The sequence below is a fragment of the Ambystoma mexicanum genome, chromosome 12, assembly GCF_040938575.1.
Source record: "Ambystoma mexicanum isolate Mex_15411 chromosome 12, UKY_AmexF1_1, whole genome shotgun sequence".
NCBI classification, from domain to species: domain Eukaryota; kingdom Metazoa; phylum Chordata; class Amphibia; order Caudata; family Ambystomatidae; genus Ambystoma; species Ambystoma mexicanum.
This window is the reverse complement of record NC_090936.1, coordinates 177,451,080-178,604,512: the sequence shown is the minus strand read 5'-3', so window position 1 is coordinate 178,604,512 and position 1,153,433 is coordinate 177,451,080. Positions and strand designations below refer to the sequence as shown.

Genomic DNA, 1,153,433 nt, shown 5'->3' with positions numbered 1-1,153,433 from the left:
TGTATTGTCCCAACGAGATCCTCAGACGGGCCTATTGCATCCTGTGGCCTATTACTCGAGGAAACTGCTCCCTGCTGAGGTTAACTACATCATAGCAGATAGGGAGCTGTTGGCCATAAAGGCAGCGTTTAGCGAGTGGCGACATTATTTAATGGGGGCACGTCACACTGTGACGGTTATTACCGACCACCGCAATCTTCAATTCATTAGAACGGCCAAGACCTTGAGTCCACGTCAGCTACGCTGGGCCCAATATTTTGCTGAGTTTGATTTTATCATCACTTACAGACCCGGAACTAACAATCGGAAAGCTGACATCCTGTCTCGCTATCCAGAAAAAGTCCTTAAGGAAACAGAAACAGTGTCCCGGCCAATAGTTTCTCTGGAGCGAATAGTGGGCTTAACCACTAATCTTTTCGAGAGTATCCAACAAGGACTCTCCATACACGATCTGCATCAATGGTGCAAACAAGACTCCCAAAATACCATTAAAGATGGACTTCCGTATCATGGACAAGCCTTGTACTTGCCCACAACCCATTTACAAGGAAAGGCCATGTCCTGGTGCCATGATTCATCGCTAGCAGGTCACCCTGGTAAGGCAAAAACATTAGAATTAGTAGCAAGACATTTCTGGTGGCCAAAGTGGCGACTTGATGTTCAACAATACGTGCGACAATGTGCGGTTTGCGCTCAAAACAAGGCTGATCACCAGAAACCCGCAGGTCTTCTTCGTCCTTTGCCGACTCCTACTATACCATGGCACACAGTCACCATGGACCTCATAGTTGAGTTCCCACAAGTGCAGGGCTATACCTCAATACTGGTGGTGGTGGATGCCTTTTCAAAAATGGCTCACTTCATCCCTTGTAAAGGGGTCCCGACAGCCAAGGAAATTGCCGAATTATTCCTTCAGAATGTGGTTCGCCTTCATGGCCTCCCGTGCCGTGTGATAACAGATAGGGGTCCGCAGTTTACTTCTAGGTTCTGGCGTGAGTTTTGTAACATCATCGGTATGGAAATCCGACTGTCCTCGGGTTATCATCCTGAGACAGATGGCCAAACCGAACGCGTGAACCAGGGGCTGGAACAGTTTCTACGCTGCTTGGCCGCAGGACGAGAGACAACCTGGGTTCAACACACTTGGCTAGCGGAATTGGCATATAACAATGCTGTTCACTCCTCCACAAAACGGTCCCCGTTCTTCTGCTTGTATGGAAGACATCCACGGATCTTACCCTTATCCGTACCAACAGCAGAAGCTGTGCTGCCTACACTGGCAGGACAACGGATCGGAATAGAGCAGGTTTGGAAGGAGGTGCAGGATAATCTCATAAGAGCCAAAAAGACTTATAAAATCTATGCAGATAAACATCGACGTGCCAGCCCAGTGTATCACAAGAATGATTTAGTTTGGTTGTCCACCCGCAATTTGCGGCTAGAGGGGCCCAAAAAATTACAACCCCGCTATTTGGGCCCGTTTAGCGTACAAAAGGTAATTAACCCAGTAGCGGTTCGATTGACTCTACCATCCCAGATGAAGATCCATCCTACTTTCCATACATCGCTGTTAAAACCAGCACCCCATGGCACACGTACCCAAAAAACACCCCCCGTACTCGTACAAGGGGAACCTGAATACGAAGTACGAGCCATTTTGAACTCCAAGAAATTAAAGAACGGACAACTTTATTATTTGATTGATTGGGTGGGGTACGGGCCCGAAGACCGCTCCTGGGAACCCTCACATCATGTGCATGCACCACGATTACTGCGCACTTTTCATAGAAACTACCCTGATAAACCCGGGGGCTCTGCCTTCCGTGGGGGGGGGAGTGCTGTCAGGGGCAGGTCTGGCCAAAGACCATATTCCGTTGGAACTGTAGGGCCTGGGATCATGAAGACATCTAGACCCAGAAGGCTGTTGTACTTAAAAAGGCTGTTATGCCCTTTCTGTAGACATATTGCAGCCCAAGACTACAAATCCCAGCATTTGACACACCAGGACTACATTTCCCAGCATGCTCGGCGGACTCGCGAGCCAATGGGAAGCCGCGCTGGGTGTGGCGCGCGAATGCGCATGCGCGAGCCCCAAGGCACGGGGCTTGTGCTCGAGACATCGAGGAGAGCGGACGTGTGCCCAGCAGCTCCTCGGAATTCACACGCGAGGGGCCCAGAGCCTCCGGAGGAACCATCCGGCCCCTCGCTTCACAAAGATAAGTGCCGCTCAGCTCACGGAAAGTCTGGGTTATACGGGGGAAGCGCAGGGGGCATTTCCCAATCCCTCCAGAGCCCCTGCGCCGCCACATAGAAGCTAAGTGGGCGGGCTTCGGGGAGAGAGTTCTGATCAGTGATTGTGTGCAGACGACTTTATATGTGGATGTTTTCACCTGTTTTCGTCTCGTGAAACATACGCCGGAACGGCGTACGAGGCGGGAGCGCATTACTGTGCAAAAGGCACTCGGTCTGAAGGAAGATCGAATATTGGCAAAATATAGATCCTGGGGATTTAAGGCCACGTGCGGCAACGCACCCCAAGGGAACCTGAATCCTTGAATGCACGGAATGCGGAATGCTGAATGCGTGTAGAGTGTGTTTGGGAAAGTGAGAGTGAGAGACTAACACAACCAGAAGGCACACGCTAATGCTTGTCCTTGTTTTTCCTTTCAGTGAGCATCAGATCACCTGACCGCAAGGACGTGGCACAGGACTCGACAGCCTTTGCAGGACAGGACTTAAAGACAGAAGTTTAAGCTAAGTGTGCTTGTGCAAAGACGTTTGTTTATGAAAATTGTAACTGGACTCATATCATGTTTGCCAATTCAAGTTTGTTTAAACTTCATGTTCAGGGGAGAATGTACATGATATGTTGAAAGGGCAATCTAGTGTGAAGGGAAAACATCTTTACATGTAAAGGTGTTACAAACACTGGCAGCAACCAGTTCAGGAAAAGTGTGCAGTCATCGTTTATCCTAAAAGTCCCCAGTCCCATCCATAACCTCTTCCTATCCCTCAATCCGGTTACCCTAAAATCCCTCTACCTATCCACTCATCGAGTCCCTAACCCTCCTTCCCCGCTCTGGTTACGGAGGTCTGTGTAAGCCTTGACTTGCAGACACTGAGACCATTGAGGGGGTGGTTGGTACTGCTTCGCTCCTGCGCCTTGGACCTGGGTACCACGACAGAGGCATTGTGTCCACCAAAAGGATGCTGAGGCAGAAGCTATGGTTCCCACAGCTAGATACCGCAGTAGAAGAACTACTACAAGACTGTCCCACCTGTGCTCTTGTGAAGCCACACACCTCCCCAGAACCTCTAAGCATGACCGCACTACCTGAAGGGGCATGGGAAGAGATAGCCATTGACCATTTTGGGCCCATGGAAGGAGGAGAATACATTCTGGTGGCCGTAGATGAGTACTCGAGATACCCCGATCTACAGATAGTCCCATCAACATCTGCACACCACACCATACCAGTCCTAGATCGGATGTTCGCAACATACGGAGTACCCAAGGTAGTTAAATCTGACAATGGACCTCCATTCACAGGACAGGACTTCCAAAGATTTGCCGAATACATGGGTTTCAAACACAGAAAAGTAACACCTCTATGGCCTCAAGCCAATGGGACCGTTGAGCGGTTCATGAGCAACATCAAACGCACCACGCAAATTGCTCGCATCACGGGAGAGCCTGTCGAGAAACTCTTATACCAACTCATGCGAGACTACAGGAATACGCCACACAGCACCACGGGAAAAACACCTTCAGAAGTGATGTTCGGGAGAACAATAAGAACACGAATACCACATGCGGCCAGTGAGAAAGATCACTATGCAAGGGACGCAGAAATGAGGGAGAAGATGCACACATGAAGGAAACCATGAAAAGGGCCGCGGATACAAAACGGCAAGCCAAGACAAATGACTTGGTGCCAGGAGACATGGTGATAGTCCGCCAACCCCAGCCTCGAAAAAACGTAGCCCCATTCAGCGAGGAACCTCTCATCATCATCCGCAAGAAAGGATCACTCATTACCGCGGAAGGAGACCGCAAGACCATAACAAGGAACTCATCCCACTTCAGAAAGGTGTCGAGAACCCCAGCCTTAGGTGACACAAACCTGAGTGACGAGCCCACTATATGTGATGCTCCATATGAAGGAGATAGAGAAGACTCCGACGGAGAAGTGAATGCTGAGACATGGACAGACTCCTCGACAAAAATAGAAGGTCGACCAACAAGGACGAAGAAAAAGCCTCACCGCCTCATCGAGGAAATGAACTAAGTCTGGACTTAAGGTTTAGTGACGGGAGGATGTGATGTCCTCACTTCCGCATCCAAGGACGACAGTCCTCTATTTATGTTTGGTCTGCGGGCTGAGACCCGCGTATGTTGAGGGGCGGAGTTACCGCCCAAGAGTTAGTTAGAATTAGGGATCGAATGAATAAAGACGTGTTTGTACCCCAGCTCCGTGCTCCGACTCTCAGTCAGTGATATGCATGCGTGAGAGGGCGGCGTATGCGCAAGAGCGAGAGGAGGTCCACGATCGACCTTATTCACACATACATATTTGGATGATGCTTGCCGAGTCGCTTATCGTCGTGTTTGTATTATTTTTGTCGTGGCGCTTTTGCATGATGCAAGTGTGGGGGGGGGGAGGGCGCTGCCTGTCACAGAGCGTCACGTTAATGAAGATGCCAGGCGAGATGCTTCCCTGAACTTTGCCTCTCGGTTCTCTTTCTAAATCCAAGTCGTGTCTCGGGTTACCCGGAGCACGGATATAATGGGGGTCGGGTCAGAAAGCCACATAAAGGGGTCACAGTTATTCGGTCCTAATTTAACAGCAAGGATTACCACATTTTAGCAGCTGGGTTTTGTTGCCGAGACACACGCGCCACCTGCTGGACATAATTGGGAATAGATTACAGTTGAATGATATATATGTTAAAACACACAGGAATATAAAAAGCACACAGATAAATACTGGCGCAGGCCTGGTACAAGCAAAGCACCAATTCTCATGCGAAGCTGCATAGACACGGTATCTCAATTAGAATTGTCAAATGCGATCTTTGTAATGAGTTCTCACGGCTGTGGAAAAAGTCCCCTTCAAGACGTCTTAACTGTCTGTGTATGTAGGGGAACGCTGCGTGAGTTGAATTGTTCACATTGCCGGGGCACGTTGAAACAAGTACTTCTCGGTTGTATGTTTCCGCAAGCTGATGTTCAGGACACATCTAGAAACAATCTTGTCAACATCGGCACGAATGTTACTCGGTTTGGTTAGGGGGATAGGGTCGGCCTATTGCAGTTTGTAGCAGTGTGGAATCTTTGCAAAATGGCGCAGATTCGTTGCAAAGACTGATGCGCCTTCCACCGTGCACTGTGTTGGGCACAGTCCACTGCCGGGGACATTTCAGGGCGGCATGCCCGGGCGGCATGGAGATCGTAGAGCCACTGGTGGTGACGTCATAGCCTTAATTGTGTTCTTTGGGTGCTGCAAGCGGGCCCATAGCACGCAATGAATGCCTCAGCATCCTTTACCCTCTATGCTGCCAACCCAGGGTTCGGTTCGGAATGCTGGCCACATCCTCAGTCCGATTTGAAATCAGGGGGGAGAAAAAAAAGAAAGAAAAAAAAGGTGAAGGGAGCCATCTGCCCCTCACTCATGCTGCCTGTCTTTCTGCGTCAAGAACAGCCGTGCACCCGTTGGAGAGAGGACAACACAACAGTGAGAAAAATAAAGACGTCTAATAAACTAAAAAACATGTGCTCGAGTGTGCGTGTGTGTTGTTAATGCAATGTATGTGTGTAAGTGGCTGAGCGCGTTTGGCGCATGGGGGTCAGCTGCCCAGATGGGCTCCTCCACTGTGCACTGACGCCCCGACCCCCCCCCCCTTAGACTGGTCGCTGTTTAATTTCATTAAAAATTGGGTATTTTTTTTTAAAATGCGAGCGCCTCATATGGGTGCCACTCAATAGACATAGAACTGGTCCCACCCCTGTCCGCCATACCTTGGAAAGTAGAGAAGACTCGTGCAGCACGTCTTAGTAAAGTGTTTGTGTGCATGCGTTTGTGTTTCGTGTGGTTGTGTTTTATTACAGTGGGAATGTTTCCATATACTGCCAGCAGATTAATGTGATTTACATTCAAACATATATCATGAAAGTTGTATATAGTTTCACTGATGGCTTACATTGTGGCTTTATTAAAGTGATGGAACCAATTTCAATGTTGACCTATTTTGTGGGTACAGCTTCATGAAAGTGATTTACAGTGGCAATGCTAACATCAATTGTGGGCACATTGTCATGTAAGTGTTCTACAGTGGGAATGCTGGCATATATATTGTGGGTGCAAGGTCATGAAAGTGGTGCTTAGTTTATGAGATGGCATTTGTTGTCGATGCAGTTTCATTAACACGATTTAGGGAGGCTATGCTGGCATTTATTGTGGGGGAAGCAATATTTTAAGTGAGCATGCAGGCATATATTAGTACTGTAGGATCATGCAAGTGATATATAGCAGTGCTATCATATAACTTGGGTACAGTTTCATTAAAGTGATTTACAGTAGCAGTCCCTGCATTTATTTGTGGGCATAGCATCATACAATTTCTCAACCCTGGGATTGTGGCATATATATTTTATTTTGGATTTTGATGGACATCAAGATGCCTTGGGAATTTTTAGTTCGGGCTAATAGGTGGAACTTGCACCACCTATAAGCAGACACTATTGCATTAGAGTACAGATGGTGAAACATGGCGTAGCAGGGGAACTCAAAGCTTGTAGGTGTTGCTTGGGCATTTGCCTACCCACTGACTACCCATGGCCATGCTAATCCCAATGGCCATTCCCACCAAGTCCCTCCGCTCCCTGCCCAAAACACTGCCTTGTGGGAACTCTGAGTTTGCTTTATTCAAGCCTTACAATCAAACTTTGCACTGGAAGTGCCTGCCAGTGTTTTTTTTCGAAGCAGTCTGAGAGTTATGTAATGTTAAAGGTATTTGTACCACGCATCGTCACCACCAAAGTGGTCCCCAGGTGCTCTTGGACTTAATTGGAGTTGTAAATGCTCTACTGTTACTGTAATAAAAATGTCTTAATCAGATCTGCCTTCAGGCACTCAGTTTCGAAGTACTATGCATATCCTTCACTAAGTCCTGCTAAAAACAAAAATTGGCAAAGCCAACAGTTTTGGCTTGTGTATAATTACTAGGCGTTTTCCAGGCACTGCTATTAGATGCCCAGGTACTTGCACCATTTTCTCACCTGCTACCATCAATGGCCAATTAATACCACTACAGCGGTGCCTGGCAAAGGCCTTTCCCATGCTTACACAAAAGCACAAACTGTTGGCATTGCCAGTGCTGGTTCGTAATAGTATGAAAAGACACAGCCAAGTCCCTCCTATAAAGTAATTAAAGGAAATAATGGAGAAATTCCTTAGATCTGATGAAAGTGACCATCCATGGTTCATTATAGTGGTGAATTCAATGCCACACTATGTAACGGACTGGCGCCAGATTGATCAGACGATCTGATTCTGGATATCGTCGCACCAAATATGCTTGACCCCAGAACGTGCTTTTGGTCTCAAACTATATTTTTGTATAATTGAGTGGGGCCTCCGATCTGTTAACAGCGGGCATCCCAATGATATCCCAAGAAAGCACACCTTCATTAGTCATCAGGTCAAATGAACAATTCACTATTTTTGTATCTTGTTTAGAAAATTGAGTCTTGTATATGATTTAGAGTGATGTTGGATCAGTTTCATGATCATCATGCTAAAAGTAAGTAGGTCTCACATAGGCGAAATAAGCGAGAACCTTCAGCATATCCAAAACATCTTGCTAACGCCACCCAAAAGAAGACAGAGATTGGACTCAACGCTTAAAAAGGCTATAATAGAATGCTAATTAGCACAGTTGCACATTTGATTGACATAATGCTTGGCATTACAGCAAGCCTTGAAGCAATATCAGAAGCATAACATGCCCTTATGCCGGCTATCTCAAGCCTTTAAAAATTCATAAACCTATCCAAAGGAGCGGGTGGTTCAATGATAGGTGCAGATTGGCTGAGGTGGTTTAACTATCTGCTTTAAAATCTACAGTTAGTAAGAGTTGAAGTAGTGACAGCTCGGCAGACTATAAAAAGTTACTTTCCGAACGTATAATCGTATTAGAAGAAGAAGCATGGTAGGAGTTAATCTAGGCTGCGGGCAAACCCAATCCGAGGCATTTTGGGGAATTAGTAAATGGGGTTCTTGAATTCAAATCAGATTCTAATTCACTGACTGGATTGAAAATGTTTCAGCCTTGTACGGTTGCCAGGATGAGAATAATGTTTTAGCTCATCTGCTACATCTCTAATGTATAAATTGGAAACAAGGTTTACTTAAACTAAGATTCAGAAGGCCTTGTGCAAACAGGCCTTAGGGAAGAGTCCTGGTATTTATGCCATTACCATTGATCTTTAAAGATATAGGAGCTCACTTTTAATAGGGGGTAAAGTTAATGGAAGGCGTACAAGTCTTGCATAAGGCTTTTATGCCTTCCATTAAGGTTACCCCTATTTTCATTCATTTGGATTTGCAGAGAGGAGGGACGGAACACAACTTGAGTTTCTGCTGCCTTTCTTCCTCTCAATCATACAAATGCTGGCGATCCCTATGGGTCCGCCTGCACTAGCATAAATCAAGCTGGTCCTAATAGGGATCCATTGTACATGCCGCCTGCCATGCTCGCATGGCAGGCAGCGTGTATAATTACAATTAAACGCTGCCCGACATGCTTGCATGTTGGTAAGTGTTTAATGGACATTGTGAACACTGCTTAGCATGCGAGTATGGCAAATGGTGCTCACAATTAAAAGTAAACTCTGCCTGGCTTGCCAGAATGCCAGGCAGAGTTCAAAAGTGCAGGGCAAAAGGCAGCATAAACGTTTTGTCCTGCACTTTTTGTTTTTATTACTTGAGTTTTAATCAAAAAGATTTTTTTGATTTTTACAAGGGTCTTTTTCTCAGGTCAAAACCATGCGTTTTTTTAAGACGTTCCATTGTCTAGTCCTTTTGGCCCCTGGTTAACTCTTCCGCTGACATGTTGATGTCGTTGTTTGGTCTGATCTAAGATCCATCTTTAAGTGTTTCAATGTCCCCCCTCTAGGGTTTTTGTTGGATCTTCTCCCTCTGTCGGTAAGTGGGTGATCATTTTGAAGGCTAATTCTAATAATTTCACCATTGTTAATGTCCATCTTGTTGTCTCTCCTGAGATTAACCTGTTCCACACTGTCTCTTCATCTAGCGTAACTGCCCCTTGTAAACAGGAATGAAGATCTATATCTCTGTGTTGGTGTGTCTTAGGACATCTTAACACTAGATGTTTCAGTGTTTCCACTTGCTCTTTGTCTTTACATAGGCAACAGCTGTTGTCTGTCGTAGGGGCCCGAATTGCCAGGATTTCGTGCGTCGTCAGCAAGTTTAGTCTGGCTTTCAAGAATGTTCCTCGCATGTTTTTGTTTGAGAATTTCATGCAGTAGTTCAAGGATTTTTTGACTTTATTGAAAGTCGATGGGAGATGAAGCAGTAGTTTATTTGCGCTGGCTGTGTCTATCATCGTGATCCAGTCCATAAGTTCAATTTTTCTTTTTACTCTGTCTGGGTTGGTTTTCAGATCTTCTTCCGAGCACGATATTTCTCTCAGGGTTTCTTGGAGGGTTGACGCCCACTTATTGATTGCCTTACACATGCCGCTCTTGAGCTCCTCCACAATGATGGAATAAATTGGCAGGGTGTCCACCATCATAATTTTCCTGTATAGTCTCATCTTACTCTGCTCTATTAGAGATGACAGAGACACTAGGCCCAGTTCTCGTCTAATCGCTGGCATGGATGTCGACTTGGGTAGGCCTAGAATGATGTCCAAACATGTCCTTGCAGCTTCTGCCATATAGCGCTCAGTATATTAAGTGATGTTTCCATGCCATAGATGATAGACGGTACGACTTTAGGTTTATAGAAATTAATCGCCGGAAGGAGGGAGAATTTCCCGAATTTTCTGTCTACTAGTGTAATAACTTTGTTAAAATAATGCTTCTAAAAAGCAGATAAACCTTTGGCAAATGTGAATGACACCTACCTTCTCTTCAGTCAGCCTTCTCGGGATAGAAGGTAGAGGGAATCACCTGGAAACTCCTCTCAACCCCGGCCAAGAGGGTAGGGTGAAGTGGAGCCCCCAGGGGAAACCCCGAAGGGAAAAAACCCCGCGATGAGCTGCTGGAGAGCGTGGATTCCTGCAACGGCTGTTGAAGGTTCACGCCTGTAGAAAGGTATTCTTTTAAGTCTTGTCTGGTAGAATTCTGGATGAAAAGAATAGAGATAGATAAGTATGGTTCCTGAGCTCCAATATCGAAAGAGAAAAGTAAGAGAAAGGCTTACCCTAACAGACCTGATCTTAATTAGATTTCGGTATTAAACTCCGAAGGAAAATGCAGACCTGGAGCCTATAGTCAAGCACGACAGTTAGACAAAGTTTCAAATTCAGCTCGGAAATGAACTCGTAAGAAAGGGAAAGAATCTTACCCACAGATACAAGCCCCAAGGTGATATGGGTGAAAACTGAATAATGAGGCTATGACAAGCAGATACTGGAAGCAAAATGTAAGGTCTGAGGTCGCGTCCTGTGGGACGTAAATACAAAGAAACAGATTAAAAGAGAGAAATCTCTGCGGGAAAATCGGGCCAAAGGAAATGGCGAATAACTACCGGTGGACGTGGCTGTGACAACAGGAAGGTATCGTCTACCGGATGAGAATAGCAACGGAGATTTCTGGAGCCAGAACAAGAAAAGGTAAGTGAAAATAAGACTAATATTCAGGCTAACATGATAGCTGATTCTAGAAGGTGGAAAAAAGACGAACTCACGATGCGCAGCGCGACTCTAAGGAGAGAAGCAACGCGTAGGACTGAAGCTCCAGCTGCCGGATATCCCATCCCGGAAGTCGGGGGCGGGGCTACCCGTAAAGTCCGGTGAACGCAAACAACTGGTGCGTTGCTCGCAGTCTCGGGTACCTCCATGTTGGGAGTTCCGATCCTGAGCCGGAAATCGGGAAATGCAACCCGGCGAAGAAAGGTAGCAGAGTTCAAGTGGACAGTTGTAACAATATGCCCCCTCTTAAAGTTACTACCCCCCGGTTTGTCCGGATGCTTCTTGTGAAATGCTCTGATTAATCGTGGAGCATGAATGCAGGATTCAATTTCCCAAGTACGATCAGCAGGGGTGTAGCCCTTCCAATCCACTAGGTACTGTAATTTCCCTCGGTGAATACGTGAATCACACAACTCTAAGACTTCGTACTCTGCATTAGTATCAAGCATAACTGGAGGGGGACGAGAAGAAACCACCGGATGGAAAGTGCTTCTAATGTCAGGTTTTAGCTGAGAGACATGGAAGACTGGGTGTATCCGTGACCAAGTCTTGGGTAGTTTCAGTTTAAAGGCTGCAGCTCCTATTGCCGAAATTACCCGAAAAGGGCCCATAAATTTCGGTGAAAATTTTGAAGGTCTAAGATGTCTAGGCAAAAATCGGGAAGATAACCACACCAGGTCCCCAGGTTGTATTACCGGAGCTTTAGATCGAAGACGATCCGCCATCGTTTTTGTTCTTTCTTGAGCAGTCCTGAGTGCCTGAGAGGCTGCGTGTTGACCCTGGTGTATCTTTTCCAGAAGAACCTTCACATCCGGGCATTTGTCATCCGAAAACCTTTTATCAGGAAATGAGGCAGGGTGAAATCCATAGGAACAAAAAAAAGGAGAGGTCTTAATCGCTGAATGATGAGCATTATTATAAGCATATTCAGCCATTGGTAACAAACCCAACCAGTTGTCTTGTGCTGCTGAAATATAGCTCCGCAGGTATCCTTCTAATGTCTGATTCAGTCTCTCGGTCTGGCCGTTGGTTTGAGGATGAAAACCGGAACTCAACGCCCGAGTGATACCCAAAATTTGGCAGACCTTCTTCCAGTATCTGGACGTGTATTGAGAACCTCTATCCGAAATTATAGTCTCTGGAAGACCATGGAGGCAAAAGATACGGGAAATGAAGGTTCGAGCCATTTGAGCTGCTGAGGGAAGACCGGTGAAAGGGAGAAAATGAGCCATTTTTGTGAATGAATCGACAACCACCATAATGGTTGAACATCCTTCGGAGATAGGTAATTCCACAATGAAATCTGTTGAAATGATTTGCCAAGGCCGTGTAGGTAGGGGCATCTTTACCAGAGTTCCAAAAGGTGAATGCCTAGGGCTCTTATTCTGCAAACAAACCGGACAGGACCTGATGTATGTAAAAATGTCCTTACGCATTAATGGCCACCAAAAATATCGGGAGATTAATTCGCGGGTATTCATATTACCTCTATGTCCTGCGGATTTTGAGTCGTGGCACATATTTAGAACCTCCTTTTGTAAGGTTTTAGTGGGTACATAAACCTGTTTCCCATGAAAATAGCAACCGTCCTTTTTTGACAGGAGCTCCAAGTCCTTCTTGGTCAGCCTTCTTAGGACAGATGGTACAGAACTTAATTCCAAGCGTTTGAGAAAATCTGTAGATTTATATTTCTTTTCAACGCTAAGAATACCCCTGGGAAAAATGGGTTCTGGTTTGACTGGACATTGAAAAGAGGTCTCCTTTCGTGACAAGGCATCTGCTTGCAAATTGTTTCTTCCGGGAATGAAAGAGAATAATATCCTGAAAGGAGAGAAGAAATGAGCCCATCTAGCCTGACGACTGTTGCAGGTTTGGGCGTATTGAAGAATCCTTAAATTTTGATGGTCGGTACGAACCTCTACAGGAAACTGAGCTCCTAGCAACAAGTGTCTCCACTCCTCGAAAGCTTTCTTGATTGCCAATAACTCCTTCTCCAGAACGGTATAATTCAATTCTGCTGGAGCGAGGGTTTTGGACAAATACGCAATAGGCCGTTCTACCCCTTGATCATCCTTTTGAAGAAGAACAGCCCCTAAGGCAAACTGAGAAGCATCTGTTTCAAGAATAAAACAACGTGTTTGATCAGGCGTCATCAGTATGGGTGCAGATGTAAACCTCTTCTTTAAGGTATCGAAGGCCTTTTGAGTTGCCTCATTCCAGACATATGGAACTCCTTTCTTCAAAAGATTGGTTAAAGGCTGAGTAAGGGCCGAGAAATTTGGGATAAACCGACGATAAAAATTTGAAAATCCCACAAAACGTTGAATCTCCTTAATTGATCGAGGATTAGCCCAATTCTGGACTGCCTTTACTTTGTCTGGATCCATTGCAATGCCTTGTGCTGAAAGGATATAACCCAGATAGGTCACCTGGGGCTGGTGGAAAAAACATTTCTCCAAATTGCAAAACAAATGATTATTCTGGAGTCTGTATAGCACTTCTCGGACATGAGTTTGATGTTCAGAGGCTTCCTTAGAGAAGATCAGAATATCATCTAGATAGACGATGACCGTGTGTAATAATAGATCCGAAAATAGATGATCCATAAATCTCTGGAATACTGCCGGAGCGTTGGACAATCCAAAGGGCATAACCTGGTATTGAAAATGGCCAAAAGGTGTCCGGAAAGCCGTTTTCCATTCGTCTCCCTTTCTAATCCGGATCAGATGATAAGCGCCCTTTAAATCTAACTTGGTATAAATGCGGGATCCTTTTACAGCCTCTAAGATATCAGGAATTAAGGGCATCGGATATCTGTCTGGAATAGTGATTTTGTTCAATCCCCTGAAATCTATACAGGGTCTGAGTTCTGAAGTGTTCTTCTTGGGCACAAAGAAAAGCGATGCGGCCGCTGGAGATGTAGATTCGGTAATAAGTCCGTTCCGTAAATTCAGGTCAAGGTACTCCCTAAGAGCAAGCTTCTCTGAAGAGGAAAGTATGTACATCCTTCCGAAGGGTAAAGGCTGGTCTGGGATAAGATCAATCACACAATCGTCTCTGCGATGAGGAGGAAGTAGGGAGAAATCGGAGGAGGAAAAGACCTCAGAAAACTCTTGATACTCGATGGGAAGACCGATTACAGACCCGATAATAGTAACCTGTCTGTTCTCCTGTGATTGAGGATGACACATCGTGCTAGTTCTTCCCAAACAGTTAAGGAGACAAAACTCAGAACCCAAAAAGAGTGAACCTGCTGCCCAATTAATATAGGGATTGTGTCTTCGCAACCAAGGCAGTCCTAAGATAACAGGGTAATGGGCAGTTCGTATCACATCCATGGTAATGACTTCCTTGTGTGTAGCGGTATGTTTAAAGAGGAACCTAAATATACATTAGAATCCCGGATCGTGGTTCCTCCTACGACCGGGAGTTGGCGTTTCCCGACCGCCTCGGTGGAGTGATAGGACACTCCTGGACCGTGTGGGTATTTGAGCCACAATACATACATAATCCCTGAGTTCTTCTACGGGATCTCTCTTCAGGAGATAAAGGCCCTCGGGTAGCTGATCCCAACTGCATTGGTTCTTCATTAGAGCTTCCTCTTGATGTAAGAGGAGCAGAGGAAAATGGACGAGTTGCGGGCTTTCCTTTGCGCCGTTCACTGTTCCGTTCCTTTATCCTATAGTCAATCTGCATGACTAAGGCGATAAATTCAGTCAATGACGTGGGGCGAGCCACCCTAGACACTTCATCCTTTAGATCTTCCGATAAACCTCTCCTAAAAAGAGTAACCTGGGCATCATCTGACCACGTAGATTCACTGGCAATCTGTTTGAATCTAGTAATGTAGGTCAAGATGTCCTGATTCCCTTGTCTGAGATCAAGTAGTTGTTCTTGAGCTGCTATTCGAATCTCCTGTCTACCAAACATAGATCTGATGCTGTTACAGAAAGCAGTATATGAGTCTAATATGACGTTATTAGTAGTGACCAAAGGCGTGGCCCAGGCTAAAGCAGGTCCTGTCATCTGCGAAATCATATACCCTACTCTATCCCGATCAGTATGAAAGAAAGCTGCTTTAAAAACGAATTGAACTGCGCTGGCATCAAGAAATTCTTTTATTTTATGGGGATTGCCATCAAATTGACCCCCTGGAAGGGGACCCGGGGGAACTTCAGAGCAATGAGGAACCCTGCAGGCTGTTGCCTGTTGGGAAGCCAATTGCGCAGTCTGTTGCTGAGATTGCTGTTGAGCCTGCCGAAGGTTAGCATTCTCTTGTTTCAGATTTTGTACCTCTGAGGTCAGAGATTGCACAGCCGCTATAAGTTGCTGGATCTGTTGATCCATAACGGAGGTAGTCTTTCACAAATGCCAGGAATAAGGATAATTATCAAGGTCAGCGTGGCGTTGCTTACTGTAATAACTTTGTTAAAATAATGCTTCTAAAAAGCAGATAAACCTTTGGCAAATGTGAATGACACCTACCTTCTCTTCAGTCAGCCTTCTCGGGATAGAAGGTAGAGGGAATCACCTGGAAACTCCTCTCAACCCCGGCCAAGAGGGTAGGGTGAAGTGGAGCCCCCAGGGGAAACCCCGAAGGGAAAAAACCCCGCGATGAGCTGCTGGAGAGCGTGGATTCCTGCAACGGCTGTTGAAGGTTCACGCCTGTAGAAAGGTATTCTTTTAAGTCTTGTCTGGTAGAATTCTGGATGAAAAGAATAGAGATAGATAAGTATGGTTCCTGAGCTCCAATATCGAAAGAGAAAAGTAAGAGAAAGGCTTACCCTAACAGACCTGATCTTAATTAGATTTCGGTATTAAACTCCGAAGGAAAATGCAGACCTGGAGCCTATAGTCAAGCACGACAGTTAGACAAAGTTTCAAATTCAGCTCGGAAATGAACTCGTAAGAAAGGGAAAGAATCTTACCCACAGATACAAGCCCCAAGGTGATATGGGTGAAAACTGAATAATGAGGCTATGACAAGCAGATACTGGAAGCAAAATGTAAGGTCTGAGGTCGCGTCCTGTGGGACGTAAATACAAAGAAACAGATTAAAAGAGAGAAATCTCTGCGGGAAAATCGGGCCAAAGGAAATGGCGAATAACTACCGGTGGACGTGGCTGTGACAACAGGAAGGTATCGTCTACCGGATGAGAATAGCAACGGAGATTTCTGGAGCCAGAACAAGAAAAGGTAAGTGAAAATAAGACTAATATTCAGGCTAACATGATAGCTGATTCTAGAAGGTGGAAAAAAGACGAACTCACGATGCGCAGCGCGACTCTAAGGAGAGAAGCAACGCGTAGGACTGAAGCTCCAGCTGCCGGATATCCCATCCCGGAAGTCGGGGGCGGGGCTACCCGTAAAGTCCGGTGAACGCAAACAACTGGTGCGTTGCTCGCAGTCTCGGGTACCTCCATGTTGGGAGTTCCGATCCTGAGCCGGAAATCGGGAAATGCAACCCGGCGAAGAAAGGTAGCAGAGTTCAAGTGGACAGTTGTAACAACTAGTCTGGTTTGTGCTGTCAGTCTTTTCACCTTATCCCATAGCTGATCTTGCATCGCCTTGTCTATGGACGAGCCATCAATGCACACCCCTAGGTATTTAAACTGGTCGATGACTTCAAGTTTGGTTCCCTCAAGGAACCATTTGGGATGCCTTAATGTCTTCTTCGTTGTTTTGTCCAGGACCAATATTTTCGTTTTCGCTATGTTTATTTCCAAATTATTTTCTTTCGTATATCTTGCCAGATTTGCTAATTTCCTTTGTAGACCAATTTGGGTTTGGTCAATGATAATTGCGTCGTCTGCATAAAGAAGTCGCGGAATGGGCACCTTCCAGATTTTTGATGGAAATGCTCTTATTTTTTCCTCGTCATTTTGATAGTCCCAGAGGAAAGCGATGAAGAGAGCTGGAGCTAAGGAAGAACCTTGTTTGACTCCTCGCTTGACTGCAATCTCCTCGGACAGGACTCCCTGTTTGCTCAGTGTTAAGACGGATTTCTGAACTCTGTCCTGGTGGCGCAGAAGTTCAGAAGGCCAACCTAATTACTTGGAACAGGGTAACCTCTGGACGAGCCAGACCAATCAAGGTAGCGATCGCGGCGGTCAAGACTAGGTCTCAAGAGGGGTGAGGGTGACTGAAAGCCCGCAATGAGCACACAAAGCAAGAGCACTTACAAACTACTCCAAACAGTTGTTATATCAAAAATAGATACACATTTATTTTAAGGCCTTTAAAAAAATGACCGTAGCGAGAAAATCACAATATCACAATATTAAACCAACACATACCATATCAACACAATATATATACAAATACAACAGTCGCTAGCGTTATAAGCACGAAATGTGTAGTCCACCTGCAAGGGAAGGAAAACAGGCAGTGCGATAACGCTTTAGACTCAGTTCGCCTTCAGAGGCACCTAACTAGATGGAAGTCCGAGCCCTGCGAAGAGTGGAGCCTTGTGCTCAAAGTACCTGCCACGCCGGTGCCAACGGGCAAAAGGGGAAGCTCTTCGGAGGAAGTCAGGCAGTTCGGGTTAGTGCACAGCAGAAGGAGAACAGGTTCCGCAACTCAAGCGCAGCCTCCACAGCGAGCAGAAGCAGAGCGCGAGTACGGACAAAAGGGTGCTGTTTTTACACAGCGGGGAAAAGCAATGGGCTACTGCAGGAGGGCGACCAGATCCTAGCTAAACTACTCACCGGTCCCCGAAGCAAGCAGACCCAGGCTTCTCCACGTTAGTTTCAGCAGCTGGCAGGTTCAGAAGAGCAGGGAACGCCTCGTAGTCGTGTAGAGCAAAAAGACGTCCCAATCGACGAAACCAGCGCAGTTTGTTGCCGCAGCAGGACAACGGAGCGGCCGTGTATATTCAAGCCAAATGTACACTCCTCCCTTCAGAGACACTAGGCCCAGTTCTCGTCTAATCGCTGGCATGGATGTCGACTTGGGTAGGCCTAGAATGATTTCCAAACATGTCCTTGCAGCTTCTGCCATATAGCGCTCAGTATATTAAGTGATGTTTCCATGCCATAGATGATAGACGGTACGACTTTAGGTTTATAGAAATTAATCGCCGGAAGGAGGGAGAATTTCCCGAATTTTCTGTCTACTAGTCTGGTTTGTGCTGTCAGTCTTTTCACCTTATCCCATAGCTGATCTTGCATCGCCTTGTCTATGGACGAGCCATCAATGCACACCCCTAGGTATTTCGCCAAGTGTACGAAGCGTGGGAGAGTGACAAGGACTCGAAATACAACACAACCTGGCGGCGGTTACAGAGCAGGACTCCCTTGTAAGCTGGTCAGTCAACTGGATGGCCCAGAGACACTTCCGAAGGCTTACTTGGCAGGAGATGATGAAGTCGCCGGGAATAGCTGTTCCTGCTATTCCAAAGGTCGAAGCACCAGTACAGGCCTTCTGGTTCGATCAAAGGAGGAAAGGGTTTCACAGGACGACAGCAGTGCAAAGGAGGATTCCTTCAGCGGGTCACCAGCGATTCCTCGGTCCAGCCTCTTGGTTGCAGGATACTTGGCTCCTGTATTCCTTCGTTCGTGAGAACTCAGGAGATCGACATGGTAGTGGTGTTTCCAGCCCCCTCTTATCCACGGTTCCCTTCGCGCCAAAACGGAGGGGAGCCAATGGGAGATCCGCTCATCAACACACACACCATACGTGGACCAATCACGGACCACGGTGGTCCCAGGCATTCACACCACCCTAGACTCTCTGGCACCCAGGATGTGTATTGGGACCAGACATCCCAGCCCACACCCTGGAGGCACACAAACGACATGTAGAAGCCCGCGAAAGCAACCACGTTTCGCGGGAAAGTACATGCCCAAATAAGGAAGGCCCCGGGTCGCTCGACCTGGGGAAGGTGAAGGGAGCAAGACGGTCAGTGGACAAGACAAAGGAGCCTCGTGGTCTGGCCATTTTGGGAGCCAGGCCACCATTTTGGGTTCAGTGCGAAAAATGCGCTCAGAACGCCAAAAGGAGCTCAAAATACACAAAACGATCGCTGCCACCAATCGAGTCCCTGAATGACTTGCACCAATCAAATACCATCCTAAAAGAGTATCTAGGGCCTGTAGAAGGCTAGAGACCCAAGAGAGCTGTAACTTAGCTTACAGTGCCCTCTTGTGTCATGTTGCACTAAAGCCGCAACACGATAAAAGAAACTACGGGAAACAGCGTTCCCCGGTACTGACTGTCTTAAGGGCATGTCAGTTTCCCCGTAAGAAAGGAGTGAAAGCCCAGAGGAGTGCGGCAGAAGGCTGCACTTCTCTGGCAAAGTCAAGAACAAGGTGAAAAACAACAGCAAAAAGTTTAGGGGTTGCCACATGGAAGGAAAATTACCTACAATTATGAAATCTTTCCTAACACTCAGTTTCACCCTGATCTTGGTGTCGGCATGGAGGGCTTTTATGGGGCCCAAAATTGACGCAGGACATTTCCAGGTGTGTAGTTTAGACCACAGTTTCATTCGGTCTATTTTATCGAAGGCTTTCGATAAGTCTACAAATGCGAGATACACTCTAGGTGCACCTTCTCTAACTTTGGCCTTTAAGATGTTTATCATAAAGATGTTTATTGCTGTGCCTCCGTTATTTTTGGAAACCTGTTTGGAAGATGTCTGTGCAGGGTGCATTTTTTGCCCAGGTTCTGAAGTGGTCCAACAGCTGCGTAGCGAAGATGTTTCCCACAGTGTCCAAAAGCGCTATGGGCCTGTAGCTTTCTGGATCTTCTCTTCCACCTTTTTTGTAAAGTGGAACAATTATGGCCTTTAGCCACGTTTCAGGAAGCATTTTTGGTTGACTGCAGTGGGTGAAGATTTTACTGATGACCCCTGCCCATGCTTTCGGCGACTGTTTCAAATCCAGGTTGGCTAGGCCATCGGGTCAGGGGCTCTCGATGTTTTCATTTTGTTGATAGCGGTTTCGATGTCAACTGCATTTGATACATCAACCCATGTTGTCATAGTATCTACTTCTTCTTCCGACGGTTTGGATTTAGGAAGATCAAATTGGGCCGCTAAGTATGTTTCCCATTTTTCCTCTGAGACTGCATTCATGATTTCTGTAGCTCTTGTCGAATTTCTTGATTTAATTAATGCCCAGAAGTCAGATGATTTGTTCGTGCTTAGACTTCTCAACATTTTTTCAGCGTCTTGTTGGTACAAGAGTAGTCTATGATGTTTTAACCACCGGTTGTAGGCCTTTGTTTCAGATCGCCATTTGTCCCAGGCTTCATGTGCGTTAGTTTTTTTTGCCGTTCTCTTCCATTTCCGGACTACTTTCCTTTTTTCAACCACCAATTTGTCATAGACATGTTTTGTGCTCTCCTTATTTGAATGGCCTACAGCTGGTCTTCTGTATGGGATTAATAACGGTAAATAGTTTGGTCGCACTGGGAGACCTTGTGTGTCAATAGGGTCAGGAAGGTCATATTTCACCGTTAACATTAGAACATCGTCTTCCGAAAAGCGCACCCTTGATTGCTGGTTTTTTAGCTCGACGTTGAACTTGTATAACTATTTATGTGGATGTTTGCTTTGCCATGTGCAGATCAGGAGGTTGTGGTCACTATGGATTGTTCTTTGGACTTTGTACTCTAGGATCTTGGCAAGTAGGCTACGAGTCACGTAAATATAATCCAAGGTGGCTTTAGAATTCAGATTTTCACATGTCGGAATATTCGTTTGTTTCGGGAACAATGTTGCGATGTTGTGCAGGTTCCTTTGTTTGGCAACCGCCCACCAGGCCTTTCCTCGTTTGGCTGTCGGTCCTTGTGACACACAATCCTTTTTGTTCTCATTTGGTTCGATGCAGTTTGCATTCATGTCTCCGCACACAATGAGGTCAATATTATTGTACTCTGCGTAGATCCAGTCTATTGTTTCCCCCTTTTTAGTACAATAGGCTTTAGTTGTCATGCGTTAGAAGTTCCAATATGTATTTATTATGACCAGTTGGTTAGTATGCTCCCTCTCCGGCGCGGCAGTTTGATGGCTCCATGATGTTAAAATGACCAGCATCTCGTACGTTTCCTTTAACTTCGTGGGTTCTGTTATGCCTGAGCCCATTTTTATTGCTGTCAAGAGACCCGACGATAGGCGCCCCAAGAGGCCCTTACATGCTGGAGATATTTCAACTACAAACCCGTCTAGAGTTGGTTTGTCTTGCAGCCATGTCTCTTGGAGACATATGATGTCCAATTGGCCTAGATCAACGTCTCCCAATGTGGTCAGATGGCCGTGACCCCTTGTGTTCCACGATCCCAAGGTGTGTCTTTTTAGTAGTTCCTTCATCCAGAACGTTGGTAAGTCCTTTGCTTGTGGATTTCGAGGTTGATTTTAGTTGCTATTTCTCTGTTTTTGAGTTTAAAGTTGCTTTCAGCCATGCCCATGGGCCTTGCACTGGTGTCGTGCCTTTTGTTTTCACTGGGTTTGCGTTACTGCTCCTCTCAGTTGGCTGCTTGTGTGGAGTTAGCTTGGGACTGTGTCCGCACTTCCTGTGAAGGTCTTCTGGTCTTGACCGTGAAATATATTTGCGTGGTGATATCTCCTGACCTTCGCCCCATGAATGAGGGTTGTTCCTTTTGTTCTCGTAGCTTGACCGTCGATACCGAAGGTTTAAATAGTCTCGGTGGGCATGCCCACTCTCTGGGTCATATGTCTTTTCACCCTGCCATTTACCAATCCGGTTTGCTCGATAGGACTCTTCCGTTCTAGATATGAATCGATAATTCCGATCTTCCATGCCTTTTGGATAGGGTGTTTGTTCTCCTTTGGAGTTTCAAGTTTTATTTCCATCAGCAAGAAACCAAATTGTTCCAATTCTCTTGCTGCATTTACGTCTATTTGCTGGATACCCCCGCCTCGACATGTATGTATGCTTTTGCGTCATTCCTCTGTGGTACAGTTCAACTAGCTTCATGTCTCCTGTTTTGATACTTTTCAATGAGTTCGTCTTACTCGTTATTTTTAAAATTGTTTTCCTGTTCAGAATCATATAGCCTGGTATTTTTTTCATCTCTTCCACTTTGAATATGTGCTCCTCATCTTCTGATTTTGTATTTTTGCTTTGGTGGCCGTGAGCTCTTTTTAGGTCGCTTTTCTGCTGTGCTGTTACGTGCGGCCTTGAGCGTTGCTCATCTTCTTTGCTATCTATGTCAATCCTGAGTCTCATCTTTTTTTTTTGTTCAGTGGGCTCGGTTATCTCTTGAAAATCCAATACTGCCTGTTGTTCTGTTACTTTTTGGGTTCTTACAGTTTCTTTAGTACTTGTTCCCGCCTCGTGAGGTGTACTTAGCTTTTTTTTTGAGGATCAGTGATAAACACCTGTTGCTCTAAATTAATGGTGGTGGTTTCCCAATGTTGAGAGAGGTTCATCAAGTTCGTGTCTTTCATAAAATCCTCTACGGATCTTGGAGAATTCCTCATCTCCTCTGCTTTTTTTGTTTGTATCGTGGTTTCTTGTGTTTCTTTGTCTTTGTGTGATTTGTTTTCATTTATCTTGTTTGAATCGTGGTGACGTCCCTTCTCCTCTCGCGTCGGCGTAGATGTCTGATCTCTGTTTGTTAGTTTTAGTACCACTGGGGTTCTTATTGTTGGTTGCTTTGACAGTCCCGATTTAATTGGGTATAGATGATTCTGTCTGGATGGATCACCAATCTTTTCTTTTGTCTCTAGCTGTGCCTCTGGTTCTTCCACAATTTAATTATTCTGGCTCCGGACCCAGTTAGGTTTAGCTGTTATTTGTTTTTCCTTTGCTGCTTGTAGACACTCTACCTACTTTTTCAGGTCTTCTACTTCTTTTTCCCAGCCTTTAAGCTGGAAGCTATTTCTTTCTTCTAGTGTTGTGATATAGCCTTCTATATGGGACATTTTTGTGGTCAGAGTTGCCAAGATTGAAGTGTTATCGTGCATTCCATCTTTTATTGCCTCGTACAGTTTGCAGAAAGGGGCTAAAGCAATCGTAATAGCTGACATGATGGTTAACATATCAGATTTTTTACTTGGTGAATCTTTTTGGGTTGTGTTGATATTTCACTTAACCATGTGTTTTTGGGTGATTGGGTCGTACTCCCTGACTTTCCCGGCGTACCGGTTGCTTCGATGAGTGAGATTTCACTGGACCAGGTTCCCTGTTGATCCCCCTCCATCGTGATCTGTGTAGGTTGACCTTTGAAACCTTCTGTGAGATGCTTCATAAAGTGGTGATCTCTTATTTTAGCTGGGGTGCTTGGTTTAAGGCCCGAGCTAAGGTGAATTTTTGTACAGTCGAGACGTGAATCGCTTGGTCGTGAGTCGTTTGCTCGAACCGGCTGCTTGAGTTGAGGCATTCCCACTTTTGGTGTTTGCTCTTGAGGGTTTAGTGCCTCGTCTTGCATCTTTGGAGGTCCCTCTTCATGGTCCTGCCCTTGTATTTGTTGAGCCTCTTCATTCATCGGTGAATTCCCTTGTCCTTGTTTGGCCAAGTCTTGTTGGTCCTCCATAGACGTGCTCGTCCGATTTTTCTCTCTTTGCACTCGGATAGCTTTGGCTGCATTTCTTTTTGCCAATAGAATCTGTGGCAGACTAGTTTCCACGGGGCGTTCGTTACTGTCTTGTTCCCGTTCTATTTCAGTTTTTCGATGTTTGCTGACTGGGATGCTTTCCTGGACTGCTTCTAAGATTTCTGCGTCAGAAAGTTCATTATCTGAATCTGATTTTCGTTTCTGGTGATTAATGAAAAATGCTTTTAGAGTACCCGACATCAGGGGGGTCGGCAGTCCTTTTGGCTGTGTCGCACTTCTTTTCTGTAATTTCTGATGTCGATTTGCTGCTGCAGTTTTTCCTTTTGCCAGTTTTGAATCACTGTGTTCTTGTTTGTTTTCGCATTATTGATGTTTTGTTGATTTTTCCTTTGCGACTTTGGTTTTATGGAATTTTTTCTTTTTTTCATTTTTGCTGGGGACTCCCTTATTTCGGGGCTGAATGTGAACCTGCATTTACATTTTCTCTCTCCTTCATCCCATCCTTCATCCCATCTTCTTTCTCACTCTCATCACTCTCGTCACTGTCTTTTTGTACAGTCGAGACATGAATCGCTTGGTCATGAGTTGTTTGCTCGAACCGGCTGCTTGGGTTGAGGCATTCCCTCTTTTGGTGTTTGCTCTTGAGGGTTTAGTGCCTCATCTTGCATCTTTGGAGGTCCCTCTTCATGGTCCTGCCCTTGTATTTGTTGAGCCTCTTCATTCATCAGTGAATTCCCTTGTCCTTGTTTGGCCAAGTCTTGATGGTCCTCCATAGACCTGCTTGTCCGATTTTTCTCTCTTTGCACTCGGATAGCTTTGGCCGCATTTCTTTTTGCCAATAGAATATGTGGCAGACTAGTTTCCACGGGGCGTTGGTTACTGTCTTGTTCCCGTTCTATTTCAGTTTTTCGATGTTTGATGACTGGGATGCTTTCCTGGCCCGCTTCTAAGATTTCTGCGTCAGAAAGTTCATTATCTGAATCTGATTTTTGTTTCTGGTGATTAATGAAAAATGCTTTTAGAGTACCCGACATCAGGGGGGTCGGCAGTCCTTTTGGCTATGTCGCACTTCTTTTCTGTAATTTCTGATGTCGATTTGCTGCTGCAGTTTTTCCTTTTGCCAGTTGTGAATCACCGTGTTCTTGTTTGTTCTTGTTTGTTTTCGCATTATTGATGTTTTGTTGATTTTTCCTTTGCGACTTCGGTTTTATGGAATTTTTTCTTTTTTTCATTTTTGCTGGGGACTCCCTTATTTCGGGGTCTGAATGTGAACCTGCGTTTACATTTTCTCTCTCCTTCATCCCATCCTTCATCCCATCTTCTTTCTCACTCTCATCACTCTCGTCACTGTCTTGGATAGTGACAGTGCCGTCTATGGTGTGATTTTGATTATTGCTTGTAGCGTTTTGTGCCTCCTGTGTGGTACTTTCTTTTATACCGGACACTGGCTTCACTGCAGGTCTGGGCACCTTATGTACTAGTGCCGTAGTGCACATTAGCTTATTATTCGTTTGATCCTCTGCGTTTTGGTTACAGCATTCTATTTCTTGGGCTGCTTTACCCCTGTCCACTAGTTCACTTTGTGAATCAAGTCTAACTGGCTTGGTAGCTTTTGCAGCATTGGCTACCTTGTATCGTGATTCAGGACTCCTCGGCCTGCTCCGGCTGACATCAAGGGCAGGCCCTTCCCCTCTCCGTAGCGTGCTAGTCCGCTCCCGCACGAGTGGAGGGAGACCGGTGAAAGGATCGTTTGCTGGTGCCATGGCTCCCCCGCTTCCGGTTTCAGGTGCCTCTTCACTGTGGCGCGTCCGCTCAGGGTCCGTCAGAGGCCGCCCTTCGGCCCGCCCTGGCCGGGGACCCGCTCGCCATGACGAGGGTTAGCGAGGCGCTGCCTGCCTCGCCGTAGGGTGAGTGACACTTTTCCCCACTGAATTACAATTGTACTTTTGTGATTGTGCTCCATGCAGATGGGATGGTGATTCGTGTACTTCGCGCACTTCGTCCATATTCTTCCTATTATTTGTGTCATCCGTGTCGTCTGGGCTGTGTGATCTGACCCCTTGTGTCTCTGCACGTGTTACATGGACTATGTTGTCACTGTTGATGTCCTTTACAGCAGACTTATTATCACTCCTCAGGCGGCGGCGGCTCTGCTCCACGTCTGTTTCAGCCATTGCCTCTTCTGAACGCTCTTTTCTGGCGCCTTTCCGCTCTGGATGAGGAGGGAGCCGTGCAGGTTTCCCGCTGGAGTCCATTTCTCCCTCGGCTCCCGCGTTTATGAGTCCTCCCACACTCTAGCTCTCGTAGTAGAAAGGGGAGAGAGACTCCTGCAGACTCAACTCTCCTCACCAACTCCGCCATGCACATGATGAAAATTTGGTGGCAGGGAGCCACCTACGTGTATGCCAACACAACATCTCCATACTTGCCAACATGACCCACTCCAATCTGTAGGTGCTTATCCAGTTCAGATTTTTTGTTTGCATGGTGGGATTTGTAATTCCACTTTTCCCATTGTAAAACTCGAACTACAAGTCTACAAGTCTGAGAATGCAAAGAAAAATACAGGACTGGATAAGCACCTACATATTGGAATGGGTCATGTTGGCAACTATGCATCTCCCCACCGCCAAATAACGCTGTTAATGAACATGAGTTCCATAGATTTCTGGGTCCCAAAATTAGCTCTTGAGTTTAATATGCAAACTTGATGTCGTTTTCCCAGATCCTGGCAACGAGTGATCCTAGCACCGACCTTTAAGGAAGGGAGAAGAGTTTCACCAGCTGCCTACATGACGATATCTCTACTTGATGCACAATTGAGGATTTTCGGGAGAGCAGTGTTTTCAGGACTACAAGATAGGACTGATAACGGGAGCATCCTTTCCGATAATCACCTATGATTCAGGGAAGGTTAAGGTACAAATGAACAATCCCTAAACCTATAGCCAATAATTGCAAATTCGATTTATCAGAAAAAATAAAAACAAGAAAATTCACCTTGCGTTTATTAAGCAATAGGACCCGAGCGGGGGGGTTGGGGTATTACCGACTCATCTTAATTTCTTCTCTCACCTACTTAATCTCTTCTAAATTGCCATCTTCTTCCGATCTTCTATAGTCTCGCTAATTAAGATGTTTTCAAGACCATACCAATCCAAGAGTTGCATCCTTATATTATTAATCAATATTTTCAGTAGCATAGGCATCATATCCAGTTTTGCTGTAGTTCACTCTTTAGATAGCATGATCCCCAGCCTAAAGTCTCCTCCCATTTGGCCAGGGGAAAGCAGCTGCCAAAGTATCCCGACCATGGGGGTGATATTCTGAGAGTGGATCACATGGCAGGAAATGGCTGTCAGGGAAGAGTGGTGACTCCAGCAGTAGAAAAGCAGTATTCTCTCTTGCGAGGAAGATCTCTTAATTCCATACTGTTTTATGGCATGTCATTATTCAAAACCATTTAATTCAAACAAAACCCTATTCAGTCTTCATGTATACATGACATGCCTAGAACATATCCAACATCTGATGTTTATGGTGATTGTTACTTAAACAAAACTGTACAACCATGTAACTTAAAATTAGTGGCATGTTCCCTGGACTCTATGTCCCAGAAAGCCTTAAGTATTGACATGAGGAAGAGGAGACAGGAGTCAATGTGAAGGGAATGTGACACCAAGTGTAACGGTGCAGTCTAGTTGTCAAGGTCCAAGTCAGCTGCGGGGGACATTTAAACCTGGGAATCACCTGCAGCTGACAGACCAGAGAAGGCGAGAAGAGAAAGGCTGCAGAGTGCACGGAGCAGCAAACCAGTTCAGAAGCAGGGGCAACCTCACAGAGAAGAGCGGGAAGCTTCTTCCGGTAATGAACTGGAGGCATTCAGGACCCAACAGGAGGAACTCCTGAGAAGTTATGGTAAACTGTGCATAGCCGGACTAGGGCAGACACGGTCCAGCAGAGAAGCAGTGGTTTCATCAGTGAAGGGTTGACACCCCGACGCGGGAGCCAAAAGAGACTCTGCACAGAAGGAGAAGCTTGCCCAATGGAACCTCCTAGCAGCAGCCACAGAGTGAACCGATGCGTCACCCTAAATGGGTAAGGAGACCCAGGACATACAAACACGTTAATTAACATTGGGAAGCATATTTGAATACCAACCAAATAGAATTGAAAATCAAATATGAAAGGCAAATATGACAGTTGTCCTGGTATGGTATGATAATGTTTATATCAAGTGTTTCAAAGCGCTCAAGGAGGGTGGGACCACGGGGAAAAACAACAGTCGCTCAGAGCCCTTGAATTTCTGAAGCGATAACAGTCTGCACAGGCAGATTAAGTGTATATGGTACATTTAACAGTTTAGATACAGCAAATAGGCCTCACAGAGATTCTTCGTTTTTTTAAAGTGCATATTAATGGGTGAGACAAGGAAGAACAGACAGAACGATCTTCAAGCAGAGCTGTATACAGATCGTGGCGTGCAGGCAGGACAAGGGAGGGGCAGGGAACCAAGTGCACCAGTCGGTAGCGACTGGGGCCACGCAGAGAGAGTTGGTCAAGGATTTGTTGCAAGTGCAGCGAGTGGGTGGGGTGCAGGGCCCTGGGGCAAGCGCAGGAGGACTGGCAGTGGTGACTGGGACCTGTGAGACTCTGAGGTACACCAGGCGGCCAGTCAGTAAGATGTATGGAAAGGACCAAGAGAAGGGAGCGCATAGAGCTAGGTTAGTAGGGTAGGGTGAGAGAAGGAAGAGGAAGGTCTTGAGGAGTTTCCGGAAATTAAGAATATCAGGCACAAGACGGAGAGTGGCAGGGATGCTGTTCCAGAGGGAGGCGCCTGCTGAGGAAAGATCTCCCTCCAAATCTGTGCTTGGAGAACCTGCTCACTCGCAGGAGGTTGGAAGAAGATGAGTGGAGGGCTCGGGAGGGACAGTATTTAGGAAGGCAATGTTGAAGGTAAGTAGGCCCTAGGCCCCAGAAAGCCTTGTAGACAATGCAGAAGGTCTTGAATGTAATCCTTGCAGCCACGGGGACCCAGTGGAGAGATTTCAGTGCCGGAGAGATGCAGTCCCTGGGCTTCAGGCCAAGGATAAGTCTTGCGGTTCTGTTCTGGATGAGTTGCAGAGGGCACAGGGCAGAAGCAGGTAGGTTGAGTAAGAGGCTGTTGCAGTAGTACAGCCTACAGAGAACCAGGGCTGTGGAGACAGTGAACCGCTGGGGGAATGTGAGAAAAAGTAGTGTGCCTCTGAGGAGGTGTAGTGGATAGTTAGACTATATTGAGATGTCTGAGATGTCACAGGTGGGGGTGGGTGCAGGGCCAAGGAAGTAAGGCCAGAGTGAGAGGGGGAAAGTGGGAGCAAGGGTCATGATATGAGATGTCAGTTGGAGGAAACCGGGAATCAGCATTGCCGTAAGCCAAACGACATTATAAAAGAAACAAAATAGCAAAAGATGTACAATTCTCCTGATGAGATGTCAGTTGGGAAAAACCTGGAAGAAGCATTTCCAATAGCCAAGAGAGATTGAAGGAAAGGTTGACAGACAGAGCTTGAACAAACCCTCATATATGGGATGTCTGTATATGGGAAATTGCTAGTCAACAAAGGTGCACTATTGAAGAAGTGCATTTGTGTAAAACATAAGTTATGTGAATGTTTCAGAGAGACCTGATAAGAGCATCAGGCAGTGAACCTTTTTAGAAAGATACCAGGCAAAAGAGTACACCAGGGGATCAGCATGAGCCAAAAGGGAGATATTCCTGGAGAGTAAACCAGGATATCAGGAGTTTCAATGAGAAGTTTCCTAGCAGGGGAGTATGCAAGGAAACCCATTTTGAATGGGTATATTGAAGAGAAACTTTGTCATATCAAGTTGTTGTTTAAGTTGAACATTTTGTCAGCCAGAGAATTGGAAAAGGCCTGCCTCTTGCCATACTTTAACCAATATTGGAGAAATGACATTTGTTTAACCATCCTGACAATCAGGAAAGACTTTCCTTTGCTATATTCCAACCAGTGTTGTGGAAAAGGCATTCTGTGTTGCCATCCTGAAAGACTGGGAGACACTCTCTTTGTTCTATTCTAACCAGGGTTGTGGATGACTTGCTTGTTTTGCTATCCTGAGGAAAGTATTAGGTGAAAGATATTTTGCTTGCCTGTATGAGACTATTGCTAAAACAGAACCTTTTGAACAATTTACATTAAATAATACAGGGGAAGGGAACCACCCCATTGGACTCGAGCATTGTTTTTGTTGAAGTCATTATGTTTAAGTTTTTGCACATTTTTGGTGACTTGAAGTTCAAACGATTTATTAGTATGAGGGTCAGATCTGGTTAGGACACAAGGTCAGCCCACTTTAATTTTAGCTTCATAGGACGGGACATTTGCTTAGGATAGGGAAGATAGGCCTTTATACAAACCCCTTTCTGTTAATAAAACGGCTGATGTTGATAATATTACCACTTTGTTTCCGCTCTCATTTCAGACCCTTCACAATAGGTTCGCTATGGTTAGCACAAAATACACACAAGCCCCGACAGTCAAACATCCAAAGTGGGAAACCAGAGTATTCGACTCCCTGCTTTATCCTAACATTTTTTATGTGATAAAAAGTAATGGGCAATTGGGGAGAAGGAGGAGAGCCAATGGAGCAGGGTAAACATGTTGGTTATTTCAACATAGGACTCTCTGGCCAGCACATATAACCATGGATATGCTCTTTATATGAAATTAAGGTATGCCGATATATATCAGAAGGCTGCAAAGTCTGATAACTATGTTTTCCTCTTTTGCCTCCCCCCCAATAACACAGCCATGACTTCTTGTAAAAACCCAAAGTCCATGAGCAGCTGTGCCTGCCCCTCTGGCACGTGGCGGGAAGAACCCATGGCCCAAAAGGGCTTACATGTTTTTGATCTAGTATCAGCACCAGTCATGTCTTCTGCGCACACCGCTTCAAGAGCAGGCAGCATGGGTTTGTTTTGGCATCCTGATGTTCAGAAATGCAAATGCTCTAATTTACTGTCAACTACTTGCAAAATATCGTGGTGCAAGTTTCCCCTACATTATCCTTGACCCACCACTTGTCTAAAATAAAATGGGTAGCGCAACATGAATGAGTATTTGACCCATGAGATTTAAAATATTACAGGTGGGCCTAATGGGTGCCCTGATGTTAGAAACCAATCACAAAAAATGTTATCCCGATTGTTGTTAATGGTTGCAGTAGTTGGCAAATCAGCAGTACCCAAAAAGATGTTGAATCTTTTGAAAAAAGATTTTCCCCAAAATATTTTAGGGTTCGGTTACAAGACTTAAGGGTTGTGCGCTTAAAACTAATGTGAAAAGGATGTGGTTAATGACAACACTGCATGCCCTTATCAGAATTTGCTAGCAAAAACCTGTTTTAGCAAGACTGGGTAAACCCTTAGCGAGTCTGAATAAAGGTCTCTTGGGAACTAATCTTAATGACTTGTTTTGACAAGCTAAATTAGAATGAAATAAGTGGTTGGTCGAAAAACAGCTGAGGTGGAAACTGTTGCCAAAGACAAAATAAAAGAATCATCCTTCACACCCGGGGGAGGGCGGTGAGGCAATCAGGTGGCAAGAATACACATTCTTAGCCGTCTGTTTCTAGCCACCCGAAACCGTTTGTCGGGTGGTGCCATTTTCTTTTTTTATGTGGGGTGACAACATGAAGCCTCTCCTCATGCTGCAAATTATCCTGTAGACCACGAAAAATCCCTACATGATAGAATATTGAGACTGCAGAACACATTGAGAGCACAAAAGAAAGGACATAAGGCGGTGCAGGGGAGTTCAGAAGATCCCGAACAACTGTGAGCCTAGCCGGGTGGTGTCCAAGATGGTGGCAGACAGGCACTTTGGCACTGAATCATGCTGCACAGTAAGTGTGTACTCCTGGAGTCATGTACATCCCCCATGGCACCCGTTTTTACAAGGGTCAAGGACAGTGAAATAGGAGGAGCAGCGACAGTGCAGATAGCAAAAGGAGGGACCCACTTGGGGTGCCCAGTAACAGACAGGCTTAGGGGACTCCCAGAAAGGGGAACAGGCAAGGCGCTAAACAGTACAAGTGATAATACAGGCCTGCCTATCCACGGTTGGTAGGGAGATAAACCAGTGCCAGTGCTTCCAGACCACGCACCCGCAAAAGAACAGTATAGCCTCACAAATCACAGCATAAGTAAGACTATTCAAGAGCAGAAATGGTTGAACACTGCTGCAGTTTAGGGGATAGCTAAGGAAAAAAACTAAAATGCGAGCCTGCAATCCAAAATGGACTCCTACACTATGTCCTGTGAGAAAACCGAGGGTGTTCTCACTCCTATTCCCCATGTATCCTCTGCACAAGTAGCCCAGGAAAGGCCATTGCTGTTCCCGATCCTGGGGGTGAACAAACGATGGAGAATCACCTGGGTAGAGGGTCTCCGGGAACTGGATGCCCTTTGGAGAGACATGGTACTCCCCTTTTCCTAATAATGACCAAAGCATCAGTTCACCTGTCTTCATGGGGTATTACAAACCAACTCCCCTGAATGCTTTATACCAGACTACAAAACGTACTGAGACAAGGAAGAGACAACCAGGAGCAGTGAAGACTAGTTACTTTCACCACTTAGGTACTGGGACGAAGAAGAGGCCTGCTGAGAGCAGTAGAGGCCAGGCATGTCCTCTTAATGAAGGTAAGGCAGAGCTAACTGTGAACTTACACCTGCAGCCCCACCAAATGAGAATGAGTAAGGAAGTGGTGACAGGCACTGTGACAGTGAAATTTCAGCAGCAGAGAGGCCAAGAGGAACAACAGGGAGCTGTCTGTGTGTAACCCGCTTTTGGTTCAGAGAAGAGCAGTCTGGGAGCCGGGGATCTGTGGAATCAAAGGAAGCGTGAAAGAGGAGCCATGCAGGAAGGCTGCCCTTTTTTTATATTGCTTACGATGCTCATTCTTCTGGGGCCAGAAGCCGACCCAGGAGTGCCTGAGGGTCAGGAGATGGAGCCCTGAAGCAAAGGGAAGAAGGCTGGAAGATCTGCTCTGCAGATACTCGCATCAAAGCAACCAGTGAGTTTCTAGGCAAATAGAAACCCGGTTTGCAAGTGTTTGATCATACGCGCAAGGATATTTTGTATCAGAGTGGTCGCGTGAAAGGTAAGGCACATTTTCAAAGGTCTCTGATTGGAATCCTTGCAAACCAGCAAACAATAAGACTTTAAGACTTGTTAACTTGTGAGTGGATATTTTGTTACGGAGTGGTTGCGTGCAGATGAAAGCATGTTTTCAATTCATTACAGAGACAGCTTACAACGCATAACAAAATGAAAGTGACAGAGTTACTTATCTTGAAGCCTTTACAGATTATTAATACTGAATGGAAAACAATACTTTAATAATTCTGCACAGTTTTGAATACTGCACTAAACTAAAACCATTACTAATGAAGATAAAAGAAATGAAGCTTTTTCTACATAACTATACACTGAGTGACAATTTCTAAGGTGAATGAAACTTACATGGTAAGCAACTTTCATATACATTAATTCTACAGCACAATGAAGTGTTAATGCAAAGAAACCAATGAATAATGAACCATAAAATGAATGCAACCTTTTACAATACAATGCCAATGTGCTTTACTACCCAAGGCGAATGGAACTTTGGGAAGTGAACGTTAAAAGGTGAATTTAACTGAACCACCATTTTCAACCAAAACAACATGCTTTGCAAAGACCAGCTATTTGCAGAGGGTGCAAGTGTGGCACAGAACATTACAACATTTGGGAAACACCATCATATGAATTAACACTTAAATAGTGTCTTGGGGAAGGGATCCCTGAGGTTGGAACTGTTTATTGTCTTGAGGACAGTGCCTCAGGATATTTTGTGTTTTGAAACTTGGGGAAGGAAACCCTCAGTTTTGGTCAATCCAATATTACTTTCGAACTCAAGACAATCCAAAGACTTTTCTATGAACTGCTTTATACTAGGGGAATGGAGCTGAAAGAAAACTGAACCAAGCTCAGAACGTTATGCTGAACACTATTTTGTTGGTTGCCAACATCTTTACACGTTGTATAAGATTAGTTATGAGGATAAGTATAGGTTTTGGACACAAGCAGATTCATAAGTTGAACTTGTGGACTTTGACTTTCCTTAGTTTTGGTTTGGTTTGGAAATCCTACCGTAGTACAGGGCAAGATAGGTGTTTTTCCATCCTGGCATTTAAGTTAATAAAAGGGCTTACTTTGAACATTGAATCTATTGTCGGTGGCTTACACCAAGATGTCCCCACAAGGAGCAAGGGACATGACGGAGAAGAGAGGATATATGAATCAGGAGGAATGGTTGACTACCCAGTCCATACAAAAGATATTGAAAGCAATTCAAGAAGCTAAAACGTCTTTTAGAGTGGAGAATAGATCTGATTGGCATGGACGTAGGGCTTTTGAGGCAAGATCTTCATAAAGTCTCGGCAAGAGTAGGGTTAACAGAGATGTGCCTCTCAAATGTGAAAGGCACACTAAGCCCAATGAAGAAAGATATATCGGATCTACTGAATAGGATGAGGGCCCTGGAAGAGAGAGTGGTGGATGCGGTAGACCCGGCCAGATACAGCAACATTATCTGGCCTCCCTGAAAAAAGGTGGAAGGACCATCAATGGAGCTGTAACATGAAGGATCGTTGAAAGGCTGGATGGGTCCCAAGGGACTGTCTAATTTGTTTCGCAGAAGATAGGACTTATATGGTCCCGCACCGGGGGCTGCCAATTGGGAGCCCAACGAGGCTGGGTATTGCCAAACTGTCGAACTATATGGGCCGTGATGTGGCCCTGCATACAGCATGGAAAAAAGGTACGCTGCAATTGAACGGAGCAAAACTGGCGATTAACCCTGACTTTCCCAGAACAGTGAAAAAAGTATGGCAATCAGTCAAGGTGGTTAAACGATGGTTGAGCTAAAAGGAGTACAAGTATGCCACGTTATTTCGAGCCACCCGCTTGGTGTTTGGCCCCCAACGAGTGACATTTATTACTGATCCTGCAGAAGCATGCAACTGAATTGATGAGAGGACACCAGGTCGAGGGATAACTCCCAGGAAGCGGTAGAAAGTCAGAAAATGAAGGACAGAGTGATCAAGTGACAGAATGAAAGCAGAAGTGAACACACTTGAGAAGCGAAACTGTGGTGACATCAACAAATAAGGTACTCCAAGGTGAACTAAGTCGGAGAAGAGGGAGCAATTACAAGAGAACACACCCCCAGAATGTTCGCACAGGTGATATATAACATTTTTCTTTTTGAATTTAAGGGCAACAGATACTTCAAATTGGGTGGCAGTATGGGGTTGGAGGAATTGTTGGTTGGAGTTTAATGTTGCAAGTGACCCAGATAGAAGATCTGCATGGTTGTCTAGGCACTGCCTGAAGTGCCTGACGTGGAATGTCAGTGGACTCCATAATAAAATTGAAAGGGGCCCGATATCGAACTTTCTCAACAAACAAAAAGCAGACATAGTACTGCTGCAAGAGACGCAAATGATAGGAACGGCGTGTGCCTTACTGGGAAAAGCGAAATACAATGTGGTTCTACACACAGGATATTTCATGGGATCAAGAGGGGTAGCTGGCCTGATATGAAGGTACCTTCCCCTATTTGTTACAATGGTGCAGAGGGACAAGGAGGGGAGACATGTTTTGATCAAAGGGAACATGTGGGGGGGCCATAACTATAATTAGTGTATACGCCTCACGGACCCTCCAAACTTATATGCTCCACACTGTAAAAGCACTGACAAAACATGGGGTGGACATAACAGTAGTGGGAGGGGATTTAATGAAACAGCTAAAAACAAGTGGCACCCTTTAGACACCTAGCAAACAACTATAAACTGACTGACAGGGACCAATACACATACTTAAGCTTGACTCATGCACTAGTCTCCAAAGGGAGAGAAGACCGATATCCTGGAGCACATCCCATTGGAGATTAATCTACTGGAGGGGGAGCTTAAAGGAAAAGCTATAAGGGTACTGTATCAAATAATATTCCATTCCACTTCACCATCACTGGATAAACTGAAAGACAACTGAGGTAGGGACCAGTGAATGCTGGAGGAGGAATGGCTAGAGGCCCAGTGGAAGCTAACATCTCTAGCAGACTGTGCCTCGTCCAATACAAAATCCTACATGGGGTCTACTACACCAGGGAGCGCCTACACCGCATGGGGAAAGCAACAGACCCCTACCGTCTGAAAAGTAGGACGGCAGTGGATACCTTGCTGCATACGATTTGGGAATGCCCGATGATACAATCTTACTGGTGGACAATAACACCATTATATATCCAGGGCACAAGGACCTCAAATACAGAAATGCCTGAAATTGTGGCTGCTACACATTTGGGATACCACTGAGATCATGTCAAGAGAAAAGAAACTACCCGCGATGGCAACGATGGTGGGGAATGGAGATTTAGTAGAGAAATGGGGCAGGCTGGAGCCACCAAGCATAGCTTTATGGATGGAAGGAATGGAACATTGCTGTGAACTAGAATAAAGGGTGTATTGGTAGATTGATTTATTGGTTATTTATTATGCGCCTATACACAAGTGTTTCAAGGTGCAACCAGGCAAGGGAGGGAGGAACAAAGGGAAGACAAGACAAACAATCTTACTAGGCCTATTATCATTTAAATCGTGCAAGTGCGCAAAAAGAAGTGCAGGCTAGAAGGTACAGGGAGAAGTGCAACCAGAACAGCAGGGCTCTGAAGTGCAAGAAAGGCTGGGACTACATTTAGCAACCCAGCGGGTAGTGCAAAGTAAGCCAGGCTGCAGTTCAAGGTGCAAGTGCAGGGGGGCTGTTCAGGCGGGTCTGGTGCCCTGTAAGACTCAGGACACCAAGCAGCCAGTCAGCAGAAAGGTGAAGGTGAAGGAGCAAGGGTAGGTTTGCAGGGGAGAGGAAGCGAGAAAGAAGAGGAGAAAGGAAGGTCTTGAGGATCTTAATGAGATCCAGCTCAAGACAGAGGGGGGGCACCTACAGAGGAAAGAGATCTACCCCCCCCCCCCATTCTCGGCTTGCAGAAGCGACTGACACACAGAGAATTCGAGGTAGACAATCAGATGGCTCTAGAAGGAAACTATTTAGGAAGAGATAGTTGATGATAGTAAGGGCCATGGCCCCAGAAAGCCTTGTGGGCAATGCAGCAGGTCTTGAACTTGATCCTTGCAGCCATAGGGAGCCAGTGGAGAGATTGCAGGGCCAGAGGGATTCAGTCCCTGGGCTTCAGGCCAAGAATAAGTCATGTGGTCCTTTTCTGGATGAGTTGTAGAGGGCGAAGAGTACAGCTAGGCAGATTGAGAAAGAGGCGTTTGCACTAGTCCAGCCTAGAAAGAACCAGAGCTCTGGAGACAGTGAGTTTTCTGGGGTAAACCGGGAAATGGGAGAATGTCTCTGAGGAGGTGCAGCTGGCAATGGGCCTTCTTGGCAGGGTCTGTAATGTGGGGAGAGAAGGCAAGAGTGGAGTCGAAAAATGACCCTAAATTTTTTTTGCCTTACAAGAGGGTGACGGGAGAGGGCCCAAGGAGGGTGGCCAGAGTGAGAGGAAAAGCGGGAGCAGAGGCCCCAATGAGAAGGATCTCAGTCTGGCATTAAAGCAAAGATTGTTAGAGGTGCACCATGCCTGAATAGTGCATAGACAGTGAGGGGTGAGCGAGGAGGAGGAGGCAGACGGTTGCCTGAAAGAGAGCTGCGTGTCATCCACATAACATTGAAAGTTAGAGGAAAAGCTAGCGATCGGGAGGGCCAAAGGGACCAGATAGACATTGAAGAGCCAGGGTGAAAGGGTAGAGCCATGGGGAACACTGCATGTGGAGAGAGGTGGTGGGGAGAAAGGACACAAGCTGAACCTGCGCAGGTTGCTCCAAGAGGAAGGAGGTACGCCACGCCAGGGCCTGATCTGTGATGCCCTGGGTCTGCCGAGACAATTAATCAGGATGACATGGTTGACCATGTCAAATGCAGATTAAAGGTCAAAGAGAATGAGGACAGAGGGACAGGTGGAGTCAAGGTTTGAGAGCAGATCTTCACAGGTGTTCAGGAGAACAGTTTCCATGCCTCTGACTGCTCTGAAGCCAGACTGATGGTCATGGAGACAACTCGGAGATATCCAACTTTGCCAGTAGTTTGCCCAGGAAAGGTGTGATAGAGATCAGGCGATAGTTTGCTGGACTGGAGCGGTCAGCAGAAGGCTTTTTTAGTAGAGGCTGGACAAGGAAGTGCTTAAAAAGAGAAGGGAAAGAACCAGTGGCGAAGGAGTGATTACAGAAATCGGACAAGGCTGTAGCAAAAGAAACAAAGTTGTCCTTAATGATTCAGGAGGAGCAGGGGGTCACCGGTTTGGATGAGATTTTCATAGACCGGACTTGTCTAGAAACATCATCAGGTGTTACAGGCTGCCCTATGAAACATCACAAAATATAAGGGAAGTGTCTAGATATGGACTGGAAAATCTAACAGGATCAATTGCACTAAAAGATGACGCTAGGAGACTGGGGTTTCAAGGGAAGGGATACATGGGAGGCTTAAGAAGGGAAAATGGTGTGGAAACAAGAAAAGACCCACTAAAACTTAGTATGAAGCCCAGAAGCACTCTTTGATAACTGCTGTATAAATCAAAGAAAATTATAACTAGCATTTGTGCCTACAGTTCAATTTAAATTCAAAAATGTAGTTTTTACTAACATAACAAGGTTTGTCAAAACATGGAAATTAATATTCTTAACATAGTAACATGTTTTCACAAGCAGTCATTGTAGGCTGTAATGTAAATTGTACCCAAAATTACAAAGTTACAATTGCAAAATTACGTACATCAAAATATGTTCTTCACAAAAACGTTTTTCTAACAAATACATCCATACAAATACATACATTCCTTCTTAAAGTGTCTTCATAATTTGAAATGTGAAGAAGGTTCTTTGTGTATGGACAAATAGCTCTCAATAAGCGTTATTTTTAAAAATGTTATTGTGTTGCACTTTTTTACACACCTAAAATGAAGAAAGGAAGACAAATGCATCATCTAAACGTTCCTTGTTTTTCCCCCCACTTTTCAATCCTTCACACTTTGTTGTGTTTCATAGACTCTAATTCCATAGTTTGTTTGCCTCGTCAACCAGATTGTTTCGCATTTCTCACTTTAATTCAGCTCACAGTACATCTGGCGCCTCAGAGGTTACTAATATTTTATCAAGAAAGTTTATGCCAGTGCAGACATGGGATGATTTTTCACAAGCACAAATAGACACCACCATTAATCTGCAGATAGTGAACTTGCGTTACTCATGTACTTTACTAGGTATCTTGTTCTCTGCGATTTTACTCCCAGGCACACAAGTGTTATTCACGTCCAAACCTTCTGCCCGAAGCCTTTGGGATCTCACCATCCTTCTACAATGGTTCAAAAACCTTCTCTCCTTTGAATCAAACAAAAAACTTAATGAGCATTAAGGCCAAACTACCTACAGCTTGTCAATAAGTAAGTTAAGCAGTACTGAACGTATGTATGCTGTGCTCACAAGGAGTGCCAAAAGTGTCCAACCTCTGTAATCAAACAAACAGTACCAGAGAGCTAATAACCCTAAAAGATTTTCTCCCTTAACATATGGTGCATCAAAAGTAATAAAGCTTACCAGGATTCAAAATAGCCAATGCTCCTCAAAGGCCGGTGAAGCATGATAGTCTAATTTACCAGTCACACTCCAAATCTCTGAAATATATTATACAAACTCAGCCAGTAAAAATCCAAAAATGTTCTCATACTCCCCTCATCCGGTGCATCAATTTGTAGAGTCTTACCAGAATTCAAAGTAGCCAACACTCACCAAGCATCAATGAAGCGTGACAGTCACATTTACCACAGCCACACTCCAAATCTCTGAAATACATTACACCAACTCACAGTAAAACATTCTGTTTTACACAGAATGCTTAAAGTCAAATTTCGCCACTAGGTCACCAACCAGTTCAAAGTTCTTACCTCTGTCATGCACTTGGAACGAGCAGTGAAGCAGAAGAAGCAGCAATCTCCCCCTCTGCTCCTTGCTCCTATATTAAGGGCTTAGACGCATCATGTGACCCATACCCGACAGTCCATGTACTGATGCCTGCATGAATCCGGCAGCGGCCATTTTTGTACAGTACCTTTCTATAGTGTCTCTAATGTAATGTATATAAATCAAGAATAAATATTTGTAACCAGCTGGTAAATTATTCATCTATGAAGTCAATTTGTGTCATGCCTAACTCAATTTTTATCTAATAAGGCAATCTGGATAAAAAAACATATCTTCCCTGTATTGTATAACGGACTCATACGTTCTGTTTTTTTTTAACCAATGTACCTCATATGTTGATTTTGTTCAAAGACAAAGCTCTTATCCTAATAGAACATCGTATCTAGCACTCTCAACTTGCAGTGAAATAAATAATGTCATCAATGGCCACTATCGCCTAGCTGGCAGTCATCTTACAGTGGCTAGCCAACTGTTTAAGCCAATGATACAAATGGTAATCTTAAGCAACCTAATACAGTAAGAACATCCTTCTCTGCCGAATACTAAACATTTTCTACCTGTAATCATGTTATTAGTACATAATCTAAATAAATATAGTTAAAGAAATTCCAATCTACGGTAACAAGTACCATGTTCATATCGTTAAAAACATGTTTACCAAACAGTGAGTACCCTACTAATGCGGAGCATTTTCAGAATTGAACCTTAGATACATGGTCGTTTTAAAATAGTCATAATTTTAAATGTTAATGCTTCCAGGGTCAATTACAGCACATTATAAAGTTAATCATTCAGGAACATCATCATTTAGACTCAATACATAAAAAGCCGCTTGTTCTATACCTCACTGGCGTCTAAGCTAAATGACTAATCATAACCTTATGAGTAGCCCATGAGTGTACAGTAAACAATGTAGGCGATTGCCTCCTCTTAAGGAGGGATTTATCTCTCACAAGTCATTTTCCATGCAAGTGGTAACTTATAACTGTGTTCAGTCAATGGGCCTCATTCCGAGTACGGCGCTAACCAATGGCGCTATTAACGCCTTGGTTGACGCCGTACCCGGACCGGCAGCGCCTTGGTGGATGGCGGAATCACCGCCCCATTCCAAGGTTGGCGGGGCGGTGATTCCCCATTCACCAAGGCTCTTCCCCATTCCCAAATGAGCCCCCATAGGGCTCAATGGGAATGGGGAAGATGCAAATAACGGTGACCATTCATTACGGTCACCGTTATTGGCTTGCAGCCCCCTTTGCGCCCTCGACTTTAACACCTGCTCAAAGCAGGCGTTAAGGGCGAGGGCGCAGAGGGAACTCGGAGTATGGCGGTAAGGGAATACCGCCACCGGTCTCGTTACCGGTGGCCGCTATCCCTTACCGCCATACTCGGAATGAGGCCCAATGACTTATTCTGCACATCTCCTGTGTCTAGGCGGATCTAAATGACTAATTGTGACTAAACAAATATCCGAAGTGTGTACAGAGAAACACCTTATTCTAAGATAGCTATGTAGTCATATAGTGAGATAGGGTCCATATTTACATTTACCGTTTTCCACTTGAATGGTAACTTGTATGTATGGACATTAGTGTGCACAAGTAAGATGCGTAATTATAATGTCCATAGCAGTTCAGGTGCAAACATATACTTAACATATGGACACGTCATGATCTATGAGAGGTTCAAGACTGCCTATCTGTGCATCAATTGCAATCTCGATGCCTCTCAAGTGTATATTACAGCAAATTTGAAGACCCCAACTCATAAAAAACATGTGCGGTCCCAATCTAAATTCATCCCCTTTGCCCCTTTGGGGACATAGCATGCAATTTCTCAATCCCATAAATGTCCTTCTGACGGAGCAGGATGTTAATGTCACCGCCTCTCCTAGGTGTGTTCACTACCTCCAGAATGACAACTTGCATGTAGTCAATCATATGTCTATGCTTGACAAGATGGACTGTCGCCAGAGATTTCTCATTTTTGACTTATGTTCTGTCCACCTTGTTTTGACTTTTCTCATTGTCAATCCGACATAGTAGATGCCACAATTTGGTCCTCTTGGCCGGGGACGGGCCCTTAGCACCTAAAGTATGGGAAACATTTCAAATGATAAAATACATGAACACATTTAGAATTTAGCTGTGGATCCCATATAAACACGTCTTTTAAGGAAGGAAAAAAGGACTTTTGAGTGACAATGAGGGTGAAGGGCCATGGGGTGGCTGGGTCACAATGCGGGTTGCACTGTGTTTGGGTTTGTGTATCAATTTATAAAACAACAAATACAATTTATTATTAAAAATAGAGTTGGGATGGGTGCAGTGGAGAGAGTATACTGCTCCAACACAGTTGTTGATTGCACAGATTGAGAGCAACTTTTTATCAGTGGATGTTATGCCAGAATCTTTCCTTTGCCGAGGACCAAAACGAAAGGCCATCATGGAATGCGAAGAAAGCATCCGCCGTCTCACTCGTAGTGCCCTGCAACACGGCACACACAGTCAATGTCTGCCTCATGGCGTACACCGGTATTTCAGTGACAGTGTTTTCCATTTTAGGGAAATCAATGCCTGCGATTATTCCTGTGGAATGTGAGAATCTCTAATTCAGGGGCAGAATGGCATGGTGGTCTTCGTAGAAAAATAAATTATGTTCAATCTTGAATCTGCCCACAATTATTTGGGATATTGTAATATACCGTTTACTACCAGGATTGTATCACCCGGATATTTCATTGACTAATGGTGCTGAGGCTCTGAGGATATGTACCCACTAAGAAAATAGGGGTTTAAGGGGAAATGTGAATAGAGAAAACTTGTGAACGAGCTGCTCCGCTCCTTCCTTTACTGGACCCCGTTTGTGAAGCAATTTTGGTCAAAGTTTTTGGAGGTGGGGTTTTGTTGTAGCTACAACATAGTGTTAGTCTCTTAGAATATGGGCTAAGCGGGCATGGGAGGCTGTGTGAATGTAGCTTCCCTATGGACTGGTGATGTGGCCTCGTCTGTATTTACTAGCCATTATTAGAGGTCTAGGATACTTTAGAATAGAGGGTTAAGGGCCATTGTAGCATTTGTATGCCTGCACGCATTACGGTCCATCAAATAGTGAAAGAAGAAAGGAGAACTGCATCCAGTGTTAAACGTGCATGTAGACAGTGTGTTATTACATAGCTTAGAGGGAGTTTAGACCTCACGATTATGAGGCAACAGTAGTTGAGATGTTCTATTATTATTAGGGTATGAAGCGCGGACCTAGCCTCAGGAAGCAACGGAGCACTTCACAACCATAGGTGAAAGAATAACGATAGGAAGCAGAGAAACAAAGGCGTGGGGATGTAACAGGGGAGGGAGGGCAATAGCCAGCAATGGATCTCCAAGTAACCAGGGGAGGAAACAGTGGAGATCAGATCCCCCAGTTTTAGGTGAGGTTGGGAGTGGATGGTGTATGGACCTAGGGGTTAGGAAGGAGCCACTCCTTACAAAATCAATCCTAATTAATTCTAAAATGAGTTGATGTTACTCCATGGGGCAGGATGCTGTGATTGCATTGGGCCTCATTCCGAGTACGGCGCTAACCAATGGCGCTATTAACGCCTTGGTTGACGCCGTACCCGGACCGGCAGCGCCTTGGTGGATGGCGGAATTACCGCCCCATTCCAAGGTTGGCGGGGCGGTGATTCCCCATTCACCAAGGCTCTTCCCCATTCCCAAATGAGCCCCCATAGGGCTCAATGGGAATGGGGAAGATGCAAATAACGGTGACCGTTCATTACGGTCACCGTTATTGGCTTGGAGGCCCCTTGCGCCCTCGACTTTAACACCTGCTCAAAGCAGGCGTTAAGGGCGAGGGCGCAAAGGGAACTCGGAGTATGGCGGTAAGGGATTACCGCCACCGGTCTCGTTACCGGTGGCCGCTATCCCTTACCGCCATACTCGGAATGAGGCCCATTGTCATGTATAGCCTGCATGCATTGTAATTGTGTGCATGCATTTAAAGGGACGGTGCACTTTACTGTTCTTGGTGGGCGTCTAGTGCGCATGTATTTGAAAGCACTGTCCTTGGTAGGTGCACACGGACTTGCATCCTGCGTTCACCGTTGTATATGAGTGCAGGTGAAGTATTAGTGTGTATTTGGAGGACTAGTTTTAAAGTTGTGTGTCTAAAATGTTGACTCTACCACCATGGTGTTAGCACAGCAGGTCACTGGCATGTTGTTTGGGTTCAATTGGTCTTGTAGAGATGTGTTCATGCTCGGGTGTGGCAGGCCTGAGGTCTGGGTGTGGCAGGCCTAGACAAATGAAGTCTTGTGCATGATGTAGTGGGTATGCTTCTACGCTTGCTCCGTCTCTCCGTCTTGCAGAGCAGTGTTTTGTCCTTGGTATGGCAGGTCAAATGTCTGGGGGACTAGCAGTGTGTTGGTTGGGCCAACTTTGGTTCGGGTACATTTGCGACCCGAACTGTGTGAGTTATCTTGAAATGTAATAGTCGCTTTTTTCACCTCATGTGTAGTAGGTTTGTGAGTTTGACAAGAGTCCTTGCCTGGTTAAGGAGTAAATTAATGAGGAGGCTGTTCTCCTGTGTAACAAAGTCTAGTCCCTGAACTTGTCAGAAAGGGGTGGATGCCCCTTTCTGCAGCTGGTGGGAGATGTAGGAAGAAAAGCAAAATTAGCATCTCCCCTTCGTAAAATACCAGATGGGAGAGCCCCAATCCCGGATCACCCCCATTGTGTCAACATACTTGTATGCAGACCCTTATCTCGAGCCTTGCTTCGTGGAATAGGTACTTGCCAGTGTCTTTCTATTTCTAGAAAACCCTACATTTGAACTCAGACAACCCCAACCGAAGAGAACTCTGTGCTGTCAATTGGACAACATCGATCCAGGAGTGAGAGAACCACGTCCAGAAGTGACGCGCAAGTCCCAAACACCAGAAGCACCAGTACTGCACAACGGAGAATGCGACCACAGATCTGCACGGCCACATGGGAGTGCTCACAAAGCTGCGGAAGTGAGCCGGTGAGCCTGCATGAGAATACAAAAGCTCCCTGAACTACCAGGGAATGGAAAGGGAGCCCAACCACTCTCCACAGAAAGTCTCAACGGTGAGCCACACCGCACAGGGAGACGGAGAACAAACTGGAACCCTGGACTGCTTATGCCACCTTTGTTGCTGCGTGGCAGACCCCCATGGAGAAGGTGGGCGGAGCTTAACCCTTTAAGACTTTTCCTTGCACACAAAAACCCCAGGTGGACCGGGCCATACCGGCTAGGGAAAGCTGCCCAATACTCACAGGGTGATAGAGATGTAAGCAGGGGACAGGAAACAGATAGTGTGTTTTTTTCTTTCCCCAGGTGAGGTCAGAGGTGGAGGAGGAGACAAACTAGAAGAAGAAGGGAGCATCGGTTTATGGAGGAGAGTCATGGAGCAGGTGAGGTATTGGCTCAGGAGCTAAAGTGGTTCCGCAGAGTGAGTGTGTGGTGATTCGTTAGTGACACTACAATAACGAGTGGTTGTGAAGTGACTCATACAGGGTGAAAGGAGGGTGTCTGAGTAGTGGTGTGGGAGATGAGTAGCGGCAGGAAGAGAAGAGTAGTCAGAGCAGAGGAGTAGTAGTGGGAAGAGGAGAGTAGTAGTGGAAGAAGGCAAGTAGTATCAGAGAGGAGGAGGAGGAGGAGTAAAAGAGTGGAAGGAGAGATAGCCTCAAAGGATGGAGGTGAGGAGTAAGAAGAGTGAAACATCAGAGGGACTGAAGTTTGGTGGGAGGGTGGTAGGAAGAGTAGATGAGTGGGCCTGATTAAACTAGCCTGAATCCCACAGCATAAGAGCAAGGCACTATCCTATTCCCATTAGGGCGCTGATCTTTGGTTAGGGTTGGGAGAGTTAGGAAATCCCTGAATGTAGGGAATATGGAACCATCATTAGAAGACAAGGTTTAGACTGTAGGAGACAGGATTCGGTAGCACTAACAGAGGTAGCGATGCCTGGGTTAGGGAGGAGGGTCATTGCAAGTGGAGATGGAGTGGGACAGCCATAGGCCCACAAAGAAAAAGAAAAACCCTTGCACCTTCTTAAAGATTTGGCGAGAATTCTGTGGCATCTGTGACAACTAGATGGTGCCCCCAATCTCCCAACACCCAATGTCAGTGCAGTGTGGGTATTATGTATTGTCCTGTGTATGAATGTTGTTTGTCACATACATGGAGGATATCTGTTCATGATGCATGAACCCACGGCTTCTGTACCCCAGTCCTCCTCTTTTGTGGGATGTTTTAACATAATTCTACCTCTTGCGAAGTGAGGTGGTTCAAGTGATTTTGGCATGTGTTGTGGGTGAGGATAGAGGAGTGTGGAGGTGGGCCAAGTGAGTGACTCGTGGCATATGTGCTGTGTAAGAGAGGAAGATATGGTGTATCCTTCACGCAAGTCCCGCTATCCATGCTGATTGAAGGTGAAATGTTTGGTGAATGTTGTGTGCATGTGAAGTTTATGGTGTGTGAGTACTCTGAATGAATGTTCTCGTTGAATGACTGTTGGGGCTGCATTGTGTAGGTATGTGGAAGCCTGTGAGACTTTCCTGTTTATATGTTACCTAAAGGCTAATTGATGAACTGAGACTTTTCTTGGAGAATAAAGCCTTTTAAACAAATATAATCTGAACCGCCGGCATCATTACTGGAGACTGCCTGTGTGGAATATAACACAAGTCAATAAACTATAGAAGGGGAATCCCAATTGTTACTACAGAAGTAGTTACTCTACCTTTTATCGGTTTATCGGGGGGGGGGGGCGATAGTATTAGACATGAGAGGTAGTTAGTTTTTATCAACAGCTTACAGCCATATTTCATTAAATGGCTCTGTAAAACAAATAATTCATTCAATTTTTAATATACATTTCTGTTAGAAAAACACATAATAGCTTAAAAAAGCGGTAGGTCAGTCCCATTCACTTGACATAAAACAATTGTACGTTGTTTAAAAATACAAACAGTTATGTTGTGACACTTGAACTAGGCCGTAGAGAAGTAGTGACTTCCGTCTATATGGCAAGACTTTGGTTCAGTGATCAGTCTGGGGAGCAGTAGCTATCTCAAACTGTTCACGAGACCTCGGTTCAGGTTGTTAGGTCATCATTCTAGTCTAAGTTCTAGATGGTAACACTCGACATGTTTCAGTTCTTAACACAATTTATAGAACTTTCTTCAGGAATAGTGTCATATTCTAACAAAACAACAACTTTAACAACAAACTTAGAGCGTGCTATGATTGCGCATCTCTTGGGTGATGGAATTCTGTTGCTAGTGTTTAGTATTGAACATGATTGTTCTTGCTGTCGCTGTTGATAACAAAAAAGAATAAAAAGATGTAAGCTTTTACTGCTATTACTTCTTTTATGATAAAATAAATGTATCTAACATGACTAGGTTAAATGATTACCTAGTCTCGTTGGAGGTGAGTGGTTTTGAATAAGAGGTATTCATGTTGTATGCAGGCATTAGCCCTCTAGGTCCGTAGTAAATGCTTCAAAAGGTCTAGTTGGACCTGCAAGTTAAATTTGCATAGATAGAAGCTGCTGTTAGCCTGGCCTAGCTTATTCTCCCACAGTAAGTAGAGTGCAAATTCTAGTTGCTTACCTTCCGTGAAGGGGCAGTACTTCACGGTGTTAGTGATATGTAGACCCAGGGTCTAGGGTATTAAGTTCTTAGACGTGGCTTGGGTCATTTAGTGAAGACCGAGTGGTCCATCAATCTGAAAAAGTTAGATATTAACTATTGTGACCCCTAGTTGGAATTAAAAAAGGGGATAATTGAGAAAGAACCGCGTGTACATGTGCTCAACTAGATGATATTTAATTAGCAGCTCATGCAGCTGCAAACTGTTAGTTGCTTTCCACGATAGAGTAATCTTCAATCTTCAGTCCAGCTGTGCCGCTGTATATAGGTTTCTAAAGTGAGAGAAACATATATAATGACTGTTAGTCATTATATGTGGCGTATTAAAGAAAGCCTATGTCTTTGGTTCAGCAACGCACCAGGAGTTCCTAGTTTAACATCTATATCTGTAAAGAGATGTAGAATTACCTTCATTAGTTATAATCCATATATGAGACCCGACGCAATCAATCCCACACGCTATGCGATGCTGTTTGGATATAACTGGCGGTCGCCATCTTGGTTGTGTGGATTTAAATAGGTTCTGTAGTCCTTTTTTTGTTTTTTATAAAAGTCGCAGTTGTTACAATGCTAATCGCTAGGTCCCGTTGATATATAGGGATAGTAAAAAGGCCAGTTTATTACTATTATAGGATGTCAGTGGTTTCTAAGAATGCGGTTAATGTAAAAAGTGGAACAGGAGCATACTGGCTTCTCTGATGAAAAACTACATACGCGAAATTCACGAGGAAGGAAACACTGGATATTAGGGCGTATCTTGTGAACAATTAGGCATCAAACCTTATGGGCTGATCCCCGTTTACTTTTTGCTTGATTTTAGTGATGTCCTATTTGATTCATAGAGGACCATCAAAATCACACGGAGAACGCAAATCTTCAATGTGTGTGGACTAAGGGCCACCCTTCTGGCTGCCAAGGGTGGGGGCTCCCACAAAGCTACCCTCTAGTCTATCTTGGCAGGTAACCTTGCCCAGAAAGATGTTCTTCTTCGGGTTGGTATATAATGGTTCAACAAATGGACTTTACTGTAGCCACTTACCCTTTGGCCGTGGGGTAAGAAAAATAGTGTACACACTATAGTGACGTTTCGGTGTTGAGCTGACTCGTACAGCTAAAAGTGCTCACCAGCACGATTTGCGTCCTTTGCAAATAATGCATGTTTTGCACAACAGGCTGCGTTTTTTGCACTCCTTTTTTGCACTAGGTCTGTGTATGGATCCGTTGGATGTTTGTCTGTGGCTGTGTTGAAAGAAAGGTACGATACGTACATTTGTATAATTTGTTAAAATGTACTTGACATTAGTATCAGTTTGTCGTTGCCTTCTTTGCGCGTTTTTTTTACAATTTTCAATCTAACCTTGCGATACATTTCACTTGAACATGGCTTCAGAAACGTGTCTTTACATTAGCTCACAGATAATGTTTTCTTAAGTGGCATTTAAGTTTCTGATTAGGTGGTCGGTTTTGTCTGTGGATCTCCGCGTTTGCATACATCAGTTTATTGAGAAGGGTGAGGACGTGGTGTTTTTGTGAAGAGTTGTTCTGGTTGGTGGCAGTGTACCTTAAAAAGGTGGCTGTACAAGTTAGACCAGGGTTGTCCAACTCCAGGTCCCGAGGGCCAGATCCATGTCAGGTTTTCAGGATACCTCATTAATATTCATGAGACACATTTGGATACAATGATTTTAAATGTATGCACATTTGTCATCATGAATAATGAGGGATATCCTGAAAACCCGTCTGGATCACAGCCCTTGAGGCCTGTAGTTGGATGACCTTGAGTTAGACCATTGGGTAAAACCTTCCTGGAGTCCCCGTATTTGGGTCTCTAGCTGTTTAGAAACCAATCATAAGGTAACTGTATATTTTTCCACTTTAGTGATTGGGTGTAGATTGGGAATGTCCGGGTAAGGGCCTTTCTGGCGTGAGCTCCAGCTAGGAGCTCATAAAGCGGCTATTGTGTGTGTGCCTTGGGTGTGAAAGTCTGGTATCCTCTTTGAATCCACACCCACTCCGTTTGCCTGGTAAGATTCCCATGAAAGTATATGGCTTGCTACTAGCACTCATTAGCTTGATGTCAAAACTTTGAAAGCTGCATGAGTGTATGATTGCAGGTTTGGGGTCTAACTTTATCCCCGGTTTATGGATAAAATCTGATTGGGTGTAACAGGATTTTTTCTACTACTGGGATTTGTTGTCAAAGTGCATGGAAGAAGAACTTGCCCAAAGACAGTGACAGAAGCTCTACGCCAGCATCACTTGGACTGTGAAAACTGAGAGCTGAAGCTCTTGCTCTCCTGTGGTCAGAAGTACCCTGTGGGGTATACGCCTTTCCTTTGATCCAGTGGGACCAGCTGGGCCAGTTCCTCTGAAGGTGTTTTCATGTTCATCTGACCTCTAGTACTCGCCAGTGCTGCTTGACCAGTCATCACGAGCACAGGATCCTTCTAAAGGTTCCGCACGGCTATCACTACTCCAGAATGCTTTACTCAATGCTTTCACATCATTGGCTTTTTCCTGTAGCTATTTGCCCAAACCATGACCTGGGACCCATGATAGGATGACTATTGTGCATGTTTCACCTTTAACTTGCTGCAACACCCATTCTCCATCTTGTCAGCCTGTTTGGATTTCATCAGAAATCTTTGCCTGGTTCATTGGAGGCTGGGGTCTTCTCCTGCTGACCTCACCATCTAGTATTCAAGCACAAAACTCCCCTGCTGCAGCGTTGGGAAGCAATCTAAAGGCTATTCCACGGCGAGACAATGGTGCACTTTTCACAGCTTCTCCGCTTCACTGGGGTTTCTAGCCACTGCCTGAAATCTTTAAGACTCATCAGCCTCCAGGGTACATCATTGCTGACCTTGCCCATCCAGAAAAGAACCATATTCTCTCAGGCTTCTGACAGAGCTCCTCTCTGTAGACCAGAATGGTTGGGAGTCACCTTCAGGGTCAAGATCTCTTTAAAAACTTTGGTCATACTTCAGAGGAACTTCATTGGGCTCCTCCGTTTCTTTGAAGGCATCTTCATTGAATTGATTCGGGCCATTGACTTCTATTATAGCATCTAATCTAACAATATAATAAAAGGCCAGATGTATGTTTGTCCGATGCAGTAGCTTTGCCTGCTGTCACTGCTAGAGGGAGCTGTTGCCTTAGAATATGACAATGCCAATTATAATTGTTCTTTTATAAACACGCTTAATACCAGTGACCGGTTTCTAAGCGCAAGCCCGGGATTCGAACCTGTGTTGCTAGGCGTTGTCTTGCTTCCAAGACAAACGCGTTGCCCCCGAGATAGCTTTGCCTTTTGTCACTGCTAGAGGGAGGTGTTGCCTTAGGTTATATAGTGCTCCTACTGTGTTAATGTAAACCTGCACTTTGGCCTGTGTGCACAGGCTTCTACGCTTGTAGACTAATATTACTGTTAGGGGTTATTGAGATAAATGGCCTCGTGAGCCTCACTAGAGTTTCAGTTGGTGTTTGTGGACTTCTCAAAATGTCTAGAATCCTGCATGATCACATTTTTCTTTGTACATATCCTAAAAAAATATTTCACTTACATGGAATCTTTGCAGCTATTACTTTCCACAACTTTGTTTAAAAATATACCTTTACAGCTATATTGTGTGGACCTTCCCTTATTGTATATTTAGCAAAATAAGTCCAAAGAAAAATCATCTCCCTTACTAGCTCCATGTGATATGGTAATATGCTGGAATTAAATAATAGAACAGCATTACACGCCAAGCCGTTGAGCATTACACACAGCCAGAATGGCACCCAGCTGAGCGGCTGGGCCACAGAGCGTGTTTCTCTAGGGGTGCACCTTCACCAGAGGAGCGGCAGCGTGGGGAATTGTGAGATCCACAAAAGGCACGCTCTCCCGACTTCTGACAGTGTGAATATGGATGGGACAGATATCTCTATTTTTGTGATTGAGCCTATCTACCAGAAGGCCCATGGGAACACAGAAGCTGTGATCAACGACACAGACTTCTGATGCAACATACTCCCACAAGATGAATCAAACTGGACAGAATGGGTCGAATGTCCTGACGAAACTACGGGACTCACAGCCTGAATGTTGAAACTAGAGGGGAGGTTATTACATTGACGCCTCCTCAACTAGCTCTAACCTGAAGACAACTATTTTATAGTCGTTGTATGATCTATTAGTACACAGCAAGAGTCAACCAGAATGAAACAAACATTCTGATTGGCCATCGCCTGGTCCAAACCTCGCCAGGAATCCCTCCTACAGGATACCATTCCTTTTCCCCGGCTGGGGGAAGTGGCAGCCCCTCAGCCAATGAGGCGGTTCGGAGCGGGGCCATCCCTGCTCCGAGCCTCCACACAGCTGGAGGCTGCCATCGTCCCGCGCCCGGGATTAAAGTAAGGATTTATTTTTTTATTTTATTTCCCCCCCCCTCCCTTCCCCTGCACACAATCCCCTCTCTGCCCTCCCAACCCCACTTACCTTTGCATTTCTCCTTTTCGGGAGCAGACACGCTGGGAACCCTTCTGTTCCCAGCACGTCCACTCCCGATGGCCGCGATGTAAAGTGAAAACGGACTCTGTTTTCCCTTTTCCCGGCGGCCATTTACTTTCACATTTTTTTTTCTTTTCTGTTTCGAAATGCAGCAACGTTTTGGAACAGAAAAGAATGCTATTAGTACCCTGGTCTCGCTCGCCGCGGGTACATTACCTGACTCGGTAATGCCCCTGCAGCTCGGGGCATATTGCTTAATTAGAGATTTTTGATACCACCGACTTGATCTGTGAGAGTTGCAGATGGGTTGTTTTCCTACTAGTTATTTACCAGAGTATTCACTAGTGGTGATTTACTTGAATGTGACTCGTTAGCGCATTATGAATTGTATTGTAACCACTCTACAATACTGTATATATGTATGTTTAATAAAATCCTATTTTTGTTTATTATGTATCGGGACTTCACTGGTGGTATTCAGAGCGAGAACCAGGACTTATTATAGTCTTTATATTGAAGTTTGATATACGCTGACTTCATTAATTAATTTGTTCATCTTTACACCCACCTTCTTCCGTAATTCAATAATAAAACATTACATTTCATAAATATAGCATTTCATCTTAAAATGGGACTCTTTTCCAAAGAGTGTCTTTATTGTGGCGGATCACAGGCTTTGTTTACCACATTTGCTGTCATGGTGTCTAAATGCAGGCTGGGGCATTTCCTAACCTAGCCTCTCCTTGTGATCTGCTGAGTCAACAGAGAGAACAGAGTAATGTCGCCTTAGGCGCCAACAGCACACCTGATCCCGGATCTCGTGCCACATCAAAGTTTCATGTTTGTTGTTCCTTTTTAACCTTTGTTCAGCTCAGCATGTAGAAATGTGATTTATTTTTAAGTGTATGTTTTCCTCACTAACAGAGGCACAGTAGGTAAAGTGGAGCTGCAGAGGCTGGTATGAAATCTGGCGGGACCACATCAACCATGCTTTTCCAGAAACGTGATTGTGGACAAAATGTAAATCAGTTTGGACGACCTCACTAGACCATCAATGGTGTGCCAATCATTACGGTATTCTTAAGGATTACATGTGACACTGAGCTCATGAAGATGGGTTATAGTCGATATGTCCACAAAGTAGATAACTCACGGGTTAAGTGCTCACTTCTTACATGGGGCAAGCCTGCACTTTGTAAGTTACAATCCCCAGCATATTCCACTCACCGGCCCTCATTACAACCTTGGCGGAGGACCATGGTGCTACTAGCACCATGGTCCATGCCGCTAAGGTTACGATTCCGCCATGGTGGATGGCGGAATTACCGCCCCATTACAAGGTGAGTGGGGCAGTAATTCCCCATTCACCAATGGCCCCTTCCCCATTCCCATTTTTGCCCCATAGGGCATAATGTAAATTACGGTTGCCGTAATTATCGCCAAGGTCCCTTAGCGGTTTGGTTTTTAACGCCTGCAAAAAGCAGGCGTTAAAGTCACCATCCCGCTAAGGGACCTTGTAATCAGGCGGTAAGTGTTTAACGGCGCCGACCCTCTTTACGGCGCCGGTAAACACTTACCGCCTGGGTTGTAATGAGGGCCACCGTCTCACCTTACGAGGCCAATACATTGTGTGTCATTAAATGGTCCAATAATAACAGCTATTATAATAGCTTTATGGCGCAGGAGAAATCCACCATGAAGCGCTACATTAAAGCTTATTATCTTGAATGAGATCAGCTCTCATCTCACCTACTCAGTAAAATCCCTAGCCTTCATTGTGGGTAGAAATCTTTTCTCCCAACAATTCATCGCAATAAGGTCTCAAATGGCTTGGTAATCGATCTCTCTAATTCGCAAGATTAGGCCCTTCTTCCCACCCAGGACTTGCAAATGGTGCTGCATGCCCTAGTGAGCATCCATATCGATGGGGTAACACCCTCGTTTAAAGGCTCACTGCTGCTCAACCGGCCCCCTTCAAGGCACCACATCACATTGCGCTTCCAGGAAATTTGACCATGTCACCCCCACATTGTGCAAATTAAATTGGCTCAACCGCCTCCGTGACAACCTGGGTATCACTAATCAGGCCCTGGCCTGGCTGACCTCTTTCCTCTCCAACTGATCCTCCCAGATTCGACTTGGGTCCTTGCTTTCCTCCATCTCACACTCTACATGTGGTGTTCCCCATGAGTCTAACCTCTCCCTGGCTTTTCAACCAATACCTGTCACCCATCTCCCACTGCACTGCTGCTCTCTGTTCCAACTTTCAGTGCTATGCAGATGACGGTTCGTTTTCAGGCTCCCCACTGCCACCTCTACTCCCCCTCTCATTTCTGACTGTGTGCAATCCAGGAGTGGTGTGCCGCCAATTACCTCTGCCTTAACGCTAGCAAGACAGAGATCCTCCTCATCAGCACACATGCATCTTCCTTCCTGTCACTCTCTGGCCAGCCTCCCTGGGCCGCCCTCCTACTCCCACCTGTGAGACTAAGAACCTCTGGGTCATCTTCGACACCACACTTTCCTTTTCTCCTCACATTTCTGACGTCTCCAAGAAGTCAAACTACCAACTTCACCTCCTCAGAGGTATACTTCCTTTCCTCTCCTTCCCCCAGAAGCTCACCGTCTCTAGAGCTCTGATTCTCTCTAGGCTGGACTACTGCCACTGCTCTTTCTAAATCTGCCTGCTTTTACTCTCCGCCCTCTGCAACTCATCCAGAACTGGACTGCGAGACTTGTCCTTTGTCTGAAGCCCAGGGATCGTATCCCTCCAGCCCTGAAATCTCTTCATTGGCTCCCAGTGGCTGCAAGAATAAAGTTCAAGACCCTCTGCATTGTCCACAAGGCCTTCTGGGGCCTGGGCCCACAATACTTTCAACTCTCCCTTTGGAAATACCTTCCTACTCAAGCTCTTCACTCCTCCACCGCCAACTCTAACTACCTCAGGGTCAGTTGCTTCTCCAAGCAACAAGTTGGTGGTAGATCTCTTTCTTAGACTGGGACAGCCTCTCTGCCGCTCTGAAACTTGAGGAGAAACATCTTCGGTTCCGGAAGCACCTCAAGACCTTCCTCTTCGCTTCCGCCTTCGCTCTTCCTCTACCCTGCTGATCTGTCTGCTGTTGCAACTGGGCACCTGGTTACCCTCTGAAATCGGACCCAGGTCCCTGCCCATCCAGCTGCATACTACCCACACTGCCTCCTGGCAACCCTTTCACTTGGGTCTGTATCTGCAACCCAACAGTCCCCTACCTGCACTTATTAGACACCCGTTTTCTGCGCTTAACCCCTGGACTTGCCACCTGCTGGCCGCACTACTTGTTATCTTGATCCCTTGTTCAGCACTTTCCACTCCTCCCCTTCACCCTCCCCTGCACTTGTGCAATCTTAATGTCACTGGGCCTAGTAAGCTTGTAGGCTTGCCCTCTCTTGTACCCCTCCCTTGCCTCGTCACGCCTTGAAACACTTGTGTATAGGTGCCCTATGAATAAAATATATCTCATGATCATGGCTAGGACCTGGTTCAAAACCCTGTGCCTCACTTACGGGAAGCCAGCCAGCCCAATGGTCAAACTAAAAACATGGGACGGAGCACAGTCAACTTGCAGACCATCCCTAGACTACATTGGCTCGCAAGGAGAAAACTAGGAAATAATCCTTCTCGTATCCAGTGATATGGTCACTGTGAAAAATCCTGCGTCAAAAAAGACTGAATTGGTTTAATTTTTATTTGCGCTTTTCACGCATATATGTGGGGGGGGGTGGGTTAGGGTAGTTATTGTATGGGGAGTATGGAAGGGAACTGGGGGATCTCCCCCTGCATATAAAGTGCTGAACAAGGGATCAGAGCCGGTCCCAGAGCACAGGCTTTAACATCTGTGCAGAGCCTACTGACACAGGTTAGAATCCCGGTAGCGCCAAACTCTCTCATCCTTCCGAGGTCGATAAATGAGCACCACACACCGTGGGTAATAATAAGCAGCGCTCAGATGCCTGAGTGTTCATAGCGCTATATAAATGCTAAATTATTATAATAAAGTGCAAAATACATTTTAAATAATCGGTCTTTTTTGCTGCAGGATTTTTGGGCCACCATATCACATAGAGCCCCACTTTCGGCTATGCTCCAGTCCTCTAGAACTCAATCCTGGTGGCATACCAGACTGCTGCAAGACTCCTTCAGTTTAGGAAAGAACTAGAGACACCTGGCTCCTTCAACCACACTTGGGGCGACCTTGACTCCGGGTATCTGGTGAACATCCCCATTTGTATATTGTACTGTGGCCTTTGACTACGAATGACCGATGCAAGCCCTGCAAAGCCCGAGGAATCTAAACAAGGCCCAGAAACTGACCAGGTGAAGCCTTCATCTGTAGACTCCAGTAGGGATGGAGGTTGGTAGAGGTGTACAGAAGCAGCACGGGCAATCCGGATGTGGGGGGGGGGGGTGAAGAGGATTCCACACTCTGCCCCACAGATGTGGTCGCAGATGTCTCACATGAGGTACGCCTGGGCACGAGGCACCTCTCTGCCTATGCCACCCATTCAGAGAAAGGCACTGCTTCAACACAACGGCGACGAGAGCACAACAGCTTTCCGTACGCCCTAGGCAGGGGAGCATGAAATGGCGTATCCTCCCCATAGCAAAGGCAGCTACTCATTTATGGCGGAGATTCTCCAGTGTATAGTGATTATTCACATGTGTTACACTTCCTGAAAACAAGTATCTTCTACAGTCGCATCAGCCTTTCATATCCACTGCAGTGGCTAGCTCCTGCACAGTTCTGCTCCTTTTTAGTTTGAGCTATTAGGTGTCGCTTGCACCTGTAGGCCGAAATAATTGCATTAGAGTACACATAGGGAGGAAAGGCACAGCCTTTAGGTGTTATTTGCCCAATGGCCATGCTAATCCCTACGGCCATTCCCAACCAGTTCCTGCCCTTCCTTTCCCAAAACACCTCCTCAATGGAACTCTTTGATCTCGCTTTATTCAAGCATTACCATCAAACTTTGCATTCAAAGTGCCTGCCAGTTTTCTTTTTTAAAGCAGTTTGAGAGTTAATGATTTAACTGGAGTTTTAAACCCGCTACTGGTGCAATAAAAATGTCGTAACCATGTCTCCTTCAGCCACTCGATTTATAAGCACTCAGCGTGCCTACACTGAAGTCCTGCTAAAAACAAGCATTGGCAAAGCCAACCGCTTTTGGCTTGTGTATTAGTATTAGAAATGTGCCAAGCACTGCTATTAGATGCCAAGGTACTTGCACCATTTTGCACCTGCTTCCATCAACGGCCAGTTAATATCACTATGGCTGTGCATGCCAAGTGCCTTTCCCATGCCATACACAAGCCAATGCTTCTTTTCTTTTGCATCACCAATGGCTTCTTGGTATGAAGGTCAGATTGGCCATTGCAATGAGCGGGCTAACTCTCAGCTGGCCTGCAGCACAAAAGGTGACAGGTGATGCCTATCCCCATCTAGGCGAGGGCTGACTCACTGAGAAAAGCAGTACAACCATGTGGACCTGTGATACTTTATGCAGCACCTTCCCTCACAGATCGTTACTGTTCATCCACGCCTGCGCAGTTCAGTTTCACTTGCAGAACAGACAACTCATTAGGTTTGGTGCATGCTGCGGAAATCTTCAGACTACAAGTAACATGTTCAAGGGCCAAGTCAGTTTTTGATCCTTTTGGGGTTGATGCATTGTTGGCCATTAAAATTGCAAATATTAAACCTTTGTCGGTGACCCCTCCGGTGTTGGTTCCGCAGACTTTAGCGGCCCAAAAACGTAGGCCCGTCTAACTTGAGGAGCACAAAGACCCCTTTCCTAATTTAAGACAAATATGTCCAAAAGACAAAAGAGGACACATTTATATGTCGCAAGGCCAGTTGGCACTGGTGTGGGAAGCAGAGTAGGGAGCACTATATAAAAGCATAAACTATTAACAGTTATGCTTATTTTTACCTGCTATGAGCACAATGTGTTTGCAGATGGTCTTATTCAGAGCAAAATATTTAAGAGAAGAGCATTGATGATCCATTACCTTTTGACCGAGCTATTTTAGCTATGGATGCAGAGTGTGTCTTTCTGTGTTGATGCTTCTGAATGTACAGACCTTCACAGTGGGCCTCATAAGTTTGCCGGTCTGGCAACTAGGGTGTCGATAAGCTCACCGAAGTTTGCCGGTCTGGAAACTAGGGTGCCGATAAGCTCACCGGCAGCCTTGTTTCCGGACTGGCAAACTACAAGTCTGCCTGCCAGGACAGCTGTGCCCGACAGGTCCTACCCTGCCCGGCGCAGCAGTCACGGTAGGCAGACTTTTCACGGGAGCACCTGCACCGTAGCAACGGGGCTGGTGCTCCCGTGTCCCCACTCCCATAGAGTCCAATCAGACTATGAGGATGGGGATTTACAAACATACCGGCACCTGAGTTCCCGGCCGCCGGACTCAGAATGAGCCGGTGGCACAGGGAGGTCAGGTGCCGGTGAATTATTCTGAGTCCGGCGGCAACCCACCGGTAGAAACGGCAGGGTTACCGCCGGACTCAAAATGAGGCCCAGTGTTATGTTATGTGGATTTATACCGCACACCACTGTCATTTCCATGATCTCCAGGCACTCATGGCTCGGTGGGGTGGGTTAGAGAGGAAGAGAGGGACACAACAGGTGTTGTGCTCAGCTGTTGAAGCGTGTAGAACCAGGAGTAACTGGCGTCTGTGCCTCCTAGGTGTGTTTCGTATGAATAATGCTTCCGGCTGAGCGGCATCCAGTGTTTGTGTTGTTGGGTGTTGGAGCCTATTCGGGTTTGTGAGTTGGTTTGAGAGGGATGTGAGGTTTGGGTCTTTAGCAGTGTGGTTCGCTAGCCATCTGCACATGTGTGGTAACTGTGTGGTGAGGGAGGGTGGTAGAGAAAAGGAAATAGGTTTTTGGGTGGTCTCTGGACATTGTGCAGCTATGGTATTGTTTTCTTTTTTGTAGGGCATTCACCTTTGCAGTGGCGTGCGGTGGAAGTGTGTGGGGGGTGTGGAGTGTACCATTTTAACTGTGTTGAAATCGGGCTGCTGATGGCATCTCAATCTGCCCCTGTGTGGTGACCAGACAGCAACATGCGCTCCCCGAGGTAAGCTATGCCCTGTCTGACCAATCAATAGAGGAAGCTTTATTCCCTATCCCTTGTTGGAAAATTATGCAGAATCCCTGTGGCTAAAATATGTCGATAGGGAGATCACTGAATTGAGATGTTTCTACCGTGTTTACTGGTGTTGCACATTTGTCAGCTTTCTAAAATAAATTAGTATCTCAGGCTTTTTTACTAATGGCAAGAGAAATGAAAGATGGCAGAATTTTTGAAGAAATCTGTGATAGCTCGCCTACCCTTTTTGCATTTAAATGTTTGTGAGGAATATTGTTTACTCTGTTTCTTGAATTGTAAGCATTTTAGACTTTAAGTGCCTCTGATCTTGTTTGCTGTGATTCTATAATGTCTTGGCATAAATGTAATGTTGGATTTTACTTTATGAATCGCTAAAGATACCTTTTTCTAAATGCTTTTTGTATATGTGTTTTATACATTTGGATTCAAAATAAATACTATTACTTAAGCAATAAACCTCTCAATGGGTGGGCATTAACAGTCGGGTAATGGCCCTGGGTATGAGTTACAGGCCCCAGTAAAGCAAGACCCTTAACCTGGGCCCTGGCGCCATTGGCTGACTACCAATGCCCACCAATAAGCGTTTTACAGCTGTTAGCACCCCAGCATGCTTTTCGGGATGCTATTTTTTTTTAAAGTTGAGAATCGCTGCAGTTCCGTTTCCCAACAAAAGAAAGCTACAAAATAAAATGGCCGCCCTGGATGTAGGGAGAAGGGAACTACATCTTGCCTCTTCTGCCTTTTTAGGGTGGCCATTGCCACAGAAGGTAAGGGGGTGGACACAGTTTTAGAAGCTGTTGAGGGATGAGGTGTCCGCAGGCAAGTGGGCCAGGTTTTGGATGGTGTGGGGAGAGGGCGGGGGAGGTGGAAGTGGTAAGGGGGCTGGGAAAGAGGCTCAGGGTGAGCAAAGGCCTATGCCCCAGGAGGGAAAATGCCAGCCTCCCACGAGGCTTCGAATGTGGGCAATACCATGAGGTCAAGCCCGCCTTCCGAGATTCCTGACTGGCTAGGAGGCCTCATGACTTGACCTCCTAGGTACTAATACTACGGATTCCTGATCCTAAATTCTCAGAGGGCCATCAAAGAGTCCGTAAGAGCAAGGAGACACATCAAAGCTAATTAGGGCATGGGCACAGCCATCCAACCACTTATGTCAACATTCAAACTTAATTTGAAGGGAGAAATGTGTAAAGCCCTCTCTAACAAAGTTCCCGGGGTTAGGCAGGTTGGCTCCATAGAAACTATTTTTGAATGGTTAAATAAAATGGTGAATGTTATGAATTTTAAAATAAAGGAATGCCATCGACCTATTTGCTTGTCGCTCCACTGCTCTCGCTATCATTACTATGCCTCTGATCTTTGCATATATGATGTATGCTGTAAGGTAAGGCTAGTGAGATGCTAGGTACTGAGCCAGAGTTCAGTCAGCTAATGGGGCAAAAGGTACCATTTAAAAGGTCTTCATTTGGGAAGTGGGGGGCAACATCTGTTGAGGGCCTCTAAACAGCAGGGAGTAGGTCTGTATTTGCAGGTGGCACTGAAGAAGTGTAAGGTATTGTGTTTGTCTTGGCATTGGGGGCCAGAGATACCAGGTATTAGGTTTGTTCTGGCTACAGAAGAATAAACATTAAGTATTAGCCACAGAAGACTCCATACTAGGTCTATGCTGGGGGGGACGTGGGGGAGCAAGAACAGATAGAGTTCTTGCTATGGTGAGACATCCGGCATAAGTTATGTACTCTGGGACAGAGATGACTGGTATTAGGGACAAGTTGCAGATTGGGGCAGGAGATGCCTCTAGTTGGGGGCAGTAGAAGTCATCAGTATTTTGAGCTGTATTGGGGATAGCAGATCGTAGGTATTGCGTCTTTGTTGAGTGGCGCAGTGTGTTTGTGGGTAGGGTGCGTGTATGGATGGGGGTGGTGGGTCAGGAAATCGGGGGTTGACCCCTCCCCGATTAACAAGTTAATGAGTGGGTGGGGAAGGAGGGGGGCAGTATGTGATATTTCCACATTTTAAAGCCAATACAAAAACGGCAGAAAATAATTGGTCTGTGTTCGGGCTTTAAAATGCAGAAAGATCACAGAACTGGCTCGTTTCCAAGCACCCAAAGATGGTAGGAATCTCAAACGAAAAGCAGGAGAGGTGAAAACAGACAAAAGAAATGCAAAAACACAGAAATATGTCTCTTATTTGGACTTTGGGTTCACATGGATCCCAGTTGCTGGACAAGTTAAGCTGCAGTGTGTGGTTTGTGGCACTACATTAGCAAGCCTGAAGCCAACACAATTAAGGCAGCATTTTGAAACAAAACATGCCGATTTAGCAACAAAGACCCAGGATTTGTTTGTACAGCAGTTGCAAGGCATACAAAAGCAAAATGACACTGTTAGAAATGTGGCCTCAGTACCTGCAAATGCTTTGGAAGCTTCTTAGCACATTATCTGGGCAAAAACAAAAAGCCCTTTACAGCTGCTGAGAAAGTAATTCTGCCAACAATTCTTGCTGTCAACCAGGTAATGCTTAGTGACCGTGTAGCAGAGAAATGCAAAAGTACCCCTATGCCTGACACCACAATTTTCCGCTGCGTCACTGACCTGTCCTGTACTCTAATATCAGTACAGAATTGATATCGCGCTTGAAACAGTCAGTTTGCCCGACAGTTGGATGAGGCCACTAACATTTCAAAAGAAGCACATTTGATTGCTTTTGTGAGGTACTGCCTTGGGAAAAGAAAACTGGAGAAATATTTAGTAAACCAATTCAGGGCAGAGCAACTGCAGTGTGTTGGTATTTGCATGGATGGTGCTCCTTCAATGTGTGGTGCTAGAGCTGGGTAAAAAGCAAAAGTGTTGGCAGTAGCTCCACATATTGTGGACACGCTGTGATCCCCCGGGAAGCTTTGCCTGTGCGCAATATGGCGAATGGACTCTAAGGAGTGCTGACTTCTGTTGTAAAATTGTACATTTTATTAAGATGCACCACACAAGAGCCTGTCTTTGCCATATTATGTGTAGAAATTTGAGCATGACAGTTTTTTCACACGGAGGTCCGGTGGCTCTCCATGGGGAAAGGTTTTAAATCACATTTTGGAACTCGGCAACAAAGTGAGAACTTTCTCCTGGATTTAGACCAGACAAAAGAGCCTCTGATTCACACTGGCTTGTACTGTTCGCTTACTATGGCGACTTTGTTGAAAAGCTACATTTTCTAAACCTCTCTGAAAGGCACAGAAAAGAAACATCATTGGCTATGAACGCAAAAATATATCAACATTCAAGAAGAAGCTGGAGCTTTGGAGGAGGAGGTTTGATGTCTGCATTCCGCTGTGTTTCCATTAGTAGCAGATGCTCTTGAGGAGACGGAGTATGATCTTTCATGTGTTGCTGAACTAATAGGAAACCATCTCAGAACCAGTCTCAAAGTACTTTCCAGAGGACAATTGTAGCATCAATGAGTGGTTCAGCCTTTCCTAGCAGACGTAGGGCCGTGCCCACCTCCCAATACACCTCCAGGAGGAACTGATGGAACTTCAAAGTGACCGCCTACTGGAGAGCCAATTCAAAAAATTGTCTTGGGTGGATTTTGGCAAAATGCAGAGTTTCAACTCTATCCGAATGTACGGTTACCTTTCAGCACCTCGTACCTTTTGCGAGATTGAATTCTCAGCACTAAAGACTAAATATCGGTCAAAGATGGAAGAAAACCTGTGGTTGGCTATTGCAAAAATTGAACCCAATAGTGATGGCTGGCTGCTGAAAGACAGGCCCACCCTTCACACTAGTGCTCCAGTATGCCACTGTCCAACTTGCGAGTCACTGCATTAATAGTAATCAAGTTGTTGTACGGAACAAATGGTTATATGTCAAACGTTACTGTAGGAAATAAATATCCAACAGTGCTTTTAGTCAAGTCCTCTGTAGCAAAAAAATCTGAATGCTGTGTTCAGAAATATTTTCCCTGTAATCTAATTTGAGTTATTGCAAGCAATGATTTTGAAAGAATTTGGTTTTTGGCACCCACACCTCCATTTGGGACACCAATCTACACCGGCGGGTGATAACCACTCGCAACCGATTAACATTTTGGAGTCCATGTGTATAGGGGGGCTCAAGCCAGGAACCTTTTTTCCTAGGGGGTTCGTGGGTCAAAAAAAGTTTGAAGACCAACACTGTAGAGTGACATCTTATCAAGAAATTGTGTTAAAAGGCAAAAAACATAATTGCTATCTTGCTGGCAGCGCTATGTGTTAACTGTTAGGAAAGATTTCATATTGTAGGTAATTTCCCTTCCATGTGGCACCCCCCAAAGTTTTTGCTGTTGTTTTACACCCTGATCTAGACTTTGCCAGGGAAGCGCAGCCTTCTGCCGCACTCCTCTGGGCTTTCGCTCCATTCTTACGGGGAAACTAACATGCCCTTAAAACAGTCAATACCGGGAAACGTTGTTTTCCGTAGTTCTTTTCTCATGTTGCAGCTTTCGCGCAACATGGCACAAGAGTGCACCGTAACTTACATTACCGCGCTCTTGGGTCTCTAGTCATTCTACAGGCCTTAGTAACTCTCAATGGATTTATAACAAATTGTGCAAGTATGTCACTGACGGGACTGGTGGCAGCGATCGTTTCTTTGTGTTTTGAACTCCCTTTTGCCCTGTTAACCGCGCTTCTCGCGTTTGACCAAAATGGGTGGCCTAGCTTCAAAAATGGCCATGCCACGAAGTTCTTTGTCCTGTCCGTTGACCGTCTTGCCCCTTCACCTTCCCCAGGTCGAGCCGACCCGGGGCCATCCTTATTTGGGCATGTACTTTCCCACAAAACACAGATGCTTTTGCTGGCTTCTACAGGCCTTGTGTGTGCCTCCAGAATGTGGACTGGGATGTCTGGTCCCAATGCACATCCTGGGTGTCAGAGAGTCTAGTGTGTCTTGAATGCCTGGGACCACCGTGGTCCGTGATAGGTCCACGTATGGTGTGAGAGTTTTGTGAGCAGATCTCCCATTGGGTCCTCTCTGTTTTGGCGCGAAGGGCACTCTGGATAAGAGGAGGCTGGAAACACCACTACCATGTCGATCTCCTGAGTTCTCATGAACGACGGATACAGGAGCCAAGCATCCTGCAACTAAGAGGCTGAACCGAGGAATCGCTGATGACCCGCTGAAGGACTGCTCCTCTGCACTGCTGTCGCCCTGTGAAACCATTCTGTTTCTGATCGAACGAGAAAGCCTGTACTGGTACTTCGACCCTTTGGAATAGTGGGAACAACTATTCTTGGCATCTTCATCATCTCCTGCATGTAAGCCTTTGGAAGCGTCTCTGGGCCATCCAGTGGACTGACAAGCCTACCCCGGAGTCTTGCTCTGTCACCGCCGTCAGGTTGCTGCTGTATTCCTAGTCCTTGGCACGCTCACACGATTCGTACACTTGGCATTCCCAGGTCTGAAGTTTGAAGTGTACATTGGGCTGAAATACACACAGCCGCTTCGTTGTCCTGCTGTGGTAACAATCTGTGCGGGATCCCTGCGTTTGGGACATCCTCAACTCTAACTTCTGCTGCCGCGTAATCTACACGACGCCGAGACGTCCCCTGCTCGTATCTGAACCTGCCAGTCCTGAAACTGACATGGAGAAACCTGGGTCTGCCGGCATCGGGGACCGGTGAGTAGCAAAGCTAGGAACCGGTCGCCCTCCTGCAGTATCCTGTAGCTTTTCCTCACTGTGTTAAACAGCACGCCTTTTTCGCACTCGCGCTCTGCTTCTGCCCGCAAGTGGAGGCCGCGCGTGAGTAGCGGAGATCTGTTCATCCTCATTTGTTCACCGTTCTGAACTGCCTGATTTCCTTGAAGAGACTCCCCTGGGCCCGTTGGCACCAGCGTTTGCAGGTACTTTTGAGCACAAGGCTCCACTCTTCATAGGGCTCAGACTTCCTTCTAGTTAGGTGGCCTCTGAAGGCGAACTGGGTCTAACGATTACTTGCACTGCCTGTTTTCCTCCCCATCTAGGTGGTCTGCATATTTTGTGCTTCTAACTCTTTAGACCCTTCGGTGATTGTATATATATATTGTATCTGATTGTGATGTGTTGGTTTACTTGAGTTTTACCGTGATTCTTTACTATGGTTAATGTTACAAAGGCCTTGTAATAAATGTGTCTATATTTTTAATATAACACCTGCTTGGAGTCATTTGTAAGTGTCCTTGCTTTGTGTGCTCATTGCGGGCTTTCAGTCTCCCTCACCCCTCTTGAGACCTAGTCTTGACCGCCGCCATCGCTACCCTGATTGGTCTGGCTTGTCCAGAGGTTACCCTGTTCCAAGAAACTAGGCTGAAACCTCTGCCTCTCCAGGACAGAGTTCAGAAATCCATCTTAACATTAACATATATTTTGATTGCTAGTTTCGAAGAGCATTTATAACCTCCCTAGTCCCTAGGGGACAGTACACGTGTGGGCTTAAACGGCAGAAGCTTAATGTACTAAACAAACCTTTGCAAAATCCCTGGTTGCTTTGTAAAGTGGTCCATTTATCCACGTGCTTGCTGTGCCCTTGTGTGCAACATTGCTATGGGTACGTTACGGTGCATATGCAACTCATACACATGACCACACCCTCAATGGGTACGAGCGACATCATTCCAGTGCTTTCCTGTGAAAGAAAGAGTTGCATGGGCCCAGCGATGCTCAATATTTGACTCGGCCGTCTTGTTGCATAGCCCCTATGAAAATGTCTATTGTATACAAAGGGCACAGCGCTTCCAATTTTCAATAAGTTGCCAAGACAGCTGCATGCCGCTGCACAGACGCCCGCTGGCATAGATTTCCCTTGTGTGGGGATTGTTGATGTGTAGCTCGTGGGAAGCGTGTGTTACTTTCACAGCATCTTTAATATTGCTTAATTCTGAAACAGGGTGCCAAGTGGCAAAGTTTTGTTTGGCTGGCATGTAGTCTGGCTAAATTAGTGTGTGGCAGACTGTTTGAGCCGCTGTGTGGTACAGGGTATGCTGATAAAACGCCACAAGGTGTAGTCTCAGGCTGGGGATGGTTGAAATGCCCTGATGAATGCGGTCTTTGATTCCTGCATTCCTGCTTCTGGGCACAGGGCTCTTTGGAGCTTTTGTAAAGTAAAGCCCAATTAGATTTGCTGTTGTGATTCTGCGCACAGAGAATGGTTGCAGATATGGGTCATCCAAGCTCTCATTAAGAAGGGAGAGAAAAGGGCTCCTCCAACCAAAAGTGGACAGAAGCCCCCCCATCTATTTATTTCTCTTAACAATGCTTGCAATCTAATCATTGCTTTCACTTAAGCCATTAAACACCAGCCCACAAAAAAAGTGGTATCCATTAATTGTCCAGCAACTGAATTTGCATTCAAGGAGAGTCTCAACCCCCCTGGGTGCGCCCGCCCTGTTCAAGCGGGGGAAGATTGTTTACAGTATGTGCATCAGTTTGAGATTTGTGTAATGTGAAAAGTGTACAGGACAGGTACTCTGTTAAGTTCAAGCTCCATGCACTCCCAATGAGGTTGTGTAAAGCTGCCCCCCATAAAAGCAAACTGTCTGGCATTCAAAGACTGTCATTTTGTATTGCAATCCTTTTGAATATTATTTTTTCACTGCTGAAAGGTATGGACGCTATACCCGTGAGGCAGAGCTTTCTACGCCATTTATTTTAAGGGCTTGTTTACCCCTGTTTTCCCTTGCCTTTTCAGGTCACAGTAGGGCTAGTTGTGCCAGCCTTTATGTGCGGGGGCAGTGTTCTAATTCCCCCATGACTCATGCTCTACTCCATGTATATTTAATTTGTTCAACACTTTGGGGAAATTGCTACATGATTTAATATATACCAATGTAAACTTCAGGGACTCAGGATTACTGCATGTTCTAGTTATACTTAGCACATTCTCTATATAGGTGAGGTTCCCAGAGGGATTTTTTATTACCCCTTCAATGCAGTTTTTTTTATTTACAACCTCTTGACATCAGCAGTTAATTGAAACTAGTTCCCTGCAAACGTATTGAATTATTGCTAGGGATAGTGACCCCCAATCATTAATTTTGAAAATATCTTTGATCTGGGGTGAATGCTTTTCATGGTGATGGTTGTTTTCTTTTTCCCTCTAATGATGAGACCAGTTCATTCTCGTTATATGTTCTGGAGCTTGGAGCTATGTGCTTGCTTTTCCGGATTTTTCAGCAGCCTTGTGTATCAGAGGACTGGCGCGGTAGCAGGAGTTTTCTGACCTAGGCGTGAAAGGAGTGCTGTTAATTGCTTTGCTATTTGAAAGTGGTCACTTTATTCCCTTAAGGCAGTGGTCCTCAAGCCTTTTTATGCTGAGCACTCCCCTGGAGTAAAATATAGTTTCTGGCCTCGCCACCACAAATGCTTATATTTTCTATTCAAAACAGTCACCGTAATCCTCGAAATAATATGTTATCTACATGTATCAGGCCGTGGTGCATGTGTGAGAAACCATGCCTCTGCAAAATTTACCCATGTCTTGGTTTAGTTTTTTGCAGGATTTTATCACTGCTAGGAGCGCTGCACTAGTTCAGCTGTAATGCATAATTCATGGCACAGTAGCAGTTCTTATGGGGGCGGGAAGCGGCTGCTGACCCTTCTGGAGGTTAGTGCCTGGCACATATTAGCAAAGTCCTTCCTGCTAAGGTATAACATTTACTTTTTGTTCCCACCACCCCCAGTAGAGATCGCTTTTGCCATGGTTTCTGTCCCTGCAGACCCACCTATTTCTGGTCCCCATCATTTCCTGTACATGTTGCTGTCTCCAAGCTGGGACTCTCTATGATTGATAGTTACATTTAATAAAATGAAACAGTTGCTTGTCTTTTAGAGGACACACACAAAATGACTGCAGCATTTTAGGTACAAGAGCTCTGCAGTTAAGAGCATATTGCCTCCCCAGAACACCCACCTCTAATTTTATTAGCGAGCAGATGCAACTAGTTAAAGCCACAATGGGTGAAGTCTTGGAAGTTACCAAGCACCAAGAGACGCTTCACTCACAAATAAGGACACATCAGGCAGAACATTTTAGCAAGCCCACTATAAATTGATGGTTTTGTGTACAGACCTGGTTCACAAATACTTGGAGCATACTACATGTACTTTTAATTTTTTTTTTAGGCCATAACTCAAACCATGGCACTCTTTAATGTGCTTTTCTTTGATTCCGACAATTCTATGTGTATTTGAAAGGATGGGGAATTTGAGCCTATGGCAATTTCTGGTGAAGTTAATTGTAAATGGCTGATAGAGGGTCTTGTTGAAAGTAGAAGAGAAATGCATGAAGAAAAGTATTTAAAGGCAGTCGTGCTTTTCTAGTCAGGTAAGCAATGTATATTTTTTATGTTCATCTATTTGATGTTGGGTGAGGCGGGAGGAAGGTACATCTCATGTCCCTATGCGGAGGCATTCCCTTTTTTCACACATACAGATGAATGCTGCACAAGGCCCACCACTCTTTTAAAGCATCTTTCCTCTAGAGTAACTCTCTAAAATATGGATGGTCTACTGATTTCTCTTATGTTATTGGCAAAGTGCTATGGGTTGAACGCCGACAGGGACCGTAGCCCAGGTCAGAGTATGTGTGCAGCTAGACTGAGTTGTGGGCAGCTGAGTGGGGAGGGAGGATATCGCCAAAGAGAGCAAGAATAAGCACAAATCCAATCGTGCTTAAGGGGGAGTCACTTACCCCAGTGTATAGCTCAAGCAAAATGTTTGTTGTATTGGCAGTCACATTATGAAGTTTCAACTTGCCTTTCACACCCGCAGCAAGAAACCATATTAAGAGACAGAAAACATTTGACAAAATATTGAAACCTATTGTCATACAGGGGGAGCAATTGAGGCTTTAAAAAGAAAGGTAAAGTGGTAAAAGCAGCCAATGGTGGAATCTGGAGTGAACTACAAGAAGATGCAGTAAAAAAAACAAGAGAATTATATTGTAAAAGCTGATGGGTGGAAACTGACTTTTCCAAAACGTATTAATGACTGTTCACAAAAAAGCTGGAAAACCTAAGTCTTTTGGCAGGGATGGCTAGTGTTTTTCATTCCTTCCTCAGAACCTGACTCTTACTACACCTGGACAATTGAAAGACTAAATCGGCAGATGTCTCGGTGTAATGTTGCAATTCCCAAAAGATGTTGCTGCGCAACAACTACAAAATATTGGTGTATAAAGTAAGTCAATCGTCTGATACAAATGTTCTGTCACAGATATAATTTGACAAGCTCAACTCTATCACCATTTCTTCTCAACAGTGTGTCCTTGTTACAGTATGACAGCCATGCAGGTTTGGACAGTGAAGTGACACCTGTTCCTACACACCTGCACAATCATTCAGATTACGGTCTTAAAAAAAAATATGTAATTGGAACATTCCCACAACAGAGTTTGGTTGCTATGTCAGCCCCTGCTACTAATCGACAACGTAAGTGTAGCTCACACGCTCTGTGAAACTGAAGATGCAAGTGCTCTTGTGAATAGAACTATATAGTTGATCTGGTGAATTTGTAGGTTGGTGCCAAACTTGTAAATGGTACATGTTTTCGAGATATTGATTTCTGTTTGAGGGTGTAGGAGGGGGGGCTCAGCTAGTGTTTTCTTGGGTGTTGTGAATGATTGAACTAATTGCTAGCTGCTCATGGTGATATTGGGTGAAGTTATCGGCAGTCTGTCATGCAGGTAGTCCTTTAAGGGATTCAGTTTAGGTCACTGAAAGTGTGTATTTTAGTGCAGTGATTTGTAATTGTGGGAGTTTTTGGGTGTGATGCCATGTTAGCTAGAGGTGAGAACTGAAATGAGGGAGGTTACAGGTTGATTTGTGACATTGTGGGCTGGATTTGTAGTTTTGTCTACTAAATCAGCAAACATTAGTTAATGACATTTGAGTGCTCTAGCAAAGATGGAAAGTAACGGCTGCACATTTCCTTGAGGTTTTCCAGTACACTATCCATAAGTCTAACTAGACTCACCCTATAGTAATACCACCTATCTTACACACAAGGAATCAAAACACTTTTCCTAAATCGTTTGGAAGCAACATGAAATAACTCCTCCTGAAGTTTGTCTGCAATAATGGTTCACAATTTCAAATCCATCCTAAAGTTGTCATGGTGTCATCCTGGAGTAATTCCCCCCACCACCACCCACACCCACCCTGAAGTTGACATGAAGGCATCCTGAACTAATACACAATCACTGGAAGTAATCAGAACTCATCCTGGAGTAGTTTGTGATGACTCTAGAGTAATCTCATGTAAATATTTCAGCCTATACACATACTTCGGGATGGTTTTGGATGATCTCCCTAAACTAGCCATGGATGACTCTAGGATGGAGTCACCAGATGTCTCCAGAATGATTCCAGGAAGATCTTCCTTTTTGACTTGGGGAGTACCAGAAGAAAATGTCAGAGCTTCCCAAGAGCACAAGGAGAGTTTGTTTTCAGTTGTCCGATATGATCTGACAATGAAATTCTGAATTCCCAAGCCTCGTTCCACCAATATCGCTGAATGGAGTCGCAGTTTTGTTTATGCCTCAGTCTGTATTAAATTATCAGAGTGGATTGAGATATTGTGAACAGCAGAGCAGCTGTATTTCAAACGTACTCCCTCCAGCTCCGTTAACATCACATATTGACACCCTTTGCTGCTGACAAGAAAACCTGCCCTCCAGTGGCTCTTTTCCAGATATGGGGCATGTAAACGGGGGCTACGTGCAAAGGCTTGCTTTCTGAAACACAGCCCGAAATGGCAAAAGAGCCCCATAGCGCCATCTTTAAGTGGAACAAGACAATTTCCGGTATGTTGGATTTTAGTTTTGGTGCAGGATTTGCAGTGAACATTGTAACAATGTAATTAACTTATACATTTTGTACAGAGATAGCACAATACAACAAAACATTCTGCCAAGCGTATTTATTGTACACACATTTACAATGTACTAATACCTACTACCTTGTAAAAGTGTTCATTCACCTTGATATGCTAATTTATGGCAACGTCACATCTCATTGCATAATAAATCCCCCTTCTTTCTTTTAGGACTTTGATTGTCACTGTGTAGGTCTTACATTTTTAACTTCCCGTAGTTTTTTTGCAAAAAATATAATACAAACCGCAAAAATAGCTACTGGCTGCAGTAGTTTAGAGACTAGTCTAGAGCAATGTACCTGTCAATGTATCTTCATCACGTGCTTTGTAGCGTACATTTCATTCAATGTTTGTTCTACATGTAATACAGACTAGCCTGTTGTGATTACCCAACAGTCAGCGCGCCATGGCATTTTTCTGTGAGCGTGAGAGACATGGCCTGTTCAATGTGAAAATAACAGGTGGTTAGTGGTCTTTCTCAGGACCTGGCCCTGGGGCAGTAGGGGGATTAATTTTTAAAAGGCGAGCGCTGGCGCAGCGCACTAATGCGCGTCAGCGCTCACCCTCCGGGTATTCAGAAAACCAAATGAAACAAGCACTGCTGAAGCCAGTATTTTGGGTGTTTTCTGTTCTTTGCATTCATGGGAACCAGTGTGCGAGGAGAAGAGTGCAAAGTTTAAAGGGACAATGCAGGTATGCAAGAGATTGAGAGAGGGTGACATCAATGGTGAGCAAGAGGAGATATGAGCAAGAAAGGGACATTGGTTAAGAGACTATAAATCTGATGGTCACATAGCCTCTAAAGTGTACAAACAACTAGAACAATAGAAAGTACCTAATAAAGAGCTTCTGGACAAATGTTCGGAGATAATAGGATCAGAGATGGGTGCAAGCAGATGGAATTTATGTAAGAATGTGGCGTTCACCTCCTTGAATCTAGGTGGCTGAAGTAGGCAAATCAAAATCTTAAACAGAGTATTTTGGGCTCCACAAAAATTATTTACTAGATGATTGTCAGATTCGGATGCTTGTTGGGAGGTGTAAGCACAGTGAGGGCACCTTTGTGCACATGATCTGGGAATGCAACAGCTTGAGGACTTTTTGGAGTGAAGTAACATCTAGAATAAATAAGGTCCTGATGATAAACAAAGACTTTGATTACTTGAGCATTATTCTTGGTGAAGACGATTCGGTAGAAGATGTCTCATTCCCACAATGGTGTTGATTTTTTAGGGCTACGAATTCTGCAGAAAAAAATATTCGGAGGAAATGGATAAGTGAGGAAACACCAGATGTGTCAGAATGGCTGGTGGACTTTCAACAAGTATCGAGACTAGAGAGAATTATTCTCTACAGACAAGAAAAGGAATCCATATGAACAAATATGGGGAAACCTTAGAACTGAAATTTTTCTTGAAGAATATGTCATTGTATGAACGTTTTATACGATTTGCCATGGTTATTTAACCGAACTGTGAAGAATTGAATGTTAACCTTGTATATATGTGTATGTATTTATGTTATTAGAGGTGTGTCATAATGCCTGTTAAGTTTAAAATCAATAAATATGTAAATGTTAAGGATTCAAATCGGGCGTCACACACCAAACCAGGACTCTTGCCCTTAGCCTAGGATGTAGCGCACAATTAAAATATTTTCTTTTTTTCTTAGAATTTGGATTAAGCTGGCACCCAACCCATCTCACACCACCTTTTACAAATACCCCGCGTCACAATGGACCATGAAGCAGGCTGGTGGGTGGAAATACAATATTTATTTTAAATTCAAAGAAAATCACACAATTTTACAATTTTAATATCGGGCAGCAATCACCAATGAGGTGATAATTACAATGTAAAATTATGAAATATACTTGATTGACCTTCTACTATAACATATCCAAAGCACAGATGAATGGGAGCAATTTTACTGTTCGGAATAGTACCAAGTTAAGATTTTCCCCTGCTATGCTCCCTCAAACCCCTATTAATCGAATTGGATAGAAAGGAGCAGCTAGGAGTCAGGGATGCTAGGCATCAAACAAAATTCAAATCCGACCTTCCCCCATGAAATGAGGCTTTCGAAACCTTTGCAATTGCAGAAATGGCACTCGGAATTACTAAATATGTACTTTAATGTGTGGTTGAATAAATGAGGTAAATATGCATTCAACAGTATCCTGGATGTAAGAACACTAGCAACTACAAGGCATCAACAGAGGGCATACAGTTGAAGTAAGAACACAGTGCAGCCAAAAATCACACGCATAGAAATTTCCATTTCTTACTTTCACAGGTTTAAATGTCAAAACGGTTTGAAAAACTGGTGAAAGACAATCGGAATGCGGTTTGTAGGCTCAGCGATAGGTGCACATCACAGGGATAATATGAAAGTGAAAGAGTGACTCTAGCTGAATAACTGGATGGGATTTTCAATGTGAAAGGAAATTCAGTTTTAAAAATAGAAGCAGTTGACAGAGAAAAATCGGTTTAAAAAGGAAAGAACAATTCTGACAAACTATATTTTAATGGCTAGAAAAGAGAAACACCACCCGTGAATAGAAAAGTTACGCTGCAGTTGTAACCCTTCACGTAGTGTGCCTCTTTCAAGGGAAAATAAATGTATTTAATCAAAATAGGACTAGGGCCTTACAAATGACAGAAATGAGTGGATGAATAGCACTAACATCTGGAAATCAAGAACCGGATGCACAGAGAATTCTGACAGTTTTAAACAAGTTATCATGGTATTGATGGGATTACTTAGAGAGTGGAACAAAGACACGGTATCAAGATGGGGCATACTATGTGTTGCTATGGGATGGGGAGATGATCACAATTGGCGCTGGAGTTTGGGATTTCAGACAGCCAACCGGGTTCCTGGACTCAAAGTATCTGGTCACAGTACCATGGCGGGGTTCTCCTAGCAGAAAATGGCCGAGCCTGTCTGGTCACGGCACAGCAGCATGCAGGTAGTAGGGCAAAAAGCAAGTCTGGTCACAAGATAATCTCAAAAAGGGTACCACACCTTTACCCCCTTTCTCCCTGAGTTAGTGGAATTTTGTTATGGCATTTAGTTCTGAAGGGTGGTTCTGCCTGGATAGGAACAGCTATGCTTTGGCATAGCAGGATAATCTGTAATCTTGTAGGATGGGGATGAAATGTCCTGATACGCAAGAGCTGGAAAATTCAGAAGAGTCTGTCTCTGTAAGCTTCCCCCTTTTATAAGGCGGGTGACATAACAGGATTGTACAATGGGGGCAGGTTTTGGCTAGATCTACCCCCAAGAATCGGATATGTCCACCAATATGTGTCACCTCCTCCCTGGAAGCATATTGGGCTTGAAGGAGTTGACTCAGTTTTGTGGGGTGTTTTTACAATGTGATTTGTTCTATCAAAGTTAACTTTTTGCCACAATTGGTTATGGAGCAAAACACTCATTCACACATGTCATCAGGATACTTATACGGGCAGATTACATATCTTATAATACACATGCTGATCCAAATCCCAAAACGGTGCGATGCTATTTAGTCATTCTAGGAATCTTTTGCCATTTCCATGGAAAATAGTTCACCTACAATACTACAATTCGGTACACTGAAGCATTAATGTGGGTCATATTTTCATCCAACTTTCATAACCTTTTCCCAGAAATGTCATTTGTCCACCATTGAGTCCACAACCTGTCAGAAAGGTTTACATCATCTTATTTTAAAAGCATAAAATTGACATTCCTACTTTCAAAATTTCACATTCCTATGTTCTCAGGTTACAAAAATACAAGTTTTAAAAAGAAATGTCTTTAAACCCAAGTGGGCCGGCCCTACCCCCAAAGAGGGGCAGTCTTCCAATCTTCTAAGCCAAATGTCTTCCTCTGGCCCACTGGCACAGGGGTTGTCATGACAATTTCTTTGATCCTGGTAGTTGCAGCAGAGGAGAGGTGTTACCCGGACTTCACACCTAAGTGTCCCAGAAATATTTTGTACCAGACTAAAGCCCAGTCACAAAGTCTGACGAGTGTGTAAAAAACATCCTCTTGGTCCATTCATAGTTTCCAAGGGGCTGGCTCTTTGGGGAAAAGCAAATCCTGTTCCCAGAAATCAAATGTCCTTTGAAGCCAGGCCAGGAAAACCTGTCTTGCTGGTTCCACTGTAAATGCACTTATTTACTTATTTATTTTTTCTGAACCAGAAGCAAGTCTGTTGAAATAAAACATCCTATAGGTTTTCAAACAACCACCCCCCCCCCGTCATATTTCTATACACAGACAGGGCCTTAACTCCACATTTCACTTTTAAGCAGATATTTTTCTTGTTGGTAAAAGCACCATTTTACATGTGGGTTAATTCAGCGGGATGTCACTTTCAAATGTGGTTTTCACTTACATCTAGATTCTAACATTATTTGCAGCCTTAGGAAATTTCTCATACAGAGAAAACTGTTCAAGGCAAAAGTCCACTGACACCAACATAAGAACAGAAAACTAGGGCTTCTTGTGAAGAGTTCAGCTGTGATATTTTGTTGCAAAGTAAAAAGAGTTTCCGTACCGCTGTTTAAGTTCTTTGTGATTTCACAGATCTTGCCTGACACAGGCTACCATTCAGTGAGAAATGCTTTCTTTTGCTGGAGCACAACCTGAATATGGCTTGGCATAGCTGAGTCTCACTGTAATCAACTGTGTACTGGGGGAAAAAGGCATCAAGGCGCCATCATTTTAAATGCAAAATATTTCCTTTTTCAATGGGAAATTCTGAGCTAGTAGCAGAGCAGTGCTGCTTTTCAATTCTTTTCTTTGGTGCACATAAGGAACACATTATCGCACTCTGAAACACTTGTATAATGGCGCGATATAAATAAAAATATATCACTGGCAGCCTTTCTCAGTATGTTCCATCTTGCCCCATATGTGCTTAGCAAAGACAGCGCAGCCATTATTTTGGTGACTGCAAAACGCCATTTTTAAGGCACAGCGATAGTGTTCAACAGCACCAGCGCAGCCATTCTGCCGGTGACTGCTGAGATGTGGTTTGGTGAAGTAGGGGAGTTCTGCTGGGTGGTAGATGTATCCCACATAAATATAAAAAAAAAGAAAGGGCGAGTGGGAGGGTAATAAAAAGCAGGCTGAGAGGAAGGATGAGAGAAAAAGTTAAGTCCAGTGAACAAAGGTGAGAGTTGAAGAAGATGGGATGGGTGTGCGAGAGGATATGGTCAAGGATGTCAGGGTGAGAAGAATGGGGCAAAGCGAGTCTCAGCAAAAGGTGAGAGAACGAGACATGCAGAGAGAGTGAATTTCTAGTAGATCCCTATTAAGGTACAGCTTACGAATATGGGATGCTATTCCGTCAGTGGGGCGTTTAGAGAGCAACATGCAGCTAAGTGGTTGTGCATTTACAGAAGAGCACAATTCCCATAATGCACTGCATTTTGCACTTTGTAGACAAGCAAAGGATAACCTGCTATTAACGTGCATAAAACGTGTACAGTAATACCGATCATTTTACTCAGCTAAGCCTCTTCATAGTTATGATCACGATGTACACACAAAACACAATGTAATAGACGGATGTACACACAAAACACAATGTAATCATAGACGGACGCGGACTGTGCTGCTGCAACCTTCTTTAATCATATCTTAACCCGAGCTAACTCTGCGGTAGCCCCGCTTCTTCACATGACCAAACATGGAAATGGGACAAGACGATGCCTTGTCCATTATGAACACAAACATAGGACATTACAATAGAAAGGAACCTTTTCAGAGTCCATTTCAGCAAAAAAGATTGTTGGGATTTCTCTGCATCCTGTGAATAACTATTTTTAAATTATCCCAGTGAGTTGATCCAAACGTACAAGAGTTGGTTATCATTATGTGGATGGTTGTGTGGAGGAGGATGTGGCCATAGACAGTCTGTGGAATTGGGGTTCCACTTTAATTCCCCAGAGAATTAGGAGCAACAACGCTTCTGTGGGATGCTTAAAAGCATTAGAGGCGTCCATCAGGATGGAAAAGATGGTACGAAATATATGGCACTTCGGGACACACTTGGATAGGGGGGGTTCTTATGTTTATTTTATTTATTTGTTTACATAGTGCTAGCAGCTCGCAAGCATCAGGGCACTGACATGAAGACGTAGGAACAAAAACAGAATCACAGGAAAAGGCGTTCAGTAAGTCATTAGGGGTATCAGTTTCCCTGGACCGGTTTGTCATTTGAACAAATGTGTCTTATGATATGATATGATATGATATGATATGGCATTTGTAATGCGCCTATACACAAGTGTTTCAAGGCGCGACGAGGAAGGGAGGGGGGAACAAGGGGAAGACAGACAACGATCCTACTAGGCCAGGTGTCATTCAGATTGCGCAAGTGCAGGGGTAGGGGGAAGGGAGAAAGTGCATGGGGAAGGGGAGGGGGGAAGTGCAGTACAAGGTAAGTAGAATAAAATAAATAAAGGGCCAGCTGGTGGCAAGTGCAAGGTAAGTGCAGAAAAGTGCTAGGAACGGGGGCTGTAGGGATACAGAGACAGTCCCGCAGTGCAGGGGTTGCCAGGGAGGCAGTGCAAGTGGAGAGTGGCTGGGCCCAGGACTCAGGTTGACGAGAGTGGCCCAGTTGCAGATTTGGTGCAGATTCAGCGAAGAATTAGCAGGGGAGAGGGAGAGAGAAAGCAGAAGCAAAGAGGAAGGTTTTGAGGTGCTTCCGGAACCGGAGATGGTTCTCCTCAAGTTTCAGGGAGGCAGGAGGGCTGTTCCAGAGGGAGGCCCCTGCCGCGGAGAGAGATCCACCCCCAGCTCGTTGCTTCGAGAAGCGGCTGACCCTGAGGGAGTTGGAGACAGATGAGCGAAGGGCTCGGGAAGGAAGATATTTAGGAAGAGAGAGTTGAAGGTATTTAGGCCCAAGGCCCCAGAAGGCCTTGTGGACAATGCAGAGGGTTTTGAACTTTAGCCTCGCAGCAACTGGGAGCCAGTGTAGAGACTTCAGTCCTGGAGAGATACGGTCCCTGGGCTTGAGGCCAAGGACAAGTCTCGCAGTTCTGTTCTGGATGAGTTGCAGAGGGCGGAGAGTGGAGGCAGGCAGATTAAGATAGAGGCTGTTACAGCAGTCCAGCTTTGAGAGAACCAGGGCTCGTGAGACAGTGAGCTTCTGGGGGAAGGAGAGGAAGGGAAGAATACCTCTGAGGAGGTGCAGCTGGTAGTGTGACTTCTTAGAGACGTCAGATATATGAGGAGAGAAGGAGAGTGTGGAGTCGAAGATAACCCTGAGGTTTTTTGCCTTGCAGGTAGGAGCAGGAAGAGGGCCAAGAGAGGCCAGCCAGACAGCTGCAGGGAAGGAGGGAGTGGGTGTGCAGATGAGTAGAATCTCAGTCTTACTGGCATTAAGGCAGAGGTCATTGGCGGCACACCATTCCTGGATAGCAGACAGACAGTCTTGAGTTTTCCCAGGAAACTTGTGTATTTCTGTTCATCTTAAAGAGATGGGAAGGTTGTTCCATATCGTGGCTGCATTAATATGGAAGGCTTACCCAAATCTGTTAGCCTTTTTAAATCTGGAAATTTCGATTTGGCCTTTTAAGTCCGATCTGAGTGCTCATTTTGGAACGTTTGTGACCACTTTGCTTTTCAGGTAGGATGGGGCAGTCCCGTGGATGCATCTGTGCGTCAGTGTCATAGCCTTAAAAGCAATTCTTTCCTCAACTGCTAACCAGTGTAGATTCCTTCTATCCTCACTTATGTGTTCCTTTTTGGACTATTAAAAAACATTTTTACATGTTTACATTTATGGATAAAAGACCACAATTCAGGAATTAAGCGTGGGTATGTGATATTGCAGAGTTGAAAGCATCCAACGCCTAATGAAGGCACGTGTTTAACTGTAGTCTTGAGGATGGTGGTTTGAGCAGTAGAGTTGGTCACCCTAGCTCCTTTTCGGTGGGTAGATCAGCATGTAGAGTGCAGTGCTCCAAATAAGATTTTGAGGTGGACGTATTTTACTCCCTATTTTTAAACGGTGAGTAAATGTGACTTCAAGAGAGTAAAAATTACTTTCCTCCTTTGCAAGAGTAAAATGTAGGTCAGTGACATCCAGCCAACATGTGCAAACACTGTATGGAAATCATTCCCATGCAGCAGCTTTCTGCATTGTTACTGAATACACCTTTCATTATTTCTCTAAGGTCTGCTCATTTAATCTCTCATGTATTTATTTAAATGTTGAAAGGTTTAATTGTTCGCAATGAACCCTGCCTCTTATTTGACAAACAGTACACAACTACTTTCAGCCAAATAGCAATCAAGTGTATTCAAGACCTCATTGTCCTAACTATCACCACGGCCCAAAGAATCAGCCTGGATATCCAAAAGACATTAGATCTGGAGGAGGCTAAGTTTTTATGCAATACCCTTATTTCCGATGCCAAAGATCAATTGGAATCTACTAAAACTTTGAGGAATTTAAAGCAACTACTGTTGCTAAAAAAAATAAGAAGCTTGCCAAGGACATTCGCAACTTTAAACTTGACAAAGTCTTTCCGTATACTACTGAAGAATATGTGGAAGGAATTAATAAACAATCTGCATCCAAACATGGACAGGGCAACAAGAAAAGAGGTGTTTCATGCTCTAGCACAAGCAGTAGTGGATCAGATAATCAGGCCACACAAAATCAGTAACAACAGTTTGGCAATTTCCAACAAATTGCCCCTTTGTTAGGTAGAGCAGGGGTAGGAATCCCACAATGGGGCCTCTGTGGTTCCAACCATACTTTCCAATGAGGAGACCGTGGGGCAGGTGACGCCGGACTCGTTAAATCAAGACCACAACTTCCTATTTTTAACTTGGCCAAATTGGACATGAATCAATCCCAAATGTCTTTTCTATCAAAGGGTCTTTCATTTGTCCCAGCGACATGGACTAATTAGTACACCTCAGAAATGGAAGTTCTTAGATGTTTATGGACCATACTACTCAAAGCATTCTTTCAGGATTTTCCTGACAGAATACTGGAACAAGACTCTGGACTTCATTGTCCATCAACGTTTACACCATAGGACAACCAGGTTCCAAAGGAAATTCTGACTTTTGAGAAATGTGTACACAGAGATTTGGATAGTTTAAAAACTAAAAGTACCAGAAACCCCATTAAACACAACTTGTCTACTGAGGAAAACAGATCTCTTAAAGAACTGGCACTTAACACAGCCATAGTTATTAAACCAGCAGACAAGGGGGGAAGGTATAGTCGTGATGACCAACACCCAATATCTCGAGATCGTGAATAGTCTACTAGACGATACTGCCAGCTATAAAAAACAGAAGGGATCCTACTAAAGAAATCAAATCAGAAATTGAACAAGTAGTGAAATATGCCTTCCATCGGAATTGTGTTACCGATAGAGTGAATTCTTGACTACCAGTCAAGGGTGCATACCCACTTTATACGTGCTACCCAAGATTCATAGAAATTCACTAAACCCACCCGGTAGACCTATCGTATCGGGCTGTGGTTCGATATTAGAACCGCTCTGTAAATTCATTGACAGCTTTCTCAAGCCAATGAGTATTCAAACCAGTACCTACTTGAGGGACACCATAACACAATCCAATTCTTTGAGAACTTAAGTTTTGACCCTAACAAATACTAGTCACCATGGACATATCTCTATACACGAGTACCCCCCAGGAACAAGCCCTTGAATGTAGGCAGGAATATGACAGAATTTTACTCTCAAACGCGGGTCCCAATTAACTTTATCATTGAGTTGAAGGAACTTGCGCTTTGTAAGAACTATTTGGAATTCAATGGGGCTTTCTTCCTCCAAATCGAGGGGACTGCAATGGGGGCAGCCTTTGCCCCTAGTTTAGCGATTTTATTCATGTTCAAATTTGAGGTTAACCACATCCTCTGTGAGACCAATCCCTTTTTCAAATCCATTACGCTGGATGCGTTATATTGTAAACATTATTTTCAAGTGCTAGAAACACACTACACTAGCGACCACCCGCGCCATCTCCGTGACAACCTTCCCTATGGGTAATATTTGCGCATTAGGAGGAATTGCACTGACATTCTGGACTTACAAAGCAAAGCCGATGAGTTGGATATAAGGCTCAAGGAAAGAGGATACCCCAAAAACCGAATTAGCCGGTCACGTAAACGAGCTCACTTTACAGACCGGGAATCATTAAAAAGAACCCAGAGAACTGATAACAGCAAAATGACTGTGTCCTAACTCACCGATCCAAGACCTTTCAGATTAAGAAAATCATTCTTAAACATTGGGGAATTGTCAAATTAAATCTACTGGATGATTCTCCACCTCGTTTTGCTCTGAAAAGAGCATCAAACATTTGAGATAAATTGGTACAATCAAGCTTCTAAAAACAATCGCCCAGAACTGGACTTTGGGACCTGAAATCTGCAAAAGGACACTATCTGTGTGGAATGTGCACAGCATGCACCTTTACCAAGAAAAAAAGAATTTCGAATTGGCGACCGCATATGGGTCTTACCAACCCTCACAAATTGTAAAACGAGACAAGTCATTTATTGCATTGAATGCCCCTGCTGTCTGAGATATGTCGGACAAACAAGTAGAGCTGTACATATTGGAATATGTAAACAATAATCTGGAATCAGATGCGAAATAATAACGGCACTGTGATGCTGGAAATGCATCGGAGGGACAGGGCCTACGTATCCTTGTCCTTTACTTTTTTTTATAGTGTGTTCTGTCGTGTTTTCCGCGCAGGAGTTTATGTGGGACTCCTAGTGGTGCAGCTCTCTTTCCTTTGGTTTGGTGAACGGACCCGTGGGATACCCTTATGGCACCCATGGGTGGGGGTACAGCCCTGTGCCCCTAGTGTATGTTTTTAGGCACCTGTGTGTGACCCACAGAGCAGGGTACAGGCTGGTGGCAGCTCCGTGCTGAAATGACTTGTGCCCTGAGTGTCCTCCATTTTGGGATGCCCAGGCCCTGTTATTGGAATCGGTAGATTCCTGATGGAGACAAAATGGCCCCCATGGCCTCTTACCTTACATCACCTGTTACCCTGATCTTCCCGAAGTCCCGGGAAGCCCTGCCTCTGTCCCTTCCCCCTGACTGGCTGTTGGGTGGAAGTTCCGTATATGGTAGTGTGGGGAAGTGCCGACCAGACTGGCTGGAGCCTTCTCAGCGACCGTATGTTGTGGGTACGCCTGTGGGTGGGACCTGGGTGAATGGAGTGTGTGACGAATATACATTCTATGTTGTGGCTGTCTAGTATCTGCTGGTTGACACAATGGTTGAGACAGCCCTGCCCAAAACCGGTATGAATGCAGCTTGGAGTGTTGAATGGCTCGGTACTTGTCCCAATACACATAACTTGTTGTGAGTGTCTGGAGAGAAGTGAATGGCCTGAATACCTTGTGTGTCTGATTGGCTGCCTGCCTGCATGAATGCCTGTAGTCGTGATTGGATGCTGAAGTCCACTACGACAAGTAACTGGAGTGAAGCTTGATCCTGAAGCCCTGCTGGACGAGAAGAATTGCTGTTGCTCTCCTTCACAATCGGAAAGCTGCTGTGCTTCAAGAACTGACCCATAGAGGACCTGGTAAGGCGCCCTCTTCCCGAGCTACTAGGGACCATCGTGCACAGCTGATCTTTGCCTAAGCTCCCTGGTAGACAGACCTTCGACAGGCTGCCGACCCGATACGGGGACTGTTGCGGAACTCCAAGGAGAAGCGCCCGGACTGTTGTCCGCCACTATCGCCGATCGCCGTCGCCGACTGGAGCCGCCGTGCTGCCGTTGCCTAAAAACTTAATTGATCCAAGGACGCTCTCGTCCGCATCGTCGCCACTGTATCCTGCTGGAGAAGGCCTGACCGTCGACGTGCCGAGGAGCATCCACTGGTGGGTTTTCCTGCCACCCAAAGACCACAGAGACGCTGAAGACTCGATGCCCTTGCTGGGCCACAGTTCTTCAACTCTTTGCGGTCCAGAACTCCGGTCTTTACAGGCACCACTTGTGAATCACTACATGGCATTCAAACACTCACCTAATGAAATATTTTGGAGGGTACTGGATGTAGTAAAGAACTCCACTAATATATCCAGATGTCTACTTGAGAAAGAAGCGCGTTGGAATTACCGGATGGAAACACACACCAAAGGGCTTAATGAAGAATTGACTCCGCCAATCTAGGAATCAACATTTATGTCCATCCTCCTTTGAACATACACGTTGTTATGTCCTCGACTGATGTGCACATGCGCAAGCCTCGTTCTGGCTACGCATGCACGTTGATAATAAAGACGGTCCGTGTGGCAGATGCCGCCGGGACCCTGGAACGTACAGACATGTGTGTATGAGTCTCATTGCATGCATGCGCACAAACGCTAGTACAGGGCGGCCCGAGGCACGGGAAGCCCCCATCACATTGGCGACGGGGCGGGACACGGGAAGAGAAACGCTCGGCACGTATAAACGTGTCGTTATGGGTATTTTTCTTCACGTGCATTACGAATCTCACACGAGTGATGGCGGCCATTTTTATTTGGATGTTGAAGGCGGTTGCGGCCCGCGAGGGTGTTCGTGCGCTGCCTAGACACTGAGGTAAACAACCCCTCAATTTTTGGACACCCTGCAATTTTCCTCAAGAGGGAGGATTGCACTTTCACCTGAGCTAACAGGTTGTGGGAGAGGAGCAAACCTCTCACATCGTCACAGCAACTTTGCCCAAGAGGTCAGGTGCATCAAATCTGAGTGCAGCCAGGTTTGCGGCCTCTAACACAGACCGAGGTGCCTGTGTGACCTGTGAACATGACAGACAGCGATGGAGAAGCTCTGGCGGCAGCGAGAGTGCTGAGAAGGCAGCATGGATCCCTACAACCAATGCAAGAATTTGACACCTCGGGCCCACCGTCAAAACTGGGTCCGAGATGGCTTCTATGGATCAAGAAACTTGACATGTTTTTCGCTGCCACTGGGGAGACAGACGATGATGCCAAAGTGGCCACGCTGCTATACTCGGCGGGCACAGAGGTACTGCGCATTTACGAATCTCTTCCCTTACCCGTAGGTAACTATGATGCTGTCAAAACCGCGCTGAAGGATCATTTCATCCCCCTATCCAACGTTGACTTTGACAGGTTTGTCATGTGCGGGGAGAAGCAGCACGAAGAGGAGTCGTTATGTGGAATCAGAAAAAAATACAATATTAAGGCTGTTACACCAAGCAAAGGAAAATACACCGACACAGGCTTGTAAAGATTCCCAGAATCTTTATTACAAAACTGAACAGTATTCAACAAAGTACACAAATAGCTATTTGGCCGTCAATACATCACAGAGACCACCAGCAGGGTTCAATGTGAGCAGTGAGCAGAATGTCCTAGCTGGACATCGGCGTATTTATACAGTTTGTTATAATGATGTCCAGCCTCTTACAAGTTAATTATACACTGGGCTATGGTCGCGCCAGGTTCATTTCCTAATTTACATATCTCGTGAATGCGGTTTACTTTTAAACACATTTACTAACAGACATTATTATTCTCTAATTTAACGTTACACTCTTTACATATTGCTTTAATACAAATCAAACAAATGTTTCACATGTCGTATTTGGATTGCATTATTGTTCTTGTATACTTGTAGGTTAACATTGCTAATTCAAGCAATCCCCTGATCCCGAGGTCAACAAAGGACAAGGTCTACATGACCCTAACATGTAGCCTGAAGGCAGGTTGGACATTAACCCTTCTACAGAGGTTGAAGAGGTTAAAGCAAGAACAAGAGCACACGAGGCGGCCATTTTAGACTACAGGGTGACTTTGTATAATAAGCTAAAATGGCGATTCTAACCTAAAATGGAGGCTCAATTCACTTGAGGTCACGACCTTGTAATACGTATTTCCTCGCAAAGCGACTGGGCATAGGCCAACATATACAATGAGGACGAAACAATATTATATCAGTTCTAACAAACCCTCCTTTTGGCCTATGCCAAGTGCTAAACTACCTTCAATCACTTTGCGACTAACTCCACACTTCAACATCTATACATCCTGAATCATTGTCTGACATATCTATTGCCATTAGATCTGACACCAGAGTTTCTTTTAACACATACTCTTTGGAAACCTTCTCTGGGGTGTATATTTTATGCCCTAATACACTTGTTGCTTGCGCGCAACATCCCCCTAATACTGAGCATATACCAGGGAGACACTGTATACAACAGCAAAGAAATAGAAAACTTCCCAAGATAATCAGCAGGGCCGAAAACAACTTCCATCCCCATGACCGTAGGAGGTCCCAAAACCATGCACTAAGTTCCCAGTTTCCCTCAGGAACATGTACCTCCGAACTAAGAACATGTAGATTTTGGATAGCCCTCAAGATCGTCGGAGAGGAGTCTGGTACGTAAACGCAGCAAGCGGACCCCACTAATTTACATACTCCTCCACGCTCGGCCAGAATGACATCTAAAGCCATCCGATTCTGAAGAGCCACTAATCTTGTCGCTTTCTGTTCTAAGGCCATATTATAGAGTATGTCAGTGGTCCGATTGATGGTTTTCTCCAATACTCTCGCTAGTCCCCTGATATCTTCTGAATTCGTAATTTGCCCAAAAAATGGCACAAAGGATTTCATGATATCTCCTAGAGTTTGCGCTGGAGTATCCCCTTTCACACCTCGTCGTAGACGAGTTTTCGAAACATCTGCAGTACTAGCAATAAATACCCCAGGTAGTAGAATCCCTAAATAGCAGGTTCCTTGCCAATCCCTGGGCAACCATGGAAATTCCACATTACCGCAAACAAAATAGACAGGTTCACCTATGTACAGACGTCTGTTCTCACTAATCAAATTTGCAAAGTTGGCGCACTTTCTAAAATTACCCATTGACCGTGTTCCATTCCTCTGTATGCAGAAGGATACTGAATCAGGGCTATGGTTAACAGAATAAGATGGAGGCGTGGCATCCTTATTACCTATAGGAGCCATTTTGAAAGAGATTAAAGACTGAAAAGGACGAGACAATCTATCAGAGGGCCTAACAGAAGCAACGTTTGGCTTACTTCTATTTGCAAAAAGCGAGCAACCCAGGGGCATCAAAACCTGCTTTTCAAAGTTATTTAAATTTGTAGCATCAAAGTTCCCTGAGATGCTGTCATTCCATCGACCAAAAAATAGTGCTCTGAGAGAAGCGTAACAGGCAGTTGTCAAGGGTAAAGGATGAATATACCAACCTAGCCCCTTAACCCCATGTTGCGGTAGATGTGAACAGATCCAACAATTGATTTTATTAAAAATTGCATGAGTGGCATTCATAATTAACAAAAGGGTATTATTCTGATAGTTCTGTCTATGCAAAGAATCTCTAAGCGATACAGTATGCAATTGCACGGAAGGAGTGGGGATAACAGATACATTTTCAATAGGTAAAAAGTCCTCTACCGGATATGCTTCCTCCAGATACCGTAACCCAAACCCAACAGTTACTAAAAATCCAGTAATCATCACAAAAAGGCAACAATATACTTTGCGGGTCCCCTTACCTGCTTGATCATTGTCTCTGCTAGTCACATATTTATCTAAAAGTTTGGTACGAGCGGTAGCGGGTGCAGGCATTGTAGTCTTCAACCGAAAAAACACCAATTGTTTGTTTGCTGGCGACTCCAGTCGCGCGTCTTCTTAATGTCTTTCCCTCAACCCTTAGCCAACAGAATCCTTCCGTACAGTCGGGCCAAAGGCAAGCCCTCAAATGATTTCCGCAATCGCACAGTTAAACAGTGCTGTAGGATCAGAAAACAAAGTGTCGTCACTTCCTGCTGGAGGTGGCGAGTAAACAGAAATGGGATCAGAAAAGGATCGATCCGGAAGTTCCACTGTTGGAGAGTGCGGAGACAGGATGGCCGTTTTGTCTGGCCTTGCGAATTCTGGAACGGTCTCCAATACTCTCTTGTCGGTTGTTGCTGTTTCAGGCACATTGGTTACAGCAGTGAGAAGGGATTCTGTATCTTCTGTATCGTATGGCACGGGCTATGGGATCCGTTTGGTGTGCGTCGCATGAATCCAGTTCTTACCACCCGCTACCCGCACAGCAGTCTGAGTGACTAGCAGGACTTGGTAGAGACCCCTCCACCGAGGTGCAAGGCAAGACAACCTCTCAAAAACCTTCGTGAGGATCCAGTCCCCCGGTCGTAGACTGTGGCCGGGACCCTCGTAGCGTACAGGTAATGCCTCTCGCACCTGGTGATAAATTGAAAACAGATTTTTAGTCAATTGGTTACAGTAATCTGAAAAAAGCACATTTTCTATGTCCCGCAACGAGCGACTTTTTGGCAAACCCCAAATATTAGCAGGTCTCCCCATTACCACCTCAAAGGGAGAGAGCCCAGTCTTAGTTTGAGGGGTTGTTCTCATCGACAGCAACACGATCGGAAAGGCGTCCGGCCATTTTAGCTTGGTGCCAGCACACGCCTTAGCAAGCTTGTTCTTTATAATGCCGTTATGCCTTTCCACTAATCCAGCACTTTGGGCATGTCTGGCCGAATGGAACCTTTTGTCAATCTGTAATCCTTTGCAAATTTGTAGGATTACAGTAGCGATAAAGTGTGGCCCATTATCCGACCAGATGACTCTCGGCAGCCCGAACCTAGGAAAAAACTCTTTCAACAGAGTTTTTGCCGTGGTTATGGCTGTTGCATCTCTAACCGGGAAGGCCTCAACCCACTTACTAAAGGCACAAATGACATCCAACACATATTTAAGATTGTTACAACGTTCCATTTCAATAAAATCAAAGTGAATAACCTCAAACGGAACAGAAGGTGGAGCGAAACTTCCTCTAGGAGTCGAGGTACCTTTTCCTACATTGTGCTGCAAGCAGACCATGCAGCTTTGGACAAAACGCTCCACAGTTTTGAAAATCTTATCATTGGCCCATACACTGTGTAGCATTTTAGTCAATTTACGCGCACAAGCATGTGTCGGACCATGAGCCATAATAACCATCATTGTAATGTAGGCGTCAGGGAGTAACCATTTTCCTTCAATATTGTCTACCCAACACCCATCGTCATCCAATCTCCCTGCACCCTCGATCCATTTCTTAGTTTCCTCTATGGTAGCATCTGCTTGAATGTCTTTTACAGCATCGATACTTTCACCCAAAGTGCAAGCGTTTACAATTTCTTTTACAGCATACATTTCTGAACTGAAATCAGTGGCAGTTTGTTTAGCTATCTGATCGGCGAAAGCATTCCCTTTTCCTACATCATCTGTAACCTTTTGATGTGCTGAACATTTTATGATAGCTAACTGAACAGGGAGTGCGAGTACTGAAAGTAATCGCACTATTAAAGTGCTGTGCTGAATTTTCGTTCCTCGTTCTTTCCAGAGTCTACCGAAATTGTGGACCACCCCAAAGGCATACTGACTATCGGTATATATATTTACTGTAAGCCCTTCAGAAACTTGACAAGCTCGAGTTAACGCTATAATTTCTGCGACCTGCGCGGAATTATGCATAATTCTTTTGGTTTCCACAATCGTGTTCAAAGTAGTGACGGCATAAGCAGCCGTGGATGTACCGTCTGGAAGTTTAAAACCAGAGCCATCACAAAATAGCTCTCCTTGTGGGCTATTCAATGGTGTGTCTTTCAGATCGATTCTGCCTTTAGTCTCCTGTTCTGTCATGTAAAGGCAATCGTATGACGTATCATCACCATCAACAGTATCTTGCGAGACAGGTAAAAGTTCAGCCAGATTTAATACACAACACCTCTGAATTTGAATGTGGGGGGCAAACAGGATCCGTTCATATCTTGTCAATCGTGCAGAAGTGAGGTGTTGTGTTTGAGTTCTATTCAATAAAATATCTACAGAGTGAGTTACCATTAGGGTTAACGCATGACCCAGGACCATTCCCTCACTCTGTTTTACAGACGCAGCAGCAGCAGCAACAGCGCGCAAACATCTTGGCAAAGCGCATGCTACAGGATCAAGGGCGGAGGAATAGTAACCACACGGCCTATTCTTTCCTCCATGCTCCTGCGTTAATACAGCCAAAGCACATCCATCACGTTCATGCACAAACAATACAAAGGCCTTGTCATAATTCGGAGTTCCTAAAACCGGCGCTGAACACAGCGCGGATTTGAGCAAATCAAATGCTGTCTGGTGTTCCAAAGTCCATGGTAATGGCAATGAAATGCCCTTCTTTGTCAAAGCCAGCATTGGTTTAATTGTTAACGAAAAGTTAGGGATCCACAATCTACAATAAGAAGCCAGACCTATCAGGGCTCTAACTTCCTTCTGCGTATTTGGGACAGACATGCCAGAAATAGTCTTTATTCATTCAGGTGTCAGCCGTCTTCCCTCCTTTGACAGGATGTAGCCTAAATAGGTGACCTCCTGACAACAATATTGGAATTTTTTAAGTGAAGCTTTGTGACCATGTTTCGCTAGATGACAAAGCAACAACACGGTGCCTTCTTTACAGGCGCTTTCAGAATCAGCAGCCAAGAGGAGGTCATCTACATACTGTAGTAATGTGCAAGTAGTAGGCAACTCGAGAGTATCGAGCTGCTCTTTCAATGCTCTACTATAAATACTTGGACTCTCAGTGTACCCTTGTGGTGCACGAGTGAATGTAAACGAGCGTCCACCTAGGGTAAACGCGAACAAATACCTGCTATCCTTGTGTATGGGAATACTAAAAAACACGTTTTTAAGATCAACAACGCTAAAATGAGTGGCAGAAGCTGGAATCATGGTTAGTATCGTTGTAACATCAGGCACAATAGGAAATTGAGGAGCCACAATTTTGTTAATAGCACGTAAATCAATTATAAAACGAAAGGGAATCGCATTATCACGTTTTTTGTATACTGGCAAAATGGGGCTGTTACATAGGCTAACCATAATCTCCTCAATCACTCCACGATGTACAAAATCAGAAACTATACATTTCAAAGCCTGTTCGCGTTCAACTGAGATCTTATATTGCGGGATGCGAGGCAATTTTACTCCATATTTCAAAATAATTTTAACAGGTTCAATTTGAAGAATGCCCACATCATTATCATCAATTGCCCATAAGCATTCTGGTACATTACTGAATTCTGGCGGTAGAGGTCGGGTCAAAAACTTAGAGGCGAGTGATTGCTGAGGTGAAATTGTTAACCGAACTACGTCCGGAGAACAATGTGTTACTGCATGCAATGCCTTCAACAAATTTAGCCCCAGCAAGTTCTCCCCACAGTTTGTGGTAAGTAGAAATGGACACTGTTCCGTGAAGGGACCAAGTGTTATCGGTACCGGCAAAGTGACCGGACAAACTACAGGTGTGCCTGAAAACCCTACGGAAACATTGGACTGCCCTGACAGGGGAATATTTGGAACCCGTGAATGGTCAATGGAACATTTCTGTGCTCCCATATCTACTAAGAATAGATGCTTCCTATTTCCCACTGCCATCTCAACGTAGGGGCCTTTCTGATGAACGGGAATAGGCGTAGGTTCCAAATCCTGCTTCGGGCAATCCTAGCGAAACAGAATATTATCAAAAGGAAGCTCTGCAGAGAGGTACGCGGCAGAAGGGTGATCAAAAATGTTTCTATTATCCACATTCGAAACTTGCTTATCTTGTGAAGGAGGTTGCTGTGATTCTGGTGCAAACTGACCTCTGCCAGGGCCCCCAGCACCTGGGCGACCTCTGGATCATCTACTCATTTTTCCAAATGACCTTTGCCGCAAGGTCAGACATTGTGCGCGCCAGTGGCCTTCCTGCCGGCAATAGGCACACTGGTTAATGGTTACCGGAGCCAAGGGCGCACTTCCCTGTGGAATGTACTGACCTCTAAATTGATTGCCCTCTCTAGGGCTTCTAACAATCTGTTGAAATAAAACTTTTGTTTTCAGGTCACCCTTTTTTTCTCAAGTTTTTCCTTTTCAGTATTTACACGATTTTCATAATACTGAGCCATATGCAGTACTTCTGATTGAGACTTCGTCTGCTAAGCGCTTTCGGAAGACATAATCTGTAACTGGATGTCAGGCAGCAATCCACGTACAAATTTGTCGACAAACAGCCTTTTCCCTGACTCTGTGCCTAAGTCTTGTCCACTGAAATCTGAGAATACCTGCTCGAACCGATTGAAGAAATCGGTAGCACCCTCAGACTTTCCTTGGACACAGGCCATAAGTTTGTCCCAAATGATTCTTTTTTCAGGAACTATAGTTTTCAATTTTACAATATTTCTATCAGGCAAGGTTAATATCACTTGAGGCGGTCGTTCGCCAGCTGGTCTTTCTCTATCTAGCCTAACCATGTTATCCCATGTATCTCCCAACCCAGGTATGTCATCTATAGTTAATCTGTTTCCACAAATCGACTGGTAGGAGTACGGGAAATAATAGGTCAATATCACTTAAGGTGAATACCGACGACTGTAAGACCGACTCTATTTCTTTATAGAACCCGGTCAGATTTTTTCTTATATCGGGAATAGATTGCTTTATGGTGTTCACTTCCTGTCTTGAAAACGGGACGTGAACAAACTGTGATACGTAATGTACAGGAATTTCTCCGGCGACTATTCCTCGTCCAGCATCGGCCGCAATCTCAACTTTCGGGACAAATGTCGGACGGACCTCTCTCATAGGCAACTGAGAAGTAGGCAGCTCCGCACGCTTACTGAGCAACAGAGACAAATCAAGCGCTAGGGCAGTCGAAGAAGTATCAATCGAAAAAGCTCTCTTATCAACACTCAACAATTCTGCGGGACAACAAATCTTTCTTTCTACACACTCATTCTGCAGGTATTCTACCATAACCTGTATCACTTTCTTTTGCATTTCTAACGTATACTGACTATATGTGTCATATACTTCATCTGGAGTTATCGACATATCCGAAATCCATCTTATTGCATCCTTTATACAAATTTGCGCTTCCTCACCTTTTAATTCACGGCGAGGAGAAAACCGTTTCTGTAAGTACATAATACCTAAACTACCACCATCTGCTTCCTCATTCTGTAACCCTTCCAACTCCTTCCTATACTCAAAAATCCTCTCAACATGCTCATATACCTTCTCTGCAGTATCTCTGGACAACGCTAAGGCGTTCAAATCCCGTAACCCCTGTGGGAAATCTTCATCGTTCAATCTATTCCACATTATACTCAAATGAGTCCCTAATGCTTCAATAAAAACATTTTTCTCAGGAATACTTTTTAAATTTTCGAGTGTGGAAAAAACATCGGCTTGTTCACCCTTCTCCATACAACGTTTAGCCCAAGCAATCAATTCACTCTTTTTGTCTGGGGACACAGTATTACGAGTCACAACCCTTGGTCTCGCTCCCTGGTCTACTACAAGCGGTGCAGAATCACTTGGAAGAGGAAGAGTAGGCACATTTTGAATATCAACAGGTGGAGGCAAGGGGGCAGGCAAAGGAGCGACAGCTGGAAGAACAACAGGAAGAACAGCAGGGAGGACCAGAGGAACTATAGGAGGGGGAACAACAACGGGAAGGGGCAAAGCGCCAGGAGGAGGGACGTACTGAGGTGGCGCGGAGGCATCGGGCCTTCGTTCATGCAAAAGTTTAGTAATCAATTCATCTGACGTATGAAAATCTTTCGAAAGGTAGATTTTCTGAATGCCTAATTGAAACGCCCTGTCCGTGTTCCTAACTGACTCCAATTGTTTATTTTGGTCATATAACCGTGCTTTTTCGACACTTGTCATATGTCTATGCATATGTTTCTCTCTACTCTTCTGTTGCTGCAAAGCTTCTGTTTTCCAACTATGTAATGCGTCGAATGCTGCAGGTCTAGCCTTTTTCTTTACTAATACAGACTCTAAATATTCTATACGAGGGATTTCAAAACTACCATTGGTTGGCCACCGAAGATTAGAATTATGCAGAATAATGCCCTAAAGCAGGCAGACAATTTCCCAGGCATATCAAAGTTCTGGTGTTCCGAAGTGGAAGGGCGTGAGCCGGGTGTTATAGACAATGACAGAGTGAGGTAAGATCGAGAAGTGCTCAACGCTAAGGAGACCGAAAGGAGAAGAATGCAAGATAAGGAGATAGTGGTAGGAGACTCGGTGCTGGTACGAACCCGCAGGCCAGAAGGAAAGTTGTCATTGCCCTACGAACCACAACCGTGGGCCGTCACCCATGTTAAGGGATCCATGGTTACCACGGCAAATGCAAGAGGAACTATCACCCGCAACCAATCCTTTTTCAAAAAAATTGACAATCGGCCCCGTAATGTCGACCCTGCAGTGCCCGCACGACCAGATGAGGAGGATGGAGTCCCTGAAGATGACCCACCTATGGATCAGACGCCAGCAGTCGGGACCCCACCACCTATCCCGCATGGGGAACAGAGTTACCCTGCGCGACAAGGCCGTGCTATACCGGTTCGACTCAAGGACTACGTCCTAGACTCTGGAGACTGAACGGGTGACTGTTCCAGGCTAATGATCCACAGTTGCAAGTGTTAATACTGTTTACTGAGTATGGTTTAGTTGTAAGTTATTGCACTATTTTGTTTAAAGAAAAAAAGGATGTTACTATTTCGACTGATGTGCGCCTGCGCGAGCCTCGTTCTGGCTACGCATGCGTGTTGGTAATAAAGACGGTCCATGTGGCAGATGCCGCCGGGACCCTGGAACGTACAGACGTGTGTGTATGAGTCTCATTGCATGCATGCGCGCGAACGCTAGTACAGGGTGGCGGAGACACGGGAAGCCCCCATCACACACGTACCAATGAATAAATGAATCAATCAACAACAATGCTTCTTTGACTTTTCAGCACAATTGATCTGTTTATTTAACCACCGAATTTAGGGAGATTTCCAACTTTTAGGCATTCAATCCATATGCCATACCAATACTACCCACGGGCTCACCCAACCCTGCCACTCGTTCGCCAATCTTAAAATAACAAATGAATCCAGTTTGTGCTTGGCAATGCACACGAAGGGGCCGTTTTCTTCTTTTGCAATTGGCTTTAGTAAACAAGCATTCCGCCTTGTAGGCTTTTGCATGCTGCCTTTACACCCAAAAATTCTTTTCACTCCTTACCATTTATTGCCATGCATGTTTTTAGATTTTCCACACTTATAATGGACTTTGCTTTCAAACATTTTTTAGTCCACGACTCCACCTGGCTGCCTTCAAACAAACTCATTTTTTCGTCTTCAATATTCATAATGGACTTGGCTGCTCATCAGCTCTATGTTATAATGTGTAATGGCTCTTGAGTGGAATTCTACCTCGTAGAATTCCACTCTTGCTCTGATGTCATGCTTGCATTTGTTTAATGTTCTACATTCCAAGAACAATGGTTAAGAGTTTAAGTGGAGAGCTGTAATGTAGGCTGAGCACTGCTGGGCTCAGGCTGGTTGCTATTAAAGGATCTTCACTTACCTACAGTGTACGCTTACTTATTACACTGGCGACGAGAGCAACCAGCCTTCAACCCACGTAGCCACTCGCTGCCCAGCAGTTGCCTACATTCCCTTCGCTGAGGCCGGTCCGTTTCCCAAGTGCTGCCCAGGTCCGTTAAGGGAAGAGTTCTCCGGCCGACGCTGCCTGCGTCGAGCGAGCTCCTCCGACTGATGAAGAGTATTTCCCCGCACGTCCACATCTATCTGGCCTGCGCTCCCCAGCCGGGGTCGGGCGCGGTGTCTCCGCCGCATCAGGAGTCCAAGAGAAGGAAGGCGTGAGAAGGCCTTCCCACGCACGCAGACAACCGTAACAAGTGTGCCTGGCCTGCGCTCCCCAGCCGGGGTCGAGCGCGATGCCCCCGCAGCAGGTGCAGGAGTGCAGGTGAGGAGGAGGAGGGCAGCCCCCACGCGCCTGGCCTGCGTTCCCCAGCTGGGGTCGAGCGCGGCCCAGCTGCAGTAATTGGAGTGCAGGTGAGGAGGAGGAGGGCTTCCCCCACTGAGCTCCCCAGCTGGGGTCGAGCGCGGCCCCTCTGCAGTAACTGGAGTGTAGGTGAGGAGGAGGAGGGCTGCCCCCACGTATGTCTGTGGCCGATGTCACACGTGGGCCTCCCGTTGTGAACGGGGGTCCTGGATAGGAGGCAAAGACCCAGGAGGGAGCAGAGGGGGCAAGGAGCTGTAAGCTCACACGCGTAGGCATCTGCAGCCGGCGTATTGAGAGAGAAACGTGCGACGTATCAGCACGCATCAAGGGGCGTTTCCGCTGTATTCGGTTGGAAAGTTAACCCCGTGTGAACACTTCAAAAGTTTTGTGACTGTGTTAACCTCCAGTATGCCTAAGATCTGCAGTATACTGTGGTTAATGACAATATAAGCTGCTTGCTTCTTGCCTAGTACTGACGTGAAGTTATAGACCGACATTGCCAATACCCAAACTTTGTTCAACATGCAGCACAACAGTGCACGTCCACCTCCTGCATTTCTGGCCAGTCCGGGTGAACCAGCAATTGTGTGGGACTTATGGGTTGACACCTTCAAAGTATATCTTAGGGCAGCAGGTGGTGCCAAATTCACGGACGACGAAAAGGAAGCAGCTTTGCTCAAATGTTTGGGAACTGAAGGTTTTAGGCTGTTCAGACATCTCCCCGGTCCCAATGTGCACGCTGCTCCTACTGCCCCCACAGAAGGGAACGATGGAGGTGATGCCTTGCCAGGAGTGGTGTTAGCTTACGAAACAGCTTTGGGCAAGTTGGAGGCACGATTCGGCAAGAGGGCCAATGTGGTGCTTGAGAGGTACCATTTCTTCTCGAGGGCTCAAGGCTCTAATGAGGGCATAGATGCTTATGGGACTGCCCTGCATACTCTGATAGCGACGTGCAAGTTTACTGGTACCATTGATGAGTACATCCGTGATCAGGTGATGATGCGGACATGTGATGTGCGCGTTAGAGAAAGGCTATGGATAGAAAAAAATCCACCCCTGGAAAAGGTAATTGAGATAGCGCGTGCTATTGAGGAATCCAGGAAGAGTGTCAGAGAGATGTTCGATAAGGGAGAAGCGGTACATGCTGTGATTCCCCGCAAATCAGTTGATGCCAGAGCAAAGAACAAGGACAGTAAGCTGATACCCTCGTCAAGGGAACTGTGCAGGAGATGCGGTTGGTGGGGACATGCGGCAGGCGCAAAAGAATGTCCAGCTGCCAATGTGGAATGTAGGAGCTGCAAAACCAAGGGTCATTATGCCCGCATGTGCAGAGGTGTTGTGTCTGTTAAGGAGTCAGTGAAGTTGGTGGACACCAATGATGATGAGGAAGGGGTGACAATTGTGGGGTACATGGGATGTTCCGACAAAGACAATGGTAGCACACCAGAAGGATCATTGTTGAGTGTGGGCAATTGCAAGAAGAGAGCGTGGGCAACGCTCATGGTCAACGGAGTCCCAATGGAAATGATGGTGGACACGGGGTCACCATACACGATGATATCCCCTGAACTGTATGTGTCTAAATTTCACAAGAGGGTGTCTGATTTGTTGTGTTCGGACATAAACCCGTGTGCTTATGGGCAAGTACCCATCAAGGTTCTTGGGTACGAGTGGGCTGATGTAGAGTTTGAAGGACGAGCCGCGAAAGGAAAATTATATGTGGCTCACAAAGGTGACCCTGTTATAGGGTGGGATGAGCAAGCTGCTCTAGAACTAGAAATAAGACCAGGGAAAGCAGTCCCGGTGATGTGTGTGAGGGGAGAGAGTGATGGAGCTGAGTTGCATGAGAGACTCACGGCAGAAGTGCTGGAAAACAGATTTCCTTCTGTTTTTACTCAAACGTTGGGCAAATTGAAGGGTTTTGAGCACAAGATAATTCTCAAGAGGGGTTCTGTGCCGGTTGTCCATAAAGTCAGGAGGGTTCCAATCATGGCTCGTGATGCCTTAAGGGAAGAGCTTAATAAACTCAAAGAGTCGGGAGTCATAGAGGAAGTAGAGAGTTCGGAATGGTTGGCCCCTGTAGTCCTGGCACGTAAGAGTGATGGAGGCATGAGAATGTGCGTAGACCTTAGGGATCTTAATTCATGCATATGGGTTGACAGACACCCTCTGCCCAATATTAATGAAATGCTTTCCTTGGTGTGTGGTGCATCCTGCTTTTCGACGTTTGACCTGTCATCCGCATATCATCAAATAGATCTGCATTTTGACTCCCGCCCCCTTACATCCTTCGTCACTCCTTTTGGCGCATTCCATTTTTGTAGGATGCCCTTTGGTTTGGCATCTGCTGCTGCTGTTTTTCAGATGATATTCTGGTGTGGGGTGAGTCTCCGGTTGAGCATGATCGTAGAGTTCTAGAGGTGATGAATGTCTTGAAGAATTGTGGTCTCACGGTCAAGCTTAGCAAATGCAAAGTGGGTGTCCCCAGCGTGACTTATTTGGGACACTCTCTGGATGCCAAGGGTATTCATCCTAAGATTGAGTTGGTGAGGGCATTGAGCGATGCTTCATCCCCGGCTAATAAAGAGCATTTGAGATTGTTCATGGGACTTGCCGAATATTACAGCAGGTTTGTACCTTCTTATGCCGACAAGACAGTAGGTATGAGGTCGTTATTGAAGAAGGGCGTGCATTTTGTGTGGTCTGATCAGTGTCAAGCGGAATTCCTCAAGTTGAAAGAAGAAATTGAGCAGGCTCCATCCTTGAGTTCATTTTCCCCTGTCAGGAAAATGTTTCTAACTGTGGATGCGAGTGAATATGGCATAGGTGCTGTACTGCAACAAAAGGTTGAGGGAGAACTTCGTCCCATAGCCTTTGCGTCAAGAGTGCTCAGAGAAGCTGAGGGCAGGTACGCTGTCATAGAAAGAGAAGCTCTTGCAGCTGTGTGGGCTTCTAAATATTTTTGAACCTTTCTGTGGGGGAATTGAGTACACCCTTCACACTGACCACAAGCCGTTGGTTCATGTATTGACAATGAAGGTGTTGTCTCATGCGTCTACCAGGATCATGAGATGGATGGCCGATATGACAGAATTTAATTTCAAGGTGGAGGATGTCCCTGGTGTGAGAAATGCGGTAGCTGATTGCCTGTCGCGTTTTCCGAATTCTAGTAGTGCTGAAGAGTCTCCAGGTGTGGTGGGGGACGAATGTTCCTTGGTGGCTAGTGTAGTGCCCGCTTTATCGGAAACAGAATGGAGTGCTGAGTGTACAGATGATCCCGAATTGGTCGAATTAAGAGCAACACTTAGATGTGGTCTTGTTAGTACTAGGTTGTCCAAGCTTTATGGGCATGTGTGGCAGGAATTGTCCGAAGGTCCATGGGGTGTGGCCAGAGGTCTGAGGTTAGTTCCCCTTGTTCCCTTAGAGGATCTTCACTTACCTACAGTGTACGCTTCCTTATTACACTCTTCAACTCATTGAGCTAGATCCCCTTTGGGGGCTTGTTTCCTGTGTCCAATTGGATTCCCTAACAAGAAGCAGCCCTGCCCCACAGACAGCCAACCAATCAAGGTACTGGCTTCCCCCGGGCATCAGAAAGGGTGTGTCCATTTGATATGAGAAGCAAGCATTTGTTCCGCTTCTATTAGCAGGAGCACCCTTCATTGCATTAAACATTTTTTCAACATATGTTTTAGCAATTTTTAGCAGGAGTTCTAAACCATATATCGATGACAGTTCTAGCACTAGTAATTGATTTCTGTAACAAACAACATCACGTGTTAGCCGGCTGTTTGTTGCTAGGACAGCCTGCCCACATGGTTACATGGCTTCTCTCCCTTGTCCAATCAGACAACCCTGCACGTCTTCAACAGGAAGTATGTTAGCCTGCAATTCAATTTCAGCTTGCCTTTTCTAGAATAAGCTTTCTTGGAATCGCAGCTCCATTTCGACTTTCCCTTTGTAATGTGGACGACAGCCACTGGTAAGGATGCGTGTATTGCGTGTATGTGCATTTCGTCACTTCAATTTTTATCTCTCACTGTAACTCCGGCGGAATACCTCACACAATAAATACACTTTTAAATACTGCATAGTTACCCAATCATGCCCTTTAGGCAGAATCCAGTGCAGTTCCATTAGGGAGCACTACACCAGATTAGGACTACAGGTGAGAGCAATAAATCCCCTTTGGTATCAGTCTGTACCACAAAGATTTAGTTGGTAGCTGTGGCTGAGCAGTCAGACTTATCTCAAGAGGGAGATGAGCAGTATTCAGGGTTTACACAATAGGCCTACTGTACTATGGCACAAGGAAACACTGACCAAAGCTTTGTATTAAAAAGTATATATATATTTATTTTACACACTTCTAGTAAAACACATTAATCACAAGTATCAAGCAAATTAAATTAAGTCAAAGGGAAAATATACACACTCCCTATATAAATTGTAGACCAAGTGAACCAGAGTGAAAACTGAGCAAAACGGCACAGTGACAACTACACACAAGGGATCCTCTAACAATTTCTCACAAGGGAGGGAAAACACAAGTTATCTAGAAATAGGTTTGTATACACCCTAACAACACTTCCCTTCAGTTGTGAACCAGTTCAGCAAGACAGTGCATCAGTATAAGCAATACTTTAAATGAAAACTGAGCAAAATGGCATTTCACAATGATTATGCAGTGGGAAGGAAAGGGTAGTTATAAGAAAGGGTTGCACCACACAGTTCGAATGGAGAATCAACCGCGAGAAGGCAGGTCTAACAAATGTGACCAGAGTCAGTAGGCCTGTGAGAGAGTTAGTGGTACAGGGCCAGGGCCCAGGAGCAAAAATGTTCTGTAGCTGCAGTCAAGTCTTTGGTTAAAGATGTTGAAAAGGTGCATGCAGAAAGCGAAAGACAATGTTAAGAGAGAGGGGCGGCCAACCCAACAGGTAGGTAAAGGATTTAAAACACCTTTAGCACTACCGCGAGGAAAGGGCGGCCTGGCGGAACAATGTACCTTAAATGTGAAGAAGTGGCTCCTGCGGTGGCGGTTGTTCCTGGTAGTTCCTGCAGTTCGGGTGATCCAGCAGAGGAAGAGAGGCTCTCGTTGTGGAGGAAGGTTCGAGGTACTGCACTACCCAGGGAAGAAACCAGCAGCGGTGCTGCCAAATGAAGTTTAAAAGGTACGCTCCTTTTAATCACGGCCCGGGTCGATAGCTGTTTGGCTATCCGATCTCCAAGTGTGGGGCACTGGCGATGTGCAAGCTCAAGGGAAGAAGGCTCTTACAGATGAAGATCTCCTCTCGTCGTGTGGGGAGACGTGGTGAGATGCTGCAGCAGGACTTCACCGGTGGTGGTAGTCGTTGCAGATGTCTTTGGCTTCTCTCCTCTTTGGTTCCGTAGTTCCAGTGGGGACGTCTTGCTTTTCCAGTCCTCAGGACCCTGCTTTTATGCAGAAAGAGACCCATTCATACAGCCTAGATGTGACTCACACAGTGGAGTTGTCATCTTGGCGGGAGACCCTCCAGCCTATCAGGATAGAGTGCGACATGAGTTGCTGAGGCAACCCTGTCCAGGGGTCCTACTCCCCCTCCCACACAATGGACCCACCCCAGACTCTGTGGCGCCGGAAGGAGGGCTTCTGGGCAGAAGCTCGCCAAACGGACGAACAAAGGATCCCCGACCTGGGTTAGGACCGTAGAGAAAGACACGAGAAAGAAGTTATATTAAAGTTCTGGCAAATAAAACCTACCGGAGCAAAGTTAATATTAAAATGCACCGGCGGTATGTTAGAGGCTGTCAGAAAAAGTGGTAGCCTCGAACAATGGGAAAATCCCATAGGGAAATATTTGCGGTCGAATTTTTATGGTAGTAACCACTGCCACCAGCCAGAAACTTTTGTGAGAGGTACTGTAGGGTACACTCTCGAAAATTAACATGGGGGAAAAACTATTAACCCCTTCCAGTACCTCCATAGTAAGATGGGTTGTACTGGTTAAGTTCATAGAAATTGACTAGTAAAGTCAATGGGGACTTTACATGCCCTGGGAGACAGTAGTCAGTCCCAGGGCATGGAGTCTATGTTTGGGGGTCGCTACGACACCCCTGTGTTACTGCACTGAGGGTGCTGTGTAACACATGTGCATAAAGATGGTTCCTATGGGGGAGAGAAAGTCCCATAGGCATTAAACACAAAAATAGCCTAAGAGTGGGAAAAAGAGTCTCACTCTTAGCAGGTAAAAAAAAAACCCTTCAAATCCAGCAAAGCTGCTGGGGGACTCTCTAGGTAAGGTAAATTAGCCATAGAATGAGAATTCTCCCTAACAATGCCTGCATTCGGAGAAGGGGTAGGAGCCGAATGGGACATGTGGCACATGCCACAACGTGCAACAGCATGCCACCAATCTCTGGACTGGCTGATGTAAAATGTACAGTTTAAGGGATTTCAACCACATTCAACAAGTGAAAAGTACCCTCTCAATCATTGTGGGATTGTTTTATATTAAAACACTTTCAGCAAATGCATAGTTTGAAGCACTTATTATGCCACAGCATGTCACCACTCTCAAGACTAGCTGATGTCAAATTTGGTGTTTAAATGACTTCAAACACATTAAACAAGTGAATAAAAAGTCTCACAACCATTGTTGGATGTTATAAACCAAATAATAAAAAAAAAGAAATTAAAAACAGACAGCTCCCCAGAACTCACAATCTTTTGTCCTGTAGTCAGGGGTTCTACCATGGCACCAATGTTCTAAACGGAGAATATCTGGTGCTAGCTGTTATGACCTATTCAAACAGCAGGGCCTGAAAGTCCCTTTTCAGTGTCAATTCTAACGTGGCATGCCACCTAGTTATTTCTTTATATCTGCTTCAAATCACTTTGTTCATTGCTTCAAAATTACTTCAGGCATCTCACCTCTTAGTCTCTTGTCTTATATTTCATACCTTTCAGCAAATTAATGGTTGTAAGCACTTGGAACTCCAGCATGCCACAGCTTGTCACCACTCTCAGGACTAGCTGATGTCAAATTTACTGTTTAAATGCCTTCAAAGACATTAAGCAAGTGAATAAAAAGCCTCACAACCATTGTTGGATGTTATAAACCAAATAAAAAAATAAATAAATAAAAGTAGACAGCTCCCTAGAACTCACAATTATGAGATGTAGTCAGAGATTCTACCATTGCACCAATGCTTCACTTGGGAAATCTTGGCTGCTAATTCATATGACCTATTCAAAGAGCAGGGCTTGAAAGTCCCTTTTCAGTGTCAATTCTAACGTGGCATGCCACCTAGATATTTTGTTACATCTGCTTCAAATCAGTTTTTTCATTGCCTCAAAATTACTTCAGGCATTTCACCTCTAAGTCTCTTGTCTTATATTTCATACCTTTCAGCAATTGAACAGTTGAAAGCACTTGGAACTCCAGCATGCCACAGCATATCACCAGTGGCATAACACAAAATGTGGGGGCCCCCTGCGAGCCATGCTGAGGGCCCCCCTCCAACTTGGCAACAAATCACGGGTCGCGCCACACTCTGAGCAGGCCTAGATTGTCACGCTTGCTCAATATACACGAACATGCTGCTGAAGGGGTATGCTGCACACTGTACTAGGAGAAAGATATAAATATGTATTTGAATGCAATATATAGCACAATTTCTGAGAAAAATTGGCTATAATGCCATAGTGTTTGCAATTGTTTTGTAGGGTAACAGCAATCCAATACATGTTAGTCACCAAGAGTGCACAGGAACATTAATGCTTTGCTATAAAAAAAAGCCATGCCACAATGAAAACATGTCCAACTGGCTGCACAATGTAGACCAGGGTAGACACGTAATAACATTACAGTAAAGCATGCCAGGCCACTTTTAGACATACACAGACTTGTTGCACCAAGTCTCCAGTCAAAGCAGTAACCCTCATCAAGAAGAGCGCACACATTAAAGCCTGCGTCTCCGGGGCCTCTACCAACACGGCCTAACTCTTTAAAATCGGCAAGGAACTTGTCAATCCTGTTGCGGTCTCTACCTCTCCTGCTCCCTCCAAGGCCCTCTGTACGGCTCTGGCCTCTCACTTCTCTGCTAAATCTCAGGACATCCTGTCCTCCATCTTCTCTTCCTCTCCCTCTTCCTCTCTCGGCCCCCTTTGGCCATCTCTACCTCTCCCCCTCCTTTTTCCTCCTTCTCTCTGACAACACCTGATGAGGTTTCTTGACAAGTCCGATCTATGAAAGTGTCGTCCAAACAGGTGCTCCCCTGCTCCTCCAGAACCATCAAGGACCATATTGACACCCTCGCTCCATGCTTGGATGATTTCTGTAATCACTCTTTAGCTACAGGAACGTTCTCCCTTCCCCTTAAACACTCCCTTGTACACCCACTCTTCAAGACGCAGTCTGCTGATCCTACCTGCCCGGCAAACTATTGCCCAATCTCCATCACCCCTTTCTTGGGCAAATTTGGAAAAGCTTGCCATCTCCCAGCTTACTCTCCACACTCAATATGTTGGTTATCTCCATGACCATCAGTCTGGCTCCAGAGCTGCCAGAGGCATTGAAACTGCTCTCCTGAACAACCGTGAAGATCTGCTCTCTAAGCTTGATTCCAGCATTCCTTCTGTCCTCACCCTCCTTCTTTCCTCTGCTTTCGACATGGTCAACAATGCCATCCTGATCAATCGACTCTGTGAGAACCTGGGCATCACGGATCAGGCCCTGGAGTGACTGACCTCCTTCCTCTTGGACCACCCCCCTCCTCCTAGGTCAAACCTGGTCCCAATCTCTCTGCCAACTCTCTCTACCTATGGCGATCCCCAGGGCTCTATACTCTCACCCTGGTTTTTCAACCTCTACTTGGCCCCTTTGGCCCACCTGATCTCTACCGTCTCCTCTAACTTTCAGTGTTATGCAGATGACTCAGCTTTCCGTCAGGCTCCCCTCAGCCTCCTCTCCTCTCTCGCTCATTCCTGACTGTCTATCCGTGATTCAGGATTGGTGCGCCTCCAACGATCTCTGCCTTAATGCCAGTAAAATGAAGACCCTTCTCATTGGGACCCTGGCACCAGCTTTCCCTCTCTCACTCTGCCCGTCCGCCTTGGGCCCTCTTCCTTCACCTTCCTGCGAGGTAAAACACCTTGGTGTCATCTTCTATGCCACTCTCTTTCTCTCCTCACATCTCGGATGTCACCAAGAAGTTCCACTACCAGCTGCTTCCTCCTCAAAGGGACTCTTTCCTTTCTCACTTTCCACTGGAAGCTCAGTCTCCAGAGGCCTGGTTCTCTCGGCTGGACTACTGCAATAGCCTCTTTCTCATTCTGCCTTCCTCTACTCTCGGTCATCTGCAACTAATCCAAAACAGGACTGCAAGACGTATCCTTGGCCTCAAGCCCAGGGATCATATCTCTCCACCCTGAAATCTCTCCACTGGCTGCCAGTGGCTGCAAGGATCAAGTTCAAGACCCTTTGCATTGTCCACAAGGCTTTCTGGAGCCGGGGCCCACACTGCATCCAACGCTCTCTTCCAAAATACCTTCCTTCTCAAGCCCTTCGCTTAGCTACCTCCAACTCTCGAAGGGTTAGACGCTTCTCCAGGAAGAGATTGGGGGGTAGATCTCTTTCCTCTGCTGGTGCCTCGCTCTGGAATGGCCTCCCTGCCCCTTCAAACTTGTGCTGGACCATCTGAAGTTTCGGAAGCAGCTCAAAACGTTCCTTTTCTCCTCTGCTTTCTCTCTCTCACCCTCCCCTGCTGACCTACCTGTCTGCTGTACCGACCGGTTGCTTGGCGACCCTCAGAGTCTCTCTGAGTCCAGGCTCTTTCTTGATCGGTCCCCCTTGCAGTGTCTCAGTGCCTACCATGCACTTAAGGGCTGTAACTGTAACCCTGCAGCCCCTTGTTCTCCTTGCACTACCCATAGCTGCGCTGCCCTGGCTGCACTTAGAGCATTGCAGCCCTGTTTTCCCCTCCCGTCTCCCTTGTACTTCCCCCCTCCCTTTCCTCTTGCACCTCTCATTCTCACAATGATACAAGGCCTAGTGAGATCTTTTGTCTTGTCCTCCCTATATCTTCCCTCAATTATCGTGTTGCACATAGAAACACTTGTGTACAGGCGCGTTATAAATGACTTTTATCATATCATTTCATCACAGATGCCCAGAAAAATATACAATCCTGCAGTAAGAAATGGCTAGACTGGCAGCATCCAAATGCCAATCTAGCCAGGCAATTACACTTAGCAGGACTGCTTTATCAGAAATTCCCAGTTAAAGGAAAGTCATACCAAACAAAGGAATGACTAGACTGGCTACACCGAAATGCCTCTCTAGCCACTAATACCACATATCATGCCTGCCTAGCCTGGACATGGACAACCATATGATTTATCACACAATCCGGCCCCCCCACACATCTCCTCTCCCTCCCACCCCGTACCCAAACCTCCAAAATCAGCTCCTTGGCCAAGAATTACCTTCATGTCCCTCTTCCTTGTCCCAGAGCTTCCGTATAAGGCTCCTTGCCTCATAAGTAAGTACTGGGATGAGGAAGAGTGGGGCTAGGAGTTATGAAGCTTAAAGGTAGCTAAGACAGTCATTACCTCCATGTACCTCTACCTCATCCCAGTACTTGTGTATGAGGCAGAGTACACAAGTACTGCCTCATACATAAGTAGGGGGACGTGGAAGAATAGGGCTAAGAGTAATCAAGGCATTAAACACAAGTAGTGGCGCAACACCATTGAGTTGACTGGGCTTCAGCACTCCCCCCCTGACATTTTGGGCTATGTTGACTCGACCTGGCTGACCTTTAGAGCAGTTGCAGGACAGAACAGGACACAGATATTAAACGGCACCTGGGTTTTGTTGTTAATAAAGGCCCAGCAGTTACCAACGTAAAGCATTTCACTGTTAGTACCTGCATTCAAATTGCACATTTTTTAGGCAATTGAAATCGCGATGTGGGTCTAGTACTTGCATGCCAGGGGAGGGATTGGAAGGGTAGAGAGGGAATAGGAGACTTAAAGGAGAGGGTTAACTGCTTGTAACATTGAAGCTGCACTAGAATAGTCTCATTAAAACGCAGAAAGAAGTTAGATGCCCCCACACAAATAAGTTTGCCCCTCCCCACCACCCGTGAAGTTAGCACCTCTCGCAACATTTGAAGGGTTAGCCGGCCGGAATGTAGGTTTTGTTGTGCCCCTGTACACAAGCACACACCATATACACACCCAGCCATGTACACATTTAAGTGTGCACTCTTTCACCATGCAGGCACACGCTGGCAGCCATCCATATTTAAGTGTGCACCCTTTCACCGTACAGGTACACTCAGGCAGCCATCCATATTTAAGTGTGCACCCTTTCACCGTACATGCACACACACACACACAGCGACCCATACATTTGTGTGCACCCTTTCACCATACACTCAAACAGGCAGCCACCTATACATTTACCATACACTCACAAACACACATGTGATATGGGGTTGAGGGGAGCCCTATTACTTCAATAACAAATTGGGGCTCATTACGGGTCCGGCGGTAACCGTGCTGGCGCTGCGGCGGGTTTCTGCCAGACCCATACAAAATTACCAGTGCCTGACTTCCCGGCGCCACTGGGCTCTTCCAAGTCCGGCGGACGGGAAGCCAGGTGCCGGTAATTTCGGTAATCCCCATTCCTGTGGAGTCCCATAGGACTCCATGGGATTGGGGACACAGAAGCACCGGCACCTTTGCTAACAGTGCCGGTGCTTCGTGACGGGTCTGCCTACCGTGGCCGCTGTGCCCGGCAGGGTCAGACCTTGCCGGACCTTGCCGGACCTTGCCGGACCTTGCCGGACAGCCAGCCAATCACGCCAGAGTGCATTCAGGTCTCCTAGGAGACAAAGCCCAGGGAGATTCGGTAAAATCATGGTAGTTTGATCTAAACCACTGCCACCAGCCATTTAAAGTAGGAAAGGGTAACATTTGACTGTTACATGAGAGTTTTGACTCAGGGGATGCTAGGCAACCCCTCCAGCATCTATAGGAAGATCGTGTGTGCTGGGTCAGTAAATATAAAGAGACTAGTAAAGTCAATTTAACTTTACATGCTCTGGGAGACAGTGTCAGTCCCAGAGAAAGTGTTTATACCTTAGGGAGTCTGAAAGACACCCCTGTGCCACTGCAGTGAAGGTTTGTGACACAAAGAAAAAGATGATGCCTATGGAGTTGTTTTAAAACACCATAACCAAAGAACACAAAAGTAAAACACACATCAAAATACATGGAAGAGTGGGGAAAAAAGGCTCACACTCTTCCCAGGTAGAAAAATAAAATCCTAGAAATCCAGCAAAGTTGCTGGGGGTCTCAAAAGGTAAGGGAAATGAGCACATTTTGAGAATTCTCCCTAACACAGAGGAGGAACAAAGCCTCCTGGACAAAGAAGTAGGAGAGTTTCTAAAGAAAATGGCTATAAGGCCAGCGCAGCAGCTGGCGCAACGCTTCCTAAGCAATGTCTTACTGGTGAAACAGAAGCAAAAGGTCAGGCCAGTGATAATCTCAGACAATTTAACGCCTTTCTGGTGTACCGACACTGGAAGATGGAGGAAATCCATGTCTTCAGGGACATTTTACAGACAGGGCACTGGCTAACCTGCATAGATTTGAGGGATGCCTATCTAGCAGTACCCATTACTGAGATGCACCAGCAATTTTTAGAATTCCTCTGGTGATGGCAAAGGTGGGAGTTTATGTGTCTCCCTTTTCGGACTAACTTCAGCACTGTGGTGCTTCACAAAGCTTCTCAGTAGCGAGACTGATTTTATACATCGAGCATATTTGTATCATGACGCAGGATCCAATGCGGCGGCCTGAGAAAATGGTCCCAATGACGGGTCCCCTAGAGAAACTGGGTTTTCTCATCAATTGGGAGAAATCCGAGACCAGGCCACAGCAGAGAATGGAGTTCCTGCGGTTTATCACAGACTCAAAGCTGGGGCACTGTATCTGCCCCTGTAGAAAATGAAGAACCCTTTGAAACATCACAGTATTGACTTTCCATTAAAGACTAAACTTTACTTTACAGTCTTATGTTTGCTCAATCACCTCTTCTGTTTAAAAGTTCTTTTAACTTACTGATCAATTTTCCATCAATCATATGTCACAACAAGTTGCATTTGTCAGTAATTTTACAGTCACTTATCTAAGAAGGAATCTGCTGAACCTCCAATGGAACCTGACAGCAGGTGCGGACACTTAACATGCAGACAACACACGGCGGATCCCTGCAGGATTTGGAGGCGGTTCTTTACAGGTTTTGTTCTTCGCTATACCCTGTTCGAGATGGAGTCATTCATTAGGAAGCTACAGCGAGACAGTGAAAGAAAGAGGAATTGGGGATGAGGAATTGTGAGGTGATAGGACCATAACGTCGTGATTCATGGACTAGGACACATGTCATGCCTGAGGGCAATAGAGTTTTAAACTGCAAAGACTACATTGACACAGAAAATGCTTTTTTTCTTTGATTTTTGTGTAATGTTTTTTTCTTTTTTAAGATTGCTGCTTGAATTTTAATAAAGAAAAGTATGCATAGTACGAGCTTCTGTGTCTTTAATAGAATCATGACTTTCCTGAAAGTAAGTATGGAAAATCTGGACTCTACCACAGTACTAACTGCCTGGGAGTTTACCATCAGACAGCATTTCTGGCTAGTCCCTTTTTTCTGGCAATGTATTCCATATCGTTTCATGGAGTGCCCCCTATATTTCTCTGTCAATAGAGCTGCCAAGTCTCCCTAAAATCGTGGGAGTCTCTAGCAAAAGGAGACAGACACCTGCACTCTCGTATTTGAGCAGGATTTTCTTTCTACAGCTGCAAAGATCTTCGGCTGTGCCTCAGACAGTCCCTTTTGTTTGTGGCAACACTGGGTTGAAGTAAGTAACACACTGATGAAAGTAGCACTCAACAGCACATGCTGGTCTGACTGGGGCTAAGCTGTGTCCTGTACTCCTCGACTGCTGAATTTCCAGCTCATCTCAGTGGCAACTTTGGATAAAGAGGGATACATGGGATATATAAGATAATCATGTGTGTAATTTCAGCACAGGTGGTGTGCGAGAGGCTACACAGCCCATGTGATGGTCTGACATGCATATTCTGGCACACAAACATGACTGTAGTGTCTGACAGGACATATTCTTGCTTTGCTTCTAAATTTGATTAGAAACCACATCCTGCAGTCTCATATGAAGCACAGTTTAGGGTTTCTAAGACAGACCTTTCGTTTTTTTAATTTTACATCAGGAAAGGAGAGGACTTTGCAATTCTCTTATTGGTTTAATGTGCAAGTTCATCACTACCAGGTCAGTGCTGCGGACCCCGGTCAACGTCAAGGGATAGGCTTTGATGGATGGACTACTTCACCTTAATGTCTACTTTCCTTAAGCCTCAGCCCGAGGAAAATCCAGACACTTCCCAACAGACTGGTCCCTCTAAATGTCGCTGTGGCTCATATGTCTCACACTCTGCCCGACCTCTATTGTCCTTCAAAGGCATGCATGAAATGGACAACTGCCCTCAGGGCCACAGCTTTATGGAAGAAATGGCAGCAATTATATGGCTTTTCCCCTAGTCCATGTTGGCAAGAGAGTAACAATATTCTTATACTGCAGGCCCATGTGAAATATAGCTTTGTCTCAAAATCTATGTATCATATGTTTGTTCTTCTGTAGGCTGTTGATTTCTTGGAGTCATAGATGTGTGGGATGTGTTGCATTTTGATAAGTCGTTCATTTTGTGAGGCCCATTGCTTCCGAGTCACATTTTACATGTTACTGTGTGGGATCTCAGCAGTGGGTCAAAGAATAGAAGAACAGCATGACAGGGTTTAGTTAAAAACAATATTTCCAGAGACACATGGGCTAGATGGAGCCTGGGGTCCCCTTGTATATTAAACAGGCCAGACATTTCAGGAGCTACATAAGGAAAGAAGGAAGGCACTTTACCCTGGAATAGGGGGTGCAGAGAGTCTGGGCTCCCAAAGCATTGATACGAACAGAAATGCGACATTCACAAATAGAGTGTGAGGTGTTCCTTGGTCTGTTGTGGTGTGGCCATGTCCACCTTTACATTTTTCATCATCCTATCATGATCATGATGGACCTAAAACCCCTACTGCCAATTTTCCAAGGGTCATTTCTTCGCATACCACTCCCATTAGAGCTCTTAATTGCAACTGCCAGATTACATGGTGACTGTCCATTTCAATGCAGTGTCTGGCAACCCCATGGACTACCTGCTGGGTTATCCAGGTCTTCGGGAGTCGACATCGAAGGCAGTGGAAGTTGAGGCAAAAGCTCTAGTTAGCATGGTCAGATCGATGACTCCTCTAAAATATATGTCACTTTGATTGTCCTGCTGCTATTTAAATTTGTTTTCAGCTGTGTGCCCATCTTGATTGTCCTGCTCCTGTTTACATTTGTTTTTAGCTTTGTGCATAACCTGCTTTTCATGAGAATGTGTTAACAAGTCCACCCCTCTGTACTCTGTCTAGTCTGCTAACGGTTCCCTCACCCTTCCTTAGTCCCATTGTCCCTCTGTGCTGTTATTCCCCTCAGCCGTACACCCGCTACCTCCCCTTCCTCTGCATGTTCACTGTTTTTCTGTGCATATTACCTCCCTCAGCTCCCATTGTTTTTCTCCCATTCTTGTTCCTTGTCTCCCCCCCCTACCTACTGCTCTCGCTGCGCCTCTGTGGCTTCAGCCTGGTTAAGTGTACCTCGCTCTCTGCAGTTTGCTATGGCGCTATCTATCTCTCCTATCTTCTCAAACTGCTTCTCTATCTCTTATCCTTCACCCCTTACTAAGTCTGTCAGGAAGAACCTCAGGAAGGACATACTGAGCTCTAACCCAGGTCTTCCAATCACAGGCACCTACGTCATTGGCTCTGCCAGAAAGACTTTCACAGACATACTCTGTTGTTCTCTCACCGGTTCTATAGACTCTCCATATGATTGCTCTTCTCTCTCCTTTCTCTTCTTTGCCCATCAATGGTGGCACCCACTGGGAGGTCTTTCTTGCCCTCTCCACCTCCAGGGTCATCATCAATGTCTACTGCAATGGTACCATCATGGTCCAAGGTCCTCAACCCAACCTTCTACTCTTTGATAGGTTCCTCCCCCGCTTTATCAACCGCCCTCCGCCTTCTGCACCAGCTCCTTCAGCTGCCCTGGCTCCCATGCCAGCTGTGCCCACCTTGGCTCCCTTGTCACCTCCTAACCACCCTTCTACCCTCGCCCTGGCTTTCTTGCCACCACCCCACACATTGACAAGCCCGTCTGCCTTCTCCTCTTGGATGAACCAGTCACACACTAACACTGTATCTGGGGCTCCCTTGTCCCCTGTGGTGCCTCCCACACTTGCTCCCTCCTCACTGATTATGGTCCCGGCTCCCTTATCGGTCTTGGCTCCTCTGCCCCCTTCTACTTCTGTCCCTCAGGCACTATTGTCACTTAGGGGGGCCCACTGCCCCCCTAATTCCCCCCGTAAGTCTTTCACTGATTGCAATCTGCTCCACATTGCCATGGTAACCATTCGCTCAGCTGTCAAACACTCCTCTGGCATCTGCAACCTCCTTGAACTCCTGGATTGTGATGTTCTTGCCATCACTGAAACCTGGTTCAAGGATTGCTCTGTCACAAGTTTTGACACAGAAGGCTACACAATACTCTCTCTTCCTAGACCAAACAGACCAGGTGGGGGAGTAGCATTGATCTTCCCAGAGTGTATCCCTGTGTCTGTCATTCCTACTCAGGCCTACTCATCCTTTGAGTGACTGGTATGCAGGCTCTGCCTCTCTCCTGGCTCTTCACTCCTGCTGGCCACCTATCAGCCACCTGGTCAGCCCTCCCTCTTCCTTTCGTAATGGGCTGACCTAGCCTCCTCTCTCCTTTCCTCCTCTTCTCATCTCCTCCTACTGGGTGATCCCAACATCCATCTCGACTCACCTGATTCCTTAAGACCTTTGTGCAACCTTTGCGACTCTCCCTTTCTTTCCATCTTACCGTCTGGCCCAACGCACAACGCTGGTCACACCTTGGATGCTCTCTTCTCAACTGACATTCCGCTATCTATCCCTCTCACTACTTCTCTCTCCTGGACTGATCATTTTCTCCTCTCTTCTCACTTGACGCTTTCTTCTCCCCTTGCATAGGTAAGCCCGGCACTGCCTCCCGTCTACAAGGTCATCCGACCCATGAAAAGAGTCTCAGTAGATGCCTTTGCCTCCACCTATTATGCTCCTTCCACTCCTGCGACTGACTCCCACCCTGCCACAGCCCTCTCAAACTTTAACCTCTCTGTTTCCAATACTCTTTATATTCTTGCCTCTGTCATGAGGGGACGACTGAAGCCTACCAAAAAGTGCAACTCTTGGTATGACTCCAAATCAGCTTCTGTTAAACACAAGTGCAGGGCAGCCAAATGTAAATGGGATTCCTCTGGCGCACCCACTGACAAACTGGCCTGCCACCTCCTCCAAACGCAGTATAGACTCTGCATCTGCTCCCAGAACATTCTTTATACAAGCCCGCATCTCTGTGGTATCCAATAACACAGACACACTTTTCAAAGTCTGCAAGGAATTAGCCAATCTTACCACAGCATCCTCCACCATTGCACCCACCCAGGCAATTTGCTCGGCCCTGGCTGCACACTCACCTCAAAAACAGTGGAAATCCTATCCTCCCGCTCTTCCTCACCACCTCATGTAGCAAAATCTCTTGTACCAACCTTGGCCACCTCCCCTTCTTTTCCCTTCTGTCTCCCCTGTCACACCTGAGGAGGTTACTAGACAAGTCTGGTCTGTGAAAGCCTCCTCCAAACAGGTGGACCCCTGTCCCTCCAAAATCATCAAGGACAACATTGACTCTCTCGCTCCAGCCTTGGCTGACCTCTGCAACTTCTCCTTTGCCAATGGAGTTTTCCCCACCACTGCTCTTAAGCACTCCCTTGTGCACCCTCTCCTGGAAAACTATCGCCTGATCTCTATCACTCCTTTCCTGGGTAAACTCCTGGGTAAGTTTGCTATTTCCCAGCTTACCCTCCGCACTGAATCTGTTGGCTCCTTCCACAACCACCAGTCTGGTTTTAAACCATCCAGAGACATGGAAACTGCTCTTCTGAACACCTGTGAATATATGCTCTCAAATCTTGGTTCTAATTCTCCCTCTGTCCTCATTCTACTTGACCTCTCCTCTGCCTTCGATACGGTGAACCACAACACACTCATCGCACGTCTCTGTGATACCCTGGGCATCACTGATCAGGCCCTGGCATGGCTAACCTCCTTTCACTCCGACAGCCCATCCCAGGCGGAACTGGGGTCTTTCCTCTCCCCTATCACTCCCTCTACTTGCGTTTTCCCCCAGGGATCTGACCTACCCCCCTGAATTTTCAATGGCTACATGGCCCTACTGCCCCGTATGATAGCCACCTTCATCTCCAACATTCAGTGTTACACGGATGACACACAGCTCTCCTTAAGGCTACCCTCCACCTCTTCCTCACAATACCTGACTGGCTGCAATTCAGTTGTGGTGTGCTCCAAACGACCTCTGAACAGCATCCACAGTAGAATCACTCACCTGCAACAGCAATGAGGGTTTCATGTCCTTTTCCGCACCAGAGGTTTAGGCTTCCTCAGAGGTGTACTCAGAGACACCCCTGGCCAGGATGGTCTGTAGCACCAATGGATTCTCATGAGCTACCACACCACGTCCTCCTCCAATGCATCCAGTGCCTCATCACCTGCACAAATAAAAAAAACATGAATACAAATGTTAATAGCATAGGCCACACACATAGGTATTACAATGTTGTCAGCCAACACATGAACCTGCCATGTCACACATGACACAAAGTCAGTCACGCACGCAGTGTCAATGAAAGGGAAGGGGAGCTTGAAAGCAGACATGGATGTGTGTCAAAGGGCAAAATAACACATATGCTGCATAGCACCTGCATCACACACAAGCATGTTACTGGCATAGTCCTTCCACAAACATGACTGATGCCAATACACAGATGGCACATAGCATAGCCATGCCAGAATTGTCAACCAGCATCAGATGGAAGTTGAATAGTACTGACCATGAGCCATGTACAATGCATGTCAGATGACATTTTATGGAATTCACTATTAGAAAACACACATGTCACAGGATGCAACAACGCTAGGGTGTTGTAATACAGTGAGGGCAGGAATACAGATTCAATAATGCTGGGTCACATTGACATCACGCAAGTGAATAGGCATATTAAAGGGGATAAGAGGGTTTAGAAGTGTGTGGATGCAGTGCAGTACATGGGTACGGTATCCAGCCAAAGCATCTAAAACAAAAGGATTGAATGCCTTTTGTACGAGACCAAAAGGACTGAAAAAAAAGGGTTGAATGCTTTTTTATTTATTTATATATTGTTTTTTGTTTGGTATGCATAAAAAAATGTTCAAAGGAAAACGGGGGGTTTGGGCCCCCCCCCCAAATCCCCCTAATTTAAAACAAAATAAATTTGACCCTTTTTTTCAGTCATCTTTTGGTTTTGAAAAAAAGGGCATTTGATCCTTTTTTTTCGATCCTTTCACCTATAACCCATGGGTACGGCCTCAACTATGAATAAAAACACAGATCCAGTAATGTCACTGTCGTGGCCTGATGGCACTGTAAGGGTAAGTGTCATCATCACGTGTAAAGTGTTGGTAGTGGGTTGTAGGGATACAGTAAACCCCACCCCCAAGGGCGGGGGGTGGCTGGGAGGCAGTGCATGGGTTAAAATGGTGGCTCAGAGGACCGTGTCGTAGCAGACAGTGTGGGCAGGTGGCAAGTGCATTCTCTCATTCATCTGGGACTACAGCAGGGGAGAGGAGGACAGAAAGCACAACACATGAGGACGCATCAGAAGTGCCTGCAGACCTGGAAAAGCTACACCTCCAGTTACAAAAAGGCAGGGAGGCAGTACCAGAGGGAGGCCCCAGCTCAACACAGATGTGAACCACAAACTAATTTCCATGAGGTCCAACTGACCCTGAGTGAGTAAGAAAGGGATGATCAAAGACCATGAGAATGAAGTAAATGCTGGAGGTGGAGTTGAAGGACTTTCTGGCCCAGGACCCATAGGGACTTGCTAAGAACGCACAGGGTTCAGGAATAAACACTCATAGCCACTGTGAGCCTGTCCCATCATCACAGTCCTAGGGAGATACATTGCACCAAGCCTAAAGGACTTTTCACATAGTCCAGGACTGGCAGAGTTGCAGAGGGAAGAGTGTAGAATCACAGAAATCATGGGAAAGCCTGTTGCAGTAGTCCACCATAGGAATTACCAGTCCTCTGGAGACCGTGAGCTGCTGGGGGATGCAGAGGAAAGGAAGGATTCCTCTGAGGAGGAGACGTCAGTCACGTGACGATAGAAGGCGACTGTTGAGTGGAAGATCATCACAGGCTATGTGCGACCACAGGTTGGAGCAAGAATAGGGCCAAGAGAGGCTGGACAGAGAGTGTCATGGAAGGAGGGAGCAGGTGTGGTGATGAGGATTGCCTCTGTGTGCAGCACATGGTTTGCATGCAGTCTGCATGACAACAAGCGGGTATCAGTCCAATATCACATGGGTCACACATGGCAGTCATGACAATGTAGCCTGAACTGGCAGACAATCATAACACATCACCCAAGCAACATACACATGGCCTGTACACACACACATCACCACTCACCCGACATTCCCTCATACATTGACAGATCTCCCACGCCTTGGATCTGCTCCACTGCAATAAAATCACTAGCAATCTCCTCATGTCCAGTGAGTTCATCGTCCTCTGGTGGTGACCCACTGCCAGTCACCAGAGTAGAGGTGAACTTTGCAGCCAGCGTGTCTTTTGCTCGGTGTCGGAGGTCTTTCCAACGCTTCACAACATCACCAGCTGTGCGCCTCTCATAGCCCAAGTCGCAAATGGGGTCAGCGAGACACTGCCAGTGGATCATACGCTGAGCAGGTGTATGTGTGCTCCCTGCCTGCACCAGCATGTCACGGCCGTGTTCCAACACATAGTCCATGAGCATGTCCAGTTCCTCATCACAGAAACTCCTCTTTCTCGACGTGTGGGACTCCTGTGCCCTGTCTGGGGTCTTAGCCTGTACCGCTGGAGCATGCTTCTGCTTCTTGTGAGGTGGTGCAGACTCTGAGTGGCTTGTACCGCTCTGGTCAGTAGGGGCTGGAGTACAGGTGGACTGGCCTATGGAATCAGCCACCAATGTAACTACACAAGGTCAGCTTGCAGGTATCAGTAGCTGGGTGCTTTTGCCAGGACTATGCGCCACACGTGTCTTGGCCTTAGTGACAAGGGACTTGGCCCCTGAGTCACACTGGGCCGGGACCAATCCAGTCCTGGCTGAGAGACCCTGAGCCAGGGTGCCGGTTGCTACAGCTGCCCCTGCAGCTTCCAGACCCTGGCCGGTGTGAACAGCAGATGACACTCCTGCTCCAGATGCCCGGGTGCCGGTGCCAGGAACTTGCACTGCACGTGTCTTGGCCTTCGGGACATGGAAATTGACCATTGAGTCACCCTGTCCCTGTCCGGGATGGCTGACCCTGAGCCTGGGTAGTGGTAGCCACAGCTGCCCCTGTAGCTTGCACACACCTGGCTGCTCTGGACAGCAGATGGCACTGCTTGTCCGGGACCACAGGTGCTGGATATGTCAGCAGCTGCTGCATCTCCCTGCCCCGGGTGGGTGTGGGGCATAGTTCTCCCTGCATGGGCCTGGACACCTGGCCCACGTGGACCACCTTGGCCACCCTGGCCACGTCGCCCACCTTGGCCTCCCTTCCGACTTGTTGCCCTCCCAGTCATGGCAGTGGTGGACTAGCGCAATGGGAGGTGCAGCCAACAATTATCTTGGGCAATTGTGAGTGAGGGGGCAGGGTACGTGATGGAAAACGTACCACTGTGCTCCAGAAAGGCTCTATGTGACCCCTGGTGAAAAAATAACGGGTCGCGCAACGCTCAGGCACCCCTAAAACAAAAATCAATGGGTACGCGACCCCTCGGTAGCCCACGTGTGAGTAAAAAACGTCCTACATACGATGTGTCACCCAGCAACACAAATGCAAGGAACACGTAGGCTACTTTGACCTCAAAAATGGGGTACGCGACACAAAGGGGCAACCACAGTGGGAAAAATGCACCGTCTGTCTCGTAGAATGAAAAAAATCACACACGCATGTGCGCGTAGGCAACTCCCCTCCCAAAACAAGAAGTACGCACTGCCACAGTAGTGAACTATTCGCGTGTGAACCCACATATATATGAAGTTCACGCGTCCGTCCCCACGAAAAGCACATACAGTGCATTGTTTTCCTATGCAGACCTTTAACCCGATACTGAACAGCAACGCCCAACGTCCAGCGAGTGTCACTTAACTTACGTTCTTAGGGCCTTTCCTCTGATTACACGCTAATGCGCTGTTTCCGCACATGCAGAGTCACTTTGTTTCCAGCCGGCCACGCAAAAGAACACGGAAAACCCACGCTTCTGCCTACAAGTCCATTTACCTGCCTCCAACTGCCCAAGCTGCCTCAGACGAGCCATCTGCTGCTGCCAGCCCACTCTGTGTGCCTGCTGCCCACATGCCCACATGCCCTGCATTTTGGTGCCTGCTCATCAGCCATTGCCAGTGATCCTGTTGTTGTGACCACCTCTGCTGATCCTGAAGACTACCGACTGCCATACCAGCGCTCCACAGCCCAGCCCCACAACCACCTTGCCCACCCACACCTGCCTCAGGTGTTGCCATGTCTGACACCACACCATCTGAGGCAAGTGGCAACCCACCGGCAGAGAGGCAGAGGGCTGTCAGCTTCTCACCCAGGGAAGTTGGCATCCTGGTGGAGCAAGTCCTGGGGTATCATGATGCCCTCTTCCACGGCCCATCGCAAGTTGGCAGTGAAGGACGGAAGAAGATCTGGGGGGACATTGTGAGTGCCATCAACGCGGAGGGGGTGGCACCCTGCGACTACCATCATGTCCACAAGCTCTGGGAAGACTTCAAGTCCAGGACCCACAACAAGGCCCGGTTCCTCATTAAGGCTGGTGATGATCGAGCGAGGTGCCGGGACCGGTTGACCACCATCAAGATGAGGGTCCTGGAGCGCTTCTACCCAGTGCTGTACCCCCAGGTCTTGGAGTTGGTGCTCCGTCTGGAGTCGACTGGTAAGTGTTCATTTGTTCTTGCCCACCATAGTGCATGTGAATGTTCACGTGTGGCTGGAGTCTGCACCTTGGCCTTATGTCTGGCATGCCTCCTGTACAGATGTCTGTGTGCATGTCCCTGACAGTGCTGCATGTGAGTCCATTCAAGCCTGTCCCACATCGATGGTGTCTGTGTTGCAATGCGTGAAGCTCACCGGCATGTAACGACGCGCACATGTTTGCATACCTGTGTCGGTCTGGGGCATGCGAGAGGTGTGACACATGGGTGCTTATGTCACCATCATGGACATGCATGGTTTACATGTGCGTGTGTCTGAGTATTGAGTGTGTGACTGTCCAACACTTCACATGTATGTTACTTGAGTTCTTGATTTGTGATTGCCTCCCGCTGCCAATTTGCCCTCGAGTGCACTGTGACGTGATAGCTCCATGGCCTGCCTCATGACTGTCAGGTGATGTGTGTGAATGAGATGTGTATGTCCCATGATGTGTGTAATCTGAATACACAATTATGATCTTGTGTCAGTGCCTTGTCCATTGATGTGAATGTCTGTTGTGAATGACAGACATGTTTATGAATGTGTGTGAATGGCACTTCCCTGTGTGTATTGGAGGGTGATGATGGTTGTGACCTTTGAAAGTGCCACTGATGTACATTTGCATTGTGACAAACAAACATACCCACATATTTTCAGTAGCCTAATGTTTGTGTTCTATGTTTCCCTATCCACAGCGACGATGGAAGAAGAAGGCAGAGAAGGCGCTGTGGAGCACTGCAGCAGGGATGCCTCAACCAGGCACAGATGCAGGGCCCAGTCCTCCTCCCAGGAGGACCGTTATCTTCTGGGAGCGAGGAGACTGGTGCCGCGTCCACGACAATGGCTGCAGCTGCTGAGGGGAGGCCCAAGAGGGTTAAGTTGGTTGTGGGCACCTCGGCAGTGGGAGGGACAGGTGAGCCCACACAGGGGCAATCCGATGCGGAAGACAGTGGGGGGTCATCCAGGTTGGTGGTGGTGGTGGTGGAGGAGGAGGAAGCCACATCAGCCCAGCACATGGGGCCAAGCAGGGGTGACGAGGTAGGTGTGACTGGTGCAGTCCAGGATCAGGGGCTGGAGGCAGTGCAGGCCACTGTGGAGGGGCCTGTGACTGATCTTGTCCCTGGAACTGCGACTGAAACAGTATGCACCTGCGGGCATACCTCTGGCCGGACCCATCCGCATGTGGCGTATGTATCCACGCAAATGGATCTTCCACTACCTATGGGTGAATTTGTGACACGGTGGAACCATTGCTAGCCGGTATTGCGAGACGTACAGCCAGCATTCGTGATGATGTGCAGACTTCCAATCGGGGGCTTGCACATCATCAAGATGAGGTCTGTCGGCTCATTAACTGGCTAGCTCAGTTCCTGTTAACAAATCTGGTATGTGTGCTGGCCACTGCTGCAACCCCCTCCTCCTTTTCCTCCTCTGTGCGTCAGTCGTCCTCCCTGCCATCTTTCGCCCCAGATACCATCAGGGCCCCCTGTGTTCCTGTCCCAACCCCGGCAGCCCGTCTGGTGGAGATCACATCCCTGCGGGAGTCAAAGGAGGATCAGCAGAGGTTCTCACTGCAGCGACAGGAGCTATGGCAATGGAGGAAGTGCATGCCCCAAGCAGCAGGGCACGTGCACGCCAGCCCCGGGTGGTGTCATCATGGCACCAGGCATTTTGGCAGCAGCAGGCTCAGGGTAGGATGCAACAGGACTCGGGGCGTTCATCATCAGAGGGGCAGGTATGGGCCATCGGGCAGGAGGCAAATGTGGACCTTACGACAAGGATGTCTTCCGTGTTGGAGCGGTTGGACCAGCAAATCGGGGCAGAGCGGCAGCGGGCACAAGAGGCGCACCTCACCATGGCCAGGGCGGAGAATTCACTGCGTCGGGCAGAGAGGCGGGCGGAGGTCCTCAAGGAGACTAGCAGGGAGTTCGAGAGGAGCATGGAGGAGTCCCTGCAAGCCCTCGAGGGGGATGCCGAGGCACGCCTACTGGAAGTGGACGCAGTGTTCGATGATGCCCTGGCGGAGACTATGAGAGAGCATGGTGAGGAGATGGACTAGCCCGCTGCCTTTGTATACAGTTCTTTAGGAGTAGGTTTCATTTGTTTAGTCTTTTTATTTGGAGTTCCTGGACTTTACTCCGCATCTTGTATGTAGTTAGTTTTGTATTGTAATTTTAGGATTTTTCTGCATGTTTTGGGACCATGGACCCTGGATCTTTGTAAATATTTGGATTTTAATTTGAACAGTATTTTTAACCATGAAGGTATGGTTTTCACATGATATGTGATTTCATTTGCACATATGTTAATGGACAAGGACCACATTTTTGACTCTTTCATTTTTTACATCACGTTAATTTTGGTTTTCACTTTCTTTTGGTTTTTGATTTGGTTCATGCATGTTTAATGTGTTGACTTTTCTGTGTGTGACTTAGATACATGTTTTTTAATATAAATTTTTGACATTGAAATCGAAGTGGTATCTGGTCTCAACGGTTTAGTGCATGTTTCACTCCTCCATGACTCATTTGTGTGTCTCTGCTGTTCACCAATGTTGTTTATGTGTGTGCACATGCATGCATGTGTGATGTTAGGATTCACATGACATAGGGAGCATGATCAGTGGATGGGTGTTGAGGTGCACCAGGGGGATGCAGCGTGTGGTGGCATTTTAGTTGGCATGTGCTGCGTGATTGTATGTTGCTCCAATGTGTTCTGGTGTGGGGGCCGGGGACATGTGGCAGGGCCTGCCTGCAGGTTGCCGTCACTGGCAGGGGACGGGGACATGAGGCTAGGCCTGCCTGCAGGTTGCCGTTACAGGTGGCGACATGTGGCGGGGCCTGCCTGCAGGACGCTGTCTCTGGTGGGGGGTGGGGACATGAGGTGGGGCCTGCCTGCAGGTTGCCGTCACTGGTGGGGGTTGGGGACATGAGCCGGGGCCTGCCTGCAGGTTGCCATCACAGGTGGGGACATGTGGCGGGGCCTGCCTGCAGGTTGCCGTCACTGGTGGGGGGTGGGGACATGAGGTGGTGCCTGCCTGCGCGGTATGGTCACGGTTGATGGGGTGGTCATGTGGTGTGGGCTGCCTGCGGGGTATGTTCACAGGTGATCGTGGGGGCCCCATGTGGTGTGGGCTGCCTGTGGTGTATGTTCACAGGTGATGGTGGGGGCCCCATGTGATGTGGGCTGCCTGCGGGGTATGGTCACGGGTGATGGGGGACCATGTGGTGTGGCCTGCCTGTGGGGTATGATCAAGGGTGATGGTGTGTTAGGGAGAATTCTCATTTATGGCTAATTTCCCTCACCTAGTGAGTCCCCCAGCAGCTTTGCTGGACTTCTGGAGTTTATTTTTTTCCACCTGGTAAGAGTGAGAGCTTTTCCCTCACTCTTACCTGTATTTTGCTATGTGTTGCCATTTGTTTTTGTGATTGTGGACTCTGAAGTACACCACTTCAGTAGCCCCCTTCTTTGTGTGTGTCACACAGCACCTTCAGTGCCGTGGCACAGTGTTGTCTTTGAGACTTCCCTCGACTCCATTTCTGAGGCGACTACTGTCCCCAAGAAAAGGGTAAAGTTACCATTAACATTACTTAGTCAATCTACCACAGATCCAGTACACCCCATCTTCCATGGAGTACTGGAAATGGTTAACTTGTATCCCTTTTTATCTGTACCTCCTAGAGCATTGTTTCGCTCTTTTAACATTTAGACTTGGCTGGTGGCAGTGGTATATGCCCTAACCTTTCTACCGCGATTATATTAGATAAACGTGGTACTGTTCTTGGCTATTATATTATCCTCGAACATAAACCCGCTTGACCAAATCGTCTTTCTTTTGGCTCCGGTTGGGTTTATTCACCATTTCTTTTTGTTAAAGTCCTTCTTGTGTTTTACTTTGCGCTGCAAACTAGGTTCTCCTTCTTTGTTCACTGTCTTTTGGCGGGCTTCTGCCCAGAAGCCCTCCTCAAGGCGCCAGGGTGTCTAGGTGGGCTGAATGTGAGGGAGGGGTGTAGTCACCCCCTGCACAGGGTATCCTAGGAAACCCAAGTCGCACTTTGTCATGATTGGCCAGGGTAGTTGTCCGGGCTGGACAACCCCCCCTGCTGGGAGATTGACAGCCAGGCTGCATGAATGGGGGTTTTTCGCATAAAAGGCAGATCTCTTGGGCTAGAAGTCAGAGAGTCGCCACTGGAACTACAAGGAACCGAAGAGAAGTGGAGAGTACGACGGCTGCTGCAACTACCCCATCCCGGTGAAGCCCTGCTGCAGTCCTGAGCTATCTGCCCTTCAACGACTCAGAGAAGATCCAGTCCGGAGTCTTCTTCCCTTCAGCTTGGTGGGGATAACCAGCTCCTCTTCTACAGCCAGAGGATCCTCTTCCATGATAGAAATCGCTGCACACTGCTGTAGTGGTCCGGATAGCCACCTGAAGAGCCTCTCCTGTTTTTAAGGAGCGCACCTTTTATTCCGTGTCGCTGCTGCCGGCCTCGTCCCTGTGTGGTGCAGACCCCCTTCAGACGTCCTCCTTCTCGACGAAGCTCCAGGAGTCGTGGGTCTGCGGGAAACCAACAGGAACAACTGCCAGGGCACCAGCTGCAACATTGGAACAAGGTACTGTGTTCTGTTGAGGAAACTAGGTGAATCCCTTTTTCTTCATTTCCAAGGCTTGACCTTGTCTTCCCTCCTTCTTATAACTTTTGCTTCTGAACATTGACAATATCGAAGTACTTTTGGCTCAGTTGAATCGTGAACTGTTAGACCGTGTGATCTTCGGCAACTGGCCCCGGTGTCTTTCAACCCTGGCCCCGGCCCTTTGACTTTTGAACTCCTGTCTGACTGTTTCTTGATTCTGCCTGCCTAACCAAAATATTGCCTGTGATTTTTGCCTCCAACTCCCTCTGGGTATCTCAGGTGCTAATTGTGTTTTTGCCCCGGTAGCATTTCATGTCACGGATACGCATTTGTTTAGTAGACCGAACTGTCAAAAAGTAATCTCAATCGTATCCGCGGTAACGTGTTTTTTGTACCTAACACCGGTTCATTCCAACACAGGGTACTTACCTTGAGACTTACGGTACAAAGTGAATTGGTTAGTTGTAGTATATTTAACGTGTGCTTTTTATTGACGTTTAATAGAAGTGTTGAGTTTATAACGAATGGTTTAAAAATAAAGGTACTTATATTTTTCTACCTGAAACCTTGAGTCAGTGTTTTCTTGAGTCACAGTAATTGTGGTCCCTTTGTGTAATCTCTGCTAGTGATCATATACTCTTGAGATAAGCCTGGCTGCTCCGCCACTGCTACCACTATGACATAGTAGTACAGGCTTGTACCAAAGATAAAACTTGTATCACCACCTGCAGTCTTAATTGTGTGTAGTGGTCCCTAAGGGCACTGCACAGGATTCGGCCTAACATGGTGGGGGTCCCATGTGGTGTGGGCTGCCTGTAGGGTATGTACACAGGTGATGGTGGAGATCCCATGTGGTGTAGGCTGCCTACGGGTGTGGTCATGGGTGATGGGGGGGCCATGTGGTGTGGGCTGCCTGCGGCGTATGGTCCACTGTTGGGGTCTGGCTGTCCCGTGAGGAGGCGTCTGCTTCCAGGGGAGTTGTGCGTGTATCACGGGGTACGCGCAGGCCTTCCCACGTGATTTGGCTGGTGCGAGCAGGGTACGCGATTTGGCTGGGCACGGACGGGTTACGCACAGGCCTTTTCACGCGATTTGGCTGGTGCGAGCGGGTTACGCTCTGATTTTTCACACAATCACGATGGGGGGGCTGTGTGCTGGGTCACGGATGGCGCGGGCCTTGTGCCGTATTGAGCATTTCACTGGCTTTTGCCTGCGCAAGGGGGTGTGTTGGGGGCATTACTGGTGCTGCTTGGTGTTCATTGCGCCACGGCTACTGATGCCTCGGAAAATCCATGCAAAGGCATGCCGCGCAATTGCTGGTTTGCGCCACAGCTGGTGCACGCGTGGCACACGCCCCGTCTCGGCGCGCGGCACTTGCTCTGCTTCTGCTCTGGATTCTATGAATTGGGCCCTAAATCGGAAGATTTACCAACATTTGTAAATGATGTTTTCATGATCGTGCATATACTCTGATATATAAGTTATAAATATTATCAGTAGGATATGGTTGTACTGTATTTATCACAGTTCGTACAGTCCAGTGTGAAACACATGAATTAATGTTCAAACACACACACTTTAATATTGTGTCCATACTGTTTTGGAAAACATGTACACAATAAATGTTTGACATTTAAAGCATTACACAGTAATAGGTTTTGGATTTAACTGTTTTTTAAATTTAGTATTATGCAAGAAAAGCACAAGATGCAAATACTTTCAGTAAATTGTTTCTATCCACGATCATGAAAACATAATTTACAAATGTTACAAATGACTTTTGACCTCCTGTCTCTGAGTGTTTCTTGATTCTGTCTGCCTAACCAAAATATTGCCTGTGAATTTTGCCTCCAACTCCCTCTGGGTATCTCAGGTGCTAACTGTGTTTTTGCCCCGGTAGCATTTCATGTCACGGATACGCATTTGTTAGTAGACCGAACTGTCAAAAAGTGATCACAATCGTATTTGCAGTAACGTGTTTTGTTCATAACACCGGTTCATTTTAACACAGGGTACTTACCTTGAGACTTACTGTACAAAGTGAATTGGTTAGTTGTAATATATTTAACGTGTGTTTTTTATTGAAGTTTAATAGAAGTGTTGTGTTTATAACGAATGGTTTAAAAATAAATGTACTTATATTTTTCTACCTGAAACCTTGAGTCAGTGTTTGCTTGAGTCACAATAATTGTGGTCCCTTTGTGTAATCTCTGCTACTGCTCATATACTCTTGAGATAAGCCTGGCTGCTCCGCCACTGCTACCACTCTGACATAGTAGTACAGGCTTGTACCAAAGGTAAAACTTGCATTGCCACCTGTAGTCTTAATTGTGTGTAATGGTCCCTAAGGACACTGCACAGGATTCTGCCTAACACCGGTGTCACTTGACCCTGGCTCCGACCCTTTGACTTTTGTACTCTTGTCTCTGAGTGTGTCTCGATTCTGTCTGCTTAACCAAAATATTGCCTGTGATTTTTGCCTCCAACTCCCTCTGGGTATCTCAAGTGCTAAGTGTGTTTTTGCCCCGTAGCATTTCATGTCACAAATACGCGTTTATTTAGTAGACCGAACTGTCAAAAAGTGATTGTAATCGTATTCACGGTAACGTGTGTTGTTCATAACACGGGTTCATTCAAACACAGGGTACTTACCTTGAGACATACTGTACAAAGTGAATTGGTTAGTTGTAGTATATTAAACATGTGGTTTGTGTTAAAGTTTAATAGAAGTGTTGTGTTTATAACGAATGGTTTAAAAATAAATGTACTGATATTTTTCTACCTGAAACCTTGAGTGAGTGTTTGCTTGAGTCACAGTAATTGTGGTCCCTTTGTGTAATCCCTGCTACTGCTCATATACTCTTGAGATAAGCCTGGCTGCTCCGCCACTGCTACCACTCTGACATAGTAATACAGGCTTGTACCAGAGGTAAAACTTGTATTGCCACCTGTAGTCTTAATTGTGTGTAGTGGTCCCTAAGGGCACTGCAGAGGATTCTGCCTAACAGTGCCTCACTCACCCCAGGCCTCTGGCCACTGTGCCTCACTCACCCCAGGCCTCTGGCCACTGTGCCTCTCCCCCCTCTGGCCACTGTGCCTCTCCACCCTCTGGCCACTGTGCCTCTCCCCCCTATGGCCACTGTGCCTCTCCCTTGAGGCCTCTGGCCACTGTGCCTCCCCCCCAGGCCTCTGGCCACTGTGTCTCTCCCCTCCAGGCCTCTGGCCAGTGTGGCTCTCCCCCCAGGCCTCTGGCCACTGTGCCCCTCCCCCCCAGGCCTCTGGCCACTGTGCCTCTCCCCCCAGGGCCTCTGGCCACTGTGCCTCTGGCCACTGTGCATCCCCCCAAAGGACTCTGGCCACTGTGCCTCTATTCACCCCAGGCCTCTGACCACTGTGCCTCTACTCACCCCAGCACTCTGGCCACTGTGCCTCTACTCACCCCAGGCCTCTGGCCATTGTGCCTCTCCCCCGCCCCAGGCCTCTGGCCGCTGTGCCTCTGGCCACTGTGCCTCTCCTCCCCAGGCTCTGGTCACTGTGATTTCCCCCCTGACCACTCTGCCCCCTGGGCCTCTGGTCACTGTGCCTCCCCCCTAGGCATCTGGTCACTGTGCCTCCCCCCTAGGCCTCTGGTCACTGTGCCTTCTCCCCCAGGCCTCTGGTCACTGTGCATCCCCCCAGACCTCTGGTCACTGTGCCTCCCCCCAGGCCTCTGGTCACTGTGCCTCCCCCCCAGGCAGCTGGCCACTGTGCCTCTACTCACCCCAGCACTCTGGCCACTGTGCCTCTACTCACCCCAGGCCTCTGGCCATTGTGCCTCTCCCCCGCCCCAGGCCTCTGGCCACTGTGCCTCTCCCCCCCAGGCTCTGGTCACTGTGATTTCCCCCCCTGACCACTCTGCCCCCTGGGCCTCTGGTCACTGTGCCTCCCCCCTAGGCATCTGGTCACTGTGCCTCCCCCCTAGGCCTCTGGTCACTGTGCCTTCTACCCCAGGCCTCTGGTCACTGTGCATCCCCCCAGACCTCTGGTCACTGTGCCTCCCCCCAGGCCTCTGGTCACTGTGCCTCCCCCCCAGGCCTCTGGTCACTGTGCCCCCCCTCAGGCCTCTGGTCACTGTGCCTCCTCCCCAGGCCTCTGATCACTGTGCCTCCCCCCGAGGCCTCTGGTCGCTGTGCCTCCCCCCAGGCCTCTGGTTGCTGTGCCTTCCCCCAGGCCTCTGGCCGCTGTGCCTCTACTCACCCAAGGTCTCTGGTCACTGTGCCTCTATTCACCCCAGGCCTCTGGCCACTGTGCCTCTACTCACCCCAGGCCCCGTGGCCACTGTGCCTCTACTCACCCCAGATCTCTGGATACTGTGCCTCTACTCACCCCAGGCCTCTGGCCACTGTGCCTCTCCCCCGCCCCAGGCCTCTGGCAACTGTGCCTCTCCCCCGCCCCCAGCCCAGGTCTCTGGCCACTGTGTCCCCCACCCCAGGCCTCTGGCCACTGTGCCTCTGGCCATTCTTCCTCTCCCCCTAGGCCGCTGTGCCTCTGGCCACTGTGATTTCCCCCCAAGGCTCTGGCCACTGTGATTTCCCCACTGACCACTCTGCCCCCCGGGCCTCTGGTCACTGTGCCTCCCCCCCTAGGCCTCTGGTCACTGTGCCCCCCCCTTAGGCCTCTGGTCACTGTGCCTCCCACCCAGACCTCTGGTCACTGTGACTCCCCCCAGACCTCTGGTCACTGTGCCTCCCCCCCAACCTCTGGTCACTGTACCCCCCAGTCCTCTGGTCACTGTGCTTCCCCCCCCAGGCCTCAGGTCACTGTGCTTCCCCCCAGGCCTCTGGTCACTGTGCCACCCCCCAGGCCTCTGGTCACTGTGTTGTGCCTCCCCACAGGCCTCTGGTTGTTGTGCCTCCCCCCCCCAGGCCTCTGGTTGTTGTGCCTCCCCACCAGGCCTATGGTTGTTGTGCCTCACCCCCCAGGCCTCTGGTTGCTGTGCCTCACCCCCCAGGCCTCTGGTCGCTGTGCCTCCCCCCCAGGTCTCTGGTCACTATGCCTCTCCCCCCCAGGCCTCTGGTCACTATGCCTCTCCCCCGGGGCCTCTGGGCACTGTTCCTATCCCCCAGGGGCCTCTTGTCACTATGCCTCTACCCCCCAGGCCTCTGGTCACTGTGCCTCCCCCCCAGGCCTCTGGTCACTGTGCCTCCCCCCCATGCCTCTGGTCACTGTGCAACCCCCCCAGGCCTTTGGTCGCTGTGCCTCCACCCAGGCCTCTGGTCGCTGTGCCTCCCCCCCCCCAGGCCTCTGGCCGCTGTGCCTCTACTCACCCCAGCCCTCTGGCAGCTGTGCCTCTACTCATCCCAGGTCTCTGGCCACTGTGCCTCTACTCACCCCAGGCCTCATGGCCACTGTGCCTCTACTCACCCCAGCTCTCTGGCCACTGTGCCTCTACTCACCCCAGGCCTCTGGCCACTGTGCCTCTCCCCCACCCCAGGCCTCTGGCCACTGTGCCTCTCTCCCGCCCCAGGTCTTTGGCCACTGTGTCTCTCCCCCACCCCAGGGCTCTGGCCACTGTGCCTCTGGCCACTCTGCCTCTCCCCCCAGGCCTCTGTGCCTCTGGCCACTGTGATTTCCCCCCAGGCTCTGGCCACTGTGATTTCCCCACTGACCACTCTGCCCCCCAGGCCTCTGGTCACTGTGCCTCCCCCCAGACCTCTGGTCACTGTGCCTCCCCCCAAGGTCTCTGTCACTGTTCTTCCCCCCCAGGCCGCTGGTCACTGTGCTTCCCCCCCCAGGCCTCTGGTCACTGTGCCACCCCCCAGGCCTCTGGTCACTGTGCCGCCCCCCAGGCCTCTGGTTGCTGTGCCTCCCCCCCAGGCCTCTGGTTGTTGTGCCACCCCGCCAGGCCTCTGTTTGCTGTGCTTCCCCCCCAGGCCTCTGGTTGCTGTGCCTCACCCCCCAGTCCTCTGGTTGCTGTGCCTCACCCCCCAGGCCTCTGGTTGCTGTGCCTCCCCACCAGGCCTATGGTTGCTGTGCCTCCCCCCCAGGCATAGCTCTCAACCATTTGTGTCACAAAGGCGGGTGAAAACACCTGATTTTATTTTTGGCGGGTGAGAGGCCCATTGAAATGAATGGGCATGCAGGAGGCTTGGCGGGTGAGTCAGCTGTTTAAAAGGCAGGTGACACCCGCCAAAAGCGTGTGAGTTGAGAGCTATGCCCCCAGGCCTCTGGTCACTCTGCCTCCCCCGCAGCCCCTGGTCGCTCTGCCTTTCCCCTGGGACCTCTGGTCACTGTACCTCTCCCCCCGAGGCCTCTGGACACTGTACCTCTCCCCCGAGGGCCTCTGGACACTGTAAGTCTTCCCCCGGGGCCTCTGGACACTGTACCTCTCTCCCCAGGGCCTCTGGTCGCTGTGCCTCTCCCCCAGGCCTCTGGTCGCTGTGCCTCCCCCCCAGGCCTCTGGCCACTGTGCCTCTCCCCCCCAGACCTCTGGCTACTGTGCCTCTCCCGCCCAACCTCTGGCCACTGTGCCTCCCCCCTGGCCTCTGGCCACTGTGCCTCTCCCCCCAGGTCTATGGCCACTGTGCCTCCCCAGGCCTCTGGCCACTGTGCTTCTGGCCACTGTGCCTCTCCCACCAGGCCTCTGGCCACTGTGCCTCTCCCCCAGACCTCTGGCCACTGTGCCCCCCAGGCCTCTGGCCACTATACCTCTGGCCACTGTGCCTCTCCCCCCAGGACTCTGGCCACTGTGCCTCTGGCCACTGTACCTCTCCCCACTCTGACCACTGTGTCTCTGGCCTCTGTGCCCCCAGGCCGCTGGCCACTGTGCCTATGTGCCCCCAGGCCTCTGGCCACTCTGCCTCTCCACCCAGGCCTCTGGCCACTATGCCTCACTCACCCCCCCAAGGCCTCTGGCCACTGTGCCTCTGGCCACTGTGCCTCTCCCCCCAGGCCTCTGGCTACTGTGCCTCTCCCCACAAGGCCTCTGGCCACTGTGCCTCTCCCCCCAAACCCATGGCCACTGTGCCTCCCCCCCAGGCCTCTGGCCACTGTTCCTCCCCCCTCAGGCCTCTGGCCACTGTGCCTCCCCCCTCAGGCCTCTGGCCACTGTGCCTCCCCCATCAGGCCTCGGGCCACTGTGCCTCCCCCCATCAGGCCTCCGGCCACTGTGCCTCTCCTCACTGTGCCTCTCCCCCGTTCCAGGCCTCTGGCCTCTGTGCTTCTGACCACTGTGCCTCTCCTCCCCCCAGTCCTCTGACCACTGTGCCGCTGGCCACTGTGCCTCTCCCAGGCCTCTGGCCTCTGTGCCTCTGGCCACTGTGCCTCCCCCCAGGCCTCTGGCCACTGTGCCTCCCCCGGGGCTTCTGGCCACTGTGCCTCTCCCCCCCATCAGGCCTCTAACCACTGTGCCTCTGGCAACTGTGCCTCTTCCCCCAAGGCCTCTGGCCACTGTGCCTCTGGCCACTGTGCCTCTCCCCCCTAGGCCTCTGGCCACTGTGCCTCCCCACCAGGGCCTCTGGCCACTGTGCCTTCCCCCGCAGGCCTCTGGCCACTGTGCCTCCCCCGGGCCTCTGGCTACTGTGCCGTCCCTGGGCCTCTGGTGCAATATGCCTCCCCCGGGGCCTCTGGCCACTGTGCCTCCCACCTGGGGCCTCTGGCCATTGTGCCTCCCCCCATGGCCTCTGGCCACTGTGTCTCCCTGCCGGGGCCTCTGGCCACTGTGTCTCCCCCCGGGGCCTCTGGCCACTGTGCCTCTCCCCCAGGGCCTCTGGCAACTGTGCCTCCCCCATCAGGCCTCCGGCCACTGTGCCTCTCCTCACTGTGCCTCTCCCCCGCACCAGGCCTCTGGCCTCTGTGCTTCTGGCCACTGTGCCTCTGGCCACTGTGCCTCTCCCCGCCCCAGACCTCTGGCCTCTGTGCCTCTGGTAACTGTGCTTCTGCCACCCCAGGCCTCTGGCCACAGTGCCTCTGGCCACTATGCCTCTCCCCCAGGCCTCTGGCCACTGTGCCTCTCCCTGCCAGGCCTCTGCCCACTGATGATTTCCCCCCCCAGGCCTCTGGCCACTGTGCCTCTGGTAACTGTGATCCCCCCCGGGCCTTTGGTAACTGTGACCCCCCCGGCCTCTGGCCACTGTGATTTCCCCCAAGCCTCTGGCCACTGTAATTTCCCCCAGCCACCCTGCCCCACCTGGGCCTCTGGTCACTATGCCCCCCCGGGCCTCTGGCCACAGTTCCCCCCTCTGGGCACTGTGCCTCTCCCCCAGGCATCTGGTCACTGTGCCTCCCGCCCAGGCATCTGGTCACTGTGCCTCCCCCCAGGCCTCTGGTCACTGTGCCTCCCCCCAGGTCTCTGGTCACTGTGCCTCCCCCCAGGCCTCTGGTCACTGTGCCTCCCCCCCAGGCCTCTGGTCACTCTGCCTCCCTGCCAGGCCTCTGATCACTGTGCCTCCCCCCAGGCCTCTGGTCACTGTGCCTCCCCCCGTGGCCTCTGGCCACTGTGTCTCCCCACTGGGGACTTTGGCCACTGTGCCTCCCCCCCAGGCCTCTGGCCACTGTTCCTCCCCCCTCAGGCCTCTGGCCACTGTGCCTCCCCCCTCAGGCCTCTGGCCACTGTGCCTCCCCCATCAGGCCTCTGGCCACTGTGCCTCCCCCATCAGGCCTCCGGCCACTGTGCCTCTCCTCACTGTGCCTCTCCCCAGATCCAGGCCTCTCGCCTCTTTGCTTCTGGCCACTGTGCCTCTCCTCCCCCCAGGCCTCTGGCCACTGTGCCGCTGACCACTGTGCCTCTCCCCTCCCCCAGGCCTCTGGCCACTGTGCCTCTCCCTGCCAGGCCTCTGCCCACTGATGATTTCCCCCCCCAGGCCTCTGGCCACTGTGCCTCTGGTAACTGTGATCCCCCCCGGGCCTTTGGTAACTGTGACCCCCCCCCGGCCTCTGGCCACTGTGATTTCCCCCAAGCCTCTGGCAACTGTAATTTCCCCCAGCCACCCTGCCCCACCTGGGCCTCTGGTCACTATGCCCCCCCGGGCCTCTGGCCACAGTTCCCCCCTCTGGGCACTGTGCCTCTCCCCCAGGCATCTGGTCACTGTGCCTCCCGCCCAGGCATCTGGTCACTGTGCCTCCCCCCAGGCCTCTGGTCACTGTGCCTCCCCCCAGGTCTCTGGTCACTGTGCCTCCCCCCAGGCCTCTGGTCACTGTGCCTCCCCACCAGGCCTCTGGTCACTCTGCCTCCCTGCCAGGCCTCTGATCACTGCGCCTCCCCCCAGGCCTCTGGTCACTGTGCCTCCCCCCGTGGCCTCCGGCCACTGTGTCTCCCCACTGGGGACTTTGGCCACTGTGCCTCCCCCCCAGGCCTCTGGCCACTGTTCCTCCCCCCTCAGGCCTCTGGCCACTGTGCCTCCCCCCTCAGGCCTCTGGCCACTGTGCCTCCCCCATCAGGCCTCTGGCCACTGTGCCTCCCCCCATCAGGCCTCCGGCCACTGTGCCTCTCCTCACTGTGCCTCTCCCCCGATCCAGGCCTCTGGCCACTGTACCTCCTCCCATCAGGCCTCTGGCCACTGTGCCTCCCCCATCAGGCCTCTGGCCACTGTGCCTCTCCTCACTGTGCCTCTCCCCCGATCCAGGCCTCTGGCCTCTGTGCTTCTGGCCACTGTGCCTCTCCTCCCCCCAGGCCTCTGGCCACTGTGCTGCTGGCCACTGTGCCTCTTCCCTGCCCCAGGCCTCTGGCCTCTGTGCCTCTGGCCACTGTGCCTCCCCCAGGCCTCTGGCCACTGTGCCTCCCCCTGGGGCTTCTGGCCACTGTGCCTCTCCCCCACATCAGGCTTCTGGCCACTGTGCCTCTGGCAACTGTGCCTTTTCCCCCGAGGCCTCTGGCCACTGTGCCTGTGGCCACTGTGCCTCTCCCCCCCAGGCCTCTGGCCACTGTGCCTCCCCACCGGGGCCACTGGCCACTGTGCCTCCCCCCAGGTCTCTGGCGACTGTGCCTCCCCCCTCATGCCTCTGGCCACTGTGCTCCCCCCTCAGGCCTCTGGCCACTGTGCCTCTCCCCATCAGGCCTCTGTGCCTCCCCCCATCAGGCCTCTGGCCACTGTTCCTCCCCCATCAGGCCTCTGGCCACTCTGCCTGTCCCCATCAGGCCTCCGGCCACTGTGCCTCTCCTCACTGTGCCTCTCCCCTGCCCCAGGCCTCTGGCCACTGTGCCCCTCCTCCCCCCAGGCCTCTGGCCACTGTGCCGCTGGCCACTGTGCCTCTCCCCCGCCCCAGGCCTCTGGTCTCTGTGTGTCTGGCCACTGTGCCTCTCCCCTACCCCAGTCCTCTGGAATCTGTGCCTCTGGCCACTGTGCCTCTCCCCCACCAGGCCTCTGGCCACTGTGCATCTGGCCACTGTGCCTCTGGACACTGTGCCTCTCCCCGCCCCAGGCCTCTGGACTCTGTGCCTCTGGCCACTGTGCTTCTGCCACCCCAGGCCTCTGGCCACTGTGCCTCCCCCCCATGCCTCTTGTCACTGTGCCTTCCCCCCAGGCCTTTGGTTGCTGTGCCTCCCCCCAGGCCTTTGGTCGCTGTGCCTTCGCCCCGCAGGCCTCTGGTCACTGTGCCTTCCCCCCCCCAGGCCTCTGGTCACTGTGCCTCTCCCCCCAGGTCTCTGGCCACTGTGCCTCTCCCACCCAGGAATATGGCCACTGTGACTCCCTGCATCAGGCCTCCGGCCACTGTGCCTCTCCTCACTGTGCCTCTCCCCCGATCCAGGCCTCTGTCCTCTGTGCTTCTGGCCACTGTGCCTCTCCTCCCCCCAGGCCTCTGGCCACTGTGCCGCTGGCCACTGTGCCTCTCCCCCACCCCAGGCCTCTGGCCTCTGTGCCTCTGGCCACTGTGCCTCCCCCCAGGCCTCTGGCCACTGTGCCTCCCCCGGGGATTCTGGCCACTGTGCCTCTCCCCCCCATCAGGCCTCTGGCCACTGTGCCTCTGGCAACTGTGCCTCTTCCCCCAAGGCCTCTGGCCACTGTGCCTCTGGCCACTGTGCCTCTCCCTCCAGGCCTCTGGCCACTGTGCCTCCCCACCGGGGCCTCTGGCCACTGTGCCTCCCCCCAGGCCTCTGGCCACTGTGCCTCCCCCGGGTCTCTGGCTACTGTGCCGTCCCTGGGCCTCTGGTGCAATATGCCTCCCCCCAGGTCCTCTGGCCACTGTGCCTCCCACCTGGGACCTCTGGCCACTGTGCCTCCCCCCAGGGCCTCTGGCCACTGTGTCTCCCCCCGGGGCCTCTGGCCACTGTTTCTCCCCCCCGGGGCCTCTGGCCACTGTGCCTCTTCCCCAGGGCCTCTGGCCACTGTGCCTCCCCCATCAGGCATCCGGCCACTGTGCCTCTCCTCACTGTGCCTCTCCCTGCCAGGCCTCTGGCCACTGATGATTCCCCTCCAGGCCTCTGGCCACTGTGCCTCTGGTAACTGTGATCCCCCCCGGGCCTTTGGTAACTGTGACCACCCCAAGCCTCTGGCCACTGTAATTTCCCCCAGCCACCCTGCCCCACCTGGGCCTCTGGTCACTGTGCCCCCCCGGGCCTCTGGCCACAGTTCCCCCCTCTGGTCACTGTGCCTCCCCCCAGGCATCTGGTCACTGTGCCTCCCCCCAGGCATCTGGTCACTGTGCCTCCCCCCAGGCCTCTGGTCACTGTGCCTCCCCCCAGGCCTCTGGCCACTGTGCCTCTCCCCCCAAGGCCTCTGGCCACTGTGCCTATCCCCAGGCCTCTGGCCACTGTGCCTCCCCCGGGGCTTCTGGCCACTGTGCCTCTCCCCCCCAGGTCTCTGGCCACTGTGCCTCCCCAGGCCTCTGGCCACTGTGCCTCTGGCCACTGTGCCTCTCCCACCAGGCCTCTGGCCACTGTGCCCCTCCCCCAGACCTCTGGCCACTATACCTCTGGCCACTGTGCCTCTCCTCCCAGGCCTTTGGCCACTGTGCCTCTGGCCACTGTGCCTCTCCCTCAGACATCTGGCCACTTTACCTCTGGCCACTGTGCCTCTCCCCCCAGGCCTCTGGCCACTGTGTCTCCGGCCACTGTGCCTCTCCCCCCAGGCCTCTGGCCACTATGCCTCACTCACCCCCCCAGGCCTCTGGCCACTGTGCCTCTGGCCACTGTGCCTCTCCCCCCAAGGCCTCTGGCCACTGTGCCTCTTCCCCCAGACCCCTGGCCACTGTGCCTCTGCCCCCCAGGTCTCTGGCCACCGTGCATCTGGCAACTGTGCCTCTTCCCCCAGGCCTCTGGCCACTGTGCCTCTCCCCCCAGGCCTCTGTGCCTCTCCCCCCCAGGCCTCTGGCCACTGTGCCTCTCCCCCAGGCCTCTAGCCACTGTGCCTCTCCCCCCCAGGCCTTTGGCCACTGTGCCTCTCCCCCCAGGTATCTGGCCACTGTGCCTCTCCCCCCCAGGACTATGGCCACTGTGCCTCCCCCCATCAGGCCTCCGGCCACTGTGCCTCTCCTCACTGTGCCTCTCCCCCGATCCAGGCCTCTGGCCTCTGTGCTTCTGGCCACTGTGCCTCTCCTCCCCCCAGGCCTCTGGCCACTGTGCCGCTGGCCACTGTGCCTCTCCCCCACCCCAGGCCTCTGGTCTCTGTGCCTCTGGCCACTGTGCCTCCCCCCAGGCCTCTGGCCACTGTACCTCCCCCGGGGTTTCTGGCCACTGTGCCTCTCCCCCCCATCAGGCCTCTGGCCACTGTGCCTCTGGCAACTATGCCTCTTCCCCCGAGGCCTCTGGCCACTGTGCCTCTGGCCACTGTGCCTCTCCCCCCCAGGCCTCTGGCCACTGTGCCTCCCCACCGGGACCTCTGGCCACTGTGCCTCCCCCGGGCCTCTGACTACTGTGCCGTCCCTGGGCCTCTGGTGCAATATGCCTCCCCCCCGGGCCTCTGGTGCAATATGCCTCCCACCTGGGGCCTCTGGCCACTGTGCCTCCCCCCAGGGCCTCTAGCCACTGTGTCTCCCCCCCGGGGCCTCTGGCCACTGTGTCTCCCCCCCGGGGCCTCTGGCTACTGTGCCTCTCCCCCAGGGCCTCTGGCCACTGTGCCTCCCCCATCAGGCCTCCGGCCACTGTGCCTCTCCTCACTGTGCCTCTCCCCTGCACCAGGCCTCTGGCCTCTGTGCTTCTGGCCACTGTGCCTCTGGGCACTGTGCCTCTCCCGGCCCCAGACCTCTGGCCTCTGTGCCCCTGGCCACTGTGCTCCTGCCACCCCAGGCCACTGGCCACTGTTCCTCTGGCCACTGTGCCTCCCGCCCAGGCATCTGGTCAATGTGCCTCCCCCCCAGGCATCTGTTCACTGTGCCTCCCCCCAGGCCTCTGGTCACTGTGCCTCCCCCCAGGCCTCTGGTCACTGTGCCTCCCCCCCAGGCCTCTGGTCACTGTGCCTCCCCCCCAGACCTCTGGTCACTCTGCCTCCCTGCCAGGCCTCTGATCACTGTGCCTCCCCCAAGGCCTCTGGTCACTGTGCCTCCCCCCGTGGCCTCTGGCCACTGTGTCTCCCCACCGGGGACTCTGGCCACTGTGCCTCCCCCCCAGGCCTCTCGCCACTGTGCCTCCCTCTCAGGCCTCTGGCCACTGTGCCTCCCCCCTCAGGCCTCTGGCCACTGTGCCTCCCCCCCAGGCCTCTGGCCACTGTGCCTCCCCCATCAGGCCTCTGGCCACTGTGCCTCCCCCCATCAGGCCTCCGGCTACTGTGCCTCTCCTCACTGTGCCTCTCCCCCGATCCAGGCCTCTGGCCACTGTGCCTCCCCCCATCAGGCCTCTGGCCACTGTGCCTCCCCCCATCAGGCCTCTGGCCACTGTGCCTCTCCTCACTGTGCCTCTCCCCCGATCCAGGCCTCTGGCCTCTGTGCTTCTGGCCACTGTGCCTCTCCTCCCCCCAGGCCTCTGGCCACTGTGCTGCTGGCCACTGTGCCTCTTCCCTGCCCCAGGCCTCTGGCCTCTGTGCCTCTGGCCACTGTGCCTCCCCCCAGGCCTCTGGCCACTGTGCCTCCCCCCGGGGCTTCTGGCCACTGTGCCTCTCCCCCACATCAGGCTTCTGGCCACTGTGCCTCTGGCAACTGTGCCTCTTCCCCGAGGCCTCTGGCCACTGTGCCTGTGGCCACTGTGCCTCTCCCCCCCAGGCCTCTGGCCACTGTGCCTCCCCACCGGGGCCACTGGCCACTGTGCCTCCCCCCAGGTCTCTGGCGACTGTGCCTCCCCCTCATGCCTCTGGCCACTGTGCTCCCCCCCTCAGGCCTCTGGCCACTGTGCCTCTCCCCATCAGGCCTCTGGCCACTGTGCCTCCACCCATCAGGCCTCTGGCCACTGTGCCTCCCCCATCAGGCCACTGGCCACTCTGCCTGTCCCCATCAGGCCTCCGGCCACTGTGCCTCTCCTCACTGTGCCTCTCCCCTGCCCCAGGCATCTGGCCACTGTGCCGCTGGCCACTGTGCCTCTCCCGGCCCCAGACCTCTGGCCTCTGTGCCCCTGGCCACTGTGCTCCTGCCACCCCAGGCCACTGGCCACTGTTCCTCTGGCCACTGTGCCTCCCGCCCAGGCATCTGGTCAATGTGCCTCCCCCCCAGGCATCTGTTCACTGTGCCTCCCCCCAGGCCTCTGGTCACTGTGCCTCCCCCCAGGCCTCTGGTCACTGTGCCTCCCCCCCAGGCCTCTGGTCACTGTGCCTCCCCCCCAGGCCTCTGGTCACTCTGCCTCCCTGCCAGGCCTCTGATCACTGTGCCTCCCCCCAGGCCTCTGGTCACTGTGCCTCCCCCCGTGGCCTCTGGCCACTGTGTCTCCCCACCGGGGACTCTGGCCACTGTGCCTCCCCCCCAGGCCTCTCGCCACTGTGCCTCCCTCTCAGGCCTCTGGCCACTGTGCCTCCCCCCTCAGGCCTCTGGCCACTGTGCCTCCCCCCCAGGCCTCTGGCCACTGTGCCTCCCCCTCAGGTCTCTGGCCACTGTGCCTCCCCCCTCAGGCCTCTGGCCACTATGCCTCCCCCATCAGGCCTCTGGCCACTGTGCCTCCCCCCATCAGGCCTCCGGCTACTGTGCCTCTCCTCACTGTGCCTCTCCCCCGATCCAGGCCTCTGGCCACTGTGCCTCCCCCCATCAGGCCTCTGGCCACTGTGCCTCCCCCCATCAGGCCTCTGGCCACTGTGCCTCTCCTCACTGTGCCTCTCCCCCGATCCAGGCCTCTGGCCTCTGTGCTTCTGGCCACTGTGCCTCTCCTCCCCCCAGGCCTCTGGCCACTGTGCTGCTGGCCACTGTGCCTCTTCCCTGCCCCAGGCCTCTGGCCTCTGTGCCTCTGGCCACTGTGCCTCCCCCCAGGCCTCTGGCCACTGTGCCTCCCCCCGGGGCTTCTGGCCACTGTGCCTCTCCCCCACATCAGGCTTCTGGCCACTGTGCCTCTGGCAACTGTGCCTCTTCCCCCGAGGCCTCTGGCCACTGTGCCTGTGGCCACTGTGCCTCTCCCCCCCAGGCCTCTGGCCACTGTGCCTCCCCACCGGGGCCACTGGCCACTGTGCCTCCCCCCAGGTCTCTGGCGACTGTGCCTCCCCCTCATGCCTCTGGCCACTGTGCTCCCCCCCTCAGGCCTCTGGCCACTGTGCCTCTCCCCATCAGGCCTCTGGCCACTGTGCCTCCACCCATCAGGCCTCCGGCCACTGTGCCTCTCCTCACTGTGCCTCTCCCCTGCCCCAGGCATCTGGCCACTGTGCCGCTGGCCACTGTGCCTCTCCCCCGCCCCAGGCCTCTGGTCTCTGTGTGTCTGGCCACTGTGCCTCTCCCCTACCCCAGTCCTCTGGAATTTGTGCCTCTGGCCACTGTGCCTCTCCCCCACCAGGCCTCTGGCCACTGTGCATCTGGCCACTGTGCCTCTGGCCACTGTGCCTCTCCCCGCCCCAGGCCTCTGGACTCTGTGCCTCTGGCCACTGTGCTTCTGCCACCCCAGGCCTCTGGCCACTGTGCCTCCCCCCCATGCCTCTTGTCAATGTGCCTTCCCCCCAGGCCTTTGGTCGCTGTGCCTCCCCCCAGGCCTTTGGTCGCTGTGCCTTCCCCCCCCAGGCCTCTGGTCACTGTGCCTTCCCCCCCCCAGGCCTCTGGTCACTGTGCCTTCCCCCCAGGCCTCTGGTCGCTGTGCCTTCCTCCCACCCAGGCCTCTGGTTGCTGTGCCTTCCTCCCCCCCAGGCCTCTGGCCACTGTGCCTCTCCCCTGCCAGGCCTCTGGTCGCTGATTTCCCCCCAGGCCTCTGGCCACTGTGCCTCTGGTAACTGTGATCCCTGTGGGCCTCTGGTAACTGTGACCCCCCCGGCCTCTGGCCACTGTGATTTCCCCCAAGCCTCTGGCCACTGTTATTTCCCCCGGCCACCCTGCCCCACCTGAGCCTCTGGTTGCTGTGCCCCCCCCTGAGCCTCTGGCCACAGTTCCCCCCTCTGGTCACTGTTCCTCCCCCAGGCCTCTGGTCACTGTGCCTCCCCCCCAGGCCTCTGGTCACAGTGCCTCCCCCCCAGGCCTCTGGTCACTGTGCCTCCACCCAGGCCTCTGGTCACTGTGCCTCCCTCCATGACTCTGGTCACTGTGCCTTCCACCCCAGGCCTCTGGTCGCTGTGCCTTCCCCCCGAGGCCTCTGGTGGCTGTGCCTTCCCCCCCCAGGCCTCCGGTTGCTGTGCCTTACTCCCCCCCAGGCGTCTGGTCACTGTGCCTTCCCCCCCCCCAGGCGTTTAGTCGCTGTGCCTTCCCCCCCAGGCCTCTGGTTGCTGTGCCTTCCTCCCCCCCAGGCCTCTGGTCGCTGTGACTTCCTCCCCCCCAGGCCTCTGGTCGCTGTAACTTCCTCCCCCCCAGACCTCTGGTCGCTGTGACTTCCTCCCCCCTGGCCTCTAGTCGCTGTGCCTTCCTCCCCCCACAGGCCTCTGGTTGCTGTGCCTTCCTCCCCCCCCAGGCCTCTGGTCGCTGTGCCTTCCTCCCCCCAGGCCTCTGGTCGCTGTGCCTTCCACTCCCCAGGCCTCTAGTCGCTGTGCCTTCCTCCCCCCAAGGCCTCTGGTCACTGTGCCTTCCTCCCCCCAGGCCTCTGGTCACTGTGCCTTCCTCCCCCACTGTGCCTTCCCCGCACAGGCCTCTGGTCACTGTGCCTTCCCCCCCCCAGGCCTCTGGTCACAGTGCCTTCCCCCACCAGGCCTCTGGTCACAGTGCCTTCCCCCCCAGGCCGGTGGTCACAGTGCCTACCCCCCAGGCCTCTGGTCACTGTGCCTTCCCCCCACAGACCCTGGTCACTGTGCCTTCCCCCCAGGCCTCTGGTCACTGTGCCTTTACCCCCCAGGCCTCTGGCCACTGTGCCTCTGGCCGCTGTACCTCTCCCCCCTCTGGCCACTGTGCCTCTGGCCATTGTGCCTCTCTGCCCCCAGGCCTCTGGCCACTGTGCCTTCCTCCCCCGCAGGCCTCTGGCCACTGTGCCTTCCTCCCCCCCAGGCCTGTGGTCACTGTGCCTTCCTCCCCCCAGGCCTCTGGTCACTGTTCCATCCTCACCCCCAGGTCTCTGGTCACTGTGCCTCCCCCTCCAGGCCTCTGGTCACAGTGCCTCCCCCCAGGCCTCTCGTCACAGTGCCTCCCCCAGGCCTCTCATCACTGTGCCTTCCCCCCCAAGCCTCTGGTCACTGTGCCTTCCCCCCCAGGCTTCTGGTCACTGTGCCTTCCCCCCAAGGCCTCTGTTCACTGTGCCTCCCCCCGGGCCTCTGTTCACTGTACCTCCCCCCCAGGCCTGTGGTCACTGTGCCTCCCCCCCGGGCCTCTGGTCACTATGCCTTCCCCCCCCGGGCCTCTGGTCACTCTGCCTTCCCCCCAAGCCTCTGGTCACTGTGCCTTCCTCCCCAGGCGCCTGGTCACTGTGCCTTCCCCCCCAGGCCACTAGTCACTGTGCCTCCCCCCAGGCCTCTGGTCTCTGTGCCCCCCCTAGGCCTCTGGTCACTATGCCTCCCCCCCTTGGCCTCTGGTCACTGTCCTCCCCCCTTGGCCTCTGGCAATTGTGCGTCCTCCACCTTGGCTTCTGGCCACTGTGCCTCCCCCCCTGGGCCTCTGGCACACTATGCTTCTGGCGCACTGTGCCTCCCCCAGGCTTCTGGTGCACTGTACCTCCCCCACCCCGGCCTCTGGCTACTGTGCCTCCCCCACCCCCCGGCCTCTGGCTACTGTGCCTCCCCCATCCCCCGGCCTCTGGCTACTGTGCATCCCCCACCCCCGGCCTCTGGCTACTGTGCCTCCCCCCCCGGCCTCTGGCTACTGTGCCTCCCCCATCCCCCGGCCTCTGGCTACTGTGCATCCTCCACCCCCCGGCATCTGGCTACTGTGCCTCCCCCACCCCCCTGGCCTCTACTACTGTGCCTCCTCCACCCCCCGGCCTCTGGCTACTGTGCATCCTCCACCCCCAAGCCTCTGGTCGCTGTGCCTTCCTCCCACCCAGGCCTCTGGTTGCTGTGCCTTCCTCCCCCCCAGGCCTCTGCCCACTGTGCCTCTGGTAACTGTGATCCCTGTGGGCCTCTGGTAACTGTGACCCCCCCGGCCTCTGGCCACTGTGATTTCCCCAAAGCCTCTGGCCACTGTAATTTCCCCCGGCCACCCTGCCCCACCTGGGCCTCTGGTCGCTGTGCCCCCCCCGAGCCTCTGGCCACAGTTCCCCCCTCTGGTCACTGTGCCTCCCCCCCAGGCCTCTGGTCACTGTGCCTCCCCCCAGGCCTCTGGTCACAGTGCCTCCACCCCAGGCCTCTGGTCACTATGCCTCCCCCCCAGGCCTCTGGTCACTGTGCCTCCCCCCATGCCTCTGGTCACTGTGCCTCCGCCCCATGCCTCTGGTCACTGTGCCTTCCCCCCCAGGCCTCTGGTCGCTGTGCCTTCCCCCCCGAGGCCTCTGGTGGCTGTGCCTTCCCCCCCCAGGCCTCCGGTTGCTGTGCCTTCCTCCCCCCCAGGCGTCTGGTCACTGTGCCTCCCCCCTCAGGCCTCTGGCCACTGTGCCTCCCCCCATCAGGCCCCTGGCCACTGTGCCTCCCCACATCAGGCCTCCGGCTACTGTGCCTCTCCTCACTGTGCCTCTCCCCCGATCCAGGCCTCTGGCCACTGTGCCTCCCCCCCCCCAGGCCTCTGGCCACTGTGCCTCTGGTAACTGTGATCCCTGTGGGCCTCTGGTAACTGTGACCCCCCGGCCTCTGGCCACTGTAATTTCCCCCAAGCCTCTGGCCACTGTAATTTCCCCCGGCCACCCTGCCCCACCTGGGCCTCTGGTCGCTGTGCCCCCCCCGAGCCTCTGGCCACAGTTCCCCCCTCTGGTCACTGTGCCTCCCCCCAGGCCTCTGGTCACTGTGCCTCCCCCCCAGGCCTCTGGTCACAGTGCCTCCCCCCAGGCCTCTGGTCACTGTGCCTCCCCCCAGGCCTCTGGTCACTGTGCCTCCCTCCATGCCTCTGGTCACTGTGCCTCCCCCCCAGGCCTCTGGTCGCTGTGCCTTCCCCCCCAGGCCTCTGGTCGCTGTGCCTCCCCCCCCGAGGCCTCTGGTGGCTGTGCCTTCCCCCCCCAGGCCTCCGGTTGCTGTGCCTTCCTCCCCCCCAGGCGTCTGGTCACTGTGCCCCCCCCCCAGGCGTTTGATCGCTGTGCCTTCCCCCCCAGGCCTCTGGTTGCTGTGCCTTCCTCCCCCCTAGGCCTCTGGTCGCTGTGACTTCCTCCCCCCAGGCCTCTGGTCGCTGTAACTTCCTCCCCCCCAGACCTCTGGTTGCTGTGACTTCCTCCCCCCTGGCCTCTGGTCGCTGTGCCTTCCTCCCCCCACAGGCCTCTGGTTGCTGTGCCTTCCTCCCCCCCCAGGCCTCTGGTCGCTGTGCCTTCCTCCCCCCAGGCCTCTGGTCGCTGTGCCTTCCTCTCCCCAGGCCTCTAGTCGCTGTGCCTTCCTCCCCCCAAGGCCTCTGGTCACTGTGCCTTCTTCCCCCCAGGCCTCTGGTCACTGTGCCTTCCTCCCCCACTGTGCCTTCCCCGCACAGGCCTCTGGTCACTGTGCCTTTCCCCCCCCAGGCCTCTGGTCACAGTGCCTTCCCCCACCAGGCCTCTGGTCACAGTGCCTTCCCCCCCAGGCCTCTGGTCACAGTGCCTACCCCCCCAGGCCTCTGGTCACTGTGCTTTCCCCCCACAGGCCCCTGGTCACTGTGCCTTCCCCCCAGGCCTCTGGTCACTGTGCCTTTACCCCCCAGGCTTCTGGCCACTGTGCCTCTGGCTGCTGTACCTCTCCCCCCTCTGGCCACTGTGCCTCTGGCCACTGTGCCTCTCTGCCCCCAGGCCTCTGGCCACTGTGCCTTCCTCCCCCCCAGGCCTGTGGTCACTGTGCCTTCCTCCCCCCAGGCCTCTGGTCACTGTTCCATCCTCACCCCCAGGCCTCTGGACACTGTGCCTCCCCCTCCAGGCCTCTGGTCACAGTGCCTCCCCCCAGGCCTCTCGTCACAGTGCCTCCCCCAGGCCTCTCATCACTGTGCCTTCCCCCCAAGCCTCTGGTCACTGTGCCTTCCCCCCAGGCTTCTGGTCACTGTGCCTTCCCCCCAAGGCCTCTGTTCACTGTGCCTCCCCCCGGGCCTCAGTTCACTGTACCTCCCCCCCAGGCCTCTAGTCACTGTGCCTCCCCCCGGGCCTCTGGTCACTATGCCTTCCCCCCCGGGCCTCTGGTCACTGTGCCTTCCCCCCAAGCCTCTGGTCACTGTGCCTTCCCCCCCAGGCCCCTGGTCACTGTGCCTTCCCCCCAGGCCTCTAGTCACTGTGCCTCCCCCCCAGGCCTCTGGTCTCTGTGCCCCCCTAGGCCTCTGGTCACTGTGCCTCCCCCCCTTGGCCTCTGGTCACTGTTCTCCCCCCTTGGCCTCTGGCAACTGTGCGTCCTCCACCTTGGCTTCTGGCCACTGTGCCTCCCCCCCTGGGCCTCTGGCACACGATGCTTCTGGCGCACTGTGCCTCCCCCCAGGCTTCTGGTGCACTGTACCTCCCCCACCCCGGCCTCTGGCTACTGTGCCTCCCCCACTCCCCGGCCTCTGGCTACTGTGCCTCCCCCACCCCCCGGCCTCTGGCTACTGTGCCTCCCCCATCCCCCGGCCTCTGGCTACTGTGCATCCTCCACCCCCCGGCCTCTGGCTACTGTGCCTCCCCCACGCCCCTGGCCTCTACTACTGTGCCTCCTCCACCCCCCGGCCTCTGGCTACTGTGCATCCTCCACCCCCAAGCCTCTGGTCGCTGTGCCTTCCTCCCACCCAGGCCTCTGGTTGCTGTGCCTTCCTCCCCCCCCAGGCCTCTGGCCACTGTGCCTCTCCCCCGCCAGGCCTCTGGTCGCTGATTTCCCCCCAGGCCTCTGCCCACTGTGCCTCTGGTAACTGTGATCCCCGTGGGCCTCTGGTAACTGTGACCCCCCCGGCCTCTGGCCACTGTGATTTCCCCCAAGCCTCTGGCCACTGTAATTTCCCCCGGCCACCCTGCCCCACCTGGGCCTCTGGTCGCTGTGCCCCCCCCCAGCCTCTGGCCACAGTTCCCCCCTCTGGTCACTGTGCCTCCCCCCCAGGCCTCTGGTCACTGTGCCTCCCCCCCAGGCCTCTGGTCACAGTGCCTCCCCCCCAGGCCTCTGGTCACTGTGCCTCCCCCCCAGGCCTCTGGTCACTGTGCCTCCCCCCATGCCTCTGGTCACTGTGCCTCCCCCCAGGCCTCTGGTCGCTGTGCCTTCCCCCCAGGCCTCTGGTCGCTGTGCCTTCCCCCCCGAGGCCTCTGGTGGCTGTGCCTTCCCCCCCCCAGGCCTGCGGTTGCTGTGCCTTCCCCCCCCAGGCGTCTGGTCACTGTGCCTTCCCCCCCCAGGCGTTTGGTCGCTGTGCCTTCCCCCACAGGCCTCCGGTTGCTGTGCCTTCCTCCCCCCAGGCCTCTGGTCGCTGTGACTTCCTCCGCCCCAGGCCTCTGGTCGCTGTAACTTCCTCCCCCCCAGACCTCTGGTCGCTGTGACTTCCTCCCCCCTGGCCTCTGGTCGCTGTGCCTTCCTCCCCCCACAGACCTCTGGTTGCTCTGCCTTCCTCCCCCCCTAGGCCTCTGGTCGCTGTGCCTTCCTCCCTCCAGGCCTCTGGTCGCTTTGCCTTCCTCTCCCCAGGCCTCTAGTCGCTGTGCCTTCCTCCCCCCCAGGCCTCTGGTCACTGTGCCTTCCTCCCCCCAGGCCTCTGGTCACTGTGCCTTCCTCCCCCACTGTGCCTTCCCCGCACAGGCCTCTGGTCACTGTGCCTTTCCCCCCCCCCAGGCCTCTGGTCACAGTGTCTTCCCCCACCAGGCCTCTGGTCACAGTGCCTCCCCCCCAGGCCTCTGGTCACAGTGCCTACCCCCCCCCCAGGCCTCTGCTCACTGTGCCTTCCCCCCACAGGCCCCTGGTCACTGTGCCTTCCCCCCAGGCCTCTGGTCACTGTACCTTTACCCCCCAGGCCTCTGGCCACTGTGCCTCTGGCCGCTGTACCTCTCCCCTCTCTGGCCACTGTGCCTCTGGCCACTGTGCCTCTCTGCCCCCAGGCCTCTGGCCACTGTGCCTTCCTCCCCCGCAGGCCTCTGGCCACTGTGCCTTCCTCCCCCCCAGGCCTGTGGTCACTGTGCCTTCCTCCCCCCAGGCCTCTGGTCACTGTTCCATCCTCCCCCCCAGGCCTCTGGTCACTGTGCCTCCCCCTCCAGGCCTCTGGTCACAGTGCCTCCCCCCCAGGCCTCTCGTCACAGTGCCTCCCCCAGGCCTCTCATCACTGTGCCTTCCCCCCCCAAGCCTCTGGTCACTGTGCCTTCCCCCCAGGCTTCTGGTCACTGTGCCTTCCCCCCAAGGCCTCTTTTCACTGTGCCTCCCCCCGGGCCTCTGTTCACTATACCTCCCCCCCCAGGCCTCTGGTCACTGTGCCTCCCCCCCCGGGCCTCTGGTCACTATGCCTTCCCCCCCGGGCCTCTGGTCACTGTGCCTTCCCCCCAAGCCTCTGGTCACTGTGCCTTCCCCCCCAGGCCCCTGGTCACTGTGCCTCCCCCCCAGGCCTCTAGTCACTGTGCCTCCCCCCCAGGCCTCTGGTCTCTGTGCCCCCCCTAGGCCTCTGGCCACTGTGCCTCCCCCCTTGGCCTCTGGTCACTGTCCTTCCCCCTTGGCCTCTGGCAACTGTGCATCCTCCACCTTGGCTTCTGGCCACTGTGCCTCCCCCCCCTGGGCCTCTGGCACACTATGCTTCTGGCGCACTGTGCCTCCCCCCAGGCTTCTGGTGCACTGTACCTCCCCCACCCCGGCCTCTGGCTACTGTGCCTCCCCCACCCCCCGGCCTCTGGCTACTGTGCCTCCCCCATCCCCCGGCCTCTGGCTACTGTGCATTCCCCACCCCCCGGCCTCTGGCTACTGTTCCTCCCCTACCCCCCGGCCACTGGCTACTGTGCCTCCTCCATCCCCCGGCCTCTGGCTACTGTGCATCCCCCACCCCTGGCCTCTGGCTACTGTGCATCCCCCACCCCCAGCCTCTGGTTACTGTGCTCCCCCACCCCCCGGCTTCTGGCTACTGTGCCTCCCTCAACCTCTGGCTACTGTGTCTCCCCCACCCCCGGCGTCTGGCTACTGTGCCTCCCCCACTCCCCGAGCCTCTGGCTACTGTGCCTCCCCCACCCCCTGGCCCTCTGACTACTGTGCCTCCAACTGGCCCTCTGGCTATTGTGCCTCCCCAAACCCCAGCCCTCTGGCTACTGTGCCTCCCCCACCCACCGGCCCTCTGGCTACTGTGCCTCCCCCACCCACCGGCCCTCTAGCTACTGTGCCTCCCCCACCCCTGGCCCTCTAGCTACTGTGCCTCCCCACCCCCTGGCCCTCTGGCTACTGTGCCTCCCCCACCTTCCGGCCCTCTGGCTACTGTGCTTTCCCCACCCTCCGGCCTCTGGCTACTGTGCCTCCCCCACCCCCCGGCATCTGGCTACTGTGCATCCTCCACCCCCCGGCCTGTGGCTACTGTGTCTCTGGTGCACTGTGCCTGTCTCTGGGCCTCTGGCTACTGTGCCTCCCCCTGGGACTCTGGGGCACTAGGTCTCTGAGGCACTTTGCCTCCCCCACCCCAGGCCCCTGGCTACTGTGCTTCCCCCAACCCCCAGCCTCTGGCTACTGTGCATCCCCCACCCCCGGCCTCTGGCTATTGTGCATCCCCCACCCCCCATCCTCTGGCTACTGTGCCTCCCCCAACCCCCAGCCTCTGGCTATTGTGCCTCCCACACCCCCCGGCATCTAGCTACTGTGCATCCTCCACCCCCCGGCCTCTGGCTACTGTGCCTCCCCCACCCCCTGGCCTCTGGCTACTGTGCATCCTCCACCCCCCCAGCCTCTGGCTACTGTGCCTCCACCAACCCCTGGCCTCTGGCTACTGTGCATCTCCCACCCCCGGCCTCTGGCTATTGTGCATCCCCCACCCCCCAGCCTCTGGCTACTGTGCCTCCCCCACCCCCTGGCCTCTGGCTACTGTGCCTCCACCAACCTCTGGCTACTGTGTCTCCCCCACCCCCCGGTGTCTGGCTACTGTGCCTCCCCCACCCCCTCAGCCTCTGGCTACTATGCCTCCCCCCTGGGCCTCAGGTACTGCGCCTCCCTCCCACTGGGCCTCAAGCCACTGTGCCTACCCCCCGGGCCTCTGGCTACTGTGCCTCCCCCACCCCCTGCCCCGCCTCTGGCTACTCTGCCCACATAGCTGGCCTCTGGCTACTGTGCCTCCCCCCTGGGCCTCAAGCCGCTGTGCCTCCATCCCCCCAGGCCTCAAGCCACTGTGCCTCCCCCCCGGGCCTCTGGCCATTGTGCCCCCCCTTCCTCTCCCCCCTTGGCCTCTGGCCACTGTGCCTCTCCCACCCAGGCCTCTGGCCACTGTTCTTGCCCCCCCTGGGCCTCTGGCTACTGTGCCTCTGGTGCACTGTGCCTGTCTCTGGGCCTCTGGCTACTGTGCCTCCTGCTGGGACTCTGGGGCACTAGGTCTCTGGGGCACTGTGCCTCCCCCACCCCCGCCCTCTGGCTACTGTGCCTCCCCACCCCCCAGCCTTTGGCTACTGTGCCTCCCCCACCTCCTGGCCTCTGGCTACTGTGCATTCTCCACCCCCCGGCCTCTGGCTACTGTGCATCCCCCACCCCCCAGCCTCTGGCTACTGGGCCTCCCCCACCCCCCGGCCTCTGGCTACTGTGCCTCCCCCACCCCCGGCGTCTGGCTACTGTGCCTCCCCCACTCCCCCAGCCTCTGGCTACTGTGGTTCCCCCACCCCCTGGCCCTCTGACTACTGTGGTTCCCCCTCCCGGGGGCCCTCTGGCTACTGTGTCTCCCCCCCCAGGTTGGCCTCTGGCTACTATGCCTCCCCCCTGGGCCTCAAGTACTGCGCCTCCCTCCCACTGGGCCTCAAGCCACTGTGCCTACCCCCCGGGCCTCTGGCTACTGTGCCTCCCCCACCCCCTGCCTGGCCTCTGGCTACTCTGCCCACATAGCTGGCCTCTGGCTACTGTGCCTCCCCCCTGGGCCTCAAGCCACTGTGTCTCCATCCCCCCGGGCCTCAAGCCACTGTGCCTCCCCCCCGGGCCTCTGGCCATTGTGCCCCCCCTTCCTCTCCCCCCTTGGCCTCTGGCCACTGTGCCTCTCCCACCCAGGCCTCTGGCCACTGTTCTTGCCCCCCCTGGGCCTCTGGCTACTGTGCCTCTGGTGCACTGTGCCTGTCTCTGGGCCTCTGGCTACTGTGCCTCCCGCTGGGACTCTGGGGCACTAGGTCTCTGAGGCACTTTGCCTCCCCCACCCCAGGCCCCTGGCTACTGTGCCTCCCCCAACCCCCAGCCTCTGGCTACTGTGCATCCCCCACCCCCAGCCTCTGGCTATTGTGCATCCCCCACCCCCCATCCTCTGGCTACTGTGCCTCCCCCAACCCCCAGCCTCTGGCTATTGTGCCTTCCACACCCCCCGGCATCTAGCTACTGTGCATCCTCCACCCCCGGCCTCTGGCTACTGTGCCTCCCCCACCCCCTGGCCTCTGGCTACTGTGCATCCTCCACCCCCCCGGCCTCTGGCTACTGTGCCTCCCCCAACCCCTGGCCTCTGGCTACTGTGCATCTCCCACCCCCGGCCTCTGGCTATTGTGCATCCCCCACCCCCCAGCCTCTGGCTACTGTGCCTCCCCCACCCCCTGGCCTCTGGCTACTGTGCCTCCACCAACCTCTGGCTACTGTGTCTCCCCCACCCCCCGGTGTCTGGCTACTGTGCCTCCCCCACCCCCTCAGCCTCTGGCTACTATGCCTCCCCCCTGGGCCTCAGGTACTGCGCCTCCCTCCCACTGGGCCTCAAGCCACTGTGCCTACCCCCCGGGCCTCTGGCTACTGTGCCTCCCCCACCCCCTGCCCCTCCTCTGGCTAGTCTGCCCACATAGCTGGCCTCTGGCTACTGTGCCTCCCCCCTGGGCCTCAAGCCGCTGTGCCTCCATCCCCCCGGGCCTCAAGCCACTGTGCCTACCCCCCGGGCCTCTGGCCATTGTGCCCCCCCTTTCTCTCCCCCCTTGGCCTCTGGCCACTGTGCCTCTCCCACCCAGGCCTCTGGCCACTGTTCTTGCCCCCCCTGGGCCTCTGGCTACTGTGCCTCTGGTGCACTGTGCCTGTCTCTGGGCCTCTGGCTACTGTGCCTCCCGCTGGGACTCTGGGGCACTAGGTCTCTGGGGCACTGTGCCTCCCCCACCCCCGGCCTCTGGCTACTCTGCCTCCCCACCCCCCGGCCTTTGGCTACTGTGCCTCCCCCACCTCCTGGCCTCTGGCTACTGTGCATTCTCCACCCCCCGGCCTCTGGCTACTGTGCATCCCCCACCCCCCAGCCTCTGGCTACTGGGCCTCCCCCACCCCCCGGCCTCTGGCTACTGTGCCTCCCCCACCTCCTGGCCTCTGGCTACTGTGCATTCTCCACCCCCCGGCCTCTGGCTACTGTGCATCCCCCACCCCCCAGCCTCTGGCTACTGGGCCTCCCCCACCCCCCGGCCTCTGGCTACTGTGCCTCCCCCACCCCCGGCGTCTGGCTACTGTGCCTCCCCCACTCCCCCAGCCTCTGGCTACTGTGCTTCCCCCACCCCCTGGCCCTCTGACTACTGTGCCTCCCCCTCCCGGGGGCCCTCTGGCTACTGTGTCTCCCCCCCCAGGCTGGCCTCTGGCTACTATGCCTCCCCCCTGGGCCTCAAGTACTGCGCCTCCCTCCCACTGGGCCTCAAGCCACTGTGCCTACCCCCCGGGCCTCTGGCTACTGTGCCTCCCCCACCCCCTGCCTGGCCTCTGGCTACTCTGCCCACATAGCTGGCCTCTGGCTACTGTGCCTCCCCCCTGGGCCTCAAGCCACTGTGCCTCCATCCCCCCGGGCCTCAAGCCACTGTGCCTCCCCCCCGGGCCTCTGGCCATTGTGCCCCCCCTTCCTCTCCCCCCTTGGCCTCTGGCCACTGTGCCTCTCCCACCCAGGCCTCTGGCCACTGTTCCTCTGGTGCACTGTGCCTGTCTCTGGGCCTCTGGCTACTGTGCCTCCCGCTGGGACTCTGGGGCACTAGGTCTCTGAGGCACTTTGCCTCCCCCACCCCAGGCCCCTGGCTACTGTGCCTCCCCCAACCCCCAGCCTCTGGCTACTGTGCATCCCCCTCCCCCAGCCTCTGGCTATTGTGCATCCCCCACCCCCCATCCTCTGGCTACTGTGCCTCCCCCAACCCCCAGCCTCTGGCTATTGTGCCTCCCACACCCCCCGGCATCTAGCTACTGTGCATCCTCCACCCCCGGCCTCTGGCTACTGTGCCTCCCCCACCCCCTGGCCTCTGGCTACTGTGCATCCTCCACCCCCCCGGCCTCTGGCTACTGTGCCTCCCCCAACCCCTTGCCTCTGGCTACTGTGCATCTCCCACCCCGGCCTCTGGCTATTGTGCATCCCCCACCCCCCAGCCTCTGGCTACTGTGCCTCCCCCACCCCCTGGCCTCTGGCTACTGTGCCTCCACCAACCTCTGGCTACTGTGTCTCCCCCACCCCCCGGTGTCTGGCTACTGTGCCTCCCCCACCCCTCAGCCTCTGGCTACTATGCCTCCCCCCTGGGCCTCAGGTACTGTGCCTCCCTCCCACTGGGCCTCAAGCCACTGTGCCTACCCCCCGGGCCTCTGGCTACTGTGCCTCCCCCACCCCCTGCCCCTCCTCTGGCTACTCTGCCCACATAGCTGGCCTCTGGCTACTGTGCCTCCCCCCTGGGCCTCAAGCCGCTGTGCCTCCATCCCCCCGGGCCTCAAGCCACTGTGCCTCCCCCCCGGGCCTCTGGCCATTGTGCCCCCCCTTCCTCTCCCCCCTTGGCCTCTGGCCACTGTGCCTCTCCCACCCAGGCCTCTGGCCACTGTTCTTGCCCCCCCTGGGCCTCTGGCTACTGTGCCTCTGGTGCACTGTGCCTGTCTCTGGGCCTCTGGCTACTGTGCCTCCCGCTGGGACTCTGGGGCACTAGGTCTCTGGGGCACTGTGCCTCCCCCACCCCCGGCCTCTGGCTACTGTGCCTCCCCACCCCCCGGCCTTTGGCTACTGTGCCTCCCCCACCTCCTGGCCTCTGGCTACTGTGCATTCTCCACCCCCCGGCCTTTGGCTACTGTGCATCCCCCACCCCCCAGCCTCTGGCTACTGGGCCTCCCCCACCCCCCGGCCTCTGGCTACTGTGCCTCCCCCACCCCCGGCGTCTGGCTACTGTGCCTCCCCCACTCCCCCAGCCTCTGGCTACTGTGCTTCCCCCACCCCCTGGCCCTCTGACTACTGTGCCTCCCCCTCCCGGGGCCCTCTGGCTACTGTGTCTCCCCCCTCAGGCTGGCCTCTGGCTACTATGCCTCCCCCCTGGGCCTCAAGTACTGCGCCTCCCTCCCACTGGGCCTCAAGCCACTGTGCCTACCCCCCGGGCCTCTGGCTACTGTGCCTCCCCCACCCCCTGCCTGGCCTCTGGCTACTCTGCCCACATAGCTGGCCTCTGGCTACTGTGCCTCCCCCCTGGGCCTCAAGCCACTGTGCCTCCATCCCCCCGGGCCTCAAGCCACTGTGCCTCCCCTCCGGGCCTCTGGCCATTGTGCCCCCTCTTCCTCTCCCCCCTTGGCCTCTGGCCACTGTGCCTCTCCCACCTAGGCCTCTGGCCACTGTTCTTGCCCCCCCTGGGCCTCTGGCTACTGTGCCTCTGGTGCACTGTGCCTGTCTATGGGCCTCTGGCTACTGTGCCTCCCGCTGGGACTCTGGGGCACCAGGTCTCTGGGGCACTGTGCCTCCCCCACCCCTGGCCTCTGGCTACTGTGCCTCCCCACCCCCTGGCCTTTGGCTACTGTGCCTCCCCCACCTCCTGGCCTCTGGCTACTGTGCATTCTCCACCCCCCCGGCCTCTGGCTACTGTGCATCCCCCACCCCCCAGCCTCTGGCTACTGGGCCTCCCCCACCCCCCCGGCCTCTGGCTACTGTGCCTCCCCCACCCCCGGCGTCTGGCTACTGTGCCTCCCCCACTCCCCCAGCCTCTGGCTACTGTGCTTCCCACACCCCCTGGCCCTCTGACTACTGTGCCTCCCCCTCCTGGGGGCCCTCTGGCTACTGTGCCTCCCCCACCCCCGGCCCTCTGGCTACTGTGCCTCCCCCACCCACCGGCCCTCTGGCTACTGTGCCTCCCCCACCTCCTGGCCCTCTAGCTACTGTGCCTCCCCCACCCCCTGGCCCTCTGGCTACTGTGCCTATCCCACCCCGGCCCCTGGCTACTGTGCTCCCCCAACCCCCGGCCTCTGGCTACTGTGCCTCCCACACCCCCGGCATCTGGCTACTGTGCATCCTCCACCCCCGGCCTCTGGCTACTGTGCCTCCCCCACCCTCCGGCCCTCTGGCTACTGTGCTTCCCCCACCCTCCGGCCCTCTGGCTACTGTGCCTCCCCCACCCCGGGTACTCTGGCTACTGGGCCTCCCCCACCCCCTGGCTCTCTGGCTACTGTACCTCCCCCACCCCCTGGCTCTCTGGCTACTGTACCTCCCGCACCCCCTGGCTCTCTGGCTACTGTGTCTCCCCCCCCAGGCTGGCCTCTGGCTACTATGCCTCCCCCCTGGGCCTCAAGTACTGTGCCTCCCTCCCACTGGGCCTCAAGCCACTGTGCCTACCCCCCGGGCCTCTGGCTACTGTGCCTCCCCCACCCCCTGCCTGGCCTCTGGCTACTCTGCCCACATAGCTGGCCTCTGGCTACTGTGCCTCCCCCCTGGGCCTCAAGCCACTGTGCCTCCATCCCCCCGGGCCTCAAGCCACTGTGCCTCCCCCCTGGGCCTCTGGCCATTGTGCCCCCCTTCCCCTCCCCCCTTGGCCTCTGGCCACTGTGCCTCTCCCACCCAGGCCTCTGGCCACTGTTCTTGCCCCCCCCGGGCCTCTGGCTACTGTGCCTCTGGTGCCCTGTGCCTGTCTCTGGGCCTCTGGCTACTGTGCCTCCCGCTGGGACTCTGGGGCACTAGGTCTCTGGGGCACTGTGCTTCCCCCACCCCCGGCCTCTGGCTACTGTGTCTCCCCACCCCCCGGCCTTTGGCTACTGTGCCTCCCCCACCTCCTGGCCTCTGGCTACTGTGCATTTCTCCACCCCCCCGGCCTCTGGCTACTGTGCATCCCCCACCCCCCAGCCTCTGGCTACTGGGCCTCCCCCACCCCCCGGCCTCTGGCTACTGTGCCTCCCCCAACCTCTGGCTACTGTGTCTCCCCCACCCCCCGGCGTCTGGCTACTGTGCCTCCCCCACTGCCCCAGCCTCTGGCTACTGTGCTTCCCCCACCCCCTGGCCCTCTGACTACTGCGCCTCCCCCTCCCCCGGGCCCTCTGGCTACTGTGCCTCCCCCACCCCCGGCCCTCTGGCTACTGTGCCTCCCCCACCCACCAGCCCTCTGGCTACTGTGCCTCCCCCACCCACGGGCCTCTGGCTACTGTGCCTCCCCCACCCCCCGGCATCTGGCTACTGTGCATCCTCCACCCCCGGCCTCTGGCTACTGTGCCTCCCCCACCCCCTGGCCTCTGGCTACTGTGCCTCCCCCTGGCCTCTGACTACTGTGCATCCCCCACCCCCGGGCTCTGGCTACTGTTCATCCCCCACCCCCCATCCTCTGGCTACTGTGCCTCCCCCAACCTCTGGCTACTGTGCATCCTCCACCCCCGGCCTCTGGCTACTGTGCCTCCCCCACCCCTGGCCTCTGGCTACTGTGCCTCACCCACCCCCCCGGCCTCTGGCTACTGTGTCTCCCCTACCCCCCAGCGTCTGGCTACTGTGCCTCCCCCACCCCCAAAACCTCTGGCTACTGTGCCTCCCCCACCTCCTGGCCCTCTGACTCCTGTGCCTCCCCCTCCCCCTGGCCCTCTGGCTACTGTGCCTCCCCCACCCCCAGCCCTCTGTCTACTGTGCCTCCCCCACCCACCGGCCCTCTGGCTACTGTGCCTCCCCCACCCACCGGCCTTCTAGCTACTGTGCCTCCCCACCCCCTGGCCCTCTGACTACTGTGCCTCCCCCACCCTCCGGCCCTCTGGCTACTGTGCTTCCCCCACCCTCCGGCCCTCTGGCTACTGTGCCTTCCCCACCCCCCAGCCTCTGGCCACTGTGCCTCTCCCACCTAGGCCTCTGGCCACTGTTCTTGCCCCCCCTGGGCCTCTGGCTACTGTGCCTCTGGTGCACTGTGCCTGTCTATGGGCCTCTGGCTACTGTGCCTCCCGCTGGGACTCTGGGGCACTAGGTCTCTGGGGCACTGTGCCTCCCCCACCCCTGGCCTCTGGCTACTGTGCCTCCCCACCCCCTGGCCTTTGGCTACTGTGCCTCCCCCACCTCCTGGCCTCTGGCTACTGTGCATTCTCCACCCCCCCGGCCTCTGGCTACTGTGCATCCCCCACCCCCCAGCCTCTGGCTACTGGGTCTCCCCCACCCCCCGGCCTCTGGCTACTGTGCCTCCCCCACCCCCGGCGTCTGGCTACTGTGCCTCCCCCACTCCCCCAGCCTCTGGCTACTGTGCTTCCCCCACCCCCTGGCCCTCTGACTACTGTGCCTCCCCCTCCTGGGGGCCCTCTGGCTACTGTGCCTCCCCCACCCCCGGCCCTCTGGCTACTGTGCCTCCCCCACCCACCGGCCCTCTGGCTACTGTGCCTCCCCCACCTCCTGGCCCTCTAGCTACTGTGCCTCCCCCACCCCCTGGCCCTCTGGCTACTGTGCCTATCCCACCCCGGCCCCTGGCTACTGTGCTCCCCCAACCCCCAGCCTCTGGCTACTGTGCCTCCCACACCCCCGGCATCTGGCTACTGTGCATCCTCCACCCCCGGCCTCTGGCTACTGTGCCTCCCCCACCCTCCGGCCCTCTGGTTACTGTGCTTCCCCCACCCTCCGGCCCTCTGGCTACTGTGCCTCCCCCACCCCGGGTACTCTGGCTACTGGGCCTCCCCCACCCCCTGGCTCTCTGGCTACTGTACCTCCTCCACCCCCTGGCTCTCTGGCTACTGTACCTCCCGCACCCCCTGGCTCTCTGGCTACTGTGTCTCCCCCCCCAGGCTGGCCTCTGGCTACTATGCCTCCCCCCTGGGCCTCAAGTACTGTGCCTCCCTCCCACTGGGCCTCAAGCCACTGTGCCTACCCCCCGGGCCTCTGGCTACTGTGCCTCCCCCACCCCCTGCCTGGCCTCTGGCTACTCTGCCCACATAGCTGGCCTCTGGCTACTGTGCCTCCCCCCTGGGCCTCAAGCCACTGTGCCTCCATCCCCCCGGGCCTCAAGCCACTGTGCCTCCCCCTGGGCCTCTGGCCATTGTGCCCCCCTTCCCCTCCCCCCTTGGCCTCTGGCCACTGTGCCTCTCCCACCCAGGCCTCTGGCCACTGTTCTTGCCCCCCCCCGGGCCTCTGGCTACTGTGCCTCTGGTGCCCTGTGCCTGTCTCTGGGCCTCTGGCTACTGTGCCTCCCGCTGGGACTCTGGGGCACTAGGTCTCTGGGGCACTGTGCTTCCCCCACCCCCGGCCTCTGGCTACTGTGTCTCCCCACCCCCCGGCCTTTGGCTACTGTGCCTCCCCCACCTCCTGGCCTCTGGCTACTGTGCATTTCTCCACCCCCCCCGGCCTCTGGCTACTGTGCATCCCCCACCCCCCAGCCTCTGGCTACTGGGCCTCCCCCACCCCCCGGCCTCTGGCTACTGTGCCTCCCCCAACCTCTGGCTACTGTGTCTCCCCCACCCCCCGGCGTCTGGCTACTGTGCCTCCCCCACTGCCCCAGCCTCTGGCTACTGTGCTTCCCCCACCCCCTGGCCCTCTGACTACTGCGCCTCCCCCTCCCCCGGGCCCTCTGGCTACTGTGCCTCCCCCACCCCCGGCCCTCTGGCTACTGTGCCTCCCCCACCCACCAGCCCTCTGGCTACTGTGCCTCCCCCACCCACTGGCCTCTGGCTACTGTGCCTCCCCCACCCCCCGGCATCTGGCTACTGTGCATCCTCCACCCCCGGCCTCTGGCTACTGTGCCTCCCCCACCCCCTGGCCTCTGGCTACTGTGCCTCCCCCACCCCCTGGCCTCTGACTACTGTGCATCCCCCACCCCCGGGCTCTGGCTACTGTTCATCCCCCACCCCCCATCCTCTGGCTACTGTGCCTCCCCCAACCTCTGGCTACTGTGCATCCTCCACCCCCGGCCTCTGGCTACTGTGCCTCCCCCACCCCTGGCCTCTGGCTACTGTGCCTCACCCACCCCCCCGGCCTCTGGCTACTGTGTCTCCCCTACCCCCCAGCGTCTGGCTACTGTGCCTCCCCCACCCCCAAAACCTCTGGCTACTGTGCCTCCCCCACCTCCTGGCCCTCTGACTCCTGTGCCTCCCCCTCCCCCTGGCCCTCTGGCTACTGTGCCTCCCCCACCCCCAGCCCTCTGTCTACTGTGCCTCCCCCACCCACCGGCCCTCTGGCTACTGTGCCTCCCCCACCCACCGGCCTTCTAGCTACTGTGCCTCCCCACCCCCTGGCCCTCTGACTACTGTGCCTCCCCCACCCTCCGGCCCTCTGGCTACTGTGCTTCCCCCACCCTCCGGCCCTCTGGCTACTGTGCCTTCCCCACCCCCGGTACTCTGGCTACTGTGCCTCCCCCACCCCCTGGCTCTCTGGCTACTGTACCTCCCCCACCCCCTGGCCCTCTGACTACTGTGCCTCCCCCTCCCCCAGGCCCTCTGGCTACTGTGCCTCCCCCACCCCGGCCCTCTGGCTACTGTGCCTCCCCCACCCACCGGCCCTCTGGCTACTGTGCCTTCCCCACCCACCGGCCCTCTAGCTACTGTGCCTCCCCCACCCCCTGGCCCTCTGGCTACTGTGCCTATCCCACCCCGGCCCCTGGCTACTGTGCCTCCCCCAACCCCCGGCCTCTGGCTACTGTGCCTCCCACACCCCCCGGCATCTGGCTACTGTGCATCCTCCACCCCGGCCTCTGGCTACTGTGCCTCCCCCACCCCCTGGCCTCTGGCTACTGTGCCTCCCCCACCCCCTGGCCTCTGACTACTGTGCATCCCCCACCCCCGGGCTCTGGCTACTGTGCATCCCCCAACCCCCATCCTCTGGCTACTGTGCCTCCCCAACCCCGGCCTCTGGCTACTGTGCCTCCCCCAACCTCTGCTACTGTGTCTCCCCTACCCCCCAGCGTCTGGCTACTGTGCCTCCCCCACCCCCAAAACCTCTGGCTACTGTGCCTCCCCCACCTCCTGGCCCTCTGACTACTGTGCCTCCCCCTCCCCCTGGCCCTCTGGCTACTGTGCCTCCCCCACCCCCAGCCCTCTGTCTACTGTGCCTCCCCCATCCACCGGCCCTCTGGCTACTGTGCCTCCCCCACCCACCGGCCCTCTAGCTACTGTGCCTCCCCCACCCCCTGGCCCTCTGGCTACTGTGCCTCCCCCACCCTCCAGCCCTCTGGCTACTGTGCCTCCCCCACCCCGGGTACTCTGGATACTGTGCCTCCTCCACCCCCCGGCCTCTGGCTACTGTGCCTCCCCCACCCCCTGGCCTCTGGCTACTGTGCCTCCCCCACCCCCTGGCCTCTGACTACTCCTGCATCCCCCACCCCCGGGCTCTGGCTACTGTGCATCCCCCACCCCCCATCCTCTGGCTACTGTGCCTCCCCCACCCCGGCCTCTGGCTACTGTGCCTCCCCCAACCTCTGGCTACTGTGTCTCCCCTACCCCCCCGCGTCTGGCTACTGTGCCTCCCCCCCCCCAAAACCTCTGGCTACTGTGCCTCCCCCACTCCTGGCCCTCTGACTACTGTGCCCCCCTCCCCCTGGCCCTCTGGCTACTGTGCCTCCCCCACCCCCAGGCCTCTGTCTACTGTGCCTCCCCCACCCACCGGCCCTCTGGCTACTGTGCCTCCCCCACCCACCGGCCCTCTAGCTACTGTGCCTCCCCCACCCGCTGGCCCTCTGACTACTGTGCCTCCCCCACCCCTGGCCCTCTGGCTACTGTGCTTCCCCCACCCTCCAGCCCTCTGGCTACTGTGCCTCCCCCACCCCGGGTACTCTGGCTACTGTGCCTCCCCCACCCCCTGGCTCTCTTGCTACTGTACCTCCCCCACCCCCTGGCTCTATGGCTACTGTACCTCCCCCACCTCCTGGCTCTCTGGCTACTGTGTCTCCCCCCCAGGCTGGCCTCTGGCTACTATGCCTCCCCCCTGGGCCTCAAGTACTGTGCCTCCCTCCCCCTGGGCCTCAAGCCACTGTGCCTACCCCCGGGCCTCTGGCTACTGTGCCTCCCCCACCCCCTGCCTGGCCTCTGGCTACTCTGCCCACATAGCTGGCCTCTGGCTACTGTGCCTCCCCCAGGGTGGCCTCTGGCTACTGTGCCCCCCCGTGGGCCTCAAGCCACTGTGCCTCCCTCCCCCCGGGCCTCAGGCCACTGTGCCTCCCCCCCGGGCCTCTGGCCACTGTGCCCACCTTCTTATCCCCCCCTTGGCCTCTGCCCACTGTGCCTCTCCCACCCAGGCCTCTGGCCACTGTTCTTGCCCCCCCTGGGCCTCTGGCTACTGTGCCTCTGGTGCACTGTGCCTGTCTTTGGGCCTCTGGCTACTGTGCCTCCTGCTGGGACTCTGGGGCACTAGGTCTCTGGGGCACTGTGCTTCCCCCACCCCCGGCCTCTGGCTACTGTGCCTCCCCCACCCCCTGGCCTCTGGCTACTGTGCATTCTCCACCCCCCCGGCCTCTGACTACTGTGCCTCCCCCATCCCCCGGCCTCTGGCTACTGTGCCTCCCCCACCCCCCTAGCCTCTAGCTACTGTGCCTCCCCCACTCCTCCAGCCTCTGGCTACTGTGCCTCCCCCACCCCCTGGCCTCTGGCTACTGTGCCTCCCCCACCCCCTGGCCTCTGGCTACTGTGCCTTCTCTGGCCACTATGCCTCTGGCCACTGTGCCTCTCCCCCCAGGCCTCTGGCCACTGTGCCTCTGGCCACTGTGCCTCTCCCCCCTCTGGCCACTGTGCCTCTGGCCACTGTGCCTCTCTGCCCCCAGGCCTCTGGCCACTGTGCCTCTCCCCCCAGGCCTCTGGCCACTGTGTCTCTCCCCCAGGCCTCTGGCCACTGTGCCTCATTCACCCCCCCAGGCCTCTGGCCACTGTGCCTCACTCACACCTCCCAGACTTCTGGGCACTGTGCCTCTGGCCAGTGTGATCACTCACCATCCCAGGCCTCTGTCCACTGTGCCTCACTCACCCCCCCACGCCTCTGGCCACTGAGCCTCACTCACCCCCCCAGGCCTCTGGCCACTGTGTCTCTCCCCCCAGGCCTCTGGCCAGTGTGCCTCTGCCCCCAGACCCTGGCCACTGTGCCTCTGCTCCCCAAACCGCTGGCCACTGTGCCTCTCCCCCCATCAGGCCTCTGGCCACTGTGCCTCTGGCAACTGTGCCTCTTCCCCCCAGGCCTCTGGCCACTGTGCCTCTGGCCACTGTGCCTCTCCCCCCAGGCCTCTGGCCACTGTGCCTCTCCCCCCCAGGTCTCTGGCCACAGTGCCTCTCCCCACCAGGCCTCTGGCCACTGTGCCTCTGGCCACTGTGCTTCTCCCCCCCAGGCCTTTGGCCACTGTGCCTCTGCCCACTGTGCTTCTCCCCCCCAGGCCTCTGTGCCTCTCCCCCCCAGGCCTCTGGCAAATGTGCCTCTTGCCACTGTGCCTCTCCCCCCCTGCCCCCTGGCCACTGTGATTTCCCCCCAAGCCTATGGCCATTGTGATTTCCCCCTGACCACTCTGCCCCTGACGGGCCTCTCCACATGGGCCTCTGGTCACTGTGCCTCCCCGGCCCCTGGCTACTGTGCCTCCCCCAACCCCCGGCCTCTGGCTACTGTGCCTCCCACACCCCTGGCATCTGGCTACTGTGCATCCTCCAACCCCGGCCTCTGGCTACTGTGCCTCCCCCACCCCCTGGCCTCTGGCTACTGTGCATCCTCCACCCCCCGGCCTCTGGCTACTATGCCTCCCCCACCCCCTGGCCTCTGGCTACTGTGCATCCCCCACCCCCAGCCTCTGGCTACTGTGCATCCCCCACCCCCCAGCCTCTGGCTACTGTGCCTCCCCCACCCCCCGGCCTCTGGCTACTGTGCCTCCCCCAACCTCTGGCTACTGTGTCTCCCCCACCCCCCGGCATCTGGCTACTGTGCCTCCCCCACCCCCCCAGCCTCTGGCTACTGTGCCTCCCCCACCTCCTGGCTCTCTGACTACTGTGCATCCCCCACCCCCAGCCTCTGGCTACTGTGCATCCCCCACCCCCCAGCCTCTGGCTACTGTGCCTCCCCCACCCCCGGCCTCTGGCTACTGTGCCTCCCCCAACCTCTGGCTACTGTGTCTCCCCCACCCCCCGGCGTCTGGCTACTGTGCCTCCCCCACCCACCCAGCCTCTGGCTACTGTGCCTCCCCCACCTCCTGGCCCTCTGACTACTGTGCCTCCCCCTGGCCCTCTGGCTACTGTGCCTCCCACACTCCCAGCCCTCTGTCTACTGTGCCTCTCCCACCCACCTACCCTCTGGCTACTGTGCCTCCCCCACCCACCGGCCCTCTAGCTACTGTGCCTCCCCCACCCCCTGGCCCTCTGGCTACTGTGCCTCCCCCACCCTCTGGCCCTCTGGCTACTGTGCTTCCCCCACCCTCCGGCCCTCTGGCTACTGTGCCTCCCCCACCCCGGGTACTCTGGCTACTGTGCCTCCCCCACCCCCTGGCTCTCTGGCTACTGTACCTCCCCCACCCCCTGGCTCTCTGGCTACTGTGTCTCCCCCCCCCAGGCTGGCCTCTGGCTACTATGCCTCCCCCCTGGGCCTCAAGTACTGTGCCTCCCTCCCACTGGGCCTCAAGCCACTGTGCCTACCCCCCGGCCTCTGGCTACTGTGCCTCCCCCACCCCCTGCCTGGCCTCTGGCTACTCTGCCCACATAGCTGGCCTCTGGCTACTGTGCCTCCCCCAGGCTGGCCTCTGGCTACTGTGCCTCCCCCCTGGGCCTCAAGCCACTGTGCCTCTATCCCCCCAGGCCTCAAGCCACTGTGCCTCCCCCAAGGCCTCTGGCCATTGTGCGCCCCCTTCCCCTCCCCCCTTGGCCTCTGGCCACTGTGCCTCTCCCACCCAGGCCTCTGGCCACTGTTCTTGCCCCCCCTGGGCCTCTGGCTACTGTGCCTCTGGTGCACTGTGCCTGTCTCTGGGCCTCTGGCTACTGTGCCTCCCGCTGGGACTCTGGGGCACTAGGTCTCTGAGGCACTGTGCCTCCCCCAACCCGGCCTCTGGCTACTGTGCCTCCCCACCCCCCGGCCTCTGGCTACTGTGCCTCCGCCACCCCCTGACCTCTGGCTACTGTGCATTCTCCACCCCCCCGGCCTCTGGCTACTGTGCATCCCCCACCCCCAAGCCTCTGTCTACTGTGCCTCCCCCACCCCCGGCCTCTGGCTACTGTGCCTCTCCCAACCTCTGGCTACTGTGTCTCCCCTACCCCCTGGCGTCTGGCTACTGTGCCTCCCCCACTCCCCCAGCCTCTGGCTACTGTGCCTCCCCCACCCCCTGGCCCTCTGACTACTGTGCCTCCCCCTCCCCCTGGCCCTCTGGCTACTGTGCCTCCCCCACCCCCGGCCCTCTGGCTACTGTGCCTCCCCCACCCCCGGCCTCTGGCTACTGTGCCTCTCCCAACCTCTGGCTACTGTGTCTCCCCCACCCCCTGGCGTCTGGCTACTGTGCCTCCCCCACTCCCCCAGCCTCTGGCTACTGTGCCTCCCCCACCCCCCGGCTCTCTGGCTACTGTACCTCCCCCACCCCCTGGCTCTCTGGCTACTGTACCTCCCGCACCCCCTGGCTCTCTGGCTACTGTGTCTCCCCCCCAGGCTGGCCTCTGGCTACTATGCCTCCCCCCTGGGCCTCAAGTACTGCGCCTCCCTCCCACTGGGCCTCAAGCCACTGTGCCTACCCCCCGGGCCTCTGGCTACTGTGCCTCCCCCACCCCCTGCCTGGCCTCTGGCTACTCTGCCCACATAGCTGGCCTCTGGCTACTGTGCCTCCCCCCTGGGCCTCAAGCCACTGTGCCTCCATCCCCCCGGGCCTCAAGCCACTGTGCCTCCCCCCCGGGCCTCTGGCCATTGTGCCCCCCCTTCCTCTCCCCCCTTGGCCTCTGGCCACTGTGCCTCTCCCACCCAGGCCTCTGGCCACTGTTCTTGCCCCCCCTGGGCCTCTGGCTACTGTGCCTCTGGTGCACTGTGCCTGTCTCTGGGCCTGTGGCTACTGTGCCTCCCGCTGGGACTCTGGGGCACTAGGTCTCTGGGGCACTGTGCCTCCCCAACCCCCGGCCTCTGGCTACTGTGCCTCCCCACCCCCCGGCCTTTGGCTACTGTGCCTCCCCCACCCCCTGGCCTCTGGCTACTGTGCATTCTCCACCCCCCGGCCTCTGGCTACTGTGCATCCCCCACCCCCCAGCCTCTGGCTACTGGGCCTCCCCCACCCCCGGCCTCTGGCTACTGTGCCTCCCCCAACCTCTGGCTACTGTGTCTCCCCCACCCCCCAGCGTCTGGCTACTGTGCCTCCCCCACTACCCCAGCCTCTGGCTACTGTGCTTCCCCCACCCCCTGGCCCTCTGACTACTGTGCCTCCCCCTCCCCTGGGCCCTCTGGCTACTGTGCCTCCCCCACCCCCGGCTCTCTGGCTACTGTGCCTCCCCCACCCACCGGCCCTCTGGCTACTCTGCCTCCACCACCCACCGGCCCTCTAGCTACTGTGCCTCCCCCACCCCCTGGCCCTCTGGCTACTGTGCCTATCCCACCCCGGCCCCTGGCTACTGTGCCTCCCCCAACCCCCGTCCTCTGGCTACTGTGCCTCCCACAACCCCGGCATCTGGCTACTGTGCATCCTCCACCCCCCGGCCTCTGGCTACTGTGCCTCCCCCACCCCCTGGCCTCTGGCTACTGTGCCTCCCCCACCCCCTGGCCTCTGTCTACTGTGCATCCCCCACCCCCGGGCTCTGGCTACTGTGCATCCCCCACCCCCCATCCTCTGGCTACTGTGCCTCCCCCACCCCGGCCTCTGGCTACTGTGCCTCCCCCAACCTCTGGCTACTGTGTCTCCCCTACCCCCCAGCGTCTGGCTACTCTGCCTCCCCCACCCCCAAAACCTCTGGCTACTGTGCCTCCCCCACCTCCCGGCCCTCTGACTACTGTGCCTCCCCCTCCCCCTGGCCCTCTGGCTACTGTGCCTCCCCCAACCCCAGCCCTCTGTCTACTGTGCCTCCCCCACCCACCGGCCCTCTGGCTACTGTGCCTCGCCCACACACCGGCCCTCTAGCTACTATGCCTCCCCCACCCCCTGGCCCTCTGACTACTGTGCCTCCCCCACCCTCCGGCCCTCTGGCTACTGTGCTTCCCCCACCCTCCGGCCCTCTGGCTACTGTGCCTCCCCCACCCCGGGTACTCTGGCTACTGTGCCTCCTCCACCCCCCGGCCTCTGGCTGCTCTGCCTCCCCCACCCCCTGGCCTCTGGCTACTGTGCCTCCCCCACCCCCTGGCCTCTGACTACTGTGCATCCCCCACCCCCGGGCTCTGGCTACTGTGCATCCCCCACCCCCCATCCTCTGGCTACTGTGCCTCCCCCACCCCGGCCTCTGGCTACTGTGCCTCCCCCAACCTCTGGCTACTGTGTCTCCCCTACCCCCCAGCATCTGGCTACTGTGCCTCCCCCACCCCCAAAACCTCTGGCTACTGTGCCTCCCCCACCTCCTGGCCCTCTGACTACTGTGCCTCCCCTTCCCCCTGGCCCTCTGGCTACTGTGCCTCCCCCACCCCCAGCCCTCTGTCTACTGTGCCTCCCCCACCCACCGGCCCTCTGGCTACTGTACCTCCCCCACCCACCGGCCCTCTAGCTACTGTGCCTCCCCCACCCCCTGGCCCTCTGACTACTGTGCCTCCCCCACCCTCCGGCCCTCTGGCTACTGTGCTTCCCCCACCCTCCGGCCCTCTGGCTACTGTGCCTCCCCCACCCCGGGTACTCTGACTACTGTGCCTCCCCCACCCCCTGGTTCTCTGGCTACTGTACCTCCCCCACCCCCTGGCTCTCTGGCTACTGTGTCTCCGCCCCAGGCTGGCCTCTCGCTACTATGCCTCCCCCCTGGGCCTCAAGTACTGTGCCTCCCTCCCCCTGGGCCTCAAGCCACTGTGCCTACCCCCCGGGCCTCTGGCTACTGTGCCCCCCCCACCCCCTGCCTGGCCTCTGGCTACTCTGCCCACATAGCTGGCCTCTGTTTACTGTGCCTACCCCAGGCCAGCCTCTGGCTACTGTGCCTCCCCCGTGGGCCTCAAGCCACTGTGCCTCCCTCCCCCCGGGCCTCAAGCCACTGTGCCTCCCCCCCAGGCCTCTGGCCACTGTGCCCCCCTTCCTCTCCCCCCCTTGGCCTCTGCCCACTGTGCCTCTCCCACCCAGGCCTCTGGCCACTGTTCTTGCCCCCCCTGGGCCTCTGGCTACTGTGCCTCTGGTGCACTGTGCCTGTCTCTGGGCCTCTGGCTACTGTGCCTCCTGCTGGGACTCTGGGGCACTAGGTCTCTGGGGTACTGTGCTTCCCCCACCCCCGGCCTCTGGCTACTGTGCCTCCCCCACCCCCGGCCTCTGGCTACTGTGCATTCTCCACCCCCCCGGCCTCTGACTACTGTGCCTCCCCCACCCACCGGCCTCTGGCTACTGTGCCTCCCATACCCCCCCAGCCTCTGGCTACTGTGCCTCCCCCACTCCTCCAGCCTCTGGCTACTGTGCCTCCCCCACCCCCTGGCCTCTGGCCACTGTGCCTCTGGCAACTGTGCCTCTTCCCCCCAGGCCTCTGGCCACTGTGCCTCTGGCCACTGTGCCTCTCCCCCCAGGCCTCTGGCCACTGTGCCTCTCCCCCCCAGGTCTCTGGCCACAGTGCCTCTCCCCACCAGGCCTCTGGCCACCGTGCCTCTGGCCACTGTGCTTCTCCCCCCCAGGCCTTTGGCCACTGTGCCTCTGCCCACTGTGCTTCTCCCCCCCCAGGCCTCTGTGCCTCTCCCCCCCAGGCCTCTGGCAAATGTGCCTCTTGCCACTGTGCCTCTCCCCCCTGCCCCCTGGCCACTGTGATTTCCCCCCAAGCCTATGGCCATTGTGATTTCCCCCTGACCACTCTGCCCCTGACGGGCCTCTCCACATGGGCCTCTGGTCACTGTGCCTCCCCGGCCCCTGGCTACTGTGCCTCCCCCAACCCCGGCCTCTGGCTACTGTGCCTCCCACACCCCTGGCATCTGGCTACTGTGCATCCTCCAACCCCGGCCTCTGGCTACTGTGCCTCCCCCACCCCCTGGCCTCTGGCTACTGTGCATCCTCCACCCCCCGGCCTCTGGCTACTATGCCTCCCCCACCCCCTGGCCTCTGGCTACTGTGCATCCCCCACCCCCAGCCTCTGGCTACTGTGCATCCCCCACCCCCCAGCCTCTGGCTACTGTGCCTCCCCCACCCCCGGCCTCTGGCTACTGTGCCTCCCCAACCTCTGGCTACTGTGTCTCCCCCACCCCCCGGCATCTGGCTACTGTGCCTCCCCCACCCCCCCCCCAGCCTCTGGCTACTGTGCCTCCCCCACCTCCTGGCTCTCTGACTACTGTGCATCCCCCACCCCCAGCCTCTGGCTACTGTGCATCCCCCACCCCCCAGCCTCTGGCTACTGTGCCTCCCCCACCCCCGGCCTCTGGCTACTGTGCCTCCCCCAACCTCTGGCTACTGTGTCTCCCCCACCCCCCGGCGTCTGGCTACTGTGCCTCCCCCACCCACCCAGCCTCTGGCTACTGTGCCTCCCCCACCTCCTGGCCCTCTGACTACTGTGCCTCCCCCTGGCCCTCTGGCTACTGTGCCTCCCACACTCCCAGCCCTCTGTCTACTGTGCCTCTCCCACCCACCTACCCTCTGGCTACTGTGCCTCCCCCACCCACCGGCCCTCTAGCTACTGTGCCTGCCCCACCCCCTGGCCCTCTGGCTACTGTGCCTCCCCCACCCTCTGGCCCTGGCTACTGTGCTTCCCCCACCCTCCGGCCCTCTGGCTACTGTGCCTCCCCCACCCCGGGTACACTGGCTACTGTGCCTCCCCCACCCCCTGGCTCTCTGGCTACTGTACCTCCCCCACCCCCTGGCTCTCTGGCTACTGTGTCTCCCCCCCCCCAGGCTGGCCTCTGGCTACTATGCCTCCCCCCTGGGCCTCAAGTACTGTGCCTCCCTCCCACTGGGCCTCAAGCCACTGTGCCTACCCCCCGGCCTCTGGCTACTGTGCCTCCCCCACCCCCTGCCTGGCCTCTGGCTACTCTGCCCACATAGCTGGCCTCTGGCTACTGTGCCTCCCCCAGGCTGGCCTCTGGCTACTGTGCCTCCCCCCTGGGCCTCAAGCCACTGTGCCTCTATCCCCCCAGGCCTCAAGCCACTGTGCCTCCCCCAAGGCCTCTGGCCATTGTGCGCCCCCTTCCCCTCCCCCTTTGGCCTCTGGCCACTGTGCCTCTCCCACCCAGGCCTCTGGCCACTGTTCTTGCCCCCCCTGGGCCTCTGGCTACTGTGCCTCTGGTGGACTGTGCCTGTCTCTGGGCTTCTGGCTACTGTGCCTCCCGCTGGGACTCTGGGGCACTAGGTCTCTGAGGCACTGTGCCTCCCCCAACCCGGCCTCTGGCTACTGTGCCTCCCCCACCCCCCGGCCTCTGGCTACTGTGCCTCCGCCACCCCCTGACCTCTGGCTACTGTGCATTCTCCACCCCCCCGGCCTCTGGCTACTGTGCATCCCCCACCCCCAAGCCTCTGTCTACTGTGCCTCCCCCACCCCCCGGCCTCTGGCTACTGTGCCTCTCCCAACCTCTGGCTACTGTGTCTCCCCTACCCCCTGGCGTCTGGCTACTGTGCCTCCCCCACTCCCCCAGCCTCTGGCTACTGTGCCTCCCCCACCCCCTGGCCCTCTGACTACTGTGCCTCCCCCTCCCCCTGGCCCTCTGGCTACTGTGCCTCCCCCACCCCCGGCCCTCTGGCTACTGTGCCTCCCCCACCCCCGGCCTCTGGCTACTGTGCCTCTCCCAACCTCTGGCTACTGTGTCTCCCCCACCCCCTGGCGTCTGGCTACTGTGCCTCCCCCACTCCCCCAGCCTCTGGCTACTGTGCCTCCCCCACTACCCGGCTCTCTGGCTACTGTACCTCCCCCACCCCCTGGCTCTCTGGCTACTGTACCTCCCGCACCCCCTGGCTCTCTGGCTACTGTGTCTCCCCCCCAGGCTGGCCTCTGGCTACTATGCCTCCCCCCTGGGCCTCAAGTACTGCGCCTCCCTCCCACTGGGCCTCAAGCCACTGTGCCTACCCCCCGGGCCTCTGGCTACTGTGCCTCCCCCACCCCCTGCCTGGCCTCTGGCTACTCTGCCCACATAGCTGGCCTCTGGCTACTGTGCCTCCCCCCTGGGCCTCAAGCCACTGTGCCTCCATCCCCCCGGGCCTCAAGCCACTGTGCCTCCCCCCCGGGCCTCTGGCCATTGTGCCCCCCCTTCCTCTCCCCCCTTGGCCTCTGGCCACTGTGCCTCTCCCACCCAGGCCTCTGGCCACTGTTCTTGCCCCCCCTGGGCCTCTGGCTACTGTGCCTCTGGTGCACTGTGCCTGTCTCTGGGCCTGTGGCTACTGTGCCTCCCGCTGGGACTCTGGGGCACTAGGTCTCTGGGGCACTGTGCCTCCCCAACCCCCGGCCTCTGGCTACTGTGCCTCCCCACCCCCCGGCCTTTGGCTACTGTGCCTCCCCCACCCCCTGGCCTCTGGCTACTGTGCATTCTCCACCCCCCGGCCTCTGGCTACTGTGCATCCCCCACCCCCCAGCCTCTGGCTACTGGGCCTCCCCCACCCCCGGCCTCTGGCTACTGTGCCTCCCCCAACCTCTGGCTACTGTGTCTCCCCCACCCCCCAGCGTCTGGCTACTGTGCCTCCCCCACTACCCCAGCCTCTGGCTACTGTGCTTCCCCCACCCCCTGGCCCTCTGACTACTGTGCCTCCCCCTCCCCCGGGCCCTCTGGCTACTGTGCCTCCCCCACCCCCGGCTCTCTGGCTACTGTGCCTCCCCCACCCACCGGCCCTCTGGCTACTCTGCCTCCACCACCCACCGGCCCTCTAGCTACTGTGCCTCCCCCACCCCCTGGCCCTCTGGCTACTGTGCCTATCCCACCCCGGCCCCTGGCTACTGTGCCTCCCCCAACCCCCGTCCTCTGGCTACTGTGCCTCCCACAACCCCGGCATCTGGCTACTGTGCATCCTCCACCCCCCGGCCTCTGGCTACTGTGCCTCCCCCACCCCCTGGCCTCTGGCTACTGTGCCTCCCCCACCCCCTGGCCTCTGTCTACTGTGCATCCCCCACCCCCGGGCTCTGGCTACTGTGCATCCCCCACCCCCCATCCTCTGGCTACTGTGCCTCCCCCACCCCGGCCTCTGGCTACTGTGCCTCCCCCAACCTCTGGCTACTGTGTCTCCCCTACCCCCCAGCGTCTGGCTACTCTGCCTCCCCCACCCCCAAAACCTCTGGCTACTGTGCCTCCCCCACCCCCTGGCCTCTGGCTACTGTGCCTCCCCCACCCCCAGCCCTCTGTCTACTGTGCCTCCCCCATCCACCGGCCCTCTGGCTACTGTGCCTCCCCCACCCCCTGGCCTCTGGCTACTGTGCATTCTCCACCCCCCGGCCTCTGGCTACTGTGCATCCCCCACCCCCCAGCCTCTGGCTACTGGGCCTCCCCCACCCCCGGCCTCTGGCTACTGTGCCTCCCCCAACCTCTGGCTACTGTGTCTCCCCCACCCCCCAGCGTCTGGCTACTGTGCCTCCCCCACTACCCCAGCCTCTGGCTACTGTGCTTCCCCCACCCCCTGGCCCTCTGACTACTGTGCCTCCCCCTCCCCCGGGCCCTCTGGCTACTGTGCCTCCCCCACCCCCGGCTCTCTGGCTACTGTGCCTCCCCCACCCACCGGCCCTCTGGCTACTCTGCCTCCACCACCCACCGGCCCTCTAGCTACTGTGCCTCCCCCACCCCCTGGCCCTCTGGCTACTGTGCCTATCCCACCCCGGCCCCTGGCTACTGTGCCTCCCCCAACCCCCGTCCTCTGGCTACTGTGCCTCCCACAACCCCGGCATCTGGCTACTGTGCATCCTCCACCCCCCGGCCTCTGGCTACTGTGCCTCCCCCACCCCCTGGCCTCTGGCTACTGTGCCTCCCCCACCCCCTGGCCTCTGTCTACTGTGCATCCCCCACCCCCGGGCTCTGGCTACTGTGCATCCCCCACCCCCCATCCTCTGGCTACTGTGCCTCCCCCACCCCGGCCTCTGGCTACTGTGCCTCCCCCAACCTCTGGCTACTGTGTCTCCCCTACCCCCCAGCGTCTGGCTACTCTGCCTCCCCCACCCCCAAAACCTCTGGCTACTGTGCCTCCCCCACCTCCCGGCCCTCTGACTACTGTGCCTCCCCCTCCCCCTGGCCCTCTGGCTACTGTGCCTCCCCCAACCCCAGCCCTCTGTCTACTGTGCCTCCCCCACCCACCGGCCCTCTGGCTACTGTGCCTCGCCCACACACCGGCCCTCTAGCTACTATGCCTCCCCCACCCCCTGGCCCTCTGACTACTGTGCCTCCCCCACCCCGGGTACTCTGGCTACTGTGTCTCCCCTACCCCCCAGCGTCTGGCTACTCTGCCTCCCCCACCCCCAAAACCTCTGGCTACTGTGCCTCCCCCACCTCCCGGCCCTCTGACTACTGTGCCTCCCCCTCCCCCTGGCCCTCTGGCTACTGTGCCTCCCCCAACCCCAGCCCTCTGTCTACTGTGCCTCCCCCACCCACCGGCCCTCTGGCTACTGTGCCTCGCCCACACACCGGCCCTCTAGCTACTATGCCTCCCCCACCCCCTGGCCCTCTGACTACTGTGCCTCCCCCACCCCGGGTACTCTGGCTACTGTGCCTCCTCCACCCCCCGGCCTCTGGCTGCTCTGCCTCCCCCACCCCCTGGCCTCTGGCTACTGTGCCTCCCCCACCCCCTGGCCTCTGACTACTGTGCATCCCCCACCCCCGGGATCTGGCTACTGTGCATCCCCCACCCCCCATCCTCTGGCTACTGTGCCTCCCCCACCCCGGCCTCTGGCTACTGTGCCTCCCCCAACCTCTGGCTACTGTGTCTCCCCTACCCCCCAGCATCTGGCTACTGTGCCTCCCCCACCCCCAAAACCTCTGGCTACTGTGCCTCCCCCACCTCCTGGCCCTCTGACTACTGTGCCTCCCCCTCCCCCTGGCCCTCTGGCTACTGTGCCTCCCCCACCCCCAGCCCTCTGTCTACTGTGCCTCCCCCACCCACCGGCCCTCTGGCTACTGTACCTCCCCCACCCACCGGCCCTCTAGCTACTGTGCCTCCCCCACCCCCTGGCCCTCTGACTACTGTGCCTCCCCCACCCTCCGGCCCTCTGGCTACTGTGCTTCCCCCACCCTCCGGCCCTCTGGCTACTGTGCCTCCCCCACCCCGGGTACTCTGACTACTGTGCCTCCCCCACCCCCTGGTTCTCTGGCTACTGTACCTCCCCCAACCCCTGGCTCTCTGGCTACTGTGTCTCCGCCCCAGGCTGGCCTCTCGCTACTATGCCTCCCCCCTGGGCCTCAAGTACTGTGCCTCCCTCCCCCTGGGCCTCAAGCCACTGTGCCTACCCCCCGGGCCTCTGGCTACTGTGCCTCCCCCACCCCCTGCCTGGCCTCTGGCTACTCTGCCCACATAGCTGGCCTCTGGCTACTGTGCCTACCCCAGGCCGGCCTCTGGCTACTGTGCCTCCCCCGTGGGCCTGAAGCCACTGTGCCTCCCTCCCCCCGGGCCTCAAGCCACTGTGCCTCCCCCCCAGGCCTCTGGCCACTGTGCCCCCCCTTCCTCTCCCCCCCTTGGCCTCTGCCCACTATGCCTCTCCCACCCAGGCCTCTGGCCACTGTTCTTGCCCCCCCTGGGCCTCTGGCTACTGTGCCTCTGGTGCACTGTGCCTGTCTCTGGGCCTCTGGCTACTGTGCCTCCTGCTGGGACTCTGGGGCACTAGGTCTCTGGGGTACTGTGCTTCCCCCACCCCCGGCCTCTGGCTACTGTGCCTCCCCCACCCCCGGCCTCTGGCTACTGTGCATTCTCCACCCCCCCGGCCTCTGACTACTGTGCCTCCCCCACCCACCGGCCTCTGGCTACTGTGCCTCCCATACCCCCCCAGCCTCTGGCTACTGTGCCTCCCCCACTCCTCCAGCCTCTGGCTACTGTGCCTCCCCCACCCCCTGGCCTCTGGCTACTGTGCCTCGCCCACCCCCTGGCCTCTGGCTACTGTGCCTTCTCTGGCCACTATGCCTCTGGCCACTGTGCCTCTCCCCCCAGGCCTCTGGCCACTGTGCCTCTGGCCACTGTGCCTCTCCCCCCTCTGGCCACTGTGCCTCTGGCCACTGTGCCTCTCTGCCCCCAGGCCTCTGGCCACTGTGCCTCTCCCCCCAGGCCTCTGGCCACTGTGGCTCTCCCCCAGGCCTCTGGCCACTGTGCCTCATTCACCCTCCCAGGCCTCTGGCCACTGTGCCTCACTCACACCTCCTAGACTTCTGGGCACTGTGCCTCTGGCCAGTGTGATCACTCACCATCCCAGGCCTCTGTCCACTGTGCCTCACTCACCCCCCCACGCCTCTGGCCACTGTGCCTCACTCACCCCCCCAGGCCTCTGGCCACTGTGTCTCTCCCCCCAGGCCTCTGGCCTGTGTGCCTCTGCCCCCAGACCCTGGCCACTGTGCCTCTGCCCCCCAAACCTCTGGCCACTGTGCCTCTCCCCCATCAGGCTTCTGGCCACTGTGCCTCTGGCAACTGTGCCTCTTCCCCCCAGGCCTCTGGCCACTGTGCCTCTGGCCACTGTGCCTCTCCCCCCAGGCCTCTGGCCACTGTACCTCTCCCCCCCAGGTCTCTGGCCACTGTGCCTCTCCCCACCAGGCCTCTGGCCACTGTGCCTCTGGCCACTGTGCTTCTCCCCCCCAGGCCTCTGTGCCTCTCCCCCCCAGGCCTCTGGCAAATGTGCCTCTTGCCACTGTGCCTCTCCCCCCCTGCCCCCTGGCCACTGTGATTTCCCCCCAAGCCTGTGGCCATTGTGATTTCCCCCCTGACCACTCTGCCCCTGACGGGCCTCTCCACATGGGCCTCTGGTCACTGTGCCTCCTTGGACCCTGGCTACTGTGCCTCCCCCAACCCCCGGCCTCTGACTACTGTGCCTCCCACACCCCCGGCATCTGGCTACTGTGCATCCTCCAACCCCGGCCTCTGGCTACTGTGCCTCCCCCACCCCCTGGCCTCTGGCTACTGTGCATCCTCCACCCCCCGGCCTCTGGCTACTGTGCCTCCCCCACCCCCTGGCCTCTGGCTACTGTGCATCCGCCACCCCCAGCCTCTGGCTACTGTGCATCCCCCACCCCCCAGCCTCTGGCTACTGTGCCTCCCCCACCCCCCGGCCTCTGGCTACTGTGCCTCTCCCAACCTCTGGCTACTGTGTCTCCCCCACCCCCCGGCGTCTGGCTACTGTGCCTCTCCCACCCCCCCAGCCTCTGGCTACTGTGCCTCCCCCACCTCCTGGCCCTCTGACTACTGTGCATCCCCCACCCCCAGCCTCTGGCTTCTGTGCCTCCCCCACCCCCCGGCCTCTGGCTACTGTGCCTCCCCCAACCTCTGGCTACTGTGTCTCCCCCACCCCCTGGCATCTGGCTACTGTGCCTCCCCCACCCCCCAGCCTCTGGCTACTGTGCCTCCCCCACCTCCTGGCCCTCTGACTACTGTGTCTCCCCCTGGCCCTCTGGCTACTGTGCCTCCCCCACCCCCAGCCCTCTGTCTACTGTGCCTCTCCCACCCACCTACCCTCTGGCTACTCTGCCTCCCCCACCCACCGGCCCTCTAGCTACTGTGCCTCCCCCCCCTGGCCCTCTGGCTACTGTGCCTCCCCCACCCTCTGGCCCTCTGGCTACTGTGCTTCCCCCACCCTCCGGCCCTCTGGCTACTGTGCCTCCCCCACCCCGGGTACTCTGGCTACTGTGCCTCCCCCACCCCCTGGCTCTCTGGCTACTGTACCTCCCCCACCCCCTGGCTCTCTGGCTACTGTGTCTCCCCCCCCAGGCTGGCCTCTGGCTACTATGCCTCCCCCTGGGCCTCAAGTACTGTGCCTCCCTCCCACTGGGAATCAAGCCACTGTGCCTACCCCCCGGCCTCTGGCTACTGTGCCTCTCCCACCACCTGCCTGGCCTCTGGCTACTCTGCCCACATAGCTGGCCTCTGGCTACTGTGTCTCCCCCAGGCTGGCCTCTGGCTACTGTGCCTCCCCCCTGGGCCTCAAGCCACTGTGCCTCCATCCCCCCAGGCCACAAGCCACTGTGCCTCCCCCAAGGCCTCTGGCCATTGTGCCCCCCCTTCCCCTCCCCCCTTGGCCTCTGGCCACTGTGCCTCTCCCACCCAGGCCTCTGGCCACTGTTCTTGCCCCCCCTGGGCCTCTTGCTACTGTGCCTCTGGTGCACTGTGCCTGTCTCTGGGCCTCTGGCTACTGTGCCTCCCGCTGGGACTCTGGGGCACTAGGTCTCTGAGGCACTGTGCCTCCCCCACCCCCGGCCTCTGGCTACTGTGCCTCCCCCACCCCCTGGCCTCTGGCTACTGTGCCTCCCCCACCCCCTCGCCCTCTGACTACTGTGCCTCCCCCTTCCCCTGGCCCTCTGGCTACTGTGCCTCCCCCACCCCCGGACTCTGGCTACTGTGCCTCCCACACCCCCGGCATCTGGCTACTGTGCATCCTCCAACCCCGGCCTCTGGCTACTGTGCCTCCCCCACCCCCTGGCCTCTGGCTACTGTGCATCCTCCACCCCCGGCCTCTGGCTACTGTGCCTCCCCCACCCCCTGGCCTCTGGCTACTGTGCATCCCCTACCCCCAGCCTCTGGCTACTGTGCATCCCCCACCTCCCAGCCTCTGGCTACTGTGCCTCCCCCACCCCCCGGCCTCTGGCTACTGTGCCTCCCCCAACCTCTGGCTACTGTGTCTCCCCCACCCCCCGGCGTCTGGCTACTGTGCCTCTCCCACCCCCCCAGCCTCTGGCTACTGTGCCTCCCCCACCTCCTGGCCCTCTGACTACTGTGCATCCCCCACCCCCAGCCTCTGGCTACTGTGCATCCCCCACCCCCAGCCTCTGGCTACTGTGCCTCCCCCACCCCCCGGCCTCTGGCTACTGTGCCTCCCCCAACCTCTGGCTACTGTGTCTCCCCCACCCCCTGGCGTCTGGCTACTGTGCCTCCCCCACCCCCCAGCCTCTGGCTACTGTGCCTCCCCCACCTCCTGGCCCTCTGACTACTGTGCCTCCCCCTGGCACTCTGGCTACTGTGCCTCCCCCACCCCCAGCCCTCTGTCTACTGTGCAGCTCCCACCCACCTACCCTCTGGCTACTGTGCCTCCCACACCCACCGGCCCTCTAGCTACTGTGCCTCCCCCACCCCCTGGCCCTCTGGCTACTGTGCCTCCCCCACCCCCGGCCTCTGGCTACTGTGCCTCCCACACCCCCGGCATCAGGCTACTGTGCATCCTCCAACCCCGGCCTCTGGCTACTGTGCCTCCCCCACCCCATGGCCTCTGGCTACTGTGCATCCTCCACCCCCCAGCCTCTGGCTACTGTGCCTCCCCCACCCCCTGGCCTCTGGCTACTGTGCATCCCCCACCCCCAGCCTCTGGCTACTGTGCATCCCCCACCTCCCAGCCTCTGGCTACTGTGCCTCCCCCACCCCCCGGCCTCTGGCTACTGTGCCTCCCCCAACCTCTGGCTACTGTGTCTCCCCCACCCCCCGGCGTCTGGCTACTGTGCCTCTCCCACCCCCCCAGCCTCTGGCTACTGTGCCTCCCCCACCTCCTGGCCCTCTGACTACTGTGCATCCCCCACCCCCAGCCTCTGGCTACTGTGCATCCCCCACCCCCCAGCCTCTGGCTACTGTGCTTCCCCCACCCCCCGGCCTCTGGCTACTGTGCCTCCCCCAACCTCTGGCTACTGTGTCTCCCCCACCCCCTGGCGTCTGGCTACTGTGCCTCCCCCACCCCCCAGCCTCTGGCTACTGTGCCTCCCCACCTCCTGGCCCTCTGACTACTGTGCCTCCCCCTGGCACTCTGGCTACTGTGCCTCCCCCACCCCCAGCCCTCTGTCTACTGTGCATCTCCCACCCACCTACCCTCTGGCTACTGTGCCTCCCCCACCCACCGGCCCTCTAGCTACTGTGCCTCCCCCACCCCTGGCCCTCTGGCTACTGTGCCTCCCCCACCCTCTGGCCCTCTGGCTACTGTGCTTCCCCCACCCTCCGTCCCTCTGGCTACTGTGCCTCCCCCACCCCGGGTACTCTGGCTACTGTGCCTCCCCCACCCCCTGGCTCTCTGGCTACTGTACCTCCCCCACCCCCTGGCTCTCTGGCTACTGTTTCTCCCCCCCAGGCTGGCCTCTGGCTACTATGCCTCCCCCCTGGGCCTCAAGTACTGTGCCTCCCTCCCACTGGGAATCAAGCCACTGTGCCTACCCCCGGCCTCTGGCTACTGTGCCTCTCCCACCACCTGCCTGGCCTCTGGCTACTCTGCCCACATAGCTGGCCTCTGGCTACTGTGCCTCCCCCAGGCTGGCCTCTGGCTACTGTGCCTCCCCCCTGGGCCTCAAGCCACTGTGCCTCCATCCCCCCAGGCCTCAAGCCACTGTGCCTCCCCCAAGGCCTCTGGCCATTGTGCCCCCCTTCCCCTCCCCCCTTGGCCTCTGGCCACTGTGCCTCTCCCACCCAGGCCTCTGGCCACTGTTCTTGCCCCCCCTGGGCCTATGGCTACTGTGCCTCTGGTGCACTGTGCCTGTCTCTGGGCCTCTGGCTACTGTGCCTCCCGCTGGGACTCTGGGGCACTAGGTCTCTGAGGCACTGTGCCTCCCCCACCCCCGGCCTCTGGCTACTGTGCCTCCCCCACGCCCTGACCTCTGGCTACTGTGCATTCTCCACACCCCCGGCCTCTGGCTACTGTGCATCCCCCACCCCCAAGCCTCTGGCTACTGTGCCTCCCCCACCCCCCGGCCTCTGGCTACTGTGCCTCTCCCAACCTCTGGCTACTGTGTCTCCCCTACCCCCCGGCGTCTGGCTACTGTGCCTCCCCCACTCCCCCAGCCTCTGGCTACTGTGCCTCCCCCACCCCCTGGCCCTCTGACTACTGTGCATCACCCTCCCCCTGGCCCTCTGGCTACTGTGCCTCCCCCACCCCCGGCCCTCTGGCTACTGTGCCTCCCCCACCCACCGGCCCTCTGGCTACTGTGCCTCCCCCACCCACCGGCCCTCTAGCTACTATGCCTCCCCGACCCCCTGGCCCTCTGGCTACTGTGCCTCCCCCACCCCCGGGCCCTGGCTACTGTGCCTCCCCCAACCCCCGGCCTCTGGCTACAGTGCCTCCCACACCCCCCAGCATCTGGCTACTGTGCATCCTCCACCCCCGGCCCTCTGGCTACTGTGCCTCCCCCACCCCCTGGCCTCTGGCTACTGTGCATCCTCCACCCCCACAGCCTCTGGCTACTGTGCCTCCCCCACCCCCTGGCCTCTGACTACTGTGCATCCCCCACCCCTAGGCTCTGGCTACTGTGCATGCCCCAGCCCCCAGCCTCTGGCTACTGTGCCTCCCCCACCCCCGGCCCCCGGCTACTGTGCCTCCCCCACCCTCCGGCCCTCTGGCTACTGTGCTTCCCCCACCCTCCAGCCCTCTGGCTACTGTGCCTCCCCCACCCCGGGTACTCTGGCTACTGTGCCTCCCCCACCCCCTGGCTCTCTGGCTACTGTACCTCCCCCACCCCCTGGCTCTCTGGCTACTGTACCTACCCCACCCCCTGGCTCTCTGGCTACTGTGTCTCCCCCCCAGGCTGGCCTCTGGCTACTATGCCTCCCCCTGGGCCTCAAGTACTGTGCCTCCCTCCCCCTGGGCCTCAAGCCACTGTGCCTCTCTGCCCCCAGGCCTCTGGCCACTGTGCCTTTCCCCCCAGGCCTCTGGCCACTGTGGCTCTCCCCCAGGCCTCTGGCCACTGTGCCTCATTCACCCCCCCAGGCCTCTGGCCACTGTGCTTCACTCACCGCCCCACGCCTCTGGCCACTGTGCCTCACTCACCCCCCCCCAGGCCTCTGGCCACTGTGTCTCTCCCCCCAGGCCTCTGGCCAGTGTGCCTCTGCCCCCAGACCCCAGCCACTGTGCCTCTGCCCCCCAGACCTCTGGCCACTGTGCCTCTCCCCCCCATCAGGCCTCTGGCCACTGTGCCTCTGGCAACTGCGCCTCTTCCCCCCAGGCCTCTGGCCACTGTGTGTAACGCTCACCTGATTCTCGCAGAGGCGCCGGTCTTGACTGCGCGACTACCGTATCTTCAAAAGTGATGTGTAGCACTCGGTTGGCTCTTTGGGCTGGACCTCTGTGCACTGTATGCCTGACTCGAAGAGTAAGATGTCTGCAGATAGAAAATATGGGATTAATGAACTGGGGTTATTTGGGTGTCCCTATCTCTTTCCTTTTCTCCTCTCCTGTAGAACCCCAAAGGTTAACGCTCTCACCTTAGGTAAGTGAACGCCGAGCTCTCCATCTGCCTCGGGGCAGGGTGCTGTAACCAGTTTCTTCACTGGATAGGTAGCGCAGGCCTCTTGACTTCAGAGGACTGCTGTCCGTCGTTTACTTCACGAACGGTGAGTTCCGAGTATTTCAAATGTCTTTAAAAGTCTTTTGTAATGCTGTCTCTTATTTTGCAGGGTTCCGGCGATGGCGGTTGACTGGCTGAAGTGAGTTGAGGATGGACCCGTATGCGGAATAGAAGCGCCTGGAAGCGCGTAAGTAAGCGCTTGTTGCTTGCTTCACGATGCGCACTAACTGTCCTTTTATTTTGCAGGTACCAGTTCGGAGCTGCTGAAGGATGCCGGAATGCCCACTGAGTTCGGCGTGGATGGAGTAATGGCACGTGAGTATTTAACGTTACCGAATGTCTTTAAACGCACCTTCTTTTGTCTTACAGATGCGGGATGCAGCGCCGAAGGCCTCCGGAGCGTGCGAAGAGTTGGTAAGCTTTTGACTTTCTGATGCAGGAATGATGTGCGATGACCTCCGGAGCGCGTGAAGAGTAGGTAAGCCTTTGTCTTTCAGATGCAGGAATGCTGCGCGAGGCGTTGATGACAGCCGATGGACCAGGTAAGAGCTGCACTGTCACTGAAGACCGTAGTGCTAACCTGTTCTTTCTTGTCTTTATAGATGTTGCTGAAGACTGGATTCAGGATGGTAAGCCTTTTTCCTTTAGGCCCAGGATCAGATGCAGAAGACACGATGAGCGTTCTGCTGCAGAGGATGCAGAATAACGCAAAGCAAGATTCATCCATCAGGTGTGGTTTAAATAGCCTCCTGTAGTGCTTAGGTGTCTCCTTCCACAGCCACGCCTAGGTAAGAAAAGAGTTCCTGCTTTCCAGAAGAGTTCCAGTGTTCTGAACCTAGGGAGTGGCTCCTGCCCCACCCAACAGGAAAAGTAGTCCCAAACAGAAGAGGATCAGGGGTTCAACTGGCAGGTAAGTAAGCAGCATGGTCTGCTGCAGGTAAGTCCACCCAAGCATTATGAGCCCGGCGCTTGCAGCGCTGGGACTGGGCATATTTATGAGCCTGGCGCCACTGGCGCCAGGACAGGGTCCAAAAGGTCCCAATTGGGACTGGCTGGCACTCGGAACCTGGGTTATGGGTCTGCTTCCAAGGGAGTTGGGTAAGTCCTGGCCTTTTGGAAGCAGAGATCATGACAGTACCCCCCCTCAAGGCCCCTCCCAAACCAGGCTTCCCCGGGGGTTTTGGCTTGTCAGGAAATGTTTGATGAAATCTTTTAATTAGACGAGGAGCGTGGACATATTCTGCAGGTTCCCAGGATCTTTCTTGAGGGCCGTAGCCTTTCCAGTCAATTAGGTAAAATAGCTTAGATTTGGAGATCTTGGAGTCCAGGATGCTTTTGACTTCAAACTCGAGTTCTCCATCAACTAGGATAGGTTTTGGGGATTTAGTTAGTCGGGTTTGAGGTTGCACGGGTTTTAAAAGAGAGACGTGGAAGACCGGATGTATCTTCATGTGAGGGGGCAAGTCCAACTTGACCGCTACTGGGTTTACTATGGTAGTGATGGAATAGGGACCAAGGTATCTTGGGTTGAATGTGCGTGGTCCTTTTAGAGGTAGATATTTGGTGGATAACCAGACTTGATCTCCTACTTGATATTGGGGGGCTTCCTTCCGATGTTGATCTGCTCCTTTCTTGTATTGTTCCTTAGCCCTTTGAAGGTGAGAAACGACTTCCTTAAAAGCTTGGGTGATTGTAGAGTGCAGGTAGTCTACTGCTGGTGTTCCAAGATCTTGGGGTGGATCCAACTCTGAGGTTCGAGGGTGACAGCCGTATAAAAGAAAAAACAGGGTTTTCCCAGTTCCTGAGTGGACAGAGTTGTTGTAGGCATATTCGGCTATCCAAAGGATATCTTTCCAAGTTTTTTCAGTTTGTTGCAGCATACAGCGTAAATACTGTTCCAGAGTTTGATTGGTCCTCTCGGTTTGTCCGTCGGTTTGAGGGTGGTGACTGGTCGATAATCTCACATCAATTTGAGCCGACCGACAACAACTTCGCCAAAAATGAGAAATAAATTGACTACCTCGATCCGAAATTAGCACTGAAGGAAAACCGTGCAGTCGGACGATGTTTTCGAGAAATTCTCGGGCCAGAGTTGTTGCTGTTGGCAAGCCTTTGAGTGGAATGAAATGCGCCATCTTGGAGAATAAGTCCACGATTACCAGGATCGTATTGTATCCGGAGCATGGAGGTAGGTCGGTGATGAAGTCCATAGAAAGCGTATGCCAAGGGCGAGGTGGGATGTCAATAGGGCGTAAGAGGCCGGCTGGTCTTTCCTTTTGTCTCTTGTTTTGGGCGCATACTCCACAGGACATTATAAAGTCTCTGATATCTTTTTTCCAAGACGGCCACCAGAAGTAGCGCTTGATCTTTTCTGAGGTTTTGGCCATACCGGGATGTCCTTCCATTAGAGACTCGTGATAACAAGAGATCACCTTTTTCTGTAAATCTGTGCTGGGCAGGTATAATCGTTCTTGGAAATACAATAAGTTGTCCTTTACTGCAAAGTCCTTTCCCTGCAGATGCCAATTCTGTATTTCTGCTGGAGTTATAAGTTGCCTGGTTTTATCCTTAATTTCCTCTATGGATTGTGTGGTTATTACACCCAGAATTCTTTGTTCGGGAATGATAGGTACAGGTTTAGGGTTGGTCAAGTGTTCCTCCACTCCCATCCGAGAAAAGACATCAGCTTTACCGTTTTTTGTACCAGGTCGATAGGTAATTATGAAGTCAAACTCGGCAAAGAATAGTGCCCAACGGAGTTGTCTAGAGGATTGGGCTTTTGCGGTTTTCAAATATTGCAGGTTTCGGTGATCCGTAATCACAGTAACGGTGTGTCGGGCCCCCAGAAGATAATGCCACCAAGCCTTAAAGGCAGACTTGATAGCCAGAAGTTCCTTAACAGTAATAGTGTAATTGATCTCAGGAGGCGAGAATTTGCGAGACCAGAATGCCACGGGATGTAACTAATTGGTTACTGGGTCCTTCTGTGATAGAACTGCCCCCATGGCAAGGCTCGAAGCATCAGTTTCAACGATGTAGGGGAGTTCGGGGCGAGGATGTTTTAGAATTGGTGCAGAGATAAATTTTGTCTTCAAATTCTGGAAAGCTTGTTCCGCCTCGGTAGGCCATTCAAAACGTTTGTTTTTCTTTAACAAGGCGGTGATGGGCTGGACTATTCGAGAGAATTCGGGGATAAACCTGCGGTAAAAGTTGGCGAAGCCTAACATGCTTTGAACCCCTTTTACGGAGGATGGTGATGGCCATTTGAGAATTGCATCGACCTTTCTTGAATCCATACGCACTCCGCTAGGTGATAATATGAATCCCAAGAATTCAACTTCAGTCACGTTGAAAACACATTTTTCCAACTTAGCGAAAAGTCTGTGTTGACGCAACCTCTCGAGGACCATTTTCACGTGTTTCCGATGTTCAGATTACGATGAAGAATAAACGAGGATGTCGTAAATGTAAACGACAACACATACATCTATGAGTTCTCTGAGGACATCGTTCATAAAATATTGAAAGGCGGCCGGGGCATTGCAAAGTCCGAAGGGCATGACCTGATATTCAAATAGCCCATACTTGGTGCGGAAGGCCGTCTTCCATTCATCGCCCTCCTTTACTCGTACCAAGTGGTAGGCTCCTCTAAGATCCAGCTTTGTATATATGCATGCTCTTCTGACTTGGTCCAGGAGTTCAGGGATTAAAGGTAACGGATATCTATTCTTAACGGTGATCTGGTTCAGGGCGCGGTAATCTATACAAGTTCTAAGGTCCCCTTCTTTTTTTGGAACGAAGAACAAAGCTGAAGAAGCAGGGGACTTAGAAGGACGAATAAACCCATTCGCTAGGTATTGATCCAGGTATTGTCGGAGGTGAAGGTTCTCAGGCTCGGTGAGGGCATAAATTCTGCTACACGGAGGAGTAGATCCAGGTATCAGGTCTATCTGGCAGTCATAGGACTTATGAGGAGGTAGAGAGTTAGCCTGATCCTTCCGGAAAACATCTTGGAATTCTAGGTATTCGGGAGGTAACTGGGGAGTCTCAGAAGAAATTGCTGCTAGAGCAACACCAGGTGGAGGGTGACAAGTAGAGACACATTCTGGGAACTGAACCGTTCTTGCTCGCCAATCGATCCGAGGATTGTGTTTCTCTAACCAAGGTATCCCTAGAATAATCTGGAACTGAGGGGCCTTAATCACATCGAACACGATCTTCTCATGGTGTCCACATTGACTTACTAACGTCACTTCTTGAGTGGTATGCGTTACTGGTCCGGAGGCTATCTCCGTACCATCCACCGTAGTAATGACGTCCTTTACAGCCTTGGGACAAAGAGTTAGATTCATCCTCAAAACCATTTCATGATCCATATAATTGCTGATGGCACCGCTGTCGACGTGAGCTTCAATCGCATGTAATCGATCCGGGTGATCAGGGCTAATGAGGACCATAGGTATCACGAAATGCGAGGTCACGGAACTGGTTTTAACGCTCGGCAAGAGGACCTCTATTCTTGTCGGGCGAGGTCGTTTCCCTGCTCAGAGTTTGTGACCTTGGTAACTGCAGCTCCTACCGCCTTCTTGGCTGGTTTCACCGGACAGTCTCGAAGAAAGTGCCCTGAGTTTCCGCAATAGAGGCATAATTGCAACTGTTTTCTCCTTTCCCGCTCCTTTTGTGTTAGTGGTCCTTTCAGGCCCCCTATTTGCATGGGTTCCCCGGAGTCTAATCCTTTGGAAGGAGTTGGTGGTTTGGAAAATACTCGAGCATCAAACTTGGAACGATCGGCCTTCCTGTTCTGCAGTCTGTGATCTATTTGAACGACTAAGTCTATATAGTCCGAACAGTCTTGTGGGGGATTCACTACTTGGGCTAAAACGTCCTTGAGCTCTCCACGTAGACCTCTATAAAACAGCGTAATCCTTTTGTCCTCAGGCCATTGAGTTTCCACTATTAGTCTGTTGAAAGATGCAATATAAGCCAAAAGGTCTTGATTACCCTGTCGCAAAGAAAGAAGCTCATTGTCCAAGGCCTGCCCCTGATAATGTCTTGCGAACAGTTTTTCCATACTAAGCTGAAAGGCTTGAAAATCATGGAGAACCGGATCATCTTGATTAACTAGAGGGATCGACCAGTCTGCCGCATTGCCACTAAGGTACGATAGCACAAAAGATACTTTAGCTTGATCAGTTGGAAAGGCTGCTGGCCGGCATAAAAAATGCAACCGGCACTGATTGATAAATACTGCAAACCTCTTTGGGTCACCAGAAAATCGTTCGGGCGGAGCCAGAGGTACATTGCCAGGTAGGTTGATCTGCACTGGATTCATAGGGGATGTTGAAGGAAGATTTGCCCCTGATGGTAAGCTTTTGTCTTTCAGATGCCGGAATGCAGTGCGATGACCTCCGGAGCGCGTGAAGAGTAGGTAAGCCTTTGTCTTTCAGATGCAGGAATGCTGCGCGAGGCGTTGATGACAGCCGATGGACCAGGTAAGAGCTGCGCTGTCACTGAAGACCGTAGTGCTAACCTGTTCTTTCTTGTCTTTATAGATGTTGCTGAAGACTGGATTCAGGATGGTAAGCCTTTTTCCTTTAGGCCCAGGATCAGATGCAGAAGACACGATGAGCGTTCTGCTGCAGAGGATGCAGAATAACGCAAAGCAAGATTCATCCATCGGGTGTGGTTTAAATAGCCTCCTGTAGTGCTTAGGTGTCTCCTTCCACAGCCACGCCTAGGTAAGAAAAGAGTTCCTGCTTTCCAGAAGAGTTCCAGTGTTCTGAACCTAGGGAGTGGCTCCTGCCCCACCCAACAGGAAAAGTAGTCCCAAACAGAAGAGGATCAGGGGTTCAACTGGCAGGTAAGTAAGCAGCATGGTCTGCTGCAGGTAAGTCCACCCAAGCATTATGAGCCCGGCGCTTGCAGCGCTGGGACTGGGCATATTTATGAGCCTGGCGCCACTGGCGCCAGGACAGGGTCCAAAAGGTCCCAATTGGGACTGGCTGGCACTCGGAACCTGGGTTATGGGTCTGCTTCCAAGGGAGTTGGGTAAGTCCTGGCCTTTTGGAAGCAGAGATCATGACAGTACCCCCCCTCAAGGCCCCTCCCAAACCGGGCTTCCCCGGGGGTTTTGGCTTGTCAGGAAATGTTTGATGAAATCTTTTGATTAGATGAGGAGCGTGGACATATTCTGCAGGTTCCCAGGATCTTTCTTGAGGGCCGTAGCCTTTCCAGTCAATTAGGTAAAATAGCTTAGATTTGGAGATCTTGGAGTCCAGGATGCTTTTGACTTCAAACTCGAGTTCTCCATCAACTAGGATAGGTTTTGGGGATTTAGTTAGTCGGGTTTGAGGTTGCACGGGTTTTAAAAGAGAGACGTGGAAGACCGGATGTATCTTCATGTGAGGGGGCAAGTCCAACTTGACCGCTACTGGGTTTACTATGGTAGTGATGGAATAGGGACCAAGGTATCTTGGGTTGAATGTGCGTGGTCCTTTTAGAGGTAGATATTTGGTGGATAACCAGACTTGATCTCCTACTTGATATTGGGGGGCTTCCTTCCGATGTTGATCTGCTCCTTTCTTGTATTGTTCCTTAGCCCTTTGAAGGTGAGAAACGGCTTCCTTAAAAGCTTGGGTGATTGTAGAGTGCAGGTAGTCTACTGCTGGTGTTCTAAGATCTTGGGGTGGATCCAACTCTGAGGTTTGAGGGTGACAGCCATATAAAAGAAAAAACAGGGTTTTCCCAGTTCCTGAGTGGACAGAGTTGTTGTAGGCATATTCGGCTATCCAAAGGATATCTTTCCAAGTTTTTTCAGTTTGTTGCAGCATACAGCGTAAATACTGTTCCAGAGTTTGATTGGTCCTCTCGGTTTGTCCGTCGGTTTGATGGTGGTGACTGGTCGATAATCTCACATAAATTTGAGCCGACCGACAACAACTTCGCCAAAAATGAGAAATAAATTGACTACCTCGATCCGAAATTAGCACTGAAGGAAAACCGTGCAGTCGGACGATGTTTTCGAGAAATTCTCCGGCCAGAGTTGTTGCTGTTGGCAAGCCTTTGAGTGGAATGAAATGCGCCATCTTGGAGAATAAGTCCACGATTACCAGGATCGTATTGTATCCGGAGCATGGAGGTAGGTCGGTGATGAAGTCCATAGAAAGCGTATGCCAAGGGCGAGGTGGGATGTCAATAGGGCCTAAGAGGCCGGCTGGTCTTTTCTTTTGACTCTTGTTTTGGGCGCATACTCCACAGGACATTATAAAGTCTCTGATATCTTTTTTCCAAGACGGCCACCAGAAGTAGCGCTTGATCTTTTCTGAGGTTTTGGCCATACCGGGATGTCCTTCCATTAGAGACTCGTGATAACAAGAGATCACCTTTTTCTGTAAATCTGTGCTGGGCAGGTATAATCGTTCTTGGAAATACAATAAGTTGTCCTTTACTGCAAAGTCCTTTCCCTGCAGATGCCAATTCTGTATTTCTGCTGGAGTTATAAGTTGCCTGGTTTTATCCTTAATTTCCTCTATGGATTGTGTGGTTATTACACCCAGAATTCTTTGTTCGGGAATGATAGGTACAGGTTTAGGGTTGGTCAAGTGTTCCTCCACTCCCATCCGAGAAAGGGCATCAGCTTTACCGTTTTTTGTACCAGGTCGATAGGTAATTATGAAGTCAAACTCGGCAAAGAATAGTGCCCAACGGAGTTGTCTAGAGGATTGGGCTTTTGCGGTTTTCAAATATTGCAGGTTTCGGTGATCCGTAATCACAGTAATGGTGTGTCGGCCCCCAAAAGATAATGCCACCAAGCCTTAAAGGCAGACTTGATAGCCAGAAGTTCCTTATCAATAATAGTGTAATTGATCTCAGGAGGCGAGAATTTGCGAGACCAGAATGCCACGGGATGTAACTGATTGGTTACTGGGTCCTTCTGTGATAGAACTGCCCCCATGGCAAGGCTCGAAGCATCAGTTTCAACGATGTAGGGGAGTTCGGGGCGAGGATGTTTTAGAATTGGTGCAGAGATAAATTTTGTCTTCAAATTCTGGAAAGCTTGTTCCGCCTCGGTAGGCCATTCAAAACGTTTGTTTTTCTTTAACAAGGCGGTGATGGGCTGGACTATTCGAGAGAATTCGGGGATAAACCTGCGGTAAAAGTTGGCGAAGCCTAACATGCTTTGAACCCCTTTTACGGAGGATGGTGATGGCCATTTGAGAATTGCATCGACCTTTCTTGAATCCATACGCAATCCGCTAGGTGATAATATGAATCCCAAGAATTCAACTTCAGTCACGTTGAAAACACATTTTTCCAACTTAGCGAAAAGTCTGTGTTGACGCAACCTCTCGAGGACCATTTTCACGTGTTTCCGATGTTCAGATTCCGATGAAGAATAAACGAGGATGTCGTCAATGTAAACGACAACACATACATCTATGAGTTCTCTGAGGACATCGTTCATAAAATATTGAAAGGCGGCCGGGGCATTGCAAAGTCCGAAGGGCATGACCTGATATTCAAATAGCCCATACTTGGTGCGGAAGGCCGTCTTCCATTCATCGCCCTCCTTTACTCGTACCAAGTGGTAGGCTCCTCTAAGATCCAGCTTTGTATATATGCATGCTCTTCTGACTTGGTCCAGGAGTTCAGGGATTAAAGGTAACGGATATCTATTCTTAACGGTGATCTGGTTCAGGGCGCGGTAATCTATACAAGTTCTAAGGTCCCCTTCTTTTTTTGGAACGAAGAACAAAGCTGAAGAAGCAGGGGACTTAGAAGGACGAATAAACCCATTCGCTAGGTATTGATCCAGGTATTGTCGGAGGTGAAGGTTCTCAGGCTCGGTGAGGGCATAAATTCTGCTACACGGAGGAGTAGATCCAGGTATCAGGTCTATCTGGCAGTCATAGGACCTATGAGGAGGTAGAGAGTTAGCCTGATCCTTCCGGAAAACATCTTGGAATTCTAGGTATTCGGGAGGTAACTGGGGAGTCTCCGAAGAAATTGCTGCTAGAGCAACACCAGGTGGAGGGTGACAAGTAGAGACACATTCTGGGAACTGAACCGTTCTTGCTCGCCAATCGATCCGAGGATTGTGTTTCTCTAACCAAGGTATCCCTAGAATAATCTGGAACTGAGGGGCCTTGATCACATCGAACACGATCTTCTCATGGTGTCCACATTGACTTACTAACGTCACTTCTTGAGTGGTATGCGTTACTGGTCCGGAGGCTATCTCCGTACCATCCACCGTAGTAATGACGTCCTTTACAGCCTTGGGACAAAGAGTTAGATTCATCCTCAAAACCATTTCATGATCCACATAATTGCCGATGGCACCGCTGTCGACGTGAGCTTCAATCGCATGTAATCGATCCGGGTGATCAGGGCTAATGAGGACCATAGGTAACACGAAATGCGAGGTCACGGAACTGGTTTTAACGCTCGGCAAGAGGACCTCTATTCTTGTCGGGCGAGGTTGTTTCCCTGCTCAGAGTTTGTGACCTTGGTAACTGCAGCTCCTACCGCCTTCTTGGCTGGTTTCACCGGACAGTCTCGAAGAAAGTGCCCTGAGTTTCCGCAATAGAGGCTTAATTGCAACTGTTTTCTCCTTTCCCGCTCCTTTTGTGTTAGTGGTCCTTTCAGGCCCCCTATTTGCATGGGTTCCCCGGAGTCTAATCCTTTGGAAGGAGTTGGTGGTTTGGAAAATACTCGAGCATCAAACTTGGAACGATCGGCCTTCCTGTTCTGCAGTCTGTGATCTATTTGAACGACTAAGTCTATATAGTCCGAACAGTCTTGTGGGGGATTCACTACTTGGGCTAAAACGTCCTTGAGCTCTCCACGTAGACTTCTATAAAACAGCGTAATCCTTTTGTCCTCAGGCCATTGAGTTTCCACTATTAGTCTGTTGAAAGATGCAATATAAGCCAAAAGGTCTTGATTACCCTGTCGCAACGAAAGAAGCTCATTGTCCAAGGCCTGCCCCTGATAATGTCTTGCGAACAGTTTTTCCATACTAAGCTGAAAGGCTTGAAAATCATGGAGAACCGGATCATCTTGATTAACTAGAGGGATCGACCAGTCTGCCGCATTGCCACTAAGGTACGATAGCACAAAAGCTACTTTAGCTTGATCAGTTGGAAAGGCTGCTGGCCGGCATAAAAAATGCAACCGGCACTGATTGATAAATACTGCAAACCTCTTTGGGTCACCAGAAAATCGTTCGGGCGGAGCCAGAGGTACATTCCCAGGTAGGTTAATCTGCACTGGATTCATAGGGGATGTTGAAGGAAGATTTTCCCCTGATGCGGGTAACGGGGTCTGTCCGGCTTGTGACTGTAGCAATTGTCTAGCAAGATCGTCTGTTCACTCCTTGGAAATAATTAGTTCCCTTCTTAGAGCATTCGTTTCCTGACGAGCTGCATGCACTTCTGCCCTTAGTTCCCCAAGTAACCGGGCTAGGTGGTCGGTATCCGAGGTTTCCATAGCGCCTGGGCGAGCGTTTTGCGGTAGGCTTTGCGTTCTGTAACGCTCACCTGATTCTCGCAGAGGCGCCGGTCTTGACTGGGCGACTACCGTATCTTCAAAAGTGATGTGTAGCACCCGGTTGGCTCTTTGGGCTGGACCTCTGTGCACTGTATGCCTGACTCGAAGAGTAAGATGTCTGCAGATAGAAAATATGGGATTAATGAACGGGGGTTATTTGGGTGTCCCTATCTCTTTCCTTTTCTCCTCTCCTGTAGAACCCCAAAGGTTAACGCTCTCACCTTAGGTAAGTGAACGCCGAGCTCTCCATCTGCCTCGGGGCAGGGTGCTGTAACCAGTTTCTTCACTGGATAGGTAGCGCAGGCCTCTTGACTTCAGAGGACTGCTGTCCGTCGTTTACTTCACGAACGGTGAGTTCCGAGTATTTCAAATGTCTTTAAAAGTCTTTTGTAATGCTGTCTCTTATTTTGCAGGGTTCCGGCGATGGCAGTTGACTGGCTGAAGTGAGTTGAGGATGGACCCGTATGCGGAATAGAAGCGCCTGGAAGCGCGTAAGTAAGCGCTTGTTGCTTGCTTCACGATGCGCACTAACTGTCCTTTTATTTTGCAGGTACCAGTTCGGAGCTGCTGAAGGATGCCGGAATGCCCACTGAGTTCGGCGTGGATGGAGTAATGGCACGTGAGTATTTAACGTTACCCAATGTCTTTAAACGCACCTTCTTTTGTCTTACAGATGCGGGATGCAGCGCCGAAGGCCTCCGGAGCGTGCGAAGAGTTGGTAAGCTTTTGTCTTTCAGATGCCGGAATGTAGTGCGATGACCTCCGGAGCGCGTGAAGAGTAGGTAAGCCTTTGTCTTTCAGATGCAGGAATGCTGCGCGAGGCGTTGATGACAGCCGATGGACCAGGTAAGAGCTGCGCTGTCACTGAAGACCGTAGTGCTAACCTGTTCTTTCTTGTCTTTATAGATGTTGCTGAAGACTGGATTCAGGATGGTAAGCCTTTTTCCTTTAGGCCCAGGATCAGATGCAGAAGACACGATGAGCGTTCTGCTGCAGAGGATGCAGAATAACGCAAAGCAAGATTCATCCATCGGGTGTGGTTTAAATAGCCTCCTGTAGTGCTTAGGTGTCTCCTTCCACAGCCACGCCTAGGTAAGAAAAGAGTTCCTGCTTTCCAGAAGAGTTCCAGTGTTCTGAACCTAGGGAGTGGCTCCTGCCCCACCCAACAGGAAAAGTAGTCCCAAACAGAAGAGGATCAGGGGTTCAACTGGCAGGTAAGTAAGCAGCATGGTCTGCTGCAGGTAAGTCCACCCAAGCATTATGAGCCCGGCGCTTGCAGCGCTGGGACTGGGCATATTTATGAGCCTGGCGCCACTGGCGCCAGGACAGGGTCCAAAAGGTCCCAATTGGGACTGGCTGGCACTCGGAACCTGGGTTATGGGTCTGCTTCCAAGGGAGTTGGGTAAGTCCTGGCCTTTTGGAAGCAGAGATCATGACAGTACCCCCCCTCAAGGCCCCTCCCAAACCGGGCTTCCCCGGGGGTTTTGGCTTGTCAGGAAATGTTTGATGAAATCTTTTGATTAGACGAGGAGCGTGGACATATTCTGCAGGTTCCCAGGATCTTTCTTGAGGGCCGTAGCCTTTCCAGTCAATTAGGTAAAATAGCTTAGATTTGGAGATCTTGGAGTCCAGGATGCTTTTGACTTCAAACTCGAGTTCTCCATCAACTAGGATAGGTTTTGGGGATTTAGTTAGTCGGGTTTGAGGTTGCACGGGTTTTAAAAGAGAGACGTGGAAGACCGGATGTATCTTCATGTGAGAGGGCAAGTCCAACTTGACCGCTACTGGGTTTACTATGGTAGTGATGGAATAGGGACCAAGGTATCTTGGGTTGAATGTGCGTGGTCCTTTTAGAGGTAGATATTTGGTGGATAACCAGACTTGATCTCCTACTTGATATTGGGGGGCTTCCTTCCGATGTTGATCTGCTCCTTTCTTGTATTGTTCCTTAGCCCTTTGAAGGTGAGAAACGGCTTCCTTAAAAGCTTGGGTGATTGTAGAGTGCAGGTAGTCTACTGCTGGTGTTCCAAGATCTTGGGGTGGATCCAACTCTGAGGTTCGAGGGTGACAGCCGTATAAAAGAAAAAACAGGGTTTTCCCAGTTCCTGAGTGGACAGAGTTGTTGTAGGCATATTCGGCTATCCAAAGGATATCTTTCCAAGTTTTTTCAGTTTGTTGCAGCATACAGCGTAAATACTGTTCCAGAGTTTGATTGGTCCTCTCGGTTTGTCCGTCGGTTTGAGGGTGGTGACTGGTCGATAATCTCACATAAATTTGAGCCGACCGACAACAACTTCGCCAAAAATGAGAAATAAATTGACTACCTCGATCCGAAATTAGCACTGAAGGAAAACCGTGCAGTCGGACGATGTTTTCGAGAAATTCTCGGGCCAGAGTTGTTGCTGTTGGCAAGCCTTTGAGTGGAATGAAATGCGCCATCTTGGAGAATAAGTCCACGATTACCAGGATCGTATTGTATCCGGAGCATGGAGGTAGGTCGGTGATGAAGTCCATAGAAAGCGTATGCCAAGGGCGAGGTGGGATGTCAATAGGGCCTAAGAGGCCGGCTGGTCTTTTCTTTTGACTCTTGTTTTGGGCGCATACTCCACAGGACATTATAAAGTCTCTGATATCTTTTTTCCAAGACGGCCACCAGAAGTAGCGCTTGATCTTTTCTGAGGTTTTGGCCATACCGGGATGTCCTTCCATTAGAGACTCGTGATAACAAGAGATCACCTTTTTCTGTAAATCTGTGCTGGGCAGGTATAATCGTTCTTGGAAATACAATAAGTTGTCCTTTACTGCAAAGTCCTTTCCCTGCAGATGCCAATTCTGTATTTCTGCTGGAGTTATAAGTTGCCTGGTTTTATCCTTAATTTCCTCTATGGATTGTGTGGTTATTACACCCAGAATTCTTTGTTCGGGAATGATAGGTACAGGTTTAGGGTTGGTCAAGTGTTCCTCCACTCCCATCCGAGAAAGGGCATCAGCTTTACCGTTTTTTGTACCAGGTCGATAGGTAATTATGAAGTCAAACTCGGCAAAGAATAGTGCCCAACGGAGTTGTCTAGAGGATTGGGCTTTTGCGGTTTTCAAATATTGCAGGTTTCGGTGATCCGTAATCACAGTAACGGTGTGTCGGGCCCCCAAAAGATAATGCCACCAAGCCTTAAAGGCAGACTTGATAGCCAGAAGTTCCTTATCAATAATAGTGTAATTGATCTCAGGAGGCGAGAATTTGCGAGACCAGAATGCCACGGGATGTAACTGATTGGTTACTGGGTCCTTCTGTGATAGAACTGCCCCCATGGCAAGGCTCGAAGCATCAGTTTCAACGATGTAGGGGAGTTCGGGGCGAGGATGTTTTAGAATTGGTGCAGAGATAAATTTTGTCTTCAAATTCTGGAAAGCTTGTTCCGCCTCGGTAGGCCATTCAAAACGTTTGTTTTTCTTTAACAAGGCGGTGATGGGCTGGACTATTCGAGAGAATTCGGGGATAAACCTGCGGTAAAAGTTGGCGAAGCCTAACATGCTTTGAACCCCTTTTACGGAGGATGGTGATGGCCATTTGAGAATTGCATCGACCTTTCTTGAATCCATACGCACTCCGCTAGGTGATAATATGAATCCCAAGAATTCAACTTCAGTCACGTTGAAAACACATTTTTCCAACTTAGCGAAAAGTCTGTGTTGACGCAACCTCTCGAGGACCATTTTCACGTGTTTCCGATGTTCAGATTCCGATGAAGAATAAACGAGGATGTCGTCAATGTAAACGACAACACATACATCTATGAGTTCTCTGAGGACATCGTTCATAAAATATTGAAAGGCGGCCGGGGCATTGCAAAGTCCGAAGGGCATGACCTGATATTCAAATAGCCCATACTTGGTGCGGAAGGCCGTCTTCCATTCATCGCCCTCCTTTACTCGTACCAAGTGGTAGGCTCCTCTAAGATCCAGCTTTGTATATATGCATGCTCTTCTGACTTGGTCCAGGAGTTCAGGGATTAAAGTTAACGGATATCTATTCTTAACGGTGATCTGGTTCAGGGAGCGGTAATCTATACAAGTTCTAAGGTCCCCTTCTTTTTTTGGAACGAAGAACAAAGCTGAAGAAGCAGGGGACTTAGAAGGACGAATAAACCCATTCGCTAGGTATTGATCCAGGTATTGTCGGAGGTGAAGGTTCTCAGGCTCGGTGAGGGCATAAATTCTGCTACACGGAGGAGTAGATCCAGGTATCAGGTCTATCTGGCAGTCATAGGACCTATGAGGAGGTAGAGAGTTAGCCTGATCCTTCCGGAAAACATCTTGGAATTCTAGGTATTCGGGAGGTAACTGGGGAGTCTCCGAAGAAATTGCTGCTAGAGCAACACCAGGTGGAGGGTGACAAGTAGAGACACATTCTGGGAACTGAACCGTTCTTGCTCGCCAATCGATCCGAGGATTGTGTTTCTCTAACCAAGGTATCCCTAGAATAATCTGGAACTGAGGGGCCTTGATCACATCGAACACGATCTTCTCATGGTGTCCACATTGACTTACTAACGTCACTTCTTGAGTGGTATGCGTTACTGGTCCGGAGGCTATCTCCGTACCATCTACCGTAGTAATGACGTCCTTTACAGCCTTGGGACAAAGAGTTAGATTCATCCTCAAAACCATTTCATGATCCACATAATTGCCGATGGCACCGCTGTCGACGTGAGCTTCAATCGCATGTAATCGATCCGGGTGATCAGGGCTAATGAGGACCATAGGTATCACGAAATGCGAGGTCACGGAACTGGTTTTAACGCTCGGCAAGAGGACCTCTATTCTTGTCGGGCGAGGTCGTTTCCCTGCTCAGAGTTTGTGACCTTGGTAACTGCAGCTCCTACCGCCTTCTTGGCTGGTTTCACCGCACAGTCTCGAAGAAAGTGCCCTGAGTTTCCGCAATAGAGGCTTAATTGCAACTGTTTTCTCCTTTCCCGCTCCTTTTGTGTTAGTGGTCCTTTCAGGCCCCCTATTTGCATGGGTTCCCCGGAGTCTAATCCTTTGGAAGGAGTTGGTGGTTTGGAAAATACTCGAGCATCAAACTTGGAACGATCGGCCTTCCTGTTCTGCAGTCTGTGATCTATTTGAACGACTAAGTCTATATAGTCCGAACAGTCTTGTGGGGGATTCACTACTTGGGCTAAAATGTCCTTGAGCTCTCCACGTAGACCTCTATAAAACAGCGTAATCCTTTTGTCCTCAGGCCATTGAGTTTCCACTATTAGTCTGTTGAAAGATGCAATATAAGCCAAAAGGTCTTGATTACCCTGTCGCAACGAAAGAAGCTCATTGTCCAAGGCCTGCCCCTGATAATGTCTTGCGAACAGTTTTTCCATACTAAGCTGAAAGGCTTGAAAATCATGGAGAACCGGATCATCTTGATTAACTAGAGGGATCGACCAGTCTGCCGCATTGCCACTAAGGTACGATAGCACAAAAGCTACTTTAGCTTGATCAGTTGGAAAGGCTGCTGGCCGGCATAAAAAATGCAACCGGCACTGATTGATAAATACTGCAAACCTCTTTGGGTCACCAGAAAATCGTTCGGGCGGAGCCAGAGGTACATTCCCAGGTAGGTTAATCTGCACTGGATTCATAGGGGATGTTGAAGGAAGATTTTCCCCTGATGCGGGTAACGGGGTCTGTCCGGCTTGTGACTGTAGCAATTGTCTAGCAAGATCGTCTGTTCACTCCTTGGAAATAATTAGTTCCCTTCTTAGAGCATTCGTTTCCTGACGAGCTGCATGCACTTCTGCCCTTAGTTCCCCAAGTAACCGGGCTAGGTGGTCGGTATCCGAGGTTTCCATAGCGCCTGGGTGAGCTTTTTGCGGTAGGCTTTGCGTTCTGTAACGCTCACCTGATTCTCGCAGAGGCGCCGGTCTTGACTGGGCGACTACCGTATCTTCAAAAGTGATGTGTAGCACCCGGTTGGCTCTTTGGGCTGGACCTCTGTGCACTGTATGCCTGACTCGAAGAGTAAGATGTCTGCAGATAGAAAATATGGGATTAATGAACTGGGGTTATTTGGGTGTCCCTATCTCTTTCCTTTTCTCCTCTCCTGTAGAACCCCAAAGGTTAACGCTCTCACCTTAGGTAAGTGAACGCCGAGCTCTCCATCTGCCTCGGGGCAGGGTGCTGTAACCAGTTTCTTCACTGGATAGGTAGCGCAGGCCTCTTGACTTCAGAGGACTGCTGTCCGTCGTTTACTTCACGAACGGTGAGTTCCGAGTATTTCAAATGTCTTTAAAAGTCTTTTGTAATGCTGTCTCTTATTTTGCAGGGTTCCGGCGATGGCGGTTGACTGGCTGAAGTGAGTTGAGGATGGACCCGTATGCGGAATAGAAGCGCCTGGAAGCGCGTAAGTAAGCGCTTGTTGCTTGCTTCACGATGCGCACTAACTGTCCTTTTATTTTGCAGGTACCAGTTCGGAGCTGCTGAAGGATGCCGGAATGCCCACTGAGTTCGGCGTGGATGGAGTAATGGCACGTGAGTATTTAACGTTACCCAATGTCTTTAAACGCACCTTCTTTTGTCTTACAGATGCGGGATGCAGCGCCGAAGGCCTCCGGAGCGTGCGAAGAGTTGGTAAGCTTTTGTCTTTCAGATGCCGGAATGCAGTGCGATGACCTCCGGAGCGCGTGAAGAGTAGGTAAGCCTTTGTCTTTCAGATGCAGGAATGCTGCGCGAGGCGTTGATGACAGCCGATGGACCAGGTAAGAGCTGCGCTGTCACTGAAGACCGTAGTGCTAACCTGTTCTTTCTTGTCTTTATAGATGTTGCTGAAGACTGGATTCAGGATGGTAAGCCTTTTTCCTTTAGGCCCAGGATCAGATGCAGAAGACACGATGAGCGTTCTGCTGCAGAGGATGCAGAATAACGCAAAGCAAGATTCATCCATCGGGTGTGGTTTAAATAGCCTCCTGTAGTGCTTAGGTGTCTCCTTCCACAGCCACGCCTAGGTAAGAAAAGAGTTCCTGCTTTCCAGAAGAGTTCCAGTGTTCTGAACCTAGGGAGTGGCTCCTGCCCCACCCAACAGGAAAAGTAGTCCCAAACAGAAGAGGATCAGGGGTTCAACTGGCAGGTAAGTAAGCAGCATGGTCTGCTGCAGGTAAGTCCACCCAAGCATTATGAGCCCGGCGCTTGCAGCGCTGGGACTGGGCATATTTATGAGCCTGCCAGGACAGGTTCCAAAAGGTCCCAATTGGGACTGGCTGGCACTCGGAACCTGGGTTATGGGTCTGCTTCCAAGGGAGTTGGGTAAGTCCTGGCCTTTTGGAAGCAGAGATCATGACACTGTGCCTCTGGCCACTGTGACTCTCCCCCCAGGCCTCTGGCCACTGTGCCTCTCCCCCCAGGTCTCTGGCCACTGTGCCTCTCCCCACCAGGCCTCTGGCCACTGTGCTTCTCCCCCCCAGGCCTTTGGCCACTGTACCTCTGGCCACTGTGCTTCTCCCCCCCAGGCCCTCTGTGCCTCTCCCCCCCAGGCCTCTGGCAAATGTGCCTCTGGCCACTGTGCCTCTCCCCCCCTGCCCCCTGGCCACTGTGATTTCCCCCCAAGCCTATGGCCATTGTGATTTCCCGCCTGACCCCTCTGCCCCCGACGGGCCTCTCCACATGGGCCTCTGGTCACTGTGCCTCCCCGGGCTTCTGGCTACTGTGCCTCCCCATGGGCCTCTGGCACACTATGCTTCTGGCACACTGTGCCTCCCCCACCCCTTAGGCCTCTTGCTACTGTGCCTCTGGCAGGCTCTGCTTGCCCCATGGGCCTCTGGCCACTATGCCTCACCCCCGGGCCTCTGGCCACTGTGCCTTACCCCCTGGGCCTCTGGCCACTGTGCCTCACCCCCCAGGCCTCTGGCCACTGTGCCTCACCCCTGGGCCTCGGGCCACTGTGCCTCACCCCCTGGGGCCTCTGGCCACTGTGCCTCTCCCCCCCTGGCCACTGTGATTTCCCCCCAAGCCTATGGCCATTGTGATTTCCCCCCTGACCACTCTGCCCCTGACGGGCCTCTCCACATGGGCCTCTGGTCACTGTGCCTCCCCGGGCCTCTGGCTACTGTGCCTCCCCGGGCCTCTGGCAACTGTGCCTCCCCCTTAGGCCTCTTGCTACTGTGCCTCTGGCAGGCTCTGCTTGCCCCATGGGCCTCTGGCCACTGTGCCTCACCCCCGGGCCTCTGGCCACTGTGCCTTAGCCCCTGGGCCTCTGGCCACCGTGCCTCACCCCCCGGGCCTCTGGCCACTGTGCCTCACCCCTGGGCCTCGGACCACTGTGCCTCACTCCCTGGGACTCTGGCCTCTGTGCCTCCTCCCTGGGGCCTCTGGCCACTGTACCTCCCCCTGGGGCCTCTGGCCACTGTGCCTCCCCCTGGGGTCTCTAGCCACTGTGCCTCCCCTGGGGCCTCTGGCCACTGTGCCTCCCCTGGGGCCTCTGGCCACGGTACCTCCCCATGGGGCCTCTGGCCACTGTTCCTCCCCCTCGGGCCTCTGGCCACTGTTCTTCCCCCCGGGGCCTCTGGCCACAGTTCCTCCCCCCGGGGCCTCGGGCCTCTGTTCCTCCCCCCCGGGGCCTCTGGCCACTGTGCCTCTGCCCCAGGCCTCCGGCCATTGTGCCTCCCCCATCAGGCCTCTGGCCACTGTGCCTCTCCTCACTTTGCCTCTCCCCCGCTCCAGGCCTCTGGCCTCTGTGCTTCTGGCCACTATGTCTCTCTTCCCCCCAGGCCTCTGGCCACTCTGCCTCTGGCCACTGTGCCTCTGGCCACTGTGCCTCTCCCCCGCCCCAGGCCTATGGCCTCTGTGAATCTGGCCACTGTGCATCTCCCCCACCCCTGGCCACTGGCTACTGTGCATCCTCTACCCCCCCCGGCCTCTGACTACTGTGCATCCTCTACCCCCCTGTCCTCTGGCTACTGTGCCTCCCCCACCCCCGGCCTCTGGCTACTGTGCCTCCCCCAATCCCCAGCCTCTGGCTACTGTGCATCCCCCATCCCTGGCCTATGGCTACTGTGCATCTCCCATCCCCCAGCCTCTGGCTACTGTGCCTCCCCCACCCCGCGGCCTCTGGCTACTGTGCCTCTCCCAACCTCTGGCTACTGTACCTCCCCCACCCCCTGGCTCTCTGGCTACTGTACCTCCCACACCCCCTGGCTCTCTGGCTACTGTGTCTCCGCCCACAGGCTGGCCTCTGGCTACTATGCCTCCCCCCTGGGCCTCAAGTACTGTGCCTCCCTCCCCCTGGGCCTCAAGCCACTGTGCCTACCCCCAGGCCTCTGGCTACTGTGCCTCCCCCACCCCCTGCCTGGCCTCTGGCTACTCTGCCCACATAGCTGGCCTCTGGCTACTGTGCCTCCCCCAGGCTGGCCTCTGGCTACTGTGCCTCCCCACTGGGCCTCAAGCCACTGTGCCTCCATCCACCCGGGCCTCAAGCCACTGTGCCTCCCCCCCGGGCCTCTGGCCACTGTGCCCCCCCTTCCTCTCCCCCCCTTGACCTCTGGCCACTGTGCCTCTCCCACCCAGGCCTCTGGCCACTGTTCTTGCCCCCCTGGGCCTCTGGCTACTGTGCCTCTGGTGCACTGTGCCTGTCTCTGGGCCTCTGGCTACTGTGCCTCCCGCTGGGACTCTGGGGCACTAGGTCTCTGGGGCACTGTGCCTCCCCCACCCCTGGCCTCTGGCTACTGTGCCTCCCCCACCACCCGGCCTCTGGCTACTGTGCCTCCCCCACCCCCTGGCCTCTGGCTACTGTGCATTCTCCACCCCCCCCCGGCCTCTGGCTACTGTGCATCCCCCACCCCCCAGCCTCTGGCTACTGTGCCTCCCCCACCCCCCCGGCCTCTGGCTACTGTGCCTCCCCCAACCTCTGGCTACTGTGTCTCCCCCACCCCCGGCCTCTGGCTACTGTGCCTCCCCCACTCCCCCAGCCTCTGGCTACTGTGCCTCCCCCACCCCCTGGCCCTCTGACTACTGTGCCTCCCCCTCCCCCTGGCCCTCTGGCTACTGTGCCTCCCCCACTCCCGGCCCTCTGGCTACTGTGCCTCCCCCAACCACCGGCCCTCGGGCTACTGTGTCTCCCCCACCCACCAGCCCTCTAGCTACTGTGCCTCCCCCACCCCCTGGCCCTCTGGCTACTGTGCCTCCCCCACCCTCCGGCCCTCTGGCTACTGTGCTTCCCCCACCCTCGGGCTCTGGCTACTGTGCCTCCCCCACCCGCCAGCATCTGGCTACTGTGCATCCTCCACCCCCCGGCCTCTGGCTACTGTGCCTCTGGTGCACTGTGCCTGTCTCTGGGCCTCTGGCTACTGTGCCTCCCCCTGGGACTCTGGGGCACTAGGTCTCTGGGGCACTGTGCCTCCCCCACCCCCGGCCCCTGGTTACTGTGCCTCCCCCAACCCCCGGCCTCTGGCTACTGTGCCTCCCACACCCCCCGGCATCTGGCTACTGTGCATCCTCCACCCCCCGGCCTCTGGCTACTGTGCCTCCCCCACCCCCTGGCCTCTGGCTACTGTGCATCCTCCACCCCCCCGACCTCTGGCTACTGTGCCTCCCCCACCCCCTGGCCTCTGGCTACTGTGCATCCCCCACCCCCGGCCTTTGGCTACTGTGCATCCCCCACCCCCCAGCCTCTGGCTACTGTGCCTCCCCACCCGCGGCCTCTGGCTACTGTGCCTCCCCCAACCTCTGGCTACTGTGTCTCCCCTACCCCCCAGCGTCTGGCTACTGTGCCTCCCCCAACCCCCCAGCCTCTGGCTACTGTGCCTCCCCCACCTCCTGGCCCTCTGACTACTGTGCCTCCCCCTCCCCCCGGCCCTATGACTACTGTGCCTCCCCCACCCCCAGCCCTCTGTCTACTGTGCCTCCCCCACCCACCGGCCCTCTGGCTACTGTGCCTCCCCCACCCACCGGCCCTCTAGCTACTGTGCCTCCCCCATCCCCTAGCCCTCTGGCAACTGTGCCTCCCCCACCCTCCAGCCCTCTGGCTACTGTGCTTCCCCCACCCTCCGGCCCTCTGGCTACTGTGCCTCCCCCACCCCGGGTACTCTGGCTACTGTGCCTCCCCCACCCTCGGCCCTCTGGCTACTGTGCTTCCCCCACCCTCTGGCCCTCTGGCTACTGTGCCTCCCCCACCCGGGGCACTCTGGCTACTGTGCCTCCCCCACCCCTGGCTCTCTGGCTACTGTGTCTCCCCCGCAGGCTGGCCTCTGGCTACTATGTCTACCCCCTGGGCCTCAAGCCACTGTGCCTCCCTCCCCCCGGGCCTCAAGCCACTTTGCCTACCCCCGGGCCTCTGGCTACTGTGCCTCCCCCACCCCCTGCCTGGCCTCTGCCTACTCTGCCCACCTAGCTGGCCTCTGGCTACTGTGCCTCCCCCCAGGCAGGCCTCTGGCTACTATGTCTACCCCCTGGGCCTCAAGCCACTGTGCCTCCCTCCCCCGGGCCTCAAGCCACTGTGCCTCCCCCCGGACATCTGGCCACTGTGCCCCCCCTTCCTCTCCCCCCTTGGCCCCTGGCCACTGTGCCTCCCCCACCCAGGCCTCTGGCCACTGTTCTTGCCCCCCATGGGCCTCTGGCTACTGTGCCTCTGGTGCACTGTGCCTGTCTCTGGGCCTCTGGCTACTGTGCCTCCCCCTGGACTCTGGGGCACTAGTTCTCTGGGGCACTGTGCATCCCCCACCCCCGGTCCCTGGCTACTGTGCCTCCCCCAGCCCCTGGACTCTGGCTACTGTGCCTCCTCCACCCCCGGCCTCTGGCTACTGTGCATCCTCCACGCCCCCCGGCCTCTGGCTACTGTGCCTCCCCCACCCCCCGGCCTCTGGCTACTCTGCATCCCCCACCCCCGGCCTCTGGCTACTGTGCATCCCCCACCCCCCAGCCTCTGGCTACTGTGCCTCTCCCACCCCCTGGCCTCTGGCTACTGTGCCTCCCCCAACCCCCTGCCTCTGGCTACTGTGCCTCTCCCACCCCCCCCCCCAGCCTCTGGCTACTGTGCCTCCCACACCCCCTCGCCCTCTGACTACTGTGCCTCCCCCTTCCCCTGGCCCTCTGGCTACTGTGCCTCCCCCACCCCCGGCCCTCTGGCTACTTTGCCTCCCCCACCCACCGGCCCTCTGGCTACTGTGCCTCCCCCACCCACTGGCCATCTAGCTACTGTGCCTCCCCGACCTCCTGGCCCTCTGTCTACTGTGCCTCCCCCACCCTCCGGCCCTCTGGCTACTGTGCTTCCCCCACCCTCTGGCCCTCTGGCCACTGTGCCTCCCCCACCCGGGGCACTCTGGCTACTGTGCCTCCCCCACCCCTGGCTCTCTGGCTACTGTGTCTCCCCCCCCCCAGGCTGGCCTCTGGCTACTATGTCTCCCCCCTGGGCCTCAAGCCACTGTGCCTCCCTCCCCCCGGGCCTCAAGCCACTTTGCCTACCCTCGGGCCTCTGGCTACTGTGCCTCCCACATCCCCTGCCTGGCCTCTGCCTACTCTGCCCACCTAGCTGGCCTCTGGCTACTGTGCCTCCCCCCAGGCAGGCCTCTGGCTACTGTGCCTCCTCCACCCCCCGGCCTCTGGCTACTGTGCATCCTCCAACCCCCCGGCCTCTGGCTACTGTGCCTCCCCCACCCCCTGGCCTCTGGCTACTGTGCATCCCCCACCCCCGGCCTCTGGCTACTGTGCATCCCCCACCCCCCAGCCTCTGGCTACTGTGCCTCCCCCACCCCCCGGCCTCTGGCTACTGGCCTCCCCCAACCTCTGGCTACTGTGCCTCCCCCACCCCCGGCATCTGGCTACTGTGCCTCCCCCACCCCCCCAGCCTCTGGCTACTGTGCCTCCCCCTCCCCCGAGCCCTCTGACTACTGTGCCTCCCCCAACCCCTGGCCCTCTGGCTACTGTGCATCCCCCACCCCGGGCCCTCTGGCTACTGTGCCTCCCCCACCCGCCAGCCCTCTGGCTACTGTGCCTCCCCCCCAGGCCTCTTGTCACTGTGCCTTCCCCCCCCCCGGGCTTCTGGTCACTGTGCTTTCCCCCCCGGGCCTCCGGTCACTGTGCCTCCCCCCCAGGCCTCTGGTCACTGTGCCTTCCCCCCCCAGGCCTCTGGTCACTGTGCCTCCCCCCCAGGCCTCTGGTCACTGTGCCTCCCCCCTAGGCCTCTGGTCACTGTGCCTCCCCCCATGGCGTCTGGTCACTGTGCCTCCCCACCCTTGGGCTCTGGTCACTGTCCTCCCCCCCCTTGGCCTCTGGCCACTGTCCGCCCTCCACCTTGGCCTCTGGCCACTGTGCCTCCCCCACCCTCTGTGCCTCTGGTAGGCTCTGCTTGCTCCCCGGGCCTCTGGCAGGCTGTGCCTCTCCCCCCAGGCCTCTCCTCCCAGGCCTCTGGCCACTGTGCCTCCCCCTTGGCCTCTGGGCCCCCCCCCCTTGGCCTCTGGCCACTGTGCCTACCCCACCTGGGCCTCTGGCCACTGTGCCTACCTCCGGGCCTCTGGCCACTGTGCTTGCACCCCATGGGCCTCTTGCTACTGTGCCTCTGGTGCACTGTGCCTGCCCCTGGGCCTCTGGCTACTGTGCCTCCCCCTGGGCCTCTGGAGCACTATGTCTCTGGGGTACTGTGCCTCCCCCACACCCTGGACTCTGGCTACTGTGCCTCCCCCACCCCAGGCCTCTGGCTACTGTGCATCCCCCACCCCCAGCCTCTGGCTACTGTGCCTCCCCCACCCCCGGCCTCTGGCTACTGTGCCTCCCCAAACCTCTGGCTACTGTGCCTCCCCAACCCCCGGCCTCTGGCTACTGTGCCTCCCCCACCCCCCCAGCCTCTGGCTACTGTGCCTCCCCCACCCCCTGGCCCTCTGACTACTGTGCCTCCCCCTCCCCCTGGCCCTCTGGCTACTGTGCCACCCCACCCCCAGCCCTCTGGCTACTGTGCCTCCCCCACCCCGTGGCCCTCTGGCTACTGTGCCTCCCCCACCCCGGGCACTCTGGCTACTGTGCCTCCCCCACCCCTGGCTCTCTGGCTACTGTGTCTCCCCCGCAGGCTGACCTCTGGCTAATATGTCTCTCCCCAGGGCCAAAAGCCACTGTGCCTCCCTCCCCCCGGGCCTCAAGCCACTGTGCCTACCCCCCAGGCCTCTGGCTACTGTGCCTCCCCCACCCCCTGCCTGGCCTCTGGCTACTCTGCCCACCTAGCTGGCCTCTGGCTACTCTGTCACCCCCTGGGCCTCAAGCCACTGTGCCTCCCTCCCCCCGGGCCTCAAGCCACTGTGCCTCCATCCGGGCCTCTGGCCAGTGTGCCCCCCCATCCTCTCCCCCCTTGGCCTCTGGCCACTGTGCCTCCCCCACCCAGGCCTCTGGCCACTGTTCTTGCCCCCCCTGGGCCTCTGGCTACTGTGCCTCCCCCACCCCCTGGCCTCTAGCTAATGTGCCTCCCCCAACCCTGGCCCTCTGGCTACTGTGCCTCTCCCACCCTCCGGCCCTCTGGCTACTGTGCCTCCCCCACCCCCCGGCATCTGGCTACTGTGCATCCTCCACCCCCCCGGCCTCTGGCTACTGTGCCTCTGGTGCACTGTGCCTGTCTCTGGGCCTCTGGCTACTGTGCCTCCCCCTGGGTCTCTGGGGCACTAGGTCTCTGGGGCACTGTGCCTCCCCCACCCTCGGCCCCTGGCTACTGTGCCTCCCCCAACCCCCGGCCTCTGGCTACTGTGCCTCCCACACACTCCGGCATCTGGCTACTGTGCATCCTCCACCCCCCGGCCTCTAGCTACTGTGCCTCCCCCAACCCCTGGCCTCTGGCTACTATGCATCCTCCACCCCCCTGGCCTCTGGCTACTGTGCCTCCCCCACCCCCTGGCCTCTGGCTACTGTGCATCCCCCACCCCCCGGCCTCTGGCTACTGTGCCTCCCCCAACCTCTGGCCCTCTGGCTACTGTGCTTCCCCCACCCTCCGGCCCTCTGGCTACTGTGCCTCCCCCACCCCGGGTACTCTGGCTACTGTGCCTCCCCCACCCCCTGGCTCTCTGGCTACTGTACCTCCCCCACCCCCTGGCTCTCTGGCTACTGTACCTCCCCCACCCCCCGGCGTCTGGCTACTGTGCCTCCCCCACCCCCCCAGCCTCTGGCTACTGTGCCTCCCCCACCCCCTGGCCCTCTGACTACTGTGCCTCCCCCTCCCCCTGGCCCTCTGGCTACTGTGCCTCCCCCACCCCCGGCCCTCTGTCTACTGTACCTCCCCCACCCCCCGGCGTCTGCCTACTGTGCCTCCCCGACCCCCCCAGCCTCTGGCTACTGTGCCTCCCCCACCCCCTGGCCCTCTGACTACTGTGCCTCCACCTCCCCCTGGCCCTTTGGCTACTGTGCCTCCCCCACCCCCGGCCCTCTGTCTACTGTGCCTCCCCCACCCACCGGCCCTCTGGCTACTGTGCCTCCCCCACCCACCGGCCCTCTAGCTACTGTGCCTCCCCCACCCCCTGGTCCTCTGGCTACTGTGCCTTCCCCACCCTCCGGCCCTCTGGCTACTGTGCTTCCCCCACCCTCCGGCCCTCTGGCTACTGTGCCTCCCCCACCCCGGGTACTCTGGCTACTGTGCCTCCCCCACCCCCTGGTTCTCTGGCTACTGTACCTCCCCCACCCCCTGGCTCTCTGGCTACTGTACCTCCCCCACCCCCTGGCTCTCTGGCTACTGTGTCTCCCCCCCCAGGCTGGCCTCTGGCTACTATGCCCCCCTGGGCCTCAAGTACTGTGCCTCCCTCCCCCTGGGCCTCAAGCCACTGTGCCTACCCCCGGGCCTCTGGCTACTGTGCCTCCCCCAGGCTGGCCTCTGGCTACTGTGCCTCCCCCCTGGGCCTCAAGCCACTGTGCCTCCCTCCCCCAGGCCTCAAGCCACTGTGCCTCCCCCCTGGGCCTCTGGCCACTGTGCCCCCCCTTCCTCTCCCCCCCTTGGCCTCTGGCCACTGTGCCTCTCCCACCCAGGCCTCTGGCCACTGTTCTTGCCCCCCCTGGGCCTCTGGCTACTGTGCCTCTGGTGCACTGTGCCTGTCTCTGGGCCTCTGGCTACTGTGCCTCCCGCTGGGACTCTGGGGCACTAGGTCTCTGGGGCACTGTGCCTCCCCCACCCCCGGCCTCTGGCTACTGTGTCTCCCCCACCCCCCGGCCTCTGGCTACTTTGCCTCCCCACCCCCGGCCCTCTGTCTACTGTGCCTCCCCCACCCAACGGCCCTCTGGCTACTGTGCCTCCCCCACCCACCGGCCCTCTAGCTACTGTGCCTCCCCCACCCCCTGGCCCTCTGGCTACTGTGCCTCCCCCACCCTCCGGCCCTCTGGCTACTGTGCTTCCCCCACCCTCCGGCCCTCTGGCTACTGTGCCTCCCCCACCCGGGTACTCTGGCTACTGTGCCTCCCCCACCCCCTGGCTCTCTGGCTACTGTACCTCCCCCACCCCCTGGCTCTCTGGCTACTGTACCTCCCCCACCCCCTGGCTACTGTGTCTCCCCCCCAGGCTGGCCTCTGGCTACTATGCCACCCCCTGGGCCTCAAGTACTGTGCCTCCCTCCCCCTGGGCCTCAAGCCACTGTGCCTACCCCCCGGGCCTCTGGCTACTGTGCCCACATAGCTGGCCTCTGGCTACTGTGCCTACCCCAGGCTGGCCTCTGGCTACTGTGCCTCCGCCCTGGGCCTCAAGCCACTGTGCCTCCCTCCCCCGGGCCTCAAGCCACTGTGCCTCCCCCCGGGCCTCTGGCCACTGTGCCCCCCCCCTTCCTCTCCCCCCCTTGGCCTCTGGCCACTGTGCCTCTCCCACCCAGGCCTCTGGCCACTGTTCTTGCCCCCCCTGGGCCTCTGGCTACTATGCCTCTGGTGCTCTGTGCCTGTCTCTGGGCCTCTGGCTACTGTGCCTCCCGCTGGGACTCTGGGGCACTAGGTCTCTGGGGCACTGTGCCTCCCCCACCCCCGGCCTCTGGCTACTGTGCCTCCCCCACCCCCCGGCCTCTGGCTACTTTGCCTCCCCCACCCCCCGGCCTCTGGCTACTGTGCATTCTCCACCCCCCGGCCTCTGACTACTGTGCCTCCCCCACCCCCCGGCCTCTGGCTACTGTGCCTCCCCCACCCCCCCCAGCCTCTGGCTACTGTGCCTCCCCCACCCCCTGGCCTCTGGCTAATGTGCCTTCTCTGGCCACTATGCCTCTGGCCACAGTGCCTCTCCCCCCAGGCCTCTGGCCACTGTGCCTCTCCCCCCTCTGGCCACTGTGCCTCTGGCCACTGTGCCTCTCTGCCCCCAGGCCTCTGGCCACTGTGCCTCTCCCCCAGGCCCCTGGCCACTGTGGCTCTCCCCCAGGCCTCTGGCCACTGTGCCTCATTCACCCCCCCAGGCCTCTGGCCACTGTGCCTCACTCACACCTCCCAGACTTCTGGGCACTGTGCCTCTGGCCAGTGTGATCACTCACCACCCCAGGCCTCTGTCCACTGTGCCTCACTCACCCCCCCACGCCTCTGGCCACTGCGTCTCACTCACCCTCCCCAGGCCTCTGGCCACTGTGTCTCTCCCCCAGGCCTCTGGCCAGTGTGCCTCTGCCCCCAGACCCCGGCCACTGTGCCTCTGCCCCCCAGGCCTCTGGCCACTGTGCCTCTCCCCCCATCAGGCCTCTGGCCACTGTGCCTCTGGCAACTGTGCCTCTTCCCCCCAGGCCTCTGGCCACTGTGCCTCTGGCCACTGTGCCTCTCCCCCCAGGCCTCTGGCCACTGTGCCTCTCCCCCCAGGTCTCTGGCCACTGTGCCTCTGGCCACTGTGCTTCTCCCCCCCCAGGCCTTTGGCCACTGTGCCTCTGACCACTGTTCTTCTCCCCCCCAGGCCTCTGTGCCTCTCCCCCCCAGGCCTCTGGCAAATGTGCCTCTGGCCACTGTGCCTCTCCCCCCCTGCCCCCTGGCCACTGTGATTTCCCCCCAAGCCTATGGCCATTGTGATTTCCCCCCTGACCACTCTGCCCCTGACGGGCCTCTCCACATGGGCCTCTGGTCACTGTGCCTCCCCGGGCCTCTGGCTACTGTGCCTCCCCCTGGGCCTCTGGTGCACTATGCTTCTGGCACACTGTGCCTCCCCCACCCCTTAGGCCTCTTGCTACTGTGCCTCTGGCAAGCTCTGCTTGCCCCATGGGACTCTGGCCACTGTGCCTCACCCCCGGGCCCCTGGCCACTGTGCCTTACCCCCCAGGCCTCTGGCCACCGTGCCTCACCCCCCAGGCCTCTGGCCACTGTGCCTCACCCCTGGGCCTCGGGCCACTGTGCCTCACCCCCTGGGGTCTCTAGCCACTGGGCCTCCCCTGGGGCCTCTGGCCACTGTGCCTCCCCTAGGGCCTCTGGCCACTGTACCTCCCCATGCGGCCTCTGGCCACTGTTCCTCCCCCTCAGGCCTCTGGCCACTGTTCTTCCCCCGGGGCCTCTGGCCACTGTTCCTCCCCCCAGGGCCTCAGGCCTCTGTTCCTCCCCCCCGGGGCCTCTGGCCACTGTGCCTCCGCCCCAGGCCTCCGGCCATTGTGCCTCCCCCATCAGGCCTCTGGCCACTGTGCCTCTCCTCACTGTGCCTCTCCCCCACCCCAGGCCTCTGGCCTCTGTGCTTCTGGCCACTGTGTCTCTCTTCCCCCCAGGCCCCTGGCTCTCTGGCTACTGTGTCTCCCCCCCCCCCAGGCTGGCCTCTGGCTACTATGCCTTCTCCCTGGGCCTCAAGTACTGTGCCTCCCTCCCCCTGGGCCTCAAGCCACTGTGCCTACCCCCGGGCCTCTGGCTACTGTGCCTCCCCCACCTCCTGCCTGGCCTCTGGCTACTCTGCCCACATAGCTGGCCTCTGGCTACTGTGCCTCCCCCAGGCTGGCCTCTGGCTACTGTGCCTCCCCCCTGGGCCTCAAGCCACTGTGCCTCCCTCCCCCGGGCCTCAAGCCATTGTGCCTCCCCCTGGGCCTCTGGCCACTGTGCCCCCCCTTCCTCTCCCCCCCTTGGCCTCTGGCCACTGTGCCTCTCCCACCCAGGCCTCTGGCCACTGTTCTTGCCCCCCCTGGGCCTCTGGCTACTGTGCCTCTGGTGCACTGTGCCTGCCTCTGGGCCTCTGGCTACTGTGCCTCCCGCTGGGACTCTGGGGCACTAGGTCTCTGGGGCACTGTGCCTCCCCCACCCCCGGCCTCTGGCTACTGTGTCTCCCCCACCCCCCGGCCTCTGGCTACTTTGCCTCCCCACCCCCGGCCCTCTGTCTACTGTGCCTCCCCCACCCACCGGCCCTCTGGCTACTGTGCCTCCCCCACCCACCGGCCCTCTAGCTACTGTGCCTCCCCCACCCCCTGGCCCTCTGGCTACTGTGCCTCCCCCACCCTCCGGCCCTCTGGCTACTGTGCTTCCCCCACCCTCCGGCCCTCTGGCTACTGTGCCTCCCCCACCCCGGGTACTCTGGATACTGTGCCTCCCCCACCCCCTGGCTCTCTGGCTACTGTACCTCCCCCACCCCCTGGCTCTCTGGCTACTGTACCTCCCCCACCCCCTGGCTCTCTGGCTTCTGTGTCTCCCCCCCAGGCTGGCCTCTGGCTACTATGCCACCCCCTGGGCCTCAAGTACTGTGCCTCCCTCCCCCTGGGCATCAAGCCACTGTGCCTACCCCCCGGGCCTCTGGCTACTGTGCCCACATAGCTGGCCTCTGGCTACTGTGCCTACCCCAGGCTGCCCTCTGGCTACTGTGCCTCCGCCCTGGGCCTCAAGCCACTGTGCCTCCCTCCCCCGGGCCTCAAGCCACTGTGCCTCCCCCCGGGCCTCTGGCCACTGTGCTCCCCCCTTCCTCTCCCCCCCTTGGCCTCTGGCCACTGTGCCTCTCCCACCCAGGCCTCTGGCCACTGTTCTTGCCCCCCCTGGGCCTCTGGCTACTATGCCTCTGGTGCTCTGTGCCTGTCTCTGGGCCTCTGGCTACTGTGCCTCCCGCTGGGACTCTGGGGCACTAGGTCTCTGGGGCACTGTGCCTCCCCCACCCCCGGCCTCTGGCTACTGTGCCTCCCCCAACCCCCGGCCTCTGGCTACTTTGCCTCCCCCACCCCCGGCCTCTGGCTACTGTGCATTCTCCACCCCCCGGCCTCTGACTACTGTGCCTCCCCCACCCCCCGGCCTCTGGCTACTGTGCCTCCCCACCCCCCCCAGCCTCTGGCTACTGTGCCTCCCCCACCCCCTGGCCTCTGGCTAATGTGCCTTCTCTGGCCACTATGCCTCTGGCCACTGTGCCTCTCCCCCCAGGCCTCTGGCCACTGTGCCTCTCCCCCCTCTGGCCACTGTGCCTCTGGCCACTGTGCCTCTCTGCCCCCAGGCCTCTGGCCACTGTGCCTCTCCCCCAGGCCCCTGGCCACTGTGGCTCTCCCCCAGGCCTCTGGCCACTGTGCCTCATTCACCCCCCCAGGCCTCTGGCCACTGTGCCTCACTCACACCTCCCAGACTTCTGGGCACTGTGCCTCTGGCCAGTGTGATCACTCACCACCCCAGGCCTCTGTCCACTGTGCCTCACTCACCCCCCCACGCCTCTGGCCACTGCGTCTCACTCACCCTCCCCAGGCCTCTGGCCACTGTGTCTCTCCCCCAGGCCTCTGGCCAGTGTGCCTCTGCCCCCAGACCCCAGCCACTGTGCCTCTGCCCCCCAGGCCTCTGGCCACTGTGCCTCTCCCCCCATCAGGCCTCTGGCCACTGTGCCTCTGGCAACTGTGCCTCTTCCCCCCAGGCCTCTGGCCACTGTGCCTCTGGCCACTGTGCCTCTCCCCCCAGGCCTCTGGCCACTGTGCCTCTCCCCCCAGGTCTCTGGCCACTGTGCCTCTGGCCACTGTGCTTCTCCCCCCCCAGGCCTTTGGCCACTGTGCCTCTGACCACTGTGCTTCTCCCCCCCCAGGCCTCTGTGCCTCTCCCCCCCAGGCCTCTGGCAAATGTGCCTCTGGCCACTGTGCCTCTCCCCCACCTGCCCCCTGGCCACTGTGATTTCCCCCCAAGCCTATGGCCATTGTGATTTCCCCCCTGACCACTCTGCCCCTGACGGGCCTCTCCACATGGGCCTCTGGTCACTGTGCCTCCCCGGGCCTCTGGCTACTGTGCCTCCCCCTGGGCTTCTGGTGCACTATGCTTCTGGCACACTGTGCCTCCCCCACCCCTTAGGCCTCTTGCTACTGTGCCTCTGGCAAGCTCTGCTTGCCCCATGGGACTCTGGCCACTGTGCCTCACCCCCGGGCCCCTGGCCACTGTGCCTTACCCCCCGGGCCTCTGGCCACTGTGCCTCACCCCCCAGGCCTCTGGCCACTGTGCCTCACCCCTGGGCCTCGGGCCACTGTGCCTCACCCCCTGGGACTCTGGCCACTGTGCCTCCTCCCCGGGGCCTCTGGCCACTGTGCCTCCCCCTGGGGCCTCTGGCTACTGTGCCTCCCCCTGGGGTCTCTAGCCACTGGGCCTCCCCTGGGGCCTCTGGCCACTGTGCCTCTGGCCACTGTGCCTCTCCCCCGCCCAAGGCCTCTGGCTACTGTGCATCCTCTACCCCCTGGCCTCCGGCTACTATGCATCCTCTACCCCCCGGCCTCTGGCTACTGTGCCTCCCCCACCCCTTGGGCCTCTGGCCACTGTGCCTCACCCCCTGGGACTCTGGCCACTGTGCCTCCTCCCCATGGCCTCTGGCCACTGTGCCTCCTCCCCAGGGCCTCTGGCCACTGTGCCTCCCCCTGGGGCCTCTGGCCACTGTGCCTCCGCCTGGGGCCTCTCGCCACTGTGCCTCCCCTGTGGCCTCTTGCCACTGTACCTCCCCTCTGGGGCCTCTGACCACTGTGCCTCCCCCCAAGGCCTCTGGCCACTGCCCCCCCCGGGACCTCTGGCCACTGTGCCTCCATCCCAGGCCTCCAGCCACTGTGCCTCCCCCATCAGGCCTCTGGCCACTGTGCCTCTCCTCACTGTACCGCTCCCCCGCCCCAGGCCTCTGGCCTCTGTGCTTCTGTCCACTGTGTCTCTCTTCCCCCCAGGCCTCTAGCCACTGTGCCTCTAGCCACTGTACCTCTAGCCACTGTGCCTCTCCCCCTCCCCAGGCCTCTGGCCTCTGTGCCTCTGGCCACTGTGCCTCTGCCCCGCCCCAGGCCTCTGGCTACTGTGCATCCTCTACCCCCCCGGCCTCTGGCTACTGTGCATCCTCTACCCCCCTAGCCTCTGGCTACTGTGCCTCCCCAGCCCCCTGGCCTCTGGCAACTGTGCCTTCTCTGACCACTATGCCTCTGGCCACTGTGCCTCTCCCCCCAAGCCTCTGGCCACTGTGCCTCTGGTAACTGTGCCTTTGGCCACTGTGCCTCTCCCCCCTCTGACCACTGTGCCTCTGGCCACTGTGCCTCTCTGCCCCCAGGCCTCTGGCCACTGTCCCTCTCTGCCCCCAGGCCTCTGGCCACTGTGCCTCTCCCCACAGGCCTCTGGCCAATGTGGCTCTCCCCAAGGCCTCTGGCCACTGTGCCTCACTCACCCCCCCAGGCCTCTGGCCACTGTGCCTCACTCACCCCCCAGACCTCTGGGCACTGTGCCTCTGGCCACTGTGCTCACTCACCACCCTAGCCCTCTGGCCACTGTGCCTCAATCACCACCCAGGCCTCTGGCCACTGTGCCTCACTCAACCCCTCAGGTCTCTGGCCACTGTGCCTCTGGCCACCGTGCCTCTCCCCACAGGCCTCTGGCCACTGTGTCTCTCCCCCAGGCCTCTGGCCACTGTGCCTCTCCCCCAGACCCCAGCTACTGTGCCTCTGCCCCCAGGCCTCTGGCCACTGTGCCTCTCCCCCATCAGGCCTCTGGCCACTGTGCCTCTGGCAACTGTGCCTCTTCCCCCCAGGCCTCTGGCCACTGTGCCTCTGGCCACTGTGCCTCTCCCCCGCAGGCCTCTGGCCACTTCTCCCCCCCAGGCCTCTGGCCACTGTGCCTCTCCCCCCCAGGCCTCTGACCAATGTGCCTCTCCCCCATACCTCTGGCCACTGTGCCTCTGGCCACTGTGCTTCTCCCCCCCAGGCCTTTGCCCACTGTGCCTCTGGCCACTTTGCCCCCCCCCAGGCCTCAATGCCTCTCCCCCCCAGGCCTCTGGCAACTGTGCCTCTGGACACTGTGCCTCTCCCCCCTGGGACCCTGCCCACTGTGATTTCCCCCCAAGCCTATGGCCACTGTGATTTCTCCCTCCCCAGGCCTCTGGCCTCTGGCCTCTGTGCCTCTGGCTACTGTGCCTCTCCCCCGCCCCATGCCTCTGGCTACTGTGCATCCTCTACCCCCCGGCCTCTGGCTACTGTGCATCCTCTACCCCCCAGCCTCTGGCTACTGTGCATCCCCAGCCCCCTGGCCTCTGGCAACTCTGCCTTCTCTGACCACTATGCCTCTGGCCACTGTGCCTCTCCCCCCAAGCCTCTGGCCACTGTGCCTCTGGTAACTGTGCCTCTGGCCACTGTGCCTCTGGCCACTGTGCCTCTCCCCCCTCTGGCCACTGTGCCTCTGGCCACTGTACCTCTCTGACCCCAGGCCTCTGGCCACTGTCCCTCTCTGCCCCCAGGCCTCTGGCCACTGTGCCTCTCCCCCCAGGCCTCTGGCCACTGATGCTCTCCCCCAGGCCTCTGGCCACTGTGCCTCACTCACCCCCCCAGGCCTCTGGCCACTGTGCCTCACTCACCCCCCCAGACCTCTGGGCACTGTGCCTCTGGCCACTGTGCTCACTCACCATCCCAGCCCTCTGGCCACTGTGCCTCACTCACCCCCCCAGGCCTCTGGCCACTGTGCCTCACTCACCACCCCAGCCCTCTGGCCACTGTGCCTCACTCACCCCCCCAGACCTCTGGGCACTGTGCCTCTGGCCACTGTGCTCACTCACCACCCCAGCCCTCTGGCCACTGTGCCTCACCCACCCCCCCAGGCCTCTGGCCACCGTGCCTCTCCCCACAGGCCTCTGGCCACTGTGTCTCTCCCCCAGGCCTCTGGCCACTGTGCCTCTCCCCCCAGACCCCAGCTACTGTGCCTCTGCCCCCAGGCCTCTGGCCACTGTGCCTCGCCCCCCATCAGGCCTCTGGCCACTGTGCCTCTGGCAACTGTGCCTCTTCCCCCCAGGCCTCTGGCCATTGTACCTCGGGCCACTGTGCCTCTCCCCCACAGGCCTCTGGCCACTGTGCCTCTCCCCCCCAGGCCTCTCGCCACTGTGCCTCTCCCCCCAGGCCTCTGACCAATGTGCCTCTCCCCCAGACCTCTGGCCACTGTGCCTCTGGCCACTGTGCTTCTCCCCCCAGGCCTTTGGCCACTGTGCCTCTGGCCACTTTGCCTCCCCCACCCCAGGCCTCAATGCCTCTCCCCCCAGGGCTCTGGCAACTGTGCCTCTGGACACTGTGCCTCTCCCCCCTGGGACCCTGCCCACTGTGATTTCCCCCCAAGCCTCTGGCCACTGTGATTTCCCCCCCTGACCACTCTGCCCCCCATGTGCCTTTGGTCACTGTGCCTCCCCCATGGGCCTCTGGTCACTGTGCCTCCCCGGGCCTCTGGCTACTGTGCCTTCCCTGGGCCTCTGGCGTACTTTGCTTCTGGCACACTGTGGCTCCCCCACCCCGTAGGCCTCTTGCCACTGTGCCTCTGGCAGGCTCTCCTTGCCCCATGGGCCTCTGCCCACTGTGCCTCACCCCCGGGCCTCTGGCCACTATGCCTCACACCTGGGCCTCTGGCCACTGTGCCTCACCCCCTGGGCCTCTGGCCACTGTGCCTCCCCCTGCGGCCTCTGGCCACTGTGCCTCCCCCTGGGGCCTCTGGCCACTGTACCTCCCCTCTGGGGCCTCTGGCCACTGTGTTTCCCCCCGGGGCCTCTGGCCACTGTGCCTCCCCCCAGGCCTCTGCCCACTGTACCTCCCCCCAGGGCCTCTGGCCACTGTTCCTCCCTCCCGGGGCCTCTGGCCACTGTGCCTCCGCCCCAGGCCTCTGGCCACTGTGCCTCCCCATCAGGTCTCTGGCCACTGTGCCTCTCCTCACTGTGCCTCTCCCCCGCCCCAGGCCTCTTTTTTTTTATTTTTTATTTGTTTTTGGTTAAAAAAACCTTTACAAAATTGCATCGTATTTATCACATATTAAACACATATTAAACACATCTTCCATACAAAATCGTAAAACACATTTAAAACAAATATAAAATGTACAGTTTTTGTCATTTCATATTATTGTCCATTTGCAAGACATATATTCTTACAATAAATTTGAAACACATTCTAATTAGTATATACTTTACTAAAGTTTTGAAAGTTAAAATCGTACATCTTTGTTAATTGATTTTTTCTTGGGTTTCAAATCTTGTGAGTTCCGTTTCTATGATTTTTTAAAAATTACCCAGGGCTAAAATTAATGGGTAGTGTGCGCCGTTCATGAGTCTTTCCCATAGAAATGCGGTACAGTCAGTAAACTCGATATGTACAAATTTAGCCAGATAAAACGTGCATAGACCTTTAAAGTAACCACACTCCAATACTAAGTGTTTTAAACTTTCATAGGGTTCTTTACATACCGGAAATCTACATTGCGTTGTTTGCATATACATTGCTTTTCCTGCCCAATGCTGACACCGTTCTTTTGTATGGAATTGATTTCATTTAAAACGTATGTACAATCTCCTAATAATCGGACAAGGAAATAGATTAACATAAGATTGCATGGAATTCGTTTCCTCACAAACTTAGCACATTCAGAGTATGTAGAATAACACTTCATTTGGTCAATTGTTCGAATCCAATCCTCCTCAAATATTTTTTTCTTAACAAAGGCAGGACGTAAGTACAAATCCTCTGAAGTTACTTTAAGTTGATCTAGTATCACATTCATTTGCATTTCAAAGCTCTTAATCGTGGCTACCGAGTTAGTTTCCATTGCGTGTTGTAAGTCTTGGTATAGACAATTTCTAGGCGGATTTAATATCTTCGCATAATTTGATAATAGACGCCACACCACTCTGCATGATAGAGAAATCAAGCTTAGCTCGTGCCTAATCATGCAATTTGGGATAGGCATTGCAATATTTAAAACATCTTTAAGTATACGTCCTTGCATAATATCTAAGTACTCACATAAGTCAAAAGGACACACATCAAGAATATAAATCAAAACTGCTTGAACCTTCATGGTTAAAAAGTCACGCATAGGACTTGAGGAAAATTGGCAGTATCTTGTAAAGATGATCTTCATTTGGCTCTTTAATGGGCGTACTTTATTGTTCAATCTTTCCTTCCAAATGTTAATTGAAGAGTTACTGCTTAGTTGATAGCCAAGATAACAAATTTCAGACTGTACTTGTATTGCAACATTGCCCATTTTCCACCTAAATGATTTTAATTTCCTGCCAGCATGTAGTATAAGGATGTTTGTTTTGTTGACATTTGGTACAAGATTTAAATCCAAGGCATATTACTCAAAAGCAAATAATTTCGCTTGAAGGCCAGATGGAGTAGTGTCCATTATAAGCAGGTCATCGGCAAATGCCAACCAATGTAATCTTATTGCGCCTAGCCTAACGGGATACATCCCCAGGTCCTTCCAAATCCGATCTAGATCACAGATGTAAAGATTAAAAAGCATAGCTGCAAGATTACAGCCTTGTTTTAAACCGATCTGAGTTCTAATGGCCTCTGTGATTGCACCATCACTGGATAATTTTACTTTATATGCAGTGTTGGAATGCAGCATTATTAACCAGTATATTATTTCTGATGGAATTCGTAGTTGTATTAGTTTAGTCCATAGTATGTTCCTTATAACACAATCAAAGGCACCAGATAGATCAATGCTTGCTATGTAGATCGGATATGCTCCTTTCTTTTTTGTACTAGAAATGATATGGGACATCAATGTAGCGTTCAGCGTAGTGCCCATTGACTTCCTAAAGCCTATCTGAGATTTTGCCAAAATATCATTAGTGGCGATACACTTTTCCAAGTCGTACAGAAGAAGGCTTGCAAAAATCTTCGCACATGTATTAATAAGCGATATAGGTCTATAATTTTGTGGATCAAGAGCATTGCCTCTCTTATATATTGGTACAATTATAGACGTACCCCATTGCTCTGGTATGTTACCGATTTTAAAAATCACATCGAATTTAATTTTCAATATCGCTGCCCATAAAATTGGGTCGGCTTTATACATGCACGAAGGTATGCCATCATGGCCGGGGGCATCTGATTGAGATAGTTTATTAATTGCCCATATAATGTCTGTTTCGGACCATTTCAAAGTATCCCATTTCGTAAGGGAATTTAGTACAGGGGCATCAAATTTAAATCGCGTTGGCATAGCAAATTTCTCTGTTATGTATGCGGCCCATATATTAGCCGGGATAATATTCACATTAGTAGCAACCTTAGAGCAAGTGGGGTTACGCACAATCGCCCAAATATACCTGGAGTCATGCCTACATAATTTGCGCACAATTTCACAATTAACATTATTCGATTTAATTTTTTTCAGAATTCTTGTTTCATTTTTAAAATTCAGTAGAATGCGATTTTTTTCATATTTGATCTGAGCAAAGTTATACACAAGTTTCTTAACAGTGCGCAACTCTTTGTTTTTTTCCGTTTTAGGAGCTGTATAGCATGGTCAAACTTATTAATATGAAGTAAATCCTTCAAAGTTGATTTACCTTCAACAGTTTGTATAGCATTGCTAATTATTCCGACTGTTTCATCCTCTTTGTCAAACAAAGAGACACCGAGATCCCAACATAGTGATATTCTACTGAACTCAGTACTGACTTTCTTTGCTATTCGATTACATAATGCCAAGTTCCATCTCACAGAAAGTTTAGGTCGATTAATTTCATATAATGGCAACAAATGATTTATTCTATAGCAAGCATGTGTATACATTAGATTTAGTTGAATGGGAGCATGATTACTTAGGTTATTTGGATGGATCAGCACCGATGAAACTAAGTGTATCAGCTCATTCGAAATTGCAAAATAATCTATCTTGGAAGTGTGAATGCCACGACTCCATGTGTGGTTGGGACCGTCTATCTGATAGTTCACAAACAATATCTCCCATGTATCAAAGTAGGCAATCCATTTCGTACCCCTGTTCCTAGCTTCCAACTTCCCCAAGTTAACATTGCAGTTCATCACCATATTATTCAAACAACATAAGGAGTTAAAATCACCAGCTATAATAATCTTGGGTGAAGCTACGAGATCATGAATATGTTCCAAACAAAGATCTAAGTCGTCAAACATAACGTCTAAGGATACTTTCAAAGTATTCCAGTAGAGTGATAACAAGTATAGGCAATCCTGGGGATCGTTGCCCAGATCTATTTCTATTGCCACCACCTGGGATGAAAGATGAATCTCAGATAATTTGCATTTAAACCTATTGTTTATAGCAATAGCAATTCCTCCCATTGGGCACCCCAGAGTACCCCTATTTGCACGGCTACAAATCGTACAATATTCATCTAGAATCAAATCAAAGGTACACATTGTCTCCTGTAAGAAGATGATATCTGGTTTATCATCATTGGAGAAGGAAGAAAGCCAACTTTGAAGAGCATGGTAGCCACACGAGTTCCATGATATAAGGTTTAAACTTGATTGCTTTTTTTGCTAGGCTGAGGACGAAAGATTTTTAAAAGAAGAGCTAGAACGCATTAACGGTTCAATCCATGCTAAATTTTGATTGCCGGCAGTCATGGCAATGATCTGAGATATGCATGTTTGTTCTATGGCCGTTCCAGATTGGTCAGAAGGGATCACTGTTGGTATTGGAATAGGCTTGTGAAGAAACTCTTGAGCATCAGATTCACAATTGAAAGTGTGCAGGCTGTAACCCATGTTCTTCAATTCAGTTCTATAACTCTAAATCAATTTCAACACCATAGAATTGCCTACATACCCAGCATTCTATAGTTATTCTCTAGTGGCAAAGCAATTTGTTCGAATTCCGTGGTAGTTAACATACGCAATGGTGGTATCTTCGCTAATATCTCTAAAAGGTGAGTTCTATTGATACATTTACCCCTCAAGACTTCGAACTCACCTTCCAGTCCTATGATATTAATCTCTTCTCTAGGTGGTGTATCCTGTTTAAACCTTTGTTCGCCAGAAGATAAGTTACCAGCTGCCAAACTTAAGTTAGGGATTGCTACTTCCGATGAGGCTAAAGGTACTGGGGCAAGATTCTGATTGTTATAAACGGTGATCTGGTTGGAGATGTGATCGCCAGCACTTGTCCCTCGTTGGCATTCATTCATTACGCTTGGCTCTGGATATTTCAATTCTGATGAATTAAATTCTCTTGCTAGTGCTTTTGAAGACGGAATTTAAGATTTGGATCATACCAGTAAGTGATAATGTATCCGATGGCTTCACTTGGGTTTGCTCATTACTCCCAAGGCCAGATAGTTTAGGTGCTGGCAATGTAGATCCTAACTTCTGGTTTAAATCAGCAGCATTGCTTCGCTCATCACTCCTCAGTTGATTTTGTGCATTGCTCCACGGGCAAAATGATTTTGATAATGGCATTATTGGTCCTAAGTCCTGACTTAGCTTAGTAGCAATAGTTCGCTCATCACTCCTCGACTCCTGATCCATCCTATGTACTGGGGTAGTAGGTGCTATATCTAATTTTGTGGCCAGACTAAGGTCTGTATGCTTTCCTGGACCACAAATAATCACGTAATTGTTCCCAGTAAAAAGATGGATTGGTTTTATAGTGACTAAGTCAGCACAGCATACATCCGCGTATGATGGAGCAGTTATAAGTCCCGAAGGTTTAGGTATCGAGGAAGCATTATGGTGCTTTTCTCTTCTTCAATTTCTTGCCTAGTAGTTATAATCCCTGCCTTAGTAGTAGATTTTAGGCCCCAAGTCATTTTGAGTTTTTATAGATTCATCATTAGATGTCATGGAATCCCCATCCCTAATCCCAAATCCGGGTAACATTTTCTTAGATTTATTTTTGATAGCCGTTTCAGATAGTCCCAGATTGGTCAATTTGGTGACCCCATCTGTCTTTTTTGTTAAATCTTTGGCATTATTTTTATTTATTTTTTTTGTGATAGTTTTTGGGGATAATGGATGTACTAGTAGTGCACGACTTTCTTCCGAAAGCTGATCTACATCTATAATGTCATCTTCTTGGTGGGGAGCAGGGGCGTTGCTAGGGGGGGGCTAAGGGGGCTATAGCCCCTGATCTTTTGGTTGTAGACCTGGATAGAATCTCAGGAGCTACAGCCAAAAGACTAGCTAGCCCCCAGTCCCAACAGTTCCGACATCAGCTTAGCCCCGGGTATTTTCCAGACCTAGCAACTCCCCTGGTGGGGAGGTATTTCATGCTTAATTCCTGAATCGATCTTTTCACCTTCAGTACTTAACTGATCTTGGGATTTTAACATTTGTTTCTCTTTTCTTCGTTTCTCAGCTCGTTTTTTAGTTTTCAAAGGCATTTTTTTAATACGTCTTGAGATAAACTAAGATTTATCACTTTTAGCCTTATTCTCCTCATCTGCCGTCTGCTCTTCGATAATTTTTAAGAGTTCAGACGGACTATCAGGAGATACAGACAAGATTTTAGGCTGAGGGGAAGAAGGCTTTGTGTCAAATGTAGATTTTATCATTCTGATATCCTGCTTCATGGATACGATATCAGTACCTAAGGTTCCCAAGATATTAGTCAAATCTATAGGTATTAGTCGTGGTTGGTCCTCCTTAATTCCACAAGGTACCAAGTCCTCATTTGAAAAGTGGCACTGAGTTTGTTTATGTTCTAATGTCAGTGTTTCTGAAATACCAGGAGGTTTGTGGGAACTAGCGGCACAGGGGCAGAACAATGGGACAAATGCCTCTTTGGCTAACATAAAGCCTTCGAGACGATTGAGTTTCACAAGTATCTCATTAGATGTGGATGCTCTGCTCTTGATGGTTGTGCCGATTATTGAATACCTCCGCCCCCAAGTACCACACAGACAGAATGACCAAATACTGTCTGTGCAATCTTTGAGGCCACAGATGTGGTGAGCCGTCAACTGGAACCAGGAAACGCCGGAAGAACCCCTTTGACCGCTGTAAGGCAATAGACGGTTATCAACTAATGCAATATGGACACAGCAATAAGGAACTGATTGTAGCAAGGCTTACCTAGATGAGCTGTGGGTCAGGTCGTAATGCACTAGGGGAAACCAGCAGGGACAGTGAGCCAGGTTTTCAGAGAGGCTAGGGTAGTAGTTCCACACCTGGGCAAGTTGGCACAAGAGGAGTCCAAAAAACACGTAATGGGGTCAAAACCAGTTCAAAACACAACGTCCAAGCAAAGGGATAATCCGTTTAAGCAATCCGTTGAGGAGGTGCAGGGTCGAATATCTTTAGAAGCAAGCAAGGTAACAGATGAAGCCAAGAAGAAATAGAGTATCCAAAAAACAGTCCGTGGTCGTAGAGCCAATGAATCCTTGATGAAAAACAATAACGCCAAACAGTCCTTCCGAGAAGCAGCTGACAAGCGCTGCCACCGTGGTTTCCGGCGCTTTTAACTGTTAGTTGTAGTCACATGATGCAAAAACGCGGCAGCGTGGGAAAATCACGTGATGGCAGAGGATGAACGTGATTGGCAGCCGTTCACCTCACGTGACGCGTGCATCGCCGTGTTCCTCGGCGGTGCTGCAAGGCATACGAGAGTTTCCACGGGAGTTACCAGGACAATGAAGGTCGGAAAACACCTGGAAAACCAGTCATCTTTCTCCAGTGTCGAGCAGAAGGTCGTGTTCTTGTGCCCCGATGTGATGTGCCAGGTAAATGCAGGCTGATCGTGGGTTGCCTAGTGGACTTCATTTCACGCAGTTCTAGGTCTGTGAGATCATGGCCTTTGTCTAAGAGGTCAAGAATTCTTATAATCACCGGAAAAGAGTAAGGGCTGGGTGGTGAAGAGATATGCAGCAAATCATTACCCTCCTTTGCATTTTTGCCATGTCCAGAAAAAGGTTGCTGGCTAGAATCTATCAAAAGGTTTTCAAATTGCTTAGCAGATATTTGTGGTTGAGTTGGAAGGGTAGGACTAATGATATGGTCGTACAGTAGTTTTTTGTCTATTAATGGGGTTAATGCTCCTATAGATGCCTTAATACGTTTGTTCAATTAAAAAAATGGAGCTAGATCATTGCCAAAGGTACCAATGGGACGATTATCTTCCACATAAGAGCTCTCCATAGCCTCATTTATACTACTTGAAGCTAGAGTCCTGTCATTCAAAACATTTTCTCCTTCTGCTAAGTTATATACACAATTTTGCTTTGAGGGAGTATTGCTAATACCAGCCATTTTACAAGAGACCTTAGTTCCCGCCAGTTTTGCTTCCGTGGGTAGATCAGCATAACTCTGATTGTCATGATTATAAGATGTTAGTGGCCCATTAGATATTATATCTTCATCGCTCGGATGGCAAAGGTCACCAATTGATGCTGCTAATGGGTATGCAGTGTTGCCACTGCATACCAAAGAATCAACATTGAGAATTTGAGCTTCAGTCAAGTCCGTTAAGCGGCCACTACGAAGACCTGCTGCCATTACTCAGTCCTATTTTATTAGCAGTACCTTTGAAACAATATGTTTTAGTAAAAAATAGGATCTAGGGCCCACTTACCCACCACCCTAACAGCCAAACAGCCAGTCCACTTGTAATGCCACTTGCGATGCGCGCGCGATGCGCGGTCGCAGTGTATTTCAGTTCTTTTCCTCTTCCTGTTGGGGCGTGGCTACAGGCAAGGTCAGGCTGCTGGGATGGTGGGAGGAGCACAGCGGTGGGAGTGGGCACTAAAACAGACAGAGAAAGTTCAAGCATGAGTGCCTCGAGTGAGTAGGTAAGTAAGTAAGGTAAATCCTTACATGCAGTTGCTAGAATAACATGTTTAGACCATTTAAAGAAAAATAATTACTTTAGTCCCAAGGCACGGCAAGTCCGCGTTGCGAATGCGGATGCTTCCTCTTGCCGACTAGTGGCTTTCCACAAGATGAAAGAACGTGATCGTAAACACAATGCAGAAGCACTCCAGCCAAACAGCCAGTCCACTTGTAATGCCACTTGCGATGCGTGCGCGATGCGCGGTCGCAGTTTATTTCAGTTCTTTTCCTCTTCCTGTTGGAGCGTGGCTACAGGCAAGGTCAGGCTGCTAGGAGTGGTGGGAGGAGCACAGCGGTGGGAGTGGACATTCAGTCCCAAGGCACGGCAAGTCCGCGTTGCGAATGCGGATGCTTCCTCTTGCCGACTAGTGGCTTTCCACAAGATGAAAGAACATGATCGTAAACACAACGCAGAACCACTCCAGCCAAACTGCCAGTCCACTTGTAATGCCACTTGCGAGGCCTCTGTGCTTCTGGCCACTGTGCCTCTCCTCCCCCAGGCCTCTGGCCACTCTGCCTCTCCACCGCCCCAGGCCTCTGGCCTCTGTGCCTCTGGCCACTGTGCCTCTCCCCCGCCCCAGGCCTCTGGCAACTGTGCCTCTGGCCACTGTGCCTCTCCCCCCCGGGCCCCTGGCCACTGTGATTTCCCCCCAAGCCTCTGGCCACTGTGATTCCTCCCACAGGCCTCTGGCCACTGTTCCTCCCCCTCCCGAGCCTCTGGCCACTGTGCCTCCCCGGGCCTCTGGCTACTATGCCTGCCCCTGAGCCTCTGGCACACTATGCTTCTGGCACACTGTGCCTCCCCTACCCCGTGGGCCTCTTGCCACTGTGCCTCCCCCCTCAGCCTCTGGCAGGCTCTGCTTGGCCCACAGGCTTCTGGCCACTGTTCCTCACCCCCAGGCCTCTGGCCCCTGTGCCTCACCCCCAGGCCTTTGGCCCCTGTGCCTCACCCCCCAGGCCTCTTGCCCCTGTGCCTCACCCCCTGGGCCTCTGGCCACTGTGCCTCACCCCCTGAGCCTCTGGCCACTGTGGCTCCTCCCCAGGGCCTCTGGCCACTGTGCCTGGCCCGGGGCCTCTGGCCACTGTGCCTCCCCCGGGGCCTCTGGCCACTGTGACCCCCCGGGGCCTCTGGCCACTGTGCCTCCCCCCTGGGGCCTCTGGCCACTGTGCCTCCCCCCCAGGGTCTCTGGCCACTGTGCCTCCCCCGGGGCCTCTGGCCACTGTGCCTCACCCCCGGGGCCTCTGGCCACTGTGCCTCCCCCCAGGCCTCCGGCCACTGTGCCCCCCATCATGCCTCTGGCCACTGTGCCTCTCTCACTGTGCCTCTCCCCCACCCCAGGCCTCTGGCCTCTGTGCTTCTGGCCACTGTGCCTCTCCTCCCCCCAGGCCTCTGGCCACTGTGCCTCTGGCCACTGTGCCTCTTCCCGCCACAGGTCTCTGGCCTCTGTGCCTCTCCCCCACCCCAGGCCTCTGTGCCACTGGCCACTGTGCCTCTCCCCCACAGGCCTCTGGCAACTGTGCCTCTGGCCACTGTGCCTCTCCCCCCGGGCACCTGACCACTGTGATTTCCCCCCAAGCCTCTGGCCACTTTGATTCCCCCCTCACCACTCTGCCCCCCATGGGCCTCTGGTCACTGTGGCCTCCCCCCACAGGCCTCTGGTCACTGTGCCTCCCCCCGAGCCTCTGGCCACTGTGCCTCCCCCGGGCCTCTGGCTACTGTGCCTCCCCCTGGGCCTCTGGCGCACTATGCTTCTGGTACACTGTGCCTCCCCCACCCCCTGGGCCTCTTGCCACTGTGCCGCCCCCCCTCGGCCTCTGGCAGGCTCTGCTTGGCCCACGGGCCTCTGGCCACTGTGCCTTACCCCCGGGCCTTTGGCCCCTGTGCCTCACCCCCTGGGCCTCTGGTCACTGTGCCTCACCCCTGGGCTTCTGGCCACTGTGCCTCCCTCCAGGGCCTCTGGCCACTGTGCCTCCCCCCTGGGGCCTCTGGCCACTGTGCCTCCCCCCTGGGGCCTCTGGCCACTGTACCTCCCCTCCTGGGGTCTCTGGCCACTGTGCCTCTCCCCTGGGTCCCTCTGGCCACTGTGCCTCCCCCCAGGCCTCTGGCCACTGTGCCTCTCCCCCCCAGGCCTCTGGCCACTGTGCCTCTCCCCCACCAGGCCTCTGGCCACTGATTATCCCCCACAGGCCTTTGGCCACTGTGCCTCTGGTAACTGTGATCCCCCCGGGCCTCTGGTAACTGTGATCTCCCCGGCCTCTGGCCACTGTGATTTTCCCCAAGCCTCTGGCCACTGTAATTTCCCCCCAGCCACCCTGCCCCACCAAACAGAGGTTTTTGTGAAGGTAGATTTTTCAGAAACAGAGTCAAGATTAAAAATGAAAGATGCGCTTTAAAGATTAGGAACCAAGATGGACTTATACTAAAGGGCTATGAAAGTACAAGATACCCAACGGGACAACCACCAGAACAGGGCGCCTTCCGCTCTGATTGCTGTGCGCCAGGACACTTGACTTTCTTTAGAAACTATCAGCGCACAGATGATTATCGCTACAATTATCACAGACTATATAATGGGAAGAATTCAGGATGGACACAAGATTCTATAATGGATTCCGGATAGGTAGAAATGGATTGAATAGGATTACTTTAAACTAAGAGATGACTATGGACAGTTCTAGACTAAATACTCACTCCTATGGTTTGGAATGGAATGGGCCTGTCAAAGATCTGGTCAAGGGTTTGGACTTCACTCGTCACCGGACAGGTCTCAGGCACTGGGTTCTGCTCTCAGCAAGGCCCTCTGGTCTGCACGGCCTCTTGGACTGGATCTGACGGGTTGGTTCTGGGTAAAGCTCTGCTCTATGGGTCTGGATCTTGGTTCTAGCACAAGGTTCTTAGCTAGAACAGAAAAACAGCTCTGCCCGGCTGTTGGATTTTGTGGTGCCCCTTGGAAGTTTAGGGGTTAAATCAGGTTTGCAAGATTTTTAAAGGCCTGCTGAAAAGGGTTCAGCTTTTTGGATTAGGCCTCTGCTTCAGAGTTCTACAGTCTGGTTCTAGAGTCTGGATCTGGTGTCTGGATCCTCCTACAGGGCACTTCGCCAGGGGATCAGTTGATGAGTGAGAAAGTGTGTGTCTGTGGGTCCTTAGCAGTCCCTATTTATCCATTTTACAAAGTGGGTGGGGAGGTTGATTGTCTATGCCCAACCCTCTAAGGATCTGATAGGTCAGAGAATTCACTTTCCCCTGATTTGAGAAGGGAACAGTGTGTCATCATGTGTCAGAGTGGTGCTGCCATTTACAACCTAGAGAAGAACCTCCCCTTTGCTTTTACTTAGAAAATCTATTTTTCCCCAAAAACATATTTCCAATATGAACAACTTGTTAATATTACATATACACATCACAAATTAATTAAGGCACGTCTTTGTTCAAGTCCCATATTCCTACGAGTTTCGGTTCATAAATGACAGTTTTTTCGTGCTTTTTGGTTGGTTCCACATTTTCGGATCTGTACAATTTTTTACATATACATGCACATACCATCTGGTCATACTTCTGTAATGTTTCATGTTCCTAGCACAACCACAATAGCTGCAATATTAAAAACATTAGTTGTTCAGTCTCAGAACATCACACAGATTCCAGATTAGTTTTAAACTGTGAGCGAATTTGTCATTTTAATAATCTCTAAATTTCATATTTTTGTCAGTTCGGTACAATTTTTTAGAAGTATTTTCCTTAAACATATATTTAATCCAATGTCAAATCCACATTTTCAGTCTGGCCCGCCTCCAAATCTTGGCTGAGTCAGAGAGTCACATGGCTTGTCTTCCTGCCAGGGCAGTGTCTATTGATGCCCCAAATTAGCATTTCCATTCAGCTCAAGGGAGCCCTTTGTCTCCACTCAGAGCAACAGGCCAGGGTGCCCCTCCCAGTTCCTTTTCACACCACCCTGCCAGTTTCTTAGCAGAGCACAGGAGAACAAGTTCCTTTGTTTGCGGAGGAGGTGTGGAATGAAGCCCAGTGTGGAAAACTTTAACTTTTAAACACAGTGGGCCTCATTACAACCTGCCAGTCCGTGACCGTGCAAAATCCGTGACGGCGGTAAAAACGTTTCCGTGTCCGCAAGGTTGCGGAAAAACCGTCCGATTACACGCTGTCGGTCGCGCGCACCACACGGACTCGGAAACGTTGTTACCGCCGTCACGGAAAACCCCACGGAAATGGAAATAACGAAGCCACAAGTGGCGCAAAACCCGTTTCCGCCTCCACCACCACGGACACAGAACCGGAAATACCATGATCGCCAAAACAGGAAACATAGAGGCGGCCATCATATAAAAGCACAATCCATTGCCATCCAGAGCCAGCACAAGCACAATCCTAACTCTGAGAAGCCAAAAGGGACCACCAGCATGTCTGCCAGGATTCCTGCTCAGAGGCAGCGCAAACAGCGCTTCAGCAAGGCGGAGCTAACCGTCTTGGTGGAGCACATTGTGGACAATGCTGAGATGCTGTTCAGCGCCGACCAACGGCATGCCACACAGCAGCGGAGGAAGGAGGTGTGGGCCGAAGCTGCACGCAAGTGCACCGCCGTGGGCGTGGCAGTGAGGAGCGTGAAGGACTGCCACAAGCGTTGGGACGACCTGAGGCTGAGGGTACGCAACCTCATTTCCATGCACCGGCAAAGCAGCAGTGGGACAGGCGGAGGACCCCCTTCCCCACTGAGGCTGCAAGCATGGGAGGAGCGTTGCAGCAGCGTCCTCCACCTAGAGGGAATCCATGGGATCGGGCAGGCTGAGGCAGGAGTGAGCCCACCTGCAGATGCCGGTAAGTGCCCAAACATGAATGCCACATGTAAATATGCAGTTGTGAGTACTGGGCCAAAGGACCCATTAACAACCCCCCCCCCAGGCAGTGCATGTGTGGGCCAAAGGACCCATTAACAACCCCCCCCAGGCAGTGCATGTGTGGGCCAAAGGACCCATTAACAACCCCCCCCGGCAGTGCATGTGTGGGCCAAAGGACCCATTAACAACCCCCCCCCAGGCAGTGCATGTGTGGGCCAAAGGACCCATTAACAACCCCCCCCCCAGGCAGTGCGTGTGTGGGCCAAAGGACCCATTAACAACCCCCCCCCAGGCAGTGCATGTGGGGGCCAAAGGACCCATTAACAACCCCCCCCCAGGCAGTGCATGTGTGGGCCAAAGGACCCATCATGATCCGTATGGCAACCAATATCACTGAATGCAGACACCAGCAATCAGATGCATGTGACAAACACTATTCAATGTACAATCTTAATGACGCATGTGATGCACCCATCTGCCACCACAACAACACTAATTGCATGCCCTTTGTGTCCCCACAGCCGTTTCAAGTGACAGTGATACTGCACAACAGGCCAGCCAATCTGCATCGGCAAGTACACTAGCCACCGCCACCACACAGGAGGATGCTGCCGGCAGTTCTGCACCTCTGGCCACATTACCAGCCACTACAGATGTGCAGCACACCACCACCACCGACATCCCCACCGTCTCCACACTGGCGGAGTCTAGACAGGTGCCACGGGAACCTATCATGGACACCCAACAGAACACCGAAGGCAGCAGCACTGCAGAGGGGGCGGCCTGCAGTGATAACAGTGCCCCGCAAGAGCACTCGGAAACGGGGCCACAGGGGGAGATGCCCACATTGGAAGACCTGGGCTCCTTCCATGAGCTGGGGTTCAGCCCCACTTCACTGGGGAGTCCCATGAGGTCGCCCACCCCATCCATGGCCGAACTGAATGCCCGCATGCAGCGGATGGAGGACCAGCAGGCTACCCTCACCCAGCTGGTGGAGAGGCAGCTAGAGGAATCCAGGCTGCAGAGGGAGAGCTACAGCGCCTCAGTGCGTCGCCTGTCGAGGTCCATTGGACGCTTTGCGAGCACCATAGTGACCCTTGCACGCCATGTGCGGGGGGGCAACGACCACACCTCCAGGCTTGTAGAGGCCATGTTGGTTGGCCAACAGGCAAATCTGGCACGGATGCCCTCAATCCCAGATTCTGGCCCATCAAACACTATCACCCCATCCAGCTCCACTACTGCCAGTCCAAGGAGGCGCTCGAGTAGGCTAACAGGTCCTTCGGGCAAGGTTGCACAGGCATAGAAGCGCACACGGAAGTGATGGCATCTGTGTGGGGCAGTGCAGGACACATGTGGACTACAAGGGTGTGAGAGGGGTGGGCACGTTTGGGTGGTGGGGTAGGTAGTTTTGGGGGTTTGGACAATGGGCTCTGGGTGGGGGTGGGCACGTTTGGGTGGTGGGGTAGGTAGTTTTGGGGGTTTGGACAATGGGCTCTGGGTGGGGGTGGGCACGTTTGGGTGGTGGGGTAGGTAGTTTTGGGGGTTTGGACAATGGGCTCTGGGTGGGGGTGGGCATGTTTGGGTGGTGGGTGGCCCCGGGTGTACAGCTTCCCTAACCAATGCACCTTCTTCCCTGTTGTTATCACATCAATACATCACCATTTCAAATCAAGACATACATGTGTGGACATTGATCATTCATTTTGCAGTGCAACTATTAATTCATTGTCGTCACCATGTTTGTGCATTTCTGTGAATGTGCTTGACTCAAAAGTAAATGCGAATCAGGGCATCCCGTGCTCTCTGGCCATCATGTGGACCCCCAGGGGGAGGCGGTGCCATCCCATCCCCATCTCCATCCCCATCCCCATCCCCATCCCCATCTCCATCCCCATCCCCATCTTCCTCATCTGCGTCTGGTGGCATTGGGATGTTCCTGCACAGGCATATATTGTGCAGCATGGCACATACGAGCGTGATTTTGCCCGTCTTCACTGGGCTGTACAGCAGTGATCCGCCAGATCTGCTCAGACAGCGGAAACGGGCCTTCAGCAGTCCAAATGTCCTCTCAATCATTCCACGTGTGCGGATATGTGCCCTATTGTATGCCTCTTCATGCCTGTTCCTTGGTCTCCGTACAGGAGTCATCATCCATGGCGTGAGTGCATATCCCGCATCACCTACATGGGATGTAGATGGGGGAACATGTCAGTGTTTGTGGCATCATGTCCTCATCTGCTGCTGTGCATTCGTGTATCATTATTCATTCATGCATATGTACCATGCAGTGTATGGAGGTATGTCTTGGGCATCACGAGGTATGTCGCTGACTGCATATGGGCCTACACATTAACTTGCATGTTTACTGTGCCCTGCGGGTGACATTTGATTGTGTGCATGTCATGGTGCAGTGCTGTCCACACATGGCAGAGTGACTCCACTGTACGGAAGTAGTAAATACACGTCGTCTCATTTACACGCCTCTCATGCTTTTTGGGGCAGTGTTTCAATTGAGGGTGGGTGTCTGCAGTGGCACAGGGTTCATGGGACAGTGACGGGATTGGCTGTGGCAGCGTGTGCACGGGCACATTGTGGTGCCCTGTCATGTCTTCCTTCATGATGTTTGGCATCCACTGTGTATTTGGTAGATGGAAGGGGGGTGATGCATGTGCGGTCACAGCGGCACACTCACAATGCTCATTGGCCTGGACACACACACACCACTCCAACAGGGTTGTAGCATCGTCAGCTGTACTCACCCAATAGCCATGTGCTTTGTCCGGCATAGCGTTCCATGTACCGTGGCAACGTGGAATTCCGCAGTACCATTGAGTCATGTGATGAGCCTGGGAAACGTGCGCAGCAGTGTGTAATCAGTTGCATGGCATCACAAACCATCTGGACATTCAAAGAGTGATACTGTTTCCTATTGCGGAACACCGCCTCAATTGCATGTGGTACTGTCAGCTCGACGTGGGTGCAATCAACTGCGCCTATGCAATTTGGCATGCCTGCTATGGCATGGAAGGCCAACTTGGTGGCAATGACCTCGGGGAGGGTGCGGGGTAGGGCTATGTGTTCCGACACATGGCGCAGCAGGGCATCCAGTACCTGTACCAGGATTTTTGAGAAACACGGTTGTGATATGCCGTGCAGCTCACCAACCGTGTGTTGATAGGTGCCAGTGCCAAGGAAATGCAGAACTGAGACAACCTTCAAGAGGGGGGGGATGGCGGTGGGGGTGTCAATTAGGCTGCTGATGTTGTCCACAATCATGGCGGTGATGTCCAGGATTGTTGCGCGGTCCAGCCGGTATAGGGTGTGGATCTGTCCTGGGGTGAGGTTCCAGGGTGAGGCCCTGATGCGTGGTATTGTTGGCTGGCGGCGGGGTCGGGCTGGCTGGGCAATGGGGTTTGCCATAGCTGCAGGGTTGGCTGGTTGCCGCCTGTGCCTCCTCCGCCTACGCCTCCTCCTCTGCGCCATTACTGCCACCATGTGCAGTGCTGCCTGTTGGTTGAGTAGGCCCAGTCCCAGTGCTACTAGACCTGCTGCCTGCATGGTTCTGTGTTGTGTTGGGCTGGGTGTGGCCCTTTTGTAGGCTCCCAGTGGCCTGCTAGGTCCAGCTGGGCTGATTTGGTGCACCTGTGCCCTGATTCAGTTCAGCAGGCAGTGTATAACGCCATGTTCGCGATGGCGGCGGTTCCGCCACCGTGATCACGGTATTTACGCCATTTTTTTGCCGGTATTTCCGTGTCCGCGCTAGTTGTGATGCTCACGGTGTTTCGTGTTGACGGTAACGGAGGGGTTTCCGTGCAGACGGACTTAACGGGAACCCTATTTCCGCGGTGGCGGTTTAGGGTGGTGCTATTACCGGGGCCGCGGGTCATGATTGCGCGGACATGGAAACGGTGCCGGTATGGTTTTACCGGCAGTGTTAATTCCGGACCGGAGTACTTGTAATGAGGCCCAATGTCTGAAAGTGTCATGTCTTTAAATAAAACTTACATTTTTAACAAATACATCAACCAATTTCTTACTTCAAGCCTTTTTAGAATATAGTTTTGAATAGTATCCACATCTTAGGCTTCTGATAGCAAGTCTTTCTTTGGCATAGTTTGAGTTCCATGTACAACTTTACACCTGGCAGGTTTTAAATCGCCGGCTTCTGACAGAGGTGAGTAACGGTACTGCACCCATTTTTGACAGATTTCTTCCAGCTCAACCATCCTCAAAAGTGGACTTTGTTCAGATAATATATACTTCTGTGGACATTGTATTTATGCGGATTCTCGAAGTAGAATGATGTTCACCAACCAACAAAGAGGTTGGATCTTTTTGTGTGGTTTGTGAGCCATGATTTTTGCAATTTTGACAGCCAGGGAAAAAACGGATTTTTAAAACAGCGCTGTGTTTCATTTGCAATGATTTTGCTCTGTGGGCAGCCAAATGATGGGTTTTGGCAGTGGTCTCCGGTGTTACCACTGACATAGGCAAAAGTGGATGGCAGCCTATTTTGCAGATTTTTACTGCGCACTTTCTGGTGATTTTTAGCAAGCAGCATGCTTTCCGGCGGCCATTCTGATGTTTCTGCAGCAAGCAATGCACAGTAATGTTGCAGGGCCTAGACTAGTGGGTTGAAACATCCCACACTCCCCCCCGGCCTCTGGCCCCTGTGCCTCCCCCCTGACCTCTGGCCACTGTACCTACCCCGGCCTCTGGCCACTGTGCCTCCCCCCAGGCCTCTAACCACTGTGCCTCCCACCCAGGCCTCTAACCACTGTGCCTCCCGCCCAGGCCTACCCAAGCCTCTGGCCACTGTGCCTCCCCCCCAGGCCTCTAACCACTTTGCCTCCCCCCAGGCCTACCCAGGCCTCTGGCCACTGTGCCTCCTGCCCAGGCCTCTGGCCACTGTGCCTCCCCCCAGGCCTCTGGCCACTGTGCCTCCCCCAGGCCTCTAACCACTGTGCCTCCCCCCAGGCCTCTAGCCACTGTGCCCCCCCAGGCCTACCAAGGCCTCTGGCCACTGTGCCTCCTGCCCACACCTATCCAAGCCTCTGGCTACTGTGATCCCACCCAGGCCTCTGGCATCTGGCCACTGTGCCTGTGTTAGGGAGAATTCTCATTCTATGGCTAATTCCCCTTACCTAGAGTCCTCCAGCAGATTTGCTGGATTTGAAGGGTTTGTTTTTTTCTCCTGCTAAGAGTGAGACTCTTTTTCCCACTCTTGGGCATGTTTGCTATGTGTGTTGTAGGCTATTTTTTTGTGTGTAATGTCTATAGGATTTATCAAACCCTCATAGGAACCATCTTTTTACACATGTGTTACACAGCACCCTACGTGCAGTAACACAGGGGTGTCATAGCGACCCCCAAACATAGACTCCATACCCTGGGACTGACTACTGTCTCCCAGGGCATGTAAAGTCCCCATTGACTTTACTAGCCATTCTTTATGAACAAAACCAGTACAACCCATCTTACTATGGAGGTACTGCAAAGGGTTAATAGTTTTTCCCTTATGTTCATTTTCGAGAGGGTACCGTACAGTCTCTCTCTCAAAAGTTTCTGGCTGGTGGCAGTGGTTACTACCAAAAATATTCGACCGTGAATATTTTCCTATGGGATTTTCCCATTGTTCGAGGCTACCACATTTACTGACAGCCTCTAACATACCGCCGGTTTATTTTTATATTAACCTTATTCTGGTAGGTTTTAATTGCCAGAACTTTTATATACATTCTTTCTCGTGTCTTTCTCTAAAATCCTAACCCAGGTCGGGGATCCTTTGTTTGTCCTTTCGGCAGGCTTCTGCCAAGAAGCCCTCCTTTCAGCGCCACTGAGTCTGGGGTGGATCCATTGTGTGGGAGGGGGAGTAGGACCTCTGGACAGGGTTGCCTCAGCAACCCATGTCGCACTCTACCCTGATAGGCTGGAGGGTCTCCCGCCAGGATGACCACTCCACTGTGCGAGTGACAGCTAGGCTGTATGAATGTGGATCTTTTTGCATAAAAGCAGTGTCCTGAGGACTGGAAGAGCAAGACGTCGCCACTGGAACTAAGAAGCCGAAGAGGATAGAAGCCAAAGACATCTGCACCAACTGAACCACCGGTAAAGCCCTGCTGCATCGTCTCGCCACTTTTCTCCACACGAAGAGAGAAGATCTTCATCTGCAAGAGCCTTCTCCCCTTGAGCTGGTAGGGCCAACCAGTTTGTCAATCGCCTTCCAGGACCTGCCTTGGTTGAATCGCCAGTGCCCTGCACTCGGAGACCGGATAGCCAGGCACCCGTCCACCCGGACCGCGATTTAAAGGAGCATACCTTTTATTTCGTTTGGCAGCACTGCGGCTGGTTTCATCCCTGGGCAGTGCAGTAACTCGAACCTTCCTCCACGACGAGAGTCCCTCTTCCTCTGCTGGATCCCCCGAACTGCAGGAACTGCCAGGAACAACCGCCACCGCAGGAGCCTCCTCATATTAAGGTATTTTGTACCGCCAGGCCTCCCTTTTCATTTGGTAGCGCTAAAGGTGTTTTAAATCCTTTACCTACCTGTTGGGTTGGCCGCCCCTATCTTCTAACATTGTCTTTCACCTTCTGCAACCACCTTTTCGAATTGTTTAACAAAGACTTGACTGCAGCTACAAGAACATTTTGCTCCAGGGCTCTTTGCCCTGTACCACTGACTCTGGCACAGGCCCATTGACTCTAGCTGAATGTGTTACAACTGCCTTCTCTAGATTGCTTCTCTCCTAGAAATGTGTTGGTGCACTTAACTCTTATAACCACCTTTTCCTTCCCACTTTTGAAATTTGTGAAGTGCCATTTTGGTCGGGTTTCACCTAAGTATTATAAATGCTAAAGTACTGCCTTGTCTAAACTTGTTCACAAACTTATTGGGAAGTGTTGCTAGGGTGCCTAAGAGTATATTCCTGTATAACATTTTCTTTCCCTCCTTGTGAGAAATTGCTAGAGTGCCATTTGTGTTTGGTTTTCACTGTGCCGTTTTGTTCAGTTTTCACTCTTGCTCAAACTTGTCTACAATTTAACTAGGGAGTTGTGTATACTTTTCTTGACTGATTTTAACTTGCTTTAATAACTGTGATGTATGTGTTGAACTAGAAGTGTGTAAAATAAATATATATATTATTTTTAATACAAAGCTTTGGTCAGTGTTTCCTACCACTGTATTGTAGTCCTATGGTGTAAACCCTGAATACTGCTCATCACCCTCTTGAGATAAGTCTGACTGCTTAGCCACAGCTACCAACTAAATCTTTGTGGTACAGACTGATACCAAAGGGGATTTATTGCTCATACTTGTAGTATTAATCTTCTGTAGTGCTCCCTAAGGGAACTGCCCAGGATTCTGCCTAACAGCCTCCCCCCAGGCCTCTAACCACTCTGCCTCCCCCCAGGCCTGCCCAAGCCTCTGTCCACTGTGCCTCCTGCCCATGCCTACCCAAGCCTCTGGCCACTTGATTCCCTCTCCCTGGCCTTTGGCCACCGTGATTCCCCCCTCAGCCTTTGGCCACTGTGATTCCCTCCTCCTGGCCTCTGGCCACCGTGATTCCCCCCCAGCCTCTGGCCACTGTGATTCACCCCCAGGCCTACCCAGGCCTCTGGCCACTGTGCCTCCCCCCAGGCCTCTGGCCACTGTGCCTTCTGCCCACACCTACCCAAGCCTCTGGTCACTGGTATTCCCCTCCCCAAGCCTCTGTGATTCCCCCCTAGCCTCTGTGAATCCCCCCCAGCCTCTGACCACTGTGATTCCCTCCTAGCCTCTGATTCCCCCTGCCTTCTGGCCAGTGTGATTCCCACAGACCTCTGTCCACTGTGGCTCTCCCCAGGCATCTGGCCACTGCCTCCCCCCTGGCCTACCCAGGCCTCTGACGACTGTGGTTTCCCCCACCCCAGCCTACCCAGGCCTCTGGCCACTGTGATTCCCCCTCCGGCCTCTGTGATCCCCCCCGGGCCTCTGGCCACTGTGATTCCTCTGTGCCTCCTGCCCTGGGCCTCTGGTGCACTGTGCCTCTCCCCTGGTTTCTGGCACACAGTGCCTTCCCCCACCACCTGGCCACTGGGCTCCCTCTTGCCTCGGCCATTGCTCCCCCAGCAACAACCTCTGGCCACTGTGCCTCACCCCAGGCCTCTGTCCACTGTGCATCACCCCCTGGCTTCTGGCCACTGTGCCTCACCCCCTGGCTTCTGGCCACTGTGCCTCATCCCCTGGCTTCTGGCCGCTGTGCCTCACCCCCTGGCTTCTGGACAATGTGCCTCACCCCCTGGCTTCTGGCCACTGTGCCTCACCCCCTGGCTTCTGGATGCTGTGCCTCACCCCCTGGCTTCTGGCACACTGTGCCTCAACCCCCTGGCTTCTGGCGCACTGTGCCTCACCCCTGCCAGCATCTGGCGCACTGTGCCTCAACCCTGCCGGCCTCTGGCGCACTGTGCCTCAACCCTGCCAGCCTCTGGCGCACTGTGCCTCAACCCTGCCAGCCTCTGGCGCACTGTGCCTCCCCATGCCGGCCTCTGGCCACTGTGCCTCCCCCTCCTGGCCACTGTGCTTCTCCCCCCCAGACCTCTGGCGCAAAATGCCTCCTGCCCTCGGGCCTCTGGTGCACTGTGCTTCCCCCTGTGCCTCTGGCCACTATGCCTTTGGTGCACAGTGCTTCCCCCCCACCACCTGGCCACTGGGCTCCCTCATTGCTCTCCCAGCAACACCCTCTGGCCATTGTGCCTCACCCCAGTCATCTGCCCATTGTGCCTCACCCCAGTCCTCTGGTGCTCTGTGCCTCTCTCTCGGGCCTCTGGTGCGCTGTGTTAGGCAGAATCATATGCAGTACCCTTAGGGACCACTGCACACAATTGAGACTACAAGTGGTAATATAATTTCATCTTTGGTACAAGCCTGTACTACACAGAAAGAGTCGTAGCAATGGATCACACGGTTAGAACAGTTCACGATTCGAGATTGCCAGGAGTACTTAGATATTGTCACAAAGGGAAGCAAAAGTTATAAGAGGGAAGGAAGCCTTTGGTGAGGAAGAAGGGTTCACCCCAATTCCTCGAATTCGGACACAGTACCTTATTAGTTGAAGAAAGCTGGTGCCACGGCAGTTGTTCCTGGTAGGTCTTGCAGACTCACGGTTCCTGGAGCTTCAGTCTTGGGGACAAGAAGGGCGACGTCTGGAGCGATCTGCACTACCCAGGGATGAGGCCAGCAGCAGCGAAGCAACGGTGAATAAAAGGTGCGCTCTTTTAAAACAGGAGAGGCTCTTCAGATGGCTATCCTGACCACTACAGCTGTGTGCAGCGATTTCGACCAAGAAGCGGATGCTCTGGCTGTGGAAGATGAGCTGGTTGATGCCACCAGGCTCAAAGGAAGAAGACTCCGGACTGGATCTTCTGTCGTTAAAGGGCAGATAGATCAGGACTGCAGCAGGGCTTCACCGGGACTCGGGAGTTGCAGCAGGCGTCTTCTTCTCTGCATCTCTCCGATTCTTGCAGTTCCAGTGGTGACTCTGACTTCCAGCCCAAGAGTCCTGCCTTTTATGCCAAAATCCCCCATTCACAAAGCCTGGCTGTCAATCACTCAGCAGGGGTGTTGTCCGGCCCAGACAACCACCTCAGCCAATCGACACAAAGTGTGACTTGGGTCTCCAAGGAGACCCTGTGCAGGGGGTGACTAAACCCCTCCCTCACATTCAGCCCACCTAGACACCCAGGCGCCAAAGGAGGGCGTCTGGACAGAAGCCCGCCAAAGGTCGGCGAACAAAAAAGGCAAACCTGGTTTGGCGCGAAAAGTAAAACACCGAAGGATTTTAACAAAAAGAAATGGTGACTAAACCCGACCGGAGCCAAAATAAAAAGTATTTGGTCAAGCGGGTTTATGTTTGAGGCTAATACAATAGCCTAAAACAGTAACACGTTTATATAGTGTAATCGCGGTAGAAAAGTTAGGGTAGATACCACTGCCACCAGCCACGTCTAAATGTTAAGAGGCCAAAACACAGCTCCAAGAGGCACAGACAAAAAGGGGTAGGAATTAACCCTTTCCAATACTCCATGTAAGATGGGGTGTACTGGGTCTGTAGTTTAAAGTGACTATATAAAGTTAATGGCAACTTTACATGTTTCTGGGGGACAGTAGTCGGCTCCAGAGAAATGGAGTCTGTGGGAAGGCTCAGACAACCCTGTGTCACTGCACTGAAGGTGCTGTTACACACACAAAAAGTGGGGCTCATGGAGTGGTGTGGCTCCAGAGCCCTAGATCACACAAAAAGTAGAAAGACACATGGCAAAACACATGTAAGAGTGGAAAAAGGCTCACACTCTTACCAGGTGGAAAAAATAAACTCCAGAAATCCAGCAAAGCTGCTGAGGGACTCACTAGGTGAGGGAAATTAGCCATAAATGAGAATTCTCCCCAACATTGTCATTCAAAGGAAACCTCCCCTTGACAAACCAGCCCATTAAATAGCATGTGATTTCCTTTGATTGACTTTCAAGCTGCAGCATTGAATAAAAATGTTACATTAATCCAGTACTGTTTCCTGCTCTGCTCTGAAATTGCTTTAAACAAAGCAATGTCGTTGTTAGGCAGAATCCTATACAGTTCCCTTAGGACTTCAGGTATATGCAATAAATCCCCTTTGGTATCGGTCTGCACCACACAGATTATCAGGGTAATTCATGGAATAAATGTGCGCCAAAAAGGGGAGCGCAAGTGTGAAAATCGCAGCGCACGTGTGCTAAATCGGCGCACGCAGACGTTCATCGATTCATGGAATGCGCTGCGCATGTAAAACCTGGGATGTGCGCCAAATCCGTGGGTGGCGCATGCGGGCGCACACGTCACTAAACGGCGTGCGTGACGCGCACAGGGAAAGCGCACATCGTGTAGCGCACACAAGAAAAGGGGGCGTAACACGGGGCGTAACACGCGGAATGGGGTACAATGCATGAAAATGTGGGCTCACAACGCCCACACGTGCGCTAACACGTATTCATGGAATCGAACAGGGGAAACCCGTGTGCCAAAAAAGACACGCTAATCTGGAAACACATATGCCAGCAGGAAGCAGGCATAAGCGGCCCCGCGCAGCATAAAAGTGCGCGCAAACATCAAACAAGCTCATACGCTACGATGAATATACCGTTCCTCGCCGCAGTGGTCGTGGGACACCGCAGGAGCAGGAGGATAGCCAGGCCCCGCATTTTTTTACCCAGGCCCAGCCTTTTTGGGATGCCTGATGACCAGGTGCATGGGAGGTACAGGTTTCCACCACAAATAATCCTAGAACTGGTCAGGGAGTGGGAGGATGACCTCACATCACCCACCCTGTGCTTCCAAGCACTGAGCCACTTGGAAAAGGTGCTCAATGTACTGCACTTCTTGGCTACTGGGTCATTTCAGCAGACAAGTGCCATAGTCGGGGGTATCTCACAGGCCACCCAGTCACGCTGCCTACACCAGGTGTTGGCCATCATGACTGCACGCCCCTCAGTCCGCTGGCACATATACATGCCCAGAACACCTGCAGAAAGGCCGGCTGTCGTCCAGGACTTTTACGGGTGGCACACTTCCCCAAAATGCTCGTGCCATTGATTGCACCCATGTGGCTCTACATCCTCCCAGGGCCACTGAGCACATCTATCGAAACCGCAAGCACTGGCATTCCATCAACATTCAGGTTGTATGTGATGCCAAGGGAATCATCACCTCATTATATGCCAACTATCTGGGGTCCAGCCATGATAGTATCATATTCCGAATGTCAAACCTAAACCAGGACCTGGAAGCTGGGCGGCATGGCGACACATGGCTAATTGGTGAGTATAAATGCCTCTGTACATGCATGCATGTCAGACACTGAGAAATGGGAAAACCCCACTAATGACAACAATTATCACCTCCCCAGGGGACAGTGCCTATCCTCTGAGCACCTACATGATGACGCCAATACGGAACCCCACTACACCACCCGAGGTAAGATGCAACACAACCCATATTGCAACCCGGGGCATAGTGGAGCGCACATTCGGAGGGCTCAAGTCACGCTTTCGCTCCCTTGACCACTCTGGTGGGCAGCTGCTATATGCGCCCCCAGTAGTGTGCAGGATCATAGTGGCAGCATGTGCCCTGCACAACGTTGCAACCCGGCGGGGCGTGTCGGTGGACATGGTGGTGCACCCACATCCCCAACCACATGCACGGCCGCTGCCCAGCTTGTGGCAAATTTCTTCACCTAAAATCCCACCCCTGGGGAGCGCACACAGGCCTGGCACATACCAGCTGACAATTTATGATGATGACAAAAGGGACAGTCAACTGTCACAACCATACCACCCTGAGATTGTTCACCTGGAAGTGGTAAATTGTGTGCATCCCTAGCTACTTAAACACACCCAATGCTGTGTCAGTAAAAGGCACACATTCATACAGCATGAAGGACTACCCCCTTGCAAAACACTACAAAAAAAGTGACATGTCACCCAACCCCTCCCTAACCCCATCTCAGCTACCCAACACACCATGGCATGGCATGTGATGTGAAAGCAACCAAATTAATGCACATCACATGACACAAGTGTCACAAAGTGCACCCTCCCAAATGGAAACAGCCCACAGACAATTGCCTCTCACCAATGAAAAAAAACAGTACACATTAACAAATACTCACCAGGAAGATAAAACATCAGTACATGATCCAAGAGTGGCAACATATGACAGTAAAAAGTAGTGCAAGTGTCACAACCTGACTAAGGCAACACATCCACCCCTTCCAACTTCAGAATGTTGCTGGTAGGCAAATGTGGCAGTGTACAGCATACAACATGAACTGCATCTGCAAAGGAGACGGGCTGGTTAAGACATGAAGGAGCTACATGTATACATGCAAAAAGTCCTGTATGTAAAACCATACAGAAATCCACCCTGCAGTGGAGAAATGAACAACAATTCCCACTAGGGATGTATACGCAGTTTGGACTACAGACTGCCCACACAACTTATGGGAGCCCAATGCCTCTGTGTAAGTTACTGTCACTTGGTCACACCCTTTGCGAGCCCATGGAAAGGGGAAGCAGGAGGGGTGTGTGTGTCAGGAACCCACGTTTCTAACCCAAAGATAGGACAAGCCTGCATGTGCCCAGCTGGAATACACAGTGGATGACTATAGGAGCCACACAAAGTAACACACTGTAACATTATTTCACAATCTGAAAGAAAATGGTTTTGAACAAAAATGTAAATGCAAATCAAATATAGAAAAAGCTAAAGTAAATGTAAAGTAAAAGAACCAAATAAAATAATAAAGTAAAAATCAGAAGCATAACCAAATAAAAATAAATGTATGAAAATCAAAATAACAAATCAAGAATCAAAATAAAATGAAAATAAAAAATATAGAAAAGGAGAAGAAATAAAGATAACAAATGAATTAAATAGTAATTTCATTTAGGAAATCGGAATGAAATGTGAAAAGACCAACAAAAAAAATAAAAAATCAAAAATGGCCATGTGTGGACCAGGGCGGGGGGGGCACACAGAAGGGACGAGGTACAGAGTGCACCCCAACACCCACATGCATGGATGTTGAGAAAAAACTGCTGTGGCTGTCATCACCCTCTGGTGGTACATCAGAAGGTGGGCGTGATATGGGAGGCAGACCACGCAAATCCCTGGCATGCTCCTCCATGGCAGCATGCATGCGGGTCTGAAAGGTTTGGTTCTGCAGGATGATGGCAAGGAGATCCCCATGCAGCACCTCACGGGTAGCACGCATTTCTGCCTGCAAGGCCTCGTGTGATGCCCGGATCTCCTCACGGGTTGCCTGGAGCTCAGCCGAGAATGTGCATGTCAGCTGCTCCAGCTGCTGTTCTGACCTTGTACTACGGGACACCTCAAGTTCACCTGGAGTATCTCTGAGGGACCAGTGTTCTAACCTCAGGGCATCCCTGTAGGCCTGTGACTCTGCAGATATGGCTGTGCGCAGAGTCTCCAGTCCAGCCCGTCGGTCCCTGTTGGACGCCAACATATCCTCCCTGTGTGAGTGGCAAATGGACTCTGTTGCCTGCTGCTGCTGGAGACCCACCTGCCTTTCAGGGGGGAGAATGGAAGTAGCCACCCTATCCATGGCCTGAGCCATCATCTCACACAATGCCCCCTATTGTGCTGCTATAGTGTACATGGAGTTCTCCCACACAGTATTGCCTGGTGGTGCATGGCCACCGTGTTGGCGGGCACCACACCTGTTTGGGGCAAGGTGATGTGCACCTTGCTGTGCTGGCACTCCCTAAGGCTGCAGGACTGCATTCCTCCTTTGATCTGCTGGCCCAGAGACAGGAGCAAATATTGTGGAGTGTGGCCCTGCATCCGTAACCGCCACAGGCGGACTTTGCAACACTGAATGCCCCATAGAGGGGTCTACCTCCAGTGCAGGTGGGTTGGACAGAACAGCATCCCTGCTAGAAACACTCACCTGCGACGGGACATATGTCTCAATGTCAGATTCAGCACCTCATTCATGGCGGTCTCCGGAGGTGTACCCAGAGACACCCGTGAACCGTATGGTCTGTAGGAGTAATGGGTATTCACCCACCACCACCCCACGTCCTCCACTGGTGCCTGGTTGTGGCTGTGAGTACTCCTGCCTCTGCGCCATCTCCTCCTCCTCAACAGCATCTAGGGCCTCATCACCTGCAAAAACATAAAAGAAAAGTAATGAAAACAGGCATGAGCACAATAGCCCACACACATAGGCATGACGAGGCACACGTCCAGTACATAAATGACACATGTCACACATGACAATAACTCTGGATGCATGCACCGGCAATGATTTGGAAGGGGTTGCAAAAAGCAGAAACTGAGGACTCCAAGATGGAAAAGCAACACATGTGCTGCATGCTGGATAGCACTGGCATCACACATTAGCCTGTGAGTGGCATGGACAATCCACATACATGACACATTCCAGCACACAGATGGCACGTAGCATAGCCATGGCAGATTTGACAAGGACACCCAGATGGTAGCAAATCATTACTGTCACCCATCCATGTGAGATGGACATCATGAAATCGAACATGCAAAATAGTGTGACAAAACATACATGTGCCACACGCTGCAACAAAGCCAGTGTTCACTAATGCAGTGATGGCAGGCACATGGATACATCAATGGTTGGTCACTTCGACATGACAGAAGACAATTGTCATGTTGAACATTCAAACAGGGCCCCAAAGTGATTGTGTGCAGGCCATGTGTAGGTGCACATTACTCAATCAGCCTGATTGATGAAATCATTCCCATAATAAGGAAACATATGTGGGCCATTGTGGGGTGTAATCTATGTCTGAAGTATGTTACATTTGGGGCTGAAGGGCACAAAAATGTGTGGTAAACATGCATAGGATTTCATCAATCAGGCAGAATGAACAGGGAAACAGTATGAACAATGTTGTGGCAAGATGGCAGTTGAAGGGCAAGTGCAGTGATCAGGTGCAAATTGTCAACTGCGGTCAGAAGGGATACTTGAAAACCGAAACCCAAGGCCAGGCTATGGTTTGGATCTACCACATGGGTGACCCATATCAGTCATAACTGCACAGCCTCACCTGGCACTCAATCAGAACACATCACCCAAGCAACATACACATGGTTTGCACACACATGCATGGCCACTCACCGGACATTGCCTCAAGATCTGGTAGGTCTCCTACGCCTTGGATCTGATCCTCTGTGATGAATCCTCCAGCAATAGACTCATGTTCTGTGAGTACTCCCTCCTCTGGTGGAGACCCACTGTCAGTCACCAGAGTAGAGGCATGATTGGAAGCCAGCTTGTTCTTTGCTCTGCGTTTGAGGTCATTCCACCGTTTAGAGCAATCATCAGCTGTGCGCCTGACAAATCCAAGGGCACTGATCTGGTCCGCGATGCACTGTCAGTGGGCCCTACGTTGAGCAGTCATAGTTTTGCACCCTGCAGTCACCAGCATTTAGTGGCCATGGCCCAACACGTAGCCCACAAGTGTGTCTAGTTCCACATCATTGAAACTACGCTTCCTTGACGTACCGCAGGGGGGAGCCGTGTCTGGGGTCCCAGCCTGTACCGCAAGAGCACCCTTCTTCCTCTTGGGAGGTGGTGCGGACCCTGAGTGACTTACGCCACGCTGGTTGGCAGGGGCTGAAGCGCAGGTGGACTGGGCACTGGAAGTAGCCAATGGCACGATGACCAAAGGTCTCACTGCAGGCATTGGCTGCTGGGTGATGTTGGCAGGACCAACCTCGGTGTGATGGACTTGGACCAACACTGTCCCGGCTGGGAGACTCGGAGCTGGGGTGGATTGAGCTGCAGCTGCCCCTGCAGCCTCCTCACCCAGGCTACTTGGGGAAGCAGATGACATTGCTGCCCCAGATCCACGGGGCCTGGTGACAGCAACTTTCACCGCCACACATGGCTTTGACTTGGTGACACGGAAGCCAGCCTGGGAGTCATCCTGTGCCGGTTCGGTTGACAATATGGGGCGGGTTAACAAGGCCTGAGCTGGGATGGTGTCAGCTGCATCTCCCTGACCCATTGGGTTGGGGGCATAGGTGTCCCTGATTGGTCCTCCACACATTGGCCTCTTGGGCCACCCTGCACATCCTGGCCACGTCCCCTACCGCGCCCACCTCTTGGAGGTCAGCCACCTTTGCCTCCCTTACCGCTTGGTCGCCTCCCAACCATGGCACTGATGTTCTTGTGCGAATGGGAGGTGCAGTAAACAATTGTCCTGGGCAATTGGGGTGAAAGGGCGGGGTACTAGATGGAATACATACCCTAGTGCTCTAGCAAGGCTGTCTGTGACCCCTGGGGGAAGATGAGGGGTCACGCAATGCTCAGGCACCCCGAAAACAAAATTTAACATGCACGCAACTCCTGGTAGCCCACGTGCATGGAATAAAGAACCCGCACTACGCTGTGGCACCCAGAAACACAAAAAGAAGCATACGCGTGGTACACGCAGGCTACAATGACCTCTGAACGGGTACGCGACACACGGGGGCAACCATAGTTCACCGTCAGCCTGGAAAAAGAATGTGAAAAAGACGCACGTGTGCGTGTTGGCAACACCCCCGCCAAAAGAAGAATTGAACGCTGTCTGAGTATACAAGGAGTATGAATTGGAACCGTTATGAAGTAATCACGTGTGAACCGACAAGAAGTACAAGAATCACCCATTCGCTCTCCACAAAAAGCACGTACAAGAAAATGACATCCTACGTGTACCTTTTAACCCAGCCCACACGTGCGACGTTACGCGTTAAGGGCCTTTCCTCCAATTACACGCAGTGACACCCGAACACGCAGTTTTTGCACGTGTACAATCAACATGCACCCATGTGGAGGGAAATGCCCGCACGTATTATGTCACAGACACGCTTACGCGCTTAGGGCCTTTCCTCGAATTACACGCTGACGTGCACTTTTTTCACATGCCAAATCACTCTGTATCAAGCTGGCCACGCAACAACACACGGAAGACCACGCTCCTGCCCAGTAGGCCATTTTCCTGCCCCCCAGAGCTCCGAGCATGCTCCCACCTGCCATCTGCTGCTGTCTGCCTGCCTGCTGGCCACGTGCCCTGCTGTATGGTGCCTGCACGTCAGCCATCTGCAGGGGTCCAAATGCTGTGACCACCCCTGCTGGAACAGTAGACACCCGGCTGGTGTACCATCTTGCTCCACAGCCCAGCCCCTGGACACAGTTGCCCACCCACACCTGCCTCGGGGGTTGCCATGTCCGACACAACACCATCTGGCACCAGTCGCAACCTCCAGCAGAGAGGCAGAGGGCTGCCAGCTTCAGTGCCAAGGAAGTTGGCATCCTTGTGGAGCAAGTCCTGTGGCAGTATGATGCCCTCTTTGGAAGTTCACGCACCGACAATGAAGAACGGAAGAGGATCTGCAAGGACATTGTGGCTGCCATCAACATGGAGGGGGTGGAAGCCCATGAGATGCAACACATCCGGAAGCGCTGGGAGGACTTCAGGTCCAGGACCCTCAGCAAGGCCTGGCGCCTCTTGAAGGCAGCGGATGCTGAGGGGTGCTGGGTCTGCCTTACCAACAACCAGATGAGGGTCCTGGAATGTATACGCCCAGTGCTCCACCTCCAGCTCCTTGAGATGCAGACCCGTCCGGAGTCGAGCGGTAAGTGTACATGCGTACTGATTGGATGGACACTGTGCATGTTGAGGTGTGCCAGGAGTGTGCAGGTTGGACATATGTCTTCGTAGGCCCATGTATGGATGTGTATATACAGGGACATGAGCCTGCCGGATGTGAGTCCTGTCATGTGTGAGGCACATCAATGGTGTATGTGTTCAAATGCATGGTGGCCAAATGCAAGTGTGGGTGCACACATGTTTAAATTTCTGTGTATGTACTGTGGCATGGTTGTGGTGTGACACATGGATGCTGGTTCCACCTTCATGTATCTGCACAATGTACATGTGCATGTGTGTGTATTTGACAAGTGTGCCACTGTGATACACCACGGATGCATGTGACACTGACATGTAGAAGGCTGATTGGAAGATGTGACATGGATGGCGATGATATCACTGCGACAGGTGGTGGAGATCTACAGATGCATGTATGTCTGGTGGCGTGTGTGCATGTGTCCTGCACTCCACGCGTTGCATGTGACGTCAGGCTAACCTTCGGATGCTCATGCTGTTGTATGTGTATGGATGGTGCTGCCTGCTGCAACATTCCTGTTGATTTGTGCACGTGTGTGAGTTCAAATGATATGTGTGTTGGGGAGTGTGATGCCATGTGTGAGTTTTACACTGCCACTCATGTGCAACTGTCTTGTGTGTATCAGACCATTGTACAGTGCCCTGATGCCTGTGTTCTGTCTCTCCATGTCTGCAGCGTCAACTGATGAAGAGGGTGGAGACGGTGCTGTGGAGCACAGCGGCAGGGATCGTACCACCAGCTGGAGACGCAAGGCCCAGCTCCCCTCCCGGGTTGTCATCTCGTCAAGGAGTGAGGAGTCTGGTGCCGCGTCCTTGGCCGCAGCTGCCGAGGTAGGTCCAAGAGGCGGAGGTCGGAGGTGGACTCCTTGGCAGCAGAAGGGGCAGCTGAGACCCCACAGGGACCTATGGAGGAAGATGGCACGGAGTCATCCAGGTTGGTGGGGGGTTTGGTTGAGGAGGAGGCCGTGGAAGGGCCACACACAGGATCTGGAGGGGGGATTCCACTGGTGTAGTGGTGCAGTCCTGGGGCAGGGACAGGAGGCAGCACAGGCCACCGCGGAGGTGCCTGTGTGTAATCCTGTCCCAGATCCTGTGACTGCATCATCCCGCACCAGCAGGGATGCCTTCGTCCAGAGCCGTTCTCAGGGAGGGGATGCACGAACAACAACTGGCCTTCCTCTCCCTGCAGGCATGGCAATCCGGGACTGTGTTGAGCCGGTCCTGGCTGGGGTGGCGTTGCGTCAACGGGGCATCCGGGATGCTGTGGACTATGCCCCACCTTTTTGTATATAGTTATTAGTTAGGTAGGGTATTTTTGTAGGTTTCCTTTGGGTTGTTGGGCTCATGGACCCTGGATTTTTACATTGTACATAGTTCTGGACTGGATTTGACTTTATTGATTTTTTTTTACCCATGGAGCAATGGCTTTCTTTTTTGTTTACCTTTGAATTTGTTTTGATGGACGAACGCTTTGGAGCCTTTTTCTTTTGGATTTATTTGGATTCTGCATTCATATATTTTTCATTCATTTTGGACATGCAGCCTTTTGTTTATTATTTCTATTATTGTGTGATATTCTTTCATTCCCTTGCTTTTGTATTTAATACATTTTGGTTTCATACTTCATTTGTATGGTATTCTCTCATTGGTTTCATGCATGTCACAATGTGGGTTTTCTCATTCACTTGCACCCATTGTGTGTGTGTGACGGACATGTATTCATGTGCATACTTGCCATTTGGGATCTATCATGACATGGAAATTTCAATGTGGGGTGGGTGGAATACTTGGTTGGGTGTTTGGACTGGGGTGGCGTGGGGTGGGATTTGGGTGGCCATAAGGGCCATGAGTGTGGATTGTGATGACGTGTTGGGGAGGGACATGAGTGGGGGCCTGCTGGCAGGTGCCCGTCACTGGGGGTGGGTGGATGGGTGAGGAACATGAGTCGGGGTTCACAAGTGTGCTCCCAAGTGCATGGTGCCATGTGGGCTGCCTGCAGGGCATGGGGAGGGGGGAAACCGCACACCCTGGAGGGCTCACGATGCCAAATTGCGTGTGAAACTCCCTGCGCACCCCCGAAATACATATACCCCGCTCGCACAGGGCCTACTGTGTGTGAAACTCCCTGGGTACCCCGCAAATACACATACCCCGCTTGCACAGGGCCTATCGCGTGTGAAACTCTCTGCGTACCCCACAAATACATATACCCCGCTCGCACAGGGCCTGTCGCGTGTGAAACTCACCGCGTACCCCACAAATATACGTACCCCGCTCGCACAGGGCCTATCGCGCATGAAACTCCCCGCGCACCCCACAAAATACACGCAGGCACCCCATCCACCCTGGCCAGGCCCCACAGGCAGCCCACTCACCCTCTCCATGCCCCGCAGGCAGCCCATCCACCCTGGGCATGCCCCGCAAGCAGCCCACACCACAGGAGGGTGATTTTTCTACGCAATTTACCTGGCGCGAGCGGGGTACACGTATTCTGAGTGGTGCGCCAGTACATTTTCACGCTTTTGGGTGCCGTGAGCGGGGTGCTTGTTGTATTTTCATACGATTACAGTGTACAGGCCCTGTAAACTGGTGCAGGGTTAGCGCAGCCCTTTGCGCTGCATTGGGGATTTCAATGCCTTTTCCTTGTGCAATGGGGGTTCTTGGGGGCGTAACTGGCGCTGCAGGATGTTCTCTGCGCCAGCGCTGAAAATGGCTTGGGAATTCCATGAATGCGCCAGAATGCTGTTTAGCACACACGCCTGGCGCACGCTGGCGCACGCTCCCTCTCTGCGCTGCTCGCCTGCGCTGCCTCTGCGCTGAAAACTATGAATTACCCCCTTAGTTGGTAGCTGTGGCTGAGCAGTCAGACTTCTCTCAATAGGGAGATGAGCAGTATTCAGGGTTTACACAATAGGACTACAATACTATGGGACAAGGAAACACTGACCAAAGCTTTATATCAAAAAGAATATATATTTATTTTACACACTCTTAGTTCTACACACAACACTATTATTAAAGCAAGTTAAAACAGTCAAGAAAAGCATACACAAATCCCTAATTAAATTGTAGACAAGTTTGAGCAAGAGTGAAAACTGAGCAAAATGACACAGTGTAAACCAAGCAGAAATGGCACTCTAACAACTTCTTCAGAGGGAGAGAAAGGACAAGTTATACAGTGGTAGACTCCTAAACACACCAGCTACACGTCCCAATAAGATTGTGAACAAGTTAGGCAAGGTAGTACTTTAGCATAAGCAATACTTAGGTGAAAACCGAGCAAAACGGCCCTTCAACAATATATAAAGGGGAAGGGAAGGTGGTTATAAGAGTTTAGGTGCACCAACACATTTCTCAGTGAAAAGCAATCTAGAGAAGGCAGTTGTAACTGAAATAGCTGGAGTCAATAGGCCTGTGCCAGAGTCAATGGTACAAGGCAAAGTGCCCAGGATCAAACGGCTCTAGTAGCAGCAGTCAAGTCTTTGTTTAACGGTTTAAAAAGGAGGGTTCAGAAAGTCAAAAGACAATGGGCCTCATTACAGGTTGGGCAGTCCGGAATTAACAGTGGCGGTAAACCCGCTGCCACTGTTAATTCCGGACCGCCCGATCCCGAGTCCTGCATGCGGGAGGTGATCTTCCCGCCAGGTCTGACCTGGCGGGTTGAACACCACCCGCCTGCAGGCGGACGTGGAAACACCAGCACCATCACGAGATGGTGCCGGTGTTTCCACTTCCCCATTCCCATTGAGTCCTATGGGACTCAATGGGAATGGGGATTTACACCATTCCGCCTCCGGGATTCCCAGGACACCAGGGTCGTAAAGCCCTGGTATTTCCGGGAGTCGCCATCTCGTGATGGTGCTGGTATTCCAAGTCCGCCTGCAGGCGGGAGGTGATCTTCCCGCCAGGTCTGACCTGGCGGGTTGAACACCACCTGCCTGCAGGCGGACGTGGAAACACCAGCACCATCACGAGATGGTGCCGGTGTTTCCACTTCCCCATTCCCATTGAGTCCTATGGGACTCAAAGGGAATGGGGATTTACACCATTCCGCCTCCGGGATTCCCAGGACACCAGGGTCGTAATGCCCTGTTATTTCCGGCAGTCACGGAGGCGGAATGGTAATACGAGACCGGCGGTAACCAGGCGGTGTTACCACCGCGGTTACTGCTGGACTCGTAATGAGGCCCAATGTTAGACAAAAGGGGCGGCCAGCCCAGAAGGGAAGTAAAGGATTTAAAACACCTTTTAGCAGTACCCAATGAAACGGGAAGCCTGGAGGAACAATGTACCTTAAAAGTGGATGAGGCTCCTGCAGTGGCGGTAGTTCCTGGCAGTTCCTGCAGTTCGGGAGATCCAGCAGAGGAAGAGAGGCTCTCGTCATGGAGGAAGGTTCGAGTTACTGCACTGCCCAGGGAGGAAGCCAGCCGCGGTGATGCCAAAATGGAATAAAAGGCACGCTCCTTTAAATCGCGGTCATGGTGGACGGGTACCTGGCTATCCGGTCTCCTAGTGCTTGGCACTGGCGATTCGACCAAGGCAGGTCCTGGAAGGCGATTGGCGAAATGGTTGGCCCCACCAGCTCAAGGGAAGAAGGCTCTTGCAGGTGAAGATCTTCTCTTGTCGTTGGAGAAAATTGGTGAGGATCTGCAGAAGGGCTTCACTGGTGGTTCAGTCGTTGCAGAGGTTTTCGGCTTCTCTCCTCTTCGGATTTTTTAGGTCCAGTGGCGACGTCTTGGCCTCCAGTCCTCGGATCCCTGCTTTTTTTTTTTTTTTTTTTTTTTATTGTTGTTGCATGAATAGTTTACATAAAACCTTATACAACATAAAGTACATTCCAAACAAATAGCAAAATATATTTCATTTTACGAAGAAAAGAACATTTTTAACACATTTATCAGCTTTAAAATCATTCCCAGCCGTAAAATCAATATTCCATATGTTTATATACAAATTACATTTCATATATCATTTCATGTACCATTGGATCTATCTAGTCTCTACTCGTTGAATTCATTATTTTTAACTTCCAGTTCCTCCTGAATATTAAGAAGGAGTGAATTTAATGCGAGGATTAGGGAGATATTTGCACCCCACATGCAGCGACTCCAGAACAGATTCTTCGACATTTCCCAGTCCCCCTCAAATCTATCTGCCAGGTAGAGAGATCTTTTATTCCCAAAATGGGTGCATGTCAGAAGAAGGTGCCTGAGAGTTTCTATCATGTCGGTCGCTCCACAAAATCGACATGCGAGATTTTTAAAATTATCCTTCGATCCTTTTTCTCTATGGTTCCAATGGTAGATTCTTTCTAGAGTGGGCATCTGATTTAGTCTGAAACGCATAAATGTATTTCTCGCCTTCTGGCAAGGAAATCTTTGAATATATAGAGGAATTGATTCCCTTGCATGAAAAAATTTAGCGTACTCTTTGTAGGTAACATGGGATTCAATATCATTTACTGTGTCTACCCAGTCTGACCTAAATAAAGATTTTTTGACTAGTCCCGGTCGTTGAATCAGATCGTCCAAGCAGAGTCCCAGCGATTCCAACAACAAGAGCATTCTATCGCTAAAACTCTTAATGGATGGTACCGTCCCTGTTTTGACAACCCTATTCAACAACTCATATAAAGTATTTATCGGAGGATCATATATTTTTCTAAAAGAGGAGAGTTGCCTCCACAAGTATCTGGCTTTAAGAGATGAGACATAACTCGTGCCGAATAATGGAATTGGGGATAGCCCTAGAAAGGCCCATAACTTCCTTCCACAATTTCCCCTGGATCACATTAAGATGAGAGCTCAAGTCTTTTGTACAAATATCCAAACCGTATAAAAGAACCGGTTCACATTTCGCAAGGTAGAATCGTCTAATAGGCAGAAGCGAAAATTTACAAACCTTTCCCCTCAGAAACTTCATCTGATTCTTTAGTTTAGCTGTTTTATTCCCAAGATTCAGTTTCCACATCTTTTAGCTAGATTGGTTGGAAAAATTATAACCTAGATAGGTTATGGCCTGAACCTGATCCACCGAGTTATCTCCCATCTTCCAGATACAAGGTTTGGCAACTCTTTTCCTAGAAATTACAATCGTTTGGGATTTCGAAGCGTTGGGGGAGAGATTATTCGCCAGAGCATATTGATAAAAAATATCCATCTTTCTGCGAAGGCCCCTCGGGGTACGATCAAAGAGGATAAAGTCATCTGCGAAGGCCATCCACTCGATAGCCAAGCTACCCAACCTGACTGGAGTAATAGAAGGGCCCTGCCACAGGTCCTCCACATCGCTGACGTACAGGTTAAAGAGCGTGGGTGCAAGGGAGCAGCCCTGTTTGACCCCAACCTCAGTAGCAACTGCCTCAGAAAGGGAGCCTTCTTGAGATAAGCGTACCCTAACGGTGGTATTCCTGTGTAAGAGGGCCAAGATTTGGACAATCTTGCGTGGGACGTTCATAGCTAACATTTTTGTCCACAATCTAGCTCTAATGACCCCATCAAAGGCATTGGAGAGGTCCAGGGAAGCCATGTATACATCTCCCATTTTAGTTTGGTGGACTGTATCCCTTAAATGAGCCAAAATCATCCCATTTAGGTCGGTTCCCAAGCCCTCTCTGAAGCCCACCTGGAATTTACTATAGCAGGCCTTCCCTCTAATAACCTTATTAAGGTCCCTCAAGAGCAAAATGCCAAAGACTTTGCTCGCTGCATCTAACAGTGCAATAGGCCTGTAGTTCTGTGGATTTAGGACATCCCCTTTTTTGTAGATTGGAATTATAATGCTCTGCGACCAGGTTTTAGGGATAGTGTGATATGTAAATACATCATCAAATATGGGTTTGAGTAACTTAGCCCACATTTCTGGGGCCGCCTTTATAACAAAGGGGGGAATACCATCGGGGCCCGGTGCTCTAGAAGGTTTGAGCTTGTTAATGGCCCATTTGATATCTTCTATATCCCACCAACACTCACTTACAACCGGAGGGCCCAAGTTCACATCCTGTTCCCTAGCGAGATTAGCGGGTAGAGCGAACTTTGCTTTATAAAAGAGAGTCCACACATCCGCTTGAATGGGGCAATCTAATTTGTCTTTAGAGGGCGTTAGTATGGAGTTGATGGTAGACCAAAATTTAACCTCTCTGCCCTTACATAGATTATACATCATCAGTTGATGTGTTTCTTGATAGTGATCCATTCTAAGAGACTTGATAAAGTTTTTATAGTTCTGAATTATTTTTTTCTTTTTCAGCCTAAATTCCTCAAGAGGAATAGATCCTTTTTTCAAGGCTTTAATTTCCCTATATTTAGTATGCTTGGCTGTTTGAATTCTGGGATCAGCCACCCGCACCCTCAGTGTCGGCACCTCCAGATCTCTGGCCCTACTAATTTTATAAACACATGACAAAATAATGTTATAGTAGGAACCTCCCAACTCAATGTCCTCCTCCCTGATACTTTGAAGCTGCACCTGTGACAAATTTTCCAACACCATGGTATTAAATTTCTTAATTATTTTCTTATTCCAAATAACTCTTCTCCCGTTGTTTCCCACCTCTAAACCTTGCAACATGGGATTGACAGAAATACTCCTGACGGGGATCAAGAGAGAAAAACATAAGGGAACGTGGTCGCTTAATTCGACCTCCATATATGATAGTTTTCCACAGGCTTGCTTCCAGCCATTAGATACATAGAAGAAATCAATTCTAGAGCTCTTACTTCCTCTTTTCCAAGTATGTTTAGGAAGATTCCAATCTAAGGCGTAGTCTAAAAGACCCAAATCCCAGTTATCTAAGTAGTTGTCCCACCTTATACCTCTTTTTGTCGTCGTACTAAGAAGTCTAGGTAAAACCCCTCTTTCATTAAGCACCGAACCATCGGCACAGGCTGAGTTGAAATCTCCTCCCAAAATAATGCGATTTCCTAACCCTTTCTCAAACCAATTTCCCAAGATTATATCTAGAGAGTCCTCCACTTCCTCAATGTCTACTTTAAGCGGATTCCAGTAGAGGTTCAAAAGGAGAATCGGCTCTAGATTATTCTCCCTAGATAGCATAAGCGCCAGGAGCCAGTTACTCCTAAATATCACCTCACCTACTAACCCCAAATTGCGATCGATTGCAATAACCAGGCCTCCGCTGGGTCTGCCCAGCTGACCCCTGGTAGCTACTGAAGAAAAAGTGTAGAAACCTTCTATGTGCATGTCTGAAAGCATCATAGTTTCCTGTAAGAAATAGATACGGGGGCGTACATAATTTTCCCTTTTATTCAAAAACGTGTTGAGATTGATTCCCCCACAAGAGTTCCAAGAGATCACCTCAATCTCTATATGGTTAGGAACACATCTTGTCTTGTCTAAATGTTTCCAGGGTTTTGAGTGCCGGTTGTAACCATGACCAATGCTGATTATTATTCAGGAGGCTTGAAATCAATGCCAACCCTGGGCCCAAGTTTTCAAATTTATTATTATCAAGTTGAATAATTTGTTTGGTTTGACTGTTATTCGGTTCCTGATATTCAAGAAAATTATTGGCCTCTTTCTTATCTGCTAATGAGAGTAGATCATAGCCCAAAGAATTAAGATTTTTTTCTTGGGCACGCACCATATCTGCCACCATTTCTGAATGAAAGCAACTTACCATTCTGTGGTTGTTGCAGTTGGGAAGAGATATGGCATCTATATCATCTGTAGTTATAGCTCGTAACACAGGGATCTTTTTAAACAGATTTAAAAGATGAGTTCTGTTCAAGTTAACATGTGAGTCTGTTATATTATTGTTAATCCAACCCACTATTTTCCCTGTACAGAGCTTAGTAGGGGCCTGAATCACAGTGGATTGTTTCTTTGTATGATCTACTCTAAAAGGGCTCATAGCTTCATCTTCCGGATCTTGTGTTTTAGGGGGTTGTATATTTTGAGGATTTCTTTCCATAATATTAGCGGTAGAACTACTAGCTCCCCCACACGATTCGGTCAACCCCTCAACGGAATTGGCATTAATATTTACAGCCAGCTGAGTTTCTTGGGAGACCGTGGGGAGTTTGACCTGTTGTGTGCCTAAAGATGTTCTGGCGTGTTTAGTGCTAATTATTGTGCCAAAAGCTGTCATCTTTGTTTGTTTGGTTTGAATAAGTTCCAATCCGCTTTTCGGCAAGTTATTCTTTTCCTTATTAACATCTATAGTAGTTTCCCCACAAGCCACCGGGCCTTTATTTTTCTTGCCCTGGACTGAATTATCTTCCTTATGGGCATTCTTGGGACCCCCCCTCGCGTCCGTCTCTTCCGGACACACGATGTTTCTAATTCCTTTAAGGTTGGCATTTCTACCTTTAATTTTTGTATTGGGCATGTTTTTACTTTTTTTAAGTGTCCTCCCTTGCTTTTTAGATTTATTACGCTTACCCACTGGGGATTGGGGCACCTCATTTATATTGTAGTCAGAAATATTCACAGGCACTTTTCCGTCCTTATTACTCTTTGCCTCCAATTCCATCTCTTGAGTTGGTGATTTATTATCTCTATATTTGGTCTTGTGTTTGCTTTTTAGCCCTTTAATTGGTGTAGTGTATTGAGGGGATCTTGTATCTTCACTGCTGATGTTCAATAGTTCTATGTCATTGAGGGATACTCTCGTATGCATCTGTGTACTATGCTTATCCAACTCCTGATCTTCGGAGCCTCCTTCAGTTGCCATCATTATGACATCTATGAGTGTAGAAGGACTATCGGGAGAGACCATTTTCTTTCCGTAATTATTATTATTGTCCTCGTTATCTTTTTGGCCCTGGGAATCGCGTTCCCCTAGCTCTCTCTTAGACGAAGTGGGGCGGTCTCCTGAAAGCATAACTTCCAACAGAGTGGTAATTTTTGCATCCATGGTAGTTAATCTTATGTCCTGTTCCTTTCTAAATTTGTCACATCGACTCTGTTCTTTAATGATGTGCTCCTTCATGGTCTTGCCCTCTACTATTCCCTCCAAAAATGCCAGACGAGACACCAGCTGATTGAAAGCCGCCTGTTGCCCTATCATAGAGCCCGCCATGGTCTCTTGAGACTCCCCCAGTGTTTTCAAGGCCAGATTGAGACTAATGTGTAGGTTCGATAGGAGTGGTAACAAATAATCTCCATTCTCCTTCCTACTTAAACCAGGTGTTTCTTGTTTGTTTTCCTCTACTACCTGGATTTCTCGTAGAAATTGCTGGGAATCCGTAGCTTTGTCTTCCATTTGCACTATAGGTTCCTCCCCTTTATCTGTTTGAGTAGAGGCTGTTTTGTTGTGTATAGACAAATTGACCATTTCTAGGGGCAATTTAACCAAAGATTGTTGCGTACCCACTAGTTGATTCCCAGTTATGTAGTTGTTTTCATCACCTGGATTAGAATAAGAAGGTGCTCCCTCCGATAGGCTCCTTGTCCCCTTTCCATTATGCACAGATCTACCTGCTGGAATCTCTAAATCCACAATTTCTTTAAGCAAAACACCCGTAGCATCTGCCATAGTAAAGAAAGAGTCATCTAAGTCGCTTTCCCCAATAGGTTGATTCGGATTATACTTAGGCCGACTAGAGGTCCCTTTAGGATGGCCCCCCCCCCCATTTAGTTTAAGGGTTTCTATCCTTGGAGAATTTATGGGAGACTGCACATTATCGTTATTCTCCTTTCCGAAAATGAATGTAGCTGGCGAAATATGTGAAAATTGCATGAATCCGGATGGGTTTATACCCTTCCAGGGTAGCGATTCTGAACTTTGTCCAGCTTGTGATTTAGTATTCAGAATCTTCCTCTGAAGGGGGGTAGAAGCGTGATAGCGGACTACCTTTTTAATACCAATAAAACTTTGTTGGAGGCATTCTTCATCTGTAAGTTCCTGTCTGAATTCTGGTTTGTCCCTATGGACCCCATTAAATTCAGAATCTACTGATTCCATAACCCCATTACCAGGGGCTACGTTATCGGACACTACGAGGTCGGTAGTAGAGGAGCTCCTTTGACCCCCTTCAATACTTAAAATAGACTTTTCTTTAGTCTTATCCACAATTAAAATAGGATTAGGCATATTTCCAGTGAGATTTGTGTGCACAGATGTGTCGCTAAGCCTCCCTAAGCCGGGTTGAACCTCCATTGTAGGTGCTTGGTTCTCAACAGTTTCAAACCCACTTCTAAGTGCGGGCATGTTGAAAGTAGATACACAGGTATTAAGTTACTTACAGAGGGGAGCACAGCTCGCAGCCTCTAGGTATAAAAAATTATCCCTCCGAAAAGGCTCTGAGTAAAAGCAATAAAAACAGTAGCTGGGAACGAAAGATATGCGATTAAAAAAGCATATAATGTTTATCAAGTACTTTTAAAATCAATATCACAATCATATGAAAGCATCACCTTGGGAACGCCCGATGGCTTGAGGAGCAGCCAGAGACCGTCTCTCCTCCCCAGTGTCCAGCTAAGAGCAACAGTTGACCCCTGTAGATAATACTTTATGAATGAGACCCAGCCGGGCTTCCTGCGCCACCCAGAGCCAAACAGCAGCAAAACAGTACAGCTAAAGACAGACTGCAACGCCCTTTACTCCGCGGACGGGCTTAACGCCGCAAGGGTGGTTTGGGCTGGTCTATCAGGCTGCACAAAGTCACGTGATTGCCCACGTGATCGCCGGTTGGCTCCGCCTCCTCCAGGAAGGGAGCGTGCCTCAGCAAGAGCCCTCCGTGGCTTGCAGTGCCAAGGATACAGTTTCCCAGAGAACGTTCGTGCAGGTGTAGTAGCTCTCTCCTCTCACAGCAAAATGCACCACAAGGGCGGTTTGGGCTGGTCTATCAGGCTGCACAAAGTCACGTGATTGCCCACGTGATCGCCGGTTGGCTCCGCCTCCTCCAGGAAGCGAGCGTGCCTCAGCAAGAGCCCTCCGTGGCTCGCAGTGCCAAGGATACAGTTTCCCAGAGAACGTTCGTGCAGGTGTAGTAGCTCTCTCCTCTCACAGCAAAATGCACCACAAGGGCGGTTTGGGCTGGTCTATCAGGCTGCACAAAGTCACGTGATTGCCCACGTGATCGCCGGTTGGCTCCGCCTCCTCCAGGAAGCGAGCGTGCCTCAGCAAGAGCCCTCCGTGGCTCGCAGTGCCAAGGATACAGTTTCCCAGAGAACGTTCGTGCAGGTGTAGTAGCTCTCTCCTCTCACAGCAAAATGCTTTTATGCAGAAAAACCCCCATTCATACAGCCTAGCTGTCACTCACACAGCGGGGTGGCTATCCTGGCGGGATAACCCCCCAGTCTATCAGGGCAGAGTGCAACTTGGGTTGCCTAGGTAACCCTGTCCAGGGTGCCTACTCCCCCTCCCACACATCCTGTCTACCCCAGACTCAGTGGCGCCGAAAGGAGGGCTTCTCTGCAGAAGCCCGCCAAAAGGACGAACCAAGGATCCCCGACCTGGGCTTGGATTACAGAGCGAGACACGAGAAAGAAATATTATTAAATATCTGGCAAAAAAAAACACCAGAGTAAAGTTAATATTAAAATAACCCGGTGGTATGGTAGAGGCTGTCAGTAAAAGTGGTAGCCTTGAACAATGGGAAAATCCCATAGGAAAATATTTGCGGTCGAATATTTATGGTAGTAACCACTGCCACCAGCCAGAATCTTTGGAGAGAGGGACTGGACAGTACCCTCTCGAAAATGAACACCAGGGAAAAACTATTAACCCTTCCCAGTACCTCCATAGTAAGATGGGTTGTACTGGTTTTGTTCATAACTATTGCCTAGCAAAGTCACTGGTAACTTTGCATGCCCTGGGAGACAGTAGTCAGTCCCAGGGAATGGAGTCAATGTTTGGGGGTCACTAGGACACCCCTGTGTTACTGCACTGAGGGTGCTGTGTAACACACATGTAAAAAGATGATACCTATGAGGGTGAGAAAAACCCCATAGACCATAAGCACAAAAATAGCCTAAAACACACATTAGCAATATGTCTAAGAGGGGGAAAAAGAGTCTCACTCTTAGCAGGAGAAAAAAATAAACCCCTCAAATCCAGTAAAGCTGCTGGGGGACTCTATAGGTGAGGGAAATTAGCCTTTTAAGAGAACTCTCCCTAACAGTCGTTAGCAAAACGGATCTCACATTCCACACTTTGACACAGCGGAGCTTTAAGCTTGCACTGTTAGTTTTTCATTTCCAGACCATCATGCATTGCCATAAATCTGCACCAAGTTTATATCATGGACTGGTTTACACTAAATGTTAGTATGGGAATCTGTTATATGTTAAATGGGTAAGGTAAAATAGTATGTTAGTTTCATGTTATTTTTGTTTAGTGCAACTCAGCCCACAACTGTGGTATCGTGGAGACAAAGTGATTATTTTCTACCATGTGTTCTGTGCATTCCAAACATTGGCATCTATTTAGATTTAGCCTGAGTCTCGCACCCTTGACACTAGTTAAAATTCAGACCAATAAAAGACCAGACGAACAGCTGGATGGATTTTCACCAAATTTGCAGCAGGAGCGGGGGCTTGGGTTAGAAAGCGTGCTTTCGTGTGTTTGGTGGAAATCCGACCAGTACTTTTGTTGCAAAGAACTAAAATTTAAATCTAAAAAAAAATAGTGATATCTGGGTCTGCTGCGCAGACCATTTCCCTGTTCATTCCGTGGACTGACGTCTCATTGGCTAGCAGTACGTCGTGATGTCGGCGAACATTGGACATGGCCGGTGGATGGCTGGAGGGAAGCATGCTGTGATCAACGTTTTTTGGAAACGCTGCCATGGTGTATCAGAGGATAGTGTTCTGGTGTGTTTGCCAAGCCCCTAAGCCATTGTGTGCATTGCTGGGACTCTTGTACGTAATAGTGTGCCCACTAAAATTAGTCATATCTGGCTCCGCTCCAGCGTCCTATTTCCCTGTTCGCTGCACGGTCAAAAATTTGATTGCACTGCAGTGTGCAGTGACGTGATGTCTAACGTTTTCCATAATGGCGGCATGTTGTATCTGAGGACCATGCGGCAGCAAAAGGGCCTGAAAAACATAGTTTACAGCATCTGGTGATGTGAAGAAGGGATGAAAAGGGTGGAGGAGTGAAGTGATTCATGTGATATATCTCATTCGAAGAAGACTGTGGTGTGCCAGCGATATCTGTGCATACTAGGCCAATTTGCGGGTACCTCAACCGGCAACAATCTTGTGTGGTCATTGCAGGCAGCCTTTGTTATGGCATGCCAGCTGCAGCAGTGATGTCTTTCTGCGATGAGTGGTGCAGGCAGAATTGCAGAAGAACAGTGCGTTCCACATGACATGAACATTTAAACATAGCACGTACTATGGTGTGCTGTGTGTGGTAAGTCCGTAGCCCCTTTGATGCATGGCTGCAGCCCTTGCACAGAAAAGTATGTCCACTGGTTGGAAATAGGTGCCACATTGTTGCTTTGTGTGTGTGGGTTGGCTGTATTGCACACATTGTAGGTTTCATGGGTGTGGTGATTGGTAGAACATCCTACAGTTGTCAGTGAATGGGTGGAGATATGATCTGATGGGTTATTTATAACATGCTTAATAACCAGAGGTTTCTGTTAGGGAGAATTCTCATTTATGGCTAATTTCCCTTACCTAGTGAGACCCTCAGCAGCTTTGCTGGATTTCTGGGGTTTATTTTTTTCCACCTTGTAAGAGTGGAAACCTTTTTCCCACCCTTACAGTGTATTTTATGTGTTGTACTTTCTGTGCTCATGGTCTATGGAGTGTCACCAACTCCCTAGGCATCATCTTTTTACTTGTGTGTCACACAGCACCTTTATTGCAGTGACACAGGGATGTCTTTTAGACTTCCTTTGGGAACTTCATTTCTGGGGATGACTACTGTCCCCCAGAAACATTTAAAGTCACCATTGGCTTTACTAGTCCTTTTAAAATACAGATCCAGTACAAACCATCTTACAATGGAGTACTGGAGGGGAATATCTTTCCCTTGTCGTTCTGTAACCTTAAGGGGCACTTTGTGTCCCCCTTCCTGACTTGACATGGCTGGTAGCAGTGGTAACTATCATTTTTACACGGACTCCCGTGTTAATGTTTTGGCTGTGGTGACAGACTCGAACATAAAACCCGCTACCCCATATCATTTTTATCTTGGGTTCTATGTGGTTTTTTCACTATTTCGTGTTGTAAAGGTCTTTCTTTGCTTTTCGTGCCAATCCAGGTTTGGTTTCTTTGTTCGCCGTCCTTTGGCGGGCTTCTGCAAAGAAGCCCTCCTTTGGCGTCTTGGTGTCTAGGTGGGCTGAATGTGAGGGAGGGGTTTAGTAACCCCCTGCACAGGGTCTTCTTGGAGATTGTGTCGATAGGCTGAGGTGGTTGTCCGGGCCGGACAACCGCCCTGCTGAGTGATTGACAGCCAGGCTGTGTGAATGGGGGATTTTGGCGTAAAAGGCAGGACTCTTGGGTTGGAAGTCAGAGTCGCCACTGGAACTACAAGAACCGAAGAGAAGCAGAGAAGAAGACAGCTGCTGCAACTCTGGATCCCGGTGAAGCCCTGCTGCAGTCCTGAGCTATCTACCCTTCAACGACAGAGAAGATCCAGTCTGGAGTCTTCTTCCCTTGAGCCTGGTGGGATCACCAGCTCACCTTGAAGAGCCAGAGAATCCTCTCCTGGGTCAAAATTGCTGCACACAGCTGTAGTGGTCTGGATAGCCATCAGAAGAGCCCTCCTCTTTTTAAGGAGCGCACCTTTTATTCATCGTTGCTTTGCTGCTGCTGGCCTCATCCCTGGGTAGTGCATATCGCTCCAGACGTCGTCGTCCTTGTCCCCACGACTGAAGCTCCAGGAACCATGAGTCTGCAGGAACTACCAGGAACAACTGCCGTGGCACCAGCTTTCTTCAACAAATAAGGTACTGTGTCCATTTGGTCGTGCTCTCCGTCTGACCTTGAGGAATTGGGGTGAACCCTTTTCCTTTACGAAGGCTTGTCCTTTCTTCCTTCTTATAACTTTTGCTTTCCTTTTGACAATACCTAGTACTCCTGGCAAACTTTAATCGTGAACTGTTCTAACTGTGTGATCCTCGACAAGAGCACCTGCTCCATTTGATACTGGCACAGACCTATTGACTTTTATCTGCCTCTTAGAAAACGTCCTCTGATTCTATTGCCTTGACAAAAATATTGCCTATGATTTTTACCTACTATTCCCTTGTTTTAATTCTATGTGCTAAGTGTGTTTGACTTCGGGTGTATTTCTTCTCGCGGGTACGCGTTATTTTTGTAAGACCAAACTGTCCTTACTTTCAAAAAGTGATTGCGTATTAACCCATGGTAGCATCTTTGTTTCGAAACACTGGTCTGTTAAATTCTAATGTACTTACCTTGAATTGACCTGAACAAGAGGAATTGATTGTGTGTAGTATATTTAGAGTGTGGTTTTATTTTATAGAGGTGAAGTGTTTTGTGAACATATGGTTTAAAAATAAACGCACTTCTATTTTTAACCAGAAACCTTGAGTCAGTGTTTTAGTCACAGTAATTGTCCTTTGTGTAATCCCTACTACTGCTCATTTGCTCTTGAGTTAAGTCTGGCTGCTCAGCCATCGCTACCACTTTACTGTGTAGTACAGGCTTGTACCAAAGGTGAAATTGTACTACCACTTGTAGTCTTAATTATATGTAGTGTTCCCTAAGGGTACTGCATATGATTCTGCCTAACAGTTTCTAAGCGTGGACCCGGGATCGAACCTGTGTTGCGCCGTGTCGTTTTGCTTCCAAAGAGAGATTTGGCTCTGAGCTATCCTCCCGAGATGCTGCAGTGACCAGTCGTGCAGTGTGTCCATTGGGTGCACTATTGGAATAGTGAACATATGGAAGAGGTCATGGTGCAACTACTTATGTGCTTGAGTAGTGTGCATTGCGCCGATTAGTAAGTGTTGCAGTGCACTATGCGGCATTGCATCTATGCACGTACAAGAGTGTTGGGAGCAGGACCAATGTTGTGAAGATTGTTTGGTTGGCATGATTACAATGCTTTGTGATTGGAAGTGGGCAGCAGTGGCAAACACTGCGATATGTTTCTGCATTACGGTAAGTGGAACATGTGTGGTTGCATTCCTGCTCTATGGTGCGGCGGTTGGGTGGAAGTGCTGGTGCCTATGTTAACTTTGTGATTTCTGGCACATGCCTACATGTTCGCCTGCGTGGCTGTTAAGTTGTGGTGGGTGCGGGCAAGGCCTAGACTGTTGGTTGCATGGCTGTAGGCCATAGGCCATGCACCCAACAGCCTAGGCCTTCATCACAGCCACCACAACATAATGCAGCCATGCAGTTGTGAGACTGCATGCATTTGAAGTGGGTGAGTTTCACGCAATGGTTGTGGAGAATATTGTACACTTGGTAGAACAGCAGAAATGAACTGCATGCGAACATTAGCATATGTTGTACATCATTGCCCCTGTTGCACAATAGGGAGCCACATGTCGCCATTTGCTTTTGCTATGGTTAGTCCCTTATAAGACCCTTGTTTGAGGAAGTGTTTTAACACATTGTGCCATGAAAGGAAGTCATCAGCATCAGAGTTGCAATATGGACAATGTACACAGCCCCTCACTTACCGTTCAGCACAGGCAACACAACGTCATGGAGCCATGCATGTAAAGATGTGGCCAAGGTGAAAGTTGGCTGGCACAATTGCAAATGGGGAGTGCATTACACATGACATGAGTGAAACATGGGGTGCACTAGGGTGTGCTGTGTGGTGTGGCTCTAACGTCTTGGATGCATGGCTGGAGGCCTTACACAAACAGCTATGTGGGTTGCTTGCAACTATTCTTCAGATTGGTGCATTTCGTGTGTGGTTTGTGAGTTGTGCATGCATTGTTGATTCCATGGGTGTGCTCATTGTTAGCACATGGTACATTCTCTAGTGCATGGCAGGAGCTTATGGAGTGAACAGTTCTGCATTGTGTCTGAGTGCTGTGGTGAGAAACTGTGTACCAGTGCATAGGGTTCAACTGCATAGTGTATGTGCTTGGGTAGTGTGCATTGTGCAGATTACTAACTACTGTACTGCACTTTGAAGTATTGTATCTTTGCAGTTGGTGGAGTGTTGGGATGAAATAAAACATTGCTACCTGCAGTTCGTGGTGCCGGGTGCCGCTCTTGGTGAATGTGGCTGCTGGAAGCTTGGATAGGTTTGGAGAACTGTTAACTGGGGGTGCTTTCACATGACACAAGACCTGTACTGTGAGTGTAACGGTACGTCTGCAGTGCTGTACACAAATGATAGTGTTCGATGCGGAGGTCTTGGATGTGAATGCTACATGCATGTGACTATTTAATACTACCTAATGCGGGAGTGTTGCAAATACAATAGTGGAAATGGAAGGAGGAGTGCCTCTGCTTTACTGGGTTGTGGCCCTCGCTGTAGCTGGGAAGGTGCACGTCATAAATTCTGCCCTTCTGAGCATGGTGCCTTTGCAAATGGAACTTTGGGGATTATCCAAGCAGGTGTCTAGGGTGTGGTTCACAGGAAGGGGCGGTGATATATTTCCCAAACTTCGAGGCAGTGAGGTTGGCAGAGATGGACAGACGCAGAGTGCTGATCGTGGGTGATACCTTTGTGCAAGATCTGCACAGGTATGCCGTGGAGGCTTTGATACGAACTTTCAGTTCGAAGGAGTGGAGGCTTTTGGGGCACAGTCTTGAGTGGGGTTTCGGTGCCATGGTTCTCCTTTGTACATGTGTGGCCTCTGTCGGTACTATAGATGTTGTGGTTGTGCATTATGGAACACATTAGGGCTACATGTCATGCTCACATTTGCTCTGTCACCTCAAGAAGTTGATGGCAGCAGTGATGCAGATTTTTCCGACTGCCAAGCTGATTTTCTCATCCATATCACCAAGAGGTGCATGGGACCATACCGGTGTAATTTGTCTACAGCCAGAGGTCGGGAGGTGTTTCATAAATGGAAGCATGTGTGACTTTATGTGCAGTGTTGGGATGTTCTGCACCGACTATGACAGCATTAACTAGCAAGATTTGCAGTGGTTCCAAGGAAATGTCATTGTTTTACCTCCATTTGCAATGCTATTTTGTTTGCCACTCTGCACGAAGCGTTGCAGACAATCCTGGAGAAATGTAAGAGAAGCGTTGGCGTTCAGTCTGTAGAAATGTCAGGAGGAGAAGCAAACCAACTCATTGAAAGAGATAAAAAAAATTGTAAGCAAGCAAGTACATAACAAAAGAAGGGTAAAAAATAAAACAAGTTTTGAGACAGTACTAAAGACCCAAACTCCTACTGTTTTACACTCTTCCCCCCACCCCCCTCCCTAGCACGAAAACTCAGCGGATTACGCTGTACTTTAACGATTACACGTGCCACATCCAGCCATTGGGCCTCATTCCGAGTCTGGCGCTAACCAATGGCGCTATTAGCGCCTTGGTCGGCGCCGGACCCGTACCGGCACCGCCCTGGTGGAATGGGAAATTACCGCCCTATTCCCAGTTGACCAGGGCGGTAATTTCCCATTCCCCGAGGCTCTTCCCCATTCCCAAATGAACCCTCATAGGACTCAATGGGAATGGGGAAATTGCAAATAACGGTGACCATACTTTATGGTCACAGTTATTGGCTTAAAAGCCCCTTTGCGCCCTCGTTGCTAACGCCTGCTAAAAGCAGGCATTAAGGACGAGGGCGCAAAGGGAACTCAGAATGTGGCGGTAAGGGATTACCGGCACCGGTCTCGTTAACGGTGACCGGTATCCCTTACCGCCATACTCGGAATGAGGCCCATTGTCAGGATGGGAGCCATGGAAATGAAACTGTGGAGCGAAAGACACTGCTGTATAAGGTTTGTGGTTCTGGTGAGTACGCAAACACTATGGCAGAAGGTCTTTGTGCAAAGAAGTGCAGAAGGATATGGTGGAAGTGTGCAAGGTAAGGGCTCAGCATACTGAGTGTATGCATGAACTGTATGTACTTGTTTGAAGTTTGTAACATGCATGCAGTGCTGCTTTTGCGTGATATTTTTGGAAAAGTGTTAAGTAAGTAGGGTACTGCAGAAAACAAAAAAAAACATTGCAGTGTACACAGTAAGTGGCAGGCACCCTACTGTCATGAATGCATTGTGTATGATATCATATGATGTGCAATTGTATGCTATGACATTCATAATGCACCTATACACATGTTTAGCAAAGCGCAACGAGGCAAGGGAGGGGGAACAGAGAGGAGACGGACAACGAACCCTAGTAGGCCAGGTGTGACTTAGATCGCCCAAGTGCATGGGTGGAGGGAGGGGAAGGTACAGTACATGGGAAGAACAAATGACAATAAGTAAAAATACGGGCCGATTGTGCCAAGTGCACACATTAGGTGGTGGAGGAACTGTTGGGGATACAGAAAACAGTCCCCAAGTGCGGCATTTGCTAGAAAGGCAGTGGAGGGGTCCGCCTGGCGGGGGGGTGACATGGCCCGACATCAGTCGCCAGGTTACCAGTGCAGATTCAGTTTACACCAGGCAGTCAGCCAGGGAGAGGAGCAGAAACAGCAGATGCTAAGAGAAAGGCTTTGAGGTGCTTCCGGAACCTGCAATGGTTCTCTTCAAGTTTCAGGGAGGAAGGGAGGCTGTTGCAGGTGGAGGCCCTAGGTGAAAAAAAACATCTACCACCAACTGGTTTCTTGCAGAAGCGACTGATCCTGAGGAAGTTGGAGGCGGATGAGGGAAGATCTTGCGCACAGAGATATATAGGAAGTCAGAGTTGAAGGTATTGAGGTCCCAGAGCCCAGAAGGCCTTCTGCATAATGCAGAGTCTTTTCATTTTATTCCTCAAAGCCACTGGGAGCAATTGGAGACATTTCAGTGCAGGAGAGATACCACCCAAAGTCGCGTACTCCTCTTCTGGATGCATTAGAGTAGAAGCAGGCAGATTTAAAAAGAGCCTGTTGCAATAGTGCAGCCTAGACAGAAGCACAGCTGTGCAGACAGTGATCTTTTGGAAAGTTGCTTTTGATTGGTACGATGCATGCAATGCTTCTTTTGGTGGCATATTTGTAAGATTTATGTAGGAAGTGGGTTAGTGGGGGAAACAATTTGTAGCATTGTCGGAAGATAAGCCGAGAATTCCTGTTTCGATATTACAATGTATGATATGTGTAAATGAAAACATTACAAGCACATAACACTGAAGTGCTACTTGATGGTAGGGGATGGGGAAAAAACAGTGCTTATGTGATGGCTGCTCAGTGGCAGATACAGTGCGCTGAGGCACTTATAACACAGTAGTAAACATACTGCAGAAAGTTTTCATACCTCCATTTTGTAGTGATTGGTGCTCATGCGGATGCACAAATCTTGCATTCTTTTACTTAACTTTCTACTGGACGTGCTGCCCAGTGACAGGACACTAGCAGGCTGAATTTGTAACGATACCTACGAAGTGTTGTGCAGAACTGACAGTGTTAAATGCTAACGTCTTGGATGGCATTGGTGGAATCGTGTATGCCTATTTACCCGTGCCCAATGGGGTAGTGGTGGTCAAAAGGCAGTGGAAAGGGAAGGACTGCCGCTACTTTACTGGGGTGCGGCCCTCGCAATACTTTGGGAAACTCACGTGCCACAATCTGCGCTTCTCACCATGCTGGCCACTGGACATGGGATTTTGGGGATTATCCAATCAGGTACTGTGGATGAGGTTCACAGGAAGGGACGGTCATACTCTTGTACATTACTCTGCATAGTGAGGCTAGCTGACATGACAAAAAGCATTGTGTTGACTTTGGGTGATGCTTTGTGATAGAGCTGCACAAGACACTTTGAAGGCAATTTCGGTTTGGAAGGAGTGGACGCATGATGTTATCATCATCCACTACGGAGGGATGCATATGGGTTACGTGTCTTGTTTAGGTTTGTTCCGTCGACTGAAGAGGTTGCTAAATGTAGTGAAGAGGCTTTTTCCCACTGCAAAGGTGCTTTTCTCATCCATAACACCACGAAGAGTGTGGGAGAATGCTCCTGGATGTTGCGAGCCAGATGCAGGAAAGTGTCTCATCAACAGAAGAATGTATACTTTTTTGTCTGATGGTGGGATGTTCTTCTGCAACAATTACCTCATTAGTTGTGGAAATGCAGAACTTGGGAAAATGGACGTGCCACAATCTGCGCTTCTCACCATGCCGGCCAATAGAAATGGGACTGTGGGGGGATCAGGTGCTCAGGGTGTGCGTCACAGGAAAGGGCGGCAATATATTTTTTCATTACTCTGTGTACTGAGCGTAGCAGGCAGAGATGGAGAGATGCACTGTCTTGATAGTCAGTGATGCCTTTGTGGAAGATCTCTTCCAGTATGCTGTTGGGAAAGGCTATTATGGCAATTTTGATTTGGAGGGAGTGGAGGCCTTGTGGTGCTGTGGCGATGTGTGAAGTTTTGGCGCTGTGCTAGCAGTATGTCGATGAGTGGCCACTTTAGCTAATGTAAATAGTGTGGTCATGCACTATGGAGCGTTGCATTTGGGGTTCCATGCCTTGTTCCTGTGTGTACCATCAACTGAAGGTGATGATGAAAGTAGTGCAGCGCATTTTTCCCACTGGCAAGGTGCTTTTCTCAAGTATACAACCATAAATAGTATGGAACTATTCCAATGATGGCTGTCACCAGCCAGAGGTCAGAAGGGGTCTCATCAATAGACGCATGTATACTTTTTATGTCCGCTCGTGGGATGTTTTTCGACAACAGTGACCTCATTAGTTGTGGAAATGCAGAGTTTTTCCAAGCAAATGGCATTTTGTGGTCACCCATTTGTAATGCAGTTTAGTTTGCCCGTCTACAGGATGCGGTGAAGAGTTTACTGTAATAATGTGAGCACAAGAAAACACAAAATCATATAAAAACAGAAAAAAAGTGTTTCTCTGGAAGCATCTAAAAATAAAACTTTTTCAGAGCCGTCCCTTACAATTTCCCCCTACCCTGGTTGTAATTTATTCCCACACGAAACCCACATCCTGGGATTTTCAGGATGGTGACCATGGAAATGGGACTGAGGCGGTAGAGGGGATTGCGCAACGTTTCTGGGCGTGGTGTGTAGAGGACTGTTGTACAGAACTGATATTGTTACATGGAGAGCTCTTCAGTGTCATTGGTGGAAACGTGTGCAACTTTTTAACAGTACGCTAGGACGGCGTGCTGCAAACAAGAAACTGGAAAGGGAAGAAGGAATGTTTCTACTTCATTGGGACACAGCCCTCGCCGTCCTTAGGGAAAGGCAGGTGCGCATACACTCGTTTCCAGCATGCTACCCATGAGATTGGAACAATGGGGACTATCGCTCCTGCAGGTGTGGGTCACAGCAAGGGACATTCATAATTTTCTCCATTACTGTGCGTACTCAGCCATACTGACATTGTTGCTATTAGTTGCAAACGCACTGTAGCACAGCAGATTTGGTGCACCATCACTTACAGGGAAAACCTATGTGGCCTGATTCTCCGTTCTGAAAAGCTGCAAACAGATTGCGGAGCAGTTCTGGGGTGTGTGCCCTTTTGTAGGGTATCTGTGGAGAACTTTCACCCGGAAAACAGGCCTACATTGTTCAAAGACATACATACATGTGCAATGGCACATTGTGGTGTGTTTATAAACATGTACTTTCAGAAAAAACACTCCGTACATTGCTCAACCCTGTACTTTACCGCTGTTCGAGGGTCCGACTCGTGTCCCCGCAAAGGGCCCACGTGCAGCGTGGGTGCGGTCGCAAGGTGACGTCGCCACTGTTCTCCTTTGGGACGGCTCTGAGCTGGACGCATTTTGGGCAGAATGCGTTGTGTGCATGGGTGTCCTATGCACACCATTGCCACTTCTCTACTGACTAATAGGGCGCCACACGTGCACCAACTATTTTGGGAGATGCTGGCTATTTATAGGGTTTTGGGAAATGCTGGCTATTTATGGGGTTCAGCAGGTGGGATGTTTATCTGTATAGCCATCTGTAGGGCGTGGGTGGCTGCCTCGACCAAATTAACGTTCCTTCGCATATGCTGCACAGGAACAGATACACATGCATGTACTTGCACAACAAACAAACGTCCGCTCCCACATGGATTGATAGGTGGTGGACAACATACGGACATGCAGAGTCTGCTGGCGTCATACGGATGCATCCATTATCATTGTGGATAGGCCGGGCAGCTGCGGTGTCTGTAGGACACCTACCTTTTTCTTAATTGCGGTCATTGTAACAAGGTCTGTGTGCCGATGAGTCAGAATGGCATTTCAGGAAAAAACAATACCACACATACTCAGCAACATTTTCATTATTAACGTGTACTTGTACACATTCATACACACACCATAAGGGAAGGGGTAGCAGAAGTGGGTACCTATTGTGGGGGAATGGGGATTTGCACAACTTGGTTGTGGGGGGAAGAAGAGATTGATGTATCACCAGAACGTCTCCCATCACACAGATTTTGAGGGGATGGTGGGCTCTGACATGGGGAAGGAGTACACATGCAGGTGTGCCAGTGCTGTTTCATTTTGTCCAAAATATATCCTTGTACGGAACCTTTAAGGCAGTATAATTGTTCACCAATTATTCCACTTTGGCTTCTGTTCGGGAGAATTCTCAACATGTGCTAATTTTCCTTCCTTTTTGAGACCCCCATCAACTTTGCTGGGTTTCTAGGACTTGATTTTTTTTTACCTGGAAAGAGTATGAGCCTTTTTTTCCCCACTCTTTCATGTATTTTGATGTGTTTTTTACTTTTGTGTTCTTTGGTTATGGAGTTTTAACACAACTCCATAGGCATCACCTTTTTCTGTTTCACACAGCACCTTCAGTGCAGTGGCACAGGGTTGTCTTTCAGAATTCCCAAGGTTTAAATACCTTCTCTGGGACTGACTACAGTCTCCCAGAGCCTGTAAAGTTAAATTGACTTTACTAGTCTCTTTAAATTTACTGACCCAGCACACACTAGCTTCCTATAGAGTGCTGGAGGGGGTTGCCTAGCTTCCCCTGAGTCAAAACACTCATGTAACAGTAAAATGTTACCCTTTCCTATTTTAAATGGCTGGTGGCAGTGGTTTAGATCAAACTACCATGATTTTTCCCAACCGCTAACAACGGTAGCTAAAAATCGGGTCAGCCATGTTTTTCAATATGGCACTGTAGGGTATTTTGTGTACATTTGGGGACTGGTGCTATTTTCTTACCGCCAAAAGAAGAGTGGTAATTTGGTGATAACTTATCCTTGCATTTAGATTGGGTTTGGCCTTACCTCATTCTAGTGACCATATTTTGTTACACTATATTGGAGAATTTAGTAATATACACTATTGGTGATATTTTCTGGTGGTAAATTACTTAGTAGTGAGCATAATTTTCCTTCCTTGCATTATAGCCCCATCATACACAATATATCACTGGTTTATTTACACCAGTGAACTATGTGTCCATAGGCCTCCTTACTGGTTCATAGACCCCCCAGTAATATATATATTGTATTAGATTGCCCCAGACACCATGCACTGGGGGAACACACGCATACATCTATTTATCACCAATAATTCTATCTATTATTACATCGGCATGAACAAATGGGTGGCTATATTACCAAAGAACATGAATCTTCCCCACATCTGCATAGGCAAACCCAAAACAATGAAAACTCAGAGGCATGTACATATATCTTATATTGCAAACAATTACAATGTCATAATACAGTTCTTACCATTTGTATTTTGCATTTCATCTCTACCTGTAACAAAATGAGAAGGGAAATCAAAACCACAGATACAGTGCAAATAAATAATTTTCAAACTAGGATTCAACACATGACAAATAAAAATGCAAGGGATTTTCTTTTGCTTTGCTACCCTAACTGCCTGGTATTTTTAGAACACATTCGCCAAACAGTCGCATAAGAATAACCTCACTTCGACCTTGGATGCTCACCAAATATTTGCAGTTCCCTCACCCACACAATCTCCTTTTAACTCGAACAGGCCCAGTCAGCAGGGGTTTTCACTGTTATCCCGAATGTTTGGAGTGTGTGGCGAAAACATAGAGTTCTCAAGCCAGCGCTAAGTGAAACCAGGCACGTCCGTCTGGAAGCCCAGTCATTCTCCAACTCCCTCTGCCTCTGTCAGTCTTTCCCCAGCAAACCTCTGCATCTTCCCCTTCTCCTACGTAATACAACTGCCGATCATTTGCACCAATCAAGTTGAAAAGCCACATCACCCTTCCTTCAATACAATAAACCAGTTATACAGTGCAACTCTAACTAATATAATTTTCTGGTATGCAGGCTCTCTGCTTACTGCGAACACAGAACAATAATGGTAAAAATTCAGTGCACATTTGAAAAACGAATTTCAGAATATGTATTTTTACCCCATTTGCACATAGAGATTACATTATAATGTTAATAAGTTAGCTCTAGTAATTAGTAATTGTTAATTAAGTCAGTTAGTTAGATGAATAATGTAGTCTCCAATGTAGGAGGTATTTCAAAGAAGAGAGAAATAAAAATCTGGTGCACTTTTAAACCTGCAGCCTGTCTCCAGCCACATACTCACATGTTATGCTGGCAACATAGACTGGCTATATGTGTATGCCACATTATTGCTGGCAACAAAATGCTATCACATTCAGTGAGGCGCCATAAACTTTAAGACACTTTAAAGCACTATATACTACTACATTATCCCTCCTTTTCTGACAATTTGGCAGTGTTCCAAGCCACAATTGGAGGAAACCCAACTTACGTTCCTTTTTTAAAAAATGTATGTGTATTGGGATATCTTTCATTCCCTGTTGTTGCTAATATCATGAGCAACATCTTCACCTTTATGGATAAAATGATTAACCATCCCCCATCACTAGTATCACAATAGCTAAACCCACCATAGTGCGTTCCACTCAGGTTCCCCAATTAAATATTTCCACTTTCATTATTCCCAGGCTACTAACTGTAATATTGTTCTTTCTCAGATTCATTTTAATAGTATATTTTTCTTTATGATTCAACAAGAACTCCACATCCGGGTCTATTGGGAATGCATCCCTTTGAAAAAACTCAATATTTTCTACTTGGCTTTACCAAAATATCATTTGTAACATGGTACAACGTTAAACCCCCAATCGAAACAACTGTATCCTTTGGAACCTGTAAGTAAAACACATTATATTTCAACTGTTTAACAACAAATGTTCCATGATATTAATGTACGATTGTCAAATTCCTCACACGGGTGCTGACCAACCATTTATCTGTAACCATTTTAGCTTGTGCCAATTCCTCACCCCCCATATTGCTGATGACTACTTCACATCCCCCTAATGTACCCGGATCAGATTTCAAACCACAAATAGCATCTGTAGCATCAGGAATAAATGGTTTACCTGTACACATGTAATTTTGTTCTTTAAATTATATACAGGTTTCTAAGTTTGGGATCCAGTAAACCTCAGGCTCCCACTTCTGGAGTCTTAATTTTTATAAATTTACTTTCTTGCCAAAATCCCACATTATGTACCCACTTAGTTTGGTAAATAAGTTCAGGAGCTATATATAAGGGATGCATAATAAAATCCAAATTTCTATCCTTTCCAAATTCACATATAAGGGCATTGCATTGCCCATTTCAAATGCAATTTTAAATTGTACCACATCAATCTCCCTCATGGCCAACCTTTTTATCATTTGATGAATAATACAATGGTATATGTCCTCGAATTAATTTTGAAATTGCAGTTTGAACTTCCCTCATGTAATTCGTCAACAATCTATCAACAGGGTTTATTACATTCAGGATCTCATTCAATATCCGGTCATGCTTAATTAACTACTTCTGCTTGCTCATTCAAAATGATCACAGTTTCATTGATAAACCTCACTTGTTCATCCAATCCACCTCTAATTCCATCTAAAGTCTTTTGTATCATTTCCAAATCAAAACTCAGCTGTTGTGCTTTAGCACTCAGTGTCCCTACTGAAATGGCATTGGCTGTTCACATTGTAGTACCTATTATAGCTCCAATAATGGCCATCACCAATGGTACCGCAAGCATTACTGCTCCTCTTTTTCCTCTCCTTTTCTTTATGTCCGCTGAATTCACAAATGTTTTTTATAATTGCATCAACATATCTCTTATCGACTGCTTGGCGTTCTCTTTTCTTAGTTCTAGCCACTCTTTAGTCTGCTCAGCTCTAATTCCAGTATTATTAAAATGTTTTTCCATCAAAGTATCAGGCATCAAGGGTATATGAATATTTTGGAAGATCATCCTTCTATCGCTCATGATCAATCCTGGTGCTTCTTCTACCGCAATGCCAGATGCTGGTCCGGGCTCAATGACAACTTGTGCTGCCAAAGTTTTGAAATTCCCTCCAATCATCACAATTACTAACCACGTCGCTGGCGTCATCATCAATGCTACTTGTTTTATAGATCTTGGCTTCACCCCCGCCTGGGGCTTTTCCGGAATCCGTCCTCGTGGATTCCAGGACTCCATCGCCTCCCGTGTCCTCCGGTCCTGTGATCTCCGACCTCAAAATACAGGTTAATGGTCTAAATCAAATAGAAAAGAGACAGATTAAGTACATAGCACAATATTAATTTCACCCTTTTACCAAAAATAAAATATACATATATTCCAAAACATTTCGCCCTTTTTCTTTCACTTTCTGAAATTAAGCACACGTTGGAGAGAAAACAAACATACACAAATCATCATTCATCATTTCACATATTTCAACTTTGTAAAAATAATTTCATTAGCTTCAGCCCCCTTTTAAAGATCATCACATATAGTATTTTTATTTACATCTATTCCATTACAACAATCACCTTTGTTTTTATTTCTCTGATAATGGGCCCTATAAATAGACCCATGTGTTTTCTTTCATGTATTTAGTGCACTTGATCTGTTTCTACTGGCTCAAGCCTGCTTACTTCATGTTTGGGATGCCAGGGCTTAATTTGGTTAACATGAACACATTTCTCTGTTACTGTTTCACCCTCTGTTTTTAATATTTTATAAACCACTGGAGACACCTTATCTATGATTTGAAATGGCCCCTGCCGGGCAGCCAGAAATTTAGAATTTTTCTGTTTACCTTTTCCAAAATGAATTTATACACCTGATCCCCCACACTATACTCTTTCACAGATGTCTTTTTATCATAAAATGATTTTGCACTGTCAGCGGCTCTTTCCAAATTCCTCTGCATAAAACAAATGCATGTTGTAAATGCTTCCTCAGTTCTTCCATATATTCATGAACTGTAGATGTGCTTACAAGTGTCTGTTCATGTGTTCTGTATAGCAGGTTTTGTGGCAACACCTTCTTCCTACCTGTCAATACTTCATGAGCGCTGATACCTGTTGCTTTGGCAGGAGTTGATCTGATTGCCATCGAAACCAGAGATAAACGTAAATCCCAGCTGGAACCTGCTTCTGCTACAAACTTCTTTAATATATCCACAACAGACCCATTATAGCGTTCAATACCACCAGAAGATGCGGGTCTGTATGCAATATGCAGCTTTCTTTTCACTCCCAGTATTTGCCACACCTTACTCATTAAAGCGCTTGTGAAATGACTTCCTCTGTCTGATTCTATTCTTTGTGGTAACCCAAATCTTGAAAATATATGATTTACCAGTAATGTAGCTGCTATTTGCGCACTACAATCTGGTGCAGGAATACACTCTATCCATTTTGACATTAAACAAACCACACTCAAAATATACCGGTTCCCCCTGCTCGACCTTTTTACAGGCCCTACATAGTGTATTTGCAAATCTGAGCATGGAGGAGTTAAACCTCTTTTCATTAATGGGGCTCTATGCATTGGTGAAGCAGGTTTAAATTGGGCACATACTATACATCCCCTAGTATATAACTCCACATCTTGGGACATATGTGGCCAGTAAGCATAATCTTTCAGTATCTCTAATGTCTTCTGTGAACCTCTGTGTCCTGCAGTTATTGCATCATGTGCATGGTGTAGCATTAACCCTCTGAATGAAAGGGTACTACCGACTGTATGTGTCCTGTTATGGACTCCCTAATCGTAAGTCCATCCTGTAGTCTGATTCGTTTTTTATTCTTTAATAGCACCCTCAACTCTTCGTTTCCCACACAATCATTTTCTGTTAAAGGGTTTGTTCAGGGTCTATCAAATGATTATATAGATTCCCAAAATTGGGTCATCTTTTTGTGCCTTAATCAGATCTTGATCTGGTGTATCATAACTCCATTGCACTACTGGTTGTTCTACCTCTTTTGGAGCTTTCGAGCGTGTAACTGCATCAATTTGTATTTCACCAAGTAAATGTTCAATAGGTAGCAACTCTCCCATCACAGCCCAAATTTTAGCTAAAGGATCTGCCTTATCATTTCCCTCCTTATCCTCTCCTGGAGTTTTTAAATGCCCACGGATTTTCCTCCAGTATATTGTCAAATCATTCTCTGACACCAATTTGTCTATGGCTTGTATCATTTTTACATGTTTAAGGGGCTTTTTATTGCATGTAATCATGCCTCTTGCTTTCCAGCAGGGCAAATATTCCACAAAGCTATTTCGTGCATAATCAGAATCAGTCACCAGAACAATTTCACTAAATTTATTATCAAGTGCAGTAGTAATTGCTTTATAAATGGCTGCTAATTCCGCTACTTGACTGCTCCTAGCCCCAATTCTCATCCCTTTCCTTGGAATGCCTTCACATTTCAACCAGATATTTCCTATTCCTGACACCGATTGTTTTTTACTGTCATTTTCAATGTGAAAAGCACAACCGTCAACATATACAGTTGGCAAATCCTTGCATGTCTTTTCATCGAAAGCTTTGTGTGGGATTGTCCAAATTCCTGTAAACTAGATTCCACTTCTACTTCATTTGATACATGTTCAGCTGCACAATCATGTAAATCTGTAAACCCTTGGGCAACTGGGCTCTTTTTATTTTGGCCATATCTCACTTCTACAGGAAAGCCTTGCAATGCCAGTGTCCATGAAGTAATTCTGGACTGTGCTAGGTTGCCTGACCCAATTCTTTTACTCTCTAAAAACTGAAAAGGTTAATGATTTGTCTCAATAATTACCTTTCTCCCTGAACACTGGGGCGGAAATGCTGTAGCGCCCACACAGTAGTATACAGGGCCTTTTCACATTCACTGAATTTAATTTCAACTTGGGAAAATGCCTTACTTGCATAAGCAATTGTTTTGTGATTCAAATCATGTTTTGTTATAAAACTGCTTACATACAGGGGGTAATTCATAGAATTCAGCGCACAAGTGGTGCACGCGGCTGGCGCACACTGTGAGCGTGCGGCAGTCTGCACCAGCCGCGTGCACCAAAATCCATTTCTGCGCACAGCGTATTCATGGATTTCAACATCCGTCACCAGCCGTGGCACAGAGTAGCTCCGCGACCCTGCAGCAGCACCAGTTACGCCCCCAACTCCTCCCCGTGCACCATGAACAGCGCACAAATCCCGTACATGGCGCACAGGAAGGTGGAGCAGCATACAGCCCTTCAACCACGAAAACATCTGTAAAAATCCCGCGCACCCCTCCGAATACATGTTCCCCGCTGCGTGGGAACTTATACACGCGATTGGCCTTGTGCGAGCGGGGTACGTGTATTTCGGGGGTGTGCGGGAACTTTCACACATGATTGTCCCTGTGCGAGCCGGTACGTGTATTTCGGGGGTGCGCGGGAATTTTCACACGCGATTGGCCCTGTGCGAGAGGGGTATGTGTATTTCGGGGGTGCGCGGGAACTCTCACACGCGTTTGGCCCTGTGCGAGCGAGGTACGTGTATTTCGGGGGAGCGCGGGAACTTTCACATGCGATTGGCCTTGTGCGAGCGGGGTACGTGTATTTCGGGGGTGCGCGGGAACTTTCACATGCGATTGGCCCTGTGCAAGCGGGGGTACGTGTATTTCTGGGCTGCACGGGAATTTTCACACGCGATTGGCCCTGTGCGAGTGGGGTACATGTATTTCGGGGGTGCATGGAAACTCTCACACGCGATTGGCCCTGTGCGAGCGGGGTACGTGTATTTTGGGGGTGTGCTGGAATTTTCACACGCGATTGGCCCTGTGCGAGCAGGGTACGTGTATTTCAGGGGTGCGCGGGAACTCTCACACGCGATTGGCCCTGTACGAGCGGGGTACGTGTATTTCGTGGGTGCGCGGGAACTTTCACACGCGATTGTCCCTGTGCGAGCGGGGTACGTGTATTTTGGGGGTTTGCAGGAAATTTAACACGTGATTGGTCCTGTGCGAGCGGGTAGTATGTGTAGGTAGTATGTGTATTACGGGTGTGCCCCAACGAATTTACAGTGTGTGTCCTCCCAGGTGTGCCCTCTCCCCCCTCCCCAGGGCCTGCAGGCAGACCCCAACAAAGGGGTATGCACTGCACCCCGGGCCATGCCCCACAGGCAGCCCATCCACCCTGGTGAAGCCCCCCAGCCAGCCCACATGTCACCACGCACAAGTGAGCACTGACACATGTCCCCCAGCACCCCCATCCACCCCGCAGTGAGGGGCACCTGCCAGCAGGCCCTGACTCATGTCCCCCAGCACCCCCATCCACCCAGCAGTGAGGGTCAGGCCCTGACTCATGTCCCCCAGCACCCCCACCCACCCAGAATTGAGGGTCAGGCCCTGACTCATGTCCCGCAGCACCCCCACCCCCCAGCATTGAGGGTCAGGCCCCGACTCATGTACCCCAGCACCCCCATCCACCCAGCAGTGATGGGCACCTGCCAGCAGGCCCCGACTCATGTCCCCTTGCAACACGACAGGAAGCTGCACAATCATGACCCTCATGTGCACCAAAATACCACAGCACGCCCCCCCAGTCTTGACATGCAATGATTTCACCAATCCACCCCACACCGGCATGCCTATGTCAGGAGACAAATCAAAAGTCAACCATGTACATCAACACGTGTCCATCACACACACACACTGTTTGCCATAGATTGTGTAAACCCACATTTTGACATGCATGAACCCAATGAGCGAATCCCACACATGGAATTAAAATACAAAAATGTATTATGAACAAAAACATTGTAATGAAATGAAAGCCAAAAAAATAATACAAACATGAAATGCATGTCCAAAAAAATCAAAAAGGAAATGTAGATCCAATCCAAAGAATTCCTGAAGAAAAATGGTCCAAACGCACTGTCCACCAAAACAAATCCAAAGGAAACGTAACAATCAAATTCCATTGCTCCATGGTGAAATCCAAAGAAAATGTACACAGGAATCCAATGTCCAACTATGTAGAAGCAATTTTGAAAGGGTCCATGAGCCCAACAAAAGAACTGAAACCTATCAAAGAAACTTCCTAAGAAATAACTATATACAAAAGTGTGGGGCATAGTCCTATCACCCCAAAATAAATTAAAATGAAACCTAACGCTACAAACTATACAATGGGGGCAGGCTAGTCCGAGGGCTCACTTCCCGATTTCCCGGGCCAGGGCATCATCGAACTCCTGGTATATGTCCTGGAGGCAGGCCTCTTCCATGGCCCTGAGTTTTCGCAGGGACGATGCCATGTTGAACTCCAACTCCGAGCGAATTGCCTCGAGGCACTCGGCCCGCGTCAGTGCCCTCTGCATGGAGTTCTCCGCCCTGACCATTGTGAGCCGTGCCTCTTCTGCCCGCCCCCGCTCCGCATCTATGGCCTGGCCCAACCGCTGCCACATGGAAGACACTTGCAATCCAGGGTCCTCCTGCCCTCTGGCCAATGCCTGCCCCTCTGATGTTGTTGGCCCCGAGACATCATCGCTCCCACCTTGAGCCTGCTGCTGCTGTCCATGTGCCCTACCCGTTGTTGCCTGCATGTCAGCCACCTGCTGGGGTCCAGTTGTTGGGGTGGCCACGCCTGCTGGACCTCCGACTCCCTACTGTGGCAGGGATGTGTCTTCCACCAGCCTGGCCGCTGGGTCAGGGACAGCTCCACAGGGTGCCCGGGTGACACTTGGGCAGGAAGATGGCATGGAGGATGACTGGCGCATAGGGAGTTCAGTTGAAGAGGGGGTCAGCAGAACCTCCAGCACATGGAGGAACCCAGCATTGTTGACTCCGCCCAGTAGGTTGACGCATTCTTCGAGACATTCGAAATGACGTGCGCTGTCCTCGCGAGAACACCGCACGTCATCCCGAATGTCACGAACACGCAACACCACCCCACCCAGGACAGACTCAATCCGGTCCCGGATTGCCACGTCCGCAGGGAGAGCAAGGCCAGTTGTTGTGTGGCTATCCCCTCCCTGAAAACGGGTCTGGACGAAGGCATCCCTACTGGTGCCGGATGATGCAGTCACAGGATCAGGAACAGGATTACACACAGGCACCTCCGCAGCAGCCTGTGCTGCCTCCTGTCCCTGCCCCTGGACTGCACCACTGGCACCAGTAGAATCCCCCCCTCCAGGCCCCGTGTGTGTGACTTCCACGGCCTCCCCCTCAACCAAACCCCCACCAACCTGGATGACTCCGTGCCATCTTCCTCAGTAGGGCCCTGTGGGGTCTCAGCTGCCCCTTCTGCTGCCGAGGAGTCCACCTCCGACCTCCGCCTCTTGGACCTACCCCCGGCACCAGACTCCTCACTCCCCGACGAGATGGAAACCTGGGAGGGGAGCTGGGCCTTGCCTCTCCGGCTGGCGGTGGGATCCCTGCCTGTGTGCTCCACAGCACCGTCTCCGCCCTCTTCATCAGTTGACGCTGCAGACAGGGAGAGACAGAACACAGGCATCAGGGCAGTGTACAATGGTCTGATACACACATGACAGTTGCAGATGAGTGGCAGTCTCAACCTTCACACATGGCCTCACACTTCCCAACACACATATAATCTCTATCGACACTCACGTGCAAGTGAACTGGAATGTTGCAGCAGCCAGCACCATCCATACACATACAACACCATGACCATCCGAAGGTTAGCCTGACATCACATGAAACACGGGGATGGGCAAACACATGCACACACGCCACCAGACGTACCTGCATCTGTACATCTACACCACCTGTTGCAGTGTAATCCCGGCATCCATTTCACATCTGCCAATCAGCCTCCTACATGTCAGTGTCACATGCATCCATGATGTATCACAGTGGCACACATGTCAAATACCCTCACACACACATGTACACCATGCACATACATGAAGGTGGAACCTGCATCCATGTGTCACAACGCAACCATGCCATGGTACATACACAGATATGCAAACATGTGTGCACCCCAACATGCATTGGCCCTAATGCTTTCGTACACATACACCGTTGATGTGCCTCACACATGACTGGAGTCTCATGCGGCAGGCTCATGTCCCTGTACATGCACATACATACATGGTCCTTCAAAGACATATGTGCAAACTGCACACACCTGCCACACCTCAACATGCACAGCATCCAATCAGTACACATGCACACTTACTGCTCGACTCCGGACGGGTCTGCCTCCCAAGGACCTGGAGGTGGAGTGCTGGGCCTATACGTTCCAGGACCCTCATCTGCATGTTGGTAAGGCGGACCCGGCGCTCCTTCCCATGCTTTGCCTTCAGGAGACGCCAGGCCTTGCTGAGGGTCCTGGACCTGAAGTCCTCCCAGCGCTTCCAGACGTGTTGCAAGTCGCGGGCTGCCACCTCCTCCACGTTGATGGCAGCCACGATGTCCGTCCAGATCCTCTTCCATCCTTCATTGTCGGCGTGTGAACTTCCAAAGAGGGCATCATAATGCCCCATGACTTGCTCCACCAGGATACCAACTTCTGCAGCAGTGAAGCTGGTAGCCCTCTGCCTCTCTGACTGGGGGTTGCCAGTGGTGCCAGATGGTGTTGTGTTCGACATGGCAACCCCCGAGGCAGGTGTGGGTGGGCAACTGGGTCCTGGGGCTGGGCTGTGGAGCAAGATGGTACACCAGTCGGGAGTCTACTGTTCCAGCAGGGGTGGTCACAGTAACTGGACCCCTGCAGATGGCTGACGTGCAGGCACCAAATAGCAGGGCATGTGGCCAACAGGCAGGCAGGCAGCAGCAGATGGCAGGTAGGAGAGTGCTCGATGCTTTGGGGGGCAGTAATTCAGCCTTCTGGGCAGGAGAGTGGTCTTCCGTGTGTTTTTGCGTGGCCAGCTTGATACGGAGTGATTTGGCACGTGAAAAAATTGCACGTCAGCGTGAAATCCGAGGAAAGGCCCTTAGTGTGTAAGCGCATCTGTGACGTTACGTGCGCTGGCGTTTCCCACAACACAGGTACACTGTGAATAAGCACGTGAGAATAATGCACGTCAGCGTGCTATTGGAGGAAAGGGTCTTAGCGCGTACGCATTTCTGTGACGTTGCATGTGTGGACAGGCTTAAAAGATACGTGTAGGATGCAATTTCCTTGTACGTGCTTTTTGTGGAGAGCGGGTGATCGTGTACTTCTTGTCGGCTCACACGCGATTACTTCACAAAGTTTCCAGTTTATACTCCCTGTTTCCTCAGACTGCGTTCTTTTCTTCTTTTGGCAGCGGTGTTGCCAACGCGCACACGCACATCTTTTTCACGTTCTTTTTCAAGGCAGACGGTGAGTCGCGCACGTATTTTCCAATTCTGGTTGCCCCGTGTGTCGCGTACCCCTTCAGCGGTCATTGTAGGCTGTGTGTAACATCCATATGCTTATTTTTGTGTTTCTGGGTGCCACGGCGTAGTGCGGGTTCTTTTTTCCATGCACGTGGTCTACCAGGGGTTGCGTGCACGTGCAATTTTGTTTTTGGGGTGCCTGTGCGTTGCCTGACCAGTCATCTTCCCCCAGGGGTCACAGACAGCCTTGCTAGAGCACTAGGCTACGAATTCCATCTAGTACCCTACCCCTTTGACCCCAATTGCCCAGGACAATTGTTTACTGCAACTCCCATACGAACAACAACATCAGTGCCATGGTTGGAAGGCGACCAAGCTGTAAGGGAGGCAAAGGTGGCCGACCTCAAAGAGGTGGGCGTGGTGGGCGCAGTAGGGGACGTGGCCTGGATTTGCAGGGTGCCCCTAGAGCCCAGTGTGTGGAGGACCAATCGGGGCCACCTATACCCCCCTATGGTTGTGGGGAATGTAGCTGACACCATCCCAGCTCAGCCCTTGTTGGACCAGCCCATTTTGTCAACTGAACCGGCACAGGATGACTCCCAGGCTGACTTCCAGGTCACCAAGTCTAAGCCACGTGTGGCGGTGAAAGTTGCTGTCACCAGGCCACATGGATCTGGGGCAGCAATGTCATCTGCTGCCCCAAGTAGCCAGGGTGAGGAGGCTGCAGGGGCAGCTGCAGCTCAATCCACCCCAGCTCCGAGTCTCCAAGCCAGGACAGTGTCGGTCCAGGTCCATCACACCGACATCGGCCCTGCCAGCATCACCCTGCCGCCAATGCCTGCACCAAGACCTTTGGTGATTGTGCATTCGCAAACTTCAAGTACCCAGTCCACCTGCACTTCTGCCCCTACTAACCAGAGCGGCGTAAGCCACTCAGGATCCGCACCACCTTCCAAGAAGAAGAAGAAGGGTGCTCTTGCACTACAGCCTGAGACCCCAGACACGGCTACACACTCCGGCATATCAAGGAAGCCTAGCTTCAATGACGCCAAACTTGATGTTCTTGTGGCCTATGTGTTGGCACATAGCCGCAAAATGGTTGTGACTGCAGGATGCAAGACTACACCTGCTCAACGTAGGGCCCACTGGCAGACCATCGCGGACCACATTAGTGCCCTTGGATTTGTGAGGCACACAGCTGATGATTGCTGCAAGCGGTGGAATGACCTGAAACGCAGAGCAAAGAACAAGCTGGCTTCCAATCATGCCTCTACTCTGGTGACTGGCGGTGGGTCTCCACCAGAGGACGACCAACTCACTGAACATGAGTCTGTTGCTGGAACCTTTGTCACAAAGGAACAGATCCAAGGCATGGGAGACCTACCAGATTATGAAGTATTGTCCGTTGAGTGCCCATGCATGTGTGTGTTATCCATGTATATGTTGCTTGGGTGATGTGTTCTGATTGAGTGCCAGGTGAGGGTGTGTACTCCTGAGTGGCATGGTTCACCCATGTGCTTCCTCCAAACTATTCATCGGCCTTGGATTTGGGTATGACCGTATCCCCTCTGACCACATTAGCCAATTAGCACCACATTACTGCAGTTGCCCTTGAACTGTCATCTTGCAACAACATTGTTCAAAGTTTTCAGTGTTTGTTCTGCCTGATTGTTTCAATCCTCCCATTTTTGCAACACATGTTTCTGCCCTAATGCCACATATGTGACATGCTTCTGTCATAGATTACACCCCACAATGGCCCACATTTATTACTTTGTTATGGGAATGATTTGACCATTCAGGCTGATTGAGTAAGGGCCTGCTCACATTAATTTTTGGGGCCTGTTTGAATGTGGAACATGACTGTTGTTTCCTGTCATGTTGAAGTGACCAACCATTGATGTATCAATCTGCCTGCCATCACTGTATAATTGTTAACTGGATGTGTTGCAGTATGTGGCACATGCATATTTTGTCACACTATTTAGAATTTTTCATCTCATCATGTCCATCTCACATGGATGGGTGACAGAACTCATTCACTAACATATGGTTGTACTTGTCAAAAGTACCATGGCTATGTTACATGCCATCTGTGTGCTGGCATGTGTCATGTATGTGCATTGGACATGGCACTCACAGGCTAATGTGTGATGCCAGTGCTATCCAGCATGCAGCAAATGGGTTGCTTTTCCATCTTGGACTCCTCAGTGTCTGCTTTTTGCCTCCCCTTCCAACTCATTGACAGTGCATGCATGGCAGGGTTATAGTCATGTGGGACATGTGTTATTCATGTACTGGATCTCTAGCTTGTCAGGCCTATGTGTGCGCTATGGTGCTCATGCCTGTTTCCATTTGTTGTCTTTCATGTTTATGCAGGTGATGACGCACTTGATGCTGTTGAGGTAGAGGAGATGGTGCAGACCCAGGAGGAATCTCAGCCACAACCGGGCACCAGTGGAGGACGTGGTGGGTGTAAACCAAATCCTCCTGAAGACCATACTGTCCATGGGTGTCTCTGGGTACACCTCCGCAGACCTCTATGATTCAGGAGCTGAATCGGACAGTGAGACATATGTGCCGTCGCAGGTGAGTGTTTCTGGGAGGGATACTGTTCTGTCCAACCCACCTGCACCGGGGGTAGGCCCCTCTATGGGGATGTCAGTGTTGGTAACTCCGCCTTTTGCGGTTACGGATGCAGGGTCACACTCCACAACATCTGATCCTGTTCCTGGGCCAGCAGATCAGAGGGGGAATGCAGTACTGCAGCCTCAGGCAGTGCCAGCACAGCAAGGTGCAGATCACCTTCCCCCAAACAGGTGTGGTGCCTGCCGACGCAGTGGCCGTGCGTCACCAGGCAATACTGTATGGGAAAACTCCATGTACGGTATAGCAGCACAACAGGAAGCATTGTGTGAGATGATGGCTCAGGCAGTGGATAGGGAGGCCACTTCCATTCTCCCCCCTGAAAGGCAGATGGAGCTCCAACAGCAGGCAACAGAGTCCATTTGCCAATCACACAGGGAGGACATGTTGGTGTCCAACAGGGACCGACGGGCGGCACTGGAGACTCTGCGCGAAGCCATATCTGTAGAATCACAGGGCCACAGGGAAGCCCTGCAGTTAGAACACCATTTCTTCAAGGGAGACTCTGGGTGAACTTGAGGCTTCCCGAAATTTTAGGTCAGAACAGCAGCTGGAGCAGCTCACACGTTCACTCTCATCAGAGCTCCAGGCAACCCGTGCGGAGATCCGGGATGGGGATCTCCGCACCATCATCCTCCAGAACGAAACCTTCCACGCCTGCATGCTTGCTGCCATGGAGAACCATACCAGGGCTTTGCGCGGGCTGCCTCCCATAGCACGGCCACCTCCTGATGTAGCAGCAGAGAGTGAAGAGAGCGACAGCAGTTCTCCCACATTAGCGTAGCCGTGCAGGCCATGAGCCCATGGAGGTATTTTCTTTTCTCAACATCCACGCTGGTGGGTGTTGGGGTGCACCCTGTCCTCGAACCTCCTGGGTGGCCTCCCTCCCCCCAGTCCACTCATGGCCATTTCTTTTATTTTTTTATAGTGTGTTGCCTTGTGTGGCCCCCGTGGGCATCCACTGTGTATTCCAATGGGGCACATGCAGGCTTGTCCTGTCTTTGGGTTAGATGCTTGGGTTCCTGACACACACACCCCTCCTGCTCCCCCTTTCCAGGGGCTTGCAAAGGGTGTGACAAAGTGACAGTAACTTACACAGTGACATTGGGCTCCCATGAGCTGTGTGGGCAGTCTGTAGTCAAAACTGTGTGTACATCCCTAGTGGGGATTGTTGTTGGATTGAACACTGCATGGTGTATTGATATGTGCTTGTGCATCCATGTCTTTCTCCTTATTCACATGTACCTTCTTCATATCTTCACAAGGCCGTCTCCTTTGCAGATGCAGTTCATGTTGTATGCAGTACACTGACACATTTGCCTGACAGCAACACTCTGCAGTTGGAAGGGGTCGATGTGCTGGCTTAGTCAGGTTGTGAGACTTGCACTACTTTGATTTTGTACTGTCGTATTTTGACACTGTTTCATCCTGTGTTGCTGTTCTGTGTTGCTGGTAAGTATTTGGTCATGTGTGCTGTTTCTTATTGATTACTGGGAGCATATTGTCTGTGGCCTGTTTACATTTGGGACAGTGCACTTTGTGGCACTTGTGTCATGTGTTGTGCATTCATTTTGTTGCTTTCACATTGCATGACATGCCATGACATGCCATGGTGTGTTGGGTAGCTGAGATGGGGAGGGGTTCGGTGACATGGCACTATTTTCATGTTGTATTTTTCAAGGGGGTAATCATTCATGCAGCATGAATGTGTGTCTTTTTGTCACACAGCATTGGTTGTCTTTAAGTAGGTAGGGATGCACAAAATGTAACACTTCCAGGTGACCAATCTCAGGCTAGTATGGTTGTGACAGTCCCTTATGTCATAATCATTGATTGTCAGCTGGTATGTGCCAGGGCTGTGTGCACTCCGCAGGGGTAGGATTTTAGGTGAAGTGATTAGCCACCAGCTGTGTACAGGCTGCCTCACCACATGCCCTTTCACTTCCCATGCGCAGCGGCTGTGCATGTGGTTTGGGATGTGGGGGCACCACCATGTCCACCCGCAGGCCCTGGCGGGTTGCAACGTTGTGCAGGACACATGCTGCCACTATGATACTGCACACTACTGGGGGCGCGTAAAGCAGCTGCCCACCAGAGCAGTCAAGAGAGCAAAAGCGTGACTTGAGCACTCCGAATGTGCGCTCCACTATGCACCGGGTTGCAATATGGGCTGTGTTGTATATTACCTCAGGTGGTGTGGTAGGGTTCCGAATTGGCATCATCATGTGGGTTCTCAGAGGGTAGGCACTGTCCCCTGGGTAGGTGATGATGGGTATCATTAGTGGGGTTGTGACATTACTCAGTATCTGACATGCATGCATGTGCAGAGGCATTTATACTCACCAAGCAGCCATGTATCACCATGCCGCCTAGCTTCTAGGTCCCGGTTTAGGGGTGACATTCTGAAAATTAAACTATCATGGGTGGACAGTGGATAGTTGGCATATACTGAGGTGATGATTCCCTTGGCATCACATACTACCTGCACGTTGATGGAATGCCAGTGCTTGCGGTTTCTATAGATGTGCTCAGTTGCCCTGGGTGGACGTAGAGCCACATGAGTGCAATCAATGGCCCCTAGCACTTTGGGGAAGTGTTCCACCCCGTAAAAGTCCTGGACGGCACCCTGCCTTTCTGCAGGTGTTCTGGGCATGTACATGTGCCTGCGGACTGAGGAGCGTGCAGTCATGATGGCCAACACCTGGTGTAGGCAGCGTGACTGCGTGGCCTGTGACACCCCCCCACTATGGCACTTGTCCGCTGAAATGAACCAGTGGCCAAGAAGTGCAGTACATTGAGCACCTTTTCCAAGCCGCTCAGTGCTTGGGAGCACAGGGTGGGTGATGTGAGGTCATCCTCCCACTCACTCACCAGGTTGAGTATTATGTGTGGTGGAAACCTGTACCTCCCATACACCTGGTCATCAGGCATCCCAAAAAGGCTGGTCCTGGGTGTAAAAATTCGGGGCCTGGCTATCCTCCTCCTCCTGCGGTGTGCCATGACCATTGCTGCGAGGAACTGTATATTCATCGTAGTGTTGAGCTTGTTTGTTGTTTGCGCGCACTTTTATGCTGTGTGGGGCCGCATACGCCGGCTTCCTGCTGGCATACGTGTTTCCGGATTAGCGCGTCTTTTTTGGCGCACGCGTTTCCCCTGTTCGATTCCATGAATACGTGTTGTAGGTGCGCGTGTGGGCGTTGCGAGCATTTACCTCCTGTTCTTCCCCGTAACGCCCACATTTTCACGCGTCATTCCCCATTCCGCGTGTTACGCCCCGTGTTCCACTCACTTTTGTTGTGTGCGCTGCGCTATGTGCGCTTTCGCTGTGCGCGTAGCGCATGCCGTTTGATAATGTGTGCGCCCGCGTGCGCCACCCACGATTTTAGCGCACATCCCAGGATTTACACGCGCACTGACTTCCATGAATCGATGTGCATGGCTTTGGCACGCTTGCGCTGCGATTTTCACACTTGCGCTGTGTGCCATTTTCCACGCACATTAATTCCATGAATCGGCCTGACAATGTAAAGAGAAACCTATTTCTATAAAGAAATCCCTATTGTCACGACTCGCTCCCTTCGCTCCCGTTCCCGCCACTTGGGGGCATGTTTTGGGGTTTCTTCCCTACTGGACATTTCCTCCGAACCTTATGCTACAGTGTCCTGATGAATTGGGAGCGCTAAAACCTTATTTCCCAAATTACTTCCCTTCCGGATCCATTCCAGGTTTTTGGCAGCCAGCATGCTACTGCTGCTTTAATCAAATGACTATGCTTCCCAGAATGCCTGGCTCACTGCCTCACCTCCTCCCTTGCAGGACAAGGCTGGGTGGAGGATAGGCAACACCTGTGGCTGCAGGTGCAGCAGGCGACACGCCTGAGGGGTGTGCTCGTTAAGCAGCTTTAAAAGCCTCAGTCTGCTTCAGTCCAGCGCTGGTCATTGTTGCAGCGTCGCTGTCTTGACTGGTCCCTTGTTCCTGGTTCCTAGTTTTTGTGCCCAGTTTCTAGTTAGTGTTTCTTGTTCCTTGTCCTGGAATTCGTATTTGTATGCCTAATTGATTTCTGCCTTTTGGAAATCCCTTTCTCCCTTTCTCTGTCTGCAGGCAGCCTTTCTCTGAGCTTTCCTTTTGCTGTAGCCCAATTGCCTGTGTTCACTGTTTCCTAGAAATTGTCCTTTGCTACTGAAAGACTTGTTGCATTAATCTTTCCTTTACAGGTTTAGTTTCCTGCCTTTTCACCTTGGATGGGTGGGACAGTTTCCCTTTTGATATCGTTTTCACTGCTCCTGATCCTTGCCTTCAATTGGGATCCATGCCATGTTTTCCTTTACACTTTTACATGTATTTCCTATTTTATTATTAGGTGTGGAAAGCTGTTGTAACTAGCTCCTGTGTGATTATCTTTTGTTTTCCACACTGTATTATTCCTTCTTGCCTCTTGACTTGGGCTTAGGTATTTAGTCATCCTCACTCTTTGCCTTTACTGCCTTCTGGGTTCTTGTTTGATTTACAGGGTTGTGGGTTAGTACTGACTTTTGAGTGGTCTTTCCGGTCCTCGTGAATACGGACATCCAAGTGGTCTTTCCGGTCTTCGTGAGTACTGGCATTCATGTGGTCATTCCGGTCCTTGTGAGTACTGTTTCCAAATTCCTTATCCAGTACCGTCTAGAGTGTCAGCTTACAGATTCTGTCCCTGCTTGCCCTCTACGTGGACTTAGCGCTGTCAGTATCTGTAATAGCATAGTGGGTAAGGAGTTTGCCGACTTTCCTTTCAGTCATAAGGAGGTTCTAAGTGCTTACCCTACATTCCTTTTCTTATAGTGGTATACACGAGTCTTGGGTATTGAATGCACGTTGTTATATTCAAGGTTGTTTACTGTGTATTTTGTGCACATTTCCCCTGCCATATCCATCGCCTTCTTCCTTTCCTGACAGAATGACCAGCCGTTGTTCCCGTTTGAACATGGCCAGATTACGAAGGAAAGGCAGCAAGGCCTCTAACAAGTCTATACAGAAAGCTTCCCTTACAATTACCCGTGAAAATCGAATCTCTGCTCCTGACTTAAATGAACTCCTTGACACGAATGGGTATTTACGTGCAAAGTATTTTTCCCATTGGGTGGCCCATCGTACATTGCCTGATCCTAGCTCTGTCTTTAATTCTGATCCGGAGTCTATGTCCGCACAAGCCTTAGCAGTGGAAAACAACACACTGCAAGAATTTATACACACAAGTACCTCTGTTATTGAACCCCATGACTCCGGTTGTGCTTTACCTCAAATTGAACAGTTTCATGATTCAAGCATGAAGAATGGAGGGGTTCCTTGCATATCTTCTGTTTTCTGCCCTCAGTCTACAGCTTACTCCTCTGCACAGATTCTTACTGTGGTCACTAATGCCAAGGGGTCTGATGCCAATAGTCTGCTTAAAAGAAACACAGACCACGTCGGTAAGAGAGAGTATAGATCACAAGACCTGCAAGCAGTAGATGACAATATACAATCAATGCACTTCCAGATGGCTAGGGCTGGATCCAGCCCTGATGCCACCATGCCTTCCCCTGTGCCTACTGATAGGGATGTACAGTTAATGCGGGACATGCTAAAAGCAGAATTTGAGGAGTTAAAACAAGAATACATTTCCTTAAAAGAGGAGAATAAGATGTTACAGTCTTTTCTGAATACACCTCCAACTTTATCCGTTGATGAAGTGAATACTGTTCAGTCCATGAGTGCGGAGACTTTTGTAAATCATGATACTTGTCAATATGTAAGATCTATTGGGAGTGAAAGTCTTTTTTCAAGCAGAGCGCTTATTCAGGGCACAGGTTCTGACAACTGTCCTACCGTTTGTCAGGAATTGCTGTTAGTTGAAGATTCACAAGCCACTCCTTTACCTGAAGCTTCCTGTGTAGCAGTTTGTCATAACTCTGAGCTTGAACACATACATGCTTCTGATTTCCAAACACAATCCACAATGGTGGCATACACAGAATCAGTCACAACTGTAGGCTTAGGTTCTGCCCTTGATCTAGCTGCTGAGACTGAAGTAGACATTCAAGCTGATGTGGAAAATGATGCTGCCTCTGTGTTCGCTCTTCCTTCTGCCAATTTCGGTCACTACGAGCAGTCAAAGACAGTGCAGAATTCATGTTTTGATGGACTCATTCCACAGATTACTGAACCAGAAACCCGGCAGGCGATCCCTGAACTGTTGATTGTTAATCAGCCACTTTCAGAAGCTAAGACAGAGGAATGGTCAATTGACGAAATCCTGATTAACAGAGACTTTACTATGGTGATTCCTCTGGTTGATTTTGACTTCTACAAAGGAAGAGACTCTGTGTCATCCACTAAGGAGAGGGACGGCAGGGGTACAGCTCAGACTTTGGTTACTGGTGCCAAGGGGTCAACTGCCTTAAAGGGGCTTTCCATTCCTGAACCACAAGTGTGTCTGTCGACTTCTGGGACTTCAGACTGTCATCCTACTACCATTGACTCTTCAATAATCCTGTCCACAGCTCTGCAGTCATCGTTGGCACACGTATCTTCGATCAATAAAAGAGTGCTATGTCTGCCAGTCACCCAAGAGCCTTCACCATGTACGCAGTCAGAGCCAAAGACCTTGACAAGTTTGTCTTCAGCTAACAAGACGGCTCCAGCTTGCATGCCCTCAGCCTCAGAATTTCCTCTGGCATGTTTGTCTTCGGCTACAGTGACTCATCCAACAGATTATCCTTCAGCCATGGAGCCTCCGGTAGTACATTCTAAGTGCATGTCTTCGGTCCCAGAGCCTACTGCTAGTTTGGCTTCAGTTCATGAGAGACCTGTATCCTGCTCAGCCTCGCTGCCAATATCGGAGGTGTACCTGTCTACACTGTCAGATCCTGCTGCATATTCCTCTGCTCCAGAGATTCCTCCTGAATCCCAACCATTTACTGATGAACGTCCATCTTGCCCTTCTTATGCTTCAGGGGGATCACCAGAATGTCTGCCTTGTACACAAAACAATTCTCCTAACTACTTGACTGTAGCATCAGCGCCTCCCGAATATGCAACATCTGAGCCTGAGACTTCTGCCAGCTCTCTCTTCAGAAACATCAAGCCGGCTCACGACTCGGGAGGGCCTTACATGCGAGGCCGCTGGACTTGCCTGGAGTATTACGAGAGAGAAACGGATGCCATCCACCACGGCCCAGTCACCGAACGAGTAGCCGACCAGGATAGCGGGCTGGACGGTCCGCGTTTGGAGTCCGGTTTGCATCAACCGCTTGACAACCCTTTTGTTGCCGGATCCCACATGAGCCTGAGGAAAGGGACGGGCACGGCCCTCCAGCTGCAGCGCCAGTTGGGTGATAGTAGCCAAAGGAGGGGAATGTCTGCTGCAGTTCAAGATGTGCCTGTTTTTGCTCCCGCTGCTAGTATGCCTGATGTTCCGAGTACTGTGTCTAACACTCCTATCAGTATGCCAAACGTTCCTGCGGTTGTATCCCACGTGCAACAAGGTGGCTACTTGACTGGCTACATGACTGTCAATGGGAGTGCCAGCCTCGTACAACCCATTGGATCTCCACACCTCCAAGGCAAGGAACTTATGCAGGCAAATCTTTGTCACTTTCAACCACAAACCTTTACCCAGATGGATGACAGAGTATCCGAACCTCTACCTCAGCCGCCACCTTCCTCTTCCGAACATAAACATTTCCTGAAACCTGCTGTTTCCTCACCTCCTGTGTGTCCACTCTCGGCAGTGAGGCGAACAGAACTTCTACCGTTGTCTAAGGCATGTAGCACCAGCCTGCCTCTCTCCTCAAGGATGTATGCATATCCTCTTCCAGTGACTAAGCTTCCTGGACCTTCCAACTCTGCTTCGGGTCCTGCAAGTCCTTCATGCCTTTCTTCGACCCATGAGTCTCTTCCTCACCGAAAACCCACCTATGGCTCTTATAGACTGCGGCCTGATTCTATTCATTCCAGTCCTTCTGCTTCTGCCCGTGGGTCATCGTTTCCGTCAGTGCCACTTCTGAAGACAAAGCGCTCCTGTCATGGAAAGAAGATGTTTTGTGCAAGTAACGGCCGCCTGGAGTCGGCCGTGGAAGGGGGTATACTGTCACGACTCGCTCCCTTCGCTCCCGTTCCCGCCACTTGGGGGCATGTTTTGGGGTTTCTTCCCTACTGGACATTTCCTCCGAACCTTATGCTACAGTGTCCTGATGAATTGGGAGCGCTAAAACCTTATTTCCCAAATTACTTCCCTTCCGGATCCATTCCAGGTTTTTGGCAGCCAGCATGCTACTGCTGCTTTAATCAAATGACTATGCTTCCCAGAATGCCTGGCTCACTGCCTCACCTCCTCCCTTGCAGGACAAGGCTGGGTGGAGGATAGGCAACACCTGTGGCTGCAGGTACAGCAGGCGACACGCCTGAGGGGTGTGCTCGTTAAGCAGCTTTAAAAGCCTCAGTCTGCTTCAGTCCAGCGCTGGTCATTGTTGCAGCGTCCCTGTCTTGACTGGTCCCTTGTTCCTGGTTCCTAGTTTTTGTGCCCAGTTTCTAGTTAGTGTTTCTTGTTCCTTGTCCTGGAATTCGTATTTGTATGCCTAATTGATTTCTGCCTTTTGGAAATCCCTTTCTCCCTTTCTCTGTCTGCAGGCAGCCTTTCTCTGAGCTTTCCTTTTGCTGTAGCCCAATTGCCTGTGTACACTGTTTCCTAGAAATTGTCCTTTGCTACTGAAAGACTTTTTGCATTAATCTTTCCTTTACAGGTTTAGTTTCCTGCCTTTTCACCTTGGATGGGTGGGACAGTTTCCCTTTTGATATCGTTTTCACTGCTCCTGATCCTTGCCTTCAATTGGGATCCATGCCATGTTTTCCTTTACACTTTTACATTTATTTCCTATTTTATTATTAGGTGTGGGAAGCTGTTGTAACTAGCTCCTGTGTGATTATCTTTTGTTTTCCACACTGTATTATTCCTTCTTGCCTCTTGACTTGGGCTTAGGTATTTAGTCATCCTCACTCTTTGCCTTTACTGCCTTCTGGGTTCTTGTTTGATTTACAGGGTTGTGGGTTTGTACTGACTTTTGAGTGGTCTTTTTCGGTCCTCGTGAATACGGACATCCAAGTGGTCTTTCCGGTCTTCGTGAGTACTGGCATTCATGTGGTCATTCCGGTCCTTGTGAGTACTGTTTCCAAATTCCTTATCCAGTACCGTCTAGAGTGTCAGCTTACAGATTCTGTCCCTGCTTGCCCTCTACGTGGGCTTAGCGCTGTCAGTATCTGTAATAGCATAGTGGGTAAGGAGTTTGCCGACTTTCCTTTCAGTTATAAGGAGGTTCTAAGTGCTTACCCTACATTCCTTTTCTTATAGTGGTATACACGAGTCTTGGGTATTGAATGCACGTTGTTATATTCAAGGTTGTTTACTGTGTATTTTGTGCACATTTCCCCTGCCATATCCATCGCCTTCTTCCTTTCCTGACACCTATTCTTTATGGGGTATGCTAAACATGGTGCCTTTATAAGACATTCCTTTAATCAAGCCACTGCCTCAGATTGCTCTTTTTCCCATCTCCAGGGTGTATTCAGCTTCAGTAGTTTATTCAATGGCTGAGTAATTTCAGCGTAATTTTCAATAAACTTTCTGTTCTAACCCATCATTCCTAATAAACTTTTTAATCCTTTCACACTTTTAGGATCTTTTAGTTTTTGTATGGCCTCTACCTTCTTCTTTTGTGGGTTTAGTCCATGTTCAGTCACTTCATGGCCTAGAAAAGTCACTTTTTTCTTGCACTATTGTGCTTTTTGTAAAGATACTTTGGCATCTGCCTTTTGCAATTGGCCAAGAACATGTCTAATTTCATCAAAATGGCTTTTTAAGCTTTCATTATTTATCAGGACATCATCCACGTAAACTATGGTTCCTCTCTCCGCTGCATCAGGCATAGCCTTTCTCAAAAATATTCCAAATTCACTCTCACTATTGACGTACCCGAATAGAACTCTAACCCATGTGTATTGGGTCTTATCAAATTAAAATGAAAATATATTCTGAATCTCCTCTGCCAATGGCATGCACCAATATCCAGATGTGAGATATAATTTTTTTATTTGTTTTTTTTGTTTATTTGTATTGCGCCGAACTGCTCGCAAGCATCGCGGCACATACGTGGAGACACGGACAGACAGTGATGGACAGAACAATGACGGGACACTTCATTACACATCAGGATTAGGCCATCAGAGGACGTAGGGTCTTAACTAGGATTACTCAAAAAGCATGGTTTTGAGTTTTTTACGGAAAGAATATAGGTTAGATTCTAGTCTGAGGCTTGTCGGTAGTTTGTTCCAGAAAGCTGCCGCACGTGTGTGGCATGCTCTTCCTAGACCTAGTTCTTTTTTGAATTTAGGAGTTATCAGTCCCTTGGCTTCAGATCTTAATGTTCTGGTAGGGTTGTAGGGTGTTAGTTTGGTCTTGAGGTAGGCATGGGCTTTTCCATAAAGGCATTTATGGGTTAGACACAAGGACTTGAATTGTACGCGGTCTTCCATTTTCAACCAATGTAGGTCTCGTCTGGCTTCGCTGATATGATCTCTCCTTGGTTTTTGTTTGATAACTCTTATCGCCTGATTTTGAATCAGTTGGTACTTGTGTAAGCTTTGTTTGCTGGCACCAGCTAGTAGTGTGTTACCATAGTCCAAGCGCGATTAAAATGGTGGCTCTGGCAATAGTGGCGCAGTTTTTTTCATTGAGAAGGGGCCTAATTGCTTTGAGGAGTCTAATATAGTAGTTGCTGACATACATGGCTTGAGCATCTGCGTTGAGTGTGGCTTCCAGGGTCATGCCAAGTGTTTTGACTTTACCAACTACATCAATGCAGGATTCCTTGATTTGGAATGCCTTGTAGTCAGATGTCAGTTTAGCGTGAGCCTGGGTGGATCCAAATACCATTAACTCGGTCTTGTTGCTGTTAAGGCACATCCAATTATTGTTCATCCACTCTTCTATATTCTTATAGATGGTATTCAATGTAATACTGTCTTTAACGTAATCACCGCTCAATTCCATAACTAGATGGGTGTCGTCAGCATAGTTAGTGAAAAATACTTGAAGTTGTTCCAGTAATTCACACAGGAGGCATATGTAGATATTAAAGAGCAGCGGTGATAAGCTGGCTCCCTGAGGAACTCCGCACGAGATGTTATGTTCAGTTGAAAATTTGTCTCCCCAGTGGACACGTGAAATTCTGTTCTCTAGAAAGGAGGTGAGCCCGATTATTGCTTCATTGGAGCAGTTTGCCGTTTTCGCTAATGTAGTTAACACTTTTGAGCCATGCACCTGAGCCAGGCCTTCATCAATGAATGGCAGTGGCCATCTGGACACTGGCACTCTTATTTAATTCTCTCAAATCTGCACATAGACGCCATTGACCATTTGGCTTTAACACACCCAAAATAGGTGTGTTGATGTGCTATGAATAGGCCTGATAATTCCCTGAGACTCCACATGTTTTATTATCTCTGCCAATGACTCTAAACATGCCAGTGGTAATCTATACTGGTGCACAAATACTGGGCTTCTACTACACCCTTCCGGTAATGTGGCAACATATATGTTAATTAGTCCACAATCGTATGCATCTTTAGCAAAGACATCTTTAAACTCCATAAATATTTTTCTCAATTCATTTTTATCTTCATCGCTAATGCATGCATCTGCTGATAAAATCTGTTCCTCTACCATTTTTGAAAATTCTGGGAAATCTTCCAGTGGAGGAATCTCTGTGCTTTCTTCTGTGTGGCTGTGTCTCTCTGTAAAGCTGCCACTTTTAAATATTTTGGCATATCAGCTTCCACTTCAATGGGCTGATTTTCTGTTTCATTTTCATTTAAGCCTAATACTATATAATCCTTATAATAACAGCACACTGTCTCATTTGAATAATAAGGGTACACAGAATGGATTGTAAATATTATGGCAATACACCCCTGGCATCTACATACCTTTCAGGGATATTTCCAATCGCCATGTTATTTAGATCTGCAGTATAATGTGATTTTTGTATGGCCATTCCTAATGAAGAATTTTCCTCTAAATGAATATCTTGACACCCTTTATTATTCACCATAATTTTTAGAGACCCTTCACCAACATCTATCAATGGAATGTATTCATAATCTAGGCCTTGCTGTTTTATGGATTAATTCAAACACATAAATGCATCAGAATTTTTAATCTGTTGTCCATTTTTGCACTTTTGCGTTATGGCAACCTGCTTGGTGAATGCAGGGATAATAGTATCCTTCCTCGGCTGTAATTCAATTGCATATGGGACCAGTTGTGCGCAATGATAAGCCCTTCTTTTGTCTTCAAATTCAGGTGCAGGCCCACCTGTCCGTGATCATATGTTTGATTAAGGAAATCTAACACCATACACATTCTGTGCATGATATCATTGCCCATATTAAAGTCATTTTGTGTCCCACTCACTATCGACACATTATGGTAAATTGTTTTCTCTCCAATACTAATCTTCAGCACGCATCTGCCTGTAATTCGGTTTTCAAAATCTGGACTGTCGAAACCAGAGACATATTGGTTTTTAATTCTAAATGTTGGGATCTCCTCCCTCTCCATTATTTTTTCCAGTAATTTCTCATTAATAAAACTTCTTTCCTGTTCAAGCGCTAAGGTGGCTTTTATTACTTTAGAATAGTCATTTATACCAATGTGAACCCATGGTTGCTCATCTTCCATGTGTATTTCAGTAAGAGTACGAATGTGTTTTTCTGTGTCTGTTTTAGGAGTAGTATTCTGTTTGCATGTCTTCTCTTTTAAATTAAAACGTAATGTGTGCTCATCTATTTCAGTTTGCCATTTTTTCCTAGGGTCTAAATAAATTTGTACAGATTGTTTCTCATTTTCACTTTGCATTTTATCTTGACACATCAAGATAACAGTGACGCTAGGTATACAGCTATTCTGGAGGTATACCTCCACTGCATCATTCGTTTTGGCAACGGTGTGGCATTCATTTATATTGCTGGTTTGGGATTTTATTTTCTTAGGTCTCAATGGTTTTTTTGTTAAGGACCACAGTACTCATTCACCCCATCTATAAGAGGAGATAATCTTTTCAGGCAATCTGTCCCCATCAGAAATGGAATTTCACAAATAGATGTGATCAATACCTCCTGTTTCATTCTGTGTTTTCCTATCTTTATGTCAACCTCGGTAACACCTATAATAGGCACCTCCTCCCCGTTAAAATTATGCACGGGACCTTCATTTTGCCTCACTGTGATCTGATTCTGTGGAGATCTCCCCTCATTCATACTTTTTACCAATTCTTTGGACATAATTGTGGCCTGTGCGACAGTATCAATCATTGCAAATGCACTGCATTTCTCTTCCACAGTGATGGGAGCATAATGCCTGTCTTCAACTTCCTCTATCACACATAAGAAGTGCAAATTCTTACTGATTTCAGGACTCGCCTTTCTCAGGCCTTTTTCACTTTTGGCTAAGCACATTGGTAAATGGAAAGACATTTTTCCTTCCTCTCTGTCCATTTCTGTGTGTGAAACTTTATTCATTTCACAAGTTCAGAGGTTATTTGGAGTGTGGCCACTGTTCGCCCATCCATCCAGGGATCATCAGAGATCACAACACAATCCTCCAACTGAACATGTGTAACAGCATCACTTGGCAATTTGTCATCATCTAACTCTGTGCATTTGTATTTATTTAGTATGGTACAGGTCCTTTTAACTTCTTCAAAAATGTGGTTCAAAGAATTCTTCGGGTGATTGACCTGTACCCTCCTTTTGAGTATTTATTTTTCCTGCCTGTGTTTGGTTATAATTTTGATTGCCCAGAGAAGGAGTTATAGCATCCCCACTTACTGCCTGTTCACTGGTATTCCCCATGCATGAGTCATTTTTCTCAAATCTGTCTCTTTGTTCTTTTGGAATTTCAGGTTTTCCTTTTTCATTTGTACAAATCTCCACTGTTTGATTTAGCTCTAGGTTAAACCAAACTTCTTTTTTAGATGTATTTGCACTTTCTGTCACATGTTCATTTGCTGGTACTTTCATCATTAGGTATCTCGGAGTCATTATGTAAAATCATGTCAACCATCTGTTTTCTTAGCAATGCAGGTATCATAAATACTTAGTCCCTTATCAAAAACTGCCCGGTTAGTGCTGTGACCTTCTGCCCCCTCCTTTGATGACATTTTTTTGTGCTGTACAAAGCTTTCCTATTTGCTCAGCCAACATTTTCACTTGGGCCTCGAGACACTGGAATCTTTCCATTTCTCTAGAATCCTCTCTCGGTGGCCTAGATCGATATTGGTTGTTTTCCCCCTGATTTAATCTATTTTGATACCTCTCAGGAGAATGATTTCTATTGGGATTGCTTCTGAACTCTTGATTCACATGTGGAGGGGAGCAGTGCACCCATCCTTTGGTTGTAGTCCCCTGGTGGTGGTGAATCATTGTATTGACGTGGAACGTAATTCATATTCTGTCTCATGCCGCTCTCTCATGTTGTGGGTACTGACCCCTTTGTTGATTCCCATTATTAGTAAATCGATCCACATATCGGGGTCCATCCTGATTACATATATCATGGTGTTGGGATCAAATCTACTCTGTGTCCCCAATGTCTGGTAGGGACCACTATTTCTTTGATCCTGACTTTGTCTCTAATTATTATTTATACCTGCCGCATGAGGCCAATATCCTGCCCGGGGCTTATCTCCTAAGTACCTAGGGCTAATGTAATTCTCTCTATTACTAGGGTCATGTGATTGAAACATTGGTGCAGGGAGTGATGACCTCTGTTGATTACCCCTTTTTTCAGGTGTCAAATTATTTTTACCTGGACTTTGAGCAGACTCGAGAGACATTTTGGCTTACCTGATTTCCATCACTGTTGCTGAGGGTTCTTTAGATTTTGGTCTACTGTCTTTCATTTTATCATTTTCTCTACCCTGACAATAGAGTACCTCATATAGTGTTGTGCTTTGGTGTACAATCCACTCAAGTGATTTGTCAGGGTCAAATTCACGGACCATCTGTGATATGATGTCTTTCTGTAGCCCACAGAAGAAGGCAGTTTTAAACTCATTGGAATTGGGGTCAAAAGATACATCAAAATCAGAAAAAGCTCTTTTTAAGTCTTGCAAAAACTGGCGAGGGGATGTATTAGGCCCAGCCGTAATCGTGTAAGCAACCTTTTTTGCCTTTTGCAATGACTGGAAAGGAGAAAAATGACATCTAATCCCTTTTTCAAACTCCGCCCATGTCATGTTCTGCTGTTCATTCAACCACCTAATGATACTGGCTGTGGGAGCATCTAGAGTTAAATGAAAATATTGCCTGTATCGCTCCTTAGGTATCTGAAGAGCTTTAACTATATCATGCACCGCTTCTAAGTGGTCCTCTATGCAGCACTCCCCTCCCTTTTTAAATGGTTTGATCAGAGCTTTGATGGATTTCATTATCGTTATGGGGCTACTCGTTGCTATGCATGGAATTGCAATATTTTGTGATTCAATCCTGGTTTCAGGTGTATGAGATTGGTGGCGGCCCCCATTGGGTGTATCAAATCCCCCAAGGGGGCTGCAAGCAAATTCAGTCACCGGCCCAATCACTGGGGCATTAGCTCTTTGGGTAGAAATAGGATTCACCTCAACTCCATTGAATGTGGTGCCCTGCCATCTATCCTGGGACCTGGAAATGCACATTTGCTGTTCCAAATCCTTACACTTCTTAAGGAGCCTACCTGCCTCTTTTTGCAAATAGTTGTTTTCATCACTCATTTTATTAATTACCTCCTGCATATCACACATTTGCATTTGGCATTCATTGAATTCTTTGTTTCTCTTGTCTCTTTCTTGAAACATTTTAAGCATTTCCTGTTCAGCATTTTGGAGATCACTTTCATTTTCACAATGTTCTTTTTGCAAAATCTAGATTTCCAAAACAACTTCATCTTTGTCTTGTCTAATATGGTCTATCAACACTTTAAAATGTACCAATTCTTGTTCACTATCCTCAAACTGTTTCTTGCTTTTAGACAATTGAGTATCAAGATCCCTACATTTTGACTGCATGGCTTTTGATATACCTCCAATTCTGCTCTTAACATTTCCTCTTTTTTACTTGCCCCATCCAGATCAGCTTTTAACCTGTTAATCAGCTTAGTATCATTTTCTTGCATTCGCAGGGATCTATTCAGGATAAACCATGTCTTGGCACATAGCCGTATTAAACAATCTTTCTCTGCATGTTTATCAGCTGCATTTAATAGTTTCAAATGGCAGACCTGAATCATGCTGCTTCCTGCAAAAATGCTGTCTAGTGGTTCTTTCTGTACTTCACCATAAATGTGGTCATGCCATTCTGTGGCATTATTTGATGACCATGTCCCATGTGCATATAACTTTGCCTCCAGATATTGCACTAGCTCTGAGAATGTGGCTTCCATTTGAGACATTCTGAAATTCACTTTTAGTGTCACACTGCTATTATGAAATGGGTTCCCTCTAATGCACGGATGGTAGTGTGAGACACACTTGCCACGCCCAGTAGGTGCTCTATAATCACATTCCCGGCCTGTAACGCACCATACATGTAGGGTATTTTGTGTAAATTTGGGGTCTGGCAGTATTTTCTTACTGCCAAAAGAAGAGCGGTAATTTAGTGATAACTTATACTTGCATTTAGATTGGCTTTGGCCTTACCTCAGTCTAGTGACCATATTTTATTACACTATATTGGAGAATTTAGTAATATACACTATTGGTTGTATTTTCTGGTGGTAAATTACTTAGTAGTGAGCATAATTTTCCTTCCCTGCATTATTGCCCCATCGTACACAAAACTTTCCTTATTATTATAATACTCTTAGTGATCTATAGAGGGCCTTGGACTTATATACAAAGACACCACACTTTCACATTGAGTGCCACCTACAACCTGTGGCTGATATCACTGATTTATTTACACCAGTGAACTATGTGTCCATAGGCCTCCTTACTGGGTTATAGATCCCCAGAAATCTATATATTGTATTAGATTCCCCCAGACACCATGCACCGGGGGAACACACGCATACATCTATTTATCACCGCTAATTCTATCTATTAATCCATCGGCATGAACAAATGGGCGGCTATATTACCAAAGAACATGAATCTTCCCTACATCCGCATAGGCAAACCCAAAACAATGAAAACTCAGAGGCATGTATATATATCTTATATTGCAAACAATTACAAAGTCATGATACAATTCTTACCATTTGCATTTCATCTCTACCCGTAACAAAATGAGAAGAGAACAACAAAACCACAGATACAGTGCAAATAAATCTTTTTCAATCTAAGATTCAACACATGACAAATAAAAATGCAAGGGATTTTCTTTTGCTTTGCTACCCTAACTGCCTGGTATTTTTAGAACACATTTGCCAAACAGTCGCATAAGAATAACCTCACTTCGACCTTGGATGATCACCAAATATTTGCAGTTCCCTCTCCCACACGATCTCCTTTTCACTCGAACAGGCCCAGTCAGCAGGGGTTTCCTCTGTTATCTCAAATGTTTGGAGTGTGTGGCGAAAATACAGAGTTCTCAAGCCAGAGCTAAGTGAAACCAGGCACGTCCGTCTGGAAGCCCAGTCATTCTCCAACTACCTCTGCCTCTGTCAGTCTTCCCCAGCAAACCTCTGCACCTTCCCCTTCTCCTACGTAATACAACTGCTGATACTTTGCACCAATCAAGTTGAAAGGCCACATCACCCTTCCTTCAATACAATAGACCAGTTATAAAGTGCAGGCTTTCTGCTTTCTGCTTACTGCGAACACAGAACAATAATGTTAAAAATTCAGTGCACATTTGAAAAAATAATTTCAGAATATGTATTTTAGCTCTAGTAATTGTTAATTAAGTCAGTTAGTTAGATGAATAATGTAGTTTCCTATGTATGAGGTATTTCAAAGAAGAGAAAAAAAAATTCTGGTGCACTTTTAAACCTGCAGCCTGTCTCCAGCCACATACTCGCATATTATGCTGGCAACATAGACTGGCTATATGTGTATGCCACATTATTGCTGGCAACAAAATGCTATCACATTCAGTGAGGCGCTATAAACTTCAAGACACTATAAAGCGCTATATACTACTACAGCACCCAAGACCCATCTGTAAAAACAGACTCCAGCCATCTTTTTTCACCATTTCTTTTAGGAAAGGTCCTTCTTGTGTTTGTCTCTGCACGCCAAACCAGGTTTGGTCCCTTTGTTTGTTAGCCTTTGGCGGGCTTCAATGCTGAAGCCCTCCTCTGGCGGCAGGGTGTCTGGAGTGGACAGGATGTGACAGAGGTGCCCAAAACTCCCTGTGCTTAGTCTCATAGGAGACCTGAATGCACTATGGCGTGGTTGGCCGGCTGGCTGTCCAGCAAGGACAGCCACCCTGCTATGTGAGTGACAGCCAGGCTGGAATTAATGGGGAAAACTGTTTAAAAGCAGGGTCGACGACTGGAACGAAAGAACTTGAGAGGAAGGAAGAGGACTGCTGCAACTCCTGGTCGACCGGTGAAGCCCTACTGCAGGTCCGAATTGCCTAAAACTCTGACGACAGAGAAGCCCTTCAAGGTTAATTTCTTCCCTTGAGTTTGGTGGGAACAACCAACTCGCAAGCCACCTGGAAACCGTCCCCAACTGGTCGAATTTTCATCAGAGTGCTGTTGAAAAACTGATAGCCAGAGGGAAGGAAACCAGCTCGTGGACTTTACGGCACTCACACCTTAAACTGCCGTCTTGCTACAGCTTTTGGCCTCTTCCCTGGGCAGTGCAGGAACCTCCCGACGTCCTCCTCCTTGTGCCCACGACTGAAGCTCGAGAACAGCAAGATCTGCTTGAACTGCCAGGAACTGCCTCAGCTACAGCTTTCTTCATTGACAAGGTACTGTGAAAACGCGGTCCGGAAATCTTTTTAGCCATCGAGAAAGTGTGTGAAACTTTCAACTACGAAGGCTTGTCCTTCTCTTAACATTCGTCAAACTTTTGCCTCGCCAAAAAATCTGTGGCAAAGACTTAACCGTTATATACCAGAACTGTGCTATCCTATACAAAAGACTCTGAACCTTTGACTTTGGCCCAGGCCTATTGAGAAGAATTGCTGGTTGTATTTAACTGAAACCCTTTGCCCTGCCTATGAATTTATTTGGGCTGTCTATTCTTATAACCTTGTCTTTTCCCTCCTTTATTAAGTATCTGAAGTGCCATTTTGCTCCCACTTCATTTTGGAACTAAACTTGTTCATTTACTTACCGGTTGGATTTTTGTGGTGTATTGTGTGATATTGAGCTGCTTATGCTAGAGTAATGTTTTCTAACTGACTGAGTAAATAAAGGTTTATTCTTTTACCAAGAAACCTCGAGTAAGTGTATATTTGAATCACTGTATTTGTTGGTCCTTTGTGTAACTTGTTCTACTGATCACTTAAAACTCTTGAGATAAGTCTGGCTACCACTTTACTGTGTAGAACAGGCTTGTACCAAAGGCAAAATTGTGTTTACACTTGTAGTTCTAATTGCCTGTAGTGGTTGCCAAGGGTACTGCAGGTTATTCTGCCTTACAGCTTCCAGGCTGTCCATTTCCCTATGCACAGAGTTCCTTTCCTATGCCCGTATGCTGTTGTGGAAGGGTTGCCGCTTGTGCTGCTTTGCTTTCCTTTCCAATATGTTCTCTTACCGAAAAGAAAATGTTTGGTGTACATGCAGCAATATATATTACATAATTTACGGTTCACACTACTGTGAGTACCAATGGGGTTACTATAGTAAATCATTGTGTCATGAGGGAAATGTTCTTCTTGCCACTCAAAGGTGCTTGCCACTGCTGTGTTATAAAAAGACATGTTATGCTTCTATACTATTGTATACTGCAGCACCTGTGCAATTATTGGACCAGGTTTAGTGTCCTTACTACATCGTAGTGACATTCTGGTCTTAGTACTTTCCAGTCCTTACTCTGGTCATTAGTTCTTTGTTCCCATTTACAGTAGCAGTGCGGTAAGATTGTTGAACGCAGATGTCACGTCTGCTGTTGATGCATTCCGTTATGGTGTACTCCTAATGCCTTTGAACAACCTCATCCGTAGAAGGCCGGTAAGACTTTTGCCCAAATCGCTGCCTTTAATGAAGTTGATACGTGTCTTTGCTCACTGCAATGCACGCATACTGCCTGATTACTCTGCTATGTACACCAAGCATGTGTAGAGCACTCACCACCGTCTTCACCAGTAATCTACGATCTGTAACACTGATACCTATTGCTGGCACTCATGTCCTGTGATAGCAGTGCGCCTTATGGTCTCTAAACAGACTACACACGATTATTCCCTATTAAGTCATTATTTTGTGCCTTTATGGTTAGTAATAGACCACACCTGGTAATGTCAAGTCCTATGGCCAACCATAGACTTCACGTGTTTGATATGTGCTGTGCCTTATGGTCGCCTATAAACCACATTTGATTGATCTGTGTTGTGCCTTATGGTTGCCTACAGACCACACTCGATTGTATTATGCCATATGGCCCACAGACCCCACTTGACTGATTTGTGCTGTGCCTTATGGTCGCCTATAGACCACTTTTGGTCTACAGACCACATTTGACTGACTTGTGTTGTGCCTTATGGTCGACTACTGGCCACACTTGATTGTATTACGCCATTTGGTCACCTACAGACCACATTTGATTGATTTGTATTGCGCCTTATGGTCTCCAGACCACATTTGATTGACTTGTGTTGTGCCTTTTGGTCGCTAATAGACCACACCTGCAACCCCTGCTTACTAGCAACACTACCCACATCATGTATTGGTGCCCATCTACTCTCATCCCCCTACTGCATATCTACACTAGACGTTGGACTAGTCAACCTATTCCATATCCTAATCAAGACACTTACATCTGCACACGTATGATAACCACTACCCTCACTTCGTGGCCTAGCACCATAACACCTGCTAACCTGTATTTGGATGATCCAGCACTCCGGATACGCCACTTTGCTACTAGACCAACACCTAACCAACCTTGTACTACTGCTACTAGAAACACTAGATTGAATTCTAAAACTAGCCTACCTATCCTTCCATGCTCCCACCACCCTAGCATTTATAATAGAAACTCTAGATTGAATTCTAGAACCAGCCTACCTACCTTTCCATGCTCTTTCCACCCTAGCATCTTAACCAGAAACTTTAGATTAAGAGCCCACAGCATTAAACACTCGCATATTGACCACAACCTCGCCAATACGACCACTGACTCAGACAAGTTAGCCCAGACCCATTTGCATGACTTACCCATACCACCTGAAAAATCTACCCAAAAAGACAAACTCATTAAAGCAGCCTTGGTGAATGCTAGGTCGCTTCCTGCCCATGATCTCGACATCGCTGACTTTATATTTCACGAAAAGCTAGATCTCCTTGCAGTCACGGAAACCTGGCTTAATGCTGCCTCCAGACCATCTCTGGCTGTTGCTATACCTAATGATTATGCTATTATTAGATGCGACAGAAACACCACTCAAACGAAGGGAGGTGGACTCGCCCTCATATTCAGAAATACATTCGACATTAAAGTCATCCAGGACGCACAAATCCCCTCTGCTGAATCTGTGTCTATCAAGATACCTCTATCACCCAACCACACGGCAACTATGCACCTTATTTACCGACCAGCAGGTCCTATCTCCTCATTTATAGAGGACATTACATCACTCATAACCACAGATACCAAACCCAACCCACAAACCATCTGACTTGGGGACTTTAACCTTGGTTTTAACGACCCTAAGAACACTAACGCCCATGACCTAGCCAACACCTTATCTGACTTGGGTCAGACGCACATTATTCACCTGTAAGCTGATCACTGCATGTAGGCCGTTCATCTCCTCACCCAACTGCATTACTCTTGCTAGAGCATTAGTCCTATCTAAGATAGACTATTGTAATGCCCTTTACTTAGGTACTAGCCACAAAAATTGTTAGGTGGAAACCTGTGCAGTTCCCTCTGGGACCACTGCAAAAGATTTAGGGCAGACAGAGGTGAATGCTTTAACCTAGATGGCACTCTAATATTCGTTAGGACGGGAGAGAAAAGGCAGGGTATGAAATCAACTCAGTACCATCACTTTTTCGAACAAATGCAAGGCAAGTAAGGCAGGGTCTACTGTAGATCGCAAAGTTCAGAGGCCAGGCCCACTCGGAGAGGGGCAAGGCGATATGTCCCAAAAAGTATCACAGTGGAAATGCACTTCGAGTGTTTGTCGCAAATTGTTATAGAAAGATTGGACCAGTTCAGAACAGAAAGTTGAGAAGGCTTGGAGGCGACCCAATGGAGAGGCGAGGATTAAGACACCTCACGCTAACCGTCAAAAAGGGAAGCCAGGCGGACACGATACCTTGTATGTGGAGAGACAGCTCCGGCGGGTGCAGTTGTTCCTGGTGGTGGATGCAAGTCGGGGCTTTGCCAAGAGAAGAGATGCTCTTGTCGTCGAAGGAAAGTTGAAGACCGTTGCACCACCAGGGAAGAGACCAGCCGCGGAGTGCTCCGTCACAAGGCACCACCTTTTGGTCGTGGTACGGGTTAGTGGCTATCCGGTTGCCGGGGTGCTCAGCACGGGCAATTCGACCACTACGCCCTGGAAGCGAAGAAAAAGCAAAGGGGACTGGTTGTTCCCATCAGTCAGGGGAAGAAGACTCTCCAGCCGGGAGATCTCCTCTGTCGTTGGGAAGTGGTGAGTCGGTTCAGCAGGGCTCCACCGGAGGAGTCGTCGTTGCAGGTCGGCTCAGCTTTACCCTCGTTGGATTCTTAGGTCCTGTGGCGACTTCTGAAGATCCAGTCCCAAAAGCCCTGCTTTTATGCAGAAAACCCCCATTCATTCAGCCTAGCTGTCAATCAAAACTCGCTAAGTGGTGAGCGGGGTGGCTCACCACTTGGGCCAATCACACCAGAGTGCGACTTGAGTTGGCAAGGCAACTCAGTCCAGGGTGCCTAAACCCCCTCCCACACCCCCTGTGGTACCCAGACAGAATGGCACCACTTTGGAGGGCCTCTGTGCAGAAGCCCGCCAAAAGTGGAACAAAGGGCTCAACCTTTGGTTTAGGAGTCACAGAGACGAACACAGACGCCATTTTAAAAACCGAGTTCTGGCAGAAAATACCAACCGATAGATTTATTTAAGATAAATAAACCGGTGGTATGTTAGAGATTAACGAGAAAGAGTATTAACCTCCAACAATGGGAAGAATCCCATAGAGTTATTTGGGGTCGAATATAACGAGTAGTTTCCACTGCCACCAGCCAAAACTCGACGAGGGGGGACGGGACAGTGCCCCCTCGAATAACAGACCCAGGAGTAATCGAATTACCCCTACTAGTACGTCCACAATAGGATGGTTTGTACTAGTTCTGTTAGTAAATTTAGGTCTAGTAAAGCCAATGGTGACTTTACATGCCCTGGGAGACAGTAGTCAGTCCCAGGGTATGGAGTCTATGGTGGGGATCCTCTAGGACGCCCCGGTGTTACGGCACGGAGGGTGCGGTGTAACACACATAGTAAAACATATGAGACCCTATGGAGTAAAAGACCCCTTAGCCCATAGAACACATTGACATTCAAAGGAATTACCCACATTCATGTCCAAGAGTGGGAGAAAAAGAGTCTCACTCTTGGCAGGATGCTGGGGGACTCACTAGGTTAGGAAATTCAGCCTAAACAGAGAATTCTCCCTAACAAAAATATCAACAAACTGCAAGTAATTCCAAACAATGCCATTAGGGCCGCCCTCAACATCCCCAAAAAGATGCACATCTCCGAGACCAGACGCAAAACACGCTGGCTCCCAGTCAAGCACAGAATTTCCCTTAAAACGTAAAACCAGCCGTTAAGGTCGGGTCTTGCAAAGGGACCTCGTAATTATGCGCTAAGTGTTTAACGGCGCCGCAGCCTTTTACGGCGCCGTTAAACACTTAGCGCCTGGGTCATAATGAGGCCCAATATGTCTGCTCTTGTGTTTCTTCATCCACAGAATTACTGTTAGGAACAAAGACAAGAGTTGTGTCTCTTGTGTAGGCATTAGGAAGGCAGTTGACAGCCTCTGGCACAATATGCCCATGTTCATCCAATATTGGCTAGCTGTTGCCCTCTTATGGCCAGGTAGAACCATAATGGCAGTGACTGGCAAATGCCTTTCCCCTGCAGACAGAAAAGTGGAAATAAGAGGCCAATTCAAGACACGGGACAAATAGAAGTTAAGACAGACTGCAGCTGCCTTTGCTGTGTTAGGGAGAATATGTTGAGTGTTCAAGCAAGGAGGTATGTATTAAGCAAGCAAGCAGTGTGTCAAGGGAGAGGCAAAGAAAGGCCAGAGGGGCTCTTTGAATAATGTAACAGGGCAGAGGACCCATGTTCTGCCATCCTAGTAACATATGAGAGAAACAAATAGATCAAGCTTTGCAGCAAATGTTAAACGAGAAAGGAACAGAGTCCAGCTCTGCATTTAGAATAACAAAGGCAAAGAAAGGCTAGGCTCTTAAGCCAGCATCAGATGGAATAAGAGGGATCAGACTCATTGTGAAAGGCTGGTCCGGCCCTCGCAGGGGTGTTAGAGGGGCAGCCCACACAGCGGGCTGCCCCTCTGGCCACCCCCCTGGGTCCTCATACACCCCACCTACTAGGCATCCCCCGGGTCCGACACATCCGGCCGCAGATCTGGGGAGTGCTTATAAGGGGGTCGGCTTATGATTGCTCATCCTCCTTGTTTGCTGAACACCCCTCTAGGACAGTCAAAGCAACAACATCACAGACCTGGTCCCTAAACTCCCATAAAAGGGCTTACTCAGAGGTACAAACAAGATTTCCTCTTTCTTTGAAACCCCCATCTTATCATTCCAAGAGCCCCACACAAAAAAGTAGTAACTTGCAGTTGGTAGAAAAGGCTTCAACTCCTTTATTTGGCAGGAGTCCACTTACAGGTGATCTGCCTCTTAATGAGCTGGCGTCCTAGCTGTGGCCCTCTGGAAGTAATTGTTATTTCCTCTCTCATACCATGAGCTCATAGTCAGAAGAAAAATCCAGAAATGCAGCATACAAAGACATGTTCTTTGCTGCTGCATCCTTTAATTTTCTTCTGTTTTCTTTTCTTCTGTTCTCTTGTTTAATACAGTGATATTTGTAATTTAATACGTACTGCTATTTGAATTCTAATTTTGTGAAAAGTCGAGTTCTTTGACTAAAACACAATAAATAAATAAAGAGAAGTCCCCAAGATGTCCCTTGTCCCCCCCAGATTTTATGTGTCTCCTACGCCCATGTTAAAAGCGAGGACAGCAGGTCGACATGGCAAGAGTGCCACCATATTGGGTTTCAAGTCTTATCACACGATGAACAGAAGGAAGGCCCTGATGTGGAGCTCAAGCTCTGTTTAGCTCAGTCCCAAGACAAAGCCCTTTTCTATCCTGCAAGAGAGAAGCTGAGGTCAGAGGCGCCCGCGAGGTGTAGATAAACGATAATTCTATACAGATGCAGAGCTGGAAGTTGCTGGCAATGGAATGTTATATGTGGGGACGGTAGGCAGGGATGCACCCTCATAAGTACAAATTCATGAGAACAGGGCATGGGGGCTTCAGATACCATGAGGCCAGGCAAAGATTTAGAACACTACTGCCCTCGCCCAAGGAGCGGTCACCCCAATTGAATTACAAGTTCACGCATTACCAAAGCAAATAAATCCCTGAAATTCAGACTCAAGAGTGGTGGCCTGCTCACGTCATTACTAGGTAGCTGGGGTCTAATGGAGATAAGGGGGTAGCCGTGTCTGGAATGTACCATGATTTGGGATGGAAGAGCAGAGGTGATGGCAGTAAATTTAGCACACGGACACAGGTGCTGCTTGTCTGACACGTCGTCTGACATAATGAGAAGGCCCATTGTTTTATCAAAGCAGAGCTGACCTTGCCAGTCTTACTTTGAACGGGCCTGGGTCGGAGGAGTGCATATCACGTGACAGTCAAGATTTGTTAGTGTATCGATATACCTATTAGGCCATCATGTACTGGGATTCAATAATGACGGTGTAGTGGACCATGTGCATTGGGCAAAGGGCTTAGATAATGTGGCCAAATTGTCCAGGGACTATAGGGGGGGACTAGCATGTCAAATAGGTGGTTGCCAATGAGGGTGGTGGGATGGCTTTGTAACCTATGTATGGTAATGTGCTGTTTTCTCCTATATATCCTGTAATTTCTATGATGTTGCGAGCTCCATGTCAGTTCACTTCTATGGGACTGTCTGAGACCTTTGCATATAATCTTGTTTTCCCTAGCAAAGCGGTGCAGTGGTTATTTGGTCTTTTTGGATTATTTTGATCATACTTTGTTTGGGTCACATCTTATTAAAAACCTGGTGACCCAACGTGATCCCAGACTCTCCTTGAGGTCTGGGGTGTCCCAACCATGCATCCTGGGTTGCGGCGCCCATCTGCAGTTGCCAGTTCCCGGTGCACAACTTGAAGAGGTTTGCAGGTGCTGTTGCCAGAAGGCCTGCCTGTTCCTTGGAGCGGGGCGCTGCGCCCAGTTGTGCAGGCAATTGACGGGAACCCCGCTTCTGTGGCGCTTGGCAGAACACATAGATCTAAGTACATTTTTGTGGGAGAAAACAAAGGCAGTGTGCATGTGGAGTGAGCTAATTGTGAGTGTGTAGATTGTAAAAGATCATGTGGCAATATATATTTGGTTTTTGTCTGCATAGAGGTAGCCAGAAGGATCTCCTCTGTTGAGGTGAAAGGCAGCACTGCAGGTAGAGATCCGGTATATGAAGTACCTGGTGTGAAGTGTGAAGCAATGTGTTTAGGAAGGAGCTGACATATTAACTGGCTGTGTGCAACCTTGCACAGCTGTTTGCTACACTTTGATCTTTTAACTGCGTTTCCTGCTGCTGGGATGGTGTTGCGCGAAATGGGGAGCCAAGTGTCTGCTGCGCGGAAGTGGACGCAGCACCTCTACACCCTATGCAGAGTATATTTTAAAACTTTGCTGAAGTAGTTCTATTCCACTAACTGCAGAACAAGTACTTTATTTATCTGTGGCAGTGACTGCGGGCTCACGCCTTTGAGCCACCTGTTTTATTTAGTCTAACTATTATCTTACAGGTCAACTACTGTGCTATAATCCGTGTCAGCAACCTTTTGGCACTAACTAGCTGTGAATGATTGCGGTCTGCTCGTCATTCATGACTGTCATTCTACCTTGTACAACCATCTGTGTTGGTGTACTCTAACGAGCCTTATTTCTATGATCAATCACCACGTCTGCATTTGCTCGTGGTAGTTTTCACTTCAACCGGCTGCTTTAATTATCAATTAAACTGCCTTTAGTAATTGGTTTGTTGCTGTCCGCAGGCTAAGTCCTTTGAACCGACTATTTTTGTGCTTACTGTAAATCCTCCTCCTCAGACAGATGGCTGGTGCCTGCAGGTCTGACCTTTGAGCCAACCGTTTGCAGAATGGAGATCATCTTACTCTAATTGACCTCTTCTTGTGGATTGGAATTTGATGTGAAACGATGCTTTAAGTTTAGCACTTTAAACAAATGACCACCTTTAATTAACTGAGCATTTGTACAACACTATCTGAATTAGAAATTAAATGACCTTGTTTATATTGCTCAGTTTTTAACCTGGTTTGTATAACACCTAGTTGGGCTCTCTTCACCAAACAGACATACAGTGACTGTGGGGAAATACCTTTGAACAGTCCTTCTGCTGGTTCAGATCCCAATTGCTTTAATTTTATACATTCTACACGATGCTAAGCCTCGCTGATAAATATACGGCTGGTGACTGAGTTTGGGCCCTTGAGCCAGACATTTACCAGAAGTTCTAATTTCGTTGTACTTCCTTGCTGTTTGAAGTGTGCAGAGCTTGGTGCCTAGTAAACTGTGTTAACAAACTCACGGCTGGTGACTGTTGGGTTTGGCCTTTGAGCCAGCCGTTTACTTAAGGTTTGAACTTATTTGTATTACTGCACTGTTTGGAGTGTGTTGAGCCTGGTGCTCAGTAAATTAAAATCAGCAATGCCGACAAAGGGATCCATAATTAACAATGCCCTATGTTCTAACATGGAAAAACATAGAAGAGCAAAGTCATTAACAGATATAGGAACTTTTGTAGTTTTAAGAGTTCTGAAAAGAGAACGGTGCCTGTGGATGTAATTCAGGTGAATTCACTACTGCCGAGAGATTCAGAAGGTAAGACACTACTGATAGATGTCACTGAGATATCTGATACCCTCTTGACGGATGCCCTGTCATCTGTGGAACAACACCCTATTACTTAACAGGGTGGAATTACTGGTTGCTCCACAGCTGACACATGTGCCTCTGGTAAACAATCTAAAATCACTGTACATACACCTGGCAATCCTACAACAAGCTACTTTAATTCAAACTCTGTCATAGCCCATGTTCATGCATTAGAACATCCTATTATTAATTATAAATATAAAAAGGACTTAGACAAGGGACACGCCACTAATAGATACCTATATCCATTGCATGTCTGCAGCATATCGACATAGTTTATATGTAGATGCTGAAATTGACCATTCGGTCGAGTTATTACTCCTCTAATTGTTCTCAGTGTATGCCCAGCAGTAAAGTTTTGACACATGATGCAGTTCACCATAAATAGTGCAACGTGTTCCAACAAATTAGGAATGAACCAGTCTTCTGCAAGACTTTCTTTAGTTACATGCACAGGGTAATGTAGCTGTTCAAGCACAATTTTTAATAGTTACTTGCATCACTGGTATTCCAATGCTGTCCTGTTGCCATATTCCTTCTGTGGGGGGATAAAAAACACCCCTTCGTTTCCATAATCCTTGCTCTTCTTGTGGCACACTTTCTTGAATCTCTATTAATTGGTTTATCAACAACTTATTAAACCCCTCTTGCACTAGCATTGTTTTAACTAAACTTTCTTTAATATTCTCAGTGTCAAAACTTGAAATTTCTAGGGAATATGCACCCCTTTTGGCTTCTGCGGCTTGGTCCCCACAAGAAATAGAATCTGTTTGCTTAGCATGTCCTGCGCATTTAACAAATGCTATGGCCACTGGGAGTTGTAGTGCCTTAATGAGAATATGCAATAAGGATGCATGCTGCACTGGAGAGCCACATGCACAGAGGTAGCCCCTCCTTTTCCAAGGTAACAATCCTGCATGTACTGTTGACATCACGTAGGCAGAGTCAATGTACACTGTCACTTCCTGCCCTTCATGTTTCTCAAGTGCGATAATAAGTGCTACTAATTCTGCTGCTTGCGCTGAAAAATGAAACGGTAGCCTTGCAATCGCCACTACTTCAAATTCTCCATTTAACCCGTGGTTTATCACTGCAGCGCCTGAATGCCTTTCCCCACTAGTCTGATCAATTTTCAAAGAATCTCCTGTCCCGCTAAAGCATTCTCTTTCACATGGGGTATATCATCCTAAAATTCAACATAATTAGCACAGTCATGCATATGATCGCCTTCTTCTACTGGCTCAGCTATAAATGTGGCAGGTTTCACTATTTTCCATCTTGCGATTTTTATCGCTGGGTAAGAAATAATTACTTCAATTACTTCATAAGCTGAAGCTCTTTGGGATGTCAATGTGCCCATTCGGTTTCTGTAAAACAGCAAATAGAACATGCTCCATGAAGAGGGTCATAGAGCAGCCCATGACAATACTTGTAGACTTATCGATTGCGAACGTGGCAGCTGCCAAAGATTGTTCACAAGAGAAGTGTCCTCTCATAGCTGGATCTAAATTTCCATTGTAATATGCCAAAAGTTTGTACCACAATGTCGTTCTGTGTAAGCACTGCTGTCATGACTGTCCCATTTGTGTGTGAAAACAAATACAATTCCTCAGCATAATTGGGAATTCCTAAAACGGGGGCTGTACAAATTGCTTTTTTCAACTCTTCAAATCCTACCTTCCATTTCTTTTAAAAAAAAATAAACTTTATTTATTTGAAGAGTCAATACAAATGCACATTATACAGTATACATTCTAGCTTCTGTGATTCTTCATTTCGACTCCTGTCTCAGTTGTCAGTAGGCTCTTGATTTGAACTTTTAAAACTCCCTCCCCCTTTCTCATATAACTTATCAATATTAGATTGAGTTAGTACACCTTCTCTTGGTACATTCCATTACACTTACAGGCTGAATCTGCAGCCCCAGGTTTAAATTAGTCAAAGAATCGGGACTTTGCTGGGTATTAGGCTTGAAATACATTTGCTCCCTATCCACCATAAACGCATGAAAGGGCATCCAGCTAGCCAAATACTTTTGGTATGTTCCATATGCCAGCACCGTCACCTTTTTCCATGGCCATCACTCCCCAGAGTCTCACCCACCACACGGCAACCACTGGCCCTTGCTTGTTTTAACATGCCTGAGCTAGGTTGATTCTGGCCCCACTCAGCATTTGAGTAATGAGGGTGGCATTGCATCCTGTGACAGTATAAATTCCCTTCACTTCTTCTCCCAAGAGAACCACCACTGGATCGAGAGGTAGTCGCGCCCCAGTCATTTCCTAAATGACTCAGAATTTCTTTCAAATATGTCTCTGCTACAGGCATGGCCACCACATGTGAATCAGATCCCCGTCTGGCCAGAGCCCCACCAACATGTCGAAGGGTAGCTTGCGTTAATGGAATGCAAACGTTGTGGCATCATGTACCATCTCAGACATCATTTATATGCGGCTTCCTTAATGGGAGCACACTTCGAGCTTTTCGTAGCCCGCCGCCATGCTTGACTCCATGTCTCCCCAGTAATGGGTTTCCCCATGTCTTGTTTCCAGTTTGACATGTATAGTAAGGTTTCTTCCGGGTCCGACCCATCTACCAATTGGTAAAGCCTCGACACCCCCTTCTCCGGTACCCCCTCCTTTACTGTAAGTTCCAGCCCTATTGGGCTCTGGTTAGTCCCCATCCTTTACTTTAGTGATCCAGTGGCTAATTCGGGTATATTGGAAGCGCTCGCTCACAGGTATCTGAAACTTGTGTTTGCAACCTTCAAATGTCAAGGGAGTCACTTCTGTATAGGAATCCCCCAGTACCAGGGGCCGCCCCTCTCCCCAGTGTAGCGAGAAGTTAGATTGGATTCCCGGTGTGAAATCTGTATTGTGGGCCATTGGTGTAAGTGGGCCTCCTCCTACTTTTATCATCTTTCCCTGTAACGCTTTTTCCCAATACCATAGGGTGGACTTTGTTGTTTCCAGAAGCGTACCCCCCCCTTTGTTTTAGGGGTAGGAAGCCAAAGCTCTCCATGGGTATGTTTGTCACCTCCCTTTCCACAGTCGCCATCAGTTCTGGTTCTCTCAGGGAGCCCATTGAAGCATTGGCACCAGCAGTGCTGCCAATAAGTATCTATGAAAGTCAGGTAACCCCGGGCCCCCTGAGTGCTTGCGGTCGGAATAGGACCTTTCTAGGGACCCTGTGCCTCTTCCCTTTCCAAATAGTGGTCATGACTACCCTCTGCAGGTTTTTAATCGCTTAGCCCGGCATCTGTATTGGGACGGTTCCCACCACATACAAGAACCTGGAAAGAAGGGACATCTTTACAGCTGCAATGATATGATGTGATATTATATGGCATTTATAACACGCCTATACACAAGTGTTTCAAGGTGCGACGAGGCAGGGGGGGGACAAGGGGAGACAGACACGATCCTACTGGGCCAGGTGTCATTCGGATTGCGCAAGTGCAGGGAGGGGGGGAAGGGAAAAGTGCAAGGGGGAAAGGGAGAGGAGAAGTGCAGTACAGGGTTAGTAGAAAAAATAAATAATAAGGGCCAGCTGGTGGCAAGTGCAAGATAAGTGCAGACAAGTGCTGGGAGGAGGGGCTATAGGGATACACAGACAGTCCCACAGTGCAGGGGTTGCCAGGTAGGCAGTGCAGGGGAGAGTGGCAGGGCCACAGACCGGGGTAGATGAGTGGCCCTGATGCAGATTCAGTGCAGTTTCAGTAATATTAACAGGGGAGAGGGGGAGAGAAAGCGGAGGCAAAGAGGAAGGTTTTGAGGTGCTTCCGGAACCGGAGATGGTTCTCTTCAAGTTTCAGGGAGGCAGGAAGGCTGTTCCAGAGGGAGGCCCCTGCAGCAGAGAGAGATCTACCCCCAACTCGTTGCTTGGAGAAGCGGCTGACCCTGAGGGAGTTGGAGGTGGATGAGCGAAGAGCTCGAGAAGGAAGATATTTAGGAAGAGAGAGTTGAAGGTATTTCGGCCCGAGGCCCCAGAAGGCCTTGTGGACAATGCAGAGGGTTTTGAACTTAATCCTCGCAGCCACTGGGAGCCAGTGTAGCGATTTTAGTCCTGGAGAGATACGGTCCCTGGGCTTGAGGCCAAGGAGAAGTCTCGCAATCCTGTTCTGGATGAGTTGCAAAGGGCGGAGAGTAGAGGCAGGCAGATTCAGATAGAGGCTGTTACAGTAGTCCAGCTTTGAGAGAACCAGGGCTCTAAAGACAGTGAGCTTCTGGGGGAAGGAGAGGAAAGGAAGGATACCTCTGAGGTATCCTTTGGTATGCACGCAAACTAAGACAACTCCTGCATGGCCCATCGTTTGAGATCATCTATCAGTTTTCAGTAGCCTCAGGATATTGGCCCCATAAAGTCTCCAATATGTGGGTGCCAGAATTACCCCCAGATATGCCATGGACCTCTGTCCCCATTTTAATGGGAAGCTCCTCCCCCACTCCAGTACCCACTCTGGGTCTTCGGTGACATTGAGTGCCTTGGACTTAGTTTAGTTGACATGAAACCCTGAGACTTTTAGCAAATCTGCCCAGTAGCATAATAGCCCTGTGGAGAGACTGTGCTGTGCCTTTTAGAAATAATAAAACATCATGATCTGATTGGTTATTTACAAACATGCTTAATACCCAGCGGTTTCTAAGCGCAGACCTGGGGATCGAACCTGTGGTGTTCTGTGGTCTTGCTTCCAAGGCGAGCATGCTCCCCCTGAGCTATCCACCCAAGACTGTATAGGGGGCTATTTTCTGAATGCCAATGGCCCCTGCAGCTACCCCTTGAATCCCCTGTTCTGCCCAGACCACCTGTGCCAATGACGCCATGGCAAATATTTATGGGCACAATGGGCACCCCTACCTTATCCCTTTGTGTATCGAAATGGTGTCTGTGAGCTACCCATTAACATCCATCCGGTGGTCGGGTTCCCATAGTTAGCTAGGACCATGCGAGTGAAAATCGTCCCACACCCAAACTTCCCCAGGATCAATTGCAAAAAGTTCCAGACCAGGCTATCGAAGGCCCTGGTAGCGTCCAGAGCCAGCACCGACATGCGCTGTCCTGACCTCCGCCCCCATCCAATGGTGTTTATGGCTCTACGGATGTTGTAATGTGTCCTTTTATGAAACCGGCTTTGTCCGGATGAACTATCGATGGGAGGGCCCTAGGTAAACTCTGTGCCAAAATCGTTGAATAGAGTTTTGCGTCCCCATTCAGCAGTGAAATGGGGCGATAACTCACACAGTTTGACAGGTCCCTACCTGGTTTTAGCAGGAGCACTGTAGTAGCTGGGTCCATATGCCCAGAGATCCGCCCCAAATCCCTTATGTGATTAAAAAGTTACATCAGGGGGCCCACCAGTATGGTCTTGTAATCTGCATTTCTGAACCCATCAGGGCCCGGGGACTTGTTCCCCTTCAGAGCGTTTATGGTGCATCCCACCTCTTCCTCTGAAATCGGAGCCTCAAGCACCTGCCTGTCCACCCCTGGAATATGTAATCCAAATTCCCAAAAAAGCCCACCTGTGCACCCCCTCTCTAGATTGTCCCCCACCAGGTTATGCATATAATATGAGTGCATGATTTTGGTTATTTCCCCTTCCCCCGCCACCACCCCCAGGATGCTTAAGTTGACTAATGTGGTTTCAGGATTTTTGCTTCCTTAGTTACTGATTAGCTTAATCCCCTTTTATGTAATCTGTCTGTTTAGTCTGGAGAAGGAGCTGCGCCGATTTATCCAAGAGGTGTGCCTGGAGAGTAGCTCTAGCCCCCTTAAGGTCCCGCTAGGCCTTCTGTGACCCTTTATGTTGTGCTTCCACGACCCCCACCTCTGCCTCCAACCTCTGCCTCACTCTTTCTTTCCCTTTAAAAAAATGTGCAGTCTGTGTTATAAACACGCCCCGTATCACTGCCTTACTGGCATCCCAAATTGGTCCCCAGTCTAAACCTGGTGTCATGTTTTCTTTAAAGGGGTCCACCTTGAGGGAGATGGGTGCATGATCCGACAGCTATCCCACCCCTATTTCCAGCCCTGTAACATGTGAAACCAAGGCCTCCGTAATCAGAATCATATCGATCCGCGAGAAGCCCTTATGTGCTGCCGAGTAATGGGTGTAAGATTTATCCTGCGGTTGAAAAAACTGCCAGGTCTCTACGTGCAATTCCCTGAGAAAGCGGACCAGAGCTTAACTACATATGTTATCATTAGGGGTAGCTCGGAGAGTCTTATCCGTTGGAGCGTCCATTACGCAATTAAAGAACCCACCCCCATTAGCCTGACCCACACACCATTCTGCAATTTTGGCTTATAACACCAACAAGAACTGATCCTGCTTTTCATTAGGGTTATAGACCACCAGTAGAGTGACCTGCTGGCCCATTAGCTCCCCCAGCATCAGCATCAGGTATCGGCCCTCCGGATCCCTCCTTATAAATTGCTTCTCAAATTGTACCCCTCTAGCCAACCGTATGCCCACTCCCCTTTTCTATGTCCCACTTGAGGCCAGGTATTGTGTGGGGAAGGCCCTATGTTTTAACCTGTGCTGATCAGCCCTCAGCAGGAAGTGCGTCTCCTGCACCCACACCACTGAGGCTTGTAGCTCTGACAGTCTTCTCATGATTGACTTCCTCTTGACTGGGGAATTTAGCCCTTGTACATTCAATGTCACAAATGTCAAATCAACCATGTTCAAAATCCTGAAACATGCCCTCCGACCATCCACTAAACTCAACCCATCCTCTGTCTGTAACGCCTGCCTTGTGCACTTCCTCAATCATACTGTGGCTTATCCCCAACTTTCAACTTCCCCAAAAATAACTTTCACCATAGCTATACCACAGTGAATCACTGGGTCTTGTATCACACCTGAGAAATAAAGGGCCAAATCCCCCCACCCCCCAAACCTCCTGCCCCCTCCTTTTCTCCCGTGGCTTGCTTCACTCTCACACCCTGTATTAGCAACATTCTCCTTATTAGGGGCTAGCTCACCTCACAGCAACCACCCCCACTCCAGCAATTCTCTATCTTACTTTCAGGTCAAAACATTCTCAGCAGTTGGAATACAGTCACCGATTCTCTCCCCACTTCTGGTCCACTCATGTGGGATCTGCAGTCTGTCTCTTTGCTGTGTCCTTTCGGGCAAAGCGCCCCTGCCTCCATATCTCCTTCTCCAGCCTTGCCTCCTCCACCAAGCTTCTTTACAAAGTTCTTTCTCGGTCACCGCTCCCATCGTCCTCTTCCTCTCCCATAAGATTCTCCATTTCCTCTTCCTTTCGAGATTGTGTATTGCTGACCCTTCGACTCGAATTGAAGCCCATGCGTGTACATCCACCGATACGGCACCTCTTTGGATCTCAGCCGGTCTGTAGCGACCCTCAGGCGCTTCCTCTTCAGTAGAGTAGCTTGGGCTAGGTCCTGGTAAAGCTGGATGGATGCCGCCTGAAAGCGTATTGGTTCCATTTTACGGGCTGCCCGCATGATGTCTTCCTTCAATTGAAATAGGTGAACCCTAGTCACCACGTCTGGGATCAGGATTTAGTTGAGCTGGTATGAGGAATATACCCCGAGAGTCAGATCTAATATGATTTCTCTCATCTGCTGGGCTCAAGATGTGTTGGAATAAGCCCACCACATACTGCTGCAGGTCGTTGTCTGCTATAGATTTTGGGATCCCCGGATATGCATATTGTTACACCTTGACCTGTTTTTGGCATCCTCTTGCTTAGTTTGAACTCGGTCCATCTACTGTTCCAGCGCCTGTACCTTCCTAGCCAGCTCATCATGTTCAGCCCTTGTTATGCCACTGTGGTCTTCACTTCCTCTACCCTTTTTTCGATAGCCAGGACATTTCTGTTAAGGTCTGTAATTGATTTGGCCAGATTAGAGGCGCTTTCTTTGATTTCCTTTTTTTAGTTCCAGCAGCATTGCAATCAGGTCTGATTTCCGTATGGATAGATCCTCTGTCTTGGGGGCATTCGTGAGGGGGTGAATGTATTTGGGCGGCTGTTTGCTGCTGCTTGCATTTGTGTACTTCTGCAACTTGCATTAGGGCTTTTATGTCCCCTGACGCCGGCTCTTTCTGTTTTGCCGCTTGCTTAGCCATTCTATCTTCTTCCGGGGGGTTTGGGGAATCCCCCAGTCCTAGATTCATCAATAGGCAATGGGCCTCATTACGACCCTGGCGCTAAGAGAAAAACGATGGCGGTAAATGATTACCGCCATCGTTTTCTGCTAGGTCCGATTATGACCCTTGACCGTTAACTACGATGCCATTAGCGGCATCGTAGTCAACACTGCCGCTATCTGCGCCAAGGACGCGCGCACGCAACCTCCCACACCGTACTTAGCGCCATGGCGGAAAGGTACGCGAATGCCGACCCAAGCGGACATGCACCTAACGCCATCACCCAGCCTGTTAAGTACCTTACCGCCATGGCGCTAAGTACGCCATCGCAAACCAACCGTAAATGGCCATGTAAAGTGAATCCAGCTGCCACAGGTGCACAGAAACAGCACAGGTGGAGGCAATACAGACTCAGGAAGTACAAAAAGAGCACACCCCACCCCTTCCCACACCCAGTCACACTCCACAATGATGCCAATACGACTTGCAGTGTTGGGGCTGGAGGACCTGATAGCAATGCAAGTGCTACTACAACAACAACAACAACAACAACAACAACAACAACAGGCAGCACAGAGGAGACGCACAAGGCGAAGGAGGGCAAGGCAGGGCCAGCAAGCCCCACCAGCACAGCCAGTGCCACCACGCAGGCAGCCCCCAATCCCACGAATCAGAGCCAGTCCATTCAACCTCACTGCTGAGCAGATCCACACCCTCTACCGTTTGGACGGGGACACCATCAACGCCATCGTAGACATGACACACAACAACATCGTCAGCATGATAGAAAGTCCAACCGCCATCCCACCCCTACTGAAGGTAGTGACTGTACTCCACTTCCTGGCCACAGGCAGCTACCAGCACACAGTGGGGCACTTGCATGGCATTTCACAACCATTATTCTCACGTACACTTATCCAAGTGCTCGATGCCCTCCTCAAGCACACAGACGACCACATCTCATTACCACGGACTGGCCAGGAGATTGCAAACACCAAAGTGGGTTTCCAGGCACTAGCCGGTATACTTGGTTGCACTGGTGCCATCGACTGCACCCATGTGGAATTGGTGGTTCCACGTGCCATGGAGGGGCCGTACCGCAACCGGAAACAATTCCACTCAATCAACGTGCAAATGGTCTGTGACTCCAACAAGATCATCACACATTGTTGTGCCCGATTCCCCGGATCAACCCATGATTCAATGGTCCTGAGGAACTCCACAATACCACGCTACATGGAGCGACATGCAGGCCCAAGATCCTGGCTACTCGGTGAGTCTAATGTCATGACCATGGAAATGTGAAGTGGGTAGGTGAACGACGTACCAATGCATACTCCACCTGGCTGAAAGGGGGGGGGAATCATGCATACTCCACCTGGCTGAAAGGGGGGGGGAATGATGCAAACTCCACCTGGCTGAAAGGGGGGGGGAATGATGCATATTCGACCTGGCTGAAGGGGGGGGGAATGATGCATACTCCACCTGGCTGTGAGTAGCAGAGAGAACGGAGACAGATGATACCCTACAGCAACCCAAACTCCACCCAACACCAGTAAAGCCAATACCCAATGTATGCAGCCCTACCATGTGAATGAGGTTGTGTCCCAACCATGACACAACCATCTGCAAGTGCATTCTACCAATTCAGACCACATTGTCAACAATGAAATGCACCTACATGCACGTCACCAAACACCATCAACCGAAAGGCCTGTCCCCCATAACTGCCCACGAAGGAGGCACATGACGGACAGAAACATCAACACACCATTACACAGACAGCAGGGCCCCCAAAATGTCCCTATCAACATCAGCATTGCTCACTGGGGTCATGATGAGGCCCACAGCAATGTTGCAATGATGTGCGCATTGACATCACAGGACACGTGCCAGGCCAACAAAACAAACGGCATGAACGGACACAGTGGATGGGCACTCACAATGCACTCCACCCCTCTGCATACATTGGGTGATGGCATGCAAAACAGGCCATGAGAGACATGAGCATATACTGGTTGCATTGTGTGAATCAATTAGTGCATTTAGAAGTGGTCCAAAGTAACAGTTGGATGCAAGCCATGGTGGCACATCATGTTCTTGATCAGACGTCATGACTGACACATACATTCTCGCCTACATGCAGGTGATGCAGGCTATCCCCTGAAGAGGTGGCCCCTCATACCAGTCCGGAACCCGCAGAACCAGCACGAGGAGGACTTCAACCGTGCACATACACGTACCCGTGTGGTCATTGAGCAGACATTCGGCCTATTGAAGGCACGGTTCCGATGCCTCAGCAGGTCTGGTGGGGCACTCCTGTACCGCCATGAGAAGGTGGCAAAGATCGTCATGGCATGTGTCATGCTACACAATATGTGCGTCAGACGAAATGTGCCCCTGCCCCCTGACGCAGAACTGCAACCATCTGACGATGAGGATGAGGAGGGTGCAGATGGGGGCGCACCTCATGGAGGAGGCGATGCACAGGAGGGGCGTGTAATGCGTCAAAATATCAGCGACCAATGCTTCTAGCACACACGGCTGGTGTGTATCACATGGAGACGGCACTTGGGGCACTGTGTGTCTCTGGGACATGCAAACTGTGGAGTGTACACCAATAAAGCACACATATGTAATGAAAATGTCCACACATTTCAATTTCGGAAAAAGGAAAAAGTGTATTTTAATCATAAATTGTTGTGACACACTCCCTCCCCCTTCCCCTCTCCCCCTTGCACACCCCAACACACCCCCTCCCCCCTGCACACCCCAACACACACCCTCCCCCTTCCCCCCTGCACACCCCAACACACACCCTCCCCCCTGCACACCCCAACACACCCCCTGTGAGTGTCTACAGATGCCTGTAACAGTGGGCACAGGCTATTACAAGCCCCCTCCCCTGGCCCCCGGGGCACCCCTGTCTGTGGAGCGCAGGTTCCGTCCTGAACATCGGACGGGGCTGCTCTGGACGGAACTGGCAGCGGAGGTTGTCCCTGCCTGCTCCCGTGCATGCATGTCCTGTAGGGTGTGGGAGAGCTCTGTGAGCACACGGCGCACCCCGGCAAATTCGCCACAAATGTCCCTTGACGTGGACAGCATTGCATCCCTCAGGGTGTCAGTGCTGCGCGCAATTTCGGCCCTTAGGGTCTCCGTAGCCTGTTCGATGGCTGCCCTGGCCCCCACACATTCCGCAGCATGCTCGGTGAGTAGCGTGGACAGCTGTTGCTGCTGTTGAATGATGTCCTCAAGGGACTGTTGCCCCTGCTGGGCCATGCCCATTGCCGGTGGTGTGATGGAGGGGCTGCTCCCCTCCTGTGGACTTAGAGCTGGGCATGGGGTAGATGGCCACTCCTCTTCCTCTGTGTGCCCCTGTGTGGGATCCTCATGGGGGCTGGCATGGGACAAACAGGGGGAATGTGGAAGGTCAGTGGGGCGTCTGACGTCGTGCTCCTCAATGTCGGAGTCTGAGCATGCTGCAATGGCAGCTGATTCTCCAATGGTGCTGCTGGCCGCAGAACCGGTGCCTTCTGTGGCAGGCAATGTTGGAATAGGTGGTGCTGCTGCTGCTGGCCTGCTGCCTACTGGGGTGCTTGCCGTTGGGCCGTCCTGTTTGCTGGCAGTGGATTGTGCTTGCTGTGGGGTCTGGCTCACTGCAGCTGAGGTTCAGGGTGCGTGAATGGTTGTCTTGGCCTTCTTGGCTCTTTTTGTCGCAGGGGTGTCCTCGTCCTCGGGGTTTGATCCTGAGCCTGTGTTGGAGCAAAGGAGGGAGAGCGTTATTGATAGGTCTGCGGACATTGGAATGACAATGATTGACATGATTTTGGTCAGTAGATGAGGCACATTTGAGGCAGGGGCATGCAGGTTGTCTCCTTTTTGTGTGGAATGAGGATGGAGGTATGTGGGTGCCGGCAGACAGGGTGTGCATGCTACATGTATACAGGGTGGAGCTCGCATGTGGCTGTGGGCAGTGTCCAGCTAATGTCTTGCATTTACACTCTAGGGCAACATTGTGCTACACATGAATGGACTTCAGTGCCTATGGCATGTCTTGATTTGAGGCACCTACCTTCATCGCCTGATGTCCGTACTCCTCTTTCCATCCCTCCGACGCCTTCAATGCCTTCCATGCCAATCGTGCTGGCACATATTTCCTCCCACGGTTGGAGTTTCAGTGGGGATTCAGAACCTCCACCGGTAGCCAGGGCAAGGTTGCGGTTGGCAGAGATGATGCTTCTTACACGTAGCCTAAGGTCATCCCACCGCTTCCTGCACTGCTGTGGGGTACGGGGTACGGTCCCCACCACGCTGACGCGCTCTGCCACCAGGGCCCATATGGCCTTCTTTTTGGCTATCGGCGGCCTGGTCATTTGCGGCGAAAAAAACAATGGCTGCATTGTCTTGTAGGGTCTCCGCGACCATGCTGAGTTCCTCCCAGGAGAATCTGTCCTGGCGCTGGCGGTCGCATGCCTTCTTGACAACTTTTGGCATTTTTGGGTGGTTAAGTGGGTGGGTGATGGGTTGGGACAGGTGTCAGGGTTGGATCTGGTGTTGTTGGGAAGATGGCCGCCGTGCTGTTTCCCGTTCCGCCGCGATGACGCTATTTCTGGTTCCGCTTTTTACGGTGACCGCTAATTGCGGCCACCGCTGATTACGGTGGCCGCTAATTACGGTGGCTGCTGAGATGGGTGGCGGTAATGCACCTTGCGCGGCCTACGATGCGGTAGGGGCCCTTTTCCGCCATGGCGTTATTTACATTACCGCCATGGCGTAATGCTCGTGCGCGATGGGTTGGAATGTGGCGCTCTTTCCGCCATCGGTCCACGGCATAAACGTTCATTACGCCATGACGGTAATGTCGGCTACTTACCGCCAGGGTCGTAATGAGGCCCAATGTGTTGCTTGCCGTGCTGTTAATCTCGACCCCCTTGCAGCTTTTAACTTTCAACGCCCAGGGTTCTGTGCAGTTCTCTGTGGTCTCAAGCACCAAGGGTGATCATAATTCAGCCTGGCTTCCCAGACTCTACGACGCCCGCCTTGCCCCCTCCGACCGGGAAGGGGGAAGGTCCGAGCCTCCATTGTCACTTATTTGGAATCCGCCCGGGCTGCTGGCGGCCTTAAACAGCAAGATTGTGCCTATTCTACCAGCTTTAGGCTCAAGTCCTCCTCCAGGATAGCGTGTGGTGCTGAGCAGGCAGGTACCCCCTCTGCTTCAGTGTTTCGGTGATCAGCCTGCAGGGCCTTCCTTTTGGGCCTTCTACCTTGGGGGTGGTGTACCTTGTGGAGCGGCCTTTTGAGGTTTACTGGGGCGAGTTCTGTGTAAGTGCGCCACATGACTGCTGTTTTCATCTTCCCATGCGCTTTCCACCTTCAGCGGGCACCCGTGAGTGTAAGCGACCAATGGTTACTGCCTCCTTTCATTTTCTACCTGCTTTCCATGCATTAGGTGTCCATCTCGTATTGTAACTTGCCTCCTCTCTCAGGCCGGCAATCAGGTGTTTGTCCTTCTGCTTTAACCCACCCCTGTGGCTGTCACTGGCAGACAGACAACGCTTGCCACTTGATCTTTGCCTCCCCTGTGTTGCCGTGTGTTTCATCTGTGTGATTAGCCCGTTGATGCTTTCCCCACTTGGTTCCCGCATCCGTGTTTCGTTTTGTATTATTCGCTCGTTGATGTATGAGCCGCAGTGTGCACCGTCCTCTTCCCTTCCCTATTCCAGTCACTTCATGTCTCTCTGACCGGGAGCATGTAAATGTTCCCTGCGGCCTGCCCACCGATGACCCTCCGTCTCCCAGCACCTCCCTCCAGACTGTCTCTCTCATAGACAGCCTCCAGTGACTCCCTGCTTCCAGCTTTATGCTGCTGTGCATACCATCCGCTTCTCTCCAGGCCTACGACAACCAGCAATCAGGCTCCTCTCTCCTGCCATCAGTCTTCCTACCTGGGGGGGGGGGACGTCACGCAGGACGGCTTTCACCTTTCTTTGCTGCACCACTGGCTCTCGTCAAGGGTTCCCTCTTCACTGCGGGTCCCGACCAGCCTGCAGACCTCTATTCTCCGGCAGCAGCGTGCAGCTCCATTGCAGGCTCGCTCCATCTCACTTCCCGACTGCCATCTTGCCACAGCACTGCATAGATCTCCTTCGCCTCTAACTTTGCCAATAGTTCACTCCTCTACTGCTTCTTCACCCAGCAGGTGCTCTGGGCATTCCCACACCTGTGCAACTTCCCTTAGACCGCGGGTTTCACTTTTGAGGGGGATCTGGGCATCAGGGCAGGGATGGGAATAGCAGCTCACAGAAAATGCATCTGTCGGCTTCCTCAGCTGGCCACGCCCCCTTCCTACATTTCTTTAGTCCATTCTAGTTTTGTTTTACCTGGTTGCCTTTAGTGCTTGCAGAAGTGGCCGTGTATATGTGCTATAATTAAACACCCAGGCTCTAACATAGTTGCATAAACCTAAAAACTGTTACCTCTGTTTCACTGTTTGGTTTTGAGGTTTTCATAATTGCCTCAGCTCTCTAAGGTGTCATTTTCTTTTCTTCATGCGAAATCAACGGACCTATATAACAGCTCTTCTTGGCAATATTGTAGCTTCTCCTTGTCTACTATATCCTTTGTCTGCTAAAACAGTCATTAACTGAACACAATCCTGTCTGCACTCATCTTCTGTGGTGCTGCAAATCAAGATGCCATCTAAGTATTGTATCCGTGCACTTTTGAGATCAATATTACCTAGATTAAAGATAGATGCGGACTCACAGTACCCTTGAGGCAACCTAGTATGTTTGTCTTTTTTTAGCAAAACGTAAATGAAGTCAAGTCTTGAGTCATTGTACATAGGATTGAGAAAAACAAATTTTTCAAATCGATCATCATAAAATATCAGGCTTCCACTCGGATACTGCAGAATATTGTATCTGGATTAGGAACTAAAGGAAACTCTGCATATAAAATCTGGTTAAGTGGTCTCATCGTGGATAAATTTCCACGACCCCCCCCCTTTAGATTTCTTAATCAGATACACCACAGTATTACACAATGATTCTGATGGCACCAGAATCCCCTCATTCATCAGCGCTGAAATATTCTGAAATATACCCTCATCAGCTTCTCGAGACATGGGGTACTGTTTTGCTTGAGGTAAAATCGCTTGTGGCTTAAGCTTTATTTTAACCTCTCCTATCCCCTTCAATAAAGCTACGTCATAATGGCCTGTGGTCCATAAGGCACTTGGCACCTTTTCAAGATCCTCCAGAAAAAATCCTGGCCTTTGCCTCATTACTGCCATTCGCTGCAGGACATCCCTTTTCTCTATCCTTATCCAGTATGTAATGTGCAAGAAGAACACCATCACTTCAATCTTCCCCGAACAAGTTATGTCAGTCAATCGATACCCTTCCTCAAGAGCTATCACTGTTCTTCATGTTCTCCCCTCATCTATTCCTTTGCCATTTCCCTTCATAATAAGCCTGCTTCCAACTCTATAGGAGTAGTCTGCCCACCTTCTTTATCCATAGGTATTTGTGGTCTAAACAGAAACTCATCAGATATTCTCACAATCTTTCCCACCAGGCCAGGTAGCCATGTCAGTAAAATGCTCATCCATACAGAAAAATCTCTGGATCTACCAGAATGCCTCGCAGAGCCACTTGTCCTGTAAACACCAGTATGAACTCTCCCATGTTTAAATAGTGTATTCCTGGAGTGGAGCACACAATTCTTTGATCATTAAATGAAATTGTCATGTTAAGTTTTGTCATTAAATCTCTTCCCAAAATATTAACCGGTGTCTGTTGTGAATATAACAAGGGAACTGCCATGTCACATTCTCCTATAGAGACAGGCAATTTATCAGTAAAAGGAACTCGACTTGTAGTTCCAGAGAACCTTTTAGCAATCATGGCAATACCGGACATTGGATATTTTCCCGCTCATATACACGAACAAGTTGCTCCAGTGCCTACAAGAAAAGGATTTGCCTCCTATCGTCACATCGACCCTTGGTTCCTCTTGGGGGGATGAGGTGGTCTGGTGTCAGACAGTACTGAACACATCAAGTCACCCTGTGAGCTGTCCTATTGTGGATAAAGGATTATCCCTGTCCCTGTGAAAGGATTTTGTCCTACCACAGTAACAACTATTCTGGATGTCAATACATGTCCTGTGTTTGTATATTGCTGTTTGCATAGGGGCTTGTTGCAACTGCCCTTGTGGTGGATTAATTTGTAATTGTCCCTACTGTGGTACCTGTTGTAGTCATGGTGCTTGTGTCTGATAAGATATGTGATGCTGGGCAAAGCCTTCTCTGGTCTGCGTGCTGTTCCCCTCTAGAGAACAGTCCATTCCCTTGGCTCCCACATATGCCCGCAATATGTCCTGTCATTCCACAATTTCAACATACTGGAGGAACTCTCCTATTAGTCTCTCCTTTGTTTATATCCTCCCTGAGCATTCTGGTTCTCATTCTGTGCACCTTGAAACCCACCTTGATTATTTTGAAATTCGCCTCCTCTTCCTCTATAACCCATACTTCTGCCTTGTGGTGTAAACCCATATCCACCTTGGCCCATTGGGCGCAGATTATTCACCTGTGATGCACCCATTGCTTCCTGCATTGCTAATCGTTCTGCACTTGTCCATAGCAGCCCTTCCATGGCAAATTTTGAAAACATTTTCTGAACTAATTTGGCTTCCTCTATTTTTCAAATATCATCTTTTTTTTTTCCTTTTGTAATAACCTATAGTCGTGCATATCGTCAGCAGTATCTCAGCCAATGGCTTTGCTTCCATCCATACTTGTTTTTTCATCAGCCTCTGTAGTGGCTCAGGCAACCCCTGAAATAAAATGTGGTAAAATAAAGCCACTGTTTTTTCCCATGGCTCGCGAGTTCCAAATGACCATTTCTCCTTAATCTAAGCAATAGGGTCTTCATCTTACGTATCATAATTGCACCCATATCTGATGTGTCGGGATACTTTACCCTGAGTGCCCTCCAAACATCTGCTCTGCAATTATTAAACGGTGCACCATCAAAGGCTGTGTTGTGTGGTCACAATTGAATATCCCGCTCTTCTCCAAATGTCGTAAGCTCTCTCCCCAAGAATGGCTGCCAGTATGTCCCCTATGGCCTACGTATTTCCTCCTGTCGTTTTCTGTAATTCATATGTACATTTCCCAGCAACCCAAAGTCAAACTAGGGAGCTTGCATTTTAAGTAACCCTTGTCCATCTGTAGCATGGAATTCTACTGTGGTCTTGCTCCCGCTTTTTCTAACAAGAGAAACTGCGTAAACCCCATCCCATGGTCAGATCCCACTATTAGTCTATCCATGGCAGGGATAATAGTCCCTTTCTGTCTCCTTGTGTGTAATGACCTTAACCTGCTTAAATATTGTGGCGACTCTCCATTCTCACTTTGTGGTCATCCTTGGGGACGCTCAGGATATGCTATCGGATCTAGTGTTCTATCTTTAGGTTGTTACAAATCTGACCATCTCACTTCCTTATCCATCTGCAGACTTCCTTCAGGGGCGCACATGCTCTCTCCTTCTGCCCAAGACTGGACCCTTTCCTTGTCTGACATATCTAGTCCCCAACTAGTGTGACTATCATCTCCTTCACCCTAATCCAAGTCCAGTCTGTTCAAAGACAATTCTCGGCGTTCATCACTGAACAGATTTCCCTCCTTACTTCATGATTGAGGTACTGGGGATCGATCACTGTTCCCTCGAGTTCCATACTCGCTACTTCATCTTAACTGTTAATTGACCTTATTGATCCTTTCTCCAATGCTTTCTACATCAAATCTTTCTTCTAATGCTACTCTAGATACTGCTGGCATTTCCTCCTTTATTGGAGGAATCTCTTCCACTCAGCCCCATCGTATTTCTGGGCTCGGCCTCATTTGTTCTTTATGAATGAGACTGGCGTTGAGACCTTGCTGTCTCCTTTTCTGTTCTATTTCTTCATCGATTTCTCTTCACTTTCTCGCATCCCTTCTAATCCTTTTTTCATCTAGTCTTTGTTCCTCTCCTTACTCCTTCCCTTCTTTCCTCCCCTTCCATTTGTCTCTGTAATTTTTGTCCCTTAATCTTTGTGCTTCTTCCTCCTTTCTTTCCTATCCCCTTCTATTCTGTCTATTGGTGTACTTTCTTTGTTCTTCTGCCGTTCTTTTATTTTTTCTTGCTCCTCCTGATATATCTGCTCTCGTTGCTCCCTGCCTTTCCTTTTCTGCTCATCTTCTTTCAATCTCTTCTCTCTTTCTTTATCTTTTCTTTCTTGTTTGTTCTCATCTTATTTTTGCTTAACTTCCTCGATACTTCTCCCAACTATCTTAAAGTAATCTGTCCTCCCATCCATCCGTTCTGTACAAGTGCTATCTCGTCAGCCTTATCCTTCTTTCCTTTCCATCTCTTAATCTATTTCTGTTGACAAATTTGACCGCTCACTCTTTTCTTCCTTGTCTTGTCTGATTTTAGAAATCTCTTCCTTTCCTATTCTCTGGACTATCGTCAATACTATAAGTGGGGGGGGTTCATAAATCAGATTACAAAACCCTGTTGCTGCTCTAAATTCCTTTAAAGGATACACCTCTATTTCTTCTGCAGCAACACTCTTTGCTTCAGGTGAGGTAAGAGGAGTGGCGGGCTTGACGCCTTCCTCTTTATGCTGATTAAGCATCCACCCGTCATACATCTTCCACAGCTCTCTTTCTCTTTCCTCCTCATACATCTTCCACAGCTCTAAAATGCCTGATCTTTTCTCCAATTTCTTCCCTCTGTATGCAGAGTGCAAGTATGCAGTCATTCGTTAATTAACTTGAGGCCTTTGGTATTGACTCCTCCTCCAATCCGACCACTTCGCCTTCCGTTGGCAGAGCACCTGTGGAAACTGGGCAGGGATTTTGTCAAAGGGGGACCTGCCCACCATCTCGGTTCTTCTTGCAAGTTTATTTTTATCAACCGCTATCCACAGGAAACTCTGCCATCTTCCAGCTAATGGCAGAGGATGTCCGATCGTCTGAAAATATGGAGACAAACTAGTTTGCATCTTGAACCATTTGCACCGCTACCACCTTAGGGCGACCTTAGGGCCCTTCAGGAACGTGCATGCAATGGATGGGTTCACATAATAACTCTGAGCTCAAATAACCAAACCAACTCAGGAAGATTGTAACACGCGTTTTGGATCGCGTTATTCATCCATCCATAGAAATTACATTTAATTGGCAAAAAACAACAATGATCATAACGCACCACATTCAAACAAGAACCATGCTCTAATTATTCTAGAACCAGACCAAGTATAGTGTTTGTGATGTTAGAAAAGGTGCCATTCCGCCAACGTAATGTGGCATATGGGAAATCGAAAAATAATTTTTCATTGTTGTGGCATTGAACCTTTTCTAGTATAATGGCATTGACAACTACAAACTAGATTGATCCACAACTTGAAACACCAGATGGATAACTACTACTATGAGAAATTGGAGTATTGTGTAAATTGGAGGTCAAATACCTAAACGATGAACCCGAAGACAATCACATGTCCAAGCATAATGCAGGAATGTAAATTATGTGGACATAAAAATAATGAAATGAAACTAAAAATAAAATTGTATTGATGCTGATGTATTTGGCCCATGGATACTGCGAAGGCGCCTTGCCGGTCCCCTCGACTCCCGCAGTGGCACACATGAAGAAATGCATCCGATAATTGCCACATCTTACCTGACCATCTACAAGAAAACATGTATTAGAAGCAATGGGTAATCCTACAGCAGTTAAAGAAAAGAATTACAACACTATGCACAATATACTGAAAGACTACCAGGACAAGATTAAAATTCACAAATTTCTCCGGGACGAGAGAGATTATAATAATGATCGGGTATACACATTTCAGGCCAAGTATGATAAAGATAATATAGGTTCATTGGTCAAAACACCTACTGGAAGTCCAGCTTCCTCAGAGGTTGATTCGGAGGAAGAACCCATGAACAGAAAAGCGGGTACAGTGGGAGAGAATCCGACTACTTCTTCAACTCATCGCAAAAGGGGCTTTATGGCGGAAATTAATAGGTATAAGAAAGGAAATTTTTCCGAACTATAATGCTCCAACTAATAAACACGTTAGATTCACTGTCCCTTTAGGGCAAGCTACTGCAACACCCAACACATCATCAGAGGAAGAAGAGGAAGAGGATCCAGGGCTAGATACAGGGTACAACTCAAACAGACATCACACAAGGGCCAGTCTCAGGAATCTCCAAGCCAAATCGATTCTGAAAACTTAGTGTATAATCTTTCTTCTAGAGTTCTTACCCCGGCAGAGTTGTCACTTTTGAATAAAGGTTTGTCATTTGCACCAAGTCGTCAACCTGTTACGCTCACCTGGTTCCCACGGGGGCGTCGACCGGAACTGGGCCGCTGTTACTTCCACCAGCGTGACTTGTAGCGCCGAGATGACTGACTGGACTGGCCCGCTCAGCCTAGTTTGTCTGGCTCGCAAGAATATTCTTCTGCAAAGGAGAAGAGGAATTAACCACCCGTGGAATTGAGTGTCAACCCACCTTCCCCACTCCCGTTGTCTTCTCACTGACCACTCTTGATGTGCCCTCCTTAGTCTCACCTGATGGTTTGGAAGGATGAGCTCTCCATCCTGCGTCGACCGCAGGGGCGCGTTGATGACCAGTTACTTCACTGGCGTAGAGGAATTGGTGAGTTCCAGTATTGACTCTAAAGTCCAATTATTCATAAGAGTTCAAATGTCTGCTCTTCACTCTGTCCGATTCCTTGCAAGTTGCCGATTAATCCACTCGAAGATTTCCAAATGGCACTCGGTAAGATTCAGGTAAGTCTATTGTGTTTTTCCCCTTAGGGGCCGGGGTACGGCGATGAAGCAGAGTTGACTGTGCCGACCCGAGATGAGGTGAGACCCCCGTGGTAAATCAGGTAAGTATTGTGGGGGGTAACTCGTATTGTCCTTGCTTTCTCCCCTTAGGGTCCGGGGTACGGCGATGAAGCAGAGTTGACTGCGCCGACCCGAAATGAGGTGAGTACCTTCCGTGGTAAATCAGGTAAGTCCTTGGGGGTAGCTTGTATGGCCTTAGAGAGTCCCCTTGCTCACCTTGCTGTCTTTGTCTCCTTAGGTGTCGGAGGGCGGCCGCGAGATGGAGAGAGCGTGATGGAATGCTGAAGTACCGCCAAGCAGGTGAGTTCAGCACGGCGCCGTAGGAATGCGAAGCGATGCTTCAAAGACTTCTGTCTTTCAGTTCCGTGGCGAAATGGATCAGGATCCAGGTAAGGATTAAAGTTAAAAATCCTGTTCTAACCTTTATCCTTTTTGTCTTCTTGTTTCAGGAGTCCCATGACTGAAGCGGGCGTGGCTGAAGACTGGAGCTGCTGAAAACACGGTGAGCGTTACGCTGCAGCAAGCAGAATAACGCGAAGCACGTGTGGCTGTCCGGGTGTGGTTTAAATAGCCTTGGAAGAAGATCCAGGTAAGTATTCTACCACAGCCCCACCCAAGTAACAAAATAGTCCCTTCAGTAAAATAGTCCCTCCTAAGCCTCATTTGGCTTGAGTCTTTAAGCAGCATGGTCTGCCTCAAGTGAGTATGCAGCATGGTCTGCTTCAGGTAAGTTATCAATAATGAGCCTGGCGCCCATGGCGCCAGGAGTGACTTTATCTTTGAGCCTGGCGCCATAGGCGCCAGGACTGTACCCAAACAGCCCCTAACTGGGGCTTTTGGGCATGCTCCAAGTGGCATGATGCCTGCTTCCGGGGCTGCTGGGCCTGGTCTGGTCTTCCGGGGGCAGGCATCATGACACAACCTGACCTTATGGATTTCCAAATAGATCTGTTCAAGTTCATACGTAAGCTGAAGCTTAAAACATTCTTCCATACACAGGTAAAGCAATATACACCCAGGAGTATCCTCAGTTCTCCTAGTCATCTCACACTATCGGACATAGAAGATACAGCATTATTGTTGTCCCTGTCAGAGGCACCAGGCTATCAGGAAGGTCAATTACAACAGGAACTGGGCATACAACAATTAAATCTCAAACTCATAAAACACAAGAAGGCATCCAAATTTGTACCGCCATCTCACAATGAAAGTGTAATAGACACGTTTCATCAGGCAGTTATACAACATCTACATCATCTCATTGATCACCCCAAGAGTAGACTGCGACATTATAATAATCTTTCTCACGCAGAACAACAAGCTTTAAACACCTTGATGCTAGATTCGAGTATAGGTATCAAGGAAGCCGATAAAGGCGGTAATATAGTTCTACTTAACAGAGATGATTATATTCAGATGGCAAATGATCATCTTGCTACTCCAGGCTGTTATCAATTACTGCCAGGGAATCCAACTCTTCAAACGGTTTCCAATCTATCAAACCTTATTCAAAACTGGCACTCACATGGACTTATCACTAATGATGAAAAACATTATTTGTATCGGACGGCTCCAGTTATGCCAACTATGTATTTTTTACCCAAAATTCATAAAGAATATGCTCAGCTACCACAAGTTAGACCGATTCTAAGTGGTTTAGGATGGGCCACAGAAGGGCTTTCACAGTATATAGACACTGCCATTAAAAGTTTGGTCACCACACTGCCTGCCTATCTACGAGACACTACGCATACTCTACAGACGCTAAATGTAAAATAAATAAAAAACCTCCATAAAGTGGTCAGAACACTTTTTGTTAGCCACTTATGATGTCTAATCACTATACACTGCTATTCAGCACAACCTAGCGCTTGATACCATTGATTTTTCCTTCAGAAATCATTCTGCCTCTTATGCAGATCACATATCCATGATTAAGGATTTTTTGGCTTTCACACTACAACACAATCAGTTTTTATTCAATGGTCAGTATTATGTACAAACAAGAGGAGTGGCTATGGGGGCTAAGTATGCCCCCTCATTAGCTAATCTCTTCATGGGATATTTTGAACATCATTACATGTACAGTACACATAAATTTCAAGATCATATTGTAGTATGGAAGAGGTATATTGACAATGTTTTGTTGGTTTGGAATGGGTCTTCAGAAACTTTTCAAGAATTTACGGAATATTTGAACAATAGCACATTTGGTATTGAATTTGTGGGACAAATGAGCCCAACAGAATCGAATTTTTGGATGTTGTCATTAGCATCGCTAATTGTCAAATACATACTCAAACATTCAGAAAACCAACTGCTGTGAACTCCATTTTACAAGCCACTAGTTGCCACAAACGTTCAGTGATAGAGAACATACCGTTCGGGGAATTTTACCATGCCCGACGCAATTGCAGCAATTTGGTGGACTTTACTAATGAAGTTGGACAGATTCGAGCAAGGTTCAAACGAAGAGGTTACTCTAACCGCAGCATTCAAAATGGTATACAATGTGCGAGTACCATATCACGAGAGGATATGTTGACTGATCATGAGAGGCAAAGGCCTACTGGTTTCTCTGATGTACGTATTATCACCAAGTATGTTCATAATTCGGAGATGTTATATAAATTACTGAATAAGCATTGGCATTTACTCCAACTTGATTCAGACTTTACGCCCTACATAGCGGATAAACCCAGGTTCATTTTTTTGCGGAATCGCACACTCAAGCGGCATCTGTGCCCTTCTTTTCTAGCTCCACCAATCAATCCTGCCAACTCCATATCGTGGTTACCTCTTAAGCCAAAGGGCTTCTTTAAATGTGGGACGTGTAATTTCTGTCAATTTGCTATTCAGTCTGACATCTTTTCATGTCATAATGGTTTATCAATCCAAATACGGGATTTTTTGAACTGCAAGACAAAATTTGTGCTATACGCAATTCGCTGCATTTGTGGTAAAGTGTAGGTGGGATAGACCATCAAGGAATTGCGAATTCGAATCGGGGAACATCTTGCTAGTCTTTGAAAATTTGACTCTAAATTACCTTTGGCAATCCATTGGCAGAAACATCACCAAATGGAAGATGTGAGTGACATCAGGTTTATAGGTTTAATGCAAGCGAGACCTCACCCTAGAGGGGGGGACCGTTCTGCATTATTGCGACAATTAGAAGCATGAACCATTTGCAGGTTACGTTGCACCACTCTGGGACTCAATAGTGACACGGAATTACATGTTTTCTTGTAGATGGTCAGGTAAGATGTGGCAATTATCGGATGCATTTCTTCATGTGTGCCACTGCGGGAGTCGAGGGGACCGGCGAGGCGCCGTCGCAGTATCCATGGGCCAAATACATCAGCATCAATACAATTTTATTTTTAGTTTCATTTCATTTTTATTATCCTTATTTCCACATAATTTACATTCCTGCATTATGCTTGGACATGTGATTGTCTTCGGGTTCACCGTTTAGGTATTTGACCTCCAATTTACACAATACTCCAATTTCTCATAGTAGTAGTTACCCATCTGGTGTTTCAAGTTGTGGATCAATCTAGTTTGTAGTTGTCAGTGCCATTATACTAGAAAAGGTTCAATGCCACAACAATGAAAAATTATTTTTCGATTTCCCGTATGCCACATTATGTTGGCAGAATGGCACCTTTTCTAACATCACAAACACTATAATTGGTCTGGTTCTAGAATAATTAGAGCATGGTTCTTGTTCGAATGTGGTGCGTTATGTTCATTGTTGTTTTTTGCCAATTAAATGTCATTTCTGTGGATGGATGAATAACGCGATCCAAAACGCGTGTTACAGTACTCCATCAGTTCACATTTGTATGTGCCCAGTTAGTCGTATTCCAGACTGGCATGGTTCGTTGTTAGAAAGTACATCTCTGTTTACTTTTCCGTTTCTCACGTGATCAGCGTGGAACATGTGATTAATTATCACGTGACCGCTAGGTGCTTTTCTTTTCCTCTTAAATGGATCGCGGGCTGGACCGCGTTTGGACATGTTCCGGTTATAATGGGCGGGTGCAGACGGTACAACATTGCTGTAAGTGATTTTTCCATTGTGTATGGGACATTTTATACTACATGTGGACTCTTGTCCCAAACACTTTGTTTATACTTTAAACATATATGGGTTTGCCAATTAAGGCGGGCTGTAAAACAGAACCAGAAAGTCTCATCAGACTAATTTCATTATTTCGAATGGGCAGGTAACGTCAAATGTCTTGCACCTGGGATCTCACTTTCTGCATATGCTTTAGAGACACCTCATAACTGGGATCAATTTACCACATGTTTCACCAGATTCTCAAAGTTGGAAAATAGAACGGCAGTGTCAAGAGAATCGCCAAATTGTTGTTTATTACCATCAGATACTCAATCAGTGGGACTCTAAAAACGGTAATTCGCTAAATTGAAATTTGGCGACTTTGCATGATATTTATGTGGTGTTGGAATCATATTGCGCTCAATAGTTTGAATTGGTTACATATTGATTTACCAAACGTTGTTTTGACTTATTGATAAGTTTTGACCCATTGGGTTCGGTGAGAGGTGCCGAACTAGTGACTCTTGGCTCCTGGCAGTGGCACGTATGAATCCAATACACAATTGGCAGCAATTGCTAATATTTCACGGAGATCACTGTGTACACTATATTTACTCTATGTGGGACAAGTGCTGTAGCTGGTGACACAGGGTTTCGGGCGGTAGCACGTGTGAATCCACTGAATGAGCATTAGCACACCAATCGACTAATTTGTGTACATTTGAGTCTAAAGTTTACTGCTCTTATATATTTTTTATTTCTTTTCATGTGCTGCTGATGACATGTTGATGTTTTAATTGATCTGGTAATATATACCTTATAATTTTTGTTCAATGTTTTTTCCTTTATTTTCTGACCCTGGTTTGTACATGGGGATACTAACATGCATTGAAACATTGTACATAGCATTTGTTGAACAGAGTTTTGCCTTGAAAAAGACCGAGAGAGGTCGAAACACGTGTTTGCACATCACTCTGTTATTTGCATCTTCTTATTGGATATGAAGATCATTAAATAACGCAATAATCCACTTACGTGTTATTTGCAATATATATTGCACATGGACTGTGTATGAGCACTTTGTTATAATAGTTGTCCTACCTTTGTGAGACGGCAGCGCATCCAAATGGTGGAATACCCATTGTTCTGTTTGCTTTGTTAAGTGGGTGTGAGGTGCCCACCTGTTACTCCTGGGTGCAGCAGCCTGTCCTGTGTGTTTAAGAAAGGATATTGTTTAAACATAAATAGCTCAAGCGCTTCTATTTACCTGGTATACCTCAGCTTTACTGTTTTTGTCAACTCAGGAAGATGACAAAGTACTGTTTTATTTATCTAAAACAGGGAGTTACAACAGACGTACGCTGGATTTCTCTCAGCAATCTTTAACACATCATAGACTTTATACTAAAAATACGTCAGCAGTGACATCATTCTACATGGTAAATAAAAATCTGACTAGAGATTGGGATAGGCTTAAGGGGACCATCTAAGTACACATTATGTAGGAGCTGGGATTTTAATTGGCTGCCCACTGTCAGGTGGACAATATATACCTACCTCTAAAATGTCATCTTCAAAAACATTACAGAATTTCTAATTGATCTTCAAACTATAAGGTCCTTTGTTATACGGACCTTTACAATTGGTTGGCACACTAGTGCCATGTCTGGAACATTTGGGGCATATAGCAGTATGTAAGCCCAGATCCAGGTGCAAGGAGGTGCGTCTGACTATACCTCCCCACCCAATTAGCCCAACATCTCTCATTGCCCATGCCTTCTGCCATGAATATTGTCTTTGAACTTTGCCTTGCAAAGTATCCTTTTCTCTGGGAATACATGGGAGTATGGGCATTCACTATTGTATTTTGGGACTCCAAGTTGGACTCTAGTTTCATCCTTGGCTCACGTGACAGGAGACCATGATTTGGTCCATTCTGCAGGTCTTAAATGCTCTAAATGAATAAAACTCAGCACTCTTGGTGTTCTTTCTCTGCAGCTTAACAAGGGATGATTCATCCTTTGCACGTTCATTCCTTTCCTGAATAGATAGCTGACCTTGGCTGCTTCAGTCTTGACTCCAGGACAGACAACCTCGCCATGCAGCTCCACCATTTCAGCGTATTCTTGCTGCAACACAATTCTCACTTTATTCTTCATGGGTCTTGGCTTACTAAAGTTCATGTTAACTATGTCCAGCTCCTGTACAATGGCGGCTCTGCCTGCATTCTATTCACTACATATAGCGAGCTTCTATGATGACGTAGTCTACCTTGCGTTTCAGCATCTTTACATGTCATGGTGCGTGCTCCAAAACCCTTGGAACTGATGGGCCCACCCGATTCATTGACACCCAATAGGGCTTATCAAGCCCCAGAGGAGCATGCCAGAACCTCCGGGACTCAGTCATGGCGCCCTTGGCGCCAGGCTCATAAGATGGCTTGAACCATATGGACTGCTTACTCAGCCTAATGAGGCTGAGCCTTTCTGCATATCCAGGGTGTGACTTCGCGTTATTCTGCACTCCTGTAGCGTAACGCTCACTGCGTCTGCTCTGTCCTCTAGCTTCTACAGCCACGCCCGTTCTGAGATTTCCATCCATAGGTGCCTGAAAGAAGAAAGAGAGAAGAACAGGTGTTATTACAGTGACAAAGACCTTACCTGCAATTCTCATCCACCGGTCTCACCTTCAGCTGATCTTCGCATCGCCGTCCTTGTTGGGAAGAGGGCATCCGCACAGGCCCCCAACACTCACCCGCGCATCTGCATTCCTCCGGAATACGTCAGAGCGGTTCTTCCATCCCTCACCCTTGATCCACGCCGCGCCTGCATAGAAAGAACAGAAAACAGCAGGTTAGTCGCACACAAAAAAAAACTGAACAATTATTCAGCCATCCAGTGCCACTCACCCGCGCTAATACTCACCTGGAGATAATCTGCCCAGCATCCTAGGAGAGTCAAATCTTCATCCAAACCTCTGTACGAATCCGCACCTGCAAGAAAGACAAAACACATTTAACCTTGCAAAATAAAGACACTGAACACCTATACCAAGCATCCACTGCCATAGAGACTTACCTGCTTAATCCAGATATTCCAGACACAGCGACAGCCACTCTGGACCTGTGAAGTAACTGTGTCCGGGGAAAGACTGAGCTTACTGCGCCCCTGCTGAAAGTCAAGCAGGATGGAGAGCCAACCTCACAAAACTCAAAGGTGAGCCAGAGGAGGAGTTGGACATCAGGGGGTTGAAGGAGGTGGGACCAATCCAGCCCCCACTCAAAAGCTAATATCTTGTTTCAACATTGCAGACAAACACTTCCTGGGGTGATAACATGGGAGGGGACATCAAAACTGGGGATACATTCGATAGGGTTGTTTCAATGAGTACCTTCTTTTGAATATATGCTGCGGTATTGGCACAACTGCTTGTGTCAAACACGGCACAGTCTCAAGCTTCCAACATATAGGGGGCAGGATTTCCTGCAGAGGCATACAGCTGCTCCTCCACAACTGTATGGTACATCTAGTAATAACTGTTACCCAAACTAGTGTCTGGGAGACAGAGGATACGCTTGAGCTTAGGGCCCTTAGTGGGTAGCGTGTCATGCAGTAGATGGGATGCAGAGTAACCCTTTACACAAAATCAAATCAACTCATGAAGATGGTAGTTTGTTTACTGTTTTAATATCAATTGTCTCAAACAGGGAGTTACAGCGGACATTGCACAGCATTTTCTCTCGAAGCAATTCATAAAAAACTATTATTTTATAGTAAATAGTCATCATATGTGGCAAATACCTACAGGGGGTTGTGTTTGGCTCAAGTTGAACATCTAAGTATACTTTCTATAAGGGGTCGGGTTGTAATTGGGTCTCTACAGTCAGATGGACAACTCATGCCCACCCCTATTGCAAGTCATCTTCATCGGTTATTAGAAATACAGTACACCATTGGCTCTCACACTATAAGGCTCTTCATTATATGGCCCTCTACAATTGGTTGACACGCTTGCGCCTTTCTGGAACATTTATCTTACTAGCAGCATGTAAGCTCCTACTCCAGGTGACGTGAGGTTGACTGTACCTCCCCACCCAATTAGCCCAACATCTCATCACCCATGCCTTCTGCCATGAAGATTGTCTTTGAACTTGGTCTTGCAATGTATTCTAGTCTCTGAGAATATAGTACTGGACTGCATGCCCAACTTCTATTTCTATCCTTGGCTCACGTGATGGAAGACCGCAATTCGGCCCGTTTTGCAGCATGTAATTGTATTAAATTAATAAACTTGGCACTCATGGTGTTCTTTCTTTGCACCTTAACAAGGGATGATTGAGCTTCTCATGTTCACTGTTCTTCAAGGATAGATAACCAGCCTTCGGCAGCTTCCAGTCTTGACATCAGGCCAGACAGCCCTTCTAGATCCATCTCGCTGTTAATATGGAAAAAACTAAAATTCTAATCTGTGCAGGTACCAAGTCCAAAAAAAACATAGTTTTAAATGGATGATCTACCACACTGCTATCGAAGTACTTAATGAGTATCATTGCCTGGGGATGAATACAAATAACCTAGCAGATATCCCATATCACCTTGAATTAAGAACAAAGTTATGAACTGTAGTATCACAAGTGAGATTAATACACAAAAAATATGGAAAACTTCCCTATAATCCTGTATTAACCTACTATAAACAAAAAGTGATGCCAACTATTACGTATGGAGCAGAATCTATAATGTACAAACGGACAAAATACTGGACCAGGCTTGAAGGCTATTCTGGAAAAAAAGTGCTGGTGTTACCATCTAGCCAACTGATGGAAATCATAAGGTATGAAATGGGTCGGACCTCACCTTAATACCATATAGGAAATGCGTGCTAGCTCCGACTTCAGACTCCCTATTATCAATTATAGCAAAACTAGCTAGCCCTAATGCTGATAACTTTCTCGTCTTGGTCACGCTTAGCCAATAACTACATGAAAGTTGCAGACATTTCACTAGACCTACTGATTAACAATCTGACTAAAGCCAAAATAAACTGGAGTGGTATGATTGGCAAATATCATGGCAACTGTCTCAAAAATATCAAGTTTTAAGAACAGTCACTTCATTTTAAAACCCTTGAATAAACCAGAATTATATCTTTTACAATTCCTGACCCCTAATTACAGAATGAATTGACTTTGATTCAGGTTTGACCTATGGCCTACGAGAAACCATATAGGCGCCAGGACAAAGGCGGCCCGGTGATGGAGCTTGCTGACACTGTTTGAACATTTCTGAACCGGAAACACTAAAGCATATTTTAACCACTTGCCCAGCCCTTTTACTATTGCGAAAACAGCATTTTCAGCATTTGTTTAATGATGTGAACATTTTAACACCTGAAATATTATGGGTCTCCTTTTTTAGTGGAAGTCATATTATGGTCACATTAGCAATGTTGACATTTTTGGAACTACCAGTTTTAAGTCTATCATGAATTTGATCTAGCTGTGAAGGGAGAACTAAGTTTAAACGTAGGTTACCTGATCTTTTAAACCTTTAGTACAAGTGTGCTGTGTTCTCTGTATTTTTACTATTTCTATTTAGTAGATGCTAAGATCTCTGTTTTGTTTATTTCTTTTATGAGCCGTAGATTATGTACAAAATATAACCTTGCATTGTATTTAATTACTTGCCTTTACTAGTAAATTACACAATTGTAATTTTGTTATATGTAAATTATTTATATTGAAAGGTTAAAAATTGTCATTTAACCAAATCAATAAAAAAAGTAACCACTTGGAAAAAGGGAGTGTGAGGAGTGGAAATGCCCTCACCCCGAGGCAAGGGGACAGAGGAATGGTCTAAACCACTGTGTTAATAAGTGTGGTTTTGTAGTCTAGGTCCAATGTGGGGGGCGAGGGGGTGGCTGGGATCCGTCACCCAGCATAAGGAGGTAAATTCCCGTGCCTCAGAGAGGAGGCTGCGGAGGGGTCTAAACCATTGTGTACATAACTGTGTTTTATTGAATTGTGGTTTAAGGTGTTTATGGAATTGATGTAGTGTGGGGTGGTGGTTGTTGAGTTGTAGGAAGAGAGGTATGGTGTAATAAGTGTGTGGTGAGAAGAGAGGGAACAGCGAGTGTACACAGCATTGCAATGGTGGAATAGAATGCCGTACCTGGACCAGTGTTTAGTGGAATGGAACATTGTAACAAGTCGATAACCAGAGAGAACTATGAGAATATGTGCTCTGGGAAAAGATAGTTAAGTATCATAAGTGGGTCACTGATATGAGAGGAGGGATGTATAAACCTTGGTGCAAAGAAGGATCAAATAATAAGGATCTGTTGGGCCGTATGTACACATGTTTAGCTTCAAAGTATAAGGTGGGGGGGAGTTAAAGAGCAGGCAGAGCATTCTGGAGCTTTGGAGGATGGTTGAGGATTTATTTCGAAGATGTCACAGATGAGTTTAAGGGATGAGAAACTGTAACCCAGCACCCTGTGATACCCTACAGACCCCACAGCCATGTTGCCCTCATTTAAACAGCCGCAGGTTATACTAATCCCAAAAATATGCCCACTTCAGCCCCATGAAAATGTCCCACAATCCCCAGCAACAATAGAGAAGCGTGGCCCATTCGTTATGGAGACCGAGAATGGGGCACAGAGAGAGTTAGATACAGCATTTCGAAGGATAGAGGCAGAGCTTGCGACGGTAACGCTGGAACAGGGAGAAGGGCAAAGACTGCCAATAGGTACAGATGAATGGTGATCAGGTGATATTTTATTTCAAATTGACGAAAGCGATTAGGGGCATACACGCCAAAATGAAGGATGATAGCCGAAATGATGAGAGGCATCTGACAGTATAGACTATGATTTGACTAGAATGGATACAGATGGAGGAGGAATGGGCAACTGATGAGGAGCAGGGGGAACAGATGCCACTGAGGATGACACCAACAATAGAGAGTTTATGGGGTCCAAGACTCAGAGCGCGACCAGGCTGCATGGCAGTGGCAAAATGGAAGCGAGGGGGGGGAGAAAGTTATTGGTCAAGCCAATGGGAACACAGCTTCCATTGTGACATGAGGGCCACAGAAGAGCACAATGCGTGCCCTGGACACACATGGATAGAAACAATTATATGAAGGCACTGCCATCGCCCACAGCAGGACTAGGCAAGTGGATATATGCACTTGAAAAGCAAACAGCAGGCATTACACTAGCGTTAGGAGATATGAACAGTTTGTTTGCTGCATTGTTAGACCAAGCAGATATTTGGAGGAAAGCAGAATACCAAGGTGTACATATGAGCAATGATAACCATGAAAGAGAACACTTTAATGATTGTCGGCTGAAAGCATGGACTGCATTAAGGACAGTGTATCCAGACACACTGGATATAAATGAGATTATGGTGCACACTATGAAACCAGACACAGATCCTGCACAATATATTAACCAAATTCAGGCGTTTTGGAGGGCTGAGACTGAGGAACCATGGGACAAAAACACAGCAATAATTTACCATATGCTAAAGAATGGACTCCCAAAGGATGTACAGAATGATTTGGATAAAGTCATGGGGAATGAGGCTAAGGGGCAGAGATTCAGGCAATCATAGTACAGCATTTTAGGCTAAGGTAAGAGAAGGGGAAGGAAGTGGTGGATAACACACAGAAGGCTGAAGCTATGTTGGTGCAGAAGAAATGAGCAAAGGTGAGTAAAGAAGGAACAGTGATTACAAGTCCGCCTGTAGGGCAGTTGGACATGAGGATGGCACTAGAATGGGCGGAACAGTACCAAGGTTATCCAGGTAACAGAGGTAATCAGGGAGGTTATCAACGAGGAAGAGTTTTTTGGTGGATGATGAGGAGTCAGATTTGGATGGATGGGGGGTGAGATTTGGAGGACTGGCCGCGTTGGTCCTGTGGGAGAATAGGGCATCTTGCACAAGAATGTAGAAGTAGACAAGTGTTTTCTTATGATCCCCATGCTTACCCCACCAGACCAGTGGTTCTGCTTACATATCACCTGCCGTCAGGAATGGTTCCTCTGAGCGCCCAGTATGGCCCAGGTCCCATGCAAGCGTACCAGCAGGGGCAAGAGCCACAGTAGCAGGTGACATCACCACAACAAATGCAACCCCCAGCCCCAAATGCTCTACCAGGGTACATACAGCAGCAAGCAGTCATTACCCCAACCATAGGATAAAAACCAGCTGCCGCACAGCAGAGTGACACACTATACAGGGGTGAGTGAGATGGGCGGTAATCCCTTCCTATTTCCAGGGTCAAATACCCCATCAGATTAGGACAGCCCACAGAGAGCCCTGGCATGCCCAGTCCTGTCAATCACTGCCAACCCAGAAGAACCACCCCTGGTAGGTAACAAATCATTATTTTTTATAGTTGATACAAGTGTAATAAAATCATGCATAAATGAAGGGCACTTCCCCTTATCAGGAAAGGTAATGAACACACAGGGGTTCTGTGGGGCAATAAAAATCAGTTCCCTTTACGGAACATTTACCCATCAAGCAAAGTACTCAAAAAGTATCAGCCATACTATTATTTTCAGCAGAAACACCAGTGAACTTGTTAAATAGGGACCTGATAAGCAAGATACATATGACTATTTTAATCACAGAAGAAGGGGGGAGTGTGTTCCATGCCAGGAATTTGTTATGCTAGGGTTGTGGCAGTAACCCAAGCATTGTATAATGACAGAGCTACTAGCGGAATACCCTTGCACCTGTATTTGCTCGTGTATGGGGTAAAAGTGTTTAGTTGGGTGCCTGACATCAAGAACAAACCATGGAGAGTACCATAAGAATTTTTGTTCAGGCCAGCAGTTTCCTGAGACCATGCTCCGGGTACCATTATCACTCTAGACGTGGAAGCGGTGATGATTGCGACCGACGAGGAGGGAAATGAGTGGTATACAATTTGGTGTATTGGCCCAGCCACTAAAGGGGGTGTCAGATGGATAGTTGTTTGAAGATGTTAACAATGATGGAGAGATTATCTTTGAGATATGCATTCTGTGTCAAATAATGGTTCAGCATAGACAGATACCCTATTCTATGCTTATTGCCAAATATATGCACGCATAGCTACAGGAAGATGTGGCATAGGTACCCAGCACTTTATGGACTGACAATCCCCATGATGTAGGGCTCTTGAAGAGCATAGGCAGAGTCTGTATCAGGTTTAAGCAGGGCACAGTGTTACCCAGAGTACAACAGTATCCATTATCATTATCTATAGAAGCAGATGGGGGAAAAGATGATGCAAGTGTGGCATTATAGAAGCAGGGCATCATAGTAACTTCAGAGTCCCCATGTAACACAGCAATATATCCTGTCAAAAAAGCAAAGGGTCGAGTTGGAGGATGATACAAGATCTCCACCCATTGAATAATATTGTAGAAGCTGAATTTCCAGTAATACCAAATCCCGCCACAATCCTTTGGAACATACCCACTGCGGCTACATATTTCACTGTGATTGACTTGATAAATACGTTCTTCTTCATTCCATTGCACCCCGATTCTCAATTACTCACTGCATTTGTGTATCACAGGCAAAGATTACAACACACGCAACTTCCTCAGGCCTACTGTGAGTCCTCCCCCCAGCATTCTAAACAGAGTACTCTATACGGACCTAGGTAACATACATGTAGAGAGCAATATTATTCTAGTGTGCAGCACGACAGAAGATCAGTGTCGAGAAGATCAATTGACACTGCTTATGGTGATAGGATACAAAGTAGGCAAGGATAAAATGCAATACTGTCAGAAGGAAGTGGTGTATTTGGGATAGATTATAACATCTGCAGGATAACGAGTTACCCGAGAAAGAGCAGCTGCAGTACAAAACACACCACAGCTAATGACAGTGAAATAAATGCAACAGTTTCTAGGGTTGTGTAGCTATTGAAGAGAATGGATTTTCGACTATTCTAGTTACACAAAGCCTCTGCTGCAGGGACTCAAGGAAGCACATAGAAGCAAAGGAACAGTTACATAGACAGGAACTCAAGAATACCATAAGCAATGCACCTGTGTTGGCATCGCCCGAATATAAGAAAGAATTTTATTTGTTTTCACATTCCAATGGACAGGTCATGACAGCAGTGTTAACCCAGATAACATCCATGGGACACAACCCATGGCATATTACAGGAATATTAGATTCAATGATATAGGGTCAATTTCCTTGTGAAAAGGCACTTGCTGCTGTGGCCTTTGCAATTGAAATGTTTTCCACAATCACCATGGGCTGCTGCGTGATGTTATAAGTAGAGCATGCAGTGTTTGCAATCCTTGAGCGATCTAAATCCACTCAAACTACGCACAGTTATCTTGTCAAACCCCTCCATTCCCATTGTAAGGTGTCGTACAGTAAACCCTGCCACATTTATTTCAATACCTGTTCAGCCAGGAGCCAGCGCATAGTTGTGTTACATATGACAGTCCTGAGCAAGGTTTAATACAGGTAAGGGATGATGCATTTGGAGAAGGGGAGGTCATTTTTGTCTGATTCATCGAGAATCGATCAGGAGACAGGACAGACACACACAGGTGTAGCAGTGGTGCGCCTTTGTAGGGGGGGGGGGAGTATGAGGTTCTAGTTAAAGAGGGTTACCAACACATTATTCGGCGCAGGCAGCAGAATTGATTGCATTAATTGAAGAATTGGAAGCATCACAAGGGCGTGTAGTAACCATATGTTCTGACACTGTGTACGTTACTGCCACCATACATTCAGGATTGTCCAGATGGAAAAGGAGAGAATTCAGGCGGCCAGATGGCATGCCTGTGCAACATGCAGCCTTGTTGGAAAGATTAATGTATGCCTTGTCCCGCCCACCATTAGTGGCAGTGATTAAATGTGCTGCCCACGCCCAAAATGCAGACCCTGTTTCACTCCGCAATGATGCTGCAGACAAGGCCGCCAAAGAAGCAGTGTATTTAAAAGAACCGGATGTCATTGCATATCCTGAGGGGACCATACAGTTAGCAATATCTTAAACAGCAGTACCGCACACACAAATAATTGCAGTACAAGGTCAGGCACCCCAGGATGAGAACAACCTGTGGATTAAAATGGGGGGTACTCATTTTCACCAACTGACTTAGTATGGAGACAAAACATTACAGGTAAAGTAGTAATGCCAAGGGAATTGCTCATGGTTGCATAACCCAGAGCATACGTCAAAGCAGCATATTACAGCCAATGCTCAGGAGGACTAGTTTGGTCCCAACTTGCAGGAAGGTTAATGAATTTGTGGCAAATTGTACTACTCACCACCTTTACATGACAGGACACACCCTCAAGATGTTGCACTTACATTGCCTTGGCCAACGGACCCTTCCAGGAACTCCATATTTACAACGTAGACATGTTAAACAGGTGCAGCAACTTCTGTTATCTTATTGTCATTGTTTGCCCATTTTCCCGATGGATTGAGGCTGGCCCTTGCACACAACCAGATGCTTAATCAGCAGCTAAATTTCTAGTGTGCAAGGACTTTCTTCGCTGGGGTATTGAATTGATATTTTATTTCTATCGCGCTTGTACACAAGTGTTTCAGAGCGCGAGTGTGTGCATGTATGTATATATATATATGAAGCTCAGACAATGGGACTCACTTCTTTAATGATTTGTTTAAGGAAATTGCATTCCTACTGGGGATACAACACAAGTCGTGCTCGATATACCAACCCAAACCAACAAGATTCTGGAAAGACTGAATCGACTGTTGAAAACAAGGTTATCTAAACTTGTACTATGTTAGGGAGGGGTTGATTGCATTGTCTCCCTCTGTTCAGCCTGCTGATGCAACCAAGTAAGGACCACCACTTGTCCCCGAGCAAGATCATGATGTGGAGAAGAATACACACACCATTAGCCCCTGCACACACAGCATCAGATGCTCACAGGGCAGCAGAAGTATTGGGGGAGGAGTTTCAGTGTTATTTGATGGAACTAACCAAAAGGTATTAAGCTCTTATTGCAACAGATTGCTCCTGGAAGAGAAGATATGGCTGCAATATCAACAGATCCACGGAGCTTACCAGCCCCACAGCCGTTTCTGGGGGACCAGGTGTACATTAGGAACTTTGTGAGGTTTAGGTGGTTGCACGAAAATCGGTTCCAGGGCCTGTATGCAGTTGTGTTTGCAATGTGGTTTGTGTGAAGGCATTGCGGTATTGCAGTCACTTGTCTGATGTTAGGCAAGTACACGGTATCTTACCACCTTCTAGGCGAAAATGAAGATCCAAATGAATAAAGTAACAGTACACTTAGCATCCTGTTTGATTACAATGCTGCAAGTGATCAATCCCTGTAACTTGATGAAATGTGCTGATTTTTCTACATACTTTTCCGTTTTTTCTACCCCTCTGCAGGTTCAGGACTTCAAGTGCGGTGTAATATATATGATATGATGCATGTGTTATCTTACTTTTTTCTTTCTATACAGTCTCTCTTTGGTTATTTTATATGGTTGGGGCATATAAAACGGGGATATGGGCATGGCACAGATGTACAAAATTTGGGGATGACACGGACCAGGAAAGAAACCGAGATAGAGTACAATCAGTATAAAGGCTTACAGCCCAATGTTTAGTACACCTGGCCCTGTGCAAAGAGTGAAGTCTTTTCCATGGGCACACGGTCCAAGCGGTCATAATGGACAAAGATGATGAAGAGTATGCCAAGGACAAAGAACAAGCTCGTTGCAAAATAAGACCATGGTTAAAAATGGAAGGTGCGCTGTTTTTCAACAAAAGATGGGTGACAGTAGTGAGCTGTGCTTCGGGGGGTTCAGAGGGCTTACTGGGGTCCCTGGAAGATGTAGTGGGATGCGTCAAACAGAACTATGGCAAAATATGGGGAGATTATTTATTTGCATTTATAGAGTGCGCAGGCAGCCCTCAGGCATTGAATGGATTGAGTTAAGCAAGAAGCCATCAAAAGTGCAGATAATGGTGGATTATTCCTTTTGCTTCCAAGGAAATGGCACTATACCTGAAGGGACGAACATTAATTGCAACAAAACCATATTTATTCCTGATCTGACTGAAGGCACAACTGAGTTGATGGATGTGTATCGGGTGTGTGGACAGTACACGTACCTCCACCGCCTGCTATCTTTGAGGGGCGTATGTTCACTTACCTCTTTGCATTCAGCGGTTATGGTAGTTCCTGTCTTCCAAATGACAGTTATAAATGTGCTCCCTAGGAACAACTAAGACCCCATTCCACAAGTGTGCCCGCCGCTCGCCAAGGCCTTGTCGCCAGAAAAGATCTAATTACTAGTTGCAAGACTCATCTGACAAAGTGAAGGTGATCCCAGACCAGTTTTCGTCCATTCACTAGGACAGAGACAATTTTTACCTCGCTCCTGGCGCCAGGTATCCAGAATGCAGCAAATGCCAAGTGGCTGCAGATCACCAGGTGGGAGATGCTTCAGTAAGCAAATCAGACAAAAGCAAGGTTTCAAATCGAACAAGAATGAATTACAGGCTATAAGACTCATGACCTTCCATAACCGATTTGTTCTGGATTTGCTCAAAGCTATAGAGGGGACGTGTGCAAGAAACTTAGCCTGTCTTTTTTCATGCACATCCCGCAAATGATGCAGATAATGGTTCCCTGACCCATGCAATAGGGGCCCTTCAAAACATGAGTATTGCCATAGAGAAGGAAGTAGGAGTAAATGCTGATGACTGGTTCGATTCAATATTCTCATGGGCCCTGCCATGGTTAAAAATATCAGTAAAGTTACTGATTCCTATCGTGGCTTTTTTGCTCATGTTTTCTTGCTTGTGCCAGATGATTTTGAGATGCTGTTTGAAGACCTTGCTGAGGAGTAAGACCATGACGGTGTCTATCCTAATGGTTAAAGCTCCTCCCCTCACAAGACACTTGTATATCCAGACTGCAGGCTTTGGGACCCCCGGTACATCGACCTCCCCTCCAGACCCTGAGAATTATGCAGAGCATTGTCGACTCAACAGGAGAGGAGGATTGTTGTTTCATGACATGCACTCTGGAAAACTATGTCCAAAGAGGGTTTGGGGGGCGGTTGGGGGTTCTACCTTCTGTTACTTTGCCCAGGATATAGTAAGATCAGAAGGAGATGTCTGGTACTACTTTACATTAACCGCTTGAGTGCCAAGGACGAGCTATCTCATACTTTTTGCCACTCCACTTTGTGCGATTGCTGCAAAGCAACAATCTCACAAAACTAAAATCCAACCCCCGGGCTATGTGAGGAGGAGGGTTGGATTTCCTTCAGTTTCGCGTTAGCGTGCGTAATGCACGCTGATATGAAACTGAAAGTAAGTTTCACTGCTGCAGCCATGTACGGTGAAAGAAGGTAGGTTTTCACCTTCCTCTCTGTCAATCTCTGGCATTATTGTGCCGTTGAGAATGAGGGAGATGTTGTTGGAAAGGGGAGATTCTCCCCTTATCAACAAGACCTTCCTTTAAGCATTGCTGGGCACAGATCGCTCAATCCACACCCAGCAATGCCACTAGACGAACAGTGATCTGTTTTTGAAGTGAGGGGGATGAGGGGCTGCTTACATAGCAAGCGCCCCCCTCCCCAAGTCCCCAAAGCATAGGGCAGTATGTTTTGCACACCTTGGGGGCAGATGGGCACATTAGTGTGCCCACCTGCCCCTAGGGAATGGGCAACATTTTTTTTATCAGGTTTTTGGTGGGGGGCACCCTAAACCACCAGTGATGTTTGTAATGGAAAGGGGGGTGGCCCTCTCCACTCTACCCCAAATGGACAGGAGGCTTCTCATGTAGCCCTCCCTGGTGGCAAATGTATTTTTACTGGGGGGGGGGGGTTCTACCTTCTGTTACTTTGCCCACGATATAGTAAGATCAGAAGGAGATGCCTGGTACTGCTTTACATTAACCCCTTGAGTGCCAAGGACGAGCTATGCGTCCTTTTTGCCACTCCACTTTGTGTGATCGCTGCAAAGCAACAATCGCACAAAACTAAAATCCAACCCCCGGGCTATGTGAGGAGGAGGTTTCTCCTCACAGCCCGGGGGTTGGATTTCCTTCAGTTTCGCATTAGCGTGCAAATGTGTTTCTACTGGGGGGTGAGGATCACTAGACCACCAGGGATGGCTTGAAAGGGTGTTCGGAGCATGATAGTTTGTTTTTGCTGGGCTGACCATAGGTAATAAATGTTTTGAGGAGCTGGAATGCTATGCAAGTAGTCTTATTTATTATTCTGTGGTTAGGGCCCATTGTCAGTGGGGTGGGGGGATTGGCGCTGGATTGTTGGTGCTGTGGGCAGGAGCTGGCCATCTGGGGAAGGATTTTGGTAGGCTGGGACACAATTGCAGGGGCAGGCCACAAATTGCCCCCCATGCCAGCAAAACATTGGTGCTTCCCTGGGAGCAGCCGTCTCCTATGTGGGTTGACCGTCTGCAAGGCCAGGCTGCACCTCTGGCTGTGCTGACTTACAGATTTCACCTCTGGGGAGGAATGGGGACACTGCCAGGGGTTCCCGGAACCACCGCTGGACTTTAGGACGGGTAACCCACATGGGAGACAGGCGCCCAAGGCACGCAACATCACCCCCCACCACCCTGTACCTCTGGCTGGCCTCTGTTATAGCTTCTCCCTACGGGAATGGACGGCGACCCTGTCCAGGCTCCCTGGCACTGCTGCTGTGCTTTTGGGACGGTAGACCAACATGGGAAATGAATGCCCAAGGCTGGGGACATCACCCCTAATCGCCCTGGGGTTCTGGCTGGGCTGGGTTAGTTTTTCCCCACCAGATAGACCAAGCAGTGTGCCAATCCCTTCCCATAGGGAAAATCTGTAATGCAGCCCAGCCTTGGGCACCTGTCTCCCATGTGGGTTGACCATCCCCAAGCCTAGGGGCAGTCCCAGAGTGCCTGGGTGGGGTCCACATCCATTCCTGCAGGGCAATTCAGCAGCCCAGCCAGAGCAACTCCTCCCTCTTTCTCTTCCTTTCCTCTGTTCGCCCCTGACGAGATTGCCAGACAAGTCTGATCTATGAAAGTCTCGTCAAAACAGGTTCTTCGCTGTTCGTCCAAAACCATCAATGACCACATTGACACCCTTGCTCCTGCTCTGGCCAACTTCTGCAACCTCTCTTTCGCCTCTGGAGCCTTCCCCTCTCCTCTGAGGCACTCTCTTGTGTACCCTCTTCTCAAGAAACCCACAGCCGACCCCTCATGCCCAGCTAACTATCACCCAATCTCCATCACTCCTTTCCTGGGCAAACTCCTGGAAAAGCTGGCCATCTCCCAGCTTAATTGTCACACCGACTCTGTTGGCTGCCTCCATGACCATCAGTCTGGTTTTAGAGTGGCCAGAAGCACAGAAACTTCCCTCCTGGACATCTGTGAAGACCTGATCTCCAACCTTGACTCCAACATCACATCTGTCCTCACCCTACTCTCTCTCTTCTGCCTTTGACATGGTCAATCATGCCATCCTGCTCAACCGCCTCTGTGACAACCTGAGTATCAACGATCAGGCCCTGGCCTGGCTGACCTTTTTCCTCTCTGATTGACCATCCCAGGTCCAACTTGGGTCCTTCCTTTCCTGTATCTCACTCTCTACCTCTAGTGTTCCCCAGGGGTCTAACCTCTATCCCTGACTTTTCAACCATACCTGGCACCTCTAGCCTACCGCATTGCTACTCTCTGCTCCAAGTTTCAGTGCTATGCGGATGACACTCGGCTTGTTTTCAGGCTTCCCTCTGCCACCTCTTCCCCTTCTCTCATGTCTGTCTGCCATCCAAGAGTGGTGTGCCGCCAATGATCTGTGCCTTAATGTCAGTAAGATGGAGATTCTCTTCATCAGCACACCCGCACCCTCCTTTCTTGTCACCCTCTGAGGGCCTCCCTTGGCCCTCTTCCTGCTCCCACCTGTGCGGGTAAGAACCTCTGGGTCATCTTAGACTCCACATCCTCCTTTTCTCTTCACATCCGACATCTCTAACAAGTTAAACTACCAACTACACCTCCTCAGAGGTATTCTGCCTTCTCCTTCCCCCAGAAGCTCACTGTCTCTAGAGCTCTGGTTCTCTCTAGGTTGGACTGCTGCATCAGCTGCTTTCTCAATCTGCCTTCTTCTACTCTCCATCCTCTGCAACTCATCCAGAACAGGGCTGTAAGACTTGTCCTTGGCCTTAAGCCCTGGGATCGTATCTCTCCAGCCCTGAAATCTCTTCATTGGCTCACAGTGGCTGCTAGGATTAAATTCATGACCCTTTGCATTGTCCACAAGGCGTTCTGGGGCCTGGGTCCACAATACCGCCAACTCTCTCTCCTCAAATACCTTCCACCTTGAGGTCTTCACTCCTCCACCACCAACTCCCTCAGGGTCAGTCGCTTCTCCAAGCAATGAGTTCGGGGTATATCTCTTCCCTCGGCTGAGGCCTACCTCTGGTACAGCCTCCCTGAAACTTGAGGAGAACCATCTTTGGATGCACCTCAAGATCTTCCTCTTTGCTTCTGCCTTTGCTCTTCCTCTCCCCTGCTGATCCGTCTGTTTCAGCACCGGGCACCAGGTTACCCTCTGATTTTTGGACCCAGATTCCTGCCCTCCCACCCGCACTGCCTCCGGGCAACCTTTGCACTTGGGTCTGTATATGCAACCCTACAGTCCCTTTACCTGCACTTATTAGACACCCCGTGTCTACGCTTTATCCTTGCACTAGCCACCTGCTGGCTGCACTACCAGTGTTGTTTAATCCCTGGTTCAACACTTTCCACTCCTTCCCTCTCCCCTGCACTTGCGCGTTCTCAATGTCACTGGGCCCAGTAAGATCGTTGTTTTTGTACTCCCTTGTTCCCCTCCCATGCCTCATCATGCTCTAAAACCCTTGGGCACCCGTCTCCCATGTGGGTCGACCATCCCCAAGCCCAGCCTGGAGCTCTGGCTCACCCCCATACAGCAAACTAGGATTCCCTGGTGGTGTTATGACCGCCTACATGTAGGAAGAAAAGGGGCCACATTTGGCCGAGATATCACATGTAACAAATAAGTTACAAGGGATTGAATGGTGACATACGGAAATCACCAAAAAGGGGCTTGGCACTGAGGGCGGGCGATCCATTAGCAGTTAAGGAGTTAAGGATCCATTTCTGTGAAAAATAAGATCATGCCCTGATGACGGCCTGGTAGCACTATAGAGAACAAGAGGGGATGGCCGTATCTCTTTAGATCGACTGAAAACAGTGTGTTGACAAAGTTGAAGAAAAAAATCCTTGAAAAAGCAGGATTGAATTTTAGACACTACACCCGCAAGGAGAAGCAATATAAAATATTGTAATTTTGACTGTTCAAAAGGGATAGAGGAAGGTTTCTTTTTTGCAGTATGAACCTTTTTAAATTAAGAGTATACAATGTCTAGAATGTCTCCTTAACATTAAGTTATAAATAGAGAACAGTATGTCCTATATGAACAGTTCTTGCACATTGGCACTTTAGATACTAGCCCCAATCACATGTACTGCATTGTGTTGCACATTTTAGCTAGTGTTGCACATGGTCTTGCTCTGTACATGTATAAGTTTTGGGTACTGTTGATTTGTCTTTGATTACATTTCTGATCAATATAATTTTGTAAGAATATAAAGTGTTTTTTAATGATCTACAAATGGTAGATTGTGTGGTCCAGTGTTCACACCTCAGACCTGTTACATGTGATTTAAGAGGGAGGGGTAGCCTGTGGTATATCAGGGCATCTAGAGGAACATATATTGGGCACAGAGAGGGCTATTGAGGTAGCTTCACAGTGTAAGCTAAAGGTGGTGTATCCTGCCCTCAGTGTAGTGGATGCCTCTTTGCCATCTAATTATACTAATCCCAGTCAGTTACTAAAAAAAGGAATGATATAGCCATAGACACAGCTCCTCCCTTAATGTTTGCACAGGTGCTGCCAGAGAAGGATATAATGTACAGGGAGGACGACATTCCTGTACCCACGAGCATTAGGTCACACAAAAATTCTTCCATGAGTAGTGATGTGAAGCTTCTTGAGGATGTGTTGGATAGAAAGCTGTGCCCCTTGTGGATAGTTTATTTTCACTCAGTCTCTCATGACCTCATTTTATAATTGTGGATATTATCAGGGAGACAGAAAAAAGGACTTAATAGAGTTACAATTTGCAAAACTGGGGTCTGTTAGCACCCTTGAAACCCATGTTATGATCCCCGAAAACCTCAAGGAGGGGAATAATAAGGGTCCTATTATACCTTACAAGAATTCCTTTGGTGTTAAGGTTGAAGTCTGCCCTCGTTATACAGTGCCATCGTCGGGAGGCTAAAGCCAAGTTCTGACAGGACAAATCTAGGGACGATGGGAGCACAAGCAGCCATTGACCTTCCACCTGTCGCAGCACCCATTAGTTAGGGCTATAATTGATATACCAGTATTGTCAGTCGTGCAAAAAGGCAATCGGTCTCCCTGATTAATAAAGCAAGACATTGGATTAATACTCATTTGGCTGGCCCCAAGACTATACCTTGATCTATTTTAATGGTCAGCACAGTCATGGGTTGGTCGGATGGAAAAGACTAAAGGGGGGATTTTGTGGTGATTATGTTTGCGCCTTCAACCTTATCAAGTCCTCTCACTTATTCTATCACTTTTACAGGTACTTTGCATAATGGGCAACTTTATAGTAGTTGTTCCTGTGGCTTTCTTTTATCTACTGCAATACTTTGTGGCTAATGATAGATTTGACCGTAGCAGGAATACAGTGGATAATTGTAATGAGCTACCATTGTTAAATGTAAGAACACAGAGGGTGGTACTGGGGGGGAGGGGGGAGAGGTGCGGGGTCACTCACTGCTTTCTAAGCATGTGGACCAAGAGGAGGAGGCGGCCCAGGTCCGCTTTGGCTCAGAAGTGTTTATCCTGGACGGCAGGGTATGAGGCTGGCTGCAGTGTGGCGCCTGTGGTCCAAGCTGGTGACCGGTGCACCCTCGCAGAGTTATCGCCTGTCGAGTGAGGAGTTCAGTGGTGCTGCGAGGAGGGGCATCCTTGGGCCAACAGCACCGAGAGTGGAGTGACAACTGAAGCCGGACCATGGAGGCGGACCCAGACTGTAGGCAGTTGTGCAGCAGGCAAATAGGTGTGGGCCTGTGGGTCTAGAGACCGGCCCCAGAGGCGATTGGTGCCGGCAACCCTATGTGGCGATCACGGAGTGTAAGGCAGTCAACTTGGAGTTGGTGGAGTCAGAGGGGACACTGGCGCATTGCACTTCCAGTGAGCGCACCATTACAGCACTGCAGGAGCTTAGAGCGCCACCAGTGCTTGGAGCATGATTTTGCTTTGCTGGTGTGAGGGCCCCCCGGTGGGATCTGCATTGACGGGAGCGAGGCATGCGATAACGCAAGCAGCAGGGGGAAGCACTGCTACAATAGCCTGTGGTGAGGTGGCCGAAGATTCTGGTGGATCGTTGCCATTACACAGATGGTGGGAAGATTTGACTTAGTGGGACATCTACTGCTGAGCTGGAGGGGTGGCAGCCCACACCCAGAGTACATCATTGCAGGGCTGGATGGACTGGGGCTGCCTTGTCTTGGACTGGCGGAACAGTCCTATTGGCCAGCTGGGGGTGACCTCTGCAAGTTCTTGAGGGGATGCTGATGTGCTATAACTTTTGAGTCATGCTGCAGCTGGTGGCGCTCTGGTCTGGGCTCTTTTCTGAGGGAGATCGGCTTCTAGAGGCACAGACTAGGATACATTTGGGTGGCCGCAGATGCAGTCATTGGAGGGACCCATCGAGGTGACATTGGTGTGCCTAACCCCCCTCCCCACACATGTTGGAGGGAGGGGGGTTAGGCTGCATTGGTCAACAGGTCTGCCTGTACGGTATGGTGGCCGTCGAGTAGGGGTGCTGATTGTTAGTGTTTGGGGGCCTTGGAGCCCTCCCACTCCTCCCCAGCAGTGGGGCCTTCTGGTTGGGCACAGCAGTGGAGGCAAGCATCACCAGAGTGGGTAAGCGAGCAGCTAGTGGATGGCCAAGGGGAACAAGAAGCAGGGTTGCCTGCAGTTTACGCAGAAGGAAGGATTAGCTCTGTGTAGAGGCAGTATGGCATCATCCCGATCAGCAGCGTCGACTGGCTCAGCACCGACTACACCTGGAGGGTCCCCGAGTCAGCCCTTAGAACTGAGCTGAATACTGACAGAAATGAAAAGCGGCTTTGCATCAGTGAATACTAAGTTGGATAGTACGAAGTACAAGATGGACCACATGCAGATGATTATTGCTGCAGTGATTCCAGGAGCAGGATCTCCTCTGTCCTGTGAGCTGCTGGTGCAGCTTACCAACCATTGCTAACACTTTATCTGCACACAGGTAAGCCCATGGGCTTTTACTGATACATGCTGCAGAAATTCCTTGTGCTACATTTGACTGTCCGCGCATCAACAGCCGAGCCCCACAAATCCATATTGTCCCACTGCTTTCCTTCTAAATGCGCCAGCAGCAAAATAGCCTATTTTAGCGATTCCCGCCATGCTACGAACCACAAGGTATTACTATTCTAAAATGGCCGCCTGAGTGAAAATAGCACCTTCAGCCCAGAAATCGCTGCAGATCTCCATTGGTCCTCCCTGCCTACATAACTTATCCTGGGGCACCGGCAGGCGTAAGCCGGCCCCCAACAAAGGCACACTATTAAGGCACCTGTCCAGTGACGACCAGATGCCGTTACTGTGAACCTCTGTCCATCTTTCCTGCCATACCCACCTCTCACTTACAATACCATCCCTGCCGCTTGCTGTACCACTCACCACCTGATATGCCAGCACGTGATGCTGCATCGGGATGCAATGCGGTAAGCCTCGATAATAAATGACTCCCACTTCTTAATGCTCAGCTCTACCTATTTGTGAATTGCCCGTGGTGAGCATTATATTCTTCAAGGTCCGCCTAGAGCAGGTGCCAACCTACCATTTATAAGCGCCTTTACCCTCCAGTAATGACTGCAAGCCACCTGCCCGTATGACCACTCATCTGGCAACCACTCCACAACGCAAATACTGCTAGATTGCCTTTTACTCTCTTGCCGTGCCTCGCACAATGAAAAACTATGCGAGCCAGAATCTGTACCTTTCACTATCACTGCTGTTGCTGAATTGATAATTTGACTTGCCTTGCTTAGTGAAATTCTAAAAACCAATTATCGCATCTATCACCACTACCAGCCGGTGCTGGATTGCTCATTTGCTGATTTGTTTGATTCTGCTTACCGTAATCGTCGGATGCTAGCCACTGTACCATCACCTTTGCATGGATATTATTAGATTGAGCCATTGTTAACCTGTATTACCTTGCCTAGGGTAAATGCCTAATGCATGCTATTGCTTTCTCACCATTGCCTGACTGTTGCTTTTCACCGATCCACTTATCTGCCCTGCTCTAATTAACGTAAACCCTTAAGGCAGGGTACTCCAGAACTACTGATTTGCTGTCTGGATGAACCAAGTGCTATAACCACCTGTATCGTACAGACAATATACCTAGAGTTTCAACTACAATCCATGCGGTAACCGGAGTAAACATAGTGTTAATGCCAGTCACTCTACGCTGCCATCACTACACCCATTCCAGTGATGAACGTCACCGAAAGTCGCAGCCCACAGCAAAGGTACACAAGTTATACCATAGCTACTTCACCCATCACCCTCCACTATGCGAGCCATACTCCTCCTAACGTACTTTTTCTATTACATAGCCTTGCTCTCTATTACTATTACTAAAACCAACCTCCCATACCATTTGTAATGATGGCCACCCAACAGGACACCAATCCCACAGACACCAACATATTTCAAAAATGCTTTCACATCTAGGACTAGGCCATGCCCGCATCATTGCCCTAGACAACACCCAATACCATGCCCCACACCATTTCTGCCAAATATTCCAGCTTTCCCACCCATACAGCAGAACAACACCTACAAATCCAAACTTACTTCATCACCATCAGGCGGCACACACCTCTTTTGCCTCTCCACAAGAACACAAAACACGTTAAAGGTGCCCACTAGACCCATACGAGGCCCTGCAAGAAGAGTTAGGCTCCCCTCAGGCACCGTCAAACAATCTACAAAGACCACCTTCACCAGCTACCCCCCAGCTAACAATAACATCCACTAGCGTCAAACACCAGGCTCTGGTAACCCCCCCCCCAATCTACTACCCCTGCAGAGCCTAAATCCTGGAAATCACACTAAGAGTCACAGAATGACACCACCACCCTAATAAACGTAAGGTCTCTAGGTGCACATGCCATAGAGGAACACAACCTCCTCTCAGAATACCAATTAGATTTCCTAGCAGTGACCGAAACATCGCTCCACCCAGCTTCCGGTCCTCTACTCTCAATAGCTATCCCACCTGACTATACTATCCTCAGAGCAGACAGACACGAGACCTACGGAGGAGGCGTAGCCATCATTGCCAAAACCGCCCTACAATTTAGAGAATGCAATATGGAGAAATTAACAGTTTACAAACTCCTCTCTTTCAAACTAGCCACTGACCCCAAAACCACGATCAATTTCCTAGTAATCTACAAAACACCCTGCTCGACAAATCGCCCTGACATCGACCTACCTTTACTCATCACCCCACTCCTCAAACCTAAAACAAAATATATTATATTAGGAGATATTAATCTAGGCTTCAATGATGCATGAGATCACAAAGCCACTGCACTTCACAATACCTTCCTAGAAATGCACCGGGACAAGAAGGTTAACTCCCCAACCCACTCTAATGTTAGGACCCAGTCTAAGATTCTACCTTTAAACACCACAACCGAATTGTTACATTCTAGAACAATCATGGACTGACAACTTCTTAATTTAATTTGATATAATCATGACCAATGATCTATCCCTGCCACACTCCCCTCCCATCCCTATCATGGTAAGAAACTCACATAAACTTACTCCAGAAACATCTCACCAGAAAAAAAACCCTCCAGTGAAAACCAAAAAGAGCTACAGTCATTGGCCAAATCCTACAAACTTGCAGTGATTGCCCATAAAGCTAGCTCACTTAACCTCTGCATCACCAATGCTGCCTCGAATAGCAAAGAACTGTTCTTGATCATTAGAGAACTAGAAATGCCCATCCTACCTCCCAACCCAGTATAGCAAGCAAAGCCTGGTGAACCACCATCCAAGATGCTCCAGCACCAAATTAATCACCCTCCAAAACAAAATTATGCTGCAAAGAAAGTCTCTAGCATATACTGCTGATCTCTCCTCAGACAGAGTCCCAAAAAACGATATCGCAATTTCGATTCAATGCAGTAACCCCTACCCAGGTACTAAACACCATAGCCTCCCTTAAGACATCTAATTGTAAAGGCAATAGCTTCCCTGCCAAATTAGTCAAAGCCTGTGCTTCCCTACTTACTCCCACCATCACCAACCGCTTCGTTCACCACTAATTCCATCCCAGCCAACATCAAAGAAGCATAGGTTACACCCCTCCTAAAAAAAAAGTCCCTTGACCCCACCATTCACACAAATTAAATCCCCATCACGACAGTCCCCTTCTTGCTTAAAATAATTGATAAAATTGCATACACACAAGTTCAATCCCATCTAGAAAATAATCACTTACTAGGTGACATGCAATCTGGCTTCCGTACCAGACATAGCACTGAGACAGCAATATTGGATCTAAAAAAAAGGTGGATATCATCAGAGAATCAGGAAACCTATGTATCTTGCTACTGCTCGACCTTACGGCAGCATTTCATTTGGTGGACCACAACAAACTCTGCCAAACACTAGCAAATAACTTCCACTTCTCAAAGGATGCCACGTCCTGGATTAAATAATTTCTCAGATCGAACTTCGAGATTAGCGATTGGTGATGAAGCAGTCCCTCATGGTTCCTGCCTCTCCCCGACCCTGTACAATGCCTACACTAAACTCTTTTTTTCAGCCCTAGATGCGATAGGAGTTACATACACCAACTTTGCTGATGACTCACAAATATTCATACCCATCACAGGTAATCTTGAACAGGATACTATACGTGTCAACAAAATCTACTTCATCATCAAGAACTGGATGGCAGCCAATAGCCTCTGCCTCAATGGAGAAAAAATGGAGATTCTCATAGTAGGAGCCCCTGCCCGCCTCAATAAATTACATCCAGAGTATACATCCATAGTCATAGACGGTACACCCATCAACATATTGAACCAAGTCAAAACTCTAGGTGTACACCTCGACTCCAGCCTCACTATGTGCAAACACACACACACACTTGCCTCATCCACATCCTGCACGGCCAAACTTATCACACTAAGTCGACCCTCCCTCACACTCCAAAATTGCATTACTCAAGCTAGAGCCCTCATTCTTGCCAAGATAGACTACTGCAATATACTACTTCTAGGAAATTCTAAAAACCATAAATAAATTGCAGCTCCTACAGAACAAGGCCGTAGGAGCAGCACTAGGCATAAGCAAAAGAGACCATATCACCCATCACAGGAGAGAAGCACACTGGCTGCCTATACGAGCAAGAATACTACGCTTTACCATTACTCACAAATGTGTCACCGCCAATGCCCCGAGCTACCTTAATGCCTCACATTTAAAACAGTAGCAAGAACCCTCAGATCCAACTCCAACATCCTTTTGTGTTCCCCGATTCAAGAACACCAGAACAGGTAAGTCCAGTTTTACCGTAGCAGCCCCTAGGATCTGGAACTCACTCCCCTCCAATATATGCAACGAGCCCTCCCTCCCACAATTTAAAAACCATTCAAAACCTGTCTCTTTAGCCAATACTAATCCCACTGCTCTAATGTTGTACAATTTGTAACCTTGCCTGAGACTAAGCAATTACACATGCAATATAATGTCTGTATTCACTGCCAAGCACTCCTATATTGTAACCAAGAAGTTTTCTAAGTACTATTGTAACTAAGATGATTGTAAGTATTCTTGTAACCGTAACCTCTGAAAGTATCCTTGTAAAACTACGTCGTGATACCCCTGGGTTTGGGCGTATAATCAAATGCTATAAATAAATAAATGAGAGCAGTCGCATCCGCGAGGCTGAGCTCAGAGTGGGCGTGCATGAAGATACAAGCAGTGTGGTGACCTAGGCTAACCGAGGGCTGCAATGGGAGGTGAAAGACATCCGGGACAAGAATGAAGGCCAGAAAGCAAAATCTCGACGTAATGACAGCAAAGTGGTTGGGATCCCGGTGGCAGTGCACTCGCAAAATATGGAACAGTTTATGGAATTCTTTAATAAAGGAGGACATGGGCGATACCCAACTTCCCCCCCGCATTCTTTTTAAAAAAATGTTAATAACACATTTTTATTATTTTGTCATTTAAAAATGAACATTACATCAAATTCAGTAACATTTGGCCTGGAGGCCCATTCAAATAACATTTACTCATTCAGAACAAATTTGGGATTAAAATAGTCCAATATATCTCCCAGAACAGGTTTGTCTCATATTCATTTGTGCACCACATATTCTCTCAGTTCGCATAAATTGAGCTAGTGACTGCACTTCTTCCAATCTAGTCCAGATCTTATCCGCTTTTTTTGGGCATCCTCTAGCTGTGTACACTCTTCGTTCCATTGCAATTCAGATGTTCACGTCAGTGATCCACTGTCCATATTGTGGCGTCGTTTCGGCACCCCACAGTTTCGCAATGTTCCTCTTAATTAGTGCTGTAGTTGTTGATAAGAACAGTTTCTCATATCTGGACAGTTCACCCTCCTCCTCCACCCCGAGTAGCATCAGCTTTGGGTCCCTATGTATCTCCTTCCCTAACACTCTTGAGAGTTCGTCACAACACTGCTGCCAATATTGTTGAATGCAATCACACTCCCACAGTATATGAAATAAGGTGCCCTCTTCCCTCTTGCAAAGTAGACAGTGTGGGTCGGGAGTTTTCCCCCATCGATAGAGCGCCACTCTTGGGTAGTATACCCTATGCAGGATTTTAAACTGTATGAGCCCGAGCCTGGCTGAGATGGTCACCTCCCCCGGGTACATAAGGACCGTCACCCAAACCTCTGATTGTATGAACCCCAACATCTCTCTCCCACTTGGCTTTTAGACTGGTTAATTCAGCAATAGCAAAGGAGGTTATTACATTGTCCATAGTGGATGTGATTTTAGTTTCAATTTTTGTCTCAACTATGTTCTGTACCAGAGGGGTAGAGTAGCCTCAGCCATGTTCTCCAGTTCTGTAGAGTGGGCCCGTATTGTGTGTTGCATATGTGAATAGTGGTAGCGTTCGGTGGGTGGGAGGTGGAAGCGGGATTCTAGAGATTCGAAGGGTATTAGTTTGCCGTCTGCAATGACATCACCAACTGTCTGTATCTCGAGCTGTCGCCAGCTTCGCCATCTTGGAAGTTTGTTTACCTCCGGCAGGTTTCCCTTGTCCCATAGTGGTTGTATTGGGGTCATTCTTTTGTCCCAGCCTATGGATTTGTGTGTTTCTTTCCAGATTAGGGAAATGTGTGATAGCATGGTCTGGGGTTTGAATGGTGCGTGGTCCTGTAGGTGTTTCCAATCTGGGGTCTGTCCTGTCTCCCGATGCTTCCTATTCAAATGTGTGGCAGCGGTCTATCACCGTGTAGTATGTCATTAACCACGGCCATTTGGCTAGCCCAGTAGTAGGACTGTAGGTGTGGCAGTCTGTTACCCCCTTCCCATATGGAGCGCTGGAGGGTACTTAATGCAATGCGTGAGCGTCCCCCACACCACAGCAGCTTTCTGAGTGTGCTATCCATTTTTTAGAATTCTTTCGATGGAATGTGCAGCAGGGTGTTTTGTAATATATATAGGGAGTGTGGGAGAGTCATCATGTTGACTAATGCTGCCCTCCCTAGCAAGGTCAGTGGGAGAGAGGCCCAATGCGGACGTCCTCCATGAATCTATTTGTGATCGGGTGGAGGTTGTTAACCACGTAGTCTTTCAGATTGTTGGTAATTTGTATGCCCAGGTACCTGAACTGGCCTGTTACGACTTGAAATGGACAGTTATTCGGTATCACAAGTTCAATATTGCCTAATGGAAACAGTATTGATTTAGACCAGTTCACCAGTAGCCCGCTAAAGGCTCTGTATCTGTCCAGCAGGTCTGTTACCGTGGGGCAGGAGGCACACAGATCCTTTAGGTAGAGTAATAGGTCATCCGCATATAGGGAGACCCTATCCTCCCGTCATCTGCTCAGTAAAAGCCATTCCAAGCTGGTGATGTTCTCAGCAATACAGCCAATGGTTCTATGGCTAGCGCAAATATCATGGCAGATAGGGGGCATACCTGTCTGGTTCCCTTCCCCAACATGAAGGGTCTTGAGGGCCACCCTTTCACTCTCATTTGCACCTCGGAGGATTTGTATAGGCGTTGTACCCAGCCTATGTATTGTGGACCGAACCCCATGCGATTCATTATTTCCCAGATTGTCTCCCAGTACACTGAATCAAAAGCCTTTTCAAAGTCTATTGCTAATAGGGCTAAGGGACCCTGTATGTTGTGTGCGTTTTCTATCACTGCATGCAGTCTATGTATATTCATACCGGTGGATAGTTGCGCATGAATCCGCACTGATCAGGATGGATTAGTGTTGTTATAACTTGTTGTAATCCGGAGGCAAGCACCTTCGCCAATATTTTTGTTTCACTATTGATGAGGGAGATCAGTCTATACGAACTGCAGTGGTCTGGGGGAATGTCCGCTTTCGGAATTACTATTATCGTGGCTTTCCGCAGGTCTGCGGGTAGGCATCCCTGTCTCTTAGACTGTAAAAACATTCCAGTGAGGGGCAATCTCATTCATCCCTAGTTTCTGCCACAGCTCAATCGGGAAGACGTTCGGCCCCAGTGTCTTCCCTGTCTGCAGTTCTGACATGGCTGCTATTAGCTCCTCCTCCGTAATATCACTCTAGCAGGGCCTTTTGGTTCTCACTTAGGGCAGGGAGGGTAATCTCATCCAGAATGGAGACATCAATGGGCATCGCGGGGGGTTTATATAGTTCTGCATAGTAGGATGTAAAGCCTTCAGCTATGTCCTGGTCGGTCAGTAGAGGGTCAGTTCCCTCCGAGTTTATCGCCCTGTCATGGTTACTTCCCTCCTCTTGTTTTTCTAACCATGCCAGCATTTTGCCCGCTTTGTCTCCCGTCTCATATATTCTGGCCCTCATCGTTCTGTGGGCCTGTTTAGCACAATCTAGTACCACGTTTTGTAGGCGTTGTTGGGCTAACATTAACAGCCTATGTGTTTCAGGCTGGTCTAGGGTTAGATGATTTGTTTCGGGCTGGGTAACTTGTTGTTTGGCCTCAACTAATTTTTGCTGGTCTTTTTTTACGCCGGCAGACCATGAGATGATTTCGCCCCGTAGTACCGGTTTGTATGCTTCCCATAGCACTCCTGGGTCATCTACTGATCCCGTGTCGAGTTCGAAATATGTCTTTGTCGCTAACTGTATCTGGTCCTCGAGTTCTGGGAAGCCCAGGTAGTAATTGTTTAGGCGCCATGTAGGCAGAGGACGCGGTCTAGTTGCGTTGAGCTCGATCAGCAGGGGGGAGTGGTCTGATATGCCTCGGGGCAGCAGGGTTGCCGTGGAAGCCTTGTGGACATCTAATGTCGGGAGAAAAAAGTAATCTAAGCGTGATAATGAGGCGTGCATTCCAGAGTGGTACAAGTATTCTCTCGCATCAGGGTGCAAGTCACACCACACATCCCGCAGACCCAATGTGGCAGTGAACACAGCAAGTTTAGTATGAGTGGATAGGTTTCTCCCTCGTAAGTGTGAGCGGTCCTTTTCCACTTCCATAACTTCATTGAAGTCTCCACCAATTACCATGAGGTCTGAGTTATCCTCGGAGATTATGGGCGCGATATCCTCTATTAGTGGCATTAGCAATGTCGGGGCGAGTACACCACCACCATTGCAACGGTCTAGTTCCAGAGTGTCCCTGTAATGTATGCAAATCTCCCACTTGTGTATTGTAGCACACTGACCAGGGTTAGAGGTGTTTTTTTGTGTATTAGTAGGGAGTACTCTTCTGAAACCAGCATGTATTGCCAGCCTGTAATTGGTGCGTTTGAACAAGTTGCATGTGGTGCCTGCCATGTGCGTTTCTGTTAGAAAAGCCACATCTAGTGCGTGCCTGTTCAGGAGCTGTGTGATGAGTCGTCTTTTGATACCTCCCCCCATCCCATTGACATTCCAGGTCAGGAGACACAGGGTTCTAATCTCGGTGTTAGCGGTAGCCATTCAGTAAGGAGCGCGGGACTGTTAGCATTGTTGTACACATTGCATTTGGATACAGCACGGATTGCGGTAGAGTACGTGGCGCTCTCACAGAGCATGTATGAGTTGACTCTTGGACCCATTTCCCAATAAAAACATATACATACAAACTTCCCTTCCCCCACCCTATACTCCACCCAACTTGAAGCATCTGTCGCCCAAACAGTTAACAACAAATACTGGCAAAAGGTAGCTGAAAAATGATCACCTACTAACCAAACAAACTAGATTAAATTTGTCGTGTTCGAATCCCTGACACATGCCCGGTACCATAACTCAGGGGTGTCTTCCAGTGGGAGTGGGGGGGCCTTCCAACTGGGTTGGCCACTTAAGTTTTTGTCTTGCCGTGATTAATGTTTCCTATCGTTGTGCACCACGTCAACCTATTTACCCCACCTCCTCCACCATAGTGGTAACAAAACGTACCATTCGCCCCAGTCTTGTTCCGGTACTGGTGGTTGCTGGATTGGTGGCCCGCCTTAGGTTCGGGCTCAGGGGTTTCTGTTGCTTCGTACCAACCTCCAATCCCCCTCAATGTGTTGTTCTGCCCATTTCCATGCATCCTTGGGATCAGTTAAATGGACCGTTGTGCCCCTATGAAAGATTTTTAGTTGGGCTGGGAACATGAGGCTATACTTCACATTAAGGGATTGCAGCTGTTTTTTGAGATGGTCAAATGACTGCCTAGCTTTCTGCACCTCTCTCGTGTAGTCAGGGAAAAATGCGACTTTCGATCCGTTGAAAGTGAGTGTGCCCTTTGCGCGTGCCGTCTGGAGCAGGGCATCATGGTCCCTATGGTTCAATAGTTTTGCTATAACTTTGCGTGGCGGGGCACCCGGCACTGGTCGCCCAGTCGGCACACGGTGGGCGTGTTCAATTGAGAAGATTTTGGAAAATGTCTTTGTTTCGAACATGTGTGTAAGCCATTGTTCCAGAAATAGTTCCATGTTTGGTCCTTCTGCTTTCTCTGTCAGGCCCAGGATCCTGACATTGTTGCGTCTGGATCTTCTCTCACTTTCGTCCACTCTTTCCTCCATAGTTTTTAGATGTGTTGAAACTCTGGCTAGTTGTTGTTCTATGTTTCGTAGTCCGTCTTCCGCTCTGGAAATTCGTTCCTCTGCTTCCCCAGTACGGGACGTTAGCTTTTGTAAATCATGTCTGAGGAGGGAGATGTCCATGGTGTTACCGTCCATTTTTTGCTCCATGGAGGAGCGCAAGTCCGCAATTACGGTCATGACATGTCTCAGTGATATTGTGCTTTCCCCTTCAGTCATGGTATGCAGTTGCCCCTACTCCGGCTGGCTACCTGTTGGAAGTGTAGTGAAATGGTCGATTCTACACTGGGTGGTCAGTCTTTTGGATTTATAATTGCCCATGTTGGGCGCACGTGGTTGCAGGCCAAGGTATTGGGTTCCGCCGTGCGAGGCGATCTGGGGAATCATTGCTATAGTGCTGTGGCTAGCTCTATGTTGCCTTTTTTGCTCCCCTTTGGTCCAGTGGCATCTGCGCACCAAAAGCATTGCGAATAATGGGCTATTTTCGTATCTGTCAGTTCTGGTCAGTCGGTGCAGGGTTCACCCAGGGGGTCGTTTTCCCTCGGCCGATGTATTCCTCTCTGTGACCAGATGCAACCAGGTTGTCCTCTCTGGTCTGAGTCTCTAGTCTGCCTCAGTGGTTAAAGTGGGCACACAGCCTCCTCACAGCCATCGTGCTCCGACATTCCCCTCACGCATATTCGCTGGTACGAGGCACTCTCTGTCCCAGGATGTTATTTTTCACCAGTCCGTGCCAGAAGGCGGTGCAGGGCGAGATCCCAGCCCTCTCGCGGTCCCCGGCCCTTCGGAGGTCTACCGCCGCTCCTGGGCTCTGTCACAGTGGGAATCGCCCGGGCACAATACAGCCACCTAATGTATCCACTCCTCTTCACGCCTGGCCAGTTGTCTCGCCTCTCCGGCGTTCTTTTATGCAATAGCGCTGCGGATGTGTAAGGAGTCAGAGGGCCCAGGGCGCCGCCGCAGGATCGTGTGTACTTTTTGCCCTCCTGCGGTGGGGAGCACGGAGCAAGCCTCCATGCCAAGGCCAAAATGTGTGTTGTGCCGTTCCTTGATGTAGAGGCGTCCACTCCTTGAGGCAGTACCGCCGTCGTGTGCACAAGCGGCCGGGTTTCAGGTTGGTCCATGGGGCCTTCTATGGAGTGATCTTCCACCTCCTCGCGGCGATTCTGGAACCAAGGTCCCGCCAGGATTCTCAGTTTGCCTCTCCGTGGGGCACGGAGCGCGTTCAGCTCTCACCCAGTCAAATACACCCCAGCTGGAGGGCACTGGACACGAGTACAGGCGAACTAGAGCTGTTCTCCCCACCCTCTGCACAGCAAGTCGGGCCGGCTGTCTCCTCCCACAGGCCGCAGCGCAGGGCAGCGCCCCTCACATTTCCCACATTTGAGTCGGGGGGCACCCAGACCACAAGGGTATCGGCGCCTCTCTGGGTCTATCTCCTCGCAGCAACCATCAGGTATTTCATCCGCTGCGCAGATTGGTGAGTTGCTTTCCAGCCGCTGGCTCTTTGCAAACGCTTTGTGTCGTGCCTCGCTCCCTTTTCCGGTGCGGCTACTCTGCGCTCGGCTTCCTCATGTCGGCCGCAGCCATTTTGTTCATGCTTCGCCGTGTTCATGCGGATTACCTTCCGCAGCTCCGAACTCGCTCAGGATGTCACGTTCTTGGCTGATTTTCTTCCTGTTTATGCTCCATGCGTTTGTCTATCAGGGTATAGTCTTTTTGTTCGGGTTTATCACCGGTAGCCGGCTATTTTGCAGGATGTTTCGCAGCGACCGTAAGAGCTACAGGGACTCATGTCCTCATTGGTCCGCTGCAGGTCACGCCCCCAACTTTACCCCCATTCTTGATTGAAAGAGCTCACCAAGTGTCAGTGTAAAAGCCTAGCCCAGGGCAAAATCCAGAGGAGGGGTTTTTATTTTTATACACTGCCGGTTGGGCAGGAGGGTCTGGGCCGTGTTGGATTGGTTGAGGCTGAGTGGGTGGGGACAGATTGTGGGATGTTATATTTTAAGGGGTTTATAAAAAAGTGGGTCACAGTGCTTTGAAAAGTGTTGAGTAGACAAATTATTGTAGGGATGTGTTTGTTTGGGGAGGTGGGAATGCGTAAGCTACACAATGACCGATGATCACTAAGGTATCACCATGTGAACGCTGCATCCTTCTCAGCTGGATTGTAAAAGAGCTGAACAACCATGCTAAAACATGAAAGATCGTGGCTGATGGGGAGCGTCATGGCGCCAAGATCTTGTTTCTTCAGGAAACACATTTGATGGGAAAGTTGAATGAGGGGCTAGCAAAGTCCTGGGGAGGGACACGGTTGTATGCCTCGTATTCCTCATACGCATTTCACGTTTTGATTATTGTTAAAAAATCATTGGGGTTTAAGCCCTTGCATCAAGAAAGCAATCCTGATGTGAAGTTTGTTATAGTGTCGGGGACACTAGCTCGGAACCTGGTTGCCTTGGTCAAGGAATATGTCCCGAATGTAGATGACTCTGGTTTTTATTACTCCCTCTGGGTGAAGTACTTAGCATACTCACACTCAACTAATTAGCTGGGGATTTTCATACGATTCTACATGCTGAGCGGGATAGATCTACGGTTGGCACAATGTCACTATCCTCGAATGCTAGAGCACTACGGTGGGCTGGGGGTGTTAGTGGATCTTGGGCTGGTGGGTCTGTGGAGAACACTGCACCTGAATGAGAGGGATTATTCTTTTTATTCCTCTGCACGCAACATGCGGTCCCGCATTGTCTATATAATGGTGCAGCCGAGCCTGGTTGGTAGCACCGTTAGCTGCATTATGCTTCCAAGAACATTGTCCAATCCCTCCCAGATTGTGGCAGTTTCAGGTTGAGAACCTATTGGTTGTTAGGCCCCATTGGCATTTCAAAAGTCAAGCATGGCCCGATGTGGAGTATCAGGAGTGAAATCCAGCAGATTATAACATCCTTTGTTTTTAATGAGGGATAGTTGGCCTCGCCTCAGGCGTTCAAAGTGTACCTGAGAGGATGCTGCATCTCAATTGTGCTGCATCTCAATTGAAAGTGGGGTGCTCAAATTAGGAGCCATAGAATATAAAGTGGCTTTGTATGCAGACGACCTACTCTTGCACATTTCAAATCCCTCGTCCTCCATCCCCAGAGCAATCCAGCTTATTAAAGAGTATGGGACCCTTTCGGGCTTCAAAATCAATGAAGCCAAATCAATTTTTTTTCTCTTATATGAGCCCACGCAGGTAGAGGTAAATAGACTCTCGCCTCTATGCCTTATCCTGGAAAGGGACACGTTTAAATATCTAGCTATACAGGTCACAAGAGACATCACCAAACTCAATGAAGCAAATTACCCACCCCTTCTTCAAAAGTTTTATGTGGACCTAGTCAAATGAAAAAGGCTTACGATATCATGGATGGGTAGACTTAACGCGATCAAAACGGTATTCTTTCTCCATCCCTTCCAGATGCTCCCCATATGAATGCCGAATACCTTCTTTGACGAGACCAAAAGGGCCATCGCGAAGTTCCTCTGGGAGGGTAAAAGAGCGAGAGTAGCCTATGACACTTTAACATTACCTAACGATAGGGGAGGGATGGGCTACCAGACCTGAAGAAATATTATGAAGCAACTCAGCTTTGAATTTTGATTCCCCACTTACGGAACTGCAAGGACCCTCAATGGGTCGCGATGGACAATCATTACCTATCCCCGGCAACGGTCTCAGAGTGGTTATGGGTCCCAAGACACAAACTAGTACGGAGGCTAAGAGATCACCCGATAATGGGTACTATCTGGGAAATATGGAGGAAGAGACAGGATATGCAGGGAATAACCTCATTGTCCTCCCCCTTGAGTCATCTATGGGCCCCAGGCATTCGAGAGAATATTCCCAGCTTAGACAGATTTCAATCCTGGTTCGAAGCGGGGCTGGAGAGGGCGGGCCAGCTTTGGAACTATGGGGCCTTTATCACAATTGTGGAACTGGGAGAGAACCTGAGGCCCCCTCCCTGTCTTCCACTTCCTGCAGGTCAAGGGTCGAATGGAAAGATAAGTTTGATCGAGAACTCACTCCCTTTGAGAAACTGCTGAACTCCAGAACAGAAATGAAAGGCCCGATATCCACCATGTATAGAGAATTGATTGAAGCAGGGAGGGGTTCCACGTTGCACTTGAAGAACAGGTGGGAGAGGGATCTTGGGGAAGAGATTGACTCGAACATGTGGGTAAGGATGTGTAGAGCTGCACCTCAAGTCTCTATAGCAAGCCAATATAAACTGCAGGGGATCAAATTACTAAACAGGTGGCAATACGACCCCCTTAAACTCTCTAGAATGTTCCAGTCACAAAGCCCACTATGTTGGTGCAAGTGTGGAGAAATAGCTGACTACTGGCACATGTGGTGGGCCTGTCCCAGAACCAGGATCTACTGGAACGAAGTTGTGGGGTGGATTAAAGACCTTGATGGAATCCCGAGAACTCCAGAACCCTTATTGGTTCTCTTTGGATTTCAACAAGGCGAGGACGAAAGGGAGAAAATTAAGGGACTAGCAGCCCACCTTTTGTTAGCGGCCCGTGCAATTTTAGTCATTAAATGGAAGTCCGAACTACCTCCAGGTAGGCCCGATTGGATAAATGTAGCATCTAACATATGTGTCATGGAAAAAAATCACTGCATCCTTGCATAGAAAATCAACCCAATGTGACATGTTGTGGGAAGACTGCCGAAATATATGCCGGGAACTAATCAGTAAACTGAAACGAAATTGAAAAGTTGTACCCGCCCCTGAGGAAAATACTCCAAATTGCTTTGCGTGAAAAAAGACATACATATTGACCCAGAAGACTGTGTCTGAACAACCCGTTTAAGTGTATTTATTGGATATGTTATTTTGTGCTCCAAAGAAGTCTATTTCTACAGTTTGATTATATACGTTAAAATATTAAGAATGAGGGGGGGGAACATGTTCCGGGGAGGATGGGGGTGGGAGAAAAAGTTACTTTGAATAAAATGTGTTTATTTACTTGGGGGTGGGGTGGAATGTTTTATAAGTACACAAGACACTAGATCGGTTTTTCGATTACTGTTTTGTAATGCCCCTTTTTAGGTCTTTAAAAATGTCAATAAAATGAAATTAAAAAAATGGGGTGCTTAAGGATATACGGAGGAGGCTGGGTAGGCTAGAAGAGGAGCTAAAACAAATGCAGTCAGGGGTGGGGCACAGCCTCCTGTTGAGTCCCTGGCAGAGGCTTGAACTGCTTTTGACCACTTTAGAGAAGAGGCAGACAGAGAAGTGCGCTTTCCTGTGTCCCTCTGCTTGTGCGTAGGTATGGGGAAGAAGAGATACCGGTAGATCTTAAGCTGAGCAGGTGAGGGGCACTTGGTGTCAAACAGACATCGCAGCAATTAGGCGTGCAGATGGCACAGATTTCGGAACCAGATTTCATACTTGTAGAATTCCAGGATTTCTATGGGAATATGTACGCTGCTAAGGGGAAGCTACGCTGGAAGAGTTGAAGGAGCAGGCCAAAGCAGTGTTGGGCGCTCCCATCACTCGAGTACATTTTGACAACAATTAAAGATCTCCCGACTATTAAGGCCCCGGGTTCGGATGGGATTACCTCGGAATCCTTTAAGGAATGCAACCCCAATGTTGCTGGGTATTTGTTTCAGGTGTGGCAAGAAGTCCTACAAACGGGTCTCTTGCATCCTACGATGCGAGAGGGAAATCTCTCTCAATACCAATGCCTGATACATACCCATTGGATTGTGCCACTTAAAGGCAGATATCCCTCAATATGGATACAAAAATGTTCTCCAAAATATTGGCTGATCGACTGCTTCCCTTCTTCCCCACTACTGGGGGCGCTTTATCCCAGGCCGATCCACAGTTCTTTATTTGCAGAGACTGTTCAGTGTTAGCCCAGATTGATCCTTCGGTGCAGGCGATTGGAGCGCTATCAAACATGGAGAAGGTGTTGGATTCTGTTACTTAGGATTATTTGTTTGGGGTTCTGGTGATGGTTGGAATAGCAGAGTACTACCTGCAATGGGTTAATTCTGGAGTGACCACAAGGATTGGTCTCTTTGGCAGCTTTTGACCTGGGGCGGGGACACGACTGGGGTGCCCACTGTCCCCGCTTCAGTTTGCAATCGCTATGGAGCCGCTAGCTGTGCGCTTGCGGGCCGCTCACAGACTTGGGGAGCTTGCCCTGGAAGGGACTCGGGAGCTGATCTCACTTTATGCGGATGACATCCTTTATGTCAAGGACCTGGGTAGTAATTTGCAGCCACTTTCACAAGAAATTGAGGCATTCAGTAAAGTATCAGGACTGCAGGTAAATTGGTCCAAGTCCATCCTGTTTCCACTGAATAAGGGCACTCTGCGGCCCCCAGGATTTTAAAGGTTTTGTTGGGAACAAGCTTCGACAACATATTTGGGTATACTAGTGAGCAGAAATCGCTCCCAATTACATAAGGATAATCATGAGGCTTATCTAGAGACACTTCGGAGCAAAGTTGACCGGTGGGTGTCACTCCCTATTTCCGTTCTGGAAAAATTGCAATAATAAACATGGCTATCCTACCTACATTAATGTCCCGGTGTGGCCCGCACTCTTGCAGAATGGAGGTCGTTAATGATCAAATTGGTGCGGAGTGGGAAAATACCTAGAATTAAGTGGGAAGCACTTACTGGGTCAATGTAACGAGGGGCGTAAATGTACCAGATCTGGAGTTGTATTACCTGTGGTGCAGGTGTCGTTCGCATCAGACTGGATGCCGGAATCCCAGCCCTTCCTGCATGTCAGGATCGAAAGGAGGCCATTTCATCTATTTTCATTCCAGAGCATCCTAATCTCTGGGCAGATAAATAATTGCCACTTTGACCCTGTGACGTGCACAGTCCACGCTTTGGCAGAGGCTGTGCCAGAGAATACAAATGTCACTTCTGTACACGCCTGAAGTTTTGGTCTGGGATAGTCGATGCTTGTCCGCGACCTGTGATGGTGGCATTAAGAGGGGAATGGTGTTGTTTTGGGGTTAATAGGTTTGATTTCTACGCTAACCGACAGTTTGTTTCCTAAAAGCAAGTTAGCACTAAACTGGGAGGTGCATTTGGATTGGCGTTTGTTTCATTCAGGTTATGCCAGGCGTTTCGGGCTTTGTTGCCAACCTTTCCCACCGAGCCACAGGTATTCCCACCTGTTGAAGTATTTTATTTGGTAAATGCGGCAAATGCAAGGAGGGTAGTTCCAACAATCTACCACATGGCACTAAACTATGCTCCAAAGGCAGTACCAGCATGCAGGTTGCAGTGGACATTAGCTCAGACGTTGGGGAAAAGGAGGTGGAAATATGTTTTCATATACTAGGAAAGTGGCAATTAATTCCCGGTTTAAGCTCATTCAATTTAAAATTCTTTATTATGCATATGTCACCCGCAGTCCAGAAGAAATGTGATTGCTCCAGTCACGGTCGGTGCCCCAGACGTAATGCTGGATTCATTCATGTCAGGTGGAACTATCCTCCTTTGATGACTTTCTTGCAGCGGGTGTCAGAAATGAAAGGGCATATGGCTATCCTTTGTTGTATGTTAGGATGGCATCCGGGTGCGTCTAAGGGGGGAGGGGGAAATTATTGTCTATATGTATGCTTTTGGCGAAGCTCTGCCTTTAAATGCTTTGGTCAAGCCCGTAACTCCAACGGCAGTAAAGTGGTAAAAAGACCTGGTGTGGTGTAGCGATATTGAGCAGGAGTGCAGTTTAATGCAGTCTGCCAAATCTAGGCCTGGTGATATATGGGACACAGTGTGCTTTTTTGCATTCTAGGGAAGCTGTGAGCACTGCTGCGGTGGGTGGAGAGGGGGCGTACGTGGGCTGAGGAATGTTACCTTAGTGTATGCATGCAATCTTTGCCGGAGCGAGGGTGCAGGGTAAAGTGGTTGGAGTGTTCAAGTATGTGTGTCTTGCTTTATTCAGGAGGTGGGAGTGACTGACAATGTATTCCTTGCAAGCTAGGGGCACATTTAGTGATTTCCCTTTGCAGGATTTAGGACTAGGGATTTACCAATTTGTGCCATCTGTATTCATCTAGTGCAAGGCCAGGCAACCTGCCATCTAGATCTGTTTTTGTATACCCTTTTGCAAGGCACTACTTATGCATGTTACTGTGTACTCTAAACATTACTGTGCGTATTGTGGGCCTGTTTATAAATAGTGTTAAAAAAAGTAAGCCCAATCAGATTTCTAAGGGTCTAGAATGTTAACTAGACAAGGGGGTGCAGTTACCGTTTCTAAACAGTTTGAGGTTCTCTCCAACAGTGAAGAAATAGATTGACTGGAGCCCTCTTTATCCTCCAACAGTTCAGGGGCGGTTCAATCAGAGCTGCATATGGATATACCTAGCATAGCACACAGTATGTCCCTTAGTTGGACCATTGCAAGAGCCAATTCTAAATTAGAGGATCATGATATAGTGAATTTCTTGAAGCAATTTAATGTTATCCTACTACAGGAAACCTGGGCTGTAGAGTATTTATTTTTAGACGGGTTTGGGTCTTACTCTATTCCTGCTCGTAAAAATTAGAGGGCATTGTTTTGGGGGTTTGACCATGCTGGTAAAGGTATTCTTCTTAAACTAATATCCACGAATTTGAACTATCTTCAACTTCTTAGAATATCTTCTACTCAAGGTGACAATTTGATAACAGCCCTCATAATTCTGAATCAAAATAGACTTTTGGTCTTTAAAGATCTGGTAGAGGGGATGGTAGGGTAGTCCGGCAGTTGGATAAAAACACAGTTATGCTAGAGGGTGTGGGGGGTGGGGGGATATTTCAATGACAAGCTGGGTAATGGGGCACCTGAGGGGCTGTATGACAAATCTGAGGAAGCATCCTGTGGAGTTCCACATCCACAGATGTTGGACGAATGGGTCTGTGCCAAGGGGCGGCAAGTCGGTTTGTTTTTTTGGGATGGGGTTTGTGCTCTGGATGAGTTACTCCTGACATCCAGGAGGGCCAACATTCAGAAACCATCAGGGCTCATCAACTATTGATTACTTCTACATGCTCATGCAGCATTGCTATTTGATTAAAGAATTTAAGGTGGTAGCATAATACAATAATAGTAGCAGGGCCATGTAGTGATCACTTTCCAATTAGCCTTAGCCTCAAATGGCAGTGTAATCAGCAGTCCCGTTAGCCCCATCTCATTTGGATCATGGTGAAGTAAACCCACACTGTAGGAGAATCAAATACGACACACTTCCCTCAACTCCATCAGCAACTGGTCTCAATTAACTTGTCTCAGATCCTGTTACTGCTGGAGGAATCATTGCCCCCAGCTTTGTTGGTTAAATGGTTTATTGAATTAACAGGGTCTATTGATTAGTTTGCAGCAGGATTTTGTTCCAAATAAAACATACAGAAAAAAGCTAGTTCAATGAGGAGTGTAAAATGTTCAAAAAGATTGGAGGTGTTGAGGGCACCTATTTCTGCTAGAGCTGCATATAAAGGTGGTAGTAACAAATGAGAAAGAGGTGCTAGATGTTGAGGTCTGGGAGAACTGCTTGCTGCAGCCTCTTCGAAAGATTCAGATTTGGGGAATGTGTGGCTTCTGGTGCTCCATGTAAAAGAGTGCACATATGTGCAGAGACGCATGTGGAAGCAAAGCGATGGGTGGATCATTTTGCCGCCTTATATTTGGGCCCCACTGAGCAGCTTTACCTATGAACCTAGGCGTTCCTTTTAATGTCAGTTTGAAGGAGGTGGATGATATTATTCAGCAAGCATGTAATCGGGCTCCAGACACAGTACATGCAAACTTCTAAGAATCGGTGGCTATATGGGCCCTGTTGCGAACAGGGAGTTTTAATGCATTTTTGGAACCTGAGGAATTTCCACCTTCATGGAAAAAGGCTAGTCACACAATTTTCTAAAAAAAAAAAATCACAAAAGCCCTCTTGCAAACAGACCAATATCTTGGTTAGACACGTGATTTTTGGGCGTGTAATACTGTGGTGTCTGGAGGAATGCATTTCCACCAACTCTGTACTCACTGACATACAATATGATTTTAGAGTGGTGCAGACACATGTGACCAATCCCTGAATCTTTATTTGTTGGTGGCGCACTCAATGTTTGGTAAGGGTGAACCAATTAATTTGGCGTTCATGGATCCGAGCACAGTCTTTGACATGGTTAATAAAACCAAGTTTTGGACGGTGCTCAGGTCTGTGAATTGTCCAATGTGGATTGTGAGGGCATCATAAGGCAAGACAGATGGATTCAAAGTTCAACTAAAAATAGTTTTATTAACTTAAATGTTTGGATGGTTGAGGGCATAACTTGCCAAGGTGGGTTTTCCCTACCTAAAGAAACTAAGGATAGTTTGAGTCAGCAAGTTCAACTCAAGTCTATGTCCAAAACCTACACTTGTCCTTAAAAAGGACATCAACAACAAATCAAGTAGTGTTTCAAAATAAAGTTCTGTGCTTCTTCTAGCACTTGGATTGCTTTCCAGCTGCCCTTCCCCAAGTTCAAGACAGTTCCAACAGGGCCTGAGGGTTCCCTTCCCCAAGGCAACAACAAAGTTAACAAGGTCTTGGGGCTCCCTTTCCCAAGATTTCAGCATGTCCAGCTTGCCAACTTACACTTAGTTTCAGTCTCTTAATATTCTAAGTCAGTTCCAGGTCAAATTTACACTCCTTCAGATTCATGGACTGTTTACATAGATCGCTTTCTTCCGCTTCACCTCAGCAACCTCCTTCATACATGCAGATGTATTATCTGTACGTTTCCTGGTCTTTCACAGATAGGGTACACTTGGTCTAGGCACAGTTGTCAGACCACACAGTCCACCCATTACAAGTCACGCAACTGATAGCCCTAGGCGTTCTTGCCCACACAGGTTCTTCTGCAACTGCACCTGTGTTCTGGTTCACTTTGCTTTCTCCTCAACAGTCTCTTGGCTTTGCCGCAATGGGTTTTTCTCCTTGCCAGTCTTTTGTCTTTGCCACATATTTTCTGCCATTCTCTTGGTGTTGCCACAATGTGTTTTTTCATACAACTTTCTCTGTGGTGCTCCCTTTCCTTTGCCACATTACTTTCTCACTCTTCAGGAATGTTCATTACTTGCTTCACCTTGCATTTCGTAAGATTCTTTCTTTGCCTTTCGTTGTATTCAATGTGTGTTTCACACAAGCTTGCCTTCTATTCTTGCGCTCATCAAAACTTTCCTTCACTGCTGTATTCAATAGTTCTTAATTCACACACTTTCATTTACAGTTCAACCTGTTCGTATTGTTCACTTCAACCCCTCACTTTGGGTTCACTTTAGCTTGCATATCGAATTCCATTCACTCAAATTAATATTTGCACTGTAGTTGGCCCCGGGAGCGCCCCGGTACGAAGTGTTCCCTTTGTTCAATCACCGGTCCCTGGCGGCTCTGAGAGGCGTTTCTTATTCTGCTCCGCATACACATCTCCATAGTATTGCGAGCCGCACTGGCCCCTTAGAATTCTCTCTGTGGATTGCTGCCGGCTCTGCTCGTCTCTCCCGGTAGCTTACAGCAATAGGGTCTCTTCTGTGCCCCCACAGCTTCTGCTGTAGGAACCCGACCAGGGAGGCTCCAACCGCTGTGAACCTCTAGCAGCCCGCTAGGGCCTCAGCATTGCAGTCTCTCCTGGTCTTCGCCAGTATCCTGGTCTCCTGGCAGGACCCTCCTCAGCAAGATTTCTCTCCCCCCACAGGCCCTACTCATCCCCTGCTGGTCTCTGCCTCCAGATTGTCAGCTGTACCTTTTATGCACCTCCATGCAACCATTTAATAGGTTGCAGGTCTGAGTCAAGTCCAGTTGTCCGACCATAGTTGTTGGTGTTCTCTGGCTATGCCTCACCCTCACAACAGTCTTCAGGCCTCTTCCTTGTCTCAGTACCAGAGTGGTGAAATCATATGTTCGTGTGTACCACTCCTAGTCGCCTCTTCCTCGTCCCAGTACTATAAATGGTATGAATTAGGTGAAATTAAGGTAAGTGATTGGCAATAGCCTAAGGCAGGGGGAGGGGTAAGGTTGGTTATCACAAAGAAAAGGGGGATGCCATGTCTCACCTGTGGACATACGCTCCCCAATCCCCAAGGACCCACCACACACTTGATCCTCCCTTGCATCTTCTGCCCCATGGTCAGGATCCGAAAGCGATGGCCTTTCCCTGCCACCTGAGAAGAGGATCCAAGGGGAGTAGGTGTGACTATACCATCAAGTTTCTCACAGGTGTTACAGCTAATTCTCTGGGTCACTCAGGCATGTGTACGCTTTGGAGACCAGGGGCAATGCACCACTGTTTTAGGTTAATTTATGAGTTAGACAAGGCAGTCTACTGGCCCCGGTCCTTTTAAGTCTTTACATTGATGGCTTCTACAGGGATTTGGTGGATCAAATGTGCATTATACGTGTGTGGCCAATAAGGCTTTTCCTTTATTGGCATATGCCGAGGATACAGTGCTTGTTACCCACACTCCAAATGCCTTGCACAGTGCTCAATGTGCATTCAAAATGTATGAATAACCTAGATCTCAAAATGAACACGCTGGTGGATCCACCACGAGGCGCCGAGATGTGCTAAAGCACCTCCATCTGTCCCCTCTTACTGGCCAGCAAAAAGGGATTTGAGCCTTCCCTAGCACCCCAAGAGCGACGGGCCGACCCCACTGGAGGCTGGGGGGACCCCCAGGTGCACCAGCTGGCTGAAACCCAGACCTTCCAGAGTGTGGCATAGCCGGAGAACGAGCTGCGTTCTTTACTGCAGAGCTCTGTGCGCTTCTGTGCCCGCCTGCAGCTCCACCTCTCCTCTGTTTCTGTCGAGGTGCGGGAGGGGATTTGGGCCTGTGCTGCCAGAACGGAGGCTCGTACCTGTGTCACCCTTCCCCCCCCACCTCACTGGTGCTGCCGGGGCCATTGCTTTTGCCTCCCCTCGCCCGCCCACTGGAGTGGAACGGTGAGTCGGGGAGGCACTGCAGGTGCAGGGTCTGGGGCCGTGCCGCTCCGCCCTTCCTTTTGAACTGTGGGGTCCCACTCCCATCTTGCCTTTGGAGTCATCGCAGTAGAGGGGGCGCAGAGAGGGGCTTACCTTGCTCCGCACCTTGTGAGGCTGGTAGCTGAGGGTGCCTGTGGCTGAGCCTGCCCCCCCTCCTCTGCTGTGGCGTTTGATGAGGTTTGCTGCTGTATGGTAAGGGGATCCAGCGGCTGGTCCCTGTGTGTCTTCTTTGGCCTTATCGGGGTTCTACTGGAGATGGTGTTAGGCCCCTTCTTTGGATGCAGGCCTGAGGTCCCTCAGCCTCGTGAGAGAACCTGCAACCGGATTCAGAACGGATGATCCAGGCCCGTGGGGAGTAAGTGGTCCTGCCCCCGCTCCAGGGGCTTGCAACAGGGAAACCCCCCCTCGCTTCGCCAGCCGTGGTGACATCCGTGGAAGGAAGGGGTCCGGGACTTCAAGCTACGGCCCACGCTATTGAGTCAGGGGCAGAAGGAAGAGTTGTGGAACTGTGTCCTGTGGAACCACCCTGCCTGCCATGCTGGTCGCACTGCGCAGCCTGCCTCTTAGCCTCTTCCTGTGACACACGTGAGGCTGAGGTGTCCCTTGGGCTCGCCAGGTGCCCCCCCCCCCCCATTGCATTTAGTCTGTTGGCACAGTGTTGCCCCCCCTCCACGCAGCTGCCTTTTGATCCGGTCTGCCGGGCATTCTATCACCTGTTCGAGCCCTCACTCTGCCTGGTTGGTCTTCGCTGACCAATTTCCTCTGCCGAGTGGGACCCCTTGGAGTGGAGAGGGGCGTCTCCTAGTCTACAGTCACTCCTCGCCTCCTTGCTGCCTTGCCCCGGGTTTCCACATTGTCCACTCTTGACTAAGTTGGGCGGATACCCCGACCTATGCCCTTGATAGGCCGTGGCCCTTATGAGCTGGTCGGAATCCCTTCAGAAGTTCCGCCTTACACCCTCCGACTCGCCTCTCTCTCCTGACATGGCAGCTTCTGCGCAAGCAGAGACAGTGGATGCCAACTCTGAAACCAAGGGCATTACCGCCCTTCTGGAGGAAATATGTGGCTTTAGAGCGAACATTGCCGTGGGACTGGACACGCTTGATAGAAAAAGTTGACACCATCGACGACAGAGTCCAAGGCCTGGAAGCAAGTGCTGCATCAATTGACGTCCTCAAAACCCAGCTAGATATGCGTCTGGCAGAATTGGAGAGAAGGAAGGAGCAATGCGTATTGAAGCTGGATGACTTGGAAAACAGGGAGCACTGCTGCAATCTACGATTCTTGGGCTTTCCAGAGCATGAGGATGAGACGTAGGTGGATATCCTCAGAACAGTTGGTGCAGTGGTTAGTCTATTATTTCAGGGGGCCAACACCAATGAGCCAACGATTGACAGAGCGCACAGGACGGGTGCTTCCAATAGAGGCCCCAGATCAGTCCTTGTGAAATTTCATTATTTCTCTGAGAAGTGCAAGATCCTGGAACTGGCACGGAAGAAGGGTCCGATTGCATGGGAAAACTGTAAAATTTCGATTTTTCAAGACTTGTCGGTCTTCACTTTAGCTAGGCACCGGCTTTGCGCCCCTCGGACGAAAATGCTGCAAGCGAAGGGAGTGCGTTACAGCTGGGGGTATCACTTTCGCTGGGTTTTGAATTGGAGGGTTACAAGTACGCCTTGGTCACCGAGGATGATATTCGTAGAGTATCTCAAGAACTTCTGGGAGCTCTGGACACCACATCCTCAGGTTGCGAACCCGGAGAGAGGTCCGTCGGGGCCAATCGGAACCAAACCATCAGAGGAGAGACGTAAAGTTCGAGGTCACAGAAAATTCAGAAGGGTTGCTCCGGCCTCACGGGTTCATCTAGTGTGTGATGGTCTCTGGTTTCAAATGCACTGATCTTGTGAGGGGGATGATCTGACTCTTTGTAACCTGGTTTGTTTCTGTTAAGGGGGGCGGGCTCTACTGTTCTTGAGTCTATAAACTACCAGCTTACGGTGTGTGGTTTTTTTTTGTTTTTTTTTGCCCTTGGCAAAGCCTGGACAGGGGGTTTTAGATTGCCTGTGGCTGGATTCATTAAGGAAGGTTCTTGCTTTGTCTTCAGTGTGTTTATTGGGGGTGGGGAGCAGCTTTTGTTGTAGATGATGAGCTCATTTGCCCAGAGGGGAGAGTCATTGGTGGCCTGGTCTAGCCTAAATCGGTTGACGCTCTGGGTTCAGGGGTTTGGTGGGTGGAGGGGGGGGGGGGGGTGTTCAATCAATTGTTGGGAGTGGTCTTTTTAGGCTGTCAGGGCTTCTGGAGGTAGGGGTTCTATAAGGTTCTACATGGATAACTATTGTGCACAGAGGCAGGGGGTTGGGACAGATAAAAAAAGGCTCCCTATTCGGGGCGGAGAAATATTTCCATCTTTTCAATGGGTGACTCTTCAGTTTTGACTGTGGGGTCTCTGAATGTGCAGGGATTAGACTCTCCTACTAAGAGATTGCTGGTGATGAGGGAGTTCACTAGGCTCAAACTTCACTTTCTCTTTTTGCAGGAGACCCATTGGGTTAAGGGGAAGGAACTGAACTTCAGGTCTAGGCCCATACAGCACTTGTTTAAGTCCCCCCTATTCCGCAAAGAAGTGTGGAGTTGCACTCTTAATCTCCCCCCAAAGCCCACCTCAACCCCAAGGCACATAGATCTGACCTGGAAGGATGCTTTATTATGGTCAAGGGAGTAGCGAGAGATAAGTTGTTTACTCTGGTGTGAGTATACGCCCCAAACGAGGCACAAGACATTTTTTGGGAGGGGATGGGGGAGACAATCAGGGGATTCGCTGAGGGCCCTCTATTGGTGGGCAGGGACTTAAATGTGCTTCTCTGTCCAGATAAATATAGGAAATCCCCTAACCCTTGCCCCGTTCTGCAGCTCCAGGCAAAGTTGGCGGATTCTTTCCATCGGATTAATGGGGAATTGGGCTTAGTGGACTTACACCCCCTTGCTCAGGACCACGAACCATGCTTCACTTTTTTCTCTAAAGCTCATTTGGCGTTCTCGAGGATCGATTATATCCTGATAGATTCCTCAGTCCGGGACTAGTTTTCAGAATTTGGGGTAGAAGTTATCCCGTGGTCGGACCATGACTTGGTTAAGGTCAGTTTGGGTGTCCCCTCTCCTTCCCCTCCCAGGTCTCGGTGGATGTGTAACGACACTTTGCTGCAGGATAAGGAGTTGAGACAGTCCCTTATAGTTGTTATCAAGGAATACTTTGTCCTCAATGATACTGGGGAATTGGATGTTATGGGAGTTTGGGATGCCTTCAAAGCCATGATCAGAGGCTAATTTATGGAGATGGGTTCGAGGAAGAAAAGGGATAGGGACCGAGAGGAGGTAAAGTTAAGAGAGTAAATTGCCACCATTCAGACAGGGGGGAAACTAAAGTCCCAGATGCTGCCGGGCCAGTGGGCGGAACTCCGAAAACTCAGGGCGAAATTGTCTGTCCTCCTGGTAGGCCAGACGGAAAGAAAACTAGCCTTTTTAAAACAGAGGTACATGGAGAAGGGGGAAAAGGCGGATCGGATTCTAGCTTGGAGGCTTAGGGAGTTTAGAAACAGTAGAAGAGTGAATTCCATCTGCTCTCCGGTGGGGGAGAAAATCCTGCAGGATGGCCTGATAGCTGATGCATACAGGCGCTCATAGTACTGCCTAAATTGTTCAGAGTACACAGGGGATAGTACTGATGTGGACAGTTTCCTAGAATCCCTACCGATTCCTCATCTCTCGCTCAAGAATGCGGACTCCTTGGAGCTCCCCATAACGCCCCAGGAAATAATTGATACCATCTCCTCTCTAAAAAAGCGGGACCGCTGCAGGGGACGACGGTTTCACAGTCCGCTTCTATAAGACGTACCGCTCCACACTGGCCCCATTCCTGGCTAAAATGTTTAATTCTGTCCTTGACACAGGTTCCCTTCCACACTCCATGAGGTTTGCTCTTATTGTGGTTCTCCCCAAAGAGGGGAAAGACGGTTCCCTGTCAGTCCTACCAGCCCATCTCCCTTCTCAATACAGATGTTAAAATTTTGGCTGAACTACAAAATAGATTGGCGAAACTCCTCCCTTCCCTGGTACACGGAGACCAGGTTGGTTTTATTCCTGGTCGCCAGGGGTCGGACAACCTGAGGAAAACTCCAGATCTCATGCACAAGGTTTCGGACCGGATTTAGAAGCATACTTTCTCTCTTTGGACTCAGAAAGGCCTTCGGACTGGGTCGAATGGCCTTATATGGGTGAGGTGCTCCGGAAAATGGGCCTGGGAGACAAATTTAGTGGGTGGGTTTTAGCCCTATACAATGGCCCTTTGGCAAGGGTTCTGGTTAATAACTGTACCTCAGCCCTTTTGCAGCTTGCCAGAGGTACCCGCCAGGGGTGTCCCTTGTCCCTCATCTTATATGCTTTGGTGATGGAACCCTTCGCCATTGCGATCAGGGCCGAAAGCGGGATCTCGGGGTGCAGTGTGGGAACTGTGAATTTAAACTGTTTGCGGACAACATTTTGGCTTACTTGACTAACCTCCAGGACTCCCTTCCCCAACTGCTTGGCCTCATCGGCCACTTTGGTTCCTTCTCGAGGCTTAAGGTCAACGTGACCGAATCCTGCATAATGCAGATGGGTGCGATAGACCACAAAATTAATGGCAGAGCTGAGGTGCTGGGAATGAGAGTAGAACGGGAAGCCACCAGATATTTAGGCACCACCATACCCAGAGACCTAGGTAAAATGTTTGAATCCAACTTCCCCCCACTTATGGCAAAGATTCGCAGTGACCTGGTACTTTGGGCTCCCCCTACTCTTTCATGGTTTGGGCGCATGGCCACGGTTAAAATGAACATACTGCCCTGACTTCTCTCGCTCTCCTCGGCCCTCCCCTGCATTGTCCCAGAATCCTTTATTGAACTATTACAGTCCCGTGTTCTTCATTTCATTTGGAATGGCAAGAGGGCTAGAGTGAAATTTTCAACTCCAACTCTTCCAAAAACTTTCGGAGGCTTCAGCCTCCAATTTTAGATTGTACTATAAGGCATCCCAGTTGCATGTGATGCTAGAACACTTGAGAGATGCCGTAGGTACTTATTGGACTTATGTAGAGGGTGCTCAGTCCCACCCCAAAAAAGTCCGGGATCTCCTATGGGTCCCCGCCGAGATCCCTTCCATCACATACCAGATCACACCCAACGTTGCCTGCTCTGTGGGCATCATGGAAGCCAAACAAAGATAAACCACTCTCTTCTTGGCCTTCCCCCTTATCTTCTCTCTGGGGCCCCCAATCTTGGTTCTAGGGGTTTCCACGAAACACAATCATGGTCTGATCAGGGGTTGCCAGGGTGTCTTCATTGAATATGACCAGCTGTCGGAGGCGTTGGGGGACATCCCGCCCCCATCTTTGAACATTTGCATCTCAAGCGGATCCTTACTCGGGCTGGTTGGCTGGCCGCTATGACCCACCCCTTGACTCCCTTTGAAAATATTTTTGTGGAATCCAAGACCAGAAAGGGCTCTCTTTCTAAGATTTATAAGGTACTGGTCACCTCTAATTTAGAGGGCAGACAGCCGTTTAAACAAATATGGGAATAAAGGATGGGCCTAACCCTAGATGAGTCTACATAGAAGGCAATCTTTAAGTCAATCTTCTCAGGGACATTATACACTTTAGCCATGGAGCATAGTTTCAAGATTCTCCATTATTGGCATCAGCCCCCGGTCATCCTATCTAGAATGTTTGCGAAAGTGTCTCCGATGTGCCCTAGCATGTGCTCAAAGCGTGGAACCTGGTACCATATGTGGTGGGAGTGCCTGGTTATCCAAGTCTATTGGGCCGAACTGCTCAGCTGGATCAAAGAGAGTGGGAACGAGCCCATCCCCTGTCCCCTTGGGCACGCCCAGACCGAAGATTAACTTTTTACCTTCCCAAAGGTGATAGGGGCTATGTTGAGAGCGGTGAGACTAGCCCTAGCCCAAAAATGGAAGAGTTCCAGCTCACTCGAAGGTGGAATGGTTTAACAAGTTATTCGCTATTTTCACCTACGACAAACTGTCAGCCATCACTAATGATACAATGTCTTCTTTCTTACAGGATTGGACTGTTCTTTTGAACGACGACTGTGATGCTATTAGATTGTAAATTGGCTGTGCTTCTGTAGTCACTACATTATTTGTTACCCACTTTCTTGCCGCATCTCATCGTTGTGTGAGGCCTCACTGTCGTTGCCACCCTGAAAAGTTTTAATCGGAGTCTAGGTCTATCCCTATTGCCTAGCGAAGCCTAGTATGCCTTTGTGTTGGGGGGCCGGGGAGGGAAGGTAGAGGGCAGGAGTGGGAGGGAAAACTGATCTGCATAGTTTCTTCAATTGTTGTAGTTTATGTTCTTCGCCGGCGGTTCCTTTGTATGTTGAAATGCTTAATAAAAACAAAGTAAAAAATGTATACGCTAAATCTGTGGTTATGCTATGTGTTGAGGGACGCAAGAAAATCTAAATGTGCGCGATGCTTTTGGCTTCCATCCGAAAGGGTCTAGGAGTTTTATTTGGGCATCTGCTTTTCACGCATATGTTTCCGGGGAAACCACTCCCATTAATTATGAAAGTGTGCAACACCCAGACAAGGGCTATGACTAATTATGGGGGCGCTTGCTCTGGGGTTCAGGAGAATGTCTGCTCTCCGGATGCTATAAAATACATTCCTCAAACGTTTTTCGTTTGCCAAATTCGACGCCATCATTTGCAGTGCGTGTTGAGTTTGGTGCAAAGTATCTGGCAGTTGATGGTACCAGGCTCCATTATTAACTATCTACGTATATGGTCTAACCCTAGTTAGCTGCGACTCAAAGTATCATCCAGTCTCTTGTACGGAGAAAGGATTGGTATAACATTCCTTGGTTAGGTTTCAATAATGACTAGTTGATTCAGTTGAATGCCCCAGCTCTCCTTATACCAGATGGCCTGCTGAGCCAGACAGAAGAATTATAAGAAAATCTTTATTGTCCTAGTAAGGGAGGGACGTGAATCCAATGAACGTTTATTGGACTCAAATCGGAAGCATGCCATTGTGAGCGCAATGTGAATTCCCTACAATCTTATTTAACATTCAGCAATAGGAATTCAGATTGTAGGTTCTGAACTAGAGCCAGTTTTAATCTTTTACAGCTGAGAGCCAATACAGTTACTTGGCAAGGCTACCAGGAGGATTCCAATTGCCTTTGCTAAAGATCTTGTTCACTTTGTACTTAATATATAAGAAAGCAAACTGTTCTCCCCACTCTTAGGCACAAGCGCTTTTTACAATGTCGTCCAGCTCTAGCTTACCTTCTTCAAGCAGACTCACCATGTGTTGCCATGGCGGTAGTCTAATTTGAAAATGGCTTGAGTGCAAGGAAACGGTTTGGATACTCCATGAATATGCCAGAACGATTGTTAAGCTGGAACTTTGGCAAGTAATTTGGTCTTTTATTTAATTGTAAATGTATTTTAACTTGATGAAATGTTTGAAGAATTTTCCATACACTTTAACCATATTTGTTATTTATTCTATGGCAGACATCCTCCAAGATTATCTCACAAGGAGTCAGAAGGTCAATGATATAAGTTTGGCACGTTTTAACGGTTTACCATTAAATACGAGTGCAAAATTGCAAGGTTAATCTGGAGATACTAGTTGTCACTTATGAAATTAACCTTTAGATGATATGTTGCATGTTGTGATGTTTAGTCCTGCTTCTTGCATGCAAGGAGAACCATTTTTTGATTTTAAGACAGATTCATTTTTTGCAATGCATCCCAGCTTTGTTTTCTTCTTACAGCCAAATCGCCTTGTATTGCGTGGGCATTTTGCAATAGCTTTAACAGGAAACCACAATCAAAGAATAAGGTTTTATAATTGCACTGTAAATAACCAATCTTTTACGTGTCTAATAAAATGTATTAAGTGTCCATGTTTTATGGAAGATTTTATTCCATAATAAACAAAATGTAGGATAGTTTCCTACTATTGGATACAATACAAGCCGCCATGTTTTGAAGCATCTATATGCGCTGGATAACAGAGTGTTGTTGAACCTGGATATAAACTATTGCAGTAGTCCAATTTGGCACCAAAGATTGCCCTTGCTAAAGTGGCGCTATCTTGTAAAGATCCAAGTTGTTTCAAGACCCTGAGCTGGAAATGCGTGGAGCTGACCAAGCTACTAGCCTGCAATTCTATTGACCAGGATGAATCAAAAATCCATGTCCAGTACTTGAATAGAACGTGTTGCCAAGGAGAGGTCCACAAAACTGGGAAGCTCTTTCCAGCACGCTCAGGAAGAGGGCACACATACCATTTCCATGTTGACCTGGTTTAGGTCAAGCAAATTGAGAAGACATCCAATTTGAAATCTCCCAAAAAGTGGATTGTACGAAAGATTGATTATCTTCATAATTGCCCTTCAAATTAAAACACTGGATCATCATCTGTGTAATTTTGGACTGCAACTTCAAGATTGACCAGACCATGTAGAGGTTTCACATAAGTATTAAAGATCAGGGGAGATGTGCAGGATCCCTATGGTACTCTACCTGACAGAAATTCAGTTATCAACATGAAATCCTTACGCTGGAGACTCTGCTGCTAAGAAAGTATTGGAACCAGACCACTGCACCATCAGATACTACAGCAGCATTTCTAAGGCGCTTCCGAAGAATATTATGACCAAAAAGGTATCAAATGCTGCGAATAGGTCCAGCAGCATCAACATGCCAATGTTGCCCTCATTCAAAATCTTCAGGAGTGTCCTTTACAAACCGTGCCATTTCCAAACTCCGTCGATACTGAAACACAGATGTGTGTCCACCAAAAGCAGACTGGTTTTCAGGTGTTTTTGAACAGGAGTTTGGTGGCTTTGTCTAATATTTTCAAAAGGAATGGAAAATTACATTTGAGTCTATAGTTAGATGGATTACCATGATCTAGTGAGGACTTCTGGGAATGGGTGTTCTGAAAGAAGTGTTGAGGATGCCTGGATCTATAGGGGATAGCTTAGCAGCACATGTTTTGTTGGACGACTTGGAAATTACATGGCTCACCTAGACTGTTGGTCAGGTTTAGACTTGGTTCGATTTCTTTTTCATGTCAGCTACTGGGGTCTCTGAAGACTAATGGAATTGGGTTGCTAGTCCCATCTAAGGGTGACTATGTTAAAGCACTATGAGCTCTATTGGGGGTACAACAGGGAGTGGCCTTTTGACTTCTGCTCAGAATTTGCAATATTCCAAATCTCAAAAATAAAATGTGGTGCTAAACATTTGCATTTTGTTGTACCATTCCTTCGAGATTGGGGTAGATTTAGTTTTATAGGTGGTGCTTCTTTGTTCATGTAAAAACTTGAATAGCCTTAGAAGAATTCACCAATTTCTTTTTGAAGAATTTGCCTGTTCAGCCTTAATTTATATTCTGCCCGTAGGCCCTTTTTTTTTTAAACATATTTTATTAATTTCACACCTGGAGCAGTAACATTACATTTCAATACTTGGCAACCCCTAAAAAGTATGCATCATATGCAATCCGTGGCAAGTCCCTTTACCTCCTCCCACCTTCCAACACCTTGTCCCTCAGTCTTCAGTGCCTCTCTTCTACTCCCCTCCGTCCGGGTCCAAGTATAACCTTATCAGCTGAGGATTAAAGGTCAGGGCTGGGAAGTTGAGGTCATAATCCAGTAGGGCAACCCAGACTGCTTGGAATTGGTGGAGCTTTCTTTCCTTTGTGGGTGCAACCCTCTCGGAAACCAAAATGTCCCAAACATTGATACACCATCGCCCCAGATCCGGGCAGCAGTGATACGAGCCGCTGACAACTGGGTCATTAACTTCGCCCGCTTCTCCGATTTTGGATAAATCCCTTCACAGGGCATCCCTAGCAAAAGGGTCTTTGGGCATAGCGGGAGGCGGCTGCCAGTGATCTTGTAAATTACCTGTATAATGTTCCCCCAGAAGGTCTATATTAGAGGGCAATCCCACCACATGTGGAAATACGAGTCCTGCGCCCCACAATTCACAAACAGGTGTGAGGGGTGGGGGGGAATTGTGGCCTGAAAGTGATGAATCTGCACTGGCAAATAATACTATCGGAATAACAATTTCAATGTGCATGCTTTGTTCGTTACACATTTGGATGAGGCTCGGCTTCTAGCCCAGATCTCTCCCTCCCCCCCCATGCCCCACCATCTAGCTGGAGGCCTAGGTCCGTTTCCCATTGGGTGATGTCTTCCTGCAACAGTCCATACAATTTTGAAATCTCCCACCCCCTTTATACACCGGCTCCCTAATGCTAAGCGCTAATGGGCTTAGGGGTCATGTGGCTTTCCCACTTAGGTCTGGGTGAGTAATCTTGTGGCGTAGCTTGGAGTATGTGAACCTATCCTCAGAGTTTAAATTCCTTTTTACAGTCCTCGAAAGTACACGGTTGGCTCTCTATATATAGTAGCCCCAAGGTGCTTAAGCCTCCCTCTTTCCATCGTTTGAACACTCAGTTCAGGATGCCAGGCATGAAGGCCGGATTGCCAAAGACTGGGGTTAGGGGCCCTACCCCCAAGGCAATCTTTTTCCAACTGGAGAACTCCGTCCCATACCCGCAAGGTAACTGTAGTAGACTACAACAGGTGGGGCCATTGTTTGTGCCATGCATGAGGAATGAAGGGCAAAGAGCGGAGGGGCAGGACACATTGTGGCTGTTCTATTGCCAACCACCTCGGCCCGGTGTATCCACTGATCACGTGGGCAGTTGGGTGGCTTCTGCATATTTCAATAGATTTGGGACCCCTCCCCCCCTCCGCCCACCCCCCCAACCTAGATCCTCCCATCATCACCCTCTTGAGGATCCTAGATTTCTTCCCCCACCAGATGATCCCCCAGTAGTCTGCGTTGGAGTCTATTACAGGTTTGGGTACCTCTGTAGGGAGGGATGAGCAGTAATATAGCCACCGGAGGAGGAGGTTCCAGGTCCTGTTCTAATGCCTTAATCAGGGGAAGGGAAATTAGCCACGTAGAGGTCTCTCGTAGCTGTCAAGTGGACACCTAGATACGCTATGGCCGTCGTATTCCAGCAGATTGGGCAGACAGACTTGGCAGCCCGTAACTCTTGTGCAGATACACCCACCCCAAGCACCACAGATTTCCCAAAATTAATGTCAAACCCAGCAACATGCCCAAAGGAGTGGAGTTCCTGTAGGGCAGCCTGAAGGGAGGAGATAACGTTGGTAGATATCAGCACATCGTCAGCATACATCGAGACCTTATGGGGGGGGAGTTTCAGATTACCGGGGCGTGAATTGAGTCATTCCCACAAAGGTTTTGGGCCAACATCCCCATTATAAGTGCAAAGAGGAAGGGTTACAGCAGGTGAGAGGGTTTGGGGAGAGCGTACCCGCTTGACTGAGCAAGGCCTTTGGGGCACAGTAATTGCCCACTGTCACTTTCCTAAACTGGACCAAAGGCAAACACCTCCAGGGTCAGATGCAAAAAGGACCGTCCACCCTGTCAAATGCTTTTGTAGCATCCAAAGCCAGGAGGGCCAGTGTCTTATGCGCAGCCAGTTCAATCAAGTTGAGTGTCCATCTGATGTTGTCCCCCATTTTCCGGCCCAGGATGGATGACGTCTGGTCTGAGTAAATCAGTTGTGGTAGAAGTGGAGCTAAGCAGTTCGCCATCACTTTTAAAGTAGATGTTAGCATCAATGTTCATAAGTGCGATTGGCCTGTATGAGGAACAATCTTTAGGGCCCTTCCCTGGTTTCAAAACCAGAATTGTGTAGAAGTTCTCATCAAGGGCGTTACATTGCCCACGTCCCGTAATGAGTTAAAGAGGGATGTTAGGGGAGCCAGCAGTTCAGCACTAAAAAATATGTACAATCTAGGGGTGAAGCCATCTGGGCCTGGGGTGCGAGACTTCAGGGCTTTAATTACTGCCCCTACTTCCTCCTGTTGGATTGGGGCTTCCAGCGTCTCCTTATCTTCCCGCGTCAGCTAGGGAAGGGAGGCCTCCACAATCTATTGCTTTTGAGCTTCCCTAGATCTGTCCGGTTTGTTAATGTTCTCTAGCAGATGCTCTTGTGCAAGCCGTATTTTCTCCTGTTCGCCATACTTGGTTACCCCTGCCTGGTTCCGGAGGCCAGCGATAAAGTTTTGCCTTCTAGTTTGCTAGTTTCCTCGTCAGAAGGTGATCGGCTTTATTACCTTTAGCATAATAGGACTGTTTCACTGATAATGGGGTCCGTGCTGTCTGTTCTGCATATAGGGCCTCCAGTTTATTACATGCCTCACGTAGGGCCACATGCACCGTTGATGACCATTCCTTCTTGCATCTCTCTTCAATGACTTATCTCTTGCTCTAGGCGGAGTTTCATGTGTTTCTTCCGTGTGTGCTATTAGATAGCCTCTAACAACCGCATTCATCTCGTCCCATGTTGTGGGTGGGGAAGGTCAATTCTACAGGGTTTTCCCAGAAGTCGTTTTGAATTGTATTTGCCACCTCATCCCTTAAGGCCAGGTCGTTTAATGTCAGGTCATACAGACGCCATTATGGTCTGGCTGCGGGGGTCGGATTCCAGGATACGATCTGTAGAGACACCGGGCGTGATCTGTAATGACCTTTGGAGCGATGACCACCTTATTCGTGAAGGATAAGAGCTGGTGAGAGACTACGAACAAGTCAATGCATGAAGAGAAGAGGTGTGGTGGACCTGTGAAAAGAAAGTGTAGTCTCTTTCCTCCGAGTGTAGCACTCCCCATGTGTCTACCACACCAAGGATCTAAACTGATGGAGAATCCAGAGTGCAATTTTGAAGTCTCTGGTGGTGGGTGGATGTGATCTGTCTTTATCCAGATCGGGCACGCCATTAAAGTCTCCCCGATGATGACCTGGCCTTCCAGAAATGCGAGGACTCCCTCCAAGTCTGTCAGGCAGCGTTCCTGGCCCTCATTCGGGGTGTAGATTGAAATGAGTGAGTGCAGCTGGCCTAGGAGCATCCCCTTTCACACTAATAAAAAACAGGCCCCAGGGTCCAAGGTAGTGTTTAATATCTGGAATGGGACGTCTCTAGCCACCAGGATAGCTGTGCCCCCCTTCTTGGGCCCCAGGAACTGCTTAGGAAAGTCTCTGCGCTTGGGCCGGCTGTAGTCCTCCGGCAGTAGGTGAGTTTCCTGGAGGAATAGCATGGCTCCCTCTAGGTCTTTCAGCTGTTTTAGTATGGATTTTAGTTTCGCCTGCGAGTTGAGGCCTTTGACATTCAGAGTGACGAAGTTCACCTCCTGGATTGGGGTTTCCACACTCTTCTGTGTGCCTTCCCGTGGAGGGTTGGGGGGGGGGGGGCTAGCAGCTTTCTGATGACATCTACCTTGGAGTCTGGCTTAGACCATGTGAAGCCCGTCAGCAGGGACATCAAGTAGCCTGCTTCCTATTAGCTCTGTCAGATCGGCCGTCCGGGCCTTCCAAGAAAGGCAGCACAGATTATGGCTCTGCCACTGACACCCCGGGAACAAGGAAGCACGCTGCAGGGGGGGCAGTTATCTTCTATTTCTACCCTTCTGCACCTTTGACCAGGTTTTGGGGCGAGGTTGTCTGTATTCCCAGAGAAAGCGAGCGTGGTGCCTTTGTCCCTGTCTGGTGAGGCGGAATTCAGAATCCCCTCGGCATCCTCCAAGTGTGCAATCGTATGGGGGGTTGGGGGGGGTTCCCTTGTAGGAAACCTGGACTGCAGTGGTAAATAGCCAGCGATATTACATTTTTGGTTTTCTGAGGACGAGGTCCCTCCGCTTGTGTAGTGTCGCTGCTGCTAGGATGTGGAAAATGTGCAGGTCGGGGGTCCCCTGGAACACGAGTTCATCACGGGAGAGGCCAATTGCCATTATGGCCACCTTGGTCATGTAGCAGTGAACTCTTGTGATCACGTATGGGGGGCAGGGGTCTGGCTTCTGCATCCAAACCTCTGCATTGGGGCAATCTGTGGGTATTGTCCAACGGGAGCAGGGGCGTCTCAAGGTGAGACAGGAATTGAAATAGGTCGCCCACGTACTCCGCTAAATTCTGATCAGGAACTGACATGAGCACACTACACCTCTGATTTGTAGGTTATTTCGACGGGCCCCGTTTTCCAAGTCCTCTTGCTTATATTCCAAGATCTTGTTCCTATCCGACATGGCCCAGATTTTTTGTTGTATTTGAAGCAGAGACATAGCATGCTCCTGGGCCAGGTCTTCAACTTCTCCCAGTCTTTGTTCTGCCTCCGTCACTCTCTGGTCCGTATGTTTGAGTTTGCTGGTAAGTTCCGTCATACAAGAGCCAATTTTGTTTTGATGTCCCTCAAAGGCCCGACTATCGTCTTTGGTTGCAAGCTTCACCAGGAGGGAGCGGACTACTAGCAGAGTGGCTTTGGTAGATTACAGCTTTTTCCCTTTGTCCCCCGGGAGCAGCATGGTGGAGATATCACCGCTCTTCAGAGCTTTCTGCTGTTTGGCCATAACGAGGATATCACTTTAGCACTTCGGGGGGAGAGGGGGGGGGGGCATGTCTGTTTCAGAGGCAGTTGGAGTACCATTTCAAGCTAGGACTAGTTGCAGTGCTTGCTGCTATATTGTGGAGCACTCCGCTCCAGGATCCAGGGCTGCGTCGCAGATTTTGGTGAGCTTCTGTGGCTTTGTGGATGAGGGTTCCCCCTATTCTACGATGAGGGGCTGGGGACAACAGGACGGATGCTGGTGGCTCCTCTAGTATGTCCAATCCACTGGCCTCCTATGGGGCCATCATTGAGGCCCAGTGATCGTGTGTGGTGGCCTCTTCCTCATGGGGCCCACCTTCGTAGCACCTGTGGGGCCGGGGTGGGGGCAGCCCTCCTGTCTTCGCCTTTGATGTCCTTTGCCAGGTCTGGCCGCTTTAAGATGCCAGGCAGGGATTCTCCTTAAGCTCCTGGGCTTCCGCAGCACTGCGGTGGGGGCAGGCAGCTCCCCTCCCCCAATGCTGGTACTGCAGCGCCTTATCCTCACAAGGGGAGCACCTCTATCCTACAGTAGCAACTCCCGCCACCCCCCACCACACTCTTACCAGCTGCAGAGCCGAGATCTGTTGTTCTCAGCAGGAAGGGCCCACTGTGAAGCTTGTGAGGCCGCAGCGGGCTGCTGCGCATTCTCCCACGGTTCAGCAGCCCTCTGCCCGGTCCGACAGGCTAGGTATGTGGCGGCTTGCACGGGAGCACACCCTGCCTGGGGTTCGCAACTTCTCTGCTTCACCCGTGCCATCGTCATTGGGGGTGGAATATGAGGTTCCTGCCCACTCCAGGTCAGAGTCACAGGCCCCTGCTGGAGCCACAGGAACCTGGCTGCTTCAGTATGCACCTCGGGTCAGCCCCTCACAGCGAGGCAGACAGTCCGTCTCCCCCTCACTCGCAATACTGGACCGCCGCAGGGGATCGGGCATCCTCTTTGCCGTTGCCCAGCTCAGCCATTTGTCAGGCGCTGGCGTGTGTCTGCGATTTTGGAACGCTGGGGCTGCGCTCACCAGTCTAACAGCGGGTTTCACTTTTTTGCCGAAATTGTCCCATCTCTGGACAGCTGGTGGACGTCTGTTCCAGGAGTTTGCTTTATCACTGTGCTGGAGACATAAAAGCAGGCTATTATTAAGGAAATGCAGGCTTCAGTCAGAGGCCATCAGCAGAGCTGCCACATCAGTGGCACTGCTGGCCACACCCCACCCTAATACAGTTTGCTGGCAGAGATTTCTCCTCCATTTCTGTTAGTCTACTTAGATTACTCTTGATGGGTGGCAATGCATCATTAAACCACAGGGTTTGAAATTGAGGGGAACAGGGAGCCATTTAGCTCACTTCTAGCATAGTACAGCCTAGTTATCTTGAAACCAACAGCTACCAGGAGCTACTTTTGGCTCCTAGTGCCAACTGGTGCCTTTCAAACATGTAAATGTGACATTAACTTTCAGTATTTGAGAATGTTCATAAAGAAGAATTAGAACACATCTAATACATTTAAACACAATGGTTCATATAAAAAGGGACAAAAAGTTGAAGCATCTCTGGTAGCTCCTGCCTACAGGGTGATGCCCGACCCCCAAGATCTGCTTTAGATTCCTGCACATTGAATCTCAATTTCGAATCTTGAACCATACTTTTGCCATGTGATTAATTTGGTTTACTTTGTTTTTGGTGCTACCTGGTCAACAGGGTTGCATGATGGTGGATATATAAAGATCCACAAGAGTCGCTACTTTCATACGTCCCTGCTGCATTGCATGTCTCAATTGATCAAAATGGTGTTTAGTACATTAGCTGTTAATTTGCTCGTCTCCAAAAGAGATATATGGATGAGGAACAGACTGAGGCTTAACAGACCAAGGTGTCATACTAATAAAACAGAATATTGTGCTCCGTCCAAGTCACAATCCCTTCCTTTATACTTGCATTATATGTAAATACCCTGTCTAGAGAACAGCCTTTAGTTGTGATGTAAAGTTGTTCCTCATATTATGGCAGTCTAAATTAAAATCTCCCAATAAAGATCTTAGTAGATGAGGCCACAGTCAATAAGGACATGGCAGAACATGTAATCATATTTGGGAGGATACAAGATGCGCAGTTCTAAGACATATGGTAGGCTAAACCTATATTAGGTTTTAGTATTTCAGTTCCAAATCTTGGAAGAGGAAGCGACTTTCACGGTGTTTCTGAAAATGACAGCAAATCCGCACTGCCTTCACCTCTGTTAGAACTAATTACAGAATGTCCATTTTGTAAGGTGGCAGTAATGGCTGGTCCAGAATAGTCACAGCCACATTTCAGCAATGGCCAATAAGTCAAGCCCCGACTCAAGAATGGGAGAAAAAGAAAATGCATATAATGTAACTATGTATGGTATTAATGGAGTTTTGACCACTAAATTGCTTATAGAACTATCGGTTTGCAGATTTTAACAGGGCACGGTTTTGCATCTTTTAGATACTTTATGATCTAGAAATAGTTTCCTGTAAAGTGTTCTGTTGATTCCAACAGTAGTAGCATCATCACTGCTAAGAAGGAACAAGTTACTTACCTGTAACTGTTGTTCTCCAGCATGGGTCTGGCATGGATTCACATGCTCATGAATACTCCCCGTCGTCAGGCTGGGAATCCTCGGTAAAGAAAAAACCAGTATCAGTTTCGTTTCTGATCGGTCTTTCGTAGTAGTAACCAATCACTGGTCTCTGCGTCATACTGACCACAGCCAATGACTGCCCTCTACCTAAGCACCGCCTCTGGCAGCCATCTTCAGATTTGGAAGCACGTGAAGTGGCAGTATGACCAAATGAAGAGCCGCAGAGGGGTAGGCGGGAGGGTTCGCATGTGAATCCATGCCAGACCCATGCTGGAGAACAAGTTACAGGTAAGTAACTTGTTCCTTCTCCAGCATGGGGTCTGGCATGGATTCACATGCTCATGAATAAAGAATACATAGCAGTACACATGCACAACCACGGGAGGTGGCAAAGGCTCAACATTAAGCATTACATCAAACTCAACATTAAGCATCTTACCTCCTCACCAGGCTCACCTCAGGCGAACAGGTTGCGCAGCACTGCTTGGCCGACCTTGGACTCCTCCCTAGAATCCCGATCGACGCAGTAGAATTTCGTGAAGGTGTGCGTCGACCTCCACGTAGCAGCCCTGCATATGTCCAGCAGTGGCACACCAGAAAGGAACGCCGTGGTAGCTGCGATCGCTCTGGTGGAATGGGCTCTCGGACGGCCAGGCAGCGGTCGGTTTGCCAACCGATGACAGTACATGATACAGCCGGAGAGCCATCTGGAAATGGAAGCCTTCGAGAGAGCCTTCCCCTGATTGACAGGTCCAAAGTTCACAAAGAGTTGTGACGTCTTCCGAAAACACTTCGTGCGGTCCACATAGAACTTCAGCGCACTAGCCACATCCAGCGAGTGCAAAGTCCTCTCAGCCGGCGACGAAGGCGACGGGAAGAACACAGGCAACACCAAGGGTTCGTTGAGATGGAAGTCCGACGGTACCTTGGGCATGAAGGAGGGGTGCGTCCTGAGCACTACCTTCGTGTCATGAAAAGTCAAGTACGGGGCCTTGCAGGAAAGGGCCTGGATCTCTCCCACCCGTCGTGCGGAGGTGATGGCCACAAGAAACGCTGTTTTCCACGACAAACTTCAACGGGGCCGAGTGCAGAGGCTCGAACGGAGGTCCCATGAGCTTGGTCAGCACCACGTTGAGCTCCCACGCCGGGGCCGGCGCCTTCACCGGCGGGAACGATCTGAACAGTCCCTTCATGAACTCTTTCACCAGACGATGAGACCACAGGGACGTCCGGCCCGTGGTTCTGGTGTATCGGGAGATCGCAGCAAGATGAATCTTGATGGACGCGTGTGCCAGTCCAGCTTTGGCCAGCGTCAGCAGGTACGGCAGCACCTGGGGAGCCGTAATCCGTAGAGGGGTAATCTTCTGTGCGTGGCACCAGACAGAGAACCTCTTCCATTTGTGTTCGTAGCATTTAAGAGTCGAGGACGCCCTGGCCTTTGCAAGAACCTCTCTGCAGTCGGCCGGTAAGTCGTATCCTCCAAACTCTAGCGCTGCAGGAGCCAGGCCTGCAAGTTCAGCGATTTCGGGTCGTGGTGGAGGATGGCGCCTCCTTCCCTGGAGAGTAGATCCGCGTCCACCGGCAGCTTGATTGGCGGGGACGCTGACAAGTCCAGAAGGTCCGGGAACCATAACTGCCTCGGCCACGCAGGTGCGACGAGGATCATCCTGCACCGTGACCTCTTGAGCCGGTTGACGAGCCGGATTAGCAGTGGCAAAGGAGGGAACGCGTAGAGGAACAGGCCCTCCCAAGGGAACGAGAAAGCATCGCCCATGCTCCTCGCCTGGGGAAACCTGCTGGCGAACCTCCGGCACTTGGAGTTCGTCGCCGTCGCGAACAAGTCGAACTGGGGTGAGCCCCACCGTCGGAAGAGGCGATCCACTAGATCCTGCCGTAGTTCCCACTCGTGGCACGAGCGCAGCTCCCTGCTGAGTGAGTCGGCGATGGTGTTTTTTATCCCTGCCAGATGAAACGGCACCAGAAACATCCTTTGGGCGATTGCCCAATGCCACAGGTCCTGCGCCTCCTTGGACAGTGCTGGGGACCTGGTTCCACCCTATTTCCTGATGTAAAACATGGTGGTGGTGTTGTCGGTGAAGATCCTCACCACCTTGCCCTTGAGGGACGGAAGGAAGGACCTGAGGGCCCAGAACACTGCACGGAGCTCCAGGACGTTGATATGGAGGGACTTCTCCGTCGGGAGCCATAGGCCTCTTGCGTGCAGATTTGCGGTGTGCGCTCCCCACCCTTCCAGGGAGGCATCCGCGGTCACTGTCTCCTGGTGGTCTGGAAGTCCATGCCCGCCGTCAAATGCGCGCGGGTGCCCCACCACCGGACCGCTCGGCGGAAACTCTCGTCGAGTGTGATCCTCTCCTCGAAGCCGCCCGTCGTTTGGATCCAGCGCGCGTCCAGGAACTCCTGCAACGGGCGCATCCGGAGCCTGCACATGGGAATGAGGTAGATGCAAGAAGACATCATTCCGAGGAGGGACTTGATGGACCTCACCTTGGCCGCGTCGGAAACCAACATCCGCTGTACCTTGCCCAGGATGGACCTGGTCCTTTCCTCCGACGGGGAGGCCAGAAGGGACACTGTGTCGAGCTTCGCTCCCAGAAACAGTGCGTTTTGTGCGGGTACCAGGTGGGACTTGGCGTAGTTCACGGAGAATCCCAGGTCCGTGAGAAGTTGGACGGTCCTTGCCGTGTGCTCCACGGCGAGCTCCCTCGTCTTGGCTCGGATGAGCCAGTCGTCCAGGTAGGGGTAGACGTGGATCCCCTCGCGGCGCAGCTGCGCCGCCACCGGTGCAAGGCACTTGGTGAATACCCTGGGTGCCGACCGTAGTCCGAAGGGGAGGGCTTTGAACTGGTAGTGACGCCCTTGGACCACAAACCTGAGGAATTTTCGGTGCCCCATTAGGATGGGAATGTGGAAGTAGGCATCCTCCAAATCCAACGACGACAGGAAGTCTCCTTCCTCCAGCTGCCCCAGGACGTGCTGGAGGGTGACCATCCGAAACTTCTGCGCCTTGATGAACTTGTTCAGACGTCGCAGGTCTAGGATGGGGCGCCATCCTCCCGTCTTCTTCTTCACGAGGAAGTATCTTGAGTAAACTCCGGAGCCCCAAAGCCTCTTTGGGACGAGTTCGATGACGCCCTTCCTGAGCATCGCCTTTACCTCCAGGAGAAGCCGAGGGACGTGAAGCTCTTTCCTGGCCACAGGGGGGACGCGCGGGCACCTTCTTTGAAACTCGAGCGCGTGGCCCCGGGCTAAGGCGTCCAGCACCCAACGGTTGGTGGAGATGGACTCCCACACGCTGACGAAGCTCGCCAGCCGGCCTCCCACCGGGGTGCTTCGGTGGGGGCCCGACCCCACGGTCGGTTCAATCCTGTTTTGACGAGGCTTTGCCGCCTTGACCTCCTTGGCGACGACGGCGGGGTCCGCCAGACTTGCCTCGTCCTCTGTAGGCCTCCTGAGATGACGAGCGGGCCGCTTGACGGTAGGTGGAGAAACCGCCGCCGGAACCTTTGGAGGCGCCCTTGCCTCCGCTGCTCCGAAAGGGCGTCCGTCGTTGCTGCAGAACCCCAAGGGCCCGGGCCGTCTCAGTGTCCGTTTTAATGGCCTGAAGGGAATCGTCCACTGTTTTCCCAAACAGGTTGTTCCCATCGAACGGCATGTCCAGGACTGTGGTCTGTACGTCTTGACGGAAGTCCGTAGCCTTGAGCCATCCACGCCGCCTAAGGCACACGCCGTTGCCCAACTGGCGAAACCCAGTGTCGGCGATGTCCGTCGCAATAGTGATGGCGTGGTCCGACGCCACCTCGCCTTCCTGGAGGATCTCCAGGGCATCCGCCCTCTTGTCGTCCGGTAGGAAGTCCAGCAGGGGGGCCAGTTTGTACCAAAGCTCCCTGTCGTAGCGGGCCACGATAGCCAAGGCGTTGGCCGCTTTAATCGTCGTCGCTGCAGACGAGATGACCCTGCGTCCCATAGCGTCCAATTTCTTTCCCTCGCCGTCCGGTGGGGAAGTCGATGTGGAGGCCGCACCCCCCCCCCGCTTTCTTCCTGGCCGCCGCGGAGACGACGGAGTCCGGGGTAGGCTGCGCCCGGAGGCACAGAGGGGCCGCGTCTGGGACCCGGTACTTCTTATCGAACCGGTCTCTTCTAGCCGGCGTCGTGGAAGGGTTCTTGAGGAGGGCTAGGCCATCATCCCAAATGTCGTCCAGTAGAGGCACCGCGAGGACCGTCTTCCTCTTGGCCTCGCGGCGTTGATAAAGGAATCCTTCCTTTTTCTTCTCCTCAGGGCAGAGTTGGAAAAGCTCGGATGCCCTGGCGATCATGGAGTGGAACGATCCAATCTCGTCGGGAGGAGAAACCCTGGTGGGAGGCGACGACGGTAGATCCTCGTCGTATACCTCGTCGTCCGTACCCGTCGCTGCCGTGTCAGTCCCCGTATCATCCCCTCGGGAGGACGGGGAGGAGGGCTGGACGGGGCGCGACGGCTGAAAAGGAGGTGGAGGGTGAATCCTTCTTTTCTTGGGCGGGGGAGCGCCAGAAGGTCCCGGTTCCGGATCCCCCGACGGGAGAGGTTCCTCCGTCGGCAACGGTAGTCTCGTCCTTATCTCTGAACATAAGGACTGTATAGCCAACAAAATGGCCGCCGAGTTGTCTTGCGGCACTGGCAGAGGGGAATCCGACGGGCGATCAGGAGCCCCGTCGGCACCCTCGACGATGTCGTCGTCACCTGCGTCGGGATCCATCCCGACGGGCCGGTCTTCCTCCACGCCAAGGCCGTGGCTTAAGACCTCAATCAGCTCTTCCTCTGAAGCGGAGGCCGAGTCTACGACGACGCCCTGCCCCCCCTTTGTCTTCCCCGCCGGGGGTTTCACGGGGGTCCTATCGATGGGCACAAAAGAGGACTCCCTCCGAGGTGGCAGGGAGACTCTGAGCCCCGAGGTCGCCACCACTGGTGTAGCCTCCACAGGCTGAGCCAGGGCCGCCGCAACAGTATCGATAGAGGGCTTGGCCGGATGGATTAAGGCCTTCACCACCTTAGGTGCGCTCACCGCCTTATCCTTGAGGGGGGGGGGGAACATTGCCTCGCTCCCCCTCCGATGGGGCCTTTGAGCTCGACCGGGGCCTCTCCAGGAGCTTCGCCGGGTGCTCGCCCTTCCTCTTACCCGACCCAGAGCGTTGGCTCATGGCTGAAGGTGCCGGGGAGGGTGCGCCCTGCCTAGCGCCCGTAGAGCCCGACCGTTCGGCGCTCCCGGTGCCAGCGGACTCGCGGTGCTTGGCCTTGTGTTGGACCCCCGTCGCCGGGGCGTCCTCAAAGGTCTTAGAAGACCGCTCGGATTTCTTCCTCTTCTTCTCGCCTGACGGGCTCTTCCCTTCCAGCCAGTTGGCGAGACGTTGATGGCGGTCCTTCATGGTCCGCTCCGACATATTGCTGCAAAACGCACAATCCTTCTCCACGTGCGTTCTGTCCTCATGTAGGCAGTAGAGACAAAAGGAGTGGTCGTCCTCCTTAAAGACGTTCTGAAGCTGGCATCCAGGGCAGATCCTGAACAGCTTTCCGGGCGTCGAGCTTCCCTTCTCCTGGGCCATGTCCGGGCCTGAGAAACTTCTGGAATCCTCCAAAAGCGTAGCACGACGAGATCTTCACCCTTGAGGGGCACAGACGAATCCGACACGGGTCCCCGTTGATCGGATGGAAAGTCGGTGGAGCTTGAGGCTCTTTTTGACCGAAAAAACTAAGTTTTTTAGAGAAAATGTGAAAAAAATAGCACTAACGCTCGAGAGCAATAGCACGAGGATCCCAGCACATGAACGTGCGGTAAAAATCTGAAGATGGCTGCCAGAGGCGGTGCTTAGGTAGAGGGCAGTCATTGGCTGTGGTCAGTATGACGCAGAGACCAGTGATTGGTTACTACTACGAAAGACAGATCAGAAACGAAACTGATACTGGTTTTTTCTTTACCGAGGATTCCCAGCCTGACGACGGGGAATATTCATGAGCATGTGAATCCATGCCAGACCCCATGCTGGAGAATGAATGTTACTTTCTTTACGTTGTAAACTGCATCCACCTATGTGCTTATGGAAATGTGTGTATGTTAAAAGGTCAATGTAAAAGACTAATCCAGTTATAAACGTGGATAAAACAGTATACATTATGTTAATGCAAAACTTAAACGAACTACGTTCAATATTCGTATAGCTTGCACCTAGCATGGACGTGCTGTACAAAAGGCATACTTAAGGCTTACAACAGCCAAGTACCAGCAATCTCTTGGAACGATCCACACGTTTCAGCGCTTTAATGCGAGTCAATGACCAAGAGGAACACCAAACAGTGGAGTTATTTCCTGAAATTTAATGGAGTTGTGGAATTGTACTCCGCAGTATTTGTATGCAACAGGAAGCAACAAGTTTATTGATCACTTTCTGGCAAGTTATTTTCCAAATTTACCACGTTTCAGCTTCTGGAAATGTGCAATCCACCAGAAATTGATTGCTTTCCAGCTACATAAATGTGGCACTTGATTTCATCTATCCTTGGATATAATACAGGCTATTTTACAAATGATCTCGTCTAATCAACTACTCATTAAACTCATGGGGTCAACTTGATTTTAGTTGCGACTGAACTTAATCATTTATATACATGTTTTGCTTTTACACGTACATAAGCGCCACTGGCACTTGATTGGCAGCCAACTGGATTAAACTGAACTATTAAATGTAAAACGTGGTGAATCCAAAAAACAAAAACTAATCTTCCTTTAAAAGACTAACATCTTTGCCCTGTGGAGCTGTGCCTCCTTCCCCTGCTGTTACATATAGCCTGAAATCTGGTATTACTATTTGATGCAAGAGCCTGCCCAATGCCAACCTGTGTCAATGCCTGCTCTGCACAAAAATCTTAGTCCACGAGGTCCATGAATAAACTGTACTTCACCACCATAGGAGACCTAGTTCTCAGAGACAAACATTGAATAGCTGCTCAACATCACGCCAAACTACTGTAACATCCAACAGGGAGCAGGTAGGATATTAACCAAACAATCCTTTCAGCAATGCAACATCTTCGGACTGCCATAACATTTACTTAATTTGAACACTTGCTACCAAAACTATCCTCAATCACAATACCTGCCTAATTTAGGTAATCGAGAAGCCACAAATATAGAACAGAAACCTTCTCCTTGATCTACCTACCCATCAAACATTCCACATTTGGCACATCAGTTTTGGGTAAAGTACATGGCAACTGCATTGCAGTCGAAGTTTACACCTATTCAACAAACTCCTTGAATGTGACCCCTTTGCCCCAAATCACAGTAAATAAAAAATAAATAAGTCAATCTTACAACAACTCACACCTCAGACCACTTCCCAATTACCTTCTCTATTCACCCAAACTCCTTAGCAAGTCTTCTCCTCCCTCATCATCCATCTATGAGCCTTGGAATAAGATGGCTCTCCTGAAACTCTCGCAAACCCTCTGACCCCCCCAAAGAAAATGAGATGCTAACCAAAGCTCTGACCAACAATTACAGCACATGACCTCAGTCCCAATGGTCCTTGCAAAATACAAAGATTCTAGCTCCTCATCTCAAGTAAACAAATTGTTCACCAAAAACAATGCTTCCATCAGAACACAATGTGGCCAAATTAAACACTGAGAAATAGAAGGCTTGCAGGATTCACCAAATATGCCTACATAAAAAGGTTTCTTTTTTTAAAAAGAACAGCGCAAACTTCATTGCCAGATGAAAGTACTTCTAAAACAGAACTAAACTCCCAAAATCTACAACTTCATGCATCTCCTCCGACACCACACACACACACACACACGAGACCTGCGCAACCTAATGCAGAGCAACAAATATTTGAGACGGAATCGCCGATATCGCACAAAGCCTGGTTCCAGCCCTTACTCACTACCATTAATTCCCCTCAGTTTGAACCAATTCATACCATCCTCAGATGCAGACATTCTTAAAGCCATTAAAGAGGCTGGCCCTGCTCGATCCCCAAATAATACCAGTTTTCCTATGGCACAAATCATGTTGGCTGAACAGAGCCTCCTGGATGGCCACAATAACGAATTCCAGGTCCTTGTTACTAAAGCATCCAGTGACCACACCACCGCTAAAGAAACCTTCCCTTTAAGAGGAGCCCCAGGAGAATTATCAGCCCCATTTCCAATTTACCCCACCTGGGCAAGAAAATGGAAAAACTAGTCAGTTACAAACTCCACTCCCACTTGAAAATAAAAAACAACTCTCCCACACATCAGTTTGTATTCAGAACAGCCACCGACCTTGAATCACCATGGCTTAACATCTGGGAGCAAATTCTGATCAACTATACTCTTACCACTTCGTATAATAATTCTCTGAGACAGTCACCTACAGTAAACTACTCATTCACTTGGAAGCAATTTTAAACACTATTATAACAGAGGTACTCTATCGAGTTTTTAGCTTTGAAATGTGGGTTAAATCAGCAGGACCATTGTGAATAACTTAACCCATCCTACCAATGCATTTATAAATAACGAATTTAAACCAATCTCCACCAATTATGCGAAGCACAAAGGACAGGTTATCATAGGCAAATGAGCACCAGGTTTTTATATCACCAAAATGATTTGCTCATCCATACATGCAGTGTAAGAATTACCATGTTGTAGGATCAGTTAGAAGAGCACAAGCAGGGCAATTATGTAGAACCAAAACCTGCTTCGGTCATCATTATGAAAACATACAAAGATTTTAATTAGAAGGTCTCTACATATTCTGAACTAGGATTTAGTGTTCGGAACCAGACATAGGAGGGCCTGTCCTGCAGACTTTGCTTCTGGTCAAGCTTTATCTTCCCATCATTGGGAGTACATTGTGACTAATGAAGGACCCAACCCCGGTAAAGGGAATAATAAACAATACACACAAATAAAGCAACTAATTTGGTGGTCAAATGCACCAAGAATATAAATAATTGCAATATACATCAACAGTCTAATATGCAAACTTGAAAGGACAACAATATCGGCATAAGAGGGGAGGCAGGATCGACAATTTATTAAAAATTACATACTGCTGTATGGATGCTTTGGTAAGTCTTTCAAATGTCACAAGACTGAACATATAAATTCATGTTTTAAGCCAATATGACAATATCACATGTAATGCAAAACATTTTCTGTAGAGAAACTTTATTTGCAATAGACAAAATATTGGAAAAACGTGTACACCTATCAAAAAGTAAAAAAAATAAAATTGATCCTTTTAGGGAAAATGATGCTAAAAAACAAATTCACGCTCAAATGTGCACTAAATACATGTGACAAGATGTTCAACTGCCATACACAGCACACTGGCAGTCTTCAGGATATTAATTTGTAGGTGTGCAGAAACTAAAAGTAGTATTACTGTACATGCATCTGCCCCAGTGTGCATATTTTAAATTCAACGTGAACAGTACAACATATGCACATACTTAAGCAACATCAGCCTAAAGAAACCGGGGCTTTAACACCAGAGAAACTAATTTAAGAGTAAACCGCCATTGGCCAATTGTAGTGTTAACCAACTCAAAGGCGTTAACCGCTACAAAATACCCTCCTCCTATTCACACTTGCTATGCACACCCTTGCAGTCAGCAAATGGCTGAGCAGTTCTTCAGACTTTCAAAGTCCGACTAGAGACACAGTGCCAGATTACAAAAATCTCTATCGGACACTACACACCTTTCATGGTAAGGTCACTAAGAAAAATCTGTTCTCAATTCAAAACAAAAGTCTTACTTGAATATAAATCGTGTTTCTTGAATGCACAATACAACATTCAACCAAGAATTTAAATAAGATTATGTGATGCGCTGCTGGTTATAAAGGAAGGACATGGTTGAAATTTGTGGTGGCAAAGACAATATTTGAGCCTTCCTCCATGAGAAGCAAACATTTACTTCGGAAACCCATTTAAGAAGTTACTGAAAAGAAAAAAAGACTGGGGATAATGCCCTAGTGAAATATTTCTATAAATACAGATCTTAATTCGGTTTCACATTTGCAGGGCAAAGCGTTCTTGCATGTAGATTGTAATTAGTATCGGCTCTTGGAAAAAAGAAGAAGGAAAAAAGTAATACCGTATTTCACAATATAGCAAAAATAAGTCATGTTTATTTTAAAGGACTACATTGAAATTGCGGACTTTCGTAAAGCAATTCTCACCACCACTCAAACACATTTAAGGCATCCATGATTAAAAAGGTATTCTACAATTATAACTTGGATGTGCTCAATAACATGAAGAATGTAGTGACACCGAGCACAATTATAATTTTTCAGAAACAGTATTTGTGCAGCCTTTTTTAGTCTGAAGACTAAATAAAATCTAATAGCTAGGGACATACTTTTAAAGACGACAGACATGATACAGTTGCATAGATATTCCCTTAGCAAGTGTTTACAGGATCCTTGGAGAATTGTAGCTTGGACATCATATACACATTACTGCAAAGAAACAACGGTACAGATTCAGAATGTCAATGTAAAAACTTGATGGACTGCAAATGAAAATGTAATGCGCATGGTACCTCAGCGCCTGATTCTTGAGAAAATGGGTTTAAATAAAAATATATATTCACTTGCATTTCAAGTCTGGACTTACATTAACTGAACCTTCATACAATACACTCATTAGCCTGTCATGTGCTCGTTGGATGAAAGCAAGTTACTCAGCTTGAAAAAGGCTTGCGAGTTACAGGTCTTACAACGTGTGGCTTTGCTCTAGTCCAAATCTTTACAGATTCTTGCCACAAGTATGATTCAGAACAGGTCAAAATATGCTGACATTCTTTCAGTCAGACTTGTCCTTCTTTTTGCCTGTTAAAGGAACTTTACTTGACACAGCAGACCCAACAGCGGACACACCACCAGCAACTGCGGAAACACTTCCTCGAACAAGGCTCACTCCCATTGAAGGCACTGCTGTGACAGCAGACTTGGTCACCTCGTAGCTCTTGCCTCCAATCCAAGCTACACCGCCGATGGTAGCACCCACAGCACCTTTGGTAACACTGAAGATCCCACCGGTGACCCGCGAAAACATTCCAGGCTGTGGTTGAGGATGATCTTTCATGGTACCTGCCAAGAAAATAGTTGATGTAAGTTTAACCAGTCGATGAGGACTATTTCGTTCCAACATTTCAGATTAGATGTCAAAATGCAATGTGTCCACAAACACAAAAAATGAAGTTTAGCATCTTCAAAGATAAACAAGCCAAACGTGTGTTTTTTCGTCTGCAGATTCATAGGTTCTTTCATAATTTGCATTATTGTGTGATGCACAGAATAATGTATTTCTAGGTATTGTTTCCATATCAATTACATTTTTAAGTAGTTGGGGAGAGTGGTTAGCATTACGTTCTTGGATAGTTCTTAAGAATGGCTGAAGCAAATAAACATAATTGGCATACAGCTGGACTGCTCCATTTTCAGTAACCGGTTGAGCAATTACTCTATGTATTCAACCATTTCAGAAAACGAGAAGCACACTGGGCAAGTACTTGCACTATGCACACAGCAAACAAGCTTATCACTAGACGGGAGTCCGAGATAAGATTAGAAAAATGGTCTGAAAAAAAAATCTATCTTCAATGTCCCATTGGCAAACTCCCTCCGAGTTTAAGGTATGTAAAAACGCACCACGCCTGGACATATGCCACAGGCACGGCTCCGCATACACGCACTCTAAAATGCAGCTATGGCAATTTCAAATTCAGTCTAGCTTCTCAAATAGCCCATTGCACTGAAACCCCTGATGTGCCTCAACACCTATGCCATTAGTATAGGGCGACAACCTATGGCAAATTCGGCCTATCTGGGCACAAATGTAGTCTCCTGCACTAGCGCCATCTTCACCACCAACAGTACCCGCCCATGTTCCTGACCTGTTGGGTTGTTTACAGGAGCCCAGCCAGCCCTCCTAAGTACTAATCGCGGCAGAATGCAAACGCATCTTAAAATTTACATTTTCCCATACCTGGATTTCGGTCCCCAAGGGTGTTCCAACCACAAAGAGCATTGAGGCCAGACACATGGGAAAATCGCGCTATATAAAATTACTGCAAAGCATCGTTTATCTTAAGGAAAACATGCGTTTGGGTGCTGTGGCTACATGTGAATGATCAGTGTACGCATACATGTTTCTTGTAGCGTGTACCATTTTAGCAACTTCAGGAAGCAGTGTGTAGACTCAAACATACAGCGGTGCATAGTAGGGCTAGGTTAACCTATACCAGCTTTGCTTCTCGTTTCAACCCAAACTAGCAGGTGGTATTAGTCTGCAACCTAAAACAGCACTCAAGCACTCCCACAAGCAGGGTCCTGTGCAGAATGCCAAATCAAAAGGCACGGCAGAGATGGAACCAGCTCACTTTGTTCATGGGTTTTGGTAGGCTGTAAAAGCAGAAGCAAACGGGGCACGACCACAATTTGTGGTTTGGAAAGGTTTTGGCAGACTATTTATCTCTGTGCCACATTAAGATTTGTGTGCATTTTGTTCCACATTTACTCCTATTGTGTGCTTTTATTTAGGCCCCCTTCATTTACTTTATTACCCTTATTCCACCCGTTAAATGTTCAACCCCAGAAAATAATTCCACCCCCAAGCCCCCATCCTTTTTCCTTGCCTTTGAAGAGTCACTACAGGTGTGTGGCTCCATGAAGCAAACCTTAGACCTGCTAAAGTTTCACACAAAACTAACCAAACTCACTTAGTAAAGTAGCTGAGAGCGGCTAAGGAGAACCCAACCTGCCTATCAAGAAGGCTACTGCATTCATTTAAGTTTAAGCGACTATCCAACCTTGGGCAGCCAGTTCAGATACTCCCATGACCTCACATAGGGTCCAGAATGTGTATTGGTGCTCTCTGCAGCCCCATGCCCAGCCTGAACCATTTCCAAACAAACGAAAGGCTACTTCCCAGGCTTTGCTCAGAATCTGAAAAGAGGATGTTGCGCCATAGGCATACCCTACCTATGCTTACCACAGGCAGAAGTCAGATAAAAAGGACAGATGCACAAAAATGCTACAATGCAGTACAAGCAACAGTGCATCCAAATGGTACCACTGCCACTAGCCTGCCTGGGCTTCCCTTACTATTGGGGAAAATATCGTTTGAAAAAAAGGTTTTGCTTCACTACTCTCCTTAAGGGTTGTGTGGCAGGTAAGAAGAAGTCAGACGCAATGGACATTTTAGTGGTTTTTAATGCAAGTAGATCATGCCTAACTTTCCCTATCGCTTAAGCGTTCACCCTACCTATCAAATAGAAGGCAATATACCATACTAGTACCCGGCTTGGGCGCAATCAGAATGAAAGAACCATTCTGATTGGCCCTCGCCGAGTCATTAACCAGTTGGGATTCCACTGCCATTGTCCACGGTGGGGGTTGTAGCAGCCCCTCAGCCAATGAGGCTCGAAGCAGGGCCATTCCTGCTCCGAGCCTCCCCTGGGCTGAGAGGCAGCCTTCACCCCCCGCCAGGGACTCGGGTAAGGCTTTTTTTCCCCTTCCTTCCCTCTTCCCTGCCTTCCCCACCCCACCCCACTTACCTTCTTCTCCATCTTCTTTCGGGAAGAGACGCGCTGGGAACATATCTGTTCCCAGAGCATCTGCTCCCGATGGCCGCCATGTAAAGGGAAACTGACTCAGTTTTCCCTTTCCCGGCAGCCATTTTCTTGGTCTTTGTGTTAAGGCCCGTGCTTCGCTCGGGCTTAGAACTATGGGCCCCCGGCATTACCAGAGTCGGAAATGCCCCCGCAGCTCGGGACATAAATGTCACCCTCATTTGTGTTGCCCCACAGTCATTGCGAGTTTGGGGGCACACAAAATACTGACTCCCAATACTGCCCCCAATCAGTAAGCAGGGGGGACAAGAAAGTACAAAACAAAAAAAAAAATGAAGAAGGCACTTGCAGCTTCAGCTCTGAACCGATGCCGCACGTATAGTGGGGAGTCGTCGGCACACACAGAATTGTGCCGCTTTGAAGGTAAGTGGGTTGGGGGCAGTGATCTATTTGGTCACTGTGCCGTGCCATAATTTGCATTGACATTTTCATAGGCAGTTACGGGCGGCGCAGTTATCCCAGATTCTAAGAGAACTAAGGTTGAGCGTCAGTCATCAGAAATTCCTAAAAATAAAATTCTGTCCAAACTCAACTCTACCTGACCCCACCACTAAGATAATCAACAGACTCACCCAAGAGAAGATCCTTATTCTCTTTGTTTGGCGATTTCTTCAATAGCCTCTGAATGAAATGTCTCGGTTTCACCAGTTTCCCCTTTTATAATCTTCAATGAAGCCTGGATATCTCCATGAACTCGTTTGATTCTTGGGCAACACTCCAGTTTTCAAATATGGATTAGCAGGGTTTGCCAATTAAAATATTCTTGATTAGCAATTGTGTACCAATATTTTAAATGTCACCAGCAGTTGTGTACACAAGACATAAAATGAGCAACAACACTACTTTTTGTGTACCACTGAAGACATTAGTGAGGGGAGTGGCTGTAAAGGTTAGCTGAATTAATGGACAAATAATTATGATGAAGACTCTGAAAACAGTTTTCAGTGCAAAGCTCTGTGCAGCTAGGTGCAGTCAGTGTTGCACAGGGCAGTGTACTGTATTTTGTACGCTGGACCCATCATTTGGTGTGTAAGGAGAAGTTCAGAAGTTTCATAAACAAAAAAGTTCAATTTTTAAGTCATAGCTGGAGACTGTTAAGTAGATTTTTCTAAAGTCCAATTGGTGTGGGAATTCATAAAACATCTCTTGGTATTAGGGACCCACTATTAATATAGGCCTGTACTACACGTCGGTAGAGTGGCTGAGAAGCCAGGCTCATTTTAGGAGGGAGTTACGTGAGCTGTAGATCAGTACAATGAAATCGGCTCACAAAAAGGTATCCAAGTAAACACTTTCTCACTTAAAAGTTATATAAATACATTTTAATATATTAACAAGGTATACAGGCAAATCTAAAATGCAGCAACTACTAATAACTTTCAATGTGAAATGGAATCAATTAATATAAGAAAAAATAATACAGGTGAGTAACTTTTTATAAGCTTTGCATATCTAGCACACAAGGACGTCAAGAGATATATATATATATATACACACATGATACATTACTCAACGTAATCCTATTTCTGATGCTTGTATCTGCTTAGATTCACATGCTGTGCATATGCCGACATCTAGTGGAAGCTGCAGAGTATTAGATCATTTTTTCGAAACTCGAAAAGGGATGTCGAACAGGGCGTGCCAGTAATACGTCCCCTGTACCCATGATCACTCACGCGTGTAGGACCCTCCAATTGTATTTTGCTGACATGAGGTAGCATGAGGAGTAGCGCGAGTACAGAGTATCCACAAGCAGATAGATAAGACTAAAAGCATCCATGCGCCTTCTCTCAGAGGGGAGGAAGGGCAGGCGCATGTGAATCTAAGCAGATACAACCATCAGAAGAACAAGTTACTTCTTACCTTGTAACGTTCTTTCGACGGGATGTTCCTCCGACGTATTCCTCATCTTAGATATATCCTTCCAGCTCTGCTGGCCTCGGAAAATTTTTTCTCCAGAGGGCGCTGCGCGTCGACGTCCCTCGAGTCGATGTCCTTCGACAGCCGCCGTATCGACGCTCGACGTCATCCTGCCTATAAAGGCCGTGGGCAGCGTCCGTTGCTCAGTTCCGTTTTGTAGCCCACAGTATTACTGTCTGGACTAGACTAATAACCCTGAAGGAGCGTAAGCTGCAACAACAAGGGAAGTAGAACTGCGGGGATGGATGGGAGGGTCGATGAGGAATACGTCGGAGGAACATCCCGTCGAAAGAACGTTACAAGGTAAGAAGTAACTTGTTCTTCGAAGGGATTGTGTCCTCCGACGTATTCCTCATCTTAGATAGGCTCCCATAGCAGTATTCTATATTCGGAGGAGGGAGTACTGACTTCACGCTGTCTTCTATTGATGAATAGAATGCAGTACAGCCCTTCCAAACCTAGTCTCTTGACTAGAGGAGGAATCCAGATTGTAAAAACGTGTAAAGGTATGGACAGACGACCATGTAGCGGCCGCACATATGTCTTTAATCGGCACGCCTCTTTTGAGGGCCGATGAAGCTGCAATACCTCTGGTCGAATGAGCCCTAAGGTTTTGAGGGGGCTCTTTCCCTGCCAGTTTATAACATTCCAGAATGGCTAGAATGATCCATCTGGAAATGGTCTGCTTAGTTATTGGTAACCCCAGCTTGTGACCTGCGTAACCTACAAACAGCTGGAGGGATTCGCACATAGCGTCTTTACCGTCCTGTATAATATTCAGGAACGCATCCCTTTCTTCTCCCTCCGGGATGCAGTCAGCCGCTGTAGAAGCACACTCCCAAAGTGTATGGCTGAACCTAGCAAGGGTGCAAGTAGCATTAACAGACTTTAACGCCATGCTACATACTGAAAAGACTTTCTTTGCCATAGCATCATATTTATCGTCCCTGTCCTGTGGGACTGTAGGATAAGCCGTCTTGACATCGGTAGAGGATGCTGCTTGTACCACCAGACTTTCTGGGGATGGATGTTTAGACAAGAACTCTGGGTCTGTGGAAGATACCCTGTACTTTGCAGACAGTTTTTTATTTACTGCTGGTATTACATCTGGGGTCTCCCAGTTTGTCATGATCTTTCTCTGAAGAGCTTTATGAAAGGGCACCACTGGATCCTCTTGTGGGCCTTTGTCAAGAATATCCGTGAGGTCATCTTGCTGGAAAGATTGTGAAGGTGTAGACCACCCCATGAACTCTGTAATCCTGGCCATTAAGGCTCTGTAGGGGGTTTCAGCATGCTCCCCCGGGTCTGGCTTAGCAAAATCCACCTCAGGGGAAGTGTCTAACCCACTTGCCTCATGTAAAGAATCATGAAGATCCTTTAATCTGCGCTCTTCAGAGGAAAATTCCTCTCTAACTGGGGTTACAGGTCCCTGTAACTCAAATGTGTCTTGTTCAGACAAATCACCCTCTTCTAAAATTGAGGATATAGTTCTCAATTGTTCTGAACTCATAAAGGGAGTAAATCCCATTTCCAAGGCAGAGGGTGCCGAACTTGTCATTATTGGCCTCGAAAACGTCGATGTCGTCGACGCCGAAGGCTTCGAGCGTGGCGTCGAAAACAGAGGTGGAGGCCTCGAGGACCTCGACAGAATTGGAATTCTACTCGACAATATCGACGTCGAGGGCCTGGGGATCGTCACTGGATGTGTGGTCACCGTGACTTTTCTCGGCGTCAACGTCGGTGTCGAGGCCGGCGTCGAGTCGACAGACCCGTGTGTCGAAGGTCCCTTCGACAACGGCGTCGAAGACATCGACCTCGACGGAACCTTAGACGACGGAACCTTCGAGGAAGGTTTGGAGGTCATAGTCCTACTCGAGGGTTCGAGACGCGCTCGAGAGGTTTCTTTCGCCGGGTACTGCGACTCGCGGCGTTTTTGACCTTCGGGTCTTTCGACCAGAGCATCGCTCTCGGCAGTCTTCGAGGGGGTCGAGGCCGCTTTCTCGAAGACGCTCATCATATTTTTTCTGAATTCCTCCCATTCAGCCCGGGAACTATGTTTCGTGGGGCAAGGGATTCTTTTTGGCGAAACAGAGGAAGAGGAAGACGGAGAAGGGGATCTTCGACGTCTCCTCTTCGAGTGCTTCGATCTCGAGGAGTGATGAGACCCACTCCGAGACCTGGAGCGCGAATGGTGACGAGGAGACGAATGTCTCGACGTCGACGAAGAAGAAGCTTTAAAAGTCTTACCTTTCTCCAGCTTCCCCCTACGCTACTTCAGGGCCTTAGCTGTCATGGACATACAGTCCTCGCACTCCGAACAATGGTGTTCGGCTCCCAAGCACCACAGACAATTTCTGTGAGGATCGGTCAACGACATCTTTTTCCCACAATCTCTACATTTTTTGAAGCCGGATCGAGGAGTTGTCGGTTCCGACGAGGAAGCCATCGAGTACGGATCTAATAACTCGAGGTAAATAGGATTATCTGACTAAGAACTGAGCAACGGTATTCCGAGGCACCGAGTAGCGCGGAAAAACGGAACTGACCAACGGACACTGCGCGCGGCCTTTATAGGCAGGATGATGACGAGCGTCGATACGGCAGCTGTCGAAGGACATCGACTCGAGGGACGTCGACGCGCAGCGCCCTCTGGAGAAAACATTTTCCGAGGCCAGCAGAGCTGGAAGGATATATCTAAGATGAGGAATACGTCGGAGGACACAATCCCTTCGAAATAAGATTACGGTGAGTAATATATGCCTTCTGAGGCGTGTGGAATCTGCTTAGATCACATGCTGTGCATAGATTAGTGAGCAGTATTAGAAGGAGGAGGTGGGATGTGAGAAGGGTCAGGTGTGAACAAATGTTTCAGAACCGCTTGGCCCACTTGTGCATCTGTCTTGGAAGGAGTGTCAATGCAGTAGTGCTGAGTAAAGGTGTAAATAGAGAACCATGTAGCTGCTTTGCAAATACTGTCCAGGGGTACATTTGCAATGAATGCCAGAGTGGCTCCAGTCCCTCTTGTAGAGTGGGCGCTCAGCGTAAAAGGCAGCGTTTTATCTGAAAGGGAATAGCACAGTTTGATACATCCGACCATCCACCTAGAGATGGCATTTTTTAGAGATGCGATCTCCTTCTCTGCCTGGCGCTATGGAGAGGAACAGCTGATCTGTCTTTCTTAGCGGTCTTTTCTACGTTGTAGAGGACCGCCCTCCTCATATCTAGTGTGTGGAGTTTCACCTCAGCTGAGCTGTTGGGCTCCTGGAAGAAAGCTGGTAGCTCAATTGACTGGTTTACATGACATTTGGAAATGAATTTAGGGGAGAACTTGGGGCGAGTACGTAAAACCAACTTGTCTTTGTGTACAACAAAGAAAGGATCCTGCACTGACAATGCTTGAATTTCACTAACCCTTCTTATGGAAGTGATAGCCACTAAGAAGGCAGTTTTAGAAGTCAGGTGTTTGAGCATAGACTTGTGCATAGGCTCAAAAGGGGGTCCCATGAGTTTAGCGAGTACCAGATTGAAATCCCAACCTGGCGGCGGTTTAACGCTCACCTGGTATCCACGGGGACGTCACTCAGCCTGTTCTGACCTCTTACGACCTCAAACCATTCCCTGGAGTCTACTCGACTGGAGACTGGGCCTGAAACACAGGATTGGTAGAGTTTAACCCGCTATTGTCTGTGTGCTTAAACCCCTTCTTCCCCGGGGTCCAACCCTTCCCTTTGATCCACAGCGCACCTTGTTTTCTTGGAAAGTGTGCTCTCCGTCCTGCTTTCAGTGCAGGGGTGCGTTGATTGATGTGGGCTCGTTGCTGCCTAGTTACTTCACTGGCAAGAGTCTGACAGGTAAGCATAATAAGTCCTTTGAACAGTTCTCTAACTTCGTTCCTTTCCTTCCTTCCTTCCTTCCTTCGATGATGGCCGGCGGCCGGGGATGGCGACGTGCTGCTGAGGCGAGTAGCGCTGAAGGTGAGAGAGCGCAATGCGCAATGCAACCCTTTCGTATTTGTATTGAACAGAGTTCTTTTTCTGTGTCTTTTAGGTGCCACGACGTTTTCAGCGTGGATGCCGCTTATGAAGAAGTAATGCGGTGAGTAAGCGCGGTATGCTGCGCCTCTAGATATTTCCACGCTAACCTGGAGTGTCTTTTCTCTCTTGCAGATGGAGAAGTTCCGGAGACAGAGTTTCCCCAGAGCGGCTGGGATTCAGGTAAGCGTTTGAAGCTCGTACAGTCTTTAAAAATAAGTGAAGATTTGCTGAATGCTTACTAATGCCTTTTTTCTGTTCTTTTCCCTTAGGAAGCGGCGTGCCGTGATGGGAATGACACCGCCGAAGATGCCCGCTGAACAGAAGGAGCGATGAGCTATGGGCAGAAGCGCCGCAAGGTAAGGCTGTTCCTAACAGTGTTCTTGCAGGAGCTGAGCGCAGAAGAAAGATGCAGGCCTACTGGAGACCGATCCGAACACGGTGAGTGTCACGCTGCAGGTGCAGAAAACGCAAAGCATGCTTCGCAGCCTGGGCGTGGCTTAAATAGTCTCTGGGTATCCCAGGTGGCGCTGGGCTGAACCAAACCCAAAAGACTACACTGCACATGCAGTTCTGGGAACCGAAATATGTGGGGGCATCCATCTTGTCCCCATCAATGCACTACAAGTCCAATCCCCAATGTTATCCTATGGGAGTGAGTCTGGTGCCACAAGCGCCAAGTCTGACTCCAAGTGGGTCTTTGGAGGGATGGAGAGGCCCTTGAGGGCCATGTAGGTGATCGTGGCCTGGCTCCAGCCTGACATCTTGGAGGGCTGGGGAATTGAGGGGCAGGAATCATGACAGGTGGGTTAGAAATGCAGGGTGGAGTCTCTTTACTCGTTCCATGAATGCTTTGATGACCGGTACTTTCCAACACAAGACCTTATTACGAGAGGTCGTGTAGGCGGACAAAGCCGCCAGGTGGACCTTCAAGGAGTTGAATACTAACCCCACACCTTTAGACTGGCACCAAATTACGAATCTTCTCCATTTGTCAAAGTAACAATGCCTAGTGTTTGGTTTTATTGATTCAAGTCACAGCAAGTCAGGGATGGCCCAAAATTATGGTCTTGAGGCTAGTTGGTCCCACCAGCCTTTTGGGGGGGGGGGGGGGGGAGCCTTGATGTGTCTTTAATGTCGATGTGAGAATGCGGTCAGCACAGCTGCAGCACTTCACTGGTGCTTTTGCGGTCCTGGAAGGTGGTGCTGCTGATGTCTGTGCTAGTCTTCTGCTTCAGTGTCCTTGTTACAGTGGTCGACTGTCAGTAGTCCAAAAATCCTCCCCTTTTATGCTGTTTCCCAGCCCTGGAGAAGAGAATAGGGGCTGCCCCGCGAAATGGGAGAACATTTGGGGAAAGTGGGTTGGGTGCAGGGGAGGATCATGTCCGCACAGATTAGATGGAGCTTTATTTGGTCTGGTAAGTTTTTCTTTTGACAATTCCCTTGGTATGATTTCTTTGAACTTAGCAGTGTCATCCAACCGTGCTTCAGTGTTTATTTTTATGTTGTGCTGTTTTTTACATTTTGGTTATATGCAAAACAATTTTAAAAAAGTGTTTTAAAGAAGAAAAACATACTAGTCTTCGCCAGACAGGATGTAGTTTGCTTAATAAAAGTGCCATCCAGATTACTTCTTGTTTGCAATTATTTGAAAAATAACTTTTCTTGCCTAGCACTCCCACACAGCCCTTTGCCACTTCTAGATTAGAGGAGACTATTACTGCTGCACGCTCTCTCTCCATTAGCCCCTTTGAACTTGCAGAGAACAGATAAAAGGCGGTGTGAGCCCTGAGGGCAAGAGCAATACTGGGTGAGCTGTGCATTCATTGAAAAATGTAATTTAAATAGCTAGTTGTGCTACACAACTGTCAATTTAATTAGCAAAACTACAGAATTGCATAGCAATTTGCTATGCAACACTGCTTATTTCATGCCTTGCTTTAGTGCCTTCTCTTCTATTCTCCAAACTCGCTCGAATTGTACTTTTGGGTTCATTTGGTATTCGCTCTACAAGCTCTCCACATTGCCAGTTAAATATAGTCCTTGTGCATCTTCTTTGGGACCAGGACGAGTTACTCTTCTCATGCACGTCACTCTCTTAACATGGTTGCTGGTTTATTGGCTCTTGACACCCTTCACATTGGTAATTCAATAAATACGCTCCTTTTGACATGTCTTGATGACTGGGACGACTGTCCTGTGTTCCTTCCCTGGCTGTTTCCTACTCTTCCCCCCCCCCCCCCACCCCGCTCCCTGGTACCTTCAGTAGAGTATGGAGACCTTGCAGGGCTCGGCACTCGCTCGGGTCTTCTGTGTATTCAGTTTCTTTCTGCTCAGCTTTTGTCGGCGTCCCGATCTCAGCTTCGCCACATGCTGCCGCCTTCTTTGGACGACAGCGAGCTCAGTACCAGCATTGATTGTCGGCATAGTTGTGCAGGTGCTTAGCCCACCATGCTTCACTCATTGTCACACCACCATCAGGCCCTGGATAGGTCTCTCGTGCAGTGGTTTCTCCAGTGCCTTGCTCGCTGGTCTCCCAGCATCTCCCTTTGGTAATCCTCACTGGTTCGAAAGTTGCGCACTCCATGGCTAGTCTCCACTCTGCGCCTTCTAGGTAGATCGCGTCCGGGGTGCTTCCCCTGCATCCAATACACACTCTCCTACTCGACTAGTCTGAAGTGCAAGACTGAGGGTGCAGAAGTAATACTCGGACAACGTTTTTGGGCAGAAACTCTCAATGGGTTGAAAACATTCCTTTCTATCCCTAAAACTAGGAGGTGCTGCCCCGCTTCAAAGAAAGCTAAGGAAATTGTCAGAATGTCCAAAACAAATCAAGTCTGTCACTGTCGGGTCTCAAAACTCCTACCTCTGGTCCCAACACTAATAACTTAAACCAACTGTGCAAGGATGATCACTTCCCAAAGTAAAGTGTTCTTTGTAGATCCAACCAACAGAAAAGTTCAGTCTCTCGGGTAATCAAAACTGGTGAAAATATAGAAATGTTGACAAATTTAGGACACCAAGCATCTGAATCCTTTCCCCTAGATTCCTCCTTATACGACTTGCTCTCCTTCTGGGCCTCTCGGGCATGTATTTTCTTTAGTAAATGTGAAAAGGCAGTTCGCAAGAATATGCCGATTACATTTCTACTGTTTTATCCCAACAAATTGGCACACTCCTAGCAAGCCTAGTATTCCTTTTCACTTATTCTTCTCTCATTATGGTCGCGAGTCCCTGACTCACAATATTCAGAACTGCTGGGTTTACTCCTGCTAAGCAATTGTCGCTCCATTAACTTCTCATTTGGGTGCGGGTCCCAGACTCTCAATACTCTGAATGTCTTTGTTTCGGCTTCTCATATGCTTGAATCTAAACATGCATTCAACTTATTCCGTGTTTAATCCAAGCACATACATTTTTAGGAATGTTTTTGCTTTTCAGCTGGAAGTACATTTCATTTTTTAATTAATCCAAGGCTTCACGTATTTCAGAATTGTATTTAACTATTGCTTTTATGAACCACATACTGTTCTTCAAGGTAAGTAGCGAGCTTAATCACTTGCCACAAGCCACTCCACTTGATATTTTAAAGTGACCAAGTGAACCATGTCGATCTATTTTCATGTTACTGGGATTTTTACTGTGCACTACCGACATTTTCAAGTTCTCCAGGTGCTCTGGCGGATATGAAGGGGGTGGGTTGGGCAGAAGGAGTTGGTTAGTGGGGAGAGAGCAAGAATGTAAGATAGTTTTACTGTTGCGTTTATGCATGCAGTCGGGAAGCACCCTGGTACCGTTTGCAGGTCTGCTTCAAGGCAGTCTGTGCCAAGGGAATGGAGGCGTGTATGCCCAGATGGGACTCTTGTGCACGTGGTGCATTGGGTGCAGACGTGGTATGCAAGTTGGTTGCAGAGGTGTGCAGGGAAGGATTTTTAATTGCTGTTTGCACATGGTATAATGCGTCTGGCATGGTTGGGAGGGCTGTCCAAATCTGCATGGACTGCTGCTCTGAAAAAGCTTTCAATGCTTATCAGTTCTATATAACTTGGTGGGGGAAATGGAGCTGGGGGTGGGGGCTATTTTGCATCAGTTGCTTGATGCCATAGAGAACTATGAATCTTGGGGGTCGTACTTTACCAGCAAGTCGTCTTGTGGTAAGATTACACTGAAAACGAACTTGGATACATAAAAAAAAAAATAAAAAAAAATAAAAAAAGTACACTGTTCTGCAATGCAGAGAATTCGCAGCAGCGCCACCAGAAGGAATTTCTTTTTATAGAATGCATTAGTTATGTACCACGATTCTTCTTTAAATTAAATATTTAGAAGCGTTACCTTCTGGTGGCTCATCACGCAGGTAGGAGGGCACCTCCTCTTCGCCGCTTTCTGTTTGACTCATTTTTCCTATGAACAAAAATGAAAGCATGCAGTTTATATTTACATAAAACTAATAACCTGGAAATCACAAGCAGGAAGCGAAAATTCACTTTATAGGTTACAGAATGCACTGTACTAGGTCAGAACGCTACATAAATGACACGTCTGTATACATCAAACCGGTTCCAAGTGAAAATGTCCCCTGGGAAAAAGTCGACAGGTGGGAACAATTTTTCCCTGCACCCCTGGACGCCTCCACCCCCACATAGTCATTACTATTTTGATTCCAGTCCTAGAATATTTGGAGGGTGCTTTATTTTTGTGGGAGTGCACATTTGGGGAAATGGCGCCCCCTGACCACCTTTTCACAGGCGACTATCACTGAATACGAAGGGGTAAATACATACCCGTCTAGATTAAAGATAGTAGTTTAAACTTAGTATTGAATCACAAATGGTTGTATCCCCTTTACAGCCTTAGTCTCCCTAACAATTATTTTAAATGCTTCTATACTCGCCCACCATCAGTATGGTCTCCAGGAGGTAATCAATGATCAAGCAACATACAACAATATTTTATGTTAGAAGATGGCGATTCCTATTGACCTCCTCTCTGCCAATCAGAATGTTTAGAGTGCAGTCAATAACTACTAGTATTGACTGCACTCTTCTTCAAAAGCAGACAGGGAAAGACAATGCAACTTCAAGGCAGGATTTCCTTCAACAAGACACTCCTTCTGTAAGAGGACTTTTCTGCTGCAATATCCTATTTCACATATGAAAGAGAAAGATGAAACATGGGAAATGCTCTCTTATAAAGTTTACTTCGACATGACACCAAACGCATGCTCGTTTAGTGCAGGCAAGTTTACAATTAAATGCTTAATTTGAGAACGACGGCATTTCAAAATTACAAAATAACTACATTTAATGTATTAACTCATTTTGCCCATTTACTTTACCCAAGTAACATTTATTTACTTCACCTGCAAAACTTCAAAAATATGCATTACTACCACCATGTGTGCTATAGACTTCGGGAGGGGCCATTATCGCTTGGCAATAACTTGGTGGTGGCCCATTATTCCATGATAATGACCCCTTCCTCAGTCTATAAGGCTTTATCATCAATTTAGTAATTTAAACACTTCCTTCAGGTGTGTACCACTTAAGTGCTATAATAATTCGGTGCATTACCCACTCACAGTACTCTTTCGACCTCAGAAAGATGAAGGGCTGAATCAGCACGACTGTGGATTTGAACACGTGTCAAAGGACATGGTTGCCTCCGAGGCTGGCATGTTGCGATTTAGCTATCCACCCGGCCATGTGATATTTTTATTGCAATCTTTGCCTTGGCAAGCTATCAGAACAGAATCGTTATTTGAGGTTATAAACACCTGCACATCAAGGCTGCTTAAGGAGCGGTTTGGCCTGTCCATTTCTACATTTCCAAATAATTGCCCCGCCTGGAAGCAGGGGAGAGGAGCGGGGGTTGTCTTGGAAAGATGGCTGTACACAATCCCTTCTAAAGAAGCTGGCCATGGATTGCCAGCTACCGACAACTAAGTCGTCAATTGAGAGGTGTGTTGAGAATCCATCTAGGGTTGCCCTTGCAGCATTTAGGTCTTTTTATACAACCAGATCTGCCGATACATTTCATTATTTTGTGCAAGACATGGGTGGGGAGATATGTCGTAGTCTCAAACATGGACTCCTTAGCCTTCAAAAGATATGAATAGAGTACTTAAGCAGTGGATCGTAGCACTGCATATAGAATTACAGTTCTAGATAGTCTTTGGTATGGGGACGCCTTACTAATCAGTGCCTTTGAACCAGTCATTCCGGTCTGCAAGTATGTGGGCATGGCTAAAGAACTGAATCAAACTAATTAAGGAGAACTGCCAATTAACGTGGCATATCCTCATCTGACTAACCAAACATTCCACTAAAGTTGCTGTAACGACCAAGTTGAGGTTTAATTACCACAGTAATTAAACTGTTTTGTCCCCGTGTAAACTGCCAGTTTGTTCTGACTTGTTTATATAGCAGGAATATCTGTTCATATGACCTACTCCGGAGGCTTAAAATAACTCGAATGCTTTTGCAGGTTATTCACTTCAAGAATGCACAACTCATATCCTCAGCAATCCGTACCTAATACCAGCGTGAAACACACCTGGCTCAATCTGCTCAAATAGCATTTACAGATATGCACAGTTCAGACACGAGATGACGGATAAGCACCGGCGCTCAGTCAAATATAAATCGCCATACCTAAAGTGACTGGTTCATAAGAGTCGCGTCCCATCATTTGAAATGCTACAAGTGGCCCTCTAGATACAGGTGGCAGTGCTTAGCCTTACTCTTCAGGTAGGACTACTAATACATTTACTTTTGGCTGCAACGAGTACATTATTGCTGTCAATTAATCAAATTAGTGTTGGTTCTTTAATTGCTAACCACACAAACATCCCCCCCACATATCCCCTATAGGCCACACACACACACACACACACACACACACACACACACACACACACACACACACACACACACACACACACACACACACACACACACACACACACACACACACACACACACCGCTCCGCTCCGCTCCGCTCCGCCCTCCCCCGCCCCCCAGTGAGAAACCAGAGGGTATCTCACCTGTTAGTCCCCAGGGATCCCCCGCTGGTTGCTAGGGCACGGCCATCGCCTTCAGATCCAGACCCTGGGGGTGGACCAGTGCAGGAGGATCACTTGGGTGAGGGGTCTTTAGCGAGTGAGGTGGAGGCAGCAGATTGTGAGCAGCGGTATTCCCTGCCATTTTGTTTCTGCCCCATCCTATTTTGTTTTAGGATTGAGGTCCTACATTCCGCCCATCCCCTTTTTCCCAAACACTGGGCCGAAGAGGGCAACAGTAACACTAACTTTTACAAATCATACTAGACATGTCCCGCTAATCGAATCAGGCAAAGTCAGGCACTTGACTTGAAGTGCATACACCCGATACCAATTAGCTCTCCTCACACGAATAAAAAGGCAGAACCTAGAGACACACTGAACAAGGTGGGACACGAGTGCGAACAGGGCTTCCAGGACGAAGGCAAACCTACCGGAGCGGAGCGACGGACTAAGGGACGAGAGCAGCGAGTGGAAAACCCCCAACAGTTCCTTACTGGAGATAGTTACCTCAGACAGGCTGTGGAAGACACGTGGAGAGAGCCATAACCCAAAAGTGAAGACTGTATTTCAGTTCAAGGACGCCAGCAATCCGCCTGGGTGAACGGCAGAGTCGGGGAAGCGTGGTCAAGCCTGTGGTACCTAATCTTGACATGTGAATTGGAAATAAAGAAAAAAATAAATAAACGCACACAGTCGGCGAGTTGGCAAGCGACCTGAGAGACTGGTGTGTTAAAAGTTTGAAGTAGCGACATTCTATCGCAAGTGAAGGCTAAACGTGTGTAGGTGAGATGTGAGGAAAGGCAAACTTATGAATGAACTTTGAAATAAAGATGGCTGCAAAATCAGCAATACTAAGTAACGGAGTGATTCGGCAAAAGGAAGTAACCAACTCGATAGTCTCAGCAATGGGTATATTATTTGAAGCAAAAAAGCGAATGAACAGCAAGAGTGAAGTAAGCAAGATTACCTCCTAGAAAAGGGGGGGGCAGGGTGAAAGTTAAACAGTGAACTTTGAGTCAAAGTGGTCTTGCGGTGGTCTGTAAATAAGACCATGCTCATTCGAAAGTCTGACATCCGAAAGTGGTCGGAGCCCGACAGAGGGAGACCAAGTCTAATAAGATTGGGGAAGGGAGCCCCCTTGCAAGTTTGTGTTGAACTGTGTGATAAGAAGTCAGAGCCTGACAGAGGGACCTACGTGAATTTTGTTTAAATGTTATTTGGAAGTCAGGCAAAGAGACTTTTACGTGGAAGGCCAGGCAGGTCTCGACCCACGTTGTGGAACTGTTTATTGTGTTGAAATCCAAACCAGTGTGTGTCATCCTGCCTACAGGGACATACATTTCTTCTTTATACACTTTTTGTACAAGAGAAGGGCAGGCATTAGGTTTTGTTAGCATAGGCCATTTTGATTTTGACGGACTCCACTAGGACTGTTTTGTTTATCATTTGATGGTCGAGACTACTTGCACCTTATTTTTAGGGCAAAGTAGGAGTTTTTCCAGCCCCAACAACTTCAATAAAGGTTTTACAAATTGTACCCATTGTGTCAGTGTCAAACTTGTAATACCATGCCTCCCCGAGACCCCATATACATATACATATATATCCACCCCTCTCCACATGTACAAACATGTCTACACACAATTTGGTGTAAGGAAAAAGGGCCATACACAAGTAGGAGGTTAAATCTAAAACAATTACGGGAACAAAGACAAGGTGGAGGGAGAAGGCCCTCGCCCAGGGGAGGGTGGAGGTTTTGGCAGCATAGCCAGTGATAGTTAGCCAATGCATATGGGATAGGGCAACAGGGTGAAAGGTGAAAGGACTTGCATCCATGTAGGAGGGGGAAATGTGCACACGTAAAGCAGACCGGCAGTCAAGCAGTTGTTCAAGATCCTTCTCAAATGGCAACTATTTAAATCTGTTGTACTATAAAACCTACAAACCAAAAAGCATGCCATTCCGTAGCAAGAACCTACACCTTCGGAAACAAAATATAACTAGAGATTAGAGGGGAGGGACGTGCTGTGTTGCTCAGGAAGACTATTTCAGCCTGAACTCTCAATTTCTACTCTGACTGTTAAATAACTTCCCTGGATTTGTGTCAGGTTTGTGCTTAGAAATAGTATAACTGTGCACAGAGTGGGAAGCATGAGGATGAGAAATGGACAACAGTGTGTTGAGTCAGATTATAGTTCTGAATGTTTGGCAGTTTAAATGGCCTTGTCATATTCCTTAACTAAAGGAGTAATGGTCAGTCCCATTCCAAAATGCAGAACGGCGAACCGGGTGGTGGAAAAGGCACCGTGAGCACTTGGAACCTTCAGCAGTGTTCTAAACTGCCTTTTACCGTGAATGAGACCAAGGAAGGTAGCAGCTATTAAGCTTTAAAAAGAAGAGAATAAAACATAATAAAACAAAAAGGATGAAAAGGAGAAGCAGTGACAATGTGAAAGAAATTTACAAAAGCAAAAAGTAGGAAACTGTACATTCGTTTTCAATTCTGAAAAGAACTGCAGTCAGTGCACCAATATATAGTTTGTTATTTTTTAACCGATGTAAGCAACACAAGGCTATATAAGGCCGTGGACAGAACCGAGGCTTTTGCATGGTTTGCTTTTTAAAAAAAATACAAAGTTATTTCAGCATGACCATATGTTTGTCTGTGCGATCCCATAGACTTGAGTTTGGAAGAGCGCCCAAGCAAGTTTATCAAAAAGAACCTAGCGTGGAGAGTGCATGAACTGGAACCATGGAAGCAATTTGTTAGAGTGAGCGTCCGTTGTGACGAAGCGGCACAGTTAAACTTAAGAGTAAACGAGCGCAGTGAAGTTTTCAGAGAGCCAGTTAGCATGGAAGGCACGGTGAGTGAAACTAGCGGTGAGTGAAACTAGAGAGCCAAGTGAGCGCAGTGACTAAATTAAAGTGTACAATTTGCCTGGAATGTAAACTGGTTTAAGGTTACAGCAGGATTGTATGCTGTACCAGCCTTCCAGCTCTAGGAGGAGGCAACCCAAGACTTTTTGGATGCAAGGAGAGTTACATTTCCTTTCCTTTGTAGCCCGAAGCATTTCCTACTGAGACATCGAAGGTGGCATTTATATTGTTGTATAGGTCGAAAGATGCAGCTGCATGGTCTGCTCCTTTGGTTGCTCTGGGTGGTCCAGAGTTACAGAATTTGCTGGTGTTCAAAACCGAGCTGGGTATTATGTGGTCACAAAGTCTAGAGGGAGAGTTTCTAGAATTAAAATCAAGGGAGTAAGGAATTGACTACATGATTTATGCAATGTCAAGCTCTTGTCTTGGAGTGGCTGGCCGAAGAAAAGCGAGCCACTCTCTTATAGGGGATTAAAAGAAAAGCTCAAGGACGCTTTGGCAGTGGTCACGAACAGACCTACAATTTGTGAGGATCTTCTTTTGTTAGTAATGCAGGAAGAGTTGAGATTAAGTGAAAGGAGGACAGAGCGTACATTTTCCAAAAGGTAGAACTTGGATAAGGAGCCAAGTGGTTCAAGGTGGAGGAAGTAGGGCGAGGGCGGTGAGAACTCCTGAAAGAGTGAGTCAATTGAGAGAAACTAACTAAGGCACAGAAGGAAAAAAAGGAGAGGCAAACTTGCGCTTGTATTGTGGGGACAGCAATCACCATGTAGGAAGGTGCCCATGGAGACACCTCAAAGATTTCCCATTTTGCTGCCACAGGTCAAAAGGTCATCAACACTTTGCAGGCTGCAATATCTCACATTAATTTGAATGCATCTTTATTCCGGGAAAGCAAGTTGAGTTGTGGTGCACCTTGGGTGCTTGATTCTGGGGCAACAGGTAACTTTATGGATAGAAAACTGCCCGCTTCGTAAGAGGTTCCAATTATCACAAAGAGGATGCCAGAACAGGTGAGGGGTGTGGATGGTACTCAGTTGTCATCAAGTCCAATTACTCATGAAACTAAACTGATTGGCGATAGCAGGTAAACACCGGGAGGAGATGGCGTTTGAATTCATTGATGCTCCCCAGTTACAATTCATTGTGGGAAGTCCTTGGCTAAAGTTACATAATCCTCAGATTGATTGGGGGCAGAGACTTGTGGAATTTCATTCTGAGTTTTGTAAAGCAGAATGTCAAAGAAAGAACTATGTCCTTCAGTGGTATGAGAGAACGCAGTGGGCGTAGTTTTGCGGGAGGAGTGCCGGATACGCATTCTGTAGGTGCAGTGATGGGAGTTTCACCTGACATATCTAGAATTCAAGGAGGTGTTCGATGAGCAGGAGGCCTGTGAACTTACCACATCGCCTTTTGGACTGTACAATTGAAGAACCGGAGACAGGGGCAACAAATTAATGTAGTAGGATTTATGCGTTGACCTAGATAATTAGCACCTCAAAGAATCCTTAAATGAGAATCTGGCCAAAGTTCATCAGACAGTCACCAGCAGCATCGTCTTTATTTTTTTGTCCCTAAAAAAAAGACAAACCATTGTGCAGGTATATAGATTACAGAGCATTTAAAAAAAAAAAGGATCAGGAATTGAATCCTCTACAGGACTGGATTCAGGGAGCAAATATCTTCATTAAGTTTCACACCACTCGAGTGGAATGTAGGCAATCTTAATTTCCCCAGAAGGTCCCGAAATTGATATTGGTAAGCTTGACCAGTCAAGGAATGCCCACCTACCAACGTTTTTTAGGATTCGCAAATTTGTATCATCGTTTCATACACGGTTAAGGTTCAGTTGGTCCACAGAGGCAGAAGAGGCCTTTCAGTTTCTGAACAGGTTCAAAGGACCAGTGTTTTCCAGATGTTGAGCAGCCTCTTTGTGGAGGCAGATGCCTTGGATGTTATATTATGTCGATTTATAATGTGCTACCACCCAAGGGCAGTCTCCAGGTGCTCAGGTGGCTTTGCAAGAGAGGACAAGGTTAGTTACTGAGGAAAGCATGACAGGTCCAGAACAGGAGAAACTGGCGTCTGTGTATTGGCTTGCAGGTGGTAGGTTGCGTACACCGTCTTGTTGTATCCATACGGGTAAGGTCCAATGCCTGGGATGTTTCTATGTGACTTATGTTGGGGTGTGTATGTGTGTTGTATGTATAGATTGGCAGGTGTTTAAGGTTGTGCACAACGGCTTGTGTCCGTACGGGTAAGGTCCAGTGTCCGGGTTTGTTTGTTCCAAGTGTGTGTTGCTTGGGTTGGGGTATAGATTGGCTAGCAAGGTAGAAGCAGGTGGTTGGTGCTTTGGCTACTCGCCAAATTCTTCCATGTTGCTAATCTACACAATCCTATCTGTTGCGTCCAATGGCTAATCTCCATAATTCTATCCAAGTCGGACGCCTGACTAAACTTCATAATTCAAGGCGTAATGCATGCATAATATTCACAATTCTAGCTAAGTGCAAAGCCTGGCTAAACCTCAGAAATCTATCCAAGTGTGACGCGCGAGCCAATCTCATAATTCTATCCGAGTTTGACGCATGGCTAAGCTCCACCTTAACAGAGGGCAGACTCCTAAATTGGAGGTACAACAGTAAATGCAAACCACCTATATTTGAGGTATCCCGGATACAGGGAGAGTGTCCAAGTGTATGGCACACAATAGTAATTAAAACCACTGAACAGTTGGTACACAGCAATGATCAGGATACGCTTTACTAGCAGGCTAATTTTGGTGTGCTATGCTATGTAGGCAAGAAGAGCGGAAGGGATTTTCGGAATAGTGATTGCTGTACTCCCCCCCCCCCCCCCACCCAGACCCCCAATTACCTTGTCAGTCACTGCTGGTGGCAGCGGCTGGCTTCTCGGGCACACACGGTCTGGAGCTGCTTCGATCCAGCAACACTTACCCTGGTGCAGGGAGGGGCTACAATGTGGCAATGGGACTGATACTATCGCAACAACATCGATCTATTGGCTTATTGCATTCTGTGGTGTTCTTTTCTAAGAAATTCAACACAGCTGAAAGAAACTATTTCCGATCGCGAGCCGTTTGTGATCAAGGCAGCATTTGTGGAATGGAGACATTACTTACTTGAAACAAGACATAAGGTTACGGTGTTGACAGATATCAGAAAAGCAACCTTTTGGCCCTCTGCTAAAACCTTAAAAAGGCAGCGTTGGTGGTCTGCTCTTTGCGCAATATGATTTCGTAATTACCTTTAAGCCAGAATGGCTAAATGGTAAGGGAGATGCTTAATCCAGGTCCCTACCAGGTAGTGAAAAGGCATGTCTGATCGCTCGGGTTCCTCTTCTTGAGGATATCAACTTATTGGTGGGAGATGTGGAGAAAATTAAGGCAAAGACGATACATTTTTGGTGATGAAGTTCACCATCTGATGGCTAGGGAACAACTGCATGAGTGGATGAGAAAGGCTCCTTCTAGGGAGATCAGAGGTGGGTCGACCATATTTTTGATGTGAGATTATTTTTACCCCTCAAAGATCTGATCGAATAGGTGTTGAAACAATGTCATGAATTCCCCTTCGCAGGACATCCTCGGTACAACAAGACTTTGGCATTCTTACGGCTTCGCTTCAGTTTTGGTGGGAAGGAATGAGAATGGATTTGTTGAATTTTTCACTTAAGTGAAGTTGAGAATAAACCAGCTAGTGTTCTAGTACAATTACCTATTCCACCTCGACTCAGGCACACAGGGTCCGCAGATCCGATTGTGGATGTACTGCTGGATCAAGGACGTAATACTATCCTGGAGATTGTGGATGTTCTGACTAAGGCTGGGCAATGTATTCCCCACCCCCCACCCCCCCCCCCCATTCACCCCTCCCTCATCAACGGTTGGCAACAGCAATAACTAGCACAGGCTTTCCTTCACAATGTTGTTTGGTGGTTACCTGGTCAGGTGATTTCGGACACAGGAACTCAATTGCTCTCCAAAATTTCAAAAGAATTTTGTAAGGTACTTTGATGTACATTTGACCACTAGTTCTCACACTGAAGCTAACAGGCAAACAAAGGATTAATCAGGAATTGGAAAAATACTTAAGGGGTTATCTGAAGTCAGGGAAAGGTTGGGTGGATCTGGTGTGGTTGGCAGAGTTCTGTTATGATAATTAATCAAAAGACTGACCATTTCCCCTTTCTTTATTAACCAGGGATTTCACTCTAGGATTTTATGGAAGAACATGCCAGCGGTGGGTCTGGTTCCTAAGGTGGAGGGTAGAATAACTCATGGGGAGAATTTGCACAACGCTAGAAGGGCACTGCAATGAAGTAAAACAGGATATAAGAGGCATGCAGATTTACATTGCTGGGGCAGTTCCAAGATATGTAGAAGGGGAATCAATCCGTTTGTCAAAGAATATCACCTTAAAGGGAAATGTAGTCCCCGGTTTATAGGCCCTTTTGAAATTGAAACAGTGATCACTCCAGTAACAAGGTTACCGTTCAATTTGAAGATGCATTCGAACTTCCATTTAAATTTGTTAAAACCCTGTTCAAGAAACAATGGAGTTCTGGGTCTGGGTAGACATAGGAGCCAGGGTTGAATACGAAGTACAAACTATTAATGAATTAATGAGGTTACAATATCTAGTGGATTGGATAAGGTATGGACCAGGGAAAAGATCTTGGGAATGGACAGAGGATGTGCATGCCTGCCCCCCCCCATCCCCAATTGGTTGCTCAATTCCATCATGAGTCCCATGAAAAGAAAGGCAATCTGAATAAAAACTTAAAGTTACAGCGGGATTCTATGCTTTAACAGCCTTCCTGCTCCAACAGGAAACCACTGGGTAAAGGGTGGAGTAGAACCTGCAGAATACATTAAGTTGCTTAGCGGCATTTAGGCATGCCTGTTACTAAGGTTTTTTTCTTAGTATTGTAGATCCAGCTGAAAACCTCTCACATAGCCAGGGAACAGTGTACAAGGACCGGAGGGCCGGTATCCAAGTTGGTTTTGTTGTCCCCGTCCCCTCCCACCCAGTCCCCCCACAGAGGTGTTAAATCGGCATTTGATGTTGTTCAAATCCTCTGGCTTGACAGTTAAGAAGGGGTGTGTAGGTACATTACCAATCTCTGCAGGACAGATAAGCTGTCTCTTTACAATTTAGCACACAGCTACCCAAAGGGAAGAAGGAATTGCGTACCGAGAGACGAGCTGGAGGACTGTTAAAGAAGGTAAAAATAGGCTTCCATCCTGAATTTCAACCAGCCATTCAATAGGTCACCCACATTTCTACACTGCTGCATAAATCATGGTGCTGCATACAGTGCTCGATGTGGGTCATGCAGGCAAGGTGAATCGGAGGAGACAGGAGCACTGTGTGGGTCCGGGGGGTGGCAGGGGCTGGAATTCCAGGGCAGAACTGGAAGCCTGTGTAGATACCTCAACTGAGACTGGCTGCATAAGTAGAGGACCAAAGAAGACTGAAGGGCAGCAATGCACACCGGCCAGCAGACACTGGTCGCCCTCCAACACGTACCCCCCCTCCCACCCAAGATCACTACTCAAAAGAAGTTGAAGATATAAGGATAGGGCTCCATGAAACTACAGCATGTCTCCCCTCAAGCAAGCAAAAAGAACAGGCGACATGGGGATGGTGCAGGCTGAACAGGCTTTAGAAGAGAAACCACAGGGCCGTCCAGAAGATAGGATTATTATAGTAAAAGAACAAGTAGGACATTGGCAAAAAAAAAAATAAGTCCAAAGTCTCTTGAGGGTCTCAGCATGTCCACATCTCCCAAAGGTGCTCCCTACTAAGGAGGCTAGCTCCAAGATAATCTATCTTGAGTTGACAGTAGGAGAGAAAACATTACAGAGTCTGTCGGCCCTACATAAATCACAGAAGGACAATCAAAGAAAACAAGAGACCATGTCCCTGTCTACTATAGTGATGGGAATAAAGAAGTGATACATTCAGCTCACAAGAGAAGGGCAACTGGAGCCCCTTCAGAAGACAGATACACATGAGGTATTAGGCTTTCTTTCAATATCATGCAGGGTCTCAGATATACAGGATGGTGTTCAATAGGAAAATGCTAAAAGATAGCACTTGCACATCCCATCTGAGGATCTTGGGTAGTTGTGGGGTTAGATTGGAGGGACGGGAGGGGGAATTGGTAAGGGTGGTGGGTGACATTTAAGGTTTTCGCCTACCCCTACCCCTTAAATGTTCCCCAAACAAAAACACAAGAGTAACAGATAAGCAGGCGTCTGCCTATTGTTGTGGCATACACTATGTTAATCTTTTCAAACCAGATGCATCAGCAGCGCACAGGAGGTCCAATAAAATGTTAAAAACCTGTTTATTAATGTCATACTGGGTCTAGAGAAAGTATCTATTACAACAAAAGGATCTGGGTTGTTAAAATTTAAATTTACAGTTGCCTAAAAATACCTAAAATCGACAATGAGAACTACCTTTATTTTTAGGTTTTTTTTTTTAGTTTTTTTTTTTTTAGTTTTTTTTTTTTAACACACCCACTCAGGAAGTAAAAGTACCCCACCTCCAGCTGTCCCTCAACGTACACCCAAATCATTTCGCCCCAGAATAGCTGTATGAGATACGGAACTGTCTTTAGGTCATTAGGAGGCCTAGCTAGAAGAGAAGCTACCCTGAAAAGGAAAACGAAAAGAAAATATTTGGGGAAATGTATACATTTGGTTTACTCTAATAAGCTTCCAGATGGGAATAAAAAAATATTTTTTAAAAGGGAAGCATGTGAACTTCTGTAAGGAGCTTCTGGACATAAATATGCAGGCAGTCTAATTTCTTGGCAAACCAACATTTATACTTCAATAAAAGCTCAGTTTTCACACGGAGGGTGTAGAAAAACCAGAACGCACGGCATGAGTTATTAAAAGTGTTCTGTGGCGTTGATAGAATTGTGTGCTGAATATTTTTATTTGAGTGTTCATGACTTTCAGTAGACTTAGTGCCTATGTCTCTCTATGAACCACAATGTTTCCCTTCGAACTCCTTTTCTTGATGGACTACTCCAACGACAGATGGGATTAATGTAGTTTGAAGATTCTAGTATAGTGGGGCAGGTAGCAAAACAATCAATTTTTTTTTTATTAGAACTGATGCTGTGAAGCAGGGGGATCCAATTGCCTGCCTACAATTTAACAAATCTAAATAGCTCGAAGACAACGAACTCAGAATGCATGTAAAAATCGTACAAGAAGTCAACCTTCATGCTTAGTCTGCAGATTTGCAAATGCTTCCCCCTCCACATGAGATTTATCCACGCCAACATGATCCGTTGAAACCATTGACATGTGGGTATCGAAACTCTCTGCCCTCACTCGCCAAGATGGATAGAAACTGGCTTTTCAGAAATCTGCCAGGACCCTAGATGCAGGATCAGCTGGCGAGCATTCCTCCTACAATTGTGGGGTACAATGATTCCAATCTGCGCAAAGTGCCAGCAGTTCCATCGTCCAAAACAGGGCAATCAAGCCAATACTTGCCTTTTGCCTCACTAAATGCATTACTGGTCTGGGAATAATGAAAAGAGAAAGGCATACTCTGTCCCCAAAGTTGGAGAAATAAATCTGGAGCTGCTTCCTTCAACATCGGTCCTCCAGATAAAGAAACATTTCAACTGATACATTATGGACAGATAATTCGTAAGACTGCCTTCAGTGACCTCTGCAACCAGGTTCAATATCTGCAAACATGCTACAAATCCTTTGCTATCTCTATCAACAGTCTGGCCATCCACCACCTCCCCACCCAGCTGGAGGATGCATCTCATATTAGAGGCATTTGTTGGACAAGTGCAAGTTGATGTAAAACGGCACCATGTCCACTGCTTAGCATTTGACTGCAAAGAGGCCAGCAACTCCTGCCAGTGCAATTTACTGCATGTAGCAAGCATCACAAAAACCCTCCATTCAGGTGGGCTTGCATCAGATTTTATCCTAGGAGCGGCAGGCAGCAGATTACCCATTTCAGGCGTTTATGCGATCAAGCCAAAATAGCATCTTTTTCCTTGAATTCTCAGAGAAGTAGAGGACATGACGGGCCTCTCCCGAAGCGAGAACCTTTGATTCTTTGCAAGGCAATGTAGTGTAGATGCCTTGGAAATATAGCCTGGCAAGAGGGCTACAGAAACCTGACCAGAAAAGGAAGTGTCCCGTATTCTCAATAGGGATTGTAATGCCTTAAGACATACTTAATCCTGGGTCGATTAGAACAGAGTGGGTATCCACCACGAAACCTAGAGAGTCCAGAAAGCTTTAGCTTCAACTTTGATTAGCAAGTCCAAGCTCGAGAGAAAGCTCACCATTGTGGGAAGCCGACTGACCACAGTGTCTCAGACTCGAGACATCAGACTAATCATCCAGTTATATCATCCAATAAATGCCTTCAGCATTCGGGGCTCAACTTCATGATCTTTATGAACCACCAGGGAGAGGATGAACGGCCAGAGAGAAGGTAGGAGCATTTCCATAGCTAATCATTCCAGCTGAATTAAAAGGAATTTTGTGTGGGAGGATAGCCATGATGGTGAAATGTGCTACCATCAAGACCCAATCTTGAAATATCTTTAGAGAACCCAGCTGTTATAGGTTTATCACTGGGCATACATGGTTTTCTTTTCACCAGGAAACAGTTGCTGATGAATCAGTCTTTGCAGAATAGAAGGTGAGATTACATTTATCACAAGCTGTGTTAACAAGGAATCATCAAATGCTCTTTGCCAGAAAAACAAAAGCTCCTGGGAAGGAGGCGCTTTACATGGCTTTTTGAAAAACGATATTAAACCAACAGTAAGGCACTTTTATATTCTGAGCATCAAATAAAAAGGACTACTCAAACAGGATATGAGCTAGTAATGGAGCGAGATTACAGATCGTGGTTTGGAAACAGATAGATTGTTTTTTGTGAACTGCACATCTCCCCCACCAAGGTTTAGGGAGAGGGAGTTTGGTCCATTCTTTCTGCTGATCAAAGTTTAAATAAAGGAGAAGTATATCAGGGGGTCCAATCTAGCCAGAGAATCTCACAAAATGCATTTTGTCCCATCAGTTTCAAGATGCCTTTACACATGAGAACATTGTACTCCTAGAAAAAGTTAAACATATGCCAAAAAAGTTAATTCATTCTTCTTATGGACCAGATTATCAAAGTCGTGTTAACCCTTTAAGTGCCATGGGTATTTCCCCCCAGTGCCAGGGCCTTTTTTGGCGATTCCAGTATGTGGCCATTCAAAGCCTTGTAACTTTTTTGTTACATGAGATATCTCGGCCAAATTTGGCTCCTTTTTTTCCTCCACATGTAGTCGGTCGTAAGGCCACCCGGAATCCTAGGTTGCTGTAGGGGGTGAGAGAAAATATGCAAAAAGGGCAAACATTTTGGTTTTTTCAAAAAATGGCAATAAAATGTACAAAGAAGCCTGTGTTTTTTTTCCTTGTAAGAGCTAGGAACAAATGGTTTGCTGTGCTGAATTCCCCAATTTCCTGGCTTTCAAGAACAGGTTGAGTGGAAACGGAAAAAATATTTTGATGTGGTTATCAACTGTTTTGTGAGAGGTAGGCGATTTTGGCAATTTTTGCAAATTGGACATGCTTGAACGGAATGGGAGAAAAGGGTAGGAAAGCCGAATTGGAGCACAGAAAGGAATACATTTCTGAAAAGTAGACAAAATTCCAAGTTTAGGAAGGGGTGATTTGCATAGGTCAGGCAAACACTAGGTAGGGCAAACTGCCATAGATTGGGGGAAAAGCGGGAAAATGACCGAAAACAAAAAAGGTGTGTTGGACATGGTTGGCCTGGTACGGCAATGGCTTCTATGAATTATGAGAAAAGCAATGCTCCGCTACATTCCCCTGACTCTTGCAGTTAGGAAAGCACACATTTTTTGTAGTGTTTTACAAAACGTGCAATACCACAAGCCAAACACTGAGCCATGGTACACCGGAGTTTTACGCTCATGGCCTGAACAGATGCACTTTGCATGTGTAAATCGGGAAAACCAATGTGGTGAGGATCGGCAAACACATTTTTTTTGACAGAGCACAGGCAGACCTTTTCAAGGGTAGGTGGCTTGTGCAGGTTACAGAAGTGTATGCTGCCTAAAGCAGCGACTAGATTTAGGTCACATTTGGGAAATGAAAGAGTTGTGTGACAAAGGGCACCAGCAAATGGGTCAAAATGTTATGAAAACCACACAAAAACAAAAAATGTTCTACCTTCCCACAGGTGTGCCGATGAAAACGGTACCTCATGTGTGGGTGCACCTACCTGGGCGCCAAGGGGAAAGCCTAAAAAACAGATAACCCCAAGTCTGTTTTCACACTTGAATTTGACAATTTCTCCAGACAAGCGCAACATACAGATATGAGCCTCGGGTGTCCAAGCCACCAAGGAAAACAGTGAATCCCATGCATTTCCGAAAAGAGGACATCCCTGGGAATCCACAGAGGTACGATTTGTGCAAATCGGCCCAGAATGTATTACCCAGACACCACTGTAAAGTCCAAAATGTGAAAAAAAAAAGACAATACAACACACTTTTCGCACATTTCACTCGGCTCACCCATTGATGAAAACGGTACCTCACAAGTGTGGGTGCACCTACAGTGGGTGCAAAAGGAAAAGGGTAACCTACTGGTAAAACCCAAGCCTTTCGCCACTGCCCATTTTATTTATGTGGGGAAACCAGCAGATTTGGGCCAAGGGTGTCGAAGCCAGCAAGGAAAACAGGGAACCCCATGCATTTCCCAAAAGAGGACACCCGTGGGAATCCACACATGGCCAAATTGGAGGGGCGGCCCATCTCATGTAGCCCTCCCCAGGGGCAGATAATGGGGTGTGGGGTGGGGCTGTCCTGCACTCCTCCCTGGGCTCAGGCGTCCGTTCCTAGGAGCAGATATCTGGTCCGAGGGAGGGCTGCATGACATGGCACCCACTACATTGCAGCTGGGAAGGGTCAACGCCCTATCCCATTAGAAAATTCCCAGACCCTTTGGGGTGCCCCGCAGACCCCCTAAAAAGCGTTCCACCATTTTCCATTTTTTTCTTTGTTTACGAAACTTGCCTTGGCGCAGAGGGGCACATTTGTGTAGCAATCTGGCCCCGGGGTGCCCAACCCTTACTGCCCCACCCACTGGGGGGCCAGTCACAATTTTTGGGGGCCCTCTCCCCCCTCACCCCAAATGGTTGGCGGGGCACCTCATGCAGGTCTCCCTGGGCCTCCTACAAACGGCTGCGTGAGGTACACCCCCGCTCCATTTTGGGTGGGGGGAGATGGGCTCCCAAAAATTGTGGGACAGGTCCCCCAGTGGGTGGAGCAGTAAGGTTTGGGCACCCCGTGGTCAGATTGGCACACCAATGTGCCCCTCTGCGCCAAGGCAAGTTTCGTAAACAAAGAAAATAATTCCAAATGGCAGGCGCCCTTTAGCAGGGGGCAGAGGGACCCCATACACCACCAGGTAATTTTCTATTGTGAAGGGGTGCACCACTCCACCCCCACCCCAATTGGAGGGGTGGCGCATCTCATGTAGCCCTCCCCGGGGGCAGATAAGTGGGGGGGCTGTCCTGCACTCCTCCCTGGGCTCAGGCGTCCCTTCCTAGGAGCAGATATCTGGTCCCAGGGAGGGCTGCATGACATGACAACTCCATTGCGGGTGGGAGAGACGGGGTCACTACCCCGTCCCATTAGAAAATTCCTCGTCCCTTTGGGGTGCCCCACAGCCCCCCCCCCTAAAATGCGTTCCAACATTTTCCATTTATTTCTTTGTTTACAAAATTTGCCTTGGCGCAGAGGGGCACATTGGTGTGCCAATCTGGCTCTGTGGTGCCCAAACCTTATAGCCCCACCCACTGGGGGGCCTGTCCCGCCATTTTTGGGGGCCCTCTCCCCAAATGGTGGCGGGGCACCTCATGCAGGCCACCATGGGCCTCCTACAAACGGCTGCGTGAGGTATACCCCCCTCCATTTGGGGTGGGGGGGCAACCAAAAATGGTGGGACAGGCCCCCCAGTGGGAGGGGCAGTAAGGTTTGGGCACCCCGGCACCAGATTGGCACACCAATGTGCCCCTCTGCGCCAAGGCAAGTTTCGTAAACGAAGAAAAAAAATGAAAAATGGTACACTACACTTTAGGAGGGGGGGCTGAGGGGCACCCTAAGCAACCAGGTAATTTTCTAATGTAATGGGGGTGACCCCCTACCCCCCGCCCCCGACACCAAATGCAGGGGGGCATCTCATTCAGCCCACCCTGGGGGTAGATGCCCCTTCATAGGAGAAGATATCTGCCCCCAGGGAGGGCTACAAGGGGTGCCCCCATTTCCCCTTGGGGTGAGGGGGAGAGGGCCACCCCCCTTTTCTGTAAAATATATCCCTGGTGGCTAGTGGCCCCCCACTCCCACACAAAATTCCCTTTTTGTGCTTTTCGTTTTTTATTTTGCCCCTTCCCTGAGGGCAGATGATCACCCATCTGCCCCCAGGGTTGTACACATGTGCCCCCATGCTTTGGGGGCCGGGGGGCAAGGGTACGGGGTGAGGGCTGCTTACTGTAAGCAGCCCCCACCCCCCCCTGCATTCAAAGACATCCCTGGTGTCTAGTGTGCATTGCTGCCCGCGCATCGAGCACCATGCGCCCGATCCGCAGGCAGCAATGCGGTCACACAGGGTGTCCTTGGAAAGGGGAGAATCTCCCGTTTCCAAGGATACCAGTTCCGAAAAAATCCCTGGTGGCTAGTGTAAAGACCGGAGGGGGGTGGAGGGGTCTGCACTTCCGCTCTCTTTATGGTAGAGGCACAGAGACCCCTGCCAAGATTCTCTATTGTTGCTATTGTGGTCGAGCAATCAAGGCCTAGCTTCTCGGGAGGTGATGCGAGCTGGTTCTTAAGTACAGTGTAGTCCCAGAGCACACACGATGGAATGTCCAAACACTATCGGTTAAAACAGTCTGTATATATAATTAATATTCATGGTTATATACACAATCACGATAACTCACTTTGTGCCCCGAAAATCAACAATGGTAAATATGTACAATTCTAAAGTGGTACTACTAACGTTATTCGATCTTATTCAAGTGCATACGGTCAGAATGACACACAGATCAAAATAAAGAGGAAACCAGCAGTAGAGGGGCAGGAAAGAAAGATGGTTGAGCAATAGGCAGAATTCTGTTAACTACCATTAAACACAGCGCTGGGTGGAGATTCCCCCCCCCCCCAACCTGGGCAACCTGTAGAAGAAAGATACAAGCCCAGTCCATATAATGTTCACCCTCTGACTTCCCAATAGTTCTGCAACCCCAAAGTACCTTGGTGTTGTAGTGTTCCACATCGGGGAAATCGACAACCCTTCTTGAGTGTCCTCCCTTTCAGGCAGGAGTCACGGGTAGCATGTCCGACAGAGAACAGGTCGAGCTACGACGGTGAAGTGGCTGCGTCGTTCCTAGCGGTGCTCGTTGACGGGGAAGCGTAAACGTCCTGCAAGGAAGAGGCATGCGGGGCACCTCGGTGTCGATAGTTCTGGACCGCAAAGTGTTGAAGAACAGTGGCCCAGCAAGGGCATCGAGTCGTCGGCGCCTGTGGTCTTTGGGTGGCAGGAAACCCACCGGTGGATGGTCCTCAGCGCGTCGACGGTCAGGCCTTCTCCAGCAAGATACAGCAGCGACGATGCGGACAAGAGCGTCCTTGGATCAATGAAGTGTCTTAGGCAACGGGACCACGGCGATGGCTGTCGGCGACAGTGGCTGACAGTCCGGGCACTTCTCCTTGGAGTTCCACAGCAGTCCCCGTAAAGGGTCTACCAGGGAGCTTACGCAAAGATCAGCTGTGCACGATGGTCACTCGTGGCTCGGGAAGGGGGCGCCTTACCAGGTCCTCTCTGGATCAGTTCTTGAAGCACAGCAGCTTTCAGATTGCGAAGGAGAGCAACAGCAATTCTTCTCGTCCAGCAGGGCTCAAGGTTAAGCTTCACTCCAGTTACTCGTCGTAGTGGACTTCAGCTTCTGAACACGATTCCTAGCAGTGAGAGGTCCCCAGATATACTGTTGATCTCCCATTCATTCCGCTGGGTCACACTCCAGCAATCAATCACGACTATGGGCATTCATGCAGGCAGGCAGCCAATCAGGCACACAAGGTATTCAGGCCATTCCCTTCTCTCCAGACACTCGCAACAAGTTGTGTATTGGGACAAGTACCGAGCCATTCAACACTCCAAGCTGCATTCATACTGGTTTCGGGCAGGGCCGTCTCAACCATTGTGTCAAACACCAGATACTGGACAGTCACAGCATGGAATGTATATTCGTCACACACTCAGTTCACCCAGGTCCCACCCACAACATACGGTTGTTGAGAAGGCTCCAGCCAGTCTGGTCGGCACTTCCCCCACACTACCATATACGGAACTTCCACCCAACAGCCAGTCAGGGGGAAAGGACAGAGGCAGGGCTTCCCGGGACTTCGGGAAGATCAGGTTAACAGGTGATGGAAGGCAAGAGGCCATGGGGGCAATTTTGTCTCCATCAGGAATCTACCGATTCCAATGACAGGGCCTGGGCATCCCAAAATGGAGGATGCTCAGGGCACCAGTCATTTCAGCACAGAGCTGCCACTAGCCCGTTCCATGTTCTGTGGGTCACACACAGGTGCCCAAAAACATACACTAGGGGCACAGGGTGGTACACCTACCCATGGGTGCCTTAAGGGTATCCCACAGATCTGTTCACCAAACCAAAAGGAGAGAGTCCCACATGAACTCCTGCGTGGAAAACACGACAGAACACACGCTAAAAAGCAGTAAAGGACAAGGATACGGAGGCCCTGTCCCTCCGATGCATTTCCAGCATCACAGCTAGGGCCCCCTAACACCCTCCCCTCTTCCCATCACGTTTTTTGTTGCCCCCTTCCCTGAGGGCAGATCAGCCATCTGCCCCCATGCTTTGGTGGCCCGGGGTGTGTGGGGGGGGGGGGGGGGGGGGGTTAGAGGGCTGCTTACCCCCTCAGTCACAAATGGATCCATGGTGGTCCAGTGGGTTGCTGGTCACGGATCGAGCGCTCTGCGCTGATCCATGACCAGCAAGGTCTCATATGTGGTGTCCTTGGAAAGGGGAGAACCTCCCCTTTCCAAGGACACCGCTTTTTCCTCTATCCCTGGTGGCCTAGTGGGCCGCAGGGCCCCAAACCCCTGCCCACCCCACCCCTCCACTCGAATTATTTTTGTTTTCATTTTCACCCCTGGGGCAGCGATCATCTGACCCCAGGGGTCTCTGGCGCTGTGGCCCCCATGCTTTGGGGCCACGGGGGAAGGGGGGCCGCTTACCTAGTAAGCAGCCCCTCCTCCCCCAACATCACAAACGGATCTGTATTGATCCGGTGACATTGCTGCCCACGGATCACGCGCCCGATTCGCGGGCAGCAATGCCACACAATGGGTATCATTGGAAAAGGAGGATCTCCCATTTCCAACGATACCCGCCTCGATCTCCGGCTTGAAATACAGCCGGAGAAAGGTGAACACTCACCTTCTGTTTTCACCGCAGCAGCCCGAAATGGCTGCTACGGTGAAAATTACTTTCACGCCGACGTGAAACTGAAGGCAATCCAGCCCCCTGGCAGTGAGGGGGGACCTCCCCCTCACATAGTCCGGGGGTTGGATTACTGCTGTGTGACAAAACAAGTTGCCTAAAAGGACGAGCCATCTCATCCTTGGCACTGTGCATGCACTGTGCATGCACTTCGAAGGACGAGATACCTCGTCCTTGGCACTTAAAGGGGGTTAAAGTATATACAGTCAGTTATAGGAGCGCCACAATGTTCAGTGACGACATTCGCAAGGAATCAAGTGTTAATCTATGTCTGAAACGTTTCACTAATAATTTGCTATCCTTCAACATGCAAGCAGTGCTTTAGCAGACTTGAACAAAAGCTTAGAATGGACCAAGATGCCAGAACATCTTGAACAAGGAGGAAAACAATACTCCCACGAGCATCATTGTAGGAACTTCTACCATTAAATATCCTGCTGCTTATGCAATTGTTTGATGTGCAAGAAGACCACATCAAGAAGACCAAGACCGTGCCATTCCCAAATCTCTGCTATAATACACATTACCAACGGTGCTTACCCTCCCAGTCTAGCATGCAATAGCAATATGGGGTGCACACCACTGAGTTGCATCAAGACTACTCTGGAGTGATGAACCGATAGGCTCCCTTGGAAGCCCCAAGACCAAGGTTCCTGAAACAAAATGTGTTATTTGCGTTTTGGTTTTCAAGTAAGCCTTTCACAATTCTTTATCTGGGGTGTTCTAGAAATGAGAGATTTGTAAATGGAGGAATTTTACATTGCGAGATTAGGCTTGTTTTCGGATTTAGAACTTTGTTTAAAATCGTTCTATGTAAAATTCCTCCATTTACAAATCTTTCATTTCTAGAACACCCTGTAAAAAATTCAGCGTGACTCAACACAAAGAAAACAGATTCCCACTCATGACATTTCCAAAACTCTCTAGGATCCTCGGTTTTAAATATAGCAACAAACATAGAAAGGTGCATAGTGCGTTTTTGTTGTAAAAAGTGAAAAGATGTTCCACGCGGTCTCCTCTTTAAAATACCTACAGAAACATGCTGCACAAGTTGATTTAAGGCAGATACTGCTTAGGTAGGGAATAGGTTGTGTCAACCTCAGAAAATCTGATCTCCATTGTCCATTAGGTGACTTCTTAAGGTATGTCAGCACAAAACCTAGACCTTTTTCGAATTATGTGCAAAAATCTAAACTATTTGCAGTTCACAATAGCAGCTCTGCTTTTAATACAATCCATCTGTTTGAGCTTCTGTTTAACTCCAATTTCCTCCATACATTGTTACCACCATCTATATTCTCCAATATGTTCTGCATCTCTTCCACCCAGTCTTTTAAACTGGTCATATCTGATTAAACATCTCATGTCGGTTGTAAGCTAATTGTCCACAGGGGGCACAAGTGCCTTATTGAATAGAAGGCATGATTTCCGCAGTTTATGGGCTTCCAATGATTTAAGCCCGAGTTCATATCATATATGGACGAAATAGGTACCCTTTTTTGCAGGTTTAGAACAGATCGCCACATCAGACCTTCCAGTTTATCCCACTGCACCCTTGCCGGTATAGATTATGCGCCATAAGTCTGAGAAGGAATTATTTTACCTTTATAGTACTTGATATGAGGCAGAATTGACAAAGTATCATATTTGGCATCTATTCCGTTTCTTCTGCGATGTATACGGCAAGCTTTTCAACTGTTGCTCTTTAGATATTCCCGCATATATTTCCAGGCTCATCTTAACCTGCTCCAATTGTGCATTAAGTACCAGTCACATATACACCCCTCTCCCTCCCCCCCCACTGCTGATGGTAGAGACTCTGGCTCACATAGACAGCAGCATCTGCACACCGCTGTGTGGCTATCAGGCACAGGACTCTGAACGTATCAATGTCCCACATAGTGCTGTCCTGCAGAGATTGGGGGGCAAGCATAAACTGGACCCTGGTGCTTCAACCGGACTACGCCCATCATCAGTGATCTCCGACATGCGGATTCCCATGCCCGTTGCTAAAGAGTATTTACTTGGGTAATAGCAGCCAGAGTTGGGCATTCAAGTAAAGGGTGAGGACCTATGATCTGTCTGGGTGGCTGACATCGCTGGTGATTAATCGCCAACGTGATGGGCTGGCTTGAGGTATTCAAGGTGGCATCCAGCAATACCTAGACACTGCAAATAGCTGTTATTGAGCTTCTTCAGAGCGGCATGGCTGAGGGGAAACCCTGTACAAGCTTAGTGCTGGTGGAAGCCTATAATTGTTTTGAGCGCACGTGTGCTAGAGCACAATAGTTCTTCTGTTACATCATAGAGCAAATTAGGGAAGGCAGAACTCAGGAAGCCTTAGTAGCATCCATCGGGAATGGGTAGCAGGCGACTGGTTATCTCCCAATTTGGATATTCAGAGCATCAGTATGCACACATACCATATATTCCCAACAGAGGTACTGTACTTTTCACTGTTGGAAATATATGCAAGTGGTAATACAGTCCTCGCGCTACACGCACAACTCCTGGTGGGGTGCCCCTACTGGTGGCACCCTAATCTCCAGCTGCTCCTTTGTTGTGCAGCAGGCATGGTATCCATTGGGCTGGATTCAATGCCATAGCAAGAGGAGGTTTAAAAAAAAAAAAAAAAAAAAAAAAAAAAAAAAAAAAAAAAGGCAGCATGGGCTAAATTGCCAAAAATAACTAAACTGTCAGTAGGGCACAGGTTAGCACAATCCTGTCCCACCCAACACAGCAACGAAATGCAGCTTGTCTAAGGAATATTGGAGAGCTGTGCCCCGGAGACTGTTATAGTGGATGACCCTTCAGCCAGCGTGGGCTCATTCAGAACCAAACTTGAGAAATAAAGTGGTAGGACCCTCCCCCCCCCCAACGCTGAAAACCAGAATAAATATAAGGCGGGGGGAGAAATAGCCTCTCTTCAAAAGCTCTATTGCTGGTTTGGCCAAAGACTTGGAACTCAAAAGACCAGAGAGAAAATCTAATCCAGATCCTAGTATAAGATTAGCCCTCAAAAGTTGCATTAGCCACCAACGATTGATGTGTAACAGACTCTTGGCAAATAAACGCTGTGATTTATGTACGAAATAATCTGTAGGGTGACCCTTTATGCCTAGCTAGTAACTTAATTTAAGATGTGTTCCCAAGGTGAGGATATTTTTTGTTCCTGAAAAGGGGGCACAAGGAAACGTGAAACGTTTTGTGGAGTGTGCTTTAAAAATACTTGATAATGCTAAATTTTCTCGGATTACGGAGTCCATTGCACCCCAATGGTCAGGCCACAGCCTGGTGAAGCTAGCTGCCCATTAAACATAGTCTCAACTCAATTATATAACATGGGATCTGATACTCAAGTGTATGCAAGATACTAAGTGTGCCTCCAATATAGACCCACTTAAGTCTTCACACATCCCATCTTTTCTGATGCAGTTCAGATGCCAAGCAAGACCTTCATTGTTGCCACGGCTGCATAGTATCCACCCGCTCAATGCCCCACCACATGAATCCATAACCACTTGGGGACTATGCAGTTGCACCTTTTAGGGGCCAACATTAGTTGGTATGGAGCTGTGATGGCATCAGAAGATAGAACTACATGCAACTTCCACATTGTGCACCTTTGGTTGTGTTGAAGGGACGGCCCAGCCATCGGGTGCCCAACAGGCAAGACAGGGTTATTCAACTAAACTATGGGGTTTACCCTGGAGAGGACAATTGGAACTGCTGATTTTGTGAAGTGGTAGGACTTGCGGCTTACAATAATCGGTTCCTGCAGCACTTCGCTTTAATTCACAATTGCTGGTGCTGCGAATTGTTGACTAGCGTTTAATGTTAAGTGTGCATCTAACACCAGGATTTAATCGTCACTTGTCACAACATTTAGCAATCAGTGTCAGGCAGTGAACACAGACTAAATTATCTCCAATCCACAATTGAGATCAGAACCAAAACACTGCAACATAAACAACCGATTTTATAGTTTATGAGCACCACCCAATTCACCAAACAACGTATATTGCTCCCTTTTATTCAGGGACAACAAAATCTTTAAAAAAAATGTATATACAACCTCGAATCCAATCTTGAACTTTACTTTTTAAACCATTCATTTATCAATATCAGGGAACGACATTCAAACTTGCCACTACCGATTCCAAGACGGCGACCGCGGGAAGCAGACACTGTGCGAGTGGCTCTCCCGCCGGGCCGCGACATTATAACCCGGAACCATCAGCACATCGTGAGACTGTCGGGAAGAGCCTGAGAAGCACGGAGCAGCGTGGGCATTCAAACCGCCATCCGATACCGGCCTGAAAATGGCGTGGTAGAACTCAACAGTGAGGTGGCCCGCTACCCACATCCACACCCTTGCGGAGCGGACACACACTGGAGCCAGGGGTGAGGAAAAATCAAAGAGCACTGCAGAGTAGCAGTGATAACAGACGGAAGGCAGGCACGGGCTACGAGGGCCCACAACACGTCCCAACCCCCATGGGACAGGTAGAAGGTATAAGAAGGCAGTTCGCCAAGTGCAGCAAAAAGGAGGCAACCGACATAGCCCACTCCACGGTTCAAAGAGGGGCATAGACATCGGCCACACAAGGTCCCCAGAGGACCGCCCCCCTCCACCCTCTATCAATTGGGATCTCCAGAAGACACAGCGTCCCACGTCAAGGAAGAGGGGCTGGGCAAGAAGTGGGCTCCTTTCTGCCCATCGGATAACAGGGAGTAGTTACAAGGCGCCACAGGACACCAAGGCCGGGGAGGGGGGCAGTGAGGATCACCTGGACACCGGACAGGGGACAAAGGCACCCGGCACACTTCCCCCCCCCCCTCCCTGCTTTGGGCAAAGAGCAGGAGCGGACACGGCACGGAAGCAAAACGTGCCCGAGGCCTGGGAAAGTACCCAGAGGTCGGCGAAGAAGGAAGCTGTAACATCACGGTAAGAGTTGGGCTGGGAGAGAAGGTAAGGGGACAGAAAACTCATAGAAACTAAGTTGGCACTCGAGTGATGCCGACTAGAACTTGCCTGGGAACCCATTAAAAAAAAAAATTATATTTTAAAAAAGGAACTACAAAGGATAATCTGCGCGATTCCCCTCACAAGGCGCCTGTGCACCAAACTCCTCACTCCGGAATGAAATCCCCACAGGAAAAGCCCCAGGGGAATGTGCCGGGGGGGGGGGGTGTTTCGGGCATCAGCGTACCAGGGAGAGCTACGATGCGGACAGGGCTTCTACAGGGTAGCTCCAAAATTGCCATAGGCCTGGAAGTCTGCAGAGGCTCTTCACACCAGAAACAGGGAAGAGGGAGGACTGCAGCCAAAAGGCGGCGAGAAGGCACACTCACCCCACCCCATCACTCTCAAGTGCCGATACAGGGTCACAGGAAGGAACAAACGCCCCCCCTAACAAGGAAACGCAAGGGAGAGAGCAATAGGATCCATCAAGCCACATACTGGACTCGTTATTTACCAACAGACAACTCAACACGTACCTAACCAGTATCATTTTGGTCACGCTTCAGTCAAGGGGCTGACGGCCGCATAAGGGTAAGACCTGAACCCCCCCACCCCCGTCATTCAAGAACAAGGCAGCGACAAAGAGGGGAAATCGCCCAGAGGACACGAGAAAGCAACGACCAGGCTTCTCGAACCCACCGTAGGCAATAAAATGGTGAGAACGGAGAACAGGACATAGTTCCCAGCAGGAGGAGGGATAAGAACAGAATGGGGCAAGTGACATTACTAAATAGTAAATAGTGTAGATGTCCAAATCAAGAGGAAAAGTGGTCGCCCTACCCTCAGAAGGAACAAATACTATGGAAAGCATGAGTAATGGCCCACATCAGAATGAATGGGGTAGAAATTCAGTTCCAGGACCTTGCCTAAATAAAGCTCCAAAAAAGAAGGGAGATGGCTCCGGTGGTGAAAGAATTGGTTCGCGAAACAGATAAGATACAAGCACCTTCCCTTTTGGACTCCTTTTCGAATGGGAGGGCAAACAGCACAGTGTGACCACCTGCGAGGAAGGGATTCATATTGGCGGAGAAACACACAAGTGAAGGACCGCGAAGACGACCTTGGGAATGGAAGACTATATACCCAAAAAAGAAACCTAATGGACATAAGCGGCCATGGGTACAGGATTCCCTATGGGGGATAAGAAGCAGTTAACTGAAGGGGGCAGAAGAGACAACCGATCCAATGACCAGTTAGCACCCGTGGCCTGGCTGGGGTTCACCATCGGAATAAAGTTGAGAACACAGGGGTGAATGTGGGGTTTAGGATTCCCAGCGCAGTCATCCCGAGTACGCAGAGAGCTAGGAGCGTCTGGAACCTTGCCCAAGCTACAAAACCATTATATTAAAAAAAGACAGTCACAAGGGGCCCTCCTCGGGACAGTTCAGGGAATTTGAAAGGTTTACAAGTTGCGGGGGGCGGGGGGGTTAAGAGACAGTACAACAGTAACAGGAAGGAACGCCAGTAAGGAAAAACAGATGGAGGGCTGAACATTCTAACATTTAATGTGAGGGGCCTAAACACGCTGGTTAAAAAAAAACATTCCACCGTAGGCATAGGTACAATATTCTAATGCTACAAGAAACACATGTCCGGTCAAAAGATAACGAGAAACTTCACTTCAGGGGATATAGGCACATTATACAATCCAACGCAGCAGAAAATAAAAAGCACAAGTCCTCATGGCATTTCCAAATAACTTGAAGATACAGGTACTTGACACAATAAACAAAACGGGGAGATATCTCTTTGCAAACATGACACTTGAAGAATACCCACGAACGCTAGCCTCTTTGCAAACATGACACTTGAATACCCATGAACGATAGCCTCTACATATGCAGCACACCTGGGACAGGATGGTTTCATGAGGGAGACACTGGGAATACTCAGAGTTCGCAAAAGGAGAGATAGTTCTGGGAGGGGATCTAAATCTAGCCTGGCAACCCAACATTGACAGGCGTGGCAAGGGACACCCGGGTCAGGGGGCGCCCACAAACAATCTCCTCCAAAAGGTGGGAAACCCGGCACTCTGATGAAGAAGGGAGCGGAGAGGCCAACAAAAAGGGTTCACACACTTCTCCCAGGTCTACAATACAATTCGCAGGATAAGTTACTTTTGGGTGTCTGTGGGCTATTGGGGAAGGTTCAAGAAATAGACCTAGAACCCATCTCGATATATGATCACGCCCCCTTGTGGGTGGAGATCTCATTACCAGGCAGAAACCAGGGACTTGAGGTGGAGGCTTCCGCAGAAACTACTCCAAGATCCCATGGTGGAGAACAATATACAAGAAAAGATCACGAAGTACTTCACACACAATGACACAAAAGAAGTCTCGCTTGAAACTGTGTGGGAAGCCTTCAAGTCCGTGATGAGGGGCCAGCAGAGGCTTCAATGGGAAAGAGTATTGGAGGGGAATCTGAACAACATCCAAAGGGAAATAATTTGAAACGCCAGTAATAAGTTGAATGCCCTGAGACACATGCAGGGCCAATTAGAAACGATATGTACGAAACCAGCAGAGAAGAGTCTACTTTACCTTAAGCACTGATACTATACGAAGGCCAATAAGGCTGACAAATTCCTAGTCAGACAATTGATAGCCAAACAAAACAATCTAACAATCAAAAACATCCAAAATAAATTGGGGGAGATGCAGACAGGGACAGAAGATATGGGAGAGGTCTTCAAAGATTTCCATCAATCCCTATACAAGTCGGACAATCCGGTTAGCGAAGAACAAGATATATTTAAACACAATGACCATATTGCATATAGCGGATATGGATAAACAATCCATAGACAGGGAAATCAGCGAAGAGCTAAAGAAGGCCATAGTAGGACACCATTTAAATAAAGCTGCGGGGTACGACGGTCCCCTCCACCTTCGATAGGAAATATGCAGATATTCTGACTACATTCTTGACAAGGATATTCAACTTGTTCAAAGAGGTGGGGAGCATCCATGAATGAAGCAAAGGTACTGGTATTCCACAAACCGGGGAAGGATCCAACCCAACCGGGATCCTACAGGCCGATTGCCCTAATCAACCTCGACTCAAAACTACACGAAAATCCTGGCAGGTAGATCACCCATCCTACCAGACTTGATCGGCTAAGATCAAATCAAGCTTTATTCCTGGAAGGCAAACCCATGACAAGAACAGACTAATCATTCATCTGGTGGAGAAGAAGGCATAACCAAGACCCCCGCATTGCTTTCAGTAGACGCTGAAAAGGCATTCGATAGAGTAGAATGGTCGCTCCTCTTCCGTATACTAAGACATATGGGGATGGGGGAAACGGTTTATAAAAATGGTCCAAGCAAACTATAAATCTCCCTCCATCAGAATAGCTATAAACAGAGATGTCACAGGGAAAGTTAAGATTTCCAGGGGAACAAAACAGGGATGCCCGCTATCCCCGCTCCTGTATGTCATCTACTTGGAGCCCCTTCTAATCAGACGCCAAAAATCAACCATAGTGAAAAGGGATAGAAATGGTAGGGAGGTCCCATATAGTAGTGGCGTACACAGACAATATGGTATTAGCCCTTACGGATCCAATACGATCACTAGTGGTGGCGATTCAGCAACTAGAAGGCTTCGGAGCAATATCGGGGCTTAAAGTAAAGACAAAAATCAGAGCTTTTATTTTTAGCTGGGGATCAAAACGAGATCAGGAGACTGGCGCCATCCCTACAACTACGAATAGCAGACAAGGGATCACATACTTGGGCATACCCCTAACAGATTGGGTGGGGCACCTTTATGGGGAAACTACCCTCAGCTTCTGGAGAGAATCAAACAAGACTTGGAAAGGGGGAACCCCTCAATGATATTGTGGTGGGGCAAAATGATATTAAAAATGAATACCTTACCTAAACTACTTTACTATTTCCAGGCCATCCCCATTAAGATCCCCAAATCCTTTTTCAAGGCACTGACTAAAGCAATCAAGTCATCATATTTGGAGAAAAATGAAACAAAGTAGCAAGAACGGTACTGACAGCTCCACCACATGAGGGAGGGCTTGCCCCCCCGCACTACCATAAATACTACCAAGCAGTGCAACTTTGGGTACTAAAGGAATGGACCTAGAGAGACTAACAAAAAATATAGGCCATACAGGATAGGGCAGTGGCGGATGCCCCATTGGCAGAGACCCCAGGGAAAGGGAAACAATACAGACACCTTAACGTACACATCAGCGCAGTGATGAAAACAACATTAGACACTTTGGAAGCGTTATCCAGTAGGGGCATCCGAACAGATGACCAAGCCCAGTTTAAACCCATGTTCGGAAAACCAGTTTCCTGCGGCAATGGAGAAGGGGGGCCCTTCAGGAAGTGGGAAACAGGGTTGCACTAAAATCAGGGATATGTTCCACAAACAGAACATCAGATCATTTGAGGAATGTAAATCACTTCTAGGCCTGGGAGATAGACTGATTTAAATATGAGCAGCTCAGGCACTGGCTAGCGTCACCAGCCATTGCGCATGCCGCAACGAGACCCCCCCCACCCCACCCCGGAAACATATACACTGGCCAACACAGGCGCAGAGAAACTGATCTCAACTCTTTAACAATTTATTAACATACAAAAAGAAGAGATCCAGTGGAGTTACATGAAAAAAGTGGGAAATAACACTAAGGGGGGGGGGGGTGTTGGTGGGGGGGGGGGGGTGTGCACTATCCCCAGGGCTCTGTGGGAAGGTCTTTGGAAGAACATACCTAGGTTGACATGGGCTATCCAGATGAGAGAAAGTGGGTAAAAATGATTCAATGGCACTATACACCGGAGAGACTGAAAACAATGTACCCCCAGGTGTCAAATCTGTGCTGGAGAGGCTGTAAAGGGGTAGGAAGCTGGAGGCATATCTGGTGCGACTGTCCGGGAATACAGGGCTTCTGGGATAGGGTAAAAAAAACAGATACAACCTATGTTATGGAAGACGGTCCAAATAGAAAAAAATATTAATAAAAAGTCTGGCTATGCCAGGTGTGGGACCCACAGTCAAAGACACTTACTCTTTCATGGGCCTACTGATAGCTGCATAGCTTTTGCTGCATGGCTTGTGATAGCCCAGAATTGGAACCAACGGGCCGTGCCAACGATGCATGACTGGCTGCAGATGGTGTGGGCACTGGTAACAATGGAATGGATAACACAAGCTCCAGAAGGAATGGTAGTCAGTGCTGGCATATTTACAATCAGGCTATATGGCCCAATGGTGCCCACACAAAATAAGAATTTTTGACTTATTTCTCAGAATGAAATGTTATCCTGGAATGAAAAGGAGAACGAGGCTCAAGGAGAGGGGGATGGGGGGGGTAAGTGGGGGCGGAGGGGGGTTGAGGGGTGAGTGTTGGGGAAAGATGTTGATGACAGGTCTCATAGGAAATCCAATAAAAATAGGTTTTAAGTTTTAAAAATAAAACTTGCCACTACCCATTGGCTAGTGATATTCGACTCTTGGCCAATAAAAAATGATGTGCTCCATGCATGTATAGAATTGAGACAAGTGGCTTTTTATGGCTGGCAAGTAGCTTGCTATTTGTATAGTTGCCTCAGCCAACACATTTGAACCACAAATCATTAAAGAGCCCGTTTTAATAAGTGGGGATTGGACAATTTAAAACCCATTTCCAAACATTATCTTTCCATAAAAACGCAACAAAAAAAAAGTTACTGACCAAGTCACAAATCATAAACAGATAAACGCCATCCGTTGCCTTTTCCAATTTGGCTATGGGCCTAGAAAGCACGCTTAAATGCATCTTAAATCCATTTAATTACCTTGTTTTAAACAGATACAGACCATGTCCAACTAACTGGAGAACTATCTTACATTTCGCACAATTATCCAGGCTGGATTGTGCTTGGTATGCACTGGGCCTGAAGTCACAGCTCTAAACTAACCCACCCTTCCAAACCGAGGTTACGACGGCTTGCGCTCGCCATCTTCTGAACGTACTCTTCAAACCCGGTTAAATTTTGCCCTCTCTTTTCCAAATCCAGGGATGCCACCAATCCTTCATTAGATATGAAGGACATCAAAAGCAGCTTTTATTTGTGCAAGAGCTTTATCCAAGTGGATACTACTAGCCTTCTAGAACATTAAGTATGTCAAATAGCCAAAAAAACACCCAAGGATGAAGTTCTCGTGAGTGGAATGCGGCCGCCTCTGGAGTCAAAGCTTCTGGACATCTTCCGTGACTCTTTCAACCACATTTAAACCTGAAAGGAATACGGGCTTAACCTTTAATAACCAACTCACATCTCTCCCTAGCAAGTGCTGGCATAAGCAGATGCATCTTCCATCTCTCAGTGTATCAACAGTATATGCATTTCACTCCACCCTTGACAAAAGCAACATCCTCTTTCACGGCAATGCACACATGTCAATCTCCCAACATGGTCCTTCAAGGCAGCCAACTCAACTCCAAAACTCAACGGCGCCTCTCTACATCGCCTGCTTTTTCCATTCAATTCATAGCTGCCTGTCTTAGTACTGACAATCAGCCTGGGAAATTAAATTAGCAAATATAATTTAAAAAAAGATACTAGCCAAACAGAAGTCACTCGCCACCTCAATTCTATACATAGCACACCCTTTCTTATGCGTCAAGAGTTAAATATTAGTAGTAAATGGCTAGTGGGGAGTGCAAATTTGGCACCCTGTGCAAAAGCATCCGTTACCCTCAATCCCAAAACAGAGGAAAGTAGCAGAAGACGGTAGCTCTTTTCGTGCAGCAGAAAAGTGGTATTTCAAGGTTCTGTTGTGGTAATCATGCAGGGAGAAAACAGGAGCCAGTTTATATGTATTTGTTATTTAAGTTAGAGGAACAGAAGTGGTTGGGGACACAGATGAAGGCCACAACTATGGTCTTTACCAGCCAGGTAAGCTTGGAATGACTGCCACTCAAGGTACTTCAGACATACAAGCATTGCACATTCCATTCCACACTAATCCAAATAGCAGACAAAAGTAGAACTCTTACTCATGAATCCACCCAACCTCACGTTCAGGAAAGTATTACGGATCCCGAATCAAATCTACTGCCTGCGGTAATCGTCACATGGCCACATGGGTTCCACATTCTGGTCAAGCAGTTTCCAATCACTACATGATGCTTTCATATAAAATAAAATTCCTGGGTGCTTTGGATGCATGTATTAGACCTTGATGTGACATCAATCGTATGACAATGTGGGTAACGTTGCCTCCAGTTTTGCCTAGCTCCCTTAAAGGATGATGCTCCTACCCAGTCTTCTTAATTGTAAACAAACTAATGCCTAGAATGAGGCGTGTGTTCAAAGCCATCTAACACGGCCATGAATCACAAAAGATCCCGATATAGAGCAAAGAAATGCTTGGGTACTGCCTTTAAAAAACCTGCTATACTGGATTTAAGGATGACAGGCCATGGGTATTAATAGGTGTGATTTAATCAACGTCTGCTTGTATTCTAGCCTGCTCAGTCCAACGCCAACAGCTACTTGAACTCTCCAAGACAGCTGTTAACATGCAAACCTATTTCTGCGACACTGTGCAAGATTGTGAATTTGTTTAACATGAGCATTGGAACACCTAAAAAATGCAAAAGCATAAAGAATCCTATACCAAACATTACAGCATTAGCATACGCCATTTACTCGCTTCTCATACCAGATTTGGCTAATGCTTACTGGGCTATGTTAGAAACCCCGAGCTGCATTTCTTCAGTGTAAACCTTGCCATAGGTATGCAAGGAGCCAAAAAGCAGTGTTCACATAACTCGAGCCTAGCGCCAAGTGGAGTGTTTATTAGACCTCTTTGGACAGATAGTTCACCGATTTAGATCAATGGTCAAACTGCAACATAACTATACGAGTTCTCCAACAAGGGACCTGAAGCGTGATGAACAAGATACAATTGTGTGATTATGTAAGCAAAGGTCCTTAGGAACCACCAGAATTTGCCAAAACTGCCCCATAAAATAATCACACAGAACACCATCAAAATTTCTAAATTTAGGTGGTTTTCCTTTCCATGGTTTTTTGTATAGTGCTTCATCCACATGCAATTCAAAGGCTATGACAGTAGGCAAAGTTTGCACTCTGCACTAGCCATTGGCTGGTTGTATTTGACAAGGCAAGTAAAAAATTGCACACATGTATAGAATAAAGGTGGCGACTGGTTTATGGTTGGCTAGTCTTCACCCTTGGTTCGAGCAATGGCCGTCGCGACTATTCATCCTAACTTTATTTTGGCATAAGCCATAAAAGTTCAAAAAAAAAAAACAGTACAATGTATATATCATACAACCATTCCCACTTCAGTCAGAGCCTGGGATATATAAATACCAATCAGCAAAGGGCCAGGGCCAAACATGTACCAAGACTTGCACTTTTGATCCAAGGCAGCAGCTGGGTGCAAGTACCTGTGTATGTTATTTTCCTGTTTGGTTAGGTTAATGTTTGTTCAGTTTGGTGAGATGTCTCCAGGTGCACTCAGATGGAGGGTGGGGGGATGCGGGCGGGGGAGGAGGGTCGAACAAGTCAAGATACCCAAAGAGCAGGTGGCCGGAAGTGCACGGCTACTAAAATGGAGCACAGAGGTCTAGCAGAGACCGCCAGGAGGCTCACCTTCAAACACACATCAAGGTGTTAACGTGGAATTTGAGGGGACTGGGCACATATCTTCGCAGGAATCAAATCAAATTCTTTTTAAACAGAAAGAAGGTGGGGATAGCCCTATTGCAGGAAACCCACCTGACAAATGTTTCCATGGCCAAGTTACAAGAATGCTGGGTGGGTGGGGGAGTAGGGGGGGGATGGGGGCAGGGATTTGTCGCAACCTACTCTAAATGCGCGCAGGGTATGTTCACGTGGGTTAGGGACCAGATTCCCTTTAGACTTGCAAAAGTGGAGACTGATCTGGAGGGCAGATATATAATACTATAGGGTCACATTGACCAGATCGAAACATGTATTGTGAACTCATACATCCCCCAATTTCAATATCCCAGCCCATCTGGACCCAATATGCACGGAAATAGCCCAATAGAGAGATTGCTTTTTTATGTGGGGCGGGGACTTTAAGTGTGTAAGGGATCAACTCTTGGGCAGATCGGCCCCTCCACCAAACCAAATAACGACGGCCCCCACTGCACTAAACACTGCGATAGAGTGGTTGGATCTGATAGAAGTCTGGCGGGAACTACACCCAGACGAGAGGAGCTACTCTTACTTCTCATCCCCCCACAACCTATACACCAGGATAGATCACATCTTCATTGGGAGGGAACATCTCCCCCAGATAGAAGTGGCACAATATCTAGGTCAATCTATTTCCGATCACTCACCCCTGATGGTGGAATGGAAGCTGTCCGGTCCCAGACCCCCCCCCCAATCCCATTATGGAGATTGCCCACTGAAGCACTGAAAGACCCGGCCTTTAAAGAGGATCTCAGATTCCCTCGAGAACTATATAGAAGTAAATGAGGGCATTGTTACTAGGGTCGGTACGGTATGAGAGGCCCTGAAGGTGGTGGTACAAGGAGAGGTAATAGCGAAAACGGGTGGTATCAGGAAATTACTGCAGAAAGAACTAGAACACTGAGAGGGAGAAATCAAAAAGGATAGAATCCATGGCCCTAGGGACACAAGAAGAGGAAAAAAAGCTGAGCCAGATGAGGGGTGAATGTAAGGAAGCCTGGGGCAGACAAGCCAAATTTGACTACACCACCAGAACAATCAGAGCACACAAAGAGGCAGACAAACCAGGCTGCTTACTTGCTTGGCTCTGTAAGAGGGAACATCCCAAGCACCTAACGGCCGCATTGAAGGATGAAAGAGGCACACTTCAACAGGCACAGCAGGCTATAAATGACACATTCTAGTCATTCTATGCCCAGCTATATTCACACGACAATCCAGTCCCTCATAGCGATATCCAAAACACACTTGAGGAGATCGGACTCCCAAAGTTGACACCCACACAAAGAGTCCCTAGACACGTCCATCACCACAGAAGACATGCCGGAAGCGATATAGTCTCTGGCCTCTAGTAAAACCCCAGGTAGTGACAGACTCCCACCAGAGTTTTACGAAACATACGAGGCAACTCTCACGCCAATGCTACACCAGGTGTACCAAGAAGCGCACGATCTTGGGATACTACCGGAGACCATGAGGGGGACACTAGTGATCCCAATGCTCAAACCCAGGAAACCAGTGGACGAATGCGACTCCCATCGCCCACTGGCAATGCTCAAATATGACATTAAAATACTGACCACAATACTAGCCAAAATGCTCTCCAGACAAATAGGTGGAGTGGTACATGCGGGTCAAAATGGCTTTCTGCCTGGCCGTAACACAACAGCGAATCTCTGCAGGCTCCAACACATAATGGCCCAACTAGATCCAGAAGGCAGTCCCTATACCTCATCACTGGACGCAATTAAAGCATTTGATTCCATTTATGGAATGGCTGCTGGCAACCCTGAGGGAATTTGGATTTGGGGAGATATTAATCAGATGGGTGACAATACTTTACACCAGACCTAGGGCAAGAGTGAAGTCTGGGAAGCTTGTATCCGCAGCTTGGGATATATGCAGAGGTAACAAGCAGAGCTGCCCACTATCGCCCATGCTCTACATCCTGGGCCTTGAACCAATCGCTATTTATTTTAGGAAGCAGTTCTTTGATGCTGGAATACGGGTGGGTGCAGTGAACCACATAATTTCATTATACGCAGACTATGTACTCCTATACATAAGAGACCCACATTTAAATGTGCCAACCATACTGGAAGTCCTGGACAATTACTCCAAGGTCTCCGGCATACAGTTCAGCAGACAAAAGTCCTGCCTGTTCCCATTAGCAGGTTTGAGAGGTAAAAACACAGAAAACTTACCTGAGGTGGGGATCCAATGGCAGACGGTTTCTTTCAGATACCCGGGAGTTAATATTATGCACACACCTGAATCGATGCACAAGACCACCACAGGAGCTACACTCCAAGCACTACGCAAATCCACCAGATTTTGGTCCAAACTCCCTCTGTCCATGATAGGCAGGGAATCAATAGTAAAAATGATTGTACTACCAAGATTTCTCTATCATTTCCAGAACGTGTTAGTACATCAAAGCCCCATTTTTCCGTCTGACCGAGACACTGCTTCGAGGATTTCTATGGGGAACTGGCAGACAAACTAGCTCTGAACACGCTGACCCTACCCTACAGAGAAGGGGGGAATACAACCCCCGGACCTAGAAAAGTATTATCTCGCAGCGCAACTTAGCTTTGTAGCGCGCTGGCTGTCAGATGATACCACCACTGAAACTGGACTGCTACAACACCTAGTGGCCCCATTACGTTTGAAAGAACTCACCCCCCCCCAAACCCCCTAAGACAGCCCAGGCAATACACCCAGGATAGTGGCTCTGGGGAAAAGAGCTTGGATTAGAACCAGAACACTCGTACATCTAGCACACCTGTACTCATCTGAGATCCCGATGCTTTCAGACCTATACAGAACCAGAGCAGATCTACCAACCATGAGACTGGCAAAGGCAAGGGGTGTACACATGGGGGGACCTATATGAGGACAGCACCTTCAGAGAGTTTCTCACTCCAATCCACAGAGGGCTTATCCGGGGACAATTCCTATGGTACCAGAGAGCCAAAATGGTAACCAGAACTAAATGGGAGGGATGGCTCAAAGAACCAACGGAGACACTATTATACAATCTGGACAACAACTGAAACTGGTCTCTAGGCTATAATAGCCAGTTGACTGACAGACTCAATCCAGGGGTAATGTGCTCAAATCAAGGTGGGAGACCGATCCGGGGATAGATGTCACAGACAAGGAATGGGAGAGGGCCTTGGCATTCCCACAAAGAGGTGTCAAGGAATGCCAGATTCAGTTTGGGAATGTCCTAAAGTGCAAAGCCTATGGTCTAGAGTGGAACAGACTAGAACGCTGGGACACTTGGATATGGCTGGACTCTCAAAGAATGCGTACTAGGAACTTTTCCCAGAATAGCGAAGGTAAAGTATGTCGTGAAATTTATGGACTTGGCATGCATACTAACCAAAAGAACCATTGCAATGGCGTGGAAGCAGACAAGAGGCCCAAAATACACAACATTGCACAAGGAGCTGGAGCACTGGGCAGAAGCGGAGACCAGGGCTTGGAGGGAGGGTGTCTCTAGATCCACAGATGAGGCCAGTGTGTCGTTCGATGCGTGGAAAGCCCCGACATGGAGTGCGTTCCATTCCTCAGATGATAAACCCCCCTTGAACGGACAACTCACACTGGCAACCGAGAGCTTCACACTATAAGATCGACCTGTAACACAACAGATATCCATCCCTCCTTGAGCCTATGTTTCCCCTCTCTCCCTCCCCCGCTCCTACCCCATTTTCTCACAAAACAGGAACCGGAACTGCACACAGGGAATGGAGACAGTTACTGTTTGTTGGTTAAGTTATTGGTAAATGTTGTTAACGCTACACAAATTATATGCTTGAAATGTGATTAGACATGCCAATGAAAACACGTTTAAAATAAAAATCAATGTGACTTGTTAAAATACTGAATTGTCATCTTTTGAGACTTTTACCTTAATTGCATATCAACACAATGAAGATGGTTTATAGTGATAATTTCGAATGACATGTCAATGTCGAGATAAAAAAGTCAACAAAAAAATTTGAATGTCTATTTTAGTTTGTTTTTTGTCCAAAATGGGGTTAAGGCCTCTTTTTTGTAATTTTTTTATGTTTTACTCCTTTTTTTTAACTTGCGGGACCCAAAAAAAACGTAAATAAAAAAATAAAACATTCAAAATTTATTTTTGACATATTTTTCCTGACATTTTTGGCATTCGACCTAATGTTTTCGACTTTTTCACTGCACACCAATGAAGACCTTACAAAGCAGAATAGCAGTCTCCACACATGGTAACCTCTTTCATTGAGGATGCAAAAAGTGTTAGGGTACGGTTTTGACCCGCCACATGCACTCAGGAAGTAGCTGTCTCATGTTCAGTGTTTCATTCCTTATGTTAATTCCAATTGTCTTCACAAATCATTCAGTTAATACATCTCAATAAATCAATCCACAACATGCTGGAATGGAACAAGTTAGTCTATCAAGTGGTCTGCAACACGATATTAAATTTGCCAATTCTTACTGCAGGTCGAAAGCAAAAACTTTCATTTTAAAAATCACGTTAAATTAATGTTGTGTTTCGACTTAAATGCCAAGAAAGACGAGTCACTCTGTCGATCCCTTTGAACAAAACAACTGTCGCATGGTTAAGAGAAAAGGAATTGAGAGGATGAAACCTATTAAAACAGGCAAACGAGAGGGGACATACAAGCAAGGCCTACCTGGTCTAAGGGTTTGCACCTTGGGGTTATGGATTATAGGTTTGTATCCTGGAATATGGTGCCCGTTTAGAATTTTGAGGTTGATCCCGAGTTTAGTGATCATGCAATCTTGAAAATAATCTGTGGTGATTTCAAAAGAGAACGTTGGGGGTACGATCTGGAACTAACTCAGGGAAGGAACCAACTACGCTTGAAAATCACAGGAAGTTTGGGTACTCATTGGAAAATTTAAGAGATGTCTGGCCAGAGGAAATGGGGGAGGTGAAAAGGCAAAAAAAAAGTGGAAAAAAAAGGAGGCAAAAGTCTGAAGCAGACACTGGTATGTACAGTAAAAGAAAGATTAAGAGCGGCCATTAGACAAAATAAATATCGAACGAAGGAAGAAACAAACTGTTAAGGAAGCGCAAACAATCCAGGAATTGGTTAATTTTGCATAAAGCACGTATGCTGCAGAGTGGTGCAGAAAAAATGCTAACGCTTTTAGGCATCGATAGACCAGTGGGCTGGCTTAATGATGCTCCTTTTAAAAAAGGTGATGAAAGCGAGAATATTAACCATATCATGAAATTGGCAGTTGTAGTTCCCATATTCAAGAAGGACAGTAGGTCGGACTGCACTGCCCTCCTGGATGTTTTGGGTAAACTGTTTGCTTGTTTTTAAGTGTCTGGTAAAATGGGTGGAGAATGCAAAGCTTTATGATATCCGCCAAACAGTTTTTGTAAAGGGGGTGGGAACCGGTTTAAATGTATTCTTGCTGAACATTCTGAAAATAAAGAGGCATTTGATCTCAAAGGTTTCTGGCGTTCCATCGATTTAGCTTGGGCTTTCGATAGTGTCGATAGAGACCTATTATGGAAGAAAATGTCCGCCTGGGGTTGCCCTTTGGACTTGTCCAGGCCATAAAGGCCCCATGTGAACTAGTCTGCGAGTTCGATTAAACCGTTCAGGTAACCTATCAAAAGAGATAGGGACATATAGGGGCTTGAAACAGTTGCCTGGCCCCAGCTGTATTTGGTCTGATTTGGGTGCCACCTTGGGGCCAGAGTGAGCCGTTGCTTTTCGGCCTAAAATCAACTGGGAGCCAATAGGGTGGCTGCTGTACACAGACGATCTGGTCTTGATTGACCAGACTCCGATCGGTATACAGCCCCAGCTTAATTTATTGCAGGACTATAATATAAAAAAGGATTAGCAATAAACATGTGAAAAGGAATTAAAAGCAAAGGCTACAAATATTTCACCTTCCACGTCCAAAGAGCGGTATTGAATAGGAAATATGAGAAATTCACGATTCTTCCAGTCCTGGCCTACTACAAAAAAAAGAAGCTTCTGATTCTTAACTACGAAGCAGGAGCATCACGTAGCTTATCATGGGGAATTTGATCAGTCCTAGAAGCTCTATTTTGGAAGAAATCTTTACCTAAGTGAGTATCAATACAAGTATATCAGGTACGAATTGGGGTTATTATACTCATATGCCATAGTAGTTTGGAAGACTAAGTCAATTTTGCAAATGCGTAATCAAAGACGGGCCTATCCAGTTTGAGCTTTTCAAGAAGGAATCAGGGGATCGGTGTGGGTAGGTAATTGAGCAATTGGCCACTAATTTATCCTGAATACACTGGAAATCTAGGAGGGTGCAGTTTAAATTAAGCTATGGCGCCTAGATTGGATTAAGACACAGGCTGAAAGGAAAAATAAGTAAAGTTATTCAGTCTAACAAATCACGAAACAGAGGCCTTCAATATGCTACCTAAGAAAATTGCCTAGTACTTATTACCAAACTCAATTGTTGCACTGCCGCATGAATTTATACCCAACCAACAAAGTATTAAGGGCTCTTGAGATGAAGGGAAGATTAAATAACGTTTGCGGGTACCGTCTCGATAGCAAGTAAATAGAAACAGTAAAACATGCTGTTATTTTGACCCCAGCTCACGAGCTTGAGAACACAATATTTGTGGAAAGTGGATCATTGACTATGATAGAGTGGCGGTTTACATTGCTGTACAGGCAAACCCTCAGGTTTTGGCTCAAATGTTTTTAGATGAATCTTTCAAATCATTAAAAAAAAAATATTGGCAGCTAAGCCGTTAGTAGGTGGCATACACTCAACTGCAAGGTGAATGAATGTGGAAGCAATTGAGTCTTGTTAGCATGCGGACAACATTATACAAGTTAATGGCCACCAGATTAGTGAATGGAAGATATTAATTTAATTGAGTTAAATGAATTGTAATGTCTGTTACCGAATTATTGCATTATGAATTGTACACTTTAAAAATAAAAAGTTAGTATTATGCTTTAGGTGAAGGGTGTGTAATAAACCAGACACCTGTTATTACATTTAAAAAAAATAAAAATAAAATACATATGCCCCACTTTCAACCAATATGAATTTTTCCATCCCATCTAATGGGAGAAAATATATTTGATCACATCTGCACAATGCAAATTTCTTTTTATCTTTGAACAAAACAATCATTAATGGAATCAAGGGATTTGCCATTTTGAAGGTACTTCGTTAGTTGTGGGCAGTGCATCTAGTCTTGAAGGTACCAGTATTTAAAGCGGAGCAGAGTCCGACCCCTTCTGTACTATTAAAAGAAAAAAAAAAAGACACTTGTGCGTCGAAACTGCATTACCCCGGGGCGCTGTTGAGTAGCCAAACAAGATGGCTGCCTGATAGGGGAGCTCCGGTCCCACGTTATTCAACTACTAATTACTCCTGCTATGCCCAACCATTGCGCAAACTGATTGCAGCTATAGAAGAACAAAGCACCTTCAGGCAAAGTTTAGCATTGATCCTATGTATACCTGCTGAGAAAAGGGCAGATAAGCCTGTGTGGCATGTGAAGAGCTGCGTGGCACAGGAGGCCTTTTGGATTCCATAAAAACCTGCGTTGATGCGATCTGCTGGACTACACTGGAAGCGGTGCCTGGATCCTATCTTCACGCAGGGGGCCCCGGAGCGCACGGCCGGAGGCTGCCATTGAGCTGGCCTGCGGGTGCCGTGGCATTGAGCGAACATCCTCAGGAGGTGACTAAGTGCTCCCCAGCTCGGGGGGAGGAGCGCGGAGCCCGAAACCTCTGGCTTAAATGTTGCCTTTGGAGGTGTGACCAAGGAGCTGAATGCAGGAGGAGGCTTGGCTGGTGCTACGCGCCCAAGACGAGGATCCCAACAACCTACAAGCAGCTTTTGAATTGATGGCCTGCCTGGAATCCCGGCTGCACCCAGGAGCTACGAAGAGGAACCAGTGGGTGACACATAAGGGTACCATGGATCCATTTGGAAGCATACATGCTGGTCGGCTGGGAGCGCCGGAGGTGCAGTTTGTGGCTCGATCCAGCCCACAATAGCATTCGAACACCTGCTGCAAACTGCATTGAGACTTTGTGATCCAATACACGGGGTGCCCGAGTGTTGGACCCTGGAGACCGGCCTGCGTTGTGCGGCGGAGCCTCCAGAACCGGTGACGAGATTGCTCTTCCATCCTGCAGTGAACTCCACAAATCAAGACGAGACTTCTTGGTTGGTACCGCTGACGCCCCACAACTGAACTCTCATGCTGCCCCCCTCATACAAATGAATAACGTGAGGACATGTCTGAGTCTGCCCGAGACAGCCGCTGACCCGCATCTTCCACTGCATTCTCAGCAAAATTTCGGGGGTGCATGCCTGCTGTCCCGTGGACGGGGCCAGCGGTGCGGCAGTGTACTGCCTCCCCTCTCAGTGGCGGGGGCCTGCTGTCTTGTTGCAATGTGCAGCAGGGGACATGATATAAAGGTGAGTGGGGCCTTGGAGTTGTGTCTGCATGGTCGGTCACTTGAATATACAGCGCACAGAACACAAAGTGACGCTGGTAAATCTCCTTGGCAGTGGCTGCTGGTGCAGACATTGGAAAGCCGTGAGGGCCTTGCATAAATCAGGCACCCCTAAAAATTTGAACTACAACACGATACCCCTGGAGTGGACCTCTGGTGCTGTCATTGACCAGCAATGCTAACATTTTTTACGGGATTGCAGGGGCGGACTCAGTGCCATTTGTATATAATAAGAGGTGCGGAGTAGGGGCACTCGCGCTGCCACCAATGGTGGCAAACCTCAGCGATGCAGAATGGTTACATGGCAGTAAACATGAAACTAGAGGACATTGTTTCAACCATAGGATCCCTGAAGTCCAAACTGGAAAAGGAGGGCGCAGGTAGAGAAAAGGATTGCATAAGGATGCCGAAATTCACCATCCTTATGCAATATGCAGTGATCTATGAGCTAACTATATAGCCTGGATTTGAAAAAGGCAGCTCTGCCGAAACACGTGTAATCCATAAAGGCTCTAATATCAAAAAAATAAAAGGAATTTATAACTCTGATCATAACTGCTCGCCTATTCCATTATTTTTCGGCGCACTATCAAGGTATAGCTCAACACAACCAATACATATTGTCACAAATGGAGTGGAGGGGCTCCAAGTCTCCGTAGTAGCTAAACCTTGTGCGACGCAAGATCTTTTACATCACCTCAACTCGCAAGGACAAATCCTTCGAATCCAACGGGGCGCGTAGGTACCAACAGCAGGTGTCATCACAAACAGTCCCTCACTAGCAATGCAATTTACTGATCTAGGTTTCACCCAAATAGTGCAGGTCCCTACCCACAAACTAGGCCATACCCTTGATTGGGTAGCAGTTATTAAAAGTCCTTATGATGTCTCATTATCACCCTGCCCATGGTCAGACCATGATGCAGTTTACGTTTCGATTACGGTACCTTTCATCACGAAAGTCCAAGCAGCTCGTTCGGTATTTTTTCTCATACTGTAACGCCAAGCCCTTAACCCTGGACAAAATTGAAGCCCTCACCTCTCAGACCCTACATATTCTAGAGACAAACAACACCGCAACTGAAAATTAGTTCCAATCTTAAACTAGTGGCGGACTCTCTTGCCCCCATGAAAGCCAAAAAGAAACCATCAGAGAGGAAACCAACTAATCCTTGGTTTTCACCTGAACTCCAATCCCTTAAAGCAGGCTTGTCCAACCTTTTTGAATGTGGGGCCGAAGCATTAACTTTTTGTCACCCTGCGGGCCGGCGAGCCAAAAGTCAACCTCACCCAAAGCAGTATATTAAAAAGCGATATGTGTGACCTTTCACACAATAGCATCACAGGCAGTGATGCGCCATGCAGTCCCAAAGATAGCTTTTGGTGTCAGGGGCAGTGAGTATCTAAGGGGGGCCCTCCACCAAATGATCCAAGGTCAGTTGCATGTGATTTCTTTCAGTGTGTATGTGTTAATATTTTCCTGAAATAGTGGGGGCGACCGAGCATAGCGTAGGGAGCTATAAGGATCTAGGGAGGGTTTGGGGGGGGTTCCCCCTCCAATAATTATTTTTCCAATATGGGGTTGAAATGGTGCATTTTACAGCAGAAAAACTGACAAAAAAGCCATAAGTTTATAATCGGTTCTAAAGGGGGAACATGAAAATTCCATGTCACCAACAGCAGACTAGACCATTTTGCAACACAACACATTTTAATTATCTATGTGTCCACAGTGTAACACAGCACTGTCACGGATGTAACACATTGTCATGCTGGTTGTGCAAAAAGTGATGCAATTTTTACCCTCCCTCCCAAGGCGGAATGTTCAAACATTAAGGCAGCCCACGCTGCTTTTGAGCCTCCGAGATACTGCTGGCCAGATACTTGTGTTTCGGTGTATCTGGCCAGCAGTATATCGGAGGCTCAAAAGCAGTGCATGCCGCAAACATCCGTCGGAAAATATGGCAGACAGAACTTCCCACTGCTGGAGGCAAGGAGAACTAGGCATCGGTGTGCACCGCACGTAGCACTGTGAACCTGGTCTGGGCTGAGCTGCTGGCTCGCGCAGGCACTGCCCTGGGGTTCAGCAAAGCAGATGTGTGAAGGTGGCGCTGTGTGCCTGTCACTCCACCCACACACATTACGTGATTATGATTTCCATTGGCTGAAAAACAGCCAATGGAAATAGTGTTACCATGCGAGGCAGTTATTTTATTTATTTCCACTACTACAACGTGCCTTGCATGGTAACAGTATTTTCATTGGCCGTTTCTCAGCCAATGGAAATTGTAATGTGTGTGGGCTACAATTCCTATCCTAAAACTGGAGGCACAACGCTTGCTGCATATAAAATAAATACAAAATGTACAACAGTAACCCTAATGCTTTGTCTGTGCTCTTGGGCTCAGAGGGCCACATAAAATAGCTTGGAGGGTCGCATTGTGGCCCTCGGGCCGCATGTTTGACAACCCTGCCTTAAAGCCTCTGCCCTTAAACTATTCTACATCTGGAAAACCAATCAATCACCTATAGCACTGTCAAACTATAAGGAAGCTGCCAATAACTACAAAAGAGCCATCACGGAAGCCAAGAAATCTTATTTGGACTCCAGAATTCTTCAGGCAACCTCGAACTCCAAGGAATTCTGAAAGAACAAGAGGTTGTCCCAGAACCAGCATTATCCGTGATTACCAAAAATGACGATTGGTGTCTGGACATCCAGAATGCCATGGCAAATAAACTGGACGGTATCCGGGAATGTATAGCCACAAAAAAAAAGTGTTTGACACACAGGGCACCCATCTAGTCAGTAACACCTTTACTAGGGATCCCAATATCAATTTTTTGATTTCACACCCATATCAGAGGAGTTAGCATCCATTATTAACAAACTTAAGGCTACTGGATGCACAGGGGATCCATGTGCTTCCACAATCATCAAAACATGTCCCCCAACTCTTGTACAGGCCATATGTAAATTTGTAAATGCTTCTTTGCAGAAATGTACGGTCCCAGACGATATGAAGCAAGCTTGGGTTACCCCTTTATTGAAAAAACCCAACCTGGACCAAAACGTTCCCACTAACTACAGGCCAATAACTAATACCCCGTTCCTACTAAAGATATTGGACCGGGTAGCCTATATCCAAATAGTGCAACATCTTAACTCCCACCATATTCTCAATCCCTTCCAGTCGGGGTTCAGACAAGGCTTTCGTACCGAGACCTCGCTTTTGGACCTCAAGTCACAACTGCTCCAAAGAATGGACACCCAAAAGGTTTCCCTTCTTATTTCTTTGGACCAATCGGCAGCGTTCGACCTAGTCGACCATGCCATACTAGCAGATAGGCTCATGTCTGTAGCCAACTGCTCGCAGGCCGCTACCAACTGGCTGCTATCCTTTCTATCCAATAGATCTAGTAGAGTATGTGCCAACAATGCCAAAGCAGTAGCAATCCAGATATTGTTTGGAGTGCCACAGGGCGCCAGTCTGTCGCCGTGCATTTATAACATCTTCATGACCCCCTTTTTTGGCCATCTTGCCCAGGAGGGCATACTCTTTTCCAGCTATGCTGATGACATAGCAATGTGTCATCCCTCTTACGGGCCAGCATGACGAGGACGAAAGAGAACTTAACCGCATCTTTGCCATTATTGAACAATGGATGATGCTGAATAATCTTGCACTTAATTGCGGCAAGACGTAACTCATGGTTGTGGGATCTGATGGCATTATAGCCAAAGTAGACCAACCTATAAACAATTCCAGCTGGGAGACGCCTTAATCTCTACTCTTCCCACGGTAAAGATCCTAGGTGTGGTTTTGGATCAATCACTCAACATGAAATCCTATGTGGCCAGTACCGTATCCTCTGCCACCTACTATATTAAACTGTTGTCCCATCTGCAACCTTTTATTTCTCAATCCAATGCAGAGACCATCGTTCGTGCCATTATAGGCTCAAAACTGGATTATTGTTGCAGTTTATTAGCAGGCGCCAGTAAAAAAAAAAAAAACATCAAACGTCTCCAGGTGGTTCAAAATGGAGCAGTTAGAGTGATATCTGGTCTCGCTTACAGGGCACATGTATCTGAGGCACGGCGAGCATTGCACTGTCTGCCTGTGGACTCAAGAATCTCCTTCAGACTTATGGTTATTACATTTAAATGCCTCAAGGGCAAGATGCCCTCCTATCTTCAAAGGTATATAGGAAAAAAATCTGTTAGAAATCTCCGATCCAACAATCAGAATCTGCTCCACCAGCCTAAAGTGAAAAGCAAGAAAGCACAATGTGGCGCCTTGGCGTTCGTGGCGCCGGCTCTCTGGAACACCCCACCCCGCCAGATAAATTGAGAAACTCAGCAGCCCTGAGTATCTTCAAGAAGAGCCTTAAAACCTTCCTCTTCAAATAGTATCCCCTTAGTCTACGGCTCCCATCCTACGGATTCTCTGGCTCTCGTTAATCCTTCTGTGTCTTGCCTGCGCCCTCACACCTATGGTTTTATGGTTGCGCTATACAAATGTAATAAAGTAAAGTTCAGCAAGATCCGCAATAAAAGCGACTATCTGGAATCATGATCTCGACGAAATAACACCTCATTTATCATCAGGATTCCAGAGGGGGCCTAGAAAGGGCCGATAAACAAAACCATGTTTGATTATTCTAAATTCTCACAACAATTCTTGTGGAAAGGGCGCACTGACTTCTGGCTCCTGTCCCCAAGCCGGGGGCTCCACCCTGCACCACGCGGACCAGGCTCCAAAATTACTGCTACTTGGCCCTAATCCTACGCATGGCCAGAGAAAAAAGGGCCCTGCGGTATGAATCCTCAGATATTCACATATATCCATACTTCTCCACAAATGTACAACTTAGGTTTTAACGACCAAATGGACAAAAATGCCACAGATATGGTCAATATAATAAATGCACTAGGTCCATGCCAAAAAGTCAACAAACCTACCCACATAAAAGGGAGAATATTGGATAGTGGATTATAACTGTTCAGCCACTATCTCATCCATCCTGCCGTTATCGTGGACAGACCATTCTCTGGTGTCATTCCATCCATCTACTATAAGACACACTCCAGTGGCCCAGTCATTAGCGCCACCACGCTCAACTAGAAGTAAAAAAAGTATCACAGCAGAGAAAGTCATCCCTGCTATCCTGCCCACCCTTAATGCACTGCCAGAAAATCTTGACCCGAGCATCTTAGTTCAGGAATTCAACAATATTATGCTCACCACTCTAGACAAAATTAAATTGCCCCTGTGAAACTCAGACCGAGCAAACCAACAGCCCATTTAAACAAAAGGGCCTTCGCAGATTAAAAAGTTTAAAAAAAAGTGAAACTGGAGACTTTGCCCCTCTAGCGAGAACAAAGCTAAATTAACTGCACTTTCCTCACATTACAAGAAGGAAATCTGCCGGGCAAAACGTAACTCCTACGATGAGCATATTGCTAAATCCATCTATAGTATGAAAGAACTCTTCTTAACACTAATCGAACTAGAGTCCCCAATAGCCATACCCAAAGACAAATCTTAGTGCACAGACATCCAACATGCTCACAAAATCAACACGCTCCAAAACAAAATTCAGCAAAAAAAAAAAAAAAAAATAAAAAAAAAGAAGTACTGAACCTACAGCACCTGCCCAATAACCGTTCGACTATTGTTTCGCCACCGGCACACAATACCACTTTCCATTTTTCCAAAAAGTCTACCTTGGAAGTAGAAAAAAATATCTTGTCACTGAAGCCTTCGAACTGCAAAGGTGATATCTGCCCAGCACAACTAACAAAAGATGCTGCCAGAGAACTATTCCCATTCATCACCAAATTAATAAATGCCTCCTTTGCCACAGGCACCATCCCGGCTAACCTCAAACTATCATGGGTGATCCCTCTCCTCAAGGAACAGACTTTAGATCCTCTTATCCCTACTAATTACCGGCCTATTACCACAGTCACATTTCTATTAAAAATACTGGACAAAGCTGCCTATATTTAAATTCAAAACACCTTGAACTGCACAAACTCCTAGGTAATAGACAATCTGGTTTCCGTCCACTACATGGAACAGAGACAGCCTTAATCAACTTAAAGTCCCAAATAGACAAGCTGAGAGACAAAGGTAAAACAGAGCTCCTGCTCCTACTCAATCTCTCTGCCGCATTTGATTTGGTCAATCACAAGGTCCTTTGCAGACACCATGACTCTGCGGCCCACTTCTCCCCAGAAGCTATCAAATGGATTGAGTCTTTCCTGAGCGAGAGAACTAGGAGTCTTCTCTCCCTCAGCAGCTGCAGACCCGACACCCATCTTGTGCGGTGTTCCTCAAGGCTCCTGCGTCTCACCAACCCTATACAATATCTTCACCAAACCTCTGTTCGATGATCTGGACCATCTGGGTGTCATCTATACCAATTACGCAGGTGACACGCAGATTCTCCTCCTGCTTTCTGGGGACCACAGCAAGGACACGGGACTGGTGAACAAAGTATATCTTATCATCCAAGCTTGGATGGCTACTCATGGCCTATGCTTGAGCAATAAGACCAAGCTGATAATCTTGGGTTCACAGGCCAACATTAAAAAATTAGGCCATACATTTTCCTCATTATTGACGGGAACCCCATCAAAGTCTCCAAGAAGGTGAAAACCCTTGGATTCTATTTGGACTCCACATTGTCTTTTGATAAAACAGGTAACATCCCTTACCTCCTCCACAACTTACACCTGCAAGCTACTCAGAGCTGTTAAGCCATTCCTCTCTGATGACAGCTGCCTGATCCTGGCCAGAGCCCTAATACTTTCTAGAATCGACTATTGTAATGCCCTATACAGTGGTGCGAATAAATCTACTATCCAAAAGTTCCAAACACTACAGAATAAAAGCCCTAAGAGCAGACTTGGGCATAAATAAATAAATAAATAAATTTAAAAAAACACACATCTCCGCCCTTAGGCGCCATCATAAATGGTTATCCACGCCCAATAAAATACAATTAAAAATGCTCTTTGACTCATAAAGCCCTTAACAATGCAGCCCCAGCTAACTTACAGATAAAACCCAGAAAAGAATTTCCCACAGACCTACCAGAATTGGGAATGTTAACTGTCTGACCATACCCAAATGCAAGCTCACCACTATTGGTGGTAATAGCTTCCCTGTAAAGGCAGCTACATTTTGGAACTCACTGCCACAAGATCGGAGAGCCCATCAACACTATGTACACTTCAGGAAAAATATAATAAAACTATCATTACAACTGACCCCTAGTCTCCCAGTATCAGTCCGCTACTGAAGAGACCCACTCACACTGCACCAATATTGTAATATTGTGTTAATACCCGAAGACCACGTGTAATCTAGTCTTCCTATCGTGATACACAGAGGGTATCACTCTCGTAACCTGTATTTTTATACATAGTTTACTATTTTACTTACGAGTCTGGTGCGCAAAACAAATAAAACAAACAAGCTAATCGCAAATCATACGAGTTAAAAAGCTACTGCGCATTAGGCAGGTCCCGTACGCACTGCTATACCTGGCAAAACTATGCATACAACATGATGGAAGGGTGCATTATTTTGAGAATCTGACGGATGCAACAGCCTACATCGAATCCACTATTCTAATCCTGCTCCCAAGGAGACACAGGCAGCGAGGGTACCCCCCCCAGAATGCAATAATGAGCCAGACAACATGGAAAATTACTGATTTCTAAATTAAGTGCTATACCGTTCCCACTCATTAATCATGGGCAAACAAATTTGTGACCTGGGGTGGGCTGCTGCAGGGCAGCCATTTGAAAAGCATTGGGTACTGCTCACGGTGCTTCCCAGGAGATATCCAATTGTGTTGCATTATGTTATGGTTTCATTGTCAAGTTGGGGGTGATGTGGGAGGGGCAGGGAATGTCAATGTGAGCCGCAGTTGTTCCGAGTTTCACAAGCCTTGGTTTAAATGTTACATTTTGAAAAACAGTGCAGACTTCTCTTGACAATACACTACAAACATATCCTAGGTTTTGCCCTGCAGTGTCTGGAATACAATCGAGTCAAAACAGCGAATAGTATCACATTCATGTCATAGAATATCCAAGGTCTCAACCACCCTATTAAGTCAAGGATGGTTGTGGCGGACATAAACCGCCATGCCCCCGAGGATGGTGATGCTGCAGGAGAAGCAAGCCATGGGGGTCCTTTAGGAAGGATTTGCTGCAGCGTGGGTTCCTCAGCGAGGCTATACTAATTATTCATCGCAATCCCATGGGGATAACGACGTTGACACATCGCACTATCCCTTTCCAAGAAACTAAACGCAGCATAGACCGGCAAGGCAGGTATGTTATTCTATGGGGCGAACTGGCGGGCACTGCCACAACCTTAAACACAAATGGGCCTACTACCACCAACCAACTTTGGGGTTCAGGATGCTTGATTTAAGGTGAAGGTTTGATGGGGCTACAGTAAGGCCCACAAAGACATCAATAAAAAGCCTTGAACCACCTTCGAGGCAGCGTGATTCTTGTGCCATCTGTGACAATCAAGTAGGGAACATACTCATCAAGCCAGGGTCAGGATACAATGCATTCATCACTAATCGATAAAGTGTGGATATGAGAACTATTTGATAGGATCTTATTGTGATCCTACCAATATCTAAATGCTAAGTCACAAGTTTCATATGTAATATATAATTTTTACCGAGTACTGGTTTGTCGTTCCCTTCTCCCTCGACCATGGCGGGCATCTTGGTTTGTAATTTCTTTTTTTTAAGAAAAGAAACAGCAACCTTGACATTTCTCAATGTACTATTAGCATCCCAGTAAGCATGCCAGGATGCTAATAGCAAGAACCCTGCGGGCAAGGGGAGCTTTACCGGGTCTGGTAATGACCGGGCTCCCATTAATGCCCTCACTTTGCTGGTGTCTGTAACAAGCCCAGGCTTGACCTGACCCGGTAAAGCTCCTGCCCTTCTGGGTTTATTGCTTAAGTAGTTATGTACAGACCAAACACGAAAACCTTGATCAAGGCATTCCGACAGACTACTCCCAGCTACAGTGACGTATGGCAGTCAGATCTGACAAATGTGCAAATTCAGATAAGATCAGGTCTTGCTCGAGGCACTCTAGGCTTTAAAAAAAAACAAAAAAAAAGTCAAGTCACATGATATTTTATTGCTAGAACGGAGCCAAGTTCACTTGATCAAGATGTGCAACAAGAACCAGTATTTATTATTAAAAATTCCATGGATACCACCGCCACAAGGCTCGCAGAATCCAAAAAGACTGTCAGTCCACTAACAGTAATCAACTCACTCTGGCTTTGCCCCCACTGCCAGACTATTTTCAGTCCAGGCAACTGTTGCATGAATTTGCAACTGTTGCATGAATTTGCATCTGCAGCATGACCAGGAGACATGCCTTAAATAACAGTTTACTGAAAGAATAAATGATACAACGGTGGTTCAAATGAATGTAGTAGCTGTACCCCAACTTCTCCGCCCATAGCAGCTGCTAATTGGGAATTTATAATCAACATGCAACTCACGCAGAAGGATCATTCAAAGATCCGACTCAAACAATATATACGCTCACCTCCATTGAACACATTAGTTCCCCATGTACATGTTTTGTACAATGCCACAGAAACCAATTACGCGGGAAACAGTGGCGTGGGCATCACCAGCAGTAGTGCTTAGACTGCCAATGCGCATTAATTAAGGAGCAGTGGGTAAGTGGGAGCTCAGTCGGGGAAACTCCAGTAGCGCCGACTCTACATGCATTATTAGTCTTCATAAGTGGGACAACCATTCATATTGGCGAAGCCGCCATTAAAAAAATAAAAAAACACAAAAAAAAATAAACCTATTTGGTCATGGCTGCCAAAAGCCCCAAAGAAATCAACTAAAATAGCCACTCAAGAACAAGATCTACAGCAACACAAGTGATATTCAGAAATCCAACGACCAAGTTCAAATAAAAATGTGTTCATGGAACACACGAGGATTTCTCCACCTGACTGCGCCTGGTTCCATAAACCTGAACGACTGATATTATCTGCTTACAAGAGACATGGCTTCTCCTACCGCCAATTCTCGACCGCTATGAGACCAATATAGTGTTGGCCAAGAAAGGCCCTTCAGGTCGTCCAACAGCGGGTCTTCTCATTGCAATCCGCAGCGGACGTGGCTTAACCGAAATACAAAAGCTGAAGAAAAATCACTTCATGCTGATGGTGAAATTAAATTGGCTAACAAGGGATGAAAAAACGAACAAAACATCGAAGATAATAATAGTCGTCACAATCTATTGGAACCCAGCTACCATAGACTGCTCAAAATTCATCAATACGATCGAACAAGAACTCGACCAAGCCCAAGTCATCTACCAGCCGGACCACGTAGTGGTATGTGGAGACCTTAACATTAACTGCCAACCTACTGGCAAAGCAACGGCGACTAAACAAAAAAACTACCAACAGATCAGAGGTCAACTAAATGGCAAATCCTGATGAAATCTAGATCATTTGACAACCTTGATTAAGTCTTTCGACCCAAACAGATTACCAACTTGGGAAAGAGGGAACTCAAACTCAACAATCAACCACATTTTTGCGTCAAGCTCCCTACTACCGCTCATCACCTCATATAAGGTGGTCAAAACATTGGAAAGCGACCACAACCTCCTAGAAACAACCTGGACTTCGAGCCCACCGATAAATCAAACAATGAGTGCAAATATTGAAGTAACTTCGCAGGGAACAAGACTCAGGATGACAGAAAAGGCCATAACCTTTATAACAGCTCTATACAAAGACTGTAGTAACCAACTACCCAGGACGGATGGGGACTATACCCCACTATTGACCACCTTTAGAATCACAGAGGGAAAAAAAAAGTCAATAGCAGACCAAAAACATATTTACGACAAATTGATCGCTGAAAAAAAAGAGACCTGAGAAAAACAAAAAGGCAGGCACGGAAACTAGACTTTCAGCAGTCTTCTGTCATCATCAAAATAGCCAAAAAAAAACGTACAAATCATGGCTGAGGGGCCATCGACATAAGCTTTACCAACAAGAGGCTGAAGACATCCTCAAGGCTATTTCTGGCAACCATGCCAGAGATTTTTGGTGCCTGCTCCATTCGACAACACCAGGTGCTCATCCGTGCCAAATAAACGGGATTGGTCAATCGGCTTGGGAAGTTACTCTCTTCCAGAGCCCCACAACCATCGAACCAATGACGGGTAACAGCGAAATTCCTTGGATCCGTTTGGACAACACTGAAGATATTCAAGACTTGATTAAAAAATTGAAACCATCACGTGCCCCAGGCCCTGATGGAATCACCATCTTCGACCTGAAATCACACTCTGAAGCCTGGTCATCTCTCCTGAGCCAAATCTTTAGACGCTTTTCCTCCACCAAGTCCATCCCTCCATCGTGGACATGTGCAAATGTAGTGCCCATCTATAAAAAAGGAAACAGGTCAGATCCAGCCAGCTACCGCCCCATTGTCCTTCTTGACCCCATAGGCAAACTGTTTGGGTCTCTTCTCCTAAAACACTTTACCTCTTGGGCCAACAAAGCCCCTTGCCATGACAAACTGCAAACTGGCTTCAAAAAGAACTTGGGCACAAACGCTAACATCTTAATACTGAGCTCGCTCAAAAGTAAAATTTTGGAAGGCCGACCCCGCCTATTCATCACTTTTGTCGACCTCACCCAGGCGTTTGATAAAGTCGATCGCGCAAGATTGTGGCAGAAACCTATCCAATGGAAATGTCCACCTGACATACTTCATCCAATCAAAGCTCTGTACTCTAATACGTCCATGCGGGTCCGCCTCAATCAACAAGGGGCCTTATCGGAGGAAATAACCACGGCCAGAGGTGTCAAACAGGGTTGTTCCTTGGCTCCGGCCTTGTTTTGGTCCTACTTAGAAGACTTCCAGGAATCCGAAAAATCAGTACGAACTTTCCCTCCAAAACTTGGAGGTGATCCGATTAGTTGCCTTCTCTACGCAGACGACCTAATACTATTGGACAACACCCCTATAGGCCTACAACACCAACTCACTAACCTGCAACAATATATGATGGTAAACTTCGAAATCAACTAATCGAAAAACAAAAATGATGGACATTGAAAAGTCTGTGAAAAAGATAAAAACTCTCCTTAAATTGGGAACGACCACAATCGAGAGAGTTACTAACTTTAAGTACCTTGGCGTTATATTAGACAGCAGGCCCAAAGAAAAAGCGATGCAATTGGCCCTGTATGCAACAACTACTAAATTGGCAACCCAAGGAAAAGCAATTGACCCCAAATTCGGCAGATTCTCAATCATTCCTGTGCGAGACTTGTACAAAAAGAAGGTCATACCATCCTTGACCTATGGTGCGGACGCAATGCCGAAACTTGAAGTTATTTTTTGGAGATTAATCTTTGGCCTCCCAAAATCAACCCCGATAACATTAATCAAACGTGAACTCACCCTCTCATCTTTAGACTAACAGCGTTTTGCTATACCGAAAATGTATACAGAAAGACTCCCCTTCTGCTTACCACCTGATAAGTGAGGAAATTCGGCTTGGAAGCTGCCAAATGCTGTCAAGATGGGAAACTAAGAATCTGACCATCTTAAACTCAGTAGCATGCGACACAGAAGAGCTTATAACTAACCCAGTTAGAGTCACCAAAAAGATCAGAGAGCTGGATTGGATCAACACCAATGAGACCGCAGCCAAAGATAAACTCACCAGCCACCTCCCTCCCTTCTTTAAGAAACTGGATTCAGTTTAACCTTACTTAAAACTTTTTCCGAATAGGTTGGCGCGCAATTACTTTTTAAAAACCCGTCTGAACCTTCTAGAAACCAACAAAGTTTTAGCTATCAGACAACTATCTTCATCCAACTGCTGCCAAATCTGTAAATCTCCCACTGTAAAGGAAACCATTCGCCAGCTCCTACTGAACTGTCCTGCGACACAAAACATTCGTCTTATTTACCTGAAAGACATTTTCTCAAATTTTATTCTTCAAGACGAGGAAATTCGCTGGAACAAACTGCTAGGTGGTGATCAACAGACATGGCTTTTATCCACAATAAACATCATGCAACACATCTTCAACATGATCCTCCCTTTGCAGACCCAAACTATTGTTCCACTTGCATCTTCGAACTAAGCTGCGCTACCTTTCGACTTCCAAGCATGCCGGAATGTTGGACTGTCGTCGTGCTTCCGTTACTTCAGTGTTTTGTTAAAAAAATCTGTAGAGATTATAAACAAATACATTTCTTTTAAAAAAAGTCACAAAAACAAAGTTGATCTCCATTACCTAGTTGAACTAGCAAGGACCAGTACACAGTGTTATAACGAAATTAGTGACAACTTTTTCAGTGAAAACAGTCAAAAATGTCACTTTTTTTTTATAAATGTATGTGTGGGGTAAGGGATTAAAAAGGGTGGGGGGGGGCCTCTCCAAAAAAGAAACCTTTTTTGTTATTTCAGAGTCACTGAAAAAGGTTATTTTCTTGTCGTATAAAGACGTGTATCCGCAAGAACCATTTTTGATAGCACTTTTTTGGATTAGCACATGCCACCGGCAACTGGTGGCAGGATTAGTGCTGTAGCTCCCCTCCGACTAGGGGCTGTCGTCAGCACATCCCTCTCCAGCCTGGCAGCAGAAAGAAATCCCATGTAAGAAAGTTAATTACATTACATGGTCCTCCAAAGGCTTAACCCATGAAATAATTTGAAATAAAAATCAATTCAGATATGGTCTAGACTTCTCTGGCTGTAACAAAGTAGCACACAAAAATTGTATACTGGACATGTTAAAATGAGAACACAACTTAAAGTGGTGTGGGAAACACAGGACTCCAACTCTACAAGTGGGAAGAGGATTGATGAACTGTGAGGGCAGCCGGTCAACGCCTGAATAGTAAATCTCATCGACCACCACCTAAATCAAGCGTGTGGTTAGTTGTGGAGCATCGACAAAGCTAGGCGGGTCTGCAAGATGCCAAAGTGAAAAGAAATACTAGGCCACTAGCCGTCCATGAGATTTGGTCCTTTTGGGAGCACCAATACACTGTCATCCAAATATGACCACTATTTTACCTAGATTTCTATTTCAATCTGTAACAATATCACAACCCAATACCATCATTAAGTATTGGGAAACCATGCTATAACATATTTGGGCATTAGGAGCTCAGGGATTAATAAGAATTCTCTGTACGCTTCCAGATCTAAGGGTGGGTTTGACTTTCCACAAAACTATATTTATATGTTAAAGTAAATGCTTAGATTGAGCTTAATGGGCTCAGGCACATTCAGAGAAGAAAAAAAACTTTATATTTAACAACTCATTGTATTTATTTTAGTTTATATGGCGCTTTACACCAAAGTGCTGCACATTACAACAGGATACATATGATGATAACATTATAACAGTAGAAGTCATTAACCATTGAGAATCAGGCCAACAAAACATTAAGTAGAGCAATTAACTGGAGGAGAGGAGAGTAGTGCAGTAGAACAGAGGGAGGGGGGGGGAAGGTGAAGGAAGAGAAGGGGGGAGAAGATCATGGAATTAAGGCAAGGAGGGAGGGGAGCAGGAAGGGGGAGGGGTTTCAAGGCAGAGAATGGAGAAGGAGAAATTTGAGGGAAGTTCGGAATGAGTAAAAGGTGGAAATAGAGTGGAATGGGAGAGGTAAGGAGTTCCAGTGTAGGGGGGCTAGGAGATGGAAGGAGCGGAAACGGGATGAGGCACAAGGGGAGAGAGGAACAGTGAGAAGGAAGTGATCGGCAGAGCGGAGGGAGTGTAGAACGACAGGAGGGAGAAGAGATAAGGGGGAGCAAGACCGTGGAGAGATTTAAAGACTAGGTAGAGAAATTGAAATTTGAGATGGGAGTGAAAGGGAAGCCAGCCAAGGGAGGAAAGGGGTGCAGAGATGGAGTCACGAGGGGAGAGGAGACAGACGGTGCAGACGGCAGAGTGGTAATTAGATTTAAGGGGGGGTCGAGATGAGAAGTAGGAAGACCAAGAGTAAGGAGGACAGTTGAAGAGGCGAGAATTGGTTGTGAATAGATTTGGAAGGGGCCATGGTTGGCAAGGAAGCAGATAACTAAACTGTAATGCAATTTTGTTACTTGTGCTACATCAGAAGCTGTCTACACAACTATTTAAGGGTTTACCATCATACCCATCACACACCCCCAACAGCCAATGGAGATTTCACCCCAGGTCTTTGAGGCCAAGGTTTTTGCAAGTGAATTGAGAAAGGATGCTTTAAATGTAGGTGCTTGATATTGCAGAGGATTAATAAAATTCTTTCAACGATATAAGATTGATTTGGATGATATGGGAGAAGTCTAGGAACAGTATTGTATACCTTCAGTGTTACAATTATGTAAGCGTACGAGAGTTTGTTATTTTTTATAAACAAACATTGGATAGGATTAACCCACACTATTAGCTGTTGGTAATGCTTGCACCAAGCACTTCTACTAAAAACTGATGGATGCGCTAAAAGACAGCCGAGGCAGCACTTTTGCGAGCTATTGGGTGCACGTTATCTGTACCTCCCTCTGCGATTGTACTAGCCTAAACCCATTTTGACAATGGACCATTCTCGGCCGGATGTGCGGCAATGGGCGCCAGCCCCACACCCCAGGAACAGAACACCCGATATCGACTGGGCTGGTCGCCGAGAAGCATGCAGTAACGGGAGAAGGAACTGGAACTGAAGGACTACAACGGTACACAATGTTGTGTCCCACTGTCTTACCTAGTGTGAGAAGGGTTTAGGGAGGGTGATCCAAATGGAAGCAATATTTATTGTAAGGTGTAAGGGGCCAAAACCAGGTAGGGATATAAAGGGATGGCGAAATGGAGCCTGGAGTTATTTGTTTCGGCAGTGGGTTGATGGGATGTTATCTGTTTATGATGGTTGCAACTAGGCAAATGTAGTCTTGCTTTGTCCATTTCCAATACGACTCCTAAGTCCTTGTTGTCTGAAATTTTGTTCATATCACCTTCCTTATCACATACTGTCATAATGCTGGTAATCCTCGGCAAACATCCAATGAGATGAATCCTTATTCAGCATTACCAATTTGCTGTTTCTGCAACCAGCATATTTTACTCCAGTCTTTACCGATTAACCACTGAAACTGCTGACGTAGATTTGGGGGAATAGACCCCACCCCACCCCAATAACAGGGCTATGGGGGACAAAGGAATATCCCATGATAAATGTTTTGAATGGCGGTTACATAATTAAGCATCCTGCATCCAAAGGAAAGCTTTGGTTTCAATATATTTCTGCAGGTGCAAACTGTGCATTCGTTACCTACTGATGCATTTGTTAGGCCAACGAATCCCGGGGAAAGGAATTTGTGTTGCTAGAAACGTTCAGCCATCCTTGAAGCGAGACTGTAAAGCACTGCTTGCCAACCCTGAACAATGGTTGTGTTCCGTAAGTAATTGCATAATTATTTCAGAGCAAATGCCAGCCTGAGAAACAAAGCTACCAATCCAGAAGCGCAACTCCTCAGGAACAGCCCATCTTAATCACTGAAAATAGTTCTGCACTGCCCCAGTACTGTACTGCGTAGCAGCTGTGGCACTGGAGTATCCAGAGTCACAATATATGCAATTTTCAAAGTTTGTGCTGCATTGCTGCACTGCAACACCCCTGTTACTACTGTCCAGATTAACATCATTCTCCCTCCGTCAAACTGTTTGAGGTCAAAGCATTGCAGCGCACGGAGGAACCTTGAACACAAAATCAAGCAGAGGGCTCCAACAAACTCACCTTTGGGGCAAGTTCATTGAATAAATACCCTTGTTAACCTTATGAATAGGGGGGTGGGGGACTTCTATGGCACCCTTTTTTTTTTGAAGGATCTGCACCTCTTCCAGCAGAATCTGCAAGTGTGCTGGCGATAGGCGTCTGGATGTTGTTGGACGGAATAGAGGTGGCCGGTGGAACTGAATACAGTAACTGTGGGCTATGGTCCTGAGCACCCACTGGTCTTAAGTGACCCTCCCCAGAAAAAATGTTAAACGTCTCCAGACCGGCATGGGAGGGGACCCGGACTGGCGAGTCATTTTTTTAGCAGAGGCCGGGGAGCCTCTGGGGGTGGAGTACCTACCCCTGCCTTTTCGCTGACCCCTCTGCTGTTATTGACTGATGCCAGCTGCGCCCTGTTGGAGGACCATGGTGTACCCCCTGTTCCATACTGGTTATGTGGGGAACGGGAAAAAGATTGCCCCTGAAATGAGCAGCGCAAGTTACCTCCCAGCTGTTAATAAGGGAGAATAGTGATTTGATTAAGAGACAGAGTCTTGTGTTCTTTGTTTACGGTCTCTAAGGCATCATCCACAGCTTTCCCAAACAAATGTGTCTTCCACCGTTTTTTTTTTATATAAGGGAGGCCTGGGTTTCCAGCTTCAACCCAGAGCTCTTGAGCTAGGCATGCCTTTTAAGAAGAGTACCCTGAGCCAGGGTCCACCCCTCCGTCTCAGTTGCATCCAATGTGTTTTTTAGGATGTTATGTGTCATCCGTTTCCCTTCAGAGACAACCGTCAGTGGGTGCGATCGTACCTGTTCTGAGACTTCCTGGAGACCCTCCTGAAGTAAATTCCACTGTACATCACTATACCTTGCGAGAAGTGTAGTGTTATTAGCCATTATTGTGGAATATGCCGCTGAGGTGGTGATGCGTTTGCAGAGTCTTTACAATTTCTTTACAATCGGGGGCTGTTCTGAAGTAGATAATGGCACCCTGGCCCACTTCCTGGTAGTATTAACTACCTGGGAGTCTGAAGTGGCGTGCCCCCGGTTGTGCAACGGGTCAGAAGGGGAGTGGTGGAACAGTTTCTTCGACCAGAGGATTGACAGCCCTTGTAAGTTATGGGGACTGCAAAAAAGGTGCAATGCGCTTCTTGATGGAATTTAGCAGTGGGATTGCTTGAGTTGTGGGTGTTTTTTCCTTCAGGCGGTCCTCTACTAAATCAGTATCTTGTACAGCTTCCTGCTGGGCAATCTTGAAGTGTTCTAAAGCCCTCTTCAGGATTGCAGGAAAGGCAATCTGATCCTCAACAGGTGAAAAGGAGAGGCCTTGTCAGCCAAAGTCTTAAACGAGGGACTGGGACCCTTCTGAATACTCCGCTTGACGAGAGGAAGTGGTTTTCGGCTTGCGTAGCTCCAGCAGATTAGGGAGAGATTTTGAGGCGCCTTTGGAGCCGACGCCCTCTTAGGCGGCGTGTTGACGCTCGTGTTTTTTAACCAAGCCGCCCTTATGGGTGGAATGCCCAAACGCATGCAGAGACGGTGGGGAGGGCAACCGATCATAAGGATAGGAAGGCGCCATTGAAACTTCAGCAGCCCCGTTGGCATCTTTTGCTTCCTCTATGTATACGTTGAGGAGGCTCGTGGGGTTGTGCGTTTATCCTCTTGTGGTGCGGTTGTGCCCCTGTTGCCGGGATGTAGTCTCCCCATAGCAGTACCAGAGGCCTGCCTGTCGGGCCAGGGACGGGCAACTGGGAACCGGACAGTTCCGAAGAAAGGTCTATGGCCTCCAAATCGGAACCATGGCTGCCGCTTGAATCCTCGTCATTCGAGGCTCCTGCGCGGATGGGGGAACCACAATTTGGCTGCATGGCGTAGGCCACCCACTGTTTCATCTGCCGATCCTTTGGCGTCTTTGGACAGAAATGTTGGCAAGATTTGCAGGATCGCTCGTCGTGATCACGAGGCAGACGGTTACCACAGCTCTGGTGCTAAGAGTGAATGCCACGCTTTCGACTTCCTCCGACATAATAGAGCACCCTCGAACACCCCCACCCAAGGAAGACGGGCTGAGCTAAGCAGGTGTAGAGGCCCAAGCGGCTTACGGGAAGAACTCAGGTGAGGTGACCAGTACCCCTCACCCCCGTAGGTGCGGCCCCCTGGGTGGTCCTGCCTGTATTCTGGCACGATCCTACGTGAGTTCCGTCTCCGAAAGACTGTCCTGGGAGTTGGGCAGTAGAGCCCCCACAGCCCCAGGGAAGGTGGGAATGAACCGGTAGTTCCCAGGAAGGGGTGGGGCACCATACGGAGAGGTCTGCATAGAGTGCATTCAACAGACAGTGGCCCACAGGAAGGTAACACTCCCGGCGTCGAGCTCTCCCAAACACAGAACTGGTCAAATTCAACCAGGACCCAACCGCAAATGGGTGTGGCTCGGGGACAAAGGTAAGCCAGCCCGTTAAGGCAGAAGGAGAGCGCATAAAGAGGTGAGCCGGCCCCCATACCCGGAGGGTCCCGTCCCGGTGGAGATGGAATAGGCACCAGCAGAAGCACAGAAGGCCCCAACGAAGAAGAGGAGGAGGCACCTCCTACCCCCAAACACGCTAGGTCCACCAGAGGAACAGAGGCCCAGGGGGCAAACAGTCCAGGGGGGAGGAGGCTTAAAAAGGGAGAACCTCAATACTGGTCCACAGTCATTTACGTTGGGGTAGAAACTGCCTCCACGCGGATGAGCTGAGCGGACTCCAGAAATTCCAGTATAACACAGCACCCAGTCTTACTATAGAGCAGCCGCCACGGATCGTTCGGTCATGGCAGACGACGTGATGACATGACAGCAATACCGAAGTCCCAAAGTCTGGATAAAATAATTGGTGCACCTGGATGACCGGATCCAAGGTCTGGAGGCCAACCAGTCCTCAGTTGACATTCTGGAAACTCAGTTTGACACGAGGATCTTGGAGTTGGAAAGAAGGAGGAAAGTGTGCTAAAAACTGATGCTTTCGAACAGGGAACAACGCAACAACCTCTTTTTTCGTGTTTCCGGAAAAAGACGAAACACTAAGACATCATCCAAGGAATCACGTTGTCAAAAAGCTGTTCAACGAGGAGAACGCCACAGAAGCCACCATAGATGTAGCTCACAGAGCTGGAGGAGGAACGAGGCCCCCGCTCAATACTGACAAGATTCCAATATTATCAGGAGAAGACAAAGATTCTAGAGAAGGCCAGAGCGGCAGGCCCAATACAATGGGGGGACCCTGGATGATCATAGATCAGGACCTGTCCTCCTTCACCCTGTCCAGACGCCGCGTCTGTGGTCCTCTGACAAAATGGCTTCACACAAAAGGAACGCGATACAGATTGGGATTTCCCCTTCTCCCTTAATTTTGAACTCGAGCGGTACAAACAAAATCTGATCACCGTAGATGACATTGGTAGTGTCTCAGGAGTTATTGGGAGAGCCCTCACAGAGCGGGAACGCCTTGGAAACAGGGGAGGCACAATGGAAGCCCTTTAGAGCAGAAAAATTCAAGAAGCTGAACCCACCGTCCCCAACGCAGTTGTGAGAAGGGATTAGTCAAAGCAGGAAGAAGCTATCTGGTGGGGCCCCTGCCTTACACCCACTTAAACAGGGAGCAGGCAAAGCATGGCGGCATGGGTCACCACCACCCCCCCCCCCCCCCCGAGCCCTTCTCTCCTCGGGAGGGAGAGGTCAGACTAATGGGGAAGTCGGAATGACGGTGAGATGGGTGTCGACATGTTGCCCCCAGTGGTGGGGGTCAAGGGGAGGAGGGACTGTCTCGAGTGGTACACAAAAGGATTGAGACTTATGAGCTATTTTGGAGAGTTGGGCTCAAAGGAACAATACTGAGGGACAAAGAAAGCCTGAAGAAGAGGGGCCGGGTGGTCTGGTCCAGGGATGGCGATCTCATTCAAGGCACATACGACCAAAAAGGGGAGGGCTGAAGATGTTCCTTGAAGGGGGCTGGGGGGAATGTTGTTTACAACTGAAGATAAACACAACACATGGTGCCTACCAGAGGCTGGTAAAGACACGGGAAAGCACTAGGCAGCTCGGCAACCAAGGATTGTCAATTTTAGGAACAAATAGGGAAGACCAATAGAAACCCCAGTTGCATGACGTGATCTCAGGGCCGTCTCTAGGCTCACTGAACGTTAAGCGGACTAACTCTTGAACGAAGAGATCCCCAACGATTCAGGAATTCACTCGCCTGAAGCTGGACGTTATGTTCCTACAGGAGAACCACTGGCGAAGGGGAGGCGAACCAAATATGAAAGCTAGGTCCGTCGAAAAGATACACCATGCCTCATGCGACTATAAAAAGAGAGGAGTAGCGGTGGTACTAGTCAAGGGGCTGATACAAAAAAAATACAAAACAAAAAACGGTCTCCCTGATCTCAATCTACGGCCCAAATGAAGACCAAGAAAAACTACTGGGAAAAGGTGAAAGGGGAAATCCTAAATTTGTAGAGGGGCACATGCTTATTGGAGATTTCTTGAACCGGAAGTAGACAGGCAGGGGGCAACCCCATCCAGAGGATCTTACACTCAGAGAAAGAAGGCCCGACATTTCGCCCACAGTACATATTCTAGGATAGATTCTCCTAGACTCGGCCATACTACACAAGGTCACAGGAGCTGCTACTGAAATCAGTCCCATGGTCCGACCACAACCAGTCAGTGTTAAATTGGGAGATTGGGACTAGAAACAAAGAAAGGGTAGGTGGATGTGCAACAGCCTAGTGCTGGAAGACACGGTGGCGGCCCAGGGCTTGCTGGAGTCGATTAAGGAATTCTTCCGTTTCAATGAACGGGAGGTTAAGTTGACGTCAGTTTGGGATGCATTCATGGTCACATTACGGAGTGTGGGTCACATCAGGTTGGGAGCGACAAAGAAAAGGGAGAGAAAGAGAAAGGCCTGAGAAGTGAAATAGGAGGCACTCCAACCCAAGGGGAACCTAAATTCAGTGTCCCCCGAGAACCTGGCCAAGGTGCAAGCATAGAACGCGGTTGCAGGACCGCCTCCTGTACCAAACTGAGGAAACTAGCGTTCCTCAAACAAAAATATATGGAGAAAGGGGACCGCACAGACAAATTACTTGCCTGGAAGCTGTGGGCACAAAGAGATTCCAAGAGAAGACGGTAAGGTATACATAGATCAGCAAATAGCAGAGGAATTCCATAAATACTATGCTAATCTGTATGCAGCGGAATATAAGGGGGAGGGGGCAAAGATAGACTAGTTTCTCAACTCCATCCTCAACTCCATCCCGATACCGGGCATCTCCCCAGAACAGGCAGGTATACTTGAGGCCCCATTCACAGTAGAGGAAGTTAACGCTACCATAGGGAAGATTAAGTCTGGAACATCTCCATAGAAGGACAGCTTCTTGGTCCAGTTCTTCAAAATGCTCCGTTTGACCCTAGCACCCTTCCTGGAGAGATTATTTAATCAGGTGCAGGAATCCAGGGTCCTCACGGACTCATTACTGAGGGCCCCGACAGTCGTGCTCCCGAAAGAAGGTAGGGAACCAACTCAGTGCAAATCATACACTATTACACAGATGTAAAAATCTTTGCAAAATTACTGAGCATCAGGTTGGAAGCGCTTATGCCCTATCTCGTACACGGAGACCAGGTCTGCTTTATCATGGGTCGCAAGGGCGCAGATAATATAAGTAAAACTACACATATAATACACCTGGCGCAAGAACAGAATCGAGAGAGCTTTGTGGTCTCAATCAATTCGGAAAAAGCCTTTGATAGAGTGGAGTGGAGATCTATGGTGAAGGTGCTTGAGAAAATGGGCATGGGTGCCAATTTCCGCAAATGGATCTCTGCACTTATACAGAGCCAACAGCAAAGGTGCTAGTAGGTGGTGCAATATCTCATCCTCTTCGTCTGACCAGGGGGACTAGACAGGGCTGACCCTTCTCCCCGCTCCTTTATGACCCCCTCCATGGAACCCCTGGCAATAGCGGTCAGGAACAAGCCAGAGATTAAGGGAATCGGGTGTGGGGGGACCGAGTTCACACTGCCACTGTTCGCAGATGACATCCTATGCTATTTGACAGATGTATGTCAATCCCTCCCCAAACTACTGGACCCGATTAACACCTTTGGGGAATTCTCCGGCTAAAAACGAAGAACACACAGTCTAGTCTCCTGTTGCTTCAGCCAACTGGTACCCCAGGGATAGCACAAGACATTTTGCGGGTAATGCCGCTGGAAGACCAGGAAATAACATACCTGGGGATATGTATCCCTAATTTGACTGGTGGAAGCCAACTTCAACCCTGCCCTGGCCAACCTGCGAGCGCACCTCTCCTGCTGGGCACCCCTGACCCTTTCCTGGTACAGCAGGATGACCGCTATTAAAATGACAGTCCTCCGGCGATTATTGTATCTCTTCATGGCCCTTCCCACTCACCTTCTTCAAGAGACTCAACTCCATGATCGTTTCATTTGCCAGGGAAAGGGGCCCAGAATCAAAAGAACCACACTAACCTTTCCCAGAGACTTCAGAGGCTTTGCTCTGCCAGGCTTCTATCTATATTACAAGGTTGTCCAACTCTGCATTCTACTAGAGCACACAAGGGACGAGATGGGCACATTCTGGACTTACCTGAGGACATGTGTGCTTCCCAAGGCAAAGTTAGGGATCTGTTGTTGGCTCCGACTCTGTTCCAGCGAGACTCAAGGGACACCTGGTGCTAGGAGTTATACGGACACTAAGAATAACGGGAAAAATGCAAATCTATCTCCTGGCCATCCCCCTGAGTTCACTATGGGGTCCCTCAATTGAGCTGGGTTAAAGAGGTTTTAAGAATGCACCAAGGTAGTCGACAGTGGCCTGGAGAGGGTGGGTCAACTTTTTAAAGAGGGGCGGTTAAAAAAAATATTGAAATGTTGGAGGTGGCAGTGTTTTGAATACCCAACGCTGAAGGGCATATGTACAGATCCAAAACTCCTCCCTAAACTATCTCGCCCACTAACGCCCTTTGAACGAGTTCTCAGTGAGTCAACTACCAGGAGGTGGATTATTTCCAAAATGTATAGAGTTCTGATCACGGCAAGCCTGGAGGTAAAACAACATTTCAAGGAAGTGTGGGATGCAGAGACCGGGAGGGAACTGGAAAATGAGACCAGGTCTACTGCATTATGTTCCATGGGAAGCTGTTTGCGGCAACAATTGAGCATAACTGCAAAATGTTGGACGGCTCGTCCTAGCCCTCAGAACTTGTCCAAAATGTATGCCTTGGTCTCCCCCCTCTGCCCCATGGAGTGTGGAAAGCAAGGCACATATCACATGTGGAGGTCATGCCCCAGGATCCAGGAGTACTGTTCGGAAAGTCCTTAGTTGGATGAAAGAGGTAACGGGCATAGGGTTTACCCTCGACCCTCTCAAATGTTACTGGGAGTACCGGAGGTCCCCAGAGATGAAAGTAGGCTCCCACAAATTTGTGAGGCGATGCTGAGAGCAGCCAGGGTGGACATAGCATAAAGGTGAAGCGCTCAGTGTGCCCCACTAAGGCGGAATGGTCCTTCAAACTCCAGGACATCTTTGTATTGGAAAAATTGACTGCAACAGTAAATAGGCTAGCCTCCTTCCATACGAATTGGGGAAAGTTTCCTTCCTCCCTCACACTCAGGGCATTGAGCCCCACCTTCGGCTCTTCATTCTCAATTTTCTCACCCCTCCCCCCCAGAGGCTCAATGATACCCGAGCCCTGGTTCCCTCTAGGCTCGACTATTGCAATAGCCTCCTCCTGAATCTACCTTCTTCCACTCTGCGACCCCTGCAGCTAATGCAGAATAGGGCAGTGAGATGATCCTTGGCCTTAAGCCCAGGGACTGCATCTCTCCTGCCCTAAAGAGTCTTCACTGGCTCCCGGTTCCTGCACGGATTAAATCCAGATCCCTCTGTCATCCACAAGGCTGTCTGGGCCCGGGGACCACACTATCTTCAACTTTGGCTTACTAAATACTCTCCCTCTAGACCATTAAGTTCCTCTGGCACCAACTCTGTGTGTGTAAAGCGTTTGGCTAAACAGAGGGTAGGTGGTCGATCACTTTCTTCAGATGGCTGCCTCCTATGGAAAAGCTTCCCTGTGCCTCTTCGCCTTGAGCAGGACCTTAATGTATTCACTCGCTTGTTCCCTGTGGGCGCTTTGAAACTGTATTTTACTTGCTGTATAAGTGCCTAACAAACAAACAATAAATACCTGACACCAACTGGCTCCAGACACTGTGTCCGCTCAACGACTTTCAAATTGGACTACTGTCTTTGATGCCTTAAACCAGTCAATCACAACAGATGCACCCAGTTACATAATTCCATTGTCACCATACTATTCATTTATTGTTTGTTTTTTAGGCGCTTATACAGGAAGCAAATACTGTTTCAAGGTATCCACAAGGCAAAAAGGGAGGGGAGATGGGGATGTGAAACAATTAAAATACATTACAAAATAAAAATTGTGAAATACAGTGTGGCGGGAGGAGCGAACCTACTATACCTTGGAAGTGTTCAGAGTGTGCAAGTGCAGAAGGGAGGGGGAATTGGGATAGGTGTTCATGGGTCAGCAACAGGTGAAGTGCAATGAAAGTTAAGTGGAAGCCCTCCATGGTGGAGGGTGAGCTGAGGACAGACAGAAGTTGGGGGTGATTCCGTGTGGGAGGTCAGGGTATGCATGAGGGTCCTGAACACCAAACAAAAAAAAAAAAAAAGAGTAGCAGAGGAAGGGGGGTGGGGGGGGAAGGAGGTGGTGGTAAAGAGGAAAGTATTGAGGAGCTTCCGGAACTTAAAAGTCCTTCTCAAGACAAAGAGGGAGGTTGTTCCAAAGAAGGGAGACAGCTGAGGAAAGCAATCAACCTCCTGCCCTCGGTTTAGCGAAACGCTTTACACACAAAGATTTGGTGCACAGAGGTCTAGAGGGGTGCACAGCCTTGTGGATGATACAGAGGGATTTGGATTTAATCTGTGAAGCAACCAGGAGCCAGTGAAGACTTTTTAGGGCAGGAGAGATGCAGTCCCGGGACTTGAGGCCAAGTGTTGCTGCCCTATTCTGGATTACCTGGAGGGGGTCGCAGATTGGAAGAAGGTAGATTCAGGAGGAGGCTATTGCAATAGTCAAGCCTAGAGAGAACCGGGGCTGGGTAACATTGAGCTGTGGGAAGGTGAGAAAAGGTAGAATTCCTTTGAGAAGGAAGAGCTGAAAGTGGGACATCTTGGCAATGCCCCGAGTGTGAGGGAGGAAGGAGAGAGATGAGTCAAAGATGACTTCAAAGGTTTCTGGTGGGAGCGAGCCCGTGGAGGAAGGCCAGAGTGAAGGGAAGAAGTCGGGAGCAGGGGACTCAATGGGGAGGAGGTCTGTTTTGCTGGCATGGAGGCAGATATCATTGGAAGTGCACCAGGTCTGGATGGCAGAAAGGCAGTCCAGGATGAGGGAAGGTGCAAGAGGGTCCGCAGGAAGTTTGAAGACGAGTTTTGGGTCATCAGCAAAAAAACAAGAAATGGAGAAGAAGAAGTAGGAGATGTGGAGTGCCAGCTGAGTAAGGTAAATGTTAAAGAGACAAGGCGAGAGGATAGAGCCCTGGGGGACAACACAGGTGGAGAAGGAAGGAGGAGAGGAGAAGGGGCACACAATGACTTGGGAGGAGCGGTCAGTTAGGAAGGAGGACACCCAGTCCTGTGCCCGTTCTGACATACCAAGGGTGTTGTGGATCCTTTGTACGAGGATGAAGTGGTTGGCTGCTTCGAATGCAGAGGAGGCCATAAAGGATGATGACAGCTGGGGAGTTACAATCCAGGGATGCGAGAAATTCTTCCCGGGTGTTCAGAAGAGCAGTTTCTGTGACTCTCGATGCTCTGATTTCAGATTGATGGTTGTGGAGCCCACCAGCAAGTTCAGCGTGAGAGTTGAGTTGGGACAGGGCCAACTTCTCCAGCAGTTTCCCCAGGAATGGGGTGATGGAGATAGGGCGGTAGTTGGCTGGACAAGTAGGGTCTGCTGAGGTTTTCTTAAGGAGGGGGCGCACAAGGGAGCAGAGGAAAGAACCAGTAGCAAGGAGTGGTTACAGAGATCAGCGAGTGCAGGGGCAAGAGAGCCAATGTTATTCTGGATGAACAAGGGGAAGCCCGTTTGGAAGAGACCTTCATGGGGCAAACAACTCTGGTGACTTCTTCAGGTTAGACAAGGGCGAAGGAGAAGAGGCCAAGGGTGTGAGGGATGGGCTCGGAGAGTAACAAGACTGTTCAGGATGTCCTGCGTTTTGGAGGTGAAGTGAGTGGCGAGTGTGTTGCAGAGGGCCTGAGAAGGAATAGGGGAGGAGGATACTGAGGAAGGGTTGGCCATAAATTGATGGCCACTTGTCACAGTCCAGGTAGGCGAATGTCATCTCAGTGTTGTCATATACTGGTACCGAAATGAGGAAAACTTGACCTAACCTAAAGCTTCCCTTCACCCGCCCCCATGGGAAAAAATATTAATCACATGCAAGCAGTATGCGACTAGCCCCATTCTAACCAGGGCATAACACCATAGATTGTATCTCCAGTTAAGAGCCCATACTTGCACAACGATAAAAGGTCCGAGACAAGTCCAGGCATGAGTTAACGACGAGGAAAGCGGCATTGATTAAATCACACATACACATGAAAAAGGGGAGATGCATTAAGAGTTTAAATTACTGAACAGGAACATGCATGGCACAAGTTAACTAACAGAATGCTAGAAAAAAGAAGCTCCCAAAAGATGTGGAAGAGACCAAAGTACATACATTGTTTAAGAAAATTTCTGCGATGGGCAAACGGGAAGGGTAGCAAGCAGCGCAAACACTGGCCCGAGTGGTCAAGTGACAACGGTCACTCATCTATCCGGGATTGCTCATATTTATTATAACATTCAACTTCTCGCTTCCAAAATAGTCACCCGCTCACAGATATCGCCCGTGTGCGCCTTAGAAATGGATGGAAAGAGCAGCAGCAATGCTGGCAGCTGTGTCGAAGGCGGTGTTGTTTACGAAGCACCTTCGCTTGCATGTGCATGCTACAGGCGCCTTGTGTCGATGTGACGTGGCAGGGCAGGACCAAAAAAACAAAGATTAAACCCTCGCAGCTGCTGATGACTGGGCTTACCCTGGCTCTACAAGAGCGCCGTCATCCACATCAAGGTGTAATTTCAATAAAGTACATGGTCTAGTTGGAGAAAAAAAACGGGGGGGGGTGCATATAACCCCTCAGCAAGCCCTGACAAACATCACGGCTAACTGGGCTATTCCAACAGCAGGGCTTTCACAGAGCGGCCTTGCAAGCCCCCATCTCAGCTCGCACAGTGTACTGCGGTTATGAACACAATTGAGTGTTGGGGGCGAGCAGAAACAGCGTCAAGCTCTGCACTGAATGAACCCCAGGCTACACCTTTGTCAGCAGTGCAGGAATTGATAAACACGGCGGCCAGTACACCGGTAGCGCATGCAGTTCAGAGATCCTCACGAATAGGAGGCGACAACCACGACAAACAGTTGTGCGAGTAAAGTAGTGCGCACTGTGGGTATCTGTCCCGCAGATAGTGTGCACAGCAGGCAGGGCAGCAAGTGTGCACCTTAAAATAGTACAGTGCAACTTAAAGAGAAACAACCCTAAACCCGATGCAATTTGGTGACACTAAGACCCCCCCCCCCCCCCCCCCGCAACTTCTTCGCCAAGCCACGACCCCCTTGTGCAGGCAAGCGTGATGATGCGGGTACCCACCTGCGTGAAGACGCGGCGGCGGCGGCTGCAGGGTGCTACTTGCACAAGAACGGAGCGAGGATCACCGGGCAACGTCACGCTGGCGTCTGCTAGCGATGCTCAGTCGCAGCTGCGGTGCCTCTGGCCCCTCGTATACGCGCTCTGCACAGACTTTACTCGGATGCTGTCTGCTGCCGACGTGGCGTCCGACGCATCATCACAGGGTTCTGGTAGCGGGTTCTCAACCAATGGGGGCAGATGTGGAGGAAGTGACGTCTACAACTCAGTGAGCTGCGCGAGCCTGTGAGTGCGCGCGCCAAACAGAGAAGAAGCACGAACTGAAGGGAGGCTTTACCGTTAATTCCTTTGGGGGAGACGTGGAGGAGGTTGTTGTTTTTCAAGGTGCACCTGGCGCTCTTTGTGCACAACAGCTATTGCCTGGTACTGAGCAATTACATGACAATTGGGTTATCACTGTCGATACCGAGCTTAAAAGCGACACAGGATTAATTACAATTGACATTTTACATTCCACACGTCAGGAACTTTTAAGGAAACCAACTTCAAAATCGTTTTAAAGGTGAAGATGCAGAACACGAGTGGAGTGTGTCACGTTCGTCACTGCCCAACGCAGGCTCGCCATTTTGAAGTGTTGTGCGAATAAAAACTCCTTGGTACTGGCATGTCCTATTTTATACACACGTTTATTAACTTAACTAAACCACAACATTCCCCAATCTGAAACATGGCCCACTCAAGCAATCTAAATGCAGATGTCCATCTTTCCACAACAAAATATTCGATTTTTTAGGTAGATCTTAGAAAGACGACACCATCAGGTAAACTCTGTTTAGACAAACGGCTCTTTGGAAAGCAAAATAGGAACAAAAAATTAGCACATGTATGCTATATATACCTTTATGACTTCTTGTTCTAAAAAAGGTATACCGTGTTTGGTCCCAAGGTGGTGTATCTCCAGAGAGGGAGGTAATTGTTCTCTGTTTTCGCTCCCAGTAATAGAATACGCCTGCACAGATTATAGCCTCATTGAATTCGCTACTGAAGTTTAATGATGCCTAGGTAAATTAACAAGGGGGGTCCTGGGAGTCCCTCTGCCGGGCATTAGTCCTGGTTACGAGAGACTTACCCAGAGTCTTTAGCTCACTATCTTTCACAGAGAAGAAATATCCGAAAAATATCAGTCTTTGTCCTGCCCTGGCCAGTCCAGCACCGAAATGCTAGGCAATTCTCCTCTGAACAAGAGTACCAACAGAAACCCCAGACACATGTTTCGGTCTGGTTGGACCTCATCAGTAGGGTGGATCTGTGCCTCTCTAAGAGTAGTGAGCAAGGGGTCCACGTCTGGATTCCCCTAGTAACTTAGGGTGAGACCCAAAGTTACTTAAAAATACAAATTAACAAGGGGGGGTCCTGGGAGGTTACTTATGGGTCTCCTATTTATTTCCCCTGCCAGAAAAACGGTTCCTGCCTTTTTTTCCATGTTCTCCTCTTCCTGTGTCTTTTCCTCTTCCTTCCTTCCTGCCTTGCTGTTGTGCTCCAGACTTAACTCTGTTGATCCAGCTAGCGCCTACTTTTCATATTTCACCTTCTATCTTGCCCCCAGACTTTCTTTCGGATTTATGACATTAACCTGCATCAGCCTCTACCTCATCGTTTGTCTTCCTCTTCATAGTTCTAATCAAATGGGGATTTGTCTTGCTGAGATAGACCTTCCATAATACCCATCCCAATTAAACATGGCGAGCCAACCACTGTAGGCCTTCCTCTGTTAGATAATATATCCTTTAAAAGGCACCACCACCCTCACAACTCGGTCTGTTATTTCTGTCTCTGCAACACAGATCATGAATGCCCTTCTCAGAGATCAGATATCATTTTTCTTGAATTAGTTATGGAAGCGTGGGCACCTCACATTTGTTTCTTAGGTTAATTTGTTATTCCTCCTGCAACATCGTTGCGTTGTAGGATGTACCGGAACCTATTGGGTATCAGAAGTGTAAGCTGTGTTGTTGCAGGACAGTGCTCACTAGTCTACACCCACGCGGCAGCCCGGGCGGGCCTCTTGTTGAGAGTATCGCCAGGCTCTGCAGGGAAAGCATGGGGTTGCAGGGTGCAAAAATGGCACTGGCAGGCTTCTGCCTCCAATTCAATCGGCTGGGGCGTCTTTCGGCAGAGGCAATACCTCAGTGGTCAGAGTTTAGGATTTTCCATTAGCAAGGCCATGGGTCCAATCCCCCAATCAGGTGCACACATGCTCAGAAAATGAAGTGGAGTTGGTCATGGGGTGGAAAAGGATGATTTCTTCAAAGCTTTCAAGTATTGCAGATTTATTTAATTTGACTAAATGTGGAAAAATACCTGTTGCAACTTGTTTTTGAAAAAAATAAACATTACACGTGGATAAATACAGAACAAGTAAAAATGGTTACATTTAAATACAGAAGTAAACCGTGCAAAAATAAATACTATAAAACCGTGCGCCTTAGATATAGCTACCCCGGTTTGCTGTGCGGTAGATTAAGGGAATTGCTTGGCAAACTTTACATTCTCCTGCTCCTTCCCCCTCGCCAACCGTTACATTTCAATGTCTAAATGCCTTCTAGGTGAAATAAACCTACTCAGAGGCAAGCGCTGCTGGGCACACGTATTCCCTTATACTTCATATCATTCTTGTGGTTCCTTTTCCTACTCAGAAACAGGCGTGGCTGAACACACTTTTTCTCTTAAGCCACAGTGGAATCATGCTTTGCATAGAAGCAGGTACTGCTGAGCAAAAATGTTTGCACAAATTATGCTGCTCTCAGATCATAGAGGGTCTGTCCAGTTTTCTGCAGGTACACCTATAACTGGCAATACTCAGAGAAATATTTAAAATATATATATATATATATATATATATATATATATATATATATAAAAAATACAAAAGGGATCAGGTTTAATCTACGAAAAATTAAAGTCTACAAACAGAAATAACGTTAAGGTAACATAATTTAAATATTATCAATACATTTATACAAATAATTATATTAAATAAGTAACCCGACGAGAGACAATCTGAATGCAACAAGCATTCTGATTGGCTCTCGCCAGGTCCCTACCCGGCCGGGAATCCCTCTGTTGGGATTCCACAGCCTTTGTCCCCGGCGGGGGGCATGGCAACCCTTCAGCCAATGAGGAGGCTCGAAGCAGGGCCATCCCCGCTCCGAGCCTCCCCGCGGCTGAGAGGCTGCCTTCGCCCCCCGCCGGGGACTCGGGTAAGTCTTTTTTTTTTTTTATTCACCTCCCGCCCGCCTGCCCCCCCAACTTACCTTCTTGGTCCTGCATCCCCGGCGGGGCACAAGGGAAGCCTCCAGCCGTGTGGAGACTCGGAGCGGGGCCATCCCCGCTCTGCGCCTCCACACGGCTGGGGGCTTCCCTCGTCCCCTGCCGGGGACGCAGGTATGTTTTTTTTTCTTCTTTTTTTTCTTTTTTTCCCTCTTCCCCCTGTCCCTCTCCCGCCCTCCCAACCCCACTTACCTCCTTTTTGATCCTTTTTCGGGAGCGAATGCGCTGGGAACACTTGTGTTCCCAGCGCGTCCGCTCCCGATGGCCTCCATGGAAAGGGAAAACGGACTCCGTTTTCCCTTTCCATGGCGGCGGCCATTTTCTTTTTTTTTCTCCCGAAACGCTGTAGCGTTTTGGGACAAAAAAAAAGCTTTTAGTGCCCCAGTCACGCAATTTTTGCGGGCCGGGGTACTAATACCAAAAGAACCCTCGCGTCCTGGGGGCATTACCGAGTCTGGTAATGCCCCGGGGCCCATAGGTAGGGACCCGAGCGAACTCTCTAAATGGAGAAATAACAAGAAAAGAGATATATCCCTCTTTGCCCTCAATGCGATGCCAACAGATGCTGAGAGGCCACTCACCAACATTTCTGTGCCCCAAAGACACACAGTCACCATTATTTAACCCACATTACCCAGGTAGCAATGTACCGCATATACTGACTCCCATTTAGTGCACACTATAAGGGGACAGTAACGATGTGACTGGACTAGATCTACATCCCACGTGAGTCTGGTGTCCAAAAAAAACATGTCCGCTAAAGCATCATTCACTAAAACATGTTTGAGTGCCCAAAGTGAAATATTATCACATCCCGAGGCAATTATTAACTTCGATGGCACAGCAAATCTTCAACCACACACCATTCGCGATTAACACGTCCTGAAAATGCAAGCCCAATGCGGGGAAAGAGGCTCCTACATAGACCATCGGACCCTTGTGTAGAAAGAGAAACAGGACTACATATCCCCCTATCAAACCCTTACGTGTATGTAACAATTCATGTGGCAGATATCTTACAACAATGTGGTTGCTGGGATTTACATTAAATAAAATCCCTGAAGCTCAAAGCCATTGCGGGTTGCAAACCATATCCCAAGTAAATGCTTTTCTTCAGACTAAAATTATGTCCACAACATAGGAGTTCCCTTTTCTCTTTTTTATCATGAAGAATTAGGACCAAAAAAAAAACACACTGTAGGTCAGGATCAACCCAGACAAACATTATTTCAATGGGTCATTAAAGGGCATCCCCTCCTTAGAAAATCACAGAGCCTTCCGTCAACTGACTCAACATTACATATTGCATTGTAATTAGCAGGCACTTGCTGCCCCAACACAGAAAATCCTGCTGCATGCTAATTTTTACTGTATAGAATATTAACATGATATGCATGCATGAACATATTCGGTACAGGGTAGTGCTCAATAATAATTGAAAGCTTAACAAGCACATATGTAAATCCAGCATCTGGTCGAGACACATGGTTGACCTATCCTGACCAAGCCCATCGAACACCCCTGCTGCACAAAGCAAATCTCGGTTGAATTAACCAAGTAAATCTAGATAGAATTGACATTATGCCACTCAACCACTTCATTCAACCCGATCATGTGACTTTGAGTTCTAAAAATCATTTTTGGTTCTAAGGACAAAAGTCTCTGACTGATTTCCTCCCTACATGACCCATGGATTTTCTTAAGTATGACCCATTTAAAGTCTTCGTGGCTGTGACCCTTTTCAATAAAAAGTCTCACCATCGGGGCCTGAAACCTTTTACTTGTGATACAGCTATGGTGCTCAATGAGTCTGGTCTTACACTTTCAATTGGTCTTTCCCATGTAGTGTAGCCCACACGGGCAAGTGATCATGTAAACCACATTTTCGCTACTACAGTTGGTAAGTTCTTTTAGATACCATTTCACCTGCAGCCCAATTTCAACTTTGCTAGTTTTCGTGGTGAATTTACACATCACATATTGTCCACAAGCAAAATGACCAATCACAGGAGTCAAACCCCATAAGGGTGTCTGTTTTGCCAAACCCTGATGTTTTTTCTGTTATGTCATTCCTAACCAAGATGTTATTCATATTTTGACTCCTCCTATGAGCTACCAAGGGAGCAGCCTTCAGATTGGTATAGACTGTTCTCCAGTTCTTAGCAATTACTGTTTTGATTTTATAGGACAGATTGCAGAAGGTGTTCACAAACACAGGCCCTGTCTTCTTCCTGATTCTTTGACATGCTTTTTCCAAAAGCGCTTCCTGATTGTTGTTGTAAGCACTTTTGGCTAAATCTTTCACCAACTTCTTGGGATAGCCTCTCGCAAGTAGCTTATTGTTCAATGCATTAGCACTGCTCTCATAATTTTCATTCATACTGCTATTGCGTTTCAATCTAAGAAATTGCCCGAATGGCAAGTTTGATTTGATGTGTTTAACATGGTGCCTGGAGAAATGCAGCAACACATTTCTATCAGTCGCCTTGCAATAGGGTTTAATCCAAAGACTCCCTTCCTGATGAAAGATGGTGATGTCTAAGAAGTTTATCTCAAAATCACTTATTTCCTTGGTAAATTTCAGAAAACTATTTTGCATGTTGAGCCAAATGATAAAACCCATACATCTACAAAAACAATTTCATATTTTTAAGTATTATAAAAAAATTCATAAAACAAATTGCATCACTGTAGAAATCAGGACAGTAGGCGAAGTGGAGTTTTGTAGACCTTTCTTACACAATGTCTTAACCAAGGTAGTTGGACTCCAGGTTGACCCCACAGTTACTTCACTGTGAGTAAAAGGCACCAGGAGTTCCTCTTCTCTTTGAGTGTCTCCTACTCTCACGGACCCGGATAGGCCCACCAGTTGCTCTCACTCTCCTCTCCTTCTCCCTGCAAAAAGCAACAAAAACGCCATTAGGCCATTCCCTTTTATACCTGGGGTTTGGAGGGAAAAAGGGCAAATCGGGGACAACTTCCCTCCCCCCCTGTCTGATTGGTGGGGACCCTAGGCACCCACCCTCTATGAACAGTGCTGCCTCCTCCCCACCTCCTCCTTTATTCTGGCTGCCTGGCTCTAGCTTCCCCTCCCTGCTGTCAGCCACACCCTCTCCATTGGCCCCGCCCCCCAACATTGTGTCTCCCTCGAGGCATGTCTCCCGGAGGCCCGTCCTGCTTGAGGCCCCATGCTACCGTTCTGGGTCTGCCCTGCATGAGGTAAGGAGGGGGTTCTGGTTGGCTGCCCCCGATGGGTCCTTGCCCAGCTGTCTGGCGCACCTCCGACACCGAGCGGTCGGCACGAGTCGGGCTCTCTAGTTCCCGAGCCTCGCCGCCGGAGGCCGCCGAGGTACGTTGTGCTCGCGGGTCTCCCAGCCGCAGCGCCAGTGAACCCGGTCCTCGTGGGCACACGCAGCGCTGCGGCTGTGAGCACCCACGGCGCCGCGGCTGCAACGTCGGCACCGTTGTGGGACGCCGACAAGGCTCTCCCTTTAACAGGGACGCCTTCCCGGCGCCCGCGTTCGGCGCCGCACACGCCCGCGGCACAGCGGGCTCCTCTGGCCGTGCGTCCCGCTCTCCCTCTCCGTCCACCCTCACATCCCCACATACCCCCACCACAGAGCCAGGCCGGTCGGGCCGGATCGAACTCCTGGACAAGTAATCCGCCACCAGCTGAAAGCTGGCAGGTCTATGCAAGGTAACGAAGTCGAAGGGCTGGAGGGACAGGAACCACCGTAGAACACGTTGGTTGGTGTCCTTGTGTCTCGCCAACCACTGCAGGGGTGCATGGTCAGTATATAACGTAAACTTCCTCCCCAGTAGGTAGTATCGCAATGAATCCACCGCCCATTTAATGGCGAGACATTCCTTTTCGATAGTGGAATACGCTAACTCATGCGGAAGGAGCTTCCGACTGACAAAACAGATCGGTCGCAGGAACCCGTCTACCTCTTGCGTCAGGACCGCCCCCAACCCCATGCCAGAGGCATCCGTCTGCAGAAAAAAATGCTTCCGGAAGTCCGGGCATACCAACACCGGGTGGGATGATATACTGTGCTTCAGTCCCTCAACGGCCAGTATGGCGGCGTGATTGGTTGACAGGTCTGGGGAACCCTCGATTTTCAACGCCTCGGTCAGTGGCGCAGCCAGGGAAGAAAAACAGGGAATAAAGCGCCTACAGTACCCTATAAACCCCAAGAAGGCCCTAATTTGTTTTCTGTTAGTTGGTACTGGGATCCCCTGAATAGCCCCGATTTTGGACACCTGTGGCCGAATCACGCCGCCACCGACTATCAGGCCGATTCATGGAATAAATGTGCGCCGAAAATCCCGGCGCAGAGGGGCCAATACGTGCGCTGCGCCGAAAATCAGCGCAAAGCGCAGGGAAACCAGCGCACGTCGATTCATGGAAGTCCCTGCGCAAGAAAAGCAGAGGACGTGCGCGGAAAAAACGCGCGGCGCAGGCCGGCGCACAGGTCAACCAACGTCGTGCGCCACGGCCACTGCGCCATCACTCCGAGCGCAGCGCACAGCTCTAAAGTAGGCGGGACACAGGGCGGGACACTCGGAATGGGGAATAAAATGGGGCACAACACTCGGAATGGGGAAGAATGTGGGCGGCACGGGGAAAGTTTAGGAGGCAAGTGCGCGGAACGCCCACACGCTCGCATACAACACGTATTCATGGAATAGAATAGGGCAAAAAAGCGCACGCTCAAAGCAGCGCACAGGCACAAACAGGCACAAACACGACCGCCACAAGAAAGCAGGCGGTAGCGTCTCTGCGCCTGCAAGAAATGTGCGCTAAAAGGTGCGCCAACAAATAGCACCTATATACAGACATGATCAATGTCCAATACTGTGGCCCTCCAGGACAAAAGACGTACAAAGGGGTACCCACAAACACACACACGCGCAGAGAGAAAAAATAAACGTGTGCGTGCATACCGGGGTGCGCGGTAAGTTGCACACGCGATATGGCCGGGTACGTGGATTTCAGGGGTGCGCGGGAAGTTCCACACGCGATATGGCAGGGTACGTGGATTACAGGGGTGCGCGGGAAGTTCCACACGCGATATGGCAGGGTACGTGGATTACAGGGGTGCGCGGGAAGTAGCACACGCGAAAAGGCCGGCTACGTGGATTTCAGGGGCGCGCGGGAAGTTGCACACGCGATATGGCCGGCTACGTGGATTCCAGGGGTGCGCGGGAAGTTCCACACGCGATATGGCAGGGTACGTGGATTGCAGGGGTGCGCGGGAAGTTGCACACGCGATATGGCAGGGTACGTGGATTACAGGGGTGCGCGGGAAGTAGCACACGCGAAAAGGCCGGCTACGTGGACTCCAGGGGTGCGCGGGAAGTTCCACACGCGATATGGCCGGGTACGTGGATTGCAGGGGTGCGCGTGAAGTTGCACACGCGAAATGGCCGGGTACGTGGATTCCAGGGCTGCGCGGGAAGTTCCACACGCGATATGGCCGGCTACGTGGATTCCAGGGTTGCGCGTGAAGTTCCACACGCGATATGGCCGGCTACGTGGATTCCAGGGGTGCGCGGGAAGTTCCAGACGCGATATGGCCGGCTACGTGGATTCCAGGGTTGCGCGTGAAGTTCCACACGCGATATGGCCGGCTACGTGGATTCCAGGGGTGCGCGGGAAGTTCCACACGCGATATGGCCGGCTACGTGGATTCCAGGGTTGCGCGTGAAGTTCCACACGCGATATGGCCGGGTACGTGGATTGCAGGGGTGCGCGGGAAGTTCCACACGCGATATGGCCGGGTACGTGGATTGCAGGGTTGCGCGTGAAGTTGCACACGCGAAATGGCCGGGTACGTGGATTCCAGGGGTGCGCGGGAAGTTCCACACGCGATATGGCCGGCTACGTGGATTCCAGGGTTGCGCGTGAAGTTCCACACGCGATATGGCCGGCTACGTGGATTCCAGGGGTGCGCGGGAAGTTCCACACGCGATATGGCCGGCTACGTGGATTCCAGGGTTGCGCGTGAAGTTCCACACGCGATATGGCCGGGTACGTGGATTGCAGGGGTGCGCGGGAAGTTCCACACGCGATATGGCCGGGTACGTGGATTGCAGGGTTGCGCGGGAAGTTGCACACGCGATATGGCCGGCTACGTGGATTCCAGGGGTGCGCGGGAAGTTCCACACGCGATATGGCCGGCTACGTGGATTCCAGGGGTGCGCGGGAAGTTCCACACGCGAAATGGCCGGGTACGTGGATTCCAGGGGTGCGCGGGAAGTTCCACACGCGAATTGGCTGTGTGCTCCCAGGCATTACCTGTACACCCTCCACGGCCCCTGCAGGCAGCACACACCACAGGGAACTACCCTGCACACCTGCTCATGTCTCCCACCACCCCCACCCCCCATCCACCAGGGACACCCTCCACCAGGCCCCCACCCATGTCTCCCACCACCCCCACCCCCAGCACTGTGGGGAACCTGCCAGCAGGCCCCCACCCATGTCTCCCACCACCCCCAACCCCCCATCCACCAGGGACACCCTCCACCAGGCCCCCACCCATGTCTCCCACCACCCCCAACCCCAGCACTGTGGGGAACCTGCCAGCAGGCCCCCACCCATGTCTCCCACCACCCCCAACCCCCCATCCACCAGGGACACCCTCCACCAGGCCCCCACCCATGTCTCCCACCACCCCCACCCCCAGCACTGTGGGGAACCTGCCAGCAGGCCCCCACCCATGTCCAACCCATGTCTCCCACCACCCCCAACCCCCCATCCACCAGGGGCACCCTCCACCAGGCCCCCACCCATGTCTCCCACCACCCCCACCCCCAGCACTGTGGTGAACCTGCCAGCAGGCCCCCACCCATGTCCAACCCATGTCTCCCACCACCCCCAACCCCCCATCCACCAGGGGCACCCTCCACCAGGCCCCCACCCATGTCTCCCACCACCCCCACCCCCAGCACTGTGGGGAACCTGCCAGCAGGCCCCCACCCATGTCCAACCCATGTCTCCCACCACCCCCAACCCCCCATCCACCAGGGGCACCCTCCACCAGGCCCCCACCCATGTCTCCCACCACCCCCACCCCCAGCACTGTGGGGAACCTGCCAGCAGGCCCCCACCCATGTCTCCCACCACCCCCAACCCCAGCACTGTGGGGAACCTGCCAGCAGGCCCCCACCCATGTCTCCCACCACCCCCAACCCCCCATCCACCAGGGACACCCTCCACCAGGCCCCCACCCATGTCTCCCACCACCCCCACCCCCAGCACTGTGGGGAACCTGCCAGCAGGCCCCCACCCATGTCCAACCCATGTCTCCCACCACCCCCAACCCCCCATCCACCAGGGGCACCCTCCACCAGGCCCCCACCCATGTCTCCCACCACCCCCACCCCCAGCACTGTGGTGAACCTGCCAGCAGGCCCCCACCCATGTCTCCCCCCACCCCCCACCCCCCATCCACCAGGGACACCCTCCACCAGGCCCCCACCCATGTCTCCCACCACCCCCACCCCCAGCACTGTGGGGAACCTGCCAGCAGGCCCCCACCCATGTCCAACCCATGTCTCCCACCACCCCCAACCCCCATCCACCAGGGACACCCTCCACCAGGCCCCCACCCATGTCTCCCACCACCCCCCACCCCCCATCCACCAGGGACACCCTCCACCAGGCCCCCACCCATGTCTCCCACCACCCCCACCCCCAGCACTGTGGGGAACCTGCCAGCAGGCCCCCACCCATGTCTCCCACCACCCCCAACCCCCCATCCACCAGGGACACCCTCCACCAGGCCCCCACCCATGTCTCCCACCACCCCCACCCCCAGCACTGTGGGGAACCTGCCAGCAGGCCCCCACCCATGTCCAACCCATGTCTCCCACCACCCCCAACCCCCCATCCACCAGGGGCACCCTCCACCAGGCCCCCACCCATGTCTCCCACCACCCCCACCCCCAGCACTGTGGTGAACCTGCCAGCAGGCCCCCACCCATGTCCAACCCATGTCTCCCACCACCCCCAACCCCCCATCCACCAGGGGCACCCTCCACCAGGCCCCCACCCATGTCTCCCACCACCCCCACCCCCAGCACTGTGGGGAACCTGCCAGCAGGCCCCCACCCATGTCCAACCCATGTCTCCCACCACCCCCAACCCCCCATCCACCAGGGGCACCCTCCACCAGGCCCCCACCCATGTCTCCCACCACCCCCACCCCCAGCACTGTGGGGAACCTGCCAGCAGGCCCCCACCCATGTCTCCCACCACCCCCAACCCCAGCACTGTGGGGAACCTGCCAGCAGGCCCCCACCCATGTCTCCCACCACCCCCAACCCCCCATCCACCAGGGACACCCTCCACCAGGCCCCCACCCATGTCTCCCACCACCCCCACCCCCAGCACTGTGGGGAACCTGCCAGCAGGCCCCCACCCATGTCCAACCCATGTCTCCCACCACCCCCAACCCCCCATCCACCAGGGGCACCCTCCACCAGGCCCCCACCCATGTCTCCCACCACCCCCACCCCCAGCACTGTGGTGAACCTGCCAGCAGGCCCCCACCCATGTCTCCCACCACCCCCCACCCCCCATCCACCAGGGACACCCTCCACCAGGCCCCCACCCATGTCTCCCACCACCCCCACCCCCAGCACTGTGGGGAACCTGCCAGCAGGCCCCCACCCATGTCCAACCCATGTCTCCCACCACCCCCAACCCCCATCCACCAGGGACACCCTCCACCAGGCCCCCACCCATGTCTCCCACCACCCCCCACCCCCCATCCACCAGGGACACCCTCCACCAGGCCCCCACCCATGTCTCCCACCACCCCCACCCCCAGCACTGTGGGGAACCTGCCAGCAGGCCCCCACCCATGTCTCCCACCACCCCCAACCCCCCATCCACCAGGGACACCCTCCACCAGGCCCCCACCCATGTCTCCCACCACCCCCAACCCCAGCACTGTGGGGAACCTGCCAGCAGGCCCCCACCCATGTCTCCCACCACCCCCAACCCCCCATCCACCAGGGACACCCTCCACCAGGCCCCCACCCATGTCTCCCACCACCCCCACCCCCAGCACTGTGGTGAACCTGCCAGCAGGCCCCCACCCATGTCTCCCACCACCCCCACCCCCAGCACTGTGGTGAACCTGCCAGCAGGCCCCCACCCATGTCTCCCACCACCCCCAACCCCAGCACTGTGGGGAACCTGCCAGCAGGCCCCCACCCATGTCTCCCACCACCCCCAACCCCCCATCCACCAGGGGCACCCTCCACCAGGCCCCCACCCATGTCTCCCACCACCCCCACCCCCAGCACTGTGGGGAACCTGCCAGCAGGCCCCCACCCATGTCTCCCACCACCCCCACCCCCAGCACTGTGGGGAACCTGCCAGCAGGCCCCCACCCATGTCTCCCACCACCCCCAACCCCCCATCCACCAGGGACACCCTCCACCAGGCCCCCACCCATGTCTCCCACCACCCCCACCCCCAGCACTGTGGGGAACCTGCCAGCAGGCCCCCACCCATGTCCAACCCATGTCTCCCACCACCCCCAACCCCCCATCCACCAGGGGCACCCTCCACCAGGCCCCCACCCATGTCTCCCACCACCCCCACCCCCAGCACTGTGGTGAACCTGCCAGCAGGCCCCCACCCATGTCTCCCACCACCCCCCACCCCCCATCCACCAGGGACACCCTCCACCAGGCCCCCACCCATGTCTCCCACCACCCCCACCCCCAGCACTGTGGGGAACCTGCCAGCAGGCCCCCACCCATGTCCAACCCATGTCTCCCACCACCCCCAACCCCCATCCACCAGGGACACCCTCCACCAGGCCCCCACCCATGTCTCCCACCACCCCCCACCCCCCATCCACCAGGGACACCCTCCACCAGGCCCCCACCCATGTCTCCCACCACCCCCACCCCCAGCACTGTGGGGAACCTGCCAGCAGGCCCCCACCCATGTCTCCCACCACCCCCAACCCCCCCACCACCAGGGACACCCTCCACCAGGCCCCCACCCATGTCTCCCACCACCCCCAACCCCAGCACTGTGGGGAACCTGCCAGCAGGCCCCCACCCATGTCTCCCACCACCCCCAACCCCCCATCCACCAGGGACACCCTCCACCAAGCCCCCACCCATGTCTCCCACCACCCCCACCCCCAGCACTGTGGTGAACCTGCCAGCAGGCCCCCACCCATGTCTCCCACCACCCCCACCCCCAGCACTGTGGTGAACCTGCCAGCAGGCCCCCACCCATGTCTCCCACCACCCCCAACCCCAGCACTGTGGGGAACCTGCCAGCAGGCCCCCACCCATGTCTCCCACCACCCCCAACCCCCCATCCACCAGGGACACCCTCCACCAGGCCCCCACCCATGTCTCCCACCACCCCCCACCCCCCATCCACCAGGGACACCCTCCACCAGGCCCCCACCCATGTCTCCCACCACCCCCACCCCCAGCACTGTGGGGAACCTGCCAGCAGGCCCCCACCCATGTCCAACCCATGTCTCCCACCACCCCCAACCCCCATCCACCAGGGACACCCTCCACCAGGCCCCCACCCATGTCTCCCACCACCCCCCACCCCCCATCCACCAGGGACACCCTCCACCAGGCCCCCACCCATGTCTCCCACCACCCCCACCCCCAGCACTGTGGGGAACCTGCCAGCAGGCCCCCACCCATGTCCAACCCATGTCTCCCACCACCCCCAACCCCCATCCACCAGGGACACCCTCCACCAGGCCCCCACCCATGTCTCCCACCACCCCCCACCCCCCATCCACCAGGGACACCCTCCACCAGGCCCCCACCCATGTCTCCCACCACCCCCACCCCCAGCACTGTGGGGAACCTGCCAGCAGGCCCCCACCCATGTCTCCCACCACCCCCAACCCCCCATCCACCAGGGACACCCTCCACCAGGCCCCCACCCATGTCTCCCACCACCCCCAACCCCAGCACTGTGGGGAACCTGCCAGCAGGCCCCCACCCATGTCTCCCACCACCCCCAACCCCCCATCCACCAGGGACACCCTCCACCAGGCCCCCACCCATGTCTCCCACCACCCCCACCCCCAGCACTGTGGTGAACCTGCCAGCAGGCCCCCACCCATGTCTCCCACCACCCCCACCCCCAGCACTGTGGTGAACCTGCCAGCAGGCCCCCACCCATGTCTCCCACCACCCCCAACCCCAGCACTGTGGGGAACCTGCCAGCAGGCCCCCACCCATGTCTCCCACCACCCCCAACCCCCCATCCACCAGGGACACCCTCCACCAGGCCCCCACCCATGTCTCCCACCACCCCCCACCCCCCATCCACCAGGGACACCCTCCACCAGGCCCCCACCCATGTCTCCCACCACCCCCACCCCCAGCACTGTGGGGAACCTGCCAGCAGGCCCCCACCCATGTCCAACCCATGTCTCCCACCACCCCCAACCCCCATCCACCAGGGACACCCTCCACCAAGCCCCCACCCATGTCTCCCACCACCCCCCACCCCCCATCCACCAGGGACACCCTCCACCAGGCCCCCACCCATGTCTCCCACCACCCCCACCCCCAGCACTGTGGGGAACCTGCCAGCAGGCCCCCACCCATGTCCAACCCATGTCTCCCACCACCCCCAACCCCCATCCACCAGGGACACCCTCCACCAGGCCCCCACCCATGTCTCCCACCACCCCCAACACCCCATCCACCAGGGACACCCTCCACCAGGCCCCCACCCATGTCTCCCACCACCCCCACCCCCAGCACTGTGGGGAACCTGCCAGCAGGCCCCCACCCATGTCCCCCTGGCCCCTGGTCCTGACGATACACAATAATGGCAGTAATGGCCAGCATACCCAGAACAAACACCCAGGCAAGGATTGCATGCACCCACATAGTGAATGCAATCACATGACACAACCCCAAAGGCAAGTATGCAAAAGAACACATGTCCGCCACACACACATACACAATGGGTGCAAGTGAATGTCAAAACCCATATCATGACATGTAAGAAACCAAAGAAAAAATGACACAAGTGTAAGATAATATAAAAATGTATTAAAAAAAATATCAAGTAAACTAATACAACTATCTGGCAAAGCAAATAAAAGGTCCATGTCCGGGAACAAAAATGAGAAACCAAAAAACAAAGGATAGAAAAATCAATAGATATTGTCCAAAGTAAACACATGTAGTATGAAATGAAAGAAAAACCATTACGACATGGTGTAAACAATATGAAAGTAAAAAAATGTACCTCCCAAAAAATAACAATATATACAGGATTGTTCAAGGGTCCATGAGCCCAACACCACTAATGAAACCTAATACTAACTAATTAAAAAAATATGTACAAAGAAGTGGCCATTGTCCAAGCGGTCCAAAATAATAAAAAGAAATAAAGGAAACCTAGCACTAACTAACTAAAAAACTATATACAAAGGCAGCGGGCTAGTCCTGCGGCTCACTTGGTGATGCTGGCCAGGGCATCCTCGAACTCCATGTCAATGTCCTGGAGGCGGGACTCAGTCCTGGCCCCGAGGTCTCGCAGGGACAACCCCATGTGCTCACCAAATTCCCTGCGAGCCTCCTCGAGGCACTCAGCCCGCCTCAATGCCTGATGCATGGAGATCTCCGCCCTGGCCATGGCGAGCCGCTCCTCTTCCGCCCGCTGCCGCTCCGCACCTATCCGCTGGCCAAACTCCTCCCACACGGAACACACCGCCATGCCAGGGTTGCCCTGCCCTCCGGCCGATGCCTGCCCCTCCGATCTTGATGGCCCTGAGCCATGATGCCTCCCACGTCGAGCCCGCTGCTGCCTCCGACGCCACTGCCTCTGCCAGCACGACGGCATCCAGGCTGATGGTAACCACCGACGCCGTCGTGCACGTGCCCTGCCCGATGATGCCGGCACATCTTCCATCTGCTGGGGTCCACTTGCTGTGTCGTCAACCCCTGCTGGACCTCCGACTCCCAACTGCGGCAGGGATGGGATCCCCACCGAGCTCGCTGCATTGGTCGGGGCAGGTCCACAGGGGGCCATGGTGGCATCTGGGCCGGAAGTCGGCAAGGAGAACGACCGGTGGATAGCCTGCACAGAGGAGGAGAGGGCCGTCAGATTGGCCAACACATGCAGGAACCCCCCGAACATGGCCGATCCCAATTGGGCCACGTCGGCACGGTGCACTTCGTGATGACGTGCGTGCTCCTCCCGGGAAGCACGCACGGCATCACGAATCACAGCCGTGCGCATCGCGACCCCAATCAGGACCTGCTCCACGCGGCCAGGGGTTCCCACGGCCGCAGGTGGAGGGGAGTCAGTTGACATGGACATCCCCTCTACCTGCGGACGGGCCTGGGACGGGGCATCCCTGCTGGTGCATGGTGGTGCACTCACAGGGTCAGGGACAGCGACATGCACAGGCACCTCCACGGTGACCTGTGCTGCCTCCTGCCCCTGGCCCTGGACTGCACCACTTGCACCAGCAGGGATGCTCCCACCAGGCCCCATGTGTGCACCAGTGTCGGCCTCCTCCTCCTCTGTGCAAACCACCAACCTGGATGGCTCCTCACCGTCTCCCGCCGTAGCAGGCCCCTGTGGGGGCTCACCCACCCCTTCCGCTGAAGCCGTGGGGGCATCCCCGCCGCCTTGCTCCACAGCGCCGTCTCCGCCCTCTTCTTCACTAGCCGCTGCGTAGAGGGAGACAAAGGACACAAGCATCAGGCTACTGTACAATGGTCCCCTAGACAGGAAGCAATAGCAGATGAGCACCCCTGTCAAAGTACACTTCCATCATGTCCCTCCACAACACATGGGTCAGTCCAGGCAAAACACACACAGTAACAGGCATGGTGCATGCCATGCACATTTCCATGCATGTCCAATTGACTCTTGAAACATTCAATGATATGTAACTCACATGCATCATGGCTCATGCATATCACATGCACACACTTCACCTCAGTCACATCCATCTGGCCCCAATCACACCGAACACAGGCAAAACAAGGGTAAGTTGGGTGCGTCACTGAATCTGTGCATTGTCACACACATGAGTCATGCATCCATGGCATGCACAAGTCACAGACATGCAGGTCAGGCACACAGACATGGCTACCATATATGTACCTGGCATCAGCACCCATCCTTCACCCCCATCCATGTCCAGGTACAGAGACTGGCATGCTCTCATGTCCCAAATCTGCATAGTGCTCCCCATGCCGCATTTCAACACATGCAACAACCATGTGGGTCACACATCACTGGTCGCACATGCATTACCATGATGTCCCAGCACACATACATGCATACATGGCCCATGGCACACATACAGGCAAGTATCATAGAACCAGCACACCGCAACATGCCCTGTCTCACACAGTGATGCTTGGACACTTACCGCTCAACTCCAGACGGGTCTCCCTCTCAAGGATCTGGGCGTGGAGCGCTGGGCGTACGCGTTCCAGGACCCTCTTCTGGATGGAACTCATGTGGCCCCGGCCCCCCTCCACGAGGCGCCGGGCCTTCACAAGGGTCCTGGACCTCAAGTCCTCCCAGCGCTTCTTGATCTTCAAGACGTTGCGGGTTGCCACCCCCTCCGCGTTGATGGCAACCACACAGTCGGCCCAGATCCTCTCCCGTCCTTCCTTGCTGGCGCGGGACGATCCAAAGAGGGCATCATACTGCCCCAGGACATGCTCCACCAGGACACCAACTTCGGTGGCAGTGAAGCTGGTGCCCCTCTGCCCCTCTGGCCTGGGGTTGCCACTGGTGCCAGATGTAGAAGTGCCCGACATGGCAACCCCAGAGGCAGGTGTGGGTGGGCAACTGGGTCCTGGGGCTGGGCTGTGGAGCGATGTAATCCGAGTTGGGAGTCTTCAGTTCCAGCAGGGGTGGACACAGCTAGTGGACCCCTGCAGATGGCTGATGTGCAGGCACCAAATGGCAGGGCACGGTGGCAGCAGGCAGGCAGGCAGGCAGGCAGCAGCAGATAGCACGTGGGAGGCTGCTCAGGGCACTGGGGGGGCAGTAACTCGGCCTTCGGGGCAGGAGCGTGGTGTTCCGTGTGTTTTCGGGTGGCCAGCTTGATACGGAGTGATTTGGCACGTGAAATTCCTGCACGTCAGCGTGAAATCCGAGGAAAGGCCCTTAGCGCGTAAGTGCGTCAGCACGCATACGCGATTCTATTGGACCAGAGTCCCTCATCGCGTAAGCGCGTCTGACGTGATCCGCACGGGCGTTCCCCACTCAGCACGTGAAGACGGAGCACACGTGGAAATACTGCACGTCAGAGTGTCATCGCGTGTAATTGGCCAAAAGTGCGCGTACACGCCATTGGCCTATGTACGTGTATTTCATCGCGTGTAATTGGCCAAAAGTGCGCGTACACGCCATTGGCCTATGTACGTGTATTTCATCGCGTGTAATTGGCCAAAAGTGCGCGTACGCGCCATTGGCCTAAGTACGTGTATTTCAGGAGCGCGCGGCCACTTACACAAGCAAGTACGTCAGCGCACCTGTATGCCTGCTGCGTGGGAATTTCCACACGCGATTGGAGTGGGAACTCGATTCCAGGGGTGCGAGGCTCACACGCTCGCCTGCAACACGCGCAAGGCATTAATTTGCGCACTTTTCAATAAACAAGCCAGATGCCAGGATGAACATACCGTTCCTAGCAGCAGTGGCAGTGGGCTACCAAAGGAGGAGGAGGAGGAGAGTCAGGGCCAGAATATTCACACCCAGAACCAGCCTATTCGGGATGCCTGATGACCAGGTGTATGGGAGGTACAGGTTTCCAGCACACATCATACTGGACCTGGTCAGTGAGTGGGAGGATGACCTCACATCACCCACCCTGTGCTCCCAAGCACTCAGCCCCCTGCAGAAGGTCCTGAATGTACTGCACTTCTTGGCCACTGGATCCTTTCAGCGGACAAGTGCCATAGTGGGTGGTGTGTCACAGGCCACGCAGTCACGCTGCCTACACCAGGTCTTGAACATCATCACTGCACGGCCATCAGTCCGCAGGCACATATATCTCCCCAGGACTCATGCAGAAAGGCGGACGTGCATCCAGGAATTCTATGGTGTGGCTCAATTCCCCAAAGTGCTTGGTGCAATTGACTGCACACATGTGGCTCTACGTCCACCCAGGGCAACAGAGCACATCTATAGAAACCGCAAGCACTGGCATTCCATCAACGTGCAAGTTGTATGCAATGCCAAGGGAATAATCACATCAGTATATGCCAACTATCCAGGGTGCACCCACGACAGCTTCATCTACAGAATGTCTACCCTATGCCGGGACCTAGAGGCTGGCCAGCATGGAGATACATGGCTGCTTGGTGAGCATGAATGCCACTGCACATGCATGCATGTCAGATACTGGGTCATGACACAACACCACTAATGATACCCATCACCACCTCCGCAGGGGACAGTGCCTACCCTATCAGCCCCCACATGATGACCCCAATCCGGAACCCCACCACGCCACCCCAGGTAAGGTACAACACTGCCCACATTGCAACACGGGGCATAGTGGAGCGCACATTCGGAGTGCTGAAGTCACGCTTTCGCTCCTTTGACCGTTCTGGCGGGCAGCTGTTATATGCTCCCCGAATAGTGTGCAGGATCATAGTGGCAGCATGTGTCCTGCACAACGTTGCAACACGCCGGGGCCTGCCCGTGGACATGGTGGTGCCCCCACATCCACAACCACATGCACGCCCGCTGCGCATGGGAGGGGAAAGGGCACGGGGGGAGGCAGCCCGTACGCAACTGGTGGCCAACTTCTTCACCTAGGAATCACAGTGCTGGCTAGTGCACACTGCTCTGGCACATACCATCTGACAATCAATGATGACACTACCTGACAATGTCTGAAAATTACTTGACAATAAACAGTCAGATACACATCAGCCTGAGATTGTTAACATGGAAGTGTCAATATGTGTGCACCCCTAGCTACACATACACCAGCAATGCATCACAACGCAAAGACACAACTCCATCAATCTAATATGCATTGCCACAGGCGATTCACTACATGACAACATTGCCATGTCACCCATTCCCTTCACAGTCCCGCCACTGAGGACACCATGTCATGGTATGTGACAGCAAACAAACTGGCCATCACAACATGACACCAGTGTCACAAATAGCAGTGCCCCAAATGGAACATAGCCGCACTTGAGCAGCTAACCGCCCTGGAGCCACTACTACACACCTGTGTAAGAGTATTTTCAATCAAATTACACACCAACCCACCCTGAAGCCCACCCAAACAAGACACATTGCATGTAATCAATGGTAGTCTCATTACCTGATTCTGCTGGTATGTCCTCACCGTCCAGATGTACAGTGATGGCGCCATGCAAAAGTGTCAGTGCACATCTACCGACATGTAGTCTGACTCCAGAGAGTATGCCCTTGTGAAGATCTGTGTGAAATACCTGCAAAACATGAGCAACATATGTAAGTAGAGGCACATATCAAACCATCATGCATAGTTAGGTGCAACAACAATGAACACTATGAATGTCTACACAGTATTGACTATGGACTGGCCAACAGCTCATGGGAGTCCAATGTCACCGTGTAATTTGCTGTCACTTGGGCACACCCTTTGCAAGCCCATGGAAACGGAAGCAGGAGGGGTGTGGATGTCTGCTACCCAAGCATCGAAACCAAACTCAGGACAAGCCTGCATGTGCCCAGCCACAATACAGTGTATGCCCAGGTACCCACACAAGGCAACACTCTTGCAAAATAAAAATGAAAATGAGAAAAAATGGCCATGAAAGGGCCGGCGGGGGGGGGGGCCACCTATGAGGTCCGAGGACAGGATGCACGCCACAATCCACCTGTGTGGATCATGGGAAAGGAAAACACCCCATAGGCTCGTGGCCCACACGGCTACTCTGTTGTGGGAGATGAGTCGCTATGGCTCTGGCCAGACCCTGCAGCTGACTCTGGAGGTGGGGGAGCTGCCTCAGAAGATGGTGTGACAATGGGAGGCAGCCCACGCAAAGCACGAGTTTGCTCCTCCATGGCTGCAAGCAGGCGGGTCTGGTAGTTCTGGTTCTGGGTTATAATCATGCGGAGGTCCCCATGCAGTAACTCCCGGGATGACCTGACCTCCGCACGAGTTGCCTGCATCTCGGCCGAGAGCGTCCGTGTCAGACGCTCCAGCTGCTCCTCTGTCCTTCTATGGGATGAAGCCTCAAGCTCTAACAGGGTCGACCTGAGGTGACGGAGTTCTTCCCTCAGGCCTTCCCTGTGGCGCTGGGACTCCATGGAAAGTGATTCCCGCAGAGTCGCCAGTGCCGCCCGCCTGTCCATGTTGGACGCCAACATATCCTCCCTGTGTGCCTGGCAGATGGACTCTGTAGCCTGCTCCAGTCGCTCCATCAGCCTTTCTGGGGGGACAATGGAAGTGGCCACCCTATCCATGGCCTGTGCAATCATCTCGGATGATGCTGCCTGTTGGGTGGCCATACCGTAGATGGATTGCTCCCAAACGGTATTGCCAGGTGGCATACGGCCACCACGTTGACGGGCACCACACCTGCCTGGGGCAAGGCGGACTGCGCCTTGCTGTGCCGGCAAGGCCTCAGGCTGCAGGACTGCATTCCCTCTCTGATCTGCAGCCCCAGGAACAGGATCAGAGATTGGGTGGTGTGGGCCTGCATCCGTAACCACCGGAGGCTGATCTGCCGACACTGACATCCCCATTGAGGGCAATGGCCCGGCTGCAGGTGGGTCGGACAGAGGAGATTCTCTCCCAAGAACACTCACCTGCGACTGCACATAGGTGTCATCCTCCGAGTCTACACCTGAATACTGCTCGGGGGAGGAACCCCCAGAGACACCCCTCGACAGCACGGCCTGCAGCACTTGTGGGTTTTCACCCACAAACACACCACGTCCCTCACTTGTGGTAGGTCGGCCCGGGTTGCCCTCCTGGGACGGCTCCACCACCACATCCCCAGCATCAACAAGTGCTTCGTCCCCTGCAAAGACATGAAAGAGAAAAATGGAAACAGACATTAGCACCATGGCATGCAACAAGGGCTGATGAACAACAGAGGCAGTAGTTCTACGACACATGTCCAACATGACTGGGAGACCTCCTATGCATTCACCATCACTGGGTCTGTAGGGGAGGCTCAGGGCATACAATGTACAGATTGGAGAGCAACGCCTGCTCACCTTGCTGCCTAGCACTGCCATCACACATTGGCCGGTGATTGCCATGTCAAAGGCACATGCCATCACACACATGGCATGTGACATAGCCACCAAGTGAAGAGGGAGAGGAGGGCTACTTTTTTGGATTTCAACCACTCTGGTCCTGACATTGCATCGTCACATCCATTAGTATACATGTTGTACATGGATCTGCTAGTCCAAATTGGCAACGATGCACAGTGCCTTGTCTACATCAACAAAATGCAGTAAACAATGTGATTCCACCTCCCCATCACCTGTAAAGGATTCATATTGCATTCGTGAAGCACCGGTCAAGTAATGTATGAAGGTACAGCGGAGCACTGAGGGGTGGTGGGGCAGAAGGGGATGCCAGTCAACAATCCTACTGGTGCTGGTGTCATTCATGTCACGCAAGTGCAGGGGTGGGTGGCACAATGAGGTGCAAGGGGAAGTGGCGGCTGGAAGTGCTGTACAAGGTAAGTAGGACTTGACGTCAAGGGCAGATGGTGTTAGGCGCAGACAAGTGCTGGGGGGGTGGCCTATAGGGGTACAGAGACAATCATGCAGTGCTGTGGGCTCGGAGGGGAGAGGGGAGGTACACACTGCTTCTGGCTCGGCAAGGTCCTTTCAGATTTCTATGTGTCCTGCAGAGTTGTCACATGCCGCAGATATGTGCCCTTGGATTGGGGATCTCATCTTGGTGAAAAGGGTGAGGCGCTATTGCCTTTGGAGCATGTGGCAGGCCAGTTTGCCAGAGGATGGCCATGATGCAGGACATTCCCTCTCTGCCACCCGGCACCTGTGGTTTGGGTTCACAAGATCCGAGTCATGCCAGGACTCTGCATTGGCATGGGGCTTCAGACAGGTGGTCATGACCGTGGCAAAGACATCCAGTGTACCTGACATGGAGTGGAGCATGGAGTGGGCCCTGTCAGGATGGGAGTGAGCCTAAGGGGGAGCTGGATGGGGGGGAGATTTTGGCTGCATGAGCCTCGACTGACACACACTTCATGGGTCGGAATACCAAGAAGGTGTGTGACAGTGGTGAGGGTGGCTTTGCCTGTGGGGTGGTGAGGGTGAGCTGGGAGGAGAGGAGAATGTGATCACTCCAGGAGAGAGGAGTGCAGAGATGGACGGAGAGGGGAAAGTCAGATGAGATCAGAGCATCAAGAGTGTGCCCTGCAGAATGAGTAGGGACAGACGGGAGTCTAGAGGGTGAGAGGGAGTTGCTGAGGTCACAGAAAGGTCACGTGGGGGCGTCAACAAGCATGCAGGTGGATGCGTACAGCACCAAGGATGAGGATTTCTGTGTCTGGGGACATGAGTGAGGAGGAGAGGTGAGGACACTCAGAAAGGAAGTAGTACATTTGACCAGTTTTCCCAGACACAGTACGCACTGTTTGAGAATGTCAAGGTGTGGTGGAGAGAGACCTCACACAAGCCATTCCAGAGTGGAGTAGGTCTAAGTAGGAGTGACAGTGGCAGGAATACCCTCAGGGAAGCCAAGGGCACACCCCCCCTGCACAGTAGTGGCGGGCCAAGGAGAGGGTCAAGGATGCAGACAGAGCTGGCCGTCAGACATGTTTCCATGAGACCAAGGATGTCAAGGTGCATAACCTCATGTAAGTGACAGATATCGGAGGAATGCCTGATGCAGCCGCAGTGAAAGGAGTGTAATTGTGGAGGAGGTTGACAGCCTTGTAGGACTTACGGGGAGTGCTAGAGATCAGAGGTGCAGCATGTGTAGGAGTTGGAGTGGGAGGCGGAGAAGGTTCATGGGAGGGTGCAGGGAGGCAGTGCAGGATTGATGAGGAGAGAGGAGGGGGGACAGCAGGAGAGGTAAGGAAGTTGATGAGATGTGGGTAGCATTTCTCAAGGAGATTGAGGTTGGCCTAAGGGCCTTGGACTGAGACGCTCCCATTACCATGCACATCAATAGTGGCCTCTGAGGATTGGAAGGAGGCCAGGAGTACACCCCGACGGGTCCCACCAATGATGGTGGAAGAGGAGCAAGGAGAGAGGACAGGGACCATGTGAAGGGTCTATGGGACAGGCAAAGGCATGTATGAGCAGATGTCAGTGAGAGTTAGCTTAGAGTAGGCTCAGATGCACTGGTCAGCAATAGGGTGGGTCGCATTGGAGGGCAGGGTGCCCTCATTTGACTTTTGGCAAGCAGGTGTCGTGAGTAGGGCACGATGGTCTGAACTGTAGGAGTCATGGAAGATAGACCATGAAGAGCAGCATGGAGTGTGAGGGAATGGGGCTCGAAACCAGACGGTACCAAAGCCCACAGGTAGGAGGTGGATGTCAAGGCAACATCCACAGTATGACAGCATGTTGGTTGGCATTTATATACAGAGGACGCATTAGCATGTGGTATCATTGCATGTCAGGCATGTGAAGATGAAACTTGAATGGCTGGGGGAAAGGATAGGAATGGTATGTAAGACATCAGATGAATAGACAGGGGAGTATGAGCAACAATGTAGTGACAAAATGACAAATCAAGGGCAACTTCCATGGTGTCGGCCCATATGTGCACTGTTGCCAGTAGGGATAGTGCTGTGGCCAGATGGTGTTGCACTGAACATACTGGATGAGGCACATGGGTGCCACTATCAACTCTGCCACACACCCCCTTGACAGGCACCCAACATGAATGCTTCACACACACACCATGCACATGGATAATACACACATGCATGTGCACTCACCGGATGATGCCTCGTAATCAGGGAGGTCTCCCACACCTTGGAGTTGTCCCTCGGTGACGTAGGATCCAGCTACAGACTCGTGTGGTGTGAGTTCTATATCCTGTGCTGGGGACCCACCTCCAGTCACCAAGGTTGCGGCATGACTTGAGGCCAGCTTATCCTTTGCCCTGCGCTTAAGGTCATTCCAGCGCTTCTGGCAATCACTAGCTGTGCGCCTCACTACTCCAAGGGCACTTATTCTGTCAGCAATGGTCTGCCAGTGTGCCTGGCGTCTGGCATGTGTGGTCTTGGACCCTGCAACGATGACCATTTCCCTATCATGATCTGACACATACTGAACAAGTGCATTCAGTTCGGCGTCTGTGAAGCTTGGCTTCCTTGATGGGCCGGACTGTGCAGCCGTGCCTGGGGCATCAGCCTGTGCCGGACGTGCACTCTTCCTCTTGCGCTTGGAAGGGGGTGGGGATCCAGAGTGTCCTACGCCGCTGTGGACACTAGGGGCAGGAGTCGTGGTGGACTCAGTACTGGGTGTGTGGGATTGCCCACTCAGCATGGGAGTAGGTGCAGGCATTGGGGGTAGTGGGATGGGGTCAGGCCTGATCTGAGGTGCATGAACTAGGACCGACACAGTCTTGGCAGGGTGTATGAGAGGTGGGGTGGATGGAGCCACACCCTGGCTACGGGGGCCAGCAGATGACCTATCTGGCATAGATGCGCGTGCCCTGATGACACCAATGTGCACCGGTGCACGTGCAGTGGACCTGCTGACCTGGATGTCAGCGATGGGATCACCCTCGGACAGGTCTGGTGCCACAATGGCCTGGTCCGACAAGGGCTGATCAGGGTTGGTATCAGCCACATGACTCTCAACTGGGGGGGGGGGGGCATGGGTGTCCCTGACTGGTCCTCCAGACTGGGGGGGACAGGGGCACCCTGCAAGTCACAACCACGTCCCCTAGTGGATCCTCCACGGCCACCACGTGTGGCTCGGCCACCTTTGCCACCCTTACGGCTTGCACGCCTCCCAACCATGGCACTGATGGTATTGTGCGTATGGGAGTCGGTGTGCACAATTGTCCTGGGCAATTGGGTGTCAAAGGGGTTGGGTACCAGATGGTATTCGTACCCTAGTGCAGTGGCAAGGCTATATGACACCCCTGGGGAAAGATGACGGGTCACGCAACGCACAGGCACCCCAAAAAAGTTAAGGAACGTGCACAATACCCCTCCTAGACCACGTGTGCTGATGGAAAACCCTGCACTACGCTGTGGCATCCAGTAACACAATGAACGTATGCGTGTCACACGCAGCCTAGATTGACCTCTGAAGGGGTAGGCTACACACGGGGCAAGCACAGATGTTAGATACGTGCGTGACTCACCGTCTGCCAGGTAAAAGAGCGTGAAAAATGAGCGCTTTTGGTTGGCAACACCCCCGCCAAAAGAAGATGTGTACGCTGTCTGAGGAGACAGGACAACAGTAGAAGGGGACACTGTTTGAGGGAACAGGCCCAGGTAAACCAGTACAAGAGGAATAAGAGAAAAAGCTGTCAGAGGTAACAGGGAGTACGAACTGGAAACGCCGTGAAGTAAATCGCGTGTGAAACGACAAGAAGTACAGAATTCACCCACTCGCTCTCCACGAAAAGCACGTACAAGGAAATGGTGTTCAACACTACCTTTTATACAGGCCCACACGTACAGCGTCACTTACGGCGTGTACGTGCTTGGCCCATGTTCACCAATCACACGCTTTGTCACTCCTGCCTGTGGATCCTTTTTCACCAATCACACGCTTTGACACTCCTGCGTGTAGCTCACTTTTCACCAATCACACGCTTTGTCACTCCTGCGTGTAGATCCATTTTCACCAATCACACGCTTTGACACTGCACGTGCAGGTAACTATTGACGCACATATGCTGGTGACGGGTTTTCGCGCGATTCGCTGAGTGTGGGGTTTTCACGTGCAAAATCACTCCCTATCAGGCTGTCCACGCGTTCAAACACGAAAGACCAGGCTCCTGGCCAGGAGGCCAAATTTAAGTCCCCCAGAGCCCTGAGCACGCTCCCACCTGCCATCGGCTGCTGCCTGACTGCCTGCTGGCCACGTGCCCCACAGTGCTGGTGGGTGGGGGTGGTGGGAGACATGGGTGGGGGCCTGGTGGAGGGTGCCCCTGGTGGATGGGGGGTGGGGGTGGTGGGAGACATGGATGGGGGCCTGATGGCAGGTGCCCCTGCACTGCTGGGGGGTGGGGGTGGTGGGAGACATGGGTGGGGGCCTGGTGGAGGGTGCCCCTGGTGGATGGGGGTGCAGGGGGACATGATCAGGTGTGCAGGGTAGTCCACTGTTTTGTGGGCTGCCTGCAGGGGCCGTGGAGGGTGTACAGGGTACACCTGTGACGGCCCACCCAGCCTATTCGCATGTGATAATTCCCACGCACCCCTGTGATACACGTTCCCTGGCCAATCGCGTGTTGAACTTCCCGCTACCCCTGTGATACACGCACCCTGGCTGTTCGCGTGTGATTATTCCCGCGTACCCCTGTAATACACGTTCCCTGGCCTATCGCGTGTTCTACTTCACGCGTCCCCCTGTAATACTCGTTCCCTGGCCAATCGCGTGTTGAACTTCCCGCTACCCCTGTGATACACGCACCCTGGCTGTTCGCGTGTGATAATTCCCGCGTACCCCTGTAATACACGTTCCCTGGCCTATCGCGTGTTCTACTTCACGCGTACCTCTGTAATACACGTACCCTGGCCAATCGCGTGTTGAACTTCCCGCTACCCCTGTAATACACGCACCCTGGCTGTTCGCGTGTGATGATTCCCGCGTACCCCTGTAATTCACGTTCCCTGCCTAGTCGCGTGTAGTACTTCCCGCGTACTCCTGATTTGAAGATTGCCCGCTTTTCTTTCCTTGTTTGCCTGCCCTGTGAAGTGGTCCAGGGTTAGCGCAGCCCTTAGCGATGATTTAGCGATTTTGATGGCTTTTCCTTGCGCGAGGGCGTTCTTGGGGGCGTTACTGGCGCTGCTGCAGGCTCGCTGCGATTCTCTGCGCCACGGCTGGTTTGGGAGCTTGAAATCCATGAATACGCTGTGCGCGGAAGTCTGTTTTAGCGCACGTGCCTGGCGCAGACTATCGCAGGCGCACGCTGTGCGCCAGCCGCGTGCGCTACTTGTGCGCTGGATTCTATGAATTAGCCTCTATATGTCCGAGGTACTTGGTTTCCTGGGTCCCTAGTACTGATTTCACTGGGTTGATGTGGAGTCCGGCCTGGGTCAGGGTGCCGACCACCTTGCTTAGATGGGTTAGATGGTCATTCCATGATGCGCTGTATATCACAATGTCGTCCAGGTAGGCTGCAGCGTATTGGTCGTGGGGCTGTAGGAGGACGTCCATCAGCCTCTGAAAGGTGGCCGGAGCCCCATGCAACCCGAATGGTAGCACTTTATATTGAAAGAGCCCCTGTGGTGTAGCAAATGCGGTTTTTTCTTTGTCAGATTCCCGTAGTGGGATCTGCCAGTATCCCTTGGTGAGGTCCAGGGTACTGAGGTAACGGGCAGCACCCAACCTTTCCAGCAGTTCATCCATCCTGGCCATGGGATAGGCTTCGTATTGGGATATCAGGTTGAGTTGCCTAAAGTCCATACAAAATCGTACAGCCCCGTCTGGCTTGGGTACGAGCACGATTGGAGAACACCATGCAGTGGTTGAGGGTTCAATGATATCCAACCTAATCATTTCTTCGATCTCTTTCTTAATGATCAACCTTCGGGCCTCTGGGATCCTGTAGGGTCTCAGCCGGACTATCTGTCCGTTTAGGGTTTCGATACGATGCTCCATTAGGTCGGTCCTTCCAGGTAAATGGGAGAAGGTGTTGCGGTGTGGTTTGAGCGTCTCCAGGATCTCGTTCTTCATGTGTTCAGTGAGTGTTTCACCCCACTGCACCGCATCCAATTGGCCGGTTGCGTGTAACAACCCTGTATCCTGGGTGGTCAGAATATCGACCGGTGCAGTCTCGTTCCATTTCTTTAGTAGGTTTATATGGTAAACCTTATATGATGGGCTTCGGTCAGGTTGGTATATCCGGTAATTCACTGGTCCCACCACGTCCTTCACCACATAAGGACCTCTCCACCGAGCCAACATTTTGTTCGTACTGGTGGATAGTAACACCAGTACCTTATCCCCTGGTTCTAGCTTTCTTAGGCGACAGCCCTTGTTGTATGTCTTCTCCTGTCGGTCTTGGGCTATACTTAGATGGGATTCTGCTAGTCCCCTTAAAGTAGATAGATGGTTCTTAAGGTCCTCAGCGTACTCGGTGAGGGATGTTTCCTTAATGTTTTCCCAATCCTCTTTAACCAGGTCTAGGATTGTTCTGGGCTGTCTTCCAAACAGTAGCTCGAATGGGGAGAATCCTGTCGAGGACTGGGGGGTGTCCCTTAATACCATAAGGATCAGGGGTATGACTCTATCCCAGTCCTTCCCCTCTGGGCCTGTTACCCTCCTCATCATTTTCTTTATTGTTTGGTTGTACCTTTCCACCAACCCATCCGTTTGGGGGTGGTAGACTGAGGTACGTAGACGTCTGATCTGTAGTCTTTCACAGACTTGTCGCATGACAGCTGACATGAAGTTGGTACCCTGATCGGTGAGGATTTCGGTGGGTAGGCCTACCCGTGCGAAGTAGGGGATGAGCTGGTCACATATTTGGTTAGCCGACGTCCCCTTTAGGGGGAAGGCCTCGGGGTACCGGGTGGCATAATCCACAACGACCAGCAGGTATCGATATCCACGACTGACTGGCTCGAGCGGGCCTACCAGATCTATACCTATCCTTTGAAAGGGTATGGTGATCAATGGCATCCGCTGCAGAGGCGCTTTGGCTGGCTTTTCCCCACTCGTCAACTGGCAGACTTTGCATTCCTTACAGAATTTCGCCACCTCCCCATAGACCCCCGGCCAATAGAAGCGTTTTAGAATGTTTTGCTGTGTCTTTAGGGAGGCCATGTGGCCGCCACAAGGGTGATTATGTGCCAACTGGAGGACAATGCCCCTGTGAGTTTTGGGTAGGAGTAGTTGTTCCCTCCGTGTACCTCCCTCTTCTTGGTAAACCCGATAGAGTAGGCCCTGTCTAGATATAAAACCGGCTCCCTTGGTCAGGTCTGGGTCCCCATTAGTGATGGCCCTTTCGCGGGCCAATGTTAAGGTAGGGTCCGTCAGGGTTTCTCCCCGGATGGAATCCTCATGGTCCTCCGAGTTCCAGGCTATCCGTTGGGTGGCATACATGGATGCGCACTGAGCAAGGCGAGCTTCCCTTCTTTTCCTGGTGGGTCTCTCTCGTCCCTGGATGTTCGGGGGGATGGGCTCCCTGGCAAAGGGTGCTTCTTCCTACCATCCCTGGTCTAGGGCCTTGATAGTCTGGTGGAAGTGGGGTAGATCGGTCCCAATCACCACTGGGGCGGGTAAGGAGGGTAGGACGGCAGCTCTCATCTCTGCAATGTTAGGGCCCACCTCTACTGTTATGGATTTCATGGGGTAGGTCCTTACATCCCCATGTATACACCGAATCGGGATACTAACATTGGCGAGGTAAGGAGAATCACTTACGGTTGGTAGTACCACCGTCTGTCGACTTCCACTGTCGAGTAGGGCCCTGGCTTGGTTCCCGTCTACCCGGACGTCCATCTCGTAGAGACCTTGGCATCTTGGTCCTTGCTCGGTCCTCATGAATCCGATCTCCATCGGCTCGGTGCCTCTCTTCCGGGGACAAAACCGGGCGATATGGCCCCACTCGCCACAGTCATAACATTGCGGGTGTCGGTATCCCGTGGACAACTGGGTGGATCGCGGGTCGGGACCGCTCCTCTTCTCCTCGGATCCAGAAGGGCGTCCTTCCGTTGCTCTCCATTTGGGAAGCCCTCCTCGCAGGCTCTTGGTTGGGAGGAGTTCCAATGGTGGCATTGGATTGCGAATGGGAGATCCGACTCCGAACGGTTTACCTGCTCCCCGTGCCTTTTGGTAGGCCGACGCTATGTCCACCGCCTCAGATAAGGTGGGCCTGTGATGTTGTCGGACCCATCTTTGCATCGGAGGGGGTAGGGCCTCAATGAACTGCTCGAGGGTGACTTTATCTAAGACATCTTGGAGACCTGTTCCCGGTACTTGTAACCATTTCTCGGTGAGGTCCTTAACTCGGTAGAAGAGTTGTCGGGGGTTCTCACCCGGTTTGAGTTTAGTGTCGCGCAGCCTCATTCTGTAGGCCTCTTCGTCAAGTCCCAACCGGTCCAATACTGCTTTTTTGATTTCAGCGTAAGGCGTGGTTCCGTTTGGGTTAACGGCCTGGTAGGCACCTTGCATGATGCCAGACAAAAAAGGAGCAACATACTGGCCCCAGCGGTCCACCGGCCACTGAGCGTTTCGGGCGATTCTCTCGAATGTGGTGAAAAAGAAAGCCGGGTCTTCACCTTCCTTGAATTTCTGCAACACTGCGGAAGGGACCATGGGCTGGTTTCGGGTGCCGGTGACAGCATCCGTCAGGTGTTTTATCGTCTCTTGGTGTTTGTCTTGAGAAGTGGACTGCAGGGTACCTTGCAATTGTATGGCCTGCTGAAAGGCTTGGCGATCAGCGGCCGCCTGCTGGGCCTGAAGTTGGAAGAGCTGTTGTAACTGTTGTTGCCCTTCTGACAGTGTCTGTATTATTTTCTCCATCGCGTTCTCCTTAATCCTGCCGACTACGCCACTTGTAGAAATCAGGACAGTAGGCGAAGTGGAGTTTTGTAGACCTTTATTACACAATGTCTTAACCAAGGTAGTTGGACTCCAGGTTGACCCCACAGTTACTTCACTGTGAGTAAAAGGCACCAGGAGTTCCTCTTCTCTTTGAGTGTCTCCTACTCTCTCGGACCCGGATAGGCCCACCAGTTGCTCTCACTCTCCTCTCCTTCTCCCTGCAAAAAGCAACAAAAACGCCATTAGGCCAGTCCCTTTTATACCTGGGGTTTGGAGGGAAAAAGGGCCAATCGGGGACAACTTCCCTCCCCCCTGTCTGATTGGTGGGGACCCTAGGCACCCACCCTCTATGAATAGTGCTGCCTCCTCCCCACCTCCTCCTTTATTCTGGCTGCCTGGCTCTAGCTTCCCCTCCCTGCTGTCAGCCACACCCTCTCCATTGGCCCCGCCCCCCCAACATTGTGTCTCCCTCGAGGCATGTCTCCCGGAGGCCCGTCCTGCTTGAGGCCCCATGCTACCGTTCTGGGTCTGCCCTGCATGAGGTAAGGAGGGGGTTCTGGTTGGCTGCCCCCGATGGGTCCTTGCCCAGCTGTCTGGCGCACCTCCGACGCTGAGCGGTCGGCACGAGTCGGGCTCTCTAGTTCCCGAGCCTCGTCGCCGCTCGCCGACGGAGGCCGCCGAGGTACGTTGTGCTCGCGGGTCTCCCAGCCGCAGCGCCAGTGAACCCGGTCCTCGTGGGCACACGCAGCGGCACAGCTGTTCGGCGCCGCACACGCCCGCGGCACAGCGGGCTCCTCTGGCCGTGCGTCCCGCTCTCCCTCTCCGTCCCCCCTCACATCCCCACAATCACCATGACTGTAAAACATTGTAAAACCCAACCTAAATATTATTAAAGAAAAACAGGGTTACCTAGCGTTACCACCTTCACTAAAAAATGTTTTACAACCCAACCTAAATATTACAAAACATAAAACGGGGTAAGTTAAGGTTACCATGATGTTTTATTTAAGCAATAGAACCCTCGCGTTGGGGGCATTACCTATGGGCCCCGGGCATTACCAGAGTCGGTAATGATCCCGACGCGAGGGTTTTATTGGTATTAGTACCCCGGCCTGCAAAAATTGCGTGACCGGGGCACTAAAAGCTTTTTTTTTGTCCCGAAACGCTGCAGCATTTCAGGAGAAAAAAAAAAAAGAAAATGGCCGCCGCCATGGAAAGGGAAAACGGAGTCCTGATGAAAAGCATTCCCATGTGGCAAAATGTACTCATCTCCATGAACGCTAAAGATACGCCCAATGTCGTGCCATCAAGTGACAGTACTTTCGCTTCGATGCACAGATTGCTATATTTGAAGATGTACAAATAGCAGTTTTGTGGCTTGACACATGTCATGCAATATGCTGCAGATCAATATCTGCGAGAACACATTACTCGTGGTGAGACATTTAGACATATGGCAGGGCCACTGCACAAGCTGTTTAGGACTAGTGCATCAGACGTTGGATATATACATTCGCTGTAGTATTATACTGTTTATAGCAACCTGTAAAGTGGCCCTTTGTTCACAGGCAAGAAGAAAGGAACACAGTGGGTATTGGGAGTGAGTTGCAGTCGACGGCCTTCATTCGCAATGCGTGTCCAAATCCCTGTCCACCCTTTGAAGTAGCTATTGCAAATACCTGCTAGCAAGATTATACACAGTGCTATAATATTTAATTGTGACTATTTTGCAAACGTAACGCTTCCAACACATTCTTGCTCACACCACACCCAGAAGCCTTATTGCACAATCTCTTAGCTTCAACAGACCCATTTCCATGCGCACCATTCTGCAAATGGGCCGGATGAGGCACGTGAAATACCAGAAGTAATGCAGTGTCCGCATACTTTTCGTGCTGTGTGCAGGCGTGGCGGAATACATTTCATATCAGGGCTTGTGAGCTATTTACTTAACTACAGCTCATTATACAACACCACAACATCTTGATGCTTTTGGCACTGTAAAAACATATGTAAACATGCAATTTAATGTTATGTCTCCAACTTACAGTGTCTTCTCAGACCTTTGTTAATTAGTCAGTGTGGTTGATTTTTTTATACACAACTATAACTGTTTCTAATGTTTGTCTTTGTATATATTTGTATGAATCAACGTTTGTATGTGTGCACTACTGGTGTAATCTAATAATGCTACACTAGACCTTTAATTTCTTGTCTTCAACCGTTGCATACGCTCCCAGTGAGAGGTAGCATTGACTCTTTCTTTTCTTTGATACTGTTATAACCCTCATGAGTCAGGCCCCCGTTACCAAAAAAGAGGGTACCATAGCCTGTGTTTTTTGGGAATACATTTCAACCAGACAGCGGATTTGATATGTAGTGGTGGATCTGAAAAGAGCCTTTTGTGGTTTTGTTTTTTTAGATGCTTTTAAGGAAACACACTTTTTGTGGTTTTTATAGAGATTTTTATTTTTCTGCACTCTGCCCATTCTTACAGTAAGCTCTTCACCGCATCCTGTAGATGAAACAACAAAATACCATTGCCAATATTGGACAAAGAAATGCCATTGTCATGGAATAAGTCTGCATTTTTAGAATCAATGATGTCATTGTTGCAGAAGAATATTGCAGCATTGTACAAAAAAGTAGACATGCTTCCATTGATGATACACCTTCCGCCCTCTCGCTTTGAACAAACTGCATTAGAACAGTCGCATACTCTTCTTAGTGGTGTGGATAAGAAAGGAATTTTCGTTTTTATAGAGATTTTTCTTTTCCTGTACTCTGCGCATTCTTACAGTAAGCTCTTCAACGCATCTTTTAGATGGAACAACAAAATATCATTGCCAATGTTGGACAAAGAAATACCACTGTCATGGTATAGGTCAGCATTTTGAGAATCAATGATGTAATTGTTGCAGAAGAACATTGCAGCATTGTACAAAAAAGTAGCCATGCTTCCATTGATGATACACCTTCCACCCTCTGGCTGTGAACAAACTGAATTAGAACAGTCCCACCCTCTTCTTGGCGGTATAGATGAGAATAGAATTTTCGCAGTGGGAAAACGCTTCACTGCTTTCATCAATCTCTTAAGTCGATGCAACACGTATGAACAAGGTGCGTAACCCAAATGCTGAGCTCTGTACTGTACCATGGCAACATGAAAAGGTGCGAAAGTGACCACTTCTTTTCTAAGGTCAAGGACAATGCCGAAATTGCAGACATCGGCAGCGCACCACAATGCCTCCATTCCTTCCAACCCAAAATTGCCATGCAAGTCTCTGTCCTGGGCATAACTGCAAATCTACCACAAAGGCATCACCCAGTAACAGCGCTCTGCATCTCTTCATTTCTGCCAGTCTGAGTGCACGAAGTAATGTAAGAAAATGTTACTACCCCTTCCTGTGAAGCAGAACCTAAGCAGCTAATTGGATAATCCCCGCAGTCACATTCCCATTGGCCAGCATACTTAGAAGGGCAGAATGTGGCACGTGCGGTTTCCGAATTAGCGCAAGGTCCGCGCCCCAGTGAAGCAGGAGGAATCCTTCTTCCTATTGGTGCGCTTTCCTGTGACGCAAACCCTGAGCACCTGATAAGACAATCCCTACAGTCCCATTTCCATAGGCCAGCATGGTGAGAAGCGCAGAATGTGGCACGTGTGCTTCCTCAAGTACGGCGAGGGCCGGGCTTGTGTGAAGCAGGAGTCCTTCTTCCTATTGCCGCACACCCTAATCACCTGATTGGACAATCCCCACAGTCCCATGTCAATTGGGAAATATGGTGGGAAGGGCAGATTGTGGCACGTGCGCCTCTCAAAGTACTGCGAAGGCCGCACCCCTGTAAAACTGGAGCAGTCCTTCTTCCCTTTCCATTATCTTCTCTGCTGCACTACCTCATTGGGTTACGCGTAAATAGGCACACATGTATCCACCAATCGCATCAAAGCCGCCATCATCCAACACTGTCACTCTTGTACAACACTTCAAATGTACCGTTACACATTTACTGTACAAGTGTCATGCCTGTCCACTGCAAACTTCAGTAAAAGTATGCACGATTTCTCCATCCGCACACATCCACATAGCCACCCAGGATGTGGCACGTGTAATCCTGAACGTACCGCGGAATCCGCTACCTTTTTGTGATAGTGAAGGGGGACTCTGGGGGGTGGCAGGGAAGCAATATCAAGCTGGGTAGGGGATTGAGTCTTCCATCGTAGATGTATAAAGGTTTATTTTTTTTATTTTTTACGTGCGTGCAAGCAACTTTTTTTGTTTTTTCTCTTTATATGCGTTTCTGTTTGCCTCTCCCCACATTTTTACCACATTCTGGTCAATGCTTCTTGCACAGTGTAAAAGAAAACAGCATTACCAATGGCGCTCAAATGAATAACCACTGCATATTTTGCCACCTCATGATCTCATAGTGGGTGGAGAACATGCCAGCAGTCTGTATAAACTAACACATGCTTCTGTTTATAACACACCTTCCGACCTCTGGCTGGGGACAAATTGTCCCGCATGGGTCCATACTCCTCTTGGTGATATACATGAGAAAACGTCCTTGGCAGTAGGAAAAATCTGCATTACTGCGTTCAGCAACCTCTTCAGGTGACGGATTAAATGTCCACACGGCATGTAACCCAATTGTAGTCTTCCATAGTGCACCACAACAAAGTCAACATTCGTGATGGAGGCCACATATCTGCAAAGGCGAACCATCCCACCGAAACTGCAGTCACCCTGACAGCCCCAAAAAGCGTCCACTCCTTCCAACCCAAAATTACCAACGACGCCGCTTTGCAGACAATACCTGTGCAGATGGCGCACAAAGGTATCTCTGACGATAAGCACTGTGCGTCTCTCCATCTCGACCAACCTCACGACACAGTATTGGGAGGATAGGGTACCGCCCCTTCCTGTCAACCACACCCTAAACACCTAATTGCCTGTTTCCCACAATTCCATTTCCATGGCGAGCATGCTCATAATGGCAGGATGTGCCACGTGCGCTTTCCCATCTACAGTGAGGGCCACAGCCCAGTAAAGCAGACACAATGCTTCTTCCCTTTGCAGTGGCATTTTTGCAGCGTTCCCTCATTGGGTGCTGTCAAATTATCAAACATGCATGCAGCAATCACATACAAAACCTCTGCATTGCACACTATAATTTCTGTACACCACTCCATATTTCCAGTTAAACACTGTCAGTGCACGTTCCGTTTGATTCCAAAACCCCTCCACCAGAAACATCTGCTAACGAATGCACGATTGCAGCATCACTAAAGATCCTGCGGCGCACCCAGCACACCTTTAGCCATGCGCACAACAGTACAGTCCTTACCAACACCCACCACAACACTATGGATACATGCATGCGACCATGTGGGCAGCTAACATTATGCACAAGCGTAACATACGTACTGGCACTTCTACCCAACTCCCCCACACCATTGAACATCCATTCACGAAAACGTGTCACAATTAGCAGAATCCACAAACATACCACAGCCTGCACCACCACTACCCACTGCCATTCACAAACTCTTGTATCACTGGCAACCTAAGCACAACAGCTTCAAAACGTTGGGCCTACTTCAATAAGTCTGCACACATCACACTAACCAAGCACATATAAGCTGCACTTCAACCATACTCTCTTCCATACTCACATTATATAAACACTGTACCCTGTGGCCACACTGCACACGTTCTCACTGCACCATCTCCTGCCGCACACCAAATACTGTAGCATGTTGCAAATATCACCACAACCATGGAACGCACAATAAATGCTTTTGAACGGTCTTGTGCTGCTGTAGCACATCTACAATGTGCTCCACACCCATTCTACACAGATCACCACCCTGTGCCTCATGCACTGTCAAACCTGCATTGCTGCAGTGGGTGTGCTCCTTGCAAACATTCCCTGAACCGTAATGCATCCATGCATGTCAGCATGTCACCAACTACCACTGTGCACATATGCACCACTGGCACCAGCACTCCTACCAACCTCTGCACTGCAATGGAGCTATACAGTGTTAAATGCATCAGTTACCATATTCTACAAACATTACACTGTCTCCGGCACCCGTACACCCTTTCATTCACATACTATGGTCTTAACTACTTCCACTCAGAAAGTATTGTGTCACTGCCAACCTAACCACAAACTGTTCACAACATTGCCCCTACTCCAAGCAATCTGCACACAGCGCACTATCCAAGCACATATAAGCTACACTGCAACCATAGCCTCTTCCATACTGACAGTATGCAAACACTGCACCCAGTGCCCACACTGTGTGACTTTTCACAGCACCATCTCCAACCACACATGAAAAACTTTACCATGTTCTAACAGTGACCTCACCTGCAAAACCAAACGTACACGCACGACAGCTCACTTCTGCTGCTCTATTGCATCTGAAATGTGCTCCACAACCATTCTGTACAAGTCACCACCCTCTAACTGATGCAGAGTCACAAATGCATTAGTGCTGTGGGTGTGCTTAAGCCCTAGGCTCTTGAGTGCATGGCCTACGGCCTTCTACTGCAGAGTCACAAATTCATTACTGCGTGAGTGTGCTCAATGCACCCAATCTTCTAGGCCTTGAACAAACCACTGCAGTGTAATGCCACCATGCATGTCACCAAGTACAACAATCCACATACACACCACTACCACCAGCACTCCTACCCAACCTGTGCACCGCCATGGAGCTATGCAGCAAACAAGTGGAACCGTTACCATAATGTAGAAAAAAAACACTGTCTCCTGCACCCCTGTGCACTTTCATTCACATTCTACGGCCGTACCCACTTCCATTCACAAAGTATTCTGTCACTGCCAACCTACCCACATACTGTTTGCAACATTAGCCCTACTCCAATCAATCTGCACACACCACACTATGGAAGCACCACCCTCTACTAAATGCAGAGTCAGACATGCATTGCTGCGGTGGGTGTGCTGAAGGCCTAGGCTCTTGACTACATGCCCTACGGCCTTGGGTCATGCACCCAATAGTCTAACCCTTCAATAGACTCACTGCCACTTTATGCACCCATGCATGCCACCATGTGCCCAACTGCCGCAATCCATCCTCACAGCGCAGCCACCAACGCTCCCACCCAACCTATGTCATCTGCAAATCACTCCCCTTGTGAAAATCACCTGCCACCACTCACCATGGAAAGAGGTTGGCGCAAACAGGTCGGAGCACAAGCTATCTGGCCGTTACGACAGCTGCCTCCAATCACCACACAAAGTAGTCGCCTGTCTAGGTACCCGCGATTTGGCGCAATACGCACAAATACTGCAGCCACTCCTCCGTCTTCTTCTACCTATTCACATATCGCACATGAACCACTTCTCACTCCCCCACCCTTTCCCTCCCTGCTTGCCGCCAACACATGGCGTACGGTATATTTTCCAGACCCTTCCGCCAGCGCACTCTCCTCTGATGCACCATGGCAGCATTTCCCAAAAATGTTGACGCAGAGCATGGTACCCTCCAGCCAACCACCGGCCGTGTCCAAAGTTCTCCGACAGCACGCAGTACCACAAGCCAATGACACTTCTGTCTGCGGAGCGAACAGGGAAATGGGTCCGTGGAGCGGACCCAGATATCACTAATTTTTAGAGACGTACATTTCAGTTGTTTGCAACAAAAGTACTGATCGGATTCCCACCAAACAGACAAAAGCATGCTTTCTGACCCAAGCCCCCGCTCCTGCCGCAAATTTGGTGCAAATTCGTCCAGCTGTTCGGGCTGTAGCAGTGCACAAAGGTTTTACCCATTCAGTCTATGGAAAAAAAACATTTTGGGACCCCCTGCAAAACTCCCCCCCCCCCCTGCATGAAACCTCACCCAACTTCCCGAAAAAAATTAAATGTGGCGAGGATTCCTCCAGGGGGAGCGAAGTTATAAGCCACCGACGAAGTGCTCTATCTATGAGTTTAGCAAGGCGGGCCGTGTTTTTTTATATATATATATATATATATATATATATATATATATATATATATATATATATGCAGAAGAATGTCAGCAAAAAGATACAGGTAGGCAGATAAACAACACCTCCAACTTAATACCAAACTTGCCCAAGCACTCACAACCATTTACTAAGTTTAAAAATGTTTTCTTTAATTAATCAAAAGTTGTGCAAAATGTTATAAAAAGCATACATGGCAATACCTGGTCAGACCAGGCTCAAGGCACCACTCACCCCAACGGGTGGAAAGACACCACGCGTTCCGCTCGACTCGCGAGCTTCCTCAGGCTTGTAGTTGTTCCCAAAATGTGTATTCTCGTTTTTATAATGGCTCATGAGCTATGTCATGTGCTTCCCCCACCTGCTGCTTCACGCGTCACGTGATGCACTACTACAATCTGGCTAAAAAAGAACTCTATGGTTCTACATGACGGAGAATCCGCCATCTTGGAATGGCTCAGGTCTAATGGACCTTGAGTGTAAATGTAGGGAGGTAAAATACTCGGGAATCCTTTATAAATTTAAATTCAGACTAGCGCGCGTGAATGACAAAGGCAGGGGGAGTCAGACATGTCCCATTGAGAGAACAGTATATATAAAAACTTTGTAACGAGATTTCGCGCCAGTGCGCAATATCAATATTTGTTGCCTCCCCGTGCGAGAAACATTCTCCACGGTGTGGCAAACTATCCGCATGAAGGGGTGAGTGCAAAAAAACGAATGTCGCTGCTATGGCCCAATGTTGGTAATGACCACCCGCACAATACATGAGAAGGAGATAGCCTTAGTTTATACAGCAGGTGTGCTCAATCAATGACTGGTTTTGGCGCAATGCATGTTGGACCGGCTAGTCCCTAATTCGCCAAAATCACAAATGTTAGTGCATATTTTTAGAAATGAAGGCGAATTTAAACAAATATGCAAGCACCTATCATCCCATACCTCAATGCATTGATAAAGTGCTAGTGCATGATAGGAGCAGCATTAGGTTAGGGATTAAGGTGAATTCAGACAAAAATGAAAACGCCTGTCGTCCCATATAGAGTAATAAAAGGCTATCCGTGGATAATACCTCAATGCATTGGATGGATGCTCGTGCAAGTTAAAACAGCATGATTTAAAGTATCCGGACAAATCTCCATCTCTTTCTATCTCCCTACATTGTGCATATGGCATACCAAAACTCGGCCATATATAAAGAGATATGGTTTAATCAACAAAAAATTAAAGTCTACAAACATCAGAAATAATAATGTTAAGGGAATAACATTATTTAAATTTCAATACATGTATACAAATTATTATACTAAATTAAACATCTAGGTAACCTTAACTTACCCCATTTTATGTTTGTGATATTTAGGTGCTAACGCTAGATAACCCTGTTTTTTGGTGCTGAGGTGGTGCAGTCTCAGCAGTCTCCAGCGTGATCCAGCTCTTGGCGCTGTGGGAATGCCTCTGACGGCCCTAACACTAGACAGAAGCTGGGACAGCTAAGTGTGGATACTTGGTTAGCTGGACCCGACCTCCCCTCCCCACTTCTATTTTAAAAAACCCTACACGTTCTTTACAGGATTCATCTTATCCCCTATTTGCAAACCCTCTAACACCGACATTTCCATATTGCCTGAGGCATGCACCGTTCACACTGCCCTTGAACATACTATCCCAAGTGAAAAGCCTTGTCCATGCACCACATTGAAAGCGGCTCATGTGAGTCATGCAAGCCATGTAATGTAAGACACGCAATATACAGAAACGCAGTCGTTTCATTTGCACAAAAAAAAAAATTCAATGTGAGGGCCCCATCCAAATAGCAAACCTCACATCCAGCCTCATGGCATTGAATGCAGCTTTGACTCAACCCTTCGCTGAAAAATTGCTTTTCTTAACATCTGACGTGTGCACAACGGACCAAATTACAAGTGCACTGGGGAACATACCTTGAGCGACGGAGGGCCTGACTTGGACGGTGTCAGCGCTTAGAGCGTGAACCATCTAGTCAATGGTTCGGGGTGCGCATCTGGAGGGGGTGGGATGGTCAAGCGGGCTCACGTCCCGGGCTGTGTCCCGGGCTGCATGGACCGAGCGTTGCAGGTTGAACCTCAGGAACTCAAAGAAAATGAAAGGGAAAGTGAGGATACAAACCCCAAGCACTTTTTCTCTGCCCATGTTTGTGTTACGTGGCAGGGACAAAGAAATGTACATTCTACATAAAACATGGATTTTGCGGTGGAATCGAACTTGCTGGAGCGAGTATTTGCTAATCCAACTTCACCAATTAATGAGGACATGTCAAAGGATCAAAAAGATCACTCCCATCATTTGCACATTCCTGAAACATACGACCTACAAAATGGCTCAATGCCATGATCTGCCCTTGCAGTAAGACTGTCTCACAACATAGCCGAAATTAAAACAAGTCTGGCTTCCTACTCTATGATAACTGACGCTGCTAGGAATGATAATAATACCTCATTAATGGACATTGCGGTGCTATAAAAAATGAAAGAGGAAAGGAAAGGCATAACAAATGCTTAGACAGTCATTGAGGATTACCAAAATAAAGATGGACGTCAAGAGTCCAATGGATCACAAATGAATGAAGAATCCTTTGAGTCACATATAACGATGGAGTCCGAGATGACGGCAGAGCAACGCGGTTGGATTTCTCACCACATTCTTGTGGGCAAATGTCAAGAAATAACTCTGTTACTCAACACGGCGGCTGTCATGTGAATATAACTGCAGAAACAATAACTCAACTGCAAAACAGTATTTTGCCCATCTTATGCAATCCCATGACCACATTTATTAAACCTTATGAGTCAATTCATGACACGCTTAAAGACCAAGCGACATTGATAGCCATGTCGCATACTAAATTGATATGCTTGGAAGGTATAGTGAACAAGGTTGATGTGAGGCTAAATCAAGAAGCCGAGAAGTCCTTAATGTGGCAAAATAGGCTTTGCGATCTTGCAAGAAGAGAGGAATCGGACAAAGTCGCTCTCGTGACAGCAGACTTGGAAAACTGTAAATGGATGCGCCAACTAACAAAATCTCAACATTGTCCTTTTGTTCAATTGTCAGCGCCTTTATGCCTTAGGGTCCAAAGTGCGCATTACAAATAAAAATAAATATATATATATATATATATATATATATATATATATATTCAATGTACAACCAAATTCCTCGGCTCAAGACTCATTAAATCTGCCAAATCAACACAGGGAGCCCAGGAGACTCAAAGCTGAAGCCACTGCAATCATAAATACAACATTGTTGTATTTATGATTTCTGTGGTTTTCTAACCACAGCAATCATAAATACAACAACGTTGTATTCATAATTGCTTCGGCTTTGCTTGTAGGCAAGTCCAGGCACTTATGAATACTTCATCTGGAAGAGTTTTCATAATTGTTGCCACTTTCTTTTCTAGTTTCTAGTTTCCTGGATGGGAAACTAGAAAAGAAAGTGGCAGCAATTATGAAAACTTTGCCGGCTGCTGGCAGAGTATTTATAATTGCTCTGCCTTTCCTTTTACATTTTCTGTGCTTCCCTGGGCTTGGGGAGCACCGAAAACGTAAAATGAAAGTGAAGGCAGCTTCCTCCATCTTCATTTCTGCTATGGCTGCAGTAAGCAAAAGCTCCCAGTAGGGGGCTTTTGCTGCTTGATTAGTGCCGCCAGGGCAGAGCTTAACATGAACAGAGGAGGCTGCTTGAAATTATAAAATGGATGCTCCCATGTAAACACTTTGAGCCTTGTTTCCTCAAAAGTGTATATAGGAACTTTCTTTAAAAAGATGTTTAATATATGTTTTTGATTATTGGCCATCTTTTGGGACAATAACATTTTAGAGTGAACTATTCCTTTAACCTTGGAGCAGAAACAGTTCATATGAAAGAAAAAAAGGCAACATACAATCATCTCGGGTTAGCCAAAAGATCAACAACGCACGGAGAGGTAAGAATAAATCCTAAAACAGACAGGACTGACACACTTAATCTGATTTCAATTGAAAGGATTCTTCACTCACGCGACGACTTGATATTAAATCGTAAAAATGTGGTGAAACTATTACATCACAGTCCCAAACTTAGATACATCACATCTGAAGACATTAGGATCGTTCAGTTTATGAACAAAAGGCGCACTGATTGGGTGATATTGCATTTGACATCCACTCTTATCATGCAAAGCCTATTGGATTTATTTGCAAAGATATCGGCAAATGACTTTCTACCTTTAGGTTTTGAATTAAGAAACTATGTGAAACCTCAAGACGAGAATTACAACTCAAAAAGAATGAATGAGCCAACACTTTTGAAATCAAATAAACAAGCTACACATGACATAAAATCGTTCCCATTAGCATCTGAAATCGATTGGAATCGGAAAATGATAGAACAGCCTTCCAGAGAGATCCAAGTACAATTTGCAACTGAAACAACATCATAAGTGCAACCCAATCGAGATAAGAGATTCTGAAACAACGAAGAGGAGCGTGAATGCGGCTGGATTGCCTCGGTTTTAGCTAACCCGATAGAGGATTAGAGTCTGGAGAAAACTGGGAAGATAGGCCTGAATATTGGGTCATGGAACTCTCCTGGATTCTATCACCTTTTTAATAATCAAACTTTAGGCCTTGAGAAGTATGATATCAGCTGCATCAAGGAATCTTGTCTCAGACAAACCCCTATCTCTGATGGGTATTCCTGTTATTTAAATCCTGCAAAAAAAGGACTGACCGGCCGTCCCTTTTCTGGTCTTCACACACTCATCAAAATTGGATCTGGCCTTGTTATACAAGAGACTAGGAACTCAAATCTTTTTTTGGCAAATCCTTATAATTAACAACTCAAAGGAGACATGTCAAGAGCTGCAAACAGTAATCATCTTTTATGTTTATCGTAGCCCGAAATGAGCATCTTTAAAACATTTCTCTCCATGGTCATGAAAGAACTTGACGATACAGCTACTCAAAACCAGAAATTCTCAGTAATTATATGTGGGGACTTGTATATGAAGTTGCTTGGCTCAGAAGGAGAAGTCTTAGATAAACACTGTCTGGATAGAAATGCATATGAATGGATTGAAAACATCCGAGACAGAAACTTACATATGCTTAGTGGGCAGACTAAAGGTGATATACCAGCGCAATTCACATTGTCAAATTCCCAAACCAAAGGTCATCTGGACTACTTGTTTGTTTCTAGAAATCTTCTAGAAACTGTATTGCAATTCTCTATAAAAAAGATGACAACCAGTGATCATAATCTTCTGGAGCTAATATGCACAGGTCCTAATAAAAAAGAACTGCAAAAAATAAACAAATCCATTGAAGTCAGGCAAGGGCGTAACAGGCTTAGAATTAAAGCTGGAGACATTAAATACATCACAAATTTACTGAGTAAAACCCAAGGGAATTCGGCCAATACCATAGAATATGCAGGACTGCTATCGAGCTTTAAAGAAACAGCAAAAAGGTGTGAAAAACCCTCATTTGAGCCCGTCCACCTGTACAATACCTTGGTTGCGGAAGCCAAGAAGAACTTAAGGTCGGACATAAGGACCATTAGGAGAAGACAGGAATCAAATATGTCAGCTACCTTAAAAGCAAGAAGGTAACAATATAAAATCTGGCTAATAGAGAATAAATCACTCAGAGCACATCAAGATGGTGAAATTATAATGAGGACAATCACGAGGCAAAATACAAGATACCTGTGGGAATTGTTAAACAACAATGGAAGATTCCAAGAAAGCCTATTCACCTCAAATGTGTTAGATGAAGGCTGGATAGCTCATTATAGAAAGCTTTATGCTAATATAACACAAGAAATTGAATGTGACGCTAAACGAACATCGAAGCAATGGCACTTTGTTTGGGATACTGAGGGCAACATTGTAATGATTGTAAATGTGTCACAAGCAGCAGGCCCGGATGGTCTAACCAATTGTGCACTGAAAAAAAATCCAGGCCTCTGGGCTAACTTCATAATGATATTATTCGAAAACAGTGTGCAAAAGAAAGAAATCCCGTCCTCATGGACCAATGCAATTATAGTGCCAATATTCAAGAAAGGGGAATGAGAAAATCCCCAGAATTACCAGTCAATAGTGCTGTCTGATGTTCTGAGCAAACTATTTAGCTCAATCCTTCTACGGGAACTGACCACATGGGCAAAGGAAAGTGGACGTTTAGATCCTCGTCAAATAGGTTTTATTAAGGGTAATGTTACAACCTTAAACCTTTTCATCCTTAACATTCTTAAACCGAGATCCTTGCAAAAAAGAACAAAATACTTCCTTGCATTCATCGACTTCAAACAGGCATTCGATAGCGTGGATAGAAGTAATTTTTGGTGCAAATTAAAAGCCTAGCAGTGTTCACCTGACTGGAGGACACCATGACGTTATATTCTGATACAATTATTCAAGCCAGGTTGAATAACCAGGGTCATGTTACACCCAAAATACCAACATATAGAGACTTAAAGCAAGTTTGCCCACTTGCGTCTTTATTGTTCAACCTGTATTTATCAGATCTTCCTGAATCGCAAAAATCATTTGTTGGCTTGCCTCCTAAAATAGCCAATCAGCACATAGCGTGGATCCTCTATGCAGACGATGCGGTCATTATTGACCAGACCAGGATTGGACTGCAACGAAGGCTGAATGCATTTGTAGGATACACCATAGCTAACAACTTAAGGATAAATATTTAAAAAACCTGTGTCCTGGAATTAGAATCAAAGCAAGGAAAATGCACAATAGCCAAAGGAACCTTCAACTGGCAAATTGGAGGACAACAACTAAGTCAAGTGTGCTCTATTGTCTATCTAGGCGTTCTATTTAACTGTGGCATAAATGAAACAGAATGGATGGATGGATGGATGCTTGATCGCACAAGCTAAAGCTATTGTCATTAAATTTGGGAAATACACACTAATACCAGCAATTACATTCTACAAACAGAAGGTAGTGCCAGTGCCTAATTAATGGAGCTGAAACTTTACTAAACTTATCCTGGAAGACATGCCAGTGCTAAAAGGTTTCTTTTGGAGCAAAGAGTTGTGCTTACCTAGAGGGCTATCGATCAACATAATTAGATATGAATTGGGACTTCGGTCATTAGAATCACAGGTGTTATGGAAATCTTTCTCTCTCTCCTAAGCAAGGGCATAATAGAAGATCACTCCCCACCGTTTGAAATCCTAACAATGGATGTGAATGGAAGAAAAGAAGTGCTACTAGATCAATGGAAGGCTATGTGCCTAACACGGCTCCATGAAATTGCGGCAACAAAGGATATGCTGAAAAATAATCCAGACATGGTCAAAAGAAATTTAAAAGGTGACGACTGGATCCAAACGTAAGCCATGAAGTCTGCTAACTGAATGTGCATTTCGAGTAGCTCTGAAAGACCAACCCTAAATGATGTGCCGGGCTACTTAAAACAGTTTCCATCAAGACACTATCGGGAATTATTCATGAAATTTCTAACATGAGAAAATGTATTCCTATTGCAAAAGCATCCACGAAGCACCTTGCAGTGCAGATATTGTAAGAGACTTGAAGTGTACGAAAGCTCAAAGCATCTATTGATAAGTTGTCCTGCATTAAGAACTTTGAGAACTTTATAGATATATATATTGTAATTTTTATTAATTTTATTCAAACCAAACAACAATACAAACAAACCCAACACGCAGTGCAGTTTACAACAATTCCATTAAACACCATTTGTATTTCCATTTTTGCCACTGCTCTCATAGTCCCACCCTCCATTATGAGCCTATTTGTACTTCGCTGAGAACTTTATATTTCGGAAATGTTGTTGACAAAATTACCTTGCTATTTACGGATGAATGGTGGAATAGGATTGTGGGTGGATTAGATGTGAGCTTAACCCTGGCAGCAATGAGATTTTTGAAGAGAGCATTGGAGAGTAGTCCGCTTAAATAATCCTGCAGGTCATGGACACCAAACCAATTGAAAAGGTGCACATATTTCCATGATATCTACCAAGAGAAATGAGTTACATTTCTTTTTTACACACATTTTAAAATGGCAATCGTCAGGGGTATCTTATTCCCACTTGAAAGGTGGGACCAAAACTCTGGCATCAGCAGCCATTCTTCCTTTTCAACAAAAGGCCTCAGCAAAAGCAATCATGAGTTATGGGAGTGATGATTTTAGTGAGACTGGGTGTCAGGGATGGCACTCTATTAAGAGTGGCACAGGACACCCAGAAAGGGTTTGGGTGGTTGTGCCAAATAAGTGGACAGATAAGAACACACACAGCGGAAAGGAAAGAGAACGCAGAGTAGGCAAGAGTAGCAAGGGAAAAGATACAGAATGAATACCCTCTTGGGGTGTATGCAGATATAGGAAAAGAGTATTCCACGAACCTTGGAAATACTCTAGCCTTCTGCACAGTTTGCTATAACAGAGGCCCACGCTGTTTGCTCATGACTTGGAACAGCAGCTATGGGTGTCTGTAATGTAGAAACGAGACAAGGGAAGGGGCAGAGGTTGACTGATGGGAACCAACAGACAAGCTCTGTACAAAAGGGTCTACAAACAGTACAAGAGAAGATACTACAGACAAATCCAGGAAAGGAGGTGATAGCAAACTAGCAGAAGGAAATGAAGGGAAAGTCGTGTAACAGGATAGGATAGCAGAGGACAGTAAGGAACAAGGTTGAGAGCTCAGAGGAGCAGGAAAGCAATGAGTAAGCCCACAGGAGTAGGACTGTAAGGTAGAAAGCCCAGAGGAAAAGGGCTTAGGGCAGCAGAGTAAAGCAGACTGCACGGCAAGGATCCCATAAGGGCCGGGCAGTAAGGAGTGAACCCTGAGGGACAGGGCCGCTGAACGTAGAAGGTAGCAGAGGACTGTAGAGGGCTGCTAGGCCGAGAACCCAGCGGAAAAGGTAGGTAGTAGGCAGCGGAGCGTGATAAGCTGAAAAGTAGGAAGGCCCAGAGGACAAGGGCTGTAGGTAGCCAGAGTGAGGTAGGCTGCAGAGCAGGGAGCCCAGAGGACAAGGGCTAAGGCAGCCGGAGTGAGGCAGGCTGCAGAGCAGGGAGCCCAGAAGGCAAGGGCTGAAGGCAGCCGGAGTGAGGCAGGCTGCAGAGCAGGGAGCCCAGAGGACAAGGGCTGAGGCTGGAAAGCAGCAGAGCGTGATCAGCTGCAATGTAGAGAGCCCGCAGGGCAAGGGCGGAGGCTTGAAGGCAGCAGAGCGTGATCGGCTGCAATGTGGAGAGCCCAGCAGGGCAAGGGCGGAGACTGGAAGACAGCAGAGCGTGATCAGCTGCAATGTGGAGAGCCCGGCAGGGCAAGGGCGGAGGCTGGAAGGCAGCAGAGCGTGATCGGCTGCAATGTGGAGAGCCCGGCAGGGCAAGGGCGGAGGCTGGAAGGCAGCAGAGCGTGATGGGCTGCAATGTGGAGAGCCCGGCAGGGCAAGGGCGGAGGCTGGAAGGCAGCAGAGCGTGATCGGCTGCAGTGTGGAGAGCCCAGAGGAGCAGGGCTGTGAGGCAGGGAGCCTGGAAGGCTATGGCTGGAGGCAGCAGGGTGGAGCAAGCAACAAGGCAGGGTCCAAGCAGGAGTGAAGGTAAACAGCATACAAGATCCGTAGGAAGACGCGAAAGGTGGAGGAAAGACTCTCAGATGCAAGAGGCTGAGCCACTGCAGGCAGCAGCCTTTATACTGCCTAGCCCAGCACAGAGGCAGGCTAATTGGTTGCACCTGGCTAAGCACACCTGCAGGCAATCGGACACCTCCCTTTCTGTTCCTGGGCTGGTGGAAGCAGGGCAAGTCCCTAGGACTTCTGGGGGGTGTAGTTCCTTTGACAACCAATAGGAACAGCCAGGAATCGATGCTTGTAGCCAGGTGCATTGTGGTATACGTAGTTTGTTGGAAAAAATAATAAAGCACCAAAGTCTCGCAAATGGGAAATAAAGTTCCCAAAGTAAATATAGATGGATCCAAGAGTCTGTTGTAAATAAATGATAAACAAATAGTCCATATTGAGCGTAAATGGATGCGCCCGTGGTGCAGGCATGACACTGGGTTTTATATCTGAAAGGGGAAAACAAAAACATGTTCTGGTCGTGAGTATTACAGTAATTTTACTATATTGTTTTAAATTATAATATGCTAATTTTTTTTAACGGGATAAAGGTTCTTGGTGAAAAAAAGGCTTTGGCTTAGTCACAATTCGTTGTTTGATTCTAAAAATGGTGTGGGGTTTAACCGCAAAAATAAACTCATCTGCTTCTTATGGTTGAATTATTAATTTCATGAAAGAAGATTAAAGGGGATTTAGTGGGTTCCTCAATTTGTTTCAATTGATTCCAATACCACTACTGACACTAGATGTGATGGGTGAGAAATGTGAAGCAGACAAGTAGATGGGGTTTTTACACAAGTATCCATTTTATTAAATAATATGGGTGCAATAAACACCTTGCTTTCCCTAACCGAACAAGGATTTCCCTGCCTGTTAAACTAAGACTAAAGGAAAAAACTGTAAGATCAAAAGGTATCTATCCCTCACACTTAAACATACAACACAATCATACAGGTTTCATAGGGTTGTTGAAACTCATCAAAATAACAATTATATACTTTATAACCATGTATCTTTGTAATCAGGGTTGGATTCCCTTCCCCAGGATTAATGCATGATTTTCCAAATTATAGTTCCAAACAAGAAAGTTTCTTTCAATAGCCAAGTTCGGCTTTACATGCCACATGAAGTTTCTTTCATTCCATAAGTCTTTCTCTTGGCACTTGGATTGCCTTGTTAGTAAACAAGATTTCTCCCTCTTGAAAAATCATTGTCAAAAGTTTCCACACAATCTTGCTTGATAAAACAAAAGGTCTTACAAACTTCCAGTTAATATTTCAATATAACTTCTCCTCTTTAAAGAACAATTACTTTCACTTTTCATCTTCATAAACAACAATGTTTTGTCAAGATGTTTGTACCACAGTTCATCATAAACACATTAGTGGACTTGCCACTTTCTTTCCACCACAATGCTGTACTTCACTTTCTTCTTCCTGGTCCACTAAGCTGCCAGGACTGCCACTAATAATCCCTTTCCTGGCATACGTGCCTGCCAGGATAAAAACACCTACAACTACTACAAGCACTTTGTGGTGAGGTTTGCTTCCAATTTTTTTATTTATTTATTAATGCTTGGTTTACAAAACCTTTCACTTTCCAAAACAAATAAAAATCCACAAACGCAATTCATCATTTGTTTTTCAACAATTCTTGGAGATGAATTATTAAAGTATTGTCCAAAAACCTTAATAATGCTATAGTTTGATTCAGGTTCTCACCCTTTATGAGCTTAAACCACTAATCATCCACAGAGATTGAACTAAAGCTGTTGGTTATTTTGCCTAGATATAGGGTTCTTTTCTCCATTAGCCCTTCACATAACTGGGTCAAGTGGTACAGTGTTTCTTTGGTATCAAGCTTATTACAGAATATGCAGTTTGTTTCCAACTCTTGCCACTGATTCCTGTTTCTCAGGACCTCTTTTGTAGGGAGAAGATTTAATCTAAGTCTAAGTAGCTTTGCTCGCATAATTGGACATTGGAACTTTATAAGATAGAGCGGGACAGAGTTCCTCTGCCTACATTTGAGCTTGAAATCAGTAAAAGATTTATACTGATCTCTTGCTGTGAGTGTGTCTATCGAGTCTTGCCTCCATAACTTAAATTTGATGGCTTCAGGCTTGTGCAGTAGGTCCATTTCAGAATAACCTAGCATTGTCAACAACCTAGTACATGCTAATGACCATGTATTTAAGATAGGTTCAGCTGAACTATTCAAGGCGTCTTGCAGGATCTTAAATCGTTGAACTGGTGGGTCGGTGAAACACTTCCTGTACAATGACAGAGTTTTCCATTCCATCATTGTACGAAGGGACGTCAGGCCTAATTCATACCTGATTGCAGGCATTGGTGTGCTCATTGGTAGATTTAGCACTCTCTTCCAAAACCACCCCTCCAAAATGACCCACCAGGCAGAGTCTGTAGCTAAGAAAACTTCGGCTCTATAGGTCACTATAGCCATTACTTTAGCCTTATTTCATTGAATGGCTGGTAACAGTGAGAATTTGCCAAACCTCCTAATTAAAATTTGGGCTTGTGAAGCCAAATTACTAATTCTCATTTTCAGTTGTAGGATTGCATCATTGAAGCTGGTGTTTATCAACATCCCTAAATACACAAAGGTGGTAACTACTGCGATGCGTTCTTTGTTTAGGCACCAAACTGATCTAGCTTTTTTCCTCCCTTGCAGCGATTGTAAAATGTTTGTTTTTGGGACGTTAACTCTAAGTTTGTTTAATTTAACATATTCCTGAAGTTTGTTTAATTGGTGTTGGAGTCCCATAGGGGTTAGGTCAACTAGGACCAAGTCATCTGCATAAAGCCGTTGACCTAAACGCCTTTCGCCGATTTTCGGTGGAAATGATCTGACCTCGGATAATGAAGTTCCCAAATCTGAGATGTAAACATTTTACAACTCTGTCTTGTTTGAGGCCAAGTCTTGTCTCAAAACCTTCTGAGAGGAGGCCTCTGTTGTCAAGTCTGACCCTTAAACCGGTGCCAGAGTCGAATGATTTTATGGTTGGGATTAAACCCCCTGGACAACCACAGGCTTGTAGTTCATTCCATAGCAATTGCTGATTAACCAAGTCGAACGCCTGTTCGAGGTCGACAAATGCCAAGTAGATGTGTTTTTTACTCTCAAGTGCCCTATATTTCAAGATGTTTAGCAGGAAAAATTTCAGAGGAGTCCCAACTTGCTTTAGAAAACCGGCTTGGTGGAAGTCGAAGCTATCCAAGTCTAAAATTCACTGCTTCAAGGTCTTCAAAACTTCAATAACGTCAAGCAAAGCGATGCGCCTGTAATTTGAGAGGTTATCCCGAGAACCTCTTAAAAATTGGAACCATTATAGATGTTTTCCCGGAATCTGGGACCCCTCCTTGTTTCTGGATATTATTAAACAGAACCCAGCTAAAGTCTGCCCACACCCGCGGATTTGCTTTCATCATTATGTTGGTAATTCCATCGGGTCCGGGGGCTCTAGAGTTACTCGCTTTGCTCATGAGCTGAAGGATGACATCTATGTCAAACTCAAGCAACCATGGCTCTAACATTAGGGATTTCAGCTAAATCTCCATCTTTCTTTCTGTTTCCCAAACAGAGCGGTACCTGCGAGCACAGCATGTCGGATGCACCAGCACCGTTTATAATGGTGCCGGTGCATCCAACCTCCCCATTCCCATTTGAGCCCTATGGAGCTCAAATGGGAATGGGGAGCATTCCGTTCTGGCGCCCATGGATGGTCAATTACTGGGTCCGGCAGGGCCGTAATGACCTGGTAATTGCCCATTCGAAGGTGTCGCAAAATTTCAGAAGTTTGGCGTAAACCTGCCGGTTTTAACGGCAAGGCTCCCGCCAAACTTCTAATGAGGCCCAATGTCTCTTATTCCAGTTTCTCTCTTTTAGGAACACTGTTTCCCCTTTTATTTGGAATTGCCCTTCTTTGGCTTAGGCAATGCTGGTTTTTGTCTTGCTCAAATATTGCCTCCTCTTTACTTTGGCAATGATAGTTGCAAACTTTCCCTTCTCGCTTTCAAAGGAACAAAGAATCACGCCAACATTGCTTTCTTTCATTAGTTAAGTATTCCAAATACTTGCAAACAGCCATCAGTCTACTGCAGAGTGCCCGGGGGTAAACAAAGGCCAACTCACTGGTCTCTCCATGTGCGTCCACTCGACCCACTGCTGCTGCCACTTCTGCTTCTTTAGTCGGGTCCTGGGCTTCTGGCAGCTACGCTCGCACTCCTGTGGCCTGCTTCTTTCAGAATGGGAGCCTGTCTTGCTCCTCACACACCGGAGTAGGGCACAGGATAAGGAGAGCCTCTCTCTCCCACAGCACAGCCTGTCACCGCACTGCTTCCCAATGTGCAACCTCTGCACTTCAGGTCTCTGACTCCTATGACTCTCTCAGCAGCGTAATCCGCAGCAAACATAGCAGCGGTTCCGGCGTCTTTGTTTCTCTGCCTCTGCTGGTGGCTTCTCCTTCTACTTATTCTAATGGCCTACACCTGAAGGGGTTTTAATATTTAAAAGTCCTGCTCAGGTGTGGATCATTAGAACTGCTAGACGGCACACTGCAGTTCTCTGCCTCTGAGCCCCTCTTCCTCTTCCCAGTATCAAGAGCATTATGGGACTTGAAGTCCCTAATGTTCTGATTCCTTTTTGTATCAAAGGCTTCAATTCTAACCTTATTTATTTCACTCTGTTTATAGATTACAGCTTTAGTGGAGGGAGTTACAGGAATTAATGGTTGGTTCTTGATTTCACAGCTTAAACCTTTGGGGGAAGCATACCTATCAGAAGCAATGGTATTGATGCTCTGATCCTTAAATCTATCCTATGTTGACCATATGGGTTTTCATTACAAACAATTTGGGTAATTTTTGGAGGGGAAGCCTTACTGCTCCCTTACTGACACCAAGCCATTAGGTATTCCGGTATTATAGAAATCTCACCCTCTGAAGAAGATGTATACAGTGTCTCTCCTCATCCTATACTCTTGGTGGCATTCCCCTTCCAGGTGATCAACCTGGCTCATACCACCCCCAGGGTTAGGATCAGGTAGCGACTGCCTTCCCCTGTCCACCTGGGAGGAGACTTAAGGCTGGGATTCTGTCAGGACTCTGCAGGATTCATCACACAACCCACCTGCCTTTCGATTGTGTTTACCTTCCTCCTGGAATCGCATTCATCTTGTTTTTCACAGTTCCTTCTAAAACCATGTGTACCTACTTCCTCCTTTCATCCGGCTTAAAGAATACCCCCACCGGTGATACACAATCAACAGCTAAAATATGAAGCACAGCAACTCTGTGACTCTGTAAGGAGAGACCTAGCAGCAAGGATGATTGAACACAAATACCTTTATTCAGGATCCAAAAAAGGTTTCTGCTTCATCAAATAAAAAGTTCAAACAAGGATTCTTTCTTTCTTCTGTAGTAAGGGTGAGGCTTTCTGTAAGAATAGCTAGTCCTCGTAAGCCCACAGCGCCTCTGTTGCTTCTTCTCTCTCGGATACCTGCAAGGGAATGAAGAAGACACCCCCAGTCCGTTATTTGTGTCCACCTTATATAGGGGCTGGAAAGTTGTGAACCAATCAGGGATGTTTTCTTTAGATTGTCTATAAAGGTTCCCATAAGCCCCGCCCCCTTCCTTTCGTAACGAAGGTTGCCTCTGTGCCTCGCTTGCCAAGCCCGGATGGTGGAGAGGAACGCCGGTCTCCACGTGGGTCGGCATTGCCGCAGCTGTAGGGCCGCTGAAACGAGCTATGGAAGGTGAGTGTTGACGGGTAGCTCCGAACCCCGATATCGCCACACTTGTACCTGTTGTCTCTTTCCCCTGTCCTGGGAACGGAACTGCTCTAAGGTATTCTAGCGGCTGCTGGGAAATATTAACGGCCTGATTGGAGTCACCTCGCTTCCATGCCATTATATTCCTTGGGTAGAGGGGAGCGGGTATGGCCGGGATGCTTCCATTCAGGTCTTCTAACTCGCGGCCCTCGGTCGCCTGTGATCATGTTAGCGCCTGCCCGTTTCGTTCAACCTTCTTCTCTGGGCTTTGCTTTGTTCCTCCCCTTTGGCTTGCTACTGCTGGTATTCCTATGTTCTGTTCACAACCCCCCCCCCCCCGAGGTCTCGGGCCGTTCGGGTCGATCTAGACTCCCGGAGAGGTAGTCCGGAACCACCTGGAAAGCCGCCGGCTTATGTACCGTTCTGAAGTGATATTCTTGTAGGGTGAGGAACCACCTTAACACTCGCTGATTGGAGTCCTTTTGTACGGCCAACCACTCTAGTGGCGCATGGTCGGTAAACACAGTGAATGATCGGCCTAAGAGATAATATCTTAAAGCCTCAATAGCCCATTTTATAGCCAAACATTCCTTTTCTACAGTTGAATATGATTCCTTGTGTGGTAGGAGTTTTCGGCTGATGAAGGCTATGGGGTATAGATCCTCTTCAGCGCCTTGGGAAAGCACTGCTCCCAAACCGGAACCAGACGCGTCGGTTTGTAGATAGAACTCTTTTTTGAAGTCTGGACAAGACAGGACTGGTAGGGCTGAGATGGAATTTTTTAAGTGGTTGAATGCCCCTATGGCTTCTTGGTCTAAGTGTATGTCCTTCTTATATGTGTTCTTTAGTGCTTCTGTCAACGGGGCTGCTATTGAGGAAAACAGAGGTATAAACCTCCTATAATACCCTACAAAGCCCAAAAAAGCACGGATTTGTTTACGGTTGCAGGGCATGGGAAGCTTCCTAATGGCTTCGACTTTGTCCAGCTGTAGTCGAATTTTTCCTCCGCCTACTAGATACCCCAGATACTTTGTCTGTAAGGCCCCAATGGTCGTCTCCTTTGGGTTTTTCCTTAAACCGACTTCTCCCAGCTCCTTCACGACCTTCTTTAGATGTTCCAGATGTTTTTCTCAGCTCCTGCTGAACACTATGATGTCATCCAAGTACGCCGAAGCGTATTCCCTATGCGGTGTCAGGACTTCGTTCATCAGTGCCTGAAACGTGGCAGGAGCCCCGTGAAGTCCGAAAGGTAGGACCGTAAACTGATACAACCCGGATGGAGTAGAGAAGGCTGTTTTAATCTTGTCCTCTTTCCTTAAGGGGATCTGCCAATAACCCTTAGTGAGGTCTATCGTGGTCAGATATCTGGCGGCGCCGAGCCGTTCCAATAACTCGTCTATACGAGGCATGGGGTAAGCCTGGTAAGTGGAAATCTCATTAAGTTTTCGATAGTCCATACAAAACCTGGTGGTTCCGTCAGGTTTGGGTGTCATGATCTCTGCTTCCAAAAGGTCAGGGTTTTCCCAACTCCCTTGGAAGCAGATCCATAACCCAGGTTCCAAGTGCCAACCAGTCCCAATTGGGACCTTTTGGACCCAGTCCTGGCGCCAGTGGCACCACTCATAAATATGCCCAGTCCCAGCGCTGGAAGCGCCGGGCTCATAATGCTTGGGTGGACTTACCTTCAGCAGACCATGCTGCTTACTTGCCTGCCAGTTGAGCCTCTGATCCTCTTCTGTTTGGAACTACTTTTCCTGTTGGGTGGGGCTGGAGCCACTCCCTAGATTCAGAACACTGGAACTCTTCTGGAAGGCAGGAACTCTTTTCTTACCAGGAACTCTTTTCTTACTTAGGCGTGGCTGTGGAAGGAGACACCTAAGCACTACAGGAGGCTATTTAAACCACACCCGGTGGATGAATCTTGCTTTGCGTTATTCTGCAACCTCTGCAGCAGAACGCTCATCGTGTCTTCTGCATCCGGTCCTGGGCCTAAGGAAAAAGGCTTACCATCCTGAATCCAGTCTTCAGCAACACCTATAAAGATAAGAAAGAACAGGTTAGCATTCCGGCATCTGAAAGGCAAAGGCTTACCATCCTGAATCCAGTCTTCAGCAACACCTATAAAGACAAGAAAGAACAGGTTAGCATTCCGGCATCTGAAAGGCAAAATCTTACCTACTCTTCGTGCGCTCCGGAGGTCTTCACACTGCATTCCGGCATCTGAAAGACAAAAGCTTACCAACTCTTTGCACGCTCCGGAGGCCTTCGGCGCTGCATCCCGCATCTGAAAGACAAAACAAGGTGCGTTTAAAGACATTGGGGAACTTTAATACTCACGTGCCATTACTCCTTTCCACATCTAATCCAGTGGGTATTCCGGCACCCTGCAGCCGCTCCGAACTCGTACCTGCAAAATAAAAAGACAGTTAGAGTGCATCGTGAAGCAGGCAACAAGCGCTTACTTACGTGCTTCCAGGCGCTTCTATTCATCACACGGGCTCCATCTTCGACTCACTTCAGCCTGTCATCCGCCATCGCCGGAACCCTGCAAAACAAGAGACATCATTACTAAAGACTTTAAAGACATTTGAATGACTCGAAACTTACCGTTCGTGCAGTAAACGACGGACAGCAGTCCTCTGAAGTCAAGAGGCCTGCGCTACCTATCCAGTGAAGAAACTGGTTACAGCACCCTGCCCCGAGGCAGATGGAGAGCTCGGCATTCACTTACCTAAGGTGAGAGCGTTAACCTTTGGGGGTCTACAGGAGAGGAGAAGAGGAAAGAGATAGGGACACCCCAATAACCCCAGTTCATTAACCCCATATTTTCTATCTGCAGACATCTTACTCTACACGTCAGGCATACAGTGCACAGAGGTCCAGCCCAAAGAGCCAACCGGGTGCTACACATCACCTTTGAAGATACGGTAGTCGCCCAGTCAAGACCGGCGCCTCTGCGAGAATCAGGTGAGCGTTACAGAACGCAAAGCCTACCGCAAAACTCTCGCCCAGGCGCTATGGAAACCTCGGATACTGACCCCCTAGCCCGGTTACTTGGGGAATTAAGGGCAGAAGTGCATGCAGCTCGTCAGGAAACGAATGCTCTAAGAAGGGAACTAATTATTTCCAAGGAGAGAACAGACAATCTTGCTAGACAAGTGCTACAGTCACAGCCGGACAGACCCCGTTACCCGCATCAGGGGCAAATCTTCCTTCAACATCCTCTATGAATCCAGTGCAGATCAACCTACCTGGGAATGTACCTCTGGCTCCGCCCGAACGATTTTCTGGTGACCCAAAGAGGTTTGCAGTATTTATCAATCAGTGCCGGTTGCACTTCTTATGCCGGCCAGCAGCCTTTCCAACTGATCAAGCAAAAGTAGCTTTTGTACTTTCGTACCTTAGTGGCAATGCGGCAGACTGGTCGATCCCTCTAGTTAATCAAGATGATCCGGTTCTCCATGATTTTCAAGCCTTTCAGCTTAGTATGGAAAAACTGTTCGCAAGACATTCACAGGGGCAGGCCTTGGACAATGAGCTTCTTTCGTTGCGACAGGGTAATCAAGACCTTTTGGCTTATATTGCATCTTTCAATAGACTAATAGTGGAAACTCAATGGCCTGAGGACAAAAGGATTACGCTGTTTTATAGAGGTCTACGTGGAGAGCTCAAAGACGTTTTAGCCCAAGTAGTGAATCCCCCACAAGACTGTTCGGATTATATAGACTTGGTCGTTCAAATAGATCACAGGCTGCAGAACAGGAAGGCCGATCGTTCCAAGTTTGATGCTCGAGTATTTTCCAAACCGCCAACTCCTTCCAAAGGAGTAGACTCCGGGGAACCCATGCAAATAGGGGGTCTGAAAGGTCCTCTAACACAAAGGGAGCGGGAAAGGAGGAAACAGTTGCAATTATGCCTATATTGCGGAAACTCAGGGCACTTTCTTCGAGACTGTCCGGTGAAACCTGCCAAGAAGGCAGTAGGAGCTGCAGTTACCAAAGTTACAAACTCTGAGCAGGGAAACGACCTCGCCCGACAAGAATAGAGGTCCTCTTGCCGAGCGTGAAAACCAGTTCCGTGACCTCGCATTTCGTGATACCTATGGTCCTCATTAGCCCTGATAATCCGGATCTATTACATGCAATTGAAGCTTACGTCGACAGCGGTGCCATCGGCAATTATGTGGATCATGAAATGGTTTTGAGGATGAATCTAACTCTTTGTCCCAAGGCTGTAAAGGACGTCATTACTACGGTGGATGGTACGGAGATAGCCTCCGGGCCAGTAACGCATACCACTCAAGAGGTGACGCTAGTAAGTCAAGATGGACACCATGAGAAGATCGTGTTCGATGTGATCAAGGCCCCTCAGTTTCAGATTATTCTAGGAATACCTTGGTTAGAGAAACACAATCCTCTGATCGATTGGCGAGCAAGAACGGTCCAGTTTCCAGAATGTGTCTCTACTTGTCACCCTCCACCTGGTGTTGCACTGGCCGCAATTTCTTCAGAGACTCCCCAGTTACCTCCCGAATACCTAGGATACCAAGATGTTTTCCGGAAGGATCAGGCTAACTCTCTACCTCCTCATAGGTCTTATGACTGCCAGATAGACCTGCTACCTGGATCTACTCCTCCTTGTAGTAGAATTTATGCCCTCACCGAGCCTGAGAACCTTCACCTTCGACAATACCTGGATCAATACCTGGCAAATGGGTTTATTCGTCCTTCCAAGTCCCCTGCTTCTTCAGCTTTGTTCTTCGTTCCAAAAAAGGAAGGAGACCTTAGAACTTGTATCGATTATCGCTCCCTGAACCAGATCACCGTTAAGAATAGATATCCGTTACCTTTGATCCCTGAACTCCTGGACCAAGTCAGAAAAGCATGCATATATACAAAGCTGGATCTTAGAGGAGCTTACCACTTGGTACGAGTAAAAGAGGGTGATGAATGGAAGACGGCCTTCCGCACCAAGTATGGGCTATTTGAATATCAGGTCATGCCCTTCGGACTTTGCAATGCCCCGGCCGCCTTTCAATATTTTATGAACGATGTCCTCATAGAGCTCATAGATGTATGTGTTGTTGTTTACATCGACGACATCCTCGTTTATTCTTCATCGGAATCTGAACATCGGAAACACGTGAAAATGGTCCTCGAAAGATTGCGTCAACACAAACTTTTCGCTAAGTTGGAAAAATGTGTTTTCAACGTGACTGAAGTTGAATTCTTGGGATTCATATTATCACCTGGCGGAGTGCGTATGGATTCAAAGAAGGTCGATGCAGTTCTCAAATGGCCATCACCATCCTCCGTAAAAGGTGTGCAAAGCATGTTAGGCTTCGCTAACTTTTACCGCAGGTTTATCCCCGAATTCTCTCGAATAGTCCAGCCCATCACTGCCTTGTTAAAGAAAAACAAACGTTTTGAATGGTCTAACGAGGCGGAACAAGCTTTCCAGGATTTGAAGACTAAATTTATCTCTGCACCAATCTTAAAACACCCTCGCCCCGAACTCCCCTACATCGTGGAAACTGATGCTTCAAGCCTTGCCATGGGGGCAGTTCTATCACAAAAGGACCCGGTAACCAATCAGTTGCATCCCGTGGCATTTTGGTCCCGCAAATTCTCGCCTCCTGAAATCAATTACACGATTACTGACAAGGAACTTCTGGGTATCAAGTCTGCCTTTAAGGCTTGGCGGCATTATCTGCTGGGGGCCCGACACACCGTTACTGTGATTACGGATCACCGAAACCTGCAATATTTGAAGACCGCAAAAGCCCAATCCTCTAGACAACTCCGTTGGGCATTATTCTTTGCCGAGTTTGACTTCATAATTACCTATCGACCTGGTACAAAGAACGGTAAAGCCGATGCCCTTTCTCGGATGGGAGTGGAAGAACACTTGGTCAACCCTAAACCTGTACCAATCATTCCCGAACAAAGAATTCTGGGTGTAATCGCCACAGAATCCATAGAGGAAGTTAAGGATAAAGCCAGGCAACTTGTAACTCCAGCAGACATACAGAATTGGCATCTGCAGGGAAAGGACTTTGCAGTAAAGGACAACTTATTGTATTTCCAAGAACGATTATACCTACCCAGCACAGATTTACAGAAAAAAGTAATCTCTTGTTATCACGACTCTTTAATGGAAGGTCATCCCGGTATAGCCAAGACCTCAGAAAAGATCAAGCGCTACTTCTGGTGGCCGTCTTGGAAAAAAGATATCAGAGACTTTATAATGTCCTGTGGAGTATGCGCCCAAAACAAGAGTCAAAAGGAAAGACCAGCAGGCCTCTTACGCCCTATTGACATCCCACCTCGCCCTTGGCATACGCTTTCTATGGACTTCATCACCGATCTACCTCCATGCTCCGGATACAATACGATTCTAGTAATCGTGGACTTATTCTCCAAGATGGCGCATTTCATTCCGCTCAAAGGCTTGCCAACAGCAGCAACTCTGGCCCGAGAATTTCTCGAAAACATCGTCCGACTGCACGGTTTTCCTTCGGTTCTAATTTCGGATCGAGGTAGTCAATTTATTTCTCATTTTTGGCGAAGTTGCTGTCGGTCGGCTCAAATTGATGTGAGACTATCGACCAGTCACCACCCTCAGACCGACGGACAAACCGAGAGGACCAATCAAACTCTGGAACAGTATTTACGCTGCATGCTGCAACAAACTGAAAAAACTTGGAAAGATATCCTTTGGATAGCCGAGTATGCCTACAATAACTCTGTCCATTCGGGAACTGGGAAAACCCCGTTTTTTCTTTTGTACGGCAGTCACCCTCGAACCTCGGAGTTGGATCCCCTCCAAGATCTTGAAACACCAGCAGTAGACTACCTGCATTCTACAATCACCCAAGCCTTTAAGGAAGCTGTTTTTCACCTTCAAAGGGCTAAAGAACAATACAAGAAAGGAGCAGATCAACATCGGAAGGAAGCCCCTCACTATCAAGTAGGGGATCAAGTCTGGTTATCCACCAAATATCTATCTCTAAAAGGGCCACGCACATTCAACCCAAGATACCTTGGTCCCTATTCCATCACTACCATAGTAAACCCAGTAGCGGTCAAGTTGGACTTGCCCCCGCACATGAAGATACATCCGGTCTTCCACGTCTCTCTATTAAAACCCGTGCAACCTCAAACCCGACTAACCAAATCTCCAAAACCTATCCTAGTGGATGGAGAACTCGAGTTTGAAGTCAAAAGCATTCTGGACTCCAAGATCTCCAAATCTAAACTATTCTACCTAATTGACTGGAAAGGCTACGGCCCCCAAGAGAGATCCTGGGAACCTGCTGAATATGTCCACGCTCCTCGCCTAATCAAAAGATTTCACCGAACATTTCCTGACAAGCCAAAACCCCCGGAGAAGCCCGGTTTGGGAGGGGCCTTGAGGGGGGGTACTGTCATGATCTCTGCTTCCAAAAGGTCAGGGTTTTCCCAACTCCCTTGGAAGCAGATCCATAACCCAGGTTCCAAGTGCCAACCAGTCCCAATTGGGACCTTTTGGACCCAGTCCTGGCGCCAGTGGCATCAGGCTCATAAATATGCCCAGTCCCAGCGCTGGAAGCGCCGGGCTCATAATGCTTGGGTGGACTTACCTTCAGCAGACCATGCTGCTTACTTGCCTACCAGTTGAGCCTCTGATCCTCTTCTGTTTGGAACTACTTTTCCTGTTGGGTGGGGCTGGAGCCACTCCCTAGATTCAGAACACTGGAACTCTTCTGGAAGGCAGGAACTCTTTTCTTACCAGGAACTCTTTTCTTACTTAGGCGTGGCTGTGGAAGGAGACACCTAAGCACTACAGGAGGCTATTTAAACCACACCCGGTGGATGAATCTTGCTTTGCGTTATTCTGCAACCTCTGCAGCAGAACGCTCATCGTGTCTTCTGCATCCGGTCCTGGGCCTAAGGAAAAAGGCTTACCATCCTGAATCCAGTCTTCAGCAACACCTATAAAGATAAGAAAGAACAGGTTAGCATTCCGGCATCTGAAAGGCAAAGGCTTACCATCCTGAATCCAGTCTTCAGCAACACCTATAAAGACAAGAAAGAACAGGTTAGCATTCCGGCATCTGAAAGGCAAAATCTTACCTACTCTTCGTGCGCTCCGGAGGTCTTCACACTGCATTCCGGCATCTGAAAGACAAAAGCTTACCAACTCTTTGCACGCTCCGGAGGCCTTCGGCGCTGCATCCCGCATCTGAAAGACAAAACAAGGTGCGTTTAAAGACATTGGGGAACTTTAATACTCACGTGCCATTACTCCTTTCCACATCTAATCCAGTGGGTATTCCGGCACCCTGCAGCCGCTCCGAACTCGTACCTGCAAAATAAAAAGACAGTTAGAGCGCATCGTGAAGCAGGCAACAAGCGCTTACTTACGTGCTTCCAGGCGCTTCTATTCATCACACGGGCTCCATCTTCGACTCACTTCAGCCTGTCATCCGCCATCGCCGGAACCCTGCAAAACAAGAGACATCATTACTAAAGACTTTAAAGACATTTGAATGACTCGAAACTTACCGTTCGTGCAGTAAACGACGGACAGCAGTCCTCTGAAGTCAAGAGGCCTGCGCTACCTATCCAGTGAAGAAACTGGTTACAGCACCCTGCCCCGAGGCAGATGGAGAGCTCGGCATTCACTTACCTAAGGTGAGAGCGTTAACCTTTGGGGGTCTACAGGAGAGGAGAAGAGGAAAGAGATAGGGACACCCCAATAACCCCAGTTCATTAACCCCATATTTTCTATCTGCAGACATCTTACTCTACACGTCAGGCATACAGTGCACAGAGGTCCAGCCCAAAGAGCCAACCGGGTGCTACACATCACCTTTGAAGATACGGTAGTCGCCCAGTCAAGACCGGCGCCTCTGCGAGAATCAGGTGAGCGTTACATTGGGCACCAGGACTATCGGGGAAGACCAGTGACTTGTTGATTTTTCAATAACCCCCAGTTTTAGCATGTCTTCTATTTCCGCCTGTACCACCGCCCTTTTGGTTTCAGGAAGTCGATAGGGTCTTATCCTGACGAACCGGTTTGGTATGGTCTTGATCTGATGTTCTACCAATGTTGTTCTGCCCGGGAAGAAGGAGAAAACTTCTCTGACAGGGTTAAGGATTTCCATGAGTTTGTTTTTTTCTTCTTCTGTTAGGCTGTGACCCCAACGAACAGTCTGAAGTGCGGAGAGTTCCGTTTCATTTTTCTGTAGCTCGTGATTTACCAGATGCACCGTTTTTGGATCTGTTTTTGACTCCTTCCAGGCTTTCAGGAGGTTAACGTGATAATTCTTGGTTGGTTCTTTTCTGTCTAGATGCTCGATCAGGTAATTCACATGTCCAAGTACTTTTAGTACGGTATAAGGACCCCTCCACTGAGCCAACATTTTATTGTATGACGTGGGTAACAGCACCAACACCTTGTCTCCTTTTTGGAACGTTCTTACTCTGGTATTATGGTTATAATATTTCTCTTGAGTTAACCGAGCCCGGTTCAGATTCTCCCTGGCCAGTTCCCTTATTTTGGTTAGGTTATCCCGTAGATTGATAACCTAGTCGGTGAGTTGGGTTTCTTCCTCTTGATCTTCCCACTCACTGCGAACCACGTCCAGCACGATTTGAGGTTTGTGGCCAAACAACAGTTCAAAAGGGGAGAATCCTGTGGAAGACTGCGGGGTATCTCTTAACACCATCAGTACCCATGGCAGCGCTCTGTCCCAATTAGTGCCCATCGGTTTGGTTACTTTATTTAACAGTTGTTTGATAGTCTTATTATATCGTTCTACCAGACCATCTGTCTGTGGGTGGTATGTAGTGGTGCGTATATGTCTGATGTTCAGCTGTTGACACACTCACCGCATCACCCCTGACATGAAGTTTCTTCCTTGGTCTGTAAGTATCTCGGCTGGTAATCCCACTCTACAAAAAAAAGGAACCAGCAGGTTACACACCTGCGTCGCACTAATGCCCTTCATTGGGAAGGCCTCTGGGTAACGTGTAGCGTAGTCTACAATCACCAGTAGGTATTGGTAGCCCTGGCTGTTAGGTTCTAAGGGTCCCACAATGTCCATCCCTATTCGGGAAAAGGGTTCCTTTATCAGGGGTAAGGGGCATAAAGGGGCTTTGGGAGGTAGTCTTGGTTGGTTTTCTGGCAAACAACACATTCGTCACAGTACTTGGTCACATCCCTGAATACCCCTGGCCAATAGAACCTTTTTAACAGCGTCTCCTGTGTTTTTTCCCTTGCCAAATGTCCACCTGTTGTTGTATCGTGGGCGAGCTTCAAGACAGTGGTCCTGAACCCCAGGGGTACCAGTAATTGTTCTACCTCTGTGTTGCTATTATCCTTGGTTACCCGATATAACAGGCCTTTTGAGGACTTAAACCATGGGTAGCTTGTACCCTTCTCTGGATGACTAATGGCTTGGCTCCAGGCAGTTTTCAGCGTAGGATCAGTGATCAGCTCCCCTCGGAAAGTAGGATGTCTGTCATCTGGTATCCAGTCTATGACCCCCATGTTTCTCTGTCCTTCGGCCCACTTTACCTTCTCCCTTCTTACTTCACTTCTGCTTTTCTTGGGAGACCTTGGGATGGGTGGTCTTAGTTCCATACGAGAAAAAGGGGCTGTCTGTAACCATTCAATTTCGTTTACACACTCCCGGAAGGATGGGAGATCGGTCCCCAGAAGAACCGGGGCTGGCAAACTAGGCATAACGGCAACCTTCATTTTGGACTCTACTCCTTTTACCTCTATGGTGACTTCTTTAGAGGGATATGCCTTAATGTCTCCATGCACACATTTTATTGGGATTGGGACCTCCCACCCGATCTTCTCCCCACTTACTTCCGGTCTGATTGCAGTTTGTTCGCTTCCGCTGTCGAGAAGAGCTTGGCGAGTTGTTCCATCCACACGCACATCCAGGAAGTATGGCTCAAGGCTCCTCCGATACTCTCTTCCTTGAACAAACCCTATTTCCTTTGGTTCAGCAGGCCTGAGCTTTTTTGGACAGAACCTTGCTATATGGCCTCACTCGCCACAGTCAAAACATTGAGGATGTCTGCTTACTGTAGGCCATGGCGGCAGGGGCTTGGAATCTCCTTGTATCGGTCTTGGTTATGCTGATCCCGGTGTCTTCAAGGTGGTGTTTCGGGAAAAGGCATCAGTCGGGGTTATTCGGACTGAACCCGCTTTTTGAAAGGCTGAGGCAATGTCGATGGCTTCTGCCAGGGTCGGTCTGTAATGTTGCCTCACCCATCTTTACATCGTCGGTGGTAGAGCTTCTGTAAATTGCTCCAGTTTTATTTTATCCACCATGTCCTGATTACTGCTGCTGGAAGGTTCTAGCCATTTTTCAGTCAAATCTTGAATCCGATAATACAACTGGCGGGGCGTTTCCCCAGATTTTAATTTTGTCTCCCTGTGCCTGATCCGGTAGGCCTCATCATCCATGCCCATGCGCTCAGGGATGGACCTCTTGATTTCTGCATATGCAGTGTCCCCTGCTGGATTAGCCGCTCGATAAGCACCTTGCATACTGCCGGTGAGCAAGGGGGCTATGAAGTGGCCCCACTTCTCAATGGGCCATTGGGCGTTGCAAGCGACCCTCTCGAAATTGGTGAAAAATTGCACGGATCCTCACCCGTCTGGAACTTTTGCAAGACAGCTGTAGGAGCCATTGGATTACCTCTGCTGGTGACCACCGCCTCTGTTACCGTTTTCAGCGCATCCTGATTGGCTGCTTGCAACTGGAGAGCTTGTTGGATGGTTTGGCGGTCCGTCTGTGCATGATGGGACTGTACTTGGATAATTTGTTGAAGCTGCTGTTGTCCTTCAGCCAGGGTTTTCATTAAGTTCTCTGTGGCGTGCTCCTTAATCCCACCGCTGCCACCAAATTTGTAAGGAGAGACCTGGCAGCAAGGATGATTGAACACAAATACCTTTATTCAGGATACAAAAAAGGTTTCTGCTTCATCAAATAAAAAGTTCAAACAAGGATTGTATCTTTCTTCGGTAGTAAGGGTGAGGCTTTTTGTACGAATAGCTAGTCCTCGTAAACCCACAGCGCCTCTGTTGCTTCTTCTCTCTCAGATACCTGCAAGGGAATGAAGAAGACACCCCCAGTCCGTTATTTGTGTCCACCTTATATAGGGGCTGGAAAGTTGTGAACCAATCAGGGATGTTTTCTTTAGATTGTCTATAAAGGTTCCCATAAGCCCCGCCCCTTCCTTTCGTAACGAAGGTTGCCTCCGTGCCTCGCTTGCCAAGCCTGGATGGCGGAGAGGAACGCCGGTCTCCACGTGGGTCGGCATTGCCGCAGCTGTGGGGCCGCTGAAACGAGCTATGGAAGGTGAGTGTTGACGGGTAGCTCCGTACCCCGATATCGCCACACTTGTACCTGTTGTCTCTTTCCCCTGTCCTGGGAACGGAACTGCTCGAAGGTATTCTAGCGGCTGCTGGGAAATATTAACGGCCTGATTGGAGTCACCTCGCTTACATGCCATTATATTCCTTGGGTAGAGGGGAGCGGGTATGGCCGGGATGCTTCCATTCAGGTCTTCTGACTCGCGGCCCCCGGTCGCCTGTGACCATGTTAGCGCCTGCCCGTTTCGTTCAACCTTCTTCTCTGGGCTTTGCTTGGTTCCTCCCCTTTGGCTTGCTACTGCTGGTATTCCTATGTTCCGTTCACAGACTCTATATACTATATAGGTTGACTGCACGTCTTGTGGACTCGAGATACAGGAGGGGCATCTTGCAGTACTTGGTCCATTGGAAGGGATACACTGTGCAGCTGAATGAACATGGGAACCTAGGTCTCATGTACACGCTCCCAGACTGGTCCAGCGATTTCAAAGGTTGTATCCTGTAAAACCGGGGGGAGTTCAGTATGGGAAGGGGCATACTGTCATGCGCCGGCCCTGGAAGTGCTGGCAATGCTGGAGACTGTCGTAGGCTGTAGCATCTCACGGTGCAGTCTAGTCTTCCCCCAAGATGGCTGGTGCCTCTGTAAGGGTGGGCGGAGCCAACCACTCCTTGCGTTTTATCGGTTTACTCTCGGGAAGACGCTTGCAGGTTCTTTCGTGTTTACAGAGTTCCAGCCATCTACTGCTGTTTTTTGTTTACTTCTGCCCGGGTCTTCGGACCCTCCTTCTTTCTGCCTTTGCGTTCCGTCCCCTGTGTAGTTCTTGGCCTTCGCCTCTTGGTTTTTCCCCCTCTCTTAGCCTTTCGTCTTTCGTTCCTTACATCATCTGTTTTTCAACCTACCTTTCCTCCTTTACCATCTGAGCCCACTTTGGGTCATTTATCTTCGTATCACTCTGCAGACAGTCTCAGAGTATTCTTATCTGTCTTCTGTCTCACTGCCCCTCGCTGTAACATGTTTCCTTTACTTCCTGCCTTACTCTACATCTTGTTCACCGCTACTCTCTGTTGGATTTGTCTACATGGCGAAGCTCCGGTATTGTACCATCTGACTTCCGATAGCACAGACCTCACTGAGAATCCATTCTAAGATTCCTTTGATCGTCATGCTTTTGTCGGGTGGTTCTTACTTGTTCTGCACATTCTATCCGCTCTTTAGTACTTTGTCTTGTCTTCACCATATACTTATCCAATCTTACAGGGCCATTCCAGATAACATCCTTGAACTGGCCTCCCTAATCCTTAAGGAGGCAATTCATTTCCAGGAGCCCTTACCTGCACCTTTCATTGGAGACTTGGTGAATCTGAACGGAGGTCATCCGTTCCGGTCTGGGATTCGAATTACATCTCATCTCAGAGTACCAAGGACTATATTCAACAACAGCTGCTTATACCTTCAATCGGGGTTTTTTACACCTAGGAGGTTTTTTCCCTGTTTTTTCGGGCTTGCTCCTTGGGGTCCCAATGGGCCTGGATACCTTTCAGGCCAAGGTGGATTCCGAGGGGGCGAGTCCTTACTTGCATCAGAAGAAAGAAAAGAAGGTCAAAGAACCCCAGAAGCCTCACAGAAAGAAGGACTCTGAAGCCCAAGACAGAGCACTTCAAGAAACAGGTGAGGAGGAAGTACGGGAGGGATCCACTAAGCGTGACACATAAATGAAACAGAATGGATGGATATACGGCGTGTAAAAACCAAAGGCCTGATCGCACAGGCTAAAGTTATTGTCAATAAATATGGGAAATGCACACTAATCCCAGCACATTCTACAAACAGAAGGTAGTGCCCGTGCTAACTTATGGAGCGGAAACTTTGCTAAACTTATCCTCGAAGACATGGCCAGTAGTAAAAGGTCTCTTTTGGAGACAATTTTGTGCCTCCCTAGAGGGCTATCGATCAGCATAATTAGATATGTATTGGGACTTCAGTCATTAGAATCACAGGTGTTATGGAAATCTTTCTAAAAAATCCTAAGAACGGATGTGAATGGGAAAAAAAGAAGTGCTACTAGATAAATGGAAGGCCATTTCCCTAACACAGCTCCATGAAATTGGGGCAACAAAGGATATGCTGAAAAATAATCCAGACATGGTCAAAAGAAATTTAAAAGATGACGACTGGATACAAACGCAAGCCATGAAGTCTGCTAACCGAATGTATATTTCGAGTAGCTCTGAAAGACGAACCCCAAATGATGTGCCGGGCTACTTAAAACAGTTTCCATCAAGACACTACCGGAAATTATTCATGAAATTTCGACTAAATACATTACCAACAGGAGACATTTTATTCCTATGGAAAAAGCATCCACGAAGCACCTCACGGTGCAGATATTGTAAGAGACTTGAAGTGTATGAAAGTTCAAAGCATCTATTGATAAATTGTCCTGCTTTAGGAACTTTGAGAACTCTTTATTTGGGAATTGTGTTGATAAAATAACCTCGCTATCTGCGGATGAATGGTGGAATAGGATTGAGGGTGGATTAGATGTGAGTTTTTAACCCTGGCAGCAATGAGATTTTTGGAGAGAGCATTGGACAGTACTCCACTGGAATAATGCTGTCAGGTCATGGACACCAAGCCAATTGAAAAGGTGCACATATTTCCATGATATCTACCAAGAGAAAATAGTTAAATTCATTTTTTACACACATTCTAAAACTGCAATCGTCAGGGGTATCTAATTCCCACTTGAAAGGTGAGACCAAAACGCTGGCACCAGCAGCCATTCTTCCTTTTAAACAAAAGGCCTCAGCAAAAGCAATCGTGTGTTATGGGAGTGATGATTTTAGTAAGACCGGGTTTTATATCTGAAAGGGGAAAACAAAAACATGTTCTGGTCGTGAGTATTACAGTAATTTTACTATGTTGTTTTAAATTATAATATGCTAATTTCTAAAATTGGATAAAGGCTCTTGGTGAAAAAAAGGTTTTGGCTGCTCTAGGGGAAACGCGGTTTTAGTCACAATTCGTTGTTTGATTCTAAAAATGGTGTTGTGGGGATTAACCGCAAAAATAAACACATCTGCTTCTTATGGTTGATTTATTAATTTCATGAGGGAAGATTAAAGGGGATTTAATGGGATCCTCAATGTGTTTCAATTGATTCCAATACCACTACTGACATCAGATGTGATGGGTGAGAAATGTGAGGCGGATAAGTAGATAGAGTTTTTACTAAAAAAACACTATGAAGTGAACTATATGTATGGATACAAGGTGGCAAGGCCAAAGATTGGCATAAGACATGTAACACATTACGGCAAAGACTCAAGGCTGATCAGGACAAGCCAGGAGAGTGTGAGGCTACACACAAAGCCAGCAGGCCGACAAAGAGAAGAGTGTCTGTGAAACGCGACACCCGACAAATGCAGAAGAACCTGTGTGGGCTGAAGACCATAGGGTTCCTGGTTGCACCACCTGTGATGGGTGGACCGTCTGGTCTGGCAACTGCACCTAGACCATGGAGCCCTAAATTGTGAAAACCAGAGACAATGGGCCTCATTACGACTCAGGCGGTAAGGGTTTTACGGCGGTGTAAACAGCGCCGACCCTTACCGCCTGAGTACGAGGTCCCTTAGCGCTAAGGGACCATGGAGTCAATTACGCCACCGTAATTTACGGTGGCGTAATTAACGCCTTCCCCACTCCCATTATGCCCTATGGGGCAAAATGGGAATGGGGAAGGGAAAATGGGAAAATGGGGATTTACCGCCCCGCCAAGGTTGGAATGGGGCGGTAAATCCTCCAACCACCATGGCGTAAACGTAGTTTACGCCATGGTGGTAAAGTCACGGCCCAGGCGGTAACTTACCGCCTGGGTCGTAATGAGGCCCATTGGCCCTCATTACAACACTGGCGCTAAACCATGGCGCTATTAGCACCATGGTTGGTGCCGGTGTTGTAACGGGCCTGCCATAGTTTAATGGGGAATTACCACCCCATTCCAAGGTTGGCTGGGCGGTAATTCCCCATTGAACCATGGCCCTTCCCCATTCCCATTTTCGCCCCATAGGGCTCTATGGGAATGGGGAAGGCGCTAAGTACGGTACCGCAAATTGCGGTACCGTTCTTAGCACCAAGGTCCCTTTGCGGGTCCCTACTTTAACGGCTGGTGTAGACCAGCCGTTAAGGTCGGGTCCCGCAAAGGGACCTCGTAGTAAGGCGCTAAGCGTTTAACGGCGCCGCAGCCTTTTACGGCGCCGTTAAACTTTTAGCGCCAGGGTCCTAATGAGGCCCATTGTGAAACACACCAGGAAGGAGACTGTAAGTAAACTGTTGATGAATGCCAGAAGGAGGGACAAGTTGACCTGGAGTTGTGTTGAACTTTGAAAACCGGAGACAAGTGCAAGTTGCTATTTTGAAGTCTTGGGGAAGGGAAACCTGACACTTGATGAGTTACAGATGCTGTCTTGAGGACGGAGCCTCAAGACCCTTTTCTTTTGAACTGTCTTGCCTCAAACTTAGGGAAGGGAACCCCGAGGATTCTGTGGAACTGTATCACTGGAAACTTCAGAAAGTTAATCTTGAGACTTGTGTGGAACTTTCTTGAACTTCAGGAAGGGCAGCAGAAGAGGAAGCGAGGAGTTGGAAGAAGCTCAGAACATTGTGTCAATCACAATTACTTTTATTATTGACATCCCTATACATTATTTAGCTTTAGTTGTGAGGGCAAGCATAGAATTTGGACAGACACAGACTTTTAAGTTGAACTCTTTGACTCAGACTTTCCTTAGTTTTGTTCAGGTAGGGAAATCCCACCTTAGCATAGGGCAAGTTAAGCCTGTACCATTCTAACATTTGAGTTAACAAATTATTTCTGTTTGAACTTTGAATCGGTTGTCTGTGTCTTGCTTCATGATGCCTTCACAAATGGTGTTGTCATGAGTGGGATGCGGCCCAACTGATACAAGTTGGGGGACCCTAAGATTTGAAAAGCTAAGGGCCAGATCATCAGACCCTTCAGTAGCTACTAAGGGGTCCATTGTGTTTGATGTCTGTAGTAGATGGGATGAAACAATTCCTCCATGTGAAATAAGACTGATACCCACTGATTTGATACTAATTCTACACACTGATACATACATTAGACTAGCACCCAAATCAGGGCTGGCATGTAGACTTGGAATTGATGCATTAGCAGAAGTGACAGACCCAGACTTTAGAGTTGATATTAAGGTATTGTTACAAAATCATGGGAAGGACCCATTCCAAATCCATCAAGAGGATAACATTGCTCAAGGAGTGTTTGAGAAAGCAGTGTTCCTGTAACTCACCGATAGCTGAACTGGCCGGGGTGTTGCTCGACCTCGAATCGCAGATAAGAGGGAAGCTGCTCCGGACAATAGTTCAGCCCAAGATGTGGTGTTTTCCCGAAAGGGATACACCCAGAACCAGGCCTCCTCAACTTGAGGAACTCTTTTATGCAATATACCCCTCTGCTGTGTAGTGTGACAGACAGAGAGATCGATTACTCAAAAGAGCGGGGATACCCACACCGCTATGCCAAGGCTGTAAGGAAAACAATACACAGGTTAGTCAAATGAAAGAGCTAGATTAAGTATAATTCTTTCCTTGGTATTTTCTACCTGTATAACCCTGGGCAGGAGAAGGATTGTAAGGAATGGATCTCATCAATTTAGCCAACAGCTAGGAGAAAACAGGGAAGAAAGGAAAGAACCAGTTATCCCCTAAGTGGTAAGATGGTGCAGGAATGTAACACACTAGTGAACTCTTACCCTATGTGGAAGCAGGAAGGGAGCAAGGTCATTGAGAACACAACGACAGGAAAAAATAACAAAGAGGGGAGGTTAGTACAGGGAAGTACCCCGGGCGGCAAGCGGAACGCAACTAGAGCCGGGATGGTGCACTAAACAGCATAGCTTCCAAAGTGCACAACGGTTCCAAAGAATACAGTTCCAGGCAGGAGGAGTCTCTATTTAGAAAGGGAAGAGCAATGGGTACACTAGGTTTGCAAAGTAGAAGGAAGTTCCAAAATGGATTGTAGAAACAAGGTAAATGTCCCTCAAGCCCCAAATCCACTTTCCCAAAATGCAAATGTGAAAGAGCACATGATGGCTGTTAGATATTTAGTCCAGACTCACATGGTTAAAGCCCAGGAACAACAAAAGACCTACTATGATAAAAAGGTTTTGCTGAGGTCCATTTTCATTTTCATAGACCAGAAGGTGCTGGTACACTGCCTACTTGTGAAAATAAGTTGATATTCAGATAGCATGGACCATACAAGGTAATGGAACAAATGGTTCCCTGTAATTATAGGATCTCACAACACGACCTCCGTCTTAAAACCCAAGTCTAGAACGTAAACTTATTGATGGAATGGAAGGAACATCCTTCAGAGTCCAAGGCTATAATATTATCCTCTTTTTTTACCAGATGACACAGAAAACAAAGCCTTAATTTCCCCTGACCTCATTAACAATCAAAAGCAAGATCTGCATGACCTTATCCGATAATTTTCTGATGTGTTTCATGAGTAGTCTGTGTGAGAAACCAAAGGGTGTCTCACCTACTAGTCCCCTGGGGGTGAACCAGTGTGGGAGGATCACCTGGGTGAGGGGTCTCGGGGTGTGGGGGTGAGGCAGCCTATGGTGAGACGCGGTTTTCCCCCTATCCCGTACACCTAACCCATCTGATTTTTTTTAGGATTCTCTGCCTTCCCAACCCCCCCTTCTACACAAACACTGGGCCGAGGAAGAGGGTGACTGAGAGTAACAAGACTAACTCTTACACATCTCATTGGACATGTCCTAATCTGGTCAGACAAAGTCAGACACTTGATTTAAGTACATACATCTAATAACAATTAGCTCACCTCACATGGATAAAAGGCGGATCATAGAGACACACGCGGAGCAAGGTGGAACACGCGTAAGAGCAGAAGCTTCGGGGCAAAGGTGAACCTACTGGAGCAGAGCGATGGACCAAGGGACGAGAGCAGTGGGTCGAGGGCCCCAGGAGTTCCCTGCAGGAGGTTGTTGCCTCCAAAAGGCTGCCAAAGACACGTGGAGAAGGCCAAATCCCAATTGAGAAGGCTGCATGGGTGAACGGCAGAGTTGGGGAGGTGAGGCCAACCCTGTGGTACTAACCTTGACTTGTATATTAAAATATCGTAAATACAAGAAAGAAACGCACACAGCCGGTGAGTTGGCAAGCAATATGAAAGAACGCTGTGTGTTAAGGAAAGATTGAAGTTGCAACATTATATCGCACAAGTGAAAGCTGCACACGTGTGGATGAGACGCGAAGAAAGGCAGACCTGTGAATGAACTTTGAAGTAAGTGTAGCTGTGGAAAGTCTCTGTGAAAGATGAAATGTTTGTAGCGATAAAGTGAATGAACTGTAAAAGCGAAGCGTGCAAAATTAACCCAGAGAGAAGGGAAGAGTAAAAAGGTGAACGTTGAACTTTGAGTCGACCTGGTCCTGCAGAGGTCTGTAGAGAAAGCCACGCACATTTGAAAGTCTTCGACATCAGGAAACGGTCTGAGCCCAGCTGAGGAGACCGGAAGTGTAATAAGTTAGGGGAAGGGAAACCCTAAATGATGTGAATTAAGCTTGGGGAAGGGAGCCCCTGCAGGTTTTGTTTACTGAAGGACAGGAGTTAAAATAAAATTCATGAATACGACATGGTTCTGTGCTAGAAACATATTGCATAATGTACCCTGCTGTGAATGAACATTGTGGAGTTCTGCGGGCACATCCTGCCCCCCACCCTGTGCCCAAGCCATAGCGAAAAGGGGAAACGGGACCATGCCACCACAGGAACATCTGCAAATTGTGTTAACAGGGGAGAGCTGTGTCTCTTTATACCTCACAATAAAATAGATCACTGGGAAGCGTGGGATGACTAAGTGTAGACTTTAATAGCAGGAAATGTTAGTCTGAATCCCAGCTTCGCAACTTGACCTAATTGTGTTTTATGATATGGTATTTGTAACGCGCCTATACACAAGTGTTTCAAGGCGCGACGAGGCAGGGAGGGAGGGAAACAAGGGGAAGACAGACAAACGATCCTACTAGGCCAGGTGTCATTCAGATCGCGCAAGTGCAGAGGTAAGGGGAAAAGGAGAAAGTGCTGGGGGGAGGGAGGTGGGGGGGGGAAAGTGCAGTACAAGGTAAGTAGCGTAAAAAAAATAATAAATAATAAATAATAAATAAAAGGGCCAGCTGGTGGCAAGTGCGAGGTAAGTGCAGAGCAAGTGCTGGGAGGGGGGCTGTAGGGATACAGTGACAGTCCCACAGTGCAGGGGGAGCCAGGGAGGCAGTGCAAGTGGAGAGTGGCTGGGCCCTGACCGAGGTCGCTGAGAGTGGCCCAGATGCAGGTTTAGTGCAGAAATTCAGTGGGGAGTTAAGCAGGTTTAGCAGGGGAGAGGGAGAGAGAAGGCAGAAGCGAAGAGGAAGGTTTTGAGGTGCTTCCGGAACCGGAGATGGTTCTCCTTAAGTTTCAGGGAGGCAGGAAGGCTGTTCCAGAGGGAGGCCCCTGCTGCGGAGAGAGATCTACCCCCAGCTCGTTGCTTCAAGAAGCGGCTGACCATGAGGGAGTTGGAGACGGATGAGCGAAGGGCTCGTGAAGGAAGATATTTAGGAAGAGAGAGTTGAAGGTATTTAGGCCCCAGGCCCCAGAAGGCCTTGTGGACAATGCAGAGGCAACTAGAATTCACGTTTTAACGTGATCTGTCACACAGTGTCACAGGGAATTGATTCATTTCGGTGTGCGCAGTGTCAACAAACTCACTCATACTACCTCCCAGAATCAGAAATAGTGGGCGTGATAAACAACCTTTTTTGAAAAGCAGCAGGCACAATTTTCTTAAATAGACAGGCAGAGGAAAATGGCTCAAACTAGGCCATTTATTGTGCTCAGCTCAATTAAGTGTCCCTGATGAAGACGGACACATGGATTTCCCACTTGCCCACATTGTGTGATCGAGCCACATTTTCATATATTGCTGTGGGGGAAAAAACGTTCCATCATTTTGCAAATTTTTAGCAGTGTGAGGATGGCGCTGGACGAACTGCATGGATACGAGAACACGCAGACTCTTACAAACACATACAACTATCCTCTTCAAATGGGACAAACCCTGCTCTGTCCCAAATAACGATTCCTCCTTCTGTAGCATTCCCAATTAACAATTCCTCTTTCTGCGAGTATGCTCCTGCGGCCACTAGCCCAACAACTAGCTGGTGATATTATGCCCTGCTTGTGACTGGGACCATCAACACACGGGAAATGGCATCATTAAGATCCTTGGGCCTGGCAGCAGATGAATAAACGGTAACGTTTAAGGAAAATGGGAGGAAATAGCTGCATTGCCCCAGCAATTCAGTAGGGTTGTCAGTATGGCGCATTGGTAGCTGCGCCTACATCTACAATCTGACTGAATATTAGAAACTTTGTAATATCTTTAAGTCATCCCTTAATCAAACCAGGTGTAATGATAATGACAGTAAAGAGCTGTGGACAAAAAAGGAAGACAAAGAGACAGACTGTGGCATGCTGGAGCAGCCCTTCACCTCGAGAAACCCTTCATCAGATGTCCCCAGACATAACAGCCCATAAAATGGACACTTGGACAATACATGAAACTGCACCATGCTGTATGAACATTTGGAAAAACCCACCTTTGAGGGAAAATATGCAATTTTACGTTATTTATGATTGATTATCCAAATGTTTTATACAAAGGCAAAACAGTTTTTACATGAATAAATATTCATCATGTTGAATATTGAGTTTTTGAGTGTGAATACGTGTGGGTGGACAGGCTTTCTCTGCTTTAGCTCCAGCTTTCTGGAAGTTGTTGATCCTAGAAATCAGAGTGAATTGTAATCATTTCGCATTCAGGAAGGGTAGGAACTCAATGGGCCTCATTACAAGGTTGCCGGTCCGGTAATAATGATGCTGGTAAGGGAATACCAGCATTGTTTATTGGACCGTAGCATTACGACCCATGAAGGTGGTGCCACCGGCACTGGCATGGACCCTCAGTGACTGGCTTCCCCCTTGCCGGTATCGGGCCTGACACACGCCAGCCGTGCCAGTAACACCGGCATGCTGCAGACAAGTGCACATTCAGAGGTGCACGGACATGTAAATACTGGCATGCACATGCCGGTAAAAATGCCCAAAAGGATGCCGTTAACACAGGCATCGCGGGACTGGCGTTAATAGGAACCTGGTGTGCAGAAACCTGCCACAGGTGGCCACAATCAACACAGGTGGAGACCATACCAATCCAGGCACATCATAAAGGCAGCACACACCACACCCCTCCCAAAGCAAAAATGCTACCACTAGCCACGCTGGAGCAGGACTACATGCATGAGCAGCTACTTTATGAGGAGGCAGAGAGCCAGACCATGCAGCGAATGCACAGCAGGAGAAGGAGGGTGAGAAGGGGACAACACATACCCAATGTGCAGGCCATTGTGCCCCACAGGCTGCCACCAATTCCCCGGCAACGGGCCAGCCCATTCAACCTAACCACTGCACAGACCCACACCCTGTACCGCCTGGAGAGGGACAGCATCACCACACTAGTGGACCTCATACACGATGACCTTGTGAGCGTCATCAACATCCGGACAGCCACCTCCCCCACCCCTGCTGAAGGTAGTGTGTGTGCTCCACTTCTTGGCAACAGGAACCCATCAGCACACAACGGGCCAACTGCATGGGATATCACAACCCTGCTTCTCCCATGTGCTCACCCAGGTACTCGAAGCACTCCTCAGACATGTATGTGACCACATAAGCATGCCATGGACTGCAGCGGAGGTCAATGTGACCAAAGTTGCATTCAATGCAATAGCAGGCATGCCCAACGTCATTGGTGCGATAGACTGCACACATATTGAGCTGGTGGTGCGACATGCCGTGGAGGTGGTGTACCGCAACAGAAAACAGTACCATTCGCTGAATGTACAGATGGTGTGTGATGCCAGGCAAATAATAACACACTGCTGTGCAAGATACCCAGGCTCCACATACAACGCAATGGTCTTTCGGAACTCCACGCTGCCCCACTACATGGATCGACATGCCGGACCTCATACATGGCTGTTGGGTGATTTTGACCACAGGGGCATTCACGTTGATGATTGTAGGGGGTTGGGGGGCTATGTTGCCAGCACTGGGAATCTGCCTGCTGGTTGGGCCATGTGGGGTAATGATTGGGGGGGGCTTTGTTGCCAGCACTGGGAACCTGCCTGCTGGATGGGCCATGTGCGGTAATGATGGGGGGGCTTTGTTGCCAGCACTGGGAACCTACCTGCTGGGTGGGCCATGTGGGGTGTTTGCACATAGCACATCATTGCTTCATCTTGGATCACAAGTGCACACTGCATGAATGAATGCACCGTGAACCCTGCCGAAACATATAGACACAAAGAGGAAGGGAAAGAATTGCAGAGGGTGTGGGTAGACCAAAGGAACCCACAGTCCAAAGTGGAAGTGGACCTACCTACCGCAGCCTTCCCAACATACACACCATGAACACACACATGAGGTTACAAGTCCTGTATCCCTACATTGAGACACTGCATATGTGTGATTCCACCTTGAGAATGCACACTCCTCTCACATTGTCAACTGATACCTCGAAGGTGAGGCCACAGTGTCAGTCTGACATTAATTGTGCGTGTGCAGGTGCCCATTACATGTGCCATGTGTCAGCGACTGCAGCAACCAACCCAACGAAATAGCAGGCCTGTGTGCATCTTGTGGGCAACAGATGATGAGAATCAGCATGCATTGTGTTATGAAGTGCTTGTATGTGTGTGTCAGAGCCTGTGATGTCATGTGGAATGTTTGGTGATGAATGCTGGATGAAGGTTCTAATCTGGGTCAGTTGAGCCTGGGTGATGGGACCCAGTGGTTGTTCTTATATGTAGCTTAATGTGACTAAGTAATAAAGTATATGTAAGAAGCTCAAGAAAACCCCTGAAGTCACATTATTACACTGGCGACGAGGATTTCAGAAACATAGAACCTGCGCAAACAAGGAGAAGAAGAGACTGCTGAGGGGGAGCAGCAGATGAGGAAAAGGATTCACTGCCCCCCAAAGACTAAAAGTAAGTCCCATCACCCAGGGGTGTACAGCGCTGGGCAGGGGATTGAAAGCAGAGAAAATCCCATCGCAGGCCCAGGGCGCTAGCAAAGAAGGAGTGGCAGCCCAGCGCAATAGCAGAGGGGTTGATATGCAGAAGTGACACCCCTGGTCATTGAAGAAGCCCCATGTTATTAAAGTCCCAACTGAGATTAAAGGAGCAAGGTGCTGGGAGAAGCCCTTAATGTGAAGAAATCCCCATAAAGCAGAAGTGTAAAAATGGGCAAGCAGTGCGGAGATAAGGGCTATAAAGACGGATTAAAGGCACAACAGTCAATGGGGAAATAAAAGTATGAAGACGCCCAGCACAGCGCATGGAGAAGGGGGAAGGTGAAGTTAAGCCCCAACAGCCCCAACAGCGAAGCAGGTCCCCTTTTCTGTGAATTGAGAAGGACTTGCAGTGAAAAGGGGTATTCCTGAGGTGAAGGAAGCCCCAGCGTGCTCTGGTGTTATAAACAGAGAGAGAAATGACAATATGCAAGAGTGAAGGAGTTCGGTCATTTCTGGAGATTCTGTATGTTAATTTCCCACTTGAAGGATGGTGAGGAGATTTGCCACATTACAGTTAAAGAACATTATAGGCAAAGCAACTGACCAGCTCATCAGGATGTAATCGTGTCCTGCAAGGAAAATGAAGCAAAGTATTGGCTATGTGATGGTTGGAGTGGAGAGATGTTTTGCACTCCGATCCAGGTCGGAGAGTGGTGACGTCACAGGGAGATGCGGGGTACTGGCTATTGGTTGGAATGCTGTATAGTGAGACGCGTCCTTGTGACCGTTGCCATAATGAAAGAGTGGACGAACGTGGAGTGCTCGAGAGAGAGCAATTCGTCGCACTGATCTGAGGAAAGGACCCCTTTCGGTGTCACGCAACGTGAAACGTTATGCAGAAGTAAAAGAACACTTCATTGTCGTGGGAGGTGATGGGGTGAGAGGCAGGAGGAGGAGCAGTGTGATGTTGGATTTTGTGAGGCAGACGGGGTGGTGGGAGGAGTTGTGAGTTTATGTAAGCTAAGTATTGATTGGTGGGTCTGGTGCACATCATCCTTTAGGATGGGGAAGCGCTTGCGTGGGTCTGCCCACGCCTCCGATAATTGAAAGAAAGAAAAGACTTAATTGTCGTGCAACGTCCGTTGTGAGGAAGTGAAAGGAGCAAAGTAGTGCATCGGACTAGGCTAGATAGTGCGTCGGACCTAATGATGTTCCGGTATAATGGGAGGAGCCTTGCCCATGTGGACAGATCGTATCGGTTTAAAAAGCAAAAGCGTGCCGCCTTACAGGAAGCAGGCATGATGAGGAGAATCCTGATAAGAAGTTATGGGAGGTCAGCAAAGCGGATGTCCGACTTTCCATTTGTATGTTGTTGCAAGTGAACCAAAGGTGTGCCTTAAAGCGAAGTGAAGCGAAATGAAACCACATGAGGCAGAAGAAGTGATGGGCATGAAGAATAAACGCCATCACATGCTTGTATCGTTTAAATATATGAAATATGCAGATGCTGTAATGCAACGTTAGTGCAATGGAATATGGGATGTTAAGAGGATGCATATGCTTGTGTGTTTCAGGTATGGAAGTGTAAACTGTTACGGATTTAAGTCTAACATTTTAAGGATTTGCAGCTATAAAGGACTCTTATGGACTTTAAGAAATTCTCTTTAGTGCCTTAAGCGAGAAATTAGGAAGTGCTTGGTGCATGTCTGGTGAAGTAAGAATGAGTGCATGAATAGGCTAGATGTAACTTCTTGAGGATTTCTAGGGTTACGTTGCCCAGAGCAACAAGGACTTTTAGGCATCTCTAAGGCTTGTGCAAAGAGTAAGGTAGGCTGCAGTGAAAGCAGCATGGACTTTTAGGGCTGCACATTTTGACTAAGTATAGTTACACGGGTATTGTAATGCAAATGTTATTTTCTTGAGTTGTGTTGCCAATGTTGTAAAGAGAGGGATAACGCCCCATTAATGTTCATGGATAGCGTCCTAGTCAGTATGTGTGTGGAAGGATAGCATCCTGTTTAAGTTTAGGGATAGCGTCCCGAGTTTAAGTGTAGGGATAGCGTCCCAGAAACAGGAAGAGGGATAGCGTCCCATAGAAGTGATAGTGTCCCATAGAAGAGTAGGAATAGCGTCCCAGAAACAGGAAGAGGGATAGCGTCCCATAGAAGTACAGGGATAGTGTCCCATAGAAGGGTAGGGATAACGTCTCGTTTAAGTTTAGGGATAGCATCCCGAGCGTGAAGAGGGATAGTGTCCCATTTGAAGAGTAGGGATAGCATCCCAGAGTAGGGATAGCATCCCGGAGTAGGGGTAGCGTCCCAGAGTAGTGATAGCATCCCAGTGCAAGAAGTTAGAAGTTTGTATAGGGATTCCATCCCATAGCAGGGATAGCGTCCCGGTGTAGGGCTAGCATCCCAGTGCAGCAAGCATGAAGTTGGTGTAGGGACCCGGTCCTAGAGTAGGGATGGTGCCCCATTGTAATGGAAGTGGATAGGGCTAGTGTCTCTAGGGACAGCATCCTGATGAGGTTAAGTGTTGGGATAGCGTCCCAGAAATATCTTTTTGCGTTGCATCTCTCAATAAAAAGATGCATGGTGTGGATGTCCCGTGTGAGTGCCCCGTGTTTGTGTTCCCTGTGCTAGTGATGGATGTGGAAAGGAGGGGGATCTGTTGTGATGTGCTTGTTTGTGCATTTTGGGAAAGGAAGGAGATGTGGTGTGAAATGCTTTTTGGCGTGTGTCAGGTGTCTGTGTATGTCAGAGCCTGTGATGTCATGTGGAAAGTTTGGTGATGAATGCTGGATAAGGGTTCTAATCTGGGTCAGTTGAATCTGGGTGCTGGGACCCCGTGGTTGTCCTTATATGTAGCTTAATGTGACTAAGTAATAAAGTATATGTAAGAAGCTCACGAAGACCCCTGAAGTCACATTATTACATACTGTCGTGTCATCAATTGTCTCTGTCCATCATTGTGGTCAACATCGTACAGCCTGTGACAACATTAAATGAACCAATTCATCACAGGTACCCTTTCTCTTGCTCACATGCAGGTGATGCCAGCTATCCCCTGATGGGCTGGTTGCTGACCCCAATCTGGCGTCCACGCAACAGACATGAAGAGGCCTACAATCGCTCTCATGCACAGACTCGCGTGACTATCGAACAGACATTTGGACTGCTGAAGAGCCCGTTCTGCTCCCTTAGCAGGTCTGGGGGTGCCCTTATCTATGGTCCCAAGAGGGTGGGGCGAATGGTGATGGTTTGTGCAATGTTGCACAACATGTGCATCAGTCGTAATGTACCCCTGACCCCGGACATGGACATGATGCCACCGGAGGATAATGATGATAGAATCCCTCAGCAACACCATGGCCATGATGGACAGGCCACACGACAAGCATTGGTTGCAAATTATTTTTGATGTAATCATGAAGACATGGGAATGGGTGTGGGTCACACTGGATGACGGGCACTGTGCATCATAAAATAACCTACACAAGCAAGCAAGAAAGAATGTCCAGGCAAATGTTTCTTTGCAACACCAGTGTATTGATGTCTGCTGAACTATGTACACCATAACATTGTTTCAACATACACATCTATCCCCTTGTGAATGTACACACTCCCAAAACCCCAACATCCCAACAACCAATGCAACACACCCACCCCCAGTAACCCAGATCCAATCCTACCCACCCCACAAACCCCACCCCCAAGTCCACTGTCACCTCCACCATTAACCCAACATCCCTTCCCCAACAACTACTTTCAGCCACGCACTGGTGTCCAAGGCCTACTAGCGGCCCCTCTTAGGTGTATGTGGTTCAGGCCCCTGCAAATGTTTAAGAGTCTGTGAGTGCTGCACGGGGCTCCCCTGGGTTGATGTGCTTGGCGTAGCACTAGCAGAATCCACCGGTGGCGTGATGATATGCCGTTGTTCAGCAATAGCAGTGAGCAGCAAATTGATGGATTCAGCCATCGAGGACATGACCTCATTGCCCTCCTGCACTCTTCAGGCCAGTTGGTAAAGAGCCTCAGTCGCCCGGCCTAGCATGTGTGAAGTATTGTGTGTGTGGTCCTGCATTGTCTGCCTGGTGAGCTCCGCTTCAGTAAGGTAATGGCTTACAAGGGCATGCAAGCCTTCCTGCCGCTCCTCCATCCGGGTGAGGCAGCCCTCAATATCACGGATGTGGCAGAGTCCTGGCAGTGGCATGGGTGGTGGGCTGCATGGGCCTGATGGACTAAATACAGGCTCCTCATCCTGGGGGACATTGCCATTGGTTCTGGGCCCAGTGGCCTCTACGGTGCTGCATGCCCTTGCATCAGGCATTGGATTTCCCACGTTTGGCAGATGGGAGGGTGTTGATGAGTCCTGAAGGTCAGGCATGGCTGGGAAAGGGGATAGTGGCTCTGCAAGCATGCTCAGGGATGGGGAATGCAGGTCTTCAGGCATGTTCAAGTCTGGTGACGCTGTCTCAACGACTCGAAGGTGCTGGCTTCATGACAGGTGTTATTGGATGACATGCCGGGTCGGCCACTGCTGCTGTTGTTAGCTGGGGATGACTGACAGAAGGTATTTTGGACTTCCTCTTCTGGCTGGCAAGTGTCTGGTGGTGGCGGGGGGATGGAAGGTTGAGGCTGTATGCTCCGGTCTGTTGCCGCTGGTTCCGGGGTCCTGGCTGATGGGGGTGGATTTCTTCCTCCGTTCACGTGCGGTGGTGGTTGTTGGTGTTGGGGCAAGCTCACCCTCGCTTTCTGATGAGGTGCCTGTGGGGGACAGTGCAGCAGCCCATTACTTTTGTGTGGCAATCCATATGACATGCATCATACTTGGTACATTCATAGTCATGTGCATCATCATGCTCACAGTGTAGGCCGTGGCATGATGCACACATGAGTGGGGGTGGAGCTGTGCTGGGACATTATGCTGTGTGGCCATGGATTGAGCTATGCATGTTGGGTGTGGTACTGGTGTGTACTGGCATGGGTGGCGTGTCCATGCGCCCATGGCTCATGGACATGTGTAGTCTGCCTGTGATGGGGATGTGGTATGCTAGTGTACGTAGAGGCAATGATGTTGTGACTGCGGGAAGGGGAAAGGGGGGGTGGCATGTTGGTGACGGGTGGCAATGATGCATGCGTCTTGGACTGAGGTCAATTGGACCATGTGTTGGTATGGTGCAGGGGGCATGTTGTGGTCAGTGATGTATGTCTGCGCATGCTGATGGTGGTTCTGTGTGCATTGCAGGGGACATGTGGAGTGTGTCTGTAGGGTTTGTTGCCAGTCTTCCTGGTAGGGGCATGTTTACGTGCAATGGTGTAGTTGGTGTGTGGCAGGGCGCAGATATCTGGTGGCACTGACTTGTCACACGGAAAGCACAATTGACATTGGGGTCACATATCTGGGTTTTGGGATGTTGGTCATGGTCACTCACCGGCATCTCCAGATGTTGATGGTCCATGCTCCGCATCTCCGACCCCCTCAATGCTGTCCATGTTGATTATTGACACACATCTTACCTCCCATGGCTGCATTTTCAAGGGTGAATGTGGGCTGCCTCCTGTGGCCTGCCCCTGGCTGCGCTCTGCTGCAAGGATGTTCCTTACGCGGAGCCGCAAATCATCCCACCTTTTTCTGCAGTCTTTAACTTTGAGGGCCACTTTGGTCCATATGGCCTTTTTCCTGATCTGGGCTGGCTTGCGCAAGTCTCCTCCAAACACTTCATCAGCATTCTCGACAAGAGTGTCCGCAAGCATATTTCGTTCGGGTTCGCTGAACCGTGGTTTTCTGCGATGAATGGTCCCTCGTGTGCCTGACATGGTCTTCTATGGGCGTTTGGTACTCTGCAGCTCTGTTCCACTCCTGTCGGATTGTGTTTTTAAAGATGGCCGCCAGAGCATTTCCCGTTCCGGCGCGATGACGTTGCTTCCGGTGCTGGTATTACCGGTACCGGCTGTTCCGGGTTCATCAATGGCGAAGTCGGTGTCTGCGGCGTCAGGGGTGCCGCTATGTGGGGTTTGGAGGGCGTTCACGGTATGCCGGTGCTACCGTTACCGGCATGCCGTTTTCTCTGGGCACACTGACTCGGAAAACAAATGTTGATTCCGGCAGCAGTGTTTAACGGACTTGGTAGCAGAGGCATGCAGGTAATTTTGGTATTTTGCCATGAAACTCGTAATGAAGGCCAATGGCTCTTCCCAAAATAGTTAAAACATTCCCAGGCCTTGATGTCTCCTGGCATTAAGGAAGTCAGGGAGCAGTTGTTGTTTGAAACTGGAGGTTCCTAGCCACTAATGGGATGTGTAAGTTTGCAATCTATGAAACAGAACCTGAATATTGGTTACTAAGGGGCATATGACTCGACTAATTATTTAGGTGCAGCAAGACTTGGTAAACTGGGCTTGGCACATCGATCTGAAACGCAGTCTCTCAAAATCTAAGTCCGATCAATTGTAAAGCTATTTCTTTATAATCGATCACGGAGAGTATAGCTCAGCAGCAACGTGGAGGCAAAACAACACGGAGTAACATAGGTTCGATCCCCGGGTCTGCGCTTATAAACCTCTGGGTATTATAAATAACCTGTAACCTATCATATCAGTAACAGGAATTGTTTTTACAGTTAAAACCTAATACATTTTAAAAACAAAAATGGTACCTTTATATAATATGTACCAAGAGCAGAAACAAATCAGCCCTTTAAAGGCCCAGGTGTCGTCTGCTGCAGGGGTGATTTCGAGCTGAGGATGGCAGCTCACACTTCTTATTCTGTACCAGTCTCCCAAAAGAGGTCGGTCTTCCATCGGGGAAGCCCTTGACAGGTAATGCCCCAGCTGGATTGGCACAGCCGTCCGGGAAGGACAACTACAGCTTACAGCCATGTGCACTATAACAGCTGACATATGTCCCCACTTCTCCAGCTAGACCCTGCCCGTGGACCCGGGGCACAGGTTCCAGTGTGGAGGGTGTCGATCTCACCAGCATGAGCTGCCCCTCACCTTCCCCATGTAGGCAGCACGCCTGCAAGGCGCTGTGTCCTGAAACCCTACTCTATGCTCATATAGGGGCTTGCCAAGCCCGTAGCTGGGGTGGTTCATGCACCCGTTTCTCTCTTCCTATCCAGCACGTCCTCTTATTGTTTCATCTTTGGGAGGTAAATGCTAATTGGGCATAGAATTGGGCCATGTGGGATTCTAGACGTGAAAGGGGAGTATGAGATGGGTGCTTCCCCTGCAGGCACCATCTGCAAGTGCTGAGGCCACAAACACAACAAAAAAGTTTGCCAGCTTTTATTGCTGCAAATAAATTGCGCTGATTGGCGAAATACCTAGGTTCAACAAAAAAAAAATCAAACTAATTTTTTAGTCCATACAGTCAAATAAGATTTGTGGGCTCTGTCGAGTTTCACATGTTTTCATAAGTAACCAAAACAAGGATGCCATGTTAACATGGACTCTGAGGTCATGTGTACAGCTGCTCTGATGCCATGTGCAACTGTGGCTAGAATGCCATGTGTAACATGGGCTCTGATGCCATGCGCAGCCGTGGCTGGGATGCCATGTGTAACACATGCTCTGATTTCATGTGTAACAGAAGCTAGGATGCCATGTGCATCAAAGGCTCTGATGCCATGAGAAACAGGAGTTCTGGTACCATGTGTAACATAGGGTAGGATGACTATGATGGCATGTGTAACAGGGGTTTTGATGTGATGTGTACAAAGAGCTATGATGGCACATGTAACAGAAGCTAGAATGCTCTGCATAACAGTGACTCTGATGTCCTGTGTAGTAGTGACTCTGATGTCCTGTGTAACCATGTGTAGAATGCCACGTGTACCAGGGGCTCTGAAGCCATGAGCAACAGTTCTGGTACCATGTGTACCGGAGGCTAGGATACAAATAATGGCCTGTGTAACTGGGGTTCTGATACGATATGTAAATGGAGCTATGATGGCATATGTATGGCACAGAATGGCATGTGAAACAGGAGCTCTGATGCCTTTTGTAGTAGGTACTCTGATGTCCTGTATTCCAAGGGTAGAATGCTATGTTTAGCAAGGGATCTGATGCCATATGGAAATAATATCTGATGTTATATGCACAGGGGGCCCGATGGCATATGTAACCGAGGCTACGGTGGCATGTCTAACAGGGGATCTGATGTCATAAGAGACAGTGGTTCTGATATCACTTGGAACAAAGGTTAGATTCACTATGATGGCATGTGTAACGGGGTTCTGATGCCATGCGCATCAGGGGCTATGAAGGCACGTGTTACTAGGGATCTGATGACTTGGGTAACTACTGAGGGTATGGTGCCATGTGTAACAGCTGCACTGTTTTTTTTATGTAACGGGGGTACCATGATACCATGTTATGGTGCATTACTGGGAGTTATAACACACTTCTGTGGCACCCTCTTGCCTATCACTCCAATGAAACCTTGTCCTCTACCCCTGTCATCTGTCACCTGAACTAGTCCTCTAGCTGCCCTGTCCAGATAATACAGTGAGGTGGCAGGGGGCAAAGCTTGGTTTTAGGAATTTGGCCAGCAGGACATACAAATACAGATGGATTAGCCAAAGTCGTTGGGGGAAATAAGAGGACGCCTAAGGTGCTTGTCTGCATGCAATTTGAAACATGTGTATTGTCCGAGTATTCTAGAGCCGTAGGAAATTGGCTTTGCGTCCTAGCTTAAAAGGGGCTGGGGGGCGTTCCATGGGGGAAAGCCTTGCACAGAGAAGTTAGGGGAACTATTAACGACCACTGGTTGGTGAGAATTTGGCAATAGTATTGTGATGCCCACAGAGATGCTCAAATGCCTACTTCAGAGAACAGTGAATGGCATTTACATTTGGATTTTATGTATTTATTTGTTTTGCGTTCATTTGAACATTTCACAAAATTACTAAACACCATTGCATAATAAAATTAAGAAAACGAATTATCAAACAATCAGAATGAAAGAATTAACATATTACAATAAAAGAATTAGCAAATGCATCTGCCTAAAACTGAAATGAAAAAATACAAGGGAACCACATAAAGCACATCAAATGTCAAATGTGCGAGCACTTGCTTTTCCAACGGCTTACTAATATGCAACCAGAATCGATACAATGCTACTTGAGAGGATACACTATTAGAGCTAGTCTTTATGTTGTTATAATCATTTACAAAACTTTCAAAATTGCACATGTAGAGAGATCCCAGTTTAACACAGTCTGTGGGTACATGCTTTGCAATTGCAGCCTCCTTCTTGTGTAGGATGGCTGTGCAAGCAGCTGGTTTTACTGCTTACATGTGGTTGTGCTCGCACTAATGCACTGAGAAGGGCAGGCAGTGTGAGTGGTGGTGGGTGTGTTGACCAGAGCTGGCAGTGGTTGAAGATTGGGGTTGGGGATGTAGGATCACAAACTTTGGCTCAATCCTTTGCTATTCCAAGTCTACACAGTAACAATGGGCCTCATTACGACCCTGGCGGTAAGGGGTTTACGCCAGCGTTAGCTGCGCCGACCCCTTACCGCCAATTACGAGGTCCCTTAGCGCCATGGAGGTTTTAACACCCGCTTTTAGCGGGTGTTAAAATCCATGGCGCTAAGGGACCATGGAGTTAATTACGCCACCGTAATTTACGGTGGCGTAATTAACGCCTTCCCCACTCCCATTATGCCCTATGGGGCAAAAATGGGAATGGGGAAGGGTAAATGGGGATTGGGGACTTACCGCCCCGCCAAGGTCGGAATGGGGCGGTAAGTCCGCCAACCACCATGGCGTAAACGTAGTTTACGCCATGGTGGTAAAGTGACGGCCCAGGCGGTAACTTACCGCCTGGGTCGTAATGAGGCCCAATGTCTTATAGAGTTAACTTACAAAAAACACAAATTTAAAAATGGCAACTGCATCATTCAGCGAGATAATACGAGAGAGAACCGCAGAGAAGACGGGCACTTGCATACAGGGGCTGGCAAACACGAGTTACATACACCAGCATGGCAGCAGAGAAAGAGAAGTACAGCAAGCATACCCGAAGGACTGTGGGAGCACCGAGAAGCACAGCAGAGCTCCTGGTGGTACGGTTGAGCCAGTTAGTGGCGTTCTAAAGCCCTGGCCACAGACGGAAGCCAGCGAGTAAACGCTGTGAGAAACCTGAGGGCATCTTCACTTCTTCTCCCCCAGGATCCTCTTGTCTGGTGGCCAGGGAAAGGCCATCGCTTTTGGATACTGATCCTGGGGGTGGAGAAGCGAGGGAGGATCACCTGGGTAGAGGGTCCTTGGGGATTGGGAGTGGGGTGCTTGCAGGCGAGACATGGTATCCTCCTTTCCCTATTGAAGACCAACCTAACCCTCCACCTGTCCTTTATGGGCTACTGTAAAACCTCTCCCCTCATTTCCTTACATTTGACCTCTGACAGTTCTGGGACGAAGAAGATGCCTGCAGAGTACTTTGAAGGTCAGTCATGACCCTTTAACTATAGTCAGGCAAGCCCAATTGAGAGCCCACACCTGCAACCTGTCAAGTGGTTGCAGGTTTATAAAGGGAGACCAAAGGAGCAGCAGAACGAGCAACAGGGAGGCCTGTGTACCAGGGACCAGCAGGGGACCTTTCCATGAGGAGGCAGCCGTGGTGGGACTTGAGAGGAAGCCAGGACGCCGGCAGAAGTCCCAGCAGACCTGTGGAGCCCAGAGCAAGGTGAGTGTTAGACTTCCACGGGTGTGGGAGCCTCATGATCAGGAGAAAACAGCCAGAGATGCGGGTAAAGGAAGAAAGACGAAAGGATGCCGTCTGCATCCGTGGCAGAGGGGCAGAGCTACTGGCGTGTGCTGGAAGGCAACCGGAGTGTGAGCCGGGCTTGCAGAGGCCAGCCCACCAGCCTGCAAAGCAGAGAAGAAGCAGTGGAGCTGGCGGAGAGGAACGCAGAGGACGGGTGAGTGTAAGGGAATGGCACCCGAAGCCAGGGCTCTCCTATGGGCTATGCGTGAGTAACACAGTGCCATATGAAGCAAAATTGATTACCGAACTGAATGAAACTTGAAGCAAAGTTAAATTAAGCATATTGAATCCCAAACTGAATGAAAACTTGTAGCAATGCTAAATCACGTACATTGAATACCGAGTTGAGTGAAACATTTGTGGACAAAGCTGTGAGCTGATGAAAGTCAAAAGGGAAATTGCTGATCTGAAAATAATTTACAGAAAAGACCGCAAGTGTGAAAGAGTGTGACAGAAAGGTGGGACACTAATAAGACCACTACAAAGTGAACTATATGAATGGATGCAATGTGGCAAGGCCAATGATTGGCATAAGACATGCAATACATTATGGCAAAGCCACGAAGATCAGGAAAAGACAGGGGAGTGTGAAGCTGCACGTAAAGCCAGCACGCTGACAAAGAGAAGCTAAGTGAATGTGAATTGGCACACCGGACAAATGCAGAAGAACCTGTGTGATAGTGATATTGAAATTTTATTTCTATCGCACTCATACAAAGGTGTTTCAGAGCGCTACAAGGGAAGGGGAACAGGGGAGAACAAAACAATGATCTTACTAGGCCCAGTGACATTGAGAAAGTGCAAGTGCGTGGGAGTTGGGGAGGGGAAAAGTGCATGGAAGGGGGGAGAAATGGAGAGGGCGGAGCAAGGAGAAACAGATAAATAATAATAGTACATTTATAAATAATAAAGGTAACAAACAGTGGTAGTGCAGCCAGCAAGTGGCAAGTGCTGGGTTTAAGACAGCAGACAGAGTAGGTCTGATAAGTGCAGGAAGAAAATAGGGGGGGACTGTATGGGTACAGATACAGACCCCAGTGCAAGGGGTGGCCCGGAGGTAGTGTCGGGGGGTGGCAGGTTGAGCAGGTACCTGGGCCCGGAGGACAGGGGATGGCCAGGTGCACAGTGCAGAGAGAGAACAGATCAGCAGGGGAGATGGGGGGGCAAAGGCAGAAGCAAATACGAAGGTCTTGAGGTGCTTCCGGAACCGTAGCTGGTTCTCCTCAAGTTTTAGAATGGCAGGGAGGCCGTTCCAGAGGGAGGCCCGAGCCGAAGACAGAGATCTACCCCAGTTTGTTTCTTTGAAAAACGACTGACCCTGAGGGAGTTAGAGGTAGAGGAGCGAAGAGCTCGAGAGGGGAGGTATTTGCAGAGGGATAGCTGAAGTTATTTTGGACTCAGGCCCCAAAAAGCCTTGTGGACAATGCAGAGGGTTTTGAATTTAATCCTTGCATCCACTGGGAGCCAATGGAGAGATTTCAGAGCTGGAGAGATACCATCCCAGGGCTTGAGGCCAAGAACAAGTCTTGCAGTCCTGTTCTAGATTATTTGCAGAGGGCAGAGAGTAGAGGCAGGTAGATTTAGAAAGAGGCTGTTACAATAGTCCAACCTAGAGAGAACCAGAGCTTGGAAGACAGTGAGCTTCTGGGGGAAGGGGAGTAAAGGCAGAGTACCTCTGAGGAGGTGCAATACGAAGTTTGACTTATTAGAGACATCAGAGATGTGGGCGGAGAAGGAAAGTGTGGAATCAAAGATGACCCTGAGATAGGAGGGTGACCAAAGGAGGTCTGCCAGAGAGTGAAGGGAAAGGATGGTGATGGTGTGCTGATGAGGAGGATCTCTGTCTTGCTGGCATTCAGACAAAGATCGTTGGCGGCACACCAATCTTGAATGGCAATTAGGCAATCAGAGATGAGAGAGAGAGAGGATTATCCGAGGGCAGCCTGAAAATGAGTTGAGTGTCGTCGTGTAGCACTGGAAATTTGAGCAGAAAATGGCAATGCTGTGGGCGAGAGTTGCCAGGTATTGGTTGAAAAGCCAGGGCGATCGGTTAGACCCCTGGGGAACGCCACAGGTAGAGAGGAAGATCGATGATAGGAAGGATCCAAGTTGGACCTGGGAGGGTCGATCAGAGAGGAAAGAGGTCAGCCAGGCCAGAGCCTGATCAGTGATACCCAGGTTATCACAGAGACGGTTGAGCAGGTTGGTATGGTTGACTTTGTCAAAGGCAAAAGAGAGATTGAGTAGGATGAGGACAGAGGGAATGTTAAGAGTCCAGGTTGGAGAGCAGATCCTCACAGATGTTCAGGAGAGCAGTTTCCGTGCTTCTGCCAGCTCTGAAGCCAGACTGGTGGTCATGGAAACAGCCAATAGAATCGGAATGAAGGTTAAGCTGAGAGATGGCCAGCTTCTCAAGGAGTTTGCCCAGAAAGGGAGTAATGGCAATTGGGCGATAGTTGGCCAGACAGGAAGGAACAGCTGTGGGTTTCTTGAGAAGAGGATGCACAAGGGAGTGCTTCAGAGGGGAGGGGAAGGATCCTGAGGCAAAGGAGTGGTTGCACAAATCGGCAAGGGCTGTGGGGAGGGTATCAATGTGGTCCTTGATGGTTTTAGAGGAACAGGGATGAGCCTGTATTGATGAGGCTTTCATAGATCGAACTTGTATAGCAACCTCATCAGGGGAGAAAAGAGGAAAGGACAAGAAGGAGGGTTGGGGAGTGGCTGAACGAGGGTCAGCAAGCACAGACAGAGAGGGGAGACGAGAGGGAATGGAGGAGGGGTTGGACAGGATGACCTGGGTTTTTGAGATAAAGTGAGAGGCAAGGGCAATGCAGAGAGCCTGGGAGGCAAGAGGAGGGGTAGAGACTGCAGCAGGTTTGGCCAGCTATTTGGAGATTTTAAAGAGTTCGGCCAAGTTGTTAGATGCCGCAGAGACACAGGCTTGAATGTGGACTCTCTTCTTGGTGCGGTCTGAGAGTCGGTATTGCCTTTGGAGTGCACGATAGGCTAGTTTTTAAGAGGATAAACATGAAGCCCTCCATTTCATCTCAGCTGCCCTACACTTGCGTTAAGTGTAGCTAGGTCGGAGTCATACCAGGAAGTGCACTTGGCTTTGGGCTTCAAGCGGATCCTCATGACAGGGGCAAGGACATCAAGAGTATCAGAAATAGAAGAGTAGAGAAGGGACAGCGCTGTGTTAGGGTGTGAGTCAGTCAGAGGGAGAAGGGGGTAGAGAAGGTGGCAGCGAAAGCCTCAAATCACACACGCTTCATGGGCCGGGTGTCCGAGAAGGTAGGTTGCAATGTTGGGGTAGGCTTGGCTTGGGGGGAAGAAAGGGAGAGATGAGAGGAGAGGAGGCAGTGGTCACTACAGGAGAGAGGAGTGGTCAGAGGGATAGAGAGGGGGAGGCCAGAGGAGATCAAGACATCAAGTGTGTGTCCTGCAGAGTGAGTCAGGCCAGAGGGGAGGATAGAGAGGGAGAGGGAATCGCAGAGGTCACGAAAGAGCGCAGAGGAGGAACAGGGAGAGTCGAGGTGGATGTTGAGGTCACCTAGGAGTAGGAGTTGAGTGGTAGAGGAAAGGAGGGAGGAGGAGAGATCCGCCGGCTCTGAGAGAAAAGAGGTGATTTGACCAGGGGGTTGGTAGAGAGTAGCAACAGTAAGCAGTGGTCGAAGTGTACGAAAAGAAGTAGTGGAACTATGTTCCCTGATGGCCTGCACCCACTCCCCACAAACCCCATCACCACGTCCCCTCCAACACACAATACACACACCCAAACACTTGCACCTGCTGTTTAAGGGAACGTTCAGTGCGCTGCACTGAAAGTGCAAGTTTCAACTTCTTCCTACACTTTTATTTTAAAACGAAACCATTCCTGAACGGTTCCTTTTTAAAATAAAAGTATAGGAGCTGTAAAAGGTAAATTTAAAAAAGTATAGGAGCACCGCTCCAGACTGCTCCCGCTCACTTTGACCACTGACAGTAAGATAGTGGCTAGGAGAGGGAGAGAGCCTGCAGACAAGGCATTCAAAAGAGGAGTAAATCTGAGTGGGAATTATAGTGGCAGACATCCACTCAGGAAAGATCAAGGCTACACCCCCTCCAGGACGGCTGCCGTTCAATTGTTCACAACAACTTCTAGTAACATTGGATATCAAGGCATTATATACCTCTATACCACAGGATGCAGCGATAGACTGTATATATGAGCACTTGACTCGAGAATATGCCCAACGAGGATCATACCGCGTACCGCCAGAATTCATTATCGAATTGGTGACCTTTGCCCTAAGCAAGAATTTCTTCACCTTTGACAACCAATTTTATTTACAAGTCAAAGGCACGGCAATGGGTGCAATGTTTGCACCCAGTTTAGCAATTCTATTTATGGCCTCATTTGAGGAACAGTATGTTTACAGTCAAATTAAACAGTGGAACGCTAATATTTCCCACTGGCATCGTTATATTGACGATATTATTTTCATCTGGACAGGGGATGATACATCCCTTCAACAGTTTCTGGAATGGCTGAATGCGTGCAATAACAATATTCAATTTACAATGGAATATAGCACTGCACAGATACATTTCTTGGACCTAGAGATCTCATGTCTTGACAACAAACTCGCCTGCAACCTTTTCAGGAAAACCACAGATCGCAACACACTCCTACATTATCAAAGTGACCATCCACAACATATTAAACAAAACCTTCCATATGGCCAACTTTTGAGGATTAGAAGGAACTGCACCTCTCTGAATGATTTCTATGAGAACGCCAAAGCACTTGGTACACGACTGCACATACGCGGATATCCCAAAAGACTGGTCAACACCGCAACCAAGAGGGCCAGATTTCCCAACAGGGACTCACTTTTAACACCTAGGTCAGAATCAGACATACACAAAGAAGAAAGACTAACGTGTGTGATTACACATGGTCCAAATACTTTTGATTTTAAAAAAGTGATCGGAAAATACTGGCCCATAGTCAGACTACAATTTATTGATGAACCTATACCCAGATTCGCCTTCAAAAGAGTGAAGAACATTAGGAAATATCTGGTTCACTCCTCATTTACCCGAGTTCCACCACGCACAGGTCTTTGGAAAATACAAACGTTTAACATTGGCGACAGACAATGGGTCTTAAACAACCAATCCAATTGCAAGAGTAGCCAAGTTATATACTGCATTGAATGCCCATGCGGCCTTCGATATAGGGGACAAACCATGCTCAGTGTAGGTACCCGGATCTCAGAGCATCGCTCCAGGATCCGGTGTAAGAACATTACCTCTCCGTTGGTCTCACATTTTTTGGCTAATCATCACACCCCGGATGACATTCTTTGGTGGGTCCTTGACAGGATCCAAACAGGCCAGAATATACAAAATAGACTCCTTGAGCTGGAAAAGAGATGGGTCTACAGACTTGACTCCTTGGAAAACGGACTCAACAAACAGTCCCCCTCTTAAAACTGATTTCACATGTGTGGCATAAGGCCTGCACATCTTGAGCCCCCTGATCCACGCACCTCATTGCACCCTTTTACACTAGGGACCCCTATCATTCACAGATTAGGGTCCTTGCAATCCCCTGCCCGAACATATTCCCTACCTATCTCACCTCTCTTTGCGGGTGTTCGCATCACAAACCACTCTGGGGACCCAGTCGGGACACAATAGAGCCTTACTTATTTTGGTTTTTCTAGGCCTGCACATCAATTTATATTTGTAGCTATTCCAGGGCTTATCCAGGCTATCCTCATTTTTCCAGGCTTGCACAGCAATTTACATTTGCAGCTTATGATGCCACCATAGAGCCTTTCAACACTTACCACTTCAGTCACCCACCGGGCGATACATACTTCCCAGACGACAGCCTACCAGGCACAACTACTGACAGGGCGCTGTGTTCCTTACCTTCCTTTCCTACTTCCCCAGCCATTTCCTGGTCTCATGTGAACCGCTGGATTTTCTCACGGGGCTCGGGTATCCCCTCGCATTAGAGCCTTACTCATTGTGGTCTGTCCAGGTTTGCACAACAATTTACATTTACAGCTTTTGATGCAATCACAGAGCACTTCAATACTTACTACTTCAGTTACCCACCTGGCGATGTATACTTCCCAGAGGACAGCCTAAGGCACACCCACTGACGCTGTGGGCTTTACCTTCTTTTTCCTAATTTTCCAGCCTATTCCCGGTCTCATGTGAACTGCTGGATTTTCTTACGGGACTCAGTTATCCCATGGCATTCCGAGCCCCTCTTCTTTGGGCCAGGGCCTCTCTTTTCCGTTAGATTTCTCTGGCCGCGCCTCAAGCAGCCGGTGGCTCTGCCAGGCGTTCTATCACCCGTTTCATGGGTTTGCTAACATTTATCTAGGACCGGCACTGCTACGTGCCTTTCGACTCCTATTCCACCTTGCCACCATTTGCCAGTTGGAACACACAACAACCTGTCATTGCTGACTTGGACGCACTTTATTGGTTGCCTCGTATGCAACGGGCACCATTCTACGCGCCCAACCCCTACGCGTCACGTTGTTGCCTCAGCAACCAACCCTTTTTCTTCTGCATTCTCGCCTTCACTTACAGCGGAGGTCTCAGCGCGGTACAATTACAGCTGACAAGCTGACTCCTCTCTCTCTCCCTTGGTTCACAGGCTACGGAGCTTCATTCTCATAACCCTCAGGTACCAATTTATAGATCCCCTTACCTCCGTGGCTGATTTTTTCCTAACGGCCGACCATATATAATGTCAGACCTTCACACGGGTACATCTACGTCCGTAACTCATTTCTTTTTCGGGTTACTGTCTGCTTTTCTGCAGAGTCACCATTTGGAACACCACAGTGGGGACGGTCAGTTTGATGATTTCACAACCTACAGCTGATACCGTACAGGATACAGACTTCCCACCACTTGCCTAGGCAGCTTCTTTTCCTATTGACTCAGAGAGGACTTATTGCAGGTAACCTTTTTGTTATCCTGCTCCCTCGCTCACGTTACTGTGCCGCACATGGCCACATTACATGGTTTTATACAACCCATTACACTTCCTTGACATTCAAATGATCATATATTTCTCCTAGGTTCCAGGCATCCTTTATTTTGTCTGGTGATGACGATATCTGTGATACACGAGCATTTCAGCTCCCTCTGGTCTCACCACATGTGAACAAGCACATTTCTCACATGCACCCGTAACTGCCCAACCGCTAGAGGTTCCATTCTCCATTACTTTTAGAGGTAAGAGGTTTACAGCTCATCACGCTCTCTCTGCCTCCCTCACCTCGCTTGTGGTTTTTGGACCCGTGGGGGGTGGACTGGGACCCATGCGTTATACTTTCTAAGGGGACCCCATGCCATTATCCTTTATTCCCAGGGGGGGGACCCACCGGTATTGCATCAGAGGATCCCCTACCCCTATGGATATTTAGACGTGGCTTTGAGACAGTCCGTAGACATGACCATGTTCCTTGATCTGCACCTAGACGATTGCACCTTGTCTACATGAAAATGTCTTTGTAAAGACCATTCCTTATTCCTTGTTAACTCCATATTTTTACCCCTTTTATCATTTATCTTCTTTTCTTTGATCCGTTCTTCCTCCTCTTCCATAACACAGGGTCCTGCTATCTACTGCCCTGATGAAGGCGGAGTACTTTCCTCAGTTGTGAAGAGTATTTCTCCACTTGTCTCTTTCCGCCGAAACGCATTGCTGCTCAGAGGGGATTGGAGCTCCTCTACAGAATATTTCATCCAGTTTGGACCTCACATTCTTTGTGTCATCGCCCACCAAGTGGCAAGGATACTTCTTTCTGAAGCTCCTTTCACTTTTTGTTCCCCCTCATGCGTTGGCAGACCCAATCCCAATGCACAATAATCTCTACTTTGGGATTTTACTTTAATTGAATATGACTATACATTTAAAATAGTATTTGTCATTCTCTCAACCTTTCAATTTACAGCAACAACACAGTCAGAAACATCGTAATTGATTTTCAGAGCAACTTTATTCTTTGTTGTGGTTTAAATAGGACAAACTGAGTACTAAAGTGATAAACTATTTTTAGTTGATGTTTAGATTTGCTTTGTTTTCTTTATGCTTTTTCATGTTATTTTCATGCATTGTTTTCTATACATGTTTTGAAGGATTTCATATTACATTTTTTGAATGTGTTAATTGTGTTTCAGCATGAGATGTGATATCTGGTTTCACCATATGCACAATCTTTTGATATAAAGTTTCGTTTCAATTTTAACAATCTCTAATGTTTTCTTTGGAGTAGTGTTTGGATATATACAATTACATGTAGCACTTATAACCCATGTGGTTACATAGGTTTGGACCGGGTGAATGGTTCTAATTTATTTACACCTCACATGGGCCAATCCTTGACGTACCAGTACTCTTTCTCGTTGTGAATATTAGTTTCTCTGGCCCCCTACTGGTATTTCACCCCAGGGGCAGACCACTGCCGCGATATAGTGGCACTCTTTTCTGTAACGGCTGGATCTGGGTGCAGAGAAGATCTTGTAGCCATCAGGGAGGAGAGTTTCAAAGCTTGTGACAGAGCTGGCCGTGAACCATGTCTCTGTAAGACAGAGGACATCAAGGTCCAGTTCTTCAAGGAGGTGGCAGATGTCAGACGAGTGTTTGACCGCAGAGCGGGAGTTGAGAGTGGCAAGATGAAGAAGGTTGCCAGCCTTAAAGACCTTCCGCGAGGGGTACAAATCAGAGGAACGCCATGCGGAGGTGTGGAGGTAGCCTGAGGTGTGGTAGAGAAGGAGGAAAGAGTGGGCAAGGTAAGGGATGAGAGGAGGGGACAGCTGGGGATGAAAGGAAGTTGATGAGGCGGGGCCACCACCTACCGAAGAGGAGGAGATTGGCCTGAGGACCTTGGACCATGACAGTGCCATTTAGGTAGACATTTAGGATAACTTTGGAGGAGTCGAAGGAATCCATGAGGACTTCCCAGTGAGTGCCACCATTAATAGGGGAGGAGGAGACAGGGCAGAGATCATATACAGGGTCCATAGGGTTTATAGTGATAGCATCGGATGCAAAAGCATTGAATGCAAAAGCCACAAAGGAAATGCATCAAACAATGTATTTATTTGATGGGGGGATCCCCCAACCCCTGTTTTTTGTACCCCTTAAACCCCATTTTAATAAAAAAAACCTTTACCCACAAAAAAAATGCTTTTTTTGAGGCTTTTGCATTCGATGCATTGTATTCGATGGAATCACCGGATACCGGTCGATAGATCTGACGAAGGAACAACAAAGAGGATGTCAGTGAGGGTCTGCCTGGAAGAGGCGCTAAAATAGATATCAGCGATAAGCAGACCTGGGTTGGAGGCCAGGATGTCCTTTTTAAACTTCTTCTTTCCAGACCTAGTGAGAAGGGAAGGATAGTTAATAGAGAAGCAGTTGGAATAGATGGGAGAAACAGAAAGAGCCATGGAAGAGAGAGGGAGGGGGCAGAGGGAGGAGAAAGCAAGTACAGCGGTATGGAACAGTCACTGGGCTAGCAGTTTACACTCTAGCCAAAATAAAATGCAGAACACACCCAAGTTTGACTTTCAAGTTAAATGCAGAATACACCCAGGTTTGACTTTCAAGTTAAATGCAGAATACACCCAGGTTTGACTTTCAAGTTAAATGCAGAATACACCCAAGTTTGACTTTCAAGTTAAATGTATGGTGCTGTAGTTATGGTGAAGAAGTGGGAGACAGATGTTAAAGGTGAGTACAGAAATGACTTCATTTGAGTGAACAACAGGGAGAGCTGAGAGTACAAGCAGAGAAGTGGATAAGGGAGCCAGGAAGGTAGAAAAGGGCAATCATGAGGTTGGGAGCTAACCCAAGGAGAATGAGGTAAGAGAGTCACGGTAGTCCAGTAGTCCAGTTCAGAAGTCCCATGTAGCGGCCTGCCAGCAGACAGGAAAGCAGACAGGGCCTTAGAAGTGGGCCTTTGAGCAGGGGGTGCCGGCTGAAGACTGCCGGTCCCGGGTCGGTGGCTTCCAGATCCCAGCTGGCCAATAGGGAATGTAAGAGGTACACTGAAGTCACTGAGACGTGGCCTCAATGCTCACACGAAACTGGTGGTCTGAAGAGCCTAGGGTTCCTGGTTGCGCAACCTGTGATGGGTGGACCGTGTGGTCTGACAACTGCACCTAGACCATGGAGCCCTAAATTGTGAAAACCAAAGACATGGTGAAACACACCAACCAGGAGAACTGTAAGTAAACTGTTGATGAAAGCCAGAAGGAGGGTCAAGTTGACCTGGAGTTGTGTTGAACTTTGAAAACTGGAGACAAGTGCAAGTTGCTATGTTGAAGTCTTGGGGAAGGGAACCCTGACACTTGATGAGTTGCTGTCTTGAGGAACGTAGCCTGAAGACCCTTTTTCTTTTGAACTGTGTTGCCTTGAACTTGGGGAAGGGAACCCCCAAGGATTCTGTGGAACTGTATTACTGGAAACCTGAGAAAGGTAATCTTGAGACGTTTGGGGAACTTTCTTGAACTTGGGGAAGGGGAGCAGAAGAGGAAACGAAGAGCTGGAAGAAGCTCAGAACATTGTGTTAATCACAATTTCTTGTATTATTGATATCCCTAACACATTGTTTAGCTTTAGTTGTGGGGGCAAGGATAGGCTTTGGACAGACACAGACTTTTAAATTGAACTCTTTGACTCAGACTTTCCTTAGTTTTGTTCAGGTAGGGAAATTACACCTTAGCATAGAGTTAAGTTAAGCCTTTACCATCCTGACATTTCAGTTAATAAATGATTTCTGTTTGAACTTTGAATCTGTTCACGGAGTCTTGCTTCATGATGCCTTCACAAATGGTGTCCTGCGTGAGATGTTGCTCAACCGATACAATTTGGGGCACCCTAAGATTTGAAAAGCTAAGTGCCTAATCATCAGACACTTCAGTAGCTACTAATGGCTCCATTCTGTTTGATGTCTGTAGCAGTAGGGATGAAACAATTCCTCCAGGTGAAAGAAGACTGATACCAACTGATTTGATACTAATTCCATCCCCCGATACAAACATTAGACTAGCACTCAAATCAGGGCTGGCATGGAGATTTGGTATTGATGTATTAGCAAAAGTAATAGACCCAGACTTTAGAGGTGATGTTAAGGTATTGTTACAAAATCATGGAAGGACCCATTCCAACAAGGGGATAATATTGCTCAAGGAGTGTTTGAGAAAGCAGTGTTACCTAGGCTTAAGGAAGAATCTGGAAAGGAAAGTACAGATAGAGGAATCTCCCAACCCTAAACCTAGAAAAACTAAAGAGGAAGAGCCTGAGACATTTCCAGACTTAGCCTTTGCCCAAAGAAATTACCCCTTATTAGCTGAAGCATTTCTGCAAGTAATATCAGAGCCACAGGGTCGTTAGAAAGGAGGATCCTTTTTCTTTTTGAAACATGTACCTCTTTGTAGAGGAGCCACCACTTCAGAGGGTCTGGTAAAAACACAGTTGGTGGTCCCTAAAAGTCAGAAGCAGGTGGTCCTAAAGATAGCCCATTCACATCTGAGGAGGTGCCGTCTGGGACAGTCCAGAAATCAGACAAATACAACGAACAAGTTTTACTGGCCCAGAATCCACGCTGATATAAAAAATGTAATTAAAGCATTTGTAATCTCACAGAAAACTAGAACCCACATACCACCACCAGTTCCTTTAAATCTGTTACCCATAATTGAGGTTCCATTTCCCCAGATTGGTATGGACATTGTAGGGCCCCTGCAAACTTCCAAATTGGAGAATTATTACATTCAGTTCATTGTAGATTATGCTACACGATATCCAGAGGCTCTCCTTCTGAGGGCCAACGAAACACAACAAATCCTGAAACACCTGCTCACTTTCTTCCCTCTAGTAGGGTTTCCAAAAATGATATTGACTGACCAGGGCTCTACTTTCATGAGCAAGCTTATGGGTGAAGTTAAAGAAATGTTGCACATCACGATCTTCAGAACATCTGTGTATCATCCCCAGACAGATGGCCTGGTGGAAAGATTTAATAAGACCCTTCAAACCATTCTCCGAAAGTTAGGTGAGCAGGATGGTAAGAACTGGGATCAAATAATAACCTGGACCTTGTTTGCGGTCAGAAAAACCCTCAGGCCTCAACAGGATATTCCCAGTTTGAACACCTTTATGGATGAGAACCGTGGGATGTCCTGGATATGTTGAAAGAAACATGGCAAGAGAGAGTGAAGGCCCCTATTCCACTTCCCCAAACTGCAAATAGATTGACAGAGCACATGACGGCTGTTAGATCTTTATTCCAGATCTTTAGTCCAGACTCACATGGTTAAAGCCCAGGAACAACAAAAGACCTTCTATGATAAAAAAAAGGTTTTGCTGAGGTCCATTTTCACAGGCCTGAAGGTGCTGGTACTATTGCCTACTTCTGAAAATAAGTTAATATCCAGATTGCATGGCCCATACAAAGTACTGGAACAAATGGGTCCCTGTAATTATTAGATCTCACAACACGACCACTGTCTTAAAGCCCAAGTCTACCGTGTAAACTTATTGACGGAATGGAAGGAAAATCCTTCAGAGTCCAATGCTATAATATTATCCTGTCTTTTACCAGAAGAGACAAAAAACAAAGCCTTAATTTCCCCTGACCTCGTTAACAATTAACTGCTCTGCCCAGAAAATACAGTGAGGTGGCAGGGGGCAATGCTTAGTTTTAGGCATTTGGCCAGCAGGAGATAGAAATACAGCTGGATTATCCAAAGTTGTTGGGGGTAAAGATGAGGATGCCTAAGGTGCTGGCTGCATGCAATTTGAAACAGGTGTGTTGTCAGAGCATTCTGGAGCCATTGGAAATTGGCTTTGCGTCCTAGGCTAAAAGGGAGGGTGTTCCATGGGGGAAAGCCTTAGACAGAGAAGTTATGGGAACTACTAATGACCACAGGTTGGTGAGAAGTTGGCAATAGTATTTTGATGCCCACAGAGATGCTGAAATGCCTACTTCAGAGAACTGTGAATGGCATTTACATTTGAATTTATGTATTTATTTGTACTGAGTCCATTTGAACTTTTCACAAAATTACTAAACACAATTGCATAATAAAATTAAGAAAGTGCATTATCAGGCAATCAGAATGAAAGAATTTTACATATTACAATAAAAGAATTAGCAAATTCATCTGCTTAAAACTGAAACGAAAAAATACAAGGAACCACATAAAGCACATCAAATGTCAAATGTGCGAGCACTTGCTTTTCCAACGGCTTACTAATATGCAACCAGAATCGAGATAATGCTACTTGTAGGGAAGAGGATACACTTTTAGGGCAATATGTCCAGAAAGGTTTAGTCTTTATGTTGTTATAATCATTTACAAAACGTTCAAAATTGCACATGTTGAGAGATCCCAGTTTAACACAGTCTGTTAATACATGCTTTGCAATTGCAGTCTCCTTCTTGTGTTGGATGGCTGTGCAAGCAGCTGGTTTTACTGCTTACATGTGGTTGTGCTCGCACTAGTGCACTGAGAAGGGCAGGCGTGTGGGTGGTGGTGGGTGTGCTGACCAGAGCTGGCAGTGGTTAAGGTTGGGGCGGGGTGGTAGGATCACAAACTTTGGCTCAAATTGTTGCTACTCCAAGTCTACACAGTAATAATGTGTTATAGATTTAACTTACAAAAACACAAATTGCATACTAAAGCCACCAGACAACATGTAAATCCTTATAGCAATATGTTAAACCAAAAGAATATACTATCATTGTGGCTTTAATTTTAACACCCTGAGTAGTAAACTATAAGTCCCATAATGCAAGATAATGCCAACCTGAAAAATCTAGCTAACCCCACTGTACTTTAAGTGATTAAAGACATGTAATACAAGAAGTTGTGTGTGTAATAAACGAAGATAGATATGCAGATTCCTTGTCGCAAACTTCCAACTCGTTGTTATGCATGATGTTCAAAACATTTGATTAGTGAGTTTAACGATCACAGATTTGCGGTGCTTTGCAAGCTCGTTGAGTTGGAAAGGAATGTTTCCATCATGAATATGAAAGGTTCTGCCACTGTTAAAAGTTTGCAACCTGGGCACCTTAACCACCTGCAGAGCCACAAACGCTATGTGTGTGTCTGCCTAGCTGTGACTTGGGAAACTGGCAGTGCTTGAATGTCCAGCCTGAGCCGATTCTATAACTTGCTCAGGAAAAAGAGAAAGCACCTAGGACGCGTTTCTTCTTCAGCCTTTGAAGTAAAGGTACACTGTAAAAATTAAAAGGACTAGTGGTACAGCATACCAATGATTTATATTACACTTCCATCTCTGGTTGCGTTTTTTCAGCACAGCATACTGATTGCTGTTCCTCTGGTAGATTTCAGACCATTTGCTAGTTACCAGTTACCACCGGGGAAGATATCATTTATTTGCCCGGCTACTAGTGCTGCTTGTGCACAGCCTTTATGGTCCTGGATGCTGTACTTCCTTTGTGACAGGCTAACTATGGTTTATCCCCTAGCTATTGGGTGATGCTTCAGTGCTCATCCTATCTTTTTTACAAGTCCTGCACTGTATTTATATGATATATACTGTGTTTATTGGGTTTTCGCCATCTTTACTTTGTTTTTGCAGGTAGGTCACTATTCAAGTATCTACTCCATCCAGGCTTTAGCAGAGCTACCAACAGCCAGCCAGGCAAGCCCATCACTGTGGGTATGAAACCACTAGTAATTGAATATCTTCAATGCAGTGTAGTGTAAGGTGGTCCTGCATAGCACACTTCTGCCACTTTGGCAGCCTTTATTATGCACAGCTTTTGTCACCCCCAGGGGACACCCTTGGCTCCAGTCCAGTCTATAAGTAGCAGTAACCAGGCATAACTCATATCCTATTCCTCCACACCCAAATTAGAGTTAGAGAACCAGTTACGCTCCTCTTTCAATCTGGCCAAGTTTGATTATTGTGAATTTGCATTCAGGCTTAATGGGTGCAAGGGCAAAAGAAAAACCTGGATTACACCACTTTCAAAGGCCCTGTTGTAAGGCACAAACTGGGGTGGAGGGTAGAATAATTACACAAATGTCTCATGTGTGTGCATGCAGTAGGAATTCCTTTGCTATATATGTATCCATTGCTTCATGCCCCTTTGTGTTTTTCATAATTTAATAAAAATGCAGCTTTCCTTTTTGGCTTCCATTTTTTCTGAGACATTCAATGTCCAGGCCACTGGCCAGGAGAAATAAAATGCATGCATCCAGTTCATTTACCATGCCATCGGGCTGCGTTACTGTAAGACTCACTCAGCATTTTATAGACGCTGCTGGATATTGTTCTCTTTTTTGTTGGGAGGGAGGTTATGGTGAGGGGGGAACAGTCAAATCTGAAAATGCTGACATTGCCTTAAGGTAATTTTATCTTTTAGAAGAGAAATGGGTTAAAAAAAAAGAAAAGGAGGAGCAGAAAAACTACAAGAAAAGAAGAAAAAGCAGATTGAAGAGGAAGACCGGCAAAAACAAAAAATTGAAGATCTGTTTACAGTTCAGACCATCAAAATGTGGCATTGCTGGGAGAACAGTGGAGTAGGGTGACCAGGCCTCTTCTTCAGGTACAAGTGTTAAACCCGGTTCATCACTGGAGCCATCCACAAGAAATCATTGAAGCTACCCCCATAGAGGGAGTGGTAAAAACCAGTCAGTTCAAAAGAACCAAGAACTTTCCACCACAGGAAGTAGCATGTAGTGGTACTAGTCTGTCAGAAATATTGGAAGATGCCCCCACCACAGTGGAAGTGTCAGAAACAAGTCCCTCAGAACAAATTTAGGATATCCCTTTCGAGGAAGTGGCAGCCAGCGGTGCCTTTCCCTTACAAACCGAAACCGCTGAAGATGCACCCACAGAGGAAGTGTCAGAAACAAGTCTGTCAGAACAAATTGAGGATACCCCTTTCGAGGAAGTGGCAGCCAGTGGTGTCTTTCTCTTACAAAATGAAACCACTGAAGATGCACCCACAGAGGAAGTATCAAAAACAAGTCTGTCAGAACGGATTGAGGACGAAGGGTGAAAAATGAAAGAAGGTAAGATCATAATATATTGAGGAAATGGTTAACGCATGATCTTTAAACTCATAGAGAACCAACATCCCCATTGGACAGTAGATTAAATCAGCGTACAGGTTGTGCAACTACAATGAAAAAAGTCAGAAACAGACACGGGCACAACACGTCCCCCTGCACTGATTAGTTAACAACAGAGGCACAAAATTAACGCTCATGTAAAGTTTGAGCGCATACAAGAACTCCAGCTTTATATAAACCGCGGAAAAACATGTGGAATGCAAAGTCTGTGTGGAGAGATACATTTGAATAACAATAGTTGGATAAAAGGACAAATAGATCCCACGTACTATGGGATATGCTTGATGAAACATCACAGAAAGAAAAAAAGCGGGACCAGCGATACTAGATTAATAGTGATTTGTATTTTTCACAGCAACCAGTCATATGGGTTACACAGTTTTGAAGCACACATGGAAGTTGCATCGGTAATGTTCTTAATACAAGGCGAATTCGATCAAAGGATTTGACCAGCCCAACAAAGAAGTGCATCACTGATGCTAGGTGAGCTCAAATTTAAACAAAAATGCAAGTGTTAATGTACTACTGAAAATGCGGGCTTGGAATTGGGACACAGCACTTTCACAGAGCCTCCCATCCACCACCATACTTATGGCAAATAAACTATGATTGATTTACAGATCGGTTTTGAGTATATGAGAACATCAATTGTACTAGGAAACTGGTATTAACTATCACTATCAAGCAAGAACACTTGATCCTCTGGGTCTACAGGTTAGAGCTCTTACTTACATGATGATGGAATCAACAGTAAAATTAACAAATATATATTCAGGTAAAACCATTAGTAAAACGCAAATTTCTTTACTCTTTAATTTTCAGAAACTTTAAGAACTTGTCTATACCTGATGAAGGGCAAGAGGCCTGAAACGCGTCGTAGCACAAGAGACAAATGAATCCACTAGGATATAACACCTTTAGATACATCAGAATTTATCACAGATATGCAAACAGACTGACTTTAAGAACCATGTCAAAATGATGTGAATTTTGAAAAATATTTTTCATGTTCAACAATCACGAAATTGTGAAAGCATTGTACTATAATTATTGTGTTAGAATCACTATGAAGTTTAATTTAACTTTACTGAAGACAGGATATTAGCTCTGAGACTGTTATGTTAAATTTGTTGAAAAGTGATTTTGTGTATATAATTTCAATATTGTTTTATTAAATGTGATAAACACTAAAAAACATGTTTTGCATTATCTAAATGCACAAAAGTGTGCAGAGAACGCGAGTTATAGCGGTTGGTGTGACTCATCCCATTGTTTGCTGTATATATTGATCCAGTAGTCCAGGACCAGGTTCTGTAGCACCTAAATAACCATAATAGAAAAACCATAAGAGACGCCATTAGAGTCAAGAAGAAAAAAATAAAATCCCAGAATTTAGAGTGCCCCTCTACATCACATTTTTTCAAAGACACCAATCTTGACATGAGCTCGACTGATAAACCAGAATAAGTGATAAACCAATTAGAAATAACAATACGCCATGAAATCAATCAAAAGTTACACACCACCACACTCGCACAGTATCATAAGGCCCAACAAATCTCTCGAAGTCTAAGAATTGAACTGGAACCTACTTTATGTAAAGAGAATCCAGATTTTGTAAAGAAATGGAGATACATCTTGAATAAGTTCTCATTGGACTTAATACTTCTCACTATTGAAGAGCTTTCAAAATCATTAACGAACCTTGATACAGAGATTGAAACTTTGAAAACAACATTACTCAAAAACAATCACTCAGGAAGAATTAACATTGTTATTAGAAGATACAAACAACAAACTTGATAACTACAAAAAGGAAACTGAAGATAAGAAAATAAGAAAGTTCAGACGAAACACCCTAGACTACAAACTAGATATAGTTTATTCCTGGAAAGAATATTATCATAAAAAAGATGCGTCAAAAAGTGGCAAAACCCTATATAACAAGAAGACACCTATGACAGGAAGTGCATCATCAGAGGCATCAAGTGCTGAATCAGAAGCACCTGAAACAGAACAAGAATCAACCATTGAAGCAGATGATCAAATAGCAACGTCATCAGGACTTACTAAAAGACCATCGGAGAACATCTCTTCTTTTTTAGACCCCGTAAAACGCAAAGAAGCAAGAAGAAAAAATCAGTCAAGGAAGTTGAACTTCACCCAGAAGAAAAATTTGTCGTAAATATCTCAAACTACAAACTAACTAAATTTGAGGAAAAGACCTTACAAAAGGGGATTTCATTTATACCACATCATAGCAGCACACTTTTGAAAGAAAATATTGATTTTTTTCAAGTTAACCCGCAAGATGAGGTTGAAAGTATTCTTCAACACATGCGAATGGGGAAATCCAAAAGAAGAAAAAGAGTTCTGTGACAAAGAGGCAGGCAGGTTGGATTTTTGAATAAAGAAAAGTTGTCTTTATTGGACTTAATTATATCAGGAAAAACTTGTCCCAATGAAGTACAGTTCTTGCCAAACAAAAATGGATTCTTTTCAATTTGTCTTCTGATTTCTTAGTGTTCTTCTCCTGTTTCTGTGCAGGGACACAATAAGGACCTCTGGATCTTCTTCTACTCTTAATCCTCGTAAGCCTACAGGCTTCCCGCAGCTCCCGTCTCCACGTCCAGCTGGTTCTGTAATGAGAACAAGAATGAACACTACAGCCTTTCCTTTCAGGTGCTTTATATACATTCTGCTTGATGAGCCAATTAGAGCCTGGTTTACTCGCCAGGTGATAAAAACCCTTGCAAGCCCTGCCACCTTTCTCTGAAGGCAACAAGGAGAATGGCATCCTGCTTTCTGTAAAACCCAACTCCCTGGCTGGGACCGAGGAACGCAGACGAGCAAGTTTGTTTATTTGTGTCTGTGACTCGTTCTGCTCGATTTCAATGTGTGTGGCTGAGTGTGTTTTATCTGCGGTACTCCCTTTACTAGGGATGGAAAAGTTTATATGGAACGGCTTGGCACATTGCCGCGACTCAGTGTTTTTGTCTCCACGCGGCATTCCATGAGGGGAGAGAATGCTAACATGCAGCGGCTTGGCACATTGCCGCAGCTCGGTGCTTCTGTCCCCTCACGGCGTTCCATGAAGGGAGAGAACGCTAACATGCAGCGGCTTGGCACTGTGCACCAGCTCCATGGTTCTGTCTCCTTGCGGCGTTCCGTTCCTGTCCTTCCCACTAATGTCAGCAGCCGTATTATACAGCTTGGCACTGGCACTGTTAGACACAAGGTTCATCCTTGAAATTCCGGACAGTCCCCTGTTGCGGCCCTAGCACGCCCCAAGGTTGGATTCTGCTTGTTGTGGGGTATTCTCCTCTGATTTCTCCCTTGGTACGCCGGCTAGGTTCCCAGTGTTTTCTTCTTGACTGTTACACATTCCCTCCCCAAGCATCGAGCCGCCGGTCTGTGTATGGTTTGAAAGCGGAACTCCTGTAAGGAGAGGAACCACCTCAAAACTCTTGGATTAGAATCTTTATGCGTGTCCAGCCATTGCAGGGGTGCGTGATCTGTGAATACCGTGAACTGACGTCCTTCCAAGTAGTACCGCAATGTCTCAATGGCCCATTTTATTGACAAACATTATTTTTCGATGGTGGAATACCCTAATTCATGTGGCAACAATTTGCGGCTGATAAGGGCCACTGGTTGTAGATTTGTCTAACTACCTTGTGAGAGTATGGCTCCCAGACCTACCCCGGAAGCGTCTGTTTGTAAAAAAAACGGTTCTTTAAAGTCTGGGCATTTTAGAACAGGATGGGCTGATATTGTTTTTTTAAGTGCAACAAAAGCCTTCAATGCTTCCTCATGTTTTAGAATATCGGCCGTATAGGATGATTTCAGGGCATCTGTTAACAGACTGGCAATTGTTGAAAAGAGAGGAATGAATTTCCTGTAATAGCCGATGAATCCCAGGAAAGCTCTTACTTGTTTCTTGTTGCTGGGCGAAGGCAGTTTTATGATAGCCTCAATTTTGTCCAGTTGAGGCCTTATCACCCCTACCCCAACCACATGGCCTAGGTATTTTGCTTGGTTCGCTGCTAGTGTGGTTTTCTTGGGGTTTATCTTGAGGCCGGCTGTTTGTAGCGATGTTATAACTGCCTTGAGATGTTCTAGGTATTGGTTCCAGGTGTTACTAAACACAATTATGTCATTGAGGTATGCTGAGCTATACCGACCGTGGGGTGCTAGTATTTGATTCATCAGCGTCTGAAACGTAGCCGGAGCCCCATGTAAACCAAATTGCAGTACCATAAACTGATATAGACTGGAAGGGGTTGCAAATGCTGTTTTTATTTTGTCCTCTTGTCTCAGGGGAATCTGCCAATAACCTTTTGTCAAGTCAATGGTGCTTATGAATCGTGCTGAACCCAACTGTTCTATTAGTTCGTCGATGCGCGGCATAGGGTATGCTTGGTACGTGGAGATGGAATTCAATTTCCTGTAGTCCGTGCAAAACCTGGTACTACCATCAGGTTTTCGGACAAGAACAATAGGAGAGGACCAGTGGCTGCAGGAGGGTTCTATTACCCCTAGATTCAGCATTTCCTCTACTTCTGCCTGTACTGCTTTTCTTTTAGATTCAGGAAGGCGGTAGGGACGTATTCGTAATGTTTGTCCTGGTTCCGTCTCTATTTTGTGTTCTATCAACGCTGTCTTTCTTGGAGAAAAAGAGAACACATCTCACAGGTGAATGATATATTTTTCCAGCTCCTTTTTCTCTACAGGGGTGAGTTGTGTACCCCGTTGGACCGTACCGAAAGCTGTTTCTTCACTTTTGATTGTAGCCACACTGACTGTCACAGCACCACCTTCGGGTTCCTTCCAATCCTTCAGTAGGTTTATGTGGTAATTTTGTCTCTTTTCTCTTCGATCCGGCTGCTCCACTAAGTAATTCACCGGCCCTAATACTGCAGCTATTTTTTAGGGGCCTCTCCACTGAGCCAACATCTTGTTTTGACTAGTAGGCAGCAATACCAACACTTTATCGCCGACTTTGGAGTTGCAAACTCTGGACTTCTTGTTATAGTATTTTTCCTGTGCCAACTGTGATCTTCCCAGATTCGCTCTGGCTAGTTCCCTTAATTTGGACAGGCTGTCCCTTAGCTCTATCACGTAGTCAGTGAGGGTTGTGGTTTCTTATTACTCTTCCCATTCATCCTTGGCATTGTCCAGGACTGTACGGGGTCAGTGTCCAAACAATAACTCGAAAGGTGAAAACCCTGTTGAGGATTGTGGGGTGTCCCTTAGGACCATGAGTACCCATGGTATGGCCCTGTCCCAGTCTTTTCCTGTAGGAGCTGTTACCTTTTTGAGCATTAGTTTGATTGTCTTGTTGTACCGTACTACCAACCCATCAGTTTGTGGATGGTAGATGGAAGTGTGTATCTGTTTGATCTGTAACTGCTGACAGACTTTGCGCATTACCCCCGACACAAAGTTCCGGCCTCGATCCGTCACTATTTCTGATGGAATTCCTACTCTTGCAAATAAAGGTACTAGCTGGTTGCATACCTGTACTGCACTGATACCTCTCATGGGAAAACCCTCTGGATACCTCGTAGCATAATCAACCACCACTAACAGATATTGGAATCCGTGACTACTGGGCTCCAGTGGTCCCACTAAGTCCATTCCAATCTGGAAAAACGGCTCCTTTATTAATGGCATGGGTCGTAAGGGTGCGTGAAGGGGCTTTATTGGGGTTGTCCTCTGGCAGGTTTGGCACTCTTCGCAGTACTTAGCCACTTCCCGATACACCCCTGGCCGATAAAACCTCTTTAGGATTTTCTCTAAGGTTTTCTCCTGGGCCATATGTTCTCCGGTTCAGTTATCGTGGGCCAATTCAATTATGGATGGTCTGAAACTGGTAGGAACCAGTAATTGTTCCACTGGCTGTCCGTTCTGATCATTCGTAACCCCATACAGAAGTCCTCTTAGTAACTTGAACCAGGGAAGGGTTGTTTGGGGTGTGGACTCATCTACTGCTTGTTCACGTACATTCCTTAAAGTCGGCTCTGTTTGTGTTTCACTTCTGAAGGATATTCTTTTATGTTCGGAAATCCAATCCACAAGGCCACTAAATGTTTCCACCCATTATTTTTTTCTCGTCTCGTACTTCTCTCCTAGTTTTCCTTGGCCTGGACTTATACTCTTTTTTACATTTTTTAATTGTGTTTGATTCATCATTGAAACTTTACAATTTACAAAAACATAAAAAGAATTCATTTTCTTTTTTTTTTAAAAACATACAAATTCATACACAATTCAGCAGACGAAACCAATATAAAACATGTTTACAACATCATATTAAAATCTTACATCTAAATCATTGCATCTTACATCTAAATCATTTAGAGCAGTGGTGCGTTGCATTAATACTTCAAGGAAATTCATTAACCTAATAAGTAAATTCATGCTATTCCCCCACATACACCTATTCCATAGTGCGAGCCTCGAAAGCTCCATACCAGAATGCCAATGACTCCCAAAATGGATAATTCTAATTTCCTCGAAGGGCACACAATACATCACCAAATGCCTAAGTGATTCTACAGTTCCAGCAATGTGGCAGAATCGACATTCCATACCAAGATTCCCAGTCTTTTCCTTGTTCCCAATCCATCTACCAATTCGATCATATGTTGGAAACTGATTTAAGCGAAAGCGCATATATAGATTTCTTGCAACCGGACATGGACATTGTAATAGGTATCTGGGCAAATCCCCCATTCTTCTTCTAAATACAGCATATTCCTTATAAGCTATGTATTTACCTATGCGATCGGGTTGCAAGCACCATGTCAACAGTTGGAATTTGCGCTTATTAGAGGGCAAACATAAAATCAAATCCTCCTTAGATATATTAGTCGCTTCCAAAATCGAATCCATTTTCTTTACATATCTGGATATATCAGCTAAAGCTCCAAGCTTAATCATTGCGTTTAGGTCTACATATAGTGAGTTCCTAATAGGACTCAACATTTTCCGATAATTATTCAGTTGCCTCCAATTCCATTTGGTGGAAAGGGGTAGAAGACCAAGCTCATGTCTGATTATGTCATTAGGAATAGATTTTGCTAAACACAGTACCCTTATCCACAGAATACCTTCAAGCATAACCAGAATTTCATCGATCTCAACAATGCATAGATCAAGAATATATAAAAGGCATGGCTCAATTTTTAGCAGATAAAATTGTACAATGGGAATTAAAGAAAAGGTACAGTATTTCCTGTATAATATGCACATCTCTGCAGTTAAGGGTTTCATTTTTTCCCTGAGCAGCTTCTCCACCATATTTTAGAATTCTGATCGATAAGTTTATATCCCAGGTAACGCATCTCATTTACCACCTCAAGCTCTACCGACCCAATTGACCAATTGAATTTGCTAATTCTTTTTCTTCCATCGGCAAATATTAAAATTTTCGATTTCGCCTGATTTATCTTTAAATTGTGATCTTCTGCAAAAAGATAAAGGGCATCCAACTTATTCTGCAGCCCAAATGGTGTTCTGTCGAATATCAACAAATCATCCGCAAAGGAAATACAGTTCGATTTGAGCTGACCTAACCTAACCGGATAATTCATTACATCATTCCAGATAATATCAATGGAAGAAAGGTATAAATTAAACAATACCACTGCCAATGAACAACCCTGTTTCAACCCTATTTCTGTAGTAATCGCCTGCGTCAGGGCTCCAGTGCTATTGACACGCACCCTATAGTTCGTCCTAGAGTGCAACATTGCTATCAAACCCACTAAGTGTACTGGAATCCCTAGGTGTATCATTATCTTCCATAGCTTAGATCTTATTACTGTATCGAAAGCTGAGTTTAAGTCAAGTGCAGCCATATAGACTGCACCTATTCTCCCATTTTTGGTTTGACACTGCAAGAACGCAAGAATAGTGGCATTGAGAGTGCACCCCATAGCTTTTCCGAATCCAATTTGAAATTTTGACAACGTATCATTAGAAGAGAGGAAATCCTGCAATTCCTTTAAAATCAGCTGCAAGAAAATCTTAGAAGAGGCATTCGTCAGTGCAATCGGTCTAAAATTTTGGGGATTATTGATGGGGCCTTTCTTATATATAGGCACTATTATGGCCGAACACCATGAGTTAGGAATTTGTTTTGTGACAAATATCGTATCAAACTTTAATTTAAGAATTCCAGCCCAAAATTGCGGATCAAGTTTTACCACACACAAAGGGATCCCATCCGGGCCACATACTTTAGAGTCCTTCAATTTCGCTATGGCATCAATAATATCTTCAACAGACCATGGACAGAACTCTAGAATATACTCTGAATAATCCACAGTACGTTCACCAGAAAATACACTTGGTAATTCAAATTTCTTGGTGAGATATTGTACCCAAGTGGTAGACAGAATGGATGGCTCAATAGAGCTTGCAGGGGCATTTATAGTTCTAATTAGAGTCCATGTATTCCTAGTGTCCCTGGACAAGATGTCATGCATCATACGTTGATTATCCCTGATGGCAAATTCCTGCCTAAATTCCTTAATCCGATTTTTATGTGATAGAGTAATACGCTTCTTTTCAGCATAGTATGCATCATGACCAAGATTCAATCTAATTAATGTCCTCATTTTTAGTTTTTTTACGATTTTAAGATTATACATTTTGAGGTCAAATGCATGTTTATGCACCTTTGAAGTTGGATATATCTTATTGTCCTGTGCAATCCCCAGCAGATGCACCTGAATACAGCTACTCAACTCCTCTTCTATGCATGCATTAATACACCTAGGATTCCAACTGATGTATTTGAAGAGCACATCCTCCTTAATCTTATTAATCAGCCGCATACAAATATGCCTATTCCATTTTATTGACAGGCCGGGCCTATCGATCCCTATCAATCTCAGCACGGGTTCCATATACAGACTCCAGTTACTGATATTGATATTAATACAAATGACTATGAAAGAGCAGCGATCACCTCGCTTCCAAGTAATCGGGTGAGAGCTTTGTGCGGGCTCCGTCAGTTGCATGTCCCACCCCAATAGATATTTTACCCACTTTTGACCATTCCTTGACGACAGAGATAACCTTTTTTTCCCTTTGCTCACTCCAAGGCACTTACTCTTATTGCAAGAGGAATTGAAATCCCCACCTAATATAATCCCCACAGATCCCATATGTACAAACAGTTCTTTCAATATTCCATCTAGTATATTAACAATCTGATCCCAAGTGATTCGGGCCTTATTCCAATATATGCATATGAAAATCAATACTAGATCTTGTGTTTTACATGAATTCATTTGTAATACCAGTAGACTTTCATCTTCATACAATAGCAGAATATTTACATCTATAGCTCACAAGTATCGCTAATCCGCCAGATGGTCTACCCTTTAGACCTCTAGAAGCGTCCATAGCGTAGCAACTATATCCCTCAATGCTAAAGGTAGACATATGCATCGTCTCTTGGATCATAATGATTTCGGGACAATTCCCTAAATCCACCTTGCCAATCCATCGATGAAAGTTTGCCAGGCCACAATAATTCCAAGATGTGACCCTGAGAGGACCCACGCTACACTAATGCATCCTCTTTTGCTTTCACAGGTGGACATATAATTCCACTAGGCCCTGGTGTGATCCCATTCAATGCTACCACTAGTGCAAGCAATTGCTTCAAAGTGTCCGCACTAATGTTCAACTGCGGAATAGTTTGTAGGGGTACCTCTTTTGTGGTTTCAATTTCCGAGGGAGATTCCAAGAATTCCTCAGCATCTTTTACATTCCTGAAAACAAAAGGGACAAGACCAAGAGCAATACAGTTCTCCATCTGTTCCCAAACCATCTTCATGATAATCATAGACTGGAACCCACATAACATACGGTGATTAAAGTTGGTAGCAAGCCTTATCCAGTCAAGATCATCTGAGCGCAGGGTTCTTAGAGGGGGAATCGCTTGAAACGTTTTCAACATAAATGTTCTATTCAAGCTAGATCTACCATTCATTTGCACATCACTCTCCCATCCCATAATAACCGGCATTCCTGAGACCAGTTTACCCTTGTGAATCCCTTTCTTTATACCAGACCCTAGTAGATTTTCTTCATTATACACCTCTTGATCAACATCCTCCTTATTGTCATCCACTTTGGTGCTAGGATTTATCGTATCACCTAAGGATTGCTTCTTGGACTTGCTCCTTGGTCCACTTTTCACTTCAGGGGCTACCACCACCTCTTCATCCACAGCATCACACTTCACAACTTCACCTACATTAATACTACCCACCATTCCTTTTGTCACATCTTCCTCTGTCTGCTCACTCAATCCAACTTCGTTACTGCAATGATTGATATCCTTAGGTGGTTTAATGTTTTTTTTCTCTGTTTTTTTGTTATTTACTGGGTAAAATTGCGATAACTCAGTTTGCACACCCGAGGTACCAATACCAATGGGTGCAAGCTGCCCTTTTTTCTGAGGATGGGGATTGCATTCATTTCTAACCCTCTCCCCATCGTGACAAATTGCTGCATTCATATGTTTAGTTTTTTGTGTACATTTCTTAGGATGCAAGGGAACTTTTTCTCGATCTTCTGAGAGAAGGTCTAGGTGCGCCTTAGACTCTTCGTCCAGTTGGTGGAGATCAATACCATTCTCCTCCTCCTGTTTCTGCGCTACTGTTTTCCTTGAATCTGCTCTTGCGAATTCACAGATATCCCCTGTTTGCACATTAGCTGATTTTTTTCTTCTTCGCATTTCTAGACTTATTACTCTTCTCCTCCCTTTTCTGAGCGTGGGCTATGGTTCTTCTCTCCCTCCTTGTCAGCACCACAGCCCACTTATCGCACTCACTTTCAAGATCAGAGTTCATCATACCCCCATCCATTCCTTCCTTTTTATTATCAGACAGATCAATTAAGTACAAAAGCACTGATGGACTATCAGGTACTTCCCTCTTGGGCATCAAATCCTGTTCCGGTGAAAGCGGATACTCAATCCCGTTTTTACCACCGTCCAGAATAGCTTCCTTAGCCACTTCAATGTCACATTGCATCCGTTGTATAGCACTAGCCAAGGCTCCTATTGAATCCATGACTGAAGTGTTAACTTTCACCTCCGGGTTCTGATAAATACCTATAGGTGTTGCCGCCATTTCAGCAAAGGTTCTGCTTACTGCATTTACCATTCTTTCATCACCAGGAGTTTGTGTAGAGCAATCCTTAAGAGATACTTCCTTTCCATTGCCCGCTATCAGTGAGGATACTACATCACAAGTAAATAGAAGCCCCTCTACTTTGTTTATCTTGCATAACAATTCTGTCAAAGTTGTTCTTAGATCTGTCAGTTCACAATGGGTTCTTTCGTGACCCTTATCTAGCAGATCAAAATTCTAGTTGTGACCGGAACATCTTCACCAAACCCTGGGACTTCACGGACACGTAAATCCAACACTTCATCCTGTTCAACATCTACTCGTATGCCCACTTTGGGGCGAGTACCTGTATTTGCTGCAAATAGGTCAATCTGTTCAATTGGATTTGTGAAAGGATTGTTGGTGAGCCAGGGATGGACAGGATCAACCAACAATATTGTTTAATCTTTGAGCCCTTCATCTTTTTTCTCATTCCCTACCATGCCTTCAATCGCACCCCCTAAAGAGTAGTGATAACTGCGGTTGCATTGCACAGGTAAACTATGCATGTGTACATCCTCTCTTCCAACTGCTCTTTTTGACACAGGTGTCGAGGGCCCCAAGGAAAATCTCATTCTTCTGCCCATTTCTGCCTCTATTGTTGGACCAAGGATAGAGCAATCATTCAGACCTCCCATAACACTTTTAGATAGTTTACCAGTGTCCAACTTTTTCCTCATCCACTCATAAAGCTCTGACCCTGTGCGACCCAGGCTATTAGGCATACAGTAATCATTAACCTCTTTCACATTGAATTTGATCGGTGAGGATGCAAGGGCAATGGACGCCCTTTCATTTTGCTGTTCAAGCTTAAGTGCATCCAATACCACCTCACCTCCTTCATTTATATTCTGTAACATCGGTATATTGACTATGCTATGTTCGCTGCATTCAAAATTAGCCACCTCATCCTGCGCGGCACTTTGCTCCAAAGGATCCTCATAAAGGGATCCCTCGGTTGGCAGTTCCATGGTTACTGCGTTCGAAACACCCACCCCTGCAAGCTTCCTACCACTTCTCAGTCCATTAACCATACTAGCACGATTCAGAAATACACCCCTTAGTGCCTAGAGTCGCAAGATAACAACTATACCTACTTTGGTGTACAATTGCAGTAAGAATTCTACTAAATATCAAGTCCGGAACTTACAAACAACAAGCAGGGCAGAACTTGAGTGAAATCAAGCGAAAGATATTCCACTAAGTAGCAACTCACAAAACCGCACCACACCAAGCAACGCGATAGCCACTTACAGAGGCACTTCTAATGCCCCAGGTTTGTTAGAAATCACAAAACCATAAGAGCTGCCTCCAAACAGTTGTTTTACTGCTATAGCATAGAATACCACATTGCCGAGGCACAATCCCCAGTATAAAACATCAGGTCAATATAGTGCCTCAGATTTTCCCCCTCACTCCCCCACTTACTTGCCAAGATACAATATTGATCATGCGCAGCATTCCCAAAATCACCCCTCAGTTCGGTGGCCCCTAAATGTGGCCTACCCGGGTACCCCACATACGTAAACAAGAAACCTCCCTCACCCCACACCCTCCCAGCCTAACAGCACAACAGTACTTCCTAGTACTTCCGAGGTGCGCGCGCGGGTGCGCACGCACAAGTTGTTATATTAGCTGGCAGAGAGGGCCGGCAGGCGGGGGCGGGTCCCAAAGGTCACGCAACAAAGAATCTAGGGAGAAGAGAGCAGACTAACACTTTAGTAACTCACGTTAACGTGGTGAGCACACCCCCTGCCCCTAGCACCAAGCACCAGTCCCAGTCCCAAAACGTGGCCACAATCCACAACAAGCAAATAATATGTTTCCGAACATTTACTCTGGTAGTGGCAGACCAGTGACCAGCGTTTCGCTTCCCAGCTCCTTCCTCTTGCGCATACAGCGCCTTTTCCAAATAAAAAATCCTCAAACGTCCTCAGCAAAGTCCTCGCTCATAGAATGTCCTCGGCACACTGGCACAGCACAACAGTACTTCCTAGTACTTCCGAGGTGGCGCAGACCTATACTCTACGATCTCAGTGTGTGAAAAAGGTGCACCTTTTAACCACTCCGGGTCTACCACACAGGCTTTAAAGGTGGGTAAATCCTTTCCTATTAACACAGGGGCGGGTAAGTGTGGCATGATGGCTACCTCTGTGGGTGTATTTACTCCATTAAGTTCAATGTTAACTTGTTTGGAAGGGTATGATTTGGTATCCTCATGCACAACCTTGCCTTGGAACCCTGTCGACTTTGACCTCCACCAGATATGGTTCCCGTCTTCTTCTGAATTCACGATTTTTGGATACATCTGATTTCCATTGGCTCTGTCTTGGGTTTTCTAGGGCAAAATCGGGCAATGTGGCCCCACTCCCCACAATCGAAGCATTGTGGCTGTCAGTTGGTGTTGGGCCATGCCATGCTTTTAGGTTCCAGCCAAATCCTTGATTATTGCTTCAATGGCATGTTTAAATCCCACCGCTGCCACCAAACTTCTGTGACAAAGAGGCAGGCAGGCTGGATTTTTGAATAAAGAAAAGTTGTCTTTATTTGACTTAATTATATCAGGAAAAACCTGTCCCAATGTAGTACAGTTCTTGCCAAACAAAAATGGATTCTTTTCAATTTGTCTTCTGATTTCTTAGTGTTCTTCTCCTGTTTCTGTGCAGGGACACAATAAGGACCTCTGGATCTTCTTCTACTCTTAATCCTCGTAAGCCCACAGGCTTTCCGCAGCTCCCGTCTCCACGTCCAGCTGGTTCTGTAATGAGAACAAGAATTAACACTCCAACCTTTCCTTTCCGGTGCTTTATATACATTCTGTTTAACGAGCCAATTAGAGCCTGGTTTACTCGCCCATAGTGTCTTCTGTGAGAAATACAAAGGTGTCTCACCCACTGGTCGCCGGAGATCTGTCATCCAGGTGGCCAGGACACGGCCATCGCTATTGGATCCAGTTCCTGGGGGTGGACCAGTAGGGGAGGATCCCCTGCACAAGGGGTCTTTAGGGCGTGGAAGTGGGACACTGAGGTTTGAGACACGGTATCCCCTTCCTGTAACACCTTTTCCCCATCCTACCATGTAGGATATTTAGAAGCCCCCTACCTATTCGCACACAAACCCTTTCTTACATGGTAACAGACAACGGACTGACACCAGAGCCATTTACCTGACATGTCCCAACACTCGGGACAGGCAGAGTCAGGCAATTAACAATAACCACGCACGCCTGACGGCCCTTTACCTTCCTCACAGGGATAAAAGACGGAGCAGGAAAGCACACTTCGAACAAGGCAGAACGCACAAGGAGACAGATACACCAAACCAGCAATGCAAAGGGAGAAGAAAAGTGGTGGGACCTGGAAGGACGACGAAGGGGGAATTTCCCTTGCCCTTTTCAACTCAGACCTGCGAAGCCTCCGAAAGGGAAATCATGAAACCGGGAGTTACAGCTGGCATGCGGAGCAGCAGATGTCAATGGTACATGGGGGCCTTGCGCATTGATAACGTAGGCAGAGAGGCAAGCTGGCTACCGTGGTACTTTCCTTGACTCCAGAGAACAAAGAAGCTAACGGGTTCAGCACAGCCGGGTGAGTCGGAGGAAGCTGATAGCAAACCTAACTTTGTTGAGACAAGGTTTGAACGCAAGAAGAAAGTTGATGTTTGAACTTTAAATAAAGCCCAGTTGAGGTCCAGGCGCAAAGGGGTCTGGCGCCACGTGGGCGCTCATTCGAAAGGCTCTGACCGGGACCTGTTTTTGAAACTACAAGAACCAGAAGGCCCTACAAAGGGGTGGCGTGAGAGCAGATCTACAAGCGTCACGTCGAAACCTGTGTACAATCGAAAGTCTCTGAACCATTGCGAGAGGAAAGCTAGGGGAAGGGAACCCCACTTTCCATGACGATTGTGAACTATGATAACTGGCAAATGTGAACCCGACAGAGGAATGCCGAAAGAAAGCTAGGAGAGAGAAACCCTGTGTTCTGATGAAACTGAGCAATACATGAACTGTATTAGGAATACATGAACTGTGTTGAAGAAAGGTTGTAGTAAACCCGACGGAGGGAGGCCCAATTTTGCAAGGAGGATCTGAGCCCAGCAGTGGAAGGAGATCCGAGGGGTGAAGAGCAATCGCCCAAAGAACTTTTGTTTATTTGTTTGCTGTTTTACGGAAAAGGGGTGAAGAATTATACACCCTAGAACAGTGTGTTAATGCGAGTGAACCCGGTAGACGGTTGTCCACCTTGTAGTTTGTCTAAACTGATATTAAAGCTCCTAAAGATTACAAGCAATATCTGAAAGGCTGTAGTGAACCCAACAGAGGGAGGCCCAGTTGCCAACGAGGATCCGAGCATGGCGGATGGAGGTCCTAGAGGCGAAGAGCAATAACCCAAGGTACAAGATCACTGAGAGAACTTTTCTTTGTTTGTTACTTTGAATCAGCAAACCTTCTAAGGCAAGAGACTTTTGCAGGAAAGAAACTTAGCCTCTGAAGGGGTTTTGATATCTTTGAACTGAACTGTGAACCTCTTGCTGTCGAGGCACAGGAGTGTGCTGTGCTCAAGAGTCCCACCTTGTCCCGTGCTTCAAATGTGGGGAAGGGAGACCCAGCCATACCATCATGACTTATTATTTTGTGAACACTTCTTTCTTTTCTGGTAAACATTATCCCACACTCTTTTTGCAATTTAGTAGTAAGGATTTGCAATAGTTTTTTAGTATCGCCCCTTTTTATATGACAAGACGCCACTAGGACTGCCTTATTATTATTTAATGGTCGTAGCTTGCTCCCATCTTATATTTAGATTAGGCATTTATGGCATCCATTATAAAGTTTAATAAACACCCTGTGATCCCTTTACTGTTGCCACCATGAGTTCCTTATATATGGTGTCAAAAGTGGGATGTGATGGAACTGATAAAAATTGTTAATAATTGTGGTACCAACAAAAGGGGAAAATAAAATAGTGGACCTTCTTGATTCTGACCGCGTATCCACATTAAAAGAGATAGTCTTTCAATTGCATGTTCCACCTGGTCAACAGGATCTGTTCTTTAAAGCTCAAGTACTGCTAGATGCCCTTCCTCTCTCTCATTACCACATACAATCTTGGGATCGGATAGTCTTAAAAGTTTGACCTGTCTTTTCCTTGATCAGACCCAATGACCTGAATGCCCTCCCCGCCCAACCCGTTTTTTGGTACTCAGTCATTAGCGGTTGCAGGACCATCAGGCTTGGGAATTAATTTACTGCAGCCCATTACTTCAACCAACTCAGAGTCAGAAGGGTCGGACGATTTCGAGTCATTGCAAGACGTAGCCGAAAGTTGCTTCCTTTCTGATTCAGAACCATCTACAGAAGGGACCCTTACACCCTCGGAAGAAATGGCCGACCTAACCAATGTCATCGCCCAATTAGTGGCCCATCAAATGCCGGCCGAGATCAGACTCCAAGAAAACTTAACCAAACTGGTTGAACTTCAAGCAAGACCCTTACTACCACAGGGGGTGCTTCAACCATATCTTGAAGGTGAAGATTTGGGAAACTTTTTCTTAAACTTCAAATGATGAGCTGACCAAATAGGGTGGGAAGAGAACCTTAAAAGATGTTATTTAGCCCGTCCACTGAAAGGTGAGTTACAAACCTTGAATCAGCTACTTAATCTTGCACAGGGAGCCACCTTTCTATCCATCAAAGAAGGGCTATTAAAAAGAATGGGGCAAAACTGCCATTTTTACCATCAGAAACTAAGGGCCATCAGACTAATCTGGGAGAAACCCCCTCAGAAATGGGTGAACAAGTCAAAAACACTGTGGCCCTGTGGATTAGTGACAAATCCTTAGAAAAACTGATAGAGAAAATCACCCTGGTACAATTCACTAATTCCTTTCCCCTTTTTTTGCAGAAGGCTGTTTTGCATTTGAATCGACCTAGCCTAACCATAGCTATTGAAACTGCACAGAACCATTCAAATGCAGCTAAATACTGTTACTCACCGAACAGTGAACACCCGAGACCGAAGACCACAACAGTGTTGTTTGGGAGTTTGATTGTAGAGCTTGGGTTGGAGCCTCCTACCCAAGCCTCCTCTCTACAAGGAAAACAAGGATCTTTTCAATGATATGACCCTCCACTGATTGAACAGTAAAAGAGGACCCGATCATTTAAGAGCGGGGAGAACACACCGCCACGGAACCAGCTGCAAAGAAAGAAAAGATCATAAGCAACAAGTGGCAGGTAAGTGTATATTATCCAATGACTCTCCGAGATATACCTGATATGTCCTCCCCATAACTGGCTACAGGGAACCCAGGTTGGCCTTCCTACCTATAATACAAAGCAGTGCTGTAAAACTCAATCGGGAAACCAGGGTGTATTATAGAGAAAGAGGTTGTGTCTTACCACTGGAGGTACTGGATTCTCTTCAAGGGAGTCAACGGCAGGTGTAAAATAATAAAAGGGGAAGATTAGTAGGGGTACTACTCCCGGGCTGCACGAGGAGCGCTCTAGTTACGGGTTGGTGCAACACTCAGTTTAGCGTCCTTTATGCACAGCAGAAAATGGAATGAGTTCCAGTGCAAGTTGGTAAAGTATTATATGAGGCAGTAATGATAGTTCCTAGTAGCAGGTTGGTGTAGTATCATATGAGTAAGTTATGATGGTTCCCCATTGCAGTCAGGGTGGAGTGATTAAATAGATCACATTCAGAAATAGGCTGTAGACACCCCAAGTGGGAGGAAAGGAAGTAACTCACCGTCCACGCAGCTTGCACAGACAACTTGCAGTTGAAGAGAATGGCTCTACAGGCGTTGTCGAGCAGGTGGAAATACAATTGTCCAGACAGTGGATACGTGCGAGACTGGCACAGGACAGGGGCATCAGCAGCCAAAGCGATTTGCAGTCTTTCTGGAATACGGGCAGGCGGTGTCAGGATCAAAGACAGAGAAGCAACGCAGTTCTATTAGAGTCGCAAGATTGCTGGTACACGGGGGGTCGGCATCGGAAGCAAAGACAAAAGGCAGCGCAGTCCAAATTAGATAAACAAGGTTCCTGGTACACAGGCAGGCGCAGTTTAGCACAGCCAGAAGAATGTTTTAAACTCTGTGTGGAGACGGAATCCGAACAAACAAGAGGACAGTGAAGACGGAACTTCAGACAGTCAGCAACTTCAAACAGAAGCAGCGAGGCACGAATCACAGCTGCTTATGAAGGCGGAAGCAACCAAGAGGGACGCCCAGTTAGGGCGTAATACAATCACCTGATAGGCACACAAGCAGCATGGGAGTTGTAGTCCCTTCATGACACATGCTGCTGCTTTGATGATTTCCCTTGTAGTTTCCATTGGGCGAAAAATGGCACAACGAAATGCCAGACTCCCACAATGAAGGATGACTCTGCGCCTTGCTCCAGGGTTTTCCTGGGTCCGCACGTTGCGAGGCATGGTGGAGCCCTGCAAGCGCTTGCGCGCACTATAAAGTGTGACAGCATCCACCCCCAAAGGCGGCGCCAACCCCGTGCAGACTTGGAACCGACGCAAAAGGGCAAGAAAATGTATATTACCAAGCGGTTCCCAAGACAGGTCCTCAGGACTGTAGCCTGTCCAGTCAACCAGATAGAAGGGACGACCTCTGCACAGCCGAAAGTCCAGAATATTGGCCACCTCAAACTCCAAGTCCTTGTCCACGCGAATGAGCGAGAAGGCAGTCTAGCAGAGATTGGACACGGTTTCAAAAGGATGATGTGAAAAACAGGGTGCAATCTTCAGGAGGAAGGCAAAGAAAGGCGCACTGCCACAGGGTTGATCACAGCCGCAACCAGAAATGAGCCTACAAACTGCGGGAGAAGCATACCCTTGCCGGGGATCTTCAGGATACGTGTGGAAAGCCAGGCTTTCATGCCAACCTGGTACACCGGAGCGGGGAGTCTCCGCTGGTCGGCTTAACGCTTTGCTCTCTCATGGGCCTGAATCAGATGCGAAGGGACCGTACCGTGCACCTCCCTGATGTTCCGGACACAAGCCCAAGCCGCCGGATTGTCCAAGGGAAGGGTAGGATCTAGAGGCAAGGACCGAGGATGTTGCCCATATAGAGCAAAGAAAGGAGACACACCTGAGGCCGAGTGTACGGAATTGTTGTAGGAGTATTCCGCAGGAGGAAGCATCGCCAACCAGGTGGACTGGTACTGAAGGCAAAGACAATGAAGACACTACTCAAGATTGGCGGAGCTAAAGCGATCATCAATGCGAAGAGACAGCGTAAGAGCCCTCCAGAAACGTGACATAAATTGTGTACACTGGTCTGAGATGATCACTGAGGGAAGATCAAAGAACCTAAAGACGTTTTTAGGAACAAGGCCACTAGCACAGGCGCCGAAGGGCGACAGATACAGGAAACAAAGATTGCCATCTTCATGAAGTAGTCCACAACAACCCAGATGGTGTCAAAACCATCAACGGGAGGCAGGTCCACTATAAAATCCATAGAGACCATGTACCAAGGTTTATGCGGCACTGGAAGAGGCTGAAAAAGGCCCATGGGTATAGAGCGTGATGACTTGCATTGGGAGCAAATTGAACAAGAAGCAAGGTAGTCACTAACATCTCTGGACATTGAGGGCCACCAAGCCCAGCGACGGATGGACTCCAAGGTCTTCTGCTGACCTGGGTGAGCCGCCATTAAAGAATCATGGGACCAGTCAACAGCACATAAACGTGCCTCCCCCGGAGGTAAGTGCAACTGACCTTGTATGTACGACAGGCCTTATACGATGTCAAGATTGAGATCGGTGCACTCCGCTGTGTGAGAGGAAACCCAATCCGCAACCAAGGAGCGCAGAGATGGTTGCAGAGTACACCCACAAACTACCCCACAGGGCAATACCAAGGGACGATGTTCCGTGGCGATCCGCGGTCCGGGAGCCAGATGAGACAGGGCATCAGCACAAGTGTTGAAACAGCCAGGACGGTAAGTGATGGTGAAGTTAAATTCAGAAAAAAAGAGGTACCATTGAGCCTGACGGGCAGTAAGGCACTTCATGGACTTGAATGCCAACAAGCTATGATGGTCCAAGATGATGGTAACAGGCTGTTGGGCACCCAACAGGTGGTGCCTCCACTCTGAAAAAGCGTCCTTAATGGCCAGCAGTTCACTCTCAGTGATGGGATAGTTCCGTTCATACTGGGTCCGTTTCCTTGAAAAGTAGGCAATAGGAAGGACCTCTCCAGAAACAGGACAACGTTAAGACAACACCGTACCAACGACAGAACTCGAGGCATCAGCCTCAACCAGATAGGGCAATAAAGGATTTGGATGCTGCAAAACTGGAGCGGAGGAAAATGCGGCCTTCAAGGCCTCAAAGGCCTGTTGGGCTCCCGGGTTCCAAAGATAGGGATGCTTAGAGGTGGTTAAAGCTGTCAAAGGGGCTGAGATGGCTGAAAAGGAGTGTATAAATCATTGGTAAAGGTTCGAGAATCCCAGGAACTACTGGAGTGCTTTGACTGTGGTTGATACAGGCCATTCCAGAACAGCTTTGACCTTGGCACGGCTGATACGGATGCCATGGTTGGTGAGATCATAGCCAAGGAATTCCACCTCAGTGGTATTAAACACGCACTTCTCAGCCTTAACAAATAGGTGGTTTTCCCATAGCCTTTTTAGAACAGAATGCACATGTTCAATAGGTGTTTGTGGAGATGGTGAGTAGATCAGGATATCATTCAAGTAAACCACCACAAACTGATCTAGGCAATCATGGAAGATGTTGTTCATAAAGGCTTGGAATGTGGCCGGGGCGTTGCATAATCCGAATGGCATCACCAGATATTCGTACAAACCATATCGTGTTTTGAACACGGTTTTCCATTCGTCCCCTTTGTGAATTTGTACAAGGTTGCACACTCCTCGGAGCTCCAGCTTGGTGAAGATGGCAGAAGCCCCAAGCTGGTCCAAGAGGATAGAGATCAGCAGGAGGGGGTATTGTTTTTTACCGTAATGGCATTTAAAGCCCTGTAGTTGATGCAAGGACGGAGGTCACCCCCCTTCTTTGGGACAAAGAAATTGGGAGAAGCCGCCGGTGACCTGGAGGGTCTTATGAACCCTGTGGCCAAAGCCTTATCGATGTACTCCTTGAGTACTTTGTCTTCTGGAATCGTAAGAGAGTAAACCCTGCCCGATGGGATTTTAGCTCCGGGTATCAGGTCGATGGGGCAGTCGTAAGGACGGTGTGGAGGTAAGTGTACAGCCTTCCCTTTGTCAAATACATCAAGATAGGACAAGTACTCTGTGGGTATGCTTTCTTTGACTGTTGTTATAGCCCCGACAAAAGCTGAGGACGCTACCAAAGCCTGACAAGAAGAATCGGGCAAGACACTGGTGTTCTAAAAACACTGTTCATTGCAGAGGGCAGACGGGAACTGGACTACCCTCTTGGCCCAATCAATGGCGGGATTGTGCTGCTGCAACCAGGGTACCCCTAAAATGACCCGGAACTGAGGGGCCTTAATAAGATCAAAAGAAATGGTTTCCACGTGTCCTTCCTCTGTTTGCATCTGCACCTTAGAGGTGTTTTGGGTCACTAGACCCGAAACCAAGGAAGTCCCGTCCACGGCATGGACGGTTTCTGGTTGTGCCTTGGATAACAGCGGGACGTTGTGGGAAATGGCATAGTCGTAGTCCATGTAGTTTCCCGTGGATACAGAATCTATGATGGCCAATAAGGGAAATTATGTGTCGGGTGCAGTGGTAAAAACCACAGGTAGAATGACAGGAGCAGCAGTCTTTTCTTGTGAGTCCACTGTCATGATCTCTGCTTCCAAAAGATCAGGACTTGCCCGACTCCCTTGGAAGCAGACCCATAACCCCGGTTCCGAGTGCCAGCCAGTCCCAATTGGGACCTTTTGGACCCTGTCCTGGCGCCAGTGGCACCAGGCTCATAAAGATGCCCAGTCCCAGCGCTGGAAGCGCCGGGCTCATAATGCTTGGGTGGACTTACCTGCAGCAGACCATGCTGCTTACTTACCTGCCAGTTGAACCCCTGATCCTCTTCTGTTTGGGACTACTTTTCCTGTTGGGTGGGGCAGGAGCCACTCCCTAGGTTCAGAATACTGGAACTCTTCTGGAAAGCAGGAACTCTTTTCTTACCTAGGCGTGGCTGTGGAAGGAGACACCTAAGCACTACAGGAGGCTATTTAAACCACACCCGATGGATGAATCTTGCTTTGTGTTATTCTGCATTCTCTGCAGCAGAACGCTCATCGTGTCTTCTGCTTCTGATCCTGGGCCTAAGGGAACAAAGTCTTACCATCCTGGAATCCAGTCTTCAGCAGCACCTGTAAAGACAACGAAAGAACAGGTTAGCACTACGGTCTTCAGTGGCAGCGCATCTCTTACCTGGTCCATCGGCTGTCACCAACGCCTCGCGCTGCATTCCGGCATCTGAAAGACAAAGGCTTACCAGCTCTTCGCACGCTCCGGAGGCCTTCGGCGCTGCATCCCGCATCTGAAAGACAAAAGAAGGTGCGTTTAAAGACATTGGGCAACTTTATTACTCACGTGCCGTTACTCCTTCCCACGCCGAATCCAGTGGGTATTCCAGCACCCTTCAGCTTCTATAAAGCTCCGAACTTGTACCTGCAAGATAAAAGGGACAGTTAGTGCGCATCGTGAAGCAGGCTACAAGCGCTTACTCAGGCGCTTCTATTCCTCACGCGGGTTCGATCCTCAACTCTCATCAGCCCGCCATCCGCCATCGCCGGAACCCTGCAAAACAAGAGATATCATTACAAAAGACTTTTAAGACATTTGAAGTGCCCAGAACTTACCGTTCGTGCAGTTAACAACGGACAGCAGTCCTCTGAGGTCAAGAGGCCTGCACCCTTATCCAGTGAAGAAACTTGTTACGGCACCCTGCCCCGAGGCAGATGGAGAGCTTGGCGTTCACTTACCTAAGGTGAGGGCGTTAACCTTTGGGGTTCTACAGGAGAAGAGAAAGGGAAGAGGAGAGAGGCACCCAATAACCCCAGTTCATTAATCCCATATTTTCTATCTGCAGACATCTTACTCTTCGAGTCAGACATACAGTGCACAGAGGTCCAGCCCAAAGAGCCAACCGTGTGTTACATTGAAGATACGGCATTCACCCAGTCAAGACCGGCGCCTCTGCGGGAATCAGGTGAGCGTTACAGAACACAAAGCCTACCGCAAAACTCCCACCAAGGCGCTATGGAAACCTCAGATACCGACCAGCTAGCCAAGTTGCTTGGGGAACTAAGAGCAGAAGTGCATGCAGCCTGTCAGGAGACAAATGCTCTAAGAAGGGAACTGATTATTTCCAAGGAGCGAACAGACAATCTCGCTAGACAATTGCTATAGTCACAAGCCGGACAAACTCCATTACCCGCATCAGGGGCAAATCTTCCTTCGACATCCTCGTTTATTCTTCATCGGAAACTGAACATCGGAAACACGTGAAAATGGTCCTCGAGAGATTGCGTCAACACAAACTTTTCGCTAAGTTGGAAAAATGTGTTTTCAACGTGACTGAAGTTGAATTCTTGGGATTCATATTATCACCTAGCGGAGTGCGTATGGATTCAAAGAAGGTCGATGCAATTCTCGAATGGCCATCGCCATCCTCCGTAAAAGGTGTTCAAAGCATGTTAGGCTTCGCTAACTTTTACCGCAGGTTTATCCCCGAATTCTCTCGCATAGTCCAGCCCATCACCGCCTTGTTAAAGAAAAACAAACGTTTTGAATGGTGGAACAAGCTTTCCAGAATTTGAAGACTAGATTTATCTCTGCACCGATCTTAAAACATCCTCGCCCAGAACTCCCCTACATTGTTGAAACTGATGCTTCGAGCCTTGCCATGGGGGCAGTTCTATCACAAAAGGACCCAGTAACCAATCAGTTGCAACCCGTGGCATTTTGGTCCCGCAAATTCTCGCCTCCTGAAATCAATTACACTATTACTGATAAGGAACTTCTAGCTATCAAGTCCGCCTTTAAGGCTTGGCGGCATTATCTTCTGGGGGCCCGACACACCGTTACTGTGATTACAGATCACCGAAACCTGCAATATTTGAAAACCGCAAAAGCACAATCCTCTAAGCAACTCCGTTGGGCACTATTCTTTGCCGAGTTTGACTTCATAATTACCTATCGACCTGGTACAAAAAACGGTAAAGCTGATGCCCTTTCTCGGATGGGAGTGGAAGAACATTTGATCAATCCTAAACCTGTACCTATCATTCCCGAACAAAGAATTCTAGGTGTAATCGCCACACAATCCATAGAGGAAGTTAAGGATAAAGCCAGGCTACTGGTAACTCCAGCAGACATAAAGAATTGGCATCTGCAGGGAAAGGACTTTACGGTGAAGGACAACCTATTATATTTCCAAGAACGGTTATACCTGCCCAGCACAGATTTACAGAAAAAGGTAATCTCTTGTTATCACGATTCTTTAATGGAAGGACATCCCGGTATGACCAAGACCTCGGAAAAGATCAAGCGCTACTTCTGGTGGCCGTCTTGGAAAAAAGATATCAGAGACTTTATAATGTCCTGTGGAGTAAGCGCCCAAAACAAGAGTCAAAAGGAAAAACCAGCCGGCCTCTTACGCCATATTGACATCCCGCCTCGCCCTTGGCATACGCTTTTTATGGACTTCATCACCGATCTACCTCCATGCTCCGGATACAATACGATCCTAGTAATAGTGGACTTATTCTCCAAGATGGCGCATTTCATTCCACTCAAAGGCTTACCAACAGCAGCAACTCTGGCCCGAGAATTTCTCGAAAACATCGTCTGACTGCACGGTTTTCCTTCAGTTCTAATTTCGGATCGAGGTAGTCAATTTATTTCTCATTTTTGGCGAAGTTGCTGTCGGTCAGCTCAAATTGATGTGAGACTTTCGACCAGCCACCACCCTCAAACCGACGGACAAACCGAGAGGACCAATCAAACTCTGGAACAGTATTTGCGCTGCATGCTACAACAAACTGAAAAAACTTGGAAAGATATCCTTTGGATAGCCGAATATGCCTACAATAACTCTGTCCACTCGGGAACTGGGAAGACCCCGTTTTTTCTTTTATACGGTAGTCACCCTCGAACCTCGGAGTTGGATCCACTCCAAGATCTTGGAACACCAGCAGTAGACCACCTGCATTCTACAATCACCCAAGCCTTTAAGGAAGCCGTTTCTCACCTTCAAAGGGCTAAAGAACAATATAAGAAAGGAGCAGACCAACATCGGAAGGAAGCCCCCCAATATCAAGTAGGAGATCAAGTCTGGTTATCCACCAAATATCTACCTCTAAAAGGACCACGCACATTCAACCCAAGATACCTTGGTCCCTATTCCATCACTACCATAGTAAATCCAGTAGCGGTCAAGTTGGACTTGCCCCCTCACATGAAGATACATCCGGTCTTCCACGTCTCTCTATTAAAACCCGTGCAACCTCAAACCCGACTAACTACATCTCCAAAACCTATTCTAGTTGATGGAGAACTCGAGTTTGAAGTCAAAAGCATCCTGGATTCCAAGATCTCCAAATCTAATCTATTTTACCTGATTGACTGGAAAGGCTGCGGTCCCCAAGAAAGATCCTGGGAACCTGCAGAATATGTCCACGCACCTCGTCTAATCAAAAGATTTCATCGAACATTTCCTAACAAGCCCAAACCCCCGGAGAAGCCCGGTTTGGGAGGTGCCTTGAGGGGTCGGTGCTGTCATGATCTCTGCTTCCAAAAGATCAGGACTTGCCTGACTCCCTTGGAAGCAGACCCATAACCCCGGTTCCGAGTGCCAGCCAGTCCCAATTGGGGCCTTTTGGACCCTGTCCTGGTGTCAGTGGCACCAGGCTCATAAAGATGCCCAGTCCCAGCGCTGGAAGCGCCGGGCTCATAATGCTTGGGTGGACTTACCTGCAGCAGACCATGCTGCTTACTTACCTGCCAGTTGAACCCCTGATCCTCTTCTGTTTGGGACTACTTTTCCTGTTGGGTGGGGCAGGAGCCACTCCCTAGGTTCAGAATACTGGAACTCTTCTGGAAAGCAGGAACTCTTTTCTTACCTAGGCGTGGCTGTGGAAGGAGACACCTAAGCACTACAGGAGGCTATTTAAACCACACCCGATGGATGAATCTTGCTTTGTGTTATTCTGCATTCTCTGCAGCGGGAACGCTCATCGTGTCTTCTGCTTCTGATCCTGGGCCTAAGGGAACAAAGGCTTACCATCCTGGAATCCAGTCTTCAGCAGCACCTGTAAAGACAAAGAAAGAACAGGTTAGCACTACGGTCTTCAGTGGCAGCGCATCTCTTACCTGGTCCATCGGCTGTCACCAACGCCTCGCGCTGCATTCCGGCATCTGAAAGACAAAGGCTTACCTACTCTTCGCATGCTCCGGAGGTCTTCGCACTGCATTCCGGCATCTGAAAGACAAAAGCTTACCAGCTCTTCGAACGCTCCGGAGGCCTTCGGCGCTGCATCCCGCATCTGAAAGACAAAAGAAGGTGCGTTTAAAGACATTGGGCAACTTTATTACTCACGTGCCATTACTCCTTCCCACGCCGAATCCAGTGGGTATTCCAGCACCCTTCAGCTTCTCTAAAGCTCCGAACTTGCACCTGCAAGATAAAAGGGACAGTTAGTGCGCATCGTGAAGCAGGCTACAAGCACTTACTTACGTGCTTCCAGGCGCTTCTATTCCTCACGCGGGTTCGATCCTCAACTCTCATCAGCCCGCCATCCGCCATCGCCGGAACCCTGCAAAACAAGAGATATCATTACAAAAGACTTTTAAGACATTTGAAGTGCCCAGAACTTACCGTTCGTGCAGTTAACAACGGACAGCAGTCCTCTGAGGTCAAGAGGCCTGCACCCTTATCCAGTGAAGAAACTGGTTACGGCACCCTGCCCCGAGGCAGATGGAGAGCTCGGCGTTCACTTACCTAAGGTGAGGGCGTTAACCTTTGGGGTTCTACAGGAGAAGAGAAAGGGAAGAGGAGAGAGGCACCCAATAACCCCAGTTCATTATTCCCATATTTTCTATCTGCAGACATCTTACTCTTCGAGTCAGACATACAGTGCACAGAGGTCCAGCCCAAAGAGCCAACCGTGTGTTACATTGAAGATACGGCATTCACCCAGTCAAGACCGGCGCCTCTGCGGGAATCAGGTGAGCGTTACATCCAATGAATGTATCCCCGGCGTAGGGCCTCTAGCTACTGCCAGGTTCTGGCGTTTCCCACCTTCTTCACAGGTTTGTTTGGACAGTCTTTCAACTGATGATCAGCTGGCCCGAAGTACAAGCAAAAGTTGTTTGTCCTGCGGTACTCCCGTTGAGCAGAGGTCAAAGGTCCCCATACTGCCCCTATTTGCATGGGCTCCAGGGCAGAAGATAGCGGACCAGCAGTGTCTGGAAGGGGAGACACTGGGGCAGCCGGTTTGCGTTCCCCTTTCCTTTTGGCTCTTCTGGCGTCTATCTGCAACACCAGATCGAGCAAGTCCCCGAATGTGGATGGAACCACGGGTACGGTGGCTAGTATATCTTTCAGTTCCTCAGGTAGGCCCTTATAAAAGACTATTGATTTCTTTTCTTCAGGCCAGTTGGTTTCGGCTGGCAGCTGGTTGAACCGAGTGAGGTACATGAATAGGGAGGAGGTCCCTTGGCGCAAATTCAGGAACTCAAGATCAATAGCCTGGGACTTGTAATGTATGTCAAAGACCCGGTGCATAGCTGTTATAAGGGCGTTGCAATCATATAGTAAATAACTATTCGATTCGAGCAATGGATTTGCCCAGGCCGCTGCAGTTCCACCAAGGCGGCTTTGGTCGTGGAATTAGGAAAGGCCTTTGACGGCAGAGGAAATGCAGCTTGCATTGATTTATGAATGTCCTGTAGTTTTTTGGGTCATCAAGGAACCTCTCCGGTGGGGCCAATGGGAACTGGGAGGCCATCAGAACCGTAGCTGCAGTAAACCCTGAACCAGAGGCGGATGAAACCCCTGAGGCAATAGAGCAGCATTAGAAGCATCGATCCCCAAAGATTGAGGAGCTGGAAAACTGTAGGCTATCAATCCGGTGATTTATGGCATCATGGGCAACCGCCATGTCTGTCCTTAGCTCGGCTACCAGACGAACCATGGTGGCCAGGGGATCTTCTCCTTCCATGGCTTCTGTACCTGTTACTCACCGAACGGTGAACACCCGAGACCGAAGGCCACACCAGTGTTGTTTGAGAGTTTGATTGTAGAGCTGGGTTGAAACCTCCTCTCTACGAGGAAAAAAAGGATCTTTTCAATGATATGGTCCTACACTGATTGAACAGTAAAAAAGGACCCAATCACTTAAAATAGCAGGGAGAACACACTGCCACGGAACCAGCTGCAAAGAAAAAAAGATCATAAGCAACAAGTGGCAGATAAGTGCATATTATCCAATGACTCTCCGAGATATACTTGATATGTCCTCCCCAAGATTGGCTACAGGGAACCCAGGGATGGCCTTCCTACCTATAATACAAAGCAGTGCTGTAAAACTCAATCGGGAATCCAGGGTGTATTATAGAGAAAGATGTTGTGTCTTAACACTGGAGGTACTGGATTCTCTTCAAGGGAGACAACAGCAGGTGTAAAATAATAAAAGGGGAAGATTAGTAGAGGTACTAATCCCGGCCGGCACGAGGAGCTCTCTAGTTAGGGGTTGGTGCAACACTCAGCGTAGCGTTCTTTATGCACAGCAGAAAATGGAATGAGTTCCAGTGCAAGTTGGTAAAGTATTATATGAGGTAGTAATGATAGTTCCCAGTAGTAGGTTGGTGTCGTATCATATGAGGAAGTTATGATGGTTGCCCATTGCAGGAGTCAGGGTGGAGTGCATTAGATAGATCACATTCAGAAATAGGCTGTAGACACCCCAAGTGGGAGGAAAGGAAGTAACTCACCGTTCACGCAGCTTGCACAGACAACGTGCAGTTGAAGAGAATGGCTCTTGCAGGCGTTGTCGAGCAGGTGGAAATACAATTGTTCAGACAGTGGATAAGTACGAGACTGGCACAGGTCAGGGGCATCAGCAGCCAAAGCGATCAGCAGTCTTCCTGGAATACGGGCGGGCAGTGTCAGGATCAAAGACATAGGAGCAACGCAGTCCAAATGGAGTAGCAAGATTCCTGGTACACTGGCGGGTGGCGTCGTAAGCAGAGACAAAAGGCAGCGCAGTCCAAATTAGATAAACAAGGTTGCTGGTACACGGGCAGGCAGAGTTTAGCACAGCCAGAGAAGGGTTTAAATTCTGTGTGGAGATGGAATCCGAACAAACAAGAGGACACTGAAGACAGAACTTCAGACAGTCAGCAACTTCGAACAAAAGCAGCGAGGCACGAATAACAGCTGCTTATGAAGGCAGAAGCAACCAAGAGGAACGTCCAGTAAGGACGTAATACAATCACCTGATAAACACACAAGCAGCATGGGAGTTGTAGTCCCTTTATGACCCATGCTGCTGCTTTGATGATTTCCTCTGCAGTTTCCATCGTGCGAAAAATGGCGCAACGAAATGCCTGACACCACAATGAAGGGTGATGACCCTGCGCCTTGCTCCAGGGTTTTCCTGGGTCCGCACGTTGCGATGCATAGCGGAGCCCTGCAAGCGCTTGCGCGCACTACGAAGTGTGACAAACATTTTTACTTGACCCATCGTTGAGAGGAACGGAAGGATCATAAACCCATCCACCAACCCCAACCTCAGGGAGAAGATAAACCAGGGGATCATACCGAAACAAAGAAGGCTTGACACGAGAGAGAGTGGAAATCAGGAAGACTGCCCCAAAGGCCAAAGAGGAAAGTCAAAGGGAGGACAAAAAAGGAAGCAAACCATCTTCTGCAATCTGTTTCTCATTCAAAGAAACAGGACACTTAGCAAGATACTTTCCAAAGACATAAGAGAAGAAACTATGGAAATAGGTTGTTTAAAGGGCAAAGAGTGGGAAGAACCCAAAGAAGAGCTAGAGACATTTAGCATCTGTTTATGTCAGACTGCTACCGAATTTACCTACAAAAAAGCCTGGGTAAACGGGAGTCAAGTACGGACCTTGATTGACTCGGGTATCAAGCAAACTGCTATACAGGCTGATTCGATTTAATTTCCGCAAAAGATGTAACCAATGCAGCCCTAGTCAGAGTTACATGTGTACATAGAGACAGTGAAGTGTATCCTAAAATACCTGTACACATTGAAATCTGGGAAAAATCCTGTGAGGTGCCATCAGCCATAATTCTGGGACTCCCCGAGGAAGTTATCCTGGGGGGGATATCACACATTCCCTACTCTTTTACAAGAGACTCCACTTCCATATGGAGATTTTCTACCTCAGAGTTCTTGGCAGGCAAACTACTACTCTCAAAACTCTCCAATATGGGACTGAGAAATGTCTGAACCTGTGAAACCTAAAATAGAGCTTAAACCCAAATTCATAGGGTATTTTAGAGAGATTAATAACACCACTCCACCTCTACCTACACCGGCGAAAACCAATCAGTGGAATATGTGAGAGTTTCTGGACATCTCTCGTCCCTGTTCTCTTCCCGGTCTTGACAAAGGGAGGCCCGGTCAAAGAACATGCATATCCACCTTGCATAGGGGAAAGGTATGTGAGAAACCCGAAGGTGTCTCACCCGCTGGTCCCCGCAGACCTGTTGTCCAGGTGGCCAGGACATGGTCATCGCTATTGGATTCAGTTCCTTGGGGTGGACCAGTAGGGGAGGATCACTTGGACGATGAGTGTTCGGGGGGTGGAAGTGGGACACCGAGTGTTGACCCTTCCCTGTACAAATTCCCATTGTTGCCAACAGGGAAACCTTCTTGCACTCCCAACTGGCATAAGCCCTGTCAAAGAGTTTTATATAAGGTGTGTAGATTTAGAGCAATACTTTCAATGCAATCCAAGCTTATGCAACCCAAAAGGCTGTAAAATAATTAGTCAACATTTCACATTTTTTCAAATTTTAACTGAAGACTTCAAAAATGAAGATAAAGAAATAAACATGCTACCTAGAGGCATCCCTGAACACTCTCTACTGTAAATGCTACTTATCACGTCCCGGAGGATCCCACCGCCATGTTGGCGCCTGAACAGTTACTATCTGGGAGACCCGGAGCTGGTAGACAAACTACAGGAGACCACTAACTCATATATTGAGTTAAACACACAGGGCCTCATTACGACCCTTACCGCCTGATTCCGAGGTCCCTTAGCGCCATGTAGGTTTTAACACCTGCTTTTAGCAGGTGTTAAAATCCATGGCGCTAAGGGACCTTGATGTTAATTACGCCACCGTAATTTACGGTGGCGTAATTAACGCCTTCCCCGCTCCCATTATGCCCTATGGGGCAAAATGGGAATGGGGAAGGGAAAATGGGAAAATGGGGATTTACCGCCCCGCCAAGGTTGGAATGGGGCGGTAAATCCGTCAACCACCATGGCGTAAACATAGTTTACGCCATGGTGGTAAAGTCACGGCCCAGGCGGTAACTTACCGCCTGGGTCGTAATGAGGCCCACAGTCTGCAGCGAACCCTGAAATGCTATGGGAAGCCTACAAAACGGTGCAAAGGGGCGAACTAATATCATGGACGGCGGCCAAAAGGAGGCTGCACATGAGTAAGATTCTTGAAGCGGAGCTCCAGGTCAAACAGGCAGAGGAGAGGCTTGTAGACAAAAATACGCCCGCGTCTAACGTTGCTACTTGCACAAAAAAGATTGCAAAGCATAGCGATGGACAATGCGCGCCAAGCGCACACTGCAATGAGAGCAACGATCTATGAAACCGGTGACAAGGCAGGCAAGAATCTGGCATGGCTGGAAAGGAAGGAGCAGGGATGTAGCCATGTCCGGAGAATCGAAGTGGACGGATCGAACACAAGGGTGACGGACCAGGAAATAACCCAGGGCTTCGCGGAATACTACGCAGAGCTATACAGTGAATCCACAACCCCGATGGACGCTACGATTATGGACCGAATTGAAACCCCTACCCTGAATGAGGCAAAGAGGCAACAACTGGAGCGGGAGATCACGGAGGATGAGATTCTAGCCGCCATTTCTGTGCTCCAGACCGGTAAGACCCCTGGTCCAACTGGCTTCCCGGTAGAGCTATGGCGAAGGGTGGGTACTAACGTGATAGCGCCCCAGCTCCTGCAAATGTACCTCCATGCACGTGAAAAGGGAATTCTCCCTCCAGATCTCCGAGAAGCAACAATTGTAGTGATCCCTAAGCCGGACAAGCCCCCAGACAGATGTAGCTCGTACAGGCCCATCTCGCTCATCAACTCTGAAACTAAAATACTGGCGAAGCTGCTAGCTGACCGTCTACAAGAGGTAATTCCCTCCTTGATCCACCCGGACCAGTGCAGTTTCATGCCACAAAGATCAACTCGCATGAATCTCCGCAGACTATTCGCGGCTTTGGAAAGAGCCGACAGCATACAGGGACCTCTGGCCCTGTTAGCAATTGACTTTGAAAAAGCCTTCGATTCGGTGCGATGGGAGGCTGTCTGGACCATTATGCACCGCATGGGCTTTGGGGAGAACTTCATGAGTTGGGTGAGGCTGCTATATGAATCCCCGGTTGCTAGGACCAGGGTCAACGGTTGGCGATCAGAACTGTTTGGTCTGGGAAGGGGTACAAGGCAGGGCTGCCCACTCTCGGCCATGAGTTTTGCTATTGCGATCAAACCCCTGGCGATCCTGTTGCGAAACGACTTAACATGGGAGGGTTTCCGGTGGTCCGATATCTGGGAAGACAGAATTTCCCTTTACACGGATGACCTACTCATCTACCTGAAGTACCCAAATACATCCTGCCCCAGAGTCGTGCAGCTGCTGGGCCAATATGAGGCATTCTGTGGACTACGCGTGAACTGGTCCAAGTCCATCCTTTTCCCTATAGGGAACACTCCATCTTTGAGTCTGACGACCGGCCCCTACCAAATCGAGAAGGAGCAATTCAAATACCTGGGGATACACATTACAATGCACCTTACTGAATATACTGCCCTGAACCTTTCCCCCTTGGTGCCAAAATTTGCGGACGACACTCGCCACTGGATCTCCTTACCTCTGACACTGATGGGTAGGGCAGCATTGTTTAAAATGATCACCCTCCCGAAATTTCTATACATCCTGCAAAATGCGCCATTGTATATAGACCAATGGGACTTCCACAAAATCGAATGCACCCTCCGGAAACTTCTCTGGAAAGGAGACCATCCGAGAATTGCTCTTGCAACCCAATAGAGGTCCGTCTGGGAGGGGGGGGATCCGGCTGCCCAGGATGCAATCATACTACTGGGCCAGTCAGATGGATGTAGTAAACGACATGCTTCACAGTGACGGGAGTCTTCCGCACATCAAGGGCTTCCACTGCAAAACTACAAACAAGCCAATAGAGCACCTCTACAGAGACTTGGACCACCCTCCGAAATCTGACATGGCATCCCACATAACAAGAATCTGGAAAGAAGCGCTTCGATTCTTGGGGTGGGGTGGGAAAACAACACTGGCCCAGCCGTTATGGAACAATTGCAACCTTCCCGAAGTACTGAAACTGCCGAAATAGCCCGAATGGACCCAGCGTGGAATCTCCACCGTTGGAGATGTGGTACAGGAAGACAATCTGGCAACGTTCGAGACAATGCAAGAAAGGTTCTCCCTGCCGGACACAGAAAGGTTCCACCACATGCAGCTACATCATGCCTGGACGGCCCACTGACAGACCACACAAGATCTGCCCGAAAGCTGCCCGCTTGAACGAAACATAGTCCTTGATCGAGTAGAGCGAAAGGTCACCTCCACCATGTACACTGTAATAACCTCCTTCGCAACATTAGAACTATCCAGCCTGAAAACAAAATGGGAACGAGATGGGGGCCCCCTCCTTCCGGAATACTGGACGGAGGCCCTGATGTACCCACGTGAAACCACCATCTCTTCGAGACTCCGACTCGTCCAGCTGAAGATCCTGCATCGGACTTACTACCCGAGAGTGGCACTCTTCCGATGGGGCAGGGCCGCGGACACAAAGTGCCTACGCTGCAGGCGAGAGGAAGGTACCTTTTTTCATATCCTATGGGAGTGTAGTAGTATTCAGTTGCTCTGGCAGAAATGCTGCGAGAAACTGTGTAACGTTCTGGGAAAGACGATACAGAGGTGCCCGAAACAACTGCTTCTGGGGGTCTCTGGGGAACTGACTTATCTCGCTATGAGAAACTGCTGTGGTCAACCGCGTTCGCAGTCCTTAGGTGGAACATCGCACAACTATGGGGTTCGGAGCGCACACCCAGCTATGACCAGTGGGTCACGGACATAGACATATGTGCGGTAATGGAGCACAGGGTGTACAAAGCAAGAGGGTGCCCCCAAAAGGCAGGGAAAATATGGAGAAGATGGGAAGAGGACGGCTGAAGGCCAAGGCTGACCCTGTATCTGCTGTGACTGTGTGAAACCCATTGAAAGGGTAATACTAACTCTGTTAAGAGCGCCCTGTGCCATGAAATCATCCTATGTGATATTCGACGGTCTGTTGGAGCAAGGTCCCTGAAGCTGAGTTCGTAATGGTTATTGTTGTTTCTTTTGATTACTCTGCTCTCTTCCCACCACACTCTTCCTTGGCACCTCCCCCCCTTCCTTCTCTCCCTCTTCCACCTTTCCTCCCCTCCCCCCTCCTCCCCCGCCCTCTCTTTCCCCCTCCGTGGATTGTTGAGAGATGTTTGTAATGATGTTTTAACTTTGAAAACCAATAAAATCTTTGATCAAAAAAAAAAAATGAAGATAAACATTTAATTTAGCAAGGGTGTATGGTGCACCCCACAAAGTTTCAACAAGGTAATACATAAATCTGTTAATGAACAAAAAGTAATGACTTAGTCATTCAGACACATAATGTTAAATATCAGCAAATTTTACAAAAAACCAACGGTGATGTCTTAACATTCAACACAAAAGCAACTACACATCACAATAATAAGTATTTCCATTGTTAAAACATGTTGCTGTGACATACATTCTAAATGTTGTCATAACCAATATCCATTGAAACAGAAGGCACAATATCCAAATAAACTCAAATTGTTCATACAAAGCAACTATAGCCAACGCGTTTCGAACTGTATGTCCATCCTCAGGGCATTTGACAATAAATGTTCCCAATATGTTCAATGTGTATCCGACCTATGAATACAACAGGTATATGTGCTTGTTAGTATTATATATCTTAATCCTATGTCCTTAAGGAAACTTCATATAAATGATCACCAGGTACTAACCTGTATTGATGTGTGTCAGTGTATCATTCTGTCTTGTACGCAACCTATAAGAAAAAAACACAACATCCCATTGTTAGTTCCTAGGTGGTCCATCAGTGGACAAACTTGTCTACATATCAAATAGTCAAGTGTTCCCCATTTTCTATAAAATTGTCAAGCTAATATACACAAGTGGCAGTTTGTACTCACCCGCCTTGTGGACCCAGCCATCTGTGCGGGAATGTATACCAAGTTGTAAAGCCTTCGTGCACTTGCAGAACACTGTAAATCAAGGGCGGTTGTATAGTGGTTTTTAAAATATAACATTTTCAACCAATGAGTCTCAAAGGATGTCATGCATCGTTCGTGTCACCTTCCCTCTTCCCTTGACTCAATGATTTACTACAAGTAAGAAAAAGCGACTGAGCCGTATGAGACATCCGCGTCTCACCGAGCCCATGGTGTCAAAAGCGTATGAAGCTACTGTTGAATATAATGCACGTCGTCGACATATGCTAAGGGCATATTTTAAGCGCTTTGGTGTAAAGCGCTATATAAACACAATAAACATAAATATAAACATATTTCCTACTATGTGAATCACGAGTGCCACCATTAGCCGTGTCTAAACATAACAGAATCAACCGGCGTGCTCTTGTGTCCGCATGTTTTTTCAAAAAAGGTAGCAGGTCCCCCCTCTCCAGAAAGAACATGGCATGATAACATGTTCTGTGGTTTTTTTTCCCACTTTGAGAGTTCGCATCCATCGCTTTTTGCTCACTGTTCCTTTCACAGATGTGAAATATCCATTTGCAGATCAGTCTTTGTCCCACTCACGTGGGCAGTCCAGCACCGAAATGCTATGGCAAATCCCTTATGAACAAGAGTACCAACAGCAACCCCATACACGTGTTTCACGCTTGTTAGGCCTCATCAGTGAGGTGGAGCTATGCCTCTCTGAGTACACTGAGCAGGGAGTCCATGTCTGGGTTCCCCCAGGTAACTCAGGGTGACCAACCGTAAGTTCCTTGCACATTTCTTCAAAAAAGGTAGCAAGTTCCCCTCTCCAGAAAGGACATGGCATGATAACCTGTTCTGTGTTTTTTTCCCACATAGAGAGTTCGCAGCCATCGCTTTTTGCTCACTGTACCTTTCGCAGATGGGAAATAGCCATTTGCATATCAGTCTTTGTCCCGCCCACATAGGCAGTCCAGCACCGAAATGCTATGGCAATTCCCTTCTGAACAAGACTGCCAACAGCAATCCCATACACGTGTTTCAGCCTTGTTGGGCCTCATCAGTGAGGTGGAGCTGTGCCTCTCTGAGCACAGTGAGCAGGGAGTCCATGTCTGGGTTCCCCCAGGTAACTCAGGGTGACCAACCCCAAGTTCCTTGCAAATTTTTTCGAAAAGGTAGCAGGCACCCCTCTCCGCGTGTGTTCCAAAATTACTAACTAAGGATCGGATCGCTTACCTGAGCGGTGTGCGTTTGTCCCGAGAAGTTGTCGCCCAAATGCGATACCATTCGAACACAGCCTGTTTATTCATCGTCATGGCAACCTAGCGCATGCATATTAACGCAAAGGACCGGCGCCCACCATCTTGCCATGGGAATAATACTGTATACTAACGACCTGTTGTCATAACAACCATGGCGTTTCCCTGTATATGTCTGTGTACCCCAAGGCATCTCTAACAATTATATATCAAAGGGGTGTTGTCCCAATCCTCATTGTCATGATTCTCATAACGTTGAGGGTTGATGTTAATGATAGAAACTAACAAAGAGTATACCCGTCGGTTCTGTGTGTATCTCCACCCAATCCCAATCTTGGGCCGTGGCGTGTACTACAGAAAAGGATGGGTGGATGCTTAAGCACGGCTGGGTGTGCAGTGTGGGGGGGCAACTGGCCACTGGTCATGACACCCCACGTCCGCCCACCAGCCGTGCAAAGTTTTCCATGTGGTGTTGCTGGATCTGAAAGCTAACATATCAACCATGTATAACTCTCATAATAAGTGAGTCAAAAGTATCACTCATATACAACAAGCTGCGCATCAATATTCCAAAGCCTATTCTCTGATGTGGTGTAACAATACAGATAGGTGAATCCTTATGTGTTCTCCCACTGGAGTAAAAAAGGAAATTAAAAGCAAAAATTAGCTGTACCTAAAGTACAATAATGAAAGGTACAGTGAAATACAATGAATTACAGATCCTTATTAATCCACTTCTCCAACATATATCACAGGTTCATTTGTGCAACCCGCTCACAATCTTGTAAAAGGCAGATGTTGAAGATATATAAGGTCAAATTCAAAATTCATTCCTCTTGGGCTTATTGTATCAAGTGTGTCAATCCAAGCAATTTCCCTTTGTAACAGCTTCTTTTGTAAATCACCGCCCGAGGTCCGAACCCGACTTGTGCGAGGATCACACATTTAAGTTGTGCTACTGTGTGCCTGGCCTCCTTAAAATATGCTGCCACCGGTGATTTAATATTCTTGAGTCATGATGTTGGACTTGTGCTTAGTCCATCTGAGTTTGGCCTTGTACGTGATGCTCCCCACATAGTATAGTCCACATGGGCACTTCAATTGGTGGCATTACAAGTACAGGAATGTTTCATCTCAATTATCTTTCCTGGGTAAGGATGGGTGATCCCAGCCCCAGTGATAATATTTCCACAGTGCTGGCAGTTGTGGCATGGCTGCGTGACCCTATATTTTACCTTACGTGTGTGTTCTCCTGGTAGTTCTGCTTTTATCAGACTATTTCAGAGAGCTTTACTGTTCCTGTAGGCAAATGTTGGTACTTGGGGGAATAGATTTGTAGCTGTGGGTCTAGTTGTAGCATCAACCAATTCTTCATGATCATTTTTTGATTGTATTGCTTTGTAGAGAGTGGGTTTTCACATATATCAATTGTCCCTCTGATTTAGCAGGTTTTAGTTCCAACAGAGTGTCTTGTTGTACACCCTCCACTTTTCTAGCTATGATGGAGATAGGGGATGGTTTATACCCTCTCTCGAGGAACTTCGTTTCCAATGTTTTGGCTTGGCGTCTGTATTCATTAATGTCTGAAATGTTTATTCTGTATCTTAAAACTTGTCTTAAAGGTACGCTGTCTATGGTCTGCTGTGGGTGGAAACTGGTCGCCAGTAGAAGACTATTTCTGTCCCTGGATTTAGTGAAAACTCTGGTATTCAGATGGTCATTATCCCAGTAAATTTCTATGTCAAGAAAATGGATAGTGGTGTCACTGGTTTGGGTTGTAAACTTAATACGACGATTCGTGTTATTCATCATTTGGAATAATTCCTCCAATTCCTCTATTGGACCTGTCTCCAAAAACATTGTTGATGTAGCGGACAAACATGGATAGATGTTGTAACCATCGAGGAGAATTTAAGACATGTTCTGTTTCAAGGTACAGCATGAATGGATTGGCATAACTAGGTGCCACAGCTGCCCCCATGCTCGGGTCAGACAATTGCAAAAAAAATATATCCTCAAATTTGAAGACGTTATTCATAAGGACAAGTTTCAAGAGTGTTGCTACAAAGAGTCTGTCCCCCAAACATGAATCTGCTTGGAGTAGTAACCACTCCACTGCTTCAAGGCCTGCCTCATGGACAATATTGGTATACAATGAAGTTACATCCATTGTGAACAAAATGTCACAGCCTTTAACAAAGTGGACATTGTTCAACAGCCTTTGTTTTATCCTACCTGGGGGGTACCACTGCGGCCTGGGCTAATCCCCTTCTGGAGACCAACAGTTATGTATTATATGACTGTGACGCCTTGATCACAGCCATGAACAGGGTTTTCGATACTCACTGTAAGACCCAGGCGACAGACCTGGAATTCTTGAACCTACGTCAGGGGAGTGCCCCTTTGTTGACTTACCTGGCTAGGTTCAAACAGCTGGCTGCCGAGACGGATTGGCCCGAGAAGGCAGCGGTCTTTTATAAGGGTCTCTCCAAAGACCGTAAGGATACATTAGCCACTGTCACTGTGGTCCCCACGGCATTCAACGATTTGCTAGATCTGGTTCTGCAGATTGACGCCCGCTGTGCCGAGAGAAGGGGTGAGAGGAAACCTGCGACTCCTGTCACCGCTGTGCATGAGGCGCCACACCACCCCTTCCATCACCGGAACCCATGCATGTGGTGGCCATCCGTGGTCCTTTGACTCCTGCTCAAAGTTAATACCGCCGTTCGCATAACCTTTGCATTTATTGTGGTTCCTTAGAACATCTCTTCCAGGAATGCCGCAAAAATCAGTGTGAAAGGCGGGAAACGCGAAAACCCAGCATTAGAAGGAATCCCTATGCCGGGGATGTCTCCCATGGACTCCCACGATACCGTTGATGTACCTTTCGCTCTTCTAGTAATTTTTTCTGTTTAATCCATGAGTTCTTTCGCGGTCCTGGCGGTTATTGACTCTGGAGCCACTGGGAATTACATGGACCTCCAGTATGCACTCACCTCTGGCATTCCTGTCACCACTAAACCCAATCCGGAAGCTGTGAATGCTGTGGATGGCACTGCCCTGGTGTCAGGGCTAGTAACCCAGCAAACCACATTGGTCCACATGCGCACGGATCGAGGACATGCAGACGTTATCTCCTTTGACCTCATCATTGCCCCCCAGTTCAAAGTCATTCTGGGCATCCCATGGCTTCATAATCCTGCCATAGCCTGGGGTTCGCGGTCTGTCCTGATTCCTTCAGCTTTGTGTAATGACAGGTGTTTCCAGTCCCATGGTGTTACCCACAGAACCCTGTGTTGGGACATGATCGCCACAATGTCACTAATTGGTTCTGTTTCTACCACAACAGTTTTCAACGTCACGGGTGACTATTCTGCATTCCTGGACGTATTAGACAAAGGCAGGGCAGAAACATTGCCTCGACATCGGCCTTATGGTTGCCCGATTGATTTAGTTCCAGGTTCTAAAATCCCTGCTGGCAGAGTGCATTCTCTCACCCTGAAGTAAGACCAGGTACTCAAAGACTATATTGACAAGGCTCTTGCCATGGGTTTCATTCAGTCATCCAAGTCACCAGCAGCCTCGCCTCTCTTCAAAAGAAGGAGGGCAACCTCAAACCCTGCATAGACTACGGGGCTGTGAAGGCCATAACAATAAAAAATCAGTACCCGTTACCCCTCATTTCGGTCCTACTGGATTAGCTGAGCTCTCCGGTCGTCTTTACTAAGTTAGACCTCTGGGGTGCTTACAATTTGGTTCGCATAAGGGAGGGGGATAAATGGAAGACAGCCTTCAAAACCCGCTATGGTTTATATGAATATCTAGTCATGCCCTTCGGCCTGTGTAACGCACCTTTGCCCTTCCAATCATTCATGAATGATGTCTTCCATGATGTACTCGATCAGTACATGGTCGTCTACCTTGACATAATCTTGATCTTCTCCTCCTCTCATGAACAGCACACCGACCATGTGCGTTCAGTTCTCCAGCGATTAAGGGACTATCACATGTACGTGAAGGCAAAGAAGTGCGTCTTTAACACCACAGAGGTGGAATTCCTAGGGTACGACCTGACTGATCGTGGCATTCCAATGACCCGTTCCAAAGTTAAAGCAGTGTTGGATTGGCCCGTTCCCACCACAATAAAAGCCCTCCAATCCTTTCTGGGGTTCTCGAATTTCTACCAGCATTTCATCCACTCTTTTCCCTCATTGCTGCTCCATTAATGGTCTTGACTAGTGCCAAGAAAACATTCTTTTGGACTCCTGAGGCACAGACTGCCTTCGAGACACTGAAAGCAGCCTTCTCCTTGGCACCGGTCCTACAACATCCTAACCCAGAATTGCCTTTCTTTGTGGCGGCGAATGCTTCTAGTCTGGCGGTAGGGGCTATACTTTCTCAGCAGTGTCCCGACTCTGGTGAGGTGCATCCTATAGCCTTCTATTCCTGAAAGTTATTCCCTTACCAACAGAATTATACCGTGACCGAGAGGGAGCTGCAGGCCATCAAGGATGCCTTCACAGAGTGGAGGCACCACTTGCTAGGGGCTCATCATACCATCAATGTCTATTCTGACCATCGCAGTCTCCTGGCCTTTAATCCATGTAGTGCTTCACGGCCCAGCAGGCTCGCTGGCTTCTCTTTTTCTCTCAATTCAGTTTTCTGATAACCTATCGCCCTGCCTGTCTTCATGCCTGTGTGGACACCCTCTCTCGCCTGCATCCTGGGTCTCGTGCTAATGGTGGGGACGTGACTTTGCTTCTGCCCAGTCAGGTTGCCTGTGGCTGTACACCTAAGCCTTCACTGCGGTTGCTTATATGGGATTGGGTTTCATCCCATCCAGAGGAGATCCTGGGCTTCAACCTGGACATCGTTCAGAGTCTCCCGTACATTCAGGGCAGACTGTACATCCCTCCCGGAGAGGCCTGTGCTTGCTCCCTTCGTTGGTCTCATGACTCTCTCATTGCCACTCACCCAGGCCAGCAGAAGACTCTGGAATTGTTACACCGCTGGTCTTGGTGGCCTTCCACCTCACACAATGCATTGATCACCTTGCCACATGTGCGATCTGTGCCCAGTGCAAATCTACACAGAGTGAACATGTGGGTCTCCTGCAACCATTCCCCCTACCACACAAACCCTGGCATAAGAGGTGTCGGCGCTCTGATCCTTTTAGATCTTTTAGCTGCGTTCTACACTGTGGATCACTCACCCTACTTAACCGCCTGGGCCAGATTGGTGTCTCGGGTCAGGTACTGGCCTGGTTTGGCTCCTTTCTGGCTGACAGATCTCAAACTCTCTCTCTGCCACCTTTTCTCTCTAAATCTTCACATCTTAGTTGTGGTGTTTCCTAAGGTTCTGCTTTGTCCCTGATTCTTTTGAACATCTATATCTTTCTGCTGGTTCTCCTCATCTGTTCCTTCGGCATCAGGTGCTACTCGTACGCAGACGATACCCAGTTGCTGATCCATCTAGATCTAGATCGGGCCAAGGTGTCTGCATGCCTGTATAAGTGCCTGACTGCCGTTGCAGCGTGGACGGGTCAGAACTGCCAGCAGGGGCACTTTGAGCTTAAGATCTTAAGGAAAGTGCTCCATTTGATCCCAGCAATACTGCACCCACCTGTAGTAGCAGGTATGATTCTGAGCAGGCTGGATTACTGCAATTCTCTGTACCTGTCGCAACCCAAGGGTAAGATTGGCAGGCTACAACACCTCCAGAACCTGGCAGCTAGGGTGGCAATGGGCATCCCTTATGGATCCCATATATCCCCCATATTGCGCTCTCTCCACTGCCTCCCTATGGCGCAACGTATTCAGTTTAAGGCATTCTGTATTGTGCACCGGGCAATGCACGGTCAAGGTGCAGAGTACCTGTGTGTAAAATTTGAGCCCTATGTACCTAACCGCTTACTGCGGTCAGCTTCTGCTGGCTTGCTGTGCGTGCCCTCCTTTCGCCGTTCTGGGCTAGGGGATCGTGCCTTCTCCATCGCAGTGGCTCAGCTATGGAACAGTCTTCCATCTGCTTTGAAGTTACTTTCCAATCATCTGGCTTTCCGAAAAAATCTAAAGACCCATCTCTTCTAAACCTTCTCCTTTAGGTCTATTGGTGCGTTCATGTTCTAGTGGCTTCTACCTCCTCAGTGCCAAGATGCCTTTGGGTGACCACACACCCTATAAATACCCATAACATAACATATGATCTTGATGGACTTTATTGTCGAGTTACCTCCGGTTCAGGGCTTCAACACAATCTGGGTGGTGGTGGACTACTACACCAAAATGTCCTTATTTGTTCCTTGTGCTGGTCTTCTATCTGCACCCATCTTGGCCACCCTGTTTCTCAAGAACGTCTTCCGATTCCTTGGCTTGCCATCTATCACCATTACGGATCGAGGTAATCAGTTTACCTATCGCTTTTGGAAAGCCCTGACTTTGGGCCTCATTACGACCCAGGCGGTAAGTTACCGCCTGGGCCGTGACTTTACCACCATGGCGTAAACTATGTTTACGCCATGGTGGTTGGCGGACTTACCGCCCCATTCCGAGTTTGGCGGGGCGGTAAGTCCCCAATCCCCATTTACCCTTCCCCATTCCCATTTTTGCCCCATAGGGCATAATGGGAGTGGGGAAGGCGTTAATTACGCCACCGTAAATTACGGTGGCGTAATTAACTCCATGGTCCCTTAGCGCCATGGATTTTAACACCTGCTAGAAGCAGGTGTTAAATCCGCCATGGCGCTAAGGGACCTCGTACTCAGGCGGTAAGGGTCGGCGCTGTTTACGGCGCCGTAAACCCCTTACCGCCTGAGTTGTAATGAGGCCCTTTATCATTGGCTATCGACGGCAGGTATTCTACCGCCCACCACCTGCAGATGGATGGGCAGACCGAGAGGGCCAATGCAACGTTGGAGTAGTACCTGCAGTGTTTGTGCCTGCAATATCAAACTACATGCTAATCAGTGATCCAACATACTGATTTGCTTCCAATAACTCTGTTCACTCGGCCACTGGTGTCTCGCCTTTTTTCACCCTGTATGGACAACATCTACGTTCTCTACCTCTGGACCCGACGCTGCCCACCGAGAACACGGCTGCTAAAGCCTGCGTTCGTGACTTGGATACACTGCACATTGCGATACATGCTCACCTTCTTCAGACCATGGAAAAGGCTAAACGTTTCGCGGATACCCATTGGACGCCGGAACCCAGATATAAGGCAGGGATGCGTGTCTGGCTCTCTACCCAGAGCCGTAACATACCGGGCAAAAGAGCGCACCTCCCGCGCTATGTAGGTCTGTACAAAATCACCTCGCTCATTAAATCCATGGCGGTGCGCCTGTCCCTTCCTTCCATCTGGCGTGTACACACTGTTTTTCACATTTAACTGTTGAAACCATGCCACCCTGGTACACGTCTTCCTGCCCGTCCTGCTCCTGTAAAAGCAGATGACGAGGAAGAGTATGAGGTGGTAGCTATACTGGACTATCAATCTCGCAATGGGCGCCCATTCTACTTGGTGGATTGAAAGGGGTACGGCCCTGAAGATAGGACCGGGGAACCACTTGCCAAAATTCATGCCCCTGTTCTACTGTGCATATTCCATGCCTCTAGGGGAGTGCTGCTGCCTTTGTGGGTGGGTAAAACACTCCTGTTAGGGTTCCACGTCCCTATAGGCAAAGGTTTGCCTCGCACGGGACCCAGCGTTTTGCTGCTCCATTCCTACATCGCCATGGAAATGAGCCGCAGCAACACACTGTGTCAGAGACACTGTGCAATAGTATTTGCATCTACAGAGCCACCCGATCAGGGTCATGTGTTCGGACCAGCTGGTCCTTGCCGCAGGGTCTGCCCCCTGCTTCCGCATAAGAGCGTTTGCAACACTGATGTTTACTGCTTTTGATTGCAGTTAGCTCTTTCATTGTGACAGCTGTTGTTCCTGTTTTTTTCCATCCAACCTTCACCTGCTTACTGGACTGCTTCTGTATACCGATTTTACTTACTTGCTTTGCTGTTGCCAATCTGTGCCCTTTTCACGGACTCCCATTGCCTAAGGTCCTTTTGCTTACTTGCTCTGCTGTTGCCAACCCGCGCGTATGTCACGGACTCCCGTTGCCTCAGGCCCTTTTGCTTACTTGCTCTGCTGTTGCCAACCTGCGCCTGTGTCACAGACTCCCATTGACTCTGGTCCCTGTAATATTTGCTCCTGTCAGGACAACCCCTTTTCCAGGACTTTATTGCAAACCTTCACACTCCAATGTGGAATACCTATGCCTACAGTGTTAGTGCACATTCAAGACACTTTGCGGTCATTCTTCAGTGCACCATTCTGCCACTAGCGCGTCCCTCGTGCCACCCGGGTTCAGAGACCCTCTAACTTCCCTTGTTGTTAATTTATCCTTGTCAATGTTTTCCACATTGGATTTCCTTCTACTTCTGTTCCTTCACCACTTCCCTCGCTATTTTACAGCAATCTCTTTGTGCCACTGTAGTATTTCCTTGTATTGGTCAGGTAATACATATCTTGTTGTTCTTTAGGAATAGGGTTCTGACATCTCCGCCTTCCGGCCTGTCCTGGGACGCTCTACAGAGATGTGACAGGTAATTGACCATAACTCTTTCCTTTTCAGCCTGGTTTCGTGGCGGTGTGTTCTCACTGCTCTTTTATTTGATCTGTTCCTCTGGATGTGCTATTCTAACATCAGAGGGGTGTATCATAGAAAAGAGCTCCCTCGAGTGAGGAGGCCAGGGTTAAGGAATAACCCAGGCTCTTCAATCAAGTCCATTCAACCAGAGATCCATCAGACACCTGCCATCTCCACCGGAGAGCCTGGTTCGGTGAGTAACAGTATCTCTCCAGCCTTGAAATCTCTCCACTCACTCCCTGTGGCTGCAAGGATCAAGTTCAAGACCCTCTGCATAGCACAATGCTTTCTGGGGACGGGCCCAAGCTACATCCAACTCTCTCTTCCTAAACATCTTCCTTCTCTGGGCCCTCTGCTCAGCTACCTGCAACTCTTTGATGGCCAGACGCTTCTCCAGGCAAAGTGTGGGAGCTTGGTCTCTCTCCTCCATAAGTGCCTCCCTCTGAACGGCCTCTCTGCCCATCTCAAACTTGAGTAGGATCACCTCAGGTTCCAGAAGCAGCTCAAGACCTTGCTTTTCGCTTCTGCTTTCTCTCTCTCCCGTGCTGACCTAACAGTCTGCTGAGCCGACTGGTTGCCTGACTACCCTATGAATCCAATTGTGTAACAGGCTCCTCCATGACCAGAAGTACCTCCACAACCTTTGGACTGCCACACATTAGAGGCTGTATTTGTAACCCTACAGTCCCTTGCCTCCTGCTCTTACCCAGAGCCGGCTCCTTGGCTACACTGACTCAGAGCAATGCTGCCCTTACTGCACTTCCCCCTTCCACTTCTCCTCTCCCTCTTTCCCTGCACCTGCACGATCTGAATGACAAAAGGCCAAGTAAGATCGGGTGTCTGTCCTCCCTCTGTCTCGCTCCCTTGTCTTGTCGCACCTAGAAACACTTGTGTACAGGCGAGTTATAAATGACTCATCATATATCGTTAAAGTTGTATTAATTCCAATCTTTTAAAATACCATAAATTGATTGGATGGGAGCTTTTGTTTCTTGTATGGATTCACAGTTCTTAACTTCTGATTGGTAACAAGTTTTTGATTCAGTTCGGTATTCAATGATCATGAGTTTTGCTTATCATTCCTTTCCGCTTTAGCTGTTGTTCAATAAGTGTTTGTTTACCTTTATTTGGATTGCCCAGTGCTTGGAGACCTTTGAAAACTTGCATCTTGCCACACCCGACCACTCTGACACAAAGAATCCTCAGCTTTTCCCCCTTCTCCGGAAACTGACAAGAAAGGGATCGAAGACTATCCAAAACATGCTATTTCAAAGCACGTGACCACTCCGCTAAAACGTATTCACGTACAAAAGAGTTCACACACTCGCACCCCGGGTTTTCCCATTCATTATAAACTCACAGGTCACTTTCTCAGGTCTTATTGCAGCGCAGATCACACAGCCTTCTGCTCACAACCTTGTAGCAGCCCGGATCACACAGCCTTCTGGTTTAAGGCTTAGGGCTCCAGCTCATGCCTTTCAGACACCCCTGTAGTGGTTCTCTCGCACAGGGGAACAAGCACCTCAAGTAACGAGGACGAGGAAAGGGGCAGCCTTATTGCACGGCTCCCCTCACCATGCTCAGCCAGCTCCAGGGAGTCCCACCTCACCCGCCACACTTCCATGGGCCGCTTCTCTCCTTGGTCTGCAGCGTCTGTGTGCCGCTCATGCAGCTTACACCAGCCTCCTTGTTGCTCTCCCAGTTGCTCCTCTAGCCGCTTCCCCAGTCGCGCTCTCTTCCACTGGGTGGGTCTCTTTTTATACACCTGCAGGTGTGAATGCTCAAATAGCCCTGGCTGACCACAATCAAGGGGACATGCCTGACCTTCACAGATGTTAGCAGGCATCTTCCTCATCCCAGTACCAGAGTGGTAAAAGAGCCTAGTCTTTATTGCTCTTAGTTGCTTCTTCTTCCGAGTACTGTCAAGTGTCAATTGTGAAGAAATGAGGGGCACTGGATTATAACAGCAAATTCATTTTGGGGAAGGGTTGGGTTGGTTGCCAATAGAAAAAGGGGTTACCATGTCTTGTCCAAGGGCACCGTATTCTTTCTAATTCTTCTTCTAGGTTTGTCATTTTTCCTAATGTTAGTCTGACCAAGGGAAATAGGGTGACAATATCCCATAAAGGTTTCTGGGGGCAAAGGTTCATCCTGCACTGGAAAGGGGTTATCCCATGTCTCACCTGAGGACCCTTCCTTTCCATTTTCCAGGAACCCTCCACCCATGCGATCCTCCCTCGCACCTCCACCCCTAGGGTCAGGATCCAAAAGCGATGGCCTTTCCCTGGCCACCTGTGAAGAGGATCCCAGGGAAATAGATGTGGGGACGCCCTCAGGTTTCTCAAAATTCCCCAACACTCACCGGTCCACTGCGTCCTCTCCGGCAGCTCCTGCTGCCTTCTTCCTGCTTCTCCGGTCGGAGGGCTGGCCTCTGCGAGCCCCGCTTGCACGCCTAGTTTTCTCCTGCACACAACGGTGGCTGTGACTGCTCTGCAGGAACGTGGGCAGCGTCCCTTTTTTTTTTCTGCTTGCTCACAGGTGCTGCTCTTCGCTTCCCAATACGGAGGCTCCTACACCAGTGGTAGCCTAATGGCCCAACATGCCTGGTGCTCCACAGGACCTCTGGGTATCGGCCAGCATCCTGGTTTCCACACAGGTCCCACCATGGCTGCCTCCTCAGACAAGGGTCCCCTGCTGGTCGCTCCCACACAGGCCTCCCTGTTGTTCTCTCTGCTGTTCCACTGGTTTCCCTTTATACACCTGTAACCACTCAACATGTTGCACGCGTGGACTCACAATTAGACTTGCCTGACCATAGTTAAAGGGACATGCCTGAGCCTCACAGTACTTTGCAGGCATCTTCCTCGTCCCAGTACCAAAGTGATGAAATAAAGTTTGAGTGTTCATTACTCTTAGTCGCCTCTTCCTCGCCCCAGTACTGTCAGAGGTTAAATGTGGGAAAATGGGGGGAGCTGTTTTACAGTAGCCTATAAAGGCCACTGGAGGGTTAGGTTGGTCCTCAACAGGGAAAGGGGGATACCATTTCTCACCCACCTTAACCTTAACCCTTTTCTTTTTCCACCTCTTTCTGATGCTTCTGGACTTGAGATATCCCGTCATTTTCTTGGTCAATGGGATGTGGATATCAATACCGCATAACTGCCTCTAGGATAGAGGATTCTTCGTGAAAGGGAAATGCGGATACTGCGTCTTTCCTGAGGATGTCTCATCCCCAATCCCCAAGGACCCTCCACGCCAGGGATCCTCCCTTGCTTTTCCAGCCCAGAATCCAAAAGTGATGGCCTTACCACCCGAGAAGAGGATACCAGGAGAGTAGATGTGAGGACGCCCTGAGGTGTCTCACAACACCCCAGCCTTCATGAATGGACTCTGGAGAGTGAGGGTTGAACTCCTGGTGGGTGAAAAAGGGGTGTTACAGCAGTCCTGGACAAATCGCACAAAGGCCACAATGTCGCTTGTAGGACGAAGGCACGCCTCAGAGGAGGGGTGTGTTTTCTCTATGTGAACGCACAGGTGGACTCCATGATTGTGCAATGCAGGTGGTGTGAGGCTGCAGGCAGCACTCCCAAGCCCCGCCCACGATACAGACACCACCGAGAGCAGAGGCATGTCCTGAGCAAGGATTAGGGACGATTTTAAAGAACCGACATTTCCTAGTGATTTTGGATGAATCCTCTAGATATCCTGTGGGGAGGTTTGTGAGTTCCACATCATACGTATAACGGTCCCCCGTTTGAGGGGATAGCATTTAAAGATTTCCTGGACGGCCTGGACATCGAACATAAGCGCATTACCTCATGCTATCCCAGAGCAAATAGTAATGTGGAGCTGTTCATGTGCATGCTCAATAAGATATTCGGTATTGCCAAGCAAGAAGGAAGCAGTAACCATATTTCTGTTGGCCTACAATACATACGTCTATGGGCGTTTACCTGGCAGAGGTGCTATGGCAGTGGAAAGTCAGTTTGAGATTGGTCCTGAGAAGGAGGTGCTGTGGATGTTCCGTTTGTCAGAAAAAGGCAGAGAGAACACAATGCACATGGTGCCATTCCAGATTCAAGTGGATGATACCGTGTTGTTGCGGAACAGGAAGATCACACAAGTTAGATATCTCTCAAAAGTGGCCTTTTATACGATTACTTATAGAAAAGGGTCCATGATCATGGCCTGGAGGAGAGGTGAAGTGGGTACTCTCAGTGAATCTCAGAGCACCACAGGAGCTCAGCAGGAGTGACAACGAGGAAGAGCAGAGTGCCCCAGATAGTGGTGGAGTGAGGACCACCGACCGGAGGCACCAAGTGAGGACAATGTCAGACGAGAAGACCTAGAATGTAACAGGCGTCAGATGAGGCGATATCCCGGACGGGAAAGTCGAATGATGCCAGCAAAGGCTGGATTACTTCTTTGTGGAGAATGACTGTGGTGTTTGTTATGTGGCCCACGGCATAGCTCTCAACCATTTGTCTCGCAAAGGCGGGTGAAATCACCCGATTTTGTTTCTGGCGGGTGAGACGCCCATTGGAATGAATAGGCGTGCAGCAGGCTTGGCGGGTGAGTCAGCCCTTTGCAAGGCGGGTGACACCCGCCAAAAGCGGGTGAGTTGAGAGCTATGTCCACGGTGAGGTTAGTAAGGGCCAGCACTTCTTCAGGCTGGGAGACCCCGAGCCCAGCATGTAGGGCTCAGAAGAAGGGCGGGTGGGCCGACAACCCAATGAGTTAATTGCCCCACTCACAACCAGCTTCTAAAATTCGCTGGCATCTAGTCCCCCACCCCAAACCTTTTTTGGAGGCGGGCTCTGCCACAGCGACTGTCAAATTCCAAATACCTACACGACTGTCAAAATCCAAATACCTACACAGAAGCCAGAACTGTTGGCTTTGCCCTTGCTTGTGGCTATTGTTCTATTTTTCTATACTCGGCTTGCTTTTTACTTGGGGCAGCTAACTGCTGTATGCTCTAGTTTCGAGGCAGCGGACAAGACTCTGGGTAGAGCCTCTGGCGCGTTATCCTACTGTTGACCGCCTAGTCTCTGCGCTCTGACGTATTTCCTTCAGCCGCGCGTGGTCATAGGTTGCCGTGGAGAGCGTCTCCCGCTGCAGGTAAGGGCGGAGTTTACAACTCTGGCTTGGATGCTCGCCCCTCTTCCACACATTCCAACACCGAGCTCCTTGCTTTCGTTTCACGTCCTCTCGTGTCTGTTTGTAGCTTTTTTTTCTATCGCATGCCCCCCGATTTCTGCAAACGAATTAACCACTTGTTCTTATTTTCAAGCACCTACAAACATGAGCACTACTAGAAGCAAAGGTAATGTTCGTCTTGTTATTATTAATGTTCGCAAATGTTGGCTTCTTATTTAGACTTCCTCCGAGATCTATTCTGAAGCTCCTATATGGTACCCATTGTATCCTTTTTCGAACCAAACCGTTGATAGGACAAATATTTGCAAATACTTTTGAATCTGTTATGAGCACTTTTTAAATGGAAGGTTTTCGTGTTCTGTACCAGACAGCCGTCTGCGTTAATTTTACAACTTTGCAAGTTCACTTAAAATATTGTGGTTTATGTAGCCCACATCAAAGTTACCAGATATAGTACATGGTAGCCTGCAATTTCTGTATAAAATCCTGGACATCATTGTCTTATTGCATGCTTGTTGTGACAGCACAACTGACCTGTAATAAGAAAATGACGTCACATCCACTCAGTTGTGAGGTAACAATCACAGCTGCTTGAGGCAGCACAGAACAGAACTCCATCTGTACTCACAGCTGCACCTATTTTTAAATTCCCTACTTGCGGAACAGTTTTCTGTGTCACTTTACATCCATTCATTCACAAGGAACTGTTTATGGTATAATGTTTAATTTGTGCACTGCTGGACAGGGTCGCGCTGGGGCATACAATTATCTCGGGCACCAATGAAAAAGCAGCCCGCCGTTGAAAAGGGCAATTCATTCCTTTTGTGACAGACTGTATACATTTGTACCCAAGGGGGAGTTTTCTGATGCAAATTGTGCAATTTAAAGAACATTTATTCAGCAACCATGGTCAAAACTACTAGCGGCATAGTGTAACTCATTAAAATGGCCCACATTGGCCACATAAGTGGTCCAGTTTAATAACATTTTTTTTTTAAAACTACCCCACACTAGCATTTTGGTTTTGGGTTTATCACTGCCCTATTTCCTTATATCCCAGTCCGACCCTGCTGCTGGAGGCTTTCACAAGTGAGCAAGAAAATGTGTATTACTTATTTTACGAGCTGTATTTTTGCTTCTTTAAATTCAAACATGTTGTTTAGATGGATCAGCAAATGGAAAATCTCTTGCATTATATTTTGCAAGCTATTAAAAGGAATGACCGTGTGTAGCCATGTACTATGAAGAATAAAACATAAAAAAAGATATTGCATGTCCCCTTGGAGTTCTGTGACCTTATAAAGGTCCTCTTTTGGGTCATGAAACTCCTTGACTTGCATGAGCTGTATAAAGTTTGGTTGGGGGTACTTTATCCTATATACTATGCTGTGTGTAACACATTAATGTGTGGGGGGAAATATTTATAGTGCCGGTTAGAAAGTTAACAAGGTGGACAAGTGATGGGTATTGCACTACCATTCTTGCTTTGCAAGTGAACCTCCTGAAATTAATTTCCGGTAGGTGATGTCAGCTGCGTTGCACTTTATTTTATTAATGGTTGTGTTTTTTTGTATAGTTTTGAAAACACCTGATGAATACTGACGCAATCAACAATTTCTTCAGTTACTATATTTTATACAAAATACAATTTTATTCAGTAGATTCAGCCATAAGCAACTACTTCTTTTTAATATTGTGAGAACGTCCTCGCTTCATTCTCCCAATGTCCTCTACTCGTGTGGCCAGGGAAGGGTCATCGCTTTTGGATCCCGACCCTGGGGGGTGGAGATGCGAGGCAGGATCACCTGGGTAGACTTTATAGGCTGTTGTAAACCATCTCCCCTCATTCAGTCCATTATAGTACTGGGACGAGGAAGAGGCGACTAAGAGTAGTGAACACTAATCAGTAATTCCACAATTCTTGTACTGAGACGAGGAGGAGGCCTGAGGACTGCTGTAAGGGCCAGGCATGTCCCAATACGATCAGGCAAGTGAAACTAGGTGTTCACACCTGCAACCTATTCAATGGTTGCAAGTGTACAAAAAGCTTTAGAAGCTGCAGAGAAGGGAACCAGTTGGGCCCAAGAACCCTGCCATCCGAGGTCCAGTGGGCAGAGTATGCGCTGGTGAAAAGGATGCCGCCAGGAAGAAGCCTGTGCTATTGCGGGACGCAAGAGTGTGTGGAGTTGTGCGAAGCTCGTTGCCTTGTGTTCACCGTTGGGAGTGGGGAACACAGAGACACTGCTGAGTGCTGCAAGAAGAACTGGCGAGGCAAGCGCTGCTCGCTGGAGCTCCTCAGGAATGGGAGAGGAGCGAGCGAGATCAGAGCATCCAGAGGAGCAGTTCCACAACAGTTAGATACGGAGGAGGTTCACTCAGACAGGGACACTCCAGGGGCATGGTGTGGGTTCCAGTGAATGCTGAACAAGAAAGAATATATGATAAAGGGGTCTGGAGACCGAAAAGTGAGATTGAATACCAAATGAAGTACCAAGCAAGTAATGAGTTTTGAATACTGCTATATGGGTTGGGTGACCAAGATTTGCTCTCAAATCAACTCCAACTCTCCATCCATTTTTATCCTCCTGGATCTTTCATCTGTCTTCGACACGGTCAATCATGTCCCCCTAACCGGCTCTGTGACACCCTTGGCATCACTGGCCTGATACTCGACTGACCTCCTTCCGCTCTGACCGACCTTCCCAGGTTCAACTGGGCCCTTTTCTTTCTATCTCCCACTCCACCTGTGGGGCCTCTCGAGGATCTAGTCTCTTGCTGTGGCTTTTCAACATCTACCTTGCCCCTTTGGCCCACTTGATCTCCTCCTTCTCTCCTCAGTTCCAGTGTTATGCAGATGACACGCAGCTCTCCTGCAAGGTACCCTCCACTTCCTCCTTTTCCTCCTCTCTCATCCCTAACTGTCTGACTGATATTCAGTCATGGTTCACTGCCAATGATCTCTGCCTTAATATCAGGAAGACTAAGATCCTTTTAATTGTGACCCCAGCTCCAACCTTCACTCCCTCCCTCTGGCCGCCCTCTATGGGTCCTCTCCCCTCCCTCTCTTGTAAGGCAAAAATACTTGGTGTCATCTTTGATTCCTCTCCTTATATCTCGGACCTTGCTAAGAAGGCCCACCAATGGCTGCACCTCCTCAGAGGCATTCTCCCTTTCCTCACCTTCCTCCAGAAACTCCATGCCTCAAGAGCTCTGGTCCTCTCTAGGCTTGACTACTGAAACTGGCTCTTCCTCAATCTTTCTTTATCCTCTCTTCGCCCCCTTCAACTAATCCAGAATAGGACTGCAAGACGTATCCTTGACCTCAAGACCAGGGACTGCATCTCTCCAGCCCTAATCTCTCTCCACTGGATCCTAGTTGCTGCTAGGATCAAATTCAAGACACTCTGCATCATCCACAAGGCTTTCTGGGGCCTGCGACCCCACTACATCCAACTCTCCCTTAACCCCTTCCTGGTAGAGCCCTTTGGTCTGCAAGCTCCAACTCTCTACAGATCAGGAGCTTCTCTAAGCAAAGAGTGGGGGTGGTAGATCTCTCTCCTCCACAGGAGCCTCTCTCTGGAATTGTCTCCTTGACCCTCTCAGGCTTGAGCCAGATATCCTTAAGTTCCAGACGCTCCTCCAGACCCTCCTTTTCTCCTCCTCCTTCGCTCTTCCCCACTCCCTTGCTAACTTCTTCTTTCTGCTGGTTCCCTCTAAGTACTACAGCCCCCCCCCCCGACCATCCTCCTTCATCACAGTTATGATGTGGACCATCATACCTGCGTTCCCTTGCACTTGCCATCTGGCCTCCCCTTCCTCCCTCTGGAACAGTCTCCCGGCCCCTCCCAGGCTTGAGCCGGATATCCTTAAGCTCCTCCAGACCCTACTTTTTTTCCTCCTCCTTCACTCTCCCCCTCCCCTGCTAACTCCTTCTTTCTGCTGGGTCCCCCCCGAGTACTACAGGGCTCCAGCCCCCCCTCCCAAACCATCCCCTTCCTCACACTTAGCATGTGGACCATCGCCCCTGCGTTCCCTGGCACTTACCATCTGGCCTCCCCTTAGCACTGGCTCCTCTCCTCTTCACCCTTTTCCTTTCCCACCTCAGCACATTGCTTTTTTCACAGACAGGCACTTCCACCCCACCGCCCCACGCTTCTTGTACGATCTGAATGTCACAAAGCCTAGCAGGACCGTTATTGTATCTTTCTCCCTTGTCCCCCACCACTTTTTGTTTTTTTGTTTTGTGGCACCTCGAACACCATTTGTTGTAAGGGTGCCTTACAAATATCCAATAAAAGAAAAATATGAACTATTGAAGACTGAACAAGTTGAAAAGCACTGAATAAAAGAAAAAGATAAGACTATCACACAAATGAAACTGAACGTGAAGTGCATATGCGAACGAGAGGAATTTAAAGAAACTGCATTTCCAAGCAAACTGAAAAAAGCAAAACACTATTGGATAGTGTTAAAGCAAGGTGGTAACCAGGAGAAATACCACAAAAGAAAATGTCTGAGTCGATTTGAGGTTGTTTGACTGGGGTGGAAATGTTTGAAGTAGAAACGACCGAAGATTATTTGTTCGAAATAATCTTCAGTCGTTTCTCCCCTGAACATTCCCGATGTGGCCAAACCCCACACCCCTACTTGCCTTCAATTCCGTGTCGCTGGTCCCCGCGACGCCAGCTCCCTTTCACTTCTGTGATCGGTAACGGGCACTGCAGGGTCCATTCCTTTTTTTTTTTTTTTTTCCAAACATGTATTTATTGGTTTTACATGACAGTACATCAACAACGAAGAAATGCATTCCCCCCACCCCTCCCAACCCCCCCTTGGGGCGCTTATGTCCAACTATTCGGGGACCTTTTTATGCGTTGAAGATGTCTGATACCTTGATGTTATGGGGACACCATTGTTCCATAAAGACCGACTAAAGATATTCCAGAATCCCTTCCCATTCCATTGCGAATTTGTCTCTCGTGCCCTGGATTGTGTAGGTGACCTTTTCCATCGTTAATTGGTCCCACACCTTTTGTAACCATGTGAAAGTAAGTGGGGTGTCTTTATTTTTCCAATTCTGGGCGATGGTTGACCATGCTGCTACGAGGAGCCCCATGAAGCCTCTCCACTGAGTCTTTTTATATTTTTTTTGCTGTTGGTCTCTTATTCCGCATAGCCAAACCCCTTCTCCTAACATCCTCACATCAGGAAACATCTTCCCCATCTCTCCCTTTATTTCTTCCCAGAAAGGTTTGATCCCTTTACGATCCCACCCAATGTGCCTCCAAGATCCCACTTCCTCACATCCTCTCCAGCATTTATTTGATGTTTTGGGAAAAATGGTTTGCAGCCTTTCCGGAGTGTAGTGCCACTGAGTCACTATTTTGGTCCACATTTCTCTGGTCTGTGCGGAGCGCTTCAACTTGACTTGGTGATTAGTTTCCATAGGTCCTCCCATTGGGCTTTAGTAGGTTCCACCCCCAATGTTCTGCCCAGCTTAATCATATATGACCACTTGATTTCCTCCTCTTGTGTGTTTATGAAAGAATAAAGTGTCGGCCCCCACTTTTTCACCCCTGTGTTGGAGATGACATAGCTCTCAAATGGAGTGAGGCTCCTCGTTGCCGCTTTGGTAATGTCCGGGGTTTTTGACCGGTGTTTAAGTTGTTCCTATCTGTATTTATCTTGTCGAGATAGCATGTATCATGTGCCCTGATTTCATTGTCTATGTACATTTCCCCAATTTTTGTTATTCCCGCCTCTTCTCATTTTTCATATGCCCCTTGTTCAATGCCTGGTGGGAATTGGGGATTTCGACAGATGGGTGTGAAGGGGCCAAGCGCCGTTGTCATTAATCCCTTCCGTGTTTGGGAGTCCCATGCCTCCAATGTGGTCTTCATAATTTCGCTTATCCCTAGATTTGGGTGTCTATGTTTCTGTTTCCAGAGTAATTCCACCAATGGTGTCCTTGCCACTGCCCGGTCTTGTTTTGCCCATATCGGTTGAGGGTCATCCCCCATCCATTCCCTCAGGACCTTTTAATTGCGCCGCCTGGAAGTACTTTTTGAAGTGGGGGAGCTCCATCCCCCCTCCCTAATTGGTGCTCTGAGGGTGATCTTAGCTAGTCTCGGGGTCTTTCCTCTCCATGTAAAGGCGGATATAGCTTTAGAGAGCGTTTTAAAGAAGGTGTGAGGGACGCCCACCGGAAGAGCCTGGAAGTAATATAAGATCTTTGGAAGAATGGTCATCTTGACCGATTGAATTCTACCCCACAGGAAATTAGTAGTGGATTCCATCTTTCTAGATCCCGACATATGTCTGCTAGGAGTTGCAGATAATTTTCCCCATAAAGCTGCTCAATCTTTTGGGTTATTCTTATTCCCATGTATTTTATGCCCTTCCCGCCAATTTTTAGATCCAGTAGGTTGGCTTCCCTTTCTATCTTTCCCCCATCTCCTGGCAGGATTAGGATTTATGACTTTTTCCTATTAATTTTTAGTCCTGATGTGGTCCCAAATTCTTCTAATTCCTTCACCACTGCCGGTAAAGTTGTCTCCGGATCTTCTAAGGCTATCAGTATGTCGTCTGCGTACGCTATTACTTTGTGCTGTGTTCCTGCCATTTCGATCCCTTTTATGTGAGAAGTCTCCCTTAATTTTATTAAGAATGGTTCCAGAAAAATAGCGTACAAAAGTGGGGATAGCAGGCAGCCCTGTTTTGTACCTCTAGATATTAGTATCCTATCCGTGACCTCTCCATTGATTGCCACCCTGCTAAATGGGGAGTTATAGTTCGCCCTTACCATGGCAATATACTGTTCCCCAAATCCCATGTAGGTTAGGACTCTAAATAACATTGACCATTCTACCCGGTCAAACGCCTTCTCAGCATCCACTGAGAGTAATAGCGCTGGGGTGTGTGTTATGCCAATGTTTTCCACTAAGTGGATTAGCCTCCTAAGATTATCATGGGTTTGTCTTCCAGGGATGAAGCCCAATTGATCTAAGTTAATTAGTTTTGGGAGGAGCGGGGATAGTGTTGCTGCTAGGATCTTTGTATATATTTTGGCATCCAAATTGATCAGGGATATTGGCCTATACGCCTCGGGGAGTGTCGGGTCTTTCCTAGATTCATGGAAGACTACCACATTCGCCTCATTCATTGTGGGAGTCATGTTGGTGCTATCTTTGAATGAGTTTAGGAGCCTAGTGAGGATTGGGGATATCTGATCTACATACTTTGTATAGAAAGGGGCAGAGAATCCATCTGGGCCAGGAGCTTTATTTACTGGGAGTTCTGCTATTGCTTTCTTAACTTCCTCTTCCCTGATTGGATGCTCTAGGGCTTGTCTATCCTCTTCTGAGATTCGCGGGATGGGGAGGGCTTTCAGATGTGTGTCCTGTGCTTCTGCATCTGGGAGGTCAGAGAGTAGAGTTTTTGATAGAATTCTCTAAATGACTCTCCTATATCATGCGTGCGTGTGTGTAATTCCCCTTTAGAGTTTCGTATGGCCTTAATCGTTGTTTCTTCCTGCTTTGTGCGGAGTTGTCTCGCTAGGAGTCTGTCGGCTTTGTTAGCTTTTATGTAATATCCCTGCCTCAGATATAGTAAGCTCTTTTCTGCTCCTTTTGAGCACAGCTGTCCCAATTGGCCCTGTGAGTGTTTCAATGCTTTCTTTAAAGCCTTCGTGGGGTGGGTCAGGATTTTCTCTTGCAGCTCTGCTATAGACTTTTCCAGCTCCTTTCCCCACATATATCTTTGTTTTTCCTTTGTAATTTTCAGTGCTATGATCTTCCCTCGCAGGACTGCTTTGAACGCATCCCAGATTGTGCCTATGGAGACCTCCCCAGTGTCATTTTGTGCAAAATATTCTTCTATCATTTCCTTTATGGCTTCCCCTGTAATCGGGTCTTGGATTACGTCCGGGGGTAATCTCCACCTCCACAGGCCATTTGTTTTCCCCGGTAAGTTTAGGTCGAGCCATAGCGGTGCATGGTCCGAGAGCGCGATCGCTCCCAGTTCTATCCGTTGTATCTTTCCCAACAGGCCCACCATTGCCCAGAAATAGTCTATTCTTGACATAGAATTGTGAACATGCGAAAAGTATGTGTACCCCTTTTGTTCCCAAACCAAAAAGGAAATAGAACTGCTACGTTCCAGGTTCATACCCAATTTTTGTCAATAAATGAAACAAATATGTGGTGGGAATTGGGGAGCCTGGTATATTGATACTAATGGATTAAATCCCTAAGTTTGTAACCCATGAGATTGTCCAGAAAGAAAAAAGGTAGAAAAAGGAAACTCGCACATCAAAGGGTGTGAACATACATGATTTGTATTAAAACAAGGAACATCAAAAAGAAGTTTATGAACATTTGTCATATGTATGTTGTTTACAATCTAAACATCAATAACTAATAAAAGACCCATCTGGGCTCTTTAGTGCTTGCTAAATGAATAGTATTAAACGTAACCCATGAGGGGAAGGTACACAAATGATTCTAAGTGTAAAGCATGCCCCATGTGTAACATGTGGGAGTTGTGAAAGTTAATGGACCTGTAACCATCTAGGTCCAAGAGTAGCTTGTATTCAAGAAAGCATCTCGTCTTGCAGGTGCCAACGTGACAGGGGGAAAGAAAACCGTGGTCAGATTGTCAATGTCAAGTGCTGGCCCAATAACATATGATTGATGGACCCCAAGGGAACTTGTTGGTTTGTGCAACCCCCTTGCACATAGTGCACGTTTCGGTGGAAGAGTTATCCAACTTGAAAATGCATCAGAGGGATAAGTGTTGTTCAACAAGAACCGCCTTCATCAGGGCAAGTAGGTGGCCCCACGGAAACCTTGTAGTGACTCTCACTGTGAGGCAGGCTCCCCGTCCAGGTCGGGCCAGTCAAACTACACGATTTATTGCTAGTGGTGAGTATGTGTGGCTGGAACCAACTTAAAGCAGTCTTTTTCAAAGTTTCCTTTTTCGACTCATTGTCTTGAGCAGTTTGTGGTCCTGAGGCTGACAGCGTGTCATATAATGGTAGGGAGAAATTTGTGGCTAAGCCAATAGAGAAAGGCTGCGGCTCGTGGAAATGGGCCCCCTTCAGTTCCCTCCGCACATCGTTCAGGGCCAAGAGGTCCATCTGTTGTTTGAGGTGTTTTGATGGTGCTCCCTAACCTTGGGCGTTACCAACGCTTCTGTCTAATAGTGGATTCCATGCCATGTTGAGGTCGCCTCCCAGGATCACCTCCCCCCTAGCAAAGCCTTCCAGTTTCCCCAGTACATCTTTGAGGAAGCTGTCTTGCCCCTGATTTGGTGCATATATCGATGCAAGGGTAAAGCGAAATCCATTTAAGTCCACATTAGCAAGCGCATATCTCCCTTCTTTATCCGTGAGTGTATCCACCCGGTTAGCCTCACTCCCTTCCCTTATCGCTATCAGCACCCCCGCTTTTTTCTCTGTCGAGGTTGCTTGTGCCCAGATTTTATACCCCCCTAATGCGAGTTTTCTGCTTGTCCCTCGTCCTGATATGGGTTTCTTGGAGCAGTATTATATCTTCCTTCTCCCTTTTTTAAGCTGCTTCTCTAGCTTCATCCTTTTCGTTGGATGGTTTATGCCCCTAATGTTATAACTTAAGATACAAATCTTCCCCATTTTTTACGTGATCATGCCAACTTTTCGGGTCCCCATGCTCGCCCATTCAGATTTATTCAAGCCCTTCTTCCTCTCTCCTCTCCCCATTAACTGACCCCTCCAACAAAGAACATTAAACCAAACAACTTGCCCCGAGTTGGGTGAGGGTTCCTATTGTCGCTAGGGCGTTGCGCCCGTCACTCCCTGTCCATCTTGCCCTCGGGGGGCGGGGGGGGTATAATGTGTAGGGAATCCTAAACCCCACATTTCCGTCCTCTCTTACCAGATCCCAAGCCGGTGGGTCCTTCTCGGACCGCCATCCCCAAGTAGTAAGTGGCTACTCTTATCTCTCCGCTCCCCCTCTTCGTGAGCCAATAGTTGGCATCTCTCCTTATTCTGACTATTGATGTTCTTTACTTCTCATTTCCGTCATAGCTGTTTCCTACTGTTCTCCCTTCCTAAGTTTGTTCTTCTCTGTTTGACCGTTTCCCAGCCTCTCGGCTTTCTCGATTGTTCTCCCCTTGATTTGGGTTCCTCCGAGTCAACTTCCTCTTCCTGTAGACCCATCATGCTAAGGGCTTCTTCCCATGTGGTAGCTCTTCTCTGCTTCCCTTCCCATGTGAATATCAGCCCAAAAGGGAAAGTCCATTTGTAGCGGATTTGTTTCGCCACCAGCGCCTTGACTAGAGGGGCCACAGCTCTTCTTTTTTGTAGTGTCACCAGAGCCAGGTCCTGATATAGCTGTATATCTTGTCCATTCATTCTGATAGGCTCAATTACTCTTGCCCTCCTCAATATCTGTTCTTTCTGTGGGTATGAAGAGAGAGCAGCCAGGACATCCCTTGGTCTTTCTCCCGGTGCTCCTGTCCTTTCGGCCCTACCCTATGGACTCTGTCTATCCCGATGTCCTCTGTCTCCTGAGCACCCAGGACATCTCTGAATACTTCCTTCACTGCCAGCTTCAGATCTTTATCTACAACAGACTCCGCCATATTTTTGATGCGTATGTTGGACCGCCTGGAACGGTTTTCTAGGTCTTCGCATTGAATTTCCAGGTTGTGGGTAAGTCTCACTAGGTGTTCTTGAGTTTCACTGATCTGCAGCGCTGCTTCTTAGACCTGTTGGATTGATCTCTCAATTATATCCGTTCTCTCCTCTAGCTTGGCTATGTCTATTTTCATGTCCTGCACCGCCTGCTTCATGTCGTTCTTCATCGTGGTAAATTGTTCTTGCACTGTGGACATGAATTTTTCTTGTAGCTCCTGGAACCATGTCTGCATATCTTCTCTCGTGGGTGGCTGTTGGTGGTGGGTGGGCGAGTCCCGTTCCCTTTGAGAGTCCTCATGTGTTTTACCTTTGTTTTGTGTAGCCCCTTCCGTCAACCACATTTGTACAATGTTTGCGTCTTGTTTTGAGGGTTGTGGCGTTTGTTGCATGATGTTGCTTTTCCCTTTGGCTCTTGACATATTATAATGCCTTTCTGGAACGTTCGGGGGGTTTTAAGTTCCTCCAGCTATCCTAGGTAACTTATTTGACCATCCACTGATTTGTTCCTTCTGAGCTTAGTTCTTTCTTGTCCCCTTATGGGTCAGGGGTAGTAATTTCTGGCTTTTCGAACTTCACCTTGTCTTTCTATGTGCCTTTAGCCTGTAGTAGTTGAGGTGTTCCTGGTCGTTACTTTCCCTGGTATGATTCTGTGTTGCCTCCAGCGTCATGTTCCCCCGTCACCCTTTTTTGTTCCCTTTTTTGTCTCTGGTTTGGGGTGCTCTATGCTTGTTGTTGTTTCTACGTTTGAGTCTTTCCCTGCTTGTTGGGTTGGTGGGATAGCTTATCCGGTATTGCAGAGTGCTGCTCCGGGGTGTGTGGGGGTAGGGGGGCGGAAGGAAGCCCCCTCACTTTCTCCTTCCACTTGTATGTCGAATTCCAACCCCCCCCCCCAATGCTTGGTCTACCTCCCTTGGTGGGCTTAATGCAGCAAACTGGCCTGTTTTGGTGAGCTTTACAGTACTTCTGTTGAATCGATCCTCTTGCTTTCCCTTTCCTTTATTTTGACGGAAAGACAGTCTTTCCCTCCTTCGGTCTTTTTTAATGATTTGTTTTCAATCCATATATGGGTCCCCCCCCTCCCCCGTAGTGTTTCTGTGACTGGAGGGTGCGCCGGACCCCCCCGGAGTTCGCTTCGCCCCCTCTCGTTCCCCTTCTGCCTCCAATACTGTGGGCCCGGCCCCAGGGTCTCGCCCAGCAGACTCGCCTCTTTCGTGGGGGCTTGTGGAGCTTACAGGGCGGCCCCTGCTCAGGGATTAGAGCAGTCCGCCCTGTGTGCCGTTTTCCACGAGAGTATCTCCCTGCCGTCCGCTGTCTTCTTCCTGTGTGGGCACTCCTATGTTGCTGGCCCCCTTCTCCGGCGCTCTCTGCGCTCCTCCGCCCGCCGCCCGTGTTCCTTGTCCGCCGGCGCCGATCACGAGCGGCCCCTGGCGGGTGAGAGGATGGGGGCGCGTCTCTTCCCTCGCTGTCCCCTGATTCTGGAGGACTCTGGTTCTCATGTAGCGGGGGGAGGGAGAGCCCGGGTTCTTTTGCTCCTGCCGCTGGGCCTGAATTTATCCTCGGCCTCTCCACTCCTCCGCTGCCAGCTTCGGATTCCCGCTGTGGGGGAGGGGCCGCTCGCATTGTTTCCCCCGTTGCGCAGCGAGCTACCGTTCTGATGGGAGACCAAACCGCATGGGGGGGGGTCTTTGTTGCTGCAAGGGCGATCCGCTAGTTCTGGCCACTTCTGCGTCTTTACTACTGGTAAATTGTGTGGCGGCCCGGGCGGAGCGCAGCTCAAATGCGACTCCTCACCCCGGTGGCCAACTTGGAATCCGTCCTTTTCCTTTTTTTAAAAAAATTTTTATTTATTTTTTTTTATTCAGGTCCGCTGCAGGATTGTCCCCCGCAACCCCTTCCTTACTATACTGTATAGTGAGAGGTGTGTTGCGGGGGACACCCCCGCAGCCCTAAACCGAATCCAAATGACTCAACTAAAAGTCAGAAAGAAGGTCGAACATTTGGTGGACCTTCTTTCTGACTTTTGATTGGTGAGGTAATTTGGATTCGGTCATTTTTGCGGAAACCTTTGAGTCAAATGTTGATAAAGGCAAAAAGTTAGTAAAGTGAACCCGAAATATAAGTGGACATATAGTACAGATGTAGAAAGGAAACCTGTGTTGTCAAGGAAGTCCTATGAGAAAGAATGAACTGTTGGAAAGTGCCAAGGGTTATTGATTGCGTGACCTGTGATGGGTGGACTGTGTCATCCAACAACTGTGCCTAGACCTAGGTACCCTTCCTGGGAGTAAACCAAGAGAAGTCAAAAGGCTGAGGCTGGTTGTGCTCTGTTCAAGTTATGGAAAGAAAAGACAAAGTAAACAAGTTGATGACTGTCAATTTGAAGCCTAAAGAATTGTGGGGAAGGGAATCCCAAGACCTTTTGTGGAACTGTCTTGAACTTGGGCAATGGAGTCAAGAGTAAGCCTGGAGCTGGAAGCAGCTCATAACTTTTATTTGAACACTGTTACTTTGGTTGCTGACATCCCTACACATTTAGATTTAGCTGTGAGGGCAAGATTAGGTTCTGGACACACAGACTTTTACATTGAATTTACTGACTCAGACTATCCTTAGTATAGGGCAAGTTGGGCCTTATACCATCCTGAAATTTAAGTTAATAAAGACTTTTTATTTGAACTTTGAATCTGTTGTCTGTGTCTTGCTTCATGTTATCTCAACAATATGTACATTTATATAACATGTCAAACCTCAATCTTGGCAAGAAAGAGGTATGAGAATAAACTTAATATCAGTACAAATACAATTGCGCCAAACCTGTACAAAATGATGGCAGCCAACTTTAGCAGTTTATGCGCCAGCATTTAAACATAATGGTTTGGTTAGAGCTCTTGGCTCCGTCTTCGTATTCCCATAGGCCAGTGGTCTTCAAACCAGGGGGTCCAGGCTATGTAACAATGGATTGAGATGACTTTCTCATTTTTTTTAAATATCTAAAACAGGATTATGGTGACTACTTTTGATTAGAAAATATATAAGCAGTTGAACATCTGCTGATGTTTTGAAGTGCCTGGGCACCCATGGGCCTCCTTTGGGCCCCTAGGTGGGGGGGCCCAGAAGCAATATATTTACTCAAGGGGGGGCTTGGTATGGGACAGGCTTGAATTCCACTGCCATAGGCACATAGATGGCTGTACAGGCAAACAGAGAATTGCCTCCAAGTCCTTCTTGCTCATCCCAGTTCTTGGGCATGAAAGAGCACTGCCTTTCTAACTGTGATTTGCAAATAGCTCCACCCATTCTCCCTTTTGAGGGATGACGCTTACCCATAACCCACATGTTGTTTATTCTGTTTCGGACAGTGGCTTCCTGGAGGCCTGCTTGTCTCGTCTCCTCTGTGTTTTCAAAGAACCCACCCTGCTGGGCTGCGGGGGACACAGTCTTGCTCTCCTACCTGCCCCTGCAGCAGTGATAGTTGAGGTGCTCGGGATGAGGGCATGTCACAGGTAAGTTGGGACTCCCTGTCAGCCTGAGCCGGGCAATGGATTAGGGAGGTTGTGACCCTGCCCTCTCACGGGATGGTTGCCGGCTGATGTGTGTTGGCTGCTTTCCTCAGATCTGCTGCTCTGGGCACAGAGGGCTATAAGGGCCTTGGACCGAGGATTTATGCCTCGGATCGAGGGGACTGGAAGGAGCCTCACCGGAGCAAGTTTACAGAACTTCATTGAGGAGGTCTATTTGGAAGTAACTAGCTGCTGCTGTGCGCTTGCTCAGGTAAAGTCTTTTCTCTTTTCCCCTCTCACTGAACAGTAACAGTGGATTTGGGCTAACGCCATTCTGCCACTTGTGTTGGGGGGGCAGAGGGAATCCAAATGGGAGTGGTGGTTCTCAGGTTTCCACCAGGGGCTCCCTCATTCTATCTGGAGATCAGCCAGGGCACTTGGAAAAATCCTGCTGCCGGCATGGGTAAACTTGTTCCTCTTCTTCTGAAATGTAAAGCACCATTTCCAGGATTGGGGCCGGTTGCTAGGTTGTAAGCCTGCTGTTTTCTGCTTGCAGGGGTTGATCTCTTGTGAAGTGCCTATGGGCTAGCGCACTACTAAGGGGAGGGACACATTGAAGCGTTGCCTTCTTCCTCAGACCTACCTCCCAGTAAGAAGAGCAGGAATGAGTGATCCAAATCTGTTGATTGCTTTAAAGATCTAATCAGCGGGAGGCCACCAGTGGGCGCGCATATGACTGCAGCATAGCTGTGTTGCTCCTGCACATGGGTCGAATTGGGGACCTTAATTGGTCAGAAGAACGGACACTGGTGAGGGGAATTTGTTGGTCGCCGAGGGTGTTATACCCTATCCCCCGAACAGAGCTTCTCCGCTAGTGGGGTGAGGTGGAGACTGAACTCCCCACTGTGAGAGGTCTTGGTCAAGTGGGTGGCTTTGGCATGGGTTACCGTCTGGCCTAGGGCCGCCTTGCTAAGAGTGGTGTTCTAGTCTTTGTGGAGGGGGTCACTGGACGGTGACAGAGGTGACCGTATCTCCTCCTTATGGACTGGAGAGCTTAATTTTAGCAATTTCATTGTATACAGTCCCTAAGGCCAGGTGTGGTGCCCCTGCCAGAGTGAAGGCTGAGCAGGGTGAAGACTCGGCGTCCACTAATTAAGACATTGTGTCACTGCTGCAAGAAATGCGTTGAATGCGGGCAGATGTTGGCGGCAGGCTTGACCAACTGGACCAGAGGATTGACAAGATGGATGAGCAGATACAGGTGGTGGAAAATCAGTCCTCCCTGGATGTCTTCAAGACTCAGATGGACATGCCCCTGTCTGAGTTAGAAAGATAATGATCAGAAGTCCCTTTTGAAGATGGATGATTTTTAAAATGGGGAAAGGCGTAATAATCTGCGTTTCCTCAGACTGCCAGAGAAGGAAGGGGAATCTGAAAGGGATCTGCGAACACCCATACACAACATAGATAAGCTTCTCTTTGGTGATGATAATATTGATGGACCTGAAATTGACGGGGTGCACCGAGCGGGAGGTAGTGCTCGGGCCTGAGATCTGTCCTGGCACTCTTCCATTATTACTTGGCGAAACGGAGAGTCCCGGAGAAAGCGAAGAAGACGGGACTGGTGAAACGGGGGAACGCCAGGATTACGTTTTACCAGGACCTGTCAACGCTCACCCTGGCCAAGAGGAGACTGTGTGCTCCTCTTACTAAAAGGCTAAATGACAAGGGATTTGGATATAGATGGGGCTGCTCCTTCTCCATTTCTTTTGAGGTGGACTGCTGTGCATATAAGTTAATTATAGAGGATGACATTCGCAGAGTCACGGGTGAACTGGTGGAGGACTCGAGGTCTCCGTTAAAGGGAGATGCCTGCAGAGGGGAGGTGGCATGTTAAGGGCCCTCAAGACCTTAAGTGATGGACAGAACTGATTAAATTATAGTCATGCTTGTACAAAAGCCATTCTTCTTTCTTCTCACATTGGTAACATTTGGCATTGTATAAAAATAATCTTTCAATAATACCTTTTTCAATTTTCTTCCACGAATACACACATACCAAGTTGATCAGGTGTACCCATTTACAACCACATTCACACTAAAAATCAATACACACAGTATATACAGGCCCTTTGATTAAATTAGGGCTTCACATTAGCAGACCAATTGACATATTACCATACACCCCATTTCCTAACCATGTTTCCATTGGTTGACAAACAGTCGTCAACGCACGTTTCAGCCAGACTAAACAAGCCTGTTAAGCCATTTGTGGGCCTCAGGAATAAGGGAGCATATCCCCAACCTGGAAAGGTTCTCGAGTGGGTTCGAAGCAGGCTTAGCAAGGATTGGACAGCTGTGGAGAAATGGGTGATTTATCTCGCTCGTGGATCTAGGCGAGGCACTGGGGATGGATAATCTGTTTGTATTCTCCTATTTATACCTGAAAGGGGCGATCACGGCAGAGTTTTGAAAGGAAATGGTACTGCGAGATCTCACCCCACTGGAGAAAGTGTTAGATTCCCTGACGGAAAGGAAGATCTCTGTTGTATGGGGTCCTAGTTGAAGTGGGGAAGGGGAGTACAGAAAGACTACAGAGTCGATGGGGAAGGGATCTGGGCATGGAGCTGGACATTGTTGTCGCGCAGAATGTGCTGTAAGCCATTTAAGGTATCGATTGCAAGACAGTAGAAACTAATCGGTGGTAGAATGACCAGGTGCGCCTGTGCTGGCATGGCTGTGGAATGCATGCTGATTACTGGCATATGTGGTGGGAATGTGAGTGAGTTCAGGTGTTTTGAGATTAAGTGCTTGGATGGATTAAGCAATTGGATGGGGTCTCCCGTGAGCAGACACTGCTGTTGGTTCTGTTTGACTTGGTGAGAGTTGACGAATATTTTGGCATGACGCATTTGGCACATTGCCTATTGTTGGCAGGGAGAGCAGGTTTGGTCATGCATTGGAAGAGGGTGCCTTTGCCGAGAAAGGTAGAATGGGTTGCTACAGCCAAGAATATTTGTGATGCAAACAATTATAGCAGCCACCCATGGGAGTAGTATAGGTTTTGAGACGGAATGGTGTGAATTTTATTCCAGATACATGCCACCTTCAGTATATAGGTACCTGGAATGCAGGGACTGTGGTATTAGATTGTAGTTGGTTAGATGGGTAAGACTGGGCCCCTGGTGGGACATGGAAGGGACGGGGATGGTGAGAGAGTGCGAGGCTAGTGGAGGTAGGGGGGACTACCATCCCAGGGTGAGTGACTCTGATTGTGAGTTTGTTTCCTACCTGCTTAATGTTGCACTGTATCAGACTTTTGTTGACTCTAACCGGGCATGGAGTCTCGTGTTCGTTCTTACCGAGGGGCGGGGGGGTTTGGAGTGGGGAACATCCAGCAGGATATCTGGGGAAGAGGAGTTAGCAGCTAAGCACAGGGACAAGAACAAGAAAGACCTTCCTCTTAATCCTATTCATTTTCATTGGGCCTCATTATAAGTTTTCCGGTCCGGTAGTAACGGTGCCAGTAAGCTACCCCCACCGTTGCTACCAGACCGGCAAACTACGAGTTGTACTCGCGGGTGCCTTTCAGTCCGCCCGGTCTGACTTGGCACCAGACCGGCAGCTGCGAGCGTAACTCATCGGATGCACCGGCACCATTCATTAATGGTGCCGGTGCATCAGACCTCCCCATTCCCATTTTGCCCTATGGCGCTCAAATGGGAATGGGGAGTAATGAAAAAGGCACCCGACAATGGGGACGGATCGGAATGCCCCTGTATGTCCCCATTGCCGGGTGCTGGTAATTTCATGAGTTTGGCGGCAGCCGTGCCGATTTTACCGGCACGACTACCACCAAACTTGTAATGAGGCCCTTTGTCTCAGTAATCAGATGAGGTGGGCAAGCCTAACTGAAAGATCTTGGCTCAAAGCAGCGTGTCCAAAGTGCTGGTCCATGTTTACACTTGCATCAGGTTTAAGGATCTCCCACCAGAAGCGGAGGATGATGCTACCGAACTGTAATTTTAGGAGGATGCCAAAGGTGCCTGCCTCTTATCCCTGCAAACCAAAAGAAGCTCCTTGAAAAACAAAGGCCTTGAGAAAATCAAAGTTCTCCGGTTCATGAATTAGCATTATCCCTTGGGAGTGGAAGAGTCTATGTTTCCTACTTCAACCGAGGAAGTATCCCTTTTTGCTACTTGAAATGGGGGATACCATTTGTTCCTGAAGGGACACAAGGTGGATTTGTCCCTCAAGAACTTTGCAAGTACACATTTGCTCCTGTACACCTGCACCTACACTTACACAAGTAAGTAATTACTCCCTGTTCAACAAGATGATGACTGGGGTAAACTGCCTCAAGGCTGATGCAGAAGATGCACCCGCAGGTTAAAAAAAACTCTCTGATCTTGGACTACAAAAGGGGACGTGCAGAAAAATGCTCAAAACTCAAGTTACCCTTAACAAGGGGTTTGCAACCTTTTGGTTCTCCAGATAGTTCGGACTACAACCCCCATAGACCCTAGTCTGTATAGGCAATGGTGAGGCATAGGAGCTGTTTATCAAAGCATCTGGAAAGCTACAGGTTACTGCCCTCTGCCCTACACCTTACCTTCCAAGGAAATAAGCTCTTGGGTTATAAGATGGAATGCATGGTTGAGTCGGTACACACATACCACAAACGTGCTTTTCATGGTTCCCAAAGACAGTGCTTCCAGCTGGCAATCCTCTTGAAATGGGTCAACATCTTCATAAAGAATTTTCAAGATGGGAATACTTCAAATGGTGATTTCCCTCCCTTCTCTCACAGCGACTGCTTGGCACCACTGGACCTGATGGACCCTTACTATCATGTTCCCATTCATAACTCTCAGCATCGGCTTTTTTGGTTTGGTGCAGACGTGTATTCGGCAATAGGTTAAGAGGTGTATCTGCAGGAACTGCGCCATTCCTGGACTCCTAGGAGCTTCTAATCAATCACAAGACGTCTTTTGACTCCGATACAGACACTTCAGTTTGTAGCTGTAGCAGTGGAAAAGTGAGTTTGCTGCAAATAGATTGGCCAGATTGCATCTCACAGAAGATTGTCATTTCTTTCCATCCCATAGGGGCTTTCAAAGGGCTCTTCTTTGGTAGTGGCCCATTTGAATGTGAGGGAGATCCTTCCCAGGTATTTGCAGAGAACTCCGTTAGGCCATAAGACAGCTTATTTGTAATATTTGGCCGCTTTGGTAGGAATAGGTAGGCATCACCTCTGACTATCAGCCGATAGTTGTGCGTAGTGATTTGGAAATTGTTGGGAAGGCGGAGTGCCTTCATGTCTAAGTACTGGGACAAGGAAGAGTAGGACAAGGTGTATGAAGATTACAGCTAATAAATCTGGTAAATAGGAAAGTAATTGGGCATTACCAGTCTACGGTTGTAGTAGCATTTGCATACATAATAGGATGTACAGAAAACAAAAATATAGAATACTTCAAACAGAAAACTCACAGACCCGGAGACTAATCAGGGCATACCATTCGCAATATAAATAATGTTCAGATACAATGCTCACACTTAGATTTATAGCTTGACAGTTGAGTCATAAGAATGAGATAGCTTGATGGTACTTTCCAGTAACATTTCTAGCTTCCTTGGATGTGTTTTTCTAGACGAGGGAGAGGGACAGCCATAGGGCTCATTAAAATCTTACTAAAAATGTTAAAACCTTGAACTGTCTGTGAAACCTGCAGTGTTCCTTGAGCCGTCCATAACACAGGTTGTGTCAAAAAGGTGTTGGCATGTATGGTATAATAAAAAAGAATGCATGGTTGGCATACACATTCATCCTGTAAACGCATGGCGATGACAACCATTGGTACAATGCAATGGGTCGTGAGTGAGGAGAGGTAACATAACATGTAGCATCAGAGGAGGCCTATGTGACATCTTGGCAAAAAGGCTTACTTGTGTTTAGGTTGACAGAAAGCGGGATTAACCAGACTAATACCTGGATATGAAGTTAACTGAAGTTGGAACACACGTACAAGCTAGCTTTTGGGATTGGGGTAGGAGTCGGGGCTCCCTCAACTGCACCCACCCCCTAGGGAAGAACTAACACTGAAATTCTCTCTGGTAGGCCACCCACCAACCACTTAGAGGGGTCCCCATCTCCTCCTGACAAGGCCAGGAGACTGACCTTGTCACACCAGTATTGCCAAAGCGAAAGCATAGAGTACATAAAGTGGATACATAAATTAAAATTCTGTGCTTTTCGAGAATATTTATTGTGAAATGTCATCTTTTATTTTCTTTTGTCAGGTCATCTAGCACTAATAAACGTACCTTTGTCGCTCTTGCTGAAGTTTTTTGTAGTTCCAAGGGTATAAGACAATTTTACTGCCTTTGATTTTCCCTTGCACGATTTGATTTGATATTTGAACAAATTCTTTCTCAATCATGCCATCACTTCAGTGCCTTCTACCAGAAAAAAAATATATTACCTATATGCTTTAATCTATGTATTTTAATCTGTGTATCATAGACTATTATAGTGGGATAAGATGGCCGACTGCTAAAACATGGAGAAAGCGGTCATTAGCAGGTAGACACTCTCTACATACTATCAAGAGAGTTAAGGTTTAAAATTACAGTCCATCATCTGTCTTAGTTGTAACCTACTTGACCAAGCAGTTGGTATACCGCGAAATGCGTAGTTTTATCCAGGTTGTTCCTCTTTTTTTCCTGCCGCACATGCACTAATAAAGCAATTTTGTGCTGCCAGGATCCAAAGTGGTGTTTCTTTCACTTTTATTGATGCAAGGACATTTGTACCCCACAGCTGCTCTCTGGAGTGCACTCCATTAGCTGCTTTTTTTAAAAATCTTCTTCTCGGAAATTATATATATCTATCCCCTTCTTTAATTTCGTTTTTGTTTGTTTTTCCTGGGCCTATTTGATTGTTTCTTTTTGTAGTTCCCTCCTGAACCCTCTAGCTTTTCTTCAATGTTACAGATTTCAGTCATGATTTGATGAATGCAGAGGTTTTTGTACAAAAATGGTTTTCCTAAAGTATGTTTTCAAGCAAGTCTCCCTGTGCAAAATTCTTAGAAAGTAGTTTCCACATGTTATGCCTTGGTAAAATGCGGGTGTTTAGTTTCCTGATTCTTTTGTACTCTTGGTCCTCCTGGCACATTGTCTTTACTTTGTTAAGGATAGGTTCTCCCACACAATGGCATGTTTAGACTTTCTGCTGCCCTAGGCTCAAATTCATGCACGCCCCCCCCAACTGTACTGCAATCTCTGCACCTTCACCAGATTCCGCCCTTTCAACAAACTGTCCCCGATGACCAAACTACGCCCTTTCATCCCCATAATATTATACAATCGTTTAAAAGGTTGCACGGATTAGAACGTTATTGCTTCCTTTCAATTAATTCAAGCATGTCATCTTCTATGTTATGATAGTTGAAAGAGTTTTTTTTTTTTTTTAGATCTCTGCTGCCTAAGATTTGGCGAAGGTAGTGAATTCTACAGTTGAGAGCACTAGAGGGAATTTTTACGGCTAATTGTCTACTTTCGGTTAGGTCTGAAAACAATCTTTTAGAGGAAGCGATAAGAACATAAGCTGTCTGCCAACTAGAAACAAGTGAGAAAAGGTTGGAATGAGGAATTTTGGTTTCAATGTTAATATCTGGTTCCACTCACAAATTGCCTGCTGTCACGCAATGAGAAGCACCTAGACTAATATGTAATATTAATGCAACATAGCTAAATGTCTACATCCGGGCTTATCAAATGGTAATGTTTAGATATTAAATATATCCAAGTGGTACAGGCGTATCTCAAATGTTGAATAAAATAAACTCAACCACTTTCTCATGGTTACAGCTCTGGTGTTAGGAGGGGGGCAAAATTGAAATAAAGCAAGTTACCTGCTGCAGCCGATGTACCTCTGATCCCTTGGGCTGGAACGCCATTAAAATGTAGCAAAATCACAAGTTAAGTTTGTAAACTCTGCCTGGGCATAGACACCTTAGTAGAGTAAAGACAGTTGGAGAATGCTCTTGCATCTATGGCTGTGCATTCTGATAGTGGAGTAATGGATAAGGGCGACACTGAACATTCATGTGTGGGAAGCAAAAGCATTCCTCATAGCTGCACAATGCAGGCACCTTTTTATGACCAATAAAGTGGTGCATACTGTTTAATTCATTGATGTTTTGTGCAATTTTTCAAAATAGCCAACACTCCAAGAGTAAACTGAACAATGGATCCGTCTTTCCAGCACAGTAGCACAGTATTACCTTTGTGGGTGTGTTTTAGGCTCTGTCTTGCTAGCTTGCATTTAAGGTAATTTTAAAATGTTTAACTCTGTAGAGTTGGTTTGACTTCACAATACATAGGAAAATTTTGAGATTTGTGGATATAGATATAGATGTCCTGCTGTCGTTTTGAAGTACTGCTTCACAGTAAAAGTCCTGCCTTGTATTTAAAATCTTATTAACTAGCAAAAACTACCCATTCTCCGAACGGGTTCTGTTGACAGTCTGACAACACTCCTCAATTGATGAAAATCAATGATCCTGTTGGTTGCTTTTCGATTCACTTATCGTTTGATGTGCTTTGCACCCTGAAGTAAACTGCACTGATAATGGGCACATGTGGCTGGCTGACATACCACAGAGCAGATGTTGGGGGAGGTGAGCGTTGGTCTGCTGCTGCATACAGGGACCTTCTGTACTCTCTCCCCACATGCCGCCTCACCCTGGCTTGGTGCAGTTCTTTGCGGTGCAAATATCTCGGAAATCATGCATGCTAGAGCCCTGAAACGTGATTTTCACAGTCCTATATGGACCTCGAGTTTTGTTCTTCATTTCAAGACCGGTCCATCTACGACCAGATTGATGTTTCGCTGATTTCAGGCAACTGACTCATGTGTGAAGGTGCCGAAATCTGGGGAAAGGGTTGGGGTGTCCAATTCTCACATAGCAAGTAATGTCTGGAGGGTCCTAACCAGCCCTCCAGATACAGTGTGTATCTGGCTTTTTTACGCACAGAAATCTTGTCAATGCAGCCCTTTTAATTCTTCCTTGCGTACCACTTACACATTTATGGCAGCACCCCCATAAATCATGGAGCTCACTGGTGACAGCCTGGCTAGCAGCAGCTTGCAAATCCACTCTTTACTTTTAGTAATCAACACAGTTCCTTGAAAGAAGCAACTGGGTTGAGTCCTGGTCTGTTTCATTTTTTTAACACACTCCTCTGATAATGATTCTATCAAGATAATACTTTGAGTAATGTAAAAGGGAATTTGTGTTTTGTTTACTTTGTTAAACTGCTTGCGTTTTGTAGGTCACAGCATTATTAAAGCATCTTGAATCATGAACATTCTTTTCACTTTGCTTTAGGACACGGGTAGTATTGTGTAAAATGAAAATAGTCTTAACGAGGGCTGCCTTTCTGCTTAATTGGCTTTAATAGAGGCAGCGCAGTTGCAGGAGCAGGGGCATTTCATATTTTTTCCTTTCATCACTGAAGCACACCAATTGGATAGCAAAGCATGTGGTCTGAACTTTAACTCCCTTTCTGACCACCCACCGCAAGCAGGTATAATGGATACAGGTAGAAGCAGTGCTGTATATATTTTCAGTGCCACAGATTGGACCTGTACCTCTCAACAGGACTACTATATATTCAGGCAAAGTAGCCTAATTTATCAACGCATCTGTTATACCGTACGCATGTCATGGCACAATGCCAAATATTCATAGCAGGGCTGATTGCATCATGCCCACATTTCTTAGCAAGACTGCTATGTTTTGGGACAGTACCTGAATTTCTTAACAGAGCTGCTGTTAAGCATGCATGAACATGTGTTGGCATTTTCTGCAGCGAGCTAAAGTACAGAGCAAGAACAGTACCAACCTCCGACGGTGTGAGAAGATGGCATTGTTGTCATATACTTCAATCCCTTCTACTCGGTCTTGCGCTTTTCAAAACCTCTGATTCTCCCATGTCCGATTACTGAGTTCCACTGCCACAATCTAGCACATTTCAAAGCCTGATTATGAATCTCCTGACTAATGTAGATAGTCTAAACAGGCTGAGAGCATTTGACACACCATTTATGTCAGACAAGCCTCATATGTAACTGCCAGTGCCCTAACCCTATGTCCTTTTCAGTGCCAACAGCCTTTTGGGTAAAGCAGCTAAGTGGGTCAATAACTCTTCTGCAGAGATTATTGTGTAACCTGTTAGTTTAAATCCTGTTATTAGGTGAGTTAAGGAGTCTGCATCAGAGATGTGCATTTAAGATGCAGGTAACATTTAATTGTAATTCAGTTAACTTAACTTCCGACTTATCAAAAGGACTACTAAATGTTCAGTGATTCAGAACACACACATTTCATCCGGGATGCTCTACTTGCAATGGCTCATAACACACAACTCCTCAGTGCTGCTATACCTGTGATTGCTCAGAACACAACTCTTCAGGGCTGCTGTGCTTGTAATGGCTCAGAAAACACACATCTCATTTGGGCTGCTATGCTTGTAATGGCTCAGAAGAAGCACATCCCACGAGGAATGCTATATGTGTAATGACTCGGAACACACACCTCATCAGGGCTGCTATACCTGTGATCACTCAGAAGTAGAACATGCACATCCCATGAGGACCACTATACTTGTAATGGCTCAGAACAGACATCTCATTTGGGCTGCTATACTTGGAATGGCTCAGAACACACACCTCACCAGGGCTGATATACCTGTGATGGCTCAGAACGCACAACTCTTCAGGGCTGCTATTGTTGTAAGGGCTCAGAACGCACATCTCATATGGGCTTTTGTACTTGTAGTGGCATACAGTGTTGGTAAAGTGCAAGCAAGTTCTGCATCTGGTCAGACAAACCTCTAACTCCCAGCCTAATGGCCAAAAGAAGGTTTGCACACATCTAAAAAGGAGCACCCAGTGGTAAAGCTGCACTAGATGTTTAAGTGGGCCGGATAGCCAGGAAGGTCGGCCCCTGATTGGGTTTTAAGGAGTGCACCTTTTATTCGTTGTTTTGCTCTGCTGCTGGTTTCTTCCCTGGGTAGCGCAGGACCCTCCAGTCTTCCTACTTCTTGTCAGTCCAACAGTCGCTTCAGAAACCGTGAGCTTGCAGGAACTTCCAGGAACGTCCGCCTCAGCTACAGCTTCCTCTCCATTTTAAGGTACTGTGCAAATCCGGTTGCTCGTTCCGTTCAACCATGGTGAAAGTGTTTGAAATCTTTCTCCAATCCGAGGGCTTGTCCTCTCTTCTCTTTGAACTAACTTTTCTATCAACCAACCTCGTCTGGAAATCGTGCCACGAACTTTACCGCAAACTATCCTGAACTGTGTGATCTTGAGCAAAAGACTTTTGACCCATTGACTTTGACACTGAACCTTTTCTACCTGATTCTATCTCTGTAGTTCCTCTTGTTCATTTGCCCTGAGAACTTACCTGTTGGTTTGATCTAATTTCTAATAACTTTGTCTTTCCCTCTGTTTTTAAATTGCTAGAGTAGCATTTTGCTCCTACTTCATTTTGTGAGCTTAACTTCTCTGGAATTTAAGGGAAGTGGTGTAGTGTATTAAGAGTGTGATTTTTAGACTGCTTATAATAGTGTAATGTTATACAACTGAAGAGTGAAATAAATGTATATTCTTTTACTTGAAAACCTTGAGTCAGTGTTTGCCTGAATCATAGTAATTGCTGTCCTTTGTGTAACTATCTGATACTGCTCCCTTACTCTTGAGAGAAGTCTGGCTGCTCAGCCATCGCTACCACTTTAGCTGTGTAGTAGAGGCTTGTACCAAAGGTGAATTTGTACTGTCACTTGTTGTCTTAATTGTGTGTGGTGCTCCCAAAGGGTACTGCATATATTTCTGCCTAACACTTGCCACTGAGCAGCTTCTGTAAAGATGGCTCAATGGATATCTTTATTGGACACCTTTTAGAGCTGTGAAACAGTGTGTACCTTTGGCACACAGTTTTTGTTCTCACCCTTCTATGACTTTGGGTATCCTTTCACAGGTTTCTTGATGCACTTTCGCAATCAGATTTACTCTTTGCCATTTTAACATCTCTATGATCTATTTCATGCTTGCAACTTTAGTGTGGCCACAAACCTCTGAAAGGTGGGGCCAGGGAGGGAAATTGGTTCTTGCTTCTGAACATCATTTTAGTGCCACTCTATACTTGACGTAAGCATAGGCACGCGTTTAATATTGTAAAATGATGCATCATTTTTAACCTTTACTTTTCTGAAGGGGAAAACCCTAATTATTGCAATGGTTTCAAAAATACATGCCGTGTATTTGAATATAAAAGTGAATGTATATATTGATCAGAAAGAACAATCTCCTTTGCAGATCCGCCAGAGGGCCAGGGGACCACTCCGGTGGGGATAGTACGTGGTACAAGTACCCTTCAACATTAACATAATGTGAAGTGGCACCAATAAAACCAATGCCGTTTTGGCTGTTATGCATATTAAAAAGCATTTTGGGAAGATGAGAATTACCAATGAGCTTTATATCTATCATATATGTCTATGAGAGTTGTATAACTGAATCACTAAATACCTAAAGCACGCTAGGTTTGGTATGTGTTTCCTTTAACAATAATGCTTTTGCAAATATCAAGCATATTTACAATGTTGGCCATCAAAGACTTTAGCTGTCAGCTCAAAATGACTTGCAGTGTTGTGGATCAGCCAGACTAAAACAAAATTGGCTTTACATTTTAAAAATTAACCAGTAAATTGAAAATAAACTGCAATAAAATGCCGCTCCTCTTGCAATCTGCCAGATCCCAGGCCTGATCCCAGTTTACCTTGTTGTAAATACGTCTATGCTCCCAGATACCACAAAAAATCCTCCACGTTTTTGTATTATCCCTTAGTGGGCTATGAGACCTGCCCTTTACCTGTCTTTCACCTGCACCTGCAGCGTGACATTTGCCGTGTTCGGATCGGTCTCCAGTAGGCCAGCATCTTTCTTCTGTGCTCAGCTCCTGCAAGAACAAGAACACCGTTAGGAATAGCCTTACCTTGCGGCGATTCTGCCCATCGTTCATCGCTCCTTCTGTTCAGCGGGCATCTTCGGCTGTGTCATGCCCATCCCGGCACGCCGCTTCTTAAGGAAAAGGGTAAAGAACATAAAAAAGGCATTAGTAAGCATTCAGCAAATCTTCGCTTATTTTTTAAAGACTGTACGAGCTTCAAGCGCTTACCTGAATCTCAGCCGCTCTGGGGGAACTCTGTCTCCGGAACTTCTCCTCCATCTGCAAGAGAGAAGACACTCCAGGTTAGCGTGGAAACATCTAGAGGCGCCGCATACCGCGCTTACTCACTGCATTTCTTCTTCATAACCGGCATCCACGCTGAAAATGTCGCGGCACCTAAAAGACACAGAAAAAGAACTCGGTTCAATACAAATACGAAAGGGTCGCATTGCGCATCGCGCTCTCACTCACCTTCAGCGCTACTCATCTCAGCCGCACGTCGCCATCCCCGGACGCCGGCCATCATCGAAGGAAGGAAAGGAACGAAGTTGGAGAACTGTTCAAAGGACCCATTATACTTACCTGTCGGACTCTTGCCAGTTGAAGTAACTAGGCAGCAACGAGCCCGCATCAATCAACGCGCCCCTGCGCTGAAAGCAGGACAGAAAGCACACTTTCCAAGAAAACACGGTGAGCTGTGAATCAAAGGGGAGGGTTGGACCCCGGGGAAGAAGGGGTTCAAGCACACAGACAATAGGGGGTTAAATACCAATCATGTGTTTCAGGCCCAGTCTCCAGTCGAGTAGACTCCAGGGAAGGGTTTGAGGTCGTAAGAGGTCAGAACAGGCTAAGTGACGTCCCCGTGGATACCAGGTGAGCATTACAGGAGTGCTGCGGGGTAACCTAATAACCCCTTATCCTACATTCTCATGCAACATTTTTGTTACCCTCACTGCTCTAAATGGCTGGTGGCAGTGGTTTAATTTTCCTACCATTGTGCTTTTCTACCGTAGGCTGAATCCTCCGCTACAGTACAGCACCCATGGGTGACCATTTTGTCAAAATGGCCTGGTTTTCTTTTTTTCTGCCATTTTCTGTTTGTGAGTACTTTCTTGGGTTTCGCTCTGTGCGTTGAACCAGGTTTGAGCCCTTTGTTCGTTTTGGCTTTGGCGAGCTTCATCCTTGAAGACTGCCTCTGGCTCCAGTGTGTCTGGAAAGGCAGGATGTGAGGAAGGGTCCTGAAACTCCCCCGTCCTTTGTCTCTAGGAGTGCCTGAATGCAACCAGTTGTGTGATTGACAGCCTAGGCTGTGCATGAATTGGAGAAACCGGCTTAAAAGGCGAGGGTTTTGGGACTATAGACGGAGTCGACCACTGGGAGAAACCCCTAACAATGAAACTGTGAACGAAGCTTGCTGCATCCTCCTGGACCTTTGAATTGCCTGGTGAAGCCCTGCTGCTCTGCTGAAACAACTTTTTCAATTCGACAGAGAAGCTCCGGAAAGGACAACTTCTTCCCTTGGATTAGTGGGACCAACTAACCCTGAGACGACTCCCCTGGACCATCTTCTCTCACTGGCTGTACTTCTTCGCTGCTGCAAGAATCGAGTGCCAGGGGTCAAGAGATCTGTAGTTGAGTGCAATGTTTGAAATCAGGCTAGAAGCTCCTGGTGTCTCCTAAGGACCCTCCAGAAGCAGGACGACCAGAGCTCGAGACCCCTCACCAGAGTGCAGGATGAAAGGAGTGAAGGAAGCTCAACTGGTATCCAAAATCCACAAAGGTGCTATTTACTAAACGCTGAAACCACGAAGTGCCGCTGAACCGAAAAAAGACCGCAGCTGCCGACGACCTCCCAACTACCACCGCAGTGGCCCTCCAGACGTCCCCCTTCTTGTCCACATGACAGAGGCTCAGGGACACGGGGTCTGCACCACCATAACAGGACAGAATCCAGCTGGACCACTCTTCTTCAAACCAGAGATACTGTGTAGACTTGGGGTACTTAACCCATTGTCTTTTAGCTGTGCTTTTCTCAGTTCGGAATTGCACTGGCTTACCTTTTTAGAGTTTATTCCAACTTTCCTTGCATAGGCTTAAAAGCTTGTGACCGTACAAGTGATTTTTATTTAACAACCCCTCTTTTGTGCAATACTTTGATTCTAAGAAGTGCCCCAGCTCCTTAGAATGTTTCAAATTGACTTTGGCTGTCCTGGCCCCATGGAGACTCTTCTAGCCCATTGGCTTTGACATTGCTGTCCCTCATAGGTGGTAACTTGTTTTAGACTGTTATTGCTGGGAAAGGCTTGTCTAGTCGTCATTGGATTATTACAAGTGTCTACACAAATACTGAGAGCCTTTTTCCTTCGTTAAACCTTTCCTTTCTGCAACCTCAGAATCTGCAAAGTGTAACTAGTGTGATATATAAATGCCATTATTGTCCTTGTGATTGAAGTCACCTCAGGGTGTAAGAATTGTGTAAGAAGCATATCCAAAGATTATCCACTAACTTGTTCTGATTCTGAAAAGTATTTTTAAAGTATATTTTTATTGTTGCACGCATTGCCTTTTTAAAAGAATGGTCATTTAAAACCATTGATGTTAAATAAATATTTATAACTGAAACCTTGAGTGTAAGTATTACTTGTTTGTATTGACGAATTTCATTGCTACATTTACCCCTCTTCAGATGGGGCTGGCTGCTCAGTAACACTACCAACTTGTGTAGTACAGACCTATACCAAAAGGTGGGTTACCTAATACCAAGCAGATGAGTGTTGTGTAGTCTCACAGTGTGACTACATCAATTCTTACCTAACAGCGGTAGAATTCCTTTCTCATATGAGACGATGATAGCCAACCTGACCCAGTGGCTAAACTCTGCTGCAGTAGACCTCTTTCCTTTAGTCGCACCAACAATGAAAGAAAAGGGTCTGTTTAGAAAAAAAAACATTTTCTCTCTAAATATATATCTATATAAAATGTCAAACCATGAACGTGTTCTGCCACAACCAGTGATCCGATAGAAACACTTTTTGATTTGGATGGAACTGAACAGGCAAAAATTCAGGTGCAGTCCGATGATCGCCATCTCTGTTTTGAATAAATACTACAGAAATGAAGGGTGCTCTTTGTACTGTTCATCGATGTGATTTTGGTTGCGCTACTGGTATTGTAATATAACCTGCTGTATAGATTATATGCATGCTTTTTTTTTAATGTTTTTCTTTTTTTTCTTTGTCATCATGGACATCCCACTTTCTGTAAGCTGATTGCGCTGTTGTTTGTTTACACTGTTTCCTCTGGTTTTTATTATTGCATTAGTTTTGCTACATTTTACCTTTTGTGTCCTTAAAAATGTAATAACCTTGTTTGTTATTTTTGGTGACGATGGGGAACGTCATTGTAGACAAAGGGCTAGCTCAGGTTTGCTTTTCTTTAATAAACACTCTTGAAAATCACAAAAAAAGAAATTATGGATGTTCAGTTCCACTTCTTCCTCAGCATAATTTGCTATCACTTTATGAAAGGAAAAAGATGACAAAAGGTCCGTGATCTGCCTTTATAGTTTCTTCTTGGGTGGCTGTGGGGCTTCCTGAAATTCCAGCTTTCATCTCCTATGTTCCAGCACCATCTTGAGGTCTGTTCTTTGGACCCATTTGCCAGCATTTACTGACCCTTCTTATCTTCAGTGCCCTTTTGGTGCCATCTTCTTTATTGTGGTGTTTGAGTTCTGTATGGTTGGTTTTCGTTGCTATAGAGGTTTGTGCTTACTCTACCAATTCTGCCTCTAACGTTCTTTTAAGTAACTTGAGTGCCTCTTCTGATGATTGTCCCTGTGCCTAGCCTTTCTTCTGGACGAGCATGTGAGCAATCCTATGCAGTAGGCATTTGCTTTCTTTTCTGACTCCTTCCTGTGCTCAATATTTACAGCTTGTATGACAATGGGCACAGGAGATGCGCACCTTTATCCTAAAACCACTTGTTTTTGGGTAGGGTTTTAAAGGTGATACTATCTGCTTTTTCTTTTTAAGGTCACTAAAAGCTAGCAATTTTTGGGGAGAAGAGGGCCCGCCAGCTTTTAGCAGACCATCCGCGTGCTCATAATGTACACCTTTGTATATTTTTTCTAGATGCATTTAAAAAAAGTCTGGACAACTGGTGTGTCTATAATGTCAAGAAGATCATCTTTTGTTACTCTGTTATGTTCATTGGAATGCCTGGTCCCTCCCTTCTCTCTACAGCATGGCCTGGTTGGGCTTGTTTTATCTGCTGCTTTTACTGCAGGTACACTTAGCTGGACTTGATGCGCTTATCTTGGCACTGGTAACCGGGTTCTTGTGGCAGTTTATCATCGGGGTAAGGCTCTTGCTTCAGTATGGGCTGCATCACGCTTTGTATGGAGCCTAGCACGAGGACTCCCATGCTTGTACTGTGGGGACAGGGCTGGCAGGCTTTCCTTACCACATGATCTTGGAAACCTTCTAGCACGGCTTCAAATATATAATGATGCTCATTTACAGAGAACCACAAATATCACCTTGTACTTTTTATTCCTTTTGCTGATCTTTGGCCAGAGCCCTGCAACAGCGTTTTTGTGAAGTTTACATCTTTAGACACAAAACAGAAGAGGAGGGCAGGGGTTGTAAGGTTCATCTATACATTACGAGACTTTGTGGTATCTGCCTGTAAACCCAGTCAGCTTTGGCATGTATACAGCAGGGATCGAATGGGGTTGTTGCCAAGGAGCAAAAAGCAGCCCCGGATATCTGGCATCACCAGTTAGGCCAGGAGCTACCTCTGGGAACCAGGAGACAGTCCATAGCACGCAGCAAATATAACATGTGGGCAAGGTGCAAAATGTAATTTTTTGCCCATTAAATATTATACAATATGCTTTAAATATCCCCTAGGAGTGTCCTTTTATTCGTCTTTAAACACATTTCCAAATCTACATAATTAATATCATATAGCTATGCTTGAATGGTACCACTAGCCTGGGGAGTCAATGGTAGCTCCTGGTGGCTGTTGGTTTCCAGCTAACCAGGATCCCCTTGGTATAACCAGGAGCTAAATAGCTCCCATCTCATGACAATTTCGAACTCCTGAGACAGGAAGGAATGTGTCATGGAAGGGGGGCAGGAGGTGATGTTTACGTATGTCCTTCTATCGGATCACAATGTTGGCATATTCTGGCATCTATGGTTTGCATATCAAATCAGATTGGGTATTCTGTATGTGTGAAGTCTGCTGCATTTAAGACTATTGTACAAGCTGTCTGCCTGTATGCAGTGTAATGCCTTTAAGGAAACATGTTTTAAGTTGCCGAGGTATCCCGCCCCTCTACTATATAGTGTTCCTCATAATGTGACCCATGCAAATGGTAAAGCCGGGTTCAGCATGGTGATAACTGACTAACACATCTTTGGTGAGATTGGTTCTTTTATCACCAGCCTTGGGTACTTTGGCTGGACAATGTGATGTAGTCACAAGCTGTTAGTTCTGTTGCTAAGATTTCAGCAGATGAGAACGGTCGTATGAGTTTCAGCACCAAGAACTTCACTATAGATGATGGCCGGAATCCAATGTCTGCAGATAGTCGTTACCAGGGTGCAACATTTCACGTGGTAAACTACTTCCCAGCTTCTGCAATTGTGAACGTATTCCATGTAGCGGGTGTCTCAAAATAGAGCACGAAAAAATGCACGCTGTGTATGTTAGCTATTTTATGGAATGTGCCGTGTAAAGCAATGTTGGTCCATAGTGCCAAAGCACTTCAAGACCATAGCAATGGCTGTTAAGAGCTACACAGTGCGACTTAATGTAACATCACTCCACTCCACATGCTGTGGGAGGTGCTTTTTTCAGGAGCCAATCTTAAAAAGGATTGTGTTTGTGTGCATTCACCACTTTAAATACACTTTGGGTTTCTGACGTCTCCATGGGCAAACGTTACATTTTCTCCTCTTGGCAAAGTGTCTAATCTGGGAGTCTGTTTTAGAGCAATCCACCTTTGTTATTAAAGGGTTTATAAACTGCCCAGATCACAATTTCTCTTGCGTCCGAGTCTGTTGTGGAGCAAATTAATTTGTGTTTTTAATCCCATGGCCTCCTGTTTGAGCCTAAATACTTTCTTGCTTCTTTATCATGTCCCAAATGTTGGCACCCACCCTCCTCCTTTTACTTCTGCTTCCTCTTTAACCTTCGCCGATTTTGTTGGTCCAGTTCATTGCTGCACAAAAAGCATGCTGTCCTGTAAACTCAGCTGTTGCCTCAAAGTTGTCTGGGTTCTGAGTGCAATACCACCTGTTAACCTAACTAGGCAAATGCAGATCGGGGAAGTGGTTGGAAATGGGTGGTATACATGCAGATTATTCCCAAGGCGGCCCAGCAACCAACTCAAATGAGCCCAGCCTACCCATAAATTATCCCAATGGGTTTGTTGGCAAGGTCCAATGACAGACTCTTGGCTCCATTCTCAGCAGGGAACCTATATACCAAAGAGCACTCTAACCTGGAAGTGCCTTCAGGACCATCCACGTTTCTCAACTCTAGAACTGGCCGGTCACAACCATTCAGGGTTTAGGGATCTTTAGGCACCCTGATGCTTAAATTGTTAGTCAAGAGCCTCAGACACCCTCCCCAATGCTCCTAGTCAGTGTGACCCTGGGCTATGCAGCATGCAGACAGCATATTGCTATCCATTATCTGGATATATCCTGTTTCCCTCCCTCACTATATGGCCATGCAAGTATGACCCTCTGAGGCACCGACTACTCACCAGATGTTGCTTTCCCCCATTTGTCCACCTCATTCGCCCTGCACACATTCTACCATGGTCTTTGTCACCTGGGAGTTGGCTAGGAAGTCCCTAGTGTCTGGCCCTGGCCAGTTATGGCACTGCGTACCTGAGAGAACACCCTACAGGCCTGGAGTCCCATTACACAACCACTTGCCGACTCATTTCCGTAAGTCTCTGCAAGTACTAGAAACTGCCCATGCTGTTGTACGCTTCTTCGCAGGAGCATTAGACATTGTCCCTTTTCTGATCTCTAATTTGCTTTGATCATTCTACACTAACTTCACAGTCTTGCAAGCTATTGCAAACAGCATCCCTATTTACCTTTTATCGGTATAGGCTTTTATGTGTGTGTTTGATCGTTTTTCCCCCGCCTCACCTTTTTAATTCAGGATTCCTTTAGGGGTGGAGGGGCACAATATTGCCACTCTCTAAACAACGCTGGTGCTGTTAGACTACTACAATGGTGACTGACCTGCACATTTAACCTTACGGACACCCAGTATAACACTGGTGATTTCACTGGAAAGGATGAATGATTTTTCAGACCGCTTTTCCGTGAGCCACAACAAATAACAGATTTAGTTTGTGTCTTGAACAAAATAACATGCTTCCAAAATGAAGCCCCATTCTGAATATGGCTATTTCCATCCTCTTGCTTCATCGGACTTGCATTTTATGGTAGTTGATGTAGCACAGCTTGGCTCAATGCAGCAGCATAGTGCGTCATAGAGATTAATTTTGCTGGGGCATCTCGAACGTGAGATTCTGTACACGGAACAGTTGGGTGTGAGGTACAATTGAGATTGTCTTAAACTAGGATTTGATGGGTAGTGCGAACCAAGAACATGTGACTGGAATAACTTAGATCACAAGCTCTGAAGTTGATTCTGCGCGGTTTACGCACATTTACAATTTGAGGCACACAGATGTAGTGATTTTTCCCACATTTGCAGAAGGTTTTTGGAAAGTGTCCATGCCAGCATTCGAATTCAGGTTTCCATGTTTCAAGCTCAGTAATGCAGTTACTAGACCAAACATTCTCACTTTATACTCTAAAAAGAAGTGGTCAACTCCTGCTCTAATGAAAACTGGTATTTCGTGCATAGAGTTGCAAAGATAACAATGTGTGGTGTCAAAGGTGATGAGAATTCAAGCAGTGCATATTGTCGATCCCTTGTTTGTTAGTCTGGGGCGCCACACCCAGTCTCTGAAGCTGCCTACACCTCAAGGGCAGGTAGGCAAGCCACATTGGGAGGTCAAATGAATGTGTTGCAGTGCAGCCATGTGCCCAGAACTTTATATGTTGAACCCTTGTGTTCTATGACACATTGCTGGGCATTTTAGACAGATCAGTTATGTAGTGATATAGCCAAGATTTTTGTTTTATAAAGTGACCACATTGTAAGGACTTTTGTGTCCTGTCCCATCTATGTTCCGTTATCGACTATACCATTTTTGTAAACATTTTACATTGAGCCCCACCAATAACTTTGTGATTGTGGCTTTCGTGTCTGCCTCTCACCCTTTCCTGTTTCTCACCCTTTCCTGTCAGGACTGCGGCGGGAAGTGATGCGGTTTAGATCAAACCAAGAAGCAGTGGGAACAGCCTTTGTGTGATATGTTTAATTTTCCTACTTGTAGTGTGAAATAATATATCGCTCGCCAGAACCAAAAAGGTATTCAAAATGTTGTACAATGGTTTCCCCTGGTAGCTCCAGAAGTTATTCTGAATAGAACAGTAGTGGCTGGTGAAATGTTTTGTTTAATTGGAGGGCGTAAATATTTTGTACATATATGCCACAGCGACCGAACGCAGCGAGGGGAAACAAAAAAAAAAAACAAGGAAGGTTCAGGGGTGTTCTTGTTTGTTTTTATTATTTATAATGCGCACCAGACCTGAGGGTATCGGGGCGCGAAAAGCAACAAGAACATTTTCAGATTTGGTTACAATGCTGTACTGTTATATACAGATTATATACACAGGGAATAAAGATAACTGGTTCAGAGAGGCAAATGGTCAAAAAGTAGAAAACACGATAGGAAAGTATATACAGTCAAAGGAGATGCAGACGTGGATGGTAAGGTGGCGTCAGTGTGGGGCAAACAAAGTGTTAGCGGTCATTTTCTTTAATCCAGTGAATGGAATTGTGCCTGAAGTGTGGGTATGTTTGATCTACCCTTAAGGCGGGAGCAAGGGAGTTCCACAGCTGTGCGGCTTTCACCGAGAAACGGCTTCCACCAGTTTTGGATAGTTTGAACCTGGCCACCGTAAGGAGCTTGGAGTTGGCAGTTCTTGTAGGGCGTTGGAGGAATATCTCTTGAATCTGTCTGAGGTAGCATAGGGTGGCGTTGTTAAGGCACTTGTGTGTTAGTGAGGCTACTTTTTGTGAGATTTTATCCTTTGTGGTGAGCCAATTGTTCATCTCCTTATGTCAGAGATATGATCTTTTTTGGAGATGCTCTCAGAGCAGCATTGAGCATTGTTTTGTAGAATCTGGATTTTGTTAGTGATGTATTTGTTAGCCCCCAGATATAGGGCGCTACAATAATCCAATTTTGATAAAATTAGGGCTCTTGCCAGGGTGGTGCAGCTGTTGGCCGCTCTGATTAGCTTACAGGTGTAGGCCATGGAGTTCACCTGTCTGTTGAAGGAGAGGGTGGCATCTAGATAGAAGCCTACATTTTTGACTTCTTTGGCTACTTTTATGGTGTTACCATCAATGATAAAGCTTGTGTAATTGTGGCCAAGTTTGTTGATGTTGGAGCTGGTGCCGAGGATTATGAGCTCAGTCTTGTCATCATTCAGGCATAGGCCGTGAGTGGCCATCCATAAGTGGATGATGAGGTACACTCTATTCACCAAGGCCAATCCTTTTCATAATCTCCCATCAGCGGTATGAGGATCTGGGTATCATCGGCATAGTTTGTGTAGGTGATACCAAGATCATCGAAAAGGAGCTTTGTGAATATATTGTACATGGTAGGAGAGGCACATGATCCCAGGGGCACCCCACAGGTAATGCGGATGGGGTCAGCAGATGCTGAGGGTGAGAAGACACGCATGGTCCTGTTAGTTAAAAATGATTGTATCCAGCCTATCGCTTCTTGTGAGAAGTGTGTGGCCGAGTCCAGGTGGTTGCAAAGGATTTTGTGGTCTACTAAGTCAAATGCCGCTGATAGATCAAGGAGTAGTAGCAGGGCGGTTTTACCATTCTCTCTAAGTGTGTCATTTTGTGCCTTGAGGTCTATCAGCACTGTTTCAGTCCCGTGTCGGGGACTAAAGCCAGACTGGCAGACTCCTAAAAGATGGTTTTGCTCCAAGTATTGCTGTATTTGGAGGTATGCTACCATGTCTAGGACTTTAAGCAGGAAGGGAACTGTGGTGATGGGTCTGTAATTAGTGGGTATAGAGGGGTCCAATGATGTTTGAGTAGTGGGAGAACCCAAGACTCCATAAGGTAGCTGGGGGATAGTGCCAGTGGAGAAGGAGGCCTTAATTAGCTTCAAATAAAGGGTGCTAGGTCTCTGGCCGTGTCTTTAATAATTTGGGATGGACATGGGTCGCCTTGGCAGTTCGACAGTTTGAGGGTGAGTATGACTTTTTCAACCTCTAAGATCAATACTTTAGAGAAGCTAAAGCGGTGTGGAGGTTTTTGTGTGGGATTGTGTATGGGCATAGACGTGCTGACTAGAGGGGTTGAGTGGTGAAGGATTTCTCTTTTTTATTGGCAATCTTGACCTGGAGGGACGCTACTTTGTTGGGTAGGGCATTTTGGATACTGGTGCACCAGCTTTTATCCTTCACGCAAGTGTCTGGGACTGGGATAGGAGTTTCCAGTTCTTTGAGGATTGTAAACAGTTCTTTTATGCTTGAGTTCGCTTGAGAAATTCTCTTGTTGTAGGAGTCTTGTTTAGCTAGTAGAATTTCTTTCTTGTAGTGGGAAGTTATGTTGCTGAGGTTGACCTTATTGTCATCTGAGGGTGATTGTCTCCATATCTGTTAACTTTTTCTTTTTTTAAAGTTTGAGTGATTTCAGGTACAGGGAGAGATGCATTTTAGGTTTGCTCTTTCTTAGTTTGAGTGCGGCAATAGAGTCTAGGGCTGCGGTCATTATTTTGTTATATTCATCGGCAAGGGTGAGGGGGGGGGATCAGTGGACTCTGTTAGTGAGTTCAGTGTCGGTAGAATAAGAGGGACAAGTTTTTCGGCTGTGATGTTTCTTTTGTTCCTAGTGGGAATGGCAGGGGCCAGAGGGTTGTTTGGGGGCGGAGGGGGGGTCGGTGTTAAGGCCTCAAGTGAGAAAGTTAGGGGGTAATGGTCAGACCATATCTGTGGAGAGATGGAGGTAATGGATGCATAGCAGTTATAGACAGCTACCCAATCAAGAGTTCTGCCTTTGTTATGGGTGACAAGTCACTTTTTGATTGAAGCCTATTTCTGCCACGGTGCCAGCGATTAGTTTGCCATGCTGGTCTTTGGGGTCTTTGAACCCCAGGTTGAAATCGCCTAGAAGCCTTTGGGATGTATTTTTAAGTTGTCGGAGAGGATGGTGGTTAGGTCCTCCTCAAATGACCTCAAGGGGCCGGGTGGTTCTGCATAGAAGATGGATGGTAAGAGTTTGGGTGCCGGCGATAGGTTATTTAGCAGTGAGGGATTCACAGGATTCAAAATTTGGTGACAGGGCAAGTCTCATAGCTAGATTGGTTTTGGCTATTATAGCGAAGCTCTGCCACGGGTCTGTTCTATCCACTCTGAGTATCGTGTAGTCCTCGGGGACTGCTAGCATGAGGGCAGGACTAGCTGCGATATGGAGCCAAGATTCAGTGATGGCTAGGAAATTGAGTTTTTTTCTATCTGTAAGAGGTCAGCTATTTCTGTGGCGTGTGCTACTATGGAGCGGGCATTTATTAAGGCACCTCTAATGTGTGGAGTATTAGTCCCAGTAGGTGTTTTTAATGAGGCCTGATTTTTGGATTTGTTCTTAGGAGGAGCATTGGCTGGTTTGTTCAGTTGGAAGTTCTCAGGTGATAGAGTGAGAGGTGGTGGGTGTTTGAGTGAAAGTTAGTGGGTTTGTTTTGTGGACACGTTTTCCTAATATTTCCTGTTTTAGTAGGGAGCGTAGACCTGGCGAGGGCTTCAAACTATTTGGGTAGCCTGGGGCAGAGTCTGAGGTTTCTGGTAGTGGGACTGCACGGACCATCAGTTTTGGGTATGTTCTGGATGTGGACCTTGGGGGGGGGGGGGTTACTAAGTGTGCAGGAGTCATGTTAGTAGTACTACAGCGTCAAAGGCTAGTGGGAGGTATGGGCTTGTGTGGCTAGTCATGCAGAGCAGATCGAGAATTGTCCTTAATAGGACTGTGTATATGTCAGGTACATACATAGTGCAGTAGTGTTGGGCTAGTGTGCAGAAAGTGCCAGCGGGTGTGATGGCAGTGGGGTTAGCAAATTAGTTCAGTTTAGGTCACAATACGGTGACTAGACAGGCACAATGTAGGCAGATTGTGAATACAGTTCAATGCTAGTTCAATGCAATTACTGAGATAGGCTGGTTCGATTTGCCCATAGTAGGTGGACTGCAGTTCAGTGCTGGATCGATGCCGTTTTCTGAGATAGGCTAATTCGATTTACAGATACTGAGGTGAGACAGTGCAATTACTACTATAGGCTAGTTTGATGTGCTACATACTAGGGTGAATACAATTCAATGTAGCTATTGTGATAGGCTAGTTCGATTTGCACATACTAGGGTCAATACAATACCAATGTGTTGTGATGCATGTGGATGGCAGCATTTACTCGTGGGCATTAAACGTGATAGGGAAGTTATGCCCATAGAACTATTTTTGAATAATGGGTTAAAATGGTGTATTTTGCAAAGCGCTTTGAAGTGAAATATTGGGTAAAAAGCCAGAAAGTTTGCGATTGTTTTTGTAGGGCAAGTCATGACAAAATCCAGTAGATACACGTCAGTCACCAACAGGGCACGGGAGCATTTCCCAATGCATTTTCATGATGCCTTTGCCCACTATATATGCCGGTTGTACAATATATTCCATTATTTCCATATAACCACTTATTCAAGTTTGCTTTGCTCATAAGTCCAGTAATGATAATATAAAAAAAACATGTCCACGCTGGTTCTGCCAATACATGCCAGTATCCCCACGTAAGAAAATACTCCTTTTGGCTTTGCCATTAAAAATGGTATGCCGCATTATGAAAATTAATTCCAAACTGGCTGCACCAATACACTGATCATGTTTGCTCTATCATAGATGCCAAGCAGAAATTGCCCCACCCTTCCTCCTGCTGCCTCCTCCCCCACCAAAATCGGTGCCCTGGTGCAGTAAACATAAGCACATGTACACACATTCACACACAGCATTTATTCGCTCATTCATATGCTCATCCATACACCATGTACTCGCTCATTGCGCAACGATACACGCATACATACATACATAGTGATCCAGATAAGATTTGAAAGTGGGAGTATTTTATTCCTTATTTTCAAAAGTTGGGAAGAAAATGATTTTTCTCGTGAGTAAAAATGTAAGTCCAATTCCCAAAGGAAGTATTTTATAAGCGAGTAAAAAGTTATTCATGCACATATTATAAAATGCACGTTTACTTCTTCCAGTCAGGCAGTAATAATAGTAGTTTCTTCCTGTGGTTCTACATGCACTACTGGTCCAAACCTATCCATTGAGCTGTGTGAGTATAAGCACGGGCACATGGTTCTACCTGTCAGTTTTGCTATTTTTTAGTGGGAGTATTTTGACTCCCCATTTTTCATTTTTTGGCAGTATTTGCCTATTTTTGGAAGTAAAAGCGGCTCATACACCCCTGTAGGGCTGTATAGGAGTATTTGATTTTTGGGGTCATTTATTTGGAATAACCCATGCAGTTACCATTGTATTAATAACTATAAAAATATCTTTTTTTTGTATATTAGCTGTCTCCTAGAAATTGCCAAGCATATTAATTAGAATGTAGGAAACCAATCGAGACATAAACTGTTACCGGTATCCACAAGTGCTCGGGTGTGTAGCTTAAAACAGCAACAGCACTCATATGCTGTTGGATGAGTGATTTCAGGAATTTTATGTCTGAAAAAGGCAGATTTGCAGAAATAGGCAATGACTGGCTGATAGTGCAGATACCCTCCTTGCCATACTGTTTGCACCTAACTGCACACCTGACATGGCAGACAAATCGAGGACAGTTTTTAAAATCTCTTACAATAGACTCAGCCAGAGGAGTCCCTGCGCCCTTCACAATTGCACCGTCTGTTAAAAACTGTGAATGATGCCTCTGGAACAGCATTTGCACTAGAGTGTTTAGTTTACCTACTTTTTAGGATTGAGAACTGTTTCCTTTTGGAAAATGATTTTAATAATTTGTGTGTATTATTGCAAAATGCTGCTCAAAGATAATTTTTCGCACTTTAACTTGGGCAGCGTAGTATGCCACGTACTGTTGGTGACCAGGCATCTTTTGGAATGTTCCATGCGTTAGAGAATAACTTTTAAATTGTATGGTGTTTTGGCCAATTTTTTGCAACAAAAAAAACAGTGCTAAAAATTGCACCTGTATTGAAAAGCTGAAACTCGCCCCCCAGAATTTAAACGTATGCATACAAGTTCCCCACAGATCTCTGTAGATCTCCTGTTTTTTTTGTGTACATAGCCAGAGGGGTTCAACTCTTATTAATTGTTCCCCCATCCCATGGCTCTCCACAATCTTCTCTCCCTAAATTAACCACCCTGTTGTGTACAGTGCTCTGTTGCTTAGTAACTAAGTTTAAGCGATATCAATCCTATACATATCAAAATATATACATACAAACCACTTCTCACTTTTCTCACCCAATTACTTTATTCATTGTTGTTTCATAAAATATAGGTTACAACAATCATGTGTTTAAGTCCTGTTATTGACAGCACATCCTTTCTTATGTTCCTGTTTAGTTTTATAAATTTAAGTGGACTGGCACCAGAATACAATGCAGGTAATAGTTTTCCACACTAGCGTAAATGTAAAATTACTGTTGGTGATTGAATTCGTGTATTGGGATACACATAGAGGAGGGCTTCTCCATTTAGCAAATTCCAACTTAAACCTTAATACAATTGGGGTAATACATATTCGTAAACTTGGCACATTATTCTTACCTTCTGCCCCAGTTCTTATGCTCCAACCGCCGGCTCCTCACTGACAGTGCTGCGACTCTCATAGCACGAACAGAAAGCAAAGAGCGCTTTATGGTTCCTGCACAGGAGTTGATGTGCTTGATTGTGAGTGCCCTAATCTGGTTGAATGTGCAGGGAGGCGCATGAACACCCCGTCGCACACTGAGGCATGCAATTCCTCAGGCTGTATGCCCAATGGGCCATGTAAGGCTGGAGAGGCAGAACATCCCCAGTTTGCCTGGTCCATTGAACTTGCACGCTGGGGAATGCAAACCGTCAAAGGGAAACTGTTTCCCTTTGGCAGTTTGAGCTGGAGCTCCTCGATAATGGGCCGGAGTTCTGGTAAGTTGGTAGCCCCCTTGAGGATTGTGGATGAGCAGCCCTTGTGTTAGATTTCAGTCATGGCTTTGTCTGCTAGTTGACTGCTAAATCTGTCGTCAAGACCTGACAGTGCTGTCAGGCCATCTAGAACAGCTGATAACAAGCAGGAAACAGCACCATCTTTGAAACGTCTTTGCTGGCTAAAATGTACTTGATTTTGTTTTGGTTTTCGGTTGGTGAGGAGGCAGTCTGTGAATTGAAAGTTACAAAGATAGGACGTGCCTTTGAAGGTACAGGCTTCACGTAACTCTCAACCAATCAAAACTGCAGTACGGGTTCTTCAATATTGAAATGCTGATCAAACCTCGTTTGCCATCTGTCTACTTGCCCACCCGAGAAAATACGAATGCAAATACATTGTCTGTAATAGCAACTTGTTCTGGAAGTTGGGCTGTAGCAATTACAAATCCTCTTTGAATGGCATTGCCCCTTAAAGTGCTCAGCATATAACAGTACACTCAATATTTCATAAAAGGAAATCTCGAGAATTATAAAGGAAGCAAAGAGTAAATATGAGCTTAAATATTTTCTTTTAAAACGTGTGAAAACACCAAATTCACAAACAGCTTTTCCAAATGATTTCTCAATTTGGAATGAATTGGTACCAAGGAAGACCATATATTCATTCGTTCTACTGCGACAGACTAAACTACTGCTGTTAAGTTATTTTATGTTAAAGGTTCTCACTTGTGTGGTCTCTTGGCGCTCTGACGGATCTGTAATGCACGGAGGGGGGCGGGTATGTTAGTGGGATTGAGCGGGACAAAGGGCAAGAAAGCTGTGATGTGCTGTTGGCTGCTTCAGTTCGAATACACTGGTCACTGAACAGAGGTGGGCTTTTCGGTTGGTGGCCACCATATGGTGATGTGCGAGATTATGTTTGGTATGTGAAGTATGGTGTTGTGGCAGGGAGGGTAATTGCCAACTTCAGGTGGACAAGATGGCCCTTGCCCGTCATTGATATATAGCATTAAATACCACTTTTATGGGAAGGGCAGGCCCGTTAATAACCGCAACCCCAAGCCAGGTAGGCCCACGGACATAATTTCAGCCCTGAACACCCATAAAAGTGGTATTCATGACCATTCGTACTTGGAGCCACCATTTGTGGTACTGATACTTTTTTATGGCCTTTGGCACTTGAGTGGAAGCGATTACTGTTGCACACGCTCTCCATTAGCCCCTTTGAACTTGCAGTCAACAGGGATAAGAGGGCAGAGAGGGCAAGATCGAAATGCAGGGTGAGCTGTGCTTTCTTTGAATAGGCTAATTTAAATTGCAAGTTCTGCTACACAAGTCTGTTTAGCAAATCAACAGAATTGCATAAAAAATTGCTATGCAACACTGCTTAAGTTATGCCTTTTTCTAATTGGCAGCGTGATGCCACTATCATGGCACATGAGGACAAATTAGGACTTGGGCCTCCCATTTCAGGTGTTATACCATCCAGGGCTAGGAATAGACTTCGGTTCTCCTTTTTTAGCTGTGCAGGATCCCCTCCCTGGCTTGACCACGCCATTTGGTTGGCCTGGTGACATATTTCAGGAAATTCTATACATGTTCTGTAACGTAGGCTGCATTAAGATGGCCGCTTTTAACACAGAAATATGTAAAGGACAAATAGGAAATTGAGGTAAAGGAGCACACTCCAACTTTCCAGTCATTTAAACAATATTTTAATTAAGTATGGGCTAGACTTGAATTGGAATTTGAAATTCCTAGGGACATGCATAAAAGGAATGATTCCTCTTTGAAAATGTGTAAAAGCAGGTTTGATCAATGGGTTTTTCACCCTGGCAGTTTGGTGCTCCACAATTTCCCACTTTATTGTATTTGTAGGTTATTGTTTGCAAAGTAGTGAGTGAATGAAGTGGACTAGTTTTCTCCTTTTAGATTTAATGTAATTTTAATAGCAGGTGCACATAAGATTTGTTTTTATAAAATATTCCAGTGTTAATAATACATGAAAATATATATCTATCTTGGAAAATTACTAATCTGAAGTCCATATTAAGTCTTCTAGGATTTCTTAAATGGACTTTGCACAAAAGTATAATATGCGTCTCACTGACTAGTTGGAAAAACCTAAAGCAAGTAAATGTTCAAAAACCCCTTATGCAAACAATTCTTGGGTCTCCAGTGCACAAATGCTACCCCTGGTTCGTGATGGCCGTTACAAGGGATGTTTCACCCTATGTAAACATAGTGAACATTTAGGATCTTCAGGTTGGCCAACTTTTTTTTTTTCATGCACCTTTCTTAAGAACTGCCTGTCCTCCTGAATATTCATCAATTAAAGTTTGAGCAGAAAAAATAGTTACTACTCTATATCTGGGTTGTCCAACTTTATTATGTGGAGGCCACATATCATTCAGAAAAAGGGGGTGGATTGATATATATTTCGAGGGGATTGGGTCCTCCGACGTATTCCATATCTATGACAGGTAATGTCCACAGCTGTGCTGCTTCGGAAAAGCTTTGGCGTCTGTATCCTGCGTCGATGGCGTCGATGCGCCGTTCCCGAGGACCTCCTCCGACGGCCGACGTCACCCGATGTGATAAGTAGGACGCACAACGCCCATAGCCTCAGTTCCATTTTTTCCGCGAACGTGTTCGCTTCGTGAATCTCGGTATGCCTCGACTCATTGGAGTTTGCTGTTTTCAATTCTCGGTTCGTTGAACCTGTTCGGTTTGTTGTGAAGACCTGTTCGTGGCGATGTCTTCTTCATCTTCAACCCCGCTTCTGGGCTTCAAGAAATGCGGGGACTGTGGGTCCAAGACGTCGGTCACTGTCTCGCGCGACACCTGCCTCTGGTGCCTGGGGGAGGCCCACGATACGGACGACTGTGTCGACTGCCAGTCGCTCACGGCAAAGGCCTTACGGGAACGCAAGAAGAAGCTGTCGGTAGGCCGGGTGTCTAATCCCCGGAAGTCTAGGTCTGCGGGGTTTTAGAAAGATGACTCGAGGGGCGACTCTCCACGTCATCGTCGGAAGTCCAGTGGGTCTCCTTCCAGGAGTCGGTCTCGCCACTCCTCCGCCTCTTCGAGGCATTCCCGGAAGCGCCGGCATTGGTCGCCTTCCCCGTCCTCTTCTGAGGACTCCGCCCGTCGGCGGGTCGCTTATCCCTCCATGCAAGCGACACCGGAGGAATGGGCTTCCTTCGGGAAGCAGATGCTAGCGATTCTTGAATCGCAGGGCACCGGTCCGTCCGCGCCTCCGAGTGGGGTCGGTCGGCACGGGTCGAGAGACACCGCTCGTACGCCTTCGGGCTCGGGTGGTCGGCACGGCGCGCGGGAGAGGTCCCGCTCGGACAAGGTTAGCCGTTCTCGCCATGCCCGTTCCAGGTCCCGGTCCTCGACGCGCTCGAGACCGCGTGATCCTGTGACGTCTTCAAGAAGACGTCGACGCCTGTGGCGCCGAGGTCGTCGACGATTTCTCTCGAGGCTCTGCCTCCGAGGGGGTCGTCGATGCCGTCGGCGCCTAGGTCGTCGAGAGACACGCTCAGAGCTCCGGCTTCGAGGCCTGTGTCGACGCCGCAGATGCTTGCGGCGCTGCAGTTGACGTCGACGCCGATTCGCTCTACGTCGATGCCTTTTCTGTCGACGCTGACTCGTTCGGCGCCCTCAACGTCTTTCGAGGCGGTGGTGTCGGAGGGGCCCCGTGGCATGGGGTTTGCCCCTAGGCAGGCTCTGGCTAAGGTCAGGCACTGCTTTGGTCCCCAGAGGTCTTCCTCTCCCCACCTGGAGAACATTTCAGAGGATGATGAAGGCTGTGATGACGGCTTGGTTCCGGTTTTGGTTCCGGATGAGCTAATCTCGGGCCATAGCCAGTTTGATGACCTGCATGATGCCAGTGGACTGGACACCTCTCCGGAGGTGGAGTTTTGTAGACCGGAGCCTGGCACTCATGCCGATTCTTCATATCGGCGCCTTATGTCACAGGTCACCGAGTACTTGGGTTGGTCAGCTCCCCCAAGGGAGTTCATTCAGGATGATCTCACGGACATCCTTGATCTCGGTCCCCCCACTGACCCGGTTTTGCCGTTTCATATGGCTTTGCAGAGAAGGGTGGCGGCGGCTTGGACTGCTCCGGAGAGTCTCCCGGCAGTGGGCAAGTCTTTGTCGCGAAAATACCGTCCAGCCAGTAGCGACCCCTGCTACTTGTCCAGGCACCCCACTCCGGAGAGCTTGGTGGTGCAGGCGGCTACGGCCCCGGCAAAGCAGGCGTCGTATCCTACCATCCCTCCGGATAGGGACGTCAAACGTTTTGACGGCTGGGCAAAGAAAGTGTTTTCTTCAGGGGGTATGGTGCTTCAGGCGGCCAACTCCATATGTGCCTTGTCTCGTTTCACACACACACTCTGTGGAACTGTGTTGCATTAGCGGCTGAACATATTCCCGAAGGGGACGAACGGGATGGTTTCCTTGCGATGGTTCAGGATGGCAAGGATGCCATGTGTGAGGCCGTTCAGTCGGGTCTGGACTTAGCAGATTGTGTCAGCCGGTCCATGGCGGCGAGCACCGTAATGCGCAGGTTTGCGTGGTTGCGGAAGTCTGGGTTCGCTCCTGATGTGCAGTTCCGGCTCCTCAACATCCCCTTTGACGGTGAACACCTTTTTGGCAGCAAGGCTGACGAGAGCCTTGAGAGGTTGCAGACCTCCAAAGCTGCAGCAAAGTCGTTGGGCGCTGCATTTCGCCAACCTCCGCCTTTTTGTCCTAGGGGACAGCAATGGAGGGGAGGTTCCTTTCGCTATTACTCGTCCTTCAGTAAAGCGAGGGGAGCTAGCGGTCAAAGAGGCCATCGTAAGAGTGCCAGAGGTGGAAACAAAGGTACTCGAGGTGCCAAGGCCGCTCGGGCAGTTGCCTCTTTGCCCTCAGGCAATGCCGCAGCCGCTACCACTGAGTCATGAGGCCAGGTCCCATGGTACGCCGGTTGGGTGAAGGCTGGCGCAGCATCTTGTAGAGTGGCAAGCCATTACTTCGGATGTGTGGGTTCTGGAGATCATAACCCACGGCTACTGTCTTCCTTTTTGGCAGAGGCCTCACGACAATCCACCAGGGAACCTCTTTGAAGAGTCCGGATCCGCTCCTTGCGCAGGAAATTCAAGCCCTGCTGGAGAAAGGCACCATAGAACTGGTGCCTGTAGCGGAGAGGAACAAGGGATGGTATTCCCCTTATTTTTTGATTTTGAAGAAAGACGGGGGATTGAGACCCATCATGGACTTGCGCGGTTTGAACAAACTCCTCAGGAAGGACAAGTTCAAGATGGTAACTCTTTCTCAAGTCCTCCAGGCCCATCAACTTCAGGAATGGTTGGTGTCTCTCGACCTCAAGGATGCTTACTTCCATGTGCCGATCCATCCCAAGCACAAGAAGTACCTGAGGTTCGCGGTTGGCGACTCGCACTTTCAGTTTCGGGTCCTGCCGTTCGGATTGACCTCCGCCCCGAGGGTTTTCACCAAGCTCATGGTGGTGGTGGCAGCGCATTTCAGGAAAGGGGGGATTCACGTCTACCCCTACCTAGACGATTGGTTGATCAGGGGGAGCTCTCCCGAGCAAGTCCTGGATCATCTGTCCGTCACCTGCCACTCCCTTCACAGGCTGGGCTTCTGCCTCAATTTAAAGAAGTCCCATTTGACACCAACAGCGGTACATTGGAGCAGTGCTCGACACGTCCCTGGGGCAGTGTTTTCCTCCTCGGGTGAGGGCTCTTCACATTCAGCAGATGGTGCACAAGTTTCAGCTTGCCCAGAATCTCCCAGCATCCGAATTCCTGAGACTGCACGGCCTCATGGCATCCTGCATTCTTCTGGTGCCAGAGGCTAGTCTGCGGATGAGATCTTTGCAGTGGGCACTCAAGCTCCAGTGGTCTCAGTCCTCCGGCAGGCTGTCGGACCCTGTTCAGGTGCCGCCCTCGGTAGCCCGGGACCTTCTGTGGTGGGCCGTCGAAGGCAATCTGATGAAGGGGGGGCCCCATTTTGGCTGCCCTGGCCGGAGGTGACGATTGTGACGGACGCATCCCTCACGGGATGGGGAGCTCATGCCAACGAGTTGACAGCGGTCGTTGGTCTCCGTCGGAGTCCAGACTCCATATCAATCTGTTGGAGCTAAGGGCCGTCAGGCTAGCCCTGAAGGCTTTTCTGCCGACTGTGCGTTGAAAGAGTGTCCTGATTCTAACGGACAACACGGTGGCCATGCACTACCTCAACAAAAAGGGGGGGGGTCACTTCCGCTGTGCAGGGAGGCGATGCAGCTCGAGTTCTGGGCCATCCAGCAGGAAGTTTCGATCTCGGCTGTTCATCTGGCCAGAGACAACGAGACGGCGGACGCTCTGAGCAGGCAGAGCACGATCTCTCACGAGTGGGAGCTGGCTCAGGAGATTCTCCTGGAGATCTTCGCCATTTGGGGGACCCCTCAAGTGGATCTCTATGCATTCAGTGTCAACCGGAAGTGCGAAAGGTTTTACTAGCAGGAATTTCCTCCAAAAGGAGCCTTGGGAGACGCGTTCTTGGTGGAGTGGTCATTCCCACACGTTTCCTCCAGTCCCCGTCATCCCGCAAGTGCTGCGGAGGTTACGGAGGTTCGGTTCCCGGATGATTCTCATTGCTCCGGCGTGGGCCCGGAGGACGTGGTACCCGGACCTTCTCGACTTGTCCATCTGCCCTCCACGTCGTCTTCCCTACCGAGACGATCTGCTCTCACGGGAGGAGGGTCAGGTTCTCCATCCAGAGGTCAGATCCCTCAACCTTCACGTTTGGCTTCTGAAAGGTTGAGGTATAAGGATTGGGACCTCCCTGAAGACGTGATGGAGGTGTTGCTCTCGGCCAGGCGGCCGGCAACAAAGTCTGTGTACCGTTGCCATTGGAGAAAGCTCTGCGACTGGTGCAGTTAAGAATGTGGATCCTTTTGATTGTGACATTCCCATGGTTCTGTCTTTTTTGCTTTCTTTGGCCCACAGGGGCTTGCAATTGGGGACCATTAAAGGTTACCTGGCGGCGCTGTCCATATTTAAGCGCTCGTCTGAGGAGTGTTCCTATTTTAAGATTCCTTTAATTTCGCAGTTTTTGAAAGGGCTCGCTAATGTGTTCCCTCCGTCATCTTTTCTGGTGCCAGGTTGGGATTTGAACCTTGTTCTTAAGTTTCTTATGGGTGCTCCGTTTGAGCCTTTACATTCTTGCCCTTTGAGGCTGTTGACTCTGAAAACTGTGTTTTTGGTTGCGGTTACTTCCGCTCGCAGAGTGAGTGAGTTACAGGCACTTTCAGTTAAGCCACCCTTCACTGTGTTTCATAAGGACAGGGTTGTCCTTCGAGTTCGTCCTTCTTTTCTTCCGAAGGTGGTTTCGGAATTTCATTTGAGCCAGAAGGTTGTTCTTCCGGCGTTCTATCCTCCTCCACATCCTGGTAAGGAAGAGGAGAGGCTCCATAGGCTTGATCCTCGGAGAGCGTTTAGCTTTTATATTTCGCACATGTCCCGGGTCAGAGTGGACGATCAAATTTTCATTGGTTACGCTGGAAAGCGTTTGGGACAAGCTGTGACGAAACAGACTTTGTCTCGTTGGATTATTTTAGCTATCTCCGAGTGTTACCGCTTGGTGGGTAAGGACCCTCCGGCTGGCTTGCGGGCCCATTCTACCAGGGGAGTGGCTGCGTCTACTGCCCTGCAGAGGGGAGTTCCTATTCGTCACATCTGTGATGCAGCCACCTGGGCTTCAGTACATACTTTTGTACGTCACTACTCCCTCGATTCCATCAGAGGGCAAGATCTGGCCTTTGGCAAGGCAGTTCTCTATTCCGCAATTTGATTGGGCATGCTAAATTTGTATTCTAAATTCTTTCCCACCTCCTTGCTTGGTACTGCTTTGGGAGTCTGTCATAGATATGGAATACGTCATAGGACCCAATCCCCTCGAAGAACAAGTTACTTTCTTACCTGGTAACGTTCTTTCGATGGGATGGTCCGACGACGTATTACATATCGCTCCCTCCCTGCCTTCCCCGCTGCAGAATTTCTTTTGCGATTGCAACTTGCGTTCTGCAAGGCCTTGTGTGTCTGACTGGCAGAAAACTGGTGGCACACGTTTTGGGGAAAAAAGTATAACTGAGGCTATGGGCGTCTTGCATCCTACTTATCACATCGGGTGACGTCGGCCGTCGGAGGAGGTCCTCGGAGACGGCGCATCGACGCAGGACGCAGACGCCAAAGATTTTCCGAAGCAGCACAGCTGTGGACATTACCTGTCATAGATATGGAAAGAACGTTACCAGGTAAGAAAGTAACTTGTTCTTCTAATGTCATGACACACCTGTCATTAAACCCAATGTCAAAAGCATAGTGTACACCTGTGCCCTTCTGCGTTAGTCGCTCTGAATCAGCGGCCACAGGTGCCCTACTTGACAGTTTCTCACAGATGGTTCAATAATCTCTCCAAGTCGCAGAGATGATTTAAGGGTTTTATTGTTCCCTTTGTGGGGCTTAGGGTGGTCCCTCTCTTTTCAAACCTCTGCACACATAGCCCCCAGTTATGGCTGCCAAATGTTGACCTCCCCCCACTATTGGGCAAAAGCTGGCTTGTGCTAGAGATGATGATCTAAATGCTGGCTATTTAAACTCCCTCTGGGCCCCCCTAACTATCCCCACTCAATCCAGTTGGAGATCTAATACGAATTGGGATGGGGTCTTACAAATAATCTGATTCAGACTTTGTTCTCTCTCTTGCCTCTCTTTACTACTCTTTCCTCTTGCCCACTCTTCTCACTCCTTCCAGCCATCTTCTGTTCCTTCACTGTTCTTTCTTCCTAGGTCCTGCCTCCACTACAACTACAATCCCCTTCTGTGCTTTTCTCCCTCTTTCACACAGCTACTACTCCCTCTGTACAACTGCTCCTCCCTCCAAACCACTACTTCTCCCTCTAATCCCCTACTCCAACACTTCCTTGCACTCAGTAACATTCACTTCACTATCACTCCTTGTCTACCCACGTGCCATACAGCCATGCCTACTTGCACTGCTGAAGCACTTTCACTCTTTTGCCAATACCCCACAAGCTCAACAAATCACCTCCAGGCTTCGCTGGTCTCTTGGCTGTCCTCCACCTCTGACCTCACTCGATTAATCCTCACTTTTATTCCTGTCCCTGGCTTATACCCGCTTTTCTCTCCCAGGATTGTATGTCTCTCCCTGGCCAATCTGGCCCTGGCATCCCCACCGGGGCCTGTGTGTGTGTATGGTGAAGTCATAAGAAGGGCGCTTATCCCATACTATTCTTTTCCAATGGGGGCTTGCCACGTACCAAGCATAGTGACCTTGGAAGGCCAGTGTTTATGCTCATGTTTTGGGACCTGGTTCTATGGGGTCTTTCAGTAAGTTCATTAGGGGCAAGCTCTTCTCTGTTGTTTGGGACCCGAGAACTTTGCGGCATTGCTACCTATGGATGTGGCGTATCCCGCTTTCTGTCACAGGTTTTGGGTGTACGTTGGAAATGCTGTAGTATATTTGTCTCTCCAGGGCGGTATTTATACACTTTGAGGCAGAAAACTAAATTCGGTCCCTCTGCTTTCCTCTCATTGCATACATCCTTAACCTTAAGATTTTTCTCCCCTTCTTGCATGGACATGTTTCTGAAAGAGAAGAATGGCGTGCACCCTTCAGAGGCAGGGCAAGAGTTTGCAGTGGTCTGCACACAAACATCTCGGCACAAGAGGGAGTCCTGAATTGGAGCCCTCTCCACTGCCATTGCCCACCTCAGGGTTATGATGGGCTCTGGATTTCTCCCTACACCTACTGAATACCCAAGAAAAGGCGTCCCCATCCCCTTTTGAGAGTGCAGAGGTTGCGTTTGAGTCTGCACAGCTGTTCATCATAATTATTATGGTTTTGGAACTATCACCCAGTGGGCGGGTAATTTGGAAATATTGGCCATATCTAGGTTTTGGTATTTCGGCTGGTAGTTTTGCATAATTAAGCCACACCTGATACATGGCATACACATGCCAACACTGTGAGCCCAGACCAGCCAGGGAAGGGCTGCGTGTATTCTTTTCAGATTGCCATCCCTGCTCAGCCAGCACAACAATGGGATGCAAGACTGCACCTCTTTAATACTTTGTGAAGTTAGATAACACCTCCCTCCAGGGGGGCAGCATGAGTCCCCCTGGGAGACCAGCTTCAAAGGGCATATCTTAACCAAAAAGGCCAGCATCACACCAGCAAGTTCCATACCAAAGTGCCTTTGCAGTGCAGGTTTAGGGAAGGGGGAAGGTTTAGGCATTCAGACAGAGTGGAACAGAGGGGAGACGGTATTTCTCCATCTGGTTTTCTGTGTGCTTCTTTACCGTCCTGTCTCCTACACTTCTGCACAGAAAAAAGCACTTTGGGCATGTTTCAAGAAAGCGAAAGTAGTTTTTTACCTTAACATAGATTTTAACCTTTAAAGCGGGCCTGCTTTTGTCCAGAACTGGGTGGCCCTTTTGCCCTTTAAGGAAGGGGTCTCCCAATAATTCCTTTGAAATCGGTCCTTCAAGGACTTGAGGAGAATTTATTTGGGCCTCTATTGGGAATGCAGTCCGCTCTGCAAGTGCTTGCTAGCTTTCCCTGGGTTGGGAGTGCAGGGAACTAGGACGAGATTTTGTCGCTGAGCTCCTAAATTCGGGGCCACAACCCCAGAAGCGTTTGTTTCCTGAATTCTCCAGCTTCAAACCATCATCGAACAGGGATTTGGCAGTGTTCAAATACATTTGAACCATCAGGAACCTGCAGTGCTGCTTTTGGCACTTTTATATATTACTGTTGCTGCATTATTGAACCAGTTCGATGCAGCTTCATACCAAGCACAATCCATCCATCGCCTGTTAAGCTCAAACCGCCAGCTCATCGACGGACCTTGACTGGAACCGCTGAAAGTGTTTTCACTTGTCCACCAGCATGTCTTGAACCAGCCCAATCTTGGAACCAACCCTGGTGAGACCTGAACTATATCGCTCAAACGCCACCTTCGAACTGCACCGAGCTACCGCTTTGATCTGACTTGGTCAGCGTGTTGCCTTTGACCAGCACAACTCGCTGCATCCAGAAGCCTGGTTCAACACAGTCAAACTGCCAAGAACTAAGAAAGTTACTTTTCCAGCCTCCCTTGGAGACTGCTGAGCCACCCATTTCAGCGACTGGATGCCAGGAAAATGGCAGCGGTGCATGGTATGAATCAACATAACATTTGAATTCTTTTTTTCTTTTTTTTTTTTAACCAAGACAAATCTTTTGGTACCATGGTTTGTTATGTATTGCCATTCAGCCCTGCTACATTACCCAGAGTGCTTGCTATTTACATTCGGCCTAATCTGTGTTCTCTCCACAGGGGTGGGTTTTGTTCATGTTTTTCTGGTATTGTTCTGTACCTTTATTGGAGATTCCTTTATGTTGGGCTGTTGTACTGATGCTGTTTGAGTTGCCACTGTCATCACATTCACAGCCCTTTTAATAGTATGGTCCAAAGGCAAAGGAGGTAGATCTTTTGCCTGTATCTGTTCCATCTTTGATTCAGATCTCTGTTGGTATGTAGAGTTGTGTGGGGACTGGTTTAGCCATTGCTCATCCTTTTTACACCTGAGGGGGGCAGTAATCATTAAGTCACATCCATGCATAGGAATCTACTTGCATCCTAATATAATCACAGGGATGTCTCCTCTACTTCTGCCAATTACCTTTTTGTCTCTTGAATAGACCACTCTTTTCCCTTTTATAATATAGTCCAACTTTAACGAATTTATTTTATAAAAAGGAATCTTCACTTCCTATGACCATCTTCTACACATTTATAGAAGCAAAGGTCTGCATGTGGTGCTTCGTTTTTGTACTTCCTGTTTCCAATAATCTAGATAAAACGGAGCGATTCCTTCAGCATCAGGTATTCCTCACGGGATACACCAGTTGTTGCCTGACCGACACAAAGGTTCCATAAACATTGCTTCCTTGCGTCCCACACTCACTCAATCCCTTATCTATAATTATTTCACAAAGCCACCTCAAATAGCTTATTATTGCTTGGGTTTCAATTTGACTAGTCATTCCCAGTCCATGGACTGTGAACCTTATCTTTAGAGCCGTGCTAACAAAGTCCTGCATTTGTGGCATTTCACTAGTCCTATTATGAGAAGGCGGCTTGATTGGCTGCCATACTGTTAGGAATTCAACATTGTGATCCTTGTGGTTTAAATGGAGGAAACATCATACCGTTCACTCCAAAAACAATCCAAGATGGCGTCTCTTTAATGCCATTCACTTTTGTTAATCTAATAGTCTACTCTTTTCTAGGGTGGTGCTCTAACACCTTCTGGCTTCATTCTACATATGCCGGGGAAAAGGTGAGAGCTTTGTGTCACTACTACGCTCCTTTTTGTATTCTGGTTCTAAATGGTCTTTCGGTTTTCCGTAGCGCTTTCCTTCGTACTGCCATCTGCGGCTACCTCTACTTTGCCCTCCTCCTCTCGCGGCCCCTTGCCAGTTTCTGTCTTTACCTCTGTTTATTTCCTTTCTCTTCTTTTGCCTTTTCTACTTTTCCGCTCAGTTTTGATTAACCCCTTTGTAACTGCAGTTGTCTTAGGCAGCCCCGGTTCTCTGTGTTGCGTGGTTTCCTCTTTCTTCTTTCCTTGCCTCCTGTTTTCCTTCACCTTTATTTGCTCTGCTCCATTCAGACTTTCCTCTTGTTCTTCCTCCCCCTTGTATATCTCGTTTCTTCTATATTTGTTCCGTCTTTTTCTTCGCCTTCTAGACCAAACTCTGCATTCCTGCTGTGGTCCTCTACACTGGCCAATCTACTGCTTACCTGCATTGATACTTCTGTGCGAGTTTGAGCCTTTCTTCCTTCATTGCTCCCTCGTCTCCAAAGACAGCTCCTGCCTCCAGTAATACAACCTTTGATTTGCACTGCCTGGACTTTGATATTCATCCATTCTGCAAACCCTGCATCCCGATTCAGGTTTTACTCCCCCTTGGGATTTCCCTAGGGCGCTGCCCCCTGGGTGCACAGAGTCCTGGTTTAGTCAGACCTCTGAATACCTTGTGGGACTCTTCCTACTACTTCTCACACTTAGAACAACGCTACTATCAACAAACTATGAGGACTTTTTGGCTTGCTAATACATATTAGAATTTATTTATATCCCCAAAAAACATGATATGCTAACACATGTGACAACATAATTTCCTATTCCTAGCAAGTGGACCAGCAGGATTACTGATTGTCTCTACGCAGCAGGCTCACATTTTGATGTTTAAGTATGACCTGATTTCTTTGTTTTATTCACTAACTGCTCACTGAATGAAAATATTCAGAATTTAACAGATGAAAAGGGTCTGTATTTGTATACTTGTGGTGGTCACGCTGTATCAGTTAAAAACCAACTAGAATCCGGTAAATTATATAAATCCAAATTTGCAGTTGCTCATCAGTCATAACACCCACATATCATTGGACTATTGACAAGTTCTCTGTGCGTCTTAAAATTAATGACTGCGTATTTGGCTGATCCTTACTAATTTTCTGTAATGCATCCATCGGGCAAGTTGGAAGAGTCACTGGAGCAGCGATGACCATTCTAGTCTTTTAATGTATGTAAGATTTCTTAAATTGTTAACTTGTTTTATTTTTGTAAACGTGCATTTTCATGAATCTACCCAAATCTTCAAACTTTTTGATCAATGCTCAATCATTCTTTTTACAACAGCCTTAGTGGTTATCCTACATAAGGTAGATTTCCCGGACAAATAATCAATGAATGATTTCTATTGGGGGCAATAACCGATTTGTTACCTGAATGTTTGGGTATTTTCATACACTACAATTTCCACAAGGGATATTTACTCACTGATCTGATTTGGTGATGGTCGCTGTGACATAATGACATCAGAACAGGTCTTCTGCTTTAGCTGTATCGTCTCCTGTACTCCTATATCAAACTAGATGTGGTTAATATTTAACCAAAGTCTGCGCCCAGGTCATGAGGAAATGCGGGTAAATCTAGTTTGAATGATGGGGGCGGGGGGTCTTACTGTTGAAGGCAGCCCATGGCTGTTATAACGAATCTGATTCCAGCAACCTGTTGCAGGAATGCATATTTCACTATGTAGTTGCCATGTTGCCAAAACACATAGTGGTTGCTGATGAATCAGCTGACAGTCCAGCACAATTATGAGCTCAATTTCTGAGGGGAAAAGCTGGCTTCGTTTTGCACAGCAAAAAACAGTCTCGGGACAATACACCCTTGCAAATGGCATTCTGTCATATACCCCTGGCCAAATATTGGTGAGAAAGTTCCCTCTAAGGTCCTGATTCTTCCTCCACTATATACTGAGGTCATCTGCATTGGCGTATGGAGAACTAGTATTATGCTGTTTGTCCCCATTTAATTTCTGCCGAGATGTGACTAAATGTAAAAGCTTTAGATTCCCCACTTGCATAGCCATTAACCATGTGTGAGGCCAGTGATCAGTTTAGGCCGCAAAGTGAGACTCAAAGAAAGTAGGGCTTCAACTCCTGTACCACCCACACCATGGCAAATTCCCATTTCTGAGTTGTGGCCGATTGTCTTTTGTTTTGTCATCTGCCTTCAAACGTAGGTGATGGGCTTTTCTAACCGTCTAGAGTTTAGCTGGGCTAAAACTACTCCGGTTCCCAATTCACAGATGCCTAAATTATTAATTCCTGTCTATATTCTGAGATATTTAAAACGGAGACCCTGCACAAGCTAGCTTTTATGGTCTCAAAAGCTGCTTAGCATGCTGGAATCCAGGTTCATTTGCTTGGCATCCTTTTGTATGTTGGGGCATTCAAGGGAAGGGCAGTGATACCATACCCAGTCCTTCAGATAAGTGTTATACGAGGGCTTTTAATTAATTAAAATCTTGTAGATGCATTTTCATTTACGTATCAGTTGAGGGCAGTGCAAAGGGCAGGTGACATGACGGAAAACAAAAACATCTTTGGATTTTTATCTGCATGGATGAAATTGAAGGCCAAAGATAGGGGAGTGGTCTTAAGACCTTTGTTCTGAGCTGCATGCACTGAGCTTGTCGAGCCAAATGAAACATTCCAAAAACCGTCTACTATTTTTCCAGTCATCCACCCACTTAGACTTAAGCCTTGTCACAGATGGCACAGAAAACGCTCAGTCTCAAGGCTGGTTCATGGGCTTCTATTACAATGTTTGTGTGGCTTATGGCCATCCCTCCATCACCTCCCCATTAAACAACTTCTCAACTAATATCCTCCCTAACCTATTCGTCTGTAGTCCCTGGTTAGTGCTAGAGAATGTTGACCCCTACAGTCTAGGATCTGCCTCGATCTATTGATCTCTCTGAAAGCAGGCTCTCTCTCATCCGTCAGGAACTTGACAACTTTCCCTATGCTGAGGTTAGTGTTATAATGGAAAAGAAGAATTGTGCCTTGCAGCTGCTTCCACTCATGTCCACGGTTATCTCTCCCTTCTCCTCTACCACCTCCTCCCAGGCAACATCATATCCCTCTGCTGTTTTATTCCTCTGATCTCCTGCCTCCACCCTCTTACTCTACCACAACTACTCCTTCCTTGCTGCCCGGGAGATCTTGCAATGCTGGAAGATGGAGTTTAAAGTTTGGTTTTAGGGTCTTCTTCTATGTGATCCTGCAGGGTAAGCCTGGGGACCTTTTCCCTTTCAAGTCCATGGTGGTCTAGTGGACCAGCATTACTGGTGAGCTCGGCTGGACCCGTGTGTCTTTCAGCTGCTTGTGAATGGGTCTCTGTGGCGCTAGAGCTTCAGTATTGTAGGTAGCCGCTTCTGCACTTACTGGCTTTTCTCTTTGTTTCTTGATGTCCTGTGGCTGCTCTCCTCTTTTTCTATGGGTTCTGCTTCTGTAATGGAAAGAGAGTACTGGAAAGTATATGTATTCAGATGTAAGGATGGAGAAATGGTTCTGCACAAGGGATTGGGAGGAATCTGAGTTGGGATCCTCCCCGCTGCCACCATCCACCTCAGGGTTAGGACTGGCTCTAGCAACAACCCTGGATCCCTCACTAAACCCATGCCTAATGTCTCCTCCCAGGTGGCCAGGGAAAGGCAGACGGTTCATGATCCTGACCTTGGGGGTGCTCTGCAGAAGGATCAACTGGGAGGAGAGAAGGCTCAGGATGGTGAGATTTTGTGGTATGAGACGCAGTGTTTGTTCCCAAAAGGGGAGAACCATGTACAAATACCAAGGCATGCAAGGGCTTATTGTCGTTATGATTTGTCTCATCCACAAATTGAACATCTTAATGTGGATAAAGCTAATGTATAATCCCTAAACAAACATCTTAAGAAAGGAAAGCCCTCCTGAGAATTAAGTTAGAAATCATCTTAACTCCCAGAGGTACATTGAAAGGAAATTTGTAAATAATGGCTTAACCTCTTAAGTGCCACCAACGAGCCGGCTTGTCGGTGGCTACCGCTCCAGGTTGCCACCGACGAGCCGGCTCGTCGGTTTAGGCACTCTGTTTTGCTCGATCCCTGCAACGCAGGGATCGAGCAAAACTGTAATCCAACCCCCGGGCTATGTGAGGGGGAGGTCCCCCCTCACTTCCAAGGGGCTGGATTACCTTCAGTTTCACGTCGGCGTGCGTAACGCACGTCGGCGTGAAACTGAAAGTAAATTCCCCGCAGCAGCCATTTTCAGCTGCTGCGGGGAAGAGAGAAGGTAAGAGACCTTCTTGTTCCGCCTCGATCTCCGGCTGTATTTCAAGCCGGAGATCGAGGAGGGTATTGTTGGAAAGGGGAGATGCTCCCCTTTCCAACGATACCCATTGTGTGGCATTGCTGCCCGCGGATCGGGCAAGCGATCCGCGGGCAGCAATGCCACCGGATCAATACAGATCCGTTTGTGTGAAGGTAAGCGGCTCCCTTCCCCCCCATGGCCCCAAAGCATGGGGCCACAGCGCCAGAGACCCCTGGGGGCAGATGATCTCTGCCCCCAGGGGTGAAAAAAACAAAAACGAGGGATGGGGGAGGTGGGAGGGGGTTTGGGGCCCTGGGGCACACTAGACCACCAGGGATATGACAAAAAGTGGTGTCCCTGGAAAGGGGAGGTTCTCCCTTTTCCAAGGACACCACTGATATGACGCATTGCTGGTCACGGATCACACCACCAAATGGCTGGGGGGGACACCTCATGCAGCCCTCCTTGAGCCTCCTAGGAAGGACTGCATGATGTGCCCCCCCCCCTTTGTTCGGTGTGGGTGAGGAGAGGGCCACCACAAAAGGTGGGGCAGGACCCCCAATAGATGGGGCAGTAGGGTTTGGGCACCCTGGGGGCAGATTGGCACACTGTGTCCATCTGCGCCAAGCAAACTTGGGTAAACAAAAAAAAAATTCCAAAATCGTAGGCTTCTTTTTAGGGGGGGCTGAGGAGCACCCTACATTGCCGGCAAATGTTCTACTGTAACGGGGGATGGCCCTCTTTCCCTCCCCTCCCCCCACCACAAATCGTGGGCCCCACCTCATGCATCCCTCCCTGGGGTCAGATGCCCCTTCCTAGGAGCAGATATCTGCCCCCAAGGAGGGTTGCATGAGGTGGGGCCCTCCATTTGGGGTGGGGGGGTGAGTGCCACCCCCCGTTGCAGTACAACATTCTCTGCCAATTTAGGGTGGCCCTCAGCCCCCCCCAAAAAGGCTACGATTTTGTATTTTCTTTGTTTACCCAACTTCGCTTGGCGCAGATGGGCACATTAGTGTGCCAATATGCCCTCAGGGTGGCCAAACCCTACTGCCCCATGCATTGGGGGGCCTGTCCCACCATTTTTGGGGGCCCTCTCCCCCCCCCCACCCCAAATGGGGGGGGTGTACCTCACACAGCCGTTTGTAGGAGGCCCAGGGAGGCCTGCATGAGGTGCCCCTGCCACCCATTTGGGGTGAGGGCCCCCAAAAATGGTGGGACAGGCCCCCCGGTGGGTGGGGCAGTAAGGTTTGGGCACCCCGGGGCCAGATTGGCACACCAATGAGCCCCTCTTCACCAAGGCAAGTTTCGTAAAGAAAGAAAAAAATGGAAAATGGTGGAACGCTTTTTAGGGGAGGCTGTGGGGCACCCCAAAGGGTCTGGGAAGTTTCTGATGGGATGTGGCATTGACCCCCCCCCTCTCCCTTACCCCCCACCCCCCAGCCGCAATGGAGTGGGTGCCATGTCATGCAGCCCTCCCTGGGACCAGATATCTGCTCCTAGGAACGGACGCCTGAGCCCAGGGAGGAGTGCAGGACAGCCCCCCCCAATTATCTGCCTCTGGGGAGGGCTACATGAAATGGGCCGCCCCTCCAATTTGGCCATGTGTGGGTTCCCACCGGTGTCATCTTTTGTAAAATGTGTGGGGTTCCCTGTTTTCCTTGCTGGCTTCGACACCCTAGGGCCATATCTGTAGGTTGCCCACATGAACAAAATGGGCAGTGGCGAAAGGCTTGGGGTTACCAGTGGGTCACCCTTTTCCTTTTGCGCCCTTGGTAGGTGCACCCACACATGTGAGGTACCGTTTTCATCGGGACACGTGTGGGGACGCGGGAAAGTAGGCCACGTGTTGTTGGCGGTGTGTTTCGGTGGGTGGCCAGAGCGAAATGTCTGAGAATTGTCTGCCTTTCCAGCCAATTTCAGAGACATTTCCCTGTGTCCACTCACCGAAACACGTCGCCAACAACAGATATCATACCTTCTCGCGTTCCCACAGGTGTCCCGACGAAAAAGGTACCTCACATGTGTGGGTGAACCTACCGGGGGTGCAAAAGGAAAAGGGTAACCCGCTGGTAACCCCAAGCCTTTCGCCACAGCACAATTTGTTCATGTGGGCAACCTACAGATTTGGGCCTAGGGTGTCGAAGCCAGCAAGGAAAACAGGGAACCCCATGCATTTCCTAAAAGAGGACACCCGTGGGAATGCGCAGAGGTCTGACTTGCGCGAAGCGGCCCAGAATTTATTACCCAGAACCCCAGACAAAGTGAACATTGTGTTTTTTCCCCACCAAATATCACACTTTGTCGGGGATTGTGGCTAATAAAAACTGGGGCAATTTGCGCAAGGCAGACCTCTGTGGATTCCCACGGGTGTCCTCTTTTGGAAAATGCATGGGGTTCCCTGTTTTCCCCGGTGGCTTGGACACCCAAAGCCCATATGTGTATGTTGTGCCGGTCGGCAGAGCGTCTCAAATTCCGGTCTGAAAACAGACTTGGGGTTACTTGTGTTTTAGGCTTTCCCCTTGGCGGCCATGTAGGTGCACCCACACATGTGAGGTACCGTTTTCATTGGGACACCTGTGGGAACGCGGGACGGTAGGCCATGTGTTCTGTTTGTGTGGTTTTCATAATGTTTTGACCCATTTGCTGGTGGCCTTTGTCACACAACCCTTTCATTTCCCAAATGTGACCTACATTTAGTCGCTGCTTTAGGCACCATACACTTTTGTAACCTGCACAAGTCACCTACCCTTGAAAAGTTCTGCCTGTGCTCTTTCAAAAAATGTATGCTTGCCGTTCCTCACCACATTGGTTTTACCGATTTACACATGCTAAGTGTGTCTGTTCAGGCCGTGAGCGTAAAACTCCTGTGTACCATGGCTCAGTGTTTGGCTTGTGGTATTGCTTGTTTTGTAAAACACTACAAAAAATGTGTGCTCTCCTAACTGCAAGAGTCGGGGTAATGTAGCGGAGCATTGCTTTTCTCAAAATTCATAGAAGCCATTGCCGTACCAAGCCAACCATGTCCAACACATACCTTTTTTTTCGGTCATTTTCCTGCTTTTCCCCGAATCTATGGCAGTTTCCCCTACCTAGTTGTTGCCTGACTTACGCAAATCACCCCTTCCGAAACTTGGAATTTTGTCTACCCTTTTCTTCCATTCCGTCCATGCATGTCCAATTGGCAAAAATGGCCAAAATCGCCTACCTCTCACAAAACAGTTGATAACCACATCAAAATATTTTTTTTTTCATTTCCACTCAACCTGTTCTTGAAAGCCAGGAAATTGGGGAATTCAGCACAGCAAACCGTTCGTTCCTAGCTCTTACAAGGAAAAAACCACAGGCTTCTTTGTACATCATTTTATTGGCATTTTTTGAAAAAACCCAAAATTTTCGCCCTTTTTGCTTATTTTATCTCACCCCCCTACAGCAACCTAGGATTCCTGGGTGGTGTTACGACCGCCTACATGTGGGGAAAAAAGGAGCCAAATTTGGCCGATATACCTCATGTAACAAAAAAGTTACAAGCCATTGAATGGCCACATACCGAAATCACCAAAAAAGGCCCTGGCACTGGGGAGAAATACCCATGGCACTTAAGGGGTTAAATGAACTGCCTTCCCCTTTCCAAGTACATTCTTGGGATGTTTCCTTAACTACATTTAGAAGAAATGAACCTGAGTTCAAAAGTAGAAAGCTACTTTTAAAACCTAATTGTGTTGTAGTGGACTTAAAGTCCCATAATTCCCTAAGTACTGGTATGAGGAAGAGGGCTCGAGTAATGTTGGAGGAGTGGCCACAATATTAATGCAAATGACCCACAACTGAGGGAGGCAGAGAGGCTTAAAACGCCCCCTCGGTGCAGGCCATTAGCAGTAGCAGCAGAAGGAGAAAGCAGCAGCAGGCTCATTGTTGGCAGTCCAAGTAGAGGTTGGAGGAAAGGGAGGGCGCCAGCACCACTTCAGGGCAGATTCCAGCTGCCGGTATTGAGAGCGTCCTTTTCCTCCTAATTCTGAAGTGCAGAGGTTGCGCAGAGGGAAGCATCAACAAAGAAAGGCTTTTCCCCATGTGAACCGAATTGCAGAGACTGCGCAGCAAGAAGCATGCAGGAGACCGTTGCTAGGGGCTGGTATGCACCAGGGGGTCCAGGAGCTAGCCAAACTCTGTGTTTAAGTGGACAGAATGAAGGCACCTTCAGCGAAGAATTGTCAGTTCAAGAAAAGCCCGAGCAGTAGAAGTCCTGCGGCACACAAAGTGATTTAAAGGTAAGGGAAGAAGTCTGTGATTCTAATCCCTTTTGCGTAATGAAGGCAGACAACAGCAGCACGAAAGAGTCACTCGCGTGCAAGTGAAACTGCTTTAAACATGACACTTGATTGTTGAACAATGAAGGCAGCAAAAGTAGCATTTGCGTATGAGTGAAACTGCTTCTAAAATAGTATTTGAATTCTGAACTAAAGCAAACAGCTTAAACTACCAATTGCGCATGGTTAAAGGTGATTCTAAAGTGAAAGTTAAGTGAAGAATCCTTTATAAAGCAGTAGAAAACATTGCAACCTTTAAACCAAGTGACCGAAATTTAAGATTGTGAGTTCCAGTGAACATACAAGCATTGGCCAAGCCAAAAGAGACTTGACAACAAGGCATACAATTAAATTAATGTAGCCAATAAGAAGCAATGGGGTGAATGAAAGGTTCTCAAAGGTGAGGCTTGTTGATTGTGATTGGTCACTGAATTTAAAGATGGTATAAAAACTCACATTGGCAAAGCCAAAGGGAGGAAAGTAAAAATCCTATCCTTAATGGTACTTGGTTACTGGTGTTGCAGGAAGACGACAGTGACAAAGAGGCTGCCCTTCTGGACGGTGAATGTTCAGAAGAAGTGCATTGCTTGCATGAAAGTGTTGAAGAGCACTAATGTGAATCTTGTCTTTTCTGAAAAATTGTTTGAGTTGTCAGTAGATCTAGAATTTAAGAAGCACTTTTGATTGTGGAAAGCTATCGGGCAGGTGAGTAAACCATCTTGGTGAATCCTTGTTGAGGTAGGCCTGGTGTGGAAGTAAACCAGGTGGAAGTGCTGTGAAGTTATCCTGACAAAGATACCAACTGTGATGTATGGCGTTGAAAGCAGAGCTGAGAAAAGCTGATATCAAGAAGCTGTTTCTTTGAATCTTATAAGTTGTGGCAAATCATCCTGAACAAGAATATCATTGATACTTTTTGATGGGCTAAAAATATCTATTCGAGGAAGTAGAGAAATCTTTCTTTTGTTGAACATTGGATTAGTAAAACATTCTTTTGACAAGTTGAATGTGCAAAGAACTGTGATAGAACTTTGTTACAAACCCGGATTTCCTTGTTTCTTTTTGTTGAATGTTGGAACTGAATCCAACTTAAAACCTGGGGAAGGCTGAATTCACCCAGGTTATAAAGAGAGACTGATTACATTACAAATGCAATTATTGTTGTGAATTGCCAAATATTTTCTTGGGTATTTTATGTACAAGTGTGCGTGCCAGATATCCTTTGTTAGTGTTTCCTTTAGTTTATTTTAGGCAGGGAAATCCTTGTCAGGGTAGGGATAGTGAGACGTTTATTGAAAGGTATGATTTAATAAAATGGAATTTATTGAAAAATCATCGAAAAGTTGTCTGCCTCACATTTCTGACACCTCACAAAGGGTTCTATGTGGTATTACTGCATTTTAAGGAGCAAACACAAAAAAGACGGATTATTTTTGGCCTTTTTTGTGTTTGTTTTAAATGCAGCAATATGACAAGCTGCCGCCCTACCCTCGGGTGATTCCCTTCCCCACCCTCTCCCGCCAGTTATGTAAAACAAGGGGGTTTCAACCCCCCACCATACCTTTCACCACCCACCCCCTTCCACGCACAACACACACCAAGTCTACACACATTCGTACACGCAAACTCGCACAGACGCACACAAAGGCAGACACTTACCTGTCAGCCCCTGCTTGCACTTGTGTGCCGCAGGAGCTGACCGTTCGATTTAGATTGACAGAGCAGTCATTCTAAATCGATCTTTTTAGTTTTTGGTCAAGTGAAAACATTTCACTTGGTACCCTCACATAGACCTCCCATCCCCAGCTGAGCAAGTTTCCTGATCGCTCTTGACTAGGCACAATTATTGACCTTTACAAGGAATGATAGTGCGCGATACAAATGTCCTTTAACATTATCACCACAGGAGTGGTCCCCTGGCGCTCTGGCGGCTCTGAAAGAGGATGGGAGGGGGGTTAGTGGGAGGAAGCTGGAAAGGTGCAAGAGAGCAGTGATGTGCTGTTGGCGGCCTTAGCCCGGTGGGTCCGTTGCCTGGGCCTGGGGTGTTTGCAGCCGGGAGTCATTGTGTACTGTTGTGCGAGTCTGTGTTTTGTTTTGTTGTTGCAATTTAGTAAAGTTTGTGTGCTTTGTTGTGGTGTAGGTTTGTGATTGTTTGGTTTGGAGTTTCAGAGGTGTATGCAGAGGGGGGGAAATTGTTAGTGCAATTGGTTAGCAGTTGGCATATCTATCCTGAATTGGGGTGCTGGGCTTCTATAATCTCCCCAGATGGGGTTCGGGAGCATTCCTGCGCCTCTTTCCTGATGTAGGTCCCTCCCTCACAGCCCTACCTGTCTTCCCTTCCCACTCATACGGCCAGCGCACCTGCTATAGTCCACAGCTCAGCTAATGTGTTAATTGCTAATATACTGACAATTCTACAACACTGTGGTATCTGGTGGCAACTAAGGGGCGAGCGGGTGTAGGGTGGGATTAGGGTGGGGTTGTTGACTCCGTCTCCCAGGGTGTCGCCTGTGTTCCACTCTACCCGGTGTCACTCGTCCAGGTAGCATGGGTGCTTCCTAGTGGGTTCTGGGAGTTGTCCGTCTCCACTCTATAGTCAACGTAGTCCTTTAGGTGTTACGCTCACCTGATATCCCCGGGGGAGTCTGGAAGGCTCTGAGATCTGGAACCCTGGATGCGTAGTTGCCCAGTGCTGAATAATGAATCTTAGTTATTTGTAGGGTGTGCTATCCGTCCTGCGTTTCTTGTGCAGGGGCGCTTGACATTTGTTGGCGAGCTGTCCGAGTTGCTTCACTGGTGCAATACACCTTCCTTGGGCCCAGGCCTGCTGTGACCCCGAATCTGCTGGTAGGCAGGTAGGTTTGTTAATTGTAAGTCTTTGTTCTGTTTATGGTGGGAATTTGTTAATGTCTTTATCTCCTTCTTATCAGGTGTGAAGGTCTTGATGCTGGCGTGCCGGATGGGGAGGCATGTTTTCTAGGTAAGAGAAAGCGCGAAGCACAGCACCTTTATTGTCTTTTAAAGCTAACCTGTGTGTTCTTCTTCTTCTCCTCCTCACAGGCCACTGTGGTGCTGCGAGTGGATGAGAACGCGGTAAAAAACAGGCCTCCGGAATCCGTTAAGGTAAGTACAGTGCTGTGCGGTTGTTTAATATTGAAAGCGAACCTGAATGTCTCTTTTCCTTTGCAGATGTGCTGTGGTGCTCCGGATGGAAGTGTGGCGTAGCGGGATGGAATTCAGGTAAAGGCTGATGGGATTCAATGTTTTGGAAGCGCGCTTTCTAATATTGTTTTTCCCTTTCTCGTTCTTGCAGGTCGTAGTGTTTGAACAGTAGCTGTGGTAGCGGTTCTCTGGAAGTGCTTAAGCTAGTACTCGCAGGTGAGTGATGTTGTTCGTCTCTCGGTTTACACAGATTGCAGCCGAGTTGAAATGCTGAGTGCTGGATGGTGTTTTCTCAGGTAAGACAGAATAATCTTTTTCTTGTTCTTGCATGATTACAGGAAGATGCTGAAGACCAGGAGCTGGACACGGTGAGCGTCACGCTGCAGGTTGCAGAATAACACGAAGCGTGTTCTGCAGTCAGGGTGTGGTTTATATAGCCCGGGTAAAGTAGTACCAGGGAAGGTAGCTCCAGGCCTGCCACACCCAAAACACTAGACCACATGGCTTGGTTCTTAGAACTAGACTGTGTGGGTGCTTCCATGTTGGATTTAAAGGCCCATGTACATAAATGGGACCTAGTTTGAACAGCCCTTCCTTCTTACATATGAGCCTGGTGCCAAAGGCACCAGGACTGGCTCCAGGAGCCCTTTTGAAGTTGTTTTAAGGCCCTCAAGGTTCTGGTGGGAGCCTGCTTGTGGCACAACTTGTGCCCCCTCACAGTGGTCATGACATTAGGTCCTCTGCAGGCGATCTCTGGAAGAGCTCCCTCCACCTGGATAGTCTGTTCTTCAGAGACCTCGAGGAGAGTGCGTTGCACGCAGTACAAGCTTGCCAGCCATGGTCTGGGCAAAGGCAACATAGACAGAGAGCGTGGGGGTCTTTAGTTGGAAAGAGCCCGTTGCAGGATGGACACCTGCTGAACCCTGTAGAAGTCGTCATGCGCCAGGGAGGACCGTGACGCCTGAGGGCCGAGTACCTGAATGATAAAAAGACAGAAAAGAAGAAGAATCAGCACGTGGAATTACACGGCTGAAGCCAAACCAAGGAGCACTGGTGAATTCGGCCCGTTCCCGCTGACGCGGAAAAGGGGACTGAGGTGCGTCGCTGGAGGGCGGAGTCAGGGCAGCGCATGCTCCCAGGGCCGCACCCCTCTAAATTTCAAGCAGGTTTTTTTCCTGTGAAAAAGGTTCCGTCGCCTGTCCCTTGGAAGAGACGCCCATGCAGTATGGAGCAAAGGGGATGGGACGCAAGAATAAGTATGATGATTGATAACGTGGGTGGCCTCCTGAAATCTGTCCGCCAGGCAAGATTTGAAGAATCCATTTTACGAATTATCCTCTCCATTTGGCCGCAAGAAATATAACGAGGCGAGCGCTGGCATGCATGGATGGAGAGAGAGACGCAGTGAGATGGAATGGTAAGGTGCAAAAAAGGAATAATGATACAGAGAACAATTGTTGCTGGACAGTTGGGTAGGACTGATGCAGTGAATTGCTTGCATATATAACTAATGTAACGCAGAGATATGTGGTGTGGAGACTCATTTAGACATTTTGGAATGGGAGTTGGTGGCACATAAGCATAGTTTTTATACTTTCACTGAGTCACTCATAGGAATGCTAATAGAATATCCCTTTAATAGGCTTCAGACTTTGCCTGAACTTTTTTTTTAACTACAGGAGTAGTAAAGCTGTGTGAGCGTCATAAAGGATGCTATTCCACTGCATTGCATGTTGCACGAAAACCTGGCCCTTGTTAGTCATTTTCAGTCTTGTGATAGAGGTTCCATGTATTTAATACAGATTGGCAATAGAAGAATAGACAAACATACTGAACAAAGCTGCCTATGATGTGAGCAAGGTAGAACTCTTACTGTACAACAATCATTACACAAGCAGCTTAGTTAAACCACGCTTTTCAAGTGTTAATGTTAATATGAGGATTTAGACTGTTTATTGAGACTGCTAGTTTGATATTGAGATAATGACATGCTCTGCCTGGGTCAAGTCATGGCGCTAGTTTTATGTGAGCTGCAATTTACAGTCACCTAGTTTACACTTCCTGGCACCGAGACTTAATACCTTGTGAAACAGAAGGCTGACTCCGGACAAGGAACTGTGTACATAAATTGATAGCAAAGTGAGTAGAGAAGTTGGCAGGCATCGCTCTCTGTCAGTCTACTAACCACTTTAATTCTGAAACTATATAGTTGAATATTGGGTGCAGCTAACCTTTTGTGGTGCACTTTCATGAGTAAATGACAGACATGCAACGTCCAACACTGCAAGCAGATGTTGGTGACAGTTTAACTACTATAAAATGACTACTAGAAAATGATTGATGACCAGTCGGGGCGTACACACTTGCTTGTTTCCCCTCTTTTATTCCTTTTTTTCAAACTGAACTTTATATATTTATCTTTTTTCATATCTTAGGCACAATTCATAAGATTTGAGTTAAGTTGATTCCTGTGGTAGAATATTTTATCCTAGTCACTAAAGTATACATAAGTGGAGGTGGTGAGCATTCTCTTCAGACTAGTACTAGTATGAAGTATGAATGTAGAATGGTCAATTTGCACATTAGAAGTGATTTTAAAGTTATATTGTCTGAAGCTAGTTTGACGAATCGGAGGATGCCGTCCCTTATCCCTAGGGTGAGACCTTTCTCATGGGGACAGGGCAACGCGTCCACAGTACAATAGTCCCCCCCCGGGGGTGGTGCATCGAGGGAGGATCAGATGTGGGACAGAATCCCTCTATGGAATTGTGGACGACCATCATCAGAGAGTGCAGCATGACTCTGCTTTAAAACACAACCCCTTCTCCAACCCTAAATTCTCCCACCCCCTCCTTTTAGATACAGCAAATGTGCTATTTTGCTAAGTAAAGTAAACCAATTTACAAGCAGAACAATACTAAATGATCAGAACATTATGGTCTAATGAGGAGTGAAAGGTAGCCCATACTTACAGGGGTACCCCTTAAATATACAGGTGCCCATAATTGCGCCCACACAAAATTAAAGTTCACCCCTCTAGGGAATTAAGGCCAAGAGTCTTTATCTTGCAAGGATAACAAATTTAATCTTTTACAGAAAATGAGGATGGGACAAAGAACTGTTCTCCCGGAATGTCCTTCTGTCCTTCCGTTCCAAGCGCCTGCACACTGATGCCAAGCAGGCGCCTTATTATACTGTTCAACTTGGTTACTGGATACTGGCATGGCTCATCCAAAACTGTCCTACTTACTTTAAAAGGGCTGCTGCAGCCTTCCTTCTTGCATGGCCGGGTAACCATTTAGAACTACTTAGCATACTGCTGCCTATGCAAGGATGCATTGTAGCTCTTGTTGATCAAATTTTGCTATGTTTATAAACATTTATATATAAACACACCTTCCCACCATACTGTCCACACTTCACTCAGTATACTCATATTTTATCTGGTCCAGTAATTCTCTTTAAAGCCTTGTTTTTCATAGTTCTCTGTATGTCGTGTATGGAGGCTTTAGTCTGCATGGGTTTTTGTTGGACAGGAAACAGCTGCTCAGTCACTTAGTGTGCTCCCAATGCCTGTAGTCTATTTTTAGCACAGGCTGCATTCCTTTTGGCACAGAGCTCTTTACCGTGCTTTGAGATTTTAAAACTACATAGAATAGCATTTACAAGTGTATTCAGCTAATGTTATTTGCACCTTTATATTTAAAAACTATCTTCATTTAGTGGCTGACCACCTCTGTGTGTGATATTTGCATGAAAAAGGCTGAGTGATATAGTGCTTAGAGAAGTCTTGCCTAATTGTATAGCGCTTGGGGGTGCAGGAAGGCGCAAGTCAAGCCGCTAGATCTCCCCCCAACAGGAGCAGTCTACGGGGAAATATTTTATAAAAAAGGTTAGAACACAGATTGAGGCAGAAGCCTTGCCTGGACATCGGTCTCTACCTTAAATGTAAACATTCTAAATACAAAAAGGCAGACTGCAAAGCTAAACATCAACACATCAATTTTTAGCGTCAAACTGATGAAGCATCCAATCCTTCCAAAGATCTCTGACATCTTGTAGGAACCTTAAAACCCTCCAAATAAGATGAGCGATGACCATCTCACGATGGATTGGTTTAACAATCTTCAATCATTTTTGTGTACAAAATTAAAACCATCTGTTAAGACGGATTTCTAGAATTTGGCCTTGTAGACAGATTTTATGAGGCAACCCTAGTTACAGTGAACAGGGCAACTCTGAGAGGTTAGCCAAAACCCAATCAAGGTAGCAAAGAGCAGTCAAGGTTATCATCAACAGAGGAGTGCGAGTAGGTTCAGGGGTCCACAATGAGTCCACAAGGTAAAGCATACAATAATTCAATTTAGACAGGAATGTCCTCCTATATTTATTCTAAGCCAAAAACACACACAAAATAAATTAAACAAGCAGATGAAAATATCACACGATGCTCATGATAAACATATATAAAGTCACCATAGGTTCCAAAATGCATTCAATGACTTAAATTAATAAAGTAAGGCAAGACCTTCATGCAATAGGATGGAACCAAGATAAAAGAAATATGTCCTATCTTCAGAAGTCCAATCCCTATGAAGAGTGGGGCCTTGTGCCCAAAGGTCACAATGCTTCGCCACAGAATGTATTGGATGCAGATAAGTACTTGTGTTGGTGATTGCTCAGGAGAAGAGATGCAACTAAGTTACTGGTAAGTAAAAATGTGTTCTTCTCCTTCAGGTTACACTGATCAGGTGCGACGACCAAAAAGCAGTGGAATGTAAAGATCCAAAGAGACTTGGAAGGCAAGTTATCAACAGTAAGATGGACACAAGTGACCACAGTTCAAGGGAGTTTATTGAACTTTAACAAGGGTGTGATAAATGCCCATCTACTCCTAAATCAACAGATGGGAGCAAGCTATGACCATCAAATAATAATAATGCAGTCATAGTAGAGTCTTGTGAAAATAAAAGGGCCTATACTAAAACAAACTATTGCCAATCCTTACCGCTAAATATACATAGTGTGGGGTAGTGTTCATGAAAAAAAGTGTTCACAAAATGATATGTCAGGATGTTCAGGCCTTTGGCCTCCCTTCCCCCACGTTTTCAGCATGGGACAAGGCGGTTCACTCGAGCAAAGCACACACTCTGGCTTCTTCAGCACGAGGCTACAGTTCCATTACCGGCATCATGGCCTTCTGTAGTGCAAGTCTCTTTACTCTCAAGTCTCTTGATTCACAGGGCCTGATGTACAAAAACAAAACACAAAGTTCCTTTCCTCTTAGAAGTATTCAATTCAGGTGTCTCGCCCTGTATCCTCGTACCCCGGGCTCGGATCCTTTTTATCACAGTAGTTACTGTGGATCCCCCTCTTCGGGGCTCAGATCCCCCCCTTTTTACAATGTTCAACTCATGGTTCACCCGGATCCCCCTCAGCCGGGCTCAGTCCAATGTCAGTTTGCATTAAACTATCGAAGACTTTCGAATGTGCACAGGATTCAGCTTGTTCCATTGCAGGACCATTTTGATCTAAAAATTCCCTTTTCCACAGTTGCCATTTAGTTGGATAACTAACAGACACCGAACCACTCTACAGTATTCTCAGGAAAGATTTCCATTTCATGTGTAATTTTCCCTCCAGTTGTGTACCCCCCCCCCCCCAACTTTTTGCTGCTGTTGTACACCTCACTCTGACTTTGTCAGAGGTGCACAGCCCTCTGCTGCACTCCCCTGGGCTTTTTGCTCACTTTATTATGGGTAAACTGACATGCCCTTACAGACCGTCAGTACTGGGAGACTTTGTTTCCCTTAGTCCTTGTCAATGTTGCAAGTGCACAATGTACTTTCCAGTATAGTGCACTTGGGTCTTCCAGTCATTTTCAAAGGCCCTAGATGCTCTCGAGGGGATTTTTAGGAGAGGTGCAGATGTGCCTTGGACAGGACTGGTGGCAGTTTATCTTCATGTATTATTAACCCTTTCCTGCCAGGTAAACTGTGCTTACCACGCTTGGCACGAATAGGTGGCCTGGCTCCAAAATGGCCATGCCACAAAGTTCTTTGTCCTGTCCTTTGATCATCTTGCTCCTTCACATTCCCCCGGTCGAGCCGACCCGGGTCTGTCCTTATTTGGGCATGCATTCTCCCGCAAAACACCAAGCTTTCCTGTGTGTGTGTGTGTGTGTGTGTGTGTCCGTGTCCGTGTGCGTGTCCAGGATGTGGGTTGGACAGTCTGGTTCCTAAAAACATCCTGGGTGCCAGAGAGTCTGGTGTGCTGTGAATGCCTGGGACCACAGTGGTCCATGATTGGTCCACGTATGGTGTGCCTGTATCTGAGCAGATCTCCCATTGGGTCCTCTTTGTTTTGGCGCGAAGGAGATTCCGGATAAGAGAAGGCTCCAAACACCCATACCATGTCGATCTCTTGAGTTCTCACTGAACGAAGGTTAGGATCCAAGTATGCTGAAACTTAGAAGCCGAGACGGGGAACCTCTGGTGACCCCCTGGAAGGTTTGGCACCCTGAGCCTGCTGTCGTCCCGCTGGACCCCTCTGCATCGGATCGAACTAGATGGTCCGCAAAGGCGCTTTGACTCATTGGAATAGTGTGACTAACTATTCTCTGCACCTTCATCAACCCCTGCAAGAAAGCCTTCTCTGAAGTGTCCCTGGGCCAACCAGTGGTCTGACTAGCTGATGCAGGACCTTTGCTCTGATACTGCCGCCGTTTTGAGGAGTCCCTTGAAACTAGGCACATTGCAAGCTCTGTGTTCACGGCACTCACACTGAATTTCGTACACTTGATGTTCCTAGGTCTGTAGTAAAGAGAGGGCGCCCGAACCGGAGTACACGTGGTAACCGTGTTGCCCAGCCGTGGTGACAAACTTTGCAAGTGCATTGCAGCTGTGACCCTCTGTGCCCTGAGGCCTGCTACAGTGAAACTGGCCTGATCATCCACCAGGAGCTGAGGAGAAATCGCCACTGTCCTGTTTGGGAATCAACGATTTAACTTTGTCGCTGAAAGCCGTAGAGCCGCGAGATTGCCGTATTTGAACCTGCAACCGAATTGGACTCGACTGCCGAAGTTTGGTCTGGAGTGCGCCAGTGGTCCATGAATAATTGCAACCCGTACCGGTGGCCCCTAGTGCATCCATCCATTTTTACGCATTAGTGGGCCCTCAGGGCCCCTCTCCTTTCCATAGATAGCCTGACCTATCAAACTATTCCCAACTCTTGGAACCTGTCCTGCCCTCTCGGGGAGACCCTCCACGTATAGTGAGAACCTATTCTGCATCACCTCACCCACCTACCTGTGCTGCTACAGACCTTACAAGAGACCCAGCATTGCAAGTACATTTGAGTAATAGGCTCCCCTTTTCTTAGGGACTGGACTGCTTTTCAGTTAGGATTGTGATTACTACAGAACTGCCTAAAGACTCTTTGCACTACCTGCGTCCTTCCCTTTTTCTAGGATGTAGACCCATTTCGTGCATTAACCCTTTAGGCCCCTTGGTTCTGTATATATGTATTTTAGTAGGATTGTGTTAGTTTAAAAGTGTTACTGTTAAAAACTATTGTGTTGAAACTAAGGCCTTGAATAAATGTATTTGTGTGTGTGTATATATATATATATATATATATATATATATATATATATATATATATATATATATATATATATATATATATATATATATATATATATAATTTTTTTTACATTTTTATATTTATTTTTCTGACTGGGAGTGATTTTTGTAAGTGTCCTTTACTCTGTGTGCTCATTAAGTTCTTTCAGTCACACTCACCACTCCTGAGACCTAGTCTTGACCGCTGCCAATGCTACCTTGATTGGTCTGGCTTGTCCATAAGATTACCCTATTCCAAGAAACTAGTCTGGCCTTCTGAACCTCTGCCCAACGGAGTTCAGAAATCCATTTTATCCGGTATCTTGCTTGGCCTCCCAAAGTTCAATCTCTCCTAGTTTTCAATTATATTTGCATCGCTCGTCACATACGTTTCACACACTATTCCATTTAGATTTCTTCATACAATGTTGCCGCTTGCAATCTTGGTTCTAACAAATGCTGGTTTGGTATCAGTCTCTCCGACTCCCCGGCTGTGCTGTTTTTACTGGTGCTGCTTTGTTGTGAGAGCCATGGACAGTATCACTGCGGCAAACGCTCCTCCCCACCTTGGTTATTGACGCGGGAGAGCCCTGGGTACCTCAGAGACGCAATGCAGTTTTGTTCAGCTTTAGTTCTCGGTCTTAGGATTCTTTCCAAGGTACACGAAAGTAACGGTCTGAAAAGATCAAGGGCACTTCCCTCCTTGCAACCCTCTCTGGTCTAGCCAACTTTCTCCTCGTATTAAACTGCCATCTTGGAACTGCTGTTTCCTCGTGTGCTTTGCCTCGCTCAGAGTGTGCTTTCATTCTCCACCTTTTATCTGTATGGGGAAGTGTGACGGAAGTCAGGTGTGTGTAATGATCAATAATTGCCCACGTAATAAAATAGGGAACCCATCGCACTGTCCTGGTCATATGGGCAATTGATATTTTCTTTTTTTCCTTTTTTTTTTTTTTTAAAACGGTGTGGGGGACTGGAATGGATTAAATTATATCCACAGCCCTACTATTCTAGGTGAGAATGGAAACGCTAATCAAAATACCACCTGCCAATCACAAAAGCAAACGCTATCTGCAAATGTATATTCTTGATCCACCATTATTGACTTGTTAATGAATTTAACATGTATAATGTTTTCTTTGATCTATAAAACAACCTAATTATATATTTCAACCAAGGAACCCATCAAGCCAAGTTACATGCCCACAGCCCAGCTTATGTAAGCAATTAGTTCCTACATTGAGAATATCTGTATACGCACACTTTTGTACAATGTGAACCTGTTTTACAAAACAATAGACCTATCACACTATATATCAATACATTTTAAAATGACTATCCTTACTGGATATCTCTGGACAAGCCTGGATCCCTGACCTGTTTAGATTCTCTGTTGCTGTGAACCTTCTTCACGGGACTCCCGTTAACTCTGGGGGCAAGATCACGTTGTGTTTGTGATTTGTGTAAACAATGTTTCTATTTGTTATGGATGTAACCTCCTGACCTTTTATTTTTAAATTATTCTCTTCAGGTTTGTATTTGTGAAGGTCTGTTTGTGATTTCTGTTCTGTCTTATTTAGTCATGGATTTTATTTTCATAGACTTCTCGAAGCATTGTTGAATTGTCCTGACGATCGTGAATCAATGCTTTTCAAAAAAACACGCAATGCTCAATTAAAATAGACGCTTTAATTTATGCTTCATGAAAAGAGGGGTGTTTCGCTTGCACAGCGCCATATTGATAGTGCCTTATTTACTTAAAAATAAAATATATTTTCAGGCCTCAACGTTTTCATTCGCCACTAGCCATTCACTATTGATAATTAACTCTTGATCAGGGAAGTGTGTGTTGCATGATGTGGATAATTGATGGGGCAAGTGAATTTGTATACCTTTCTAGTAGCTTGCAACAATATTTTTACCCATGATATTTTGTTAATTTATTGATGTGAGCGGTGAAAATCGAACATCGAGAAGGGGCCAAGTGGTTGAAATTTTGGATGGGCTCAAAACATTGATATTTTGTATTTGTTTTTCCTTTTTTCTTTCTCGCAACAGTCCTAGGGGACCAGATGTACCAAATATCCATAGATAAAATGTTTTTTATATATTGTGACGAATCCCAGGATGTCGTCACTGCTTCTATAGTGGGAGCCTCTTCCCATGAGGCCAGGGGAGGTGAGGCCACTACCCGATAGTCCCCTTGAGGTGTGGGGGGGTTCTCTGCGGGTGGATCTCATGGTAGGGGAAGGCCCCTATGGGACCAGTGACGACTATTGTGGGAGAACACCGCATCTCCTCTACTTGCCTATCCTACACACTTCTGTAGTACGCAAGAAGTAGGAAGGACTGAGTCAGGAAGAATAGGGACGAGTACAATGAAGATCTTGTAAGGGTGCAGATGAATCTGTCAGTACTAGCTTTTAACACCAGTACTGAGCAAGTGAAAAAGGATACAAGCCGAGACAGCCTTACTCCATTCCTGAGATCTAAAAATTACAAATGCGGGCATTCGCTGAAAGCTGAATCCACAAACGTGCATTTAAACGGGCAATGCATATGTTGACTGCAATAAGAGTTAGTTCAAATTACATTAGTGTAGAGTTAAAATTAGATAATGAAAGCACGCAGTGGGCTAGACATTCATGGAGGAGCTAGCATCACAACATACAATGGATAAGGTCTCACTACATTGGTGTGTCAAAATGACTGGGGCAAGATGCTGCATGCACTTACAGGGAACTCCTACATGGCAGAAAATGCATTTAGATCCCAGTAAAATACAGCAGTGCAATGCTAGCAGGAAAGGTTCCTTTTGAAAGCTTTACAAATCTAGTTAGGCCCCGAAACACTCAAAAAGGCCAGGAAATATATAAATGTCAAAGTTTGTGTTGGAAGCGGGCTCTGAATCTTAGGGAAGGAAACAAGATATTGGGTGACAGATTACAGTCAATGCAGAGAAAGGAAGTGTCCGATTAGGTGATGGTGCGGGAGCAGTGTGGGTAAGTGCTTGTGTCCCATGTAGGTTTAACACTGCTGTCATCACTTGCCTATTGGAATGTGAAAACAAATAGAATTCTTTCTTATAAACTGGAGTCGCTAGTACTGGTATATTGCTTGTGGTATTCTTGGAAACATGTAATATTTACTCCTGTCCGTGTCAGTGTTCCTTTACTTTTCTTCCCTGCAGCAGAGCCTTTGTTACTAGAATAGTCGAAAATCCATGCCCTACAATAGTTACACAACTCCAGAAACGGCTGCATTTTTTTAAAACTGTGATTGGCTGTGGTGGGTTTTGCACTGTAGCTGCTCTCTGTGTGCCCCAAATATACAACTTCCTTCTGACAGTATTGCATCTTGTCCATGTCTACTTTCTATCCTTTCTGTCAGAAATGTCACTGAATTGTCTCTACACTGATCTTCTGTCGTGCTGCACACTAGAAGGTAATCTAAATTCTGAATGATAATACTCTACACACGTTATCCAAGTGCATTGTGGGTACCAAAGTTATCCAGATAACAGAGGGAATCGGGGAGGTTATCATCGAGGAAGAGGAGGGTTTCAATGAGTACGAGGAGGTAGAGGATGAGGATTTGGAGGGATGGCGCCTAGATTGGGAGGACACGGACAGTGTTAGTCATGCGAGAGAAATGGCCATTTTGCGTGAGAAAGTAGCAATAGACGAGCATATTCTTGTGATCCCTGCGCCTGCCCCAGTGGACCAGCAGACCCGATTTACATATCACCCACTGTTGGGAATGATGCCTCTGAGCACCTGTATGGCCCATGTCCCATGCAAGTGCCCCAACAAGGGCAAGGGTAACAGTATCAGGCGTTACCACTGTCCCACAGGCGGGCTCGTAATTGCTGCTCCTTCTATACACAACATTGCCGATTTCTTCTGCACTAGCTTAGATTCAGCCTTCTGCGCTTTATCCAACACTTACTTCTCTTTCTCTTGACTTCGCCTACATTGGTGAAGTATTATTGCCAGAATCTCTGCCTATCCCTAAGCCTCACTCCCCGCCACTTTGTCCAGATCATTCTGTACATCCTTTTGAGAGTCTGTTCTTTAATATGTGGTAAAATATTGCTATGTTTTTGTCCCATGCTTCCCCTGCGTCAGCCCTCCACATCTCCTGATTTTGGGTTATATATTGTGCAGGGTCATCTGAATTCATAGTGGGTGCAATAATCTAATTTATATCCGGTGTGTCTGGGTATGCTGCCCTTAAGGCAGCCCATACCTTCGTTCGACGATCATTAAAGTGTGCTCCATCATGATTATCATTGCCCATTTGTACCCCTAGGTATCCCGCTTTCCTCCAAATGTCATCTTTTTGGTCTAACAGTGCAACGAGCAAACCTTTGATATCTCCCATGCTGTCTGTCTGCTTTTCAAGTGCATATATCCACTAGCCTATCCACTACCCTGCTCTTGCTGTGAGTGGCAGTGCCCTTCATCAAATTGTTGCTATCCAGGTGTGGCCGGGGCACGTATTGTGATCTTCTAGGGCCTTTATGTAGCAATGGAGCTGTTTTCCCGTCTGTTTGGCTGGTGATGTTTCCACCACCGTGCGACCTGGTTGTATTCTGAGTCTTGGACTGACTGCATAAACTCTCTACTCTTGGTGTCACCCTGGGTGGTATCTCTTCCCCTGCTCCTCCTCTGTCGTCCAGTCCTCCTCCTCCTCCTCTGCTACTCCTGCAGCTGTCTGTTGTAAACAACTCAAAGTCTAAACTGTCAGCATGATGATGCCCACTCGATGCTGTTCATCATTGTGGTCATCATCCTTCACTTTGACGTATATGTCTCCAATCGCCCTCCTATCAATTCGAAATAAAATATCATCTGCTCGCCATTCATCTGTACCTATTAGCGTTCTTCGCCCCTCCTCCTGTTCCAGCATTACTCAGGCAAGCTCTGCCTCTGTCCTTCGAAGTACTCTTTCTAACTCTCTCTGCACCCTGTTTTCTGTCTCCATAACTAAAGGGTTGTAAATCGCATTCGCTGCTGGGGCCTCGGAGTTTTTTTGTAGGTGACGGGGGCCCTGTCGTGGGGCAGATATCGTTATTGGTGTAACCTGCATGAGGTGAATCCCCATGTGGGGCGGCAGGGCTGTAGTAGTTATAGGGGTATCGCAGGATGCAGGAGTTGCACAAAGTCCGGGGGTAACAGAGTGTTGGGGTTACAGTTTCATGTCCCTTAGGGTCATCGGCGACATCTTCCAAATCCTTAACCATCCTCCAAAGCTCAAGAATGCCTTGGCTATTCTTCAACTTCCTCCCTATTACATTTCACAGCCAGATATGTGTACATATGACCCAACTCATCCTTATTATTCGTTGCATCTTCGTGCCAAGGTTTATACATCCCTCCACTTGTCAGTACCCACTTGTGATGATAGTTAACTATCTTTTCCCGGTACCGTGGAAGCGCAGTACACATGTATTCGAGTGGGGTAGTAATACTCATAATTGCTTCTGGTTATGCACTCATAACTTTTTGTTTCCCTAAACACTAATCCAGCGGTGCCCTTCCAACTCACCCACCCTCCTACACTAAACACTCTCTCCGTTCCCACCTCCCCTTTCTTCTCACCACACCTCTCTTCTCACACCTTAAACCACAATTCAATAAAACACTATTTTTTTTTTTATTTTTTTTTTATTTGAACTTTACTCGGTAAAAACCAAGTTTTGTCAAAATTGACAATAGTAGAAAGTACAGATGTTCCTTGAATGCAATAACAATGGCCACTAGCCACCCGCCTGCTACTGTGGCGGACCATCTTGGAGGTCTTGCCGTCTAATTTGGTCAAACACCCGGTCTATGAGTTTAGCAAAGGCTTGCGACCACTTGTTGTTTTCACCGGAGATCAGTCTGTTCCACAACTCGTCTGTTTGAAATATCCATAAATTCTCATCAAGGGCAGGGAGATACAGGTTTCTTGATTCCTTCGTGTTTGCGCATTCCATCACCAAGTGTTTCAATGTTTCCGTGGAATCGTGCTTTTTACATAGTCTACACTGTTTATCCCCTCCGCCTCCTCTAATGGCACTAATCTCTCTGGTTGGGAGGAGGTTGAGCCTTGCTCTCATAATCTTGATTCTCAATCCTTTATCAGGGAACTTGGCGCAGTATTGTAATGGTTTTTTTGCCTTATTGCAGGTAGGCGGGAGATGGTTTAACAGTTTGTTCCCGGTGGCATTTTCTATGGTCGTGATCCAGTCCAGCTCTTCTAGTTTCTTTTTGATTCTGTCGGGGTTTTCTTTTAGCTCTTTTTCTGAACATAGAATTTTTGCCAGATCGTCCCTTCTCCTTTTTACCCAGTTTTTCACGGCCGTGCACTTCCCAGTTTCGATTTCCTCACCTATAGAAGCCAGAATGGGTGGTCCCTCGGCCATGATGATTTTTCGATATAGGCTCATCGCTCTTTGGTCCACCATAGACGCCAAGGAAAGCAGCCCTAGATCTCTCCTGATCGCCGGCATGGAGGTGGATTTTGGGAGCCCCAATACTGTTTTCCATACATATCCTTCCAATTTGGCCCAAGTCTTCCTTTGGAGGTATAGCGAGGTCTCTGCTCCATAGATTAATGTTGGCACTACCTTGGCTTTGTAGAAAGTTAACACCGGAAACAGGGAGAATTTGCCGTACTTGCGGTCAATCGCTCTAGTTTGGGCTGTGAGCCGTTTGACTTTCTCCCATAGTTGGCTTTGTAAGCTCTTATCCGTTTGTGAACTATCCAAGTCGATCCCTAGGTATTTGAAAGACTTTACAGTTTCCAGTTTGGTTTTTTCAAGGAATATGTTTAACTTGGCTGATCCTTTATTGATCACTTTCTCCATTACCATGATTTTGGTCTTTGTCTTGTTAATTGCCAAGTGGTTTTTCTCGATGTACTTTTCAAGGATCTGTAATTTTCTTTGCAATCCCACTTTGGTCTGGTCGATGAGGATAACATCGTCTGCGTACATTAGGCGCGGTATCTCCATTTTCCCTATCTTCGGGGGAAAAGCCCGAATATTCGCTTCAGCTTCTTGGTAGTCCCCTAGGAAAGATATGAACAGGGCAGGGGCTAGCGGACATCCCTGTTTGACCCCTCGTCCCACCATGATTTCTCCTGAGAGTGCGCCTTGATGATTCAATTTTACACACATTTTTGTATCTGTGTTTAATGCCATCATGGGTTCCAAGATGTTTGCTGGACACTTCCAGGCTTGAAGCTTCGCCCATAGCGTGGGCCTGTCGACCATGTCAAAGGCCTTTGAGAGATCGACAAAAGCCAGGTAGACCTTCGGGGCTCCTTCTTTAATTCTGGCTTTGAGAATATTTAACACCATTAAGTTGATGGAGGTTGAACCCTTTTTTTGAAAACCTGATTGGAGTGGGTCTTTAGCCGGGCTTTTTTTCTCCCAGTCCCGAAAATGGTCTAGCAGGCGGGAGGCATATAATTTGCCCAGGATGTCCAATAAAGCTATAGGCCTGTAGCTTGCTGGTTCTTGCCTTGGGCCCTTCTTATAGATTGGGACGATCACCGCCCTTAGCCAAGATTCTGGCAACATCTTTGAACTGGCACATTGGGCGAATATTTTGCTGATCCACTTAGCCCATTCCACCGGAGATGCTTTGAGGTCTACGTTTGTTAGCCCATCCGGTCCAGGAGCTCTAGATGTTTTCAGGTTCCGTATGGCGATTTCAATCTCATCAGTGTTGGACAGGTCAACCCATGGTGTGTCAAGGTCCGGTAGCAATTCTTCCCTGCTGCCTGGGAGACCCTCAAATTCGGCCGTGAAGTACTGCACCCACCTTTCTTCTGCTACCGCATTAGCAGTGATGGTCCTTTGGTCCGCATTCTTGTTTTTTAAGAGGGACCAAAATTCACTAGCTTTTTTAGTTGCTAGTTTAGACATCATCTCCTCTGCGTCTCTTTGGTATTGCAAGGCTCTCTGCTGTCTGAGCCAATTTTTGTATTTTCGTTGTTCAAGACCCCAGCTCTTCCAATCTTCTATTGTGTTGGATTTCTTTGCTGTTCTTAGTAATCTACGGACCACTTTTCTTTTAATCACTAGATCTTTATCGTACTGGTGGGCCGTGACAGTACTTTCATTTTTCTTTTTTGCACCTTTGGCTTGGTAGGCCACTAACAAGGGCAAGTAGTTTGGTCGTTGGTTAATGACCGACTTGGGGTCGGCGCCCTCTTTCCGATCCCACGCTCGGTTGATTTTGTCGATGTCTTGTGCCTTTAAACGAAGGCGGGTTTGTTGTGAATTGACCTCAATCGCCCAGTCATAGGTGTTTAGTTGTTTCTTGGACGTCTGCCATGAGCATTTCAATAGGTTGTGATCACTGTTGGCAGTTTGTTGCACCTTGAAACTTGTCAGATCCCTGATGAGACCGTTGGACACAAAAATGTGATCTAAGGTTGCTTTAGAGTCATTCCGTTCCCATGTTGGAAGATTCGTTTGATTGGGGAACAGCATGGCCACATTTTGAATGTTTCTCGAGCTCAAAATTTTATTCCAGGCCTTTCCTCTCTTAACCGTAGGGTCGGCTGGGCCCCGGAAATTCGTGGGGCACTTTATGTTCGCCCTGGGTTCAATGCATATCGCATTGAAATCCCCGCAAATTATCAGTTCGATTTGCTCGAATTCTTCGTAGAGCTGGTCAATCAGCGCACTCAAGTTTTCACAGAAGGCTTTCGTGGATGAACGCTGAGGATTCCAATAGCAATTGATAATTGCCACCGTTTTTTGCCGGGTGATTACCGCCTTTGGGTTATTTTCCTCCTGTGTGGTTAAGATTACGAGTGTTTCGTAGGACTGTTTCCACAACGTTGGTTCTGTGAGGCCTGAGCCCGATTTTATCGCTGTCAGCAAACCAGATGATGGTCTTCCCATCAGGCCTTTAACTGCCGGTGCGATCACCAAGGAGAACCCATCTATGGCAGGTTGTTCCATCAGCCAGGTTTCCTGCAGGCATAAGATATCAAACAGGCTGAGGTCAACGTCTCCTGGTGTCGTGAGGTGCATGTGACCTCTCGTATTCCAGGATCCGAGTGTGATAGTGTCCTTACCGGGGAGTTCGCTTATTCTCTCTTTGCAGTTGTCATCGGAGCGAACCACCCCTGGTCGTTGCTATTTCGCCTGGTTTTTCTTCCAGGCAGTCGTTAGCCATTTCCATGGACCCATTGGTTGTTTTTCGATGTTCTCCCCTTTTTCTTTGGGACTACCCCGGACCGTCCTCCTCTGATGTCGTTGCTCTTGATCGGATTTGCCAGGGGGGCCCCTTAGCCTTTGATCATCTCTGTGTCTTATTGGCGAAAGCCCCATCTGCTCTTGCTTGTTTTTCCTGCTATAATATCGTGGTGACTTTATATCATCCCTCTCCCCTACTTCAGTTCCACGCATTTCGCCCTTCATTTTGTACTCATGTCTATGGTGTTCTTGTCTCTGTTGTGGGAAGGTGTATCGCTTATCTCGATATAGTTCTTCCGTTCTTGATCTAAGATGGTAATGTGGTTTGTGCCTCTCCACCCTTCCCTCGTCCCGGTTTTGGGTGCCCATTCTGTTCTTTAGTTCCGTCAGGCGGAAACCCATTTGATCCAGTTCTTGATATACCGAGTCATTGATGCCTTTGATGGCCGTCTCTTTCAGGTGGAGATACGCTTTCGCCCTCTTCTCCCTGTGATAGGGTTCCACCAGCACTAGATCTTTCGTTGAGATGTTTTCCAAGATTTTTACTTTCTTTGTAATTTGTAGGACGGTCGGTCTGTTTAAGATGATAAAATTTCTATCTGGAACCATTTGTTCAAGTTTAAATATTCTGATCTCTTTGCGAACTTTTCTTCTCTTTTCAGGATCCTCTTTGGGTAGGCACTCTTTACGTGGACTGACCCGCCAGTCTTTTATTCCCTTAGTTACTGGGGATGAGGGTGATGTGGTTCTAATTTTCTTGTCTCCATATTGAGAAGTGTCCTCCGTTAATCTTTGTGCTGAGCTACTTTTGGGATTGTGTTCATCCGATCTACTTTGTCCCTCTTTCTCTTTGTTAATTGGTAAGGTTGAGGATGTTTTACCTCCTAAGGCATCATTATTTTTTTTTTATTATTATTTCCCGCGGTTCATCCGTTGCCTCCAAAATCTCAACGACCTCGTTTTCTGAATAGGTGGATATATTCATTAGGTCCGCACATTCTAAGAAATCCTCCACTGTTTTCGGGGATTTGGGCTGGTTAACTTCCTGGTGATTTTTGATTTGTGTTGCATCCTCTTCAACTACCGCCCTCCGGGCTGGAGCGGCTCTTTGGTTCGTGGGGTTCTTGAGATTGATTCTAGTTTCCCTTGGAATCCGTACTGGTGTTTCAGTCTTCTGTGGCCTCAGTCGCTGGTTCTCTTCTCGTTTACCTTGCTTTAAGACAAGCAGAGTATTCTCTTTTCTCTGAGGGCGAGACCCCTCCTCACTCCCTGGAGCCCCCCTTGCAGGCGATTTTACTTGCACTTCGTTGTTCCACTTTTCCAACTTCTCGATTTTCTTTTCCAGTGCTTCAATTTTTTTTTCCCACAGCGACCTGTGAGTGGGTTGCACCTGCGGTGACCCTGGATCTGTAAGTCCTGGTGGTCCTTGACCAAGCTGTAGGGCCATGGTCCCAATTTTTCCAACGGCGTCTGGTTTAGTTGCCCAATGGTTATGTTGCATGAGCATTTTTTCACTGGTTTCTAAGAAAAGAGTTTCCATGTGGGTCAATTTATCCATCATATTAGATAGAATTGCCGTATTGTCTTGAACATTCCCCTTGATTGTCTCGTATAATTTACAGAATGGCGCTAAAACGACGGTCATCGCTGACATGATGGCGATCATGTCAGGTTTCTTGTTGGATGGTTCGTTCTGTAATGACGCTGCAATCTCACTAAGTCTTCGCTGTTTCGGTGGAGTAGGCATTTTATCAGATCTTCTCGTTTGGACTACTGAATCAAAGGTGGCTCCTTCTTCTGATGATCCTTGGTCTCTGACAGTGATTCTCCCTGTGCTGGGTGAGCCACCACACTTCCCAGCCCTGTCTATGTTCAATTTGGGAAGCGCCTTTATCCTTCCTGGCGTAGCCTTTTGATGGGCGCTGCTTAGATGGGATTTCAGCCACGCCAAAAACTCTTCTTCGTTCTTGTTGGTCTGTGAAATTTGGTCCATAGTCCTGTCGGTCTCTTGCTCTTCTTCTTCATCCTCATCCTCAATCTCTATCTCCTCTATTGCTGTTGTTCCTGCGTCGCCGAGGCTTTCCCTTTGAATGATCTCGGGGATTCTCGTGAGCTGACCTTGTGGATCCCTTTGTCTACCCTCAGCGACCTCAGATTCTTTGGTTTTTACAACTTCCTTGGGTAAATTGAATATTGTCTTGTTTGACATTTCACTCAATGGCCTGTTTGGCGAGCTTGTTTTTTTTGATACTCCAATAGATGGCTCTTTACTTTTCTGTTTTTGAACCGGCTGGGGTTCAGTTACGAGTTCCAGCATCTCCGCATCTGATATTTCAGTATCGACGCTCAGTTTTCTTTTATGTTGTTGGATAAAGAAGGATTTGAGCGAGCGGAACGACAAGTGGTTGGGAAGCCCTTTCGGAATCGGGGCTCCTCTATTGGGGCCTTTAGTTGGGATTTGTACCACCGGTCCCGTCAGTTTTCTAGGTCTCATGGATGCTCTCTTCATTGCTCCTTGGGATCTCACTGTAAATGGAATAGACGTTTTGTTTCTTTTCTTCTTTGAGACCCCCGCTCCCGCCTTCACTTGTTCTCCGTCCGTTTCTTTATTGGAGTCGTCCGGTTCTCGCTCTATAAGGTCCTCACTGTCTGAGGCTTCTACTTCTAGATCTGACTCAGTCTCCGGGTCCGGACCTGGCCCTTTATCTCCGGGGGTTTTTGACCGGCAAGACCTCTTTAGCCTTGTCTGTTCCTCGTCTAGGCCACTGATTTCTGCCTCCCCGGTGGTTTTGTGGAGCAACACCTCAATTTGAAGTGGAGTAGATGTCTGGTCATCTTTCTGCCTTTCGTTAGTACTCTTCGTGGTCATTTTGTCTTGTTCCCTCCTGGGATTTGGCTTTGCTCCAAGCGACGAGCAGTGTGGTGAGAGTTTTCTTTGCTCAGTTGCCACCGTAATCTCATTTAATTTTTGTGTATCTGCTGATTCTTTTCCTTCCCCAAGCCCTCCGGTTGATATGATGCAATTTGGCGCCGCGCTCCTCCGGGCTTCTGGGTTTGTGGCTGGTCTCTTAGGAGACTGCAGTTGTCTCGCGTTCTTTGTCCGTTCTTTCTCCGGGTTTGCATTCCACGTTGCCTCTTTCACCTCTATCACTTCAGATGTACGCTGGGTATTTTCGGGCACTTCCGAGCCCCTCTCCGAATCCCGCCACCAGGCCCCGCTAATCCCTTCATCCATTGGGATAGCGCTGATCGATCCTACACCTTGGTGGTTGATAGTTGCATTGCGTGAACCCGAAGGAGGTCCTCCTCTCGGCTGGTCCACAATTACCTGCACCCTGCCATCAACTTGTTGGTCCTCCCCTGAGCACTCAGGGTCCAGGGGCCAGGGCTCTACCCGTGCCTGCCCTTGCGATGCGACCCTCTGCGAGTCCGCTGGGCTGAGTGAGCCGACCACTGTGTCGTGGGGCTCGGGTGCGGAATCTTCAATCTTGTCAGGAATAATTTCGCCCGAAACGTCTGAGGTCTGTTTGGAAGTTTTGCCGTAAGGAGTTGCTAGCAGCCCCGAAGATAACGGGGACGGGGACGTGGGCGGTCTATATGCCGAGTCTGACTCGCTTCTTCTTCTCCCCGGGCACATATCATTCCCCCCCCCCCGGACTTTGCTGTCTTTGCCGGGCGTCGGTCTTTCGGGGTAGGTTTAACAGCCCTCGAGTCGTGGGTACCAACGGGGGGACGTACCTCGGGTTCCATTCGGGCGCGGCTCCGCGTCTGCAGCGGACTGCCGCAGACTGGCTCACACCTCAGCCTCACAGCTCCGCTTCACCGCTCCGCGGTGTCAGGTAGAGGAAGTAGCACCTTCCGGACAAAACGCTGTGGACCGACTGCCGCAGACAGGCTCACACCTCAGCCTCACAGCTCCGCTTCACCGCTCCGCGGTGTCAGGTAGAGGAAGTAGCACCTTCCGGACAAAACGATGTGGACAGACTGCCGCAGACTGGCTCACACCTCAGCCTCACAGCTCCGCTTCACCGCTCACACCTCAGCCGCAGACTGGCTCACACCTCAGCCTCACAGCTCCGCTTCACCGCTCCGCGGTGTCAGGTAGAGGAAGTATACACTATTGTATATAATGCTTTAGACTCTTCCTCAGCCTCCTCTTTGCGACCAGGGAATTTCCCTTCCTCGCACTCCCTTTTGCTGAGTGGGGGGGAATCCCAGGTCCTTCGTATACTGGACCTCTTCTTGCAGTGCTGCCTTTACCCCGTAATGGAGGAGATCACTTTTCCTCTCGCTTCTCTTTTTCTCACAATATACTACTGTGACATCACCTTTCTTCTCAATGGTGGAGAGACCTCTGTCCACCTCTATATAAAAAAACTATATATGGCCACGTGTTTGTTTATTTATTTTTACAACCTACACATTCACTCCACACACACGCTCCCCTCGTTTTCTCCCGCAAAAGTGCACTTACATCTATGCGTTCTTCCGAGCATCTCAGATATGGGGCCCACATCAAATTGTCTGCACAACTGGGCGCAGCGCTCCACTCCACTCAGCAGGCAGGCCTTCTGGCAACATGGCGCCTGCAAACCTCTTTGTGCATAGGGGACTGGTCACTGCAGACAAGCGCCACAACCCAGGATGCACGGCTGGGACACTCCCCACCACAGAATCTGGGAACACATCGGGGTCACTCATTTTGTAGAGACGTGACCCAAAACGTGTATGTTAAAGAATGCAAAAGGCCAAATAACTAATGCACGTCTTTGCAAAGGAAGTACGAGGTTTATTACATGCAAAAAGGTCTCAAAAGGTCCCATAGAACTGAACTGAGAGTTCTCCTCGCCCAAAGAAGTTACATGTTATATAGCGGAAAACTGCATTTTTAGCATGCCTAGGTGACAAGTCATCCCACCACCCTCATTGGCTACCACCTATGACATGCTAATACCCCCGTATAGTCGCTTGGCCAATTGGCCACGCCTTATTTAAGACCAGTCCCCTAGGCACGTCGCCCACTGCATCATAAGTATTAAATCCTAGTACATGATTGGCTAACAGGTATATTTATACTCTAATCTTGACTGTCACGTGATGTACACTCCTCCGACCCAGGCCCGTTCAAAGAGACTTTCGAGGCCAACTCTGCTTTGACAAGACAATAGGCCTTCTCATTATACCAGACGCTGCAGCGAACACAAGCTGCACCTCTGACTTTGGACTAAATTTAGTGCCATTACCTCTGCTCCTCCTTGAATTTTAGGGATTTATTTTCTTTGGTTGTGTGTCTACTTGTAATTCAAATGGGATGTGCGCTCCTTGGGTGAGGGTAGTAGTGCTCTAAACATTCACCTGTCCTATTGGCATCACTAACTCTCGTGTCCTGTTCTCATGAATGTTGTCCTCCTTCAAAGTATGCATCCCTACCTATCCTCCCCACAGCTAACATTCCATTCCCATCACCTTCAGTTTCTGCAGCTGGACACAATTTGTGTTTATCTGTGCAATGCGGGTGCCTCTGGCCTTGGCTTCTCTCTTGGGGAATGGAAAAAAGGGATTTGTCTTGGGACTCAGCTAAAGAGCCACAGCTCCACATCAGTGCCTTCATTCTGTTTATTGTGTACTAAGCCTTAAAATGCAATGTAGCGGATCTCATGCCATGTCGACCCGCTGGCCTCGCTCTTACAATACCTTTCTGACTCCATCTTACACCTCACTGAAAATGTAGCTTTGTATACTACTTCTAAACAACACAGGGCCCATAACACACTGCCCTATCTTTAAAGATACTGTAACTGCAACATTACTACATTTGTTGCCCATTCTGTGTTGCTATATGATGCATCTATTATGTGTCAAAACTAACAGTCGCGCAGATCTCGGCCTATTTACACTGTGGCACATACTAATAGGTTTTTCTCAGCCTGAACCTTTTTGCCTGGGTGGGACGCTGTAAATTCATCCCAACACCTTTGAGGACTTGGCAACTTCTCATTTCCTAACTCTGGGAAATACAGATCTATTGTGTGCGATTCACCTCAGAGCATTGACATTATCGGAGTAAGGAATGTGTGTTGATTTTAGAAAACCCACAAAAGAAGCTTTTTAATAATTAATCTGTCTAGAATCCTGCGAGTCTCACTGAGCGAGCAAGGAATAGAAGAGATAAGAGGGGAATATGGTGAGATAGGCATTTTTTCTTTTATGTTAATTGCTTAACCGTTCATGCCATTGGTTTGTTTATCATTTTTTATTTTTAACCTGCATATAAACTCATTTGTATGGAGCGTTTAATAAAATGTGGTAGATTTAAAAACAAAAACAATCTGCGATCAATTCTGAATTACACTTAAATTCGGGGGGGAGAAATTGAAGATGGAGGCTACTAGCCACTGCCACCTCACTCGCCTCTTAAGTCACTCGCCACCTCAATTCTTAAATACACCAAGCCCGTTTCTAACTCGCCTTGAGCCAAAGCTCACTAACCAGTGGCTAGTGGGGAGTGCACATTTTGCACCTTGCTTAAATGACTATACAATGTTTGCACACTTGTCAGTTTTGTTTTTTTATCAAAGATCTTTTATCGAGGACCTTGGTTTTTGGGATGCCCACTCTCCTCCTCAGTATCTTCCTGCCCCCAACTCTCATAATTGAACCCTCGTCTTTGCTAGTTATCACTTATGAATGGAGCCTTTATTAATTGCTCCCTTTGTGTAGAACTTTATTGCACATGTATTGCCGCATGTTGTATTCTTAACCTTGGGGAATATGATTCACCCTGAAAGTAAAATCTACTAAACCTCTGACCAAATCAAAATGTAGCAATTAAACATGCAAGGCCAAAGGAGGCTATTTGTCTCTGCACAATCATTGTTTTCACCATGATTTTTCAAGATGACTGCCATTGCTAGCAGCCAGTTGCATTTACAACTCTTGTCTGCCAATGCATGGAGTCAACCAACCCCGTGTTTTAGGTCTGGCTACAGTGAATTTGCTTTCTTGCAGACCCCTTGCATAGCTGTCTCAGATGGACTCTGCTGATCAGTAGAATGACTTCGCATTACGTCTATCTGATTGCCCCACTGCACCTTAGTGTTCATCCCTGGTTAGAGGGTGCACTTTACACATTGTGCACATCATTAAGTAGAAAGAGTGATTCTAGTGAGGGAGCGCAAGGGTGCCAGGAGGACTTACCAGGTAACTGGATGCATGAAGGGTCATCAGGGGTTGACCTTGGATGAGGGGTTGGAGGGACAGGAGGCTCGGTAGGTCCCTCAGAGCAAGGTCCACATCCAAACGTGCATGCTCTACCAGGCTTCTGAAATGGCCATGTACCCTTGGAACTGGAGCACATGCAACCACGGACCTGGTTTTGCCTTGTGGGGCTCCATCAATTGGTTGCTGCGTGATTCCCTAGGGATGGCAAGCAAGCTGCTGAAACAGTTCCGCCGATGGTCCTTGCTGGACTTAATCTAAGTTTGCTTTTCCTCCTGTGCTGAGGATGTGTGGCTTGGAATGCTTAATTTGGGGCAGTGCCAGGACTGATTTGCTCAGGCATGGTCCCTTTAATTCAAGTCACAGGAAGCATTGAAAAAGGTGCCACAGTGGATTTCCCAGGCGTTTGTTAATTCAAAGTTTACATCCATCTCTTGTGTGGTTTGTATAATACAGGCCTTAAATATATGCAAGATGGCACTGTCATTAACACCTGCTGCAGAACTCTGTCAGCAGATGTGGGTCCCACGTTCCAATACCAGCAAGATGGCTAAATGTGCCTGCTTCAGGAACCTTTTGTTTAACCAACTAGTCACAGGTCTGTGTCCACACATGGCTGACATGAACTACATCCCAAATTGTGTATTATTTGGCAAATCATGGTCCCCCAGCTTCTCCACATGACCATATAGTGTTATACAGGGCAAATCGTTCCCTCTTAACACCTCGTTCTCTTATCCCCCAAAATTGAAGCAGAACTTCGAAACGGACCATGTGCCAGCAGAAAAGCCTGCCAAAAGAACTCTTTACTTGTCTCCCACGACACATTGGACATTACCTCAGGCTGCGATATCCTCTCACTCCCAGATGCGATTTAGTGGGTAAGTTGTCAGCATCCCCACTTGACCAAATTGTGTGATCTTGGTCAAGTTTTCTATTCGACTAATTGTATTATCCTGTGCATCTCACTTTTCGAAGCCAGCTGAGTGTTAGTAATCCAACTGATATCACAAACGTTTTCTCTGGGCAAACCAACGGCACAAACACTCATCAGAAAACGCATGGTACACTATTAGCATGAGTGGCAGTTAATTTTTCCATACAGTTTTACAAAATAGTCCCCATAACACACATTCATGCTCAGCAGACACGTGTCACTATATAACGGGCAGGTCATTTGGCTTTGTCTTGGCTTGCTTCTGGGAACGTCGGTCTATACCAGCTGCGCTTAGAATGCCTGGCAGGCGTAACCCAGGTTTACTTTCTGATTATGAACATTAGCACACGTGGCACTAGCGCTATCCAATCGCCGAGCTCCGAATCCGGGCTGTATCCGCCTGTATGAACCGGCGTTATGAGCGACCTCACGGCTGCGTGCTGGCGGTCACCCTGTGCCTCTGTTGCCCCCTTCCCATATCGCCTTTAGCACCCGCGAGTACCCTCACGCAGATGCTGAAGGCAAAGTCAAACTAAACATATAATAATAACCTTCCCTTTCTAAAGTCCTGCGAGCTGCGCCTGGAAGAAGTCTCTTTGCAGTGTCGATTCGTAATCCTAAATACATTCGCTTGGTGTGGCAGTACTAAAAGGTACTTTTTTAGAATTGTATTTTTATTTCGCCTTTAGCACCCGCATGTGGTTACTCGCCCATGCCAATGGCAATATAACCGTTGGCAGCGGGACGGTATTGGGTAATAATATCCATAGAAATATGGTCGCCCTATATAATGTCGTTGGGAAAAGGTCGTGGCGACATTATATAGGCGACCATATATATAGGGCCAGGGGCAGGCGGGGGTGTCCCACGCTCCCCATGAAAAAAGGGTTTGGGGGTTGGGGGATGGGGGATCTCCCGCATGTTCCATGTAGTAATGTCCCCACAAAAAACGGCCATTATTCCGTGTTTTTTTAATTTATTTATTTTGCATTGCAATATTTTTGAGGGGAAATTATTACATGGAACCCAGCGGGACGACCATGATGGTAAAACGCTGGTCTGCCTATTGCTCACATCAGTAGGCCAAGAGCATTTTAACCTCTGCACTCATGCCACAGCGCCACCTGGAGCACAGAAATTGGGTGGCCTCGATTGTCTCTGGAAGCCGAGAATGGTTCTTGTCCCACAATTGGAATGAACCTCGAGGTAAGGCAACAAAACACAAACCACACTACTATTGGAACATGGCTATTAACAAGGCTAATCCATGTTCTTCACATACTTAACTACTCGCACCCTTCCCTTTGTCATACTCCTTGGAGGGTAATTTTAAATTGCAGGCATGTGTGGCGGTGGGGGCAGTGGTGTCGCTAGGGGGTGGCGTGGGGGGGCTGCCCCCCCCTGTGAAACCCTGTGCCGCCCTTGTCCCCCCCCCCCCTACCTAAGACGAGCAGTGACCAGGTTCTCACCCTACTTTTGTCTGTGCCCCCCCTAATTTTGTCTTTGGCCCCCTCTGTGCCCCTCCTAAATTTGATTCCTGGCGAAACCACTGGGGAGGGAGAGGTGGCAGTGAGTACCTCTCCCGCTGGATGACTGAGGAACCCCTCCCCCCTGCAGCTCTACCCGTTGTGGGGCAGGGTGTTCAACTATGCGTTGGGAGGGAGTCCTTTTCCTGTGTGTGTGTGTGTGTGTGTGTGTGTGTGTGTGTGTGTGTGTGTGTGTGTGTGTGATATCCTTTCAGTTTTCCCCAAGGCGAGCCGTAGAGTGGGTACCTTGAAGGTGCCTCTTGGTAGCCCTGGGGGAGTAACCTCAGCAGACAGTGTGTCCTTGCTGCTGCCAGTATTGCCTAAAGTCATAGCTGCACTAAGTATGGGCTTGTATCTTATTTCGTATACCAGTAGTTCATAAATACCATCAATAATGCACTGAGACAGTCTCCTGGTATGTCATCCTTTATTCATCCTCCTCCATAGACCAACTGCCCTTTTTCCTTCCCTCCTCCCCCGAGCCCCTCCCTACCTTCCAAGTTCCACTATCCACATTCCACCTTCTGTTACATCACAACAATCCCCCCCCTTACTATCATTTAAGCTCATAACCCATATGCCCACTGAGTCCCCATCTACACGCAGGCGCAGCCTTTCTTGTTGCCCCGAATCTTTAAGTGGACTAAGAGCAAACAAGTATCCATTTCCTTTTGCAGAGCACTTATCAGATGAAACTTGGCTGGTTAATCTGCAAGGCGTCAGTACCCTATCAAAATTCAGGTTCTACCACGGGCACTGTTAAACTGTCCACTAACAGACGTGTGCAGATAGCGCCGATCTCTCCAAATATTCAGTCACCATCTGGCTGTTTGGCCAACTCCCTTCCAGCACTTGATTGGATTCTAAGTGCTCCGTGCTGTAAGTTGAATTCGTTTGTACCTATTCCAACATCACTCTGATCCCAGAGAAACTCTGTCAAACTTGTCCCTCCCCAGTCAAAGAAACATTGTATGATTCAGGGATGGGTACTGTATTCTCTGCTGTATCGGTCATACTCTTGATACAGCCCTGTATTCACGTGTACTTCCTCAATTGGCGGGTTTTCGTAGGGATCCCCCAACTGTGGCCTCTCTTGATCTTGGTATGAGTGTACACTCCGATCATGTTCTCCACTAACATGCCCAGTTGATTCTATTTGCATGCTCTCCATCGCCCTGACGAATCCCAGCTGTGTTTGAAATGTTGCTCCAGCGGTGCTAGGTCATATAATGTCTTTGTTCTGGTATAGTCTTGCGTCGGAAGCCCTTGGCATGTCAGATCCTCTATTCGGAAATGTCTGCATGTTGGGTCTGTATGCAGGCAACAGAGATACCCTCTGCCTGCACATCACCTGAAAGTGACCACACTGCATACATATTCGACCACGAGTTGGGCGTTGGCCTTGATGCAGGAACTCGAATCCGCATCGAAAGCCATGTCTCTGTGGTTGAAGTGTACAAACAAAAGTAGTGGCACTACGTTCCCTGCTGGCCTGCCCCCGCTCTCCACAAACCCATCACCATGCCCCCTCCCACGTACAATCCAAACCCCCAAACGAACACACCTGCTGTTTAAGGGAATGTTCAGTGAAGTGCACTGAACTGCAAGTTTCAACTTCTTCCTACACTTTTATTTTAAAACTAAACCATTCTGGAACGGTTTCTTTTTAAAAAATAAAAGTATAGGAAAAGTAAAACTTCAAAAATAAAAGCAGAGGAGTACCGTTCCCATCCGCTCCCACCCACTTCGACCACTGTTCTGGTGGCACGTTTGGCTCCAGGGCAGCGATGATATCTAACTTTCTCAGATTCTCAATGTTTGCTGCCTGAGTGTCAACCCTCTCGTATACCCTCGCCAGTTCTAACACATCCTTCAGATGCTTCTTTAAAAGATGCTTCCAGAAGTGTGACGATTAACACCCTTTAATAACCCTTAGCCTTGTTGCCTAATCATTACCAAAGTTTGTAAATTCACAATATGTTGCTTTTTTTTGTAACCGTAGCACAAACTGTGCAACCATTTCATGTGGAGCTTGCACACACTGAATGTGTAGCGGTCATAATCTCTATTGAGAGGAATTATTAAGCGCCCACTGATGGCACTGACAAGAAGTTGGTATGTTGTTCTCTCTTCTGCTGGTATGGTCTTGATGACACCTTTTATTTCCTTTACTACCAGATTTATAAAAATGTCCAATTTGTTTGGGGCATTCTGATTTCCCACTGTCCTTAGGAACTCCTTCAAATTTGTCTACCCATTCCTGCCAACACTGTCCCCGATCCTCTTGTGGCTCAAGGTTGAATGGGTTCGGACGCGCAGGTAACTGACTGGATTTGTGTTTTGGGTTGAGCTTATGTCCCCACTTGCATTATCAACAGACATCTTTTACCTATTTCTGTGGCTGCCACTCTTCACCCTTATGGATTTCGTTTCAGGATTGGTCAACTCTGTGCAATGTCTTATCAGTTTTATTGTGCAAACGCAACAATCCAGCAATTTATATGAAACTCTTATGTCACCAGCTGTTGTAATGTCGTACATATATATCTCTTGCACTTGCAGTTTGCACAATCTTTATTTGTTTGAGCTTTTCTGCCTAATCTGCTTCACAACATGTTAAGCTCAATTGCCCCCTGAATTCCATGTTACGACCGTAACGTTTCTTCCATAGTATCCCCTTGTTATGGTGACATACACTTTTATCAGTCATATTCAATATAGCTGCACGTTTCCTTTGGTCCTTTGCTCTAATGTGGATGGAAGTTACGCGCTGCGTCACGCGGCTATCACTGTTTGGAACCTTCACTCCAGTGAGCAACAGTGCGTCTTTTAATGTCCCTTTATGCTAATCACGCAATGCCGTAACGTTAGTTTCTATGCACATACATGCTTGATCCATTACATTTTATTATACGCAACGCGTCTTACCGCCTAGGTCTTCACTTCCTCCTGATTACTCAGGTTCACTTGCCATAGTCCCCTTACTTATTACATGTTGTCTGGCAACTCTTCAACAACTCCAATTACGACCTCTGTGAATCTCTTCTGCACTGTTCCCGACGTTCTCTCTGATTAGCCACCTCCGCAGGCTATGTTTCTGTTGGCCACCTCCACTGGCCACTCACACCATTACACTGTTCCTTTACTTCTAGCCACCTCCATAGACACATCAATAGTTATCTTTAGCCACCTGCATAGGCTGATTAATAGTTAATTACTTCTCCAGCTCCTCCTGGCCACCTCCGCAGGCCACGACAATATTTATTTTTCTCTGTCTCTCATCCAATACTCTTCATTTTCCAGCAGCGCAGGTCATCCACTCCTTGTCACCAGTTGTTATATCTTATTTCGTATACCAGTAATTTATCAATACCATCAATAATGCACTGAGATGGTCTCCTGGTATGTCATCCTTTATTCATCCTCCTCCATAGACCAACTGCCCTTTTTCCTTCCCTCCTCCCCCCGAGCCCCTCACCACCTTCCAAGTTCCACTATCCACATTCCACCTTCTGTTACATCCCAAAAGGGGTCTCTCTGTTAGTCAGAATATGCGACCGCAGTGTATTGTTGATGGGTGGTGTGCTCCAGCTACAAGCTCGCAAAGGGCTCGATATAGGTGTGTACCTGTGTGCATCGGACATGGAATGTCTGGAGGCCATCTGGGCCTGGGAATGTTTGGATGTGACGACCAGGACTGCTTGGCTGGCTGCTAATCATTTTAAAGGGTGCGTGTGTGCCTTTATTAGAGGTTAGGGTCTCCCGCACCCATTGTTTAAGGAAAGAAAGCAGAATCTACCCCTTTACCTTCACAATCACTGGGATTCGACCCCGAAGCTCCTGGAAGGAGGACTACAGTCTCAACAGCGAAAGAAGCTCTGTTGCTGCATTTATAAGATCACCAAGCCCATTCTTGGTTGGCTGTTACAATCTGTCTTGACTAACTTTATAAAGGGGATTAATTCTTCCTGACTTAGGGGAATATTTGCAAGTTTCCTCAAGCTGGCGGCATCAGAGCTCATTATAGCCTCATACATGCGTCGATCTCCCGGTTAACGGGGCCAGGCCTACTTTGTTTCAAAAGAGAAACTATGTGCAGCTCTCTCCCCTTCTAGGACATTGAAGCCTTTAACCATCCATGTAGTGACTGCACTTTCCTTTTAAAGCGTTTTGTTCGAAATTCTAGGAACTTTCGACTGGTCTAAAATGTTCCCACATGTGAGGTGAACCAAATTCAAGCATAAAGAGTTGAATTTCTTTTAATCCTTTTAGTCTGCTATTAAAGCACCCCTCGCAGCTCTTGATCCGCCGTGACCCAACCCTCAGTATGGTGCTTAGGTTTTGGGTAAGAGCAATCCAAATGCAAATAGTCTGTACCTATATAAAAGCTCCCAAACCAACGTGTGCAGGAGCCATCACCTTTCAGCTCCTCTTTGCTTCCTCCCTTACCTTAAGTGCTCCTTGCTCTTCTGATCAGCCCTCACTCGGCGTGACTACCTGCCTGTTCTGAGCATTAGTCTCTCCACACTACGCTGCCAGACTCTACTTACCCAAGCGTTCTATGACTAGCATACCACATTCTGCTTATCAGCGTAACCTCAGACTCGAACCCATCACTGAGGCTAGAAATTGTCCAGCTCTGTTTCTCGTCTACTATCTGCTGTATTCAAATTGTTGATTTTCCTCATCTACCTTGATTGCCATTTCTAGGCTTCCTGGACCATCTGTGTTTTAGAAAGTTTGCTCTTACTTGCCTGTAGGATAGTTGCATCTGCCTATCGTTAATTTCACCTGTATTTTCAAAAAAGTATGCTTCCTGCTCCCCTGCTTGAAAGTTGAATCTGCCTACCTGCCAATTCCGCCTGTCTTTTTAAAAAGTATGCTTTTTACTTACCTGTAGGATGGCGTATTTGCAATCTGCTGAATATGCTTTTGGGAAAATGTTTCCCTTCCCTCTTCTATGTGACTGTAAAATTGACTCTTCCTGAAGTTGCTTTGCCTTGTGTCTATCGGATCGTGCTCTGCAATGCCCCTCCTTCCTTCCTTCCTCCCCTCCCTCCTTCCCCCAGTCTCCACAATGGTGATCTCAACCCCCCCCCCATCCTCCATCTTCTCTAACTGCTACTCTATCACCTATCCTACCCATCTAAGACTGGAATGAAAAAGTTCAAGAAGGATGTCCTGGCTTCCAACTCTGGGCTGCCCATTGCTGACACCGATGTTAACGCTTCCTCCAGGCAGACCTTCACTGATATCCTCTTTTTCATTCCCTCCCCAGCCCTTTGAGTTACTCACATGGTCTCTGTACTGTCCGCTTTTTCTTCCTCTCCAATTAATGGTGGCACCCGTTGGGAGGTACTCTTGGCATCCTTCCTCTCCTCCAGGGTCCTCATTAATGTCTATCAGAATGGCACTGTCATGGCCCAGGACCCTCAGCCCAACCTCCTCCTCCTCCTCCTCCTCCTCCTCCTTCTTGATAGGTGTTCCCGTCCCTCACCAACCTCTTCCTTCTCCCTCCTCTCATCACTGTTATCCCCCTGGCTCCACTGCCATCCTCGACAGGTGTGCCACACTCCTGTACCTCTCCTTGTTAGACCATCAAAAGTGGCAACCTGCTCCACTTAGCTACCCTCAATTCTCGCTCTGCAGTCAAACATTTCTCTGACATCTCCTTGAGGACCTTGACCTTTATGTCCTCACTCTCACTGATAAAGGAAAATATGTGTGTCTAAGCTACCTCACTCTTAAAGCGCTATGGTAAATGTTGACACACAACAACAAAAGGCTAATGTAGCATGATTAGACTACACTAGTGTAAGCACACCTGTAGTTAAAACCAAGTTTATTCTAAAACAGAAAGTTAAAAAGTGGTGACAGCAAGCAATATAACAGTGTATGCACAAGCATATCTCATTACAATTCATAGTTTTGTTACAGTGTTTAATACACAACATAGTTTATGAGCCATGGATTAGTTACATAGCCCAGCTCAGAAAAGGACTGAGACGTGGTTCATGGACCACTCATTCATACGTTTTGACACTCTGCTTCCTGAGCGTTACAAGATCCTGTCTAAACCCAGGCTTTTCAACCCTGGAGGCTGAATGGCCCTCATTTTCCCGCAGTGGGTCCCTGCTACTATCATACCCACTCAGTCCTACTTCGCTTTTGGATCCCTTATCTGCAGACTCAATATCTCCCCTGGCCTCTCCGATTCTGGCCACCATCTGCAGGCCCCCTGGCCTAGACTCAAACTTGCTCTGTGAATGGGATGACCTCACCTCCTCTTTTGTGACCTCCTCCAAGCTACTCTGGTATCTGGTAATATTATCCCCACCAATAATATCGCCATATATATATGGTCGTCTGGAACAGCCATAGGCGATATTAGTTGGGATCATCTATGGGGTGAATGGGAACAGGGATTGCGGGGTGTCCCCCGCTCCCTTTAAAAAAAAAAAAAAAAAAAACAGGTTCCATGGGTTAATATCGCCACAATGTATGGCGATACTTTTGAGGCAATATGAAAACATGGAACCGCTACTCTTACTTGGTGATGTCAATATTCACCTAGATTCCCATGATGCGGCCTCTGGATCTTTCTGCAAACTCTGTGATTCTCTCTCCCTCTCCATTATTCCCTCTGGTCTGACTTGCTCTGCCGCCCACACCCTGGATGCTCTCATCTCCTCAGACCCCCACATCTCCACCCCTCTCGTTACCCCTCTTTCCTAGTCTGATCATTCCCACCTTTCCCCTCACCTTAACCTCCTTGGTCCGCCTGCTAAGCCTTCACCTGCACTGTCGGCCTCCTTCTCCTTCATTTAACCGATGAAGCGAGTGTCAGCTGCCGCTTTTGCTGCCACCTTCACCCCCCCCCCCACTTCCTCCACTGGTAGCATTGGATGGTGTAAGAGGATTCAATTCAACACTACAGCCAAGTCAACGCCTAGTCTATAATACTGAATGAAAACCCTTATTGATATAACTTTATGTCCAGTTCATGCGTTCTGGATGACTACCCCTATATAACACCCCTCTCTTGGAATCCTCCTGACCCCACTGAGCCAAGAAGTAGTTCTGTTTTGCAAGTTAAAAGGTTTAATTGATAATTTAAACAATATATATATATATATATATATATATATATATCACGCTTTATAATAAATTAATAATTGAATATCACACTTAATCCGATATGATAAAGATTAACAACGGAGAATCTGGCACTAGCACACTTCTTTATAATCACTAAGGAGTTGACATGAAATGGATAAGATAGCAACAATACTTTTATGGTTTCAAATGGATGCAATGTGGAATGAAATGCAGTACAGAAAATAACTTGATAGGATTTCAGCAAAAGACAATGTAATCACTTTCTTGGACAATTCACCCCCCCTTTTACGCAATGCAAGGAAATGGAAGGAAGGCACACAATTCTCAGAAATGCAATTAAATGTGATTCAGTTAACCCCAGCAACTTAGACTACAGAAGTTGAAAACACAGGCAAAATGCTTTGATATGTGCTGGCAATGGAGTGAAAATATGTTAAAATGCTTTTAATTCCCTCTAGAGGTTCAGGGTGAGTGGTATCTAGTTAATATTAGCTCAGGCTCACTCTAGCAGTGATGCAGGGATAGTTTTTATGAGGCAAACGATTTTTTTCAGAGGAAAGCAAAAGCAGCTATCTTTTTGCAAGTGGAGACATTTTCAAATCGCGGCAAAATTCGCGAATGCGCCGGGCGCTATTACAGAGGAACTACAAGGACTATCACTATCGTTTTGGGGTCCTAAGAAAGCCTAGGATCTCAGCTTCCAGATGAAAGTTACTGCAAGTCTCTAGCACAAACGGTCGCGGAGATATGAGCGATTTAGTGAAGGTCGTTTTTGGTTTTGCAAATTTTAAACGCAACACTTTTTCAGCTTTAAAAATGATGGCAGAATAACACAATTGCTAAGATGCAGTTCTACTTAGATTAAAATAGCTTGAATTATATTATCTTAACTAAGAGATTGGTTCTGCACAGTTTTCTAGGTACTCACAATATATTAGAAATATGCCTTGCCACGGATCTGGTCAGGTTTTGGACTGCACTCTGCACTTCACAGTGATCTGAGTCAGCTCTCTCTGGTTCTGCTAACAGTGATCTGGGTCAGCTCTGCTCTCTCTCTGGTTCTGGAAATTTGATAGATTTGAAGTCTCTATGTCTGCTCTCTGAAGGTTGATGGAGGTAAAGTATGGATTTTCCCGGCAGAGCTTCCAGCTGCAAATGGATTTGAAAAGTCCCTATCTGTCCTGTCTCTCTGCTTTTATGTGTTTTTAAAATGGGTGTGTGTGAGCAGCATCACTAGCCAGCCCCTCTCCACTTATCATTGGCCAAGCTTTCATTTCTCCCCTGATTGGGGAAGGAACTGTGAGACAGAGCGATGTCATTTTATGGCTTGCAGAGAGGACACTCCCCTGTCAAATTACACATAATCTATATTTGCTCAAAAAAAAACATATTTGCAGAGGTACATATTGTTTTAAAATCATATGCACCCATCATGCATTACAGGAGGTATACCCTGTCCAAATCTGCTCTTCCTGAGGGCTTGCATTCAGAAATGGCACATATTTCACTTTTTAACTGATTTTGCAATTCCGGACATTGACCCAAATTTACACACATGTGCGCAAGGAGTATGGACATTAGTTGATGAAGTGTCAGATTTTTCACATGCACACATTTTGAGTAATATCCTCTTTTCCGCTAAAACCCCCCTGAACATGCCACCGGTTCTAAAAACCTCTTAAAATGTGGGCAGAAAAATCACAAGAATTATGGTGTCATTTATACAATTTTCACATGTCCGCTCTATGAGTTATTCATCTTTTTAGAGTTATGTTCTGGCCCCAAAGGGGTGTGGTTTTCCTCCAGCACAAGGTTGAATTTCTGGTTTTTCCAGTTCTGCCAAGCCAGCTTGCTCTCACAGGCAGTGCCCCTCCCCTGTGCTTCCAGGAGAAATCTCCATTTACGACTCCCGCCATAAAACATTTGCCTGAGTCAAGACAGGGCTTTGTTCAATTTCCTGCAGAGCCCAGGTAATTCAATCAGGGAAGTGTCATATCCCTTTTGGTGTGAGCAGCAAAAGGGCAGATAGGCCTGGGAACACAGCTGTGACTCAAGTTTCACTCCTGATGGGGGTAGTTGCCAGGCAGAATTCAGTTCCTTAAGCCAGGTTTCAGATAAAATGTCACTTTTTGTTACCCAGTTTTCTGCATTCAAATAAAACTAAACATTTTTACATATGCAGCTAGAATGCTGATTCTAAGTTTAAAACTATGACATTTAAACAATTGAAACCTATGTGACACACAAAAGTAGGTCACTCAGTCAATTTAAACATTTAGATTTTTTTAGTGTCTTTCAGTCCAAATTTACTTAAACTGCTGAAATCCACAGCTCAGCCAGTCTTGTTATAAACCTTCAAGTCACTTCAGAATATAACTTTACATTGGATCCACCTCTCAGTAAGTCTTTCTTTGGCTTGCTTTGGGTTCATTTATTCAGTTTTCTACAAAATCTGGTGGTTTTAAAACGCCGGCTTTTGGATAGTGGTGAGTACTGGTACTGCACCCCTTTTTGGGATTTAAGAAAATGAATTCCCAACAGTTATGGGTTTGCTTTTGGCAATCAGCATTGCCACTCCCAATGGTTTCAGACTACTGTGTGGGTAGTCCAATGGTGGTTTTAGGCAGCGTCCTTCTATGCCCATAACATCGGCAAAAATGAGTGGCAGCCTATTCTTCATGCATTTCCCTGTGCATTTTCTGGGAAGCTCTGGCCATCATGATGTTTTCCAATACTGCACAGTTTTGAGGTAGGGCTCGGATGCATGGGTAAATACATCCCACAAGCCCCCCTCTGGCGATGGCCATTCTATTTCACGAATGGGACTCGCAAGACCTGGGATGTTTCCTCATCTTCTTCCAATAGATGGCACAGTTCAGCATCTTTTCCTCCATCCGGTACTGATCGATCGGTTCTCCTCGCCGGTCCTGATGGGAATATTGGGCGGTACCCCGGGCCCGTTGCGTCTCTGCTCCCGGTCCCCGGATCATCCTCCTTGTCCCGTCTCCAGGTTTTCTTTCTCCTAGGACGACAAAGGAAGAGCGGCAATACCTACTCATAGACGTTTTTCCACCACTGTTGAGATAGTGGGGCAGCATATGTATTTCATCATAACAAAACATTACATTCTTATTTTGAAAAAAGAACAGTATAACTAAGAGACAGTTTCATGCAAATCACAATATTTTAGAGACTAGATGTGGTATGTTTTATGATTGGAACTGAATTAGTCTGAGACAGTACCCGCTAGGATTCCAGAGGATTCCTCCACTTGTTGCAGAGTGTGCCTGGGATGGCAACATTTCAACTGGTTTATGTGGACCCACTTGTCTTCCCCCTCTGCCAAAGGACCTTTGGGGATGTGGATTTTGTAGGCCACAGGGGAGATCTTGTCGATGATCTCAAAGGGTCCCTTCCACGTAGGCAAAAATTTCCGCTGTTTTGCCTGGTTTCTTTGGAAGTTGTATAGATAGACCCGGTCTCCCACCTGATATTCCTTCCTGGAAGTTTTCAGGTCATAATGGGTCTTCATGCTATCAGCCGATCTTTCTAGATTCTGCTGAGCGTAAGCAAAAGCATGTTGGAGGTGTTTCCTTAAATTCTCCACATACTCATGAGTTGTGGAGGCATTTATTAGTGTCTGCTCTTGGGTCCTGTAGAGCAAATGCTGAGGAAGCACCATCTTGCGCCCAGTCATCAATTCAAATGGTGACATTTTGGTTGCAGATGAAGGGGTAGATCTGATGGCCATTAGGACCAGAGGTAATCGGATATCCCAACTTGGCCCAGAATCTTCCACAAACTTCTTTAATATGCTCACAATTGTCCGGTTATATCTCTCTACTGCCCCAGAAGAAGCTGGTCTATAAGCAATATGCAACTTCCTTTTGACCCCCAGTATCTCCCACATCTTTGTCATTACTTCACTGGTGAAGTGGCTACCTCTGTCTGACTCAATCCTTTGAGGTAGACCAAAACGGGAAAAGATGTGGTTAATCATCAAGGCAGCTGCCGTTTCTGCCTTGCAATTTGGGGCTGGGAGACATTCCACCCACTTGGTAAACAAGCATGTCACAGTCAACATGTACTTATTCCCCCTAGCAGAGCGAATCACGGGGCCTACAAAGTCGATTTGTAAATCTGACCATGGCAGTGTCATCCCCCGCTTTTGGAGAGGCGCGCGGTGCGTGAGGGATGATGGCTGAAATTGTGCACACACAAGACACCCCTTCAAGTATTGGTCGAGGTCCTGCCCCATGTGTGGCCAGTATGCAACCTCTCTTAAGATTTCCAATGTTGTGTGAAACCCCCTATGACCGGCGGTGGCCGCATCATGGGCGTGACTTAACATCAGGCTTCGGAATGAGGTAGGAACCACCCACTGATCGTGGCCAGCTTTGGATTTCCTTACCAGCAAACCGTCTTGGATTCGGAACATTTTTGGACATTTCATCAACACTCTTAGGTCCTCTTTCCCAATGTAATCGGTATCCGTCAGGGGAAAGTTCTCAGGGTCCTCAAGGTGCTGGTAAAATTTACCAATAATTGGATCCCCCTTCTGAGCGGTAATCAAATCAGCATCAGGGGTCTCCTTACTCCATTGTGCAATTGAAAGGTCGTTGTGAGCATTTGTCTGGGACCTAGTGATAGCAGTGACCTGGATTTCCCCCAATAGGGACTCAATCTCAATTAGATCCCCTTGGATGGCCCCGGTTTTGGCCAGCTGATCAGCTAAGTCATTTCCAGTTTTGTCTGGTCCCTCTACTTTGGAATGACCCTTGATCTTTTTCCAATAGATGGTCATCTCATTCGAGGTGACCAGATCATCAATGTTTTGGATCAACTTCCCATGTTTCAAGGGTTTGTTGTTAGCACATAACATGCCTCTGGTTTTCCAATTAACCAGGTGCTCCACGAACCCGTTCCGTACATAATCCGAATCTGTGATTATGTCCAGTTCGTGGAGTTGATGCTGGACAGCAGTGAGGATGGCCTGATGCACAGCCATCAATTCTGCCACCTGACTACTTCGGGGACCAATTTTGTATCCAGCGGAGGGTTCTGGGGACTCATTCACCCATGCATTCCCTACGCCGGCCACCAGTTCTTTCTCCCCGTTGTTGTCAACATGGTAAGAGCATCCATCCACATAGACAGTGGGCATTCCCTCACACTTGTCTTCTTCAAAGACTTTGTGTGGGGAATTAAGGTATGCCTCCATGTTGTCCTTGATTTTTAGACTTTCGTCCTCGAGACAGTTTTCTCTGGCACAATTATGCAAGTCAGCCAGACCTTGCGCGAGGGGACTCTTCTTGTTTTGGCCATTTCTGACCTCCACAGGAAAGCCTTGCATTGACAGAATCCAGGAAGTAATTCGGGAATTACTCACATTTCCGGCCTGGATTCTGTCACTTTGGAGATATTGCAGAGGCTGGTGTGGAGTCTCCACTATGATGTGTTCCCCCTGGATAAACGGGCGGTAATTCTTCAATGCCCACACCGTTGCCAGGAGTGCCTTCTCACAATCGTTGAATTTTTCCTCCACAGAGGATAAAGTTTTGCTCGCATAGGAGATTACTTTATTGACCTTGTCATGCTTTTGGTATAATACTGCCGTCAAGCACGTATTAGAGAACCCCGTCTCCAGGAAGAACTCCTTGTTTCTGACAGGGTAAGCTAGGCAAGGCGCTTGTGAGAGGCTTCTTTTGAGTTGTCTTACTGCCTCGGATTGTTCTGGACCCCATTCCCACTTGACCCCCCCCTTCAGGAGATGAATCAGGGGTCTGGTAATCTCTGCGTAGCCCTCAATGAACTTTCTGCTGTAATTGGTCAGTCCAAGGAGGCTCCTTAGTTCCCGCAGAGTTGTGGGGTCTTTCAGTTTCTGAAGTGCTTCCACTTTCTTTTCCTGGGGACAGAGGCCCTGAGGAGTAATCTCATGCCCCAAGAAATTAACACGGGTTCTACACCACTGTGCTTTCTGAAAGGAAAGTTTTGCTCCGGCGGCCCTCAACTGCGTCAGAACATAACGGATCTCCGCTATGTGTTCCTCCACCGGTGAACTTTTGATGAGGACATCATCTACATAAGCCAGGTTACCCCTCGCACCCAGGTCGGGCATGGCCTTATGTAGGAAAATATTGAACTCATTACCGGAGTTAAGGTATCCGAAGGGAGTCCGGGTCCATGTATACTGCTGGCCCCCAAAGGTAAAAGCCAGCTTGTATTGGTCCTCCCTACTGACCGGCACGGTCCAGTATCCATTGGTCAGGTCTATTGCAGTGAATACCTGTGACCCCTGAATCTGGGCCAGCCCTTGGTCAATGTAGGGCAGAGGCCATCGGGAAGTATGGACCCGTTTGTTGAGTTCCCTAAGGTCAGCGCAGAGTCTCCACTGGCCGTTTGGCTTTAATATTCCCAGCACCGGATTATTGAAGGTGCTGTGAACTGGACGGATTATTCCCCGGGACTCAAGGTTCTTAATTATTTCAGTAAGGGACTCCATTGATGCGAGAGGCAAGCGATATTGCTTCACAAACACAGGAGTCATGCCAGGGTCCGTGGGGATTGTGGTTGTGTGGATGTCGGTGCGACCACAGTCATATGAGTCTACCGCAAAGAGATCTTGGAAATCCAAGAAAACTTGTTTCAACTTTTGCTTTTGTTCCAGAGTCACACAGGCATCAGCTAGGTTGACTCTCTCTTCCACCATCTGCCTGAAGCCTGGAAAGACTTCTGGTTTGGCTATTTCAGCGGCCTCCTCCAGCTGGGTGGAGAAGTCCCTGGTCAGAGTGCTGATTTGGACTGGAGGCTTCAGGTGGGAAAGGCAGCCCTCATGGACCTGGAAAATCACCTCATCCCTCCTGAAGTCACAAGCCACATCTTCCTTACCATAGGGGCAGGAAGTGTACACCAGGAAGTTCCCCCCATGCCGGGTAAAAATCCTGTCTGGTGTTGTTTTGTCCTCCCTGTCACTGTCAAAACAGTCCTTGGGGATTGGTCCTAACAGTTCATTTACTAGGTCGATGGAAAAATGTCGGTCATCAACCGCCATTCCAATAATGGTGCCTGCGGCTAGAGTAATACTCTTTAAGTCGCTGTTATCCACCTCTATTAGAATGGTGTCATGTTCGGGGGGCGCTGTTGCGCACGAGACGGAATGGTCGCACTCGTGTGAGCTCCTGCGACGACCAAGGCCTGGAAGCCAATAACATAAAAAAATCGACTCGGTTCGCTTGAAAAACGCGAACAATCCATGGAGCAACACCTCATCTAGCGGCAAGCAAAATCCCGTCTAGAAACTCGCTTAACTGGCGGAGTCGCGCCGTGTAATAGATCATACGGCTTGGACCGCCGCTGAAGGAGGGGAGGAGCCCGGCGACGGCGGCACGGGCGGCCGAGGACGCAGAGAAGGCACAGCAGGCCGGGCGGGGGACGCGGGCGCTCTGGAGACCGTTGAGTGCCTGCAGCCTTTCCCCCCTCCCGCCCCCGCCAGGACACAAGACATCCGGAGACAGGGCCCGCGGCCCGCAAGGTAGGAGGGCGCGGGGGCCTGACTGAACTGCTGCTCCCCGGCGGCCGGCAGGGGTACGCGACCGCAGTCCGGTCGTGGGCGCTGGGAGGGTCCACATCGGGCCTCCCCGCGCTAACGGACACCTGGAGCACTGAGGACACCTGTGACGGGGCCAGCGGGGTGATCTCCCTTCCCGCCCACGCAGATAGGCGCCCTGGCGCGTGCCCCATACCGCGTCCCCTACATAACTGTGGACACTCGGCGACCCAAGGGACACCCCATGGCTTGATAGCAGGGCGCAGACACTGAGACACATCGGAAGGGGGGTGGTGGCCCGTGGCAAACGGAGGCGGTGTTCATCGGAGGCGGCGGGCTTGCGGCCCACTGGAAGTCACTGGGGGTGGGGGAGTGGTGCGACAGCCAGCAGACCCTCGTGAGGGATAAGAGCCTATTACTCCGAATTGGAGGGGCATTGCGGTGATCCACCCAGGCCCCCCGCTGTTGCAGACATCACACCCCAGCTTGCCGTGTGGGTTCGGTAGAGCTCGGGGCCAGTGGAGGTGTGGAGCTGATGGGAATGCTCCCTGTTGGCGGCCAGCACCGGAGGACAAGGCAATAAGGGGGGTGGCAGGAACTGGAACGTGCTCTCTGGCCACGGCGGTTGTATATAACAGCCTGGAGGAAACGCCACAAGCCACACACATAAGCGGACTGCGGACACTGGACAATCTCCAGAGACTTGAGAGGGGGAGGGGTGGAGCGGACCCCGTACAGACAATGCCCAATCGTTCTGGTCAAAAGAAAGTGAAGGGATCCATTGAAAGATTCACGAAAGCACTCGACGGAGGAGCACAACCCTCGATGTCTGAAGAAGTGCCACCAAGTGAACAACCAGCGGCTCCAGCCATGATGGATCCGCAAGCGGTCTTCCAGGCAATGCAACAGGGGTTTCTCGCGCTCAATGTCAAATTGGACGGGATAACAGCTGATGTTACATCCATTAAAACCAAGCTAGACAAGACAACAGCACGCATTACAGAGGCGGAGACAAGAATATCCGGGGCCGAGGACGCACTTGAGGCTTTGAAGACCACGGTCTCTGCAATGGCGATCGATCTGGGAACAGTGAAATCCAAGTGTGAGGATTTGGAGGCCAGGTCTCGACGGAACAATATCCGCATTGTCGGGGTTCCAGAAGAAGCTCTAAAGGGGTCAATAGAAAAGGCGGTGGAAGACCTCCTCCGCAGTCTACTGGGGGATCCTGGCTGGTCGGCAATGTTCATCGTGGAAAGGGCACACAGTTCACTGGCACCCAAACCGAAACCTGGGGCATATCCCAGGCCCATTGTTGCACGCTTGCTCAATTACAGAGACAGGGATCTGATATTAAGGACTGCCAGGGAGAAACAGGAATTAAGGTGGGAGGCCAACATAATCCGCATTTTCCCAGACTTCACGCTGGCGGTACAGCAGGAAAGGAAACTGTTCACGGGTGTAAAGAAGCTACTACGCGAACGTCAAGTAAAATACGCCATGCTCTATCCGGCGAGGCTCAAGATACAGCATCAAAACAAGACATACTTCTTTACGTTCCCCGAAGAGGCAGCAAACTTTGCTGAAACACACATCCCTGGTCCTGTCGTGAGGCCAAGAAGCGAGGATGACGCATGAAACATACGGGTGACAAAATGCTACTATGATGCAGATTCAAAAGGGACTGTAAACAGCTGAGGCTCCCAATTGGGGGGCCCACATGTGGGAGACTCAAAGCTAAACTGAACAATCACATATGCTAGCTACACCCGCATGTGCGGACATGAATGAGAGTAACAACTGAGAACCAGTCATATTAGATATGACGATGAGAGTTCCGGGCAATGGTGGTCGCTACAGCCCCCCCTGTAGCAAGTGCACGTTAAATGTTGGGAGGAGGAAGGGTGGGATCAATAAGCATAGTTAAAGTTCGGGGAACTATGAGGGAGGGGGGAGGAGATGGGCGAATGGTTTGGGATACTAGTTCTGAAAAAGTTGGGATTGAAATGAAAAGTGCACAAGTCTTCGACACTACAACTATTAAATACACAGTTAGGTTACACATCCAAGGAAACGGGCATAATCTCTGGATAGATAATGGCTAGACCAGACACCGATGGCCTGAAAATATTGAGCTGGAATGTACGTGGTTTGGGTATACATGTGAAGAAGAGAAAGATAATAGCATACATAAACAGGCTAGGCCCCAAAATAGTTTTCCTTCAGGAAACGCACCTAGGGCCCCATTTAACTGGACATCTAATCCCGAGTTGGGGGCCTCATCAATATTTTACAACATACTCGAGAAGGGCGAGGGGGGTGGCGATCCTTGTTCATAAAACACTTCAATTCCACTGTACACATTCAGAAACAGACCCTGAAGGCAGATACATATTGCTACATGGAACCCTCAGTGGCAGCGAAATAGTCCTCCTTAATGTGTATGGGCCGAACATAGATGACCCAGAATTTTATGCTGGAATATTCGAGAAATTGGCAAAGTACCCGACGGCCCATTTAATCTGCGGGGGGGATTTCAACACCATCCTTGATGTGAACCTGGACCGCACATCAATAAGGGCTAGGACACTCACTAAGGCGGCACAGAAAATACACCTTCACATGTCTGACCTCAACCTGAAAGATGCATGGAGAGCGCTCAATCCGTCTAAAAGGGAATACACATTCTACTCTTCTGTCCACGACATGCACTCAAGAATTGACTTATGGCTGGTTGACAATGAGTTGCTGGGTTGGGTTACAGATACACATATCTTCCCCAGGACGTACTCGGATCACTCCCCAATACAGCTAACAATTAAAATTCCCGGAATTAGGGCAAGTAGGCCACCATGGAGGTTTAAGCCCCAGGCAATCCGAGATCTCGTCTATAGAAACGCAATGGCTAGTAAAATACAGGAGTTTTTTGAGATCAATGAGGGAACGGTGTCTAGTCCTGCAACACTATGGCAGGCGTTCAAGGTTTGCATCAGAGGCAGCTCTATAGCTGTCGAATGCGGAGTCCTGAGGGACATTAGGGACAGACTGTCACGACTAGAAACACAGATAGCTACCTTACAAACACAATATGCACACTCTCCTTCAGCGCAAATAATCGCTGACATTAAAACCAGACTGGATGAATACATAGAAGCAGCGGAGCAGGAGATCCGCTATTTCGACAGACCAGTGGCTGCAAGACGATATGGGGAGGGAGAAAGACCAGGGAGACTGCTGGCGAAAATGGTAAGGGGAGAGAGAGGCATGACAACGATATCGTGCGTACAGCTGCCGGATGGCACAGTGACCACTAAAGATACTGAGGTGAAAAAGGTATTTTACGATTTCTATAAGAAATTGTACTCCCCTCAATGTGACAGTACTGATGCGGAGATAGACACCTACCTATCCCAAATACCGACAACACTCCTGGCTGACGCCACTAGGGAGTCCCTCGAGACCCCGATCACGGAGGCAGAGATAGCCGAAGCGATAAAAGCGCTCCCCAACGGGAAAGCCCCAGGCACAGACGGTTTGGGAGCAGAATTCTACAAAGAATTTAGCGATCTCCTTGTGCCCAGGCTGTACACTGTGTGGGCGGAGGCCCTGAATAAGGGAGAACTCCCTAAAACAACAAGGGAAGCAGTAATCACGCTACTGCTTAAACAGGGGAAACCGCCAGAGGAGTGTGGGTCGTACAGGCCGCTGTCGCTAATGAACACAGATGCGAAGATTTTCGCTAAAATGCTGGCAACCAGATTATCATCGTTAATGCCATACATGGTACATGACGATCAGGCAGGTTTTATTATGGGCAGATCCACAGCAACCAACATTAGACGATGCCACAAGATACTAGCAACAATTTCCCCGGAGACCCAAGCAATAGCGGTCTCATTGGATATGCAAAAAGCGTTTGATACGGTTTTTTGGCCCTTTTTGTTTGGGGTAATACGCAACTACGGCTTTGGTCCCAATATCATAAGGTGGATCCAAGTTTTATACGCCCACCCTTACGCCAGGATCAGAATCAATGGCGCTTTAACGGAAGTCCTGGAGCTGTTGGGAGGCACTCGACAGGGTTGCCCCCTATCGCCACTGCTGTTCGCCCTAGTGATAGAACCGCTGGCTGACATTCTCAGGGCACGCTACAGCGCATTCGGAATATGGTTGGAGGGCAGGAGGCCGATTATCACTCTATACGCGGATGATATTTTGTTATATCTTAGTAACCCGGACCACACACTGGGCAAGGTGCTGGCGGAGGTGAATAAGTTCGGCGGGTATTCCGGATTGAGACTCAACCCTAATAAATCAGAGGTATTCCCACTCACAAAGAATACAACGGAACCCAGGGACTTGTCCGGTCTCGTGTGGAGCCCCACACATATACTCTATCTGGGGGCATACATAGCGAGGACGGCCCAGCTCACACGGGCACTAAACTATAATGCATTGTCTGACTCCCTGTGTGCAAAAATGAAGCGCTGGAGCACCCTTCCTATATCACTAATGGGGAGAATAGCTCTTGTAAAGATGATCATACTGCCGAAACTTTTCTACCTGTTTCACACAGTCCCGGTGTGGCCGGGGCGCACACTGTTTTCCAAGATGAAGAGTGCCTGCACATTGTTCGTCTGGGGTGGGCACCCAAGGATTAATTGGAAGACATTAACTAACACATACCAACGGGGGGGGCTGGCCGCTCCGGATCTGGAGCTTTATTACCTTTCGGCGCAGGCCTACTATGCAGCACACTGGGCTGCAAACTTCATTGACCCGGGGCCGCCGCCACATGACCAACAAGCTAAAGAATCAATACTGGCTCTGCATAAAATGCTGGAACCGACACCTAAACACCATAACTCATTAGACCCCACGAAGGTGACAACCACAGCATGGGCTAAGATAGCGGATATATTTGGTAAAGGCAGGCTGTATCACCCGAGTATGCCGATATGGGGGGACCCGCGTTCACCATTCTCTCTCGGGGGGGGAGGTGGCTACGCACTGGAATTCCAGAGGGATTGCGCAGTGTGGCCAGCTGTTCCGGGATGGGCTATTAGCAACATGGGACGACCTAAAGGAAGTAGTGGGGAACACAAATAGACACAAATGGCAGTACCATCAAATTAAAGACACCATGCAAAGGGCTTACCCCTCCCTTCCGAAGGAACCAGAAATAAATATGGGGCTGGGCTATATGTTCACGAGTGGGACCCAAAAAGTCACAGCTGCTGCACTCTATAAAATCATAACCCAGACACGCCCAGAAGGGGACCACCAGGCAAGGCCCAACTGGGAACAAATAGAGGAACATGAATGGAAGCAAATATGTATGCTTACCAAAAGTATTTCATGCAACTCCAGATATAAGCTTATACACTATAAAATAATACATAGGCTGCATTACACACCTGCAAAGCTACAGCGAATCTACCCCTCCACCTCGGGATTGTGCCCGAGATGCCATGCTGAGGATGCAAATATCTACCACATGCTTTGGGAATGTATAAAATTGAAAGAGTACTGGAGGGAGGTCTGTGCTACGCTTGATGTAATGGCGGATCTACCTGTCCTGTGGACGCCAAAGCTATGTTTGTTGGGTGTGGTTGAGAAGATGAATCCGATGTGGCGTAAACTATTAAATTTGAGCTTGCTAATTGCCAAAAGGGCAATATTGTTGAAATGGAAAAGTGTAACCCCCCCAACTAAGGCAGACTGGGAGAAAGACATGTTGTGGACCAACGACACCGAAGAAATGTATATAGACTCTGTACTACCCACAGCCAGACCCAGAAATACATGGGATCGGTACAAGCAGTACCTTGCGGACAGGGCTATAGCGGAAGAATCAGAATCAGAGAATACCTGATTGTGTATCATTAATGAAGTTTAATTACGTTAGAAAGGTGAAATGTATGTGATCGACTTGTGTGCACCAATAAATAAAGTTTAAAAAAAAAAAAAAAAGAATGGTGTCATGTTCTATGTTGACTAATGGAGTTGGGTTTACCCCCAACCCTTGCTGTTGGAGAGAAGCGTTTAGATGTATGTAAGCATCAGGGTTTTTCAAATGTTGTCCTCTTTTAACTTTCACTTCCAGGGAGAATTGTCGGGTCCTTTCTGGGATTGTGACTTCCTCTTTGATCTGAATTTCAACTGCATAAGGTAGCAATTGAGCTGACCTAAATGCTTTTTCTGGATCATCAAAGCCCATGGGATTATCCGCTAATCGGGACCAAGCTTTGAAGTTTATTAGGTCCAAACTAATGGCAAAGCGATTGAGAATGTCACTGCCTAAGTAAAAGGCGGCAGGGACGTCTCGCACGACCCAACAATTATGGACTATGCTCTTGTTGCCAATGGAGATTTTGAGCATACACCTGCTTGGCAGGAGATGTTTGGAATTAGGTGCTTCCAGGTCCATTTCCCATTTGTCTATCAGTTTGAAGGTGGGAATGGCTGGATCTTTTGGGAGTTGGTGGAACATGGCTTCGCTGATGAAGCTCTTACCGTTGTTCACACACACTCGAGCGAGAACAGAGTCCTTCCCATCATTTAACTGAACAGGGATGAACAACTGCTCTCCAATTTGCTGAATATCAGCCAGGCTTTGAGCTGATTTCACATCTTTCTGGACTATAGGAGTGGGAGTTTCTGATTGTGGATTAGTATAGAATTTCAGAGTGTTTCCTTCCAGCGTGGAATACCACTTTAAACTGGGAGGCAGGTTGATTTTCAGAAATAGAGAGGACCCTCCATCACCAGTCTGTTGTCCTACTGCTATTACTGTCACGTCTGGAATTTGGTTGTTCTGGAAGTGAAATTCTACTTGGTCAGATTTTTGTTCAACCATGTGGCAGGTGCCGTTTAAACTAACATGGTTGACACTCTGTTTTAATTTTATTGGTCGGCTAGTCTGGGTCCAGAGGACCTTGTTTACGCAATCTATTAAGGGTGACAACCTCCTCAGGAGGTCATTCCCTAGTAAACAAGGGGTGCCCTCTGGAGTCACTACTATGACCGGGTGTTTCACCTTGTGTCGCCCGATCTTAATGTCCAAGTCTGCAGTCCCCTCGACGGGAATTTCCTTCCCGTCAAAGTTCTGGCGTTGTCCAGGAAGAGAGGTGAGAGGAATTCGGTAATTCCCTCCCCTTCCTGCATTCAGTTCATCAAAGGCCCTTCTGGACAGAAGGGTAGCTTGAGATCCAGTGTCCACCAGTGCCAAAATTGTACCCTGCCCCTGTACTTGTACCGGGGCATGGTATCTTCCCTCCTTCTCCTCAAGGGGGCACAGATAATGCACATTTTCGGACAACTGGTGGGCTAACTTTCTGGTTTTGGACATTGCAAGAGAAGAGATTTGGGCGGAATTCTGTGGAGAGCCTTGGGAATCTGAAAGAAAAATTTGGCAACTGGAGATCAGAGCCATTGTGGGTTCCCCTGGCTCCGGTTCCGGGCCGCCCCCCCCCTTTTTGGAGGCAGTCACCAGGATGGGTTTGAACCAGGGGATTTTCTTGCTGTTGGTTCTGGGATGTGATGGTGGGCGGCGGTAGCTCAGTCTCCACATCTCCCCAGTCTGGATTTGCATCCCTAGGGACCCATTTTTCTTTGGGTGGAGTTCCCCCCCTCTCTGAAGGAGAAGATCCTTTTCCCAGGATCCTCTGAGGATCCCTCTCCCTCAAATTGGAAGATCTGTAACTCCTCCTCAAACTGAGTCTGTTTGGGTCTTTTGTTTCTCCTACCCCCCCTCTGCTCCTTAGGAGGCAGACTTTCAGGGGCAAGAGATTTTGTTTCCGGTTCCTGGGTTTCCAGGGGCTGTTTACAAGTGAGGAAGGAAGCTTCCTCCAAGGCTTTACACCCCCCTTCCCCTTGTGCCTCCTCCCTGGGAACCGGTGAGTTATCGGGGTGCTGCCCCGGTCATTGTTCTGGGGCACCAGGTCCAGAGTTGGGTGCATTCTGCGCCGGCATGCCGATCTGAGGGTTCTGCTGAGCCCTCAGTATGTGACCCAGATCCCGCGCCATGTTTTGAACCTGGCGCTCTAACTGGGAAACCCGCTCAGGCTGATACGGGGCCCTGTTTTCTCCCCTGGGCTGATCCCGGGAAGGGTAGCTGTCCCTCCTCTGGTAATACCCCGAGTTGGGAAGATTTGGGTACCCCTCCACCCTTGGCCTCCCCTCTCCCGGATTAGGTTGTCTGGGCTCAGGGAATTGGGGAAAGAAGGATGGATGATTTTGGGGTTGGAAATTGGGTGGATACCTGGGGAAAAAGTTCTGCCCAGGATTTGGAGAATTTCTGCCCTCCTGTGGGAAGTTGGGAGGGAAGTTCCCTGGGTTAGGTGCTTGGCTGGATCCCCCCCCCTTGGGCTGGAGGAGTCCACACATAACCCAGGATGGGTCGATTTCCCTTGTAACGGGGACTTACATAATCAGGAGAGCGAGGGACCCCATTTGTGGGGCTGCCTCCCTGGCTCCCTGTCTGTGACTGGCCCGAGGACCTTCTGGGCCTAGCATTATTAGGTGCAGGTAGGTTTTTAGGCCCCCCCATCTCCAACTCTAAAACGGGGGTGACCTTTACCTCTGCCACCTTGGCAGCAGCAGGGGTGCTGTTGGCTTTGGGGTTTTTCTGAGCATTATTTTTGCTATCTACCGGTTTCTGCACCTCATAGATCCGGGTAGCCTGTTCAAGGACCCAGTCTAAAGATCTTTTCTCGTGAAAATCCCTCACGAGCTGGGTCATTATGTATTTGGGCAAGGCATGAAAAAATGTATTTATGAATTCTCTACTGTCTGTGCGCACCCTTCTGGTGGTCTGCGCAAAAGCACGTTTCAGTTCTTGCACAAATTCTTGTGGGGCCTGATCCTCCCCACATTGCAAATTGTAGGCTGCCTTGCGAGCCTCTTGAGGATTTCTATGAATGGAAAAATGTTTCAAGATGGCCGCCTTATAGGTGGACCATCTTAAATGATTTTGGTCCTTCAGCCCCGCAAAGAAACTGGAGTATTCCGGGGAGAAGGTCCACTTTACATATTGAATACAGCTTTGGCTGTCCTTCAAATGGAAAGTCTCCATCATTTGCTCAAACAACTCTAAGTGCTCCCAAACAGAATACTTAGCGTTCTTATGGTAAGGCGTGATGACGCTCCTGATCGCCTTAATCTGCTTTAAGGGGTCCTTAAGCAAGGCCCTTTTTGCCTTATTGGCCTTTTTGGTTCGGGTAACCCTTGTCCATTCATCCTCTGACTCAGAGGCACTGCTCCCAGAGGTTCCTGTCTGTTCTTCCAGGTTTTCCCGGATTCTGCGAGCCTGGGAATGGCTGGCAGAATGTGGGGACCTGGTCTCCTGTTTCCTGTGGTGCTCAGAGTAGTCCTCAGATCCCTCCTTGCTGCCAGGATTTGCTGGGTACCCCCCCCACTGACCTAACTGGGCAGAGGTTTTCAGGATGCCCTTAAGGGGCCTACTCTCCTGGGGTTCCCCACTGAACTGTACTGTACTTGGGTGCCCATACCCGGATGCCCACCCCTCCATTCCTGAGTGGTACTGGCCTATGAGCCCCATACTTTTAGCTGGATAGTAATCTGCCATCCCTGTGGCCCTGTGCTCATGTGCGCCAGGGGACATGGGGGTGGTAGAGTCCAGGGACTGGGAGAGATGAAGGCCCCTGGTGTTAGGGCTCCTGAGGTTATGGTCAGGAGTCTCTCTTTCCCAGCGGACCTCTTCTCTATCCGCCCCTGCTCCCTGTTGCAATGCAAGAGCCTGCATTTGTGCTTTCAGTTCCTCAGTCAAGGCCTTACTAGACTCTATCAGTCTCTCCTGCATCGCTACCTGTTGTTGGAGCCTATCATTGTGTTGACAGAGGGCCTCATTTTCCCTCTGTGCTTCCTGGTTGGTCCTGGAGAACTGGGCCAGTCTTTGCTGCAGGAGGTTTACCTCCTGAGTCCCATCCCTACTGGCCTGCTCCTTTCTTGCCAGAGCATCTTCCACCCTTCTGGTGTGCTCTACCAAGTTCCGGTTTTCTTTTTGGAGGTCACCCAGCCCCTGGAGGGCCAGGTGATTTTCTTCAATTTCCTTTTTTAAGTGGCAGACTTCCTGGCCTAAAGTGTCTCTTTCCTGACTGAGAGCCTGCATCTGTGCCGCCAGGTCGTCCCTTTGCCTTTGGAAGGCACCAGCTTTCTGGCGCTCCTGGTCAAATTCTGCCTGGGTATCCAGGTCTTTCAAAATCAGTTTATTGCTCTCTGCCTTTTCCCTATCTAGGTGGCTTTGCAGGGTGACTACCTGCTCAGCACATGCCCTATTGAAGTCTAACTGTTGCTCCAGCTTTTTCTGGCTCTGCAGTAGGGAGTCCAAACCTTCTTGGTACTCCTTCTGCAAGGCCAGAAATCTGGTATCCTGGTCAGCCTTTTCCTGTTGCAGGATGTCCATATCCCTCTTTATTTTAATGATGTGCTGTCTACTCTCATTTTCTGACTCCTGGCTCTCCTGCAGCCTCTGCTCAGAAGAGACCAGGTCAGATTGGACCTTCTCTAACGCCATCTGTCGCTTATTTGCCAGATCTTGGCTTTCAGTGCATTTATCCTGCATGTCTCCCATATATAGGTACAGGTATGCTGCTATCCTGGCAATCTTATTGTGTTCATCTTTGGCTTTAGGAGCCATATATAGTTCACTCAGGGCCACATGTAATGGACCCTGATCTCTCCATAGGTCTGACCCTGTTTCAGTGACCTGTCGCGTGATGGCCTGCAACCAGGCATCCTGGCCCTGTTCAGTCCATTCACCTCTCACAAATAGTTTATGTAAGAGGTGCTCTCTGGCTATTTTCATATCTACCAAGGTCGTCATTCTAGAGATTGGTCTCTGTCCTGACTTACAGAAATTAGTATTTTATTTTTGCAAAACAGACCTTTTCCTAAGAGCGTTCCTATGAGGAGTGCTTTACAGCGTAACACAGCGTGGTGATCCGACCGGATATGTGTATCTGGTCAGCTGGCACGCTGTATTAATCTGCACAAATGGTAGATCTAATCCAAACGTCCGGCACGAGCCCCCAATTTGTAAGAGGATTCAATTCAACACTACAGCTAAGTCAACGCCTAGTCTATAATACTGAATGAAAACCCTTATTGATATAACTTTATGTCCAGTTCATGCGTTCTGGATGACTACCCCTATATAACACCCCTCTCTTGGAATCCTCCTGACCCCACTGAGCCAAGAAGTAGTTCTGTTTTGCAAGTTAAAAGGTTTAATTGATAATTTAAACAATATATATATATATATATATATATATATATATCACGCTTTATAATAAATTAATAATTGAATATCACACTTAATCTGATATGATAAAGATTAACAACGGAGAATCTGGCACTAGCACACTTCTTTATAATCACTAAGGAGTTGACATGAAATGGATAAGATAGCAACAATACTTTTATGGTTTCAAATGGATGCAATGTGGAATGAAATGCAGTACAGAAAATAACTTGATAGGATTTCAGCAAAAGACAATGTAATCACTTTCTTGGACAATTCACCCCCCCTTTTACGCAATGCAAGGAAATGGAAGGAAGGCACACAATTCTCAGAAATGCAATTAAATGTGATTCAGTTAACCCCAGCAACTTAGACTACAGAAGTTGAAAACACAGGCAAAATGCTTTGATATGTGCTGGCAATGGAGTGAAAATATGTTAAAATGCTTTTAATTCCCTCTAGAGGTTCAGGGTGAGTGGTATCTAGTTAATATTAGCTCAGGCTCACTCTAGCAGTGATGCAGGGATAGTTTTTATGAGGCAAACGATTTTTTTCAGAGGAAAGCAAAAGCAGCTATCTTTTTGCAAGTGGAGAAATTTTCAAATCGCGGTAAAATTCGCGAATGCGCCGGGCGCTATTACAGAGGAACTACAAGGACTATCACTATCGTTTTGGGGTCCTAAGAAAGCCTAGGATCTCAGCTTCCAGATGAAAGTTACTGCAAGTCTCTAGCACAAACGGTCGCGGAGATATGAGCGATTTAGTGAAGGTCGTTTTTGGTTTTGCAAATTTTAAACGCAACACTTTTTCAGCTTTAAAAATGATGGCAGAATAACACAATTGCTAAGCTGCAGTTCTACTTAGATTAAAATAGCTTGAATTATATTATCTTAACTAAGAGATTGGTTCTGCACAGTTTTCTAGGTACTCACAATATATTAGAAATATGCCTTGCCACGGATCTGGTCAGGTTTTGGACTGCACTCTGCACTTCAGTGATCTGGGTCAGCTCTCTCTGGTTCTGCTAACAGTGATCTGGGTCAGCTCTGCTCTCTCTCTGGTTCTGGAAATTTGATAGATTTGAAGTCTCTATGTCTGCTCTCTGAAGGTTGATGGAGGTAAAGTATGGATTTTCCCGGCAGAGCTTCCAGCTGCAAATGGATTGGAAAAGTCCCTATCTGTCCTGTCTCTCTGCTTTTATGTGTTTTTAAAATGGGTGTGTGTGAGCAGCATCACTAGCCAGCCCCTCTCCACTTATCATTGGCCAAGCTTTCATTTCTCCCCTGATTGGGGAAGGAACTGTGAGACAGAGCGATGTCATTTTATGGCTTGCAGAGAGGACACTCCCCTGTCAAATTACACATAATCTATATTTGCTAAAAAAAAAACATTTGCAGAGGTACATATTGTTTTAAAATCATATGCACCCATCATGCATTACAGGAGGTATACCCTGTCCAAATCTGCTCTTCCTGAGGGCTTGCATTCAGAAATGGCACATATTTCACTTTTTAACTGATTTTGCAATTCCGGACATTGACCCAAATTTACACACATGTGCGCAAGGAGTATGGACATTAGTTGATGAAGTGTCAGATTTGTCACATGCACACATTTTGAGTAATATCCTCTTTTCCGCTAAAACCCCCCTGAACATGCCACCGGTTCTAAAAACCTCTTAAAATGTGGGCAGAAAAATCACAAGAATTATGGTGTCATTTATACAATTTTCACATGTCCGCTCTATGAGTTATTCATCTTTTTAGAGTTATGTTCTGGCCCCAAAGGGGTGTGGTTTTCCTCCAGCACAAGGTTGAATTTCTGGTTTTTCCAGTTCTGCCAAGCCAGCTTGCTCTCACAGGCAGTGCCCCTCCCCTGTGCTTCCAGGAGAAATCTCCATTTACGACTCCCGCCATAAAACATTTGCCTGAGTCAAGACAGGGCTTTGTTCAATTTCCTGCAGAGCCCAGGTAATTCAATCAGGGAAGTGTCATATCCCTTTTGGTGTGAGCAGCAAAAGGGCAGCTAGGCCTGGGAACACAGCTGTGACTCAAGTTTCACTCCTGATGGGGGTAGTTGCCAGGCAGAATTCAGTTCCTTAAGCCAGGTTTCAGATAAAATGTCACTTTTTGTTACCCAGTTTTCTGCATTCAAATAAAACTAAACATTTTTACATATGCAGCTAGAATGCTGATTCTAAGTTTAAAACTATGACATTTAAACAATTGAAACCTATGTGACACACAAAAGTAGGTCACTCAGTCAATTTAAACATTTAGATTTTTTTAGTGTCTTTCAGTCCAAATTTACTTAAACTGCTGAAATCCACAGCTCAGCCAGTCTTGTTATAAACCTTCAAGTCACTTCAGAATATAACTTTACATTGGATCCACCTCTCAGTAAGTCTTTCTTTGGCTTGCTTTGGGTTCATTTATTCAGTTTTCTACAAAATCTGGTGGTTTTAAAACGCCGGCTTTTGGATAGTGGTGAGTACTGGTACTGCACCCCTTTTTGGGATTTAAGAAAATGAATTCCCAACAGTTATGGGTTTGCTTTTGGCAATCAGCATTGCCACTCCCAATGGTTTCAGACTACTGTGTGGGTAGTCCAATGGTGGTTTTAGGCAGCGTCCTTCTATGCCCATAACATCGGCAAAAATGAGTGGCAGCCTATTCTTCATGCATTTCCCTGTGCATTTTCTGGGAAGCTCTGGCCATCATGATGTTTTCCAATACTGCACAGTTTTGAGGTAGGGCTCGGATGCATGGGTAAATACATCCCACAATGGGATTGATCACCAGATGAGGGGGATACTTGGAGGACAGTGGGAAACTAAAGGTATAGCGACGCTAGGAGATATATGGCAAGAAGGGGAGGTGATATGATTTGAGGAGTTGGTGAGAGATACTGGACTACACCGGGGTCAGTACATTACATATGCCAAATTGATAAAGATAGTTCAGAGTAAATGGACCGCGACAGTGTTGGCTCAGCAGCCCGACACTGTGGTGGAAACATTCTATGATGTGTCAGGGGGAGGGCACAAGGTCTCTCGGATATGAGTTATTGATGACCCGAGTGGGAAAGGAGGTAACTAAAGTAAGGCGCGATTTGGAAAAGGAGGGAGGTGAGTTGATGGGAGACGGGTTGTGGCACAGAGTGCAAGAGTATCAAAAAAGTATCTAGGAATGTAAGGTTACAACAAATTCAGCTGTTTGTAACTCATAGGGTGTATATGACCCCTGGTAAGATTGCTAGGTTAAAAAATGCAGGGCCATAGGCGTGCCCGAAATGTGGAGAAGGGAATGCTGGAATGGCACATAAGTTCTGACCATGCCCTGAAATTAGGAGGTTCTGGATGGAGGTGGCGCACCTACTAGCTGAGGAGGAGATAATGCTGGACGTAGACTCCCTGTGGGCGGGGATGCTTGGCGGGTTCCCTAGACCATGTAACCTTAAACATGTAAGCAAGCTTAAAGATCTGGCGTATATACTGGCTAAACGCAAGATTGCTATGAGTTGGAAATCAAAGAGGAGGTAGAGTGTGGAGGCCTGGTGTCCTGGTGGCAGGATTTTCAGAAGTGGACGAATGCTGAAACAATTGTGTGGCAGGAAGCTACGAACAGAGGGGGGGAGGAGGACGCGCAAACATTGGTAGACTGGAGGCACCTAGAAGGTTTCGAGGAAGAGGGTTCCTCAATGGATGACATCATGGAAATGCCCGAAAAAGCAGCAGGGCGGATGGAAGTGAAGAGCAGGCTATTGGGAGGGGGGGGGGGTGAGGAGAAAATGCAAAATGTGGTTTTACCATGTGATTATACTGCGATGTTTTGATGCATGATGTTTTGTGTTGAACCTAATAAAAATTGTTTTTTTTTTAAAAAACAGTACGGCGGATCTTTTCAAAATCTGCAAGGAACTAGCCAACCCTACTGCAGTCTCCACTTCTCTTCCCTCCCTGACCCTCTGCACCTCTTTTGCCTCTCACTTCATTTCTAAAACTCGTCCCCTCATCCTTCTCCCTCCCCCCCTTGCCTCTCCTTGCCCCACACTCTCCTCTCCTCATACTCTCCTCCTTTTCTCCCGTAACACCTATTGAGGTTTCTAGACAAGTCTGCTCTTGAAAGGCTCATCGAAGCAGGTGCTACCCTGCTCCTCCAGAACTAACAAGGACAACATTGTTTCCCCTTGCTCCAGCCATAGCTGATTTATGCAATCACTCCTTTGCCACTGGATCTTTTCCCTTCTCTCTTCAAGCACTCCCTTGTGCATCCTCTCTTCAAAAAGCCTTCTGCCGACCCCTCCTGTCTGGCAATCTACCGCCCCATCTCCACTACCCTCTTTCTGCGCAAACTCCTGGAGAAGCTGGCCATCTCCCAGCTTATCCACCACACTGAATCTGTTGGTTGTCTCTACGATCACCAGTCTGGCCTCAGAGCAGCTAGAGGCACAAACTGCTCTCCTGAAAACCTGTGAAGACCTGCTCTCTAATCCCGATTCCAGCTCCCCTTCCATTCTCACCCTTTACCTTTCCTCTGCCTTTGATACAGTCAATCATAGCACCTTGATAAATCGGCTCCAAGATACCCACGGCATCACGGACCAGGCTTTGGATTGGCTGTCTTCTTTCCTCTGCTCAGGGTCAATTGGACTATTTCCTGCCTACCATCTCGCTCTCCACCTGTGGTGTCCCTCATGGCTCCATCCTCTATCCCTGGCTCTTCAATATCTACCTTGCCACCCCAGCCCATCTGATCTCCTCCTTCTCTCCTAACTTTGAGTTATGCTAATGACCCATGGCTTTCCTTCAAGCTACCTTTCTCTTCCTCCGCCTTCTTCCACACTCATCACTGACTGCCTCTCTGCTATTCAGGCATGGTGCACTACTAACCATCTCTGCCTTTACGCCAGTAAGACAGATACTTCTCATTGGGACCCCTGCTTCCTTTTCCATCCCCCACAATGGCCACCCTCCTTGGGCTCCATCCTCTCACCCTAGTGTGAAGCTACCTTTGCGTCATCTACAACTCCTCCTTCTCTCCTCACATCCTGGACCTGGCAAAGAAGGCCCATTTTCATCTCCGCCTCCTCAGAGGCATTCTCCCCTTCTTTAACTTCCCCCAGAAACTCAATGTCTCCAGTGCTCTGGTTCTCTCCAAGTTGGACTGCTGCACCACCCTCTTCCTCTATCTTCCAAACTCGTCCCTTTGCCCCCTTCAACTAATCCAGAATAGCACTGTGAGACTTATTCTTGGCCTCAAGCCCAGGGACTGCAGCGCTCCAGCCCTCAAATCCCTCCTCTGGTTCCTGGTTGCTGCGAGAATCAAATTAAAGACCCTCTGCCTAATCCACAAGGCTTCTGGGACCTGGGACCCTGCTACATCCAACTGTCTCTCCTTAAATACCTCCCCACTAGAACCCTTTGCTCGTCTAGCTCTAACTCTCTGCCAGTCCGACGCTTTCCAAGCAGAGAGCAGGGGTAGATCTCGCTTCCGCAGCTGCCTCCCTTTGGAATGGCCTCCCTTTCCCTCACAGACTTGAGCCAGACCCCCTAAATTCCAGAGGCTCCTTAAAACCTTCCTCTTATCTTCCTCCCCTGCTAATGTCTTCTCTGCTTGAGACTGGTGGCCTGATTCCTTCAGAGTCCTACAGGGCACCAGGCCCTCTGCTGCCCTCTCTACCTCTGCACTTATTCCCGTGTTCTCCCCCCACCCCACCTTACCTTGCACTTGCCCTCATAGGCCCCCCACTCATTCCCTTAGCAGTTAGGCCTGCACCCTTATAGCCCTCCAGCCCGTTTACTTTGCACTTAGTTGTGGCTACCCAACCCCTGCCCTTCCCCCACCTCCCTTCCTCCTTGCACTTCTCACCGCACTTGCCCAATCTGAATGACGCATGGCCTACTAGGATTGTTACTCTCCTCCTTCCTGTTCCCACCTCCCCCGACCCCTCCTGCCTTGCTGTGCCTCCAAACACTTGTGTATAGGCGCATTACAAATGAACAATAAATACAATTAAAATAAAATAATATACCAGTTCACACTCAGGAGGATAGCTCAGGGGCAACCTACTCGCCTTGGAACCAAAACTACACAGAGCACCACAGGTTTGTTCCCCGGGTCCGCGCTTAGAATCCTCTGGGTGCTAAGCACGTTGTAAATAATCCATCATATATCATACATGCAATATTATGCCTCTGTCCGATATAATATTGTCCTTACCTTTGTCATTCTAGGACCATTAAAAATCTGGCATGTGCGGTGTTACTTTGTTTTTTTGCTGCATGAATTTGCGCATGAAGTAAGAATGTAAGAAATAAGCCTTGTTTCCACCCCATAATTACAGAGAAAATGGTTCCTCTTGATAGAGAGAGACCTCGTTGTATAAACTATGTGGGTGAAATGTTTGTGCATTCCATTAGGGGGCAGTGTTGCATTAAGAACGTGCTTCTTTATTTTGAAGTCGATTTCGTTTAGAGCCTGCGGGAAAGGTGCAACCAGCACAATTGTTGTAGCAACGTCAAGTGAAGCGAGGATTGCCAAAGGCAATAAGTTCAGCTTACATTTTGAAGGTACGATTTTTCTGTAACGCCCACCTACAACCAAAAAGGGTTATTTCACTCTCTGCATTTGCAAAGCCGAATTTACTGTGTTTTCCACTGATTTTTATTGTAGGTTTGCACTTATATAGAATTCTCAAGAATAAAGATTACCCCTGCTATTGCGCAGGGAGTCTTGATTCTGTTAAAGACACGTAGGCGAGCATTATGTTTAACTTTATTTAATTCCGCTCATCAGCAACCTTTCAATGTAACTTTCTTTATAAAAAATCTTTTAAAAAAAGCTTTTTAAATTACTTTTTTTGACCAAACGAAACACTTGGGTAGTACAAATTCTCCAAAGTCCTTTGATCGTTGTAGTCTGACGAGCAAAGTCCACCAATTCTGGATAAGCTTCTCCTATGACCCGTTGCCTGCTTGGGTCCCTTCCTCTTTCTTTTGATCACAAACTACCTGCTCTACTCCTAGGAAAATAGTCAATCCACCCGTACGGCAACTCTAAACTGTATTGGAAGAACGGCACCTGAAACGCCGGAATGTCCATGACGTCCATCCCTAAGTCGATCCAGGTCAACTCCAGACACCCGGCTGCACATGAAGACTCAATTCTTCTGGTCATCCCCAATGTGGCAAGAAGAAAACGATGCCATTACGCAAGGATATGATATGGCATTTATAACGTGCCTATACACAAGTGTTTCAAGGCGTGACGAGGCAAGGGAGGGGAACCGAGGGAAGACTGGGACAACGATCTTACTAGGCTAGGTGACATTGAGATTGCGCAAGTGCAGGGCGGGGTGGGAAAGGGGAGCAGTGCGAAGGGGGAGGGGAAGTGCAGTACCTAGGATAAACAGTAATAGAAACGATAAATATGAACAATAAATAAGAAGTGCGGCCGGCTGGTGGCAGTTGCATGGGTAAGTGCAGACAACCAGTGCCAAGTGCTGGAAGGGGGCTGTAGGGATACAGAAACCTCCCCAGAGTGCAAGGGTTGCCAGGGGGGGCAGTGCTGGAGGGCAACTGGGGCAGAGGGGACCTGGGAGTGCTGGAAGGGGGCTGTTCGCCCACTACATTTAAATGTACTTTTTTTTTTAATATAGGACATCATATTATTTGCACAAATAAAGCCCACCAGCTTACCAATGGGGGAGATAATGCTCTCCTCCGTGTCTTTAATAGAATCGAGACTCCCTGCACAATAGCAGGTGTTATCTTTATTCTATTTCAAGCACGGAGGCAAGTATTTTGCTTGTTCAAAGCTAGTAATCACTGTCGCGGCCATCTCTGACACAGGCTTAAAGTAAAACGTTTTATAAGTAGCATCCGTGGACCAGTCAGCTGACTTCATAATATCATGTCTGCCGCAAACGGTCTAGATGCCATTGTGTGCCTAGCTGAATGTGCTAATTGAGCAATATCTCTGACCCGGTATCTAGTCATAGCATTGAATGCCAAAGCATCAAATGCCTTAACGTCTAAAAATAAAAGTGTTGAAAAAAAACATCTAATGCAGTTTTTTTTTCCAAGTTAAAGTATTTATTTTAATTGTATTGGGTTTTTAAAGGTTAACAAAGTGGGGTTGGGGGGGTCCCCCATTAAAAAAGAAAAAAAATACATTTATACATTTGTTGCTTTTTTATTCAATGCTTTTTTTAGATGGTAAGGCATTCGATGCTATGACTATAAACCCTCTGACCCACCTAGCAATTGTTGCTGAAGCCACTGCGTGATAAGGCCTCCTACGCGCTATTAGCAACTGGGTCACTCCTGCCGGCAGCTACTGTCTTCTCATAGTCTTTGATGCATTGTCCTACGCAGAGTTTGAGATTATCAGGGAAGTAAGGATAAGATGTTACTTTAGAGGCAGTCTTCATGCGTTTAGCTATATTAAACGCCACTCCATCCGGATAGAAAATCTTCCTGTCAAGCTCAAACGCCTTCACATCTGACCCTCTTCTGCAGGCTGCTAGGCAATGCACCATAGCCAACTTCCCAGACAACCTAGATACTGGCAACTGACTATTGTCTGGCCAGCTTAGAAATAATCAAACACTTCCTCCACGTTCCAGAGCACATCCTATCTGGGCGCTGGAGGTACTCTCAATTTCGCCGGATGCAAAGTCGCACAACTGCTGGGTATTACCCTACTGGAAATTCATCCTCCTTTTTCATGGCCGGCTGAAATGGCTGACCTGTAGACCCTAAGGGTCCTGAACGCATGTCCGTCCTGGGACAGGCCTGCTAGGAAGTTGAGAACTTGCACTACAGGTGCAGAAACAGGATGAAAACCTTGTTGGTTGCACCAGCATTCCCATTTGTCCTATGCAGCGCTGTAGCTCTTAAGCGTGGACGGGGCCCACGAGTCTCTGATAAACTCAGCAGCGAGCTGCAAAATTCCTGGCAATTGCCATCTCTGCCTGAAACCCTGCATGCTAGTAGTTGCAGGCGTCCCATGTCCACTAACGGGCGTGTCTGACCAGCTGGGTTGCGCAGCAGGTCCGACCTGCGAAGAATCATCCTTGGAAAATCCAAAGAAAGTTCCATTGCTACTGGAAACCACGGCAGAGACTTTCATAATGGCACTATTAGTACCACCTCTGTCTGTTAACTCCGAACATTCGCCAGTGCCCTTGTCAGCATGATGAATGGGGTAAAGGCATAATGAGCCACCCCTGACCAACTGTGGCGAAAGGTGTCCGTTCCCGGAACCAATCTCCAGCTGAAAAACCTGAGAATCTGTGCGTTCAATCTGGACACAAAGAGATAGATGTCGAACGGGCCCCACTTCTCCTGCAGCCCCGTAAATACTGCTGGTTGCAACTGCCAGTCACTTCAATCTACCAGGTAATGTGAGTTCCAGTCCTCAACCACATTTGGCTCCCCTGGTAAGTACTCTGCTGTCGCAAACTCGGCCAATATTTTGGACCCTGTACTCACTAGCCTGTTTATGTACTGGACTGCCAAGATGTTGTCAATCTTCAGCAGAATGCAGCAGTTCACTCTGTCCCTGGCGAATGTTCGTACTGCGAAGGAGCCTGCCAGCAACTCTAACATTTCTTTGGAACCTGACTCGCTGCATCTGGCGCCCAAACAGGCTATGCAGGCGTCTGACTCTGACTAGTTCGGGACATCACCGAAGATAGCTCGGCCGTTCCACGCTTCCATGATCTGCAACCACCAAGTCCATTCCGCCTTTGCTTCCTTGTACAACGGGACTGTCTGGTGATAACCTACACCCCCTCGAAGATGCCTTATCTTCAGCCTCTGCAGGGCTCTGAAATGCAAAGGCCCTGGAAAAATCGCCTGAATCGATGCTGCTTGGAGACCCATAACTCTGGCAGGACTGCGAAGCGAGATACTTCGTGATCACAGCTCTGAGCTTCTTCTTGATGGCTCTCATCTTCAGAGAGGGCAGCTCGAGGCATGCTCTGTTGGTGTCTATCATAAATCCTAAGAACTCTAATCTCTGCCTGGGCTTTAGCTCTGACTTGTCTAGGTTGATTAGAAACCCCAGGGAAGTAATTGGGGCGCATATCAAACGCACCTGCTCTTGGAGCGCTGTGCTGTCTTGCGCTGAAATCAGAATGTCGTCTAGATGCACGATAATCCGACAACCCCTACCCCTTGTGGCTGCTGCTATTCGTTTCATCACTTTTGGGAAGGCCTCACGGCGCTGAGGCCAAGGCAAAACCTTGAGTGCACACTTTTGCTTCCTCAACCTTGCATGGCCAATGGGGAGGATGCAGGCTGGGTTACTACATGATGGAGTATGCAGGAGGGCACTCCTGCACCTCACCACACATCCAAAGGAATAGGTGTGCCGTCAATGACATGCTCCAGCACTTGCGTGCATTTGCAGGAACCTTGAAGCGCTCCTTTTTGCTGTTTGTACTGTTACGAATCAACTTCTGGGGCACCAGTGCTACAGGGATGAATATCTGTTTCTAAACCATCAGTCAGCCCCACATCTCTAGTACACCAGAAGGGATCTGAACAGATTGAAAACGCAAGTCAATTATAAATCTCCTTGTCCAATTTTGGTAACATGGGCGGAACGGCAGGCTTATCTCCGCAAGGTTGTGGATCGTTGGTGAGTTGCAACAAGGTGAAATTACAATTATTACCCAATGATAAAAGGGACTATCCAGTCAAGGTTGTATACACATCTACTTTATTATTATCGCACCAGGCAGTTCTATCACACTACAAAATACAACCCACCCTGTAAAGCAATACAGAGGACAGGCATTTTCAAGAAGAAACAGGGATGCACTCTGGATACTGACAGGAGGGCAGTCAGTGAAGTAATTAATCACAATGTTCAAGGATATTTCAGCACAAAGGGCAATGGGTCATAAAATGTCAATAGGGGCTTTCAGAGAAGGACCAGGTGGACAGAACCATAATGTACTTTTTGCTTGTAGAGGTTCTTGGTGCTCAACAGCTTCGATTCAGTTCCAGTGCGCTTTGCAGCTTCCACGACAGAGTTCCAGACAGGAGACGGCTGCGGGTATCTGGCGGCAGGTAGTTCAGCGAGCGAGACTGGACGGACAGTTGCAGGCTGGCCTAGACGGCAGCTCAGGCATCGGTATCCTTGACTCAGTGCTGGTTGGCGAGTCTGAAGCACCGGTCGAGGCATCTCGGGCTGCGTGAGTGACTGCTGCATGACAACAGTCAGCAGTGCAGTCGGTTGCAGCTTAAGGGGCTCCACTGCCTCAAAAATGTCCTTTAAAAGTGGACGCTGGTTGATGTTTGTCGGTGCACTCCTCCTAGCTGCTTCGCTGGGCTTGTCCTTTAAGGTGGACGGCCCAAAGCTGAGGAGAGTGTTGCAGACAATGGCCTTATCCTCCTTTCGGTTCAGAGACTCTCTGGCACTTGCACAGCCTAGCAGGACATGATGTGTGCGAGCTGGGTACCGGATGGAGCTGCTAGAGGGTCCTCTGGATTCAGTATATCCCTTTGAGATGTTTAGGGGAGGGATCTTGCTTCCCTCTTAGAAATCCTGGGCTTCCTTCACTGGCGGAAGTGGTAAGTCGGAGGGTGCCTTCGGCCAGGGTCCAAAATGATCCTTGTTACTCCTTGCGAAGTCTTGATGATCTGCTAAGAGAGGGGCTCAGTCCTCTTTTAAAGCCAAATGGGCCCCAGTGATTGGTGCAGGCTAAGCCTACCGTAATTAACCAATCCTTGGTCCCCACCAACAATCTTCTGTTATGCGTGAGGTCATAACCATAGTGCTTTGCAACAGGAAAGTTAAAGGGGTGAAAACATGTACTACCAACTCCCATCCATCTTCCTGTCTCTTGTGGATCAAAGGGTCTGTAAGGTTACTTGAGGTCTCTTTGGCTCCTGATCAAAGTGCAGGTCTCCCTTGAAGTTATGACGAGAACAGACTTCTCTCCATCAATTCATACTACTTCCCTCTGACATTCACTGTCCTTCATACTAAGCGGTTGGAGCTGACTTCAGGTTGACGCAAATGCATATCAAAAAGTTGTTGGATTTCCTCTTGCAGGCCTGCTTCAATAACTATCAGTATGTGCTTCCACAAGCAGACTGAGAATGGGCAGGGAGGATCCATGGAGCCTTTGATATTTATTTAATTGTTTTGGTTTGTAGTAAACCTTTACAATATAATACAAAAGATACATAGTAAATACACAAAATTTTGACATAAAAATCCAGCAAAAAATGTTCACATTAAAAATATACAAGTATCAACAATTTCATTCATAAAAAAGGTACAAATATCACATATAATACAATTTCAATATATCACACCAAGCACTGACCATCACTCTAAGAAAGATCACAAATGTTTTTCAGAAAAGCGGTAACACGTAATGTCAAAGTTACTGGGTTTTCGTGCATCATTCTATGCCAGAGCCATTCTCTGTTAACACAAGCAGTTGAATTCACAAATTGAGCAAAGTACACAATACGTTGACTCATAAGCGTGGGATAAATAAGCAATAAAGTGTTTCCTCCGCCCCCTCTTTTCTACAAAATCGACACCATTGCCAACCTTCCTCAGTTCATTCTTATATTCCTAATTTGATTTGTCCACATCACATTCATTCTACAACACATGAATTTGTTCCGAGTCCTCATAGAAGGATACTTCAACAAATACCCTCCCATTTCAGGAAAACCTTTCCATGAAGAATAGGTCTGATTATACAGCTTTGAGTTGCACACTACATTTAGAGTGTCTAGCCAATCATTTTCCTTAATATTTAATTTGATCTTATTGGGTTTGTTGATTAAAGTGCAACATGCAATGCCCAGATTCATAAGCAAATTTTCACCATCAGTATGCAATTCCTTCATAAACATACAGGATGTTACATTTCCAGCAGAAACCTATAGATCATTTTCCCTTGGCATAATACATTTCCTCCATAAAAGGAGTCTTTTACCAATCACAAGTGAATTCAAAGATTGGATCCCAAATTCATATCTAATAACTTCGATAGGGATACATTTGGGTAGAAAAAATTAAATACCCCTCCATAGTCTACCTTCAAGCAGCTTTAGATAATCCATAACATCTGAGGCAAAAAATTCCATACCAGATAATAGCCTCTGAATCAATTTCATAGTGTAAAATACCCTCATGGTTTTCATTGTAAACTTGCCAAATTTCTTTTCAATAAGACGCATTTGTCTCAAAACAACTTCAATCTTCGCATTCAACTGGGTTTTAAATAAGGAAAGCAAACCTGTACCAGAAAAACAATAACAAAGAAATTGAACGCTGATTGTATTTTGATATGTTTACCATCACAGTACCATGTGTAAGCGTTCTCACTCTTACAAGGTTTACCCATGCAAATAATAATAGTTTTTGTTGGGTTCATTTTTAATTGTAGCTGAGAGAGAAACTTTTCAAATTCTTTAATAAGATGTTGTAAGCCCATCTTAGTGTTATCCAATAACAGGAAATCGTCTTCATAAGCTTGCCAGGAAACTCGGACGTTGCCCAATTTGGACGATATCAAATCTTTGTTGGTCAGAGCATTTTCAGCACCACTTACATATAGATTAAAAATCGTTGGTGCTAGCATGCATCCTTGGCGTAAACCATTATATGTAGGCATCTCCGATGAAAGCAACCCCTCGAAGTTTAAGCGTACTGTAAGTCTAGTATCTGTATATAAATTGATCACAATGTCCAGGAGATGTGAAGCAGGAGACTAGGTAAAAAACCCAGTCACACAGCCGCTCTCCGTTGCACCCAAGATGGGTTGTGTAATTATAGAGTTCTCCAAAACTGTATATGTTCAATATGCAAATAGGTATTCAAAATTAGATGAGCAAATTTTCTAAAGAAATGAGTCTTGTTTTACAACAATCATTTTTATTGAACAAATCTCAAGGAGCGTCACTAATAAACTCTTCCTCACTAGGGGTTGGGTGCAACAGAGAGCGGCTGTGTGGCTGGGTGTTTTTACCTAGTCTCCTGCTTCACATGTTTTTCGAGTCGGGGTGTCTCCAGACTCATCCCAGCCAGCTCCTGTATACTTTTCTAAAAGGTCAGATCGTTATCATTTTTTACTTTTTTCTACATTTGTATTCTTGAATCCAAACGGATTTTTCCAAGTGGTGCCCGCTTTCTCATTTTTTTTGCTTCTTCTTTCTCCATTTTTGGCATCCCCAATGCACTCATTTTTTGCCATAATGTAACTGTCTACTAAGTCAAAGGCCATACTCTGGTCCATTGACGCAATAAACGTTGACCTCGCTCCCCTTCTCATTGTTTGGCTTTTTAAAACCAATTTGTTTAATATAAAGAATATGATTATTCAAAATCCACTCTTGAATGTCTGCTAAAACCATTGATGCAAACATTTTAGAATTGGGGTCAATAATAGAAATCGGCCTATAGCTTGTTGGGCACATACAGGAGCCTTTTTTTAAAATTGTTAATACAATAGAGACCCTCCAAGAGCGAGGAATACTTAGTCAACAGCACATCACTGAATAACATAGTTAGAATTCTAGCCCAGTATAATGGATTAAGTTTCAGAATTTTGTTTGAGAGATTGTTAGGTCCTGGAGCCCCCGAGTTTTTTGATTTTCTAATGAATCCACTAACTATTTCAACAGAGTTAGCAACAGACAATGGTTTATGTAGGTCCAAGGATAGAATGTGCGACCCTATACCCTTTTTGTATATACTCGAAGTGACCTTCCAGAGCCTCCTCTGTAATAGGATTCAGGGCCAAAGATTTCTGCAACGTTCGGTATTATTAATAAGGTTCCAAAAATGTGCCGAATTATTGTCCCTTAATGAATTCTGCATCAATTCCCCTTCTAATTGCGCTCTTCTACTTCTATGGTTAATCAGCCAATTTGTGTAGTGCTGTTTGATTTTTTTATTTTTTTTTTCTCTTTCAAAAAATCTACATCAAACTTAACCAATCTACAGAGCCTTTGTAACTCCTTCTGCATTAAAGTTTTACATTCGTGGACCTCAATATCTGCACAGTGTCTTTTAATTTTCGCAGGGTTACTCCTAACTACCCGTGACCTCTCCAAGTTCTTTACAGAATACCTTTTTATCCGTTGGCTCAAGGGAGACCCATCGTATTCCTTTATCGTCGTCGACGTGAATCTCTGGGCCTTGGAAAAGGACCATTTAATTTGATTCCCTGTATGATTGATCCGAATACCTTCTTTATAATAACTGGGTACTTGTTGTTGTGTCTTGCACGAACTGGGTACTTGTTGTTGTGTCTTGCACGCTATTTCAATAGCTAGCATGCAGTGATCACTGACTTGTACTGCTTGAACATCAAAATTATATGTATTCTCCAGCATGGGGTCTGGCATGGATTCACATGCTCATGAATATTTCCCGTCAGGCTGGGAATCCTCGGTAAAGAAAAAACCAGTATCAGTTTCGTTTCTGATCTGTCTTTCGTAGTAATAACCAATCACTGGTCTCTGCGTCATACTGACCACAGCCAATGACTGCCCTCTACCTAAGCACCGCCTCTGGCAGCCATCTTCAGATTTTTACTGCACGTTCATGCGTTGGGATCCTCGTGCTATTGCTCTCGAGCGTTAGTGCTATTTTTTCACGTTTTTTCTCAAAAACTTCGTTTTTTCGGTCAAAAGAGCCTCAAGCTCCACCGACTCTCCATCCGATCAACGGGGACCCGTGTCGGATTCGTCTGCGCCCCTCAAGGGTGAAGATTTCGTCGAGCTACGCTTTTGGAGGACTCCAGAAGCTTCTCAGGCCCGGACATGGCCCAGGAGAAGGGAAGCTCGACGCCCGGAAAGCTGTTCAGGATCTGCCCTGGATGCCAGCTGCAGAACGTCTTTAAGGAGGACGAACACTCCTTTTGTCTCTACTGCTTACATGAGGACAAGACGCACGTGGAGAAGGACTGTGCGTTTTGCGGCAATATGTCGGAGCGGACCATGAAGGACCGCCATCAACGTCTCGCCAACTGGCTGGAAGGGAAGAGCCCGTCAGGCGAGAAGAAGAGGAAGAAATCCGAGCGGTCTTCTAAGACCTTTGAGGACGCCCCGGCGACGGGGGTCCAACACAAGGCCAAGCACCGCGAGTCCGCTGGCACCGGGAGCGGCGAACGGTCGGGCTCTACGGGCATCAGGCAGGGCGCACCATCAGCCACGACCCAACGCTCTGGGTCGGGTAAGAGGAAGGGCGAGCACCCGGCGAAGCTCCTGGAGAGGCCCCGGTCGAGCTCGAAGGCCCCATCGGAGGGGGAGCGAGGCAGTGTTCCCCCCCCCCCCCCTCAAGGATAAGGCGGTGAGCGCACCTAAGGTGGTGAAGGCCTTAATCCATCCGGCCAAGCCCTCTATCGATACTGTCGCGGCGGCCCTGGCTCAGCCTGTGGAGGCTACACCAGTGGTGGCGACCTCAGGGCTCAGAGTCTCCCTGCCACCTCGGAGGGAGTCCTCTTTTGTGCCCATCGATAGGACCCCCGTGAAATCCCCGGCGGGGAAGAAAAAGGGGGGGCAGGGCGTCGTAGATTCGGCCTCAACCTCGGAGGAAGAGCTGATCGAGGTCTTAAGCCACGGCCTTGGCGTGGAAGAAGACCGGCCCGTCGGGATGGATCCCGACGCAGGTGACGACGACATCGTCGAGGGTGCCGACGGGGCCCCTGATCGCCCGTCGGATTCCCCTCTGCCAGCACCGCAAGACAACTCGGCGGCCATTTTGTTGGCTATACAGTCCTTCTGCTCAGAGATAAGGACGAGACTACCGTTGCCGACGGAGGAACCTCTCCCGTCGGGGGATCCTGAACCGGGACCTTCTGGTGTTCCCCCGCCCAAGAAAAGAAGGATTCACCCTCCACCTCCTTTTCAGCCGTCGCGCCCCGTCCAGCCCTCCTCCCCGTCCACCCGAGGGGATGATACAGGGACTGACACGGCAGCGACGGGTACGGACGACGAGGTATACGACGAGGATCTACCGTCGTCACCTCCCACCAGGGCTTCTCCGCCCGACGAGATTGGATCGTTCCACTCCATGATCGCCAGGGCATCCGAGCTTTTCCAACTCTGCCCTGAGGAGAAGAAAAAGGAAGGATTACTTTATCAACGGCGCGAGGCCAAGAGGAAGACGGTCCTCGCGGTGCCTCTACTGGACGACATTTGGGATGAGGGCCTCGCCCTCCTCAAGAACCCTTCCACGACGCCAGCTAGAAGAGACCGGTACGAGAAGAAGTACCGGGTCCCGGACGCGGCCCCCCTGTGCCTCCAGGCGCAGCCTACCCCGGACTCCGTCGTCTCCGCGGCGGCCAGGAAGAAAGCGGGGGGGGGGTGCGGCCTCCACATCGACTTCCCCACCGGACGGCGAGGGAAAGAAATTGGACGCTATGGGACGCAGGGTCATCTCGTCTGCAGCGACGACGATTAAAGCGGCCAACGCCTTGGCTATCGTGGCCCGCTACGACAGGGAGCTATGGTACAAACTGGCTCCCCTGCTGGACTTCCTACCGGACGACAAGAGGGCGGATGCCCTGGAGATCCTACAGGAAGGTGAGGTGGCGTCGGACCACGCCATCACTATTGCGACGGACATAGCCGACACTGGGTTTCGCCAGTTGGGCAACGGCGTGTGCCTTAGGCGGCGTGGATGGCTCAAGGCTACGGACTTCCGTCAAGACGTACAGACCAGAGTCCTGGACATGCCGTTCGATGGGAACAACCTGTTTGGGAAAACAGTGGACGATTCCCTTCAGGCCATTAAAGCGGACACTGAGACGGCCCGGGCCCTTGGGGTTCTGCAGCAACGACGGACGCCCTTTCGGAGCAGCGGAGGCAAGGGCGCCTCCAAAGGTTCCGGCGGCGGTTTCTCCACCTACCATCAAGCGGCCCGCTCGTCGTCTCAGGAGGCCTACAGAGGACGAGGCAAGTCTGGCGGACCCCGCCGTCGTCGCCAAGGAGGTCAAGGCGGCAAAGCCTCGTCGAAACAGGATTGAACCGGCCGTGGGGTCGGGCCCCCACCGAAGCACCCCGGTGGGAGGCCGGCTGGCGAGCTTCGTCAGCATGTGGGAGTCCATCTCCACCGACCGTTGGGTGCTGGACGCCCTAGCCCGGGGCCACGCACTCAAGTTTCAAAGAAGGTGCCCGCGCGTCCCCCCCCGTGGCCAGGAAAGAGCTTCACGTCCCTCAGCTTCTCCTGGAGGTAAAGGCGATGCTCAGGAAGGGCGCCATCGAACTCGTCCCAAAGAGGCTTCGGGGCTCCGGAGTTTACTCGAGATACTTCCTCGTGAAGAAGAAGACGGGAGGATGGCGCCCCATCCTAGACCTGCGACGTCTGAACAAGTTCATCAAGGCGCAGAAGTTCCGGATGGTCACCCTCCAGCACGTCCTGGGTCAGCTGGAGGAAGGAGACTTCCTGTCGTCGTTGGATTTGGAGGATGCCTACTTCCATATTCCCATCCTAAAGGGGCACCGAAAATTCCTCAGGTTTGTGGTCCAAGGGCGTCACTACCAGTTCAAAGCCCTCCCCTTCGGACTACGTTCGGCACCCAGGGTATTCACCAAGTGCCTTGCACCGGTGGCGGCGCAGCTGCGCTGCGAGGGGATCCACGTCTACCCCTACCTGGACGACTGGCTCATCCGAGCCAAGACGAGGGAGCTCGCCGTGGAGCACACGGCAAGGACCGTCCAACTTCTCACGGACCTGGGATTCTCCGTGAACTACGCCAAGTCCCACCTGGTACCCGCGCAAAACGCACTGTTTCTGGGAGCGAAGCTCGACACAGTGTCCCTTCTGGCCTCCCCGTCGGAGGAAAGGACCAGGTCCATCCTGGGCAAGGTACAGCGGATGTTGGTTTCCGACGCGGCCAAGGTGAGGTCCATCAAGTCCCTCCTCGGAATGATGTCTTCTTGCATCTACCTCATTCCCATGTGCAGGCTCCGGATGCGCCCGTTGCAGGAGTTCCTGGACGCGTGCTGGATCCAAACGACGGGCGGCTTCGAGGAGAGGATCACACTCGACGAGAGTTTCCGCCGAGCGGTCCGGTGGTGGGGCAACCGCGCGCATCTGACGGCGGGCATGGACTTCCAGACCCCAGACCACCAGGAGACAGTGACCACGGATGCCTCCCTGGAAGGGTGGGGAGCGCACACCGAAAATCTGCACGCGAGAGGCCTTTGGCTCCCGACGGAGAAGTCCCTCCATATCAACGTCCTGGAGCTCCGTGCAGTGTTTTGGGCCCTCAGGTCCTTCCTTCCGTCCCTCAAGGGCAAGGTGGTGAGGATCTTCACCGACAACACCACCACCATGTTTTACATCAGGAAACAGGGCGGAACCAGGTCCCCAGCACTGTCCAAGGAGGCGCAGGACCTGTGGCATTGGGCCGTCGCCCAAAGGATGTTTCTGGTGCCGTTTCATCTGGCAGGGATAAAAAACACCATCGCCGACTCACTCAGCAGGGAGCTGCGCTCGTGCCACGAGTGGGAACTACGGCAGGATCTAGTGGATCGCCTCTTCCGACGGTGGGGCACACCCCAGATCGACCTGTTCGCGACGGCGACGAACTCCAAGTGCCGGAGGTTCGCCAGCAGGTTTCCCCAGGCGAGGAGCATGGGCGATGCTTTCTCGTTCCCCTGGGAGGGCCTGTTCCTCTACGCGTTCCCTCCTTTGCCACTGCTAATCCGGCTCGTCAACCAGCTCAAGAGGTCACGGTGCAGGATGATCCTCGTCGCACCTGCGTGGCCGAGGCAGATATGGTTCCCGGACCTTCTGGACTTGTCAGCGTCCCCGCCAATCAAGCTGCCGGTGGACGCGGATCTACTCTCCAGGGAAGGAGGCGCCATCCTCCACCACGACCCGAAATCGCTGAACTTGCAGGCCTGGCTCCTGCAGCGCTAGAGTTTGGAGGATACGACATACCGGCCGACTGCAGAGAGGTTCTTGCAAAGGCCAGGGCGTCCTCGACTCTTAAATGCTACGGACACAAATGGAAGAGGTTCTCTGTCTGGTGCCACGCACAGAAGATTAACCCCCTACGGATTACGGCTCCCCAGGTACTGCCGTACCTGCTGACGCTGGCCAAAGCTGGACTGGCACACGCGTCCATCAAGATTCATCTTGCTGCGATCTCCCGATACACCAGGACCACGGGCCGGACGTCCTTGTGGTCTCATCGTCTGGTGAAAGAGTTCATGAAGGGACTGTTCAGATCGTTCCCGCCGGTGAAGGCTCCGGCCCCGGCGTGGGAGCTCAACGTGGTGCTGACCAAGCTCATGGGACCTCCGTTCGAGCCTCTGCACTCGGCCCCGTTGAAATTTCTGTCGTGGAAAACAGCGTTTCTTGTGGCCATCACCTCCGCATGACGGGTGGGAGGGATCCAGGCCCTTTCTTGCAAGGCCCCGTACTTGACTTTTCACGGCACGAGGGTAGTGCTCAGGACGCACCCCTCCTTCATGCCCAAGGTACCGTCTGACTTCCATCTCAACAAACCCTTGGTGTTGCCGGTGTTCTTCCCGTCGCCTTCGTCGCCGGCTGAGAGGACTTTGCACTTGCTGGATGTGGCTAGAGCGCTGAAGTTCTACGTGGACCGCACGAAGTGTTTTCGGAAGACGTCACAACTCTTTGTCAATCAGGGGAAGGCTCTCTCGAAGGCTTCCATTTCCAGATGGCTCTCCGGCTGTATCATGTACTGTCATCGGTTGGCAAACCGACCGCTGCCTGGCCGTCCGAGAGCCCATTCCACCAGAGCGATCGCAGCTACCACGGCGTTCCTTTCTGGTGTGCCCCTGCTGGACATATGCAGGGCTGCTACGTGGAGGTCGACGCACACCTTCACGAAATTCTACTGCGTCGATCGGGATTCCAGGGAGGAGTCCAGGGTCGGCCAAGCAGTGCTGCGCAACCTGTTCGCCTGAGGTGAGCCTGGTGAGGAGGTAAGATGCTTAATGTTGAGTTTGATGTACTGCTTAATGTTGAGCCTTTGCCACCTCCCGTGGTTGTGCATGTGTGTACTGCTATGTATTCTTTATTCATGAGCATGTGAATCCATGCCAGACCCCATGCTGGAGAAGGAACAAGTTACTTACCTGTAACTGTTGTTCTCCAGCATGGGTCTGGCATGGATTCACATGCGAACCCTCCCGCCTACCCCTCTGCGGCTCTTCACTTGGTCATACTGCCACTTCACGTGCTTCCAAATCTGAAGATGGCTGCCAGAGGCGGTGCTTAGGTAGAGGGCAGTCATTGGCTGTGGTCAGTATGACGCAGAGACCAGTGATTGGTTATTACTACGAAAGACAGATCAGAAACGAAACTGATACTGGTTTTTTCTTTACCGAGGATTCCCAGCCTGACGACGGGGAATATTCATGAGCATGTGAATCCATGCCAGACCCATGCTGGAGAACAACAGTTACAGGTAAGTAACTTGTTCCTTATAATTCAGTTCAGCAGACATAAAAATATAATAGATTATTGAAGAAAAACCCCTTGCCTTCCACGTATAGTGATAATTGTGGGCCAATTCCAAGCCCCATAAATCCCCAAAATGTAACCAGAGAATACCTCTTAATTTCGGGTTCCCACCCCTCGAAACATAGGAGCTCCTATTTAAGTATAGGACGTCCCCAACCACCCTGCCCACCAAACAGTAGGCATTTAGGTCCCCGGCTATCATGATTTGGCCTCCTAAGTTGTCAAATAGCCACAAATCAATCTTTTCCCCATCTTTTCCCCTAAAATAATCAACTCACTCTCCAGTTGAGCATCTGTATGCTCAAGCGGAATCTAATCAACATTAGCAATAAGAAGTGGATAGCTGCCCCCACTGCCCCCAATCATGAAAGTGACAACCAAAATTGATTGCATACCACTCCAGCCCCCCGTTTTTTTAATATGCACAGATTCTTTGTGAGCCAGCACCAACCCACCCTTTGGGCGTCCCTTAACACCACCTGTTGCACATATTACGTCCACCGCAAAACCATCCCAGCCCAACTTATCTCGAGCCCAGGTCTCCTGTAATAAGTCGAAGGTGGAAAGTTTATCAGTCGGGCTAACATTATTCAGTAAATAACACCCTTGTGAGTTCCAATTTACTAAATCTCCAGTAGAGCCCACCTGCTAGAGGGGTTTCCCCAGCTGTTTCAATGTGTTGATCGTTTCTCTCAACGAAAGGGCCAACCACCTCCAATCCTGACTATCAGGCTTCTCTTCTCGCTTGGTATAATTAGAACCAGCTTTTTCCCTCATAGGACACACCGTTCCCAATCTTGGGCCCCTTTCTCTGTGTTCCCACAGCAGGGATTGGGGGGATGAATGTAAACAAATCAAATCCTCTGCCTTGGAGAGATTCCGCTTCTTTCATTAGAAGGGATAATCCAACAGATAGACGGTATAACCAATCTTACAAAGTCATATCTAAATTTATGGATGAAATTTATGGATGAAATCAATCGGCAATATATCTGGTGAGGCGATAAGACTTAGTTCAGGTATGGATGCAAAAAGTGAGAGAATAAATGGCCTATTGAAGGGCCGCCGCCCACCCTCATTAAACATTGCGCATGAAATGAGATCAGGAGTTTCGGTAAACACAGATTTTCTTAAATTATTCGCACAGTATTCAAACCAAGTTTCCTCCTTCTCAACTCCCCCCTGCCCGCCCCCTCATGAAGATATCTAATGGTTCAGTTTTATTCAAGTTTACTTCAACATCAGTGGTTTCACAGAAATGTATCTCTTCCATTTCATTTGGTTCATTACTCATAGTCACCGTAGGCTCTTTTAGGCCTTGATTTAAGGCTAAAACCTTCTGAGCAGCCTGCATCAGTATTTCTTCATTTATACCGCTTTCTACAATCAGTTTGTTAACTGACTCATTTTGGTCAATTTTCAGTTGTTTTTACCCCTTTCGTTTGAGGGTTCGGGTTTGGGGCAGTAACTAGAGTGTTATTCGTGAAGGGATTGGTATTTGGTTTAACACCATCCTTTTGGCCCAAACCTTTAACTGTTGAGGACTGCCCTCGGGACCTGGATGCGGCTGGCACAAGGTTAATCTAAACAACCCCCGTTCCCGTCCCCTCCATATTCCCTTTACCACTCAGAGCATCCATCTGGGACTCCTTACTCAGGTCATTTGCTGGATTTGTAAAGAACTCAAACGGCATGCAACCCATTCTCAAGAGACTTTAGTTGTTTAACACTGTTAACAGTGGATTTTTTTTTTCATTATGTCAAACAGCTGATCCTCACCTTCCAAGTATTCACTCTGCGTAGCTTGGTCAATAGAGTACAATTTAGGCTGCAAACCTTTACTCTCAGAACTAACAACCTGGGTACATTCAGGGGAACCAGTAGATGATATAGGGGGTTCAGATGATGCCAATACCTCCCTCTTTTCCTCCTCCATTGTATGTTTAAACCCATAATCTCTGATTTTTTTTTTTTTATGTAACTCCAATTTTCTTTTTTGTTTTTTAGCAGATTTGTTTTTGTTTTTTATCATCTGTTCAGGTATTGATGGCATCCACGTCCCTTCATGTGTACCATCCAGGCCCTCAGGCAGTACAATTACATCATTCATGACCACCTCACGACTGACATTTTCAACCAATGAGTCTGGAATTGTAATCCCTTCCCTTGGTAATGCTGTTGCCCAAATATCTTTTCCAACTCCATTCATATCCCACTTGTCCACCTTGTATGACTGCTCACCCAGAGTACCCCACTGTGTTGAGGACATTAGGGCATTGACCAGCCTAGATGGTAACAAAACGGAATCCTCAGCTAATTTTGTTAGGTCTTTGGTTTGCTTGCGCAGTTCAGCAACGATTGATCTGTTAAAGATGACGAGCATCGTTGTGAGCTCGCCGCCCATGCCCATTTTTTTCTTCACCACACACCCCTAAAGTTTTAACCGGAATAGAATTCACAGGCAGGAAAAACATTGGAGTGTCAATAAAAGATTAATCTTTACTATAGTCACCTGAAGATATAGGGTCATGTGATGGCAAAAGACAGTTGGGGTTGATATTTACATTCTCTATTGGCAAATCCTCCACAAATAGAGGTTGCGAAGAGTCCCTGAACTATTCATAACTCCTCGGTGCTGCCGAGCAGTCCTGTGCACACTGCAAGAGCTCCTCCTTCTCCACACCCAGTAGGGGAAGGGGGAGAGCCGCAGCCTGTGCCTAACTAGCCCACTGCGTGCTAACCGCAGCAAAGAAGTCAGCCCCTGGCTATTTCCTAAGAGATGGAATTTTATTCCTCCTCATACCGCCAAACCGAATTCACCCTGACGGTCCGTCATAATGATCGAATATTATTTAGACGTCAATAAATACACTGAGTTCACACACTGTTTCCAATGTTAGTGTGGCAGTTACGGTTAAAACTACCTGTCTAGAAAAGATTGGCAGCCTACTGCCCCGAGACACCGGAACAGCCAAACGGCCACAGCACTTTCATGCACTTCCGTTGCGCGTGCCCAGATTTTTATGGATAGTGGAGGCCCGCGGGCTGGTCCGGTGGGCAGGGCAAAGGAGGCTGCACACATCAAGGCATAAATTAGTTTTCAAAAATTGATTAGCAGAGTTTGCTAATGAAAATATTTTTGATTAGCAAATAGACCCATTTGATTAGCTATTTTGTACCAATATTATTAATGTCACCAGCAGTTATTTGTACCCATGACATGAAATGGAAAACAATCCAGCAGTTTTGCGTGTCGCTGAAATAAGACATTAGTGAGAGGAGTCAGGCCTTACAGATTCTTTAAACTTCAGCTAGACATGCAGGTCAGGTAACTTAGTTTACCTATTCAACCTAAGAGAAATGCACTTGACCCATAGCATAGGAGGACAACAAATTAAAAATGCCATTTCTGTAAAATGGTGCATGTCACTACCAACCCACTTTATTTTGCACACTGCTGCCACCAAGAGGCCAGCCATCCAGAGTGAAATATTTGACATGTAGAGCAAACAAAGTAAATGTTAAATACAAGTTTAAAACCTCTTTTAAATGCTACTTGCCCTTCATAACATCTACCTCGGCTATGCGAGTGGGTAAAAAGACTTTGAAAGCCATAGATGAGTGCCTGTAAAATGTAAACTGTTAGCTGCATGAATGGACACAAATTGATATGATGTGTTATTTATATTGCGCCTTAATCCAAAGTGCTTTACAGAGCACATTTACATACAATATCACCCAACCGAAATTGGTACTCATTTATCGACCACGGAAGGATGAAAGGCTGAGTTGGTCTTGCCGGGATTCGAACCTGGGACCTGCAGATCACACTCAGATCGCAGCAGCGAGCGCTCAACCCGCTGAGCTATCTTACCAACACACATAGATAAGATAAAAAGGCTCAGACAAACTGTATGGCCAGCTGTCTCCTGCAGGTGGTAATATATAATACATCCATAATTCTAACCCAAAACAAGCTTTAGAGGCGAACTACAGTGTTTGGTATTACAGTAGATCTGTAGATTTACAGACTGGATGGAACTATTGATCACCAATTTGCGTAAGCATCTAGTTAGCTTGGTGTATTCATTATGTAAAAGGAGGGAAAGAGACTAAGCAGAGTGGATTGTGAAGCAGGCAGAGACCTGGGCAGACTAGATGGACTATTGTAGTTTGTGGTCATCTCATTTTCAGGTTACAGTGTATGGAGTAACAGTATAATGCCAATGAGTATGGGTTCGCTCATGGGTTGAGCACCAGTTGCAAGATGAACGCAACCTGCAGGTTACAGAACTAGGTTTTCCATCAAAAGCATTTGATCATGTACATTTTCAAAAGTGTTAACTCATCAATTTGATGCATCTTACGCAACCTAAACTGTAAAACATTGAGATGATGCAGTGTTTTATAGTATCAATACTGTAATTATGCATTATGTAACAATTTACACTTTAGGAATGGAATTGCATGACTGTATTAAAAAAAATATAAAGTTGACACATATTGGTCTTTGCCAGACAGGATATAGAACACCAAATAAAAGTATCATCCCGATTACCTCTGGTTTGCAATTATTTGAAAAAGAAAATTATAGTCTTGCCTAGCACTCCCACACATGCCTTTGGTACTTAAGAGTGGAGGAGATGATTAGTGCTGCACTTTCTCACCATTAGCAGTTGAAGTGAACAGAAAAAAGAGGGTGAGGAGAGTATTAAGGGCAAGAGAGGAATGCAGGGCAAGCTATACTTTCATTGAAGAGGGCAACTTAAATAGCTAACTTTGCTACACAAGTGTCCATTTGATTAGCAAACCCACAGAATTGCATAGCAAATTGCTATGCGAAACTGCTTATTTTATGCCTTGCACGTAGCAGAAGGCGGGACTGTGGAAAAAAAAGAGCAGCAGGATTTGATAAGTGTAAACCCTATACGCTGGAAGCACTGCAGGAAGAATTCAACTAAGTATTTACTTTAAAGTCCTCGGCCACTATTCATGGGCTGCTTGTCGTGGTTCGGCTTCACTCGTGCTTCCTCTTGGCGACGGGACCTTGCAGGGTGAAAACAAACGAACCATTACTGTCCACAAAGTTCTACACAAATGATCAACACCAGAGCTCCCAGCCAAACAGCCACAGCACTTCCATGCACTTCCGGTGCGTGTGCCCGGAGTTTTTTATGGATAGTGGAGGCCCGCAGGCTGGTCCGGTGGGTGGGGCAAAGGAGGCTGCACACGTAGCAGAAGGCGGGATTTAAAGTCCTCGGCCACCATTCACGGGCCGCTTGTTGCGGTTCGGCTTCACTCGTGCTTCCTCTTGGCGACGGGACCGCTCTGTCAACTCGGGCTCCACGATCCTTTGATATTTAATTAGGCTGGCCATGGCAGGAGGAAGGTGAGGAAGGCCCTCTTCCTCTTGATGCTTTCATGGACTCCTGGCTGTCACATTCCAACTAAATGTGACAGGGTGGACTGCACCTGTAGGCTGTGTCCCGCCAGAGTACACAGATCTATGTTTGTTGTTCAGTGAGCATAGGGAAAATGTGCGCTGTTTAGCACCACACATTTTCCGAGGTTGATCTCCCATCATTCAATATCTTTAAAAAAAAAAATTAAAAGCCCAGGCGAGTGCACACCTGCCGTGCGGATGGTCGAATTCCTCACACATACTGTGCAGGAGGGCCTTGTGGAGGCAGCGGAGCAGAGTTGGAACCCAGGCTGAGTGCAGGTAAGATTATAATTTGTTATGCATTATAAAAGGTATCTGAATGAGTGAGTGAATATTGTGTGTGTGTGTGCGCATGTGTGTTTGTGCTGGGCTGGGAGATTTCTGCGGAGGGCAAGGTGGGCTGAGGGGTGCGGGGCAACAACGGTATTTGTTTTACTGGGCATCTAGCATAGATTCATAGGAATAATTGTGGATGAAAGAAAGGATGATTTATTTTATGAATAGACTGGTATAATGGAGCAGCAAGTCTACCCATTTCTTATGGTGGCTTTTTTTTTTTTTTACTGCCCATCAAGGTTAAAGCAAACGTAAGTGTTCTGCAGCCAGTTTAGATATGCTTTCTTATTGTGGCAAGGCATTTTTCAAGCAAAACCAACAGGAATATGTTTTTTAATAGGAATGATCATATATTGGTGCAGCCATCATGGGGATGTATAGGCACAGCCAACAAGAACATGTTTTGATTCTGGTCTATATTTGGGCAAAGGTGGCATGAAAATGCGTTGGGAAATGTGCATGTGCACTGTTTGTGACCAGCACCTATTGCATTTTAGAATTTGAGTTAACCTACAAAACCAATTGAACATTTTCTGGCTTTTTACCCAATTTGTTCAAGGTAAGTGTGCTGTATAATTCACTGTTAGGGAGAATTCTCATTCTATGGCTAATTTCCCTTACCTATAGAGTCCCCCAGCAGCTTTGCTGGATTTGAATGGTTGTTTCTTTTTTCCTGCTAGAGTAAGACTCTTTTTCCCACTCTAGGCATTTTTGTTATGTGTTTTCTAGGCTTTTGTTGTGTTTAATGTCTATGGGATTTTCTCAACCCCATAGGAACCATCTTTATTCACATGTGTTACACAGCACCCTCCGTGCAGTGACACGGGGTGTCGTAACGACCCCCAAACATAGACTCCATACCCTGGGGCTGACTGTCTCCCAGGGCATGTAAAGTCCCAATTGACTTTACTAGTCAATTTTTATGAACTAAACCAGTACAAACCATCTTGCTATGGAGGTACTGGAGAGGGTTAATAGTTTTTCCCCTACATTTTCGAGAGGGTACCGTACAGTCCCTCTCTCAAAAGTTTCTGGCTGGTGGCAGTGGTTACTACCATAAATATTCAACCGCAAATATTTTCCTATAGGATTTTCCCATTGTTCGAGGCTACCACTTTTTCTGACAGCCTCTAACATACTGCCGGAGCATTTTAATATTAACTTGACTCCGGTAGTTTTGTTTGCCAGAACTTTTTTTTTTAAATTTCTTAATTGTTAATGGAAAACAATGTAAACATACATAACATACAAACTGAACTGGCATTTTGGCAATCCCACGGATTCTGCTATGGGTTTGTTATCCTGGAGCTGTCCGAAGCCTGCAGCTACTTATATGGGCTGCATCATTGTTGGTGCTCATATTGTCTATTATTCGGTCACTTGTGTCTCCCTGTCCTGGGTCCTCTGGTATCCCTGTACCTCCTCCGGGTCCTCTTCCTCGGTTTCCAGAACTTTAATATAGCTTCTTTCTCGTGTCTCTCTCTAAACTCCTAACTCAGGTCGGGAATCCTTTGTTCGTCCTTTTGGCGGGCTTCTGCCGAGAAGCCCTCCTTTCGGTGCCACTGAGTCTGGGGTTGGTCCATTGTGTGGGAGAGGGGGTAGGACCCCTGGACAGGGTTGCCCCAGCAACCCATGTCGTACTCTATCCTGATAGGCTGGAGGGTCTCCCGCCAAGATGACCACTCCACTGTGTGAGTGACAGCAAGGCTGTATGAATGGGGATCTTTTTGCATAAAAGCAGGGTCCTGGGGACTGGAAGAGCAAGACTTCCCCACTGGAACTAAGAAACCGAAGAGGAGAGAAGCCAAAGACATCTGCAATGACTGAACCACCGGTGAAGCCCTGCGGCAGCGTCTCACCACTTTTCTCCACACGACGAGAGAAGATCTTCACCTGCAAGAGCCTTCTTCCCTTGAGCTGGTGGGGCCAACCAGTTTGCCAATCGCCTTCCTGGACCTGCCTTGGTCGAATCTCCCGTACCCTGTACTCAGAGGCCAGATAGCCAGGCACCAGTCCACCCAGACCGCGATTTAAAGGAGCATACCTTTTATTCGTCGGGCAGCACCGCGGCTGGTTTCATCCCTGGGTAGTGCACTAACTCGAACCTTCCTCAACAACGTGAGCCTCTCTTCCTCTGCTGGAGCACCCGAACTGCAGGAACTACCAGGAACAACCGCCACCGCAGGAGCCACCTCTTCATTTTAAAGGTACATTGTTCCGCCAGGCCGCCCTTTCTTCGCGGTAGCACTAAAGGTGTTTTAAATCCTTTACCTACCTGTTGGGTTGGCCGCCCCTCTCTCTCTTAACATTGTCTTTCAACTTCTACATCCACCTTTTCAACATCGTTAACCAAAGACTTGACTGCAGCTACAAGAAAATTTTGCTCCTTGCCCTGTACCACTGACTCTGGCACAGGCCTACTGACTCTGGCTACATTTGTTAGAACTGCCTTCTTTAGATTGATTCTCAACTAGAACTGTGTTGGTGCACCTACTTCTTATAACTACCCTTCTCTTCCCCTTTCTAAACCTTGTGAAATGCGATTTTGCTCAGTTTTCATTTCATTATTGCCTATACTGATGCACTGTCTTGCTTAATCTGGTTCACAAACTTATGGGAAGTGTTGCTAGGGTGTGTAAGAAGCTATTTCTATATAAATTGTGCTTTCCCTCCCTTGTGAGAAATTGATAGAGTATCCCTTGTGTGTGGTTTTCACTGTGCCGTTTTGCTCAGTTTTCACTCTGGCTCACTTGGTCTACAATTTAACTAGGGAGTGTGTATATTTTTCCTTTGACTTATTTAACTTGCTTGATGACTGTGATAAATGTGTTTTATTAGAAGTGTATAAAATAAATATATATCTACTTTTTAATACAAAGCTTTGGTCAGTGCTTCCTTGTTCCATAGTACTGAACGCCTATTGTGTAAACCCTGAATACTGCTCATCTCCCTCTTGAGATAAATCTGACTGCTCAGCCACAGCTACCAACTAAATCTTTGTGGTACAGACTGATACCAAAGGGGATTTATTGCTCTCACCTGTAGTCTTAATCTTCTGTAGTGCTCCCTAAGGGAACTGCACAGGATTCTGCCTAACATTCACCCTTTATAACCCCTTAGTCAAAAATATGTAAGGGGGCTGGAGGAACCGCCGAACCCTCCTTGGTTATTTCCAGCTACCTTGATATGCTTGGTTGCTCTTGCATATTTGTGGTAAATGTTTATGCCCCTCCAATTAAAAAATGTACCAGCCGCCACAGGAACATGGGCTGGAAATTGTTTAGCTGGTGATTGAATGTTCTGGTGCATATCCTTCCGTTCCTATTTACCTCCTGAACTGCTACATACAATTAAGAGTAAAGTACATTTTCCTTTGTACTTATGGCTCCTGAATACTAAAGAGGAACATCCTTCCAACATTTGTCTACTTGCACACCCTCCGGTGTAGGGAGAACAGCAAAGCTCCCCCACCAAAGCTTGATATAGACTCCCTTCCTGTGATCCGTATGCCAGTTTGGTGATTGTGTCGTATCCGCTGGTGACCATGATATTGTGGCATCCCTGCATTGTAGATGGTGTCTGCCTCCTAATGTCCAGAATACCCCGTGTTTACTTTGTGCATGCTGTAGAGGTTGTGTGGGACCTGGCTGTGACTCCCCTGGCACCGCTCTCGACTGCCATTGAAGTTTGACTGTAGCTTTGGGGTAGCTGCTCCACCTGTGTCTTGCAGCATCCCCAGTGGGATGGCAAGTGGCATTGTACAAGCTGGTTGGGGCTCTGAGCTTGGAGGGGAGTCTGCTTGTAAGTGTTGAAGTCCAGTTGCATTGAATGAGGCTTCCATTGTCACACTGGCAGTTGGGTACTGGTAGTTTCCTGACTCAAGAGAAAGTTTGATGACAAAAGGGTCTTGGATGGAACAAGTCACCCACAGAAAGTGCGTTCTTGCACAAACAGCAGGTGCCACATTCTGAGTGTTGCATCTGAATACAGTGGGGGGTGGGGGGGCAGGTATACCTCCCATCGAGGTTTACGACGCACAGGCCCGCAATGCAATTTTGTACGGGCAGAACTATGGGAGGTCACACGACAACGACCGTATTGTATTGTGGGGAAAAATAATTTTTGAAAACCATGCTGATACTCCCTGAAAGCGAACCAACAATATTGGTTTACGGTGACCTTGTCCTCCATCAGTAATTTATAAAGCTTACAGATCACGATTTGAATGTTCACAAGGAAGTGTTATGGGAGCTGGAACTACGGAAACGCCTAAATGGAAATGGCTGAAAATCAGAGTATGCTGATAGTTTGATTTACTTGAACTTTGGGACAGACACGCATGCCGGTATCCAACAGAATCCCCGTTCCCTCTTACAAGAGAGGTTCAATGCGTCATCGGCCATCTCTGAGAAGATGAGTGGTACATTAACTTTGATTACTTGTCACTATAAGAGGAATGGTGTTGTATGAATTGTTGGGACTGGATGCCCAGCGCAAAGAAAAGATTGCTGATTTAGCATCTTTTCTCTAGCCTCACTCAATTCTAAATGGAACTCACTGCACGGACACATGCATTTTTTGCCCTGACACGATAGAGTAGCCGTTCATACGTCAAGACCAGGCAAACTGTACGTTCTTAAATATGATAGCTGCCTTGACCTTTTTTTAAATGAGCTATTGGTCATATTACGAGAGCCGTTGCTAGTTTCATGTGCATGGTTAATTTGCAATTATATTAATCCGTTATGATGAATATTTATTTTAGAATTCTGTCGCTGAACTATTTTATACCATTGTAGAAGTTTACAGGATATTTATTATTTTATTTATCAAATTTTGTTATTATGAAAGAAATGTGTGATTTATGAATAAACTAATGACAACGATGTTCCAGCCAAAATTATTGGTCCAAATCTGATTGCTTGATCCACTAAATGTTCAGACTAGCTGTGGAATCCTGATGCCTTGTAACCAAAAGCGGAGATACAAATTCTGATTTATTTCGAACATACTTGCCCTGCCACTTTCATACAATACTGTCCCCTCATGCAATAAATAACACCGCTCAAAATGGCGTGTTACTTGACCTCCTTGCTATCACGGAGACATGGCTACATCCGGCAGCAGGCCCTATGCTCATGCTTGCAGTCCCAGATAATTATTCCATCTTGAGACAAGACAGACCCAATTCCAGAGGAGGGGGTGTTTATATCATTCACAAATGTAGTCTCACTATGAGACTAGCAACCCCTATCAACGTCCTCTCATGCGAACTTCCCTCAGTTAAAGTTCCACTCACTAATGCCCAAACCCTCAACATCCACCTGATCTATCGCCCCCCAGGCCCAATAAGCACATTTGATGAGGACATTAACATCATCCTATCCAGTAACCTTTAAAGTTCCACCCAAATACTCACCCTTGGGGACTTCAATATGGGTTTAAACGACCCGGAAGACCAGTCTGCCAGTACTACGCTCAATACCCTCTCAGAATTGGGATTATCCAAAGAAGCATGGAACCCACACATGCCAAAGGCAGAATACTCGACTGGGTGGCTGACTACAACTGTCAAGCTAACATTACCCACATCTCACCCTTAGCCTGGACTGACCACCATCTGGTATCGTTCACGCTCTCTACTCCCCGACCCCCGCTCCTGCCGATTAGCAGGGCTCCACCCAAACTCACGAGAAATAAAAAAAAAGTATTACTGTGGAGAGACTGATCCCGAACCTACTCCCCACACTCAACTCGCTCCCTGACAACTTGGATCCTGAGACTTTGGTCGAAGAATCCAATAAAATCATGTCCACCTCGCTGGACCTAATTGTCCCCCTCAAACTCAGACCAAGTAAGCCTAAAATGCACTTGAACAAATGGTATACACCCTTCCTCAAAAATTTAAGGCAGCAAAAAAGAAACTGCGAGGCCACTTGGAAAAAACTCCCATCAGCAGCTAATAAACTCAAATTTACTAAACTCGCTGCCCTGTACAAAAAAGAAATTTGTCTTTCAAAACGAACATCCTTCGACTCCCGTATATCCCATGCCAAATCAAACATCAAGGAATTATTCTCCATCCTCAAGGAAGTAGAAACCCCTATAGCACCTCTTGACACCTGTACAAAAGATAACAATTGGTGCTAAGAAATCCAAAATGCCTTAGCCAACAAGATCGCCACATTACAAAATAAAATCTCTTGTAAAAAAGCCTCCTTAAAGGACCCCCTCCCTTCCTAACCGTCCGCTAAGCTTACTTTAATGAAAACTACCTGCTTTAACTTCTCTAAAGTTACCACACTTGAAGTAGAAAAAAATAATTCTGTCACTTAAACCTTCCAACTGTCAGGGAGATTTGTGCCCTGCACAGATCATTAAGGATGGTGCCCTTGACATTTTCCCTTTCATCACGAAGTTAATTAACGCCTCCTTCTCCACCGGCTCTATCCCTCCCAATCTAAAACAATCCTGGGTACTCCCATTACTAAAAAAATAAATTTAAAAAAAACGCACGTGACCCAGCCACACCTACAAACCCATAACGACCGTACCATTCCTTCTAAAAATCTTGGATAAGGTCGCCTACGTGCAAATACAAAAATACTTGGAAGAACATCACCTACTAGGAGCTAGACAATCAGGCTTCCGCCCTCAACATGGGACTGAGACTGCTATCATTGACCTTAAAACACAGATCGATATGCTCAGACAATGGTCAAGCCGTCCTACTCCTCCTCCTAGACCTTTCTGCAGCATTCGACCTGGTCGACCACTTTGTCCTGTGCACCCACCTCAACTCATCAGCCCACTTTTCCGCTGAAGCCATCACATGGATTAGATCATTCCTTAACGACAGGACCATGAGGGTCTTTTCTCCCACAGCTGCAGCAGACCCTATACCTATCACCTGCGATGTGCCACAGGGCTCCTGTGTATCGCCCACACTGTACAATATATTTACTAAGCCCCTTTTCGATGATCTGGATCATCTCGGTATCACCTACATTAACTATGCAGATGATACCCAGATCCTCCTTCCGCTTTCTGGGGATTATGGAAACTATTTGGCCTTGGTGAATAGAGTGTACATCATCATCCAGGCATGGATGGCCACTCGTGGACTATGCCTAAATGATAAAACTGAATTTATCATCCTGGGCACCACCTCCAGCTTAAAGAAATTAGGCACTGTCTACTCTTCCTTCACACTTGATGGCAACAGTATCAATGTGGGACAAGAGGTTAAAACGCTAGGTTTTTATTTGGACTCCAACTTCTCTTTCAACAGACGGGTGAATTCCCTTGCTTCCTCCACGGCTTACAAGTGCAAACTGATCCGTGCAGCCAAACCCTTTCTGTCTGACACTAGCTGCTTGACCCTGGCTAGAGCCCTCATATTGTCCCGTCTGGACTACTGCAATGCTCTTTACATCGGGTCTTCTAAAGCCACCACCAGCAAACTATAAACTCTTCAGAACAACGCACTTAGAGCGACTTTGGGCATCTCCAGAGGAGACCATATCACAGTACACAGCCAACAGAAAAATTGGCTTTCCATCAAAGACCAAATTATCCTAAAAACCGCATCTCTTACTCTCAAATCCCTGAATAACGCTGCTCCAACATATTTGATCGACCGATTTCATAGACAGACGTCCTTGAGACCCACTAGAACATTCTACAAAGACTGCCTTTCTATCCCCAATTTCAAACGTTCAACCATAGGGGGCACCAGCTTCCCAGTGAAAGCAGCTAAACTGTGGAATTCCCTACCAGCAACTGCTAGAATGGATCTGCCTTATCAAAACTTCCGCGCTAAGGTTGTTTCTTGCTTAAAAAATGCAAACACATCTAGGTTTTAAGACTCATACTCCTGCCATCTGTTTTTATTATACCTACATGTGTTTATTTGTATATAGGTATATAATCCTGCTATGTCCTGTGTGTATGTACTTTTTCTTATTGTCCTAACTAAGCTTTGCATATCCATGTAACTGCTGCGCCCTGTTACCCTAGGGTATGCTCACGCATTACAAACAAACGAACACGATCACAAGTAGTGGTTGGTTGACGATTACGCACTATGGTCTATGAATCTACGGTAACTATAGCGTGGAGGTCACGCACATCACTGTCGAAATCTAGGACGAGCATAAATTTGACTTGTCATTTTCTTTTTCACCACAAGGTGGCAGCAGTGACACACTTCCTTCACTGTGGATTGTCTCTTGTGATCATTTGGATTTTGACTGTGGTGTACTGGCTGTGTGTGCTTAACGATTTTGAGGAGGGCAGAAGGAATTGGCACCCATAGGTTACTGCTGGGAATAGTGCACTCCATCACTCCAGTCTGCCGGGTATATAGAGGCGTGTATGAGGGCGGCGGAAGTAGTCAGATGGGTTTTCATTGAAGAACTTGGTTCTTAGAGTATCTCCGCCGATTTAGCAGGGAGCACCGTACTCCCGCTGTGCCTACAATTTTCAAATGCGTTAATTGTTTTCATTGATCAGAATTCTGTTTGATATGCTGATCCCTTGCATACGCACTCCAGGACTTGCCTGCGTTAACTTAAATCAAATGCCCGGCAGCCACATGAAAACGAAACTGCATGCGCGCGACACTCTTAAACTGCTGCATGGTGTAAATATCAAGGTTTGTTAATGAGCCCTTTTTTTTTTTTTTGTCAAAGCGATTTAAGTGCGACTGCGATCCTCGGGATCTCGCCAACCGTGGCCTCAGTCGGCATTAAAGGCCCGAGTGTAATTAGATTACTGTAAATAGAATAGGAGGCTCTCTTGGTGGTCTTTGGGTGTCGCAGGCCGCTGTGGAATTGTCCGCGGGATTTGAGCCAGTTTGACTGAAAGCTGCGAAGGAAACCTCCAAATCCCTTTAATCTTTTGTAGTTCTGTGGGGGGGATTTGGTTGCCATTAAATAATGGTCCCAGGCTTAAGGGGGAGCACGCACCCATGCCATAGCTTATATTTGTTTTTAATAATTGATCCGCCCCCCCCACCCCTGATAAACCTTCTGAAAAATTACTATTTACGCCAAATATGTCTGTGTGTTGAAATTAGTTTTGAATACGGCGCTGTCCGCTTCTTGACTGCTTGATGTGTTGCAGGCTGTTGCTGTGTTTCTTTGTCCTGAAAGATTAAGCGTTGTGTAAGGCCCAGGCCACACTAATTTGAGTCAATTTGTCTACATCGGCTCCACAATCGCCGTTGGCGTTTTCGGGGTGCTGGTACAATGTTGCGCGATAAAGGCCCACCAGGCGGATGGCGACTGCTCATTCCGCGTGTCCTGGCTGTTGCTAGCCCTTCACCATGGTTCCCCCGCATCCTAGTGACCATGTTGGGTTCACCTCTCGGAGTTTCGCTCTCTGCCTGGCTGACTAAGACGTACTCGTGCCCTGCCGTGAACAACTGCTATGCAACTTCGCAGATGGAAGTAAGAAAATCTAGAATGTCAACGTTGGGGAGAACTATTAAAAAAAATATTTGGTTAGGTTTATTAATGCAAACCTTGTTTTTCTGATTTCTATGTTATCATTTGGTTATGGTTGCAAACTGAACAGCTGTAGATAAACAAATAGTCTTTTACTTAACCATTAGTAAAGCAGTGCTCCTTCATGATCTACTTTTTATGCGGGGAACTGTTTTGAAACTCATTGAGGGCTTCTCTTGTGAATGTTACTTGTACCTCTGTCAATCTAATGTGCGTGACTTCTACACCAGTGTCTGGCTTGTTATTAGGAAGTGGTGTAGGCATCGCTCCTTTTGTAGGCTACACTTAACATGAAGCCAGTTTAGTTTTTTACGGGAGTGCTGGGGAAGGCCATGTCCTTTTTTAATAACACAAAATGACACCCTCTTTATCGTTGGATGCTTTCTTTCACCTTGTGCGCTGGTCTAAAGCTATCCCATATACAGGACGTGTTAGTGTGTGGAAGAGGCTTATAGGAATTGAATTCCCTCCAGGCCCCTCTTCTTTGTGCCAGTACTTACCTATGAGGCCCCGACTCCACTACAGGGACCCTTTAAAAAAAAAATATGTATTTTCCTTGGAGATATAATCCCTCCCACTTACCCATAATCCAGCAGTTAAAAAATGTCCTGTCCTGCGGCCAGGAATCCTTGATTTGCAGACCCCCTGGACGGCTCCTCCAGTGGGGTGGCAAATTTGTTCCAGGTAGAGCATGCTACTGCATTCCCTGCCGGGCTTGCCCCGCTATGTCCCACTGTGGGGTGAGGGGAACAGGTTGAGGTTGTGGCCTGGATAGCCCCGGATCATCATGCCCCTGATGTAAGTGGCTCAGGGCGGAGAGGGGGAGGACTCCTCTGGTGTGGATCCCTTCTCGGGCAAAGCGGGCAGTGACTGGTTACTGGAGTACCATGTCTGCTGCCCTTGGTGCCTTTTTTTCCTGGTTGCGGGTCTGATTGGCACGATTGCACGTGTCTGTGAGCACCAGCTGTGGTTCCCTGCCCGTGGGGCTGCGCAAGTGATTAGGCTTGCTTCTTCCGTGTTATCTCGGCTGCTGCTGCTTAGGGGGGTGCTGCACATTTGGTTTGGTTGCCGTGTCCTCGCCGATCTGCTGGTTTGACGTTGTTTCAGCTTCTTCCTGCTTTGTGCAGGCGTGAGGAGGTGGTGATGCCTGTGCATGTTGTTGGGGTCTCGTCCAGTGTGGACTGCGGGCCTAGGAATAGCCTGTGCGGATTGAGGGTTCGGGGAGGGGAGGTGGGGGGCTCAGTGCTTCCTCCAGTAATTCGCAATTGGCCGGGTCGGTCCCTTCCTCCTCTTCATAGGTCTCTGTTGCTGGTATGGGAGTGCCTGGGCTTGTGGGTGTGACGTCTGTGCTTTCTTGGTCTTGGGATGGCTTGTGTTTTCTTTGATCCTGGTGTCTGGCATTGACCCCATACTCTTGAGGTGTGGCTGCCTCTCATCCCAGACCTATCGTTACTTGTTCATCTTGGCACAGATCCGGGGTATGCAGTGATAAAAGCGCTGCAAAAATGTCGCCTGTACAAAAAATCGCGGCAAAAATGCAGTGGTTTGACCCAGTAAAGGTGTACCCCATTATACCATTTAAGGGGAGCGGGGGTGTCCCCTGCTCCCCTTAAATGTTATAATGGGTCTGGGGGTTGCAGGGGTGTCCCCTGCATCCTTTACATGAATTGCGGGGGCAAAACCACAGCCTGTTTGCCGTGATATTTTGCGTCCGCTGCCATTTTTGCCACGATTTTAACACATGGAACCCAGATCCGGCTCATGTTGCCTTTCTGGCTTCCCTGTATCTTTTGCGGCATAAGGATCTTCAGTCCGCATGCTGTCGGGATTGGTGGCTTCCTGGTCGGCCTGTTTGTCAGCTGCAAGCACGGCAGTCTGGGGTCCAGTGGGCTGCAAGGCTGCCTCTGCTATGAGGATGATCCGTTTTGGGGCACACATGTTTCTCTGGACTGCAGTGTATGCGTCTTCCACGGCTGTGCCTGTGGTGGGACATTCACTGCGAAAGGTCTGGTGGCCAGAGTCGCTTGTGTTCCTGCTTTGGCTGAAGGTGTGCGAGGAACTGCTGTGACTTTGGGTTTTGAAGTTGTTCCTTTTGCCGGGGGTATGCAGTTTTGGGGTGCACAGGGATTGCGGATTGGCATCGACATGCTTCCTCCTTGTCCGTGTTGATGTGGTCCCAAGTCCCTGACCTCCAACTGGGTGTTCAGATCAAGGTCCTCCAAAGGTCGCAGGGGCTTTGCTCCTGTCTGTGTGCTACAAAGCCTGCTGATCACTCGCTGACACCCTGCACTTCACGGCGGGTTTTGAGGTGGTAGTCTCGGCTCTTAATTCTCCCCCCAAACTCCCCACTGAGGAGGCCTGTGGGTCGAGTGCGGTTTGATGCCTACCTTCTGCGGACTCTCCGGATTGGGTTTTCGATTGGCCACTCCTGTGCAGTCAGGTCATGGTCTTGTCTCCGATTTGGAAGCCCTGCCACATTAGTGGTAGGTTTTTTCCTGGGGTGTGAGTGCTACTGGTGATTCTCCCTCTCGTTCAGCTGAGAGATTGTTGGGGCCATGCACTCCTCTCAGTGACTCTCTGTATTGCGGTGGAGGATAGTTGTTTTCAGTTCCTGATTCTCCCTTTGGGTTGCAGGCACCTCCTGGGCTGTTACAGACAGTGACTCCTCTTCCCTTGTTGGGCTACGGTCTATGTCCTTTTCTGGATGATTAGCGCATCATGATGCATCTCGGGGGTGGAGTTTCGGAACCAATGTTTTCTGCTTGTCAGGCTCTACTGGAGTCCCCCAATCCTGGTAAAATGGCGTGTTCCCAGTTATCTCCTTCTCGTGACCCATCTTCATGGGGCCCAATTCTGTTCTGGGCTGGGGAAGGTCTTCTCTTGAGCGGAGGTGCTGTGGCTTGCAGTTTCCTGGCCATTATTATCATGGGGTGTGGGTCTCTTGAGACTGTTTCCAGTGGCAGGGCACTCAGCATCTTTACCTTTCCTTGTTCCCTGGGTTCGTCTCCACTGGAGGCCCCTGGTCTCGTGTCTCCTGGCTGCTGCAGTCTGGCCTCAAGGCACGGATCCCGGGGGCCCTGGACTTCCACCAGGTGTTACAGTGGTGGTTGTTCTGTGGGGCCCTTGGTAGACGTTTGGGTTGGAGAGCCCTGTACGGTCCATCTGTGCTATGGATGCCAGTGGACTCTTGTGGGGGGGGTAGGAGGACACTCTGGTGTTAGTGACTGTGCAGGAACTGTGGTGTCGGGGCGGACCCTTCTGTTCTTTTTCGCTTGGTCTGACTTTTCTGCCAATTGGACTTGTTCCGCCCTTCTCCTGGTCTGACGCAGGCAGAGCCATCTTGATCAGGACGAACATGCGGCTGCCTTGGCTTTTGTGTACCGTCTGGGGGGTTCGGGTCTGACCCTGCATGCCTTGGCTAGTTGTGTGTGAGAGCCTGGATGGTGGGTCTTCTGTTCGCTCTGGATGTGGTCTGTGTCTGCAGGGTGGAGAGGTCGAGGTGGTTCTCCTCAGAACGTGGTTCCCCCTCCCACTGGGGAGGGTTTCTCCTACTTGGCTCTTTTTGGCCATTGGTTGGTGGCTTGTGTCCCATGTGTTGGATCCCCCCCCCCACCCTTTCTCGGCAATGGTCCAGACTGGTTGTTCCGGGTGCTGGGCAGTGGGTGCCTGGGGGTAGGGGAGTGGGAGGTGCCCTGACTCTAGAATAGCCTCAGAGTCTGCTGTGGGCATTCCCTCCACTTTCCTCTTCCGCTGGCTGGTGGGGCGGTTGTGGTGGAGCGGGGCGACTGACTTCTTGAGGTTCCCCTTTGTCCTTGGAAGGGTAAGGGGGATCCTTCTCTTCCGGGTCTTCAGTGTCTGGGAACGTGCAAGTTCCCAGGGTGGGCTTGCCCTCTACCAGCAGGTCTCATGTTTGGGGCAAGTTTTGTCCAAAGGGTGATTTTTCAGTGATGGTTTGCTGTCCTCCTTCCTGGGTGCTCGTTCTCCTTGGGTCCCTATGTGTGGCGCAGTGGATGTTTCTTGTGTGATGTCAGCTGCGTCCCCTCTCCTTTGTGGTCTGTTTTCCTGCAAGGGTTTGTGACTCGGCTGGCGGTGTCCTCCGGGTGAATGACTTTTCTGGTTCTTATTTGGGATGCTCCCTTTTTGCCTTTGTCCCGTGTTGCCTCAGCCCCAGGCCTGGATTAGCTGGGGTTGTCTTGCGTCATCTTCTTTTTGTGTGCACTTCCAGTGGCAGTTGTGTGGGTGACTCGGCAGGGTTTCTGTTGGGCTGCCACTTGGGCTGTTAAGGGCATTTTGGTTGGACTTTGTGGAATGCCGTGGATGGCCCAAGGGTTGGGTCCTTTGGGGTTAGTTTGCTGTATGTTGGCGTGGGTCACTTTGCTTCATGGGAATGTGAGTTGGTGTTGGGATGCAGCAGCAGTTTGGGCTCTGTGTCTCATTGGGACCTCTCCCTGTTGCTATGCTTTGCCATGCCTCAGAGGTAATTACTGGGACGAGGATGAGGGACGTGGAGGTAATGCCCTGATTACTTACAGGTAATCTTCATTACTCCCAGTTGTACTCTTCGTCACAGTGCTGACGACCCTCCTAGGCATCCCTGGGCGAGGTAGGTCCCATGATCCAGTTTCGGAAATTAGTAAATGCTGGATTGTGGGCAGGTGGGAGGTATTATACCTCCAAGGAAAATGCATAAAGGGTTCCTGGAGTGCAGACGCGGCGGTAAGTACAGTGACGAGTAAGAGTAGGGCCAGGAGTAATGAAGATTAGATTACTTAATGGGGCATTACTGCAGGTGTAGAATTGCAGAGAACATTTCAGTTCTGGAGATTCTGACGGCATCACGGTGTTTATTGCGTCTAGAGATGTATGTGCGTGTTTATATATGTAGATATATATTCTATAGCATAGTGGTGATGCTTAAGAAAACAACAAGTTGATACTTTAATTGGGCTAAGTGATTTTATTTTACGAGCTTCCATGATGTGATTACTCACTCAAGCAAAGATTAAAACTGTGACACACACTATAGACGTTATGCTTAAGGGGGCATGGCACATTACATAAGAAAACAAGACCACGTTTTCCTGATTGCTGCCCTCATTCATGAAATGTTTCCAAATTCAGCGAGCCACTTGTTAAGGCAGACCCCAGCACACATTCTAAATGTGCAGCTTTGGGGAGCAGGGTTTACTTTTGTGAATTGACCCCCAATGACCTTATCCCCTTTGACTAAACCCGGAGGGGATTTATTGTAAGTGGGGCCCTCGTGGGAGAAGCGTCATGGTGGTCCCTGGCCATGTCTTACAATGTTCACAGCCCCTGGCTTCCGGTCTACGTATTGCAATAATGAAAGCAACGAGGGGAGGGGCGCGGGGGGCTTCCACAGTAAGAATCTGATAATTTGACTGCTGTACTTCATTCTGGTCAAACACAATATGCACGGAGTGTAAGAGGACGCAATTTCCAGGGCCGGCTACCACTGGTATTCAAGGTACTACTGTGTTCATTGTGGTTGGTATTGCAAGAGTGTGTACATGTGTGTATTTATAGACTTGCAGTTGTGTTGGATGGGAGTTAACTAAACTTGTGTGACTGATTTCTCATTTTGTTTCTCTGTTGTATATCCTTTATTTGTTATAGTCCTTTTTGCTTACAATCAACGGTGTGCAATGCATGTATTAATATCCTCTGTAATAATAAAAACGTACATGGTTTTTCTAAAAGTGTGTAACCTGTTGGTGAATAAAAGTTTTCCATAGTGTCACTATTCAGGATTTATGTGCAACACCACGGACGTCCATTCATCAAAATGCCAGGGATAGCAGAAGCGACATCTTTTACTCAAGGGCCTCACACCAAGAGACGTCACATGACCGTGGCCCCTGGTGAACTCGTCCTTGGACATTTGGTCTTGGTTGCATCAAAGACACTGACATCACAAAAGCAAAGGAGCAAACACCATCACAACAGACCCCCTAGGAACATGGGTGCTCCATCACTGGTGTTGAACTGGAACTAGGGGTGTGACACTGCAGCTTTCGACCAAGGTAGTGAGTGAACGTTGACATATTGCCACGTTTTGTAAAATGTATTAATGGGCCTTTTTGAAATTTTAAAAATTGAAATAAATATGGTTAACATCAAATTTGCTACTACATTATCTGGGACACCTGTTGCTACCAGTGATGAAGCAACTCACAGCGGCCATTTTGAGTGTGTGGCCTTTCCAGTAAATCAATAGGTTAAAGTATTAACGTTGTCCTGTGAATGCAGTTTCAGAATGGTTTCACTCACCCAGGGCAGAATGCTCATTCACACTCCCTGTACTTTCTCTTATTAAAGTTAATTTGGCTTGTTAAGACCATAATTTGACTGAACCATTCTTCCCAGGTGCTTGTGGGGAAGCTCAGCCACTGTGAATTATTGTTTTGTTGTTGTTTTAACCCGTCCCATTGATGGCCTAGGCCGGGCTTGAAGGGCTTTAAAATGTATCGTTTGGCACCATTGCCCCCAGCAAAATGCTGTCGGGCCCACCTTGTCTCCCTTCTGTTCGGCTGCCTCTTCAGCACAGTGGGATGTAAGGTCACCTTGCTGCCTCTGTTAACGGAAGACGTTACTGCGGCCCAGCTAGAGATGCATGCAAAAGCCTGGATGATGCATTGTACACCATGTGCAAGAAGGAATGCCAAATGAGGGGAGGAGGCTGACTGGGAACTCCACTGATGAACATCAACCAAGGTTCCAGGAAAGAGCTGACTGCCTTATGAAGGCACCCCCTACGGCCTCCTCACCCCCGCCCAGCACTCTCATTTCACCTTCCATGTTAGTTAAGTCCTCAGGCTGAGACCTGTTGCAAATCTCACTCTAACTTGCCCAGGAGCTGTGTCCAGTGGGGCCTGCTGGACCTTTTGCCTACCAGCCAAAGGCAGTCGGGCAACTTGCGGTTGTCGGGCATGAGGCAGGGGCCAAACCCTTGCTCCTTTCACCCAGATATCTACTCCAGTATTTCCAACTGGCCTCACGCCTCTCATGGCACAACAAGCAAACCCCCATCCCCCAACCACCTGCAGTAGTATTCCTACGGAACACACATCAAGGGTCTATGCAGATACAACCACATCACCACAGCCATCATTGACCTTGAATGGCTCCCATGAATCACCTTTAAGTCTTGCTGCTGCATCATCTATAAGGCAGTCACCCAGCTACTTCACAAAGAAACTCAGCATCTCTGGCGGACAGCACACCATTAGAAGCCAGGACACCTGCAGACTTAAAATCTGCCGTTGCAAAAAGGAAAGGACCAGAAAACAAGCCTTCTCTGCCTACGCCGCAAGACTATGGAGCCTCTTCCCCATCAGCAAAAGACTCGCACCCACGCTCCTACAATTCAGAAAAGAACTCGAGACCCACCTCTTCGAGCAGTCTCTCCTACTCAACACCTACTCCATCACGCTGCCCCCAGCGCCACCTGACTCGCTAAATGCCATCCGCCACTCTCAGCCACCCTGTACATATCCTCTGTGCCCCACTGTATTCTACCCCCCGCTGTATATCTGTTCTGTTGTTACCTCTGTAAAGCGCCCTGTTGTGTATCAGTTTTGTTGTTTACTTCTCGAAGCTAGGTTCGTGCTCAATAAATACCATAATATTAATGGCTGCACTGATGCGTAGCATGTAATGTAATGCATCCTGGTATTGTAAAACCCAGCTTCTGCCATTTTTAGGTGGCTCCTTGTTTCTGAGTCCTGCAACAAGAGGGGTGGGAAGTGCTAATGGGGTTGGGTGGGGGCAGTGGTGTTGCGTGTTGTGACAAAGGCAGGGGTTATGGGCCTGTTTTGTCTATGCCTAACACCAGAAAAAATATTTTTTCCTCTTCTCAGAGCACTTTCAAAACTCACATATCACGTCAACCTCTGGTCTTGGATAACATGACGTCAATACCCAGCATATGTCATACCAAGACGAGGAGGCCCCAGGGGGTGAAGAAGGAAGACAGGAGAACTACAAACAACATTCTAGTTGTTGTCCTGTTTTTAAAGATGTACCAGGAATAAAAAGAAGTAAAGAACCATACGTTGGTTGCAGTAGCAGGGGATCAGACGGTCGTAGTAGTGAAAACCAAACCAGGTTTGCAAGCAGTAATTGGAGCTGGAGAAGCTGAGGCAGCGAATGGGAGAGCAGGAGCAGAGGAAACGTTAACCCACAACCAGACCGCTTGTCGAGTGACCCGTGGTCAGGAAAGTAAGTGAAACCCCAGTAGAGAGACCCAAGCTGCGTTTCAGAAGGGGATATCCTACGGGAGAATCCCACACTCGACGGCGAGCATCAGACAGAGGCGGCAATGGGAAAGAGGGACACAGGTGAACCCGGCTTCGCACTGCTGGGAAGGAGAACATTGGTTAGAGAAAGTGAGCAGCAGTTGCGAGGATAGTGGATGGCAACTTCGCGACGAGTAGCAAGATCAGCAAATGAATGCCGGAAGCGTTCGGGATGAGGAGCAGACAGTCTCTAATATTAAGAAGTGGCGAGCAGAGAATGCTCACAGCCGCTGTGACAAGAAATGCTCTAACAGTTTCAGCGAGTGGGGTCTACAACACTGTATTAAAGGGGGCAGAGAGCGTCTCTCGAGACCAGCTGCAAACTACACAAACGGCTAAGACATGCACTGGACAAGATAGCAGTATATGAAAGGTACGGCACAGGGGAAAAAGTGGTGGGGAAGCTACATTGTGAAAGGGTGCATTCGTTCTTTAGCAATACGGACACCCTTAATTATCCTAGTGTGAAGAGAAACATTAGAACTTTATGTAGTGGGTGAACAGACCAAGCCTGTGCAATGGACTGAAGAAGAGAAATACCTGGGCTACCCCCTCCCCCTTTCACCCTTGTAGTCAGTAACCTGTTTGGTCATCGTGGTCTTTGAAGTACGGCGTAAAAACTATAGATTTTACCCAATCTACCAGCAAGACGAAACTGAGAAATTAACAGGCATATATAGAGTACTCCTGCTTGGTGGGCATCTATCCTTCCTCGTCCCAGAAGTGCTGGGAAATCACAGTAACTGCGTTTGACAGAAGAATAAACAAAGTCTGTCAGAGTGAAAACACTTGAATTGGCAAAGCGCACACAAATAACTAGCATTAGCAAAGCTGAGGAAAGACCAGGGGATGTGCATTGTCCCCCATAGCATTATCCAGTCCCCGTGAAGGGGAAAAAGTCACTTCTCCTGAAATTAGGGAGACTGACGAGTAAGAAACTCTTACTTGTAATACTCGGGTACTTTGTGTTTTGACGTTGTTTTCACCCTTTTTTTTTTCTCCCTTTTTTTGAACTTTGAAGCAAGAAATACCAGGATCCTGCAAAAGAACAGCCAGGTACATTTTACTTTTCCCTTGTACGTATTTTGGACTGGTCTCACATCGGCTAATCCCACTTAGGGGGGGGGGGGCGATTCGCAACCCTCCTACTTTGTGGGTACTCATGATGGTATATACAAAATGTAAGGATACTAAAGCGCTTCAGCTTATAATCACAACTATGAATCTACACTTAGTACTCATATTTAAAAATATATATTTAGAATTTTATTAAACATATCACACATTAAACACAAAAATTCATGTTAAAGACAATATAAAACACAATGTAAAAAGACATACACTCCACAAAAATACACAAATGTATACACAAAGCGTCAAGAATTGAGATGATCACAATATCTCAATGACAGATGGTTTACAATCACTTCAATGTGTAACTTTATGGACCATTCTATTGAACCATATAAGCCGACTTGCACAAGTTTCAGTCCTAACAACAAAATGTATGGGCATTCATCAGGGGCTTAGATAACTTCTTCTGTGTGTTTTGTCTGGAGGGCAACACATGGAATTGAACTTCCTGCGGCCTGTGTCTTCCTATTAAATCCTAATGGAATGAAGGCACAATTTTAATATACTTGAAATGTCTTGTAATTAGACCTCTAAACCCTGCTCCATAGGGTCTGTAGTATAGCTCTAGAGAAATACTAGAAAAACGTCCTCTTCCATATTATCAGCGCAAGCTTTACAGGGTCCAACCATTTCATGCTAATACTAGAGGCACGGGCAACACCTCTCCCTCCTGTGAACTTTCTGCTAATCCAAATATCAAAACCTAAAACAAACCATATAGCTAAAGCCTCAGTGCTGCGCATGTTGATTCAGCCTCTATTGCCTAGTTGATCCAAGTGGACTCTCCTTTTTGTGCGTGGTTACAGACGCAATATTTAAAATTGCACTTTTACATCTTCCAATCGAGAGACCGTTTACCATTGTTTCACGTGTGCATTTGAGGAGAATTGGTCGCTGCAATTGAGATGCATTTTTGAAGACACTTCTCCATTTGCAAAAAAGAGGAATGTATGGCTTGCAAACGTGAGGCTATCTTCATTTATATACAGATGGCCATTTGGGCTAATTGGGCTCCTGGCTTACTGTTTCAGTCTCTTAGGGACAAGGTCCTACTGCAAAGAAGTTCCAACTCAGACACTACTTTTGGTTGTGCCTAGTGGGGGTTAGTTATGTTCTCCAAGTAATAACTTTTCCTTTTTATATGAGGTTCTATGGTCTGCATGGCTGTGCGATATCGGACTCGAGCAGTTTTATTTATTTTTTTTTTTTTCAGGTGCAGTTTTGACAATTGCATTTGTGGCTCATCAATTGGGTTAGTGTCCCACCCGCAATAACGAGCTTTTAATTAACATTGAGCATGGATATCATAATGTAACATAACTTTAATTCAACATTAATTGTATATTTTTTGGTATGTTTTGCAGATTGGGTTATCCATAATACTTCATATTCTACACAGACAACTGAATGTTCTTCCAGCCCTGTCATTTCACAATTCAAATGTTAATTAGCCCTTGATGAATGTTCATTATTCTAGACAGCAAGAACAGAAACATGACTTGTTATGTTGGGCATGTATGCATACAATGGGGTATGCAGATAGGAACAACGTTCATTCCATAGATATGGTTGTTTAACCTTTTGGACTCGCGGCAAAGAGTGTTGATTTGTTTTATATATATGATTTGGTTTTGGGTTTATGTCGAAGGCACACACAAAGTGAGAGAGATTGATATAGCAATATAGCACAAGGTGGATTATTTATTGATGATCTGATGATGAACTATCAATAGGAAATGTTATTTGACAATTCAGGTTGTTCATGAGTTTTTATATTTTGATAAAGAATACAATTCTGTTTATATCTTGGCTTCTTGTTGTGGCTCCCAATCTGCACACTACAACTTTGACCCAGGCTTTGTGTGCTTTGATGTTTAGTGAGTCTGGCGCAAGACTGGATCATCAACACTACATCAACACTACATTTGATAATCGTGTTGAATTACCACAAGTCTCTCCTGTGGTGAACATTGAATACATTCATAACACTTCAATAAACAATTTTAATAGTGAATATATCATACAAAAGTGTCAACAGTATTCCTCCACCTCATTTCATAATACACAATATCAAAGACCGTTTTTTTCAGCAATAACTTAACAATAAGTACTTATATAGAATTTAAATTCAATTAATTCATTCATCAATCTGCTATCCAATATCTAATAAAAGGCATTTTCAACCCATTTTGCATAAGAGTGCTTACTGTATTTATTTTATATAAGGAGGAGCCTCAGAACTCACTGAAAAAATGTCACCTTAGGGGAATACAGAATTCTCTTTTTGAACCAGACTTTTTACCATTAATCATTAACAACACTGCTTTAATCAAAAGCGGTCACCACCATCCGGTATTAATGTAAAAGCTTAATAAATAAGGCTCTTCATACATTCCTTCTGAATTCGTTCTCAACTGTACCCATGAGCTGAGAAGAACATCTTGAATTTCCATTCAGTTCTACATTGTGTCACTACTTTGTAGCATTATGCTGCTAAAAATGCCACAATATCCGTGGTACAGTAACGTACAACGCCATATTGATAAATATTGGAAGTTATTGTGCACAGCCGCATTCATCTCTGAAGGCAGTTTTTGGAAATTTTGTCAAATATTCTCGGTATTAAAATTGTTTTATCACATGAAATTTGTCTCTATTTAATTTGTCTTTTTTTCCCCAAGATTTTTCCTCATGACTTTTTTTTTTTTTTTTCTTTTCTGGTCAATCATGAGTCATGCAATAAACATTGCCTTGTGGTTTGTTTTCTTTTCTTTAGTTGCCAACTTTATTGAATTTTTTATTTAGAAGACCAATAACATGCATTTCTCACAGAAATTCCAATATACTTCATCAAAGTCCTTTTTGTAAATACAGGGTCAGTAGAAACTCCAATGAACAGGGAGTGTAAGAGTGAAGTGCTACACATTAACTAGGCCAATTGCTGTGGTCTGCCACAGCTTAGTAGGCCATGTGGTCACTGTGCCAATCCTTTTTAAAGTCTGTATTTCAGTGACAAATAATTGTCATATGCAAATTGGGCCTTTGGGATGTACATCGAAGACGACTAACACACGTGCATTTTTATGTAGACACATGAACTTGATCGCTAGTGAACATTTTGAAGATTGTGAGCCAGTGGGGGTGTGACGAATCCAGGGAATTCGTCCCTTCTCCCCAAAGGGGAGAGACCCCTTTTGGCAATAGGGAGTCAAGCCTGCTAGGTGATATCCTCCCTAGGGCTCAGGATAAGGAGGATCACACTGGGGGACCCCCAAACCTCCATCTTTCGCGGACAAGGAATGCCCATGTCCAGGTTCAATCCCACCTCCCTCCCATTCCCAGACCCAATGTTTGTTGGTTATATAGCAATTGAACATGCTGATAATGTGCAGGGCCCCTTGTGGATGGCTGGGTTTCTGATCTGTACTAGTAACTGCCTCTTGGTGAGAATGATGACCAATGGAATCTTCATCTCCCTTCCGGGCAGGAACTTAAACCCAGCAGGAAGCCAGCAGATGGGAGAATCAGCCACAGAACCCCAGCCTGTGCAGGGGGAACTAAAGTCTATATGAAGGAGTGAAGGAAACGCACATAACGGGGCCACCTGGGGCTGAGACTGTGATGACCCCACAAAGGGGTGAAGGACACATACCACACAGAGCTAAACACGCCAGTAGAGCACCTGGGTCTGAGACTCGGAATACCCAACCAGGGGGTAAAATAAGGAAGCCCTATACTCCAGAAGGGGGGGGATGAAAAGACAGTGGGGCTGAGAGATTGGACGCTCTATGAGGTGAGAAAATATATAAACGAAGTGGGTGGAGCAGGCTCACAGCCTACCTGGAGGATACAATAGTGAAGAACACAAACGATACAGAGCGAACTTTGTTTTGTTGTGGATACTGACCAACCCAGGTCAGGAGACATAGATCCCAAAAGAAGGGATACATTTGAACTATTCGGACTGCATGATGGGAACATTGTATGAACTAACCCAGAGAGAATTCTTTTGCAGATTATTTTATTTGTGACCAGTCTACAAAGCTGGAAGAGACTGTGAGAACACTGTGGATGGGGGCCAGAACACCAGCCACCACGAATTTACCCAAGGGGACGTAACCCTTATGCTAAGCTGACGCTTAGTCTTGCTTGCTTTCTAGTTTTGACAGTTTGTTTTTTGGTGAGATGTCCTGATGACAACCAGTTTGTTTTCTAGTGTAGGCAATTCACTGGGGAAATGGGGTCTAGATTGGGTTTCTTCTTTAATTTGTTTAATAAACCATCTTATTCAAACATGCCCTCTTGTCAGTGTCCTGTGTCTGACTTACCACAGAGTGCAGAGACTTACTTTGCACGGAATTGATTAGGAATAATTCAGTCCAATCTATCGCCCCCTCAGTCTTTTCACTCTCCCCTTTCTGGGGTATTGGGTTTCTTTCTTGTACCCCCTGTTGGGGTATTTTGCAACATTGCCTTTTCCTCTATTCTCCCAACATTGATTATTGCAGCAATACATTATGCAAACACTGGATCTTTCAATTTTATGGCATTTCTCATAATTATTTCAGTTCCTGTCATTGCACGGATTGTTTCCATTGTGTTTAAGTGATTATTTCAATGCGTCACTTTACACAAATTGTATTTGTTATTCCTCAAGCTGCACACGATTGAATAGGGCATTGCCTTACTCATTTATTCAGAACATTTAAATTACAATATCAAACTATGCCCAATATATACAGATAATTTCAATACAGAATACATGCTTGACTTCTTCACCCCTAAATCCTCCTTCAGCTACCAACATTGTTCATAGCTCGTTCTCAATTAAATGAATCCAGACTCTTCAAATAGTTTGTTTTTCCTTCATTTCCACAACACACTCTACTAGTGTTGACATCCTGTGCAATTCTTGTATCCACTCTGCCTTTGTCGTCAGGGATCATCTAACATCTTTCCAACTTTTAAAAATCTGCTTTTTTGCTGTCATTGCCGCTCTAAAATGCAAGCATTTCTGGGGAAACAAGTCATCCAACTGTGTGTTCCCTCCTAGAATGAATGTTTCAAAAGAGTCCAACCACAAAATATTGTTCATACTTCCTGTAACAAGTACCTGACACGGTTGCATTCCCACATCTAATGCTCTAATATGCCATTCCTGTGCTTACATCCTCAAAATAAGGCAGAATCAGCCGGTCATCTTTCAGATATTCTAACTGGAGTTGAGAATACCATGTTTAAAAGCTTGACCTGTCTTGCTTGATCTCCTAGATTAAGAGAAACACAAAGGTATATTGTCGCAGTATTCTTCCCATTTTTCTTCTGCCATCTCTTGTCCCAATTCCTTTGACCATTTTCCAATTAGTTATGGGTTACCTCCCACACACTTTATTAGTAAAGTGTAAAACTACAACCATGCTCACATCAAGACACAGTGCACAATATGGGTTGTTAAAGGCAATGTTCCGCTGCCTCAGCAGATCATGGGTGCACCCATGTACAGCCTTGTGAAGACGGGCAAGATGGTCCTGGGCTGTGCCATGTTGCACAATATGTGCATCAGGCGCAGCATACCACTTCCCCCGGATGTGGACGTGCACCCGGCAGAGGTGGAGGAGGAGAGTGACAGTGAGGATTAACTGCCATTGCCACATCGCCGGGATGCAATGGAGAGGCGTGATGCTTGTGCACTTGGCAGCACAAGGTGCTGGTACAGTGTTCAACATGCATTTCTGGCATGGGTCATTGGTAGAGGGACAGGTTTTATGTCCACCACTGCGACCTGGGTGTTGGTTCAGGATGGGCAGGGGTGCTTGCAGGGTGCTTTGTGGGGGATGGGATATGGACGGTGCAATTCCCATTTCTGTGATGCATTTATGCAGTGGTGGGAGCAGGATGGCCATGGCTGCTGATCATTACATTGGGGTTTCTTGTACTCGCCAGCCTCTTCGGGTGTCCCGACTCCGGCCTCCGCAGTGCCAACCCCTTCAATTGACTCCATGTGCAGCACACTGCTGCACTTCTCCCAGAGCATTAGACGTGTTGGCAAGGAGGGACCACCACCTGTGCCCATGCTCTGTCTCCAGTGTCCTAAGAGGAGGTTCCGGACCCTCAGGCGGAGGTCGTACCAGCACTTGTGGCAATCTCCGACTGTGCGGGGGTGTTGTCCACCCTGCTGACACCTTCTGTGCCACTTCTTCCCATATTGTTGTTTTTGAGCAGCTGCGTTTGGCGGCACTTGTCATTGGAGAACAAGTCCCCTGCATGCAGGACAATGATGCCCGCAAGCATGTGCAACTCTGCCTCAGAGAAGCGCAGCTTGCGCTGTCGGGTCTCAGATGCGAGATGTCATGGTCCTTGAAGTGTTTTTGGTGTCAGGAAGGGTGGATGCCACCTGGGAGTTGCAGATTGCAATGGATTGTGTTTGTATAATGTCTGCCGGCCTGTTTCCTGTTCCGGCGATCACTTTGCTTCCAGTCACGGTATTTGTGGTGCCGCTGCTTCCAATGCCACTGAGTCCGGCATCGCGATGCCGGATCCGGGCGCACCGGCACCAAGGGCAACTGTGTTGGCAGTTTTGGGCACTTTGCACAGTGTTTCCATGATGCTGGTGCCACCGTTTCCGGCATGCCGGAATGCTTGCGCCCGACAACCCGTAAATGTTCCGTTATTTCCAGAACCACAGGTTGCCGGAAACAGTGGGACCGGCATCACAGAAACTAAGTTTTTCTTAGCACCAAATTCGTAATGAGGCCCACTGTCTTCTCTGCAAAACCTCTTGGTCTTCTTCCGCACATACAAACTGTCTACAACCATTAATTACCTTTTGGAGACCTTAGCATTTGTGCTGATTTCCCCAACAACCGTTTGTCCATGGCATGTTCAAGAACCTCGAGACCCTACCCTTCGCAACTGGTTACTCCATGCCAACTTAGTTGAATCACCCGCCTCCCCACAATGTGAGAAGATAAGTGATTGTGTCCCTTAACACACAGAGTTAATTCTTGTCTAAGGTGTAAGTAACTTTCTCAAATCCATGCAGTCACCTGGAGTACCAAACAGCACATGTGACGCCAGCACGATTCACTTGGCCTACTGTCCTTTATCGCACAACGTAATGCTTCCCATATAGAAGGTATGGTTCAGAAGTAACTGAAGCACACATGGCTCCCCTGATTGAGAAAGTCAACAGTGTCAATTGAAAACCGAGCCATCTCTGCCCCCCTATGTATGGTTGAGCCCTTTTTTTACCAGGGCGGTGCAGAATGTGCAGTAATCACTGAAAGTATCTGGCTCCTCTGTCGCTTTCAACATGGCTTCCACCCATCAACATTATGGTATGGAAACCAATACATTAAACAATTGAACAATACTGCTGTACTCTTGGGACCAAGAATTAGAAGGAACCTTGATTCTCCTTATTCTCTCTGCAGTCTTTCATGATTGGCAAAGCAATTCGTATTCACCTAAAAAAAAGAAATTGGTGTCAAAGACACCACTTTGCAATGAGTCCATCTTTGATGACATTCTCAAATCAGATCAAGACCTTCTTTATTAATTTGTTGCATCAACCCATGGCAGTTTGCCTTGTGTCCAGTCCTTCTGTGGCTCTGTTGACTAGAGTCCTGTAGTCGTGCAATCTAGATTACCACCTTTTTGTACAGCATTCAAATCGACACCGACCTGCAAATTTGGACTGGGTGTCAATAAGTGGTAGACTGCCTATTTTAAATTCAGACCTGGATGAATCTTATGTGGTACGATTCTTTGTAACCGGCCTTTGTATCGTCAACCAATTAAATGCATTGGCCATGAACACATGCAGGTCTCCCAACACCAAACTGAAGATCTGAAACCTGGGTGTCTATGACATGCACCACGAAGTAGGTTCCTCCACTTGCTGCTTTCCCTCAACAGCTCATGCTAATCCCGGTGGCATAAATATCCTGCCCAGATGAGGCAGCACAGTCTATCCTGGGGCCCTTGTAAAAATAGGCAATCAAACTGCATAGAGAATAAAAGTATGCTGCCAGCCTCCTTAGTGGTTGGAAATACCATGATCCTATTTCAAACTCCTCCTTACAATTCTACTAAAGAAAGGATCTGAATTCCAAGTACTGTGACATGTACATAGTGTTAAAGTGGTGCATCATAGGTTATCTTTCCAGACTGTTGAAGCATTTCAACCCAACACACAAGTAAAAGGGTATTGGTGGTAGGCCTCTGCATGCACAAATCTCAGCCAAAGTTAAGATTTAGCTTTTTTTCACCTGGCACCTGACTTCATGAAGTTCTAAAGAGATTTGAACATGCACGTCTTTAGTCTGCCTTCAGCCCATAACCTGTCTCTTTAGTCGGGGAGGGATAGTCGGGGAGGGGGGGTGTTGGTCCACATGTTATTGCATTTCATTCATTGCACTTGGTGTTGCATAGTACACATTACTGGACATGCATTTTTAGTGTGAGAGTGGGATTTATTCTGTGTACAGTGCAGATTGTGGTTGATGGCCTAGACCATGTGCATGTGTGATGTGCTCAGAGGTAGTGGTTGATTAATGCATAGCAGGCATCACGCACCCGCCCCCACACTGACTCACATCACCCTACCACTGGGTACTGCATGTGTGCCTGCGTACTGCTACTGCCACCAGAACCCATTTTACTATGGTGCTAAGTTAAATACCCTCAAAGATACACAAACTTGGTAAGCTTCTGTATTTTGGGGTGACAGTCAGTTCAAGGTAGTCCAAATGCTAATAGGAACAAAGGAGGGAATGTTGGTAAAGGTACTCCACCTAATGGAACGAGGGCCGTACTAGAATCGGATGATGCATGTACTTCTAGCAGCAGTGCGTTCTGCTTGCGTACATAGAGAGAAAAAGGAATCAAGAGGACTTCTTTGGATGAGAAGGTTATTGGAGGTACTCGCACAGAGGTGCATAGGTGGAATCAGCAGCAGCGTCCTGTGTGTCTCCTTCTGGATGTCTCTGTACTTGTCTCTGTACTTGGGTAGGACTCGGAGAAGAAAGAACCCAGTCCGGAGAGCGAGCGAGAAGCGTTGCAGGTTATTCTGAGGCAAGGTAACGGGCGTCCGTAATCCAGGCAGTCTGAAAGCAGGCAGAGTTCAGGTAACGTGCGGACAAAATCAATGCAGAATCGGCAGGCAAAGAGGAGTCAGAAACACGCAGATCATCAAAGGCCTCACACCCTTTCGATGCCAAGGTGACATCTGCCCAGCTGCAATCATCAAAGACAGTGCTGAACCTTTAGCACCCTTCTTTGCCACCTCCATCAATGCATCATTTGCCGCTTGCTCAGTCTCTACTAACCGCAAAGACGCATGGTCCTACCTCAGCAAAAAAAACGACCTTTGACCCTAATAGCCCTATCACTACTGTCCCCGTCCTGCTAAAAATACCTCGACCACGCTGCCTACCTGCAAATTCAACACCATCTTGAATCATACGACCTGCTGGGCCTTCGACAATCTGGCTTCCGTTCAGGCTATGGAACGGAAGCTGCATTGCTTGACTTACAAAAACCAGTTGGCTGACATTAAAGACACCGGCCATCCAGCCCTCCTCTTGATTCTGGACTTGTCAGCAGCCTTTGGTTTGGTGGACCACCACATCCTATGCAGGCACCTAGCCTCAGCAGCCCATGTCTCACCTGATGCCATTGCCTGGACTGGATCTTGTCCTTCCTATCAGAGGGAACCATGAGAGTGTCCGCCCCAATGTTGCAGCCCCCTGACTCCAGTCATTTGCGGAGCACCACAAGACTTGTGTGTCTCTCCTAAACTTTATAACATAGTCACTAAACTCCTTTTCTATCTGCTTGATGACAAAGCAATGTCTTACACTAACTATGCGGATTATACGCAGATTCTTCTCCCCCTTTTTGGAAACTATGCCATAGACTCGCACACCATAATCTCCGTTACCACACTATCCAGGTGTGGATGGCTGCTAACCTTCTGTCTCAGTGATGAAAAAACAGAACTTGTAATAATTGGCTCTCACACCACCTTGAGCAAACTCGACCCAGAGTACAGATCTTTATTGATGGCATCACCATCCAAGTGTCCAATACTGTCAAAACGTTGGGTGTTTACCTGGACGCTACACTGTCTCTTTCCGGACAGGTCCATGCAATTGCCTCTTCAGATGCCCACACCTCTAAACTTCTTAATGCCTGCAAACCCTTCTTTTCATCTGAAAGTTGTCAACATCACCAGAGGTCTCATAGGATCAAGATTAGACTACTGCAATGCCCTATTTGTAGAATGCTCCACTCGTAACATCAATAAACTTCATGTTATCCAAAAAAACATACTCGGACCTGCCCTCAACATTCCTAAGCACGAACACATCTCAGAAGCCAGAATAATTGCTCATTGGCTACCCATACGGGAGCGTATTACCTTCAAATCGCTAGCCATCACCCATATCAAAGATGGCTTCTAGGTACCTTTCACAAAATTCCATAAAGCTCAAATCGTCAGAGCCACCAGATCCTCTCATGGCCACCTGCTCACTATCTCGAAATTCAGGCATACTAGATCTAGTGGGACGAGCTTCCCGGTCATCGCTGCCAAAAACTGGAACACCTTACCCCTGCCTTTAAGATCGGAACAATCTTACTGGGTTTTGTGAAATAAATTCAAAACTTTACTCTTTGCCTCCAACCTGCCTCACTGAGCTTCCCTCAGCTGCTCGAACTCAGACTCAAACTTTGTCACGGTACTCACTGGCCTACTTTGGCAAAAATTGGGACACCTTTCGCTCTCATCTACAAGCTATATGTACCTTCATGCACCATATTCATGTTCGTGATGTAATATTAACTCTGCAATCTCTACCCATCTGCTTGATACCGTATATAAGCTTACATGTAATCTGTACCTACCCTGTGTACCTTTATGTAAGCATCCTTCCATTTAAGGGTAAGTCTGTAATCTCTTCCTAGCCGCTTGAAACCGTATGAAAACCTTTATGTAATGTATGTACCTTTTTATATAAGCATTCTTCAGCCATTATCCCACAATGTTGCAACCAGTGCCTTCATGCCTACAGGTTTAGCACGCTTAATAAATGTAAAAATAAATAAATGCTCCCCTCAACAAAGTCCTCAACTTTGCAATTAACACCTTTTTCCTATCTTCCCAGATCTGCCTCCACTTCTACCTACTGTCACTCCACTGGCTGGCTCTTAATTCCTCCTTTTCTTCCTTCTCCTTGGTCTATAAATCCATCCGTCCATCGTCTTGCCCCCACAACCTCGCTGACTTCATTTCACAATACTCTACCCTTTGAACTCTTTCCTCCTCGTTGCTTTCCAACCTATCGGTCCCCCGCCACCCAAGTGCCGTCTCCTGCTTTGGCTCTATTGTTATCCAATATTTAGTGGAACACTTCAAAACGCTGCTCCAATTCCACCTGTTAACGATTAAAGGACCTCCCAAACCGCCCAGCCCCATCTCCTGTAGTCGCCCTCAGGACCACGCTATGTAATATGTAACTGTGTAAATACTGGTCTTCTGCTGTCCATGTTAAATGATGTCCTCTAGTTCCTGCCCCTGGTATGTGTTCCCTATCTAAACACTTCACCACTTGATATACTCATTCAAGCAATTATCTTATGTGAAGGCACATTGCTGTAGGACTACCTGCACTCTTTTATTGCCTACATTGTGAGTAATTTCTGTTTGAAATAAAACCTGGTTCTTCAATCAATACAGTCCCAATGACTCTGTAAAGCAGTGCAAGGTGTGGTAATGAATAAGATGCCCAGGCACAGTCTCCACCCAACCCCTACCTGATCAGCGACAGTAGGTTAGCGCCCTAAATTTGCTTTGAATGGCCACCACTAATCAACAGATTGCAATTGGAAGCAAAGCAAAAAAGCAAAGTGAATAGAAAATACTGATAAGGCAGGGCTCGAAATTGAGATTGGATAAGCAGGAGCTGAATCAGCTCCTGGGTATCCACTATTAACCAGTGACCAGGAGCTCCCACTGGGTAACGAGGAGCTAGTACATGGCTTTCCGCAAATGTTAACTTCCACATAAGATGCAAACATATTTCCCCCTGTATTTATGAACCCTTCTGCTTTAAATGGTGTATAGATGTGTCCTAATATTTGTTTTTTTAGATTGTCCCAAATGCGCACAGTTGTATTCACAAAGTTGTGTTTGTTCAGCATCGGTTGGCCTGGTGAGCCAAAAGTAGCTCCTGGAAGCTGTTGCTGTCAAGCTAAAAAGACTCTTCTAGTCTGCAAACAGGCGCTAAATAGCTCCCAGCCAGTGCGACCCCCAGGTCTGCCAGCTCCCTGTGGGGGATTTTTCAGTGCCCCCCCGACGCCCACCCTCCCCAACATTCTGACAGCACAGATTTCGGGCTAGTAGTGTGGGAAATCAGTATTGCTAGGAATCGCATGCATTTAAAATCTAAAAACTAACCCCATGCGTGACCTGTCACACACACACAGTGGGGGGAGGGCATGCGACGAAGCACAGGCTTCTTGGTTATAATCATGCTGCATGCCCGGGGTGATTATAAAACGAGCAGTGCACGCTCGGTGCAGCATGCTACCTGTCGTCCCCTGCGTGGCTAACTTTCAGACTCCCCTTCGACTTAAAGCGCCCACCTCCGTCATTACTAGTGCTTTTCAATGCATCAGGAACCCCTCGGCAAGGAGTTCTGGGTCCGTCGCTAATCACGCCAACCCACCACAAATGCAGAACTGCACGCGGTTCAGTTCTGCTGTTCGGATGATACTTGTTCTTCATAGTATCAGCCAAACGGAACAGAGCCCTCTGCTGTTCCTCTAATGCAGAGGTCTTCAAACTGTGAGGCGCGCCCCCCAGGGGGGCGTGGCCGCATCCCAGGGGGGACGCCAGAGCCCAGCATGAAATGTTAAGAAAAAAATATATATATATATATATTTTTTTAAGATTGGAGGAAATGGGAAGGGCAGCTCACATGGTCGGACTGGACCATAAAACGGTCTTAGGCACCAATGAAAAAATGGACAGCAGTTGCAAATGGATATTCAGTCCTTTAGTCACAGACTGTTTGAATAGTACCCAAGGGGTTGTTTTTTGTTCAAATGTAAACAAATGGTGATATTTAAAGAATATTTATTCAGCAACAATGGTCAAAACTACTAGCTGCATAGTGAAGTAACTCCTCAAACTGGCCCACATTGGCCAAAAAAGGGGGCCCATTTTGAGTGGCCTACACTAGCATTTTGCATTTTTGCTACGGTCATCGCCCTATAGGCCAGTCCAAGCCTGCCGGCTCCTCCATAATGGGTGAGGGGGCGTCCACCCACTGGCCACCTCACCCATTATGGAGGAGCCAAGGAGCCAGCCCAGTGAAACACTGAGCACTCCCTCAGCTGCTTTTTCCAGCTGAGGGAGTGCTCCTGGGCTGGCTGAACTGTCAAAGGGAAACACTGTTTGCCATTGACAGTTAATTTCCCCAGCTGCACATGATCACTGAGCCATGCAACGCTGGTGGTGTTTTGCTTCGCCAGCCTTGTATAGCTCATTGGAAATGCTGGCTGGGGCACTGCATGTATGTATGTGCGAGGGGGTGCTCCTGCGCCTCCTCGCACATATGGGCAGAGCAACCTGGAACGGGGCATTTTAGCAACCACGCGCAGGCTCCTGCAGAAGGTACGTGGCGATTTATTTTTTATTTAAATGTGGATGGATGTGTGTATGCTTGTGTTATGGGACTGTGGTGGGAGCAGGATGGCCGGCAGCACTGGGATAGTGGTGGGAGTAGGGTGGGGAGAGCCCATGGTCTGTACTGGGAGTAGGGTGCGGTGATGGCACGCAAAAGTTCATAGCGATTTCTACATACTGTCCATATGACACTTTTGGGGGGACCTTGCCTGCCCAAACTTTGCTCAGGGGGCCCCAGCCAAAAAAGTTTGAAGACCACTGCTCTAATGTGTGTTTAAGGACTGTGCCCAGCAAGGCGTGATTCTTTAATAGACGCTGGGCCAGACCTATACATTACACTGAGCTGCAGTCTCCAGCTCAGTGTCATGTAAATTGGAGGCAAGGCACCCTTTATTTGCTGAGCGCACCTTGAGCCGGCGCTGCTCCCAGCTCCCCTCAATTTCGAACACTGGAAGGACCATGACAGGTCAAAAAATTGAGGCTGAAGTAGATCAGAGGATGGTGGCCACCCACACTACAAAAACCTAGGCAAGCAGAAAAACACAATAAATTGCACAAAACCTGACACTACTGAGACATGAGTCCGGGTGGGAACTTGCCTCCTTGTGGGGTTGTCCTCTGTGACCAGGAAGTCAAGAGGCCGAGTTCTGGCCTTGTGGGACTTTTAGAAGGCTCAAACTTCCCTGCAGGCTAATGCCCCAGGATACCGGAACCACACCCCGCTTGCGGTGCCACACCTTGGTTGCCATGAAGACATGACGCTGGATGGGAAGCCATGCAGCCACACAACCAGTTAACCCCATTGTCAAGGATACATTTACTTTTTTTTTGCCCCTCTCGCCACATCTGCCCCGCCCCCCTCAGAGCACTTGCAACCAGCTTTTTCAACTTGAGCTAAACATTAAAAACATGGCATTGTGCGTGGCATTCAGCTGGCTGGCCTAGCCTAATGACCATTGTATGCCTACAACAGCTCTGCAATACCATGATACAAAACGTACCACTTTTAAATGGGTTCCCTGGATATATTTGTATTTTGTAATGGCCCAGTTTCCATGAGAACCGTGCAACTCTTATCCAGGCCAATACGTGATTTTAATGGCTGAAGAGAAAGTTCAAGCCCTTTTCACCGCCCAGAAAAGCGTGACGTGTGTTGCTGCTTAGCATTCCGGGAATGCGTCTTCTCCTGTCTCCTTCCTTGCTCCATTGTTGGCTTTTTGTTAGTCCGCGCCCGGTGATTGTCCGCGAGCCTTTCATTTGCCTCTAATTACTTGGGATCGGATTTCACCTTTTGTTGGAGAGGGCAGAAACCCCAGAGAAGGAAGGGGATGGAGAGCCCGGATGTATGTGGGGTTTTCACTAACCACCGAGTTTTTTATTTGAGTCTGAAGAATTGGTCTGTTTGCAAGCCCGGTCTCTTGTGCCTGCGGATGCTTGTATTAGAAGGTTATTGTTGATATAATAAGAGCCCCTTTCCTTTCAGTGATTTGCAACGTTCACTGAAGGAGGGAGGTGGGGAGGGGCACAGTGTATTGTCCAGCGCATGCCACGTTGTCACGCAGCCATTTTACAACAAAAGAATTGTTTTGGCCACTTAGACCGCCTTAGTTCCCATTTTGTTCACTGTTTTTCACTAGCCTTATTTCACATCTGGCAGTGGTCAAGCCAAGTTAAAACCTGTATTTAAATTTGTAAGGTACATTTGAAATTTAGAGCACCTTTGTTTTATTTGAAGTCTGGTGCGATTATTCCACTGGATTTAAATAGAACATTGACAAACCACACGGTAAACTAGGAGACAACCTACAAGTATTTTTTAAATCGTGTACATCGTGTTATAAATAATTTGGACTAATGTTTATATAGGATATTGTCTGTAATTCTTCATCTTTCGATGTATACTTTCCCCGCCTCGACATCCTTGGTCATAATCCTGCTCACTAGTCGCCATCTACTACTGTAAGTAACCCTGTATACTGGTAAAGGGATTGATCTGCTAATGTTGGTTTTACTCGGTGCGTACAATATTTTTAGTAGAAGCGCCAATGGCCTCCAACTGTTTTTCTCAGTAGCTTGCACTAGCACACGTACCTGCTAGTTTTAAACTAGCAATGGAACCACTACAAAAAAAGGAACACTCTGTACGCTCCATTCCATCATAAAACCACTAGCCCAGTGGTCTTCAAACATTTTATGCTGGGCCTCCCCTTGAGTAAAAATATTGCTCCCAGGCCTCCCACAAATCATAAATGTGAATGGAGGATAGCACAGGGTCAACATGCTGGTCTTGGAAGCGAAACCACGCAGAGCACCAGAGGTTCGAATCCCGGATCCGCGCTTAGAAACCGAACTCGGGAACTTATTAGGTGCATTGTTTTTTTTAATAACATATTTTATTTATTTTATAAACGTAAACATATACATACAAGTTAATAACAAGTCATCGCTCGGGCATACAGGCAATCACTAAGCATAGCTCTTCATGCACATTGCAAGTTTCAGAGTTTTAGGTCCTTCATGAAATGGGTTACTAGGCGTCCAAATTATACATTGTGCAGATGAGTCTTCGCAGGACTCCAAACGTTTATCAAGTCTATTCATGGGTTCGCAGATCCCTACGTGTCTTCCCATTTTTGCCAGATCTTGCGTGCTTTCCCTGTCAAGTCTATTCATGAGTTCGCAGAGCCCTACGTGTCTTCCCATTTTTGCCAGATCTTGCGTGCTTTCCCTGGGCACCCTCTGGTAGTGTATATTCTCATTTCCATTTGCACACAGATATCCACGTCTGTTATCCATTGGTCACATTGAGGGGATAAGGGTGAGCCCCACAATTGGGCCAGATTCCTCTTTATGAGTCCCGTGGTTGTTGCCAGCATGAGTTTCTCATATCGGGAGATGTCTAGGTCGTCATCCATCCCTAGTAATAGCAATTTGGGGTCCATGGGTATTCGTCGGCCGATGACTGCCGATAACCTGTCACAACATTTCTGCCAGAAAATTTGGATTCGTGGGCATTCCCACAAGATGTGAAAAAAGGTCCCCCTCGCCTGTTGGCACCTTAGACAGTTGGGATCAGTTGCTCTCCCCCATTGATGTAAAGCTTCTCTCGGATAGTATACCCTGTGTAGAATTTTGAGTTGGATCAATCTGATTCTAGCCGAGATGGCAATTTCCCTCGGATACATGAGTGCTTTGATCCATTCTTCCGGTTGTATTGGTCCCACATCTCTTTCCCATTTTGCTTTCAGATCTGTAAGTTCCGTTGTGGCGAAAGAGGCTATTGCATTGTACATTGTGGAGGTTATTTTATTATCGATACGATCTACCACGATGTTTCTCTCAATTGGTGTGCAATCTGGAATGTTCGGTGGGTCGATCTCACATGTGATAAGTGCGTGATGTATTTGTCTGTAATGGAAGTGTTCTGTGGGGGGTAGGTTGAATTTGTCCTGCAGGGTCTGGAATGGTATTATTGCTCCATCTTGTATTATGTCTGCTAGCCTTGTTATCCCAGCTGATTCCCAGGTCGCCCATTTTGGGATTTTACTTAGCTCCGGCAGACGTTTGTTACGCCATAGGGGCTGTGCCAGCGTGAGTTTCCCATCCCATCCCAGGTGCTTGTGTGCATCTAGCCATATTTGCGTTCTATGTGCTCTAATCGTGTTGGGGATCATGCGTACCCTACTATTGTAGAGGGTCTCTAATGGGGTGAGCCCGGCACTCATCTGGCTATCCGCTTTAATATGTGGTAGTTCAGGGTTGTTATGCAGGATATCATTTATCACCGGCATCTGGGCTGCCCAATAATATGTTTGTAGGTGGGGCAGTCCTATACCTCCTTCCCATGCGGAACGTTGTAGGGTTTTGAGCGCGATCCGTGGATGCCCTCCACCCCAGAGGAGCTTTCTGAGAGTCTCATCTATTTTTAGGAATTCTATCTTGGGTACATACAGTGGGGCGTTTTGGAGGATGTACACGAATCGTGGCAGAGTGAGCATTTTAAACATTGCCGCCCTTCCTAGCAGGGTGAGGGGTAGGGTCATCCAGTGTTTCACATCATTCGCAAATCTATCTCTGATTGGATGGAGATTTTGGGGAACATATTGCGTGAGGTCCGTCGCAACCTGTACCCCAAGATATCTGAAATGCTCGGTTTCTACTCTATATGGGCAATTGTGTAGAGCTGTCGTATCAGTTCCTTGGATCGGAAAAAGGATGGATTTGTTATAGTTTACCCGTAGACCACTAAATGCTCCGTATCTATTTAGTATTTGGGTGACGATGGGGTATGATACCAGTGGATCACTCATGTAGATCAGTAAATCGTCGGCATAGAGGGAAACCCTATCCTCCCAATCTCGGGCCCACCGGAACCCCTTCCACAACTGTGATTCTCTCAGCATTATTGCCAGGGGCTCGATTGCCAGTGCAAATGGCATTGCCGAAAGGGGACAGCCCTGCCTGGTCCCTTTACCCAGGTTAATACTACGTGATGTCCACCCGTTTACCCTTATCTCAGCTGTCGGTGTGTTGTAGAGCAGCTTGACCCAGCCTATGAATTGCTCACCCAACCCCATTTTACCCATAATGCTCCACAAGGCCTCCCAGTGGACTGAATCGAAGGCTTTTTCGAAATCAATCGCGAGGAGTGCTAGTGCATCCCGCAGCGATGGAGACTTCTCAATGGCGGCATGTAGCCTGTGGATATTCATTCGTGTGGATCTCCGTGGCATAAAGCCACATTGGTCTGGATGGATAAGGGTGTGTATGACTGTCTGGAGCCTGTTAGCCAGTGTCTTGGCCAGTATCTTAGCTTCTATGTTTATAAGTGAGATCGGCCTGTAGGAGCTGCATATGTTTGCTGGTTTGCCTTCCTTATGTATCACCACTATAGTGGCCTTTCTCAGATCCGGGGGCAGAATTCCTTTACCTTTGGCATATAGGAACATTTTATGCATCTGTGGTACTATGTGCTCATTGCCGATCTTTTTCCAAGCTTCCACTGGGAAGCCGTTAGGCCCTGGGGTTTTCCCATTTTGGAGTTGGGATAGGGCTGTCGACAGTTCTTCCTCTGTAATCTCTGTTTCCAAACTCACTCTTTGCGTATCGCTTAGGTGTGGAATGGTGAGTGTGTCCAGGATGCTGGGATCCAGTGCAGTCGTCGGGGGAGCGTACAATGCCTCATAGTACTCTGCAAAGGTTTCAGCAATGCTTGAGTCGGTATAGGTCTGTTCTGCATTCCTGGTAGTGATACATCTTATCTGGTGTTGACCCTCCTCTCTTTTTTCCAGCCACGCCAGCATTTTGCCGGCCTTGTCTCCAGTCTCGTATAGCCTGGTACGCATTGTCCTGTGTGCCTGTTTCGCACAGGTAAGTGTGACATCATGCAGCTTCTTTTGTGTCGCTTGTAGGGCTCTGTTGTCATCTGATGCGCCTGTGTTTATATATCGCACTTCAGCGTTTCTGACCTCTGTTTCAGCGTCTTCAACCTCCTTCCTGTGCGCTTTTTTGTGTGCAGCAGTCCAGCTCAGTACTACCCCTCTCAGGGTTGCTTTGTACGCCTCCCATATGGTTCCTAGGTCCTCTATCGAGTCCTGGTTTGTTTCGAAATATGAGACAGTGGCTTCCTGCATCTTTTCTACTAACTCTTTGAACCCTAAATAATACGAGTTCAGGCGCCAAGTCAGTGGAGGCCTGGGTCGTTCTGTTTCGAGTAGGATCTTCAGCGGTGAGTGGTCCGAGATCCCCCTGGGCTGGAGTGTTGCCTCCGTTACTTTATGTATGTCTACACCAGGGAGGAAGAAGTAGACTAGTCTAGACAACGATGCATGCGCGCCTGAATGGAAAGAGTATTGTTTCTCCATCTGGTGCAGATCCCTCCATGCATCCTTCAGTCCCAATGCTGTGGCAAAGATGGCTAATTTCGTCGGTATCATCGGATTTCTCCCCCTGATATGTGTACGATCTAGATTAATGTCCATTACATCATTGAAGTCTCCACCTACAACTAGTATATCCGCGGTGTTGTTGGCTATGATCGGTGTGATGTCGTCGAGTAAGGTATTTGTGAGCGCCGGGGGAGCATAGACCGCCAGTATGGCAATGGTTTGATTCCATAGCGTTCCATTTATGTGGACAAATCTCCCTCCGGTGTCCTGGGTTATGTTGGATATCTCTATAGGGATTCTTTTGTGTATTAATATAAGCACACCTCTCGAGCCCATTGAGAAACCTGCATGTATTGCTGTACGGTATTTGGTTCTTTTGAAAAATTGGCATCTTGTGCCGGCCAAATGTGTCTCAGTAAGCAGTATTAGGTCCGGGTTGTTTCGATTCAGGTATTGTGTTACTAGTCTTCTCTTGATACTGCTTCCCAGGCCATTGACATTCCATGTCATGATGTTAAGTTTTTTGGTGTCTGTCCCTTTCGCACTCATTTCTTATCTTGTTCGTATGTCTGTGCCATTGGTAGCAGTTTAGACGAGAGGAGTCCTGCTCTATCGGTGTTTGGACTGCCCTGTTGTCTTCCCATTTCAGCGTGCTTGTCTAAGCCGTGCTTTCCTTGTTGCCAGCATAGAACGTGAACAAATCCCAACTTACCCCCCTCCCTATACTCCTTCCCCAACTGAAGCATCTGTCGCCCACACAACCAAACTTAATCAAACCGTTGAACTTGGGGTATCTCTTGTCACTGTGGCGGTGGAGGTGCCGTAGTGAAGAGTCCGTAACTTGCTTAGGCCGCCGTGGGTTGGTGGTACCACGGCGGGTGATTGCAGGGTCTGTTCTATACCGATTGCAATCGGGGGGGTGGCTTGCGTGATGTGTCTTAACGCAGCCGCCAGCCGTTCTGAGTAGTGTTCTTTCCTGCTCGTGCCTCTGTATGTTTGTCGGTTGTGTTTAGGCGTCGGCATTCTGTGCTATTTCTTCCATCGGTTGCTGTGGCGGCTCATTTGGTGGCCTGTTTGGTCGGGGTCTATTTCTACGGTTTTCCTGTCTTCTCCATGGGCCCCATTCACCTTCTAGGTTGCGTTCTGCCCAGCTCCATGCCTCTCTTGGATCAGTGAAATGCACAGTAGTGCCCTTATGAAAGATTTTTAGCTGGGCTGGGAATAGCAGACCATATTTCACATTCAGCCCTTGTAATCTCTTTTTGAGAGTGTCAAAGGATTGCCTTGCTCTTTGTACCTCTTTGGTGAAGTCGGGGAAGAAGGCTATCCTGGAGCCGTTATAGGTCATGGCTCCGTTCGTCCTTGCCATGTGGAGTATCGCGTCGCGATCTCTGTAATTTAGGATCTTGGCTATTATCGCTCGTGGCGGTGCTCCGGGAGTTGGTCTGCCAGTTGGTATCCGGTGTGCCCGTTCAATTGAGAAGAAGTTTGAGAGAGATTTAGGAGCGAATAAATCGGCGAGCCATTGTTCGAGGAACAGCTCCATGCTGGGTCCTTCTTCTTTCTCTGGCAGGCCGAGGATGCGGATATTATTTCTTCTCGATCGGCCCTCTCCCTCTTCCACCCTCTCCTCCAGTAGTTTAATGCGACCTAGTGCTGCATTCATTTGCTGGCCCATGCCTCTCACATTGTCTTCTGCCACTGATATGCGCGCCTCCGCCTCCCCTGTACGAGATGATAATTTCTGCAGGTCATGGCGCAGCAGAGAGACCTCCGTACAGATGCTATCCATTTTGACTTCCATGGCAGATCGAGAATTGGAGATAGCATTCATCACGTCCCTAAGGGATATGTCGGCCTCAGGGTCTGGTGATTCATCGGTTCTATTCTGTGCCGTGGAAGATGTCGGGGCAGGCGTTGTGTATTGTTCCATTGTGTTCTGGGTTCCAGTTCTTCTAAGCCTATCTTTGCCCATGTCCGGTGTGTGGGGGGGTGCTGCTCTTGTGTTTCCCCCCGTTATTCTTGGCAGAGGTCGGGGAAGCGTAGGCGGGCTGGCGGACGGTAAGCCCGGGGTGCCGTTTGCTAAGTTTCGGTGTCTCAGGATCGCGTCTCCCCTCCTCCCCTTCCTCCTTACCGGCTCCGCCGTATACCGCTCACCAGGCTTCGTTCGGCACCGCAGCGGCCGTTGCTGCTGTCGAAGGATCGGAGCGCCCGCTCTGCTTGGTCTGTCGTGCTGGTCCCGCAAAGTCCGTTGTTGTTGCAGGCCTCGGCGAAGCCGGGGGTCATTCCGATAGATGGGCGTCCCAGCAAGGACCGCGGGGAGTGGGGGGGGTCAGCACTGATAGCTTGGGCGGCTGAGTCCCCCAGCGATGGTTGGCGTCGAATCTGCTGGATGGGCCCCTCCCAATTTCAGACGAGTTTCTTTCGATTTCCACGAGAGGCAGCGCCTGTGGGTCTAGATTGTGTCTCTGTCGGCCATTTTGATTTCCGTTTGGCGCCGATTGCTTCTCCTTCTAAATGCCGATATCTCGGGATTGGCGCTTCGGAATCAGCTCCAGTTGCAGATATCGTTCCTACTAGGGTTCCGCCACCCTGTAGGAACCTTTTTTGGGGCTGGATTAGCCCAAATTCGCAGGATATTGCAGGATGTAGCTGGCGGCTTCGGGAGCTCTACGGGCTCACGTCTTCATCGGTCGCCAGTTGGCCACGCCCCCCTATTAGGTGCATTGTTAAAAAAGAAAATGCTTTTTTTCTATTGCATGCTTATATTTTCCATTAAAAACACTCACTGTTATCCGGTTTTACTTTGACCTTTTACTTTGACCCCCTCCCACAGTTTGAAGACCACTGCACTAGCCTTTTTTAATATGCCAATAAGACTATTGTTGAATACCTTGCAGGATCTACTGTCCTGGGGCTCAGAATTAAAGGAATGGTTCGGCCAAACATTTTTATTTAAAAAATAGATAGGCAACATTAAAAAAAACGATTGGGTTTTTTTTTTCCGAAGCCCCTATGTAAAATTTTGAGCAATTCAAGCTCAAAAATTGAAAAATCAAGCACATGGGCCCATCCATTTTGTGAAATGGCTGCCCGCATGTGCTGGCTTTTGCGGCACTAATGAAGGAAAAGCCAGCCAGCTGTAGTAAACAAAAGCTACCACTGGGTGGCTTTTCCTTAATTGGTGCCGGGACTCGGAGGACGCGGACCGGAGACTAGAGCTGCAGCTTTTCTGCCTGTAGTCTCCGGTCCCCGTCCTCCGCGTACAGCACCAATGAAGGAAAAGCCACCCAGTGGTAGCTTTTGTTTACTACAGCTGGCTGGCTTTTCCTTCATTAGTGCCGCCAAAGCGAGCACAGCGGCGGGTATCCATTTCACAAAATGGATGCCCCCATGTGCTATCTTTGAGCTTGAATTGCTCAAAATTTTACATAGGGACTTCGGAAAAGAAAAACGCCAATCGTTTTTTTTTTAATGTTGCCTATCTATTTTTGAAATAAATTTTTTTGGGCGAACCATTCCTTTAAACCAAGAATTTTCAGAAACACATTCGCTTCTGTAAACAGTGCAGGAGCATAGAGACTTCCCAAGCCATGGGTGCATAGCCGCACGAGACAGATTCCCTCTGCCGCCCAGTGTCAAGCAGCTCATTGGCGTATTCTAGTGCCACAAGTGATGACTCAGCCACCTTTCACTAAAAGTATCCATTACCATCATCTGTTCTCTGGACTCCTTTCTCAGAATGTTGGTACCCCTTATCAGCACCAGTTGTCAGCATTACATCCCATCTATTCAGAGGTACCTCTCTAGAACCTGAAGTGGGCACTAAACTCCACCATTAAGTTTTCAGTCGGGCACTGCTTGGGAAATGCAAAAAAAAAACCTATAATGCTAGCGAACACTTGCATGCAACTTCAGACTTCCGGAATCCTTAGTATAGCTCAATTGCAACACTCTTGTCTTGGAAGCAATACGGCACAGAGCAACACAGGTTTGAATCCTGCGTTTGCGCTTAGAAAACTCTTGGGTAGTACGCGTGTTATAAATAACCAATAATAATTATAATAATAAATCAAGTAACAGTCAAAGGTTCACCAAATACAGACTGACAGCACAGGGCAGAAACAGAGTGTGCAACACAGATCTAACCAGACAGGACATAATCCAGTGTAATGACATGGGAAAAGTTGAAACTTTCTCCTATGCAGTTATGTCTACATATTTTGTGAAGGAAAGGAAAGTCCCAGGGCAAATACCTCATGCATTGGTAGAGGGAGGAGAAATATTGTAAACCGTGGAAAGGGAAGCTAGGGAGATGTATACATGTACCCACTAGATAAAAGCTACTCAGAAAGAAACATTGAACAAGCAACAGCTTGCAAAGACCCTGCACAGAGTTTCCTTTTGTGCTACTTTTGAGTGTACTGTGTATTTACCTTCATATCACTACCAAAATCACTCCAGTGCAACAGTACACACCCAAACCCCCAGAATGATGCCCCCGCAAAACCTCCAGAGCGATTTTGTATCGATGACCACCTTTCCCCAATGAAATCGGAAAGCAGACTGGCTGACAAACTGGACCAGGAAAATATAACCAGAGCAGAGCTGAAACACAGTGAAGAGGTTCAATACTTATTCTTCGTACGCTCCCGATCCCCAGCCCTGAGAATCAACCTTAAAAGAAGCCTGCACCTTCCTTAAACTAGTGAACAGGTCTCTGTAAATGCAGCCCATTGGCAGAGTCATCTGCAAATCTTAAAAATAGAACAAAAACAAAAGGTGCCTGTGGGTCCTTTTGACTCGAAGTCCTTTGAGTGTTGATTTGGTCAAACCAATAACAAATAACAAAAGTTGGCACATCCTTTCTAAAGGCACTCATCCAGTTCAGTCACCTAATGTGCTTTTAAAAGGAGCAAGCAACGCGGAATGATGTATATGAACAAACAGTTCTAATGAGGGATGAGCAAACCAGTGGGACGCGGCGCCTGTGGAGGATGCATATGCTGCGCTCAAACTGCAAGAACAGTAGAGGTAGAAGTTGGTTTAAATATACCTTTGCAACAGAGGTTTGACAAACATCTACATAGGGAAAATGGAACGAAAAATCAAAATTTGTATATGCAAATATAAAAGTCGTATTGGGAATAGAATACTGAATGCCCCTATGGTTGGATATTTTCTGATGGCGGAACAGAACTGTGAGGAACTGAAATGATCCATGCTCAGAAAAATCACTTTAAGTAACAACAAGAATCTTGACAAAGAGGGTATCAAAGGAAGAAATGTGCCTCATTTTCTTTTTTTTTTTTTTACGAGTATAATCACCGATGTGATTTTTACAAGAAGATGAACAGAAATTTCTCAGCATATTTGTTCAATCCAAACGAGAAGTCGTGACTAAAGAAAAAGAAAAGAATATGAGGTTTCAAAAGTAAAAGCGAAGGTGAAGATGAAGATGGAGGTAAAGGTGAAAATGGTGAGGGTGAAACCGAAGGCAAAGCCACAAAGTGAGATCACTCCCCACCATCTGTTTGTGTCGGCCGACTCTGGCAAGTCTGCAGAGCTGCGTATGCAAAGATGGGGTCCAAAATGTTTGTGGCTGCTATAGTCCAAGATGGTCTCAAGCCTCCTATTAAGCGCTCCCACCAAAGTTCTTCTTCCCTCAGGTAGGCATTCTTTAGGTGATGCAGTATGTATGGTGATCTGAATTTGTCTGTTCCTGGACACAGTAATAAGAGGTGCCGTAGTGTTTCGCTTTGTTCCGTGTCGTTACAAAAGCAGCAGATATTAGATGGAGAAAGGCCCCTTGTGTGCAGGATTTCGTTCGTTGGTAAGTTTAACCTTGCACGCAGAAGAGTGTTCCGAGTTTTTCTGCTTGGATGTTTTATCAGAAAAGGTTGAATTGCATTCAATTTTCTGCATGTTGGAGGTAGGTGGCTAGTTGGCTTGTACTCAGATGCTTTATCCAACGTACTTATCCAATCCATTTCCTTGATTCGTAATTTAGTTTTTGTTGGATTGCCCAAAAGTTCTTCCATGGAGCTGCCGCAGGTTACAAGTTGCTGTAGGCACATTAGCTCCCATTTGGAAAGTAGCATGGATTTGCTTGAGTTCATCTCCGCCTGTACCATCAAAAAAATTGCTGAGGAAGAAGGATCTTTGATCTTCCGGTACAGCATAACTGACGCCCTTTTAACTATTGACTCTAAAGAGGAAAGGGAGAGTTCACGTCTTATCAGGGCGATCGGAGTAGAAGATGGTAAATTCAGAACTGAGCACCAGAAGAGACTCTCCAATCTAGCCCATAGAGAATTGGGTAAAGATGGCATAGCATCGGCTCCATAGGTAATAGCTGGGATAACTTTGCCCCTGTAGAATTTAAGTAGGAGCATCAATGAAAAGCGTCTGTATTTTTTATCCAATATTTTTGCTTGTGAAGCTAGAGTTTTCATTTTTTCCAAGAGATGGTGTTGCATCGCTGAGTCTTTAGCTGTTGAGTCAATGAGGACTCCAAGGTATTTGAATTCTGTCACTTGTTCAATTTTATTTCCAGTCGGGAACCACAAGTTCTTCTTTTTCTTTTAGTGATTTTGTTTTTCAAACACCATGATCTTTGTTTTTTGCTTGGGTCATTAGCAGCTGTATATGTGGTCAGTGCAGATAGCTTGCGTTGTAAGCCAATTGGGGTCTGATCCAGTTGAATGAGATTGTCCGTATACAAGAGTCTTGGGATCTTCTCTTTACCCATTTCTTGGGGGGAATGCTCGTGACCTGATTGAGATTTCTTTATAGTCCCCAAAATATGAAAGGAAGAGGGCTGGAGCTAATAGGGCAACCTTGTTTAACCCCTCTGCCAGTTGTTCTAGATGATGAAAGCAGGCCACTGGTGTTCAATCGTACCTGCATTGATATGGACGCATGTAGAGCCTTGATAGGATTCAAAATCTCCTGTGGACAGTCCCATCTGGTAAGTTTCTCCCAGAGTTTCCTATGGTTGACCAAGTCAAAGGCCTGGGAAAGGTCTATAAATGCCAGGTATAGGTTCCGATTGGTTTCAGGGGCTTTTGCTTTTAAAAGACTGAGGATGAAGATGTTTATGCTAGTTCCTACTCCCTTTTTAAACCCAGATTGAAGAGGGTCATTACAGGGTGCACTTTTTGCCCACTGATTGAAGTGATCCGGCAAAAGGGAACCATAGACCTTCCCTATAACATCGAGGAGGGCCACTGGGCGAAAGTTCCTGGGGTCATCCATCCTTTTTTAAATATGGGGATGATGACCGCTGAGGTCCAAGTAGGCGGGATTGTACAAAAGGTTGTACATTTGTAGAAAATTAGACTCAACAGATTTGTCCATTCTTCTGGGGCAGATGTCAAATTCTCATTTGACAGGCCATCTGGCCCTGGTGCCCTTGATTTCTTTAATTTGGATATTGTGTCCAAGATTTCAGCTCTACCAGAGAGATCAACCCACGGTGCTGTCGTCGGGGGTGATAAAGGGCCCTCAGTAGAATCTGGAGATCTGAAGAGTGTTGAATAGAACCCAGTCCATGATGCTTCCGAGATGCTATTCAGCATCACTGTAGATGTCTCTTTAGCTCGTGGATTAACCAAACTCCAAAAGTCTCTAGAATTGGATTTTTGGATTTGTTCTAACATATTTTCAGAGTCATGTTGATGTAGTATTAGACGATGGTCCCGTAGCCAGCTTTTATAGGCTCTTGTTGTCTCCTGTACGTGCGCCCTGTTGGAGGGCGTGTTGTTTCTCGAAGCCATCCTTTTCGCTCTACGAAGGATGTTTCGCTGTGCCACCAAGAGGGCATCGAAATTGTGTGCGTGGTGTGTTTGGTTTGCGTTTATCCCCTTTGAGCTTTTTATCATGGCTCTATAGGGTTCCAAAAGTGGTCAATAGTCAACCTTCGCAGCCTCCTGCATGCTTCCATATGAAGAAGTGATTACTCGAATATTTGCCTGTGTAACCCTTACCGGGTTGCCTTTTGCTTCCGGTTCGATTCTTCCAGAATAATGGGCTGATGCTGGTTTTGTAGAGGCCCATTTAATAGCCAGCAAATTGTGGTCACTTTGGTTGGTCTGGCGAATACTGGAATCTGTCAGCCGAGCTAGCAGAAATTCAGAAGCAAAGATGTAGTCTATTGTTGAGTGGGCCACACCTCGTTTCCATGATGGTAAAATGGTAGAATCAGGAAGTACGGATGCAGTGTTAAAAAGTTGTCTGGCCATCATCAGCTTATGCCAAGCTAAGCCTTGTTTGCACGGAATACTCTGAGCGGGACCTGTGGTGATCGAACTAGCCGTTGGACATTTGATGTTTAGGTCTCCACATACTATGACCTCACATACTCCGAAATCTAGGTATACTGAGTCCAGTGTGGAAGTCACTATGTTGAACATTCGACAAAGAGCCACTTAACAGGTTTGAACGAAAACTTTGATTGGCACAATATGTACACATAACAATATGATGAAGGAACCAAGGCAAAGAGGTCTAGAATACCCTAAATGTTAACGAATAACCTAAAAGTAACTGACAGAACATTAGCAGTAAGGTTCGCATAAATTTAGGCGCACGAGTAACCAACACAATCGCATGGATTATTTAAATGGAGGAATTACATGAGTCTGTTTAGCGATAGATACATAGTATCAAGATGGCCTCATTAAAGTGGAAAGAGTTTCAACAACGGCTACCATGGACAAGGAACAATGCGCTAATAGAGTAATCATTTATAGCTCAGATTAGCATGTGAGCGATTATACATAGTTAAGAAGATTAAAACGACTCCTGGTGCATGATTGGTTTAAGAAGGTAATGTACATTAGAGTTCTACATGAACGTATGAAATGATCCCATAGATGCACTATAAGGAATTAATCGAGTAATCCATGTAGATAATTCCATATTGCATTAGTATTATAATAACCAGTTGCACTTTCAGCAAGTAACCTAGTTGCCTCGACAGTATGCCACCACTCTAAAATGGTCACCAAGTAAAGCATCATAATCGCGGGTTCACTCCGAACTAGCGATATGCACCAAATATGCAAATATACTAATATTACCAATAAGTACTCTAGAGAGACTGAATAGGCAATATGATGACTTTTCAGGGAGTTACATTATCCATAATTGAAAAGGGACCAATAAGAGGCTTCATAATGAGCTTCCTTCAGCAACGGAAGCTACATAATTCAAGAGAGAAAATCTCAGTAAGTAAGTAGGCCGAAGAAAGCGTATAATTTAACATGCTTTTCCACATGGCAGCATCTAATAGAGCTGTTCATATATTTTCCATGATACCATTGAGATATAAGGAATTGCGATACTCACCACTGTACTCAACCCAAAAGAGTTTTGATAAGAGACCAGAGAACGCAAACAGAATTCCCCGAAGTCGTTTCTATAACATGCAACAAGTCTTTGAAAGGAACAAAACATGTTGGATCAAAACTAGCCTGAGTTTTAAGGCTAAATATGCTTGAGTAGAATTAGCACTTCAGCACCTTTATCAAGGTTATTTAACAGACTTAGTGCTACATAAGAAATACAGTAAGGCGCTATTTTGTCTGTGTTAATCAATTATATGTTCCAAATGTGCTATTTGTATTGTGTAATGTTTTAGTGTTTTAGTATGAATTGATCATATGAAGCATTTCTTGCTTACCTGTGTTTTTAATGATACAAATATATTTTTTATATGGACATTAATATAGTTTATTAAGAGAAGAAAGAGAGAGTACATTGAATTCTTTTTCTCTCTTTAATCCTTATATTGTGGTTTTCGAGGGGGTTGGCTCCTCCGACGTATTCCATATCTATGACCGGTAATGTACACAGCTGTGCTGCTTCAGAAAATCTTTGGCGTCTGCGTCCTGCGTCGATGACGTCGATGCGCCGTCCCCGAGGACCTCCTCCGACAGCCGACGTCACCCGATGTGATAAGTAGGACGCACGACGCCCATAGCCTCAGTTCAGTTTTTTCCGCAAACGTGTTTGCTTCGTGAATCTCGGTACGCCTCGACTCGTTGGAGTTTGCTGTTTTCAATTCTCGGTTCGTTGAACCTGTTCGGTTTGTTGTGAAGACCTGTTCGTGGCGATGTCTTCTTCGTCTTCAACCCCGCGTCCGGGCTTCAAGAAATGCGGGGACTGTGGGTCCAAGATGTCGGTCATGGACTCGCACAACGCCTGCCTCTGGTGCCTCGGGGAGGCCCACGATACGGACGACTGTGTCGACTGCCAGTCGCTCACGGCAAAGGCCTTGCGGGAACGCAAGAAGCTGTCAGTAGGCCGGGTGTCTAAGCCCCGGAAGTCTAGGTCTGCGGGGCTTTCGACGGGTGACTCGAGGGGCGACTCTCCGTGTCATCGTCGGAAGTCCAGTGGGTCTCCTTCCAGGAGTCGGTCTCGCCACTCCTCCGCCTCTTCGAGGCATTCCCGGAAGCGCCGGCATAGGTCGCCTTCCCCGTCCTCTTCCGAGGACTTCGGCGGGTCGCTTATCCCTCCATGCAAGCGACACCGGAGGAATGGGCTTCCTTCGGGAAGCAGATGCTAGCGATTCTTGAATGGCAGGGCACCGGTCCGTCCGTGCCTCCGAGTGGGGTCGGTCGGCACCGATCGAGACACCGCTCATACGCCTTCGGGCTTGGGTGGTCGGCACGGCTCGCGGGAGAGGTCCCGCTCGGACAAGGGTAGCCGTTCTCGCCATGCCCGTTCCAGGTCCTCGACGCGCTCGAGACCGCGTGATCCTGTGCCGTCTTCGAAGAAGACGTCGACCCCTGTGGCGCCGAGGTCGTTGATGATTTCTCTCGAGGCTCCCCCTCCACCTCCGAGGGGGTCTTCGGCGCCTAGGTTGTCGAGAGACACGCTCGGAGCTCCGGCTTTGAGGCCTGTGTCGACGCCGCTGATGATGGAGCCGCTGCAGCTGACATCGACGCCGGTTCGCTCGACGTCGACGCCTTTTCTGTCGACGCCGGCACCGACTTGTTCGGCGCCCTCGACGCCGTTCGAGGCGGTGGTGTCGGAGGGGCCCCATGCCAGAGGTCTTCCTCTCCCCGCCTGGAGTACATTTCAGAAGGTGATGAAGGCTCTGATGGCGGCTTGGTTCCGGATGAACTTATCTCGGGCCATAGTCAAGTTTGATGACCTGGGGCAGTCGCTGCATGATGCCAGTGGACTGGACACCTCCCCGGAGGTGGAGTTTTGTAGGCCGGAGCCTGGGACTCATGCCGATTCTTCATATCGGCGCCTTATGTCTCGGGTCACCGAGTACTTGGGTTGGTCGGCTTCCCCAGGGGAGTTCGTTCAGGATGATCTCACGGACATCCTTGATCTCGGTCCCCCCACTGACCCGGTTTTGCCTTTTCATATGGCTTTGCAGAGAAGGGTGGCAGCGGCTTGGACTGCTCCGGAGAGTCTTCCGGCAGTGGGCAAGTCTTTGTCGCGAAAATACCGTCCAGCCAGTAGCGACCCCTGCTACTTGTCTACGCACCCCACACCGGAGAGTTTGGTGGTGCAGGAGGCTACGGCCCCGGCAAAGCAGGCGTCGTATCCTACCATCCCTCCGGATAGGGACGACAAACGTTTTGACGGCTGGGCGAAGAAAGTGTTTTCTTCGGGGGGTATGGCGCTTCAGGCGGCCAACTCCATATGTGCATTGTCTTGTTTCACATACACTCTGTGGAACTGTGTTGCATTAGCGGCTGAACATATTCCCGAAGGTGACGAACGGTTTCCTTGCTATGGTTCAGGATGGCAAGGATGCCATGTGTGAGGCCGTTCAGTCGTGTGTGGACTTGGCGGATTGTGTCAGCCGGTCCATGGCGGCGAGCACCGTAATGCGCAGGTTTGCGTGGTTGCGGAAGTCTGGGTTCGCTCCTGATGTGCAGTCCCTGCTCCTCAACATGCCCTTTGACGGTGAACACCTTTTTGGCAGCAAGGCTGACGAGAGCCTTGAGAGGTTGCAGACCTCCAAAGCTGCAGCGAAGTCGTTGGGCGCTGCAGTTCGCCAATCTCCGTCTTTTCGTCGTAGGGGACTGCAATGGAGGGGAGGTTCCTTTCGCTATTACTCGTCCTTCAGTAAAGCGAGGGGAGCTAGCAGTCAAAGAGGCCATCGTAAGAGTGCCAGAGGTGGAAACAAAGGTACTCGAGGTGCCAAGGCCGCTCGGGCAGTTGCCTCTTTGCCCTCAGTCAACGCCGCAGCCGCTACCACTCAGTCATGAGGCCAGGTCCCATGGTTCGCCGATTGGCGGAAGGCTGGCGCAGCATCTTGTAGAGTGGCAAGCCATTACTTCGGATGTGTGGGTTCTGGAGATCATAACCCACGGCTACTGTCTTCCTTTTCGGCAGAGGCCTCACGACAATCCACCAGGAAACCTCTTTGAAGAGTCTGGATCCACTCGTTGCGCAGGAAATTCAAGCCCTGCTGGAGAAAGGCGCCATAGAACTGGTGCCTGTAGTGGAGAGGAACAAGGGATGGTATTCCCCTTTATTTTTTGATTTCGAAGAAAGACAGGGGATTGAGACCCATCATGGACTTGTGCGGTTTGAACAAACTCCTCAGGAAGTTCAAGATGGTGACTCTTTCTCAAGTCCTCCAGGCCCTTCAACCTCAGGACTGGTTGGTGTCTCTCGACCTCAAGGATGCTTACTTCCATGTGCCGATCCATCCCAAGCGCAAGAAGTACCTGAGGTTCGCGGTTGGCGACTCGCACTTTCAGTTTCGGGTCCTGCCGTTCGGATTGACCTCCGCCCGAGGGTTTTCACTTAGCTCATGGTGGTGGTGGCAGCGCATCTCAGGTAAGGGGGGATTCACGTCTACCCCTACCTGGACGATTGGTTGATCAGGGGGAGCTCTCCTGAGCAAGTCCTGGATCATCTGTCCGTCACCTGCCACTCCCTTCACAGGCTGGGCTTCTCCCTCAATTTAAAGAAGTCCCATTTGACACCAACGCAGCGGCTCCAGTACATCGGAGCAGTGGTCGACAAGTCCCTGGGGCAATGTTTTCCTCCTCAGGTGAGGGCTCTTCACATTCAGCAGATGGTGAACAAGTTTCAATTTGCCCAGGATCTCCCAGTGTCCGAGTTCTTGAGACTGCTCGGCCTCATGGCATCCTGCATTCTTCTGGTGCCAGAGGCTCGTCTGCGGATGACATCTTTGCAGTGGGCACTCAAGCTCCAGTGGTCTCAGTCCTCCGGCAGGCTGTCGGACCCTGTTCAGGTGCCGTCCTCGGTAGCCCGGGACCTTCTGTGGTGGGCCGTCGAGGGCAATCTGGTGAAGGAAGCCCCATTTTGGCTGCCCTGGCCGGAGGTGACGATCGTGACGGACGCATCCCTCACGGGATGGGGAACTCATGCCAACGAGTTGACAGTCCGCGTCGTTGGTCTACGTCGGAGTCCAGACTCCATATCCATCTGTTGGAGCTGAGGGCCGTCAGGCTAGCCTTGAATGCTTTTCTGCCTACTGTGCGCGGAAAGAGTGTCCTGATTCTAACGGACAACACGGTGGCCATGCACTACCTCAACAAAAATGGGGGGGGGGGGGGGGGCAGGGTCACTGTGCAGGGAGGCGATGATGCTCGAAGTCTGGGCCATCCAGCAGGAAGTTTCGATCTCGGCGGTTCATCTGGCCGGAGACGACAACGAGACGGCGGAAGCTCTGAGCAGGCAGAGCACGATCTCTCACGAGTGGGAGCTGGCTCAGGAGATTCTCCTGGAGATCTTCGCCCTTTGGGGGACTCCTCAAGTGGATCTCTTCGCCTCCAGTGTCAACCGGAAGTGCGAAAGGTTTTGCTTGCGGGAATTTCCTCCAAAAGGAGCCTTAGGAGACGCGTTTGTGGTGGAGTGGTCATTTCCACTGCTGTACGCGTTTCCTCCAGTCCCCGTCATCCCGCAAGATCCTCATTGCTCCGGCGTGGGCCCGGAGGACGTGGTACCCGGACCTTCTAGACTTGTCCATCTGCCCTCCACGTCGTCTTCCCTACCGAGACGATCTGCTCTATCCAGAGGTCAGATCCCTCAATCTTCACGCTTGGCTTCTGAAAGGTTGAGGTATAAGGATTGGGACCTCCCTGAAGACGTGATGGAGGTGTTGCTCTCGGCCAGGCAGCTGGCAACAAAGTCTCTGTACCGTTGCCGTTGGAGAAAGTTCTGCGACTGGTGCAGAGTTCAGAATGTGGATCCTTTTGAATGTGACATTCCCATGGTTCTGTCTTTTTTGCTTTCTTTGGCCCACAGGGGCTTGCAAGTGGGGACCATTAAAGGTTACCTGGCGGCGCTGTCCATATTTAAGCGCTCGTCTGAAGAGTGTTCCTATTTTAAGATTACTTTAATTTCGCAGTTTTTGAAAGGACTCACTAATGTGTTCCCTCCGTCACCTTTCTTGGTGCCAGGTTGGGATTTGAACCGTGTTCTCAAGTTTCTTATGGGTGCTCCGTTTGAGCCTTTACATTCTTGCCCTTTGAGGCTGTTAACTCTGAAAACTGTGTTTTTGGTTGCGGTTACTTCCGCTCGCAGAGTGAGTGAGTTACAGGCACTTTCAGTTAAGCCACCCTTCACTGTGTTTCATAAGGACAGGGTTGTCCTTAGAGTTCGTCCTTCTTTTCTTCCGAAGGTGGTTTCGGAATTTCATTTGAGCCAGAAGGTTGTTCTTCCGGCGTTCTATCCTCCTCCACATCCTGGTAAGGAAGAGGAGAGGCTCCATAGGCTTGGTCCTAGGAGAGCGTTGAGCTTTTATATTTCGCGCATGTCCCGGGTCAGAGTGGACGATCAACTTTTCATTGGTTACGCTGGAAAGCGTTTGGGACAAGCTGTGACGAAACAGACTTTGTCTCGTTGGATTATTTAAGCTATCTCCGAGTGTTACTGCTTGGCGGGTAAGGATCCTCCGGCTGGCTTGCGGGCCCATTCTACCAGGGGAGTGGCTGCGTCTACTGCCCTGCAGAGGGGAGTTCCTATTCGTCACATCTGTGATGCAGCCACCTGGGCTTCAGTACATACTTTTGTACGTCACTACTCCCTCGATTCCATCAGAGGGCAAGATCTGGCCTTGGGCAAGGCAGTTCTCTATTCCGCAATTTGATTGGGCATTCTAAATTTGTATTCTAAATTATTTCCCACCTCCTTGCTTGGTACTGCTTTGGGAGTCTGTCATAGATATGGAATACGTCGGAGGACCCAATCCCCTCGAAGAACAAGTTACTTTCTTATCTGGTAAATTTCTTTCGATGGGATGGTCCGACGACGTATTCCATATCGCTCCCTCCCTGCCTTCCCCGCTGCAGAATTTCTTTTGCGATTGCAGCTTGCGTTCCGCAAGGCCTTGTGTGTCTGACTGGCAGAAAACTGGTGGCACACGTTCTAGGAAAAAATTATAACTGAGGCTATGGGCGTTGTGCGTCCTACTTATCACATCGGGTGATGTCGGCCGTCGGAGGAGGTCCTCGGAGACGTTGCATCGACGCAGGACGTAGACGCCAAAGATTTTCCGAAGCAGCACAGCTGTGGACATTACCTGTCATAGATATGGAATACGTCGTCGGACCATCCCATCGAAAGAACATTACCAGGTAAGAAAGTAACTTTTTCTTCTGTATGCATGGTCCATAGCACTGGGTCCTATATTACACAATAAAGATACAAACCTTCATAAATTATAGAAACACATTCTACGTGTAGATCATTTTCCGTCTTTGTGACTAAACATATGATGGCATGCCATCATGGCATTCAAACATAGAATCCTTGAACATATCCAAGCAATAAACAATAAGGAATAAAGGCCTAAGGTACACATTTGATAAAAAGCTTTCGGACATTGGCTGCAAACAAGTATCTGGGATTAAAAACATTACGAATCTAGAGAGGACGAAACTGGAAACACTACTCATCAGTGTAAAACAAAATTAATCTACAAACTACAGACAGTTAAGAGGACCTAAATACGGGGAATAAAATGTCTGTATTCTTGTGATAGTTTTGTGAAAGTGAGACTGGCAAAAACGAAGTGCCTGCTATGTCCAGTCACGCATTCCCAAGTAACATGCAGACTGGTCACTTGTGTATGTCCAACTCTAGTTCATTAGGTTAAGCATTTGCATGGCGGTTTTAATTTTATTCCCATATAGTCCATGCATAATGTCCTGTATGAAAAACAAAAGAAATGGTTGTTGTAATGATTGGTCGAAGTTCTCCAGCGCCCAACACGTCCTTTGGTTACTATCACAAACATTGACATTTTGTTATGCCATACTAAAAAATGCACAGTGTTGATCATGTGGCTGTTAATGTGTGGGCTTCTGCTGACTTCATTTTTATCATTCGCAGCTCAGGCATGAGAATTCCAGCTTACATAGCCTGCTCAGGGCCCAATAAAATGTTTTTAGATCTCTCTACCATTTGGCATTGCATAATCAATAATGATAAAACACGCTTTCATCCCCATTTACCACGGCCCTTGACGATGTCCGAAATAATGGTGTAAACCTTAATGGTGCATTTACTACTGAGCCAAAAGGTAGGTTTATACCAATTCAAAATAGAATACCAACATCTATGAAATGACGCCATGTGCAGAAAGGCATGCACTGCTTGAATATTGTTTGGAGCAAGATCGGAAAGAGAGCCTCAAATTGTGTAAATATGCTAGTTATAGAAGATGTAAGGGGGAGCCAATAGTGTAAAGGCCTTTTACTCATTTGGCTGGGAAACAGTTGAGAAGCATTCATCACTTGCTAGTTCACTCCAGGACAAATGAGAAGTTCATCATGTAAACTAGCTAAAAGCCTGAAAACGCCGGAGGATCTGGGTATTACGCCAGTTCTGAAGTACAATAAAGAAGAAACTGTGTGTCCACAGGCTGTGGAACACTCACGTTGCCTGCACACCCGATGTGTTTGTGTAACAAACAGTAATTAGAATGATTACTTATCAATCTTTACTCACGGCGGGGGGGCACTATACCAGCAATAATTTCGATTGTCAACACAATCGAAGGCTGGATGCAGGAAACTCCAAAAGCAGAGGTGATCATTGTCAGTGACTTCCACGCCTATTGTGATTTAGCCAAAGTAGAAATGGATAAATGGGAGGCATTGGAGGGTGAATTTGAGTCTGATACCAGCTGGGAAGGTAATGGGTGGAAAGCAATATAGGTCCCCAAAACAGGTGGTTGGTATTTCCTGGATAAAACTATTTCAAAATTATGGAATGGTATACCTAGAGCTGGATGAAAGCAAGCCAAGAGAAACTACCTGGTCTAATGGAAAGGTAAGCTACTGATTAGACTATGTTTGCGAGTAAAGGGTTGCTGAAATATATAGCCCAATTCGAGCATACAGAAACCTCTTTGAGTGATCATAATGCACTTAAATGAAAACTAACCTGTAACCCACATCTGAAATGGCAGGAGGGATCTATCTTGTATTTACAAAGTGCTCTAGGTGGACATGGATGGAGCAGAATCTTGAGAAATTCGACAGTATGTTTAACATAATGCCCCTTGATATGAGAGAGAGAGAGAGAGACAGGGAGAGAGAGACAGGGAGAGAGAGACAGGGAGACCGAGAGAGAGAGAGACCGACCGAGAGAGACCGACCGAGAGAGACCGACCGAGAGAGAGAGACCGACCGAGAGAGAGAGACCGAGAGAGACCAAATATAAAAATTGGTTAAAAGCACATAAGCAGAATATTAACAACGCAAACTGGTGTGTTATACATGTTCTTTGTAGGACCCATGACTCAAATAAACAAGCTATACTACAAATTATAAAGAAAATTAAATCTTCACGAGCACCCGGGTATGACGGGATTGCCAATATAGTCACCAAACGCAATCCTGATAAATGGGCTTGGCTATTGCTTCATCTTTTCACATCCATCTGGAAAATTGGGAAAACTCTGGATAGCTGGCGAAAAGCCATTTTTGTCCCTATACATAAAAAAGGGGACAGAATGTCCCCAGACAACTATCGTATTTTGGCAATGGCAGATAGTAGCTGTAAAATCTTTTGCTCACTTTTATTAAGAACCATCAATAAGTGGAGCAAAGAGAATCGGTTACTATCGATGCAACAAACTGGTTTCAGGCAAGAAAATAGTACCCTTGATAACCTGGTTACGTTAAATTATATCTAACACTATGGATAGGAAAGGAACCAATTTATGTGTGTGTTTCATTGATTATACTAAGGCTTTTGATAGCGTAGATCGGAATACATTGTGGGATAATATAGCCAAGTGGAAGATATGTCCGGTTATATTAAATTTCTTAAGAGATGTACAGGGAAACTACAGTGGTAATTTGCCTGGACAAAGAGGCCAAATATTCTATGCCCATTAAAACCAACATGGGTTTAAAACAAGGATGTTACTTCCCCAGTGCTTTATAATCTTTACTCTGCCGACATGTGGGAAAGGTTTGTTAATGTAAACAATTTTCCCCCAAAAATTGGAAAGAAGTTTATTAGCTGGCTGATGTACGTGGACGACACTGTATTACCAGATAGAACACCAGTGGGATTGCAACAGATGTTGAACGCGGTACAGTTATACTCTACAGAAAATAATCTAAGTATCCATGTCGGTAAAACTAAGATTATGGTGTTTGGGGGATCAAAAAGGAGGCGACATAAAACCTCATTCACATGGAAAATTGACTGTAAGGTGATTGAGGTGGTTGATATTTATCCATATTTAGGCATGCCCATTATGAATAAACCTCCTCGCGAATTCTACATTGATATGGTAAAATCGAAAGTGTCTAAAAAAATGGAACTTTCTGCGAGGATACATGAGTAGGAAAGGGGGATACTCGGTTGAAGGTCTTCTAGAAATATATAAAAGCTGTATCATCCCTGGGGCCTTATACACTTTAGAATCGGTGGGGGACAGAAATATGGGGGGCCTTGGAAAAATAGAGGGAAAGTTGTGGAAAACGACATTTTGCTTGCCCAGAGCGGTGCCGAATAGTAAAGAAGAGAGTCTGATGAGTATAATAGGGGAACACACAAATAAGAAAGTAATGGGGGAATACCTTCATTCAGGGCCTGAAGACCACAACTTTATTGTTCCTTAACATTATAAATGTGAGGCTCCCTATGGAGGAAGGGGGAATTTGGCCCATGTACCAAGAACTTAAAAGAAAGCCCTTATTTTGGACGTTAGTAACAATTTGTCTAGCTTACACAAAAAGCAACGATCTATGTTGTTCTCAATACAAGGGCTACAACCATCAATCCCCCGGAACTATTTATTGAATGTTAGAAACAGGGAATTTGTGAGATTCCTTTTTCTGTTGCGGTTTAATATACTACCCTGCCACGACTATATTGGTGCATGGTTCGGTACACCTAAAGAGGAAAGATTGTTCAGGCATTGCCGCAGGGAGGTGGAAACCGCTAGACATCTGTTAACCGAGTGTCAACATTTACAAAAGTATTATTACAAAGGATATAAGTACCTCGTATGCGATTTAAACGGGACTGTAACTGACCAGTTCTGGTGACAAATGTATATGGCAGACACCTTGGTGTATACCGCAGCAGCATTTTATATTTGGAAGAGAGTTGTGGATAAGCCACTAAGTATGTCACTGGGGGTATATGTATGAATTTATGCAGTAAGGATAAATGTTTTAACTGAGCCAATTTTAAGCCTGTCTTTGATAATTGTAATATTGATATTCATTATATTAATGGTATATGGTAATGATGAAGAGGTGGCATTACATAGGTTTTTAATATGTAACCATGAGATGGTGATTTGACATGTTTTAACATCTAATTATTTGATGGTGATTCGATTGATGTATAGTGTTGAAGAAAAATGTTGTAATAATTGTAATGTTTTGTAGTGTATAAGGTTTTAATTAACCAATTTGCACATTAGATCAATCAAAATAAGTAACAAACGGTAATTAGAAGAAGAGATTTGTCTCAACAAGGGTAAAGAAAAGTTAATTCATATAATTTTATACAAATGTTTGTTATTGAAGATGATCATAATCAGGTTTATACATATTTGCACAAATTATATAAGCAAAAACAATTCCTTGTTTAATACAATACATGCATTTTCATAAAGAATTTTTAGCTTTACGCATTTCGGGACAACTGTCTGTCCCTCGGGAGCATACGTTCCCACTGTTATTCCTTCATCAATCTTCACAGTGATCTACAATTTCAGAGGGAGCATGGAGATATTCCGTTAAAATAAAGAACATTTTGTTGAACATATATGCTATGTTAATCACCTGCTAGGTCTATCATGGTTCACCACACTTGTGTACGAGCGCGATACAAATAAAATATCATATCACCATTGATTATTCACCCGGTGTAAATCAGGATCGGCTATTTCTGGACGGTATCCCACGTGCTTCTTAGGTAAGCAGCTCAGAACCTGTAGCGTCAACGGGTGGTTACAGGGGTTTGTTATCGGCCTTGTTAATGTTATATACTATGCATCTCTAGAAAGTCTAACGGACCTCTTACCTTACTCTAGGGAAATCTGTGGGCTGCTAGTGACCATCTGCGGAACCTGGTTCTGCGTTTACCCTATGTCGGATAGTGTTCAATCAAATCACTGGTAGTCTCTTATGCATGAATGAACTAGATAGTCATTTGAGGTATATCCTCAAGTATTGCAGAAATTATTGTAGTGAAGGGAACCTCCCATAGGATGGAGGGTAAAGATGTGGCAGTGGGCCCAGTTCTGTATAGATGAGGCTAATCGGATAGGGAACCTGGGTTAGGCTGTTCCCGTTCAATTGGTAGTATATATAATGTTTCATTCCGTGTGCTTACCTTTGGAATGTGTATCCTGTTGTGTGCTGGGGAAATAGGTCGGGGGGGGGTGCCCAGAGTCCTTTTAGTCAACTGAGTAATACTCTGAATAGAGAAAGTGGAATATATCGCTAGGTAACAGAATACCAGGTGGATCATCGGCAGATTTTATGGTGGGCATCAAGATCTACCTGCAATTCTTCTATAGCTGTGGCTCCGTGATCCTGTAGGAACAAGCCCTACAAGATGGCCGATATATACACAATATGGCATCATGGTGGCATGCCGACGCGCTGATGTCATGTGCCGGTAACTAGTGTGTGCTGCTGATAGAAGAAGGGAGAAGCACAGGACTTCATCCCGATTAAATTGAATACTGGGATATAGGCAGGACTGCCTGTTATCGAAATAAACAATGAAGTCTTAGTGATCTGTGAACCATGTGTGTAAATATGCAAAAACACTGTAAATGGCACAGTTACGAGTTAGGGGAGTCTAAACAAAGAATGGGTTCAGAGAACAGTGAAGAGTATATCAGATATCTATAAGTGGGTGTCTTGAAAGATACAGAGATTATTCCAGGTGGATGACCAAAGGTGTGCACATGCTTACAGTCTATTGATTTTTCCATATTGTCATACTGTAGTCATACTGATGTTTCCAAAACATGAGGATTATTATTTTTTAATTTACATTTTTTTAAAGCGTTCACACGTTGTTACAGGAATATGTCTTAGTTGTGTATTTATAACCCGCTTAATACCCAGAGGTTTCTAAGCGCAGGCAAATTAGAGGCTACTGATTTGTCCCATATAGATGCTACCAGTAGCAAAATATCATAATCGTACTGCTCTGTTTCCAAAACATGAGGATTATGAGAATCAGGGGAATTATAAAAAAGCACCCAAATAAAAGTCCTCATTCATTCCATTTGGGCTCAAACTGTCCAGCTTGTCGATCCAATAAAGCTCATGCTGGTTTAATTTCTTATTCTGATCACTACCCCTGGTGGAATTTTGTACCACTTCCAATACCATAAATCTCAATTGTGCTACTGAGTGTCTTTTTTCTGTGAAGTGTCTTGCAACTGGAGAACGTACATTTCTTGTTCTATATTGCTCTTGTGTTAATTACATCGATCTTTAACTTTTCTTGATGTTTGTCCTATGTAAAAGATCCCACAAGAGCAACTAAGACCGTAGATAACAGACATAGTCACATGTTGCGAAATCTCTATGCTTGATTTGAGCCGGGATGTCTCACAAAACTGCCCTTCATGATATTATTGCAATGAAGACCAGCAAAGGTGGTGCATTTCTTCTTTTGCAATGTGGTGCATACCCGGAGACCGCCTTGGTTTCAATTGGAATTTTATTCTTTAAAATAGATTGAGTTTTGAATGCACCATTTTTCTTAACCAGAATTGAGGGGTGAAACTGTGCATCAAGGGGCATTGACTCACTCCTGTTGCCCTAGCCAAACTTATAAACAAACCTTTCAAAATCTGTTCCTACAGAGTGCACTGGGCAAATGGGTGCCTGTGTTGTGTTTTAGGATGTCCCAAATTGAGCACAGTGTGGATTCTGTTCCCCCTTATTTGCCTCAATCCGTGTTGGCCTCAATCCGTGTTGTAACTTGTGGAGGAGCCAATTTCTAAGCAGTAAGACCTGAGCCAAACGGCCGGATCGGGTGGGAACAGCCCAGGGCCAAGTTAACGATGGGCCCTGGTGCCACTGCCTCCCAATCTGGCCCTTCCAGTTAGGTTCTCGCTGCTTTTAATTCCCCGGGTTTTCAATCCGGAAACCCGGGTTGTTAAAAGCAAATAATTTTGTTTGAGTGCAGCGTCCCATTCATTAAGATGGTTGCTGTGGAGATGGCAGGTGAGGCTCCATGCAGAGCCTCTTCCATTTCCATAGTAGCCAGTGGGCATGCAGAGCGGCGGCGGCGGAAGGAATCTGGTAAGTGGTTTCGGGGGTGCTGAAGAGAGAGAATGTTGACCGGAGGGCGGGGCGAAGATGACTGGGTGGGAGAACAGCCTTCGAGTTGCTTAGAACGTGGGCTTGGATGGTGGGATTCAGCCTGTGCTCTGGCTCCCCAACCCAGGGTATCACTACATAATATCCCCAACAAAAATATCGCCGTAGATATGGCCGTTTGGTTCGCCATAGGCAATATTTTTGGGGGAGATATGTGGGAGTGGGGGTTGCAGGGGTGTCCCCGCACATTAAAAAAATGATGCAGGGGTATCCCCCGCAGGGTCCATGTGTGAATTTCGCTGCAAAAATATGGCGATATTTTTGCATCGTGATGTTTTTGCGGCGGAATTAACACATGGAACCGACCCCAGTGCTAAAATTCCTACAGTCCTGTAGATGTTGCTAAATACGTATTTTGAGGAGGTTGGCAATATAAGGTGTATTGACAATTGGTCAGTAGTTTACTCAGTCATTTTGGATCAACCCAGGTCTTTTTAAGACGTTTCATGAAAGGCAGTTTTGAAGGCACGTGAGATGATCCATTGTTCGGTGAAGACATTGTGCAGAGCTACGAAGGCAGGTAATAGTTGGCGGTGCTTATGATATGATATGGCATTTATGGTAGGATATGGCATATAATGATATGGCACACCACTCCTGGATGGCGGAAAGGCAGTCGGAGATGAGAGAGGGAGAAGAGGTGGCTGAAGGTAGCCTGAAAATTTGCTTAGTGTCGTCCGCATAGCACTGGAAGTTGGGACAGAGCGCAGCAATGCTGTGGGCAAGAAGTGCCAGGTATAGGATGAATAGCCAGGGAGAGAGGTTAGATCCCTGGGGAACACCACAGGTGGAGATATAGATGGAGGAGATGAAGGACCCGAGTTGCACCTGGCGATCGGAGAGAAGTTGGCCACGCCAGGGCCTGACCGGTGATACCCAGGTTATCACAGAGACAGTTGAGCAGGATGGCATGGTTAACCGTGTCAAAGGCAGAAGAGAGATCAAGTAGGATGAGGACACATGGGGTGTTATTGCTTTGTAGATGTTAGGAAGGCACAGATATTCAGTGAGCCTTCTTTATTATTGGTGTGACCCTACTGAAGTTCTCGGTGGAGAAGAGATGAAAGACCTATTGTAGGATTGTATGGTTTTGTCTGTGGTGTTTCTCTGGTTAGGAGTGGTGGAGATTGTCCTTCTGGATTTGAAGGTTTTTATAAACAAAGTATTGCAATGGAATCAGACTTCCTGCAATGTTATTGACGCTGTGTTGCAAACGGGCAGGTTTCCAAATTCTTGACTTCCTTCTAACAGCATTATGCTGATTTTATTTGATGTTTGTAATTGGCCTTTTTGGGTTTCATGTTTCCAAGTTGTAGAACTAAAGATGTGAATGGTAGGCCAATTTGACTGTAGGAGGGTGGTTTCATCTCCACATTTTCTCAAATCTTTTTGCTTTTTGATGAGTTTGGTAGTGAACTATTTGGCATCTTGTTTCTCTTGTGACCGTTTGAATTGCTTTTATGGCGTTCTCTCCCGAGGGTGTTGGTTTTCCAGTAATGAATTTTGTTGAGTTGGTCATCTGGCATTCTAGGTTGGTTTTCAGTTATGCGCTGGGGTTTGGAGGCTTGGAGTTTTTCAGAATGTCCAGTTGGATCCCTTTGCATAGTCTGATTAGCGTTTGTGGATTTTGGCCAATTTAGCAATTGCTGGTTCTTTGGTTGAGATAGTAAATGGGATTTAGAGGTTGCTTCCCAGGTGAAGCAAACTGGGAGGAGACCGTGGTGACATTTCCAATACAGAATACACCATCTACGGTGTGTCAAAATGTCATGTCGTGGGGTTCTTGGACTGTTTAAGGTGCAGTGCACCAAGATTTACAGAGTGACTTTGTGACTGCATACCCTTGTCAGCGAAAGACCGATTGGAGGTGATTTGTTGATAAGGGAGCTTACTGTAAATGTGCTTAAGCACCTTGAAACATCTTGTGTGCTAGATAGAATTAACAATAATGATCTCAGACCCAAATAACCAGACAGACTCCAAGAATATGGCAAAGTACTACTTTATTATTAGCATGAAATAAAGTAGGCAATCTGGCAAACAACAAGCTGTGGTCCACAAACTCCCCCCCCAAATTTGATTATGTAAAGGTTTTATACCTCGATATGCATCATCTGTCATCCTACGTGGCAAACAGTAAAACCTATTGAAGGGAGGGATTGGTTAAGGGAACATATATACCTATATATCATCTAAGTATTAACAATAATACTGGATGCCCCTTATCTGGTGGGCACGCCTTGAACCAACTCTAAAGACGTATAGTACAGATTATAGCTGAATAAATGGCAATCGATTGGTATATGCAACATTGTATAGTGTGTTGCTACATAGACCCTCTGATTGTTTGGCATGGTTTCCCAGCCTTGGACTTTCAGCTCGTTTGCAGCATGTAAGCAAAATGGAACCCAGTTGCAGAGAGTAACGTCGGACTACTTCCCACTTTACTAATTAGTACATCATCGTTCTTTGGTCCGGCCCTAAGCCAAGGCTTCTCCTTTGTAGTTGACCTGGTAGCCTGTACTCTATTCTGGGATTTTTAAGGGAGTGTAGATACACCATTATCTTCACCTAGAGTGTAATGACTAGCCCTTGTTTTCGACTTCTGAATCACATGTGAGGAGACCACAAATGTGTTCATTTTGATCTTCTATTTGCTGATATTTAATTCAATTGTGCTGGGTGTCATTACTCCTCTCAGCCTCTATAGACTTGCTCGCTGCACCTTGCATAGGCTTTTTGCATCTTTGATTGTCCAATACTTGGCTCTGGCAGGTGTTTTCCTTTTTACTTAATCTAAGAGAAATGTCTTACATACATGGCTTATCCTTTTGACACCTCTTGTGACTTGCAATTATTCCTTGGAAGAAGCATCCTTGATCCCAGGCCAATAGACTCCTCTTTATTCCTCACACAAAGCTGTTTTCCAGCATCTCCTGACTCTGCAGCCCTGGTCTGCCTCTGTTGTAGCTTGATTGGTTTCAATACGAGTCCGGTGTCCATCTTTGCATCATAGCCGCCTAAACCACGCTATGTTTTCTTATGCAGCAAGATTCTATGCAACTCATCTACCTTGCATTTTTGCCTATATATACGTTTATTAGTCAGCAGGTTACTTTATCTTCTTTGCATATATGATTTCTTCATTTTTGATTACATGTTTCTCTTGTTACTTCAGTTACATCTTTATTCTAAGAAAAGCAAAGGTGGTGTAGTGTATTAAGGGAGTGAAATTGAAGATGGGAGCAGAGAAGTGACAAGGGGATTGCAGCAAGAATAGAAATGGGTACACTGCCCAAGTCTAAAGGATGTGTGAGGTGGAAGTAAATAAGAGAATATGGGGGTGCCTTGAAGACAGACGCAGAGTTAGTGAACCGAGAAAGTGGCAGAGGGGAACACAATGGGACTCTTATGAACAACACAGGTGTGCGTATGAGGAACATGAGTGGTTTGCATGGTATAAAAGCCAGAATCTTGGGCCAGGGGGTGGCCAAAATCTCTAAGAATAGCCTGAAAAACATGTGAATTACCTCTATTCTGGTAGAAGCTATGAGCCATCTGATGCAGTCAGGTTTAGGTTTGAGGTGGAGTTCGAAGATGAGACTTAGTTGTGTCAACCATTGAAAAACAGGCCAACTTGTCCTGGTTTTCCCCTCAGTAGTCACTAAAGGGCTGTGAATGATGCTGGGGAGAGACTTCAGACATTTCCGTTGGTTTTGGTAAAGACTGACTTTAACACAGGACCTGCTATTCTGACACTCGGTGTAAGTTTTAATTGTGTTGAAATCCTTTTGTTGAACCTGCAATTTTGTCCTGAGTCTTTGTGGAGACCACTGAACTTTGACAGGCCCGAGTTATGTAAATTGGAAAAACTACTTGCAGTTGAATATGTAAGTTTAGGGGTGGTTATTTCACCATAACCGCATAGATTGCACATAGATTAAATCACATCTTATGAATTCAGTGTTCCGCCAACTTTACAACTCTCCATGAAGTCTTTAATTTTTCTTTACTTTCCTTTATGCCATTTCCACTAATGCTGTCACCATGCTCCTGGGTGAAAAGGAGAGAAAGAGAGAGCAAGAGATGGACATACGGAAATGATAGATGAAGACAAGTGATTTGTGGCGGGCGATAGAACGAGCGAGACAAAGAGCAAGACCTTGATGGACAAAGAAAACTGAGACTGAGACAGGCTGAGAATGTGACAGTGATTATGACTGAGAGGCTATGACGGATAGAAATTGACTTGGACCGATTGTGACTGAGACTATGACTGTGAGTCTAACTGTGACGGTCTATTTCCATCGACGCTGCTGTGCTGGACACTGCCTTCCAGCTGTACACTGAAGGTAGGCCTTTCAAGGGGTTTCAAGGATTTCCAACCCTGGCTGCACTTTCCCATAATGTGCGTTTAAAATCAAGCACTTTTGCATTTTCGCTCCAGGCGGAAACACGGCCCGTTTGACTGCATTATTATTTTCCAGTGCTTGTACTGTCTACCGCCGAGTTCGTTGGACTTCTTCAACTGTCGGTAGTGCAATTGATAGTGCACAGGGACTTTGGGGAATCATTTTTTTTCTTCCGAGGTGCATGGATTCTGCATAGCTCAATGATGGCTGCCCCCACTGTGCCAACTTGTGGTTTCTCTGTTTGCCTGCAGCCCAGGCCCTTGTGATTGGGTACAATACTTCCATTTAACCCAATCAGAGTCACCGGGAGGCGGGAGCCGGCAACAGCAACTAAGGCCCACAACAAAGGCCCTGTTTGCTTACCGGGACGCTACATGACGCTACTACAACAGCCCGACCCTCCGGATCCTTTCCTGGGGCTGCCAGCTCACTAAGCCATGTAACTGGACTACCAAGTCTCTTATTTTCCTCTCCTTGGGTTTAGCTCTCTCCTCCTTTTACCCTTTCTCTTCCCTTCCTGAACCTTCACTCTCCCTCTACCTGTTTCAACCGTTCTCCATGATATGATCTTTAAGGTTCTCGCTCCAACACTCACCTCACTCTTACATCACTTTGCTAACCTATGGTGCCTTAGCATTTGCCATTGAAAATCAAGTTTGGGTGTGTTTTAGAAAATCAAATTTGGGTGTGTTTTAGAAAATCAAATTTGGGTGTGTTTTAGAAAATCAAATTTGGGTGTGTTTTAGAAAATCAAATTTGGTGTGTTTCAGAAAATAAAATTTGAGTGCGTTTCTGTAAGAAATTTGGATGTGCATTTCATTTCTCTTTGTCCCTCAACTATAACCTGCTAGCCCAATGACTGTTCCTTACCGTTGCACCTACATATTTCTCCCACTGCCCCCTCTCTCTACCTGCCCATGGCGCTATCTGTTTCTCCTATCTATTCAAACTGCTTTACTGTCAACTATCCCTCCCTTCTCACCAAGTCTGGTAAGAAGAAATTGAAAAAGGATATCTTGGCCTCCAACCCAGGTCTCCCCATTTCTGATAACTATTCCAGCGCTTCTGCCAGACAAACCCTCACCGACATCCTCTGTCGTTCCTTCGCCAGATCTTTGAACCCCTCATATGATCTCTGTACTCTGTCCTGTATCCTCCTATCCCATTAATGGTGGCACCCGCTGGGAAGTCCGTATGGATTCCTTTGACTCCTCCAGTCATCATTAATGTCTACCTAAATGGAACTGTCATGGTGCAAGGCCCTCAGGCCAATCTCTGTCTCTTTGATAGGCGGTTCCCTCGCCTCATCAACGTCCTCTCATCTCCAACTGTCCCCTACTCCCCTCCCTTGGCTACCTTGCCCTTTTCTCCTTCCTCCTCTGCCCCATCTAATACTCCCTTCACACCTCCGCAGGGCGTACCTCTGATTCGTACCCCTCCCCGGAAGGTCTTTAAGGCTGGCAACCTTCTTCATCTTACCACCCTCAATTCTCGCTCCGCTGTCAAACACTCCTCCGACATCTGCCACCTCCTTGAAGAACTTGACCTCAATGTCCTTGGTCTTACCGAGACATGTTTCACGGCCAGCTCTGTCACGAGCTTTGACACTCCCTTCCCTGATGGCTACAAGATCCTCTCCACCCCCAGATCCACCCGGCCCGGAGGGGGTGTAGCCCTGATCTTCCCTGAGTAGATTCCTGCCTCTATCATCCCCACTCAGACTTACTCCTCTTTCGAATGCCTTGTCTGTAGGCCCTGTCTCTCTCCTAGCCACTCCCTTACTGTTGCTACTCTCTACCGGCCCCCTGGTCAAGTCACCTCTTTTCTCTCTGAGTGGGTAGACCTCTCCTCCGCCCTCCTGGCCTCTACCTCTCAACTCCTCCTCATTGGTGACCTCAACATCCATCTTGATTCTCCCTGTTCCTCATCTGCACTCTTTCACGACCTCTGCGATTCACTCTCCCTCTCTAGCCTCCCCTCCGGCCCGACTCACTCTGCTGCCTACACACTTGATGTCTTGATCTGTTCTGGCCTCCCCCGATCTACTCCCCTCACCACTCCTCTCTTCTGGAGTGATCACTGAACCTTCTCCTTTCAACCTCCCATCTCCTCCCCTCAAGCCAAGCCTACCCCAAGACTGCCGCCCACCTTCTTGGACATCCGGCCCATGAAGAGTGTGACATTCGAGGCTTTCGCTCCCATATCCTCCGCCCCTCCTTCACTCCAGGCTAACTCACACCATGATACAGCCCTGTCTCTGCTGTACTCCTCTATCTCTGCTACTCTTGATGCTCTTGCCCCTGTCCTGAGGATCCGTTTGAAGCCAAAAGTCAAGTGCAATTCTTGGTATGACTCTGACCTAGCTACACTTAAATGTAAGTGTAGGGTCGCCAAGAGGAAATGGAGGGCCTCTTGCTCATCCTCAGACAAACTGGCTTGCTGCCTGCTCCAAAGGCAATACCGACTTTCTGTACGCACCAAGAAGCCAGTCCATATTCAAACCTGTGTCTCTGCGGGATCTAACAACTCGGCCGAACTCTTTAAAATCTGCAAGGAGCTGGCCAACCCTTCTGCATTATCCACCCCTCCTCTCGCCTCCCAGGCTCTTTGCAATGACCTGGCCTCACACTTTATCTCTAAAACCCAGGATATCTTGTCCACACTCTCCTCCTCTCCCCTCTCCTTGTTGACCCACCCTCAGCTACCCCACTCTTTCTCCATCTTTCCTCTTTTCTCCCCTGATGAGGTCGCTAGAAAAGTCTGATCTATGAAAGCCTCATCAAAAGATGGTTCCTCATCACAAAGGTTCCTCTAAAACAATTAAGGACCACATCAATACCTCGTTTCGGCCCTTGCCGATTTCTGCAACCTCTCCTTTTCCTCTGGATCTTTCGCCTTCCCTCTGAAGCACTCCCTTGTGCATCCTCCTCAAGAAACCTACAGCTATCCTTCTTGTCCGGCTAACTATCGCCCAATTTCCATTACTCCCTTTTTGGGTAAGCTCCTGGAAAAGCTTGCCATTTCTCAGCTTAACCTTCATTCTGACTCTGTTGGCTCTCTCCATGATCACCAATACGGCTTCAGAGCTGCCAGAAGAATGGAAACTGCTCTCCTGAACATCCGTGAAGACCTGCTCTCCAACCTTGACTCTAACATTCCCTCTGTGCACATCCTACTTGATCTCTCCTCTGCTTTCGACACGGTCAACTATACCACCCTGCTCAATCGTCTGTGACAACCTGGGTATCACCGATCAGGCTCTGGCCTGGCTGACCTCTTCTCTCTGATCGACCCTCCCAGGTACAACTTGGGTCCTTCCTATCTTCTATCTCCCTCTCTACCTGTGGTGTTCCCCAGGGGTCTAACCTCTCTCTCTCCCTGGCTTTTCAACCAATACCTGGCAACTCTTGCCTACTGCATTTCCATTTTCTGCTCAAATCTTCAGTGCTATGCTGACGACACCCAACTCATTTTAAGGCTTCCTTCAGCCACCTCCTCTCCTTCCCTCATCTGACTGTCTAATCGCCATTCAAAATTGGTGTGCCGCCAATGATCTTTGTTTAAATCCCAACAAGACTGAGATCCTCCTCATTGGTACAGCCTCTCCATCATTTCCCCTCACTCTCTGGCCGGCCTCCCTTGGCCCTCCTCCTGCCCCTACCTGCGAAGCTAAGAACCTCGGGGTCATCTTTGACTCCACACTTTCCTTCTCCGCACACATCTCTGACGTCTCTAAAATGTCAAACGTCTTACTGCACCTCCTTAGATGTACTCTTCCTTTCCTGTCCTTCCCTCAGAAGCTCACCGTTTCCCAATCACTAATTCTCTCTAGGTTGGGCTACTGTAACAGACTCTTTCTAAAACTTCCTGCATCCACTCTCCGCCCTTTACAACTAATCCAGAACAGGACTGCGAGACTTTTCCTTGGCCTCAAGCCCTGGGGTCGTATTTCTCCAGCTCTGAAATCCCTTCATTGGCTCCCAATGGATGCAAGGATTACATTTTAAAACCTTTGCATTGTCCACAAGGCTTTCTGGGGCCTGGGTCCAAAATACCTTCAATTATCCCTCTGTAAATACCTCCCCTCTTGAGCCTTTCGCTCCTCTACCTCTAACTCCCTCAGGGTCAGTCGTTTTTCAAAGAAACAAGCTGGGGTAGATCTCTGTCCTCGGCTGGGGCCTCTTTGGAACTGCCTCCATGCCACCTTGGAACTTGAGGAGAACAATCTACGGTTCCGGAAGCTCCTCAAGACCTTCCTCTTTCCCTCTGCCTTTGCCCCTCTTCTCCCTTGCTGATCTGCTTTCTCTCTCGGCGCCTTTGCACCTGGCCACCCTCTGTCCATCGGAACCATGTACCTGCTCACCCTGCCACCTCCTTGCACTGGGGTCTGTATCTGTACCCATACTCCCCCCTCGCCCCCCACTCTTCTACATTTATCTGATGCACCTTATCTGACTAACCTTGCACTTTGCCACTCACAGGCTGCACTACCGTTTTTTTAATATAATCTTTTTTATTTATCTACTTACTTATTATTTATCTTGTTCTCTCCTGTGCTCTGCACTTTCCAATTTCTCCCCCCTCCCATGCACTTCCCCCTTTTCCCTTCCCCATGCACTTGCACGCTCTCAATGTCACTGGGCCTAGTAAGATCTTTGTTTTTGTTTTCTCCCCTGTTCCCCTCCCTTTGCCTGGTCACGCTCTGAAACACCTGTGTACGAGCGTGATATAAATAAAATAAAATATATCATATCACACAGACCATCACTGGGACAAAGGCTTTGGCCAGGACGACTACTGTGACTAGTGTTGGGACAGGGACTTTGGGCGTCAGCCATTGTCTTTTGTTTACTTGTACCTGCGCTGAGACATGTATGCAGAAGAAAGCATAGAGAGCGGCAAGACAGTGACACAAACGGGTGCAACCAATACATGCCAATAGCATTGCCAGTTTCCATGGCCACCAAATAGCGTGCTTCTGAACACCACTTCCCTTTTCTCTTCTGTGTGTAGCTCGGTTTCCGCCAAAAGGTGGCACTTACGTGCTAAAATCAAAAAATATGTACATGTCAGATGTTCCATTACAGTGCACTAAACGTTATGCAGTGTTTTGATCTGTTGCGTTTATCATTGTGGCCATGCATTTGTGCAACCACGTACAATCTGCATTTGCCACTTACTTGACTGAAAACGTGTTAATTGGATTTTCATTAAACTTTCTAAAGGTGTCCCACAGTTGATGGATGCATACTGTTATTTTGATACTTTGAAGAAGTTTTTCAAATTCTTTTTGGGCTGGGCTTTTGTTAACTTGGCTGTTATCTACATCCATGTCAGCGTTATTCATTTGTAAGCATAGGAAGTCGTTTTGGTCCCTTAAGTAATTCTTTTCAGACCCTCTTTATTGAATTCCACTCCCATTTTTTTGTTTTTGTTTTTTTTTTATTATGAAAGAGCACATCATTTATCTTGCACTTTTTAAAGCTGCACAGGCCGTTGATCGGCTTATTTTTCTTTCCCAGCTGCATTTGTTGACGCACAGTCAATCTGATTTATTTTTTTCTTTTTTTTTGCTGTCATTCCCCTCTTAGTCCAGCAAGCCATAAAGCGCCTACAGCTGTGCCCTTTATTAGCATAGCCTTTCTCGGCACAACAAGGGGGAAGAGACCAAATATATTACAGCCATTGCCTCTGTCAGACGGTGGGCATTTTAAAACATGTCGGCTTTCACTGGGAAAGCTCACGTTCAATAGAAGGAACTCTCATGTTATTCTAAATGCTTTTTAAATATAGGTCGCTTGACCATAGTTGGTGGAATGGTTTGAAAAGTTTAAAGCTTGGCTCGGTTCATGCTCGGAATTCTGTGTCCTGTTTAAACATGCTAATTGGGGGGGAAACACCGAGATGATTTCCGCATGCAAACGAGGTCTCCTCTTTGTTGCAAATTTGAGCAGGTCTTTCCTTTCTTTATATTGCTGTGTACCTTGAATGCTGAACTACTATCTGGGCCGTGGTCATCACTCCTAATGCAAGCATTCACTCCTGTGAATGAAAAGTAAGGTAGAATAATTCTTGCTAAAATAAGCCATTTAGGATATCGGTCACTGACATCACAATTCAGCTAAAGGGAATATCCAGAAAACAAACGAAAGTTCCTGTTGCCCGTACCGACACCCCTGCACCAACAATGGGAATTCCAGAATGTCCATTTATCAGGTTCCATTAGTTTTTGGGAACGTCTATAGAGGGATCCTTCACTAGCTGACTTCATTAATACCATGGTCCTACTGGGTAAGTCACATATATATGTGTAGATGGTGTCCTAGGAAAAGGTGTAATAGTTAATTGAACAGCGATTTACGAGACTGCACCTTTAATAGTTTGCTCTGAAATTGTATGTGGTTTTGTTGCCCAGTGTCATTGCACAAACACCCAGACTCGCTTGTAGTGGAAAAGGTTGCTTTAATGTGACAGGCCAAAGCTCACAAATCAATGCTAACCTGGCCCCTGGCCTTACAGACTAACAAATCTGTTTTCAACAACTTGCCAAACAAATTAATAATAAAACATTTCAATTCCCCCAACAATTAAATAAATAAGTCAGTTTAAATTCCTCGCTGTCTATCCCTTGCTCCCTACCGTCTTCTCCAGACTTCCTTCCTGCTTTCTCCCATCTTCCCCCCGGGGCCATGCCCCTCAATCTTCAATACCTGTTCTCCCTCTTTGCACCCCCGGGGTAGCCCGTTCGTGCAAACAGCACCACCCCCATACTTTCCCACGCTATTCCCCCATTATGCTTCCCTCCTCCCTCATCCAAAGGGGCCATGCCCCCGGCAGCAGAAAACCCTCCCCCGAGGTGTTCTTTCTGCCCCACTTATCCTAAATTTACCTCTACTTCAAATTTGTATTATGTCCTGTACCGCCCATATTGCCCACTAATTCACTAATTATTCCCAGAAACCGATAGATGCACTCCCTCCTCTTGAAACAAAAATCCTCACACATCTGTGTCCCTGAGCACCAGCACTTATGCCAACCCACCCTATCAACATCCCCAACTACCCGTTAATCTTATTCCTAGACCTACCCACTGCCCCTTCAAATTCGTCCCCCTGCAGCCCTCCTCGGCGACAACTTTGTTCAACCACCTTACCTTGAGCCCCACTCCTGGAAACCAGCTAGGTCCCCTATTATTTCTTGTAGCAAAGCTACTTCTCATTAATTTACTAAACCATGCCCCCTGCGTGCACTATAAATGTCACCGAAACCCCATGACACTCCCTCCCACACGCCAAAATGGGCAGCAAATAGACCTCTCTAAGCCCGTTATCTCAATAAAACAGTTATGACTGCGTCCTCAGTTGCGTCAAACAATCCAGTCTCTCACCCCACATTCCCTGCTCAATAACCATTCGCTGGCCACAATTCCACGTCGACGGCACCTCACCTCTCCTTCATGCCCCCATCTGCAAAAGAAAATAGTAAGAGTCTCTCTTCGCCATTGCCAAACCACCCCCCCTCGTTCCCACTCTGCCCTAATTCCAGGTAATCTCTACTTATATCCCCTGAACTTCCCTTATCACAGTGTCCCCCCTCCTGTTCTCCCCTTCTCGGCTAGACCCCCTCAACTACCTTCCAATTACCTCCCGCCAACCTCCTTCAGGCAACATTCCCCCCCTCTGCTCACTCCCCCACTTCCTCCAAACCCTCCTCCTGACCCCCTAATACATGTGCTGCCAGCACTGCCGACCCAAACTTCTCTTAAAAACCGCCCTTCTTTTTTTCCCCCCCCCATCTGTCTCCCCCAAGACAACCCATCCTCACCTGACCAACTCCTTATACCCACTACGGAAACACCCCCCGGACCTTCCACTTAGACCTCCTTCCTCCGCTATCCTATTACCCTCCTGTTCACACTTGCCCCCCACCCTCCATCACCTTAGGACTATTGCACCATGTTACCCACACTGCACCAGGGGCCCACGTGCAGCCCCGTCCATGCAGGCCCAACTCCTCATTTCTCCTCTACGCTTCTGCACCAGGGGCCAAGCCTGTGCCCCGTCCATGCAGTCCAATGCACATAAATTGCTCCTCCAGCACCTTGCGTCCATTACACCATGTTTCCCAACTGCATCAGGGGCCCTCGTGCACCTATGTCCATGCAGTCACCTCTCATCACTCCCCCCACCCCCACTGCACCAGGGACCCTTGTACACCCCCATCCATGCAGTCACCTCTTATCATTTCCCCCTACTGCACCAAGGGCCAAACGCGCACCCCCGTCCATGCAGTCCGTTCCACCTAATTCTTCTCTCCTTCTGCTCCTCCTCGAGCACCAACCCTGATATAATCCCTTTTCTCTATTATTTATTTATTTTATTTATTTGTCCTTTTAAAAAAAAAAAAGATTTCTTTTTCCCTCCCAGCCAATAGTGCAACTAGACCAAGCTGGACTTGCAACTCCCTTGACCTCACCTGCCAAGTCCCTCCAGTGATGTGTGTACCAAATTCCTGCCCTAGCGCGTGCCCTGTCTCCTGCCCATCATGCGAACCGGGGTTACTACTGTACGCTCGAAATTGCGATATCCGCTTAACCTCTTTGAGTCTCCCCGTATTCACTCTGTGCCGCTATAACCCTCTTAAGTCCCCCAAAGCCTGTTCACCTCATCACGCACCAAGTGTGAGGGCCCCACCACCATCTTCCACACCCTCCCTATGATGACCACCACCCCCTATCAGTTTTTCAGTTACATCACCCCGCGGCCCTCCCACCACCCTACCTTAACGTCTGCCTTCTCACCCACCGCCTACTCCCTTGAGATCGCCCCCGCACCGCTCCCCAACCTTTGCACCCCCCCAACCTTTCCGATAAACTTAAGCCCACCTCCAGAAAACCCCAACTTTAACTGGCATATGGCCCCCCCACCTCCTTGCCCCGCTTCTCGCCCTTTTCCTCTGTCCCCTGCCTGAAAACAATGCGTGATAAAATGCCGACCTGCGCATCTGCTGCACTGATGTTTAAATGTGCACATCATCCTCGTGCAGCCTTCCTTATTGAACGCCCAACATGCCGCTGAGGGCTGACCTCTGCCTCCTCCCCCAACCCCTCATGGGCGGGGCAACCAAGTAAGGGCCAGTAAGGCACTGGTAAGCTGCTTGCTGTGTGTAATGTTGGAGCTGGCCTCGTCGGCGCATCCACTGTAGCCACAGATCCATTTCGATTTCTCCCCACACCGCCTGGCTATCCTATGCTATCCTCGCCCTGAATTCCTCATTATAACATACCCACGCGAAACCCCCAAAACTTGTAAATGCCTTCTGTGTAACATCCATATATTTCCACAGTGCTACACACCTCTCCAGGAATTTTTCACAGTAAACACTCGCGTAAATAATGAAAGCCGACGTTCAATTCTCAATCTTCATTGGCACCTTTTGGACGCGAGTCCAACTACTTCTCTACCTTATACCACTCCTTAGCCCTTACTTCCCTATGCAAAAGCTTAAAAACATCCACAGATTCTGCTGCCCATATCTTGTCCTTTGTTGCCCCCATCAAATGTGCGCCCAATGGCTTCGTAATGCCCATATATGGCAACCTTTTATCCTTCTTGGTACCTTCCCCGGCCCCTCCTCTGGGGCCTGCACCACTTCAGGTGCCACATGCTCGTCCACTTTGTCTGTTAGCACATCAACCAAGGAGACCTCCTCTCCATCTCCACGGTCCGCGCAGCCTGTGAACCCTTCCTGCCCCTAGTCACCTGGAACTCCACCCCTTCCCCTCCTGCCCACCACCTCGTGTCACCCCCACGCCAATCCACTGACCATTCCCCTTCCCGCTCACCTCTTTCTGCCCTGCCATTGCCCACCCGCAGCCTGTCCTCCACTCCAACGCTCCTCGTCTCCTTCCTCACCGGGCTCCTGCTGCGGGGACAAAACATGTCAACAGTCTCACCCAACCAGTCTCCACCCTGTCCCCTTGCACCCCAGCCCGCTGCTTTTGGCTTTCTTTACCACCTTATACCCCTTCTGCCCCTTTCCCTCCTCCTTACACCACTGTAACCCTTGTCCTCCCGCTGTCCCACATACTGCTTGTATTTTGTATTTGTATTTTTATTTATATAGCGCAGCCAGGCCCAAGGGCAACCGGGCACATATCTTGACAAAGGTAGTGTAATAGAGTACTAGTTACAATCAAAAATGGAAAGTTAGTGCAACATATACATACATTAAGGTTATACATAGTATAAAATATAATGTGCAGGAATATCTACAGTCGCGGTAGAGCTATACATAGTCTACAATGTGCTGTGCACAATATCTACAGTTAGCAGGAATACATACAGGCGAAGGCAGTTGAGAGCCGAAAGAGAGTCCTGAAATGAGTTTGGTCATTTAGGCAACATTGTTAGCTAGCCATAATTTGGTTCTATGTTTGAAGAGGGTAGGAGAGTGGTCAGATCTAATAGGTAGAGGAATCGAGTTCCATAGTTTGGAGGCAAGGACAGGGAAGCTGATTCCCCCAGCTTTCTGCAGTTTGTATCTGGGGATGGTCAGACAGTGTGCTTGAGCCGATCTAAGTAGTCGGGCGGGCGTGTAGTGAGAGAAGCGAGAGGAGAGATAGATGGGGGCCTGATTGTTCACACATTTATGTGTGGGGGTAAGAGATTTAAGAGCAATTCTTTGTGTTACTGATAACCAGTGTAAGCTTTTCCTTGTCTCGGAGATGTGCGAGGATCTAGAGATGTTAAGGGCAGCTCTAATTGCATTATTTTGCGTAACCTGTAGTTTGTTCAGTCCCAAGATATAGGGCATTACACTATTCTAGTTTGGACATAACCAATGTCCTGGCCAGGATAGTACAGTTCTGTGTGTTGAGGAAGGGGTGACATGCTGTAATAAGCTTGTGTAGGTGGATGCCGAGACAACTGCGTTAGTTTGTCTGTTAAGTGATGGGGTGGAATCGAGGTAAATTCCTAATGTTTTGGTGTCGGAAGAGACTTTAATAGTGTTACCATCGATGTTGAAACTTTTGAAGGCCGGGTCGAGTCTGTTTAGTCGTCGTTGAGAGCCCAGGATGAGGAGCTCTGTCTTATCGTCATTAAGACAGAGCTCATGCTGGGCCATCCAGGCTTGGATGACTTGATAGATGTCATTCAAGGCTTTTGTGTCCACTAGGTAGTCGCCTGTGATTGGGATGAGTATCTGGGTGTCATCAGCGTAGTTGGTGTAGGTGACCTCCAGATAATCAAGAACGTCAAACAGTGGTTTAGTGAAGATGTTATAAAGCGTTGGTGAGGTGCAAGAGCCCTGAGGTACCCCACAAGACACCGGAATAGGTTCTGCAGAAGCGGTAGGTGAGAATACCCTCATCTGCCTGTTGTCCAGGAAGGAGCTGATCCATTTGGTAGCTTTTGCATAGAAGTGGACAGCAGATTTCAGGTGGCGACAGAGGATTTGATGGTTGACGAGATCAAAAGCTGCCTATAGATCGAGGAGTAGTAGTAGGGCCAGTTTGCCGTTATCTTTTTAGGTCCTCAATTTGGGTTTTCAGATCTAGTAGGGCTGTTTCCCCTCCCATGTTTGGGACGGAAACCAGATTGTCTTGTGACAAGCAAGTTGTTGTTATCTAGGTAATTTTGAATCTGTAAATACTCTGCCCTGTTCAGAATTTTCAATAAGAAAGGGACAGTGGTGATCAGCCTATAGTTAGTGGGGATACTCGGGTCCAGCGTTGGTATTTTCAGCAGTGGGATGACCCAAGCGTACTTAAGGTTATTGGGAACAATGCCTGAATGGAATGAGGAGTTAATAAAGGCAGTGATGAAAGGAGCAAGTTCATGGGCAGATTCCTTGATGGGGGCGGGACAGGAGTCGCCTTGACAGTTGGATGGTTTCAATTTACTAATGATACTTTCCACCTCGTTAATGGTGAGAGGGGCAAAGCTGAAAGGAGCGTGCGTAAAAAGGGGGTTTCTGGGTTTATTGGACAACGGTTTGCTATGAGAAGAAGTTTGTGGGCAGTTTTGCTTGATATTAATTTTAGCCTGTAGTGTAGATATTTTAGTAAGTAGAGCTTTTTGAATGTTCTCACACTAGATGTTGTCCTTATTGCAATTGTCTGCGGTGGAGGATGGGGCTTCTAATTCTGTAAGAATTTTGAATAACTCCTTCGTGTTAGATTCGGCCTGTGAGATACGTTGGTTGTATGTCTCTTTTTTGGCTTGTAGAATTGCTTCCTTGTAATTAAGGGTTGCTAGAATGAGGTTGTCTTTGTTAGTCTCGCAGGGTAGGCTTTTCCAGAGTGCTTCAGCGCTCCGCTTTACTTTGCGAAGGGTTCTAAGATATGGCGTGAACCAGGAATTGAGGTGTGCACCCTGTTTGGGTTTCTCAGTTTTAAGAGGTGCTATGGTGTTGATAGCTTTGAGCAGGGTTTGGTTGAAGATGTTCACCAGGACCGTTGGGTCATCAGGTGAGAGAGCATGATTATTAAGTATGGGCAAGATCAGGGGGAGAAGTTTGGCCTTGGTAATATCCTTTGTTTCTAGTAAGGATGGATGGCGCAATATTGGGTTTGGTGTGGGGATCTGTAGCTGGTATGTCAAAAATGATGTGGTGGTCAGACCAAGCACAGGGGTCGTTAGAGATGATATGCGTGTTACAATTTAAGTCGGCAATCCAATCGAGCATCCTCCCTTTTGAGTGGGTAGGTTCAAGAATGCAATGAGAGAGTCCTAAATTTGAGATATTACTGGCGATCTCGCCAGCATGTGAGTCATTGGGATCTAAAAATCTAAGGTTAAGGTCACCAAGTAGTAAAACTTGGACTTAGGCTTGGTGTTGTCTGCCAGGATGGTTGGGATGTCATTAGAGAAGGTAGCAAGTGGACCCGGGGGTCTGTAAATGAGGTGCATAGTGGCTGTACTGTTGTGAAAGAGAGAAAGTTTGACTGAAATGGACTCAGCAGAACTGAATTGTGTGTTGGGGATCAATCTTATGTTGATGTCATCTTTGTGGATGAATGCGACTCCGCCTCCTTTGGAGAGGTTAGAGTTGCGGTCATTTCTAATAATGGAGTATCCATTAGGAATGGCAAGTGCCAATAAGGGGCCTGAAGCTGCGTGAAGCCACGTTTCCGTAATGGCTATAAAGTCGAGGTTTTGTGTGGTGATGAGATCAGCGATGTCAAGGGCATGGGCGGTGAGGGATCTAGCATTGATAAGAGCACCCCTCACCTCATTTTTAGGCGGTGTCTTAAGGTTGTCTGGTTGTACCTGGGCAGGATGGGTTTGCCTGGTGTTAGTGTAGTTAATGTGGGTGATAGGTTGGCGTTTGGGTACGTGAAGGAATCTGGTTCTTAATCTGATATTTCTCAGATGTAGCGGGCATGGTTGGTTAGGTGTGGGTTTAGTAGAAAAATGTTGAAGCCATAAGGCAGGAGAGTTGAGGTAGGGATTAGTGTCATGCAGGAAGTTGGGCTTTTGGGTAGAGCCGTGTATCTGTGTAAAAGGTGAGATGGGTGCGGTGGAGTCATAGGCTAATGGCTCAGTGGCCAAATTCAGATCTAGTGGCATGGTAGAAGTGTAGTCCAGGTTAGTCTTGTGTGTGGAATAAGGCAGTAATAAAGCACTTAACACTTGTCTAGTCAGGGGAGTAAATGGGGCCCATAGTGCAGTGAGATGGCAGATAGTATAGAGGTGCAGCAGCATAGCGGAATCAGGGTGTGATGTTAGTAGCAGAATGTCATATGCTATTTAAGGCAATGCAGGGTAATGCCACCTAGGGCTGATACAGCAAACACAGGTAGCAGCATACGTCTGAGTGCACAGCAGGGTAAGCCACCTAGGGCTGTGGCAGCAGGGAGATGAGCGTAGGCTACATGCAAAAGTCCAGCGTAGGGCCGCCTACGGCCAGGTGTATCAAAGCGCAGGTAAATCAGCAATTGGGAAGAACGGCATAGGCTAAATGCATACGTCCAGCATGGGGCAGTCTAGGGATAGGTGCATTAAAACACAGGTAAATCAGCAATAGGGGAGATGAGCATAGGCTAGATTTGATAATCCAAAATAGAGCCACCAAGGGCTAGGTACATCATAGCAGCATATTGGCATCAGTGCAAGCATGTAGCAGATTTACGGGTGACAGGCATACAGAATGTAAGTCACTAGACATGACTAGTCAAGGTAACAGTGGAGCAAGCAGGTTTGCGCCCAGCTAGGTAACGTTTGGCTTCAAGGCAGGGTTATACTAGGTGTACAGTTGAGACGACCAGTATATTGCTGGCGCTAACACAAGGCTGGAGCAGCATATTGCAATATTGCACATTAGGCTAGGCGTGAGTGAAAGTCGGACAAGAATGGGCATCTTTAAACGTCAACATGCAAGTGCACCATGTGTGCGAAAAAAGGGACAGATTTTAAACCACCGCGCAATAGCATTCTTACGTATATGTAGCTGCAGAGGGATACATGCCCGGCGTGGAGGCCAGAAGGAACTTTGTAGCATGAGCAAGGTGCAGGGAAGCGGTTGGGACAGGAATCGTGGCTCTGGGCTCTGTAGCCTCCAGACAGTGTGCACAGCCTTGTAAAGTGTGCCTTCGAAAGTGGGCCGGCTTGAGCCTGCCAGCTCTTGATTGGTGGAAAAATACTGCATGAAGGCCAATCGGGTGCAGATATTTGTCCTGATGTTTTTGCACATAGGACTCGGATGCAAGATGGCGGGCGGCCATTTTGAAGAGGCAAAATGCCTTGTGGTCTGTAATGGTGCTGGCTGCACTCCTGTGCAGAGGGGGCTCAGATCTGAGTCGGATTAAGCCCTTTTTATGCCCAATGCAGTAAAGCGAATTATGGCAGGGGTCCGTGGATCCAACCAAGGGCTTCTACCCTTAGTCATCCCCAATGTAATACCACGGCTGTTGCAAGCACATGCTCGGGCCAGGCAGTTCCTCCTCGTGTGAGCCTGGGGCGTCCGCCCCGTCACTCCACCGGCGTCTTCTCGGCGGGGCCGTAGAAACCCCTTCCTGGTCCTCTTCCCTCGAGCGATGGGTCCTCTCCTCCACCATTTGGTCCTCTGTGCCAGGGGCCGTGCTGCGCCCTCTAGTCTGTCCTCGTGATCCTTCCGGAAGGGCCGTTCTTAAACCCTCTCCCGATTCTACGTCTGCAATAGTGGGGGCCGAACTGTGCCCTCCAGCTGAAATCCTCCTAGCCGGGGAGGCCGTTCCGCACCTCTCACTCTCCTCACCACTCGAAGGGGACTGCTCTTTCCTCCTCCCTCCTTCCCTCTTCTGCAAATATTTTCCCCTGTTTCCCCTATGTACCAGTGCCCCTCTGTTCCCCGAACCTCTGTCTCCCCCCCCCCCCACCCCCATGTCTGCCCTGCACCCTTTTGCAATCTCCCATCCCCCCGTCCTCCACCGGGTCTTCATCCCTCACACCCCTCCCTGACCCCTCTCCCATCCCTCCTGACCCCTTGGCTGCTCTCATGGGGATCTCCCTCTTCTCCTCACCCCATTATCCCATACCTCCCCTCTCCCTGCGGCCAGGCTGCACGCCACCACTGCAGCAAGAGCCCCATCCGTCGCAGCTCTACGCTGTGTCCTCCCCCCCCCCCCCCCCAACGTCGTCCTTCTCCCCCGTAACTTCTCCCACAGCCCCCTCAAACTGGGCCTTAGTTGCCCTACTAATAGCTTTTTTCTTTGCCCCTTGTCCCACCATCCTGCTGCAGAAGCACTGTTTCAGACCTATGCACCGCCCAGCTAAACCAAAATTGACAGATCACCCCTGAGGCACTCCCTAGTGCGCTGCCCGACAAGGGGAAGTAAAGCTTATTGAACCCCAGCCAAGGGGACTGTGCCTACTTATAGGCCAGATATAACTAACCACCCCTTAGTCTAGTATTCTTTAATTTATTTTTTTTTAAAATGTAAACGCTGCAACCTATTATACTTATCTTTTAATTTATTTTATCAATTTTTGTTTTAATTTTTTTTTTAGTTACAGCCCACCAACCCACCAGCACGATGTGCTGCCAACAATGGCCTTTACTGCCCCCCCCCCCCGGAGGGGCAACCTCGGCCCGCAGTGCTGCCTGCAGTGGGCAACCTACACCTAAAGAAGAAAGGTTTCCTGTTGCAGCCCCGCGTGCACAGATCGGGGCGCACTCTTCTCTGAACATTAATATAGAACCAACAGACTGTCCCTTTTAATACTGGGACACTGTCCCTTGGTGGTGTAACGCGGTCACTGGACACAACGCGGAGCCTGGGCCCTCACAACTACGACGGGAGCTCCTGCTTAAGCCACAGGACCTATGCCTGCCCACCGGGTCCCCGCTCCCACCCACCCAATAACTCCTGCTGCTTCACTAATGAAGGCATGCGGTGCAAATTCAACTGCCCCACCGAACGCTGACTTCTGACACTGTCCCCTTACCGTGCCGGTGCCGACCACCAGCTGCAACACACCCCAGCAGAGAAGCCCGAGCCGAGAAAAACCCAGCAAGGTAAAGTGGAGGGCACTTTATTTACAGTTCCCCCGGCTATCTGGCTTTTATATCTTAAAATATATTAAAAATACCCACCCACTGCACTACTTACCCAGTTATCAAACTCCCTAATCCTACCTCACCGCCCACGCTAAGCTAGCTGGCTCCAACCGAAAGGGCACCCAGCCTGTTAGGCCTCACGCAGGGAAAGCTCAGGAGCAGGCGACCTGGACAAATGCTCCTCCTAAACTGTCGCCTGCCCTCGAACTTTCCCTGCCCCTTAAGTATCGGCTCGCTGGCCTGTGCAGTGCGCAAAACAACCCCGGTGGGGGAAATGATTTGCGTTCCACCCCCCGGGCCCACCCTAATTAAAATGTGATATTTGCACTGCTCTTTCTTATCCTGTTATGTTAGGGAGAATTCTCTGTAAAGGCTAATTTCCCAAACCTAGTGAGTCCCCCAGCAGCTTTGCTGGATTTCTGGGGTTTACTTTTTCTCCTGCTAAGAGTGAGACTCTTTTACTCCCACTCTTGGACATGATTTGAGGTGTTCCTTTGTCTTTCCATGTGTTTTATGGGCTATGGGTCTTTTACTCCATAGGGTCTCATGTGTTTTTGATGTGGGTTACACAGCAACCTCTGTGCTGTAACCCAGGGGTGTCGTAGCGACCCCCAAACATAGACTCCATACCCTGGGATTGACTACTGTCTCCCAGGGCATGTAAAGTCACCATTGGCTTTACTAGTCCCAAATTATGAACAGAAACCAGTACAAACCATCATATTGTGAACGTACTGGTCGGGGCAATTCGATTTCTCCGGGGTCTGTTGTTCGAGGGGGCACGTCTCCGTCCCCCCTGATCTAGTTTTGGCTGGTGGCAGTGGATACTACTTTTTATATTCGACCGCAAATATCTCTATGGGATTTTCCCATTGTCCGAGGCTACCAACTTTAATTGTTTAATTCCTATAGCCTCGAACATACCGCCGTTTTATTTATTTAATATTCATTCACCGGTTGATATTTTTTGCCAGAACTCGATTCTAAAATGGCGTTTGTGTTCTCTTCTGTGACTCTAACCCAAGTCGATCCCTTTTGTTCCACTTTTTGGCGGGCTTCTCCACAGAAGCCTCCAAAAGTGGTGCCACTCTGTCTGGGTACCACAGGGGTTTGGGAGGGGGTTTAGGCACCCTGGACTGAGTTGCCTTGGCAACTCAAGTTGCACTCTTGTGTGATTGGCCCAAGTGATGAGCCGTCCGGCTCACCACTTAGCATGTTTGATTGACAGCTAGGCTGAATGAATGGGGGTTTGCTGCATAAAAGCAGGGCTTTGGGGACAGGAACTTCAGAAGTCGCCACAGGACCTAAGAATCTGAGGAGGGAGAAACGACGACACCACCGGTGGAGCCCTGCTGAACCGTCTCACCACTTTTCCCGACGACGGAGGAGATCTCCAGTCCGGAGAGTCTTCTTCCTTTGACTGGTGGGAATAACCAGTTTTGCCTGCTTTTCACCTTCCTGGATCATCTCGTGGCCGCCTTGCCCGTGCCAAGCACCCCGGCAACCGGAATACCACAGCTTACCACTACCGCGAATAGAAGGGTAGTACCTTTTAACAAAGAACTCCACGGCTGGTTTCTTCCCTAGTAGTGCAGCGACCTTCATCTTTCCTCCACGGCGAGACCTCCTCTTCCTCTGGACGAAACACCGACTTGCACCCGCTGCCAGGAACAACTGCCCCCGCTGGAGCTTCCTTCACACTTAAGGTACCGTGTCCCGCCAGTCTTCCCTTGCGACAGATCGTTCGGGGTGACAGTAAAGCCTCAACTTTCTAACTTGAGCTGGCCTGGGACAACCTAGCTAACTTTACCTGACTTTAATTTCACCCTTTGTGTGCGAACTATCTACAAGACTCTTTGGGCATAACCCCACTGTGTGAACCTGGACCCCTTCTGCTTGCTCTCTCCAAGAGTGGGCCTTGGAATTGACTTCCTTGCTCTCCAGTAGAACTCTGCCTATCCTGCCTTACTGTGGTTCATCTAAAAGTATTGAAATTTGTGTGCTTCCATAACTCTGCCTTTTTCCCTCCCTTTTTTATAACTTATTAGAGTGCCATCTTATGTTAAGCGCTCACCTCTGTCTGAAAATAAGTGGTGTTTCTCATTAAGACTTGTCTAATAAGTAATTAGGGCTGTGTATATATATAATAGTGACTGTGTGCTGAATTTACTTACCTCTTTGTTGCTAGTGTAATTTACAAGTGTCTTTAAATAATTATATACTTTTACACCAAAGCTCTGGTCACTGTTTGCTTGTGCTACTGTATCTCTGTACCTATTGTGCATACTCTATATACTGCCTAACTCTTCTTGAGGGAAGTCTGACTGCTTAGCCACAGCTACCAAGTGAATCTGTGTGGTACAGACTGCTACCAAGTGGGTTTACTGCCAAACACCTGTAGTCTTAAATCTTTTGCAGTGGTCCCTAAGGGAACTGCACAGGTTCCTGCCTAACATGTTGGTTTATTAGTTTGCATCCCTTTGCCTTATAAACCATTACTGTGTCTTAACCTGATAATATAGTATGAAGATACATTGCTGTACAATGGTTAAAGCGTACTAAAATGGATTCTGTGTTAAATCCAGCTTTCTTTTGTCCATATTTTTATCAAATAGAATCCATTCTTCCTCATCTATCTGCAATTGCACATAGCAGTGACAACCCAAGACTTGACCCCCCCCTCCCCACCCACCATGGAACAAAAGATGCAAGATACAGGGCTGATGGGAGATTAGAAAACAATCGTTTTTTTATTAATTTCAGTTAGTTTATAGGCAATCCATAAAAAATCAGCCTTGTCACTTCAGATCTAAAAAGCTAATTATCTGCACTGACCATTCCAATTACTTCAGGGTGAAACGTTCCACTTGCGGGCAGTTTTTACACCCGGTCACAGCTAGTTTCTGGATTGATTACTTGTGGGGCATCGTTATTTTTTTTGTTTTTTTTTTAAGGACCTGGCCTGTCCCATTTTTCAATCAGTGCTTTTGGATACCCCTCTCGAGGCATGTAGTGCAGTCACATCTTCCTGAGACCAGCCAGCACTCAGCCTCAGATTATGAGAGTGCACCTGTTTGCGATCACCCTGTAACTCCACAGGAAAACCTGTTTGGTACACAATGTATGCACATTTGAAATGCTGTCAATTGGGGAGTAGGCAAGAGTTTCAAAGCATCGGTTTGCAAAAGAGGCAGAGTGACTTTGCCCCCACCTTCTCCTCTTGCTAAAGGAGGATTTCATTAGAACATCCCCTATTCCCATGACGATGCTTGTCCTATATGAAGGGAAGGCACTTGAGAGAATAGCAGTTAACACTAAGTGGGGTCTCTCCTGTGCAGATCACCACTAATGTGTCCTTCCCTCTATAGTTCCCCTTGTAGACGAACAAGGATGTTTACATAGCAGTGATAAACCAAAAACAACTAGCCCCCACTCATCGTGGAATATAAGAGGCAAGACACACTGGTGATGGGACCTTAGAAGGCTGCATGTTTTAATTCATTCAGTTTACTTACAGGCAATACATACAGAATCAGCCTTCTTCCTTTCAATCTAATAACTCTTATTAGTACCCGGCGAGAGTCAAGCAGAATGCAACAGGCATGCTGATTGGCTCTCGCTGGGTCGTTACCCGGCCGAGAATCCTTCGATTCTCGGCCAGGATTCCAGCCGCCTTGTCCTCAGCGGGGGGCGTGGCAGCTCCTCAGCCAATGAGGAGGCTCAAAGCGAAGCCATCCCCGCTCCGAGCCTCCCCACGGCTGAGAGGCTACCTTCGCCCCCAGCCGGGGACTCGGGTAAGGCTTTTTTTTTCTCCCCCCCCCCCTTTCCTCCCTCCTCCCTGCCCTCCCCACGCCACTTACTTTCTTGCTCCTTCGTCCCCGGTGGGGGGACGATGGCAGCCTCCAGCCGTGTGGAGACTCGGAGCGGGGCCATCTTATTCTGCTCCTTTTTTTTCGGGAGCAGACTCGCTGGGAACAATTCTGTTCCCAGTGTGTCTGCTCTCGATGGCCGCCATGGAGAGGGAAAATGGACTCAGTTTTACCTTTCCGAGCGGCCATTTCTTGGTCGTTTCTTTTTAGATTTTTTTTTTTTTTTTCCCCGAAACGCTGCAGTGTTTCGGGACAGAAAAAATGCTTTTAGTGTCCCGGTCACGCAGATATTGCGGGCTGAGGTACTAATAGCAATATGCCCCTCACGGCGGTTGCATTACCGACTCATGCCTATAACAGTAACAGGCCTATAACTATGGGCCCCGGGGCATTACATGAGTCGGTAATGCCCCCGCCGCTCAGGGCACATTGCTTAATTACTCACACTGACAATTCAATTATTTCTGGGAGAAAGGTTTCACTTCCAGGAAGTTTTGTTCTGGTTCACAGTTTACTCGGATGGAATACTTCTGAGGTGTATTTTATTTTTTTTAATGACCTTTATTTTTGTATTTTATTTTCTTTAAATTTTATATGGTTTGTACAAACCTTTAAAATATTTCAGTTATTTACATAAAAAAACGCAGTATCTACAGCGCTATTCAATTTTCATTGTTCATGCATTCTTACAACACAATTTTGAAGTTTCTAAATAACAAGTGATTTTTTGTTAAATCTCCTAATTGTGTCTTCCAAGAAGAGCGTTTATGCAATTGTTAGTCTTCTTTTTGAGTCTTCAAATCACAGAGCCCACAACTCGTCTGCACTCAGTGTTTGATGTTCAGCTAGTATTTAACCTAGCTGTTTCGTTCTTTTTTCCCACAGTGCAGTGCAGAATAATGTCAAATGTTTTAGGGATTCCTCTTGTGTATTACATAAGCGACATTTGTTATCATTGATCATACTCTTGTCCCAGTATGCTAGTACTTCTCTGGTTTTAAAGGCATTCAAGCGACATTTCAAGAACAATACTCTCCGATGTTTGGCAGGAAATTTTACCAGGTACTTCTGGATCTCATTAAGTTTCTTTAATTCCGGTGGAGCCAGAAGCATCTGTTTTTGTTTGCATCTCAACTCCCTGGTTTCGTATCAGTCTTGTTGCCATAGTTTTTTCTTGGCTTCATTTGGACTCAAGTGGAGCGTTTCCATATTTAGATCATAGTGCTTTATCATTGTGCCAGCATGTTACGCTTATCTGTACCACCTAAGTGCTGTAGTATCTCAAATTGTGGTAGTGTCGGCTTCACGGTTATTTTACGATAAAGTGCCAACATGTTTCAAGAGACTCTAGAAATGATAGATGTCAAATTGCCTTATACACACAGTTGGGATTCCTTTTGGTAACCACAGCCTCTTCAACCAAAAGATGTTTTGCAGTGTATTCCAGATTGTGTCCGGGCACCCCAAAGCACAATCCGCACCGTGCAGCAAGGCTGGCACTGCGTTTTTGTTTATAGAACCATAAAGCTGGTAGCAGTGAGAATTTTCCATATTTTTTCGGTAGGACTGCTGCCTGCACAGCTAGTTGACAGCATTTAGCTTTGATGGTTGTGACCCAGATCATATCATTACTGCTAGAGCTAATTGTCATTCCCAAGTATCTGGTATTTAGGACATTCTTCACCAGTTCCTTGCAAAGATACCATTTGAATTTCTTTGCAGAGAATTTATATTTAGACAGGTCTTGCAGAGACATGATTTCCGATTTCTTGCTATTGATGCTTAGCCCATTCTTGACTCCATACTGTTCGATTAAGTTTAACTTCTGCTGTAACCCTATGGGAGTAGAGTCCAACAGAATTAAATCGTCGGCATATAGGATCCAACTTATTTCTTTGTCGCCTATTTTCGGATTGAATGAGGCGATATTGTTGAAGTCGTCCCCTATGTCAGATATGAAGAGATTGAATACAATGGCTGCCAGAGGACAGCCTTGTTTCAACCCACAGTAAGTTTTAATTGGGTTAGACAGAGTGCCTCTCCGGTCCAGTCTGATTTTTATGTTGGTGTTCGTGTGTAGCTCTTTAATTGCTGATAGCAGGCTACCCAGGCAGTTCCACTTCCGCATCTTCTCCCATAATATCTTGCGGTTAATGCTGTTAAATGCATGCGAGAGATCGATAAATGTGAGATAGACACGTTTTCCAGCCCTTATGGCTTCCATCTTCATGATGTTCAGGATGAGTAGACCAAGTCTGCAGCCTACCCCTTTCACAAATCCGGTTTGTCGCACCTCAAACCGTTGGGTAGATTAGTTCCACTCCAGAAGTTTCTGTTGTAACAATGTGGCATAAACCTTTCCCAAAACATCCAAAAGTGCAATTGGTCTGTAGTCTTTAGGATTCGACCTATTGCCCCTTTTAAAAATTGGCACGATGATTGCGGACTTCCATGAGATTGGAGATGCTTGTTCTTTAACAATTCTTGCGAATATCAATTCACATAATTCTGCCCATTTTTTTGGATATTTTCTGAGGGTGTAGTTTGTCAGACCGTCCGGGCCAGTTGCTCTAGAGGAGATGGCTTGATTGATATTTAAGATTTCATTTTCATCAAATTTCTTCATCAGTTGTTAACTTAAATGGTTCAACAAGTTGCCTTTCTTTGGATAGAGCTTGGTATAATGCTGTTCCCAGGCAGTTGCGGTTACCATGTTGACCTTCACTGTAGAATCTGGGCAGGATTCATCTTTTATAACCCTCCAAAACGCACAAGCATCTTTTGTTAAGTCTCTTTAGCATGGCCTCGGCATCTTGCTGTTCCAACTGAGATCTGTGAGCTATCGGCCAATTCTTATATTTTTGTTTAGCGGCTCTTACTTGTGTAGCTAGTTCATTCATCTCTAAGTGTGCACATTGTCTAAGTTATTGTTGAAGTGTTCTTTTCTTGTGTGCAAGTGCAACATCAAACACATGTTTCGATTTGAAAGCAAGATTTTGCAGACCTTGTTTGCACTCTGTAAATTGTTTTAGCGAATGCAAATACTCCACATTGTTAGCTTGGGTCCTATACATGCCGACCAGGGTGTTTACTTCCGGTTCTCTTAAACTTAGACGGATCCTACTGGGATCGACCATGATTTCATGTCCCCGGCTTGTAGCTTGCGTATTTCCCACATCCGCTAATTTTAGCATGACGAGGTTGTGGTCGCTCTGAGGTGTGTCCATAATTTGCATCTTCAGGGCACGTTTAACCAGGTTGGAGTACATAAAAAAGTAGTCTAAGACTGAACGTTGATGATCTCTTTTCCAAGTGGGTTGTGGGGGTATATCCCCCGTGATGTTCCCATTCATCAAGGGCAGTTCTCTGGATTCCATCTCTTCGCACCATCTAACAGATACTTGCTCCCTGCAGTCTTTATTTTCTTTTTTTTGTTTTCCAGCCATACAATCTGCATGGTCGACACAATTGATGTTTAAGTCACCACATAAGATGATGTTGGTTATATCGAGATTCTTGTTTAGTTCGTCAATGATCTGAGTTACATTATCTATAAATATCCATGGATCTGTCGCCTGATGTTGCCAGTAAACGTTTATTAGATAGATTTGGTTTAGGTCGCATTTACTGTCTCCCTGCCACACTCATTTGGTTATTTGAATATATGTGGACTTATTCCAAGATTCAATTATGCAAAATCCAGTTTCTTTCCTTACCAAGGTCAGGAGACCTGCCATCGGTCTTCCCTTGTTCTTTTTTTTTTATGGCCAGGTTAATTGCCACTTTAAAGTGATCTCCCAAGGGGCAAACATCTAACAAGTTTCTTGGAGGCAGAGTACATCCAATTCATTGATCCAGGTCCAGGCGGTAGTAAACAAGTGAGCAGATCCTCTGGTATTCCAGGTGCCAAGATTTAATCTTGACCTTTTGTAAGTGTTCCCGGCATTAACTGGAATTACCTCCCGCCAAGGCTGCAGCCAACCAGTTCCAATCTCTTGGTTCACTCCCAGGATGCCCATTTGCTTGGGTTAGTTCTTCATTGCCTTGCACAGTTATTGTGACACGAGAGCCCGTGTGTGCATCTGTCCTAGGGAGTGATGCCTTTAATTTTCCGACTGCAGTTTTCATTTTCTCATCCTCATTTACCGGTACTGGGGTTTCGTACTTCTCCAGTGGTATATGTTTAAACAAGCCTGTATGTACGTTCCCCGGGTGTCTTTTGGGAACAGACTTTATTTGGGGTTCGTCCATTTTCACTTCGCTGATGTCAAAACCCAATGATAGTAGCAAAAGGACTGCGTCTAATAGCATATTGCAGATTAATTTTGAGTCAATATGCCCTTTTACTCTGTCCTTCTGCTGGCCTTTGATGAATTCAACAGTTTTAATGTCACTAAACTCAATCGACCTCAGGGTGGGCACATGATGAAATAGACGCAGAACATTACCTCTGTTCAAGATTAGTTCTTTTGTTCCAAGGATCCGTTCCAGTACCATATGATATTTGGCCAGTTGCTTGGGGGCTGCGATGTTGAACGATCCTTAGTGTTTTGATTGAGTTAAGGGCCCATTCGTTCCCGTTTCTGCCTCCTCTACTGATGTCTGATCGTTGGTATGAAAAACACACCAGGGGTTTACAAATCCAATCTCTGAAGAACAAGAGTCCTTCACGTTGTATTTTGTAGAACGTAGATTGACACATTCATTAATACCAGGTGCCTTTATGTCTATGCAACGTCCCTATTTTTCCTCCAGCATTACCAGAGTGGCGATCACAGGCCTGGTTGCATTTACTGGTTGCGGTTTTAGAGAGGACAGGTCGGGACTTTCATGGTGACTGTTCAGTACACCCCAACAATCTTCAAGCGTGAAGTTTAACCATCACTAGTTGCCTGCCGTTTGCTTTCGGCATCTGTCCCATTGCCTCTGAGTTGTTGCAACTTGCTGGAACGGTTACAGGGGCCGTACAGATACCATTAACAGCCTGTGCTGGTGCCTCTATCCCAACCATATCATCTGTCTCTTCGTATAAGAACATGTTCATTATTTCATTAAGCATTTCTTCGTCTGTCTGTCCTTCAAATGAGGAATTTGTTGTTTGTTTAGGCACTTCAATCTTTTCCTTGTTTTTTTTTCAGCTGGGTCAGCACATCCGGTATTGACGGTTACATTCACCAGTTTAATATTTCAAAGGAACTTTCTTGAGTTGTTATTGCTACAGTTCTTTTTTGTTTCATTTTTAGTTTTCTTAATTTGGGACAATCTCGCCGTTTTCTTTTGTCGTCTGGTTTCCAGAGCTAAAAATAGGAAAAATTGCGTCCTTGGCTCCTTTGGTCAAGTCAATACATTCCATCTGTGTATGTCGTGACCCAACAATCCCCTCTTCATTCTTTGCGGTGGAAGGCTTGGCTGGGTGTTCATTTCCGGCCCACTCTCCATTCTTTAAGGTAGGCTGCTTGGCCGAGTTATCAGTTGCAAAGCAATCTATTTGCAAAGCACACCCGTTGGTGTCTGGACCATTCTGAGAGGACGATGCTAAGGGTCCCTGCATCAGGGCCAGATTTGCCTCTAGCACAGGCTGTTTATCCGTTAATTGTGCAGGCGTAAAATCCACTTCTGATGAAGATAGAAGCATCTCACTGTTACACAGATCGCTGCCTTCATGTCCCACTAAGGGTGCTTGGCCGTTTTTGTTGAGATGATGGCTACAAAATCCCAACTGCGAAGGAACATGTTGTGCAGTGGGTGAAGCTTGCTTTCGTTTTAGGAGACCTATTGCTTCACGTGCAACTTCGGCGAGGAGTTTTTTGTCTTCACTGTTTTGCGTTTTTATTCTGCCAACGATTTCAAGGAACACTCCATGCTTTTAGGTGTCTCCAGAATTATTGATACAAAAGAACTATTGTCATTTTGCCATTAGGGTATTCCAAGTAATTCGATCTTTTAAGTTTTCATTCAGGTGTTCTTACATCTTCAAGAATGGTGCCAATGTGATTGTGATTGCTGACATTAGGATCGGTTGCACCTCCTTCAAGACCGACCTGCCCACTGTTTCTAGGTCTTTCTTTTCCAACCATGTTTTGTGAATGAACGCCAGAATAGGTCCGCCTTACTTTTGGAAAGTTTCATTCTGCTAAAAAAGAGTCAGGAAAGGACTCATTTGATGTAGTTTCAGCGTTCCTTACGCTGTTGACACCTGAGGAGTGAAGTAAGGTATTGGGCTTATTAACTGGCAGCTGTTTGCACGTAGGATTGCTTCAACCTTGGATGTTATCCAATTGATTTGTTTCTCAACTGTGAGCAGTTTAGAGGAGGCGAGGAACTCACCTCAATTCTCCTCCATTTTAAGGCCCTGCTTGAGCATTTGTTCCCAGATGGTGCACATGTAAGTGACGTGTTGATATTACCAGGCACCCAATCTTTACCTGATATAAGTTCATCACTTTGTTTTTAGTTAGATTATTTGTATAGATATCAGAATGTAACTGAGTAAGTTCCAAAAGCAGTTTGTTCACAACAGCTAAAGATGTCCTTCGTTCAGTGTTTACACATCCAACTAGTCCATTCTGACGTGAGATTTGTTCTGATGATGTGATTTTCAACGCCTCCACCAGAGGCAAGGCAGAGTGATATGAGACATTGGATTGCAAGGTATTTAAAGGGACTGTGTCAAAAGAATCATAAAATACAGAGCTCAATCGCTTATTTTTATCCAGGTGAAACGTCCCCCGGACCTCTGCTCAGCTCGATTGAGTTCCCTTTCCCTATGTTTCCTTTTAATTCATGGAGGTTGCTAGATTGCCTGTCAGAGGTGGCGACATCACTGGGTTCAAGCGCACAAGGGGCTGGCCAAGAGGGCCCCACGCGCCCTCCCCACCGGCAGCCAGCACTCCATCGGGACCAGCCCCGGCACAGGCCCCCCCGCGTGAGGTCCGGCAGGCAAGGGACTAGGCACGCCCCCACGTGAGTTTGTTTGCCCTATTATGGCGAGGCTATCGGTGGACGGAAAATGGCGGTCTTGGACCACAACTTCCTCATGTGTAGCATTAAGTAGACATTTGTTTACATCCCGCTGATCACAATGTTCTAAAGCTTGGGGTGTATGTTCGGGAGAGGGTGTAAATAAGTCAGTTACATCTGTCACAGATTGAATCATGGTGCCGTGTTTGTCACAGTTTTTTTTGGTAACTTGTTTTTTGGTGTACCTATGTCGCTTACACTTACTTGCAGTCCAGATCCCAGCTCTTCCATATCACGTTGCAGTTGCAATTGTCGACGCGTCACAGGCTGTTTTTGTTTTCGTCTGAGTCGTGATTGCGGCTGGTACCGATGCTGCCCGCAGATCGACTTGGCTCTGCATGTTTATTTCGGCGTTAGAGCCGCCTACTGAGGTCTCAGACACTGCACAGCACAGCCTCAGCTCCCCAGAGCTCCCAAGACTCCTAAGACTCGGGCCCTAAGACTCTGTTCCGACTTTGCGTCTGCTCCGCGGAGGACCTTGGGTCTTATCTGATTAGCTCCACCTCTTAGCACAGTGGAAACAGAAGAGTCACTGCTCCACACTGCTGACTCATATGCAGTAGGGGGCCTCTATCCAGTTCTGTAGCTCATTTCCCCCTAAATGAATTGGGTGACGGGATCCCATGACAGCATTTTTTCAACTACATCAAATAGTGAGCCCGGTGTTCTGGACAATGTAATCAGTCACTTTGAAATTGAAACATAGGCCCTCATTATGAGTCTGCCGGTAGCACCGGCGGGTTACCGGCAGACTTGCCTCACTGTTTCTGCTGCCTGATAACCTGTTCTTACTGGGATATTACGGGCGGTGGAGGAACAGTAAGTTCCAGTTCCCATGGGAATGGGAACACTGACGCACCGGCACCATTAGTAACTTTGCCGGTGCTTCAATGATAAATCTGCTGGTAGGGACTTAAACTAGGTCAGGCCTGCCGGTAGTTCACTGCCCCTACTGGCAGACTTGTAGTTTGCGGGTCCGGAAAATGTGTCAATAACTGTTGTTACTGCCACTGTTTTCTGGACCGTCAAACCTATGAGTCTTCGGAGGATAGCTCCGGGGCAACGTGCTCGTCTTGGAAGCAAGACGACACGGAGCAATACAGGTTCGATCCCCGGGTCCGCGCTTAGAAGCCTCTGGGTATAAAGCGCATTCTAAAACTTTCATATCATATGAGGGCCATTGTCCTCGGCAACCCCGATGCGTTTGGTGTGCTGCTCTAACAATGTTAGACTGTCCAATCGCCCATATTCATATGTTTTGTGAAGAGAAATAAAAAGGACATTCTCAGTTTCAACAAAAAATCAGTTTAATTCAACCACAGTAGACTGCAATATTTTTTGCTAACAATGATTATTACCACAAAGAAATCTAGTATTTAGAGAATCAATTGGAGTTCACTTAAAAAGAAATGTTATTAGGCTATATAGATAGAACGGTAACCGTGTGCTGAACCACCCATGCTCATCGTAACGCAGGTTAGCAGATCATGTCTGGGCAAATTTAAAAATTGTAGGGATTACATTTCTATCACCCAATCTTGTGTATGTCCTGCTGTGGTAGCCCACCATGCCAAGGCTGTCGTAGCAGCCTCTACTCTGAAGACGTGTGGTGCACATTCCTTTGCCTCCAAGCCCACTGCTGATGAGGCCGATGTTAGCACCTTCTGGAATGGGAAGAGTGAGGGGGTTGACCATCCAAGTGTATGAAGATTAGGCCGCATCCTCTGGTCTAATCTACATACATTATCCAGTTTCATCACTGGTCTGTACTGGTTGTCAACTAGTGGGGCTAATTGCAGAGCCTTTTCTTTCCTCGCTTGGACCATTGAGTGCCCTAATGCTGTGGTCCCCCTTATAGTTAGTACAGAGCTCTCGGACCCTTAAAGCGCCAAAAAAGGTAGTGGAGAAAGCTATGCAAACCACCCAGCTTCAAACGGGACCTATGGAATGACAGTAGGCTGCCCAAAAGCACCTTCAATGTGTTGTATTCGGTTGTGGCCCTGCCATCCTTTATCTGGGTTCCATCCTGGCCCAAACGGTCAGCACTGCTCTAATGGGAAAGTTCCTAGTAGGATCCACTCCACCATCCAGTTTAGTATAGAAGGCAACTGCTGCTAAATGAGCGTACACCCTTGGCTTGGATTTGCTCTTGCCGCTGGCCCACAAAACGAATTTCCAACCAGATTTATGGCAGTACCTTAATTTAGAGAGTGCATATTTCTGAAATGACCCATAGCTATTTTGATAGATCCTTGCAGCACAAAACCTTGTTACCTGAAAACAAGAGGGATGCCACATTTTTGACACTTGCTTGGCCTTCAAATGGGGCCATGACATTGACACCTCTTTAACAAGGTGGGTTATTTTAGACTCTCCCCTCATCCCATGCCTAGCCTATCAGAAGGAGAGGGACTTGAGAGCATCGCAGCAAAACATTAAGAGGAGACTCTCCTTTTGAGGCTCACCAGTAACGTGCCCATCCTCCCATTGATCCGCTTGCAAACTAATAGGGCTATTTACTATCTGGTAGCGTTTTCCACACTTTGTGATGCCCCAGTTTCTGGTGTTTGATGGTGCTAGTTGTATACGTTAGCAAGAGACAGATTGCTGGTTTAATGCCTATTTAAGTTCTTATAAAGGATTACTGACCTTGTGGCATACCCACCCCTTCCCAGTGCAGACTTCCCTTTGTGTTTTCCTTCATCTTTAACACCAATGGGAGAGGCAGCAGCCAAAGTGGCCAGGAACGCAATCTGAATACATTTGCGTTCCATCCTGGCCATATTCTTCAACTGACCTACTATGACTTAATGTTACCAGCCATGTTCCTTTCTCTTGTGCCATTGCTCTTCATGCAACCAGCGCCCAGCTACCCTCAGGTTTGTGCGCGCTTTACAAATGCAAAATAAAAACAAATCACTAAAACCTGGCACCTGGGGGGCGTGGCCTGGAGCGCCGATGATACGGTCGCTCTCTTGATGGCCTCCGTGGGGCGCCCGGTGCTTTCACACCCTGTGGCGATTCCAATGACCGATTCAACGTTTTCATGGCTGACGGCGTTGTATGAGAGCATGGGGCACTAACGGATGCAGTTTATGGGACCGTAACTTCAGAGGAGAAGGAGTTGAGACCGAACTATTCTACGGCCTCCCTGCCGCGATATCAAAGATGGCGGACGGGGGCGCATGATCCGCTGGCCGGCGCCGGGGAGATGAGGAGATAGAGGTGCCTGTAAACCCTGCTGGGTTGCCTGCAACATCTTGGCATGGGCCCTCCCCCTGGAACCTTCCCTCGCCACCTGCGCCCGTGCCTCCTCCATTGGGGCACTTACGGAGATAGTGGAACCCGGGCGGGCCTGCGGGGCCCCCGCAGCCACCCCGCTGGATGATTCGAGCGGGAGGCGGGACCACGGCCCCCCTGCGAGGAGATCTGCAGCTGCGCTCACCGCCCCATGCCACCACGACTGGCAGACAGCCTCGGGCCTGGAGGCTCTGTGGAGACCCCCGACCACAATTGAAGGGGATGAAGATACACGAACACACCCCAGCTGCAACAAACAGCCATCGGTAGGTGAGCCCCTCCTGCAGCCCTTCTAAAAGAATTACGCCAGCTCCCCATTGGGCCCGCCTGAATTGTTTTCTCCCGGAAACAGAAGAAATTGCTACAATTGAAGGCACAAGCAGCACTGTGGCCTGGCTGGCCTGAATTGTTGGAGGTTGGGGGGGGGGGGGCCTGCGGGACCTGCCCTACCATCAAGGGCCTCGCTGGCTTCTGGACCCTGATCCCACCTACTGGGTCCCTTTTGCCTTCCCTGGACACTCAGATGGGGATCTTCACCCACCCATACCCCCGCCCGGCTCGGACCGCGGGTGCGTCTAACCCGCAACGAATGGGAGGCAACAAGGGTGAGCCCTACCAGCCCCCCCCCCGCAGCTACGTGCAACAGATACCCTAGGGATCACAACAGGGACCGTGGCTGGGAGGCCCTGAAGCCCAGCACAACGTGCAGCAGTGTTCCTGATTTCATCGGGACCCCCCTCAGCTACGGCTGAAAACCTTGTACCAGGCTGACCATAACCACTGCACACAATCAGATAAGCCTAGCAGCCTCACTCTGGCCCAGGTCTCCCTGCGGCCTGGACTGGATGCGGGCTCTCCCTTCCCCTTCCTCACCTAAGCGACTCCTGGGTCGCCCCGGCCCACTCTTTGACTCCACTTTCACCCCGGGTGGACTATCTGGCCTCGCTGGCGACTCGTAGGGGTGAGAGCTCCCCCCCCCCTTGCTAGCCGCTCTGCTGCCCCCCCCAGGCTGTGGTGCATTGCGGGTGGCCGTCTCAAGTTTCACAGACTCCCACTCATCCATCCTGTCCCATTTAAGGAGTTTCCACACCTCCCACTACATGTGCAAAGACACTATGGCCAAGCAAACCAAGTCCAATAAAAATACGGACATAGCCACCATGTTATCGGCGGATAGGGGGAAGAGGCAGGACCCCACGCCCCACCGCCCCTCCCCCCTGGCTCAGCGCCACAGATGACCACGGATGACAAGGGGACCCTAGCAACCAGAAGTGACCTACTCGCCTTTATGGCTGATATCAAATCCGAATTTAGGTCCTGCATGACTGAACTTTCTACAAAACTAGAGCACACGGATCAGAGGTTGACAGAATCGGAGCAAAGATTAGGGGAAGTCGAGGACCAGACTCAGGATCACACTACGGCCATGGGTGAAATTCAACATTCAATTAGAGCCTTACAGGACAGATGTGAAATTCTGGAATTCAAACAAGAAGACTTGGAAAATCGAGCCCGACGTAATGACCTACGGATTTGGGGCATCCCGGCCTCGATTCCAGTTCAAAACCTAACGGAATACGTGGGGAACCTCTTTCAGTCCTTGCGCCCACACCTGGACAAGTCCCAGCTCTTGTTGGATCGCACCCACAGGTTGCACCCACGCCGGGGGGTGGAATCGGACCCCCCCCGATGTTATCACTAGGGTACACTTTTTCACTACGAAGGAGGCCATTTCATCAATGAGCCGCACTCGGGACAAGCTGTCTTTCCAGGGCTCGCCCTTCCAAATATATCAGGACTTCTCCCTGCTCACGCTACAAAAAAGAAGATCCTCCGACCCTCTTTCTTCAAAGCCAGCAGGTCCGCTATAAATGGCTCTTTCCAACAGCGTTGCAATTCACCTATAAAGGCACGTTAAGGTGAATCAGCCATCACGAAGACGCCGAACAAATTATGCATCCAACTTCGCCTGGGACCTCCTCCTCTGGGGTTCCCGAAACGTCCACAGGCAAAGATCCTACGCCCCCCCAAAAGAGAAGCAGACTCTATGGACGAGAGTTCCAAGAAACAGGAGAACGAGATAACTTAGCACCAGAAGTGGGCACATGGGCAAGAAGATAGAAGGCTGATAATTCAAATGAGACCCTACAGCCTCTGCCTCGCTGCAAGCCTATTCGATGCAGCTCTGTTTCCCCTTTAGGACCCGGACCTCTCAACAATACGCTGCCTACAAAGAAGCACAAGAACCGTCACCATGCTCGTGGCAGCCCACCCGCCCCCACGGCTCCTGCCCACTTCCGAGGTACAACCCATCTACAAGTTTTTGGAATACCATACACAGTTTGATCATAGTCCAGCCATGTTGGCTGACTATGGTCACTTGGCCCAGTTGGCCTGGGGTGGTGCCAGACCCACAAATCTGGCCCCCCTGTTAGTTAATACCCAGCACCCCTGTTGGAGGCATGGGCAAAAATCCCAAGAGCAGGATGGTAAGCAGCCTCAACCTTTCTCAATCTATGGCTGATTCATATCTAACCCTCCCCCCCCCCCTGCCTGAACCCAACAGCAACCTCGAGTCTAGCCCAGGAACATCGCACTCTGAAATTAGTCTCCCTTAATGTCAGGGGGTTAAACTGCCCCCAGCCTCCCAAAACGTAAATCAATCTTACAGAAACTCCCAAGACGAAGACACAGCGGTGGCCCTGCTTCAAGAAACACACCTACTACCAGTGGACTTCGGGCACCTGCGCTCGCAACAATTCCCGAAGCAATTTCTTTCCTCAGGCGGTACCAAGAAAGGGGGCACAGCGGTTCTCTTACCACATCTTGGTAACAAAACTCTGCCCCGAGGGGCTATTTCTGGCAGTGAAATGCCTCCTGAGGGACCAGCTATATACCTTCACTTCAATATACGCCCCCAATACGGGGGAAGTTGCATTCCATGAAGCCCTAAGCACCACATTGGCTTCCTTTTGTAAAGGGTCAAATCATAATGGGAGGTGATTTTAATGGAGTCCCAGATCCCACAAAGGACAGATCGCACCCATCCTCCTCTGGACACATCAGTCTGGCCCTCGGCCTTCTACGACTATTTAGGACCCTAGAGGTTGTGGACTCGTGGCGAGTGTTGCACCCCTCAGAGACAGATTATTCCTTCTACTCTTATGTCCACAGAACGTTCTCAAGAATCAACCTCCTCCTGACTTCTCCACAGGTGCTTGCCTATACCAATGAGGAATCCATTGGATCGAGGATTCTATCCGACCATTCCCCGGTAACCCTGGAGATTCGCATTCATGACCCAGCCCCCACCGCCCAATGAAGATTGTCACTGTATGACCCGATACTTAAAGAGATGCTGAAGCAACTTCAATCAAGACCTTCTTCAAAGAGAACCCTAACGAAGACACTTCCATAGCGAACACATGGGATGCTATGAAGGCGGTCATCGGGGCAGACCTAATAGCCCAGGGAGTGGCATACCATAGGAACAGGCGGCAAACTCGCCTATACCTCGAAGAAGTACTCTGAAAGGCAGAAGACGCCCATAAAAAAAAGGGCTGGTCCCCCAAAACACAATGAGCTATTCTAACGGCAAAGAAAAAAATCGAAGCCCACTACGCTGAACACACCGCTTAACTAAAGCAAAACATTTTTATTATGTAAAGAAAAATAAAGCGAACAAAGTACTAGTGGCTAAACTTGCCAAACAAAAAAAGGAGTAGCACGATTATTGGACTACGAGACCCGCAAGGCAAAATACTATACTCCGAACCGGAGAAACTACAACTGGCAACAAATCGCTTGACAATGTCTGCTCCACCGCGAAGCCTGGAGGAGCAAACAGAATACCTCCAGAAGGCCGCCCTCCCCCAGCTGAAGGACTCAGCCCGAGACATCCTGGATGCGCCTATCTCTAGTGACGAGGTGGAGGAGGCCATAAAATCTCTTAAGACCCGAGCCCCCGGACCTGACGGATACTCCACCAAATTCTACAAGATTTTCAGACACCAACTATTGACGCCATTGGCGAATCTCTTTAACTCCTTTAGGGAAATGGGCACGATAACCCCCTCCATGCAAGAATCCATTACCGTTGTTCTACCCAAACCTGGGGGGGGGGAATCCAAAAAACCTGGCATCTTATAGACCAATTTCCCTGCTAAACATTGATGCTAACACCTACTCCAAGATCCTTGTGACACGCCTTTCCCATATCCTGCCCGACATAATCCACCCGGACAAGACCGGATTCATCAGAAATGGAACCACAGGCGCAAACATTCGCAGAACACTGAACCTGGTAGACCTGGCCACCCGAGATTCTCGGGGCCTAGCACTTCCGGCCCTCGACGCTACCAAAGCATTTGACAAGGTGTACTGGACCTTTATGAAACTCGCCCTGGAGTTCCGAGCCATGGTACTTGCAAATTACAAATCACCAAAAACTCTTCTGAAGATCAATGGTGCCTTCTCCGCCCCAATCCCTTTGACCAGCGGGACCAGGCAGGGATGCCCTCTATCCTGCTTCTATTTGCCCTGATTATGGAACCCTTCGCCCAAAGAATCAGACCAAACAAGCTCATGAAGGGGCTTTATGCTAGCCCCTCACAACATAAACTTGCCCTATATGCAGATGACATCTTGCTTACCATCACAGAGCCCGGTTCCTCACTAAAACACGCTCTTGCTGAGATAGAGAAGCCAGTGACTTTCCCGTAGTTATCTATCAACTTTAGCAAGTCCACGGCCCTGGGAACAGGCCTAACCCCGACTGAGACGGAAGCGTTGATCCTGCTGTGCCCCATACAGTGGAAGGCCAAGGCGATCCCTTACCTGGGGGGGTCCAGATCCCGGCGAACCCCAAGAAGTCCATTGTACAAACTTCCCTCCTCTCTTTAAAGAACTGGAAGACGACCTACAGCGATGGCAATCCCAGGAGATCTCACTAATGGGCCGCATCGCTGCCTGCAAAATGAATCTCCTCCCCAGATTTCTATATGCCTGCTCATCACTCCCAATTGCTATCCCACAGCTGGCCCTCTAGGACCTCCAGGGGAAGATGCTGCGATTGATATGGAGAGGGAAAAAACCCAGGATCCCCCGAAAGACAATGCTAGGCAATGCAAGACTTGGCGGCCTGGGAGTACCTGACCTGCAGGGATACCATATGGCCGCACAATTGGCATGCACTCAGGTTTGGGGGGTATCCTCTGGGTGCCCCAGATGGGTGGAGCTTGAACAATCCCGCCTATCCCTTCCGCTACACTTTCTTCCACACATTCCACGCCCAATGCGGTGGACAGGGGAGAGACTATTGCTAGCGACGAAGCACACCGTAGACAATTGGGATAGAGCCCTAATTAAAAAGGGGATTCCCAGGGGACTGAGCCCCTCGTCACCTGTATTTCATAACCCAACTTTGTCACCTGGAACAAACCCCGAGAACCTTAAAAACTGGATCTCAGGGGGGCCTGGAATCTCTGGGACAATTGTTTGTGGGGGGGGGGGGGGAAACTTGCACTTTCGAACAATGCAAGGAAGACTTCCAGCTTCAGGAGATTGACAGGTTCTCTTGCATCCAGCTCCGTCATTGGTGCTCCCACCCGCAAACCCGCCAGGCAGCAACCCACCCTCCCACAGCACTGGAGCTGACCCTTGTGGATCCCCCGACTCGAGGTAGGATCTCCACTCTATACAAATGTTTCCAAGGAGATGCATGGCACTATGGGAGGCAGACCTAGGCCACCCTATAGAGGATCAGATCTGGGTGGATATATGGACTCGGGCCCACTCATCATCGGCCTGCGTTGCTAACTGGGAGTGTGCCTACAAAATCCTGCCACCTTGATACTATGCCCCACTGAGGCTCCACCACATGAACCAGACTCTTGACCCGGCATGCTGGAGACAATGCGGACACCCAGGGTCCTTTCTTCATATGTGGTGGACTTGCCCAAAAGCCCAACAATTCTGGAAGCAATGCTTAGCTGCCATTGAGGGAATTACTCAAACGGCTCTTCCACTGGATCCAGAACCTATCTTGCTGGGCGCCCCGGTTCCTGGAATTTACCCAAGGTCAGGAGCCAAAGCTAAATTGTTATCCCAATGCCTCTCAGCAGGAAGAATAGCAATCGCCCGCTCCTGGAAATCCAAGGAAGGCCCCCTCCTACCCCTGTGGTGGGTCAAACTATGGGACATTCTTATTGCAGAAAAAGTAACAGCAGCAAAGGCAGGGCTTCTTCACCGCTTCCAGAACATTTGGGGCCCATTTCTTGACTATGACCTAAAATTTCCGGCCCTCACTTACAAACCCCAACAGGCCAGAAGGATCCTAAACGTGGGAAAGACTTTTGAGGAGGGAGAAAATGGATAAAGTGGGAGGGGAGACCCCAAATGTTTCAAACCTCGATCTGAACTGACATTCACGTGGGGGGGGCGGGGAGGGGAAGAATAACTTGATTGAAATGTCGAATTGATGTATAACTGTATTACTTTCCTGTTCTGGTTTAAAATGAACACATTTAAAAAAACAAACAAAAAAAAAACCTGACACCTGCGTCCCTTCCTTGGATCTGACATTTTCCTTTGTCAGTACCCTGGATCCCCACCCACCCCGGCCCCCTCCCTCCTAGTCAACGAAATAGAAAAGGGACTACCCCCTTTTTACTAAGTTTTTTTATTATGGGAAATCTGTGTGCAAAGCAGATTCCCCATTTACATTTTTTTAATATTTTTAATAAAATCAACACCCATGTGGCTTGGAGTGCTAATTGTGTAAACCAGTGCCTTCACCTAGGTGGCCCAGGAAGGTGGGCCATGACCAGGCATGTACAAAACCCCCCACCATAAAGCTGGGTTTAACGCTCTATTTTTCACTTTTGTTCCTCCACCTGCCATCATGCGTGTGAACAGCAACCTTTGAATGTTTATTGGAATTCATATTGAATGCACTCACCACAGTATCATAAAATACTTAGACTAACTCCAAATTTTATGAGAAGTATTTTATGCCTTTAGTCAATATTACATGTTTTTAATCTCAGTCTTTAATCAATGTTGCATTTATTAGTATTTGATTTATCAAATCTTACACTTGTTTGAGCGTGAGATAAAACCAAGATGGAGTGCACTCTAACGAGATGTTCATTTCCGATATCGGTAATAACTTGGAGACGTAAAGCTCGGTCTTGCTGAAATTGGGTTATTTGCATTTGAAGTGGCTGGTTTATGCGGATGATGTCCTGGACTACACTGAGATTGGCTTGCAGAGGTCGTTGGAGGGCCTAAAAGATTATGCAGAAGAAAACATCATTATCAATTAAAGTAAGACGAAAATGTTGACAGTTTCTAACTCAAAAAGACCAACTACATTTAAATGGTACCTGTATAAGACCCCCTTTGGAAATGTTGGCTCACTTAATTTGTTCGAGAATCCCAATCTTTTCAAGCCCCAATACATCTGCTTTACTTGCTTATCTAGATGCTAAGAAAGAGGTAATGAAACCAAAGATGTGGAATGTCCCAGTTGGAAATTGTCTGATTTTTCCATGACGTCTGTGATAAAATATTACAATAGAAAGGCTATTCCAAAAATCATTTATGTCTTAGAAACCATACTTTGGTTTCATTGGAGGCCATTGAAGCTCGCTTGTGGAGGGGTGTCCCAAGTCCGCCTAATTGTGTACCAGAGTAGCCATAAGATTCAAACTCGTCCTCATCTCTTTTAAAGTGAGACTGATGTGGAGATCCTTTTGCTGTTTAGAAAGATTTTTATCCCAGCCAAATGGCTCTTTGTGGTCTTATGATGGTTGTTTATGAGCAATGAAAATGTAATTTTTAGACAGTGGGGGGACAAATGTGACTGATCTGTCGGTGCAATAAGCAGATTTTACAATATGTCTTGGTCCGTAGAATCATTGAAGCGCATACTGTCAGTGCTCGCATTTGAGGGGAAATCAGCAATTATTTTTTTAAATATCTCTGACTTTAGATTATATGATGAAGATATCTTTTGGCAACGGATCGTGGTCGGTTCTGTCTATTTCAATCATAATTGCAGCTTTGAGATTTTTATGCCATCTAGGTCTGATTCAATTATAGAGAGTGGAACCAGGGAGCTATCATGCTTTGTATAATGTTGTAGGGAAACAACCTCTGAACTACATTTTGGGATTGGTTTTAATAGGATGGTATGTTCTTATGAATGGATGAATTGTTTTTAATGGTTGTACAGTGCACATATAGTTCTCTAGGTAGACCCAATGCTTCTCTTTGTCAACCCTCAAGTCTGCTATAAATGCCTGTAGCTGTGCTGTCCTGTAATAGCTTTCCATGTCGGGGAGACCAACCCCACCCTCCTCCTTCGAGCGGATAAGCACGCAGCGCTGAATCCTCTGCTTCTTCCCCTGCCACAAGAATGCAAGGAACTTGAGTTCCCCAAAAAGTGCCAGGGGGCACCGCTATCAGTAGTGTTTGGAATAAATAAAAAAAAAAGATCCTGGGCAAGACATTCATCTTTATAATGTGTACTCTGCCTATCCAGGACACAGTCCAGTTTGACCATGCTTGTTAAACCCCCATATATTTTGTGCAGCAAAGGGATATGGGATAATAGGTCTTCTAGCTGCCTTATGTGCACCCCCAAGTACCTTAATTTGGTTCAGCTAATTTTAAAGCGAGATGATCCAGATCCCCAGTCCATGCTTACAGAAAAAGGATTGATTATTTTGTTTTCCATTGTTTAATTTGAAATCTGCCAAACGGCCATGTTTCGTCGTTCTTCTTTTTTTTTTTTTTTCTTTTTCTATATTTCTTCACCACCAGGTGCAACAGCATGTTGTCTGCAAACATCCCCAATTCAAATCCTGATCTCCTGACTGCATTACTTTTATTTCCGGGTTCATAGTTATCCCTCTTGCAAGCGGTTTAAGGTCCAGCATGAATAAAACAGGGGATATCTCCCATCTCTGTCTGCTACCACGCTCTAATGCAAACCACACTGATTTCCTCCCATTCACAATTACCGCAGTGTCGTACTGTGACACAATTGCTCTCCTGAATCTCAGATGCAAACGCACCTGATTTAATACCACAAAAAAGAACCACCATATCACTAAATCGAACAACTTTTCTGCTTCAATGGCCAACAAGATCGTGTCCACCTTCTGACTTGACCATAAGATTTAATGTCTTCCACAGCGTATCTACTCCCTGCCTCCCTACTACAAATCCCACCTGATCCACATCGATCAAACTCTGGAGCGTTGAGTTCCGTCTTGTGGCCAGAATCTTCCTGAAAAATATTTGCGTGTCCATTCATACAATAACGATATTGGCATATACTTTCCAAATTTTTCAGGGTTCCTTGACTCCTTATGTATCACTGTTATTGGCGCACGTCGTAACGACTGCGTCGTATTCCCCTCATCAAAGATAGCATTGAATAATTTGGCATGATGTAATGCCAGGGACCCCGCATCATATTTCTAAAAGGCAACCCATCCTCTCCCAGTGCTTTTCCCGATTGCAACCCCTTGATGGCCGTCAGTAGTTCCACCCCTGTGTCCAAGCCATCCATCTCCTCCAACACCTCTTGGTCAAGCCTCTGGAGTTCGTCCCTCTGGGATAAGCCTCACTTTTTCTCCTGTGTGGCAGTACTGTCTTGACTATATAACCTCTGATAGTAATGTTGAAGCACTCCACTAGCTCCCTGTTTCTAAGCACACGCACCCTCGCCTCCATACTCTGACCTGTAATTACCTTGCCAGCAGCAACCCTGCCTTATCCCCCTTCTTTTAATATTTTTGCTTCAAGAACCGAAACTTGCTAAAAACCTCCTGCACCGCCAATTTACTCCTTTTGTCCTGCAGAGCTTTCACCAGGCCTCTTTATCCTCTCCAACTGACACCCCCCGTTCCCTCCTCTCCTCAAGGCTCTCCTGCTTACCACTCAGCCTCCGCTCCAGCAAGCCTCTCTTCCTTCTGGAACCTTACTTTATCAGCAAGCCTCTCATGGTTGCTTAAGCTGCCTCCCACACTATGCTGCACTTAATCCCCTGTGTCATTTCCCTTAAACCAGAGGTTGATCTCATGTTTTAGCTCCCTTGAAAAAAAGTATCTCAACAAAACCATCTTTGCATCTCGATTTATCTCTATAGTCCACCTCTCCTATGTCCATGTCCAGCACTGCCATCTTATTGTCCAACCAGTCCACTTCCCTCCCATCATTGCTCAGCACCCCATATTCCTGGCCAGCTTCCATAAGGATATAGTTCAGCCTGCAGTAAGCGTCATGCGGTATAGAATAAAGAGTAGGCTCTTTCCCCCGATGCTTGAACCTCCACACATCACAAAGGAATATTTATCCCATAGTCCCTGAATGCAGCGGCCATGGAGACCTGCCCCTCCATTCGCTCGGGCCCCAAGATGCTCCTGTGATGGGAGTTATCTGCCACCAAATTGAAGTCCCTTCCTTTCAGCAACAGGCCCTCTGCCGACCCTTATATCTCTGGCAAAGCCAAGTCAGCAAAGGCATACTGGCCCTGATTCCGGCTATACACAAGGGTGTGCAATCCTCAGCCTGCCCAACTGTCTTAGCACCAGCAGTAACATCGCCTCACACCTCAGGGCTTCCGAGTCGGAGCGACCTCTCACTAGTATACCCACACCACCCTTTTTCTGAGGGCCATAGGCCCAGACCACCAGTCCCACATCTTTCCCTGGGAGGATCCTTGAGAATAACCAATTGAGGACCTCTTCATCCCCCTCTGCAGTCTAGTTTCTTGCAGGAAAAAGACATCCTGGTTATTCTGCTCAAACTCCTAGCCCACTAATGGCCTCTTTGTTGGGAAATTCAAACCCTTAACATTAATCGTAGCCACCTGGAGCGACCCTGTTGCCTTACCTCATCCACCATCTGTCATCTCATGCAAATAGATTCCGCTCCAAGCCCACAATCCCCTTCACTCCCATGATACCACCCCATTTTCAGAGACCATTCCCAATCCTGCCGAGGCATTCCCCCCCACCCCAACCCCACGACATAGCTTCCACACATGGTTTCCCAAAAACATTAACTAAAGATAGAGACGCCAGCTTAAGTACGGGCTGCCAAAGAATCCCCCTCTACCCATCCCTCCATCTTCCCCAAATCAGTACGACCGATTCACCCCACAGTGAAACGGTAACAACTATAACCCCTTATCCCCTCTCACGTAGACCCGGGGCATGTACAGAGCAACTTCCAAGCCTACCAGTGTTCATCCACCAGTCACAGACCTCTTCAGTGCACAGGAGGAGGCCTATTCATCTTATGAAACTTACAGGCTCCCAATATCTTCTTCCTTGGTACCAGGTGAGTCCCCTCCCACTGTAGGGCACCCCACGGTCTCCATAGCTGTGGCCACCTGAAGGGCCCGGTCTGCCTCTTCTGCAATAGTTATTTGATAGTCCTCTCCATGAAATTCAAAAATGAGGGCAAAGGGAAAGCCCCATCTATATCTCACTCCTTTCGCGGTGAGCCAGGTTGTGAAGTTTGGTCAGCGCCAGTCCCGCCAGGTCCTGGTAGATCCTGACCTTGGAACCCTCATAGTCCACCTTTTCTAGGTTGCTGGCCCTCATTTTCACTACCACTGTTCTCGGCCCCTTAGCGGCACCACCGCCTCAGTGCGCTGTTTCGAAAGCTAGCTCCTTCTTGCCTTTGCCCTTTGAGAATAGGTTCACAATGTCCACCACTTTCTTTCCACACCTGTCCACGTTACCACCTCAGTCTCCTTCAGACCAACGAGACTGAGGTTGCTGCAGCATTACCTTTTATCCAGGTCATCCAGTTTCAACTCCAGGTCTGTCTCTCTAGATTCCAGATCAACCAACCTTGCATCCATCTTAATCTCCAGTAGGTCTGCTCTCAGTTGTGCCACAGAGGCCAGAATATCCGACCGGAGGGCCTTCATTTCGAGCAGAATGCTCCAAATGTCACACTTTGCTCACTTTTGACCTCCCCTCCTTTCCTGGGAGCGGGTTCCTCCATACTGGGCGAGTGGCTCTCTTGTCTCCAGAATCTCTATAGGGCCTGAACGTTTCTCTTCACCCTAGCTGCGTCCCACCCTTTTGGCCACACACTTCTGGATTCCAGACCACCACCACTGTCCTTGGCAGCTCACCAACCCCCACAGGACGGGTCCACCCGCTCAACAGACACTCATGGGTCTATCAGATAGGCTGGCGCTGCCCAAAAGCAAGCAGGCAATCCTTCCTGCTACCGTGGCCCAGCCAGCCATCGTCTCCAGGTCCTTCACCGGGTCACTGAGGGGTACATGTGGTCTCACTACCAACAGCACAGTCGGCTGTCCCCCTCCTGCACACAGCTGGGAGGACATCTACTCCCCCTCTCCTCACAGGTTCTCCATCTGCATCCCTGTCCAGCAGCACACATGGCTCCAGCTCCGAGCCCCACACCTCGTTACACCCTCTGGCTCTCTCCTCTTCCAGGGTTCAGGGCAGGGTCCCTTCTGCCCCACCTCCATTGTCTTCACTGCAGCCTCTGCTTTGACTGGGGCTGGGGGGTTGGAGGGGTAAGCAGGTCCCCCGCCATGTTTCAGGCAGTGGAGGCCTCCAGCGGGGTCCACAGACCCCCGTGTCTCCTGCAGCTCCTCTCTAGAGCTTGCTGAGTGGCCTCCATCACAGCCGGCCGAGGCTTCGAGACGGCTGTGTGTCAGGCTGCGAGTAGCGGTCTCCGGATTCCGCGTCAGTCCCTCAGTGTCATGCGGATGTCAGGGACAACATTCTCACCACTATCCGGGGTTCACCAATGCCAAAGCAAAAAGGCGGAGGAAGGCTGGCACCAGAGGACATCATAACGCAGCCATCTTGGTCCGTGCCCACTTGCGGTCTCCATATTTTTAATTACATTAACCACCATGTTATATATGGTGCTACTTGTTTCCAGGGGGTTTTATTATCTGCTAATTTAGTAGTAATAAACTTTATTCAGATTGCTTCGCTTAAAACATAAGAAAATGCACAGTATACAATATATAATCAAACACCTATGCTATCTCAAAACCCTTATGAAAAACACCCCGCATACGCGTAGGTTAAAATCCTATCCATCAGCTCCCAATAAAAAGCATATAAAAATGTTAAAACTACGGTTTCTTAATCCAACACAACCCACCTTATAAAGCAAGTATAATGATGATAAAACCGGACTAAAACGGACATAGAAGTCCTACTCTGCTATCGGTAGTGAGCTTGGAGTTTCAGTGCTGCGGTACCATACTCTGCAATATTGTAAATACATTCTAAATCATTGTGATTAATTACAAAGCGCTTTGCTTCTTTACATGTTATTAACTTATGTTTAAAGAAAGGTAGAAGCAAAAACATTAACACTTCTAAATAACATGGTCAGAGCAGCAAAGCATGCCTCAAGTCGGCAGTATGTGCATGCCAACAAGTGCATTTGGATGAATCTACTATCCAGTTCAAACGATTGTTAATTGGTAGTACATTTAAACGTATCCAACGCAATCCTATGACCAGAAGGGATCTAATTTGGTGAAAGTTCCCAGCCAACAAAGGAAAATCCCGAAGCTTGGCATATGTGGACAAAGAGGGCAGCTGGTATATATTTTGCTTATCTAGCTCCCTGGCCTTGTTGCCCATCATCTCCTTAATGCCTGATTTAAGATTAATCAATGAGCCAGTTTTTGAAAAGGCCCCACCATGCCCCAGCCAGAATGTACTGGCTGTGTTTTACTACTTATATTTTTCACTGCATGGAGAAGGTTTCATTTCTAGGACCACCTGCTGAATGTCATGGTCAACTGGAAAGCCCAAAAGTGTTTTCGAGATTTGGGTTAGATAACATGCATGCTCAACAGCCCGAGCTCTGTCCTCTGGGAGCTTCCTGGGCTTCCAAGTGGGAGCCCCTTTATATTGCTTACAAATATATTCTGCACCGTCCCCAACTGTTTGCAATTCTGATATCCCCAGTCTTCACTGCTTTTAGAGGATTGTAGATTAAACTGTAGCCATAAACACTTTTAGGCACTTCTCCAATCTGTGTCCTTCATACAAGTGATAGAAACTTGATTCTAAGTGAAGCTGTTTCCACTAGCTGCTTTGTGTCTAGCCCAAGATCTCCTTTCTACAAAAGAGAAGTCTGAGGTACAGACAAGAAGCAACCATTTTAATTGGTACCCCGTTCAAGGACCAACTCAAAGGTTTGCCTTGCTTTTTAGTCTTGGCTTTGTCATTTCAGACTGTTTTTCTCTAAATTGTCATATTGAAGCCCTCATTCAAGCCCCTTCGGAGATAGGTCAATAATGACTGTCATCTGCATATTGGCATGCACTATAGCGCATTTTGTTCAAGATTGGTGGATGCCTATATCTTGTGGCCCCAGAAGGATCGAAATCAGACATACATAAAATAAACAATAAGGGGGTAACCCTGCTTAACCCCCTCATTGGTTGAAAATAGTGGCATTGTGGTACCCAACCTAGAATAACTTGCGGAGGCCTCCGTGTCCCCATGTAGCTCACTTGTACTAACTTTAGGCCACCTGGCATGCCTATTTCATGAGGTTTACCCCATAAGATATTTTCTTCGATGGAATCAAGTACCGTTTCCAAGGTCAGGAAATGCAGTGTAAATTCTACCCCCCCCTAATCCTACAATATTTCTCAATTAAGATGTTTAAAATAAAACTGTGGTCCAGCACATAACCTTGTCTTTAAACGTGCCTACAAAGGTTTCAGAATCTTGATGTCCTGTACCCACTCCTCTACTCTGGCCAATATACACCTGCTAGTTTCTCTTCTCCTTCAAAATATTAGTTTTCCAAAATGAGACCAAATCTGTAACAAACTCGGTATATAGAATGGTCTCTGTAACTGTACTGATGTGGTAATCAAGGGTGGAAAACTTCAAATGATAACACATTTCCTGGCAACTCTTCAACCTTGATTTACTTTATAATGGATGGTCCAATTTTATACTAATAAAAGTCCTTGATAATTTCCATGGACTTCAATATTCATGCCAAAAGCTAAGCCTCTGATTTATTTGTTAAAAATATCTTTCTTCGTGTGCATTTGAACTTTCATCCCTGCGGAATGGACCAAAACACTACTTTACAATCACAAATCTCTGCCGAATATTAATGTTTTAAGACTTAAAAAATAAAATGGAGAGGGTAGTCTTACCACCTAATGTGGAGAATTGTCAGCATAGTCTTTTCATGAGTTAAAGTGACCCCTGTTGGCTGCGTGCTTAAGCATAAGCCATTTATTTCCTCATAATGTGTAATCATGTCAATTCTAGAGTTAATGATGTCCTTCTGTGACAAAATGGCTTCTTTCCAGCAGAAGTACAAAGACGTTTACTGGCTAAAATGCCTACTTGGCCATCCAACTTCTACAAAAGCAGAGTAATCCCAATCATAAAGTTGAAACAGGCACAGTTCAGAGAAATGCCTACTTCGCAGTTTGTGGTAACGTGGGCCGAGAGAAGTCTATGCTCTTGAGGCGCATTAATGTGAAACGGTAGCAACCGAAACAGCAAAGTACAACAGTCCAAAATAAAGGAATTTTCCAATCAATGTTCTATAAATAAATATATTGCAAAATTATGTGGACGTTGGTAGGATCCTCAGAGGTCTAAACATTAATTACGCCATAATTTGAGGAACAGGACCCTGCAATGCTACGATAGTGGGGTGATGAAACAAAGTCTGTCTTTCACTAATGTTTGTTAATATTTTGATCAAATGTGCTTGGATTGACCAGGGCAAAATACTCCAAAAGATCAGTGAAATGGAAGACAAAATGAAAGACTTACCGGAAAGTGAAGCAGGGAGAAAGCTAAGTAAAAATATTGACACTAATATTAAAGTATTTGAAGAGGACATCAAACTGATAAAGCAGCATACATTCCTGAGGGATACAAATGATTGAGTATATAAGTTTGCTTTCAGGTTTGACTCCCTAATGTAGGTAATGACTCCAAATATCCAGGGATGAACAGCAACCATCATCTTTAAGTGATATTGCAACAATGTCTGAATCTGGTGCAAAACATAGTGAGGGTGAAGAACCCACAGTGAGACTTAATTTTATTAGAAGAAATCTATTGTATCAGGACGGAAGGGTAAACAAAAAAGCCAGAGGCAGAGGCTAAGGCGCTAGAGGATGAAAAAACAAGGCGTGGATGGGACGAGCAACACACAAGAGAGATCAACCAACTATGGTAATCGGACAACAAGAGCATTAAGGCTCAGAACAACATGAAGGTAGTTAACCTTTCTGAACATGTACTGACCCAGGGGCAACTGAAGATTTTAAGTCTAGGCTTAAATTACTGCCTAACTTTTCATTATGATTACGCTCACACTCTAATTGATTTTCCCAATACATGTAGAAGGTTAGACTCAAATTCTTTAGTGCCAACCCCAAAAAATAAATTCAACATGTGCTGAAGGGAGGGAGAACAATATCCTAATTTGCGATCTTGAACCTCTCACAGATTTGGTATATATGGACCAAGGTCTATGCATTGATGATGCATTTGAATCAATTAATTTAAGCAATTTAAGCATCAATGTGGAATGGCCAAGGAAGAGCAAGTTAATGTAAATCCAGGTTCAACCCGCTATCCAAACCAGGTGGTTATATAGAATCCATTCAGGACCTCATAGATGGAGATTTGAAGATGATCAGAAACTCTAAACCTGCCCAACCACCGGGAAATATGTCAAAGAAGGATCAGGAAGCCCTGTTGGAATTGCAACAAATCACAGAGTGGGACATAAAGCCTTCAGATAAAGGTTCCAACACAGTGATCATGAATACCCGAGATTATATATACACACAAAGTCAATAGAAAGATCGAACATGTTATTCTAGGCTTGCCACAAATCTCACAGAAATAAAGGAGAAGGAATGATGCACTTTGCTCAAAAAGTGGAGGACAATAGGTATACTACACGAGGAGGAATGAAGGTTTCTCTGTCCTGTATTTCCGATCATGCCTATTTATTTTCTCCGGTAGATTCAAAAGTCTTAATAAACTGCCCTGGAGACCTATTGTCCTACTGGTGGGGGCCCTCCTGGAGAATATGTCAAGATGTGGATGAAGTTTTGTTGCCCTTTGTATCCACCTTGACGTCAAATCTGTGAGATACAAAGTATTTCCTACAAAATAAATCAATAACATCCTGTGGGAGGAGGGTTATTTGCTGGCCAGCATGGATGTGGTATCGCTTTAGACATCCATAAACATGAACCTGGGAAAGAGGTTTGCAGATATTTCCTCAAGACCAGATCTCTCAACTACTTGAGATATTATCAACTTTTGCCTCTCTAACAATGTATTTCTGTTCAATTATACATATTTTAAACCGTTGGGGGCAATGTTGCCCCTAAACTGTGCGCATGTGCGCTTGCCCAGCTTGCTTCTGGGTGCCGCTCAGAAGGTTTTTTAGCAGCGCACACAGTTAATTCTCACCTATTCAAAATGATTTGATAAGGTACAAGCCACAGCAATTACCTGACATTTGCTTTCTCTTAAAATAACAAACTAGTCTTAATATCCTGTTATAGCTCATTTGCAAACCCCAACAACAGAATACACCCACAAGAGGGTAAAACGAATTTGAAAAAGTGTCTCCATGAACAGCAGAATATAACCAAGATATGCCTGGACACATTAACCAAATAATGTTCCCACCCCACCCAGGACTTGACTTTACCACGCTTTTACCTTATGTCTCTAACGTCTGCCCCAGAACACATTTACAGATCAACCATGACTCTTCCTCTCTTGGCTCTATGAAAGGTTACCATACTTGTACCTACATCCACTTGTTTTATATTTGTTGTAATAATAATAATAACGTTCAAATGCCAGAATGTCTGTTGCTCATGGTGCCTTAACAAAAGCGTCACTCACACTATGTAAACCAACAATCAGCCACAAATTGAATACTGACTTTCAGTAAGCAGACTACTTGGATGTGTAGTCTCATCCGATGCTTCCTCTTCTTTGTATATATGTCACGCAAGTGCTTTGCATCAGTCCCCTTGCAAGTTGACACATTATGAAACTCAAATATTAATTTGACATCTTATGATTTTGAATAGACACAGGTCATCCTCAGCATCTCCTGCTGTAGCAATGCTAACATTGCCCTATAAGTGGAGAACAACATTGCAATATCATTTTCTTGGCCTGCAAAAGATAATGGGTATGGACTCTGCCTGGGATTACTCCTCCATAATATCAGGGCGATGGCTATTCAGATTGCACAATGCTTTTCACACAATCCGCATCCTTTCCAAGTGTTCAGAGTTCCATTGGGCATAGACCTTAACAATGTATATGGTAACTCGCTGCTATACAGAAACAGCTTAATTTAGCATGTGTATAATATAATAAGGTTGTAGGGGTGGGGTATGTTGCAAGAAATCTTGTATGCACTGCAAAATAATTGTGTACATGCAGATTGATGACCTTTTTTTTAAATGCATATAATATCATAATGAGACGTTAAATATGTTTTGCTTGCAAAGTATTGCTGGTATGCAAATATCCCAGTGAGTGTTTACTGTTACAATCCCTCACTTTTTACAGTGCTCTTTCAACTAGTATTGGAGGCTAGCACAGAAGCCGTGGATGCAGGAGTACTGTTGGAAGGGCACAGGAGAACACTTCTTGGTGAACAAATAAGCAAATTAAAAAAACCAAGTCACACGTTTCGGCAGTACAGAGGAGGAAATATGTTTGTTTTGCTAAAGAAAAGGAAACTGCACCTTCTGTTTCTATCTATGCTCCGCTGCTGAGGGCTTTTCTATACAATCACTTGTTCTTCCGTTTATTGACAAAAGCATCCCCCTGCAACTTATTTAAGTGATAACAATGAATTACAGAAGAGGTTTCCCTGGTTGCAGAAGAAGGCACTCAATCTGTTGTACCGATGAGCATTGCTGCTATTAACTTAAAAGGCAAATTCATGCGATTTTTCTTCAACAGGGCTCCCTTAGAAACCTCAATAAGACTCTTGTTGAATTTTGTCTAGGCTGTGGTGAGGAAGGGAGGGCAATGCTATAGGATGTATTATGAGCCCTGTCATTTCACTTCCTATGTCAGCAGGCAAGCAGGGTTCTGATGGGACTTTTTCAGGAAGTAAAAAAGTAATTGGCTTTGCCAATAAGGATATGTTAAGCTAATTAAAATATGTTCGTTCCTCTTGAAACTCCTCTTGAGATCGGGCAGCAATCTTATTAGAGTTGTTTACTAAGTGACTGTTCTGCTGGTAACTAGAAAATATATCAGTACAGCCTTGTGGGCTGAAGCAGGGGGTAGGCTCCCATGTTTTCATTGTTTCCCATTTTTATTGGGCACATTGTCCTGTTTTTAGGGACTAAAAATGGATGGTGTATGTCTCTTAGCTGTGTAAGGCTTGCTTTGATTAAGTGTTGGTCACATCTCACAGGACAACACAATGTGGATAGTAAGCAGAGGCCCAGGAATGCTGGCCATCATATTCTGAGGTGCAGTTATTCTGATGCGATTATCATTATTACACATTACACATACTTACACAAACTATGCTTGTCGTCCTGGCCCTTGAATTACTTTAAGTGGCACATGAACTCCTTTTGGCACGTTTTCTGACACATTCCTTTCACTTGCCATTATCCCATCTGCAAATATTATATTCTGTTTGACAGCTACATCAATTAAGCAATATGTTTTTTGTAATACGGATGAGTTTTTATCCAGTGGCCTAAAACAGTTTTCTCTGCACAGGAGTACTTTTTCTAGGTACTGAGACAGATCGTCTTGGACTAGTTGATAGGCTAACAAATATTTGATATGATAAAGGCCAATCTGTGTTTAGAAAAAATTGTTGTAAGGTGCCACGTTTACACAGATTTCGAAAGAATTGCAGTGGATGCAAAGCAGAATTTCCTTTCCAAACTCTATCCTGAGACAGTAGCTCACTAACTACGCATGCTCGCAAAGTTACTTACCTCATTAGTCAGTTCGCCCATTGAAAATGTGCACAACAGCCCACCAGTTCCGCACATAGAGGAAAATAATTAGAGGGAACATTGGTTGTGGGCATTGCAATTGGGTTTACCTTTATTCCTTTGTATGCAAATTTGACAATGGGGTTGTGGGAAAAATGTATAATGTGCTCCAGAGGATGTACACTTTACAGATAAAATGTAACGAAAGTACAATTTTATCTACGACTTATTTGTCATCTGGAATGGGAGCAAATCTGACTGGGTGAACTTTGTCAGTAGTTTTAATGAGAATACAATGAACCTCCAATTCACTGAATCCCACAGTCTGGATTTCATTGTTTTTCTCGATGTGTTGTGTGAGGGGTCAGTAATGCGAGGCAGACAACTGCTTGATGATTTATCAAAACTTGTAATTTTAGTCTCAAAATAAATGGAGTAAATGCCTCACTATCCCTACTCTGATGAGGAATTCGCTGCCTAACCAAAGCTAAGGAAAACGCTCTTAACACTAGATATCTGGCCCTTACACTAAACAACAATTACACAAAGATAATATGACAATGCAACTTAACTTAAACAACATTCTTAAGTCCTGAATAACCCTTTGAGGCCCTGGGTGCATTCCCTTCCCCGGGATAAAGGTCAACTCTGTTTAATATTCAACCAAAGAAAAAAATGTCTCAAATCAGTTCTTGATATTTTAAAGTCAAAAGTAAGAATTGTTAATCAAAGTTCCACTGATAGCAAGTCTCTTCTCCTTGGTGAAATATCCACTTTCAACTTCCACAAATACCAATGGTAATCCAAACCACAAAGACTTGCCGCAGTTCAAAAGAAATGCAGTATCCACCACTCTCGGTGAAGTACAGTTCTTGGTTAACAGTTAGTATTTCATTAGTTAGTTTTAGAATTCACAATGGTAGATTTGTCAGGATGACTTCTCAGTGCTACTGATTCACTATGTGGGCAGTCACCTTTGTCTCATAGAACTCTGCTTGGTTTAGGCTGCTGCAACATTGCATCCACTGACAACCATATATACCACCACAGCTTCTGTACTTTGGACTACTACTACAACTTAAGATATTTGTACTTCTAGGTAGGCTTGGACAAGATGCACTTTAAACTACTTCAACAACTTCAAGTAGGCAAGGCACTCTTCCTCTGAATATCACTCTTCAAAAGGGGCAGCCTCTTTGTCTCTCTTGCCTGTCTGCCACGATAACGGCCTGGGGTTGCCTTTAAGACTCACTTCTCTCTGGCCTCCACAGTCTTTGGCACTACAGGTTGTATCAATTTCAATACAGTCTTTACAAGCAGCTAGTTTCCCTTCCCCCAACGTTCACAGCCCAAGTAATTACCTAGAAGCCTTGGTGCCACTCTCTTGGCTTCAGGTAGTGCTTGCACATGGGTGTTTTAGGTCAGTTGAACTGTATTAACTTCACAGTAACCATTGCATTGCTTCTTAATTCTGAGAAATGCTGGTTTCACTTTCAATATGGGGAGGCTCTTGGCTTGGGCAATGCATGGTCTCTTCTTCAATAGTAGATGCACTTTAACGCGGCATACCTTTCTTATGTAAGAAGTTAAAGTAAAGAACAGAATTGAATTCAATCACAAATCGACACACAGGACCACTTCTTAAAGTAGTTTTCAGATTTTAAAGACTTATGTCGAATTGGATTCCAGTGTGGAGGAAAGAATAGAGTTCTGTCTCCCTTTGGGAATCACAATTTAGGTACACATGACCACTCGTTGATATAGTTTTCACAAGATAAAGAATTCAACAATTGCTGTATCAGCATTAGGTATTCGGTAATGGTCTTCTTTTAATTAGTGACGCGCAACCACTCCTTAGGTAGTTAGTCTGTTAAGGGTTTAACAATGTGTTTAAAGGAATGGTTCGGTCAACATTTTTTATTGTCCCTATGGGTCGGCCATGTGTTTTTAAGCCTAAGTCGCTCGATTTTAGAAAAATCTCCTATGGACCTAACCCGTGTTTTCGTCCATTAAACGCACAAGAAATCAGGCATCAGGGCCCTGCCATTTTGTGATAATCCTATCACTTGCCGCATCGCCCTGGCTGACCTGCTTTTGCGGCACTAAATCATATCCCCTGCCCCTGAGCCTGACATTATCAAAACATTCATATTCCCCGCCTCTCTCCGTGACGTTACTGTGCTGCGTAGGCAAACGCGCCCAGTCGTCTTCTACGCGACTTCACACAGAACCCGGAAACCAACACAGATCAACTCGCAACACAGCGCGCCACAATTCGGAATATGAAACTGTACTTTCAAATCAAACTGCAACACGGTACATTTGGTAAAGTACATTTATTTAACATTAAATGTTTATAGAATATTCAGCAATTGGCATATTAAATCAGAATGTCATTTTTTTTCTTTTCTCTCTATCCGCAAATCCTGTTCCATTTTATCGTGAGTCACGCGCTATTACTTTATGGTACACAGGGTGTTGGTTTTCGTTAAAAGAAGCACTTTGGTCGCACGGTGAACCGCAAGGCTGTTCCATCAACTAGGCACTAGGCCAGGTAAAGGTTGATATGTTGCTTCTAGCCGCTAGTACCGCGTAAGGGCATATGGTCCCTTGGCGATCGTCCCATAAGATCGTCAAAGTGGTGCAGTTCTTTACGATAAGCTGCAGCTGGCGGTTAAAAAATCAATCTGCCGGGGTCTGAAACTGGTGGCAGTAGCAGGTAGGATATACCTGTTTTGAAAACATAAAAATTATAATTAGTCTCGCCAGCCGATCTTTATTATTATTCATTTTATTTATTACGGCCGATCTGAAACTATTTGCTTTCAAGGATAGTGTAATGGAGTATGTTCGGCTCTAAAATCAATGCGAAAACTAACGAAATAAATCGAGTTTAACACACAATGAGAAACGACTGTTTGTCTACATGCGTGTGGAATGTGGACCTGCATGCCCATGTGCCCGGTACAAAGACGATCCCACAAACGTTTTACTTGCTCTTCATTCATTCATTCATTAATTCTTCATACCGGTATAAAAGCGTCTAAAGAGTTACTTATATTATATTTGCAATTTCCATTGTGTCTCTGCGTAATGCAGTCCGTAAATCCCACTGTGCTCTTGACGATTTTTCATATACTGAACTAACATGAAACTCGGCCTAGTTTCAGAATTTTCTGCCTTATCGTCTCTTACGTTATTGCACCCCTCCTTCAAATGAAGTCCTTTCGGCATGGTCCCTGTCTCTCAAGGTAAAAAAACAATAGAACCTTATACTGCCAGTGCAAGTTGTGGGCCTCTTGAGGCCGCCAGCTGAAAATCAAAGCCGCTGACCTTCACTCTAAATGAGCATACATTCTTACTTTGAAACATCCCGTGTAAAGCCATCTTTGAGAAATTTTCAAATCCATCTATGTACTAGGCCTCAATGTGCAAATGCGAACTGGCTTCTCTCCCATCTGCAACGGCTCGCTTGGCGCGTTCTGAGGCCCCCAGTTTTGTCCTCGTTGGCCGCGAGCCTTGCAGCCGTAGAGATTCAAAACTATGGAGACATTGACTTTTTGGGGGAAGGTCAGGGAAAGTATAACGTACCCGAGGAGTTCAGTTGAAAGTGATATTTTTTGTTATTTGTTTTTATTATTTGCAATACGCAAGCCTCCCCTCGGTTAACAGTGTGCAGCATTTAAATGAGATTGCGAAACTTAGTTAGAGAAACAAAAATATATACATACACATATTGACAAGGTCAGCGATATGAGGTGAATAGAGAGAGAAGTCAAAGATGACACCCAGGTTGTGGTGAAGGGAGGGGTTAGGGTTAGCATACTTTGTATGTACACTGTACAATAACATTTACAAAAAGACAATCCTATTACAATTATTTAAACAGGGATTTGTACTTCACAACCAGCTCTGCTTTGGGTGGACATGGCACAGTGGCAATGTTTGGTGGCAATACATCAGTGCTCTGCACAGAAACGTTCAAAATTACATATCTGTGCTTCTCGAGTACAGCAACAATAAGGCTTTTTACAAAGTCGAACTTCATTTCCTCATAGACTGGTTTGATCACCCATTGCTTACTTCTTTTAGAAAACACCTTAGTGTAGCGAGGCATCCTTACATTACTCGTAGTCCTAGATTGTTCACGGCAGAGATTCTCGTTATGGGCCAAGACCGCAAGTAGAGTCCTATGTTTCATGCCCTGTATGCTGAAATGCAAGCGCTTTGGCCTGTACTTTAGGCACATATTGTGGAACACCTCCAAATCTCCTATGTGACAGAATTCTGTCAGTCCTCTCAAATCTCTTGATAGAGTTTTGTCGAAAACAATCTCAATGGCTTTGTGTGTCGGTGAAGATGGAATCAACCACTTCTTCTTCCTTGCCTCCTCTGGGGACAAAGGGCCATGTTCACATTGGTAGAAATGTAGGTTTTCTGACCAGCGGTGAACGTTGGTACAGTGGTGCATCAGTGACTGCCATTTTTCAAGTAGTATTTCCACTGACTCTTCACAAGTTTTGGAGCTCCACCAAAGATGGTTGCTGATAGACTGGGACCACTGTGAAATACTTTCCAAAACTTTTTTTTTTCCCTGCAGCCAAGATTTTCTTATTGATTGATTTTAGCAAGATGCCATACATCAAATTGATGTTTAATATGTGGGAACTGCTCTCTCATTGTCTAGGCAATTGAAACGTGTCTGTCCGTGGCTATGAGGGGCTATGAGGTCGATGTGCATTCCCCTCGATTGTTGATATTCCACTGATTTTATAAATCCTAGTTTCTCCATGGCCACCAAGGATGTACATTGTGTTACCTGCACGACCACCGAACTCACAATTTTCTTACTATCCATTTCCTGAAAGTGGTAGGTGCAGTACTTGGCAGAAAATCCAGGGCTGTCGCACTGTCCATCGCAGCTAGCCTGAATCGTTTGCCTTCAAATGTACTTGCTAGAGACAATTGTTCAATTTTCCAAGCATCACTAATGGCCGGAAACAGATAATCATGTTGGTATTTGTAGTGCTGCGTTTTAGAAATGAAATGAAGTCCCACAAACTGAAAGAAAGACTCTAACTTTCTAAAACTGGACCCACTAAAAAGTGATGCAGCTGCACACAGTAGATTGCCTGCTGGCAGCTTCCCCAGCATCGGTTGTGCAGACAATGAGAACGCATGACTTAATCTACAGGCGGCATGTATTTTGACGTTACTGCCTTGTTTTTGACGAGTCACATGAATCAATGGCTTCCAACATACTTTCTCTCTGACGGAATGCCCACATTTCAGCATACTTATAATATCCATCAAACAACTGTCGAATACTATGTATTTGCCCTCTTTCATTAGTCTGTCATCCGGCATCACACTTGTTTCGGACTGCATCGTTGCGTACATATCTGCAGAATTGAAAGAAATATCGCCGATATCGGGTTCTGATGCGTCGGTGGGTTTATAGTGAAAAGACCGGAAAAAAAATATCGAAAAAAAGGTCGAACCAAAACATCTCGGGAAAAAAGAAATCGAATTTTTTTTTCAATACTTTTTTTTCGAAATGGGGGGGGATCCCCCCAACCCCCTTTTTTCATTTTTATTTTACCCCCTTTTTTTACTTACCTGACCCCAAAAATACATATAAATAAATAAAAAATTCGATTTTCTTTATTTATTTATTTATTTTCCCGAGATTTTTGTCATTGAATATTTTTTTTTTCCGGCCTTTTGACTGACCACCGCGTCCGTGAATGCTGCTGCTGGTTCATTCTGTCATTTCAACATCTGTTACTTCAGCATTGATGGGAGAACACAACATTGTCGACAGCTTTTTTGGTGGCAATTTTTTGGTGGGTGTAGATTGTGTGAATTGATCTGCAACTACTTCCGAGCTATCCTCAATACATTAGTATCATCTTCTTGTGGTGGTGCAGTCGCACTGTAGCAATGGTCCTTTACAACTTTACTGGATTCTCCGGACACATTCATTTCATGTTCTTGTCATTGGACATGAGCATCTCTAGTCTCAACACGCGGCGTCTGAATTAATAGTTCCTCCATAGTGTAAATGGTCTGGCAAGCAACATCTCTCATTCGCTTCATCACTGTCTGTGTATGTATAGTTCGTAGACCCACGGGTAACTACAGGACAGATTGGAAAAGGGATGTTCAGTTTAAACACAAGATAAAGTATAGTACAATTGACTGGAAAAAACATAAAATAGTCCCCAGCACAAAGAAATTCTAAAGTTATGAACTGTTTGTAACTAACCTTATTTTTGTTTCTTTTCTTTGCAACTTTCTTGACTCGACCTTCAACATCTGCACGCTGTAGCTCCGATTCGTTTCTGCATTTCTTCCCTGCGTGGGTTGACGCTTCAACAACTGCCTGAAACATAGTATTTGCATTAGTAAGGATTACACTATTGAAAACACAACACACACTTGGGGTCGACCGCACAGGTACATATCAATGGCATATCATGGTGTAGAAAGTGTTCCAGTCTTGATGATCACGGTCGATGGAGCGGTCAGTATCCATACCTCGTGCTGCTGAAGAACATCTATGGCTGTTGTCAATGTGGTGGACGCTTCAGCATCTCCCTGAAAGACAGTACTTGCATTAGTATGGATAACACTAATTATAACTGAAAACAAACACCAGGGGGCGACAACTAAGGTGTATATCAATTGGAAAGCACTAACCAAACAATTGGTAAAATAATCACACGATACATAAAAACTATTACTTGACATGCATAAAACAAGTCTGTAGCGGAATAGCCAAGTATGATTACCTGATACGCGCTAGAAGTGGTTGATAACTGCGGGCACGTCACGGATGTAGAATGTTCTTGCTTCAGATTCAGTGGATAGTCAAGCAGTTGTAAAGGTAAATTATTGTTTGATAATGAAATGCAAATATTAAAAAATTGCCATGTAAACCGACAGAATACTTGAGAATAATGCTATTGAAAATGCGCAATATAGCACAGTTCCCTGTGCCCATAAATAGATTTCCTTTGGGGGTTATAAAATTGAAAAATAATTTATTGATAAATGTCATTATTCAAAAAGCTATACACTCATATCAATATCGAAAGTATTACAAGGGAGTATTACAAGGGACACAACACCTAAAATATCAATTAATCCATTTGGCTACCTACACACTACCGCAAGGCCTAAAGCTAAATCCGGACACTTGACTCATCAGTGGCGGAATGTGGATGAATAGAGTTGGAATAGCGTTTGCGAGCAATTTACGTGTCGTTCGCAGTTTATTCTTCTTTGTTACCCAAGATGTGGCGTACATGTTCGAGGAAAAGTGCCGGCTGCAGATGTGGTATCGATCACCCCTCTTGTCCTCAAAGACTTGCTGGGCTCTACTTTCAAGCTCTTCCGGTGGATATCCGCAATGTCTGACCCATTCTCTTATTCGATCAACTGTTTTAGGGAATACATGCATTGTAGTGCCTTCAGATTTAGCATGGGTCTTCAAAGTGCAACCGCTAATCGAACAGGCAGGCATTGTTGAAAATTCTGAAAAGTAAATATCAAGATTATTATAACCTTGATGAATAAAAATGTCATAAAGTAAATGAACCATACCATGTTCAATGCAAGGTTTGTTTTGGTCGCCGGAACTATACCAGTTCATCATGTGCGGCTTAGTATTTGCATAAGTTACATACATTTTTTAAATTATGTGACTATCTGAACATGTGACTCGTCCCTTGGATGTTCTGTTTTGCACGAGAAGGAAACATGCTTACATTATAGACTGGACCCCTGAAGGATGCAATTCGATGACAATTGACACAGATGAAAATAAATAGATCTATTGATAGCATAACAATTGAAACTCAAGTCAATGGCAATTAGACCAATGACCATAGCACTATTGGGTACTGTAATCGCAAATTGATAGAAATGTAAAAATGACCGAAATATGACTAGTATATGACTAGGATACATGGCCTTACCTTCACCAACAAACAGTTGGATTCAGCAGGCCGAGCAGTATGTTGCAGGAGAACAGGTAGATGGCCACAGGTAGCATACTGACGAGTTTGCTTGAAGCGGTCACAGTGAGCACGACGACGAGCAGATTAACATAGATCTCAGTGCTTCTTGGGTAGAAGGTTCAGGAGTTGACTTGCAAAGCACAAAGATGTTCTCATGAGACACATCAAGTGGTTTATAAAGTATTAGAAACAGGGGTGTGTTTGTGAATGAATGACGTGTGTATGTCGTGGTATTGGTATTATGTGGTTTGCAGGGGTGCGGCCTGCCTCAGGGGAGGCCTGCCTGGAGACACGGGGTCTGAGGAGGCCATGTGAGCGATGGCCCCTGGGTGTGGGATACCTTTTGAAGTGTACATGCTGTTTGGCACCTTGGCCGTTTGCGCCCGTGACAGCCCCCCATGCCAGCGCTCATCCCCGGGGTGCGAACCGCCTTTGATAGAGGGGGGTGGGATGGATGGGCCGGCGGAAGTGCAGGCAAGTGTGTGGGAGCGAGGGGCCATCAGGCCCCTCATCTTCTACTTCTCAGTAGAAACTCGGACCAAGTGCCTCCAGTAGTGGGTTCGCCCCTTGCCCTTATGTGATGTTAACTTTGGTTGACATTCGCGTAGATGGGACCACTGAGCAGGACACGGGGCATCCATTTTTGGACCCCCTTTCCACTCCATCTTGGTGACCAGGCCTCACTGCGCAGAGCACATGGCCCCCACCCTCGTTCCCTCTCTGACTGGAAAACTCCAGAGGTATTTGCAACAGCTAATAAATGTAACACATCACTCTTCCTCTGAGATCACTGTCCTGCATGTGAACCAGCCTGAACTAAGCACATAGCTCGTTCATCTCCACAAACGTGTCCTTACCCATGCACCCTCGCCAGTGGAAACTTACTGCCATTCTGACCCTGTGTCCCTGCAAGGTATTCTCTTCATGTGCCAGACCACTGACCACGCCATGATGCCCACCTAGCAGATCCCCAACTAACATTAGACACCTACTGCAGTATATCGTTGCCTATCAATAACAAATGCCACATACCGGAGATTCTTGTGAGCACAGACCCACACTTCAAACAGTGTATTATAGTGGTCAAGACCCTTAACCTAAGGCCTGTATAATCCAATGTTAATTGATAGTATAGATATAGGTGACTTTTATAGAGACATAACCGACTGAAAGACTTTGAACAAGTGTTATTTAGTGCATGCATTATTGAGAATATATTATGTTAGCTTAGATAGTGACCGCCCTGCTTCACAGCGACCTGACCTTCATTTAAAAAAAATCGAAACAACCGTTGTTAAAATATGTGGTGTTTTATTTTGTATCTTATTTTGATGACACAAAAATACAAGACTTTACACATTGTACAGGTCAGGTTGCAGCCCAGCGAGAGAAAATCCCCTGTACTGACGCTGTCACTTGGGAAATGTTCTCTTATGGCACGAACGGCACAGGCGGGTATTACTCTTCGAACGTGGTGTCCAAGCCTCCCGTGAAGCCACCATGTAAAGGAACGATAGGCCACCAGCCTGTACTACCTGTGAAAAGGAATGAAACAAACTGTTTTTAAATGACCAAGATAAGTTTAATAAACGTTTGTTGTCAATGACAATTCTTGTAACTAATAGCATTCTGCTCAGACAAATGCTATCTAGACACTGCACACTATTGAACGACTTTCATGCGTTACAATGATATGTATATGTAATTTTGGAAATAGTAGGAGACCATGAAATAGGAGTGGCATGACGAGCAGAGTATACTTACTAGTTACTCGGATTACGAGGACGACCAGTTGCGCGAAGTTCGTGCATAAGCACCATCATTATCCTCAACACGGACCGTGTGAGGCAGGCGGCCCTGAAGTCTGGCAGCTCGGTGATGCATTGCGGTCGTGGCTTGCCTTCCGAAATGTAGGCCACGCCTCCTGAGTTTTCACAGCAGCAGCAGTTCTCGTCCTCGGTTGGCATTAGCTCGCACCGATTGCATGTGCACCAGGTGGAAACACCGTCCATGCGACTAGGTCCAGGCTCTTCAATTGTTGAATCGTCCTCCCAACTGCCGTCCGAAGACCCATCGTTTTCGCGTGTTTCCCTTTCCAGTAGTTCCTCCTCGGTATACTCGGGCTCGTACATGTAGGGCATTATTGTAGCCATTGTGTGTTAAACAAACTAAAATAATTTATAGCGGTGGTACTGGTATCTGTTCACACGGCCTACAAGCAACGAAGGTAGCTGACCAGAGCACAGAAACTAGTCACAGAATACTCAAAGTAACACAGAGAGGAATGGAATCGAAAATCTGCTGCTGTGTGTTGTGAAACGGTCTGTTTATACTTATTGAGGAAAGGGGCGTCCTGCCATTTCCATGGAGACATGTCATTAGCTGAAGCGCAGCGAATGTTGACACGAGATGTGCTTTGGCGTTGTGAAATGGACGGTATGCGTCTGCTGTTGACAGGCTCAGGGGTGGGGGATATGATTTAGTGCCGCAAAAGCAGGTCAGCCAGGGCGATGGGGCAAGTGATAGGATTATCACAAAATGGCAGCACCCTGATGCCTGTTTTTGCGTGCATTTAATGGACGAAAACTCGGGTACGGTCCATAGGAAATTTTTCTAAAATCGAGCGACTTAGGCTTAAAACCACATGGCCGACCCGTAGGGACAATAACATTTTTTGACCGAACCATTCCTTTAAGCGGTTTAAGCAGCATTAACTTTCCATGCGAGAAAAAGGACTTTCCTGATATACGCAAGTGCTAGTTTTCCATTGTTAATGCATCAGGACTTCAACGAATAATATTGACTCGCTTTAAATCACACGCAAGTGAATAAGGAACTGGATACTGTTGCCGACAATGCTCTCGCAAGGTATCAGAATGCCATGCTTCACTCACCGGCTTCTTAAACATGTACTCTGTAGGTCGCTCTGCTTCCACGACTTCTGCCACAACTTACTGCCTGTGGCTTTTAAGGGACCCACACCGTGCCTCCCGGCAGGTGTCTCCGGTCCAGCCACACGTTTATGGAGACCCTCTCACTCCTGAGACCCACGGCTTGACAACTGCTTCTCGCTTCGGTTTCCAACACATTAGCTGCATGGAAATTGTGCACCCATGGGGAAAGACATCTCTCCAGCATGCCTTCCGCTTCGCAGCCTCTGCACTTCAGAGTTTGGGGGGGAACAGGACCCTCTCGGAACAAGCAGATGAAATCTGCTGTTTCCACATTCCGGCGTCCTTCTTGTTCTCCCACTTCTGCTTGGTTTGCCAGCTTCATGTCTTTTTCTTCTGTCTGCTACAGCTCGTTCCTCTCCTTCTCATTGCCTGCACCCGAGGGGGGCATTTTATGCCTCCCATGTTCAGGTGTGGGCTGTTAGGCTTAATTGCCTGACTACTGCAACTGCATGCCTCTTCAGCCCTCTTCCTCATCCCAGTACTCATGGGATTATGTGAGATGCAGTCCCCAACTACAAAGTTAGTTCTTAAGGTATTTTATTGACTTTGAGGGTAATTGTACTTCCCTCAGTCATTTAAAGCTTAACCTTTGGAATACATTATTACAGAGGAAGTTAATTTATTTAAGACATTTCCACATTCCTACCCATTGTACCCTTGAGAGTAAGGAGGTTGTTTAACTTTGGGGCGGGTGGGGGTGTGTGGGGGGGGGGGGTAATTTCCATTGGCAAGGCTTTTTCAGATTTTATAATACTTGTGTCCATAACCTTGGATCTCAAATATGGGTCAGGGACATAATGACAAGCCACTACCTCTTTTGGTACCCTAGAAAGGTTTCAGAGGAAAAATACTGTCTCATCCCACAGAATCTCCTAATCACCCTGGGCCTTGTCTCATCCCAGGTGATTCTCACGCAGTACCTCCCCCCTGACCCCCAGGGTTAGTATAGGAAGGAATCATATTTGGTCGAAGGAAAAAAAACAAATGTGAGATTTATTAGAAAATCAGCTGTATGAAGATTACTACAGCCAAAAATGTTGAATAAATCCCCCATTCGGAGTCATTATAGTGAACAAGGGCCGCAGGGGGTCCCCTGCACCCTTGTTCACTCTGCCATCAGGGTTTGTGGGGTGTCCCCCGCTCCCTATTGAATAAAGTTGGGGGGGGGGAAAGAGGACCTGCAGTGCCGGCTCCCATTCAAGTAAGAGAAGAGAACCAGCGTTGTAGATTGATGCAGGAGACTGCGGCACACAAGGAGGTTTGCTGCCAAGAGGTAAGTAAGGGAGTTGGGAGCAGTGGGTTGTCAGATATGTCAGCGGAAGTGGAAACCGAAAGTTATTTTCGGTCAAATAACTTTTGTTTTTTTTTCTCCCTCTGACATTTCACTTTTCGATCAAATCATGGTAATCGGATCAGGAAGCATCTGCCTTTCCCCTAGCCACTTGGGAAAAGACTTTAGGCAGGGTGTCATTGAGGGATCCATAGGATTCTTTACAGTTGGTAACACAAAAAGAAGGCGAGATTAAGGCTGAACTTTACAGGAAACCCACTAGTTCAAATGATATGATATGACCACTTATAACACGCCTGTACACAAGTGTTTATACTTCATGCCAGAAACAGTCATCCATAGAGCCTTAAATGGTGTATCCAGAATGGAGAGTTTAGATCTGACATATTTCTACGCAATCTAATAGAGGTGTTTGAATATGGAAGTAACATCACAGCAATTGGTTTCAAACAGCAAGCGTACCATAAGAGAGTAATTGAACGAGCCTATATCAAGCCTCGCTCATGACTACACCTACCCTAGAAGTCACGCCAGAGGAATCAGATGAGATTAGATTAATTTTGACATTTGGCATGCATTCTGAAGAAATACGCCAAATTTTGCAACACTGGCATATACTAAAATGGGAAACAAATATATTTTCCATTCTAGGAGATTTCCCAAGCATTACTTTCCGCAAGTCAGCTTACAGTAATCGCACCTTGGTTTCAAACTTCATATGGTGCAAGAAGGCCAATATTGGAACCAAATAGCTGAGAGATCTAGGCACAGGTTTTTTTAAATGCACTTATGCTGGGTATACCCTGCAGCGGGGGAAGGGTGCAGTGTTTGGCGCCGCAGGTGTTCAGCGTAGCAGGAGCAAGGCCCAGTGGTGCGATTTTCATGAACTCTGAGCAGAGATTAGAGGTAACTGTCTTTCTGGTCCAGCTTTGTGCTAAGCAGCAGGACTGTGGTAGAGACGGTCTACACTGAGGTGAGCAGGAGGAGAGAGCAAATTAGGACTGGGTCGGAGGCTGTTGTAGTGGGTGACTGATTGCCCAGGAATCTGATGCATTGGTACACTACATTGGTACACCAGAACTCTCCCAATGGAGATGTTGGAGTCATTGCCCTCCTCCCCCCTCCCCCCCCGCTTCTATTCTGCACACAGCTCGACTCCCAGTCTGCTATGGAAAATGATCCTGAGTCCAAGATGCAGCGCAAGATACTTGCTATGAGGAGGAACCTGGGGTGGAGGGGGGAGCGGGGGGAGCAAGCCCAATGAACCAGATCAGGGATTGCACTATCGATCTTGACCCTGCTGCTGGGGTTAAAACCGGGGGGAAAATCAACAATCCGATCCATTCTAAAGGGGAGGCCTATTCCATGATTAATGAAACACCAATTCCTGGGGTATGACCAAGATGCCCTGGATGGTTTTAAAGCTGCATCAGATTATTGTCATGGGGGAGAGTTATCCAGTGACGTGGGCGGATGGCATACTGAGTGCCTCAAACCAAGTCCTGCAGTTAAAATTCGAGAAGACCATGTTAATTACGAAAGTACATTTATTGTTGTGGAAAAACCTGCAAGCATGGTCACCGACAATGCGAAAGCCAAATCTTTGGTTAGCGTGGGATGTGCCTCTGTCCCCAACCCGCTGTGAACCCATTTCAAACTAATGAGCGTTGTGTCCCCCTTGTTCCCTCTTCGGCCCCCATTGTGTCCATCCAGTGCCAGTCACTTGACCCAGCTACCCTTGGGATGGGGGACCCCCAATAACAGTGGAGGTAATCGCTACACCAGTTTTGTCTGCCAACGGCTCCATTCACAGAACTCGCAGAACCTGGGGGAGTTGGAAGGGGAGGTATGTTATCTAAGCTCTCTCCTGTGAACACAAACTCTGTCCCGGATCCCTTCTTTCCCCTGGCTCCACTTCCTATTGTGTATTCCTGCATTATGCTCCAGGAATTCAATCGACAGAGACCCATGATGCAACTATACATAAGCCTTCTCCCAGCTTTACTTGTAGTACTTGGAGCGAGAACCTGCTGTCCATGTGTTCAGGGACTAGAACCTTTCTCCGCCTAACCCTACTTTTGGGGGGGGGGGCCAAGTCAGCCAAGTAACCAAGGTATTTAATACTCCCTCGACTCACCTGCCAAGGAGGCTTACAGAGCCTAGGGATGTAACTGTAACCAAGTGCCGCCCGAATTGGCAGCTATTAAGACTGTTACTAGCCTTGATAGAGACTCAGGGGGAGGGGGGGGGATCACAAAGGGTGATTCCCATTGCTTCATCTACAGCTGTAAAGTCCTACAAGCTATCTTTGGAATGCCGCCCCAAGCTGGATACACCCAGCCCAGTGACTCTGGCAGGAAAGGTTGTCTTCCAAAAATGTGATTTGGTGAGACCTTTCACCCCCCTTTCTCCGGCCATGTCCCCCGGTGAGCTTAATGTTTCCCTGCACACGATGCATCTTGGGGATGAGCAGCTACAGCACAATATGACCAGGCAGCCTAGCAAGACCTATAGGTCTCATTCAAAGACTGTCCTATTGGAGGACCAAGAGCCAAGCTCAATGGGAACCCAATGTTCCAGTGCAAATGGAAATAGAGCTTGTAGTCACTGTTACAGAAGGAGTATGTCTAAGAGCTGTGGTCAAGGGGTGCTAGGAAGCGCCACTATTTCTTCATGGGGTACCTAAACTTCTGCAAATAAGCGTGACCAAAGGGACACACTCCTGAACAAATGCCTCAATTGCTTTTGCACCATTGGAGATTGTGCTTTATTCTGTCTAGGGAAGCCATGGTGGGCTGCCACAGATTGTCCATTGAGGGCGCTAACCCCTATGACTTTGTAAAAGTAGAATTCTGGAATCCGAGTGTCTCTAAAGAAATCCTGGGATGCTTTGGTGGTGGCAGTTGGGTGCCTAAAGAGCAGGATTCTGATGAGCCTGTGCCCTCATCTAGGATTTGCCGGACCTCCTGGAATTGGCCCACCTGGAATCACTCCACCCAATCAGCATCTGTCTGGAGCAAACCTTATATACCCGTGGGGAAAAGGCCAATTAGGAACCAATGTGGATTGGGTCTACGGAATGTGTGGTATCCCGAATTGGGCTTTGAGTAAAATATTGGAATTCATTTTAGAACTGAATTCCCTTTTTCTTTATTCTGTTTCTCTCTTTTGAAACGATTTATTGTGGAAATCATGTCAAGATGTTGTGTGTGGATGTACTTTGATGGCCTATGGTCGAATACATTTATTTGATGATGAAATTCACTATATGTAAAGCCTGTCAGTTTGCAACTAATTTTGCCACTTGCATACATCCGATTTTGGTGCATGCAGTGCATATTAGTTCCAAAATCACGTGCGACACAGACCTTGTTGTCTGTTATCATGCGTGTGCAACAAATGGTATGCAGGGAGGACCATATGAAACTTAAACTGCACATCAGAGCCATACAAAAATGCTGATTTTAAATACCCAATGGCCAAACATTTCATCAAGTCCATGAGGGGAGCTTGTCAGGCATTAGATTTTTCTGCAAGCATAACATTGACAAATTCCCGCCCCCCCTCTCAGAACTCCTACTACAAAAGTTGGAGATCCTGGTGTATTCTGCATTTTGAGACCCAGGCTGCAGGGCGACATAAGAGTTGCATACTTCCGTGGGACCTTGAGGCCTGATTCACATAACGGTTTCCTATGGGATTGCGCCATTATAAAACACTTCCATGAATCGGGCCCTAAATGTTCTATTTGAATAGTCTATTCTCCCCGTTTTGCTCCTTTCTCATTACACTTGTGCAGCAGTTGTTGGTTTTCTGCTTAGTTTTTGATAATGAATATTTGTTCTCATGTTGCCTAAACCTGAACCTTGATCCGTATTATCTGAGCCTTTTCTTATTATAGTTTGTATTTCATGGCGTGGCCTGGAGCTCATGGCGAGTGGAAGCTGAGTCGCCGTGCTCCGGCCGAAACGCCGTATCTCTATCCTTTTGCCTGCCTGAAAGTGCACCTGAGACGGAAAGAACCGGTTCCGAGGGAAGGGGAACCGACCCCAGACACGATACTGTGGTCTTCTCCTGGATTCGGACCTCCAAACCCACGGATTCTTCCCGATAAAGGTCCCCTCTGTTGGCGGGACCTAAGATGGCGGCCATCTTTTGAAGCCGATGCCGGAGGAAAACGCTAGCTGCCTTCACAGCGAAGCTGATCCATAAACTGCTGCCACGACTGAAACAAGGAAGAGGAGCCTCCCCCTCCACCCGAGTCCGAACCTCTGCTGTGACAGCTGCCGACCGGCGAGTCAACCGGGAGCTCCCGTCCGGGGAGACTGGGCCCGGGCCCTGGACTACGGCACCGTGAGTGGCTACGCCGACCCCCTGGTCCGGGGAGCCCCGCCATCAACAGCAGAAGAAGGTGGAGGTGAGGAGAGCACTGGGTGAGGGCATAAACCAATCGAACATGTGCCGTTGTATATCCCTCCGAGAACTTGAACACTGACCCCGCGTAAAACGGACCACCCCGCCTCCGGAACCATAAGCCCCCCAGCCCACACACCGAAATCACTGGGCCGGTGGGGGCATTGCTGAGGAAACGAAGCCCACCACCATCTACCCCCCCACACAACCGAGTGACGTCTCCGAACGCCCCTCACCATGGCGGCCAGGAACAAGGCGAAGACAAGCACCATGGACACGTACGTGTCTGCTAAAGCGAAAACTCCTCCACAGCCATGCACTTCCACTCCCGAACCTCCCCAAGCAAAACCGGCGGACTCTCCCGAAAATCAAGCTCAGGTGCTGGAGGCAATTGCATCACTGCGCGCATTTATAGATTCCAGAATCGGGGAGTTCAAATCCGAGCTACAACTCATGCGCCAGGATGCCCGCAATCTAACAGAAAGAGTAACCACCGCCGAAACAACCATAAAAGAGACGTCGGACGACACAGCGGAGCTGAAAGCTAAGGTACTGGACCTGGAACGGAAGGTATTCACACTCGAGGCCAGGGCTGAAGAGGCCGAGGGCCGGGCCAGACGCGCCAACATCAGAATACTGGGGTTACCGGAGGGAAGTGAGGGCCCGAATCCGACGGCCTATATAGAATCCCTGATACAACAGGAGGTGGGCGCTGGAAGGCTAACGCAAGGATTCTCGATCGAAAGGGTGCACAGATCACTTCAGAAGAGACCCCCGCCAGGCTTACACCCTCGCCCTATAATCGCTAAAGTACTCAACTTCCAGGATAGAGAGACCATCCTCCGGCACTCCAGAGAGGAGGGCCCCATTGAACGCGGGAGCTCAAAGATCACGATCTACCCCGATTACACCCCGAAAGTCCAACGGGAGAGGAACTCATTTGTGCCGATTAAAGCCCGACTCAGGCAACTGAACCTGAAGTACATGCTGTTATACCCCTCCAGACTGAAAGTGATTCACAAGGGGAGGGCGATCTTCTTGGAATCCCCGGCAGCCGCAAACATGTGGCTGGAAGACAACAATCTAGCCGCGGATAAGGACCCTCAACCCACGGAAAACTGAAGGATCCCCTGCGCCTGAGGCATGGACGAAGCCATGACTCATAAAGCCAACTCGGACGCAAGGCAAAGGACCTAAGAGAAAGTAAAATCACCCAACAGTTAGCAACGAAGATGCGGCCCTCGCTCGGCCCACGCCAAGCACAGAGCCCTACCCCCACAAACAGTACAGGACAGGCCAGTTGCCTGACCGACCTCCCTCGTGCCCAACACCCGGATGGGTCCTGACGGTACGAGAGCGCCTGAGCACCAGCAGGAACTTGTCGTTGCTGGGCGCACCAGTTCCAGTTTTGTTAATTGTTTTGTTCACACCACAGTCCTCGAAATATTAGCGGAGCGGAAACATGGGACCGGAGGCCCTTGGGGGCCGAGGAAGAGAAAACACCAGAACCCAGAGGGAGAGCCTCACCACCTGGAGAAGGACCGCCCCGTGAAAAGGGGGCGACCGGAAAGATGAAACCAAGACACAAACCCAATGGCACTCCAACTCAAGGTGATGACATGGAATGTGAGGGGCATGGGCACGTACCTGAGAAGGAATCGGATCCACTCTTACCTGTGCAGGAAAAAGGTGTCGGTAGCAATGCTTCAAGAAACTCACCTCACGGAAGAAACCACGGCCAAATTATCCAAAAGATGGGGAGGGATCGGGAAAGGGGCGCCATACTCCAAATTCGCCAGAGGAGTGTTTACGTGGGTGAGCCCGACTGTGCCCTTCCAGTTACTGGGCTATGAAGCCGACAAAGAGGGCAGATACCTAATAATAATATGGGGTACCATTGAATCCACGCCAGTCTGCCTGGTGAACTCATACTTTCCGCAACACGGAATACCCTCGCACCTCGAAATGCTCAGTGCTAAAATGATCCTTCGCATAGAGAGTGCCTTCATATGGGGTGGCAACTTCAACTGCATCAGGAACGGAGCTGTGGACAGATCGGACCCCCCGTCATTCAAATAACCCTGCATCTAACGCACTAAACACCGCAATAGAACAGCTCGACCTAGTAGACATCTGGAGGGAACAACATTGCACTGAGAGGTGCTATTCTTATTACTCGGCCCCGCACAAGGTCCACACGAGAATAGACTATCTGTTCATAGATCGTGAGCTGGCTCAACAAGTAGACGACACATTGTATCTAGGCAGAACCATATCCGATCACTCACCGCTGACCATGCAATGGGCTCCTAGAGGACCCAGACCGCCAATCCCGCTATGGAGAATGTCACCCGCAGCACTCAGACCACGCATTTAAGGAGGAACTTGGTACCAAACTTGAGGAATACCTAGACATTAACACAGGCTCAGTGTCAAGCTGGAGCACACTATGGGAGGCCATGAAGGTTGTAACACGGGGAGAAGTTATCAGGTGCAGGTGGCATCCGTAAGCACCTGAAGCTGGAACTGGAGGAACTGGAGAACAAGATCACGCACCTGGAATCCGAAATCGACATCATGCCGGATTCTGAAACAGAACTGAAGGGCACCCGGGAGGAGTGCCTTTTGGCCTGGAATAGACTGTCTAAATTCGACTACACGACCTACATAGCCAGGGCACACAAAGAAGCAGATAAACCTGGTAGAATGTTGGCCTGGCTATGCAAATGTGAGTTCCCAAGACACCTCCCAACTGAAATAACTGATGAAAGGGGGATAACCCACAGGACGCAACAAGGCATTAACTCAGCATTTGCGGCCTTCTACTCCAGATTGTATGCCCACGACACCAAAATACCAGTGGAGGACATAAGGGCCACACTGGCTGAGATTGAGCTCCCAAGACTGACGGAGGCCCAAAGAGAGCTACTGGACGCGGAAATCACTCCAGAGGACGTGACAGAGGCGATTAAATCGCTAACCACCTGCAAGACCCCCGGGAGTGACGGGCTTCCACCAGAATTCTACAAAGCGTATGAAGCGACCCTTGCCCCAACACTCCATAAGGTGTATATGGAGGCATACGAAAACGGAAAACTACCCAACTCCATGAAAGAAACAGTTATCATCTCTATACTTAAACCCAACAAACCTGTCGACAACTGTGAATCATACCGCCCAATCGCCATGCTAAACTATGACTGCAAGATCCCGACCACAATCCTGGCTAAGAGGCTGGCGAGGGTGATAGGAACCCTGATTCACGAGGACCAGAATGGTTTTGTACCAGGACGCAACACCACCGCGAACCTGAGGAGGCTCCAACACATCATGGCAGAGACCTATGATCGAGACGAGGACCTAGCAGTGCTATCCCTGGATGCTATAAAAGCCTTCGATTCCATCTACTGGGAGTGGCTGATCGAAGTGCTAAGGGAATTCGGCTTTGGTGAGAGCTTTGTAAAGTGGGTCGAGGTATTGTATAATACACCGACAGCGAGAGTGAAGACTGGAGGGACGGTGTCCGAAGCCTGGCCGATACAGCGGGGCACGCGGCAAGGATGCCCGTTGTCCCCGATGCTATACATACTGGGCCTGGAGCCAGTGGCTGCTTATTTCAGGAAACAACACTTTGACGCGGGCATTGGGCTGGGCAGTGATCACGCCATAATATCCATGTATGCAGATGACGTCCTCCTGTATTTGAATAACCCTCAGCTCAATGCACAAGTCGCGTTGGACATCCTCGACAACTATGACCGATACGCTGGGATAACATTTAGCAAACTAAAGTCCTGTGCGTTCCCACTAGCCAGACTCGGGGGTCTGGATAAGTCTGACCTTCCAGACGTCGGGATACAATGGCAACCAGAGCAGTTTAAGTACCTGGGAATCAAAGTGTGTCATACCCCTGCGCTCACGCACGAACACAACACAGAAAAAGCAGTAAGAGCCCTCCGCAAATCTATGAACTTTTGGTCGAAGCTACCACTGGCAATAATGGGCAGCACGGCAATAGTCAAGATGATAGTTCTCCCCCGTTTCTTATATCATTTCACAAACGTATGCTTCTACATCAGACCTCCCTTCAAAAAACTAGATTCGAGGGGATTGGATCCTCCGACGTATTCCATATCTATGACATGTAATCACCACAGCTGTGCTGCTTCGGAAACTTTTGTCTGCGTCCTGCGTCGATGACATCGATGCGCCGTCGTCGAGGACCTCGTCCGACGTCATCCGATGTGATAAGTAGGACGCACGACGCCCGTAGCCTCAGTTCCGTTTTTTCCGCGAACGTGTTGCTTCGTGAATCTCGGTTAACACCTCGACTCTTTGGAGTTCTGTTCTTCTCGGTTCTTCGAACCTGTTTGTTTTGTGCAAATCCTTCGTGTGAAGATGTCTTCTACTTCGTCTTCGACCCCGCGTCCGGGTTTCAAGAAGTGCGGGGAGTGTGGGGTCCAAGATGTCGGTGACGGACTCGCACGACGCCTGCCTCTGGTGCCTCGGGGAGGCACACGACACGGATGACTGTATCGACTGCCAGTCGCTCACGTCCAAAGCCTTACGCGAACGTAAGAAGAAGTTATCGGTAGGTCGGGTGTCCAAGCCCCGGAAGTCGAAGTCTGCGGTGCTTTCGACGGATGATTCGAGGGGTGACTCTCTGCGTCACCGTCGGAAGTCTCATGGGTCTCCTTCTAGGAGTCGGTCTCGCTACTCCTCAGCCTCTTCGAGGCATTCTCGGAAGCGCCGACACCGGTCGTCTTCCAGGTCCTCTTCGGAGGACTCTGCCCGGCACGTCGCTTACCCCACCAGCCGTGCGACGCCGGAGGAATGGGCTTCCTTCGGGAAGAAAATGCTGGCGATTCTTGAGTCGCAGGGTACTAAGCCGTCCGCGCCCCCGAGTGGGGTCGGTCGTGAGAGGTCGAGAGACACCGCTCGCAAGAGTGGTCAGCAAAAAACTAGACTCTCTAATCAAGGACTTCATATGGGAGTCGTCCAGACACAAGCTCTCTTTGCCTACACTCACGCTCCGGTACAAAGAAGGAGGGATACAATTACCCGATCTGCAAAGGTACTACCTAGCTGCGCAGCTCAGCCACGCGACGAAATGGCTCTCCGATGACCTGTCAGCTGAAGTGGGGCTCCTGCGACATCCGGCCTCCAAGCTATTCCCTAAAGAAATGCTTTGGAACCCGATGAAACAAACTTCTGAAGTTCCCATGATTGTTACCCTGGGCAGGCAGATATGGGCCAGAATTGGCTTCCTTCGACAACTGAAACATCCCTACAATCCCAATACCCCCATCCTGGCGGATGTATGCAAAACTCAGGCAGACTTAGCGACAGCCAGGAAATGGGAGAGAGCGGGAATCTACACATGGGGAGACCTGTTTGAAGACGGCATGTTCAGAGAACTTGAATCGCTACAAGCTAATGAAGGCATCTTGAACACCCAATTCCTATGGTATCGCCTCAAGCGGACAGCCAGGGCACAGTGGCCTGTCAGGCCAGAGGAACCCCCACCGGACCCCCTCCTTCAGGAGATGTACGATTTAGCAGACGGTTGGAAGCCGGTCTCCCGCTTATACACCAAACTAAATGATAGACCCAATCCAAAAAGTGCGTCCCTGAGACAAAAATGGGAAACCGAATTAGGGACCACACTAACTGACAGTGAATGGGAGCGAATACTACTATACCCCAAAGAGGTGTCGAGGAACATTAGATTCAAACAAGTTCAATTGAATGTGCTATACAGAACTTGCATGACCCCATTAAGAGTTGCTACCTTTAAAAAAACAAGCACCGCCGAACTGCCCCTGGTGCGGAAATGATAAAGCGGACATGATCCACATGTTCTGGACCTGCACCAAAACGGCGAAATTCTGGTCCATGGTGGAAAGCACCTGCACCAAAGCGGGACTCATGAGATATGAGTGGAACCCAAAGGAATGCTTACTGGGAGCCCATCCCAGACTCAGCAAATACAAACACCTGGTCAAACTAATGGACCTAGCCTGCACCCTCGCAAAAAGGTCCATAGCTATGGCATGGAAATCACCAGGGGGCCCGAGGCACGGACGTTGGCTTAAGGACCTGGAAAAGTGGTCGGAGGCAGAGACCAGAGCCTGGCAGTATGGAATCCACTCAAACGATGATGACTCCAATGACACCCTAGAATCATGGAAGGCCCTGGTGCGCGACATCCAATATGCCTCGGACCACAAACCCCCCTGAGCTCTCACCCTTGCTAGAGACTTACCCCCAAGAATGGACAACCTGAAAACCCATCCCCCGTGACCTTGGGTACGCCGACTATCGACCCCTCTCCCCCCCGCTACAATTATGAACAACACATTGAGCTACGAAGACTGTGGTAGTTAATTAGTTGTAGTTTGTTTATGTTACCGTTTGATGGTTTTTTTGTTTTTTTTAATTTCTTTTATTGATTTTATACAAACAAAACAAAGAAAACCAAACGAGCAGCATAATCATAATGGGTCAATTACACATCAAGTTATCGTACTCACTGCTCCCATTATCCCTCCCTCCCCCCGTGAGCCTATTTGTCCATCTCTTTCAGTGTTTGGCACATGCGGCCGAGTTTCGTCCTCTTCGGAGTCTTTTGGGTTTGATATTACTCCAAACAATTCTGTTATTAGCGTTTTCCAGGCCAATAGGGTGCCCACCTCCCCCTCATCAGCCCGGCTGCTCGCATCTTGCCATGCCACCGTTTCAGCCTCCGCCCATTTCTGTAAGTCCTTCCACCATACATCCACCTTAGGTTTGTGGCATTTCTTCCACCCCATGGCGATCCTACGTTTCGCAAGCACGTACGCCAGATTTCTTAGTTTCTCAATATGTTTGAGTTTCCGTGGCCTAGGGAACCCGCCCAGTAAGCAGGCCCAAGCCGTGTCTATGACAAGAGTAACCCCTTTATCGGCCAGTTTCTGCGCCACATCACTCAAGTAGCACCTAATAATCGGGCACGACCAAAACATATGTGTCATGTCAGCGTTTTCCAGGTTACATTTAGGACACACTTGTATGCCAGCGTTTCGGAACTTAGATATCCTCAGGGGGGTCATGTATGCCCTATGCGTTACATACAGCTGAATTTGTTTTAATCTGGCATTTCTAGATACTTTTTTGTGGTAACCCAGGGCACGCTTCCACATCCCGTCCTCCATCGGGGCCCCCACTTCCATCTCCCAGTCCAGTCTCAGATGCGTCAAATCTTTACCCACCTTAGCCATCACCATCTCATACAGTCTCGAGATCTCATGACCCCCTTCAGACATATCATACATTGCTTCCAAAACTGCATCTGGTTCTTCTATCAAAACTGTTTCTGGACAGGTGCTCTTAATCATTCGCACCAATCTAATATATGTGACATATTGCCCCGTGTGTAGCCCCGCCTCTTCGTTGAGTTCTGTAAATTCCTTAATGGATCCCTCCTGCCAAACATCGCCTAGCGTTGTCAGCCCCACCGATTCCCAGTAGGTCCTAACAATCGCCCTTAGCTGATCATCCACTCCTGTCAAAGCAACCAACGGTATCTGCGGGAGGCACGGGTATGGGACCTCCATTAGGCGACAAGCCCTACGCCAAATTTTCCGCCCAAGCTTCAACATCGCAGGGCGCACCCTCATTTCATTTTCGGACAGCCAGATCATTTCTTTCAAATAAAACGGGGCACAGTCCTGCCCATGCACCCTGTGCTCAGGGGTCACTTCATCGGAAAGCCACTTAGCCACATATTGCAACTGTCCCGCCAAATAATAAACCTCAAAATGGGGCAGCCTAATACCTCCTTTTTCATAAAAGTTCTGCAGTTTCCAGAACGCCACCCTATTTCGGGTACCGTGCCACAAGAACTCCCTACACATACTGTCCAATTTACTAAAAAACTTCTTGGGTATTATGTATGGGATATTACTAAAGTAATGCAAAAGCCTGGGCAGAACTACCATCTTGAGCATAGCCCCCCGCCCCATCATCGCCAAGGGCAATCTTGGCCAGAACTACATGCTATTTCTGATTTTCTCGACGGCTACTTCCGTATTGTCTGTGTTCATCTTGCGCCGTGTGATATATATCTATGCCCAAATAGCGAAAAGAGCTTGTTGCCCATGGTACCTGTAGCACCGGTAGTCCTTCTGCAGGGATCCCCTTTTAGCTACCTAATGGGAATATGACAGATTTTTGGGGGTTCACCGAGATGCCCGAAAACTCTGCATACCTTTCCATCACTTCAAGTATGTAAAAGAGATTTTCTTCTGGGTATTGCAAGTACAGCAACAGATCGTCCGCGTACAAGGATATCAAGTGTCGTTCCCCTCCCACCTCAATGCCAATCGTCTCATACTGCGCCCTAAGGCATATTGCCAAAGGCTCCAGGGCCAAGATGTAAAGCCTCTGCCAAGTTGCCATCTTTCGGATATCACCGCTCCAGTTCGGACCCTGACAAGCGGCTCACTATACAACATCTTGGCCCACCTGATATAGCACGGCCCCATACCATATCCTTCCAAAGCAGCCAATAGCCATGATCACTTGACCAAATCAAAAGCCTTGACTGCATCTAGAGACACTATTGCCACCTCACCCTCGTTCTTATTACCCCATTCGACCACCCGATGAAGTCGCCTATGGTTGTGTGTAATGTTCCTGCTCGGGACATAACCCGTCTGATCAGGATGTATGAGTCTGCCAATCACTTTCCGCAATCGATTTGCAAGGACAGCTGTGAGAATCTTGCTGTCTTGATTGAGCATCGACAGGGGCCTGTAGGAACCATATCTGTGCTCCGGTTTATTGGGCTTGGGCAGCGGTATTATAATCGCCTCTCTAAGTGACTCAGGCAACCGTCCTATCTCAAACGCTTCATTCAACATGTCCAGCATTGGGGGGAGGATTTCCTCCTTGTATACTTTATAAAATTTGCTGGGGAACCCATATGCCCCTGGGGCCTTACAAGTGGGCAGCTGCTTTACTACCTCTTCTAATTCCTCCAACGTGATTGGCTCATCTAACTCCTCCCTCTCTTCGTCGCCTATCTTGGGCAGCCCTATGTCTTCTAACGTTTCGGTTATCGTGCGCTGGTCGCCTATCTCATCATCTCCATACAGCACTCTGTAATATTCCACAAATTCTTTGTTAACCCCCTCTTCTCCAGCATTGGATCTTACATGGATTCACATGCTTAGAATATTCCCCGTCGTCAGACTGGGACCCCTCGCTACACATATATAGCCTTTTCCAATAGGAAAACTTCTGACACTTTTGTGTCCTGTCTACGTCCTTTTAGGACCCGCCTTTGCATGCTCCGTAGGCCGTCCCCGTATAAGAGGCCCGCCCCCGCGGTTCCCCTTCAGATTTCAATCGTCTCCAAAGTAGTGGGATCTCCTCGCGTTGTCTTACTATTTTGTACAAGGTTGCATTACTGGAATTTGAGTACAGAAAATGTCCTCCGTGTCGGGAAAAGCGCTGTTCCGCCCATGCGCGACGTGCGGCTTGAAAAAAGTTTACGAGGGGGACGGACATATGGATTGTATATATTGCCTCCACCCTCATCATTCGGCAGATAACTGCGACATATGCAAAGGGTTTTCTCAAAAAACCCTCAAAGACCGCAGTCGACGACTGGTGGCATGGCTGAATGATGGAGCGGGGGCATACCCCCCTTCGGAGGTAGGCTCCACACAATCGGCGAAAACATCACGCCGCACTACCTCGTCGGAACCACCGGCGAAGAAATCTCGACCGACGGAGAAAGAGTCGTCTGGAAGTCACTCAACTAGAGACTCCTCGTCAAAGAAATCATCTTCATCAAAAAAGCATGAAAGGGAAAGGAAATCCTCCTCGGGCGATCATCATAGATCGACCACGAGTCGAGAGTCGAGTAAAAGCAAGCCAAGTGTGGAAAAGGCGGGACCGCCAAAACCACCTGCTAAGTCACTGTCGTCGACGGCGACCCAGTCATCGGCCTCCACCCTGCCACTTACGCAGGTGGCATCCACCGTCCCACCGACAACGACGTCGACGATGGCCTCGTCGACGGGGGTTCTACAGGAGGCCTGGAGGCCTGAAGTTTTTGATCCGATCCCCCGGATACTTTACTACAAGAACAGGCTGTGTTGCTGTCCTCGGAGGACAAGAATGAGAGAATAGCTGGCCCAGCAGACCTAGGGCTACGAGTGGCTGACAAGTCGTCGACGAGGGGATCCGTTATACTGGTATCTGCCCCTCTTCTCAATCCTCAATCTGTTTTGTCGTTGGAAATTCTGTCCTCGCTTCAGTCGTCGTTACAGTCGTTGGACCAGAGACTACCTCAGGCAAACCTGCCACAGTCACCCGTCGACGAGCCGGGCCCGTCCCGTCAACCTACGCACGCCAATCTCAGCACTGGCACAAGAGGAAGGTGAGCTGCCAGATTCGGAGTCTGACAGGGGAGCCATGTCGGATATCTCATCACCCCCCTCCAGGGATCCAACCTGGGAGTCAGAGGTGGAGTTGGAAACCCCTAGAAGCCCAGCTCACCCGTCCCCTCCGGACGACATTGCGTCATTCCATTCTATGATGGAGAAGGCATGCAAAGAATTTGGTTTGTCCCAGGAAGAACAGAAAAAGGACTGTTTTTTGTTCGACCACATGGGTAAGAGAAGGAGGTCTGTGTTCTCGATACCAATACTAGACCATGTATGGAAGGAGGGGTTGCAGACAATGCGTCACCCGTTTTCAGAGCCGGCAGTGAAAGGACGCCTGGAAAAAAAGTTTAAGGCTCCAGAGTCTACCCCCAAGTGTTTATCCTCCCAACCAACGCCAGACTCGGTGGTGTCGGCGGCAGCGGCGAGGAAGGCTAAGGCCCAGCACAAGTGCACGACTCCTCCTGAGAACGAAGCGAGACGCCAAGATGCCTTTGGCAAAAAAGTGCTATCCGTGGGAGCGACCACAGTAAAGGCCGCAAACTCTCTGGCAATTGTTGCCAGATACGATAGGGAGATGTGGCACAGGCTAGCTCCGTTGCTTGATCATCTTCCGGAAGAGCATAGGAAGGCAGCGATGTTACTCGTCCGAGAAGGTGAGGAAGCCTCAAATCACGCAATAAACATCGCAGTGGACCTCGCTGAGTCAGGCTTCAAGCAAGTCAATAATGGGGTCGTATTACGTCGACAGTCATGGCTTAAGTGTACCTACTTCAGGCCAGAAGTACAATACAAAGTTTTAGATATGCCCTTTGAGGGAGACCTTCTTTTCGGTGAGAAGGTGGACGAAGCCCTAAAGGGAATGAAAGAGGACTCGGACACGGCACGTTCATTGGGTGCCCTCCAGAGTGGCAGAAACTACAAGTCTTTTCGTCCCTTTAGAGGGGCTTCAGGTAATTCAAGATTCTCTGCATCTGGAGACAGATCCTTTGGCAGATCAGCTTACCCCTCCCAGGGATACAGACGTGCCTCCAAAACGGCAAACCATCGCCAGAACTTCCAGACTTCCAGGAAAAGACCATCATATCCGTCGTCGTCGAGAGACAAGCAAAATAAAGATCAGCAGTGACATACAACACACCGTTCTGGGGGGAAGAGTTTCAGCATATGTCGACGAATGGGAAAGAATAACGACGGATCAATGGCTGCCGGATACTATAAGAAACGGACACTCTCTACAATTCAAACACAGCCCTCCGCAAATTCCACCTGCGTTCACCGCTCATTCCCATCTGAAGATACTGCAACAAGAGGTAACACTCATGTTAGCAAAGGGCGTGATAGAATTAGTTCCAACATCACAGAGAGGTCAAGGAGTCTACTCAAGATATTTCGTCGTATAAAAGCCGAACGTCAAATGGCGTCCCATTTTAGACTTACGCGATCTCAACAAGTCTTTAAAGAGCCTAAAATTCAAGATGATCACTCTGCAGGAAGTGATCCGCGCCGTTCAAGAGGGGGATTTTCTAGCGTCCCTTGATTTACAGGACGCATATTTCCATATTCCAATGTGTCGGAAACACAGGAAATTCATAAGATTTGTAATAGGGCGGACTCACTACCAATTCACGGTTCTTCCTTTTGGGCTCAAGACCTCCCCCAGAACGTTCACGAAATGCCTGGCTCCAGTAGCGGCCTGGCTAAGGAAGCAAGGCCACCATGTATACCCATACCTCGACGACTGGCTGGTAAGGGGATCCTCCCCAGCGTCGACCAACACACGTTTACAAGCCACCATGCAGCTCCTACAACAGCTGGGATTCGCCATAAACTTTGAAAAATCCTCTCTGCAGCCATCGAGATCGCTGGTATTCCTGGGGGCACAGTTCGAGACCCAGTTAGGGCTAGTGAAACCTTCTCTCGACAGAACCTCAAGACTCAATCAACAAGCATGCCGACTATGGCGAAACACCAAGATCTCAGTGAGAAAATACGTTTCGGTCCTAGGGGCCATGGCATCCTGCATCCATCTGGTGGAAAACTGTCACCTATTCATGAGGCCAGTCCAGGAATTCCTCGCGGACCGATGGACGCAGGCTCAAGGATCGTGGTCAGACAAGATAACCATCGACGACGACAAGCTGCTTCGGACCCTTCAGTGGTGGCAGAGTTTCCACAATCTGAACAACGGCGTACCCCTACAGGAGCCGGAGTTTCAGCGAACCATAGTAACGGATGCGTCCCTAACCGGATGGGGAGCTCACATGGGTGCTCTCCAAACGCAAGGTCGCTGGTCTCCAACGGAGTCACTCCTACACATAAACGTGTTAGAGCTCAGAGCAGTACGATGGGCCTTGAAGGCATTCCTACCACACATCAAGGGCTCGCGAGTACGAATACTGACCGACAATACAACGGCCATGTTTTATCTGAGGAAACAAGGAGGGACGTGATCAAGAACTCTTTCCATAGAAGCCCAGAAAACATGGCATTGGGCATTAAAGCACGAAATTTCCATCGTGGCTCATCACCTTCCAGGAGTGAGGAACTCCCAAGCAGACTCCCTCAGCAGAAGCATGGCCCAGATACACGAGTGGGAAATGGACACAGTTCACCTGATGAGTGTTCGAGAAATCGGGTCACCCCCCTCTGGACGCCTTCGCGACCAAAGACAACAAGAAATGCGAGCAATTTAAAAGCAGATGGCCTCAAGAGGGCTCCAGGGGGGAGGCATTCTCCTTCCCATGGACGGACATGTTCCTCTATGCTTTTCCCCCGTTCCCCCTCATACGGAGGACAATACAGTGGATACGCAGATACAATTGCCGGGTAATTCTAGTGACACCATACTGGCCAAGGCAACCGTGGTTCTCCGACCTGCTTCACCTGTCGCTGGAACATCCCATAGGGTTTCCGAAAGTCCCAAACCTACTATCCCGGGACAAAGGCACCGTGTGGCATCACGACCCGGACAGTCTCAACCTTTCAGCCTGGCTCCTGACTTTTCGGAGTTCGGTGCTTTAGACGTTTTGGAGGATTGTCAAAAAATTCTGCAGGCGGCTAGAGCCCCTTCTACAAACAAATCCTACTCCTATAAGTGGCAGAGGTTCTGTGAATGGTGTAGGGGACAACAGGGCCTACAACCGTTGTCGGTGACGCCGGAACAAGTTCTACCTTACCTGCTCCTCTTGGCGGACAGGGGATTATCCTTCACATCTATAAAGATGCACCTGGCGGCCATCTCGAGGTTCACAAGGAAAAGGCAGTCGTCTCCTCTATTTAGCGACAGACTTGTAAAACACTTCATGAGGGGTTTATTTCGAGCTTTTCCCCCGGAAAAACGTTTCCCCCCGACTTGGAGTCTCAACACAGTGTTGGCAGGCTTAATGAAACCGCCTTTTGAGCCTATGGCCACGTCCGACATAAAATTCATTTCGTGGAAGTTGGCATTCTTGATTGCTATCACATCAGCTAGAAGAATCTCGGAACTACAAGCGCTGGTCGTAGACCCGCCATACCTAAGATTCTTTAAGGACAAAGTAGTCCTGGCAACTAATCCTATGTTCGTCCCAAAAGTTCCGACAGTGTATCACAAACACTCGTCCATTGTTCTCCCTACTTTCTTCGCCACACCATCATCGGCAGCAGAAAAAGCTCTTCATACCCTGGACGTTAAGAGGGCTCTGAAATTTTACCTACATCGTACACAGGAATTCAGGTCTACTAGACAACTGTTTGTCGCATATGGTCCGTCGACGAGAGGAAAAGCAATCTCTAAACAAGGATTGGCTCGATGGGTCTCATCGACGATTGCGTTTTGTCACTCTAAGGCCGGAAGGCCACTGCAAGGACATCCTAGAGCCCATTCTACAAGATCAATGTCCTCCTCAACAGTTTTATGGGCAGGAATTCCGTTGACGGACATATGCCAAGCTGCGGCATGGTCAGTGCCCCACACGTTTACCCGCCACTACTGCCTTGCCAGGCAGCATGCGGACGAGGTGCAGATGGGAAGAGCTGTCCTGCGCCATCTGTTTCAGTAAGGTAAGCTCCACGCTGTGGAGAATCTGTTGTCTACCTTTTTAATGACAGTTTATTTTATGTGGGTAAGGTTATATGAGGTAACTTATTCCTACTGTACATATGCATTGTGTAGTATGTTGAGGGTATATTACATTACATTCTCACCGCCGTCTCAAGTGTTACTGCTATACAATCTATTCTAAGCATGTGAATCCATGAAAGATCCAATGCTGGAGAAGGGAATAGTTTCTTACCTGTAGCTCCATTTCTCCAGCATTGGTATCTTTCATGGATTCACATGCGCCCGCCAACCTCCCCGAAATGTAATGTATTTGATTGATAAATTTAACTACAGGTAAGAAACTATTCCCTTACGTGGCCACCTCTTCTCCATCCTCCCTAATAATAGCCCTAATCGGAGGCTTAGGGGTCTCGCTTTTGTATAGCCAGGCCAAAAGGCGGCCTGTCTCGTCTCCCCCCGCGTGCTGCCTCTCAACATATTTCTTATAATTAAGATTGCAGAGTCTTTCCCAGTGCCCTGCACATTGTTGCTGTAGTTGGAGTACCAGCTCCGTGTCTACATCTTCGCTCTTTAACGTTGTTTCTAGCTCAGTTTCCGCCCTCTGTAGGTCAGCCAAGACCCCACCCTGTAACCCTCTTGACTTAGCAATGGCCGCCCCCCGCATCACCACCTTAAAAGCTTCTCATAGTGTGCCCGCAGAGTCAACGCTTCCAGTATTTTCCACAAACAAGTAAGTAATCTCCTCTCTTATATCTTCTCTAAAGATTGGATCTTTGAGCGCCTCCGCTCGGAGGCGCCATGTAGGGATTTTCGCCCTCAGGGGGTGTGGGGGGGCAATATTGCCATCCGAGGATCGGGGGCGAATGATCCGAGAGGACCCTGGCCTTGTATTCGGTTTGAGTAATCTCAGACATCACATCTGCTGTGACAAAGATATAATCGAGCCTAGTGTGCAGTTGGTGCGGGGCCGAATAGTGTGAGTATTGCCTCTCAGTGGGATGTTTCATCCTCCACGCATCTGTAAAACCAAAATCAGTTAGCAGCGTCCGAAACGCTCTCGCCGCTGGGCTAGGCTTACCCACCCTGTCATCTGACCTGTCCACCACCGGATCCAACACACAATTGAAGTCCCCGCCCCAGATCACTGCGCTCCCCATACACACACTAAGATTGGTACACAGGGCTCTGAAATATGCTGCTGTGTTTTGGTTGGGGGCATACGGGTTTACTATGCATACCTCCCTGCTCTCCACCAGCCCCCGCAGTATAGCCATCCTTCCATCCATTTAAACCACCTCTTGTGTCAATTTGAACGGGACATGTGGTGCCACCCAGATTAGCACCCCCCGGGCATATGCAGAGTATGGCGAGCCCACTACAGTCCCTTTCCACTTTCTCTTAACTAGGTCCAACTTCTCCCGCGTCAAGTACGTTTCTTGTGGTAATGCGATGTCTATTGCACTGCAAGTACCACAAACTGAGTCTCCCAAATAGGCTCGAAACAAAACTTAAACTCCCCATAACCACACACACACTCAACTCCCCATCCCCAACTTTCTGCGCACCAACCCCTCCCCCAACAATACCTTCCCCAACCGTTGCCCAGCTCCATTCCTGGATCTCAGGCACCCCCACATCTAGCCCTGCCGAGCGCAAGCTTCTACTCAGGGCTCAGTAGGATAAAGCTGCCCTAATGGCCGCTGAAACTAATAGTCTATTGGGGGAGATCGTCCGCGTTCTGTTTCTCCTTTCAAAAAACATTACACAATTGCCAAACCGTTACCGATTACAGTTACACTCACTATATTCCAGTCCGAATCGAGCACCAGGCTCAGATTGTGTACAAAGTGCAGTTAGTCACAGCTTCTCCATACAATCAGGGTCCTTCTCCTTACTGAATCTTCATGTGGTATGATCCTGCCGATCCCGATCCGCTTCTTGTTCCGGCCAGCCCTGTAGGTCCAGCCATGCGACAACATCCTCAGGGGTATCGAAAAATAGCGCTTTGTTCTTATGTAGCACTTTCAATCGTGCCGGGTACAGAAGCATATATCTGATTCCTGCTGCCCTCAGCTTCCTTTTGACGGCTACGTAGCTGTACCTCTGCCTCTGTACCAGCACCCTGTAGTCCGGGATGCTGTGATGTTGGTGGATGCTCTCTCTATCGTGCCGCCCTTACGAAAGTATTCGAGGATCTTTTCCCTATCTCTGTAATTCAGGATCCTCGCGATGATCGGTCTCGGCGGGGCCCCCGGCCGGGGTTTCCTCATCAGGGCGCGGTGCGCCCTCTCCACCGTAAATCCCTGCGAAAGATTACCAGCTCCGATCCCTTGCAGGATCATGTTTTCAACATAGTTTGTGAGATCTTGGCCTTCTTCTCCCTCCGGAAGGCCAACCATGCGAATGTTGTTTCTCCTCGCCCTTCCTTCCGCCTCTTCCACACGATTTTCCAAGTTAGCGACCTGTTGTTTTAAGACCTGAATCTCCTTCGCATTGCTCGTGCTAACATCGGTATTAATCTTCACCCCACTTTCCAAACCGCTGGTCCTTTCTGCAAGTGCCCTAACATCTTGACTTAGCAGGGTGAGTTCTGTACCCACAGCATCGATCTTATTCTCCAGAGCTGTGCATAGATCCGCCATTGCCAAGTCCCATTTAGCGCTTAGCCCCGTTATAGCTTCTAGGATCTGGTGCTTATCCCCTTCAGGGGCATCCTCCGCAGGGGTCTCGATCGCGCTCTGTACTGATGTTGAGGGGGTCCGTTGCGTTCTCGTGAAAATCTCCATCGTGGGTTGCTTGGTCTTGACTCTCAACCCTTTCGCCGACATGGCGCTTCCCGCTGCTCCTGTACGCCTCCGCTTTAGTGCTGCTGTCGCACCGTCCTTGGTCCGGCTTCCAGGTCACCTAACGCACATTCGAGATGGCACTTCGAATTATCTTGCGGATGGGCTATGGCCTCACACGCCCCATGCAACTTCCGTAGGCCTCGTCACCCAAGCATCCAATGTCATCTCCTACTGCGGTCAGATCGCCGAGGCTCCATTCGCGTGTGTCAGGCCGGGCGCTTTCATGGATTCGACCACTCTGCCATATCACCCGATTGTGTTACTTCTCCAGGCAATTTACCGCAGCCGCGTCCCGCAGGTCCGGGGAATCAGTTTCGTTTCTCCTCGGAGGCCTTTCCTTTGTTAGCTGCCATCTTGGTGTCGAAACAGCCACACAATCGCACCGACAAAACCATGTATATCTCACGATTCTCGGACTATGAGCTTCTCCAGCGAACTTCACTTAGCATGCGGCTTCCGACACCTGACCCTCAAAGTTCTAGGCGCTCGTTGCAGTTTCAGCAGGTAAATTTGGCAAAAATAGAGTCGGATCATCAGGAGCTCCTCACGCAGCACGTCCTATTCCATGGCCAGTTAGCCACGCCCCCCTGTTACCGTTTGATGGTTATGTACTTATATAAATGCCAATAAAATACTTTAAAAAAAAAATAGTTTGTATTTCATGAACCGTGTACATATCGAAAATTAATTTTCCACTCTGCAGCAGTTTTGGAAATTATGGTCACCACACATATTCTGATTTATTAGGAAGTGTTTTATTTCTGTTTTTACAGGGCTTTGTTCGTCGGCTAGTGAATACGCTATGCCAGTGGTCTTCAAACTTTTTTGGCCAGGGCCCCCCTGAGCAAAATTTGGGCAGGTCGGGACCCCCCAGAATGCCAAATGGACAGTATATATTGCGCGCCGTCACCTGCTCCCATCAAAGTCGCTGGGCTCCCTCATCCCACTCCTACCCAGTCGCTGGTCTCTCCCCACCCCATCACACACCCAGGGCTCTCCCCACTCTGCTCCCATCACTATCCCATGGTTCCCGCCCATTGTGCTCCCACCATAGTCCCTCGGTTCCCCCATCCCGTTCCCAACACAGTCTGAGGGCCAGTGGCGGCTGGTGAATCTTTTTTAAGTGGAGGGGCATTAAGGGGAGGTTCGGGGGGGTTTCCCCCTGTGAATTTTTTTTTAAATAATAGGTTAAAATGTTGCATTGTAGAGCATACTTTTAACAAAAAATGGGTAAATAGCCAAACAGTTTGCAATTGTTGCTGGGAGTCCACCCATCACTTTTGTGGTCAGTTTGTTTCTCCTTGTGAGACAGGGTATGCCCAGACGTGGGTCCCTTGCTCGCTGCGCCACAGGGAACCAGGCTGCACCTCACTGAGGAGGTCCAATAAGGCCGAAACATGTCTGGGGTTGCTTGGTTTTCTGTGCAGAGGGGACCTGGCCTAGCAGTTCGGGCTGGGCTGCTACCTTCGGTGACGGCAGCTGCTGACTGATTTGCACATGGCTGGTCCCCTTTTGCAATGGCGCAGACGGGCTAAAAAACGGTGGTGTGGAAGGTTGCCCAGAGCAATTGCCAGTGGTTTAGATTCATTCGAAACCTTCCACCCATCACTTTTGTGGTCAGGGAGTCCAGGGGGCAGGCATTGATATTTTATTTCTATCGCGCTCGTACACAAGTGTTTCAGAGCGTGACAAGGCAAGGGAGGGGAACAGAGGAGAATAAAACAGCGATCTTACTAGGCCCAGTGACATTGAGAACGCGCAAGTGTGAGGGGAAAAGTGCATGGAAGGGGGGAGAAGTGGAAAGTGCGAAGCAGAGGAGAAACAGATAAACAAATAATGAAGGCAACAAACAGTGGTAGTGCAGCCAGCAATTTGCAAGTGCTACGTTTAAGGCAGCAGACAGGGTAGGTCTGATAAGTGCAGGAAGAAAGATGGTTCTCCTCAAGTTTTAGAGTGGCAGGGCGCTGTTCCAGAGGGAGGCCCCAGCCGAAGACGGAGATCTACCCCCAGCTCGTTTCTTTGATAAACGACTGACCCTGAGGGAGTTGGAGGTAGAGGAGTGAAGAGCTCGAGAGGGGAGGTATTTGCGGAGGTATAGCTGAAGGTATTTTGGACCGAGGCCCCAGAAAGCCTTGTGGACAAGGCAGAGGGTTTTGAATGATAGATGTCCGGTAAAAAGATACCATCCCTGTCCCCTGGGCCCCACTGGTCCTAACACAATGAACATGATTATGTGTATATGCAAGGCGCTGCACATTCATACAGCAATCACTCTATCATTCACATGAGCATCCATCACCATACACTCACTCATAACGCATCCATACACATGTTTAAATAAAAACAATGAACATAAACGTACCTTCTGCATTGGCCTGTGTGTGGGTGCTGCTCCAGCTGCTCTGTCCGTATGTGCGAGGAGGCGCAGGAGCTCCCCCTCGGACATACAGACATGCAGTGCCCCAGCCAGCATTTCCAATGAGCTATGCAATGCTGGCGAAGCAAAACGCCCCAGCACTTGCATGGCTCAGTGAGCATGTGCGGCTGGGGAACTAAACTGAACTGTCAAAGGGAAACAGTGTTTCCCTTTGACAGTTCAGCCAGCCCAGGAGCACTCCATTAGCTGGATAAAGCAGCTGAGGGAGTGCTCACTGTTTCACTGGGCTGGCTCCTTAGCTCCTCCATAATGGGTGAGGGGCCACTATGCAGTTAGTAATGTTGACCATTGTTGCTGAATATATCACAATTTACTTACATTTTAACACAAAGCACCCCTTTGGGTACTATTGAAACAGTGGGCTTCATAACTACTCTGGCGGTAGCTGTGCCGGTAAAACCGGCACGGCTGCCACTGGAGTTGCATCCGGGTCTGGCACCCGCGAATGGGCAATTACTAGGTCATGCCGAGTTAGGCGGACATGATAATTGCCCTTTCGAAGGTGCCGGTAGATCCCCATTCCCATTTGAGCCCCATATGGCTCAAATGGGAAGGGGGAGCTCGGATGCACCGGCACCGTTAATAACGGTGCTGGTGCATCCGACGAGCTGAGGTCAGACCTGGCGGGGGCTGTCAAGCACCCACGAGCACAACTCTTACTATGGCGGAACGGTAGCAACGGTGCCGGTAGCTTACCAGCACCGTTGTTACTGGTCCGCCATAGTAGTAATGAGGCCCAGTCTGTGACTAAAGGAATGAATATCCATTTACAACTGTGGGCCACTTTTTCATTGTTGCCTGAGACAGTTTCATGCTTCAGCCCGCCCATGTGGGCCACCCCTGCCCATTTCTTCCAATCTAAAAAAAAAAAAAAAATATATATCTTTTTTCATGCTGAGCTCTCAGGGCCCCCCTGGGATGCACCCGCGGACCCCTAGGGGGTCGCGACCCACAGTTTGAATACCACTGCGCTATGCAATGAACTTTTATTTGCAGTGTGGCAAATTATTTTGCACATATATTTCATTAGCACTTTAGATTCAGCTAAGGAGAGACTACTCCAAAGCCACAATATGCTTCCATGCTTTAATTGGTATCAGCATATACAGTGCATTAGCACATTTGCACTTTATGAACCATTTTAGTAATCACTAAGTTTATATGCTCAATTTTGCACTAGTCTTTCCAGTATTGCACTTGCACTTTATATCCTATATGGAATTTTTAATCGGTAGTGCAAACCTATTTATGTGCTCCAGTGAACAGACGCACATATATTGCGTTAGCACTTTTACGCTGATTAAGGGAAGAACAATTCTCTAGTATCAATTTGTTTACGTGTTTAACTTTGCATAGATCAGAGATTATGCCTTTGACACATTCAGTTGATAAGAGGTTTGTGGTGGACTTGGGCTTCAGGTGGTGTCCAGATACATTGCTGTACTTGGGGTTTGGCTTACTCCGGAGATGGGGGACATGGTTAAGGAAAATGCGCCGGTCATGTGTAGTGGTTTGCGGACGGATCTTGAGAGATGGAGTCTTTTGAATCTTTCTTTGTGGGGTAAGGTGAATGCCTTAAAGATGATATCTACCCCGAGAATTAGTTATGTTTTGAGTATGGTCCCTTTGATGTTCCCTGAGATTTTTTTTGGAGAGAGTTGGACAGGATGCTGCAGGAGTTCTTGTGGGATAGGCAGCCCCCGAGGTTGAAGTTGTGGAAGTTACAATTGCCATTGCATAGGGGTGGTCTTTGGGTGCCGAATTTCAGGGCATACCGCCTGGCTTTCTTTTCAGAATTTTTGGTTCCATTTGTGGAGGACTTGCAGGATGTCTGGGTAGAGGCTGAAACCAGTTTCCATGGGCCCCTTACTCCAAGAGCTGTGTTGACTTCGGTCTCTAGACAGAGTTGTGGACATGATTTGCTGATGGATAACATGAGGAGCGCTTGGAAGGGCTTGTGTCGTTATTTGAAGGTGGACGCTTTGAGGGAGCCCGTGGCTCAGTGTGGCTAAATCCTGCTATCAAAATAGATGGCAAGGTGGTCTTTTGGGCAGATTGGTTTCTGGGTGGGGTGAGGTGGGTTGCTGATCTGTTTACAAATGGTTGTTGGATGAATGCAAGGGAATTGCAGCAACAATATGGTATTGAAAACTTTAGACCCTCTGATTTTGTGAAGCTTAAACGTGCGATTGGAGTTGTGGATTTCGAGAGGAAAATTGCATTGGATCTGTTTGCAAGGAATTTGGTGGGTTCGGGTGGGCGACTGGCCAGTCGCCTGTATAAAGCATTTGTGTCGTGTTATCAGGGGAATGATTCTTTAAGAGAGGAATGGGGCAGGAGAATCGGATTGGATATCGGAGGGCTTATGGCAAAAAATGTGTGTGAATGTGAAGTTGTGCTCACTGGGACTCACGGAAAGATCGAGACAGATTAAAATTCTTAATCGAATTTATTGGACGCATGAGAGAATGGCAACAGAGGGTTGTTAGAGAGTGCAGATTGTTGGAGATGTTCATGTGAGATTGGTACGATGGAACATCTGCTATGGGATTGTAGGCTGGTGAGACTGTTTTGGGGTGAGATTGGACGTGTGTGTGATGAAGTGATTGTTGGTCTCCCGGTCTTGGATTTTAGTGTGATCATATTGGGGAGTGATGATTCTTTGGATGATCTCTCCAAGTGAGAAGAAGTGGTTGTTCAGAGGGGCGATGACTGGTAAAAGAATTATATTGAGGAACTGGAAGAATGCTTTGACATTGAATGTGGAGACGTGGTTGTCTGAGATGCATGAATTGGCAAATATGGAGAGAGTGATGTATAGCAGACTTGGTAAATTGGCTTTTTTTGAGAAAATATGGGGTAGAATTTTGCAGTTGTTTTAAATTGACATTATAGTTGTTTGGTGGGGGGGTAATTGCGAGATGTATTTGAGATGTTGGGGATTTAGGGTAGTGTATATTTCGCTGTGTAAAATGTTGTGCTTTTCTTGTGTTTTATTTTTCATGTGTTATTTGATATACGCTGATTGCATTGGGATTTGTTATGGATGTTGTGTAAATAAAGTTAAAAAAAAACTTTGCATAGATTACCTTAGTATATATAGATATTTTGTCTTATTTTTAGTTGGCGTTTGTGTGATTTTAGTTAATGCAGTGCCACTTATTTGCAACTAGGTTGCGTATTAATGTAGGACCAGGCACGACAATATAATCTAGCAATCTGTTCATTGGCAATGGCACTAAACCATTAATTCATGTTGAGACATCTCAGCATTCATTATTTTCAATGGTATCGGCACTATGCTGACAGAAAAATTTGGAGGTTTAACGATTACTTGCCTGGTTAAAGATGGCCACTGTGGCAACGCCTAGGACAAGCACCAACTAGGCTACATGTGAATGTAAGACAATGCACTGGTATTATACCCTAGCAACCTGTTAATTTGTAGTGGCACTATGCTGTTAATCTATGTAGAGATGTATTGGCGCTTATCATTTTTATTGGTATCAGCACTATGCTGACATAATGATGCTGAGGTTGAAGGATTAATTCCCTGTTTCAAAACAGCTGCCATGTTAATACCAATACGCCAGTACTAACTTGTCTTGATAGATACAAACATAGCTCTCGCAGGACAAGGCCACAGTGTTGAGCAATGCAGGTACGCAGGAGACACTGCCCCATTATACATAGCATGCTTCACTACGTCCACACTTCTGTGCCGATAAGAACCGAGGTACGACCCTATGCAGCAAAGCCCTCGCAGGACAATGCTGTGGTGTTGAGCGATGCAGGTGCTTGGCGGCGATGGGGTAGCGGTGTAGGCAATGAGTGTGGACGACCTCCCCCCTCCTTTCTGCGGCTGCAAGGTAAGAAGGTGCGGGGAGAGTTGACTTGCTACATTCCACGCAACCCCCCTGACCTGGTACACCTTCTTACTCTTGCACACGCATTGTTCCCCCACAACTGGTTCTTGCACCCCCGTCCCCGCCTGCTTACTTGTGCTCCCTCGCACCCTATGCCGTGTGTGCTCCCTCGCACCCAATGCCGTGTGTGCTCCCTCGCACCCTATGCCGCGTGCCCTCCCTCGCCTCTTAGGCCGCGTGCCCTCCCTCGCCTCTTAGGCCGCGTGCCCTCCCTCGCCTCTTAGGCCGCGTGCCCTCCCTCGCCTCTTAGGCCGCGTGCCCTCCCTCGCCTCTTAGGCCGCGTGCCCTCCCTCGCCTCTTAGGCCGCGTGCCCTCCCTCGCCTCTTAGGCCGCGTGCCCTCCCTCGCCTCTTAGGCCGCGTGCCCTCCCTCGCCTCTTAGGCCGCGTGCCCTCCCTCGCCTCTTAGGCCGCGTGCCCTCCCCTACAACTTAGAACGCGTGGGCTCCCACTCTACTTGGCCGCGTGCACCCCGCCCTCTCTTTATTGCTGCGTTCCCTCGCATCTAAGGTCCCTGCGTTCCCCGCGGTCCCGTCCCTCCCCTCTCAGCTTATCTCCCTTCCTCCCTTAATCTGTTGTATACTGTTCTTGACATTTTGTTGCTCCATGGTTGTTGGCTTACAATGTCATTGCCTGCATTACTGCTGTGTACATTCTTTACTTCTAGGTTCTTTTTTGTGATTGTCCTTGTGCGTCCTCCTTTGCTCTGATGTTGTGGTGTTCTCCTTCGCTCTGATATTGTGCTCATCCCCACGTTTCTTGGCGCCACACTACATTGCCTGATTCTTCCAATCTAGGTCCCCTGCTAGGCTCCATGCTTTGTTGGCTCTATCCTCCTTCCCTTCTAGGTCCCCTGCTGCGCTCTGTGCTTTGTTGTTAGTTCTTTGCATCTGCATCCTTTTTCTTCTAGGTTCCCCATTGTGCTCTGTACTTTGCTGTTTACTATGTATTGCATCTGATTTCTCTGATCGGTTGCTTCTTGTCCATTATTTGCCCCCCCTCTGGTTTCGCCCCGCCTGCCTGCTCCCCAGTGCTACCACCCCCTCCCATGCTTGGGCTCCCCCCACTCTGGCCCCCCACTTTCCTCTTTGCACCATTTATGGTGCTCTCTCACCTACCTTCTCTAACTGCTTTTCTATTGACTATCCTATCCCTCTCATTAAGTCTAGCAGGTTTCAGGAGTAGGTGCACAAGGGACTTCTTAAGGCAGGCGGGGAACTATCCAGTGACCAGAGTGATTTCAGAAATCGGCGAGAGCAGGGGAAAGACAGCCAATGTTATCCTTGTTAAAGTAACTTATTGAGGGCACATTCACCAAGGTATCATGGTGCTATGAAAAAGAGAGATGAAGAAGGAACAGTAGCAAAAGTTTATTGAAATAGGTAGGGGCAAGAATGTCAAGAGTGTTGGTGAATGAGAGATGGAGGTTGTTGAGGGCAGAGGTACAGTCAGAGGTAGGAGGGTGAGGGGGGTGAAGGTTAAAGTGGAGGTGGAGGTGAAGGTAGCCAGTGTCACTCATTTCATCAGGCGGATGTTGGTGAACGAGGTTGGTGGGACTTTTGGGGGGCAGTCGGGGGGCCAATATGATCTAGATGAGGAGAGTGGTCTTATCAGGAGAGGGGGTGACTAATGGAGGGGGGAGAGAGAGGGGTCAGAGTGTATGAGGGCATCCAGAGTGTGTCCAGCTATGTGGGTTGCCCCAGAAGGGAGAATGGAGAGGGAAAGCGAGGAGCAGAGGTCAATGAATAGGGTGTATTCAGAGCCAGGGAAGTCCAGTTTAATGTTGAAATCACCCAGGAGAAGGATAGAGGTGGGTGAAAGTAAAGAAGATCAGAAGTCAGCCCATTCAGAGAGGAATAGGGAGGTGGCGCCTGGAGGCCGGTAGATGGTAGCAATGGTCAGGGTGGAGGTGACCAACTTGCAAACCAGGCTTTCAAAAGAGGAATAGGGCTGGGTAGGTAAAATGGAAGCAAGAACCCACTCAGGGGAGATAAAGGCAGCCCTTCTGTTTAGAGGCAAGTTTTAGGCGGATCCTCATGACCGGGACAAGATTGTTTAGAGTATTATTGATGGACAGATGGAGGTTGCTGAGAGCAGAATCCGAGGTAGTCAGAAGGGGGGCTGGTGGAGGTTAAGGAGGAAGCAAAGGCACCAGCTGACACTCGTTTCATCAGGCGGATGATGGTGAACGAGGTGGGGGGGCGGTCAGAGGGCCAAAGGGACCCAGGTGGAGGAGAGAATGGTCTGATCAGGAGAGAGGGGGAGAGAGAGGAGGAGAGAGAGGGGGAGATTGATAGATATATATATCAGTGAAGAGTGGATGCAGAGCCAGGGGAGCCAAGTTGGATGTTGAAATAGCCCAGGAGGAGGAGGTTGGAGATGGGTGAAAGTAAGGGAGAACAGAAATCTGCCCATTCTGAGAGGAACCGATGGTGGCGCCAGGAGGCTGGTAAATGCTAGTAATGGTCAGGGTGGAGATGGAAGAGATGACCAATTTACAAACCAGGCACTCAAAGGAAGAGTAGAGCTGGGTGGGTGGGGTAAGATGGAGGTAGGTACCCACTCTGGGAATATTAAGGCAACCCCCCTGCCAGTGTGGTGAGGTTGAGGCTTTTAGATGATTGTGCAGCCGTCAATGAGGTGGGAGTCAAAGGCAGTGACTGAGCTGTCACGATGCCCGCTCCCGGGGAGCCGGCTCAGGCCCTGCGTCCCCAAAAGCGGACATCAAGTCCCCGGGGAAGGTCCCAGCAACCCCTTATAGGGGCCCTTTGGACAGCGTCCTGGCGCCTATGGCGCCAGGCTCATAGAAAACGTCAGTCCTGGCGCCATAGGCGCCAAGCTTATTATGAAAGTGTTTGGGTGCACTTACCTGATGCAGACCATGCTGCAGAACCCCGGCCTCCTTGAGGCCTGAAAGGAACTACTTTACCTGTGGGACTCATTTACCACCCGGGCGTGGTCGGGGAAGGGTACATACCTGATTGGAGGAAGGACACATTCTAGGAACTTCTTCCAAGGCTATTTAAACCACACCCTATCAGCCACACGTGCTTCGCGTTGTTCTGCATCTAGCAGCTGGACGCTCACCGTGTCTGCTCCTGCATCTTGACTTCTGCCACACCTGCCAGCATCCTGAATCACCTGCAAAGGAAGGGAACAAGAGAACAGAAGAAGGAAAAGGCCTCACCTGCTAAATCTGCATCCCAGAGACATTTCGCCGACAATCCTGAAAAGGAAGACATTTATTTTTAAAAGCACATCGCATCGATCGCTGCATCGCCGCATTCTACTCACCTTTACAGGGCGCCTCCATGTTCAGCAGCGACCATCCGGATTCGCAGTCGCGCCCCCGCGCCTAGGGAGAAAAGACAAGAACAAAGGTGAGAGAAAGAAGGGAAAAGGGAAGCTAAAACTCCATGTCAAGACTTACCTGTTGGGTTATTCCCTTTTCATTTCGGGTACCGCGCCGCATCCAGGCATTTTCGGACCCCGGCCCCTAAGGGGAAAAAGACATCAGCGTTAATGAGTGAATGAAAGACATTACCAAAACACTCATTAAGACTTACCTGATTTCCACAAGGATTTCACCGCTCACCTCGGGTCGGTGCCTGTTCCCCGGCATTCCGTACCCCGGCCCCTATGGGGAAAAAGACACTAGCATTAGAACATTACTGCATTGACACAAGGGGAACCACTTATAGAAAAACTTACCTGGAAGCCAAGCAAGTTTGGTTCTCACCCATCCGAAAATCCAGTGACGTAACTGGATACCAACGCGCCCCTGCATCAGAAGCAGGATGGAGAGCTCGTCCTTCCAGACCCTAAGGTGAGACGCTACGGGGAAGCACAGAAGGGTTTTGAGGAGGGTGAGAGGGGTAAGTGGGGTAAGTGGGAGGCCGATTGCATTACCCCGCAGACAGTTAACCCCCTATTCTCACCTACAGAAGGATACTTCTGCGAGTCAGACAAGCCAGATCTGGGGCCCGGTCCAGTCCGTCTTCCGAACCCTGCGCATCACCTTAGACGAGGTCACAGCAGCGCGAACCAGGCCAGCACCCCCGTGGGAGTCAGGTGAGCGTTACATGAGCTGGCATTGAACCATGTCTCGCTAAGAGCAAGAATGTCGAGGCCAGTGTCTTCAAGAAGTAGACAGTCAGTCGAACGTTTGTTGACTGAGCAGCCGTTAAGAGTCGCCAGATTTAGGTCTCTGCCTTGGAAGGTTTTCTGAGGTGGGGTACAGGGTACACCAGTCTGCGGTGGGAGAGAGTGAATAGAAGGGGGAGATGGCAGGAGAAGGAAGGAAGTTAATCGCAGAAGGCAGGGGTCCGGTCAAAGAGGAGGAGGAGGAGGAGGAGGAGGAGGAGGAGGAGGTTGGATTGTGCCTGTGTGATAGATTAACGAAGCAATGTGAAGACGAGACGCCAGCCAAGAGGACTACCCACTTGGTGCCACTGTTAATGGTCGAGTATGTGGAGATGGGGTGGTGTGGGTCGATAGATCTGGAAAGGGCACATAGAAGATATTGGTGAAAACCTGTCTGGAGGAAGTGCTGAAATAGGTGTCTGCGATGGGGAGTCTATGGTTTGCACTCAAGCTGTCTTTTTGTGCTTTTTCCTACCAGACTTTGTGAGAGAGGGGGCATAGGTGATAGTGTAGCAGTTGGAGAAGATGGGTGAGATGGAAAGAGCCATAGGGGCGGTCGAGGAATGAAAGAAGAGTCGCTGCACAGCACAGTTGTAGCTAGACTCACCAGGTGGCCTAGTAGAAGTAGTCACAAGGCATAAATGCAATACAGAAAGGAATAGAGTTTCAAGAGACAAGAGGTGCACAGATGTAAAAGTACACACAACCAACTACGATTTTTAAAAATTGAGGCACAGATCCAATGCAAGATGGTTGCATAGATGTAGAAGTACACCCACCAAAAACGATTTTATAAATGGAGCCACAGATACAAAGCAAGAGGGGTGCACAGATGTAGAAGTACACACAACCAAAAACGATTTTTAAAAATGGAGGCACAGATGCAAAGCAAGAGGGGTGCACAGATGTAAAAGTCCACACTACCAAGGTGGCACAATGCAGTGAGAGGAGATTTAGATTGAGGGAGACAAGGATATGGACAGTGAAAGGACCGTCTTGTGTCAGGGCCCTCAGGCCAACCTCCTCCTCTTTGATAGACGCTTCCCGCACCTTATCAACTTCCTTTCCTCTCCTGCTATCCCTTTTTCCCCTATCTGGCTTCTCTGTCGGCTCCATCCTCTGCCACCTCCACGGCACCCTCTACTGTACCTGTACCTGTACCTCTCTATGGAAGTCCTCAAAGGGGGTAGCCCGCTTCACATTGCTAATCTCAACTCTTGCTCAGCTGTCAATGACATCTGCCGTCTCCTGGAAGAACTTGATTTAGATGTACTCTGTCTTGCTGAGACTTGGTTCACAGCCAGCTCTGTTGCAAGCGTTGACCCTCTCCTTCCTGATGGCTGCAAGATCCTCTCCAAGCCCAGAACCAACCGTCCCGGTGGGGGTGTTGCCATGATGTTCTCGGAGTGGATCCCCGCTTCTATCAGTCCTATGCAGGATGACTCCTCCTTTGAATACCTGGCCTGCAGTCTCTCTCTCTCTATCTCTCTCTCTCTCTCGATCTCTCTCTCGATCTCTCTCTCTCTCTCTTGATCTCTCTCTCTCTCCTGATCTCTCTCTCTCTCCTGATCTCTCTCTCCCTCTCTCTCTCCTGACCTCTCTCTCTCTCTCCTGATCTCTCTCACTGTGGCCACTATCTACAGGCTGCCTGGCCAGGTTGCCCTCTTCCACTCGGAGTTGGCTGACCTCTCCTCCTCCCTCCTTGTCTCTACCTCTCAACAACTTTTCCTCGGAGACCTGAACAGCCACCTGGATGCTACTTGCCCTTCTTCGTCTCCTCTCACTCTCACACTCTCTTCTTCCCTATGGCCCGATTCACTCTGCAGGGCACACCCTGGATGTTCTGATCTCCTCAGACCGCTCCCTTCTCTAATCATCTCACCACTCCCCTCTCCTGGAGTGATCACTTTCTCCTTTCCTCCCACTTCTCTCTCTACCCCTCAGGCCATGCCGACTTCAGCACTGCCACCTACCTTCTTGGTCATCCGACTCATGAAGCACGTGTCATTTGAGGCTTTCGCTCCTCCTTCTGCACCTTTGGCTGACTCGCATCCTGACACAGCCCTATCTAACCTTCAACACTCTTGATGTCCTTGCTCCTGTCATGACGATCCATTTGAAGCTCAAAACCAAGTGCAACTCTTGGTACGATTCCGACCTTGTCACCCTTAAACTTAAGTGTAGGGTGGCTGAGAGGAAGTGTAGTGCATCAAGTCCACCCCCTGACAAACTGGCCTGCTGCCTGCTCCAAATGCAATACAAACTCTATCTTCGCTAAGGAGAGAGCCCACATCCAAGCTTGCGTCTCTGCGGGATCTAACAACTCGGCCGAACTCTTCAAAATCTCCAAGGAGCTGGCCAATCCTGCTGCAGTCTCTACCTGTTCCCTCCCAGGCCCTCTACACAGCCTTGGCTTCTCATTTCATCACTAAAACTCAGGACATCCTGTCCACCCTCTCTTCCTCTACCACCTCTTCCTCCTCCTCCTCCTCCTCTCTTGGCCCACCTATGGCTGTCTCTCCTCCTCATTTCTCCTCCATACCCTTGTTCAGCCCACACAATGTTTCTAGACAAGTCCGATCTTTGAAAGCCTCGTCAAAGCAGGTACTCCTGCTCATTCAGTACCATCAAGGACTACACCGACTCCTTTGCTCCAGTCTTGGCCAATTTCTACAGTCACTCCTTTGCCATTGGAACCTTCCACTACCCCCTTAAGCACTCCCTTCTGCACCCCCTTCTAAAGAAACCCTCTGCCGATCCTTCCTCTCCAGCTAACTATCGCCCGATCTCCATCACTCCTTTCTTGGGCAAACTCTTGGAGAAGCTGGGCATCTCCTAGCTTAATCTGCACATTGAATCTGTTGGCTGTCTCCACAAATGCCAGTCTGGCTTCGGAGCTGCCAGAAGCACAGAAACTGCTCTCCTGAACACCCGTGAAGACCTGCTTTCTAACCTTGATTCTAACCTTCCTCCTTTCCTCATTCTCCTCAATATTCTGCTTTTAATATGGTCAACCATGCCACCCTGTTCAATCGCCTCTGTGATAAACCTGGGTATCACTGATTAGGCCCTGGCCTGGCTGACGACCTTTCTCACTGACCGACCCTCTAAGGTCCAACAGGTGTCTTTCCTCTCTTCTATCTCTATTGATACTTGTGGTGTTACCCAGGGGTACAACCTTTCTCCCTGGCTTTTCAACCACCACGTTCTGCTCCAACTTTCAGCGTTCTGTGAATGAAACCCAGCTCTCGTTCAAGCTCCCCTCAGCTGCCTCTTCCGCTTCTGTCATACCAGACTGTCTGGCCGCAATTCAGGAATGGTGTGCCGCTAATGATCTCTGCCTTAATCCCATTAAGACCAAGATCCTCCTCATCGGAAATCTAGCTCCCCCCTTTCTTCTCTCCGTCTCTGGCCACCCACTCTTGGAGCTCTTCCTGCTCCTACTTGTGAGGCTAAGAACCTTGGTGTCCTCTTCAACTCCACCCTCTCCGTCTTTCCTCACATCTCTGACGCCTCTAAGAAGTCAAACTATCAGCTGCACCTCCTCAGAGGTATTCCTCCTTTCCTCTCCTTCCCCCAGAAGCTCACTGTCTCCAGAGCTCTTGTCCTCTCTAGGCTGGACTACTGCAACAGCCTCTTTCTAAATCTGCCTTCCTCTACTCTCCGACCTCTGCAACTTATCCAGAACAGGACTGTGAGACTGGTCCTTGGCCTCAAGCCCAGGGATCGTATCTCTCCAGCTCTGAAATCTCTTCATTGGCTCCCTGTGGCAGCAAGGATAAAGTTAAAGACCCTTTGCATCGTCCACAAGGCTTTCTGGGGCCTGGGACTGCACTACGTCCAACTCACTTCCTAAACCTCTCCCTTCTCGAGCTCTCCGCTCATCCACTTCCAACTCTCTGAGGGGAACAGCCTCCCTACATCTCTCAAACTTGAACAGAACCACCTCCTGTTCCAGAAGCAACTCAAGACCTTCCTTTTTGCTTTCGCCTTATCGCTTCCTCTCCCCTGCTGATGTCCCTACTGCTCTACGCACTGGTCACCTGGCTACCTTCTGAACATGGGTCCAGGCTCCTACATTTTCAGTTTCCCTCGCACTGCCTCTTGGCTCCCCTAGCACTTATGGTCTGTATCTGCAACCATACAATCCGTTCTCTCTGCACTTATGAGCCACTCGCTGGCTGCACTTATTGAGTTACCTCCTGCACTTCACCCCCTCCTACCCCTCACAGCACTTCTCCCCTTCCACTTCCCTGCACTTTCGCGATCTGAATGACACAAGGCCTAGTCAGATGATTGTTTTGTCCTCCCCGTTTCCCCCTCCTTGTCTCGCCTAGAAACACTTGTGTACAGCCGCGTTATCAATGCCATATCATATCATATATCATAGGACTAAGTGGTTTCCAATTGCAAAATAATAATGTCGGTTCTTTGATTTGTTTTTTGTGCACAAGCACCCGGTGCAGTGTCAAATGCGTCATTTGGATGAAAATGTTCTGCCTATTTTGATATGAAGCTGTGACAATAAAGGATTACATCTCACTCTGGCTTTAGTTAAAGTTTAGTCAGGTTGCCTACATTTATTGCAACAAAACTCTTGAAACTCAGTGACTTGAGAAAGTCAGGACTGGCTTAACTCAGCACGTCCCGTTGATGTCCTCCATAATGCTATGTCCCCCATAATGCCATTATGTATGTCATTGTGAATCCCTTCTCTTATAATATGTATGTGCTCATGGGTTTTGCAACGGGAACGCACCGAGTTAAGCCGGTCCTGACTTTCCCAATGCACTGAATTTCAAGGGTTTTATTGCGATAAATGTAGGGAACTTGGCTAAACTTTTTTGTTTTGTTATTACATGGTTTCTTCCACACCACTGGCCATGGCCAGTGGCCACGGCCTTCGGCTGGGCCCACTGTATATTTTCAAGCACTAACTGGCCACTAGCCATGGCTTTCAGCCATGCCCACTGTATATTTTAATAGACTTTCAGGCCGTGCCCAATTTAGCGGGGCACTAGCCCTGGCCTTCAGCTGTGCCCGCTTTATATTTCAGCCAAATTCGTCATACGAATCAAAAGTTATTGGCAATTAATTTTGGGGATTTCCTATCGTACTCAACATGCAATTTAACTAATATACCATAGGAAAAATAACTAAACGGAACAACACTACACAAAACCACCCAGCCCTGAGGAAAGAACACAGAATAGGCAAGACAAAGTCACACTCTGGGTAATGAAACAGGTGTGAAAGGCAATGAATAACCATAATGGTGGTAAAAGGATGTCTTGTGCAAGAAAAGGGGATTAAAGGTGACCTATGTCATCTCTACGGCTCAAAGTTGGACCAGTGGGCAGTTGGGAGTCAATAATACCTTATTGCTGTTCTTGGCGGTCCAACCGCTTTGAGCCTTGTTACACTGTGTCTGTCACGTGTACTTTTACTTCCATATTTTAGCGACCTCATTTTATCCTAATCTTATTTTATTGATTGTGTGTATTTTAAAGTTAGTGCTTTGCTGTGTATCTTGTGTTCTCCCTGCTAATAGCCCTCCATTCTGTGCGATTTAAAACAGAGCCTTAGAAACCTCTGCACGCACAGTGTTATAGGAACTACTGTTCCCATCATCCAGGTAGTCTTCTGCCTGTTTTGAAAGAACTGCATTCCCCATACTTTTGTAGTTCTTGAGCCCTTAACTTTTGACCTCGGGCGCATCAGCACGGGCGCGTTGGGGACGATTTGTGGCGGTTCGTGAAGGGAGGCAGGAGGTAGGTCTACCGTCTTGGTGTAACTGTACCTGTTTAAAGTAATTTATTAATTACTATGGGCATTTTCGAGGCCTTCAAGGCTATAATGACACCAGAGCAAGGCTATATGCCACCAGCTCTTCCTCTCTTACGCGCATTGCTTCCCCCTTGACAAACTTAGAAATGGTGCATGGCTCCATTAGTATGTTGGGCAATGCCGGAAACATTGATACCCTATTGGCCCAGAAACCATCGCCCACCAGCCCCTCCCACCCCCCCACTTCCCGTGAGGTTGCTATCCATTCCCACGGGGAGGAGGGGATGGGAGGTGGGGATCTTGCAGGGCAGACCGTGCTGGCCCCCATGGAGTCGGGGTAATCGCAAAATAATACAATGTACGGCCATGCTTAAATGCAATGATATAACCAAAAGAATGCCAAAACCAGCACTCAAACAGGCCCACAGCACAAAAACCACAGAGGGCCCAAGTACCCCCTCCCCCCTTGACCTGCACGTTGAAAGTGATGCTGCTGAACACCAGGTCACTTATTAAACATTGCTACCCATATTGAAGAGCGCAACATAGATAAATGCGCGCTCACTGAAACTTGGAACCACGAGGCCGCCGGCCCATCTCTAGCCCTGGCGCTATCGGATGGGTACAGCAAATTGCAGCAGGATAGACCAGAGGCTAGAGCGGGGGGTGTTTAGCTTTAATTTCTAAATCCGATATCAAAATTTGGAAAGTTAAGGCAGAAAATATTCCAGGCACAGAACTAATTATTGTTAAAATAGGTATTGGTGCGGAATCAACTCTAAATCTTTTACGGTTATATAGAGTACCCGCTAGAGGACCTAGTTTTCCTGCACAATTGAATAGTTTTTTATTTTTATATTTTATTTGTTTTTTATAGTGTTCTTTTATCTATGCTTAAACTAATACTAAAATAATACTGATGGGTGATTTTAACTTATGACTAGGTAGCGGTCTGGATGACAAAGCAGGGATTTTAGAAACTGCACTTGATTCCTTAGGATTTCTACAATTTGTGAGAACCCCTACTCACATAAAAGGACACACCTTAGATTGGGTAGCCTCACCCAACCTGAATCTATGTGATATCTAAATCCTTCCTTGTCCATGGTCAAACCACTCCTGCACCTACTTTCAAACCTGTATTGACTGCTTTAGAAAGAAATCAGACAACAGTAAGGTCTCAAGGCTAGTCAGAAATTATAGGAAACTAACATTAGAAATTTTAAAACTATGGGTCACGACTCACATCAGGGATCCTTAACATAAGAACATTACATGACATCACCAATACCTTTTAAATCTCTCAGGGATGTCGCAGAAGACCTGACACCATTGAAGGAAAGATGACCTAGAGACAATGCTTGGTTTAACGAAAACCTTATGGACGTAAAAGCTAAAACCTGCTTAGACACCTATAAAAAAAAGCAGCTTGGATTTTCAAAACAGCGCTCCTTAAAGCTAAGGAGTCATTCGACGACAGAATCATTAAGCATCCTCGGACAGCAAGGAGATATTGAAGATCTTAAAGGAGCAAGAACAGCCAAAAGGACCAAATAAAAACCCATTACTAAAAAATGAGGAATGGTGCACCAATATTCAGCCATGAAAGAAACTCGAAAAAATAAAAAAAGTAATCAAAGTAAAAAAACTCTCCCCAAATAAAGACATGCAGCCAGAGTTCTGTGATCTCAGTCAAGGCTGATGCTCAGCAGATATTTAATTTCTCACCCATCTCCGAAGCAGAACTAACAAAGATTATCATGCAGCTTAAAACCACCAGCTGCAAGGGAGATCCCTGCTCTGCCTTGATCATTAAGGAATGCTCCCCCCTCCTTTTCGCAGCCCTCCCCAAATTTGTTAATACCTCTTTCGCTCAAAACTGTGTTCCAGAGGTTCTAAAGAAGGCTTGGATCACCCCTTTGATTAAAAAAAAAACAACAAAAAAAACCCTATATGTATTTGTCCTCTGACCCCTACAAATTATAGGCCCATCACAAATGCCCCATTTTTTCTGAAAATATTGGATAGGGTCGCTTATAACCTGATCTCAGTACACCTCAATAGCTCATAGATATGGCATAAATATCAATCAGGATTTCGATCAAATCATGGAACCGAGACTGCTCTCCTTGCCCTGAAAGCACAGTTGCTCCAATCAATGGATAAGGGCGAAACCTCTCTGCTCATGATTTTAGACCTTTTGGTGGCCTTTGACCTGGTGGATCACTCCATTTTGATCACCAGGTTAAGGGATATCGCCTTCTTCTGAGACCACGCTACGCAATGGATCACCTCCTTCCTGTGTGGAAGGCAAGCAAGGATTGCTAGTGGTCTTGCAGGGGCAAAACCAGTCCCTCTTACCTATGAGATACCGCAGGGGGCTTGTGTTTCACCATGTCTCCACAATATATTTATGGTACTGCTTTTCAACATGCTAGAACAGGAGGGCTTACTGTTTGCCAATTATGCAGATGACACACAATGTGTCATCTCCATATCAGGCTCACACAGTACAGACGAGAACAATATCAATAATGCCCATCTCACTGTCCTCACCTGGATGGTTTGGAATGGCTTGTCTTTGAATAGTGAAAAAACAGAGTTTATGATTGAGGGAACGGCCACTAGACTTGCCAAACTAGACCCGATGTTTAAATCCTTCAACATTGACAACTGTAAGATCGAAGTTGAGAAAAAATATTCTGGGTGAAAACCTCAATATGACAGCTCAGGTGAGCAGCCTAGTCTCTACATCCTCTTATTATATAAAGCTACTCGGACATCTACGTCCTCTCATATCTGAAAAAAGTGCGGAAACAATCGCCAGAGCTATTACTGGCTCCAAAATTGATTATTGTTGTAGCCTTCTTACCGGCATTACACAAATAGACATTAACCGCCTTCAGGTTATTCAGAATGGCGCAGTCAGGGCAGTGAAGGGTCTGAGATGGAAGGACCATGTGCCAGAGGTGAGACCGAGACTGCATTGGCTCCCAGTCAAAGCCAGAGTGCATTTTAGAATGCTACTCATTACACATAAATGTGTTACGGGTCACATGCCAGCCGATTTATCTGAGGCGATTGTGAAAAAGCAGAAGTCAAGATCCTTAAGTTCCAAGAACATCAACCTCCTAAATGCAGCACGATGCAAAACAAATAAAGCCCTCAAGGGAGCCTTCCACTTAACAGCTCCTGCAGCTTGGAAGGCCCTCCCACCAGATCTCAGGGACATTGAGTCCACAGATTTGTTTAAAAAGAAACTTAAAACTTTCTTGTTCTGTCAGTCTCTTGAATTTTCAGGACTCTCCCGTCATTTAGTTTAAACTTATCTGATAAACTCTGTATGTGTGTTAATCTTGTTCTATTTCATGTTGGTGCCCTTAAGCCTTTGGGTACCTGGCGCGATAGAAATGCAAAGTAAAGTAAAGATCGGTTGTAAGATCGAGAGTGCCAAAAGCAGCACCGTAGGGCCCTGGTGGTTTGAATGTGTCAAATGGGCTTGAAATGCACCTCGAAGCAGGTATGTAAAAAATCGGGTTGCTGCGAGTCCCCATCTAGGGGCTCTGGGACAAGATCAGTCCTTGTTCTCGTTTTCAGAAACACGGCGGAATACTGGCAAACACCTGAAGGGATCCTTCACCTCCATTGAGGCCCTGGGTACCGATGTAGTTATCTGAGAGGCAGGTCTTGCTCGAGCAGCGGGTCACCTCCAAAGTGCCCTGGAATGGTTGGGGAGAAGAGCTAGCATCTGCCTTGGAACACCTACATTCACACGTGTGTGTGTGTCACTGTACATACTAATGGAAATGCTCTTATTGTTTAATGTAAAATGAAAAAACAATTTACCCTAGCTTATTATAATGATAATGCTTATGTAATATGTAGGCCCAAAATGGTGCATTAGAGTACAAAATCGGGTTTGCTATTTTTTGTAATCTACTACAGAAGGATGAGTAGTTGCCATAATTGAACGTTTTTGACACAGAGCCTGCGCGTAGTTTACAGCTCACCTGAAACAGTCTGCAGTAGACTGGTAGTTTGGGGTATTAATCATACTACCATTTTTTTTCCTTAGTACTTGGTGAAAAACATTGCTACATTTTTAAAATGTGGACAGACGCATAAGGCAAATGCATAGTGGTGCAAAACCTTCCTGGTGGTCTTAATCCTAATGACGCTGTGGCTCTGGCGTACACCCCTACTTGATAAGTAGTAATCCTTGCTCACGGGGGCGGTTTCACCCTTAACATCGCCGCCCAAAACAAGGCAATGGATTGGTTCTACGGTTATGAATTGGGGCCATTGCATAAAAGAAATAGCTTGTGTGTAGCCATTAACTTGCAAGCCATATTTTGTACTTGATCAAAAAAATGTGGAGCAGATGCACCATGTAACAGGATTGTGCATTTCCCATTTGGGTCAGAATGACTAGTTCATTTCTCTATTCATTGTACATTCAGTTTGTTGACCAAACTGAAGCTTACTTTTGTATGTTTGGGTTACTTTTCAGAATATGCAGGGCAATGTTTGAGTGCATTATTAATGCCCCAATACACGATGGAAGTCTTTGCCTTTCTGAAAGGTTTGAGGCATTTACTTTGAAGAATTATTAGAACAAAATTGATGGGTCTCATCAGATAAAATAAGTATCGTTTTGTGTTCCCCTGAACTGCAAAGCAATGTGGTCTTATTTCGGCAGTCTCTTGGCGCTGGTTTCTATAAGAGTGTGTGGGGGGGGCAGGAGGGCGGGGGCAGTTGGTAGGAGAAGCAAGTAAGTGTTGAGTGCAGATAAGAAGAACCTTTTTCGATGTGAAAGTACGTTTGTAGCGAGTTCTGGTGAAGGCCCGTGGGGTGTGTTATCAAGAAGGAAGCCCCAGATTTTGAACACTGCGTGCTTACCTGTGAACTAGGCCTTGAGAGCGAGGTTGGATAATGGTGGGTTGGCGGGAAAGGTGTTTTGCGTTTGCATGGCGCCTAATGTGACCAGTTGAGGAGAGTACTGGCAGGCATTATGCTATTGTGTCTGTGTGCGTCTGTGTTCGAAGAAAGAAGGATGAGTCTGTTAGTGAGGGGTAGGAAAGTGGAAGAAAAGGCCCCAAGCTAAGGTAGCTTGCCAGACCATAGGGGCTTCTTTATCTTTCTGTCCAGTTTCTACAATGTTGGGTTACCTTTTCTTAAGTGTAATTTTTAAATCTGGTTGATTTGTTATATATGATGTTTTGTGTTAATTTAGCCACATTATCATTTCTGCACATGGGTGGAGTAAAACATATGTGACAGGTTGTCTAGGACGCTACTCAGGTTAGCACATTCTGCATTTAAGAACTGTCAGTTGTTTGTGCTGTAGCTCAGCGAAAAAGGTTTCTAGTCTAGTGAGGTCTCCTTTTCACACGTTACTCCCATTTGTCATAATTTCAAATGCCATTGTCTTTGGCTGCATATAATGCTACTATATTTTTAGGTTGGACTGAGAGGGCAAATCTTTCGAAGCAGCAGACCTCTTCTCAAGCTTCTGCGGTCATTCCGGCATCTGCTGTTACGATGATCGATGCTGGCCAGAAGAAAACAGCCAAGTCCACGATCTCGAGAGTCAGGACGGCGACAACGAATGGCCACAAAGATTCTGAAAAACGTGCAACCGAATTGAGTGAGGAATCCACGCTCGATCTAACAAACACCATCAGCCGCCTCACAGTCGGTGATCAGCACAGCAGGGTTATCCGGTGTGTATGCCATACAATAATACATTCAGAAATAATGAGCCCGTTTGGTTAATGGAAAGTCTTAACATTGAATGTTTCATTGTATTGGAAGTCCTTGCGAGATTCTGTATTTTTGGGAAGAAGATATTGTTTTTAAGAATTTGAAACCACAGCACAATCTGAGATGCAGTCATTTTGCCTTTCTTGCATAGTGTCAACTAGTTGGTGTTTTTTTTTGTTGAGGCATTGTTCATTGTTGACTGCTGTTCCATGGTTCTTGAGTAGTTATAAATTGGTTAATATTAATACCTAATGTCATAGCGTTTAGAAGCGGGAGAAACAAACTGTTCGAACTTCTACACTTTTACCCCCATGAAATTGCCTACATTTTCTTTTCTTGCTCTCACAATAGTTGCTGGGTTGCAGTTCGTGATGTGGCAAATAGCATACACCTTTTCCTTTCAATGAGCCAGGTCGGAAACATGGTGATTTCCTGGAGGTACCACATACCCAACACCACTTGTTGATGTAGGTCTAGTTGTTGCTAAACTGATGTGTTGATATCCCTGCCTCCTTTGTCAACACCCTCGCAGCATTCTTATCTGCAAATCTATATGCAATCGAAAACTATCTGGTATCCAATGTTATATCCACAGGCTCCGCATTTTGTCCTGACCCATAGTTTGCGGGGAAGTAGCATCCAGGTTAGAGCACTTAAATGTCCTAGTTGCTTATTTTATCTTTCAATACCTTTATGATGAGCCCTATTCTATACTCAACATTTATTAAATGTTCCCTGTTTAATGTCTTGCATTCTAATATTTATTGAAAAATGACATGGAGGAAGCTGCACTGTTTAATTTTCCTCTTCTATGAACCAGGTGACTTCAGGTCCCTAATAAATGAAGGAGATTATAGTGACATCCACTTCATCTCCGCATAGAATATTGCTGCAGGACAGCTAGAAGTTCAGATTGTGTTTACCTGTTTGCATGATTGGCCAGTCATTTTATTATGTAGTCCCTCGAAAGTACCTTATTGCTAGTTTTTTCTGCATTTACAGCATTTTGCTGCCTACATATAGAGACACTGCTTCCATGCCCCCTTGTTGAAACAGCAACAAAAAAACATTGAAGTGGGGATGGGGGTTCTCTTGTCTTGCCAACATGCTTACAACAGAAAGCTGCAACAGGCCTCAGCCACTCATCCTGTAGCCCTATCAGAAAAACTGTGAAGGCACCACAGACTGGAACTGAGTGAGCATCCTGAAGAGAAGAGGAAGTATATGTACTATGAATGTAAAAATAAGACAAACTGACAAGCAAAGGGACAAAGCAAAACAATATTTATTAGCCTGTTGCAACCTATATAAACAAATAGCATCCTATCAACCCACAGCCCAAACTAATAATCCAACCCGCCACCAGTCTGCCTTTCCTTCTATCCCCTCACATTCTTGTCCCCTTGCATTGTTTGTACATCCATTTTAGTATCCCCGCCCCGCTTTCATAACAATGGAGCACTTTCTATACAATCATAGTCAGTCTTCGGTTTCTGTCTATCCTCCTCGGGCCGACTGGTTCTTTACTTCCGGGTCAGTTGCTCTAATCTGACGATATCTGGTGTTGTCCTTAGGTGAGGGGAGTGGGGTTGATGCCCTCTGACACACATCTGATGGAGAATATTACCCCATTGTCCAAGCAGGTTTAGACCAGTACGATCCAAGATGGAGGTACAGGTGACCTTCACCTAGTGCACTCGAGAGCTTCCAAAAGCGCTGCCTCAACCTGTCATTTAGCACATGTCAGTTTTAGCAGAAGCTCTCGTGCAAACATTACCAAAAGCCAATAGTCCGGGATATCCCTATACCTAATTATAATACTGTACCTATAGAATACTGTTCCCGGACTTCTCCCATATCATGATTTATTTACTCAATATGATCAAAGCCATCCAATAGCCTTTATGGACCCATTGTACCATACAAATCGCCCCCCCACCCCCGAGGCCATCAGCGTCCACAGTACCAAGGCATCAAATCAAAGTCAAACCCTTTTCAAGACTGTCAAATACTGAATCAACCCTCTACCAGTGGAATTCCATCTAAAATGTAACATCAGGACACACATCCACTTTTTCCTCACCTTGAACATTGCACAATCCCTCCATTCACTCCAAAGAACTAAGTTCAGAAGTGTCACTGTAGAAGATGTAAATGGCATAGCCACTGCCCTCAAAACTACCACCTTTTGAAGACTTTATGCCTGCCCACAGTAAAGGCTATCACAGGTGAAGCACTCAGATGGCTAATACCGGTCATCAACATTTCCCTCTTGCAACATATTTTCACCAATGGCCAAAGACTGGGTAGTTTTTCCCACTGCTGTAAAAGTCTACACTCCACCCAAAAGAATTATCCAACTACCATCTTATCACACACCTACATTCATCAGAAAAGTCCCTAAGAAAACCATTGTAAATCGGTTACATGATACGATCACAGAAGAGCTCCTTCAAGAATACCAGCCTGAGTTCCATCCCAGATGTTATGCAGAGACTGCCACTCCCTAATCTCATCTTACCCTTGAGAAAGGAGACAAAGGCCTCTTAGTTCTGCTCTACCGATCTGCACCTTTCAACATTTCCATAGCACCTACATGGGTTTGATGAAATGGTCTTCTGTTGGTTTTTGTTATTACTAGCAGACCAGATGCCATCTTGCCAAAATTGGAACCCCCAGATGCTATCCTCTAACCTCCCAATTCCCACATGGGTTCATCCTCTCCCCAATAATCTTTGGTCCTGGTATGGAGCTATTGGGTGGGAAGAGGTGCCAAGCCTTGTTCTAAAAGCTAGGGTGAACATGTGGGTGGGCACTGCCAGCCCCTGCTTGATGATCAGCGTCGGGAGGATCATTTATGCTCATCACTTTCCCAAAGGAATGGAAAGGTCTTGTCACAAAGGGCTAATAACTAGCATTGCTCCATTAGTTAATCAGACTAAAGCAGCAGGGAGACATGAGAACCACTACAGCTGGAACACAGGTCCTGCGGGTAAGAGGTACTATACTACATTCTTACCCAGTAGACATTTGTGAGCCCTGCACCCATATAAATGTTAGGTGCCTGGACTCTCAAACACAGAAGCCCCATGAAGCCCAGAGCTCAGCAGTCTTCCACATGCATGAAGGAGTACTGCAGGCAAGGTGGTAGCTGTCCTAAATATCGACTTGTTTTGCAGAGCCATGCATGAAGAGGGAGGAGCCTAGAGAAGGGGCATAGTCCCACACACAAATTTTAATATTCCAGTTACCTCTGGGGACAATATCATACAATACACTTTTTAGTGATAGAAGGGGGAATTTCCCAAGGGGACGAACGAGGTCCCTATAAAAGGCAAAGTTTGCCACACAAGTGTGGAATTCTTGAGCGAGTGTATGCAAAGGAATGGAACATGCTGTAGATGAGGAAGGAAGGAAGACGTTGGTGTTGGCTAGACGAGAGCAAGTGACAGAGTTGGGAGGTTGAGGTGACTTGGAAGAGAGCAGAGGAGTTGGCTTGGAAAGAGAGAAGAGAGTGAAAATAGAGTAAGGCAGTGGTGGAAGTAAAATGAGTAGGGGCAGTGAAAGACTAAGTGGACGTGGAGAAAAATACACCAGATTAAGGAAATGGAAGCGACAGACTAGGAGGAGGTGGTAAAAGAACCGAGAAACCCCATAGAGCGGGAGGAGTAAGAGAGTGGAGAAAGATTAAAAGGAGGAAGCATTAAGAGAAGATGTGTGATAGTCGGTGAAAAGAAAGGTTGAGGAGGAGAGAACTTGGCAGGTAGGTGGTGGGTGGAAGGTGCCCATATGCATCTTAGTTCTGATAAACCATTAGAGATGAGATGTACAAAGCATGTGGCAAAGCTATTGAGGAGGTGATCTGAGTGCAGAGTAAGGAAAGCAGTGGAGTAAGGACAAGGGGAGCACAAAAGGCTCCTTAGAAACAATATTGTTTCAGAGGTACAAGGACAGCTAAAATGGGGAAATTGGGTGGTAGTTGAAACCCCTCCCGCTCACATAAGCCAGAGATATGTCCTCTCCAGAAAGACCCTTGCTTACCTGCCAAGGACCCGGCAAAGACCTTGGGGACTATGCAGAGTGGGCCTTCCTCTCCTCTCAGTGGTCATGCAGATTTGGACATTGGTGGTGCATGATCCCATGACCAAGACCTTTTCGAGGCAGTACAAAAGAAGACGGAACTTGTGGAAAAGTGCCTCGGCCCTAAAACTACCCCAGAATGTGAGTGATTACAATACCCCTGGATTACTTTGAAGGGGGACCAGCCATTTAGGGATTTTTCCTTTAGTGTACCTGATTGATTAATAGAAAGAACTTTTCTGTTTTGTTTTCTTGAAATAAGAGGACACTTTGAAGTGAGGATTGAATCAGAGCTGCAACAATGCAGACAGTTTTCTGCATTGGCATTCTTTATCTAAGTTTATACTTTGACCCTTTGTGTTAATCTGGGAGAAATATTCGTACCGTAGTAAGATATGGCTGGCTGATTGTTTTTTTTCTCCATTTCTTGATATATGGTTTCAAAAGTGGGATCAGTCAGCCTAGACATTAGGGCTACCATGCTAGGAACTACCGGCAATCTAGCAATAACCTGGGGTCCAGCCAGGGAAGAAAATGGTTGGCTCTTCCAGGCAAGAGGTAAATCATGGGTTCTGGGGATACTTCACGTTTCTGGGATCCCAGAGTGCAGCAGTCTGCAAGGACAGGGGCTCTACAGAAAACCGTTTGCACAGATGACCGACCGCACAAGAAGAAACAAGAAAGCAATAGTGGGAATGACAATCAAAGGGCCCAGGAAGACCTGCCAAAAACTGCTCAAACTGGTAGGCCCCTTGACTCTGGGTGGGGGTCCACAGCCAGGAGAAGAGAAACTCTCTGAAGAACACATGCAAAAGAGGCCAGCACTATTGCCATGCAGCGCAGAAAAATACAGCACAAACTACCCATTTCCTTGGGCTTCAAGGCGTGTTTAGTACCACTGTGGGCCTTTCTACAAGCATGAAAAAAGCGAACCCCCAAGGATACTCCCAGTTTGTGCCCAAGCATATGAGACCAATACCAAGTGACCAAGCCTGGGAACGGGCTAGTGAGAATTCCGAAGTTTGGGATGTCCACAAGAACCAGCCAACAATGGAGATGCTGTTGAGTGCCAACCTAGTCCCTTGAAGAACCTCCCTGGCTGACCTGAAGGTAGAGGAAATTACCTTTTGTGGTCGCCCTCCTTGGTAAATATCCTAAACAAACCAGTAACAAGACAGCTGAAATTCCTTAAGCTGTTACCCAGCCCACTTGAGCTGGGTAAACAGCTAGTCATAGTGCTACTAGAGAAGTTCATGTCTGGTGACTGTCTGGAGGTGTTCTTCTGTTCCACAAGTTTTAGTGGCCAGCGATAGCAGCTAAATGGGACAAGTGCAGCTGGGTCCAATGCATTTTACCACTTCTGACCACCAAGGCGGACTCCAGGTACTGAATCCTGACAGAAAAATGCCCCACCGCATTGGTATATCGGAGAGACTGAGGTCTGACCAGGAATTTCACTATTGGCAAGCTGGAAGAGCATCTGGCTGTTGACCCAAGAAACTCCTCTTAAAATGAGTTTCCGTATTTAATATGTCCTCGGAAAATGAATCTTGGAAGAGGTGAAGTATGACTTCTCCAGAGAACAATATATGGCCTCCTCTCTGCCACTTTACAAAGACTGGTGCAACAATTACATGGCTGTCAGGCAACAGAGAGCTCAACGGTCGAAGCCATAGTCCATAGACTTACCACTTGTGCATCCCATCCAACTGGATCCAAGTAGCTGAAGTCTGTTCCCCAGGGCAGCTCCTTTATCGTCTACAAAACCTAACCTCCACCCAAGTCTACTTGGCACATTTCTTTAGACCAGAAACTAGAAGCCACCTGTATCTGATGGTTGTCGAAGTCCTACACTTGTTGGAGTGTGAGGCACCTTGTATGGAACTGTCAGACTTCCCCCTCCCCAGAGTCCATGGGTACCGGTTACTGTGTCCCCACACAAAGACCTACTCTGGTTGACTCATGGATCCTGTAAAGACCGAGAGGATTTGGGGGAGTGAGGCCTAATGGCCGAATGTAGTAATATTGGCAAATATACCCATAGAGGGCCATCATTGGGATAGGTTTTTCCCAATTTCATCAATGGTTCCAAGAAAGTAGTCAACCTAAAGAGTTGCATGAGAGAGGATTGTCTCGTAAGGAACCATGGAGAGAACGGACCTCTGTGTTGGGAATACTAGTATGACCTGGAAATGGTAGTGAAGAAGTGACCTTGATGCCTTAACAGTCCACCTTCAAAAAACCCAACTTAAATCCTTCCCAGAAGGAGCCTGAGGAAAAGGGAGGATATGCGATACAGTGCCTTGCTTTGCTCTAACAGTTAGGAATTGGGGTGACCACAGGGCTGGGTACTACACCCGGCTACGTGATGCAGGGCCCACGGATAAACTGGGGGAGGATCCACTGGTCCTTTCTTTTTCAAAGATTGTGGTATGGGCTTGTCACATGGGGCAAACAACCACCATTGACTGAAGCAGTAGGGAGACATGAGAACCACTGTCGTGAGAAGACTGGTTCCATGTGATCTTAACAAAAACTGAAATAAACCTTTTTCTCAAACCTAAAATACAGAAAAAATAGTTTTTTGTTTTGTTTGGGGGCCTCCCCAAACCCCACGTTTCCCTAGGTTTATAACCACACCCCAACCCAATTCCCACCCATTTTAACCCCTTACCCCAACCCATATATATTTTCAATAAAAAATTCAGTGTTTTTCAGTATTGTAGGTTTGTTAGTTATTCGTTACTTGAAATTCGGTAACATCCCTGGATACCGGGAAGACATATCAGTGAGGAAGAGGTACCAGAAATGCGCACTTACCCCATTAACATTTGAGATCCCTGCACCCAGACAAATGCATTTGCAGTTGTCTGAACTTGTGAACACAGAAAGACCTCCACTCAACAGTGTTTACTATGTGAATATTCAAGTACTTCAGGCAAGATTGCGGCCACCACAAATATCTGGTTACTTCTTGGAAGGGGCAGGATCTTGGAGAATGGGTAAGTAAAGGCCCCAAAAGTTCTAACCGATAATCCATTATGTCAACCTATCATACAAACTATCATGCAACACACATCTATGCGAGAAGTGGGTAGGTCTCTGTGGGAGGGACTAGGCCCTTATAAAAAAGGTTTGGTTTAGCAGACGAGAGTAGGAGTCTGGAGGGAGCCAAGGGAGAGAGAAGCATGCTGTGATGAGAATGTAAGAAAGGTCAATTGGGAGGTGGCTGGAGAAGAAGTGGTGGTGACTCAGAGTAAGGAGGTGGTGGTTTGGATAAGAATACAGGTTGGCTTTGGAAGGAAGAATAGCAGAGAACAGGAAAAGGAGTAGGTGGGATTTGAGGGGAGAGATGGAGAAATTCCATGTGGAAGCAGAGGCGGAGAGAGATGGATCAATTGCAGGAGGTGGCAGCGAAAGAACATGAGGTGGTGGTGGGAGAACGGGAGAAGGTGGTAAGAAAACCAATACTCAGAGAAGGAGTGAGAAAGATCCACTAGAGGAAGCACCAATGGAAGAGGTGATAAGTCAGTGGGAGGAATAGGTGACAAGGAGGAGCCTGGACAGGCAGAGTCTGAGGGAGAAGCTGCTTCAGATACTCTACATTTGGTGGACCAGTTATGAGTGAGGCATGAGCATGTGGTGAAGCAACAAGGAGGTGATACAAGATCGGAGTATGCCAAAACAGAGTAGTGGGCAAGAGGAGAGGCATGGGTTCCAAAGGAACAAGATTATTAGAAGTGTGGGGGACGAAAGTCAGAAGGTAAAATTGAGTAGTAGTCTGAGAGCTCTAAAGCCAGAGCTAGATGCCCCTCACCCAAAACCCAATGCCAAGCTGCTCAAGGCCCTTCAGATTCTTTGGGGACCATGCTGGGTGTCCCTTACCATCCTCTTAATGTTCACCCAGATGTGGGCATTAGCTGTGTGCAACCCCTTTACAAAGAAACCTAGAGAGCCAGTAAAGAGAGAGATGATCGGATTTGTGGCTATGAAGTGTCATGTGGCTTAAACCACTTCAGACTGAGTGACTATAATTCCCATTGGATTGGCTAGAGTGGGTGGGAGAGATGAAGTTTGCTAGTGACGATATTCAGGAACTTTCTTTGGTGTACCTTTGAACAGTAGTAAGAAATACTAATTTGTCTTGCTTTCCTGAAATGAAAGGCAACACATTTAGAGAGAACTGAGTCGGAGATCAGCTATCTTGACCATTCTTTGCATTTCTTTACGCTGTTGTATTATGTTGACTCTTTCATGTTAACCATAAATCAATATATAAAACCCTAACTCGGTTTGTCCGGGTGGTAAATGTGCAATGTCCGCTTCATGTCCTGGGGTAACTCCTTAAAACCACTATACCCCTGTGACTGTGCTTTGCCTAAAGGTCACCTTTGTCTATGACCTAGGCTTTGATGCCCAATAATGCTAAACCTACCAAATTACAAGTTCATCCAGCTGAGTATTTCATCTTGCTACACCCAAATTCAAAGATAGCTGACCAAAATGAAGTTTGACCGATTCACCCCTCATTTTGCTGACTGTGCAAATTCTCTTGGATTCACCATTGATGGTGCACTCTTCTTCAAGGCTTCCATCTCCAAGATGAGTTAAACTATCTGCTCACAGCTCACCTTTCTGTGCAAGGACAAGCTTTTAATTGCAGCCTCTGACTTCAAGATCATGGTCCCCGAATGTATCCTCTACTAAATGGTCTGTGGCAAGATATTATTTGCAGGTATCCCTACCGTGATCCTGGCACCACTTAAAGCCATTCAACAGGCAGCAACTTGTCTTATTAAAGGTGCAAAAACGAGAAATGTAACCACATTGCACCCATCCTCTGAGCTGCATTTGCTCTCCCTACAAACCAGGATACATTTCAACACTAACAAGGCAGTGACAACTAAAGCCCCCACATAACGGACTGAAAAACCCACAAACTTTGAAAGTCGGCACAACACTAGAAGCATTTATGTGCCCCGGCAGGAGAACAATTTGCTATGCTTATCTGGCGATGACATGAAAACCGTGAAGATCTCTCAGGACCATGGACTTAAATGCGCTTCAAACCAGGGGGAAAAAGCCCACTGACTGAAATATACAATACATTGTTCCTCTTTTCCTCTGGTGGAAGTTTTACTAGACACACCTCCTAACTGTGACTTCAATAAGGAATACAGGAGCTGTAGAAGGGGAACAACAAGGATGCCATGAATACAAGGTAAAAGCTGTTAACCTACATAAGGACAGTATGGCAGGTTTGGATAAGCCTTACCTATTACTGTAATCCCAGCAGTGTGCCTAAGCTGCTGATAGGGAGCCTTTGGTATTAGGCCCTGGTGAGTTAGCCAAACAGCAAGGTGTCCCAGAGAAAATTATGAATGAAAACATTATGGGAAAACCCCCTGGCAGCAATGAACGGAATCAGTAGTATTTAACAGAGAATTGATGCATTAACCTAATCCAAGAAATCGAAATACCTAATAAATACTTGATTGACCTGGTTGGAAGCAACGAGGCTCAAAGGTTCTAATGGGTAGTGCACCGTTCTGTGAGCGCCGAAGCTCGTCTTCCGACTGTTCTTATTTCCTGGTACGCGTAATGTCATGTGTGACTATGCTGCATGCTGATGTGATGCATTTGGGTGGCTGAACGGGACGCATCGAGATGTGCAACTGGTTGCTGTTAGCAACCTGACGCGCTACGCGTGCCACGGGAGGCTTTGCAGTGACCGCACATCTACACTGCAAATACAAACGTCTGGTGGGGAACAATTTATGGGCGTTAGTATAGTAACACGGAAACACCATACAAGGGATCCCAACGCAATTTGAGCCTTTTCCTGGTACACACTTTTACGGTTCAGTGACATTCCAACTCTCATCTCACTGCCTTTCCGAAAATACTCTACTCTTGTAATAAAATCTCATCTGTGGTTAAATCTCTGAATCCTGGCTTAACACCCCTACTCCACCTATCTCTAGCATCCCTTCCTCCTTGGATATTGTTATCCTGCTCTGTTGGACAGCACTCCTTTGCTTCCCATCTAGTTTTGTTTTTTGGACATCTTATATCAATACACAGCTATTCCCCTTGTACAGATTTCCACATCAAATTGGTGTACACAGAGCTTCTGCATTGTTATTGAGAGATGAGTTAGGTGGGGAATAATCTCTTCATTGTAATGTTTTTATTTTTATAGCCTCCATGGCATTCCATGGGTGTTTTATCAAGGACCTAGTACATCTGTCAAGTTGACAAAGTACGCATTAGAGGAATAAAGCACAGGAGTTGGACTGTGTACAATAACTGACACTGCTGGCATGTAGATTAGCAGCCTTGTTGCAAGCTAAAACATGCAAACATAAGCTGTTCAGCCCTGAATACCACCTGTTAAGGAATCTGCATCAAATTGAAACTTCAAGGACAACAGCACATAAATCCACTTATGGAGAATACAGGAGCAATTCTACTTTAAGAAAACCAGGAATCGTGAGAATACTGAGACACACCAAAGGGCCTCCTGGCAGAAGAATATTCAGAATTAACAGAGTTGCTCCCTAATGAAGCATCCACTGAATTAACTAAACCAGGAGGATTGAAGAGACTGATCGCACCCAAGTAAGAGACCAGTATGTGAGGTTCCATGTATTCAGACACAGTTGTTTGTGCACAAGCAGATAGAATTTTTCCGAGCCAAGATTGAGGTTTTCTATTTCATACCTTAATTGTCTATGAATGCCTGTAGTCATGATGATAAAGTACATACAGAAAAAGGAATTGGTGGAATGGTAACTCCATAGAAAATCTTCAAGCACTCCCTGTTAAGATATTGGGGGCGAGGGGGTTGCCGTATATCTGGAATGCTGGAGAGTGGGCAATTGGGAGTCTAATATAATGGGCATTACAACACATGCACTGCTCGGAAGTTCAAAATGGTTTCTGAGTGACTGGATTATAAGAGCCTTACTTCTTGCACTGAAGGTCAAGTAGTTCCACAATTCCCACTCCCTGCGATTTGCCCTAAAACATTTAAATTCAATTTCATCAGAACATTTCTGTATGCTAGAGCAGGGTCTTCGTGGCCCCACCGCGAGGTTTTGGGTCCTGCCAGTAGACATGCCCCAGTTAGACACCAGTACCCCCAACTAGGTGACTCAACAGGTCTTGGTCTGCAGTTACAGCAGGTCCCAGTGTTAATCGGAATTAGTTGCAGTCTCAACTACCACCGCCCTACTTCACTACGGGATGCAGATGTAACTGAAGCCAAAAAGCAGAAGCACCTCCTGTCCTTTTTGTTTGTTTGTTTTTATTCCAGCTTTGTGTGTCAGACAACAAAACGTACATTTTATTTATTTAGCCATTTATAAAGCGCACCAAGCCCTTGGCGCTGGTTAAAGTGGAGAGGGGATGGGGTAAACCTGGGAGAAAACAATGGAGGACTGTCAGTTCAAGAGTTGAGTTTTTAGCTCTTTCCCTGAAGCCGTTGTAGGACAGTCCATCAAGCAACTGGGCATGGAGCACCCGCCAAAGGAAGGTGGACCGGACTGGGAAGCTGTCCACCCCCCCACCCCACCCAATCATTTGCGATTACATTTCGGGGTAACAAGTCAGTGTTTGTAGGTTGATCTTAAATGTCTTGCCGGGGATTTTTTTTTTTTTTTTTCATTTACGAGGTCGAATGGTGCATTGTTGGCTAGACAACACTGAGTAATGGAGAGAATCTTGAAATTGACTGGGAGCTAGTGGGTGGATTGTCTCGCCTCAGATGTTTGCTCTTGCCAATGTCTAGGGCCGCTCGCAGTGCATTGCTCTGTATCGTTTGAAGCTTGCTCAAGTATTTGCTGGATGTGCCGCTGAGCAGTGGGTTTTGAACAGACCAAAGCACATGCTACATCGAGCCAGTATTTGCAGCCCGGAAAGATCTGCTGGTGGCAAGGAGTTTCTTGGTGTTTCCCAAAGTGGAGGCCATATGATTGACCTGGCAAGTCATGTTTAGTGAGGAATCCAGATACACACCAAGGGTTTTCACCGGGGTGGCCACAGGGATGGTATCGCCATCAATGGTAAAGGCTTTGTAGGCCTGGTGAAGTTTGGCTAGGTGAGCGGGGGGCGGGGGCGATGAGGAGGAACTGTCTTTTCATCATTGAGGCAGAGGCTGTGTGTGGCCATCCAAGATTGTATAGTTTCGCAAATAGTATTCACTCGAAGGGAGTCTTGTATGTGGTTGCTGGAAAGGGGATGAGGATTTGCACGTCATCGGCATATTTGGTGTATGAGATGCCTAACGAGTCCAGGTGGTCAAAAAGTGATTTAGTATATATAGTATAGGGTGGGGGAGATGCATGAGCTTTGTGGTACTCCACAGGGGTAGGAGTGGGGCACGCAGAGTCTTTGCTGGTGAAAACCCCAGAGGTTCTGTCAGCTATGAAGGATGCAATCCACTTAGCAGCTTTTGAGGAGAAATGAGCTAAGCATGTGAGGTGTCGGCATAGCGTTTGGTGGTCGACCAGGTCGAATGCTGCAGATGGGTCCAGGAGTAAAAGAAGGGAAAGATTGCCTTGGTCGTTTGCCTCATCAAGCTGATTCCTGAGATCCAGGAGGGCTGTTTCAGTTCCATGCTTTGGGTGGAATCCTAATTTTTTAATTTTTTTTATTTATTTGTAATGCGCCAGTAACTCGCAAGTATCGGGGGCGCAGAGACAGGGACACGAAAGCCAAACGTATAAGACAGGACAGTTCTACTAGATGAATCTCAAGATCAGAGGGTCATAGGTGCGGTGTCCAGTCATAATTTCGAAAACATAATTTCGAAAGTCAAAAAAGTCGAATCAAAAATGTCGAAAAAAAAAAGTCGAATTGTTTTTTTTTTTCGATATTTTTTTTTGGGCTCTAGTTTCTGTTAAAAAAATAGGTAAAAATTAAAAACGGGGGATTGGGGGGAACCCCCCCATTTCGAAAAAAAAACGTCAAAAAAAAATTCGACATTTTTTTTTTTCGACTTTTTTTTTCGACTTTTTGACTTTCGAATATTTTGTATTCGAAATTATGTCTATGAACCTAGGTGGCGTATCAGTCAAAAAGGTACGTTTTCACTAGCTTATGAAAGCGCAAGTAGTTGGGCTCTTTCCTTATGTTAGCTGGCAAATTATTCCAAATATCTGCTGTGATAACGGGAAAGGATTTACCCAGACCCGACTTGCGTCTGTGTGGCGCTATTGCGATCCTATTTTGATCTATAGATCATAGGGTGCGGCTTGGAGCGTATGACTGTATTTTGGATTTCAGGTAGCCAGGGGCTTTCCCGTGGATGCATCTATGAGCTATAGAAAGGGCCTTGAAGTGGGTTCTGCTTTCCACTTTAAGCCAGTGTAGCTCCTTCCTAAAGTTGCTGATGTGGTCAGATTTTGATTTGCATTTGATAATCCTAACTGCATTGTTTTGGATGATCTGGTATGCCTGTAGGCTTTTTTTGTTAGCTCCTACCATTAATGCTTTCCCATAATCTAATCGGGATAGCATGGTGGCTCTGGCCACTGTGACACATTTGTTCTGAGAGAGAGGGTCTAATGGCTCTGAGGAGTCGTAGATGGTAATTACATGTTTTTTTATGTACCGAGTCTGAGCTTCAGCTCCTAGGGATGCTTCCATCATCATACCTATGGTTTTCACCTTCTCAAGTACTTTGATGTTTGTGTCTTCAATCTTAAAATTTGCATAGTCTGGGGTTAGGGAGTTTCTATCTTGAGTGGATCCAAAGACCATCAGCTCGGTTTTGTTGCCATTCAGACACACCCAATTGGAGTCCATCCATTGCTCAATGATGTTGTATATTCTGAGAAGATTGTCGTTGTCAGTTTTATGGTCCCCACTAAGTTCCAACACCAGCTGCGTATCGTCCGCATAGTTGGTGAAAAACACATCTGCATGATCTAATACATAGCATAGAAATCTGATGTAGAGGTTGAAAAGTAGTGGTGACATGCTGGCTCCCCGTGGGACCCCGCAAAGAATCTCCCTTTCCATGGAGAACGTATCTCCCCAGTGTACTCGAGAGGTCCTGTTCTTTAGGAAAGATAAAATCCATGTCTTATCCGCTGGTGAGCAATTTGCCGTTTTACCTAATACTACTTCGAGCAAATTGTGGTCTAGTAGGTCGAATGCAGCGCTGAGATCCAACAGGATAAGAAATCCCATTTTTCCCATGTCCATGATGCTGAGCATCTTTGTAAGTCCAGCATAGCTGATTCTGTACTGTGTGCAGGTCTAAACACTGATTGTTGTGGGTGAAGTGAATCTGAGGCCTCGGTGTGTGCCTGTAATTGGGCCGTAGCTACCTTGTCCATGATTTTGAGCAAGAAGTTAGTTTGTGATTGGTTTTAGGTTGCCTGGATCTCTCGGACCCAGGCCTGTTTTTTTTATCAAGGGGGTTACAGTGACTTTTTTTATGTACTGAGGGACTAACTGGTCCCTGAAAGAGGTATGAACCATTTTTGCGAGTGTAGGGGCGAAAATATCTGGGTGTTGAAGAATTATTTTAGCTGGTAGGATGTATTCCACGCAGGATGTTGGTTTCATAGAGGCAAGTGTTTTTTTCATCTCTTCTGCGGTGATATATGAGAAGTTGAAAGTTTGTATGTTCTCAAGAGGCTCTTCTGCTGGAATTTTTATGGTTTTAGGTTTACTTAGTTGGGCTTTTGTGATTTTATTTCTAGCCTTTTCTGATTGCTGAATTCCCGGAATGCGTTGTGCTTCTAGGAATTCCTGGATTTATAGGTAGGTGATTCTATCAATGTTCAAGAAGAAGGGGACTGTAGTGATAGGTTGGTAGTTGGTGGGTATGGAAGGGGTATTTTTATTTATTTTTTTACATTTTTTTTTTAGTATCTGGGAGACCCATGATTCTTTGCAGACAAGTGGGACGAAGCAGGAGGCAGAAGAGGAGTTGATTATGGCGGTGATGAGAGGGGGAAAGTGGTTCTGCACAGTCTTTCACCATGGCAGCTTGGCAGGCGTCGCCTTTACAGCAAGAACGTTTAAGGCCTTTGATAATTTTGCCAAAAGTGAGACACATATAGGTTGAAACTTAAAGGGCTGGATGCGTCTGGAAGCTTCAGGAGGTGGGCTACGGGGTGGGGATGCCACAGCAGTGGAACGTTTGGCAGCAATCTCAAATAGTTACCTTAGTGCTCTAATCCATCAAGCTTTCATTATTATTACTCATCCAAATTGGTTTAGGGACACAAAAAGCTCTCTAGATAGCTATAGACTCTGAAAGACTGATCACTTAAAGAGCAGTCCTTCTACAACAACATTGTAGAGTTGCAAGTTAAAGTAGACGGCACATAAGGTTGGTAATGGGAGCCGAGTGGGCCGTACACCCATACACAACATATAATTGAAGAGGGTTTTGAAACTGGTTCATTCCACCATGGGTTGCCAAGAGACATCGGCCCTCATTACGACCCTGGCGGAAATCGTGGTGCAATATGCACCATGGAGCACGGCGGAAAGCTGCCGATACCGCCATGGGGGTTGGCGGATTTACCGCCCCATTCCGACCTTGGCGGGGCGGTAAATCCCCATTCCCCATTTTACCCTTCCCCATTCCCATTTTTGCCCCATAGGGTATAATGGGAGTGGGGAAGGCGTTAATTACGCCACCGTAAAATACGGTGGCGTAATTAACAACAAGGTCCCATAGCGCCATGGATTTCTCCGCCCGGAAAAACCAGGCGGAAACCGCTCCATGGCGCTACGGCAACTCGTAGTAGGGCGGACGGGTCCGCCGCGAATACCGCTGGCGTAAACCCACTCCGCCAGGGCCATAATGAGGGCCATCATAATCATTTCTAGATTGGCTCTTGTTATCTATCAGCATTCACTCAAAACTCCTTTGTGAAATATATTGTCATTATTAATAGTTGGCTATCTACAACCCTACATATATTGCTTGAGAAGGAAAGAGGACAACGCGCAGGTAAGGCAATGAGCCAGACATTTATTCTGCAATTCTAGAACTTCTGTGACAAAATGTCCCCACTATCTAAGATTTTGCCAGTGAACTATTTAATCATCAGTCATTGGAAAATTAATTGTTGCCCAGTATACACTCTAATTTTGGTTACTATATATTTGAATATGGTAAAGGATTAGGTCATTACTTTAAGACTAATTGAGCCATCTCCCTCTCATGTGCTTATAGGAAGAATCCATCTGTGAAAGGCAGTACAGCTTTAACTGTACAAAACTCTGCCAAAACAAAACGTCCAACTTCCCGAAGCACATTTAAAAGCCTCACTGATGTTGCAGATTTAATACTGCATGGTACTTGCAAGAAAGTTATAGTCATGGCAGGAGCAGGAATCAGCACGTCAAGTGGTATACCAGACTTCAGGTAAGGAAGCAATCTGCAATGAATAGTGTTTATTTACAGTTGAAAGTTAAACATGAGCTGTTATGCTTTTCCTTATATGGTAATGGCTGGTATGGTATGTTTAGTCAAATACATTTGAGAAACCTCTGAAACTATGAGCAAATCTACAGTTCAGTAAACTGACATGCAGCTTTATCCATTTCTTGATTTAGGTTTACTTGAGAACAAAGGATGTGATTGCGGTGGGCTTGACCATATCAGGCACACAACTGAAAACCACCAGACTAGGCACCAAACCCAGAAAGGACTGCCTATGTGTATATAACACAATACATCTTTATACACAATACCATGCAGGACAGTGTGCTAATAGCCAATACGCTGTGATGTTTCAATGACATTGTTTCGTCTGAGGACCCGAATGTCACAGGAAGCTATCCGTTTGCTTGAGCATGCAGCCTTTGCTTGAGCATGAACAGGCTGCCCACCATTTGGAGGGTTAGTCAGGTGCTCAAAACTAGATTATGGTAGCACCCTTTATAGTGCGCTTCTTTCACCAAAGATGTTCACACGATGTTAGTGGCTGGAAGCAAAGGTCTATGCCCAAAGCCTCTGTTTTTGTAGTGACGATTTGAATTCCAATGAGCAAGTCCATTGAAAAAGCAAGCCTAATTCACAAAGACGTGCAATGGAGCAAATCATCAGATGCCCATGAGTAAATCTGATTTGCACCCGCTACATCACACCAGATTCATAACGAATGTGGAGATGCTTAAAAAAGCATCACTTAGATGCATTTCGGCAAATCTTGTTTTTTATGTGAGCATCTCGGAGATGCTTCAGGTATGTCCATATGTGTTATAAGTTTAGACTTTGTATAAGGTAGCATGTGAAAATTTGAGATGTTGACGGGTTTGCTCCAGTGAAAATCTTTGTAACCACACTGGTTAACCCAGTGGTGTATGGCACCCAGGGTCAGACTAGGATTAAAGGAAATCTGCTTGGGCACCAATAGAATGGGTAGCGTATATTTGTGTAGCCAGAAGAAAGGAGAAAGTAATCCCATTAGATGAGACTGAGGTTAATTTTGAAGTGGTAACATCAAGTGACTGAATCTGGACTGATGAAGAGGTGGTAACACCAGGAGGCAGAGTTGGTGGTTTTCATGACCCCTCAGAGTGGTCAGCTCCACATACCTACACAGGGGAGCCCTCTGCACTGGCTCATTAGGGATGGGGCAACTGGAACTACACTACCCAGTGTCCTAATGGGCGTTGCCATCACCACACACAACATGCTCTCCCTTCACTGGGGTATTAATGAATACTAGCATGGATCCTGCTGCAGCCTTGATCTTGGCTGTTGCATCCTTTCGAGTTGATAGGACCTCAGCCCATACTGCAATGAACTAGCCACTAGCTGCTATCCACAGCACTTGCAGTTTACTTAACCCTGACGCTGATGAGTGTGGTGGAGTAAAGGGACAGGCTGCCCTTCCGTCTGTACCTGCCCTCTCCAAGTCTTCCAGAGGCCCCAGGGCCAAGCATATTACATGCACTCACACCACCAGAACTGTTCCATGGTTGCCAAAAGACTTCTAATGCCGTCATCAACCAATGTAGACTCAATTTCCTGTGTGACTTGTGGCCTTTCAGGACGCCACTACCAAAGCTGCATTTGTCCTTTTCGCAGAGGGGAGGTGGCGTCACCTTCTGGTGGCTAATGATCCGGCCCTATGACTTCGACACGCTCACTAGAGCAATGAACCGGTTCTTTAACTCTCGTCATAAAGCCCAAGCGCATGATTTGAATTATGGACCTTGTCCAAGGCTGCACAAGTGTTCTTGCATATTTTGCTCGAGGCAATGAATTGGCCACAGGCATATCCTGTCCTGAACAGAAAAAGGCTGCAGTCTTCGATTGGTGCCTAAGCGACTACTTGGAAAATGCATTGGCAGTGGAAGCTTCGATTCCCAAAACATACCCTGAGTTGGAGGACCTAGTGCTTCAATTAGACACTCAAATATCTGAGTGAAAATGAGAGGCCTGGCACTCTGAAGGGAAGTCTTCCGGTAGAAGGGAGCACACAGTCTATCTGGTTGGGGGCTGAAAAAAGTGACCCATTGCAAATAGGTGGTAGTAGAGGACCACCGTCCGCTAAGGAAAGAGCGTACAGATGCACTGACAATCTGTGCTTTTATTGCTGTCAATCTGGGCATTTAATTCACCTACATCCGAAATGCCCTGCACAGAAAACAGAAAACCTCCAGACTCACCCGCAAGGGGTAGATGGGCTAGTCCTGTGGGATCAAGACACCGGAGGTTGGAAGGACACATAAATGTGCACCTTCTTGGCTCAATTGCTTGTACCCTTTAAGGTCAAGGTAGGAGCCACAGGAAATTAGATGGACATTGTGATTACCTTATAAATATCAGTTTCCAGTCATTAAGAAACAAGCTTCAGAACCTATCGATGCAGGAGGTGACATTGCCCTCTGCTCCGTGCCAGTGGTAGTACAGAACAAAGAGGTTGAACGGACTAGTCTTTAAACCATCAAGAATGGTTGGTCTTTGAGCTGATCGATGCCTCTTCCGTCTGCATTATTGTAGGAATGCCTTGCCTACAGCAGCACAATCCCCAGATCCAGTGGAATACAGGCAAGGTGTCATTCCATCCCAACCCCCATTGGCTGCAACACTGTCTACATCGTATGATGGACATGAAAGTTCCTGACGAGCATTATTGTCTCAATCACTTAGAGGCCCATGCCCATAGCACTATCTCCAGGTAACAAAAGGGATGGCCCTCGGTGTGGGAGGATAAAGGGCTGGCAAATAATACAAGAGAAGGTATCCTACCACAGGCAAAGTTTATAATACATTATTCATGGTATGTCTTTATAATTTAGCAGAAAATTGAAAAAATAGTAGCATAGAAAATTAGCTAGATGTCACCAAACATTCATGTCAGTTCGAGGATTCAACCCTTCCAAATATTAAGTAGCCAAGAGTAAATTCGCGAATCAGCTTTATTTAATTTGCTGATATATAGTTTATTTTCTCATATAGACCATATTTATTTGATAGAATCAATGCTTAGTTCATTACAGAATAGTGTGAATTACATTTCACAGAACATTAAATACAGAGCAAAGCATATGTCATTGTAATTATACAAAACATTATATAAAGGAAAAGAGAAGAAACAAAGGGAAAAAAAGCAAACTCATATTGCAGCATATTAGTCATTTGCATGTTGATTCAAAACATAAATTCTATTTCTAAGGGTTAGTACTTGGAAAGTTCTGTAACACTTGGTATAAGTCTGTGCCTTGATCCTAATGACAATTTCAAAATGAACAGGAAATGACCATTAAAGGGGTAAGGCCTAGCAGCTAATCCAAGAGCAAGATGACCAAACCGTATCTCCAGCATACCCCTCCATAGGCCATACAACTGCCTGATTGATCTTGTAGAAGGGATCAAGGCGGCATCAGGAACGATTATCTCCTTAACTATAAGTAAGATGCATTCTTACATGACTTTCTCCCCACTGCGCTTCAGAACGGCTGTACCACACACCCTTGTTCTTTGTCCCTAAACGGGAGGGGAACTCGGGCCATGCATAGAATCCAGGGCACTTAACCGAATCTCCCAAAAAATAATTACAAAAATGTAAATGTCTGCTCCTGTTGATCTTTCCTTTGGTGTCAACTGCAAGCCGCTGTAGTGTTTATGAAGCTGGACCTAAGGGGAATGTATCATCTTGTTTGTATTTGCCAGGGAGACGAGTGGAAGACGCTGTTTAAGACCAAGTATGGGTTGTTTGAATATTTGGTCATGCCCTTTGGTCTCTGTAATCCTCTGGTGACCATCCAGCATTTTATGAATGTCATTGTCCACAATATCATGGTTCGGTTTGTGATACTCTATTTAGATGACCTCTTGATTTGGTCCTCTTCATAGGCGGAGCATGTGGAGCTTGTGAAAACTCTTACAAAACTTGTGCGACTTTTCCTTTTATGCCAAGGCCAAGAAATGCCTTTTCCATGCCATAGAGATAAGCTGAAGTCCAGGCCGTCACCCTTTCACAATGCTTTGCCCACGCTCTGGTTCATCATCTTATTGACTTTTTTCCTGGAAATTAAACCCAGCTGAAAAGAACGATACAGTGAGTGAGCAGACATTGTTGACGATTAAGGCAGCCTTTCCAGAATGGCCAAACGCCTCTCCTGGGACCCAAACACATGGTTACAGTGTACACAGGCCTTTCAGAGCATAATGGCTTTAGCATTTACTATCTGCATCTACTCTGACCAAGTCCGGTGGTATCCGTTCTTCTCAATGTTCAGTTATTTGCTGACCTGCAGACTTTGGGTTAAGCAGAGCAAGGAAGATGCCCTTTAATTCCAATTCAGCAAATCCCATTGGAAGAAGTGGTGTGCCTCTGCATCTCATCCCCAAATATGGTGAACAAACTAAAAGAAAGAATACCGGGCTATTTGCAACCCATAACCTTTCCGCTGACGAAGGGTTTCCTGTTACACAGGACAGTCTTGCACATATTCAAGGGGATTCCTGTAAAATTTGGCACAGATTTTGAAGAAGCGTGTTTATATCCTTGGGATTGATAAGAGTCAGACATCTTCCCTGGGGGTAACCTTTTAACCTATGACTGCCTGAGAGAAATGGGAGGAGTGGGCAACTTGTACGCACTATGGTACAAGAGCTTACAGGCCTCCTTGAGAGTTTTGATCAACACCTAACCCTCACTGCCACTGATAGCCCCATAATTAACTTCATACTAAAGTCGACTGACTGCATTCACATCATCTAAACACTCTACAAACTTGCATTAGCTACTAGAAAGCTGAGTATGTTGGCGAGTTCACTTGAAACACAACAGAATGACACACAATGTAGATATGCATTGACATGTGTTCATAAGATATCTATTCAATACTCTCACAAGCTAATTCAATGTAAGTACCTACACCACTACTACCGCACACTAAAGCAGATGTTCACATAGGGCTCGCTTGAGAGCGAAGTGTCAGAGATGTTCACAAAACGCTGATTTTCTACACTTGTGGCTATGTCCCATCATTCCAGAGCTTTGGGAGGCTGCCTGGTTAAAAATCTCTGAGATAATGGACTTTAATATTCACTGAACGCCCTACTTATGCTTGCTTGGTTATATCAACGGAATACATAAGAGATGTGAAATTTTCAGGGATTGCATGTTTAATGGCGGAATTGTTGATTGCAAAATCATGGATGTGAGGCGCAATGCCAACAGTCAATGTTTGGATATAAAAAATGTTATCTTGTAATGAACAGGAAAATGTTATCAGGACTAAAACGGTTCCAGCCTTTGGCCCAGGAAATTATTGGGAAAAATGTCCTAATTACCTTGCCAGACTAACTCTAAAAAATCTGATGTGCAGCCCTTCTGATATTGAATGCCATGTTGAAATTGCTGTACTCTTCCTAATAGTTGGCTTAGAATTATGAACACTTTGTAATGCTAATCATTATTGTATATGTACAGTGTTATAATCGCTGCACACCCTGGTCAACAGGAAGCACTGGACCTGCTCCATCTCTGGTGCAGGTGGCCCTGTATGAGGAGAGACGTTGATAGCCTCTTAGAGCTGTGCAGTGTTTGCTGTGAGCAAGAGTGCAAAGTGAACACCAGTTGGTCTTCTGCGCCCTTTGCCGATTCCCCACAAACCTTGGTGGATGTTCTCCATGGATTTGATAAGTGTTGCTTCCCATACAAGGAAATTACTTTATCCTGGTGGTTGTATACGATTTCACTTAAATTTGTTTGTTCGTTCCATGTTGGGGGGTTCCATCAGCTCCCACACTTGCACATTTCTTTTTTGTCTGTGTGTTATTACCATTTTGGAGTCATATCAACAATCCTCTCTATTTAGGATCCTGAGTTTGCATCCAGTGGGAGTCGAAGTCTGTTTTTACTCTGCCTAACATCTGCAAACGGACCGCCAGAATAAACGGGTGAATCAAACTACTGAGCAGTTTTTACGATGTCTACGTTTACAATAGCAGTAGTCTTGGGTGTTGCCGTTTGTAGAGGCTGAATTTCCTTAAAACAATGCCCCGCACGGTCCCATGGGAAACTTTCCTCTTATTTCCCTTTTCAGCCAGCATCCACAAACACTTCCCATTGAATGTCCAGGCCCCATGGACACTCTTGCAGTGGGAGCCTGCATTCAGGTCGTCAAACAGATGTTCAAGCTACTTCAAAAGGCCTCTAGCTCAAGCACAGGTTTGCACCAGACAATGTGCTGTCAAACATAGACAGCCAGGTTCGGCCTAAAGACCTGGGGGCTGGGTTTGGTTGGCCACCTAACACCTGTGCATTCCTAGAAAGCAAAAGCTTCAGAACACCTTTATTGGCCCCTACAACGTCCTCCCAGGTTATCAACCCTGTAACCTGTAAGCACAGTTTTCCCCAACATTGGAACGTCCATCCTACCCACTCAGTCAGTGCCCATCGAAGTCCAAGTGAAACTAAATCGGATACAGGAGATACTGTACTCTTCTCTGCATAAGGGGAAGTTATACTACCTGATAGACTGCTATGGCCTGGAAGATGGGACATGGGAACCAGCCTCTCGCATACATGCTCTGCCCTTTACATGGCACTTCCATCTGTCGCATCCTGACCAACATTTGGGACTACAATCCTTCCTGCAGGACTATGTCATGACCAAGCGGAACGACCGGTTCTGCAAGTCCTTATGGGGGTTGCTTCTGAAGTGGCACAGTTGGGATAGGCGCTGTTGGAACTATACTACCCAGCGTTTCAATGGACGCCAGCATCCTCGCGTACCATGCGCTCTCTGCCAATGGCTCAGACAATTGTGTCCAGTGGCTCCTATTCAGAATTTCAAAGCCTGCTTATTGGCATAGGACACCACTTATAGAGCTCCCGGTTCATGAAGATGTGTCTGGTTTTTGGATACCTTGGTTCATGCACTCGGTTTCCTCTTCTGGGTTCCCTCTGCCTATCCGTCTGCTTAGTATTTTTGGACTTCTCCTGCTTTTGTGAACACACATGGATTGCTGTGTGTTCTGTTGTGGTTTTTGAACTGCTTCTTTTTTGTTGATTATGACCTCCTTTTTAAAGGATTTTCTTGGATTGGGCTTTAAACTTTGTTGGAACTTGGTTACTTCAAGAACTACTCTCCTGCTTTCTACTTTGGACCTTTTGGAACACGTGACTTTGGATTCCCTACTCTTCATCCTGGATCCTCCTGGGTCCCTCAAATCGTTCCTCTTCATCCTACTGTGACATCAATAATAGATTTAGGCATTGCTCTAATAAATACTCACTGGTACTATTCACTATTTTTTAAGGTAAGACTGCTACCAGGGGTAACTATCTCGTTTCTCTTTTTCTTACAGCTGGGAGAGAGCCCGATGGCAAACATCCTGCCTTTTTGCTTAACCACCTGGTCTAATGATATTCTGGCAGTCCTATACTGAGAGGTGGGGAGGAAAGTCTGAACATTTTTTAAGGGGTCCCTTGGAGGAAAGTCTATACCCTCTTTAAAGGGTTCCCTGGGAAGCAGAGCGAACAGTGGTAACATTGGGTGGCATAGATATTATTGAGGGGTGGTGGTAAACTCAGCAAGCAGAACGGAGACCGAGGTGGGGGGGGGGGGTAACATCAGGAAGAGGGGAGGTGGTAGTGCTGAGGGTAAGTAAAGAGGTAGCAAGGGGATGTTGGTAACCTCAAGATGGAAGGAGGATGTCATGAAGAGAAGTCTGAGAGAGAACCCCAGAAAGAGGTGGTAGGAGGAAGAGACATCAGGAATGTTGTTTGTGGTGGGTATTGGGATAAAGGAGGGATCCCGAGTACACAAGAGCATCTAGAATGGGAGTGGTAAAGGGGAAAACCTGAGTAACACTAGCCAGCTCTGGGAGGCCAGCCAGTGAGTTTACACACAAGGAGAAAACAGGTTGGTGATCTTCATAGAACTAAGCACAAAGTTCATGAAATCAGAAAAAAGATTAATAAGACAATTCAGATTAGGTCAAAACAACCCAGACTATGAACTAAAAAAATAAATAAAACTAGCCAAAACCAGCTGGAAAAACAACCCTTCTGCGACCATGAAACAAAACTTCACCAATCTCGCCAAACAATACAAACTAGCAATTACCCAAGCTAAAGCTTCCATCTTCAACACGAAAATAACAAATGCCAAGTCAGACACAAGACCGCTATTCCCCATCCTTGGGGAATTAGAAGCCCCAGCCACCGCAGCACCATCCATGACCAAAGATCTAGCTTGCTGCACAAGCATACAAATTTATTTATTTGGATTTGTGGAGCGCACTGCAGCCAGAAGGCATCGAGGAGCTGTATCAGAGCTTATGAAGGCTTGATTAAGGGTTACAAAAAAGCTGCCCAAAGAAAGACTTGTTTACATTTCAGAGTCAATGTTTTCAATGTTTACAAAAGGCTATGCTTATAAAGATTGACATGCTTAAAAAACAAATTCTCACCAAATTTTTACCAAACAATCTAGCCTTAAAGATACTTGTCGGAATAATGTTACCATACTCCTATCCATGAACAAGACTTCGGGACATCCCTTATTCAGGTTTAGCAAAATTACCAGTCGGGATACCTTTCAGATCTTAAAAAGCCTAAAACCATTAAAGTGCAAAGGGGATGCTTGCCCTGCCCCCTCATCAAAGATTGTGCAGACATATTGGTGCCATTTATTACTGCCCTCATCCACTCCTCCTTCCCCACCAACTCAGTACCTCTCAGCCTCGAAGAGGCTTAGGTTCTACCCCTTTTAAAAAAAGAATTAAAACTCTTGACCCAGCCGTACCAAATAACTACCGACCCATCGCCACATTCCCCTTCCTGCTTAAGACACTGGACAGAGCAGCATATGTCAAAATTCAACAATTCTTAGAGACTAACCACATCCTTGGATTCCGTCAGTCTGGCTTCCGTGCAGGCCATGGCACAGAAACCGCACTCCTGGACCTCATAAAACAGATAGATGACAACAGGGGGTGAAGGTTAACTCGCTTTACTCCTTCTAGTCCTCTCTGCGGCCTTTGACCTTGTCGACCATAGAATACTATGCCACCACCTCTCTACAGCGGTCCCCTTCTCTCTTGAAGCAACATCCTGAATCGCCTCCTTCCTAGAAGGTAGAGTAATGCAAGTGTTCTCAGACACTGCATGCACGCTCCCTCACCCATTAACTGTAGGGTTACCCGAGGGTCCTGTGTGTCACCAACACTGCACAACATTTTTACCAAGCCACTATTCGAACTCCTAGATTCCGTAGGCATAGCCTTCCAACTATGCGGATGACACTCCAATCCTCCTCCCTCTTTAGGCAACCATACTGATGACACTACCACCCAAACTTAACCTACTCCACCATCCAAGCCTGGATGGCTACCCATGGCCTGTTCCTCAACAATGAAAAAACTGAACTCCTCCTCATTGGGCCCTCGTCTGCGCTAATAAAACTAGACCCAGCTTATGTAGCCTTCATCATTGATGGCAACCTAACACCTGTATCTCCTGCTGTCAAGACTGTTGCAGTCTACCTGGATGCTACTCTCCCTAAACCGTAAGTTAATGCCATCTCTATAATCAGCAGCCCACTCGACGAAACTCCTTGCCACCAAATCTTTTCTGTCCCGGACAGCTGCCTAACCATTGCATGTGCAGTAATCGGTGCAAGATTGGATTATTACAATGTACTCTTCGCGGGCACCTCGGCCCTTAATCTAAAAAAAACTACAGGTCATTCAAAATAATGCCCTGCATGTTGCCTTACACATCCATAAATTTGACCATATCTCACCTGTATGGAATTCAATACATTGGCTCACCATATGAGAGAGAATTGCCTTTTAAGACCCTTACCATCACTCCTAGGTGTCTAACCAACTCCGCCCATGCTATCTGCCACAAAAAAATCAAGAGTTATTCCACCAAGCCTGCCAGATCCCCATACACCCACAAATTGGTTCAGCCAAAATTCAAACGTGCCAAAGCAGGTGGCTCTAGCTTTCCAATCATCTCTGTGAGACAATGGAACTCCTTCCCTCCCTCCCTCATTAAGAGCAGAGGAATCTTATTGGGCCTTCGACAAAGCCTTCAAAACCTGGCTCTTCGCCTGAACCATCCCTCAACCCGCCAGGTCGTCATGAAACAACGATGATTGATCCGCCTTTCTTTATGTAACCATTGTGTATGTATCAAAGTCTTGCCACTGTAACTGTTTTCTTACCGCTTTCAGGCATTCATGCAACCTCGGTGCCTTTTATGCCTCAGGGTTTGTGTGTTGTAAGAAACTCATGGTGGCAACAGTAAAGACACACATGTGATCACAGTTCAAGGATATTTATTAAACTCCATATGCAAGTCAGAAAAACACTGAATCTGAATCTAAAATGCCAGCAAGCTAGGACCATCAAATAATAAGGCAGCCCTAGTGGCGCCTTGTCAAATAAAAAGGCCTAAACTAAGAAAAAACCTATTGACAATCCTTACAACTATTACAAAAGGGTGTGGCATGAGGTTCACAAGAAAGAAAGAAGTGTTCACAAATTATATGTCAGGATGTGGTTGCCGGGGGGAGGGTGGGGTCTCCTTTCCTCACATTTTGAGCACGGGACAAGGCGGGACTCCTGAGCACAACACACGCTCAAGCTTTCCCAGCACGAGACAACAGTTCCGTTTCCAGCTATCAGGACCTTTGGCTGGGAAGTCTTTTCTGCAAAAAGTCTCTTGCCTCGGAGTACCTGATGTGTTCAAAATAACAAACAAAAAGTTCCTTTCCAAATGTACTTTGATGACTTTTCACCTCTTGGATCCCCCTCTTCCGGGCTCAGATCCACAAAAGTTCTTACCGATATCAGGACCTTTTGGTGGTTAAGTTTCTTGCTTCCCAGGGTCTGATGGATTCAAAATAATAAACAAAAATGTCCTTTCTGATTTCTGTTAGGGTGATGTTTCTTCACCCCTGGGTCCCCCTCTTCTGGGCTCAGATCCCTCTCGAATGTCTGCCTACCTCCGTCGGGTTAATTTTTGGCTTGTCTTCAAAACAATTTAATCTGTGACATTAACAAGTCTTTGGGTGACGACCTTTCATCCTTGGATCCCCTGTCCCGGGCTCAGACCATTCTTGAATGTTAACCTCCCTCTGTCGGGTTCACTACGGCTTTCCAAATAAATTTCTCTTATGGCATTCACAAATCTTAATGTCTTTTTAAACAGTTCCCCGTGGACATCCCTCTGTCGGGTTCACTTTTGCCACTTCACAATTATTTTACTTATCATACGGGATTCACCTCCCTTGCATTCTCAATGGTTTCTCGGTCGACGACATTTGACTGTACGGGGATTTTGCTAGACCCCTATATGACCACTTTGACCTTTTCTCGCGGCTCTCCTAGGGCCTTCTTGTATCAGTAGTTTCATTCAACGGGGGATCAACCAGAGTCTCGAGTGAGCGCCCACGTGGTGCAGGACCCCTCTCACAGCTGGTTTTCCCTGAACAGTTTATAGTTCTTTGAAATTCCCTCAATGTGCCACTTTGTGACTTTCATTCAACAGTTTGGTTTCTTATTGGTTTTCCCCTTGACTCACCGACTGTGATGAACCAATTGACTTACCTCATATCTGGAGTCAAGGACGGTACCACGGTAGCAGGCATCTTTCTCTGTCCTGCTTATCAGCGTAGGCATGCTCCATATACCGGTGACATCTGCTGCAACACACTGGCTATTTTATGCGATCTTATGATTCCTTCAACTAAGGCTTCACGGGTCTGGGTCGGAAAGGGCAAGGTCGATTCTCTCCTTGTCACCCTTTCGGTTCTCACCGCCTTTCTCCTCCCCTTGAACTGCCATGCCTTGATAGATGTGTCGTTGTGCGGTCTACCTTGCTCGTATTGTGCTCTCATGCTCCATCTTTTATCCCTGTGGGGAAGGGAAAGGGCTGTCAAGTTTGTGTGATTCTGGTCAACTGCCTGACTTTGCCTGACCCTTGTGTCAGGTAAACTGCTCTGGTGTTAGCCGTCGTCCTTCGTGGTATGCCAAAGTGTTTGTGTCGGAAAAGGGGGGGTCGTAGAGAGTTTGACTATCCTATGTCGTAGGCTTGGGAAAAGGTTTTATGAGAAGGGGAACTTCCCCATCCCATTTCCACTCCCCAAGGACCCCCTTCCCCACCAACCAGGTGATCCTCTTACACTGGTCCACCCCCACAAACTGGATCCACTAGCGATGGCAGTGTCCTGGCCACCTGGATGGCAAATTCCCGGGGACTAGCAAGTGAGACACCTTCATGTTGCTCAGAGTACTATACAAATGTGAAAAATAAACAAACCTATATAAACATTGAATGTTGGACAATGCCAAAAGAAGCATCACAAAGTAATGAACATTCATAAAAGGTGCAGGAGAAGGCCCAATGTAGCAGAAACGAAAGTGCCAACCCAAAAAGGATCGCCATAGTAGACTGAAAATCATGACTAAACCACAACCAAAAGAACACATGGTAGAACCAAAGAGGTTGTTGCAAGAAAGAGCAAGAGGTTGTTGCAAGAAAGAGCAAAAAGAAGAAAAGAAATTAGAATTAGAAAACCTAAAAGAATTTTACACCGTGAGCTACACTTGTGTGTTGGCTCACTAAACACGATGGTAAGAATTCCATACAAAATCATATACACTCAAGAAGACAAATACATTAATCGCGATGGACAGAAACCGCCTATGCAAGAAAGTCTTTAAGGCCTGCAGACAGCATCACAGAGCATGTGCAGTGAATTACAAATTGCTTATAATGCGTGGAGCCGGCGATATTGAAAAAAACGAAAAAAGTTTTGTGGGAAAGTTATCAGTCATTTAATACACGTAGAAAAGACTCAAGTGTTGAAGAGCAGTGAAACAAAACTTCAAAATACAGAGTAATCTCATGAAATTAAAGGCCGCGCTCGCAGCAGACCTGTAAGGAATGTGCAAATTAAAGCCAATGGTGGAATTCGAAAGAAGCGCACTGAACAACAAGCAGACACACAGCTGACGGTGTGGGACTCAGAGAGAAAACACTTGTATAATGCAAAAAGCAGGCAGCGAGCAAAGCACACCAGCTTTTAATAACACGTATCACAGAATATGGTACAAGCTGAGAAAGAAAGCAAACAGAATGCAAAGAGTAACCAGCAGGAGAAGGAGCAAGGGTTGTCCGCTCACCTGGCATTCGACTAAATCGATCCTGCTATTGAATGTGACTTGTAGATTGCATTCCTCAGAATGCCCGGCTGCCAGGTTTGAGTGTTGTGTCTCGGAGTGGTGCTGGTGCCTGACATGGAACACGACCAACAAGTGGTGCCTGTTATGTGGAAACATTTAACGTGCGCCATCATCACGTGCTAGGATAAAGATGTCCCCGCGTCGGCACGCAATCCGTGCATGTGTGGGGACCGTGAGACCAACGCCTCTCTCTGCCTCTTTATTCTCCAGGACCTGTGTCTGGGTACTGCCAGTCCCAAGGGACGTAACACTGGCGACTAGTAGAAAAGTAGGCACCCCACCATTCTGGGCTGGGTAGAACCATGTTGCTGATTGCCATCGGCAGGCGGATTGGCAGCGATCCGCCGCCCATGTGTGGCGCGCATTCAATGCTGCCTTCACTGGCATGGTATCCCACTGGTAAGACATTAAACATAATCTTCTCTGTAACATCACATTACAATTGGCGGTACGCCAACCTTTTTGGAACCTCCCTAGCGGATAGTATATTTGAATATTGCTCAGTGAGTTGGGCCCTCCACACTCCTTCAAAATCATCCTGTACAGACTACATATTTGAGACACCAGTCCACCCTGTTCAGAGAGTGCATGTGCGCCCTGGGGCTCATTGCCATTGTTACTTATGAGGCTGTTGTAGGAGTAGGGAGTGCCTGTGTGCCCACCTACCACAATACGGCCCATAAAACTGATTGTTGGAGGGCTACAGCTCCTGGAGGAGTGCTTGTGCACCCAAGATACCACAGTGCTGCCCAGATTGCTGAACATTGGATTAGCAGCTCCGCCTTATCAAAATACATATACACCATGTCTGGAGACGAGGGTGCAGCGGCCCCAAGAGGGAGATTCCCTAGACAGCAAGGGTCCTTGGCACCCATTCCTGAATTAGATGTTGACAGCTCTCCTGCAACCTTGGGCCCTAGATGCAGCATGGGGATTGAACGCCATAACATATATTTCGACACAACTGGTGAGTTTGACGACCAGGCCCAGAAGTCCACGCTTATTTAGTCTGCGGGCCCAGCAGTCTACCAGATATTGAAGACTTCACGCCCCAATGACGGCACCTATGCTGCAGCTGTGACCGCCCTCAATGGCTACTTCACCCCTATGGTAAACACGGACTATGAAAAATTTAACCTGAGGTCGGCTACTCGGAGAGCTGGCGAAAGATTGTATGGTTTTCACGGGCGTCTGCGCCACCTTGCATCCACTTGTGCATAGACTGATGAGGATGAGGAGGTGCGACTTCAGCTTATATTTGGATGCCTGTCAATGAAATTGGATAGGCAGATCCTCCGTGAGCCGGGCATCACCCTATCCTCGTATATTGGAACTGGGATGCTCACATGAGCTATCAGAACATCGGTCATCCCGTATGGAGTCAGCCCTCAAATAGTGAAGTTGGAGGATGTATATTCAGTGGGCAGGCAACCGACTAGCAGAGGGGGAGGGGGGGCAGAAGAACCCTGTGGCAAAAGACTCCTACAGCAGATGTGGTATCCAGAACCATTTTGCTTGTGTGTGCAGGGCACAGGCTCCTGCGACCCACTCGAGAGGGAGAGAACAATGGCGTTGAGTACCATTTCAACATTGACAGGTCGTGGCAGTAGAAGAAGCTCCAGAAGATGCAAACCCTTCTCTGGAAGAAGATAAGGATGTATTCTTAATTTCATCTGTACTGACAGTTAGTGGAAAAAAAGCACCAGGCCAAATGCACAGTGAACATACTAGACATGGACTTCCCTGTACTTTTCTGGCACTGGCGCTTTTGTTAATGTCATGGCTGACGCCCACTATCAGATGCTTCGACCTCCCCCATCTCTGAAGAAGATGGGAGTATGTATATTCTCATTTGGAGGCAAGCCTCCAATGCCCCGAAGGCGTCTTTGTGGCTCCCGTCTGATATGAAAATAGCCATCAACGCATAGTTGTTTGCGTCCCGAGTCGGCAACCAGACCCTGCTCGGATGACCCACTGCAGAAGCATTGAAACTGGTGCACTTTGCTTAGAGTTTTTTTAGAAGAACTGGTAGTGGGCGCCGGCTCTTTTGTTCTAGGGCAGTTCTTACTCCGCTTACCAGACGGGGTCAAGTCCAGACAATCCGCTATGCAAGCAGGGCCCTCAGTGTCACAGATCAACGCTACTCCCAAATTCAGAGGGAGCAGTATTATGGGGCTGTCGTCACTACCACTAGCCTATTTTTGTAAAAAGTATGAGTGGAATGAAAGGTACGACTGGTTCAAGTAGAAGTCAATGTGTTTTAAGGTGTTTTTATGAATTAACATTAAAGAGATTTATGATTTTGCTACATTGCATTCAGTTGAAATAATTCTTTCCCATAAGGTGATTAGTCTGCACAATAAGTAAGCAGTCTCTCTGTACCTAAACCTGTGTGTTCACAGGAGTTATAGAGAGGGGTAGTCAGTCTGTCATGTATCTTTTCTCTTCGTAGACTCTCCCTTCCAACAGACTTGACCCCCCATCAACAAAAAGAGGGAGTACCCACGCACATAGCTTTACTCCTACCTCCAGTCCCCTTTGCTCCATACTTGTGGGACATCTCTCCGTCCTGTGGGACGGGACTGGAGCACTTTGTAAAAAGCATCCACATTTTTTTCAAAAATGTGTCCCTCTCTTTCCTGCGCGGGGCCCGTCACGCGGCCGTAACCCCGCCCACCTTGGCTCCGCCCTGCGCATCGCCCATCGGTCCTTTTCTCGGCTCGATCGGGGCCGGAAGCACTTGCATCCTCGGAAGATTTTCTTCCCTTTTTTCGTCTCTGGCTCTCGCTAGTGTTCGTTTACTATTCTATGTCTTTCAAATTAGACTTTCCAGATTGTTCATCGTGTCACTGTCGCTTCGCGAGGGCGGATCCCCATCCTCTTTGTTTAGAGTGTTTGGTCCGGAACACCGTTGGGACTCCTGTTTTTACTGTGACTCCCTTTCAGTCCGGGCACTTCAATGTCGGTTGGAGCGGTGGGAGGTGGTGTTCTGACAAACTCCTCCTTCACGTTTTCAGGCGTTCATCGACGAGAAGAAAAAACGCCCGGTAAGTTCTTAACTTTTCAGAGCACCCCGACCGGGGGATACCTTCCCGGGTTCCTTTCGGTCTGGGAGGGGCGTTGATCGCTCTGTAACCGGGGTTCGCCCTGCGGTGCCCCTTGGGCCTAATAATTCTACCGGAGTTTTCTCAGAGGGTCTCCGTAAGGGGCCTGTGAACACCAGAGTACGCTCCGAGACCCCTTTTGTGGGGGCTGTTTGTAGACCGTTCTACTGAGTTGTGGGGTACCGCAGTTCACTCTGAGGCCTGTCGGCTTCCCTTAAAAACAAAACTGGGGTGCACCCTGAGGCCTTCGCTGGGCTTGTAGTTAGTATACGGATGTTTGAGGCTCACGCAGAAAAGGCTTTTACCGGGACTGGGTCCGAGGTCCCTCGTACAGAGGCTAAAGCTACCAACAGTTCTGAGAGGCCGGTCAAGGCTTTGTCGGTGAAAGCGCACCGTTCCCGCTCTTGTGGTGACACCAGATCTGTTGAGGGGGCAAAGAAGCAAAGTTCTTCTTTTACCGGCAGTGCCGAGGTCCTTCCTTCGAAGGCTCAGTTGGCGGTTGGTATGTCACAAAAACATTCCAGGCCTCATAGTACCGGCTCGGCCGAGGTTCCTTATATTAAGGCGAAGATTAAGACCCCTGATCTATCGCGGGGACCCCTGCCTCACTTCCTCATGTGCCGCAGTTCCCCTCAGATGAGGACAAAATGGCGCCCGTTCCCACCATGACCACGGCGGCCATTTTAGGTGCTACCCCTACAACTATGCCATCGGCTTCTGGTGTAGGGCTCGGTCTCTTGGGTGAACCTAAGGTCCCTTGTGCGCATCCTTACCGGCCAGTTTATGATTGGAACGCCCGGATGCCTCTTCTGCACAATGTTTCATTGCCCGACGGGGCGGCTCCTTTGATTTATGTGGATACGTCGGTGGAGGGGCCGGTGTGGCACCCTTCCCCGTTACGTCCATGGATTTGTCCACCTCATGAGAGGCCTCCTCAGGTCCCGAAACAATCTCCTGAGGATGCCTTTTTCGGTAGATTTCAAGCGCTTATGCGCACTGACCCCATGAGGGAATATTTCAAAGGGCTTTTCAAGGAGTTATATCCACCGGCGCCTCCGGCTCCACCTGTTCCTTCGGTGGTTCCGCCGGCGCCTCCAATGCCCGTGGTGCACCCCCCCCTGCTCTCCCACCTTTGCCTCCATTGTCCCCAGTGGACAAGGCAGTGCCTGACATGGCTCAGCAGGATCCTGACCTGTCAGATGACGATCAGGACAGCGAGGACCTTCTATCAGAGACTTTCATGACCGGGTACTGGACATGAGTTTCTTAGATGTTCCAGTGCCCGAGGCACCCGCTCCGCAGGAGGGTGTGCTTTCTGGGGCGTTCACCCTGTCTCCTTTGGAGCGTACTGGCCTGTTCCTGCAGAAGGACGTTCTGGCCGAGGTCCGAAGAGTCTGGGAAAATCCACACTCGGGACTTTTTGTCAATAAAAAGATTGACGTGAGGTACAGGCTGCATTCTTCGGAAGAGGTGGCCCCGTCGTCTTGTCCGCCTCCCTCCACAGTGGTGGCTGCGGCCACTTTGCAGTCCAGGCCTGCAGCATCCTCTTCCACGATAGCTACTCAGGTTCTGGGAAAGGAGGACAAGATCCTCGACACCCTCGGGAGGAAAATCTTCGCCAACTTGGCCTTGCAGCTCAGGCAGGCCAACGCCGAATTGATATTGGTGGGAGCTAACATGCGCATGTGGAAAGGTCTGTCGGAGTTTGAGGAGCACATCCCGGTCGAGAAGCTGGAAGATTTCAAAGGAGGCCTTTCCGATGCCAGGGTCTTGGCCCAGGATGATCTGGAGTGTCATGATCTCTGCTTCCAAAAGATCAGGACTTGCCCGACTCCCTTGGAAGCAGACCCATAACCCCGGTTCCGAGTGCCAGCCAGTCCCAATTGGGACCTTTTGGACCCTGTCCTGGCGCCAGTGGCACCAGGCTCATAAAGATGCCCAGTCCCAGCGCTGGAAGCGCCGGGCTCATAATGCTTGGGTGGACTTACCTGCAGCAGACCATGCTGCTTACTTACCTGCCAGTTGAACCCCTGATCCTCTTCTGTTTGGGACTACTGTTCCTGTTGGGTGGGGCAGGAGCCACTCCCTAGGTTCAGAACACTGGAACTCTTCTGGAAAGCAGGAACTCTTTTCTTACCTAGGCGTGGCTGTGGAAGGAGACACCTAAGCACTACAGGAGGCTATTTAAACCACACCCGATGGATGAATCTTGCTTTGCGTTATTCTGCATTCTCTGCAGCAGAACGCTCATCGTGTCTTCTGCTTCTGATCCTGGGCCTAAGGGAACAAAGGCTTACCATCCTGGAATCCAGTCTTCAGCAGCACCTGTAAAGACAAAGAAAGAACAGGTTAGCACTACGGTCTTCAGTGGCAGCGCATCTCTTACCTGGTCCATCGGCTGTCACCAACGCCTCGCGCTGCTTTCCGGCATCTGAAAGACAAAGGCTTACCTACTCTTCGCATGCTCCGGAGGTCTTCGCACTGCATTCCGGCATCTGAAAGACAAAAGCTTACCAGCTCTTCGCACGCTCCGGAGGCCTTCGGCGCTGCATCCCGAATCTGAAAGACAAAAGAAGGTGCGTTTAAAGACATTGGGCAACTTTATTACTCACGTGCCATTACTCCTTCCCACGCCGAATCCAGTGGGTATTCCAGCACCCTTCAGCTTCTCTAAAGCTCCGAACTTGTACCTGCAAGATAAAAGGGACAGTTAGTGCGCATCGTGAAGCAGGCTACAAGCGCTTACTTACGTGCTTCCAGGCGCTTCTATTCCTCACGGAGGTTCGATCCTCAACTCTCATCAGCCCGCCATCCGCCATCGCCGGAACCCTGCAAAACAAGAGATATCATTACAAAAGACTTTTAGGACATTTGAAGTGCCCAGAACTTAACGTTCGTGCAGTTAACGACGGACAGCAGTCCTCTGAGGTCAAGAGGCCTGCACCCTTATCCAGTGAAGAAACTGGTTACGGCACCCTGCCCCGAGGCAGATGGAGAGCTCGGCGTTCACTTACCTAAGGTGAGGGCGTTAACCTTTGGGGTTCTACAGGAGAAGAGAGAGGGAAGAGGAGAGAGGCACCCAATAAACCCAGTTCATTAATGCCTTATTTTCTATCTGCAGACATCTTACTCTTCGAGTCAGACATACAGTGCACAGAGGTCCAGCCCAAGGAGCCAACCGTGTGTTACACATCACCTTTGAAGATACGGCATTCACCCAGTCAAGACCGGCGCCTCTGCGGGAATCAGGTGAGCGTTACAGAACGCAAAGCCTACCGCAAAACTCCCACCCAGGCGCTATGGAAACCTCGGATACCGACCAGCTAGCCCAGTTACTTGGGGAACTAAGAGCAGAAGTGCATGCAGCCCGTCAGGAAACGAATGCTCTAAGAAGGGAACTGATTATTTCCAAGGAGCGAACAGACGATCTCGCTAGACAATTGCTACAGTCACAAGCCGGACAGACTCCGTTACCCGCATCAGGGGCAAATCTTCCTTCAACATCCTCTACGAACCCAGTGCAGATCAACCTACCTGGGAATGTACCTCTGGCTCCGCCCGAACGATTTTCTGGTGACCCAAAGAGGTTTGCAGTATTTATTAATCAGTGCCGGTTGCACTTCTTATGCCGGCCAGCAGCCTTTCCAACTGATCAAGCTAAGGTAGCTTTCGTGCTTTCGTACCTTAGTGGCAATGCGGCAGACTGGTCGATCCCTCTAGTTAATCAAGATGATCCGGTTCTCCATGATTTTCAAGCTTTTCAGCTCAGTATGGAAAAACTGTTTGCAAGACATTCACAGGGGCAGGCCTTGGACAATGAGCTCCTTTCATTGCGACAGGGTAATCAAGACCTTTTGGCTTATATTGCGTCTTTCAACAGACTGATAGTGGAAACTCGATGGCCTGAGGACAAAAGGATTACGCTGTCTTATAGAGGTCTACGTGGAGAGCTCAAAGATGTGTTAGCCCAAGTAGTGAATCCCCCGCAAGACTGTTCGAACTATATTGACTTAGTCGTTCAAATTGACCACAGACTGCAGAACAGGAAGGCCGATCGTTCCAAGTTTGATGCTAGAGTATTTTCCAAACCACCAACTCCTACCAAAGGAGTAGACTCCGGGGAACCCATGCAAATAGGGGGCCTGAAAGGACCACTAACACAAAAGGAGCGGGAAAGGAGAAAACAGCTGCAATTATGCCTCTATTGCGGAAACTCGGGGCACTTTCTTCGAGACTGTCCGGTGAAACCAGCCAAGAAGGCAGTAGGAGCTGCAGTTACCAGGGTCACAAACTCTGAGCAGGGAAACGACCTCGCCCGACAAGAATAGAGGTCCTCTTGCCGAGCGTGAAAACCAGTTCCGTGACCTCGCATTTCGTGATACCTATGGTCCTCATTAGCCCTGAACATCCGGATTGATTACATGCGATTGAAGCTTACGTCGACAGCGGTGCCATTGGCAATTATGTGGATCATGAAATGGTTTTGAGGATGAATCTGACTTTGTCCAAAGGCTGTAAAGGACGTCATTACTACGGTGGATGGTACGGAGATAGCCTCCGGACCAGTAACGCATACCACCCAAGAAGTGACGCTAGTAAGTCAAGATGGACACCATGAGAAGATCGTGTTCGATGTGATCAAGGCCCCTCAGTTCCAGATTATTCTAGGAATTCCTTGGTTAGAGAAGCACAATCCTCAGATCGATTGGCGAGCAAGAACGGTTCAGTTTCCAGAATGTGTCTCTACTTGTCACCCTCGACCTGGTGTTGCACTGGCAGCAATTTCCTCGGAGGCTCCCCAGTTACCTCCTGAATACCTAGAATTCCAAGATGTTTTCCGGAAGGATCAGGCTAACTCTCTACCTCCTCATAGGTCTTATCACTGCCAGATAGACCTGATACCTGGATCCACTCCGCCTTGTAGTAGAATTTATGCCCTCACCGAGCCTGAGAATCTTCACCTCCGACAATACCTGGATCAATACCTAGCGAATGGGTTTATTCGTCCTTCCAAGTCCCCTGCTTCCTCAGCTTTGTTCTTCGTTCCAAAAAAAGAAGGGGACCTTAGAACTTGTATAGATTATCGCGCCCTGAACCAGATCACCGTTAAGAATAGATATCCGTTACCTTTGATCCCTGAACTCCTGGACCAAGTCAGAAAAGCATGCATGTATACAAAGCTGGATCTTAGAGGAGCCTACCACTTGGTACGAGTAAAAGAGGGCGATGAATGGAAGACGGCCTTCCGCACCAAGTATGGGCTATTTGAATATCAGGTCATGCCCTTCGGACTTTGCAATGCCCCGGCCGCCTTTCAATATTTTATGAACGATGTCCTCATAGAGCTCATAGATGTGTGTGTTGTTGTTTACATTGACGACATCCTCGTTTATTCTTCATCGGAAACTGAACATCGGAAACACGTGAAAATGGTCCTCGAGAGATTGCGTCAACACAAACTTTTCGCTAAGTTGGAAAAATGCGTTTTCAACGTGACTGAAGTTGAATTCTTGGGATTCATATTATCACCTAGCGGAGTGCGTATGGATTCAAAGAAGGTCGATGCAATTCTCAAATGGCCATCGCCATCCTCCGTAAAAGGTGTTCAAAGCATGTTAGGCTTCGCTAACTTTTACCGCAGGTTTATCCCCGAATTCTCTCGAATAGTCCAGCCCATCACCGCCTTGTTAAAGAAAAACCAACGTTTTGAATGGTCTACCGAGGCGGAACAAGCTTTCCAGAATTTGAAGACTAGATTTATCTCTGCACCGATCTTAAAACATCCTCGCCCAGAACTCCCCTACATCGTTGAAACTGATGCTTCGAGCCTTGCCATGGGGGCAGTTCTATCACAAAAGGACCCAGTAACCAATCAGTTGCATCCCGTGGCATTTTGGTCCCGCAAATTCTCGCCTCCTGAAATCAATTACACTATTACTGATAAGGAATTTCTAGCTATCAAGTCCGCCTTTAAGGCTTGGCGGCATTATCTTCTAGGGGCCCGACACACCGTTACTGTGATTACAGATCACCGAAACCTGCAATATTTGAAAACCGCAAAAGCTCAATCCTCTAGGCAACTCCGTTGGGCACTATTCTTTGCCGAGTTTGACTTCATAATTACCCATCGACCTGGTACAAAAAACGGTAAAGCTGATGCCCTTTCTCGGATGGGAGTCGAAGAACATTTGATCAATCCTAAACCTGTACCTATCATTCCAGAACAAAGAATTCTAGGTGTAATCGACACACAATCCATAGAGGAAGTTAAGGATAAAGCCAGGCTACTGGTAACTCCAGCAGACATACAGAATTGGCATCTGCAGGGAAAGGACTTTACGGTGAAGGACAACCTATTATATTTCCAAGAACGGTTATACCTGCCCAGCACAGATTTACAGAAAAAGGTAATCTCTTGTTATCACGATTCTTTAATGGAAGGACATCCCGGTATGACCAAGACCTCGGAAAAGATCAAGCGCTACTTCTGGTGGCCGTCTTGGAAAAAAGATATCAGAGACTTTATAATGTCCTGTGGAGTATGCACCCAAAACAAGAGTCAAAAGGAAAAACCAGCCGGCCTCTTACGCCCTATTGACATCCCGCCTCGCCCTTGGCATACGCTTTCTATGGACTTCATCACCGATCTACCTCCATGCTCCGGATACAATACGATCCTAGTAATCGTGGACCTATTCTCGAAGATGGCGCATTTCATTCCACTCAAAGGCTTACCAACAGCAGCAACTCTGGCCCGAGAATTTCTCGAAAACATCGTCCGACTGCACGGTTTTCCTTCAGTTCTAATTTCGGATCGAGGTAGTCAATTTATTTCTCATTTTTGGCGAAGTTGCTGTCGGTCGGCTCAAATTGATGTGAGACTTTCGACCAGCCACCACCCTCAAACCGACGGACAAACCGAGAGGACCAATCAAACTCTGGAACAGTATTTGCGCTGCATGCTACAACAAACTGAAAAAACTTGGAAAGATATCCTTTGGATAGCCGAATATGCCTACAATAACTCTGTCCACTCGGGAACTGGGAAGACCCTGTTTTTTCTTTTATACGGTAGTCACCCTCGAACCTCGGAGTTGGATCCACTCCAAGATCTTGGAACACCAGCAGTAGACCACCTGCATTCTACAATCACCCAAGCCTTTAAGGAAGCCGTTTCTCACCTTCAAAGGGCTAAAGAACAATACAAGAAAGGAGCAGACCAACATCGGAAGGAAGCCCCCCAATATCAAGTAGGAGATCAAGTCTGGTTATCCACCAAATATCTACCTCTAAAAGGACCACGCACATTCAACCCAAGATACCTTGGTCCCTATTCCATCACTACCATAGTAAATCCAGTAGCGGTCAAGTTGGACTTGCCCCCTCACATGAAGATACATCCGGTCTTCCACGTCGCTCTATTAAAACCCTTGCAACCTCAAACCCGACTAACTACATCTCCATAACCTATTCTAGTTGATGGAGAACTCGAGTTTGAAGTCAAAAGCATCCTGGATTCCAAGATCTCCAAATCTAAACTATTTTACCTGATTGACTGGAAAGGCTACGGTCCCCAAGAAAGATCCTGGGAACCTGCAGAATATGTCCACGCTCCTCGTCTAATCAAAAGATTTCATCGAACATTTCCTAACAAGCCCAAACCCCCGGAGAAGCCCGGTTTGGGAGGGGCCTTGAGGGGGGATGCTGTCATGATCTCTGCTTCCAAAAGATCAGGACTTGCCCGACTCCCTTGGAAGCAGACCCATAACCCCGGTTCTGAGTGCCAGCCAGTCCCAATTGGGACCTTTTGGACCCTGTCCTGGCGCCAGTGGCACCAGGCTCATAAAGATGCCCAGTCCCAGCGCTGGAAGCGCCGGGCTCATAATGCTTGGGTGGACTTACCTGCAGCAGACCATGCTGCTTACTTACCTGCCAGTTGAACCCCTGATCCTCTTCTGTTTGGGACTACTTTTCCTGTTCGGTGGGGCAGGAGCCACTCCCTAGGTTCAGAACACTGGAACTCTTCTGGAAAGCAGGAACTCTTTTCTTACCTAGGCCTGGCTGTGGAAGGAGACACCTAAGCACTACAGGAGGCTATTTAAACCACACCCGATGGATGAATCTTGCTTTGCGTTATTCTGCATTCTCTGCAGCAGAACGCTCATCGTGTCTTCTGCTTCTGATCCTGGGCCTAAGGGAACAAAGGCTTACCATCCTGGAATCCAGTCTTCAGCAGCACCTGTAAAGACAAAGAAAGAACAGGTTAGCACTACGGTCTTCAGTGGCAGCGCATCTCTTACCTGGTCCATCGGCTGTCACCAACGCCTCGTGCTGCATTCCGGCATCTGAAAGACAAAGGCTTACCTACTCTTCGCATGCTCCGGAGGTCTTCGCACTGCATTCCGGCATCTGAAAGACAAAAGCTTACCAGCTCTTCGCACGCTCCGGAGGCCTTCGGCGCTGCATCCCGCATCTGAAAGACAAAAGAAGGTGCGTTTAAAGACATTGGGCAACTTTATTACTCACGTGCCATTACTCCTTCCCACGCCGAATCCAGTGGGTATTCCAGCACCCTTCAGCTTCTCTAAAGCTCCGAACTTGTACCTGCAAGATAAAAGGGACAGTTAGTGCGCATCGTGAAGCAGGCTACAAGCGCTTACTTGCGTGCTTCCAGGCGCTTCTATTCCTCACGCGGGTTTGATCCTCAACTCTCATCAGCCCGCCATCCGCCATCGCCGGAACCCTGCAAAACAAGAGATATCATTACAAAAGACTTTTAAGACATTTGAAGTGCCCAGAACTTACCATTCGTGCAGTTAACGACGGACAGCAGTCCTCGGAGGTCAAGAGGCCTGCACCCTTATCCAGTGAAGAAACTGGTTACGGCACCCTGCCCCGAGGCAGATGGAGAGCTCGGCGTTCACTTACCTAAGGTGAGGGCGTTAACCTTTGGGGTTCTACAGGAGAAGAGAAAGGGAAGAGGAGAGAGGCACCCAATAAACCCAGTTCATTAATCCCTTATTTTCTATCTGCAGACATCTTACTCTTCGAGTCAGACATACAGTGCACAGAGGTCCAGCCCAAGGAGCCAACCGTGTGTTACACATCACCTTTGAAGATACAGCATTCACCCAGTCAAGACCGGCGCCTCTGCGGGAATCAGGTGAGCGTTACATGGAGGCTGCGGCTCATCACGTAGACACCTTGGCTCGGGGCCTGATGCTTGGGGTTGATACCTCACGGCAGGCGTGGCTGCATGCCACTACATTTTCTAAGGAAGTGCAAGACAAAGTGTTGGACCTTCCATTCGATGGTAAGGAGCTTTTTCATTCTTCTACTGATGTAGAGCTCACCAAAACCAAGGATAGCACTCAGACGGCTAAATCATTGTCTGTTCTGGTTAAAGCTCCTTTCAAATCCCAGAGACCGTTGTTGAAAATGTCGACCTTCCTCTGGTTTTAGGGGCTTCCTCGACCGCAAATCTCGCAGAGTGGATACTCCTGCGGGGAATAACCGCCGTAGACAACGGCGTACACGGTTTTTCTCCCGCTTCTCAGCCTCCTCATCAGGTTCAGGTGGCACCGCCACCGATAAGCCTGCCAAATGAGGGTTTTCCGCGCTCGCACGAGACCCCAGTGGGAGGACGCATTGTGTCTCATTGGGAGGCGTGGCAGACCATCACAAAAGACAGATGGGTCTGGTCAGTTTCTCGAGCGGGCTTCCGCTTACCTTTACCCCCTAACCCACCCCTCAACCCTCCTTTTCAGCTGTCGGGCTCACCCTCCCTCAAGGCCGAGGTTCAGAAACTTCTGGACCTCAGAGCTGTGGAACCCGTTCCCCTAGGGGAGCGAGGGGAGGGCTTCTACTCCAGGCTGTTTACGGTGCCCAAACCCAACCAGGCTGGCCTGCGCACCATCCTAGACCTTTCCCAGTTCAATCTTTTCCTACCCCAAGAGAAATTCAAGATGATCACGCCCGGCCAGATTCGCTCCTCTTTGCAGATGGGCGATTGGCTCAGCGTGGTGGATCTTCAGGATGCGTACATGCATATCCTGATTTGGAATCCACACAGGAAATATCTCTGCTTCTCTTAGGAGAGGAGCACTTCCAGTTTCGGGTGCTTCCTTTTGGCCTCAGCTCGGCGTCACATGTCTTCACGAAGATGATGTCGGTGATTGCGGCCTATCTTCATCTCCAGGGTATCCATGTGTATCCTTATTTGGACGACTGGCTCTTACGCAGCCCTTGTCCGTTGGCAGCAGCCGGCAACCTCCAGTCTCTCCTTCAGCTCCTGTTCCATCTTGGGCTGTCGGTGAACTGGCGGAAATCCTCCATGACGGTCTCACAGGACCTGATCTTCCTGGGTTTTCGTTGGAACACGATCGACTGCAGAGTGTATCTGACTGGGGACAGAATGGCAGATCTGTTGGCCACGTGTCAGATGTTTGCACAGTCGGAGATCATGTTGGCCTGGTGGTGCCAAAGGCTTCTGGGCCTCATGGCCTCGTGTGTACTGCCTCTTCCTCTTGCTCGTCTCAAAATGAGACGGACCCAGATGGCTCTTCGGAATTCATGGCGTCAGGCAGTGGATCCTGATTCCATGCGGATAATGATTCCGGATTCCATGAGAGTGGACCTGGATTGGTGGTCATCTTTCAGCAATCTGTCTGGGGGTGTGGGGTTTCACGGTGACGATCACGACGGACTCCTCCCTCGGGTGGGGTGCGACGTTGGATCTTCTTCAGGTCTCGGACCTCTGGTCGCCTCAGGACAAGCTCCTGCACATAAATCATTTGGAGCTTCTGGCGATCTTCCTAGCGCTCAGGGCGTTCAGACCGCTCATTGTCAACAAGGTGGTCCGCATAAGAACGGACAATGTGGTATCAATATATTACATAAACAAGCAAGGGGGAAGGAAGCCCCCCCCCTCGTGGACCTGTCCATCCAGATTTGGGAGTGGGCCGTGCTTCATGGTGTCTGGCTGCTTGCAGTGCACATCCCGGGCCAGCTGAATGTCACAGCGGATGCCCTCAGCCGGCGGGCAGTGGTCAGCTACGAGTGGGAGTTGAAGGCGGAGGTCCTATTATGGATTTTCTCGCGTGGGGGCACACCGGAGGTGGACCTCTTCGCCACGGCGGTGAACAAGAAACTTCCTCAGTATGCCTCCAGAGGGGGGCTGGGAGCCTCCTCTCTGAGGGATGCTCTCGAGATTACATGGCACAACATGAGAGCTTACACCTTCCGGCCTCTGCCTCTAGTTCACCGTGCAATTTGGAAGTTGAAGAACTCTGTGAACTGTTCCCTTCTACTGATAGCCCCGTGGTGGCCAGCCAGGTTTTGGTTCTCAGAACTTCAACACCTGTCGGTGTCTCCGCCGATCAGGTTACCAGTAACTCCCGATCTTCTTCACCAGGGGGAACAACAGATGTGGCACCCCTCCCCACAATCGCTCAGCTTGGCGGCATGATGCCTGAGTTCAAGTCTTTAGAGCATCTGAGTTTGTCTGCGGATAACATGCGCATTATCCAGGCAGCCAGGAAACCCTCTACCAGATCTCAATACAGGAGTAAATGGCTCAGGGTCTGTCATTGGTGTTTGGAGAAGAAGTTGGATCCGAGGGTGGCCACGATTGACACGGTGCTGTCCTTCGTGTACTCCCTAGCAGAGTCAGGGGTTCATGTTCTGTCATGCAGGACCTCTCTCAGTGGTTTCCGCTTACCTTTCTACAGACCTTTGTTCTTATTCTCTAACTAACCCAGTGGTGAAGAGGCATTTTGCTGGCTTGACACGCCTCTACCCTCCGGTTCGTAATCCGCACCCGCCATGGGACCTAAATGTAGTCCTGACGGCGCTGTGCCATAATCCTTTGAACCAATGGCTACGGTAGACCTCAAGTACTTGTCTTGGAAAGTGTCCTTTCTGGTCGCCGTTATGTCGGCAAGGAGAGTGAGTGAGTGAGCTCCAGGCATTGTCGGTGGAGCATCCTTTCTTGGTCTTCCACAAGGACAAGGTAGTCCTTCGGACAAACCCGGCTTTCCTACCGAAGGTAGTGACCGAATTCCATCTGAATCAGTCGATCTCCCTTCCGGTCTTTTTTCCGAACCCGGCCTCAGAGGCTGAAAGAGTTTTACACTGTCTTGATGTCCGAAGAGCTCTTAAATTCTACCTGGAAAGGACTTCTGAGCTTAGCAGTTCTCAACTTTTTGTGACCTTCGGTAACCCTCAGGGCAAGCTGGCGTCTAAGGCAACTATTTCCAGGTGGATTGCCGCCTGCATCACGGAGTCTTTCACCGTCCAGGGGCTGAAACCTCCTAAAGGTATCAATGCACACCTGGTGCGTGGCAAGGCAGCCGCAGTTGGTTTTCAGAAATATGTTCCCTGGGAGTCCATCGCTAGGGCATCTACTTGGGCCTCCCCATCTTCTTTCTGTAAACATTACTGTCTCGAAAACAGCTCTAGAGCTGACACTCAGTTTGGTCAGGCTGTGCTGAAGAACCTGTTTCAGTAAAGGGTATTTCCATCCACCCGTAGTTCCTGTAAGGAGTGCTTGGGAATCTCCCACAAGTATGGAGGAAAGGGGACGGGATGTAGGAGTATTACCAGGTTACTCACCATAGTGACCACCTTACTCCTAGTTCATAGTCCCCTTTCCTCCATACGCCTGCCCACCGTCCCTTCTAATAAGGTTCCTCTGTTATTGCTAATGGGTCTTTGACCCGGCGATAGAAAAGGACTGATGGCCGATGCGCAGGGCGGAGCCAAGGTGGGCGGGGTTACGGCCATGTGCCGGGCCCTGCGCAGGAAAGAGAGGAGGGACACATTTTTGAAGAAAATTTGGATGCTTTTTACAAAGTGCTCCGGTCCCGTCCCACAGGACGGAGAGATGTCCCACAAGTATGGAGGAAAGGGGACTATGGACTAGGAGTAAGGTGGTCACTACGGTGAGTAATCTGGTAATTCGTCACTACCACATGTATATCTTTGGCAAGTCAGTGCGGTTAGTGACTGATCACAAGTCGCTCCTTCCCATCATGTCCGGACCGTCTGCAAAGCCCCCAGCCAGGATTGAAAAATGGCTTCTGGCACTGCAGGGGTATAGTGTAACCCTTGTGTACTGGCGAGGCACGGGAAATGCTGCTGACTACCTGACTCGACACCATACCCAGAGGTCACCTGTCCAGGATGAGGGTGCTGTGGAGACTGAAGAATTTGTACAGCTGGGACCATCCAAACTCAATGGAAGTGAAGGAGTTGATTGAGTGTCGGAGCAGGATGAGTGCTTCAACCTATTGCGAGACGCCATGCCGCAAGGAGAGTGGAAAAACATCCTAGGGAGCCTTGACAAACGGTTCCATGTAATAATGTGACTGTGAAAAAGTCGATGGGTTCTGGCGACTTTTTCCTGGCTACCAAAATTCTTTCCCCAAATATTCCAAATAATTATATATTATTACCTCCAGTCCTAGAATATTTGGGGAAAGTATTTGTTAGCCTGGAAGGTGCATCATTAATGCATTTATTTAAAAAGTTGCCAACCTGACGACTTTTTTCATGGCAACATTATTACATGATACCTTGACAAACGCATCCAAAAGGCTAAAACCACCCTGATTCACTTGTAGTGTGTGCTACATGAACTAACCTGCACGGAGGTTGGACTCCTACTAAGCTCCAGAATGGTAGTGCCGACATTGCTAGTGCAGAGTCCTACAACTGGCTCACCATGAGCATCAGGGAGTTGTAAATCTAAGGCCTGGCTTCGCCTCAAGTTGTGGTTCCTGACTCTAGAAGAGAAACTTGAAGAATTTGTGAGAGTGTATACATATGGTGCCAGGCGGCCACCCCCAAACACACTGAGTCTTGCATCGAGTGCATGGAGAGGAGTGAAGCACAATGGGAGACAATACATGCAGACTTTGGCTCCACTCACAGAGTCCCTCACTTCTTGGTTGTGGTGGCTGTGAAAAACCAGGTGTCTCACCTGCTGGTCCCCAGGGATCTGTCATCCAGGTGGACAGGAGACGGCTATCGCTTTTGGATCCACTTCCTGGGGGTGGACCAGTGCGGGAGGATCACCTAGGTGAGGGGTCTTCGGAGAGCGGGAGTGGGACACCGGATGGCGAGATGCTGTATCCCTCCCTATAACACCTTTTTCCCATCCTACCAGGTAGGAGATATGGGAACACTTCCTCCCACCCTCTCCCCCTGCACGAACACTTACACACCGACAACCCGCTCTGGGAGATAACAGACTAACACCTGAGCAGTATACCTGACATGTCCCACTACATTGGTCTGGTGAGGTCAGGCAATTACTGGCAATTACTCACACCTGACTTCCATTAAACTTCCCCACACAGATAAAAGGCGGAGCATGAAAACACATTCTGAGCGAGGCAAAGCATACCAAGGAACAGCAGTTTCGAATCAGCAGCTGGATGAGGGGAGAAAGACGGCAATCCACAAGGGTTCGCAAGGAGGGAAATACCCTTGACCTTTTCGACAAGAAACCGTTACTTTCAAGAAAACCTTTGACGGGGAAAGCGTAAGACCAGGAAACCAGACTGAAGAATCCTGTATTGTGTGTCGGAGATATCAGATGCACTCCCGCGTAACTGACCAAAGTGGGCAGGAGCAGCAGCTGCTGTGGTATTGTCTGTGGCTCCATGAACAAAGTAGTACCAGAGAGATCAAGCTGGTGAGTTGGGCAGACCGAAGCAAGACCGGTCTTTGTTGAAGTCAAGGTCGGAAGCGGCAACATTGTATAAGGAGCGCAGGAACAAACATTGTTAAACACGCGTGATGAAAGACACGAGTAAAAGCTAAACTACTAATGAATGTTTGAACATGAGAAGGAAAGATACGATACAATTGACAGTGATCCAGCACCACAAACATGCTCAATTGAAGGTCTCTGTAAGGTATCCCGTCAAGAAGTGAGAAACGAAAGTAGAAGGTTGATACAAACATTGTGTGAGTGAATCAAAGTGGTCCTATGACGTTTTGAGCAAAACCCATCGCATATTCAAAAGTCTTCGATATCACGAAGAAAACGTAGAAAGTAAAATATGGTCCGAGCCTGAACGAGGGAGACCAAATGTGAATATTGTGCTAAAGGGATCCGAGCCCGAATGAGGGCGATCCATGATCCAAGCTAGAACGAGGGAGACCAAATGTGAATATTGTGCTAAAGGGATCCGAACCTGAACGAGGGAGATCCATGATCCAAACCCAAACGAGGGAGCTCCATAGTCCGAGCCTGAACGAGGGAGACCAAGAGTAAACATTGTGGTAAAAAGGGGTCCAAGCCTAAAGGAGGAAAACCCATGATGAAGATTGAAAGTGAGAACTTGTACATGTGAAAATCCTGAGAAGAATGGAACTTTTATATTTGTTTATTACGACGGGCTCTCTTCAGTAAGACATTGTTAATGGAAAAGAGGCTTTGGCAGAAGCCCTTGAGACCTGTGTTTTGAACTGTTTCCTCATGGCCAAGGATCCAGAGTGTGTGAAGCTCAACGTGCTGCCTTGAACAATTTCCTTTTTGCATACACAATTGTCCCACACCCTTTTATATTTAGAAGTAAGGATTGGCAATAGCTTTATTAGTATAGGCCCTTTTATTTTGACAAAGACGCCACTAGGACTGCGTTATTATTTGATGTTTGTAGCTTGCTCCCATCCCTAGATTTAGGTTTAGATAGGCGTTCTATCAATCCATTGAAGTTTAATAAACACCCTTGAACTTTGATCACTTGTGTCTGTCTTCATTGTTTGATACCATGCCTTCCTTACATGGCCGAGCGATCCCGCTACTCGGAGGTCAAATTTGTGCCTTGAACGTCCTTCCAGGACGTGATCCCTGCATTGGAAAAAGTATTTGTGAAGCAGGAGACCGAGTGAAATACTGGGTCACACAGCTGCTCTCTATAGAGCCCAGTCTGGTTATGTATTTAATCAAAATTATTAAAAGTTCGGCTTGAAGGTAAAAGGGGATATCTTTAGTTGAAAAAAATGACAAAAACATTGAGCTTCAGTAGTTTTTCAAATCCATTTTATCCAAAATAATCTCAAGAGTGAGAAGTCACTAATGTTTTCTTAGTGAGGAAGGATTTGCCACAATCGTTTTATCAATCAGACCAAATTGCCAATGCATTTCGGAAATAAGTTTCCTTCGTCAGGGCCAGTCTAAAGATAATACATACAAGATCAAAAATAGAACAATTTGTGTAAAGGAACATATTAGTGTCATGAAATATTGAAATAAAGTCAAAAACATACCATTCAGTTGTAGTTTTCAAAAGTAGGAGAGTGAGGAGGGAACAAGGGGAAAAACTTAAATAAATAAATTGATAATGAGGACATGTTTGTAGATATTAAATAATAAAACCAAATCAGGAAAAAATATACCTGAAATAGTTAAGTTGGATGCAGAGTATGTGGCACGATATGCTCATGGATGCCATGTAGAAATCACAAGCTGTCTTTCCTTAGTGACAGAAATCAGCACTGAACAACAGCCTGCAATGAATAGGCTGTAACCAGAAAAAATACGTTGTAGTGAAGTGTTTGAAATCCGTGTTTGTGAATGAAAAAATAGAGTTGGGAAGAAAGCTTACCGTGCATAACACGGGAGTGGAGAAGTTCTCCTGTTGCCGGCTCGAGCGGGTATGCGGCTGTTGCATCGAAGCGCTGCCAAGGCAACGCTTCCTTTATATGACACGTGACCGCAATGCGACCCGAGTGGGCTCGCGGTCGTAATGTGCCTCAGCAATCAAGCCATAGGGCTTGATTTAGATAGATTTAATTATTTATCTGCCCTCATGTGGCCTAAAGGGAAATTGTGATGTAATAAAAAGAACAAACGGAAAAATGAAATTAAACGGAAATAAAAGAAATACTATGCCGGGGTAAATAACAATAGTAAGTGATGACATGTACAAATAAATACACGTATATAGTGACAAATGAAAACACATGCATTGAGATAAATCACAATATTAATTCTGCTGCCGTCGGTGACATCATTGAGCGGTACCTACGGTCATGGACAAAAGGTCCAAGATGCGCAGCAGTGACATTGGGTGTCCATGACGTGCAGTAATTACATAAAGTAAATATTTATGTCTAACTTGCGCATTAGTGTATACCACTGCTGTGTGTGGTGCCGTTGAAGATGGCACCTTGGGTCCCAGACCTAGTGTCCAGGAATTACAGCAGGGTGGTACATGGGTACAACATTACATGGTACAAGGGCTACATGTGAGAAGCTAAAATTGTGTTGACAATGATAGCAAGGAACAATCAAAGCAGTCAAAATGCAAGTTTATAAGAAACCATGATAATTAATTTCTTCATTGATTCCATTGGGGGTTACACTACCCAGTTTGTGAATCCAAAAAGTCTCTCTGCGGTTGAGCCGCTGGCTCAAATCTTCATGTGGATTGTTTTTTGTAAGTACTTCCAGAATCAGAAATCTGATCTGTCTCAGGTTATGTCCATTTTCAACCCGGTGGCGTGCTACCGCCGAGTTCATGTTTGTGCTCCGGATGCAAGACCGGTGTTCATTCCACCTTGTTTTAGCCATTCTTGATGATTGGCCCACATAGAATTTTCCTCACGGGCACTTGATGCCATAAATAGTGTTGGTGCTATCGCAGGTTTCATAGGTTTTGAGGAGAATCTTCTTCCATGTTCTGGGATGGTTAATGACATTACGCTTGATTATTGAATTACAGTTAATACAATGGAGACAGGGGAATGTTCCAGTTCGTTGAGTTATGGGCTCTTTGAGGGGCGGTCTTGTGTGTACCAATTCGTCTCTGAGAGTCCTACTGCGCTGGTAGGCAAATGCAGGTAGCTCACTAAACAGATTTTGTACCCTGTCATTTTTGAAAATTCCCCATTGTTTTTTGATGGTTTTTTTAATCTTGTTGCTTTGGATTGAGAATTTGGATACATACACTGGTGATTTGAGTTCCCTCTTGTTTTTAGAATTTTGTGTAGACAGTAGGGTCTCGCGTGTCAGGGTGCTAACCCTAGTGGATGCAGTGTCGAGTTCTCCTTGTTTGTAACCTCGTGCTAGAAATTTTTCTTTCATTGCAAGTTGTTGAGCTATACAATCCTCTGGATCACTCACGATCTTTTTGACCCATAACATTTGGCTATATGGGAGATTTCTAAGCAAACTAGGCTGGTGGAAGCTTAGACGGTGTAAAAGGTTATAGCGATCAGTTGGCTTGCGGAACAATGAAGTACTGTAGCCAGTTGTTTGCTTTTTGATTTGAACGTCCAGAAAAGTGATTGTCATACGAGAATTCTCTTGTAAACTGGATACGTTGATCTATGTTATTCAGGTATTCAAAGAAGGCATCAAAAGCTCCCCTGGTGCCTCTCAATACCCCAAAAATGTCATCAATATAGCTTGTCCATAAATGTATGTCTTTGTTCCATTCCTGTTTGTTTAGTACATTGTCCATCTCAAACTTGTACATGAAACAGTTGGCATATGTGGGTGCCATAGTGGCCCCCGGGTGCCATAGTGGCCCCCATTGATGTTCCTGAGGTCTCTAAGTAGATCTGGTTGCAGTATTGGAAGTAAGAGTTTTCTGCAATGAACGGTAAAAGGGCAAGTATGAATTATTTCTGTGCACAGATTTCAGATGTTTGTAGTAGTAGCCATTCAAGCGATTCCATCCCAAGGTCATGTGGTATAGAAGTAGAAAGACTTCTGACATCAATAGTAAACATAAGGTCATCCTGTTGAAGAGTTGTGGAATTGAGTTTTTGCAGGAAATGAGTGGTGTCACAAGTGTATGTAGGTTTTTTGAGTTAGAGGCTGTAGGAAGAAATCAATGTAGATGCCTAACGGTTGGTTAATACTCTCCATACCTGCAACTATCGGTCTTCCTGATGGTTTAATGATGTCTTTATGGATCTTTGGTAATGTATAAAAGTTCGGAATCCTGGGGTGACTGTTGGACAGGAACTTCTGTGTGTGTTCATTGATCCATTCTAGCTCAAAAGCTTTATCCAATAGAATCTTTAGATTCTGTTTTATTGTGATAGTTGGGTCATGGTCCAGAGTGGCATATATTGTTCTGTCTTGAAGTTGTCTAGTACTTTCCATGTCATAATCAATCGTGTTCTGAGTAACTAACGCACCCCCTTTATCGGCAGGGCGGATAGTTATATTTTTATCCATGTACAGATCCTTGATAAGTCTCATTTCATGGGGTTTCAGATTCATGTGTGGTGGAGTTTTGTAACTAATTCGTTCTAGGTCGGATGGGTGGTACAAACCCACTCTTTGCTCTGAATTCCTGATCTAATTCTTCAAAGAAGACCTTAAACTTAAGTTTTCTGACAAACTTGTATAGTTCAATTTTTGTATCAGAGTAGTTCCGTAGGTGGGTACGAAGCTCAGACCTTTCTGTAGAGTGTCCTCCTCTGACTTGCTCAGTGTTCAATTAGATATGTTGATAACTAAGTTTTCCTTAGCTGAAGTCTCGTTTGAGGTTTGTTCCTTTGGTTTACTCCTCCCCCTGCGGGTTCTTTTGGGCGAGCGCCTAAAAAAGCCGAAGAGGAAGGTGCTTGTGCTAAGGGACCAGTTGTTTGGTTTGGATTATCTGTTGTCTGTTCTGTTGGTGTTTCAGAGTCTCTCTGGATGTCTGATTCAGAGCTGCTGGTGTTATCAGATGTATATTTGAAAAGCTTTTTGGGTGCTATTGGACCATACCTCTCCCTGTCACTGCTGCGTGTCTTGGACCTTTTGTCCATGACCGTAGGTACCGCTCAATGTCACCAACGGCAGCAGAATTAATATTGTGATTTATCTCAATGCATATGTTTTCATTTGTCACTATATACGTGTATTTATTTTTACATGTCATCACTTACTATTGTTATTTACCCTGGTATAGTAATTCTTTTATTTCCATTTAATTTAATTTTTCCGTTTGTTCTTTTTATTACATCACAATTTCCCTTTAGGCCACATGAGGGCAGATTAATAATTAAATCTATCTAAATCAAGCCCTAAGGCTTGATTGCAGAGGCCCATTACGACCGCGCGCCCACTCAGGTCGCATTGCGGTCACGTGTCATATAAAGGAAGCGTTGCCTTGGCAGCGCTTCGATGCAACAGCCGCATACCCGCTCGAGCCGGCAACAGGAGAACTTCTCCACTCCCGTGTTATGCACGGTGAGCTTTCTTCCCAACTCTATTTTTTCATTCACAAACACGGATTTCAAACACTTCACTACAACATATTTTTTCTGGTTACAGCCTATTCATTGCAGGCTGTTGTTCAGCGCTGATTTCTGTCACTAAGAAAAGACAGCTTGTGATTTCTACATGGCCTCCATGAGCATATCGTGCCACATAGTCTGCATGCAATTTACCTATTTCAGGTATATTTTTTCCTGATTTGGTTTTATTATTTAATATCTACAAACATGGCCTCATTATCAATTTATTTAATTTTTTTCCCTTGTTCCCTCCTCCCTCTCCTACTTTTGAAAACAACTGAATGGTATGTTTTTGACTTTACTTCAATATTTCATGACACTAATATGTTGCTTTACACAAATTGTTCTTTCTATTTCTGATCTTGTATGTATTATCTTTAGACTGGCCCTGACGAAGGAAATCTATTTCCGAAATGCATTGGCAATTTGGTCTGATTGATAAAACGATTGTGGCAAATCCTTCCTCACTGAGAAAACATTAGTGACTTCTCACTCTTGAGATTATTTTGGATAAAATGGATTTGAAAAACTACTGAGGCTCAATGTTTTTGTCATTTTTTTCAGCTAAAGGTATCCCCTTTTACCTTCAAGCCGAACTTTTAATAATTTTGATTACACACATACCCAGACTGGGTTATATGGAGAGCGGCTGTGTGACCCAGTATTTCATTTGGTCTCCTGCTTCACATGTATTTTGAGTTTGGGTGTCTCCAAACTCATCACAGCCAGCTCCTTTATACATTTTTGAATACAAATTGTTTGAACAAGTCATTTTTTTGTCTACAATTTTTCAACACTTGAGAAATGTGGATTAACTACCAAGTGGTGCCCACTCACTTCCCCTCTTGGAAAAAGTATTTACCAGCCATGGGTTCCCCAGCGTACTCTGCTCTGACAACAGGCCCCCATTTCACAGCAGTGGGTTCCAAGATTTCCTGGAAGAGAGGTGTGTGCATCCCAGGATGGTCACCCCATTGTGGCCTCGTGTCAACGGCTAGGCGGAACGCTTCGTGCATGCAGGGGTGGCGCCAGCTGAAGCCCTCTTTAAAAGCTTGCCCTCGAGGTCTCATTGCCGACAATGGGTGGAGATCACCTGAGACCATCAACAATGACGGGTTGCGGGAAGACGGAGAAAGACTCGGTGATTGAGAGACCCAGAGAAGACACCTTCACGAATACCCAGTGGCACTGGCAGACAGAGTATTGGTACGGTCACAACATCCCACCGGGAAGCTATCCGTCACGTACGAGCCACAGCTTCTCCAAGTTGTTGATCTCAAGGGGTCCATGGTGACAGCCTCGGACGGCATCTGGACCATTACCCGGAACTTCAGCTTCTTTCAGAAGATGGCGAGCGCCCCGATCCCCAGTGATGGACCTCTTCTCATGAGCAGTGCAGAGCAAGAAATGAGAAGGGACTGGCATGAGAGTGCGCCAGACGACAACGACCAGCAATGGCTGACGCAGAGAGAGAAGTTGGTGACCCTGAGAGTATGGTAGGTGCCTCCCCAGAACTGTCAGAGGAGAGGAGGTACCCGACTTGCGAGTCTGGGCACCGGCCGGTTTACCTGGAAGACTATGCAACAGATGAGTAATGTTGTGGTGCCGTTTTATTATGCATGCACAGGAAATGTAATGTGTTTTGTTCAATTATGAAAAAGGAGGAATGTTATGTGGAGCCCTTTAAGGCGTGATAACGTGCACCGTCATCACGTGCTAGTATAAAGTCTTCACACAATCAGTACACAAGCAGGGATTGTGAGACCAACACCTCTGTCTCTGCCTCTTTATTGTCCAGGCCCTGCGCCTCGGTACTGCCAGTGCCCAGGGATGTAACAGCCCCTTGGACTAATGGAAAGTGTGTTGTGGACCAAGCAGCCATATTGAAATGGAGCTCCTGGTCCTTGATTGGAAATGCTAACAGGGAAAAAATAACACTGGCACAACGACCCATGTTAAGGGTACAGCCAGAAAAACAAAATAGATAAAAATGAAAAACATACATACTCAAGAAAAGAGAAATGTTAATTTAAAGAACAAATTTAAAAACTATCATGGAGGCTCATAAGAAAACAAGGTGGTATAAAAAGGAGGGACTTAGGGTCCAGATTCTTGAAGAAGAATGGTAGTTTAGGCAGGTTCTTGGGGGACAGGCCAGCCCTAGGCAGGACCAGAAGGAGGGAGTAGGAAGAGTAGTAGACCAGTACAGTTATGGCCGGAGTAGAGGAGAAAAGGGAAGAAGCAGACCGGATGGGCCCAAAGGGCCCCCTCTTAGTCTGTACTGGCTTTCCTCAGACGACTAGCGCAACTTTCCTGCCTGCTAGAAGTACTACACTGTCAAGTTAACCCTTGGGGTTTGGGACTCCAGAAACTCTTAACTAGGGAGGATGTAAACCTATTTGGACTCTGTGAGGACCGCAACTGACTACTTCCATGGATTAGGGAAGGCCTTGCGGCCCATTTGGAACTGAAACATTTGGAATGCTTTACTTTTTTGATTTGGGAATAAGACTGTTTACTCTGGAGTTGGCCCCCCATTTGCATATATCCCTTACTTAAACCTGGTAAACTTAATAGTTAGTCTTTCTTGGTCCCTAGTCCAATGTGACAGTGATATACATCAGATTATTGCCAGTCACAGCAAAATCCTCTATATAACCATGCTTACATTTATTTGATTTTTTTATTTTTGAGTGCAAAGACTTAGTTTTTTGTAAAAGGTGAAACAATCAGTTAAACAATAACTACTGAGCAATTTTCTTTTACTTTTTTCTTTTGGCAGGACACCAGGAACTGGACTTTATGACAATTTAGTGCAATACAACATTCCATACCCAGAAGCTATTTTCGACATCAACTATTTTACCAATAATCCAAGGCCTTTCTTTTCACTGGCTAAGGAATTGTATCCTGGGAAGTACAAGCCCAATTATGTGCATTACTTTGTCCGAATGCTGCATGAAAAGGGATGCTTGCTGAGATTGTACACTCAGAATATTGATGGCCTTGAAAGAAGTAAGTATTTTTTTCATATGTGGTGTTTGTGTGTTTCAAACCACCCAGTAGTATGTTTGGACTGTGCATGCTGGCATTGTAGTACTTTTTGGGTAAGTTATGAATAATGAGGCTTCCAATCCCATCATTGAACAATGACAAGCCGCCATCTAAGCCTTCTGGACATTGCATGTATTGTTGGATAGATTTTCCTCTTCCTTGATGGAGACGATTGTGATCTATCTTAGTCTTTGCATGGCCTGTACGAAATGTCTGGGTACATTTGGATGCTGGAGTACATTTTTCAGACCTGATCTATTCCAATCCAATTGTTGCCAAGAAATGGACTTGCAGATTTCCATTGTTTTGGGCATCAGGTTCTTGATGGATAAGTGCGACTTCAGCTGCTCTTCTTGCCTTGAGATAGGTTAACTTTTCTCCATACTACTTGGCCATCTTTGTTAAAGTGGCCACAGACTGTTAAATTACATTTTGCTATCCTCAAACTTTTAAAAGATTTTTGATCCTCCGCATGTGCACAACGAATTCAGATGTGATGGTAGGGTATATGTCATAATGATTCTAAGGCTGCTCCTTTGATGAGTGAATATCTAGCCTTTCAGTATGTGTTGTGGGAATCCTTGTTCTTGTATTTCTGTAATAAAGCACTTGTATACCGCCACAACTGCAAACCATTGTATTAGACTTCTATTTGACTACACAAGTCTAGAAGCTTTTGAGTGCTATGCCCAGATACATTATGCCATGGTATACTAGGTTATATTGTGCTGTGCGAGTATGCCTTGTAACACCATGTTGGTTACAGTGTGACTTGTGTAACAAAGAACAATGTGTGTATTGAGTGGAATTATTGTCTTTGTATGCAGCTGCAAACGGCTGCACTGTGATATTTGGATGCTATATAAACAGTTTGCACGCATCACTTTTACACATCGTCACATAGCTTGCTTATGTTTGTGGATTTGCAACTCCTCATGCATTCAGTCAGATTTGCCCGAATATCCGGGAACCTGGAATATAGCAACTACGATTTTACTAATATTAAAGTTGTCTGGTCGTCTCTGCTAATGCACTTGCTGGTTATCTAATGCATTACTTAATTATGTGTTATGTTATGTTAAAGGTTCTTGTACCAGGCACTGTTGCTACCGGTGTGGTTTCTTGGTGCTCTGGCGGATCTGTAAAGCAAGGGGGAGTGGGGTAAATTAGTAAAAGGTAATGCTGTAATCCTCCAGAATACCACATGATCGTCTTATCAGTGCTTTGCAGCCATGCACATGGCTTGTGATCGCTTTACAAATGCTACATAATGTGAATAAATGACACAAGCTGACCCTTCTATCAGACATAAGCGGGCTGGGGGATAACAATGCCCACCAACTGCATGAAGAGCTCCTGGGAGGTGATAAACAGGGGATTCCCCAAACGGGCCACCTTATATCCCCAAGTCGTCATTGTTGAGAGCGATTTCCAAAATCCTGGATGGAGGATTTTGGGAGGCCACCCTAGTATGGTGAAAATAGAAGACACTAAGAGGTTAGCCAAACACAATCCAGGTTTGGTAGCCGAGTGACGAGGCTTGGGCTCAGGGAGGGTGTGGGAGTGGTCTAGGGCTACAGTAAGTCCACACAGAGCATTACCAGTCATTCCAATTAGGCAGGTAACTATAGAAAAAACAATTATTTATAAGGCCTTTAGATTGCACACTAAGCAAGTAAACTTTTTAGTCCAATATCACCCAAAACCTTATAAAAACGGATGTATACATTCACCCTTAGTAGAAAATGACAAGTGCAACACAGATAAGTAATGAGATGCATAGAAATAGACAATCTTTAGAATAATCACAGAACAGCTCTCCTAACTCTTTAAGTCCGACCCTAACATGGTTTGAGACCCTGTGCCCAAATGTCACCAGTTTCAAAGTAGATACCTTTCAGTAGGTTTATAGAGAAATGTGCATTGACCGTGGTTATGATTAATACGAGTCATAAAGTTAGATACTGTTCAGGCAAGTACTCAAGTCAATCCTAACACACTAGGTAAGGCCCAGTGGGATTCTTGATAGAGGGTCCACCACCAAAGGTCAGGTGCGAGTGAGTTAGGGTCAGGTCTTTATGCTTTTCTTACCCTATGGGAGCTGGGGGGAGGAGAGGAGAGGGCAGGGCGAGGGGGAATGAACAGCAACAGGTATTATAGGCCTATCCCCTTGAATCAGAATTCTCTGGAGACAACTTGTGGAGGTTCCAGAATCCGTTGCATGCTTGTTTTTCTGTCTCCGTTCTTTTTGCGCGACTCGTCTAGATGTCTAGACACCAGAGGTTACTTTCAGTCGCATGATTTATTTCTGTCAATCGGAGAATTGGTTCCAGACAGCTTCCAGTCGAACACTCAAACAAAGAAAGGTGGAGACTTCTGCAGGCCAGATGGCCACTGGACACCTCTAGGACACAAAGTTTCAGTGGAGATCACCACCGTCGGGTGGTGCATACCATCTTCCAGCAGCAAACACAGGAGCAGACCTAGCACTGCCTCCCTTGGTGTGACATGGTTGTAAATTCAGGAGCAGGCAACTTGTGGCACAAGCTGAAGATCCAAAGTGCCATGGCTCTGATCGGAAATGTGACGGCTGCATATGTGAAACAACACACTTGTTTACTTTAAGAGCCCTCCAGCCTCTTCTCCTTTGCAGACGGGGAACAGGTGCATGTGGATCTTGGTCTCCTGGCCTAAGCCCCGCCCACCTGGTCCCTTCCTGGTTTCCGCTCTTTTTCCCCACTTAGTAACCCCCGCCCACCTGGTGCCTTCCTGGTTGCCGATCTTTTTCCCTACTTAACGAGCCCTCCAGCCTCTTTTCCTTTGCAGATGGGGAGCAGGTGCAAGTGGATCTAGGTCACCTGGCCTAAGCACCGCCCACCATGTAGATATGATGTCCTTCACGTTTTGACTTGATGGCGTCATCTTTAATCACCGCTATTTTAAGCAGCCATATTGATTCCTTAACACAAACTCGTGTCAGCAAACAGTGACATTCTACAAACAGTTGATCCTGAAGTAAGTACAAACCAGAAGTCCTTGCCTCTATTAAATTAATCCGCCATATTTATTATGGTAGATCTTTAAATCATAACCAAGTGACTTTACTTCTGTAAAGTCCCTGTATTCTTGCTTACAGAAAGAATGAAACACTGTATTCATCTGTGATGCGTATTCTACAGAAGTGATTTCTACAAGCCTTTGCATTTTGGCTTTATCTTTCTACATAGAGGGTACACATCTTTTCTAACCTGTTACAAGCTAGACCGCTTTAGTAGAATTACAATTTTTTTCAACAATATAATAATTTTATAGGGATTTTTCCAATGGATCTTGAGCATGAAATTAGTATTCGAAGAATCCATTCTTCCAGCTCCACAGGCCAAGCTCCGGCTTAAGAATTACAAGATCACACTGCCCTCAAGGGTCAGAAGCATCATCTTTTTAGATATGTTAACTAGGTCTACTAAATAACTTCAGTCTTTTGGTTTCACTTATCACTTTTTTCAATCACTTACTATCACCAGGCTAGGAATCCGCTGAGAAATAGTTAAACCCAGGAAGGTCCATGTCCTTTGACTTCTAACAAACCATAAAATGAATATTGATAGACGATGAAGGTCAGTATTTCTTACTTTAAAGAAATTTGAATTCAGGGTAGCTCAACTAAGTGCAGAAAGATATAATCAAAAGAGGGTGGAAATGGACATACTTATAGAATCTTTAGGCATCTTGATATGTTGGTGTTTTCTGAGTATACATATGTCAAAACCTTTTTTCTAACCAAGATGGCCATTCAGGATTGACCAGGTGAATGGAATATCAAGGATAGGAATAAGTACAAAGAGAGGCCAAGAGCACAAAGTTTATTGATCCAGTCCCACTGCTTAACTTTGCATTTAAAAATGTGCTTAAGACGCCATAGCTTGTTTCCTCTAGGAAAGTCGGGGCACCATCCAGTGCTCTTATAAAGGTTAGCAGTTAACGTGTTGAATCTCTCTTCCCTTCTGCCATAGGTTGGATTCACCCTCTGGCCCAGCAAAGAAAGCAGTTGACATTTTGGTTTCATATGAGTTTTCATATGCAACAGTCCTCGTCTGATAAGCAGCTCGCCTTCCAGCCCCAACTCCAACCGGATGTATTCGATTGTAGCCGAGGCACTTAGCCTCAAGATACACCTCCCGAAGGATCCCTCAACATCTAGCCAGTGCAAATCAATGCCTCCAACCCATATAAAATCATAGGGCAGAAGCACTGTCTGTACAAGATAATAATCCACTCCAGGGGAAAACCCAGCAGCATTTCTCAGAAAATTACCAATCTGCTGGGTCATGCATTGTGCCTTGACCTTCTTAGCAGCCACTATAATAATAATAATAATAATTAGGCATTTATATAGTGCTACGAACGCTCAGGTATCTGAGCGCTGCTTATTATTACCCACGGTGTGTGGTGCTCATTTATCGACCTCGCAAGGATGAAAGGCTGAGTTTGGCCCCGCTGGGATTCGAACCTGCGTTAATAGGTCCTGCAGGGATGTCCAAGCGAGCGCTCTACTCGCTGTGCCACTTGACCGGCCATATATACGTATAGGCTCTACTACTACTCCTATCCAAGCCTAGATAAGGATATGATATAACGTAGTCCACCTTACCAAGACGAGTAATACAACTAGGGCACTTCACCTTTTTAGAGGAGACTACCAATATTTTTGTCTTCCCCATGTTGATACTCAACTCATTTTCCGCTGCATGATCAATCGGAGAATGGAAACTTGCTTTTGCTCCGCTATTGGTATAATTTACCATGACTAGCTTGTGTGCATAAGGCATGCAGGGAATAGTCTCCCCCCCCCCCCTATTTTTGGACAGCAACCAATACCTGGTGTCAGACGGGCCGGAAGATCAGCCATATATAAGCTATACAACCATGGTGCGAGCGTGCAGCCCTGTTTCACCCCTTTACCAATCGCAACAGGGTCTGACACTCCACCCTCTTCACTCAGTCAAACACAAGCTTGGGTATTCAAGTGTAGGCCTTTCAACACATTTACAAGCCTTTTATGGCACCCCAGGTTAGTAGTTTACCCCACAATTTCGCACAGTTAACCCCATCGAATGCTGCTCTAAAATCGACAAAGGTAGCATAATATGGGCCCACCAGGCTCCAGTGTCCCCCCCTCCCCCCCAATCCCCGATCAGGGAATCCAAGATCCTGAGGTTATGAGACGTGCAACAGCCAGGGCGCAATCCTGTCTGCATAAATTGCAGTACTTGGGACGACTCCACCCAGTGCTGAAGTGCCTTCAGAACAAAGTTTGAGAACGTTTTCTGTGTTGCATCTAATAATGATAGCAGCCTGTAGTTCTCCGGCAATAAGCGATCTCCTTTCTTATATACCGGGACAACAACAGACTGCTGCCAAGATACCAGGATGCTTTGAGTCGCACATACCTTATCAAAAAGGATTTTTAATATACTGGACCACTGAGCGGCATTCTGCTTTAGCACCACATTGGCCAAACCATTGGGGCCGGGGTCCTAGAGTTTTTATGGTTCAAAATTGCGGTTTGTATGTCCGCTTCGAAGGTCAAGGGCCAACCCCAATCATATATACTGGTGGGGTATAGGATTCAACATTAGTTTCTTACGCTCGCCCCTAGCCTCAGCCAATATGCCTCAGATCTTCCTAGGGTTGTCATTTCTTACTGACGTAATCATTTTCTGCCAACTCACATTACGAATAGACCACCTCCATCTCATAAGCCACCTTTGATCATTTTTCTTAATGTACCTTATGCCTGAGGCCAGTGCGGAGTCTGACAGTCCCCGTCTACTTGATGTCCATATCTCTCTATGCATTTCTCTCTTGGCCTCCTGTATGGCCCCATCAAATCCGTGCAAAGATTTACGACATACCACCTGACTGGATTGGCTACCAATGTCAAGTTTAGAGGTCAATTCACTAACCCATTCCTCTATCTCGTTACAGCTTATAGTGCTAATGGCATCTATGTCCTCATCTCTGAGCCCAGAGATCCTCGTATCCATCTTGTGTAGGTGCTTTGCCGACCAGCGAATGCAATTGCCAGCTTGATTAGTATGTATGCCGGTACAACCACTCCTGTTGAATCTAGTGTGTTGCAAATTGATCGCGAGTGTCAACCCATTATGGTCACTAAACTCAATGGGGACGACCTTTAGCTCTTCGGCCATCGATAAGCAGGCATTATTTACGAAGAGATAGTCTAAGGTAACCTCACAATCATTCCCCCCCCTAGTAAAGTTTCCTGGATGTCTCCCTTGGTCCTGCCATTTAACATTTATAAATCCCATTGTCGCAGAAAAGCAACCCAAAGTCTACCCTTTGTATTGTAAATCACACACTTTTGTGTCCCTTTACTGTAGGTATCACATAACTTGTCGTCCATGCCCCTAGCATTTAGATCCCCCACCTAAAGTAATCGGATACGCAACCGATATCCCTTCACCTAGCAACAGGATATCTTCAATGTTGGCATGTCTCATTCAAAGCTTTGATACTAGGGGGTACATACACATTTATTTATGACCTGTATTTTTCGTTCGTTAACACTTTCCTCCTGCCCACCTCCACAACCATCACATTTTCCTCTGCCGAGGGGGGCACCACCGGGTGGGAGCAAAAGTTACATTGAACACAAATTATAAGGACCCCAAATGGTCTACCCCTAGCACCCTTTTTAGCCACGATATGATGAACGTGGTATCCCTCTACCTGGAGAGGACAGTCGAGCCACGTCTCTTGTAGCATAACAATATCGAAGTTTGTCCGGAGGGGCATAGAGCCCTGTGTATGCAATATGTGGCTAAACCCATGTATAGTCCAACTGGCAATCGCAACCAGTCTGAGCTTGCTCACTTGGGTACAAGAGTGAAGGTATAAGAAGTACCGAAGTAACTTTTTACTTCTGTTTTGTTTCGTTGAATCAGCCAGCCTTCTAAGGCAAGTTGCTTTTGCAAGAAGGAGACTAATTATTGCTAAACTGAACTGTGAACCTCGTGCTGACGAGGCCAAGGAGAGTGCTGTGCTTCAGAGTCCCACCTTGTCTCTTGCTTCAAACGTGGGCAAGGGAGACCCAGCGTTGCCATCCTGACTTTCATTTTTGTGAACACTTCTTTCTTTTCTGATGAACATTATCCCGCATTCCTTTTTGTAATTTAACAGTAAGGAATTGGCAATAGTTTTTTTTTAGTATAGGCCCTTTTTTATTTGACAAGACGCCACTAGGACTGCCTCATAATTAGCTTGCTCCCATCTTAGATTTGGGTTTAGATTAGGCTTTTATCCCACCCATTATAAAGTTCAATAAACACTGTTGAACTGTGATCACTTGTGTCTGTCTTTAGTGTTCCCAGCATGAGTTCCTTAAATTACTTCTAAATACAAATACTATGGGAAACAATGTTATGCAAAAGAAAAGTGTTCAAGAAATATGTCAGGATATTCAAAACGTTTGCTTCCCTTACCGATCTTTTCAGCACTGGAAACTCTTTGGCTTCTCTAGCAAGAGGATGCAGTTCAAAACCTCAACATCAGGGCCTTCTGTGCCAAAGTCTCTTTGTCAGCCAAAGTCTTTGTCATTCAAAGTCTCTTATTTCAGAGGGCCTCGTGCAACATGACAAACATGAAAGTTCCTTTCTCCTTAGGATTTCACATATACAACTTCTTGGGTGATTTACTGTTCACCCCGGTCCCCCTCCAGACCCACTTTAAAACAAAACATTCAATTGGTCTCCCTTTGCCGGGCTCGGACCAGATTCATCTACTTTTCCAAACTTCTGGACTTTATCAAGGACTTTCGACTCTGCACGTTATTTTGCTTGATCCGTCACAGGACCACTTTGATTTATAATTACTCATTATCTTCTTGATATAACCTTTTTCTCATTTTCAATTTTGCCACTTCTCAGCTGGACACCTTACGGAGACCTTCGATTGAGCACCCACGTGGTGCTGGACCACTCTGTAAAAGATTTTGTATCTTGCTTTTAAAGTTCAGTCTCTCGTCAGCATTTCAACTTTACTTGCATATCTCATCACTCGCGTTTTAACAATGTTCGTTCCAGCGCTCGCCATACAATGTTGCTGCTTGCAACCTTGGCTTCAACACAGACCGGTCTTGTGTCGGTATCCCCCACTCACCGGCTGTGTTGATTTCACTGACGCTGCTTTGTTCCTCGAGCCAAGGACGGTACCATGGCAGCTGGCGCGTCTGCCCACCTTGATTATTGATGCAGGAGGGCCCTGGGTATCTCCAACATACAATGCAGGATTCTTCGGCCTGATATCCTAGTCTTACACTTTCTATTTGGTGAGGATTCTGGAAAGTAACGGTTCCTTGTCAAAAAGGTCAAGAACTTCCCTCATTGCGATCCCCTTCTTGTGTGCTGTCTTTCTTCTCTCGTTCGGCTGCTGTCTCGATACTGCTGTTTCCTCGTATGCTTTGCCTCGCTCAGTGTGCTCTCATTCTTCGCCTTTTATCCATTTGTGGAAACGTAATGGAGGTCAGGTGTGTGTGATGGTCAGTAATATAAGCTCCTGTGTGACCTCCTGATCATCGTTTTTCTCGAAATACTAGTCTATTTTGCTCCCTAGAAAATTCCACCATTACTTGATCTTTCAGTATTTCCCTGGGCAAAGTCCATGCCCACAATCCCCTATGCGGCTCCAACGCCCACACAGTCTTTGTCAGGGGAGCGTGATCTTATAGAGACACAGACCTTAGTTCCACATCCTCCACCATCCCCAGCATGCTAGCTGCCACCCACACATAATCTATTCTGGATTTGGTGTGTTAGACATGAGACAATCATATGAAACCACTTTCCTCTCCCCTTTCGCTCGTCAGACGTCCCTGAGGGCCAGGTCTTTGAAGATCTCCCATAGTGCCCTGGTGGGAGGCAGCCCTCCCGATCTAGCCCCTGCGTTTCTGTCCTTATCCGGGTGCAATGCTATATTAAAGTCCCCTGCTAAGACTATCTCTCCGATGGTGAATTTTTCCAAGTTGCTCACAACCCCCTTTAAGAATCTGTCCTGTCCCACGTTTGGTGCATATATCGATGCCAGAGTCACTGACTTATGGGCTATCCGTGCTTGTACAAATATATCTCCCTAATGTGTCAGCTTTACTCTGAGCACCATAGCCTTAAGTGAGTCCCTGAGCCCTATCGGGACCCCCGCCGTTTTCCTGTGTGCGTTCTCCTGCAGCATTATTTTATCTGCTTGGCCGTGTCTAATCTGCATCTCAACTTTCTTGCGTTTAAATGGGGTATTCAGCCCCCTCACATTATGTGATAAGATCTTTAGAGCCATTCCCCATATTAAACCTCTTTGCCATGCTTGCTATGATCCCTCTGGGCCTGCTCGACCCCCGGCTTTCCCTGGTGCTCTGGAATCCCCCTTGTCCCTCCCTCGCCCTCATCCCTGGTTTCCCTGCCCCCCCTTCATTACTACCCCCTCCTCTCCCACCTCCCAACCCCTCCCCCTGCGCCCCCCCCCTGACTGGGCCAAAGATCCTACGATACCCACTTCTCAAACACTCTGACGCCCTTTCCCCCCTGGGCGCCACCCTGGGGCACTGGCCCATGTTTATTCTCGGGGCATTCCCCTCTGGGGCCAAACTACACCCCCCCACCCCCCCGAAAAAAAGGAGTTTAATCGTCGCCACCTGACTACCCTGCCTCTTCACTTAATCCTTCATCAAACCTCCTATATTGCCACTTTGTTACAACTTTCTCATGTCTTCACCACTGTCTCCCCTCCACCTCCGCTTCGCTCTGTGTAGATCCTTATCTTGCCTCCTCTGTCAGGACTATGACCCCCCCCCCCATCCTCTCCTCTATTGCATTCTCCCGGGGTGACCCTCAGCCTGGCCCCCCATATCCTCCACCGCTTCGCCAGCCCCTAAACCGGGCCCAAGGCTTGCTCCATGCCGGGGAGGAGGGTCTGTTACGACACCCCTGCTCCACTTCCTCTTCTTCCAATTGCAGGAGTGACAAGTCTTCTGCACATGTAGCTCGATGCTGCCTGCCCTCCAATTTGAAAAGAATCCTGAAGGGAAAGGTCCATCTATATGGGATACGTTTGGCAATCGGAGGTTTCGTCACCGGGCCCATCGCCCTCCATTTTTGCAAAGTGGATAGTGCCAAGTCCTGAAAGAGCTGGACCTGCGAGCCATTCACGGCTAAATTCACTTGACCCCTTGCCGCCCGCAGAATGTTCTCCTTCATTTCAAACGAGTTTAGGGCAACCATGATGTCCCTCTGTCTGGTTCTTGGGCCTAACCTCTTGGGACCCACTATGTATCTGGCTGATACTTATATCCTCTGGTTGCCTGTCCATCAGTAGGTTCCCGAAGCATTGCTGGATGGTCCCCTTCAGCTCTGCATCCAGAATTGATTGAGGCCTTTCACCTAGATATTCGATCTGCGAGAATGGTAGGTCCTCTGCTTGTAGTTCTAGATTATGGGTGGCTCTAGCTACTTGCTCGAGGAGTTTGCAGTTTTGTCTTAGCTCCTCTGATATTTCCACCCGCCTCTGGTCTGTGACATCCACTCTGTCTCCGAGCCCTTTGACCTCTTCCCCCAATTCCTTTAAGGGGCTTCTTCATTCTTCCCTCAAGCTTGCAAATTGGTCTTGGATGGTGGCCACCATTCTCTGCTTCAAGTCCTTGAGGCGTTCTTTTAAATCGTCCTTATTGAGGGCCATGTTGTGCGAGGCTTGCTCTTTCTCGCCCCTCTCCAGGTGTTTCCCCTCTGCTGCCAGAGACCCTTCCTCCGTGCGTTTGTCTCCAGTAGCGCTTCAATTGACCACCTAGAGGCTCAGAAGGAAATTTAAGATTGACTGCAGTGTTTTACCCTTTAGCCCCTGGCATCTGGAGCTTACCCCCACCGGCTCTCGTGTCAGAGTATAGATGCTCTCATCGAGGCCTTCTTTTCCATTGCCCCGACCCCAGGGCGGATCTCTCCTGCCCTCTCCTGGGTCCAGCGCCTGCTTCTTGTGACTGTTCTGTCAACCCCTCATCTCTCTTGGGCCTCGATTTGGCCACGGGTAACACATTCTGCACTCCCCAGGCTCGGCTGCCTACTTCTTACGGCCCCCGAGGAGGGAGGTGCTGCTTGGGTGCTATGCCGTTGCCTAAAGGCCCTTCTTGTCACCTTCTCCAGCCACCTGTTTCTCCTCTCCTGGTCTTATCTGTTCGGGGCCAGCGGCCCTCTGTCAACCTTCCTCCCCTCAGGACTCTCCTAATGCCACACCTGTGCAGATAGTCCCCCCTGTGTGGATCTACTGTAGGGGATACTTATTCAGCACTGCACCCCTACCCAGCTGACACCCCCCCCCCACACACCTGCACCTCTTTTCCATCACCCTCCTGAACCTCTTGTGGCTGTTGCAAGAGTGCCTGGGGGTTTGCTGCAGTATTTCTGGTTGGGAGCACTCCACTCATTCACCTCACACTGCCACCAAGCCTCCAATCTCTCGGGGGGGGGGGGGGCCCCCCCTCCACTGATCCTGCTGTGTATCCTGAGAGGGGGCATAAGGTGGGGGGGGCGAGTGGGGGGCGAGAGGGGGAACTCAGTATCCCCATTTCTCTGGCCCCCTTCTCCTATGTGGTTGCCATTTGCTCCATGCCCCCCTGTCAATTTCCAGTTGCTTTCCTCTTGGCTGCCCAGCCCTTCTGCCGCACACCGTCATGGCGCCGGTGGAGACCGTGGCCCTTTCACCTTCGCTTCCCCCTGGGGGCCTTGCTGGTTAGAGAGCTCTACTATTCGCTCTCATCGGGCGGGTGTGAGGCCTCTGCCTGGGCCTGTTCCACAGCGTGCCAGGGGTCTCCCCCTGCACTCCATGTGTATCTCTTGCTGTGTTCACTCTAGCCGGTACAGGTCTCTTGCACTCACCTCACCTGTCGCCCTTCTCGCCTCGCATCTGCCCTCACTAGCCATCATAGGCTCAGGACTCACTATTCGCTTTGCTGCTTCATTCTCTGCAAGCTTTGCTTTGGTTGCAGGGCTGTGCTTCTGGCGCCCAGGCACCGCCGCCAAACTTCCCTCGGTCTCCCTGCTTCTACTGGGGGTAGGGGAGCTCTGCTGCACTCTGCAGCTGCCTGTGTCAGCCCCTATGCCTCCTGCCAGCTCCTCACTGGGGTCCACTGACTTTGGCGGGTGCCGTTTTCTCTGCTTTTCCTCCGCTAAGGATACGCCGCTTCTGGGTTGTTGGCCGCACCGGTCCCGGGGACCCTCATGCCTTGGTTCAGTCGCCCCGGATCGGAGTGCAGGACAACACGTCCTCACTCATAGGTGGCCATCTTGGAATCCGACTACAGTGCCACATTTAAATGTTTCAAACTGTGATGCGTGGGGTTAACTTCTAAAGTGCATGCCTCTTTGTGAAGGAACCACAATTGGAAAGACTCACATGAGCATATGACAAATTTTAGAGGGGACTGTTTAAATTGTCCTGCTTTTCCTAAAGCTTCATCCTATCTGTGCCTGAAGAAGGGCTCTGAAGGTTAGGAAAGCTTGCAAAGAAATTCTTTTGTTAGCCCAATTAGGGTATCAACTTTTGGATCAACTCTAGGTTAACGCTACACAAGCAAACTAAATTCTGTGTGTGTTGTGACAGGGTCTATCTGCAGGCTCTTTCAGGGGAGGGAGCGAACTGTCTCGTGTGCCGGAGCGAGTTTGGGCAGGCCCCCCGCCCCTTCTCCCCCAATCCCCTCGCAACCTCTCTTTACCTGCAGCAGTGACGGCACTAGGAGGGATACTGAAGAGAGGAGGGCTGCCAGCAGAAACAGGCGTGGCAACGTTCTCGGGCCGAAGGGGAAGGAGGAGCTGGGTAGCACCGACGCAAGAGAGGATGGTATGGGAAAACCACAAACCAATGCAACGTCCTAGAGAGGAGCCCGGCTCCAGGTGGAGCCACCACAAGAGGTGAGAAAACACACAAAACCACCAGGGAATTTAACATATAAAAAATAAGCCACAAGGAGAACAGAGACGCTAGGGACAAGTCTCTCGTAGACTAAAGTGATGAAGTGTGGAAAAGGGGGTAGGGCTTATGAGCGCTTATGAAACCTCCCTAAACCCTCTCCGTTCACACACCTTGGCTCAGTTAAGTTGATTGGTTAGGGAACGTTAAATAATCATGGGAGGAAGAGGGTTGTTTAAAAGGTAGTCTGGGAGCAGTTTGGTGTGGGTTAGTTGGGTGAGGACAGGAGGTGGAAGGAGGATGTCAGAGAGACGAGAGTAGGACCGCGTGAAAGGAGTATGGTGGTTGTTGGAGAGAGAAGGGGTGAGGGGTCTGTGAGTGAAGTAGTGGTAGAGCTAGAGGAGAGGTAGTAGTGTTGGAAGTAGATGTGGGAATAGTATCTGTAACTGTGGATGAGTAGTAGCAGCAGTAAGGAGTGGTAGAAGTGATCGTACAAAGAAGCGGTAGGGGAGAATAGGTGGTAGTTAGAGTAGCATACTGGTAGTAGGAAGTAGTGAGCGAACGAGGACAGAAGGAAGTGAGAGCTCAAAAGAAAGTAACATTAAAGGGTGGAGGTAGGGAGGTGGAGGCAAACATAGGAGGTATAGTAGTGTGGTTGGGAGACCATTTTGGGCACCAGTGTAGAGGAGAGCAAGGTAAGGGTGTGCTGTGCGTTCATGATGAAGCCTGTGTGGAAGAAAACCATCCCTGAACTATCTTTTGAACACTAAGTAGGGATAGGAGAGCGACATATAGAAGGCCCACAGGCAGTCTTTTTCACCTGCATTCAAGGAAACCAGAGTATCACAAGGCAGAAACACAGTAGACTCTAGGTTACCATGCTCTTGTAATTACCACAGTTAAGGATGCCAGTAGCCCATGTGAGATGAGAGCGAGGAACGGCACCAGCGCCATATTTCCCCAAGTCCTCTGTTTGGCCCTGACATTTTTGAAGAGCCAATCTATTTGTTTTAAGATCAAATAAGCGTACTTGCAACGGTCTCATGACTGGGTATTTGTAGTTGATCCTGTCAGAGTGTGCGCGCATAGGTATTTGTTTTGTAGTCTCTTTAATTTTGCATGGTAATTTAGAAAACTTGTTGCACCGGGAGTATGTATTCTTTGCCTATCTAGCATGCACACCCTTTCTTTCTCTTCTCTCTTATCTCTTCTATCTCCCTTCTCTCTCTGTTGTATTATCAAGTGCTCTTTGCTAGAGCCACCCCAGACATTGCTCCGATTAGAGAAAAAACGGAGAGAGGTCAAGCTGGGTTCTTTTATTTGGTTAAAAGAACAACCAAGGCTGCGACAGAGGCGCATGGAGTGAGGTGCGGACTAGCTTAGTATTTTCAGAGATACATTATTCTCCATGTGTCCAGCAAGAGTACTGCACTCAGTGCACATTGTATTTAGGAAAAGAGGTGGGGGAGATGTGAATAGGATCTGCGGTTGGTGCTGTGCCTCTGACATACCTTTTAAGGGACGAGAGGATCAAGCAGCATGGTATCGAATTTCATTGGCTGTTTTCTATGGTTTACTAATTGGTTGGACATACTGTGCAAAATGCACAGATTCAGCAATACTACTAACCAATCATTGCCTTGGTACTCACAGAAGAAACAGATCATTGAATTTCAGTTTGGTGCAACCCTTTCCAAGAAGTAAGAAGATTTTGAGAGAACTAGTGGTGTACCTTTTTGGCAAAAGATGCTATTGAAAACAGAATTATTTAATTGTACTAACATTGTAAAGAACCTCTTTTTAAAAATCTGTAATATTAATTTCTAATGATCACTTCAAGTATATACTGTACTCCTAATAAAGATGTACCATTTGTCTTATTGAGCACAACCTGCTACACTCTTAGAGTACTCTTTCAACATGATTCTGTGAGAAAGAACTTGGAGAAATACCACCAATAAGGGTTCCTGCAATAAATCTATCAGTTTGGGTACATAAAAGTGAGTCCATTCAAGCCAAGGTTTGGTGATGATTTAATTTCTCACAACTCACCCTAAAATTAAAGTGTATCACTGTGAACCATGTATACTGATTTGGGCAGCCTAATGATCTGAGTGGATGAATAAAATGTCTGCACATCTGTCACTCGTTCAGGCTCTCTCCCACATGTGGAGCCGCACTGGTTCGGAGCCTTGTAGAATCTTAGAAGAGGAAAGGCTGAGTCTCAGGTTATGTCTATAGACACCTGCCTAGTTTCCAAGACTGGCATCGCTGGAGAATCACTGCCTCAGGAAGGATAAAAGACCATGGCCCCCCACCATGGACCTTAGCCCATGGTCCTTCCGCCATGACCTCTGTCCACATTATATAAATTACATGATACAAAGGGGGGTGTGCCCTGACATCTGTAGTTCTGGGGTCTACTTTTTGAATGCAGTAGGCCTACATTTATTCTGTCATGTCACGTACATGCAAATGCATTCCTAATGTAGTAGTACTCCTGAAATTTGAGAGTGCAGACAAAAATAGATAAGGAGGGTACAACTTTTATTTTGCTGTTGAAGCATTTCTTAGTTATGCATTTTTTTGATTTTTTGTAAAAGTCCAATACATTAAGGATAGTTTGTTCTTAGTATTCAGAAGTCCTTAATGTGACCAAATTGGCAACTGTATTCAATTTTGCAAAGCTAAAACAAAGTAGCGCTTTAAGATCAATGTATAACCACCACCTATAATGACAAGTGGTAGTACAAATACAAAATACAACCAAACAGAAAGCAGTAAATGATGTAACAATTGGTTGTATGTAGCCAGGCTGGAGGGTGACCTAACACGTGGTCGACGTCTAAAATCTGAATCAAGAAGTTGGAACAAGTTAGGAGGACCAAGTTAGAACTTAATGGGGTGCTGGTCCTTAGACGTTTCGGCAAGATGCCTTCATCTTGGGCCTGGAGTAGGTCTCCCTAAAAGAGAGTTGAGGGGACTCTATTAGTGCCTGACGTAATGGTTGAAAACTGGAAAACATGACATAAAAAGTTTCATAATTGTGGTACACCCCAGACAAAGTTAAATTAAAAACAAGGGAAGCACGGGACTGACCTTGGGGGTAGTATTGCTAGGCTGAACCTAGAATTGCTGGTTCGCAGGTGTGGAGTAGGGTATGAATGAGTCCATGCTTGTAAGGTGCAGCATCAGGCTGCTATAGACTATAGAAATAAAGATACAAAAAATAGCAATGTATCCTATTGCACCTTATTGGTCCGCTATGAATCATGTGGTTTTACTGTCTAAATAGGCAGTTGATGAAGTAAAAAAATGGTGCTCACCTGCCCCAATGTGCTCAAGGTAAGGAGTCACTGGAGGTAGATGCTGGTGGTGAAGTTAGCCCGTGCTAAAGGTTTGCGGGGCAGAAGGTGGAGTGGGATAAAGAAGACAAGGACTACATGCTGGGATTCAGCAAGATTTCAACAAAATGCAGCAGGGACTTAATGGCCCTCACCATAACAGCACAATGCCTCCACACAAAAATACAACAAGATCTTAAAGAAGAAGAGTCCAAATTCCTGAATGATGACAGCCTAACCAATGCCAGAGAAAAACTTAAAGAAATGGACAAAGCCTTGGAACAATTTGCATCCATTACATTAGAGAAGAAACATAAAAAATTGGCAAAAGATATTAGCGACTTTAAAATAGAACAAGTCTACCCGTATCTCTCAGCTGAGTACAAAGATAATAAGGAAAAGGAAAGACTGGCCAATCAAAAATCTGTCACTAGAAACAGACACAAATGGGTCTCATTCTCGGACACCTTCAGCTCTGACTCATCTTCAGGAGACCCCAACCAAACCAGAAATAGACAACAAGGTCAATTCCAGCCACCACACCAGATGCCTTTTTTAGCGCAAATGGCCCCAAGAGGAGCATACTGGGGGCCACCCTCAAATCCACAGGCAATGCAGTTTTTCAACTACCCCCAGTGGGGACAACGGAACCAGAGGAGGCGGACCAACTGAAGGTTTTAACCGAAATCCCAATATTCAACCTATCGGGAGTTACACTCTCCAAGGAAGAAATCTCCGTCCTTACTAAAAGCTTATCCTTTGTACCCACCAAACAGACTGGTTCAAACTGGACACAGAACTATTCAATCTATTTAGGAGTATCAGAAGAAAAGTATACTTCAAAGATAAAGACTTCTGCCCGGAACTAGATGACACAGGCCTAAGAGTCAAATCTACATTCAATCCTATGGAGAACGAGGTACCGAGATCCCTGATAACATTCGAGAAATGCATCACCAAACAAATTAAAAAACTTCAAACAAAACCTCAACACATGAGACACAACCTAATTACAGGTGAACGCAAAGCTTTGACAACTCTAGCCGAGAATAAACAACTGATCATTAAAGCAGCCGACAAAGGCGGAGGCATCGCCATCCAAAATATCACGCAATACAAAGAAATGGTAATGAAACTACTCAATGAAGAAGGAAACTACAAAAAAACTCCGGAAAGACACCACAGCAGATATCAAGCACAAAATCCAGGAAGTGACAAGATATGCATTAGAACAAAACTGGATCACAGACCGAGAAGAAACCTTCCTCAACACTTCAGAAAACAGGACTCTGGCATTCTATGCACTTCCAAAACTCCACAAAAACAGGCAAACCCCTCCAGGAAGACCTATTGTGTCAGGATGCGGATCAATACTCTAACCCATCTGTAAGTTTCTCAAGCCACTCAGCCAGCAATGTCCACCATCACAAAGTTTGAAGGACTTGCATTCAATAAAGATCAAGAACTCCTAGTCACCATGGGGATAGTCTGTTTATACATAAGTATCCCACAAGAAGCAGCGGTGGAGTGCATAAGACATCACCTGACTCACTTCATGCTCCAGAGAAGAGTCCCCACTAACTTTATAGTGGAACTCCTAGAACTTGCCTTGACTAACAATTTCTTCACATTTAATGACTACTTCTACCTTCAAACGAGTGGAACGGCCATGGGAGCAGCATTTGCTCCTAATCTAGCAGTAATTTTATAGCTGAATTTGAACACCTCCACGTCCTCAACACCTCAAACCCTTTTCAAGACAAAATTACCTCATCTTATAGGTATATCGATGATGTCATTCTAACATGGAAAGGGGACGGAAACAGCCTAGCGGATTTCTTCAACTGGCTCAACACCGAGACACAAGCAATAAAATTCACCATGCAAAGCAGCAGTACAACAATTAATTTCTTGGATCTTTCCATCTCAGTCAAGAATGGTACCCTGATGTGCAACCTCTTTACTAAGGAGACTGATAGAAACACAAACACCTTGCTCCATTACAACAGTCACCACCCGAAGAGTCTACGGGACAATCTTCCATATGGCCAATTTTTAAAGCTAAGACGTAACTGCACAGAACTGGACCAATATAACAAACATGCAAAAGTTCTACAAAGCAAATTGGAGGAAAGAGGTTACCCCAAAAAACTAATCAGGAAAACTACGAAAAGAGCCAAATGCACGCCGAGAGAAAGCCTGTTAACACCCACAATGGCGAGCTCTAACCATGATGATACCCTTACCTTTGTATCTACCTTTGGTCCAGACACAGCTAAACTCAAAGGAATATTGAGAATATTCTGGCCTTTAGTGCAATTGAGCCTGCCGGAAGAAAAAGTACCCAGAATGGCGCTTAAAAGATCTAAAAACCTCAAGGATTTGTTAACACACGCCAGAATAGAGAACAAGACGCAAAGATCCATGATTTGGAACATGCGAATAAAGGCCACCACCCATGCGGCACATGTACAGTGTGCCGTTTCACTAAGAAAATGAATTCATTCCGGATCGGGGAAAAAGACTGGCAACTCAGAAAATTCACAAATTGCAAAACAGCAAATGTCATATACATAATAGAATGCCCATGTGGCCTCCGTTATGTAGGACAAACCACCCGTGAAATCCACAAAAGAATAGGAGAACACCGATCTCGGATTAGATGTAAATTCTTAACAGCTCCCTTGGTCCAACAATACATAGAAAATCACCACAGACCCGATGACATCTTTTGGTGGATAGCAGATTCAGTCCCCAACACCAGCAATGCCATCAATTCACTGAACCATAAGGAGGCATGGTGGATCTTTAAACTTAAAAGCACTATGAATGGGCTCAACGAGGCAGAACCCACTGGGTACCGTCGATAACCACGCCACTCCCTTTACTCAGACACCCAACGCCCAACACGCCCACTGTTTCCTTTTTATGGACTCTCGTTTCCAACTACCATCCTGGACCAACTATGGACTTCATCCCTGTGCGCCCTCTCTTGTTTTCCACCATTAGTGGCCCCCCACACTCAGGGACTTCTCGATACACTAATCTCCAGACCGCAGTTCAACTTCAGCCTTTACAACCTGGACATCCATCATCCACCAGTCTGGCTTATTTTCAAAGGGCAGGACCATCCTCTTACACTACTGGCCATATTCAGGGTTATTTCAGTCCCCAGCCCTTCTCACATGTCATACTTGTCTTTTCTCAAATAGCAAAAGATCACTTTATTCTGTGGCCTAAGTACACTGTGCATATAATTCATACTGGCCATTTACTTATAGGATACTTAGTGCCTGTGAACCCAGCAAGCAATTTGCCAGTGCCTGCCACGGGTCTCCATGGCTACCAAAATGCCATGGGAACACGATCACGCATGTAGCATTCTACGCTACTCTCCTTCGCACATGCGCAGCAGTGCATCAAGGCAAACACTACTCCGCATGCGCAGTTAGCCCCGCCGCACACAGCTCGGCGTCTCTTTTAAACACAGCGCCCGAGCCGCAGCTTGCAATCGCGGCTCCACAGGAATCCCTTTAACCTGCTCCGGACTTTGTTTCCAGGTAATTTTTGACCCAGCTCCTTCCATCAGGCTACATTAGCATCCTCCTGCCACCTTATTAACTTCCTCCTTGCCCTCTTGCATTTACCCCACAGGAAAGCGGCCATTGGTGATCAACATTGGGAACCCAGCTCCCACTCCACCTTCTGCCCCGCAAATATTTAGCAGGGGCTAACTTCACCAACAGCATCTACCTCCAGTGACTCCTTACCTTGAGCACATTGGGGCAGCTGAGCACCAGTTTTTTACCTGATCAACTGCCTATTTAGACAGTAAAACCACATGATTCATAGTGGAACCATAAGGTGTAATAGGATACATTGCTATTTTTTGTGTCTTTATTTCTATAGTCTATAGCAGCCTGATGCTGCACCTTACAAGCATGGACTAATTCATACCCTGCTCCACACCTGCGAACCAGCAATTCTAGGTTCAGCCTAGCAATACTTCCCCCAAGGTCAGACCCGTGCTTCCCTTGTTTTTAATTTAACTTTGTCTGTGGTGTACCACAATTATGGAACTTTTTATGTCATGTTTTCAACCATTACTTCAGGCACTAATAGAGTCCCCTCAACTCTCTTTTAGGGAGACCTACTCCAGGCCTAAGATGAAGGCATCTTGCCGAAACGTCCAAGGACCAGCACCCCATTAAGTTCTACTTGGTCCTCCTAACTTGTTCCAACTTCTTGATTCAGATCTAGACGTCGACCACGTGTTAGGTCACCCTCCAGCCTGGCTACATACAACCAATTGTTACATCATTTACTGCTTTCTGTTTGGCTGTAGTTTATATTTGTACTATCACTTGTCACTATAGGTGGTGGTTACACATTGATCTTAAAGCACTACTTTGTTTTAGCTTTGTATACATTGAATTCAATTGCTAATTCAGTCACATTAAGGACTTCCGAATACTAAGAACAAACTATCCTTAATATATTGGACTTTTACAAAAAATCAAAAAAATGCATAACTAAGAAATGCTTCAACAGCGAAATAAAATAAAAGCTGTACCCTCCTTATCTATTTTTGTCTGCACTCTGAAATTTCATGAGTACTACTACATTCAGAATGTATTTGCATGTATGTGACATGACAGAATAAATTTAGGCCTACTGCATTCAAAAAGTAGACCTCAGAACTACAGACGTCGGGGCACCCCCCCCCCCCCTTTGTATCATGTACTAGTAGCCCGCAGCTCTGAAGCTCTTAGGGCTGTCCCTCAAGTTACAAAAAACACATTATAAAAATTAGGCTAAAAGACTGCTCCACTGGCCATCACCCAGATCACCCTCCTAGTAAATAGCGATGTCCCACAGTAATTAGGTTAAAAAGACCATGGCACACTGTCCATAGCCTTCAGCATTGCCCCATATCTCTCTCAATCTTAAACCAGGCCCCACTTGCCATGGCCTTTCGCTGTGATTACTGTCCACATTACAACAATTAGGCTAAAAGACTGTGGCCCACTTGGCATACAGTAGTGTCCCGTATCACCCTTACTAGTAAATAAACATGTCCCATCAGACATGGAAATAATTAAATGAAAAGACCCATAGCCTCGTTTTCTTCCCATCTTTCCCAACCTCCTTCTTTTATTCCCTAGGTGTAGTCCCTCAGATTTCATGTGGAAACAGAACCGTGATCACTGTGTTGTGGCTGCAACCTCGGGGTCATCTTCGACTCCACACTCTCCTTCTCTCCTCATATATCTGACGTCTCTAAGAAGTCACACTACCAGCTGCACCTCCTCAGAGGTATTCTTCCCTTCCTCTCCTTCCCCCAGAAGCTCACTGTCTCCCGAGCCCTGGTTCTCTCAAGGCTGGACTACTGTAACAGCCTCTATCTTAATCTGCCTGCCTCCACTCTCCGCCCTCTGCAACTTATCCAGAACAGAACTGCGAGACTTGTCCTTGGCCTCAAGCCCAGGGACCGTATCTCTCCAGGACTGAAATCTCTTCACTGGCTCCCAGTGGCTGCGAGGATTAAGTTCAAAACCCTCTGCATTGTCCACAAGGCCTTCTGGGGCCTGGGGCCTAAATACCTTCAACTCTCTCTTCCTAAATATCTTCCTTCACGAGCCCTTCGCTCATCCGTCTCCAACTCCCTCATGGTCAGCCGCTTCTCGAAGCAACGAGCTGGGGGTAGATCTCTCTCCGCAGCAGGGGCCTCCCTCTGGAACAGCTTTCCTGCCTCCCTGAAACTTGAGGAGAACCATCTCCGGTTCCGGAAGTACCTCAAAACCTTCCTCTTCGCTTCTGCCTTCTCTCTCCCTCTCCCCTGCTAAACCTGCTTAACTCCCCACTGAATTCTGCACTAAACCTGCATCTGGGCCACTCTCAGCGACCTCGGTCCAGTGCCCAGCCACTCTCCACTTGCACTGCCTCCCTAGCTTCCCCTGCACTGTGGGACTGTCACTGTATCCCTACAGCCCCCCTTCCCAGCACTTCTCAGCACTTGCTCTGCACTTACCTCGCACTTGCCACCAGCTGGCCCTTTTTATTTATTATTTATTATTTTATTACGCTACTTACCTTGTACTGCACTTCCCCCCCCACCTCCTCCCCCTGCACTTTCTCCTTTTCCCCTTACCTCTGCACTTGCGCGATCTGAATGACACCTGGCCTAGTAGGATCGTTTGTCTGTCTTCCCCTTGTTTCCCTCCCTCCCTGCCTCGTCGCGCCTTGAAACACTTGTGTATAGGCGCGTTACAAATATCATATCATATCATATCATAGCCACAGGAATCCTTCCAGCAAAAATTGAGTATTTTCCAATTACCACAATCATGCCCAAAATAAAGTCTTCCCAATCCCCACCACCGCTCTACATATGCGCCCATCCTTTTCTGCCCCCCCCTCCACACCAAGGCCTGTCCCCCATTCAGCAATTTCCTCCAGACCCTCCTCAATATCCTCTTTCCTGTGAGAGACTTTTTTTTTTGCCCGATCATGTCTTGTTATGGCCCAGCAGAAATCCTGCAGGATTTGTGCTGTAAGATGAAAATTAGTTGACCCAAGACTGGTTTTCTAGTCCCGTCCACCAACCTCCTCAAAGTGCCCAACTAGACATTTGTCTTTTCCACCTTCACACCCCTACTCTGATGTGAAAATACCCTTTTCCCTTCCCTTTTTGTGTACTGTTTCTTTTTTGCCTTTGCGTGGGATTACTGCGGGAAACGCTGACATAGAGCACGAAAAAATAGGGTTTTCCATTTCTAAAAAGCCTTCGTGCTGCAATACAGCATGGGAGAGAAATAACATGTTATTTGCACTGGGGTATCTCACTATCTGGCAATTATTTTTAAAAGCTAATCAACTGATTTACATCAAACTAAGAAAAAGGACGATCTGCGACTCTTTATGCCTACTTGTTTCTTATTTGGTGCATATCTGTGCACGTATTCCATGGACGCACCTTTCTCTTTTGTGGGAACATTGATAGGAGGAGGCCGGAAAACAAATTTTGCTGGGAAAAACAGATGGCTGCAGGGGAGTAATATGGAGGTTTTCTAGGGACCCGCACCAGGCTGGCGTATGTGCATTCACAATGCAAGTTTTCGTGGGTCTCCAGTACTGGCCGCATCTTCCAATGCACGTTTCAGTAGTTGTGGGAGCGCACGTCTGTCTGTTGCACAGCTATTCACATGCGTAGGACATCCTCTGTGTGCTGGTAACACCGCTGGTAACACCGCTCCTGTCGACAGACCTAGGGATTCATATGGTAGGCTACAACATTTCAAGCAGTCATGGTGACTGCGTCGGTTGCTGTGCAGACCTACCAATGTATGGCTGCAGCTTGCCTGGCTCTGAGGCCCACTGGAAAACAAGGAATAGCACCCTCCAATGTACGTTGGGCTTGTTAAATGTCACATTAATTTGATTGATGTGCTGCTTGCCTTTCCATGACCCGTGAAACAGACACACTGTCTCTGCAGTAAGCAGTGTGATGGAAAGTGTCAAGGGTTTGCAGTTGGGTAGAACAGTTGGAGTAAACATTTAATTGCAGGTGTAACAGTCTGCAATGAGTCTGCAAAATGGCAAAGCTGGTGCACCTTGGTCACTCACATACAAGTGCATGTAAAGAGAAGTAAAGAAACATTACATTCTTTGGAGCGCAAAGAATATCGGTGGTTAGAAAAGTAGTGTAGCCACATGGGTCTCGCTGAATAATTCTCTTCCTGCTCCACGTAATGAAGCTGCATTTCACCTTGTAAGCGTTCTTTTATTTCAGAATGTATTCTTGTCTGTGAATACTGGTCCTACGGCTAATGGCGTACCATGAAGTGTCTGTACTGCATGTGATGAGAACTGAAATCGAAGCACAAGGCACCAGTGTGTAGGGTACTGCCCTTCCAACAGTGCACGAGGATAATTTAATGTACAGCTTTCTGCACAGCTCTTCCAGCCACCAACAGGAACAGTCGTGTATGGCAGCAGATTCATAAAACATCCTTGCACACCATAGGCTGCGCTGCAGACCCTTACCTGGCAAAGGGCATCGTATTGTGCATGTACTGCGACGCGCGACTCTACAAAGGGAAAGTACTTGGAAGTGCTTGGGAAGGGTCGGTCCGGGACCATGACAATGACTAACGGCTATTTAAGTGAGGGCCACCCAACATTTCCCTCTCTTTGTGCACGTCCCCTATGTTATCCCTGTAGGTGGTGCCCCTTCCGTACCGAGCATTGCCTTCCTTTCCTTTTGTGTGGTGTGTTACAGGATAAAAATACATGGAAAGCAACTGGAAGAGGAGAAAGTTTCAATGGAAACAGCTGCTTTCAGAGTTGGAAAGGCACAAATAGATGTCTTCACAATGTACCATGCTTTTTCCATTCCCGGACGAAATGAAAAGTAACGCAGCCACATCTGTGTCTGCGTAATGCGACAAAAATGTATGCATTAGATCGGAAACATGCGCATGAACTAGGCAAAGGCCTCCTTCATCGTAAACAGTATGGAAACTCCGGTAACATATTGTGCACTTTTCCCTCCACAATGAAGTACAATAATGGCGGCATGATCGCGAGTCACCAGACTCACAAACCAAATGCAGTCACTGCATTGCAGGTACTCCATACCAGTTCAAATCCACATAGTAGACTCCAAAATGAGCAACCAATGCACAGTGATTGAAATTGAATGGAATTCCGAACTCCCCCAAAAACCGTACACTGTGGCGCGTGAAGCACACAGCCATAACCGCAACTTCCGCATTTGTATCATCACCAAATACACAATGTATCACAGTTTGTGCGTAAAAAGCACACCGAAAAACCTTATTCAGCAGTGCCGTAGTGTGCACAGGACCTTTGCTGTGGCTGCCATCTGCAAAAGGGCCAGATGTAGCACATGCAACCTTGTACATATCACGATGTCTGCAGACTTAACGTGGTGTGCGCGCAGAGTGGGGTAATAAATGTCAACCAGGGTAGGGGATTTCGTTTGCAGTGGTGCTTCTCAAAAGAGCCTTTTTGTATTTCTTTTTAAAGCTGCTTTCCGGTTTTTATACGTGTTTTTGCTTGTTGTACTTCGCCTCACGTTCTTACAATAGCGTCTTCAGTGTAGCCTGTAGATTTGAAAACAAAATGTCATTGCCACTGGGCACAAAGAAGTGCCATTTCCATTGAGAAGGCGCACATATCGATAACCAATGTTGTCATTCACACAGGAGTACATCCCAGCAGCACGCAAGAAGTTACACATGCTTCGTTTCATAAGACTCCTTCCGACCTCTGGCTGACAACATTCATTGAAATAGTTATGAACTGGACTTGGTGGAATACATGAGAGAAGCACCTTCGCAGTGGGAAAAATGCGCTTCACTGCTTTCATCATCTTCTTGAGTTGACGGTACACACGTGAACAAGCCATGGAACCCAAAAGCAAGCCTCCATAGTGCACGACCACAACGTGTACAGTTGAGCAAGTGGCCACTCGTCAACATTCTGCAAGCAAGTCTCTGAAACTATGCACATCGACACCGCACCAAAAAGCGTCCACTTCCTCCAAATTCAAATTGCCATTAAAGCCTCTTTCCAAGGCATACTGGAGCAGATCTAGCACAAAGCGATCACCCACTATGAAAACTGTGCGTCTCGCCATCTCTGCCAGTCTCACTACACAGTAATTAAACAAAATATGGCTGCCCTTTCCTGTGACGCACACCCTGACCACCTAATTGGACAATGTCCACAGTCGCATTTCCATTGGCCAATATGGTGAGAAGCGCAGATTGTGGCACGTGTGCTCTCCATGCAACACTAGCAATTCTGTACAACAGTCCTCTGTGTACAGAACACACCCAGAAACGTTGTTGCGCAATCCCTTAGCCTCCACAGTCCCATTTCCATGGTCCCCATTTTGAAAATCCCCAGATGTGGCGTTCCTGCTGTGTGCGTGAATGGAGGAAGAAATGTCAACCAGGGTAAGGGCTTTCGGCTGTAGGGGTGGCTCTGAAAAGAGACGTTGTGGTTTCTTTTTTTTTTTTTTATCTGCTGCCTCACAAAGAGCTTGTTGTCGGTTTCATAGAGTAGTGTGTTTTCTGTTTGTCCACAGATTCTTACAGGAGCCTTTTGAATGCATCTTGGAGATGAGCAAATAAAACACCATTACCAATGGACAACGAAATGCCATTTCATAGCAAGACCTCTGCATTTGCAGAACTACTGATGTCATTGTTACATAAAAACGTGCCACGAGCGCACAGAAATTCAGACATGCTTCTGTTACTCGGACACCTTCCAGCCTCTGGCTGGGTAGAACAAACAATATAAGTGGTCCATAATCATCTTGGTGGTATGGCGGAGAAAACCACCTGGCAAGTGGGAAAAAGCCTCTTTACTGCATTCGTCAGCCTTTTGAGTCGATGGAGCAAACGTAAACAAGACACGCAACCCAAATGCAAGCCGTCATAATGCATGACGACAACATACACAGTAGCGGAACTGGCCAGGTCTCTACAAAGTGCATGCATATCGGCTAAACTGAGGTCGACAGCGCACCACAATGTGTCCACTGCTTCCAAACCGAAATTGCCATGAAAGTGTCTTTCCTGGGCATACTTTTGCAGATTTATCACAAAGGCAACACCCAGAGTGAACACAATGTGTTTCTCCATGTCCGGCAGCGTCACTACACACAGTAATGAATACCAGTATTACTGCCCCTTCCTGTGCCCCACACCCTCAGTACCTGATTGGATAACCCACACACACACACACACACACACTGCCATTTCCATTCGCAAGCAGTGTGAGAAGCGCAGATTGTGGCACGTGCGCTTCCCAAAGTACCATGAGGGCTATGCCCCAGTAAAGCATGAACAGTCCTTTTTCCCTTTCCACTATCCTCTTCCCACCACACCCCCATTAGGTAAGTAGTCACTCACGCATCCACCAATGCCATCCAAGACGTCGGCATCTAACACTGTCCGTTCTCCACAAGACCTCATATGGACCGTTAGAAATTAAGTTCCGTGAACCATTGCAGGATTTGTGCATGCACATTCATCCGCATGAGCACCCATCAACACAAAATAAATGTATGAAGATTTTTTATGGCAGTATATTTACAACCCTAAGCATCCATTATGTTTTTTGAAAAGCATAGGGGTTTTTCCACCATCTCCTACCATGAAGTGGCACTTCAATGTTATCGGCTTGCAATGTTTTCATTTAGCCAAATCATAGTGTATTAGCGAAACAGGAACTCTTCTTTTCTTCTGACAATGCTACGAATTGTGTTCGCCACTAACCCATCTCCTACATAAATCATAAAAATATAGCACCAACGTCACCAATGAATGCGTCTTACCAACCTAAAGGCAGTTCCCAAAAGGTCAGTGTGTGCACTGCGGTGGTTCTTTGTACGCTGCACGATTGCCACAGACTTTTTAAATCTGTCAGCTTCTACTCTCTGCCCTCAGCAACTCATCCATAAGAGGACTGTGCGACTTGTCGTTGGTCTGAAAGCCAGGGATCGTATCTCTATTGGACTAAAATGTCTGCAATAGTTCCCAGTGGCTCCGAAGAATAAAATAAAAACCCTGTGCATCATGCACAAGGCCTTCTGGTCCCTGGGACCTAATACTATGAACTCTCACTTCCTAAATGTCTACTTGCTTGAGCTCTTCCCTCATCTGCCTCCTACTCCCTCAGGGTCAGTTGCTTCTGCATGAAAGCAGTTAGAGGTAGATGTCTTTCTTCTGCTGAGGCCTCCCTCTGGAACAGGCTCTCTGCCTCCCTGGAACTTGCAGAGAACCATTTTAGGGTCTGGAAGCACCTAAACACCTTTTCATGTGCTTCTTCTTTTTTCCCCTCCTCTCCCACGCTCACTTCCTGCCTAAAACTGTTTGTGCACTGATTTCCTACCCGCCCTTTAATCTGTGCCCCAACCCATCTCCCTCCCGATAGTTCCACCCCTGCACTAGCTTTCTGCCAACCCCTGCACTTGTGGACTGTTTTCTGTGACCCTAACGGTCCAACCACCACTTTATTTCTACACTTATCCTTGCAGTTGCCAGAACCGGCCGTAGTGGCACTTCTTGCTATTTTTTGTTGTTCCCATGTACTCCACTGTGCCCTCCCCCTTCCTGATCACTTGTGCACTCTGTCACCTGGGCTAGTGGGATCAATGTCTGTTAGTCTGAAAAACCAAACCTGCTAACCGTCGTGTTGCCCCCCCCCCTTGGGCAACCACGGTCTTCAGACAATCTTGGACAATCTCCAAATGGGGTGTGGATCACTATACACCCCCTTTGACTGCATTCGTATCAGGCCCCATGTGCACTGTGTACTCCTAGAACATACACCTATCTTACTACTGTGGGCAATAACAAATAACACACAGACACAAAGAAAACACAAAGAATCGATTCAATTATAATACAATGGGATACATTTATTTATATACACACAGCTAAGCACAATGATTAACAATGCAGCCAGTTCTAATGCAATCTAATGCAAGCTTCAAGCATCCAGCAATCCTCTCCTTCAATCCACACCGATTCACCCTCACTCTAGACAATACCCTGTCTGATCTTCCCCCTTCGCCCAAAGCTGTGTGTGTGTCTGTGTCTGTGACTCTGACCTGGCACATGCAGAATGTGAAGTATGGTTGGCCTAGACTAAACTGATGGAACAGTCAGTGTCTGCCTCTCAAGATCTGGTCACTCGATCTCCCTTGCTGCACCAAGACACCTCTCCCATCGCATCTAGCACTGCACCATCTCTCCAGCCTCTCTGTGTCTCTTCCTCGATCTTCTAAGCTCTCTCCAACAACTCTCTCGAACTCCCCGAACGCCTCCCAAAACTCTTGCACTCCTCCCTCCAGCCACTCCTGGTTATAGTCTCCAATGACGCACGGAATGTCTATGGAATGTCTCTCTCAGCGTTTAGCAAAATGCCTGCCTGTCTCGTTGCATGTTTCTTTGCACGGCATGTCCTGTTACTGCGCTATCAGCGTGACATCATATCTCTCTGCCTTGGCCTTTCGAGTCTGTTGCGAAATACCCCATCTTATTCCATCTATTCACTGGTCATACCCATTCTCTCCACTGTTTTGGCACTCTCTTCATTATAAAAGGCTCTTAGGCCCCGTTCTTAAAGCACCTCTTCTGTGTGAAAAGGCTTCCCTCTCTCCTGTCTACCCACTCCATTGGCCCCAACCCTTGTGTTCTTTCCGCGAAGCACACCAGCCAAGCTGATGAGCTTCCTTCTTTCTATCTGTGTTCCTGCCAAGCAAATGTTTACAAATACCTTCTCAGTGTACCCTGTTAACTCATAACAATTCTCCGCACTGAGCCAGTGGCGCAGGCAATTTCTGTCTCTCCATCAGAAAATGGATCATAGGCCTCGTGTTTCGTTCTGAATGCTTCCTAGCGTTTACCGCAAATCTCTCATACTATAAAGCAAACTAATTCTAAGTGCCTCAACATACATACATACATACATGTGTGACAGCGTGTCAAACATCTCTATGTCTCTACAAAGCATACATGTGTGTCACTCTAAATGTCTCTCCATGGTATTTCAAATATGCCACTGTGTGTGTCATTACAGGCCTAATGTTTCTCTCAGCCTAAGCGCTATTTCTAATGCAAGCATGAATACATAGCATATCATGGTGAGTATATATCGTGTCTCTAAAACACTACATAAATATATGGCAAGTGTCATTCTATTGCAAATGGCAAAAGTGCAAAGTGGCAGCATGTTTCTTTATCATTCTAAATAGCAAGCATTATATGCATACAAAATCATTCTAAAAGCATATTGCAAATGCATCAGTCTAATTTGATTGGGTAATGGTGTCTACTACAGCAATGTACTATGGATAGCTAAACAGAATGCAATAATGGAATGATTCCATAGCAAAGAAAAGAGTAATGATTGGCTAATGGTGAATGGGTAATGGTGATTCTAACAGTGAGTCTTAATAATGGGTGTTATGATTCTCTACAGAGAGTCTGATTTCATCATAATGATAACAATCCAAGGCTCCTCATTTTATCCAATTCCACATCTGTGTGGGCTCTGTTCCGCCTCCCTTTCCTCGTCGCACCTTCACACACTTGTGTGTAGGCGCAGTACAAATGCCAAAGCATACCATATCATACACACACTGCATTCATAACAAGATGATGCCTCCCACGTACCTTGTAGACTTCACAAAATGGTCTTTCCACTGTAATCCATGTACTACAAATTTTGGAAAAGTTCTCCCTCAAAAGCAGCACGGAATGTATGTTAGCAACATTAAGCAACTGCGTGCAGTGCATGCATACAAACAGGATGCCTGCCGCTTCCCTTGCACACTTTCGCCATAGCCTCCTACATTTCTCAGTACAAACAGACCTTCTGGCACAGCGTTTGTGTACACACCACAACCAGCAACCACATTGCACAGTGCCAATGCCATAGCTGCCATCCTGAAAAGAGCCTGTTGTGGCACGTCTAATCCTAAAAGTACTGCGGAATCCGCAGAGTTACCATGCCAGGAAAAGGAGGGAGAGGGGTTGTGTGGGGGGGATGTAAAACAGGGTAGGGGAGTGTGTCTTTAGTACTGTCTCTGAAAACACTTATTTTTATTTTTTTGTCGTGTTTTTATGTGCGTGCATACATTTTTTTTTGGTTTTTTTTGCTCTTTCGCTGACTGCCTGTTTGCTTCTCCTCCTGACGTTTCTATGGACTGAAGGTCAACGCTTCACTTACATTTCTACAGGATTCTCTGCAACGCTTTGTGCAGAGTGGCAAACAAAACAGCATTACCAATGGAGGTCAAAAAATGCCATTTCCTTGAAACCACTGGAAATCTTACTGGTTATTAATGCTTTCATATGCAGTGCAGAATATCCCAGCACTGCACATAAAGCCACGCATACTTCTGTTTATCCAACACCTCCCGACCTCGGCCTGGGCACAAAGTACAACGGCATGGTCCCATGTTCCTCTTGGTGTGATTGGTGAGAAAATCACCTCGGCAGTGGGAAACAACTGCATCACTGCTGTTATGAACATCTTTAGGTGAGCGAGCAAACGTGAGCATGACATGTACCCCAAATGTAGTGCTCCAAAATGCACAACCACCATAACAACAGTACCAACAGAGGACACACATGTGCAAAGGAGATCCATGCACCCGAAACCCCACTCATAGACTGGCCCCAAAAAGCCTCCACTCCTTCAACTGAAAGTTAGCAGCACAGCCTCTTCCATGGCATACATGTTTAGATCTTGCACAAAGTTATCACCCACATTAGCACTCTCCATCTCTCCATCTATGCCAACATCACTGCATCGTGTTTTGGGTGCAAATGTTACCCCCCTTCCCACAACCTTCACACCTCATTGGATAATCCCCACAGTTCCATTTGCAAGGCCACCGTGCTCAGAAGGGCAGAATGTACCACGTGCCTCTTCCCAGCTACAGCAAGGGCCGCACCCCAGAAAAGCAGACAGTCCTCCTTCCGCTTCCACTATTAGATTTGCAAGACTCACTCATTAGGTAGAATGAAATAGGCACACAAGCATGTAGCAATCACATGCAAGACCACTGCATTGAACACTATAATTTCTGTACAGCACTCCAGACGTACCGTAACACACTCACAGTACACATGTACTTATTGATGCTGACGAGTTCTTCTCATGGCGCAATATGTTAAGACACTTTTTTCAAGCAAGTGTCCTGTACAGGGCAACCCATAGCAAACGGAAATATTAAGAAATTGGTGCAACATGTTCAATGACTTACACCATTTGCTAGTGAACGAATATTGCCTCCCTTTGCTTTTTCCACCAAGTGTAAAATGTTCTCGACAACCACTCTTTAAAGGTCCCCATCCTCGAAGAGATGCAGAGTTAACCCTGTATGGCGGCTTTATGTGGTGCCCAAGGCCTACTCTCTTGGGTGCATGGCCAACGGACTACGGCCTTTGGCAATGTACCCAAAAGTGTACGCCTTGCCCAGACCCCGAACAACATATTGGTGCCAGGAATGTGAACATTTGCTGTGTGCCGCAGTCCACAAATGTACCATACAATGGGTGGTATAAAGGGCAACCCATACTGAAGGCAAATGGTGACATGTGGCTACTTACTGTGCAATAATGTACGCCATATGGTACTGTATGCATATCAGTTTACTTTTACTCCTCTACCACGTTTCCAATTTCCTGCCCCACCATTCTTTAAACGTCACCTCTGTCGAAGACATGCATACTTTAAACTGCATGCCTGCATTATGGTGTCGTGGCTATGGTGCAGGCCTAGGCTCTTTGGTGCCTGGCCTATGGCCTTTTGCCATGCACCCACCAGTGTAGGTCTTGCCCACACCCAGCAGAACATAAGAGTCATGCAGTTGAACAAGTGGCCAGGTACATAGCGTTCAACCCTACCACTTCTAAGCACCCTGTACTTCACCACTGCACCCAGTGGACACACTACATGACGCGTCACTCCATGAGGTGCAGGCATGCAATAGACACTCTACGATGTGCTACCAATCCCCACACCCATGGAACCAACATTGTATACAGTGCTCTGCCGTCAGTGACCATGGAAACGGGTCGCTTCACCAGCTATGGCGCTGTGACACAGACAGTCTGCACTACATGGCCGCTGCCGCAGGCTTTGTAATATATATGTGAACGAGCGTTAAGTACAGCGCAAACGCGCCTCACTGGACATTTTTTACTGGTGCCCTGCCACTGCTATTTTGTGGCCCTCTTTTTCATTGTTTATAAAAAAAAATAGACTTGTAGTCAATACAACCTCAACCTTGTTTTTTTTTTTTTTTTTCTTTTTCAACAATGTGGGAAGAATACTGTTGACTGAGTGCTTTTCCTTCTCTGCAGATATATATTTGATGTTTGTGAAATCTGCTTAGATCACATGCTGTGCATAGGCCTACATCTAGTGGAAGCTGCTGAGTATTAGTTTGTTTTTCGAAACTCAAAGGGACGTCGAATAGGGCGTGCCAGTAATACTATCCCTAGTGTGACGTCCCCTGTACCCATTATCCCTCATGCGTGTATGACCCTCAGATTGTTTTTTCCGCGCCATACTTGTCGGACGCTTGTTGCGGCGTTCCTTCGGCGATAAGCAATTTATAGTTAACAATTACCATTATTACTCCCTCTTTCTCTTCCACCGTACGCCGAAGATTGACGCCGGTGAAGATCAAGGAAGTCAACCGTTGAGGACTACCACGACGGACTCCAGGCCTTGGAAGGCCTCTGGCCTCGGCCCTATACAGTAGGGAGAGTGGGGGGTGGTCATACAGGCTCTCTTCCCCCTTTTCTTACATATACCCACCCGCTGCCATTTTGTAACATATGGAGAGTACTCCATTCAAATTCTGCCCTAAGTGTAATGGGAAGTTTCCCTGGGTGGATAAGCACAATACGTGTAATCTGTGTCTCCCACAAGACCATCCCGAGGCTACCTGTTGAGCTTGCAAGCTCTTCAAGCCGAAGACCCTTAAAGACCGCACGACTAAGCGCTGGGCCCACTACGCCAGGCAACTAAAGGCCATGTATGTAGAAGAGACATTCAGCGATGGGAGCAATGCCGCCGAATCGGACGTCGAGGGCAAAGGGGTGACTTCGGACACCCGCGCGCACGCCCCCGACCCCGAAGGAGTGTCCGGCGGCCACGTTGTGGCGACAACACCCGGCGGCAAGAGCGCTTCACATCATACCACCACTAAGCACATTAGCCCTGGCCGTGACTCAACATGCTTGTAGAGCGATCGGCGCCGGACGACACCACAAGAGCAGTCCAATGAATCCTTGTTCTCTGGGCGTTCCCGCTCGCATTCACCTCATGACACAACCCAACCGTCTTCGGTTGAAAAGGGTGTCGCCCGATCAACAGCCCCCAAGGCCAGATCGTCGGATGACAAAACCGCTCGACACTCTGAAGAGGCTAGACGCGCTGTGTATGACTGCACTAGCGAGACTGCAAGTCCTCCTTCGAATCCCGCCTCCGAAACTCGACACGATGTGTCAAAACCTTTGGAGGCCCATACAAAATCGGGTAAACATTCCTCTAGCTATGGGGGAGGGGATAAACAACACAAGAAAACATCTCCAGGTCCCCATGTTCATAAGGAGAAACAGAAGGCCCCAAATGAGACAGGGAAGACAAAGGTTTCAGAACCTACCTCAAAAACAAAAACCATTCCTCCCACTGCTGAGGATATGGGCACTGATAAGGAAATAGAACCTGTTATTATTCCAAGCTCCAAAGAATGGAGCTCAGCAGACATTGATAGGGTCATAAAAAGAGAAACATTCATGGCTAATTTTTATGAGAAAGACCCTAACTACTTACGTAGTTACTCCAACACCCCTCCTACCTCTGCCCTTCTGGGTCCAAGGCAACAACTGAGTTCTCTCAGCCCCCTGCTAAGAAACTCCGCTCTGACACCCCGTTTCAGGGCTTGGTCACAGACTCCTTCGTGGTGGAACCTTACCACCCTGATTCATATGGTGATGAAACAGAACCTCAATTGGTTGATGACTAGGCAGGTGACCCTTGTTATGGGGATGATGAGGACCAGGATGAGGCTGAAGCCTACAACATTGACTCCCCAGTTGCTTAAGACCCCCCGGTGCATGACTCGCCTGTAGATAACCAACCCCTCCTCAATGAGGTACTGCCTAAGGCAGCTGCCCATTTTCATATCAACACACAGGGTGTCCAAGAAGATGGGGATTTCACCAAAGAAATCCCAGGAGACAAGAAAGCCATTACTCAGGCTAATCCATCCAGCACAGAATTGATCCCTCGCTGCAAACCCCAAATCTCACTCGTGCGGTTAATCTGCGAGTCGAGGAATTGTTCTGTGCCGCACCCTCCGATCCCCTGTACATTAGGGGCCAATTAAAGCCTGATTCCCTGGTCGTAACAACCACCAGAAAGTGGGTAGGTACACTGCTTGCTTCTTTGGAAGCACCTCCTGATAAGGAAAGTAAACGTATATATGCTCTGGGGAGAAAGGTTGCCTCCACTTTAGCATATCAGGCACGAGTTGCCAAGAGTGCCACCCTTTTGGCAAGCTACAATTGCCATCAGTGGGAGGAAGTGTCCGCTCTGGTTTCCTCCGAACCCTTAAAGAACCAGTTGGCTCGGCTGGCAGCAGATGGAAGGTCTGTATCAGGCTTCATGTTAAAAACAAACTTTGATGCAGCAGATAATGCTTGGAGGTTAATCGCCGAGGGCACTGTCATAAAGCGTCACGCTTGGCTAAGGCAGTAAGGGTTCAAGCCTGAAACCCAAGCAACCCTGATAGATATGCCTGTGGAGCCGAATGTACTATTCGGCAAGGCAGTGGAGGAAGCTTTAAAGACGACAAAGGATGAGTACGAGACCCTAAAATCTCTTGGCCAACTCAACAATAAACCCTCTGGACAAAGGGGTAACAATATTTTGCCGCTTTCGGGGCCACGGTTCACAAAGGTGTTCAAATTATTACCAAAACCAGGGACCCTCATGGGGTAACAACCAATACCAATCCGCACAGGGCTACCCCAGAGGGCAGCGCAGGTGTCGCACTAGGGGTAGAGGCAGCCCCGCCACAGGTGGTACGCCACCCAACAAGCAGTGACGTTCCGCTTCAGGTGCCCTCCCTTGCATCCCCAGTAGGGGGGCGCATTTCCACCTCCACCCAAGCATGGGAGGGGATCACTTCAGACAGATGGGTGCTGTCCACAGTGTCTGGAGGATACTGCATAGAGTTGCTAGGGCGCCCCCACGACCATCCTCTTCGAAAAAAAGTACACTTGTTGGAACATCAGAAGATCCTCCTCGAGGAGATCGCCGTTCTGCTAGCAAAGGACGCCATAGAAGTGGTCCCGGTCAACCAGGTAAATGGGGGTATTTATTCAACCTACTTCCTTGTGCCAAAAAAGATCTGACAATGCGTCCAGTATTAGATTTGGGCCCTGCAAACAAGTATGTCAAGCCACTAAAATTCTGCATGACTACATTACAAGAGGTAATACCTCAACTAAAAAAGGGGATTACATGGCAACTTTGGATATGAAAGATGCCTATTTTCTTATTTCAATGTTCCCAGCGCACAGAAGATTCTTGCGTTTCAAGATACACAACCAGCACTACCAATTCATGGTGCTGCCCTTCGGAATAATCTCACCTCCAAGGGTATTCACCAAGGTACTGGCAGTGGTGGCGGCGCACCTATGCAGGGAGGCAATACCAGTGTACCCTTAGCTGGACGACTGGCTGATCACAGGGGAGACCCCCCCCTATTTGCAGAATAAACCTCCAAAGAACAATCAACTTCCTTTTCCAGTTGGGCTTCTCAATCAACGAGAAAAAGTCAAGCCTGGTGCCAAGCACCTCAAAACAGTTCCTATCCTAGGAGCTGTTCTTAATACCCAAGAGTGGTTGGCCTTTCCATCAGAGGAAAGAATTCAAAATTTGCTGCTGCAAATTCCTCCATATCAGACCGGTCGCCAGATAAGGGTGCACAAAGCTATGCGTTTGTTAGGCATGATGGCATCTTGCATTTACCTGGTTTCCCACACACGCCTGCGACCCATGCAGGAATGGTTGGCAAAACAGTGGTCTCGGGCAAGTCGTTAGTGGGACGATCTAGTGGTCGTTTCGCCAACACTGGTTCAGAGTCTTCACTGGTGGACAAGAGAAAATCATACAAAGAGGAAACCCTTCTACGATCTAGAGATACAGCCCGTCGTCACAACAGACGCCTCCCTGGCAGGGTGGGGAGCTCACTACCTTCACCACAAAGCTCAGGGTCTCTGGTCTCACAGAGTGGCTCAGAACCACATCAATCTTCTAGAACTTCTGGCAATCTTCAGAGCGCTTTGGGCATTCACACCCCTCCTATCCAACCAGTCCGTGCAGATCCTAACAAACAGCACGACTGCAATGTTTTACTTAAACAAACAAGGGGGCACTCGTTCTCAAAATCTGTCCAATCTTGCCCAGAACATTTGGAAATGGGCACTCAAACTGAAGATTTACCTGTCATCCCAACATGTTCCGGGGGACCCCACTCGCTAGCAGATGCTCTGAGCAGAGATCCCCTCCCAGAGGAACACGAGTGGCGACTACACGAAGAGGTCGTAGTAGACCTTCTCTCAGTAGGGTTTCCCCACTATAGACCTATTCGCCACAAGCGAAACAGACCATGCCCAAACTTCGCATCCAGGTTCCCCCAGCCAGGCTCCAAGGGGAACACCCTATGGATGAACTGGTCCGGGATCTGTGCCTACGCTTTTCCACCAACCCCTCTGATGAGGAAAGTGGTGAACAAGATCCACAGGGAACCGATGACGCTCATCCCGGTTGCTCCTATGTGGGCCAGACAACCATGGTATCCACACCTGCGCAAACTGGCGGTATGCGACCCCATCAAACACCTGTGCCAGTACAACCTACTCTCCCAGCACGAGGAGTTAACCGTGCAACCTCAGCCCAACTTGATGAACTTGGCAGCATGGCTCCTGAAGTCATAGAGTTCGGACATCTTAATTTACCGCAAAGATGTATTGATATCTTGAAAGAGTCAAGAAAACCGAACACAAGGCACTGTTACTTTGACAACTGGAAAAGATTTGTAATTTGGTGCCAGAATAAACAAATCAGCCCCTTTGATTGTACTCCTTCTAATGTTGTAACCCATATGCTCCACTTACTGGATGCAGGGTTAGTGTTTAACTCACTAAAAGTATACCTGGCAGCCTTGTCAGCCTACACCACTTCCCATAACAAGGTCGCATGGTGGAAGGTGCCAGTTGTTAAAACATTTATGGAAGGGGTAAAGAGACTCCACCCTCCAATTTCTAACCCACCACCAGGTTGGGACCTTGATGTGGTATTTTCTAAGCGCATGGGACCACCCTTTGAGCCAATGCACAAGTCTAGTCTCAAACACCTGACTTACAAAACAGCCTTCTTAATAGCCATTAATTCTATTAGAAGGGTCAGTGAAATCCAAGCTCTGTCAGTGCAGGATCCTTTCTTTACTATACATAAGGACAAAGTGGTTTTACGCACTCACCCTAGGTTCTCACCCAAGTTCATTTCCAAATTCCATGTTAACCAGTCTATTGAGCTACCGGCTTTCTTCCAGGAACCCAAAAGCTCTGTTGGGGTGAAACTCCACACACTAGATGTGAGGAGGGCGGTCCTCTACTACGTAGACAAGACCAGGCCGCTAAGAAAAACAGATCAACTGTTCATCTCCATAGCGCCAGGCAAAGAAGGAGATCACGTCTCTAAAAATTCCATCTCTAGGTGTATAGCCAGATGTATCCAACTGTGCTATTCCCTTTCAGACAAAACACTGCCCTTTTACGCCAAGGGCCCACTCTACAAGAGGTACTGGAGCCACTCTGGCTTTCATTGCAAATGTCCCCTTAGACAGTATTTGCAAAGCAGGTACATGGAGCTCTATTCACACCTTTACTCAGCACTACTGCATTGTCACTCATTCCAAGACAGATACACAAGTGGGACAAGCGGTTTTAAGACATTTGTTCACTCATGACCCTTCTCACATCCCACCTCCTTCTAATGCTGCTCGCTAATCTATGCACAGCATGTGATCTGAGCAGATTTCACAAACATCAGAAGGGATACATTACTCACCGTAATCGTATTTCTGATGCTTGTATCTGCTTAGATTCACATGCGCCCGCCCTTCCTCCCCTACGAGAGAAGGCACATGGATGCTTGTAGTCTTCTCTACCTATCTGCTTGGATACTCTGTACTCCCACTAGTCCTCATGCTACCTCATGTCAGGAAAAAAAAGAAATGCAATCTGAGGGTCATACACGCATGAGGATCATGGGTACAGGGGACATCACACTAGGGGTAGTATTACTGGCATGCTCTGTGTTGACATCCCTTTTCGAGTTTCGAAAAACAAACTATAATACTCTGCAGCTTCCACTAGATGTCCGCCTATGCACAGCATGTGAATCTAAGCAGATACAAGCATCAGAAATACGATTACGGTGAGTAATGTATCCCATATGTGTGTATGTATATTTCTGAGGCTTGTGGAATCTGCTTAGATCACATGCTGTGCATAGGACGACATCCAGTGGAAGCTGCAGAGTATTAGTTTGTTTTTCGAAAGTCGAAAAGGGGCGTCGAACTAGGGCGTGCCAGTAATACTATCCCTAGTGTGACGTCCACTGTACCCATGATCCCTCACGCGTGTAGGACCCTCAGATAGTTTTTTTCCACCATACTTGTCGGAAGCATAGTTGTGGAGTTCCCTGGGTTTTTGCCATTTATCATAGAAATATCAAAAAATCCCCGTTCTCAAACCCCACGTCGAAGATCAACGCCGGTACTTGAAACCAAGGAAGAACAGCCGTTGAGACTACATGACGGACTTTGGGCCTTGGAAGGCCTCTGGCCTTGGCCCTGCAAGTAGGGAGAGTGGGGGGGTGGACATACTCACACACACTCGTTTTCCTACATATACCCGCCTGCTGCCAGATATTGACATATGGAGAGTACTCCATTTAAATTCTGCCCGAAGTGCAACCGTAAGTTCCCCTGGGTAGATAAACATAACACCTGTAACCTGTGTCTTCCAAGGGACCATCCGAGGCAAATTGTAGAGCTTGTAAGCTCTTCAAAGCCAAGACACTTAAGGACCGCTCCACCAAGCGTTGGGCCCACTACGCCAGGCAACTCAAGGCCATGGACGCAGTGGGTTCCTTCAGCGATGGCAGCAACATCGCCGTTTCGGACGGCGAGGGCACAGGGGTGTTGGCAGGCACCCAAGTGCAAGCCCCCAACCTTGGAGGACTGACCGGCAGGTCAGTTATGGGGACAACACCCGGCGGACAACACCTCTTCCACTTAACACACTTACCCCTCCCAAGATTCCACACGTGTGTCGAGTGATCGGAATAAAAAGGCACATAGAGAGCGGTCTGCTGAATTGGTGTCCCCTGGGTGTTCCAGGTCACACCCCATGACACACAGCAACCATCCACGATTGCCAAGAGTGCCACACTATCTAAAGTCACGGAGGTATGGTCGTCAGAAGACCAATCCGACCTCTACCCCCAGGCAGCACGTTCAACTGCTACTTCGGTAGCTTGTTTGACATCTGCTTCCGAGATTCCACGCCCCACTGCAAAGACTCCCGAATCTCGTGATCGCACCTCTGATTCACAGCGCCAGCCGTTGAAAGATTCAGGGAAATCCAAGGGGTCAGGAAAACATTCCTCTACACATGAGAAGGGGGGGAAAAACAACTCTGAACACCAGGTTCAGAAGGAGAAATGCCCCAAATCTTTAGGAAAGTCCAAGTCCAAGGCCCCTGACCCTGTCACTAGGCCAAAGATTGTCTCTCCCACTCCCCAGGATATGGCATTAGAGGAGGAACCACAACAGGAAAAGGTAATTCCCAGTTCCAAATAATTCAACTCGGAAGACATCGACAGAGTAATGAGGAAAATGTATTTTTTTGTAGATTTTTACGAAAAAGACCCTAATTACTTCCAGAGCTATCACAATAGCTCTGCCCCTTCGGGATTCAAAAAACCCTCAACCTCCTACTAAGATACTCCGTACTGAGACTCCTGTCCAGGGGCTGATTTCAGACCCATTCAGTGTTGAATCTTACCAGCAGTATGATGAGGATTCAGAAGTACAAATACTAGACGACCAGGTCGGGGTCGATTATTATGGAGATGAGGACCAGGAAGAGGAGGAGGAGGAAGCCGAGGCGGAGGCCTATAGTCTCGACTCCCCTATTCCCAAGGACCACCCGGTGAATGACTCACCTGTTGACAATCATCCCTTGCTTAACGAAGTTTTAGCCAAGGCTGCAGCCCATTTCCAAATTGACACTCGGGGGGCCCAAGAAGAGAGAGATTTTGCAGAGCAAATTCTAAGGGATAAAAGATCCATTGCCCAGGCTATCCCCATTCTAAAGTCTATTCAACGCAGAATCAACCCTTCTCTGCTCACCCCTAATCTTACCCGGGCAGTTAACCCACAAATAGAAAAGTTATTCAGGGCCGCTCCCTCAGACCCACTTTACATAAGGGGTCAGCTAAAACCCGACTTATTAGTGGTTCCAACCACAAGGAAGAGGGCGGGAACACCACTAGCATCTTCAGAAGCTCCCCGGGACAAGGAGAGCAAGAGAATTTATGGGCTAGGAAGGAAGGTGGCATCCACTTTGGCATACCAAGCACGTATTGCCAACACCACCACTTTGCTGGCAAGCTACAACTGCCACCAATGGGAATAGGTCGCTGCCCTCATTGCCCCCGCATCAGAGCCAGTTGGCCCAGATTCCGTCGGAAGGAAGATCAGTGTTGGGATGCATTCTCAAGGCTAACTTCGATGCAGCAGACAATGCAGGGAGGCTGATGGCAGAAAGCACAGTAATCAAAAGACACGCTTGGCTGAGACAGTCGGGGTTTAAACCCGAGACCCAAGTCATCCTCATTGACATGCCGGTGGAACCAAACGTCCCGTTTGGAAAAGCAGTGGAGGAAGCTCTAAAGACGGCTATGGACGAATATGACACCTTAAAGTTCTCTTGGCCAACTAACAAACCCACAAACCAGCAGGGAAATAATAATTTTTGTCGCTCTCGCGGCCAAAACTCCCAGAGAGGGTCCCATTACTTTCAGAATCAAGGAACATCGTGGGGCAGCAACCAACAAGCTACCCAGGGTTTCGCCAGAGGTCAAAAGAGGGGCCGTAGTAGGGGGAGAGGCAGCCCAGATATAGGCGCTACGCCTCCCAACATACAACGGTGACGTTCCGCTCCGGGGTCCCTTCCCATGCATCCCCAGTAGGGGGCGCATTTCCATCTTCACTAACGCATGGGAAGGGATCACTTCGGACAGATGGGTGCTGTTCACAGTGTCCGTGGGATACTGTATCGAACTATTGGAACGCCCCTGCGACCATCCTCCAAGACAGAAGATACACTCCTTGGAGCACCAAAGAATCCTCCTCGAGGAGATCGACATTCTACTTGCAAAGGACAAGATAGAACTCGTCCCGGGCAACCAGGTAAACAAGGGTGTTTATTCAACTTACTTCCTTGTGCCAAAAAAAAATCTAACGATGCGGCCAGTATTAGACTTACGCCCTGCAAACAAGTATGTCAAGCCACAAAAATTTTGCATGACTACACTCCAGGATGTAATCCCCCTACTAAAAAGAGGAGATTACATGGCAATATTGGATATGAAAGATGCTTATTTTTATATTTCCATGTTCCAACGGACAGAAGATTCTTGTGCTTCTAAGTAGACAGCCAGCACTACCAGTTCAAGGTGCTGCCCTTCGGAATAGCCTCGGCTCCAAGGGTATTCACCAAGGTACTGGCGGTGGTGGCGGCGCACCTATGCAGGGAGGCAATCTCAGTGTACCCTTACCTGGATGACTGGCTCATCACAGGGGAAACCCCCGTAATTTGCAGATCAAACATTCAAAGAACAATCGACCTCCTCTTCCAATTGGGCTTCTCAATCAACGAGAAAAAAATCAAGCCTAGTGCCAAGCACCTCCAAACAGTTCCTAGGAGCTGTCCTAAACACCAAAGAGGGGTTGGCTTTTCCATCAGAGGAAAGAATTCGGAATCTGTTATTGAGGAATTTGCAGTATCAGTCCGATCGCCAGATAAGGGTGCACAAAATTGCTCTTTGCACTGTTTTGTTGAATGATTCATGATGTAAATTTTGCTCTCATTGTTAAATGTTATTTTGTATTATGTTGTTCCACTGTACAGCGCCTTGGTATAAAGCGCTATATAAATAAATCAATCAATCAAAGCAATGTGTTTGCTGGGCATGATGGCATCATGCATTTGCCTGGTTTCGCCTCAGCAACCTTTCCCTCTGCTTTCAAGCATGCCACGATTATCCCTATTCTGAAGAAACCACCTGCTGATCCCCTTCTCTTCTCTAACTTCCGACCTATCTCTCTTCTTGCATTCCTCTCCAAGCTTCTCCAGCGCCTCGCCTTCTCTCAGCTCTCATCCTTTGTCACTAATTTCTCTCTCCTACCCCCCTCCCAATCTGGCTTCCGTCCCAAACATTCTACTGAAACTGCTCTCACCTATATCCTAAACTACCTCCTCTCTGCTTGACATTCCAAGCACTCCTCTATCCTTATTCTCCTCAATCTCTCTGCTGCCTTTGACACTGTCGATCATCCCCTCCTTCTCCACACTCTTTCCTCCTTTGGGTTCAAAGGCTCTGTTCTCAACTGGTTATCCTCTTACCTCTCGTCCCGCTCCTTTACTGTCTCCTGGGGTGGCCGGTCCTCTCCTACCCATCCTCCTTGAATACGGTGCACCCCAAGGTTCAGTGCTTGGTCCTTTCCTCTTCTCTCTTTACACCCCCTCCTTGCCCCTGTTATCTCCTTGTTTAGCATCTCCCACCATTTCTATGCCGACGACACTCGACTCTTTCTCTCTTTCTCCTCCTTCTCAACTGACCTTCACCAAAAACTTTCTTCCTGTCTTCTTACTGCCATAAAGAACTGGATGTCTTCCCGCTTTCTGTCTCTTAACACTGACAAGTCCCGAAGTCGTATTCTTTCCCTCCAACTCTTTTCTCCTCCCTCTCCTCCCCCATTCATTCACTTTCCTCCCTCTAATCTCCCTATCTCTCTCCATGCTCGTAATTTAGGCGTTCACTTTGACTCCTCTCTCTCCTTCTCCCAACATATTTCTCTCACTTCTCGCACCTGTCGCTACCATCTCTTCAATATTCATAAAATCCGTCCCTCTCCCCTTCCATGCTACCAAACTCTTAATCTTCTCCCTCATCTACTCCCGCCTCTTCTACTGCTCTTCCCTACTCTTTGGACTACCTACTTCTCATTTTACCCCCCTCAAATCCATCTACCACTCTGCTGTTCATACCCTCTGTCTCCTTACCTCCTGCGACTCCATCTCTACTTCCCTCTTTTCCCTTGGCTGGCTTCCATTTCACTCCCAACTTAAATTTTGCTTTCTCTGCCTTGTCTTCAAATCTCTCCATGGTCTCGCTCCCCCTTATCTCTCCTCCCTTCTCTCTTGCTACTCCACCTCCCCTTCCCTTCAGTCCGCTGACCATTTCCTTCTCACTGTACCTCCGTCCCCCTGTGCCGCCTCCCGTTTCCGCTCCTTCCAACTCCTAGCACCTCTGCACTGGAACTCCCTTCCTCTTGCAATCCGCTCTACCCCCACCTTCACCTCATTCTGCGCTTCCCTTAAATCTCTCCTCCTCCATTCTCCTTGAAACCCCTCCCCCCTACTGCATCCCCTCCCTCCTTATTCTTTGCCCTTGACTATCTCCCTCCCCTGCCTCCCCACTCTCACCCTTCCCCTTCCCTCCTCCTACTCATCACAACACCTCCCCCCACCCAGTCCTACTCCTCTATTCTCCCTACCTCATTCAGTTAATTGCTCTTCTCACTGTTTTGTTGATTGATTCAAATTGTAATTTTGGTTCCACCGTTATATTGTTTGTTTTTATGTATTAAGTTGTTCCACTGTACAGCGCTTTGGTGTAAGGCGCTCTATAAATCAATAAATACAAATACAAAGGGGAAACCCTTTTAAGACCCAGAAATACAGGCCGTAGTCACAACAGACGTGTCCCTGTCAGGGTGGGGAGCACACCTCCTTCACCACACAGCTCAGAGTCTCTGGTCTCACACAGTGGCTCAGAATCACATCAATCTGCTAGAACTTCTGGCAGTCTTCAGAGTGCTTCGGGCATTCGAACCCCACCTATCCAACCGGTCAGTGCAGATCCTAACAGACAGCACGACAGCTATATTTTACATAAGCAAACAAGGGGGCACTCATTCGCCAAATCTGTCCAGGCTTGCCCAGAAAATGTGTATATGGGCACTCAGACGGAACATTTACCTGTCGTCTCAACATGTTCCAGGGGATCCCAATTCACTAGCGGACGTTTTGAGCAGAGATCCCTTCCCAGAAGAACACGAATGGCGGCTACACTAAGAAGTCGTAGAAAATCTCTTCTCTCGGTGGAGTTTCTCCACTATAGACCTATTCGACACAAGCGAAAACAGACAATGCCCAGAATTCGCATCCAAGTTCCCCCAGCCAGGCTCCAAGGGGACCGCGCTATGGATGAACTGGTCAGGGAGGTTTGCCTACGCTTTTCCACCAACCCCTCTGATGAGGAAGGTGGTCAACAAGATACACAGGGAATCGATGACGCTCATCCTAGTTGCTCCTTTGTGGGCGAGACAACCATTGTTCACACACCTACGCAGACTGCCGGAGTGCGACCCCATCAGACTCCTGTGCTGGTACAACCTACTCTCCCAGCACGAAGGACAAACAGTGCATCCTCAACCGAACTCGTTGAACTTGGCAGAATGGCTCCTGAAGTCATCGAGTTCGGGCATCTCATTTTACCCCAGAAATGTATGGATATCTTAAAAGAATCAAGAAAACCTAACACAATGCACTGTTACTTTGATAAGTGGAAAATATTTGTTATTTGGTGCCAGAATAAACAAATCAACCCAGTTGATTGCACTCCTTCCAATATTGTTACCTTCATGCTCCACTTACTGGATGCAGGGTTGGTATTTAATTCACTCAAGGTACACCTGGCAGCGCTGTCAGCCTACACCACCTCCCATAAAAAGGTGTCATGGTGGAAAGGGCCTGTTGTCAAAGCCTTTATGGAAGGGGTGAAGAGACTCCACCCTCCAATTTCTAACCCACCACCAGGGTAGGACCTTAATGCGGTGCTTGCTAAACTCATGGGTCCTCCCTTTGAACCCATGCATAAAGCTAGTCTCAAACACCTGACTTATAAAACTGCCTTCTTAGTAGCCATTACATCTATAAGAAGGGTCAGTGAAATTCAAGCTCTGTCAGTGCAGGATCCTTTCTTTACAGTCCATAAGGATAAACTGGTTCTATGGACTCACCCTAGGTTCTCACCTAAGTTTATTTCTAAATTCCATGTTAACCAGTCCATTGAGCTACCGGCCTTCTTCCAAGAACCCAAGGGCCCTACTGAGGTGAAACTACACACATTAGATGTGAGAAGAGCGGTCCTCTACTACGTAGATAAGACCAGACCGCTAAGAAAGACAGGTCACCTGTTCGTCTCCGTAGCTACAGGCAGAGGAGGAGATTGCGTCTCTAAAGGTGCCATCTCTAAATGGATAGTCAAATGTATTCAGCTGTGTTACTCCCTTTCAGAAAAAACACTGCCTTTTACGCCAAGGGTCCACTCTACAAGAGGTACTGGGGCCACTCTGGCTTTCATTGCAAATCTACCCCTTGACACCATTTGCAAAGCAGCTGCATGGAGCTCTATTCACACTTTTACTCAGCACTACTGCATTGACACTCATTCCAAGACAGATACACAAGTGGGACAAGCGGTTCTAAGACATTTGTTCGCTCATGACCCTTCCCACATCCCACCTCCTTCTTCTAACATTGCTCGCTAATCTATGCACAGCATTTGATCTAAACAGATTCCACAAGCCTCAGAAGGGATACATTACTCACCGTAATCGTATTTCTGATGCTTGTATCTGCTAAGATTCACATGCGCCCGCCCTTCCTCCCCTCTGAGAGAAGGCGCATGGATGCTTGTAGTCTTATTTATCTATCTGCTTGGATACTTTGTACTCGCGCTACTCCTCATGCTACCTCATGTCAGAAAAAATACAATCTGAGGGTCCTACACGCGTGAGGGATCATGGGTACAGTGGATGTCACACTAGGGATAGTATTACTGGCACGCCCTAGTTCGCCCCTTTTCGAGTTTCGAAAATCAAACTGTAATACTCTGCAGCTTCCACTAGATGTCGGCCTATACACAGCATGTGAATCTAAGCAGATACAAGCATCAGAAATAAGATTACGGTGAGTAATGTATCCCATATGTATGTATGTATGTGTGTGTATATATATATATATATATATATATATATATATATATATATATATATATATATATATATATATAAAAAATATAATTTTTTTTTTATTATTTTTTTTTCAGATACTCATCACTTCCTTCACCCAATGAATTTCACGGCTTTTGTTGTGAAAAATGTAGGTCCTTAGTTTTCTCAACTTGACTTTTTTCACTGAAATTCAAGAGTTTTGTTATAATTGGTTTGGGAGCCCAGTAGCCATGACCACTGTACATGTTGCACCAGTGATGAGCACGAAGGCCACTGTTCATGCCCCCTCCCTAGCACCTATGCAGATCCGACTAGCCATATCCAAACTATATGGCCAATAGCCTAACGGTCCACTTCCCTTCTGCCATCCTCTATTCCCACAGAAACCATTCCATGTAATCATTGCTGCGACAATGCAGAGAATGCCGATTCCAGTGTCAACAAAATGTTTGCCAATTCCTGCAGTTACAGGCAAGTGCAAAAAAGTAAATCTTCACTGGCACTCACCATTTGTCCCCCTCCTTTTCTTTGTCCCCATCACTCGCCTCCCTTGTGTATTTCCCTCCTTGACCCTCTCCTATTACCACTTTTCACTCTTTGGTTCGTGTGATGCATTTTCTTTTCCAAGCAAGTCTTGCAGCGTAACGGCATGAAACTCGTGAGATTCACACAGGATTTCCGTGATAATATGCAAATGACCCCCTCTACCCCCCAAACGGGCTCCCCCAGCCCACCACAATCCTTCCCACTGTAGTGCTCTTTACCCTCCCGGCCTGTTGCCCGATGAATGCATCACTTTTACTCCTCCAAATATAATTTTGGGCTGTTTTTTAATTTTCAGCTTCGATCTTTATTACCGTGGGAATCTCTAGCATTGAGCAAAAAAGGGCAGGATTTCATTTTTGACAAGCCTCTGTCTCTGCTGCAATATGTATAGCCTTTTTTTGGCAGCATAATTACTTTTTACCCCAAACCAGCAGAAGGCACATCTTTATGCCCAACTTATTTCTAATTTGTAAAATCCTGTCCAGTAGTTTTTCCGCTACAGCTTTTGAATGGAAGCACTTTTTCTGTGTGGGGAAATGAATAGGACTGGAATGTTTTCTGAATTTTTTGTTTTCTTTAGAAATATTCCAGCTTTTAACAAATTGTCCCAAAAATGCTCCATTTGGAGTGGCTGGATCACTTTTTTGGGGGAAATGGAAATGTAATCCAAATCAGTCCAGTGATTATTAGCATACGAATTTTCTGAAAAGTGTGTAAACAGGGTTTCACCTTAACTCATTGCCCTATAGTGTCTATGAATGTATATGAAATGCTCCAATGTTTTTTAGAGCACATAGTGGGACTACGTTTAGAATAATGAACATCTATCCAGCAGGTCATAAAAGCACCCATTGAATAAAATAGTCAAGATGGCGTTTTTATACATGTGTGTGTGTTTTGCTTCAAAATGAATTCCAAGCATATTTAAAGTGGGTGATTAATTTACAGAAATGCCTTTTGGAATATTGCTGCAAAACTTTTATTTTGTATAATATTAAATTCGAGAAAAAATCATGCTTCGTTTAGCTCATTGCAAAATTGCTTTTGGAAAATAATCTTTGCTTCATGTTTTAGTGGCTGGAATTCCACCAGACAAGATAGTTGAAGCACATGGGTCATTTTTAACAGCATCATGTCACCTTTGCTACACACCATTCCCAGCCAAAGAAGCTCAGGTAAAATGAAAATGTTCCAGTTCAAAAGACTGACTGACTGTCTGAAGTCCATATTACTCGTATTTTTTAAGAACAATTTCTATGCCAAATCTTTTGTTTTTATATATGGATTTTATGGGGTGTTATGGTACAGCAGGCTCAATTTACCATTCAGGTAATGCCGGAAGGGGTATGACCAACAGACTAGTGTGGTCCAACTTGATCATTTTGTACACTCTGCAGGTGGTAGTTTTAAACCATGAAACTGGGCCGCTAATGTTTAAAATACACTATTTGGTCACACATTTTCCCCCTAGAATTTGCTACGGAGCGCATCTTTTTATTGGTGCTAGAAGTGGTATTTGCCACTGTTTGAATCCGATCCCAGCTACGTATGATTGTTCCTTTGTTTTCTTTGTCAAAATCTGTGTACCCATTTCAGCTAAAACAAGACCCTCTATTATCTAAAGCAAAAGGTGAATAATTGGGAAAACAAAAGTTAAATAACTAGGAGCTTGATGAAATAGGATGAGGCATTTTCATATACAATGGGAGCAGTACATGACGTAATTCTATTAAGAATAGACTTTTATTTGTATTTTTCATAGTATGTTGGTCAGGATATTTGGTGATGTTTGTGCTCTGCTTGGGACCCTTGACTACAAGCTGCAAGATTAATAGGGTTTCTCCCTCTCTGAATATTCAGTTTCATAGTTTTGGACTTTGGAAACTTCACTCCAGGTTCCAAGCCACAATGGGGGTTTTTCTCTCTCAATCACAATTGTAACTAATTGCTTGTGTGTGTTTGGGAACCTAATTTCAGGTTTGGGATGAAACACTGTTTTGTTTTCCTCTTCACAATGTTCAATTGCTGCTGCTCCGCTTGGGGGCCTTTATTTCAGGTACCAGTATATAACAGTGTTCCCCTTTTGCCACCACACTGTTGTTTTCCTCATGCTCTTCAATATCATTACTACGAATTCCAGAACGCAACACAATCTCTTCCATTCTCACATTTATCTTCCTTCATTCCTAGACCAGTGTTGTTCTTTCTTTCTCCAGCTCTTTCTGTACTCTGTTTTGACTTGGTGGCTAGGATGCTCAATTGTTTCACTCGGCCTACGTTTCGGAGAGACCGATCATTTACATTCTTCCACTACATTACTGGTTCACCTCTATAGGTGACATCCAGCGTTGGCTCTTACCAGGGTTTCTCTGCTGTCTTGCCTGCTTGCACCTCCCATTGCTCCATCAAGGATTCAATTTGTGAACCTCCTTTCAACCTTTCCCCAGCTAGAAAAGGCTGAAAGGAAAAGCTTCTCCTGGAAAAGCTGGCCATCTCCCAGCTTAATACTGAATCTGTTGGTTGCCTCCATGACCACCAGTCTGGCTTCACAGCAGCCAGAAGTACAGAGACTGCTTTTCTGAACACCCATGAACGCTTGCTCTCCAATCTTGACTCTAACCTTCCTTCTGTTCTCAGTCTCCTTGATCTTTCCTCTGCTTTCGACAGTCAACCATGCCATCCTGCTCATTCGTCTGTGAGACACCCTGAGTATCTCTGGTCAGGCCTTTGCCTGCGTGAACTCCTTTCTTACTGATCGAACCTCCCAGGTCCAACCTGGGTCTTTCCTCTCTTCTATCTCTCTACTTGTAGTATTCCCCAGGGGTCTAACCTCTCTCCCTGGCCATTTAACCACTACCTGGCTCCGCTGGCCCACCGCATCTCTACCTCCTGCTCTAAATGTCAGTGTTATGCCGATGACACCCAGCACTCCTTAGCCTCTATTGCTTCTTATACCTGACTGTTTGCAATTCATGAATGGATTGCTACCAACGATCTCTGCCTCCATGCCAGTAAGACTGAGAACCTCCTTTTTGGGACTCCTGCTCCCACCTTCCCGCTCTGTCTGTCTCTCTGGCCACCCAGACTGGGCCCTCTACCTACTCCTTCCAATGAGGCTAAGAACATTGGAGTCCTATGCGAATCCACCCTCTCCTTCTCTCCTCACATCTCTGCCATTTCTAAGAAGTCACTATCAGCTGTACCTCCTCAGAGGTATTCTTCCTTTTTTCACTTTCCCCCACAAGCTCAATCTCTCCAGAGCCCTAGTCCTCTCTAGGGTGGGCTACTGCAACAGTCTCTTTCTAAAGCTGCCTGCCCTACTCTTCACCCTCTACAACTTATCCAGAACCTGACTGCAAGACTTGTCCTTGGCCTCAAGCCGAGGGAAACGTATCTCTCCAGCCCTGAAATCTCTCCACTGGATCTCTGTGGCTGTGAGGACCAAGTTCAAGACACTCTGCATCGTCCACAAGGCTTTCTGGGGCCAGGGACCACACTACATCCAACTTTCTCTTCCTAAGCATCTTCCTTTTCGAGCTCTCTGCTCATCCACCCCCAACTCTGAGGGTCAGATGCTTCTCCATGCAGAGAGTGGGGATAGATCTGTTTTCGGCTGGGGCCTCCCTCTGGGACAGCCTCCCTGCGCCTCTCAAACTTGAGCAGGACCACCTAAGGTTCTGGAAGCAACTCGACCTTCCTTTTCGCTTCTGCTTTCCCTCTCCCTTGCTGATGTCCCTGTCTGCTGCGCATACTTGGCCACCAACTGAACTTGTGCGACCAGGCTCCTGCACGACTGATTGCCCTTGTACTGCCTCCGAGCCTCCCATCCACTTAAGGGACTGTATCTGTAACCCTACAGCCCCCTCCCGGTTGCACTTGCTCCTAGGATAGTTCAGCCCATTAGGTAAACAAATCTCTTTGAATTTGTACAATCTAATATTGGTGTGACAAAACATCTCCAAGATTCTAGCAGAACACATTGAATACAGATAATTAAAACCAGCACAACCTGGTGGAAACACGCCTTTGGATTGTGTTCTGTATATGCACATTTCTGTCCAGCGCTAGGTAGTTGGCAGTGCATTCACTCTAAATATCCTTCTCCAGCATGGGGTCTGGCATGGATTCACATGCTCGTGAATATTTCCCCGTAGTCAGGCTGGCAATCCTCGGTAAAGAAAAAATCAGTATCAGTTTCGTTTCTGATCTGTATTTCTTAGTAGTAACCAATCACTGGTCTCTGGGTCATACTGCCCCCAGCCAATGACTGCCCTCTCCCTAAGCGCCGCCCCTGGCAGCCATCCTAAGATTTTTACTGCACGTTCAAGTGTTGGGAGTCCTCGTGCTTTAGCTCTTGAGCTTTTACTGCGTTTTGCAATTTTTCAAAGAGTTTAATCTTAGTTTTTCAGTCAATCGAGCCTCAAGCTCCACCGTTTCTACTTCTGATCAACGGGGACCCGTTTCGGAATTTTCTACGCCCCTCAAGGGCGAAGTTTCGTTGAGCTATGGTTCTTGGAGGATTCCAGAAGATCTCGGGCCTACCTCGTGGACATGGCCCAGGACAAGGGAAGCTCGACAGCCGGATCCAAGCTGTTCAGGAACTGCCCTGGATGCGGATTACAGAATGTTTTCAAGGAGGACGAGCATTCGAGATGTCTCTACTACCTTCATGAAGACAAAACGCACGTGGAGAAGGACTGTGCGTTTTGCAGGAACATGTCGGAACGGACCATGAAGGATCGGCGTATCCGCCTCGCCAACTGGCTGGAAGGAAAGAGCCCAGCAGGTGAGAAGAAGAGGTCCGAGCAGTCTTCTAAGTCCTTTGAGGGTGCTCCGGCGACGGGGGCCCAACAGAAGGCAAAACACCGCGAGTCCGCAGGCACTGGGAGTGCCGAAGGGTCGGGCTCCTTGGCTGCCAGGCAGGGCGTGCTTTCACCGACGCCATCAACCACGAGCCAACGCTCTGGCTCGGAGAAGAGAAAATCCGAGAACCTGGGTAAGCTTCTGGAGAAGCCCCAGTCGATCTCAAAGACAGCCGAGGGGGAGCGAGGCGGTGACCCTCCCCCCAAGGTGAAGGCCTCAAGCGCACCCAAGGTGGTGAAGGCCTTGATTCACCCGGCAAAGGACTCTATCAAGGGAGTCGTGGCGGCCCTGGCGAAGCCTGTGGAGACTACGCCAGTGGAGGCGACCTCGGGGCCCAGAGTTTCCCTGCCACCACGGAGGGAATCCTCTTTTCAGCCCATTGATAAGACCCCCGTGAAGACCCCGGTGGAGAAAGAGGGGGGGGGGCGGTGGCCATTACGGACACGGATACAGCCTCTGAGGAGGAGCTGGTTGAAGTCGTGAAAGGTCGCGATTCCCACGGGAGGAACCCTGAGTAGGCGGACGAAGAGATCGACTGTGGCGCTGACGAGGCTCCCATGGAGGAGCAACCATCGCGCCCGTCGCAACCAGTGCCGAGCCTCAGGACAACTCGGTGGCCATTTTGATGGCAATCCAAACCTTGGGCACAGAGATAAGGACAAGATTGCCCCTCACCCCAACGGACGACCCAGCAGAACCGGGCCCGTCGGGAAGCCCTCCAAACAAGCAGAGGAGAGTTCATCCCCCCCCGCTGTCATGATCTCTGCTTCCAAAAGGTCAGGACTTACCCAACTCCCTTGGAAGCAGACCCATAACCCCGGTTCCGAGTGCCAGCCAGTCCCAATTGGGACCTTTTGGACCCTGTCCTGGCGCCAGTGGCACCAGGCTCATAAAGATGCCCAGTCCCAGCGCTGGAAGTGCCGGGCTCATAATGCTTGGGTGTACTTACCTGCAGCAGACCATGCTGCTTACTTACCTGCCAGTTGAGCCTCTAATCCTCTTCTGTTTGGGACTACTTTTCCTGTTGGGTGGGGCAGGAGCCACTCCCTAGGTTCAGAACACTGGAACTCTTCTGGAAAGCAGGAACTCTTTTCTTACCTAGGCGTGGCTGTGGAAGGAGAAACCTAAGCACTACAGGAGGCTATTTAAACCACACCCGATGGATGAATCTTGCTTTGCGTTATTCTGCATCCTCTGCAGCAGAACGCTCATCGTGTCTTCTGCATCTGATCCTGGGCCTAAGGGAAAAAGGCTTACCATCCTGAATCCAGTCTTCAGCAACACCTATAAAGACAAGAAAGAACAGGTTAGCATTACGGTCTTCAGTGACAGCTCTTCACTTACCTGGTCCATCGGCTGTCACCAACGCCTCGCGCTGCATTCCGGCATCTGAAAGACAAAGGCTTACCTACTCTTCACGTGCTCCGGAGGTCTTCGCACTGCATTCCGGCATCTGAAAGACAAAAGCTTACCAACTCTTCGCACGCTCCGGAGGCCTTCGGCGCTGCATCCCGCATCTGAAAGACAAAAGAAGGTGCGTTTAAAGACATTGGGTAACTTTATTACTCACGTGCCAGTACTCCTTCCCACGCTGAACCCAGTGGGTATTCCGGCACCCTTCAGCAGCTCCGAACTTGTACCTGCAAGATAAAAGGACAGTTAGTGCGCATCGTGAAGCAGGCAACAAGCGCTTACTTACGTGCTTCCAGGCGCTTCTATTCCTCACACGGGTTCCATCCTCAACTCACTTCAGCCCGTCATCCGCCATCGCCGGAACCCTGCAAAACAAGAGACATCATTACAAAGACTTTTAAAGACATTTGAAATACTCGGAACTTACCGTTCGTGCAGTAAACGACGGACAGCAGTCCTCTGAGGTCAAGAGGCCTGCACCCTTATCCAGTGAAGAAACTGGTTACCGCACCCTGCCCCGAGGCAGATGGAGAGCTCGGCGTTCACTTACCTAAGGTGAGAGCGTTAACCTTTGGGTTCTACAGGAGAAGAGAAGGGGAAGAAGAGCGAGACACCCAATAACCCCAGTTCATTAATCCCATATTTTCTATCTGCAGACATCTTACTCTTCGAGTCAGACATACAGTGCACAGAGGTCCAGCCCAAAGAGCCAACTGTGTGTTACACATCACCTTCGAAGATACGGTATTCGCCCAGTCAAGACCGGCGCCTCTGCGGGAATCAGATGAGCGTTACACCCGCCCACTCAGCCTTCATCTCCTTCCCCTGATCCTAGGGTTGACACAGGAACGAATACGGCCACTCCGGGGATGGATGACGACTGTGGTGACGATGGGATAGGCCTTCCATCACCACCCCCTCGGGCCTCCCCGCCCGACGAAATTGCCACCTTCCACGCCATGATTGCCAGGGCATCCAAGCTTTTTCAGCTCTGCTCTGAGGAACAGAAGAAGGAAGGCTTCCTCTATCAGCGGCGCGAGGCCAAGAGGAAGACTGCCCTCGCGGTACCATTGATTGACGATATCTGGGAGGAGGGACTTGCTCTCCTGAAGAACCCATCCACGACGCCTGCCAATAGGGATCGGTACGAGAAGAAGTACCGGGTCCCCGATTCCGCCCCTTTGTGCCATAGGACACAGCCGACCCTGAATTCGGTCGTCTCGGCGGCGGCCAAGAAGGCTGCGCGGGCATCATCCTAAACTTCGACCTCCCCACCTGACGGCGAGGGAAAGAAGCTGGACGCCATGGGGCGATGAGTCATCTCGTCTGCGGCGATGATGATTAAGGTGGCCAAAACCCTAGCGATTGTGGCACGCTATGACAGGGAGCTGTGGTACAAGATCGCTCCCCTGCTGGACTTCCTACCAGACGACAAGAGGTCGGAGGACCTGAAGATCGGGTGGCGTCAGACCACGCCATAACGGTGGCCACGGATATTGCTGACACCGGATTCCGCCAGTTGGTCCACAGTGTTTGCCTTCGGCGCGGATGGCTCAAGGCAACTGATTTCTGCCAGGACGTGCAAACCAGAGTTTTGGACATGTCCTTCGACGGGAACAACCTGATTGGAAAAACAGTGGATGAGTCACTTCAGGCCATCAAGACCGACACAGAGACGGCTCGGGCCTTGGGAGTGTTGCAGCAACGACGGCCGCCCTTTCGGAATGCCAGAGGCAGACAGGGTGCCTCCAAGGGATCCGGTCGCGGCTCCTCGATGTAGCGCCAGGCGGCCCACTCTGTCGCAGGAGGCCTACAGAGGACGCAGCAAGTCGGGAGGACCTTGTCGGCGGCAAGGCCGCCTCCAAGCAGGACTGAACCGGCCGTAGCGTCGGGCCCCCACCGGAGCACTCCTGTGGGAGGCCGGCTGGCGAAGTTCGTCAGCGTGTGGGAGTCCATCTCCACCGACCGTTGGGTGCTGGATGCCCTGGCCCACGGGCACACTCTCGAATTTCAAAGAAAGTGCCCCTGCATTCCTCCCGTGGCCAGGAAGGAAAATCACGTCCCTCAACTGCTGTTAGAAGTAAGGGCGATGCTCAAGAAGGGTGCCATCGAGCTTGTCCCGAAGAGGCTCCGGGGCTCGAGTATACTCAAGGTACTGTCTCGTCAGAAAGAAGACGGGCGGTTTGCGCCCCATCCTGGACCTGCAGTGGCTAAACAAATTCATCAAGGCACAAAAGTTCAGGATGGTCACCCTCCAGCACGTGCTGGAGGAGGGTGACTTCCTATCGTCGCTGGACTTGGAGGATGCTTACTTCCACATCCCCGTTCTAAAAGGACACCGAAAGTTTCTCAGGTTCGTGGTTCAAGGACGGCAATACCAGTTCTAGCCCTGCCATTCGGGCTGAAGTCGGCACCCAGGGTGTTTACCAAGTGCCTTGCACCAGTGGCGGCACGGCTGCGCCTGCGGTGGATCCACGTCTACCCCTACCTGGACGATTGGCTCATCCGGGCAAGGACAAGAGAACTCGCCGTAGAACACACAGCAGACACAGTCCAACTTCTCACGGATCTGGGCTTCTCCATCAACTACTCGAAATCCCACCTGGTCCCGTCGCAGGTCTCACTGTTTCTGGGAGCCAAGCTCGATACAGTGGCGCGATTGGCATCGCCGTCGGAGTAGAGGACGAAGGCCATCTTGGGCAAGGTGCAGTGCCTGTTGGCCACGGGCGTGGCCAGGGTGAGATCCCTCAAGTCCCTGCTCGGAACGATGTCCTCATGCATCTACCTGGAGCGCCTGTGCAGGCTACGGATGCGTCCTCTACAAGAGTTCCTCGATGCCCGTTGGATACAAGCAACGGGCAGCTTCGAAGACCGGATCCCGCTCAATGAGGTTTTTCGATGGTGGGGCACCCGCGCGCATCTCGCGGCGGACATGGACTTTCAGACCCTGGTACATCAGGAGACGGTGACGACGGCCGCCTCCCTGGAGGGATGGGGAGCGCACACTGGAGATCTGCACACGAGAGGCCTTTGGCTCCCGGAGGAGAGGTCACTCCACATCAACATCCTGGAACTCCGAGCAGTGTTTTGGGCCCTCACGTAGTTTCTCCCGTCCCTCAAGGGCAAGGTGGTGAGGATCTTCACCGACAACACCACCACAATGTTCTACATCCGGAAGCAGGGATGTACCAGATCCCCAGCCCGATCCAAGGAGGCCCAGGATCTGTGGTACTGGGCCGTCGCCCAGGGATGTTTCTGGTGCCCTTCCATCTAGCAGGAACAAAGAACGCCATTGCCGACTCACTCAGCAGGGAGCTGCGCTCGTGCCACGAGTGGGAGCTGCATCAGGATCAAGTGGGTCGACTTTTCCAATGTTCGCCAGCAGGTTTCCCCAGCCGAGGAGCATGGGCAATGCTTTCTTGTTCCCCTGGGACGGCCTGTTCCTGTATGCGTTCCTGCCATTGTTGTTGCTGCTCCGACTCATCAACCAACTCAAGAGGTCCCGGTGCAGGATGATCCACGTCGCACCGGCGTGGCCGAGACAGATCTGGTTCCCGGACCTTCTGGACTTGTTAGCGTCCCCCCCCCCCAGTCAGACTGTCGACGGACGCAGATCTCTCCAGAGAAGGAGGCGCCATCCTCCATCACGACCCGGAGTCGCTGAACTTGCAGGCCTGGCTCCTCCAGCACTAAAGTTTGGAGGACACGCTATCCCGGCTGACTGCAGGGAGGTGCTGGCAAAGGCCAGGGCGTCCTCAACTCTATAGTGCTACGGACACAAGTGGAAGAGGTTCTCTGTCTGGTGCCGTATACAGAAGATTAACCCTCTGTGAATTACTGCCCCTCAAGTGCTGCCGTACCTGCCATCGCTGGCCAAGGCGGGACTAGCTCACGCTTCCATCAAGATCCATCTTGCAGCGATTTCCCGTTACACCAGAACTTCGGGACGGTTGTCCCTGTGGTCTCATCGCCTGGTGAAGGAATTTATGTAGGGACTCTTCACTCGTTCCCGCCGGTGAAGGCTCTGGCCCCGGCGTGGGAGCTCAACGTGGTGCTGAGCAGGCTCATGGGGCTGCCATTCGAGCCTCTGCATTCGGCACCTTTGACATTTTTGTCGTGGAAAACAGCGTTCCTTGTGGCCATCACCTCCGCACGACGAGTGGGAGAGATCCAGGTCCTATCCTGCAAGCCTCCATACTTGACTTTCCACGAGACGAGGGTGGTGCTGAGGATGCACCCCTCCTTCATGCCCAAAGTGCCGTCAGACTTCCACCTCAACGAGCCCTTAGTGTTGCCAGTTTTCTTTCTTGTCTGGTGTGCCCCTGCTGGACATCTGCAGGGCTGCTACGTGGAGCTCGACGCACACCTTCACGAAATTCTACTGCGTCGACCAGGATTCCAGGGAGGAGTCCAGGTTCGGCCAAGCAGTGCTGCGCAACCTTGTTCGCCTGAAGGTGGGCCTGGTGAGGAGGTAAAAGTTGCTTAATGTTGAGTTTATGTAATGCTTAATGTTGAGCCTTGACACTTCCCGTGGTTGTGCATGCGTGTACTGCTATGTATTCTCATATTCATGAGCATGTGAATCCATGCCAGACCCCATACTGGAGAAGGAACAAGTTACTTATCTGTAACTGTTGTTCTCCAGCATGGGTCTGGCATGGATTCACATGTGAACCCTCCCTCCTACCCCTCTGCGGCTCTTCACTTGTTCATACTGCCACTTTACGTGCTACCAAATCTGAGGATGGCTGCCAGGGGTGGGGCTTAGGGAGAGGGCAGTCATTGGCTGGGGGCAGTATGACCCAGAGACCAGTGATTGGTTACTACTAAGAAAGACAGATCAGAAACGAAACTGATACTGATTTTTTCTTTACCGAGGATTCCCAGCCTGACGACGGGGAATATTCATGAGCATGTGAATCCATGCCAGACCCATGCTGGAGAACAACAGTTACAGGTAAGTAACTTGTTCCTTTTGTATCATTGCAGGAAATGGGCAGAGTAAATGGAGCCTAAGGAAATTGGTAATGAAAATCGCAGGCAGGAATGTGCAAGGCTGTGAAGCTGAAAAGGGTGTAAAATATTTTCCATCCACCACAACTTCAGCTAATAATACAACATAATCTGCAGTGAGAGTCAAGAAGGCCCAACCTTTCACAGTGACATTTTGCATGTGTAATGATAGCCATTTTATTACACATGCAAAATACAATGGGTGGAGCATGTATACCCAAACATATGCAACCAATAGTCACAGGTTCAAATATCAGCAGAGATATTTAGCCCTTTATCCTTCTGAGGTTGAGAAAAGAGGTACCATTAACTTCATTGAGTAATAACTCTGTATAACAGTGCTTGGAAGTGGGATAAATTGATAGAGAAAAATATATTATTCTAACAATCCTTTTTAGTATTTGGATTGTTAAAATGTAGTCTTTTTATTGTATGATTGTACCTACAACATAGTTTGATGTCCCTTCTGCTATTTACTAAATGCAAGGCTGCCTACTTTGCACACCTTTTTTCCAATTACTCTGCTTTCTCTGATTTCTACATATATCTCAACACATTGAAGTTGAAATGAGGATCCTTTGAACATAGCCCTCAACTCAGCCTCTTTTGAAGGGCTCGCTGAGGATTATTTAATTTTTAAGTTAAATTACCTTTCAATCACACTTTTCTTGCAGTGTATTCACATTTTACTAAGGCCCGTAGAGGTGCCCAGTGGACACAGGAGCATATTCCTGGGGGGTGAAAAATTAACTATACACTCTCAAAAACAAAGTCTGATGTTTTGGCAGTAGGGTACAGTGAAGAGAATACATGGGCTGTTCATGTGCATTGAAGGACAACAATCTCTAGTACCAGTCCAGAGAAATGCACCCTCTGTTCCTTTTCTGTGCCCAGTTGCTGAAGGATTTTCAATATCCTCCTTTCTGTGTTTGGAATCCCTGGCATTCCACTCCCCTCTTGTTTAACTGTTAACCGTGAATTGCAGAAGAGGGCCCCCTCATTATAAGAGAAGGCACTAAATCGGTAATAAATCGAAGTAGTGCTGCTGTTAACTTATAAGGCAAACCTATTTGTTTAAGTGGGTACATATGGCACACTGAGGGTCGTATCTCTTTAATTTTGGTTAGATTGGGGCCAGGAAGGGTGGGCAAAGACTAGTTGTTGTGCAGTCATTAAACTTCCGATGACAAGTAGGGCTCATGCCATGTTCTAAAAATATACAGTAAAATGTATGTTTACTGGCATCTTTTTAACCAGACCTCTCCGTTAACCGACACCGTCATCTTTCATAGCAATATTTCCAGTTAAGTATATGATGGGAAACACATTTTTGGAACTACAAAACTGAGCAAACAGACCAGGAAGCTTGTTTGTCCATTCATTTGACTTTATCCGACTTGTACAACAGACATACAGTTAACTAGAATCTTTGATTATCCTGTACAATTCTAGTTATTCATTAAGAAGGGAAAAAGTCATTTGCATGGTCAAGTAGGATGCTTTTTAGGCAGTTAAAAATATATTTCTGGAACAGATATTTTTGTCATTCAAATGTCTTTCCACACAGTAATTCATGCTTAATAAAAAAATCCCTTTAAATGTCCTCTTCAGATTGAACAGTAATATTATAGCTCCTTCCTATGCCACTGCTCTACTGGTACCAATGATGCAAAAATAGCAGTGGAATTTCATGGGTGGAACAAGAGGGTACGCTCCTACGTGTCAATTCTTTCCTATTTTTTTTTACTGGGCATATCTATCTGTACACCCTATTTTTTATGTCTGGAGTATATGCTAGTTTCAAGGTAGTAAACTGGGGTGGTCACTTGTAGGGCTTATTATGAGTAAATGTTATCCCTGCTCTATTCTGAGGGTAATGCAATGTTGATGGTAAGCAATGGCACAAGCATTCTGATGGTCGTTCTCTGGTTTCTGGCACACATTTGGTTGCCATTATTCCATAAACCAACTAACGTATCAGTAGTACAAGGGTGTACCTTTTCTGTCGATGTTAAATTTGACAGGGGGCCTGCCCCCATTTCTGGTCTTAGCCCCACCCCTTTTCCTTAGTCCTGCCCCTTCCATATAGATCTAATATGCATTTATATACGTTTGATAAGAACCCCAATATATTTTATATCAATTTGATTGCCCCTAAAATGTTGATCTACATTTTGATTTACATTTTACATTAATTTTATATCCATTTTATATAAATTTGGATACAAATTTGATAACATTTTTATTTTAAAATGTATTTAATTTCAATATAATTTTGATATAAATTTGATTGACCCCCAAAATGTTTTATATGAATGTTGATGTAAATTTGGTACAAGACCATCCTCATGGTGTATAAATAGATGACCTGAGGACTGCCCATATGTTTGATTGTGCCCAAAATAACTATACATTTGAGTTACCTTTATCACCCAGCAACATCAACCTTTGCCTTGCACATGCCTACACAAAAACCCAAACCGTTGGCTTTGGCAGCGCTTGTTGCTTAAGGATTGACCCACACCGGCTACTCCTGGGTTGCAGTGAGCCACATCTCTACCCCAGCCTCAATAACCCCTGCGCTTTCAAATGGAATAGAGCTCTTATGTCTTACCCCCAAAAGCCTCCTGAGTCCAGGACTAGGCAATCGAAGCAGTATTAGATTCCCAGCAAATGGAACCAAATGGCCCGCTGACCTACGCAGCAGGAAAGAAGCAGCAGGAGCCGCCGAGGAACATCTCCGAAGACCGGTGAGTGTCAAGGGGTTGAGGGGGGGTGCAGCCGGGGCGTTCCTAGCAAGCTGCAAATGGGTAATGATAGCCAAACTGAATGGAAACTTTCAATTAAGCATATCTAATGCATACTGAGTACTGAACTGAATGGAAACTTGCAATTAAGCATATTGAATATCTGTTGAATACTGAACTGAATGAAACCTTGTAGTTGAGCTATTGAATATAGAATTGAGTAAAAATGTTATGGGCAAAGCAATTAGCAGCGGACAGCCAAAGGGAAAGTGCCCATATGAAAACCATATATAGGAAAGAGCGCAAGTGTGAAAGAGTGGCATAGAAAGGCGGAACATGAGCAACACCACCACAAAGTGAACATTTAGTAAATGCTGTGCGGCAAGGCCAAAGACTGTCAGGAAGCGTGTGACACATTATAACAGAGCTAAGAGGCTAACCAGGAGAAGTCAGAGGAGTGTAAATACTGCAAATAAAGCCAAGAGGCCAACAAAGAGAAACGAAGGGAATGAGCTGGAAGAAGCTCAGAACTTTGTGTTGATTACCATGTCTTTGATTATTGACATCCCTAAACACTTTTTAGCATTAGTTTTGATGGCAAGCATAGGTTTTGGACAGAGACTGACTTTTAAGTTGAACTCTTTGACTCAGACCTTTAGTTCAGGTAGGGAAATCCCACCTTAGCATAGGGCAAGTTAGGCCTTCTACTATCCTGACATTTAAGTTAATTCCGTCTTTTGTTTGTACTTTAAGTCTGTTGTCTGTGTCTTGCTTCATGATGCCTACACAAGTGTTGGACCATTCTGTTGTCAAGTTGTAGTCACAAAGAACTGTGTTGGAACTTTGTTTCAAACCAGGATTTTCTTGGTTTTTTGGAACTGTGGAGCAGAATCCTGCTTGAATCTGGGGAAGGGGAATTCACCCAGATTATCATATTGTTAATTTGTTTGTTATAGTTTTGTTGCCTTTGAACTGCCATGCATTACCTCATTGGGTTACTGTATGTATACTTATACTTGGGTTACTGTATGTATACTTATACTGTGCGAGGGACAGATATCCTTTGTTAGAGTGATTGCTTTAGTTTATTTTAGGCTAGGAAATCCTAGTCATTGTAGGAATAATGAGGCGTTTATCCAACCTTTTAATGTAATAAAAGGACATATTTTGAAAAACCTTCACAAAGTTGTCGGTCTCACATTTCTGACCCCTCTCACCATCAATAGCTGAAGGAGAAAATGGATGTTTCCTCAATCAGCGTGCACACTTATTTTTCTTTTTTTTTTAAACCATCAGCATTTGACTTATTCATAGGTTTAATATTTTCATGGGAACTAGAGCTAAGCTACAAAAGGATGCATGTGCTATCTATTGCAAAGCAAACTCATTCCCCTGCATCCACATACCCTAAGTAGTTCTCAATCCAAACATCTTATCAGCATTGTCGGTAATATTGTGTATATGTGGGCACCGTAAAGCAAACCAACTGCTTCCTATTGTGCTGTACCACTCGCAAGCATCGTTTTAGGGCAAGCTTGTGCGTAACATTGTCTAGCATGACATTAATTACTCTGGATCTGCATGTTACCATCCATGCACATTTTACATTTCTCTAGGTACCGTTCTGATAAGCAATGTTACTCACATTCTTGTGCTAAATAGGTTTTGCGACTGGCCCACAAACTAGTCCTCATTGCCTTACACTCCCACCAAATGTACTGTATTGCCAAAGGACCATTTGTTAAGTGTATATTTTTCCAGACGTGCAAGGTGGATGTAACTATTGCTAGCTGCACACGAATATCAACATTAACGTCACCAGCAGGTGCATACTATTCCACCCCAAAGGGGGAGACCCAATGTTATATCTTCTGCCCTCTTACTTGTACCCCCATTGAGTACTTCCCTTGATGAACCGACTCCTCTAACATCTCCACTTTCCAGCACACTCGGACAATACTAAATACACACTACTGAGCTCTTTGTGTTTTGAGAGTTGAGCCTACACCGATGTTAGTGGCATAACACACATCACCACATGGAATAACAATGCAGTAAATGTGCTCCCAGTGTTTTGTTGTTACCACAGTCTTGCACAAACCAAATGCTTCGTTGTAAATGTGGTTTAATGATACACATTTGCTGCACAGAAGTCCCTTAGTAAATATGGTTTAAAGAAATAAGGAGCGCTGTTGCACACGCTGCCAGATGCAACTAGTCACGTGAGCTCCTGCGACTGATGTGGCTGAAAAAACGATAAATCTGCATTAATTGCCTGGAATCACTCAAACCTCGAAGAAGATATGGAGTATACCGCACACGCCATGGTGGCCAAGATTTGTAGAGATCGGTGACCGGTATCTTGAGATATGTTGTGTCGACAGTGAACCCCTGTGCGACAGAAGCCAGATCCGGCGGCGGCAAAGGGACCTGCAAGCTTCCACTATCGGCCCACCGGCGCGCGGACTGAGCGGGCCGTTGCCACCAACTACTGAAAAGAAGGAAGATCTGGAGACCCGTAAGAGGCTGGGTTCGACCAGGACAACACCAGCGACAGTGGGCGCTCCGGCTCACCCCGTACAGCGCCTGTAGACAACGTATCCAGCCTGCAGAACCGGAGCGATGGTACGCCGTGAAGCATGGTAAGGCGCACACTCTGATTTTAACTCCACACCCGGGTTCAAACGGTAGGCGCGCATAAACAGTTGCTCAGTCCAGGGTGAAGCTCACGTATGAACTCAAGCCTGCAGGGCCGCTCACCCAGCGCCATTACACCTGAGATATTGGGGCCGGACGTGACCCAGTGTGATGTGATCCACCTCTCCCGATTTTAATCATTGCGCCACGCTATGAACAACAAAAGCGCGCTCCGACTAGCACTAAGAAATTAAGGGCACCTCCGGGTCGTCCACAGAACCAGACGAAATATCCACTGGCACATGGGTCACACATAAGCACACTGAGAAGCACAGCTGAGCCCCCCACCCACAGACCCAGCTTTTCCCGACTACAAACCCGCTGAATACACAGTAATCAACCGCGACCCGAATAATCGCACACAGGTGGGGAGGAGCTCAGCGTAAATCCGATGAACTGGCTCACGTCCCATGGTACAAGACATGCAGCGTATGGAAGAAGCCGAGCACTGTACCCTGGGTGTACCTGCTCCCCCCAGCAATGACCTTCGCAGATTCCCCACGAGAGAGGAGAGAGTTAATACGAGTGGCGTAGCCACAGGAACTACCAGTGCAACTAGGAGGGCCAAAGCATAGTCGACTCGGTGAGAGTAAAGGGGTGCAGCATTTTCATGGCTTATATTAATAGATTGGGACCTCGAATAGTCTTCCTCCAAGAAACTCACTCATTAAAGCACCAAGCAGAAAAAATACCCCCCAGTTGGGGAACTCAGACCTATACGTCTTACTCGAGCAGAGCCTGTGGGGTGCTAATCTTAATACATAGATCCATCCCTTCCACACATTACAGCACAGACAGCGACCCGGAAGGCAGCTTTGTCTTGGTACACAGCAAGTTTAAAAATGAGGAGCTAATGCTCTTGAATATATACGGTCCGAATGCAGATGATCCTGGCTTTTATTCAACACTATTCAAGAAACTAGCTACATACCCCACAGCCCACCTGATCTGTAGAGGGGATATTAACACCATTCTCGATACACATCTGGACCGAACGGCAGACAACCCCAGGACACTCACCAATGCGGCACACATGATAATCACCCACATGACAGATCTGGGTCTCCGGGATGCATGGAGCTCCTTACATGGTACTAAAAGGGCATACAAGTTTTACTCCTCAGTGCACGATATGCACTCCAGAATAGACCTCTGGCTATTATCCAGTAGAGTGCTAGGCTGGGTAACCAAGGCCGAGATGCATCCCAGAACACTATCGGACCATCCGCCCATGCAGATCATGATGCAAATTCTGGAGGTAACACTACATAGGCCCCCAGGGAGATTCAAACCTACAGCCATGGCGGACTAGATATACAAAACTGCGTTAACTCAACACATTGAAGAATACTTTCAACACAATGATGCCACTGTAACAAGCCAAGCAGTGCTATGGCAGGCGTTCAAAGTGTGTATAAGAGGCGTCGCTATGTCCACAGAATTCGGAGTATTAAAAGACATTCGCAGAGAGCTGAAGAGGCGAGCTGGGGTAATAGGCGGACTCCAAGAACCGTATGCTACACCCCCCCCGCCCCAAATAGGAATTTAAACCATTTTATTTTTTTAAAGAAATACCACAAACTTTGTATTTTAACATGCAGTACATTTCGTACACAGTTTAGCCTATAGAGCCTCCACCCTGAAGTGGTGATGAGCATGACCTATGGTAGGCACTATGCACATTTATCCTTCAGAGTTTCTGCACTAAATTTGGCCTTCAAAAGCCTGCTGACAAGCTAAATATTTGCACACCTAAAATATTTTACATTAATTAGCACCATTCAGGAAACTCATTGCTTACTATAGTGGAGTAACATTGAACCAAAGACACTAAGTGTGGTTTTCCACCAATACCTGTATAACACATGAAAGTGCTTTCCTCCGGCAGGGAATCGCAATGTTAAACACATTTTCAAACAGGGACAGTTTGCAGCAGTAGTGCTGGCTAATGAAAAAGATACATTGCTTATTAACCTGTTAGCACTGTATCTTTAGAAAGACCAGCTGTTTGAGAGAAACTCATTATCGTTGCTCTTTAGAAACATTAAGAGTTGTGGCTGTGTGTGTGTGTGTGAGAGACTGTTTTGGTGCACATACCATTGTGTGTCTGCATATGTAACTGTACGTACGTGTGTTTTTGTGCACACGTTTGTATGCATGTGTGTGCATGTCTGTGTTCGTGTGTATATGCTTTTGCATGAATGTTCACATAACTGTATATGTTTGTGTGTGGGTTGGGCGAGCATTTCAATGTGTGTGTCTGAATATGTAACTGTGTGGCTGTGTACTTGTGTGTTTTTGATCACAAGTACTTTTGCGTGCGAGTTTTTGTTGTATGTTTGTTCATATAGTGGTATTTCTTTAAATTCTTTAATGTTTTTTAAATTAAAGAGGCAAAAGATTACAATAGTGAACTATTTAAACAATATGGTCATTTTCTTATACATTACTGTATAAGCAACTACATCAAGTCAATATTAACCCTTTTAAATCAATTGTACATTACTTCAGTCAAAGCAAAATTCTACTTTCTCATATACATAATTGGCTCAATAACAAGTTAACTTTGTGTATCAATCTGCAACACAAGACAAACAAAACAATCACAAGGACACAGAAAATGAAAAGCAGGGGGGAATCCCATTGTTTAATTTATGAACTCCTTCACCAACTCAATATAACTAACGATACTCATAAAACAATCAAATATTCTTCCACTATACAAGTTGTTATAAGGCGTCCAGAGACTCCAATAGCTTTCCTCTTGATCTTGCCTCTGAAACATAAACTTGCTCAAACTCTGATAATATCAGCACATCATTCACCCAATTCTCAACTTGTTGTTTTTTCCTTGTCTTCCACACTCTCAACACCTGTTTTGCTGCTTTCACTAGTACTTTGTCAATCCATTGTTTAAATCGTCGAGCTGTTTCACATCGCCCCTTATTTGAGAACAGCACCTGTAGTGGCATCCTGGGGAAGCTTATTGATAATACTGCATCCAATCGATCTAACACTTCCCTGCAAAACTCTAGTGTCTTAGGGCCATTCCACAACATATGAATAAGTGTTCCCTTCTCCTTGCCACATCCCCAGCATAAATCATTGTCGATCAGACCCACAATGCATATGCATACTGGCGTCCAATACAGAGGCCCTAAAGTTTTTTGATGTATGATTCTAAACTTAAGGTCCAATTTACTTCTATAGCCCACACGCCACATTTGCCCCCATTCTTTCTGTAATTTTACATCCTAATTCCTCTTCCCATTTCTCCAGTAACTTTCTCCAAGAATCAGTAACAAAACAACTAATTGGCATTAGATTTAAGTCAGTGGATACCATATGTGGTGAAGTTAAAAAAAAAAAAAAAATAGTGCAGCCTGGTGGTTTCCCCCCCTTCTAATGGCTTAGATAACATATTTAGTCTCTGACTCAAAAGGCAATCGAGTTCTGCAAATCTACTTCTCGCTCTATTAGCCAGATGAAATACCCCTTGCAATTCCTCAAATGTCAGTATCTGCCCTTCTCGTGCTACATCTCCTATGCTAAAATTCCCTTTCGAGATCCAGCTCTGCCAGTTTAAGGTCTTATTAGCAATCTGTAGACCAGAATTGAACCGAATAGAGGCCTTATAATTTAAATATAGGTTTCCATTTAAATGAATCGACCACCAAATAATCATTTCCCTGGTCACAACAGTAGATGGTAGTTTGCCAATTCCTCCAGGTAATTTATCCATTGAATAAATATTTTTCAACTTGAATCAAGGCAACCTATCTCTTTCAATTGATAGTCAAGTAGGCACATGATCATTCTCTGGTAACACATAGAGTGCTGCCTTTTTCAATATGAATGCTCTGTAATATTTTTTTCCAACTTTTTTTTAATTAAAGATTTTGTCAAAGGTACAGGTAATCACTTGTTTCTCATACTCGCAGTCAGCATACACAATGCAGGGGTAAAGACCTGTAGTACATTTTTTTTCAGCATGTGATCATGAATGAAATTACACTCCCGCCCCTTGGACGTGCTCCTGTCTGGTGATATGTGGTGTGTGCATGCGGTCCGCGGTGATAGATTGATCTCCGTGTGTAGTCATATCGTTAGGTGTGTCATGGTCCCTGCGGTCATCGTTACTGCTCGGATGTATGGGTCTGCCAGTTCCCAGAATCTATCCCCTCTGGTGGGGTTGAATCTTGAATGTCTCTTAAAAGCCGCCCTCTGAAGTCTACAGGTCCTAGAAAGTGTAGAGCGCCATTCGCTATGAAGCGGTGGTGTTGCAGATTTCCAGTGCAAAATTATGAGCTTGCGCGCCGTTAATAGGATAATGTTCATGAGTCTGCGTGTTAGTGTGTCAGAGTGCCATTCTGTACCATTTGCATGCAGGAGCATGCTTTTTGCGGGTAAATGCAATGTCCGCCCCCTCTATTTCTGTGAGCCGTTGGTGGACTCTGTGCCGGTAGGGGCCTAGTGTGGGGCACGACCAGAGCATGTGGCCCATAGTTCCCATGCCTGAGCAACCCCTCCAGCATATACCCATGGGGTGGAGCCCCATTTTGTGTAGTTTTATTGGGGTGTAGTATACTCTGTGGAGTGTTTTGTATTTCTCTGTTTTTGAGGCAAGAGAGACTTTCGGGATGGCCATGAAGCGTGCTCGTATGTCTGTGTCCCTGATGGGTGTCTCTAGGTTCTCAGACCATAGTGTCGCTAGGGCCTGTATCCACTCTTTATTGTCCGGTAGTGACATGGTGTAGTATGTGTGGATTCATAGATATGCTTCCAGGTCCTGTTCCATTTCTTTCTCACATTGCGCTGGGGCTTGCAGGCGAGATTCTGTTAATGTGTGTTTTAGGATTGTAGCCTGGATGGTGCGATAGCGTAGCCAATCCCCCTCTCCAAGCCCCAGAATGATTTGTGCTTCGTGGAAGCCTATCATTCTATTGTCCTCCATGATATCCATAATCCGTACGTTCTCTCTTTCCGTTTCCTGGTTCGGGTGGACGATTTGTGGTGGTCTATATGCTAGTATTGACCATATGCTCGCTCATATTGACGCTACTCTGGTGGGGACCCCCCTGTTTTGCCCCAAGTCTGTGCCATTGTTGGATCGTCGGTCCTATGGTGGGATGCGTTGAGTGTTTGTGGTGGTGTGGCCATTATTTCCATCTGTGTGAGCTGGGCCATCACAGCTAGTTCCATGGTCCGCCAGCTGGTTTCATCGCTTTGATTCAACCAACGTTTCATCCAAGTGATTTGGGCCGCATGGTAGTATGCCATTAGTGAAGGACTGCTGCGTCTAGTTCCTTAAGCATGCTGGGCGTCAGGCGGTTTGGAAGCATCATAGTTAAGTATATTAACTTGGGGAAGGAGTTCATCTTTATGGCGTTTATTCACCTGGTTAGTGTTGGGGAGTTCCACCTCTCGCGGTCCGCCTTGATGTTGCGGAGGACCAGGGATAATTGAGATCTAGGAGGTCAGCGATATACGCCGAATTTGTATACCGAGGTATTTAATGGATTGGGTTTGGACGGCGAATAGGGCCACTCCGCCTGGATCCCACGGCACATCAACCCTTGGTGGCATCACCTCCGATTTATTCCAATTCACTTTGTATACCACCATCGGGCCTATATTGTGTAGCAGTGACTTGATGTATGGCAGGGTAGACAGGGTCATGCTGATGCACAGCAGGAGGTCATCCGCGTAAAGTGATACCCTGTGCTCCTCCGATCCTTGGGTTAGTCCTTCCCATTTTGGATCTGTAAGCAATAGTATGGTTAGGGGCTCGATGGCTAGGGCGTATAGTAGGGGCGATAACGGGCAGCCTTGCCTGGTGCCTGATTGCAGGGTGAACTTGGCGTAGGCCACCCCATTGGTAACTACCAAGGCTGTTGGGCCTGTTTATAGGAGCTTGATTAGCTGGACTAATCATGGGGGGAAGCCATACCTGGGCAGGACTCGGAACATAAACTCCCATTGGCCTTTATCAAACGCTTTTTCTGCGTTGACTGCTAGCAGAGCGTCCTGATGATCTCGGTTTCCCGCTATGACATGTAGAAGCCTGCGGATATGGTCACTTGAGTGCCGGCCCTTTATAAATCTTGTTTGGTCTTTGTGAACTACTTGTGGTAGGGTGCTCTCAATTCTTTGGGTTATGAATTTCGCAAGTATTTTAGCATCTGAGTAGATCAGGGAGATTGGTCTGTATGACCCGCATTGCTCTGGGTCTCTCCCGCTCTTATTAAAGACTATAATGTTGGCTGCGAGCATAGATTTCTTGAGACGGTGTTGGGTGAGAGCTTCCAGTTTGGGGGCCATTTCATCTGCTATTTTTTTGTATAAGTCAATCGGAATCCGGACGGCCTTATCGTGTAACAGAGATGATATTGCCTGGGTTATTTCCGCGGCTGTGATGTGGGCGTCAAGTTTGTCTACTTTGTCATCCGATATTTTGGGGATGGGCACTGAGTCGAGGAAGGCGTCTATGACCGGGGAGAGTGTGTGCTAGGTGGCGTGTATAGTTCACAGTAAAATTCTGTGAACCTAGCGTTGATCTGCTTGCCGCCCACAGTGAGTTTGTTTGTGTTATCCCTGATAGCGGTGATTATTTGAGCGGCTTGACATTGTTGAAGTGCTAGGGACATCATGTGTAGGGGTCTGTCGCTCTCATAGTACTATTGCTGTGACCAACTAGTGTAGAATCTTTGGGCTGTGGTCGTGGAGATTTGTATTATCTTGATCCTAGGTTTCTGGAGCTGAGTTAGGAGCTGTCTGTCTCAGGACTCCTTGTGTCGGCTCTCCAAATAGTTTGATTGTTAATTGGGCCGCCTTCTACCCCCACTCTTTTTGTTTTCGTGCCCACTGTGAGATGCATTGTCCCCTTAAATAAGCCTTAAAGGCATCCCAGCACCTATGCGGGGTAAAACCCTGGGTATCATTATTTTCCCAGAACTCCTCAATATCGTCCTGGAGTTTCTCAACAATCTCAGGGAATCGCAAGATACGCAGATTTAGGCGACAAGCCAGGGTTTGTGCATAGGGTTTCAGGGATTGTTATGCATAGTATCACTGGAGCGTGATCTGAAATGGTGATCGGTAGGATGTTCCATCCTGATACCATGTGTAGAGTGTTGGCAGGCATCAGCCAATAGTCCAGCCTAGAGTAACAATTGTGCCGATAGGAGTAATGCGTATAGTGAGATCGGTTCATGTGTTTATTTCACCATATATGTCCACCCGTTGCAAGTCAGTCATTAAAGTACGGAGGGCCGATCTCTTACTCAGGTTGGGTGTGTTGTCTAGCGCTTTCCCTTGGCGGTCAAGATCCGGATCAAGGGTTACATTCATGTCCCCACCCATTAGTGTGATATTCCTCATGAATTGGGCGCATTTAGCGAATGTGCATGAGAAGAACGCCGGTGTGTCCGAGGTGGGGGCATAGATGTTCAGAAGGGAGATTGGCTGCTGTATCTGGCCTTGTATTACTGCGAACCGGCCCTCCTTATCATGGCATGTGTGTTGGACTTGGAATGGAATCCTTTTGTGTATTAATATTGAGACCCCCCGCGACTTGAGTGTGCTGCGGTGCCCACCCACCCCCTTGCCAGCTGTTCTGATTTGATTCCATTGAGATAGGTCTCTTGGAGGTAGACAATATCCCCCTTTATGTCCCTTATATAGTTAAGCATATGCCTGCGCTTAATGGGATGGCCTAATCCCTGAATGTTCAATGTTATGCAAGTGAGTTTAATCATTGTATAGTTTTGTGTAGCTTTGTGATCTGGCGCCGGGAGGTCCGCATTGTCTTGGACAGTCGGAGTCTGTACCCATCTTGAGCATGTCCATTTCTCTTCTATATAAACCTACAACTCGTGGGTTGTCAACCCCACAACTCTCAAACATAGGCCCTTTGGAAACCAAACATTGCAAAATTGGGTGAGCCTATTCTCCGGCTTGTGTCCAATACCAGGCTTATAAGCCCATATATGGGTTGGTGGGAGCGGACCGGGGGTCTGCTTCCTCTACCCATATATTCTCCTCAGATCTTGTAAGGAGGGGGATGGCAATTGTGGTAGAGGTCGCCTCTATCTGCCGTCTTTCCTCTATTTCTTATGGAGATACGATTGAGACGTTTGTTTCTCTAGTTTGCAGTTCAGTTCAGCCCCCAGCGGCAACTCTAACTGTTGTTGAGCCTTTGTTTGGTATGGAGGGATCCGCTGACTGTTTCTTTGGGCAGGCCTGCATCAGCTACGCTGAAGGGAGCCCCCGTTGGGCGCTGACTTACTTGTTCAGCCGAAGCCTTGTTGCTGTCTGCATGCTTTTCAGTCCTCAGCTTGGGGATTACGTAATGCCGAGTCCCTTTCCCCGCCGTCTCTGCTCGTGAGCTCCTTTGATGTTCCTCCAGGTGTTCTTTAGATAATCTTCGCCGGGGGAGATTGGAGGCACCTTCTCCTCGCCAGTGCCCGCTCCTCTGGGTTGCGGCGTGCAGGTGCTCCCCAGCTCCCGTGTTGCAATTTTGCATGGGGATCTGGCCCTCTTGTATGTTTTGTAATCCTCGCTGTGGGGTTCGCCTCTGATGTCAGAGTTAGTTGCTGCTACTTGGCGGCAATATCCACTTCGGTGCTCCGCTAGTTGCAGGCCGTCCCCGGTCTCGCTGTCAGGGCGGTGTCGGGCAGGAGGCTCAGGGTAAGCGGCTTTTGTTTTTCGCGTCTTTCAGTGCACCGCCATCAGCTGCTCATATCTCCATTTGGGCAATGCAATTTTCCTCCGGATTTTGCCTATGTTCGCAGGATCATTTCCGATTGTCTCAGTTGGTTTTCATGATTGATATGCTTATCGAGGTCTAATTCGTCTCGGCATGCTGTCAGGTGCAGGAGCTCACTCGGACCACGGCCATCTTGCTTGGGCTCCCGAGCGCCCCCCGAATCCTCTAATATTTCTCAAGGTATGGATACGCAAAACCCCCCCACCTTTAGTACTATGAACCTTGGAATCTTTGCTCTTTTCTTCACACCCCACAAGAAGTTCTGAAAAATTCGATCTATCATTTTTCTGGGGGAAGTGTAGAGGTAATGATTGCATAACATAAAGTACTTTTGGTGAAAGGGACATCTCAATTGCATTGATTTTTACCCAAATCCCTAGGGTCAATCGTTCCCATTTCCTTATGTCTCTATTCAAGGTCTCTACTAAATATTTCACATGCGATTCAGACCATTTGCAGTTCCAATCAGCAAAATCTCCTTTCCTGCAGGTCATGTAAATTGGAAACACTTCTGTCTTGTCCCAATTAATTGTATGCCCTGAGAGCTTAGCCATCCTTTTCAAAAGCCCTTTTCAAGATTGTACTATCTCCCTCTCGGTTAGAAAGTATGCCCACCATATCATCTGCATAAGGGAGTACCTTGATCTTTGAGTCCAAATCTCAAACCCCTGATTCCTTGCTCATATATAAGTTACCAAAAGCTCTAAAGCAATATTAAACAAGAATGGCGATAAGGGGCAACTCTGTCTCGTTCCCCTTGTTAGAATGAAGGTGTCAGAAAATATATTATTTACTCATATATGTGCTTTTTCTGTATTTTGAAGGCAACTGACCGCCCTACGGAAGCTGTTCCCAAATCCCATTTTTTACATTGTAAACTTCAAAAAGGTCCAACTTACTCTGTCAAACGTTTTTTCTGCATCAATGAAAACTAATGCTGTATTTGAGAGTTAATTTTGGTGTAGTCTCGTATCAATGAAAGTTCTTATATTATCATATCCAAATCTATTTCACATAAATCCTACCTGTGACCCGTGAATTATTTCCCCAATGTGCTTTTCCAATCTATTTGCCATTATTTTAGCAAATATTTTCACATTCTACATTTAGGAAGGATATGGGCCTGTAGTTACCACATTTATGGTCTCTTCCTTCCTTTGGAATCTGTGTAATCATAGCTTCACACATTGCTGGGCATATCCCGCCAGCCTCCTTGTATAAAAAAATTAAATAATCTACACATGATAGGAAGTAGGAATGTACTAAATCATTAATACAATTCTATCAGTAGGCCATCCATTCCTGGGGATTTTCCGACCTTAAGTTGCTAAACTGCCAACAAAACTTCACTAACTTCGATTCTAACATCTAGAGACTGCGATCTTCCAATGTTAGCTTAGCAATGTCTATATTATTCAAAAATTCCTCTAGGTCAAAATTTGAGGGAGATGGTTTTTCTGTGTATGTTTCATAAAATGTTCTAAAGCATTTACACATATCGACATTTCTCGACATCAAATTACCATGCTCATCCTCAATGCCCTGAATAAATGATTTTTCTGCTAATCTATTATCTAGTAGCTGCCCATTTTTATCCCCACATTCCCAATACTTTTGTGTCATAAAAAAGAGACTTGTTGTGTAATCAAATTTGTTTTATTAGCTGAGTCCTCTTGAACTTGTCATCTCTAATCTATCCTTAACTTTCCCTGATCGTGTATATTTTTGCTGTAGACAAGATAACGTGGCTTCAATTGCTTTCAATTCACCCAAATGTTTCTTCATGTTCTATTAATCAATTCTGCCATCATTGTGGCTTTAAAGCTGTCCCACACCACTCTGAAATCTGTAGATCCATCATTCTCCTCAAAGAACATTTCCATGAGCGTCTGAACACTCGTCACAATAGCTTATTCTTCCAATATCCCTACTTTTAGATGCCATTTTAGGAATGAAGGCACCTCTCTATCGATATTCAAGTGAAGATCTACAAGTGCATGGTCTGCGATTTCCCGCTCTCTAATATTCACACTAATGGTCCTATCTATTAATTTATTTGAGATCAATATATAATCAATTCTGGAGAATGAGTCATGTACTGGGGAGTAAAATGTATATTCCCTTGAGGATGGATGCATCATCCTCCATATGTCTACCAGGTTGAATTTCTGGTGGAAACGCTCAAACTCCTTACATATACCAAAATCTATATATCTAAATTGGCTAATTCGGTCCATTTTGTAATGGAGGATACAATTCAAATCATCCCCTAAAATAATACTTTCTCCATGCATTTCATGAAACAGCCATGAGATTCCATCAAAATATACCTTCCCTGGTTAGCACAGACCATAAACACATCCTAGTGTGACAGTCCTCCCACCATATTGTATTTCTTCAAAAATCATCCGACCCTCCCCATCCACTGTTAATTTGTCAACACTAAATTTCACAACTTTCCTAAATAAAATGCTAACTCCTCTAGATTTTGTTGTAAAAACAGTTGGACAGTTCCCTGTGGTATCTAGAGTTAATTAGAAATTGCCTAATCTCATCAGTTAAATGTGTTTCCTGCAAAAACACGGTCTGCTTTTGTCCTCCATATACTTGCCATCACCATTCTCCTCTTTCGGGGACATTTTAGACCCCCGTGCGAGAGACAGCCTTGATCTAAGAGTTAAGAGCAGGAAGTAAGAGGCAGGGCTAAGAAGGTGGGCGGGTCTTGGGCCAGGTGACCAAGATCCACTTGCACCTGCTCCCCATCTGCAAAGGAAAAGAGGCTGGAGTATTGTGTTACTAAATCTGTTATTAATTTAGCATGTTATATGATTCAACATAAGGGAGCAAAAGGGAGAAAAATCTGTTCCCCGAGCTAGAATAAAATTATTTATTGGAATTTCCGGACAATAGACAATACATATAAACAGAACATTTAAGAAACAGAAAAGCAAAAAAAGACACATTGATATATTGTCAATCTTGTAGTCTAGACTACATTTCCAGACCTCAATTGAGCACAGACCTCAACATATAATGCATTCCAAACCATATCCCCCAGAAACCAGTGCCCATCCTAATCGCACTTTACAAAAGCATCTTCTCTCTTATTACAATATGTTCAGTATATTGACCATATTCCCCCAATTCCTACCATCATTGCTCTTGTCAACTAAACATCAATCAGTTATTTACAAACTTGTACACATACCATTTTCACCTAAAGCAGTTGCAACTAGACATAATAGTCATCATGTCTCCTTCAAATGTAAAAGTTGTATTCCTTTATTCTCCTTTTATTATTGCCCCCATCTATTTTATTTTTAATTTCATTAAAGTACCCAAATCATTTCTAATTTGCTATTATTCCTTTTATATATCACAAAATGCCAGGAGTTCATAAGTGTCAGAACTGTCTTTTAAGTTTTAGTGCCTCAAGTCATTTGTCACCAGGAGGAGTATACCTATAATAATAAGATTACGTAGGGAGGGCAGGTACTGGTGATCCCGTTTCATAGAGGTGTGATGTATGCTATCTTACATTTCTTAAACCTGTACCACTACCGTTGCTAAGATTAAAGCAGCCAATTGGTTAATATATTGGGCGATATCTTAGCATTTGCTGTAAGTCATACCTATTTGTCTGTCTCCTATTTTCACTGCATTGTTTTTCCAGCCCTCCTCCTTCTCTCCTTATGATTTCTTTCCCGTCATTTTGTCTCTTCATATGTCGGTCGTGCAGCTAACCCTTGTCACTACCGCTTCGTTTCATTGCTCTACATGTTCTACTGCATTTAGATTCAATTCCTCTTCATTATCTCATATCCCTACATCCCCAACACCTAGCTCCTGTGTTCCCTATTAGGCTCTCAATTACCACATTCCCCATTTGGCTAACCTGTTTATACCCAATTCAGAATTGCAATTATGTGTATGAGATCTATTGAGGTTGACCCTCCAACTATTATGTTTCTGACCACACCACAGTGCCCTCATACTCATTCTGCGGCGGTTTGCACCAAGTGGTTTATAGTGACATTGGCGAATTACATAATCTTGAATTCAAAAACGTCGAAAAATTTTGGCCAAAAAAAAAGTTGTCTTTTTTTTTTTCGAAATGGGGGGGGTTCCCTCCCAACCTCCTTTTTTTAGGTTTTTTTTTAAAAAAAACTCTTTTTTTGAACGCACAAAGCAAAAAAAATGTACATTAAAAAAATAACATTCACCTTTTTTTTTCTGGCAAATTTTTTTGACATTTTTGTCATTCGAAATTATGGATTCGACATATTAACTGGACACCGCACCAAGTATCTGTTTTAGATGGTGAGAGAACCGTGAGTTAATAAATTGTAGTCTGCGGATTCACCATGTATTATAAATTCAAATAGACATAGCAGAGCTCAATAAATAGATGCATGGTGTTGTTTAATTACTGTACCAAGTGACGCCAGTATGTCACTGTTAAAACAATAAAGAGGCACTCACCAGCATCAAATAAGCCCCTCAAGCCCAGCAGGTACAATGTACAAAACAAATGACAGGCGAATGTGGAACAAACGGTAGGCGTGATACCAGTTGTACAACATCCTGCTCAGAAGCGGAGTGATGCGGTTAGTTAAAAGGGCGCATTAGAAGATTTGTTTATGGATGCTGCGGTGGCGGCGGCGATCACTTGCGCATTTTGTTAAGTCAGGGTTCTGTATAATTCTTGTCACTTCCTCATCGCGTAACGTTTCCTTGCACCGTTATATCCAGTGTCAATAGGTCCTTACCTCTAACATGCCTTTCGAAGTTGCATCTTACTCGCGCATTATATTTTAAATATGTACAAACCTTAAATGGTTTTAAAAACCTCAGTCTAATTTATATTCTATTTTATCAATCTCAACAAACGTGTGGCAACAAAAGGAAGTAAAATAATAAAGCATTCAACTCATTTAATGCAAAGCAATTCATCTTTTCTTCTTTCCGGGTATTCCACTTCTCTGTTTAACTGTTTTCTCATAGGTTCAAGATCCAGGTCAGAGGGAAACGCTTCTGCACCACGATGGTCTATTAAAGAGTGAACCTGGCCATTCAGTACCACTTTTAAGATGGCAGGGTACACTATGTAATGCATTAAATGCTTATTTCTTGCTTTCTCCTTTGCCGTATTTAAGGCTTTTCTCTTCTCCAAGACATCTCTGCTCACATCCCCAAAAGTTATAATTTTGTTGCCTCCCCAGGCCAGATCACCGAGTTCAAGGGCTCTTTTTAATATCCGTTCTCTCACAGGAAATCTTAAAAATTGTCTGATGAATTGCCTTGGTCTCTGCCCAAGAATTGGCTTTGGTCCCTGTGTGCCCTCTCTATCTTGAGAAAGTTTGGGTCCAGGTTAAGCATTTTAATTAACGCTTTTTCCAAAAAGTCCATGGGACAGCCTTGTTGAATGTTTTCTGGAAATCCTGCTATGCGAACATTGTTCCTTCTAGAAACGTTTTCTTGTTCAGAGCACTTAAGAGTTAATTTCTCTGTTTGGATCTGCAATTCTATTATTTGCTAAGCCATGCTTCTTGATTCCTCATCCACAGTATTTCAATGGCTCTCCACAGAAGTAATCTTGACAGATAGCTCACTATATTTTTCCTCTGAGGCAAACAGTTTAGCTTTGATTTCGGCAATATCAGAAGTCACTTTGGTTAAGAGTTCCAATAGTTTATCTTCTCCCCTTTCACTATCTGCTGTTGTTTCTCCTTTCTGTCTCTTTGATGGCTGCGAGGTTTCAGAGGTCTTATCAGCCATTGTAGATATAGTAGATATATACATGCAGGGCACAGGAGCTCAGCCATCAAGCTGCCATCCCTGGAGCTGCAGGTTCTAGAATCTCCATATATTGGTATTGATTTATTTGTGTGCCAGTATTTGCGTGAATGTTTTTGCACGCATGTTCATATATTTGTATCAGTTTGTAGGTGTGTATGAATTTTCTCCCTGGTGGTCAGGCAATGGAATGCTTTAATTGTTGCAAAATGCTTATTGCCATATACAATTAGACCTAGATCGCTTTAAGTATGGCTATATATGTATGCATTTTTACGGTATATCACAGTGTCACAAGTCTCTCCCCGTCTCACCTGTTTTTGTTGAGTACTTGCGACCTTCTGGGATTTCTTCTTTTTTACGGTCCGGGATTTGTATGGACCCGAACGATGATCTTCCGCGTCCAGCGTGAGGATAGCGGTTCAGTTTCCAGGAGCGTTCAGAAAATCCAGGGTAACACCAGGAAGCAAACAAGTTACGCTCGAAGGCACGGAGGACCGTGACTTGAGCGCAGAAGGTTTTCCAGGAGATTGGAGAGGGTAGGAATAAGACAGGGAATCAAGGAGCCTGGGTACAAGGAATCAAGCAAGAGCCCCGATCGAACTCCGGCAAAGCACGTCCGACTACAGGTAGCGGTAGCGTTGAGACGCGCAGAGCCGCGGGGGCGTCTCTCTTTTGTAGGATGAGCAGCGTGGAACGCATAGACTGATCCGGAGCGTTCCGTTCCGAGTGGCCATGTTGGAAGGAATACTGCATGCAATCCTCTGCGAGTCGGGGACCAGGAAGACCAGAAAGGACGTAGACGATGGTTCATGACACACGGGGCCCGCGGTAGGGGCCCTGTAGTTATGGTTAAGTTGCTCAACCCACGGAAAGAGCCCTTTTTGGGCAGCTTATAGATTTGCCCCCCTTGACGAATCCTCACCAAACTTTGCAAAAAAGGTATATGGCCCCCTCTCATTGATTCTGCAAAGTTTGGTCCAGGGCAGGCAAAGGTATAGAAGGGGTCCCAAAATGTGTGGGTTTCATCATAGATGCAATGGGAAAAACGTTGCTCACGTCTACAGCCCAAACCGCTGGATGGATTTTCATCAAATTTCCGGCGGCTTGGTCCTAAAAGTGTGCTTTTGTAAATTTGTTGTAAATCCGTCCAGTATTTTTTCTTTTATTTTTTAAATGGCCAAAAAGTAGGTTACAGCATAATAGTCCTATCTAGGTTTAGTCCGCAGACCCACTTCCCTATTCGGTCTGCGGACAGGCTTCTGATTGGTCCTGGGGCCGCTGTGATGTCTACAGACATCTGAAGCGCCTGCTGATTGGATGGTGAAAAGCGTGAGGTGCGTCATATTTCTTAAAACGTTCGCCCTGTTCAATCTGCACACAGCAGCCATTATCCGCAGACATTGCGGTAAAAACATATTAAACACAACATTGCACTTGTCAAACTAATGAAACAATCTCTGGGGAGGTGAGGGGTGATGAGGATGGGATGGGATATGGCAATAACAAGCCAAAAAATTGGTGGTGTTCATCTCCAAAGTACAACAGTCCGGATGTTCGGGGGCAGCCCTGTGATGTTCATGAACATTTCAGATGTCCGGGGACATCCATACGTAGTTGGTCAAAAGCAGTTTTTGGATGGCTTATAAGTTTGGCGCCACGCAATGAAACTGTATGACATCTTTCAACGTCATGTTGGACCTGACCCTGCATGCTTCTGCAAAGTTTGGTGCTGTTTTGCCAAGAGGGAGCAAAATTGGAGGGGGGGGGCAACATATTTGAAAGGCTTATAAATGTGGTGCTATTTGGCGAATCTGCACACAAGTTTGAAAAAAGATTTTAGACCCAGCTTTGAATGTTTTGCAAAGTTTGGTGGAATATTGTCAAGAGGGGACAAAATTAGAGCGGGGGTCTCAACATTTTTAGATGGCTTATAACTTTGTTGCCGTTTAACGAATCTGCAGAACAGTTAGCAGAAAGCTTATAGACCCAACCCTGAATGTTAGTGCAAAGTCTGCAAAGATTTTGTCAAGATATGACTATGTTTTGTATGTACATTTTGAAAATAAAAAAAACATGGATGGATTTGCCAAGGATCCAAAAGTATGGTTTCACTAATGTGTCTGTGTTTTATTTTTTTAAAAGTATTATAACATCGGTACAAAAAATAGCGATAGACCTTTGGTTACTGACAATTTGGCTTGTAGCCATGACCATGAGGGACTGGGTATGGGGTTAAAGTGGGCATGGTCACCAGGGGCTGGCTATGTGGTAACGTTTTTTAAAATCTGAATAGGTTTGAATGGGGAAAAATAAGTTCTGCTTGTGGGTACAGGTTGAAGTGCTGGATTGGATTGCAGCAAATATGCATGAGGAGGATCAGCAAGAACTTCAAAGCATGGTTTTGCAAATATGTCCTACGTTTGATTTTTTTGCAAGTGTGAAAATGTACGTACACAACAGTGATATAACTTTGGTGTCTGGGCAATGGCCATGGCCGTCGGCAAGGAGAAATGGGTACTGTAATTTGCTTATTGGGGCATGCATCATGGCCTAAGCGGTAGGTTTGAATGGGAAAAAATATTCTGCTTGCAGTTATAGCCTGAAGTGGTGGACTAAATTACAACACACCATTGATGGGAGACATTCAGAGTGGGACTACTGTAGGGGTTCAGCTGGAAAGGAGGGGGGGTTGTGGAATGGGTGGGTGAAGGGAGGATTGTATACATTTGTATGTTATTGGAAGATATGTTGTTGTGCTCGAAATATTGTTAAGTTTGAAGTTTGAAAATAAAAGTGTACGAAACAAAATCTCCTATTCCTTGGTTCAGTATTCTGGGTGGGTGGGGTCCATCTTTCACAAGATGGAGGGACCACAAGCATCTCATCTGGGGGGTGCTGGGAGTAGCCACAGGGAGATATTGTTGGGAGGGACACCATCTGAGATGGTACAAAGACTGGGGACCTCACTGCTCAGCCCTCTCGGAGGAGGAAGCATCACCCTCCATTCTCCCAAGCCAGTCCACGAATGGCATGGTGGGAGGGGAGGTAAATGGGAACGTGGTTAGGGCAGCTGAAGGAAGGTGACTGGACGGTGAAAGGTGAAGGAGGATTAGATATAACAGAAAGGGGAGAGCAGATGGGAAGGGAACATAGGTAGATTGATGTTGCAACACTATTTTCCTTGCTTCTCTTTTGCCATGTACAGTTTATCTGGGAAGACGTTTTTTGCTGGATCACGGATCTTGGAAATTTGGATCAATGGCAGCACTTTGTTGAGGGTACTCCTAGACGCACACCCAATGGAATCTGGGCCCCCCTGATCACAACCCTGGCTTACTCAGATGAAAATTCCTAGAGCCGGGCCTGCATGGGAATCTTCTGCTCCAGTAGTTAGCCAGTGGCGTCCCAACTTGGCACTTTCCTCCTGGGTTCTCTTGAGCACATGCCCATCCGTACAGCCCCTTCTATTTATGCACTTCTATCACCACACAATGCATATGTGTATTTATAGGAGCACTGTGTACAATGGTTTTGCATCTGCATTTCCCTTACTTATACAAAAGATTTGTAGAAGATTAAGTGGCAGTTGGTGTGTGGAAGCTTAATATGTTGAAAGGGTTATATGTACAGTTTTTGAAAGTGATCGGTGGATGGATGTGTGACTGTTTGACAGCAGGCATTGAGAGAGTGTTACAAATATAACATTAAAACGGTAGGTGGGCTGTCCTGTGCCATGGTGTGCATGTGCCATCCGGATCTTTTAATGATCCATGACCTGGAAAGGTAACTGTGGAGATCGCGAATAGTTGTAAAGGTCCATCGATTATGGTCCTTATTGTATGTTAGAGAAATGTATATGGGACAGAAAATAGTTTGTCTTTTTATATTTTTCTCTAGTATACAATTGCCCATTCCACTAATACCTATGCTCTGTAACCCCAAGTTCAACATGCACACATTGGCTCACAACATTTGTACCATATGCACCCTATTTTTGCTCTACTCGCTAGGGTGCATCGGTACACTGAACGTACAAGATCCACTTAACATGACCAAAATTACATCAAACCCTTCCTATTCCAGTGGCCATCTGAGCTATTCCACACTGAGCTTATTCCCAAGTATCCCTTGCACTTTAGGTGCTAGAAATTCTAAATTCCGATCTCGACTTGGCAAACTTTTTGAACCCCTAGCCAGATCCCTACCTATGGCTAACAATAGAACTATACTCCATACCAGCCAGAAGACACTATTGATAATCCTAACTTGTTCAAGCCTTGCCCTCAGGCCACCACCAAGCATCATATGGCATATAAATCAAAGAAAGTAAACCAAACCTCTACACCATCCACCACCATAACACCTGCCCTCCCTCTAAAAGCAGCCTTAATAAATGTTAGGTCCCTGGTGGCTCATGCCACAGACATAGCCGACTTGATACTGGCAGACAACTTGGACTTTCTCGCCATCACTGAGTCCTGGCTGCACGAAGCAGCAGGACCTTTGCTTTCCCTAGAAATCAGCGATGGCTACACAGTACTCAGACAGGACAGAGCTAAGACATGAGGCAGAGGTATCGCCATCATCTCCAAATCCAGCCTCGCCATGAGACTAGTTCCTTCCCAAGCCACCCAATCCTGCAAAGTCCTCACAGCTAAACTCCCACTAGTCAACTCCCAGACCCTTACTATTCACCTCATCTACAGACCCACCCGGAACTATTGGGACGTTTGAGGACATTTACACCTTACTCGCCAATAACCTTAAAACTACCTCTCAATTATTAGTCTTGGGAGACTTCAATCTGGGTTTCAACGACCCATCAGATAAACATGCCACAGCCACCGCGAACATCCTAGTCGAACTTGGCTTATCCCAACAAATTACCGAACCCACACGTAACAAAGGGAGAACCCTTGACTGGGTGGCGGAATACAACTGCACTGCTAACATTACTGCCATCGCCTGCAACCCTGGACTGAACACTTCCTCCTTTCCTTTGCACTCTTAACGACTAGACCCCTCACTTTAGCTACCCCTACTTGCCAGACGACTTCCACCCCCAGGCCGCGCTCCAGGAGTCGGAGCCCGCAGTTAAAACCAGCGAGGCCCCACGCTCGAAGGATAGGGACACCACCCCCGATCCTCGACGCCAGGCGTCGAAAATCTCCGGAGCCACTAAAGGACAGGGAAAACATTTTTCCACTCACGGGGAGGGGGGAAAACAGCAGAAGAAACAACCTTTGCACTCTTCCACACCTGTGAAACACACCTCTCCCCCTAAACAGACAGACAAAACCAGGTCTGCTGATATGTCTAAAACCAGCAAAGCTACTCAAGAAAAATCCCATAGACTTGCTGAGAGGGTCATCCACAGTTCCAAAAAATGGTCCAGTGAAGACATAAATAGGGTCATGTCAAGAATGTCTTCTCTGGCAGATTTTTATGATAAAAATCCAGAACATTTCCTCTCGTATGATCCACAGGGGGCGACACCCTCAGGCTCTACCGATCCTATCCCCCCCGAGTAAGAAGCCCCGGTTTGAAACTCCGATGAGGTCAGAACCCTTCGAGGTGCAACCTTACGCAAGACCATACTCGCTGTATCAAGGAGAGGCTTCCTTTTGTGAGGACCAAGAATTTGGTATGATAGAAGAGCAAACCGGGACGGGCTACTATGGGGATGATGAGGAAGAGGAGGACCCAGAAACATACAGAGTAGATTCCCCGGTAGAGAACGAAGCCCCGGTTACCGACTCCCCGGTCGATAACCAACCCCTCCTAAACGAGGTTCTCGCACGCGCAGCAGAACATTTCCACATTGACACCCACGGTGTCCAGGAGGAAAGGGACTTCGCAGAAGAGTTAGTGGGAGAAAGGAGGCCTGTTGCCCAGACCATCCCTATCCTTAAATCCATTCAGCAGAGAATAGATCCGTCCCTGGTGAACCCGAACCTCACCAGAGCAGTCAATCCCAGGGTTGAAAAACTTTTCAGGGTGGCCCAGTCTGACCCTCTCTATATAAGAGGACATCTGAAGCCAGACTCCCTAGTTGTCACCAACACTCGTAAAAGGGCTGGAACACCCTTGTCATCGTCCGAAGCTCCTACACGGAGAGCAAAAAACTATACGGTTTCGGCAGGAAAGTAGCCTCAACGTCCGCCTATCAAGCAAGGATTGCAAACTCCAACACCCTGTTGGCCAGCTGCAACTGTCATCAGTGGGAAGAAGTCGCGGCACTCATAGCCACTGCTCCTGAACCTTTAAAGGGCCAGTTAGCTCGGATTTCCGCAGAGGGTAGAGCCGTGTCTGGTTGCATTTTGAAAGCAACCTTCGACGCCGTGGACAACGCAGGCAGATTGATAGCGGAAGGCACTGTTATCAAAAGACATGCGTGGTTACGGCAGTCTGGTTTTAAGGCAGAAACCCAGGCATCATTGTTGGACAAACCGGTGGAGACCGATCTGTTTGGTAAGGCGGTCGAAGACGCACTGAAGAATGCCAAGGACGAATACGAAACACTCAAGTCCCTTGGCCAGTTAACCAACAAACCCCCTAACCAGAGAGGGAATAGTAATTTTCGTCGCCCACGCGGCCAAAATTCCCAGAGAGGATCTACCTATTCCCAGGGGCAGGGTACACAGTGGAACAACCAACAGTCTACCCAGGGTTACGGCAGGGGTAATAGGAGAGGTCGTGGTAAAAGCAGAGGCAGCCCCAACAAGGGAGGTGGCACGCCTCCAACAAAGCAGTGACGCTCAGTTCAGGGTCCCTTCTCACACAACCCCAGTAGGGGGACGCATTTCATACTTCACCCAGGCTTGGGAAGGGATCACATCAGACAGATGGGTGCTGTCAACAGTATCCACAGGATATTGTATAGAACTACTGCAGCGTCCCGGAACCATCCTCCACGACAAAGCGTACACTCTTTAGAACATCAGAAGATTCTCCTCGAGGAGATCGCCATTCTGCTAGAAAAGGACGCGATAGAACTCGTCCCGGGACACCAGGTAAACAAGGGTATTTATTCAACTTACTTCCTTGTGCCAAAGAAAGATTTGACAATGCGCCCAGTATTGGACTTGCGGCCTGCCAACAAGTATGTCAAGCCCCAAAAATTTCATGACCACGCTACAAGAGGTAATCCCCCTCCTAAAAAAGGGGGATTACATGGCAACCTTGGATATGAAAGATGCTTATTTTCATATTTCCATGTTCCCAGCGCACAGAAAGTATTTGTGCTTCAAGGTGGACAGTCGACACTACCAATTCAAGGTACTGCCCTTCGGGATAGCTTCGGCACCAAGGGTATTCACCAAGGTACTGGCGGTGGCGGCTGCACACCTACGCAGGGAGGCAATCCCAGTGTACCCTTATCTGGACGACTGGCTCATAACGGGGCAAACCCCAGGAATTTGCAGGATAAACATTCAAAGGACTATCGACCTCCTCCACGAGTTAGGCTTCTCAATCAATGAGAAAAAGTCAAGCCTGGTGCCAAGCACCTCCAAACAATTCCTAGGAGCAGTCCTAGATACTCAAGAGGGGTTGACCTTTCCTTCAGAAGAAAGAATTCGGAATATACTACTGCAAATTCCGCATTATCAGTCCGGTCAACAAATAACGGTACGCAAAGCAATGAGTTTACTGGGCATGATGGCGTCATGTATTTACCTGGTCCCCCACGCGCGCCTGCGCATGCGTCCCATGCAGGAATAGTTGGCGAAACAGTGGTCTCAGGCAAGTGGTCAGTGGGACGATCTAGTGGTTGTTTCGCCAACACTGGTACAAAGCCTTCACTGGTGGACAAGAGAGTATCTCGCACAGGGGAAACCCTTTTACGATCCCGAAGTACAGGCAGTAGTCACTACAGATGCATGTCTGACGGGGTGGGGAGCTCACCATCTCCACCACACAGCTCAGGGTCTCTGGTCTCACTCAGTGGCCAAGAACCACATCAACCTGCTAGAGCTTCTGGCAGTATTCAGAGCGCTTCAGGCGTTCGAGCCCCACCTACTAAACCTGTCAGTGCAAATCCGGACGGACAGCACAACAGCCATGTTCTACCTGAACAAGCAAGGAGGGACTCGCTCGCCAAATCTGTCCAAGCTTGCCCAGAAAATCTGGATATGGGCACTCAGACGGAACATCTATCTGTCATCACAACATGTTCCAGGGGAGCTCAATTCCCTAGCGGATGCTCTGAGCAGAGACTTCCTCCCAGAGGAACACAAATGGGTTCTACACAAAGAGGTCGTAGAAGATATCTTCTCTGTGGGGTTTCCCCACTATAGACTTATTCGCCACAAGCGAAAACAGACAATGCCCAGGATTTGCATCCAGGTTCCCCCAACCAGACTCCCAGGGGAACGCCCTGTGGATGAACTGGTCAGGGATGTTTGCGTATGCTTTTCCACCAACTCCTCATCAGGAAAGTGGTGAACAAGATGAACAGAGAGTCGATGAGGCTCGTCCTAGTTGCTCCCATGTGGGCAAGACAACCGTGGTTCCCACACCTACGCAGGATGGCGGTGTGCGAACCCATCAAACTTCCAGCCTGGTACAACCTATTGTCCCAGCACCAAGGTCAAACAGTGCACCAGCAACCCAACTCAATGAACCTGGCAGCATGGCTCCTGAAGTCATAGAGTTTGGACATCTCAATTTGCCACAGAGGTGTATGGACATCCTAAAGGAATCTAGGAAACCAAATAAAAGGTACTGTTACTTTGACAAGTGGAAGAGGTTCGGTATCTGGTGCCAGAGTAGTTCAATCAACCCTGTTGATTGCACTCCTTCCACTATTGTTACATACATGCTCCACCTGCTGGATGCAGGATTGGTTTTTAACTCACTGAAAGTACACCTGGCAGCCCTGTCTGCTTACACCACTTCCCATAGCAAGGTTTTGTGGTGGAAAGTACGGTTTCGTGGTGTAAAGTACCAGTAGTTAAAGCCTTCATGGAAGCAGTAAAGAGACTTTACCCTCCTATTTCAAACCCACCACCAGGGTGGGACCTTAATGTGGTGCTAGCCAAGCTCATGGGCCCCCTTTCGAACCCATGCATAAAAGCAGTCTCAAACACCTGACTTATAAAACGGCCTTCTTAGTTGCTATTACTTCTATAAGAAGGGTCAGTGAAATTCAGGCTCTGTCAGTGCAGGATCCCTTCTTTACTGTCCATAAAGACAAACTGGTTTTACGCACACACCCTAGGTTTTCGCCTAAATTTATATCTAAATTCCATGTAAACCAGTCCACCGAGCTTCCGGCTTTCTTCCAGGACCCGCAAAGCTCGGCTGAGGTGAAACTACGCACCCTAGATGTGCGTAGGGCGGTCCTCTACTATGTAAATAAAACCAGACCGCTAAGAAAAACAGATCAACTGTTTGTCTCCGTAGCTACAGGCAGAGAGGGGGATCGCGTCTCTAAAGGTGCCGTCTCGAAGACGATTATTAACTGTATCCAGCTGTGTTACTCACTTTCTGAAAGAACTCTGCCTTTCACGCCAAGAGCCCACTCTACTAGAGGCATTGGGGCCACTCTGGCTTTCATTGCAAATGTACCCCTTGCCACCATTTGCAAAGCAGCTACTTGGAGCTCTATTCACACTTTTACTCAGCATTACTGCATTGACACCCATTCCAAGGCAGATACACAAGTGGGACAAGCGGTTCTAAGACACTTATTTGCTCATGACCCTTCTCACATCCCACCTCCTTCTTCAGGTACTGCTCGCTAATCTATGCACAGCATGTGATCTAAGCAGATTCCACAAGCCTCAGAAGGGATACATTACTCACCGTAATCGTATTTCTGATGCTTGTATCTGCTTAGATTCACATGCGACCCACCCTTCCTCCCCTCTGAGAGAAGGCGCATGATGGCTTGTAGTCTTACCTTTCTGTCTATCTGCTTGGATTATCTGTACTCACGCTACTCCTCATGCTACCTCATGTCAGAAAAAATACAATCTGAGGATCCTAGACGCGTGAGGGATCTTGGGTACAGTGGACGTCACACTAGAGATAGTATTACTGGCACACCCTGTGTCGACGCCCATTTTCGAGTTTCGAAAAACAAACTGTAATACTCCGCAGCTTCCACTAGATGTCGGCCTATGCACAGCATGTGAATTTAAGTAGATACAAGCATCAGAAATACGATTACGGTGAGTAATGTATCCCATATATATTAATTCCAGAATATCATTGTGGTTTTAATTTTCACATCCTGAATGGGAAACTTTAAGCCCCAGAATGCAAGGGAATACAAACCTGACACATCTATTTACCCCGCTGTACCTTCAGTGATTAAGACACGCCATAAAAGAAACTGTGCAAAACTCAGACAGGGAGATTCTTTGTTAAAATCCCCCAGCTCTTCGTTATTCATGATGTTGAAAATATTTGATTAGTAACATAAAACTGTCTGTTTTTTTGTCGGTGTTTTTGCATGTCAAACTAGCGGACATCATAGTTGTCAACAAATCTATAAAGGGTGGTTTGAAATTGTACATTTTTAAACATGTCATTAGAACACAGGTCTTAATATAGTCCCCAAGTCATATACATGTTTAATATGAATTAAATAACCACTCACCTGTTATGCTCACCAGCCAGGTTTGCAGCTACTAATTCGGTTAGTAATCACAGCGATGACTTGCAATCAGGCTACCTCAGGGGGCAGGCCTCTGCACAGTGACTGAGTGTGGAGCTCCGACAGATCCAATTAACTCGGGGACAGCCCAGCAGCATTTCCCTGCAGTCCTGCAAACCGCTTTAATCAGGACCACAGCAGGAGACGCCAGCCCAGGGTGTGTAAAATGTTCAAGTCAACCAGGGATCCAGTAGCCAGAAATGCAGCTGCTGCTCCAGGTACACAATCGAAATGGGTCCAACAATCTACCATCCCAGGCAGAACTAATCCTTTTTAAGGGGTAAAGACAAGCACCCCGGTAGCTCCCACAGATATTATCTAGGGCTCCACATGTCTTGGTATATATAATCTCCCCACCCTGGCTTAATGTACTGCCTAGGCGTCATTTACAGCCTGCATGTTGGCTCGTTTTTTGAAAGAGAGCAGAATGGCAATTCCCCTGGACATAAGGGGCTTTTGCACAAGATCACCCTGTATGTTTTAAGTGCAGAAGCTGGGAATCGAATACTGCTGTGATGATTGCCTGGTCCTAGACTCAGGAAGCTTTGGGGGTATGACATGAGTGCTATTCCATTTTAAAGCATCTGAGTTATTGAGGCGGATGTGGGGATGTGGCCCGCTGCATCCCAGAAATAGCCGGTGTGGGCAAATCCTTAAGGAACAAGCCTTGCCTAAGCCAATAGTTTGGGTTTTTTTGTAGGCGTGTGCAAGGTAAAGTTTGATGTTTCTGGGTGATCAAGCAAACTCAAATGTATTTTGGGCACAATCAAACATATATGGGGTCCTCACATCATCTAGTTATACACCATGACAACGGTCTTGTCCAGTTTATATCAAATGTATCTCAAAATGTATATCAAGCGTTTTGGGGGTTAATCAAATTTATATCAAAATTGTATCGAAATTATGTAAATGTTATAGTGCTTTTGTTAAAATTATATCAATGTATATATATTGTATGGTTACCAGTCAATTGGTCGAAAACATTTGGTCGACAGGACAATTGGTCGACACCATTTGGTTGAATGCCAAATGGTCGAATTTTTTTCTTTTTTTTTTTTTACCCCTTTTTTGTTTTTTTTTTGGGGGGTCCCCCCCTCAACCCCCTTTTTTTCTTTTTTTTTTCCCACACGAAAACCCACAAAACACATATATAAAAAAAAAAAACTAAAAATTCGACCATTTGGCATTCGACCAAATGGTGTCGACCAAATTGCAGTCGACCAGTTTGTTGTCGACCAATTGACCGGACACCATATTGTATACAAAATGTGTATGAAATGTATATCAAAATTATTGGGGTTCAATCAAATTGATAACCAATATTGGGGTTATGCAATTTACATGAAATCTATATTAAATGTATATCAAAGGAGCAGGACTACGGAATAGTGTGGGGTTAAGGCCGGAAATGGGGGCAGGGCCACTTGCCAAATTTAACATTGACAGAAAAGGTACCCCCTTGTTCTACTCGTATTATCTGAATTCTTTGCCAGTCATTAGAGCGACGATGAGCATTGTTTTTTCTTGGTGACGGACGTGTTTTCCCCCCCACTGGCATTAACCATGTTCTGCATTGCCTCGGATCGGTGTTTGTGCTCAGCAAATTAATATCTAGAATGAAACCCATTGTATATACTGAGCATACACTGCTTTTCTTGAAGTCTTGGATTTGTTCGGGCTCTCTTGGTACCACAGAAAACATGTGTTTTGTCTAGCTAACACATTTGAAAAATGTGCTGCAAGATGCACCTTTTAAACTGTTTTGTAAAGAACTGCAGTGGTTGCGGAGGGTCAGGGATTTATTTTATGTATTTGTTTGCTTGTTAGGTGCTTCTACAATCTGAATATACTGTTTCAAAGCACCCAGAGGGCAGGGAGGGAGTAAGGGTGGGAAATACATTACAACAGTACAAAACAAAATTTAAGAGCAGAGGGGGGGCAGGGAGGGAGACAAACCTACTATGCCTTGTGAGTATTTAGAATGTGCAAGTGCAGAAAGGAAGAAGGAAGAGAGGGTAAGTGCTGGGGAGTCCTAGCCCGTGGGTGAGCCATGGACGAAATGCTAGGAATGCATCGTGCTACACGGCCTGTGCTGCGGGAGGTGCAAGTGCGAGTCTCCAGAGCAGAGGGTGTGTAAATGCAAAGTGCTGTGGACAGACAGGAGCTGGGAGGAATTGGTGTGGGAGGTCAAGGCTTTGAAGATGCATAAGGGCCAAGGACACCGATTCAGCAACTGTGGGCTTAGCAAAGGAGAAAAGGAGAGAAGGAGGGAAGGAGAACGAAAAGAGGAAGTCTTAAGAGCTTCTGGAATTTGAGAAGATACTGCGCAGGAGGGGGAGGCTATTCCAAAGGAGGGAGCTGGCAGAGGAGACTGAGCGACCCCCCCTGCCCTCTGTTTAGCAAAAAGCTTTACACACAGAGTTGGTGCCAGAGGAGCAAAGTGGTCTAGAGGGAGAGTATTTAGTGAGATAAAGTTGAAGATAGTGTGGTTCTTGGGCCCAGACTGCCTTGTGGATGATGCAGAGTGATTTGAATTCAATCTGTGCAACAACTGGGAGCCAGTCAAGACTTTTTAGTGCAGGAGAGATGCGTTCCATGGGCTTAAGGCCAGGAATAAGCCTCGCTGCCCTATTCTGCATAAGCTGGAGGGGTCGCAGAGTGTAAGAAGGAAGATTCAGGAGGAGGCTGTTAAGGTAGTCGAGTCTAGAGAGAACCATGGCTTGAGTAACCTTATCCTCTGGGGGAAAGTAAGAAAAGGTAGACTTCCTTTGAGAAGGAAGAGCTGATAGTTGGACTTCTTGGCAATGTCCTGAGTGTGAGGGAGGAAGCAAAGGGAGGATTCGAAGATGTCTCCAAGGTTTCTGGCTTCAGTTGAAGGCGCGGGGGGGTGAGCCCAAGGAGGAAGGCCTGAGTGAAGGGAAGGAGCGAAGCAGGGGTCCCAATGGGAAGGATCTCACTTTTACAGGTGTTGAGGCAGAGATCATTGGAGACGCACCAAGACTGGATGGCCGATAGGCAGTCAGGGATGATGGAGGGTGCAAGAGGATCAGCAGGGAGTCTAAAGAAGAGCTGTGTGCCATCTGTGTAACACTGGAAGTTGGAAGAGAAAGAGGAGATGAGTGCAAGGTAGATGTTAAAGAGCCAGAGGGAGAGTATAGAGCCCTGAGGGACACCACAGGTGGAGATGGAAGTAGGAGAGGAGAAGGTGCCAAGGATGAACTGGGAAGTGTGGTTTGTGAGGAAAGAGGACAGCCAATACAGTGCCCGTTTCGAGATACCAAGTGTATTGTGGAGCTTTTGTATGAGGATGGAATGGTTAACACTGTCAAATGCCGATGAGAGATCTAGAAGGTTGAGAACAGATGGGGAGTTGGAGTCAAGAGATGTGAGCGGTTCTTTACCAGTGTTCATAAGAGCAGTTCCGTGCCTCTGGATCCTCTGAACCCAGATTGATGGTTTTGGAGGCCTACAACAAGTTCAGTTTGAGCGTTAAGTTGGGGAACGGCCAGCTTCTCAAGTAGCTTCGCCAGGAAAGGGGTGTTGGAGGTAGGATGATAGCTGGCAGGGCAGTTAGGGTCAGGGGACTTTTCTTTTCAGGAGTGTGTGCACAAGGCAGTGTTTGAGGTGGGAGGGGAAAGATCTGATGATAAAGGAGTGATTGCAGAAATCAGTGTGAGCAGGGGCAAGAGAGCCAAGGTTATCCTTGATGGTCCTGGATGAGCAAGGGGTGACCTGTTTAAAAGAGACCTTCATAGAGCGGACAACTCTGGTAACCTCTTCAGGTGTGACAGGAGAGAAAGAGGAAAATGAGGCAGGAGAAGGGGGGGCTGTGGTGGAGGGGATTGGGATGGGTTGTGAGGGAGTGTAGGAAAGGGTGGTCAGAATGTCCTGAGTTCTGGTGGCAAAGTGTATGTCCTGAGTTTTGGTGGCAAAGTGTGAGGCTAGTGCATTGCAGAGGGCCTGGGAAGGAGAAGGGGAGGAGAAGACTGCAGACGGGTTGGCTAGTTCCCTGCGGATTTTGAAAAGTTCTGTTGTGTTATTGGATGTGCCCGAGACCCGTGCCTGAATGTGAGCTCTTTTCTTAGCACGGATGGTGAGTCTGTATTGCCTTTGGAGCAGGCGGCAGGCCAGTTTGTCAGAGGATGAGCCTGCGGTTTGCCACTTCGGGTTCTCCTGCCCTGCACTTTTGTTTCAGGGCTGCAAGTTCAGTGTCATACCAAGTGTTACGCTTTGAGGCAGGTTTCAGTGTCGAAGGTAGTCAGAGGTGGGGGGGGTGAAGGTGGCGACGAAGGCAGCTGCAGTCACTCGTTTCATCGCACAGGTGTTAGTGAACAAGGTTGGTACGACTTTTGGGGGGGCAGTCAGGGGGCCAATGGGACCCAGATGGGAGAGAGGAGACAGTGGTCTGACCAGGAGAGAGGGGTGACTAGTGGGGGGGAGAGAGAGAGGTTAGAGTATATGAGAGCATCAAGGGTGTGTCCAGCTGTGCGGGCTGGCCCAAAAGGGAGAAAGGAGAGGAAAAAAAAAGCAGGGATCAGTGAATAGAGGATACAGAGCCAGGGGAGTCCAGTTGAATGTTGAAATCACAGAGAAGGTTAGAGGTGGGTGAAAGTAAAGAAGAGCAGATGTCAGCCCATTCTGAGAGGAATAGGGAGGTGGCACCTGGAGGCTGGTAGATGGTAGCAATCGTCAGGGTGGAAGTTGGAGAGGTGACCAGCTTGCAGACCAGGCTTTCAAAAGAGTAGGACTGGGTAGGTAAGATAGAGGCAGGAACCCACTCAAGGAAGATTGTGGCAACCCACCCTCCCCCTGCCAGTGCGTTGGGGTCCAGGCTTGGAGATGATCTTGAAGCCATCAGGGAGGAGGGAGTCAAAGGCAGTGACTGAGCTGGCATTAAGAGTCACCAGGTGGAGGTGGTCAGTGCTTTTGAAGGTTTTCTGTCTGAGGTGGGGTACAGGGGTGTGGTACACCATTCAGAGGAGGGAGAGAAGGTGGAAAAGCAGGCGAAGGAAGTTGGTGAGAGAAGACAAGATGCGGTCATAGAGAAGGAGGTTGGGTTGTGGACCCTGAACCAGAATGCTGCCAGTGTGATGGACATTAACGAAGCAACGAGAGGATGCAAAACCAGCTAAGAGGACTTCCCACTTGGTGCCACCGTTCATAGAGGAGTGTGAGGAGAGAGGGAGGGGGAGAGAGTGAAGATGAGATGGAGAGCCAGAGATCAGGGGAGGGGGCAGAGGAAAGGATGGCAGTTAAAACCTCTTTAGAGGAAACACTGACATGGGTGTCTGCAATGGGAAGTGCAGGCTTTGCACTGAGGATATATTTTCTGTGTTTTTTCCTACTGGACTTGGAGAGAGATGGAGGATAAGTGATGGAGTAGCAGTTGGAGAATATGGGGGAGGTGGAGAGGGAGCCATCGGAGGGCAGATATTATAGCCAAAGAGTGAGGAATGGCAGCACTGCACAGTTCTGGCTAGCTCATAGGGACCTACTAGATTGAGTCAGGGAGAATAAGAGAAACCCAGCAGGAATAGAATTAAATTAGAAGAGTGACACAGATAAAATGTACACATTAAAGTGATTTTAAAAGCTGAAGGCAGCAAGCAATGCAGTGCAGATGGTGTACAGGAAATGCAAAACATTCAAATTCGAATTTAAAAGCACAGCCCAATTCAACTTTAAATGAAGGCAGCAAAATGCAGATATACACAGGAAATGCAATACACAAGTGAAAGTAATAAATGCAGTGCAAAGGAATGAAGTTAGTTAGGTGAGGATGGAGTAGCTGATAAACACTGATGATGCCACGGGAGAGATAGTTATTGAGGTCAGCCAAGCACATATTCATGACTGTAGGGATAGTTGGTGGCCTTTGAGATAGTAGCAGTGAGGCAGTCCAGAAATTAGTCAGTGGACGGATCATAGCTTGAGATGTAAAAATGATGGCTCTCCGGCCCTCCTCGGCCCGGACAGGGCCTTCAGTGAAATGGGCCGTCTCCCGCCTCCCGGTGCCCTGATTGGATTCTCCTTCATACTCCTTTTGGAGACCATGTCTCACTAACTACTCGTGCTCACAAAGGGACTTACTTCGTTAGTTTAACACTTACAACATGATGTGTGCACAAAAGCAAACAGTTTCTGCACTTAGCCAATATCGGCTGTGTCCCCCAGGAGCGACTGCTGTATCCACATTTAATGTTTGCATGCGCCCTCTCATCACTATTTTTGTAAAACGTAGACTCTCCTAACCTGTACCTGGGTGCCGATGATACCCAGGTGTACTTTAAGATCACTGGGTCTAGCAACGATTTTTCCTCTTTCTAAATGTCATGAATGAAGTTAGTAATTGGATGCATCGCAACGGAATGCAATTGAATTCATCTCAAACTGAGGTTATGTTGGGATCCAAATATAAGCTCAAACTCCCTACCCCCCAGGCATCCAATCATTATGTGGATTTCCCACAATTAACGCTGGTAAGTTAGACACCTTGGGCATCCTTTGGCAGCCCGACTTTTGGTGTCCACTGTAAAGTATGTGGGGTGGTTAGAATCTCCTTTTTTAGATTGAAGCGAAGTTGCTTTGCTAAATTCCCCTGTACCTTCGAAAGGATGAACATGCTCCAGTATTCAGAACTCTTGTCCACTCTCACCTTGAGTAGGTAGCAGGCTTGTATGTTGTGAATCCTAATGACCAACTGTATTGTCCGCACCTGGTTCAAAATGTAGTTCATTTTGGCACATATTTGGGCTGACCAAGGCACATTCCTTTACAGTCTGTAGAGTTCCTGTACAGTGTAGTTTGTTTTAAAACGATTTAAATCTAGTGATGGAATTGTTTCTCAATGCAGGGCTAAGAAAAGGGTCTGTTATCGACTTAAGGTAGCTGATTTTTTGTTCTGGATTGCCAAGACTGAATGCAAGACTCTATATCGTGGACTGTGGGTACTTGCTCCATTTTTTGGAATGCACTCCCTGTGACATTCGAAGTATTAATTCATGGCCTTCTTTCCACAAAGCATGAAAGAGCCATTTGTTTAGTTGAATTATTATATGGTTTTATTGTTGGGTTGCATTTTTAAAATTATTGCTGCACCAGCCCAAATAAAGAGGTCTTGTAGAGCTTTGATAATCCAGATAATATGCAGGGAGTAAATACTATCTAAGGCAAACGCCCGGTCAAGACAATAAACCAGAGCAAAGACAGACATGAACTTGTTTAAAAACCTTTTAACTGCTGAGCTTTAATCAAGTCTATGCAAAAAAGACAAGCATACTCATCCTTAGCACTAGACTTCTGCTGGAACACTTTAAAACACCTGTGACTGAGGGACTTGCAGAACATTTTCCTGAGTGGATGCCCAGGTGTTCGATAACTTAGACACACGAAGGATGGACTTTGGACATTAAATCCTCTAGCTTTAGACCCTGACCTTGCATATGCTTGGTCTTTCCTTACTGTTAGTTTAGATGTCTCCCTCTTTCAGTTGCACTCTGTCCATCTGACCCTGAAGCTTGAGAGGGGGGGGGGGGACTACTCGGAGCATAGGACTCTGCTGGCTGGGTGAAGCCACATACAACCTATGTTTGACCCCTACTTAGCTACAAAGCTCCCAAGGGAAGGACTTGCACTACTAAGCACCAAACCTCTTTCGTTTTTTGATGGTAATACCAAAGGAGGTGGAGTGTTTTGAAATGTCTGTATCTGTGGGTGCTGATGGACCACCCAGGATAGGCCTAGACTTTCTTCACCAAATAAATGGAGAAAATGCCAGACCTACATAATCTCTGATGTGAGTGTGTTGAGGATTATTGAAGGACTTCCTGAAGTGGATGATATGAAGCGGGCGAAGTATCAGATTGGTTTTGCCACTGCCCCCCTTCCAATCTAAGATTTGTTCATCATTCACATATATTAAACATGTAAAGGAGTGAGACCCAGTATGAGATGACGTATGTATAATATATGAAATATATGGAACTGTGCCTGTGTGCAGAACGTATTGTCAACTTAATCTGTTTGTTGTGATAGTATCTTTCAGTTACTATTTACACCATTGTACTTTTTCATTAGTATTTTATAAAAATCAAGTTCCATAGCTACTTTAATATAGGATTTCATTTTCTTTTTAGGAATCCATTGTCAATGGGAATATTCCAAGGTGCAGTTTTTGTTCTGGCATTGTCAAACCAGACATCGTCTTTTTTGGAGAAGATCTTCCCAAAAGATTCTATGAATTTTCAAAGGATTTTGCTAATGCCGATCTGCTCATCGTAATGGGAACATCCCTGGAGGTAAATATATTTACATTGAAGCTTTTTGGCATGTACTCACAGTTACCAAGAGTATTTATAATGCTGACTTTTGTATTGTGCAAAATGTCCCTTGACATTACATTGGAGTTGGTGAAGAAGCCTCTGTACGGTCCTAAGTAGCAAAGCATTGCAAGATGGCGCTCTGCCAGACCTAAAACGAGTACCTTAAAATGGCTCATTATAAATAAAACCTCAAATTCTATGCACAAATATCAGATCCAATTTGGGCCTTGGACCTTGCTACAGATGGGTTTCATAAGAGCAATTAGTATATGATGATGATGATGCATATTTTCTAGATACCACATGAGCCAGTTAACAACAAATCGGCAAGTATTAGTTTACATATTCAAGTGTATATAACTAATGTTGAAAAGAGAGGCTGCCTACACTGGTCCAGCAAATGACCTGCAAAAGTCAGACTATGTGCATTCCTCATACACAAGGACATAAAGTAGTCTGGATATATCCGTTGGAAATACATTGATAAATGCACAGAATTTAAGTGCATACAATTTAACAACTGTTGCATACCTTTTTAGATAAAATCCATCACATTTATTGATCATACAGTCGCTATTTGCATAAATGATATAAAAAGAAGGGCATGGTTGCCAGAACGAGGCAGCAAAGTGGCAGTCCTGGCATTCAGATGCTTAATCAGTGGATCCATCTTCAAACAACTGTTTCAGGAACATAACATAACGGGCGTATTTGTAAAGCGCACGTTTACCCCCGAAGGGGCATCTTGGCACTATGTTTGTTACCCAACTTAATGGTACTCATTTCATTGGACCTGTTGGGATTCGAACCTGTAAACATGAGGTCAAACACAGGCCCCTGTAGTGAATGCATTAGTACACTTGTGCCACAGACACAGAAAAGGATGCTTATAAGAAGTTGATGTGATGCATCACTGGCAAGAGGTTACACAAGTACCTTTTACAAAGAGACACTTGTTGGCTGAGCTTGGCAACAAACCAATATACCCGTCTCCAAAGAAGCAGTGTCTTCCTATCAGAAAGCCTTACTTACTATGCCCAAATAAATTAGCCAAAACATGCAGGAATACAAGGCTAGAGAGAGAAGCTGTCAGATATTGCAGGAACATGTTAAATAATAGAAGCTGATTCTTATCATTCGATATTGGCCTGGTGCTGTGCATACTAGACTCCTATCTCTGATCATCAGGTGCCACCAATAGTAATCCAGTCAAACATGTTTGTAGTAAGATTTCTATGGCATAACCCATACAGAAAGACTGCAGAGTTGTGTATTGTAGACCAGTGCAGAGCACAGTGCCTGACAGGACAACTGGGTTCCTGAATAGGGATCATGCCAATCAAAATCTGACGAGCAAAGAAGGATTTAACGTTAGTTTGTCTTGACCATGGTGCTTTTGCCTTCAGTTCTCATGTTTTAGCGCTTAAGATTGTATAGAAGCTCAAAAGGCATAAGGGCTATATAGAGGCTTAGGGGTTTCATAGCCTGCAAATTAACCCAAGGAGAGAAATTCATCTGTTCTTCCCGTATACTAATTCTCTCAATAATTGAACGTGTTTCCCTTTGCCACTTTATAATCAGTTCTCTAATGTCTTGGGGTGGTTGGAGAAAAAACCTGTGGCTTGACTATATCGATACAGCTCTGTCCGAGGATAATATAAGGGTTCTTTCTCCCCCAGTTGCCCTTCTGACCAAAGCCCCGATGAGGTGTTATAAATGTATTTTGGGGGAAGTGTTCACAATGAAAAGGACCTTTTTGGAGCATGTAACTAACTCAGACAAAGAGCATGCGGTGATTAGCCGGGTAAAGGGTATACAGCCCTATTTAATATGGGGCACTACTAGGAAAGAACACTGGGTAATCACCTGTGCAAGATTTGACTGCCTACTTTTGAGAGGAACCCCAGCTAAATGGAGAGGAGATCCCGATTTGGCAGTGTGCCTGGTGTGTGGTCACATAAAAGTGGACTTGGCCCATTTGTTATTGTTTTGCCCTGGATATAGCTGGATTAGACGGTCAACCTTATTGCCGGTCCTAAGGGAAACTAACATCCGCTCCTATAGGCCTGCAATTTTGTTTCTTTTGACTGCTGATTCTGTTCTAACAGCATGGGCATTATCTTTTTTTTATATAAAGAGCCATGCATTACAGGAAGGGGCTGGTAAGCGAACTGACTTAAGTGTCTAGTACGTTTTTATCTGCCTAGTTATAGTATTTGTATTCTCACCAATGATCTGGGGACTTGGCTATCTGCTCTCTCTTACGTATGGCTGGTTGTTGCTGCTGCAAATGTCTATTTCTTGGAAACTGTCCATTTTGCACTTCGTTTTATACTTTTAGCATTGGATGTTATGCACTGTTTATCTCATGCTATTGTATATTGACATGTAATCTGATTTTGTTATTTTATGTGTAATTTTTCTAGGGAAGGGTTTTTATTAGTTCTGTGTTTTGTATATTATATGTGTTTGATGGACCATAGATCCGAATAAACATATTGACTGACAACAATTGAATCAGAGTCTAGATAGAGATGTACTCAGGTACTTGATGCAATGGAGGTCTAAGGATGTCTAATTAGTTTTGACATGAAACTAGACCTGTGGTCGTAAGAATGTCATTTGGGACCCTGCACTGGCGATTTAAGAGACTATATGTATACAAATTTGTTTTATTGGCATTAAAGAATGTATCTGTTTGGCTGATTTTAATGTGCCTAATAGATTCATCCGTATACACAAGACTGGGATTCTTATAATGTTGAGTTGGAGGGGCGCTCTATGCACTTAGGTTTGAGGGGGGTCTCTTGGCACATTTGTGGTGAAAAAGCACACAATGCGGAAAGGCCACCTGTTTCATTCCTTCAGAGAGGAAACAAGCCTTCATACTTCGGTGAGAGGCCCATTGAAATATTGCATAATCTAACAGGAAAATTAATTGGGTTTAACTTGAACTACATTATGAATACTCTTACCAATTAATCCTTAAATTAGGTCAAAAGAAAGCAATGTGTACTTGACATTCTATTAGGTGCAACATTTGAATTTAAGATGTTAATCATCGTCAGAGCCTGAAACATGTTTTGACTGTTTTTATATCTGTTTGTTCAAAGGAAAAATGACTAGAACTACACATTTCCATGTACATGTACCATTACATTAAGATGTGCTCTGGACAATTCTTTGTGCCTTGGATGTTAAAAAATCTTCTATTCAAAAATTGATTTTTCTTAATTGACTAAACCTTTATGGATGATCACACCAATACATTGTCTAATCTCAGAGTTCAGATTCTGATGGAGAATTGGATGCCCCCACATACATCTTCAGAAGTGTAGAGCAGCGAATGATCAAATTGTGTAAATCCAGGGTGCAGTACCATAAAGGGCAAAGAAGCTAATTATACATTGTTTTTGAAGTGGTGAAATAGTTCACCAGGCAGCATTTTACTGGCCCAAGGAATTGTGATAGCATGTGGTCCTGGAACTTGGCCACCACTAGATGTGTTTGGGGTACTAAAAGCCGATATCTAGATAATCCCCTGCCACACCACCCACCTCCCTGTCTTTTGAACCTGTACTATATACCCAGCATCTCTATGAAGTACCTATAAAGTACAGTACTTGCTTTCTTTTTGGCTTTGGAGATCACTTGTTCCTCGGATATTCAAAAGGGCAGGGTCATATTACTGTGGCTGCAGTATGTGATGATTCTATAAACCCTTCAGGAACTTAGGGAACTTTTGTGGGAATCTACATGGAATCTCAACTCCTCTTCCTCCTCCTCTTCCCCCTTCTCTTCATCATCTCCCCTCTTTTTCACCCCCTGCTTTTTTTTTACCTCCCCTCCTCTTTTTTGCCTCACCTCCTTTTTTGCCTCCCCATATAACTCCTAGTCATGATGCTATGGTGATTTTGTTAAGTTACTGAATATTTAAATTATGTTGATCGCAAACAATAGTCATTTGATGCGAGGAGATACAGCCACAGGAATAAAGAGATTGTCAAAATATTGGTTTGGTCAGCAAAAACATACTGTAACTTCAGTTTGATGCCATGTGGTTATGTTGAAGGATTCACTGGACAGGTCAAAATGAGGGCAATCCAGATAATGTTGCCAAAACCAATTGGCACTTCAGTTTCTTTATTTTATATCTTCTTTCAGAAGTGTGGCATTTTTTTTCAAATATATAAACAAATCCATTATTAAACAGGCCAGGTAATCGGGTTAACAAACTGTTACTAAAAGTGTAGCGGATTGGCCAAAATAAATGTGTGGTTCAAAGTTATCAGAATGTATCTTCTCCTTGGTCAGGTAGTACAGTGGGAAAACGTAACTCCAGAAAGTGTCTAACAACAAATAGTTTGCCAGTGTTCAATAAATCCAAGGCTGGATGCAAATCTACACAGTAATTTTGAGCTCACAGTCCCAGACGTTAAGGGTTTCCTGCACCCTATCTTCCACCTTTCTTGGGGTCTCTTGTCTTGAATTTCTCAATCTCTGCTTTATGGGTTCCTGTACCATTTCCCACAGTTCTTGGGGTCTTTTCCGCTGAACTCCTAGAACCGTACTTGGAGTCTGTGGGTGGATTCCGTCAGTGGGCTTGTTGGAGGCAGGCCCGCTATGATGGGTTTGAGCCAGAGGTTGCTTTAACATTAGACAAGGTTCTCACTAGGTTCCCCACTTCATTTCTCTCTGCCAGCATTCTGCTTCTACAGCCCCCTGCTCTAATCCCTCTTCTCCCTGGCATCTCGCCACAAGTTTTGCACTCCCACAAAGCTTTTTTTTTTCCTCTGTAAGCTACCTTTCTAGGGAGAAGACTTTATCCTCCTCAAAATTCCCGCTACGCCTCTCTGCACCACCTCCTTCCCAAATCCTTCACTGGTCTTATTTTCCATCTCTTCCTTCTTATTGTTCCTGGAGGTTATCCAATATATTTCCCCATAACTTCTTTCTGATACTTCTTTCTGACATCGCTTTCTCCATTCCTTCACCTTGTTCAGCACTTTCCTCTACACTCACTGCTTCAATTTCCTCCATTTCCTGTTTCGTTGTCTGGAGATGCAAGCCTGCGTAGAAGTGCAGATGAAACGTCTCCCTTCCAGGAGAATCCTGAAGGCAGCGACACTTAGACTGCATGGTGGACAGAGAAAATGGGAGCCTGTGGAACACTGCAACCACCAGCAAGGCCGGGAACCTAAGGAGATCTGAGCCACAGAGAAGAAACCCGATACAGCCTGCCCAGGAGCGGACGACCAGTGTCTTCCACAAACTGACTGTGGTGTCCTTTTGGAGTATTGACAGGAGGAACTGATGTCGGAGACCTAGTGGAGAAGACCGGAAAGAAGTTTGATTCACGATTCCACAACTGCATGAGACTGCCTCCCCTAGAGAGCTTTGACACAGAGAAACCGGTTTACGGCATGTTTTGAGAAGTGGGAGGAGGGTGGAAAAATCAGGAGAAACCCCACGAAGGGGTGAGAAAGCCAATCTGCCAAGAAGGGCTGAGAAGCTAAATAGCCCCCCCATGGTCTGAGGTCCAAGAAACCCATGAAGGGGTGAGAGATACAATAAGTCAAAAAGGGCCAAATTGCTGAGGTCTGGCGGAAATCCAAGAAATCCCATGAAGGGGTGCGAAAACGTATAAGCCCAGAAGGACATAGAAGCCAAACAGCCCAAGTCAAGTTGAGATCCAAGAAATCCAAGAGGGGCTGAGAAGCCAAACCGCTCATGCAGGGCTGCAATGTGAGATATAAAATGGAGGATAGGGGGCGGGGGGCACAACTTTCATGGAAATAAGGTAAACCTGACTGCTTCAATATATGGTGTCTACCAAGGACCTGGAATACAATCTAAGATACCCCAGAAAAGGGTGGAAGCTGTTGTACTTCACAAACATGCAGGCAAACCCGATCAGATGGAGCCTGCTATCCATGCCGGGGAGAATGCACACTGAGACTTTCGACAATCCGGAAATGGGAATCGTCTGACCAGACAAATTACCCGGAGAAAGGAATGAGAACATTTTGCTGGAAGCCCAGACCAAGCTCCATCTGGTAAAAGAGGGGAAACGCACAGACTTGTAACAATATAACCAGGCACATGGCCTGATGGAGAATAGAGATTTTTGGGTGGGGGCCAGAAACCCTCCCCCATTACCAGAGTTAAGAGTGGGGGGGGGAAGAGTCTTTGACCAGACTACTTTTATGTTGGTGTTTTGTATTAGTCATGGGGGCAGATTCTAGAGTAGGTTTGGATAGAATATTTTTGGTATTGTAAGACATCCTGACTAGCACAGCATTATTCTTTTCTTCAGTAGTGATTTTATGGCCCTTGGATCATGCATTTATGGGTGGATGGGATTACACCAGAGTAATTCTGAGTCAAAATAACCGGACAAACTCAAGAAGATGGCAAGTTGGTGTTATATTAGCAATCATCTAAAACAGGGAGTGTACAATGAATGTCAACATTCTCTCAGCGATTTCCACAAAAAATAAAATTGTATACCTCTTTATGCATCAGAATGACGTCATGCTACGTGGCAATAGTGAACAACCTATCAAGGGTTGGGATTGGTTGAGGGATACATCTAGATATATAATCATAGAAGAGCTAGGTTTGTTACTGGCTGTCCGATATCACGTGGACAACTTATGCCTACCTATTCATACGGGTCATTTTACGAAAAATCAGTTAGTGTTTCATTGGTTTCTTAAGCTATAAGGTCCTTCGCTATATGGATTAATACAATTGGTTTGACACACTTGTGCCATGTCTGGAACATTCGGTTCAATTAGCAGCATGTAAGCCAAGACCCAGGTGCAAGTAGATAGGACATGAGGCTGCCCTACCACCCAATTAGCCCAGCATCTCATCAACCATGCCTTCTGCCATGAAATTCTTTTTGTACTTTGCCTTTCAGTGTATAGTGTATTCTCGTCCTGGGAATGCAACAGGAGTTCAGGGCGTTCACTATGGTATCTGGAACCCTAAGTTCAAGCCCTGTTTCCATCCGTGACTCACGTGACGAGACCACTATTCTGTTCATTCTGCAAGCTTTTAAATGTGTTAAATGAATTAAGACTTGCCATCCTTTGTGTTCTTTCTTGCACCTTAAAGTGAGGGGATTCATCCTCCACACACACACGTTCCTCTTCAGCGTAGATAGCTGACCTTGACTTCTCAGTTCTTGACTTCAGGCCAGACAGCCTCCCAACGTAGCTTCAATAACCTGCTATTCTACTGCAACAGTCTTTCATTCTTTCTCAGTGATTCTTTGGCTTATTTCATGATACCAATGTTCAGGTTCTGTACAATGGTGGCTCCGCCTGCATTCTATTTACTACTTATAGCTAGTATGTGATGACTTGATCTATCTTGCATTTCAGCGTCTGTACATTCTTCATACTTCTAATTTCTGCAGCACTTCTTACTGTGTAATCTTCTTTTACACTTTAAAGTTCATGTGATTCTTTACCTCGTCATTTCTCCTCTAGGATCCATACATTGTGTTTATTTAGCTGTTCAGGATGTCGTGCACTCTGTTTTATGACATCATGATCCATTTTCTTAGCTCTTTCTCATATTCCTACAGGGGGCTCCTCCTGCAGCCTGTCATCATCTCGGGATACATTCAGTATGGTAGTCTTAATGTATACCATCTTCCATAGGCTTGCCTGTACTATTGGTACAGTAGCTGAGGTTAGACAGGGCATGGTGTCATGGCTCCAATGCAGGGGATATAGGGGGGTAGGATCTCCTGCGCATATGTACGTCTGCTCCTCTACAGTAGAATAAGGAAAACGTCTCATTGAAAGTAGGGGTAGAACAGGCTTTATTTCCTTCAATAAAATTTACCAAGTGAGAAACAGGAATTCTTGTCCGTCTCGTATAAGTTACCACAGACACCACCCATCCACTGAATTAGTCAAACGGGGCACGTCGTCACACTTTGGAATATTCAATAACTTCAGTGATTGCCATTTTCAAAACCTACTGGAAAGTGAATGTAGTATGGATTATTTGTTTTACATGCCCTTTCTTCCATTGCCCACACATGCATAGAAAAGCACAGTATTACATACAACCAATGTTCGCCTACTACCCGCTCTGTTTAAATAAATGCACTGTATTCTTAAATGTGTTTTCTATACTATGGTACTTTCTTGCAGATTGAGCCATTTGCAAGTATGGTGAACTCTGTAAAGCCAAATGTTCCACGGTTGCTTTTGAATAGAAATGTAGTTGGTCCTTTCAAGAAAAAACCTTTAAAGAACACAGATGTGGCAGAAGTAGGCGAGTTGACAGAGATCTTAAAAATGTTTGCCCAGGCTCTCCACTGGACAAAGGAAATAGAAGAGCTGATGGATACACAGTCTGTAAAAGTAAGCAAGTATGGCCTTCCTTCAATAAACATACTGCTGTGTTTTGTTGTCTAATGAACTTTTCCCTTTTATGGGTGATGTTTGTAGCAGAAAATGAACCAGTGCCAGTTAATGGGTTGTAAGAAACTTAATTGTGTTGCTGAATGGACTTAGTGGGGTTTTCAGGAGCTACTCTTTTTTCCATCCAAACGTTATAAGCGGTCATATATCGCAGGATTGATGATGCCAGCTGTTGTAGAAAAGCTGCAACAAACATATCAATTCCGTTCTGTTAAGATGGATTTCTAGAATCTGGCTTGGGGGACAGATATTCAGAGGCCACCCTAGTTAGAGTAAACAGTGGAACTCTGAGGTTAGCCAAAACCCAATCAATGTCAAATTGAAGAGTAGTCAATGCTATTCTCAGAGTGCGAGTGGGGTCATGGGTCCACAATGAGTCCACATAGAGCACACAATAATTCAATTTAGACAGGAATGTATAAAATGTAGTTATTTATTCTAGACTTTAATACACACACACTAAAAAATGAAACGAGCAGGTGATAACATTGAACAATACTCAATAATAAACATATATACAGTCACCATAGGTTCTTAAAATGCGTTCAATGACTTAAATCAACAAGGGGAATGAGGACCACCCTTTGAAAAAAAAAAATATTTATCTCTCCAGCTCACAAGAAACGTAATCGACCTCAAACCATGGCTTAAAAACCATCAGATTAGAACTACGACCACAGCAGAAACACTTTGATTCCATAAATGTTATTTTTGTTGTCTCTTATTTTCTAACGAGGGCATGGATCAAGAGAAGCAAACGGGTGAAAATCATACACTATAACAATATGGGCATTTTATGTTTGTCAAATAATCCTGTCTAACTACATGAACTATTGGAGTAATGTATCCAGTATGCTTTTGACTTCGACTGTTAGGAGTTGATTCAGTGTTAATGAGTGTTTGGTCATTGTTTGGTGGGGCCAGATCACCCAGGCTCCGATTTAGGTAGGCAGTGTGTGTTGACCTAGGTGTTGGGGAGGAGTTATTAGTTGAAGGGGAGGGTCTTGTGCTGCGACCTAAAAATGATGGGAAGAGACAAAGTGTGTGATGGGGAGGAGTTTCCAGATTCTGGGGGCTTAGATAGAGAAGGCAGTCTTATGTTTTCTTCCTTCCTTCCTGTGCCAGTGAAGTTCACGTCTGCACATGTCCTTGATTCTGGTGGTCGGCAGTAGCCCATGCAGTCATGAGGGTTGGAATGATGTAGTCAAATTTGTGGAGTTCTTTCAGTCATGCTACAGCATCTGGGACACATCTCGGGGGTGCCAACGACGGTCACGGGAAGGCCATCCGGAAGCGCATTGCCACCATCCAGGTGGGAGAAGATCAAGGCTTGGACAACCGTTTTGAACATATTTGCTGGGATGAAGGACCTGATTTATCTGCAGAGGGACAGTTGGCACCAAGCAGGTTTTGTCTTTCTTGGTATATGCTCCTTGAAGGGAGAGGCGTATGTCAATGTAGAGCCCAAGGACTATGGTACAGGTGGTCAGCTGGGGTCTGAAGCCCTCGATGTTCATAGCAGAGAGCCATGTCTGGATGTCGGCATTTTCGGTGCTGGTCAGCAGTAGGAATTCAGTCTTGGAGATGTTGAGCGTCAGGTAAGCACTGAAAATCAATGTGAGCCAAGCCTTGAGCCTGTGGATGTCTTCGGTGGAGAATATCTTAAGGTAGAGCTGCATGTCAACTGAGTGTTGGTGGATGTTGTGTGGAGCCAGGAGGGTCCCAAGCAGTTCCATTTAAAGGTTGAAGATCAAAGGGGTGAGTATGGATCCTTGCATGACTCCAAAGGTGATGGGTAAAGTTGCTTATCTGTAGGAATGTATTTGAATGAAATACCTTTATGCATTCCCCCCCACTGCCACTGGTATCTAAGGTTATCATGAATATGAGGCGCCATTGTTTTTGCCAGATACGTCGGGTGGCTCCTTGGTGACCCAAATGATGCTGTATCCCTTTTCTACTGCACAACTTGGAACGCCTCATCCACCCATCCTTCTACCTTTTAGAAAGGTGAATTACCCATCCCTCCTCTCAATCACATTACTAAGCTGTTTTGTTCCTGAGGACACAGTTTATGGTTATTTAGGCCTGTCGATTGAAAATATTCAGATTATTGTAGATGCTAGGAAACTCTGTGCTTGGCCACAGTACCATCTGTGGTGAATCACCCTTAGGATTGGGGATAGGAAAAACGTACACTAGTTACTGCTTACTTGCTGAGTGGAATGCTTGATGTGCATTTCCGCAACTCGCTTCTGTGTGGAAAACGGAAATGATGCTGGACCCAACATGACATTTGGTGCCCATCAGTCTGGTGTTGGCGGACTCCTAGAGTATGCTGGGGAAGAATGCCTGGCTGAAAGCCTCAGAGATGATCACCGGTGGAGGAAAGGGAGCAAATCCCCCCCTAGAAAAGGTACCCAGTAGCAAGCTATAAATGGAAAGACCGGGCTGTGCACATTTGTTCAGAGCCCAGCCCTGACTGCTAACCCAACATAACAAACGGCTTGCTTTGGGTTTGTGAGAAGCATCATTAGGGCTTCCACCTATAGGTAAAGACGCCAGACCATATTTGCCCTTCTGAGGACTGATGAAATGCTTGCTTGATGTGGCCAAGGATCTATTGAAGTCTGAGGAAACACTTGCTTGAGGAATCCAAGAGGCTGGTGGAGAGTCGTGGAATAATGTTTACCTGATGCAGCCAAGAGGTTGCTGAAAGACTTGTCAGAGGAACCCAGGAGGTTCTGGAGAACATCTAGAGTACAAATAAATGAAACACCCAGTAAAGTCTAGAATGGGAGTTTGGTAGAAAATTGTTGCGTGACAAGCAGACATTCATTTAAGAGTGAAAGTGTGAATCTGTGTGGGGGTCGTTTGAATGAACTTTACACATGATTCCCTTGCAACTCTCACCTTCTGATCTGTCCTCATGCTTATGTCGTACCCCCTTGTGTTTTATAGGTGTTTATCAATGGGTTGTCCAACTTCAGGTCTCGAGGGCTGGAAACATGTCGGATTTTCAAGATACCACTCATTAATATTTGAGATAAATTGGCATACAATAATTCTAAATGTATGCACATTTTCTCTCATGAATAATAATGAGTGATATTCTGAAAACATGTTAGGATTGCAGCCCGTGAAGCCCGAAGTTGGACATCCATAATATCTTTGCCCATTGCTCGTCATTTTTAAGTAGTCTATTAACTAGTCTCTGCTTTATTGTGGTGTTTAGAATTGCACCTGGTGAGGGGCTTGGGGCAAAAGTTCACAGCCGTACTTTATTCCCAATTGGTTTGTTCCAGTTTAGTAAAGCCACATGCTTCTAATGATAGCATTCCTTTATTTGCTGCCACCAGCAGTATTCCTTATTTTTTCAAACATTTTTTCATTTTGCTCTTAATGGAGCTTTGGACAATTGTACCACAGTTGTGATAAAAGGAATGAAGCTATGGAACTCACTCCCTTATTTAGATTGCATGTAATCAATCCTAAGGTGTATTCTGATTTAGACTTCCAACAATGTGTTCAGTAATGATGATTTCCCAAAAATGAGACTGAAAAGTCGACACCGGGCAAGTCCCCAAAGTAAGGAACACTTTGGTGTTTTTGAAAGAGAACATTTAACCTGACACACTTATTAATGAAGAACTTTTTTCCTGTTTACCCTTGTCTTTTTAGGCATGATTCATCACTGTGACAGAGTAAGGTTTGTGATGGACATGATCTTGGGTGGGATGAAGGACTATTGGGGCTGTCTGGGGAAGCCACCCACTGTGTGATGGGACCCCTGGAATTGGTACATGGTGCTTCTTATTGGGAACAATCCCTAAATGTGATTTAGTAATATTAACAAAGATTCCCCTCCATTAGACCATCATGGGAGAAGTGATGGTCAGATATCCAGATGCATAGCACAATCGCAGATGGGGATTACCGATGAACACTGCAAGGGGCAGCAAGCTCAGTGCATCCCGCTGACTCACTCGGTGAATTATAAGCCTTGCACTCCTAAATTGACTGCTGCCTGCAGTCTATAACAGAATATAGTAGGATGGAAAATCAGACTTTGTGAGCATCAAAAGAGAAAGGGAGCACATGCCACAGTGCTAAGAACCAAATGCCAACACTCATGGTGCACGGAGTAGGCTGACTTGTTAGGCCTGCCTGGTTTCAAGATGGCCGATCATGCTCTTAATTTCTCAACCAAGGGAGGAATCATGACAAATGGGAGAAACACAATGGGCCTCATTATGATTCAGCCAGTCCGGAAAAAAACGGTGGTGGTAAAACCGCCAACACTGTTCTTTCCGGACTGGCTGATTCAGAGTCCTGCAGGCGGGAGGTGTCACTCCCGCCAGGTCTGACCTGGCGGGTTTAACACCACCCGCCTGAAGGCGGAAATGGAAACACCGGCTCCGTCAAAGACGGAACCGGTGTTTCCATTTTCCCCCCATTTCTATGGAGTCCTATGGGACTCAATGGGAATGGGGACTTGCACAATTCCGCCTCCGGAATTCCCGTGTCACTAGGGTCATAATGCTCCGGTAATTCCGGGAATCACGAGGCGGAATGGTAATACGAGTTCGGCGGTAACCTGCCGGTTTTTCCGCCTTGGTTACCGCCAGACTCGTAATGAGGCCCAATGTCTGTGAATCGTAGGTAAAAACACTGGTCAGGTGGGCTTATGCTAGCCAATAGCATGACCCAAAAACCAGGAGGAAGGAGCCTAGCCAATTACAATAATTGAATATTTGACACAGAGGCCACATTATATAGAAAACAGGATGCGGTTAGTGGGAGTTAGGATGGTATTCCAGAGAGTCTGTGAATAAGCGGCAAGAGCATTAGGAAAAGACAGTAGCTGCTTCTGCTAAATAGCTGAAACCCTAAAGGACTTCAGGTAGAAACGTACAAGGAACCTACTGGTGGTTTTAGCCCAGAAACAGTCTATAGCCAGACCAAACAGCTACTTGAGGGCCTAGGGGCGAGGGGTCATAGACAAGATCTTGATGGGAGTACTGAGAACACCAGAATTGGATAGCAGGAGAAATACTGGTGTTACTGTCTGCCAGGCACCAACAATTCTGCAAGAACTAGATCACGTCAAATAACGATTTAGTAATCAAAATGAAGTCTAATGTATGGTAGCCTGCAATATCCAGATAAAACCTGTAAATAATGTTTCGAGGGGATTGGGTCCTCCGACGTATTCCATATCTGACAGGTAATGTCCACAGCTATGCTGCTTCGGAAAATCTTCGGCTCCTGCGTCGATGACTCTGATGCGCCGTCCCCGAGGACCTCCTCCGACGGCCGACGTCACCCGATGTGATAAGTAGGACGCACAACGCCCGTAGCCTCAGTTCTGTTTTTTCCGCGAACATATTCGCTTCGTGAATCTCGGTATGCCTCGACTCTTTGGAGTTTGCTGTATTCTTCTCACTTCGTTGAACCTGTTTGGTTTTTGTGAAGACCTGTTCGTGGCGATGTCTACTTCGTCTTCCACCCCGCGTCCGGGCTTCAAGAAATGCGGGGACTGTGGGTCCAAGATGTCGGTCACGGACTCGCACGACGCATGCCTCGGGGAGGCCCATGATACGGACGACTGTGTCGACTGCCAGTCGCTCACGGCCAAGGCCTTGCGGGAACGCAAGAAGATGTCGGGAGGTCGGGTGTCTAAGCCCCGGAAGTCGAGGTCGACGGGGCTTTCGACGGATGACTCGAGAGGCGACTCTCCGCATCGTCCGAAGTCCAGTGGGTCTCCTTCCAGGAGTCGGTCTCCCCACTCCTCCACCTCTTCGAGACATTCCAGGAAGCGCCGGCATCGGTCGCCTTCCCCGTCCTCTTCTGAGGACGCGGGTCGCTTATCCCACCATGCAAGTGACACCAGAGGAATGGGCTTCCTTCAGGAAGCAGATGTTAGCGATTCTTGAATCGCAGGGCACCGGTCCGTCTGCGCCTCCGAGTGGGGTCGGTCGGCACCGGTCGAGAGACACCGCTCGTACGCCTTCGGGCTCGGGTGGTCAGCACGGCTCACGGGAAAGGTCCCGCTCGGACAAGAGTTTCCGTTCTCCCATGCCCGTTCCAGGTCCCGGTCCTCGACAAGCTCGAGACCGCGTGATCCTGTGCCGTCTTCAAGGACGTCGATGCCTGTGGCTCCGAGGTCGTCGACGATTTCTCTCGAGGCTCCACCTCCGAGGGGGTCGTCGACGCTGTTGGTGCCTAAGTCGTCGAGACATGCTCAGAGCTCCGGCTTCGAGGCCTGTGTTGACACCGTCGATGCTGGCGGCGCTGCAGCTGACGTCGACGCTGATTTGCTCGACGTAGACGCCGTTTCTGTTGACGCCGAAGCCGACTCATTCGATGCCTTTTGAGGCGGTGGTGTCGGAGGGGCCCCGTGGCACGGGGTTAGCCCCTAGAAAGGCTCTGGCTAAGGTCAGGCGTAGCTTTGGTCCCCAGGTGTCTTCCTCTCACCGCCTGGAGTACATTTCAGAGGGTGATGAAGGCTCTGATGAAGGCTTGGTTCTGGTTATGGTACCAGATGAGCTTCTCTCGGGCCATAGCCAGTTTGATGACCTGAGGCAGTCACTGCATGATGCCAGTGGACTGGACACCTCTCCGGAGGTGGAGTTTTGTAGGCCGGAGCCTGGCACTCATGCCGATTCTTCATACCGGCGCCTTATGTCTCGGATCAGAGTACTTATGATGGTCGGCTCCCTCAGGGGAGTTCGTTCAGGATGATCTCACAGACATCCTTGATCTTGGTCCCCCCACTGACCTGGTACTGCCGTTTCATATGGCTCTGCAAAGAAGGGTGGCAGCGGCTTCGACTGCTCCGGAGAGTCTCCCGTCAGTGGGCAAGTCTTAGTCGCGAAAATACCGTCCAGCCAGTAGCGATCCCCGCTACTTGTCCAGGCACCCCACTCCGGAGAGTTTGGTAGTGCAGGCGGCTACGGCCCCGGCAAAGCAGGCGTCGTATCCTACCATCCCTCCGGATAGGGACGACAAACGTTTTGACGGCTGGGCGAAGAAAGTGTTTTCTTCAGGGGGTATGGCGCTTCAGGCGGCCAACTCCATATGTGCCTTGTCTCGTTTCACACACACTCTGTGGAACTGTTGCATTAGCGGCTGAACATTTTCCTGAAGGGGACGAACGGGATGGTTTCCTTGCTATGGTTCAGGATGGCAAGGATGCCATGTGTGAGGCCGTTCAGTCGGGTTTGGACATGGCAGATTGTGTCAGTCGGTCCATGGCGGCGAGCACCGTAATACGCAGGTTTGCGTGGTTGCGGAAGTCGGGGTTCACTCCTGATGTGCAGTCCTGGCTCAACATGCCCTTTGACGGTGAACATCTTTTTGGCAGCAAGGCTGACGAGAGCCTTGAGAGGTTGCAGACCTCCAAAGCTACAGCAAAGTCGTTGGGCGCTGCAGTTCGACAACCTCTGCCTTTTCGTCCTAGGGGACAACAATGGAGGGGAGGTTCCTTTCGCTATTACTCATCCTTCAGTAAAGCGAGAGGAGCTAGCAGTCAGAGGCCACCGTAAGAGTGCCAGAGCTGGAAAACAGGGTACTCGAGGTGCCAAGGCCGCTCGGGCAGTTGCCTCTTTGCCCTCAGGCAACACCGCAGCCGCTACCACTCAGTCATGAGGCCAGGTCCCATGGTTCGCTGGTTGGGGGAAGGCTGGCGCAGCATCTTGTAGAGTGGCATGCCATTACTTCAGATGTGTGGGTTCTGGAGATCATAACCCACGGCTACTGTCTTCCCTTTCGGCAGAGGCCTCACGACAATCCACCTGGGAACCTCTCTTTGAAGGGTCCGGATCCGCTCCTTGCGCAGGAAATTCAAGCCCTGCTGGTCAAAGGTGCCATAGAACTGGTGCCTGTAGCGGAGAGGAATATGGTATTCCCCTTTTTTTTTGATTTCGAAGAAAGACGGGGGATTGAGACCCATCATGAAGTTGTGCGGTTTGAACAAACTCCTCAGGAAGGACAAGTTCAAGATGGTTACTCTCTCAAATCCTCCAGGCCCTTCAACCTCAGGATTGGTTGGTGTCTCTCGACCTGAAGGACGCTTACTTCCATGTGCCGGTCCATCCCAAGCACAAGAAGTACCTGAGGTTTGCGGTTGGCGACTCGCACTTTCAGTTTCGGGTCCTGCCGTTCAGATTGACCTCCACCCTGAGGGTTTTCACCAAGCTCATGGTGGTGGTGGCAGCGCATCTCAGGAAAGGGGGGGTTCACGCCTACCACGACCTGGACGATTGGTTGATGAGGGGGAGCTCTCCCTAGCAAGTCCTGGATCATCTGTCCGTCACCTGCCACTCCCTTCACAAGCTGCACTTCTCCCTCAATTTAAAGAAGTCCCATTTCACACCAACACAGCGGCTCCAGTACATCGGAGCAGTGCTCGACACATCCCTGGGGCAGTGTTTTCCTCCCCAGGTGAGGGCTCTTCACATTCAGCAGATGGTGCACAAGTTTCAACTTGCCCAGAATCTCCCAGCGTCCGAGTTCTTGAGACTGCTCGGCCCCATGGCATCCTGCATTCTTCTGGTGCCAGAGTCTCGTCTGCGGATGAGATCTTTGCAGTGGGCACTCAAGCTCCAGTGGTCTCAGTCCTCCGGCAGGCTGTCGGACCCTGTTCAGGTGCCGCCCTCGGTCACCCAGGACCTTCTGTGGTGGGCCGTCGAAGGCAATCTGATGAAGGGGCCCCCATTTTTGCTGCCCTGGCCGGAGGTGACGATCGTGACGGACCCTCACGGGATGGGGAGCACATGCCAACGAGTTGACAGTCAGCGGTCGTTGGTCTCTGTCGGAGTCCAGACTCCATATCAATCTGTTGGAGCTGAGGGCCGTCAGGCTTGCCCTGAAGGCTTTTCTGCCGACTGTGCGAGGAAAGAGTGTCCCGATTCTAGCGGACAACACGGTGGCCATGCACTACCTCAACAAAAAGGGGGGGCAGGGTCACTTCCTCTGTTCAGGGAGGCGATGCAGCTCAAGTTCTGGGCCATCCAGCAGGAAGTTTTGAGCTCGGCTGTTCATCTGGCCGGAGACGACAACGGGACGGCGGACGCTCTGAGCAGGAAGAGCACGATCTCTCACGAGTGGGAGCTGGCTCAGGAGATTCTCCTGGAGATCTTCGCCCTTTGGGGGACCCCTCAAGTGGAGCTCTTCGCCTCCCGTGTCAACCGGAAGTGCGAAAGGTTCTGCTTGCGGGAATATCCTCCAAAAGGAGCCTTGGGAGACGCGTTCGTGGTGGAGTGGTCATTCCCACTGCTGTACGCTTTTCCTCCAGTCCCCGTCATCCCGCAAGTACTGCGGAGGTTACGGAGGTTCGGTTCCCGGATGATCCTCATTGCTCAGGCGTGGGCCCGGAGGACTTGGTACCCTGACCTTCTCGACTTGTCCATCTGCCCTCCACTTCGTCTTCCCTACTGAAACGACCTGCTCTCATGGGAGGGGGGTCAGGTTCTCCATCCAGAGGTCAGATCCCTCAACCTTCACGCTTGGCTTCTGAAAGGTTGAGGTATAAGGATTGGGACCTCCCTGAAGATGTGATGGAGGTGTTGCTCTAGGGCGGGCGGCCGGCAACAAAGTCTCTGTACCGTTGCCGTTGGTGAAAGTTCTGCGACTGGTGCAGAGTTAAGAATGTGGATCCTTTTGAGTGTGACATTCCCATGGTTCTGTCTTTTTTGCTTTCCTTGGCCCACAGGGGCTTGCAAGTGGGGACCATTAAAGGTTACCTGGCAGCGCTGTCCATATTTAAGCGCTCGTCTGAAGAATGTTCCTATTTTAAGATTCCTTTAATTTCTCAGTTTTTGAAAGGGCTCACTAATGTGTTCCTCCGTCACCTTTTCTGGTGCCCGGTTGGGATTTGAACCTTGTTCTTCAGTTTCTTATGGGTGCTCCGTTTGAGCCCTTGCATTCTTGCCCTTTGAGACTGTTAACTCTGAGAACTGTGTTTTTGGTTGCGGTTACTTCCGCTCGCAGAGTGAGTGAGTTACAGGCACTTTCAGTTAAGCCACCCTTCACTGTGTTTCAGAAGGACAGGGTTGTCCTTGGAGTTCGTCCTTCCTTTCTTCTGAAGGTGGTTTCGGAATTTCATTTGAGCCAGAAGGTTGTTCTTCCGGCGTTCTATCCTCCTCCACATCCTGGCAAGGAAGAGGAGAGGCTCCATAGGCTTGATCCTAGGAGAGCGTTGAGCTTTTATATTTCGCGCATGTCCCGGGTCAGAGTGGACGATCAACTTTTCATTGGTTACGCTGGAAAGCGTTTGGGACAAGCTGTGACGAAACAGACTTTGTCTCGTTGGATTATTTTAGCTATCTCCGAATGTTACCGTTTGGCGGGTAAGGGCCCTCCGGCTGGCTTGCGGGCCCATTCTACCAGGGGAGTGGCTGCGTCTACTGCCCTGCAGAGGGGTGTTCCTATTCCTAACATCTGTGATGCAGCCACCTGGGCTTCAGTACATACTTTTGTACGTCACTACTCCCTCGATTCCATCCGAGGGCAAGATCTGGCCTTTGGTAAGGCAGTCCGTTATTCCGCAATTTGATTGGGCATGCTAAATTTGTGTTCTAAATTCTTTTCCCACCTCCTTGCTTGGTACTGCTTTGGGAGTCTGTCATAGATATGGAATACGTCGGAGGACCCAATCCCCTCAAAGAACAAGTTACTTTCATACCTGGTAACGTTCTTTCGATGGGATGGTCCGATGACGTATTCCATATCGCTCCCTCCCTAACTTGCCCGCTGCAGAATTTCTTTTGTGATTGCAGCTTGCGTTCCGCAAGGCCATGTGTGTCTGACTGGCAGAAAACTGGTGGCACACGTTCTGGGGGAAAAAACTACAACTGAGGCTACGTGCGTCCTACTTATCACATCGGGTGATGTTGGCCGTCGGAGGAGGTCCTTTGGGACGGGTCATCGACGAAGCAGCACAGCTGTGGACATTACCTGTCATAGATATGGAATACGTCGTCGGACCATCCCATCGAAAGAACGTTACCAGGTAAGAAAGTAACTTGTTCTACTATCACAGGCTAGTTCTGACCTCACTACTCACTTGTAATACAAAATTACATCACTACAGCTCTGTAATTCCTTATTGCAGTTGGTTTATGAGGACACATTGCCTGCTGTTTGAGGCAGCACAGAGCAGAATTCCAGCTGTCACTGCAGCACTAAAAGTATTGGCACCCTTTTCAAATTCCTTTCTTGTAAAATATCGTTCTGTGATACTTTACAGCCCTTAATAGATGAGGAACTGTTTATGGTGGCATGTTTATTTTGTGCACTGCTGGACTTAAACACACAATAGCAGGAATAGATGTGCATGTGATTACTTACTTTAAAGCACAACACGTTTTTACATGCACTTTATTAATCTGCTTATACTATTTTTCTGCAATACCTATGTCATTGTTTAATCTCAGCCAATTCCTAATTTATTATATGTATTCGCAAGGAAGATCTTACAGTAGATTAAGCAAGAAGACTGGTATTGATGTTGGGACACTGTATAGCTGTGTTTTATAAGGGATAAAATGCCCACTACCTTATATAAAAATTATGTTGCAAGTCATCAGAGTTCTGTGACTTTCTAAAATAAGACTGCCTTTGACCTTGTTTCTCTGTTTGGCCACAGAATTCAGCTGTGACTTGCAATATTCTTACAATATACAGTGGGGTACTTTATCCCATACATAATCTAAAAAAACGCAGTTGCTCAATTACAACTTAATTATAATGCCACATGTTACTTCTAATTTGGGCTGTCTGGATGAGATTGTTCTGAGAAGTCCAAGTCGTAACATGGTCAAGTAGCACTGGCTACTTTGTATAAAATGCCACTCCAAATACTGGGAATAGTCCTTTGTTGTAATGTGCTTTCTTCCTGCCTTGTCTGTTATGCTTGAATGGTGATGTCCTAGGAGTGGAATGTGGTGTGAGTGATGGCTGTTGAATGTTCTTTAGACAGTTTGAGAGAAGCTAGCTGTGAGAGAGCCAGTTTGCTGGTGGATCTTCCCTAATGCACTTGAGTCTTGTGTCCTGTAAGCTTGGTCTCCTGTACTGCAACAGCAAAGATGCTTTCCTTTTGTACTGGCGGCTCTTTGTCATCACTGGAAAAGCTGGGTCATTGCGTCTTGCCCCGGTAGGATAGTGTGTGAAATTCGAGGTCAGGGTCCTGTGTAATGACTGATTTACAGGAAGCAGGCGCCACCAACCTGAAGGAAGCCTGCATGGGGGGTTTTAAAACTCTTTGAGACTATGACTGGCTGCCAGTGCAAGACAACAGTGGTACCTCAACGTATAGGGAGTTGTTTGTCTGACAGAAGAAAAAGGAGTCCACCGTCTCCTCCCTGGATGTTGCTCATTTAGCCGTAACGGGCATAAAGATCGAATCTTGGCAATCTCAATTTCCATAATTGCATACCTCACTTCAGAGTTCAAATGTTGCCCTCATAAAGATTTAGCCTTAAGACATTTTAATGGGCTACGTTTCTTTCCATCACACCACAACCCGCAGGCTGGGCTACCTGGTTGATGTGGGCCTTAGACATGTTCTGATCAGTGCGAGCATCCAATCTGTTTGAACCCAGGGATTCAGAAGATTTTACTTTTGTATACTGAAAAAATCCGTTAGTGGATGTACCTCTCCAGCAACTCTTTGGAAGAGTCTTACTGTTTTTCACTTCAAAAAGGTGGTTTGTCCTGCGGACTCACCCTTTACTCTCAAAGGTGGTCTTGAAATTCCACATTAAGGAGAACTACCTTGCCTTTGTTTCCAAACTCCTTTTCAGATAAAGAGCAAGTTCTTCATTGGTTGGACATCAGTGCGCCGTTGAACATTTATCTGGAATGAACAAGGAATGTTGGAAGTGTAACAGACTTGAAATCCACTGCTGCAAAAAGGAAAGGACCAGAAGACAAGCCTTCTCTGTGTAAGTCCCAAGACTATGGAACCACCTGCTGTCAGCATCGGACTTGCTCCCATGCTCCTAAAATTCAGAAAAGAACAAGACCCACCTCTTCAAGGAGTCTCTCCTCCAACACCTTCGCTATCACATCGGCGCTCGTGCCACCTAACTCGCTAGATGCTGTCCACACCTCTACTCCCCGCCAACAAGGACTGCTGTACCCCTCCTTTGTGCCCTTCTGTATCCTACCCCCCGCTGTATATCTGTTCTGTTACCTCTGAAAAGCGCTCAGTTATGTATCTGTATTGTACACCTCTGTAAAGCGCTCCATTGCTTCTCGAAGCTAGGTCCGCGTTCAATGAATACCATAATAACTGTCAAGAAAGGTAGGTATACACCTGGGACCCAAAGTTACAAGGCTATGATTGCTTGTTTGATATAAGTGTACATATTGGAACGCTATTCAATTTGTAGTCTTCCAGTTCCCAAGGGGGTTCATGCCCATTTGGTTGGAGCCAAGGCTGCTTCTGTTGCTTTTCAATGAATTGTACCCCTTTTGGACTTTTTCAAGAAGGCTACATGGTCTACCCTGCATGCTTTTTCAGACATTCACAAGACTATTTCTAGGGCCAGTAATTTCCCCTACTAGTCTCTACTAAAGAATCCGTTGGTTTATTCAAGCAGTTAAAATAATTACACTTTCCTTTGTTGCTGTTGCTTTGCAGTCTCTCTGGAGTAGGAGGAAAAGGGGATGTAACCTAGGAGCGAGCACAGTTACCCAGTTCGTTGGAACCCAGTTGTGGGAGGGTATGCGTGAAGCGTGTCCATGCCTCAGCTGAAATCTTGTTTTCGGTGGAGTCTGTTGTGCAAAGGGCCCCAGTCCCTGTCCATTTACATTGGTATCAATTAATCTGCATGGAGTAAAATAGTTGAGATAATGAGTAACTTCAACCTATGGATGATGTGGTGAAGATAGTTGAAGCATATGAGCACCCAGCTAAGTACAGATTATTAGGAAGACAATCTGAGTAATTAAGGGGACAGACTGAGAATTATACTCACCACCTCCAGAATTCTGTTAATGATGACTTGTGGTTGGGATTATATCTCGACACTGTCATCCATGTTAAACTGGTTACTAAAAGAACATCTTTTAATTATTCACACCAACATTGTCACACCCGTTGGGAGTGTTCTTTTCTTGCATGTAAGGCACAGTGGGCAAATTTGATTAATTTTGGAACAGATCTTTTAGATCTGGGTTCCCAAATGAACCCTCTTATAAAGCGAAGATCTTTGCATCTTAACTTTACAACCGTACTGTAAACACTTGATTAATGTTTGTATTGTTGTACACATTCTGTGAAAAACCCATTTCTGCATCTTTTTTAATAACTTATTTTTCCCCCTTAGATCGACAAGTCATGCTCTCTCCGTGGAAAACCAAAATCCTCTGTCCCTTCGCCTTTACCAGTTTTATCTAAACCTAACAGTAAAGTGAGATCAGCTGGACTCTTAAATACAGCAAAGCCTGCGTGTAGAATCCGAAGCACAGAAAAAGACCCAAGACGTGCACCTATTCCAGTGACCAAAACACATTTGAAGAAGCCAAGTGCAGCCTGTGCTAGCTTCCCTGGAGAGACCAGCTCCTCTGATAATGAAAGCAGCCAGTCTTCGGAAAATAGCGGTTGATTCGATCTCTTTATTATTTGTGTTTCAGTATGCAATATGTGTTATCTTTTTCGATGTTCTGTTTATAGTACGGTGTGATTGTGCAAGTGTATCCGATCCTTACCAATTGGCTAACTCCCTGTATCCCATCAATATGCAAACGTGCAACAAAAACAATGCGACAAACAATTCCTTAGAATGTATGACTTATTGGTTGTGATGAATCAGAAATATTACAAGGCAAAAGCCTTTTTTACGAATAAATATAGCATTATGGAATTTTAGGAACCTTTGTCTCTCCAAAAATGTCCCCTTTTAAGCAAATTGCATTTTCTCCCTTTTGAATTTGATACACATTTGGAACTTTAAGCCAATTTCATCTCGACACTTATTTGCAAATGCACTTTCCATAAATTGTTGTAAGCTATTTATTTCCATAAACTAATTTTATGAGCATTTTGTGTAATTAATATTGTCTTTATACCAACTTTTAAAAAGAATTATGAATAAAATAGTCTGCCCTTTTTTGTGCAAATTGGAGCAAGGTATTCTTTGGACCGAAGTGTCTTCCAAATACAGTTGAAGGCACTGTACATTCCGTTTTGATTTTACTTTTTAAAAATAGTTCCCTAGATCCCCACTCATAGTAATGGCACATAGTCTGCCAGACTTGGTATAATTGTAATATTTTACTGGTGGATTAGCACGAGGTCTACGCAAAGGTTTGTTTCAATGGGAGCTCTTCCATGTTACCTTTTGGTTTCTCGGTATTCATTTTGTGAAGAACAACATATGATAATGCCTTTTCAGCTACAAGTGTCAGACTATTTATTTGACCATTTACTTTAAAAAAGTAGCAATAGTTGCAGTAGTTTACTTCTCTTTGAATTGTTTTTCTAAACGATTGGATTAGCATCGAATTTAACATGTCATGTGATTTTAAAGGTAATTTGTTTTTATTTTGACATATGCTAGCATTGATAATGGTCAGACTGTAGTCCACTGACTTTTACTATAAAGCACACGGTTTCATTAAAGGTCCTGGAAGTGGACGAATGGCTAGCTAGGTGGTAGAACATAACCGGGAAAGTCTATTCTAATCAGCAGTGTCTAGATCAATCAACATTAGTGTTTCGCTTGCAGTGGATGGACAAGTGGTATTGAGTTTAAAGTCCAGGCCTTGTTCCACACTTAAGGTTTGTAGGTACCTCGCAGGATGGTGTCCAAAAATGTGATTCCATCTTGGTGACTTAGTGTCCATGCACCCTTCTGTGACTGGGTCTGGTTTCGAGACATTGGTAAGATCACTGACTGGTATGTTATATGGCCTCTGGTGGTAGTTGGACCCATTGTGTCCTCGGGAGTCGGGAATGGGCAGGTGCATAGTAACCCTTTTTGTACTAGAAGTCTCATAGGCCTGGCTATCCATCCTTGGACCACTCTGCCCGGTCTTCTCCCCACCTCCCACTTGGGTTGGTAAAGGTAGAATGTGTATCCCTCTTTGGCAGGGTTCTATCACTAGAGTCTTGGGGCCAGTGCTGAAAGCCTGCTCATTGCCAACTTAGTCTGAACCCAGTCGTGTCTTTGCGGTACAATTGTTCTTTTATAACGCACTTAATACCAGAGACCAGTTTCTAAGTGCAAGACCGGGATTCCTACCTGTATTGCTATGCGTTGTCTTGATTACAAGACAAATGTGTTGCCCCTGAGCTATCCTCTCAGTTTAACAGGCAAAATATTGCCTTTGGCTCATTCACCAAACTGTGTAGAATGTCGACTCTTCCTTGACAGCTGCTGTCACCAGGTCCTCCAAAGGCTTCTAGCCTTATTCTGTACTTTCCACCTGGGTAGTGACCTCCTTTGGAGCCCTGGAACTGAATGCTTACCGGTCCCTAGCTCTGCTTTCACTTTACCAACCTTCCTCTCCAGCTCTTTTCCTCTTGGTCGCTGTCATCCTGCACTTGCTCCACCACCACCTGATTCAGCTTGTATTCCCCCCACTTCACTCTTTCTCCTCCTCCTGTTTTTCTCTACCCTTCTCCTCTGTCTTTCTTTCATTCCTCCTTTCTTTCAAATGATCTTTGGCTCCCTCCCCTCTGAGTAAGAACAGCTCTCGGGAATGCCATGCTCTTTCAGCGAGTGGAGGCCGGCTGGCTTTTATATTGTAGGCAAAAAGGTGATTGGGGAATGAAGGGTCCGAATTAACTTGCTAATTTCTTCCTGTGTTTCACTGTCCCTCCTCCACTTGTGGGTAGCCCTTGCCGAATTAACTGGAGTGGTAAAGGAGGAAAGGCGTAGAGCAAGAGTCCCTCCCACAGGAACAAGAGAGCCTCCCACATGCTCCTAGGTTGCTGGAACCTGCTGGCAACCCTCTGACACTTGGAGTTCGTCGCTGTCGCGAAAAGGTCTAGCTGGTGCCAACTCCATTTGCAGAACGGAAGATCCACTTGATACTGGTGAAGCACCCATTTGTTGCAAGTATGTAGCTCTCTGCTGAGCAAGTCTGCAATGCTGTTCTTGGTGCCGGTCAGGTGAAAGGGGACAAGAAACATGTCCTGAAGAATAGCCAAGCGCCACAGGGCCTGGGCTACCCCGTGAGCGAGCCATAGAGCGTGTCCCGCCCTGCTTCCGGATGTAGAACATGGTGGTGGTGGTGGTGTTGTCCATGAAGATCCTCACCACCTTCCCCTTTAGCGACAGCAGGAATGACCTGATGGCGCGGAAGACAGTCTGAAGTTCCACGACGTTGATGTGAAGGGTATTTTCTTATGGTAGCCATTGGCTCTGGCGTGGGCTCCCCAACCTTCCAGGGATGTATCTGTGGTAACCATCTACTGGTGTTTAGGGACTTGAAACTGAGCACCTTGCGTGAGGTGAGGGCACATGCCATCGCCTGCCGGAACTCTCAGTTCAGAGCGATCTTGTACGTCCAAGAACCTGAGACCTGCAGCTACCTTGCATCCCAAACTCCTGGAGAGGCCTCATCTGTAGTCTGCAAAGAGGGACGAGGTTGATGCGAGAGGACATCCTGCCTAACAATGACTTAATGGCCTGCACTGTAGCTGACCATGCTGACGACAGGCGTTGTACCTGGCTCTATCGCCCCCTTCTTTAACATGGCGGGGATCTCCTGTAGTCACTGCACCACATGCTGTTCTTGTCGAACCTCAGGAGGAATACGAGAACACCTGAATTGGAACTCCAAGGTGTGCCCTTGTTTGAGGATGTCCAGCACCCTTTTGTCAGTGGTGATGGCCTGCCACACGCTGAGTATCCTCGCCAGCCGGCCTCCCACTGGGATTACCAAGTCCACAGCTGGTTCTGGCCTGCTTCACTGCTGGCACCCTGGCCTGTGGGCAGTGTCAATGCCGTCCATCGCTGCCGTATGCCTGTGAGCGTCCTCTGTAAGCCTCTTGAGCTGTGGAGCAGCAAGATTGTCGATAAGGGGTGGTATACCCTTTGGCAGACCTGCCAGACTTCCCTCTCGAGGAACAAAAGGATGATGGTCTGCGCTGTTGCAGGGTCCCCAGCGAACATGTCATATCTGTGTCAGTCTTGATGGTTTGTAGAGACACAGCGACTGTCTTGCCAAAAAGGTTTTCTCCATCAAATGGCATGTCTACCACTTTGGACTGAACGTCCGGTTGGAAATTGGTGGCCTTCAAAGAGACACTGTTGCCCATTTGGCGGAACCCTGTTTCTGCGATGTCCATCGCCACTGTAATGGCGTGGTCCAAGGCCACCTCCGCCTCTTGGAACAGGACCTCAACTTGTTTTCAGCAGGAAGTGCAGTATAGGGCCCAATTTATACCACAGTTCCCAGCCGTAGCGCGACAGAATGGTGCAGGCTGCAGTATAAATGATTCTCTTGCCCATTGCTTCCAGCTTCGTCCCCTCCTGGCCAGGGCCATGGTCGAAGACGACTGGTTCGCTGAGTGCTTCTGGGCTGCAGCAGAGACCACTGATTTGGGAGAAGGCTGGGACCTCAAGCACTTGGGGGGCAGAGTTCAGGACCCTGTACTACTTCTCAAGTCTATCGTGCTTGGGTGGCGCGGTGCTCGGAATCTTCATCCGAGCCAAGCCATCTTACCAGATCTCATCCAGCAAGGGAATGGACAAGATGGTGTTCCATCTGGACTTGCCTCATTGGTAGAGAAATCCCTCCTTCTTAGTCTCCTCGGACACCAGATAAAAAAGGTCTGAGGTCCTGGGTCCTGGACATCATGGTGTGAAAGGAGCCGACCTCACCTGTTGGAGAGGCCCTGTGGGGCTCGTCTACAGCCCACTGGTTCCCGATCAGTCGGTACAAAGCCATCAGCCTCGTAGGTTTCGCCGTAGTAACCATCTCGGTGCCCGTGTCTGTGTGTAGTGCCGGGTCTCCAGGCTGAGTCAAATCGCAATGTTGAGGAGGTGTTAGTTGATGCCTCGGGCCAGCTGGGTCCTTTGACTTACACTTGCGCTGTTGTGGACACCTGGTCGGAGGCCGGGGGGGCTCCGAGATTGGGCAGATCCCGGTGTGGGGGGTAGCCTCTGCTGGATTTCTGACACTAGTGTGTGCATGGTCATCCGAATGTCCGAATGTCCAATGACCTGTCCCTTGGATTAGAAGTGAAAGGAGCGGGCGGCTTAGGGTCCGGGCTGGCGT

The 1,153,433-nt window shown here is 48.1% G+C and overlaps 2 protein-coding genes across 3 annotated transcripts; one reads left to right on the top strand and one right to left on the bottom strand.

Annotated features, from left to right (window-relative positions):
- Positions 1-407,576: 407,576 nt before the first annotated feature.
- On the bottom strand, positions 407,577-494,835 carry TMEM263 (transmembrane protein 263). Its single transcript, XM_069628266.1, has 3 exons — positions 494,594-494,835; positions 422,499-422,567; positions 407,577-409,669 (listed from the first exon to the last, which is right to left on the bottom strand). Exons 2-3 carry the CDS (start codon positions 422,560-422,562, stop codon positions 409,383-409,385), a joined length of 351 nt encoding a protein of 116 aa, XP_069484367.1. The 5' UTR covers positions 422,563-422,567; positions 494,594-494,835; the 3' UTR covers positions 407,577-409,382.
- Positions 494,836-652,297: 157,462 nt separating this feature from the next.
- LOC138513422 (NAD-dependent protein deacetylase sirtuin-3-like) lies at positions 652,298-1,149,322 on the top strand. 2 transcript variants are annotated; one of them, XM_069628264.1, is made up of 8 exons: positions 652,298-652,494; positions 971,099-971,360; positions 987,686-987,877; positions 1,027,322-1,027,554; positions 1,076,536-1,076,636; positions 1,125,562-1,125,723; positions 1,133,922-1,134,134; positions 1,148,531-1,149,322. In XM_069628264.1, the coding sequence occupies exons 1-8, from the start codon at positions 652,320-652,322 to the stop codon at positions 1,148,807-1,148,809; spliced, it is 1,617 nt and encodes a 538-aa protein (XP_069484365.1). In that variant the 5' UTR covers positions 652,298-652,319; the 3' UTR covers positions 1,148,810-1,149,322. The 2 variants fall into 2 exon arrangements, with proteins under 2 accessions (XP_069484365.1, XP_069484366.1); XM_069628265.1 differs by lacking the exon at positions 652,298-652,494 and adding an exon at positions 715,788-715,885 and having other exon boundaries at positions 1,148,531-1,149,236.
- The last annotated feature ends 4,111 nt before the right edge of the window (positions 1,149,323-1,153,433 follow it).

Excerpts from the sequence above, each read along its gene's own strand:
- TMEM263 (XM_069628266.1), bottom strand. The coding sequence starts at position 422,562 with ATGAGTCAAACAGAAAGCGGCGAAGAGGAGGTGCCCTCCTACCTGCGT. Across the intron at positions 409,670-422,498 it reads GCGTGATGAGCCACCAGAAG|GTACCATGAAAGATCATCCT; the intron begins GTAACGCTTCTA and ends TTTTCTTGGCAG.
- LOC138513422 (XM_069628264.1), top strand. The coding sequence starts at position 652,320 with ATGCTCGCCCCTCTTCCACACATTCCAACACCGAGCTCCTTGCTTTCG. Across the intron at positions 971,361-987,685 it reads CAGCACAGCAGGGTTATCCG|GAAGAATCCATCTGTGAAAG; the intron begins GTGTGTATGCCA and ends ATGTGCTTATAG. Across the intron at positions 1,125,724-1,133,921 it reads TAATGGGAACATCCCTGGAG|ATTGAGCCATTTGCAAGTAT; the intron begins GTAAATATATTT and ends ACTTTCTTGCAG.